This window comes from Hippocampus guttulatus, chromosome 10 (genome assembly GCF_054856545.1).
Source record: "Hippocampus guttulatus isolate MCC_2025c chromosome 10, RoL_Hgut_1.0, whole genome shotgun sequence".
Taxonomy (NCBI): domain Eukaryota; kingdom Metazoa; phylum Chordata; class Actinopteri; order Syngnathiformes; family Syngnathidae; genus Hippocampus; species Hippocampus guttulatus.
Window position 1 is genome coordinate 11677280 of NC_141270.1, and position 1125616 is coordinate 12802895.

General features: G+C 41.3%; 34 protein-coding genes and 1 long non-coding RNA gene across 59 annotated transcripts; 15 read left to right on the forward strand and 20 right to left on the reverse strand.

Moving 5' to 3' along the window:
• Positions 1-441: 441 nt before the first annotated feature.
• pla2g12b (phospholipase A2, group XIIB) lies at positions 442-4111 on the forward strand. The gene is made up of 4 exons (XM_086122008.1): positions 442-941; positions 2144-2220; positions 2319-2484; positions 3469-4111. Exons 1-4 carry the CDS (start codon positions 497-499, stop codon positions 3585-3587), a joined length of 807 nt encoding a protein of 268 aa, XP_085978134.1. The 5' UTR covers positions 442-496; the 3' UTR covers positions 3588-4111.
• A 1322-nt stretch (positions 4112-5433) lies between these two features.
• oit3 (oncoprotein induced transcript 3) lies at positions 5434-13423 on the reverse strand. The gene is made up of 9 exons (XM_086122888.1): positions 13306-13423; positions 10935-11309; positions 10748-10858; positions 9899-10021; positions 9669-9791; positions 8543-8703; positions 8068-8480; positions 6679-6778; positions 5434-5760 (listed from the first exon to the last, which is right to left on the reverse strand). Exons 1-9 carry the CDS (start codon positions 13415-13417, stop codon positions 5563-5565), a joined length of 1716 nt encoding a protein of 571 aa, XP_085979014.1. The 5' UTR covers positions 13418-13423; the 3' UTR covers positions 5434-5562.
• A 2075-nt stretch (positions 13424-15498) lies between these two features.
• mcu (mitochondrial calcium uniporter) lies at positions 15499-73238 on the reverse strand. 5 transcript variants are annotated; one of them, XM_086122152.1, is made up of 10 exons: positions 73063-73206; positions 44351-44464; positions 37138-37159; positions 25247-25310; positions 23265-23435; positions 22728-22832; positions 22486-22646; positions 21399-21602; positions 20092-20208; positions 15499-18687 (listed from the first exon to the last, which is right to left on the reverse strand). In XM_086122152.1, the coding sequence occupies exons 2-10, from the start codon at positions 44413-44415 to the stop codon at positions 18607-18609; spliced, it is 990 nt and encodes a 329-aa protein (XP_085978278.1). In that variant the 5' UTR covers positions 44416-44464; positions 73063-73206; the 3' UTR covers positions 15499-18606. The 5 variants fall into 5 exon arrangements, with proteins under 5 accessions (XP_085978278.1, XP_085978279.1, XP_085978276.1 ...); XM_086122153.1 differs by having other exon boundaries at positions 44351-44461; positions 73063-73167; XM_086122150.1 differs by lacking the exon at positions 37138-37159 and having other exon boundaries at positions 44351-44461; positions 73063-73238.
• Positions 73239-76399: 3161 nt separating this feature from the next.
• On the forward strand, positions 76400-104124 carry micu1 (mitochondrial calcium uptake 1). 3 transcript variants are annotated; one of them, XR_015102157.1, is made up of 13 exons: positions 76400-76564; positions 79670-79834; positions 81173-81359; positions 82556-82718; positions 84206-84249; positions 91513-91627; positions 92270-92352; positions 92998-93198; positions 93929-94066; positions 95244-95352; positions 96585-96674; positions 96752-97032; positions 98780-104124. XR_015102157.1 is itself a non-coding variant. In XM_086122841.1 (13 exons), the coding sequence occupies exons 2-12, from the start codon at positions 79671-79673 to the stop codon at positions 96910-96912; spliced, it is 1455 nt and encodes a 484-aa protein (XP_085978967.1). In that variant the 5' UTR covers positions 76400-76564; position 79670; the 3' UTR covers positions 96913-96926; positions 98780-104124. The 3 variants fall into 3 exon arrangements, 2 of the variants coding, with proteins under 2 accessions (XP_085978967.1, XP_085978966.1); XM_086122841.1 differs by having other exon boundaries at positions 96752-96926; XM_086122840.1 differs by lacking the exon at positions 98780-104124 and having other exon boundaries at positions 96752-97159.
• On the reverse strand, positions 97702-106858 carry nolc1 (nucleolar and coiled-body phosphoprotein 1). Its single transcript, XM_086122839.1, has 14 exons — positions 105866-106858; positions 105573-105628; positions 104641-104801; positions 104507-104565; positions 104320-104425; positions 104125-104237; positions 103481-103583; positions 102962-103084; positions 102451-102540; positions 102257-102367; positions 100303-102090; positions 100128-100216; positions 98873-98956; positions 97702-98796 (listed from the first exon to the last, which is right to left on the reverse strand). The coding sequence occupies exons 1-14, from the start codon at positions 105974-105976 to the stop codon at positions 98638-98640; spliced, it is 3153 nt and encodes a 1050-aa protein (XP_085978965.1). The 5' UTR covers positions 105977-106858; the 3' UTR covers positions 97702-98637.
• Positions 106852-108372, forward strand: mrps6 (mitochondrial ribosomal protein S6). Its single transcript, XM_086122843.1, has 2 exons — positions 106852-107558; positions 108244-108372. The coding sequence occupies exon 1, from the start codon at positions 107220-107222 to the stop codon at positions 107550-107552; it is 333 nt and encodes a 110-aa protein (XP_085978969.1). The 5' UTR covers positions 106852-107219; the 3' UTR covers positions 107553-107558; positions 108244-108372.
• Positions 108373-110542: 2170 nt separating this feature from the next.
• On the forward strand, positions 110543-120175 carry psap (prosaposin). The gene is made up of 14 exons (XM_086121781.1): positions 110543-110702; positions 113208-113341; positions 113496-113570; positions 113654-113779; positions 114090-114284; positions 114359-114502; positions 116016-116072; positions 116917-117090; positions 117176-117268; positions 117351-117534; positions 118380-118543; positions 118618-118698; positions 118792-118899; positions 119527-120175. The coding sequence occupies exons 1-14, from the start codon at positions 110669-110671 to the stop codon at positions 119560-119562; spliced, it is 1605 nt and encodes a 534-aa protein (XP_085977907.1). The 5' UTR covers positions 110543-110668; the 3' UTR covers positions 119563-120175.
• Positions 120176-123494: 3319 nt separating this feature from the next.
• Positions 123495-134033, forward strand: slc29a3 (solute carrier family 29 member 3). Of its 5 annotated transcripts, none has more exons than XM_086122499.1 (7): positions 123495-123641; positions 124975-125111; positions 125624-125942; positions 127002-127084; positions 127498-127724; positions 131137-131299; positions 131932-134033. In XM_086122499.1, exons 3-7 carry the CDS (start codon positions 125658-125660, stop codon positions 132548-132550), a joined length of 1377 nt encoding a protein of 458 aa, XP_085978625.1. In that variant the 5' UTR covers positions 123495-123641; positions 124975-125111; positions 125624-125657; the 3' UTR covers positions 132551-134033. The 5 variants fall into 5 exon arrangements, with proteins under 5 accessions (XP_085978625.1, XP_085978624.1, XP_085978628.1 ...); XM_086122498.1 differs by having other exon boundaries at positions 124975-125097; XM_086122502.1 differs by having other exon boundaries at positions 124981-125111.
• Positions 134034-136329: 2296 nt separating this feature from the next.
• unc5b (unc-5 netrin receptor B) lies at positions 136330-186465 on the reverse strand. 3 transcript variants are annotated; one of them, XM_086122359.1, is made up of 18 exons: positions 185791-186465; positions 154252-154482; positions 153891-154034; positions 153540-153643; positions 152562-152742; positions 152151-152318; positions 150619-150783; positions 148782-148814; positions 145834-146028; positions 145067-145435; positions 143060-143147; positions 142722-142896; positions 142403-142642; positions 141623-141772; positions 140646-140810; positions 140365-140543; positions 139955-140109; positions 136330-136683 (listed from the first exon to the last, which is right to left on the reverse strand). In XM_086122359.1, the coding sequence occupies exons 1-18, from the start codon at positions 185879-185881 to the stop codon at positions 136661-136663; spliced, it is 2856 nt and encodes a 951-aa protein (XP_085978485.1). In that variant the 5' UTR covers positions 185882-186465; the 3' UTR covers positions 136330-136660. The 3 variants fall into 3 exon arrangements, with proteins under 3 accessions (XP_085978485.1, XP_085978486.1, XP_085978487.1); XM_086122360.1 differs by having other exon boundaries at positions 139927-140109; XM_086122361.1 differs by lacking the exon at positions 148782-148814.
• A 90549-nt stretch (positions 186466-277014) lies between these two features.
• Positions 277015-291848, reverse strand: mplkip (M-phase specific PLK1 interacting protein). Its single transcript, XM_086122643.1, has 4 exons — positions 291452-291848; positions 289637-290662; positions 279468-279584; positions 277015-278037 (listed from the first exon to the last, which is right to left on the reverse strand). The coding sequence occupies exons 1-2, from the start codon at positions 291776-291778 to the stop codon at positions 290510-290512; spliced, it is 480 nt and encodes a 159-aa protein (XP_085978769.1). The 5' UTR covers positions 291779-291848; the 3' UTR covers positions 277015-278037; positions 279468-279584; positions 289637-290509.
• A 1668-nt stretch (positions 291849-293516) lies between these two features.
• tacc2 (transforming, acidic coiled-coil containing protein 2) lies at positions 293517-337416 on the reverse strand. Its single transcript, XM_086121372.1, has 24 exons — positions 336765-337416; positions 331112-331177; positions 326680-326906; positions 326173-326280; positions 319119-324605; positions 317758-318210; positions 313979-314224; positions 307166-307266; positions 305023-306400; positions 303191-303248; positions 302921-303113; positions 302603-302652; positions 302377-302480; positions 302125-302278; positions 301640-301777; positions 301309-301401; positions 300587-300646; positions 298075-298215; positions 297440-297516; positions 296851-296894; positions 295522-295682; positions 295305-295411; positions 294860-294980; positions 293517-294569 (listed from the first exon to the last, which is right to left on the reverse strand). Exons 1-24 carry the CDS (start codon positions 336873-336875, stop codon positions 294504-294506), a joined length of 9744 nt encoding a protein of 3247 aa, XP_085977498.1. The 5' UTR covers positions 336876-337416; the 3' UTR covers positions 293517-294503.
• Positions 337417-338156: 740 nt separating this feature from the next.
• On the forward strand, positions 338157-340375 carry LOC147199286 (uncharacterized). Of its 2 annotated transcripts, XM_086121371.1 has the most exons (2): positions 338157-338366; positions 338453-340375. In XM_086121371.1, the coding sequence occupies exon 2, from the start codon at positions 338539-338541 to the stop codon at positions 340084-340086; it is 1548 nt and encodes a 515-aa protein (XP_085977497.1). In that variant the 5' UTR covers positions 338157-338366; positions 338453-338538; the 3' UTR covers positions 340087-340375. The 2 variants fall into 2 exon arrangements, with proteins under 2 accessions (XP_085977497.1, XP_085977496.1); XM_086121370.1 differs by having other exon boundaries at positions 338157-340375.
• A 1570-nt stretch (positions 340376-341945) lies between these two features.
• Positions 341946-349014, reverse strand: LOC147199287 (zinc transporter ZIP9). 2 transcript variants are annotated; one of them, XM_086121503.1, is made up of 7 exons: positions 348704-349009; positions 348449-348563; positions 348236-348370; positions 346789-346851; positions 345077-345162; positions 343115-343249; positions 341946-343038 (listed from the first exon to the last, which is right to left on the reverse strand). In XM_086121503.1, exons 1-7 carry the CDS (start codon positions 348797-348799, stop codon positions 342790-342792), a joined length of 879 nt encoding a protein of 292 aa, XP_085977629.1. In that variant the 5' UTR covers positions 348800-349009; the 3' UTR covers positions 341946-342789. The 2 variants fall into 2 exon arrangements, with proteins under 2 accessions (XP_085977629.1, XP_085977628.1); XM_086121502.1 differs by having other exon boundaries at positions 348236-348563; positions 348704-349014.
• A 1011-nt stretch (positions 349015-350025) lies between these two features.
• Positions 350026-367466, reverse strand: LOC147199288 (mechanosensitive cation channel TMEM63B-like). 2 transcript variants are annotated; one of them, XM_086121500.1, is made up of 24 exons: positions 367110-367466; positions 363580-363801; positions 363393-363472; positions 361698-361739; positions 359911-359998; positions 359792-359829; positions 359531-359673; positions 359380-359431; positions 359177-359285; positions 359029-359099; positions 358614-358694; positions 358406-358529; positions 357576-357709; positions 357358-357495; positions 357090-357243; positions 356162-356268; positions 355965-356051; positions 355753-355818; positions 355071-355233; positions 354631-354736; positions 354321-354488; positions 354122-354237; positions 353960-354031; positions 350026-352142 (listed from the first exon to the last, which is right to left on the reverse strand). In XM_086121500.1, exons 2-24 carry the CDS (start codon positions 363775-363777, stop codon positions 351963-351965), a joined length of 2517 nt encoding a protein of 838 aa, XP_085977626.1. In that variant the 5' UTR covers positions 363778-363801; positions 367110-367466; the 3' UTR covers positions 350026-351962. The 2 variants fall into 2 exon arrangements, with proteins under 2 accessions (XP_085977626.1, XP_085977627.1); XM_086121501.1 differs by lacking the exon at positions 361698-361739.
• Positions 367467-367567: 101 nt separating this feature from the next.
• mrpl14 (mitochondrial ribosomal protein L14) lies at positions 367568-368963 on the forward strand. Of its 2 annotated transcripts, none has more exons than XM_086121505.1 (3): positions 367568-367672; positions 367987-368068; positions 368482-368963. In XM_086121505.1, the coding sequence occupies exons 2-3, from the start codon at positions 367989-367991 to the stop codon at positions 368849-368851; spliced, it is 450 nt and encodes a 149-aa protein (XP_085977631.1). In that variant the 5' UTR covers positions 367568-367672; positions 367987-367988; the 3' UTR covers positions 368852-368963. The 2 variants fall into 2 exon arrangements, with proteins under 2 accessions (XP_085977631.1, XP_085977630.1); XM_086121504.1 differs by having other exon boundaries at positions 367624-367790.
• Positions 368964-369041: 78 nt separating this feature from the next.
• capn1a (calpain 1, (mu/I) large subunit a) lies at positions 369042-383248 on the reverse strand. The gene is made up of 22 exons (XM_086122216.1): positions 383094-383248; positions 378836-379082; positions 377783-377852; positions 375801-375919; positions 375595-375728; positions 375262-375430; positions 373836-373919; positions 373676-373761; positions 373477-373551; positions 372656-372816; positions 372417-372586; positions 372309-372320; positions 371477-371688; positions 371343-371382; positions 371175-371240; positions 370840-370897; positions 370629-370693; positions 370429-370497; positions 370278-370356; positions 370084-370197; positions 369928-369986; positions 369042-369815 (listed from the first exon to the last, which is right to left on the reverse strand). The coding sequence occupies exons 2-22, from the start codon at positions 379079-379081 to the stop codon at positions 369789-369791; spliced, it is 2115 nt and encodes a 704-aa protein (XP_085978342.1). The 5' UTR covers position 379082; positions 383094-383248; the 3' UTR covers positions 369042-369788.
• A 613-nt stretch (positions 383249-383861) lies between these two features.
• LOC147199291 (calpain-2 catalytic subunit-like) lies at positions 383862-390863 on the forward strand. Its single transcript, XM_086122475.1, is given in 18 exon segments — positions 383862-384219; positions 384548-384936; positions 385105-385117; positions 385160-385234; positions 385327-385478; positions 385809-385852; positions 386181-386387; positions 386449-386460; positions 386583-386794; positions 387597-387633; positions 387784-387852; positions 387928-387985; positions 388079-388128; positions 388907-388989; positions 389073-389152; positions 390466-390582; positions 390683-390741; positions 390840-390863. Coding segments are annotated over 17 exon segments (1539 nt in total). The 5' UTR covers positions 383862-384219; positions 384548-384689.
• Positions 390864-391559: 696 nt separating this feature from the next.
• Positions 391560-399971, forward strand: LOC147199292 (calpain-2 catalytic subunit-like). Its single transcript, XM_086122217.1, has 21 exons — positions 391560-391850; positions 393283-393352; positions 393752-393870; positions 394869-395002; positions 395093-395261; positions 395335-395418; positions 395549-395634; positions 396183-396257; positions 396422-396579; positions 396703-396872; positions 396963-396974; positions 397097-397308; positions 397392-397428; positions 397523-397588; positions 397715-397772; positions 397866-397930; positions 398094-398162; positions 398532-398610; positions 398780-398896; positions 399017-399072; positions 399169-399971. The coding sequence occupies exons 1-21, from the start codon at positions 391614-391616 to the stop codon at positions 399190-399192; spliced, it is 2097 nt and encodes a 698-aa protein (XP_085978343.1). The 5' UTR covers positions 391560-391613; the 3' UTR covers positions 399193-399971.
• Positions 399972-400131: 160 nt separating this feature from the next.
• rrbp1a (ribosome binding protein 1a) lies at positions 400132-418270 on the reverse strand. Of its 2 annotated transcripts, none has more exons than XM_086122215.1 (25): positions 418073-418270; positions 413588-415331; positions 412583-412737; positions 412374-412496; positions 410978-411130; positions 410696-410814; positions 410205-410358; positions 409040-409178; positions 408745-408926; positions 408631-408665; positions 407210-407285; positions 406661-406695; positions 406513-406579; positions 406345-406434; positions 406149-406238; positions 405983-406072; positions 405750-405842; positions 405583-405633; positions 405394-405474; positions 405231-405314; positions 404099-404176; positions 403174-403257; positions 401747-401845; positions 400723-400866; positions 400132-400627 (listed from the first exon to the last, which is right to left on the reverse strand). In XM_086122215.1, exons 2-25 carry the CDS (start codon positions 415311-415313, stop codon positions 400589-400591), a joined length of 3987 nt encoding a protein of 1328 aa, XP_085978341.1. In that variant the 5' UTR covers positions 415314-415331; positions 418073-418270; the 3' UTR covers positions 400132-400588. The 2 variants fall into 2 exon arrangements, with proteins under 2 accessions (XP_085978341.1, XP_085978340.1); XM_086122214.1 differs by having other exon boundaries at positions 408631-408668.
• A 2295-nt stretch (positions 418271-420565) lies between these two features.
• Positions 420566-427328, reverse strand: snx5 (sorting nexin 5). Its single transcript, XM_086121620.1, has 13 exons — positions 427013-427328; positions 426410-426514; positions 426218-426328; positions 426006-426127; positions 425789-425912; positions 425408-425503; positions 425210-425315; positions 424466-424541; positions 423964-424003; positions 423764-423850; positions 422763-422922; positions 422296-422381; positions 420566-421612 (listed from the first exon to the last, which is right to left on the reverse strand). The coding sequence occupies exons 1-13, from the start codon at positions 427046-427048 to the stop codon at positions 421562-421564; spliced, it is 1200 nt and encodes a 399-aa protein (XP_085977746.1). The 5' UTR covers positions 427049-427328; the 3' UTR covers positions 420566-421561.
• Positions 427329-427629: 301 nt separating this feature from the next.
• Positions 427630-433808, reverse strand: LOC147199295 (glycine N-acyltransferase-like). Of its 2 annotated transcripts, XM_086121624.1 has the most exons (7): positions 433768-433808; positions 432870-433000; positions 432614-432721; positions 432426-432543; positions 431777-431909; positions 430900-430999; positions 427630-428103 (listed from the first exon to the last, which is right to left on the reverse strand). In XM_086121624.1, exons 2-7 carry the CDS (start codon positions 432942-432944, stop codon positions 428083-428085), a joined length of 555 nt encoding a protein of 184 aa, XP_085977750.1. In that variant the 5' UTR covers positions 432945-433000; positions 433768-433808; the 3' UTR covers positions 427630-428082. The 2 variants fall into 2 exon arrangements, with proteins under 2 accessions (XP_085977750.1, XP_085977749.1); XM_086121623.1 differs by lacking the exon at positions 427630-428103 and having other exon boundaries at positions 428172-430999.
• Positions 427660-429783, forward strand: mgme1 (mitochondrial genome maintenance exonuclease 1). The gene is made up of 5 exons (XM_086121621.1): positions 427660-428170; positions 428229-428457; positions 428764-428896; positions 428961-429091; positions 429266-429783. The coding sequence occupies exons 1-5, from the start codon at positions 427660-427662 to the stop codon at positions 429303-429305; spliced, it is 1044 nt and encodes a 347-aa protein (XP_085977747.1). The 3' UTR covers positions 429306-429783.
• A 1189-nt stretch (positions 433809-434997) lies between the features above and the next one.
• On the reverse strand, positions 434998-439656 carry LOC147199297 (glycine N-acyltransferase-like protein 3). 2 transcript variants are annotated; one of them, XM_086121625.1, is made up of 6 exons: positions 439571-439656; positions 438268-438399; positions 438064-438168; positions 437869-437989; positions 437534-437666; positions 434998-435978 (listed from the first exon to the last, which is right to left on the reverse strand). In XM_086121625.1, exons 2-6 carry the CDS (start codon positions 438340-438342, stop codon positions 435579-435581), a joined length of 834 nt encoding a protein of 277 aa, XP_085977751.1. In that variant the 5' UTR covers positions 438343-438399; positions 439571-439656; the 3' UTR covers positions 434998-435578. The 2 variants fall into 2 exon arrangements, with proteins under 2 accessions (XP_085977751.1, XP_085977752.1); XM_086121626.1 differs by lacking the exon at positions 434998-435978 and adding an exon at positions 436472-436673.
• A 672-nt stretch (positions 439657-440328) lies between these two features.
• Positions 440329-443430, reverse strand: cst3 (cystatin C (amyloid angiopathy and cerebral hemorrhage)). Its single transcript, XM_086122184.1, has 3 exons — positions 443149-443430; positions 442916-443017; positions 440329-440776 (listed from the first exon to the last, which is right to left on the reverse strand). The coding sequence occupies exons 1-3, from the start codon at positions 443347-443349 to the stop codon at positions 440699-440701; spliced, it is 381 nt and encodes a 126-aa protein (XP_085978310.1). The 5' UTR covers positions 443350-443430; the 3' UTR covers positions 440329-440698.
• Positions 443431-443492: 62 nt separating this feature from the next.
• Positions 443493-447941, forward strand: ephx5 (epoxide hydrolase 5). Its single transcript, XM_086122182.1, has 9 exons — positions 443493-443752; positions 443832-444048; positions 444145-444325; positions 444869-445078; positions 445146-445275; positions 445745-445956; positions 446653-446761; positions 446842-446967; positions 447049-447941. The coding sequence occupies exons 1-9, from the start codon at positions 443730-443732 to the stop codon at positions 447245-447247; spliced, it is 1407 nt and encodes a 468-aa protein (XP_085978308.1). The 5' UTR covers positions 443493-443729; the 3' UTR covers positions 447248-447941.
• Positions 447942-448025: 84 nt separating this feature from the next.
• Positions 448026-449958, reverse strand: mad2l1bp (MAD2L1 binding protein). The gene is made up of 3 exons (XM_086122183.1): positions 449670-449958; positions 448844-449100; positions 448026-448725 (listed from the first exon to the last, which is right to left on the reverse strand). The coding sequence occupies exons 1-3, from the start codon at positions 449917-449919 to the stop codon at positions 448198-448200; spliced, it is 1035 nt and encodes a 344-aa protein (XP_085978309.1). The 5' UTR covers positions 449920-449958; the 3' UTR covers positions 448026-448197.
• Positions 449959-450315: 357 nt separating this feature from the next.
• Positions 450316-466842, forward strand: kif16bb (kinesin family member 16Bb). Its single transcript, XM_086122476.1, is given in 14 exon segments — positions 450316-450352; positions 451262-451281; positions 451996-452088; positions 459004-459123; positions 459248-459299; positions 459395-459532; positions 461273-461355; positions 462084-462136; positions 464152-464242; positions 464661-465455; positions 465457-465554; positions 465556-465813; positions 465815-466313; positions 466315-466842. Coding segments are annotated over 14 exon segments (2865 nt in total).
• A 21766-nt stretch (positions 466843-488608) lies between these two features.
• macrod2 (mono-ADP ribosylhydrolase 2) lies at positions 488609-861049 on the reverse strand. Of its 4 annotated transcripts, none has more exons than XM_086122655.1 (18): positions 860842-861049; positions 856692-856796; positions 854992-855105; positions 765097-765126; positions 720528-720644; positions 623981-624102; positions 595585-595615; positions 581756-581829; positions 524425-524503; positions 517380-517418; positions 515591-515647; positions 510803-510841; positions 510348-510392; positions 509457-509594; positions 508866-508931; positions 492343-492381; positions 491273-491344; positions 488609-489599 (listed from the first exon to the last, which is right to left on the reverse strand). In XM_086122655.1, exons 1-18 carry the CDS (start codon positions 860876-860878, stop codon positions 489577-489579), a joined length of 1227 nt encoding a protein of 408 aa, XP_085978781.1. In that variant the 5' UTR covers positions 860879-861049; the 3' UTR covers positions 488609-489576. The 4 variants fall into 4 exon arrangements, with proteins under 4 accessions (XP_085978781.1, XP_085978779.1, XP_085978783.1 ...); XM_086122653.1 differs by having other exon boundaries at positions 508866-508934; XM_086122657.1 differs by lacking the exon at positions 492343-492381.
• On the forward strand, positions 503553-510985 carry LOC147199303 (uncharacterized). Its single transcript, XR_015102126.1, has 4 exons — positions 503553-503685; positions 506876-507008; positions 509572-509648; positions 510678-510985. It is a non-coding gene; the product is annotated as an uncharacterized LOC147199303 (long non-coding RNA).
• Positions 801364-810668, forward strand: flrt3 (fibronectin leucine rich transmembrane 3). The gene is made up of 3 exons (XM_086122667.1): positions 801364-801592; positions 805839-806540; positions 807315-810668. The coding sequence occupies exon 3, from the start codon at positions 807358-807360 to the stop codon at positions 809308-809310; it is 1953 nt and encodes a 650-aa protein (XP_085978793.1). The 5' UTR covers positions 801364-801592; positions 805839-806540; positions 807315-807357; the 3' UTR covers positions 809311-810668.
• Positions 861050-862144: 1095 nt separating the features above from the next.
• On the forward strand, positions 862145-878809 carry tasp1 (taspase, threonine aspartase, 1). The gene is made up of 14 exons (XM_086122537.1): positions 862145-862293; positions 862877-863078; positions 863591-863658; positions 864439-864507; positions 865086-865206; positions 865371-865455; positions 865545-865624; positions 865763-865869; positions 867602-867721; positions 868326-868404; positions 871199-871309; positions 872295-872402; positions 872941-873014; positions 877762-878809. Exons 2-14 carry the CDS (start codon positions 862919-862921, stop codon positions 877852-877854), a joined length of 1275 nt encoding a protein of 424 aa, XP_085978663.1. The 5' UTR covers positions 862145-862293; positions 862877-862918; the 3' UTR covers positions 877855-878809.
• Positions 878810-885314: 6505 nt separating this feature from the next.
• ism1 (isthmin 1) lies at positions 885315-898505 on the reverse strand. The gene is made up of 6 exons (XM_086121704.1): positions 897755-898505; positions 890416-890640; positions 889124-889361; positions 887052-887195; positions 886762-886851; positions 885315-886577 (listed from the first exon to the last, which is right to left on the reverse strand). The coding sequence occupies exons 1-6, from the start codon at positions 897878-897880 to the stop codon at positions 886060-886062; spliced, it is 1341 nt and encodes a 446-aa protein (XP_085977830.1). The 5' UTR covers positions 897881-898505; the 3' UTR covers positions 885315-886059.
• Positions 898506-904708: 6203 nt separating this feature from the next.
• sptlc3 (serine palmitoyltransferase, long chain base subunit 3) lies at positions 904709-930457 on the reverse strand. The gene is made up of 12 exons (XM_086121706.1): positions 930322-930457; positions 928470-928661; positions 928105-928259; positions 926525-926673; positions 918035-918159; positions 916085-916178; positions 914394-914499; positions 913752-913971; positions 908621-908747; positions 906696-906831; positions 906014-906143; positions 904709-905951 (listed from the first exon to the last, which is right to left on the reverse strand). The coding sequence occupies exons 1-12, from the start codon at positions 930394-930396 to the stop codon at positions 905889-905891; spliced, it is 1572 nt and encodes a 523-aa protein (XP_085977832.1). The 5' UTR covers positions 930397-930457; the 3' UTR covers positions 904709-905888.
• A 64800-nt stretch (positions 930458-995257) lies between these two features.
• Positions 995258-1003407, reverse strand: LOC147199308 (BTB/POZ domain-containing protein 3-like). The gene is made up of 4 exons (XM_086122648.1): positions 1002514-1003407; positions 1001819-1001909; positions 1000264-1000382; positions 995258-997353 (listed from the first exon to the last, which is right to left on the reverse strand). Exons 1-4 carry the CDS (start codon positions 1002822-1002824, stop codon positions 996321-996323), a joined length of 1554 nt encoding a protein of 517 aa, XP_085978774.1. The 5' UTR covers positions 1002825-1003407; the 3' UTR covers positions 995258-996320.
• Positions 1003408-1028509: 25102 nt separating this feature from the next.
• On the reverse strand, positions 1028510-1060794 carry LOC147199309 (uncharacterized). 3 transcript variants are annotated; one of them, XM_086122709.1, is made up of 16 exons: positions 1045740-1046550; positions 1044700-1044750; positions 1041570-1041673; positions 1040926-1041055; positions 1040797-1040846; positions 1038273-1038378; positions 1037500-1037643; positions 1037332-1037425; positions 1037187-1037245; positions 1036233-1036358; positions 1036057-1036149; positions 1035858-1035970; positions 1035579-1035775; positions 1035008-1035137; positions 1031189-1031382; positions 1028510-1030998 (listed from the first exon to the last, which is right to left on the reverse strand). In XM_086122709.1, exons 1-16 carry the CDS (start codon positions 1046548-1046550, stop codon positions 1030764-1030766), a joined length of 2637 nt encoding a protein of 878 aa, XP_085978835.1. In that variant the 3' UTR covers positions 1028510-1030763. The 3 variants fall into 3 exon arrangements, with proteins under 3 accessions (XP_085978835.1, XP_085978836.1, XP_085978837.1); XM_086122710.1 differs by lacking the exon at positions 1045740-1046550 and adding an exon at positions 1060612-1060794 and having other exon boundaries at positions 1028517-1030998; positions 1035858-1035953; positions 1036058-1036149; positions 1037332-1037437; positions 1037509-1037643; XM_086122711.1 differs by lacking the exons at positions 1044700-1044750; positions 1045740-1046550 and adding an exon at positions 1060612-1060794 and having other exon boundaries at positions 1028517-1030998; positions 1035858-1035953; positions 1036058-1036149; positions 1037332-1037437; positions 1037509-1037643.
• Between the last annotated feature and the right edge of the window lie 64822 nt (positions 1060795-1125616).

Below are 1125616 nucleotides of genomic sequence, written 5' to 3' on the forward strand. Positions count from 1 at the left end.
TTCACTCAAAATCTCAAGGTAATAACCTTCGATAATATTTGAAATTGGGCAAGTCAAATAATTTTTTTAAATATTGCTGTTGTGGAAAATGACTTCCTGCATTTCACAAAGAAATTATGTTTACAGTAATAGTGTCCCTTTCATTGTACCCAACATAAATGACAGTATTAGCCTCCCCCCAAAAATACAAGCTGTGTTTTTTTCGGTTCACCATTACCGAATCATGGAACTCTCATGAGCCTTGTAGATAAATTACTGATGACATCAGCTCTTCAATGTGCTCAATAACTAGAAGAAGAGAGGAAAAAGATTAGGAAAGCCTTTAGCATTGATGAGAGTTGACTTTTGCCCTCTTGCAGGAGTGAGTGCCCCGCTGTCTGCTAGAGCTTAATCACAGGTCAAAGTCTGCTTCCAGTAAGAGTTGTGTGCTGTTGTCGTCGCTCACTCGCAAAGCTCCTCTCACCCTGTTGACAACGCAGCTGACATTCTTAGAACCATGCTGCTCCGGACTGTTACTCTTCTGCTGCTCCTTAGTGTGACCGCTGGTGTCTGTGCCACCCTGGGTCACTACCAATCAAAATCACCGGAGGAGGACACTCCGGCAGTGGATCCACAAAACACAGATGTGGCAGACACCAAACTATACCAAGACCAGACCAACGAACTCCCTGAAGTTTTACCGAACAAAACTCCCGAAGCAGTCGAAGGGCCCGGAGAAATCAGCCAAGCTGGGGAAGCCCAGCATCAACCTAAGGAGATGGGGAAGAGCGACAAGATCGAGCCAGTCCAGATGAGCATTTCCACTCCAGATGACCAAAACAGCAGTAGCTGGAGCCTCATGTCAATTAGAAGCAGTTTCCAAACGATGCACGGCTACTTTGACTCCCTGGTCGAACTGGTGGGGGGTCACAATGGCGTGTGTCAGTACCGCTGCAGATACGGTGAGTATGTGGTCTTCCACACCGCTCCTTATATTTGGTAAATAAAATGTATATCTTGCTTTCATAACACCCAACGGAAAGGATGCATGGCGCATCCCTCGTGTGGATTTCCTAATGCAGCACAATCCAACAAAAGGATGTTTGTGGCACGTTACGTAAACAGAGAGACAAAGTTTCACAGTGTATAATCTTATCGGTGAAAAGATCAACTTTGACATCACATGGGGGGGCTGACGATAATGATGACTCTGGCCCGAGGTGAGACGTCTAATGTATCTCCATAATATAAACAAGAAACACCGACTTGGTTTTGTTTTTATTAGGATAATATTACTTCTTTTTTGATGGCATGAAACTCACAGAAAATAATTTTTAATCTTGTATGCCCAAAGTCATCTGGGATAGACTCCAGTGCACTGGTGACACTCGTATAGTGAGGACAGGAGGGAGGGAACTATTCTTTCGTTTTATTTGATCAACGTCATTAATGTTATTGAGAAGTTTTTGTTCAATTTATATTCATTCTAGCCAAATTGTATTATGATTACATGATATTCGTGAAATGTTGTTATTGTTGTGTTGTCCTCACTCAGTAACTGGAGTGTGTTACTTTTGTGATTTATTTTTCCAGACTTGAAAGTGAAACTGAAAAAATATATACGTATGTGTCATCTTTGATATTATTTTATTTTACTTTCAGCATTTGACAATAGTACAGTATTTACATTAATCCAGTTCTTGCATTATCATATTTTCATTTCAGACATCTTTTTCCACATTCAATAGGTGATGAATTTTTTCACATTTATTTAACATCGCGTTATTTTTGCTGCCGACATCACTGAGAGAGTCACTGAGTCAACGCAACGTGATTGACGTGATTAAATGTTCAACATTTTAAATGAATTCACAAATATAGAACTAAGTACAGACATGAAAGTTATTAACTCATTCAGTACCAGGCAATTCTGGACCAAGTCTGAAAAGACGTTTAAAAACGTCTTTGGGAGTGAATGAGTTAAAAGAACATACAGTTCAAGTACAAGAAAAAACAAAAACAAATCAGGAACCTGGACTTAAAATGATTCACACTTGGGGCTGATTTTGATTTCACTTATGTCGGTGAAACCATTTGTTTGCAGCACAAGTGCTGTTAAATTGCGTCACCAAAATTGTGAACGTAATCTTCCGTGTCTCCTCAGGAGAACGTCCTCAACCTCGTCCTGACTACAAGCACCAAGAGCCCAATGGCTGCAGCTCCTCCATGGTGGGATTCCAGGTGGATGTCACCCTATTCATGACACCAAGCAGCTGATTTGCTCTCGTAACAACCACCAAATAGACTGGCATAAATTCAAATTGTTTTTCTTGTGCCAGATTGATCTTGGCATCCCAGCCATGACTGAGTGCTGTAACCAGCTCGATGTGTGCTACGACAACTGCGGCATCAACAAGTATGATTGTGACACCAAGTTCCGCTCTTGTCTTCATAACATTTGCTCCGACCTGAAGAGGAGTCTCGGCTTTGTGTCCAAAGTACAAGGTCAGACAAAGACACGCTCCTCCTCACGTTCATTACGTCACATCCGATACGTGAATCAAATAATCTACCATTACAATGAGAATAATACAGTTTTGACAGACAACCTGTAGTTCTATTTCAATGTATAAAGACGGGGCAGCACAGTGGTCGACAGGTTAGCACGTCGGCCTCACAGTGCAGAGGTGTAGGGTTTGATTCCGGCTGGCCCATGACGTCATTTCATGTGGCCTGTGAAAGCAAATCATGTGTGTCAACTTCCATAGCCAAAATCTGTACCGAAATGTCAAACTGTCATGTGCAAGAAGTAACGTTGAGATTTTGCATTCATTTTGTTACTCCTCACTTCAACAATAGTTGAACACACTATTATAGTTGACTTGACTGATTTCAGAACTAGTAATTCATCGATTTGTTGTGTACAAGTAATAATACGATGAGAAAATCAAACATTAATTTAGTTTCACTATCACAACGGCCCTCCAAGCAAGACGTAACACAAAATGATGAGTTTGAAACCCCTGTTGTATGTACAGTACATACAGTACATACATGCAGTACATATGTAGTACATACATATGGTAGATGGGGTACAATTTCACAGTCATTCAAACTCAATTTCATGGAGTCTTGCATGCTTGAAAATTGTTTTTCGTCTGTTGGCGTACACAAAAAGAGCATTTTTGTATTCAAAATAAAACCCATCTTTTGGATGCAAGTCCAATCTGTTTGTTTTAGCAATATTGGGATCACACTGATAGCGGTGATCATTTTGGTCCCTGTAAATGTGATATTAAATATACATATATGGCTCAGAAATAATTGCAGTTACCTCACTGTATGAATCTGGTGGTTTCGATCATATTTGCATTATTATCTTTGATTGGGTTCTTTGTGTAGGGTTGCATTAGATGTTATTTGTGTACTGTCGTAATGTGAGTCTACTTTACACAAATGAAAATACTCTGTGGGTTTCTTGTCTCTTAGCCTGTGAGTCGATGGCGGATGCCTTGTACAACACAGTGTGGACACTTGGATGCCGGCCCTACATGAACAGCCAGAGGGCAGCATGTGTTTGTGATGGAGACGAGAGGGATGAACTGTGACCCTGAACACCATGGACGGCATTGACATGGAGAAAAAAAAAGAAGACAGTTTTGCACATATGATATTTCAGAGCATGGAAGAGAGATGCAGCATAACAGAAGCTAGCTTGCAGCCAGAAAGGTCCCAAATAAGGAAATTCCATGACACTCAATATTTGGGGATTGCGTGATGAAACACGTTTCTACTCTTCCTGTTCAGGCCAATTCTTAGGCCTGTATAACTCCATTAACATTCATTTCTTTAAGACTCCAAACAAAGGAAATGCAAACATAAAACACTTAGCGGGCTAATTGCGCTCAGGATGTGAGTCAGTGTTATTTGCTATTTATGCACGGACGAGGAACTGTTCCTTCTCATATACGCTCAGCAGACACAGCATTAAGTACAATGCAATATACCGTAATTTCATCTCGCCTGCATGCCATTATGTGTACCTAATGTTGTTTGTTACAGTGTACAGTTATGCATCAGTCGTTTTCTATGCACTCTATATTATTACGAGTGTTCAGCGACGGCGCAGAATAAAACCTCCTTTGATGAAAGCCACTCAGTCATTCCCGAACATTAGAAAAAGCATCTCTGACATTGCAAATGAACTCATGTATTCATGTTGCAGTTGCTTCAGATGAGGCACCGTGACCGCAGTGATGACTTCATACACAGTAAAGGTCACTTAGGATAATGTCACAGATGTACTGGGTTTAATCCACTTTCCAGCAAACAGTCTTCGCTTCAGCTCACAGTATAACATGAAAACCATAAACGATGCTTTGTATTTCGTTGCACCAAGTGGAAGAAGGATGGCCATAACTGTGCCGTCAAATGAAATGTTTGACCTTATACCCACCAATGAATTGAGCAAGGAAGAGGAACCAAACAGCGCAGTGAGCAACGCTGATGTCAGCAGCTATATTTTCTACCACGCCGAGCCTTGTTCCACCCTCGGTGCTGCACCACTGCAGTTGTCGTCTGCACAAAAGTGCTATGATTAATTATCCCTTCATTACGGATAGAACGGTTTACTGATGTAATACATTGTCAGCTACTGTGGTGTACATCTGCATATTCTCAGATTTTTGGTTTTTTTTGGTTTTCACAACACATCCCCTGTTATTGATGGAAATGTTTTGTTTTTGTGCTCAGGCCAACGCTGTCTTTGGTGCTTTAATGGCATCCTGTTGGATTTTAGCACCAAAGAAAGAACCTGTTGAAGTGAGTTGAGGAGCTTAACAACCTTTTTTCAGGGGCAATTACCTGTACTTAGGTGTGGTGTAAATTGGCTGCTGGGTAACATCATAAATTGATTAATTAACAGCAGATTGACAGCGCTCTACTTTTGATCGAATAAACACAAGTAGAACTTTCATTGAAACACTTCAAACCGAGCTATAAATTGAGCATCATGCCATTTGACTACAACACAGGGAAACGTTAGAATCAGCTATTTGATGACGAGCAGGGGCGGACCAACGCAGCGGTTAATGGTGGCCGCAAACAGGGAAGGAAAGGCTTCTACAAAACCTCACAATGTTGTCAATCAATGCAATAATATTTTCTTCTACGCAGTTCAAAGTCAAATTGAATAATTGAGCCGCTTAAGTTTGACCTGTGTTCATCAAACGCATTTGGGCCATTGCCAATACATAGGGTACGCTTTGACAATCAGCTGCTTAAAACTTTACGCGCATAATCCAAGATTGGCAAAACTTGGTTGATGAAAACAAGGCTATCAGCAATTAGCTCTTGAATCTTCTGACGTAAGAGCGTTTGTTTGTTTCCAAGACAGTATTAATGGAGCAGGCGTGGTCTGAAGTGGAAGTACATTGCCGCAAACAGAGATCTTCATCATAAACATGGCATTTTAATGCAGAACGTGTTTTTAGTAGTGCTTCAACTAAACAGTTTGAACATTACACGTTGGAGAACACAAGGACAAACTTTTAAAAAAAAAATCCAAGATGTCTGCTTGGTCAATCAAATGTCTGTGATTGAAACATCTGTGGAAATTGAATCCGTCTGGCTGCTGGGTTCGGGCAGGATGAAAATGGGGCCCCCACTCAGTGTGTGCTGACGCTCAGATGCGGCACCACGACGGACACGTCCCCGACAAGGCTGACTGCAGCGAGAATCTCCCAGGCTACACACCAACACCTGACAGTGGAGGAAGACTTGCTGCAAACACACAGGATACATCTGCTGTCATCAGACATCTTCTACGTTAATGAGGGGTGTCCCACCCTTTTTCGTTTAAAAACGCAAGGATACAAGGCCTGCTTTTTCAACTTTAATTGATTAAACACGCTAAAATCAGTGAAGCAAGCAGTGATATATTGTTTCCAGGTCCTAGCTACTGTATTTTAGAAAATGGTTACATAGCAGCTTTCTGTTCAAGGTAATTTTTTCAAGATTTTAGGGTGGACAACAGCCCTGTATCTCACTTGATTAGCTCCAGCGCTAGAATGAACGGTAGCCGAATCCCATCTCCAACGTTCAGAACTGTAGTACGATGACCGTTTTTAAAACAGTTACGTGAGAACGATTAACGTGACATGTTCATGAATTAAAGAGAAACTGTGTTATTATTTTAGTCGTAAATACAGTAGTTCATTTGTATCTTTACGTATCTAGAAAAGCTGTTAGGAATGTGAATCACTCTGTAGTGGCCCACTTTTGTTTCGACACCCTCCTTTCTCACTCGGCCCACCCTCATTAAAAATAGTTGTATTTTTTATTTTTTTAACCAGCCTTGTGGGCCGTGTCAAATGTCATTTTTAATATATGCCGCGGGCCACTGAAGAATTGAAGGTGGGCCGCAAATGCCCCCTGGCTGTAATTCGGACATCTCTGACGTGAATGCTACTTGTATGGCACGTTCATTGATCTCAAAGTGCTACCGAGAAGCAAGGTAAAAATTAAATAGAAAAAATGAGATACAATCATTAAATGATAAGCACCAACGAGCAATTAACATAAAGCTGTCTCATAGTTACAGTCAATAATACAAACAACATACTGTCAGGCAAACCTACGCCCACACACACACTCTCTCTCTTTATAGCCAGCTGGTTCCCAGCAGCCTGCCTGACTCACCCGGTTCTCCTTGCCAATGAACTTGAAGACAGGGACCTGGTAGTGCCTGGAGAGCTTGTCCTTGGATGAGTACTGAGTAACTGTTTCATCCGAGATACACCTGCTCACAAGACACAGAGCTTAAATCTTTACAGGGATGCCCGCTGTTCCATCTTTAGAGAACATCCATCCATTCTCTCTATCACGAGCCTCGCGGCAGTGCTGTCGCCTATCCCAGCTGACTTTGGAAGCGCCAGTGTCTTTGCACATCTTTTTTTATCTGTATTCCTCAATTTTAATTTCAGGAAGTATTGATGACTTGTATGCTTTGTGGAACGGCTTTATTTGCATTCTTGTAATTTTATGGGGTTGTAAAATACTGTGAATAGCTTTGTGTATAAATTGTGCTCGATATATAAAATTGCCTTGAAACTTGCCCCGCCTTCAAAGGTTGAGCTGGCAGTCCATTGTGTTTTCTCGACGGATCATCAGCAGCAAAAGTCAGGGGTGTTTGACATTTGATGCGACACATGACGTTCGCTGTCCTATAACTGTCAATCATTTGATTCCCACGGCAGCAGACGCGCCGTATCGGACAAAGTCACAAGGCTGCGGGACCAAATGAATTTCTTTCACGAATAGAATTAAATTAAGGAGTAGAATGAATGTAGCAGTCAGGCTTCTTTAAAGGTTATGTGAGTCCATGGTATGCGCTGTAAGTCTTTACATTTATGAAAAATAAAGATATAATTTTTTTTTGCAGATACTGCGATGGGTTTCTATTCCATTCCAGGATGACCTGATGGAATATGCTTTCTTTCTGTTTTTTCTATTCATGATTTATTCAGCTTATCTGAGCTGGAGGATTGAGTCGATTACTGGGCTGACACAGTTGCAAACAACGATTATTGTCCCATTGTTGCGTTTGTGTATGTATATGTATATTTTATATTCGCACTGTTTATTCTAAAAATTCTTCACCAGCAGGAAAGGTGCGACATCACAAAGAGTGGGAGAAGGGTGTTCGACTTTTCTTTTTTCAACTCCCTTCTTTTCTCACATTCTGGAGACAAAAGACGGTGCTAGTATATATATATATAAACGCACAGCTGTAAACAAGCCGAGGCACTTTAAGGTATTCTAAAAGAGGCTTTTTTTTCATCAGGTTTTACAGACAACAGTTCCATGTATAATCGTACGGTTAAAGTAATTCTAAATTATGATGATGCAAAAACTAATTTCCATTGTTTCTTGAAAGTCTGAAGAATCTAAGGTAAAAAAAAAGGGTTTGATCCAGTTAAGAGACTCCAAGAAAATAGCTGGTCATGGACTTTGTTCTGCTTGCTGTGCTGAGCTTCTAATTTGTGCAGAAGCTGACTTGAAAAATAATTGGACTCTGAGACAACTCACCCGTCTTTTATCAGGTAATACTTGAGGGCCTGGTCAGCTTTGGGCCCTGGCGTTGCAAAGCAGCTCTCTACCAGGGCAGAGAGGCCCTCCACTCTCTCTTTGGGCTCCACCCCGAAGAACAGCGATTCGTGAAGATGCAGATGAGGTGGCGCACGGTAAATCTCCAAGAACTCTGCATTCTTGAAGAGCTCCAACGAGAAGGGGAAGACCCCCTCGTTGTGGCCGGCCAGCTCCAGGGCTGAGCCGCGCTGACTTGCCTGGTATCCATCGGACACTTGGTACTCCCTGGGAAACTCACAGGTGATCGGCACTACTAATTTACTGGTGCGTACGATAAGGTCCCCGCTGCTACCCGGACGGGCCCTGGGGAGGCCTGTCACCAGGTTGGTTGCGACTATCTTGTCATCGGTCACCTGCGAGGGAGACATTGTCGTTAGTATGAAACAAAGAGCTGATACTCGCAACTGTGACTGACCTCTACAGTAGTGCCACATGTCTTGAGGCTGAAGTTGAGGTTGATGTGCGTGCCATTGGAGATACCTCGACATGACGAGTTGGAAAGAAAGAGGTCCAATCCTCCAACAATGTCCTTTGGTACTGACACCGTAATGGAACTGGGGTTGCACTCCACTGGCACTGCAAATGTAAGCATGCAAATGTAAGCATGCGATTCTAAACTACCAAGCAAGTGTTTGGGGTTTTTTCAGTCCATTTTATGTGCCAGCACGAGTCAAAATATGGTGCTCTGATTCATATTTTGTTGGCAGAATAAGATTTAAACAGAATAATTTATCTATCTAATGGGGAAGCCATGTTGCCCTCTGCTGTAGACCACAAGTGACATCAAAAGTACCGTAGTGTTTATACAGGACATTAAAGTAAGCCTGGTTTGTTCAAATTAAATCAGCAATAGTGCCAGGCTGTCAACATCACAGGTATGTGTGCTAAGTCATTGTTGCTTACTAAACTGCCTCTAAAAAGTAGTTGCGAGAAAGCTACAGTCACAAAGACAAACAAACAACCATCTGCGCTCACACTCACACCTCGGGACAATTTTGAGTGTTCAATCAGCCTGCCATACAGGTTTTTGGAATGTGGGAGGAAACCGGAGTACCTGGAGAAAACACACGCAACATGCAAACTCCACACTGGGAGGCCAGAGCCAGAATCGAACCATGCACCTCAGCACTGTGAGGTCAACGCACTAACCACTAACTGTATCTGATATAAAAATGAAGACATGTTCTGCTATTTGTTTGTGTTTCTTGCATAGTTTTATATGGGAGTGCAAAGCCAAGCTACTTGGACTACTGTTATCATTGATGACATCATCTTTGTTATTAGAACAATTACAGTAATCATGATTTATATTATTATTATTATTGATATTATTATTATGATTATTATTGTCATCATCGATCCATCCATCCATCCATCCATTTTCCAATCCGCTTATCCCGGTCGCGGGGGGTGCTGGAGCCTATCCCAGCTGTATTCAGGTAGTAGGCAGGGGACACCCTGAACTGGTTGCCAACCAATCGCAGATTATTATTATTATTGTTACTAATATTATTATTATTATTATTATTATACACCCATACCCAGACATGTGCGTTTATCATGGCTCAGCTGCAGCCCTCTAGGACAGTGACACCGGTAGGAGTCAAGCAGTGATGAGCAGCCATGACTGCAGCCTCCATTGTTTACATGGCAGCCTGCCATCTCTACATGACAGCAGAAAAGCAGAAAGAAGAAAAGAATACTCAGTCAGATGTTACATTTCAGTATTTCAAAGCGGCCAATGTAGAATATCCAGAATCCTATACAGTACCCCGACAGTTTAGCCCAGTCTCATCCAGCCCTCGGCCTGGACCGCACTCACACTGTCTGGATCCTTTGGTGTTGACGCAGACCTCTGCACAGCCACCATTGGCCTTCTCGCACTCGTTCACGTCTGAACATAACACATAACCACACGTGTCACACAGGACATGGCTTTTAATTGACTTGAGTGCTGGAGGCACGACATGAGCCGCCTACAGGGATGAGGATGACAAATTCCTTTCATGGCAGACTTCGCAATACTGAAGGGACAAGTAATAATAAAGATGGATGAAAGAAGGGATATGTCGGGGTGGAATGAGGACACTGACGTCCATCCTTTAGTTGCGTACAAGCCAAAACATTAGATACACTTGATCTGTGCAAATTACAATACAGAAACACATACAATACAGACGCAAAGATAGCAATGCAGGTTTTTTTGGAGGTGAATAACCTACAATATTTGAAATAACTCACAGTGGAGGTGCAGTGTTGTTTTACACCAGTCTGAACTTGAATCACAATAATCAAATGTTAAATTCCTACCGTTTTGTCTTTCGATGCAGCTCTTGTACTGCAGTTAGTAAAAGTGTACACCATTTAGTGTCCAGCGAATGTGTGTCCTGTATGTCCAAGCTGAGTCATTAGTGATCAATTACTACTCCAGGCATAAACTAGTGTTAAAAAAACAATCAGTATTTTTAATATATGAAATAACATACAAACTGGGATGAATACATCATGTGTTCGTTCTATCGTTACTGTTCTTGCTACTCGTGTCTAATGTCTTCCTGTATATTGTCATTTGGACCAAATCTCATCGACTGCACTCTTCCTTCCTGTCGGTTAATCTCACCCAGGCATGTTTGTCTGTCTGGTCCCAGAACGGTTCCAGGAGCACAGCGACATTCCAACTCAGGACATCTTGGACCCGTGCATGGAACGTCATCACAGATGTCATAGAAATCTGTGGCACATACAGTAAATGTGACAATTCATAAGGGAAAAGCTCAGCGAGACGATGCATTGAAGGTTGGACTCACGACCACAGTAGACATGGAAGCAAACGGAAGGTCTGGGCAGGCGGTACACAAAGTAACCCCCAGTGCAGGCTTTCACGTCCACGCTGGCGTTCCATTGGCAACAATCGTCTCCAAAGCTGGCACACACTGGCAGAGTGACGATGCCTTCCTGGAGCTGAGGGTGGCTGCCATTGAGCCAAATGGGAGCGTGGCTGCCGCAATGGTTCTCTGAGATGCAGAAGGTGGGCATGGCGTCCCCTGCCAATCCTGTAAAGCGATACCACTCTCCGGACATGTGGCTATCGCAGAGAGGACTACCGGAGGACTGGTTGATGTGATATTCTGTGTTCCTCCATGGTTCATTCAGACTGATGTAGGCAGAACATGGGTCCAGGGCTGAGGGCAAACATAATGGACAATGAAACGGTAATTGTAAAATGATAACAACTTGGATTTATGTGGCACCTTTTCTGCGACCCAAGGACACTTTGTAATATTAGGTCTGAGTGATTAAGATGATGACTTTATAAGGGAGTAAAGGGCTGGGATCGCAGTTTGACGTTCTTAGTGTTATGCCCCAAGAGGACAAACTGAAGAGTCTTTCCTTCCTTATACCACAGTTGCCAAACTCAAGGCCCAGGGGCCAGATCTGGCCCGCCACATTATTTCATGTGGCCCACGAAAGCAAATGAAACATGTCAACTTCTACCATGATTGCTAAAATCTGGACCAAAATGTCAACTTCTCATGTGGAATAAATAAGAGATATTGTAAGCATTTTCTTGTGACCAAACCCCTCATTACAGTAACTTAAACCATCGTTGAATCAACCATTATTCTTGACTTCTGGAAATGTTTTCACAGTCATAACGGCCCTGCAAGGAAAACGGTCACTTCAATGTGGCCCCGCGACAAAAATGAGTTTGAAACCTCTGCCTTATACCATTAAGCTGCTCAACACGATCACCACACATTTTAAATGATTAACTTGTATCCTTTCATCTTTTACATTATGTGGTTTTATTGTGTTGTATTGTTCTTATTTCATTGTTCTTATCAATGCACTTCTCACAACCTTTACAATGTTATTTATTACTGGATATATTTGTCTGTTGAGGCTGAATGTGCACTTGGACCTGGGAGCTGTAAATGGATACTCCGCACCAGGATCAAAAAGTAGTTTGAATCTCATTCTCAAGCACATGTGCCATGGTAGACCCCCTCCTGAAAGACTGAATGTTGTCATTAAAGCAAAAGGTGCTTCTTAAAGTAATATAGAGAATGCATACGCATGCAATCCGTTTGCACCACATCTAGATTTTTCCCCTGGCACATGCACATTCTGTTGGTAATCGGTCACATTTTATTAATTAAAAAAACATTGAAATCATAACACTTTGAATATCTATTGTAGTTGATTTAAGGTGTGCCTCATTCCTTATTTATGCGGTGCCAAATCACAACAGAAGTTATCTCAAGGCGAAACTGCCTGCTTCCGAACAGAACACAACCATGACTCCATGGGGGGTATGGGGCACCATCTGCCTCAAACAGTTGGGTTGAGCGAGAGACACAGGACAAGGGGGATAGGAAGGATATTATTGCACACCGCAAAAGCAGAAAAGGCATGCAACAGTCATGCAAGGTTACCAGCAGGTTGATAATGACAATATTTCTGATGATATTAACAGTGAAAATCCTGTTGCTGAATCAGCTCTGGAAACTAAACAAGATGAGATAAATATCCTTACTGGGAAGGAACAAAAGCCATTTGAGGACAATCAACAAAATGAGCAATTGATGGTCGCGCTGTTCTTATGTAATTTAAAAGCAAACGGGGAAATACCAGATGGACGTGACTGCATTTTATTACATTGCTGCTGGCATTCCATTTAGTTCAATTGATACATAAAAAAATATGGTAACATTAACAACAGACTGCACTAAAGCCAACAGGATTTACACTTATGAGACTGGGATTTTGAATGATAAAAAACATCAGGTACGATCTTAGGGAATTCATTTTAACAGCTGAACAAATGAAAATCTGCCTTCACAAAGACGGCCATGCTCAGTTGTATTGACCATGTCAGGGATTTATGAATTTAACCGTCTGTAATTTTCATTGTACCAGGACTACACTGCATCATACGAAGAGCAGTTTCTGACATTGTCTGAACTCGTTGAGTTACAATGCTCTTCTACGTCAGTGCAAACAACAAAAAGTAATAATATTGCAAATTTGAAGATGGTGGATGTCCCTTAATGTACACCATGTGGACAAAAGCATCACAAATCAGTGAAAGGCCAGACAAGATCCCCTGAATCTTACTTACCTTTACTAAATACAATCACATAACAATGCAGACATATATATATTTTTTATACTCACTGGCGGCTGTGACTTGGAAAACGTCTTGTAGCAGAACAGTCACCCAAAAAAGCATGATGTTGGGAAAATGAGATTGCGCCAACAGGTCACTATGTCGTAACACATTGTTCATCCTCTGGCAAAGTCTGCTTTTAATAGATGCCTCTTATCTGTTCGTGTGTGACTGTCATGGCTTACCTTGACCTCCTATTTGCCAAATCACAGAAATCACATTCCCATTGTTTCACACTGTATGTCCCTCCCAGCACTGACAACCTCAATTTCCTTTAGCTGTAAATAAAAGTTATTTGGACAATAGTGTCGTCACATTAGACTTATCCAACCAGTCAGTGTTGGGTTAAAGCAGCTCGAGGGTTTGAACACTTATCATTACTCTGTTGAGGATTGAGGCCCAAGCAATAGCTTACACTTCAAGACAATAAGCCAATGAGCATTGTTTTTTTAATGAGGGGCTATCAGAGACATACCGTCACCTTTCAGCACATACACCATTCACACAAACGGACACATGGATTTTGCATTATTGTTCGTTTTTTTGCTTTGGCTTTCTGAAGTCAGTTGTAGTTTGTAGAACAGGCTTGTCGGGTTTTTTGGGGGGGGGGCAAATGCTTTGTTTTAATTCAGTAATTATTAGATTTAGGATTAGTTTTTGATCTTTTATACAATGAATATTTGCTGCATGCAAGATATTAATAATAATAATGCATTTTATTTAAAAGCGCCTTTCATGCCACCCAAGGACACTGTACAGACAATAAGAAAATACAATGTAAAAATTAGTAAACGAGATATTATATAAAAACAGGACATAAAATCATAAAATCATAAAAACATAGGAAATGGAAGAGCTATGTGTTGTAGGCAATCCTGAACAGGTGTGTTTTTAGACGGGACTTGAAAGTGGAAAGAGGTGTGCAGTTTTGGAGGTCCGGAGGTAGGTTGTTCCAGAGCTTTGGAGCAGCGTGACTGAAGGCTCTGGCTCCCATGGTGCTCAGTCGGGCAGGGGGCACTGACAGGCGGAGGGAGGACGAGGATCTGAGGGAGCGAGAGGGGATATGCACCTGGAGAAGGTCGGATAGGTAAGGAGGGGCCAGGTTGTGGATGGCCATATATGTATATAGAAGCAGTTTGTAATTTATGCGATGTTGAACAGGGAGCCAGTGAAGCTGTTGGAGATTATTAAAAAAAAAAGGCCAGACGTAAGTGTAGACTCAAGTATAATACAATACAGTTAACTAAAGTGTAATTCAGACTGGTCTGACCTTCTGACAGGTGCTTATACTGTACTTTGCCATACAGATATCTGATATAGACAACCAGAAGAAACCAAGCTGCTTCATAATCACTTCTTTGGTAGTAAGCAGAGCTTACTTAAAGTTTGCGTTTTCAGTTCCTTATATGTAATTAAATCAATGAAGACATTCATTCAAATTGCTCTTTAAGGCTAATGAGGTGGAAAATGCCATGCTTTTCTTTTGTGACCACTCCTGGAAATGAGACATTGATTTCTTCCTTGGCTCAGGCAAGTTTAATCGGCTTTGAACACTTTACTATAGACGCAGAATGCGCTGCAGCCTGATACTCAACTCAAGCAACAGGGCATATGCATTTTTGTTTACACAAACACACACAGTGCAGAGGTACAGGGCTAGATTCTGGATCTGGCCTTCCGGTGTGGAGGTTCCATGTTCTCCCCGTGACTGTGTGGGTTTTCTCTGGGCTTCTGGTTTCCTCCCGCAGTCCAAAAACATACATGGCTGGTTAATGGAACACTCTAAAATGTCCCAAGGTGTGATTGAGAACGAGAATGGTTGTTTGCTTCTGTGCCTTGCAATGGGCTGGCAACCAGTTGAGGGTGTACCCCACCTACGGCCCGAAGAGAGCTGGGACAGGCTCCACCATGCCCGTGACCCTTGTGACGATAACCAGATCAGAAAATGGTTAGATGGATATCTTGGATATAACTGTACTACCTGATTCAGTTGAGCCAACATAAGATTTGTTGCTATTACTGTGTATTTTTACATACATTTCAGGTGCATAAAAACACATCTGTCACATCTATCGCACAGGATGCGCAAAGGAAGAGCCTTAGAAGACAGTCAAGGTCTCGTAAACATTGGCGGCATGATGCATCAATCTAATATAGCAGACAAAAATAAAACAAGACAAAAGAGCCAACGGACCACAAGCTCCAAAACCTGGATAAGGATTTTATTGATAATTGAATTACATTTCTCTTTTATACATATTTCATAAATGATACAGGATTTTACACATTCTTTTTTTTTTTTGCCAATATTACAGCATCATGTTAACAGAAACATAATGTCCAGAAAGAAATAACACAAATAAAAAATAGGAGGTCAGAATGGAGTACAAGTTCCTTTCACTCTTATATGCTTCACTCTTAAACATATTGTAAGTGCACACAAGATTTCCAAAAACACTCATTCAAGACCGAAGAGTAAATTGGACAACAAAAGTGGGGGTGAGGACGACAGGAGCGGGAGGTGTTTCCCTCCAAAAGCTACCACGTGGCACGTGACATTTTCATTTAGAATCAGAAGCAGGACGCTAGCAAGTGAGGTCAGCAGTCAAAGAGCCTGACTGGTGCATTGAGGATGGACTTTTTTTTTTTTTGTCTTCAATGCAGTAAAGAAAATGGATGTGGTTGAAGTGTAATGGAGAGCGGCTGATCGGCAAAGATCCCGTTCGGCAGAACTAATTCTAAACACGCAGGCCGGTCAATTGGTAGGAATTTCTATTGACAACCTTCTTAAATATCTTGACCTTTTTTAAACTTTTATTTTGCATACATCTTTTTTTGTTTTCATATAATTCCCCATGTAAACATACGTTCATGCAACACCATCTTTATATAAAGGTCTCTATATTTGATTTGTTCAGATTTTTTAAACACATGGAGGCCTGGGGTAAGTAAACGGGGGACGGTGTGATTGAACTGAATATAAAGAGCTAACGAGCAAAGTGAGGACCAAGATCACCTCCAACGAGGAAACAACTTCACTGTGTGTGCAACAGGAAAATCATTTCGAGCAAGTGACGGATATGAATGGGATGAAGGAAAGGATTTATCACTATTGACAAGGTGCAATGGTGGCAAAGGATTCACATCAGTGCTAAATCTGATGGTTCACTCAACCATCAAAGACACCCATTCAACAAATATCCTTTCACTTAAAACATTCCAAGTTAACGGACAGGCTAAGGAAAAGGCCATCAATCGCTTCCTTGTCAACACTGTTACAATCCTTAATCATCCCAAAAGGCACCTTATCCCCTAGAGAGAACGCACGTTTGTGTGCGCACACACGATAAACAGATTGGACCAAATCTGTACGGTGGATCGAACCCCAAGAATTTTCATGGTAAATTTGGAGTCAAACAACAGGATATTCTAGTAGGTCGAAGTCAACTGTCGACTCACATGCACGCGCACGCATACACACAGAGGATGTGATGGCATGACACTGCACTGCATGGTACTGCATGACACAGCACTCCCACTCAGTGCAAATGAACAATATTTGTTCACGGGGTGGGGGGGGGGGGGGGGTGTATGTCCAAAGGAGTATTGCAGCCACAGCGAGAAAAGTAAAAAAATAAACATGAGAAAAATATAAAACAGATGTTACAAGGCAATTTTGCAATTGCAGAAATGTCAAAATTCCCACAAAAATGAGACACCAGCAGTCTTGAGAGACCTTCTGTGTAATAAATTATCATTATGTCTTTACGTTGTCTGAATAAAATTGTGTTTTCTGTAATATACTCCCTTGTAATTTTTGAGGCAATGACAAAATGGTCAGAGGGAGGGCCGCCGATCCTCACTCTCAGGCAACCACACAGAAAAAGATGTTCTTGTTCTAAACTTACAATATGGCTTCTATAGGCATAGACTTGACCAATCAGGGGATGACAGAGTGCCTTATACACTACTAGCTATATGACATAAGGAACAGTTTCCATTAAAGTAGAAAATGACCATGGCGTACCTACACATTCACAAACTTCGACTGAGGGCGTACCACAGCATGCAGTCTACCCTGCCTTGTCATGGAGGGAGCAGGGGGGTGGGACAGCAACAGTGGGGAGAGAACGCTCACAATGAGGCTTTTATTTCATTTCACCTCATGAGTGGAAATTCACGTGGGTTCAAAACCAATTGGGGGTGGGGGGTGATGACGTTTTGCTTGGAAAAGGAAACGTTTCAGAGCGAAATCCCCAGTTGGAGTGCTTACAAGAGTCTGACAGCCAAATCGGACTTGTTCTTGTGGAACATTGGGAGTTAAAGAAACGTATTTAATGCTCTTGGTATCTATATGACAACATGATGAATCCTACATGGCGTGGCAGACCCAGTGACATTTTAAGACGAGCTTCTCCCCCCACTGGGAAACAACTAGCATCTGGTCATTTAGTTTAATTGATTGTATACATATAGATTTATATTATATTCATTTCATAACAAATATACTATGGCTTTCAAAATAAAAAGTGCCAAAATTCTTTTTTTTTTTTTTTTTTGGAATAAAAGAACACACAGTGATGTTGTTGTCGGTAGTACTCTCATACTTGCGCAGGCTGGGCTGGCCGAGAAGAGGAAACAGGGTTCTAAACAGACTCCTATCAAAGGTCGCGTTGAGGAAGGATGGCGGTCCGTCAACTTGGAGAAGGCGTGGCCAGAGTGTGAAGAGGCAGCAGAGTTCAGCCACAAGAAGACAGCGTCTCTTTGAGTCTTGCTTGTAAACTTGTTTCATGGGTGAGATTAGAGACGCGCCCAAGAACCTGCCCCCTAGCCCGTGTGCTCATGTGCGTGTATGTGTGTGCTGTTGTATCAACTTACTGAATGGCAAATGTTGGTTATGCCGGCAACATACACATACACACACAAATAGTACACTGATATGACTTCCCCTGTGCTGGAGGGTCAGGTTGTGGTATTTCCTGTTTGCCTCTCAGGTTCAGCGCAGGATGTCCATTCAAGTTTCACTCCACTATCACTGTGAGTTTTTTTCAGCTCACCATCACTCTCTCTTGTGATTTTCTTTTGCAATTCCAAGCTGTTGGTTCAGTCATTGAAGTAAAAAGGGGAAAAAAAGTACGTGGAAACTCCCAACTTGAAGAGGGGGATGCAGGAGAGATTTAGAGGAGGAAAGGTTTCATTACAGCGGGAGCAGGAGGTTGTCTGGGATGGGGGGGGGGGGGGGGGGTTGTGGTGCTTAGCCACAATAGAAAAGCGAATGCCGGCAAAAGAGGGAGGCATTACTCTTCCCATCAATCTTTACCAGAATTGAGCTGTTGAACTGGGAGCTGAAGCTGTAGTGGGTCTCTAAGACGTTTCAGATCCAACTCCACCTGGAGGACAGTTCAGAAGTAAGACAAAAGCATAGTGCATTTACAGTAGAGGGAAAAAAAACTACACACCCATGTTCAATGTTCAAATGCCAGTTTTTCATAATACAAAAATATGTGACCGAAAATAAACAAATAAAAATTCTTATTTCAACTTGTTTCCACCAATTAGGTGATATAAAGCCTATATAAAAGGCCCCAATACAGTGCAGCCCTCTGCCATGCACAGACCTGTTCGCTGGTTGTGGCGCACATTATACAGCATTTCTCCCTGCTGCCACACACCTCAATCAAATGAACAGGATCGCTATCGAGCTTTCGTAGACCTTGCTGATGATCTGATCATTTGAATCAAGTGTGTTGGAGGAAGGAACGAAGGAAAACAGGCTGGACAGCGGACCTCGAGGAACAGGATGAGGACCCCAGTTATACAGGCTGCCGAGGGTTGGGTCGCTACCATCAAGCACCGAATCAGTGCCATGTCTTGGATCCGTCAATCTAAGTTGCGACTGTGCGGAAGTATAAGAGCTGTCGATTTTCCATGGCGCACTTGAATGCAGCAGTGTCTGCACACCAAAATAATGTCGTCGCCCACTCAAGTAGGCCTTCACACACGCTAAAAATGAATTTCCGGGGTCTGGAAACAAGTGAGATTTGACCGCCAACAAGCCAAATAAATAAACTTTATAAAGTAGATTGTAACGATGGGGCAGCCTCGCACTTCTGAGCACGCTTTGGTTGAGCGTGGAGGGGTGGACTTTTCGGTCTCCCGCCGTATGCGTTGTCCGCCTCTACCTGTGGGGTCTGCCTTCTATGCCCCACCGAATGGAGTCACGTTGGTACGTGCGCGGCTTTACCATATTTACAATATATGTACACTATATTTTAGAACAATAATCACCCATGACCACATTTAAAATTTCATATCGGTGAAATAGCAGAAGGAGGATCAATTTTGGACACCCCTGGCTAAATGGCATGGCTAGCCAATTATTATTGTATGATGGAGTCTCAACTTCTCATGAAATGAGACATAAATGAGAGTGTAAATGAGTATACACATGTTAACCTAACCTGGTGTACAGCTATGAAAGAGAAAGCAGGTAATGTATGTAACTAAAAAAGACTGGATAGCCAACCCAGGGCTCCCATATATTAAGTCATCCTATTTTTGTTGAATATGCGGCAGTAGATTGACTCAGGGCCGGGCAGCGTGGCATTAAAAAAAAAAAATCTGTGTGTATCAGGTATTGCATCACAGGATACAGGTTACAATAATACTGGAAAAAAAGTTTTGAAATCATTTATCTGGGTCTCTTCATCTTGAACAGGGGTGTATATACTCTTTATATCCTCCGTTATGTGTTGCAAATGAAAGCATGAAAATGTTTGGATGACTAATCATACCTCAGAAATATCCTCTTTGAGCTTGTTATACTTCTCAATGTCAAAGCGTGTCCTTTTCACCCCCTTGTGGAGGAAGAGCAGATACTGTCGGTCTCTGGCGTCAGGGTACACGTACTCCTGCAGGTGACAAAGAGACACCGCATTTTGTACGTACCAATTCAGCAGACGTTCTTTGTGATGCTCTGCCTGTCAGATTAGGGTCATTGAAATAGCTTGGGTAGGGGTGAATTATGAATGCTGAGCAAAGGGCAACACTTTGTCAAATTTCATTTCATCTGAGAAATGGACATTTTGTCCAATGTGACCAAGAATGTTGAACCTGCAAAGTTAAAGATTGTTTGGTAAAGTTTTTTGACCAGTTTTATGAAGTGTCTATTTTTCCATGTGATAGTTAGATAACGCAAAAATGTTTCCAAGTGCCTGTACAGTTAATGAAGGTAATAGTGTGACCCTGGCACAGACTATTTTCGTTGCAATTATGTCCAAACAAGTAATGGGACAAGATGAAAGGAGAAGAAAAATAAATGTAGGTGCTGTTTTGTTGGCAAAAGGGGTTTTAGTATTAACATCAACGATGCTAATAATATTTGATGTAAAATAATAATTTCTTAATGTGGTGTTGTTTTCTCACTGAATAAATGCATGTGAATTTAAAGGTTGGATTTTCCTTTTTTTGTGTAATTTTGGTCCTATATTAAGAAAAAAAAATATTAGAAGTTAAAGAAAATATCTGAGCCAATGATTATGGAGTGGGTGTAGATGTGGAACTTGATGAAAATCATCAACTCAATGCCAGTCAAAAATACAATTTTTGTTCTGATGTACTTAGCGACAACCCCTGTGTCTTAAAAGTATTAAACCAATCTGTCATTCTTTAATGGTGCTGCCAGGAACATTTGTGTTCATATTGCTGTTCTGTCTCTAGCATTCCCTTTATGCAGACATTAGTGCAACTGTTAGTTACAAAGCAAGCTAATGGTGCAGCAAGGTGAAGCAGCAGTGGCCTGTAATGGTTGTGTAAAAAGAGCCAAGGGTTCTCGAGGGGAGGCTGAGAACTGTACTACAGGAATTCAAGTCATTCTTCCAACTGATATTCCCTCATCTGATGATATTGAGAGAAAGCCTCAAATGGCTATCCAATTGGGGTGAGAACTGGTCATGGCAAAGGCCAGAGATGATCCACATCGGTTTCATGTTCATCAAAGCATTCGTGAGCCCTTGTGTCCTCTGAATGAAACACAATCAGCTCTTGATCTCAAAACCGGGATGTTCACTTTAATTTGGACCCCGTCCGTCAATTTTCTTACCTGGCGTGTGAGCACAAAATATGCATACATGGCCATGGCTGTGCCATATGTGATGAAATAGGTGACAGGCTCCATGATATCCCAGGAATACTCCCACCAGGTCAGTCTGGCCAGGATGCCGAACTGGGTGGCCATGTAGGCCATGCCGCCCCACAGCACCCAAGTAGTGCGTCGCTCCGCCTTCCTACTCAGCTCCTGCTTCACCTGTATGTGAAACAAGTGGGAGCAGGAACTCATGCACATTGTGTCCATCAGGTCAACATTTAGAGGGAATCTCATGATTGCTGACATGGTTAGTATTTAACTCCGCCTACCCGCAAAAATACATATTAGACACTTTAACAACAAAATGGCTATTACTCGACCCTAAATTTAGCAGATATTCTGTGATTATTCACCTTCAACACAGAGCCTGATTCGCATAACAATGAACAGTATGGTTCTTCATTAATCAAGCACTCAATGCATGCATGCAGTGCTGAGATATGCATTCCCAGGGGAAAAAAGTATTTTAAACAACTAAAGCAAAAAATAATAATAAAATAAAATAAAATTTAAAAAATGGAGCAATGGTGCTCTCTCAGCATTCGTTTACAATAATTCATGCATTAAAAAGCTGAGGATCGGGGGGTTTGTGTTTTGGTGACATGTCCACTGCATGCGCCACATACACAGATCTGTTTTTTTTAGGCTCTGGGGCTCAACTTGAGATGCTTCTAGCTACATCCCTCCTCCATCCCCCACCATGGGAACAAAATCCATACCTTTGGCCCAGCAGTATGTGCGTCAGGTGAGCGGGCTAATTTAGTATAACATCAAAAAATATATGATGCGTGTTCTCTAATTCTTTATCAACTGGGTATTTTCAAGAAAGCATGCCATGAACATGTTGTTGAGACATGTTATTTAGACACCCGAGAAGTTTTTAAACTGTGGGAAAAAAATGGCCACTTTGCCAGAGACGCCGATATATAAAGTTTGAATGTGAGCACTATGACCGTGAAACGTTTCACGCTTATGAGGAGAAAGACGTGAATACCGGCAGATATAATTACAATTGTTCATTAACATGCAAAGGAGGTCTGACCTTCTCAAGTGGGCGGAGCTGAGAGTTGAGGTCCTCAAGTCGTTCAATCAGCTCGCGCTCTTTGCTGAGTTGATGCTCCTCAATGCGCAGGGTGGTGTAAAGCTGCTGCACCAAGAACTTGACGTCATTCAGCCTTTCTGTTTCCTCATGGGGCAGCAACTCTGATGGGAAGATAAATAAATAACAATCAATAGTTTCTTCTTTACCTTATAAGAAAATTATCATGAAATGGACGGCCGCACCTCTCCTCGGTGGCCGGACAAGGTGGGCGGTGTCGTTGATGACCAGCTTAAAATCATCCAGTAACAGGATGTCAATGCCTGTAGAGGAGGCGACTCTGGCTCCATCTGGGGAAGAATAAAAAAGAGAAAGATGGTGGAAAAGTGGAGCAATAAGAGAGATGCTGGTAAACCACTCCACACCCCCTCCAGCTCTCTTGACCATCGGCCTCGTTTCGCTCCGATTATCACGACAAGGGAGAGCAGAAGCACTTCCATACTAAGAGAAGATTCCGGGCGTCAATTGTTCTTGTATAATGAAGCATCGAAGTGGTGCAAATTCACTTCATGGCACATATGAAAGGATTAAATTTCTGTTGCTAAACCGCAGCAGCAGGAACACTAAACTGCATCAAAAATACACTTGAAAGCATGAAAGGGCAAGTACAAGTGTAATTTACGAGAGGAGGTGGATACAGTGTGTGTGTGTGTGTGTGTGTGTGTGTGTGTGTGTGTGTGTGTGTGTGAGAGTGTGTAAGAGAGCGAGAGAGCAATGAGTACCCGTGGAGTAGATGGCTACCCGATCGATGCCTCTGTCCTCTGCTTGGAGCTGTTGTAGGAAAACTCCCACGCAATCGCTCAAAGGCTTGAGGGTGAACTGACAGCGTTCTCGCCTGGACGGCAAACTGACTGAGATGACTGGCAGCCCATTCTGGTACACCACCGTCACCTCTGTGTGGAGGTTGGGGGACCAAGAAAAACATATATTATTAAGATTTGAGACATTCACAACCATTGACAGAGTTTCGCTGGAGCGCCAACAGAGAGTGGTACAACGCTAGAGTAAAGGACTTCTTTTTCTCTCAATATACAAGGTTCTTAAAACTGACCACACCATTTTCAATGAATTGAAAAAAAAAAACAGCATTAGGCTATGCAGTCAGAGATTTCTCGCAAGGTGACGTCACCACAAGCAAATCCTTCAAGAGGTGTGTCAGAAAAGATATACATTACTCTATAGGTCGCTTGCACACAGCTCAGAGCAAGGCATTCTGGGAAGTCTTTTGTTTTCTACCACAGCCATGCACCAGGAATGTATGAAGGTGCGGCAAATAAGGCTGGCGGGTTGGAAGAACTCCAAGGGTGTTGACTACTTTGAAGGGGAAAACCCTGGTACACGTCGCTGCTGTTAATGTGTAATGGGAACAAATTTTGGGGTGGACACATTTTTGCATCATATATTGTTAAAAGGACATTGTCAAAAAATGTGGTCAGTCAACTAACCTTGTGGTACATGTGACATGAATGTTTTCAAGTTTGCCAAAGACAACCTACACATTTTACTGTTGTTTTTGTTTTTTACGCCCGAGGCTGCATATAAAAGATATTGTCATTTAACACGTGACTCCCACATTTGCTGGTCCTGAATTTAACTTTTGGGAAGGTATTTTGGGGCAGGGGTACACAAATTGTGACTGACATAAATAAAACTTGACTCAGGGTGACATCCCCTGTAAAGAAGAAGTCTGTCGGGAAATTTCAAAAGTAAAAATTACGGTAAGCATCAGTTCAGGCAAAAGGATATTTTTATCCAACTAAGCCCTCCTCACACTGCCAAGCCTGGAAGATCAATACATTGTAATAACGCTGACCTTTGCGTCTCAGGGCAGTTATGTCAATTTACTGATGCCAACTATTGAGATTTTGTATTCCCATGGATAGGCTGAAAGACCTCTAAATAATGCCTGCGTGACTGGACTGACAATTGCATAAAAGAATGCATAATTTATTTCAAGCAAATTTCCACAAGGAAAAGGGAAAATCTGAACCTTGCAACCTTGATCATTTAGCACTGTCTCAAATTTGGATCGGGGTAACATCAACAGTGTGTCTACTGGATCCTGCGTGATCCATTTAACTCATAAGTGGGTCTTAACAAAGGCAATGAATCCAAAGTAATTCCACATAGGGGCGAATCCAAGCTGCCACAGTAACCTCTGCCTCCTCCTCGAGACCACTGCAGTGAATCAGCATATCATCATCTGGCACATGCGGCACCGGCTGGGTCCAGCTAGTCAGGATCGTCACCAAATACACAGAGGTGCGCGCGCTAATTTTCCCACCCACTACTGCGCTTCTCTCCACCTCCGCCGGCTGACTTTATCTTCCCCTCTGCAGCCATCATCACTGAGGGTATCTCCCATCTCACAATCCCACAGCTATTATTACATTAAGATAAAATCAGCAGATTCTCAACCTCTAACTTTTCAATTGTCCCATTTCTCCAGACAAGCCTTGAACACAGACGACCAGAATCTATCCTAAGAGATTCCATCATGAAAGTGAGCTGCTATGTGAGGCTCTACTGTGGGAATCATTGCACAATTTTGTTACAGAGACATTCTCGGAGATGGAGTGTGGGGTATATTCTAGCAAAAAGGAAGCTTTGTGCTGCACCTCGGGGCTTATGCTCATACTGAATGCTCAGGAATAATCAGCGTATGAGACACGAAGGAGAAAGGAAAAATAGTAGGGGAACTTACCCTCTGAGGAAGCCGGGGTACATAACATTCTCTGGCCATGCCATGAAGGGGAGCCCCTCCAAATCTGCAGGCAAGGAGAAAAAAGCGGAAGATTATATTACTGGCTGCAACTTCACATTGAGGATAACCATTTCGCTGTCTGATCTAAGCTGAAAAAGTAGTAGGGCATCTTCAGTAATTGACAAAAAGTTGCCCAGTAAAAAACACATGACTAAAACCTACCTGGACAATATTTGTGTTGGGACACACCGCACAACCCCGCAGATGTTTCAGCGCATGCCAGCCAATGTACGCAACCTGAAGTTTTGGTCCCATTACACCCCTGATAATACCAATAAATGTTGTAGGCTAGGTCACAGACATTTGGAGGTCTTTCTGGCAATGTGGTGCTGTATTTTTGAACGGCTGAGATGTCCCAAATAATTTCAATAATAATAAGCATAAAGGAGGGGGAGGGGAGTGATGAAAAGTCAAAGGAGTTCCCACATCCTACACACAGACAGAGACATGCTGCCAGAGACAGAAATAAACCAAACCAAGAGACCCACTTGAACGAGCGGTCTCGGTCTGCTTGTTTGGTGCGCACTCGGGCTCTGATGAGAGCAGATGGCAAGTTACTATAGCAACCTCTTGTTAATTTGGGCTGGTATAAATATAATATGAACATTTGTTTTGTAAAAAGCAGAAATACTTGCTACATGGTGTTAATACAATTTGTGACTCTGCCCTGCGATTGATTGGTGAAGGTGTACCCCATTCGTCTCTTGACCAGTCTCAGCCGAGAATGGCTCCAATTTGCCTGCAACCCAAATAAGGGCAAGCGGGGTATAGATTGCATGAATCATTGATTCAATTGTGTTCAATTATGTTTTCTATTGAACATTTTTGAAAATGCAAATGCAATAAATACTGTACTTCAGGCATTTTCAATGGAAAAGATACATGCAGGGCAAGTGACCTAAAAAAAAGTTGTGTGTGCCTGCATAGGACGGTGGGATGTAAAATGCAACCACGGGGAATGTGTGCCATGTGGTTGTTTTAAACTACAATGAAGTTCGTTGTGAAAGACTCCTCCTTCTTTTCCTTTTGGCTTTTTCCTTCAGGGGTCGCCACAACGAATCAGTTGCCTCCGTCTAACCCTGTTTTGTGCATCCTCTTCTCTCACACCAGATACCTCGTTGTCCTCTTTCACTACATCCATAAACCTCCTCTTTGGTGTTCCTCTCGGCCTCCTGCCGGGCAGTTCCATGAATTTCCATCATGTCAGAACATAACCAATGAATAACATCATTCATGTTATTGAATTTCTTTTTACCCATTGCATCACATTCTTAAATTAACTAGTGTCTACAGTACCACTGACAGAAAAACACTGCAGCGGGTGACAAAGAAGGCAGCCTCAATATGCGCCTCAGATGTGTTTGAAACTGAAGGGAGGAGGGGGCTGCAGTTGAGCACAGCTTGGGAGGCGGGCTTTATTTATTTATTTATTTTATGATGCATTATGTCGGAGAGTCCATTTGTGCAGCACGTTTCCAATCGCACAGCTCAAGCTCTTTTCTACGGAGCAGCAATCAAGCCTTTTAAGGCATTAAATGAGCTGTCACCCCCCCTTACACATCCATGTATAGTAGAGCCGGGTGATGATGAGGCAGTGAAAATACAGCGAACAATGGCAGAGGCGACAAACTTTTCTGATGTTTCAAATCCTGAGCAAAAAAAAAATGGAACAATCGCAGCACCACAACTGCTAAGTTGTGCTCCTGAGGCCACAGAATTTAGCAATTTGTCATATGGTCGCATATGCAATGGGTGCAGGAACACTCTGTACAACGTTCATGCAATAACACAACCACTGTGCCGTGAGAGTATTTTAGTGAGAACAAGCTAAGAATATTGTGCACAGTATCCAGTGGACCTCGAAGGGTAGTGATGTCAGATGTACTCTTGAATCATACTGAACAAAAACAACAACAATGAAAGATTCTATTTATGACCCTACACTGACAGTTCTGGGATGCGGATTTCTCAGAAAGCTTCATAGTACAGATATAGAAGGTTTGTGAACCTATTCAAGGTGGTACATAAACTATGAATTTGCTGTTTGTTTCACCTGCTGTACCCACACGAATGCAAGGCAGAGAGCTGTTGCTGATTAAATGTCTCGGTTGTCTATCAGCGTGTCTGATTACCAATCATGTCCTCCCCACGGTTGCTTAATCTGGAGAGACCGAGCTTTTAGTCAGCTCGTTGACACAAATCCAACTGCGAACGGTAAAGGTACTGACAGTCTTGAGTTGATCAGATGAACAAAGGTGGGTAAGTCCCATTTGAACTCCTATCCATTTTCTATCACTCATTCAGTGTCACGGGGGAACTGGAGCCCTTCCCAGATGATTTCCGGGCGAGTGGCAGGGTGCGGCCTGAAGTGGTTGCCAGTCAACCACAGGCACATACAAACAGCTATTCATGCCCTATCTGGTTTGACAGATCATACAATTTCATGTTTCCTTCCTTCATGTGTCCCAGTTCAGATCAGGACCCCCCCCCCCCCCCCCCCACACACACACACACTGAATCAGATATGCTCTGCCAATGTGATTGCGGTGTAAGCAGACAGCTGAGACGCCTCTCTATCGTTAGGCATCAAACGTCATTAAAGTGGATAATCGGCCTACTTCTAGGCAAAACCACACCTTGATGATGGCAGTCTCACTCTCTTCAGCATTGTTTCTTTCTCCACGTTGTCGCTAGCACGCGTGGTCACTTCTCTGTTTATGACCATACTTCCAAAAAGGCACAAAATCAACTTTTGGCATTATGAACTGCATGGTGAACTCATCCTAAAAGTACAGATTTACGCCTGTGTTTTTTTTAGAAAACTAAAAGGCCACACAAAAGCAAGCACACACACAAAGATATGTGTGTCCTGCACTGATTGCTGTCCCATGGTATCATGGGAGCCCAAACAGTGATTAGGCTGCTGATCACATGACAAGTTGAGAAGGGCATTGGAGATGGTCTTCAATTGCTCCACTCAGTGTTGCGAATGCTCCAAGTAAAGATTGAAGCGGAGTGGCATCCCAAACATACGCAAATATAATTGTGACGTGTGTGTGAGCGGGTGTATGCGCCCATCTGTGGTGAGATATCCATGTCTATTTGCAGGTGGCGTGTGTGTTTGTCCATCCGTCTGTTCACCAGCCTGCTTGACAGCAGCGGTGGCAGAACGTCTGAGCAAAGCAAACCCACCACCGCCACCCCCTTACCATGCCCAGCACACACCCTCCTCCCATTGCCCCAGCACACCCTCGGCACGCAGCCACTGAGATGCTGCGTGAAATATTTAAGAGCGCAGCTGCAGTCAATAGCACAACAACCTTGGAATCAATGTCATGTGAATAAAAGAGCGGGACAAAGACAGTCGCTGAGCACAAATAGGAGGACGGACAGATGATCTGAAAGGCAGGGATGGAGGATGAGAGGATAAATGGAGCAGCGGCAGGGGAGTGATAGATGATACATGATAGCTGGAGTAAAACGGTTGGAGTCACGAGTGTGCTCGCGTTTCAAGCCATGTGCTGCTGCATATACCGTGCCCTGCAGCAGATACACACACACGCACACACACCAACCGTGTCTCTAACGTGACTCCCCTTTACTCTGTGTGTGTGCGTGCGTGTGTGGAGAGATGGTAGGTTGGAGGAGTAGGGTGAGGGGAAGCAGCAGCAGAAGAAACGGGTAGGGAGGAGGGGAGAGGGATGGAGGAAGTTGCTGATCACTGCAGTAACGGAATTCCTCGTCTTGAATTTGGGGGTTGCCCCTCGCCGTCTCGCTCTCACTGATCCTGATATGCTGGTCTCACCATTTCTCCCTGCTCATCTGCACTGCGTTGTACCTCACACTGCATTTCACTGTACTCTCCAACAGTTGTGAATGGTGTAAGATTGTAGGTCGTTATCCTACATTCTGACTCGGTCATCTACATTTTGAAGCTTCCAGGTTCCCAAATCAAACTTTTCCAGTTGAACGGGTCAGCAGGCTTAATAAGTACGATGTTTAGCATTAAAGGTAAACTCGAGTCAAGATGTTAAAAACTCGTAAATATTGTGACACCAAATCTCAGTTTTATGCTTGCACGAGAGCAAGTATAACCTCTTTCAAGCAATAAATACAGATTACAAACAGGTCAAATAACATTTTACATTTACACTGGGTGCTGTTGGGTGTGATGTCAGTGACATTCCAAAGTACTTTTACTGCGCTCTGCTAGTAGCGCAAATACCGTATGACTTTACTGAAACTTTAAAACGTGCAATAATGGAGGCTACTGTTGATTTCATTTATTTATTTATTTATTTTAACCCTAAAGTGAGGAAACCTTTCTAAATCTCAAAATCACTGTATGGGTCGACTGACATTAAAATACATTTTTGGCAACAAACACACCAAGGACGGATTAACGGTACCAATCTCCAACCGGACCAAAAACGTGAGCTCTCCTTGCAAACGTAAATTTTTTAGGGTGGGGGAAACAGTTTCTACTTTGATTAAAGTGCCTTAAAAAGAAAAAAAAAAGCAAGCTTGCAACACAAGAGAAATATTTGGCGAGTGTCGTATTTATCTTTGTTTCTATGTCTGTCATCTAGTTATATTCTAGTTAATGAAGAATTATGTAAAACAGTACTAGACGGATGGGAAATCAAAGTGCTGTTTTTATTTTCATCAACATTTTAAAACATCCTATTTGAATAAATAATCATGATGACTAACAGACATGCAAATTTATCTTTGCAAAGACAGAATTCTGACACAGGTCTGGTGTTAGACCTCATTAGATTACAGGTTTACATTATGTTGTATCCATTGAGTGTACGTTGTGGGGAAATGTGCATCATGCATTTACCACACAATATAATTCTTGGGAGAGCTGTTTTCACAATGAACATCATCAAAATCCAAGCCTATTTATATTGCTACCCTCACTATGAATCCGAAAACATTGTGTGACCTGTGACTAAAAGTTTTGACTGAACTGAAGACAAAATGACAAAGCAGTTAAATATCTTTTCTCCTACAGAACACCTCAGGGAGCCAAAAAAAAAAAAAAAAAAAAGCAGTAGGTGAATTGAGCGAACGTGATACAGCAGCGTGGAAGAATTATGCCGCTGACATAATTCCCATTTCATGATGCCCTTCCGGGAATGTGCAGCACTCTGTCATTTATCTGCACAATAGCTGCATCCATCCATGTACTAATACGCTTTTCTGGGCGGCTACATCCCAGATAACGTGGCTGATTTCCCAAAGTCATTCATGAAATATTTCATACAGTATATGTAAAAGCTCATGTTATTTCCTATCGATAGCATGTTAGTGAAGAACACAGCATTTATTTTTGGCATCACTGGAAATGGTACTTGTTTTAATATTAATCCTATTTACAGAGGTGGGCATCCAGTCAGTATTGATGGAAGGGCCATCAGTCCGGCACTGATGGACGCCCGTTTTGCTGACAACTGACAGAAATACGCCCTGCCTATTTGCGTGTTTGTTCGCGGGGCTGAATACAAGCAGGGTTGCTTCCATTGCCTATTTATTAAAAAGCGTTTTGCACTTCCACTTCCATGTGGCCTGTAAGTAAAAAAAGACAAGTGGGGTTTAAGAGCTATTAAATTAGATGAGCAGTGTATCTACGTTCTCATCACTCGTGAAAAGGAACGAAAGAAAACGGAACTCACATTCATTAAGCTCGTGAGGCAATGCGGTGTGCTTTTTTTTCTGGTAGTTTCCAGATTTATTGCTCTTCCAAGGAATGCAGAGTCGCAGACTATTTTCCCCACGCTTCGATTAGTGCGCATAATTCACTATTCCCGAGAAATAAGCAAATGCTCTCGAAATGAATGCAAGAACTAATTACAGCGCTGTTTACAACAATAGAATGAACCCAAGTGGTAGCTATACGTTTGCCATCAAGATTTCAAAACCCAACTTTGGACAATATTCCATCATCATCTTTTTGTAAAATAATGTTAAAAGTGCTGCTTCTGATACGTTAAGGAGATTGCACGTGAATTTAGCGTAAACCTGACACCATGAGTTCATCCTGTCTTGTATTGGTAGTTCAAGCGGGTGGTAGTCTCGGGGTAAGACATTCATGTCGATGATGTGGCAAAGCAGATTATGATTCCCAGAATCAGTTTCAATGTATGCCAATTCAAAACAAAGCTAAAAACACAAAACCACAGTTAAGAATGTCTCAAATCCAAACCAAAACAAGAAACTGTACTGCTGGTACCATATTTCACAAAGCACTAAAGTTTGATTCAGTTCAGAAGCCAATGTTTTTCAGTTCTAATGAGTACAATGATACCAATTGCTTATTTCCCCTGCAGGGACCTTGCAGGCTAGACCAAACTGTTGTCGGGTTTAAACATAAGAACTGGAAACTAAATCAATCGGCTAGGGAAATCCACCTAAAGATAAGACAGCCACTCTGCACTTGCTGGAGACACAGAAGCGGAATTGTGTGTAACAACTGTCACAGTCAAACTTATGCAATCGAGAAAAGGCTGAGAGGCAATTGATAGGTAATGAAAGCTCCGGTCCTGTTTTTCAACACCACCGTATTACATACGTAATCTCCGCTCACCCGCAGCAAAAACTGTTACAAAGCACAGCATGTCAGACATGAGATGATGACAATCTGATTTTCCCACTGCAATGCAGAGTTGACTGCGAGTTGGGTAGTGCAAACAACAAAATGTGATGGTGGTTACCGCATACAACACATAACGAAATATATAATTCCATTTTAATTTTTGATTCTATTTCGACAAATTGGCTTTCCGACCTTGGGTATGCGTTGATTCATTAATGCTTGCTTCAACGGCGAACAATTCTGATTCTGAGGAGATTAAATCTTGATTCCAATTGATTTTATAAAGCAGATTCAAGTACTCATGAAATAGGAATTCTTTCAGGAAATATTCTGCAAAACCAACACACTGCGGAAGATTGTGGTTATAAAATAATTAACATCAGGATTCTCTTTTTCCCTCTAGGGCAGATTTATTTCATAATAATTATAATAATAATAATAATAAATTTTATTTTCATTATTTCTAAAGTGGCAAACATTTCACCACACTATGGGTTGGAGGCAGAACAAGTGATATTAAAGCAAAAATTTTGAATTTAGCCTCTTGACCTGGACATTGTAAACATCCTGCTTACAGTATGAAAATGTAATTCAACCACGGATCGCAAAATTGTGGATTCCTGCGGGGACTACTTACCATTTGGCCACGCACCTCACATGACTTCTCTACACCTTTTTGGGACCGACAACATGAGAATCTGCTGCATTACTGAACCTAAGCATTGAAATTGACGCTCCATTGTGGGATCCGCTTTCAAGAATTTGTCCCAACCGAAAGGCAGCACTTTCCCATGAGCAGAGCAGAGCAGACTAGAAATGTAAAACCGTGCTTGCCTGAAGGATGCGCTTACACAATCTACACAATATAGAAGTGTGTGGGAGCAGGTGTTTATTTTATAGGCACGATATGACCCTTTTTGATCGTTCATATAGCAGATGGCTCTTGCCGCTCGCGTCCGTGATAATTGCATTGCGAGTCACGCAATACTCAGCCCTTTTCCGAGCTACTATGAAGCGTGGACGAAGCAGCCTCTCCCCCTCTTTTCCTTTCTTCACCTTCCCTCAAACGTGGCTCATTTTCAAAGACATACGCAAATCCTGTCTTGCACAAAGACATCTCATACGCTCGCTTTCCATAAACTGGGTCCCTATTTTTTAAGTGAGCCTATGAGCTTGCAGAGAAAGCACCTTGAATCACAATCAATGCAGCTGAGTAAGCGCTGTTTCAGTCCTACTCTGCATCCTTAATTCCTCCTTCTCACCATTATTAGGAGCATAAGAAGAGTACACATTTACCTTTTCTGCCAACTCGACTTATTCAGGACTATAAAGTGGTCATTCTACTAACATGTGATCTATACGTTCTGACCTTGATTGTGACTGACTTTGAATCATCAAATGTTGAGTACTGTTCAAACAGCTCATGTCCGACTGCTCCTTCTATGGAGCAGAATGCTACTGTGAACACCCATTTTTTTTGACTGGAGCAGCTTGATGCGACAAATAAAAACTTTCAACGGGGGTTACAAAAATGTTAAGCTTTAGGATAGTCTTCCATATCTGATCCCCCTCTGGGTGTGAGGAAACGGGCATCAAAAAAAGACAACTGCGCATAATGTTCATTTTGGGATTTTTCAGGGAAAGTCCATAATGGCTGTTATTAAAACCAGCCCGCCTGGAAACGTCTCGGGATCCCCCGGGGAGAGCTGGAAGAAGTAGCTAGGGAGAGGGAAGTCGGGGCTGCTGTTGCCCCCGCGACCCGGCCCCGGATAAGCGGTAGATGATGGATGGATGGATGGATAAAACCCATATCAGCATTAGGTTATCACCATTTTTTTTCTGGTCTGCAATGCTCAAGGATGTAATACGTCCTACTTTTCTCACTGCCTTGCTCTCAAAACCTCACCAAAAATTATTAGTAAAACAATACTTACAATACAATACATCCTGATTTATGTATCGCCTCCACAACAGCAGCAGCTGGAACAAAGCACTTAAAACAGTTAACGTAAAGTAAAATAATAAACACAACACATAAAATAAAACATGGACAGTCGTGCATTGATAACATGGAGAAATCAGATTGTTTATCAGCAGTGTAAATCCCTTTCACGTCGCCTGTAAAAGATGGTATTTTCCTGTTTTTCACCATGTCACTGTTCTGTACAAATGTCTCTGACACGGAAGGGGAGGGGGAGGAGGGGGGGGGGGCTATATGTGTCCATGTGCACCAAGAGAAAAGTGATAATCCAAGGCGCTCGGCTTGCTTTCCACACTCAAAGCGTTGCTGCCACAAGCAGAAACTAGCAGCCGGCCACCGCGATCACTCACCAAGCCAAGTGAGGCAGAAGAGTGGATGACCAAACGACAGCAGGAACGTGCCACCAAGATCTTGTCACTCTAAATCAAGTCGGGCTAGCCATTGGTGCACAAGTATGTGGAGCATGATTTGGGCATACGGCATGAGATCCGGCCCCCAAAAAAAGACGATTTTAACAAAAGCATGAAACAAAAGATGTTATTAATATACCTGGGAATTGTTTAAAATTGTGAAGCAAATGCATACTGTATATGTTTGAACAACACTATGTAATGAGATGTATCACCCATATTTCTTCCGAGTTTATTTTGAAAAGAAAATCACATTACATGGAACACTTTTTGGTAATAATTTTACCAATCGAACTCCTTTCGCGTAACTGAGTGTGTCACTGTGTGCCTGCATGAGTTGTGTGTGTAAGGGTGACTCGCCAGACTACAGCATCCCAGTTAAGGCAATGAATGTCTCCTGAGGCTGCAGCTGCTATTTATGAAGTGGGGCATGGGAATGTTCCTTTTGAGGAAACACTGAGTGTATTCCTCCTCATGACAGCCCTGTTCTTATGACACAGAATGCCTTAGCAATGACTCAGACGAACTGTTGAAGCCCTTTCTGTTATTGCACTGATCCTCCATGCAAGATAAGACAGCTCAAAAGTTTAGCAAAAATTCAGCTTCAGTAGATGTCTGATTACATCACTCTGTGCTCCATGGAGAGAGACAGAGAGAGAGAAAAAGACACAGGGAGTGAGCGACACCTCGAAATCGGACTCCATGGAATTGCTGCTCTCTGCCTTCTCGGCTGTGTCAGCAGCTCTGTCTGAGTTTTACTTTGCGCCATTCCACATGGACATGGCATAGCATGCAGCAAGAAGTGTTGTAATTAACTGACATGTGCTTTACCAGCCACTGTGGAGGTGGCTGTGTATGTCTAATTTGGCATTTTCCCCCCAGGATGCATGCGTGCATGGCAGAGATCCGATCACTCAGGCCGATGTTATAGACTTTATGATACACTGCCAACAAAGAAATACGATTCACTCCAATTAAGATGGGACAAAATCCAAGCTGCTTGCTCATGTGTGGGGCGTAAAATAAGGGGGGAAAAACCTGTACACTGTAATATTTTAATCACTTTTTCATGTAAGAATCATTGCAGGTGAGTACTAAAAGGGGATATCTGTCAATCATATACTGTATATATATATATATATATATAGAGAGAGAGAGAGAGAGAGAGGGAGAGAGAGAGAGAGCGAGAACGAGAGAGAGAGAGTGAGAGAGCTGAAAAGGGGTCAGCATGACAATGACTGAGATTCTTGTTTTTATTTTAAACACCGTGTGAAATCTACCTGAAAAAATGGCAAATGCTTTAAATGTGGATTATTATTGCTGTTAATTATTTCATTTTCTTCCTGGTGAAGCCATGCTGTGTATGGCAACATGCCCGCACAGACACTGTAGGTTCTGAAATTGGCTGTTCGACATCTTATTTGTCCTAATAGTAGCTCTTAGAGAACTATGCAAGATACTCTAATACTAACAACGGTTACAGGAAGGAAGCACGGTACTCCAGGGTGCCAAAATCATCTATGGAAATTAGCAGAGCCAAAGCAATACGGTGTCGGTTCCCAAATCTGAGCAAAGAAAAATGGCATTGAAGGCTTAATTGCTCGTGGAAGCCAAGAATCAGTCAGACCAGTCAGGAGGAAATGTAACAACTGGTGCTGCATAATAATACACTCAATGGAAATACATGGGCAGTGAGATATGAAGACAATGACTTTGGTCTGAGGATTATGGAGACTTATTTGCTAAATTTGAGGGCGCAGTGTCATTTCGGGCACATCAAAGGGTAACAATGGAGGACACACTGAATTGAGATTAGAGGAAAGGGACAAATTTAATAATCGTCTTCCTTGAGCTGTGGAATTGGATCCAGCACTAATCTCAGTTGACTTTATTAGCATTATCAATCCACCTTGCGTCCCCTTGTGTGGTCTGTGTGCTGTGTTTGCTCATCACTTCGAGAGCCAGAACCAACACGTCACACTCACAGACACACATAGGAGGCAATGAGATACTGCCTGGGACCGTTTTGCGGTCTGAAAATTGGTCTGTCTGCTTATTTGAGTGCTGCATCCACTCTTTAAGCCCCGCAGGTAGCAGAAATGACAGATTTAGAGACATTGGCCCACTTTCACTTGAGTCTATGCGAGTCAGCGAGTGGACCTGTAGTGCCCGTGATATATTTAAATACTTTTTGCTTTAGAATTGACCTGAAAAAATTACTGACATAAAGCAGATATGAAGTGAAGTGTTCAGAATTGTGCCATGAAGCTGACAAAATACTTTGAAGCAATGCCATGACACCATTGTCACGTTGAGGTTTATTGCCCATAATCTTGGCTGTCATTTTTGTACATAGCAGAATTATTACAATTTTTCAGAATGAAGGACAGGCGGCACAAGTTTTCTTTGATAAGTCCGTTGCGTCATTGTTACGCTATGAAATGAGAGTAAAATGAACAGAATACTGATAAGGACATTTAGCCACAGAATCGCATTAGCAATTAACTTTCATAGCTAAAGGGAAAACCTGGGAGCCTACGACTTGTGTCTGAGATCTGGTGTACAAAAACACATAGCTAAAAAGTGGTTACAGCAGTTATTCCCTTGAAGACTTCAATAATTTGTGTCCAGCGTGTCAAGAATTTGTTGCATTCGTGTTATGGATTAAATGGTGTAACTACGGTACGTTAAATCAATGCAGTTTTGCAAATAATACATGTGATCGCTTTATTCAATGGTACATAAAAGAGGGATTAATTTGAAGCCAACAGTGAAAATGGGTTAAACTAAAGATTTTAAAGATGCAAACGAGTTAAGATCTAAAAATAACTTAACTTACCAACATGGTCAATTTGCAAAATCTAGGGAGGGAAAAATAGAAAGGTATCAAAGGCAGAAATAGTTGACTTTTAACATTGAAGGAAAAGATTTTTTCTTCTTTTTCATCATTTGTGCTTTTTCTTTTTTTTTAATGAATGTTGCAATTTCTAAAAAGATCAAGACACAACAGCAAAGGCCAGCACACATTTTACACACAAGTGTGACAATTTACACTGGGAATCCTGATTAAACGTAGACAAGAATTATGAGGAAGCCCAGCCAAGGAAAGGATTTAACATTTGACGAAAAAAATACAGCATATATAAAATCTGTGAATACAGGATTTGTGATCATTTTATGGCTACAAACTAACATTGGCAGAATATTTCTGTGACTAAGATGCATTCAAGCTCTGTGGAGCTGGTTTACTTTTCCAATAACTAGAAACAGTAGACGCTTACGCAGGAGTAAACTTCTACTCGACTGCTTCGTGGTGGAAGCGAAGATTTTTTTTTTCGAACTAGAGTCAAGGCTTGGACAGTATTCACCCCCTAATGTGTGTTCACATTGCAAACCACGGCTGGAAAATGTAAACAGAGCTCAGCAGATATGAATGAAATTACTAACATACACAAAGGCACAGACAGGCACACACATATACACACACAAGAACAACTCAGTCAATAATGTCATTAGAGATCATAATGGCATCTCAGCTTTACAGGCCACTGTAGGCTTCTAAGCCGTCAAGTGTTAGTGATCCATGTGACATGAAGGAATAATCAATTTCATTTGAAACGCGCTTAGTACAGCAACATGGTCAAGGAGCAATTTATATAAGAAATACAGTATTGAGGTCATCACATTTTTGAGGGTTTTGTTCTTCTAGATGACCAAGGTTAATTGAAAGGGTATAACACTTTTTTGACTTTTGTTTACAACAACTGAAGAATACCTAGAAATTTTGCGGTACATAAAGCTAAACTAGCTTAACAGTTGAGTTGTGAAATTATACACTCATTCATTAGAAGTATACATCTGATTGACAGAAATATGACAAGAATCTTTCATGGCATGTATTTCTATTTACAATTCACCGCCAACATTGACAAAAAAAATATGATTTTAGTTCATACCTCCCCCAAGAAAGCTCTGTGCAGATTTCTAAAAATGAACCTTCGGGGTCAGCAAACACAGTCCCATCAATCTTTTTTTTTTCTTTTTTTTTCCAGGATTTCATTTCAACTCCCATTTGAGCTGCACATAGCATGCCACATGAATTGGTGTCACAGCACCACCAGCCTGCGCAACTAACAAAAAGCTACATTTGTGCAGGACCATTCTACATATCAAGGAGACACATTCAGCATATTTTGAAACAGTTGTCTACATAACACCAAGGTTTAAGAACTATAATACACTTCATGCACCCTATTATATGTCAAGCTGAAATAAGGCACTCAAGCAAGAGAGTCAACCCTACATACTGCTAGACTAATGGCTATTATTGAGTTTGTTGTCATACAGACTAGGGGCAGTGCTCAGGGTGACCGCACTTAGAGCCCTGACTTTTGAAAATAAAGGATGTATGTTTTATGATGCGACATTTTGAGCCTGTAATGGGTAATATAACTTACCGATATTTTAAGACCGAATTAAGAAATTGAGTTCTAAATTCAAACACATTGGGGGTCGATCAGCAACCTGGAACAAAATAGTTTTGACCTCCGAGGTTTGACTAAACTTCAAGAAGCCTAACAGGTGAACTGGTGAACAAACAGGAAACCTTTCAGTTGCGACAAAGCATGAGAAACAAAGATAATAATGTATATCCATTACTGAAAACTTAAATGAAATATATTTCAGGGTCTCAAATGAGAAATATGAAAATATATTCATTTATGGCCCATCAAAGCAAATGCCGGGACAAGAGAAGGCAATACAAGAAGAGTAGAAATAAAATTGACATGAAAATGGGAAGGGATGGATGGTTCACGACTTCTGTCGTTTGGGCAGTGCAATATGTTAACCTATTGGCAACAAATTCCATTTATGACGGTCTTCATAGCCCACCTGCTTTGTCGGGGGAAACAGGAGCCATTGTACTCAGCAACTCCCGTACTTTTATGACCATACGGCACATTAAAAGGTGCAGTGTCAGTTATGGGTGCTATTTCTGTATTTAATACATACACAAGATGCATTGCATTATTGGACGCCACCTCACCTTGTTTTGGCAGGAACTTAGCTTCATCTTCTTGACTTGGCGAAGCTCGTTCTCCTGCTTACTCGGCCATGGATTAAATTATCTGAAATTCTCTCGAGGCTACTCAATTCCCATGTTCTTCAGTGTCCCTTGAAGTTTGAACTGTGTTTCATAGGCGTGTCTCTTCATAGGTGCCATTCTCCGGGGTTCAAAGTGGGTGTCCCTTAAGCGTCCTCCCTCATCCCCACCCTTCCCCTTTAATGTCTGCATGCCGCCCTCTTGTTACATCCGCCTTTCCTTATATGAACAGCATTTCTGCATAACATCAGATCAACTTTTACGGATTTTGGAACTCTGTGCATAGATTAGCCGCCCGGCACCCCGTCCATTTTGGGGAAAAATTCAGACTTTGAAGTGCACCCTATATTCGTGAAAATACTATAATTCCTTTACTCTGCACAATGATCCGCCCTGACAAAGTCCGGGGAACATCTGTGTGTATTTCCTAAAAATACGAAATACTAAGTTTGTCAAAGACCTTTTACCCAAGAGCTTTGCGTGCAGTCCCACCCTGGCCCAACCCACACACCATCTTTTACGACTTCTATTGATAGCATTTCTTTCTCCAACGACATGTAGAGCTGGAACTACGACACAAAAAGAGAACTAGCTTCCTAGTGCCAAATACTTCCTCATTTAACTTTCACTCCATCCACGCCATAACTGAGTCACGGATGGGTCAAGAGGTCTGCATATGAATGGTTCTGTGTTGCGCATGTGTGTCTGTGTGCATGTGGAAACGTCAACCGGTAAGTCTCATAGGAAGCTGCAGCGAAATTGATGTATGCCAAGCAGCAACACATGGATGGATTGGGAGGCTCGGCCTTTGCCAAGGGAAGATAAGTGCCGATGTTGGGGCAATGTAGTGATGGAGAAGGATGATGATGATGGAATAGAGAGGGAGAAATGTGGGGGGGGGGGGTGAAAACAATGGAGCTCAGCTAGTGTTAGTTGCTCCATGTACAGCACTTTGTGTGCAGTGATGGGTGTTTGAAAGTGCTCTATAAATACATTTGAGTTGAGTTGAGTAGTGTACCAGGCCTAGCTAAGAACTGAAGACGGCAAGGTGAAATGACCTTCATTCAAGTTTGATATACAGGTATAATATTTCAGCTTTGCTGATTGGTCCACCTTCTACAACAAGCCCTGGCAAGGCAAACATTCCCAACTGAACCTACTGTTGCTCACTCCTGAACAAATAGCTATCCCCCTGGATACTAGATGTGATTGTAGAGGAAAACATGGGAGCTGACTGATTCCCTCTCAAGGACTCAGGGTAGGATGACATGAACATTAAAAAGAAAAAAAAACAGTAATATCTTATACAAAGACCAAAACTGTGCAAATGAGTCCTAAAATAAAAGTGAGATTTTTTTTTTCATGAAAGACCCAACTTTTGTTTTCCCCTTCCCATAAAGAGAAAAATCGAATGAGAATGACATTATTCAACTCTGAAAACACAACCATTGAGAGACTGACAAAACTGTTTATATGTTTGACAGTTTCATATCAGTAAATTAAATATTACCTTTGGGATGAAGGCATAACAAAATTGCCAAAGATAAGATCAATAAAAGTTGCTGCTTCCAAACATAAGTCACCTTAAAAATATAAATGACATCCACATAGAGTATAAAGTACTCCAAGTACATGCCAGATAGGTTGCCTAGGTGTAATAACAATTTTTTTTTTCGGTTAGGAAAATAAGCATATCAACAAACATGAGACAACATGATGAATGGCCTATTTTAAAACAGTTTTCATATATAGGGCGCACCGCGTTAAGTCACATAGAATAGAAGCTACAATAGTGGCTGGGTTTGCGTTATGCATCCACTAGACGGAGCTACGCTAAAGGGAATACAATACTGTACAGCTTTATTTATATAGCGCGTTCACAACCACTGCAGCTCTAACAATGCACTTTACAGAACATTTAAAATACTACGTCCAAGAAATCAGAATAGTGATCCATATCGAAGGTGCAACGGATTATAAGGTGCACTGTCGGTTTTTGAGAGAATTGAATGCTTTTAGGGTACGTCTTATAGTGCGGAAAATACACTAGTTGGTGGCACAAAGAAGTGCTGTCCACTCGGGCCTAAATTCACTTTAAGATCACTTTATGGTTACGCTTTCTGAGCAGCATTCAAACGAAACAAAAACAAAGTCCCTTTTCAAAAACATGACCATTGACATGTACACAAAAAGCAGAAACGACACCTTTTTCATCTATTTTCTGTTGTTTAAAGCGCCCTGCAGGCATAGCTTTGGCGATAGGATTATTCTTTTCTATCACTCGGCAGGAGAAGAAAACATTTCCTCTGTTTTCATTGTCCAACCACACCTAATGCCCACTGCAGTTAAATGTAAACACAGGCCGAGGGAAGAATGGGCTCATTTTTCAATGTACGATCACCCCCACCCGACCCACCTTCTCCTATTCAATGACACAAAATACATGTGTGTACCAACACAAATAAAGCACATTACATATTCGCTCACTACACGAAGGCAAATGGACAGTACATTCACAGAGTAAAAGTAATTGGGCTCATGCACAATACGGAACAAAACTGCAATGTGTCTCATCAATTTGTTATCCAATGAAAACTGGTGTGTAGACTCAGGGCTTATCTTGGTTAAATAAAATATGCTCTCATGACATTGAGTTAACTTTTATAATATCACGTACCTGCATCACTGGATATGAGCTATGGAGATCAAAAGGAAATACTTGTGATCTTAACGGGCAAGTCTAGATAAAAGACAAAGTGGCAGTGTAGAAAGCTGGAACGCAGATATGGAAAAGTCTACTGACAAAATATGCAATAATGTTGATAAAAATAAATGGAAAACGAAGTAATTCTGATAGAATTTAACTCAAGAGTGTTTCAAATTGTTTACGCCACGAGAAAGAGCCATCATTGCGGTAGAGCAACATTTTCCCTCATTCTCATCTATCTAAATAAGCAGGTGTATCACAAGGCACAATAATATTTCAGTTGACAGTTTTCATCACAGCAAATAGTAGCTATGTATGACATTGCTTCCAAAAATCTGGAATCAATTCTGACTCCATGTCCCACACTCAATCATCCTACGATTGACTGGCAACCTGTCCAGCGTGCAGACCACCTTTCGCCAACCGGACGAGGCTCCAGGCACTGGTAAGATCCTTCGGAACAGCATAGAAAATGGATGGCTCTATGTCCAGTTTTTTTTTTTCTTCCAAGCTCTTGCAATGATGTTGGGAGGGTTATGAATGAGTTAAATGCATGAAATACTGTAATGGATTAAGTACCCAACCAAACTGAGTTGGCAAATAAAATTGATGTAGCAAGTAGACATAGATTTTGGCAGCAACACAAAGAAATTGTATCTTAATGGACATTTGAGAGGATTGACATGGATGCAGTTTGTTAAAGCCCGTATCCTACTAAATGTTAAAAGGTGGAGTGTTTGCAAACGGAGGGTTCGTTCAAGGTCGCAAACCATCATAAAGAATGTCACAAGGAAATTTTGAACCGTTTCATGTCTCCTTATGAAATTGGTCCCAGAAGAAACCTATAGGGGTGTTCACACGGCACACATTTGCTCCGGCGCTGCACCGATGTATTTTGTTGCGATATATTTTGCACCGCAGCAAATTGTGTGGAGCGTTCACACGTACAAAGCCGCTGAGCGTGTCTGCAACGGCACAGTGTCGGTGCAGCCCCACTTGCGTTCACACGGCAGTTTCTGCAGCGGAGCAAAACGACAGAAAACAAATGAGCTGTCGTGTTGGTTCTTTTTAAAACGTATACACAACTCAAGCGACTACTGGACAGGCACGTCCTTCTCCTTCTCGGTCTCCGTGCCTTCTGCTCGAGAGTGACCGCCCCCGAAAACGTAAATCAACGATGACTTCAATGACACTCAGAAAAGCAAACACATCATGCGCCAAACAGAAAATCAAGAGAGGAAATCACTAAATAAATTATATGGGGGGCGGGGGGTTGTGAACACACAACAAAGGAACAAACTACACTAACAACTCCGAGACGGTCCAGTCTCCTACAAAAGGAAAGATATTACCAGCCAAGTCTTGTGTCATTATTAAACAAACACATGACGGAAGTCCGACAGAGCACGAAAGCAACACATTTTCGCCGTACGTACGCTTCACAAGCATTTGCTCTGGAGCAAATTTAACCCAGTTGCGTTCACACGTGCAAATTTACATCGGTGCTGCTTCGCAAACGAGCATTTGCTCCGGAGCAAATTTTTAAACCACCTCCCTGAGGTGGATCAAATTTGGTCCGGTGTAAGCCTTTTTCCGGGGCTACGCCGGAGCTAATTTGCACGTGTGAACGCTCTACTGGGGCAGCCCCGGCGTAGCACCGGACCAAATCTTGCCGTGTGAACACCCCTTATGATGTTCAACACGTAAACTAAGGTACTCAATTTCATTGAGTGAGACTTCGGGGACTCGTTTGCGTTTTCTGAATCGTAGGGGGTCGGTGTTTAATCTCATCTCAAGTTTTTCTTCATGTGGAACTGGTGTCACGTGACTGCACAGACTGCTTGACATCCTTAACAGCAGTCCAGCGCAATGGCACCCCGGTGGAGCGCTTTGCTTTTGAACACAGCAAATACATTTAAAATAGATTTTGCCTGTTAATGAGATCAATCAAAGAGCCGGTGTGCTAAGTAGGACTTGTAAAGTGAAGAGATTATAGATACAATGATTCATTAGCTGTCACAACAGACACACTTTGAAAAGGATTGTTTTAAGTGTAGCAGGCAGAATCATTGCTCTCAAAAAATGAGATCCAGTTCAAGATTTGAAAATATTGATTCAACTGTGGGAATTGTACTGATGTGGCTCATATAGGGGTTGGTAATGTTGATACTGTGTGAATTGTTATATTTCCAATTTTTGGTATTAAAACCCATATGCAAAAATAAATAAATAAATACTAACCTGCGGGGAGAGGGCAGTGGTAGGCTGAGTGAAGAGTGTGGAGTGGGCTGCTGATCGCAGGCCATGTACTCTCCTGACAGTCTGGCGCGTGAATGGCGCAGACAGTATCTCCTGCTAAAGAGAAGACGACGAAATAAGTTTAGGGATGTCATCGTCAGCTCAAATTGGAAAAAAAGTGACTGTCGTGTAGCACAGTTAAACACCAGAAGGGTTTACAGAAGCTTCCTCAAAAGAGGATTACAATAATGAAGCGGGAAAGTGGATGCTGTTTGGCTTCCTCTTCTTCACAAACTGCAATGATTTACTTCTTGCTCACACATCATGTGGTTGCAAAAGTCTGTGTAAGATGTTATCCAACAACCCATTTGTGTGTATTCCCATTATTCAAACTTAGAGTAAAGATAAGTCAGCGATCGCATGGAACACTCTTAGTTACCAAACTGAATGAACGACCCAGCATTAACTACTATTATAGAGCCCTGTGTTTTGTCTTTTTATTACCCAGAGGTCTCACGACAAATCAACTCGGTGCAATGTGTATACATTGCAACCTCTAAAGTCTAACGGCTGAAGAATGGATCATTTCTATTTCCTCTATTTGCTAAGGGACGGGGGTTGACCGGCATCCTGGAACGGAATGTGTTTGACCTTAGAAGAATGATAAGTAGCAGCAATCAGTTTTAAAAACTTCACCAGTACATTTTAAGGGCATGTTATATCAAGTTTGTCAATAAAGTAACGCACGGTCCAAAGTACATTAGAGGTTAAGATATTATCCCAAATGTACTTGGTTTGTGAAATAACTATATAACTATATCTGGGTAATGTTGAATGACATGAAAGGGTTGCAGCCGCTTCGGTTTTTGTGGCACTACATCAAGCTTATGAACACAGTCACATTGATGCAACATGTAACATATGAAAATTCCCCAAAGGAAAGAAAAAAATGTTTACAACAAATGTAATGCTCGAAGGAAAAAAAAAAAGGTACAGATTGCAGCTTTTAAAAAATATTTTTTTAATATCAGGAGGTTATTCATTCATAGTCTTGCAAATTGCAACAGAGTCAGTCGCTTATTTGCGTAAAGCACAGTATACAAATCTATATCAGAATATGTTACTTTATCCAATCCATGCGTGATTTCAGTACAGGCAATATTCAATCACCCATAATGGGTTTTACACATACAATATTCAAGAGAAAGAATGTTAAGGTAAAACGAATGTGATTTTTGGCACCTTGATCAAGTTCTTATTCGTTACAGAGGACTGATACTTACTGCCTAACACCCCAGGAAAAAAAGGGCCTGGTGACACATGGATTAAATTATTTTGCTGGTGTGCATCGAGACAAAACTCTTTGTAATACATTTTAGTGTTTATAATACATTATTTCAATCCTAATGAGGTCAGTAGAAAACATGTTAGCTGCGTAATACAAAACTAACATTGTCAGAAGAAGCAAAAGAAAACATCAAAGTTATCTGAATATTGCATTTTCTTGTATAGTGGCTGGAGGTTCATCTGCTACCCGAACTGAGCTAACAGGGCATTTATTTTTTGGGGGGGGGGGGGTGATTAATTGGGAGAAGGGTTTTTCACCAATAATTAAGCTTGATTAAAATAATCAATATTACAATATGTCAAATAAAACGAGACTTTAAAACTAAATAAAAGGGCGTTTACAAAGAAAATCCATACAAGTAGAAACGGCAAGAAGGCAGAGGCAGACTTGGCGGAAATAATTCATAGTTGCAGAGCTCCGTGGAACATAAAAGTGGACACAACCTTTTGGAGCAAGAACATGAATTCCCCTTTAATACTAAACAGGGAATCTAGCCTCACAAATCCAGAATAGAGAATCGATGACTGTTTACCTTTCCACATATTCCAAGCAAGAACTATGATGTCGCCGGTAAATGAAAGACTTTCTATTATTCATCATAAATGTGTCAGCAGCATTTGCAAAATAAACTACAGCAACTTTGTTTGGCCCGGGCTGGGCAATTCAATGCTTGATCACACTCCCAGTTCCAAAGAGGAACTAGAGCTTACCATTAAGATAAGCAGTGAACCTTCGTACTATGATCAAGTGTTGCTGCAGGATTATTGCCTCTTGCTTATCTATTTTAGGTCAGGCATACTGCATCAACCCTTACGCGGGGCGTGCCTTCAAACCTCCAGTGACTAAACACAGTGTCTAATGAACAATACACGAGACTCTTTTCCAGGGTATCCATATTAACACAAGAATGTCGCTGCGATTCATGCAGGGCAATAAAATCAGAGCTTGCTTCTTAAAAAATGTCTTAAATGTTCACCGACAATCAAAATGATAGACACACTACAAACACTGTCTATGAACAAGACACAAGCTTCTCTTACAGTGTATTCCGATGAAGGGACAACTCATTAACAAGCATGTCGCTGCGATTCAAACAGCGCAATAAAACCAGAGCGCCTGCTTTCTTCAGAGGTGCAGAGTCAACTGTGACCTATATGTACCATCAGGCGTGTGGACCACGAAAGGGAGGCCCAATCTATTTCTGGAGATTTGATTGTCAGAGAAGACAGCAGCTGTTCTCTCTCGATACCTGCGCTACAACAAACCAAGTGGAATCATACAGCAATCCATGCACGCACAAAACACGTCTCGGTCTCTTGACACGAGAGAATCATGAAAGGTAAAACACACACACAGACACACGCACACAGACGCACACGCACACAAAGTTTGTATCCTTGCAATAAACAGTCACATTCCAAAGTGAAGGAACATGGAACGCTGGGATGGAAACCAGAACAAGGTTTACCATTCCTAACAGCGGTGAGTTGAACTTAACCACGCTACACGATCGAAAAGGGGATCCAGAGAACACGCCATAAGAGTCAAACAAACGTCAGAGCCCGACATCTATTTCCTATCATATCAGTCCAGTAGCGGTAGAAGCTGCTGAGGGTCTTTGCAGACAAATGAACAGGAATGCGAATATTTCTGAGTTAAGCGATCATCAAGAGCAACCAAATAATATCTTGTAAAAGGATGGCTCAAGAGGAAGGAGTGTATGATGGCCATTTTTAACCATTTCATGTTCTCTTCTCCACATTTGAGGAGAATGCCCATACTTAATATTGCATACTGAGAATCGTCTGACATTAGCCTGCAACTTTATGTTTCAGCATTAATGCAAAGGGTCCTGGCGACAATGAACAAAATAGAAGTATTACCTGCGCAATAAATGATGTGCTTTCTCATTCCAACCATCTGTCACTTTCTTATCTTTTAGTTGCTCATTCATCATCTCTACACTTGTAAGGGAAAAGCAGTTAGCCTGCTGGAGAAGAGGAAAGATGGCGGGGGTAAGAGTGGGCACGGGAAAAGACAATCACTGGCTACAGAGAGGCGAACAAAGACAGGAAGAGAGGAGTTGGGAAAGGAGCAGAAAAATGATATTTCCGAGACATTAAGCACAGAGTACAGTAAAACCAGTGGCTGGCTACCCATGCAGATTAAAGAGGCTGGGCGACTGCTGAGTGACCGCGAGCCAATGAAGACATTTGGAGCAGAGGAGAATTGATCCAATCAGAGGGGCTTCCCTGCAAGTTCACTGATGACAGGCAGGAGCTCAAGGACAGAAAGCCAAAGGGCTTTGAAGGACTCAACCCGTTCATGACAAGTCAAATTTCCATTCAAATGAAAAGTAATGAAACGACTTTTCAGAAAAGCAAGCAGTTTAATCACATTTGCATCTGCAGAGCCCCTTGTGGAGAGCTGGTAAAACGTTCCCTTCTTGAGCATCGTTGGCTACTCTATTTTCTCCCGCTCTAAGTTTTTACAGCCTCGACAGCAAAAAGGCCCCTTGCTCTTTGGGAAGAAAAACAGCTGATCAGTCACGTTGGCCCTCTAATTAAGTGCATTAATTTTCAATGAGACAGGAAGCCTTTCTAATGTAATTCTTCACTCTCTCAGCAAACACAATGTACCCTACTTCCTTCATTAGTCTTCTGGACTGTTTCTTTGCTCAAATGCAATGAGTACCAGGCATTGATTAGGGTTCGGCGTGTATTAGAAGAGTCCATCTCAAAAGGTGGAGCGGGCCCACATAGAAATGAGGCGATGTCGGGGGAGGAATGATTCCTTCTTGTGACTAACTCTGGATCACAGGTGTCAAACCCAAGGCCCGGGGGCCAGATCCAGCCCGACACATGATTTGATGTGGCCTGCGAAAGCAAATTATGTGTGCCAACTTCCATGATCCTTGCGTTTGTCAGGTGGAATAAATAATAGAGATTTTGCAATAAGTTTTTACCCTGTTTACACTGACTTGAACAATTAAATAAAAAATGACAGTTGACATGGCTGACTTCAAAACTAGTAAGCCATCAATTTGTTGTGTACAACAATACGATGAGACGATTAAACATGCATTTCATTTCACTGCCATAACGGCCCTTCGAGGGAAGACGTAACTCCAAAAAATGAGTTTGACAGCCCTGCTTGAGATCATTAAGAATGGCCAATTGTATTGCTCATTAGGCTGCCACGCTGTGACACAATCAAAAAAGTTTTCCGCGGCACCTCTCATTTTGTGCCGTATACACCTGACTTTCAGACCCGCTATATACAGATACTATACCACGCGTGCTATATTGGCACATACTGTACTCCCACATTGCAAAAAGAACTGTTCAGCAATTTGCAGGGGAAATTTTGATTGCGCTAGGAAATAGATTAGCTTACACATCGGTATGACTGCACAAATAAGTTTGCACCCGATTTTGCACACCTAGACCTTTCGGTCAACAGGCCCTTGAATTGTTCTTTTGTTTTGCTTTTTTTTTTTTTTCCAATCCATAATTGTTATGGGATTCTTGTTGAAATATTTATCAGCTTTTTCCCTCTGGTACATCCTGCAAAACATAAAACTCTCCATAAAAGACAGTTTACAGGTGACACATCTTCTCTGCTGAGTATTATGGTCGAGAGAGCGAATGTGAAACGTTACAAATACCAAGTGGTTTGACTGGGGTTTTTTTCCTTACAGAAAAAAAGTAACTGTCTCTTGGAGAGATTGGCAGGTACTATATCTGTTCAAGCGGAAAAAGTACGTATCATTTGACAGGATACTGTCTGATGTACAACAATGGCTAATATTCCCGATGTACAGCAAAATCTTATATTTATGGGCGATGTACAAACCACACAATGCTAGGAAAGTTGGAAAAGGGAAGAACCAACCACAAAGCTGTGAGAACAAAACATAAACCGGACAGAAAACGCATTCAGAAAGCATCACATGCTAAAGTGTGAGTTGCTACGCATTGCAGAGCGGAAAGAAGGAGCAGCAACAGCAAAGTCAATATTTCTCTCGTGTGAAGCTTTCCCACATTTGAAAGTAAAGAACAGAGCGAAACATGGTGGCAGCGCGTGTGTAGAAATTGGCGACGTGAAGAGGGGGTTGGACGAAACGCTAGCTCGTTAGCACGGAAGCTAACCGCGGTCGTTAGCACAGAAGCTAACTGCGAAAAGTCGCTACGCAGCTGGAACCCACCACCAGAGACCAACCAGCCGAACGCCAGCGAGCGTGAGGGAGCCGGCAACCCCACTTGCCACGTTAGAAACACCCAGCAGCAAGCCCACTGGACACGTCACAAACTAGCATACAACTGGCTAGCAACGAGACCCGACAAAATGCCACCCAAACAGAAGCAAGACACAAAGCAGGATGAGGATTTCCTGACCCTCACTCAAGTAAACGAATTACTCCAGCAACAAAAAGAGCTTTTTACGGCGCTCTTGCAACAACAACAGGAACATTTCAAAGGATTTGTCAAGATGATAATAGACTCAACAAACTCACGACTTGACACTTTTACCAGGGAAGTCCAAGAAATAAAAAACAGCATCAACTTTACCCAAAAACAGGTAGACGACATAAAAAAAAATCTAATCTGTCAAACTGGCCTTTCCAAAGACATGCAAACAGAATTCTACAAAATATGTGACGGCATGCTTGTATTAACAGACAAGATGGACTACTTGGAAGGACAGTCAAGAAGAAACAACTTGGTAATTGATGGAATTGAGGAAAAACCGGGAGAAACGTGGACTGAAACAGAGGAAAAAGTTCAAAACATCCTCAAGGAGAAGCTGCTGATACAGGGGCAAATTGAGGTGGAGAGAGCTCACCGCACAGGAAGACAAGAACCTGGAAGACCTCGACCGAGGCCAGTTGTGGTGAAATTTCTCAAATACAAGGACAGATCAAGGATCCTACAAAAAGCAAAATACTTAAAAGGCTCCAACATCTACATCAACGAAGACTTTACAGATGCCGTACGACAAAAAAGAAAAGAGCTCCTCCCAAAATTAAAAGCTGCACATGACAGAGGGGAAACTGCCTACTTAAGACATGACAAACTTATCGTCCACCCCCGCACCAGTACTCCAACACAACAGGCTCGAGTTCAACACCATCAAGCAGCATACTGAGAATTATTCACCACCCGAAGATAAAAACTCTGACCCTACTGAAGCAGGAAATTCACATACCAAAAAACATGGACTTCAAACCCTTTGATGACCCTTCCAACCCTTTGATGACTTCCAACCCTACTGACCACAAGACATTTGACCCTGAGAACAACTTGGACCCGGACAATACCTTTTTCAAGACCGACCGACCGCGAGGGAGCCAGCGACAACCGACCGTGAGGGAGCCAGTGATGACCGCGAGGAAGCCAGCGACGACTGCAGGGAAGCCAGCGACCGCGAGGAAGCCGGGAGACAACCAGCCAGCGACCACCGCGAGGGAGCCAGCGACGAGCGCAAGGGAGCCAGAGACGACCGAGAGGAAACCAGCGACGACTGCAGGGGAGCAAGTGACCGCGAGGGAGCCGGGAGACAGCGAGCCTGAGGGAGCCGGGAGACAACCAGCCAGCGCGCGTGAGAGAGCCGGGAGGCAGCCAGCCAGCGAGCGTGAGGGAGTCGGCGACGACCGCAAGGGAGCCAGCGACCACGAGGGACCCAGGAGACGTCCAGCCAGCAACCGCGAGGGAGCCAGTGATGACGGCGAGAGAGCGAGCGACGACAGCGAGGGAACCAACGACGACCGCGAGGGAGCCAGCGACGACCGCGTGGGAGCGGGAAATTCACATCCCAAAAACATGGACTTCCAACCCATTGAAGATATTGACTATAAGCCATTCGATCCCGAGAACAATTTGGACCCAGACAATAACTTCTTCCAGAACAAACAAAGGGTAACAAACTCTGACTATTACCTGGATGAACAATTCAACACTAATATAAAATTGGAAAATGCACTTTCAGTAATACACTTAAACAGTAGAAGTCTCTATAAAAACTTCACAAAAATCAAAGAATACCTGACTAAATTCAATAAATTTAAAATAATTGCCATATCAGAAACTTGGCTTGATGAAGATAAAACAACTGAAATGGAAATAGAAGGTTATGAAATGTTTGCAACTAATAGGGAAAACAAAAAAGGAGGGGGGGGGGGGTTGCAATATATGTAGACAAAGCACTTAAATGCAGTAAAATCGAGAGATTGACAAACACAATAGAAAACCTAATGGAATGTCTAACCATTGAAATACATAATAAAAAGGCATCAAATATCATCATAAGCTGCATCTATAGGACACCAGGATCATGTATTGACACATTCAATAAATAACTAACAGATATGCTCAGTTACAACAACGATAAGAAAACACGAATATGTGGTGACTTTAACATTGACTTATTAAACCCAAATGGACACAAAAAAACAACCGACTTCATAAATACTATGTACAGCAACAGCTTTTTCCCAGTAATCCTGAAACCTAGCAGAATAACAGTTGACACGGCCACATTAATAGATAACATATTTATAAATAAGATTGATCATAAAATGGAAAGTGGACTTCTCATTAATGACATAAGTGACCACCTACCTGTTTTTGCAGTTTTTCATAATTATTTTGATAGAAAAGCTAAGTCAACAACTCACATAACAGAAATAAGACTAAGAACCCAACGCTCCACCGATGCCTTTAAGCAAGACCTAGAAAAACAAAACTGGACCGAGGTCTACTCAAACGAAGACCCAAATACAGCGTTTGAAGTATTTCAGTCTACCATAATCTCCTTATATGATAAACATTTTCCATTAACTAAAGTCTCCAAAAAGTATAAAGACCCAAGTAAGCCATGGATAACGAAAGGCATAGAAAACGCATGTAAAAAGAAAAACAATTTATATAAATTGTTTTTAAAATTGAGAACTGAAGAAGCAGAAAAAAATAAGACCTATAAAAACAAACTAGTAAATATTATAAGAACCAGTAAAAGAGATCATTATCATGCACTATTAGAGCAGAATAAAAGTAACACACAAGAAATATGGAAGATACTTAACCAAGTAATCAGAAATAGTCCTAAAAAATTGGATTATCCAGAGTATTTTATCAAAGGCAAAAATACTATTTTGGAAAAAACTGCAGAAATAGCAACTGGATTTAATGAGTATTTTGTCAACATTGGCAGTAACCTAGCAAAACAAATTCCTGATCCAACAAACTTGTTTGAAATAGATAGATATGTAGAAAAGAACTCCTCCACGATGTTCCTTACTGCTGTAAAACAAGAAGAAGTATCAAATATTACAAAAACTTTTAAAAATAAAAAGTCAACTGATTGCTTTAATATTGATATGACAATAATAAAGCAGATTATAGAATATGTAGTGCGACCCTTCACGCACATATGCAACCTGTCATTCAAAGCTGGTATCTTTCCATCAAAAATGAAAATTGCTAAAGTTATTCCAATCTATAAAAGTGGAGAAAGACATCGGTTTACAAATTATAGACCAATATCACTACTACCACAATTTTCAAAAATATTAGAAAAACTATTTTCTCGCAGACTTGATAGCTTTATACAAAAGCATGCGCTGTTAAGTGAGAATCAATATGGCTTCAGGGAAAAACGGACCACCTCAATGGCAGTTATGGAGTTTGTGGAAGCAATAGCCACTAATATAGACAACAAAGAATTTACTGTTGGGGTTTTCCTAGATCTAAAAAAAGCTTTTGACACAATAGATCACAGTATATTATTGAAAAAACTAGAAAGATATGGCATTAGAGGTGTAGTTTATAAATGGATAAAAAGTTATTTAGAAAACAGATATCAGTACGTGCAACTCAACAATAAAAAAACGAATCAACTGAAAATCACTCACGGAGTTCCTCAGGGGTCAGTGCTTGGTCCAAAACTATTCATCTTATATATAAATGATATCTGCAAGGTCTCAAAACAATTTAAATGTGTCCTATTTGCTGATGATACAACTTTCTACTGTTCTGGAATAAATCTGAAACAGCTCCTGACAACCGTAGAAAACGAATTAAACAAATTAAAAAACTGGTTTGACAGAAATAAATTGTCACTTAACCTGAAAAAATCGAAGTTAATTGTTTTTGTCACAAGACCAATCAAACACCAAGCTAAAATTATGGTAAACTCAATTGAGATAGAAAGAGCGTATGAAACCAAGTTTCTCAGATTAGTAATAGACTCAAAACTATGTTGGAAGCCACATATCGATAACGTAAAAAAAAAAATAGCCAAAACCGTAGGGATCCTCTACAAAACCAAGGAAGTGCTAAATAAGAGATCTTTGTACACATTATACACTTCATTATTATTACCATATATGACCTACTGTGTGGAAATATGGGGAAATGCCTGCAAAACAAACACACTCCCTATTCTCAACCTACAAAAAAAAGCAATTCGAATTATTAATAGATCAAAATATACGGAACCCACAAATCCACTATTTATCAAATTAAATACGATGAAATTTTATGACCTGGTTGACTTTAAAATCGGCCAATTAATGTACAAAGCACACAATAACCTGCTCTGCCAAAACATTCAGAAGTTTTTCGAAATTCGAGAAAGCAGCTATGATTTAAGAGGTACCAACTTATTCAAAAAACTCAAAACATGAACAAACATCAAGCAAAGAAGTGTATCTATCAAAGGTGTTAATCTGTGGAATAATCTCGAAACGGACCTGAAAATGAGTAAATCGCTTGCTGAGTTCAAAAACAAATTCAAAAAAATAGTACAAACAACCTACATCAATCAGAGTTAAAATGATAAATTCAAAACATTAAATATAATGATAAATCAGAACTAAGTTGATAAATAGAGAAAGGTATATAAATATCCATTATGAATACAAGAGAAAATTGACACAATTTCAGGGTCAGGGTGTGGAAGTATATAATCCCGATACAAACCAAAAGTTGTAAAAATATCACGCTTAAGGGTAAAGTATGAGCCTTAATGGAGACTTCTTTCTTCTTACTTTTTCTTTTCTGATTGATATAAAAATGATTTATTAGATATAAACACATAACGGGGTAGGACTAGATAAGTTTTTTACTTCTTCCTACTCCCTTGAACATAATAACTGTGTTGAATGAAGATTGATTTCTTTCTTTTTAATCTACCTTATTTTCTGTCAAATTATTACTGTATATATGTTTTATGTTCAATAAACAAACAAACAAACAAACAACAAGGGGAAATGGGTGCATCATGAGAATCTGACTTCACAAGTTATTCCCGAAAAAACATGCAAACACTCACCCACGCACGTGTGATGTAATTACATCTTTCATGTATACGCACATACAAGAGTCAGGGTCATGGAGGCGAGTGTACACGGAGGAGGCTGTCGGCTTCGCATCACTCAGTGCTGATGAATGGGCAGGCTCCAAAGAGCTTTCATTCATAATGGAAAACAGCAATTTAAGAGGCTTTATCCCCAGGTGAGTGGAGAACAAAAGGAACATCTCACAGTAACGAGCAGACGATAACAGCCCTTGTGCCATTAAATCATTTCATAATTAGCTATAATCAGAATAAACCGAATAAAATCATCATAAAGTTGGCATGGTCCTATAACCCCAAAATGGCAGAACACATTCTGCCATGTGTTTTTTTTTTATTATTACACAATTGAATTCTTGATGCTCCATGTTGATTTTTAAATGGGGCTCCTAAGTGCTCGTAAGATCAACACAACATCAAGAAGAAGGGAAGGACAGCAACTATTTAGAAAAGACCTGGGGACATCTCAAACCATTGCATGGAATATGCAGTTTGTTTAATTTCACACAGAAAGCACAAACATACCCCTCTGGCCACTCGGTTAAAGATGACGATCGGCAGCAAAGAGAGCAGGAGTGTGGCTTTGAGGGTGAGGCACACAACAGAGGAAACGAGGGGGGAAAAAAAACATCACAGAGATGAAGAAGGGCTGTAAATGAGAAAATTCCGGTTTAATAAATGTTTGGTGTGAGTGATTTTACAAACCACTCATCCTCAACATCAATTACCCACTGACACCGCCAGGGTTTATCGCCAAGGTCATTTACACAACAAAAGTACAGTGGATAAAATCAGCATTCAACACTCCCTCAATCGAAATGGGTCTAATTTTACATATCCAATTAGACCTTCACTCGTTGACTTAGCTGGTGACAAACATGTAAGCAAGCCTTGATGGAGGTCTGTGTACATGAAATCAAAATCATATCTATTGTCCATCTATTTACTGTATATCTCGATATCTACATCTCAATACTTAGATCAGTGGTCCCCAAACTACACTGCACTAGTTCCTTATAATAAGACCAACAGAGAAGCTGTTGATTAATTTTCCCAGCCTGTTGAAAAAATAATCCATCCATCAATCCATTTTCTATACCGCTCATCCTCACCAGGGAGGCAGGCATGCTGAAGCGTATCCTAGCTGCCTTCAGGCAACTACCGGGGTACACCTTGGACTGGTCATCAGCCAAACGCAAGGCACATACAGACAAACAACCATTCAGATTCACACCAAAGGGCAATTTAGAGTAGAGATGCCACGATTAATCCACAAGTAGTCGAATAGCAATTTAATTGATAATTCTTTTTTTTTAAATAATTGATTTAATCATTTAGATACCGGTACCTTTTTTTTTACTGTAAAAATGTCTACATATTCAAAATTGTAGGTTCTCAACAGTTCATATAATGCGATTTATGTAGTCCTCCATGAAAGCAGAGTGATTGTCTTTGTGTTGAAAATAAAACTTTGGAAAATCAACTATCAACATATTTACCCATTTTCTGACTTGTTACGAAACAATCCAGTGACTTAATCATAATTTGTGTTTGTGCACTGTCAGTTTGAAAAAAAAAAGTCCTGTTATTGAATAAAGGGAAGGACATTTAGACGTTTTTTGTAAATCATCCAATTTATTGATAAATTGACAAAATAATCAAGATTCATTTATTATTTATTGTTATTTTGCAGCCCTAATTCACGTCACATGCATGTTTTTCAACCGATGCTAGAACAGGAGAAGAACCGCACAGAAAGACCAGGGTCTGGACACAAACTATGAGACGGATTTGCTAACCAGGCAGCCAACTTGTTGCAAATAGTGTTTTTTTTAAAGGTTATTAATTGTGCAACAGTTGTTCCCTACTCAAAATATAAATTAACTGTTAGTTACGTCATTATATGTGTTAGCCATCTGCTCTCAGGATTTGTGGAGTATCCGTAAGTATGACACAATGAGTCTGCGTTCAAAGTGAAGTTCACCACATCAATCTAATTTTTATGGCTTTTTCTCTGCTGAGCTGACATATTATGTTGGATGGCACGCCTCAGGACAAGATTCAATTTAGAAGACATATCTACTAACGCTCACATTCACTGAAGGTACAATCACAACCACCGTATGATGGCAGTCAACCAGTCTACCACACCACATTACAAAACGTTGGCCAGACTTGCATACACTTTTTAAATTTAGATAATACACAATGGTCGAACAATTACGACCTAGATCTCAGTGGTTGAAGGGAAAAGACGTACATTGCAGTGGCCATAATCACTTCGTATTGGCATGTCTATTGCGGATATTGAAAATGGTGTACGAAGAAAATGTTTAGATAATCACTTGGATAACCTCCACATAGCTATAGCAGTGTTAGTTACCGCGGCAACAGCAGCACAGCAAATTGAAAAGCTCACAACACAATCAGAAATCTTTTTTCTTTGTCAAGCAAAAAGGCGCAGTAGTAGAGCCATTCATGAAAATCTTGGCACGCTACATTACAAATATGGCCTCAGGCTGACAAAGCAAAAGCAACGAAACGGTGTTGGAATTCTCCCATCAAAAGTCCATGCCCTTCTATTTAATCCTCCCATTGCCTCCCGCCTTGTTCATCAAGTTCACTTGCAGGTTGGATTATCCCCAGGGTTACTCCCTTAACAACCAAAGCTGGTAAGGGGTCAAGCAGTGCAAGTTGAAACTGCAGCTTCACTACACGTCAGTGATTTTTTTCCAACATAAAGCACATTCTGCTCACCAACTGCTTTTTATTTAGTAAGACAACTGTTGTCACTAAAATGATCAACGTTGAATCTTCATTCATGGAGAAAACTGAAAGATTTCATGAATATGAAGAGGGGTTGAATTCTCTATTAACGTAGGATTGGCCCACATAATACACAAATAACATCAGCAGAGTTTTTCCATATCCATAAATAGTGCCCCAACCGAAGCTGCCTCAGCGGACGATAAAGACACCTTCTACAACCAGCTCCAGACCGTGCTTGAGGAGATCCCCAGACATGACATCAAAATGCTGATTGGGGACTTCAACGCAAAACTGGATGATGACAGAAGGGGCCTGAATGCCACAGTTGGACCACATGGGTCTGCAGGCTCCACGAACGACAACGGGGAGAGACTGTTGATGCTAACCAGTACCAACGGCCTCAGCATTGGCAACACCTTTTTTGAGCACAAGCGGATCCACAAAGTAACCTGGGTTTCACCTGGTGGCGGGACCCAGAACGAACTGGACTACATCTGCATCAACACAAGGTGGCGCTCGTCATTGCTCGACGTTCGCTCCCACAGAGGTGCAGATGTGGGTTCAGACCACTTCCTTGTGGTGAGTAAAATCAAGCTGAAGCTGAAGAAGGTGAAAAAGGTGGAGCCCAAGAGACCTTACGCAGTGGACAAGCTAAAGGATAACAACATCTCAGAAAGCTTCTGTGAGGAGTTGAGTAGGAAGCTCAAGGTATCACAACACCTTGCAAACATTGAGGAGCAGTGGAGTATGTTCTCTTGTGCCATTGCTGAAACTGCAGAAGCAGTTATCGGCAGAAAGAGGGGTACCAACAAAGAGAGATGGATAACAGACAACACCTGGAAGTTGATTGATGAAAGGAAAGTGGCCAAGATAAAAAGAGAACAAAAGAGGAGGCTCCGGAGCTGGAGGATGGAAGACGAGGAGTACAGGCGCTTGGACAGGGCAGTGAAGAAGAGTTGCAGGAAGGATAAAAGACAGTGGCTAGAAGAGAAAGCAAGAGAGGCACAGGAAGCAGCCGAGAACAACAACACGACGACCCTATACAAGATCGTGCGGGTGCTAACCAACTCCAGGAGCAGCTCTAGCGTGCCAATCAGGAGCAAGGATGGCAGGACACTTCTAAGCGACGAGGAGCAAGAAGCAAGATGGCTGGAACACTTCAGGGAGGTTCTCAACCAACCAATACCTCCCGTGCTCTTCAATTTCGATCAAGAGACACCAGCTCCAGCTCTAAATATTACATCGAAAGAGATATCCGAGACTGAGGTTGTCAGAGCAATCAAGGGCCTTAAGAACAACAAGGCACCGGGACTCGATGAGGTAGCTGCCGAGATGTTGAAACACGGCCAAGACGCTGTTGTGGAGAGCCTTACCCACCTGTTCAACCTGATTTGGCATACTGAAGAGGTTCCTGCCAACTGGAGACGTGGGGTCATTGTCACGCTTCCTAAGAAGGGAAACCTCGCAGACTGCAATAACTGGCGGGGCATTACACTGCTGTCAATCCCCAGCAAGGTATTCTGCAGTGTCCTGCTACATCGCCTTAAAGATGAAGTGGATAACATCTTGAGGGAAGAGCAAGCCGGTTTCAGGAAGGGAAGGTCTTGCGCTGAACAGATCTTTACCCTTCGAAACATCATAGAGCAGTGCCAAGAACTTCAGACACCACTCATGATCAACTATATCGATTTCAAGAAAGCCTTCGACAGCATCCACCGGGAGTCACTGTGGCAGATCGTCCAGCTGTATGGTGTACCCCTCAAGTACATCAACATCTTCAGGTCATTGTACCACAACTCAACCTGTTGTGTCAAAACCAACAGTGGCACAACTGATGATTTTGACATTGTCACTGGTGTAAGACAGGGTTGCATTCTGTCACCCCTACTCTTCATCATCATAATTGACTTTGTGATGAGGAAGTCCATCACAGGGGAGGAAGTTGGTATCAAGTGGGGAGGGAGCAGACTAGCTGACCTGGAATTTGCAGATGATTTGGCTCTGTTAAGTCACACCCAGCCCGCACTCCAGGAGTTGACCAACAATCTGCATGAGCACGGAGTTAAGGTCGGTTTACGAATTAGCCAGGAAAAGACCAAGGCCATGGCCGTCGGACAGCACCAACACCTTCAACCACTCACTCTACACCAACATGACATAGAGTACATTGACAGCTTCACATATCTTGGGAGTAACATCTCAAATACAGGTGGTGTGGAGAAAGACGTCAACAGTAGACTTGGTAAAGCTGCGGGAGTGTTCCAACGCCTCCGCAACATCTGGTCATCGAAAGCCATCACTACGACCACCAAGCTACGCCTCTATATGTCAGTGGTTATCCCAACAGCGATTTACGCCTGTGAGACATGGATGAAGACAGCCAACATTACCAACAAGTTAGATGTCTTTCATCGGCGTTGCCTGAGATCCATCCTGAGGATCTCATGGAGAGACCACATCACCAACGAGGAGGTGATGAAGAGAGCAGGAGTGGCTGAACTGTCAGACATTGTCTCTGAAAGGAGAAGGAAAATGATCGGCCACGTACTCCGGCTGCCAAGAGAAAGACCGGCAAGTGTGGCCATGGACTGGATGCCAGAGGGTGGAAAGAGGAAGAGAGGTAGGCCAAAGAAGACGCGGAGACAGACTGCCAAAGAAGACCTCAGTGAGATGGGTGTCAGCTGGCATGGAGCAAGAAAGGTCGCCAGTGACCGGAACAAATGGAGGAGGCTCGTCGCCCAATGTTCCAAATAGGAGCGGGCGGAACTAACTAACTAACTAAATAGTCCCCACTCCACCAATGGAACACAATGCTATTTTAAATTCTCACGGCATGGGTCCAGGAAAAAAGAAAAAAAAAACCCTCTCAGGTAACTGATGATTACAGACAGACTAATTGTGTTAAGTCTCTTGTCACCTTACCCCAGTAAGGAACAAAGATTGGAATTGAATAAATATATATTTTATGATGGTTAGGTTACATTAAAAATGTTTTATTAATCCCACAATGAGGAAATCTGCATAGTCCAGAAGCAGTCGTGGGTACAGGAAACAAAACAAAACAAAAAACAAAAAGAGCAAGCAAGGAGGACACAGAAATGTAGGTTACCAACCCCCCCGTCAACACAACATACATGAATCCGAACACAGTACAGCGCTAACTAAGCAACCCTTGAAAAGAATCTGAGATGTGCTGAATAGCCAAAGTGATGAATCGGGCTGAAATTAATTTTATTGTAAGTGATATCAAGTTAAACACATGACCTTCAGGGTTTTATTGGTGTATTTTTTGCAATTTCCCAAAATCACAGTGGTATTTATTCTAGACTCCAAGAACTAGGGTAACTCAGACCTCTGCAATTTATTTGTATTTTATTTTTTAAACAAAAAGTAACACAAAATCCTGCCCTAAATTAAGTATTAAATCCAACACTAAACACTGTCTCCATGGTAATTCTGTAACGGAAATGTCCTCCAACATCTCTACTATCCTATTTATAGACGAATGGATGACTGGTTATCTGGCAGAGGATGAGTAACACTGTCGTGAGACTGGAAACATGTCTGCAACCCTGCGTGCCGTTTGTCTTTGTCTTCGTATCTTTGCCTTCTAACAAAAGACTTTGAACAGGCAAAAGAGTCAACTAGATTTAGTACAAAGAGCAGGTTCAATATGTCTGAAGCGTGACAGGCCTGCATGCATGGTAGTGGGAGAAGACATGCAGGATATGCCTATACAGTGGAATTTTTAATGCCGAACAACCCTGAGGTTGTAAATATAATCATGAAAAATCGAAAAATAAGAAATAAAAAATATATAAATTGCATTCCAATATAATATCAATGTCAAAAAATTAAAAAAACAAATGTGATTAGATTTGTGCAGCATTCGAAGTTCAGAAAAAAAGTAAAAAAATAAATGTGATTAGATTTGTGCAGCGTTCTAAGTTCAGGGTATTCCCCCGCTTTTATTTGTGCGTGTGTTTGTTTTACTAGAGTCCACAGGATCCAAATGAAGCGCGTTTTTTCAACATCTATGACTTTTGAGGGAAGTGAGTTGATATTTGAAATCTTGCAATTTTAGAAGTGATGTGATGTACATTTGATTTAAAAAAAAACATTTCAAGTGTGCAGGATTTGACATCCAAGATAGATAGATAGATAGATAGATAGATAGATAGATAGATAGATAGATAGATAGATAGATAGATAGATAGATAGATAGATAGATAGATAGATAGATAGATAGATAGATAGATAGATAGATAGATAGATAGATAGATAGATAGAAATACCTCGATATATAGTCACCTCCAAAAGTATTAGACTTTAAAAAAAAAAAAAAAAAATACAGACTATTTTGTTCTGTGATCCTCATCCCCAGGAAGGCACTGGAAACGTTTATCACAAGAACATTATCTCGTCCTTGTCCGGGCTGCCAGTTCAAAACATTGCTCTTGTAGTCTCAGACTCAACTTCTGCTGCTTGTTCGTACGTACAATTGCCAACAAATCAAAGAGCAAAGGAATACCTAAATCTGTAGAATTTTAGTCTCAAGTTCGATACCTTATCAACAACGGATTACAGTTGTGGAGCTATTTACATAAGCAATCCTGTTTTCGGCCAGCCTCCTAGAGGTGCCTTTGAGTAAGAGACAGGATTGTATTCATCATATCATTCTGTTACCCCCACCTGACTTTCATATGACTCAAGCGAGAACATTTTATTCCAAAAAGGAGTACGGCACATTATGCCAAGGTTCGGCCACGTAAGTCATTTAGAATTTATTTTCATTTTAGTTATGAAAGCCAAACTCCACAACAGATAGTTTCCAAATTACTTATTTACTGATTACTATGATTTAAGGGTCATGTTGTTCAACACCCAAATGAGAAAAACGTGCTTTTCATTTCACTTGGTGAACATCTGATCACATCATTTTTCACCGGACCTGGAAGACAGACAGGCAGGTTGGTCTGAAACTCCTCATATTTAATTCCTGCACCTTGCGCTGTGAGGTGTGGCAAAATAAAGGTTTTTAGTCTCCTCATTTTCTCATAATAATAATTAGAATAACAATCTAAGTTTGAAAACATTGTTTCTTTTTTTTCTTGTACTATATTACTTTTTAACGTCAATCCTTGTGTTGGTCATTGCAAAGAACTTTGCTTCATACTATATTTACTGCAAAATGTTATTACCATACTTTATATATGTACATTCCACTTTTCTTATGTCAGCCAGCACTGCTCTCTTGAACAGTTAGGTGCTACGATTAATTGATTAACAAATTTATCGAGAATCTGACGCTGAATTTCAGTTTCTCAACCGTAGATACTGTCCAATTTCTGTAGTCCTCCAAGAAAGCGGACTGGTCATCATTGTGTTGATTCTAAATAAAACATGTGCTTTGACTTTGGAAATCAATGGTCAACATTTGTGCCAATTCTCTTGATCTGTTATGAAACAAATCAGTCATTGAATAATTATTCTTATGTTTTTGAATTAAGGTATGGTAATTTAAACATATCTTTGTCATCCAATTCATCGGTTAAATGACAAAATAATTGACGGATTAATCATTTATTGAAATGATTGTTCGTTGCAGCCTGATTCCACAGTTATGAATCCATTGCTGATATAAAACTCATGTAAAGGGGAGCTCCATCCACAGATTACTTTTAAAAACTAGCAGTTTGGTAGACATGGCGAATGATCAATGAAAAAACCGTCATGATTATTCACATGCAAAGTGAATCTCCTGTGTCTGCCTTCCATGGCAAGACTCCGACATCTCTAATTACAGTGTAAACAAGGCAGGCGATGCAAGTCGAGTTCTCTCTGCCTCGTGGAGTCGCTGAATGTTGTCAGAGCGTGATTTGTCGCAATTAAGGCTCAGTACTTGACTTCTGCCTCTCTCATAAGGTTGCTAACATCTCTCAGTAAATACAAAGAGATCATTTCAAGCAAGGATTGAAACAGGGAAAAAGGCCACAACAGTTATGAATGTACTCGTGGGTCAATGATATACATGTTTCTCTCTGAAGCAATTAAAATAAATAAATAAATAAAACATCCCTCAAATGTACACCTTGCTCAATGTTATTGTTTACTAATTTAGAGCAATTCACGTTCTGCTGCTTGCTTATCCTATGCAGGATGGCAGGATGAGCTGCAGCCCCCGTCCCAGCTGACCCAGATCGTCAGTCGTAGGTCACATATAGACAACAACCACTGTATTCACACATGCGGGCAATTTAAAGTCTTCAATTAATCGAGCCCACACGTTTTGGAGACAACCCATGAAAGAATGGGGAGAACACGTAAACGTACACAGGAGGGACTAAAGTGAGATTATAACCTCATTGTGCTGCCCTCATCCAAAACAGTCATTGTTCAAAGTTGACACTCAAGAATCTTTTTCAACCATAGATGGAAGGGCCAAAAAGTACATTTACATCACATTTCTAAAAGTTAGTAGGGTAACACTATAAAGCATTGTCATGTTGTTCTATCTTGATTCGATATCTTGAGCTGCTTAATTTGCATTGATCAGAGATTGATGACGACTATTCGTCTGCTTAAATTCGATTTCAATGGACACGTTTAATCGTCACCCTCATTTAATCGCTCCAGGCACAAGTAGAGAGTAGCAATAAAGCTCCCAAGTGATGGCTACACCTAACGTGTGCCAACTACCCAGAATGAATAGGGGGCCAGGCTGAAAGGAAACAACCAACCAACCAACAAACGGCAGCCTGTTTCGCAACGTACAGTTCAAAGCCACTGTGGAGAAAGAATCTACTCAAGTGGAAACAAACATGCACTCCCATTAACCGTGACGCCATCAACACAAGAGTGGTGTCACATTCATCCAGTTTAACTCAGTCCAGCAAAGTTCTCATTTACATGGCAACAGAACACCACTGGGCTTTACCCAGCAGTGAAAGTCTGTATGCTGATCTGTCTCCTGTACATTGGAGGACACACCTGATCTTATGTTCAAATAAATCCGACAATAATGGTGGATGTGGTTGATGACACAGCAACAAAAGGGAAGGGGGAAGTAAAAACAGTTAGGCCACGTTTAACTGCTAGATTGATGTGACTATACTCACAGTTTTATTGCCAAAAGCAGATACTGATTGTTTTACTCTGTCAGCCAGGGTCCCAAGCCGACACCTAAGTGAGTAATTATGCTGTCATAATATCACATGAAATAAAATTAAAAAATAAAACTTAATTATTTTTTTTTAATAAAATCAATGCAGACGCCGTTGAATGTTAGAGATGGAGCTACCAGGCAGGAGACAGAGAGGAAGGCCAAAGAGGAGATTCATGGATGCAGTGAGGGAAGACATGCAGGTAGTTGGAGTCAAGAGTAGAGGATGCAGAGAACAGGGAAAGATGGAAATTAATGACTCTCTGTGGCAACCCCTGAAAAGGGACAAGCCGAAAGGAGAAGAAGAATACAGACACCGTTGCTGTCTTACTCCGTTTCGATGCCCTAAATCTGGGCCCTGCTGGGCAATATATCATGATTATATAAATATCTAGATCTGGACATTCAAGATATTAACATTGAAAATTAAGACAGTATCAGTCATGTGGACTTCAGGCTAACCAAACATACACCTCCTTTCAAGTTAAATCTAGCCAATGACAACCATCTTATAGAGGAGAGAGAGAGAGAGAGAGAGAGAGAGAGAGAGAGAGAGAGAGAGAGAGAGAGAGAGAGAGAGAGAGAGAGAGAGAGAGAGAGAGACACACACACAATCTTTTTTCGGATAAAAAAAAAAAAAAAAAGAAGAGAGATGCTAGACAACATATTGTGTGGAGAGCCTCAAAAGGAAATACTGGCTGGCACAGTTCACATCGTTCCAGTCACGTCTCATGTACAATTTTGTGGCAAGTGGAAAAACTGACCGGCCCAGACCAAGACAAGTGGAGCTAAGCTGAGCCAAACCTGTAGTGTGTAGTGATAAAGTGAGTACCGTTAACCTTGGTGGCACAGATCCCTATTTGATAGTGAATTGTAAAATCATTTATATATATTAAATACCTTTCTGGTTTTGTTTCAAATGTGCTGTTATATTTTTATAAACTATAACAATGTAGTCATTACACCCCCAAATTTCTATGGGAATTGGATGACGTTTTTATTGCATGCTGCACTAGTGAGCCATCGGCATGAATCCCCGCACAGAAACTCAAATCCATTTAGTGGTTGGTTGTCCCATTGTATATATCTGAAAGCAGAAAAAAGCTTTCACATTAAAGTTTCATACAGTGGCCAGCTGTACTACATAAAACTGATTTTCCATGTTGGATGTGGTATTCACGTTGCAATAGCGCTGGAAGCCTATTTCTATTTCCTCTAGAGTGAAAGAGGTGAGTTTGAGGGCGAGGGAATCCTCAGTCATTAACAGGACTTTTTCATACATAGCAGCAACCAATTAAGGAGTGCCTCACTGTTGGCAGGATGATGACTTTCTGCTGTTGACAATCAGTTGCTGAGGTTTCTTCTTTTTCTGCGCTACATTAATATGATTCCTTATGTTTTGGACACAGTTGTAATTATTCAACTGCCTCTTTCAACGGCCACCATATTGTTTTCAATTCAGTAAATTGTTGGAAAGTAGAGAAGGGCGATAACTGAGAGGAAAAGATTCACAGAATGTGCCAAAGCAATGTATCATGACACAATTGCATTAATTTTATGAGAATACACTACATCTAAAATTAGGTTTATGCATTCTTATATTACAGCTCAGATGTTTTACTGGAACGTATGAGACAAACAATGGGCTTAGTCTGCAACAAGATTGTGGAAAAGAAAGTACACTGAAGCACTATTAAAAAAATTGTTGTCCAACTTGTTTCAGCTAAAAGAAAAAAATGTGATAGCTAATATAAAAATTTAAGTGAGAGATACAATTTTGGACCATGTTGAGATCATCAGTACTGTGTGTGTAAACACACACACACACACACACACACACACACACACACACACACACACACACACACACACACACACACACACACACACAGAACATGAGCCAAATTAAACTGACCTGTGTTCTGCATTGTGCAATCATTGTCTCCTAGGAGATAGATCTCTGTTAAATAAAGCTCATTTTCACAGATTGAGAAAGTGTCTCTGGTGGTTGTTGTCATTGATTCAAGACACAATAATGCTTAGGATCAACTATTTAGGATCTCCTAGTTCCCAGTGTTGGTGTTTTTACTTCTACGCCATTAGCCTGCATTAATTTGTGGCGGTGAACTTGCATGAACAAGGGTACAAACAATCAATACTCTATGAAGGAGAGGTCAAGCCTACCCTCTCTATCCATAATTAGCTGCATAAATTAGACAAGTCTTCATGTTTTTGGAGGGCATAGCTCTGTCAAACAAGGTGGAGGAATCTGGCAATAAGAATGCACAAATGCTGTGCTTGAACAGCCACCATTGAGAATAAAATACATTTGTTTGTTTGCTGTGTCTTCCACTTGCACTTACTTGGGGGTGGAAACATCACACAGAGTAAAGTGGAAACAGCAAAGGTTTTCCAAAACCACTAACAAGGAATAAGGATTTTGATCACGAGTGATTTTAGCTATGCTGCAATTTCAAGGATATAAACATAAAAACTGACAGCAGAGCATCATATTCTGGAAATGTGGACTGCTGTCACAGGAATGAGCGTCGACATATGTGACAACTTGAGGGTGAGTGAAGGTGATGACCTTCATTTCCAAACAAAAACCCTCACCTTTCCTCCTGGCAGCCGACACAGCACCAGCCCCGCTCTCCTCGAGATGCGGGGTAACCAAGCGGGGCTTCCATCCATCACCACATTACACACACTGGCCTAATTTAATGTCCTTTGCAGACCTGAGTAGGGCAACGCTGGGCCACCCAGAAACATGGGGCAGCTAATTAGTCTACGCCAAGAGCTGAGGTTCACCAGTCATTTACCACCTCATGGGTGTAATGCCTTCCGGTATGTTAACGAGGACCCGACCAATCACAATAGTCTCATCCATTACCGCTTCAGCCTTTGCACTATGAAGAGTAGTTTTTAGTGGCAGGAGGCCATGCAGTCATTGCAGGATCTGCCTGAAAAGGAGTTGGAGAATGAATAATATTGCACTGTGCATACCGATGAGGCAGCAGGAGGAGCGAAAGCACTTTCTTCATTTCTTTAAGTGCCTATCAATGAACACATCCAGGCCAGGACTACTGGACAACAGGAAAACAGCTGGTGAGCGTGACAAAAGGTACATTTGCAACATATTGGATGTATGGAGCACACTGGAACACAGAAACAGATAAAACAATTTATAACTTTACAACACGCCTTTACATGATCACAAGGACTCACCGTTGTAGTTCTCCCAACCTGCCTTTGCGATACAGTAGTTGTAAAAACCTCTCCTGGTGCTTGATAGGGAGCTGTTATATCCAACCTGTTCAAAATGCACTTGTTTCTCATTGTCTTTTTTTGCCAAAAAGACGTGAATTCAATTGGATGGAATGTTGACTGATAAACGCTAATTTTATTACTGCTCTCCACTGTAAATCCTTCACCTGCTGCCACCGCTATCCTGCCAGCATGGCTGCGTAAACAAATGTACAGTCAATCAGTCAGGTTGTGCACGTGTGGAGCTCTACTTCCCTGCACACATGCCAACAATTAGAGTGCCACTTCCATCTACTATGTAGTAGTAGTGCAATTACATTTACAGACATAGAAGAGCAAAAAAACAACAAACAAACAAAAGACACCCCCAAAAATTATAGAGTTCGTTCTCTGGGTTTCACACGTGACTCACTTTAAGATTACATTGGCACCACCCACAATTTGACAAGTACTTAAGTGTAAACATTAGCCCTTAACAGTATATGTGCTCTTGCTAAAATGAAGCATACAAAGTTGCTGCAACAATGCCTTCTTTATGGGAGGCTGCTCCCATGATGCACAAGACAAACACACAGGGCTCATTGCGCTTGACAAACGTAACATTTTATCACTCTACAGTATCCTCAAGAAATCTGTCAATTAAAATTAACTGCTTTTGTGCTGAGAAACAAGGCTAACAGCTGCAGAGTGAACTGACATGGCTGGCTGGAGACACAATAGCTGTCTCCTCTCTACTTCCTGCTTCTGACTTATAGCAGCCCACTGTGAAAACTTCTCGCCAAAGGCCATCATTAATCACCATCATTTCCATAAACCTGAAGATATCAGATAGTCCTCGTTTTGCCAAAACCTTGTGTAAAACAGCAATGGGCATACGTGTGATATTCTTTTGCCTTCCTCTTTTCCAACCTTGCTCAAGATTCTGCAGTTGTGCCAACAGCAGCAGGTTGTATGGAAATGTAGAAAACCTGTCAGCGAGAAGATGGAAATATGGATACAGTATACAGTCAGCCATATCGCTAACATCATCACATTACTCATGACCCACTAGTGAATACATTAAACTTAAACCATGAAGACTCAGATCAATCCTGTATCATCGGAAGGAACCCTCACTCTTTTCATGCCCTTTTAACTTCACAGTGCGTGATAATGATTCTATATCAAATTTAAAAATGGAGACGGAAATTGAGATTAACAAAGGTAAATAATCAACATCCAGAAATAAGATTAATTCTACACTATAAGACTGGGACTGTCAAAACATCATTAATTGCAGTGTCTGTAAACAGCATACACACTAATTTATTTTCAATCACCATCATTATTCAAAATAAATCCCATATTGCAATAGGTCATGACATACCGTATATGCAAAGTAATAGCCTGCATTGGCATTGTCCTAACATTAGCCAAGCAAATTAGCCATATAATATTGAGCATAGTGAGCATGAGTCGTTGATTCTATTTCTTGATCCTGTGCTCATCATCCCACATTTCTTGTTAGCAATCATGGCTACCCTCATCACAAGCCCTTCTGTGGTGTGTTGACATGACCAAAATCAAAAATGTAAACAAAATAAAACAATTGTGGAATTACTCCTTTAGTGGATCACTGAGGTGTGACATTTACAAGATTCAACCACCCAATTTGGGCATATGTTTTTCTTGGAAATTATGTTTAGTTCTCAAATTGTATGATTTTTAGGGCTTTGGAATTTCATGATAAGTGAAATATTATTCTATGCATGTGACAATAGATAAGAAGCACTTTGATCTTCCAAGATACCCAATTATAATTAATAAGGTAGGATTTGCTCTGGGTAATGACAAAAGAAAAAAATCCAACAACAAATGCAGTCCATGTGATTCTTCGTAAGAAAATACAAACGTGCCTCCCACAACCTCAGCCCAGGTTTTATCTAAAAAAAACCCACAAGGTACTCATAAATGGACTCAGTCATTGATGTAAACATGAAATCATACCTTCGACGCCACACTGACCATCAAGGACAAGATCACAGTAAGGCGACAGCTTCTGAAGACAGCTTTGTCAGTCATTTAAGTGATGCACCTTCTCCCAAATGACAGCCACTCTCTTATCACACTCATCTTGATAACTTCAGCACTAAGTCAGTGAAGGCAGCATGGATAAATGAGTTTACTCCTACGTTTATTGGATTAGAAGGCTGGAGGGGGTTGACCTGATGGCCCCAACCACAAGCTGCTGAGCTTTAATGATGAACACATCAGCTTTGATAGCAAAAACAGAACATGAGCTATCTGTATGTGCAACCAACAAAAAATATACATCTGTACCTTCACCATAAATCAGTCTATTTTAGGTGCAGTATGTTGACTCAGTATAGGTTTATAATCCATCCATCCATCCATTTTCTAATTCGTTTATCCTCCTCATAAGGGTGGCGGGCATGCTGGAGTCTATCCCAGCTGTCATTGGGCAGTAGGCGGGGTACACGCTGAACTGGCTGCCCGCCAATCGCAGGGCACACAGATGAACAACAATTCACACTCACACTCACACTCACACCTAGGGACAATTTAGAGTGTTCCATTAACCTGCCATGCATGTTCTTGGAATGTGGGAGGAAGCTCAAGGACCCGGAGAAAACCCACACAGGCACGGGCAGAACATGCAAACTCCACACAGGGAGGCCAGAGCTGGAATCGAACCCTGCACTCTGAGACAGATGTGCTAACCAGTTGACCACCGTGCTGGCGGGGAAACCATCCTTGTACAAATACAGTCACACCTCTTAAACCGTTTACCCCGTTTTCGCCCCAAACAGTCCGGGTGTACCCTCCCTACTGTCCCAGGACAGCTGAGATAAGGTTCCAGCATACCCGCGACCATTTTGAGGATCAGTGGATTGTGGGTGGATGGTTTACCCACAATGATTGAACTACTGAAACACACTTGAGGGGAGCTGCATTTCATATGACAGCGGACTCAATAGTAATTTGGTGGAAGCTAGTCGTGAGCCTCTAGGGTCCAGAGGCTTTGCTTCTATGAGGAGATGTGTGACAGTGGGTAACAACACAAACTATATATAATGTGTCGATCAAAATCAGCTTGTTCGCAGTAAGCATGCCCAGATTCCAGTCAGGCCCAGCAGTAAATTGTACACAGTGCTGCTTGCTACCTTGGCGTACCAGTTTATGAGGTTTTTGAGTTACAAGTCATCGCTTGGTCCATTTTGTGCTTTGCATTGACAGCCAAAATGAATTACAAGTGAACTTCAGATACAATAAATAAAATATAGTGAAAAAATATAAAGTATAACAAACTCGGCTCGGTTCACAAAAATTGCAGTTCAGCGAATATTTGGTACAAAGGTGAAATATAGCGATTTATTAATACCATCCTCCCCCACCCCTCGAATGGCTGATTGCACCGGTGCAACCTCATTGCCAAATGTGGTTGCCTGGGCACCCAAATTGGTCTCGGTCTAGAGCCTTGTTAAGCAACAAAATAATCATATCAGTTGCTGATGGCACTTTTAGTTGTTCATTAAATTTGACAAAGAGTTAAATACACAAACATGAAATGAAAACACTGGCAAAGAGCATGGAGTAAACAGTAACCCAACTGACTCCAAGCTCCAGACATCTCTCACTAGGTTGCGCTCATCAACACACAAATGTACTCCAGAGTGTGTGTACTACTTTCTGCTTAATTATATTGGCAAACTAGCTCAATACTCACAGGACAAGGTCCCACTGTCCAGATTTAGTATTAAGCAGGAGTCAGCACTGATTGTAAATGTAAAGACAGACGTTAGGCAAACAGAAGAAGAGAGTAAGTTCTGCACATGCTTCCTCATTCTTCAGCCTTGTTGGCACATCTGCTCTCTCATTGGGTCACTGCGGTTGTAAAAGCTTCAAGAGAAGCTTCAGCATATTAGGTAGGAACAAGATGAGCAACAACTGCATTCTTGCCCAACAGCTTAAATAAAAATCTGCAGCCGCCTGCAGGAAAACACATGGATCTCCCAGATGAATGGGGAAACACCCGCAGGGAGGGGAGCGAGCCAGCAGGCAGGCCGTCTGACGTCATCCATGTCAAGATGTTACTGTCAAGTATCATGTTTAAAGTCTGTGTTTATGTTTATGTCAATTCCAGGCACACGAGTACATCTGAGGCGTTTTAAGATGTGTGCAAGCATTGATGGTACTGCAGCAAAAACTACACTCTCATCCCACTCACACTCTGCAGTTTCACAGCATACAGAGGAAAGAAAGATGTTGCCCCACTGAACATCAGACATACTATAGGCGTTAACACACGCTCAACATTTATAGCAGTCTCCAAGACGCGTAAAGAAATGACACGTGTTCACAAACACTTCCACGCCAGCAAATGAAATCTACAAAGTTGAAGTGTATGATGGCAGATAAAAGGAGAAACGAGGTGTAGTTTAGGAGTGCGCGGCCGGGGCTTCGCCAGATGATGGTCTTCATCAGCAGGCGCTTCTAACAACTGCATTGCCACCTTGTCATAGCTCCACGTCCCACTCTACGTGGAAATATAGTAACTCGCAAGCGACACCGGATTGAGATGCATTTCCTGATTCACAATGAGCCCCAACGTTTACGCAATCTCAAGACGAGAGCTGTGCGGGAAACCTTGAGGCTAGTTAGCTTTTACTTCCGTAGCAAGCCCAACCGGCCGTCACCGTGCGCCCCGCTCCGGGCAGCCAGTTCCTCCGCGTCCCTCTCACCCACCCCTTCCTTCCCTCCCTCCCTCCCTCCTTCCAACGCTCGCTCTCTCGGACACGTCCTGGGACTCACCGGTCTGATGTGCTGCTGGTGCCGCGGAGAAGGGGGGACGAGTGCTGGGAGACTGCCGATCGCCGCTCCGCCGCTTCGGGACAACAGCAAGACTGATCTGCACACTTTCGCAGCCATCTCTGAAGTGAAAGCTCGCCGGGGAAGGAGACTGCTGCGGGCGGACCGAGACGCGCAAAGGGGAAGAGGGAGGGAGGGTGGAGGAGGAAGAGGAGGGGGGTGCTGGTGGTGGGCGGGTATGGTTTGTGGGGCCGGTCTATGGACACGGCAAAATGATTTGCATGAACCTTGAAAGCAGAAACCCAATTCTAATCTCTAATTAATACTTTGAATATTATATATATCGATGTTTCTGCATCTATAGATAGATAGATAGAATAAAAATATATATAATCTAAAATGTTTGATGGTAAAAGTAAGGACGTAAATTGTTATTGTACTTTTCACATAGAGGACTCGAAATATTTACAGGGGTGCAAACTCATTTAATCGCGGGCCACATCATAGCTATACTTTTGTTTTCTGCTTTGCTTTTGAATGTCGTTCACTGGTTTGTTTGTAAATGCTAACAGGTGTTGTGTCTTTGTGTGAAGCGCATTGAGCTGCCTTGTGTATGAAATGTGCTACATAAATAAAACTCCCGTGCTTTGCATGGCAAACTCTCCTCGGTGCAATGTAACCTGAACTTTGACCAAGAGATTTCATATGCCACACCTGTATCGGGCAAAGGAGAAAACAGATAATATACAGGAGCTCTTGAATTATGAAACTATCAGGGACGAATAGTATTATGACTTTAACCCTTTTGTGCTAGCTACTATAAGTATTATTTTGTCCGTGGCTCTCAGTTCTTGCTTCTCCCTTTTAAACTTGATTCAGTGCAATGCATCATTAGGCTACCAGGGGCCATCTATTATATTGCAAGAGCCCCTGCAATACTAAGTCTGTGCCCCAAGATTATCCAATACTGTAATTATCAGAAATGTCATATATGTGTGTTTATATTGAATAGGCGAATTTCCGCAAAGTAGAGGTAGATTTGTTTCTGCGGGGCATTTGTGTACTGCATTACCTACGCATTGTGCATTATGTATACTGTATACTGACTGAAGTATAAAAGGAATTGAATGAAAGACAATGAATGTTCAATAGTAATTTCAGACTTGAAAAAACTACCAACACTGTACTCATGGCCCCACTGCACGTCACAAATCTCATACATGTTATTTTTAATGTGCAAGGCAAACTACATGAAAGCAGTGTTTGCTTTTTGTCTGCTTGTGCACACACAGGCTCATGCTCAACACAGGGCAATGTATTCATTGAAACTGGAACCCGCTTTTCAGCATGTGTCTTTATAGATAAACCATCTCTCATTAGTGCACAGAGAAAGTGCATGGATCAAGTTTCATTGTAGTATTTCTACACAAAGGCAGCCCAGATAAGACCTGTCGCAGCCACACATGGCTGTTGCTCGTTTTTATTCATTTTAAAATATGGATTACAATCCTTCAAGGAGATATTTAGCTTTATTCTCTGCTGTATATTTCCTGTTGCACACCACTCAGATAAACAGTCCACACACAGGCATTTATACAAGGACAGATGTCAGAGAGCGTGCAAACAGTACTGTGCCTCATGAGCTGGGCTGGGTAAGGTGTTGGTGGTGCCTTACTAAAGAGTACTTCACTGGTAGCTGGGAAGCAGACTGACATCTCTTTCAAAAAACTACTGGTAGGAGCCTCCCCCCCCCCCCCCCACCCCCTGTCTAGAGCAGGACTGTAACATAACACTTTGGTTCGAAAGCCCAAGTCCTCCTTACAGATAAGCTACTGCTGCCCAAAGCCAACACACCCAAAAAGATGAAGGGTGCAGCTTTCAAGATAAAAAGGCTGTTAAACTACTGTAATTTTCAATCACAAGAATAGCAACAACAACACTGTTGACCAGACCTTTCAGATCACAGGAGTGAAACTCAAGGCCCGGGGGCCAAATCCAGCCCGCCACATCATTTTATGTGCTCCGCGAAAGCAAATCATGTGTCAACTTCAATGATCCTTGCTAAAATCTGTACCGAAATGTTGAATTGTCATGTCTAATAAATAACACTGAGATTTTGCACTCATTTTGTTAACCTGTTTACACTTACTTGAACAATCGAACAAACTATTGTAGTTGACTGATTTCAAAACTAGTAATGCATCAATTTGTTGTGTACAAGTAATAATACAGTACAATGAAACGATCAAGCATTTATTTAGTTTCACTATTATAATGACCCTCCAAGGGAAGACATAACTTCAAAGTGGCTCGTGACAAAAATGAGTTTGACACCCCTGTTTTAGATGCATGTAAACATGTTAATGTGACTTTGTTTGTCTTTATAAAAGTTGAGTTAACCATTCCAGGCTATTTGAATGGAAACCAAATTTGTCTCTCATCTTGTACATACTTCCTGCTCTGCACTTGGCTGGCAACCAGTCCAGGGTGTGCCCAGCCTCTTACCCGAAGTCAGCTGGAATAGAATAGTTTTGCCTATTTTTAATTGATATTGATTAATTAAGATCTTGAGTGCTTTTATTCTTTTTACACACTGATAAATCAAATGCTGGAAAATTAATTTGGAGCACTGTGTTGCTTTAAGAAATTGTAACCAAAAACGTTTTTGCCATCGTTTCTGTTCAAGTTAGATTTTACTAACCAAAAATCCATTCTGACTGTTGTACTTCAGTCCTGAACAGTACTTAAAAATAAAAACTTAAGTAAAGGAATTTAATATGTAATTCTACGTTTACCAGAGTTCTTATTTTTATTTATTTTCTTCATGTATTTATTTTTATCTATATCTTAGTATCTACATCCCCACCTTTGTATGGCCACAGAGTGTAAGTGCTCTTGCTACTTCTGGAAAATTAAATTTGAAGTGGCGGTCCAGTGGTTAGCGCGTCGACCTCACAGTTCAGATGTTGTGGGTTCGTCCCCGGCTCCGGCCTCCCCGTGTGGAGTTTGCATCATTCTCCCCGTGCCTGCTTGGGTTTTCTCCAGGCACGGTGTCCTCCCACATTCCAAAAACATGCGTGGCTGATCGCATCTCGAAATTGTCCCTAGGTGTGAGTATGAGCTCGGATGGGTTGTTTCTCTCTGTGTGCCCTGCGGTTGGCTGGCAACGGTTCAGGGTGTCCCCCGCCTACTGCCCGAAGACAGCTGGGATAGGTTCTAGCATGCCCCGCGACCCTTGTGAGGACAAAGAGGATCAGAAAATAGATGGATGGATGGATAATTTAGATTGGATGGATGTCTGGATAAGATTCCATCCCGTGTGTTGACCTATGAGACGTGGGAGAAGCCCCGCCCCGTCTCTCAGCGCTGGATGGAAATACGGAAGTGTGCTCGCTCCTCTACTGCTCATCTGTTTTCTCTGCAGTCGTTCCAGTTTTAAGACGCAATCTGAAACGTCGAGGGTAGTTTTTATTCCTGCCCGAGTGGTGTTTGTGTTGCCATTCACGTAAGTACCCTCGTGTCTTCCTTGCTCTAGGTCTCTCGCGAACGGTGAGAGTGAAACGACACCTCGATTTACAACGCCACCGAACTGTAGCTAGCCAGCGTTAGCTGTCAGAGCTCTACCTACGTTCATGTTATGAGAGAATAAAGGCGTAGTTCTCACGCTCAAATGAGGTTTCGCAATGCATATTGGCACTCGACAATTCCCAAGTAGCAGGTGGACCGAACTGGGTTCCATTTCCACATGGCAACATGTGTTTTTTTGTGTATGATGCTCATAAGGTTAACTCTGTCATGATGCGGTCAAACATTGTGTCCACTTGCATTCTTTTGGCATGGCAGTTTTCTGAATACTGTGATTCTTATTTGTCTTGTTATAAATCTTAAAATGAAATAACTGGTCATAACTGCAAGATACTGCAGTTTGGAGTTTTAAACAATAACAGACCATTGCTTTGCTGGTGACTTGTGAAAAAAAAAGTCCCCTAATCCCCTCGCATGCAATGTGCGTGCAAGTATGCGTACCTCGTGAAAATACTGTACATACAAGCAGAGAGAGAAAACTCCACACAGGAGGGCCGAAACCTAGATTTGTATTCTGAACTGCAGAACTATGAGGAACACGTGCTCACCACTAGACCACAATGCTGCCCAAGAATCATGACAACTGCATTGTATTTGTGGTGTGCAACAAAAATAAAGTGTAAAGTCAATTTTCCGTTGAAGAATTAAAATTAGTACGACTATCTGCCTCACTCATCTGAGATTGAGGATTTGAATCCGGGATACTGCTTTCTTGTGTGGAGTATACATTTAATACCACACACTGGTGTTTCTGTCCATTTTTATCCAGATCCACATTTTTAAATTCTCTTGTCTTAATAACTGTTTTGAACATCAATCATATGTTCCAAATAAAAGGCTAACCTGAAGTGTCCTTTAAATTATTGTTCTTTTGTATCACTCACCCACCAATTCAGAACTATTGTTGTAGTGGATAACTCAAATTCTTACTGTCATTTTTGGAAGAAGTTTGATTTATCAGGCATTTTGTGACAACTTACATAACCATTTACTACTTTATGTGACTGCTTGTGTTTCTCAGTACTTGTTTGTCTTCTAATTATTTTTAATTTTGCTAATTACAATATTTTATTCTTTATTGCTGGCTGCTACGGGGCCCTCAGTAACTAATTTTGCATGAGTTTTATGACCAATAAACACCTTCATACCTTGAATTGATGGTCATGTTATTCTGAAGTCAGAAGAACCATCCACTCTCTGTCCCGCTTATCCTCATTGTGAAAGGCAATATGGGCGTTGAATACTGTATTGCCAGGTGAGATGTCTGGTGGTTGTGTTGCTAGATGCTGCTTCCTTTCATGCAGATGATGCAGTTTTGTTTCTCACTTAGTGTTATGTCAGGAGTGACATTCAGCAGGAAAACGGTGCCAAATAGATCTTTTTAATGTCCTTTTTACTTTTAAAAACACTATGTGGAATTTCCACGCTTTTTGCTGTCCTATGAACATTAAAACTTCTGACAGACAGGAAGTTTTGTGACAGTGCAGCCGTCCAAAGTTGTTTTGGCAGCAATGAATGAAGGAGTGAAATTGTTACATTTGAGTATCTGGAAGACAAGACTATTTCAGTCCTGTGCCAGCTGGAAATGATACGACGTTGAATCAGGAGTTGACCATTGGTCGCCACGGGGGTGAGTGAGCATCTGCTTCTCCTTCTGCTTGCAAAAGGCGCCAGTGAGTGAAGATTGCGGCGTTGAAGGCACACCGAAGTCCAGCGAGTAGAGTCAACTATTACTCTAAGTTAACTACTTAGGTCCTACAGTTTGTGTCAAAGTTTGTATTGTTTTCACATTGGACAGGTTAAGTTCCCCAAACATATTGTCGCTTGATATGTTCAACGTTGGAGGTTCCTCTTTATTATGTGAAAACCATCATTGGAACACCAAAAGGAAAATGGATGATGATTATTATTATTAGCCTTTAGAGTATTAAATGTATCATGACAAGCTACATTGACGTTCACATCCCTCCAAAAAGGTATTTTTGTTAATTGGCCTACTGCATGTGTTAAAAATGCAGGATATTTGTTGCCATGGGCCTTTACCTTGATTCCATGAAACTTGCCGGAAACTATTTTTTGAAAATCAAACTGCTGTATTTAGCAGTGTTAGAAGACAAGCCCGAAACCTGTTCGTGCTTCACTGGGCCTACCCGAAACAAGGTGTGACTGTCTGCTAACTTGGTGTTGTTTTGGCAATGTCTTGAGAATTATTTTAGTCTCAGGTGTTAAAAAAAACAAAAACATATCCTGACAAGGCATTTCACAACTTGTATGGCTTTACGAAATTAATTACTTTCCAATTCAGTAGACCCTTGTCAAAGTTGCAAAGTTGGTTGCTCAGTCAATTCTCGGAAAATTGTTTTTTTTTTTTTTTGCCTCTAACTCTACTTTATTATTCATGCCTGACCTGTCTGCCAATTTGTGTCATGGTTGGCATTTTTCAGTACAGGGATGAAAAAAAATGTTCTCTAGCTGGGCACCGAAGCTGCAACCACTTTATGCTCATGCAGTGTGAAATCCTTTGAGGTCAGCAACTTTTATTTAGATGGTTCGGCTCTAATGTACAATTTTTGTGACGTTCAGTTCCATCCAAATGGTGTTTCTGCAATTTTTTAATTTTTTTTATCAGAGCCCGTTATAAATCACATCTTCAGTGTGACAACCATTGCCCGTAGGATATTGACATTTGGCATGATGCTTCATTTCAGTACTCTACTATGCTTCATACATAGAAACGTCTACACAAGGGATCTTCAAATTTGCAATTGTCAAAGCATCCTCTGACGGTGATTAATTCAGCCCACTTCAAAATTTAGCTGTCAACAGTAACATTACGCCTCAAGGGTTCAATGCTTTTTTTTGGACTAAAATTTGCATGTTGATGTGAGTGTTGATTAATTTTCCTTTCTTAATTCATGCATTTATTTTTCTGCAAATGTTATTACTTTTTAAAATTATATATCCCGAGTTGGAATGAAATTTTGCTTCAATACAAGTTTCACCTTCACACTCTTCTTCTATTCAGAATGTTCCGCTTGCGGGCACTGTCCGCTGTGTGGGTTGGCGTGTCACACTTGTCCCGGCGCTACCACAGTGGTGCAGTGAGAGGGTCTGGACGAAGGAGGGTGATGTTGGCAGCTCTGGTTGGGGTAACTGCTGTCTCTGCTAGTACTGGACTTCTCTGGAAAAGGTATGACTGAGTTCATATCAAAGTACGTTAACGTCAAGACTATCACACTGTTAAAAAATAAATAAACGAAAAGAGGTTTGACTGTAATTTAAACGAACTCCGTTTATGGTTTCACCCATCTAACGTTGACATTTCAAAGTCCCAATTTCACGTCGTTTATTTTCCATTTGCTGATTTTGCTCTCAACGAAAACCTTAACGTAAACTTCATCATAACTACCAGATTTTTCTCACAAATTAGTGAACACAATAAACCATGGGGAGATAACTGCCACCGTGACCTTGCTTATGAACAAAATTTACAGCGCGGGATTCCCCTCTGTTGCTTAGCAACACATAATGTTCTACCAGTACTTCAGTCTCTGTTATTAAAAGTGAGGGTTCCTGATCAAACTGATTTTGTCACTATTATTTCAAGATAACTCATTTTTCTTTGTCCCACATATTAAGTTTAGCGATAAGTAATAGCATTTCAAATGGAATATTTGTTTTTGTACGTATTTCAATAAAAAGGGACAATTTTACTTTTTGAGCAAATTAACAAACAGATGAATGCATATAATAATGTGAACACACGATTACAAATGGTGCACCCTAATAAGGTAGCGTTCATAGGTGAATCGCACGACACCGCAGTAGGCTGCTCATTTTTGTTTTCTCCTCACTCTGCATTCTCTCATTTAAATGACTCCCACACGTCATGTGACTCAGCGAGAGTTGTAATCATTGAAATGACAAGTTACTGGCCACGTTCATAATACTTGTGGCCACCTCATCTGGCATGTTGTGCCCCTGATTAGTGCCCCCCATGTAGAAGGTGTCAGTGTTTTGATTATTCTCCATCGCTAAGAAGGCTGGTGTTCAAGACAAAGTGGTCAAGAGGGGATTTATTTGCTAACTCGAGATCCCAGTGGTGATACAATAACTGTGTTGCAAGAGCCAGCATGATGGATGAAGCCACGAGATGTTTGACAGCCGAGCCACTGTTCTGTTTGTATCTCATTAAACCAACTTATTATTCAGCCCACCATCGACTGTCTCAGTTCACCATTATTATTCCAATTTGTCAATCGTGATTTACAACAACAACAAAAAAATTAAATGTTGGTGGTCTGGGAGTTGACTTAAACAGCTTAGCGTTTGTAAGACACAATATAGCACTTTTAGATCACATCTGTATTGAACACCAATGCATCTTCATCTGCATAGTCCATCATATACCTGACAAATGCAACTGTCTTTGTAAAATGCACATAGATATTGTATTTAACCACCCGATGACACATTCATTTCCCGCAGGTTTTAATCTGGTTCCAATCTCTTTTTTGTCGAAAACTAGAGCGTATGCTGATGCAGGGCCATCAGTCCGAAATTCCCAGCCACAAAATGGAGAAGGTGATTTTGTGAGGACTTCAGACTCCGAGTCAGAGAAATCAGTGGAGGCGAGCGGTAGTGATGACGAGGCCAAGAATGAAAGTGGCGAAGGGAAAAAAAAGAAGCAACGCTCTGGCTTCCGTGACCGCAAGGTAATCAATAACTGGCCAATCCTACCAATCAGCCATTCTCCCGTTTGATACCCTTAAAGAATGGTTCTGCAGCAATCAATATTCAATATGCTATGTCATGCTGTTTTGACAGAATATTTTACAGAGGTAATCAGCTTGCATTTCTTTCATCATAAACAACAGGGCTGTTAATTAGGGAGTGGGGGACAACACAGAAGATGATCAAGTGGTCGTCTTCTGTTTCCAGCTTGTTGATTGTTGGACACATTACTGAATGGAATGGGGATTTATGGGTACAATGGTTAAATTATGCAAAACGTTTTATATTCTGCTCAAATGGTTGAGGATCCAAAAGCTTTGGATTCACTGCACCATTTACCAGCAGATTGCAAAAAAAGTTGTTGCAGAAATGGTCTTGTCCCAAAGCGATTCGTAAAATACAATACAATACATCTTTATTTAAATAGCATTTTCACAACCGCTGCAATTATGTCAAATGACGTCGACACCTTGCTCATGTTGTCAAATAAAACATTTACCTAACCATGAAAGATCAGTTCATTGTATGTGTTGGATTTTCACAGCATTTTATGCATTTCCTTTTGGTTTGCCATTTTCAAAGGTGCAAATCCTCATGTAAATAACCGAATTTACTTGGATTTGACCTCCCATGCTACATAATGGCATGTGAAGCAAAAAGAATCAGTCCTCCAGAGAACATATCTCATTTTAACAAGTGGAAACCTTCCTTTCTGTTTCCCAACGTAATGACTAATAAATAGTGTGAACCAACACTGAATCATGAAAACACTTTTTTTTTTCAACTCTATATTAGTAAATGTCACTTATTAAAATCAGAGAGTGTTGCAACCTCAGGAAGTCAGTCATTCGGTGTCACAGAGAATAAATAAACTGCTTGTGTCCCTGAACAGAGCAGCAAATTTTGCTCTAATTTGAAGCATTTTGCAGAAACAGGGTGGCTATTTTAAAACGAACATTAACCGAGCTAATGACCGCGACACACTAAACTGTTGTTTTTCACCAACTGCTAATATAGTTGAGATTTATTTGTGTGTATTTTTGCAGCATGTTTTTTTGCAGAGGTTCTTTTTGAGATATTTATTTCAAACCTGGTTACCGAATAAAAAATAAAAAAGTGACTTACTTCATCACAGTGTGTGATCGATCGAATGAGAACCATTTGCTGTGTTTGACAGGTGATGGAGTACGAAAATAGAATACGGGCCTACTCGACCCCGGACAAGATTTTTCGCTACTTTGCCACCTTGAAGATTATCGGTGAGCATGGAGATGCTGAAGTATACATGACGCCCCAGGACTTCATACGCTCCATCACACCAAATGAGAAGCAGCCAGAGAGTGAGTCACTTTTCAGCCATCCACTCGGCTGAATGTAATCACAGAAATTAGCCCTTTTTATGACCTTTTACGCCTCATTTTCTGTTGTGCCTGCTCATTTCTCCTCTCCCTGGGTTTGGCTCTGTAGATAGTCAGGGAGGTGTGCCTTTCTTTGTCCTGCTTTCCAGAAAAAGGCTATGAAAGTGTCTGATTGGTTGCGGAGTTCATGATCAGAAGGAAAAAGCAAGTGTAAAATGCTTGTCATTTACGGCGTTCAGTAAAACATGCGATGCAAATGCCATGTCAGTAAGTGCATCCAATAGCTTTTATGGACACAATTCTTCTGGTAAGCAGCTGAGTTCATCCTGCCCTGCTCCTCAAAAAAAAAAGTAAATAAAAATATTATAGATAAATATTACACCGTACCAACCCAATAAAAAACAGAGGATATGGTGGGAACTGAGCATGGTTTCGTTCAGGCTCACATTTGAGATGCAATTTTTTTTGTGTGTGTAATCGTTCAAATTCCATATGAATTGTGACCTCAGTCTTTCTGATGTATGAACCAAACATGTCCTCAACGTGACCCGCATGCACAGAAGACGAGACGACCTCACTCTCTACACAGTGCTTAAGGAAGTTAATATGATCCAGCGTGTAGGGGCTCATCTTTTTATCATCTCATATCTACAGAGGAACGAATGTGGGAGGATGTAGAAATATTTTGTGGAACTGAGGCGTGGCTTTTCGATCTCCTTATTTCATGCAGACGTCTATTAAAGATAACGTGACATCATCGCCAAACATAAATGAACCAACCGTCTGCATGGCTTCATTGCTACTATCACCACAAATATGCACTTGGGCTTCATGTTTCAAGTGGGATTACAATAAAGTAAAATATAAAATCAACACAGTTACTCAAAACGACTGCAGATTAACACACGATTGTCAGTATTCCTCCCATACACCTTCTCTTCCCCCTCCCCTGCCCGCGCAAACTGCATGTTGGGCTTTTGATGACATATAGGTTGGCTGTTCAGATTGAGGTCACATTGTAAAAAATTGGATACCTATCAGATTTAGAACCACATATGAAAGTGACCCAGGCTGTATCGGGGGAGGGGGGGGGGGTGAACCATTCACTGTCATTAAAAAAAAAAAAAAAGGAATACAGGATACATAAACCTGATGGAAAACGCGGCTTGATTGACATTATATCAATATTTTAAAAAAACGATTTCCCTTTATTTGTATTTTACTTGCATCTTACAATCCTTGGAGTCAAGAACTGTATTATTGACGGCCGATGATTCTTTAAAAAAAATTGCAAAGTGGAAATGACTTTTTGATGAGACTTATTATTCACTTTCACATGTCAGTGAACTGCAGAGCATGAATAATAAATATTATTGCCATTTGCTGTGTCTCATGCTGGAATGCATCGATTTGTTTTTTTTTAAACTAGGGTGTCTCCTGTGACTCTGTATTTATTTACTTTTTTTCAGATCTTGGGCTTGATCAATTTGTGGTGAAACGCTATGATGGAAAGGTAAGATTTGGATGTCTTTGTGATAAAGAATAGGAATAGGTCATGACTGACATCAGGTATCGGTACCGGGCCGATACTGACCTTATTTCAAGGTAGTGAGTACTCGGTAAGGCTGTCAATACCAGTCACCGAAACATTCAAATTAAAAATTCAACAACATTCAAGTCCATGTTGCTTTTATTCTTTCAATGTATTTTCCAGTCAACCCTGTCAAATGTTCCTCTTATAAATACCCAAAAGAGTTTGAGCGAATCTTCACTGAAAAGAAAGTTCTGTAGTTTGTGCAACACTCAGCATATACATTATTCTCATTGTTTAGCCGCGTTTGTCCCTTTTGCAGGCCATTTGTTGCCTTTATTTACTTGCCAAATTTCTGTCCACGTGGATTTGTCTGATACTCCATTTAGCTTTTGTTGTCTCAGAGAATCTCCCTCCAGTGTGGCCAAAGGGCTCCCAGCTCAGTCTGCCTGCCCATTAAAAAAAAAAAAAAAAATTTTTTTTGCCCATGGGCACATTAAGTGTAGATGAAACGGCTATTGCCTTGTGTGTGTCCTGAAGCATTGTCGCTTGAGGGTGAAGGGAAATTTTCAGCTGGGCTACCCTGATAAAGGCTTTCGTCATATTGCGCTAAAACGAGTCGTTCTGTCTCAGGTGCCATTTGATCTAAAACACAATTAAAACAAGTACAAGATTTGCCACTTAGGCACTATTTTTGCCAACCTTAAGTGGAAGAGGTTCAAGTCTGGATGTGATGTGTACGTCAGTGCGTTCCTCTCTGGTTATGGCTTATCTGCAGGTTCAGTGTACATTGAAGGCAAACACAACACACCCAGTGTGACTGTGACTAAACAACTCTTTTGTAATCTGAGTCACCGTGTGTTTCATTTTGCTGCTCTAAGAGGGCGTTCTAAAAGTATTAACAGGATTTCATTTCTTTGCTGAACATGGTTTGTCATTGTGCCCATCATGGAGTTTTTCTCCACCCAAGGTGATGTTGATGTGGGTGTGATTTTTGCCATCACAATTTAACACTGTAAACCGCTGTTGACCTTTTTTTCCTTAACTCTTGTTGATTCAGTCATGCTTTTGTCTCCTACTCATAACAAGTAATCCCTCCATTTTCTCTCCTCCCCTCCTTGTGATTAACTATCTACCTCAAAACCAAAATTTCCACCTTGTCTGTCTTGACCCCCCCCCACCCCTCCTTTTCCCCAATAATTCCATCTGCCTCCCCCATGCTCCGCTCAAAACCTCCCTACCCCCTATTCCTTGCTTCTTCTACCGCCCTTGCCCCAATCCTGCTTCTGCCCCTCCCCCTCTTCAGGACTTCTGGCAGGTATGGGGTGTGTGCTCAGCGGCATGTGTGCACCTGAATGAAATGCTGCACATTGTAGTCAATACTTGATACTCTTGGTTCTTTTAGTCCACATGTGCCTCTCCCTTTTGTTTATACTCTTTTTATTATTCACTCTTTCCTGCTATATATTCAGTGTTTGTGCAGGGGAACAGCTCACCTCATGATTTACATTCAATATTTCCCTATCGCAACTTCAGCAAGGGTGAATCCACAAATCTTATTTCTGTACAGGACAGGACTGTGTATATTCAGTCTAGAAAAGTAACGTCCTCATTTCCCTTTTTGCGCATAGCACAGAGTTGATTAAAAACAGTGTAAGTAGCAATTTCCCAAAAATGACAGCCTGTCAAAATTCAATTGGAAATTTCAACAGTAACACTATCTCTGGACATGGCAGAAATTCATAATGTTATTGTGTGTCAAATTGCAGTATCACTGAATACTGTCATTATATATTAGAGGTTTACAATGTGCCCATTGATGGTCAAACGTGTACAGCCAAATTAACTTGACAACTGTTGATATTGCTATATTGTTGTCCCAATTATGGTATATTGCTGACCTGTTCATGTGATTTCATGGATAGTTTTCTGGACTACAACTTTTGTCAGTAGGAGGTGACCTTGTGCAAAGTCAACAGAGTAGCATGGGAAACAACTAAATAGAACTCTTCCTTCCATTTATGTTATTACGACAATCTGTCCATGACCAAATTGTGCATCTATGTACATTTAAGCAATTGGCTACACGATTGTTGTTCAAAACAGAATTGTGTTTTTGCCCAAGTACCTTTGGAAATCACTAGATCATGTGAGATTAAGCTTCATATTGCCAAATGTAGGTATGGGAAATGATCAGTATAAGCTTTGTTTCGCCTGGAGCAGGTCAATCACGTGAAAGCCTCTTTTAATAATTGAGAGGTGTCAGTCACTGATGGTGACACACAAGCCATTGCTGCTGTTGTTCGTGTCTCATGTTTCTGCTTTATACTACCCAAAAGTCTTTGTGTTGGCCATTATATTAAAGATCTCCCCAGTGCTTTTTGTATAAACCTGGTGCTTGCAGCTGTCTGCTATACCAACCTTACTAAATTATTCAAGCTTAAACTTTCCACTTTATTTCTCTTAGAATTCCTGAAGACTTCTACCGCAGAACGGAGGCGCAACTCAAATGTGACCCTCAAAAGAAACCATGGCGACTACTTTTAAGATAGATGATATAATCAACTGAAAATGTTTTCAATTTGTCGCCCATTTAGAAATTGTAACATTGCTGTTCCCTTGCACTCAATCACCCTCTCTTGTTTGTTCTAAATAATTTTTTCCTTCGTCTCCTTTTATTTCTCTTCAACGAGTTATGAGCTCAAGCTTTCTACATGCTTTGGTTTGGCACCCATGCCCATTTCCTCAGCATGCCCTTTTACCAGTGTCTTCCTCAGAAAGTAGCTGGTGGTGGCGCCCTCCTTCTGCGCATGGTGGCAGCACAGGGGCTTTGGGGTGCAGTAAATGGCTCTGTTAACTCGCACGGAGGCTGCGTCAATGTGCTTGGTAGCTTTCACCAATTCATCTTTTGGATTGTTCCGATGTCACTCCTGCATGGTGCCTGAAGAGCATGGTTTTAAAGTCACTGAAGGCAGGAATTGTATTTTAAAATTGGTTCAATCTGTTCCCTATGCGCTGTGGCCTTCTGAATGAAAAGCCACATCGTCTGTCAATTGACCCCTGCTACTGGGATTGTGTGTGCGTGCGTGCGTGCGTGCGTGCGTGCGTGCGCGCGTCATTTAATTTCTTATTATCCAGGCTGTTATCTTGTTCACTCCTTCTGATTTCACAGGAAGTTTCAGCCGGCCTCTGTTTGGACTTCATTTAAATGGCTATGTTCCGCCACCTTTCACTGTTTCCAGCTCCCTGTGACCCCCGTCTGTCGATGAATAGCTCATAAAAACAGTTGCATACAATTTTTCTCTTTATCGCCATATGCTGTCCTGATCTACAAGAGGTTTTGGGTCACATGGTCATCTGAGGGCTTGCCTTCCTCTTGTGAGGCAGCTGCCATTTCTCAGCAACCAAAATATGTTGTTTGAGCTTTCCGCATCAGAATCCCCCTTCAGTTGTGTTCCCAGAATAATCATGAGCTATGAACTGCACACCTGTTCTGTCAGTTCTCTGAGGACCAGACACAGTTGATATGTTCTCTATACCCAGGCATCCACTCTCATGCGGTCTGTGGTCATTTTTTCCCCACTTATCATTCATTGCCCTACAAACATTTGTCTGGGATATGAATGAAGGTCAGAGAGACATTCCTAATGTAAGTGTTTGAGGCCATGTATTAGCTAAGTAATCATGTAATGCTATTCCTTTCTTGAGTGCTTGGATGGAGGTCGTCACAAAAGTACTCCGTATTAAAAATAAATGCCAGTATAGAAGTCCTAAAGGGGAAAAAAATTACATATTTTTTTTAAATACTGTGTGTGTTCCAAGAGGCAGAGCGCCTCTCCCTTCCCATTAATTTTGGAACCCAGCCAAAGTTATAAACAAAGCAGCTCATGCTTGAATTGTTTCCATCTGAACTGCTTGATCCACTGGATGTCCACAGTCACAGCCTTAGTAGTCCTCTGGGTCAGAGTGAATTTCCAAACGCACCTCATGTTGACAGCAGCAATCAAGTTCGGGTTGGACGAAGCACCCACTTCTAGCTAGAAAAAGTTTTTCTTTTTAGTATAACCTTTAGCTTATACCTTAACTAGAATCCTGAATCGCATGGTGGCCAAAGTTAGAATCCTGGTCAGTTATTGCGCTTTTTGTAGATCCTTGTTGTGGCAGAATGGCGGCAGCAGAGTTAGGTCACGCAATAGTTACCAAGACTAAAGTTCTTCATCTTCGACTTCATGTCCTCTGCTTCTGTTTCTTCTTCTACTTTCTTTGGGTGGTTGGCATATCCGTGTGGTGCATTACCGCCAGTGGGAGAAAGTGGCGGAAATGCACAGAAAGTCAACATGGTTTGGGAAAGGGGATTTTGGGTGCCAGTACGAGCTCTAATTTTAATACAGTAGATACAGGTCGCATTTGAATATAAGTCGTAGGATCAGCCAAACTGACAAAAAAAGCGACTTATAATGTGAAAAATATAGTACTTTTTATTCTCCCCTAAAGCTTTTATAATGCAGTGGAACCTCCATAGTCAAACATAATTCACTGCCTGACACCGGTTGACTTTCAATTTGTTCTCTTTAAAAAATAAAAAAAAAATCCCATAGAAATAAAGGGAGTTCATTTGTTTGAGACTCAAACTGTCACCATCATCAAAGATTTGACTGTTTAGGTAAATGTTACATGCAAACATGTATAACTGTCATGCAAGTTCAAAGAAAAGCTGATCCACTGTTTAAGCTAAATAAAACAAAGTCAAACCACTTCTCGAAGATGAATACATGTTTTCGGCACAGTATAGTCAGTCGGCAATATGCCTACGTCTACAGATTGTTTACTTTGAGTTCTAGTAAGACTAGTTAACCTATACAAGCAGCCAGATGCTTCCCTGTACAGTAAGTGCAATTTTCAGTGGTTTTTTTCATTACACTTAATTTTTTGACATTGCTGGCACCCTTTTGCATTGCCATCATAGAGAAAACAGTCAAAGTGTGTGTGTGTGGGGGCGGGGGGGACCATCTTCTGGGTCATTCAAGTGTGATGTGTCATTTCCATGGTTCGAAATCTCACAAATAGTGACTTGAGATTCTGTCACTTTTGGGGCATTCAACTTTGGACGTTGCACTATAATAATACTGTTATATAGTTTGTCATCTTTATTATTTTACATTTTTTTCAATATATTCAACCAATGCAAATGGGAGTTTCAGATTTGAAACTACTCTATAAAATATACATAAAAAAAAGACAACTCAAATGGCAAAAATATTCCTCAATCCTTTCACCGCGGTTAGCATATTTTGTAATATGTGATCACATTTTTAAGCACTTTCGAACACACACATTGACTAATCATTTTTTCGGATAATGCTATTTGACTTTCGAAATTACAATGTGTCTGGCGCGGCGCTCTTGCTGCTAGGAAACAAGAGATTGGCCTTGACCGAACTCTCAACCTCCTCCTGTAAATTGCATGGTGATATAGAACAGTGATTCATTTGACAGCATCGTCAGCAGCTTTGTCACAAGTGTATTTGTGCCTTGACTAGTCAGTTGCTCTCCTAATTTTCCTGCAGCCATAAAGCTTAGCTTGATGCATACGGATTGATATGAACACGAGCTGGTTTAGCACAGATTCAATCAGGAAGCAAGCTCGGATTTACTCTGACAGTTGTGTTGTTGACACCAATTAGTTGGCACGCGCTGTCAAATGAATGCGCTATCTGTTAATTAACGTGAGTACTAGTAATGAGCGTGACAGTCAGTTGGGATCAGTCATTTGCGCTAACTCTACAATTACACGTACATTCAGAGTTGGTCATTTCCTCTCTCTCTCTCTCTCTCTCTCTCTCTCTCTCTCTCTCTCTCTCTCTCTCTCTCTCTCTCTCTCTTTATATAAGATAAGAAAACCTTTACTAGTCTCGCAGTAGAGAAATTCCCATGTATATAGATTTTTTTTTTTTTAACCTGAATACCTTGTGGTGATAAAGCGGTTCAGATATTTTATTGACGTGCCCACTTCTGGTAGAAATTATGAGGAGGGAGTCAGTAATGTGAGGGATGGCTCTGGTTTTGTTATCCTAGCCAAAGGGGATGCCTCAAAATGTTTCTATTCGTACATCTTTGTCAAATTCATAGAAGTTTGAAATGTCATACTCGACAGTGGAATCTCAAAGATCAAATTCTGTCGTTGAGGTTCCACTATATGTTGGACAATGCCATATTGCTGTAGCGCGATAGGATTTGCGCTTCTCAAGCTCCCCTGGCCTTTACCAAATGATAAATGGATTGTATTTTGGGGGTAATTAATTACCATGGTTTTCATTTTATTTTTAGCCCAAATGTTTTCTTTGTTGAGGTGTGTGTGCATTTGTCTTTGTGTAAGAAAGCCCGGTATAAATATTCGTGTGTGTGTGTTTGTGTGTGTCTTTATCGTTCAAGACCCTGCTTTAGACAGCAGAGGCCATGCCTGTTCTCTAACAGTTCTTTCTCATCCTTCCTCTTCCTCTGAAATGGACCTCTTACAGACGGAGGTAACTCCATCCGGGCTTAGTGTGCAACTCCTGAACCCCCCCCCCCCCCAACCCCCCCTTCCAAAGGCATGCACCATCTATGTCCACTCTTATTTGGTGGAGCGGTCTACCAATGGGAAACCGTCTATTTAGCCGTTTCTTGACCGAGTGTGCATGTGATTAGTTCACACTCTCATGCAAGGCTGTAATTATACACATGCTAACGGAAAAAAACACAAGTTACCTCTGTGCGTGTGCGTGCGTGTGTGTGTACCCCTGTATAAATGTGTGTGCGAAACCGAAATCCCCTTGTATGTAATAATACCTTTTGGTTTGTGTTCCAGATGTTTTATCAATAGTGCGTATGTTTGTGCTGCGGTCTTGTGATGTTTCCTCTCTTGTTGTGTCAATATCGCACTGTGAGTACAGCCTCTGGTATACGTATAATGTTTGTACACCCACTAACTATTTGTCATCACCAAGCAAACTCACCTGCCTGTATAGCCTCATGTGTATGCAGCTCTTGCATGACTGATATTGCACTCGTTCCTCGTAACCTATTCAGTCCAATGCACACTGGTTCTCTTGTATTTATTTTCATTTTTTGCGGGGCGTCTTTGAGGATGGCCTGCTACGGGTGTAAAACGGATAGAAACACCACTGAAAGCTAATAAGGCCTATTCTGAATAAAGTCCACTCTTTTAATATGTTTTCCTTTGTTTGCCTGGGGTGATATGAGCAGAAGATTGCCCAAGAGAGGGAGAAGTTTGCAGATGAAGGCAGCATATTTTACACTCTGGGGGAATGTGGCCTCATCTCCTTCTCCGATTACATCTTCCTCACCACTGTGCTGTCCAGTAAGTGCAGATTGGTTCTTCTCACCCAACATTACTCAAACCCTGCATAGAGAGGCCCCTGCTAGCTTAATTCACACACATAATGGAAAAAGCCAGTGACAGCCAAACAATTAGGATTGCCCATGGTGGTGATGGTATAACAAATGATGGAGCAACCCATATAGACAGACAATATAACAATACTCACAGGCATGTATTCTTTATCATCTATGAAAACAACCAAGGGTGCTTTGAGATACAATTGGTTTGAATTACGGGTGAGGTCACAGAAAAAATGTAATGAGTATCTCAAGGCATCGCTGTTTTAGCTAATGATGTGTGTCAATGATAACAGAAGATACAATGTGAAATATATACTCCTATTGTTCATATGCTGTAATGCAGGACCAACACATGCAGTTGGCAGTATTAATTTAATTTTTAAATGATCGTACATCGGTGATAGTTGGCTCCAGAGACAATCGTCCATCTGATAAACTGGTTGTCTGAATGTGGGAGATGGATCAGTCGATGTGTAATGTGAGTCAGTATTGAACTTTTTAGCCATCTTCTGGGTCATTCAAGTGTGATGTGTCATTTCCATGGTTCTTTATTGATTGCAGAATGCATTTCCTTTTGTGTGTGCTTGCTTGTGGTCTCCAGCCCCCCAGAGGAACTTCGAGATCGCTTTTAAGATGTTTGATCTCAACGGTGATGGAGAAGTAGACCTGGAGGAGTTTGAGCAGGTTTGCCTGGGAGCAACAAAATGAATTGAAAAAGCCTGTCACACGCGAGCGCACAAAAGACAAGAGAATTCTGAGAGCACAGATCTCCTCGCAGGCTTACTAACACATTTGTCTCCAGTAATAATAATAATAATACATTTTATTTATAAGCGCTTTTCAAGACACCCAAGGACACTTTACAATAACAAAAAACACAAAACAATAAAAGTAATGAGGTCATTTAAGCTGTTAATAGCTAGAAGGAAAGAAAGTTTCCATCAGAAATTGTTCTACGTTCAAGTGAACAAAATATTATAGGCGCCTGATATTCAAATAGATTTGAAAGTGGCAACCTGGTCTGATGCATTTGACAGCAATGTCAAATCTGAATATGGTCATTTGCATTTTCCTTATTAATGGAAACCTAATCCAAAACTGTAGCAATATGGATCGGATCTTTTGACTTTACAGCTTCTGACTCTGCATACACATGGCAAAATGTTTTATTATATAACATTTCATTAAAAAAAAAAGTTTACATCTTCATAATTTCATGACGACCCAACCGTGTAAAAGTATCTACACATTGTTATATTTACATAACATTTCTGTATACATATTTATTTGTGTGTGATTTGTCATTATTCATTCACTATATCCATTTAGGTCCAGAGCATTATTCGCTCTCAAACGAGCATGGGCATGAGACACCGCGATCGCTCCACCACAGGCAACACTCTCAAGACAGCCGGCTGTAGCTCGGCACTCACCACCTATTTCTTTGGAGAAGACCTGAAGGGAAAGCTCACCATCGGCAGCTTCCTGGAGTTTCAGAGGAAGCTGCAGCATGATGTGCTGAAGCTGGAGGTACTATAACTTGATGACACCGTGGGGCCATTTAGCCAATGGGCTCATGGGGAAAGATTGTTGGCCATACAGCCGAAGACAGACTTCACCTTTCATAGTCACAGCCACTGCTTGATGTTGTCGAGCATCTGCTGATTCTGTCAATTAGCATGAGTTGTGTCGAAATGATCAACTCAACCATCTCCTGTAAAGCATCCGCTGCATCTTAAGCACACCGCCTTGCATTTGGTGCAAACACGGAAGATAAGGGCGTTTAGCTTGGGTAATTCATTTCTAATAAGGTATCTCAGTTCATTTCTTCCCGTCAGAGAGCCTTGGTAGATGCTTCATTGGGGTATGAATGATCAGCCCCTCTAGTGCTCCTGTCTGGCTCATCATTTGCATAGTAACAAGCTGCCCCTCGTGGTACGAATTTGCATTTTGAGAGGTCGGCGTATTCGGAGGCGAAGAAGGAAGTCTGCTGTGTGCCTGTCAAGCTGCCACAGATATAAATCGCCAGGATTGACCTGAGAGAGCCAAGGTCCACTCCCGCGTAGACAAGCTTCGCTGGAACGCTGAGAAAAACCCACAGTGACATTTAAAACCGTTCCATACCCGTGCCCGAGTCAACTTGATGTCTGACACCAGAATTTACTGTCTCCCCATCATTCTGCGCCAGCCTATTAATTTGTTTGTTCTCTTGCAACCACAATCGGTTCTGATCAGTGTCTATCGCGCTTCCCCCTTCCAGTTCGAGCGCAATGATCCAGTGGACGGCCGAATCTCCGAGAGACAGTTTGGCGGTATGCTGCTGGCTTACAGTGGCGTTCAGTCCCGTAAACTCAAGCAGATGCAGAAGGGATTGAAGAAGATGTTTAAGGATGCACAGGTAGAATGATGTGTGTGGGTGTGGGTGGGTGTGAGTGTGGGTGTTGTCTGTATGTATTGAACTCTTAAACGATTGGCCCCTGCTGGGGTTTTCACTAATTGCCCTATGTGTAAGCATGTGTGGAAGCGTGTGGGCCTGAGGGGGATTTTTGAGTGTGCACAGGAGATCATTTTAGGGAGCTCATACACATCACGGTTATCCACCTGGCCAGCATTCCCTTTGTTCCTCGTTTTTGTCATCCGTTTCATCTCTGTCATATGAGCACACGCAGAACATCGGTACTCAGGTGCAAGTGCTAGTTGACCCCGCCCCCAATTTCTTTCCATGTCTTTATTCTATTCCACACTGAACGTCAGACTGACTTGAGGGTTCTAGTATAAGGGGCATTTAACTTGACTTCTGTGAGCCATTCTCAAACTGACTCGGATTTTGAAGTTTAAAGTGCCTGCATTGACTTTGCTGAGAGAAGAGGGAGGGACAAGATCTAAAATATTCTAAGCCTTGAAGGCAAGTTTTCAATGTGCACACTCAACTCCCCATTCCCAGCATGTTCCATGTGCAATACTGTGGTTTCATGCTGGTTGCTCTTCACAGTAATGTGCCCTGTAAGGCAGGCTATGGAGGGCTGTGCTTAAGGATTTGACACCCCCACTGGTGTCGCAATAAAATGTGTCCCATCACGTTCTCTTTCAAGATGGCATACATCACGTGAATAACTTAGAGCTTTTGTGCTCCAGATAAGCTGAGCTGGGTAATGCCAGTGCGATTGGTCAATAAACTACGTCTATTAAAAAAAAAAAGAGAGAGGAACAAAATTGTTTTTAAAAAAAAAAAGCTTTATTTTTCTTTGCAAATGAGCAGTCAAAAAAATGTTTGAAAAAAGCTTTGTTTTAATTTGCAAATGGGCAGTTCGGCGGTGTGGCAGTCATGTTGGATTATGCATATGGGCCTGTTCTGCTGACACTCCACAGCACAGCGTTCATCCATGCATGTCCAATGCCTCTGCCCATTTGTGTCACACTGCTGAACCGCAATTGTGCTCACTGCGTTTCGGCAATATTTGTATGACCTTTGCGTTATTTTTGCCGTGACCCGGTCATGACTGGGTTACATGTTGTCGAGGTTTTCAATTATTTTTCGTTCATTTCGGCCTTGTTTTTCCTCCTCCTCGGTGCAGGGCATCACGTTTGAGGAGGTGGAGAATTTCTTCACCTTCCTGAAGAATGTCAATGATGTGGACACGGCGCTGAGTTTCTACCACATGGCCGGAGCGTCCATAGATAAAGGTAATGCCACTTTCCCTCTGACCTTGGCTCCAAATAACTTTCATTTCCTTCGTCTTGTAGAGTCGTAAATCCTCCAGCACTATGTAATCCCACTCAATAAGAGTTGTTTCTAAAATCTGCTTTTGTGAAGACAATGCTCAGTTTTGACTGACAATTTGGAAAGTTATGATACTGCGTCACAATTATCAGTGCTCTGTTGCAACCAATATTAAACATTGTTAAACTAATAGCTCAGTATTTCTATCGCTGCCGAGGCATTACGTTTTAACAGCTCGTAAACTGTATTGGCGTTCATTCAATTGTGCCGGTGATTGTATCGTGGCCTGGCGGTATACGCGCACTCACATGGACACACAGCGTTACTTTGCCTCCCAAGCAAGGTGTGGATTTTTTTATCGTATGCATTTTGGCACAGTTAGTTGGTCAGCGGTCATTTTTGTTATTATTTTATGGATTTGAAACTGCTGCAACATCTGCATTTCCCTTCAGGGGATCAAGAATAATGAATAGAAAGCCATCTGTGTTGTGATGTGTTGCGGAAATATTTTTTCTTTTATCGACGCAATGCATCATGCGATATTGCTTTTTTTTTTTTGCCAGCATTGGTTATGCACTACTTTTCAAGATGCATTATGGGGTATATTGAGTGTACTGTACTATCATCGGGAATCATCTATATTGACCACACTTTGGAACAGGACTATAAATGGGGAGCTCGCTATATGGAGCACTTTATTGTAGTGGCTCGGCAGTGATTCCTAACAGTCATTGTCTCTCTTGCAGGTGGACTTTAAAAAGAATAATTTTTATCAATTTGATGGCAAACCTTTTCTTCCTATTCTCCCTCTTTCATATGCCATCATTCCCGTGCTTCCATTTTATGCGCGTTTGAGGTGTACCGGTACTCATCAATATCGCTGAGATTAAAAAGATTTTCAACATTTTCTGCCTGGGGCTCCCCCAGCCCCCTCCCACCTCCTTGGTTTCTGTTTTCATATCCCCCCTCCCTCCGTCATCCTCTCAGTCAGAGTGGTTCTCAGTTCTACCCGCTGATGCTGTCAGCCTTTCTTCCTCATTTCCATTTCTATTGGACTGTGCTCACTGCGAGTGACACTCCACAGCGACTGATCCAAAGGCAAAGACTTGCAGTCTTTTGCCAATTACGAGTCCACCGCACGCTGCTATGCTTCTCCACTAATGAGTTTCCTGGTCTGTGGTTCTCCCTCTCCCAGTTACCATGAAACAGGTGGCCCGCACTGTAGCCAAGGTGGAGTTGTCGGATCACGTGTGCGATGTGGTCTTCGCCCTGTTCGACTGTGATGGTAGGTAACTCTTGTGTAAGCAGTCGTCGTTATATTTCTTCTCCCTCTCAAGCACCCCCCCCCCCCCCCTTCTTCAGGGAACGGCGAGCTCAGTAATAAGGAGTTCATCGCCATTATGAAGCAGCGGCTTATGCGTGGGCTGGAAAAACCGAAAGACATGGGCTTCACTCGGTTGGTGCGCGCCATGTGGAAGTGTGCTCAGGACACCGCCTGGGACTTTGCCATGCCAAAGACATAATTGGGAGACCACAGGTGACGCGCGAGTGGGAGGAACAATGTCATTAGAGACATTTTTCTTTTCAACAGTTTCAAGGACTGCAGCCTTGAGGGGGTGTCATCAAGCATGCAGTGTGCGCCTGTAAGGGTTGCACCACACATTTGTACAATTGTGAAATATACAAAAATATGTTGTGGCTATCTTCAGTGCAGCATTGGATGGCATGTGACCTTTTGTTAAAAACGTATTTAAAATGAATATCAAAGTCTATTAGTCTCTTTGTAGTTAGTCCCAAGCTCTTTTTACCATTTCAATGTTTTTTCCATGTCATTCTAAAACGTATGCCTTCTTTCAAATAATATATTGCTCACTGAAACACTTTGTTATGCAAATTAAGGATTTGTATTGATAACTTGGATGCTTGCATTTGAGTGGGACTGCTTTTTTTCCCCAATTACTGTTACTGAGTTTTATTGCACTTATATACAGCACTGAGTAAGATTAACCTTTAAGGCTGGACAAAGTTCTCGTTATCTTATTTACAGCACCTTTTTTTACAGTGCTCTATTCTTAAAGTTAAGTAATCTGATTTTCACTTTTCAGTCAGCAATTATTTTCACTTGAATCGGGTTTCAAAGGTTCACCATGGACTCATAAAATAACATCAGCCAAAAATATTAATCTTATTGTTCAGTGTCAGCAAGCTCACATAATATTCAGTTGATGTACATTGTCTGCTTGCAATTAATCCATTCAAAAAACCAAACCCCTACTTACTATGAAGTTCTATAGTCACGAGAGAAAAATCTGTAGATTGGGGAATTTAATATGGCATCAGTTTTATACGGGTAACATGGCATTCTAAAGTATAAATTCTTCCTTCAAGAGAAAATGACAGTTTGTGTTGCCATTTTACTCCACTTTATTGTCCACAGAGAAAATAAGACAATCTTGAAATGTTGCAACAAAAGTGAAACTCTTGTTGGCAATAATTGTATCAACTGCTAAAATAGGCTCCAGCACACTCAACCCTCTTGAGGATTTTAAACTGTTGAGTCGATGGATAGTTGGATAAAGGTGTTAGTGTGCCACCTGGTGTCAACTGAATACACCACCATTGTACCGGCCTTGACAATATTGTTAATCTTGTGATTCATGTTGGGGTTCATGACAGGAAAAAGTAAAATAATGGTTTGTGTACGGTAAATCCCAAAGGAAAAAAGTTAAATGGTTTGGCAAAATTGCTACCTAACAAGAGAAATAAAAGGATGAATTTTAACTACATTTCAACGCTAAATGGCTTGTAAGGAACAATAAAAATACATGAGGTCTAATTAGTGAAATGGACTAATACACAATAAATACAAACCATAAAACATATTTATGTCCTCAGCGAAATTATGGCTCAGGAAAAAAAAAAGAACAAACAATCTTCCCATAGGCTGACGGATGTATATAATCAATCTGCAATTAATTATCAAACAAAGTGGATTGGGTGGCTGCAATGCATACATGGAAAAACGTACCAGACAGGTCATATTTGGTGATGTGGTTTCCTTGACAGTCTGGACTGATGGCCTTAAGCCACCATGTGGCTATAAGCGGTCATTTGTCATCCTTGTGTCTTTCACGGTGAATCCCCCTTAATTGCTACTTTCAAACTAAATGTTATCGGTCAAAGTAGCCACTGGTTGTGAGGGCCCGCGTCACGCAGGTGATGTTTAATTCAGAGGGAGGGAAAGTTCCTCAGTCACTGTCAAACTTGATCGAGTTGACCGAGGTGTTGATGATGCCACCTCGGTAGCTTCCTCTCTTCTTCTTCGTCTTTTCGTGGCGAAACGATTTGCCTTTGGTAAAGCGGAGACTATCGTTTGCTTTCTGTCCCCAGTCGCCATTGGAACCCTTCTGAAAACGAGAATTCACGCCATATTACCAGCAACCTACGAAGGAGTCTGTCACACGTCAATGAGCTTTAGTTTACCTTCGCGTCGAAAGAGTTGTCTGCAAGGCGGGGGTCCACGGCGACATCTTCCTCCTTTATTCTTCGGAAAGGGATATTAGAAGACTGCAAACACATCACTGTTTTTTAGGACCTCATAACAGTTTTGTGCAAAGTGAAAAAGGCATAATAGGTGTGTTTTGTTCTCTTAATGTTCAACACTCGAAGGTGAGTGTGTATTTAAAAAAAAAAATGGCAGTCCAACATGACTAGATTGATTGTTTGATTAAAATGATAATACTACGGACACAACAAATTTAGCTTTGGTTGTGCAATACTGTGTAATTAAGATTTTGCTATTCGTTTTTTGTACAGCTGGGGTCACCTACAGGGTGCCCAAAGGCATGACCACGAGTAGCCTGTGGGGGTGTTCTAGAAATAGCTCACCAGTAATGGGACATTGTGATTTTCTAGAATTTTTAGAGAAGTGGTTATTGGAAAATGTGAGCAATGGCAGAGTTTTGTTGAAGAAAATTTTTTTTTGGATGTTGCTACTTATGTGACCTAATTATCCTGAGGAACCATTGACATGTGTCTTAACATGGGAATATATCATTAATTATTAAAGGTATTTTGAGAAAATATGGTATTTCAGAAAACTGGTAGTCCTTTGAATTAATCAGTAGCTGTCAAAAAAGGTTGGCGAGCCGTAATTTTCGGAAAACACATGGCTAGTTTTTCCCCAAATCTGGCAGTTTATTTAAAAAATTTACTGTGAGCTTCAAGCTGTCACATCCGACCAATAAAATTACTGAACTCTCATGTTGAATATTCATGAGCCATTTGCAGTTGGGAGTGGACGCGCGTGAGAAGGGGGCATGCTGCTTCAAGAGAGAAATGCAGAAGAGAAATGTGGAGGTCTGTATGCGTAGCGGCATACGGCTGTGTAAGGTGCAACTAAGAGCGAAAAGATTCTTGCGTTGAGTTTTAACAAGTGCCATCAATACAGGCACCTCTGCAGTACGACACCCATAGCCACTCTGCTGTTTGATTGGCGATCGACTCCCACCTTCGCTGTGAAATGGGCTACAAGACAGCATATCCGGGGGACTTGTATAGAAATCGGTGCATCCCCTGCATCTCCCTAACGCATAACAAACAGGTTTCCAAAGGCTCGGTGGTGAAGCCCGTCAGTGATTTTGCCTCATGTGATAATGAGCGACAGAGGTTCTGCAACTTAATGTGTACTGAGCTGTGCGCATGTATGAATGTATGCGTGTGCGAGTTGTTTCTCTACCTTGTTGGCTTTGGGAAAAGTTTGCGGTGTAGTAGTTGCTTTTTTTGATTTTGGAGTCTTCGTCTCTTGATTTTGCTTGCCGTTGGTGCCTGCGTCATTCAAAAGGAAACCGTTTCTTGTTATTTCACTTGTCGTTCATTACTTCGCCTGCAGTTTGAGATCAGTCCTCACTTACCATTAGCCTTGGGGGTGGTGGCAGCCTTTGCTGGCGCCTCATCTTCATCATCTGAGCTGTCTGAGGAACTGCTTTTGTTTTTAGCTTTAGTCGCCTTGGTTGAATGAGCAGGGGTGGAAGTGGCCTCCTCCTCCTCCGAACTGCTATCACTATCTGATGACTCTGCGGATTTAGCCGATGCAGCTTTGGGAGCGTTGCCGTTGGCGACGGCAGCCTTAGCAGGGGTGCTCTTGGTCTGCGTCTCAGAGTCTGAGCTGTCGTCCGAGTCAGAGCTGCTCTCCTCGGCCTTCGCTGGAGCTGCTTTTGAAGCTAGAGATTTAGCCACCACGGCTGCCTTCTTGGCCACAGGTTTTGCCTTTGCTTGGGCTTCTTCTTCAGAAGAGTCATCGTCCGAACTACTCTCTGCATGGGCTGCTGCAGCCTTTGCTGGAGGAGCAGCCGCTTTAGTTGCAGCGGGCTTGGCTTTAGGAGGTTCGTCCTCTTCCTCGGACGAAGAGTCAGACTCCGAGCTGCTTTCTGCTGCAGGGGTGGCAGCCTTAGAAGCCGGAGTGGCAGCCTTAGAAGCCGGAGTGGCAGCCTTGGAAGCCGGAGTGGCAGCCTTGGAAGCCGGAGTGGCAGCCTTGGAAGCCGGAGTGGCAGCCTTGGAAGCCGGAGTGGCAGCCTTGGAAGCAGGGGTGGCAGCCTTGGAAGCAGCCTTAGAAGCAGGGGTGGCAGCCTTGGAAGCAGCCTTAGAAGCAGGGGTGGCAGCCTTGGAAGCAGGTTTACCCGTTGCTGGCTTCGCTTTCTCCGTCTCATCTTCGGATGAGGAGTCAGAGTCTGAACTACTTTCTGCAGCATCTGTCTTTGCAGCAGGAGTGGCAGGCTTACTTGCAGCTGGCTTAGCTTTAGCAGGTTCTTCCTCCTCAGATGAAGAGTCTGACTCAGAGCTGCTCTTTGGTGGAGGAGCAGCTTTTGTTACCGGGGTGACAGTCTTTGAAGCTGGGGTGGCAGCTTTAGCAGGTGTTGATTTTGCTTTGACTGGTTCTTCATCTTCAGTTGAGGAATCTGAGTCAGAGCTGCTTTCTGCTGCTGCAGGCTTTGAGGGGGTTGCAGCCTTCGCGGCAGGGGTGGAAGGTTTACTTGTAGGTGCCTTGGCTTTTGCAGGCTCTTCATCGTCAGATGAGGAGTCTGACTCGGAGCTGCTTTCGGCTGCAGCAGCCTTTGAGGGGGTTGCAGCCTTCGCGGCAGGGGTGGGGGGTTTACTTGTAGGTGCCTTGGCTTTTGCAGGCTCTTCATCTTCAGATGAGGAGTCTGACTCGGAGCTGCTTTCAGCTGCAGCAGCCTTTGAGGGGGTTGCAGCCTTCGCGGCAGGGGTGGGGGGTTTACTTGTAGGTGCCTTGGCTTTTGCAGGCTCTTCATCTTCAGATGAGGAGTCTGACTCGGAGCTGCTTTCAGCTGCTGTCTTTCCTTTGGCACCTTTTGCAACAGGAGTAGCAGCTTTTGAAGCTGGCACTGCAGGTTTTGTGGGTGCCGGCTTCGTTTTCACTGGTTTCTCCTCTTCAGACGAGGAGTCAGAGTCTGAACTGCTTTTAGCTGCTGCAGCAGACTTTTTGGCAAGAGTTGTGGGCTTAGAAGCTGGGGTGGTGGCTTTGGCAGCAGAAACGGCAGTCTTCGCGGGCTTGGCTGCTTCTTCCTCATCAGATGAGTCGGAGCTGCTCTCAGCTGCCGCTTTTGAAGCGGCAGATGGTGTTGATGGTGCGGCAGGTTTAGTGGCAGGCTTTGCTGGAGCTTCATCGTCTGAGCTGCTATCTAAATGTTAAGATGACAAACAACATTGTTACAAGCGCTCCATGTACAAATGCACTTTCAACAGTTATTGGTAAAACCAGTCATTCTGACCCACGAAGTCCATGGGCAGGTCAAAGGAGTTTCACAAAGAAAATAAAAAAGCAAGTCAAATTCTGCTGCTGCTTGCCTGAGCTTGAGGAATCATCCTTTTTTGCTGGGGCCCGTTTGACTGGGGCCGCTTTTGCTGGTGTGACTTTGGGTGTGGGCTTTTTGGGCTCCTCTTCATCTGAACTTGAATCTAAAATGACACAGTTATACAGCAATACAAGGAACTGGCTTCGTTGAGACTATAAGGGATAACCCCAGTACAATGTTTGCTACCTGAGCTGTCAGAACTGGATTCTTTCTTAGCAGCAGGCTTCTTCAAAATAGGTTTTGTAGGTGCGGTCTGCTTTTTTGGCACTGGTTTAGCTGCGCGAGACATGATGTTGTTGGACACAAGACAACAAAACTTCAGATGCCCAGTTAATACAAATTTTGAGATGTCTTCCTTCCTTCCTTCCTGGGCAATCGGCCCCCGTCAGGGACTTGCCCCCCCTCCCGGGTCCCACACCCGGTACGACTCTCGCTGGTGCCCCGCAAGGTTCACACTCAGTGCGGGCCCCGGAAGGGCCCTCGCCTGATTTTTGTTTAAGGAGGGTTGTGGGGCGGCTACTCCCACTTCCCTCCGTTCCAGCGGGGTGAGCCCTGGGCGCCTCACCTTCCGGTGAGGCCCCACCTCCTCCCCCGCCGGCTGGTGGGCATTTAGCCGCAACTGGGGCCCAAGAGCCCCGGCGTTCCCCCCTCGCGCCACTTGGAGGCATCCCACCACGCGAGGTTTGAGATGTCTTACCAGCTATTTTCTTCCCTTCATCCTCATCACTGCTGTCTGAGTCGTCATCCTTGGCCTTACTGATTGCTGCTGGAGCCGCTGCTTTCTGGACTGTAGCAGGAGGTGGGACTGCACTGTACATCCCTATAGAGATAAAAGTCAAAAGGATAAAAACAACAAAACACAGACAGAGATCAAAGACAAAGGTGAGAACCAAGCAAATACGGAAAAGAAAAAGATGGTAATGGGGGTTTAGCATTTTCACATTACAAGTATTTGTAAGAATAAGTAGCGGGGAAAAAATATTTTAGTGAAATCAAAGGTAGTATTAGTGAAGTCCTGTGACAAACTGATGACAAGTAGTGCTGCCCTCTCCTGGCCAGAGTTTAAACAACTTCAGTCATTTTTCGACTTGGCACTAGTAATGATGGTACATGCACCAGGTCTGTTACTATTGCTGAGGGTAGATGGGTTTTAGTCAAAAACTCCACACCGTCGGGTGAAGTTGTGAATGTGACATTTTTAATAATGAAAACAAACCTGATTTGGGTTTCTTGATGGGCGGAGCCTCATCTTCAGAGGATGAGTCCTCACTGCTCGAATCTGCAGCTGCAGCAACAGCTTTCCCTTGGGCAGGTTTGACCTGAGCCGAGCGTGCAAATGCATCACACAAGATAAAACTAAACCTCTTGATCTCTGACCGCATAAAGGCTGGATTTGCACTAAAGGATTCAAATGGAGGGCGGGAGGGGCGGCCTTTCCCACGTGTCACAATTGAGATATGCGTTATTGCAGTGACCGTTCCTGACATTATGAGAGTTCCCTGAATGCTCTTACTTGTGCAGCATGCGTGTGACGTGTAACTGATCCTGCCCTCCCTGAGTGTGCTTTCAATTGTTTCATGACACCCTAGTTGGAATTTATTGGAAAACTAAACACACAACAAAAACACACCCACACGTGTACATTTAATAACTTAATTTTTTTGCGATCGTCCACGTCAATCGTGTTCATGGCGTGTCCTCCAGCTGATATTTACCACCACTTGAGTTGTGTGTGCATGTAGGTTGTTTGAGGAAACCAGTAAACGTACATACCAGATATATTGTGGCTAATGAATCTGAAACTTTGTGTTACTTTGATCTGCAGCATAAATGCTGGTTAATAAATGTCAGTTTATTTACCTTGGCTGGTTCTTCATCCTCCGAGGAACTTTCTTCACTGCTGCTCTCTTGTTTTTTCTTAGACGCACCAGAAGCGGGGATAGGAGCTTTGGCCTTGGTGGTAGCCACTGTCTCTGTCATTCAGAATGAAATATGGTATGATATGCATTCAGAAGAACATGTAATATTCCACGAAAAAGTGACAACGGCACTCACTTGATGGAGTTTTGGTAGGTTGCTCCTCTTCAGAGTCTGATTCCTCACTGCTAGAACTACTGTCTTTCTTCCTTGTTCCACTTGTTGTTGCAGGCTTTACAGGAGTCTGGATGAAGCAAAAAGACATTCAATGATTAAAAACAAACAAACAAAAAAACCTGTTCGTTATGCACTAAATGGCTCTTACCTTAGCAGCTTTTTTGGGCACTGGTTTAGTAGCCACTGCCTTCACAGGTACTGCCTTGGCTGTTGAAAGGGAAACAGTCTTATAATGGTTCCAAAATATACAAATCAACAATTCAAATAGTACTGCTATATTACCAGCAGGAGTAGCCTTCTTTACTTTTGCACTGGCTTCATCCTCCTCAGTGCTGGATGCCTCACTGCTGGAACTCTCTTTACTGGTTTTTGCCTTCTTGGCTACTGAGCTAGCGGCTTCAGTCTTGTCAGTAATCACTTTGCGTTTCCGAGATTGGGGTGATCTAAGTGCATGCAGATATAAAGTGTTAAAATTTCACAGGTATATGCCACAGATATAATTTCAAGTAACGGTTATGGTTAACACGCAAGTAAATGTTTTTTTGGACACAAATTACATTTTAATGACAAAATATACAGTAATTGTTGTCCATGAATCTTTGAATGTACTAGATTACAACTAAACAAGTTAGTCATTACTTGAGAATCTAGTTGTTTACAGAGAACAACTGCTATTTGCAGGGGACATTGATCCAGCCCTGCTGCACATAACCGTGAATAAATCACTTTTGACGATGTACAAATAGCATTAAAGGACTGCCAATGCAACAGGACATCGCAAACACAGATGAAGAAACACCATCAATGAATTAAACCCAACCAAAATACTGAAATTCAACCAAATGGCCCACTGTTTATTTCGGGTGACGATGTGAACATTGAAACAAAACATTATTGTTTGTGTTGCTTTTGGGAATAGTTTTTTGTGTTTTGTTTTTCTTAATTGAACAATGGCTGTCGAAACCAGAAAAGGGTAAACCGTATATCCGCAAAGGATATGACGTCTTATGTGTAACAAGCCCATTCAGAGAACCTTCAATAGACTAAGGCTGGGGAATTGATCGAAATGTAATTCTTTCAACTTTCAATTGAAACTATGCGCCTTGGTTCGGTAAAGGTTGGATGTTAAATCATGCACGCTTGAAATGTTTTAAAACTGAACCGTACATCGCATCACTTCTAAAATTGCAAGATTTCAAATACGAACAACTCACTTCACCCAAAAATCGTAGATATTGAGAAGACGCTCTTCATTTGGATCCTGTGGACTCTAGTAATACAAACACATGCACAAACACAAGCGGGTGAGTTCCCTGAACTTAGAACGCTGTACAAATCTAGTTTTGCAGAAGATGAAGTGGAACAATTCAGACTACACGAGCAACGTGCAAGTGGTAGGTTGGGACCCGGTAATCCACGTGCTAACTTCCCACATCGGCACAATGGTCTGCCTACAGTTTCTCATAATACGCCACCGACCACCTGCCTGACACCGTGATATACTTACCACTTTAATCTGCTTGACAAACTGCCGAGCCGCCTTGGTGAACTTGTTCTCCAGCAGAAACGAGTAGACACATTTGTACAAATCGCTCGGGACCGACTTGTGCGCCGCCATCTTTACCACGCTGGAAATGGAGGGAAGTGACCTAAAACGCTTCAGCACATGCGCTTGCGCATTGTGAAGACAACAAATAGTATGATAGCTTGTCAGTCGACGACCTGAGAGTCGCGCATGCGCAGACGATCAGCCAATGTAATCACTGACTACGGCAGTTACACTGAGTCAAACTTGGCAAAAATAAAGAAAATTTCAGTGCGCGTTTGTAAACACCATCCATCCATTTCCGATTGTACTTTTCCTAATGGAGGTCGTGGCCGTGCTGGAACCTATCCCAGCTGACTTCGGGCAGGAGGTGGGGTACACACAGAACTAGTTTGCAGACAATCACAGGGCACACATGCCCGAACATGCATTCACGCTCACAATCACACCTCGGGACAAATTAGTGTGTTCCATTAACCTGCATGTATTTTATTTTGGGGTGATGGGGGGCAATGTGGGAACAAACCGGAGTACCCGGAGAAAACCTACACAGGCATGGGGAGAACATGCAAACGCCACACAAGAAGGCCGGAATCGAACCCTGCACCTCTGCACTGTGAGACCAACGTGCTAACCTGTCGATCACCGCGCCGCTCTTCGTGAAGACCTAATAACATATATGTGAATTACACAGGCAATACTTTCATTTTAACTGACCACAGAAGGCAACTATCTATCTATCTATCGTATATTGTATTTTAACTAATATCCAGCAAAATTCAACATAACATTTCTAAAAAAAAAAAGTAGAGTTGGGTATTACCTCCTCATTCAAACTCGACTTTGTTTTGTGTACTCGTCTGATAGAAGTAATTTTAGAGTTTATCATATAGTAGACCGTAGGGGCTCTGCATCGCTGATTGCGCTGTCCATAAATCGTATTTTGGCTAAGTGTAGTTGCCGTAGTTACCTTTCAAAAATGGCCGACTTCGACACATGCGCGACTCACATCGTGCAGGGGTCACAGGTCGTGCATTGATAGCTCTCTTTCGTTCTTATAAAATCAATCAATTTTGTTTTCATACCAGAATTTTATTTCCAAAAATAATATATAGCAGAGAAGGTCAGTGATGTCTTCTTAAAATTTTGACTCAAATTACACATGCAGGCGCAGGATTTACACGTCACAGCGTAAGCCCTTTCCCCTCGTGTCCTATCATCGTCGACTTTGCAAGGATTCTGGAAATGGCAGCTACCAATTGACCATCAATCCATCCTTTCGCGTTAATTCTTTGCATCTTGTCCCACTGAAACAATGCCACGCTACGAATTGGCGCTTATCCTGAAGGCGATGCAACGGCCGGAGACGGCAGCGGCTCTCCGGCGGACAGTGGAAACTTTAATGGTGCGGGGGGCTGTGGTGAGAGACATGGAGAATCTTGGAGAGAGACTCTTGCCTTATGTGATGACCAAACACAACCAGAGACACCGCCGAGGATCATACTTTTTGATTGACTTCTACGCGGCTCCCAGCATCCTCACGGACGTTATCGATCACTTACATCGTGACGTCGACGTGGTGAGGCCGACTGTGCTGAAGAAAGACACGCAGAGTTCGAAACAAACGTGTTGTGGTTCTCAGCAGTGATGGAACGTACGTACGATAATAATAATATTATACTGATAGTGCAATTAGAATTATGCTATTTGATTATACTTAGAGGACCAATGGACCATATACACAATGGTATATCCTGAGAGGTGTGTCTGATGGGCAAAATTTGAGTGTTTACATTTTTTGAATTGGAGCTTAACATTGGCCATGCCAAATCACCCGTGTGTTTAACCAAACGGATTTCAATGAAACTGCAATTGATGACGGTGATGGCATAACATCAGGCAGCATTCCATACTTGGATTCTGTTTTGTTCCATCACAATCAACAAATACAGCAATTTTCATTAAAATCAAGACACGTTTGGTTAAATATTTCCGATTTTTTCTTTTTTTTTGGGGGGGGGGGTGGTTTGGCATGGACTGACTCCATTATGATGTGGCTGGACAGTGTAGAAGTTGCATGATAAATAACAGTGTTGTATGAGTTTTACACAAAATTAACAATATGACATTTCCATGTTTTGATCTTGTAGTACAATTACCATGCTTATTTTTAAATTACGCAAATGAAAAGAGTCTTCATTGGACATAATTGCAGAAAAGTTTCACGTTTTGTATAGTTTTATTTGGGGTGAAAAAAGACGTGAGGTCAATGTCCATTCTGCTAATGGGGATTGTTTTATGCTGATTGTAACTGAACCCTATATTTATTTTTTAAACAGGTATTTGCAGTTCATATCCAGAGGATGTGCTGTGTGCTGCTTCTTTGACCTCTTCCATTGCCGTTGAACAGAACTTAGCTGTGATGTGATAATGATGAAAATGATTAAAATAAACATCTTTTGTCATTATTATGGAGGAAATCTGTGCAGCTTTTACTATCAGGCATTCCAAAAAAAAATTCAAAACGTAATACTGGTACTTCTATTGTATCACCATGGTCCATGGTACTACAATTAAAAAAAAAAGTAAACTGACAGGTGTAATAATTGACTGACTTGCATTAAAGTTGCATGTGAATATACTCGAATATAGTCACATTTAATACTGTTTCAATCTATCATCAAGCTCTATTTGCTGTGCGTTTCAAATCAAATACAGCAAAGTTGGCCAGCCTCCTTGACAAACTTCAGAAAGACAAAGAAAAAGATAAATCAGTTTAATTGTTCTTGTCTTCTACACATATGAGCTCAGCAGGTTAACTCTTAGAAAACAATTACATTTCCATGGACTGTTTTTTTCTCATTAATTTCAACATTATCTTTCAGTATTTTTATTTTATCATAAAAAATGTGAGCATATCTACTGTGTGCAAATGCATGCAGTTCCTTCCAAGAGTTTGCATGTTCTCCCGTGCTTACATGGTTTTCTTGCAGTACTCCAGCTTCCTTCCACATGTTCATTGGAGACTCTAAAATATCAATTATTTAAAGCTAAGTGATAATTTAGGGTGGACTTAGTCTCTCCTACTTAAAAACACAAAACATCAAAAAGCATGGAGAAAAAAAAAACACATGAAACCTACATGGTGTCAAATGGGAAGACGGCAGTCACTCCTGAGTTTTAAAGGCCATAGAGTAAAAATGTGATATGAAAACCTACAGAGTCGGGGCTTACCTCAGAGGCAGCCTGTTCCACAGCTTTGGAGCTGCTACTGCGAAAGCCCCCACCACATCGTTTACCTGTTTGTCCATCTTAAGTTCACAGTCGATTTTGACCCCAAGATTAGTCACTGCGTTGACTTGTGAGGGTAAAGTGGTTCAGATCATGGATGGATGGAAGTTTTGAGCCAGCCATGCTTCACCATCTTTGAGGCATGCAACCCCCCCCCCCCCCAAAAAAAAAACAACCTTTTAAGGACCAAGCTTATTTTGGTGTAAGGGCATGTAAATTTAACTGTAACTGCATTAAAAAAGTCGAAGGGGATGCCACGTTTAATAAAATTGGAACCAAGAGGGAACAAGTACAAGAGCTGAGCTGAGCCCTGGGGCACTCTGCAATTGAGATGCGCTGTAGAGGACACAACTAATGCCAATACAGTGCTCCACTGTGCCAAACGCTGCAGTGAGATCTAACAATTCACCAAGCTATGTTTGCTGTGCTTTTAACAAACGGCAAAGTTTGCCAAGCACCTACAATTACCTAACGGAAGGTGGATGAATTAAAGGTCAATCTGTAAATGCCATAGCTGTCATCTTCTACTCACATGATCTCAGCAAATTAACAGTTAGTGGTGGTTCCCAGATTTTGGCTTATGTACCCCCAAACCTTTTCGTTATACCAAGAGTAGTAGTACCCTCTTACTCATACGTGTTGGTGATTCTCCAAAAGTAGAACATGATACATTTGAAAAGAAAATTTTGTTTCATTTCCGTAATTTAACATTTTTATTTCGAGGCATTGTCTTCTTTTTAACACAAATTAAACATAAAAATAAATGTCGTCTTGAAAACAATATTAATAAAAAATACGAATCAAAAGAAAGATTAAACCTGCCTTTGTTGTATAAATCTTATGCCATTTTCCACCTAAAATGGAGATCCTTTGACGAACAGGACGACAGGCATTTCAACTTGAAACAGGAACAAAATACTGAACAAATAATAATCCGACCCACTACTGTATAGCAGTTTTACTAAGCCAAGATTTGAACCCCAAACCTCAGAGCTGTTACATCGACGTGCCAGCCACTACATCAAGTTGTTGCCAGTTATATATCCAACAGCTGAATTCATACTGTACATTTATACTAAAATATTCTTTAAATGAAAGTATAGAAAACATAAAACGAATAATTAAAAACGCAATGCTAACAAAATGCATTCTTGGCCCATGTGTAATCATGTAAAAGAAAAATGAAGAAATATGTCAAATATATCTTTCAAAACTCAAGGTTGAAAGTGCACCCCCAATCCGAAAATGAAGGAATCGAATGTAGTACTTTGTACTTGTAGCAATCTTGCTACGAAACAAAGCTGGCTTGGCGGAGGTCACGAGTCAAGTGACACTGTTAAGTCACATGTTTATGCTGAGTAGTCAGCTGACTGGCAGCCATAAAGGCTTGAACACAAGTCGCAGCTTGCGTTTTGCATTGGAAGCTCTTACCTCCAGCGGTGTCACTCTGACGAGCCAGAAAACAGCGGAGTCATGCTGCTTCTCACTCTCCTTTTCGTGTTCTCAGGTAATGTCCAAACTCATATAAGGAAAATTGAACATTGATACAGTATTAGTCATATACGGAAGTGGCAGTGAAGTCCTTTTGGTTTATAGCTATTTATTGAAAAGCGGGAAGCGACACAATGTAGCCTTCAAAGACAATACACACTAGTAGAACACAGATGATCGACTGCAGCTGCTACCACGAACTTGTTCGTATAATACCCTTGTCGTCGTACATTTCCCCAAGTGTGCAAATTGTATGACTATAATGTGTCGAGGTTAAATATTAATTGGCGCTTCCTGTTCAGATAGCGTTGTTAGCATCGAAGCTAGCGGATGGTTAGGAGAGTTACACCGTGTTTTTATTTTTTTCCACCGCAGAAATAAGGCATTAAGAGGTTTACTACTCATTTAGATTATTCATTTATTGATATCTTGTACTGTACTCCCGCGCTGTTATTTTTTTCCATTTCTTGGTCACGTATGTCTTGACATTATTTTCTGTGAATGTTGTTGACTCTCAAGTCTCGTTATGCTGAAAATGGAATTTCGTTCAGTTACCTGCCACAAACTTTCATTCAGCATTCAAAGGGGCCGAACGCCTGCTCTGGTTTCCTTCTCCTTGTTCCCGTTTCTGCTGCACCGTTATGACAACATTTTCAGCTACCCTGCAAGATAAACGACTTGCAGTACAGTACTTCTAAATAAATAGGTCATATGAATGCATATTTTGATATGCTGCCCTTTAATAAACCGGACTTGAAAATTTCATTTTTATTGCTTAACCAAATCTACACAGATATTTTGGTTTCGTGTGTGAAGTGCTTATCTTTTCTCCCAATTCTCGTGAGACTGAGAGTAAACACTTACTATATTTGTTTTGTAGACTTTGAACGTTCACCTTCTTGAATTTTCTGCAAAGATATTCGCTAATGGCTTACTTAGTCCAGAAGCCTCGGCCCACTAATATATCTCTCCTTGCACAAACTCCTGATTATTAGCTTAATCTTAAGCCTTCTAAAGAGGAAAAGTAGTTTTTGTTTCTGGATAGTCGGTCCCTTCCCCGCCTTTTAAATTTTATTTTTATAAATCTTTCAGGATTATTTAGTGAGGTTCTACCTGGAATACAGCCTGTTATTTTGGCTCTATGGTGCCATGACTGAAGTGAAGGGGGTGTGCGGTTTCAATCTGTTTTGCTAAATCACTATCTATGTAGCCGCTTGCTGATATTTTTATAGTCCTGTATACATGGTCTTCTTTCCATTTTCCTTTAAAACACATTGATCAAACACAATCTCTTCTATGACTGAGCAACCTTGTTTTTTTTTATTACAATGTCAAAATGTTTTCATAAGACCTTCGTTAACTGCAAAGGCATTTTGCTTAACTGTGATAACTAGAAACTACGCACACACACACACACACACACACACACACACACACACACACACACACACACACACAGAGTATATTCTCAACATCTTACTTTGACTAGTAAACTGTCCTACTTGGATAAGTGGAGAGAGTACTGTTTGAAAGGAAATTCAACTCTAATGTAAAGGCTTAATGTGTTTTAACATTACCGTTTCTAGCTGATGATGATATTTAAAAAATGTGTACTTTTAACTACTCAGTTTCCAGTGTACATGTTTTTATCATTGTTATGGCTCACCTCTTTTCTGGGATTGGTCATGTGATGTTTGCAAGCTGATCCCTTGGGCACTTTGACTAGCAATTTAGCACTGTTACATCACTGTATGACAAATGACAAAGAACATATTACACTAGTGTCTGCAAATAAAGAGACATTTGAACCATTTAATAGAAGACTCCATGGGAGTCATAAACCCTTTGAAAATCTAAAATGAATATCAATATTCTTTTCTTTTTCAATTTTGTAGCAGAGAATTGTTGAAAGCGAAATGTCAGGCCATCCGCCATTTTCTACGTGTCTTTAATATTCGATATGAATTGCGCAAATAATATTGGAAACCTGATCTCGGACAACATCATACAATCAAAAGCAACAACTTTGTATACATCTACGGAGTTTTGCTTGATACATCTCCAAGAAGGAAGCATATTCACAATTTGCTTCACTTAGCCACATCCAATGCGGCTGCACCGTCGACCTACTAAAAAGGTGTCTTTAGATATGTAATGTAAATGTTGTCGATGAGAATACTTCGCGGCTGTCTCAAAAGGTGCCATTCAAGATGGGATCGGCAGTGCTACGCGAATGTATGGAACAAAGTAAGTGCTATGTCGTCTGTAGGTATTACGCGAGCAAAAAGTAAAAAGTGCCCATCTCTACACATTCTGATTGACCCGGATCGATCTTAAACTGCTCTTATCTGAACCTCTTCTGAAATACCCGTTTGGTAATTCATTTTAGCCAAATTTGGAATCCCAGACTGCTTGATTATAAATGTGTGACACAGATAAAAGCCAAACGGTTGGAATGGATTTTCTTGTTTTTCGATGGAAGTGGTAGTCTATAACTGATTGTTCGTCGCCTAATTTGCAGTTGGGGCCACCCCTCTGCTGGGCACAGAGCAGTGTGCCCGTGGACCCTCTTACTGGTGTCAGAATGTGAAGACTGCGTCTCTGTGTGGTGCTGTGACTCACTGCCAGCAAAACGTCTGGAACAAACCCCAGATGGTGAGACTCCTCCTCCTTTGTTCATAATTACTTCCATTTTCCTTTTATCTGAACCATCGATTCTATTTTGTATTTTTCCAATCAAGATGAGACCTTTCTAACGCTCCTAGAATTGTCTTCTTTAAATGACACTTTATTTTTAATCTTGTTCTAGAAAAGCGTGCCATGTGACTTGTGTAAGGAAGTGGTCATGGTAATTATGCAGATTTTGAAGGACAATGCCACACAGGTATTAAACATAATTTCTAATTGTCTTTCTGTGCTTTTATTCATATATTCTCCCAAAATGTTGAGTTACTGGTGTGATTGCAGGCAGAGGTTCTTGGTTACCTGGAGAAAGCCTGCCAGCTCATTCCTGACAAAGGTTTGAGTGCAGAGTGCAAGGAGTTGGTTGACAGTTACTACTCCATCATCGTGTCAATCATCATTGGAGAGCTGGTGAATGGTCTTCTCGCGCTTTTTGAGTAACACTTTTTGAGTGCATACTGCTTTGTCTTTAGTCAGTTATATAAATGATGCCGCTGCCCGTATGAGTGTCGACGAAAAAGTGTCTTGTCAAGAAAGTGACAAGAGCTGATCCGATGCTATTGATAGGGAAGTGATTTCAAGTAGAAGTAGAAGTGGAAATGGAGAAGCCATTATGCAAGACAGAGCCTTGGAACAGGCCATTGTTGCCACACATGCTTTATGCTTTCACACAGGATGTGTTAAGTGTTGTTCATTTTTTTTGTTGTTGTTGTTTTTTTAGGAAAATCCTGGTGTGGCTTGTGGAGCTATTGGCTTGTGTCTCTCCCAGCAGATGGCCCTGGCTGAATTTCACGAGCAGCTGATGTCTAATGAGATCCCACAGATTGACCTCTCCAAGTCAGCCACACCTTTCCTCCTCAATGTGCCTGGGCTGTTGTACCCACAGAAAAACCCCAAACCAGAAACTCCAGTCAAAGTATGCTCTTGGCACTGCTATCAACTTGTACGGTCAGCACTAGTCCTTAAAAATTGCCTCCTTTCTCTCCTTAGGGAAGTAATGATGTATGCCAGGACTGCATCAAGTTCATGACTGATGCACAATCGGAGGAAAAAGACAATCCCTCATTTGTAAACTCGCTTATTGTGAAATTTGAAGAGAATTGTGACAAGATGGGACCTGGTTTGTCAGATATGGTGAGCGCAACACACTATTGTTTACAGTTTTCTGTGTCTTACCACCTCCCATAAAATATTGATACAACCAGTGTAGGGTTACAGGACGAAATCCTTTTATTTTTTTCATTTCATAACAGTCATCACAACACTACAAATATTGAAGCCCCTAAGCTTTATCTGTGTTCATTTTAATGCTAGTCAACCTCTGATTTGTTCAAATATTCCCATTAAGAATCTCCATGCAATATCTGTACTATTATTAAAAATTTCACTCCATGCAATGTTTTTCAACATTGATGGTCGTCATACAAATCAGAAGTTAAACCGTATGTAACAAACATTAAAATACTCATAATTGCTAAATGGCTAACAATAAGAAATGTAGCTGATGCGACGCACGCATGGCTTAACGTCTACTGTCATGCAAGTATGACATGAATTCAACCACTGGTGTTAAAAAGTAACACACCAAACTTTAATGTCACAATTGACCAGATGGGCGCAAGCTACTTGTCAGCTAGCGTGGAAAGCTAACATAAGTCGACATTCGTAATTTTTTTTCCTTTTTGGACAAAACTGATGACTCAAGTCCATAATACAAGTAATAGGTAATCAGTTATTTGTTCACAAGTAGTCAATATCAGTCTAAAAAAGCCAACAGAAATAGGAACAAGAAAACGGGAAGTGTCAACATACTGTGATACAACTGGTAACTGAAGTCAACATAGTCTAACAGAAACGGTACTACTGTGCGATTACCCACCAGGCTACTGAAACGTGCTTGTGAAGATTCTCCTTCATCCAGGTCATTTCATTCTCGGGGCATTGAATGGAAGGCACCTGGATTGTTCTTGTTGTCTTAGGTTTCATCAGTCGAAGGCTTTGTTAGAAGTGCAACCAACCCGAATTAGTGTGGAAAACCCAACTCTTGAAGCTCCAAGTTGGAGGCATTCCCCAAACCACAAATCGTATCATTCTTTTGAATTGGTTACTGAAATGCTCGATAATGCTGGAAAAAAAAGTATGTGGACACCTCCAGAGTCTCTGCTTAGAATGAGCCCTCTTGTTTCACCCCAGAGTGTCATGTACAGTGTGTAGTCCACGTTCTTGTGCTCTTCCCGTTGACCTTCATAAAAAGTTCCAAAAAAACAAAGTTAATTGTTTAGTAGTAATGTCTACTGAAGTGCAGTTTAACTCATTACACGCAAGGCATAATTTTTGCAAAATATCATTTTAGAAATGTGCTTTTCTTTTCACTTTCTGTGTTCCAAGTTTCGATTCCGCTGTAATGTAATCAGAAAGTTTCACTTTTGGGGGGAAGTGTCATAGAACCTTTGATATCTTTTCTTAGCCATAAAGTGTTAAAAAAACTAAAAATCAGTTCACCGCTGTGATTTTCAAACGTTTACGCTGAAGTCTTATGAGATATGCTGATGTCTGTTTGTCCTTAGCGTTTGCAACTTAAAAAACAAAGTGACCTTGGAAGCACACGCAGTTCTCACTGACTGACTTGTTGCTCTTCCCCTTGTAGTGCAAGCAGTATATTAGCATGTATGGCAGCGATGTTCTTCAAAGGATCTTCTCCTTGGTGAGTCCCTCAGTGTCATGACATACCTAAAAGTGACTTATAGAACATGTCTATTCATAAAAACTAAAAGGACAAGATTTTGTTCAAATTGGTGAAGCTCATCTGACCTGCTGAGATGTATATCTCTTCCCCCCACCCCCCTTCCACATTTATTCACCCTTTCATCCAAATCCTTTCTTTTTCCCTTTTGGCTTTGTGCTGCTCCTCAGGAACAGGTACGTCTTGTATGATCACATTGGAGCTTTTTAACCCTTAGCTTTTGCTACGCATATTGACCTGTGCTAGTGTTACTTACCGGTACCCAACACTGTAGCGACTAACGTCAGGCATCGAGTTGCACTGCCTTAACATACCATAACATTTTGCTGCTTTTAATATTGACCTGTGCTAGTGTTACTTACCGGTACCCAACACTGTAGCGACTAACGTCAGGCATCGAGTTGCACTGCCTTAACATACCATAACATTTTGCTGCTTTTAATAAACTGCACAAGGATTGCTTGCTTTTCCACATCAAGTAAGCATACTGAATATATACATGTGATGGGTTCTTGAGTCTTGTGACCCGCGAGAGCAAATTAGTCTGTTGTGACTTGCGTTGGAAGTACCATCTTGAATTGACTGTACATCTGTTTTCTGATTTGGGGCGGATTTGATCCAATACCTCACTCACCGCTGCACAAATGTTCACTTAAGGATTTGCATGAATGTCCAGTTCCAGCAATTTACATTGTATCTTAACTAAACTTGTGCATGGGGATTAAAAATTGTGGAATGGTATGTGGGTTGCATAGATGTAGCATCAGGGCCATCCGTGGCAATTTGAAACGTTTTCTGTCCCCAGGATCCCAAGGATGTCTGTTCCATTGCTGGCTTCTGTAGTGCAGGCAAAAATTCCACTCCGATGTTGAAGCTGCAGGCTGCTGAATTTAGACCTGCCTCCAAGATGGTGCCTGCTCTGAAGCTTGTTCCTGCCACCAAGGTGGAATCTGCCAAGTTGACGAAAGTAACCAGTCAGGTTAGATGCTCTGTTATTTTTAATTGGCTGAAACCAAATTCCATTGTATAAGACAATTTCATAATAGCTGTGTTCTGTGTTCCAGCCTATGGTGCGAGTTCGGGATTCCCCTTCATGTGTTCTCTGTGAGGTTGTGATGGAGCAGTTGGAAAACATTTTGAAAAATCAGTCAACTGAGGTAGGTTGTGCATACATAAAGCTAACATAGTTGTTTATGTAGTTTCTGTTACACATGAATCCATCCTCTACATTTGTCCCAGGAAGAGGTGGTTGCAGCTTTGGAGAAGGTTTGTGATTATTTGCCCACCTCCATGACTAATGAGTGCAAGGATCTGATCGGCACCTATGGCAAGGCCATCTTTGAGCTATTAGTGCAGCAGGCTGACCCAAAGACTGTTTGCACCATCCTGGCACTCTGCAATAATGCCAGACCTGCATATATTCGTAAGTGCTCGTTGTGTACATCCATCCATCCAATTTCAACACCGCTTATCCTGTACAGGGTCGCGGGGGAATACGGGAGCCTATCCCAGCTGACTCGGGCAGAAGGCGGGTTACAGTGCGAACTGGTTGCCAGTCAGTCTCAGGTCACACTTTGAGACAAAACAAACATTCACATTCAAGTGGGAACCGATCCCACACTGCCTGAACATAAGTGGAGCGCATGTACTGTACCACGACCCTATCGGCGACCCTTATTCCATCGAATGAAGGCAAAAAGTCCCACCCAACACTACAACCTTCTCCATGATGCTGTTTGAGCTTCAGTTGGGTTTAATGAACATGAATGTTTTAAACAATAGAAAAAAAAACGCTCTTCAAATGTTTATATTTAGAGGTTCCATTGTTTAAACAGCTGCATGATGTCTGGTGGCGATGTGTTTTCGTTATTTAGAACATAAGGTTACATGTATTTTTAATTTGTTTTACATGTTTCATTTTGTGGTGAGGAATTTTTGTAATTGATTACAGAGGGTAAACATATGTCCACAAGCAAAGGTACATTAAATGGAAATATACACATTTTACTTAGTGATTTAAAAATACATTTACATACAGTGAAAGACCAACCTCAAAACCTGGTTTTAGAAACACTTAAAAAACGCTTTCAGACGTCTGAAAGTCTTAACCCTTGCTCATGTAGACAAAAAGCCATTAATACCTGCACGTCTAATTTAGCTATGTGTGTGTGTGCATATTTAATGAACTACATCTTAATCTTGGAATTAAAACTTGAAAATGCACCAAGTTGTACTGTACTCATGATCTAAAGCCACGACTCATTCCAGCTGCCCTTGATAAGACTACCTTCAAAAATGGTGCCTACTGCAAGGTGTGCAAGCAGGCTGTCACCTACATAGATGAAATCCTTGAAAAGAATGCGACTGAGGCACAAATTGAAGAGGCAGTGAGGAAAGTTTGCAATTACTTGCCCGCCTCCATCCAGAGAGAGGTGACAAGATTCACATCAAACTATGTGAAACATCTCTTATTCTGACTGTCATGTTAAGTCTTGTTTGCCAACAGTGTGACCAGCTGATTCAAGAGTACGAGCCCATACTTGTACAATTAATTCTTCAGACGCTCGACCCAGACTTTGTGTGCCTGGTGGGTATATTGTCGTTTTCACCATGTTTGTAGGTCGGGAAAGTTTGGTCTGGGCCAGTTAAGCAGTGTTTGTGTGTGTGCATGTGTTAAAAGCAAATTGGCGCCTGTCCGGAGCCGCTGCGCAGACTGATGGGAAGAGAGCAGTGCACCATGGGACCTTCATTCTGGTGCAAGAACATGATGACAGCAATCCAATGCGATGTACGTCACTTGCACATACGCTACTCTATTGAGTAGAAATTCTGTTGTTTTAGTGATTGTTGCACAGCTTGCAGTTCTCTAATAAGCAGCTCAAAGGCAAAATTCTAACAGGTGTTTTGATCTGTGAATTGAAAAATACATTTTCTGGTTGCGTTAGAATCGGCATTTCACTTGATTGCATCATGAGACAAAGACGGACGGCACCCGACAACTGATCAACAATGTTCAGTACTACTGTGAGACTTCAAACAGGATCTTCTTCCTGAGGAAAGTGGCAACTAGCTTAGGCACATCACAGAAAGGCACAGAAGTGGACATCCTTGAAAATGTATTGGTCAATTCATGGATCAAACACCTGGTGTTAATTTTGCCATTCAGATGGTTGGAGAACAGAAATTTCTGCAAAACATTGAAGCACGGAACATTTGGACATGTTTTGCAATGAGCAAATTAAGTTCCCTTGTAAAGTTGCTCGTGCATTTTAGGTTTATTCGGAAATCTCACCTGAGAGCCAAATATACAGAATTTTTTGTGAATAGATTTATTATGATTCTTATTATTCATATGGATGCATTTGAATTACAAACTGAAGTGATCCTAACTTTCAGGGGTCTCTTTGTCTTTCAGGCGGTGGCTCACTGCAAGCGCCATATGTGGGCATAGAAGAGGATCAGCGCCCACTGCAACGTCGTAGGGAATTAACTGCATTGCTGCTTCCTACTTCAACTGTTTTAGTTTCTCTACTAGACTAAGTGACTGTATAATTTGATATGATTTGTGGAAAGGGACAGGACTTTTTTTTTCCCCCTTTGGGGTAGGGGCGGGGTGAATTACATGTACACAGCCAATTTATCACTATCAGATTTTTCAGTTTGGCATATTTGAGTTGTATTCGTGTGCTTGCTGCATCTGATATGTAGTAACAAAAGTTAAGTTTCACATGTGGTACCGTGTTAGGAGCAACAGGTCATGGTTAGGGCTTTTTCTCCTTGCAAGCAAACAGATTACCGATATGTATGAAAAATGACTGTCAGATTTAACCTTTTAGCAGCATGTCGAATTCTCAAGAAAATCTGTATTTTGTCAGTCATGTTTTATTGTGATGTTTTTTTAGGAGATAATGTGGCCTGGAGTTTTCCTTCCATCGTTTGCACTTTTGCAGTGGTTTGTAACTGATAGTTTTTACACCAAGCATCTTCTCTTCTGCATTAATACTATGAGCCAGCTGTAAATTGATCAGATAATTTTAACGATTAAAATGATCCAAATCCCTGGACTTGAATGTGCCATTTAAACTTTCTGTAAGTGCATACAACCTTTAGGAAAATCTTGACTATCGTTTTGAAATCAGGATGTTGGATGGTATACTGCAGGGGTGCCCATTACGTCGATCGCGATTGACCGGTAGATCTCTCAGTCCCAAGTAGATTCGAGGAGAAAAAAAACAACAACCATTTGTGTGTCTTTGTACATGTTAGTAATATATTTTTTGTGTTAATGTACGCTGCACCCTAATCATCCTATCGGTCTCATTTTCACAAAATAAATATTTAAACAATAAAATAAAGCAGGTAAATCTTGAATTTACGGTGGCGCGTGATTACGTCACTGGAAGTTGTTAGCGCTCAGCAGTCCGCAATTGCAGCTTGTGATCAGAGCTGTTGCGCTCTTATCTTTTATCGTCTTTATTGTCATTCAGTTTGCTTCGTGTACAATTCACTGAGGGCACGGGTAAAGAAAAGAATAGGAACCTAGGAGGGCCCAGGGAAGCACTTTAAAACGCGTGCCGGTAAGGATAGGTCCCGTGAGGTTAGTTGATCGAAAAGTATATCTTTGGTCCAATAAGTTTGGGCACCCCTGGTATACTGTCTCCCACAAATGTCAGCCATTGATTCCAACGTTGTTTATTTATTTTTTGTCCCCTCCGCCCAATACTCCACCAGACTAGGTAGCCAATGAAAAGTTCAGATTTTCCTTTTAACTTAGATTTGCAAATTGAAGTGAACAGAATCCACCATAAATGAAAGAAGACGCTACAAACAAAACGAGTCGCAAGCTATTCACATTGCTTTTGTGGCGGTATCTCCTGAGTAACGTGGAGGAGGAAGCTGTTGTGCAAGGTATGTCATCAAAAACAAGGCCTTACAACAAACGTGTTGAGCCATTTGAGCAACAAACACCCAAATGTTGCAGTGGAAAGCATGGAAATGTGAGTAGAGTAGAGTTCACATATAAACTGCACTTTAGCCGCTAATACAGTACCCAGCTATGAGTCACTGGACAAAAGCATGCAGTCATGTCATTTATTTGATCATGCACATTTGCAAATTGCAATGATGCTATAATTTAAAATTTATGTTCACACTTTAGAGCATGTTATTCCCGAGCTGGTCCATTTTTAGTTAAGTGCTTTTTAAAATTTGCTCTGCATTTTTTGTACTGTTGAGAATAAATGAAAAAAAATGTGTTAAAATGTTGAATTAATATAATTTGTTGTCAGTCACAATGCTTTAAAAGTGATGATTACTTGTACAGTATATGAATGTACTATCAAAAGGGCCCTTGCGGTTGAAGCCAGACGGCAGCCATCTTACATTGCTCCTGTTACTCCAGTACAGTACTTTTGTTTTTACATTGAAGACACTGTTATTAGTGCGTGTTTCATGCCAAGATCACGGAGGGAGCAATGTGAGCCTCTTTAAAATAACCAATTTCATTCTTTGTATCGACTATTCCGAGTATATTATCTCAATACAGTATTGTGAATTGTGACTGGCAAGGTTTAGGTTTACATATCACAGCCACTTTTTCCTGGTGGGATTTGATTTCATTTCATTGTTGATGATTATGACAACATGATGCAGTCGAATTTAAGTTATTATAGCATTAAGTTATGCACCTCATAAGAGAAAATTACAAATTGTTTTCTACGTGATCAAATTTGCGTGTAGCACTTCTCCCAGACTGATTGGTACAACTCTGTCATACACGGTGGCAATCTCACCGTAGAGTCAGAAAACAACGTGAAAACGCCGTGGAGAAATCAATGTCTTCAAGCGAGCAAAGTGGTTGGCAACGTAAGATGGCGTCCTGACCGTAAGCGACATTGTTAGTAATTTCATATACTGTATGTCTGTTGCCAGATTGAATTTCAATAAATAAATAAACAAATAATTTCTCCCTAAAAATATCCCGGTCTCCCATGGGGGTAAAAAAAGACGAGGGCGATTGGAAAAAAAACGAGCACCAGCAGCATCTCTGATGTGCGGAGGCTTCAAAATAGTGTGCAACAAGCATTCCCCAATAATAAGAATGGGGGGACAGCGAAGTGATGCGGACGATTTCTGTCACATTTAACAGTGTTCACGGAAGAAGACAGTAGCGCCCTAATCTCTAATTTCAGGCAAATTCATACCTTATATTGAATACATATCTCTCCGCACATCACTAGTGTATATTATATTTTTATTTTAAAAAAGCAAAAAAACGAGAGAACCTCATGAAAAAAAATATATTTTTTGTAAGACCCCCCTGTCACGTATGCGAGGTGGTGGTGGACCCCAAAAAGCAGGCAGGAGGGAGGAGCAGGGTGTATTTGAAGAATTGTATTTAAAACAAAGAAAACTAAATCCCAAACACACAAAGTCCAAAGTATCAAACAAAAACCATGATTAAAGCTAAAACATAACAATGAACTAAACATGACAGAAACTAAGATCAAACAGCAACACACATGACAGTAGCAAGAAGGAACAATGACCCGACACTGAGTGTTCGGGCTGGGAGTCCTTTTAAAGCCCTAATTAGTTATGACCAACAGGTGTGCAGCTGCCGGGGGAGCCCTACAGTGCCACCTGTTGGTCCCTAAACCGAATCATGACACCCCCCAGTTAAGCAATTTCCTGAGCCGAAAGAGAGAAAAAATACTGGCGCCGTACCTGTATACGTGTATGATACGTACAGTATATGTCCAGCATTCAGTAATCCGTATTTGTATGTGAACTGAAATGCGTCAATAACGTAAAGAAATGCACCAGAAAAGTCATAATTACCTTGTATATTTATATGTATGTATGTATGTATGTATTTTTGTATGTATGTATGTATGTATGTATGCATTACTAACTAACTGTGTTTATACAGCGATAACTGAGCGTGCCTTCTGTGTCGCGTGATAACGCGTGATACAGTAGCCTCAAAACAGCGCATGTCTGGAGCCTCGACCGTGGCACTGAAATCATTACCAGGTACAGAGTGGTAAAACGGATATAAATTATGGTTCATAAATTTGTCGCTGACTCATTTTCAGCAGTTTTAAGAGTACCGGTAACTTTATTTTGGAACATCAACATCGAATCTCATTCTCAAATGTGGCATCCGGTATATTTTCAGAATTACAGTTTATTATTTTTCGAAAATAATACATCGCGTTTTACGTTCCACGCCTCAAAAGGAATTATTTTAACTGTATACAAGAGTGTTAATGTTGGTGAGTGCACAAGTCTCGTGTTTTAGAAAGTATAGCATAACTTGTACTTTTGGAAAATCCCTTAGTCTGAAATTTTTTTTACCGGAAAAGGCGGAAATACTGAAGTTGTTCCTAGTCAATGGAACGAGTGAGTGTTTTGTCCTGTTGTTTATCCGCACTCTACACTAGGGAAGACGCGAGGGGAAAGATGTGTTGCGGTTTCACTGTAACAGGAGAATACCTGAGAAACAGGTTGTGACCTAGCAACAGTGAGGTATGTTGTCATATTTGTATTATCACCATGACAGTCATTTTGTGTTACTAATTGTCAATTCATGTATACAGAACTTTTTGTGGATCGCCTCAAACAAGCAGTTGAACGGCTAATGAATTTTGACAACCTTAACTAGTACTAACATTCTGTCATCATGATTAAAACGGCATGACACATTTTTGCCTGAAACGTGTACGCGGTTATGTTACTTCCGAACTTGAATGTGCCGAGTCTGCAGTCTCGAGTTAAGCGTGTCACTGCATTTTCCAGGCTAGTGTCATGTGAACAAATTGGTTCCTCATTGCTTTCCATATGCAGTTGGGTATACGACAAATGGTTTCATCTGTGCATACCTTCAACTTTCCACTGAGTATTGGTGAAAAGCATGAGTAAGAAGTTAGAAATCTTCTTTGTGTTCTGTAGCGTTTACAGCGACCTTGCAGGTGTGTACTTCGATTACTACTGTTGGCCATACACTGTATTACATCAGAGGTAACAAACTTGTTTGAAACTGTGAGCTACTTACTGGTTAGTGCGAGGGCTTGCAGTTTTACACACGCTGAAATACATTTGCTCAGATTACCTTTATTAATATGGTGTGGTTAATATTATTTTATGTGATGACACGAATCATTTTAATGATTTCTCTCGGTAATTAGTAAACATAAATTCAAATATCCATCCATTTTCCGATCAGCTTTATCCTCGGGGGGGGGGGGGGGGGTGCTGGCTGTGGGCGAGGGACACCCTGAACCGGTTGCCAGCCAATCGCAGGGCACACAGAGATGAACAACCATCCGCACGCACACTCACACTTAGGGACGATTTAGAGTGTTCAATCAGCTTGCCATGCATGTTTTGGAATGTGGGAGGAAACTGTGGTACCCAGAGAAAACCCGTGGAGGGTCGGGGAGAACATGGAAACTCCACACAGGAAGGCCGCAGCCGGGATCGAACCCACGACCTCCACACTGTGAGGTCGACGCGCTAACTACTGGACCACCAAGCTTCCCTTAAATATGTAAATAATATCAAAATTATAAATAAACACACACACACACACACACACACACACACACACACACACACACACACACAACAACTCACCCTGTTGATTACATTCTGAAGGGCTATATAAATAGGGAGATTTGTGATATTACGTTTCCAGCTGCAAGCATATTTACTCCATTAGACGCGGCGGAAATGTGCGTGACTGCAACCAATGAAGAGGCTAGCTTTTCTTTCTCACTTTGGTATGGAAGTTGAAAGAAACAGAATCCAGGAATAAATGAACAAAGCAGTAAACAGAAAGTAATAGTATCAATTTTCGAAGGTGCAGCTAATCGAGCAGCTGACGGGCAGCATGACCTGGCGTAATTTCCTGAAGATGAAGCTATTTTGACACAGAAGTTCCTGCGGTATCTCCAGAGAGACGTGGAGGAAACCGTTGTGCAAGGTAAAAAAAACAAGGTAATGCAACAAACCTGTTGAATCATTTGAGGTTGAGGTTGAAGTGGAAAGCATGGAAAATGCATGTAGAGTTTGCACAGCCTGCCCATGTAACCGTTCCCAGTTTTGCTGCTACAACTAGCCAGCAGCCACGAGTCAAAAGCAGCAAACCATCGTGTCATTTTTTTTAATCCTGGAAATTGCAACGATGCTATATGTGGGATCAAAACTTCAAAATGATTATCGGTATGTTTACATTTCAAAGTGAATAAATGATTCCATTTTCAGTAGCTCACTGTTATTTTATATTGTTCTAAATTTGTTGTGCTGTTAAATAAAAATGTTTGAAATTAGTGAAAAAATGTTTTATGTAATAAAATGTTGAATTAATCTATAATTATCCTTGTCAGTACCAATGCTTTCAAGATGGCAATACAAAGTCGATACTGTTTCAGGGAAATAATTATTTCGTGTAAAGATGCTCACTTACAAAGATCTTTTCGTCTTCAACACGCCTTTCATTGAATTTTCAGATTTCTATATAACACTGTACACTGCAACTTGCAAATGGACGGAAGAGCACCTGCGCACCCCAGCCTCAATTCCTCCTACATCCCCGTTGCCCTTGACAACTCTCTTTCATCAGAGGATGAGGAGAGTGAGGATCAGTCTCCTTCATCAGCTTCCCTGGCCGTACGCTACACCCCTGATGACCGCTACTCTTTGGTCTACATCATCTTCTTTCTCATGGGCATCGGCTCTCTGCTGCCTTGGAACTTTTTCGTCACGGCCAAAAGCTACTGGCTTTACAAAATGAGCAACAGTACAGAGGAGCAGCGGTCTGGCCTCAGCGTGAGTATGACATATGAGGGCTGTGTGTGTGTGTGTGTGTGTGTCGTAGGGATGCATGTGACTGGGTGGATTCGTGACTGGCAACACATTAATAACATTAGAAGCACCTCAGAAATTTGCCAAGAACAGTTTGTTCAACGTGAGAAGAGTTCAAAAGCTACAATCCAAGTAAATCTCGATAAAATAAATGCTGATTGGACTAAATAATTTGGTCATTCAATTCATTTATTTTCCTCTTTTACACGCAGCTCACACAAACTTTCAAAATCAGAGCAGCAACAGAAGACCTGGAATGCATCCACTATTTAAACAGAACAGGGCAAAGTGAACTATTGCGACAATTCCGCGATTTCACACAGTAAGACTGCATTGCCCAGTCAGCTAATTAGACATCATGTGTGATGACTTCAGCTTCAGGTGTGAAATCTAAAATAATTTCAGCACATCACCCCTGTCCCAGCATTGCAAAATTGCATTTTATATACACAGGCGTCGTCCCTCTTTTGGTGCAGCTCTAATTTGACCCCTGACGGTGCAAAATTGATGAATCGACTTTGTCCTCGCATTTTGCGTCCACGTAGAAAATGGTCACTTTTAGAGGCAAAGTAAATAAAAGCTTATTGAAGACTACTCACCTCTGTCTCTCTTTTCACTTTCCATTCATACCACAGCCTGTTCTAACATGACTGCCCCGGTGATTGCACCAAGGTCCACATGGGCATGGGTGGATAAGTTTGGCATGCTCAAACTTGAACCAAATCCATCATCTCTGCGATGAACATCGTATGAGATTCACTTTTGGATTTTCTGTGACCAGTGTAGTGAATGTCTGTGAAATTTTCACAGCTATGAAACCTTTCCTGAGAAAATCTGCATGGCGTCATATGTGGCCATGTCCGACATAAAATAGCAGGCTCTTAACAAAATGGACGAGTTCTCCCCGTCCATCAACAATAATATGTTGCGGGGTAAATTTCCCCATGTGCCACCTTTATTTCTGTGCGCATACTGTCAACAACTCCTTGAACTAATGTGTTGTTATTCTCCTCTCGTTCACAGGACTACTTCGAAAGTTACCTGACATTTGCTTCTACGGTGCCTTCCGTGCTGTGCTTGATTCTTAACTACGTTCTCGTGAACAGGTCACTTGCATCTACATCATTACATGATGCTTTGTCCCACATTTTTTATTATTGATTATTTGTCCCACAATGGGGAAATTTACAGTCTACAGCAGCAAGATTGTGGGTATGTATATAGAGAGGCATATATCAGTCATAACTGCACTTCTAGGGACTCACTCAAGAAGCTCACACTGTATGTATTCACCCTTTCATGCACCCTGTAACCTGATAACATGGCAAGCTGTACTCTGTAGTAACCGCTGTCCCCGAAAGGGTGAAATTAGATAATTGATCTGTAATGAATATGAAATAATAGTTCAGAGAAAGCCTAGCCATCTGAAGGGGTGCTGTCAAACATCTGCTGAAATGTTCTGTCCTGTACATTTGTGGTGCTGGCAACTCATAGTGTTGTGCTCCCTTGTGCTCTCCAGGCTGTCTCCAAATGTGCGCATCTTGTCATCTCTCTTTGTCATACTGCTGGTGTTTGTCGGGACCACCATACTGGTCAAGGTGGATGTGTCCGGCTGCAGGGAGGAATTCTTTGCGGGCACACTGGCCAGCGTGGCTGTTGTGAGCGGTGCTTCTAACATCTTCTGTGGCAGTGTGTTTGGCATTAGTGGGCACTTCCCGATGAGGATCTCTCAAGCTCTCATATCAGGTACAGACTTGGGGCCTGATTTACAAATGTTTTATGCATGTAAAAAGGTGATTGCTCATGCGCAGATTTGGAAGCTGATCCACGAAGCCGGTGCGCCCAGGATTGTGTCCGTCAAATGGGCAATATTGCTGCACAGTTCATTTTGTGCAATATGTTTTCACTTTTTTTTTAAACTGAGAGCTTCTTCGTGGGTACCGATTAATACCATTTGATGCACACTTTTCAATTAATAATTTGCTCAAGTTACCCATCACTACATTAATTGATGCAAAGACATCATGACTTTTTCTTCACAATGATTATCAACAATGACTCAATTAGAGAGGAATCCGATAAATACCAAAATGCAGCAATTTATTTCTCTGAATCTCAGCCAGTGGTTACATTTTCAAATGGTCACTTTGACACCCTTCCTAAGAAATCACAATGTCCCATCACTGATTAACTAGTTTATGGAAAAGGCCCACGGCTTACTGATGTGGTCGTTAGTGGCGAGCTTGTCCTGGGTCACAAATGTGTATGTGACAGCAGTTGAGAACCACTGGTCTTCTTGAGCAATGAGTAAGAGCAGTTCTCCTCTGATAAAAGTACTTTCAACTGTGTATTTTTTTGCGTCCGGGTTTTTTTATTTCAGTGCATTGTGGCGGGGTGGCCCGGTAGTCCAGTGGTTAGAATCAGAATCAGAATCATCTTTATTGGCCAAGTATGTAGAACACACAAGGAATTTGTCTCCGGTATAACACGCTGCATTAGTATCATCGTAAACAACAAATCATTGAACCATTTTAGAGTAACCAGTAGCAGTATTTGTAGTACAAGAAGAGTGACTACGTCAGTGACTGTTTAAGGAGTTAATGGCTAGAGGGAAGAAGCTGTTTAAGTGTCTACTGGATTTGGTGCGCATGGATCTGTAGCGTCTGCCTGAGGGGAGTAGCTGGAAAAGGTGGTGGGCAGGGTGCGGGGGATCCAGGAGGATTTTCCGTGCCCTTGTCTTGATTCTTGCAGTGTGCAAGTCCTCAAGAGTGGGTAGGGCGGTGCCAACGATTTTTTCCGCCGTCCTAACTGTCCGTTGAAGTCGGATTTTGTCCTTTTTTGTGGCGGCCCCAAACCAAACCGTGATGGAAGAACACAGGATTGATTCGATGACTGCCGTGTAGAACTGTCGTAGCACCTCCTGTGGCAGGCCATGCTTCCTCAGCAGCCTCAGGAAGTACATCCTCTGCCGGGCCCTTTTCAGGATGGAGATGGTGTTGACTTCCCACTTCATGTCCTGGGAGACTGTGATTCCCAGGAACTTGAAGGTCTCGACGGTTGACACGGGGCAGTTGGATAGTGTGAGGGGCAACTGTGGAGAAGAATGTTTCCTGAAGTCCACGATCATCTCTACAGTCTTGAGCGTGTTCAGCCCGAGGTTGTGTCGGCTGCACCAGAGCTCCAGCTGCTCCACTTGTTGGCGGTACGCAGACTCGTCGCCGTCTTTGATGAGACCAATGACCGTGGTGTCGTCTGCGAACTTTATGAGTTTGACAGCTGGATCTGTTGAGGTGCAATCGTTTGTGTAGAGAGAGAAGAGCAGTGGAGAGAGGACACATCCCTGTGGGGCTCCAGTGCTGGTGGTGCGTATTGATGATGTTGTTGCTCCCAGTCTCACCTGTTGTGTCCGTCCCGTCAGGAAGCTGAGGATCCACTGGCAGATCGTAGGGGACACACCGAGGTGGAGAAGTTTGGGGGTGAGGAGTTCCGGGATGATGGTGTTGAACGCAGAGCTGAAATCCACAAACAGAATCCTTGCATAGGTCCCTGTGCTGTCGAGGTGCTCGAGGATGTAGTGCAGACCTATGTTGACTGCGTCTTCCACAGACCTGTTTGCCCGGTAGGCAAACTGGAGAGGGTCCAGCAGAGGTCCGGTGACGTTCTTTAGGTGGTTCAGCACAAGGCGTTCAAAGGACTTCATGACCACAGACGTCAGGGCGACAGGCCTATAGTCGTTCAGTTCCGATGTTGCCGATTTCTTGGGAACTGGGATGATGGTAGACTGTTTGAAGCAGGATGGGACCTCACACAGCTCCAGAGATCTGTTGAAGATTTGTGTGAAGACCGGAGCCAGCTGGTCAGCGCAGACTTTCAGGCAGGAGGGGGACACTTTGTCGGGCCCCGCAGCTTTCTTGATCTTCTGCTGCTTGAAGAGCCGTCTCACGTCCTGTTCGTGGATCTGTAGTGGAGAAAAAGAGGGTGGAGGGGTAGATAGAGTAGTTTCTGGTAGAGGTGGGTGTGTGTGGGAAATGGGGGTGTCCTTTTCAAATCGGCAGAAAAACATGTTTAGTTCATTAGCAAGACCCTTATTGTTCACTGGGGGGATGGCATTCTATAGTTAGTGATTGCTTTCAGGCCATTCCATACAGATGCAGAGTCGTTAGCAGAGAACTGGTTTTTCAGCCTCTCTGCATAGCTTCTCTTAGCGATGTTAATTTCCTTTGTCAATTGGTTTCGGGCGTGTTTGTACAGTGCCCGATCTCCACTTCTAAATGCAGCCTCTCGCATTTAGAAGAGAATTCACATTAGCACGTCGACTTCGCAGTGCAGAGGTACCGGGTTCAATTCCAGCTCCGGCCTCCCTGTGTGGAGTTTGCATGTTCTCCCCGGGCCTGCGTGGGTTTTCTCCGGGTACTCCGGTTTCCTCCCACATTCCAAAAACATGCATGGCAGGCTGATTGAACACTCTAAATTGTCCCTAGGTGTGAATGTGAGCGTGGATGGTTGTTCGTCTCTGTGTGCCCTGCGATTGGCTGGCAACCGATTCAGGGTGTCCCCCGCCCACTGCCCGAAGACAGCTGGGATAGGCTCCAGCACCCCCCGCGACCCTAGTGAGGATCAAGCTGTTCGGAAAATGGATGGATGGAGTGCATTGTGGCAATTATTGCTGGGCTCTCCCAGAACAGTTTTCGAGTGTGATGTCTCAAATATTACGCAATGTTATGCAGGATGGGCAGATACGTACATTGTTTGTTTTTTATTTGATTGCCGCTTCGCCCAGAATTATCGAGCAATAGCAACGTAAATGAGCGAAGACAATTTGGTGTCTTAAATTAATTCAACATGCACGTTTTTTTGGAATGCGGGAGGAAGCCAGAGTGCCCAGAGATAACCTACACAAGCATGGCGAGAATATGTAAACTCCATACAGAAAGGCACGAGGATTCAAACCCCATAAGTCAGAACCTCTTTCGAACCACTTACCATCATGCTGCCCATTTACAAGTCCTCAAAAGCAAATTTTAAGGTCATTTTGAGTCAGTAAGTTAATGTCCTTGTATCTGCATACTGTATCATGTTCCTATTGTCTTAAGTCTTTGTCTGTTTAATTTGCAAAGTGGTTTCAGTGACTGACCATGTAATCCATTGTGTCACATAGGTCAGGCTATGGGAGGAACACTAAGTGCTGTTGCATCAATAGCAGACATTGCACTGGCAAAGGACGTGACCGAAAGCGCCCTGGCGTATTTCTTGACCGCAGACATCTTCATCCTGCTCTGCATCTTTGCATACCTCTTGCTCCCCAAGCTGGCCTTCTCAAGGTGCACAAAGATGCATACACAAGCTCTATCTGTCATTTCCTTAATTAAATGAACACATACTGTATTTTATGAAGAGGAAATGTGGATATGAATGAACAGCCCTTTTTGAGTGGGTTGAAGATAACTTCATCCTTCATTAGTCAGATAGAAGAGAGAATTCACATGCAACAGCAGCTCAAGAACATATAGTATTACAAAACATTATTAAAAATGTTTTGTGAAAAGCCACCTCACCAGCGCGGTAGCTTTGGCCTTGTTTTTGTTTGTCTGATGCTAAAGGCTTTGGTCAAGGCGGATTGACTTCTGAACAGTTCTACTAGTTATTCATTTTGTCTCAAAACCTTCCGATGACTGCCTAAAGAAAGAAACGTCCCCTTTTCCAAATCATACCGACGCAGCCGTCCGCATAGGAAATCACTATTACCTATATTTACGCTTGATTTGCAAAAAAATAAAAATATAAACAAACATGTGAACTCCACACTGCAAGGCCGGAATCGGAATCCAACCCTGCACCTCTGCACTGTGAGGTGGACGTGCTAACCAGTCGACCGCATGAATTAAAAAAAAATCGTCTGTGATGATCAGTGAAATATTTATCGTCATGCAAGATGTTTTTTTCCTTCATGTAGATACTACATGATGGCTGCCTCAATCACCATTCCAGGAGAGAGCAGCACGGGAGGAGAAGCAGCACCCTCCCAAACACCTCCATTGAAGCCCATTCTCCAGAAGACGTGGGTTCTGGGGATGAGTGTCTTTTACGTGTTCTGTGTGACCATCATGGTGTTCCCTGCGGTGTTGTCCGGCATCCAGTCCGTCGACAAAGACAGCGGCAGCCCGTGGACCGACACCTACTTTGTTCCCCTTGCCGGCTTCCTCCTGTATAACGTTGCAGACTTCTGTGGCAGGCAGTCCACCGCCTGGCTGCAGGTACCGGGCCCCACCAGCCGACTTCTGCCCGCGCTGGTTGTGTGCCGTTCCGTCTTGGTACCTCTCATCATCTTCTGCAACTACCAGCCCAGGGACCACCTCCACATTGTGCTCTTCACTCACGATGTGTATCCCATTGTCTTCAACTCCCTGTTAGGCTTCTCCAACGGCTACCTGGGGACTCTGCCGATGATCTACGGGCCCAAGGTTGTGCCCCGGGAGCTGGCAGAGGCCACCGGAGTGGTCATGTCCTTCTTCCTTGCTTTGGGACTTACCACCGGATCTGCTCTTTCCCTCGTTCTTGTACATATTATCTGATTATGTATATTATGCATCGTTAAAGCTCTGAAGGAGCATTGCAATATACAGTATTTCACAAAAGTGAACACCTTAGGACCAGGCCCTGCCATAAATAATGAAAATGCATGAGTAATTGACACCAGCCCAAGAAAGAGTTACGGTCACCTATAGATGACAACAAATAGCAGCAAAACACCAAGTGAAGAGCTTTTAGCATAGTTCCGTGGCACCAAAATGCTACAAGATGGTAGCAAAGCAATATATATTGCTTTGGCCTGAGAACAAAAACAGTAAATAGATCAGCAAATATCTTAGGGTAGCTGAAAAGAAAATCTGTGAATGTCAACACAAATAGTTTACTGTCCACCACTGACATTTTTGCTATATCTTTTTTAAAGGGACGACATTGAAGAAATGAAGCTATCTTTAGTATTGTGGTTGGAATTTACATTAGTGTACGACTGTACCATGTCATGCTGAGAGTTGCTCCTCGCATGTTTCACTCTTTCATGCTACTAGCTGAGGTAAACAAATTAGCATACACGGTCCTCGTTATGATGCAATACAGTTTTACACAAGTGCAAGCCAAAGCCACAATAATACTAAACATGGTAAAATGAATGTGTACCTCAAAGTCTCAGTTGAAAAACAACAGCACAGTATTTGATCGTGTTCTCATTTTGGATGTCAAACCGTGCCGTTAGCTGCAGTTATAATGTTAATGTTATAATGTTGTGGCTGGCTGTTTACATGTTGAAATGAGTACAACGTGACCGCACGTAAAATCATGTTGTTAAAGGTGTCTTTAATTAACTTTAAGGAAAAATATGGTATGAGTCCAACATGGCCGCATACTGTGACAAATGATTTTTTTTTTTTTTTTTTTTTGGTTTTATCTTTTGGTCTTTCCACTATTCAGGGATTGTGCGACGGTGGCTTGGTGGCATATAGCCCGGTCCGAAATCTGTGTAGCCTCAGCTAAACCCCTCCAGCATTTATTTGATCTTCCAAAATATGTGTACTGTATACATTATTTTTGTAGCCCTCAATACACTCCTTTTAGCCCCAGGAGGAAAAAAATCCTGGAGCCACCCTTGCCCTTAAGAGACAAATTCTGGTTTTCTGTCATTCAGCCCTCCATTTTTTGCAGCCCTTATTCTCACATGGTTCATGGGTGTGCTGGAGCCGGTCCAAGCTGTCTTTGGGTGAGAGGTGGTGTACACCCTGAACTGGTTGCGAGCCATTGGCAGGATTTTCTGTCATTTTACCATTGTGCTACACTTGTAGATGCGTATATGTACAGGTAGAGCTCAAGAAATTAGAATATCTTGGAAAAACATTTATGAGTTCAACCAAAAAGTGGAACTGATTAAAAAAAGAATAGTACATAAGAAACAATCAACAAGAACTTGAATGCATTGGTCCAATGTTTCATTTTTTTAAATTGAACTAGTGAAATGAACGTTTACATTTTCTAATTGAGATAAACCTGTCAAATGTCTATTGTTTGTATTTATTATTCTCATTCATCTTATTTTTCACATTGTTGATTATCTTTGTATTATTATTTCTGTTACTTTTACACTGAAACGTTAATTTTCAATCTTTGCTTTGTTATTGAAATCTTTGGGTGTTATTGAAAAATGGTGTTCACTTACGGCAATTGCCAAAAGAGGGCAGCAAAGGGCAACGTTGAGAGCACTTGTCAGGGAAGCGCTCAAAATATTCCCCCCCGAAATACTTCAAAACACACATACGTAACTCCTGACAACCGTTGTGTATTTTAAACAGTGGCGTTCCGCAGGGCCAGCAAGGCCTTCTCTGCTGGCCTAAACATTCTCAGAAAAGTAAATGTAATAAATTTACCTTTCTGAGAATAAATTACTTTTATTTTCAGAAATATGTCAAGAAAATTATTCTCTGTATTCTTTACGTCATATTATTTCCACTTAGTTGAGTGGCTTTCAATGTTATTTAAAATAACATTGAAAGCCACTCGATAAATTACTTATTTATTATGGTAGAGTTTTTAACCAATCATATTTCAGACAACTTGTGTTGCCAGGTAAAATAAACTTGCTCGGGGCCTTCAGATTAAACAGAGCAGGCCCATGTGCGCTGTAAATGAACGGGCACAGTCAGTTTGCAATAGCCAAACAGATCACGAGTCTGCGTACCAAGGCCGTTCGGTGATTGGATTAGCGCCTGCTAGAGGGAGCTGTTGCTGCATTTAGACCCAAAATGGCCGAAGGAGAAGACGTTGATCTGGTTGCAGGACTACTTTCCACACAATTTTCAAGACGGACCTTCCACTGGATTTACCAATTTAAGTTGTTTTACCAAGGCAGCAAGGAAACATCAGAGCACGGCTGGGCACTTACAAGCTACGGTGCGTTTAAAAACGTTTGGGGACACTCGCGTAGATGTGCAAGCTCAGTGAACAGGCACTACATTGGTGAGTAAATGAATTTTATTTTACATTTCTTCTTGTTATTTTATTTCGTTAGTATTAATGGTCACGAAATAAAATGACAAAGATACAAAAATGTATCAAATAAATCAGCTCACCTGCAATTTATAATGGCGGATTGTAGTCAGCTTCGTGCACTAAAATTCGTTCAATCTCAGCTGCTCAACATTTTCAGTTTTTTGCTGTTGTATAGCCTATTCTCAAAATGCAAATGATCTGTTAATTTTATTTTCAAAGAATAGTTTGTTTTGTTATTGTGTGGTTGGTGTCTTATATGAAACTGCGACATTGCGCAATTTATTGGACAGACTTTTTTATGACCACACAGCGTAATTTGGGTGGTATTTTATTTAGTATTTTTTAAATCTTTTTATTTTTGACAATATCTGTAAATTTAGTTTCCTGCTCTTGATTGTGAATGCATACTTGATGGTTTTAAATGCTCCTGAAATTAAGTGCTGCCTGACAAGCCTATATTGTGTTAATGTATGTGATGTCACTGAAGGCCTAAGGTTGAAATGCACGGCCCGCCACTGATTTTAAATAAACATATCTGTACTTTTATCAGTAACATTATGAATCATTATAATATATTAGTTAACTCCTTCATCTGGCTGGAACTGAAAGCCACCCAAGTTACCAAAGACTATCTCAGTTGTACAACAGTGACAGATGGTACAAACGATTCGTCTAGTCAGTGTGTATTTGATTATTAATTCGCTCATCAAGAAGCAACTGCTTCGGTGGAAATTGCAGTATAAAGTGTGAATCAACAAATAGATGTGTCTGCACTTCTACACTTTTTTCTGAATATTGCTGCATTTATTTGTCGTACTGTCCTGTGAACTGTACTGCCTCTTTCATCATGACGTACGTGGCGGTGCCTGATTGGTATAAGACAAGGGGCGGAAGGTGGATTTTATTTTATTGTTTAACAACATTTCACACTGCCACTACCTTTGGCATTGTAAAACCTCCAGTGCTTTCCATATGAAAACCACTCGTGACTTTGTATGCACTTGCCATGTGATGAATCTTCACATACCTCCATCAAACAGACGTGATGACCTTTTGTGCTCAGTGATCACTTTTGATTTTTACAATGTACAGATGGCTGAGGTAATTTGCAAGTGATGTTTACTGTATAAACAATAACGATGTTAAAACGTGAATCCAAAATAGTTATTTCATACAATAAAAGAATTCATTATCATTGTTTTACTTCATCAATCATTACATAAATAATATATACCTGTGATGTCATGTCAGGTTTCAGAACAATAACAAACCACACAGAGGCTGCTTTTAAGCTAAGAAATATAATTTATTGCATACAAATTATATTTAATTACAGGTAAGAAGGCTAAATGTTTATTTACAATTGGTACTTTACAGAGATAAAATGTCACGGAAATACGTATTTTTTAAACATTTGTTTTTGTAAAAAATTCTTTTTTTGATTCTTTTTTTTTTTTTTTACTTTTTTTTTAAAGAAAGTACTTTTGAACAGGAACAAAGAGGAGTTTAGTCCATTTGCAGCAACATGTATCAGAGCTACATTGAACAATCCAAAAAGATCTGAGAGAATAAATACTGGTCTTCATTAGCCAGTCTCTGCAACACGAAAGCCACTAATAGCATCCATGACCTTGATCCAATTATCCAATCCAGAAAGTTGCACCTCAGAGAGAGAGAGAGAAAAAAAGTTTTGCAATCCTGCGCCACTTTTTGTTTGATACAAAATCAAAAACCCTGTTTTGTGTTATGCTCTTATTTGAAAAAATAGATTCTATTCTTTCAGGAGGCAAGAGAAGTGAAGATGCTTTTCTTTTGCTCTTGCATAGCACTTAAAAATGTACACCCCGCCTAACCACTGCAGGCGCGCGCACACGCACACACACACACACAAACACAAGCATTAGATAGACCAGATGAAATGTCCGCACAAATAAATGTATACATAATAAAGGTGAGGTGTGAAGGGTTGTGCCGCGCACAAATAAAACAGCATACAGACACAAGCACACCAAACCATTCAATCAGTGACATGACTCACTGCAGAAGGGATACTTCTGGTGTTTTGGTTTTGAAATTTAAAAGATATAAACACGTTTTTTTTCTTTTTGCGAACATTGTTACAATTTAAGATGTAACAGACATCATTGGTGTTTCCTTGCTCGCGATCGTTGAAAACATGGATGGTAGTTAACACTGACGATGAAAATAGCTTGAGGGTCCTGGCCACAAAACAGGCAGTTTAGAAAACAGAGGGGGGATAGAATGAGAAGAGACTTAAACATAGCTGAAGTGTGAACCTTTTCCTGCCTTATTTTTTCAAGGCATAGCTAATCTATTCTGAAAACTTTATTTGTGAACTCCAACGGCACATTTAAGCACCTCTTCTGACGTACAGTGGACCCTCCAAAGTGGAACCCCTTAAAAGCGATACAATTTCAACCAATAATCCCTTGGGAAAAACAAAACCAAAAAAAATTATTGAAGTCAGCTCAGTGAGCATCGAAGGACTACTCCTTGCTTATTTATCAAGCAGATGCTAAGCTAAAAGCTATGCAGCTGAAATGAAAATGGCAAATGATTAGCATTAAAATTACCAGAGACGTTTGCTAACGAACGGCACATTCAAAGAGATGCAGCATAATGAAGAAGAAAAAGAGGCAGAGAAGGTCCCCAATTATGTAGGTTCCATTATAGTCCATGTACCCACAGAGCAGAGAAAATTATATGCCTATTAGTATTGTTTTATGCCGCTCCGTATGTTCTAAACAAGCAGCTGATTCTTCTGTATGGTTTTGTTGAACGGTTTTAAATTGAATAATCTTTTACTTTAGGTGTCAGTTTTACAGCAAGGGCCAATTACTTATTTATATAATCCTAATTGAAAAACTGTGTGCGGAAGAGTCTTATTTTGGTTTCCTCAGAGTGATATGGTATGATAGTCTCCAATTTTTTGGACAGAGCGAGAATGAGAACAGGCACTAAGGAATAGTTTCTGCATTTTAATAAGTTGAAAATTGTTTAAAGCATGTTGGGGGGGGGAGTTCAGGGGGGCAGTTAAACTATATAAAAATGTTTTTAAATATGTTCTCTCTGTTTGGCATATTTTCACCTATTGTGGGTAAATTGAGAACAAATAATTCCCAACATTCTCCCCCACCAAAAATGTTGACTATTACGTTCTTAAACTGACACATTCTGTGAGAGAAGCACCTTTTATTTTTCTTAATTTCTTGACGTTTCTTGTATACTCACACCGCAGGTTTATTTTTGTACCGACATGTACTGTATATTTATCTTGCCTAAACCCCCACCTGGTTTTCTGATGCTACCTGCAAAATATTTTCCTTTGATTATGGTCATCTTATTATGTAGATTTTGTTGTATTATGCAACTAAATAAACAAAAACGACCACAAAACACAAGATGTGTTCTTATGCAACTCAGACAGACGTAAACGGCTCCAATAAGTCTTGCCACAATTGACAGTGTCATCTTGTCAACACCTTCCTGATCTCTCTCAAAGTGGGTATTTGGACATTGTTTATTTGATTTAGTGTAAGTTTTTTTTTTAATCCAGACTTATCCAGTGATACACATGGGCTAGGGACTCAAGCCTGCCACGATTATTGAAAAGTCAGAAAGTCAAACACTGCCTATCACTGCCACAAGGTGGCGGCACAGCATCACTTTTATTTTAGACAGGGCTTTGGCCTGAGGCTCGAAAGTCGGTAAGCTTTACGACAGACGATAGGTTCCTCTTCAAAAAAATCATTGCTTGTATGGGGAACACTAAGCTTGTATGATAATTAAGAATGCAAAGTTTATTAATGGCACAACTGACTCTGAACCAGATCACTCTGCAGCTTGCAACTGATCGTGTTCGACTTTGAAGGCTCCTCTGTCTCACAGTGGCATGAAAACACATTAAAAGTACAAAATGGTGTCGTTCCCAAAGACTGAGCGGCCTGTTGTGTGCTTAAATCTACTGCATGGCCTGCTATACTGGAGTAGAAATAGTATACAGACAAAACAAAAGCGAAGAGAGAACAGCAAAGATAAACGATCCCAAATATGGATGATAACTTAAAGAGCGTTCCCCAAAGGAAACTTTTAAAGGATGACCAGAAAACTCTTGCAATTTATTCTCAGCGGATGGTAGTGCGGCAAAGTGGGAGGAGAGATTACGCACAGGCACCCCCCTGCCAGTTGCAATGATATAGTGTGCACGCCAAGGCTTTGAGGCATTTTGCTAGTACAATAGAAACAGTCACTCGTTCTACTCGACGAGATAAGAAGAGCCCAAAGCCAGACGCTCAAACCCGAATGCTTCCTTTTCGTCCTCGTTTGATTCGTCCGCAACCAATAAGCGAGAAATGCGAGGCAGTCTTGAGCGAGAGCCGATTAATGACCGCTTTCTTTTCGGAGTGCGTCTGCAGCCCGCGGTGCTCGCACGCACGACAATGGAGATTTGCATCGGTGACAAAACAATCAGGCGACTGGCCCGAGGTGTGATGGTGTTCAATCATGCACTTCCATGCTGCTACTCAAACATGGGTAATCCCACGTCTGCTTTTGTATTTTTGTTCATACTTCAGGGGGCTGAACACATTCTTTTTTTTTTGTTTTCTACCCTGAAAGCAGCTCTATTTATATACAGTACATTAACGTGGTCATTTACAGACACTTTTACTTTCTTTCTTTTTTTTCCCCCCAAACAAAAAACATCTTCAAACTGATTTCAAATCCCCCACACCGCATTGGAGGATTCAAACCCAGTGGTTATGCAAATGAGTTTATGAAGATGTGTCCAAGAGGTAATAGAGTACATGGAAAAGGAACTAAAATGCTTTACCATCTGTGTCGCAGTGGGCATTTTATAGGCATATTTATGATTTGTCGCATTTACTGTATGTTCTTGTTCCATCAACAATCACCATCTGTTGTCATGACAACCAGCACCTCACTCTTGCCCATCTCCTCGAGCGCCGTCGCCAGAGAGACCAGGTCTGCGTCTCCTTGGTGACAAGCTTCCCATAAGTCCAGGAGAACTCCTGTGGGGCTGGGCTTTGTTGCAAAGTAATTCAAGTACCTGGGGGGCAGTGGGGGGTACAATTAGACAACTAGTCAGCGGAAACGCCATAACAGAAAATTCAATTCAGTCTTTGTCTGTGGATTTTTCCGTATGGCTAAGGTATTACAAATTAATCCCGGTATCTGGAGCAACGTGTTGGGGTAAACGTTTGACTTTTAGTGGTGTGTTGTGCGATTTTTGTTTTCCAATGTTTAATATCAATTGGGAAACACTACTTGAGTCCATTGCTGATCTTGACAAAATAAAGCTCACCTGTCAAAGCCTAAACTGCGTGCCAGTAGTCTCCAGTCACACCCTCGGGCGCTCGGCGCGTCCAAACTGGCGCAGATCTTCTGGCGGATGGAGCAAGGCAGGCGGAAGGCATACGGTCCTACTTGAGAAGAGGGCAGACAGGAGCCTGCTGCGGGGAGCGGCGAGTGAGGCGGTAGAGTCTGCGTTGGGAAGAACAAATAGCAGAAAAGGGTTGAGAACAATCTCGCGGCGAGGATCTCACGGAGAGGATCTCGCAGCGAGTAAGTGATGGCTCACATTACCTCCTGGATGTCGGTGTGCAGCTGAAAGATTTGTCCCTCCCCTTCCACTTGTCGCACACAGATTTTACAAGAGAGCAGTGACACGGCTAGGCTGCTTCTCTCCAGGCTGAAGGTGCAATGCAGAGGTCTCTGACTGCCACTCCAAATGTGATAGAATGGGATCTCCTGGTAGAAATAATCATAAAAGTGAATTTCAATCAGAGACGTTTTAGCTTTGATGAGGTTTTGTATTTTGTAACCCAGTCAATGTCACAATGTCTTTCCGCTATTCACAGCATTGTGTTTAGATGGAAGGGCTAAGGCAGGGGTGCCCATTACGTCGATCCTGATCTAACGGTAGATCTAAGACAGGTCCCAAGTAGATCCGAGTGTCGAGGAGAAAAAAATAATAACCATTTGTGTGTCTTTGAACACGTTAGTAATGTATAGTTTTGTGTTAATGTACGCTGCACCCTAATCATCCTATCAGTCTCATTTTCACCCCCCCAAAAAAAAAAATATATATATATATATATATATATATATATATATATAAATAATAATAAAGCAGGTAAATCTTGAATTTACGGTGGCGCGTGATTACGTCACCGGAAGTTGTTAGCGCTCAACAGTATGCAATGTGATCAGAGCTGTTGCGCTCTATCTTTTATCGTCATTATTCTCATTCAGAGTTTGCTTCGTGTACAATTCACAGAGGGCACGGAAAAAGAATAGGAATCTAGGAGGGCACAGGGAAGCACTTTACTAATGGTACGTGTGAGCTACGATAGTTAACAGGCTGCAAAAGTGCATTGCAGGCCTCAGTTTCAGGCTGTTTCTCATCATGGCGTGCGTGCGTGTGCGTGTGTGCGTGTGTGTGTGTGTGCGTGTGTGTGTGCGCGCGCGTGCCGGTAAGGGTAGATACCGGGATGTTAGTTGATCGAAAAGTAGATCTTCGGTCCAAAAAGTCTGGGCACCCCTGGGCTAAGGGAACTCACCTGGTACTTGGCCAGCAGTTTGCTTCTCCAGTGAGTGTGAGGAATGTCGTGGATGGACAGACGCAGGTTGTGGTAACTGTCTTTAAACAGCAACGGCTTGGGATCCTCCAGCAAGACCCCACCGAGACTCCGCTCCAGATCCAGCACTTCCTGGATGCAGACAAGACTTTGGGGTTTACTTCCAGCATCGATTTTGTATGGATTGGAACATGAAATACACCTGGAAATCTGATGAGAGGTATTCATTTTAGATTGTGTTTATTATTGTGTTTGCAATTAATAACTTAGAAATGGTCTGTCTCGTACCGAGAGTTGTTTCCAACATTGTGCCCATCTTTTCTAGCTATGGGATCTGTCTCTACTCATCCATCCATGTCAAGGCAATAACAGCTACCTATTGGCACCACCAATTTTTGGAGGTGTACATGGACAACAAAGATGGGCGTGGAAGGTGGTCTCCAGGTGCCCACTTCACATCAAATCTGATTGCCCTGGCCAACTTTACATCATCCATAAGTGGAGTTCAACTTGCAGTGCCTTCTAAACATATGCATCTGCAAACATCTGTAAAAATACCAAAAGAAAGAAAACTGCACCGAAAACGGGGCCCAGAGTGTCGATTAAAGTTGAGGCCACTACTTGAGGATGGATATACATTAAGTGACACTAATACCATAAGGTGAGATGAAAAACTAACAAAATGAAGCACAAAGGAAGGAAAGGAAGAAATTGGAAAATAGAAAATTACAGGTGAGACAGAAAAGAGACTCCATATCCCACCTTGAGTGCATGAGGGGTGTCATGGATGCAGTATATGCGAAGGCTGTAGTCCAAGGAGAGGCAGGGCGCTCGGGGTGCGAACAAAGCCAACTGTAGGCGCTTGCAAGCCGGTTGCGGGGGGCACGACTGACCCACCAGGCCGTACGTGCCAAGCTGCTCCATGAGAACATGACAACACTCCTCCTCCAACTGTAGATAGTACGGAGAAGACAAACTTTCCTCTCCCACCGTCAGCACCTCCTGGGGTGGGGGTGGGACAAAGGAATGAAGTGGGTCTCAATAGAGACACTTGACTCATTCATACACGAAGCAGTCTCACCTCCCATGCTCCCTGGTGTGTCTGCGTCTTCAGTGTGAGTGTCCAGTCAGGTGTTGGCGTGTCAAGCTGGGCACAGTGTGGCAAGGTGAGGACAACAGGGCGATTGAGCAGCAAAGCAGACGGACCGCAGCTCACTGCGGGGCTCAGCACAGTCTGACTGCCCTCAGATGGCAAACTGTGAACACCACACATCAGGTCGTATCAAGAGGTGCCAAAACATCCCATTCAACTTCAAAGGGCACAGTCATAACATGAGGAAAAACATTTCTGACTGAAGCGAGGTTGTACAGCGCACCATGTGGGCTTGAAGAAATGAAGACGAGATCATGGGCACTTACGTCGTTTTGTCCCATTTGCTGATAATGAGGTACATTTCATAGAACTTCCCCTGGGGGATGGTGCCAGGCGGGACCAGCAAACTCACACCTACAGGAGAAGGTGGCTTTTGTGTAATCCGGGACAGGCTTGTTCACATAAATACATTTATATACAGTATATTCATAGGCGGGTACACTGACGATACAAACAATCTTAAAATGAACTGACCAATCACATGGCATACCGCTTAAAAAGGTGTATAAAAATTGTCTTGCTCAGTATTGATTGATATTGTCAAGAGAGGTATTCATTTGACAATATGGTAAATATACACTAGCCTATATCTGGATGTTTGTGGTGTAGCTGTACTGCATCATATTTGCTTGTATTTTATTTTAGTAATCCTCACGTAGTTGAATACGGGAACCAAATGTTGCCGTATGACGCAAAGCAACTTGACGCTGCTGTAAAGAATAATATCGAGAATTGTTGAGTAATATTTGTGGTGATGAAGTTTCTTTCATGCAATTCTTGAATTGGATCTGGATAGATTCATCAGTTTGTTCATGTTATTATTTTTAAGGTTTCTTTGGAAATAGTATATATTTTTTAAATTTAACCATATGAGCCAAAACTTACTTTGTCAATTTGAAGGAATTTTGTGGAGGATTGTCACATGTGATGAGGAACGGACCAGTTCAACCTTGTCGCAAAAAAAAAAAAAAACTGTGGTTGACTGTCTCCATCGGTGTTCAATTTCCAATCGAAACATTCCCCATGCCCCGGAATGCAAATGGTTGGGTCCTATCTGTCCAACATCCGTTTTCTTAAACCAGAAAGTAGCATGCTAATAAAAAATAAAAATGGCCAAATACCGTTGAATGATTTATGTGGTTTTTAAAATGGATTCTTTTTCTGTTGCTATTTTACCCCTACTACAGAATTTAAAATGGTAGAGTGCAGTCATCTTTCATCATCCTTTGTGAACCAGGAAGTGGCCTGTTAACATACAGACTGACAGGTCTGCGCTCATCTGAGTGACGTTATAGTTCATCTAAGCATTGCACACATTTCACATTTTGAGGCCACAGAAGGACTCCAACCAACAGTGCTTCATTGCTATTCTTCCAGGGACCGAATTGATCTCCGAGTGTCTCGAGATTCCTTAAATCTCCCAATTTTTGTTTTGCTGGTATGTGTATTTAAGGGATGTGAACATGACATCTGTAGCACCCCATGAGAAGTTAGAAAAATGGGCCTGATTTCACTGGTAAACTTGACATTTGATGGACATGAGTTATGTTTCGGTCTGGTTACGTTTGGTTTTGAGTCCTCATGTGCCCTTTTTTCGCCACCTGTTCTCGTTATCAGTGTTCCTTGTGTGTAACCAATTAGCTCCCTCAACCCTTTGTGTCTTGTCCAGGTGTTTCTCGTTGTCTCGTCACTTAGCTTGTATTTAGTTCCCTGAGTTTCTGTCAGTCTTTGTTGGGTCGTTGTGAGCTGTGAGTATGTGAGCATACGTGTGCTCCTGTCATGTTTTGTTTCCTGGTATAGTTTGGTTTGATATTTGTGATTTCCAGGCTTTTTTTGTGAGTACTTCGACTTCGTGTTTTTTTTCATTGTACTCCTGTGTGTATTTTTTTGTAAAATACATTTTGGTTAATCCACCCTGCCCCTCCCTGCCTCCCCGCTTTTCGCGGTCCGACAACTACCATCACGCAAAACGTGTCAACATGTCTCTCATCATAGGATTCATGCAAAAATCTCATGGACCATTTCCTGAAATTCAACAGCAAAGCTGCCATTTTCCTTTGAACCAGCCATTTTTAGCGCCTTCCAGCACTAGTCAAATTCCTACAAGGGAATTTGCCCAAATGAAGTCCAATGGGAACCAGATGGGCGGCGCTAAATTTTTGGCTCTCTACATACTATTTTCCTTTATCTAAACCTGTAATGTCTCAGACTGTCTCCCAATTTCATGATGAGTTGAGTACATTTTGAACAATTTTAATGCTTGCGGTGACTACCTGTGTTCGGGATGGTGAGGCGCCCCCCCAGGTGACCCAAGGTGGCGCTGGTACTCAGCCCAGGCTCCCTGGACAGCGTGTGGCTATGGAACTGTCGCTCCCTCCCGCCGGTGCCCACCGACTTCAGGCTGAGGATGTCGCCGTCTCCTGAGCACATATCAGCGGGGATCTCCAGCGACGATAGCGTGGAGGAATTATACACCTTGATTTTGAGACTTGGCAGGGGATCCAACAATGGGGATGTGGTCATGGGGATTTTGTGGTGGCTTTCGTTAACACCCTGCTGCAAGGAATAGAGCGGCCCACGGAATGCTCCCGCTGTGGCCGTCAGGTCGGGAGGAGCGGACGGATGCAGAGGGTGGAGGTTATCTGTGGATACACACACACACCCACACACACACACACACGATCGAGAGAGGCTCTTCTCTTATCTGCAGAAATGAAACAGCCCCAGCTGAGAGTGCAAAAAGTGGTGCAAGTGAAATGGATTAATGTTGCCAATTAATATTTGATGGCCAGAACAAGAGAGGAGATACCACGACAAATGCTCTGAACTCTAAAATATGTAATGTGGTAAAGAAGGGAGAACTGTCTCCGTGAGAGAAGATAATGGTGTCATGGTATAAAAAGAATTCCCGTTTAAAAATAGAAAGCAGAGCTGGAAGTGGAATAAAACGTGAGGACATGCTCCTGTGAGCAGGAGCAAAAGGAGCCAAAAATGAAACAGGAAATAACACCACGAGTGTTATGTTTGTGTGTCAACTTACCTTGTCTGGGAGGCTTGTAGTTGCCAGGGTGAAAGGCAGCGGCGAGGGCAGATGAAGAGTCTGTGATGTCTCCGTGCAGGTGGCTGCATCTGCGGCGGTAAGCCAGCACGCCTACGCACAGCACCAGGATCACGCACAGCAGTAGCGCCCCAACCAGACCAGCGTAAACTGCTACACCCATCTCTGGCGCCAGCGCTGAGAAACGTTTGAGAAAAAGTGAGCACAAAAACTTGCGCATGTTAAGATGACTGAAAGGGAAAGAGGTCGACGAGTGTTAGTCATGGAAGTACAATCAGCAGTAATGCAAATGACTTAGGTTGGATTTTCACAAATTATATTTCTTTCAAATTTCAGTTTCCCTAAATGCATACTTTTACTATGATCTATCCCCCCTTACTATCTTTGTTACTTGTGACTACAAAATGCAAAGAGATTGGTTGTTGACGTAATCCATGAACTGTTTGAACACAAAGCCAAAGAATAGTGCTGCCTGTACTGAGGTGGTAGGAATACTGGTTGAGGGAAATCATGAATTTGAGACACAGGTAATCAGAAAAATCTTTATATGGACGCACTGCTACAGTGTAAGACTTTTACCCATGTACCATTCCACAAGGTGACTAACTATGACCAACGTTACAAATATTTGCTGTGAGGTTACTCGTACTTTTACTCAAGTACCGCTTTCAGGCACTTGATTGCCCAAAACCACCTGAACCACGGGAGACCTTTTGCGGTTGCTTGACCTTGTCCACACCGGAGTTCGAGTCTGTGTTGACTGTTGCCCAAATGCACGACATCAATGGGGGCAACAAAGTAAAGTTTGATTCATGCAGCCTCAAGGTGCTAGTGTGTAAGTCCCCTACTTAAATCTTCTTATCAGAGAAAGAGAACCGCTCAGTAAATATGAGAAGTCCTGATTTGATTTTGATTCATTTGCTAAGAACCTGGATGAGCACTAAAAGTAGAACTATCAGTAATTGAGGTAGAGCCAAGCACAGCTTTGGTTTTAACTTTAAAATGAGGACAGAGGATTTTCCTCCTCCATCTGCTTATTTGGAATAACATTGTCGAGCTGATCACTTGACAGACTGGAGTTAGGGAGGAAGAGGCGGAGCAATCCCCGCGACCCGTACCAATTCTAGTCTACACACAGGCTTGTGATTTCATGGATCTGTCAATACGCATGTTCGGATGTTTTCAGAATTCCACCGGACTTGTTTAAGAGGATCATGCAGTAAAGAAACAATGACAAACGGTCGAAGACATAAAAGCAAGATGGATAAAAGATGTTGGCCTTATGTTCACCTGCTTCCCACTGGGCTTTATCTCCTTCCTGCTGGCTGATTGCTGGTTGGGATTAGACGGCTCAACGCAGCCTCATCAACCCCAAATACTAAAAGCAACAACTGGGAATAATTGCGCTTTTTATCTGCACCTTGGCTCCCCTTACAGTTGCGAATTAGAACTTATTTTAAAGCTTCAGGGACAAAAATGAATTTGTTGACAATCGGCACCGGTGAACGTATTAAAACGCTTGCAGATTTCACAGTGGATGTGTGCCGGCCTTTTCCCATTTTTCCACACTCTTCTGTGTGTAAGGTATCAATGCACAATTAGGCGTTGAAGCCGCCATTTCAGAAGCGTAAGAGGGGTGTAATGCCACCAGCAGTGACCAGAATGGGAATTTCAACATACAGAAGTCTTTATGTTGAAAGCAATTGTCACAGACCCCAACACTGATGTCGCCGGGCTTTAAATGATCTAATTATGCAAGGCCCAACATCTGCGTGCAGGTGCACTTCAGCAACGGCAAAGTCCCACTTTGGCAATTTCCGTTTGAAAGGAACGGGTGAATAGAGGCCTGGCGCTACGAGCACATATCTATCAACCATCACAGCAACTTGTGAAAAAGATGCACTGTGTCAGTTTCAATTTCCTGGAAACTCCTCACAGAAAGCACTATCCTTCAGATAAGACGTTTTATTAATTTATGGATTACTTTTGTAGGAAACATGGTCCAATATGTTACTAGCAACGATGAGGTCACAAACTAATGTAGCCAGATGCAACAGAACATGTCGGTTATGAAACCATATCTCAGAGTGTTCCAAAGTTTGTACAAACTTTGCACACCACTCTGAAAAAGTAACAACACGGAAGGTGTCCTGGCTGGTACCCCATAATCACATGGACAGAGATATTATTATCCTTATTAAAAGCTAGGATACAATTCAAATGGCTAACCTTGTTATTATTATCTTTATTATTATTATAAGCATCTTTATTATTATTATTATAAATTTGGTCAAACGGTCTCGTAGTGTTCCTTTACTGCATTAATAGCCACGGTAGACAAAAAGGGAGAGGAGATCGATATGCTTATTATTCATTGAGAGGGCAGAGGAAGAAGCCAACAAAGAATAAGAGCAGAAGTTAAAGGAGATGCAGGAAAAATAGGGGAGGAAAGCAAGAGGCAGACTTGCTGGAAGAGGAGTGCCTCCATGCTCATGTGGCACGATGGAACCAAATCCGACAGCCGTCCGCACTTATTACCAGAAACGGAACAATAGGGAATTAGGTGCATTACTAAGGCTGCACTCCCCTGAGTCCATGTCACATTGTGCTAAAGGAATTAACATCACTTTAACTTTAAACCAAATCACAGATTAGCTGAACAAATCAACTGGGTTGTGCTTCCACCTCACAGCTCGGTAGACATCTTGTTAGTTGAACCCGATGACTTGACGTTTATTCCATAATTTGGTTTTAGATTAATTCTCAATTGCAGCAAGATGTGAAGCTGAGAAAGAAAAGTGAAACATCCACTTTGAGGAGAATGGGAGCTAAAGATTACGCTGTACACAACACAGATGTTAGGACCATACGGATGCCAGACAACACACTGAGGATGGAAGTAAAAAAAAAAAATTGGTGGTTGAACTTACGATGACTTGCATGTTCAATAGAAACCTTTTTATCTGTTTGAACAAAAGAAAAAAACAAGACCGAAGAAATTTCAAATGGAATGAATGGACGACACGTACTGCAAATCAAACAGGAACAGAAAATAGAGCAAAGTGCCTCTTTTAAGTGAAAATAAAAAATAAAAAATCAAGACTAATAGAGCTACATTCCAAAAAAATAGTCAGTGTTTCAAATGTGAGTGGCAAGCCCTATTCCAAGGCCAGTGCCATTCTTTTCCTGTTTATCGAGAACAGCAATCAAAAGTAGTTAAAAATGACAAACATTGACAGTGGCAGGAGATGGCTTCGTACGTGGTGCGTGAAGGAGAGGATTGGAATGGCGCTGGCAAGAATGCTAACAACTTTACATTCTCCCTGCAAAACGTGGTATCGTGTTCATCCCATTTTATACACATCTCACTACTGGCAGGAGTATTTTCGATATTATATTACAACGCCAATATACACACATCAGTACACTCAGTACACAAAGTGATAGCCAACAATTATTTACAGAGAGTTACTCTCAACTGGGGATGGGGGGAGGGGGCAATTAAGTGACCAAGAGTCTTAAATCCTTGCATGGTGGTTGCCTACCACTCCCAATCATTTGACAGTGGAAGAGGCCACCCAAAGAGTGACATTTATGACAGCTGCATTTGTTTACCCTCAAAGGAAAGACAAATGAGACACAAGAGAGCCAAATAATATTTAAAACAAAATAAATCAAATTAATCAGTGATCTGTGGTGTCCCAAATGACACGTTCACACAACATCTCCAGCGTAATGCTTCTCATCTTCCCTCTGTGTCAAAATAACTTGAGTGCATCTTTTCCTGGCGACCTCCGGAGACTTGTGTTGCGTTAGCCCACAAAGTCTATTTGTTTAATCTGCTGTGCCACACATGACGGTTTGTGTCAGCAATCACGTGTATTTCTCAGAGTGAAAGTGAAGCTCCGTCGTTCCTCGGAGGATGCGTCCGATCCCCCCAGTTGCATTTAAGGAGGTTTGTCCGAATGCTCGGGCGTGTTGCTTTTGTGTCTTTTCGTGTATGTCTCTTAAGTGTGTGCGGCCTCTGTGGATGTGCGCTTTTGACTCTAATGCGCTGTCATTTGAATCTCTCCGTGCTCATCACGGGGCGCACACTCGGTGTCAGGTTGAGTCTGACTCATTCTCATATGCTTTACACTGCGCTAATTTTTCGACTCTGATGTGCCATATTCATTTCTCTCACCGTCTCTCACTCTCCATCTGTGCTTTTTGGATGTGGCTCGTCCGCTTTCTCACTTTTGCGAACGAACATGTTCCTTCTTGTAACATCTGTCTAGGCGGTGTCTCTATTTTTTTCTCATCGCTCTCTGCAGGATTCGTGTTCTTCCAAGATACTGCGAGAGGTTTCACACCTTGAGGAATACATTTCTGTACAAAATCACTTGGACATGCACTGCATTCCATGCACTGCAATACAATTTTTACATTGTATTTTCTTATTGTCTGTACAGTGTCCTTGGGTGGCATGAAAGGCGCTTTTAAATAAAATGCATTATTATTATTATTATTATTATTCTACAAAATGGTCTAAGTGTGCAAAGAAATCACTTTCTGAAAGGAGTTGTATTACGATTTGAATGACCACCTGGGGCAAGAAATATAATCGAAGAGGATTTGTCGATGATGGCTGCCGTAGAACATCTATATTCTCTCAGATACGAAGCTATTGAGACAGTCTCACAGATTTAGCGGGTATTCATGGTCCAGTGGAAGACTAAAGGTTGAAAGATGACTTCAACTTTTACACAATCCATTCAGGTTACTTACTGCGTGCACAGAGACCCTCAGTACAGTTTTTGCTCTCCATCATGCTCCCGCTGCAGTGCTTGCCTCCATTCCTGGGTGGAGGCGCTTGGCATTCGCGGCTTCTCCAGTGGGTGCACTCTGTGCCACAGGCAGACCACTTGGCCCATTCTGTCCAGCCTCCATCCACTGGAATGACAAAAGTTATGGTGCGTAAGAAAGAAAATGAAGCGGAGCAGCACACCATCATGGTAGCGATGAATTAAGCATGACTTCAGTACATTACATAATAATATATCATAAGGAAAAGTGGATCATTTAGCAATCGAAGTAACATAGTGATCCTGATGTGATTGGGTGAGTTATGAATCCAAACCGGACTTTTAAGTTTGAATTTATTTTTAAAAAAAGCTCTCTTTATTAAGTCAAAGATTTTCTTCACACTAATAGGTTTTATGCGACCCCACTAGGAGCACGGCATTCTGATTATTACTGCATTTATGGAATATGAATGAAGCAACAAAAGCCACCCATTTGTATCCAACGCAGGGGGTGGACATTTTACAATATGATATAATAAGTCTTTATTTTATAGCGCTTTCACATGCCGCTTGTTGTAGCCTGAAAACAAATCACGGCTGCTCAGGGATCTGGGAGCTGCTTACGTCTTAGCTCAAACATCACATGACCAAACTCATTAAAGAGTCCAAACTACTGTATGGCTATTGTGACGTTGAAACATGAAGTAGCACACGCTTGATCGCTCTCTCGTTCGTTCCCGCACTCAGAAACAGAATCGTGTGCTGAACTCAGAAAAAGGAGCACTCAACGTAACCGAACGTGACGTTCGCCCTGACCACTCAGCGGCAACACAACAATAAAACACACATAACACAGTTCGCTACAATATACGACATTACATACATCTAATAAATTCCTCCTAATCTTCATTACAGTACCTCGTTTTGATCGGGTAGATCAATTTGATCATTTGAGTTATATGGACTAATGAAAAAAAGCAAAATGTTTAAATACGTTTAAATAAAGGTGAAATAAAAAACATAAAGCCTGAGAACAGTAAAATATGTTTACCAGTATTTTGTTTTTGAATCGATAGTTGGTTGACAGCATTCATAGTGCAACGCGCAGTGGTTTATAGTTTTTAATTTCAAAATGCACTAAACTTTTCCATCAAGAGATCTTAAGTCCACAGTATCGCCTTCAATCTAACTAGCGCCACCATTTATAAACATGTGAAGAATCCCGATACAAGCTGCGAAGTTATTTAAATCTGAATGTACATCTAAGTTGTCTTCATTTTTAATATGCACATACCCTACAGAATTCAAGCTGTAAGCTAATAAAAGTTCTATAAGAGCAGCTGTTTACTGATGCGATCTGCTGCGATTTACGTACGATCCATTTAGTCGACTAATGGTGACTACTATTCGTGACTAGTCGACGAGCAAAATCATCCTAATTTGTGGCAGCCCTATTTGAGAAGTTGCCGCGCTACGCGGCACTAGAAATAAGACAGATGAGACCGTCATGCTAACCTGGACACAGTGTGGTGCAGGTCACTCTCTGGAAGGGCGGGCCTTCACAGAAGGCTCCTCCATTGAGGGGAGCGGGGTTGGTGCAGCTTCGTGTTCGTCGCTGCCAGCCCCGCCCACACTTTGTGTTACACTCGGACCATTCGTTCCATAAGGACCATCCGCCGCTCACTGACATACAAACAACCAAAGGGTGCCCTAAGCATTCTTTCAGTTGACAACATGAAAACATAATAAATGGGCATGTAACAGTTCCATCCTAGCATACAGTTATTTAATCCAGAACAAGAGCTGCATCGAAACAATACAGCACATCAATAATAACGCTTAGTTGCAAAACATTTGAATACTTTGTTTTTTTCTATCATATCGAAACGTGTGTAAACAATGAAGACAAGGGAAACTGTACGTTACCGAAAACAATGAGCGTTGCTGTGCTGCTACGTCTTTTGGCCACCACGTTGCGAGCCAAGCAAGTATAGTTGGCCGTGTCTGACAGTCGGGCCTGCTTGATTATTAGATTGTGATCGATGGTGATCAGAAAGTTGGAGTCCTGCGAAGGGTCAATGACGTCTTCGTTCTTCAGCCAGTCCACCTTAAAGGAGCAGAACCTCATTATTCCGACTTTACACATTTATGGAAAAGATGTTTTGTTGCAAACCATCTGGCATGTTAAATTTTTTTTCAAAATCCAAAACTGCTATTTTGTCTACTATGAAGGCGTCATCCTTGGTTCAGAATTATACCTGTGAAGCCATCACTAGGATCTTGGACATCCTTCCAAATCACTAATAAGTTTTGTTGAAAATGGATGGAAAGAGATCTTTTCACACCAGCTCTTGCTAGGACATAGATAATAAGTAAATATATTGAAGCACCACCCTGTGTAAGGTTTAAACCACCGATGCCCTAAATTTATAGAAATGGCAATTAACAAAATCTATTTTTGTTTGTTTGTTTCTGTCATATTTCCACACCTGTAAGTTTTTGAACCGAAATGATAACTGTGAAAAAATACTGAAGCACATTACCGGTAATTATTTCTTACATCACATAAAAGTTGTTTCTTACATTCGGAAACAGAAAAAATATATACCGGTATATATATTTTTAGTAATGAATATCATTCTGTCTTCTCAGATAAGTCCAATCAGACTGTTCACATATGGGTACAAATAGCTTAATTCGGTATGAAATTCTTCAGTCCTGCTCCATGTAGTAAACTACCGTGAGATCGCTGAACTTGTTGAATGTTAATTGAATGTTTTCCACACAACTATCTGACCAATGTTCTGGGCACACAAAACTTCTGTGGGGAGGGACGACTTTCAGTCGAATATAGAGATGCGCAATGATACATACGTAGACAGCGGTGATGTAAGAGAGTTGTACCTCAGCGGTGGGCATGCCTTCTGGCGGGCGACACTGCAACAGGACTTCCTGCTCAAGCCGCACCTCTCGGCCCAGTGGCTCCTGCTCAAAGTTTTTCCTCAAGTCTACAGGGCAGAAACGCAGATCTGCAGTTGGCGAAAGTTTCTTTGTGGCCCCCAAATGACGTTCAGTTTATCACTAATGTGTATTTCATTCTGTCAGTTTTTTTCCTCCATTTGTACCTTCTCAACAGGACTGTCAATCACAAGACAACTCACACAGTCATGCTGGATGACAGCATGTCAGTTTGCACGTACACTTGACAGATGACAGGAAAAAAGCCATGATTAAAAAAGGTTGCCCAAAACTGACATGCAATGCGGACGTAGGCGCGATTGCTCTTGGTGGTGCCGGCTGAGCTCCAGGCTACACATTGACACCAGTAGTCCTCCAACCCGAACAGCTCCTCAACTTGGGTCCTCGATACCGAGATGTCCACCTCCCTCACCACGAGGCCTGTGGGGAGACGGCGATAGAGAGCGATAATGCACATCCAAAACGAGTTGGCTACAGGCCAAATGCAGTTTTTGTGCACATAAAACCTCGAAAGAGCTAATGGGACATGTCGTTGGAAATGCTGTTTGCAATGGAGTATGCTGTTTAGGTCTGTAAAATGCAAGGTGACATTGCTGTGCGTCTGTAGTTCTGTTCACTTGTCATCTTTGATCTTTACCTGTGACCTGGTCCAAGCTCTCTCTTGTGACATGGTCATTTTGATTGACCCACTCCCCGTTGCACTTAAAGTAGATCTGTGTGGCAGGTGACGCCCGGCAACGGAGCTGAATGGGCCGGTTCTTCACGATAAAAGCATCCTCCGGTTCAAGCAGGAATTCCGGGAGAGGTTCTGCTGGTGCTGATGGATACGAGTCCGGAAGAACCTCGGCATCACTGTAGTCGCTGCTTTCTGAAAACATGTACATACACAGGGGTGGTTGAAATGAATGCTGTTCTTCGGCATTTGCGTGGAGAGCTGTTCTGTAGTGCGAGCTGCCAGAAATCCGGTCAAATAAAAGCCTTCCAGACAGACCACAGCAGTACACGTTCATAAATAGGAGTGGAGCGGATGACCTTCATTGGACAGGCAGCTAAGATCCTGACATTATCCCGTGACTTGCTCAATACGACACATACCCACTGACATTTAGGCAAGAGTTTTTTTTCTCATAGGAATGACACCATCTTCCATCCTTTTGGTTGTTTTTCAAATTTTTTTTTTTTTTTTTTTTTTATGTCTGTCAAGTCAGTGCAACTTCCACTGTAAGTTCAGGATGACCATAAAATAGGCACTGTCCAAATGAATCAGGCTGATGGTAGAGATTTGAATACAGTAGTGGATGGAGCAATTTTACATTGAAATATTCTGAAAAGTCTGTTGTTATCCTTTCTTGTATTCTTGCATTGTGAGCAGTGTGCCACTTGTATTATTTGTTTTAAGTAACCATTGTCTCTCTAGTATGGTATGATGTAACTATTTATGTACAGTAGCTGATGCAGCTTAACACCATTCCATCAAAGAACCCTGCAGGGGAAATGCAACCCTGATTAACATTTACTGACCAGTACCACAGTAAACCAAAATGAAATTTGCAGTTTGGTGGTAAACTAGAAGGTAGAAATAATGTTGCACTTGGCAGAATTACCTTTTTGTCTTCCAATAGGAGACAGACTACAGCGGCTGAGCAGCAATGCATTTTAGCAGAAGACTTTTTTTTTTTTTACACAACTCCAGTGGTACATAAACAAATTCCATCATTCTGTTCAATTTATCATTCCATCAAGCTTTTCACATTCAAACATGGCAATACCACAATGCCACAGCTCTCCAACTTCAATTTCACATCACCGTTCAATAAAATAAATTGAAAAAACGTTTGGAGGTGGATATTTGGAGACTTTCAACAAGGACACTCTGGGCAGGTACATTTTCACGGTGTTATAAATGTATCAAGTTCGACAAGATCAGTTATTCCACAAGCTTAGAACAAGAGAATCTACTTAGAGAGTTACAATATTCTATTTTAGGAACACCAGCAGTTCTCTACTACCCTCTAGCCCCCCCCCTGCCCCCCCCCTCTCTGACAGACTTTTGCTCAAACAGTGCAAAGCAAAAGAGGAACACAGAACGCAATGGCAAGCAGGAGTGAAAATTTGGGAGGCTCTCAAGCCAAGATCAGTCGGATTCTCATGAATGGTGGTGGAATAGTTGAAGTACTCTCTCTAAACCCCAAAGTCCCCCATCATTCATCCTTACAGAGCATCTCAAGTTATCCAAAGAATTTCTTCACACAGATTCTGTACGACTAATAAATGTTTTCACTAACCTGTAAGTGCAAACTGGAACCCACAGGGCATATTTAAGTACGTGACTGAAGCCTTCATGCCATTACTGTGCGGCCGATGTCAGGCAATAAAGTTCACTAGCCCATTATACGGCAAATCACTTTTGGTAAAATAAAAAAAGAACTGGCACCATAAGGGACACATACAGTCGTCATTATCCTCCCCGACATCCAAACATGTCCAACAAAAACCATGTTTGGGTCTTTAAACCTCTCAGCACACAACCATTTGCCTTGAGGTGACCATAAGGCAAGAAAAAAATGTCAAAAGCAATGAGTGTGCCAGTGATGCATGAGAGAAAGAAATGATGTATGGCTCGAGGAAGGCAAAAAATAAAGACCAAATAACATACTGCAGTCGAGTGATTAGTGTACCGGTCCCTCTCTTTAGTGCGCCTGAGGTGATACATTTCGTCATTTCAGCAGTTGAACAAGTCTGAACATATGTGAGGTCAGCTTTCATCCTAACATCATTCAACGTTCCATCATAGTTCGCTATTTCCATCACGTTCCACGATCAAGTTTCAGTTCTGTCGATGAAATTGTCCAGAGTTGAAGTTTTGTGAATTGATACAAAATCAGAATACATTCTAAATGGTGATCCCGTCATGAGTCCACATCACGTGACCAGGAAGTCCAAGCGTCCTCCAGTTAGCTTAAGACAACTTTAGAGCATTTGAGATATCAGTGAGACAACAGCTCCACAATTTAAGCCGTGCGGAACCTTGTTAGAGGTTCCATGCAAAACTCTAAGTGGGTACGCTTGCAGGTGCACACAAGCGTGAACAAAACGCTAACACATCTGAACATGGACCACAATTGTCACGGTGCTTCTCTCACGCCCTCTCTCTGTTTGTTCTCTCCCTCTGTCCTCTTGCTCGAATCTCGCCTCCAGCCTTTCAGACTTTGAATTCTCTGTCAATAACCAATTGTGTTGCTCCTCCCCACCCTTCACCCACGCTCTTTCTCTTTGCCCAGCATTGATTGTTCGGTGTTCAAACATCAGCTGGGGGAAGAAAAAAAAAACAGCCTGTCACTCTTGAGGCACGGGGAGCGGGCAAGGGGAGAGTAAAGGGGCGAGGGGTGGGGAGAGAATGGCACCAGCGCGAGAGATGGCGGTTCACTTAGAAAGCATGCCATGCAAATTTGGATAAACCTCTTACTTCATGTGCGTGCGTGGGTGGGTGTGTTCTGGGGCCAGCACACTTTAATTAAAACACTTTTAGATGATGGAGGTAAGGGAGCAACAGACAGCTTCTTTCTCTTGCCCAATTTCTTTCAGGGATAATGGAGCTGGGAGGTTTTAAGTGGAATCTGTGTTTTTGGGCCAGTGTACAAACATCCATCAGAGCTCAGCAGCCGGCAATTTGTGCAGATAGGAGGAGCCTTCGAGACAACAACTCCTCGCAGTGCGGCACCGCACGACTTTTATTGCTCTAATGGCAGACAACACACAGTTGGAAAGCACGGGGTTTGGAACAGTCTTTTCGACAAACGCGCGTGCGGAGACACAACATCCTAAACTTTGTTTAGGAAACCACTCTCCTTCTTTTGTTGAATACAACAGCATTTCAAGGCGTAAAGTTCATTTTACTTTGATACTGTTCTGTGTTTCCATTATTTTATCATTTGTTATGGTTCATAACCATCGCAAATATATGTACATGGCACAACATGAATGATTACACCCCAACTTTCAGGATATCGATGACATACTAGAATACAAAATGCTCCCAAAAGTGTGTTGAGACACTTTTTAAATGATTAGCAGAATAGCATACATGCTATAATAATTTTTGAAGGCTCTCCAAAAACAATACGCCCCCCCTCCTCCCAACAAATGCAACAAATAAAAAGCACAGTTGCCTCGATTCAACATTTGTGGATTAACGTGACCTGAAGAAGATAAGATAACCTTTATTAGTCTCACAATGGAGAAATTCCCAATTCAGAGCAGCAAAGTTATGAAAGGAAGAAGTAGGATGAAATGTATTAGGCAACTGAGATGTTCTTGTTTTTCATTCCAAGGGTCACGAAGCGACAAGTAGAGTGGAGAGAAGAAGGGGCTATGAACAACCTGAATCAAGATGTCTGCATATCCCAGCATAATGGTAAAATGGCCTCTGAAGCTCTCACTCGCGCATGCTTCGCAAACACACAGTCATATTTTCCCATATCTCTGCATGTGGACTCTTAGTGAAGATTCAAACAAATGTACTTTTCTTTATGATTACACGCTGCGCTCAAATGCGCAAACTGTAGTTGTTGAACTACAGGGGGACTTGACAATAAAGAGAATGTAGGCCTATGGAGCCCTCTACGGTAATTTTTAGGTGTCCTGCCAGGACAACAAAAACAAACAAACAAACAAACAACAAAAAACAGCAAATCATTCCTCCTTCATCCACTTCATTTGGGTGTCTGACATAAAAATGCTTCTCGTCTTTCTCCCTTGACTCCAGTACTGCCTGCTGGATTGAAATACCTTCATTAAACACACAAATAGGTACATTATCCCACAGCTATGAAGTACAAGTGACTCACTGAGGACAAAAAGCCGTGCGAACGGAAAGCCGAAAGCCCCCTTCCTATCAAGCGGTACTGTATAATTCAGATCGATACAAATGTGCACGTCTTACTTTCATAAACGGTGTTTAAGACCAGGGCTTACCATTTCATTTGTGGTAAGCAGAACTAAACTTTACCACTAAATACGACAGCACTGTCCGGTATACAGACCCAACAAAGCCAAAATAAAACCCATTATGTAACATTGACTGATGTCAGCGTCATCAAATCTTCCGAATGATCATATTTTCCAAAGAAGTAACTGTAACACAAGCCCACGTAGAGACACACAAACAGCCAGCCAGACAGGTCGACAGCAGCAAGGATGGATGGACTGAGACATTGTCTCCTTGATTTCCTTAAAGGACAATTACACTGAATGATTTATGGGGCAACTGACTTCATCAATCCAAACAAAAGTCTGCCTGGGAGGGGGGAGGGGCGAGGGAAGAAATGCATACAATAAAAGATAAGTGTTATGTTTTTGATTATATGCTGATGGAAAATTACAGACTGTGTATGTTGGTATGTGGTGACCTCAGTACAAGTTGTACACAACATCTCTTCTCACATCAACAAAGGCTGACCGGGTGTGAAGATTCACACAGTTTGCCCATCTGACAAACGATCAAACAAACACACACACACACGGACCTTTGCGCAACCAATTACACTTCAAGCAGCCTCCTTCAACTCTGGCATGGGAAGAGAGACACACACAAGTCCTCTTTTAATAGGGAATTCACTTGTAAACAAATACACACTCCATTGTGGTTCCCCAGACAAAGAGAGACAGGAAACCGAATTAGACGTCCCGCTGAGAGTACGGAGATCTAACACTGTGAGTTCCCGTGGCTTTGACATGATGGCCTTGTGAAATTCTTGTTTGGATATTTTGATACTGTCACCAGCATGAGCACCACAAGGCTCTGACACAATGTACTCTCTGCAAGGACTCCAACAGACTTAATCTCTAACATTGGCAGCCATGCACATTAAAATGCTTTGATTTTTTTCTTTTTTCGACTCTTCTCTGCCTATACCACCCCTAACACTTAAGATAAACATTCCAAAGGTAATTCATAGTTGTAATAACTTTGTTAGCCAGAGTTTAAAAACGGCAGCAGTTTAAAGCAAACAAACCTTAAGTGAACTGTAAATTGTAACCATTAATATATACATGAAGCTTTGATAGGTCAAGCTTTTCCCACAAATGTCTTTCGACAAATTCAAATAATAAACCACCTTCAGTACATTGACTGAATTCGTTGTCTTATTAAAGTTTTTATATGTTATGCTTCCATTATATGACACTCAAGCGATCATAATGATTATAAGCACCATTCAATTTTCAAAAGCACTAAGATGAATTAGGAAAAAAAATCCTGTTACATAGTTCAGTCATAATTCATCACATCCAAATGGAGGAATTTTAACAAATTTGCTGAACTGAATAGTTTGGCTAATGATTACTTAATTAGCAATATGACTATAGTCACAAAACTACACCACGCGCTGCCACCTTCTGGCATGTACGCTAAAATAAATTTTCTCTAATTTATTGGCATGAGGAAGGTCGATGGATACTAAATCCCACGCTAACCCATGTGAAACAGATTCCATTATTCTCCTGGCTCAACAACCAACATCGATGTGAGACAAACATCCAAATTGAAAAAATATATTTTTTGGCCTAAGTTCAGAGCTGATGGAGGGTTACCAGTACTCTTGTATATGAATAGAGACCATAATTCGCAGTGCCACTGTGATGAGAATTGATTTCATATACTGTACTGGCTGGTTTATATTTATCCCTGTGTGTAACACAAGGGACAGCCGACTCAAAGAGAGACTGTGAGTGTGTTTATAAATGTGTGGGTAAGTGTGACTGCAAGATTGGGAGCGCTAAGAGGATTTGTGGTTGTGTTGTAGCAGCCAACCCACTGGTGTTAGCAGTGCCGTAGATTGGACTGGACACAGGCAGGGGGTGGGCACCGTTTTGGTTGGAAATATATTCTGTCGCAGCTAGAGGGCGCCACCCCCGCAGAGCTCATTAATCACAGCCCATCAAAAAATGGCCTTTTGCCGTTTGTGTGTGTGCCCCAGAGAGCTCCTGCGGCATGGGAACACGGGACAAGGCAACTAGCACAATCAATCACGATCAAAGGTGCAGAGGGAGAGGCAGGGACAGAGGGAGGACGAGGAGGCACTCTGGGTGAGACAATGTCGTTTTCCTATTATCATCTCGAAATTATAGAGCAGTGTCGCACTTGGAGGTCAACCTACTACTTTAGATGTGCCGGCCCGCGCACGTGTCTAATCACAACAGTACAGTAAGTGTTTTGTATAAGGCGCCACTGATTGCCCGCCCCACCGCTATGCAGCTGCCTGATGAGCGTTATGCAGATGTACCCAGTGTGGCTGGTTGCCATGGTTGGAATTCACTTGGTGCTCAGTCCTCTAGAGGCCTGCAGTCATTGCAGACATTCACTATAGCCTACATGTTTTGTTTTGTTTTTTGTTGTTGTTTTTTTTGGTTTTTGCTTTGCCTGCTTACCTTGCAGGAGTTATAGTTGGGGACTATGTGTTTGTGTTTGTACAGTAGATGTGTGTGTGTGTGTGTGTGTGTGTGTGTGTGTGTGTTTGCACATTGTGAAAAGGTGAGCAGTACACTGGAAGTTGGGGCCATTTTAATACAATACAATACAATACATGCAGATTTATATCGCGCTTTCACAACAGCGACAGCTGTAACAAAGCGCTTCACAAAACAGTTAACATAAAGTAAAATAATAAACAACACATAACATAAAACACGGACAGTCGTGCAGTCCTAACCACTTTTCTGTCACACGCTTTGTTGTTTGAAGCAGTTTCAGATGAAAGAGGAGAGAATCAAAGTGTCCTTTAACCAGTGGATCAGAGACGTCATGCTCAAAATGTGCACACGTCGGCTACAAGCTAAGTTTCAAAGTCAACAAGAAGCTGTAGCATCCATTGACGAAAAAAGACATTGGTTCACTTCTCCTGTCCCATGGAAATCCATTTCAATTCCAAGCGGCGACTCACGGTTCCAAATACGCATCCTCTCTCCTCATCCTCAACTTCAGCAGCCATCCATCCAGCCGCACCAACGCCGACTGTCCAACAGCGCCGACATAGCCACTGAACAAAACGGGGTTGTGAAAAATGCTGCCCATTACAGGCGCAAAAAACACAAGCGCCCCAGGTCTGTCCAGCACCGACAGTCAATGGCGGCGACATTCCTCCAAATCAACATCTGTGCTGGTACAGGCGTGCTGCCGAGAAGGCGCAACCACCAAGCACAGATACTTCTCCTTTGACGAATGCCGTGGCCAAAAAGCGCTGAAAACAGTCCATATCAGGTCCACACGATGAAACAACAAACAACATGTGACAAAACAAAAGACAAAAATACCAAAAAAGAACAAAAAAGCAAGGCTCTTGAAGAGCACTTGGTGAAGGCTGCCTACTCGGGCGCCATCTTGGAAAAAAAAATGGGTAATGGGAGTAATTACGTGAGAAGATGAGCTGCATTCCTTCCTGAGGGCAAGCTGATTATAGGCTTCTCCTCTCTGGGCCCCTGTAATTACACACACAATACACCCACCCCTCCACCCAAAAAAAAAAAATAAAATAAAAATAACACAACCCCCCAACCACCCAATGTCCCTCCATACTCATCACAGACTTTGTAGTGAAGTCACCGGCTTCATCACTTTATCTCACAAAATCCCCCAAAACACCACCTGATCTTTTCCTTATCTACGAACACAAACATCTTGATATTAACAAGAGATTATGCAATTGATATGATCTACGAAAGTCCATAAACACAACTAGCACTGAATGCTTCAGACTTGCTTTGTTGATTGGTGTGTTTGTGTTTTGACAAAAGCTAAGTGGTCCTCGTGACCGCCCCTTGCTGACAGTTTTTGCCTTCCAGGTAAATCTGGACTCTTTCTAACGCCACTTTGGCGTCTCTCAGCGGTCCTCGCACAAAGGAGAGGCGGACTTGTGCACATGACCTCACACTTTATAGACCTTCTCAAAACCAGTCGGTCGACCCCAGTCGGGGATTCCAGTCAGACTGGAGACACGCAGACTGGTAAATTACACATTCCTCACTTTGACACCCAAAATTGTTACAAACAACCAACGGTTAGAGGTCCTGCTCCTCTTTTATTTATCCTCTGATACCAAGCCTGTGTGAGACAACAAAGACATGGTTTGAACGCTTCTCAGAATTGCATCTACTTAGTCAAGCATTACCCCACCCCCACCCTTTCAAAAAAACGAATCAGCGTCTTAGTTCACCCTGTCTTTTAATTATTTTTCAAAAAGACATTTTAGGCCATTCTGAGCTAACAACTTTGTGGTCTCCTAACTGGAACCTTGTTCCTACTTTGTAAATGGAACACCAACGTTGCCGTCAGATGAAGTGTTCACACTATATCAACCAACTACTTTAGACCTGTAAAGTTTGGTAATGCATGATTCAGACTATTATCTGACTGTCAAACAGATCAAAAACAAAACTTTTCACCTCTTTGGTGACAGTGTAAAGCAATCAATTTTGCTTGATTCACTAAGAAACCTCAAGAAAAGAGACACGTGTGTGTATAACGCTCTTCACAACATAATCTCTAAATATCGTTCATCCACTTTTCCCAGGTGCAGTGAAGGTGGACCGGATTCAATTTTTTGTAACTCAATTGAACTTTATGAAATGATATTCCTGATCAAACGAATTTTGGACTCATTTCTGATAACTTACATATTCATCCAACTTGGGTTGGAACTTACAATTGGTCCTTGTGTCCTCTGGTACACCGCGCGACAAACGACAGCCAACACAAGTTGGCTTGGAATCAAGCTGTATTGTCAGTGCATTCCCAGATTTACCGACAGCAGGCTACAAAGAGGCTAGGGAAGAGAAATATCGGAGAGTTCGCAAAGGTGTGGCTACAGCAAGATGCAAACGACCATGAATGTGAAAAGGTTTGACGGAAGGCGTCACAACATGTGTGTTTTCCATTATTTGATTTGACAACTCTGCGTGCCCAAGAGACAGCGAGTCGACTGGCTCGGTACAAATGAAATCAGACACTCCCATCAGGTGATAATGAAGAGAGAGGAAAATGTCGCGGCCTTGGTAAGAGACGCTGATTCATCGCAGGAGAAGACAGACGGATTAAAAATGAAAGGTCTCCATTGCTGAGAGCTTTATGAAGACGGTGAGCAAAGAGTAAGGAAGCCAGAAATAGAGGTAAGGTAGTCGAGGAAAGAACTTGAGCAAAAGGACAAGGAAATGGGAGCGATGGATGGGCAAGTACAAGGAAGCTGGCAGCTGGTAGGAGGGAGCCAAGGGTGTAAATGGGTAGCAGCGCCAGGAAAGAGGGATGTTGATGGAAAGAACGAGGGAGAGAAGAAATGGAGAGAGACACAGAAACACTCCCCGGGTGCAGTTCAAGTGCAACTCTTGATAATTCCGAGTGAGCGCGTGTGTGCTCTGGTTGCCACAGTCTCTGGTTCTTTTGGAGAAGCTTGCTGCTGTAATGTGTTGTGACAGACCCTGATTCTTGTGACTAACTGCTTTGGCAGGAGTGCTTCTCTGTCATGCTAATGAACAGATGAGCCGGATTGACAGTGGATCGACGTGCAATGCGAGCGTGACGACCCTCGCGACACACACACGCGTACAAATTCTACGGAGAGCTGCTTATAAGCGATATGTGTGAAGCCCGAGGCCGAGCGAGCGAATGACAGCACCTGGACAAGCAAAGAGAGCCATAACAAACGACATAAACATTGTAGCATTTGCGTCACTCTGCTCCTTCATTTCGTCCCATTGCATCGGAGAAATCCCAAGACATATTACCCAAAGCCTCAGTGAAGATGTGTGTAGTTGGTGGGTTGCGGGGGAAATCCTATTAATCATGTTTTCACCTATGAAACTGTCACAGGCCAACTAACTTTAATAGCACCTAGGAACTAATAAATATTCGTTGCATAAAAAGCAGCAGGTACCCTTCTGAAAAATGAGCCATGCATTCTTTCCATACGTAAAATATGGTTATGTTTCACTTTAAAGACATTAGTTCTTTTCCCAAGTGTGATGAGTCAGCATTTATGTGTCAGTCATTCATGAGGTTTTGGCTCCTGAGTGTTCTGTTCTTTGCTGTTCTGCCCTACAGCCAAAGAACGTGCCCTTGACCTGTAGATAAGAGGGGTACTTAAAAGAGGTTGAATCCCATAATTGGGGCAGTTATGGTGGGACTGACTGGAATAATGGCAATGGAGAACCCCGATGAAGACAGCTATGTAAATTAAATACATACACTGTAACACAAAAAATAAATGATCAGATGAATGTGAAAAACGTATGCGTGTATCAGTTAGAAGACAGCAGCATTGAAACATTCGCAACAAACTGCATTAAAATGCTCCACCGGTGCATCTTCAATGATATCACTCTACCAACTTCTAGGTCAAGAAAATTAAATGTTTCCTACGGAAAAAAAAACCAAAACACCATGACTGTGACTACAATGGCAACCTGTAAATGCACTTGGGATAATTTAGACTTTTTAACATGATGAAATTCACTGCATGTATTGTTAAAATCGTGTGGCTAAACATTTTATAAAAAAACATACAGTATGCTATCTTGTTCGCACAAGTAATCAAATTTACATAAAGAAATAACTGCGAAGAGATGGATTCTTGTCTTTAACTGCCAAATGAACACTTGTTCGTTCGTTTTTGTGAAATGTATTTTTCGAGATTACCAGATATGGTTGGCAATTTTGCATTTTCCTTTTTAAAATGTCAAAATCATTGTTAAAGCCACGAATCCCTGATTTTAAAAAAAAGTAACTTACTTTAAAGAAACTTAAACTTGTGTAACGTATTTCACAACTCGGACGGTAATATTGTAAAGCAGGGCTGTCCAACTCCGGTCCTCGAGGGCCCCTATCCAGCACATTTGAGATGAGATAAAATATGCTGGATTGGGTTCCTTGAGGACCGAAGTTGGACACCACTGTTGTAAGGGAATTTATTACACTCAAATGTAAGTGACTACAAATCTGAAACGTATTACATTGTACAACTACGTAACTTGCCCAACGCATGGTTACAGTCGTCTTAATTCCCAACTTGAAAACGTTTCATTTTTTTCAATTGAGCTGATGAATAATGGAAAAACATGATTCACCTCATGATTTGTCTTTATATTACAAAAACCTGGCATTTGAGCAGCAGTCCCTATAAATATCTTTTTATTTCCACCGGATTTAAGCCAATGCTTCGTTAATCCATTTGTTGCATGCACACAGTCAAAAAGCGTATACACAATTCGACGTTATTCCCATCAGCTTTGTGTGTGAATATCACAACTTACAAGGCATATTACACACTTCCCATTCATCATACATTGGTGGACTCTAGCAATCTGCAAAAGTAATTACTTGAATGGTTTTGATCCACCAAGCCGCTCACAAACTACAGGCAGCCCAGGGTCACCAGGCCAGTGACTCCCAACAGCATCGTTTTGATTTGTTTACACAGCCCTTTTTGTTTTGTTTTATTTTAATAGTGGTTTTTAGGTATTAGTGCGTGTGGACTCGCTGCCTCTCTGCTTGCCCCGTTCTCAATGCTGGTGAAGAGGTTTGTGTAAGCCATTAGGATGATGAAGAGGCCTTTCATAAGTACACACCCTCAGGCCAGGCACTGACAGGCGCTTTACCTCAACAAGCCTCTCAAGCACAGCGCTCAACATGAGACAGCACCCAGTGAAGTGGTCCGCAGGCGATCCCCACTTACGGACGGTCACACACACACACTCATACCCAACTTTCCACTTCAGCTGTTACACAATGGGACCAGAGAAAAACACTTTTCTTTTTCCAAAAGGTAATTATATGAACAAAGAAGTGTCAAATGAATACTTATCAAACAGAGGAAAAATTGTCCTTGCGGGAAAAAAAATCCTGTCGCCAAGGTACTTACTTTTTATAATGAGGTCATAAAATAGATAAATGATTGAAACGACAAGACACTTGTAGTCAAGTTTAAAACATATTCAGGTATCTGCATGTATGCACACACGTCCATATTTATCTATGACCCTACGGACGAGACGGTTAAACACGAAGGGCTCAATTTTCATAGACAGGCCTATTTGTGCTTGGCATAAAAACTGGCTCATTTAGATTTTCCTTTGGGACTTTGGCAGACTGCACGACTCCATGGACCGAGGGCATTTTCTATTAAACGCCCCTGGCACTACCTGCAATTTGCTGACAGGAAGCAGACTATTCTTGAGACCAACAGAGCAGGTCTAAAATGTTGCGCAGGTAGAATAACATGATTTCGGTGGATTTAAGTGAATTTAAAAGCTACTGTAAAAACATCTTTCTTCGCGCTAATTTTCAAGCTGAAGCTATCTCAATCGTCAGTTAGCAGTGCATTGCATGACAATGTTTAAACGCCACAGCTGACTACTTGTTTGAGTTCATGCACTTAAATGACTTTTAATGCGTTTTTCGAGAGCAAAGAGTGAGTGCAAGGTGTTTTTCCACGGAGTCGAATGCGACTGTAGTGGACCATTGTGAAAAAAAATAATCACAGTTGGTGACTATCACGCGCACGCCAAGCAATTGAGCACCAAACATCCACCGAAGTGCTGCAACAGAAAAACGGCGACCCAGTGTCAGGTTTTGAGGCTCCAGATACAGTTGCGCCTTGACATATGAGTATAATTACTTCAGTGAGCCTCGTAACTCAAAACAAATATTTTCCATCAAGTACCAGTGAACAAAATACCCAGGAAGAACATTGTGGGTTTTTTTGGTCCCAGCTGTGGCACTCTGGCATCCTTTCACTTTTTAACATCTGACTATTTGTTTTCAAATCTTGAATGGCCTCACCCCACCTTACCTCACTGAGCTACTCCGCCACTACGCAGCTCCCCGGTACCTCAGGTCTGCAGAACAAACATTATTAGAGGAGTAAACGGAGGCTCAGAGAAGATTGAGCCTTTTCCGGTGCTGGTCCCTTTCTTTGGAATAACCTCCCACCAAACATTCGGCAAGCCCCCCCTCACTTACCAACTCCTCTTAAAGCTCATTTTTATTCTTTGGCTTTTGACTTGTCTTTATTATTAATTTATTGTTTTATTGTTTGTTTGTGTATGAATTATTTTTGCTCCAAGTATGGCACTTTGTGTACGGCGGTGGTTGTTCGAAACTGCTGCAGAAATACAGTTGAGTTGAGTGGAACAGTTCTACACCCTCGACAAGGTTCTTGAGGGTGAATGAGAGTTTGCCCAACCAGTCTACATGTGTTTTGTGGACTTGGAGAAGGCATTCCACCATGTCACCCGGGGAGTTCTGTGAGTGGTACTTCAGGATAATGGGGTACCGAATTCCTTGATACGGGCTGTTTGGGCCATGTATCACCAATGTCAGAGTTTTGGGTCGCCTTGCTGGCAGTCAAGGTTGGACTCTACCAAGGCTGCCCTTTGTGCCGTCAAGCGGATCCGTCTTTGTGGTGTACAAAGTATGGAATGCTGCACCAGCCTCTTGGAAATCTCTCGAAGTCTGTTAACAAGGGCTGTGATTAAACAATTGACAGTAAATTTGATATTGTATCCTGCGACTCGCTCATGACCAGTCCAGAGTGTACGCTGCCTCTTATCTGGGATCTGCTCCAGTTACCTGTACCCTCAGTGAAGACAAGCTTATTTGGAAAATGGATTGATCATGTGCGTATAATACACTCTTAAATTTGTGTTTGGAAGACAAATGGACTTTGGTCGTGGTACTTGTTCACCATGCACTGTGCTGTACTTGTCATTGAATATCAGCCAATACAGTTCAGTGTATGAGGAGGAGGACAGGAGGAGACTCTAGAGGGAGAACGTCTTGACTAATTTCTCACTCAGTATTTTGATCTATTTTTAATCATTGGCGCACATCGCCTAATAGCGTAACGGCCATGCAGGGCTTGGTCCAGATGGGTAAAGTCATTCATCAAAAGGGTAGTGAGAGAGGAAGACAGGAAAGGTAAAAAAAAAAAAAAAAAAAAAAGACAGGTACAGAGGGAGGGAAGAGACAAAGATAAAGTGAGAGTACAAGCGACAAGTGGAAAAGAATGAGGGAGTGAGACAGAAATTGATAAAGACAGGGAGCAAAAAAGGGAACATGAGCCAGAGGAGCCACGGGAGGCGAGACAACCTGCTTTCATAGAAGCTCTATTGATTACTTAAAGATGAAAAGCAAAAGAAAGGGTTCTGCTGAGAGAGTAGATAAATGGGCGCAATAAAGTAGGCTTGCAAACACAAATCTGGGCGAGAGTAACAAATAACATTGTACAGTCTTTCGTTAAATCTAGTATGATGGAAGCCGAGTCAAGAAGCTGGTAGCAGCTGCTTAATCTATTGCTCGGATGACTAATAAAGTCTGATGGATAAAAGGTATGACAGGTTGGGAGTGAGGAGACTAGGCTAAATATACACGCGGAGAGCATTACCACACAGCATATAGGATCTGATTTGCTCTGATTAAATGTTATTCTATGTTGGATTTCTGAGCCAGTCTGAAGATTATACTGTCTAAAAACAGCCATGGTTTAGGAGACACACATTAACTTTTGTCCTTTATTGAGATGTTACATGAAAACCCTACATTCCAACATTAATCATAATTCCAACCCATTCAAATCCTACAAACGTTTCTCGTTTGCGGACAAGCGGCGATAAACATTGAAATGAAATGCTATTTGTCAAACTATATGAGTTGGGAAACTGCAAAATGGATGATGGGAAGCAAACAAAAAAGTCATGCAGTCAAAGTTACTTATTAAGTTACAGCCATTTGTTTAAAGGTGGACACAAACTAAATAACCCATTTCGATTCATGAATCCATCCAATTTCTATGCCGCTTGTCCTCAACAGGGTCACAGTTGAGCTGGAGCGTAGCCCAATTGACTTTGGGCAAGAGACACTGTACATGCTGGACTGGTTGCCAGTCAATCGCAGAGCCCGTATAAAGTTATGTACAGTATACTGTATGCTAAACACCAACAATTCAAATGGCGGCCTCTTTGACTGCTTTAGTGCAGTGTAGTTTGAATAGACATTGCAAACAATTACATTGTATTCTAAATTCCTTCAGAAGGTGCATGTCTAATTACGACATAATGCCGTCTTAAAATGGTATGGTGAGCTGGTTATTGTCAGAAAATAGTCTATAGTAGTGAAAACAAGCATTTCAAGTTGCAGAAAACTTAGGTGCAAGGCTACACGAATGTTAAGAATGTTAAAGGGGTACTTAAAACATTGCATCTATGGGATTTATGATGGTGACATTTTGACCCTGGAACAGATTATTTCTATTCCAGTGACTTCTAGTGAGGAACATGATTTCCAAATCTGAGGTCAAACTGTGTTATGAAATGGAGTGCGTTTAAATTGGTCTTTTCCTTATTGGTGCAATCATTCTCAGCGAGTCATCAATTATCTCTTTCATCATTTTAAAATGATGAGATTCATTCTTTGAGTATGTTCACCTTGAAATGACTCTGGTCCAAACAAGTGTGTGCATGTACATCATTGCAAACAAAGAACGATGTCTGTGTACGCTTTGCACCGGCACTCTCATAATACAGAAAATAATTGCAAAAGCGTGTTACATGGAGCACATCTGTGGGTCAGGGGTCGCTATGCCGTGTTAACACCGCAACGTTTCACTGTTCAATATGATAATGCCTTTCACGGTTCTGCTCCCAGCACAATAATGAAGCAAGTACAGTACAGACAAGACAAGCATTGACCGGGAGGTCTTGAGGCCTATGACAAGACTTAAGCTGTCTGTGACTCTTGACCTCTGATTTGCACATGGGGGTGCCGTAAAAGTTATTTTTTTTTTCTCCATGTAAAACAACAACAAACTAAAACAACCTCTAGTTATTTATCAAGCAAAGAGCGTTGAGTAGTTGCTTCTGCGATTTCTCCTCATTAAATATTATTCCGTGTGGAATGAAATGACTGGGACATTATTATGCATTACGTATTGCAGTCTCCAATCACTTTAATGGCAGCGGAGACAATGAACACAATCAGTGGGGCAGATAAAAAGAAAGGAAAACGGGACAGGAAAACCGGCAAATGGAGAGGAGAGGAGAGGAGAAGCTATAGCAAGTACATGGAGGTTGTGATGAAGAGGAGAGCAAAAGGCGCGCACACACACACACACACACACACACACACACACACCTGGGCCTCAAGAGGAGTACAAAGTAATGAAAAGTACACTGCAGCATGCTCTACCTTTAAGTCCCCAACAGGTAGCACAAACACAGGAAGACATCTCCCCCATCTAACTCCCTTTATCTCCTCCATGACCACATATGAGCAATAATTCCAATCTTTGCCTGCTCCTCCACTTTCCATCTTTCCTCCCACTTGCACAGGCCCTGGCTAAAGTTGCATATCATGTGGTCCATTAAGAATCCAGGCGGTGTGAAGCACTGAGACCAAAATATCCACAGCGCACTCTGTTTCTCTCACCAACTCATAGACTGAATGCCTCAGGGCAATATCACAATAAGCTCTCCTTGTCCCTGTCCCCCCCCCCGTGCAGTTCTATAATTCATCTTAATTGAGAAAAACAAGCAAGTAAAGGGGAGCGCTAGAAGGATGTAAAGTGCTGGTCACATGTCTCTGGTGATAAGGGAATTTGAGTACGTTTTCTATTTGGAAGGGGAAATGAAGAGAGTTCATTGCTTCCAAATATACTGACCTTTCAACACAGACTATTTTAATTCCCCCTCACCTGGCCCTCTGTCGTTCCACATTGGCAAAACGGAGGTACTTTTGAGATCATATAGACAGAAGTAAAAACAGATGAGGTTTAAATGTGCTCTTGAAAATATACCCTATGGAGTGGATGCTGTCATAGCAACTGTTTCATCAAAACTGTATCAAATCACTTCATGAAAAGAAGAGCAAAGAAAAAAAAACAGGGTTGGTTTCACTAGGAACCATTGGCCCCCTATTGAGATAATCCTTTGTATTTTCCTCATCCTTGTTCATCTGTTTGGCTTCTGATGAATATCATAGGCAGAATGCTCATGAAGGTTTGTAACTACTTTCCTGCTCTTTTCAAAAGAGTTTCTGTCAGCTCTTTTGAGATGTGAAAAAAAAATTTCAATTTGGCGCGTCAGGTTTCAACTTTTCAATAAGAAATAAGTCTCTGGATCGCTGGTCGATTGCCGTCTGTCTTATATTTCAGCATACTGTTGAACATTCGTGACTACATTTCTGACGTTCAATCAATAAAGAATAAATACATGAGGAGCAAGCGGGATTTACACACTGGCTGCTACTGCGCCGAGCATCTGCCACAATTCCATAAGTACACGTTTTGGAAAAAAAAAAAAATACAGTCCAAGTAGCGTTTGCTTGTATTTATTTATTTATTTTCCATCCACGCTTCAAAGCCTGCGCTATCTAGGGCATTGGTCAGCAGTTTTAATCAATTTTCAAAACACAGGAGCACTAAGGCAGCCAGGATTTCCCAGCAGGACTGTAGAGAGTGGACATTGCAATAATAATAATAACAACACAAAATCTAATCTGAATTATGCTCTAAAGAGATTAGGTCAGAATAATCCCCCAGAATAAACACAAATAGGAATGGAGGGTTGCCACTCCAAATACAGAGGAGAGCTCCACTACTTATGTGTGTATGCGTACTCTATATTGCGGCATTTGTGTCTGATTATTAGTGTGATAGTGGTGCTGATTGTACAATGGATTTCTGACCAGGCAGGAAACCACACTGAGTGTTCTAGTAGACATTAATATTGTTGAAAAGAGCCCTTAATTGAAATTCATTTTAGCCTATTCATCAAGCAAAACAAAAATGCATACAAGTTACTACAAACTAATGTATTCAATAAGTATAATCAGGGGTGGATGGTTTAATATAAGACTAGACATCCATAACATCCAATTTAGATTTAAAAAATATTGACTGGTCAATCAAGGAAGCTGCCGCGTCTCGCTCCACGCTTTAGCTACCGTACCATGGCAGTGCATTACCCAGCCGAGAGGAGAGGTTAAAAAGTGGATGGATATCTCAGTGCCAAACACACACACAAAAAAGACACTGCAACAAAAAATATCAATTCATAAAATCTGATCACAAATATGATACCATTTTACAATTCCGGGGATTAACAATGAAAGTGGTTTTAATATGTGATATCAATTTTTGACTAAAACAGCAGCTAGGACACATTCTTACACTGACATCAGTGTAACTGTCCACCCCAAAAATCAACGCTGCATTCGCCATGCATCTGTTCATGTCCCATTAACAAGTAGATTGCCTGCTAACTAACAGAATAAATGTGTAAACACACACAAATTCAAAGCAACATGTTTTTTTCCCTTTGTCATAAAAAATAAATAAACACTGTAGTGATATGTGGTCTTGATTCAGTATTGTTAAAATGTAAATGTATCTTAAGCTTTTTGCACAATACAGAATATACTATTAAGATGTGTCAACTACGCCTCTAATTCCTGCTGCTGCAAGCTAAATTATATAACCACAATTCCACAATTGCAACTTGCAAGGTTTGATTGATTCAATAGTCGCTGAAGTTGTGTGGTCAGGGTTCACGGATCAGCATGGACAAGGCCCGAGGAGACCTTAAGGTCACCGATTGCCTTTCTGCTGAGTCAGCTATTGTCCAGTATGCATGGCCGCACCACTTCATGTCTATTCAGAGTCTATTCAGCAGCATCAGCTAAGTGTAATAGAAAGAACCTGCACCATTGTCTGACGCAAAGTCTGTTTGAGCTGGGCTCACTTCATCTCCCAGTGAGTTCACAGAAACAGATAAGTCTCAAAGAATAGGGGCGGATTTACACGAGAAAAAAAAGAGACGTTAAACACATTCAGGTCAATTCCAGCTCTCTAACAACAAGCTGCTTGACTTCACTGGAGGATCATTGTAAAATGTCTCAAAAAAGAAGCGGAAAAGAGACTTCTCATCCATATACATGCCTGTTACTCTATAAACAGGTCATGCTAAGCCAGTTTATTTCAGTTCCCACTCATGGACAAAATTAGATGCATTAAAATATCAGAGTCCAGAAATGGCTGACCACAGATCAGCGACACTGCTAATAAGTTCACAATTCTCAAAGGGTTGTGCCAGTACATATAAGATCATGCACACAAGAAGGCCATATTACGCTTAAAAAAAGCCATCTGGAGGCTTCGGCAGAACTGTGAGCACAACTAAGTCGGAGTGCAATGGCGCTCTCGTTTAAAGCGCCTCCAAAGAGCCCCATTATTACTTTCCCAGAATGCAAATGTGCTACGGGGCAATTAGAGGTTGAGCCAATACCGGTGTAAGCCCATAAAAATCTGCCCTTCCATGATCACTCGGCCACATGACTTGTGGGCAAGACTGCAACACTGGCCTTTAAATGTGTCATAATTATGAGTCCACGCTTAAAATGAATGGTGGCGCTTTGTATTTCTTTCCCATGGGGCTGGATCCAAGCCATGCATATGTTAGTGTCAACGCTGCTAATGAACTAAATAAACTTGCAATCGTACTTGTTAGGCTGCCATAAGTGGCAGGTAAAGACAAGAAGCCTGCGGGGATAAGTGTCTTTTTTTTTTCAGATCTTACCCCATCAAGAGGCATTTAGGAAGGTTAGAGGGGGCTGCTATTTTGTTTGGAGAGACAGACGCCTTCATCCAGGATGTCTCAGTGTAATTACACGCTACAGAAGACATTCATTCCTGTCCTCTTCACAGAGAGAGATGAAAGAAAAGAAACGCAGGCATGCAATCAGTCCTTTTTCCTGAATGAGGGGTAGCCAAAGATAATAGAAGGACAAAAGGCTGGAGAGTGACTGTGAGATCTTTAAATACCTCTGTCTCTTGTTCACTTCCCTCTACTGTCTTTCATTATTCTTACAGTTTCCTGTTTGCCTCAAGATGTGTAACATGCGGTGATACTGTAAGGCCCCTTGCTGAGAGTTTTAAGATGGACAGATATTTACACGCGCCACAACAATGACCGTCGCTTGCAAAAAAGTATTCTGAGAGATGCTGTGAAGGAACGCATGTGAAACACAAAAGCTCACTTAGCTGTATGCACATTTGCAGGTATCCAAAGACGAATGAAGCGTAAATGGAAAATGACATGCATAAACACAGGCTATCGTGTTAAGTTCAACATGACGTCAGCCACGGGAAGTTGATCCCCGGAGATCTCCTCCAAAGCATATCTTCTGAGGTGCATAGGTCAGCTAAATTTGTTCAATAATGTCACCTAATAAAAAAGTTTCAAAAGCTGTTTTTTAAATGAATAAGAGGTGTGTTAGAAACTTTTCGTAAAGAAATATATCCAAACCAAAATACAATTTGTTGAGGACCAGAACGTCATGGATGAGGACCTAATTTCAGGAAAGCATGAATATGAGGCAGGTGTGCCCGGTAGTCCAGTGGTTAGCACGTCGGCTTCACAGTGCAGAGGTACCGGGTTCGATTCCAGCTCAGGCCTCCCTGTGTGGAGTTTGCATGTTCTCCCCGGGCCTGCGTGGGTTTTCTCCGGGTACTCCGGTTTCCTCCCACATTCCAAAAACATGCATGGCAGGCTGATTGGACGCTCTAAATTGTCCCTAGGTGTGAGTGTGGGCGTGGATGGTTGTTCGTCTCTGTGTGCCCTGCGATTGGCTGGCAACTGATTCAGGGTGTCCCCCGCCTACTGCCCGAAGACGGCTGGGATAGGCTCCAGCACCCCCCGCGACCCTAGTGAGGATCAAGCGGTTCGGAAAATGGATGGATGGATGGTGTGCAATTGAGTATTTTATTTTAAATGAACAAAAAGGCAAACAAGGTACTTGAATCGATCAAATATACTTCATCATCAGAAGTCCAAAATAACAAGTGACAATGTGACTGCTCACAATGCCATGAGCATCGGACAGTTCCTAGCAAAGAAGATTGGCATGCTGGAGCTGTCTCCCAAATACCCGACTTGATGATTTTTTTTCTCTTTCCTAAAATCTAAAATCCCAAAATGGCTGTAATGGCAGAGCTGCGGAAGATCCTGAAAGAATGTTTCTGGGAGTGCTTGAGATGGAAGGCCTGAAAAGTACTCTGAAGGGGAAACCTTGAAGTATGGATTTGAAATACACCTGTACATCCCCTGTGATATCGGTCTTGGAACTTTTCAGACACATCGTGTACTGGAGTTTTTTTTTGTTTGTTTGTTTTACTTGGACCAAACAAAGTATAAAATAGCACATTGTGGTTAATGGAGGTTGTGTACTGCATGATGGACTTTTTATTGGCAGGGTGTGGTAGCATCCTGGAGCCTTCGAACATCTAAGTTCCTGTGTGGCATCTGAGTCTAGAGGGAAAAAAAGAAACCATCCTGGAGTCTCGCTGTCAATGTGATGCTGCCAAGAAAGCTTTATAGACTCCAGGAGGTTCCTGTGCCAGACGGAGAAAAAGCTTATCATTGTTGATGCTGTAACTTTCGCGGGACAAAAGAAGCCAGCGACGTGTCGATACAATTTACTGATAGAGAACAAATTATCGGTGAAACGCTCCATTCCTTTTCATCTTTCTTCCCCTCTGGTTTTACTGCAGATCCCTTTGCTGCCAACCCTGCAGGACACTGTGTTCGCCTGTCTAACTGAGGTACAAAGGCCTCCAGGGAGAGGGCTACAAACGACCCATCTGCCAAGGAATCTGCCAGTCCGTCTGTCTGGCTCTCCACAGGTATGTCTGTCCCTGCACAAATCCATGTTGCATTTATTAAGTCATGGAAGAGGAGTGCTGGTGTTGGCTGCAGCGTGAAGGTTGAATCCGTAGACGGGCATTGCTCAGTGTTTAATGACCCACTATAACTACACCTATTCATCTCCCACATTACAGCGTTGAAATGCACTGGAAATGGTCCTCTGCCGAACATATTGCGTCATGTTCAATGATAGGTCTTCAGTGAGGCTTTTCCAGTGGCCTTCCATACATAATCCGCCCCGCTTTAAAAGTGCACGAAAAGAGCTAAACTTTAACTCATGTGACTACTGTTTAATGCCATTAGAATGAAAAAAAAGGCATAGCCACTGAAAGGCCTCCGAGGAACCAGTCAAACTGAAATAAGACTGTATTCATCCCTGATTTATAAACATGAGTACACCATTCATTAGCGATACATGTAATCTCTGTTTGCCACACACACGCACGCGCACACACACGCACACCTTACTGGCTCTCAACAGAAGCAGCCATCAGAGCAGAAACACGCAGTTAATGAACCCTCACCAGTCAGCATGGCTGTCCATCTGCTTTCATAATCCCCATTAACGGCTGGTTGTGGGTGCAACCCAATCAGCCAAAGGAACCACACACACACACACACACACACACACACACACACACACACACACACACACACACACACTTATACAGAAACAGTCATTTATAATATTTCCTATCAAGGTAAAGGTTGACTCTGTTTCAGTGCACAGGGTTGGGTGCTATAGGGCAAGGTGATGCCTGCTGATTTATCTACCATAATGCCCAGATGCCTTAGCTCAGCTCACTAGCTAATCTAAGCAGAGTGGCGGAGGGAGGTGAGCGTGAGGTCGGCTGCTGAGCCCATCTGGTCAGCAGCAGGTAAGAGGCTTGAAACATACACACACACTGACACATCTGATGTACACTCAAATCTAGCCTTAATTACATGCAGGTACTTCTGCCACATCAGGACAGACCTTTGTCCTGCTCCTTCACACACGGCACCCACTTTAAAACAATCCCGAGGTCATTACTCAGGTGGGTGTTTGTAGCATGTGTGATGCTCACCTGGCATGGAGGAATGAAGCAGGTGGATAAACAAAGTGCTCTCTTATGTGCAGTAATCTAAAAGCTTGAGAAAGCAGGAAAAATGTGCATATGTACTGTAGCTGATAGAGATTGGGAATGTGACGCTCCTCTAACCTAATGCAAAAACGGGAGTAATTCCTACGAAATATGGCTGGCTTCCCTTCAGCGTGCATTCATTGCGAACGCTTATACGCCCACAAAAATCAAGCCAAGAGCAGCCTGTCAGCTTGTGATTAAGACCTACATGCAAGCAAAGAAGAGTGTGTTTCGAGAAGCTCAAAAAAAAAAACTTGGAGAAGTATTAAGATTTAAGTACTGGAAGTGATGATGGAGGAAGAATTAAAGGGTAAGGAAGGCCAAAGCTTGTTTTTATTTACTGTCTTCCACTATTGCTGCTCCAAGAAACGTTGATGGCCGACCCAAGAGTTAGAAAATGTGTGCCATGTAAAAAAAGGACGAAACGCACAAAAGACTTTACTAAAGACTCAACTCTCAGATGCTGTTTCCTGTTAGGTGTGCTTTACAAACTTCCAAAACACATAGGCAACAAAAACTCCATGTGATTTAACAAGAGAAATACAAGTTTTGCTGGGGGAAAAGTAGCGGAGGCAAACAGAATTGCTCCCCCCCCCAGCTCACAGGTTATATGGTGACTTGCTGCGAGACGGAAAGTTGAGCTGGACAATAAATCTAACTTTAATTGTGATTTCGGCGTCTCTTGATCTTAAAACTTTATAAGTGAAGAAAAACAATAAATGTGCAGATTGGCCTAGTGCATTTGCAAGTTCCCGATGTGAAAGTAACGAATAGACGATATTGCTTGTGGCAATCGTGTAGCCTATGTGATTATGCCATCCCGCTTCAAACTGTTTGATGGCATATTGTTGGAGATTTAAGGCAAAACTAAACACACACATATAGAATTGCACACATTGTAGATTTAAACACAACACATGCTTAATTTTTAAAACATTGCTATTGCTAATGCTAACGTCAATGCAAAATCCCATTGACATGCTAAAACAAAATTAGGGAGTGACATTCCTAAAAAAAATTAATAAATCACACAAATGCTGTAGAAACAAAAATACACAGGTAACCTAACAAATACTCAAATGCACACATTGTTCTCATTCTGTAAAAAATGAATTATTTAAGAGTTGGGTTGCAACCTTCTTCTTACCTCATTGTATGTAAGTACTCCATAAATGTACGGCACCACACTGCCTAAGAGGGCAAGTGCAGACACAACAGAACAAGCTGGAACAAGTCTTTTTTTTAGTTGTTTTTGTTGTTGTTATTGCCATTATTTAAGTAATTTCCTCTTTTACTTTGTTACTAATTTATTTTTTTATCGTCCTTCCAAGTTATATTTAAAGTTGCGCTTTCAATGATTCAAGGTATTTTACTGTCCTCCAAATTTGAGGAAAAAGAAAAGATTATTTTTTCATACAGATACACATTTTCATTTAATATATGAAAATAAATACCTTACCTGGGGTCAAAACTTAATCATCCAGCCTAATCAGAAAGTGTACAAAAATAGCAAAAATAAAATTGATTAATTCAGAAAACATACAGCGACACAAATTGTGCTCAGCAGGGAAGGGTGTTGACAACATTTAAATGAAGGAACAAAAACAAAATCGCTCCAACGGACATAAAGATAATGAGAAAGTTATTACACACATTTATTTAGCAACCAAATCACTGGTTCTTCCGAAAAACATATCTTTTTTTCCATCCAAGCGCCGTCTGCTGGATCTGGTGAAGCACTGCACAACTTACCCACGATGTGCATCTGTGACGTATTGCTTTTGACCAAACTCCGCGATTTAGGTGCAGCCTTGTGACCTCTGAATAAGTGGCCAATTAATGCTCCATTATTGACAGGCACACTGAGCAATGGAGCAACACGGTGCTTTAACTCCACCACAATCACCACACTAAATATCACCACAACGCACCGTTGACATGCAGTCAATCAGGGAAGCCCACCCACAAACTTTAAGTATCATTCAACTTTGATTTAAAAAATCTAACTGGGAGGGGAGGCATCGGAGGGAACTACAAGTTATTTAAAAGTCAGGCTGTTGCCACACGCGAGCACGCACACTCGCACACACACACATAAACATACACACGGACACACACGCAAGCACATACAGAGAAGGATCCTCTCAGCTGAATATGTGCACTCATATGCTCAGTGTGGCCATCACTCCGGGGAGGTCCGTGTGTCATTCTGCTACTTTGGACACACCAGCTGCTCAGTGTGCGCTCGCAGTGTTAGTAGCCCCTTCCCACCTCACAGGGGGGTGTCACCCACATCCACTTCCACACATGACAAAGCTCTCCCCTGACATCCATGTCTTACCGACCCAAGGAGACTCAAACACCCGACACATTCAGCAGCTCCCTGGGGGCAGCTGGGACCCTAATAAGCGTTAACACTCACAGAAATGGAATTCTTCATGGTGCTTTTTAAAGAGCGATTCCCAAACTCTGAGAGAGAGCTGACTGGCGAAAAAAAAGAAAAAAAATGATGGTGTGACACTGATATGGATGACAGAGATCGTTATATGTGGGACTTTAAAGCTATAAATGTGCCCCTGATGAAAGAGGGAAGGAAGTGGAAGAGGAAATGGGGATGAGCGGAGGCAATTTATTAATGTAGAGGTAGTGGAATGTAGCTTTCAGTGTTGGATTCAAACGATGGGAGTTCAACAAAAATACATCAGCATGCTTATGCGATTCCCGTCTGCGTTTCTAATGCGGCACATTTGCTATCCTACATCGGTATCTTATTAACATGCTTTAAGCAGAGTTTCTCTCTGGTTAAGCCAAGACTCCTGACACACTTGCATACAAACAGGCACAAACACGAGCATTAACAGATTGACTTTGGCCTAAGCTCAGAGTGAACTTGGCTCCAACTGCTTCTTGAAGACAAAAAAGCTTCTGCTAAGAAGATAAGACGAAATCTGCATGGCCTGAAAGAACTTCTCGGTTGGGGACACATGCCGAGTGCTGGACCGCAAGACCGGCCAATCAAGTGCTGACAGTGCCTCTGATCTATGGATCTCACCGAGGTTGTATGTGCGTGTGTGTCTATGTGTGTGTCCATCTCTAAGAAGGGGGTTGCTCAGGATCAGGCATGGCCCCCTGTAGTGAGTCCTTATCCTATTGGTCACGATGCTCTGAGTACTGCTGAGATCTCAGATGAAAATTCCTGCACTCACTCCAATGCACCAGCAGGTATCCCAAATTAATACATGGGTGGTTCTCCAAAGGTATAGTCCAGGAGTCCAGGACATGAGAGCACAAAAATTAACTTGTTCAAAAGTATGTGAAAATGATTTCTTCTTCAAATCCAACCTTCCTGCAGTTTACTAAAAAGAGTTCCCTCAGCCCTTTGTTTGCAGGAGATTCTCCAATGTTGCGGTCTACTCCATTGTTTCACATCAGTGTACTTGCTACCTACCTGAGCACCAAGCACTGAGCAACTAAATAAAAATGATTTCTTTCAAGGTCGGAAACGGTGGCAAAGATGTTCGCCAGCAGTTTAACTGGTCGCACACAGCTTTTGTTGTCACCAGGAAAGAAAAAACTGAAATCTGGCAATTGATTGGAAAGGGAAGAAAATATTGACTCTCAAAGTGTATCCAGCTGTACCATGCTTTCTGAGAACCACCCATGTACAAATTGGACTTCTTCAAAAGAGTCTTGCTTTCATGTGCAGAAGTCATAACTTGGATTTTATACAGATGGTGTATTGTACATAATGTATTGTATTGTATGTACAGTGTATTGTACATAATAATATTTTAGCTTAGGCATGCTGATGTGGTCAGATCCTGTGCTTGAGTGGGTTATGCAATGCGCATCATCAAGAATCTCGCACACACGCACACACACACACACACACGCACACACACAGGTTAGCATTGCTCGAGGGGTACTTCTGAATGAGTTCTGAGTATGTGTGTGTTCTCCTGTCGCCCCCTTCACCCCACACAAAAGGGCATAAAAAGCCCTACGAAGTCTACTATTCATCTGAAGTACAATGGAACCCCACAGAGGTTTTCTTCCCATTTCCCCGCCTGCCCCACCCATCTCCCCCCCACAGGCAGGATAGACGGGCAGTGGGGGATCCTGTCATGCCGGCCCAGCAGCAACTCAGTTCCCATCTGCCACCAAAACTTCCCCCGAACAATTCATCCGCCCAACTCCTCTCTACTCAATTGGCTGTCCAAGAATTGCATCCAACTTTTTCTTTTTTTTAATTTCCCAAGATACCATATTAAAAATATTTCTGCAATCGAAACATGAATGCATGCACTTGAGTTCCTGGATGAAATTGAAACATTCCAGCATTGTACAAAACCTATACACGAAAGCACAGAGTTGCAACAGACCATTTGCTATGAAATGAAGACACTTTCAAATGAATTCCTCAACATTTTTGTTTAAATTAAGTTAGGAATATCATTCGAATGGAGTTACCAATCTAAATTGATCGATATAGCGTTTCAGGGAAGGGAATAATGACCATTATTCACATCCAGTTTGTCCAGCTTTCTGAAATGCCCGTTTTCATCTCACTCTTCTGTCAATTCTTCATTGTCAGCGTCCTACTCCATTTACCTAGCTCCTTTGCTCCATCTACAGAGCCCTTGCTATTTGCGGCAGATTTATGGTCCGCCCTTACATGCACAATATTGGCAAAGCATTAAACATGTCCACTCTTATACCGTGAGCTCTCTCCATCGATAAGAGCCTTAATAAAAACATCTCTCTGGAGGATTTGTGGATATGTCTTTTTAACTTTCTGCTCCGCACCTGCCCCCCCAAAAAATGATTAGAACCTTCTACAGCCTAAACTTCTGGTTCTTCTGATGCTCTGTAAACTCTAATGCTGCTCTTTTTCACCTTCATCTCCTCCTCACGCTCTCATTCTTCAGTCGGTGCCAGAGGTTTAATGATGCTTGAATGGCACTGCTCTGGAAATTCCTTCTCTCATGAAGGATATTTAAAAGCCAAACCCTGAGATATCAATCTATCTTTCTGTGTCTCTCATTTATTCATCCCCTATCCATCTGCTTGTTCTGATTCTGCCGTTTCCGCTGGATGGCCTCATGTTCTTCGCTTTAACTTGCATATTTAAATCCTCCATAGGTCATACAATTTAGAAAACGGGTTTTAGGAAAAACAAAACAAAAAAAAATTAAAAAGGAAAGAAAAACATCTACAGTATGTTAAACTGTCAACATGGTTGAGGTTCAATTTGCTCCTTTTTCGGATTTTCAAAACTATGACATCAAATAATTCTTCCCCATTGAAATGATTTGACAATCACACCATCCCCCACCCAAAAAAATTAAGAAAAAAATTACGCCACAGGTTTGTACTGTATGTCCACATCATAATAACATTTGCTCTCCACATAACCTGCGAACTGAAAATACGAGCGCAAAACAATTGTACCGAATCTATTGTCTTTCCTTGCTCTTCTGGGGTCTATTGACAGCTGCCAAACCCGATAAATGCCACATACCGCCAGCAACTGATACCGTCCTACACTTGCTAGGAAAACAATGTGAATTGATGGTGACTGGATGTTGTAATGCATGCTGCTGCCATTTAGCGAGGGGATCTGAATCATACTCGTATCTCAATACACAAAAAAAAAAAGAATTAAATGACTGCTCATATCTCAAAAAGCTCTTAAGTCATGGCACTCATATCTCAAGGCACCACTGTGTTGTGTGATACCCCCAGTGAGTCACTAGTGGATCTCAGTTCTGACAGTACAGAAGGATTTACTCGACCAGAGTGGCTGGCTGCTTTATATGTAGCCAATTATCACCAAAGGTTTGTGTTATTTTGTTTCAACATCTTACTTTTTACACTTGTGTGGTAGATAATTAAAATAAAAACCTTGGTTGTACAGTTAATAAAAGTTTTATGATGGCAACAGACCCATGCAGGGCTGATTTTTTATTTTATTTTCATAATTTCCTGCGGGATGAATCAGTTCCAAATGTGAGCATATTGGAAGTAGACCAGCTTCCTGAAATGGATTGTCTTCCACCTTGGAGTTCTTTTGTGGCATGCTCACATCCTCTGGGTGTAATTGGCATACTTGTTAGAAGAGCCACTTTTTCATCTTGTCTTTAAAAGCCTTTCGTTCCTCTCAAATCCTTCACAAACCCCCGTAGCCCCCCGGGTCAGTTACGCCGATGATAGCTAAGCTAAGCAGCTGTTGCCCTCCCACTTCTTGCTCCTTTGCTGTCCACAATGTGAGCATCATAAGCACATTTTTAAATATTAACAAAGACCACTTTGCACATATGAATAATACAGCAGAGAGGCCAGTGGCTGGCCAGCGATCCCATCCACTGCCGCCTGACGGCCATAAAACTAATGCATTGCTCCAGGACACAACATGCCCATGTCTCTCATGCTGACAGGACAGGCATGACAACCCATTCTGGTTCAAGCTTGGCCCAAAGAGATCCTTCTCTTATTTTAGTCCCCAAAAGTCCTGTGTCACCTGTTAGAGTGAGCGCCACTAGCTCTTCAATTATAAAACTGTTTCACAGACACTTTAAACTCATTGGACGTATGCCATTGGTGTTATTTTCCACTGAAGCAAAAGTGACATGCTCAGGGTCAAAATGGAGAAACCTCAAGCACAGGATCAACTTTTTCAGAACACAGTATAGTAAAGCCTACATTTAAACCAATATATACTGTGGATATTGAAGGTGTTTCTTTATTTGTAATTATGTATATGTGTCAATCACATAATCCAAAGCACATTCCCAACAACATTAAAGCATTTTCAAAAATGTCTAGCACCTTGTTCAGATGGTTGAAGCTGTTCAAAACAATGAAGATTACCACACTTAACAACAGTGTACACGCAGACCTACAAGGGAGTGTGTGACATGGTACGCACTCCAATTTTCAAGACGTAACGGCTTCTTTGATACGCTTGTCTTTTCTCTACTTCTACCTTGACCTCCCAGTCCGGACTGGGTATGCTGACAATTCCTCCCTCCCCCACTGTAAAGGGTCATCTCTACATTTAATTGTGATGTGTTGCAAACATTGTATAACCACACATCCCTCTTGCTAGCTCAGTATATCTAATAAAGTCAGGGATAATGATACCACACAAGTTACTTCAGGTAATTCATGAGTATGTCAACACTGAGAGCTTACTGCAGTACTGTGAGCCATCCAGCCAGAGAGCGACACAAGAGGCAGAGGAGTAATATACACAGATGTGTCCCATCGTGCATTTCACTAAATATATTGATGGCTCATCCTCTCAGAGACACAAACTCAGCTATTGCCAGGCCGTGTCCCCTCCTACTAACACTTCTCCCCTTACAGGACCTCACTGCAATACTCCTCCTAGTTCATGTCAACATTTCGCATGCAATCATTTTTGAACAGACTACAATTTTAATAAATGTAAGCTGCTTTTCTGATCCGCATGTTTGGGGAATAATACAATGTGTGTTCTGTGCATTCCAGGAAGAGGTCAGTCAGGGAAATAACTACAGATCATGAGAGACAAGTGTGTCCTATTCCTTGTGTCATTTAAGCCAAAAGTAAACTTTTGTATTTGCTGCAGTGGTCATTTAGCAAATCTTCTATAAACATTATTGTTTTGTGTATGTGTGTGTTTATGCAGAGTTTAAGCCAAACCACAAATATCCGTCTTGTGTTTCAAGATGACATAAACAAGGGAGGAACAACCAGGTTTCTAAACTGCACTGATGGTCATTGTCACCTCAGTGTCCAAGTCCCATTAGCTCACCCGCAGTGACCTGGCCTTTGTGCCAAGTCAAGCATTCCCATGTGAGCTGGCTGCTGTGTGGAACAATCCAACACTCACTTCTAATAATGCAGCTATAACGATGTACGAGCTGCTAAGTGAATTAAAAGCTACTTAACCTACACATACAGCCAATATTCGTATTTTTTTATATTCATTGATGTATTTTTTGTAATGGCCAACAATGAAAAGGAAAAACAAAGCAGTTGCTCTGTATTTTACAGCGCACCTCAATTAATCCATTTACTCAAGGTGAGTTAGTTATTATGCTCTAAGTAGAAGAAACAACGGGTTCGTACAAAGTACAAGGCTTTTCAGTCCAACTGGACTCCAAAAGAAATCTTGGAAAGGGGGTTATTCTGCTACCTATTTAATTTAGAATACTGCGGGAATAACAGCACAATACGGTGTGAAAACGTTTACATGCGTCATTGTGTGCAAGTCTAAAAGTAAAGGACACCAAATACTGTAGACCTCGTGTGGTTTTGGTACTTACCAGTATCACACATGACATAACTCCCGACCAGGAGCAAAAGCACAATCGGACCGTAAGCTTGTCCACGCCGCATCCGAAAAGCGAGCATCATTTCCGCTTAGACTGCTGCGAGGCGTCCCAGGGTGCGCACACGCGTGGGTTGGCCACACCGAGTGTCTCTTGTCCAGAAAAGAGTTGTAGGGGAATATCAAACAGAGTCCAATCCCACCATGAAGTGACAGTAAACGCATCCGCTTAAACCGCTACAATAAACACGTAACGGCGTGCATTCCCTCCAGGATATAACTTGGACAAAAAAAAAAAAAAACGATAGCAATGCAAAATGGAAATATTCCCAGCAGTTTTCGTGTTCTGGTGCGATTAGATTGACAGCCACAAAAGACACCTTCAAGAAAGTCACTAAAAAGTTTGACCGCGACTGAGTGATAAACTGATGCTCAATAGAAGATGTTGCAGACGAAACAAAACAAACAAAAGCATTCGTTAAAATAATAATTTAAAAAAAAGATATATAAAAAAATACTCGCTCCGACAAGATCGAGGTGTTGCCAGATAGCCCTGTTCAACGCAGACTGTACTGCCGAGTCTGCTGGAGGCACTCTGGACTTGTTTCCGGTCCTCCAGGTGTAAACAAGAAGACCCAAGGAACAACACAAGCCGGACTAGCAGCCTCCGCCTAGCCAATCACGTTGCAACCTCCTCCTCCTCCTCCTCCTCCTCCTCTTCATCACACTGATGACTGAACAAGTGAATGGAAGTTCAGAGCAAGCGACGGAAAAATAGATTGCAGAGGAGCAAGAGAGAAAACCTGGATCCACTCAGGATTCACCAGGCTCACCTATCTATCTATCTATCTATCTATCTATCTATCTATCTATCTATCTATCTATCTATCTATCTATCTATCTATCTATCTATCTATCTACACTTCGTGGTCCTGCAGCCTTGATCAATCATAAATCATCCGACTCCTTATTCTCTGTCAATCCACTCCTCTCCATCACAAACGTACCCCCAGTGGCCACAAGGGAGCACCCTTTCATTAATGAGCCTACCCGTGAGGTATCTGACAATTCTCTTGGCGTTATTCAGTGCCAATCATATATGATGGGAGTTCGTGGTATTCAATGTGGACATCACTCGGATATTGAATTGGAAGAGCAGTTCAATTCACACGACAAGGAAGAATAATTTATAGAAGTGCACATGATTGTGAGAAGAATTTATTTCAGCCTGGAGGCTGTATGTCATGAATGCTGATGATTGTACAAGTAGTTTCAGGAGTAATTTATATCAAATATTTTTAAGAAGACAGTGAGCTTTTTTTTATTTATTCATTAAAAATTCAACTTGAATCTTGTAGGACAGACATAGATGTACACGATTTTTAGACGCCTATATCTAAATAAAGTTGACATGAAAGCTTTTTGTACATGTTATGCAACATTTCTAGGTAGCAGAGTTATTTTTGTGTTCATGAACATGCTCTAGCATTTTCTTCCCAATGCAGTAACGTTGGAAAAGACAAAGTACCGGTAGATACATCATATGTACATTTAGAAAATGACAGTTGGCAATTGTGTAATTGCCAACTGTTTTGAACCATTTCCACAACACTGTAGAGGCTGTTACCTTTGCAACATTAGCCTGAATATATTTTTAAACATGGGACCAAAATTGGACAACAAAAACAAAAAAAGAAAGAGAGAAAAAAACTGAGCTTATGTTCCAACCACTCTCCAAAACGTTGCGAAAACCCATTTAACTATTGAATTATTTATTTTGGCTTAATCCTGATCATTAGTGAAAACAGCTCTGTTCCATGTTCACCGACTTTGGCACTGATGCAGGGAAATAAAAATTGCGTTGAGTCCACAGTCCAAAAACTGCAAATCGCTGACTACACGGTGTTAGACAGCCGTGCTTGGAGCCAATTCGAAAAGTTCAGGGAATTTGCCACCACAAGAAGCAACGGTTGTTCATCAGACTGACACCCCGGAAGTAATAACAAACAGGAATGTTGGAAGGACATTCCTCATAACTGACCTGCTTTTGTGTGGGACTCGTTGAGCTTTCTCTCACTTTTTATCCAACCAATGTTGCCAAAAAAGCCACAGAGCTGGTTACGCCATCTGCCTTGCATGTGAGATGTGTGCCATTGCTGTTTCAATTCTTGTGAAGCGATACCAAAATAGACTTTTCTTCAGTCAGAATAACCTGTAACACCCAAGGTTGGGAAGGAGTGTTCAGTGATCCCTAATGACAAAATCAATCTTCATTTTTTATGTTTAATGGTAGTCAACAAGGGCGGCCCGGTAGTCCAGTGGTTAGCACGTCGGCTTCACAGTGCAGAGGTGCCGGGTTCGATTCCAGCTCCGGCCTCCCTGTGTGGAGTTTGCATGTTCTCCCCGGGCCTGCGTGGGTTTTCTCCGGGTACTCCGGTTTCCTCCCACATTCCAAAAAAAGCATGCATGGCAGGCTGATTGGACGCTCTAAATTGTCCCTGGGTGTGAGTGTGGGCGTGGATGGTTGTTCGTCTCTGTGTGCCCTGCGATTGGCTGGCAACTGATTCAGGGTGTCCCCCGCCTACTGCCCGAAGACGGCTGGGATAGGCTCCAGCACCCCCCGCGACCCTAGTGAGGATCAAGCGGTTCGGAAAATGGATGGATGGATGGTAGTCAACAAAATGTAACAATTTCACGGGGTAATGGTGGTCTGCAAAATCAGTGATAATTTTACAGTTTGAGCCCTGCGAGTCCCAGGGACTCGCTGATCAGAAAAGTATGAGTCCCATTATGCATTTAGAGAGTCCCAAATTTTGAAGATGGTCTACTTATTCAATTGCATAGGATAATAACACAAAAAACAACAATATACAGTACATTGATAATAGGTTTATTCCTTATAAACAAATGCTGCAAACATTTTAATAATTTAGGCATACAAGATTTGCTGAGAAATAGGTTTTTATTTCATCCCATGGTTCAGTCTTTGAGTTCATAAATTCTCCTCTTTTTACTCTGCTTCCAATGATGCAAGGCTTACTCAGAGTCAACTCATTATCGCAAAAAAACTATCCAACTTTAGCTGCGTCCTCTGTGATATCTCCACAATAAATTTTCGCAACACTTGTTTTAACGTTACACAACTTGGCAATCGTCAGCCGATCTCGCCAATCTCGTCTCGCAAGAACGGAAATCTCGTCACGCGAGATGTCTTAATGCGAGATCAAAACAACACTGGCGGCGATTGTCAAACTGCGATCATTGCTGGAAAAAAAGATGTGCCATCGTTTTTTTTTTGTTTGTTTGTTTGTTTTGACTGAGAAATTTCCTTGTCTCCCAGAAACACACATTATTTGGAACTGTGCGCCCCGCGGGAAAATTATGCGTCGAGGACGCGGGACGCAGAGGTAACGAGATGGCTGCAAAGTGCTAACACCGATGTAATAATTAACTTACTGTACTTGGGAAATTGTTCATATGGGAATTTCAATTTTGTAGAAAAAGTTTGTGAAATGACCTTCTCTGTTCCAGTATGATTATGCCCCAGCGGGAAAAGCAAGGTCACTAATAGTGTGCTTGGATGAGTTTGGCATGGAATAACCTGAGAAATTTCACCTCCACCTTTGAAATGAGCAAAAAAAAAAAAAAAAAAAATGCATTAGACGTTGAAATAAAGGGTGAGAAGGACCACGACTGAAGACCTAAAATCAAATCACAGTAACTGTCTTGGCTGGTGGTGATACCTTTTCTAATTTAAATAGTCAAGGGCACTTAGTGTTTAAAGCAAAATGGGAGAGCAAAGCTAGTGGGGGACGTAACCAATGTGTAGAGAACCTTAAAGGCTATGTGGAAAACAGCAATTATTAAGAGGATAATGGGTCATTATAAAGGGCTGTTTTCTATTACAGACACTCAAGTGCATTGTATTGTAGGCTTGACATAAAAGACTGCAAACTGCATATCTCTGAAAAGCAGAGGGGCTCTAAAAATAGGAGAGGTGTTCCAGAAGATGCGATAATTGAATATTATTTTCAGGAATGATTAAGTTGACCTATTCAGGAGACTAATTATTTAATTATTATTATTTTTTGCCGCCCAGAGGAGAACTTGTTTAATAGATTGTGGTTGAAGTGAATAAGACAAAAAAAAAAAAGGCACCAGCCTTCAGGCTTTGGGCACACCACAAAGACTTTTAACCTTTTCACAAGTGAATACTGCCACAGACAAAAAGCTGTCTTATGGATTTGGTGTCCTGTATCTCTTTCTTAAAATGTGGTGAAAGCTGAAGGTCAGCCTCTTAGTATCAGTTTTATTACACACTTTGGATAGTGGATAGTGGTGGTAAATCTGTCCTGTATGTTCACACAAGTGTACATTGATCACAACATAAGAACACCTGAAAAATCTCTGATGCCAAATACTGTACTGTATGTATCAAAATATGTCGCTTATAATTAAATCTGCCAGGGGAGGGGTTGATGTGAGGTGATTGTTCTTTAAGATAGAGTACAGTATACTGGACTTACATGATTTAGCTACATGATAGCATGTTTGTATTTGTCTGCTTCTATGGCCCCCATTCAGTTATGAAATGTAAACCAGCTCACCACGATGAACACAAAATAATTTTAACACTTCTCCACTATCAAGTTTCTACGAACCATGACTATTAAGCTAAACTCTGTGAATATCTGCCACTTTCAAGTGATGGAACACTAATGTCCAAAAGTTGGCAGAGTTGCACTGAGTTTTGCTGAATGCGCAGTTTGGCGTTGGAGAACAGAATTGCTAGCATTAGCTTCAAATAAGTGCTACATGTCTGGCCAATGGAATTTGTAGCTATTGCCTGCGCCACAGATCTGGTACACTAATTTGACAAGTTGAGTTTGGCGTCTTAGTGATGACGTTAAAATACAGTCACTGCTGTCATTATGGGGGCATGTGCAGTGCAGGTAGCTCTCACTTTTGTAGAGTTGGAGCTCAACAAGTAAGCACCCCTTAGGTCCTGTCCTTGTCATCATGCTAATAAAAGCTGCAGTACAAGCAGTGGATCATTTGCATGAGATCAGACCACCCCTTTTGACTGAATCATTTCAATCAGGGTGCTAAAAGTGGAAGTAACATTCTGTCATTCTTGATACTTTGGGGGTTTTGAAAAATCGTGGAGAAAAAAAAGGTATAAAACAGGATGTCCATTTGGATTCAAATAAGAAACTAGCGTTTGAAGATAGTGGAACTAGCCCTTTGAACGTTCTAATGTTGGTATCTTTTGTCGATGGCTGCGTATTAGCGTATAAAGTTGTCAGCGTGTGTTTTTAGGAAGTGTGTGTGTGTCCCTGTCAATTTTCATTGACTTCACCTGTCCTCCACCCGTGTAATCCCTGGACACACCTGGGCCCGTTGGCTTCAGGGCTTTTAGCAGATTGCATGTGTCACACTTAGGACAATTACTGTGATTGTTGCCCTAGAAACGTTGCTGACTCCCTGCCTTGCAGTGGAGGCATGCGCTGTGATACACGTGTGTCTTATTATTATTATTATTATTTTTTTTTATATAATCATGAAATAAAAAAAGTTGTATTTTTTTAATCTTTTCACTGCAAACAAAAGGGATACACGTGTCTTAGTTTTTCTTTTTTTTTTTTTTTTTTAAATACAAAAATGAATTTATTTATTTCTTTTAATCCTGCACCGCAAACAGCAGCAAGTGATTGCTGGATATTATTCACGCAGTGGCGGACCCTCAGGGCCAGCAAGGCCTTCTCTGCTGGCCTAAACATTCATACAATAACATAACTTTAATTCATGTTATTTTATTTTCATAAATATGTAAACAAAATTATTCTCTGTATTCTTTACGTCATATTATTTCCACTTAGTCGAGTGGCTTTCAATGTTATTTTTAATAACTATTAGCTTTCAATGTTATTTTTAATAACATTGAAAGCCACTCGATAAATAATTTATTTATTATGGTAGAGATTTTAATCAATCATATTTCAGCTAGCTTGTGTTGCCAGGTAACACAAGCTAGTTGCTCGGGGCCTTCAGATTAAACAGAGCAGGTCCATGTGCGCTGTAAATGAACGGGCATAGTCAGGTTGCAATAGCCAATCAGATCACGAGTCTGCGCACCGGTACCAGATAGAATGCCTTACGTCGAGACTGGACGTGCGCGTTCGGTGATTGGATTAGCGCCTGCTAGAGGGAGCTATCACTGCATTTTAACCCAAAATGGCCGAAGAAGAAGACGTTGATCTGGTTGCAGAACTACTTTCCACACAATTTTCAAGATGGACCTTCCACGAAAAGCTGGATATTGTGCGAAGAGGTCACCCAACTCCTGCGCTAGCTAGCCTGTCCCATCAAGGAAAAGGGGTTGTCCGTCATTTTCAGACGAGCAATTATGAACGGTACCCGTGGCTCACAGCCTCTGAGAAACGCTGCAAATTGTACTGCTGGGAATGCCGATTGCTTGCAACGGACCGATTTGGTGTTTGGAGCCACACTGGATTTACCCATTTAAGTTGTTTTACCAAGGCAACAAGGAAACATCAGAGCACGGCTGGGCACTTACAAACTACGGCGCGTTTAAAAACGTTTGGGGACACTCGCGTAGATGTGCAGCTCAGTGAACAGGCACTACATTGGTGAGTACCCGGTAAATGAATTTTATTTGACATTTCTTCTTGTCATTTTATTTCGTTAGTATTAAATTAATGGTAACGAAATAAAATGACAAAGATACAAAAATGTATCAAATAAATCTGCTCACCTGCAATTTATAATGGCACATTGTAGTCACCTTCGTGCACGAAAGTTCGTTCAATCTCAGCTGCTCAACATTTTCAGTTATTTGCTGTTGTATCGCCAATTTTCAAAATGCAAATGATCTGTTTACTTTATTTTCAAAGAATAGTTTGTTTTGTTATTGTTTGGTTGGTGTCTTATATGAAACTGCGACATTGCGCAATTTATTGGACAGACTTGTTTATGATCACACAGCGTAATTTGGGTGGCATTTTATTTAGTATTATTAAATCATCTTTTTATTTTTGACAATCTATAAATTTGGTTTCCTGCTCATAATTGATGGTTTTAAATGCTCCTGAAATTAAGTGCTGCTTGACGAGCCTATACTATATTGTGTTAATGTATGTGAAGTCACTGAAGGCCTAAGGTTGAAATGCACGGCCCGCCACTGTATTCACGGCAAACAGGAAGTCTAATATTCATCATGACACTCTAATAACAATGGTGAGACCGAGCTCTCCTATAGGACTCACACAGATGTCATTAGTAAACAACATCACAGTACCACTAAGGAGCATCATGATTGTCACCAATGCTAAATAAGTGGCCAAGAACCGGAGAATGATATCAGTCCGGAACTATTCTAATACAGTGTTTCATTGGACCACTTTGTGAAGGAAAGAGGCTTTGCACTCTGTTGGAGGGCATTATTATTCAAAGTGACTAATGCGGACTCAAATGGCAAAAGATAAAAATCTGACACTAAATAACTAACAGACCACCAAAACTCTGAAGATAAGTTGGAGAGAAATTCCCCAAAAACGTAAAAAGATAAAAGAAAATAATGGAGATGAGCAGAAATGAAGATGCCCATTATTTTATATACAGTATTTTAGAATATATCCATCCATCCATTTTCAACACTGCTTATCCTGAACAGGGTCGCAGGGAGTTTCTGGAGCCTAACCCAGCTGACTTCAGGTGGAAAGCAGACTATACCCTGAACTGGTCGCCATTCAGTTGCAGGGCACATACAAAGACAAACAACCATTCACGCGCACATCTATACTGTCACTGAGTGGGAACACAAGTCAGGCGAGTGTACCACTACACTATCAGCGACTATTTTAGAATATACTGTCTATTACATTTGAAATAAAATAAAATATATTCTACATTAAATATCTAGGATATATTCTGTATAATAATATATGTTTATAATATATTCTAAAATATATTACTATTCTACTTCTTTTCATGTTATATTATTTAAATAAATTATTGAGAATAATTTTCTAAACTTATTTGAGCATGCGGCCCGGTAGTCCAGTGGTTAGCGCGTCGGCTTCACAGTGCAGAGGTGAATTCCAGCTCCGGCCTCCCTGTGTGGAGTTTGCATGTTCTCCCCGGGCCTGCGTGGGTTTTCTCCGGGTGCTCCGGTTTCCTCCCACATTCCAAAAACATGCACGGCAGGCTGATTGGACGCTCTAAATTGTCCCTAGGTGTGAGTGTGGGCGTGAATGGTTGTTCGTCTCTGTGTGCCCTGCGATTGGCTGGCAACTGATTCAGGGTGTCCCCCGCCTACTGCCCGAAGACGGCTGGGATAGGCTCCAGCACCCCCCGCGACCCTAGTGAGGATCAAGCGGTTCGGAAGATGGATGGATGGGTGGATTATTTGAACATATTTCTTAGAACAGCTGCATTTAAATAAATGTATCTTTTTTTTTTAGAGAATACTACCACACTGCATATATGGTCATTCTTTTTCTGTTCTGTTTTGTTCGGTTTTATTATAGATTCTAGACCAGAAATGATTGTGTGTCATTTCACTTCAGAATATATGCCCTACATTTATTTATTTATTTATTCATTTGTTTACAAAAGTCTGACACAATTAATTGACGTACTTTTATTTTACTTGGTTTAAAAGCCCCCCATGTTTCTTCAAGGATGATGATGTTTCCTTTGATCGGTTTGATACATTTTTTGGAGCTATTGTGAATATTGTGAGCTGTTTATCAATGAATGTGCAAAGTGGAAGCTCGGGGGTGGGAGGGTTTAGGTGGAAGCTGTACGTGAAAGCAAATTGGATTTTGTTTTGTTTTACCTTCATAATTGTTTTTCCAATGTCATTATTTGTTGATTTTGTTGTTTGTTTTTTTATGTGTGTATGTGTAGCGAAACCAGATCTTTGTGATTTTTAAAGTGTGAGAGACACGCAAGATGAGGAATCAATCAGAATGCGTGTTCTGGTTTCATATGGCTCGTGTTCGTGCATAAGTCATTTTCTCTGCACCTCGACTTAAGCACTTTTCATCTATGAGGATTCTTTTCATCCGGACTTCTGACAAACCCCCATGCGCAACCTGCGGCAAAGAGTGGGCTAGTACTAAAGTAGTATTGGCCCACAATGTAACACTTTGAAGGAGAGCATGTTTTTTTTTTTTAAGGTTTTTTTGTCTTTAGTATGAAATAAATCCAGTACAAGTAAGTAATCAGAATATTGTGCTTATGACTAAATGCATGTTTGAAAGCTCATCATGAAAAAGTGATGTGCCTGACTTTAAAGTGAACACTGATTGACGAAGAACATAAAACAGGGATGGGCAACTGGCAGCACGTTTAATTCCTAATTTCCTGGTGGGGGGGGGTGGGTTCTGCTTCATGCCACGGTTACAGTTTGAGGTTTGGTGTTCTTGAAAATTAAAAATGTTTAATATTTAAGATAATTGGCCCTGGCTCTTGCTCAAGGGTGGGAAACCCTCACTTAACACACCACATACTACCGGAAAATCAATCCGGATAATCTTTTAGAGACGTGTGAGAATTGGAACTTTGCTGACTTTGATCGCGAGGTAGGGTAAAAAAAAATGCTCAATGCAAGATGGTCAGTATATACGGTCTGTGAATCAGGTTTCCAATATGATTTGCTTGTGGGAGTACGTGGCACCCTCTGTGGACCTGTGTCAGGTAATGTCTCAGTCTATTAGCCCTGATATGAACTATAAACCCACATTTTGTTTATTATGAGGGGCATCGGAGCATTGTTGAGTGATGATATTTCATAAGGGAAGCATTATGTACACTTCATAGTATTGGCTGCTCAGCACATTTGCTCTGTTTGTGCAGTCTTTTTTTATGGTTGCGGAGGGCTTTGGGACACTGTAAGTCAGTGCTTCGCCTGTGAGATCAACAACGTGGTTTCATTTCTCGATGGGTGGGATTGATGACAAAAGGCATTAAATGTGCCATCAACTGCGCTCTACACAAATAACTTCCAGTTTTTGTGATAAAGGGAAACACCTGCGAGTGGAAACATACTTTTTATTTTATTTTTTTACATCCTCTGCTTCACCTCTCTTCATCAAACCTCTCTCCTGTTCACCTGCACCTCCTCCGTTATGATTACTCAGTGGCTCTGAGTCCACATATATGGTTTGCCATTAGCTTTAGAGAGGGCACACGAGGAAAGGGAGTACAATTGTTCATCTCCTGCAAGAGGCTTGAAAGAAAAGTCGAGTAAGAATGAGGATAGTAGACAGAGGCATTCACACACTAGGATGCAACCACATGCTCCAAAGGCAGCATAAAGTTGTTAAGGGAGAAGGTGAGGATTGGCTGGAGTGGGACCGGGAGGCCCGTTTTATTAATCACAGTCTTGATCGAGAGGGAACATCAAGAACTCTGAACAGAAATAATACTCAAGTGTTGCCACTATTGCACTTCTGCCTGCAAGGGACACAAAACACATCCTTGAAAACAGTCAAGCCGACGAGATGAATGATACGTCATTTGGAATTCCAGTGAAATCATCAAGAAAATATGTCTTGAACTTATTACTTCGGCTGTGTGTGTTTCATGTGGAAACAAAAGTTTTGAAAATCGCAACAAAGTGAGACAGAAACTGATTGTGTTGAATGGTAGATATTTTAGTGGTCTGTGATTCTTTACATTTTATAGTCAGATTACAGTACCGGTTAAAAAACAGAGCTGGATGCAGCAGGACAATGTGATAACAACGTTCTTTCTGATTTTCTCCCATCCACAAAAATCAAACAAACAATAAAAGAAATTCATAAGGTAACGGTCAGCTGGCAGATGAATGTCAAAATGCATGGTTGACTTTTTATTTTTTTGTGTGTGTCAACCAAGTAATTGAGTGCCAGTTTTTGCAGGATATAACCAGCCTCATTTGGCTCCCCAAAAAAACCTGCAAAAGAGAAGCGGGGAGAAAATATCCGCATATAGTGGTAATGCAATGTAAGTATTTCCTATTTGGAGGAGTTGTTACACTCTTGTGTCACTATTTAATACATTTTCAATTTGGCACAGGAGAGTTCACCCTGGGAAAGTGTATGATAATTGCATCCAAACTCATAAAGCGGCGGTATATTTGTCGATGTAATAAAACACAAAGTACTGTCTCAGCAGTTACAAAAAAACAAAAACAAACCCAAATAAAACAGAGCTTTACAAAAGCTATGTGGCAAAAGAAAAAACAACAACAACAAAAATCACAATACTGTTTCCTGTTTCCTGTAGGATGAATCGTTTGATTAACAACAGGCAAGGTTTTATTAGTATGAAGACATTTATGGATGGACTATGTATGTATTTATTTACATTTTCTCATCTGATCATAAGAGTTTAGTCTGACTAGGTGCCAGACTAAAGAGCCAATTAAAATGGGAATAATTGGTTTGGCGTCTGCAGGCCGGGCATGGAGAACATGGGCAGCCAGTCGGCGGTCACCTTATTAGCCTAGGTGTAGGGGTGCGTTTTGTTTGTCTTCACATGGCTTCCCATCGTCACAATATCGCCTCATTTCAGGTCGTGGAGGCCAACAGCACCAGGGGAGAAAGGGAAGGAGGAAAACATGCGCTAGGAGCAGGTAAAACTAAGGCTGAGTTGGGAAGCGTGAGAAAAAGACAATTTTTACCAGTGTTAGTCATGTCGTTTTTATTTTGTATTGTAATTCAAATGATACACTTCAATGTCATCAGTGAATTTGAATAGTACCGGTAATCACAATCAGCGGTCTTTTTCGTTTGCCCTCCAAGTGCTTCTACTTTCCATTGGATGCAAATCAGCGTTACGCTTGCAAAACAAATCCATGCAGATCATGCAGTCAGTTGGGACGAGAACCACAAATTAGGCACTAGAAATTATTCACCGACGACTAAGGTCAAGGGTAAGCAAGAACTGAAACTTTTTTTAAAGGCACAAAATGGAGTAAACGGGAAACGGATAATATCATTGTGCACTGTCACGACCGCTCGAGTCACATTTTAAGAAAATAAAGTTGTGAAATCAATGTATTTGGGAAAAGGTTGGATGGTCATTGCAATTCAATCATTGCAATTAGACTGAAACAATAAAAGAGGGAAAAGGTTTGATTTGTTTTTTCTAAATCAGGGTTTTAGCCCAAGACCAAAATGGGTATCCTGATATGCTCCCAGGTACCCAGATGGAGAAAAATAAACCATATATGCCGACTTTCCTCACAAATGCCAAAAGGGCCAATCAAAAGTTTGGACACATTTTCTCGTGCAATACAAAGAGGTGTGTCAAAACTTTTGTGCACTGGTACTGTGGATATATAAACGAATGACAAGAGAAAATAACAAATGTGAATCCAAAAGCCCATTACCAACAAATGCTATGCCTGCTTGATCACTTCATTATTTTCATTTCACTAGCATAACAGGGGTGTCAAACCTTTTCGTTTTCATTATGGGCCAAATAGCTGTTGTGGATGGTTTTAATATTGGGGGGAAAAAAACCATATGTACCGGTACTGCATATAACAGTGTCATCATAAGAGTGTAAAAATTGCCAGGCAATGACAATTTGAGGTCATGGTTTGGTTCACATTTGATAAATAAACGTATATATTGTGTAAATGGGAACACATTTAAAATGCAAAAGCAACAGCTCAAATCTTTTCTTTTTGAGGAAAGGATGACATCAATAGCTAACCTTACCTCTAGGAAATGAACGATACCGACAGTAAGTTTGAACAGGCTATATTATCCATCCATCCATTTTCCGATCCGCTTTATCCTCACAAGGGTCGCGGGGGTGCTGGAGCCTATCCCAGCCGTCTCCGGGCAGTAGGCATGGGACACCCTGAACTGGTTGCCAGCCAATCGCAGGGCACAGTGTGACGAACAACCATCCACACTCACATTCACACCTAGGAACAATTTACAGTGTTCAATCAGCCTGCTATGCGTGTTTTTGGAATGCTTTAAAAACATCAATGGCATTTGTTATAGCTTTGGCACCATTCGGATGAGCCTGAAAATGTCTGTTTAAATCCGCTGGATGGTATCATTAGCACATTGCAAGTTACCCCCGTGCCCTTTGCTGCACTTACATTCTTGTTGATATGATGCTGTTTCAAATGAGTATGGACGAGTAATGCCCAAAAAAAACCATATCACACGCCATGACATGCCATTTGATAGGCAGAAGCCAAGCTGCACTCTTTGTTTTTCGGACTTGACGTGCGGCTAGAGAATGGGCAGTTACACTTCCAAAATACTGTATGTTAATCGACTGACGCAATACCCATTTTGCGACCACAAAGGCTATTAATACGACTTGATTTTTGACACACCCAATGTGAAAAGAGCCTAGAGACAGTCCAACTTGTTGCTGCCGGTCCTGTCCAGTGTCAACTCATTAATTCCAAAAAAAAAAAAAAAAAGACAACAGCCCAACATTGACCTATGCAGTGTCACTAAAACGAAGCTGAAATTCACTGAAGTAGCATGGATCGCATGTTCTTTTCAAGAAGAGGCAGAGGTCCAAAAGGTGAGCAGCTGATGCTAGTGGCACATCTGCTCCATTCGCCGCCTACATGTTATTTCAAAAACAACATCACTCTCTGCTGTCGCCGAACCCCCCCCATCTGTGTGAGCTGTGACCTCCTTTGTCATGCAATCAAAGTTCAGCACTTTCTATAAAGAGTATTCCTTTGGGGTGAAGAAAAGTGACGAATCTGACGATAAGAACTTCACAACCTTCCAACCAGTCTCTTTAAAGTCGCAACTAAAGGGTGACGACATGACACAAAAGAACAAGTGCACAACTAACTCTGTGTTAACATGCTCCCGAGCTGCCGCATTCCCTTTGGAGGTCACATTGCAGCGTTTCATCTATGTGTGTGTGTTTTCTCATCTCTCTGCTTTATGTCTGCCTTGTGAGCGCAGCTCAAACACTGGGGACCAGTTGAAATACTGGAGATTCCCTCTGCAGCGCTCCAGTGAAGTATCTCCTACAGAGACTTATAAAGAGCCTGTGCCTTCGCCGATACGTATTGCCACTGTCTACGTGGCCGCATTGCTTTTGTATGAACAGCCCCTTTTCTTTTAATTAAAGCATATTGCAAGCTGTGTTGTTACACTGATCGTTAAGTTTAAAGTCGGGGCTATTAAGGACCAGCAGAGGATGGATGCAGAAGGACACAAATGGCCAAAGTAAGAATATGATATACCAGCATAGCATGATGCAGCTTTCTAAATGTAGAAATCAATACGCAGGGAAAAAAAGAGAAGCTAAATAAACGAAAGGAAAGAGAATGCGCCACGGTCAATGCGTGCAGGTGATTGAGAGCAAATGGGAGCCTTGTGTGTGTATTTACATTTAGTGTACATTTGTGTTCATGCTTTGAGCCTGTATTGACTTGTGTACGAAGAAAGGAGGTCTTGTTCTTGCGGTGTATCTTGTGGCTGCTGACCTCTGCCCTGCTATTGACTCTTCCTTCTTCCTGGGCAATCGGCCCCCGTCAGAGACTTGCCCCCCCCCTCCCGGGTCCCACACCCGGTACGACTCTCGCTGGTGCCCCGCGAGGTTCACACTCAGTGCGGGCCTCGGAAGGGCCCTCGCCTGATTTTTGTTTAAGGAGGGTTGTGGGGCGGCTACTCCCACTTCCCTCCGTTCCAGCGGGGCGAGTCCTGGGCGCCTCACCTTCCGGTGAGGCCCCACCTCCTTCCCTGCCGGCTGGTGGGAATTTAGCCGCAACTGGGGCCCAAGAGCCCCGGCGTTCCCCCCTCGCGCCACTCGGAGGCATCCCACCACGCGAGGCTGCTATTGACTCATCTTCATCACCATCATCATCATCATCATTACTTGACCAAAAGCGAATTGGCTCATCCTTCTCTGAAATTAATTTTTTTAGATAATGCCAACCAACAAACCAGCAAATAGTGACTAAAACAATTCTTCTCGCCTTCCAGTTATTTGTTAGAGGGGTGGAATAACAACTGGTCTATTGAAAAAAAAAACAACACAAATAATTTAAAGAGTATATGTGAAGTCAAGACAGTTCATTTTTTTTCTACTAAAAAGGAAAATGGGAATATCACATAGCGTTGCACACATCAACACAACAGTGCCCCAAAAATATGTTCGATTGTTAATTTAATATCGTTTAAAAAATGCAAATTCATTATATTGTCATTGATTAAAATGCTACATACACGGCGCCTTGCTGGCTTGTGCTCAGTGGACTGACAGGCAGCCACGGTAACACGCCGCCATCGACCGTACAAACAACCTTTTAACCTTACAAAAACAAATGCCCACGTTACGTCCTCTTCCACACTTTTTGAAAGCCATGGGTGATACGATTTAACCAAAAACGAGCTTACAAAATCCATTTATATCATCAAAATAGATCTGTGTTTTTGATTTTGGTTTAGTCTCATATTGTGTCTCATTTTTCTTGTGGTTCGTGTCGGTTTGTTACGGCTTTTGTCTCTACCTGTGCTTGTCAAGCCTTGTGTCGTCCAATCAACTCCCTCGGCCACTTGTGTCTTGTCCAGGTGTTTGTCTTGTTATTTTGCCATTGTCTTGTTCATTTGCTTGTATTTAGTTCCTTGGTTTCTTTCTGTCTCTGTGGGTTCATTGTTCGCTGCCTCTGTTTCTGCCACTATCCCTCATATTTTTTTTCTGGATCATGTATCGTTTCCTGTGTAATTAGTTTGTGACCAGTTTTGGTTTGTTACTCAGACTGTCATTTTTATATGTAGTTTTTTTAGTCGCTGATCCCTCCCAGTACCGCGTTTGATTTTTGTTTGTTTGAAATCTAACCTGAAGTTTTTGAGAGCACTCGTGCATTGCCTCCCCGTTTCCCTGCATTTGGATTCCATTATTGTAAACCCTTGACATTGCAAATACTCACCTCCTGATTTTTGATGCCGCTTTTAGACAGCGAATGCATACTTTGAGCGGATACAGTCAGTGCTATGTATTACTCTCTTCAGCGATGTAAAACAAGCCAACCCTAATTCCTCTATCGTCACTATTTTCACTCGCTATTTAAGAAAAATGGTGTTCAAATATAGTCCAAGGGAAGGCATTCTTCCACAGACCATGGTAATAGATAGAGTTTCTCACTTTTTAAGTGTTAAAGTCATTCATTAACATCCAGAAGTCCAATGAAGTGCCAATTTTGGTCCTAATAGAGAGGCATTTTCACCAACATTTTAAATTATTATTATCCCGTTGCTTTGATCAGAGCCGAGAAATCCTACACACATATATCTGAAACCTTAACTTGAAAAGCCACACTGTTCCACTCCTGCCTTGCAGGTACACCAACTCCATCTGATGCCGCTGGTTGTTCGCAGTTCCACTTGGCCCCGACGCAGCTCCACTCTAACCGCGAAGAGAGAAAATCAAAATCTTCTCAACACCTCCTGTATTTGTATCCTTTTGCAAATCCCCAATCACAAAGTTTAGTGGAAAATGATCCTGTAGTTTTTATATAATCCCGCAAACAAAGGGAAGCGGTAATCTGTTGTTAAATCATCATAACTTTGATTAAGACTCTAATCCCTAATTCAAATTAATTGAATGCTCCTAATATTCATTCTATCAGCTTTGTGTGTCCTACCTGTCTGACAGGGTCATTGTGCCAGGAGAAATCAGATTACACAATCACAAATGTCCCAATCGGGGCTCATGCATATTTCATCCCGCGTCTGCCTTTCATAATTACTTAATTAATTCCCAGCACTAAGAGATAGAGCACTACTAATCCCCGCCCCTGCCCCCACCCCTTTTGGGAATCCCTGGAGTGCTATACATGTTGTGGACCATCATCACAGACTTAAAATGTTTTCTCTTTTGTTTTTGTTCACTTTGATGGGGTAGGTTGGGAGTGAGCGTTCCAACTTTCCACTTAAGCCCTCAGTTGCTTAGACAAAGCATTTTCAACCCACTGTGAGTTTTAGTCAACTCCATCACCTCTTGTATTGGCTCCAATAGAAGAGAATGGGTTACTTTCCTGATGGGAGGTCGGGGGGGGGGGGGGGGGGAGTAGCGAGACGATACCTGCTTGCATAATTTGCATGCATTGTGCAGCTTAGTTCTTGGGGGTTTTCTTCTTCTTCTCCTGTTGTTCTATTCCACGGAATGGCAAGATGTCTCAAGCACTCCGTTTGGCCCGCAGGTGGATTAGGATGCAAAAGGGAAGCTTTTTATATGCACTCCCACGTTGTCAAGCTATTCAATACTCACAGCATGGGACAAACATTGGGCACGGCAACAGTGAAACATCATTTGAGTGAAGGTGGCAGCCTTCTGTGTTTGAGAACCGATGACCTTCCAGTGATGGCAAAAAAATGTTGTTTATACGTTATGTGCATTCAATATTTTTCTTTTCTTTCAAAGAAATAGAGAAGCACGATAGACACGTGTTTGGCAATGTCATAGTTCAGAGATTTGGGGGTCAGATCTTGGCTGTGGGCTTCTTGTCTTGACTTTTCATGCTCTACTTGCGCTTGTGTGGGTTTTCTCTGCATAATCAGGCTTCCTCCCACGTTCCCAAACCATGCAAGTTAGGTTCATGGAAGTCTCCAAATCATCCTTTGAATGAGACCCTCATGAGAACAAGTGCTAAAGAAAATAAATGGATGAGGAAACATTTACATGAACAATTACAGCTATTAAAATTAAACTAAATTAATTAAGCTTCATGCTAATAAAAATGGAATAAACTGTTTAGAAGTTTAGCCTTATTTATAAGCACACCAGCCGCCACAGGTACATACATAATCATTATTTATTTGTAAGTTATTTTCATTGCCCCAAATTAGGGCTCACGGAAACCTTGAGATAGGGGGGCCCCAGTTTGAGAACCCCCGCTTGATGAAACTTGCATGTTTCCACACTCTGCTCTTTGCAATGTTTTTGGGACAACCTGCATATTCAAGCTTCTAGCACACGGCCCTGTAAATCGGCTTATGTTCAAACATAGCAAGGTTTATTTAGTGATTGCTCCAGAGGTGCAGTGGCAATGCCAAACAACATCAATTTCTGGAAATATGTTGACCCAAAAATCTCAGTAATCGTGCCCTTTCATCCCCTTGCCACCATTTGAGGAATGTACTGTACTCTGCCAAGGATCTGCAGATACGAATAATTTATTCTGGTAATTATATGTCCACAGGGAGATAAAAGCATTGCGACTGTAGCTGTGTAAACATCCTGCAAGGTAACTGGTTACCTGCAGCTCTCAGTTCCCACACTGGGAATGTGGTGAACACACAAAGCACAGCAGAGGAAGGAGAATCACCAAGAGAGCAAAGAGGAAAATCACCAAACACTCCAATCGCTACGATTGTCTCTGGGCTAAATCCATGTCGATAATCATCACAACTTGGTCGGGTGGTACAAGATTTCCAGTTGCAGGTGCCCAGAGGCTCTTGTGGGACCAGCACGTCTCTTCCCCTCATTAACTCTTCCCGTCGTCTCCCCTTGTCCGCTTGATCCTGCAAGCAGCCCGGCTACTGGGTAATTCAGTCTCCAGACTCCGAGGTGAACCGCTGCCGCGGGCTCGAGCCACACTTCCGTTTAACCCTTGTTAGATGCAGTTTTTCAATCTTTCAGTCAGTCGTTACTTCTTGTCTCTGCGTGTCCTCAAGTACAGTAGAACCGCCAAGGTTGAGCACACGATCTCTTCAGAACTCAAAACTATTCTTTTCTAGCAAATAATAATCCACTACATGAAAAAAAATCTCTCCATTACAAAAAATTTATTAACTGTACTGTATTTGTAATGGTATTGTTATTCGGCTTCCTTGAAAAAAACAAAACAAAACAAAATAACTTGATGAGCTTTTTGTCCCTAGTTGACTGCAGATCTTATACACAAGAATATTCTGTTATGAACTCCGGATGTGAATGCAGGAGGCATATAAATGCTAACCCAGTCTCCCGTTAGCTCATTAGAATGTATTACATAGCTTTGTCTGAACATTGATTTTGCTTTTGTCTTCAATACCGCAGCTTTGAACCTTTCAGGGTGATCTCCATGATGGAGACAGCAAAAATTTTTTAAATGAAAATCACACACACAAAACAGGCACACAAAACAAGAAGAAGAACAGAAGTCACTGAAGTCAGGAGGTCCAATAGATTGGAGGTTTAAAAACATGATTCGGTCTTGTCGTAAATTTGATAAGGGCCGTGCAGGGATGCTGGCATCACAGAAATTCACCCACGCATGCACGCACACATGCACACAGTAATGAGTTAGATTTCACATTATGATTTTGCACATAGCCATTAAAGCTTGGCTACAATGTAGTTATTGCCTGTGACAAATGAAGAGGTTATATTCAAACTATTAAACAGCTCATAGCTTTTGATGGAAGACATATATGATCAGTTAAAAGTGGTTCAGGCAGAAAAGTGTTTGGGTCTATTTTCTCTTTTCTTTTGTTCCTGTCTCCTGCAACACAATGTGCACTAGATGTTATCGAATTAATCAGTTTGAAATTATGGTAAAATGCAGATTTTGACATTTATAACAAAATAGAAGGCAAACAATAGCAAAAGATCTCTCTCTCTCAAATCATCACAGTAATGTACAGTAATGCATTGTATGACAGTGTCAATGTGTACACATATTGTACAAAGGTGGATCCTCAAACTATTATCAGTGAAAATTACTGAAAAGCAGGTAACCAAAGATGCCAGGTGCAATACTGAGCTGCTTTGCTTGCCGAGACATTGTGACAAGGTGGGCTCAGCAAAGTGACGACTGTCAACACTTAATGTCCCAAATCCAATATGCACATGCTCCCAAATGCAACCACCACCACTGGCACAGAAGCATGTTTCTGCTTTACACTCTGTGCATCTCATGCTCTCCCGAATCACCCAGTGGGGATCCAAAATAGAAGATATTCCCCCGAAGCCCTATTCTCACCCTTAGTGTGTACACACCCAAAGGACTGTCCCGTTTCATGCTGGCCAGGCTCAGGCAGGCTCCTGCAGGCCGTAATTTTGATGACTTCCTCTCGCCTGTTACCACTCTGCATTTTCGGTGCAGCTGCCATCAAAAAAAGAGAGAAAGTGGGAGGTGAGAAGATGAACACAACAGATGTACAGATCAGTGATTATGTGGGTTATGCGTGTACTGACAGAAGGTGGTAATGAGAAAAAATAACTAAATCCTCCCTCACTTCCCTTAACCTGATAACCCCCTACCTTCCTCCACCCGGCAGAAGCAAAGTAGTTCAGTTGGAACGACTGATAGAGGTGCAGTGCCTCTGCTTCTTTATCTTCCCTTTTCAGGAAGCCTGACTGATCGTGTTTTCTTTTGTAGGATAGACCGCTAAAAACTCATGTCCAATAGGACCAAAATGGTTTGATTTGGATCATCATTCAGACCAACATAAACAAACAGCCATGATTCATTTCAAACATTGTTTACTGAAAGCTGTGTGAAGATACTTTACCAGTTGGGATGATTCTGGCCCATGTCCAGCTGATCCACTGCATGCAGCCGAGGCAACTGGAGATGCCTGAGAGCGGTCTCCCTTGTGTTACAAGAGGCATGGCCACAATTGCCCTCTGTGCCACTGATAAGATCTGAACCCAATGGATTTTTCATTTGTAGATCTTGCAGAATCAATTTGTGTTTTTGTTTTCCCAGACGTTGACTATGGATTAGAATATCATTTAGCCACTTTTATGGCTTCTGTTTATCCAGTTTGCGCTAGAAATATTTACGAGTTTTGGGAATTTTTCCTCTACATGCCACAATTGCGGAACCAAAATAAAATAATCGACATGCTATTTAAAAAATATTAAAGGCAGAAGAACCCAAGGTCAACCTACAGTATATCTCAATGATCAAAAGAGAAAAGTCTGGCAAAGGAAGATAATAACTCAACGCTTACCGCAACATGTCAAAAATAATGGCAGCTGTCTTATGTAATGACAGCAAACGTTTGGTTACATTTACAAAGGCTCTATGGCGGTGTCCAAAAGTGTACAAAATAATAATAAAAACAAAACAGCAGGTATTTTACTTTGGACGTTACTTTCATATTAACTCATTCAGTACCAACCAATTCTGGACCAAGTCTGAAAAGACGTTTAAAAACGTCTTTGGGAGTGAATGAGTTAACTATATTCTTTGATTACTTTGCTTGTCTTGCTAATTTTGTAGCAATGTCTTTTTAAAAATATATATATTTTGTTAATAAAGTGTTTTTCCACTTACTCTTACTCCACCAGCAAGCTGCTCTACAACACCGCTTTGGAATCATATAATGTTTGTTTGTTTGTTTGTTTGTTTTCGTTCGACCAGACAAACTACTTTTTAGACGCAAGACTATTCATCATATTTTAACGCGAACGGCTCTCCCTCAATGGTCTAGAGCAGCAACAAGAAGAGATGAGAAATGAGAGAAAGCTGAGCAAAACTAGGGTATGAAGTCCCCCTTCAACAAACTAAATTGTCTGAACTATTTTATAAAGCACAGTGTGGGGCATTTGTCAACACTGCTTCACCACCTGTTCTCAGTTGGACAAAAGAATCTGTTTTTTATCGTCAATACTTTGACACAAGGTGACAGGATACAAACAGTGAAAGCGTCTGCACACCTTTGTTGTTGTGATGTGAAAAAAGTGGACCATGGAAAATCATTTCTAAACTTAATCAACCGTCAACGTGACCTACATAATTAGTACAATTCAATTAAATAAAAAAGTGGGAGTGTAGCTGACTTCCCGACTTACCCAACCTTTTCTTCAGCTGTCTGGGTGACTTTATGGCAAGGGTGCCCAAGTCCGGTCTTCGAGAGCCCCTATCCAGCCTCTCTCTTCCAACACACTTGATTCATCTTCTCCGAGCTTGCTGATAGGCTAATCATTTGAATCTGGTGTCTTGGAGGAGGGAGTTGTCTAAAAGAAGCTGTAGAGGGCCTCTTCAGGACTGGACTCGACTGGATAGGGTTCGATAGAATCTTGTGTTAGCTGTATCTTGCAGAGAAAAACATGCAAGCCGGGCTACATTTTGAAAAGCACATTTGAAATCTTCCAAATGCTTGTGAGAAAATGTGCCACGTTACATGTTTGGGGCTGTTTAAGTCAGCTCGATAGGATGAGCCTCAAGCTATTCCTCAAGCTGCGAGATTCAACCGGAGCCCTGTAGTACAGATGTTGGACTCTGCCATGGCCAACATTTTGAGTGATCTACATTTTGTCAATTGCGGTTGATGGAAAATGACATCATAGTTGCTCAGGGCTCAAGTAATGACGAATCATTGCCGAGCTTCAGAAAACAGGTGAGCTATGGTTGGTTATTACCTGAGCCTTGAGCAACCGTGATGTCAGTTTCTGTCGACCGAAAGTGGCAAATGGCCGTCCCTTGAGATGACTAAAAACAGATAGATTTGGCTGCTTTACTCATATTCATCCATCTATCCATCCGTTTTCTGAAACCGCTTATCCTCACAAGGGTCGCGGGGTGTGCTGGAGCCTATCCCAGCTGTCTTCCGTCAGTAGGCATTGGACACCCTTAACCGGTTGCCAGCCAATCCCAGGGCAAACAGAGACGAACAACCATCCGCGCTCACACTCACACCTAGGGTCAATTTAGAGTGTTCAATCAGCCTGCCATGCATGTTTTTGGAATGTGGGAGGAAACCTGAGCACCTGGAGAAAACCCACGCAAGCACGGGGAGAACATGCAAACTCCACACAGGGAGGAGGTACCTCTGCACTGTGAGGTCGATACGCTAACCACTGGACCACCGGGCCGCCTACTCATATTCCGCAAATGTGATTTTAATCACAATGCTGTGTTTAGACCAATGGAGATGCACAGAACGTATTTCTGCAAAAAAATATTTTTGGGTTTACTTTATTATAGAAGGGTATTTAAAATAAGCCAAAAAAAAAATAAGCCATGACATCTACAGTACATGTTATTGCTCCTTTTAAGGTAGCTATTTAAAGTGTTCATAATTCAAGTTTACTGACAAGCTGATGCACACAGCACAGCTGACTTTCTCTTTTACAATACAATACAATACATGCTGATTTATATAGCGCTTTCACAACAGCGGCAGCTGTAACAAAGCGCTTAACAAAACAGTTAACATAAAGTAAAACAAACAACACATAACATAAAACACGGACAGTCGTGCAATCCTAACCACTTTTCCGTCACACGCTTTGTTGTTTGAAGCAGTTTGAGATGAAAGAGGAGAGAATCAAAGTGTCCATTAACCAGTGGATCAGAGACGTTATGCTCAAAATGTGCAGAAGTCGGCTACAAGCTAAGTTTCAAGTCTTTTGTTTACTTCTTTACAATGACTTTGTAAACTCAAATCGATAGGAACAGAAGTCAAAGATTTACCTCTGCAGATTCATCCAACTAACACACACCCTCAGATGCCAACATTTGGGTCATTTACTTAGATTTTCACTTCATCCCTCATCAAGTAGGGCATATAGTTTGCTGTTCCAACTGTGCTGCATTAGGACTTGGAAGCCTCCCACACCGTTCTAATTATCATCCTCTAAAAAGTTGAGAGAGTGCAATCTAAACAGTGAATCAAAGAAAAGGATTTAATTGAACAATTATAGGAAGCATATGTTTATTTGTTCGGTAAAATTAAACGCTATATGCTACTCACTGCAGGCAACGGAGGATGTTGTAAATCTGTCCCCAAGCTTATCCTTGCTTCTCTGCAGTCAATATAAATACAGTTTGAAACATGGAATTGCAAATAAAAGGTGAGCGCAAATTAAAGTCTCAGTGGGTCCCGCAGCAGGACAAGAGTTCCCTTTAGCTGGTGCATGCTTTAATGTGATGTTTAGGTTTTCAGAATGGAATATAAACATGTAAAAGTCATGATCGATCTATCTGCAATAAAAAGGAAACACACACACACACACGTTCACATTCGATTGGGGATGATTTGCCATCTGTTTTATCTAAGCTACTGTATTCGATTTTCTCACTTCCGTGGTTGGGATAGCACATTTTCGTCTTTCCCAAAGGTGTGGCCTCTCCATCACACCGATTCCGCCTTTCTCTCCATATTATTTGCACTACTCCTGTGTCCTGTTTTGTTATGCGGCACAGTCATGTGCCAGCCGTTATGTACTAGCAGCCAGATAGTATCAGTGTCCAGCTTTATTTCCATGACTCCCATTTCTGTAGCCAGGGGAAACATTAAAAGCACAGGCAGGAAGTTATGCAGGTCCAGCTTCTCCTCCTCATTCTGCCTCTTCCACCAGATATTAAAACCCACCCACACCCTTGGAAAGCAGAGCGGCTGTAAAAAAAAGCACCGCAAGAGGGAGGGAAGGAGGAATCATTACGTGCAATTTATAAACCATTAAAAGCCCTATTAAAAACCCTGCAATCTAATTCATCCAGCAGTGGGCGCTGGCAATGATGGCGGGTGTGGGAGAGAGAGCTCAGTCCTTCATTTAAGCAGTGTGCTCTCATCCAGGGTGTGTGATGACATCTATGGTGTCATTGTGACCAAGGGAAGCTGCTTGCCTCTGTATGGATGCCCAAGTCAGCAGAGGGACAACATAAAACTTGACAGATGGAGGGAGATGGATGGCAACTCATAATAGTTATGTTTTGGACACACGTCTATAGTGGATTGACTACCCCAGTGTGGAAGAGACAAGCCCGCCTAAATCCGGAGAACGAGTCTATACAGAGTCAAGTAGCATCAGTGTGACTATTTCTGCTAATTACTGTAAACACCCTTCTATAATGAAAATTGATTGTCATTTTTTTTGTTGCCATATTTCAAGGTTACATCATGAGAATGTCAAAGGAGACCAGTGACATGCCTCCGTGCCAAAAAATAACAGTTTCATCATTACCGTCTTCTGCAATTATATCTAAGAGAGAAATGATTGGACATAATTTTACAATGGCCTTAGTTCAAGTTCAGGCGGTTTGGTTTTGCAAACACAGAAGCAAACGACATACGGTTCAGCATTACATGGAGAAGGTCAAAAAGGTCAATAACTGTGGCATTGGGAGCGTCTACCTGGAGCCTGAGGCGTCACCATCCCCCCTTCACAATATCATAACAACACCACAGTCGATACACTCCAAAGTGAGCCCTTGTGCAGAGCACAGTGGAAATCAATATTCTTAAAAAGGTAACACGTCAAACTATTAAATACCGCATTGATCTACATGTGATATGTAGTGCCTATAAAGAGATCTACAGGCATTTTATCCCCCGTTCAAAGGCGCTAAAGCAGTAAAACAAGCTTTTATGTGATGATTTCATCGAGTATCACGCACTAAAGTAGGTTTAAGAGAGACACAGATGACTCTTATTTAGTATTTCTGCTTGCCGCCTTTATCTCTTGGGAGACAATCGTCAAATGCTGTGCCAAAATTTGACAGTTTATCGTTTCTAATATGTACTTTGACGCAATGTTCTCTCCCATTCATAAGCACAAAGATGCGAGGGATGTAGGATTCTTCCAACTCAGCCCCTTTGCACAAGCTATGTTTAGAATATTTCCACAAACAGGCAGCACATCCCAGTTTGAACCCATTCATCTTTTGTCTTACAGCTGTCAACATTTGGAAGGCAAAGAAACCCCTCCAGCACAATGGAAGAGACAATTGTGTCGCATTCAAAAACTCAAAATTCAACAAGAAACTTCTGGAAATGTGTGCCACTTGTGATTGAATTAAATGGAGCAGCCGCGCAAGACCACACAGCAACCGCATTATGATTAATTAAAAGACACAGTAACATGTACAATCTGCTGAATTCTTTTTTTTTTTTTAACTCAAATGCATTGAACGGTCTTTCCAACCCCAACCCTAAGACAAGGCTCACGTGAAAAAATAAAAAATAAATATCAAGCACACGGTCAAGCAAAAATGTCACAAAAAGGGGAAATGCAGGTTAATTATGCACCTTTTGCCATCGATTGTAAGGGTATTGAATTGTTTTATTTTTCACTATATGTCGTGCGCATAGATGACCAAAGATACATTGTTTGTAGTAAATAAAGCATTTTTGGACGAAGTAAGATCGGATTAAGATCTCTCACGGTACACTGGTTTGATAGGGGATAAGGTTTGTTTCTCCAAATGAATTTTCGTGACACACTTTCTTGTTCAACAATTGACTCTGAAACCGGAGGTTTAAACAAAAATGACCGTTTTAAAGAAATGGCAAGAACCTAGGCGGGTTCGACAGAAGCAAACTGGGTGCATATCTGAAGTACATAGCTAACTGGAATATAAAATGAGAGGAATTTGGAAGGCAAATCATTGGAAAACGGTATCCCCAAATAACACGGGATCATCTTTCATACTATGTAGAGAATTCATTACAGTAACGACAAAGCGCCACACTTTATAATTAATCAGAGGCCTGCTTATGTCTCTTTACGGGTGCCAAAGTTGACCCTTTTATGTCCATTTAAACAACAAGAGTCGACAAACTCAGGTAAGTGTATGCAGAAAAGTGGTGAAGATTGCACGACTGTCTGTGTCCTACGTGTTGTGTTATTTTTGTTATTTTGACTTCAAAATGGCGCCGCGTGAGTGGCTGCCTTTCCAGCAGCTCCTATATTTTGTTGTTCTACTTCTTCCTTTCATAACTTTGCTGCTGTGAATTGGGAATTTCTCCATTGCGAGACTAATAAAGGTTTTCTTATCTTTTCTTATCTTATCTTAATCACAGTTACAACATTGTTACCACTTGATTTTTTTTTTTTCTTAATCGAAAAGGGAGTAGCACGCCATGGTGTTGACTGGTTAGCACGTTTGCCTCACAGTACAGAGGTCATGGGTTTGATTCGCTCATGGTCTTCCTGTGTGGAGTTTGCATGTTCTCCCCGTGCCTGCGTGGGTATTCTCCGGGTACTCCAGTTTCCTCCCACATTTCAAAAACATTCTTGGCAGGTTCATGGAGCATACTAAATTGTCCCTAGATATGAGTGTGAGCGTGAATGGTGGTCTGTCTGTGTGTGCCCTGCGATTGGCTGGCAGCCGGTTCAGGGTGTCCCCCGCTGACTGAAGACAGCTGGGATAGGTTCTAGCGCTCCCGCGGCCCTCGTGAGGATAAGCAGCCCAGGTAATGGATGGAAAAGGAATTGCCAATTTGGGGGAATGCATATTAGTTGAAATAATGCAGTGAGAAATTATCAGACAAACTGCTTCAGAGTGGAAGACTTTGCAGCAACATGCTATGCTGTCTACCGGATTATGCAGAAAAGAGGATTTCACCGAGCTGTAGAAATTCGGGGATATTGATAATCAAGGTGAAATGCGTACAAGCGCAGAAGAAAATGCAAGGCAAGGGCAACGTTGAAAGAATTAGCTTCCAGAAAAAGGTTATCTGGCATTATTGATGTAGCACAATCACATGTTATTATTTGTGATCAAATTATAGTGAGTGGCATTGGTAGGTTCAATGTTTTGTATTAGCCTTTTGAGCTATGAGAGCGGGAGGGACATCCCATGTGGGACTGCAAATGAAATTGCCTCTGAAACGCGGGGAAGTACTGGAGGCAGTTATGAATGCAGAGTCAATACGAAGCCTGAGAATTGTGCAGGCAAGGAAAAATCGAAAAAGGGCAATAGCGAAGCAAGCCAAAGTGAGTGGGATCAGGACAAAAAGGAGTGACAATGAAGAATGGGGGCAGTTAAAGCTAGCCGAAAGAGTGATCTGTTATTACACAAGGGTGGATACAGACTGTAGTTTTGTTTTTTGCAGAATAAAGACACTCATCAATTTAAAATGTCAAGGTTCCAGGACTTCACCTCGACGGTGTCAGACGTAGGGCGGCAGAGGCACATTCACCCTCCTTCTTGTCCATTCATCATACACAGGAAGAAGAGACCCCTCTTGGGGAATTCTGGGTAATCTTGCGTGGCCAAACAGCATCAGGAAAGGCGGCCATGGTGGAGCGGATGGCAGCCAGGCTTCTTGTTATTTACTGCTCACTTAACACTTCTGCACCCCGACACACACACAATTTATGAGGACAATTGTAAGACCGGGCGCGCTCCACTGGAGCGCTTCCTGATGGATGTATGGACGTCCGCGAGAGGAGAATCCGCAAGACAGCGTTTGTATATCCTGTGTTTTTCACTCACTATATTGCGATCTTTGAACATCAAAAGAAGTCCTATAAAAGCAAGACGAATGAAGCTCATTTTGTTGCAAGAGAAATACGCGTTGAGTTAAAAAAAATGCAATGTGTTGATGCATTGCTGCGTAAATGCGTCAGGAGCATTTCACGCTCGATGTGATGCAGACTGAGCTACCTGCTCATATTTCTTAGAAAATGCCATTGCCATGCCAAATGTCACCAGAATGTCAGCAAATCCAAACTTTTTCTTTTTTCTTTGTTATACATTGACATCACTGATAATCTATTTTCACAACTCTGGGTGTTTGATTAGCGTTGCAGTGTTTCAGCGATCTGTTGATGATTACGGATAACAAATTGTTTTCACTGAAAGAAGTGAGAAGGGGATTCATGACTTATTAATGGTAAGCACTACTTAACTTTTGTAAATCAATAACACAGTAATAATGTTCCTTAGTGGGGGCAACAGAGTCCTAAAAGCAACGTCCGCCATCTCATCAAGAGTTATTTGAGCTGCTCCTTTGTTCGCTATAAAGTTGCCTTTTGGGACAGGTAGAACCAAGCAACTATTTTTAGCTACCCGGTACTTCTACTCAGACTGGAGAGAAACAGGAAATTGATGCAGTTCTTTTTTTTTTTTTTTTTTTTTTTAACATTTACTTTTCAAAAAATACTTTATTTAGAAAAACAAAATTCACAAAGAGACATTCCTGGAGTAGCACGACACCCAAACTCAGCCAAGATTAGCACTTACCACAAACTCTTTCTGTTGGGACTCACTGCATAAAATCGTCTCATAACCTCACATCTCCCCAAAAAATATTCACATTCCATGTGGCCAAAGCTTCGGTTTCGACCTCACCGTCAAATAAGGGCCTAAGTGCAATTTGTCTCTTCAACTGATATAAATAGCCAACTTCGCTTCCCTGACCGGAAAAACAAGAGTTGGCACTTAAATTTGTCTTACTTCTTGAATGTGACCAAACAAATAGACACAAGGCCAGAGAAAATGGCTCCAAAAAAATGTTAAAAACAAAGGTAAGAAGAGAAAAAAAACATTTAGTCTCCTACCCTTAACAAAAAGATGGAAAGAATGTTCATGCATCCAACAAAACCGACGTTTAAAAAAATAGCACAATTTACAGCAGATACAAATGCATTTGTTGCAATAACACAGTGCAAATTCCTCCATCATGGATCACCCGCCTGATTTTTCAACGTGGCTTGAACAAAGTTCTACCCTACAGGGAGTGTGACCCCCGAAGTCCGTTTGTTCGCACGCAATCATTTCTGTTTTACAGGTAACCTCGGTCAACAGTTTCCATACAGCTGATATCTTTAAAATTAGGCTTCAGGTAGATATCAGTAAAGTCATCTGGAGGGGTGGGTTCAGTCCCTTCCTCAGTGGACTGCACATTGCACCACACCAAAGGTTCTGTGGGGTACATCTCGACTAACTGGATTGTAAAAGTAGCTGTCCTGCTCTCAAGTTGGACAAAGCCCTGACACCTCTCATCCTTCAATAATTGTGATGTGTTTTTTTTTTCCCCTCATGTGCCCTTGTTGTCGCCACCTGTTCTTGTCATCAGTGTCCCTTGTGTTTAACCAATCATCTCCCTCAACCCTTTGTGTCTTGTCCAGGTGTTTCTCATCGTCTCGTCACTTTGCTTGTATTTAGTTCCCTGTCAGTCTTTGTTGGGTCATTGAGGGTATCTGTGTGCTCCTGTCATGTTTTGTTTCCTGTCGTAGTTTTGTTTGTTACTTTGATTCCTTGTCATTTCCAGAACTTTTATTTGAGTACTTCAAGTTACTGTTTTCCCAGTGGTACTCCTGTTTGCATTTTTGTTAAATACATTTTGTTCAGTCCTCTCTGCTTTTTGGGGTCCTCCAACTACCACCTCGCAAAACTTGACAATAAATCAAGATGCAATTTTTTCCCCATGCTCTTTTTAATCTCTATTTTACTCTGTAGACACGCCACAACAGCCGAGGGGGTTGTTGTCCAAACAGACCAGTTGATGCCACAGCAAAGAAGCTAACGGGTCATTTCAACCACAACCATGTCTCTGTATGACATTTAAGAGTTAAGCATTTTCACTTCATCAATTGATGTCATTATTTGTAAGGCCTTCACAATTCTTTGGAAAAATTCTCACCGTAAAGCCACTTCCCAAAAGCAAGACCTTCACTCCTTTCCTAGTTCCGTTTGGCTGAGTTCACAGACAACTTTTCAATGATTTCAGTTTAGGCACTGAAATCTCCCCGGTCTCTAATTCCATTTTTAAAACGACAACATCAGCTTATGTACTTTGTTTTATTATCTGTCTACTTATCCCTACCAAAATTTAAAATTCTCATATTTAATAAATTAGAGACATATTGTAAGCATTTTCTCGTGAGCAAACCCCTCATTACAGTAATGTAAACAATAGTTGAATAAAGCATTATTATTGACTTTTTTAAAATTTGGTTTCAGTCATAGCAGCCCTCCAAGAGGAACGGTAACTAAAATGTGTCCCACGATAAAAATGAGTTTGACACCCCTGTGTATAGAGACTGTCACATAGTGCAGAGCCCAATCATACCCTTCTATGCACCCTAAAAGTAGCAAACAAACCACTGTTAATGTTCAGCACACCCTCAATGACCCTTTACGACACTTGGATCTGAGCAATGAGACGAACGCTAAACACAAACCTCACAAGCAGAAGAGAGGGGAGTGATAATGAGAAGAAAACCGAAGTGCAACAGGAGGTAACAAGATAGCAGACGGGAGGACCAAGGGTTTTTTTTTTTTGCATGTTTTTGTTTCTTCACACTCTATTTTTGCATCCTCTACTCTCTGCCTTCATCTTTCCGCCACACTAAGATAACTTATAAGTGATTCCTTTGTTCATCCTCAAGTTGAAAGAAAATCATGACATGTTCAATTTGTCAGAAATTCATTTGTCACATTGTAAAATGGGTCAAAAGGGCAGGATGTGAACAACAGCTGATAGAAAATAAAGTGTCACAAGTTTCCAACTAATGTCGCTGTTCTTTCGACTAAATCACATACAGTGGAGCCCTCAGGGTTGAGGTAATCCATTTTGTGATTGATGGTTGACCTCCCGTTATGTTCTGAGGCAGGTATTTTTTAAAGCAGCCACAGTCCAAAACTGATGGAAAGGTACATGTGAATACGGTTTTCTCATGCAACAAATCTGTGATGTGATGCTTCACTTCCATTTGGTTCGCTATCAAAACAAAATTTCACATTGAGATGAATTATACTTGGAAGAATTTTCTGCAGATCCCAAAGTGTCATCATCATCATCACATAGCCTTTATTTACTGTTCAGACAATCCACCCATCATTTCATCTCTACAGCACATTTGGGCCAGGGATTAGCTGGAGCCTATCCTAGCTGATTTGGCGTGAGAGATGTGGACTGTTTGCCAGCCAAATTGCAGACCACAGGGACAAACAATTCAGTGACATTATGAGTGCTTATGGGCGGCATGTTGGACGGCTGGTTAGCATGTCCACCTCACAGTGCAGAGGTGCAGGGTTCGATTCCGGCTCCGGCTTTCCTGTGTGGAGTTTGCATGTGCTCCCCGTGCCTGCCTGGGTTTTCTCGGGGTATTCCGGTTTCCTCCCACATTCCAAAATCATGCACGGAAGACAATGGAACACTCTAAATTGTACCTCGGTGTGATTGTGAGCGCGAATGGTTTGTCTGTGTGCACTGTGACTGGCTGGCAACCAGTTCCCCCGCATACTGCCCGACGGCAGGTGGGATAGGCTCCAGCACGCCCGCGACCCTCGTGGGGGTTAGCGTATTAGAAAATGGATGGATGGATTGATTTAATACTTATGGGCACTTGTGAAAACACAGGGATTTTTTTGTTTATTTATTATTTTTTACATCATAATCTATGTGAGAGCCAGGTACAGATGGGGTACACATGACGAGGAAAAAAATCCACATGTACATGTGTGCTCACTGCTCTTACAATGTGAGGTGTACTTGAGATAACCCAGAGAGCACAACACACGCGTGACAATTTTCACTTTTAGTTGACCCGTGAAAACATATCTATCATAGTACAAGACTGACCCGTGAGAGTCCCATATACGCTCACTGACTGCCCAATTGCTGTATAAGTGTCCCTACTTCACAACAATGCCGGCCAAAAATCAACATTATATCATGTTAACTGGTTAAAAAAAAAAATTAAAAGAAAAAAGAAGAAAAGATCAGTGTCAGAAGCCTAGATGCAGAAATCCCGGCACCATGAAAGTGTGCAAGAAAGGCGCGCTTGAAATTGACCTGAGTGCGAACAGAAGAATATGCTCCTCAATCAAGTGGGAGAGACACCAGTCCACATTTGAGCCTGCTAACAAAAAAAAAAGTAATGAATTCGATGGATTATTATTCCAGGGGAAATTTTGCCTGGTATTCTGAGGAGAAATGTGAGATGTGAGGGGTCTGAACAATTGAAGTTGTTTTCAGCAACCTGTTGGCAAGCAACTAACCATGTTTTCCGTCTGTCCTGAGTTGTAAACCTGCACTATACTGGCTCTCTCAAAACAATGTTAGATTCCAGGAGAGTAATGTTGAATCCATGACTTTTGTGATTCCTGAGTGCTGACTGATTCCTGTAAAACTAGCTGGCATCGTTCCTTCTCTTTTTCTATTTTGGCACCTCACTTCTCCGCAACTCACTGAATAGCCGCGTGCCAGTGCCAGGCCCAAACAAAATAAAGTCTTCTCCGCTTCGGTCTGCAGCATTGTCTGCAAATTGGAGTATAATTTAGTTCCTTGTGAAAAAAAATTTCCCACTAATTTTGGCGGCGTATCCTGCAGAACTGTGCTGCTGACTACTGATTTGCCCAATTTGTATTTTAGCTGACACAGCCTCCACCGCCCTCAGGTGCCACGTTTACAATCAAGAAAAGCAAGGAAGGTGATGTTGTAAAAGAAGATAGCTCGCTCAGGTAAAGTTTCCTCCCCTCCAAACATTATCTGTTCACATTATGCAAGTACAGCAGATTAGAAATTGCGTGTTACTCCAGTTACATAACAGCCTGATGGGCTGGAACTGTGTGGGGAAGAAGCTGAGCCACGCCATCTAATTGGAACCACGACTTCATTAGAATAACTGCCACCATATTGGTGGAGATTTATCGTATATTACCATAAAGTGTGGCATCTTAAGAGTGCGACATAAGTTCGGCATTCCCAGCTGTGATAAGGAGAAAACTGTAGTAAGAATGAAAAAGTGCCATGGGCCATCTGCACGTGCTATTAAACCGCCCATTGCTTTGCACTAAATCCCAGCAATGGAAAGAGTCCAGCACTCAAAGCGCATATGGCCAGCGACTGGTGACTGAATTATCCTTCAAATGTAGGTTAATGAATTCAGGAGCAGGCTGTGCTGGTGAGCATCGCATTTTTAACAACCTGACGGACACAACTGTCAGTGGGGAAACGCGAGGGGCAGGGGAGTGCTTGTGCCGGGGTAACTATCGCCGAGGGGATCGATTAGGCTTGTCTGTCCCGGGGCCCGGAGACTCAGGACATCAGAAGCTATCAGGAGCTAATGAAACACCAATAAAGAATGATTAAGACACAGACACCTACAACCGTCGGTGCCCCGTGCCTGCTACATTCATCATTATCGTGGTCGACAAGTCCTCAAACACACACTGCTGTTGCGGGAGTGTGTTTGTGCATACAGAGGCACAATCCGTCCCGTCTTCCGTTCTGTGGGTCGGCATGTATTTGCTAGGGAAATGCATAGGTAAGGTTCTATCGTCCTCTGTTTTTGCCCTTGGAAATGATTTGTGCCTGTGCTAATAAATCATGATGAATTTGTGCATGGCAGAAGGTAAAAAGGCTGCTCTCTTAGTGATCATTAACCTACCCAAATAATAGTCGAGCGGACCCATAGAATTTCAAACGTTTTTTTTTTTTTGTGATGTTAATTTCACAAGGGTATCGGGGATGATAAGCCAGAGAGAATAATGGTACAATACATATCACAAAGAGCAGGGATTCTCAACTCAGGTGCCTGTGAGTGCCCTGCAGATTTAAAGTGTTGGTATAATAATTTGAGTTTTACACTGTGGATTTTTTTTTTTTTTTTACATGATAAAAAGGTTAACTATAAGAATTTCCGTGTCATTAAAAAAACAATGTTGAAAGAAATGATATCCCCCAAAATGCACTTAAGGTAATACCAGCCAACCAATGTTTTGACCTTTTTTGAGAGGGTGCGTGATGGTGAGGAGAGGTGGCGTGCTGTCATGCTTTTTCGCGACGTTGAAGGGGCTGCGTTATTTCATTGGGAATGGCGTTGTTAAGCGAGTTGTTCTGATGGTCATCCTGGTTGATTTGTTCGTTCGCAGGGTGACACAAAAGGTACATATTGTACCTGATTTCCCTGCGACTATGCACCGCGTTTGTCATTGGGATGGTGCCGGTGCTGTTGTAGTACTGTTTATAAGCTGTTATTTGAATAACTTCAATCATGCCAATTACCTGTTCAACGTTAAACTATGGGTGTTTTGATGGCAAAAAGTTTGATCCCTGGAACAGTTTTTTCATAATTTCTCAGGACGAAATGATTGATTTGAACATTGATTTTTATTTATTTATTTTTTTTACAGCATATACCCAGAAACATACTTTTGGATAGCCATTTTACTTCCCGGTACAGATATTCAATCTCGATTTTTCTACAGGAGAGAATTATTTCAGTCACGCCAAAACACTGCAGTTGTGCACACAATTGTCAAATCGACATTGTCCAAAGTCCAGCTGATGCGAACACCATCTGTGATGTGACAGCATATTGGTTATGACGCAACCATCATGAGGTTTAATTGCTTAACAAGCAAAGACAGACTGAAGGTGATTACTTTGTATTTATTTCTGTTAATTAAGTTAATTAAAATGGAGGATTATCTTTCCGCACGCCTGATATTTATTTAATCCGTGTCTACAGCGCAGGATCGCTCCTGTGAATCCAAATGTCACCACACAAACATGTTTTCAGAATATGGGCGTTAGAGTCACATGTACTGCCAGATTTAAATATCTGTCACCAATGGCAGCAGGCATGCTGTGAGTCGCTCACGTTTTTTCTTTTTTGGCGGGGAATTGAGATGGACAACAGTGAAGTGCAAATGAAATCTGAATACTCCCAAGAATGACTCATGGTCTCTTATTATGTTCTGTGTGTTTTCAACCGCCCCAACCAGTATTATGACCTGCAGAGTGAGCAAAATTGCTCTCTCCCCAAGTCTCTCCCTGCATCAGACTCGCTTGTGTTGCTGCGAATGGGACAGCGACCAAGGGGTCTGCACTACAAGCAGCAGATTAGAGGATTACCATTAATTAGATGTCAGGGACAGAGAGGGGCTTTGCCTGTCTTGGCCATGATACAATATCTGTTAATCTGCTATGCTCCTGGATAAAAGGAATCAGACCATTGACAGGAAAACTGGAAAAGAGCGACAGAGCCAAGGAAGAATGGAAAATAAGAACAAAGAGCTAAAGGAGAATGGACCCACCATACAAATATGAGGAAGGTTGAAAGAAATGGAATTTAATATCACTGGGGTGCACTTGAAGGTGCACTCAGAGATAATAAGAGATTTAAGGATTTGAAAAGATTTAAAGAAATGAAACGTGTAAAATAAGAAGATGCAAGGTGGGGTCCTGCAAGGCCTTGCTTTGGTTTTACGTTGACTATCATTTTTCATCATTCCATTTTTTTAAACTCATGATTGGACACGTGTCCCAGATTTGACAGCTTTGTCTCTTAAAAACGACATCAAGTGATTTCCGTAACAAGTAATGTCCATGAATTCCTTAACTGCAGGCTCTAACTGTTGCCATCATAAAACCTATTCAAAGTAACATTTTAACATCTAGCCATCCATTTTCTATAGCGCCTGTCCTCATAAGAGTTGGCAGTAAACTGCAGCGTATCCGAGCTGACTTTGGGCGAGGGGCGGGGCACACCCTGACTGGCGTTTTAACGTTCCCATCATAAAGATATGAAGAGAAGCTCACTGTGTAAAATCAAAAATGGAAAGATGTTTTCAAGCAAAGCAAAAATATGCAAACTTCATAAACGTCAAATTATACTGCTTTTCTATCATTCGACTTGGGGGTTCTACGATATTCTGGGGCGGAAAATTCTTTGGGGAAAAAAACGACTCCTTCTGCTTCTCACTGATAGAGACCTGCTTTGAACACACGTGTCATATTTTAATTGAAGATTTCTCATATGGGTAGCGTGGAAGTGAGGTGATTGACAGATGACTGGTTCTCACCTGATAAGGCACCGGTCCATAATGGAAGACCTGACCCTTATTTTTAGTGCTATTAACCCAGGCCAGACTGCACGTGTTTACTTCATTTTATTTGACAAGGAGTTTGATGCTGTGCCTGAGGCCGGCTAAGAAGCCTGTGAAACACGACCTACCAGCAGGGAGATAACAAGCACCCTACAGCAACTTTGGCTATGTCTCGTGTCCTTCCAGTCTGGACAGATCAGCCACTGTGTAGGCCTAAGTTGTTTCACTGTTTAAGGGTGCACTGGAGAATGCACACAGCACGTGTGTGTGCGTGTGTGTGTGTGTGTGTGCGTGTGTGTGTGTATATATATATATATATATATATATATATATATATATATATATATAAATAAAATTCTATCTGTGACTAGAACCTCATTTAAATCGTAAGGAGGTAATTGATGTTGATGGAGAGGGTGTGGGACACCACCTTACATAGGGCATTCCCTCTATTATTTCAGTAGAGTGACTCCAGGTGCCCCTATGAGCCCCTCTCGCCCGAGACTCTAATTACATTGGGGACCTAGAGAATTCAAAAGATTTAGATATAGTTGGGGGGGGGGGCATTTCCAATTTGCTGCACCACTTGTGTGTTTGCCCCGTTTATGCTGTAACTTGTGCTTCAGGAAATGTGGAAACGTGCATCATTTGTGCATCCTGATAAAAGTGGAACATTATTAGAATGCTGTCATGGCCCTGTTTATTTCAAGGGAGTGTGTGGATAATAATCTCTGAGAGAAACACACCTGTAATGCTTCTAGAACTACCTCCAGATTACAAAAACAGGTCAATCTGAGTCTATGGTCATTAGGGATGGGGCGGGGGGAAATAAATGATATGCATCAATGCATTATCATGCTTTGTAGAACATCAAATTTGGAGTGCATAAAAGCTTGCAGAATTTGAGGTGTGGTAAAAAAAATGTATGGGAAAATATGTTTTAATGAAAGGGCAAAGCAAAACACACACTTCTGGCTTTTTGCAACACTTGTACAGTGTTAAGCGAAGATGACAACTGTGAGAAGAGAAGAAAATAAATATCCGCTTGAAGTGACTGTGCAATGAGAGCACTCATTTCAAACAGAAAGACTCCGGCCATGTCCAAGTACTTTGGAGTTGAATAGACTGAACTAGAACATACTGTAATACAAGCATCTACAGTAGAATGCTGTAACAGCTGTAACAAAGCCTGTCTGGGGACACTTTTATGATAAGAAAGATAACTATAATAAAATTAAACACTTGTGTGAGGCCAAAAGAAAAGATGAAAAAAAAAAGTACAAAACAATCCCCTTCCTCAACCCCTTCATGTGCCTTTTGGTACTAGATCAGGGCCGGTGTTTAGTGTACAGCAGGGGTGTCAAACTAATTTCACATTGTGGGCCGCATATGGCCTCGGTAGATGTCAAGTGGGCCGGACCATTAAAAATGATACCATACTCTGCTGTAAATAACCAAAATAATATGTATTTCCTTTGTTTTGGTCTAAAGAAGCACAAGAATACTCGGAAAATGTTGAAATTTAATGAATATATTTTTTACAAAACATTTCATGAAGGACTTTAGATTTCCTTAGACAAATGTGCAATTTACTTTTATCATTCACATATATGCATTGCAGCTGATCCCACTGACTGTACAAAGGGACCAAACCTTTACAAGTAATTGGTATTGAAATATATAGTAATGCACTTTTAAGATTAAACGAGATTTATAAAGAAAGGAATTTTTAAACCATTTACACGAGCATATAAATTCTAAATGTAATCCCTGTCGACACCTTACAAACTAAGGAGAGTGCTATAATGTGTGTAAAGAATAAAGTATTCACATATCCTTGTAGCGTCTGCTGTGTTGTGTCTGTCTCAGTCAGTGACAGACTGAGGCTGGTGTTGTCTTCTTCTCTGATCAAAACAGTGTTCATATTCCATGAATTGCACCTCATTAAAAATATTCATTCCGTGTCTTTTATGCATTTTTTCACTTTTAAATTATCCTGCGGGCCTGATCAAACCTCCTTGCGGGCCGGTTCCGGCCCGCGGGCCGTATGTTTGACACCCCTGGTGTACAGTGAGCGCGCTATTAGGCAAGCACCGGCAGCGCAAAGTCTGTAGGAATAGTTGTTACGATTGTATTACTGTCAATTTTTGATGTGTTCTGTTTTATGTTAAATGTTCTGAGTAGCGGTTTGGTTTAGGTGCGGCTGTTGTGAAAAAGCTAGACGTGTAAATGTATTGTACTGTATTGATGTGTCGTGCGTGTAGTCGGCCTTCTGCCTGAAGTCAGTTGGCACAGGCTGTAGCACCCTCCCGCCAACCTCTTTGGGATAAACGAATGCCTGGATGTATTGTATTGTAATGGTTTCCATATTTACATTACTAGATCGGTCATCTTTAGAGGTTCCACATTAAGTTGGAAAACATTTTTTGATGTCGTTCTACATAGATTTTTCTCACGCCAATAAACATCTTGAAAAAATAAATAATCAGAGTTACAAGAGGATGTATCGTCAAAATCTGGAGAGATCTGCTGACTGATCGGTATGTAATTAGTTTCCATTGAAATCATCTTTTCATTTCATCAGTCCATCTAATTACAATTCTGTAATGAAATTCAGTTTTAAGCAAAAATGACGTTCTCCCTTTTTCCAGTAGTTCATAGCTTTGCTTTCACTTTTGCCTGGCTGAGAACCGTCCCCCCTGTGGACTGTCAAAGGTGCTGTCTAAACAGTTTGAAACATTGCTTCCTTGACAACAGACGCTCTGAAGCATGATAATCAGAAACACATTTTGGTTATGAGGTCAAGCGACAATAATTGCCTGGCAGGTTAGTCAATCAACACTTTTCTCTGTACACGTGTCCCGATCTGCATGTGCATGTTAATATTGCACTTGTTCTTGTATTTTGTAAGTAAAAAAACGTCTTCCATTTGCACGAATAGTCACCACGCATTATAGAACCGTTAATTACACAATAGGATGTTAATAGCAGTCAGCATGCATGACTTGCATGCACGCTTTGAAATTATTAGGCCATAAAGGTAGTAAGGGATTTCATTTAACAGGGTTACTTTGTTGGCTAATGAAGCCAATAAAAAAAAGTTTAGAGTGAAATGAGAATTTAGTGGGGGGGGGGGGGGGCAATTAAAGTTCCCGGTGAATCAATCGTGATCATTTGAGATCAACAAACACAAAGCGGACAGTGCGATCGTGAAGCCGAAAGCGCGAGAATTGGGTGGTAAACTTTCCATCATCTCCATTGTTTCATGTTTAACAGGGATATTTTGCAGTCGCTCTGAGTGGCAGAGGCCAGTGAAAACGCAACGCTTTATGACCTCCTTGCTCAATGTTGACAAGAATTAGGCACTGGAGAGACAAACTAGAAAGTGGCAAAGTCATGCAGGACATGAAGCAAAAGTGATCTCTGCCTGACAGAATCTACCAATTAATGGTTACATGGTGCACATTTACTCTTTAATTGAGCATCTAATGGGCGAAATGTCAAACAGCAAAGCCCTCCAGGGTGGCATATGTGCAGCTTTGTTTGTGTATTTTTGTTAGCGTGCGTGTGTGTGTGCGTGTTGGACTCACTTGTGTGGGAGTGTGACGGATAGAATGAGACCTCGCAACAGAGGGAGACAATCAATACATTGTAAACCTTTTTTCCTTATAGAAAGTTGTAAGAGACTCCGACTGAGGACGAGCGCCGGGAGCATGGGAACACACTGGCCAGGGCCCCATGACGCTGGGCTTTGCTGTCTTTTTATGATACATGACAAGATAATGAGTCTGCAGCACCTCTGAAAACGTCCCCCAAAGGTGTATTGTTAGTGTTGTGGAGTACTGCCCATGTGCTGCTGACATCATTCACAGAGGCTCCTTGATTTTTTAAGTGTGCTCATGCCATTGTAAACAGAAAAAAAAGATATACTTGATGTTCGAGCTGGTGGCCGGTATTGGCGGTGGTAGGGTTGTGTATAGAATATCCAGAATCTGAAAATAAATAAATACATCTCTGTGAACAGTGAGCCTCATTATCTACCACATTATCTACCTCATTATCTACCACAAATTCCAAATGTGGTTTTGGCATAAATATCACTGAAAAAAATAAAAATAAACAGGCCCTCTTATCCCTCACGCCCCCCCCCCCCCCCAAATGAATAAATAAATAAATATTGAGCTGTGGGAGAATTCTGTGGAGCTGCACCTCTTTTTACTATATATTTTTTAAACATATGGCCAATCAAGTGCATGTGCCAAAGTGCCGATATCCCTCATTAGAAAAACAGGATCCAGGAATGAGTCCGATAACCGGCAGCGTCGGCGAAGCAACGATGGTGTAACATCTCCGCGGGAGACTTGATTTCCTCGGCATGTGACACAAGCGGTGAATTTTGTCCCCCGGTAGTTAGTACTACCTACTCGCCTTTGGTTGTTATTGATATGTTTTCTTTGGCCTACTCAACCAAGACTCCAAATGGGTCGAGTCGATTCCATGTGCATGACGGTCAAGTAGATTGATCTTCAATGCAAAATGATAACTGTTGAGGATGCATGACTGTAAACTACACACTGTACATATATATACCTTTATAGTTGTTGTTTTTTGCTAGCTTTGGATGGTGCAACATTTATCAAAAAAAACTTTAACAGTCATATATTGAGAGGTCAATGAAGACGACTAATTGGAAATGGAAAACAGAGCCGAGTCTGGCACTATTCTTCCGTGAACTAAATGGTTCCTGTGCCTCAGAAAATTGCATAAATCAGGATGATTTTGAGGTGTTTAACTCACGCAAGACTCACTTCATAGCTTTTATGATAGATGATTTGTTTGTACATTTAGATATTTGGTTTTGTACATTTAACATAAGTCAAGATGCAAATCTGTTTTGTAAAAATACTTTTAATTACATCTCGGCCACCCTAACAATGCGCACCAAATGTGAAGAATGTTGGGCTGAGATGAGGAAAAAGGGCATCTTTTCAAACAAGTAATTACTTATCTTATTCACAGTGCTCCAGGAGCAACGTATTTGTCCAGCCGTAACGCAGTTCCTGTGCATGCTTGGTTTCAGCCAAACTGAAATGTGGCGTTCACAAAGGTCACAGCCAATCTCTTATTACCCGAAGCCCTTTTTTTTTTTTTTTTTTTTTTTAATCATCGTCTTTAGCAAGTCCACATTTCTGCAGTCCTCACCCCTGACTAAATGTGACAAGTTGGCTCTCTCAGACAGACATGAGACTACAAAGTGGATTCATAGTCCGGCCTATAAGCCCCCCCCCCCCCCCCCCCCCGTGGTTTTCTGCGGAAGCCACGGGCCACTGCAGGTGCGGTGAAGGCCGTTCACTAGCAGATAGAGCACAAGGATTACAGCCTCACCAATGCTGCCTTCTGGGAATTCCCAAAAATGATTAGCCTTGTGCTCCTGGGATGAGGGACTGATGGGGGAGACAGCGGGGTCCTGGGGCTGAGCAGGAGGAAGCTCCACATTGGTTGTCAAGCGGCTAATATCTTCATCTTGAACACCAGTCTGCCACGTTAAGATAAACACTGCCTGGAGGGCAAATGTATTAGAGATGACAAAGATTACTCAAATTCGGCGGTTCAGAAAAGCATTTTGAAAAGATGGCTTCCACCATGCTGCTCCTTGTACTTTTGTTTCAGGCGGCATCCTTGCACACAACACCCATCGTCACTGTTGCTGGGTAAGTGCTCCCTTCGGCCGCCCACTCCAAAGCAGGAGTCATTTTGGAGCCTGTTGTAAACTGATGAACCCTTATGATGGCATGTTGGGGAGAAAGAAGGGCCTGAAGTGATGGCAATAAAACAACATATGCTGCTCGCCTGCGTTTTTGCACTTAAGACTCTCTCTTGTTCCAGCCTTTTTTCTCCAACGCACTCTTTGATCCCACTCTGGAATTCCCGCTTGTCTACTTTTGAAAAGTCATTGAGTGTCTTTGACAAAGAAGGGTGGAGTGAAAATATGCCCCTGGCCTTGTCGCCTCATTGTGGAGCAGGCCATCTGACCATCGGCAGCAGTTTAGGCCAAGGGGGGACATTAGTCCAAACCTGAGAGACCTGCGCAGCCACTGCTGCCAAGCTGTTCCGCTCTCCTTCAAGCTTCAGACCGGTCCCCCGCAGGTGCCGAGTCCTGCTCAGCCAGATCCCACTGGAAAACTAGGAAGAAATCCAGCATGTCTGTGTGTGTGTGCTTTTTTCAAGAGGGGCACAAATATGAAAGACCACCAGTAGAGAAATGGGACTCCTACGTGCTGATGTCAAAGGAGGTTCAATCCCAGGTGGGCCAATTTGATTTGGTTGGCCAGGTGACCTTGAGCTTGGCTGCTATGGAAACGTTTCTCCTGTGACTTTGTGAGGTGTCTTGGTGGCACCACGTTTGTGTAGTGACAAAGCCCTCTCACCTCACAACAGAGAGAAAGTGCCTCAGGCAAAAGGCTGGAAATATTAGACGGGCACCTTGAATACACAGAAAGGAAGTTGTGTTAGCGGGAAATCTTTTGTTGTTCATGCTCCATGACTCAAATTCAGACAGATAGCGTTTATTGATGACCTAGTTTGAGAAATAGAACAACAAAGTAGTGACAAACAGAACGGGGAGTGCTTTGTGTGACAATAGTTATTCAGAAAACTTAACACAATTATTTTGATTACCCGAAAGGTCAAAACATTAACGGTCCAAATTGCATGAGATCCAAGCGGTACGGGTACAGTTTGGAATGGTCAGTTTGTGACACTATCGGGTAGATATTTCAATTATCTTCATTCCGCCTCTTGAAACATGTAGATATCTCTGTAAATGAAAAAGAAAAAGCATTTGACGCGTTCATCACCGTATTCATGTTTAACAGTGTTCAATGGATGTTACTGATGTGGTTCATTCGCTTGACTTGGGGGCAGGCAGGGTGAGTTCAGTTCCCTCTTGGTGACTGTGTGAATGGTTGTCTGTCTCTCTAAAAAAGAAAAAAAAAGATCAACTGGATGGATGGATTATTTGGGCAACAAAATAGATCATAAACACAATATGCAATCTAAAAAAAAATGACACATTTCATTGTACTTTGACACACTGTGATGACAGTCCAGAAAATACTGAGATCCACACCATATTAAAAAGTAATGAGCACTAGATAGGAAGAGTATCCAATAGAATACATCACAATATATTTTTTTCTTTTTACTGATAAAACAGGAAATGGCAACATTTGCGTTCAAGTTCAGCTTAAAGCAAGGCATAAACGTGCAGTTAATTGTTTTCATTTGCAGGCACAAGATCATTCATGTATTCTGATGACAGAAAAATTGAACGCGCTCAATCTTGCTTCCTCCATTTCAGCATGGCTCACTGTCATCAACTGTAGCTGGCGGCCTGTAGTAGGAAGAGGAGTAAACACAAGTATTTTTCTTTGCGCCGTGTCCCGCCCGCTGTTGTCGGCTCAGCCCATCTGCTCGCTCAATATATCGTACACAGATAGCACGAAACACAGAGAGTGTTTCTTTTGATTTGTTCGCCTTTGGTTACGCGATGAAGACGGCAGGCAGGCAAATGTGGGTTTGCAAACAGCGCCTCATGAATCGGTTTCCCTCTGGAAGGAAGTTAAAATTAGTTGATAACGTTAATTTATCTGAAATCAATTCAAGCAAACAGTGCTATAAATAGACACGAAAGAGCTTTTGCATGGTGATTTAGCATTTCCACTGTGCAAGCATCCGGAGCGCACGAGCTGCTATCTCTGCTCTTGCAAAGTGCCCTTGGAACCATGTCTTTTATATCTCAATTAAAGTGCTTTCCCTATGCTCCCTCGCTCTGAGCACAGCCATTATCACCATGGCTCCCAATAGCATAATTATGCCCCCACCCGACACTCCTCCATCACCTCACTGTACCCACGCATGCTGCATCTTGAACCTTGGCAAGCCCACCTCGGTCTTTGTAGCAATCAAAGCACAATGGGTCGTCGTTCGAATCTAGCTGCGCAGCAATGGTGAGACGAAACGACAAGAGTAACCAGACAGTTGAACTGCACTCCTGCAGAGCTCATACCAGCTGAATGACCATTCTGGAAAATCTCTTGTGAGCCGGAAGTAATAGCTTACAATTTTAAACTGAGCGTGATTGGTGGAGATCCAAACACAGATTTAAGCACAATTTTAGGTCGCTTCAATCAAGGTTCCTGCTTGGGATACAGTATCGAACACAACTCACAAAAAGGTATTGCTAGTCAACTTTTGGGTGAAATTTCAGGATAAACCTAAAAAGTTCTGTTGACCCTCTCTAAAATTATGAATGCACATGCTGAACTGTTTGATGTTTTTTTTTTTTACTTTTTGCATAACGTTCTGTTCTCGACATGGATCTGAATGTCACGGTTGATATGTTTGGGCCTGACAGGTGGTTCTGTTGGGCTCCTCCTACAGCTGTTGGTCATCATGTCATTAGTAGGTGTTTCTGTTAAAAGGACTCCCAGCCCGACCTCTCTGGTTGGGTCATTGTTTCAGTCACTGTTTTCTGTTGTTGCTGTCGCAGCTTCTGTTTGTTCGTGTTTGTGCCTTACTGTCATGGATTTTTGTTTGTCACTTTGGATTCTTGTTGTTTTCTGGACTTACCCTGCTCTTCCCTCCTGCCTGCTTTTTGGGGTCTCCCACCACCACCCGTACGTGACACTGAAGAGCAAAAGCCACCACAGGTGTGTGTTGGATCCATGAATTCTGGTTCAATTACAAGTGGTGGTTATCATGTTTATCGTGCTGCTTGGATTCTGACATCTTGAACCCAAGACAACTCTTAAGAAGTTATTGCCATTGACTCACCATGACTGTTCTCAGAGGGAAGAAGCCAGCAAGCTTAAAGGGTCACAGTATTACCCGCAGGTTGCGACAGAGCTGCTGTACAGAGAGACTGGAAGAGTCACAGAAAGGCATATCGTTGGAAATTAAACAACCCTCCCAAAAACAAACAAATAAACCAAAAACATTACCTTTCAGCAAGTTGTAAAGTTTTAGGTTCAGCCTGGAAATTTCACCCAACGCTGAATATTCTTTACTTTTTACCTGCAGTCTATGTGGGAATAATACATAAACATGTGAAGATCAGTTATGTAATTATGACTGCCTGGATGAGCATTGGAAAGAATTATTCATCTGTTCTCAGCTAATACCTCGCTCACTCTTTTTACGTCATCAGAGTTTCAGCTTCCAGTAATGGACCTTTTAAAGTGACGAGTATAGGCAATTAGAAAGCGACACTCTGCAAAGAGAGTGCGTTCTGGAAGAATTTTCTAAAAATGACCCACCAGGGACCGACAGGCACCTGTTTATGCTGCATGGCTAAAATGCAGACAGTGGAGACAAAGAAAGGCTGTTAGCCGTGAAACTGCCAACCGACGACCTCATCGCATGCCACTGACATACAGGCAAATGATGTACTGAATGTTTTTTTGGTGTGTCTCAGCTCTGTTTATTTGATACTTGCTGCACATTTTACTTCTGTTACTTGTACTTCTGTTGTGGTATCGGATTTGTGTACGGCAGCACGCCACCGTGTAATGGTTAGCATTTCACAGTGGAGAGGTCCAGGGTTGGAATGTCTGTCCCAGTCCTCCTACTTGTATGGATTTTCTGCAGGTAGTGAATATTCCACCCACATGAAAAAAAGTACATATGTTTAGGGTAACTGAAGAATCTAAATTGACCATCGATGTATGTGGGTGTGAATTTTATTTTTTTTTTTGTCGATATGCGCTCTGTGGTTGACTAGTGACCAGTCCAGGGTATCCCCCTGCACAATTACATTAAGATGAGTGACGGCAAACCACAACGACAATGAATCGACAAAACTAAAAGACAATAATGCCACTAAATGCAAGCAAACTGACCACACAATGAGGCACAGGAAAGGCATGAGTAAGGCAGGAGAGGCTAGAGTGGGTGAGCTGACTGGTATACACAAGAAACAGGGCTGACTAGAAAAAAATGGAAAACAAAACCTGACAATTAGACCTGACCTGAAAAAAAAAAGTGTAAAAAAAAATCATTAAGCAAGCAAAATCAAATCAAAACAAAGTCAGCAAAAACACAGATCATGACAGAATGTGACTGACACAACTGATGAACACAACAGCGAAGAACGATTCAGCCAGAATCTTTCCAGCAGTGGCTGCCTTTAAAAATAATTACTCCTGATGCAAGCATCTTTCAAACGAAACAACGTGCGATTTGCTCCTGGTGTTCCTGGAATTACTTTGTAATTTAGCAGTGTGTAGCGTGGCATCATCATTTCACTGCATGCCAGTCCCGCATGGGAACTGCCTCTGCACCACAGGGTGCTCTTCATTCTGTAAAATGGCGCCATATTCCCCGACTGTTATGCAATCTCGCAGCGGAATCAGTAGACCTAATGATCCCTGGTAGATATCTGCCTCTTCTATGACTTTTCCGATGCCATGTTTAACAGTGGGCATCAGACGTTGTGGGTTGAAAGCATCATTTCGCTTTTCTCTGAAATCTGAAGAGGACGAAAGATGACTCAAGATGACACTCGTTCACAGCCTTCGTTCTCTTTATTCTTCAACTCTTTCTTTTTTTAAATTATTTTCAGGTACAAGGAAAGATTTATGCACCTCAAGAAGTCAAGTGTACTTAATAATTCATCTTTTTTTTTCAATTCTTGTCCTCTGCCAGCACTCTTCAGTTCTCACCATCAAGCTAATTTCTTGCCATGCTCTTGAAAGTTTTCTCAAAACATAGTCCCAAAAGATTATGAATGGCCAATATAGCGAACAACTTTCGGAATAGTTTCAAGCAAAACTCTTCTGACCCCCGCAAAAGATCTTACTGTAGAGATTTTATGTGAATAGTCAGGTAAATAAATCCTCATCCCTCTCTCACTGTCTCTCAAAAATCAAATCTTGGTTCACCCATAATTTCCTCAAGCTAAACAGCAATAAAACAGAACTACTACTCGTCTGTACCAAATCTACTCTAAACAAAGCCGACAGTTTTCCCTCAAAATTGATAATGCCACTATATCTCCTTCCCCCCAGGTGAAGAGTCTGGGTGTCATCCTTGACAGTTCACTATCCTTTCACTCCCACATCAATAACATTACCCGGTCCGCTCATTTCCACCTTCGCAATATAAACCGCCTCCGTCCCTCACCCCATCCTCACACCACTGCTATCCTTGTTCACAGTCTCGTCACTTCCCGTATCGACTACTGTAGCTCACTTCTCTTCGGTGTCCATCAAAAATTCCTTCATAAACTTCAACTTGTTCAGAATTCAGCAGCCTGGATCATCACGAGAACCCCCTCCTTCCATCATATCACCCCCATCCTCCGACAGCTCCACTGGCTTCCTGTCAAATTTAGAATCAACTTCAAATTACTTCTCTATACATTCAAAGCCATCCATAACCTTGCACCCCCCTATCTGTCAGATCTTCTTCAAATTCCCATTCCCTCTCGCTCACTCAGGTCCTCATCCTCCCTCCACCTTTTTCTACCCTCTGCCCGTCTCAGTACAATGGGGTGCAGAGCCTTCAGTCGCTCTGCCCCCAAACTCTGGAACTCACTTCCTCCTCACATTCGTAATATTGACTCTCTTTCCATATTCAAAACCCAGCTATTCAGACTTGCTGATCCACCTTAAATCTTTCTTTCTTTGTTTATTATTTTATCTGTGGTTTTATTATTGCTCTTGGTTGTAAAGTGTCCTTGAGTGTTGTGAAAGGCACTTACAAATGTAATACATTATTATTATTATTATTAAATGTTTGTTGGCAACATCATTATGGTTACATTTGCGTCTGTCCGAAGAACAAATCTTTCTTTCATTCCTGGAAATTCCATTGTGAGATTAATAAAATCTCCACATTTGTACTTGAGTTTTCTGGATGAAATGGCTTTAACAATAAAGCACAAAAATATGGAAAGTGCAGTAAATTGCATAATTATCTGAACACAAGCATCAAGAACCAAGAGCGTTGCTGTCTGACATCCAAGTACAGCATATATATACTTGATTTGACTTCTTAGTATGATGTGAATCATTTCTTAATTCTAATCCATCCTATCAACGCCATGTATTATAAAACCCAAAAACTAAATATATTTTCTTTTTAACAAATTGACATGCCCACTACTTACAGTATATGCTCCATCCACTCGACCACCTGGCCGCCCTACACCAGAAACCAAACTATGTATTTACAAGCACTTTAAAAGAAACTTGGCCATTACGTTTCCTCTTTCATAAACCCCGTGTTAACAGTCTCGGGCAAAAACATTTTCAGATATGGACTGACATAAAAGTATAATATTGCTGAAATGAAATGTGCTCTCAGTTGTACATTTCATGAAAAAATGATATATTATGCTGATTTTCATGTAAAATATAAATGTGTTAGCAGGACTTCTGTCATCTCTCTATCTGTCTTTATGTGTACTCTGTGATTGAGTGGCGACTGTCGACTACACCAGGGTGTAATCTGCCTTTGGCCTGAAGTCATCTTAGATAGACTCCAGTTCTTGGTGACTCTGAACGGAATAAGTTGTTCTAGAAAATGGATGGATGGACTCTGCTATCCATTTTTTTTAAAGGAGACGAAACATACTGTAAATAGGAGAGGTCTTGCTATTCCTCTTTGTGTGAGTTCTCAAGTGTCCGCTTAAAACCACGGACTTTTAATTAATAAGAGAAACATGTTAAGAACAAAAGTCTAACTAGTGTTCTCAACAATTTATATACTCATTGAGATTGTAGGCAGACAACACAGGTAGCACATCATTCTTAAATGACATTTCTGAGTTTGGGCCTTGAGGTATTGTGGCCCTGTTAGCCTCAGTAAACTTGTTAGTCTGCACTGTGGAGCTGCACATCACATCATAGCTGGCATTAGAGACACACGCATAATAATTAAAAAGCCAACTATGTGCACACACTGTCTGTGTCACTTCCCCCTCAGGTCAGCGTGAATCATCCAGGAGGGAGAGAGGGAGAGAGTGAGCGAGAGAGAGAGTAAGTAAGTAAACATTTTACGTACTTTTGTATTACCGGCAATGATGGATTCATTTCTTCTGCAGAGCTAAAATTAGAATCCCATGGTCAATTTCCATGAGAGAGATCTGATTTTTATTTTGTTCCCATGTTATTAGTCACCCTGTTCCCTGTCATCTGTGTCTCCTCACTTAGCCAAACCATATGCATGTTATTTCCTTTATTTATGCATGAGGCTGACAGGAATGGCAAATGTGAAAGGACAAAAAAAAGTGTGAATTTCTGTGTATGAGTCATCTTTTGATTGACTTGATTTAATTCAGCCACTGTTTTATACACTCACGCTCAGAAGTCACTTAAGTCATCACCACACAATGTGGACGTATGAATAGTTATCGAGGTGAACTGCCGAATCTTTTTTTTTTTTGTTGTCACAACAGAATTAAGAATAGAGCATTTGAAGCGGCAGAGGAAACGTGAGCAAGGACAACTCATTATGAAAACATCCAATTAGTCGATGCCTGCTCTCGTTGGAGACTAATCATGATTAGGAATGGAACATCATAATTACAAATTCATAGGCATGGAAAGAGACAAACAGCACTATCATCAATTAAAAGCACGGCCAATCAATGATGCCTTATCACATAATTCACATTGCAAGCCATTTCACTGGCAACAAACGTCACTTGCTGATGAAGAGCACATGAAAAACATTGAAGCCAGCAAATTTTGAAATGGTGTAAATAATTTTGGCGGGATTGATTCTTAGAGCTTGTTCTACTCAATGTATTCTTTTATAATAAACTTGGAAAAAACAGATCGATCACATATTTGAAGGCATCAGTCATGTCTATTCTTGTCCTTCAAAAACTGTGCTCCCAAAACCTAAACCCGAGCCATGGTTTAACGACATTACCCGCGCAGCTAGGCAGGGGTGTCGCAAAGCCGAACGCAAGTGGAAAAATGACAAATTGCATGTCTCTTATCAAATTTGGAAAGACTGCTGGCGTAACTACCAACTCACAGTAAAAGAGGCCAAAAGAGAATATCTGTCGGACCTTATTCAAGCTAACCGTCACAACCCACGCGCGCTATTTAAAACGATAGATTCTGTACTCAAACCCCCTCTGCCTACTTGCTCGGATTCTTCACCCGAGATGTGCAACAGATTCCCTCAGTTTTTCATTGATAAGGTCTCTACAGCTAGGACTCTGGTCTCAAATACTGCATCTGATCCCTCTGTCCATGTTCCATGTTCAGCTGTGCTAAATTCTTTTGAAACTGTGTCCTTGGCGCTTTTGGAGGATGTAGTTCGCCAGACGAAGCCATCTGGCTCCCCTTGCGACTCTCTTCCCCCGCACTTCTTTCAGGAGGTTCTCCCGAGTGTTGGCGCATCAGTCTTGGATATCATCAACAGCAGCCTCTCTTCTGGTGTAGTTCCCCAACAGTTTAAACATGCTGTGGTCCAACCCTTGATCAAGAAACCTGGTCTTGATCCAGATGTGCTGTCAAGTTTCAGGCCCATTTCCAAGCTGCCTTTCATTTCCAAAATCCTGGAAAAAGTGGTGCACATGCAGTTGAAAATTTTCTTGGATGAACATAACATCTTGGAGGTCTTCCAGTCAGGTTTCAAGACGATGCATAGCACGGAGTCAGCCCTGTTACGCGTTTCTAATGACATCCTCATGGCAAATGACTCTGGAGACCACGTGTGTCTAGTTTTATTGGACTTAACTGCAGCATTTGATACAGTGGATCACAGTATTCTGCTGTCTCGTTTGCAGCACTTGGTGGGCATTGGCGGCAGTGCTCTTGAGTGGTTTAGGTCCTATTTAGCTGACAGAACCTTCTGTGTCAGCCTTGGCTGCTCTGAGTCACGCACTGCTCCCCTGTCATGTGGTGTTCCACAGGGCTCAATTCTGGGGCCTCTGCTGTTCTCGCTGTATGTGCTCCCATTGGGTTCCATCTTAAGGAAACATGGTATTCCCTTCCACTGCTATGCAGATGACTGCCAGATCTATGTCCCACTGAGCAAGAAAGACGCCTTCTCATTAAGGCCACTCCTATCCTGTCTGGAGGAAATCAAAACCTGGATGGCACAAAATTTCTTGAAATTCAATGAAAAGAAGACAGAGGTGATAAAGTTTGGTCCCATTGGCCCTTGTACATTCCATCCTGTAGACTTGGGCCCCCTGTCTCCTTATCTTAAGTCAACAGTCTCAAACTTGGGCCTTAAACTGGACAGTGATTTCAAACTCGATCGGCAAATTGGTGCCGTTGTTAAATCCAGCTTCTTTCACCTTAGACAGCTGGCCAAAATAAAACCTCTCCTCTCACCTGAACACTTTGAGACAGTAATTCATGCCTTTGTCACATCCCGGCTCGATTACTGCAATGCCCTTTACTTTGGAGTCAGCCAGTCCTCCATTAAGCGCCTTCAGCTGGTCCAGAATGCCGCTGCTCGCCTCTTGACTGGTACTCGTAAGAGGGAGCACATAACTCCTACTCTGGCATCCCTTCACTGGCTCCCCATTCATTTTAGAGTTATTTTCAAGATCCTCTTATTTGTTTTCAAATCTCTGAATAATCTCGCGCCACCTTACCTCTCTGAGCTCATCCGCCCCTACACACCTGCCCGGCGCCTCAGGTCTGTGGACCAGACTTTATTAGAAGTACCAAGAACTAAACTGAGGCTCAGAGGGGATCGAGCCTTTTCTGTTGCTGGTCCCTCTCTCTGGAATTACCTCCCACTGAACATTCGGCAAGCCTCCTCGCTGCCCATCTTCAAAACCCTCTTCAAAACTCACTTGTATTCTTTGGCATTCGACTCAGCATGACTTAGATTTGTTCTTGGTTTTACTGTTTGGTGCTTTCTACCGCCTTTATTACCGATTTGTCTTACTGTTTATTGTGCATGTTAAATTGCTCCATGTACAGCACTTTGGATGCAGCGATGGCTGTTTGAAAGTGCTCTATAAATACTGTTGACTTGACTTGACTTGACTATTTGATTTGTGCCACCCAATTTTGCTACACTAGACTGGAAAAATATTAGAAACTCCTCCCAGAATAATGCTGTGCAGTTCTCCACCACTGCAAACTACGATACAAACGCACGTTGTGTAATTAATCCATCGATGAAAAACATGAGGAAAATTATTTTGGGGAATTTTGTGGCGAAATAATTCTTCATCTCATTAGAATGAGCAGGGGTTCCCAATGTTGTGGCCAGTGGATGTTAAACGCTTCACCGAATGGCCTGGACTAACACTAACCAAGATTTACTAGTCTAGCGCCTGTCTGAAGCCTCAAATATAAGAGGCGGCAAGCAGGACACATGATCAATAAGCTGATGATGCCTCATGATCCTCATGTCTAAAATGAGCATGTGGACAAGAGACTGTAAATTGGCTGTCAGAAAGAGAGACCTCACTTTTCGATGCGGTGTACGAGCAATTGAAATGTCAGACGGCCGGTATGAGGGTCGATTTTGTCAATGTTCCTTTTTGGTCAAAACATAAAGGCATTGCGCAGATGGTGATAGGAAGTCTCCTCTTGTCTTGTTTTGTGTTGAGAGGGAAAATTTTTGATCTGTGCTGTATGTTTCACATACAGTACATTTGACAATAAAGTTTCATCCAATCCAATCCAAAATTAAAATGTTATGAAATATTACTTTTGAGATGAAAATGACCTAACAATCTTGAAGTTCTGGATTGTCTTCGGGTATTTTGGTTCCTCCTACAAAAAACATGCTTCTTCAGTTCATTAAATTGTCCGTATTTGTAAATGTGAGTGGAATGGTTGTTTGTCTGTAACCTGTGATCGACTGCCCAAAGTCAAGTTGCATGAATGGATAATAAAATGAATTCCTAGTGTTTACGTGCGTACTCTTCGCTTCACTAGACGAGCGTGATCAAGTTCATTATCTTGAGTGCTCACTCGCGAACGATTACGCCACTGTTTTCAGAAACTTTGAGACAGGTTTTTTGTTTGTTTGTTTGTTTGCACAATGCACAGCTAAAATGGCACCGTTTTAATTATTTATTTATTTTTCCGTAACTGTTTTCGTTAAATCTGAATGATCAAAACTAATAGTAAACATGAGTTTGGGATACAGAGGAAAGGATCAGGATGCTCCAGAGCCCATTCCATCGTAACTGCCTTGACATATCCCTTTCTTCTCTTTGACTGATGGGCCCAGAAGCGGTTGGGTAAAGAGCACCCCTCCGCGCAAAGGTAGAATCTCAGAGGGGCAAAAAGAAGAAGGTTGTCACAAAGGAATAGAACAGAGAAGGTGAAGACCGATTGCGAGTGAACTGAAAGGAAGGACTTTTATCATCCAAAGCGTCAGTCAGGTGTCAGTCATTGCATCCTTTCCAAGCAGTGCCGAGCTAAAACGTCAACTTCAGCCAATAAGTGTCCTCATCGAGGGAATATGCGCAAAGAAGGGAGCACTCCATCAAACTTTGGGGAAAAAAAAAATTTGGCCAGAAATAAAGAAGGAAAGAAAGAAAAGCAAGAAGATACAGTCGAAACTGTAGGTCTCAGTTGAGGCTATTCGGGATGTGGGTTTTCAATGTGTGATGATTAACATGAGTAAAAGAAACAAAATAATTGTGTTAAAGCAGGGGTGCCCATTATGTCGATCCTGATCTATCGGTAGATCTAAGACAGGTCCCAAGTAGATCCGATGAGTGTCGAGGAGAAAAACAAACAAACAACCATTTGTGTGTCTTTGTACATGATACAAATAGATTTTTGTGTTAATGTAGGCTGCACCCTAATCATCCTATCAGTCTCAATCTCACCCGCGCGCGCGCCGGTAAGGGTAGATCCCGGAAGGTTAGTTGATCGAAAAGTAGATCTTCGGTCCAAAAAGTTTGGGCACTCCTGTGTTAAAGTATCAAGATCACACCTGACTTTTTCGCAAGCCTCTTTCACATCATCATTAACTGTTGCCTGTCTTCTTCGTCACGCTTGTTCGGTGTCTCTCCTCAGACACACACTATCTGTCTCCCAACACTTGTTCTCAATCGTTTCATCATCTCACATTAAATGAGGATTTAAGCTAAATTACATCTCAGAAATGGTGAGGGCAGTGAATAATGTCTATACTCATCCCGAACAAAACGCAGCCAAATAAATGTGAGTGTTTTCGCTTATTTTATGCGTTTCGGTCATATTAATTTACTGATAAATATTGAACGAAAATCAAGTTTTTGATCTCTATAATTCAAATTTTACTTTGCGTAATTACATTCTCATGCACGTATTGCTCAAAGTAACCAGCCAAACAGCCAACAGTATGAAAATAGATGAATAGCTTCTTCTCAATAACAGACTAAAATCAGGCTGAGAGCTAGACCATTTTTAAAATGCCAAAATGTTTTTCTTTGTGAAGAACTTTTCTTATAAATCGGCCTAAGCAGCATATCGGCTGGGGGCCTGGGCCGTGCGTTTTTGCAATGTCTCTGTCCTGTGTTCTGTCCTGGGTTTATTGTTTATTACTTGCGGCCCGGTGGTCCAGTGGTTATCACATCGACCTCCCAGTGCAGAGGTACCAGGTTCGATTCCAGCTCCGACCTTCCTGTGTGGAGTTTGCATGTTCTCCCCGTGCCTGCGTGGGTTTTCTCGGTGTACTCTGGTTTCCTCCCACATTCCAAAAACATGCATGGCAGGTTCATGGAACACACTAAATTGTCCCTAAGTGTGAGTGTGAGCGCGGATGGTTGTTTGTCTGTGTGCCCTGCGATTGGCTGGCAACCGGTTCAGGGTGTCCCCCGTCTACTGCCCATAGACGGCTGGGATAGGCTCCAGCACGCCCCGCGACCCTTGTGACGATAAAGCGGTTCAGAAAATGAATGGATGGATTCATGTTTATTTCTTCAGATCCCCATGGAAGACTAGATATCTTTTCCATAAGTGTGAATATCAGTGAATGGTTGTCTGTCATCTGTCTCAAAGTCAGCCATGTGATCGAGTGGTCATCAGTCCAGGGTGAACCCTACTTCTCGGTCTATGGTCTCTTTCACACAATGCTGTATTTACGGAATTTGGATGAAGATATACTATAAATTGTGTCGAACACAAAACCTGCATGATCTTTTTTTTAATATAGATTATTTTTGTCTGGATTGTTTTTTTTAATTATCGTTTCCATGTAAACGCTGAAAATATTTTTCTGTGACAATGTCGGACCTATTGATGTATGGAGGCGTACATCAGAGCCAAAACATCAATGCACAACCGCATGGGTAATAAAGCTTTTTGATCGTTATCCAGCTTCTGCAGAGCTTGCCGATGAGCTGATCATTTGAATCAGGTGTGGCGAAGCAGGGAGACATGCAGTCTAGAACATTCAGGATACTGGCCCTCGAGGGCCGGAATCGCCCGCCCCAGGGTTTGAGGACAGGGGTGGACATTCTGACACAACTTGAGTGTATTTCCGCGCACTTCCAACACTGTTCCACTCTACCAATCAGCCACGCCCACCTAATTAGTCACTCTGCTTTCCTGGACACCCGAATGCTCCAATTCGCAATTCAGCTCTCATGGAGATTGGATTGTTCTTATGTCAACTTCTGACTTTCCGGCCTTGTTGGTCTTCTGGTGATCACAAAATTTCAGTAAGACTTGATCTGAGCAGACCTCCCAACTCTTCCCAAGCCTGCAGAGACTCTTCATCGGAATTATTTGAAATGCATAGTTACTCCGCTATTTGTGTCGGGACCCATTGAAGCAGCTATGTCATTATCAACTCATGACCGTTTTAGTGAATTTTGCTGTTCTCTGTTCCATGAAGTCAACCTTTCAAAAATTCAGGATAACTGGTTGAATTTGAAATTGTTTGTTGTTTTTGTTTGTTTAGTGGGTAAAAGTTATTGATTGATTCTGGTTGAATAATAATTGACTGGTATTTTGTGAGCGTAAGGGAGAAATCCTTATTTTTCTAACAAAGTAGTGAAAAAAAAAAGTTTAAAAGACTGATCTGTGAGCTGGAAGACACGCTATCTGCTTTTCACTGGTAAGGTGGTAAAAAGTGCTAATGTTACTACACGGCTCAACAGTCCCCGTGGCGTTCTGCTCCTTCTGTCCCGGCAGCGGCTGTCTGCTCCCGCGGGACCGGTGCAATAATCAGTCATTAACCGGTGCGGGCCCAGGCTCAGCTCCAGACTGCTGTGTCCCTGGGAGGATCAATAGTCCAGGGTAATTAAAGAGATGACCAGGGAGGGAGGGTGTGGGGCATGTTGCCAGTAAATCCACCTCAGCGACAGGATGCCTGCAGCCACAATGACTGCAGCGCTGACACTGAGAAGGCTACAAAGAGTGCTTGACTGACCACACGCATAGGAAAGACGACATTTGAACCGAAACATCGCACACAGGAGACCTGAGCGCGTTCCATAATTACTTGACCTTTTTGATGTGTCTGTTATCACAGAAGGGCTGCCAAGCGATGGAGTGGGAGAAGTTCCTGTAAAAATTGGCAAAGGCAATTGCGATGATGGTGATTTAGCAGAGAGTCAAATCTGTTGAGCTGTCAGGACACGTGGTGATTTAATATGGTGATTTAATTCCACTAAGCTGTTTTAGCATGAGTGATGTTTTGTTTGAAATGACGCATGAGTTAGCCATATGCTGCTTTTCGAATCTAAAACATCAAGCAAATACAGGGAATTTCGTCGATAGAAATCCTTGCCTCTCATAGTTGATCAATCCAGAGGCATCCTTAATTATATCACGGAAAAGAGCAAGGAAATATATCACCCCTCTGAAAGAGCTCTACTTAGAGGTGGTTCAAGGAACCAAAAATTTGACTCTGATATTTCTTCCTGGTACATTTGTTTGATCATCTTAAAGATTGAAATGGAGAAACTATGCTAAAAAGTAAGAATTTCAGAAGATGTCTATTTTTTTTTCACGGCACTGTGCAATTTAATGAAAAAGTTCCAAAAGTTAAGTCAAGATGAATGTATCGAGGTTCAATATCGTGTGTTGCACCCACCTCTCTTTATTTCGAAGAGAGAGACAGACTGAATATGAGCAGTCGCATTGTCTTCTTTGTAGATGTAGGTTGTTTTGTTCCCATCAATAAGATCTATTCTTAAGGTCTGTGTAAGAGATCAAATATAAGCACTTGACAAAATTGTGTAACACAACTGTGAATGATGATGCTTGTTTGCAGTCTAAAAGTCCACGTGTGGTCCAAGTCCCGCAGCATTTACAAACTCCACTGCTTTCTTTATTCTCATCCATTAGTGACCCTCGCTTCTTTCGAACAAGGACATCCAGGGATTGTATTGCTGTGAACTTTTTTTTTTTTTTTAAATCCAGACAGCTCTTTACTCACAAACTATGGCGGTCAGTACAAGTGGATGGATGGCGTCAAAGACACCGGCACTTGTGTCTAGTCTACTGATGAATAATTAACATCTACATCTGATGGCACATCACCTTCTATATAAGGATTATCAACTAACACAGTGCAGTGTCAAAGGAAACAAGGCAAGCCATTTATCACCAAGTGCCAGTCATCCCTAATTTGTTCCAGGAAGATGTCAACTGTCAGTGAAGGATACATCAGAGAAAGTATATTTGGATTTATTTTTATTTTTTGCCTGAAATTGTGAGCTACACGAATGATTGGTCTCTTTTGACGTTTTCTGTCAAATTATTACTGTATATATGTTTTATGTTCAATAAACAAACAAACAAACAAACAAATGGGATTATCTGGTTAGCCTGACCATTTCAAAATGACCGACAATAGTCAAATTTAAATTAAAAAAAACAGCGCCCTCTATTGACCAGCCACCACTGCCTACGATACTGTATATGTTTTGGGAATGTGGGTGGAAGCCGGCGTGTAGTGGAGGATACCTACACATGGGGAATATGCTTATTCCACAGGAAACCGAAAATAAAATCACTGCTGTCGTAATGTGTCCCCATGTTGACTCAGTGTGTTTATTGAATTCTACTTTTAAAATTGATGTTTTGTACTGAGCAGCCTGGACAGCCATTACTTCCCAGGCAGTTGATAACGATATCCTTCTACAATTTATAATAATAATAATTATGATTAATATTATTTATATATACATATATAAAATAATTATTATTATTCATAATACTTATTTATACTGTATATATATAATTATTATTTTAAATATATTTCTGTGGCAATGTTCATCGAAAACAGAAATTCCATTGTTTCACGTCCACCATGTCCATTTAATTCACATTGATTAAACTTTCTTCCTAAATTGAGTAAATGGCCAACAGCCATTTAACATGTTTATTCTTTAGGATGATACTTCTCAAAGCGTCCCTGCCGCGTTCCTCATCTCTCTTATTTTGTTTAATCTTGTGAGAGCCATTTAGAAAATTAGAGTTGATGTGTTTGTCAACTGTGGAGGTTCTATCATGGGTATTTTTAATAATAGACACGCTAATGGACTAAATTAGGCCGAGATGTTTGGTGGTGGAGTGGCTGGAAGATTGCAGGTTCACTCTCACTTCCTCGTCACTACCGTTGAGTAGTACTTAGTAGTAGTAGCCGTATGAAGAAGGGACTGCTTGTTTGCTATTTTTGCCATTTTACTTGTGCTGCAGCAGCTTTACAGGAGGTGCACAAAAGATCCTTGTTGAATAGCTGAATAATGGCTTCCCCGTACCCCTCAGATATATTAGCTCAAGTGTGCTGCCAGCATCGGGAAGTTTCAAGTGTTCCAGATATAGCATATAATTGTCTAAGACTGTATACTTGAACAAAAAAGATGATCACGTGACAAACCTAAACTATGCTCTGTAAACTACAGAGAAGAATGAAGATGGAGTGAGGGTATCAGTACATTCTGCAATAGAAATGGCTCTATATTGATTAATGTAATGAGGCCTTTTAGCACACAACACACTTTACTGCTGCCAGTAATGTAAAGAAGGCTATCAGTGGAGGCCTACTCTTTTTTTTATTTTTTGCAACATATACCGGTAATCGAGCTGCCTCTTGAAGTGTGAATGGACAAATGGTGTAAATTTTGTGATGGTACTACAATACAAGATCTCGACGATTGAATCAAAGTACTGGTAGATTATATATCTGCGCTCCATGCCAATCAACATGATATATACTGTATATCTGTATTGTGTCATAGACCCATAAAATCCCAGACAGAGATTGACCTTTTCAGTAGATAGACTGTAATCATCACCAAGTGTTTAAGGAGATTCATCTTTTTTATAGCCTCTTTGTATTTTGTCAAAAGACTTACTGAGCCCAGTACAGCTAATATGAGCTGCAGTGCTACAACAAAATTAATTAACAAATACATCTAAAACATTGCTCAACTGCTCTCAGAAGACCAACGATAATGTCTGCACATCATATTGAAGGATATTGAAGAATTCCTGAATGGATAATTTTCCTTGCAGTAAAAATAGCTTGTCGCATGTCTGTCTGCTGAGCTGTCAGTCATATGAGGCATGGTGGTTGCACCAAACAAGTTGAAAAGTCGTGAGGGAACTTTCGCCGTGCCGTTTATATTTCATGCACGCGTATACTAACATAACCTATCAAAGGACTACATTTTCTCAGTTGAACTATTTAATGGATGCCAAATAGACACACGGTTGCAGAACGTTTTTCTGCCAAATGCAGAATCCAAAATGGTTGCTTGTTTCATACCCGTCAACTTTTTAGAGCGCCAACCTGTATAAACTACGAAAAAAATCCTTATAAAGAGCAAAAAATCCTTATAACATACTGCACCAAAGCATTTTATATGTCAACATAACGGCAGAAAACCCCCCACAACATTTTCAATGATATTTATTGTAGATCTCCATAATACAATGTCTGGTTAATGTCTGGGCGGCCCGGTAGTCCAGTGGTTAGCACGTCGACTTCACAGTGCAGAGGTACCGGGTTCAATTCCAGCTGCGGCCTCCCTGTGTGGAGTTTGCATGTTCTCCCCGGGCTTGCGTGGGTTTTCTCCGGGTACTCCGGTTTCCTCCCACATTCCAAAAACATGCGTGGCAGGCGGATTGAACTCTCTGAAATTGTCCCTAGGTGTGATTGTGAGCGTGGATGGTTGTTTGTCTCTGTGTGCCCTGCGATTGGCTGGCAACCGATTCAGGGTGTCCCCCGCCTACTGCCCGAAGACAGCTGGGATAGGCTCCAGCGCCCCCCGCGACCCTAGTGAGGATCAAGCGGTTCAGAAAATGGATGGTTAATGTCTAATCATCATTCTACTTAGTGGCATTACTGTGTTCAGAGTTGTATTCCTGCGTTACTTTTTTCACCAACTCCAAATTGAAATTTTCAGAATCCGTATGATTTGTGCGATATGGCCATATATGTAAGATTCACCACAAAATCCGTATGAACTATGGCTAAACCGTATGAGTTGACAGGTATGTTGTTTTTATACAATCTAATCCACACCAGTTGTTAATTTGCTCGACACAGTAACACAGTACGTTAATTGTCATTCGGGGACAATAATAAATATAGCCGTGTCTCATCTGCATAACTGTGATAGCCAACATTGGCATTCTGAAGCATTTGACCCAAAGGTAACAGACAGGCTGAACAGAAGGGGTCCAAGGACTGACCCTTGAGAGACCCCACATGTCATAGCCATTCAATCAGATGCAAAACATCTACTGGTCATAAAGCAACTCCTTTCCTCGAAATAGGACTTGAGCCATTTTAGCACTGTTCCATTTCATCCCACCCAAGTTTCCAATGTTATACAATATGTTGGAGCAATGGTATCAAATGCTCTCCAATAAGACGAGCACCGACACCTTCCTGCTTCGGTGTTCAATTTTCAGTTATTTAGTACTTGAATAAGAGCCATTTCTGTATTGTGATAAGGTTGGAATACTGATTGGAATTCATCAAAAAGTCAGCTTCAGTTGAGCTGAGTTCATTAAAAAACACTTTCTCAACAATCTTAAGAAGGGAAGGTTTAAGATGGGTCTATAATTTGCTAACAGGGAGACATACAGCATTCTCTTTTTTTTAGAAGGAGCTTGACAGCGGCTACTTTCACAGTTTTTCTGACTGAATTGGGCAATTCATTGTTTGCTGTAACTCAGATTGAACAGATTTCTCAATAGTCATATGAAATCTGTTATAATTTTTCAATCCACTGTAATAAATTCTGTCACGTTAACGGACTTATTCCTGGGCGATTTTAAGTGTGGCAATCATTTTTTAATTTTGCTGGTTTGTAAAAATGTTTAACCTGATGAACTGTACTTTTTCAATCGATAAGCAGGCAAGTTCAATGCATTTATCTGTTGAGAGAAGTTCTGGCTCCATTTGATTTTGGAGATTTGGGCCTTTGTTGACCACAGCAAATAATGTTCAAGAACCCGCACCACATTGGATTTGGTGCAATGCAGACACGCCAAATTGTTCTTTTTTGATGGTCATCTAAACATTCAGAAATTCTTAATGACCATTTTACTACCTTTAAGGGTCACATAGAGGCCTTTCCAATACCCAAACTTGACCCGTTACTAGGTCGGTCCTTTGAGGGACTCTATTCCGCCTGCTCCCCTGGAGCTCATTGATTATTTGAACTATTGATCGGACTGATGTTCTTTCCATTAGGATGTACAGGAAAACTTTGTCCATCTTTGAAGGAGGCAACGAACAAGTAAGACTGATGCTGCACGAGCAGCAGTCTATTGATTCTGTGGGACAGTGACTCTGATGACTTTGAACAGTCTTGGATCGACAAGACGTCTCCAGGCAAAGGATGCGTTTGATCTGGCTGTGAAAAAAAAGCAGCCAAAGGCTGTACCAGGCGGCAGCAAACATTCCATAGGTTGACAAAAACAAGAGCGGGTATTAAGTATGATGGCCATTGATCTGTCAGAACCTCTCAGTCAGAGAGCCATGCTGACCGTTTCGATTTATCTGGAGTCAGACATGCTGTAATCACACAAGGAGAAGAACCGCATAGTTCAACAGGGCATCTTCATCCTGAGCACATTATGGTGCCTCTATACACGCAGGCTGAAAAATAACAGTGGCCTGAAGTAACACTAAGTAGGATACACACACACACACACACACGCACACACGCACTATTTACCTTGTTACAAGCCTTTATAAACAATTTAGATGTTAGAAGAATAGAGAAGGCACAATTGATGAATGCATGTAATGCACACCACCTCGTGTCATAAATGCACACACACATTTAGTCACAACAACAACAGCAACAACAAACAATAAAATTGCGTGGAATCACAAAAACAATGAGAGAAATCCATCCATTTTCCGAACCGCTTGATCCTCACTAGGGTCGCGGGGGGTGCTGGAGCCTATCCCAGCCGTCTTCGGGCAGTAGGCGGGGACACCCTGAATCAGTTGCCAGCCAATCGCAGGGCACACAGAGACGAACAACCATTCACGCCCACACTCACACCTAGGGACAATTTAGAGCGTCCAATCAGCCTGCCATGCATGTTTTCGGAATGTGGGAGGAAACCGGAGCACCCGGAGAAAACCCACGCAGGCCCGGGGAGAACATGCAAACTCCACACAGGGAGGCCGGAGCTGGAATTGAACCCGGTACCTCTGCACTGTGAAGCCGACGTGCTAACCACTGGACTACCGGGCCGCCCCAATGAGAGAAATGTTTTGGTGAAATTAATCGTGCATTGTAATTTGCTACAGAAGCATCTGATAAATTGTTGATTATATCATTTGAAATGTTTGCTTTCATTTCATAACATTATCAGGACATCTCGTTTCAGATAATTATGCAAATTAATGTATTTGTTTGTTTGTTTATTTATTTATGAGACAGTTGTCTGGATAATTAAGTGCACTGTATATTGTTGCGCACGCTATTCTCTTTCTCATGCACAAAGAATATTTTCACCGGTATAAAGGATCTCCAGTCAACCCTGTCTTATTTTACCTGTATTATATGATTGATTAATCAACTTCACATGAATGAAGTCACCGCTCTGTTGAAATGTCAGGGTGAGTAAGCGAAATGACAGTTTGATGAAGAACTCATCTGGCGCTGGACAAGAAAAGGTGATTGAAATTCATTGCTTTTGAATAGCTGTCATTTTAGTGAGAGTCAAAATTTGCCCTGAGCGGAGAATATTTCCAAAAGCTCCAATTAAAAGGGGAGCTCGTGTCTTACCGCAGTCAACAAAGACAGGCAGTGACTCTCTAATCACAGGCGCTCATGAGTTGAAGAATGAATTTGTATTCAAATGGGACAACAGCGAGTGAAACCCATTTCAATCAAAATGTTATCACTGAAATGAAGTTATTTTTGTCTTTTTTTTCCCGGTTTATATAACTGCATCCTAACAACAAGCAGGTTGGCGAGCATTTTCATTTATTTAAATGGGAGAGAAATACACAGCATATTTAACTTTTTTCTTCTTTTTCCTGATTTTGTATGAATCATAGGTTTGGTGAACCTCAATTTATCATGGGCAATACCAGGGGCAATTCCATGCCCCTGCGAAAAATCGCTGATGCAGAAACCATATGAAAAAATTGTTGAAATAGTTTTGCTTTAAACACATTGAAATGTATTAAAACAGGCTTCAACTTATTAGATTTGATTTTTTAGCACCCGTTCTCACTGTTTCACTTGCACAGTTTTTCAAAAAAGGGGAAAGCTTTCTTTCTTAGGGTTACTTTGCGGATGGGTGGATTTTATTTTATTTATTTTTTGGTATTTTGCTAGACTTTGCGGCAGTAGAATTGGGTGTAACGGGGCGTTTTGTCGAATGGAATCCTCGCTGCATCCATCATTTGCAGCAAAATTAGGGCGGTACGGAGTGCACGCCCAAGTACGACATGCTTATGTTACGGAAACAGAAATTAGACTCGCTGGTTTGTGCATGGGCGGCCCAGTGGTCCAGTGGTTAGCGCGTTGACCTCACATTGCAGAGGTTCAATTCTGGCTCCAGCCCTCCTGTGTCGAGTTTGCATGTTCTGTCCGTGCCTGTTTGGGTTTTCTCCGGGTACTGTGGTTTCCTCCCACATTCCAAAAACACGTGTGGCAGATTGAACACTCGAAATTGTCACTAGTTGTGAGTGTGAGCGCAAACCGTTGTTCGTCTCTGTGTGCCCTGCGATTGGCTGGCAATCAGTTCAGGGTGTCCCCCGCCTATTGCCCGAAGACGGCTGGGATAGGCTCCAGCACCCCTCGTGACCCTTGTGAGGATAAGCGGATCGGAAAACGGATGGATGATTTGAATTCATTTCACAGGGACAATTTTGAGTGTTCAATCAGCTTGCAATGCATGTTTTTGGAACGTGGGAGGAAACCAGAGTGCCCGTACAAAACCTACGCAGGCACGGGGAGAACATGCAAGGGAAGGCCAGAGCCGGGATCAAACCCACAACCTCTGCACTGTGAGGTCGACACGCTAATCACTGGACCGCCGGCCCATCCTTTTTGAACAATATTTGATTAAAATTAAAGTTGCAAGATGAAATTGCATTACCATTGGGTGGGACAGACTCAAACTCACCCACAGACCCTGAGATGAGAACAAGCACAACAGAAAATGATACTTCTGAGAGCCAATATTGACACCATCTCTATTTTTTATTCCTGTGCATGCTGCGGAGCCAAAAATGAGACCGCATGAGGTGAAGTAGCTGGTCCCTTTAAAATTGAAGAGAGGCCATTATTACAAGCTAACTGAGGCAGATGCTGAAGACTTTCTCAGAATTGTAATCTACAATTGCTAATGGGTCACTGGAAGTGTACAGCAAAGATGGAAACAGCCCAGGAACAGATTAACAGAACGCGCTTTTATGTTTTTATCACTGAAACACACACAGATGTGGTCAGGTTGCTTTGAAATGACCGAGTCAATTAGATCGTCCATATGGTGCGACAGTGATTTGGATATGAAAGAACAGCAGACTTGGGTGTGAAGAGAATGTCTCAAAGGACCGGAGCCCCCACCCAAACTAGAAAATGTCCCATAGGGCAATCCTTATGAACACCTGATTTGTTGCTGTGTGCCGCTTGTGATAGCTTGAGCAGAACTAAAGGTTTCAAATGAGACCATGACGGAGCACCTGAACCAAAACAGGCCGCTAATAAGGGACTCACAAAATTAGGTTCGCATCCATGCACCTTTTAAATATGTTCTGTTCTGTTCTGTCTGGCAGCCCTAGAAGACTTAGCACACACCCATAATGTGTTTAAAATGAAAAATATGATCCAATTAACTGAAGTCAATCACGCCTTGAATGAACATTTGACAACAAATAACCCAAACAACATTCTAATAAGAGGCAACACGGTGGTCAGATGGTTAGCACGCCGGCCTCACAGTGCAAAGGTCCAGGGTTCGATTCCATCTCTGACCTTCCTGTGTGGCATTTGGGTCTGATCCAAGCTTGGAACGTAGAACCTCTTGACTGCGAGATAGGCGTCATGACCATTCTTTCCACTTGAATTTAGTTATGACAAGTTATTATTAGGACTGTACTGGAGGTAAGACATTTAATCATCAGAGGACATCCAGCAAGAAAGACTGCATTTAAAGTAAGCCTAAACCTCGGCGATCCTTCTGGTGGTGACTCATTCTCAGACTTGCTCCATGTTCCATTTACCGTAGTGTAAAATATCCACCCAAAGTGCTTTTAAGTGGGTGTATTTGAAGATATTCAAAATGGTGACAGTGAGTGGCTGGGTTATTCATGGGCGGCTTATGACGTTCACAAAGAAATTGCAAGCCTTGTGTGCACCGATGGCTAGATGCCACAAGCTTGGACTGTATATTGCTGGCATCGGGTGGAATTCTCACACTTCCAAAGTAATGACTTTTCATAACGCATACTTTGTTCACCCATTAACAGTGCAACGAAAAAGTGCAAAGAAACAGTGCAAAGAAAAGCAGGCCATTTTCAACACTTTAGATTGGTCAATCATTTGTAAAAATAACACTGAATCATCCAAACGAGGACTGACCTGATTACAACATTTATCAATTTATGACATATAAGGTTTCGACTCAACGATATGCACAAAGAAGATTGCATTTAATGATTCATAAAAACATTTACCAAAAGACAATGTATCTGACTTTTCTATTCTAGAGTTTTTTTTGTCTTTCCACAGATAATTTTTCAAGCTAGAGCTAACATTGGTTTTTCAGTCTAGGATGCTCCAATTAACAGTTTTTCTCATTCATCTCATGGTATGAATATAAGATGGCGCCTGAGTAGGCAGGCTTCGGCAAGTGCTCTTCAAGAGCCTTGCTTTTTTGTTCTTTTTTGTTGTTTTTGTCTTTTGTTTTGTCACATGTTTGTTGTTTCATCGTGTGGACCTGATATGGACTGTTTTCAGCGTTTTTTGGCCACGACATTCGTCAAAGGAGAAGTATCTGTGCTTGGTGGTTGCGCCTTCTCGGCAGCACGCCTGTACCAGCACAGATTTTGTTTGGGAGGAATGTCGGCGCCATTGACTGTCGGTGTTGGACAGACCTGGGGCGCTTGTGTTTTTTGCGCCTGTAATGGGCAGCATTTTTCACAACCCCGTTTTGTTCAGTGGAGATGCGGATGGCTGCTGAAGTTGAGGATGAGGAGAGAGGAGCGTTGGCGCAGAGCGCCGATGTGTATTTGGAACCGAGAGTCGCCGCTTGGAATTGAAATGGATTTCCATGGGACAGGAGAAGTGAACCAATCTGTTTTTTCGTCAATGGATGCTACAGCTTCTTGTTGACTTTGAAACTTAGCTTGTAGCCGACGTGTGCACATTTTGAGCATGACGTCTCTGATCCACTGGTTAAAGGACACTTTGATTCGCTCCTCTTTCATCTCAAACTGCTTCAAACAACAAAGCGTGTGACGGAAAAGTGGTTAGAACTGCACGACTGTCCGTGTTTTATCGTATGTGTTGTGTTTATTATTTTACTTTGTTAACTGTTTTGTTAAGCGCTTTGTTACAGCAGCCGCTATTGTGAAAGCGCTATATAAATCAGCATGTATTGTATTGTATTCAAAAGTAAATGTGTAATTGTGTTTTGCCGAACATAATTTGAAGAACACTTCCTTTTTAACTTTATTGAGAGTTTAGAGCAGTGGTTCTTAACCTGGGTTCGCTCCACAGGGGTTTGGGGAATCGGTCTCAGGGGTTTGACAGAGCCTCTGCCGCGGAGGTTAAGACACGCCCGACTCAACCTGTCAATTAGTTATGAAACACCCGCTTGGCCATCACTGGCTGGTTCATTTTGTGTACAATTACAAAACGAATACCTTATACTTATACTAATTGTGTTTACTTTTTTCTGTTTTTAATAAATGTGTTTGTAAAAAAAGCACATTTTTATTTTTCACTAATGAAGGGTTTGGTGAATGTGCATATGAACTTGTTGGGATCGGTACCTCTAACAAGGTTCAGAACCACTGGTTTAGAGAAATAAAAGATGAGTTCACTAATCCATTTAGATCAAGAAGTTAAAATGACACTGCTCATTCTTCTTCTTCTTCTACTTCTTATTATTGGGTCTATTTTATTTTTTTTAAACAAAGTGCGAGTTTTTTTTGTTTCGTTTTTTTAATGAGAGACAAAGGCAGCCTGCTCAATATGATGCAGTGGGCTTTAAGACAGCTGTGAATAAGCCAAGTCATCAAGTGGCTTTAATGCAATATGAGGGCTTTAGAAAGGTCACCTGCAGATCTGCCGTTTCTTATAAGTTCTGTCCCCTCCTCTGGCCTGACAGTCGCTAAAGGTCATCGCAGACTACTCTCTTGTTGACAGAAAAGATGACAAGGGGCTCTGCCAGGATATTTCATCAAATAAAATCACCTACGGGTATTCACATATTAACACAAAGACGCAATTTCCACTTTGAAGCAAGCTTAGTCAACAGTTCACTTGTCATGAATTGCTTCAATTTTTCATTTAGGTCTTTTTTTGTTTTTGTTTTACACATTCAAGACATATTATTGGTTTATATACAAGGGTGGGGTGCTTGATACATTGAATATACTGTTCATGATATTGAGTGGAATTGTTGATAAGTATTTTATCTTGAAGCACCAGAGAGAAATTGGAGTCCACGTCTTTGCTCCAATCAACATCGGGACTTTGGATGCAGTATGAACCGCATATTCTACTCACTACAACACTGACATTGAAATTGGAGATCAGAAAATGTTGCATCCCATTAAAACTATAACATCCATCCATTTTCTCTAACGTGTGTCCTCTTTAGGATCGCGCGTAAGTGGAGCCTACCGCAACTGAATTGGAGCGAGAGGCAGGATATGCAAAAAAACAACAACAAAAAAAACCAGTATCAAAAATAACAATTCATTAATTGCTGGTCAATTTTACTCATGAAAGAAACTTTGTCAAAAGCCCATCCAGTGACCATTTGGTTTCAAATGTATATATTCATTCTAATTTAAACTCAGGCAGCGTTTCTCAACAGTGTTACCCAATTCCCGAGGGACCACAATTTCTACCGACTATTCTTTTGCTTATCTTGATGATGAATGACAATCCCAGCACCACTGTTCAACTCACACGCTTCATGCTTTGTAAATCTTGGATTTCTGCAGCATATTTGCATCATACACTATGTAGGCGTATGTGTTTTTATGCAGTGTGCCCTCTATTGATTTCTTTAGGATTTTTTGGGCTCAATAACAGCAGCCCTCGGCATACATAATAATCCAGTATGCATGGATTTACAGTTGCCAATATAAAGCACAATTCAAAGTTAAGATGATTCACAGACAGAACATGCATAACTTTTTAGTATACAAGAAGAGAAAACGCTGCCCCTCGTTGCCATCAACATCATGGCCGGTAAAGAAAAAGATCACTATGAAAGCATGCTGTCAAGTTTGTTTTGTGTAAAGGCAAATGAACAACGTGCTCTGGTTGAAGTGTCTCTCCAAGGTCTATACAGTTTCCCAGTAAATACAAACTGCAACACACTGATTAGCACTTTCTTTCCTTCGCTGCTTATTTCCTCCTCCGCTCACATCTCCTGGAATTGAAGTCTGGGGAGTCAATTTTTGTTCAAATTGTAGTTATAAGAAACACTGTTGACTCTATTTTTGTGAAAATGCTGGTGTATCCTGATTTTTGTCCAGGTGCAAGTCTCGCTGTGCGTGTTTGTCAATTTGCCATACCCGTCTGCCACCATGCTGGGCGTTCTGAAGATACGTCTGGAGGAATGACAATTTCATGGCAGCAATTTAGTCTAAAGTTACGCCACGTCTAAATAATGGTGCAGCGAGTCAAATGCAATTTAGCTGAACTTGAGTGGGGCACAGGCAGAGAGATTCAGAACACCGCCGACATGTGCGTAGATATCAAACGTATTTCATTCAGAAATATGACAACAGTGGGCATCAAACACAGAATCAATTGAGTAATCAGTTCGCTGAGTGCTTTATTATTACCATCATCATCATCATCATCATTATAGTGTTTTAATGATCCCGGTACAAGTCGACGGGCAGCTATTGTAGCGTTACACACAAAGGAATGGTGATGGACACATGACATGTTTAAGTACATATGTATTCTGCATTGAATGAGATTACCCACTGAATGTTACCACAACAGCCAACAGCAGAGACAATACAGTGGTCTGACACAGGTAGCTGCATCCTCATACACAAAGATTTCTTGAATTGCCCTTTTTTAATACACCAAATTGCCCACATCTGCCAAATTACTAATATCTGGTTTAAAACGCCTCTGCGCAGATTTATGCACCGGATTTGCACCGGCCAATGAAAATAGATCACTAGAAGGGAATGGTGGCAAAGACATTTGAATTAAGGTCAGAAGAAATATAGTTGTGCAATTTTCAACAATAAAAATTCTGTAGAAGAATCATCTTGCTCAAACAACCATCTTGACAAGGTCATGTCAAGACATCCATCCATCCATTTTCCGAACCGCTTGATCCTCACTAGGGTCGCGGGGGGTGCTGGAGCCTATCCCAGCCATCTCCGGGCAGTAGGCGGGGGACACCCTGAATCAGTTGCCAGCCAATCGCAGGGCACACAGAGACGAACAACCATCCACGCCCACACTCACACCTAGGGACAATTTAGAGCGTCCAATCAGCCTGACATGCATGTTTTTTTGGAATGTGGGAGGAAACCGGAGCACCCGGAGAAAACCCACGCAGGCCCGGGGAGAACATGCAAACTCCACACAGGGAGGCCGGAGCTGGAATCGAACCCGGTACCTCTGCACTGCGAAGCCGACGTGCTAACCACTGGACTACCGGGCCGCCCATGTCAAGACACAACACCCAGAAATAGCTTACGGTGCAGCCTAAATAAAACAATCAGTAATCACCATTAGAATCAAGTAAAAATAATAAAAATGATACTACTAACACTACTACTACTACTCATTATTATTATTATTATTATTATTATTAGACAATTAAAATTTTGTGACACTGTACTCTGTAATCTTTGGATTCCACCTTCTGCCTCTTCCGTGATGACCTTTAATTTCACTTGTTTATGAAGATGATACAGACACCTGACCCTTAAATAAGGAGTTGCTGCACTCCAGTGGATTTTGGATTTATTGAGGGGCGGGGGTTTCAGTCACATAGCATTTTTCCTGGAAAAGATGTGTCTGCCTGACTGGCATTACTGGCATCTTCATTAGCACCTCTTAAAATTCCTTGCTGAAATCCAACATGGCATCTTCAGTTTCCCGAGCGTGGTCTGTTATTGTTTTGAAGGTGTGTGTGTGTGAACATCACAGTTCAGTCGCGCTACTTGACAGGCTGCAGCAAAGGATGCTCTCAAGGAAGGTGACATGCGCGCACAAAAGCTTTCCATGACAGTCGAAGAAATCTACGGTCAGCGCTTGAACTAAAACTTCTCAGGCACATAGCCGTTCACATCTCCCTTGTGCGCAGAGACATTTATTATTAATAGAAGGAATCACAGGAAGCTTTTAATTGGCGATGCTCTATTGGGTGTCTCAAACGTAAGCGGGGTGCTGTCAATGTCAATCAGCAAACCGGCCCAGCTCTGAGGAAAACGACGGGATGTCGCACTTTCATGTGCACCTCCTGTTGACTGAGAAGGATGTAAGTTGAAGATATCCTTCTCCCCTCGTCACAACCTCTGATGAGCAACACCAAGTCCCAGGCTGAAACATACTAATTTGGGAATGACAGTTTGGGAATCACCAGAGGCAAGTATAGAGTCAACGGCACCATATGCAAATGAAAGGAGAGAATCAACTTGTCTCTCAGTCATGGACAAAATTAGGGAGGGGAAATGCATGACTACTAATAATGACTTGCCTCAGCAGATGGAAAAGAGATGTATTGAAGGATATATTGAAGTGGTTCGCAATCAAAGCCGACTGTCTGCATGCATGTGATGAATGTGAACATAAAGACAAGCATCCGTGTTGGCGAAAAAAAGAAAATAGCTCAAATATGATTTCCATTCCCATTCTTTCATCTTGAATATGTGCATAATGATTGCTGATATATACCAGCATTCATGAAAAGGTAAGTCACAATGCATTCTAGTTAACAGATGCGGGAAACATTTTCCTATTGAAGTTTTTGTTCTGTTTTGTTGTTGTTGTTGCTGTTTTTTTAATCCACCAAGTTCATTAATTTTAAAAGACCACAACACTTTGGTTATTTATTGTAAATAACCTGAAAAAATAATATTTCTGGATAACCTTTATCCGTATTCCTAATTTCCAAAGCTACATCGACCAGTGACTGTACTGAATTTACATAAGCGACACATTTCAAATGATAATACAGTGTATTGGCCTACACCTGTATGTGCATTTTAATCTATGAGAAAAAAAACAATATTCCTGTATAAAACAATATTCACTAACAAGCTATGTGTGCTGCATTCTGTCCATAACTTTCAGTCCGTCTGGTTCCGTACTCACATCTGATAACGTTCATTCCTGAAAAGGCTGACTCACGCAGATGTGTTTAGCACACTGCAAAAATGCTGGTGTTAATTCAACACCTTTATCACTGTCAAAGTGTCAAATATGCATCCGTGCTCATCTGTGTTTAAATAGCACATACGAAAGCGTACATCCAATACTGTATAGCCACAAGATGTAGTGTTGACAGTGCAGTAATAATGACACTAATGGGTGCTCACGCTAACACTATACGGTGTGGACGGCAAAATACCCATGCCTCAATACCTTGAGTAAAACACATGACGAGATTTCATTTCAGAGTCTTTCTTTAAATTCATTCCGGACAGCTCATGTAAAAATAGCAGCAGGGCACAAGTAATTTCATCTTTTCTAAGTGAAAACTGCCCATCCTGGCGCCAACAAAAAACTCACGTCAGACACACCAATAACAGGGAACAAATTCTTCTCAATTCTTAATGCAGGTACTCAACAAAACTCATAGTCATAACATTTGTGGTCAAAAGAAATTATCATCATGAAGGATTAACAATATACTTGAAAGTAGTGACATTCATTTTCACTACCCACACTTACAAACATTTCATTTGGGCATTCAGTTCCATAGTTTATTACCCAGGATGTAGTGGCAACACTTTACATTACATACTTGACACGACCCCAACACCTGGTCTGGACGGAGTAATATCTGGTGAACACCACCAGTTCTACCCAAAGCACAAAACCCTCTTTTAAACATGGCAGTCTTCACCGCTTCTTCAGCTGTTGACAACACTGTATGTCATCTTGTTGGAGTGAATAAACATCTGCAATTTAGCGCCTGCTATTTGTGATTTTAGTAAATCACTTTTATTTTAGAGGTACCCGATAATTAGTTCCTTGCCGACTTTGATCCGAGAGAAGGGGATGGGTCCCAAGCTTGATGCATTCAATGTGGTTTTGGCAGTTTGCCACTGTACTGTCGATGGTCGAACACCGACCAAAATGCATTGGGGCGGAAGTTGTTCATCTGTAAAGATTTGGGCGTTGAAACCAGAGCGTGTTCCACTTTCGACAAATGTAAAATGGAAACTAATTGGCTCAGCTGTTTCCTTTAACTTTGCATGCCCTTTCACTCTGCCGTCTGTCCTTGCATGCCTGCATGGGTATGATCTGCTTCTCTGATTGGTGTTCAGGATAAATGTACAGCAGAGTACGAGTTGAATTTCCCCTTGAGTGATTCTAATGAGTACAATTCAATAAATAAATACATACATACAACTCAAATAAAAACAGAGGGAAGTGGACCCAATGAATTTACAATGCAGTTGACAAGCAGCACGACAAAGGCAAAATAACACTAAGTTAATATGACATGTTTCAAAATGGAAAGAAAAAGTTTGTAAATGTAATGTCTAATATACAGAGCCCCTAAGGCGACATGGAAGGAAAAAACAACAACTTTGCATTCCCTCGGAAAGTTTTGCGTTCCCTTGCAAAGGTTTGCGTTCCCTCGCAAAGAATGCGATATATCGCAATCTTTTCTTTTTTGTAAGGGGGCGCTTTTGTTTAAATGCACGATTTTGTACTTCCGGGTCAGCTTGGCTAATGTCCACTTCACTCTCATGCACGGCTGATTGAGAGACGGCACTACTTCGGAAAGGAGAGAATCGTGGAGGAGAATCAAGAACAGATTTAATGTCTTTGTATTTCAAACGAATTATCGAAGTAAAATTCAATGAAACTCGCCAACGGGTGTAAACACGCCATGTTTGTTGTTTTCATTTACCCGGACGATGACCCAGAAGTACATCACAACAAAATCGTGCAATTAAACTAAAGCGCCCCCTTACGAAAAAAAAAAAGATTGCGATATCTCGTATTCTTTGCGAGGGAAAGCGATCTTTGCGAGGGAGCGCAAAGTTTTGTTTTGTTTTTCTTCCATGACCCCTTAGGGGCTCCGTACTAATATGTGGCTTTGTGCCACTGACACATTTGTCACGAGGCCGGCTGGCACGGGGGTTTGAAAGTGCCACTTGTCTGTCACATATTGACACATATTGGCTGACGTCTCACACCAACCAGGTTATGTATACACATGTATATATATATGCATGTGTGTGTGTGTGTGTGTTTTCACGTCCTTCTTTGCCACCTTCTGTCTCATGTGGCCCGCAAGAGGCTTCCAGGGCCTTACCTCATTTGCCCTCTTCATAGCAACTTGGGACTTGACTGACAGGCTCATTTTCGCCCCTCTGCATGGAGCAGCTCAGCAGCAGTGGCTCGCAGGCACCCAGAGTGGTTTTATAATTAGTCACTTGCTCTCTGCCTCTAATGTGCCAGGAGTCTCACACCATTTCTCTGGATTTAGATCACTTGGCAGATATGTAGCATATGCAAGCTACCACTGATGATAATAGTAGTTGTATGGTGTTATGTGTTGACTTGATTTCACAGTTATAAGTTGAAGCGAGGTGACGGAAGGAGGGGGAGGCGGTCTCGCCATCTTGTGTTGATCGCGCTCACCATCTCACAGCTCAGCGGGTGAGAATTGGGCCTGTGGCTGTTGGTTGATCGCTTGGATGTGAAATGGTTGTGTTTTAAGTGACTACGAGGCAAGCAAATTGGTGCTGTCAGACGGGCTCAGGTTAACCTTCTGCTGCTAGGGCCAGGAGATACATTTTGTATATCTGTGGGTATGGGGTGGTGAGTATGCTGGTTGCAGCTGCAGGATATATCACCAGTCTTAGGCTAGAAGGTGAAAATGAAACAGAGAAAACCCTTTTTAATGGAGGGTTAGCAAGTTCATGTTCCTCATTCTGCCAATATCCGGCAGCTTCCCGCAACCACTAACTGGGAGTGAATCACCATTCCACGGGCCTCAAACACCTGATCACCTCCATGCAAATGAACTTGATTGCACTGTGCGGCGCAAATGGTGGTCACACCAGATAGTGACTGTTTTTCCACCCCCCCCCCTGCCACCCCCCCCCCCCCCAACCAAAAAGAGGAAGTGCTCATTGACAGAGATTCAGACACATTTTGTGAACATTTGTTTTGAGTGCAATAGAGATTTTTTTATGTTACATAAAAAAGCTTAGATGTTTGAGTTCAGTTCATGAAAAATGGGAGCAAAAACAAGTGTTGCTTTTTTTTCCAGTACAGAGAGACAGATATAGTTCAAATGGCACCAGGCAAAGAACAGAACAAGTATTGCTCTACATAAAGATAGGAAAGACAATAAGAAGCTTGCTAACACCCTGGAACTGAACACACGGGTCGTGCCAGCAAAGGGCTGTAGTTTGTTAAAGGAACTATAACATTTTAACATCGATGACTGGAGTAAGCTGTCAGACTAGCTACAAAGTAGATTGCAAGCAGTGAAGTCACACTTGTTCTACTTCCCTTCTTGCTTTTTAGGACGGACGGCATCTGATGTTCAGCCATGCATACAGAAAGGATTGAACATAGAGTTGGAAATGGAGCGATCGATTAGATTTTAAAAAAAGGACTTTCTGTGTATTACCCAGCAGCTGTTAAATCGGTCAACCCGAGCAATGCCCCCTCTCTGCGGGGAGAATGAGGGGTCTTGTTTGCACCGTATGTTATACCCTAGAAAACTGCAAAGAAAGTCAGATGTGGCCTGAAGCTGAAGTTTGCTTTACAGAGTGTCACTGTGGACAGAGATGGAGGAAGAGAGGATGGAGTTGGGTCAGCAGGACCCCGAGGAGGGATAGTACCGCAAGGGGGGGTCAAGAGATGGGTACGTTACAAATGGAAGTCTGGGATTTCCTCAGGCAAAGGCCAACCAGGCCATTTCTTTGCTTGCTCCGCTTTATAAATCTATCAACTAGAAGTGAAAGCGCAGACCTTCACCAAGGCCGAAGAATCCTAATTTGGATGCACACCAAACCCGAGACCTTTCGATAGAACCACCTCCTCCCACTTGAGAAGCCAACTCGGAACCTTCAACTGTGTCACCGATATGTTAACCACATGCATTCCCATGCTGCCCTACACCAAGGCCAAACGATTCTTAATTGGATCAGCACTAAATTCTTCACCTTGATACACTGAGCAGCCACAACATTATGTGCCACTTATAAAAATGGTAGCGTTCAGTTTTGATTCATGTCATACTATGTTATTGTTGTCGTTTACAGGGGAGTTAAACATGTTCTGCTTCATACTGAGAGCTGGTTTTAAACATCTGATGTAAATCAATTATTTCCATCAAAATAAAAAGAATCCTGATTAAAGACGCAAAAGCATTAACTCGCTTCTCATCAAACGATGACAATATTGATGGGCCAAGTGCCAAGGAACCATATAATACATCGCTAAATGGAAACCCCTATCAGAGTAGTCTTTGCACAACCATCCTCACTAAACAACAAACAGTTAATAAAACCCATCCTGCTTGGCGAAGGTAACCACAGTAGTGGCTGCTTACTACCTAAACCTATTTGAGGGACAGACCTAGATGACATCCTTTCAATAACCTCATTCCTTCAAGCCAGAGAGGCAGCCCACCCTTAAATAATAAAGTTTGATGTTAAAGTACTGCCATGCCCTCAGCAGAACATTTTGAAGGGATTTAAAAACTAGCACCAACCAAGTGAAGTGGAAGTGGGAACTCAACACAAAAACTTTAATGAGCACACATCTGAGTGAGAAGAGCGAACGAGACGCTGGTGGCACGCAATGTGTGATTTCATTTGCAGGCATGGCTTCGAAATTTCACTTGCTTGGTGTTGATGCTACACCGAGGTCTACCCTACTGGGAGCCTTTTCCGCAGCTTCCATATTGGTGATGCTTGACACCAGATGAATGTGTGATGATACAAGGGAAAGTTATTCTCACCTTGGATGACGATACAGGTTGAGAACCAACCTCCGATATCTACAAGATGCATGTCACTAGTCAGTTGAGCGTCAGAATTCACAGAGTGCAGTGAGAAGGCTCTCACTCACATGTTGTCCATTTTAGCACGGGTAGAAAAGAAACACAAACCCGCCACTGAGCAGACACAGTAATTGCTGAGCAAAGTTGGGAAAAGTGCTTCAATTTGCGCAAAGTACAACATAATGGCAGAGCGCGTGGTTCAATCAAGCTCCCGTGCGATTTTGGTGATGGTCACAGTTGGTGACCGAAGGCCCTGGTTCTTTTGATTGCATGTGAATTCAACTTTAAGGGTGAAGGAGTTTCTTTGCCTGCCAATCGCAGATCACACGAACCAACCACGCTCGCATTCACACCTCAGATCTATCCAGCGCGTTCAATTTCTCAAACATGTCATTTCTTTCGAATATGGACAAGCGTGAGCCAAGATTCCATCATCGACTCTCAGAAAGTTTCCTGACGCCAAATCTGAACTGCGCTGTCCATTGTGCTGCAAGTCTCACAGTTTGAATTAACATGTTTCCCTACATAACTTGCAGAAAATCTTTAGCCTTACACTGAACCAAGCTGCTCACTAGAGGGATGGGAAAAAAAGTTGCTGATCGGTTTTAAGCAATTACTGTTGGAGTTCAGAGCTGGAGTCCAATTTTAAGGAGAGACAATTCGTTCAGTTTACACTGAGTTGTTTCAGATGAGTACTACAGTTGGTTATTTGCAAGGCCAGTGTATTTTATAACTATGTTGAATTTGAAAAAAAAAATGAATAGGAAAATAAGAAAACAATGTTACCCTATGAACTGCGATTGTATCTCAAATTATATCTGTGACGGGGCCATTTCATGAAACAATTTGGACAATGTCGCAATGTCCACAAGCAAATGAACACCGACTCTAATTATAATTTTCCATTACAAGTTCAAGTGCTCCCAATTATTCCATTTGTTGATTTAAATATGAAATGATTATGTTGGGACACATTTGGCCCAATACTGCCATTGCTGTCTTTTAATGTCATTCGGTGCAGAAACACAAAACAAAAAGTGTTGCATTGCTGCTAAATGTGAGCTGTAGGCACAAGCAGCTATTTAATTGCTCTGGGTGCTGTTTTATATTCCGACTGTGTCATCCTCATAATGTTCTGTCTACTTCTGTCTCTTGCCTAATATTTCACTCTGTCAGTGCACCCCTCTTTGGAATTATGATTAAAGCATAGTATTAAAACACACACACAAACAAATATATTGCAGCGGATCTAACTTTGGAAAGATAAATCTTCCTGCTTATTTTATCTGCTTTTATGACCTCCTTTGTGCTTACCTTCAACCTTTTGTGGCCCTCTTAGCCACCTGATGACAAGAGTTCACTCTCACCTAAATGTTTCAGCAGTTTTCTCACCACTGACCTGTGTTTCTGCCTTTTCAAATTCAAGTGTTTTTTACAAGGTGAGGCCTGTTGTCATAAATTGGAGTAATCCTATCAGTAGTTCCCGATTGAGTTATATTGTTCAATACAAGAATACTTTTACAAAATTACAAAAAATATTAAGTTATTCGTCGAAATAAATCACAGAATATGAAAATAATTCATCAAAATCAGTTGAATGTAGCTTGTGTTGGGTACTGTTATGATTGATTTTTAAACGAGCCCAAATCACAGTTTATTGTTGGTGCCAGATTTTTAAATTTGTCAAACTCGTTTTTTTGGGGGGGGGGGTTATGGTTTATGAGAAAGTCTGAATTTACTTTAAAAAGTGTCCTTACATTTAATTTCCCCGTAAAGTGGAAATAAAATTGCTTCCAAATTTAACATAGCACAGAGAAGAGTGTTGTTAAAAAAGCCTGCCTAATTTGTAATGAATTAAAAAAAACATCGCCAAGCATCTAAAACACCATATACTGCTGGCAGCTTTCGGATGTTGTGAGCATCTCTACTAAATACAAAAATACAAACATGGCTCGCTTGACCTTCACCTGTTATAACATATGCCGCTGTGTTTAATAAGCAGTTAACTTGATCTCAAGTCTTAGTTATGAGGAGGCACACACCAGAGTACATCCCCACTGGTTCAGACCCGGTTTGGGGTTTTTTTTCCCCAGACAAAGAAGTCGGTGTTCAATCTAGAGAAACGATGAACACAAAAAAAAAAAGTGTTGAGATTAACACAGGTGATTTGCATGCTCTCTCTCTCTCTCTCTCTCACACACACACACACACACACGCGCACACACATACACTTCAAATATCAGAGCAACTCATTTGGGTATACGGTGCAAAAGTAAACATTATTTTGAGGCACCAGCACTTCACCTTAGGTTCTCTGTGGTTTCCACCTCCTTCACATTTGCTCTCAGGAGATGACGCTGTTTGCACCACTTCTCTTTCAGTGATCGCTGAAGTAAAGGCTGTCTATTTTTGTTATTCCCTGTAGGATCAGGATTATACAACGAAAGAGCTCTTTTGATGAGCTTTTTGTAGAATTACCTCCTCTCCACCAATTTGAGCTGACTTACAGGAGGAACACACAGTCTGCATCTTTATGTTGGGGCACATATTTTTTCATGATACAGGTAGAGATTTTTGCAAAAGAATATGAGGGGCCAATTGTGAGTGTGTAGTGTTTGTGGGAAAGGGGGTTTGGTGATCTTGGTGATCGATGGTGTTGAGTGTGCCAAAATAATGTGGAGGAAAAGCAGGATAACAGAGAAGAAGAAAGGAAGGGATGATGGGGGTGGGTGGTGGTGGTAGAGGGGGGGGGGGGGGGGGGGGACTCAACTTTGGAGCCAAAAGCAAATCGCATCAGTAACTGCTACAGCCCGTGGTGAGGGCGGGATCAGTCAGCCGTACTATGAAAGTAGTATAATTAATTTTGGAGAGAAATCTCAACCCATATAATTGAGCAGTCTCCACTAATGAAGATCCTCTGTGTTGTTGCTGGTGAGGCGCTAATTGATGGGAGAATAATGGGGAGAAGCGGATTTGGGGGTTGGGCTTGTGCACGATATGATGATGGAAGTGCTGCTCGCACAGATGAGAACATATTTTTCAGCTTGGGTGCGTTCTGTTAGACAGGTTTTATCTTGTTTCGCCAGTGACTCACTGTCTGCTTTTAGTCACACAAAAGCCCATTACTGTGTGTTTGAGAAGCTGCTTCACCATCGTTTGCCCTCACATGAAAGAATTTAGCATAAAGGGTGAAAAAATAGGTCTCGCAGCAAAAAAGAAAAAAAAATCACTGGAGTCCACATGATGGGGATGGAGGGAGTTTAGGGGTTGCACAGGTCGCGTTGGGAGTTTCAATTGAGGAAAGCGCAGGGTCAAGGATTTGTGAAGTGAGGGGCTGTGAGGAGGGGTGCTGGTGAAATCAGTTGAGGGAATAATAGGACAGCTAATTGGTTTTGACAAGTTTGGTGAGTTGGAAGTAATGTAGACATTTTTAAAGCCCAGACAAGAGAATATCCAGCAAACTATGAGATAATCAGGGGTACCATTCAGGAGCTGGATGAAGGACAAGAGTGTGTGTGTGTGGAGGGGGGGGGGGGGGCATAACACGGGGCCTGCTCATGACCCTGATGGGTCTATGGAACAGGATCTGAGCCCTTGCACAGCCAAAAGGGGGCAAAAGATTGATAGGAGCCATTCCTTTTTTAAATCTTTACTACTGCCAAGGACATTTTATACACATATTTCTGTTTGGTTTTGATCGTAAGATTACAGAGAAAGTAAAGCACTATGTGGTACTGTAGGGTGGTTCAAGACAGATTCCATTCAGGTTTTTCTTATAAAAGTATAGCTGTCTGTTTACAATACTGCTTGTCGTCATTTGTCTCACAATGCTGGAATAAAGGCTCTTCAAAGTCCAGGGTCAAGGGTAGCCTAAAGTGGGTGGAATAGTTAACAGGGCGCTTGGTCCAAAAGAAAAGAGACCGAGCCAATGTTGGGTTGAGGATTTGACCCAGTAAAATGGATTGAGATTTTGATCCAACAAGGGGTAAGAACTACCCACACTGCTGAGTTAAAGCTACCAGGAAATGGCTTATCAGGCTGTAGCAAAGGCTCAGCCTGCTCCTAAATTTAGTTGCCGTGAGATGTTCACGTTTATGCATTTAGGTACAGTATCGCGTTATTAGAGTCATTTCCTGTTTCCGAATTTGAGTCATGTTCAACCTCATTCGATATCAGATTTGTGTCCTGTAAATTCCTTTTACCTTTTACCTCATTGATGACCCCTTAAGCCTTGAGTTTCTGACAAAAACGTAACTACAACGAGGTGTGCTTGTTGTCTTGAGTATGTGTATGAATATGCATTTACTATCATGCCCCTGTACAGTGTGTGGGAAAGGAGAGTCACAGTCCCTTTGCACTTTTCAGTCATTTATTGGACACCGTGAGATCCCTCTTACTCACCCAGACACTGCCATCGGCTACAGGTCTCATCCAGGCACTCACGTGCCGACTCACCGTCACGTCGCACCACAAGGCCCTGACTCTTGAAGGCACAGGTATACAAAGACTACAAAACAAAATATTTTTCACATGTCATACTTGGAGTTCCTTTTCTGTGTTCAAATAGCTTTACAATAAGTATCTAAGTAGGGTTATGTGTATTCTGATAAGTGTGCAAGTGGGAGATTGAAACCAATTTATTCATTTATTTTTTTTAATGGTCTCTCCATATTGCACATTTTCTCATATTTTTGAGGAGTCTGGATCATATCCCCCCTCAAGAAACAGCGGTTCACTGAACTTAAAACAATGCCTTTACAATTAATTCTGGTTTTATGATGGCGGTAGAAAAAAAAATTGTCCCTGATTCAGTGGACATTATCGATCCACTGTGTGGACTCATGTCAGGAAAAAGACATCGTCCTGCGCGGCATGCTGTCACATCGGCTCCACTGTCAGCCTGTTTGATGGTCAGCGCTCAGCATCCACTGCTGAGACACATTGATGCAACGCAATGAGGTGTTTAAACACCAATATCGGATTTACTGACTTGTAGGCTAGCAGGTAGTGGTAAAAAAAAAGGCCAAACGGGTCTACTCGGCAGGAGATGCACGATGCACACAGAATTCCATTCTGATTTGAAATGAATGTCAAGAAATGCAGTCAAGGTACAATTAAATATGCACATCAAGGGGAGCAAAGCATCCTGCCATGATAGGCCTGAAAATGTGTGAAGTCACCAATCGAGATAATGACAAATGGTATCCTCAAGCCTGCTGACAGCTGCATGTCTCCAGAAGCCTTTTCAGATGGCATCGCAATGTAAAAAATATGCTGAGGGAAAAAGACATAAATGACTGATGTGAAACAGCATCGCTATGAATAAGAAAGAACGACACATTTGGACCAGCATCCGGGCTTTTATACGTTGGCAGATGAGTGACTGCACAGAAGTTCCCCTGGGGGGAAAAAAATCACATTTATCTAGCATGTAAATTATTTAAAAATAAATTTGAATGAAAAGCTTCTTAATATAGTTTCATGAGACATCATTGATGGTGTAGTAGTACTGCACTGTATTTTATCAATTTACATTGGACTATAGTTGGTAAAAGTAAGAAGTAGCAATCACCACCATGAAAAAGCAGAAACCTTGGTATTTGCGTCATCAGCTTCCTTCTCCTTGTTTTCCGTGAGACTCCATATCGTTCACATTAGTGCAGCTCCCCTCAAAGTAGCTGCAAGAATCAGCATGCGGCCAACTTGTGGCAGGCAAGGGGGGGGAAGAAAATATTTAAGGCCTTGCTGCCTCTGTCGGCTTTCACCTCACTTCCCTGCTTGTTCTTGTTTGCAGAGTCTTTAATCCTGGCCTCCAACACGAAACGGGCACAGGTTTTGACAGCAGACTGTAATGACCTAAACTGTTCCCCGTGGGGGATGAGGAGGAAGAAGTGAGCGAGCGTTTGAAGGATGAAAAATTGAGGTAGAATATTGTTTAATGAGAAACCGTTTAGTATTTATTACCAGGTTTAATGCAGTTGCACAGCAAAGTTGCACCGACCAATCGGTCATTTCTAAGTCTTATTAAGAGTGTGTACAGTCAACAAGTCCTCATTAAGTCGTGTCTTGTTATATAGACTTACACCAACACTAGCCTAGTCGTGGTGTTAAGGGGTGGAAATATACATATGTATGACGGATTGTATGCATTTTCGGAAGTTCCACTTCCATTAGTTTTAAGTTACTGTATGTCATTGTTGATTTTTTTTCTTTTCTTAACGGAAAGCTACCAAAAGTTTTGTCAGTACGTAATATAAATGATTCGGTCGTACATTAATTGTATCTTGAAGAAATTGAGGCCAAATGGAGTGCAATTTTTGGCCATACCAAGAGCAGATGCTGCCGTTGCAGTTTCAACCATTTTCAATGTGAGGAAGGCATGACATCGGCTATGGTAAGTTGAGCAGCAAACTAGTTAGTCTATGGCACAGGTGTCAAACCCAAGGCCCGAGGGCCAGATCTGCCCCACCGTGTCATTTTGTGTGGCCCTCGAGAGCAAACCAAGCATGTCGACTTTTGCATGATGCTTGCTAAAGTCTGAACCAAAATTGAAAATTGTCTTATGTACTCCATCAATATATAGATATTGCAAGCATTATCTCATTACGTACTTATTACATTAATGTAAACAATGGCTGAACTAACCATTATTCTTGACTTCTGAGTTCAAAACTAGTTATCCACCAATTTGTTGTGCACTGTATATGTAATATGTGGAGCTGATCAAACATTTATCTTTGTTTGTAGTTTCTCAGTAAACTTTAGCTCCAAGCCACTTTTTTGAAGATTTCTTCACAGTGCAAAATTGCTGCATGTTGTGAAGTGATCTGAGTTCAGTTCACCGCCGTCATACACTGCTCATATTTCAGCAATTGCTTGCAAATCTAAGTGAAAAAAAAATCAGCCAAACAACAGCTCATATCTCCAAAAACTCAAGCGGCCACACTTATTTTCAGGCATCACTGTTTTCCCAGCACAAGGATCCTTTTTTGGTAGACAGGCACACATCTGCTCAGTGTAACAACTGCCATATCTTCATTTTTGTGCTGGGGCAACTCCAGGTTGGGAATTTGGCAGACTGCGCTCATCTCTCTGGGGTTTCCAGCGGACCGAGGGAGTTTTTTACTACATGCTCTCAGTACACCTGACAATTTGGTGACAGAAAGTAGAGACTAGGCTTTAGACCCGGTGAAACCAGGGCCAACTTGTGGCACAGGTAGTGTCATGTGAATTAGGTGGATTTGATTCAGACACAGGCAGACAGATTGTACGCTCCGCTATTATGTGCCGTGGATGCCATCGCATTTCATTCGTAAATATATCCGCGTGCAAAGAACCCTCTGAATCGTTGTATAAATAAATTAATTGAATGCATTATTATTATAATATTTGATATATATTTACATCATCCGCAAGTGGACTGGGTGTCTCCTCTAAAGGGGACAAGGGGAGCAGCTTTGATTAGCCGAGAAACAAGTTGGCTGTGTTCACTCCCACAATGACGCTCTTTTCAACATGCGCCCAGCTACCAAAATACCAAAAGAAACAAACCTCCACCCATGAAAGCATTTTGAGAACACTTTTTTGCACTTGACCAGGGCCCAATAGCTTTCATGCTTGTCTGCATTCATATATTTGTGTGTCGGGCTTCTCGTAATGCCTTTTGGGTCAGGTTCGCTAAAAGGTTTTACATTTTTAAGATGTTTGGGATAGTTGGACTGAATTGGATGTTTTAGTTTTAAAAATAAAATAATTGTAGAGCAGTAAGGAAACAGTCCAGTGGTGAATAAACACATTTGTGAAGTTATATAACTCACTGGGAGAAAAAATACATTAGTCCCTAATTTGGGACATTTAAACCCACTTACACCTTCAAAAGAATTGCTGTGACTGCTGTTACAATAATTGCTTTCTGTACATCCGCTGAAACTAAATGTCTGTCTTAATAAGGATTTGTCCATTGAATACACTTGACAGGCTCAAAGAAAGATTCGGCCTCAGACAGATGTGTCCTCCCAATCCATCAATTCATCAAATTCCTGAAAATAGATTTATAAGTGTAGTGAATTGTTTGCTCTGTTTATCAATGTAATCCCACCTCCTCCATGCTAGTTTTACCCCCTTCTATTCAACAAGGCTCATCTCATTAGTTTCCATCTATTCACATGACAACTGGCTCACCACCTCCTTGTAAAGCCTCCAGCTTAGACAGACAAAAACTGCAGCCCTTGCTGGATCTGATGTTCAAATGATGAAGACCTACATATTCCCTCAGGACTTAAACCTTTCTAGCCCATATGAGATGGGTACACCTCAGACCTCACCTCCTCATAGACCAATCAAATGCATAAATAAAGGTTTAATTAAGAAATGGTCCTCAGTAGCTTACGGGGCTTGGGGATTGGTGACAAAAGAAAAGGACGATATAGATATATATAAACACTTTTGTCACAAGAGACAATCCATAAGCTTCACCTTTCCAAAGCGCAATAAAGGGATATGTATTTAATATCTGAAAGCTTATGTGAATGTCACCAGCCACATGGCCCTTTGTAATGAAAAAAAAAACAACCCTCAATTACAAAGGCAATAAAATAAATATTTTTAATCGCCTTTCCCAATGAGCAGACTGAAGAACGTACCAAGATTAATCGCTGTGGAAATGAATTCCGAGCGTAAAGGTGCAGTATATCTCGTCAAAATTACATTTTCCTCACTGCAGCTATTTTTCGATTGGTTAACGCTCTCTGTGCTGCTGCCACCACTCCATGTGCCTCTGACATACCCGATTCTATTTGAACAGTCTCTTAATTTGGATGCTTCTGGAACATCTGCATGAAAGTATTCACAGCCTCACATGCAAAACAACCCACACACTGGAATTCTGGAATTAACAAATGATTCCTCTCTCTCTCTCTCTCTCTCTCTCTCTCTCTCTCTCTCTCTCTCTCTCTCTCTCTCTCTCTCTCTCTCTCTCTCTCTCTCTCTCTCTCTCTCTCCCTCTCTCTGAGATGCTGTGTCCTATTTTGGTAGGCATGCTCAGGTGTGCTTGGCGTAAAAACGAACACATCTTCATGTGTGTGCCGGCGCAAGTCTAGTTTACCTGTGTTAGAGAATTTGGCAGAACACGTTCCAGACAGACTCCGCTCTCCGCTGATATGTGGGGTCATCATATTTCATTCATAAATAGGACATCAGCCCTGCATCGAACCCTCTGAATCATTGCAGGAATCCATTTCTTGAATTCATTATTGTTATTATTATAATACTTCATATATTTTTTAAAGCACACCTGAACCATGGGACAACTGGTCTCTGTATGCGTAGGAGGGGTCAAAAACAATGTCCAAGTGCCCTCTTCACAGCGGCCAATTTTACATCACCTGCAAGTGATAATCTTGTAATTACTTATCAATGTACTATGTGCATGGCGAGCTCCCATACAGCACTCCGGGATGTGACAAACACAAGTAATTAAAAAAGGGAATTTTGTGCCATTTTGTGTAGACGTGAACGCAGATGACTTGTTTCGCCGCCGATCGGAGCGGTTTCTCCCGGTCTCTTGAACTACCACACACAAGAGATGCGCGGATAGTCCTTGACACGATCACACTGATTTGCTTGAGACTGGACAGATGATGTAAAGTTGGTCAGGGAAATCCCAGAAATGTGTTTCACTCTGATTGTGTGTGTGACAGGCGGGGACCACCGTTATTCATTCCTATTTTTTCTTGGAAATAATGCAGAAAATATCAATTACTACCATAGCGACTACAGTATTTATATTGTAATCTGATGGGTGGAGGGTGCACCCTTGTTTGAAATCTACAATAACAAAACCTGTTAGAAATGTGCAACACGGTGGGTCAGTGGTGAGTGCGTCGACCTCATGGTGCAGAGGTACCGGGTTCAATTCCAGCATGTTCTCCTGCGTGGGTTTTCTCCAGGTACTCCGGTTTCCTCCCACATTCCAAAAACATGCATGGCAGGCTGATTGAACACTCTAAATTGTCCCTAGGTGTAAGTGTGAGCGCAGATGGTGGTTCGTCGTGTGTGTGCCCTGCGATTGGCTGGCAAGCAGTTCAGGGTGTCCCCCGCCTACCGCCCAAAAACAGCTGGGATAGACTCCAGCACCCCCTGTGACCCTTGTGAGGTTACGTGGTTCGGAAAATAGGTTACCCTATTTTCCGTACAAGTATATACTGTATAATATACTTACTGTATGTATTATACGTACAGTATATATAAGTATAAATCGCAGTTTTTTTTCATAGTTTGGCCGGCCGGTGCGACTTATACTCTGGAGTGACTTATGTGGGAAATGGTTAACACATTGTATACATCACATGTTATTTTCACATTAAACCGCAAGAGGGTGCTCTCGGCCTGTGTTGATACTTTCCACGTTGGCGGTAACTGAGAAAAACAACTGACGATGACTCGGACGTAAGTGACGTAGAAGAGGAAGCGCTGCATCTTCTACCTCCGTTGGCAGAGTTATTTAAAAATGACACCGAGCATGAAGATTTCATTGGAGTTCGTGATTTGGAGTGACGCTGATGGTTTGGTAAATTTGTTAGCATGTTCTTTGTGCTATAGGTGTCTCAATAACTCTTAATATGTTACGTGAACATACCAGGCACATTCACAGTTCATTGTTTAAGCGTCATGTAACGTTAGCATATCGCACACTTATTCAGCCTGTTGTTCTCCAGTTTTATTTTTATTTTAAATTGCCTTTCGAGGTGACATGTATGTTTTTGGTGTTTGATTTATCAAATAAATTTCCCCCAAAAATGCGACTTATACTCCAGTGCGACCTATATGTTTTTTCCTTCTTAATTATGCATTTTGTGGCTGGTGTGATTTATAATCCGGAGCGATGTATAATCCGAAAAATATGGTAAATGGATTTTAGAAATGTTTAACCATTAAAAAATGGTGTACCTGACAGTCGAGGTGGTCCTAAAAACTGATTACTGTATTTGATTACTTAACAAGCTCTACTGGGTGATCAAAGAAGGAGTTAAAGGGTTACGCTTATGGAAAGACCAAACTTTAATTAAAAAAGAAAAAAGTCTAATTGTCCATCTTTGTACTGTGGATAATATCACCCAAGTTATATATTATGTTTTACAAAAACAAGGACTTGATTTGACATTGTTTCAGGAACTTCCCCTCTGTGGAGTGTATGCAGCTTCACTTTGTCCCTTCCCTCGAGCCGGCTGGCCTCACAGAAGGTGGGCCAGTTAGTTATGTTTCAAAGTAGCTCAGGCAGGGGAACACACATTAAACACAATCCTTCCTCTCCTCTCTTCATTCTGGCACACCCCCTTTCTTTCCTCTCCTCCCTTTCTCTCTGTATTTCTCCTTTTCCTCATTTCACAGACTAAAAAGCCTTTCTGCTCCTTCGTCCGGAGTCCGGAGGTAGATCACTTTAATTCTGCTTCACAGATCTTTTTCAAAAAGACCCAAGACCCGGGGACCTCAGAACCATTGACCGTTGAATGAACTCGGGCCGACCAGCCGGGTCCTGGACGCTTGTAACATGGCCATCATCTCACACGCTCTTATTGCCCCCCAAAGCATGTTACCCCCCCCCCCCCCGCCCCACCCACCTCTTTCCTCCCTTGGCCTCCAACGGCATGAGAATTTGAGTGTTTGCAACCACTTGTCACACGATCTGCTCTTGTTGGCTGTCACTTTGTACAGAGAGGCCGCTTAATGATTTAAAGGTACATATAACTCGTTAAGTAGTTTTGGGAGGGAGTGCATATTCTAAAGAGTGAGACGTGCCTCTGAATGTTAATTTCTTTGCGTACCGTAAGTAAGGAGAGCAATCCATCTGTGTCATTTGTGTAATATTCTCTCCATTAGAACACACTCAAATATGCATTATTTATAATTGTTTGTTGCCAGTATTTACAATTTGACATCAGTTTCGTTGCAGCTTGCCGTTATCACAAACTGGCCATGCATTCCAAGTCTATAAACCGGTGCTTTACACAGGCAGAAAGATGAAATGTGTAGGGTTTATTTCCCCTTTTATTTTTTCCAATTCCTTAAAGGGCAGGTGGCAGGATTTGTGGTGATAATGTCGCAGAGTGCCTGAGATTTGGGGATAAAGCCCATTCCGATAGAAAGCGTACAAATGCTATGGAGATGACCTTTGCGTAGAAGATATACTGTACGTGGGTCATACACTGACTGACATTGTAACCATGTCCATGATAACCATGTGCATGCTTCGATTTGCGGTCATAGTTGTCTATGTGCTTTAGCCATTTTTTGCATTTACAGATCTGCCTTCAAATAGAGAAGGCCAGCCTAGGATCTTGATATTTTTTATACCGCGTATCCTGTTGAGGGTCACAGGGAGCTGGTTGCCTATCCCAACAAACTATGGGCAAAAGGCAAAAGAAACCTTGAATGGTTTACCAGTCACTCATGGGGCGGGGACATTGAACTAGCGAATTCCATTTCATCAACGTCACTCAATGCAAATTGAACATGCGCTGCCTGCACAGGAGTCTGGCCAGTAAACCACTACACCATCAGTTTCTTCAACCTAGAACACACCACCCCATAGGCATTTCTTGCCCATTTTCTGGAGTGCTAAAACACCCATAAATAGAATATCAGCATACTGTGTAGAATAGAATATATACATAGATACTGTGGCTGGTGTTTTTCCTAGCTTGGAAATGTATCAGGTAATCACAGACAACACTGTCCTCTGAAATGGAATAAAAGAAGCTCGCTGCTGTGCCATGTGCAAGACTTAATACAGTATTAAACCAAAGGGACTATTAACTGACTGGATGCCCATGAACATTTTAACTCATATTAGGACACAGAGAGGGAGGAGCAAAGAGATGATTTTCGTAAATGTATCATATCACCGTGGATATAGAAAACAGATATTCAATTTTTTTTCCCCCTACAAAGAATGGCTAGATGGCTCACTATTAGACTTGTGTGAACATTGTGTAGATTGTGAGGCCAAGGAGATGTTTGAAGTCACGGACTGTGGAGGCAGTGGAAATACAGTAGTTAACGGTCTCTCCCCAACTAGCAAGTGTAATCTCTTCTTTCTTCTTTACAATTAAAAGAACTGTTTTAAAATCAAGGTTCCACTTTTCGTCCATGAGGAGGACAAGTACAGGTGTCGATTCAATTCATGAGAAATATGTGACACTTCAACAATTCACTGACCCATGACTGTAACAACGTCTAAACGGAGTCCTTCAAGCAGTCGAAAGAAATGAACTGAGAGTGTAAGTAAAGCAAACTGTCAAAAATGAAATATCACGAGTGACATTCTCACTAGGTAACTTATAGACACACTGGTCAGTTGGAATTAGAACTGTAGGGGGAGGTTGGAGCGTGCATGTAGAAGTGTGGTTAGACTGACTCCCAGTGGTCCTTATGTGAAAAATGCACAGCTCTTGCATTCATACAGCAAATTATGCCCATTTCTGTCTGTACTTTGTTTTTAAATGTCTTTTGTTCTTTCTTTGAAATGCTTTTGAATGTTATACAGTTAATCATGAGAAGCATTTCAGGGTTCATGGATTTGTATTCATTTTAACCAATCTGTTCAGCTTCTGTTATTTAACATGAGAAAAGTAGGCCTATTCTTCTTTCAGTACGCTCACCAAATTGGGTTTAGATAGTGCAGTGGAAACATAACCCAGCTTTTAATGTTTACTTGCAGGAACGTCTAAACATTGTACAATTACGCATTTAGGTTTATATTTGAGTGTTGATCTGGATACCTGCATTTCGCTCAAATAACACTAAATTGAGAAAAAAAAATGACAATGAAATAAGGCCACCATGAATATAATTGTTCGTAAATATGGTGTTTATTCATGAAGACATTGCAAACATGAACACAGCATTTACTGCACATTGAATTAATGCCGTACAATTCTACAATCATCCGGCAGCACTGATCCACTGTAAATTCCGTTTTGTAGAATATACATAGGTCGAGAGAGAGGCTACTTGCATCTGTAGCTTTATTGATTGACAAACAGTTGTGCTTTCAGTATTTACGTGTAGCTTTGTGTTTGTAGTCTTTCAACAAACAATGCTGGCGAAGGCAGTGGATGCACATACAGTACCCGCTTTTGTGTATGTACAGCATTTATGGCTCTCACTGAGTGTAAAAGCCTCATCCATGCGACACTCCTGTTTACAGGTTAAAGGCTTATGTGGATTTGCAGTTTGTGCTAATGACTATCTCTCCACATTCCGAAATAGCTCATCAAACGACCGTGAGTCGATGATGTGATGGCACACCAACTGACTTGTACTAACAATTTCATTTTTTACCAACGGCTGTGAAACATGCCGAACGCTCTCGCTGTCCACTTCGGTTTCCCGTGCGAACACCGGATAAATGTGCGTTGCATGATATTTCAGCACTTCCCTTCTTATCTTATCGGTTTAAGAAAAGGCACAAGCCACAGCCACGTGAGATCTTCTTAATGGCTTTAATCTTATGTGGTGTGCATAATCCAGCCCGGCACACTTCAAACAAACTCTGTGCTTGGTAACTTCTCAACAACACATGTTGTAAATATATCTGTCAATGGCATTTTAATGGTAGTACAGTATGTTGAAAAGTATATTTTAGCTGCAATCATAGTTAAAATAGTTGCTAAAGTCATTGTTTTCAAGGTCTACCAGAAAAAGCAGCGGTACAACCAAGTTAAAATCAACAAGAAATAGCTGAGCGGGTGCAGCCTGTCGGCGGCATTTGTGAAATTGCAGTCGCTGCTGTAGCAGCAGTGAACTCTGTAGCTCTGACTGTTAGCTTGTCTGCAGAAGGACTTGTAGGAGCAGGACTTCATCACCCCACCTGACAACAGAGAATTCAGTCACGCTCGCTTAGCTTTTGTCTAATTTGATTAAGTAAAATGTGAGTTAGGGTTTAATGGCCCAGAAAGGCCTCAAGAGGTCAGTAATTAGTTGATAAGGAGAATTATAATCAGAACAGCAAACTGATATATTTTCATAACTAACGTGGGGTACACACTTACAGATTTTTAACATCTTAACCAGTTTTTTTAAATGTGAAAAAAACACACCCTGTGTGCTCTTCTCATGTGTGATGTACAGTACGCATGAAGACCAAAACTGCACATGTAACGATAAGTCCAGCAACAATGTGAATCTCCTCCCCGAAGCCAGGGGTCTGTCGTAGGAGAAAGAAGGACCTTGTATCTGGCAATTGTACTTGCTTCAGGTCACTTTTTAATTGACCAAAGTTCAGTTTCACATCATAATCGGCCGAACTCGGTGTTGACCACGCGCATAAGGATCTGTGATTGTGAAATATTGAACACATTTAACATTTACGATTGTTAGCGACACCAATTTACGGATGTATTGGGCAGGGGAAAAAATATCCTAACAAATCCCAAACAAGCCACGCGACAGGATAACTGGGAATCTTTTAGAGACACCAGTGAATCGCAACTTTGCAGCCTTTGATCAGAATTAAGGAATTAACTCGGGAGGGGAAAATGCTACATTTCTGTCAGATTGTGGGTATTCTATATGTGTGTACCTCATTTAAAGTGATAACATCTTTTGATAATGTCTTAAAACAAACAATTAAACAATGTGAGCATAAATTGTATTCAACAAATACTAGATAGAACTGATAAGTCTTGTGTGCTGGAAATGCCCTTTGACGGCTGTATAAAAAACAGCTCGGGCTGGGATGGTGACATAGGAGGCTTGCTGTTGCTGCAAAATAATTCTGAACTATGACAAGCATCAGTGAGATGGGGTCAAAATGCCACAATGCATGCATTTCGGATTTACTGTAATTTTCAAATAAAGGTGAATAATAAAAAAGCAGAAGAAAACTGTCGAAGTCTGCAGTAGGAAGAATGCTGCGTCTGGCTCTAAACGACGGGTATCACACAAAACAAGCATTTGAACAGGAGTGTGGAGACTTTTTATATGATCGACCATATGTGTGTCCAAGGTGCCATGGCAATGGCAGAGATGCATGTCAGAGATATTTTGAAGGCAATCTACTGTAGAAAATGGATATTGAAAGAAAAATGGCTTCATGCTGTTCAAGATGTATTTCAAGTTTCTAGATTCTTGCTGATGTGAATTCAGTTTGGACTTTATACACCATTTGAAAAACAAATGACTAAATATGTAACAAGATAATAATAATGATATGTATATATGCAAATACAAACTTTATTTTGTAGCGACAAAGGTTGAAGAAAAAAAAAAAAGCTGACACGCTGTCAGTATTGGACTCACTGTTTTGGCCCACCACCACGGCACAGGCATCAGAGTAGCTGGGACATGTTCTGGAGCCTTGGCGGTTGCAGTCTTCATTATTTGAGCCCATACATGTGTAACATTGGAGAGCCATACCTGGAGAAAACACAGCAGTGAAAAAAGGGAGGGGTAATTTTAAACATGGACTGAATCATTACATATTAAATAAGGACTTGCATGGGAGTGGGATTTGAGTACAACTATTATTGAATCCAGATTCCAAATAACACTAGCTTTTCATTAATGTGAAACTAAAACACATCAGCTACAACTTGACCCCAAAAATAAAGAAATCCTTGGAGACAATTAATTGTATGGCTGATAGCACCAGAGTTGGCTTGCTAATTAGCGAACATCGACAATTGCTAAGGGCGCTGTGGCTTCCAGTGCCTCAAAATTGAAAAAGAAAAAAAAATCACCTTAAATATCATTTTATGAAGGTAGTTGTTACTATTAACCCTTGAAATGCAAAATCGAACAGATTCCAAATATAAACCCCAATTAATATTATTCTATAAATGACAATGTTAAAGAAGCCAGTCAAGGCCTCGCCTCCTTTTTGTCAATACAGCGTTGGTTGTTTAGCTTTGAAGCGATTAGCTTTGACATGCTTCGCGAATCAGTGAATAACTGGGTACTGTACTTTAGGGGTCTTAGCTGTTATAAATTATTTGTTTAGATAAAATCTTCTGAATCAGTAGTGTCGACCCTCACCTAATCTCAGGTTTTATTATATTATTCATTGTATTTACATCTACTAAGCAAATCTACTTTATTTTCTGCTTTGAGGAGTCAATTAGGATGCTTCCTCTTTTTTACCTTTACCCTTTTTCAACTTGATTTGTAGTACTGTACTGTATATACAGGGTCGTTTTTTTCGGCAAAAAAAGCCTTACTATACATGGTCGTTTTTTTCTGCAAAAAACGCCTTACTATACATGGTCGTTTTCTTCAGCTAAAAAGCCTTACTATACATGGTTGTTTTTTTCGGCAAAAAACATCTTACTATACATGGTTGTTTTTTTTCGGCAAAAAACATCTTACTATACATGCCAGTTTTTTTCGGCTAAAAACACCTTACTATACATAGACGTTTTTTTTGACTGATAAAAAAGCCTTACTATACATGGTCGTTTTTTCGGCAAAAAACGCCTTACTATACATGGTTGTTCTTTTGGCAAAAAACGGCTTACAATTCATGGTCGTTTTATTTGGCAAAAAACGCCTTACCATACATGGTCGTTTTTTCCGCAGAAAACGCCTTACTATACATGGTCGTTTTCTTCAGCTAAAAAAGCCTTACTATACATGGTCGTTTTTTTGGCAAAAAACGCCATACTATACATGGTCATTTTTTTCGGCTAAAAACGCCTTACTATACATGGTCGTTTTTTTTGACCGATAAAAAAGCCTTAATATACATGGTCGTTTTTTCGGCAAAAAACGCCTTACTATACATGGTCGTTTTCTTCAGCTAAAAAAGCCTTACTATACATGGTTGTTCTTTTGGCAAAAAACGGCTTACAATTCATGGTCGTTTTATTTGGCAAAAAACGCCTTACCATACATGGTCGTTTTTTCCGCAGAAAACGCCTTACTATACATGGTCGTTTTCTTCAGCTAAAAAAGCCTTACTATACATGGTCGTTTTTTTGGCAAAAAACGCCATACTATACATGGTCATTTTTTTCGGCTAAAAACGCCTTACTATACATGGTCGTTTTTTTTGACCGATAAAAAAGCCTTAATATACATGGTCGTTTTTTCGGCAAAAAACGCCTTACTATACATGGTCGTTTTCTTCAGCTAAAAAAGCCTTACTATACATGGTCGTTTTTTTGGCAAAAAACGCCATACTATACATGGTCATTTTTTTCGGCTAAAAACGCCTTACTATACATGGACGTTTTTTTTGACTGATAAAAAAGCCTTACTATACATTGACGTTTTTTCGGCAAAAAACGCCTTACTATGCATGGTCGTTTTTTTTGGCAAAAAACGCCTTACCATACATGGTCGTTTTTTTTGGCTAAAAACGCATTACTATACATGGTTGTCTTTTCGGCAAAAAACGCCTTACTATTATACATGGTCGTTTTTTTCGGCAAAAAACGCCTTACTATATACATGGTCCTTTTTTTCGGCAAAAAACACCTAACTATACATGGTCGTCTTTTTTCGGCTAAAAACGCCTTATACATGGTTGGGGTTTTTTCGGCCAAAAACGCCTTACTATACATTGTCGTTTTTTTCGGCAAAATAAGCCTTACTATACATGGTCGTTTTTTTCGGCTAAAAACGCCTTACTATACATGGACGTTTTTTTGACCAATAAAAAAGCCTTACTATACATGGTCGTTTTTTCGGCAAAAAACGCCTTACTATACATGGTTGTTTTTTTTCGGCAAAAAACGCCTTACTATACATGGTCGTTTTCTTCAGCTAAAAAAGCCTTACTATACATGGTCGTTTATTTCTGCAAAAATGCCTTACTATACATGGTCGTTTTCTTCAGCTAAAAAAGCCTTACTATACATGGTCGTTTTTTTGGCAAAAAACGCCATACTATACATGGTCATTTTTTTCGGCTAAAAACGCCTTACTATACATGGTCGTTTTTTTTGACCGATAAAAAAGCCTTAATATACATGGTCGTTTTTTCGGCAAAAAACGCCTTACTATACATGGACGTTTTTTTGATCGATAAAAAAGCGTTACTATACATGGTCGTTTTTTCGGCAAAAAACGCCTTACTATACGTGGTTGGTTTTTTTCGTCTAAAAACGCCTTACTATACAAGGACATTTTTTTTCGGCAAAAAAACGCCTTACTATACATGGACGTTTTTTTTGACCGATAAAAAAGCCTTACTATACATGGTCGTTTTTTCGGCAAAAACCACCTTATGATACATGGTCGTTTTTTCGGCAAAAAACGCCTTACTATACATGGTCGTTTTTTTCGGCTAAAAACGCCTTACTATGAATGGTTGTTTTTTCGGCAAAAAAAGCCTTACTATTATACATGGTCGTTTTTTTCGGCAAAAAACGCCTTACTATACATGGTCATCTTTTTTCGGCTGAAAACACCTTATACATGGTTGTTGTTTTTTTGGCCAAAAACGCCTTACTATACATGGACGTTTTTTTGACCGATAAAAAAGCCTTACTATACATGGTCGTTTTTTCCAGCTAAAAACGCCTTACTATACATGGACGTTTTTTTGACCGATAAAAAAGCCTTACTATAAATGGTCGTTTTTATTCGGCAAAAAACACCTTACTATACATGGTCGTTTTTTTCGGCTAAAAACGCCTTACTATAAATAGTTGGTTTTTTTGTCTAAAAATGCCTTATTATACAAAGACGGGTTCTTTCAGCTAAAAAAGCCTTACTATACATAGTTGTTTTTTTCGGCAAAAAACATCTTACTATACATGGTTGTTTTTTTCGGCAAAAAACATCTTACTATACATGCCAGTTTTTTTCGGCTAAAAACGCCTTACTATACATAGACGTTTTTTTTGACTGATAAAAAAGCCTTACTATACATTGACGTTTTTTCGGCAAAAAACGCCTTACTATGCATGGTCGTTTTTTTTGGCAAAAAACGCCTTACCATACATGGTCGTTTTTTTTGGCTAAAAACGCATTACTATACATGGTTGTTTTTTCGGCAAAAAACGCCTTACTATTATACATGGTCGTTTTTTTCGGCAAAAAACGCCTTACTATATACATGGTCCTTTTTTTCGGCAAAAAACACCTAACTATACATGGTCGTCTTTTTTCGGCTAAAAACGCCTTATACATGGTTGGGGGTTTTTCGGCCAAAAACGCCTTACTATACATTGTCGTTTTTTTCGGCAAAATAAGCCTTACTATACATGGTCGTTTTTTTCGGCTAAAAACGCCTTACTATACATGGACGTTTTTTTGACCAATAAAAAAGCCTTACTATACATGGTCGTTTTTTCGGCAAAAAACGCCTTACTATACATGGTTGTTTTTTTTCGGCAAAAAACGCCTTACTATACATGGTCGTTTTCTTCAGCTAAAAAAGCCTTACTATACATGGTCGTTTATTTCTGCAAAAATGCCTTACTATACATGGTCGTTTTCTTCAGCTAAAAAAGCCTTACTATACATGGTCGTTTTTTTGGCAAAAAACGCCATACTATACATGGTCATTTTTTTCGGCTAAAAACGCCTTACTATACATGGTCGTTTTTTTTGACCGATAAAAAAGCCTTAATATACATGGTCGTTTTTTCGGCAAAAAACGCCTTACTATACATGGACGTTTTTTTGACCGATAAAAAAGCGTTACTATACATGGTCGTTTTTTCGGCAAAAAACGCCTTACTATACGTGGTTGTTTTTTTTCGTCTAAAAACGCCTTACTATACAAGGACATTTTTTTTCGGCAAAAAAACGCCTTACTATACATGGACGTTTTTTTTGACCGATAAAAAAGCCTTACTATACATGGTCGTTTTTTCGGCAAAAACCACCTTATGATACATGGTCGTTTTTTCGGCAAAAAACGCCTTACTATACATGGTCGTTTTTTTCGGCTAAAAACGCCTTACTATGAATGGTTGTTTTTTCGGCAAAAAAAGCCTTACTATTATACATGGTCGTTTTTTTCGGCAAAAAACGCCTTACTATACATGGTCATCTTTTTTCGGCTGAAAACACCTTATACATGGTTGTTGTTTTTTTGGCCAAAAACGCCTTACTATACATGGACGTTTTTTTGACTGATAAAAAAGCCTTACTATACATGGTCGTTTTTTCCAGCTAAAAACGCCTTACTATACATGGACGTTTTTTTGACCGATAAAAAAGCCTTACTATAAATGGTCGTTTTTATTCGGCAAAAAACACCTTACTATAATATACATGGTCGTTTTTTTCGGCTAAAAACGCCTTACTATAAATAGTTGGTTTTTTTGTCTAAAAATGCCTTATTATACAAAGACGGGTTCTTTCAGCTAAAAAAGCCTTACTATACATAGTTGTTTTTTTCGGCAAAAAACATCTTACTATACATGGTCGTTTTTTTCGGCTAAAAACGCCTTACTATACATGGACGTTTTTTTGACCAATAAAAAAGCCTTACTATACATGGTCGTTTTTTCGGCAAAAAACGCCTTACTATACATGGTTGTTTTTTTTCGGCAAAAAACGCCTTACTATACATGGTCGTTTTCTTCAGCTAAAAAAGCCTTACTATACATGGTCGTTTATTTCTGCAAAAATGCCTTACTATACATGGTCGTTTTCTTCAGCTAAAAAAGCCTTACTATACATGGTCGTTTTTTTGGCAAAAAACGCCATACTATACATGGTCATTTTTTTCGGCTAAAAACGCCTTACTATACATGGTCGTTTTTTTTGACCGATAAAAAAGCCTTAATATACATGGTCGTTTTTTCGGCAAAAAACGCCTTACTATACATGGACGTTTTTTTGACCGATAAAAAAGCGTTACTATACATGGTCGTTTTTTCGGCAAAAAACGCCTTACTATACGTGGTTGTTTTTTTTCGTCTAAAAACGCCTTACTATACAAGGACATTTTTTTTCGGCAAAAAAACGCCTTACTATACATGGACGTTTTTTTTGACCGATAAAAAAGCCTTACTATACATGGTCGTTTTTTCGGCAAAAACCACCTTATGATACATGGTCGTTTTTTCGGCAAAAAACGCCTTACTATACATGGTCGTTTTTTTCGGCTAAAAACGCCTTACTATGAATGGTTGTTTTTTCGGCAAAAAAAGCCTTACTATTATACATGGTCGTTTTTTTCGGCAAAAAACGCCTTACTATACATGGTCATCTTTTTTCGGCTGAAAACACCTTATACATGGTTGTTGTTTTTTTGGCCAAAAACGCCTTACTATACATGGACGTTTTTTTGACCGATAAAAAAGCCTTACTATACATGGTCGTTTTTTCCAGCTAAAAACGCCTTACTATACATGGACGTTTTTTTGACCGATAAAAAAGCCTTACTATAAATGGTCGTTTTTATTCGGCAAAAAACACCTTACTATAATATACATGGTCGTTTTTTTCGGCTAAAAACGCCTTACTATAAATAGTTGGTTTTTTTGTCTAAAAATGCCTTATTATACAAAGACGGGTTCTTTCAGCTAAAAAAGCCTTACTATACATAGTTGTTTTTTTCGGCAAAAAACATCTTACTATACATGGTTGTTTTTTTCGGCAAAAAACATCTTACTATACATGCCAGTTTTTTTCGGCTAAAAACGCCTTACTATACATAGACGTTTTTTTTGACTGATAAAAAAGCCTTACTATACATTGACGTTTTTTCGGCAAAAAACGCCTTACTATGCATGGTCGTTTTTTTTGGCAAAAAACGCCTTACCATACATGGTCGTTTTTTTTGGCTAAAAACGCATTACTATACATGGTTGTTTTTTCGGCAAAAAACGCCTTACTATTATACATGGTCGTTTTTTTCGGCAAAAAACGCCTTACTATATACATGGTCCTTTTTTTCGGCAAAAAACACCTAACTATACATGGTCGTCTTTTTTCGGCTAAAAACGCCTTATACATGGTTGGGTTTTTTTCGGCCAAAAACGCCTTACTATACATTGTCGTTTTTTTCGGCAAAATAAGCCTTACTATACATGGTCGTTTTTTTCGGCTAAAAACGCCTTACTATACATGGACGTTTTTTTGACCAATAAAAAAGCCTTACTATACATAGTCGTTTTTTCGGCAAAAAACGCCTTACTATACATGGTTGTTTTTTTTCGGCAAAAAACGCCTTACTATACATGGTCGTTTTCTTCAGCTAAAAAAGCCTTACTATACATGGTCGTTTATTTCTGCAAAAATGCCTTACTATACATGGTCGTTTTCTTCAGCTAAAAAAGCCTTACTATACATGGTCGTTTTTTTGGCAAAAAACGCCATACTATACATGGTCATTTTTTTCGGCTAAAAACGCCTTACTATACATGGTCGTTTTTTTTGACCGATAAAAAAGCCTTAATATACATGGTCGTTTTTTCGGCAAAAAACGCCTTACTATACATGGACGTTTTTTTGACCGATAAAAAAGCGTTACTATACATGGTCGTTTTTTCGGCAAAAAACGCCTTACTATACGTGGTTGTTTTTTTTTCGTCTAAAAACGCCTTACTATACAAGGACATTTTTTTTCGGCAAAAAAACGCCTTACTATACATGGACGTTTTTTTTGACCGATAAAAAAGCCTTACTATACATGGTCATTATTTTCGGGTTAAAACGCTTTATTTCCTATACATGGTCGTTTTTTTTTTTCATCTAAAAACGCCTTCCTATACATGGTCGTTTTTTTCGGCTAAAAATGCCTCACTATACATCAGGGGTGTATTACGGAAGCGTCCCGCAAGGAGGTTTGATCAGGCCCGCAGGATAATTTAAAAGTGAAAAATGCACAAAAGACACGGAATGAATATTTTTAATAAGGTGCCATTTGGGGAATATCTGCGAGCGGGACACGCTGTTTTGATCAGAGGAAAAGACACCATTGTTTTGATCAGAGAAGACAACAGCAGCCTCAGTCTGTCACTGAGACAGACCCAATACAGCACACGCTATCAAGGACATGTGCATACTTTATTCTTTACACATATTATAGCACTCTCCTTAGTTTGTCAGGTGTAGGCAGCGATTACATTTAGATATTATATGCTCGTGTAAATGGTTTAAAAATTCCTTTCTTCATTATTCTCGTTTAATCTTAAAAGTGCATTTCAAAAGTGCAATCCCTCGTTTATCGCTGTAAATGGGGACCAAAACCACCCGCGATAAACGAAAATCCGCGAAGTAGTGACCAATTAACATATACAGATAAAACAAAAACATTTTGGGGTTTTTTTTACGTTAAAATTACTCATTGAGAACAGGGCTTGTGGACAGCGGAAAAACTTGCTCATTGAACCGGATGTGGTACCGTTCTTAAGCTTGTACTTACTCTTCTTGGTGAATTGGATGTCTTTAGTTCATATCACCCGCCACTGTCCGGGAAACCACAAAGGCGTTTGGCAAGCAATCTGAATCTAATTTACAGTATTAGCCAAGCGTGCAAAAACACAAAACACTAAATTAGGGCATATCTTAAAGAGCCACAGATTTCAAGGGCAGCTGATCTACTGAGCTGGTGGAAATACCGAGCTTCCGTCTACCCCGTTTGATCAAAGTAATGGAGAGTAGATTGTGCATTGTAGCAACATCCGTCCCGTAAGAGAGGGTGTTCTCAAAGACTGGACTAATTGAAGTATTCCGAGTTTAAGTATTTAGTTTTGTTGACTGCAAATTTAAAATAAAGCAACGAGTAGCTCATGTTTGTTTTGTTCACTGCTGCTGTTATTTTTGTTATGATGCAACATGTTTGGTTGTTGTTCGTTGAAATTTAATTTTGTTTGGAGCCTTTTTAATGTTCAATAAAATAAGTAAAAAGCCATTTCTTTGCTTGATAATTGTTGCTATTTGAAGTCAGTAGAGTGCAATATTTACTTCACCAAGTCATTTATCAAAATGTATGCTAAATTTGTCATACATATTTAAAAGAAAAGCTAAAGTTAAAAGAGCCGTTTGAGAGCCAAAAAGAGACGGCTCTTTTCACTGAGCCGATCCAAATGACTGGATCACCGAAAAGAGCCGAAAATTCCATCACTAATTTGTAACCGAAAGCAGGGTCGTTGTCCTTTTTGAAACGAAGAAGAGCTACTTCTTGGGTACTGACTACTAATCGAGAAGGGCGACACACTTCTGAAACAACACATTTGTTCAAATGACCTTTAATAATGCTGTCACCGTATGTTCATATGAATGGAATTCATTAATGAGACATTGGCCACGTTCATGTGTTCTCACAATAATTAGGAAACAGAAAGATGTCAATGCACAACACTTTATTTCAATAAATCCTTGTCAGTGTTTGAATTTTCAAACGATCACTCCTGCAGCATTCCTAGAAAATCACAATGTCCAATCTCCGGTGAGCTACTTTTAAAGTAGGCCCGCGTGCCACTCATGTGTTGTTTGGGGGTGACCTGGTGCTGATGGGCACTAATGTTCGGGTGACCCCTGGTCTAAAGTATGTTAGCATTTTAAAATTCACATTACATCAGTGTTAACGTTATTATTATGATTATTATCATTGTTATTATTAGTCAATAACTAGGCATTCCTACACACCAAAATTAACTGCAGTTTACTGCTTCTTTGCTTCTGCTAATCAATTTTTCTCTGTGGTGACAAAGTTGTACCCAATCCTTATTTACATAAGACACTGTATATTGTCCTGTACATGTACAGTTTATAGCAGGCACAAACCAATTGCATTTTTCATTACATTTGTATATTTAAATGTTATTTTGCATTCTAAATTGGGTGAAATGTTATTTTATAAAGTTAAAGGCAATGGTAAACACGATTGGACTGTATTTCGTTGATTACCGTTTGTAAATCATCGACGGAGGGCGGCAACAAAGAAACAATGGCGGTGCCCCCTTAACTCTGCCTGGCTCACCTCCTGCATATGAAATCTCACTTAGGGCGCCACACTGGATTGGCCCCAGCTCCGAGTATCTCACGCCCTGGAACTGTTTATGTGTGAAGATGAGTCACAACTAGTGTAGTGCGGGTGTTATACTTGGCATATTCAAGCCCCATTGCTGACAAGTTCTCTACACACATGATGAAAGCATTAGTTTACAGTCCTATTAAGGGATTAGATGATGGGATTGCATGCCAGGTGCTAAACAAGAACTAAACAGAGGCAAAAATAGCAAATCTGACTGTGCTTTTTGCATGCCAGGTGCTGAATAAGAACTAAACAGAGACAAAAATAGCAAATCTGACTGGTTTTATTATATATAGTCTTGCAACATTCCGTATAGTTCATTATTATTAAGTCCCTATGTCGCCAATTTAAATTATATGCGCAGTGTATCTTGGACTCATTCATGCATTCTGGAAGATTAAAGAAAACAAAATCAGACTCATCGCCAGATGGCAACAAGAGTATAATGAAATTACATAACTAAATCAACAAGGAGGTACAACAACAATCTCAAAGGTGGAAAGAAAAGATTGAAAGAAAAACTTACCGTTTGATATGAGCAAGACCACGCAAAGCGAGATCAACAAACAGGACAACAAAGCTCTCATGGTGGTGCCCCGTCAATGTCCTTGTCTTGATCCTAAGACGAAAAGCAGGTTGCTTCCACCCCCTCCAAAGAATCTACCCCCGACAGTTTTACGAAACTTAATCTGATCTGTCAGACAAGCTAATATTATGCAGACAAGATTAGCAGGCCCTCAATATGGCCCCCTCTGTTCTGACTTTCCTAGTTCCTCTATCTCCTCAAATGGACCCAATGTGCAGTAGTGGAGTTCCATCCAGGAGCTCCCACATCTTTCCGCTAGCCACACCCATCCCCGATGTGAGTGCTTACTACTTCATCCCTCTCTGAACTGTGGCTGACCATCAAGTTTCCAAGACCTTGTACTTTGTTGTCTCATTAGATTTGTTGACAAACAGACACCCGATACCGGAAATAAAATTATTAAATCAACCGGATACATGCACAGAACAATGTTTGTTTTTCATCAATTTAATGATAATTCGCCCATTACAAATACATGGTCTCATAATCTTAGTCATTATGTGCAATTCCAACACAAATTTACAAAGATCCAACTAGCCACTTTTGGGGGAGGGGGGGGGGTAGGAAAAGATGCACCATTTGACAAAAATAATAATAATGTCCAAAATCTGTGCATTATCTGTACTTTTTGTACGGTACAAACAAACACATTAAACTAATCGCTTCTCACACTGATCAAGAACAAGAAAAAATTCCAAATATGGCACTTTTTTTAACCCCAAATAGCACGCAGAATTTCAAAACAGTGCATAAAATTGCACCTAACCCTATAAGAAATGTAGACACATGCAGTCAAACTGCATGATTCTCGCATTAATCTGGGACCTCCCTGCTACTTTCTGTTGTGCGATCGTGATCCTGTTTATGGATTGGTGGTGTTTCGGTGTGCTTTGGCTGCAGTGCTGCCCAAGGATCCTCCAACATGGATGGACTAAAGTACCTCTCGATCGAGCCAGAAGACTCATGCTGGAAGGAACAAACGAAGTAGGCACTTTAGTCACATACATTTATGCTTGATTTCTGCATTCAATGGTCATAAAATTTGATTTGACTTTAATTAGGATGGAGGAAAAGACCAACAGTCCATTTACACTCATCACAAAAAAAACCCCAAAAAAGTGTTTTCAAGTTTTTATTGGACACAACATGTCAACATTAAGAGTGTAGGGTTGCAAATAGTATGAAAGCGCCCAATTGACAATTCACATTATATTATCTCGGTATTGTGACTGACGGAGTTTCGGTTTACATTTCACTGACTTTTCTGAATGGGCATTGTTTTCAATTCACCGTTCGTGCTTCTGACAACATGTTACAAACGAATCTTTTGAGTAGCACCCGGAGATGCAGTTTTTATGAGAAAATGTAAATTCGCATTCGTAGCAAAGGAATGTGCATGTCGTGCGTCTCTCAGGCGTATTTGTACAAATACACACGAGGGCATTTTCGCCGTAGAGACTGAAAATAATATGAAAATACTGCGGCGAAATCAATTTATTTAAGTTAGGGAGTGTTGTTCGATTGGCAACGTAAGATGGCCGCCGGTGGCTTCACTTCTCGTTTCTCCAGCAGAGTCTCCAGGAATAAGGTCGATTGTCTCCTACAATTTTGAGGATAATTCATTGTGTTTTTATTGCTTGGACAGGGGTAAATAATAGTTTTGTTTCTAAGCATCGTATATGTTGTGATTTGATTGCGTCGAAATCCTTGGAGAACGACGGGCACCAGGCGCCATGTAGCAGTTTTGTATCTTACCTGCACATTCACAGCCGCTGGACTGAAGTTTAATGCCCTCCCGAAACTGTTTCCCCTTCGTTGCTTCTCTCCGAAATTGCGACCACCGCTGCCGAAGATGGCCCGAGACCCTCCGTAGCCTCGTCCTCCAGCACCGTACCTTCCTGGCGAACCTCCCCTATGTCCACGGTTAAAACCAGGCGAATACGTCGGGGAATTGGGTGAGTAAGTGTGGTAGCCCCGAGCAGAAAAATCACCGTGGTGTCCAGCGCCTCTGTAGGGTGTGCGAGCCCAACCTGAAGGCGGGGAAGGAAACTTTTCGTTCCAGTGAGATCTGGTTCGTTCCATATCGGTTGAAAATGGAATCAAAACACTTGCGACCAGAATTAAACGGAACAGAAATGAACCGGAACCGGAACTTGCGTTCTGCGTTTGTAGCTGCAGCGTCACCCAGCGGTCATTCCACCATCCTCTCCTTTACCTCTGGTATATATTTCAGGTTCACAATCAGAATCGATTTTATTGCCATTGGACAATGAAATGTACATTCGCAACTCGGATTTTTTTGGTGCAAGATAAAATGTAAGTAAGACTAACACACACAAAAATTAAACGGTCAAGAAAGCAAGGTCATTCATGAATGTGGAAAAATAAAAAGTAAAAGGTGTATGAAAAAAGTTTACTTTAAAAATAAAACATTACTCCTTTTTATTTTAGTTATAATTAAGCCATCATTTAATAATATTGCATTATTTTCTATTTGCAGCCATTCATAAATCTTCTGAACCAGTTATTATCCATCCATTTTCCGAACCGCTTGATCCTCACTAGGGTCGCGGGGGGTGCTGGAGCCTATCCCAGCCGTCTTCGGGCAGTAGGCGGGGGACACCCTGAATCAGTTGCCAGCCAATCGCAGGGCACACAGAGACGAACAACCATCCACGCCCACACTCACACCTAGGGACAATTTAGAGCGTCCAATCAACCTGCCATGCATGTTTTTGGAATGTGGGAGGAAACCGGAGCACCCGGAGAAAACCCACACAGGCCCGGGGAGAACATGCAAACTCCACACAGGGAGGCCGGAGCTGGAATCGAACCCGGTACCTCTGCACTGTGAAGCCGACGTGCTAACCACTGGACTACCGGGCCGCCCCAGTTATTATAATTAACCAATTATTTAATGAAACAAAGTATTTTTACTCAACATTTTTTACTATGCTTGCTGCAGACAAATCAATTGATCAATTATTTATTGAGACACAGTGCCCTCCATAATTATCGGTACTCCTGGTTAAGATGTGTTAACATCCTTAAAATAAGTACCATTTTTATTGCAGACTCACACCGTTTTCCTTTGTAGAAATGGTTCACCAGACAGAATTGAGCTCCACCTGTGGCAATCTCAGGCCCCAGACTCAACCCCTTTAAAAACCTATGGAGTGAGGTAAAGAGCAGAGTGCAGAGGTTGCTGGATGATTTTTGAAAGCGTTCTCTTTCTATTTTGTCCCATCTTGTGAAACATTATAAATTATGTGCTGGTTTTTGGGCAAAAGGAGGTTGCATACGGTATTAACATCAGCTGTGCTAATAATTGATTTGATGTAAAAGAATGCTATCAAATTTGGGTTTTTACTCCCACTAAAAAAATGCACCTGAATTATTTAGAAAAAAAGAATTATTAGAAGCTAAAGAACACATCTTAAACAGGGTTACCAATAACTATGGAGGCCAGTGTACATTAAAAACAATAATAATCTCCGATAATGACACAAAAATTGGCTAAAATTGTTGCTAATTTCTAAAAAATAATTGCTTGAGGATTTGGAAAAATCAACCATTCTTTATAATGTATGTGTTTTGATTGAAGATTGTCAGAATTGTTTTTAACTAACAGTTGGGAACTGTTTCAAATTGTGGGAAAAAGGAATATTTGTCTCCCTGAACAGAGAATTGGAAGAACTTTCAGTAGATTGGACATTTATCCTTTTGAGTGGGGTGATCACATTGTATTTATATTAAATAATTCCTACTTAGATCGGTAGCTCACATATGATTTGTGTGGCAAAAGGAAATAACCACCGGCTTATATTGCCATCTTTTATTGCACTTTGTAAGCAGACGCTGTACAGCAGCTGTGGAGACATGTTACTCATCAGTGTGACACAACAACCCAAGCAGAACCGGGGCACTTATGAATACAGTCACAATTAGTTTGGTTTATATCAAAATAAACTAAGAAAAATAAAGTCCCATGGTCTCATCAAGACAGCTATGACGATTATGACAAATATCTACAAAGTACAAGGTCACACGAGGGAAGCACAATGGGCTGCTGTTATAAAAATTCAGACAAATCAATGCTCATCCGTGTTTTACACGAGGAGCACATAAAAATGTGTCTTCCATAATTAACATTAGATACATTTTATACAAAACGGACAAGATTTCTTTTCTCGCATGCAATAAGCTACAGTGGTTATTTTTATTCTCTTAGCACTGGATCATACTATAAAATGGGCTGTTGCTCCTTTATTGTCTTTTTTTTCCTTCTTTTTTAGGAGGCATTCAGAGGAGTGGGTAAACAGTCTTCTCCCTCAGTGGCTGTCATGGCAACATCATAACGATAAAACCCACAAGCAATCCTCATTAACGTATGCTCGCGCGCGCACACACACACACACACACACACACACACACACACACACACACACACACACACACACACACACACACACACACACACACACACACACACACACACACGGGGCATACATAAAACACACCCACACACTGCTATAGAAATTAATGATATGGTGCAGTTTCTAAAACGTCAAACTAAGACCCCTGATACAGTACAATGCAGTGACACATCAAAAATATACAGCGTGATGAAAAGTAAGCCATCTGTGCGCATCCTGTATACACAATGTCAGTAGAAAATTTACTGTAAGACCAGTGTGGCGTGAAGAGTCTATCCAAGTATTATTATTTTTTCCCTCCAACACAACGACGCCGTTCATATGTGAACGAGGCTTGATGTGGTTGACTGATCTAGAACGGCGTGTGAGTGCTAGCACTTGCCCATCTTGGCTATTAGCTCATCGCAAATCTTCGTGAGCTCCTCAATCTCTTTGTTCTGGAAAACAGTTTGACAGAGACATTCGGAAGTTAGAATACAATACAGCCCTCAAATATTTGTATAATCTGACGTTTTCAACCCCTAGACTTTGAGATGTATCCTCAATCCTCAATACATTTAGTTATTTGCCGGCATCAGGGTACTAATTGAAATAAAAGAATATTTGAAATGTCACCCTTGAACAACATTGGCCATCATGCACCATGACATTTGACTTCACTTTCACCCAATGAAGTAACCAAATCGGATTCCTGCCTGGTCAGATGAAGTGCTGTGATCCAACTGACCTTTTGCTCCAACGTGCGCTCCAGAGAATCCACTTTCATCTGCTCCTTCCTCAGACTGGCTTGGTGGGCAGCCTGCTCCTGCTTGGACTTGGCCCTCACTTGAGCTATTTCTGCATTGGCCCTAGAAACACACAAGGCACATTTGTAGATGTCCGACGGAAGTCCAAGTCTCAGGTTTGGAAACAGTTCAGGAAATATATCATTGAGTGTCGATGCAAAAAACAAGTTTACTTGCTGTTGTCACCAGCGACAAGCGGAGCAACAAAAGCATTTATTGCTGGGTGGCTGTGGCTCAAATGGCGAAGCGGGTTGCCCAGGGACCGGAGGTTCGGGTCTTCAAACTTTGGCTGCTTTTGTTGCACTTTTGCTGCGGGTCTCGCTAGTGACACCAACAAGTCCGGCACGTTGCTGTTGCCCTCAATTCAAATTGCCAAACATGCTTTACTTGTCTAGCTTCTCCTCTGCGTGAATCTTCAGAGCTTGGTACCGCTGTTCCTCTTTGCGGACCCTGGACAGATACTCTTGAGCGCACTTTTTCAACACGTCTTCATTCTACACAAATGACACAGACAATCATTTCCTTAAATTCATCTTGGTTTTCAAGCTATCCAGTCACTGACAAGGTCCGTCATGGTATTTTAGTCCCCGTGAAAAAAATGTACCTTGCGGAAACCCTCGAGCACATCTTTCATCTTCTCATAGCGTCGGAAGAGGTCAGCCAGAGATTTTTCTACGGAGTTGAGGTCGGCTAAGGCCTGGTCTTTTTCGATGATCAGCTGTTGAATGGTGTGGTGGGACAGAGACTTCTCTTTCTGGTCATCTTCTGCCATGCACACATACATAACAGTGTTTCTGGTGAAGAGACTTGAATTGGGTACAACTAACTGTTAAAAATGTAAACCGACATACGGATCATTTACAATGTAGATTTTGTGAACCACAAAACAAAGAGTGAATGAAAAAAGGGATCATCACAGATAGAGACAGAGAGTTGGGTTACTTTTGTGTCAAAGTCACCCTTTATAGGGTAAAGGAACCTTTTATGGCCTCTTTTGAATCCAATCAGATTTTAAAACATTTAATTAGAAATATAGGGATCTTGATTATATTTATTTATTATTTTGAACTGGGCATTCCCATTCGTCATGTTCTGCCTATCGCAGTTTGGCGGGTATTCCATTTATAAGACAGTAATGCTTAAAAATACTTGGGCTAAGAAACTGTCCAAGCATTCTACATATTTCTTGATGCGAGTGCACGCGGAGACTTGTAAGGTTTTTTTTTTTTTTCTGGGATAGAGTTCAGTTTCGCATCAGATCTTTTCCAAAATCTCCACTCCTCCTGTCTTTCTTGCTGCCACAGCGACAGCAACCTACAAAACCTTGATAGTTTTGCAACCACGTACGTTGTCAAACAAAGGCCGTGGCACGCATACCAGAAACATCTTGACCGCATCAACGCTGGCGCGAAGCCAAACGGAAAGAAAATGCCAAGACTTATACACAAATGAGAATGAAATGATATGAACGTGGACATGAGGCAGGCTGTGAGTTGCGGTGGCTCCTTCTGTGACAAACGAATGGGGAGATGCGAGCGAGTGCACAAGTCGAAGCACGAGGCTGCAGTACTCACCTGGCATGCCTGTCGGGATTATCAAATAGTAAGGGGCACACATCGGAGCAGAACAGAAACAAAAGGGACTGTGTTAAGTCAAGCTGGGAGCCTGAGGCACGTGAGAGCTGAGCATTAGCAGAGTGTGACTTTCAAAACTTTTCAAAAGTCCCGTGGAAAATAAAAAGGCCAAGAGCAAGCAGTCAAGCTGGATTTGAGCTGAAGCACCTTTAGAATCAGTGGCAATGGATTGGCATCATGTGCGTAGACTCCAAATTGCAGTGCGCTAAAAGGTGGCGTCAGGAATTGTGACTCAAAGCAATTTGAATGTGCACGAAGTCACTTCAAAGTGACGCGATTGTATCCAATCGCAAACTCACCGATCATCTGTGCAATCGTCTTCTCATACTCAGAAACAATCCTCCTGTAGATAAGAATGTGGAAAGATGTGACTCTGTAGTACTTTATATATTTTCAGCCAAAATAAAGCAAAACCACTGAAATTTGAAGTCAGCATTATTTACATAGCCCAAAATAAAATACAATGTTTAAAAAAAAAACAACAACAACTTCTATGATATGCTATCATTTCTATGCTTTTTGGGGGGGGGGGGCACCTGAACAAATGCAAGCGGAATAATAATCATCCGCCCCCCAATCCTTCTCCCTCTTCCTCTTGATCTCACTCATCTAAATTAAGTAAACTAAGTCGTCAATGCTTTAATGGACCAGCTGGACCTTTTGACCCCTATCAACGTTTCTATCCCTACATCCTTTTAAGTACATGAAAAGACATTTGTTGAGCACAACTACAGGTGGTCAATTGTTGGCATATTAATTGAATAAGAGCATGATAAAATGTATAAGCTATACTGTACACATTTTAGACAAATATATGGGATAAGTGCATCCGATCTGACAGCATTTTATTTTATTTTATGAGTGACGATTCAAAGCAAAGCATGATACCTCATCTCCTGCACCTCCTGACGGCTGTCTTCGTATTTCCTCTGCCACTCCTGCGCCTCCCTCTCTTTTGTTACGATCTAAAGCAGGAAGTATCTCATTGAACTGAGTGTGAAACAACAGTGTGAGACAACTTCAACACAATCAAATACAAAAGCTGGACCATTCTTCAAGATGACGATGATTTCATGGACCTGCTGTGTAGTGTTGCGGTTGTCAGTTATGGTGGTGTAAAAATGCATCATCCGCAGAGCTGATCCTAATATCTTGAGGAAACAATAGTTTAAAAAAAACAAAACGTTATGTCACACTATCGAGCTAGCGCTATGTGTATATAATATATAAAACTTCGGAAAAAAAGTCAAGTCGTGTAAGTTCCAGAAGCAAAAAATAAATAAATAAAAATTCTTCATGTTATGGTTGCAGGTCTGTAGTTTGGATTCCCCTAAATAGGAAATGTAGCGACCAGGCAAAAACACACAACATGAAACATTTTGTAAAGTGAGGTCTCGGACAGCATTGACAAAATCTTAGTAGCATCATCAATTCTACAGCTATTGTATTGAAAGTCATTTGTACCGCATAGTGTGTGAGTAGCTGACAGTGTTTAAAAATAAAAATAAAAGATTTTGGGGCACCTCCTCTTTTGCGATTCCCAGCGAGTGGTCCAGATCTTTGGGAAGATGTGGACTCTCTCCATCGATGTAGCTGTTAGTGGTGCGGGCGTACAGCATGTTCTTGGATACTGAACTCTCAGATGGTGACGACACATCTCTGTGCTGCTCCCATGATCCAAAGGAGAGGAGCGAAAGGAAAGGAAACATAGCCAGTTAAATCCCAGTCAAGACAAAACCCTCCGCTACAAGTGGCTGGACTGAACGTTCTCAGCAAGATACTTGAACCTCAACTACAAGGCAGCATCCAATTGCATCAAAAGGTACCACACAGCAAAATCAATATGTAAATGAGGCAGGCTTGCGATGTTCCCGAAGACTTGGTCAGCTGCAGAATGAGTTGATGGAACAGTCTTCATAGCCAAATGATTGGCTTGCTAAGAGAGCAAAGCTTGTTTGCGATTGGCACAGGCACGGGAGGAGAGGGGGTACGGGCAGAAAACGGCATCAAATAGAAGAGGGGAGGGGCAGGAGAGCAGACCGCACAGCATGACAAACATGTTAGTTTCATGGTAAAGCACATTACGTTCTATCACTTCTCTTACCGCAATCAAATCCTGGCTGCTTGCTGACTTCATTTCTAAGAACACAGCATGAGGCCAGACCCAAACATTACAAGATGTTGAACTGGAAGAGGCTGGTGGCCCTTTGTAGTTCGCTAAAGCGAATACATTCTGAGGGGATTTATTCCGTGAGATGGATTAGGGTGAGACCACAGGGAGCTGCAATGACACTGAAACTACTGTAACACGTCAGAGGATAGAATAAAATCTTGGACCAATCAGGAGATTCTCAACTCTTGGTTTCGCTCCAAATGTGGTGGTGTGGTGGTAGGGTGACTGTCAACTGTATTGCCTTCAAAGACAATTTTATTCCATAGTCCAAACCGATTAAGGTTTGACAGCGTTTGCAATTCTCATATGACAGAAAAAGCACCTCGATACATAGCCAACATATAATATTACTGGAAATCACCTCCTCATTTCCAGCTTTTACTGTCTTGGCATTTGGCAAAAGCTACAAAAAAACACACACACATTCCACAGCAGCACGACTAACAGAGATAAAGTGAAACACAACATTAGAGGGATGAGATGAAAACGAAGGAGGACAAAAACTACTTGAAGGAGCACAACAGCTAGATCGCTTGTTCTCTTCAGGAGACATTACGAGTGAGACTAAAGAACCTAAAACACACATTCTCACAGGAAGTGTACGTTAGTTAAGATGAGACCGCTGGCTGCGTACATTAGGGTGGTCTCCACTAAATGGGTCTAAAGGAGGGAGTAGGGGTTATATAGTACAGTCTTTTGGTATTTGGACAGTTGTCTTGACTATTTTGTGGTGGTTCCAACAATCACAAGTAACCGAATTCAAATGTCATTGAAATGTGTTGATGACCTTTCTATTTGCAATCGGTTCTAAACTGTGCACATATCCTTTTGCTTGTTTTGTATGTCTGTTGAAGTGATTTTTACATGAGTTGAGGATTTTTCCATTTCTTTTTTTATATATACGGTATAAATGTTTAAGTTGCTTGATTCATTTTAGCATTGAAAAAGCCATAGCAAATGTACCATACATTGCATGCATCGTAAAAAAAAAGATAATAATAATAATGATTATGATAATTTTATATATATATGAAATTGTAGGTTAAAATTGAGGTTCCAACGAAGTGTTTTTTATTAGAGACACCCTTTCTATATTAGCGTTTCCCAACCTTTATTCATCCAAGGTGTGGATTTCATATTGGAAAAACACACCAGCCCAACAAATATATCACAAAAGTTTACTTATCCCGGGTGAATTCTAGGCCGGTTTTGTTATGTATACAGTAAACCTATTACTGTATTGTTATGAATGCTAACAAGGCCATTATGCCATATTGTGGAAGGGTATTCAATTGTTCTATCTGTCATAGATAAATGAACAAAAATGTATCATTTGTATGAAATAAATAAGAGAGTCGCTGATGGTGTAGTGGTGCACTCGCTTGACTTGTGTATGGGCAGCGCGGTATCGGTTCCCACTCAGTGATGGTGTGGATGAAAGTGTGGATAGTTGTTGGTCTCTTTATATGCCATGCGACTGACTGGCGACCAGTTCAGGGTGTAGTCTGACTTTTTCCCGAAGTCAGCTGGGACAGGCACCAGCGACTACCCGCGACCCTGTTCACGATAAGCGGTGTTGAAAATGGATGGATGGATGACATAAATAATAATTTTCACACCAATGAGGTGACATTGGATAGTTTCCCGAGGCACAGCTGATGATCTCAGGCCTGGTCGCAAAACACAAACTTTCCATGGCTTGGTGGGGAATCACTGCTCTATAATTGCATCCGTTTGTATCGCATCTAGTGTACTGAGATACAAAAGCTAATTGACTGAAAAGCACTACTGTCAAAATATCTAAGGACTGAGCAGGACACGTGTTACAAGGGCAGGTCATATACAGGATGTGTTCCTCTTACTTTGAGTAAGGGTGAACCGTTGATGTTCCACCGTCGTGTGCTGGGTTTCTTAAGGCGGGACTGCGAAATGTGTGGGACAAATGCTTGAGATATACATGAGAAATAACTGGGGAGAGATGCGCTGTACACATCATGTGGCATCTGTAAAATTGAAGTGCTCCTGTACAGTGCAGAACACCTCAGAGGAAAAGCCGCTAAATCTTTTCGATGAAAAAAAAAATCTGAAATTGGGGATTTTAAAAAAAGAGAGAGAGAGAAAACTACAGACACCAGCCTATAATAGATGTTTGTTAGTTGCTTCAGTAACACTAAACACACTGGTCAGTATTTTATAATGTGTAAAATGATCAACCCAACAAATGAGCTCCATGATGTGCACTAAATGCCGTCGCTGCTTCTTTACCAGTCACATTCAAGCCTCTTGTGAACGGGCAACATGCAAAAGAAAGGCAGGGATCTAAAATGATGCAACACTCTGTTCCTTGGGGTCATCAGCCCGAGAGTGCTTGCTGCAAGTTTTTAGACATGTTAAATTTGGGATGAGGGGAGCTTGATGCTCGGAAGGGCTGACAATGAGTTCACTCAGAACGGTGTGTTTAAGGGGAGGGGGACTCATGCACCATTTCTAAAGTCCAGGTCTTATACATTCATCAAAATGCATCCTGGGCAAAGCGCACACAGGCACACACTTGAATCAGGTGCAGGACGAATCAACGCAGTACCTGGGGGGTTACAGTGGAGAGGGAGGGGCACTGAGAGATGTTTTTGGCTACTTGCAGAGCCTCTATCCGCAGGGCAGCAAGCACCAGCTCCTCCTGGGCCGCACAAATTGGGGGTTATCGTCGAATGTTGGGGGTGCGGCCCAAGGATGAGAGAGTCAAGGAAAAGCATTTACAACACTTGAGTTGACCACGCCCCCCCCCCCCCCCAACTCGGTCTGATGTCACTTCACTCAACATTTCTCACAACAAGGAGGGAATGAAAAGGCAAAGGTGGGATATTTGCACAAAAAAAAGAGAGAAGAGCAGGAAAGTTATCAGGTTGTTAACACACCTGGAGTTTTTGGGCGAATGCATTAGGGTTGGTCTCAGCGAGGTCGGGTTCCAGGTACTGCACTGGATGGTCACACTCAGACAGTCTTTCTAACAGGGACATGGTCAGGGCTGAAGAAGGGACCTCTTGGCTATTGAGCTATAGTGGGTGACCAGGGGGCGGAGGAAGGCGGGGGGTTTGAGGTCAGCATGGCAAAGCAAGCGCTCAGCGACTAAGTGGTAGAACTGGGAACTCATTGGATTATTGAGTGGTGTTTTCCAAATCCTGATTGCTGTCAACCTGGCGACTCGGGATCGCACTGACTACTAAGAATAGTGTTAATGTCTATCCACTCGTCGTAATAACGGACATGGTATACATATTGGAAATTCAATTAAATGATGGTGACATGACAGTGATGTTTTTTAAGAAACGCACAAAAAGCTACACGGTACAATGATTTACAAGATTCATCAAGACAAACACTTTTGTTTTTGTTAACACACCTGCTCATCCCTCTCCGTGCTTTGTGTTCGACTGAGCACTTCGCTTTCTCTTTTCCTGCCCTTTTCTCCAGCGCAGCCTTCGGGACCTGGCCGGGAATTTAGGACGGGAGTCTTCATGCTGGCTGTTATCTGAGCCTCCATTTCCTCAAAACTCCTGCACAGAAAGACAACGCATTCAATCCAAATTTGTAGAAGTTTGATCCACAAGCAAAGGCACTATTTCAAATGTCAACTTCACTCCTGCAGTTGTACCCTGTGCACGGGGAGTTGGGCTCCGATCCATGTGTATCCTTGGTTGCGGTGTTTGATAGCGAGTCCAACTTTAGGAATAGTGACGGCTTCTTCACAGACGGTGGCTACCAGAAATGTGAAAGTAAGTGAGTTGGTAACATATTTTTGATTCTGTCAAGTAACCGCTGAGCCGTGGAGCATGTGCTGATACAGATGATGGCAGGAGGAACGTCGATCAAATACTCACAGATGAGGAAGAGCCAATTTTCTCCATGTACTCTATTTCATAGTCTTGCACTGAAAGGCAAAACAGACGCGGATGAAGCGTTTCGATGGCTGACACCGCCAACAGACTGCAGATGGACTGAGTTCGAGCAACTACCTAGAGTAGTAAGAAACTGGGACAAAGTGCTTGTGTCCATAACGCAGCTGAACTCAATAAGGAAAAAAAACAAACTGTCCGTCCAATTATGTTGAAAAATAATCTGTTGAATGTTATGGTGTGTGTGTTCAAGTCGAAAGATGAACTCTACTACGACGACAGCGACAGGACAGGACTTCTCACCTGAAGACTGAAGACCGCTCTCATTGACAAAGGATGTCAGATCCGATGGGTGAGGGAAGTCCTGCTGGTCAGAGTTCAAGTCTGCATCAACGTCGTGCAAGCCTGCCCACTTGTGATTGGTGGAGGAGGCCAGCTTCTCCTCGTCCGTGGCGTGGCCGTCCTGTGGAGGAAGGGAGGCGGGGTCATCTGCATCCTGCCATAGAAACCGACAAAGTTAGATGGAACTCATAGAGCACAGTAAATGATATACAGTATATATATGAATGTTACCTGTGCGTTGTCGGACAACTGTGATTTCTTTGGTGACCGCTTTACCCTAAAAGTATTGCTGTGGAAACAGACCGCCATTAATCGAGAGTCACAATCAGCTACAAACTCTTTACGATCCCTAACCTCTGCGAAACAAGACGTGTTTGCATAGTCACAAGATTGAACCGTTTTTTTAAAAATTCTATATCGGACTGCAATTTAACACGGTAAGATTGCTTTACAGTGACAGTAGACTTGATTACTTAACACATTGCCCCCCCCAAAAAACTAAGAAAAAATTGATAGCGCAAAGTACTTGTTAATGTAGCAGGTTGGTTAGGAGGACATTGATGACATTTACTGACAATTATGAGAAAGCTGTTTGATGCAAAAAAGAAAGAATAAAGTGTAAAAAAAAATAATAAAAGTGTAACATTTCAACACTACATAACGTTCTCTACAATTACAGGGAATAATGGAAAAAAAGATTCATTATTCAACACCATGACATGATTGAAGAATGAGTATGTTAAAGTGTGGCTGAAAATACCATTTGACTAATTGTTGTACAAAGGCTTTAAAACTTGCCATAGATTGTTAAATGACATTCAAGTAATAGCCTACTTCAGTAGCGTGCGTTGCTTTTTGAAAACGGCAACACACAAATACTTGCAATGGAGACCGACGTAAAGGACGTCATAAACATTCCGAAACAGTTTCGCTGCTTGTTGAAAGGTTACAAGTCAACTTTAATGAATCTCACCCTGGTTAGATAGAAAACAGACGATTTGAATATCCTTTAGCTTCTGTCGATTATTAGTGACAAGAAGATGGGATGTTGGTGTGTTGACTGAGTCATGGGCTGTTGAGATGTTAAAGGCCTATTGATGAGACCCCCCCCCCCCCAAAAGAAAAGAGATGACATGCTGGTTTATGGGGATCCACATGGAACTGGGAGTGAATTAAGATGGAGAGTTGTGTTGTCCCCGTACTTACAACAAACAACAGAGTGTGGGCACACCTCTGGACCTCCTGTGACACGAGAATACAGTCCATTGAGTGGCTATCAAAAGTCTACACAACTCGGTTGGAATGCCAAGTTTTTATAGGAGAACCAAGACAAATTATTTCAATATATTTTTCCCCCACCATGACCTAAAACCTGTACAACTAAATTGAAAAATTATATACATAAATATGTATAGTAATAATAACTTAGATAGAGGGAGTAGAAATAAAAAACTGATAGTGTGGTTGCACAAGATTCCGCAACCTCTTAACCAGTGGATGTGTTTTGTGCTCGGAATGAATCAGTCACCTTCAAACTCATGTAAACCCTTTCATGCACAAATAATGATTAACCTGTAACCTGATAACCTGATAACCTGATAAGCTGTCCACAGTAGTAACCGCTGTCCCTAAAAGGGTTAAATGGGAGTCAGCACACACCTGCCACACGTTCAAGTACCTCTGATTGAGATAAATAATAATAATAATAATAAATCAGCAATAAATGTAATTTCTCACTTATTCTTACCTCAGACATTTATTCTTTCACATTTCATGTTTTTTTTTCAATTGAGTTATACAGGTTTTTTTTAATCACATTAAGGGTGGAAAAGGTTTAGAATTGTTTTCATCATGATCACATTTTTGGAAATCACAAAAAGCTGGCATATGAAAAGGGTTGTGTGGACTTTTCATATCCACTGGTCCAGGAGACAGAGAGATGGACAAAAGGCATTCGAGAAAAATGGGCCATGCATAAGACAAACAGATCCGAACAACCAAAAGAACACCAATAATGTTAACCTGAGTGCAATAACCACTCAGTGTGAATACAACCAACTTACGATTTGATCGGAGTTTTCTTCTTTTTGGCCGGTTTGTTCTGATTTTGATCTTCCAGCTCCCCGATATTGTCGTTATCATTTTCCATGTCATCATTTGATGACATCTCAAAAGAGGCCGAGGCCTTTGGGGGTGAGGTTGCCATCTTGTTGGAGGACTTAAAAGGGTCGACTATGGAGTCGTCAAAATCAAAACTGTAGTTAGGCCCAGATGCTTTCGGAGAGCTAGCTACGGCTGTCTTGGTCAAAAACGGATTGAAATTTGGATCGTCCCACTTATTCGACTCAAAGTCATAAGAACCCCTGGAAATTGGCTTTTCTTCTTTGTTCACATTGTGTTCTGCTGGAAGGTTATTGTCCAGCTGCTCGGTCTGTCCAGGGTGGGCCTTCTTTAACCCAGACTTTGGTTTCCTCAGGGGCATCTTGGCACCAGGTTTCTTGCCCAGTTTCTTTGGTGGGGGAGACACTCTGTGTGATGCCTCACTATTCTCTTCTGAGTAATCAAACTCCAGCCTCACAGACTCCCGCTTTGGTAGAAGAGGTTGCTCTTCGGGTTTGGTAACTGGTGCCTCTGCAGAAGCTGGATGAGGAAGCTGACTGACAGCAGAGGTAGGGGGACTCTGTGGCGGGGTAACAATGGGGGTGCATGCAAGACCTTTCCGGCCAAGAACAGGAGAGTTGGCAATCTTACTCCCACCAGTCTTGAATGGGTCTATGCTCTCAAAGTTATCTGGATCCCATTTGTAGGAGCCACTGGGTGGGTTGGGAAGTTTTTCTGTGACAGGAGGACTAGCTGGAAGACGGTTCTCCTCCCGGCACAAGGGTAAGGCAGGGCCAGTGAGGCTACTCTCTGGTTCTATATGAGTGTTTTCTTCTGGTAGGGGAGGTGGAGTGTCCACACGGGTTGTTCTCGTCTTTCTGAGGGTTCCTGCAGGACTTCCACCTTCTGCAGGACTTTGGCTTTCTTTTCCCTCCGGAGTTACAGTTTGATGCTTTGCTCGCTTAATGATCTCTGGGGTGCTAATCGTAGAACTTGGCCTCTCCGGGTTGGAGTTCTGCCTCAAGAGAGGCTTCTTCTTTACAGATGCAGGGCGGACTTTCCTGGGCTTGCGTAATGTCCCCGGATTGCTATCTGTGCCTACGCTGAAGGATTCCGAATGAGGGCGGAAGCCTTGTGTTGCCGATCCATCCAAGCCGGAAATGTCAAGTTCTCCACCCTGGAGGCTGAGAGAACGAGTAAGTGGTTGACTTGTTGTGTCGGAGGCAAAATGTTCGATGTTGTACGTGCCACTGGCAGCAATTGGCCTGTCCTCATCGAAAACGATTGCAAGAGGCTCCGAAATCGCGTCAGATGAGAGAGCTCTCACGGAGGTGTCTTCTCCTGAGAAAAATGAAGAAAAGATCATTATGAACAGGAAATTACACATCTTTTTAGGAGGGTGTCAATGGCTCGTGGATTTTTACAATGCCCCTCATGAATTTCATTTTTAATGCAGAGCAGTGATTAAACTATAAAACGAATATGGTTTAATAAAGAAAATGCAGGTTACTTAATCGTGGTTCATGTTTGTATTTGTTTCTTTCTTTATTTTAAATATATCTTGTTACTATGTGCAAAAATTCACAAATTATCGCGCCTGCTGACTTGTGCATAGCAACGCAGTGCAAATCACTGACTCAAAAATGTTGGGGTAGTTCTGTTGATCCAGTCTGCTACATCTGTTAAAAAGGTATCATGGAACTTCATTTGTCTTTGGATTGAACGTTGTACTGTTTAGAGGTGGGAATCGCAGAGTACTAAGTTGAAAGTAATACAAGCACTTTATCACATTCACAACACTGTGTGCTAATCAATATTTCAAGACAAAGAATTCGCAATACATGACATTATCTATGGTATGTAATTTGTTGACATTGTCAGTCTTTTTTTTTTAATATAAAAATATCAGTCTTGCAATTCTACTGGATAAATTTGTTGACAAAGCCAGATCTGCAAAAATAATCACAATAAGAGATCATCAGTCCACCCAGACCTGTCTGGATAAAGATGAAAACGAAAAGTACTGCTTAATTCCACTAGGTGTTGCAAAAGGAGCCCCTTTTTTTCCTTTTATTTGACTACCATTGTATTTTTTTTCCCCCTGACCTTTGTCATCAGTGGGTAATAATTGGTTCTGTGGATCTGCTGGAGCCTTCACTGGTGTTGTCGATTCAGGAGTCTCGAATGCTCCATCAGAGTCAGAACTCCTACGACAAAAAGACAATTGCAAACAAAGTCAACGCTGGTATGGATCATTCTGATATCACCATGATCGTGAGCTAATAGTCATTAATATTTTAAGATAAGAAAACCTTTATTAGTCTCGCAATGCCAGCCCAGTATTCGGTCAAGGTCAATAATTTTGCGTGGCGATTCGGAGTATGCATATAAAATGTCAGGTATGGGAGACAACAACAGATATAAATACAATTGGTTTGTTTTTCAACAGCACCAGAAATGTTTCAAATGAACAACAAGTATATTGGAATCAATGCCCAAATGATCATCACTGTGCTATTCAGTAGCATGTGTCTCTCGCATCCCATCCTGTCTCACCTCTGTGTGACCAGCGCCCCTCCAGCCTTTATCATGCTGTCATAACGTGAGCTCCAGGAGAGACGCCGGAACAACCCGAAAGCTGGATCCAGGTCTGGACTGCCTGCTGCCCCTCCCAGCAGCGTGTCCCAGCCCCAGCGAGCCCACTGCAGTGGAGACAGAGCCTGCCACGCACTCACCGCCATAACGTCGAAAAGACGACAGCCAGCGTCTGATACACAGGTAGACGCCCACTGTCTGTTCTGCACAGGATCCCTTCCACTGTGATTTTTAACATTCAGCTCTCCCCTTTCTGATCAACTGTCTCAGTCCTTCCTCATTGCTTCTCCAGCGATCATCATCCGTAGCCACCGGTCAGCAGCAAAAGACGCCTTCCCATCTGAATGAGGCTGCAGACTGCTTGCACAATCTCCCTTCCCTCACCGAGCCTTCGTCTCTTCATCGACTTTCCCCCTCCCTACACGTCTTTCTCTCCCACCACTTTACTCGATCGAGAATTCATGTACACGAACGACATTTATATTATGCTGAAATTACCATGGAGACAGACGCACCTTTTGTCTTTTTGGGATGTGGCCACTCTGACACGTGGACAATAAAAACGAAGATGAAGAGATTGGAATTTGATGTCGTCGGTACGGCCAGTGCCACACGCTTACGCTTGCTTTCCATTACTAGACACTGTGATGTGAGGTACAGTAGACGAGTGAAATAGTAAATGTATGTGATATGAATATAGTAAGAATTCTTGCAGTTGTCTGATTTAGATCTGCCATTATCCATCCATCCATTCCTTTATTCGCAGCTATCTGAACAGAAGATGGGCCAGAAGCAATGTACATCCTTGGATTCTTTGCCAGTCGGTCGCCGGGCAGATATAGACAAATAACGATGTGGCATGTGGGAGAAAGTCAGAATACCCAGAGAAAGCCCATACAAGCACAGGGAGATTCACTCAGCGGCCTGGGGCGAGATATGTAGCCGCAGTTTGTCTCTATTGAGGCGCCTTCTTTTCCATGCAACTGCATAACTGATGTTTCTATGGTAACTGGAGTTGCCACCGTATGTTTCATGATGGTGGAGGAAAACTGTCTGGCTGCACATGACACACACATTCATGTATTAGAGACCAAACATGGACTTCTAAAGTCTATCGAATGAATACATTTTTCAACTTCATTTTGTAACTATTTAAGTACACTACACAGACGATGGAAAGTAATCGTCTTGTGCATTACTTTGACACTTTCTGTATTTAAAGCTATGTATTGAGCATCCATAGTTAGTGGTACATGTGTAAGTAAATTCTTTTTCATCCAAAGCATGTTGACATGACTCTTACTCATCTGACAATGTCTTTAATGTTAGAATAAATTCTCGCAACGAATGCAGGGCAGGGGGACAAATCTAAATAAACAGAGCACCAGCCAATGTTGAGACAAATATCGAATAACAACAGGCTGGAGGAGGCATGGATACCTGCCGCTGCTCTTCACACTGATTGGCTGATCCCTCCATATCATATATGTCCTGTGGATCCTGATGTCCTTCTTCTTCTTCTTTCTGTCATTATTACTGTATTATTACTGTACAGTTGTACAGTAATAAATTATATTACTATATATTTTCCATACATGCTTATTTGTGTGTACTGTACTATACATAGACGGGAATCTACCAGCAGAGGGAGCTATCGTTTTGCTATTCACCTGTGCAAAAGTGCCTTGGAAAGTGATGATGATGATGATGATGATGATGATGAGGTAATGGGTATTGTACTTCCTGTTTACAAAGAACTACAGTAGTCATGTTGTTTACAAGTGTCATTTTATGATCACGGCGCAGCATGAAGAGGTTTTATTAATGACTATGACGAAAGCCCAAATCAGCTGCAGTTTTGAGAGAAAACCCGGAGAAATGTTTTCAACCTCTTTATACCTAGAACACAACCAAATCCAGAATGATTCTCAAAACAATGAACCAACTGGGTTCCCACTTTAAGAATGAGGTAATCCCGCATAGCCTAATCTGATATATTGAGAGCAGACAGATGGCACATTAAAAAAAAAAAAAGTGTTGCATGAGCAGCAAGGATTAGCATTGCGATAATGAGATCAGATAGATGGTTCAGGGACACAATTCCCAACATCCATCACAACACAACTTTTATTTTGGATTTATTTTTTTAAAACATCAATTGTGTCAACTCAAACCACGTCCAATTTTGCTTTCCTGTGTGCTTTCTTCAGGGCCCTAACTATGAGCACGGTCAAAATATACATGGATGTGATGCAAAGGACAACTCACACAAGCATTCCAGCAACAAGGGGTGAATTAAAGTCTTCAGTGCAGATTTAACCAAGCTTCCCTGTGATAAATCATTCATCCCTACATTAAAAATGACATCTCACTGCACGAGTCCTTGCTCTCCAGTACCCAAGTGTATGAGCTATAAATAAAACCAAGTGGAGCTCTCTTCCCCTGTCTCTAACTCTATCATCCAGTCATATTCCGGCACACCGTGCTCCATTTCAAAACGGGTTCCTGCTCCGCGGCAACAACAATGGGGAGCAGGCAAAACGGGAGCCGGCCAGCTTGAACTCACTGCCTCCATCTGGCTTGCACGGTCCAAGTGACTGCGCATGTGCGCGGATCCTTTATTTACATCACAAAACCAAATGACAACAAAGATCCCTTGCCTGTACTACAGCTACACGCAGCCAAAGTAATATAAATGCAGAAAGTGGTGATTAAAAAAATACATAGAAGCTTGAGACTCACATGTGTTCTTGAGTAGGGCAGAAGGTCTGTCCTTGCTCCATGGATTCGTTGGCTCCCATTCTTAGCTACCTCTGCTTACCCCCCACACCTGCGCCCATAAGTCAGCAACTATCCACATCCATCTGCTTCCTTCTTCCCTTTGCTGTGATCCTTGACGGCAATGTGCCAGCTCCTAACGCTGCACTGCAGAGAATAACCTCATCCTCGCATCAAATCACCGGGCAATTAAATGCTTGTCAATTTATGCATGGCTTCTCTCAAACTCAGCTTCCACACACTTGGTGGAGACGATTCTGTTGCCATGTAGTTCATCTGGAAAATGATGCTGAAACATTCCAGTACAAAGGCTAGACTAATCCAAAATGATGCAAAAACAAGCCAGCTTTCTTCGTCTCGCGTGTGTGTACGAGGTGTCTCAGTTTGAGCTGTGATGCTGCACACACTGCCTCCTCCCCCTTCTATTCCCTTTGACGCCCCCCCCCACCCTCCCCACAGCAGCAGCAGCAGATGCCTGCACCTTTAAAAAGACAAGCAGCCTTTTTCTTGACGACTACCACAGCCATGCGGTGGGGAATCAAACAATAGAACCCCCATAAACAGCTTCTTCAGCATCCTTTAGAAATGATGCCTCATGCTTTTGCTTTTCCTCTCCTAAATCCTTTCATCCAGAAGCTGCATTGAAAAAACACTGTCAGCCTCCTTTTCCACCACACAACCACAGTATGTCAGAAGTAAATATAAGTCTCAGACATAATAGTAGTGATTTGATTTGAGTCTGGCCAATTGTGTCAGTAATTAGATCCAAATCTATCGCTCCAGCAGCCCTCAAGTTGAACCACTCAAAATTCTACAAAAGAAAACATCCACCCAACCATCCATCCATTGTTTTGCACCACTTATCCTCCCAAGGGTCGCATGTGACCTGGAGCCTGTCCTGGCTGAATTTGGGCAAGAGTTGGGAGACGCCCTGATCTGGCTGGCAGCCAATCGCAGTGCACATATACACAAACAACCAGACAATTTGGTCTTCAAAGAACCAAACATGCATGTTTGAATGTAGGGAGAGTGCAAAACTGTGAGGCGGATGTGCTAGCCATTTGTTCACCATGATGTCGCAACCAAGTTCAAAACACAATGTGCACAACACCTTTGTACTTACATTACCTTGTCCCTTATCAAAGTTAAAGGTGTTTTTTTCACCTATTTGTTGTTATTCACCTATTTGTAGACTTCAGACAAGTGAGATGTGGAAAATCTCCTTCACATCGGAAACTCATTTACAACAGTTACAATTCAATAACAATTTGACTGTGGATCAAATTATTGTTTTCCAATACACGTTTCAAAATTCAATCCCAAATGTGACTGTGAGGCTTCATTAAGTTGACATTTTCTAAATACATGTGTGCTGGTCCAATTTACTGGCCGCCTACAGAAAATTTGAGAGGCGTTAGAAAACCCAGGATACTTTGATTTGTCATTTTTAGACATCTGCTATACAACGAGTCCCGTGGGATGAAATCAGAGCAGGAACATGTTTCAAAAAGTTCCTATTGATTGTCCAAGGAGCACTGGGAAACGGGGGGATTCTGAAATTTAAGGAGGATGAATCAGCTGTGCATTCATAGCAAAGTGTGTGAATGAAGGCTTACTACAACAGAAGAAACTGCCTCTAGCACTTGAAATCTTAGGAGCAGAGCTTGAGGAGTCCCACTGAAAATATGAATGTTGACATGCTGGAGACGATCCATTCATGGATGTTCAGGGAATATTAACATAATTCAGCTCTCAAATGGATCTAATGCTCGATTTTGAACAAGCCGGAGGGGACAAGAGAGAATGTCACCCCCTCTCACTGCTGCACAGATTCTAAAGCAAAATTATTGATTGGCACAGCCTGTTCCATGTTCCAAGCATGCAACAAAAGCATGTACGACTGTGATGGGCTATTTATGAATGAGCTCTTATTTATAAGCCTGGCCTTACACTTTAGCCTCATATGCAAATCAAGACAAAGCAATAAAATATTCAAAGCACTTTGCAAGTAAGAGCTAAAGCAATGACAGGGTTTCCTGAAAGATTTAGCTATAACATGGCCGCAGTGAAATCAAGGTCACGATGAGCAGCACTAAAAAGCCGTTTGCCACTCGCGGTTATAATAAAAAAAAGGCTTCTAAACAAACAGTGAAGAGGTTGACATTTGATGTCAAGGTAAGGAAATTAATCTAGTTTCATTTGTTACATGTCAGCTCAGAGTAATTCTACAGCACTGGTGTCAAACTCAAGGCCTAGGGGCCAGATCCGGCCCGCAACATCATTTTATGTGGGCCCCCGACAGAAAATCATGTGTGTCAACTTGCATGATCCTTGCTAAAAAATGTACCGAAATGTCAAATTGTCATCTGTAATAAATGCCGTTGAGATTTTGCAATAATTTTGTTACTGTTACAAGTAATAATGTGATAATGTGATGAAACATTTTTGTGGTTTCACTGTCATAACGGCCCTCCGAGGGAAGACCGAACTCTAAAGTGACCCGCGACAAAAATGAGTTTGACATCAATGTTCTACAATATACTGTATTAACCTTTATCCTCACAAGGGACGTGGGGGGTGCTGGAGCCTATCCCAGCCGTTTTCGGGCAGTGGGCGGGGGACACCCTGAACCGGTTGCCAGCTAATCGCAGGGCGCACACAGACAAACAACCATCCACACTCACACTCACCGAGGGACAATTTAGAGAGTTCAATCAGCCTGCCATGCATGTTGTTGGAATGTGGGAGGAAACCGGAGTACCTGGAGAAGCTGAAGTGACATATAAATAAAAATCAACTGTTCTGTAACTGAAAATGCAAAGGTATTTTGGGAGAACCTTGGATATCTGGACACTCATGACATTGGTGACATTTTCCAGCAATAAATGACAACATCAGTTTGTGGGGGAATACACTGTTCTGCTTTTAGTATACGTTACATATCTTATCTCCATCATTTGTAGGTTTTCACACAGTAGAGTTATTACCACAGAAAAACCTTTTAACCGATGTCGAGTGATATGACCCCTTTAGTGTGTGGTAGTGAAAAGAGCAGATGAGTCAATGAATAAAGGGAGAGAGTCCATCTGGTGGAGGTAAAAAGCACTGCATGGTGTAGTGCCTTTTAACTCTCTCACAAGGAGTTAAGAGAATGCTAAAAAGAAGTACCATTTGAGCACAATTTGTGTTGCTTTGAGCTCCAGGTTGAAATTGGGCATTTGAGACACACCTTTCACTGCAAGAAATCCGCCGCAATATATTCGGATATTGTACACGTAGCTCATTATGAAAACGTGTAGCATTTAAACTTATTGAATCCTACTCGGAATTAACATATTTAAAGTAGTAGTAAAGTAGGCGGGTAAGCTGATTGGCCAATTTTTATCAAGCAGGTTAAAAGGAGCAGTGTCAGCTATGCATACGGTTACCATCTGAGCTGAGAGCATGCATGAAAAGAAACAGCTCAAACCACATCCGCACAATGCCAACAAACTGTTTTGTGGATCTCACACTGAGCAAAAACACAGTTAAGGGACCGGTTGATACCTTGGAAGGAGGTGGCAAGATGCAGAGGTTGAGCAGGGGTCGTCACTCTGATAACTAGAAGGTGCCAAGGGGGAGGCAGGAGCCGGAGGAAGAGGAAATTGGTGGGGAGATGCAGGTGGTGTCTTCTCTGGTGAAGGAGATGCAGGTGGAGGAGCGGGGAGCTCGGGAAGAGGAGCAGTCGGGAGGTGTCTGGGAGAACTTATGGGCAAGGCAGGGCTCCTCTCTGGTTGTTCAGTGAGGGGGGGTCTGCGGGAGGGGGAAGACAGAACATCAACAGATGCCCCTTCTCAAGTGTTACAGACTTACCTCACGACACCTCTGTGACCTCCACTAAACCAAATATTGACGTGAAGAGTGACAACCTTGCTCAAACCATCCCAAGTTTGGATTTCGAATCGAACTGCAAGCAGTCAAATCCCTTTCTCCACCTTAACGTTAGTCTCGTCTTTCTCTCCTTGGACAGAACGCATGAATGGAGAAGCTTGGCCAAATGTGTCATGCCTGCTCGTAATTGGCCATCTGGGGGTGTGGATTTGGCCCTGATCCAGGTTCATCTTATCAGGAGCGCTAGCCTCTAATCCGACAGGCAATGCGATGGACGTGCAGGCAGCTGTTACCACTTGGGACAGGCCTGCCGCTTAGCTCTAAAAATATTCCGGGGAGTCTGCAGAACTAAAACATGTTTCGGGTAGTGGATTAGCTGGGCAAGGTTGCCAGCTATATTAGGCCCCAACTATTCAGTAAAATTTCAACTTAACCTTACAGTGAAAGAGCCCTGCATTGGCCTTTGCAGTGAGCGAGTGGACAATAAAATCAGCAGTGTGCGCTCCGACAGGAACAAGGCAGTTTTAAATATGCTCTTATTCATTACTACTTCCTGTTTCAGATTATAAGAAATATACCTATGAGACTCGACCATTTTCATGCTGCTTCATCAAACTATGAATTTGAAAAATGCTACAGCTCTCCAATCTAATTTGGCCCTCATGTTCCCCATGACAAATTCTTTCAATGCCAAAAACCTTTGTGCAGACTGGAAATAGGCAACGCCAAGTCACAACATTGTGTCATACAATCTGCGAGTGGCTCTCAACTCAGACAAAAACACTACAGGTAGAAAATAGATTTGAGAAAAAGTGACACTGGACATTGTGATTCTTTGTAGTGTAGATAGAATGTCAGCTGATGTGTTGAAGTTAACAGCTGGCTCGTTTCCACATTGGCGCAGATTAAATTCCGAATCAGCGTTAGAAAAAAAGAGCAACATGGGAGAATGTGCTCCTTTTCAGTGACACTTTAACCATAGTCGAACCTTTGTTAACACCTGGAGGCTCTGCGGCAGGAACACTTTTGTCTGTGTGGGTTGCTGGGAATCTCAACTCAACTCAACCATCGCTATACAAAGTGCTGTACAAAAAAAGAATTCATACAACACCAAACAATAGATTAATAACGAAAACAGTAGAAAGCACAAAAAGAGTCAAACTAAAAGTCAAGTCTCATCCTGAGTCAAAAGAATGAGTTTTAAGACGAGTTTTAACGGTAGGCAGCGAGGGCTTGACGAACGTTCAGCGAGGAAAACCACATTTCTTGGCTTAATGCGAGAAAGCAAACAAGGGCAGTTTCATATTAATATCTCAACAAATACACACACACACACCAGTGACAGCACTGGAATTAAAAAAACATGATCACCAATTCTGTAAAGCGCAGAGATTTAAAACATGAGCCTAAACCTTACAACTAAATCACAACCGACAGATTATCCACTCCACTTGTATCATCAGAGGCATATGCAGGTGCAGTTGCCATGGCAACTCGTCTATTTACAGTTCACTGTAGCGCTACGGTTAACTCCTTGTTCAAGCCAGCACATAAACGAGAAATATCCTTCACATGTGTTTTCAACATGAAAACGCAGTGCCAGGACATCTCCGCATGCTTCCTCCTTAAAAAGGCAACAAGTTACTGTGTCGACCAAGCACCAATCATGAGCGCATATCAAGCAGGTGAGAAGGGTGAAACACATTGTAAATGTGTGAGTCATTTCAACTCTTTATCGCCTTCTGTCTCTCCGTCTTTCGACTTGACCCTCCCCTCTGCCCATCTGTTGAGGTCGGAAGAGTGCAAGAGTTACCTTCACGCCATATGCTATGTGCACCTGGAGTTACTTAAACAAGCACACGCACACATACAGAAAAGAGCAGCAATTTTAAAAGTAACTCACCCATATTTCTGCCATGGCAATAGCCTAACATGAAGGCTAACTAAATTGATGGAAATGCTTCGGGTGAGTTCCAAACCACCAGAGGCACTTTACAGTGTGTCCCAGGGCCCCTGCGTCACTCGCTCACTCTGACCGAGTCAGTCATGCACGCTCGGCACACGGCACATGCTCAAGTGTTTGTCTTTAACTCTGGCTTTTGTTCAACTGTCTGCTCTGTGCAAATGACTTCAGAGGGCCCCGAGTACAAGAGGGCAGGCTGGGGCTGGACAGGCAGGGGAGGGAGGACGCGCCTGCTCGGGGGCGGGGAAAACACACACACACACGGGAGAAGACAGTGCTGCAACAGGTCTAGCAGTCAGATATTTTCCCCTGCAATATATATTCTATATTGGATGCGCTCAAATTATGGTCACGGGACACTCATTTTGATCATCTTAAATTATTATATATTTTTTTTTAATCAAATGGGATAGTTTCACTTCACCCACAACCCTGAACAGAGACTGTATAATATATTTAATTCATAGTCTTGATTCTGTCGTGAAATTATAATGTCATAATTTTCCCAAAGGTGGACAAAAAAAGTCCAATGCTGAATGGATCAAAGGTGAGATCAATAAAAATGGACATTGTGGTGTATATAATGTTTCTTACATTATCGAATCCCTTCAAAATTGATACAGACAAGTCGACTGTTGCTGTCGCAATGTTTCATATTGGCTTTCTCTTTTTGGGTCACTACACAAGTGTCAAATGTCATTAGCACAATGTCTAGGATTGTTTTTTTTCCATACGGTTCAACGACGATTCAGAAGCATAAAATATCGATACTTGCGATGTCTTGGATCATTTTCTGTGAAGTTTCTGGAGCGGTATACAAGCATCATCAATATCATGACAATATGATTTTTCTTGCCCCCGATACAAACTATAACTGGCCACAACTTTATTGGACTGGATTTTCATTTGGTATATACTGTATCTTTGGCATTATCTACATATCAGAAGAACATTCTTTTGTGAGTTTGTTTGTGATCATGACCTTGACAACACAATAAGCGAGCCACGACCTGAGCACTGGGCCTGCAGCAGTGATGGGAGAGTCACTTATAAAAGCGAGTGAAAATAAAGTCAAGCAGATGACGATAGCCATTGTCCGTTATCTCGTCATCGAGTCTTAGCGAGAGTGAGCCAACATATACTGTATCCCTGTGAATGACACAGACTTAAAAGCTTTCAGCTTTTACTCCAAATGCAGAATAAATATTATTCAACTGGTGAGACGATGAAAAAGCGCAGAAGGCACCAGAGGACAACTCAGCGTATGATACTGAGCATTCTCTTTACATAGACGTGACTTCTGAAGTTATGGATTACCAACATGTGACTTTCCATCCATTTCAGAGTGTAAACGCCTGGGAGTGAAGCATCACGCCTCTGTTTATTCTCACTGCAGGCGACTTACGGACAAGAACACATCATCAGTCAGCTTTGTTTTGTAGTAAATATGACACTTTCAAGCATGGATGATATTTAAAAAACAGACACTCACCCACTTTTCTGTAGCACCAACGTAGAATCAAGGGCCGCTTCCGTGCTTTCCTCTGCAGGGTTTTCAGGTTTCTCTTCTGGATGTTCACCGATTGGCTTGTTTGGTTGGAGGTGTTCTGATATTTTCGGACTTTTTTCCAAAGATTCTTGCTCCAGTTTACTCTCGTGGAGTTCCACGAGCTCAACTGGGATCTTTACTGGTTTTGAGAGCTCACTTAGATCCGCTGATATTTCTGCCCTACTTATCGAATACTCTTCTATACACTCTTCTTCTCTTTTGACAATTTCTGTCACCTTTCGGCCCCCTTCTAGCTGTCCTGCATGATCCAGTTCAGCATGTGACGTTGTGGTGTCTGTTTGCTCCTGAGGGATCTCCTCTGGCTCCAGAGGAATAGCTCCGGCCTCAGTAGGAGTGAGAAACTCTTGCTGAGGAGACTCCAGAGATGGGAGGGCTCTGAGAAAACAAAATGAGAAAAAGAAGGAGTGGGATAATCATTTAATTTTACACCACATGCATGAGGAGTGACTGACAAACGACAATTGTGTATGTCGGTCAAGGTACAGCAGCTTGTTTAGTTTACACGAGCGCTTGAAACATGTGAGTGTTGGATTCTGTCAAATTGTGAACGCTGTGTGAAAAAGGGGGAAAAAGGCCCATTCAAGTCGTGGAGAGATGTCGCTAGTGATGTCATCCTTTCAATATAAAGGGCTGCATTACTTCCATCAGGCCCCAACATCTGCCCTCAGCCTTCGTCAACACAAAGTGCAGCAGTGTACTTACCACCTCCTTCATATTCATTGTAAGCCTCTTTTCTTCAACAACACTCCACACAAGTGTTGAACATAGTGTCACTGCATGACATGCGTACAAATGCAGCGACGCAAAACAGATTTGAAAGTACTGAATGGTTCGAAAGGCATTTTGTTACACTGTACAAAAATAATTAGGTGTTTTGCATCGGGTTTATTGTTGAAAAAGCTGCAAGAATCCCAAGAATGTACAAACACCAGTCACCTTATAGAGTAGACCTGCAAAATGTGGATTAAAAAAAAAAGATGCTTTTACAAATGTAATAAATTCACAGCTCTGATTGCGACAGTTGGAGTGAGTGAACAAAATGTTGATTGTTGTGGTTATGGAACTGTGACACATCGCACTGAACCCTGTGTAATATTCATTTAGTTAAGGAAGTTAACAAGAAGATCAACGATTTGGAGAGGGTGGGGCACAAAAAAACTCCAGTCAATAAAAAGAGATTTTTTCTGTGCGTTGTTCATTCCACTGATCTAATTGTAAAAAAACGCATTTCGCTTATAGCATATAAACTTACATTTGAAAGCCCCTCACGCGCTTTTGTTTACCTTGGGATTTCTGCGCTCTCTTGTTCAGTCTGCGCATCGGAAGCAGCTTCTCTGAGAGCCGTGATCCAGTTTGGGTCTGGTTCTTGCGTCGTGAGTGCAGCAGAATTGTCTGACATATGGGATGCTTCTGTGTCCGTGCGGGCATGTTCAAAATCAGAGTCACAGCGGGGAGGGTGTACCACGTCATCAGCCGGCGGCGTTGGCAAGGAGATGAGATTGGGAAGTTTCTCACTTTGGGGGAACGCTGCCTGAGAGCGCATTGGATCATCATCTTGTGTCTTTGATGAAACACTTGGTGTGTCTTTGGCGACGTTGGGTTGTGGATTACGAGTTGGGTCGTCATGATCCATTGTCTGATTGAAATTGCAATCATGGTGACAAGCGTGGTTTGAGACGTTCGCAGATGATGGCTCGTTATCTTGAGCAACAACTGTTACTCTCGGTCCATTCTTTTTTGTGGCCTTATCGTCCTCGACTTTAACCTCACTTGTTCCTTGCATTGAGAAATCGGCAATTTCTTCATCTCCAGCATCTTTATTTCTCCCTGCAGTCTCGTCTACATGCGGTCCTTTTATGGGCGTTTGTGCTACTGAAGCATTTTGTGGGGCTGAGCTTATATTGGAGCATTGCGACTCAAGAGACTTACATATTCTATCCGGGATTTTATACTTCTCAGTTTCACTTGGACTAACAGCTGTATCATACTCATTACTACGGGTGCTTTCTTTTTCCGAAACGGACAATCTCAAAGGTGAAATATCAAGATCATCTAAAAAAGGCTCGGCGGAAACAGCGTTGCCTCGTAAGCCGAAATCATTTCCTTGTAGCTCTTCAAATAAATCTGAATGTTTGCTTTCTGTCTTAGCTTGACTCCCCATACTATTCCGAAATTCCTTGTCATGCAATAAATCTGTTCCTGAGCCCTCCTCTGCCAAACCACACGTATCATGACTCATCTCATGCCCAAACTTGTCCACGTGAGCCTTTTTGGCTTGCTCTAAAATATTTTGTCCAGTTGAGTGTCTGCTATCAGTTAAATCACAGACACTCACTTGCGATTCCTTCATTTCAACTTTCTCTACACCAACAATACCGCTGTCTTCTCTTGACAACTCACCCTGGCTTTGGGATTTCTCAAAGGATCCCCAGTCTCTTCCTACAACCTCTGTTACCTCAGAAAACAGTGCTTGGATTGCTTTGACTTGGCTGTTAGTCTTTGCTCCCTCTTCAAATGCCTCCACGCAACCACCTGGCAATCCATCTGTGGAATACTTGGATAGCAAATCTTGCAGCGGTTGCTCCTGTTGCCAAGCCAAACTGTTCAGTTCAGGGTTTGAACTAAAATCGGTTGCTGAGTCCCTGTTGTCCTGGTGCTCCACTGTTTCTGCCAAAATTTGGGGCAAATACTGGTCGAAAACATGAAGTTCATTTTGTATTTCTGATTCCAAATTATCCACAATATTTGGTTCCGTACTTTGGATGTCGAATTTATGTGACTGTGACAGGTCTCCAGTTGCCTCTTTAGCATCTTTATCTGAGTCTTCATTCTGTTGTGGTGTCATATTTCCTATGGGCACTTTGCCACCATCGACTGTTTCCTTTTGATTATTGAGCTGCTCGGTTTTGCATTTGAGTGACACGGACGTTTTGTCACTCATGTTCTGTGTCTCCTTGACACCGCATAGCTCAGTGTTATCACACGTCCCATTGGGCTTGTTAGAGCTGAGTGGGCAAATGTCAATAATGACGTTGGGTGTTGCATGAGTCACATCATGAGAGGTATCATTTCCCAGTTCACACTCTGGATGTTGTTTTTCCTCTTTGTAGTCAGATGGCCGAGTGGTGATACACTCTGTATCATTTCTACCCTCTTGTATCAAACACATTCTTGCTACTTCATCATTAGCTTCTTCACGTTCCTGATCGTCTACTAAAGACAGATGTGTTTCAGTACTGTCACAGTTAGCATTGTCTTTACCAATTCCTTCAGAAAAAGCAACCTCAAATTCATCAACCACGTCCAAATCACTTAACAAAAGGCCTCTAGGTTGCAGCATTGACGTAGAATGACTGGCATTTTGCTCACAAACAGAAATGGACTGCTCAGTGGCCATTGCCCCTGAAGCTACTGACCCACCCTTTCTGAGGCCAACGGCAGTCACAGACTTCAAGTCCTGCCTCGAGTCAAACGGCTCTGTGCTAGCTAGTGCATGAGCGGGTTGATCAAACTCAGCAAAGGGCCGACAGCTGAGATGTCTGAGTTTTGTCTGAGGAGAGACCGAGCAGGCTAACATCCCAGTTTCTGAATTAGCGATGGAATCAAGATCACTGGGAAGTTGTCTATCGGGAGACTTAGTCAAGACATCTCCTATGAGCTTCAAGGTAGCATTACTGACAGAATTTTCTCTTTCTCTGACCACAAATACATCACTTAGTATCTCCTCTGGGTTGTCAGATTTAATTGGTTCTTTGCTATCCATTTTGATCTCAGGTGTGTTAAATTCTTTTGGCGTTAGACACAAAACGTCAATGGCCTTTTCTATCACAACTTCTTGCTGCTTTGTTAACATCTGATCCGTTTTTTCGCATGGTTGTTCACCAGTTGACTTTGCTCTTTCGAGGTGCTTTGTTGTCCAATCACTTTGTTCTGATGACTCCTTTGTTGCTTTATTTAATTCATTCTCAGTGAGTTCTCTAGGCTCTTCAGCGCTTTTTGCTGATTCTGTAGCAGCACCTGTGGGAATTGTGGCGGTTTCAACACAGTCGCCATGTTCTGCACGACTAAGATTTTTCTCGGTTGGTCTTTTTCTGTCTTCACCGGACAGATCGCTCTCAGCATTCTCGGATTTATCTTGTGTACCCAAAAGGACGCCATTCTCTGACATTGGTGTGGCAATTTGAAACGCCGCTTCATCCTTGGCAAAAGATATGTCACTGCTGGTTTCCGGCTTCTTTAAGCTGAGGAAGTCTGGGTAAATATAGCTGGCCTCAACAACAGGATGGTACAAACTCTCATGTACCGTCAACGGAGGCAATGAAGCACATCCCAAAGCCGGCATTGGCATGTTTCTCACCTCTCTAGTGACACTATGGTCTTCTTTCACACTGTCCACAAAGCGAACTCTGTTGCTGCCTCCAATTTGGTCATGTAATGACTTACCCACGGTGCTGTTAGGAGTCTGAGTTGGCTCTTGAATCTTGACTTCTCTCTTAGTAGCAGTGGATTTGGGTGTGCCTGTTTCAGATCGGACCTGTTGATTGTCGCTGGTGGTAGTGAGTGAGGTTTCCGTGATCGCAGACACCTCACAAGTGGTTCCTGAACACAGTGGCTCCTCAGACTTCAAATTGTGCTGGGTGCTGACTCCACTTTCTGCATTGCTTTGTTCGCTCTGAGGTGGCAAAGGTGAAAATGCTGCAGTGAGGTCCTCCTTAGTGCAAAGGCTGTCTGTGATCGTGTCGCCGCTGCTCGGTGACTTCGCACATGACTCTGCAACATCAGCGGCTGGACACGGCTTCTTTTCAGCTACCGACGCCCCTCTAGCAGCCCCCTCTGGAAGACTGAATGAACTGCACTCAGCCACTCCTCCTCCCTCCAGTCCTGCAGTACAATCACTCAGATGATCACCACTAGCTAGTATCCCATGGGGAAAATTATTAACATTTTCTTCAAAACACAGCGGCTCCGTTTCTCTACCGCCCTCTCCTGCTGGAGAGATCGCTGCCTCTGCACCGCTCGTCTCCTCCTGTCCTTTTGAACAACTCTCAGCCGAAGCGTGTGGCATTCTGCTGTCACAGCTTTCCTCGCTAACAGCCCGTCTGCGTTCGTTTGGGAAACGAGGTGTACAACAGACAGATGAAAGCTGGATGCTAGTATCCAAGAGGCTCTTCCTCTCTCCGTTTCCCTCCGGCTGTCTTCCTGGCTCTCCCTTCCCGATGCCTGCGATAGCTTTGGTAGCTACTCCCTCCCATGAATCACAGCTCACGCGTTCTCCCTCACTTTTTATCACTTCTCGCATCGTGGGTGTTGTTAGTGGCAACGCAGCAACCTCCACGAAAGCATCTTCAATGGCCCTCTCCACGCAACTCTCTCCCACACAAGCGGGGATGCTGCAAAATGAGCTCTCCAGTTTGTGTATCTGTGCTTCAGCGGAAACATCATCCTCCCATAATTGATATTCTGAAGCCTTATCGAGAACATCAGCGGTAGTTTGAACATGTGTTATCCTTTGCTTATTGATGAGACTTGCAGTTGTAGGTTGTGTCCTCTGTGGGATGCTGCCAGTCTTGTTATTTTTTCCACACTGAGCATCTGTTACATTTATGTCATCAGACTGATTAGCATGTGAAGAAACAAGACTGAATGTAGAACAGGCCAAGTCGATAAAATGACCCTGCTGGCTATGAGATGAGTGGGAGGGGCTTGGCGTTCCCTTGCGACAAAAGCCGTCATTAAGCTGCGCTCCGCACATCATAGTCTCTCTGTCTGACGCCGAAGACGCATTTGGCTCTGGCTGACAGTGATTGCCTGTATTTATGAATGAGACAGACTGTAATTCCTTTTCTGCTTCTGCTGCCATCCTGTCCTCCACTTTGGTTTCGTTGTTCATCTCCGCCCTTTTCTTTTTCTTGTGTTTCTTTTTGTCTCTCTTTTTCATCCTTCTGTTCTGCGCAGGCTCACACTGTTCGTTGCTTGCAGAAATCATTTGTGCGTCGTCTTCAGCGCGACTCTTTGATCCTGCTTCCTCCAGTCCATCTTGCTTCTCAGAATAATGACTTTTAGACTCTGAAAATTCGTTAACAGAATAATTTGCGTCAGTGTTACTTGGATTTATAGCGGAAGTAGGTATCTGAGTTCCAATTTTTAAGTCGACGGCTTCATTTAGAGCAACGTCTTCCTCCACATTGTCCCTATTACAATCCTGTGTGCTAATATCTCCAGTGGCTGTGTGACAATCAACATTTGCTTCATTCAGGATGGCACCTTCAGCCATTTGCTCAAATGGTGACTTTTCTGAATGTGAATCAGGACCTATTTGATTCTGCTCTGCCTCCTTCGTTATTTCTTCTGGCGCAGGATTTTCTCTTCCAAGTATGTAGTCCCTGAAACTAAACACAACTGTATCCATCTGGCTGCTCCCCGTCTCACTGTTTCCATGTGTACTTTTGTTTATGAGCTTGCTGTTACCATGTCCAGGCCGGTCCGCCACATGAGGCAGTGATGATGACTCATCACACTTTGTAACTGTGGCCGGTCCAGGTTTCCGATCCTCTTCGTCAATTTTTTCATGCTTGGTGCTGATGGGCTCTTTGAGATGAGAAACGCTCAGTGAGGCCATTTGTTCCTCGCATTCCTGAAAGGCCGCCAGGAGCTCCTGGTCGAGAAGCGCACGCGAAGAAGGGGTCAAGTGTTGGCCAACTGGATGAGGTGTGGCAAGTGGTTGAGGTGACAGCGGGGCATCTGCGAGGAGTGGGTCGGCGCCGTGAGGCCTGAGACGAGGGTAGGGTGGCATAGTAAAGAGCGTGGACTTGCAGACGCACAGCTGCTCATTCCATGATTCCACACAAAGCTGCTTGTAGTTGACAAGGCTCATGCTCAAGCACTGCACTCACGCGTGTGCACGCACAAAGCGACTTTAGTTGAAAGGCCTATCATATTCCTGGCAGTTCAAAACAGTTGCTTGTTAATAAATAACAGCCCTTCACTCTCTGACCGCAGCATTTTCGAGAAAGTACATTCGTTGTTAAAGCCTGCCTTTCCATGTTACAGAATTCCAGGATTAACGTTACAAACGGTACACAAACCAATCGATTATTGAAGCACTGACAAAGCATTACAAAACACCCGAGTTTAATAATGCAACTGTTGGACCACAGCTTAGCCCTGTTAAGGCGTTCTACACAATGCCGTGGGATCATCTGAACCTCTGCGATCCATTCTCTACTTGACTCAAGAGGGACAATTTATGGAACCATTAACTGCATCATGACCAGCCGGACTAAACTCACTGTAGACATCATTAGGTCCACCCGCAGAATATAAAAATACAATCATGAAATATTCAGAATTATACTGATAATAATTCTCTTTTTTTGATTGACAATATCGGTTAATTTAACAATGTTTATCATGATGTTGGTATGGGTGAACGCTCCTCTCTCCGAATCAAACTCTTCTATTGGACATACTTTCACACTGATTTGTAATCTATGCCACCTATTTGTTTTATTTTTATTTTCCCACATTATTTATTCAACTAAAACTGTTTTTAATACCTGCTGATTTGATCTTGTGTTTAAAATATGAGTTGCTTTTGGCAGACTGGACGAAGTTTATGTGGCCCTAACGGACACAACCTTGCAGTTTATTTTACTATGGTACAAACAAAATGACAATAAATCTTCATTTTAGTGGCGTAGCATTGCGCTGAATCATAATTAGAGCTATTTCTAAAACTTTTTATTAGCCTATATGGCTCTTGTACCGGATCTTATTAATGGTGTGTAGGTGAGCCGAATGTGGCGGCTTGTCTCATCAGGACAAATTTTACAGTCTGCAAAATGTTGATCTAACATGATGAAATAGTACGTCATAATCACAGTAAGGGGCTGCACATTTTTTATCGGAAAGCCGTGACAAAAAGTGTTACTTTTGGCATCTGGTTTTAATTAGTAATGATTGTTCTTGCATAGGCCGTACAAATCCTATACTGTACTCTCCTTGTTAGAGGAAGCAGCATAAAATAGACAGCTAGAACTCTGCATGAATAAGGTTCTTTTTTTTTTCCTCAACGGAGTAATACATATATTGAAATTAGCCCATTTGAGACCGCATACTGTACCCAATCTACCAAGTTGTTTTGGCAAAACAACTCAGATTAATATTAATTCACCCAAGCATTAAAGTGACTTATTTCTCAATCTTGCTTTGATGGGACAAAACCCACACAGCAAAGATGTACAGTATATCATACGTAAACATAAACATAACATTCCGTTAGCTTCCCCGTATCACTCCATGCACGCTGATAACATTACTCATCAGACAGTTCAGTACCTGCCATCTAGAACTACCAGAGGATGACTGACTTCCATGTGATGTTGCAAGCCAGCCAGCAGGGGGTTTACCTGCTCACATGACCCTTCTGCTGTGCTACTCTGAAGCCTGTTAACACAACCCCAGGACAAGTGCACATACACGTTCATACAGAAGAAAAAACACATCAAAACCATTACCATTATTGAATATGTGGTGCAGATCTGCACTATTTACTCGCATCTATGTACAATTATACATATTATGAGAGCTGGTGTGAGTATTGATTGGATGATACAGGATGTGTTGTGCTCTCTAATATAGGTAACGTTTGACTCAATCCACATCACGTGAGTGGCAAAGTCATTTTACCGTAATTATTCAAAATGAGAGAAGAGGCCCAAAGGTGTTACATGTTGGTGAGTATTTCGTAATATATATATTTTTTTCTAACCTCAAACATTTATAGTGGAAATGTGATCATGATGGTGTAACTGGCATAACACATATTTTCCATCCCACACTCACCCTAGTGAGGACTCCCAGATGTTAAGGTCACTGGTAAAATCGAGACTGGGGAGTAGGTCATGGGGAAACTCCAGTTCCTCTTTGTCTTCAGGGGCTTCTGACGTACCTCTGCTCTCCTCTACACCGGAGATGACTGGGACATCTAGGAGCACTGGCTGGGAGAGCAAACTCTGCTGGCCCGTGGATGCCTGAGTCAACAACACACCGGCGTTCTTCTGGGCTTCAGTCTGTAGGGAAGAAAAACAAAACAAAACAAAACACATTGGAGAGATACAGGTACAGGCACTCTACATAGGATAGTATTCCTCAGCGTTTTTGTTGGTTCACTATTCATAAATTTAACACTTTTTTTCCCTATGGAACCTATTTCTAGGTAGTCACTGAATAACTCAGCTTTTTGCATTTTTGTTTCATGCTCTTTCTGAGATGCTCTAAGATGCCACTAAGATTCTGTAATTTGAAATAAATTCTATAACAACAAAGTATGGGTGCAAAGTATGACCAACTTAAAACTCAACTAAATATTTTCTTAATAACTTTTTAACATTGTAAATTGTCATACAAGTATAAAAATAAGTGAACCACTGCAAATTGAGAGAGAAAAAAAACTACCCAGCCTTTGAAGATACCTGACAGAAACAAAATAGAAAGGTGTTTGTAGAGCGATACTAATGGTCCGGTTACATGCAAACAAACTAATACCACTGAAAGCCTTTGCTCTAAAGCTCCCCCCCTGCAGCTGCGGGGTGTGATTTCATTTGCATGCACTGCGTGTTTCTGCAAACTGACAGGTACGGTGCAGGTGAATTTGGTGACAAGCTGACTGAATTAAGCCTGGTACAGTTCACTTAAAGCTGAAGTTAACAGAAGTAACAAAGACAAGACACAAGAAGTCAAACCAATCAAAGTATATGCTGAATGCGAACACAGCAACATCTCGAAAGTATTTAGATTAACATGTATACGATCAGATTAGCGCAGCAATCTACGTAGCAAGATTTTTAGCACTGATGCTAATGCTAAAACAACATTCACTGATGTCCTGGCTGATTCACCTGTCCTTTCGACCGTGAAAGTCTCTGAAATAATAACAGATGTTATTCTGCTTTTAACTCATTCAGTACCAGCCAATTCAAGACCAAGTCTGAAAAGACGTTTAAAAACGTCTTTGGGAGTGAATGAGTTAAGAAGTCTGTATTTCAGAAAAAAAACTTACTCTAGATACAAATTCATTTTAGTTCTTTGAAAATAACATTTAGAACTACCGGGTTGGGGGAGGGGGGGTTTCATTAATTTAAAAAAAGTATTGAGTGGTTCTAAAGTCGAATCCCTTTTACATGTTGCGTGTTGGGGAAAATGTAGAAACAACTGCAGCTGTAACAGCAACAAAGATGAGTAAATAACTCCATCTATGTGTTAGGAAACATAATAAAGGTTTCAGCGTATAGCCTGCAGTGATGCACAGCTAATATTTACCGATAACTGATACTCCACTAGACCTTCCCAGTGTGCTTTCATAATCATGAAAATGAATACCTAAGCACCACAGCTCAACGTGCTATTTTAAACACCTGCAAACAAGTACTTTAATTAAATAAAAGTGGCACATAATTGCAGCAGTCGGTTTTAAAAGTCAGAGTCACAGTTGCCATTGAGAAAAAACCAGCCAGGTGAGAAAAATCTGAGTAGGCTAGATTTTTTTTTCTTTAATGTTTTGATTTTGAGGAAATGGTTAGGGTGTCTATTTAAACGACCAGTAGCATTACTTTATTAATTATGAATGTTTAAATGCAGCAACAGCAGCTTGGATACATACACTATAGCGGCTAGTTTCAATGTTTCTGTTTGTTGTCAGTTGAAAATAAAGGTCTCCATCATTTTGTCATTTATGAGTTGGCGTTTTGGGGTGAAGTAAATCGGTGTAAATATGCAGTTCAGTTAAGGTGGAGTCAAAAGTGTGGTGAGGTGATTGGCGTCACCCATATTGTGACCGTAATTAGTTTTGTTTGTGCCACGTCGTGTCTGATACGGATTGCAAAACTGCATGTTAGCATCTTCCATCCATTTATTGTCTACAGCACTTATCCTCATTACATTCACAGGCAAAACCCTGGACAAGAGGGCGGGTCTACCCTGGACTGGTCGCCAGTCAATCACAGGGATAAAAGAAAAACAACCACTCACATTCACACCTATGGACAGTTTAAAGTGTTCAACCTACCATGCATGTTTTTGGAATGTGGGAGGAAACCGGTGTACCCGGAGAAAACCCACGCAGGCATAGGCAGAACATGCAAACTCCACACAGGAAGACTTGACTTAAGATTCGAACCTCAAATCTCAAAAGTGTGAGGAAACCACCATATCACTCACAACCTGCTGACAGGTTTTGTTCTTGATATTCTCTTATTTTTAAAACGACACATCATATGGCCAGTTGTTCTTGTTGCTGCTCAATTATTGCATTTCCAAATGTAATCATAATGCCTTTATATTCTTTACTTTCATTGTGATGATTATCTACCACGGCTTACATAGTATATTGAATAAGATGGATAGAATCATAGAATAATTACCACAAATGTATCATTAGATGCTTGCAATACTGTCCAGCACTCACCATAGTTAGTTCTTAACTACTAGTACTGTAAATGAGAAACACTGGTGGAGTTCAACACAGCAACATACTAAAACCGCAATTATCAAAACACTGCAAAACTTTCTGACAGTGCCAATGAAAACTGGCCATTATCTACGTCAAGGCAGATTTCTAAATATGGCTCAGGTGCAAGTGTAGCCAATGACACCTCTGGTGAGTGCATGTTGTTGGTACAACTTGAACACTCATCTGCCTTACTGAAGAGCAGCTAATGTCACTGTGGCAACTGTCCACTCAGCACTATGAGAGGCACAAGCAAGGTTACTGCAATACACTTTCATCAAGGCACATCAACTGTATGAAACCATTTGGAAGTTTGACACAGCGGAGTGCAGCGTTCATTTCGGCCCGTCAAAACCCCTCATTACAGTACACTCTTGCTTTCACAAAACTTGAACGCAAATTAAAATAATGCAATTTGTCATTGGCCACTCGTTTACACGTGAGGTGTTTCGCACATGACTGTTGTACAGCGTGCCCCTGCTTGCCCAGGAGACACTAACAGAACCTTGAAAATAGAGCACATGACAGTAGAAAAGATTCATAATGTACTTACTCAATATGTTCAAGGATATTCTTTCCTTTCTGACCCTCCACTGTACTCCACTGCGGGCCCAGTGTGCTGTTTAGGAACACACAAACAAGCTCCAACACATGCAGCCGCTCTCCTCTTCTTCCCTTGGCTGAGTTGTTTCGCCAGCCCCTCCTTCATCTGTCTTACGCCGCCTCCCTTCTAAATTTCCATGTGCTTACTCAAGATCTTTGACTGTACAAGCGCTTGTGTGCTGGTAGTACAAACACTGCTGCTGAATCACTTGACTGGCAGAAGGGAAGGGCTGGGAATTCTCCTCCCCCTTCCATTTTAGCACTGTTCCTACTCCCTTCTCTTCCTCAATTTGACCTCGCCTTCATGCTGTACTCCTCCCTTTCCACCTCTTTTCTAGAACACACCCTCTCTTCCCTCCTTGCGGTGTGTGTGCCTTCCAGCCGGATGCACAGTCTGACAGCTAGTGGTCATGCAGGTGAATGCTGGGAATTGGGCCAAGGGGCAGCCCTGTGGTGACCCCCCCCCCCACCCCTCCCCCGGGAGAAGATCATGTTGCACTGCATGTTGCTTTTTTTACACACACACACACACACACACAAAAACTTTGATCGCATGCCTCGGGTTGTTTGTAAGTGGCATCATCGCATGACAACACAATTTCCCTGATGAATACAGCAAAATGCTGAGGATTCACAAGCAGTGATCCAACAACCAATAAAAGCATATACAATATTTTAAAAATGCTATTTTACCAAGACAGTAGACAGTTTGGTAGACAGACAAATAAACTATAAATCAATACAATTCCAGGACAAATTATACTGAACCCTTTGAACGTCATCATCATAATATGAACAAAGGTGAATATATTATTGGAGTATACAAGGTCTATTATGGAGCATTTCAATTCATGGACCTTTTCTGACATCACTGTTGTGGCTCTTGTATTATACTTTGTTGGGTGTGCTCAAGTTCCCAGAGAAGCGCCTTTAAATAAAATGTATGATATACTCTTATACTACAATTGTCCTTTATGGTAGTCAAAAATATGATATTCGTGAAGGAGCAAAATGTGCATTATTTAAAGTCTGACGGTTTATTTTATTTTATTAGATTTGTAGAAAGAGTGGGTATTGAGAAATGTTTTTTTTTTAATGCACGCAAAGCTGATAACGTTTCTTCATTCAATACAAAACACTCGCACTTTTCTTTTTTTCACTTAGTACCTGCAAGGGTTCGGTGTGATTTTCTTGGGGTGGAACCAGAACATGTTCACGAGCGCCCTCTTCTGGCTGAAATTACAAATTTGATGGTTCAACATTTTGCGGGGAGAGATGGACAGCGCTGACATTATTAGAAAAATGATGCATCATTGTTTGCCATACCACACCATTTAAATACAACTCTCTGGGGCTCGTGACTGTTTAAGAGGCCCATCTGCATTAATCCCATCAGGATAATCCAGAATTCCAATTGAGGGTCTTGAGTCACATGTGGGTACGTTTCTATAGCTACAATTATACATTCTTCCAGAGCAGCCCAATAGAACACAAAGATGGGTGGACAACAAATTAGATTTGCTCTCGTAAAAGCTATACAAATTTAGATGTTGCTACTTCACAAGGGTAAAAAAAGCATTTTACCTTTAATTGCTCGTCATTTGATATTTGCAATATAAGTAGCCGTAATCGTATTCGTATCCATACCTGTCAACTCATACGGTTTAGCCATAGTTCATACGGATTTTGTGGTGAATCTTACGTATATGGCCGTATCGCACAAATCATACGGATTCTGAAAATTTCCGTCCCCCCCCAACAGGTAGTTCCGTTTCCTTTTGCCCAGAATGGTGATGGTCTACTCGAATGCTTTCATTTCGAAAGTAAATATGAATGGATGCTGTAACTTCGAGCCGATGGGTCAGCATTTGGAGTTGGTGAAAAAAGTAACGCAGGAATACAACTCTGAACACAGTAATGCCACTAAGTACAATGATGATTAGACATTAACCAGACATTGTATTATGGAGACCTACAATAAATATCATTGAAAATTTCGTGGGTTTTTTTCTGCCATTATTTTGACATTTTTTGCACTTTATAAGGATTTTTTTGGTAGTTTATACAGGTTGGCGCTCCGAAAAGTTGACAGGTATGCGTATCATTAGTAGCAAAATCGGTACCTTACTAGTAGTAGTCGTAGTAGTGGAATTTGTATCAATAGTATTACTGGCACAGTAATATCATAGTAAGGAAAGGAGGAGCATTAGTATTAATAGTGTTGCTGTAAATATCAGAAAGTGTTTACAACCCCTGACAAAAAATAAAGGATAACCATTCTCGTTCATTCAGTTCTTTACATGTGTAAAAAAAGCAGGATCCAGAAAATTCTCATTTGAAATGACTTTACCTTTATGTCATGTCTGCGGTCTGCATTTTTTCCTGACATTTAAACGACTGAATGAACGTTCTGAGACTCGTGATTTCATACTTTTGGCCAGGGTTTGAAGTCAGAGCTTCTAGTTGGTTACGGTCAATATGGTTAGTTCTCTGCATGTATAAAAGGAGTAATTTTTGCAGTCATAGGATTGGTATTGTTAGTGTTTGTATAAGTAAAAGCATTAGTAGAAGGACGAGTAGAAGCACATGTACTGTGAGTATTTGTGGCGGTAGTTGTAGTGCTGAAAAGCATAACAGCAAACGCGTCTCTTGCGTGCCCTTACCAAAACCTCAGTCGTGCTGTTCTCGTTCCCCATGTCTCATCAGGCCGAGCGGCACGAGTACCCTCCAGGCCTTCGCAGACTCAATACAGAGGGACAAAATGTGCAGGCAAGCTGAGGTCCCTCAGTGAGCGCCTTTCCCACAGGATTAGAGCAGCAGACAGAGAATGGGTAAGTATGAAAGTGTATGTAGTTTTGGAGATTAGAAAACTGAACCTGTGATTACAGTACCACTCACTCGCTCAGGCCAAAGTGCAACCTTAACGACCCTGAGTATGGGCTGAAAGCCAAAAGAGCATGCCCAATTACACAAAAACTTATATTTAATGCATTTCCTGCCCACTGCATTGAAAAATAAGTGATTCAAATACTATTTGTTTTTGTTGTTGTCAAAGCGATATTGTGTCTATGTTTATTTGGGGTTGTGTTGTTGAGCTACCCTGCATCATAGTGTCAGCCGATTCTATTATTTTGATGACCTTATTTTTTTAGCGTCATGACAGGAGCAAAATATTACACATTCTGTTACAAACTATAACCCCAGTAAGAAACATACTGCAATGTTAGACTACCTTTCTGGGTGTCATATCATAAGTCAGTATACTTGAGTATAAATCTGCAGGTTCACTTCTCCCCCAGGGAGGGTTGTTTGTGCATGGCTGATGATACTACTTAAAAGTGAGCATGCACAATTAGAAAGCACTGACCTGAATATGCTAGAGTTTAAAAATAGATACATCTGCCTTGTACCGACTGTTCCACCACCTCACACACACACAGATTTGTGAACACTTCATGTACAGTTGGAAATTAAAATTATATCAACCCCAGAATCTCCATGGGATCCAATACAATATCTGTGGCAAAAATCTTTCGTTCAATAATGATAAATTGTTGATGTTAATAGAGCTCATGACTGAGCACCCCCAAAATGTTATGAATACAGATACTGCATTTGTCTGAATTTCATTATTACATTATAGATGAGGGGCCACCAACCTTTTTGCAACTTATTGGATACTGATTAATGCAAAGGGCTACTATTTTGATACACTCTTCTGATATCAGACATTTTCTGAATATTACCTTTAAATGGTCAAACGAGAAGTAAATTTGGCCAGCCATCTTTTGAGTAATACTTAGGGCTAGAACTAATTCAAGCATACTTTCGTTAGTTTGTTTTTTTTTTTAAACGCGACCCACCCAGGTTCATAGTTAGACCCACAGCAACGAGCTTAACAACAAAAATGTTTTTCTTTCGGCAATCTCCGACAACTGACGTCATTTACAGAATGCCGAGTCGCCAGTCAGCCATTGTAATGCATTGTTGATTGTCCCGTTAACTGCTCTTTGCCATTCTTATCGAGTTATTTGACAAAATGCCTCTGCGCTGTTTGGCGATGCACTGTTCACATTCAGGCAGAATGGGGCACATAAATGGACCAGAAAATTGGAACGATACAGTTTCATTCTCGCAATGCGAATGAATTTCACCCCGGCGTCAACGAGCATTCTTTGTTCCAAGCACTTCGAAGAGCTCTGTTTTCTCACACAGATTTGTGACAACCAACGGTGCTGCCGATTTTTTATGTTGTTGCCGACAACGCAGCAGAACTACCTTAGCTATGGCAATGTAGGACCCCGGCCCACTATGTAACCTCAGTGCTAGCGGAAATGCATCGACCAAGTCAGTAATCCCATCGTGCGCAATTGACAGCACGGCACAGCATCGGATTGCAAACAATAAATGTTAACAACCACAGCCTATATAATTTCTTGACCTTTAATAAAGTTATGTTATTATTCATGTAAATGTCACAATAATTAGGAAACATGAATACTAATATGCAGCCCTCTAGTCCTAAAAATCTCTGCCAGTTTTTACATTTTCAAATGATTACTTTTACAACATTACTAGAAAATTACAATGTGAGCTATTTTTAGAGCTGGCCCCTGGTCTAGTCATGTGGTACTTGAGGGCTACCTGGCGCCCGCGGACGCCAGGTTGGCAACGCCTGCTTTAGATGCTTTTACCAGTGAGTGCCTATTATTATTAACAGGCACATTTCACAGTGATAAGGTGTGTTTAGAGCTGTGTTTATTCTGCGGCGTGGCAACACTTCTTCGCTCCAGCCTGCTTGCTATTAGGATGAAAGGGATGTAATTTCAGCCTCCACGCTGCAATTGTGTGCGCACTTTAACTAGCGTTTGCATTTCAGAGTTGTTTTCCACGACAAAAAGCACACTAGTTATAAACTGGACGATGAGAGCGTTGTTATGACTTTCCATTTCATAAGAGTCCCAAACATGGAAACTGGCGGTGACTGCCCTGTATGCTCCTCCTCCATTTGCACAACTATAAACACTTCTATTTATACCAATATTCTCAATAACTTCTATGACTTGTATGTAAGATTAATCATACACATTTTCCACAGTGGCAATTTTTTTTGAAATAGCAGATTCCCATTACAATGCACTAAAATGATGAACAACTCACACATATGAATCCAAACTCTAAACGTCTTCATCACACTTCCCAAAGTAAACCACAGAAACCAAAGGGCAGCGGTTTGCTACTCACCGCTGCTAAGAAAAGACAATGTCCCCTTCAAGCGGGAAAAAACTCCTCCGGTCTATGTTTACTGTCTGACTAAAGTTCTCTCGTCTCCTGCGTGGAGCCTCAGTTTCTCTGATGCTATTTTTGCCTCGCACGTGGGGTAAGCAGGTGGGGGGCTGCGCTAAGGGGGGTTGATAGGTGAGCCCTGACCTCAACACCTTTCGGATGAAATAGAAGTTGGAAGGCAGGCATAATCTCTGGTATAACTACACCACCCTCGAAAATGGTTTCCAAACACACACTCCAAAACATTGGAGAAAATCTTCGCAGAAGTGAGGAAATTGGTATAGCAACCAAGAAGGGGAGTGGCAGGGGCATCCACATTTTTTAAACACTTTAGAAAACACACACTCTGTAAGTGTCTCGTTCTTTCCACTATTTCGTTTCATGCAATGCACAATACAATATATGCATCCAGGAAATCAATGATTCTCAACAACTGTGCCAGAGATGACCAAATGTGCCTGAATCCCATTTTACCCAATTGTTGCAAAAAATATTTTCAACAAATAATCTTTAATATCTTTGTTCATCTATTTATGAAAGAAACATACAGTGACAGGCAGAACAAGGCAATGCTCTTTCTCTAATCGCAGAAAGTACAATTAACGGAGAGCTGTTGCCATTCTACCTTGCAGCAAGCCCCGATTTTCATACCTGTCAACTTTTCGGAGCGCCAACCTGTATAAACTACCAAAAAAATCCTTACAAAGAGCAAAAAATCCTTATAACATACCAAAGCATTTTATATGTCAAAATAACGGCAGAAAAAAACCCACGAAATTTTCAATATTTATTGTAGATCTCCATAATACAATGGCTGGTTAATATCTAATCATCATTCTACTTGGTGGCATTACTGTGTTCAGAGTTGAATTCCTGTGTTACTTTTTTCACCAACTCCAAATGATTGGGAGTTGGTGAAAAAAAACCCCGAAAATTGTCAGAATCCGTATGATTTGTGCGATACGGCCATATACGTAAGATTCACCACAAAATCCGTATGAACTATGGCTAAACCGTATGAGTTGACAGGTATGGATTTTACTCCTCACTTTTTAACTCGAGAGTAATGTTTTGATCTTTCCTACCTGTATCCCTCCGAGCATGCAAACATTCCTATTTCTATCTTCTCCCAACTGGCACTTCATTACCAAGGTTCCAGGTGTGACGGTCGCAGTACGTAGGAAAAGCTGAACCGTGCAGGTTTGAGCTACAAATCCCCACTTCACTGTCCGCGGCATGTTTTCAAAACTGCATTGCCTTTGTCAAAATGTCGACCTACTTGCATTCATTTGATCAACTAGATCATGCTAATTTGCGCGAGAAGTATTTTCTCCGATTGCCTTCGAAGCTGCAATCCTCCGCACCACAATCTCCCTCTGGCTTCGCGCTTTCCGAACACTCTCTGCCCCTCCACAATTGATGTCGCACTTTCCCCCCATCACAACAATGATCCGACTCTCTTTGCCTTTGGAATGACTCCAATCTATTCTCTCGCAGAGTTTGATGCGACGCGGCAGCTTTCGCCACCGTTTACCTGTCTTGGTGAAATTCCGATGCAGCCCCCCATCCTGTATTCCATGCACTCTTCCGGTGAAGTCACTCTGGCACTACAAGGCTTGCAGAGCACCTTCCTGCAGAACTGCATCCTCGTCGCTCAGCCACGGCAGAGACGTTTCAAAACGTGCGCGTCTTGTGACGAGCAGATGCGCTGCCTTGGCATTGCCGGTGGTGCATCCGCGACATCCTTTCAAGTCATCGCTGTGTAAAAATAATCTACATTACATAAAGAATCCTGTCTAAGCAAATGAGCGGGAGATGGGAGGTGATGCTTCTCAGTCTTTTTTTTTCATGCCTCTCGATCTCTCATCAGTTGCAGAGAGGCACACGAAGGCATGGATGTGCACGGGAAGGGGCGGTGGTGGTGGTGTGGTAGGTGCAAGGAAGCGGAATAAAGGGTGCCTTACCCTTTAATTGCCCCAGGAGAGCGCAATAATGATGACAGTACAGTACAGTATATGGCAGCATAACAAGCGCAGTCAACCGAATCGAGCATATCCAGGGTAGAAGAGGAGCCAATTCAATTGATAATTCAATTTAAAACCCAATTCCAGTATAAAACCACAGCACTAGTTTAAAACCCTACTTTAGGGAAAAAAAAAAAAAAATTCAAACCCAAGCCCTAGTCTAAAACAATCAATTGAAACCTAACCCTTAAAGCTGTTCCTCTTTGACCGATGTTGTTTGCCCTGCCATGGCAACCCCAAGTGTCCCAAGTCACTTTCAGCTGGCTGGCATTTGCAAAAGGTGAGTAGATTTGTGTGTGCTTTTTTTGTTTGTTTGTTTTTACATTGACGATAGTTTATCTTAAAAAGTGTATTGTATATTTTGCCAAAAAGTACAATCATATTTTAATTTAAGTATATTTTCGTTGCAAATCACTGTCGTCACAGGATAAGATAAGATATCCCTTTATTTGTCCCGCAATGGGGAAATTACAACTATTAATTATTCAACTGTAATTTAATTTTTATTCTCAACGCCACACCCCTCCCCCAATTCATTTTTGGGACTTTAATTGCTTGTATGGGATGTCAATAAAGTATTTTGAAATTCAAACTAAATATTACAACTGCAGATTTGTTCAGTTAAATCAGTTCTGTTTTATACATTCAGTGGGTGTCAAAGTCTGATCACATTGCATTTGTGTTGTTGATGAAATAGGTTCTCTTAAATAAACACTATGAAACTGTTCCAAAGTGTATGGAGGTAAAAAAATATCCTCATCATTTTGTAACAATTTCGACACATTCCACAGTTCCTATTGATATACTTGTTTTAAAATTGTTAAATTTAGACAATTTGTTATAATTTACTCTTCCGTTACATTCCTCCATTACCTTAATGAAAATGAAATTTAAAAGTGAGAAAATATTGTTGCTGATTTTTTTTCCTCTCTAATGCCGATTTCAGATGATTAGAGGGATTTGTTTAGGCTGAATTTCTTTCTCTTCATTCTTGAGGTGAGGCGTAATGGACTGGTCACATGGACAAACTAATCCCTTCCTGACCCCGTCACTCTGAAGAAGTGACTGGACCGTAGTCCGCTTTGAGGCTCTTCTGTGCACCTCTGCGGACGGTAACGTAGATATTCTTTCAATATGGGGGAGTTGAGGTCGTCTTCGCCTCCACCTCACTTGGATTTGAACAACTTTGACTCTGCAGATGCAGAAAATAGCAGGTACGTTTTAACAAGCCCTCGCTCCTTGGACGCCTGTGCACGACTTGGCATCAAACCTGTTCAACTTCTGATGAAATCATTGAATGATTTATTGTCTGAGCGGTGCGATTTGCCTTTCGAGGAAGTGAAGGTTATGCAGCAATCCAATGAAAAACAAAGGAGGACACTTTTGCAAATGTGCCGAGATGAGAGGGAGAGGATTATCCAGCAGGTTGCCAGGTGGCCGACCACTAAGAACGTCTCAAGCCTGGAAACGAGACATGACACCAAGCTGAAGGATGACATCATTGTTGATAAGACAATGGATCCTCTTCCATACGCAGACCTATGTTTTCGGGACAAATGTGTCAGCAAAATATCTTGCTCTGCTGCAGGAGAACCAGACAGGAACACAACCGGCAGCTTAGGTGACCTCAGAAACTCTCCAGCTATCCAGATGAAACTACAGAGGCTCACTGAAGACATCAGGAGGAAAATGCATGTGTCAGTATCCCACACGGACCGCAAGATTGCAGCTCTCATGCTGGTGAAGCACCAGGAAGAGGTGGACCGCCTCAGTCACAGGCAACAGAAGGACGACGAGCGAGAGCAGGCCCACAGGCAGGCGGAAGCACGGCAGGCAGAGGCGGAGAAGAGGAGGACGCAGAAGCTGATGCAAAGCGTGCGCCGCTGGCACCAGGAACTGGAGGCCCGCAGGAGGCTGAGAGCGCGTCGGGAAGAAGAGCGAGCAGGACGGCTCAAAAGAGAGGTGATGCTGCAAGAGGAGCGCTGGAAAAGGCTGAAGGAGCAGGTGGAGGCACAGCGTCGAGGACAGATGGCAGCTGCGCAGAAGGACGCACGGGGGAGGAAATGCTGCCAGGAGAAAGTGCTGAGAGAAATGGAGGAGGTGGACAAAAGGCAGCGAGACAAAGAGAGACAGGCAGCCGTGGAGAGGGAGCAGAGAGCAAGGAGGCGCAAATTGCAGATGGAGAAAAAGGAGAAGAAGCGTCTCCGGGAAGAAAACAGAAGGGAGCTGCTGCACCGCATCCTCTTCAAACAGCAAGTGGAGGAACAGGTGGAGGACGAGGAGTCACGCTTGAGGGACGCAATGGAGAGGAAGATGCGGCATTCTCGTGTGAAACACGCTCGCGACGCGGAGGCCCGGCTGGTGGAGCTCCAGGAACGGGCGGCCCAAGAGGAGAAGCAGATGCTGAGGACGCAACTCAGGGCAAAGCTGCAGAACATCCAGCAGCTCACACACAAACACCTCCTGGTCAAGCTGAGTCAGCAGCGCACGCAGAGAGCCGTCGAGCACGCGTGGGCCCAGCAAAGGAAGAGAGCCCAGCAAACGCATCAGCACAACAAACTCAGGCAGCTGCGTCACCGGAAATTACGAGAGAGCCTGCAGAGAGAGGAGGAAGCGTTGAAGAAGGCCAGGGAGAGCAGCGTCACCATGAAGGAGCGGAGGTGCCAGAGGCTGCTTCGAGAGCGGGAGCACGTCCGGCAGGAGGCGCACAAGCGAGCCCTGGCGTCATTTCACTTGAGGGAGCGAGTGAGGCAGCAGACTCAGAGTCGCTCGTTTGCTCAGATGGCTCAGGAAGCGCAGCTGGCTGCCTCCATCAGCCGCATGAACCTCTGAAACGACAATCGCATCATCGGGAAGATCGTCACAAAGGCTTTGTTGCACTTCGCTAACAAATTGTTCATATTAAAATCTAACTGCGACGGCCGACCAGATTGGTCATGTGCCTTGGATTTTTTTTTTTTTTTTTTTAAATACCACTGTTAGCCTTAATTTTTGTAGCTGGGCTAAAATGTGGGTTTAGTATGACGCTGTTGTGCACTTTTCAAATACTAATCATCCATCTACTGTCTGTGACAGTTATGTTACTACAGAAAATGACATTAAAATGTTTCTATAATTGTCATTTTGTTTGCTGGTTTGTCATCATCTGCAATCGTTTCTGCTGGGCGGTATTGAACAAGTCTATCACATTCTAGTATAGACAGTAGTTTACATATAGTCTAACATTCCAAAATTGCATCGTCTGTAATGAATATGTTCAGTAACATAAGGAATGGTGTCTGGATTGAGCAGTTTAACTGTAAGCGGTTATCCGTCATCAAAAAAAAGCAATTCTTGTTATCTAGGAAGCAGAAGTCAACTCAAAAATGTTCTTTGCAATATGTTGTGCGCACCCAATATTGTCAACACGGTATTGTGACTGATACTGCATTTGCTGAATAAGAATTAAGAAAACTGATCCACTTGTTTTCAGCCTCAAAGGACATTTACGTTTTATGCAACACTGCCATCTGCTGTCGACTGGAATTGACATCAAAGTGCACACCGGCTATCGTTTGGCACAGCCATGGGAAAAATTAGGAAGTCCGTTTTCTTCAATTTCTTGTTCACTTTGATGTCCTGTACCACTAAAAGTGACTGACACAAAAGAAAACTTGGACTGTCTGGAAAGCATCGATTTTAGCAGTAACAACGCCAGAGCTATTTATGTAAGAACTTAAGATGTGATTTTGATTATTATCAGTAACAAGAAAACTTTTTGAAAATGTCTCTGTCAGCACTCAAATTCAACTCTTATGAGCGGTTTTTGTTGTCATTTATATGTTGCCCCAAACACGTCGACCTTTGGTTGTACTCGGCATTTAAAATGAACAACTAATGAAGTAACAAGGGCGGTCTCTTATTTTTTTCCCAAGACTGTATTTATCCAGGCATCACAGGGAAGTAGTGTTTAGCACAGTTGCCTTAAAGTCCTGAGCTTTAGGTTTGAACCTGAGCTATATGCTACCAGTCAATATTTGAATCCGTGGGTGCCAAACTGTCAATATGCAATGGCAGACTGTAGTTATAACTTGTAACATCACTAGATGGCAGGCATGTCTTATTTGCGGTTCCATTGGGTCCCACACTGCCTGCCCTATACTGCCTCTAGATCTACATTTTGTTTTGTTGATTTGGAATGAAATGCTGGAGAAACGCTAAATAATAAACATTTTGAGTAAGTTGATTTTTCTGAAGAAAAAAAAAAGGACAAAATGATTGCTTGCACTTCATGTTGGCAAGCGAACCCTTTGCACTGGAAAGAAAAATACTTTGTGGTTATTTTGTTGTTTGCCTCAAACTCTTTGTTGTTGCGTGAGGCAACTGGATCTTTTATGCATGCATTGACGAATATATTATCAAAGATGAACTATATTAATATACATATGTGCACATGTATTTTGTTCAGATTTAAAATAGTATTTTTGTCATGCATCCAGTTACATCTGTGGGCGAACCAGTTACACTGATGAAAAATTGTGGCCGCCCCCTTCAGCATTGAAGTTGCCCATCCCTGATCTACAGCCATTTTTTCAGTACAGTATACTGTACTAGTAACAGGTAGAAAGAAGAAAAACCTGATTGAAGGTAATACCTTCCTCCCAAGGTTTTTGTTGTTCTTTGGAAATAGTGTACCAAGGACATCACACCCAAAAATTCAAGCTGCTTTAATCCACAACAATCACTCAACCCAAGGGCGAGTTTCCCTGGGAACAGATTAACAAGGGTAAATTGCCTCCCAATGTACTTGACCTACAAAAACCCGTATTCCATCGTTGTGCCATTCAGCCAGTTATGTTACAGGCGCATTCACACGAATAATGCTAATAGAGCTGTGCACATAAGTGTACATACCGCAGGAGTATGTACTTTTATGAGCTCATACGTTTACATACCCGAGGCGGAGGTCAATTTATGAGCACAACTCTGTGTCAAAAATATTTGTCTACATGTTTTTCGCGCTTCAGACTCAATGAAAAGTGTGTATGTAGCTTGTTCGGGATGTGTTTTGATGGCACAGTTTAAAAAGAAATGGTGAGGTTATGGAGAGAAAAGAAATGGCATCAGAGCAGTGCCTCAAAGCGCTCACAGTGGTGTTTTATATGAAAAGAGTTGGCAGGGCGACATAATAGCTGACTGTAGTTCTCGCTGCAGTACTGTCTGATGCGCCTTATTTTAAATTTGGGATTTTTCTTCAGTGTACTGGAGGGACTAATCCACACAGACAACAAATGGTCTGTCATTTATTGGTGTCATCTGGTGGGGCACTGACACATTTGTCTCCAAGGCAAAATCTTGACTGTGACCTGCATCCAGGCTGGCATCCTTTTACTCTCACAAATGAGGTGAAATCCTGTGCTCCAGTAACCGGTGTTCCCATTTCATTTCTCTGCTTGCCACATCAGCTTGGTGACAGCTTCACTCTGCATTCACATTCTGAGTGAACAGCAATGTCTATAGTTCTACAAATGTTCAGTTTCGACTTCCAATTCCTTGTCAGTCATCATGAAGTCCCAGAGCCAGCAGCACAGGAAGCGCAATTCCGAAAACAAGAGCGACGCTCTCCTTAAGGCCTAAGTGGCTCTGGTGCTTGGGATGACCAGGTTGTTGGCCTGCACGACTCCCACTGCTACTGCTGATGATGTCAGGAAGAACGTGCACCGTGGCCACAAAAAGGAAAGTTCCACCCGAGAAAAGCATACCGACACCCGTTGCGCCGAGTTGGTTCTGAGGTGACGAGGAAGTCTGCGGACACAAGCAGTGCCTCAAAGCACAGTATAAGGTAGAATGACAGAGGATAAACTGGTGTGTGCTGTCTTACCATGTGCAGTATGAAGTATGTCGGGATGGCAACGATTGGTGCTGCAGCTGAAAAGGCCAACAAATGTCCCTGGATGGACCTCTTTTCCAGTCCCGCATGTATCAGAAAGGCAACTAAACCGAAAGCTGCCGGAGCCTAACAGACAAAATACTTTTTGAGGTTGAATTCTCACTTCTGTAATTCAAGTGACACAATTCAGAGTTTGGGGGGAGGGGTTCAAGTGGCACAGTTCGGATATGTCTGTGAATATTGTGCATTGAATCAGACAGTTGAAACCACACGTTTACATACTTTATAATGACTAAACTTTTGCTGATTTGTATTTGCTTAACATCAAAATAATGACAGAAGTATGTTTGTTTTTTTTAGACAATTCGTCATTATTTTCTTCAAAGTCAAAAGTGGGCATACATTTCATTAGTATTTTGTAGCGTTGCCTTTAAACTGAACTTGGGTCTAAATAGAAAGAGTTTAGTCCGATTTCATGTCAGACAGTGAGGGGGATTTTTTTTTTATGCATATAAAAATTTGCTGTGTATCGGATGATTGCCCAATGCGAGTATCGAGAAACAGGACCGATTGGAGTCCCCGTCAATGCTCTTTCCCAAACATTCTGATATTGCACCCTAGCACTGACTAATAGAAAAGTATTAAGTGTGTCAAGGAGGCGAGGTGATCATTGCACGGCGCTATATCAGGGCTAGGGAGACTAAAGCCCAGCCATAAATCTGTCTCACCACCCTTCAGCCCCTCCCAGCAATGGATTTATTTATTTATGCAAGTTTTAAAACATTTTTTGAAATTCACAAGAAAATATCCATTCTGTTCCAATACAATTGCTGCTTCCATATTTGTGCTGCAGTTTTAACGTGTGTATTTATGTATTTATGACCCATACCACCATCATGCTGGCTTTTAAACGGCATCCAGAACAGTTCGTACTCACTTTTTATTTATGTTTAACGCAATGCTACAACTTCAATGGAATTTTGTTTGGAAGGTCTTAATTTTCTCCATTAGAGCCGTTTCAATGATTAAATAAGTAGAAATGATTTCAAACGAATGGCTGCCAGTGGAGGCCAGGCCCTCTAAACAGTAAATAGTGTTTATTATTTATGTGTCGAGTGTCGAGTCGACGCGTATGTTTTTCATATGCAAGTTGTTTTCATGTGTTTAGATCAGATGTGTGTCATTTGAAATGTACAGAGAAATAAAGAGAAAGATAAACCGTTGGCAGGCATAATATTGATATTGAACACTTGGTCTTGAAGTGGACATCCGGCTTTGTGCGCTGCTTCACAATGTTGGTGTTCTTTGTTATGCTGCATTCCAGAGACGTGGGAAGTTGAAAGTATGTCATCTCTGGCAAGGAGATGCCTACTCGGAAGCTCGAGGCAATTATCTACCCTGACTGCTCAAGATGCAGTATGGTGACGCCACAGAACAATGCACCTCACGCATTTATAGGCTTTATTTTTATAAATGTATTTTATGAAGGTGCAGCCATTCGTTGTCTCCAGTTCTGCACACACCTATGTGTGTGCAGCACTGATTGGACAAGCAATGTAATGTGATCATCTGCACCCAGTGACGGCCAAGTGGGTGTGTCATAACTAAATGACATATTGGGTCAGCTGTGTCTTAACCTCCATGGCAGAGTCTCCGTCGAACCCCTGAGACTGATGCACCGAACCCCACCCAGGTTAATAATCAATGACCTACATCATCTCTCCATGACATTATTTGGTAAAATTATCAAGGCTACCAGTGTAATAAAAAAAAAAAAAAAAGATCTGGTTTGACTGCTCTCCACAAACAAAGCCACCAGCTTATTTGTTGTCAACAATGATTTTTTTTCGTTCGTTTTAACTTTCACGAAACCATGTTTAGAGTTTAACCTTGCGAGCTTCAACTTCCCACCAGTGATGAAGGCAGCAAAATTCATCATCGTCATATTCTCACCTTGTGTAGAATCACGGCTAAAAACACGATGACTTGCACTGTCACCTGGCCTGTGGCTACCACTGCACCCAGAGCGAAGCCGTCAGCTATTTGCAAAGCAAAAACACAAGCGGGTCACGACAGTAGCTGCAACTATTCAGAGGGTGCTGACCTCCAAGGCCAAAATTCTGTTTTGCTTACTTTTGTTTTGTTTGTGCCAGCTTCAAAACCTAGCAAGAATAAAGTTGCACGTATTTGTTCGCATAACCCACATTTGGAGCATGACCAGCAGGTGCACAACAGTAACTGATTAGCATTTTCCCCGTAGCCCTCCAAGAAAGTTTTGTGAAAGAGGAATATTAACTTTTTATTGGGTGTACGGTACTTTGCATAGAAAAAAAAGGTGAAGCGTGAAATTAAACAGCAACTAGGCTGAGCGGAAAATTCTCCACTTTCAAGTGAAGGCTGCAGTCTGTTAAAAAAACTAAAAGGTAAACAGAGCCACGCAAAGTATTTCTAGATGCACTCATTAGTATTAACCTGATTAACAGCACATAGTTCATCACTTGCTAAAACTGTTGACGCAGTGGGGCGTGGCAGGTATTTGACGCGGAGGGTGTGGGGCCGACATTTGTTTCTGGCGACATGTCACACCTCACAGAAGGATGGGGTGTGACACCAGGAGTGCCGAACCAGTCGATTGTGGTCAACCGGCAGTCCGCGGACTGATTCGAAGTTGACCGCAGTGGGTGTAGGGGGAAATGGAGACGTGTGTTTGCGCGTATTATTAAATTGATATATTTTTGTGTTAGTGCACACTGCATACGAAGCATCCTATCAGTCTCACATCCACAAGAAAAATATCCAAAAAAACCCGACATTTTAAAAAGTAGGTTCACTTTAACCGACAGTGGCGCATGACCTGCATCACAGGAAGTTGTTAGCGGTCAGCAGGCTGCATCTGCAGATTTCGATCAGAGCCGTTAGGATACCTCTACTTTTTGTTTATTCTCATTCAGAGTTTGTTTGATCTGCAATGCACCCATGGCACTGGAGTGCCAGCAGCAGCATTTTACAACGGTACGCGTGACCTATGACCTATGAGATATTTCTGCACTTAACACGCTACAAAAGTTGACGCACTGGTTGCCACTTAAATCACAGGGTAATCTTTCACACAAAGAAACACAAATGCCTCTCCCAAATCCTGTTTCTCCACAATCATTATGCGCTGATTTGGTATATTTTAGTCACACACTAAAGTAATGTTTCAATTTAATTGAAGCTCTAACTGTCGCTATATAATTTAGAGCAACCAAGAAAATAATATGTACAAAAATATGGTGATCACACGTGTACTACTGTATCATATTTTTAAATATAGTTACACACGCGATGGCATATCTGCCTGTATTTAGTTTAACACTACTTCAATGGCTTGCTGTTCATGACCTCAAAAAAATTGTATGTCGGTGCTGTCATAAAGACTGTAATTGTTTTACTATTACTACTTTTGGTTTCCAGCTCACGAGTTGGGAATTACTGCTCTGAGGCAAGGCTTTAACTTTATAATATATATATATAAATAAATGAAGCACACGTGGTAAGTCACATGAAGTCTGCTTATTGCTTTGTGGATGGCCCTTTGCACTAGTGGGCTGAAATGCGTTGTGTGTCGCATGCAAACAAACGCTTATAGAAGTGGAGTTAATAATGTATTAATATTACTCTACCTGCGGCGTGAATAACCAGCCCCAGCGTGGCTGTGATGGCATCACTGTTGGGATTCGTTTTTCCTGAAATTACAAAAGACATGCAACATTTATCTTTCTGCCAGTCAAGACGAACTGAACTAGATTTAAAACCTAAAACCTAATGTGTGTTCAATCGCCGGGTTTGCACAGAACCATGCACTCCGATTAGAATGCACTTCAATCGGAGTATAAAGAATGAAAGCCAAGCTGTGTCTGGTCTGCGCCTGGTCTCTCTTGACGTAAAGCGTAGTTGGCGTAAATGCTTAGGGAAATGGTCGTATACGCACTTTAAAATGGCATAATGCAAACTTGTTTTAAAGTATGCGTAACTTCTTTTTATCAATACGTTGTTGTTATAAAAGTATTAAAACTGTCACAACTACTGTGCTAAATTACATCGGTCTACGCGTGTCACACGGTTGTAACAGGACTACCGGTAATCTGATTATCGGAGTGGAGCATGTAAATGGCAGATTGGAAAAAAAAAATATCACGTCACATGTAAATAGGTGACCAGAGATCTTCATTCAGACTTAAGGTATTTCACTCAGAATAACAAAAAAGTATACTGTAGCCGTCATATGAAGTTGTATTAATATAGTCCCAACAGTCTGTCTGTCCTCTTGACTTTGTAGCGTTTTGCTCAGTTGGGCTGATTCCAGTACAGTATGTGGATTTTAGTTGCACAATCAGATTTCAGCCTTTCTGTGCAGCAATGTTAATCAAATCTTCACAGTTCTTAAGAATCAGTAGTGCTGTTTCTTTAACCAATCAGATTTTAAACTTGCCTTACACGGCCAGCGAGCTAGTCCACAATGATGTCCGCATTTTTCCATCCTCTGGTTGATCCAGTTCAATTAGTAAATGTAGGGCCGTCCCGATCTGATCGACATGATTGGAAATCGGGGCCGATCAAGTGAGTTTCAGCTTATCGGTATCGGCTGGCAAAGATCCGATTTTTAGATATGCTTAATTTTTAAGACAAGTGTGAAATGTTTTACTTCTTTAATTCATTTGAACCACTGTTGATTTAACAGCGAAATCAACAGCTATCATCCCGGGATACCTTTACTTCCCAAAAATCAAAACTTATATATAAAACAACATAATTGAGATCATTTGGATGTGGTCTCCTTTTTTTCTTCATTGCACTGTATTACAGAGGTATTGAACGGGATCAAGTTCCTTGGACGTGGGTGCAAAAAAAATGCGATCAAGACATCCCAAGCTTCAATTTTTTTATAATCAGCATCTCTGCTGAGCATGATGAGTTATATTTAAATGTTTTGTTTATGTCCTGTTACTATTGTGAATTGCTCAATAATTTACATGACACTGATGCATTATGCTATATTGCTACTGTTACAAAGTGGATTAAGTCGAGTTTGCATCTTGACAAATTCCCGCAAATGTCATGTCTACTTACCGCAAACGGAGAAGTAACTCGCCAGCTGATCCACCACAAACATGAAGGTGAAGCCCGATGTCAAAGCCACACCAATCCAAGGCTGAGGCGAGGGAGCACTTTCTCTGGAGGATTCGTTCACAGCAGATAAAGAAGCTGCAAGAAAAGAGAAGTTACAAAAATAAGGACACAAATGCATGACAACAGAGTGTATCTCTATGATGTGATGATCACCATTTTGGTGTGTCCACGACTCTTGCATTAAGCCCACTCCTTCGGGGATGGTGATGGCAAGGGCTGTTCCGCACAAGAAACCTGCACCCAGGATGGAGACCAAGTGTAGGCTCCTCTGGAACACACACACACACACTTTTTTACTTATGCCACATTTCTACGACCAAATGGCCATATAAGGACACAAATCACAATTGTTTTGAGGACACACTGGCAAAAGCAAATGTCGCGGTTTTTGGAACGAGGGCGACTTACCTCCGAAAGTCGAAACAACAAAGGGATGAATCCTAGTAGGAAAGAACCGACAAACATTACAACCGATATTAATGTAATGCTCAACCCTCCGTCCATTTCGTCTTGTTTTGGGAACGGATTTTTTTTTTAAGTCACGAGTCGTGTCGTCGTTTTTTTTTTTTTTTGCCTCATTAAACGTGACGTGAGTCCACGAGGCCAGCAATTGTTATAAAACATGTTCTCCCATTCTCGTCTTCCACGTCGAGCCTTCGTACGTGACCGCCCTCCTACTGCTGAGTGTTGAGCCGGTTGCACGAGCAGGGGAAGAAAAAAGGAGAAGGGCAGGCAGTCGGGCTTTTTTAACTCTTTATGTAACACGCCTCGAAATGCAACATTTTCGTCTTACTCTCTTTAGGTTACTTGGATGTATGACTCGATTTCCCGCTCATACGTAAAATCAAACATTTTTGGCTTTAGAACGTAGTTTTTGGGTGCTCTCTCCCTGGTCCCCAAAACTGTTTATATGTACATATGCATATAATCCGATAGTTGATCCTGGTAATAACTGGGTAAATTATGAGAGAGGATTCGTTATAAATTTGTTGTGATCTAGTGGTTAACACATGATCTGCCTCACAGTTCTTTCGTTTGCAGTTAGAATCTGTCTTCCTGCTTGTGTCAACAATACAGAGGCTTGATGCAGTTATTGCTTTTAAGGGATATGCCACCAAATATTAAATGCTCCTCGCTTTAGTAAACCAATCTCTTTTTTTCTTCAATGGACGCTACAGCTGCTTGTTTACTTCCAAACGTAGCTTGTAGCCGACGTGTACACATTTTGAGCATGACGTCTCTGATCCATTGGTGAAAGGACACTTTGATTCTCTCCTCTTTCATCTAGAACTGCTTCAAACAACAAAGCGTATGAGGGAAAAGTGGTTGAGATTGCACGACTGTCCGTGTTTTTGTTATGTGCTGTGTTTATTATTTTACTTTATATTAACGGTTTTGTAAAGCTGTTGTGAAAGTGCTACATAAATCTGGATGGACTGTATTGGGTTTAATGTTTGAGCAGGTTTAATGTCTGTTCCTATACTTTTGCTCACTTGCAAAGTGGCTGGCTTCAAACAAAAGGTGCTGTCCTGAGTTGTTTAACACACGCAGATGTAAATGCCATGACATAAATACTGGAACTCGGTTTGTTTGTGTCATATTGAACTTTTGACCTGAAACCCAAATATCTTCAGAACTCACAAAGAAAGCAACTGCCATTGCAATAATTTTGGAGGGAACTCGAAACAAGACCCCCCGCCCCAAGATAAAAACTATTTTCTTAAAACATGCAATTTTAAGACAAAGCTTTTTACTTAACAACCTGAAAACAGAACCATGTGACAACTTCTATTTACAAGGGTTTTGGTGTTAACAAAAACTATTGTTTTATTTCCAGTGAGTCCAGAGATGCAGAGGAGATTCGGTAAAACATGATTCACAATGTCGATGAGTTTACAGAGAATATCTTAAAAATGATAAGACATCACTAAGGCCAACAGACTGGCACACACAAATGCTCTCCTTGAGATGACACTACACCTGCTATTTCTGCTATAATACACAACAGCACATGTATGGTTGTCCAGTGAACCAAAGCTGATCGCCTATTAGCAAGCACTATTAGAATCTTATCAAAACTTGCAGTGGTCAGCTACATTCAAAGTTAAAGAAATTGCGGTGTCAACGTATCCCACCAGAACCCGTTCAGAAATTTCAAGACATAATAGAGGTATGCAAATGTCGAGGTATGGAACAGTCTCTTTACAATTAGAAGAGAACGCCACTTGAACACGTCAGACAATTATTTTGTTAGTACCAAAATAATACACGCATTCTAAGAAGAGGTCACGGTCACTTGTCGGTGTTGTGATTGGACCCTATGGGAGTTTCTATTTATCTTGGCAGCTGTTTGAGTAGAGTTGTCATTGTGAAAGCAATGGAGTGGGTCTGAAAGATTAATTTTTGTAATATCGCTGAATGGGAAACTTTTTTTTCTTTGCGCGGGACAGATGAAATTATTTCCCATCCGCCCCTGGTAAGTAAGATTTAAAAAAAATGACAAGTTTGATGCACAGTAAGGCCTCCATTGGGTGTGTGTGTGTGTGTGTGGTGCATTTCACATGAACAAAAGTTACTTCGTTCAGCTTGAAGTATTTAGATGTTGAACGCATCTTACCCACAGTTGTGACTGTTGAGTTCTTTTGTGATTTAACGTTTTATCATAGATCGTACACAATTTCAAAAATAATTTACAAATCAGCTTGGGGAGGCTTTAAATGGCTACAAGCCACTTTTAATACACTTAACAGGATCTATGTGATCAAGTGCCTCTACAAAAGTTAACAAGGACAAGTCTGTGACAAACTACCGGTAGTCATTATCCAGTTTCCACTGTAAAATGAATGAAAATGTCAGTATCTGTGCGTAAATATGTAAACCTATGGGGGAAGAAAAACAAAACCAAAAAAAAACACCTAACTATCATAACAGACTGACCCACCAACCTGTCCATCCTATTCAACCCAAAGTCCTCTTGTATCGGGGTCAGGAGCAGCAGTCCAACGGCAATCCTAACTGGCTGCATTCACTGTACTGTGCTAAGATACCACTCATCTTCCACAGTGGGAAGGAAATGTGTTCCAATCAATGCCCAAGGAGGTCATGTGCTGAAAGAAAATAGTCATCTTCTCTTTTAGGCTTCTATGATTTTGCATGAGCATTGCGGAAACATCTGCACCTCACTTGATAACCACATTCCATATGGAGTGCTGAGTGGGGACATTTTGGGGTACTAGCAGACGATTCTGGGGAAACCGCCACTTCTTGAAGACACGCAATCGACGGTACCTTTGTGGAAAGTCAAGCTTACTGGAGTTCGAAGTCTTCTCATTAGACGTGCAACGATGTTGAGGACGAGGGGAGAACATTATTCCCTTCAAGACAGAGCCATAGTGGTCGTGTCTACCTTTGTGTCTTTTCCCTGGGTCCATGCCCTGTGGAGGTTGATCTGATGGGCTTTGCTGCTCATGCATTCCTTGTGCAAGTAGTCCTGGTGTAAGTATGTAAGAATCCTTGAGCTAGAATCCATGTAATCATTAGTAGACAACACGCATCCATTAGCTTTTCATCCCTCTGTCAAATTGAGATGCTTTGATGAACTTGTCGGCTCTCTTCCAGTCCATTTATTCAGTGCATTCTTCTCAGTGACTTTGAAATAACTGCTGTCTCAGTGTCGCACTTCATTTTCAATGAGGCTGTCTTCTCCGGATTGGAAGTCCTCGTTGAGGCCATTTTCCACATTGATTATTTCCTCATCTTGTGACGACCCCTGACCGTCGTCCTCGCCACTGCCTGATCCAGCCTCCTCTGAATTTGGATCTTGCAAAACCTCAGCGATGTACATCTGCTGTTGAGAAAAGGAACAAAGATTACAAATAAAGTCTTTCTCAAAAGCAACCTTACAAGGCAGCACTATCGGCAAGATTTCTCAGAAAGCTTTTAGCTGATGCACAATCGGAATCACTGAATGTGATCAAGGTCAGTGTTCAGCATTGTATTATATATACAGTAATGCTCATTTCCAAAGGTCTGTATTATGTGAGTAATTTTCTAAAGACGCCACGTTTATCTGGGTTACTGTGCCCCCTGCTGTTACATTTGAGGATTGCATCACGTGGCAGGAAGTGATCAGAGGCAAAGTTAGATGAGAGAGGCAAAATATTGCGTGGGGCCACTGGGAATTTCGGAAAGTTTCCCAAACGGCCAGTCAATTTGCGGCCGGTCGACTTGGAAACCCCTGTTGCAGGTTACCACATATGCCTCACCACCACCACCACCCACCTATCAAAACTACACCCTCACTCACGCATCTTGATGATTCTCCAAAAGTGGAACGAAGCACCACCGATTGTTATATAAGTCATTTTATTTCATATCCATTTATCAGGTCTTTCTTATTTTCTAACTCCAATTAAACATGTTGCCTTGAAAATAAATGTTAAATCTATATTTTTAAGTGCCCTGCGATTGGCTGGCAACCAGGTCAGGGTATACCCCGCCTATTACCCGAAGTCAGCTGGGATAGGCTCCAGTACGTCGCGATCCTCGTGAGGATAAAGCAGTTCAGATAATGTATGAATGGAAATATATTTTTAAGAATCAAAATAAATAATACAACAGTTTCTGACAAGATCAGAGTACTCCATATGCGATGTACTCTTAGGTATCATCTCCGTGTCACAAAGCTTTATCAGTGAACCTTCCAAGGTGATGTCAAAAACAATTGAGCTCCTGAGGTCTCAATAAGGAACTACTTATGAGATGTTGGAAGGAGAAATTGCAGGATACAATGCAGAGGAATGTTACTACAGACTGGAAAAAAAGAATATCCATAACAACCTGAAGGTAAATGTTCTTTACATTCATTTATGTCATGGTATTTACGTCTATTCTTCCATTGGTCATGTCGTGATTGTTGACGTTATCTTCAGAAAGAAAAAAAAAGGCCTGAAATAAAGCGCTGAATCTTGGAAGAGCAACCCTTCGAGAGTGTATGAGCTGGTTCACATTTTTAATGTAGTGCAGCTTTATTGCTTATAAAGGTTGAACAATAAAGCTGTATTACATAAAAAATATGAACCGGCTCATGTATCACTTTTTCAATTGTGTCTTAGCCTACAGACCAAGAATATAAGCTTTAAAATAAATAAATAAAGCTGCATTACATTAAAAATGTAAACTGGCACATGTATCACTTTTCCGAGAGTGTTATTGCTGTTTGAAATACAGCATCTTACTCACTGTGAATTTGAAAAAAGTCCTTTGCAGTTTTTCAGGAAATTTAAAACTAAGCCCCCCTCATTCATTACTTCAGCAAAGGTCAGAACTTTTTAAACTATACTTAGACCTGATAATTGAATTTGAAAGAGAGAAGGCATATTTACTTTTGATTTTCAAACTAGAGTGAATTTGATTTTGACGAATGTTTGGCGGGAATGTAACACATTTCCAGAGGCTGACAGTGGTGCAGAATTGAGGTCTGTGGTGAGAAGGGGCATGTGAACAGGGGGCTGCTATCAATATACGCTTCAGTGTATTTGCTCCTGGGACTGGTTTTGTGTTCATTTGTACTGAGTTTGCACGGTGGTTAATGATGGCACATGGTCTATACATTTCCAACTGCGAGATACTTAAATTTACAAATACATTTGCTCGACTACTTACTGCAGCTTTGTTGGAGTTAGTCGTGCACTCAATATGCCCATTCACATTCCCATCCGATTCTTGAGTGTCAATCTGGAACACACAAAACACATATATTTCACTCAAGTTTGAAAAAAAAAATGTAAATAAACATAGTATAAGTTAACAGGTAGGTGTTGTTACCTTGTAGTTGTGTGCGCTCAAATATTTAAAATGTCCAAAGCAGACGTGCAAGAGGCAGACAGTGATTGTGATGATCAAAACTATGAACGTGAACATGGAGATTGCAGCTGAAAACCCTGGGAAAAGAAATTTGGAGGACATCTGTTAATCAGGTGCTTTAAATTGTCATTTGTGGCCTGTAGGGGGAGTGCTTTTCTACCAGAGCGCATCGTGGAGAAGAAAAGAAGCCAAAATAGACAGAGAATTGGAGCAGCCACCACTTGGTTGACGGCTCCAGAATGGATCTTCTTGTCCAGTTTGGAAGGCAGGTAAGCATAGTACATGTTGTACCTGTCTGCTAGGTGTTTGAGCAGCATATACATCAGCCCTGCGCAAAGAAGTGGAGTATGAAGTCAGAGCAAATCCTATTAGGCTGGCTGATGAGCGAGCTTATGAAGAACAGAACAACATAATTGCATCAGGTTGCATAATCAGTCACAGACCAGGGTGATTGAAAAAGCAGAATTTACCGAAGGGGACAATAATAGGGCAGGTGATGCTGTAGGTCATAACCACTGTGAAGACACACATCATCCAGGCATAAGCCGCTCCAAACTGGAACTCGTAAGCTTGATGCTACAGAATGACAGGATAAATATCAGATTTTATTGAGTTGAATCATGTGACTTTGACCTTCAAACTTAGAAGAAAATTGGTCAAACCTTGCTTTAATACAAAACCAATACTGATGGATTTACTAGTCATAGAAATGGTCTAACAATATTAATACAGTGATCATATTTTTTACTGTGAATTATAACCAGACTTTCCATCATCATGAGCGACACAGGTTTAATGTGAGAAAATATATGGTTGTATAAGTGGTCACAAAAAGGGATAGAGATGGTACACCTCGTCCCAAAAAGGAATAACAGATTGAGTATTGTTGGTGAGGAAATTACATACTAACCCTCTTGACGTTCCTGCGCTCGGCTGCAGATCGAGCAAGGCAAAGGCGGATCATGTACATAAGCAGACCGGGGATCCTGAGCAGGTCCATGGCATTGCCAATGAATGCAGATGCAATGACATAGTTGACAAAGAAGGCTCCATTGTCAGGAAGGAACACACACCTGATGTGAATGGCACAGACAGATCAAAGAGCTTAAAATCTTCCATTCACTCATTCTCTATACTGCTCGCCCTCATTAGGGCTGCTTTAACTGGAGCTCAGCTGACTTTAGGCTCGAGGCAGGAAATACCACCTGGATTGTTTGTCAGTCAGTCGCAGGACAAGTAGACAATCATTCACACTCACACCTATGGGTAATTTAGAATCTTCAATTAACCTCATTTACATGTTTTTGTGGGATGAAGCCATAATACCTGAAGGAAAGGCTAGCAGTGTGTCATGTAGACAAGTTTAACTATTGTTTCGGATAAAATGTGTGAGTTAGATGATTACTATTTAAGACTCATTATCCTCATTTACTCATGCATTATTTGTAAGGATTCAGAATACATCCTAAAAATGATAAATATGCTCCAGTGCAGCATGATTGTTTGAAATCATGAGATAAGCGGTGAACACACACATATTTCAGTGAATAAGTGCGGTAAAGCTTTTGCTTATCTGCACACATGCAACTTACTCAAATCTCACTTTCGCATCTGCCAAGAATCTTTTGTCAAAAAGCCACCGGAAGAACACATCCAAACTACAGACAGAAAAGACCATAGTTAAAACTGATAACAACAACAAAATTACTTCATTTAATACATACAAAAAACAACAAAAAAAATACAGTACTGTACCGTAGTACCGGTACATACTTTTTTCAGTGAAAACAAAAATATGCAGTACCTGCTTAGACCAAGGGAAGGCAGTAGGAGCACCATAAAGATTAGAAACGTGTAGCATTTGTGCATAGTAGTTCTGTTCTCGCCAGACCTGTAGGAACAAAAGGACACATTATCAATCTGTGAACACTAAAGGCAAAACAAACAGGAAAAACACACACGTACACATCCTGAAATGACTGCTTTAAATAAAAACCCTACCGCGTCCAATGGGCTTCAAAGAAGGCAGAGTAGTAGACAATGGTAGGAAGTAAGGCAGAGAAGGACCACAGGAGTAGGGTGGGGAAAAATTGAGTGATAATTGGATTCTGTGGGCAAAAAGCAGACACGCACTGAGAGGTCATGACAAGAACTCAACGACTAAATTGAGTGTCTGAACTGAGGGCCAAAGTTTAGATCTGCGTTTGTTTCAGTACTGCGTGCGCATTTTTCAAATCAATTTTCCTCCAACTTTTATGGATTATTCTCTAAGGCCTATCTGAAGTCAAAGGTCAAATTTACATTCACAAATCTGTTGTCAAGTCTCAGGGCTCTATATTTGTAGACGGCAACAGCTGAGCTCACACGGAAAAACTGCTGCATCCCGATTTTGGTGAGATGCAATGTTCTTATAAATGTACTTTGCATGCTTCAACCTACAGCACGTAGCCAGTATCTTCTTCCGCCATGTCAAGGACTGTGACTCTCGTGTACCGATTCAAAAAGTAATGCAAGGACCCGCTTTAAATGATGGCAAATAAAATCAACTTTGCTCACACCCACAACGGCGCCTGATGTTCACTACACCAAGCTGCATTCGCCTGTGAAAACAAAATCTTTGTCTATCCCGCCTCCACGTTCAACACCTCGCCACGGTAGACTTGCGCGGGCACAGAAAAGATACCTTTGTGATTGTGTTCCATACAAACACAAGAATATTTAAGATATGACAGGCTATTTCATGCAAAAGTAACAGGAAAGCTCGGAGGGGTTACTTCATTACTTATTATTAGAGATTTACAGAGTATTATAATTCTCACCCCTTTGTATAATTTAGAAAAAAAATATAAGGTTGGCTGAGGATTATTTGTTTATTTATAATTGATATAAGAATAAAAGAACCCTTAATATTCAAAACAAACGGACTCACGTTAAGGTACTCCACTGGTTTGGTAACATTGAACTTGTCCATGGTCGAGATAATGATGGCTGGTGTGGTGAGGAAGAATAGGAGGAGGAAGAGGACACAGTTTATGATCAAGCAGCGGATCCACCACGAGAATCCTCCCAACGACAGATGCTCCCTGGGGGGGATAAAAAATTATCTAACGATTAGATCAAAAGCCAGACTGGCCAACACAGCTGGTTACTTAGCTGATACTGTATAGGCTGACACAGTGACTTGAATTCACACTAACCAGTAGACATTGTGTGGATCGGGGGCATAGCTCACAGTCCAGTTGTGTGTCTGGAGTTTGTCACTAAATGCAGAGCTCCGAGGCTCTCGGCGACAGTGGCAGCCCTGACATTTGCAAGCGTTGAAGTCCTTCAAGATTCTGAGACAAACCAAGAAAAATCATTAACCTGCATTGGCATGTTCTTTTTCTATATAATATATTAACAGTGCATTTCTTACATAGCAGTGATGGATTCGTTTTGAAAGGTGACAAATGCCATTCCTAAAGGTTTCCTGTTGACCTTCTCTCTCTCCTTCCTGTAGCCATCTTTTAATTGAGCTTCCAACTTGGTATAGTAACTCACAGCCTCTTCCTGTGTCGGAGATAAACATCCGAATATGGATGAGATTTATAGTGAGTTTAAGATTGGATTTCTGAAATGAACATATAGTGGATACAGAAATCCAAACACATCTGTTCAAATGCCAGGTGTGTGTGATATAGAAAAATGAAACCACTGGAAATCATTTCAAAACTCCCCCTACCCCACCACCATTAATATGACATAAACTTAACTTCATTTTAAAAAAAGCAAGTAGTAGAAATCGTAATCGTAGTCAATAGTCAAAAATTCAAGGAAGAGTGATTTATGAAAAGTTGCAAATACCAATCAGTGTTAGCACAAAGCCTTCAGGCTTCTTAAAATCCAAAAGTGTCAGGAAAAGCCCACTAGAACACAGGCACATGCCCAGTTATAAGAGGGTCTGCAGACGGTGCAACCACATGATCATTTCTTTTTTTCTTCTTTTTGTAGGTTATAATGTTTTAATGGTGGAAAAAGTTTGGAAATTGTTTATACTGGCCTAATTTTCTAATTTCACACACACAAAAAAAGCATTTGAACAGGGGTGTGTAGACTTCATATCCACTGTAGGTTATCAGAAAAATAATCAGAATGGCAAAAAAGCTATCATCTACAAAAACAGACAGGCAGACAGACAGACATTGGACTGCCAGAAAGCTTTAAGCCGTGTTATTGTTTTGAGATAATGGAAAATGTTTTTCTGACCTGCTCGCAACCTTTGATGATGCAACAGCAAAGGTGTCCACATGGCTTTGGGTTTATCATGGTGGCCATGTGCTCTTTGGCTTGGAGATCAAGGAAGAATTTTTTGTTGCGCTCAGCTTTCTTCCTGCATGCAAAACAGTCATATTTCACACTGATGGCATTGCAAATAAAGGATGAATCCTCCTTTTCCTCTGTGTGAAATTGATACCTTTCAGAGTTCAGATACATCAGCCTGGCCACATTGTAACAGATGCGAGCTTCCAGCACAGCACAGTTTTCATACGCTTGCCTATTAAAAGGGAGAGAGGGAATCGTATTACAACAAGAGTGGAGACAACATTCTGCATAATAAATGTTAGTTAAGTGGGATAGGGGCCAAGCACCCCTCCATACTAGAAGAAAATGACACATGACTTGCTTATTCTACTCATCTGGCTTCTATTACTAACATTTATCCTTATAGTCCGGCCATTGTCTCATACTGAGTACATAGTTGCCGAAACCAGCTTTAAGAGGAAAAGGCATGGCTCTCATATACTCTAATGCAGTTATAGAGTACATGAGCAGACAGGAAATGAGATTCAACATGAAATCACTCAAAACAAATATTTGAAGGCCCTTACTCAAAGTGTTGCTTTATTTCTGTTTCTTCTGCATATTTGGAGAGTCCATTGACAAATAATGTTCGTTTGACCTGCAGTGAATTGGGGAGGGAGGATGTCAATAATTTTTGAAAATGTTTGATTGTGAAAGGAATTTTGTGAAACCAACCAAGTCATCTTCCGCGTAGTGCATCTTGGAGGTGTGTCTTCTCATGCTGCATACTGTCAGTAACAGGTAAAGGAATGCAAATATGGTGTGCAGCCACAAAAGTGCATTACTGGATAAGATAAAAAAGTTGATATGGCAAGTGTTAAGCAACACAGACTGTAAATCACATTGGTGCGAAAATTTGCTGCTTAAGAAATACTCACTCTGCATCTAGATTTGCTATTGTAGTTCTTCCAAAATTATAAGCATTGTTTTCTGTCGGAAAAAAAGACGACAATCATTTCTGCTTTTCATGATAATTTTGTGTCACGCAAAGTGGTCCCATCCTTTTGTGACAAAACACAGTGAACTCACCAAGTAGGTTTCCTGAGAAGTTAACAGGCAAGATGATGCCAACAGAGAGCACACCCACCACGACCAACAGGCCAATGATGTGGCGCTGGAAGGACAAATAATGCACTGCATCCTCCCCACACTTCTCCCTTATCTCATCATCCCTACAAGGTAAAACATAAGAAAGTGAGAGGTATCTGGCTTTAGTCTATTCATCTGGGGGGGGGATCATGTTTAAAAATATTAAAACAAGGTCTCTAAGAAAGAGCAAGGCCGACTGACTTGATTCGGAAGATGGCAGTGAGCCAGGAACAGAAGCCCTATAAGAGAAAAGAGCAATAATATGAATGAAACATGGCCAAACACACTTGCCCATTCTGTAACAGGAACGACATTCTTACTGTGTCTCTTTGATCCATGTCAACCGAGCTGGAAACTGAGGTGAGGCGCTCATAGCGTTCAGGTGCCTCTGTTAAGGCAGCGACCGCACTGTGTGAATATAACACAACCCAAAGCAGTGTCATGGTTTAAAAGAGAAAAAAGAAAAGTCAACACACCGGAACTGCCATTAGTAGAATGGAAATGCTTGTACACACATAAACACAACCTTTTCACACTGCATTTGCAATAAAATGGTGCACTGGAAGCATAAGAGCCAGGATTTATTCGCCTGTCCCTTTCAGACAAGACCCGTGGTTTATTGCAGGGAATGTATCCGCTTGCACAGACTAGAGACGGAATCCTGTTTTGAGATCATTCCTTAACAGTCAGTGCAACAGCAACAGTTACTTTCAAAATGAGAGAGCATGGAAAGTGAGTCTGGGAACTTCCTAAATTCTTGTTACATCGCAAAGAGAACTCAGCCCAGAAGAAGCCCAGACACATGAAAAAGATAGGAAGCAGATCCTTTTGAGTTCAGCAGAGCGAATGTGCAGTCCCTTAATATACCGGTACTCTATTCAGGGGTCACCAACATGCTGCCCGTGGGCATCAGGCAGACCGTATTGACCATTTCAGTAGCCTGCGGGCCTGTTTTGAAAATAGCTCACCAGAGATGGTATACTGTGATTTCCTAGGAATGTGATAAGAAGTGAATATTAGAAAATTTGAACACTTGCAGTAATTTATAGTAATATGTTACATAAGGATATGTATGTGTTTCCTACATTGTTATCTCGTGGTTGATAATTATTATAAGAAATCATTAATGTAATCAGTATCTTCACACAGATGAAGACCATTAACAATAACATAGTTAAAGGCATGGGCGGCCCGGTAGTCCAGTGGTTAGCACGTCAGCTTCACAGTGCAGAGGTACCGGGTTCGATTCCAGCTCCGGCCTCCCTGTGTGGAGTTTGCATGTTCTCCCCGGGCAGGCTGATTGGACGCTCTAAATTGTCCCTAGGTGTGAGTGTGGGCGTGGATGGTTGTTCGTCTCTGTGTGCCCTGCGATTGGCTGGCAACTGATTCAGGGTGTCCCCCCGCCTACTGCCCGGAGATGGCTGGGATAGGCTCCAGCGCCCCGCGACCCTAGTGAGGATCGAGCGGTTCGGAAGATGGATGGATGGATAGTTAAAGGCAATGTGAAAAAATGTATTATTGCAGAGGTGTGTGTAACTAACTGAAAGCCCTTATCATGAATGAGTATCCTAGAAGTAGTTTTCAGTTTGAAAACAGTTTGGTGACCCCTGCTCTATATACAAGCGCGGGAGTGAGATGAGCACTTTTTGGTATCATAGGCTCCGGAAATGCGGGAGCTCTGCTGGAGCTCACAGTATGCTTATTAGAAGAATGATGTCACCCTCGCGAGAGGGTCTCCTTCATTCCAATGAGAAATTAGAGAGGGGTCTCAAGTGTAGCAGTCAAGGTGAAGAGGAGATGAAGTAGCATTACAACCTCTACTAAGAGTCTTGTCTGTGAGCATCATGCTGTGCGGCCACACAGGAGGAGGCCATGCTTCAGAAAGAGGTTAATACAGAGATTAGTACACACAGATCTAATTAAAGACAAGGACAGCACAACAATGACATTGGCAAGAGGAGTGAGAATCATTTAGGACCCTGGTACTGAGAAACACCTGGAGGAGGAAAAACTAAAACACCAAGAATGAGGAAACCTAAAAGTGGTAGCTAGGTTAACAACAGAAAGAGGGAGCAAGTGAGGAAAAGGCAATACAAACATAACATACTATTCCCGATCATCCAGACGACTGTAACGCTGATCCATTCTCCTGGTGAAAAGACAGGCAAAACATTTAGTTATGCTGATACGAAGCAACTCTGCTTGCTAGTATGGGTGGGTTCACCGGTACACCGAAGAAACATTTCACACCACAAGCATTCTAATTAGCTTCCTAGCATACAACAAAAAAAAAATAACACTAGCAATGAACAGATACGTAATCGCATCACTGTTTCTGATACTGAGCTTCACCACTCAAATAGTCTGCTTTCAACAAATAATATTTGACAAAGGACTTTGACAGCTGCCACCCCCTCCCATCACCCCACTATGCTACAACCCAATTATCAGTTGACACGCAGCTGCAAAAATAGTGGAGGAGTAAAATCCAAATGTCCACAGCTGGGAAATGTGGCTTACAAAGCAGCATGTCATGAGGTAAACCTTTTCAGAATCCACAAGGTTTTGGGTGTTCTCTGCCTAAAGTTGACATTTTTAATCTTGCCATTCAAATGTATTGGTGAGATTATTTAACCATTCTTCAGAACACCACACTACCGCAAAGCACCTCTTTCGGGGTTGATTAGTAGGTTTGGGTGAAACTTGGATTCCCAAGTATAATTTTTATGCATTGGGGATACACTAAAATGGCAAGAAAAAAAAGCTATGTCATTTAATTATAAGAATAATGTCATAATTGTATAAATCTTTACTTACAATAATGACTGTTCAGGATCTTGTGAAGTTACGGCAAAGTGTAAATTTTACAAACAATGAGAACGGGAGATGTTATGTTTTGTCTAATCAATATGATTATTTCATTTGATGATACTGCTGTTAATCTAAATGTAATATTAACCCTTTCAGGGGAAACTGTTACAACAGTGGGCAGCCTATCATGTTATTAGGTTCCAGGTTATCATTAATGATGCATGAAAGGGTTAACGTCAGGTCTGATTCCACCGAAAGTGCTTAGACTCAACCAGACACACCATGTGCTGCTGACACAGACTTCCTGTCTGGGTCAAATCCTTGAGAGGTTTCCTCCAGTTAGCCTCAGATCACTTAATTTTGCTGTGTCAACTGTGTATTTAATTGCTTTTTTTGTTTTGTTTTTTTGTCTGGGACAAACATTGACAAGGCATATGCTCCCTTTGGTGTAATGAGCATATGTTCACTGTTGGTAAACATACACTTCCTGTTTTATAGCCTAATCCATGACAATGACTCTGGGTATAAAAACAGATTGTGAGTGGCTGTTTGCCACATTAAGTTTGACAGAAAATGCCTTCCCGAAGCTAGCAAACATAACAACAGAACAGCTGTGAAGAACTAAGATGTCATTGATTGTTTTACTTGTCATTGATTCCTTATTGGTTTCCTTATCATTGATATGCTGTACAGAAATTGGGGTGGATTGATAATACCGTTTATAAATGTAACCCTGTGAAATTTGAGGAAGGACAGCCAATGCAATACCATATAATACCTATTTATTTATATAGCGCTTTCACAACAGTTTCAGCTGTAACAAAGCACTTTACAGAACAGTTAACATAAAATAACAAAATAATAAATACGATTAAAATAATAAAAAATAAAGATTTTATTTATTTTTTAAATGCAGCACATTACTTTTTGTTGCACATTTCTGAAGTAACCAAAAAGACTTTAAATGTATCCTGACAGAGAGATACTTTACCTGTCAGCATCAGAGACCAGAGCGAGACGTCCATAGTCCCACGCTACTTTTCGCAAGAAAGAGAACACGACCAGCAAGCCCTGGAAGTGCACAATTATTTGCAAGAAATGGATGGATTAGAAAACTAAAATATTGGTACTCCTTGGGGAAAAAACATAGAATGGACGTATGTTCCAGAACAACTCACCAAAAAGCACATGAAGTCAAGGGCGAGAACAGTTGGTACGCCACCAAAGGGCAAGCCCTGCAGCACCGTGCTGCGAATTCGGGCCGAGTAGCAGTACTCTTTGGAGGTGGCATTGGGTGGCAGCGTTGTCGTACAGCTTTGTGAGTCAGAGCACGCTTGTGCCCCCCAGATGGCCATCCCTAATACCAGCACTTGCATCACTCACTGCAACATGATGACAATCTGTAAATAAGGTCAGGTGTGTTTAGAACACTCAGTATAAATCGCTTATGCACACTGAAAAAGAACAGGATAATAGCAAAAAATGCTTTCCAGTTAAGAGAAATTTAGAGCTAATGGGAAACATGAACAGATGAATAGTTTCTGTCCTCTTTTGTCCAAAGCTGACATTTCTCTTGTTCATCACACGCCCAACTGCTGTGACAACACATACGACAACCAAAAGGTGTTTATTTTTCTTTCAATCAGCTCATTCTTACCATTTTGTGCTGTTACAATAAATCATTTATTTTGTGTTCTCTCTATAAATTAATAGGGCACTTCCAAGATCAAATTCAAGCATTTTCAGGACCAGTCATCATCAAGCTTCTTGTATTTCCCATTACTGTATGTCCAAGATGTACAAACGGGATCTTGTTTTTACTTGTACATGTATGTCACTAGTTAAAACTTAGTTTACCATTTGCTTGTGATTATGGAATTCGATTTTTTGATGATTGATGCAAATTGTACACATTTTGCATCTCAAAAAATGTCATGCAATATTTTGCTCCATTAGGGTCAGTACATATATCAGTTTTAATGACTCTAATTATGCCTTCATGGAAACAATTATATCTCGAGTGTAAAACGTCATTGTTGTACAGAAGACAATGGTCTTCATAGGAAACAACGGAAATAATAACAATAGAAAGATGAATCCATTCCAGAGTGACCACTATTCCCTTTTACTCTCCCGAGCAAATTAGATGAAATGTTAGGTGGACATGGAACATCCGAGCACAGATTCAAACACAGACTTTGACGAATAGAAGCAGAGTTGAGAGGAAGCCAGACAAAACATGTGGAGAACAACTCCACTGAACCCCGTATCTCATTAAGCGACAAATGCTTGTGACTGTAGCAAATTCTGTTTTTTGTCAGGGGTTGTAAAAGATTAGAAAAATGTTTGCAGTTTTACTTGTCGCAAACACTTTTTCTTGTCACAAGGAAAATGATAGTGAAGAAATACTGTCAGTAGCAAGTGTTTGCAAAGCAATGTTAAAAAAATTTCTCATGGATCCTCAGGTCAGGAGAAACAAAGCCAAGGAGGAAGGCAATCAGAAAGAGCCTATGTGTTACTATGCCCGTTTGGATGAATTTAAGGACACAAAATAGCGAGAATAGTGAAGGAGTTTGTGAAAATTTGAAGACAAGGGCCGGCCTTGTGCCAACCAGTTTTGGTGTTGAAATTAAAGAATTACAGTACACATAATTCATTTACATGTTATCGAAAATCACTGAATGACATCATTAACAGAGGCGAGCCCCTGATTTTTGCCAACATTCGTCAGAAGACTTGATTCAATTTAGAATTCGATCAGTTTTTCAGGGACAAAATACCTTAAACGTGACACAAAATGTCCAAGACGTGAGAGCACTTTATTTTGGCAGACTTCAGCTGAGTGAGCATTGTAAGCAGAATTAATTATTTAACTTTTTTTTCTATTTTATTCCAGTGAAAAGGAATATAAACACCATAGACTAGAAATGGATGCTCGGGAAACATGTTTGTTTTTTGGGTGATCACCACAATATAGCTGATAAAGAAGACAGGCTTTATACATGAAAGTGAATTTATTCTTATCCTACGGAGATGGAAAAAGTATCCACACAACGTACATGGGAAGAAGTACTCCGAGGGGAAAATTGACTTGTAAGTAAGTAAAAGCCAAGTGCAGACGGAAAAGTTTACTTGGGTACAACAAAAACGTCCTTTCCTCTCACCTTTTGCAACAACACCCTTTTGGATAACGTGTCACAACAAAAACTTCTTCAAAGCAGTTTCCTTAATTTATTAACCGGTATAGTGATCGTACTGAGAGGAAAAAATAATTTGATCACTGAAAAAACAGCAGACAAGATATATTTAACACTATTTTTTTAAGACAACATTTGTGGGCTGGCACAAAATGACACATTTCAATAAATTATTCTTTGAGCCAAGAACACCAAATAATTCTCTTCATTGGGGTGATGGATGGGGAATACCATTTTTCTCTGAATCTTTTGCAGCATCATCATTAATATTTCCTGGTTCAGGTTCCTTCATGTCCCGACTGTCCCAAGAACTGAAGCAATGACAATTTTAAATGCAGTTGACTTTACCTCTAAGTATTTCTTTTGTCTCAAAGGTTGAAAAAAAAAGCAACAAGCCTAGTTTGAGAAAGTAAGGAGACCAAAGTACTTATATCTGTGTTTGTATTAAGAGGGTAAGAGTAAAAAGTGTGAATAAAAAGAAATACTTAGAAAGTACAGATACCTACAAAGTTTACTTGGGTACAACAAAAACGTACTCCGTTACTTCCCACGACCGTGTACAGGCAACCACCATTTGAGACTCACATACTTTGCATGTTTTGATAAGGACATAAAAACAACACTGGTGTCCTAGACTACAGTGTGCTGGTACATGTGTTTACACAGTTGCACTCCTTTATATTTGGCCTTCGACCCACTCACTATTTGCAACATTCGCGATGCTGAGTGCTCATCTGCCCTAACACTAAGTCGTTTATCTGCTCCATGGAATTATGTGACATCACTGCGGCAAGATGCAGCCAGAGCCCAACAATAAACCAATAGAGACCGCAGGGTTCAAATGGGCCGATGTCAGCCCGAGGAGGATACAGCACACCCTACTGTGCCCATGAACGCGGCCGCACACTTTTTGACTGCTTAATTGTCCGTGTCACCTTCTTTAAAAAGACTCATCAAATCTACTTGACGCTGCTGACTTTGCACTTGCGGTTAGCTAATGGAAATAATGTCAGGAGTTTGTCAAGGTAGCAATGCTGAATTAATATGTAAATTACCGATTCGACATCGGTCAAATTCCTACAGGGAGTCAAACACGCTCAGAAAGCAATGCATATATTAGCCATACGAGCTGCATTACCTAATAGATCGTTCTATATCTTGACAGTGTCCCACAAGTTACATGTAACCATCGGCTGACAGACAACAGATAATCACAAGTATGCCACGCTATTCACTATCTTGGCCTAAGTGAGTTGAGTCATTAGAATTATTATTACAATTGTGTGATGTTCTTCAAAACAGCGCCTTGTAACAATAAATAAAGACCAGAGTCGCTTATTGTGAGTATATCGTGTTAGTCTGCTAACGCTAACAATATCACTCAGTTTACTTGTGCTGTCAAGCATAAAGTTCATTCAGAAGTACCAAATGGATATTATAACTTCACCGCGGTTTAAAATGAGGACAAATGGTGTGAATGAGCTCAATCCCGTGCCGGAAGGTAGACTTACCTTTCCGTATGCATTAAACAAGTTAAGTCGTCAGCGGACTTGTCACTCCGTCAATGGGGGCTAGCAGTGAAGCGTAGCCTAACTATTAGCTGCTCAACATAGCATAAGACAGTTGGAGTCGACCAAACTACAAGGATTTTTTTTTAAGTTTAACGTCCCTCGTCACAACGTCAGGGTAATAGAAAAATGATAACTTAGTATCTCAGCAAACTATACACCATGAACCTGTTTACAATGATGCGCTCGTCAACGCAGTGACTATTGTGCATGTCAAGATAGCCGGTGGAACAACCATCAAGACGGACCAGTCCAGCGGGCGGAGACGCCAATCATGCTTGAAGTATGGCAGACACAGACGTATGACTTGTAGAAATGTGAAGCAGATTCGCAACAGAACCACTTAACAGCGCTTTCGTGCTGGGAGGAATCTATGCTCTAGATTTCTATCAATAGAAGCGCATGCGTATGACGTATTTAGATGGGAAAAATAGCCAGCTCTATTCGCGACATTAGTGATTTCTTTGACATGTGCACATTGTTAATATGTAAATAGCATTAAAAAGGTAACGTATTTCCGACATTTACAATCCGTCAATTTTATTGAATGTGTGATACACGACGCCTCTTGTCGCTTGTAAATTACGTCACATATTTGACATTGGCATGGACTGAACAAGAACGGTAATAGAACTCATATTTTTGATAAAACTATTGGGTTGGTAGGACAAAATCAGTCGTTTTAATTGTGTAAAATTATTTGAATGAATTCACATTAATAATGGACCCTGTTTGTTTCAACCATACGACCATAACTTAGCGATAGCATTAGCCACAGACTTTTGTACAATTTGAAGATCCTGAACAGTATTCCTTGCAGTGATGGCGCTGCAGCTGTTTGCAAGACCTGTCACCGGGCTCCTCGCTGATACACTGTGCTTAATTCCTCAGAGGACATTCGGGTAAGTTTTCTGGCAGCACACGCGGGCCACCGATCTTTAGCCTGCACCATGACTATTGTTTTATTTGATGCTGAAAGGTTGCTTTACAAGATTTTTTTTAACATTGTGTACCCACTTAATTTTATTCTATATTTAAGTATATTTATAAACGTACTGTACATACAAATCGACACCAACTTGTTCGATGCATTTTGCCCTCTGGTCTGACAATCATATTTTATGAAATCTCATAACCTCTGCATCACAAACATAGTAAACACATGTTCTAATTCGCCCGTTTACGATACGATCAACATATTTTATACTCCTACTACATTATTCGAGTCTCTTTAATGAAGAAGATATCCATACCAGGTAGCCTGACAACTGAATCAGCATCCTGTCAAAAATAAATGTAAAAAAACTTTCTCCAGTGTGTCGTCTGCTGTAGCTGCCATTCAAAAAATGACCAGAGTGCGAGTGGTGGATAACAGCTCTCTCGGGAATACACCTTACCACCGGCCTCCAAGAGTGATCCATGTTTACACCAAGAACGGCGTTGGAAAAGTTGGTGACAAAGTGTTGCTGGCCATAAAAGGACAGAAGAAAGCAGCACTAATTGTTGGTCACAAAATGCCAGGAGAACGTATGAATCCACGCTTCGATTCAAATAATGTCGTTCTGATAGAGGAGAATGGGAACCCCACAGGAACAAGGATTAAGGTTCCCATACCCACTCATTTACGTAAACGAATGGAGGGGGACTACTCAAAGGTGCTGGCAATTGCTAGTTCTTTTGTTTGATTGAAAATCTCTCCACGTGGTCGTTTTGTCAATTACAATATTGTATGTAATAGGCTCAAGTTTGTTTGACAGTCATCTCTTTGCTTACAATAAATACAACCTTTACCTTAAACGCATGGTATGGTCTGTTTAACAAGCAAATGTGGGTCAACAAAATGTTGTGAATACAGTCAACAAACCTTAAAATGAAGAATGTTAATGGCATTATTTATTGAAGGCACAACACACATTCTGAGCACAAAACATAACTGGCACATTTTAATTTAGCTGCTTAGAGCTAAGGACATGTATAAGGCATTCCAATACTGTGATCCCTGTAAATGTAAGCAACAGTGTTTCTTAATGTGAGGCATTTTTGCAGCTTCCTTCAACTAAAATTTCAGTGCAAAGTAAACCCTTAGCATGAAACCTCACAGATGGGCGACTTATTTCTAACAACACAAAAACAATAGGTTTAAAAAAAAAAGTCATATGCTCAAGTCTGTCTCGCTACCTATAGGTGCAAAGTTTGATGCCCACTAGCCTGTTAAAAATGTAAGTCATATACAAAGTAAGAAAAGCTCTTAGGTCAATGTGATAATTCGTGAAAATGTAATTTTTTCAAGCACTACCAATATGCTTTCGTTGCAAAATATTTTAGACCTTTAAAGACAGCCAACCTAAAATACAGAAATATCACCATGCAAATAACTTGCCATTCTGTGGTTACGCATATACTGTACTCATGCAGGAGTGATAGCTGCATACTTCAGGTTTGCATAGTTTTACAACTTTTTAGTGGGAGATACTTGGCCTGGATGGACTTTTCAATGTGTCTCTACTGCTACTTTGGATACGCTAGGGTGGGAAATGTTACAGGATTTTCAAGGCTGCGCGTTGAAACAATCGTGACAATCTGCAGGCTGCTGCCATCCCTCAACTTGGTATAGAGTCCTCTTCAACCACACATGGTCAGGTAAAGCCACTAGCAGAGAGAGAGAGAGAGTAATGCAAGTTTGATGGAAAGGCTTGCAATTCACATACAGTACATTTGACAATAAAGTTTATCCAATCCAATTCAAGAATTCAGAACTCACCTCTATGAGAGTCAATTCAGCCACTCCCGAGGACTCTTTGTCAAACTGCAGGAAAGACCCTGTGTAAAATAATGCCATTTACATGTTATTGAATGGCCATGAGGAGTTTATGGGCAAAGTTACACACAAAATAACAGCAAGGGGTAGAGTACTTACTGAACATGGCTTCAAGCTTGACCAAGCAGCAGATGAAGTTATCAAAGTCAATCATCTCATTCTCTGCATACCGGGCCACCAGAATCTCGTTCAGTTTGTTGTTTAGTTTAAAACCTTCAAAAAATAAAATACATCAGGGTAGATCTCACTTGTCAACTATTATTTAAATGCAACCAAATAGTGAGCATTTGTACCTGCTGCCTCCACGGCAAGACGCATCTCATAGGAACTCATGGCACCTGACTTGTCAAGATCAAACTGCCTAAAGACAAGCTGTAAGCAAAGCGAATACATGTTTAGTTTGGTTGAAATGCTTGTACTGCACGACACTTTTTACTCACTCACCAGCCACTTTCGAATCTTATTCCAAAGAACCTGGAACTCCACCACTCCCAAACGAGCACTTCCATCCTTCTAATTAAAATCTTGTCACGGTGTTTAACTAAGCAACCAAGGCAATGCAAAAATCTGACACAATTACAGTACTCTATTGTAAAACTGTCTTGTAGTTTTTCAAATTAATTTCTGATAAGGCAAGAGGATACGTCCATAAGGTTGACCATTGTTCTGCAGGACTCCAGACTGAAGCCGTCCGTCTTCAGATCCTTATCTGAGAGAACACCAAAAGTGGAGTTACACAGACGCTTATAATAGGAGTGGCCATTCAGGAAATTGACGGTGTATACACAAGAGGCATACTAACATGTCAGCATTCCAGCAGCTATCAATCTATCATTGCGAATAAACAAAACTCACGGCGCGAGACGACTCTGTTCAGAATGGTCTTCAGCTCCCGAATGGAAATCTCCATGTCCTGCATGAAAAAGACTTCAATTCAGTTACATTATTTTCAAGTTTAATGCATCATTTCTACAAATATACTTGCAGGGCATCTGTTGAAATACATATTTATTATATTTCGAACAATAATGTAATTTTCTCATGTTGTTATAGCATTTTCATCATTATCATTACATATCTTCAGGGACTGGCTCGGAAAAATAAAACAGTTCTTGTCTTTCAGTGAGGTGGGGCTTAAGTTTAATTGACCAAATAAGGCTCCTTGAATGTGTGAGTTTTCCACAGCCTACCTCTCCTGCTAGTTGGGCAAACATGGACTTGAAGGACTCATCAATGTTATCTTCAGTTATTTCTTCCTGAAGGCAAGGTGAATTATATTACAGGTTATGTAGTATCAGATAAGTTGAGAACTTCTAACTTCTTCCCATATAACTCATGTGTCAGACAGGTACACATACCTCTTCTCCTAAGTCAGCAGAGATTTCATCGTCTAGTTCTCTGCAAAATACAATGACATCACACTTGCCTTTTTACAACCCTTGAAATAAGACCACGCAACAATATCAAGTGTGGAAAAAAAAAAGACACGTACTCTGTTTCTGATTGTTTCTCAGTGAAGACTCGGAGGACAAAGTCTGCCTCTTTACCGGGCTCAAAAGTGGAGGGGACAATGAGATACTCTCCTGGAGGTAGACGGAGCCGAGTGCTCACCTCCCGGAGGTTAATGAAAGTCTCAGAGCGAGCACACGATTGATTGCTCAGAAAGAAATTCTTCTTCAGGTGGACATTCTGGCAACCTTTAAACTGAGGGCAGTAAGAAAACAAATGTGCCATTGGCCATTTTATTCAAATCATGTTTGAATTATGATTTTGAAATAGTGTATTAGTTATTGATGAATTTTTCAGTTTTTCAAGTAGCAATAGGAATGAATCCCAACTCAATAGCGGTGTAAAAAGTTCTGCCTCTATAAAAGATAATGTCCCATTTTGACTGAAGCTGCCTTTTTATATATAATTATGGCGTAAAACTGTTTTGTGTCACACTGAGATCAGGTTCTAATAGTTTGCTGTGCTAATGTTAGCTAAAATGACCAAAATAAACAGAAACCGATCTCAACAGATCTGTCTGTTATTGTGGTTGTAGTTGGCAGTGGTACAACTGCACTTTACCCAGTTGTACCACTGCCAACTACAAGAATGAACAGATCAGTTAAATTACACATCTCGAATGGTGTCATTCCAAACTGACCACAACTGTCTTTGCAGAGGCAGAATTTGGAATGCAACTTTTATTATTGGATCTCGATGGATTGTGCATGTGTACCTAATTAAGTGTCTGGTGAGTGCATCACAATGCAAAATCTGGGAAAATAAAATATTGCACCAAGAAAAAAAAACATGTCTTCACTTCACATGTTGCTTACCTCCTCGGGGATCTGCAAGAATACACAAAGACGAGAACAATTGTCATAAAATAAGCAGAGTTAATTGCAGATTGATGAACAATGAAGAGAACTCGTCTTCGCTCCTACCTCATATAGCGCAAAGCCTATGGTGTGCATATCCTGACCGTGTCGGCGATATCTACGGCGGTCCTTCTGCATCAGTGCAACCAAGAAACTGCAGGCGACCTCGTCATCGTCGGGGTCATCATCCTCCTCAAGCAATGTGATCTTATACTGAGGGTTTATCCAGAATGTGTCTAAAAACATCAGAGTTTCTGTTCAAGACTTGTTTCCAGAAAAATAGCTTCTGTCAGAACACGACTCACTGGGATTGTTCCTGCAGCCTCCGGCAGTGCTGCCCCTCCTCCACGTGCCGTGAAATTTGATGGTGTTCCAGTGGCTGAGAGCATCCTCCTTCAGAGCGTCAGCAGTCAGATTACATATTTCGAGTCGGGAAAACTGTCTCAGGAATTCACTGAAGGACATCCTGGAAGGAAAGAAAAATATGGAATTCAAAAGTGCAAGAAGTGGGTTGACATTCTGGAATTCAGTTCTGTCAGAGGATTCAATACAGAAAAGTTGAAGAGGAGGTTATAGCTTAGTATCCAGACAAGCAACAAAGCTCAAAACGTAACGACATTGAATGGACACTGCGTTTTATATTTACACATCATTGTCGATCCTTCCAAACATCCATTTTCTAAAGTGCTTATTCTTATCAGGGTCGGCTCGTAGGTGAGATGGAGCCTATCCTGTTTCCTCCCATATTTAATCTCTTGGTTTAATGGATGAACCTAAATTGTTAATTGTGAATTTACAGTCAGTCTGAGTGGTTGGTTTTCCATTTGTGCCCAGCATTTGGCTAGCGACCAGTAAGGCACGTACTCCGCCTCTTTCCCAAAGTCAGCTAAGATAGCTCCCCACAGCCCTAATAAAACAAGCATGATAGAAATTGAATAGATGGGTACTACACAATATTTACTGCCTCACAGTAAACCCATTTAGGTTTAAGCATCCACGAATGGTAAAATAGGCCATAGCCCAATTTAATTTTTAATTCGGTTTGTTTACAAGACTTGATTTTTCCATTGTTCCACATTAATATTGAATAAGCAATGCTAATCATTGCGGCACCTGTCACACGTACCAAAACTCTCCATCTTCCATCTGCAAATGCACTTCATCTCGTTCAGATGGATCAACGTGCTCCCATTCCGAGGAACTACAAAGAACGGGAGTGCATCATCAGATTTCAGTTTATTTGGCTACCGGCTCACAGAATGGGACAAAACATCAACATGGGAGTTTGTCTGTAGGCTGACATTTGGTATACTCGGAAGACTCACTTGTCACTCCAGGCACCGGCCCACTCCACTTGACCCCAAGGATTACGAATTCGGATTAAACGCTCCTGTCTGCCACGGTAATCTACCTACATCACACAGACATGTGTCAACAAGAAATATAACGCCAGTTGCTGCCTAGTAGTGTCCCACTCACACGTACCTCCTTCAGCCCAGTGACTGAATAGGCGTGACCCTTAACGAGCTTCTTGAACGTTACAGCCTCCATGTCAAAGGCACTGGTTATCTGGGATGAAAAGGACACATTGATTTTCAGTGGGAAACCTCTGCTGTAGGATTAAACGGTAGTGCTGTAAAGAAATCTTCCGTGGTGGCATCTAGGTGCAATTACAAAACTCACGCCATGATGCAGTCTTGGAAAATGTTTGTGCCGGCCATCGCCCACACCCAATAAAACAAATGCATTATCAATACAACACACTAGAACACAGATAGTCACTCACCTTTGAGCACTTTTGAAAGTTGAATCACTAACTCTTCACTTAATTATGCAAATTTTTACTACTTTAATTTTTTTTTAATGAGATGCACAGAATATGTGATATATTTACCTCTAAATTACAATGCATGGTAAAATGTGTATTGCTTAAATTTTTATAATAAAATGTAAAATGCGCAAAGAATTTTGATAATCGGATATGATGCCCATATCATGCTAATGAAACTATTTATTTATTTATTTTAGTTTTTAGCAATGTTAACATGCTAATTCCTCACCAAAAACACCTCCCAAGTGGTGTTTTCCTCCATTCAACCATCGCAGAGTATTCCTGCTCTCTAAGCACCAGACCCTCCCAATCAAAGTAAATATACGTCACAAAGTGAGGAGCCACCCTTGTACCACCACTGCCAACTCAACACACGCCCACTTTCTCTGACGTGCCGGAGTTGGGGAGAAGTAGTTGTTATTGCACCTATCCTGCTTGTAACGAAAACTGTTAATTTTGACAATGTTTTAGTTTACAAAATGTCCAAGTGGCAAAAATGAGTGTTTGGCTGTGAGAAATTCAGGTATCGTGTATTGCTTTTGGTAACACATCACGTTTGATGAACAATGACATTTCCAAGTGTTTGTGGATGCCCCATGTGACTCACGGGATAGGAGGGAGCGGGTGGGGTTTTGAGAATAATTTGGAGAGCGGACGTTATGCAACTCAGAGAGGAGTTCAACCGTGTGTCGGCTTTGCCTGAAGCTGTTGCTCTGATTTACCGTCGGCTGAGGCCCGCAGTAGCCGTGATTTATAATCAAAAGGTGAGATAAACAAGTAATGTCATATCCTTGAGAGAAATTTTTTTTCTATCATTATTACCATTTACTGTTTTGTGTGCGGTGCGCATAGCAAGCTTTAGTGGTTTTGGCAGGCATCATGAAAGGAGTGCAGCAGACACATGGGGAGAGATACTTCAAGCCCCATTAAGTTTGTGTACACACTGCCATTGTTGCATGATGTCACATTATTGCATCTTGGGGACGTTTGAGTAAGAATTCTTGTTCTACTCTGTCAAATGTCTGCCTGTCCAGTTTTCCGAAATGCAGTATCAGCTTCGTGAGTGACTTGAGCCCTTACATCAATAGAGCAGCCCAGCAGGGAGCCCCTATCCAGAGCTTTGCCGATGATCTTGTACAAATCTCTGGGAGCTTTGCTGAGTTCGTAACACTCTGACACGCCACCTGTGAAGTCTTCAAAACCTTCAGTGGTACTTCCTCCAGACAAAGCTTCATAGGTTCCATTCAGCCTGATGGACACAACGAAGAAGAAAATACACTAACTCTTCAGCAATATTGACGGGAAACTGCAGCACTTCCTAATGCGGTGGAGATTTACACTTCGCTTTTATAGTACATGCACTCCGCTGAATAATTTAAAGACATAGACTGAGTAGCCTTCCAAACTACCTACTTAGCATAAGCCTTCTCCAGCAGTGCACTCCAGAATTCATTGCCCTCAGCAGAATGCACAAACATCAGCTCGCCATCTTTGACGGGGAGTCGGTCATCTATGACGACATCTACCCATTCACCAAACTGCCAGAACTAAAACACAACAACTTCATCAGTCAAAATGGCATAATGATCTTGCACAATCAATGTGTCTTGAAAAATTACCTGAAAGTGGAAAATTCCAGCGTAACTATCTTCGAAGGACTGGCCATGTGGGACAACCCGATGAAGCAGCTTCTCGTTGAGGGTGAGAGAAGCAATGGCTGCCAAGAGCCAGCAGTCCCCTGAACCAAAGGATGTAAAGGAAATGTTATTTTAAATGTTCATGGTTCAGGGAATGAGAAAATGGATCTGACATTGGAGGAAGAGGAAGGACTTTTGATGTTTCTTCTCTTTTTTGAAGATAGAGAAGCAGAAATGCCCAAAGCAGAAAATTCTGCAGTGTCCACAATACAGTATTGATCCCATTTTGCACACTCTCAACCATTGCCCTCTCAAGACCATTTTTAGCAGTACACAAGCAATATGTATTTTACTACAATGTTTTTTAATTCACCATTAGTATACGCCAATGTAAATATTATTTGGCCCGCATAATACAAGTATTATAGTAATCAGTCAAAAATGTTTAGACACGCCACTAACCCTAACTGCCAGTTCAATAAAGAATATTTTGGTTTGAAACAACCCCCTCCCCATGCATTTCAATTGTCTATTTACTTTTTGTGACGTTTTTGTTTGACGTTTCTAATTTTGTACCTTGGCTTAATAAAGGTCAAGAAACACCGCTCTAAGTTTTTATTTGAGTTTGAATGAAGCTGTACTCGCACAAATTGGAGGTACATAATTTCAAAAATGTTAGCTCACACCCGCCTAGTTGCCACAGATTAGCTAAAGTTAGCTTCTGTTATTTAGTGCAGTATAAGCAAATGCAGCATTATGAATCTTGACCTAGTGTATGCTCAGTGCCGAAGAGTGCCCTTCTTGGGCTCTTTTACAATTGTTCTGTACCGTTCAAGCCAGTGGAAAGAGCCTCATTATGTACGTAGTGGCAATACACCGCAAGGCTCCATGAGCTAAAGTGCCAGGATGAGCCAGCCATTTTGGATCGACACAATAGCAGACAACAAACTAAATGTTTCATGTTCAAATGTCCTTTCTGAGATACGTATGAATTGGGAAAGTGTCTGCACTGTTGCAGGTCTTTACTGTTACTGCATATTACATGAAAGCATTCCCCAAAATATGCTTTCTCGGTTAATTAAATACGGTACTTTAAATTGCCCAGACATGTGAAGGTGAGTGTGATTGGTTGTCTAAATGTGGTTGTTTGTCTATTAGCCCGGGGTGTACCCATCCTCTCTCTTAAACAGCTAGGCTCCAGTTACTGGCAACTCTAATGAGGATATAATGGATGTATGGATTGATTCCACTGAAATATTCTGCACTTCAATAAGACATCTTACAAATGTGACTACTTTTGAACATCACATTGTATTATTTACCATCTTTATAGTGCCACGTCTACTCACAATGGCCGTCGATGTGCTGGAGCGTATCCGAGTTACATTGGGCGAGAGACGGGCTACACCCTGAACTGTGCCCCAGCCAATTGCAGATCGCATATTGACAAACAAATATTCACTCCTGTGGACAATTTAGAGTCTTCAATTAACCGCCTATGCATGTTTTTGGAATGTGGAAGGAAACCTGAGAAAACCCACGCAGGCACATGGAGAACATGCAAACACTATACAGGAAGGCCTGAGGCCAGATTTGAACCAACAACCTCTGTACTGTGAGATGGCTATGCTAACCAGTTGGCCAGTTGCCGCCCATAGTAATAATGAATATTGTTATTCTTTTTAATCATCATCCATCCATCCATTATCTGAAACACTTAATAAAAATCATATGATTGTAATTATTAAAAAGAATGACTCCATCTAAAAACACTATTAAGGATTATTATTCCTGACATTCTGTGGCTAGATACCCCTCGAGGTCAAATCCTAAAAGCACCACTGTTGTCAACCACGACATACCAAGAAAACCCAGCAGGGAAAGTTAATGGTGAAGGGAGCAAGAGGTCATTTAGTCAGTTTACCGTGGGGTTTTGGCAGGGAATTAAACCAAAGCGTACTCACCCAGTGCTCCTTGACAGATGTCGGTCCTGGTGGCACCGCCAACAATGAATTGAGGCTGATTCACCAGTTCCTTAGTAGAAATAAAAGCATATGTCTTGGTGAGCACAAATCCACATTCTGAGATTAATTCTGTATACTAATACAAAGCCTATATGGATTACGATCGTGCACACAGACTATTCCTGCATCAAGGCTCCGAGGGACTTATGTAAACAAACGCCCTCAATATGGGGAGGAGAATGCAGACAGCTGAAGTGGTCTAATCACCCCCTGCCACAACGTGTCCGATTCCGTCTGCATTTTCAGGCATAAACTGGTCACTGATATGCCGTTTGCTGAGTTTACGTTCCAGTCACCACCACAAACAGTCATGCTGTTTTACGAGTTACATGAGAAGCTAATCAGAGAGGTCAACATTCATAAACTTGTGAAGTAAAATAAGATGTCCAGTACAGTGCATCACTATTTGCTGGTTTAACAATGACACTCTGACCAAATATAGTGATTTCTCAGTCTCTTAAGTAGAATAGCATAAGACTATTAAAACACCCACAGATGTTAAAATTACCGTAGTATAAAGTGTTAAGCCTCTGCAAGTATTCAGTGTGACCTGCCCTTACATTACCTACACTTTTGTCATATACTATATCTTGACTTAGAGCCATTCCTACGACAGTACACAACATATCCAATTATCTAAAAATACACACAGCACAATTGGGGGGGGGGGCAATGTGACAACAAATGTAAAGGTTATGGGGAACCGGCTTCATAAAACGGAATGGAACCATTGTTAAGAAATACATGGGAGTAAAGACCACTGGCAACATACCCACCAGCCATCCGCCAATTGCTCATAAGATTTATTCATAATTGAATGACTGTCGTCCAATTGTTTTGAGACTTAAACTGTTCCCATAAAAAATCATGTTCCATTAAAACAAATGCAAGGGAATGATACATTGAAACAATCAAGACAGTGCATTGAATGTCATTCATTGAAGGTAATGTTATGGAGTAAGAGAACATTTGATGACATTTCAGTGGTCTTACCGTGGGTCTCATCCACTCCACATCTCTGGTTTTTGCAGAGTAGGGAGCGAGCTCCTTGAAGCCAAGCGATGGGGGCTCAGCGGGGAAACAGGGGTCTTCGAAAAGGCAGCCCGACTCAATGCACTGTTGCTTCAGTGTCTCATAGTCCTGGTTGGAGAAGTGCACCGCCTGCCCGTGGGAGCCCATGCCTTCCGCTCGCAGCCTGTTGGCGTTTATGGTTGCAGATATCCCTCCAATAGGATTCATACTAGCGCAAGATAAAAATATGGAAGTGGGTGGTGGAGTACTGAACTGTCTATTATTAGTATCAGTGACACACTCTTGTCAAGAGGGTACAGCAACGAGTGTGAAGAGCAAACATACAAAGTACGGGCACTGACATGTTCTTTCAACTGTATATCGAATCCCTCCACCGAAATTGCACTGACCATATTTGGGGGGCATTAAATCCACATAGACTCCACATTATGCAAGCATAAAAGTAGAAAAAATATTTGATACTGCTCAAGAAACAGAGGCATTTAAGCATCGCAAAAAGGAAGTTCTATTACAAAATTATATCCTTGCTATTGCAAATTACAGTGGAACCTCTAAAGTCGAATGTGATGATTCAAAGCATTTATTAAAATGAGAATCACTTTTTTGAGAAAATGTTTTAGTCAAATTTTAGTTTTGTTGTTTTTTAAAAGGGGATATACTCTGTGTGGCATACTGTCCTTGCAATGAGATTCTGTTACTTTGAATGCCTTTTCTTGTGAATGAACTGGTAAATGGGATGCTCGTCACACAGTGTTGGGGCGATACATCAGCACAGGTAGTAAAATCACCTGTTCACTTAACGGAAACTGATCGTGCTACTTTTTGGTGACCATATGTTGATCGCGTTTAAACATATGTTGAACTGACTAATGGAACACTCATTGGGCCTTTTATCACCATCTTGTTTGTGTTTCGCAGCAAATAAAATCTATGAATCAGATGATTTTGGGATTGATGATTACTGTGGGCACGTAGACAGCCAGTGCATTTGGCAAGGTAAAAAATTCCCTGTCCTCCGTCTCCAGGCAACAAAAAATATTTTGGAGAGTTGCCTCCAGATACCAACAGATGAGTCTCTTGGGTGCCTGCCAACCCTTCAAATGTGAAACTGAACAGAAATAAATATTTTTCCTGTTTCTGGAAAATAATTAACATGTATACAGTAAAACACTCCCACACGCAGTACTGTTGTAATGTGAACTCACTGTATTGTAATTCCTGGTAGAATTTTAAAAAGAAGAAAATTAAGATGAATTGTTCAGGAAGGAAGGAAACAAAAAAGGCATATCATTTTGCTCTGCCACTACAGATACAACTGTATGTGATGTGTGTTCTGTTCATATTTGTTGAATGTTGGCAAAATAATTCAAAGAGACTGCCTCTTTTTTATTGAATTTGTATTTATATCCTCAAGATATTTTATCGTTCTACATTTCAAAGCCAATGTTTCATATCCTTATAATATTGCACAGGATTGCACTTAAAAAGGATTACTTCTATTTATTTATTTACTGTATTTATTTATTTTTAGCTCGTACATCAATATATCACTGGCATTAAAAAAAATCAACCACAAAGAAACAAACTATCATTTATCGTGATAGTTTGTGGGTAAATACATAATTGGAACAAAATATTGTGACAGGTCTTCCAAAAAAATAATGTGAATACAGTACACTAATGAAAATGAAGTGCCTATTATGAATCCGGCCGGCTTCTCGACCACCAGACTTGGCGAGTTTTCTATGGGAAACCCTGACTTCTGTCATGTCAAAACCCAAAGTCAAGTAGACCTGCAGTGTCAGATGAGCGCTAGGTAATAGCGTGGATAAATTACGGTAGGCAGCAGGCACCATTCATTTGCAGTCTGGAGGTAGACAGGTGTCAGGTGGCATATTGTGTGACAAGTACAGTGTATATTAACGGAGCAATAATTCTTTACTCGTTCATTTTCTTCATCGATTATCATCATTAGGATCGTGGGTGAGTTAGGCCAATCCCAGCTACCTTTGGGTGAAAGCGTGGTCTACACCTTGGACTAGTCGCCAGCAAATCACTGCAATTTATCCTTAGTCTATTATAACTGACAAGTGCTTTTAATGAAGCCACCTGGGAACCGTTTTACTTTGTACATTGTAAAAGAAAATGCATGTCTCCTTTGAGTTCAAAATACTCATGAGACCAATCTGTTATAAAGTGAGACACATCGGGCGCATCTGTGACACAAATCAACTTCCCGCTACACCTTTGGCATTCATCAATTAAGTCGGACTGCCCAGTTTTTACTTTTCGCTTTTATACTTCTTTTACAGTGATAGATAATGTCATATATGGCCACAAAACACATTATTTGCATTATTTCAAAACGGTTAAACCGTTTAGAAATCCAACCGAATCAGAGGCTGACCAGTGTCCAGGAATGCAGTATATTCGACCTTAGTGGTTCCCAAGTATAGGTCATGTACAATCAAATTGAACAATTAAGGAGCATAGCAGGAGCATTCAGAACGGAGGCGCAGAGGAAATGAAGTTACAGTACTAAAATCAAGACCACACAAGAAAAAGAAAGCATCATTAAAGAAGTTAGTAACATGATACCTGATGTGCAGAGAGGCTGAGAGGAAGAGAGCGACACAAAAAGAGGAAAAAAGAGAAATGTCATTCTCTGATGATCTTGAAACAAGATGCCTTTTCCTTTATGGAATGTGGATGACACTGAGTTGTTGAAGATGCACTTTAGTTAATGAGAGCTTTGTTTATTTATTTTTCCTTGAATGCATTTGACCGATCAGTGAGAGATTCACAAATCTCCACAGAGGGCAGAATAGCGCTGCGAGGCAAACAGCCCGAGCAGCTGGCTATTAGTTACTCCTGGCAAATGTGATTCCTAATCAGTGCTTTCACATGAGACCATCTTTTGTGCTGCTCTGTACCACTCAACAGAATCTAACGAGCAGGGGTCAGTACACAGTCCAGTCAGGGGTGCTGATCTAATGATGCAGAGTGAGAAAGTCACCTAAAATGGGAGCAAAGAACTGTGTTTTGAGTGAAACATGCAACATTTTTGACAAGAAAGCTAGCATGCAACAATACAACCATAAGACAACACACAACCAATTTCAAATCAAGACAAAATAAGCTTGTTCCATCGTTTGAGACCTTTCTTTTACCAGGCGGTCTTTATGTAAGGGCACTTAACTTGTGTCAAAGTTGTTTGCCTTAAACATTTCAAATTCTATTTATAAGGATCGCACTATTGAAATACCACAAGTCTCTTTTTTCAGACATCCGTGGGCTTCTTAAAATCTCAATTTTCTTGACTGCCTATCTTCATTGTAGTTGTGGGTGAGCTGACACCTATCCTAAATGAATGAGCATGAGGAAGTGCACTCCATTCACATCAATGGACAATATAGTCTGCAATGAACCTAACGTGCATATTTTTGGATAGGAAGGTCAGAGTCCAGATTCAAACCCTCATTGTCAGAACTGTTCATTTCCTGTTCTAGTGGCAAATTATGTTGCCAAAATTGAATAATATATTTCTGATTTTGGAGAAAAATAAACATTTTAAATAAATCCTGTTTTTGTTTTTAAGAACAGTTTTGGCAGTGTACAGTAGAGACAAGAGAAGCGACCCCAGGCTCCACCCCCCTCATGCTGTTGCCCTTCCATTCTGCTGCAGGAATGTTCTTGTGGCTCTACTCTGGCTAATGATGAACTCTAGAACTCCTCCAATCCACAGTTGCAAGCAAATAGCTGATCAAAGCAGTTCTGTGGTAAGTGATGTCATCAGAGTGCCTCAACCGTTGTTCAATGCTGTCCAGGAAGTCACAATAATAGTGTTACCCACTCTCATTTGCAGCACTGTGGCAATGAATTCACAGGCTCGCTGTGATTCAAAAAGCATCTAGTATGCCAGGCATGTTAGGCCCCGGATTGTTGTCACGAGCACCTGTTCACAAGGCCCCTGTGTGCCGGCCCCCCAGTAATTAAAACGGTCTTAAAAACACACAATAGTACATAAAGTGACGTCACTATTCGAGCTTGAATGTGCCATCTCATATCGGTCTTTAAAGTAGTCGCAGCTGCACCGTACTAACCCCCCCCCCCCCAATATGAACGAGACCGTTAGCCGCATACCAAAAAATACATGCACACAGTTATATGACAACAAAAGAACAATGACAAAAACAAAACAAAAAAGAAAAACACTCACCACCGCCTTTACAAACGAATCGTGGTCTCCTCTGTGGGAGTCGAGAAACGCTAAGCCTGTAAAAGGGGAAGTGAAGACTAGCGGTTCCGAAGCCAGAAGGGGAGGTCCAGCCCTCTCACAGTATACAGACACACACCGGCACCGCATTAGGAGGGGCTACGTCACACACACGCAAACATACACTGCGCCACGCACGAGCTACCACTTGGGGAGCTAGTTTGACGTGTGGGTGTGTGCGTTTGGGCTTCGGAGATCCGTTGATCAGACGACATCGCAACGAACATTTGAGGTCCATATTAGTCGAACACTCTTTGTCCTCACAAGACAGACAGTTTTGCGCACCTCAGAAGGACCACAAAGCGTTGATTTGAAATAACCGACATGATGTGAATATGCTCTCTATTCGTTCAAAATCACTTCAATTTTTATTTCCAAAGAAAAATGTGGAGTTTTGTTGATTAGCAAATTAAATTCTTTAAACTTGAAGGGTTGTGCTTAGCTTTCAGAATGTACAAGCGGAATAAGGATCAACATCTCAAAACAGGATTGTCCAGATGCAGAAGGAGGGACAATATACAGGCACGTAACTGACCATAGCCACTGAAGCATCAATGAAACATGAATCTGTCAGTGGGCGGATTTTTTTCCATGGAGCCCAGACAATCAGAGCAGCCTGCTGTTGCAATTTCGTTTACAGTATATCCCTTCTTTTTTCCTTAGAATTGTTGCTTCAGCTTCATTTTGTGTTGAAGCCTCCCTATTACTCAATTCAACTGTATTTATAGAGCACTTTCAAACAGCCATCGGTGCACACAAAGTGCTGTACATGGAGCAACTAATATACAACAGTAAAGCAACAAATCAGTAACAAAGACGGTAGAGAGCACCAAACATGCTGAGTCAAATACCAAAGAATACAAGTGAGTTTTGAGGCGGGTTTTACTGATGGGCAGCGAGGAGGCTTGCCGAATGTTCAGTGGGACGTCATTCCAGAGAGAGGGACCGGCAAAGGAGAAGGCTCGATCCCCTCTGAGTCTCTGTTTAGTTCCTGGTACTTCTAATAATGTCTGGTCCGCAGACCTGAGGCGCCCCCGTCAGGTGTGTAGGAGCAGATGAGCTCAGAGAGGTAAGGTGGCGCGAGGTCATTTACAAATTTGAAATTTTATATCAATTTATTATATAGAAAATTACAACTTTTAGCTCCAAGAAGTAAATCCCCTAAAACCATATTTTTATGTGTGATAAAATCTCAATGCATAACCAGTGTGTAATAATGACTTCAATAATCGTGATCAAGTCATTTGTTTTTATTTGAACATGAATGTAGGAGATTATAAATGAAATGTAATACTTGCCTAAATTTACCTTTAGGTGGGTCCCTGTCTGCCTTCCAGTTGTGGTCATACAAATGTGGTGTTGGTCTGTTGTCTGCTTTGTTTGCCTCACCTGCACAGTGGGAGCCCCTCTCTGACTGCAGCAATACCCCCATCCCATCGCCATAAAGAGGCCAGATCATGTCTTGGTCACGTCAAGCTGAAAGATCAACTCACAAACAGGCAAATCCCTGGAAAATTGCTGGACGCTTGAGAGGTGAGGATGACCTCCACTGCAGGTCACCTGGCCCATCAGCAGGAAAGGAAGCGTGGAGTCGGTACCAAGCAGTATGCTGTGAAGTTCCACCCATAGGACTATGAGCATCTACATCAGCAGTGTGTGGAGAAGGGGCGTCTGTTTGAGGACGACTGCTTTCTGGCTGGGTGCAAGTCACTGGGCTACAAAGAATTGGGACCATACTCATCCAAGACCAAAGGAGTAGTTTGGAAGAGAGCAACAGTAAGAAGCCGTAGAAAATAAACTTAGAAAATTAGGACTGTATTTCGCTGCTGTGAGAGGAAAGAAATATGATTAACACTATTTCGATTTGTCATTAAGTTACATTCCAAGAAAGACTCTTTTCAGTCCATTCACCAGACACTTCATTAGGTACACCCGCACATAAGTGTTAATGCAGATATTGGTGGGTGGTCTGGATTTTCCCCACAAGAATGATTGTTTATCGCCTTTAGTTCCACTGAATGGAAATATGTCGACGAAGAAGACAAATCTAAACTCAATCATGTGGCTGAGGATGGAGAGTTCTGGTAAATATCACAGATTTATGCATTTTATGTAAGTAAAAATAAACAATAAAAGAAAAAGATTAAAATGAAGAGAACTGATTTACCCCTACCAGGATGTCCTACTTGAACTTCATCAGACAGTTCACCAAGTTGGAGATTTGTAACTTGACACTCAAGAGTGACGACATTGGCCACTGGAACCACTATCAGTTTGAAGGGATGTGGCGAGTCGGATCAACTGCAGGCAGCTGCCGCAATCACCCTGGTAACACAGGAATCATGTCCTGTAAATTTTTACTGTATATTCGGCATACAGTACTGTATTTACTTCTTCATCTGAAATAGAGAGCAACCCAACGTACTGGACATTGAATGCTGCTTCATGATGTCGTGAACCACTGCCCCCCCCCCCCAAAAAAAAGCAACAACAAAAAAACAGGAGGGGTCCATGAATCCAGATCATACTTAGTTTTTCTTTCACAATTTAAAACAGTACCAATGTGTCTTACTAACAAGTGTGTGACACGTTTTTGTGAAAATACCCCACAGATCAAGAATTGTATTTTATTTCTATTTCTTGTCTTACTGAGATCAGCACTGTCTCATGAAACTGAGGCACCCAACATCCCAGCCCATATGGTGCTGAGCATACAATCTAGAGGGTTTAACACAAGGAGGCCCTAATTTCATGATGGTATCGCCCCCCCCCTCCACACACACACAGAATGTGAAATGAGGCAATAGTGTATTTGTACACTGTACATCGTACAGTGTACGACCAATTTCAAAGTGCAATTTTCATTAAGTGATATCATGTTGTGTCAAATTTACCGGAAGTAAAGGTGTTAGCATAGGTACTGTCAAGAAAAATGACGCTTTTCAATTTTTTTTTCGTACACTGAGGGCCAAAGACTAGACATTCATAAATTACATTCATCAATGTTTTGAAGTGGCAAAAGGATTTTAGTTTGATGTGTTACCTTTGAATGTTTGCTCCATCCAACCCTCAGGTTGTGGTGGTCTGGGAGATGTGGACGATGATCCTTTGGGCGGGGAGGATGGATGCACCTTTCTAGTGGGACTGTTGCAAAAAGACGGACGCAGGCAGCGGAGGCTCGATCGCAATAATCAAACAATTTGCTTTGCTATCTATGAAGAATCGCATTAATTTGGAGTCGAAAGATGAAACATAACATTTTGAGTGATTACATTAACATTCTTTTGCCTCTGTCCAGGTCCCACATGAGGTATAATATGTCTTTAGCATTACACTAAAGATTATAAACATTAGAACATGTTGAGATTCGTCTTGAGCCCAAAATCAAATAAATCATTAGAACAATTGTGGGTGTTCTATGTCAATGTGAAGTACAAAGGTCGTAGCAATGCTCACCTGGGCCCGGATGTCCTGCTGCGCCAGAGAGCTGTGGCCATGAGCAGCACCTTCATCAACAGCCGAGAAGTTTGCGATCGCTTTGGACTTCCTCCAGGCGAATATGTCATCGTGCCCTCAACCTTCTATCCTCACAAGAATGCCAGCTTTGTTCTCATTGTGTTCTCTAAGAAAAGAGCTTTCACCAGGTAACGGACTTACCAAAGCGCTAGGTTACACTGCCATCTAGTGGACAAAAGTCAGAGGACTGAAGAAGACTGGCAGCTTTGACTTGCCATGGCAACCCAGCAACAACATCTGCCCAACTCGGGAACGACCTCCAAGTGGTGTTGGACGTGCCTTCGGGCTACGAACAGTTCCCACTACTCCCAGTCAACAGCCGATAACTGGGTCTGCAGGTACCCGGGTCGCTGCGGCTTTAGGAGCCGCTTTGGGACCCAGTTGGAGGTTGATCAACAGCAACATCTGCAAGGCTATAATCAATGTTTCGATACCTTTATTGAGATAAGACACATATTTTCCATTAGAAAAATCTCACGACACACCATCAGCCATAAATATATCACAGAAAATAATGACGAGCTGGTCTCAATTTCCTCGCAAGTTTACTTCCAGTATTTTGTGATATATGCAACTGCAGTATTTCATTAAACACAAAGCTAGTATACTATTAAAAACAACATGTTAGTTGTACATTTGCCCGTCACTGGCATAGATAAGCGATGTCTGCAATTTAGTAGTGAATGGTGTCATTATAATTTAAAATATACAGTGGACATGCGCTATTTGTGGGGATAGCGAAAGCCCATGAATACAGTCGTCAAAATCTGTGTATAATTGTCAATTATACAATTATCAATTATTAATTGATGGCCATTGAAATGCATTTGCGTAAAAAAAAAACATAAAATCCACTGGAAACGGCGTTGGCTGAACTCAAAAAGAAGACAAGAATGTAAAACTTGATTAACCGCTAAATTTCTATTTCAGTCCATTGGAGGAGGACACTGATGCTGAAACAGAAGAAGTAAGAAGAACACACCTGTGTGCCATTGTATAACATTGAGTAACCTACTGGTGCTTTTGAACAAAGAATGACATGGTGTCACAGCAATCTGTTACACGTGTTCAAACTTCGAGTATTAACGATCAACTTCCATTTCATGTCTTGTGATAGCTGGAGGAATTATCAGAAAGTGATCTGGATCCTCATTTCAAGTATCTCTTCAAGCAGCTTGCTGGCAGAGTCGGTAACATGTTAAATGAAACCTGATCATCTTGAAACTGGATCCATGATTGAATTACTGTTTTTCTTTAACAGGGCACAAACGTTTCAGTCTTTGAATTGGTCAAAATTCTGAACAATGTGGTTTCACACAGTAAGTGAAGAGAGCACCCATGTTAATCAATGCGCAGCTTTTTCACTTTTTAATGGTTTGAAAAATTGGATATTTCTTGTAACTTTCTGACAGGAACAGACATCAAGACAGATGGCTTCAGCCTTGAGACATACTGTCGGATTATGTACATAGTTCAAATGAGGGAAACGGAGTTGAATCGTGGTTAGCATGTCAGCCTTAACGTCTGGCCTTCCTGTGTTGAGTTTACCTGTTGTGCCTGTGCTCGTTTGGCTTTTTCCTGATACCCCAGCTTCCTCCCACATTCCCCAAAATATGCACATTAGGTTCAACTCTGTTGTCCATCGGTGTGAATGTGAATGGTTGTTACGTATGGGCCCTGTGTTTGACTGGTTGTACACTGCCTCTCCCCAGTCAGATGGGATAGGCTTCAACTCGCACACAACCCGGATGAAGATTAAGCAGGCCAGAAAATGGCTGGATTTTGAAAATCACAAAATTCTGGTTCTTGGCTTCAAAATGGCACAATTCGGATGTATCATGGCAACATAAATAAACAATTCCCATTAAAAAATGTATGGAATTGGATATCTGCAGCCCACAATCAGGTATTACCCAAACATGGAGAAAAATGTAATACCGGTACATATCTGATATCTGTCAATAAGATTGCAATATAAATTGGCAAACTTAATCGATTAATCAACAAGTTATTGATGATCAAATTAATTGATGGCTATTTTAAAAATTGAGTGATCGTTTGGAGCAATTTTTTAACTTGAAATGGTAAAAATGATCAGATTTTAGCCTCTCAACAGTAATTATTTTCTGATTTTTGTCGCGCTTCATGTAAACAGGCTGATATTCTTTTGTGTTTAATCAAGCACAAGCCAACTCAATGGTACAGTGTTTGTTTGTTTTTGCGAGATGCTTTATAAAAACCTTAACATTCAACAGAAGGATCAAAGTTCCATGTTAGGACTGATGGAATTCCACAAATTTTGGCGCAAAATCCAGAAATACTTGGTAAACTGTCACTCTACTACTCTGATATCATTTGGGCGAACACACCCTACTGATTTGATGACTCACCGTTTGCTTTCAATGGGAGATCTTTAAGGAAACATGACCATGACAACTCTGGCACCATGAGCTCCCATGAGATGAGAGGTGCTGCCACTGAAGCAGGTAAAACATTTGACAAGTAACACAACCTCACTTCATCACTTAAACCCCATGGTTGAAATGTGGCTTTTCTGTTTTGAAGCTAACTTTAGCGGGGGGAACAGAATCTACAATTGGAGTATTTCATCTTATTTGGTTGACATTTAATTCCACGGTTGCAGGTGTGGATTCAGATGAAGAAAAATAGATTTTTGAACAAAAAGGAAAAGAAATACTTTTTGTGATGGGCATTGGGAACTGTTTATATATATATATATATACACACACACTTTTATATAAATGACAAAAAAAAATCAATATACACACACACACACACACTTAAACGACAACAGAAAAGAATTCCAGCGGACATGTTCATCAGTTTATCCTACTCACTCAATCACTGTTACCTGCAAAGCTACATCCACAAGTCTAAGTTTGGAATTAGCTACATCTTGGAATGGCTCCAAATGTCATTAACCCAATTAACATCTTGAGATGTGGGAACTATAAGTTAAAAAAAAAAAGATCTTGACAAGTCGAATCATATTACCAGTAATGGTCATGGTGCCAATCAAGATGGGCAAGGTCACCAAAGGCTCCCCAATTACAAAAAAGCCGTCAATTACTGATACAGTTTGCAAATTCATTATTGCTCAAGATGTCTCAATCATTTTAAAGAGTTCTCGAGGCCCATCTTAGGGGAAGCAGTTTCTTTAAATTTGGAGCAGCTTGAATTTTTTTTCTTCACATACCTAAACCTTACATAAATCCATCCGAAGTGCACACCGTGAACATCTGACAACAGTATTGATATCTTAAGTTGGTACGGTATAGTATATCAATACTTACCTATGATAATTAACGTCTGTGTGATACATTGAAAGACTGATATTTTGTAGCCTTTTTTTATTGCCATTTGAATGACAAAAACACTTTAGCACTGTGCTAAACATACTCGTTTATCAAGGTATAAGACATTCTTGGACATTCATTTTTAATGACTTCAAAAAAGCACCACACCCACTTTTTGATTCTGTTAGTAGGGATGGTGTACGAGCTATTTTATAATTCATCTGAAGGGCTCATCAGCATTCTGACTCATTTGTGCTGTTGAGCAGTTAACAGTAAACTGGATAAACCGGCCAGACGGGGATGGAGCATGTCAAGTTCTTTCACTCACCACAGAAACAAAACAAGCATGGGAGAGGCTGTGCAACTTAACTCGGGTTACGTGCGACACCATGTAGGATCTCGAGTAATCCACAAGCGCTGACAATGATCTCAGCAGCTTTAAAAAAAAATAATGACAAGCGATGGTTGTTTTATTTCCGCAGGTTTTCACATCAACAGTGCTGTGCTGCAGGCCACCGTCGGCCGCTACTCTGACGCTCACTATGCAATCGACTTTGACAACTTTGTTGGGTGTCTCATTAAAGTGGAAATGCTCTTCAGTCAACAGTGCAAAAACACAGTGGATATCGATTTTTATCACAGTTCCTATATTCCCTGCATTTTATTCTTGTCTTTTTTTTTCTTCGTCTCCCCAATCAGAAATGTTTAAGGCGCTAAACCAAGCAGACTCTGGGAAAATTGAGCTAGATAAACAGCAGGTACATATATGTGCACAGCCTGCTAGTTGGTTGTTATTCTTTGTATTTTCTGTTGTATATTTTCTCTTTCATTATTTTCTTGTCATGTTCTTTTACAGTGGCTGTGCCTCCCAATGTACTAGCTGGGGAAGCCACACAAGCAAGGAGTGTGTTTTTTTGAGGGGAACCAAATGAATAGCACAATTTTGAAACTTAATTCCATTCTATTTTTATTTATTTATTTATTTTAAACTGAACTATGCTTGTGATATATATTACTGTATTTCAAAACTAACATCAACAATATAGGAAAGGCATGGTAAAAATGATACTAAAAATGGGACTATCAAGACCAAACTAAAGAGTTAGATAAAGATTTTGAAGACTTGTGTGGGAAATACATATATTGAACTGTTTGTTCAATGTTTGGTCAAGCAGTCAACAAAATACAAACTCTACTTACTGACCATGTTTATGTGACAGTTGATGTGGAAGTAAGTCGAAACTAAACAGATTAAATGTCATTTTGGCCCCCACCAAGGTAACCGACCACAAAGCTGTGCCAGTGTGTTATAAATTTAACTCATTCACTCCCAAAAACGTATTTAGATGTCCTTTCAGACCCTTTTCAAGTACCGTAAGTGAAAAGTGAAGGGCCGGCAATAAGCCACCACTTCGTTGTCCTGCAGACTGAAGGTTCCTGAAAATATTTCCACTCCATCCTGATGCTTGACATTCTTACAAATGCTACAAAGAGTTAAACGTGGCACAGAGCCCAGAGGCATGACAAACAAGGGCAGGGCCTCAACTGAGTTTCCTCTATTGTGTATAAACACACCTCAGACATCCAGTCACTTAACCAGACAGTAAGGGCACCTGAGAGGACATCGAAAATGTCTGGCGTTGCAGCTAAACTTCAGCACAACCGAGACAAATCACAAGGCATTGGAAAGAACTCGAATGCAGTGCCATTCTTAAACCAGAACTACAAGTCTCTGAAGCAAAGCTGCCTGCAGAGAAGACGTCTATTTGAGGATGAAAGCTTTGAGCCACTTCCGGCATCTTTGGGCTTCAATGAACTTGGACCCAGTTCCTATAAAGTTCGAGGCATCAAATGGTTGAGACCAAAGGTGGGTACAGCGGTGTTAACGCAATCATTTGCTTGCAGGTTTGCTGCATTCCTGGGCTTCATAGTCTGTATTTTTAAGGGTGACACTGTAGCAATTATATGAAGATACTGTATATTATTTAGTCTTTGAGCATGATTAATTATTATTATTTTTTGGTGGGGGGGGGGTTCGAGTACATTTTCTGTCATGATCTCCACTTTTGTTTGGTTTTGTTAATAATAAGTTGAATTTAATTTCTTGTTTTGTTTCTTGTGTGTCCTGTTTTGCTCGTTATGGATTTTTTGAGTGATGGGTCAAGATGTGCTGAGGCTTCGAAGCATGTCAAGCAATCGAGGATAGAATTTCTGAAGTGTGTATCGAAGCATGATTCATTATAGGGAAATGACGGTGTTGATGACGTGTGAAGCCTCGCTGTCTTGTGAAGTGGTTCACGTCTCGGCGCGATTAATGAAATTTGTTTGTTGGAACTTGGCCAATTTCCCATGACAGATACATTTATTCACAGAGTTAAAAAAAAAAAAAAAGTAAAATGAAAATGAACATACGCCTCATAGTACAGCAGTCCAGGGTTCGAATCCGAGCCTTCCTGCGTGGAGTTTGTATGTACTCCCTGTGGGATTCCTCCGGTTACCTTCCACATGTAAAAAAAACAAAAACATGCATGATAGGTTAATTAAACACTCTCACAGTTTTCCCTAGGTGTGAATGTGAATGGTTGTTTCCTGGGCTGGTAACCAGTTCATGGTGTATCCCGGCAACTACCCAAACAAATGTGATCTAAGTCTCCATTTAGGTGCATGAGACCCCATCTTTTATATATATATATACACCGGTATATATATATATATATATATATATATATATATATACACACATATACATATATATATATATATACATATATAAGTGGCGGCCCGGTAGTCCGGTGGTTAGCACGTCGGCTTCACAGTGCAGAGGTACCGGGTTCAATTCCAGCTCCGGCCTCCCTGTGTGGAGTTTGCATGTTCTCCCCGGGCCTGTGTGGGTTTTCTCCGGGTGCTCCGGTTTCCTCCCGCGTTCCAAAAACATGCATGGCAGGCTGATTGAACACTCTAAATTGTCCCTAGGTGTGTGTGTGCGCGTGCATGGTTGTTCGTCTCTGTGTGCCCTGCGATTGGCTGGCAACTGGTTCAGGGTGTCCCCCGCCTACTGCCCGAAGACGGCTGGGATAGGCTCCAGCACCCCCCGCGACCCTAGTGAGGATTAAGCGGTTCGGAAAATGGATGGATGGATGTATATATATATATATATATATATGAGAACCACCAGGCTTCCTTTTCTGTTGGACAGGTTGTAAATGGGAAAGTAAATTTTACATACTTGGCTAATAAGTGTGATTCTGATGACTTTGTTCTGTTACATGCTTAACAATGAAAACGTTTTTTTTTCTTAGGATATTGTATCCAATCCCAAATTTATTAAGCAAGATGCTACCAGGACTGACATATGTCAGGGAGCACTTGGTAAGACATGCACACACACTCATCCAACATTCCTTCCAAATACTTTGCATGCTTTTAAACTATGGGTTTTCCTACTCTGTTCTCTATAATTAAAACATAAACCTGATTGAATTAATTTTTAGATTTTTTTTTTTTTTAAATTAAGCAACACCTTCATCGTAAACGCCTGTGCACTCTTGGGACAAAATACGTTGAGCCGGCTTGTTGTCATGCAACTCTCTATCTATCCCCTGTCTGGAACAAAGCAAATGTGGGTGGGGCTGAATGTTGAATACTTTAAATAGCAGTTGAAGGACAAGCCCGGGCAGTTACCTTAAATATATGTACTACGTATTTGGATATGAAACATCAGAGCCAGCGGAGTCTTCTTGTTATTAAAACAGTCAACTTTGTGGTCAGGTGACTGCTGGCTCCTGGCAGCTATTGCCTCCTTGACACTCAACAAGCAGATTTTGTCCCGCGTTGTACCGCATGACCAAAGTTTTGAAGAGGACTATGCTGGAATCTTTCATTTTGAGGTACACACACACACACACGCACACGCGCACACACGCACACACACACACCCTGCAATTAACCCTTTCGGGGACATCGGTTACTCCAGTGGACAGCTGATCATGTTATCAGGTTACAGTTTACCATTATGCATGAAAGGGTTAAATAATGTGTACCATAGAGCTGGATAAAAGAACAGTCAGGTGAGCTTGTTTTTCCACCTCAAAGGACAAGTCCAGAATATGCCCAACTGGTGTGGTATGAATTGGGCTAGCCCAGAATAAACCCAAGAAACTGGAGTAGCTCAAAGAATACCTTAATTTCACATACATGACAAAGGAGATAAAACTGGATGAGGCCAGAATAAACCACAACACTGGAGTAAGAACTGGAATAACCCCAGGGTATGGTTTATTTAGGCCCCTTAGGCACATAAGTTGATAGGTGACTTGAGCTAGGCCGTTGTGTCACTGTGACCTTTATCCTGGTTCTGCATTTTCCTATCGTTTGTGTACCCTTGCACACTTACCTGTTGGATCCAGCTAAGACTTTTGGGTCATACATTGTCACAGGGGCTAGGGCGAACTTCTTCCGTATCTGTCACACGTAAAAAATGTTTTTGTTGAATTTACTCAATTTTATTTCATCAAGTGCCTGCACAGAATAAAATCATCTGGATCCAGATACATTTTTAAGTAGATGTATAGTCTACCGAAAAAATTTATCTGGATCCAGATGATTTTATGAGTAAACTCAACACCATGAGCTCCATGGTGGTGTCTCAGTCTTTCTGGAATGCATTCATTAGTTCAACTGAAAATTTACAATCTTCTGGCAGTTACTGTTCACATAATATTGCGAGCATTAAAGACAAAATAACTTTTCAGTATGATCGGGACTAGACCACAACCCCCCCCCCCCCCCCCCACCCCCCTTCTCCCAAAGGAATTAAAAGAACCAGGCTCGAATATACGTCTCACTTACAGGCAAGCAGCTAGACCGCATCCTCTTGCATTTTCAGTTCTGGCAGTTTGGCGACTGGGTGGATGTGGTGGTTGATGACCGCTTGCCCACAAGAGATGGAAAACTGCTCTTTGTCCACTCAGAAGACGGATCTGAGTTTTGGAGTGCCCTGCTGGAGAAAGCCTACGCCAAGTATGACTGACACTTCGGATTTCTTATTTGTGACCATGTTACTTTTTGGATTGCTTTACGCCATGATGGTTCTTACTTTTCCTGCTACAGGTTAAATGGATGCTATGAGGCCCTCTCTGGAGGGACCACCACTGAGGGGTTCGAGGACTTCACTGGAGGCATTGCTGAGAGACATGAACTCTCCAAGCCTGATCCTCACCTCTTTAATATCATCAGGAAGGCCCTGGACAGAGGCTCCCTTCTGGGATGCTCCATTGATGTCAGTTTGAGATTCCTGCTGCGTTCCTATTTACATTAGCCGCTATTGTTGCTGAAGCTTCTGTCCAATCCAGATCACCAGTGCAGCTGACTCTGAAGCTGTCACATATCGCAAGCTGGTGAAGGGTCACGCCTACTCTGTGACAGGAGCTGAGCAGGTAAAGAGTCCGCCCACTAGGATTGGTTGCGCTTAAGATATCAGATAGAACTCCAGGTGGTCAAATAGCAAACACACTTGACAAGATGTTCAATTTCCGTATTAAATTGAGTCACGTTTTTATGTGTCAGGTGAAGTACAGAGGAGGCATGGAAAAGCTGATCAGAATTCGAAATCCATGGGGTGAGGTGGAGTGGAATGGAGACTGGAGTGACAAGTGAGTAGGAAACAGAGGCTTCCAAAACCTTTTAAACACACTCTACACAATATCAGACACGTTCACACTTAAGCGCTGGCAGATATTTATCTCAATTATATTTCTCCCATCACTAAAATGTATCATGGAAAACAACAACAGGCCCGGCAGAAAAATGTTGGTGAAGGCGTACTAAACCTGAAGCGAAAGGTGGGATGTTGTGTTGTTCAGGACGTCGTCGCAAATGGGAATGTGTTCTCAACGGTCTTACTGGAATAACTGAACATTCAATCAAATGAAATTATTCTTTTTTTACAAACTATTTGGCAACTATATCAGTTAGGAACCAGGGTTCGAATAGTTTGCGATTTTTCATTCCAGATATTTTGTTTTATAGTTGACTGATTCCTGCATGGGAGTTGCCTGTTGTGTTGACTTTCTTTGATGTTAATGTCGAATCGATACTTTGAAATTGAATGGATGCAGAGACTGAGCAAAATTTTGCCATCCAATGAAAAGCATCAAATCCTCCCCCCCCAAAATCGAGAATTTAAATGTCATTTTTCTAGGTCCTCTGTGTGGAGATCTGTAAGCGATGATGACCGCCGGAGGTTGACCAACCGCAGAGAAGATGGGGAGTTCTGGTAATCGATCACACATCACAGTCATTGAAATTCCAAGACCTTATAGCTGATTACGGGCATGCTGTTATTGGATCTCAATAGCTTGTGTGGGTGAACTCAAATGCGGTTTCTTTCACTGGAATTGTCACTTTTTTGTGCTCATCTTCTTCCTGCTCTGACGACAGGATGTCATTTTCTGACTTTCTGAGAGAATATTCCCGGCTGGAGATCTGTAACCTCACACCTGATGCCCTAACATCGGAGTACAGGAAGTGGGCGGAGATAGAGTTTGAAGAAACGTGGAGAATCGGAGTTTCTGCCGGTGGCTGCAGAAACTATCCAAGTACATGACATGAGTTCTACGATGTATTTTTTGTTTTGTTTTACAATGTTCCATGAGGTTTTTGGGGGGGCAAAGGGGGAGAAGTTGATGATACTAAAATGCGGTTGTTCTATGCTTGCTTAGATACATTCTGGACAAATCCTCAGTTTGTCATAAAACTGGACGAGGTGGATGATGACCCCTATGACGGAAAGGACGGCTGCACATTCATTGTGGGTTTGATGCAGAAGGACAAGCGTCGCAGGAGAAAAATGGGGGAGGACATGGAAACCATTGGCTTCCTCATGTATGAGGTGACCAACACTCGAGGTTCAAATCTATTTGACAGTACAAATCATTGGCCCTCTTCTCTTATAGTGGATTTGTTTTTGTCTTTTTTCCAGCTCCCTAAGGAGGTACGAGCACAAAAAAGCAAACACTTCACAAATTTATCTGAAAATGTTGCATCAGTGTTACATTTTCACACCGCAACGGGTAGACCCACCCTCATGTGAATTTTCTACACGTCACTTTCTAGTACTGGGGCGCCAAGCAAGTGCACCTGAAGAAAAATTTCTTCTTGGCTAATCGCTCAGCTGCGCGCTCTGAGACCTTCATCAATCTCCGAGAGGTGTGCAGCCGTCAACATCTACCCCCCGGGGAATACCTCATCGTTCCCTCCACCTTTGAGCCCAACAAGAACGGAGACTTTTACATAAGGGTGTTCTCTGAGAAACCGGCGAACTTTCAGTATGTATAATTAAGGCGCAATTTATAGTCTCTAAATGAATGATCACAGAAAAAGTCAAGCGGTGACCTTTGCCTTTCTTTAGGGAGATTGACGATCCAGTTGACTGCCACGTTGAACAGGTAAAATCATTTCACTGCCATAGTTTTGCTCAGAATGCCAAAGATCGAAATCATGACATTTCTACTGTCAATATTTACTTATGGTCATCCTTAGATTGACATCGATGAAGGCGATATTGATGACAGGTTCAAGAGACTGTTTGGACAGCTGGCCGGACATGTGAGTCATCAGTATTTTAATGTTTCAACTCTAAGTACTTTATAGAATACAGTTTTTTTTCCCTCTTTCTTGTGGATAAATGAAAGCATACGTATCGAAGTGTAAACATTCCAATCCGACTCTTAGGATGTGGAGATTTCTGCCTTTGAGCTGCAGAGAATCCTCAATAAAGTGGTGGGAAAGCGTAAGAGAAAAGAATCATTTGTTTCCAAATGGGTTCTATAAACACAGTTACCACCGTCTGACACCAAGAACTTGATCGCTGTTCCATTTACAGGCGGAGACATCAAAACTGACGGGTTCAGCCTGACTACGTGCCGCAACATGGTCAATCTGCTTGATGTATCCTTTGGATTTAGCCATGTTTCCAACAAGTTGGATGCTTACTAATTCCCGATCTGGCTTGTTTCCATCAAAAACACTTGATTTTCAGTTTGTCTTGTCATCATTAGCTTGCATTGAAAAAAGAACTGTGTGTAGATTAACTTTAACAATCTCTTCAAAGAAAGATGGAAGCGGCAAACTAGGACTGGTGGAGTTTAAGATTCTGTGGACCAAGATTGAAAAGTTTTTGGTAACCTTTATTATTATTTTCTGTGTTATGTCCATTTACAAACCGCAGGCACTATATACACCTCTAATAAATATGTTGCCTTTACAGAAAGAGTTAATGCTCAGTTTGGACTGAGATGTATAACAACACTGCATCGTAATTAGAAGTGTTCATGAGATTCTGTGTGATGCAGTCCTGTTCTACACTAACAACTATTTCCACACTATAAAACAGTTAAAATATCATGCAGCCGCAGTTAAAATGAAATATTTGATCTTGTATTGGATTTAATTCAATTTTGTTGTATAATGTGGTGGTTAGAGATCTTACATATTTACCGGTTGTTAGAATGGTGGTTGCAGTTAACAAGCTGTTTGGTTCTACCATTAGGAAATTTACCGGGAAAAAGATGCCGACAAAAGCGGATGCATGAGCTCTGCTGAAATGCGGTCAGCAGTGGAAGTTGCTGGTGAGTCCATTTTAAATAATGTAGGATCATGTTTTGACAACAATATAAATTACCAGTCAATCTAATGTACAAGACTTCACATAGACTCCGTTTAAGCATGTGTGGTTTGTGGCAGGTGGAGTTTTTTTTTGGTAACTTTTATTTTAAATCCGATGTTGCACTTTTGCAGGTTTCTCACTCAACAACGCCTTGCACCAGATCATTGTTGCTCGCTACAGGGAACCAAGCTACACCATAGACTTTGACAACTTTGTGTGCTGCCTGATCCGCTTAGAGTCGCTTTTCAGTGAGTCTGCCCTCTCAACATTTTTGTCTAAAATGTTACAGTATAAATATGCAGTAAATTTGCATCAATATCCAAGCACATTTTTAAAAACAATTCAATGCAACTTTCCTTTCCCAACAGATGCATTCAAATCCATAGACAACGGTTCTGGTGTGATAGAATTGAATTACTTTCAGGTATGAGGCTCTTGGGAATGGTGGGATTAAAATATGAAGATATATTTGACAATAACATTTTTTGTGCTTGTGTTCTTTGCTTGTTTTTCTTCCCAGTGGCTGGAATTATCCATGTTGTAGAGGAGCTGCTCAGACTGTATATACAAAAAAAAAAAAAAAGAATGAAAAGAACCACCACCACCAGCAGCAGCTCTTAAAGTGGGAGTTTGCAGTTTTAAAACCACGAGCAAAACTCGAATGTAGCTTTACTTCGTAGCCCTATGCATCCAGGTTATTTTTCGGTGTCTGTGTCACAAGCGCGATTCTCACACATGCCCGTTCATCATGGCATGCACTGATGAAAATGCAGTTGTGATGGACAAAATGGCCGCGCTCATACTAAGCGAACATTAGCACTGTAAATAAGCCAACGTTAACCACGGCTGCTACATTGGTAGCAATACTTTTTCATATTCATTATTAAAATTAGAACACTTAATGTTGTCCTTTTGAAAGTGTATTGTTAGGAATGTAAAATGAATTACAAATCAAAAACGGGTTAAAGATTACCTGTCCAAAAGCAACGTTGCTAATTTGGCGCTTCTTCTGAATCCGATTATTACTGATTATTATTATTATTATAATTTTTTTGCACAGATCACTTTTTACTAATACACTATTGTCCGGTTGAAACTGACAGTTTTAACAAATATAACTGAAAGGTTGAAACAAATATGGCAAGGATTTTTTTTAAACTGCAGACGACCCCTTTTAATGAATATTTGGTTTGTTTTTGAATCCATTATCCTTTGGATAAGGCGTGTGACTTAATTTGAGAGAACATTATTAGTTGCTCTACAAAGTACGCAATGTACCACAATTATTATTGTTTATTCAATAAAGATATTTTGAGAGATTCATGTCATGTTTAAGACTCAGTTTAACATTGCATATTTGAATTTTGTCTTTAAATTCATACTTTTTCAAATGTTTTGTGCAAATAGTACCACCCTAGTTGGGGGAAAATTCTTAGGATATTCATGTTGCTTCAGCAGTCAGAACAATCACACAGACTATCAGTTACATAGTTACACTGTAGTTTATTCATCCATACAAATTCAACTTAGGTTGGTGGCCCGCTCTGGAGAGAAGGAGGCCCAAAGCACTTGTAACTGAAGTATTACCATCAGTAAAGCACAGAAAGAAAAAAACCCAAAACAAAAGCAAACATACAAAGTAATTGCACAGGTAGATGTACGTTTAACGTACACTCGGTTTCCCTTTTAACACTGAACCATGGGCAAATATTTGGACTAAAAGGCGTACTATAGTCAGAACTGTTGATGCAATGTGGGTTTTCAGTCAAGATTGCAGCATGATTGCCTCCTATATTAATATAATGCTAATATCAAATAATTTGATTACTGGCATTATTTAAAAAAAAAAACTACAGTACAATAAAGAAATAGTTTTGGAATGCATAACTATGGTATTCATAAGGCATATTTGGTTTGATATCCATACATTGATCTTCCTCTCAGACGGATGTTCCCTCCTTTAATTCCACGTATTCACCCTTGACAAGAGAAAGGGGCAAAACGGAGTCACACTAAGCGAAGCATCATCGCATGTGCCGTATGCAAGTGTGCGTGTACCCCCGTGTGAGCTTACCTTGCCGTCTAGGTGTCCTTGTAGTGTTACAACCGTCTCTCGCTCTTTACTCAGCTGCTCCTGTGAGGCTTTGAGAAGTTGCTGGAGCTTGGTGGCTGCCTGTCCCAGGTCTTTGGACAACTTCTTCTCCTTCTCCAGACGTTCCTATCACAACAGCAGAGGAAAATCACTGCTATAGCAGAAACTCAAAAGTCAAATGCTCCCACGGTTGTACAATTTTGAATTCTATCCAAAGGACAAGTGCTTCTAAAATCATACACAACTTTCGAGCTTGAACCTCGAGTCAGGGATCGCTGCAGCGTGTTTTAATTTTTCTTCGGCTTTTTTGCCACACCAAGGATGACATTGCACAAGGGGTCAGCATATCATATCATTTCATCCATGTAACACAGACTCTGAATTATTTACGTTCTGTATGCGTTTCCCGTTCGAGTGTATGTTTCAGAATGTTCAACTGAAAGTCGTCGTTGAGGTCTATTGCGCACTTCCGTCAAATCCTCCTTTCCTCAAGGTAAACAGTTGGGAAACGGAGGTAATTTTAAATATTAAAAATGGTGTACTGCTGCCCTCTGCTGGCTGGTTCGGCCCATTATCACGCTTCAGAGGGAGCAGCGTCAGACCTTCCCTTCTGCACCCTACCAATGGTGGAAAAAAAACGTTTCTAAGGAACACCTTCATGTATTTTTGACATTTAATGAGGTAAAATGTGGACACAGCGAATCGCAGTATGTTTGACTGAAGTTGAACTGACAGGCCAGAATGAAAAAGACGAGCCTTTCAAGAGGTGTCCAAAATTCATAGCACTGGCAAATAAATACACAAATAATATATATATTTTTTACCAGTTATTACGTTTCGCAGCGTCATTGCTCTGGTTACTCAATTTGGTCAAAACCCAAAGGAAAAAAAACAAGGACAAACTTTGGATCTTAAAGCCAACTCTTGTAAAACATGTCAGATGCTGCAGAGAAAGTCAAATGAAGTATCCCCATCACATTGTTGGAAACTGGATTATGACCCCCACCTTGAGCTGAGCAACAGCTTCTGAGTCGCCTTGTTGCGACTCTGCTGAATCCTTCAGAAGATCCAGTTGAGCTTGGAGTTCTGTGATGGTTGCTTGGGCCTAAAAGTTGCCAAAACACACAGAAATTAGCAAAATGGGCTGCCCCAAAAGTCATTCTCCTGGCTTTCAAAAAAAAAAAAAAAAAAAACCTAACAAAATAAAAGAAAAGGAGGTCATTCCCAAATACTTTTGTTCCCTCCATTTCGCAAGTCCAACTATGGATAATTTCCCAAATAATTTCTTTCTCAAAGTGATACAGAACCACCCTATTATCATGGATCCGGCTGATAGACGCCACTAAAGAGACATAAGCCACGGACTCAAGGCTGTCTTAAATTCTTGGGCAGCCTGCTACCAAAACAACATCTGCTATCTCGACCTTCCCCTGATGAAAGTATGCACGGAAGCTAGTCCCCCACCATCACCCCCTCCTTCATACACTCCCTTGTTTCACCGTCTTCATTGTTTATGTCTTGTGACCTGTTGTAACTGTCATATGCTTGTGCAGGAGTTTTTTGCCTAACTCAAATTATCCTCAAAATGAGGGTAGTTAGAGCGTGTTTTTTCTCTCCCCCTCTCCCTCCCTTATGGTTTCTTTCTGACTTCCGGGTTGAGTGAACGCTGGCGCGTTTTGGCTGCCGCTGCTCAACCCGTATTGTTTTGTGTTTTTTGTTATTGTAAAGTGTCCTTCAGTGTCTTGAAAGGCAATTATAAATAAAATGTATTATTATTATTATTATTATATTATTAATTCCTTTGGACACTGGGCCATCTCTGAGTGTCGTAAAGCTGCTTTTAAATAAGTTAGGCATTTGATAAAAGCCTGTTTCGTCAAAAATCTTTTTTTGTAATGCCTCAAATTTTTTATTGTGATGAAGGCCTTTGAAAAAGAATTTGACAAGATGTGATGATTTGACAAAAGAGTTTTGTCTCATAGGGTTGGTCAGCCTGAGTGCAGACGATTATGGACAACTTGTACTGGTGATGTGTCATTTTAATCAATCAAAGCATAAGAAATTAGTGCTTGAACATGATTTTGGGGTGGTGTTGATCGTGTTCTGCTGATGTCAGTGGACAACAGGATACGATACCAATAGCCAAAAGGTGTAATGCCAGTCTGAATAATGCAATGTTCGGTAACTCAAGCGACAAGTTGTTTGGCTTTTCTGAAAAACCATGATTTTGGAAACACAAGGCTAGCGATAGCAAGAATGTGTTTCTTTCTGAGCACAAGTTCTTCAAAACATCTTCCATAATTTGTCATATTGGGAGAAGCTACAAACTGAATCATAATCTGTTTTTCTTAATTGTACCAATCCACAATGAGACAAGCGAGGACATCTGTCTAAAAGAAGAAAAATGTGGGATAAACCAACACTGGCTTCTACCTGCTGAAACTCTTCTGACAGATTCTGTCTTGCAGCAGTCTCCCCTTGCAGCTTCTCAGTTGTCTGATTCAACTCTGACAAAACCTGGTGACACACGGAGACCTTTAATATGTGTGTGGGTGTGTCAGCAAATATTCTTGTGCAAAACTAGCGCCACACATCCGTACACAAAAACTGCTCGACCTGTAAGTGGTCTTTCGGCGAAGGGCTTTAGTCAAACAATGCTCTCCTCACGGTCATCTTAACAAACAAGTGGAGCGGAAGCTTGCATGCCATAAAAGAGGCAAGTGGTTAGTAGTGAGTGCACAGTAACACTAACTGCCAAGTGTTAGCATAAAGACTTTGGAGTGTCGGAGCAGTACTGGACAGACTGGAAACAACACTGATCTGGGTTTGTATCCATGTTTTCTTTTTTTTTTTAATATACACTATTATTCAAAAGTTTGGGCGCACCAAGATTCGTTTGTGACATTTTCCATGAAAATACACCATTGCTTTCAAAGGTTTGCTGATGGTCGCATAAATTGAGCTTTTAGGTTCATCCTGAAAAAACAAACAAACAAATGAAAAAAAATCCCAAAACTTCATGTAAGTGTTGTAACCATTTCAATCTCAACCCAATTTTTTTAACAATAGTGCATATAGACTATTGTTCAAATGTTTGTGAGTCAATTAGAAATGTTCCAAATTTTTAAAGAAAGGCACTGTTAAAATACCACATTGTCTGCAGTAGATTATATCCTATTCATTACCCGCCTTTCTTTCAATAATACGGACATTCCTAAGTGTTTTCAAACGGTCAAATGGTAGTGTTATTTATTTTTTAAGGATTAGCCTGAATCAAAAGCATTGTTTGGGGGAGTTACTGTCCTGTACGCTCTGACAAGAAGTGCCTATGGGTGCCCTGTGACGGCTGCACCCTGACCTGGCTAGGTTGAGCATCTGTGGGGCCGTTCTGTTCTCGCCGGCCGCTCAACGCGACTTGGCTCAGCTGCTCTCTGACCTGAAATGGGAAGTTGTTGCTTGTCACACACACAACGCACTCAGTTCACTGTACATAACATTCGACTGTGACACCTCGTCTCTTGCACATCAGTGGCACTTCGGCAATTGCTTGTTCACATTCGGGAGGCCTTTTCGAGAAGGGTAGGTTCATCGTTGACATTTCTGGTTCTCTTTGTCTATGCAGATGATCTTTACTGGGCAATGTTTGGTTTGCTATTAAAAAACCCTTTTACACAGAGACCCCCCCCCCCCCCCCAAAAAAAACCCCACAATCGCAGCATCAGCTCAGCTTGTACCTTTTGTACAGAACCTGGCGAAACAGCCTCTCTGTCGTGTTTTCACACAGGATCCAGCAATCAGATAATTACTGGACGTGCCTGGCATCAAAATTCCGGGATTTCTCACTCACACTTACTAACTACTTCTATAAAGAAACAATTCCAATCAAACAAGTTACATGTGGGAACTTACTCCTGAGAGCAATTTAAACCTGTGTGGCAACATGCGTGAACATTGTCAGGACAAACAATCAACCATATGTAAATTTTGAATCAGGCCCATTTGGGTGATTTCAGTCATCATTATGATTTAAAAATGGCGCACACACAATGACATGATGATAAATGTCATTGACCACTATCCCGAAATAAAAGCATTTTCCTGCATGATCAGTCATATTTTCTCAAAGGTGACAATATCTTGCAAATTCTGCCACGGTATGTTATGAAGACAACCCGAACATTTTGGTCAGATTTTCCTCCTGTAAAATATCTGCCTTTGTTCAATAAAGCTTGGGAAACAACTTAGTTATAGTTCCATCTCTGGAGGCAGATAACATTGGGAAATTTGTGGGAAAAGGGCTAAAAATGACAGCCTAATGCCAAATGAACTAGAATCAAATTTGTCACGCAAAACCTTCTGCATGTCTATTTTCTGCTTTTATTCGCATCAGGGAAATAAATTATTTCAAATGTGAACACACCCTAAATGAACAAGTATGATTCCAAGCGGTAAAGTTGGGGTCGAGAATGGGGAAAAAGAAAAAAAAAAACCTGAGCAAGCTCCTCCTTGTGCGCCTGGACCTCCTTGTGGGCCAAGTCCAGCTGGTTCTGACTGCCAGACAGCTGCAGTCTTAGCTGAACACAGACCCGCAGAACACATTGTGTCATTCAATGTATGGAGACGTTTTAGTCGAGAAGCTTTCTGAAACGCTACCTGTTCCACCTCCTCGGCGAGGCAATGGTTATCTGACTGCTTCTCCAGCTGTGCCTCCAGGAGCATCATCTGCTCTTTCAACTGCAACACACAAGCCGTTTCACAGAGAAGGAAGTTTACACATTGTTTTTATTCTTAAAATGGACGTTTGTGCCGGCAGGGGGGTAGGGGGGACGAGGACTAACCAACCTGCTTTATACTTTGATTTTCTGACTCTAGCTTGTGTACTTCCTCCAAAGCCTGGTAACAAATGTGACGCAATTTGTTAGAGAAAAAGCAAAGATGGTTCAAGTGTTGCGGCTGTTTAAAAAAAAAAAAAAAAAAAAAAGTATTTCATATGGGTAAATATTACTTACTGCTTTCAGTTGCTCCTCGGAGCTCATCATTTTCGACTTCCACACTAACTCCTCCTCCTCCACACTCTTCTGCAGATGTTTCAGCATTCCTTCCTGCAGCAGAAGAGCAAAAATGAGACAAATAAGTGTCAATATAAATAGACCCTGGAACGACGACAAACTCAGCCAACACGCTCGTGTCATTTTTCAGACATTTTCAACTGTTTGTATATCAACTACAATCATTCCTTTACCGTTTCAGCTAAAACCGTCCTGTACTGCTCACATTCTGCTTGCATGGTAGAGTGGTTCTCCTCAGCCTCCTTCAACTTTTCAAGCAACTCCTGAAACAAATTCATTTTGTCACATATGGAATCATGTGTAATCAGTATGTGAGACAGTGAAAAGAGTGTGGCTTACAGGTGACTCCTGACTTCTTGACTGGGATTGTTGGCTCTGCTGTCTAAGAACATCCTGAGCTTTCATCGTAAAACCCTGCAACCAATTTGGCTGAAGGTGCACAGAAAAAGCAGGCGTAAGCATGCGTTTAGAAGTAACATTATAATCAGAATTCTAAACAAATTTAGTAAAAGGACTTAAGAGGCAGCTTCCAGACCTGTTGTGTTTCTAGGGGTATAAGAGGAAAGAGTTTTTGGAGAGATTCTTTGGCTTCACTTTGAAAATCTTTTAACTGGATCGTTGCAGCCTGAAAATGGATAACAGCATCAGCACAGCGAGAGGAATGCAGCATGTACTCAATGAGAAGTGTCCCAGACATGCTCACTTCATTTTGCTTCCACTCCTTCAGCTGCTCTTGCAGGGACGTGACAAGGGCTTCCTTCTCTGTCAGACTAAAAACAACCATGAATTTAAATCTTCGACCAAAAAAATAGGATGCAGATTTATTTATTTTTTTGTACGCTGCCATTTACCTGCTCTTTATTTGTTCAGCAGAGACATCTGATTGCTGTAATAAAAAGGGCGCGATCGTTAGCCAAATGGGCCATTTGTTATTCTGCATGGAGGTAGTGAAGTGTACTCACTCTAGTGTCCTTTACTTGTACCATCTCTTTGCGTATAATGATCGCAATGTCTGATCACAATCTAAAATTTTGTGGCCGTTACTCTCTGCTCTGGAGGTGTGACTGGCGGAGGCGCCACTACCCCTTCAACATTTATCTACCGGTACTTGTTATTGGCGGCGGGGAGGCTGGGAAAGCTGCTGCTGGTAGCGGACCGGTATCGTTGCTGCTGCTGTCATCATGCAAATATTAATATTACTGCTGTCTATACTGGTGCTGTGTCCACTGCTGTCTTGGGTCCTCAATGCCTCTATCCTGCTCTTCTCTCTCCATCACAATTCAACTGACTGAGGCAGACTGTTGACTCCTACAGCCTGGGTTCTGTTTGACATATCTTGCATAGAGGGAATTTCTCATTGCCTCCATTCACCGAGTACGTGCTCATGTGGGGGCACTTACCGCTGCCTCCTTCTTTATCTGAAATTGCTTCAGTTCCTCCTGTAGAGTGGTCAACTGGTCATCCCTCTCCTGTAGGCTGCATAGGGCATGTACAGTTTGATTCAGATGTATTTGGACAATGTTGAAAAGGATTTTAAAGAATGTTAGATAGTACTAACAAGTATGCCATTTAGTATAAAAAATTTAAAACAAGTACACTGGGAAAAAAAAGAATTTAAAGAGGACATATGACTATCGATTTTTAATTGGATACAAATCTTTCGGTCTCTGGAGTGCCTGCACACCTATTAAGTGTGAAATTAAACAACCGAGTGAACGCGAGACAACGCGAGCCGTTCTGCACTTGTCTTAAATGAGCCAGTAGTGGCATTGTGCAGGAGGTATTCATTTGCAGTCTGGACCCAGCAGGGTGGCAGAGTCTCCACAAGTCTACAATAACAACACAGCAATTTTGTTGCTCCTCACTTTTTTTTCTTTTCTTCTAACTGTTGCACAGAGGGGACGAAAAAGTTGGTAAAGATCGTGACACAACTGCCAAGTTGGTACACTCGTGAGTCGGCCCACTTAGGCTGGTTAGACACAAAATGATTTTTCGAATCTTAAAAGATGTTTCATCAAACGACATTGGGTCTGCCGTCTACCCCCTGACGATAGCTGGGACAGGCTCAAGCACACCTGCCACCCGAGTAAGAGTTTCTGAAATCGGGTAGAATATTCCTATGTTTTATTTATTAGCGCTTTCTTTTTCATCAGTCAGGCATCTTCTACTGCTACATTCACGTCACAGTTTCCAGAGTTAACTACCTCAGGAGAACTTGGTTCCCTAAACCAACACAGAAAGATTTTTGGTCATCAATATTGGAGGCGTTCACTATTTAACACTGTCTGCCCCGACTGGTTTTGGACGCCATTACTGTGTTAGAACAAATCCATCTTAACACACCTCATATTTAAGACTAATTTTACAATACCATCTTGTAAGACATAAGCTTGTCAGATGTTTGACGTCCTTGGTCAGAAAGGGGCAAAATAGGGACAAAAACAGCCTGATTGTCACGATGCGAGTACCCGACCGAGTTGCATCGCCCCAGCTCTGCCCCCTGTCATCATGGTAATGAAAACTACCGTATACTAAAATCAGACACTTGAAACAGAGTATGACAGTCAAATATCACCATCATTCTTCATCTTTTGTATATTCTTTTAAAAAAGAATATCAGAGACCATTTATTAAGTCACCTGTAAACTATTTTGAACTGTGAAAAGAAGTGCACCTTTAAAGCGGAAAATATCATCTTTAGTCACATATTGACTGTTTAGTTCAGTGCCATTACGGTGGTGTTTAAAGTCAAAAACAACCAAACTCTGCATTTGTCAAAATAGTTCAGGGTCTAATTAAATACTGAAAAAAATAAACGTACCTGAGTTTTAATTGCTGCAGTTCCTCAGCATTTACCTGCTGAGTAAAAATGCAATGCTTGGTGAATTGGTGGTCAATAATCAGGAAAGCTGAAATCGACAAAACAAAACCTCACCTGTTGAGGAGCCTGTTCGTTTTTACTCTGACTGGCCTCCAACAAAGAGGTGATGGATGCCAACTGTTGCACGAGCTGTTGTTTCTCAACCTGTGTTTCCTCCAGCTGAGCAGTGAGAGCATTGACCTGAGCAGCGCGCTCCTTGACCTGAGCCTCAAGATTTCCCATTCGCATCTGAAACTCTACAAGGATGATTAGCATTTTCAGTACAGGACATTGAAACGGCAATTATGTTTTATGATGCACACATAGCTTTAAAAAAAAAAGTGCTGTGCTCATTTGATTCTTTCTTGACCTGAGAGTGTGCTGGTGTCCTGCTGGGCCTTCTTCAAAGAATCCTGCAGGCTGTTTTTTGCAGTTTGTGTAGTTCTCAGCTCCTCACAGACCTCCTCCAATTTCCTCTGCAACCCTTGCTGGCTCTCTACATGGTTGGCCTGACATTGTCAAAAACAATTTACACAGGTCAAACAGCAGGAGGAAGAAAAGACTAAGTATGTGATCCTTCTGGAAGTCAAACTCCAAGCACACAAGGGATGTAAAGATGAAATTAAAGAACACAGTACCGAGCTGCAAATACATGAATTGAAATTGATGAGGTGCATTTCATTGATGTTTTTTGTTGTTACCCGTGTACTAGATCTTGCTTGTTAACATTTCAAGACGTTCCTTTATAACTTTCTTGCATTTTACCCCCAATTTCAATCAAACAAAATTTCATACATTTAAGGCAAAAGTCAATCCGAACATTTTCTTTTCAGGAATATGTTCTATGCGGCCACACTAATCTAAACACAACATTCTGATTAATATTGTATGTATGTATGTATGTATGTGGAATGAATTAAACAGTAAAAGCCAGCCGTTTTGTCCATCTCAGAGGGTGGCCATTTTGCCACTTGCGTAGACTCAAAATTACATCACAGTTGCTCAGGCTTAGGTAACGACCAATAATTGCTCAGCTTCAGAAAACACATGAGATCCACAGATGCATTGTCATTTACTAGTACACCAATTACATTGTCCATTTAATTCAGGTTTAAAGACCTAAAACCGGAATAGATTCAGTTAATGATTAAAGAAACTAAACATCTGACTGCCAGGAAGTGCTGACTCATTTGCTCCACATACTATAAACCGAAGCTGATAGCAGACCAGAAGAGACACATAACATGACAGGAGGACTCAAGATACAAATTTACGTGGCAAAGTAACCTGTCACTGCATTCTATTTGTGTGTATGTGTGTGTGCGTGTGTGTGTGTGTGTGTTTCTTGAGGTACAACTACGATAATGAAGAAAGACACTTGGACAAATTCTAGTATATTTGTGTGCTTGCATACCAACCCAGTCGGTAGTGTCAAGAGTAATTAACTTCCCATATTAGGCAAAGTTTAGGCTAGTAATCTGCCACTATATCTTACCAAATGTTGAAAAAAGAAATTAAACCGCTAATGATCTAACCTGCAGCAAAGAGAGCTGTTTCTCCGTGGCAGACAGCTTAGCCTCCAACCCTTTCCTCGCATGTTCATCAGCATGCAAAATTTCAGTCTTCTCCCCAACTTCCTTGGTTAGCTTTGCACATTCCTGACGCAGTTTGGCTAGCTCTGCATTTTGTCTGGGGACAGAACAAAGTAAGAGAAAAGCATTTTCAGACCAAACACATGTTTAACCCTGGAGAACCCACTGGGTCAAATTTGGCCCCTATAAATTCTGCTACTCAAATGCTACCCTTAAATCCCAAAGTGTCAAATTTGGCCCTAATCCTAAATTTGGATTAAAGCATTGAATATTTGAAAAAACATATATTTTGGTGTTCAGTGAACATATAGCAGTCATTTAATGTATAATTCATCATTTTCCAAAGAAGAAAAGGGTTCTTGGGTTCTCCAGGGTTGAAAAGGGGAAGATCTGTTGACAATGCATTCAATGTGAACCTGATTTAAAACACTTACTTGCTCTCAGCTTGACTGGTAGCTTGGTTGAGAGCATCACGGAGAATAGAGTTCTCCTGCTGGAGACGGGCCAGCTGGGCATTGGGACCCTTTTCTATCTGGTCTTGCAGACTGACAATCTAACAGGGAGAGAGTCACATTTTTATTTTTAATGAGTCATGTTAGAAACTCTATTGTGTGGCACTGTATCATATATCAAAACTTCACAGCAGAGTATTTAAATTTGAACTGCAGGCTAAAATGTACCAATCCTGACTCTAAATTGGAGGAATATTACAATACCTTTGCATTGAGCTTCTGGGTTTGTGCTACATGGTCCTGGTAGCTGGCCTGCATGCGAGTTTGTAAAGCAATCATTTCCTGCTCCCTCTTGCTTAGCTGGGAGCTCAGTCTAGTCTCGACACTGGCCACTTTGGACTTCTCGGCAGCCAGCTCCTATGAGCACAGAAAGAGTTGCAAGCACTGTCAGGTGTCGAAAGGAGCACAGGGTCCGACAGCATTCTTTCGATTTTCGAATCATCCCCATCGAGGTTGTGTGGTGACGACTGAGATTTGGTCTTGCTAATGTACAAACACTTTGTAAGCAAATTGCAATGAATTCAATGAATAGGCGTTTTACACTATAACAGCCCAGGTTTTTAACAGTGAAGCAAAATGTCTGCGAATGGTGTTGTGTGACTTTGATGAGGCGTCCGCTTGACTGACTGATGTTGTGCCAACACCCTTGTTAGAGAGACGAAAGGCTGAGGACCGCATGCGGACGTTGTAGTGGGAAAGGTGGGCGTGAAAGAGGACGCTAAAGGCATGTCCTCATTCATTCATCTTCCGAACCGCTCCATCCTTACTCGGGTCGCGTGGGGTGCTGGAGCCTATCCCAGCAGTCTTCGGGCAGTAGGCGGGGGACACCTTGAATCGGTTGCCAGCCAATCGCAGGGCACACAGAGACGAATAACCATCCACGCCCACACTCACACGTAGGGACATTTTTTTAAGAGTGATCAATCAGCCTGCCATGCATGTTTTTGGAATGTGGGAGGAAACCGGAGTACCCGGAGAAAACCCACGCAGGCCCGGGGAGAACATGCAAACTCCACACAGGGAGGCGGAGCTGGAATTGAACCCGGTACCTCTGCACTGTGAAGTCGACGTGCTAACCACTGGACTACCGGGCCGCCCCGGCATGCCCCCAGTGGGTGAATATAGTACATAGTACGTACACTGTGTAAAAAAATATCCCCCAAAATACAAAGAGACACCTACGAAGAAATACGCTTATGAAGCACAGTTTAAACTGGAAGCTATCAGTTACGCAGTGGACCATGCGAATCGAGCAGCAGCGAGACAATTCATGATCAACTAATCCATGGTACTGGGTGGCTTTGTTTTTGAAACAGTGCCATCTATCCATCTGGGTAAGGATGACCATGGCACAGCAACATCCGGCGGATTACAAAGAAAAGCTGGCCATTTTCGGCTCCTACTGCAGTAAAAAGTGTAATGCTCTGGGTCGCATTAAATAAAGGTGCTTTCTTGGAGATTTTATTCCTTTATTCTGCCGCTCTGCCGGCCTCAGTTGGCTTCCATTATCGACTGTTCTCTCAACCAATCTCACATTCCTAGTTTAACCACGAGGGCTACAGAAATAGATGTGGGACAAGCGGACAAGAGATGCTCTAACCTTAGTGAGATCTCTCAGTCGGTTCTTTGCTGCAGAGGAGTCTTCTTGTTGAGCCCCCAGCTGTTTTTGCTTCTCCTCCAATTGTTTCTTCAGGATGGCCATTGGGTCTCCTTTCTGAGTGGCCTGCAAATGCAAAGGAAGCAGACTAAGACTTGCATTCCTCGGTGCAAGCTACGCAAGCACCAACTATACAATGTCTCATTCCGTACCATGTGCCAGGTGTCCTGAATGATGCCAGCTTTCTCAGACAACATGTCAATGAGCTTGTGAGCTTCTCCTTCACTGAACACCATGTTGCCAATAGTGGAAACCAAAGTCTTGTAGGGTAGATATAGCAGAGTGTCAGCTGAATCCACGGCTTCCACTGTTCAGACAAAGTAATAAAGTGGTAGAAATGAGATGGCAGAAATAATGTTCACAGCCGTACTTGGTAGTTCAAATGAATCTTCAGATTGTCTTAAATCGGTGCTACTTTGGTTCAAGGTGAAATGGTGGCAAAGACAACTTGAGAATTGCACTCATGAAGGGCAAACGGGGCAACCATGTTTAAACAAGCTTGTCATGCTCTCTGCTCTCCACAGAAGCAACTCAGCACTACTGCTGGCAGCACTTCCCCATAGCAAGAGCACCTTTAAGAAGTAAACAAATCTCTTTTTTCCATCAATGGACACCACCAGCTTCTTGTTTACTTTGAAACTTAGCTTGTAGCAGACATGTGGGATGTCATGCACATTTTGAGTGTGACGTCTCTGACCCACTGGTAAAAGAACTAAGTGATTCTCTCCTGTTTCATCTAGAATACTTAAAACAACAAGACGTATGCAGGAATAGTGGTAACTACTGCATGACTTTCCATATCTTTTGCTATGTGTTGTTATATTACGTATTTTGTTATTTTATGTTAACTATTCTTGAAAACGCTTTGTTACAGCTGCAGCTGTTATGAAAGCGCGATATAATTAAATATATATTGTACTGTATAACCCTTTGCCTTTCAAGGGTGATGGCATGCAAACAACAAACTATATAGATGTCAAATTTAAACTGTCTCGCAGACTCCTTTTGACCAATATTAGGCATAAAACACAAACGTGTAACGGCATAGGACCTTTAAGTAATTGGCTAGCAGCAGCTATGGTCAAATATACTGATAGTTTGCTAAGAGTGATGTTTAAAACAGGATAGAAAACAGAAATGCTTGTCCTCAGACTTACCACTCTCAGATTTTTTCTTGGAGGCCTTCTTCTTGGGCTCCTGGGCTTTTGGTGCACTAGACCCCACTGGGGGTACAGCCATGACGGGAACATCTTTAGTGACAGCTTCAAGAAGTGGGGCAGACTTGGTGGGTACTGCTGAGGTTTTGGTTGGAGCGGCAGCAGACTTGGATGCAGCTGAGGCAGACTTGCCCGAGGAAGGGGCAGATTTGGTAGAGGCGGGAGTGGATTTGCTTGAGGTGGGGGTGGCAGGCTTGTCTTTGGCTGGGGCGGGCTTGTCCTTGGCGGGCTTGTCCTTGGCCGGGGCGGTCTTGTCCTTGCCGGACTTGTCCGTGGCGGTCTTGTCCTTGGCAGACTTGTCCGTGGCCGGGGCAGTCTTGTCCTTGGCAGACTTGTCCGTGGCTGGGGCGGTCTTGTCCTTGCCGGACTTATCCTTGGCGGTCTTGTCCTTGGCTGGGGCGGTCTTGTCCTTGACGGACTTGTCTGTGGCCGTGGCGGTCTTGTCCTTGGCGGTCTTGTCCTTTGTGGACTTATCCGTGGCCGGGGTGGACTTGTCCTTGGCCTGGGCGGACTTGTCCTTGGCGGACTTGTCCGTGGCCTGGGCGGACTTGTCCTTGGCTAACTTGTCCGTGGCGGACTTGTCCTTGGAGGACTTGTCTGTAGCCACGGCAGACTTGCCCTTGGCGGACTTGTCCATGGCCGGGGCAGACTTGTCCTTGGCAGACTTGTCCGTGGCCGGTGCCGACTTGTCCTTGGCGGACTTATCCGTGGCCGACTTATCCGTGGCCGACTTATCCGTGGCCGACTTGTCCTTGGCCGACTTGTCCGTGGCCGGGGCCGACTTATCCTTGGCAGACTTGTCCGTGGCCGGTGCCGACTTGTCCTTGGCGGACTTGTCCTTGGCGGACTTGTCCTTGGCGGACTTGTCCGTGGCTGGGGCAGACTTGTCCTTGGCGGACTTTGGTGAGGTTGGTGTGGACTTGGTTGAGGTAGGGGCAGGGTAATCAGAGGCCGGAGAAGATTTCGTAGAGGGTGTTGCAGACTTAGAAGTAGATTTGCTTGACGTTGAAGCAGAGGATGCCTTGGCAGGTACAGAAGTTGAGGGATCTAATTTGGTTGAGGCAGAGGCACCCGCTGATTTGGCTTTGGCAGATTCCTTGGCCTGGACTGGAGCAGAAACTGGTGAGGGTTTGCCCAGTGCAAGGGCAACTGCAAGTGGAGGCTGAGTCGAGGTTGCTTCAATCTTGGCCGATTTCTTCTTCTTTTTGTCTTTAGGTGAAGGAACAGGTGAGGACTCAGCAGGAGTTTGGCATGGTTTGACAGCTTTGGACTGTGGCTGTGCTGGTATGGAGGTTGCATTTCGCTTTGCCTCAGAGATAGATTTGGAGGCAGGAGCAGTAGCCACAATTGGTGCAGCAAGAGGTTTACGGACTTGATCAGCGTCATGTGTCTCATCTGGGGTTTTTTCAGCTTCTGGGATGACCCCATTGGGCTTTTCATCCTTCTTTTTTCCACGGTTCTTCTTGTCAGATGTTTTGTCCTTTTTCTTTTTCTCTGTGCGACCTGATTGTATCTTACCTGATTCATTCCGCTGTTTCGCAAGTGCCTCTTCATAAGAGGTCTCCTTCATAGAGAAGGAAGAGACAAGAGCAATCCCAACTGCAGAGATCACCATGAATCCACCAAAAACCATTATACCAAGGGTCTGCGGGTCATAGATATCCATTGTTCAATGATAGTTCACCTAAAAAGAGAGATAGATATTTCAACGTGGATTTGTGGAACAAAATTTTAATACAGGGGGCTTCTGGTTTGGTACAAGCATAATAACATTTCAAGGGTATGCATACGAATTTACCGTTAAGTGGCACAAGTACCGTTGTACTTACTGTGTTGTCCATTTTATTGTTTTACATTTATGACCAAGAATTGTTTTGGTTATGAATTCAGGCTACATCGCCATCTTTGGAGAAAAGAAAAGTTGTATACAGGGATCGTCCTGTCAAGTTGCTCCCATAAAAGCTTCAATCACCGTGTGGATGAGTAAGTGTAGTGAATGAAGACTGAGGCTGTTGGGACAGTCAACTCTAGGCCTGAGCCAGAACTGCTAACGTCAGCTGCTAGCGCTTGCCAAAGTTGACCACGACTGCCAATTTCCTCTTGGTACTCCTCCCGCAGGTCAAACATGCATGTGTAGTTCAATAAAGATTCTGAATTGTCCATAGGTGTTAATGTGAGCATCAGTGGTCGTCTTTCCCGACATGGTTGTCTGTAGACCAGTCGAGGCTATATAGTGCCTAAGGCAACAAAGCCAGCTTGCATACGCTCCACCTCACCCACAATCCTATTGAGTACAAGTAGAAGAGAAAATGGATGGATGGATGTTTCGCGTTATTATTACTACACGCGCAAGGGGATTAAGCGTGTTGAAATGTTACTTACAATTAACTTTACAATTAATAATGGGATGACAGCAGTGACAGTTTAACCCTGGAGCAAATTATTTTTATTTCCACTACTTCCTGAGTAAAAACTGTATTGTGTTTGACTTTTGGTTCCACTTTAATTATTTTTTTCTCTTGTATCCTTTAAAATTTGGTAAAATGGGCTGTTTGAAACAAGGAAACAAAAACTCAAACAACAAAATCAACATATTTTCTGGGGAAAAAAAGGCAGAATGATTGGGGTGTTTAAAAAGTTGCCTGCGCTTACTGACTGAGAATAATTTTCCCATGTATCCCTTCATACCTGCAATGGCCTCAAGATGTCCCTGTTGTGCATTTTCCCGAACTCTAGCCTTGAGGCAACAAAAATCAGCAAGCAGATAAAATCCAACTCAACAAATAAGTGTTCAAACTAAATTAGATTTCGGCTTTTTCTTAATAATTAATATTTATGTCACACTGGATATGAAATGTGTTAAACTTGAAATACGTGTACTTGATATTGTTCCAAGTTTGTGACATTAAACCAGTGCTTCTCAATTATTTTCTGTTACACCGCGCCTCACAACTCTGAATAGTATAATTTTCTTTAAAATTGTTATAAGTACACACCTGCAAAACGATGTACCATTATTAACATTAAAGGGAACAAAAAAAGAAAATACAGACCAACTTAAAACAAGCAATAACTTCACCAACAAGATTTTTAGTCTGTCACAGAAAAAAATTAAAGTTTCAATTTTCCTGAAACTAAAAATAAATAAATACGTGAGAGTGCCACTGCCACCTTCTGCAGTGGATATGCTATTTCGCATTATTCTAGTATGGCTAGCATGTTCTCTGGGATCACACATGCCCCCACTGGCACCGCATCATGGCCCCCACCCCCCACCTCCCAAAGGGGGCCGCCCCACTAGTTCAGAAGAGCTGCATTAAACTGAAAATTATGTCTTAAATTCGATTACAAATATGGACTTAAATTTTTGTAACACATGGATCCGTTTTGTATTTGTAAGATTTCAATGAAATCAAGACTATACTGTGGGCTCAAGGAGTCCAAAGGCTCTTTTCGTGTCAGGGTTTAAAAACTGGCAAAGAAGGAAGAGTTTATACAAGCTCTCAGAATGTCACGTCACACATCAGGACATCTGTGCTCACACTCTTCTGATGACTGTACCTCTAAGAGTCCCCTTTTGCTGCAGGTTTACACTCATTTGAAGCGAGACCCCAATGTCAAAATCCCAAAGAAATGCATTACAGTATATCTATTAAGTACATTCACTCTTGGATTTAACGATTACACAACAGAAAGATTAGACATAACGCGCATTTTGATAGTTAATTTGCTGCATGAAGCGAAAAATAGGCTCAATGCAAAAGAGTTAACTTTACAACGCACAGGTAACAGCGTCTACGCGTGTCGAGTAAAGTCAATACGTGTACATTGCACAGCAGCCGACAATTTCACACAGGCGCGTGTATGTGCGCGCGCACACATGCACGCACGCACGCACGCACATACACACAGTTGTTGACGTATTGCTACCAAATTATACTTTTATTGTATTTTTAAAAGCATCTCACCCATTTACAACTTTCACCAAACTTCAGCATATTCATTTGATGTAGGCGAATTCATAAACTACTGCACTGCCTCGACTAATACTGTCCTACAATACTAGGAGACATTTAAAACAAACTCCAGCTGTCAAACGGGCATACAAGCAAATGTGGTGTGCAATTGGGAAAATATCCACGCGTTGTACACATTTAATCGTTAATTTTCACTGTAGCATCTTAGCTAACAGTGGGAATCAATGAACTTGGCTTGCGACGTGAACTTTTTAGAATGACGTGTCAAGAGAACTGCAGGCAAAACGTTACTTTAACATGTGCAAACGAAACACAAATTAGGCGCAATAACTTCAATAAAGTTTATGTACACAAGTAGGCAGATTTGGTCTTAGCAGGAGGTAGCTTGCCAAGCTAGTTCTCTCGCTGGCTTTATGAATCTGAAAATTCCTACTCCCACACTACTTACCTCGCTATTGATGAGAATGTGTCTGCTTGGCTCAAAGAAAAATTGAGGGATTGCCGTGAGTTTTCAATCGGGGACCTAACACAATTGCAGTGTGCAGTTCCTCTGTATTTGCAGCGGTCTAGCTAAATTGCTTTTTCCCTGATATCTTCCTCCTAACTCCGCCGGGCAATCGCTGGACTACTGTGAAGTCGTGGCACTTCTAGCTGGCTAGACGTGCTGGCCCCATGCCCCGGATAGCTTGCGTTAATCCAGGAAAACTGTGATTGGCTAGAATACATTCATACAGGAAATGGGAAGGCTGGGAGTTGTAGTTTTTAGATTACTTGTCAGATGAATAAACTCACAGTTCAGTGGAATTTTCTTCTCTTTCAAACAAAGGGCAGTTGTTTCAAATATTATTTTCAGTATTTGCACAAATTAAATGTTTGGGTAATGTAAATATTTGGACCCAGACTTTTTTTTAAATTCAAGTATCGTGTCCTGTAATTTAAAGCAACACATTTTATCATTTACACTGGGAAAGCTACTTCTATGACTAGTAACTTTTTAAAAAAAATAATTACACAGAAGATCTCCGCTCCAACACAGAATACAATGTCGTCTTTGTGTAAATCTATCATTAGAGGCAGAATCCGGAGAATTAATGATACATCAGAACATGACGTTTAAACCCTTGGGAGATCTGATCTGGTAGCTTCAAAGGTACCCGTAGGAGATCCCTGCTTTGCTTGCTACTGTCTACAAATATAAATAATCAATTATGTCATGATAACTGCATAATCAGTTGTTTTTGCTCCCACTTTCATGAAGTGTACACAAAGCTCAAACTCTGTTTATACATACACTAAAGCATTTCGATTATTTTTCTTTCTCATGAGCATATTCGGGATTGGCGTATTGGACAGCATGTTTCAGTTCCTGCAAATATTCAGCATCTTCACACATCCATTGAATAGCAGTGGAGCACCATTCCACAGATTCACCAAACCAACAACCTGGTCATCTCTTGGCAAAGGGAATGTGTTGCAGTGGTGAGGCAAATGGTGGTCACACCTGATACGGACCGGTTTTCTGACCTTTCTAGATGCCCTAGTAGATTAGAACTGCACATTTTAGAGAGGCCTTTTTGTGTGGATATCCTGAGGCAATCAGCTTTGTAAGACAATTTTGTGAACAATGAGAGAAATTGGGGTTTTCTGTACTTTGAAAAAGTCTTAGATTTGTGAGCTCCGTTCATGCCAAATAGTAGCATAAACAAAAGTGTTGACATTGTATTTTGTTCAGTGTAAATTCACAACCTGCGTCCTTCAAATACTTGAGTTTTTAATTTTGTTTTAAGATTGCGCTAGTCGTGTTTAGTTTCTCATGTAGGTATATAAATATTACGCAATGAGAGTAAACATTTGCCTTGTTAACATGACAATCATTCAAAAAGTGGTTTTGTCATGTATTGGAGGGCAAATGACAGGCTGGGCAGGGCACACTGACCTTGGGAAAGTTCAAGTATTGATTTTAGACACAAATGTACAAACATAGGACAAGACCGGAATTTTAAAGCGAAATATGCATCCCCCACAGCGATTGTAATACCGCATCTGTGACCCACCCGTTTTCGAGGCTTGTTGAACGCTGCCTTTTTGGAGTGGTTTGACCAATGAGCCTCCCACTACTGCGGGATGTGTCAGCATGCGAGTGCAGCTTTCAATACCATGAGTGCCAACTGCACAGCGCTCACATTTTTATTTACTTGTGGGGGGAGCAGTTAGTTGGATTGCACTTGTCAATTAGTGCGCAGATACGCTAACCTTTTTATCTTTGACATAATTGCGTTTCCGTGTAGTCCGGCCATCGTGTGAGAATGGTGACTCTCTGTCGAGTCTCTTGTAAATCAAAGGCAGAAGAGATGCTTGCTCACACACATTTTCAGAAATAGGCTGTACATTCAAGGATTACTTTGCCATGTGATTTCACACTTGGTTGAGCAGCCACTCCAGAAGCCCCAAAATATTTTTTACAGGCAATTAAAAACGTAATTTTCTGTAAGTCCTCTTTGAACTTGCAAATATATCAACATGATTATCCGGTTACAGGAGAAAACACAAGACAGGTCCTGGTCTTTGGACCATACTGCGAAGCCATCTGTTTGTTCTAATCGTGGTTGCCAAACTTATCTGTTTGCAATGATGAGTTGTCAAAATTCATCATCTGCTGTTTCAGCCAATCAGAAACTCTAGAAACCTTCAGGTCACTATGACTGCAGCAGTTGCATTCAATAGATTTATATTTCACTCATTTGAAAGGATAATTTAAGGGTTCAGTTAATGGTTCATCTTACAAAAACGTATTCCAAATGGCAGGTGCATCACCAAATGCAAAGCGATAAACTACTTTAGTTGAATAAATGCAAATCTTAACTAAAGTATGACTGGTAATGCAATGCAGTTAATTTCAATGTTATTTGATTTGTTTACAGAATTTGACATTGGACCAATCTTGGGAAAGTAGGATTTATTCAGTATTGTTACAAATGTATAAAATGCTAAGATTGAGTCAGAAAAATAAAAAGGAAATCACACTGCTGGAATCAGAAATACATTCTTTTAGAAAACTATAATGCATTAATCACACCACTGTGCTTGGCGATGATTGCAAAACCTTTGTCATCTTCGTGCGTCAATTTCTTCATTGTTTTGATACCTCTCAATTAGATTGGAAAGGACAGTCAGTTGGCGGTATGAACACATGTGATGGAATAATACCTGGAGTAGAGGTAGTATGAGTGGCTTGTGCAAACAAAACTATAATGTAAACCGTGAGTCCACAATTCAAGTTTGCTCACATACGTAATTTGTCTTTGCACGGATAAATTCATGCTAATATTCTCAAATTGTATGGGCATCTTTGATAACTCCAGTACGATGCTAATATAATTAAGCAAAAAATAATAAAAAAAATGCTTTTTGGCTTTTGGTGCTGGAGAATAATGTCGGTCTGCTGTGATGTTCTAAACCAGAAATTAACGCAAAAAAAGGCAAGAGAGTATCAATGGGAATAGCCAATATTTCTTCTTGTATTGTAAAGTAGAATCTCATGTATAGAGTCTGCAATGGGTGTCAAACTCAACTCACTAGGGAGATAATTTAAGAAGCCTAACGCTGAAAAGTACACAAAAAAAAGTTGTGGTTTCTATTGTGTGCATAGTTACGAAAATGAAATGTTACGAGAAAGACCAAACAAAAGATAGATCTTAACAACAGACTCAATAATTATGGGTTAGACTTCCATATATCTTGGTGAGTATGTGGTGTGGACCGAGGAAAGATAAGAATGCTGTGCTAACAAAGGTATTGGTAAAGAGGCACCAGATAGGTGAGTGGAAGCAAAGATGCGGCTTGAATTCTTGTCTGTGCGCGACGTAAGGAACATCAGGATTTCATTGGCTGTGACTGGTCACTTGACAGCAGGAGGTCAAGAACACTTGGAATGGTGTCAGTTGTTCTTGAGCAGCTCAATGCAACCCTGCAATAGTGCCACGTTGTTCTGTGGAAGATGCGAAAAATGGCTGTTAGTCCTTGATGTAGGATGGAAATACACTCTTGACACTGGGTGAAATAGCCAATAGACACAAAATTATTCAATGAGAAAAGATGCTGCATATCCTCTCGAAACTTATTCTTGTCTTGAAATCAAATTGAACCACACCAATGTCTCTACTATAAAAAGTGACATAAAAACGAGAACGTAGACGGGGGACAGCGGTCATTGAACCTGGTGACAAAAGAAATACTAATACTATATGTCTACCTTTCACTTGCCTTTGCTAGTAGGTTACAAGCCGCTCATTTGGGGTGCCATTTCAAAATCTGCCATTCAGTTCATGTAATTTTAAGAAAAAATACGATACTGGGATACATAAATACCAAGATATCTCCCAAATGTAATCCATATTTCACAGCACTACTTTGAATTGCTTCATATGATGCTTTATTTTGCATTTATTAACAGACAATTCCACTATAGTCTTCTCATTTTATAATGCTACGTTATGGGGCTGAAAGACATTACTGTACTTGTTAGTTTTCCTTGAATTCATAGTACAAGTTCAGGTCTTAAACAGTGGAAAGTCACGCCAAAGAGACAGAACTACTTTCAAACATTTGAAGGCAAAAAAACTGACAAAAGTTCCAAAGGAAGATGAACTCTCACCATTTCATGTTACTCACCTTGGCATGTTTAATCTCCAGTTCAGCCATCTCTATAAGATTCTTTCTAAATGCCACAACTCGCCTGCCCTTGAAACTGGTGAGCTCTGGGAGAAACACAATGTGCCCTTTGAGATATAACATACTGTACATCAAACTCTGTGTACATTTACCGGCTACGACATTCAACTCACCTAAAACAACCGAATCAAAGACGAAATGATTCTATGAATTATCCTGATCTTTAGAGATAATGCACAGTTCTGTCAACCTAGAAGTACTGATTTCATATACTGTGATGCCTAATAATAATATTGTTGTTGCTAGCTGTTTGTCATATAGAATATTTTAGTTACCTTATTTAGCTTAGAGGTTCAAGGTGTACACATGTATGTAATGAATTGTATTTTTGTGTGACTTGTTCATACAAACAGGCTTTCAGCAAATCTAATTGTTTAAATTGACTCCACATGGACACTCAAACAAACCTTTCTTCCCAGACTCTGAGAGCTTGTCAAATTTCTGTAGACACTGCTGCTGGTGTTCCTCAGCCTGAGGAATATCTTTACTTTTCAGTCGAGCCTTATCCAAAGCCTTGTTGGAGTTCTCATAGTCGACTAATGCACGAGCTCGTCTGTAGAGAAGGTCCTAAAAGATGTGAAAACCATGGATGAACGGGAGGAAGAAAATATGACACATTTCGAATCTCTAATGCATTACTTGTTCAAATTTTAGCCTCCCCAAAATCATTACATAGGCTCATCGTTTGTTCTGTTCCTGTGTAAATGACTATCATGAGTCAGAATAATCCATAGTCCTTTGATAACCTACAGTAATGCCGAATTTAAGGCATAATCGAATCGCATACTTTCTGGACAAAAGATGGACATTTTTTCCATACTTTGAACCCTGCGGCTTTTAATGTGACACGATTTATTTGTTCATTTTTACTGATGGATTTCAAGCCGCCAATACATTTACCCAGGAATTATCTTATCTTATCATCACATCTGACCGAATGAGTCACAGCGGCGGAATAAAAGGGACACAGTCTGCCCCAATACTGAATATTCATCAGCCACTCGTGGGTGGAGTGCGCATGCGTGAGGGAGGGGCGGGCTGCCTGAGAGAGAAACTTGGAAGTGTTTGTGCTAATTGATAGCAAAGACAAGCATTTTGAGTTGATGCTTAAGGAGCATAGGGAACGAGTGCCATAAATACAGACACCTCTGCAGTTCGACCCGTCTCTGGTGGCTGTTTGGTGACTGACACCCACCCTCGCTGGCAACGGGTGAGACAGGTGTTATCCCCGGAAGACAGCAAATCTCCTCATACCTCTCCCAAGAAGTAAGGTTCTGGGACACGACTGTATAATTACGACCGTTCTGCATAATATCAATGACGTCATATAGTCAAAACTAACAGGACTTTTACTTGGCTGCAATTTTTTTCTAGTCTACTCACTTCAACCTGTTGTTGACTCACTCACCTTGGCTGCCTGGATATCTCGCATGTAATATCTTAGCAACTCTGTGAGCTTGAGATCCTGATCAGATGCTACTCTTCCCTCCACTTTCTGTGGGGGAACAAAGGGAAAAAAGAATTACAAACACCTGAATTAAATTAAAATATAATTTAAAATTGAACAAACATTCCCAAATACATCCACTTGTGTTGACGGATACTCACTCTGAGCTTCTCAAAGAGATCTGAGAGCTTCTCCATGTGCCTGAAGGGAAATAAAGTAAACACTATAAACATGAAACGTACATGTTTAGTTCACAGGCACCAACATGAAATCCATCTATCCATTTTCAACACTGCTTATCCTGAACAGAGTCACGGGCGTGTGTTGGAGCATATTACAGCTGCTTTGTGGCGGAAGGCAGACTACGCCCTGAACTGGTCACCAGTCATTCGAAGGGCACATATAGAGTCAAGCAACCATTCACGCTTACATCCACACCGTAACTAAGTGGGAACCGTTCCCATGCAGCCTGCACACAAGTCAGATGAGTGCACCATTACACCAGCAGCGACTCCAACATGAAATCATTTACTGTATTTTCTTTTGGGCTCCAGAGCACGTTTCCATTTTCTTGTTCTGGACTGGTGTGACTAATACTCCAGAGAGACTGATATTTAGAAAAATATGGTATTTATTCTTTCAACAATTAAATGCAACACTCACTTCCTATTTGCTGTTGTATCTTCAGCAGAAAGTCCATTCAGTGTGGCTGAGATCTGAATGTAATCATCAGCGATATCTGAAACCAGAAAAAGAAGCAAAAACAATAAATACCAGACCCACACCACTATTAAAAAATAAATAAAAAAGACTCTTAGTAGAGATGCACAGATACCATTTTCCATTCCAAGCATAAGTACATGTACTTAGATTTGAGTCCTTGACAATACAATTACTGATACTTGATACAGTATTTCCATTATGTCTTGTATCACATGTTTCACTCAAAAACAACACTGGCCATTATTAAAGTTGTTTTTAAGTCCAAATGCATGTTTTTCCAGCAGTCTTGCGATACACTTCAGTTAAATGTAGCCTGTATCACAAGACATTTTAGTACTAAAACTGGGGTTGGACAACTGAAGTGATAGATGATTGCAGCATGGCTTACTCTTGACTGTTATGAAAAAGTACTTTTTTTTATGTCAATCTCTAGAATTGTCAGTTATTCAAGTGACGGCAGGGCGATCAGATGAAACACTGATTTAACTAGCCATTCGTAGTTTCACTGTACAGGTCCACGTGTACTTTGACTTGCATGTCTTAATTTTAAGATTACATAGCTATGTGATGGCAGGATCAACCATGTAGCCTCTGGGACAGAGGTGGCTATCTGTGGATCCCTAATAATGTGATAGTGTGAGTCATGCATGCTGCGCAGGCCATGTTCAAGTTCACATCAAATACTTTTGTGTGTGCGGGTCATCTTCTCTGCTTTGGCAGTGGAATCTTTAATCTTGCTGTAATAGTCTAGAAGGAACGTCTTCTCCTGCTCAAAAAAGTCATCAACTTCCTGTGGGTGAAATAACAGCGAGGCAAAAGGGGGTTAGGGGATTCTGATGAGAAAGCTTCCATTGATTCAGGACAATTACACAAAGGCAATACCTTTATTCCTGAAATAAGGACCTCATCAGCTGACTTCACCATGTTTTTGAAGAATCCTCCAAACATCTCCTTGGCATTTTTTCTTCTGACACTGAGCTAAAATTTCAAAATGCAAACTGTAAATGCACTGAATCTTTAGAGTGGACTGATGTACACAACAAAACAAGTGACAACATCTAAAACAACATATTACAGTCATTTATATATAAGATGTCATTCTGTGAACCCACCACTGACAGAAAATGACTTCAAAGATACTGTAACTGCTGATCACAGCAGAATGGAAGCCAAGTGTCACAACTGCGCTGTTTAAAAAAAAAAACTTCCCCTCTTTCCAACGGACAAACTAAGGAAAGGAAGTCAGCAATATGCAGAACTCACATCCTGGTCATACTCTAGGAAAATCTGAAAGTTTCTGTCTTTGCTTAGAATGGGATGAGAAGAGAGTCTTTGCAGAAAAACTTCATGTACTTGGACTGTTTTCTTGAACACAGCCAGGTACTCACTGAAAATAAAAAAACAAAAACAAAGTTGCAAAGCAAACCCATTTCACCGGCCACTGGCTGTTTAACCCAGATTTAATTCATTTGACACTCACGCTTCCAGTTCCTGTTTCATTTTAGTGTACTCTTCCTTGGTCATAGTGGCTTCACCTTCTCCCAATTTGTGCATCTTTTCTCTTGGGCTTTCAAAGTCAGGCTTTGGGGGTGCGGGAGGAATCTAGGAATAATAAACAAGAGTAGAAAGATAGTATTTTAGAGGAATCTAATTCCAGCAAATTTTGTCTCGAGGCAGGGAGTGGTGTATTACTATTAGGCCAGCATAGTCCTCCGTCTCCACCAGAGTGTCATGTAACCAGATGAAATCTTCATGCTGCCGGGGAACAGAGATTTCTGGCTTCTGGAAAGCAGTAATTGTAGTCTAGGAAATAATGAAATACTGGGTCAGTGATTCATGGAAACTCACTCACTATTACAAAAGTTTCCTCAAATTAAGTTTTACCTTTGTGTGGACCGTAAACTTGACTTTGTCTCTTTCACAGAGTGCATCGGGAATGTCGATAAGTAGTGATGCATCATGATTTAAGTCAACAGACACAGAGCGCATCTAAGGAGAAAGAACAGTGCAATGTGAAACACTTTTGTCTTCTCGTGCCGCACAGACTATGTCTCAGTAAACATTAAGATTATTATTGTCTGCCTTATAAGAAATTGTAGAGGCACCACTATGATAATAATACATTTTAATTCGAGGTACCTTTTACCCAAGGTTTGAGGTTGGGTGCTGACAGCCTTTGATAGGTTAAAAAAGTAAAAGGAAAAAAATAGAAAATAGCCTTTGACCATGTACGTCATTAAATGACAATGACGCCTTCATTTGTATCCGCACAATATGCACTTAAACGTCAGTCACGTTAAGTCCATTTTGTCAACAAGTCAATAATTAGCTGATAGCCAGAGGCTAATGTTAAATGGAGCCGAATAAAAGATGGCAACAGAAACCTAGCTAAACGCTCTTGGTTGATCGTCGAACTTATTTTAGCGCTCCTAATGATTTCGCAATAACGTTTGGAAGAATGCACGCCCTATGCTTGTTTGGTCTTACCTTTTCCTTGTCCCTGTCGTCTAAAGTAGCTGTCATAATTGGACCGAAGTCGGGTGAAGAGCAGATGAGTCGGAGGCAGTGAAGAAAGGAAGCGCTATGTCTGTGTTTAAGTGAGGAGCTAGCGGTTTGATGAGCTGTCAATTTTTTTTCTTCTCCCCGCACTAGAGGTACTATCGACTGTGTACTTTCAAAATCGACCAGATATTCACCCCAGTTTCAACTATCTCACAGTCATTTCTATGTGTAGATGCGAATTAGCCTCTTTTTTCACCCATTATTGTTAACGTTTATGTGGTTTTGTTGCCGCAAAGTGTTGGAAGAGGACTTCAAAGTTGAAACGAGACACCGTCGTTTCTTGCAGCGCGCAAGGACGCATTATAACGTTTCGGTGCGCTTTGTGGGTAATGTAGTTTTCATTTTGTGAATTGCGCAGTTTTGCTCACACCCCGGACTTCAATACCCAGGTATTCCACTTGTGCAGCCTCCAGCGAAGGCCATGTTGCGTGGGATACGCGGAAGTTAGAGCAACACGGAACATGCTGGGCTAAATTGTGGTAGTTCATCGCAAGTATTAAGCCTGTATTTAAAGCATGAATGCGTAGTAAGCAACAAACAAGTTGTCTTATAATAACTTTATACGGAAAAAAATGTTCATATTAAAACGTTTGCCATTCATCGGAAGTATTTCTGTAAGGATGCTTCAGCACACCTCCCTAACTTTTGGATTTGTTGTCGCATGTCATCGTTCTACCTCCCGTAGGGGGGCGAGTCCGTACAACTCAGTAGACAGTGAGCGCTACTCGTCCCTTGTAAAATCTGTCATCTCTTCGAGGACCAGTTCTCAAACGCCTGATACCATTCAAGATGAGGATGAGCACATGTTTGGACCAGTTGTCAAAGCTCATACGCAGTCACGACAACAGAGGAGGCGTCCAAAAGTCATTCATCCTTTTTTACGTTGCGAGGAAACACGGGAGCCTGAGTCAGGACCTCCAGTCCGAATCGTGTTAAACAGGGACCAAGGTCGGTCGTCCATACCGAGTGTTACCAGGATTCTTCAGGCGACGCTTTCAGCAGAGCAGCTCTTCTATCTGGAGAGATGGAAGAGAAGGATGGTTGCAGAACTGGGAGAGGAAGGCTTCAAAGAATACACCCAAAGTAGGTTTTGCAGCATTGATTTAATATGCTTCATTTAATTGCATTTGATCTTCATCAGACTTGTTTAGGCAAGGGAAACGTTTCCATTCAGCACTGGAAGAAGTTATTATGTCAGGCGTAACAAGGCAAGACGAACAACATGAACCACAATCATCTGATGTGATGGGATACATGAAGAGCATCGCTTACGTTCTGGAAGATGTGAGCGCAGCAAGAGCAATAGAGAGCGGTGTGCAGCACGACACTCTCGATTATTTGGGCATCGTGGATTGTGTGGCCCACTACAGGCAAGTACAACGCTCAACATAAATGACTCAAATATGTGCAAACTGTTTGGCTAGAAAACACTGACTTTCGAACTCTGCACTGTGAGGTGGACGTGCTCACCAGTTGACCACCATGCTGCTCTTCATGAACGTCCAAATTGTGCTTGTGTTTGCTTAGAAATTGATATAAAGCTTGCTTGGTGCTGCTCAGTTTGCTACGGGCCCAACAAAATGACATTTCAAAGTTAATAACAGGACATTATGAACCAGTTTGTGCGGCAAAGGAAGAATACAGCACCAATCTGTGCTTTCCGTTTGATTTTTCAGAGGTGTTCTGTGTGTTATTGACTGGAAGACCTCGGAAAAACCTAAGCCGTTCCTGAGCAACACATATGACAACCCCATTCAGGTCGCGGCCTACGCTGGAGCTTTGAACAGTGATGGCAGATACAAATACCAGGTACTCTATTAAGTGATTGTGTGTAATCAGATCAATGCTCATCACCCACCCTTCGGTTTTGCAGGTGGAGAATGGCCTTATTGTCGTTGCTTACAAGGATGGCTCACCCGCCCACGCTCACCAACTGAACCGTGAGCTAATGTCGGAATATTGGGAAAAGTGGCTGATTCGCTTGGAAGATTTTCGAGAACAGAGGTGAACGCAAATTTGTCTTTGTTTTCATATGAGTGTTACTACTTTAGGCGTTGCAAAAAGTTTTCAAGAGGTGTGAAAAGGCACAGAAATGGTTTGTAACTGATGACGGTCATGGGCTTCAGAAACATTCGTACTGTTACTCAATATCATACTCATGATACTCATTATTTTCAGATCCAACAAAGAGTCTGCTCAACAAACACAATATTCCTAGATGCCTCCAAGCTGTGAGAAAGTTGGGCAAACTCCTCACCCTCCATTACAAAAACACTAGTTAATTCCACCTGTGTTCTCTACACTAATAAACAATCATCTTGTTGCTTGTCCGCATTTGGGTCATGGGTGAGCTGGAACCCATCCAAGCTGATTTTGTGCAAAAGTTGGGGCACACCCTGAACTGGTCGACAGTCAAGCGTAGGATGCAGACGCATATGGACAAACAACTCTTTATATTCACGTTCACACTTTTGAGTAATTTATAGTTCTGTATTTTTCGGACCATAGGGCATCATCAAAAATCACCAGTGCGCCTTATGTGTGAATTGATGTCGGCTGTCACTATTTTTGTAGAATTGATTTGAATTATGTTGAATAATTGCCCTGTAAAGATCAATGAAGTTTTTCTGTCTCCCAAAACTGAATGGACTTCTCTGCAATTTCAAAATAAATATTCAATTGAAAAACGTGAACAACAGCAGCTCTCTGTTGTTTCGTGCTGTCTAAAGCTGGAACATTCTTTTATCAAAAGGACTGTGTACGGTACTGCTTCTTGCTAACTTACACCTGAAATTGGTTTATTGTAATTGCTAGAGTAAATCATCACAGTTTTGTTTTGTTTCTTTTAGCTGCTGCTGTGCTTCATTCCAGTGAAGAGGTGTGCCCCAATTGTACGTAGTTAAAAATGGTTGTGTGACATCCTTTTCATGTTGGAATGTCCTCACAAAAATCACTAAGGATACAAATACTGTACAGCCTTAAAATACACTAAACACAGAACATCGGGGGGGGGGGGGGGGGGTTAGTCTTTTCAATGTACGCAAATCACTATGGAATTTTGTGCCTTTGTATGCTGTCATTATCGTTCACATTCAGTGAGCTCAAGAGACTGGGTAAATATTTTATATACAAAAATTAAACAATTCAGTCATTTTAACAGTGTTCAAGAAGAACAATTACCGAACCTTGCCTAAATGTAATGGCAAGAATTTCTTCATATCAACAGCTGAAGTCGTTATTTGATTTCCTTTATATTGTCTCTGGCTAAACGGTAAAAGTGTCAATTGCAATTTAAGCGGTCAGATTAATAGAATAAGGTTAATTGTTTACGGAATGTAATCCTTTTCAAATCAAATAATCAAGCAGTCGATTAAGCACACGCCACAACACAAAGCCGTCGACCAGAAATAAATCACATAAAAGCCGCTGGTTTGTTTTGTGAAAGGCGAGTGACTTACTGAGCTGTGATACAAGTTTTGTTTATCTGATCATATGTAGACTGCTTCTTAAAATCAGGTGTTCAATGCATCCCATATCGCTCTGTAAGAGGGAGCGTCAATAAAGCCCAAGCTTTTAAACAGCTTAAATGGGAGCAAGTTGCCTTCCTCTACATAGCAGAACACTGGGTAGCCCTCAGTGAGGAGTCTTTGGGCCATGGTGTGGACAAGGACTGTGGCGTAACCTTTTCGTCTGTGCTCAGGCAAAGTATACAACATGCCTATCGCCAGGTTTTCATGCAAAAGCAGCCATGATACAGGATGTCCCTGGTGATCAGTGACGCAGTATGAAGGAAAGTTGTTGATCTGTCTTACAATTTTCTTGTAGCCAAATTCATTCCCTCCAAACTTCCAGGTTTGATTCACCAGATGAGCATGGGAAAGATCGAGAGATGAGATCCTTGATTTGATATCACTGTAAAAAAAAAAAAAAAGACCCCCGTAATAAATTAATTAAAAACTGACATTATTATGCATACACACATGTCTCAAAGTAAAATAATTCACAGCCTTTTCTTATATTTCCTTTTCACAGTTTTCTACACAGATTAATATGGATTATTGGTCCCACCCAGTAATACCATTGAAGGTTTCTTGAAAATATTTCCTGCGGCAGATCAAACAAATGCAACAAGTGTTCAAGTCATGACACCTCAACATTACAAGTATTCAAAAAAAGTATATATTGTTTTCCTTTTCAGTCTAGCCAAAAAAATATTTCGGTTAACCCGAAGAGGGCTGTGCAAAAGAGATGGACTTGCATTTGGGCATATTTTGCTCTTCTTTGAAAGGCAGAAATTGTCAAATTTTGTCAAATCAAGATGTGTCATACTGACAAACTCTGACAGCCAAATTGACCCAGTACTGTTGTAAAATAACACATCAAACGGTGCATTCAAAGTATTCGTTTGAGGGAGTGCACAGTGATACAACCATCTTTTTGTAGCGTTTTCTCCCTGGATTTTATTGTTTTTTTTAATGAAATTGTACAGGGTATACGACACAATGTTTTTTTCAAAATTGCAGTTAAATTTGGGCATTTTAACAGCTGTCATTCTCTTTATCCATTTTTAAGGCAGGTGATTGGTTCGTCATGTTTTCATGATTTAAGATCAAGGGCGAGAACAAATGATCTTTGAGATTTACATATTTTCTAATCTTTAAAATCATTTAACCGTTAAAAACTGCTCACCTGTCGAATGCTGGTGTGACCAGATGGCTACTATCTGGCAAATAGAGAAGATGTGCACAAGCCATATGTTTGTGGCTGACTTGTCTCTGCGTGAAAACCTCTTTGAGCATGGAGGCGTGGGAACTATCATAGGCTGCAATGAAATTGCATATAATCATTTTCATTCCATCAACATGGCATAATACTATGAGATTAATTCAAATCTACTTTACATGCACTTATATACATACAGCGCATTTGACAATAAAGTTGTACTTGGCTTGATATCTACTTTTTATTCTACAGAATAGACGTGTAACTGATAGTGTCTAAAACAGCTAAGCTGGAACCATTTTAAAATCAAACTTATTAACATTTATGGAAATAAATGATAAATATTTAGCACAAGTAATTTGTTTGCTCCAAAATACAAGGGACAATTATTTCCATAAAGTAATTTCTTTGTTGAAAATGTGGGAAAGCCAATTTTTCACATGAGCTAAACAATATTTTGTTGAATTGCCTAACTTAAATTTATACCTAAGTTTGAAGCCTTAAACTTCTGAGTTCTCCCATTTTTTAACAGTGGACGGGCTACTCAATACTATTTTTTAAATATAAATGTGGGATGCCAGTTTCAAAGAGTTCGCCACGAATTTTGTGAAATTACCCATGACAAAATGAGAGCTCCAGTCAACTGTATCCTCTTCTAATAACATTTCCCTCAAAGTTTTCTCATCCAGGCAGTAGAACATGACCTTTTTTGTCCCAGCTGAGGCTTGTTTGTTCTATGAAATACAAAAGGTTAAGGTGGACCAAAGAAAACACCCAAAATTCTAAATTGATTTACAAACTCACTTCTGGGTCAGGGCGGCAAATGATGACCTTAAAATCGGGCCACGTATCAACAATGAATTGTACGTTACTTTGGTTGTTTCTCTTACAAGCATCTAAGTAACCGTAGACCTATAAAGACAGTAAAGGAGCAGCAGTGGTTTACGAGCGCGCGCGCACACACACAGCGCGCGCACGTATGCAAACACCAAACATTATGAGTTTCTTGAATGAATGATTAACAGGTTTCATGACAAAATTTAAATGTTTGCAGGTTTACCAGAAAACTCTTGGGCGAGTGTTTCAGCAGAACACTCTCAGCAGCCATGTGCTCATCTTTTTGGAGGACCTTCATTTTTGTTTGCTTGATTCCAATGTCGTGTGTTCAGTGCTTTTCACTGCTCTTCCCTCCTTAAACGAGATCAAACGTCAATATTTGATTCAAAATTAACAATTTACCATTGCTACTCATTTCCCTTCCGTGCCATTTAGAAGTTTGGTTTAACAGCTAAAATATAACCTTTAAATTTAAAGGTTATATTTGATCAATATCAAGAAAAAGAGACACCGCAATAGAAACATTTGGTCATGTGTTTTTTTTCTCCATTGAGCTGGATGAGTATGCCAGTATAGATCCAGGTTATTATTACCCAACTCCTGTAGAAAATCACAAACATGCACTTGTCAGCCTGCTGACGTGAGAATTTAAAACAAGCTACACAAAGAGACAGAAAATAAAGCTGGGTACACATATTGAATTTTAACATCTCAAAAGGTACTTTGGGGGTTGAAAGCAGTCAACAATGCATATTTCGATATCTGTTTCTCCCAGTTGTACTTGAATAATATGCTCATCCTTTTCTGGAGTAAAAAAAAAGCGTAACTTTCAAGGAAACTGTCAACGTGGCAGCGGCAATCTAGTTTTTCGTAGTGGTTTTGCTGTGGCATACTGTATTGGAAACGGGAATTCGAGAACATCTAAGGGCATTACATTCACCGTTCGAAACGCTTGATAAACGAAAAGGAAAACAATCTCAAAGAACCGACGTTCATAAGTTAATTATGTGACGTCTCGGTCATCGACAGTTGAATTAGCACCATTCTCTTATGCAGCGTTGCAAAATCTTACAAAAAAAAAACAGCACAGTTTAACTCAAATTGCAGTGGCCTCAACTCACCTCTCATAAGAAGTACTTAGCTGACGAAGGAGAGAGAGAGGATATGATGTTCGGTAAATCAATAAAATACCGTTTTCAAAATAAAAGCTCACTGTGGAGCAAGATTTATGGTGCTGAATCCAACCCACAAGTTTTGCTTGTTTGAAAAGACAAGGGTTGAACCTGACTGAACTTTCCCTACTTGTAAAATAAATTTAGAAAAGAAATCTCAATTTAAAACTGTAAAGCCTCTGAGATATTTGACTTGTAAAAAAAAGAAAAGAAAACGCGCGCACGCACGCGGTATCTTCATATGAGAGTTTTTATTGGTATGTATCTTCATGTGAGAGTTTTTATTCGTATGTGAGAGCTTTGTTGGTTAGTGAGGGTTTTGTTTGGTGAATGTATTTTCGCGTGTTATTTGTTTTGTGACGTTCGGTGTGGGGTTTGTGTAAACAAGCCAATGTAACCACGTTGGCTCTTTTACAGTGCAGTTTGACGACAAAACCAGACTGAGTTTAATCTGCATAACATTGGGGTGAAAGTTGAAATTATATAGTGAAAAGCAGAGTACTTAATATCATGTTGACCAGGTGTGTCAAACTCATTTTAGTCGTGGGCCAATTTGGAGTTGCGTCTTCCCTCAGGGGGCCGTTCCGACAGTGAAACCACAAAATTAGTACTTGTACACAACAAATTAATAGATTACGAGTTTTGAAACCAGTCAAGTCAATTATAATAGTTTGTTCAATAGGGAATAATATTATTGCAAAATGTCAATGTTATTTATGACACATGACAATCTGACATTTCGGTACAGATTTTAGCAAGTTGACACATATGATTTGCTTTCGCGGGCCACATAAAATGATCTGCTTGGCCGGATCTGGCCCCTGGGCCTCGAGTTTGACACCTGTGATGTAGATCTTCTAAAAGTAATATAAAACAAACCAACAGAAACATAAACAAACAAATGTCAGATGACACTAAAAGTAAAGTAAATGCATATATTTTGCATTTACTATCAGTCATCTGGTGGTAAATGCTTAGAACTATATACATTTACTGTTAGTGTGATCTGGTTTATTATTTGTGCTTACAGTTTTTTTTCTGAGTGCTTAAACTCTAACAGTGATTTTTGTTGCACAATTTCTAAAACAATTAATATGTATTGCAAAATCACACACAAAGTTAGCCAAAATACAAACACAAACACTACTTTGGACTGAGTTTGTATTTATTTATTTTTCTCATCATGTTCCTGTGTTCTGTGGCAGATTGTGTTGTATTTTTCCAGTCCCTAAAATTGGCAGAGTCTCCGACGCACACCTGTGATGTTCCAAACAGAGAGGTATTTAGGTACTGGAGAAATAGAATTTAGCCCCCGGATTGAACAAACTACATGAATAGAATTCAAAATAGGAGATCGAGTGTGGCTTTTATTTGGGTTCCTGCACACATATTGATGGAAGGTAATGAGAATGCAGACATTCTAGCTAAGCAAGCCATCAATTTGGATCAAGTGACATTAGTTAATCAGTCATGGAAGGTTGAATACAAAGTAATGATTAAAAAGAAGTTGCTAGAAATTTGGCAAGAGTACTGAGACTTGAATAAAACCGTGAGACACTGATATAAACTACAGACAAAGGTTGATTTACCTTTTTTTCTTGGTTTTGTCGAGCAGGTGATCAAGCTCCCACCACCGCACAAAGCAGTCATCCAGAAATAAATCATGGAAAAGTCGCAGGTTTGCTATGCACTCAGAAAGTGGTAACTTAGCTGTGATACAAGTTTTGTCTGTCAGATAAAACGGAGGCCGCTTCTCAAAATCACGTGGCAAATTTAAACCATATCCGTCTTACAGAGGGATCGTCAATAAAGCCCAGGTTTTTAAACATCTTAAATGGGACCATGTTGCCTTCCTCTACATAGCAGAACACTGGGAAGCTCTCAGCGAGGAGTTTTTGCGCCATGGTGTAGACAAGGACTGTGGCGTAACCTTTTCGTCTGTGCTCAGGCAAAGTATACAACATGCCTATCGCCAGGTTTTCATGCAAAAGCAGCCATGATACAGGATGACCCTGGTGATCAGTGACGCAGTATGAAGGAAAGTTGTTGATCTGTCTTACAATTTTCTTGTAGCCAAATTCATTCCCTCCAAACTTCCAGGTTTGATTCACCAGATGAGCATGGGAAAGATCGAGAGATGAGATCCTTGATTTGATATCACTGTAAAAAAAAAAAAAAAAGACCCCCGTAATAAATTAATTAAAAACTGACTGACATTATTATGCATACACACATGTCTCAAAGTAAAATAATTCACAGCCTTTTCTTATATTTCCTTTTCACAGTTTTCTACACAGATTAATATGGATTATTGGTCCCACCCAGTAATACCATTGAAGGTTTCTTGAAAATATTTCCTGCGGCAGATCAAACAAATGCAACAAGTGTTCAAGTCATGACACCTCAACATTACAAGTATTCAAAAAAAGTATATATTGTTTTCCTTTTCAGTCTAGCCAAAAAAATATTTCGGTTAACCCGAAGAGGGCTGTGCAAAAGAGATGGACTTGCATTTGGGCATATTTTGCTCTTCTTTGAAAGGCAGAAATTGTCAAATTTTGTCAAATCAAGATCTGTCATACTGACAAACTCTGACAGCCAAATTGACCCAGTACTGTTGTAAAATAACACATCAAACGGTGCATTCAAAGTATTCGTTTGAGGGAGTGCACAGTGATACAACCATCTTTTTGTAGCGTTTTCTCCCTGGATTTTATTGTTTTTTTTAAATGAAATTGTACAGGGTATACGACACAATTTTCTTGTAGCCCAATTCATCCCCTCCAAACTTCCAGGTTTGATTCACCAGGTGAGCATGGGAAAGATCGAGAGATGAGATCCTTGATTGGATATCACTGTAAAAATAAATAAATAAGATGCATGAATAAAACATTAATGTTCCAGTACAACATTAAAATTATGCATTCATGCAGGGCTTAAAGTAAAAATAATCGACGGCCTTTTGTTTTTGTATTTTGGTTTCAGTTTTCGACACAGTTTTCATTCAAAAGAATATTATGCCCACCCTTGTGGTGGGGGGAACTTTCAATATTTTAATGATGAAAAGTCAAGGGAATGTCAACATTTCTCCACAAACTCAAATAAATCAAATCAGATGTCTCATATTCATCCAGTAATATCATCAACATTTCTTCAAAATAGTTCAGGTACAGTAGCTGAGCTGATGTCCGAACATTTGAACACGGCTTTACAGTGTTGTGACATCAAAAGTCCCTTTACGGAACACCTGTATTGCTTCCTTTTCTGTATGGCTGACCATCTGTCGGTTAACCTGAAGAGGACTGCGCTCTTGTATTCAGGCATATTTTATACTCTTTTGCTAGGCAAGGCAGCTTTATTTATGAAGCATATTTCATACACACAGTAACTCAACGTGCTTCCCATACTTAAAAGTATAACCTTTAAAAACATTTACAAAGAAAAGAGCTAAACCCATTTAAAAGAGAAGCAATAAAAAAAATAGCTGACCGAAATGACTAAAAGAACATAGAGTGAAATTGTTTTTAAAAATGCTTTAAACGACCTTCATCGTAGTAGGTACGAGGAAAAAAAAAAGCAATGTTTTTAACCTGGATTTAAAAGCATTTACACTTGGAGCTGACTCATCTTCTTTGGCAGCTTATTTGAAGACTCGTGGGCAATGAGAAACGATGTGACTGACATATTTTCTCGTCTTATATTAACAACTACCAACCTGTTGAATGCCGGTGTGACCAGATGACTATTATCTGGCAAGTATAGTTGATATGCACAAATCAGACGGGTGTGGCTGACTTGTCTTTGCGTCGAAACCTCTTTGAGCACGTCGGTGTGAAAATGATCAAAGCCTTCAATGCAAATGCATAGAATCATTTTCATTCCATGGCAAAATAATATGAAATTCATTCAAATGTACCTCTGCATTCATGCACCGTCGCGTAAAATATGTGTGTAGTAGATGATATTGTACTGGCTATTTAATATCAATATATTTTCACAGAAATATGGGGTGCCAGTTTCTGTTATTCTCTCCAAATTCTGTGGATTTACATTCAAATGTAAAATCAGCACTCCAGTCGATTGCATCCTCTTCTAATAACATTTTCCTCAAAATCTTCTCATCTAGGCAGTAGAAGGTGACATTTTTTCTCCACTCCGAGGCTTGTTTGTTCTGTGAAATTAACACAAAATGTTAAGATGGAAAAAAGAAAACTCCCAGAATTCGACATTGATTTACAAACTCACTTCTGGGTCAGGGCGACAAATGACCTTAAAATCAGGCCATGTATCAACAACGATTTGTACGTTAGCGTGTTTGTTTCTGTTACTTGCATGCAAGTATCCATAGACCTACAAAGACAGTAAAGAAGAAGACGTTTACAAAAACAACAACAATTCAATGAAAGATTAAAAGGTTTCATGAGAAGATTAAAATGTTTGCAGGTTTACCTGAAAACTCTTGGGCAAGTGTTTCAGCAGAACACTCTCAGCAGCCATTTGCTCATCTTTTTGGAGGACCTTCATTTTTGGTTGCTTGATTCCAATGTCGTGTGTTCGGCAAGCTTCGTGATGCACGCATGCCTGGAAATACCATTTGGGAAAATGAACATATTTTCTCTGAATTCCCAATGGCCACCTCACCCCTGCTTACTGCTCTTGGAGTATATGGTGTACTTGAGATGACCAACACAGCACACCACACACAAAACATTATCTCCATCGATAAGTGGGACCTATAACATCCATCCCTTATCCTCGACGCTTATCCTTACGCGGGTCACACACATGCTGTAGCCGGTTGACTTTGGCAGTAGTACACCAATCACAGGGCACACATAGACAAAGAAACATTTGCACTCACAATAGCACTCACAAAAGGGGCCATTTAGAGTGATTAATTAACCTGCCATACATGTTTTTGGAATGTGGGAGGAAACCGGAGGACTTGGAGGAAACCCAAACAGGCAAAGGGAGAACATGCAAATTCCACACAGGAAGGCCGGGGCCGGAATCAAACCTATAGCCTCTGCACAGTGGGGTGGGGGGGGGGGGGGGGCGTGCTAAGCAGTCGACCACCGTGCGCCCCAATTGGGATATTTCAAAATATTGTGTCCTGTATGGTGTTGTAAAACAAGGGGTTACCACAAGGTGGCGGTCTAACAATGCGGAAATTGCTCTGGATGCAAGCGCTACGCTGTACTGAGTGCATTTACCCTTACCAAATACCCTTTTTTCTCCCCAGGAAGGTCAGTGTATAACACTAATGCATTTTCACATACAGTACATGCATTCATTAATTACGTAACAATGAACAAAACAACTGAGAGTTTAGGGTTAGGGTTAAAAACAAAAACGAGTAACTTGCCGTGACTAACTTCATCGTGAATGACCATAAATGTACAATACAAATGAGGATGTTGTGTGCGTACGTGTGTCTATTTTGTTTGAAGAGTAACGCCAAAGTTTTATTTGTAGAAAAAAAGAGCAACGAGAATTTCTTTGCAGGGAAACCGAATCTGGTTTGCCCGAGTGGTTTTGCGGAGCTATCATAACCGGTAATTCCAGAACCCTCTCAACGCAATCAAAGTTATCTGAAATGCTGCACATGAAAATGGAGATAACCGATCTTTACGTTAATTATGTGACGTCTGGGTCGTCTACAGTTTTATCAGCCTCACACCCTCATACAACGGTGCAAAATCCTAATTAAGAAAATGACAGTTTTACTCAAATTTTAGCGGCCTCAACTCACCTCTCAAAAGAAGTCTGCCTACTTTGCCGACAAATGAGACATCGGAAATGATGTGCGCTCGGAGATCAAAAGCAACACAATTAAAAAATAAAATAAAAGCTTCCCACAGCGTGGCAAAATGATGGTGGTAAATGCAGCTCATAAGGTTTGCTTGTGCGAAAAAAAACAATATTTGGACCTGATTCAGCATTATCTACACGAAAAATATACATTTAAATCTCTCGCAAGAAAGAGAACTTTTTCACATGGTTATGAAAGTTTTTTTTTTGGTGCGAGTTTGCGGCATTCATTTTTACTTTCTAGTCCGACAGAAAAATAAATAATTACAGTTTGGACTCAACATGTTATCTTTGGAATAATTCATACACACGTGCAGACATCGGGTGTGTCCCCCATGACTCTTGTGAGGGAGGATAAGCAGATCGGAAAAAAACCCAGTTAGCCTTATGTTGTCAGTTTCAATGTTTAGCAAGCTTTCCAATGATATCAACCTTCTGATTCAACCGAAACACATCTGAAATACTGACTCCTATTGACTTAGTGTGTTAAAATCTGTTGATTTTTCAATGTTCATCATTTAATCTAAAAAATAATGAGTATTTCAATAATATGAAAAAAATATTCTATCACATTGATGACTTATTTGCTTGTCATAAATTTTGATTGTCCATTGGCAGTTCCACCCTGCCGTAGATTAAAATACTTACCAAAATGTTCAAACGGGCAAATCTAGCCCGATATGAGTGACTCACACGGGATTTGTTTGTAAAATGTTCAGGACTTTAATTTCATATTAAAACACAACACTTTGCTTATAAAAGGCAAATTAGCAAGAGTGCACATCTATGTGTAGCAAGCTTGTTTCATTAAAATAAATTTAATTAAAAGCAAAAAAAAAAAAAAAGAGTGCACATCTATGTGTAGTTTCACTAAAATGCTAAAAAAAAAAAAAGGGAAATGATACAACCCAACATAAAATTCTGATACTTTGACCATTTCTTCTGCTAGTCGTTATTTGCATGCTCTGTAAATAGTTGACTTAGTACATCATCTTTCCTATGATTGAGAACACTAATAAGTGTTTAAAAGTAATCGAGTATACTGATGTTTTCCCACGTGGCTCATTTTCTAGCAGTCCCTTGGCTCTAGCAGCTGCATGTCGCTCAGCCATGGGCGGCTCCACACAGAAAATGTGCACTGGTAAGGCTGAGGAAAGAGGTCAGAATCCATATCAAAATCAGAATCAGATTTGTTGGGCAGTTATGTAAAACACAAAGAATTTACAACCCTCCAGAGGAACATAAAGCAAACAAAGACCAACAGAGGGAGACAAAACGGTTCATGTACCGATTATGAACTGCAACAGAGAGAAAAAGGAAACACAATGTACCACGTGACATGATACTCTTTCAAAATTGAATGCAAGTTAAGCACACCTAACTGATGGGGTTTTTTTTTTTAAATGGGGGGGGGGTATACTCCATGTTTTCCAACTCTCCCGGTTGCAACACACCTGATTCAAATGAACAAGTTCAAGATCAGGCTTCAGCAGAGCTCACTGATGATCTGATCATTAGAATCAGGGGCGTTGCAACAGGGAGAGATGGAAAACATGCAGGACAGCAGCCCTCCAGGACTGGGATTGCCCACCCCTGTTCCGTATATTATCAAATTAGATATAAAAGTAGCACTTACTATAAAGGAGCATAAACACTTAAGCACAATAATTGAAAACTAAACAAATTTGATTAATTTTCCAATTTCAAATGAAGCTGTTGCATGGCACTAAAATCCATGGAATAGCACTGCTAATGTTAGTGATTTTAAAATGTGGGTTCAGTCAGATTTTCATAAATGCAGACATGACCAATGACAACATAAAATGGTAGTTGTCAAGATCATATTTTGTCTCTTAGATAGGCTCCCCCCCGGCAGAAACACCATGATTATTACCTCCCGGAAAAATAAAGTGAACAAGCTAGATCTTTGAGCCATGTCCCTGTGCAACGGTCAGCCATGCGAAACTATGGCGTCTTCAGAGGTGCTTAACGTTTAAGTAATAAGTTATGCAAGTTTTTATGCGTCATGAAACTTTTTATAAAATTACTATGGTAATTACACACTGAAAAACCTTGCATAATGTCTACAATGGTTTTATGAAACAGTAGAAACTTTTTTTTGGTGCTGGAACCTATTAATGACACTAACATCAATTTCAATAAGGAAAGTTGATTGAAAAACAAGTACATTGAGTTAAAGGTTTGGTCACGGATTGAAATCACCGCCTGAATCGAGTTGCCACTATAATCGGACTCGGAGAGAAAAGATTGAAAAAGCTAAACTTTCCATGTCATTTTGATTGTGGTCAATGACTACGTTCAGTTTCGACTGTTGGCCCTGACAAGTTTTCCCAGCAGATGGGGAGAAAGGATTCCTCTTTCAACAAGATTATTATTTGCATGACCTTCAAAAGACATCACATGGGACCTTTGCTGAATTTGACTGCAAACTGAGTAATCAGCACATGTGCAATTTACACAATAACAAGATGACTGCCTTTTACTATCTGACAGTATTTAGCCAGCGGACGATTGCTGCTTGATCACTTGTTTTACATGTAAATTTTGCATGGAACAATAGCCTGGAGAGACAATTTTTTTTAAAAACAAAGTAAAAATGTTTTGCCTCTTATTTGTAGAACAGGTTGTAAAGTGCTGTCCCCTGAGATACACTTGAATGTAGTAGATCAGGGGTAGGGAACTCGAGAGCCATATTCTGCCTATTTTAGATGCCTCCTTACTCTAACGCACCTGGTTTAATTGTTCCTGATCGTTTCCGGCCTCTACAGAACTTGCTGATGAACTGATCATTTGAATCAGGCGTGTTGAAGTAGAGAGAGATCTAAAAAAGGCCGGAGATAGCCATCCCCGGAGTCCCCTACCCCTGTAGTCGATTGATGAGAAAACGCTAAGTTCATTTGCCTCTGACATTTGAATCCAAATCTCCAATCAAATGCACCCTTGCCTGTCTGTCAGTCCCAGTGTTCTTTTACATTGCTACATAGCATCAAAGTCCACTTAAAACTCCTAGTTGCGTAAGATAGTCAAAATATTTACAGTAACAAGGGTACAACCGTTTGCAAAGAAAGGCCAAGTTGACTGCCAGGAGAGTCGGCAGAATGGTATTGTGGATAGGTTACTATTTTTAACACGTAGGTCAGAGCACTCTATATACGGTTAATTGCAACCAGGAATCTTACAAGTAAAAAAACATTTGGTAACCAATACCGCGTGATCCAACTCCACAGGCTGTGCAGAAATAAAAACCAGTAATGACGATTCATACCGGAAAATCGGCACGGCGGTCGCACTGTTCATTTGGAGCGTCCTTCAAGCAGTTAGTCTTCGCCATGTTGACGGTGATGACGTACTTGATTCCAGAAACAATCTGAAAACAAACAAACATATGGATTTACTGTACTGGTATTGTTTCCCTAAACTGTCGTTTAGATTCCAATGACAAACGATCTAATATGCGCTGATTTGTTGCTATACTGTAATCTGTACGTCGTCACTTACCTGTTTTTTAACCCCGACCACGCCAGTCTTTACTCTGAGGAAAGGGTCCTCCGTTTTCAAATTATGTTGGGAAATGGCGAAGTTGAGGGCATTCTGCACACCTTCCTCATTGACGTCCTCATCCGTCAGCCCCCCGATAAGCCTGCCGAGGCCTACGGCGCAAACGACCCCAAGAAAAACAAAGACTACCTTCAAAATCATACTCCTTTATTTCGTCGCACTCAAGGCTACAAAATATAGTTTGACCCGGCCGGTCTTCCTCTCGGTTTTATAAACAAATGCGTCACAACTGAGTCGCGCGATATGATTGGCTCATTTTGGAGCCAATCAAAGTCGTTTAACGCACGCTCTCGGAGCTCTTTGGGCTGGCGGCTGTTGACGTTTTGTTCCGGGAGTAAACTTCTCGAGGTGTTTTCGTCTGATATTCGTATTCGGTTCATTTTCAGCGTCTTGCATTCGGTAATAATATACTCAATATTAGTATTTGGTATTCATTTACATTTCAGAAAATCTATGGAAGTTCTCTGAAATTCCCCTTTTTAGTCAATGCGCGTTAGTGGGCGTTCACATTTACGAACAAAATGCAAAGAGTACATTTTTTGAAGTAAGTAAACTTCTACAAGAGAGCATGTTTAATTTGATTCAACGAGAAATCAACCACATCGTGTGCTTACATGTTGCAGAGACTCCTTCCTGAGCTTGGACGCTTTCCACAAGCAGGTTGTGATCGGCACTGCTGTTGCAGCAGGCGTTGCGTTGCTGTACATGCAGCACAGAAGAAGTCACAAGGTCCAAACTATTCCTCTCGGCGAAGGTTGGTGGGGAGCAGGCGAGAAACCACAGTCCGAAGACGACAACATATATTCTTTTGAGGTGCAAACCTCCGATGATGAAATCAAGGTGAATTGGATGGTTGACTTAATGTGTTCACATTTGTTAAAATATAAAAATGTGGCCTAGACTGCAAAAATCATGTGCGAAATGGCAATTCCTCAGGTCCTTCAAGAGCGCCTTGACAAGACCCGCTACACTGACCCTGTGGAAGATAGTGCCTTTGAGTATGGATTCAATTCAACTTACCTCAAGCAAGTGGCTTCCTACTGGAGACACGAGTTTGACTGGAAAAAACAAGTGGCAGTGCTGAACAAGTATCCACACTTCAAAACTAAAATCGAAGGTATTCATCTGATGTACTGCGACCACATGGGAAGGAATATTTGGGCCCTGCAATGGAAAAGAAACAGGGAAATTATGAGAAAAGTTATAAACTGAAAAATAAAAAGGTGGTAAAATATGGTAATGTTGAAAATATCCAACAAAATATCAACACGATTGTAATTCTGACATTATTCTCATAATTATTTCTTTATCATAATTTTGCAGGATCTATGTCCTACAAAGTAGTATAATACTGTAACAGAAGGTCTACCATTTAAGTTTCCACCACTTCTTGCTGAGATGACACAGCGTGTTTGTTACTATCTCAGTGGTCGAAATGTGTGTGGGGCAACTTTGTCCTTTTATTCAACCTCTCTGACGTTCATATAACACATCTGCAAAAATCCATACTTTAACTTTAATGACTCGACTGCTGCAGCTGTTGTGAAAACGCGATATGAATAAAGATGTTTTGTATTGTAATGATCATTTTCAATGTGGCACCAAAAATGTGCATGAATTTCTCCAGTGCTATTCCTCAAACTTTTCTTCTCCCCAACAGGAATAGACGTGCATTTTATCCATGTGCGGCCATCTCAACAAAAGAATCAAAAGGTTGTCCCGCTTATGCTTGTCCATGGCTGGCCAGGCTCTTTCTTTGAATTCTACAAGATCTTGCCACTTCTCACAGAGAGCCATACTGATCTCGCCTTTGAGGTCATATGTCCATCTATACCAGGATATGGTTTCTCTGAAGCCCCTCATAAACAAGGTATTTCTCCATCGTAGAAAGATGATTCAGGGCATTTTACATTTGTACTCTATCTCCCTCTGTGCAGGCTTCAACAGTCTTGCTGCTGCCAGAATTTTCCTGAAGCTGATGGAGCGTTTAGGGTTCTCGGAGTTCTATCTGCAGGGAGGAGACTGGGGCGCTCTCATCACCACAAATATGGCACAGATGAAACCTCAGTAAGACAGCTTGCAAAAACAAGCTTCAGCAGTGGACAATATGGTGGCACGGTGCTGGAATTGTCCCCACACGTTTGTTTACTCCCACGGTAACAATTTGGAGCTTTGGTGTGGAACAATGCTTGCATTCATTGTGCAATAGACACTGATGCTGCAAATTCCTCAAATAAGCATAGCAATTGCAGGATCATTTGCTTGACATTGGGCGTCATTCACTAATAAATGCATAAAAATGTTACTAGTTACTCTGCACACACAAAAGTTGCTCATTATTTCTGCCTATGCAAGGTCTGAGGAGGTTTTTCACAGAGTATGTAGACATTCAAGTACATACATTGACGAATCACAGCTTTGTGTGTCAGAAGTGCATACTGAAGCAAAAAAAAAAATAAAAGTGTGCATATGCACTGTAAGTGATTGAGGCCCTTTGTTTTTTCCTTAATCTTTTTTTTTTTAATCTGCCATACAGGTGTGTGAAAGGTCTCCACTTAAACATGATTCTGTCAAGAAGAGGGTTTAAAGTGCTGCTGTCCCTCCTGATTGGCCCTTATCTGCCCTTCTTGGTTGGTCTGAGTCGGGAAGATGTCCACCGCTTGTTCCCATTCTTTGAAAAAAATGTGTGGACCATCTTGAGGGAAACCGGCTACATGCACATTCAGGCAACCAAACCAGACAGTATTGGTAAGCACGCAAAAACACAAACGTACTGCAAAGGAGGGTAAACAAATATACTCATTATATTACAGCAGATTTGACTGAATATTTGAATACAGTGCTGTGTTGTTTACACTACAGCTAGATGTGCTTTTATGATAAAGTGTTTCGCATTTAATCACAATTTTTTTTGCCAAATTCTTTGGTTTTAAATTAATAATCCAAGAAAAAATGTCACCACAACAAAATATAAATGCTCTCTCTCTCTCTATAGACACACACACACACTCCATTTTCTGATCCATCTATCCTCACAAAGGTCACAGGGCGTGCTGGAGTCTATCCCAGCCGTCTTAGGGCAGTAGGTGGGGTTGCCAGCCAATCGCAGGGCACACATAGACAAACAACCATTCGCGCTCACTACTGAGGGACAATTTAGAGTGTTCCATGAACCTGCCATGCATGTGGGAGGAAACCAGAGTACCCGGAGAAAACCCACGCAGGCACGGGGGGAGAACATGCAAATGCCACATAGGAAGGCCGGATTCGAACCCTGCATCCCTGCACTGTGAGGCGGACATGCTAACCAGCCTCTCTCTCTCTCTCTCTATATATATATATATGTACTGGATAAACACACACACACATTTCACTTTGGCGGTTTCGGTCTGAATGGGCATGTAAGAGAGGCATGCTTATGCATGGCTGCCATTGGTTTAACAGGCTGTGGAGTGAATGACTCTCCTGTAGGCTTGGCTGCTTACATTCTGGAGAAATTCTCCACCTGGACTGACCTGGAGAACATACACTTGGAGGACGGTGGACTGGAAAGGTCTGAGAGTACATTTGATCTTTTTTCCATTTATCAGCAGTATTTATGGGATCGTTCACATCTATTGTTGCTTTGCACAGGAAATTTAGCCTGGACGACCTCCTAACAAACGTGATGATCTACTGGACCACAGGCTCCATCGTCTCCTCCATGCGCTTCTACAAAGAGAACCTCAGTAGTAATCTTGACAAACGGATTGATTCAAGGTTTGTGGATTCATAACCACACTTGAGGCCCGGTATTTTTGGAGTCACGTGATGACTATAATCCTTTGTTGTAATTTGTAGAACAAGAATATTTGTGCCGACTGGGCTGGCTGCCTTCCCTGGAGAGCTGATGCACTGCCCTAAAATGTGGGCCCAAATTAGGTTTCATAACATCGTCTCATACACTATGATGCCTCGAGGTGGTCACTTTGCTGCCTTTGAGGAGCCTCAGCTGCTTGCCAGTGATCTAATCCAGTTTGTTCGAAAGGTGGAACGTTGAATATATACATTTGTTAGTCTGCGCTCCCCATATCCTACAACATCACACGAAATAATGCTCCTAAGTCTGTAATCATTATGATTCTTAATTGTCACACAATTATAAAAAGTAGGTTTTAAAAACGGGAAAGATTTTGACTAGATTTAAAAATCGCTGCAGGGTCAAGTGAACCAACACTGATTTCCTTGAATCTCTATTTCAACATACTTTTCAAGTGAATCATACTACAGTATTTGATTTGACTGTGTTTACATTCACGAAACAATTTGCATCATATGCATATGGCCACATTGCTCGTAACTGCTCACAACCGCTTCAACACAGGGCTTCAACAACATCTAAGTTAACATTCTAAACAATAATAAATAAATCCTGCAATATGTGGCTATATATCGCACACACACATAGAGTAACCATACATACACACACAGGTGGGTGCAAAAAATTGAATATGGGGAAAGTCCATTTACTCATCAAATTATTTCAAAAAGGTTAAATAAAATATTTAATTGTAATTTTACTGTATGTATTGCATGTTTTGAAAGCAGCAGCATTGTTAAAATTATGTTCAGGTCATTTGGTAACAAACATTTACATTGAAAAATCACTTTTTCTTGAGGTATGGCAAATATGCTTGAATCATTTTGTTGATTGTAAACATTTCACAAGTATATAAACAAGCTATTTAAATAGACATATGCCTCCATCTTGTGATCCGATTGGTTTATTCAATCTTGCTAATTGATCACTGGCCCCCAAAGTCTTCATCATGTAAAGCTTGGTATTTTTGCCACATTATTAAATAAAACATCAAATCAAGAATCAATTTAATTTTAATACCAATAAATGTTGCAGTGTTTCATTAAAAATATGCCAGTAAAATGTTACAATGCTGTATATATATTCCAAATTAATTTGAACCATAATTTTAAAAAGTAGCACATTTGCAGTTAGTTTCGAAAGCCTTTGATGGCTGTAGGTGCTTGAAACCACACATATTCGTGGCAGTCCACTATGTCTGTGTTTTTGTTTCCATAAGTGCACAGGTCAGTACTAAGAGCAATAACTTGCTTTTTGACACAAGATGGCACTTTAAATTGGAGTTTAGGATGAAACCAACCTACCCCACAGTCCCTGTGTGCCAGTGCCAAGACTGTGGTGGGCATTAAACGGCCTGGTCTACTATCAGACAAAAGGTCAGCTACAAAAAGCGTGCGGAAGAGTTCTCTTAAACATGACGACACCCGTAGGCAATGATCCCCACTTCCTAATACCAGCGCCTCCAGGTTGATCTCGTATATCTCTTTGGGGAGGATGAGTGAGCCACCCATAAGCAGCAGAACTTGGGGAACCTTGCTCAGGCAGAACAGCACCTCCAGCTGATGCAGCACCTCCTCCAGGTCCTGCAGCGTCTCCTGACATTTACGCCTGTTTACATCTGCCAAATTCAACTGCCTTCGACAAACGACATCTTCATCCTGAGAAGTAAGAACATAAATAGAAGAAGTGGATGAAGACTAAATCAGAACAAAAATATTTTGCACAGCTATGATGAGATTCTTATCTACATAATGTGCGGTAGGATTGGACATTCACCACTTTTGAGTCTTGACATTTCTTCTGGGAATACACTAGTTGGTCATAGGTCATGGGCAGTTGTTGCCTCTGATACAGAATACACTTCAGGATTTCGCTGACAAAACGACAACAGCCTTCCTGAGTCACAGTTCCCGGGAAGACAACGTTGACAATTCCCTCCTCCATGGCCCTTCTCGCCATCTCTGCATCACTCTCAGCTGTGTGGAATAGTTGTTTACCAGCTGTCACGCAGCAGTCTCGTTCTTGCATGTTTTCTGTCAATGCAAGCATAAAATAGATGAACAATGGACCCATTTTCTAAATCTGAGGTAATTGGATGTGAATCAACAACCATATTCTCCATTAAGAGGAGGATGGAAACAACATTCATCTCTGAACAGTGTCTGGAAGTAACAAAGTACAAATATGACACTTATTTCATTTGTTATAATGGCCAGTTGGGCAATTATGGGTGGTGACGTGTTTGGAAGGAAAGACTGTATACTTGTTTGAGGTACAGTTTCTTTTTTCATGTTGATATATTTATGTTCTTTACTTTTGAGCTTTTCAGAATCTGCCCTTTTTTGCGTTACTTAAGGACTGGAATTGAATCGGTGTTTATGCTGTGGAATCCCCGAAAAGTATGTGCATTACTTCTAAAGTACAGATTGCAAGTTACTTGTGCCACCCGTGTCTGTGTATATCCAGGGTAAATTAAATTAAAATGAAACGACATGAAGATCAATTTAAAATGAGACAGACGACAGCAAACGCTGTAGTCTAGATAGATGAATCGACCCAAAATACATTCAAAGTAAGACTTTTCAACAAAATCTGCTCTTACCAAGGAAGTTCCTGGATGTGACGCTGATAACATTTTCTTCGGCGCTGTTGATCTGATCGAGGGTTGCTCTCAATTCGCGTTCAGAACATTTGACTTCCTTTTCACCCACTACTGTTTTACCGTCTGCCGCATCGACAGATTCTTCCGAATATCCGTGTGAATTTGAATCGACGGGAACATTCAGTAACCGTGGCGCTATTGCCACTTCCATTTCCTGAGGTTTTTCTGTAGACGGGGACGGATTCTTCATTATTCCGTTGCGCTCGGGTTTTGCAATTGGATGCGTGTGTTTTTTTTGTTTGTTTGTTTTTTTTGGGGGGGGGGGGTAAACGCGAATACCGTGCTATCGATTTGAAAGTTGCCGCCGCCGAGTAACTGAATGCCAATATCGCAAGGGATCATGGGACACATGAACCTACGATGCATTCAAATGCAGACGGAAACGTCGTAATTGACACTATCAAATGGTGAGAGCTGTCGTTGTCAAACGTCTCCATCGGGACCGCAATTTCCTCTTTTCACTAAGTCGCACCCTACTTTAATAGGATTCAAGAGCAATAATAGTGATCAAATGTGTCTTTAAAAATAGCCATTGCAAACACGTGTAGCTTACTGTTCAAGAAAAAAAACAACTTCACATTCGTGCATGTTGAAAGTGGCATTCAGAGTACAGAACAGTACTGGTAGGATTTTCCTGACAACCGCATGTTAAAAACAGTTTGCATAATCGGTTCGAGTTCGATTTCCCACTTCCGATACATACATTTAAATCTATGTTTGATGTGTCATTCACCATGCATCACATGCAATAGTTATGACATTCCTGCAAAGATGACACGGTTCAGGTTTGATATGATTATATGAGACAGAGCAGAATAAATTAAAGTAAATCGGTCAATTTGAATAGAGTTAGCCGGGACAGCCCAAGTTTCTCATGTCAGGAGGGGAGAGCTTTCCAGAGGCCGAATGTCTGTTTAGCCCATGGTGGTCAAATGACCACATTGCAATTGCAGCTTGCAATCAGAGCTGTTGCGATACATCTTTATTATTATTATTATTTGTGTATATCTTTAATCATCATTTCAAAGTTTGTTTCATGTCCAATTCACCAATGGAACTTGCAAAGAAGTGTGTATGTGTGTGTGTGTGTGCGCGCGCACGCGTGCACGTGCGGTAATGAAGGTTGGTTGCTTGAAAAGTACATCTTCAGTCAAAAAATGTGGAACAGCCCTTATGTAAACATTCACACTGGAAATTACTTTTGCAAGGCGTAATGTGAGAGGGGAAACGGGCAACTTAGCAAGACAATCGATGAGACCAAATTGGATGTGCTATGAAAACACACTGGTTTTGAGTTTTCTATTCTCAAGAAGCATCACCCAACGTGAGCTGTTGGCAACGTTTACATATAGTTTTCATGATAAACATGGAGATTTCTAATTGTTTGGGTGCTATTTGTTAATAACTATCTACTTTTGTGATCTATGGATGAAGATCAGATGACATTTTTCAGAGCTTCCTATGCATGAATCCAGGCAATTCAAAGGGCTCACACAAGTTCTTGTAACTGTGTGTAAATTCAACCAATGCAGGTATATCTGAGATCCTGGAGGTAAGTGTTGCAAAGCTTGTTATGGGAGATGCGGATGGTCAGCAATGGCCTTGTCATTTTTATTTATTTTTTTCTTCGACGAGGCAGTTTGTGTTTTGTGTAGGTGCCATAAAAAAGTCAAATTGATGAAAATTAAGATGAACTCTCATAACCACGGTTCATTTAAAATCCGTCATTCACTGCTATTGCCCCAATAAAATCAACACTGAGGATCTTTTATTCTAGTCGTGCTCACGCTTAGCGAGCATGAATGCAATGCTGATGCATTTTTACATTCGGAACGGACCTCATCAGACAGCCCCGCTTTTCTCTTCCTTTGTCTCCATTTATTCCTGCACTAATCAGAAAAGGTGATGAGTGCAGCAGCGCGTAGCTTTTCCATTTCCCACCTTGCACTCAGATGTAAATTTCACTCTTCCAAGGAGTAAATGAATGTCTACGAGGACAGCATGACTGCTCCTTTCAACATACTTGATAATTACATATAACGTTCTCAATGCGCACTATCTACCGCTGTGTGATTAAAACAAGGGATGAAGAGATTGCCTTCACGCTTCAGTAACTTTTCGTGGTCGTTGTTCCGCTGCCTCGGTCTCTGCTTGCTGCTTTGTGTCAACAGCAATACATAGAAACTCACATTAAGACAATATAACAACGTCACTAGTACGACAGAGTTTTGAATGTTGTAAGCACTTCTTTTGTTTAATTTGCCAGGAAGAAAAATGTTTAATCCCATGGATCTGTGAAGGCCTGTTCTCCAAAATATCAGAGAGAAGCACGAGGAATATGGTGTCATTTCATACAGAGGTCAGGTATGGGATGCTTTAAAAACTGACAATGTTGTTTCAGTGATGCAAAAGCAGAACAGCAATGAGGGAAATGAGATGTACCCAGGAAACCTTTTATCAATTTGTAATGCTGGATATGCATATTGATACAAATAATAATTATACACTCGCCCCAAGGAATTAAAGTTTGTAATCTGGATTCTCTTTTTTTCATTTTCAATGCAACACTGCTCCTAACCTCCACATATGGGTCTAAATACAGTCATGCAAACATGAGTCCCCACTCTCCTCAGTTGCATTACTAAATGTTTTAATTTTTCCTGCACCACACTAATGAATATAACTACAGCATTCTGAACGTCAATGTCTTACTTTTGTTTGGAACAAACAAACAAATGATTGCTCCACTTTAGGTCTTACTGCCAGCTGCTTCCCCTCAGAGTGCACCTTGCCCTACTTTACATCTCATTTTGCTCACAAAGAACGAACTTGCCAAGCAAACAATTTCTTTTGTGCCCACCGCCCCCAGATTTTCCAGACTTCCTGCTGAATTGAGAAAATTCACGTGTATCCACCATTTTTGTGCTTGGAGTGCAGTGGTAAATTCTGCATTGGTTAAATTCAACTCTGCAACTGTTTTTTGTTTGCCTTTCATATCACGTTACACTGACAGAAAAAAAATGATTACAGTTCAATATTCTTTGTTCTGTAATTGCGTCTGTTTGCTTCAGTCCCCTCATATCCGTGGTCAAAAATGGTACCTTACTCTTTGACGTATGAGCATACTTCTTATAAATATGAGAGCAATGCAAACCAAAAGTAATCGAAAATTTGAACTTTGTTGTGTGTCAACACAGCAGAACACAGTTGCATTAATACTCAAAATACTCTCTCTTCAGCTTATGTGTTCGAATCAAGCACTTTGGCTCTCTTGGTGTTGACAGTCTTCATTGTATTGTGTGTTATAAAACATATAGGGCATATGTTTCAACTGGATTTTTTTTCTTATATCTACGTAGATTTTTTTTCTTTTTAAACAAGAAGGTTCAAATCTTATTTGAACAAAGAATTGCTATGGCTCTTGAGTTAAGCCAATCTCGGTCAGGGTAGGTAAGTCTATCTGGGCTTGAAAGCAATTTGAATTAATCATAGAAAATCCAATTTTCACTGTACATTGTCACATCACCTCAGATTAGGTTCAATCAAGGTGAACTTCTGGTTCTGAATTAAATGTTGCATCTTATTGAAGCTTACTCAGTTTCACAACTGCTTACCGTACTTTTTTTTGGGGGGGGGGGGGGCTTTTGACCGGTGTGCAAATTTGTATTTTATATATCTAAAGCTGAACCCTTTTTTCATGGGGAATCTCCTGAGCCAAGTTAATGTCTATTTGACTTTCAGACATTTCCGTATATAAACGCCTGATGGAAGTTTAGATTTTTTGGGAGCAATTGTCGTTTTATTTCTTAATTATTTCATCCGTCATACCTTCGATATTTCTTGGTTACTTCTGCCTTGTTGTGATCAACACAGAAGCAGTTTTGACACTTGTGCTTGCAATGAAATCACCCCGCCAGTTGGTGTCTCTGCAGCTCCTCTCAACATCCAGAAATGTTGGAAGTTGTGTTGGCGGGAGAGAGAGAGAGAAAGAGAGTGTCAACCTGGCATGAAATATAACTTTGCATCTATTCAGATTGAAGTGGCAGCCAAAAGTTGAGTTGTTGAAATACAGTACTCCTCAGGTGAGAGTGTGACAATGTTTGGAAGAAGAAACCAGAAACCAAACTGACATGCACTCTCCTGCAACCCAATATTGCTTCTGAGGCTGCGAGCTTGTGAAAACCCTGAGGTTCTAGAAAAACGCTTTGTTTCAATAGTTCACAGTGACTGCTGAACACATTTCCTCTGAATGTTTTCCAACATCCCAAATCACACCAAATGTCATTGTTTTGGGCTCCATCATAGTTCGCCAAGTAGCCTGTTCCATTATGCATAAACCGGGATCGTGACTGTCATGAGAAGTAGGGGTTGATTTATTGTCCAATAATACATGCTTGCGGATATACTTTGATCAGTTGCATGTTATTGAGCAGATTTCATTCCACCTCTTACTACTCTTATTTCTAAAAAAAAAAAAAAAAAAAGTCTGAAAACAGGTATTTTCTAACACTGGCTTTAACAAATTATTTATTCATTATTATTGAATGATGATGTTTCATACCTATATGTGTCAGTGTATGTTGCAGTATTAGTGTTCAATGCTGTCAGTTAGCGGCTGACATTTGGGGGATTGAAAGCCCTTTATACAAAACAATGGTAGTGGAAATCATTAGCAGCTGTCACTGCTCCTAATTAAGAAATCTTCATTATTGACATATGGCACTTTAATCTTGCACTGGTGAGCATTCAGTATTAATGAAGCAACTTTTTCCGAATCTATTTTGGAGGTAAACATTGTCCATTTGACAATAGGTATCATTACAGCAGTTTGCATTCCTGAAGAGACTTTGTGGCATCCGAGCAAAAGGCCACTGTGCCGGTGAACAGAAGGCGCTCCGGTGATGCCAGAACTACAATCATTGTAACAACTTTTTGGATGTGACATTTGTCTCGCCAGCGTATTTGCATTTCGTGTAGGTGAAAAATAAATGGGATTCTGTCATGGGCTACTTTTGCAGACATCAGAGGTGGTTCGGTACTTAGAGCGAAATATCTGTATCTTCAATCACTACTTGTCAAGCTTTATCCAATTTGAATGTATGAAAAGTTTTTTTGGAGACGGTCTGGTTCAATGTGCCAGCGGTCCCTATACGGAGAGTCACCAATCTTTTTGAAACTGAGACCTACTTCGTGGGCATATTGATGCACATTTCTGAAGTAGCAATTGTGTCAAATGTTATTAATAATTTATGTACACTTATGTTAAGACAGAATATTTTCCCACAATAATTAGAAGACAAAAGTATAAAAATGTAATGCTTTTTTGTGTGTTAACATCTTGACATTTTTTAAAATAATCACTTGTACAACATTCTTTTGTGTCCCATCACCGGTGAGCTATTTTTAGAATAGGCCTGCAGGTTACTCATATGTCCCTTGACCACTGGTCGATACAAAAATAAAATTTCTGGCACATACTTTGTAATTTAAATGAATACTTTTACACACTTTTTTTTTTGTATTAAATCGTATTACTGAAATTCCCACCAGGGCCATGAGACAAGTTAATCAAGAGCTTTTTTTCTTTCTTTCTTTTTTTTAGGTCTATATGTAGTTTTTTCCGTATTTTATAATCGGTTTAGAATGCATGAATGAATTGTCAGGAGAAACAAATTATGAAATGGATCCAGAGCAGTCTCTTGCAGAATGAAAGACGATCTGGAAGAACAAGGAACATACTGATAGTCCATGACACTCACACATTTGAATATCTCTACTGCATTCTCCTCAAAAGACGGATTATGCATATCACCGCCAATTTTGCATCCTCCCGTGTACTACATTTATAATCCAAAATGCCATTTGAAATTTGGTATCGCATGGGTAAATTACTTAACAAGTAGGAATCATTATTTATTACCTTTTTTTTTTAAATTTAAATGTTCATACCAGACTATGGGCCACAATTTCTGAAAAAAATCTGTGTAAAATGCATAATTGTGGTTGACCGCTTTGTACATTAAAAAGTAATCATAATTTTATGGGTTATTTTGTCTTTCAGTCCAATCAATATGTGTATGTATTAATACTGTAAAAATGCATATAGGTTTCTCTGCAACATTCATTGCAAATTTCTGCTCAGCTGGCATGTTGCGCCACAGACATGGCCGAGGGGTATTAAGAGTGATTAGTTGGCTTGCAGTTGGATGGTTTGAAATTCATATGAGTGAATAAGAACTGTCAAATGCTCAAAGAACTTTTTTTTTTCTGCTGATGACAGTATTTAATGGAATCCTAAATGCTCCTTTTGCAAATGTCAACATTAATTAAAGAAACCTCTTTTGAGTAGCATTTGCACTTGGCTATAGATTTCAGCTTCTCGAATCCCAAAGCCTTGGGAAGGAGGTTATTGGCCGTGAACACTTGCCGAAGTGTAACTTTCTCTTTCATGGCTTAATTTAGTGTGCTCTTTGACCCCAGTAGGTCATCCCAGGTTAAATGTTTCATTTCTTGTCAAGTGAGGAGGAAATTGCTTTGTTTTCTCCGGACCATTTTATCCTAGTCTAAAATAATAGTAAGTAATAGTAAGAATAGCCCAGTATGGTTGCTTAACCCTTTCGGGGACATCGGTTACATCTGATCAGGTTACAGGTTATTGTTATTGGTGCAGAAAAGAGTTAATGTAAAGGTGGTGTGACGTGCACATTTACATCTTCTGAATGATGGATGGAGGGACTGTATGAAACACTCGGTGTCGGTGCTTTTGTATTTTATAATTACAGTGTACAGTGGCTACAAAGTCTAAACACCAAATACCGGTTTCGTGAGACAGAAAGAAGCCAAGATAAATCAGTTCAAATCTTTAAGAGCGTAAATGAAACTCAAGAGAGATGGTGTCTAGCCGACCCCCACTTTGCCGAGTTCATGTGACAATATGTGACTTCACGGTTTCAATTGGTAAGCGTTACCTGAGTGCAAATCAATAGGAAAGTGTCGAGCCAGGAAAAAGGTCACAGCGGCCTAGCTCAAGTCACCTATTGACTTATGTGCCAGGTTCCTTTCTGACAATGCCAAATATGGCATTTGGCATGATCAAAAACGTGACCTTGGTTTCATCAGCCCAAACTATTTTTCCCCAGATGTGTTTTGAAGATTTGAAGTGCTTTTAAATTTGATTTTTTTCATTGTTAACTTTTTAATCTTGGTCTTTACCCCTACGACAAAGATACATTGTCACATGTTGCTCCTTCAATGTTTATATCAGCCTCTCGGAAGCCTTCCTGATCAGTTTTATTCTAGCCTCTTTCTTTCATTTTAGAGATGTCCAGTTTTTGGTAGTCACTCTTGTGCCATGTTTTCTCAACTTGATCACTGTCCTTACTGTGTTCCATGCTGTATTTTAATGCATGAGAAATGTCGTCAGGAATAGCCCACTAGGAGAGCTTTTATTGTGTTAATTGGAGCCACTTAAAAAAAAAAAACTAAAAACATTATATCAGTTGTTTTATTTGTTGTTTTTTTTTACTTTATATTTTTCATTTTTTAATCAAGAAGTTACGTTATTTGAAATTATTTAGCTTGGTCGCATTTTTTTTAATGTATAAAAAAAGGCACTTGATCTGTGTTGTTTATTTGAAATCCACTTTAGATTTTGGATGTTTTGCATGGTTTTGTCGTGACTCTTTAAAAAGAGGATTTCTTATCAAAATGTTTAAACTACATCAAATAACCATGATACTTTTGTTTATTTAGCTTGGAAATTTGCCACACCTGAACCTCTGGAGGTGTAGGCTGCTATCAAAGCAACCGTGGCTTCCAAAACACTTTAACAGGGTCACAAGCTGATTGTGTCATACTATACCGTATTGAAACAATAATTCATGCAAAACGCAGCTCCTACTAAGTATTAAATCTTGATGAATGAACAAAGTTTTCTGCAGGCCGACATTTCTTGATTACAAATTGTTTCCCAAGTAATTGTAATAATCTTTTGATTTGGTGAATGGGGGCTTTTTGTTTGCTGTAAACTACAAATGTCAAATTATAATTTGAGATGCACCTTTATAACGCACGTATTTTTTTTAGGTTTAAAAATAAACCGTTCGAATAAAATTAAACTAAAATAAATGTAAATTACTCACCCACTGACTCTTGACGTAGGCTGAGTGAACAATGAAGTGAGCATAGGATCGGTGAAGGCGAGTCAGCTTTATGCCTCAAGGTTTTCACCATTCTTAATTGCCCTGCAGGTTTATAAGAAGTCAATGATTGTACAGTAAAACTTGACAAATTGCATTTTAGCTATTAAGTGACGTGATGGTAGAAAGCAAAACCGCATCAGCCTGAGAGGTTAGTTTCTCAACATTAAAAGTTGACTTGTGGTGTGCATTCCATTCTATGATTTATGCTTTTTGTTTTGACTATTTGTAATTTATTGAAATAGAATAAAAAATCATCTACTGTTAAATTATTGACCATTTTTAATGTACTAAGTTACCGTTGTTTCTTTATTTTACTGAACGGCCAAGAGAGAGATCGGGGACTTCTTTCTTCCTGTGTCGCACGATGAGCCAATTCTGGGAAACACCAGTACCCGTTCTGTGGAGGAATCACAAAACCACAGAAAAATCAAAACTCATTTGTGGAAATTAATAATTATGATGCTCATTGAGCATGTTATTGTGTGACCTCACAACAGTTTTTCTGAGAAGTCTGTACTCCAGATTGTACGACCTAAGGGGCGAATTTGTCGGCCTACGTGAACTTTGGTAGACCCACCGTGCGTAAGACAATGTCTGGCTTGTTTTTCCTTCCATACGGAGACATTCATAATGATGTGGAAGAAGTTTGTTTTTATGCCTCTGTACAAGCTTGGGAACGTTAAACGTGACACAACCTTGATTGTTTTGCATCACCAATGGCAATGGTGCAATTTATTCAATGTGTGTGTGTGTGTGTGTGTGTGGCTGCTGGCTCTGTGTCTTTTTCGCTCGGCGAACACAATGTACAGTTTGACTCCCACCATGGTAATCTAAATGATTTATTGCATCTCTCTCCCCGTCAGCCACTCGACTGCTTCGTAGCAACACATGGGCAAAACCCGGCTATTCTGCTTGGCCTTCAGGCAAGGAAGAGCAGTCATAAAGAATTTAGTTTTCTGCTGGTTGTCATTAAATGTCTGTCAGCTTTTTTTCTTTATTATTTCATGCCATTTCAGCTACGGGCTCTTAAGACGGTCTCTGTCCTTCTCAGGGTAATCTCTTGTGTCCCATAGGAGGAGGCAGTGGCTCTGAAGAAGGAAGGAAATGTACTGGTTTTGGACTGCCGGTTCCCCCATCTCATAGGCACTGATGAAGACTTGCGCAGCACTGGCGTCGTCCTATATTATTTGAAAGTAAATGGAGCGTTTCATCTTCACCTGACTGGCATTCATTCTCTGTTTTCTGTTAATTAATCACCAGCCAAAGCCAACTGCTCACACACCTTACTTATTGTCTCCTGATTAATCACCTCTGTAGGAAGGCAGAACCATGAAAAACGCCAACAAAGCATCTTGCGGCTGGAATATTGGTGAGTCAGGGTTACTGAATCATAGAACCCATTGTTGCATCATCTGTTGATTCACTGACTCTTAACTGCCTTCTTTATGTTTTTGTTTCTCATAGAAGATGGTAATTGTGAGCGCGTTGGTAACCACTGTGCGTTTGAAAACCACGCGGGGACTGTGACTCTCATTCCTCAGGAGGGTGCAATGTGTTCAGTCAATGGCACCGTAGTAACTCATCCCTGTCAGCTGACTCAGGGTAAGCTTGCCCCCCTACACTCTCGGAGAAAAGAATGAGCTTGTGCCCAAATTTGGTTATCAAACTGTTTCATCTCTTGAAATCAATGTTGTCCTTTGCTTTCGCAGCGTCACATTTTTGCCTTTGGTGTGTTGTAAAGGCGGATCGGTGCAGCGTCTGCTGTGATGCAGACGTTGTATCGGTCTGTCGTGGTAAAGAAGGAGCTGAGCAAAAGGGCGAAGCTCTCAATTTACCGGTCGATCTACGTCCCAACCCTCATCTATGGTCACGAGCTATGGGTCGTGACCGAAAGAACGAGATCCCGGATACAAGTGGCCGAAATGAGTTTTCTCCGCAGGGTGTCCGGGCTCTCCCTTAGAGATAAGGTGAGAAGCTCGGTCATCCGGGAGGGGCTCGGAGTAGAGCCGCTTCTCCTCCACATCGAAAGGAGCCAGATGAGGTGGCTCGGGCATCTAATTAGGATGCCTCCTGGACGCCTCCCTGGTGAGGTGTTCCGGGCATGTCCCACTGCCAGGAGACCCCGGGGACAACCCAGGACACGCTGGAGAGACTATGTCACCCAGCTGGCCTGGGAACGCCTCGGGATCCGCCAGGAAGAGCTCGAAGAAGTGGCTGGGGAGAGGGAAGTCTGGGCTTCCCAACTAAAGCTACTGCCCCCGCGACCTGACCCCGGATAAGCGGTGGAAAATGGATGGATGGATGGATGTGTTGTAAAGACAGCTTTTCATAAAATGGATAGCTTCTCTTAATAAACATTTTGAAGGGTGAGAGGCCGACAAAGCCCCAGGCTGTTTTCCTTAATTGGGTGATCAAGTCGATAGGGCGCACAGGTTTGAAATGGGAGCGAAGCTTTACTCTTTCTAAGGACTGAGTCAAACAGTGTTGAGACTCTTAACCTCTCGTCCAAACTGGCACTGCTGGTTGGGGCTTGGAGCCTTGCAGCTTACTGCCTCCTCCTCTTCATCAGGGCTTGGCTTTCTGAGATAACAACTCAACAGTGCAGAACAGCCTTCTGCTAGCCTTCTTTTATCACCATTGCAGCTTTTCCCATATCCCCTTCACAAACAGCTGTATCTGAAGGCGTTTTCTTGAACAAATGTTTGTAATTTTCAGAGCAACAACAGCTGGAATCTATCAGAGGCTGCCCTCGCAGGTGCTTTGTCACTTGTCTAAGTCATTTGGAGTTGCAAGATTAGAAATTGCTGGAGCCGGCGACGAGGCGAGCGATTGCACGGCAAAGGCCTTGAGAAAATCTTTGGCTGTGATTGCATGAATCGGAGCCTCATATATATAAAGCTTAATATCACTTCAATTCTATCACTTTTTGAGGATTAGCAAGCCTTCCTTGACCGCTTAGATCATCCCATGGTTTACTTATGGCCACTGCCATTCACGTTGGAGATTGCTTTCTTCAGAGCAAGTCATTCCTTTTTGCTCGTTTGAGGAAATGTAGGCCAACTCCCAGTTTATGCCAGCAGGGTTTCAGTGAGGACGCTTTGCTGAGTTGAAATATTGACAGGAAAGTTTCTATCGGTCTGGTTCTTAGGAACTTTTCATGAATTATGGATCATGTTCTGACACGACATCATTGCTCTCTATGGCAAATGTTGTGAAAAACCTCAACTCTTGAATTGCTGCACATGTTTTTGTAGGGCTTGCATGACTAATTCCAAATACTTTGAGATTGCAGGTAGCTTGGTCATTTGCCACCCTTTGATGTTCTCCCTCCTTTCTGTTCAGGTGCCGTCATACACCTTGGGAGAAAAAACATATTACGCTTTAACCACCCCACTGAAGCCACCGATCTCGGAGAGAAAGAGCAGGTGAAGTCAGAGCCTGACCGCAGCAGACATAGAGCACTGCCTGTCTGTGGTCTAAAGACTTTTTGCTAAACCTTTTTCAATAAGCTTATCCGTTGCTTTGGCTTAATTGCATTCTTCTAATGCAAGTCAGACACCTTTTTTTTCCGTCTTCGTATTGTTCAAATGTGTAAATGTTTTGTGTACGTGTTCAACATGACACTTGAGAGGTTGTGCAAAATTAAATCGTTTAGAATCTAGTTCAAGGTTACTTAAATATAGAAATCGATTCGAATTCTAATATTTGTACTGTTGGCTGCATAACCTGTGCAACATCCGGCAAGCCCATGTTACAATGGGCACCTATTAGTGTCTACATAATATTGGCTAAGAAAGGAATCCAAATCCGCATAGAAATTAATCGGTACATAGGTTATATCGCAATCATTTTGATCTAGTTTTCACATTTTCCTGAGAGAAGCTGAATACCTTTTTATATGAGCAAAATGGTGCTAGTTGATGAATGCACAAAAAAGCTTGAGCTGTTTTAGGATAGTGAATTTATGGGAAATGACACGTGATGGTCAATATACGATGTCTAATTTTCAAAGCTTTACACATTTCGGATGTACTAAATGAAGTGCCCTCTCTCTTTTGAAGCAAAAGGTATAATTAAAACATTTTCTAATTGAATTATTTTCATTCCAGTCTTGTCTTGTTTCATCCTCCGCAGAGTGGGCTGATATAGATGAACGCCAAAATCTAAATCTAACAATTTGTCCAAGATGACACTTGGCCCTCCGAGGTAAGACATGAGGCGGATGCATCCAAAAACACTAGAACTCCTTTTCAAAGGCCCGGTTACATCTGATTCACGACTCTATCTTGACGTGCAGAATCTGTCGTTGCAAAATCAACGCCATAAATCATGGCAGCATTTCTGTGAAAAGTGGGGGCATGCAAATGGACATGCCAGCCTGAAGTTTTTCAAGCTGCGCCAGTGTAAATCATAGCTAGTCTAGACAGCTCAGACTGGAGGCTGTCCCAGGTTAGGTTCTGTAGTTCAGTCTGTAGCATACCACCGTGTCCCTTTCAAATTAAATAAATAAATCACTCTTCACTTGAAGTTCACCCCTGACATGCTGTGATAGACGTGCAAAAAACACATCATGGTTATCAGTATCAATCCGTATCTTGTACAGTATGAGTCATCTTGGAATTGAAAGCAATTCCGCTTGATCCTGAATTTATTTACTTAGAGAGCCAAATGAAATGTCTCTTTCCCTCAGTATCAACACAAATGGTGGTTTAATTACACTCTTCTCTGAAAGTATTATAACAATTGAGTACCACTGCCCAAAAATCGGTCATGGCCAAAGCAGTCAATTGGAATGCTCTGAAGAAGAAAGAAAGCCCTGGTGTACAAGATAAGGGACAGTTGACGACAAACATTTTTAGAGCTGTGGTGACCTGCGATTGCCAATCTCAGGATTTCAGAAGTGAAGGTTTCACAATCTACCATGGAAGACTTGCCACGGACACAAGTAAAACTGACGGCAAATGATGCAACCACTCATGAAAAAGAACAGAAATGCCAAGCTGGAATTTGCTGAAATTTAGACAAGCTTCAAAACAGTTTTATGAACTGATGATAGAAAGATTAAGCTTTAACAAAGTGATAAGATTAACCTTTTATCAAAGACTAATATTTGGAGAAAGAAAGAATCTGCTTATGATCCCAAACGTACCAGCTTATCTGTGAAACACGAAACAGTTTTGAGCTGAACACACCTGTGAAATGTTGTCAGCATACCCTGAGAATTACAGTGTACTTTTCTCCCTATTTTTTAAAATCTCACAGAACTCTGCCTGTTTTATCTTCAGGGCCAATGTAGAGTATGTCTTTTATTTTGATGATGACCAGGGTCAGAGCTCTCGGGGATTGTGACAAGGCAAGAGATTTCTGCTTGTGGGAACAAAAAGTGTGAGGAAAAAGACATTAAAAGCAGATGGAAGACATATTTTTTTTTGTGTGGGGAGGCCAATAATGGAGGCAGAACTAACCACCAAGCCAACAAAATAGATTTGTAAATTAGTATAGCAGATCTGTGCTTTCAGTGCAAAAGCCCACAAGACTGTCATGTGGAGAAGCAAGACGCACCTGACTACTACTGCATTGGTTTCATAGACACCTATTCCGGATTTTCAAAAATGCAAAGAAAATATTAAACAGGAACACTGACGAATTGGATATAGCGTGTTAAAGACAAAGTCAGTGGCCCTTTTAGTCCTTTTTTACTTTTCCCTCGATATGCTGCCCTTGAAAGAAAATATGTAGACGCCCCTGCTCTACGTCAGAAGAATTCAGTAGCTACTAATTCAATTGATGTACATTAGCCAACTTTACATCATCGATGAAATGCAGATTGGAATTTCAAACCCATTAGTGTTACAGTTTCTCTCATCATTTTTTAATTAATGTGTACAACCCCCCCACCCCCCCAGCAGTATTGAAAATGGATGGTTTGATTATAATAAGGCAACGCATATGATATGTAAATCCCATGTCAACATGCACACATTCTTCTTAATTTCACAGCTGGTAGGGTGGCTGTAATATCATCCAACCTTTTGATGGGTGCCTTACACAAACTACAAACAAAGGCTGCTTTTTCTAAAGTGGGCTCTAGAGTTGCTGCAATAATATATTTCACCTTGAACAGATTTTCAATGTAAAAATGGAAATTGCTTGCAGCATGATCACACGTTACACTGTCTATTTGTGCCCATGCGTCCATCATTTTTATTAATTCATTTTAGTGAGCTTGATCTACTCACTTCAAAGACCGTGGAGTCTGAACTCATTACCTGCGCTTCTACCTTTGAGGCACCAAATAAATTCACAATGACTGTAAGTATGTTTGTTTTCTACAAGTACAGCAGTTATGCGCTATTAAGATGATTAAAAAGAGTAAAGAAAAACTACTTGGTCTGTAGTATTGAGGATAACACCTATCCACTCTCAGTGGGCCACCATACAGAGGCATGAAATTGTCTCTTAGCTTGTTTAGAGGGATTATGTACATTTATATCTTATTACACTCTCCCACCGGGGTTTAAACAAATTTACACATTTGAAAAAATAACAGGCATACAGAGCACTTCAATGCATTTTTAATATTTCAAGGTGCCTTTGTTGTTGTTTTTTTTTTTTTGCATTCAAATGTAATTGTATATTGTACCTTGAAAGCAAATGATTGTAGTTGGCATAAAGGGAACGTGATCCATCACTGTTTTCTTTTTTTCTCCACCGGCACAATATAAAATAGGCAATACCTGGAAAAGGTCCCGTCGCTCACACTAGTTTCGATTTGGATGGAGGCACACATCAGAATGGGGTAAGCACCAGGGGTGAGCTGAAGCAAGAGATAGTTCTGTGTCATAAATCACGACCGGAGCTGATGTCTAAGCACCCTTGGAGGGAAGCTGAGAATGCTGCTGAAGTATCAAGTTATACAAAAGCGGAAGTGTGGTCCGGGGATGCCAGCCTCCAGCAGACAAGTGTCCTGGGCCTGGGTGATGGATGTGTCATGAAGCCAGAGGGGAATGCTAATGAGATCCAAGGTGTTGTGGCTCGTTGCTGCAAGGGGAGACCTGGCTCTGGTGGGAGCTCATTAGGCAACATGTCCCACCTTCAGCATGCAGGGGAAACGAGCTCCATGTCTGTCTCCAAGCAAACCAACACACTTCCGTTTCAGGGAAACGCTCCGAGCACGCCGGGATCCTGCTGTTCATCCCAGGAAGCGATCTTAGAAGGACAACAGATTTTTCGAGACATAAATGATTCAGCCTCTTTGGATGAGCCGGTAACACAGAACAAAGTTGACGTTGTGGTTACAGTTCAAAGCTCAACACTGGGTGCCTTAGTCAACAGAATGAGTTGGATTGTCCAAGATGCTCGGCGTTTCCTTTGGAGTTCATCCACGCTACTGCAGCAGTTTGAAGAGGAAAGAAAAAAGCAATTTGTGACCCGCTGGTTCAATCATGTCATCTCTTTAGTCAATGAAAGCAAGGTCATGTCTGTAATCGACTGCCAAGTCCTCGCCCTGGTAAAAAAAGATTTATTTCTTTTCATGTTTCAACAATAGTCTTATTTATTCAGTGGTCAAAGAGCTACCACTCATACAACAAGTCCAGACGGAAATAATGAAACACCTTTGGGCCAGAGCGTATGACTAATATTCAGGACTCCGATTATCAACATACTACAGCAATCGTGTCCCATACACAGAAGATCGTTGATGCGGATTGGAACCCAGATGGCCTTCATGAGCAAGAAACAGTTCATGTTGATTTAGTGCGGGAGGACAAAACAAGTGCAGAGATATTCCCAGTGAATGACACGATTACACTTCAGACCACAAACAAGGATCAGGCATTAGATAACGATGTCACTGTGCAAAGAAATGAGATTCAACGTTTTGATAGATTTTACCGCTGCCCTTGTGAACCTACACAATCTCTCATTTCAACACCCAAAAAAATCTCTACGGTCAGTCCTGTCCAGCACATTGTGGGTTGCACAAAAACCTGTAGCTCTCTTTTGGTTGAATGTAGCTAAATGTAGCCAACTTGAACCCTGTCCTGCTGTCCTGGTCCTCTTGGACACCGGTCTTTATACATTGACTGCAGAATCGGAGCTGTTGGTATTGTTCCACCAGCTCCCCTTCTCTCATTTAAAGGAATTGCAGATAAGCTTTTCAGGCCACGGCTTGCGTGTGATGGGAGCTACGCATGAAAGCATCTTGGGTCTGTACACTCACAGCCAGAAGCTTACCCAAGAGGTGTTTTGGGCCATACTAGGAGTCCTGTGCCCTGGGGACAGCCGGGTCTCTCGGCACCTGCTGTTTAATGGTGACTGGAGGACAGTTGGCAACGGATTACCATTGGAGTCACAGGCTTTGATACCTGACCTTCTGTTGGGGTGGCGGGGTGAGGGTGTGCTGCCAGTTTCAGTGGAGTCTTGCAGGTCTGATTTATCTTCTTTATTGCAACATGGACGAAGGCACATCAGTTATCCTTGGGGATGTGCAGCTCTTATTGTACACAAGCGTAAAGGTCCGCTTAAGCTCTAGTAGCTGTATTGAAACTATGTCTCAGCTTTTAATTACTGAAACACACATTGGTCTGGTTCAGGAAGATGTTGTCTTTTATCCGAGCCCGCGCTCAATCGCCATCAGGCCCCGCCATCAACAATTTCTCAACTTGACTCTTCGTCAGCGCGCTGATGTACGCTGCATGGTGTTACATGATGAAGACAAGTGCGGAGTTGTCAGTCTGGATCTAATCTTTGCAAATATGAGGACCAGAGGTCACCCTGAAAGTGTGACGAAAGTAGCCACCCCGCCCGTGCTTGCTTCAAATTCATTTCCAGAGGCAGAGGTGTGGAAATTAACTTTCACTTGCTCCACTGAGGCAGCATGCCTGATTAATTATTTGTCAAATGTCTGATCAACAACTGGCAGACAGTAATGAGCTGCTCAGCTTGAAGATACATGGAGAATTAGCAACCAGTGCAATGAACTGCTAATACTGCACCCACTTTTGATGTCTGATACATTCCTTCCGTTAAATTGACATTTTATATCACATGACTTGTAGAATTTTAAAGCCCACCTTTTGTTCTTCCATCACTTACCTACCACCACTCACTCGCTTCCTCGTTTTACCAGCATAGGTGCTGATAAATTTGATATCTGATAAAATTGATAAATCTGTGACTCTTCCAGTTTAATTCGTTTGATCGTTTTTTTTTCTAATTTTAAGGATTTTAATCATCTCATATATGGTTGTTATGTACATGTCAAGTTGTTATTGATGTTGAATTTTTATGTGAACACATTTTTCATGTTTTTGAATTGACAAATAAATGTTACCTTTTGTGGAGCTGACTTTCTCCAATTTCATTTGGTGTTTGATTCTTTTTTTTGTTGTCAAACTTTCTCTTTAGGATTGTACCTGTATTATTATTCTTTTTAAATTTAGTATTCCATTTATTAGGACTAAAATTTTTAAATAAAAATCACATCTTAAAGGAGACTAAAATATTAAAAATAGTTCCCAGATGTTTTAGGAGATGATGGAAAAATGGCTTGTATACAAAGTTGGGTATCTGGTGCAACTGCCCATTTCTCAAGTACTGCACATTGTCTTCCTATTTCTAAAAAATGCCTCTAAGTGAGCCAGAGTCGGACTGCTGGAATAAATTGTCTGAAACACTATCATGCAGCTACAGCCATATCCCTCACAGCAGTGCCACCTGTGCTGTCATGTCACAGATTTGTAATTTACAATCTTAGCTTCTGATAAGTGGCGCGTAAGAAATAATCTATTTTGAATCGATCCATTCCACGGTCAAACTATCACGAAGGAAGTTACCACCGAATAATAAAATTAATAAATTAATTACTCACCCTTTAACTCGTGACTGATTCGTAGCGGTCTGATGGCACATGGAATTGCATTGTGAGCTGCACATAGGTCACTTGACACTTTTGTAAAAATCCCAACTGAAGACCTTTCTCGGTTTGGGGCCTGTGAATGCTTTGAGCTCCTTTCATTGTTTTTTTGGGGGGATTTTAAATTGCATTTACATCATTTTATGCTGAGCACTCACTATATGAACCTGTCTTTTCTGACAGCCATTGACAGCCAGTCAGAACAAGATGAACAAACACAAAAGAGTGCTACAAAAAAAAAAAAAACTTTCCCTGCATTTCTCTTCAAGGTCAAGGGCTGACACTTTTCCTACATTAAATTGTACAATATTACTTATCCAATATTCAACTCGAGGACATCGGCTAGTTTGAGTGCGAGGTGGCCAAGGCTGCTTGCTGGTCCCCCACTGGTTCAAAGGAAATGTTTGCTCTTGGACAGACAGCCGCTCCGGCTCCTATCCACTGGTGGGCACCGACTCTCTCATCACACCTTATGACTTCTCAATGGGTTTTCCGGTCCCAAGACATGACAGCATTGACAGCCCGTAACAGGATAATTTGTTTACCGTCGACTTGAGAAGTATGTGAACGTGACCCAGACAGTTCTCTCACTGCTTAGTTGTTGATGAGACAAATCTTTTTGAGCCAATCTTAATCTTTCTGCCTGCCTGCAGTGGCTAAAGTGATTTACCTTTTTAGCACAGGTGTTGAAGACGTTCCCAAAGCCTTTCACTGATTTAGAGATTGGTTCTGCTTATGTTTCTAAATGATCAGTTCGTGTGTCTTGGATAAGTGATGTTCAATTGCTTTAAATTAATGAACTCTTCCCAAGATAACACAGCTGTTTTATGAAAAATAAAAAATCTCGTCTGGGATATAAAAGTACAGTAGACGGTATACAGTATCGGGTTTTCCGATGGCATCGTACACCACTGGACATGTTTAAGGCCACCATGTTGGTCAACACATTGTTTTGTTCCAGCACTTACTGGGTGTAAGTGTAAGTGTAAAATAGATACATTCATTAAAAATGAGAATTACTGCACGGTGTTAGGCTGTAACTATACAAGTGGGAGGGACAAATTCTCATTTCATCAATTACCGGCACTGATTTTGAACCAGAGCGAGAAGAGACACCGATTGCAGATTGTGGCTTTAACAAATCAAAATATTGAACAAAATATTTGTGTTGCAACATATCAAAGCTGAAATCTTTTTGAACAAAAAAAAGGGTCTGCTTTTGATCGTGTTTTAGACAGCACAGAAGGCCTTGAAGGCACTTTCTGACACGCAGTGCATACATCCGGGTTTTGAACGTGTCGAAGATAAACATGAACAATAACCAATGCGAGAAAATGCATGCGACATAGATATGTTTTCAATGTTTATTTTTATTCCAATAATCCTTACAGAATTAAATCTTATTCTCAATATGAGCCGATTGTTGCCATGTTATTATATCAAATATGCACGCCAAAAAAGTACATTTCTTTGGCTCGTGGAATGACAGGTCCCACCCATCTCCCACCAGGCTAAATTAGACAAAGTCAAGTTTTAGCTGAAGCAAGTAAAACTAAGTCACCAATTTAAACAGTCAATTTTATAGCCGCTTATCTTCAGACGCACAGTTAAGTGGTGACATATATTTGAATTGTTTAGGAATCATAGTTGTTTGATGGCCACTTTGCTCTGCATGGCGTGAATCTACGGTGTTTACAAAAATCACTTACTTTTTCATATGCGGTGGAATCATTCTGCACTCTGTTTCCACTTTGACAGTTTGTGTATGCAGCAGTGGCAGCTCGTCGAAGGGTGCTAGGGCGCTGCCCTCATGAGTCACAATGGAAGGGAGAAAAAATATGAAATCGTGAAAATAAAATATTCATATATTTGCATATATTTATATGACACCTGTTTTTAGATGAGCAGGATAAATACCATAGTTTCCAGATTATACATTCCCCCCCACGCTTTGAAACCTGCGGCTTTTAATGTGGCGCTGTTTATGAATTTTGACAGACAAGCTTTAAATCACCAATAAAATTACCCATAGTCTTACCGAACATGTCACAGTGGACCAATGAAACTGAGTCCGCCCTCATACTGAATCTTCATATCAGCCATTTGCAGTTGGTGTGTACAGACAGGGAAGAGGGCGGAGAGAGAAATGTGCAAGTACACATGCGAAGCGGTGCCCCGCTTTGTAAAATGCAATTGATAGCAAAGTTAGGCCTTCAAAATAAACACGCCCCATTATAACCACACTGCAAATGGCACTGCTTCTTCCTCAAGACAAAAAAGTGATTTGTGACAGGTTGACATCACGCTCTAAACGTTATGGTGGAGTAGTAAAGCCAACAAGTCGACTAATCTGTACAACCCCTACCAGGGTGGTCCATGTTCTGACAAGAGAATGTGCTGGTTTATCCTCGCCGAGGATTGTTAAATCACTGTGTTGCAGTGAATCTGCACGAGTGGGCTGCATAATATGGTGCGCTGAATATACTCGTTGCGCTCTCATGCGGCTCCTCTTTTGTGTTTTATGCATGTGGCTTTTTGTTTGATGTCCTCATGCCATTGAATTATGTATTGCTATACTAGCATCAATAACGTCTGAATTGCGGCGTGTCTGCTCAGTTTAAAGCAGTTTATATAAGATGAGCTATTGGGTGAGTTTCAAGTGATTATTTTCTTGTTGTTTGCCACATGAGAGGTCACGCCTTTCGTCACACTCGTGATGTGCTGTGATATCCACATACTGTATTGCAACTTAAATAGTCAAGGGTGAGTGGCTTATTCTGCTCTAGCACTTCCAAATCCATCACTTAGGCAACATAATTCTGCCTATACTGGCATGTGTCTGTCAAGGAATTTGGACTGATCTATCTGTCTACATGTCCAGTGAAAGAGCAAAATGCATTTCAGATGCACAAAATGGACAAATATGACTTGCCACTATTCGTTGTGTGAGATTTGGCTGAGACAAGATTATTTTTTATTAAGAATATGCTATTATAGTGGTAAATTTGTATGACTAAGAAATGTTTTTATATTGCTATTTTACTGTGTTTTACAATATGTCTCAGTTGCAATTTTTTTAAAGTGCTCTACATGTATTAATAAAGTTGACTTGCTGCTGACAATCATAAATGACATGCTCCGACACGTGTCCTTGCAGTATTGTAATGTAACAGAGTAAAAATACTCACCGGGGAAGCATCCAGGAGACATCCGAACCAGATGTCCAAGCCACCTTATCGGGTTTCTCTTGATGCGGAGGAGCAGTAGCTATACACAGGCCCCCTCCCCGATGACTGAGCTTTTCATCTCTAAGGAGAGCTTGGACACCCTGTGGAGGAAGCTTAATTTGGCTGCTTATAGCCATGACATTATTCTTTCAGTTGTGACCCGCAGCTTGTGATCATAGGTGAAGGTGGGAACATAGATTTCATGGTAAATCGTGAGTTTTGCCTTTTGGCTCAGCTCCTTTTCACCTGGGCAGACACACACAGAGTCCGTCCACATTACTGCAGATGCTGCACTGCTTCCCTCTGTCACTCTCCCACTCCATTCTGCCCTCACTCGTGAATTAGACGCAAAGATACTTGAACTCTCCCACTTGGGGCAGAATCTCTTCCTCCACCCTTTTACGATTTAGGACTGCGTGTTCTCAGATTTGGAGGTGCTAATTCTCATCCCATCTGCTGCACACCCGGCTGTGAACTATAGCAGTGAGAGTTGAAGATTGTGGCTTGATGAAGCCAACAGAATCACATCATCAGCAAAAAGCGGTGATGCAGTCCTGAAGTCGTCAAACGCAACTCATTAATGCTTGGCTGTGTCTAGCTCAGCGGTGCCCATCGGTCGACCGCTAAGAGACTGTTGGTCGAGCCCATGGCATTAACTAGTTCCCATTTGCTTGCAGCTCACTATGTACAGCTAATGTCCAGACTGCCCATCTTTGGCTGATTCCATTCAGTGCAAGTCATCAGCGTCAAGTAAGGAAAAAAATGTTTATTCGTTGTATTGTGCAGTATGGGCTTATGCAGTTGTGCAAGTAACACCAACATATATTTGTTGTGTTGTTCTGCCCTCATTTTGGGAATGTTTCTGTTCAATAAAAAGATGAACTTGTCTCATACTGAACTTCATCTTTCCCTGCACAAGCCAGGGAGACCATCGTTTTGCCTTTAACACCATGGATGAGACAGATTTTGATAATTTTAATGTCAGTTTATGGCTGACTTTTTTTAGCCAGTGTATATAGGTATGTAGTAAATATTTATCTCCACCAAGTACAAAAGCAAGACATTTTATTTTCAGTCCACGGTGTGTTTTTGTGGTAGTTAGCAGGAAGACACCGAATCTTTACAGTAAATTTCCATAAAGCCTAGTAGACGAATTAAATGTTAGTGCAACCCATAAAAAATATGGAGAGGACTTTTTTCCCTGCTTGTTGCCCTTTACTCTCAGTCAATTTGTGATGCTGTGCATATTGTTTGCTTATTTCATAACCACCCCAACCTTGATGTTCGGCAAAGCACCTTCATTCATTTTTCTCATTTAATTTTACTTGTCTACAAATAAAATGTGAATACAACTTTGCTAGGAACCCTGTGTGTTGATTGTGGAGACAAGAATCCGTCTAGCTTGGTGGAAGTCTGCTCTCAATTGTGCGCCCCTTTACCGCTCTTGTCATTTGTTATTTCAGAGATAGGAATCAGGAAAAAAAACCCACATTCAACCTTTTGCAAATTATTTTGAGAGAAGAGATGAAGCTGATGCACAGCAGGTTGCTTAAATAATTGGCTGCTCTCTAAAAGAGTGTTCAGATTTGGGACATGTCAGATGTTCTGATGTAGTGGTTGAATTCAGATTTTAATAAGGATCCAAGAGATTTGAAAATGGATGCCTTCAAAATAATTGTCAGTTTTGGTCCTCTGTATCTTTCAAAGAAAATGTGCAGTCAAAAAGCAATAACATTACAATCATTCATCTGTCTATCTGTTGATCTACCGGAATACGTAACATAGGAATTAGACCATGCAATTTGCACCAGGAAATATTTGCCCCCCCCCCCCCAAATAAAAATCTCTATTGGTTAAACACATGCTGTAAACCAAATGATATTTATACAACAAAAGCTGTATGACAAGGTTACAGACTTCTAGATGAGTGTTGTGCTTGTCTTATTGACCGTTTCCAGAATGCCGCTTTGTCTGATATCATATGAAAGAAAATAGACGCATCAGTTCAAAAATAGCGACAGCAACGATAGTTAGTTGGCATAACGACTCACTACTCTTCTTTGAGATGGGATTTGTGTGTGTGTGTGTGTGTGTGTGTGTGTGTGTGTGTGTGTGTAGAAACGTCTCGATCAATTGGCTGGTGAATGACAAATTTTGTTGCAAAATCAACTGAAAGCTTGTGATTCAAGAACACGCGCTGTTTCACAGAAGTGCATTTCACAAAACCATCTGAGTAAGATCTCATTCAAACAGTGTATGAACCTACCAGAGGTCCTCGCTACATGCAATGGATGCTACCTGCAAGGACATCACTGGGGTTCAGCCAAGCAATTTAATTATTTCTATAATTTTAAAAAACATTTTAAGTTCAGAAGAAAGGATTCTGTCCCAATACAATTCCTGTTTCCGTGTTTGTGAGGGCAGGGGTGGGCGGGGTGAGTCTTTTAGTTACTTGCGCATTAGGGGGCATTCAGAAATAACTTCGGAGTGGGCACTGGTTCATGACCACTGTTCGGAAACTTAGAGCATTGTTCAATTTGTCCTTTGGCTATTAACTCATTCACTCCCAAAGACGTATTTAGATGTCTTTTCAGACGCCACACATTTAATCCCAGCTGCGCATTTTATATTGACTGTACTTGAAAAGGGCCTTAAAAGACATCTAAATACCTCTTTGGGAGTGAATGAGTTAAGACTGCACCTACAACGGCGCTAGGCACAAGGCCAGGGGTAGGCAATTCCGGTCCTAAAGAGCTGCCGTCCTGCTTGTTTTAGAAGTTCCCTTTTCCAACACACCTGATTGAAATGATCACGATCGTTATCAGGCTTTAACAGAGCTTGCTGATGAGCGGTTCATTTGAATCAGGTGTGTTCGAAGAGGGAAACTTTGAAAACTAGCAGGACTGCGGCTCTCTAGGACCGCAGTTGCCTACCCCTGCATGTTGCGCCAGTGCTGGGTGCAGTCCATCACAGCAATGACCCCCCCCCCCCCCCCCCCCCCCGCACCCACACACACACATTTTCCCCCCAAAATCTCACAGTCCCTCTCGGGCAGGCATGTCCAGCTCCGGTCCTGGAGGGCCACTGTCCTGCCTGTTTTCCAGCTCTCTCGGCTGCAACACACCTGAATCAGATGATCAGCTCATCAGCCAGCTGTGAAGCAGCATTAGAATGATCCTGATGATTTAAATCAGGTGTGGTGCTCCTGGGAGAGCTGGAAAACAGGCAGGACAGCGGCCCTTGAGGACCGACTTTGGACACCCCTGCTCTAGGGGGTAAAGAAGAAGAGGGCGATTGGAAAAATGAACCCGGTCCAAGTTCTGTAGGAGCACCCGCTACAGCTCATAAGTGCAGAGGCTTCAAAATAGTGTGCAACAAGCAGTCTTCTAAGAACAGGGAGTAAAAATTGCAAGGCGATGTGGGCCTAAAATTTGGGTATTTCTGTCACACTGAGCAGTGCACACAGAAGGGGATACAAAGACAATCAATTAACAGTGATTGGACAATAGGGTCCAAACCTCTACCTTTGGGCATATTGGTGGCTGATATTGAATACATGTCTCTACTGCGCACCAGTTGCGTACATTTTACTTTTATTTAAAAAAAAACTAGAGAACCATGAAAGTCATAAAATTCTATTGTTTTTCTCAGCCTCACCTCAGTCAAGCCCTTAGCCCTGGGAGAGAAAAAAATCCTGGTGCCGTGCCTGTGTAATATCCACCTCTGTACCAACCTATGCAGCAGGAGTAAATATCTGTATTAAAAGAAAATCCATGAGTACAGCGTAATCAAATGAAAACCAGTTAAAAAACAAACAAACACAAAAACAGTCACTTACCTTTAGATGTGGGTTTCACTTGCACACTGGGGTAAATACAAACTAGTTGTTCATTGTAGGCTGCTCAAAACCGCGAAACAGCGTCAGTCGAGGTTATCAATGAGCGCCTCGACTGCAGTAATATGGCCCCAACGGGCTGTGAGCATTGCAGACATTAATTTTAGAGCAATCTTTTTGGAAGCAGAGTGCTACGGTTTCAAACAATGCTCCAACCGAACAGCATTGTTATTCTGAGTTTAATCTACAACAAATATTTTAATCCCATGTTTGGACAAGAAAATTTAAATGTTGTGAATGACAATAATCACGGTGGCCCGGTGGTCGACTGGTTAGCGCGTCGACCTCACAGTGCAGAGGTACCGGGTTCGATTCCAGCTCTGGCTTTCCTGTGTAGAGTTTGCATGTTCTCCACGTGCCTGCCTGGGATTTCTCCGGGTACTCCAGTTTCCTCCCACATTCCAAAACCATGCATGGCAGGCTGATTGAATAATCCAAACTGTCCCTAGGTGTGAGTGTGAGCGTGGACGGTTGTTCGTCTCTGTGTGCTCTGCGATTGGCTGGCAACTGGTTCAGGGTGTCCCCCGCCTACTGCTGAAAGACAGCCGGGATAGGCTCCAGCACGCCCCGCGATCCTTATGGATGGATGGATAATAATCAATTGAATTAAATGAAAGCAAAAACTAATCGAACAAATGCCCTTGAACATTGTAATCCTTGGGCAAATCTCACGGCTTTATTGCATTGTAAAATAAGACTGAGAATATTTTTTTCACATTGAATCCCCTATTCAAAGTAATACGCATTGCCAATAAATCATGCTTATCAGGCACAGCGGTTCATAAGTGCGAGTGGCACCAGCAGATGAAGTGTTTGCTGGTGATGAGCGCTCTCCACAGCTCTCCTCGAGAGGCCGGCAGGCACATTATTTACAACAATCCCTGTACAAACAGGACAAGGCTGTTTCCACAAACATGCTGCATTTTACTTTTATGGGAAGCTGAGGAGAGCGGTGACAGCATCAGACTGCTGATGCAGGCTTTGCAAGTGCCATCTCCACCCCTCCTGTGTCGGGGCTTACTACATCCTATTGGTGCTATTAATCAAACTTTGGAAGTAAAGTGTGAACAGGAGACATCGCTGTGCTATATATTGTATCGGAAATACATCATCTGTCAGCAATACATACAACTGCATGCTGTAGTTTGTTTCTGTTGGAATAGTCATCACTGCTTTTGACTCGAGGAAGTGGCTCCCGTGTGTGATGTGAGAGAGTCAGAAATACTCAAGATGCGTTCAGCACAGGGGGTTATTATTCCCATCAGAGCTATTTCCTGTGTGCCGTGCCCTCCCTCCAGAACCTTGTGCATTTCTTTCATCACTCATAGAAATCAGTGCACTTTCGGAATGATTTCACATTTCCATGTAGGTTGACACAGCCCGTGCTCCATATTTCATTTGATTCTTATGAGATGCCACATCTGCTTCAAACATAAATAAGGAGGGAGAGAACTCGCTCATTACTCCCCATATCTTCAGCCTATCCCGGGGACCTTAACCCAGAGAGGGTGTATTTTCACCTAATTGCTGCTGATGTTGCTTCTGCTGCCATTTAGTATTTTAAAAGAGCCCCTGCTCCTGAAGTAAAGGGGCACAGTGCAAAGTTTCTCTCACTACAGGTGGCAAATTACTCCCCAGAAGCAGGCACACGCTGTGCTCCTGTGCAGTGCCGAGCCACTGTTAATGCAAAACAATTTGTCCAACATGAAGAGGTTCCCTGGAGACTATCTTTAAGTGTTAAATGACCTGGATGAACCCAATACTGGTCCACGGCTGGGAGGTGTTTAGGCTTGGATGGCTCACACATATACCCTGCGCGCAGCCATTTGAAGGCTGTTTATGCAAATACAAGGTGATCAGATTTTTCTCACGGCTTCGTTTACGCTCTCTCTCTGTCCCTCCCTCTCCTTCTCTTTGCCTCTTTACCTCTCCCTCTCCCTCTCTCTGCTCACTTGAGGGAGTCCCTGGTCACTCATTGCTCCACGACCGGCCTATATGCACGCACGCAGGGCGGTGGGAGCGGACTTGCCTGCTACGTCATGTACATATACTCTTAAAATCGTAACAATAAGGCATTTTTGTTGTAGTTCAAATTGTGTTGATACGACTGGAATTCTTCAAAGCGTGTTTGTGTCTTTGCATGAGCTTCAAGGGATAATAACAAGCTATCAAGTCCAAGAGCCACTGTGACAATGCATAATGCTACTGATGTGTGTTGATGCATTTAGACACAAAATTAAGACCCCTGGCTACAGGAAAACAACAGTTTTGCTCTGCTGACAACATTAAAATCTTGAAGGGTGACGATATCCCTAAGAATACTCCCACTTGGACGGCAGGGGGCAGCAGTGAGCTACTATGTCATACTTCCTCCCATTCTGTTCACCCTTGTTTCATAATAGGATTGTGGTGTGCCCTCCAGACATCTGGTTGGTTGTAAAGGGAATGGATAAATAAAAACAAAGCCCTGTGAATGAATCGCCAATAATTTATGTTCCATGCAAACATATCTTCAATTTCAGTACTAGAATCTTTATTGGTACATTTATTGTCTGTGTCAGCGTTGATGTGTCGTCTCATCCTCCATGATATATCGTTGCAAAATAGTGAGGGGGGAAAAAAAGAGATCATTCAAAGAAAGTGACGATAACGCTATAGTTAACAAAAAAGTCACTATACGATGCACACAACAGATCATTAATTAATGCTTCTGAGAGTGGAGGCGAATCACTTCACCCTCGAAGCATGTCATACATAAACACCACCATCTTGCAGACTCATTGTCGGGCATTAGGGGTTCTGATGCTGGGAATTGACTAATTCCCCCCCATCCTGCCCCCTGCCCATCAATTCACCTCTGTTTTAATCCTTTCTAATTATATCCACTGCTGCACAATAAACATCCAGCCAGAAGAATGCATTCAACTTATCCCCACTGGCTCTTTTAATCAGCTTGTTTTGTCCCCTTTCCGTTGTGTATATTTATTTTTCCCTCCCTCTGCGAGTGCCTTGAATAAAATAGTTGTTGTTAAAGTAGATTTCTCAATAGTTGTGTAGCTTTTTCTGTGTTTTTCATGAGCCTGAAGACAGTGTGTGCTCCTGTCAGCTGCTTCTCTCTGCCCCTTGTTGTTCCAAAGAGGCTGGGACTGCTGGAGTGTGACCAGCCTCTAGGCCGCCTGCCGGCCTTCCAATCCACCCGCACCCTCCCCTACTCTCTCTGCAGCCTGGTTTGCCCTGCTACTTTGCTCGCGGGCCTCTCTCTTTTTAGAGCCATGAAAACCAGCTTAGCCCAATTAGAAGCAGCCGCAGCTGGGCGTCCCCTACGTTCTCCCATCCTCTTCCTCTCCAATAGTGTCACGCTCCAGCACGCGACAATCAGAGCCTTCTCGTGTCTGTAATCATGCCAAGCTAATGAGCATACTTTTTGGTAACAGAGGTTTGTGACATACCTCACCCTTGTGTGTGTACATATTGAGGTGGATGCTGCACTCTGTTGCGGTCTCCAATACTGTTTTGGTTGGTTCTTGCAAATGGACTCTACTATTTAAGTCTTGTCTCTCAAATTGGTCTATAGCTGCATGGACTGAGTGGTTGGAGGAATGCGGGATTTTAAGTATATGATTTTGTTCTGGGCCGTCCGTCGCAATTTCCATTTACGATGCTGTGGTACATACAAATGTATGTTTTAAAACACACAAGGTATGGTTCAAATCTATAGAAACCAAGCCAAATTCACACAAAAGTGAGTGCACCCCTCTGTAACTATTTGATATCATTTCACACGGAAGAGCTACTCACTTTTGTCGTCATCTGTTTCCAGCCATCAATGGCTGTGTTGAGTAATTTTGAGGGGACAGTTGATGTATGTGTCTCTGTTCTATCAGGTTTGGAATCTACATTTAAACTGCACCCTTCAAGGTTTTTACAAGCATACGAGTACAACTCGTCATACTAAAGTAAACACTGATGTGAGAGCTAACATAACATTGTCCTGGCTATTGCAGCAACATTACTTGCCTCAATTCAACTTTATTGATGGAGCCCCAAAAAATAACTGCAGCTGCAACAGAGCACTGCACTTAAGATCCAACAAACATCCATCCTTTTTTGATGATGATAATAATAATAATAATATTTATAATGAATAATAACCAATTTTTTCTCAATGAATAATACAATTTAAGACGTGCTTCCTTCACATTTAGCAGACAGCAGGTCCAGAGTTTTATTCCCTCTTGCTGCATGTTATATAAGTTGTTAGTAGTGTGCCTGTACCTCGTATGCGATCTGGGGTCGCTGCGCCAATGCAAAGATGCACTTGTCTTTGTTCCAAGCGATTGTACCATCAGAATACATTTTCAAGGTTTTCTTTGAGCTGATTAACAAAAGGTCCCGCATTCTGGCTTCTTCGCAAGCGTCACTTGGCATATGATGGAATTTCATCTATTCTTTAGCAAACGATTCTTCCGGTGAGTTAGGAATTTAGCACATCAAATATCTGTTAATTATATCTCTTCGGGTTCAGGTTTTTCTTTGATGCACATTTTTGTACAAGAGATGGGAGGAGGGAGAGGAGAGAGCACTTTAAGAATTTACAAAACAGTTGATCACAGTCATCCTCCACATGCTATTTCTCAGAAATGAAGAATGCTGTGACATTTAATCATCTTCAAGATTATTGCATTTTAAATTAGAATATCTGTCATGCCAGAGCATTATATTACTCTGGAGAAGTAGCGCTTATTTTTTGGCGGTTTGCTCTGAGCACCGTCAGGCGTCGGCAACCATGTAGTCCAAATAATTCCACTGTTGATTGTTTGAACTCATACTCAATGGGATCAACAGCCGCAGATGCCGGCATGCCATTCAAACGAAGAGAGTCATATCATCCATTGTCCGTCCTGTCTATTTGAGTTTGGAAGCTTAAAGATCCCCTTAACTCCACCTTCAGTGGATCTTCTCCAACCTGATTCGTGTTGGGCAGAAGCAAGGGCCATCATTGATTTCTCTCTGTTCTCCGATTCCTTCTGTCTCTCGAAAGGTGCTGGGTACATGGCGCCTCAGAGAAACAGATGAATAAAAAGACAGAGCGCGGATTTTATAGCCAAGAGGCGGCGGTGCTGGCAGCCGGTCCAACTGATACAAGTCTGGAACATGGTGGTTAGCTTCTGAAAGGAACTGCAAACAACACACAGAGACCAGCCTCACTGAGAGCCGGTATTTCTGACTCCTCAGGGAGGAGCTGGGGAGATGTGCGGGACATGAGATGTGCCAAAGTGCAAAGCTGACAGGCTACATTAAAAATCATAGCTGACAAGAGAGAGAGAGAGAGAGAGACGCACAAAGAAATGGTGAGCTGAATAAGTGATTCAGCACCACAAATTGAATTTTCTCATCCTGCAGCATGAAAGAAGTTATTGGGTCATTTGGATGGAAAACGGTCTGGTTGATACACGTGTCTGGCGTATTACATGGGCGTAGTCAAAGGCACCCCCCCCCCCCCCCCCTTACGTGGAAACCCGGGGGCAACGATCCCCCCTGCCCTTTTCACGTCCCTTTGGGTGAGTAAGTATTTTTGGGTGATTTTTGTTTTGTATGCTTCTTAATTGTTAACATTAATTTGTCTTGGGCAAGGGAGATGGGCAACAATTGCTGCAGGGGTCCACAATTTCTCTGTCAGTTCTACCCAGGGGCCACATGTATAACAAATATGCCATTTTAGATATGGACAAAATATGCTGTTAATGTATTTCACTTTTCATAATTCTTTTCTCAGTGCATATATAACAGATGCACTATCCTAATCCAACAACAAAATACTATGCGGTTTCTTTCAGTGGAAAGATCTCTTGGATATATATATATATATATATTGCTGTGTATATATATAAAAAACATTCAAGGATGGCACAAAACTGCTGAACAGTGAAACTACATTAAGTGCAAGAATTAATTTTGATAGTTTTTTTCATGAAACAAAAAAAAAAACCTCACTCACAGTTTTTACATTGTTTAAGTACCGTTTGCCCTGCATATAATTCCAATTCCATAAAAAAAAAAAAATATTAGGCCCACTCATGTTATGATAAACGGCATTTTAAAACCCAGTGTAAATATTAGTAACCCATGTCTGTGATCTCGTCGTAATATTCCAACTTAAAACTACAGTTGATGCATATTAGCAGTTCAGCAGCTGCGGCTTTGGGTATTTTCAGATTTGTTTTCTTAATTTTTCCAACATTTTAAAATATGTTCTTTTCACATTTTCCTGAATATTTATTTGTCCTCATTTACTCACGGTTTTCGAGACCCCCCCCCCCCCACACCCCCAAAAAACAGTTTATTATAATTTTTGAAGAATATTTTGGTGTTGTTAAAGGGAAAAAAAAGCCAGTGCCTGTGTTAGACAGATTATTATTACATCTTCCCAACAAAAGGGCAACACATTGTGAAAAAACATTTTGTAACATGAGTGACAAGCAATTAGTGGCTTCAACAATCTGCAGGCACTTTGGCCTCTGCCATTAAAATCAGGCCATGCTCCAGTCCACCAGCTCCAACCTTTTTTTGCAGAGTATAGTTACTCTCAAATTCTCTCTCTTACTCACAACCTTTATGAATGAATACGATTATTAAGAGTTAACATGCATGTTTTGGGCCCCTATTGTGAGTTGTTGGGACAACTGTGACATGCTGTGACATTTTTGAATCCCGAACACCTTGCCGACTGACTCAGGCAACCTGACGACAACGCTAAATTAATCCCATTTCATAACATGGCGAAAGAAAGGAATTAACACCAAGAGAGCAGACTTGGCACCTGTGAAAGTTGAGTTTTAAGCAAGCATTGAAGTGGAAGCTATTTGGCTTAATGAGGATGACGCGCGTGCGTCAATAGCAGAAAGCATTAGGACTTGACAATCAACAAAGACACCTCCTAACGCGTCCTTCACCCGACATCAGCCCAGCGGTAATGACTAGTGTGCCCATCAGGATCTACCCGCACGCCATCTATGAATGATTGCTCATCAAATGGCACATGTAAAATGGCTGCGGTGGAGAGATTTTCCTGCTTACCTTGATGCTTGTTCTGTTATGGAAATCACGGACATTAACATAGCCGGTAGGAGTTGGCAGCGGAAAAATAATGACTCCTGGCGGGAAAGAGTGGGACACTCATGTGTGAATGAATAACACATACACTTATGTACTGTGCAATCTTTATGGTCCGTGCCACATACAATTCAACACACAGATAGCTCGATAGCCGTTCCTCGTTACCTGACAGATGAACATAATGGGCCCCATTTGAGTGAGTACGGTGGCTTGCAGGTAAGAATATGTCACAATGACAAAATGGGTTGATATTCTGACAGAAAGAGCTGTCATTGGCTTGACTTAGGTTTTGGATTTCAATGCCATTTTTCTCCTTGAATTTTGTATTCTTGTGGTAGCCCTTCAGATTTTCTTTTTTTTTTAAGAACTAATGAGAAGCAGTGGAATTGACAGCGTCTTCAGGTAAGAAAAAAAAAAAGAGGGCAATAATTTAAAACCCGTTGAACTGATTGTGACTCATTTACCAGACATCCTGTTGCTATGGCTACAATTCTCCGTTATAGTGGAGGACTGCAGATGCTTGGTGCTGTCAGTCAGCGTTAACAGCAAAGATGCTGAAACGCAATCAAGCTTATCTGTTTTCTTGGGATGGGATTTCAGGTTTGCTGTGGAAAATAATCAGGTTGATGTAAAGCTTCCTGGAACGGCCGACAATCAAACTAAAAAGGCAGCAAATGTGCCACGCAGGAATCGGTGTTGAATTTCAGCAGAATTGTTCCCAAGTTTGTGGCGTCGTTCTTGGCAGTGCTGCTCACTGATGGCAGCAAACACTCGTACAGAATGCTCGGCTTGATCACACATTCAGACGCTTGCGCCAGGACTCATTTGAATACAGTAGCTGCAAGACTCATTTTGGTAATTACGACTGTTGGCTTGCATGAGCAAATTAAAATTAACCTTGTAAATTTCACGACAATATGCACATTTATGTGTTCTACAGGTTCAAGGATTTTATGAATTCTATATATTCTGTTGAATACATCCAATATTATCTGTATGTTCCACTAAACTACTCAAAGGCATCATGCTAAGTGTCAAATTTTACAACTTGAATTCACAAAACCATTGTGATGGTACATTGTCAGCTAAGGCGGATGGATGGGATTATTGTCATGGCGATAAAACCATAGGAGTCAGAGAACATTACGGTGTGTTAATACTTTTGTGGAGTGCATAGCCAAACATTTAAACAGACGTGTCGAAGAACTAGTTTTGCCAGTGTTTAACAGAGGCATTTACAAGCATCCGAGCATGATGTTGACAGTGAACGAATGCACTCTTCACTACAGTAAACACTGATGTGTTCTCTGCAATCCAGTTGCTGTGTTTTATTGTTCAAGCAATGTTCTCTGCATTGACTGAACCGCTGAGCCTCATCCGGAACTTAAGACTGAACGCGATGATACGCTGCAATTAAGCTCGAATCTGTGATGACAGCCGATGCTTTTCAAAGATGGCACTGATAAAAGTCGATGTCACTGCTGAGTCATTTTTGAGGCTTCAAAGTACTTTCGCATGCATTTAGAGCGCTCTCGCTGAAGGTGATGCTTGAAAGACTGTGTTCATTTCTGTAGTGTAATTAACCAAAATACGAATAGCTAATGACGGTAATGGAAGGTTGATCTTATAAGATATTTTTAATATATATATATATATATGTATATATATATATATATATATATATATATATATATATATAATAATTGATACTGCTAATTTCCAGACACGCAACGAATTGGTTCTTAAGTGCGATCTTGTGTTGTTAGCACGTCTTTCAACAGCACACCACAAATGCGAGATATCGTACACCTGTCAGAAGAGCATATTAGGCTACTGTAACTGCAAATTGTGATCCAATTACAGAGTAAAACAACTGTGTGTGATGCGACATGGGCTAATTATAATGTCAAAATAGTTAGCATAGTTGGTGAACATTGACAGTATTTTATTTTGTGATTGAGTTTTTTTTTTTTCAGATTTGGCTTTTCAAAAACTGGACTTGAAAGTTTTTTGTTTCTTTACTTGCCCTTTGCTACTTCCCTACTGCTCTGCTAGCTTGTATCCTGTTAAGTGACTGTGCTTAAGTGTTTTGCCATTCAGTGGCCGCAGTGAAAATCTGCAGGAATCCAGGAAAACTTCTGATCTACCCCGCCAGAGTGACTTGTAAGTCACTAATTATTCATTATCACTCTCCCTAGACCAGGAATGGATGACTGATGGGCCGGGACCACCCCCCCAGATTAACAAACAAAGATGGAAATAGCTAGAAACCCAAACAAATCTTAAAAAAATATATACTGATGAACATTCAATGTTTTTCATGAAAAACAGGGGCAATTGGGGGGTGGGGGGAATCTCAGGAAAAACATGAAAAATCCAAGATCTGAAAAAATACTGAAAAAGAAAAAAGAATCTGCGAATATGCTTATCCACGGATGGCAAACTTTGCATTTGCAGTGGTGTAATATTAGCAATCACCAGGAGATGTCTTGTTGTGCTTAAACTGGGTCTTATACTGCCCTATATTATTACAACACAATTAGGCCAAACTTTTTGCAGATTTTGAATACAATGCAGGACAAACAAGATACCTGGATAACAACATTTTCGTCGAATAACCCATCCCACATGACGCCCATGACTCACGCCCACTTCCCCGCTCCCCTCCCCCATGTTGACTATAAATCGATACCACTTCTACAACCTGGAAAAAAAGGATGTTAGTTAGTCTCGCACCTTTTTTATGTCCAATCATTTCAGCCATTAAATTATTTTGTCTTAGAAGCACCCGTGGCTAGAATACATCTCATCTGGTCATCATAGGGCTTTTCCATGACACATCAAGGAGGCACTCAAAAACAACAAAGCCCCTGTCCAGACATTGGTTGTCACGTCAGACTTTAAAAATGTCTTCAATTTTTTGGGTTTTTTTTTTTTTTGTTACTTCATTCTTTTGCCTTCTCTCTGTGACAAGCATGCTATCACGGATGACAATGAGACGCTCTAAAGCAGCCACGCTAACTGCATTTCACAGCGGCACTGGATAACCGCTGATGTGAACAAAAGCACTCAAGTTCCAATAAAGCACAGGCAACTCATCCCTAACTCCGAAGTGGGTTACGAGGCGTCAACTGGGGACGAGAAGAATTTAAAAAATCGGCAAAACTGAAATGGTTAAAAAAAGAAAAAAAAACAGTTAAGGACAAAAGCAATGACTGCATAGTTCTGTATTTGCACGCTCTCAGCAATTATCTTCAAACATGTATAATGGACTTTTGAAACACCTCTGAATTCACATTACATGGTATTTAAAGAACCTCAAGACATTCAAATGTTGTGCAAGCGTGACACCATCAAGCTTTTCTTTTGCAACTGTCTATGTGAATCTAAGGTCGCTTGATGTTTTACATTGGTCATGGAACTGTTTTGTCAAAATGTACAAAAAAGAAAATGTTCATTTAAGGAGGGGGTTGGGAAACTGTGGTGAGGCTGAATCGGAAGGTTGAAGAAAGAGTGCGAGTAGAAGACGAATCCTCAGGGACCAAAAATAAATCCTCTCGGAAATGTTGTAATCGTGGCTGCGCTTCATCATTTGCCTTCAGTTCAAGCCATAAAACAGCGTTGCAATTTTCCTGATAAAAAGCCGCTGCGCACATATTAGTTTCGTCCTCAGCTGAGTTTTTGTATTTTCCTGAAAGCACAATGATCCAAGCTTTGTTTTGTTACTGACAACAGGAGGGAAGTGGATTCAGGTGTGCATGTCACTCTTGTGCATCGTCACAAAACCATTTTGTGTGAAAGCAGATGGGAAATCATCGGAATAATCTCCAAACGATTCCCAGCGCGTACATTCCTGATTGGTAATGAAAGTTATTATGACTTTTTTTTTTTTTATAGACACAAGAAAATAAAGCAATGCGATACTGAATGACTGGCCTTATCTGCGCTCTTGCAACAATAGCAGTAAAACTTTGCCGTTCACCCGAGTCAGCACATTATTATCACGTTGATAATTAGAGCAACAATAGGGAAAGGGCCAAGGACAGAAGGAGTTGATCTAATTCTTTCTCTTGTCACGTGGGGCCATCAGTACCAGACAAACGGTCCTTTATTTTATGACGATTATTATTTTTTTGTCAGACAATAAATGTGATCTGCGTCCTGTGCTGCGGGACTTGAATCAACACACCCTCTGCCTCCTCCTTCTTCAAAGCAACACTGTAGCTCCTTTCAACATTTTTCCGAGCGTCTCCGCACCTTTGAAGGCAGGCATCCATAATGAGTGGCGTCAATTTTCATTCCAATTAGAGTGTTTATCTCAGCTTAGTTCACCTGTGGTGTTGCCTCTGCCTCTTGTGGGCTGGTGATGATGAATTTTCATGAAGGACAAACACTGTACTTCAGATGAAAGCGCTTATCTTATGCTGGGATTTAACGCTTTCGAGCTGGAATTACTTCTCCCCAATTTGTTTGTGCTGTGTTAACATCAAGCGTGGCGCAGGCTCACCATGGTTTGGCATCGGTGGGGGGCTGGTAATGCATGTTTATGTAAGCCGGGTCCCCAAGAGCTTTCATGTGGAAAATGGAATAAATGGTGCACATCATCCCGCGGCACCTTGATGAGGCCTGCCAGATAGAAAGTGACAAACATGAAAATTACACGTGTCAATCAAAGCCTTTTCAAGCTCGTCACCAACAGGAAACGGGTGAACGTGCGGATCCGTTGGATTTGTTGCTGCCATTGTTGTTCTGCGGCGACGGACGAACAATTTCTTCCGCGGCAATTCCAACGTTGGAGCGAGGAGAATGAAGGGCCGCGGGCTGCTTTTGTGGAATATGCGCTTTGTTATTGTAGCACTGAAGTGGCTGTTATGCCAAAGAGCTCGTGCACGGCAGCAGGGCCACGGAGCCGTTTCCCCCGACACTGATCTACGGCTGCGATTCACGGAACCCTCGGCTCTGACATGCAACATTTAAATGAAGTCATTAACATTTAAACTTGCTTTCTTCCAGGGACAATCTGTCCTGACATCCGCTTGGCCTTTCAGCGAGTTGGTGGAACATAAATATGGAAGCTGCCAAAGGGGTGTGAAAACTTGTTACTTGTCACCTTTTCACCGGAAAGCTATTGGAGGCCCTTTTGGTGTTTATAAATACTGTCATAAAATCAATTCACATAAAGACAAAGACAATTCATTGGAAACTGTCCAATGGCAATAAAAATTGTCATTCTAACACAAAACAACAACAACAAAAAAAACAGCCTCCATAGAATTGGCGATGCCGTGATATCTATGTGCCCATCTAAGTGCTGAAAGCAGCACTAATATATATATATATATATATATTTATATCCTCAGTAAGAAAAAAGTTATAATTTGAATGTTGAAGTTTGGGTTGAAGATGATTTTTGATCAATTTCTGACCTCTCAGAGAAAGCGGGTGAGCAGGTTGTCATTGAAATTCACATAACTCTGTATTGAAGCACTTCACAATGCTGAATGTCCCTGGAAAAGTCATTTATGTCTTTATAATACGCAATTACCTGTTTCTTGCTTGACTGAAATTTTTTTGTCATTCTAGGACCGTTTTTTTCTTTTTTTTCCGTTTTTCAAACCATATGTTCTGTTGGATGAAAGTACTGTAAATGGAAAAATTATCATCAAAGAAGGCCGACTTATTTTGAGAGGAGCGTGGGGTAGAAGTGTGTGTTTGTCACGCTTAGTGTGGGGGTTACAAGGTGTGTGACTTGCTTGTTGAGTTATAATTTGTCTTGTTTTCGCTCTCCTGCTTGAATCTGGAGCATCACCAAAAAACAAAAAACAACAACAACAAATAAGAAAACCAACATTTGGGCGGAGCGATTCTACGTATGCTTTTTGCTGCTCAAGAGTGAATGTTAGTTTAGTAACGGATGTGCATCTCATCACGTGGCCTTTTTTTTGTGTGCCAGTGTTATTCAAGCTGCAAATCCCAACTTGATGTGCCATTATTATAAATGAACTTTAGGGTGAACCCGGCGAGCGAGCAACTTGTACTTTTCAACAGTCTCTCAATGGGTTCTCTTCAAACTGGAAGCTTCATTCCCTTGACCTGCCCTGGCAATGCAGGTGCCAAAGTGGCAAGTGAAGAAAGCACACATGCAAACAAAACAGAAGCTTTTCTCCTTTAGACGGATGGCACGGCAACCTCGTTGGTGTGAAACGCTAGTACGGGAGACGCTCGCATCAAGACTTGCTGGAGTTTCTCGGCGGGTTTCTGAGGTGAGGAGGTCTGTCGCACAACTCGTCTCATTTGATTCAGGGGGACGCCTGAGAGGTAGCGTGCAGGAGATCACAGGACGCACTAATTATTCCTGTCTGCCCAGAGACGCCCGACTGATTGCTCTGTTACAGCGGCTCGCGTATAATGTATGAGCTGAGGTAATGTTAACTGCGCCCGATGCAATCAGAATTAAATAAAACATGAGATCCTGTCATCAGGCAAAATTAGATGTGTGGCATTCAAAAATGTACGGCAACTCCCATTTCAATCTTTATTAATTATTTTAGTTATATTTTAGCAACGCAAACACCAAAGTATGAAGGCAACATTTCTTAGAACTCTAACCCATTTGATCTTCACTGTGGCATCGCCGAAAGGGAGCCATGAAGAACATCGAAAAAAAAAAATCTTTCGAATAAGCTCAAGAACAATCAACAGGTAGTAAGTAGCCTTTTCATGACTTCAATGATAAAATGAAATCCAAATGCAAATAATATCCGGATCGTCTCCTTAACCGTGTGATAATCGATTGCACGTTTGATGCGAAATAAGGCAGATTCTTCCACAAATATTTGACAATCTGAAAAGGAGACAAGCAGAGATGACTCATTTGTGTCAAAGTAATTTGCTGGCATGCACAGAGAATGGTGAAGAAAAGGTTAAAGTCGGAAGGGGGGTTGTGTCAGAGGCGGGAAAGGGAGATGGCGAGTCCATTTGTTAGAAGACAATCAACGTTTATCCTGTGTGGGTTTTGAGAAGTAAAAAAAAAAAGGTTTAGGAGAGCAGTTTTAATCAAAGCGGGTGAAAGAGAAACCTTGCACCTGAAGCAAAGACATTTGACTTGAATGAACTAAACTTCACTGATATGTGAGCCCGACTTATAGCGTGCTCACCTCATGGGCGTGGCTCCAAGAAAGAGACTCGCTTCATCTCATTGCATTCAACTGGCCCGCTTGAAACGTTATGACACTGAGGTATGGCTCATGTTTTCTCTTTGATATGTTCAAGTCCACCCCGGAAGGTTTTGGACGCACATAACTTTAGGGCTCGGGGTCGCATTAACAAATAAGAACAGGGCAAAACAAAGCTGGAAATGTGAACGACGGGATGTCCTGAACCCGTGACAGCACCCAAACCGCCGTTGGGCTTGTCTGATTCTCTCGTGAATGGCCTTCACTCAGTTTGCTGGCTGTCAGATGAGGTTGATTGTCCTTCCCTCAGGCGGTCATTCTTTCTTCTCAGCAGCATCTACACACACAGAGAGTCAAGTTATTTTCCGAATTAGGATTTTGGCAGGGTTTTGTTTCTGGTTCCAAGATTCATTTAGATATACAATCGCGTTGTGTACAACGGCGCTTCCTTTTTGTTTTGAGGTCTGACGATCTTGGGCAAATCTATCCAAATAAAAGTGGCTGCTTCATTCATTAAAAGTCACATTGAAAAGGTCGGCATCGTCACTGATAATGACTCACACTTTTTCAGAACGTTTTGTTTGGTATGAAACACCGTCTCAATCAATTGAAATCAATAATAATAATCAAATTATTATAAAAAGAGAAGATGTATTCATTTTGACATTGATAAATGAATGCTGGGATGGGTTTGGTGTGGATGAATTTGAAGCCATCACAAGGCTAAACAGCACCTTTGGGATGTGCTCCTATAGAAAATGGGAGCCAAGGTCAGTGTCCTCTCACCTGACAAGTGGTCTTTAAAAATGAATAGACACCCAAAAAAATAAAAAAAAATATATATAAGCCCCACAGACACTCATTTCATTTGTATTTCCATCCATTTTCCGAACCGCTTGATCCTCACTAGGGTCGCGGGGGGTGCTGGAGCCTATCCCAGCTGTCTTCGGGCAGTAGGCGGGGGACACCCTGAATCAGTTGCCAGCCAATCGCAGGGCACACAGAGACGAACAACCATTCACGCCCACACACACACCTAGGGACAATTTAGAGCGTCCAATCAGCCTGCCATGCATGTTTTTGGATCATTTGTATTTTTCAGTGCCATATGTATTGAACATTTAATTATCCCAGAAATAGAATCCGAATATTGCATGATGCCTATTTCAAAAGCAATCTTTAGTTCTGAAACCCTTTTACTGACAACAACCTGTTTTTCTGTGCTTTCTTTTTTGGGGGGTTGGGGGGATGCTACTGTCCTGCTTTATTGATTTAAGCCAAAGTAACAGTTCACGGTGGTTGCCTAAGATTTATCTCCCGTGGAAATGGATTCTGATCAAAACACGTTCCCATTATTGACATGAAAAAAAAAAAGAAGAAATGAAGAACACACGCAGACACCCACATTCTTCGTATTCTGTAAGAACTGCTTCATTCAAATTACATGCCCTGTTATTATGCCCAAATCTCAGTGGGCACCTGAGAATAACAGCGTGGTATTATTACCAAATATGATTTATTTGCATGATTATCGCCTCTACAGTCTGTCTTGTCTGCTCCTTGGAATAATATGTATTGCACACTTGATTTATTGAATGTCTGATCGTGGAGTTTGCAGGCCATTTATCACACTCAATCTCCATAGACGTGCTGACACATTTATACCAAAATACCAGGGTCATAGCTGTAGACCTGAGATGGAGTTGTGGTGGGGGGCGGGGGTGCATTTACAAATGCATTTGGCCCTGAAGGCGCACGTAAGGACTGTCTGCCTGATGTCTTTGCCTGCTAAGACGAAGAGATGGAGACAGATGGGGAGGAGAGCATGAGCTCTGCGGGAGAGACAGCAGAGAGACGAGGAGGGCGAAGCCGTGTCGCACTTGGATGCACGGCGCGGCTCGACAGATTTGGCTACGCGACTCAGAGGAAAGCTCAACCTCAGGAGTGAATTTTAATTCCTTTTGTAGCGTTCTGAATAAACGGCAACGCATCCGCTGTATTTTGCCTTACCTTTGGACTTCATGCTGTCAGTCAAAATGGATCCGTGTTCCCCTGAACTCTCAGCATGATCTTTTATCCCCTCTAAAGTAAAAAGGAAGTGGGCATGAAAAGAGAGAAAGACAATAGAAGGCAGAGTGTGAACGCTTGAGAAAGACAAGAATATGTGCGTCTTCAACATTGTGATGGTAGCTGTACAGGCAAAAACGACATAAGCCAACTTTTTGGTTGGATGGCCCATAAAATTTGATTTTAAACTTGGAGTAAAAAAGTTATCAAGATGAAATGAACACTGCTGTTCCAATGCCAGATTGCTGTGGTACGAAACACCATTTATGCCATCTATAAAACACAAACTCAATTGAAAAACAAAACAAAACAAAACAAAAACATTCTATAAAAGAGGATGAGTGAAATAAACTGAGATAATGTTGTTGCATAAGTGTTGACACCCACAAATAACTGGGGCTGTGGCTCTCCGTAATTAACAAATCCCAACTCATGCAAAATGGGAGTCAGCACACATCTGCCACCGTTGGAAAACTAAATGACTTCTTATAAAATTCAAATGTTCTAGGAGGCTATTCCTGACTTGTTTATTTGGCTTTTTTAGCAGAAGCCTGGATCTTTTGTGTTAATAATTGGTATTTGTCATCGCAACTCCCTTCACCTTGACCAACTGGCTTGCCTCGATTCCAGCAGACAAACAAAATGCCATCACAATGTTTCACTGTGCGTTTGGTCTCCTTTTGGTGATCAGCAGAGTTGTGTTTGCACCATACATACCGTTTGGAATTTCGGCTTAAAAGTTAAACCTTGGTTTCATCGGATGATAGCCCATTTTCCCACATATGTTTGAATGTAAGCCAAATCAATAATCATGCAAAATATTCTTTGGATTTTGCCGATCAACATCTGTTATGTTACTTGCTTCTTGCCTAATAGAAATTGTGATTGGTTATTTTTCAGGGAAGCCGCCCACCCAAAAAGGTGTAACAGAGGAAAGAAAATGGGCAGTGAGTTTCTGCAATACATTACTTTAACAACAGGGGGCAGGATGGAGAAGCAAGTGATTTGCTCACCTCCAGTGCTGGTGCCAGGTGTGGCGGTCTCAGAGACAACTGCAATGGGAAGCACATCTGAGTTGTAGATATAATTCATAAACATCTAAGTAGTTGCATAATGCCATGATACTACATGTTTAACAGCTCCGCTTAATGGCCTCTCATGCCTGGAAATTCAGTGCCTCTTGAGTTGCACTTAAAAAATAAATAAATAAATAAATATATAAAAAAGAGAGAAAAACATAGGCGAGAAGGGAGAGAGATGCGTGCAAAATTAATTACAAACTGCCATCCCTGTAAGGCCGCCCGAAATCCCCCCAACCACCCTCCCGCACTAAACCTCCTTCCGCATTCTCTATACGGCCTGTTATCTCTGTAGTCACACAACTCCTTCCTTCTTCCTCACTCCCCGAGCAAACCTCGCCGCTTCCCCCTTTTGCAACAACAATCAGGCAAACAAAGCACACCATAAAAATACCCGCTCTCCCCCGGCGGCCCAGCAGCAGCAGCAGCGTGAAATACAACCGCTTGGCTACGAACGAATAGCTAGAATTGAAAACATTCTGCAGCCTGCAGTAAAGGTCAGATGCTCGCGCCAAAAGACACGCAAGGAGTGACGCTGGTAAAAGAGGTTGCGACCTGTGGTAATGACCTAGGATGATGCATGGAGTTCAATGTAAACTATAATACAATGCCTTTTTTTTGTGGCGTTAATTTGTTTTCAATTTTTACCTGCTGCGTTGCCTGCTTGTGCTAAGGTTACATCACTGTTTGACATTCCGCCTTCTGTTCGCTGGAAATTTTCACCTTTCTGATTCCATTTGTCTCTTATGCTGACTCAAAAAATAGTTTTCTCCAAGACAGAAGGGATTTTTATCTGATGCAACTATCTGAAGTGAAGTTTCTAATCCCTGTTAGACTAACGGTAGGAAGGATGAAGCAATGGTCTCAGACTTGTGTGTGTGTGATTCCTCTCAAGGCACAGAATTGCCCTGAGGGGATAAAAGCATCTACAAACAAAGTTAAGTGCTGAGGTTCTGGAAATGAACCGTCAATGCACAATAGGAGGTTAAAAAAGGTAACTCATTCAGTACCAGCCAATTCTAAACCCCCACCCCCCCTTTTTTTTATCCTAAGTCTTGGAAAAATTGAAAAAAAAGTATCTGTGGTTGAACGTGTGGAGTGTGAAAAGACATATAAATATGTCTTTGGGAGTGAATGAGTTTTTAATTAAAACAGAAAAAAAAGGCACAATAAATGTCCATGCAAGCAGCAATTACTGTGAGAGCTCTACTTTTATCATATGTACCTCTATTTGCAGTTAAGCCCTAAACAACAAAACTGACCACATTTGGCATCAAGGTAAACTTCCTTATAACTCATTTATTTATTGGGTATATTCTGACAAGAAAGTTACAAAAGTGTTTGAGATCCATACATCCATTTTCTGTACAACTTGTTCTTATTAGGATCATAAGTGAGCTGCAGACTATCCCAGCTGACTTCAGGTAAGATGACGGTTACACCCTAAAAGGGTGCCCAGCCATTCACAGGGATGGATAGAAAAACAACTGCTCGTGGCCACATTTACACTTTTACTCTTCAGCTAATAAGGGTGTCATCGGAGAGAACCAAGACAAGCACGGGGAGGGAAAAAACCTGAGTCAAAATTCAAACCCAAGACCTCTCGGCTGTGAGGCAAATGTGCTAACCAGTTTGGTTGTTTGTTTGTATTTTTTTACATGAAACAAATTATTGTAGAATTTGTCTTATCTGCATCTATTTTAAATTTAGCTCATTAATGTTCGACAACACTGTTACCACATGCACAAATAATTACGATTTGCTACCAGAGATAGGCCTATATCTATACCAAAAAGACAAATCCATCTTTTAAATACAATAACGCCGAGCTTTGATTGACTCGCTCTGTCAGTGATGTACCAATTCAAAAATACAAAATGTAAACCTGACAGCGGGACTACTGTATGAAAAACGGACATGATGCTGTGCAGTCCGATACCACTGCACAGCCAGAAAAACAAACCTACTGTGAAATCAATACTTCTTTGAAGAGTGTCAAACAAAAATGAGCATTCATATCTTTGTCATCTCTGGAAAGTTTCTGCATACCGTTCTTGCATGAGATCTAGCAACCAGCAAGTCTCCCTCATGTTGTGCCCGGTTGATGCATATTAATATATCAGAGGAGAAGATTTACTTCTAATATGCCTCATAGCTTGCTGTCAAAAAATGTTAATGTGTTCACACGCAGTATGAATAAGAATCAACCAAACTCAGCCAATAGTCATCATAAATTATTAATGGAACACATTTATTTTTTTTCCTCCCATTAATTCCAAACATCGACACTTCACAATTCAGATGGCTTGTTGGTGAAATGAGGATATTGTGAGGTGTGTGGGAAGAGAGCTTCTGTCAAGTCTGCCTTATTATCCTTGCTAGCGTAGCATCATAGCAACAGCCTTGTGTTCAGCAGCAGGAGCTCACTGAAGCACTGGCCTCATTCCAGATGCTTCTGCTTTGTTTGAGCAGACACAATCCTGCTGTCATAGAATCTCCTTTCCGACTACCAATTAGCGATTGAAGCAAAGGAAAAATGTCACAATTTCATTGCGGCCTGATGAACGTGGATCTCCTTAAGGAAACATTAGTCTGGTTTTGTCTAATAATTTCACTCCAATGTGTGCTGACAGTGACGAGCCCATCAATTTAGGGGAGTATGTGTGTGCATTGTGGTAAACACATAAACATGGGGGTCGGTGGGGAAGGGGGACAAACAACAGTCCCCTTCAAGGTTTTAGTGAAGGGAAGGCCCACTCCACTGAGGGCTGATAACAAAAACAGTAGACAGAATTGACTCCCTCAGCAGGAACCGAGACAGCTTACACGAGCGGTTCCAAACACTCCGACCAAGGACCCTGAGGGGTACTTGAAAGTGTCTCACTTTTTCCTTTTTGGTATGCAAATGACTCGTATGCACGATGAAAGAATTTGAGTTAATCCGAGGCTCTGCTGACAGACATTGTGAACACAAATTTCACAAAGATGAGTGACTTGAGTCTGAACAAGTCGATGCTCACACGGAAAACAACCACAATAGAAAATCAATCAGCACCTTAAGTGCACGCTATTTGCATGCATAAGACGAGGAAGGAAATGAGCTGGGTTTAAGTCATCCTCATACGCGGACAAGTATGACACCGAGCCCACCTTCCATTTGTTGATTGGACTAGAGCTGGCAACAAGAGGTATCAGCATGATTGCATTGCAACCACAGTATTCCATGCACTCAAAATGGACAAGTTTCCAGTATTGCAAATATTTCCCAACACAAACTCAATATTACAAAGGACATTTCCTCCCCCAAAATATTGTAGTTTTGTTTCGGATCAGCAGTTGAGCACCGTTCCGCTCACCTCGTGGGTTATCAACCTCTGACGTAATTTTGCCCCTTTTCCACAACACCTAATGGGCTCAACATGGCTCTTAGCATCACCGCTATTCCACTGTCAAAAGAAGGTGCAATTATTACTTGTGTGTGGGGTTAGTCTGTCCCAGACTAGCATTCAAAATGCACACAAGAAACCGTTATGACCGATTGTAAAATGCGATTGGCGGGTTGGTCTGCACCATAAAACACTATGGGCCCTAAGGGTTGTGTTTGGCATTTGTCAGTAAAGTGGAAAGAGATGCAATCTAGAGGATCTGACCTCTTCTTAGTCAGACTGATGAAGAGGAGGTCCTACAGATTGATGGTACCAATGATCTGGAGCAATTTGTGCCCCAGCAAATTATTTAGCCTGCAATTCTCATGTGTGTGAAAGATGGTTTATTTTGTTCAGAATATTGTGGAGACAGTCCAGGGACCAATACTAAATATGAGAAGTGAGTCACCGGAGAAACTACTGGCTTAGGTCAGCGCTATCTGAATATGGCTGTGGGGAAGGTCATGACCGGGGGCAACTACTTCTTAATTGGCGCAGTCATAACAAGGTAGTTGCTGTGAACAGCTTTCAGCGTAGATGGAATTAGTTACATACACGGTCCTCACCTGGTAGCCAAAGGAAGAAAACAGAACCTTGTGCGAATTCATCAAGACAAAGTCGGCAAGCAAATTGTTACAGATTGCACAGGCAGGTCATTAAAGTGTGGGGACACCAAAACCCTTGACCAGCTCATTGCGTCCATCAGTGGAAAAACGATGACTACAAGTTAGCACTGCCATTAAAGACAACAATGTCAAGGTGCTTTTTGAAGCCGATAAAATCAAAGTATGGATGGACAGAATATGACAAGCGACTCCTTGGCTCAGACACAATATGGCAACCTCTTAAGGAATCATTTCCCGAGGCACTTGAAACAGCTCAAAATCAAAGTAGCCATTAAGAAAAATAAAGGTTGGAAAAGCAGCTTAGCAAGATCCTTGAAAAATTGATAAAAGCAGAAATAGACACTGTATTGCAAGGAGCAAAGACGATCAGAGATGATCACTCTACCTAGAAAAGATAGTTACCGGGATCACAGAACTGCTGCAACAAATTTACCATCAATTTGCTCTCTCCTACTTATAAAAGGCTGATGGAAGGCAAAGGGAGATTATCACAATGCATCATACCACAGATTTCTAGGAAACGAATCGGGTTCGTTACTGGGAAAGAAACAGCCTCTGCTATCCTCACCAAATGTAACCTCACTGAGAAAACTACGAAAAACAGCCAGTTCAAAGAAGCTGTGGCTTTTTGTTGATACAAAATATGATACAACCATGATGTCCTAAACTCTCACAAATGTTGGCACGCCTAAACACCTGGTATGGCTATTGGAGCGATTCAACTGTATTTTAAAACAAAGGCAGTTTGTCAGGAGCAGCCCCCTGCCCCCAAAAAACCCCCACACACGGGCCAGTAACCGCATAAGAAGCTCAGTTTGTTCACTTCATATGACCTGTAATTGGTTGTTAGATGAGTCCTGAGCACATGTAATGGCATTTTCAGTTTTTACCGCTGAAATTTGCTAAAAACTGTACATGAAGTATCCCTTTAAGGTTCCTGAAAGAAGTGTTGGCGACTATCGGCTTCTTTACTACAGCCCCCTGATTTTCCACTCTCTGCGATTCCACCACTATATTTCTTGAAAAGAGGAAAAGTGAAAGAAGTTGGTGTGTATCTTCCCTCAGAGGAACCTTTTTTCATTTTATGTCAGAGAGGGGAGCTTTGGTATTAGCTAGCTCGAATGTGTAACCAGCTGTTGACAGCCTAAAGGACGTAACCTGTCATTACCTCAGTGAAGGACTCAATGTTGGCAGAAAGATTTCATTACTGCAGCTAATTCTTCAACTATTTGAAGTATCAGAAGCCAAAACGAAGCAGATCACACTTGAAAATCAATTATGGAGCGAATCACTTTCATTGCTGCATTTTCTTAAGCTGATTATCTGATGAAGAGTTTAAAGTTTTGCAGCTTTCATGAAGCAGATGGAAGGCCATTGCTTGCCCAACAGCACTTCATTTTGAGAGAATAAGGGAAGAAAATGTCAAGGTCAGCATCACAGTGTTTTTCATTGCTTGCACTGGCTGAAAAAGGAAATATATTCAGAGAACGAAGTAGGTGGCCTAGGAGTAAATTGGTCCTGGTCTGTCCAAGGCCGTGTATATTAAACAAGCATGGAGGGGGAAAAAAAACCCTCATTAAACTTTGCATGGACGAATAGCTGAGGGCCTGATGTGCCCAAATGCAAAGATAATTAAATACATCTTCCACTTTAAGCTAAACAAGAATTGGTGGGCCTCAACAACTTCTAAACCAAAAGAATTAATGAGCAGGTAAATGTGGAAAGAATTCCATTTTCATATGTTAATGTTGTTGGAAGCTCGTGCAAATAGCTTAGCTGTATGAGCCTCTGTTCTCCAAACAAGAGGGTGGAAAATAGCTTGTGTCCGAGGGGGGTAAACGTTTCATAGCTGGAGTTTTCTTTGCTTTAGGATAGAACACTCTCTGGCAATCTGAGCCAATTAAGGAGCACTGAGCCGTGACCTAAAGGCTCAGGAGATGAAAACAAGCTTGCTTTGTAAACCTCAAGACTGCCCCTCTCTTGGCTATCCACCTCCGAAGACAAGAGCTTTCATTGATATTCGGCCGTTCTTCTCCAAAAGAAAGGCCGAGGCGTTGTGAACACTAAGTAACATTGTGCTCCCCTGTGGGTTTGAGTAACCTTGCAACAGCGACTGCGCTGCTGCGGCTCCGAATTGGTTTAGGGTCCTGTAAACAAACTGAAGAGGCCCAAACTCAGTACAAGTGCTTGGACATTGCCTGACAAGAGGAGTCTTTGGAATGACTCAGCCAACAGGACAGGACACCATCTGCTTTGTGTTGGGAAAAAGCAAAGAGAAAATGTCAATGACTGGAAGGCCGGAAAGAAGACAACGTTGACGACATATTGTGCCTAAGATCGGGAAAACAAATGACCATTGATGAACGTTTGCTCAAGTGTCTCTGCTGGATGTGTTGATTTCTCTTTCACGTCATTTTTAATCTGCAGTCCTAACAGTGTGAGGCGGCCACAGTGGATGAACATTCAAGAGTTAGGCGGAGATGAGATGCCGTGAGTGAATACCGGATTAAGTGAAGAATGAAAAGAGGTGGAGGAGATGACACAAAAATAGACACAGAAGAGGGCGGGTGATGCAGAAGACACCTCCCCCTGTGTGACCTACATACCTGCTGTCAGTGGTGGCCGGCTCCTCTCTCATCACTTGCTGAATAACTTTACATCATCTTTACACTTTAACCACACTTGCTGCAAAAAGCTCAATGCTCGTTCTTCTATCGCGATTGTGGCTTACTATATCAATCCGGTGACGGTCGGAGCTGTGCTTAATTTGACGCAGAGGTAATGAAAAACTTGCACCGCCTTAATCGAATACACCACAGGGATGGATGTGGAAACAGGGAATGTTTGTATGTGTGACAAGAGGCTGCAGCGCAGGCCTTCATTTGCAGTTAGGGAGTGATGCCTCCTCTGGGCAGCGCCTGGCTTTCCACAGGAAATCGTGCAATGAAGCAGTCAGTGTAATCAAAGTGCTTGTCTCGACTGGAAGGGAAAAAAAAATTAAAAAATGGGAGTGCTGGTAAAGTCCTGCCCATCACCACAAAGGTCAGCCATGGGGCAGCTTAATTGGCAGACCTCAAGAGAAACATGCACTAAACAGTTATGATATTAAAACCACAGAGAATGAATAACATTGACTATCTTGTTACAGTGGCAGCTGTCAGCAAGTGGTCTATTATAGACGGCAAGAGAACACTTCATTTCTCCCAATTGATTTGCGAGACGCATGACAAATGACTTCTACAGCCAGCCATTTTCACATTTTGCCAGTCCATCAAGATTTCGGAATCAACATTACGCTTCCGTCTGCACTCCCTGGAGATTCATCATGTTTTTTGGAAGACGACATTTCAGACAAAAGCAGGCAGGAGGAAGAATTTGAAAGTCACATCCACCCGATCAAACGGACACAAGGAATATCCACGAGTTTTGCTATATGTTTTTTCTCCTGCATGTAAATCACTGAAATAAATCTCAGACAGGTTTGTGACAAAAGATAAAATATTCATTTTTTTTTTTAAATAGAGATCATGCGGCAGGTGTTTGAAGCTGACGGTTCAGCACACTCCAAAGCCTTGCAGACATGCAACATTTCACCACCGCTAACCAACACTCACAATGAGAAAAAGTTGCAGTGAGCTAAGAAACACATGAATACAACTTTTCCGAGACTTATACTCGAAAATGTTTTGCAGGTCTACACTACTGCTGTACAATCGCTAAAACACAATAGACCTATACAAACCTTTGAAACCCGGCGTACATAGCTAGCCTAATGAACAACAGCTAAGCGTGCTAGAGCTTGGTGATTTTTAGATTGTTTTAAACACATTTTACAATCCAAGTTCTGAGAGTCTGTAACCCGTTACTTCAAAAAGCCTTTCCATCACTGGTGAGAATATGCTGTCAACAACGGGTACATCCAAGGATGTACCCAAGCATATTATGAGAGTAATGGCTGCAATGAATCCCATTTTCTTCCACAGCACTTGAAGAGGCTGCTGCTGTGTGTTGTGCAGTGTTTACCTGGGGACCAGATGGCACTGGGATGCACAGGAGAAGGTGGCAAGCTGGCGGAGACAGCGACGCTCAGAGCAATTCTCACTGGGCAGACTTTGGCTCTTGATATTCAGGTGTATTGAATTAAATACTGTTTCACACCAGGTAAATCAGAGCAAACCTGACGGCATTGGCCTCTCTGAGCATTGCAATGTGCCCCATTAACACTCCAAAACATGTTTAGCAATGAGAACATTTCACAGTTTTAACCATGAAGCCCATTGAGGCTTATGTTCTGGAAAAGATCCGAAAGTGCTGATTGGCTTTTCTTCTTGTATATAGAAATAATATGTGTCGCCAACATTCATTGTTTACTGCTCTTGAGCTGGGGGAAAGAAGTCAACGAACTTGGTCGACACAAAAATGGATGCCTCAAAATTATAGTTCATCATTTTGAAACCGTATCTCCGATGCCGCGCCCAAAAATACATTTTAGTCAAGTAGCCAACCTCAACGCTTTTCTGACATGTTTCGTGAGTAGTTTTCAAAAGAGCAGGTTCAATTCCCGCTATGAAAGACAACCTGAAATATTTTTACATCGTTTTCTGCCTGACAGGAAAGGAGCTGGGACGAAGTCAATGGTGAAATCATTCACGCTAATCATGATCAAGCACGGATGCCAGATTAATGTAATACACCACAATCACAACAAGGTTTAATAAGAGTCCTCAAATGAACCGAAAGCGATGCAAGCACAGGGAGAACATGCAGACTCCACATATAGTGATCCCTTGATGAGATTTGAACCGAGAACTTTTAGACTGTATAGCATGCTAACTGTGCCACCAACATGCATATTCATTTAGTTAAAAATCCAACCAGCAGATATACACACGCCCACAGTGACACACTTAAAGAGTCGTGCCACAACAAACTACACAAGCATGGCAGACACGATCTGCAAACACACGTCTACCGGCACTTCTGAAATAATGTTCTCTCCTGCCCCGATTGATTTTTATAAGATGTAAATCTGTCACTCCTACAGTTTTATTTCAGCTCACCCCTAGTGTTCGGCATTCTCAGTGCCTTCTTCGCCATAGCCTTTTGCACTATCACAATCACATCATTTCTCATATGCTGCGCTTTCCAAGTGAACGAAGACATGAAGAGCGCCCAGTGTTTAAAAATGTTACGCCATTTTTAATCCAAAGAATGACAGATTTATCATGTTGACTATGATCTTTTATTCCCAAAGACAACAGTTGTCAGTCAGCATCTCACTTGGGGTTTACTTCCTTTCCTATCTGAAGCCGCAGCTCCATCAACTCTTTCCTCCTGCCTCCAGGAGACAGGCAACCCATACAGACATCACTCAGATGCTGTCTTGGGCTCGTGTCGGCTTTTAGAGTGTTTGTGTGTGTGCGCGTGTGCCTGTGTCGACGCGCACGCTGGTGAATGACAAAGATGTGATCCAGACGTTTCAAGCACACATCTGCTGCATCTCTCAATGGCTGATAAATTCTCACTCTGCTCGGAGTTTATTCATTCGGCGTTTTTGTGTACCAAACAGATGAATGGTGATAAGAGGGCTGATTAGAAAAGAAACTTCAAAAGGGAAATTGGAAAAAAAGCTGCAGCCAACGTGACCCTTCCTTCTTAGAGGCAGCTTTCTAGGCGAGAGAGCTGACCAAACATCTCTTACAATTTGTGCACCGGATGCGTCTATTCTCCATCTCGACATAAATAACCGCAGCTACGCACGATTTCAACAGAGTGAGATCGGATTTCTGTATTTTGCAAAGCATAAAATAGTCCCGTTTCAGACCCAGCTTGGCCAAATTAGCATAACAAGTGAACACAACACGCGTCAGAGAGGGTTGAGAATGAAGAGCCGAGCCAAATGGAATTCAATACTGCATAAAAACGCAGAAAGATAAGAACTATGGCGCGTCTCTGTGCTCAAGATGCCCCACCAGGGCTTCTCTTCCAGGATTTTAAAGAGTGTGAGAGCGTAAAAAGCTATAAAACATACAGGCAGACTCATGACATCGGCCAGCAGTATCTGCCTCCCCGAGGAGTGCAGCACTATATAATATTATGCTGAAAGTTCATTGTGTGCTGGCAACTCTTAGCCACAGGAAAGACCATGTTGTTCTCTTGAAATTTATGTCACCGGTGTTCTGCTGTCCACAAAAGGCCACAGACTCAGACTTGAAATTAATCCGTAAATTCTGTTTGCTTTTGGAGACGAATCAACAAATGTAAAAAAAAAAAGCACAGACATATTATGGGTGACTGTAGCGTTTCAAATAGTGGGATCTCCTTTCACTGCACATGTCCATTTTTTGTGGACTGACATTCCATACCATATAGGAATGAGGGGACACCTTTAAGCAGAACAAAAATGTGCATTATTCTCAAGAATTTATTGTAGGCCTACTTCATGTAGTTTTGAATGACTACAGCATCGAAGGGGTATTTCCACTGTAGTTTGTCCAAAAGAGAATTTGCCTCTTAAAATTCCACAATCAAAGTTACCAATTGTATGCCTCCATACCGCTTCTAATTTCCTGGAGGAAACCCTTTTTTTTTCTCTCTCGAAATAAAAGGGCTGTGTCAAAGCACGTCAGGAGGACTGAAAGTTCAATGTTTTTAGCTTTACAGTATATTTTTACTTTTATTTTGATATGCTTTCAAGGGAATCAAGAACACTTTACTCGAGTTGTTTTGGCATTTACGTCTAGTAAAAGGCCATTCATGTATGATATTATTGAAAGACCCCCTTCTGCTTTTTTTTTTTTTTTTGGACAAATCAAATCAAAACAAAATATGATCTCCCTATAAACAGGAAGAACTCTGTGTGAGACTATTTAACACAAGAGCAGCCAAACACACTCACCTGGCTGCCATAGTTGAGTGAACCTTAACATCAATAACAAGCCTGCTCTATTTCCGGAGAGCCTTTTGTGTCAGCTTGTTGTTGTAAATGTTAGCTCAGAATGAGTCAAATATAAACTGAATCAATCAATAACACCCCTCACATAACAGGACCCGACTAAAGCATAAAAGTGATTCTCATAATGGTTAGCGGTACAATAGATTTATGGTGCCTCCATGATTTGATGCACTCTTTCGTTGTTGTGAAGGGATTTTACAAGGAAGAAAAACAGCTACATGGGGAAGACGAGCGTGTTTTGTGCTCACCGACATCATTACAAAGAGATCTGGTAGGAGAGTTAAAGTGCTAAATTCATCTCTCTCTGTCAGGCAGAGAGAGATGAATTTGTCTTATGGATGGACAGAGTCTGTCCATCCATAAGACAGTCTGGTGTCATGAAACCAAGACTCAAACTGTACACTTTGTTGACAGTGTGTGCGCATGGATAACGAGGAGCGCTGTGCTGTAAATTTAACAACACAATAAGTCAAGGGGAGAGAGGAAAAAAAAACTAAAGAAAATATAACGAGGAATTGCAACGCTGAGGGAATGACGGCAGCAGGCCCCTAGAGGCTAATACAACGGGTGTGCCTCTGGCCTGATCGGGGGTGTCTTTGTCTCCAGTTTCTTCCTCACGAGCCCCTCATGTCTGACTTTCCAGACTGTTTCCTGCCTGTCTACTTCTATTGAACCCAGTCACAACCTTGTCAAGGCCCCTCTCAAGAACATATATATTTATGTGTGTGTGTGTGTGTGTGTGTGTGTGTGTCTATATATATATATACACACACACACACACAGACATGTTGACACTATGTGAATGGATAGTAATGGAAATGATGTGGAATGAGAATTAAAATTATGTAAATCTGTAACAATGTGTCTGACAAAACGGTGCTCTCGCGCTTATACCCATTTGGCTGGCTCTCTCTTTCTCGGGCATTTGCCATCTGGTGGTTTAAGTCTTTACAGAAAACGCATAGATGTGGCGGTTTATAATAATGGACATACTTCATTCGAAACGTATCCCCTAAAAGTTGAAGCTACACTTTAAGAAGACAATGCAAGTCATTCAAAGATGTGAGACAGCAATACAGTACTGACTCTTTCAGCATTAAAAACCGATGACGGACAGGCAAACCAAAGGCACGGGGGCCAGATTGGGCCCTCCACATCACTTTATGTGGACTGCAAAAGCAAATCAAGTGTGTCAATGTCCATAATTTTTTGTAAAAATCGATACCAATTTTTTAAATTGTCACATGTAACAACGGTGAGGGCATTGTCATGTTACCAAACCCCTCTTTACAGTGACTTGACCAATAGTTACAGTGACTTGAACAATCGTTGAACAATATACTATCATTGACTTTTGAATTCTGATTTCAAAACTAGTTATCCAGCAACCGGTTGTCTACTTGTAATAATATGGTGGAGGGGATTAAATGTTTCTATGGATTCATTCCTAACGACCCTCGGGGGGAAACTACAGCTACGTGTCCTGCGAGAATCATTAGTTTGAAACCCCTGCCTGAAACCGAAATGACAGAAAGAAAGCAAAATGATTCATTTTAAAAATAACCAAGAATTGTAGTCCAGCTGCTGGCTGACAGTAAAGACATTCCACATTGTTGCGTATCATAACCACTACACTACCAATGGCTCTCTGCAGCTTGCAAACTGTTTTTACCAACATACGTCACTATTTCAGCAGCACTTCAAATAAATGAAAATCAATAAATTAATTGGGAATATATCAAATCTAACATAAATGTCCGTCATTAAAAAAGTCACAAAAACAAGAGAGGAAAATATTCCTACTTTTAGTATTCAGACATAACGGCTGTGTTACCTGTGTGGTGCATACTTGTTTGGAGGATTAAAAAAAGTAATAGGACAAAACAAAGCAGTAAACGGTTAAGCAGCTGAATGCAGGAAACACTCAGGTCAAAGACAAGGAAAAAAAAATCAGCTTGTAAACTACCAAATTTATTGAGGATTTTCGAACGATTATCATTCAGATGCAAAGGGGAAAAACCTGCTTCAAATTTTGATCCAGAAGAACGATGATGCGAGGCTTGCCATTAAATCTTACCGTTGAAACAAAGACAATGGCTATTGACTTCTAGCAGAGAATCACAATGCATGAAGGAAAAACAATTTTGATCTCAACACATTTATTTATTCCTTGCTCAAGGCAAAGAGCATCTTACTTCAATTTATGGGTGTTGCATGCGCTTATTGAAGCAGGTGCCCACTCACAATTCAGCAGAACAAGGCTGAAGAGATAGGCAATAAGAATGCAGCCTCCAATTCCCTTTTTAGAGTATGTGATGAATATTCATAAATAAAAGATGATTGGATTCTGATTCAATTTGGTGAGCTTTCTAACCACAAATATCGAGCTAAGAATCTCATTACCTGCATGTGGAAGGGGATATTGAATACATATAATTCAAATAATGTAGCGTGCACCTCAAAAATATTTCCTCTGCCCACCGCTTTACACATCTCTTCTCCATGTGAATATTCTATCACACTATAAAATCCCCACATTGCAGACGGTGCCTTGCTGTATGTAATATGCCTGCTTGGTCATTTGTATTGCTGACATTAAATTTGGCTCTTTCTGTTCAAGAATATATTTTGACTATACTTTCTATTTTGTGACTGTATATCAAAAGCCTTACAGATGTTATGTGCTAATACAGTATATATATTAAAAGTAATAATAAAAATAAATAAACCTTAAAAGTAGCAAATCTGTGTCCAACATCGGCATCTAAAATATGCAAACACGCAGATTAGAAAGGTAACAGGTTCGGAGAGTGACAAGGGTGAAGAGGAACAGGAAGCTATTTTCACCCTTTGGTATTAAGCGGAGGTGAGTTGGGACTGAACTTCGTAGCTGTGATACTCACTTCCATATGTGCAATCGTGAGCTGTGTGAGAACTGCAGGGTGTTAAAGACAAAGTGGATCCAAATGTGTAAATGCAAAAGGAGCTATTTGAAATGTCTATAACACTCCTCGCAAAGTGCGATCAATGCCTTGTACACACGAGAAGCTTATTGCTATGGCATGTTTAAATAAGGAACGTATTCGCCCGTAAATGCTTACGCGGCTTTAGTTGACTGTTACACGAATGCAGCAAACTCAACTCGATCTTAGATTTAGCGATACCCTTTAATAACACTGGGAGAAATGCAAAAATATTAGTGCACCGCAGTGGGGCAAAGCTTTTAAAATATGATGAATCCAGAAACTGCACGGGGAGGGGGAGGACTCGTTTATTAAAAATATGAATCCAAATTCGACACTTGAAACCAACAATTAACCACAAAGCCATTAACAAACTGTCAGAAGCTTGAAATGCATCATCGCATCACTGTGCATCATTATCGTTGTCATTATCAGAGACGTCATGAGAGACTTCAGCATAGACTTGTGCCTTTTTTAAATTTTTTTATTCCACCACAGGAGGGTAGGAGGGTACCACTAATGACAAAGAGGAAATGTGCAATGATGTCCACTGAACCCTGGAATGAAACTTGCTCCAAACTCTTTCCATCGTCAAACCTCCCACGCGCTTTCAAGTCTCATCAGTTATAAGGTGAGAACACAATGTATCATGATACAGAATTCTACCACACCGATCACAAAGTTAGTTTAGCATTTGTCTGACAGGTATGATTCTCTCTCTCTCTTAAGTATCTCTCTCACGCTCTTTCTCAATCCCACTCGCTCTTTCTCCCTCTCCCTCTCTCTCCCACCTTCCCTCTCTCTCTCTCTCTCTCGCCACATATGCGCATCCGTTCTCTAAAGTGCTTATCTTCGAGGGTCACGAGCGTGGTGGAGCCAACCCAAGGTGTCTTCCCAGTTTAGGCGGGGTACACCCTGAGCTGGTAGCCAGCCAAGCACAGGGCACACGTCGACAAACAACCATTCACACTCACAGTCACACCTATGGTCAATTTCGAGTGTTCAATTACCCATGAGTTGGCCCTCTGCCACGATAGAAGAGCTTGAGCTGCCCAGGGCTATTGTTGGGTGAACAGTTGGCAGTCACAATATGCCCCCATCAATGAGAATAAATTGGATTATGAGTTTATTTTATGATTATGACCCACCATAACATTCCATTTTGAATCCAAGCATCTGAACATGATTTCACATTGTGTAAGTTACCATCGTTTTCATAGTTCACGTATACCGGGTATCACCAACGTGATGCCCGCGATATCACGTTTCTTTTTCGTGTGTTATTGTTCGAAAATAGAAGTAGCTCCACTTACAAGTAAGATGTATCAGATATTTTTTGTTGCTATTCTTTTTAAATCACACTAGCACAGGTGTACATTTGGTAACGACAATCAAAAGGGGGGAAAAAATGGCAAGTCAAATGTCAGCAATTGTATTATCGTATTCATGAAGAAAAGCTACTGCGAGAGATATGGAGGAGTTTAACACCTGATCATTTGAGCTTTTTTTATTTTTTTTTTAACTTGAGTGCATATCAAACTGGTAGCCTTTCACATTAATCAGTACCCAAGCAGAAGTTATTTTGAATTAGGTTGGCGACGGCTGATGTATACACTGCTTCCATCAACAGTAGTGGTATTTGATTGACAGTTAACAGTTGAGCAGGATGTGGTTCCTGCACTTTGAGTAGATAAGCCCAGAAGCATTTGAGAGCAGAGACAACGGGTTGATTTTTTTCATTATGCAACCTGATTTTACTTATTAGGGCCATTTTATAAATACTTGGCTAATCTCAGCTCTGTGTGAGAATCAAGATCAGCGCCAGTTTGCACTTGGGATGTTGCAGAGACTCTGCACAAAATGTAATCTGCCGGCATTCATGAACGAGACCACTGTTTACTGCTCTGCCACAGCCATCCCATAGTAACCCTTGACAGTGACAGACAGTGGCAGGCAAGTCGCGACACAATCAACGTGGTGGAGTGTGGCTTTCCACTGATGGAAAGGCTTGTAGTGTTTACGGGGGGTATTCCGATGGCTTTTCAGAGTGGATTGAGAAGTCTCTCTCGAGCACATCTTTCTGGAAGTTTCACTCTCGCCCCTAAATTAATTGAACGTCACTCAAAGGGAAGGCGAAATTGTGAGAAAGAAAATGAGAGAGTGACTTAGACCGTTGTCTTAATGCAATAGTGGTCACAGCATCCACACTCAATTTAGACTGGGTTTAATTTGGGGCTACGTGGACTAAATACAATTAGGGCGCTGCTGCTTCCACGCCACAACATTTCAGCAAGAAACTAAAGAAGCTCTGGAGTTAGGGCAATGTGTGCAAACACCCTGCGCAATAAACTGCTCCCAAAACCAGGAATGCCACTGGCAGGAGGCATTAAATGGACATGGATCTGAATATCTGCTGCACCAAATACTGTACATACATTCTCTGTAAGTGCAAGGGAGGGGCGGATAGATAGACAGACGGATATTTTACCTTCCATCTCCACTGTGGATTTGCTTGTTTCTTTTTCTTCTGTCTTTGCAGCACTTAGCTCATCTTCTGCTGAAAAAAAAAGCAAACAACGGTCAGGACAGGTCTTTAATTCATTTTACCAACAGCATCTTCTGCGATGGGTTGTCATACCTGCGAGGCTGCAATCAAATGTCGGAATAATCTCATCTCGAATCTCATTGCAATTCCCCAGAAATCAAATATTGTAAATTGTAATTTCGAATGAAGCTAATAATGTTGGTTTGCACATCTGCCACGCTGGATTCAAATCTCATCTGCAGCAGGTTAGCATATTTTCTTGCCTCCGTTTTCTCCCCCGTTATTCAAGCTTCCACCCGCATTTCAAAAAGATGCATGTTAGGTAACATTAACATCTTAAATTATCCATAGGTGTGAATGTGACTGTGAATTGTTCTGGGACGAGATGGTGTGCGCTCTGCGATTGGCTGGCGAGTAGGACGGAATGTGTCGAATTTCTCGAAATCAGCTGGGATAGGCTCCAGCTCCCCTGTGACCCCGATGAGGTCAACTATGCTGTCACAGGAATGGACGGATGCAAGAATGGCTCTGTACCTTTGTCGTCTTCTTTATCCTTCTTTTCGCTGACTGTGTCTTCATGTTTATTCTGTTCGATTCCAATATCGTCACATTTGCCTTGACTGTTTTTTTCATCTTCCTCTTGATTCAGCTCCTCAAGGGCCACGTCGTCATCTTGACCAGCAACAAAACACATGAAAGGTTTGGAAGGATTCATTTAGATTTCAGGTGAGTCAAGACTTCAATTCAAGATGTGTGACATTTCCCATGTGCGTTTGCAACCATTTTCATATGAAGAGCGTTGTTGATGACTTCAAAGATTGGGGAAAACCGATAGCTAACTAAAAGAGGCGGGTCATGAAAAGTAACTGCCCAGAGGGTATTTTTTTTTCTTTCCCCTCAATGTAGTCATGAGCTATGTTAGTCTGCCGCTGTTGTTTCATGTATTTTTCCCTTTGTTGCTCCCAAGAAGGTTAATTACAGACCTTGGATAGCAGGCCAGGGATGCATTTACCACAACACGCTTATTGAAAATCTTCAAAATACATGTTTGGAGACACTATCTGCTCCATCTGTCAAAATGTTGTCAATGGAATAGGATTTACATAAAATAAGAAGAAATTCAAGGCTCCTCCCGGACAGCAATGCCAATCCTGAATGTTAATGACACTGGGAGGTAGAAAAGTTCAGATTCAAGACAAAAAGAAATATTCCCCGCTCCCGGTTCATGGTTGTTCCTTTTATAACACACAAACAACAAGCAGACAAAATGAATTCATGTGAGCCTGTTTTAGGAGCTGCTGGACCAGATTTATTTGTGTGTGATTAAGTCTTTCGCGACAAAGCCTGCTCATTAACGTCACCGCAGACAATATATTTATTTATTTGTTTTGGGTTTTTTTTGTTTTTTTTGCAAGTGTACCATACCTGGGTTCTGACTTTCCATCACCACATCTTCAATTCCTTCCGCATCTAGAAACAAAGAGTTGAAAAATGGAGAAAATATTTGTGCCCCGGAGTCAAAACGACTCATCTTTCGATATCACCGAAAACAGCTTTTTCATTCCATCGCTTTATGCCGCTTTGTCTTCGCACTGCAGCGTGAGAGCGATGAAACCACAAAGGCATGCATAAATTAAGTGACAGAAAGAAAGCGGGAAAATAATGTCACTTCCAAAGCCATACATAATTGAAGGATTTTCTTTGTTCCAAGCATCTGTGATAAGACAAGTGATTTTTTTTCTTCTTCTTCTTTAGTGTTGGCATGCGGGATGGAAAGACTGAAGTGGAGCAAATAGTACATTCAATTTTTGATGACACCAAGAAACAGTGGCAGAGCCAAGGGGCAGTGAGCATGTTAATGAGCCGTAAAGTGACATTACCACTGTCAGCCTTGTTTTCATCACCTTCTTCTTCTTTTCCTGGAAAGGAGAGAAAATGTTCACCATTTGAACTTGAGAACGCCACGCACATAGAATGAAAAAACACACTAAAGATGAAAACATTTTGTATTGATAAATGATTCAGATTGAATATTGAACCTTGAAATAAATCATGAACCTCCAGTGTAGCCAGTGTAGTCTTTCATCTCGCGGCAGTTTACACTGGACCACTTTTCACTCATCAATACAAAAAAACGACGGAGCTCTTTTGAAATCCGTCTCAAAGTCAAAGTTTTGGATAAACAACAACAAAAAATTGCCTTATGATTCACTTCAGACATTATGAAGGATGAAACACATGAATGGGGCTGTCATTGGCATGTACCACCGAACAAAAGGATGTGCAGAATTCTTCGCCAACTCTTTCTAAATTAACTGTGATCGGAGGACACATATTCCTCCCATAAATCAAATGCTCAATGTGTGCGTGCGTGCGTGCGTGTGTGTGTATGTGGTTTGGGCCAATGAGTGGTCTGCAGGTATTTTGCAGCTTCATGTCAATGAGGATAATTTTTTCCGTCTTGTTATCAACCCGTGAAAATATTTTAAAAGAAAAAAAAATCCCATTTCCACAGTTTGTGATTTCTTTTTCGGTGGAAAAGCAAGTTATTGTTGTTGTTTCTGTTGGACATGTATGCTCTTTCACTTCGCTGATAAACGGTACATCTTTAACAGGGTTGGGGTTTCACCGCTTTCCACAAAACAGTGTCAGACAAAATTTAATTTTGGGGGGGGGGGGGGTCGGGGGTTCAAATAGTCCCCCTACTTCAGAGAAGGAGCGTAATGAATAAAAAAAATGCATTCACTTGATTTTTGTAGGGTAGGTGCAGCTAAATTACTTAGGTGTTTCTATTTTTAATATACTTTGACTCCATGGTCATTCAACTGGACTGTAAATGCATTATTATTTCATCAATCCATCTACTTCCCGTATGGCTTTTCTGTTCAGGTTCACAGGGAGTATTGAAGTAGTGAAGCCACCGAGCGGTGCAGCTCCAGGGCAGCGTCATACTTTAACTACCAAATATATATTTTTCATACTATTCCCATCCTAATGAGAGTATTTTTTTCCCACGCCATGTGATGCCATCTTTTTCAACAGAGTTGAAAGTTTTTTTTCAGCGTTTTTACCCACACACACGCGCGCGCGCACACACACACACACACTGTATGCAAACCAATGACATTTGGCAGCGTGTGTAAATGCAAGCCATGACACCAATAAGAGAACATGTTTCACACAATGGCTACTGTGCAGCTTCTATAATTGATTTTTTTTTAAACAAGCCCCACAGAGAAACCATTTGCCATATCTGCACCAATTTTGCCATGCACGCAGAACAATAAAAACGTCAGCCTCTATTAAATGGGAAAAGTCCAGTTCGAGCATCGCTGCATGTTTATCTCGAGTGCCTCTGTCCATCATGCCGACGACTGGTGACACGCAGTCGATGACAATCCTTTTCTATTAATCATGACTGACATTTGGAGATGGAGCCTCACTGAGAGGGCCAAAAGGAATAACTTACTGGGAAAATGCAGGTTAAGATGAAGACAAAGGTCTCACACTGCGTTGAAAATGCCTGAATGACTGTCATAATTATAGTTTGCGATCCCAAACAACATGTCAGACGTAGAAAGCGGGAAAATGCTATTTCACCCCCATACCCCTCCCCACTGGATTTACGAATTTATTTTGATCTTATTGGGAACTACAGTGCTCAATCTGCACAAAATAATGCCCCACGCACAGGGTGACAAAATATCATATGTAGGGCAGCTGTGATTTATAATGGCTCCAAGATTAGGACCATTAGAAGGAGGGCTCTCCACAACGACCCCCCCACAACCCCCCCCCCCCCCCACGTGGCAACTCACACATGCATTACAAACAGCAGGTGGCAGCATTGTCACAAGCGTTCTTGTCCACTTGAAGTGTACTTAACCCTTTTTTCATCGCGAATGCAAGTCCAACTACTTCACCACTGGTCAGCAACTACATACAAAATGGCTCTCCGCTCAAACCCGCACTTCAATACTGAGGAGATTTTTTTTTTAAAATACCATTCACCAATATTCCCATCGTTTTAAGTGAGCGGCCACACAGTGTTCTTTAAATTCATTAATTTTTTTAAAAACATGTCTTACAGGCACGTGGATGATTTATTTATGACCTCCATGGGGTTAAGTATTACAAGAACATAAATGATTGAAAAGGTGACATGCAACCTTCTCTCTATGTCCTTTAGTAGAGTGGATACTGTATCCGGATGGATCTCATACTCGGCAATAAATGAGAATCAAACACATTCTTTCCACTGCCCTCTCATCCACCCCTCCTATTAAAGCCAACTGGAGCAAATACAAGAAAAAAAATCACGAGGCATTTGCAAGAAGGCCACTGGGATGACCAAAAGCTCACATTGAAAGGATTTTTTGCACGTGTTTGTCAGCAATGCCCGTGGAGTGGCTGAGCGTCGGCCCACTCATCGTTATTCCTCTCCATGTACGGTCCACACTCAGCACCATTGCTCTTTCATCCTCACCTTTTTACCAGCAATCCTTAGCAACCTAAATAAACACATCCAGCAAGACATTGATTTCTGGCTCAAGGTTCACATTTTGTTGTGCCCTGTGACACCCACTAATCTCACTAATACCACACTGATGCCAAATAGTAAACACTGCGGGGCTGCTTGCCAACTCAGGTGATGTCACTATTAAAAAACCAAAAGCCTCAGTACTTATCTTTGGCCCTTTGTTTTTACAAGTTGGCCATTCGAGTCAAGAAAAATTATTTCCAACATTATTTCCATTGACATGCATGTTTCTCCCAATTTTACATATTTGGGAAACATTTTTTTGTCTTGTCTTATGTATGCAACCCCCCCCCCCCCCAAAAAAAACATTTAAATGTAAGAAACATTTTACAGGTCGTCAATTGCACATAAATTTGCTTAAAGATGAGGATTATTGAGGACCGTGAAATGACACTTTTAAAATGAATTTCACAAACACTGAAAGGGCCCAGCAGGAATGGGGTTTGGGATGACCAAAAGCACTTCGTTTGCTTTGTTTGGCAAATGAGAACATGAGGTTCTTAAGAAAAAACTATTTCCAACCAAATTTATGAGAACAGGGTGAACATTCATTTCGATGATGCTTGCGTTCATTTTCCCTCCCACACATTGTACCTTCTGCAGTAATAGTGCTTGTTTTTATGACTATTTTGTGTCACTCCACTAACCATTTTTTTAAATAAAGATTGCACACTGGAGGTAACCTGAATGTTTTCCTTTCATGTGTACAGCGGCTAAAAGCCTCCCATGGCTGACCCGTGGCGCGGGGAGCACAAAGTCCCCCAAGGAGTGCGATGCATCACACTGAGGCATATTGACAGACACATTCCAGCCAAGTGGTGCCACAGAATGTAATTTATTCAAAGAAGTGCTCCACATTGGACCGGTAACCGATACGTTGAAGGCTCAAGATAAAGTGCATTCCATTTTGAATGGAAGCAATTGTTGGTTGTTTGAGACGGTCACGGATCTTGAACGATGACTATCACAAAGCTGACACGTGGTATTTTTTTTTCTAATTCATAATGTGCATCTCCTACACCCTCCGTATTATCTGTGACATCTGAGTGTTTTCTATGATTAATCCCCGCCATGCACTGCATCGACACCTAACCTTTACAGTGGAGGCACTATGAAATCATTTCATCCCCCCCCCTGTGAGAGAGGTTGTCTCAAGGACTGAGTGTTCCCATGCTCGAAAGCTGTGCCGGGACCTTTTGTGAATGGATTAGTTACTATTAAGCTCCGGGCCTGATAAATTAGGATTTATAAAGATTATTACAAAATACTTATGCCCTCCTAATACTGCTGATTGAATTTGCAAATCATTTTGGAGTTGCTGCTGCAAGATGATATAGAAAATGTACTGTATGCTGAACAGGCAGATTGAAATGCAGGCAGGCAGAAAGGCAGCAAAAGTGCGCTTTGTTTCAAAACACAGAATTATTGACGCCCTTGAAGTGACTGCGCTATCTAGTCCAGCCTTCCACAATCAGCGAGATGAGCCATTTCCCCAGGGAAAACAACCATGACTGCTATCTTTAAAAATTCCCCGCAACCTTTAGGCTTGAAGACAAATGGGTGATGTACCATTTTAATTGCCTACTAACACCCTCCAGTGTAAGAATCTAATTATCTTTGGTCCATCGTATCGGAGAAGCCTATAATTGTTTCAATATTACACATCCAAAGGGGCTGAAACTGTGGAATAGCCAGATAGTGGCTTCTTAAACAAGTTTGCCTCATAGAAAACATTCGTTTGAAAAGGACCGATCTTCATGCTGTATTCATTTGCCCAAAGAGCAACTTGGGAATACAGAGTGCTGACCATGGCTAGTGAATGCTTAACAAGAAAGCGCTTGCCAAATACAAAACTTTTTTTTTTTTGGTATGTAAACGTGCCAATGATGAGTCATCAATAATAGCAGTCAGATTCCAAATACACATCCACATTCACTCAGTGGCCACGGTATCAGGCATACCTGCACAACAGGGCTGTAGTAAAAATGTAGAAATTTTCGTGCAGTTAAGTAATACAATATGAACATTAAAAAGCTCTTAGTATGTTGCCAAATATTGAGCTCTGTTGTCTTGAAATAATGTGATACAAGTAATATCGGGCGACAAAATGTGGATGCTTCACACGTACCTCTGTTATTGTCGTCGTCATCCTTAGCTGTTGGTCGCGTAGACGGTGACATGTTATCTGCAAGGAAATCATGATTTAGTGACCCGGGTAGCAGATTGTCAAATCATCTGAGTGCTCAATAAAAGACGATGCATGCTAACTTGGCTCATCTGTGCATGCTGTTTAGGCTGACCCCAGTACAAGAGGGGAAGGGGAGAGTGAATTGCTTTTACATGCTGTTGTTTTATAACCCTGGCAAAAAAGTGACTCCTGTGGGGCAATATGAGGCTTTGAGAGCGACCCTGAAGTACAGTTGGGAGGGAAAAAACTGACAGCGAACGTGATTTTCCACGTTTGACCATTTTCAAAGCTTTGAATAGGTTCCACATAGTAGTGAGTCAAACTCTGGCTGATCGGGCAAAATGAAACGCTAGCACTTGGCATAGGAGCAAAGGCTCGTCAAAGAAAGGCCCAACTGGACCAGGACAGTGTTGGCAATATGACATGACAGGGAACTGTTTTTTGAAATAGCCGCATGCTGGAAGGGGGTGTGGTGTAACACCTGGTTTGAAACCAACATGAAATAACAGATCAGGTCAGGACAAGTTCCCCTCAACCAAATACAATATGTCCTTGAAGAAGATGTCACCAATCGTTGGCATTGAATCAAAACCTCAAACTGTATATCCACATATGGGCAATTTCTTTTTCGTGAATCTCCCTAAGGTCAGTCCCTAAGAGGGGATGTTATTCTTTACAAAGGTTTTTGGTGAATTATTAAGTGTCAGAAATGGCTTGCTTTCTTTGATGAACATCCAGTGTTCACTTTAAAATCTCTTTATTAAAACACAACAACCAGCCATGAATCACACATAATGCATGGTACATGTAAGTGGACAGATATGGACTACTTTTTATCGTGCTGCAGGGGAAAAGCTTGCACATCCAATGTTAAAAAGAGAGAGTCAATTCCTCTAACACTTCATTTGTATTCATCTATCCCATATGTTAGCGGGCCATTCTTTGGACTCAAGAAGCTGGGACTCCGTTGCGATTTAGAGTTTGAAAAGACAAAATACAGTCTTCAATTTTCTGTTTTTCTTCGGCATGGACCATTTCTCATCTTCTTGCGACACAAAACTGAAAGGAAAATGATTGCGAAAAATCAAACAAAACCAGTCAGCTAACCAACAGACAACAATCAAACCTACTTACCTCGCATATTCATCAACACTCGGCTAAATTTCAGCTTTATCAACTCTGTCTCACTTGTTTATGTAACTAGTCCATGGCGATTTTTGTTGATGCCGTCTTTGTTTAGGACATCAGCATGTGGATAAATGTCAGTAGTTAAGCAGTATCTGGGCACCAGAGGCCACTTGCCAAGATAGCGCGGTGATAAAAAGCACGATGCGCTGGTGGTTGCGTTTGTTCTGCAGCCTAGCACACGCTGCTGGGAGATGTTTTTTTTTTTTTTGCCGCTCACTTTAGGTGGTATGAAGGCATGGCGCCAGTGAGCTGGATGAAGAGACTGACGCTGGGAATTAGCGGCGGACATAAGCTCTTGTAATGCACTGTACCTTAAATGGCATGAAGTATTTTTGACAGTAACGCGTCAAATTGTGATTCAACTTGTCAGCAAATGAATAAACATACATTTCCTCTGCTGCATACAGGGGAAAAAAACTCGCAAATCACTGTCACGAGTCAAAGCTCTGCCACTCACTCGGGTTGTGTGTGCAGTAAAAAAAAAAAAAAAAGTGGGAGCGGTTAAGGTGAAAAGGCAACCATGAAATATTCTGTCACTCACCTCCCTTCAGCTGCTCGTCTGCAACCTCCATGTCGTTGTCTAGGAAAGATGGGAAAAGAAAGCCTGTCAAAGCATGAGGCTGATACAACCAATCTTTCAAATGTGTTTCTTGATTAGAATTACAATCACTTCATATTCCACTGCTGTGCTCTGGACGTCCGTTTAACATTTCATTTAAATGTGACAGGGTGAGAGATGGTCTGCATCTATTCCATTCTTACACGCTTGCTGTGCTCAGTAATAATGCAGAAGATACATTTTGTGAGAGTAAGATTTTGTGAGTCAGAAAGAGCTAAAAAAAAAAAAAGTAGTTATAAAAACATGGTCGTTTTTATAATCTATATTCTATAGAAGTTGGCTCAGCATACATTACACAAAACCTCCTCTTTCCTCGCAGTACAAGGAAAGTAAGCGAGTTGAACAACCGGGTCTTAAAAATATCTTTGATTTTTCTCGGAGTCTGCTCGGAGTGAACAGGAGGTGTTTCTACTCGGACGGGTTTCGCTGGAAAGTGGCAGATGAGAAAACGGCTTTGGATGTTGCTTCCTGGGCAGGTAGAGAGCAACTGCGCTTGCGTCTCATTATCCATCCAAGCACACACAGATTCGACTCAGATCAGCATGCGGCTCGAAGCTTGAAAGCATGACACCGTATGCTGTGGGCGGCCATGAAAAATATACACATGCTCTTAGTACATATGTGTGTAAGGGCGACATGGCTGCCAGAGTATGTCTGTGCCACCATTGCACCTTAGTGAGCAAGAATCCAATGTGATAAAAGGCTTCTGTCATCTGTTCTGAGCGCATCGGTGCTCCCAGCGGAGTCAGTGACAGCCTTTTTTTCCAATTGTATAACACAGAATAAAAGGCTACAGTGCATTCATCTTAGCCTGCTTTGGGAAACATGGAGTGTCTCAGCCGCTGTCACATGCTATCACATGATTACCACTCATCAAAACTGTTTCCTTCTTTGTTCCCTTCCTTCACAATATTTCCTCGCTCGCTCACTCACTCAGTTGCTCACCGACAGACGCATTCTCCCACCGTACAATTTAATCGAGAAAATATTCCTACCTCCATCCTGCACCCAACCGTCCTTCCCGTAACTCCCCCTTCTCATTGCTGTTCTTCCTTGGTCTGACTCACTTTATTACATTAATTGTTCCTAAACAGTCCTGATAAGATCTCTTCACTGATTCAGTATCTCCCTTTTTTTCCTCCATTTTCAGTTTAGATTTTTTTCTGGTTGCCTTCTTTACAATTTACCGCACCTTCCCACTTGACAATTGTCCACACTTCCTCCCTTTATTTCGTTCTTCTCTGATTTCTTCAAAGTCATTCTCTCACTTTGTCTCATGAATTTAATTTCTTACGATTTGATTCTTCTTATGATATGAAAGGCACATAAATATGAAAGCCTGCATGCAGGATCTACTGTCAAATGAGCTGCAAACCTATAACTTAAATGTTGTAGAATATCTTCAATATGCTGCAGAAATACCAACATTAGAAACACATGTATGTAAGCCGGCGAATACACACAAAGGGCTTAATTTGCTGAAGGTTTATGTATGCAAAAAATCGGCACAAAAACATATACTGTAACTTATCACCTAACGGGGTACAACTATTAACGCATCGGCAAAACACGAATTATTGCACGATTCATTTTGCACATTGTGGTAGGAGATTATGCAAATAACTGAATTTAGGATGCCAAAAATGATTTGTCAGACCAAAGACAAATCGCCGTGGCCGATGTTGCATTTTTAAATTGTTGAGTGTGAAAGGCAAAGTCAAACCAGCTTGTGGTATCTTAGCACAGGTGAAATGAAAGAATGTGATCCAACATCAGTCACCCTTTCTGAACCTGACAAATAGGACAGGACAGTATGTAATGTACTGGCATCATGCTAAATCGCTGGCGGAATTGTTGTGTGCCTTTGAGCCTCTGGGATTCGGCAGCCCCCCCACGCAATGATAAACCACAATTGAGTGAATCTAAATATCCATCCATCCGTTTTCTGTTCCGCTTAATCCTCACAAGGGTCGCGGGGGGTGCTGGAGCCTATCCCAGCCGTCTTCAGGCAGTAGGCGGGGGACACCCTGAACCAGTTGCCAGCCAATTGCAGGGCACACAGAAATGAACAACCATCCACTCTCACACTCACACCTGGGGACAATTTAGAGTGTTCAATCAGCCTGCCATGCATGTTTTTGGAATGTGGGAGGAAACCGGAGTGCCCGGAGAAAACCCACGCAGACTTCGGGAGAACATGCAAACTCCACACAGGGAGGTCGGAGCTGGAATTGAACCCGGTACCTCTGCACTGTGAGATCGACGTGCTAACCACTGGACCACCGGGCCGCCCTGAATCTAAGTATTTAGCAATGAATTCTTCCCCTGCACGGTTTATTTGCTTGTGTTTATCTTAAGTGGCACGGTATGTGTTCAAAACCTGTCCCAGTAGACACTACTAACACAGGAGACGCTCAATCATATAGTTTGTATTTCTATAAAACACGGGACAAATATCAACTAGCATGCTTGGAAACAGGAAAAATATCTGTTTGAGAGAGATTTGAGATTTGAATGAAGCCGCAGAATCTTCAAAGTTTTGTACTTCAAATCCTCCGCTCGCTCGTTTAACCGTGAGCTGCATTTTGAAGCCGGATACTGTTACAATTATGAATAGGTGAACGTGCAATAAGCGCACACACACACACACACACACACACACACACACACACACACACACACACACACACACACACACACACACACACACACACACACACACACACACACACACACACACACACACACACACACACACACACACACACACACACAGCATTCAATGCCAAGTGCACTGCAAAAGTGAAAAACAGCAGTCCATATGTAAGGGCGTCTCATCCGTGCAAAGTGCAATGTCCCACGCTGTGTAGTTCCTCATGTATTCTCACATTCTACGTGTCAGGGATGTATGCCTCAACATGTTCACAGATGTGCTTCAAGCGGATGCTTATATCTGTCAAACGTGACTGGGAAGGTGTGAGCCAATGCGCTTTGTGGCGATCACATCACTAACACACTGTGGTCATCTCATTTCCTGGCCCCGAGGGAAGGACCTGTGAAACCAACACAGACTTCATTTTCACCCCTCACGGGGCTGCTGTGGGCCCCCATATCCTCTGTCAACATACGTGTGTGTTAGACAAGTGTGTGTGTGCGCACACAGGGCAGCTTTGCTATTTCCAAGCAGTTGGGGGCGGAGGGCGGGGCACTTCTGTCACACATATGTGGTTGTGGGGGTATAGAATGGGGAGTATAGAGTGTATTAACAGCCATGTAAACAATTGTCAATCCCAAAGTCAGTGAAACAGTTGGCGAGAACACAACAGCCCCCACGGATCTGAGGGCTGCTTTCATTTTGTCAGCACCGAAGCTCACCCAGGATAGGAAATGATGGAAAGCAGCTTGTGGGCAGCCACCCTGATCATATTAGTCGAGAAGTGGAACCAGAATCAATTTCAACGTGGTTTCACTGTCTAAAACCACAGCTGCTTCACCGCTTGCAAATTATATGCGCCATGGCAAGCATGGCGTCGATCAAAAATTACCCAGAATGTTATTCTGTATTAATTGATTGAAGCATTCATATTTTTACAAAGCTGCCCTGTTTGATGGGAAATTTTTGTTTGGATAGACAAAAAAGTTACACGTTTTGTGCATAATTTGTTGGAATTCATCTTGGGGTTTAAAAAAAAAAAGATTTCCACACAGGCTTATTTCTTGGTATCTTTCAATTAAAAAAGGAAAAACTCACATTGGTCACCCAAATAACGCAAAGCTAACAAAAGTAGTAATAATGAACAAAAATATTACTCATAATTAACTAATAATTAATGAAAATCAGGCATTGCTTTTTGGGGCCCAATTGATTTATTTAAAAACAATAATAATGAGAGTGGCCTGATCATCTTAACTTCATATTTCTGGCACAACCGTTTGAGGCAATTACCCGATGATCACACTCTATGATCATGTAACCCCATGAGAGTAGCGTCTTGTGCACCTGTCGGCAGGTATTTTGGCCGACCTTACATGGGCAAACTGCTACAGCTGTCGCACGTTTGAAGGATTCTTTCTCCAAATGTTATATATCAGCTCCTTCCTCACTTGTTCAGTAGGATTTAGATCAAGGCTCTTCAGTGCAGTCCATTGTCTTGTTCTAAGTCATTTTCGGGTGTTTTTAGCCATCTTCTTTGTGTCTTTCTTCTGTTGTGCCTGCGGCTGTGACCAAGCGTCCTGCTACCAGACATCACAGTTCATTCCTAGATGCCTTGACATTTCATTGTAACAGGCAGATTCAAGACACCCTGCAGGCCCGTGTCCATTGTGGGCTAATCTTTCTTGAAAGAATATGTACCAACAATTGAATGCCACTTAAATAATTCAGTGAATTTGGCAGATAGTTGTGCTTGTTCTCAAATGTTTTATTAAAAAAAAGAAAGGATCTTGTATGGAGAAAATGCATTGTACCGCACCTGACTTTTTATCGTATGATTGCTTGACTGCAGGCGTCTGTAAGATTTTCATGCTAAATTCTTGTGATAGACAGGAACCCCACCCGCTATGTCAGCCATCAAGAAATGCATGATGCAACATGATAGATCTTGTGGAGGCCCTCCTAAGTGATAAAGAAGAGGAAAGGGAAGGACGAGTGGCTTCAAGACAAGGAGAGGTCTAAGTGAGAGTAAGTGAGGACCAGAGAAGAAGATAATAGGCAGTGCCCATGTGATGTGACACATCAAACGCTCCAACGATGTCAGGGGACCCAACGATGTCTCAGGTGTCCGTGTGATGCATCGAATGCAGCGACAAAAGACATCTGATTGCCTGTCTCCAACCGTGAGGCTAATGAAATGTTCTGAAGCACACCTGCTGCAAATCTTCGCAGGCTAAATGTCTTCTTACATGTTGCAAGCCTACCAATCAGCATACCTTTGTTTGTTTGTGTCAAACCTATCAGCTCTGCGACAGTCTTTATAATCGCAGTGTCAAGTCCGTAGTCAAAGTAGAAATTGTGTTATCTTCGTTATTTTCTCCATACTTCTTCAAAGAGGAACACGAGCACAGAGCGGAGTTCAAATGCTGTCATATGGAAGAGCACCTGGGCCACGTGGGTACGTTTGAGTGCAGATAAATTCTTCTATTACACTGCCATGCCAGAATAAAAGTTTTGGGAGGTTTTCCTTTGACAATAATTGCGTATAAAGTATAATGCCACCTAAACCTATGCAGTGTTTTTTTTCTTCTTCTTTTTTAATCTCACGCGTGAAAGTAAGTAGTGATCTTAGAGTTGTGGGATTCCGACCAACAGCAACTACACATAACATGACAATACCACCACTGAATCTTAAATGTTTTCTTTGCGACAAGAACAGATATACTGTTTTGTTTCTCCTCCACTACCGCTTATGGCGAGATGTAGGGCAGTTATCCAGTGACAGCTCTTGTAAGTGGTTGGAGCGATAACTGGAGAACAACGACTCCAGATTCTCATCTCAGAGCACTAATATGATGAGACGGGGACTGGGTACACGAGGGCAGGCCATATAATTAAGGTCTCTGCCCAGAATGTAATCTTCCAGGAAGGCGAGCGGGACAGATGATGGACGCACATAGGGAGCAAACACTCTCCATCTGGGAGAAGCGAGACGTAGGCTTGAGAGCCGCTATTCCGTTGGGGTGGTGGGCGGAAGGGGTGGGGGTAGAGGGTTTGAAAAAGTAAGGTAAATGGGAGGTAATGCAAGGCTGGCAAAGCCAGACAGCCTCGGCTGAGTGGCTCCCAAGCTATTCAACTCAATCCTCTATGGAGCCCCCCATCAGAACTTGTTACGCCTTCTGCCCTCGCCAAGAAGTAATGCAGCTACCAAGGATGGGGGGTGTAAGAGAGAGCCGTAAAATAGAATGGAACAGATGTTTATCTCACACCAAGAATAGACGAGCACTAATCAAGGATTATATGAGGCTGTTATGCATTACTCAATTTGCTCATGCCAAATAAATTTGCAACTGAAGCTCTTGAAGTCATTTATAAATCCCAATTCCAAGGAAGGTGTACCGGTAACACTTTGTACAAATTAAAGAAAAAAAACCTGAATCTTATTTCAGCAACGGCAAACCAGAATGAAGAGTTACATCATGCAACAATATGGAAAGAATTCCACTTTCAACGCTTCAACAATTGAGTGTTGTTCAAATTAAAGGTGTTGCAATGCAGTGATAATCATTATAAACCATATTTGCAAAACAAAGTTCAGCAATTTGTTTGTCGTGTATTCAATTTGACACGTGGAAAAGGATTTCCAAATTGCATTGTTTTATTTTAAGTTACATAGAATGGCCCAACTTCGTTGGAGTATGGGATTGTAAAGGTTACAAACTACATTAAACTCATACTGGAATATCCACATTAATTTAGCAAGTATTTACATTTACTCTTACTGTCATATACACTTGTTTTACCAAACTGTCAGAATAATTTATCGGTGTTAATCTTGGTGTGGTGTCATAAAAAAAAAAATCACATACTGGATGATAGCGTCAAAGCCTATAAAACTCACAATATGATGCATCAATGCATTTGCAAATTAAGATAACATTATTAATAACTTGTATTCAATAAATGTCAACTGGAAAGCCTGCATCACAATATTCACAATTTTCAGTTTACTTTATATTTGGACAATGATTTGTGTGATGGATGCATAATTTTGCAGAAATAGAATCTGTTGCACCATTCTGAAACATCAAGATAACTTCTGATAAAATTTTGTACATGCAAAGTTTTTTTTTCTTCGAAATAGCTAACATTTCATCATATAATCATCTACCATTTCTTGGAATCATTTGTGTGCAGATAGAAAGAAAAAAACACATTTTACAACTAAAAATTCACTTTGACACATTGGGTCAGGGTATGAATTATCACAACTGTTTGTGTGCAGCAAGGAGTAAAGACATGTACGACACATACCTTCAAAAATAATGGACATTTTCTTCTTGTAGATGTTAAAGTCAGTTTCTAGGAAGACACAGAAAATGACCCGCGTGATCTGCACAGAAAAGAAAAAAAGTGAAGAAAAACAATTAGCTCAAAAGTAAACTCAGCACATTCAATAACAGAGTAACCAAGCGAAACATTTTGGATATTAAAAGTTGGTGCATTAGCGAGACACAATCAGCTTTGTTCGGGAGCCTGATTAAGTACCGTCCCTATTGAGACCACCTGAATTAGCCATTTGAGAGCGCTTTTAGCAAATAGTGGAGCACATAACCGCAATTACTTTCACCAAAAGGGTGCACGTTACAGCAGAGCAATATCCTTCAACACCACAAAAGGAACAAGCAATCGAGAATGCTTTCACTGCGCATGCAATTTACAAAATTAAAATGGCAAATACATGTTTTTACTTCACGTGTGGGAGCAATAGAGCCATGATTACATTGGTATCTTTAAAAAAAAGTAAGCCAGTTTGAACACTGAAAACAAAGTGACATTTTGTTCAACTTGACCCTTTGGCTGTGCTATGAATGGTCGAATAAAATAAAAATGTACGGACACAGACTTGACAATAGATGAGAGCCATAACGTGGTGTGTGAAAATTGTATGTGCCAGCAATTGCGAAAGCACGGTACCAGGGCTGAATGGTTAATTGCATTTGCAATCTAATTGTGATTTGCTAATCGCAAAGGCTGCAATTTGACTGGTCATGGAGAGCAGAGTGGAGGGCGTGAAGGGCAGTGGATGGTTTTAGAGCAGGCAGAGACGGCAACGCTGCAATTAAAGCCTGCTGCGATGGTGCGCATCATTTCCCATGAGTCTTCGGTCTCACGAGACCTTCAGGCAAGTATATAACATGCCTTGTGAGGTTATTAAAAAACAACAACAAAAAAACCAAAAACATCTGTGTGATTTATTTTGTTTTGCTTTGGCTGTCGCATGTTGGGGTGTTGTGGCATTGTGGGTAATAAATAAATAGGAAATGTCTGTGCTGACAAACCTGCCATTTGTGAGCCACCAGGACTGTCTGATGTGTGCTCAAATAAAGTAAAAAAGGTTGACTTCAACTTGCGTGTCTCTTGATAAGTGAGCACGCACAGTGACATTTTACATCATGACAACGAAGAGAGGCATAACGGATGCCATTATGGTTATCTGGCTGCGCTGCTTTGGAGGGTGAAATGCATCTCACCATCTTTCGTCTCATTCTGGACTGAACACAAGGATCAAATTCAAAGAGACCACCTTCTGGTTTTCATACAGGCACAGATCTATAAATAGTTCCACCACCGGGGCTTTGTAGTAAATGTTAGGGGTTACTTCAGGATGGGGGCATTTTATTTTTGCTCGATCTCCAGAGGATGACTGTTTGGAAAATGTTGTCTCACTCTCAACCGTCAATTAGGGAAAGAAATCGTTTGGAGTTGTGTGCATGTTGACAACCGATGTGTGAAAAGTAATACTATGCCAGGCGAACGTGTGTGACAATGTCCTGTGCGCTATGCTGCAGCTCCCCAGGAATTCCATTAGTCTTTTATAGAGCTCCATCCTGAAAGCGATTGCCCACTGTCAAACCATTCATAAAGGCGGGCCTTATAGTGAAACTCAAAGAAAGGCTGGTTATGAGACTACGCTTACCGCGTATAACAAGATGTTCTGTTACTTAACCTGTTCATTTAGTTCATTTTAGTCGGGCTGGGCGCATCGGCGCAGATGGGAAAATGAGCTCGAGGATGACAAAAGACACCAGAGGGGCCAAACTGTTGCATTACACATGAAACCACTGCCGGGTTCATATTTAACCGTGCAGAAATTTCAGTGTGTGTAGCACATATTATTGTTTCCAATCGAGCATTTAAGCGAGGAGTCCAAGACGACATTGAATGCAAGCCTTTTTTTTTGTTACAGGTTTTGCTCGTGAGTATGTAAAGTTGGCCAACAAATGCATGACATCTCCCTGTCACGGAGGCTTGAATTTTAAAACGCCCCTGAAGACGCACCGTTCCGAATCTCTGCAAAATCATTGTTGCATCACCTATTCCAAAAGACAAGCCTGTCTGATTTATGTAGAATGATTCGGATTTATTTTACTGAACTATACACTTGACGACGTTGGCTGTAAAGTTAATACAAGTTTTAGGATAGTAGCAAGTTTGACTCCAAATGGATTACTTCTATATCCCTCATTGTGAATTGAAATCCAAACAATCCAAACCAGTCAGAAGCCGGGTATACACGGAGCCATGTAGTCCGATTGGAATGTATCGGAACGAACAAATGGATAAAAAGGCTCCATATAAACACGTCAAATGGAATAAAAAGGTCGAGTCTAAACAGAATTTCATTCGGATTTACAGGGATGGTATATTTCTTGGGCAGCAAGTTGGCTTCACAGTGCCGAGGTGCAGGGTCAAATTCCGGCCCCAGCCTTCCTGTGTGGAGTTTGCATGTTGTCCCCATGCCTGCGGGGGCTTTCTCTGGGTACTCCGGTTTCCTCCCGCATTCCAAAAAAATGCGTGGCATGTTAATGGAACGCTCGAATTTGTCTCGCAGTGTGAGTGTGTGCATGGATGGTTCTTTCTCTCTGTGTGCCCTGCGATTGGCTGGCACCCAGTTCAGGGTGTATTCGGCCTACTGCCCAAAGACAGGTGGGATCGGCTCCAGCACCCCCAGCGACCCTTGTGAGGATAAAGCGGATCAGAAAATGGATGGATGATGTATTCTTTTTTTCACTGGAAACAGTTAAATGAGAATAGCAAAATTGCGAATTCTCGGTCTTGACGTAAATGCGTAGTGACCTTGTAAGATAACACTTACTAGTATCTTACTAGAGCTCTTCTGCGATGTGAGAACTTGTTTTGAAGTACTTGGAACTCGTTTTTCTCAAGATGTTGCTTTGATAAAAGTCTTAAAACTCTCACTACTGTGCTAAAAAAAGCAATAACTCCACCTTGGAACTAGGCAAGTGAGCCACTCTTCACAACAGTCAAGGTTGAAAAAGTTAATGGAAGACTAATTAGAAAGCTGGGTTCCCTGCATGCCACTGTGCCTTGTCATTATTCATCCATGATTGGAGCGTCTTTGCCAAAGGGTGAGCGCAACATGATGGCAAAGATGGTCAGCTTGACAAAACAGTAGAAGGTTTGTACTTCATCGGTGTCTCCTCAAGACAAAATTACCGGTAAGTAGATTGCAAACTTTGATGCAGCCCACTGATGTTTACAATACTGCATCACAGCCATCAGTATATTTATGTACGGTACATGTTTGTTTTCAAATCTTTCAATGGCCTCGCTCCACCTTACCTCTGTGAGCTCCTACGCCCCTGCACATCAGCCCGCCTCAGGTCTGCGGACTGGACATTATTAGAAGTACCAAGAACTAAGCGGAGGCTCAGAGGGGATCGAGCCTTTTCCATTGTTGGTCCCTCTCTTTTGAATGACCTCCCACTGAACATTCGGCAAGCCCCCTCGCTGCCCATCTTTAAAACTCGTCTCAAAACTCATTTGGATTCTTTGGCATTTGACTCGGCATGACTCAGACTTGATCCTAGTTTTATTGTTTTGTGCTTTCCACTGTCTTGGGTCTTAATTTCTTGTTCTATTGTTGTATATATGACATTTGCTCCATGTGCAGCAAGCACTTGGTATACAAGCGATGGCTGTTTTAAAGTGCTCTATAAATACAGTTGAGTTGAGACATATTGCCGGTTGTCTCCCACATTCTAAAAACCTGCACGGGGGTTGAGTGAATACTCTAAATTGTCCTGGATGGATAGATAGATAAATTTTGTGAAATACCAATGCTGATGAGGAAACTTGGGGCATGAACCACACTGGGTGGCAGCCTAACACATTTCTTAAGCATGGAATATATTAGGAAATAATTACCAAAGGGACAAGAATGATTTGTTGCTGTGCTCAGTACATGAGTCGTTATTTAAAGCTGTTTTAATGTATGCAAATCAATCACACACACGACTCGATTGTATTCACGTCTTCATTTTCTCAAGAAGAGGGAACAGATTGGCCTTAGCTACTCCAGTTGCTGTTTGAACTCAAGATATCTTTGATTGCTGCATGTCATCATTCAAGCGTTATCTGCTGAACATGGAAAAAAATACATACTGTACAGTATATATATATATATATACACAAATGGTTGCATACATAAGTATTTTTGCTTTTGGTCAAGGTTGTGGTGAGCAAGCATCATCATGCAATGGGTGAAGGCGCAACCTGGGCAGGTCACCAACACTTGACACTCACTGAACATTATGTAACCTTTGGAATGTGTTAACACGTACGCGCGCGTGCACACACACACTCACAAACATATGCTCACTGTTACAAGAGCTGTATCACATAAATATGCCTTTACAAAGATAACTGGAAAGGCACTCGGTGGAGCAGCAAACTCTGTCAAGACCAAACAAAGCAACCAAAAGAGATGGTACTACACATCTTTTTTTTTCTTTTTTAATAGCATCTCCAGCTTGTCGTGGTGGGTTACATTCCCGTTTAGTCCTGATAGCATTGGGGCATAACGGCACAACATGAATATAAAGATCCGTGGCCACCTTTACCAGGACCAAAATTGTGTGTTCTCTTCCTTAATCATAGACACCCTTGCTCTAAGTATAATGGAATCATGATAGTCTTCTGAGAAATATCGTGCTAACTGGATTTACACAACAGCAGCTGTAGACAAACTGTTCGATACAGCTCTTGGATAAGAGCTGATTAGGTTGCGCAAGTGCACCTAGTGTTGTGACCAACGAGTGTAAATTACATCTTGTACGGTTTAGTCATATCACACTTCGCTTTCCGTACACGACAAGCATCGTTTATGTTCATACATGGATAGCTTGTGTCATTGTTCCAGTGACTAAAATATGCCAGCAAATTATTCCGCAGCCAGAAATATCTCCTCATGAAAGACCGCAACATCAAAGACATCATCAGTAGGACTTTGCCTCCTTTGTTGTCTCCAATGTAGGTTTGGATAGAGGCTTCACTTTGAGGCAGGCGGACCACATCCAGGCCTTATTGCTGATGTAATTACACACACCTGCGCCTCTTGGTTCACCGAGCGTGTGGCTAGCCAAAGAAAAGCGGGTGGAAAAATCAAAATCTGCGCAAGGCATATTCGAATCAGAATAGTATACACAAATGAGCATTTTCCTTGCAGTGTAAACGAAGATAACTGCATTTTGGGTAAGTCCCAGGTCTGCCCGGGGTCGTGCTGGTCTCTGTGGCAGCATCCTCTGAGATGCTGGCTTGTGGAAACTCTCGGTGTGGATGGCAGCCATTCAATACATGACATGCAAAGACATCCAAAATGTACTTAAACAGCAGCGACAACACAGATGTTAGCAGTAGTTGACCTTCATCTCCTCCCATCAGGGGTCGCCACAGCAAGTTTAATGATTAATTTGTTTGGCACTGTTTTGTTTTGTTTTGTTTTTCCCACCGGATACCCTTCCTGACTCAACCTTCACTTACCGGGCTTGGGAGGGCACTCGAAAGATGGTTGTTTCGACACTGGCCGAGAGACAAAAGCTAAGTCGGCTGCATAATAGGTAGCATAGTGTAATGATATACTAGCTGTGCAGCAATAACACAAAAGTAAAATAAAACAATACATTTCATAGAATAATAGAATTGCGATTAGAAGCGGATTACACAAGGGATGGATGTATAATAATACAAAGGTTTAAACATTACAAACAGTTTTTATTGGCCTGAAGTGACTCTTCCCCCATTGGTTTAAAGGACAGTAGACTTGGCATAACTCTACTGGTTGCAGTCCGAATTTTTTAATTATTCTTATTATTTTTTGGGCGGAATGCCTGTAGCACAATTACAGGTCATATTTCATCCAAAATGTGCTTGACATCATTAAAATGACAACATCCAAAAGTATTTAAAAACAAAGGAGTTCAAGTCATGCAAAAGCATAGTACAGAAATAAAAAGTAGATGAGTAGTAACCGCACCAGTAAAATTACAAAAAGAATTTAGTGTACAAAAGCAAATTTGGGGAACAATTACACCATATTTAATACTCTGTGCTTCTTCTAGAGTTTAACTTCACAGCAGGCGATTTAATATTTGGCGAGACACCCGTGTATATTCATCACAGATTGCCGTATTTTGATGATGTCGGGATCACGCTGAAAGGGTAGAGCCCATCTGTCAGTTTATGGCATGATAACATTGGCAAATAAAGTATAAGATCTATATCAGACTTAACATTTGGAAAAGGCTTGATTTCGATCGTGACACTTTTTTTTTTCCTGAATCGTGTCAGTTGAATGCATTGTAAAATCCATCCCGTGACTCCTTCCTAACACGAATGTTCTGCTGCAGGTCAACGTGACATCCCATGTTAAGATTAGGCGGCATCGGCCACTCGGGGAAAAGCTGTGAGAAGCTTCTCACTTTGACTTTGATTGACCCCGGGCAGAAGCTCCACCTGCAGCAAGCTGGAGCATTATCATTTCAAAGGAGGCCACAGAAAAGGTTGTCCCTTTGAACAAAACGCCTCCATTCATACATCAAAGCAGACGCCTGACATTGGACTCAAAGAAATGATGCTGACTACCAAAGCCGCACAAGAAAGTGCTGGACTTAAGAAGCCGAACTCCCCAAGCCGATCAATGTTAGATACTGAATAAATCACGGCAAGGGCAGTGAAACGGCCGGTGCTGTCACTTAAATGTTGCCGAAAAGACGACGAGAGTTTTGTAAATGCTTATGTACAACATTATGCATGAGTGCTCAGCACAGTGTGACTAAATAGATGTGATAACATTCTGCTAAGCCGCCTGCTTATTTCATCAGTGTAAAACATCACAAAATGGCTCCTAAAGCTGCATGTAGAACAGAATATCAAACATTTGGACCGAAAAATGCTGTCTACCGGTATTCGGACCCCCCCCACATCCGATAATATACCAGCAATTTGTATGTTAATTCAAAAAATCTGTTATTTTTCCACACATCTGAGCTCAGTTGGAGTGCAGCACGTATGAGGCTTCAAACGTTTTATTGCTCATTTTCAGAGATGATTTGATCAAATTGAGAGCTGAAAGAGCTTCTGCCAACTCCATTCCAAGTTCAGAAATACTGAAACAAATCAAGCCGGAAACTACACGTTTCATATTCTTTTATGCTCTAATATAAATTGTGAATGCTTTTATAAAACATACATCATGTTTCTGAAAGTGGAGGCTGGGCTTTATGGATTTTAGATGCGCGTCAGTAAGAGTTGACTCAATGCCAACACAGGAAATATTTAATTAGCGAGCACTGCTCCCGCGAGATGAAGGAATGTGTCGATAACCTCCGACAAGGACTGCAGACATTGTCATCCATTGGGGGGAAAAAAACAACCCCCACCCCCAAATGTTCAGAAAATCATTTCAAATTAAAAAACGAAAAAATATTCCCCACCAACCAACGGGACCTGCAGGAGTCCTTGAACGATGCACCATAGAACAGTGTGTTTGATTAACGGATTTGTCAATTCATACAGATAGTCAAATGATGATAATGATGGAACGCTCACGTTTGAAACAGTGGGGAATACTTTGAGTGAGATGGAGAAGCATTTGGTCTTTTCAAATCATAAAGATGAGAGGAAGCGCAGCTGCGGACAAGGTCAGAGGGGGATGATGAAGGAAGGACTAATGTGAGGGCTGTATCTATGATCCATGACTGCATTGGTAATGATGTGACCTCTGGACTCTGGCCTATAACAACCTCTGCTGATGATGATGGCTGCGAGTGTGTGCGTGTGCGTGCATCTATCTGTCTGTAGGCAGCAAAGATGGACAGCGATGAGTCGCAAGGAATAACATTTGCGTAAGCTTTTCTTTGGCGAAGGTGAAATAAGCTTGAACCTACAGTACACTAAATGGACATTAGTTAATTGCTGCCTTTGAAAAGATAATGAAGCCAGGTTTAGATTGGAATTGCTATTCCAGTTCTTGTGTGTGTTTTCTTCAGGCATTAAAAGTGTAAATGTGCGTGTGAAGCGGCATCTTTATATGCCCTGCAATTGCCTGGTGACCAGTTCAGGATTGCTGCCTGCCTTTCGCGTGAAGTCAGTTGAAAAAGCTCCTGCTCACGCGTGACTCTGACGAGGACAAGCAGTATTGAAAATGGATGGATAATTTTTTTGTTTGTTTTTTTTTTTTTAGTCTCTTGACATTGAAAAGCAATTAAAGGGGACAAACGTTGCAGAACATATGGCGGTCATCATCAGATGTTTGCTGTAGTTTGATGTTCTGTAATATTCAAAACCCCGTATAGCTCTGCCAACTGTTTTCTATGAGGAAGGGGGTTTAATGGACTTGGTTTTCATAAAACCGAGCTGAATAACAGCTGGTTTGCCTCAACTGTAAAACTACACACACTCAACTTCAATTGTGAAGGCTGCAGCAACTATTAGTCCACAATCAATCTCACAAAAAAATGAATCGTTAGGCCTGGCTAGGGTAACAAGCGCCCAAAAACAACCCATTTCCAGGTGCATCAAATTGTGGAAGCATTTCTTTCACATGAAGCAGAGCTAGTCATAAAGGTATCCAATCAGCAAATTGTTTTCTTGAAAGCTCATTGGTCACTGGCACAAATACTGACTCATGACAAAAGTCGTCACACTAAGCATTATACTGTATCTAAGACATCAAAGCTGTTGGTCTTCTACTCAGTGATGCAACTAATTTGTTACTAATGTGTACGTTTTTCAGTAAAGATAAGATAAGATATGAAAACCTTTATTAGTCTCACAATGGAGAAATTCCCAATTCACAGCAACAAAGTTATGAAAGGAAGAAGTAGAAAGAAGACTAACGCATTACTTTTTCCAGTCAAGCAATCAGACTACAGTTACTCTTTAAATACCACATAATGTTACTTTGACTTGAGTAGCCTGAGTACCTTTCGCCACTACAGGCCGTTGTAGTTAACCGACTCAAGTTAGAGCAGTGAGAAATAATTGACAAGACTTACATAAACAGCTCATACTTCTCAGCCACAGTGCTAATAGTTCATCCATCCATCCATCCATTTTCTGATGCGCTTTTTTTCCTCACAAGGGTTGTGCTGGAGCCCATTCAAGCTGTCTTCGGGCAGTACACCCTGAACTGGTTGCCAGCCAATCGCGTGGAAACTAATAGTTCATGAATAATAAAATACAGCAGGACACATGAGTTCGAACACCATAGTACTCAACAAAGACAACAAATAACCACATTATGGAACGTGTAAAATTAGAAACAGCTCAGCGCAAAACCTGCATTTGATACTCACAAGAATTTTGCAGCTAATAAGGGCACAAATACGCAGAGCAGGAATGCAGCAAGTAGGAATTCCACATTTTCTTCCATTTCCACTTCTGTGCTCTGCGTTCCGCCATTATCATATTTGGTCAATGGAAGCACAGATCGTCACATGCGTCGATGTGTTTATAGAATATAGTTCACACCCGAGGAGGTGGAGCAAAGGACATTTTCTGGTGTGAATAGACCTCACTTTTTCAAGGTAACGATTGCTTGGCTTTGTGAGCTTGTACTGCATCTCTGAATCTCTGATTGTGCAGGTGTCTTGACCTATAGTGTCTTTGTGACAGGATTCTACAATATGACGCTGAGAGAGTTTCACCAATCCTGCTTTGAATCAATAAATCATCTCTGAAACTATTCTATTCTATTGCTCCCGTTGACCACCGATAGGCAGCGCCAGATCTCAGGTTAAAACTTGGTGAATTACACACATGCATCAGGATATTTTGGCTCGTCTGCTCTCAAGCACAACACAGAAAACAGCATTCTACTATGGCGAAGTCATTTGAGCAGAAACTCGCGGAAGCTAGTGGAAAACACAAATGAGAGCCACAAATGTGCTTGAAGCAAAATACGGCAGTCGAAATGTTTATTCACACATAAATCATTTTGATATTTCCCAACAGAAAATACAGGAATTGGAAGAGTCAGTGTGTCTTTTTGTGTGCTGGTTTGCCACGATCACCTTCTCCTTCCTGCTGCATGTTTGCCCTGTATAGGCTCCGCTGACTTAAGTTACTCTCCTGGGAAATGTGTGGTATGTGCTGGACCGGTCTCTTTTGGGTACTTTAAAAAGCTTCCAGACAAATGGGAATCCAATCACAAGTCCCATGAGCAAAACTGCCTGAGTATTAGTCCGATTTCCAGGTAGAGTCACAAGATTCGAATCCAGCAGTCAGCGTGACATAACGGTCCATCATCCATGGTCAGCTAACATAAATCTCGACATTTCTTCATCCATAGTCTTCATTTTATGTATGCTGAGCTACTCAAGCCATAATCCTGCCTATATCGTACTTGAACATGAAAATGCAGATGAGTGCAAGTGTGGAGGCCGTGCTTCCTCTCATCACTACCTTGAAATGATAACAGTGTCTTTTCTTTGAAGGTTTTATATACATGTGGTCTTGTTTTTTTTCCTGTTGAGGTTTATTTTAAAAGGTCAAAGGAAAAAAAAGCCCTCCTAAAGTAATTTGCTTCATACACCATTTCTCTGGAGAAGAAAAGGGGAGGGACTAATACACTTTTCAAACCACATAACGGTGGAACTCATTTCACAAGCAATGCAGACACATTTTGTTGTGTATCTGCTCAAGTGCTTATCTGATTGTTTCATGACCACTATTAGAATACACAGTTCTGTCCAAAGGTTTTGTGGTAAGTGAGAACAAAGTTCAGTGGTATCCATTTCAGAAAGGAATAGGAATACTCTAACTTCTATCTCTGTGTTCTTGGTGTGTTTAACTCATCCATTTCTCTACCACTTATCTGGGGTAGGGTCACGGGGGCAGCAGCTGTAGCGGGGAAGCCCACACTTCCCTCTCCCCAGCCACTTCTTCCAGCTCTTCCCAGGGGATCGCAAGGCGTTCCCAGATCAGCCGGGAGACACCATCTCCTCCAGCGTGTCCTGGGTCATTTCCGCATGTGTTATCTTTTAAATTACTTTTCCATCCTTTTGTTGTTTTTTGTTTAAGGAAGTTAAAAAAAAAGGTAACCAAGAACCTACGGTAATCAAGTCAATGTTTTTTTTTCTCTATTCACAATTTCCAGCTAGTTATTGTTATTGTAATATGATCAATCATTATCGGTTAATTTTCGTTGATAGTACAAAGCTAGTAATGTGTTACATGCAGTCAAGTAAAAATCTACAAAATGTATTTGTAGTTATCCTGGTCCCAATATCAGGTTTTAAGAACCAGCAAGAAGTCTACTCATTTTTCAAAATCTGAAATAAATACAGTACACTCAAGGTGCCATGCACAATATGTTTCACAACTGGTGACCATTAAAAAATTACCGATAGATAGATGAATAAATAAATAAAGTTTCATTGCACGATGTTCCACAGTTTTGGCAGATTTACAGCATTTGAAAGAAAACAGGATCGTATTGACAGGAAAAAAAACTAGTCAGTGGCCGTGTGTGGTGTCAAAATAAATGTGTGACATTAGAGGTTAACATATTACACAGAGCAGGAATGACTATCCAATGTGGACAAATCTGTCAAGCAGACCTCTTATTGAATAGACATTGTGGATTTTCTTTTCAGTTAATTCAGAGAGACGGAACCGGCAGGTCAGTGCTTTTCTGCTATCCGCAGATTGGATTTATTTTTATTTTTTTTAAAAAGGCCACCCTGTAACGATTTCAGTGTCCGATAAGTCATACCAAACAGTGTTGTATAGATTTTTTGGGCCCTGTTTAGTTGCTCAAAATGACAGACAAACAGGGAAAGTAAAAAAATGGTACGGGCAAGTGATTATTATGTTAATAAAAGTTTGTGGTATATCATTTAACTTAGGAAGAACGTTTTGTTGTTATCTGTCCAGCTTTACTTTTCTGGATGGAAACCAGCGGTGTAACAAATCAAAGGCCCAGTTACAGGCTGACACAGTGGTTACACACATCTGACATCTGGATGCCATTTGAAGTGAATCAGAAATAAAAATGCTGTTTCGGGTTGCACAATGAGAGTTTTTTTTAAAATCCAACACGTGACTAAAGGTGCACTTTGCTCCTTGTTTGATTTTGGATTCTTACGAAAACCTTTTTAGGTCCAGTGAATTTATAGGGCTTGCTATTTCAAGTGCATTATTGACAAAACTACCCGTCCATGATTTTGGACACATTGGCGAAATTTGTCACACTCTTCCAACAATAAGAAAGAAAACACCACACGAGTGACAGCAATTACTAGAAACTTGTTTGTGTACCCGGTGACATAGGCCGCTTTTCCATTCCAGCCTCCAGAACGGCCTGACACTACCCAACACCGGCCTCGCTTCACCCGGCCTGGCCTCTGTTGCTTTTCCATTATAACAGGTACAAATCAATTTGGGGTGGGATCAACTGAACTACGCCGACCTCAAGTGAACAGTGCACACTTGGAGTGTGCGGGGTTATGTCATACAACTCACAAATTATGCGACTCGGTCAATGGTGTTGCAGCAATTCCAAATAGAAATCGCGATTGCATAATGTCCAGAGAAAACTCTCCTGAACCCTTCCACACCCTGGTCACCACCTCTTCCAGCTCCTTCCCTCAGGTAAGCACTGTCACACCCTGCACACTAAATCCAGCAGACATTCAAACCACTTCTTCCCTCTTGCTATCAGCTCCCTAGACAGTTGACTCGACTACGATCGTGGGACTTTGCAAATGTTTGCCAGTTTTGCAAATCACTGAGTGACAGTTTTACAGTACTCATCATTGTAACTTTAGCTCTTTACATACTTGCGCGACTGTTGTTGATCAGTATTCCACAGCAGACACTTTAAAGTGCTCAAGGACTTTCTGTATCATTGCACATCCAATGTTGCATCACAATTACTGCTCCTGTTCCTCGTCACTTTAAATGGTGCAACAATCATCTGCAGCACCTGCACAATAGTCATAGTATTGTAATTACCGCACCCCAGGTCACTTTATCTTTGCTTGATGACTCTTGGGCATTTTTGCACAGCTGCCATTGCATGGCACGACCACACAAATGGTACCCTTGCATCACAGAAAGACTTTCTCTGCTTCTGTGTCATGTCTTTGTTTATCGGAGTCTGTTATTTTATGGTACACAGAGAATCTTAATATTTGTTTTTACTTTTTCCTCAGCTGTCACAATATGTTCACTACAGGCCAATATATTATATATACAAACCATCAGTACAGTCATCATTCAGACAGGGATGCTACAGTTCGCAACAATTTAGCCTACATGTGTACATTGGTCCAATGAAAAAGTTTATTAGGGACTTTACTCCACTACACGCAAGTGTGTCGTAAGTGGTGGGGTGGTGGGAGGATGAAGACCTATAATTAGTTTCTAATTCCCACTTTATTAGATGCTGAGAGGGCCAGAGTCCTGCCAAGATGAATTTGTCACAGCTTATGAAAGTGAAATTACAAAGCCATTGATTTATTTGCGGAAAGGAACAAGGACAGCTCATTGAACGACACGACCTCAGTTCAGTGTCCTCTTGTCAAGGAGATATACAGTAATTTAATATGCGAGGAAAACAAATGAGAGGGAAGATGTTTGCATCATAATGTCGGTAATACGGCAGGAAGAAGGAGAATAGTTGTTTCACACAAGCTTGATGCCATTCGACATTTGGCACTTCAATAGAAAGTACTGACGGCACAAACATCCGAACAGAAAGAATAATGGTAAGGTTTAAGGAAAATCCTCAGGGCTTAATTAAAAAAAAAAAAAAAAAAAAGGTTTGCACATGCAAAGGTGGCCGCGAAGCTGATTGCTTATGCAATAGATGTGGAAGCTTAGCTGCTAACCAGGTGCAAGGTATAACCATAACTTTCAGACGATAGGTCAGTGAAGCTGTTCACGAGATGCATGAAGTACGTGCTTTGTTTTTATCTTTAACTCGCATAGCTGTCAATCCCCAACAAAGTCCTTGCATGTTGAATGAATAAGTTTAAGGTTTCACGATTTTGTTTTTCATTAACATTAACCTTGTGGGCAGGCAATCTAGCACCTCCTATTTAGTACCTTAATGAGTTCCTAAGAGGGATACGATTTTAACAGTATGTCTATTATTGTGTTTGTACTTTATCAGCCACCTTTTTAAATTGAACACCATCCATCCATGATCTGAACCGCTGACATTTCTGTTACTTTCCAGACAGCTCTCGGTATGAAGTTCGACACGAATGCTACACACATTTAAACAAAACTTAAACAAGAATACCACTGAGTAGAGCGCAGACCTTCATCAAAGCTAACCAAATTATACACCCTAATTTAATCATAGCCTTTTAATTTCTCTGTATTTTGTATCATCCACTGAATGATTATGAAACAGTCATATAGTGTTTATGCAGCACCTCATCAGGTTAATAAATAAAATAAATCAAAAGCAAATGTGTTCTTCCTCGACCCATGTAACATAACTCCATCACGGAAAGTGCTATTCATTAACCTAGAAAATTCAATGAAACTATCATCCTTCAAGTAGGTCACTTTTACTTTTCAGATGATGTCATCAAAACTGAACATTATTATTATTTTTTTCTTCTTAGATAATTAGCTTTATTAATCTTGGTAAGAGTAACATTTGAATATATCTTTTGTACACCTTTATCAAGTGTCTTTTTGTTTCTGTGCTATTTTGGAATTCACTGGACTATAGTTCACTCCGTCTCACCCAAATTCTCTTAACACACAGCTCTAGCCACTTAAAGCAAGACACGGCATCCCTGTAACGACATTCAGATGCGACTTTGCATTGAGTTGGCGTGATGGGCAACTGAGTGGAGTGCCAAAGTAGCACTGCTAAAGTAGAACAGCACTGTGCTTTTCAAAAACCACCCCACAACCAAAAGAATATCCAAAAGAGCCTCTAGAGTAACAATAAAACATCTTAAGTGTGTCGAATTACCATGCAGTGTGGATGAAAGAAAGACCCGCTTCACTTGTTGGCAAGTCAAATAAAAAGACGGAAAACAAATATCAAATGACTTGCTACCTTTAACGGGATATGCGTGGGTGAGTGGGAGATTAATGCAATCAGAGGAGTGAACTCGGTAGGAAAATAAGGAATTATATTAACTCATTCAGTGGTGGCCCGGTAGTCCAGTGGTTAGCACGTCGGCTTCACAGTGCAGAGGTACCGGGTTCGATTCCAGCTCCGGCCTCCCTGTGTGGAGTTTGCATGTTCTCCCCGGGCCTGCGTGGGTTTTCTCCGGGGGCTCCGGTTTCCTCCCACATTCCAAAAACATGCATGTCAGGCTGATTGGACGCTCTAAATTGTCCCTAGGTGTGAGTGTGGGCGTGGATGGTTGTTCGTCTCTGTGTGCCCTGCGATTGGCTGGCAACTGATTCAGGGTGTCCCCCGCCTACTGCCCGGAGATGGCTGGGATAGGCTCCAGCACCCCCCGCGACCCTAGTGAGGATCAAGCGGTTCGGAAAATGGATGGATGGATGGATTAACTCATTCAATCCCCATGACATATTTATGCCCAATACAGCCATATGCCCAATACAGCCATTTATGCCCAATACAGCCACCTACCCATGACATATTTGTATGTCATTTCCTTTTATTAATTTATTAATTTATTTTGCACCATAGTGTGACGCAGGGTCTGACAGCCGCTGACTAAGGATCAGGCCAGTCTGCATTGGAATATTTAAAATCTGTCCAGCAGGTGAGAGTGTGTGTTAAGGGATCAGCCAGGTAATGCTGCAGAACAAGTAAAAGGAGAGGGGCAGAAATGCATGGGCGGAGTTGAGGAGTAGCTAGTCAGGTGGAGGAGTGTGTAGTCAATTGAGAGTGCATTCGAACCAGTAGCGATGGAGAAATCAAAGCAATTAACCCGCGAGGATTGCTTTTAGGAGGAAAAAAAATCTTCCACCATGACGAGGGAGAGGAGTTTCTCAAAGCAGCAGGACGCTTTCTTCCGCGCAAAAATAAGAAGCAACCATCAAAAGAGGCTCCATGTACATCAACATTCTCTGCCTCATGCAAACACCACACCGCAGCGAAAGTCCTTTACAAAAGCACGCAAAACCAGAATCTGTAAGGCATGTTGTGTGCCCTTGCATCAGCTTGTATCTCTCTCTCACACACACACACACACACACACACACACACACACACACACACACACACACACACACACACACACACACACACACACACACACACACACACACACACACAAAACTTAACATGTAAACATACACGAGCACACACTCACTGAAATTGTTTCACTTCTGTACAGAGTTGATTGTTCAATATAGTGCAGATAGATATTTTTGCTATCAAAATCCCTTTTGTGGTGTTGTTTATGTTGTTTTGTAGAAGGAAAGCCTTATTTAGATGTTTGAGATGTCAAAAAGCAAAAAATAGTGTACCATACTTGAAATGCTTTTACAAAAAGGCCTTTTTCTCCGTTATTTTCCTCAGAAAATGGAAATATGATCAAGTGTAGGTATTTTCTAATGCTGATTGATAAAGAATTGTTTTCCATCTGAAAGGAGAGCGTCTGTCTCATCTTTTGATATGCTGCATGTTTAAATCGTAATAGAACACAATAATTTGTGGGTCTTACACATCAGTCAAAATCCAGTATAACGGCTGGGATCGAGGGGTTTGTGCCAGTGCAAGTGTCTGGGATTGAATGAGTTAACAAGGACTGAAAGTTCCGCTTCATGAAATTATAACCACAACAGGCTTGGATGTGCCACAGAAAAGCGGTGTGATCGTCAGGTGTACAGTGTCTCCTATGCAGAAATCACGAGAACTATAGCCCTGGCTGCACACATATGATGAACATGACATAAGCAACAGTACCATAGATGGAATAGGAGATTTCGGTATTGTTGAAGGCCCCTGAGGCCATACAATTCGGAAATTCAACCTTGTTTTGAGCAAACATTTCCGGCACAAAAAGCAAAGCATATTAAATGGGGCCTCGGAGTACCCCTTCAAACTCTGATATGGATTTTGTGGCGGTTTTGTGTGGAATCTTATTCCAAAAGAAGGACCACCCTCAACACGTGGTGTTCATTTAAGAAGAATGCGAGGATTCATGCATTGTTACTTGGTATCCAGTTCATGCCTGTTTTTGATTGCCTCTACATTTTAGCATTGTCAGTAGTTAGATTGTTTTGTCATTGAGATGACAATTAAGAAGTGAGATCCATGAAGCACATAGACGGTGAGTTGCATGGAGCCTGAATTATGTTGACACGGCTTGTGTCATTTGTTGTTTAAGTTAAGACTCACGGTTTTTATGCGACCATGAATAGCGGTCGATTTATTATGGCAGTTAATGTTAAAAATAAAATGGATATAAAAATTAAGTGTGCAGTTCCTAAAGGTTTTAATATGGCAACAATCTGATTCATAATTCAATTTCACTTATGACCTGCGGAGAGGAAAAATGTTTTGAAATCAAAACAAATTGGAGGTCTCAGTGTCCCAGAAAACTGAGTTCAATAAAACCAAGAACTTTGAACCATTCATTCCTTCGAGTTGACTCAAGAAATAGATGGTACAGAATTAATTAACTTGACAATCACGGCTGTAATTAATAATGCTAATACAACATCACCTTATATGTGAACTTATAAAAAGACAAACAAGGATAAGTAGAAGAAAACACACAACAGAATGGCTATGATAAATGAGCAGGCGCACCGAGTGACTAATACCAAGAGATTAGCGTAGCATCTCCCGCTTGTTTTTAATACTCTAAACAAGAACACCAACTATTTTCAAAGCAATGTACCCAGTATAGAACGTAATTAATGTCCATAATAAACACATGTCATTAAATAGGTGTCAAGGGACTAATTATATCAGCGGAAAAGAAGTTACAAAGCATGCTGTGATTGCAAGTTGGGGGGTTGTGGGGTGGGAGGAAGCATCGATCTATCAAGAGGCCGCAGACCTAATAAGCTCATTTGTCGAGAAATTCTTCCCAAGTCCATCAAGACCTGACATAACCAAAACCACTTCAATGTCCAAACATAGCAAATGTACTTCATTTCGACATAGCAAATGGGCCCTTCAAACATGCTTTGAGGTGTCAGGAGAAGCACAAACGAGGCCTAGGAGGGGGAACATTAGGAGAGTGTATGGGGGCCGCACCAGTTTCCAGTAAGGCTGTCTTAAGCACACTCCTAACCAGGTCCAGGTGGACGCACTATCACTGACAGGTACACCAAAATGGGTCAACGCAGTCACGGCGAGAGAGAACGCTGGAGGAGTTCCACGCATATCGATGTTTTTGTTTTTGACCATATACCGTCACATGGTTTTGCAAAAAGCCTACGTTGACCCCGTGACCTCCATTTTAAAACACTCCTATATCACTATTCTGCATGCCTGTGTTTTGACCTTTTCAAACCCTGCTTTAAAGGTTGCGTGTTCACGTGGCTGTGGGCTGCGCAGGCTATGGCTCGAGTGAGTGCAACTCTCCTTTGTGACCTACAAAGCTATTGTTTGGAAGGGAGTGCATTCATCACAGCTCTCCGCACAAAGCGAGCATGTGAGGAAAGGAACCCTTCCTCAACTTAAGTGCTGCTCAACTCAGCACTTTGAAAAGCTTTCTGGGCAGGATTGGTTCAGAGGATCTCTGAAAAGGAAGCCCGGCGCTCGGCTGCTTTGAAAGGTGAAAATGGTGTTCAGGAGCTACTGAAAGTTTAATCAGTCTGCGATATGTCTGTACAAGGCTGAAACACAAGCTGAGCTACTGACTGCCGACTGAACTCCATTCGGCACTGATTACAGTGTGTTTTGTACGGTCCCTGGCAAAAGATCTGTCGTCAAACACCATTTCCTGGACGCTACAATTATATCAACATGAACGTCATACTACTTTAATATTTATAGAGGGCATACTGAATCAAAAATATTAGTTTTTATTTCAATGCGGGAAAAATGTTGTAGATGTCAGGAAATAGATGCACAAGTTAACGATGGCTTGGTATAATCGATGGATTATTGAGGTCCTCCAATCAGAGAAGGTTGTGATGCAAACGAAAAATGAAGGGTGCATCTCTGGGGAGTTTGTAGACCAACAGTCACTTCAGGATGAGATTGTAAAAATAGGTAACAATGGCTTGTTATCTGTGAAGAGGTTATCTCTTGTTCTCCGTGTGCTTCCCTTTCCAAGTGTCACACTTCTACTCAATTTCCTGGTACAGCTTTGAACAAACATGGTCAAGTGCCTGTAAAGTATCTTAGCGCCACTATTATCGATGACTCCTGTCTTCCTTTAGTACTTAATGAAGTGCCAAGAACAACCAAGATTATTTGTTTTCCACATTGCTCTCCCATGGCAGGTGTAAAAAGTGCATTTTATCCAATGTAACAAATGGTAGTAAATGATGTAGCAAGCCGAATGGTCGCAACAACTTCTTCAATTTGAGATACTTTCTTGTCTTATTTGCCTTCTCCTGCTGAGCTCTACTCAGTCGTGTTAATTATATGGAAAACCACAATTTTCAGAAAACACAAGTGGCTTCTGCAAACAGTGGAAACAATGTCAGGACGGAAATTACCGAGGAGGGACCCAGTTGGCTGTGGTCCACATACAGTAGCTTTGTCTTCACAACTTGAATGTGTGTAGAAAGAAATGTTGGCAGTCTCCACACAGCAACGTGCTGTCCAGCGTTGCGTCTTTAATTCGTGTGTTGTGTCTGTGCAGGATTCGGCTTGTTTTGGCGGAAGCCTGCCTCGATGACAGATGGTATGTTGCTTTTTGGTACAGTGGTGTGCAGGGCTTAGGTGAAGTTAAATTTGAGTCCAATGGCAGGAATGTCAATGGTAGGTCTTCACTTCCTGCCTGGCGCAAAAGTATGTCAGCAGGGTCAACAGACAGCTTTGCGGTCCAGGAAGAGGGAAGGTCGGTCTTTCATCAGTAAGACGTATTGAAGAGGCACCCAACAGAAGATCACAGAAGTACCGGGCTATGCAGACCTGAAAGTTAAGTTATATCTTCTGCTTTCCCTGATAAGAAGCTAAGCCTGACAGCCTTTTCATTTCTGCTCCCTTACTTATTTCATTTCATTGAACTTTAATAAGTTTTTGTGGATGACATGAAAACATAGCCCTGTTTTCACTTTCTTTTTGTAATTAAGATTCTCTACGGCAAGCAACCAGGAGGGCAGGCGGCCATCAGATATTACTGATCTTGCAGCGTTTGCTTCCACCTTGGGGCAAAACTGAAAACAATTTAAGAAAAAACAACATTAAAAATCTGTTTTCCCGTGACTATTTGGTACCACTTTGCAATCGGAGAAGTGCTTCAGAGATACGAGAAGATGACAGTGACGTGTAAAGGTACAAGAGTTCATAGTATCGTCACAAAGACCCATTTCTGTGCCATTTGAGGAGTAAAACTGGCTGTCATTCACTTAAAATTCATAAATATTAAAAATAGCCTGCATCTAGAAGGCTGTTTTACCTTTTCTAAATTATTTTTTCCCTGACGGTTATGCTATAATTGGCCCAATGCAGTAACTGCGGATACAGACTGAATATGAACGAATGCTGTATATATAGTCTGGATTTCAAAGCAGGCATATGCCAATTAAATTTGACATACTGCATTAGAGGGCTTTAAGGGTAAGTTGAGCACATTTATGAATATGTAGTCTTTTCGCAGGTCAATTAAGCATCAGATAAATGCCCGTGATAGTTTTTTTCACCGTCTTAAGCGTAGTAAGGCCTCATCTAATTAGCTGGTTTATTTGAGACGTTCGGATTAAGTGTAAAGCTGTCCCATCGCCACAAGGCTATGAGACCATATGTGAGAGTGAGACTGTTTTGTAGGAATAATAAATGTTCTCATATGTGTTACACTTAAGAGGCATTCAACCTTCATGAACTGCGTGCCAACGCTCACAAGGGGAAAAAAATGAAACACACGCACACATCTGTAAGATATTTCCCAAACTGACGATGTGGATTGGAAGGTTTGATTTAAGTGTCCCAAGTTGCAGACAGCAGAAATTCTCGACTGGCCAGGTGACAAGACACATGCTGAACTTTCAGAGATTTTATGAAGGAAAAGAGGATCTCAAAGTTTCCGAGCAGGGACGAGAAAATGTGCACGAAAACCACTCCAAAATATACATCATGGAAAATTCTAGGAGGAGGATTATGGTTTAAATGCCATCTGTGTGATGGACAGACACATACTTAGCAGGCAATTGCAGTAAGAAATGTGCTGTTTTGGCCGACAACTGCTTTACAAGTGTTATATTAGGGAAACGGATGGGGGGGGGGGCAATGGCAAAAACATTCATGTGGAAACAAGGGATAGTTTGTAGAAGGGACGAGGTATTTATGTGTATGTCACATTTATTCCGGAATGTTGGAAAATGTTCGATATGTATGTGTCACTGAAGATAAACTTTGTATCTTTTCTCCAATCCCTCAAATTTGCTACACGACATATAGAGTACACTTTTGGATACAACTGCTAAGACAAGCACATTACAGTGCCTTCAGGTGTTTTGGCAGCTCTGTGTTAATGGGGCATGGAAGGAATTTGTTGTCTTTTTACCCTACATGAATTATAATGGATCATTTAAATTCAAATGCCCATGAAGTCGTATAATTCGGATTTTTTTTGGGGGGGGGGGAGTCAGAAAATACTGAAGCTGAGTTTTGCATTGTCTTTGGACCCTGAAACACTTCAAAAAAAGGTCTATCTTCATCAAGAGGTGTTAAATGCAGAAGACCGTGAGAAAAGGAGGACAATACACACCAGAAAGCCCCCGATCACACTGAGGGGTGAACAATTGCAACTGTTGGCGATGGTAGAAAAATTCGCATTGACATCAGGGTTCGTCACGGTTCCGTGAAAGTCGCAAGTGGTCTAACAACCATTTGGCGAACATTTGCGACCTTGAACGAACCCTGACGAACTCTGATGTGAACAACGCAACACTCGCTCAGTGGGAGAGAGGCTGACGTTACATGAAGGAAGAATCCTTCCATTCAAACCAAATAAACTCTTGAAGGGAAAGAAACAATGACAACTCGTGTTAGCTGCTAGAGTTAACAGCACGTTTTACTGGCTAGCTGCTTTACTGGCTAGTTGCTGTGTCCTTCGCATATTATGGTAGTACATTGCGTACATCTACACACACTCACACACACACAGATACACAGACACACACACACACAATTTTACAGTTGTCTGAGAGCGAGAGGAAAATATGTCCTACGTGCAGTGCATCCGCAACAGACACATCCAAGCACTGGGCCCTCTTCATTCCTCATTAAAAACATTGTTTTAACGTTATTGGATGAACAGTGGCTAAGTTGTTTTTACAAACCTATTCGAATAAAGGCTTTCGGATAATAGGCAATGTATTTATTTCATGCCGGATTTTTTCTTTCAAATCTGAAAAATAAAAATTGCGAATTTCTCCATTGTGAGAGAAATAAAATGTTTTCTTCTCTTAAATGAAAAGTCAACCAATAGGTCAACCAGTGTGCCAGGATAAATCAATGTATTGTCAACAAGATGTCTGAGAAAGGGTTTTGTTTATTTTTCTTCTGGCTATAGAGCATGTCTTTGTTGCCCAAAGAAAAAACGACTATGCACTCAAAAAAATTCGGGTTAACTTTACCATCTTCCATCCATTCCGATGCTTTGTGTCGACGACTTCAAACTTCTGATTACTGTTATACAATAACCCTCCATCAGCACCCTTGATTCAACTTCAGTAAGATGTGTACAATAGGATTTGTTGATATAATCTAAAACTTGTGTTAGCATTACCAAGAAAAAAAAAATGTAACATGCAGTAGTAACATCTGTAATATGCCAAAAAGTTACCGGTACTATTTTTTTGAGGGAGAAGCACTCACTTTTTATTCGCTGGATAAAAAACATACAGGTATGTTCTTGTTAGGAATGGATGGCAGATTGTTCCCATGTGGCCGTTAGACATGGAGAATCAGTATAAAGAGACACTCATACGTGATGATATCACAAGCTGCATGACACTGACTGGAGCACTTGTTACATTTCGACATAAACCGGTGACATCATACAATTAAAGGGTGAATCCAGCCCTGTCCCTGCAGCTGATCTGTTTTAGTTTGTCCTTTCGGCGGATTTTATAGGCCATGAATCAAAGAGCAATTCTTTGAAACGTGGAAGGTATTTCCTTCGAGGGGGGAAAACATGACGTAAATTTGTGTAGCTGGCAGCTTGTGAAGTTTGACTCATTCTTGTTAGATGAGAGCCATGGGAGGGACACCATGCATTTCTACTTTGATTTGTTTGACTTTTCACTCAATGAATACTAAGCTCTTGATGCATGAATTAACCAAATTGTCCAAATAAACCCGGGTGGAAGGCAGCGTGTGGGGACAAAGTTAAGTTAAGATAAAGTATGATAAGACATCCTCCTGTGTTCCCGGAGGGGGAATTACTTCAGGTGCTACAGCAATAAAAATGAAATACAATCAAAACACGTATTGAAAAACAAAACAAAACAATAGTAAAACAAAACAAGAACAAAAACAGTCAAATGGTTTAGATAAGGAGATAAATAAAAAGTAACTAAAACGTAGAGCAATTGCAATATATTATATAATAGCAGAAGGGTGCATCATCATCTAAATGTCACTGTAAAACGAAATAAAAAGATACAATTAGTACTTTAGTATTCCACCATTATTGTTGATTTTCGCAGTAAACTTGAAGGACTAACATATAATTCAAATGTAAAAAAAAAAATGTTTGGTGCTTTCGAACACGGTATCCTACCTGAGTGACAATGAAAAAAATGCAATATATAGAGTATAGAAAGTCTAGAAGAGGAGACTGAAGAATTAAACCTCATTTCACCTCAGTTCGCCTCATAAATGTTATGTACACATGAATGAAAAAAAAAAAGCCATATATCTCCTGACTGACTGATTCCAGCCCGCGATAGTAAGTGTTGAGATTAACTTTAACGGGCGAGACACATTTAAATCCCTTCAATTCCTTCCACTGAATGCTTTGAAATTACATTAACCTTTTTTTCGACACAATTTTCAGATGATTTTGAAAGAAGCCAAGTATCACATCACTAATTGACTCCTAAGGACAGGAAATGTGGTGGAAAATGAGAATGTAATGACGTGCCAGAAAGACGGCACGCTGATAACACCCTTTAAAAAAGCCCCAAATAATGACTATGCACCGGAAAGCCTCCTGTGCAAGCTCGGCTATCGTACGATCTTGTACACTCAGGCAAGGTGAAAGTCATATATGCACGCGTCCAACGACATGACGCTTGTCGCGTTTTCATGACATTATGAAGAGAATTAAAATGATCACCACAGGCTGCTTATGTTGCCCGACGTGTAAACTGATTAAATTCAATAAAATACACACACACAAAAGAAAAAATAAACTCACAGTAAATTAACTTTGTTTCTCTCGCAGAGCCCCACATATCACATTTCTCAATTTCAGGCTTTTTATAATATCCCCCGTGGCCTGTAGGAAGGCTCAAATGTTTCAGTATGCTGGATGCATTTCGTGCTTTAACTCTAACCACGTGTGGTTCATTGACGCCATCCTGCACACCAGAGGACAGTGGTGCTTATCTCTCCATTCATCCCCCCCCCCGACCCCCAATTATTTTTAAATAATAGATCATGAAAAAAACCCCCAGAACAGAAGACTCACATCTTGCATATTCCAAATAAATCATAATGACACTTGAAGAACATTTGTGAAATCAGGTGACTGATTGTAGACGCTCTTGCATTTTAAATCTTTGCGGAGATTTTTTTTTGTTTTTTTTTGCCAGTGTCATGTGCCGTATGTCATTCAGTCATACATGACGGCAGTCAACTTGAATAGCTTCAGTCGCTATCAGAGTACTCACTACAGTGGAACCTCCAAAAATTAAATACAATCCTGTTCTGTGACACTTGCAGTTCTTATTTTAAACAGTCCCACCCCCAAATCAATCAACTAGAATTGCAATAATCTTTCCTACAATCAAACTGTCACCACGATAAAATGTGAACTGACTGCGGGCATATTATCAAGTCAAATCTTTATTCTATTGTATATTCTAGCGTGAATGTTAGTTTGACAATAAAAATAATAATACTGGAGTAATAATAATGAGTAATGTGTAAAATACTGATCGTCAGGTCCATAAATATAGGGACAACGACACAATTCTCATCTTATTTGTCTCTCAACACCAACAACAGCAATGTGAAATGAAACAAGATTTTAACTGCAGACATTCCGTTTTAATTTGAGGGTTTTTACAATGGAATTGGTTGCCATGCATTTTATTGAGCACTTTATTGACTAACAAAACCAGCGGGAAGAATTCCAAGTAGTTTGGACAATATTATCTGCTCATATTCAGTCAAATGCTTGAGACCACATTGGATGGCGGCCTCACAGTGGAGACGGACGATGCCCCAAAGCATGTTATGCGTTGCAGACATCACACTCTAACTTAAAAAAAAAAGATTAGCGAGATTTAATGAACATTTTGATTTCTGATTGTTTAATTGGTTTCCTCAAAAGTAAAATGGCAACTGTTGTAAGTCCTACAGCATTCAGGTGTAAATAGTGTGGAGGTGTAAATACCTCCACACATCTTGTTTGCTGAATTCCAAATCAATGGCGTCAATGTCTAATAAATACGGATGTAGCTGCAGAACGGCAAATTAATGCATATGCTTGCTAATCTTGACATATGCAATGGTGTTTACATCAGTGGTTAAACTTTTTCAATTACCTTATTTTCCGGAGTATAAGTCACAGTTTTTTTCATAGTGGAGCGACTTATGTGTGAAATGGTTAACACATTGTACACATCACATGTTATTTTCACATTAAACCACAAGAGGGTTCTCTTGGCCTGTTTTGATACTTTCCACATTGGCGGTAACTGAGAAAAACAACTGAGATGACTCTGACGTAAGCGACGTAGAAGAGGAAGCGCTGCATCTTCTACCTCCGAAGTTGGCAGAGTTGTTTAAAAGTGACACCGAGCATGAAGATTTCATTGGATTTCGTGATTTGGAGTGACGCTGATGGTTTGGTAAATTTGTTAGCATGTTCTTTGTGTTATAGTAGTCTAAATAACTCTTAATATGTTACATGAACATACCAGGCACATTCACAGTTTGTTGTTTAAGCATCATGTAACGTTAGCATATTGTACACTTATTCAGCGTGTTGTTCTCTAGTTTTATTTTTATTTTAAATTGCCTTTCAAGATGACATGTATGTTTTTGGTGTTGGATTTTATCAAATAAATTTCCCCCCAAAATGCAATTTATACTCCAGTGCGACTCATATGTTTTTTCCTTCTTAATTATGCATTTTGTGGCTGGTGCGATTTATAATTCGGAGCGACGTATAATCCGAAAAATACGGTATGTTGCTGCTGAGTTTATTATTATTATTTTTTTGGAGGTAGGGTTATCAAGATATACGGTATCTACAATATGTTACTTCAGATGTTTTGGAATGGTTTGTTCTGTTGTGCATAGTATTTATGCATTAGTGAATGCATCATAACTCGGCATCAGATTATTAAGGGTCTTACTGCAAATTAAGTAAATTGATGAGTTTACATTCACATTGATTTTGAAATGAACAATCATTTGTCAACTATTCCGATGGTGGCGGAGCATGAAAGCACTGGTCAGGGAAAGTCCAACTGGATTAACTTTGCATATTATTATTTGTAACGCGGCGTGCCTATTTTGGTATAATTGTATTTACCTCTTCATTGATTTCAATTGAATTTTGCATTTCCTACTAACAGATGTCACTAAAGTCACCCAAACGTTCACGCAGTCAAGTGACAAGAAACAAGTGTGCCGACAAGTCCGTGCTGCTCAGCTCACCTCACTGTTTGACATGGCACACTGAACAAAACCACAAGGCCAGCGCTCATTACACATAAAAAACCCCCCACTGCCGGTGAAAAACGTCTCAGGCATAAAGAGATGCGCTAATTCTGAAATGGGGCATGAAATACACAGGGCTGGAGATTATTGCTGGTTACGGACAGCTAATAAGCTTGGCAAATGAATGATGAGGGGAGCCGAAGAGAGGCCTCTCTCTCGGTTTCTATTAGCCGGCGACACGCTGAGAGGCTACCTGGCGTGAACACACAGACTTCATGCGTGTGCAGTGGGCGTCGGGGCCCGCTGGGCATCCTGTGTGCATCAGATAATTGGAAGAATACCGCCATGCGATGCGGTGTGCAGACAGGACAGCACGCAGAGGACAAACACACACCTTCAGCAGATGGTTTGTCAAATGAATAAACAGCATGCAGACATACAAAGAGAAGAGGAAGCAACTTGGCACGTCTCAGGCAGCGGAGAGGAAGCGCAAACCGAAGTAAAAATATGCGACAAAAGTGGAAAGACGGGACGCTGACTGGCAGCGGAGTCATTCATTATCACACAACTGTGGATTCTTTTAGCATTTCCTAACAATCTCAGGTGTCAGAAAATGAAAAGAAAAGTGAGCATTAATGCAGGGAAGTGAATGTCACGTTTCTAACAAAACACCATATAGTAAGCAATTGACGGCACATTAAGTAGCCCACTAAAGAGACTGTAAACAAAGCGGACCCCCCACCGCCGCCTAATTATAGCCCTTTGGTGGCTTTATTCCACAGTATGGGTCAGGCGAAAAACAAGCCAACAGGGCAGAATCAACGTGAAAAGGTTAATGACTGTTTCTCTCGTCTAAACTCAGGTTGTGAAGCAGCTGGGCCTGAGGGACTCCAGGTGACAGTTAGGCTTCTCGTCATATCCGCCCAGTCACACTCCATTTTTTCACCTCACTTTAGCACCATGTGCCCCGTCTGTCGACACCCGCACTTAACCATGAAACCGTGGCTGCTCATCTGCAGGCCTCGATGGGCCTCAGCACGCCGAAATCACAAGTGCTTGATCATAATCAACCACATCACTTACTTAACGGAGGACAGTCAATGCTAAGTACAAGTAGCCCCAAAACTAACACAATAACTGTTATTTAATATTAGGCGAAGAAGATGAAGCGATACAATCCCCACCATAAAACATGAATGAGACATTCCTGCACATGTACACAGACATTTGTTTGGTGTAGCATGCGATGCGTTGTATTCGTTGGCCACAGAGTTTCACTTAAGAGGTTAGGGCTGGCATTCAGTAAAACGGAGGACATACCATCCTGAACATGTCCATCAGACTCTGTGGATGGTGAAGAGCCGGAAAATACTGTTCTATGACCATCTTATTGGTAAGTACGGAGGGCCACTTGCCATTTATGGAAATTGCACGAATGCCAGTGGACAGTGACCAAAAAAAACCTATGGTGATGGAAAAAAACAATGGTGAAGCCAAATCAGTGTTGTCATCTCATCAGATTATTACATAATACACAATAAATTGATAAATTGTTAGTTTTGTCATCAGAAGTCAAGGATTGTAGTTTGTACATTTACTGTTCAAGCTACTGTGAAAGGGGTAACAAAATTCTTGCAAAATCTCAACTTTTTTTTTGATTATACATGACAACGAAAATGTTGGTACAGATTTTAACAAGGGTCATGGAGGTTGACAAGTGATTTGCTTTCGCGGGTCACATAAAATGATGTGGTGGCCGGGCCTTGAAAGATGTGAATAAAGTGTTGAGATTCGTATATTGTCATCGATGATCCCTCCTGACCCCAAAGGAAAAATAAATGCAATGTGAAAAGGTTTTCTGAATAAAGGCATGACCTTTTAATCATTAGCATTTGAATGCAGAGTTTTTCTCCACGTCAAGGAGCCACCGTCTGTAGGGCAAATACGTGTGTGACACGTGTCAGACTACTGCATCTCTCAGTATGTTCAAGTGTTACAGAGTAAAAGGGAATCGCAAATCACGTGGGCACCATAAAAATGATTCAGCCCCAAGTGTTGAGTTTGACTTCTGTGCTATAAAGTTAGTGAGAATCTATTCCATGTGTTAATGGCAAAGTAGACCGGAAAATTGCTGAATTTATACAAAAGTCCATTTGCGACCCTTTCCCACTGACCTTTGTGGAAATCTGAATGCATACCCTCTGATAAGTTCCGTCTGAACTTCTGCTCGCTCTTTATCTCTAATGCTCGCGATGCTAGGAATGCCCAAACAGGAATGCGAGTCAAAGTCTAACAGTTTTAATACAAAGAAAGATGAACACTGATAGCAGAAAGATCGGCGGCATTGCCATGGAGTCTTATCAACAACACAGATGCTGAAGAAGGTCTAACCCACCAAAAAGATTTCTTGTTCTCATGCAGTCAAAACATGTCTGTTTTTGTATCAAACTTGGTCTTTATGAGTTTTAACTGGTCTAAACTAAGTGTGCCGATGAGGCCAGACGGTAAGAAGATACAAGGCCTGGGCAAGTGGAAAGTTACGGCAGTAAACAATTTTAGCTCAAGTCACACAATCTAGTCATGAGCCAAAGAGGCACCTTGGTGTCAGAAACTGTATCTCAATCGATAGATAAATGGATGGACAGAAAGACAGGCAAATGGACAGAGGGACAACAGATCCTCTGGTCAGAGCTTTGTCGATCACAGCTTGGTCAGTACAACTTTCACCAAGCTAACATCTTGTTGACTCCACATTGTGTGTACAGTGTTTCTATATCATTGGTATTTCAACACCTTAGGCCTAGAGGAGTGTCTACCTTCCCAGCTATTCAAGTAGAACCAAGTCCAAGTCCAAAATTAATTCTTAATTAAGTCTTCCTCTGCATTGTCCATATCTCCCTTTATGTGTGATTAAACAGACAAGCAAACAAAAAAACCTAAAAACAGACATTTTATTTACGACTTTATACTGATCTGCCATCTTAACCTGAGCAGTACAGTCCCCCGGGAACATGAGACCCTGGCCGACAGAGTACCCTCTGTATGATGTCACAGAGTTAGCCTGAAAGTAATTCCTGAGGGATTGACTGAAAACAGCCTTGACGATGTGTTCAACCAGGGAAGATGGTGGGCAGACTGGTCCCCCAGCTGGACTGCCAGTAAAGGGGTTGTCATCACATCTATGCTGCCCGGGGCACCGCAGCAGGACTAAGACGTCAGTCCCATTTGATCACTGGGGTGAAAGCCTGTCCACACAGCTGTTGTGAAGCCAGACTCAACTCATGCATATCCACTGACATGGAAATGGGCCAGAGAGAATATTTTAACCAGCAGTACAGGCGAGATTGTATTTTTGTATATCTGTGGCTGCATGATCTATTGCTGGTGAGACAAATTCTTCTGTTATTCCTTTTTCGGGCTGAAGTTAAGACAAGTATGAACAATAGCTTCAACCTGCACCCACTATTTACTTGTACATGTCTTGCAGCGGGCGGCCCGTCGGCCTCACAGTGCAGAGGTGCAGAGTTCAAGTCTGGCTCCGGTGTGGAGTTTGCATGTTCTCCCCGTGCCTGCGTGGGTTACTACGGTTTCCTCCCACATTTCAAAAACATGTGTGGCAGGTTATGGAACACTCTCAATTATCCCTAGGTGTGAGTGTGAGTGCTGATGGTTGTTCGTCTCTGTGTGCCCTGCGAATGGCTGGCAACCAGTTCAGGGTGTACCCTGCCTAATGCCCGAAGATGGCTGGGATAGGCTCCAGCATGCCGCATGACCCTTGTGAGGATAAGCGGATCAGAAAATGGATGGATGGACGGAAAGATGTCTTGCAGATTCAGAGGGTTTAACAACTCCAGATTGTCTGCAAAAGCCAAAGGTGTTTTTTGCCATTTGATTTTACTATCGGCTGCACCAGCGCACCAGCCACTTCTAAGCAGACCCATTTCAACGGCCACTGCATGTGTCCTGAAATAAACTGGAAACTCTCTTAGCCTGGTTGTCACAGCCACCGTAACATGTGTAGACTCGACCTTATTGAGGGCTTGTGGCGGTGGCAGTAAAATATGTCATCTGTCACTCTGATACTGGAGTGATTAAGCAGTTCTCATAGATCTGATGCAGCTATCAGGACTAATGCTGAAAGCTGATGGAACAGACTCTCCAGCTCAAGGAGGAATCGCCTGGTTGATGGAGTGTCTCAGCTCCCAAGGCAGTCAAAGTGACATTACATCGACACTGTGCCAGGGCACCGACAGATGCTAAGAGGAAAACAACATCGGCAGAATCGCATTGGTCAAATTGCACTGAGGGAAAGGGAGACTTTGCTCATTAAATCAACTACAGATTGTGGAAAAACTGATTTACTGGGATTAGGGCTGGAGATGACAGTTCAATATGTCCCTCTTGACATCCTTTCACCCAGGGGTGCCCAAATCGAGCGCGCGAGAGCCACTTTCCAGACTGTTTCACATGTTTTCCTCCTGCAACACACCTGATTCAAATGGTCAGAATCATTTTCAGGCTTCTGCGAAGGTCGCTGATCTATTGAGCAAAAGGTCAATTTAAAAAAACTATAAAAATTGAAAATACTAATCACTTACGCACAAGATGAAGGCTAAATGCTATTACAATTTAACTTAACTCATTGCGTGTGGGAGAGAGTATGGGTCGTACTTCTGCTCAAATTACATAACGTACACAAACATATGCGATGCACTCCTGCGTGCAGTGAAATTAGATTACCGGTGGTAAGACATCCTAACATGTTCAGGTCTATTCCCCCCATTGTGTAAACTAACAGCAGTCAAGTGACATTATTCTGTACTCAAAGGACAGGCTGAGTAAGAGCAGAGGACAAGATAAGAGCAGCCTTGCAGGTCCTAAAGTCACCGCGGCCATCCTCACTTTATCTCTTGTCTCACCTGTGGCCCAGACCCTTTCATCCAACTTGCACTGTGTGCCTTTCTAGCGTGACAGTCGATTAGTGGCCCAATTAGAATGAAGTTTAAAGCACTGCCCCTCATCTGCCTGAGGTTTGGCCTCCTGAAAAGGCAACGCATGACCGTGTATTCATTACAGCTAGATAAAGTTCATTTGCTCAAGAAATCTCAGAGAGGGTTGAACTCTGCTCACGCTTAAGCATTTAAAGAGAGAGAACTTTCTGAAAAGATTAAATTGGTTTTTCAATGTTAAAACCCCTCAATGGCAACACACCACAATAAAATGCAAAACAGTGCATGACACCATCATATCTGATCCGTTGGTACGGGCCGACTATGGAAAGTGTACAAAGCCAGTCAGAAATAAATTCGGAAAGCGACGTTTCAAATTTATCTGAAGGGATCCAGGTGTTTGTGGAGTTGGAGGAAGAGGAGGTTGTTGGCAAGATGCATGTTGGGCCATGCATACGAGCCAGATGCTAAGGATGCGGAAAATATTGTGCTTGAGTGACCGGACATTAGGAGTAGCTCTATAGGCTGCAGTTATAAGCAGTTATTGTTTGCAATACAATGCTGTGCCGTGTTGTAAATTGTGATTCGCTACTTGGTCCATGTATTTCCGCTAGCACTGAGAGCACAACTCATAGTGGGCTGGTGTCCCACATTGCCAATGCTAAGGTAGTTCTGTTGCGTTGTCGGCCACTCCCCGCATTATATCGACAAAATTGTTAGTTGCAAACCATGACAGAGGATTCCATCAATGCAGTCATATAGTTTGAATGTTTTCGTACAGGATTATATCCATGTACACGTAAAACACTTTGAATCTAATGTTTTCATAAACAACAGCCAGAGTTATTCATCCAATTTTCTGGGGGCAAATTTTACACAAGCTTTTATGGTACAGTATATCTTTTCATTTCCAAATAGTTCTGGAAATATGACTACAAACTGAGCTCCAAAGTTTAATAAAGCAAATAGTGATGCCAGTCCCCTCCCCCGCCCCCATCTAAACTTGCTTTGCACTGTTAGGGGGTGCCTGGCAGAAGAAAAATATTTCACAGGGGCTACATCAATGAATAAAGGTTGGGAACCATTGCCTTAGATAACAATAACAATAATAATAATAATAGGAAGAAGAAGAAGAAGAAGAACAATAATAATGATAATAAAAATGATAAAAGCACAAATTATTCATAAATTAGAGGATAAAAAAATAAAGGATAAATGATGATCTCTGCAACTGACAAAGACATGTTTGGCAAAACCAATTTTGTCTGATAGTTACAATATTGTAGATGTAAGATTTTCTTCAAAGAAAGGCAATGAATATGTTGTCTGATTTCGTGTCTCTTAACAGTGTAATTCGTGGGGCAGGTAGCAACAAACCCTTCTCTCACTTGCGCTAATTGATTTCTAGTTGCTATAATTATGCCTATTTTTTCTGACTCACAACATCAAATAGAAGATACAGGTTGCACTTAGTCAAGCAGAGTGGGCGAGCATTTTGGTGGAAAAAAGGGACGTCACACACACTGACGCACACGCAAACATGGACGCACACATGCTCAGATGCCCACACACACATTATTTGCTTGGCGGGCCGAGTGTTTCTCACCAAATTTTCAGGGTTGCGATTTGGCATTTGGCAAGGTACGAGTGGTACCTCCTGTCACGAGTTCGACTGGTGTGATCAGCCCTGAGGCACTGCCCTCTGGACCATCAAATCCCACCGGTTGGAGATGCGCGGTCTGCAGCCTGACTACTGTTGAGGTGCCTCGAAACCAAGCACCAAAAAACCTTGGTGGTGCGAGACCACTGGCGCCTTCACCTCACTCTTGATATCTTTCTGCGCATGCCTGCATGTCTGTCGTCTGCTTCTCTGGATGGCTTTCTACAAAAATATACTGCAGTGTAAACTGAATCCCAATTTGAGGGATTAATGCTGACATAATTACATAAATAAACAGGTAAACATAAAGCTGAATTCCCAAATTGCATTCAAGAAACTATCACGCTAATACTTAGTCAACTGCAATTTTTTTTTAAAATGCAGAACAAAAGACGAACGCAAGCATAAAAGTACTGCCCTTTGCCAGAGGCTTCTTTGTTAATATTAAAGATGACACTAAATTTCAAGATTGCATGAGCAGGTTAAAGTCACCTCTCATGATGACGGAAAACAGACATGAAAGCAGTGCCGAGGATAGACGTCCTGCACTTTTCCCCTCCGATCTGTCATTTTGCTGTTAAAGGAAAGGGAATTCCTCTTTCATGTCTAATTGTCTACCAGGGCAGGATATTCTACGGGCCTTTGGAGAGTGACAGGAGCTAACACACACTTTTGCAGTAGGCTCTGAATAATGCAAATGATCTCAGGCCTTTTGCGGCTCCACCTAACAAGACTCTTGTGGTCTCACACAGCATCATCTTGATCGGTGACGAATCCCAGTGTGAAGCAAATTAAAACAGTGTGGGAAATGACTTCTTCTGTGGTGGACCACCAATGCAGGGTTATCTGCCAACAAATTAACCTCAAGGCAAATGCCTGTGAGATAAAGTACTAATGAATGTGGGCTGTTGCACAGGCAACAGCATTGTTTTTAAAATCATAAATCTATTTCTAAATGTATTATATGTATATATATATATATACACACACACACATATACACACGATGCTATATATATATATACAGTATATATACTGGATAGCTCAGTTGGTAAGGCATCGGTTTGGCATACGGGAGATGGTGGTTCGAATCCCGCTTGGGGCAAAAAATGAGCACATAACACCATCCAGTGTGGGTCCTTGGGCAAGATCCTTCACGCTAATGCCTACCTCATACAATGATGAGAGACAATACAATGAATGACATGCCGGCTCAGACGTCGCCCGGCCAAACAAGGTCTGCGTCAGGTGCTGGGGAACCAGAGCACCTTGATGAAAAATGGGCTACTGGAACAAAGCGGAGATGGGCGAGATGCGATAACATGGCTCTGTTGGAATGCTACTACTCAAGCAACCCTAGTCAGAGGGGTTACATGCAGAGAATGTGGGCTAAATGGTTACTTCGAAACCCACAGTCACGGTTGACCACGAAACAACTAGTAGCTCAGTGTTCCAACATCCACAAACGGCAACTGCTGTCACAACTTGAGATTGATGAGGTACAACGCAGGTTCCATGGTGAAGGGCCCCAGGCTGCCAGATCAGAGGAGGAGGTCATACCAGAGATTGGGAGGCAAGCCCCAATGAATGCAGATGATGAGATTGGGAGGCCAGCCCCAATGAATGAAATGCTGAGCGAGGCAGCAACTGACCTGAAAGCTAAGATCATGGCGAGAATGAAAGCTGGGCAACCTAGAAACCGATTACAACGGCTATGTGAAGTAACACCTGAAAGTCTCATGGAAAGTGTGAATGCAGCACTGAGGGCGATCCCTACCGTAACGATCACGGAAACCAATGAGCTGATATACGCTTCAGAATCATTGATCCTAGAGACGCTTGGCTATAAGAGCAACCATGGAAGCCATGAGATACGTTACCCACCATGGAAAAGACGGTTGAAGGCTAAGATCAAGGCGGCTCGGAAAGATGTGAGTCAATTGACGGAGGCCCAGAGAGGTGTGATGAAAAGGCCGATACCCGAGAGGTACATCCAGATGACCATACCTGAAGCACTCGAAACTGCCAAACAAAGGCTCCAAGCCTTGTCCAGCCGCCTAAAGCGTTACACGAAAGAGAATGAGGCCAGACGAATAAACAGGCTGTTCGCAACACAACCTACGAAAGTGTACGCTCAGTGGCAGGGTCCTAACAACAGAGCTGACCCACCAAGACTGGAAACTGAAAGGTACTGGAAAGGCATATGGGAGAAGGAGGTTGCACATAACAGCAGTGCACAATGGCTGGTGACCCTGAGAGAGGAGCACAGCAACCTCCCTGAACAGAACCCAGTTACCATAACAGTGGCAGACATACAGGAAAGAGTCTCAGATATGAAGAACTGGACAGCACCAGGCCCGGACATGGTCCACACCCACTGGCTAAAGAAACTCACAGCACTCCATGAGCGCCTAGCAGCACAAATGAACCAGCTGCTGAGGGATAGGACTCACCCAGGATGGCTAACCGAAGGGCGAAGGATCCTGATCATGAAGGATCCCTCAAAGGGTGCAGTCCCATCCAACTATCGGCCAATACCCTGTCTCTCCACAACATGGAAGCTCATGGCTAAGATAAGTGGACACATGGATCAATACATGAGCGAAGCACAGAAGGGCATTAGTAGAGATACCAGAGGAGCCAGACATCAGCTCCTGGTTGACAGAACAGTCGCACAAGACTGCAGGTCCCGACGTACCAACCTGTGCACAGCCTGGATTGACTACAAGAAAGCCTATGACTCGATGCCACATACATGGATCACTGAATGTTTGGAGTTGTATAAGGTGAACAGGACCCTAAGAGCCTTCGTTGCGAACTCGATGAGGATGTGGAAAACCACACTTGAAGCCAATGGCAAGCCACTTACCCAAGTGCCCATCAAATGTGGCATATACCAAGGTGGCATTCAAGATTACTAAGCCAAGTAATCACCAAGACAGGCTATGGATACCGCCTCAGAAATGGAGCTACAATCAGTCACCTCCTCTACATGGATGACATAAAGCTGTATGCTAAGAGCGAAAGGGACATAGACTCCATGATCCACACAACCAGGATCTACAGCAGCGACATCGGGATGTCATTCGGGCTTGAGAAATGTAGTCGGATGGTGACTAAGAGAGGAAAGGTAGTCCGCACTGAAGGAGTCTCACTCCCTGAAGGAACAATAGCAGACATTGAGGACAGCTACAAGTAGCTCGGTATACCACAAGCCAATGGCAACCTCGAACTGGCAACAAGGAAAGTGGCTACGGCCAAATACCTCCAGCGAGTGAGGCAAGTCCTAAGAAGCCAGCTCAATGGCAAGAATAAGACCCGGGCAATAAACAGCTATACCCTGCCAGTGATCAGATACCCTGCAGGAATAATAAGGTGGCCAAAGGAAGAGATTCAGACCACGGACGTTAAGACCCGAAAGCTCCTAACCATGCATGGAGGGTTCCATCCCAAATCCAGCACCCTGAGACTGTACGCAAGCCGAAAGGAAGGAGGCCGGGGACTAGTGAGTGTGAGAGCCACTGTCCAGGATGAAACATCCAAGCTCCATGAATACATCAAGGAGAAGGCTCCAACGGATGACGTACTCAGAGAATGTCTCAGAAAATGGGGAACAGAAGATGAGGCGCTGGAAGAGGGACCATCATGGGAGGAGAAGCCCCTACACGGGATGTACCACCGGACCATAACTGAAGTGGCCGATCTCAAGAAGTCCTATCAGTGGCTAGAGAGGGCTGGCCTGAAGGACAGCACAGAGGCACTCATCCTGGCTGCTCAGGAGCAGGCCCTGAGCACCAGAGCCATTGAGGCCCAGATATACCACACCAGACAAGACCCAAAGTGTAGGTTGTGCAAAGAGACACCTGAGACGATCCAACACATAACTGCAGGGTGTAAGATGCTGGCAGGGAAAGCCTCGGTGGTGGAGAATGACAGAGTGAAGATCCTGTGGGACATCCAGATCCAGACTGACAAGATGGTAATGGCGAACCAACCAGATATCGTGATCATAGATAAAGGGCAGAGGAAAGCCGTTGTAGTGGATGTAGCGGTCCCAAGTAATGGAAACATCAGAAAGAAGGAACATGAGAAACTCGAGAAATACCAAGGGCTCAGAGAGGAGCTGGAGAGAGCCTGGAAGGTAAAGGTGACAGTCGTGCCTGTGGTGGTCGGAGCACTCGGGGCAGTGACCCCCAAACTAGATGAGTGGTTGCAACAGATCCCGGGAACAACATCGGACATCTCAGTCCAGAAATGTGCAGTGCTGGGAACAGCAAGGATACTGCGCAGAACCCTCAAGCTTCCTGGCCTCTGGTAGAGGACCCGAGCTGAATGAGGGACGGACACCACCCGAGAGGGGGTGAGAAGAGGAATTTTTTTTACAGTATATATACAGTATATAATACATTTAGATATATACACACACAGGGGGTGCTGGAGCCGATCCCAGCCGTCTTCGGGCAGTAGGCGGGGGACACCCTGAACCGGTTGCCAGCCAATCGCAGGTCACACTCACACCTCGGGACAATTTAGAGTGTTCAATCAGCCTGGCATGCATGTTTTTAGAATGTGGGAGGAACAAAACCCCAGGGAGACCGGAGCTGGAATTGAATATATATATACCCATATCTGGCTTGTGATTCCAGTATAGTTGATGAGTTTGGGATGGCACTTGTGGAATCCACACCTAAAATTCACAACTGAAGAAGCACCTTTTCATCAAAAGAGTCCAGTCGCTTCGAACCAACCTCCGCGGTCAACTATGACTCGGATGACTTTGAATCTATCCGAAATTGTACTTATTCCTTTCTTTGAAATGCAAAAAGACAAACAGACAAAAACAGGCATTGTACTGAACCAAGCCAAACTGTAGTACTTGGTGGAAAAGAGTTTTGAAGGCCACGGTCCCTGGGCTTCTTATTACACCTGCTGCTCCAGAGTTCTTGGGTATATCAAGATCTTTATCTGCAGAGATGGAATTTTGCCTGCCAGGGTGGTTGGCGATGAAACGGACCAGTTAGGCACACAAACACTGTGAAACTCACACATCGAGATGCAGCCAGGAGTCATTCTCCATACAGTGTACCTGGAGGGCTGATGTGTAAAAACTGGTAATGATCCTAAAGTTGCTATGTGTAAATTGGCCAAAACGCCACCAAACAACGTCGGAAGAAAACAGTTCTTCCTTTTCTGCAGCCTCCAGATTCCCCATTTCTAAAGTAGCAGGAAATAAGATGCCATTGTATTTCCAAATGCGATGATGCGTCGTCCCTGTGCACTACTTGTGGGGGACTCATAACAAAATGATATACTGTGCTGTGAAGTAGTTCCAGTTGTATTTCTATCTTCAATGGGCCATATGGGACGCTTCGGTGCTGTAACTCGCTCAAGACACATTTTTACATCTCAACCTGCTGAAACAATCGGTGCATGATAATAGTGTGTGATTCAACAAGCAGCTGGGGCTATTAAGTAAACATACATAGCTTCACGAATGGCAGTTGGTGCACCCATTTTGATGCATCTGCCTTTACATGGTTCCCATTTGGCTGTCGGCCGACTCCGGAGACGGGGCATGCCAATGGTAAGATGGACGCCGCAGCATTTAATAAAGTATGAGAGAAGGAGTGTGAAAATGTAATTATTAGTCTAATGCATGAGATGTGATCACACAGGTTTCTCGTGATGAGGAAATCATCTCCCATAAGACTTCACACTGATAATTACAAAAACATTAACCTTTGCCTTATTAATTCAGGGCCTCGTAGCAATTCATCTCAGGTTAGAGACCTCTCCGAACAATTCTTCACAGTAGTTTTGCAAGATGGGAAAAACACTGATGAAGTGTGGTAAAAATCATGCCGGAACAAGTTCGCACTGTTTCATTTCTAATGAATTAACAAGAAGTGTCATATTTGCTTGTGTTTAGAACCTTGCAACCACATGCATGAGTTGGGGTTTTTTCCTACTCATATCTTCCGATGTATTTGTCATGCCTATTGTACGTCATACTGAATATTAAATTATAGGTAGATGTGACCACACACAGACACACAAAAGAAAATGTGTAATGATATGAAAACAGCTAAAAAAAGGAGATCCACTTTTTTTCGACTCATCCATCCATTTTCGAACCCACAGTGTAGCTACACGGACACACATTACATACTCACACTAGGGTCGATTTAGCGTCTGCAATTAACCCGACATGCAGGCTTGAGGAATGTAGGAGAAAGCCGAGGTACAAATGGCAGAATTTTTTCCCCTCAAATAGATGTATCTAAAATGCACACTGAAGTATATGTAAAAAAAAAATGCTCATCGTTTCGACCAATTCCAGAAATAAAAAAGCACACGTTCTTATTTAGAGAAATGAGAGCTGCACATGTAGGAATGAGGGGGCACGATGTCATAACTTAATTGATTAATTAAATCTCTGACACGCCGGAAGACTCGGTCACAATCTAATAGCAATTAATTTAGGAGTGATTTTAATTATCCAAAAGGGTAAACCCGTAAATTTATTTAGAGTAATTCTAAGCATGAATTTTGAAATCCAGTGTGCTGACCAAAGACAGATCCATTCAGTCATGCCACAAATAATTAAAGGAATATATTCCACTCTTTGTGTATGAAAAAAAAAATATATATATATATATATATATATATATATATATATATATATAGAGAGAGAGAGAGAGAGAGAGAGAGAGAGAGAGAGATACACCTGTATATACACCTTGTAATAATGCTCGAAGACAGACAGTTGGTTATTACAGAAGGGTTACATAGTATAGTGGGTAGAAAAAGGCAACCGGGCGTGTGAGGCTGGTAAATGAACTCATGGTACTACACAGTGCCAAGTGACTGTTTTGCTCTGACAACTGTGCCGTTTTCCCCACCATTTAACTGCAATAATTGTACGATGCTGAATGGATAAAAACAGCTTTAAAACAGCTCTCTACATCAGTAATTCCGTATCAGCTCTCATGAGCAGTTTGTAAAATGTGCTAGAGCAATGCAACGGCATCCAAAGTCAATGATGAATGGTGCAGACTGAAAACATTTTACACGTGGGATTTGCAGTCTGCGCACACGCGCGCGCACACACACACACACACACACACACACACACACACACACACACACACACACACACACACACACACACACACACACACACACACACACCACGGGATCTAATAGACAACTTAAATTATTATTTGGATGTTATGGACATGAGTGTTTTTGGATTAATATTTCAAATTATTAATTGCTTGCATTTCGGAAATAAAAAAAATCAAACAAAAATGTGGTGAAAGGTTCCGCTTGATTTTTTTCTAACGCCTCAGAGAGAGATTGTGAATCAGCTCAAATTGAGGTGGATTTGAAATCCTTTGTTTGGTAAATTATATACACTGTATATAAAAAAACCCGCATCCCGAAAAATCATTTTGTTTCCATCATTCTTTGATTTCAGAAACTAATATTTTATTATATTGAAATTAACACCACTTACAATGGAAAAGGGACAGAAAATGCATGATTAGAAAGTAGTCACATTAACATTTGCAATTTCTGTGTTGTTTCAATCAGCAGAATGATTGTTTGCTCTCTTGACAAAAGGGTAAATGAGTTTGTGTGTCGGTTGGCATGTGCTTGTTTTATTGGTACGCATTTGCAACAAACATTAAAAATGATGAACCCGTGGTTAGTCGGGCCAGACTTGCATTTAGCACAACATGCCCTCTGACTTTTTCTGATTTGCATCTAGATTGCTTTAATTATGAACAACAGTCAAGTTACCTGATTGGACGGCATTGTGGAGAATCGATTGGCAAGCATGCATAATGGCAAAGGGCACACCCCCACTGCTTATCGCAGCTTAAAACCATGTCGCTTTCAACACCTGGCACTGAGATGTCCCACATGCTGGAATAATATGCAAATTTTTTTTTTTGCAATTTAATGACCTTTCCTAAAGGGTACAGGGCAACTTTGACAGTACGAGTCAATGTTAACGCAATCCACAGACCTCTGGAGGAACATTTTGAGAAAGTGGCAAAGTGAGATGTTAGGATGAAGGGTCTGTATTTTAATTAGTTTGTCTCTTTGTCTCATGCATAGAACCTGCGCTAACCTGAGCCAACTCATTTCTTTTGTTGATGACGTCACTTAAACTTACAGTGCTTTGTTTTTGTTTAGTGTTCTAAATTTTGCTTCAGACTGTTTTTTTCCTTCCCATATAAGACAGTTTTTTTTAATAGGAGCAGAGTTGTCCTTAACTCACAAATCTCAAGTACAACACCGTAAATAGGCTTGAAAAGTGAGCATTCCTATTTCCTCTTACTTATTTCCTGTATTACTGGTAATATGCAATAAGTCGCCAGAAGTGAAGAGAACACCGGAGAAAATGTCATTCATATGTGGATACATTTATCAAAACAGCTACGTCCACCATTCAAGTAGATCAGCGTCGGTATGTGGCAAGATAACTGCTTTTGCAACGTATTGATGGGCAATTTTAGGGGCAACTTACAGCCAAACAAACAAACGAAACGAAACAATTTGAGACAACCTGGAGCCACGTGGGAGGGGGGGGGGCAATATGTAAGAAACAAGACTCACTATGACACAGCACAGCACGTCCAACAGAACAACAAACATAATAATAATTGAATATAATATGTTTGAATACCTTAAATTAATAATTAATTAATCTTAATGGCACTGTTTTGCATCGACCATTACAATGGACCCATGTGTGTGTTACCATCCACTGCCATTATTTTTTAATGCCTAAAGACTAATAAAAAACACTTGAGAAAAAAATTCTGATGTGGGATATTATTATTTGTGCATGAAAGGGTTCAAAACAAGCATTGTTTGTCTTTTCAGAATTTTCTTGTATTACTTCCTCTCAGATCTTTTGTGTGTGCGGGTGTAGCTATTATTTTGGCCAGAAAGGATTCTTCACCATAACCTTGGTTGCAAAGTCCTTCACAGCTTGTCACGGCTCATCTTAGTACCGAAACTGCCCTCCTCAAAATATGCAATGACCTTCTTCTCTCTGTCGACTCCGGTTCACTCGCCATCCTCCTCCTGCTTGACCTCAGTGCAGCCTTTGACACCATCTCTCACTCCATCCTCCTCGACAGACTCTCCTCCATTGGCATCACCAGCATCCCCCTCTCCTGGTTCCGCTCCTATCTTTCTGACCGCACCCAGTTTATCCAGCTCAAATGTTTTAGATCTCACCCCTTTCCCCTCACTTCAGGTGTTCCTCAGGGTTCTGTCCTTGGCCCCTTGCTGTTTCTAATCTATCTTCTTCCCCTTGGTAATATCTTCAGGAAAAATCACATTCACTTTCACTGCTACGCGGATGACACCCAGCTCTACATCTCTACCAAACCTAATACCATACTCCCACCATCCTCCCTAACCAACTGCCTGCAGGAATTAAAATCTTGGTTCACCTCAAACTTCCTCAAATTGAATAGCAATAAAACTGAACTCCTCCTCATTGGCACCAAATCCACCCTAAACAAAATAAACGATTTCTCCATTCCCTTTGACAGCTCTTCCATCTCCCCCTCTCCTCAGGTCAAGAGTCTGGGTGTCATTCTTGATAGCACCCTCTCCTTCACCTCACATATCAACCACATCACTCGTTCTGGATATTATCATCTTAGAAACATCCACCGGCTCCGCTCTTCTCTCACTCCTCAGTCCACTGCTATACTTGTTCATACCCTCGTCACCTCGCGACTCGATTACTGTAATTCCCTCCTGCTCGGTCTCCCTCAAAAAACCCTCCATAAGCTTCAGCTGGTCCAAAATTCAGCCGTCCGCATTATCACACTCACACCATACATAAACCATATTACACCTGTCCTCCAACATCTCCACTGGCTCCCCATTTTACACCGCATTCAATATAAAATCCTGCTCCTCACATTCAAATCCATCCATAACCTAGCCCCTCCATACCTATCTGACCTCATCCATATTCCTACACCTGTCCGCTCTCTTCGTTCTTCCTCCTCTCTGTCCCCCCTGCTCGCCTCGTCACCATGGGAAACAGAGCCTTCAGTCGCTCTGCTCCCCAGCTCTGGAACACACTCCCCGCTGACCTTCGTAATACGGACTCATTAACACATTTCAAATCCAGCCTCAAAACACATCTGTTTAGACAAGCCTACTCACTCGGACCATAAAGCCATTATTTTTATTTATTTATTTTTTGTTGTATTTTTTCTTATTTTATTTGATGCCGTTTTTAACATTGTGTTTGTGATTTTAACTGCTTGTTGTAAGGTGTCCTTGAGTTTCTAGAAAGGCACCCACAAATAAAATGTATTATTATTATTATTATTATTATCTTGCGAGCATGGAAATGCCAAGGAATGAAGTATTTATTTTGCTGTCATAACCAGCAACATTTTTTAACTCCTGAACAATCACACGAGGCTTTTCTGCTATTTTTTTTCTTTTCTTGTTGTCTAACCGGGCCATAGCACCACACTGATTGTTTCAAGCCCACTTCACAAGCGCATTCTGTGTCTGCCAGTCTTGGTGGACTGAAACAGGCCATGATGGGTTCATTTAAAAAAAAAAAAAAAAAAAGGCCAGCATTGCAGACATTGGGTGGAGTGATTAGTGTGATAAGCAGGCGATATGAGCTTAATAGAAGAAGAGGTGGTTCACCAAGATTAAAAGCCTTTTCCACATCACTGCCATTTTCCCCTCCAATTCAGCAAATCACTTAATTGAATTTCATTTAATTTTCTTTTTAATTTTCTCTACACAACCCCTCCTGGAATTGCAACCTCAAGATGGATTGTGGGAGGCATTTTATTAACTGTTAGGACACAGCCTGACAACCCCGAGACTCTTTGTGACATGACCTTGTGTGGTAAATGAGAAAGTGTTTCAGAAAGCCCATGTTTTTGTTTTACCGACATCATGAATAAATAAATAATTGACAAGTGAAATTTCTGTGGCTATCTGTTGAAGTTAAAACACAATCGATGCTTTCTTTATGGAAACTGGCATGGGATTCACAGATCACACTATTTATTTATTTTTTCTTTCAATCGGAGCTGAGAGTCGTTCTGACCCATGTTGCCATGGTAACGGAATCTACACTTGGTGTTAGCATAGGGGTTCATTTTCTGGACACAGAAAGGCGCCCTCAAAACAGACACACTTCAGCAAGAATTTAAAAAAAAAACGAGGGTGTAAAGTAAATTTCTTGATCCTTGGGATATTTTGATGAAACCATGTCAAAGACATGCTATCGATACACCTGCGAACTGTTTAAAATTGTTAACATTGCAATTAAGTCTCCTGTGAAACACGGCACACAAACAATACTCCTGTTAAATGCTTACTGACTGCATATTGTATAGTCAGAGGCATTTATTTATCCAACTGAAAAGCGCATAGGTCCATTCGGGGTAAGATCGGAGTCTTATTCTCATAGTTGTTTGTTTTAGTCATCCCTCTCAAACATTTAAGTCAATGAAAAAGTTCCAATAAAATAAATAAAAGAAAGCAAAGAATTTGAATTTAATTGTTTAGCATCTTTAATACATTTAAGTTTTGCACAGGCCATGCTTCCTCTGTTGGCGGTGTGTGTTGTGGGAATGGCGTTTAGAAATCAGATCAGATTTCATAGGATAATTATCGTCAACAGTGTTACAACCTCTTTTTATTTTCCTGGAGGGAAAAACAAGGAAGGGCCGATATGACTTGTGACTATATGTTCAAGTGCATGATGCACCCAGCATTTCATTTGGGCATGATGTCCATGAGAGCAAAGGCCACCATTTCAGAATATACAGTGCACTACATTCATGAAAAGTGACAAATTTACAAACTGGATGCAATGAAGAATCTGCTTCTTTCATAAATTGAGATCAATCAATTTCATCCAACCTCTCGCATCTTGCCTGCACACAAACAAGAGGAACAAAAGGCTTGCATACTGTACATAACTAAGCTTAGAAGCAGTCACAATGTGTATTTATTATGATCTTGAAAGATCCTCTTTGTGGATTCCATTAGGAAATGGCCTTCCTGATGAAGCCCGAGAATACACAGCCGCTGAATGGCCGAATGCTCCGTCAGTGAAGCGTTTAGACATGAGCGTGTCTGAAGTCTCTGTGATGATGTGACAGACAGAATCTGGTTACGGCCCAAACCTTGGCTGCTTTTTGAGGCTGAGAGGATGAATGAGTTCCAATCAAGCTGGAGTCCGAAAACGAAAATGTAAAAATAAATAAATAAACAAAACAGCGCAAAGCCCTTTAGAAATCTCTTTCAATCTTTCTGTCAGATGAGGATGAAAAATGCCTGTGCTCAAACTTCACAATGCCCACGCTTTAATGTCATCTATAGGGGTGTTCACACGGCACACATTTGCTCCGGCGCTGCACCGATGTATTTTGTTGCGATATATTTTGCACCGCAGCAAATTGTGTGGAGCGTTCACACGTACAAAGCCGCTGAGCGTGTCTGCAACGGCACAGCGTCGGTGCAGCCCCACTTGCGTTCACACGGCAGTTTCTGCAGCGGAGCAAAGCGACAGAAAACAAATGAGCTGTCGTGTTGGTTCTTTTTAAAACGTATACACAACTCAAGCGACTACTGGACAGGCACGTCCTTCTCCTTCTCGGTCTCCGTGCCTTCTGCTCGAGAGTGACCGCCCCCGAAAACGTAAATCAACGATGACTTCAATGACACTCAGAAAAGCAAACACATCATGCGCCAAACAGAAAATCAAGAGAGGAAATCACTAAATAAATTATATGGGGGGCGGGGGGTTGTGAACACACAACAAAGGAACAAACTACACTAACAACTCCGAGACAGTCCAGTCTCCTACAAAAGGAAAGATGTTACCAGCCAAGTCTTGTGTCATTATTAAACAAACACATGACGGAAGTCCGACAGAGCACGAAAGCAACACATTTTCGCCGTACGTAAACTCTTCACAAGCATTTGCTCTGGAGCAAATTTAACCCAGTTGCGTTCACACGTGCAAATTTACATCGGTGCTGCTTCGCAAACGAGCATTTGCTCCGGAGCAAATTTTTAAACCACCTCCCTGAGGTGGATCAAATTTGGTCCGGTGTAAGCCTTTTTCCGGGGCTACGCCGGAGCTAATTTGCACGTGTGAACGCTCTACTGGGGCAGCCCCGGTGTAGCACCGGACCAAATCTTGCCGTGTGAACACCCCTAAAGACAGCTGACATTAAGTGAGCAAGTTGTTCTGCATTGTATTTTTCTTTTAAAACAAAGATTGAGGAATAAAAACGGCGAGCTGCAAACACATCTGAGGTCACTGAAAGAGGATGTGTCAGACGAAAAAAAGAGCAGAAGTGTTGTACGGCGACACATCCAGCAAACTCTAAGCCCTGAAGCTCATTTGCAAGAAGACCCTGTCTGTGTTTCAACGTACATAAGACGGCATCAACCAAGCCCGTGGGAGTCAGACAGATGGCATTTCATATTTCTTTCTATACACTTTTCTCTGTTAAAAAAAAAATCATCATTTGCAATATAAGGAACACTTCGTGACCATCTAAGCAAGTGAGTACAAATGGCAATGTGCCATTTAATTTCTCAAACCATCCAAGTGAGTCACTATAGAATGCAAGTGATGCAGCTGTATAACAAAATACAAGGAATATGAAGTTCTGTATGATTTTAAACTCAAAACAGAAAAAGGATTATGAGTTGAAACACGAATAAAGGATATGTTTCTCTGACTGAAACACTACTACATGAAAGGGATGTATCAAATTGTATATTGTACTACTTATGACTGTTTTGACGATGTCATCTAGCTATCGAAATAATGTTATTTTACACATATATTTCCCTGCCAGCAGAAACCCCTAAATCCCACTTCCTGGACACTTGAGAGGTAATATATTTACATTTATTATACAATTCAAAAGAGGCCCACAATGCTTAAACGCAAGAAGCTCTCTGTAAAACCTCAAAAGGACTCCAACTTCCCCAGAACGGTTACTTTTACTAATTTAAGAATTAAAATGGTTATTTATTCACTTTATTACAACTAAGGGAATTTAATATATATATAATTTATAAAAAGCTCAAATCTACTGAATAAACAGAAATCTCTGTGCAACAGAAAAATCAACCTTTCTGTTCGCACATTTAATGGACTACCTGTAGATATGATGCCAACGCAAACATTCCACAGCAGCCAGACATGACATTAAAATAATGATTATGGGATTCACATTTGTCATATTCTAAAATATCTTATTTTGTCTCAGTTATTTCAGTTTGAAAGGAGAAAGTGCTTGAAAAGTAGAAATCAAACTGTGGTTGTAAGATCCTACAGCTCTTATTGGAAACCTATCAAAGGTTTTAGAGCCTTCACCCTAAAAGTTGAATGGCATTCATCCTGCTAATTCGGGTATTAATCCTGTGATTCTGGTCCTAACCTATTGCAAAACTCAAAATATTTTTTGTTGTTGTTGTTAAGAGTGATAGGAAAAAACATAAAAATACAGGTGATCAATTTGCTTTGGAACAACAATTTCAGCTTGCAAAGAAGACCAGGTTTGTGGAAGGAGTAAACTTGAATTGAATCTTGTTATTTGAAATATCAGTGTGACGGCATTTGCAGTACACACTGTCTGCCGTGAGGACGTTGGAAAAACACAGGAAAAATGAAACAGAAAGCAACACTGCTTTAGCTCTGCTGGTTGAACAGGGGCAAAGTCTGGTGCGCTGCCAAAGTTGTGCACATAAATAGTAATTCAGTGCTTCAGGCGATGAGAACACAGGCGTGTGCTGGGGACCTCTCTGCAGGACGAGAGCTTTTTAACTGTTTCCCTTGAATGACAATAGGGACTCCAGAGTGATAAGAAAAAGGTTGGCAGCATCAACTCTTCTCTTTAACAAGTTTGGGAGAAAGATGAAATTAGGCAGAACCTTTTGCCCAGCACAGTCATTTGCACAGAAAGCAGGGGAGTCGGCTCAATTACAGATTTTAAATTGGGAAGCACTAAAATGCAATATTTCAGTCGCTCGAGGCAACTCGCCACTCTTCCCTCTATTACCAGAAATGTAATGCTCAAATTCGGCTAGGTTAACAAAAAAGGGGGCTCAGGGGGAGTTAGGGGTGGTCGTGGACCTGAACCTGGGTCCACTTGAGCAAGGAACAGAAATAAACATGACTGAGGAGCGGAGAGGCAATATAAGACATTGGCCTGAGAGAGTATTATGGAAAGGGACTTGTTTTGTCAGCCCCTCATGGTGATAGAATGGCACACACTCTCTTGTGACAGTGTGATATTGGCTTGGCAGCAGCTTGATGAATGTATCAGCCACAAGTCAGGCAAAACATCTCCTTTCCAGGGTGTTTATGCCGGCGTATGGAGACAGGCAGTTATAGTAACAGGAGTGTCACGATGATCTGAAATAAGTTCATGGAAAATGGGCAGCCTCGATTCCATTTCTTGCAATTGGAATTGCATTTCAATTGATTATTTTACTGAGGTGACTTTGTGCAGCCCCTTCAGAGAGAGGCCCCCTGACATGGACTGCAGCATCCATGTGCTTCTTTGGGCAGAAGGTGAAAGGACAGAAGGTAAAGGAGGCAAAGGATGGTTGGGTGGGCATTGAATAGATGAGAGGTGCCCTTTCCTCAGGCAGGTGACGACTTGCCCGAGGCCACCTGCTGTCTTGCCAGGGCCAACCAATTAATTCTGCCCCCCTTTGATTACTCCGGGCAGACTGGGGATACAGCCGAGAGCAGAAAATATAGAGGATTGTTTGCAGCAAGCAATGCGTAGACAGCTCGGATTAAAGTTCAAGACGGGGTCATGTAGTTAACATACACAGCCGTTATACACGTCACAAAAAGGAAGCCTCTTTGCCTAATTATTTAGCATTTGCATACTAATTCGGCATAAGCGCAGTTGCTTGTCTCCAAGCTTTGTCAAACCTGCCCACGGCTTCGGGATTCTCACGTTCACTGCAGTTATTGTGACAATTTACAGGGATTAAATTCAAATTTCACACAAATTGTATCAAGAGGTACTTTTATTAAAAGCGTAGACCCAGTTAAAGTATACCTTGAATGGCATTTGAAATTATAATGTTAATCACAAACATGTCCCCGAATCGCTCAGATTTCTAAAACAGATCACCCATAGAAAATACCGGTAAAAGAAATAACCAGTTCCAGGGTCAAGCTGTGATCCTAGACAACGAAATCATCTACAACCGGATAATCTTCAATTGTTAGTTGACGATAATACTGAAATTCATCCGCAAATTTTGCATTCCTCTTGCAAATACACAAATTCAGCAGTGTAATTCTGAGTGCTGCTTCCCCATTTTATGTAACTAAATCAGGTAACAAAAATACTTCATCCGGTATATTGAATGACCGTTGACCGATGCATTCGACTCCACAAAATCTAAAGCCTTCATCAACCACCCCAAATGGGCACACTTTGTTTATGAATACAACCTTGGGCAAAAACATACTCTGATAAGGTAATGTACGCTTTGAAGCAAAACATTGACTTTCAAAAGCAGCAATGCCTGAAGCAAGTCTTCGAGCCTGATTTGACTCCCCTCTGAGATGGAGCAAAGGTATGACCCATTCCCCCTAATAACATGCCAGATACTGTGCAATCACAAACCAGTGTAGGTAATCACTACGGTGGTCTGGTCTCCTCCCCCCTGAAGGGAGTCGAAACCCGCCGACAGCGGTAACATCTTTCTTGCTTGTGTGTTCTCCAGACAGAGAAAAAAGAGTGGAGAGAGACATGAGCCAAGACATCCACATGGGTGGGTTGAGAGTGGTCTCCGCAAAGGAGGATTTGCATTTGGAATTGTGGCCACCGTTATTATCACACTGGAATTTGAACATGAAGTGGAAAGTCTCGTTTATAAATACAAACTCAACAGGCCAACAAACACGTCAGCCATATTTCCTCGGCCACCCAGTTGAACTTCTAATAGATGAATTAAAAATGAAATAACAGGATAATGCGATTGAAATATTGATACAGTATCAGTCGCTGGGCTGCAGCTCTGGTTTTCTATAGGGGTTCAACCGAGTGTACATTTGGTGTAGAGGTTAAGGCTGAATTGAAATTGCACCATTTATAACACCGAAGCAAACCAAGGTTACTTGAATGTCTCAGACATTATGGCTTGGTATCAGCTCAAGTGAGTGACAGGATGTTGGAGTGGTCATAATGGTTTCCATTTGCTATCTGTTTCTGCAGGCTCTAGATAGACTAACGTAATTAATGACGAGAGCTCGAGTAGTAAGGCTACCAACCCCGCATCCCCACCCAGTGCCGTGTTTGTTATGAACTTGATACTTTAATAGTACAGTCTAGTTTTATTCATGTGGTATCAAGGTTTGGTGTGTAGAAATGTGCCAGGATGTTGAAAAAAAATGTCTTGTGGTGAGTCAACAAATGAAATGCAGTTTGGCTAGGCAAAGTAAAGAAAAGCTCTGTTTCTATTAAGGGTTTAGGATTGATTACCAGGGTGATGTCATGCTATTATGTCGACTAATTGACAAGAGCTATTGCCATCCTTACTAAACACTGTGGTCTAAACACAAGCCTGACCAGATCATTTTGTTGTAAATAGGACAGCGAGAAACCAGCCTGTATCATGCATACACAACAGTATGGAGCTAACCGGGGTTTATTTGTGATAGCCTCAATAACTACAAATTCTGACAGATGATCACAGTACATTTCAAAGTTTGACACTACTATATAATCTGAAAGCATATGCACAATAAAATGTTCCATACATTTCGGTCCCAATGTCTGATCAAATGAAGCTGAACTCGAGAAACTACAGCGTTCTGGATCAAACTAGGACCGGTGTTCTTCACACAGAAAATCTCTTGGGCAGAAGACAGACCACTATGAATCCAGCGTATCTCCTGGAATTCCAGGCTGGGATACAATAAAGGCACTTCCTCGCTCAAATTCATAGACTTTGACTTTATACTTGAAACTCGTGTTAAACACCAGAAAGGAGCATATATGATGTTGAATAATTGAAACTAATAGTCCAATCTGCGTGTCTGCACTTGCCAGTGTGAATTCAGTGACACACTGTACATTCTGCCCACCAAGAAATGTCTCCAAAAAAAGCACAAATGAGTGACTTGCAAAGGGCTACAGTTACATTCTAAGAAATGATTGAGGACAGTGCCGTCCTAAACTATGCTTCTTGCGCCATGCACTTGGTTTACTGTATTTTCAAAGGACGACACATTCACATACAAACACACTCCTCCACATTCAAGGTCTCCACGCATCAGCATGGGGTGCAGTAGTGTAAAATTGTGTTCAAAGAGAGTGGAGGAGCAGGCTGGAGTTTGATGAGTCTCCTCTCCTCTTCTGAACCAATGGCTCGACCCGCTCTGGCTTTATCACGGTGTGCCAGCCTACTGTTATCTCCGCTACACTAAATCAATTAGCATGTCATTAAGATAGCTTTTTCCAGCACAGTAAGTGTGGAGGTGGAGCTGCACTTACAGACCGTCATATCTGGGTATTGGTGTGAAGTGGATGGCTCTTGGATCGGCAGACTGTATACAGTAGCAGCTGGATTAGGGAGGCCACAACAAATAGATATCAAAGGACTTCTCCATTTGCCGCATCAAAAAACAGATCTCACTATGAGTAATTTGTGAAAAACATACATAGCCCAATACATGAAACAGTCATTTGTTTCATTTTGAGTGGCAGTACAATCGTCAAAAATGTCCATGGCAATTCCAGCTGTTGTTATGATAAGCAAATTTTCAATATCATCGTATCAGAATCTATAATTTAATATAGTATATAATTAACACATTTGAAATAGCGAGACAATACTCCTAAAACATTTAGGAAGCATCATGGATTGTTTGATCGGCTTTCGCGGGCCGCATAAAGATGCATTGTAATTTATTGTGAAAAGTTTGCCTCGAGATAATGATAATTTATAGCAATTTCACATGCTGCAAAAAGATAAAATATACATTTGAAAAGGCTTCTCTAAGCACACTGTTTATCACCAAAAAAATACCCAAAATAAAACATGAAGTTTGGGCTTTATCTTCCTGCCTGGCAAATGACAATAAGGGAAATCGAAGATTATGAAAGCACAAGCTCCCCCCGGATTATGCCCTGTCACAATTCTCGTTTCATCGAACTACACAACCATTCTGTTATTACTAAAGCAAAACCTTTCTTTCGATATGAGGGAAAGATAAAAGCTTTAATCCCCCACAAAAGATATTTCACTCAAGGGCACAATCAAATATTTTCCAGATAAATTTACTGTTTGTGATAAACTGTATTTTTTTTAAATCTTCTACAGAACACATTTAAACACAACCACTTTTCATCTACAGATAGCACGAGGCGCTACAAAGTTACAATTGAGGACGAACTTTCAACAGCATCCATTCGCTAATTGAATCCATATCGTCTTCAATCTATCCAAAAACTGATGCGAGTTTCATTTTGAACTATTCAAAGTGGTGGTCAGGGGAATCAGAAAGCACACGTCACATTATTCAGAAAGGGGAAGATCATAAAACCCTCAGATCATAAAAGACATAAAACCCCAACGCTGCAGCCTTCGGGCCAGTCACTGATATATCACACTACATAATACGCATTGAGTGTCGGAGCAAAGTAATTAGCTGACACCAAATTAAGAAAAGAAAAAAAAAAAAGAAAAGAGTCAGAATTTACAGAACCTCTCTTGCCAGAAAGGTATTTCAGTTTGGAGACACTGTGTGCCCATTTCAAACTGCGTATCACATACGGTGTGTGCATGCAGAGCCAAATGTTCAGTCCTGCTCTCAGTTGCTCAGATCAGACCACATGTGCCTGACGCTCCCGGTCGCAGCAGAGAATTCAAAGGGGTGTAGACGCTCACTTCAAAAGAGCCGCGCCGGCTTTGAACGCCATGCCAGTTGCGCAAACCATCAGTGGGACGCATCAGCATCCTTGAGGCACGCGGTGGGAAATGTGGCCGCTCATGCACCCACAGATGCCACCCTTTGGCACACACCTCTCGATACAAGAGACGACTATATTCCTTACTTCAATGGTTTAATACAGCGCTCATTAAAATGATAACTTTCACAGGGAATGACTGACATATAAGATGTATTTTTTTTTTTCACAATAGCGTGTTGCTTTCTATTAAAGAAAGATATTTGCGGTCAATATTATGGTGATCGTGTTAGTTAACTGATATGGAGAAAGTAAGTTGGTATGTTGGCTCAGAGTGAACCATGCAGGGTCCAACTCAATTTGCATGGTCGGGATGTCTATGCTTTGTTGCTATTTCACATTTCCTATTCTTGATACATTACTGCTGAATACACCGGCAAATATACAACAAAGTTTAGAAAAGGAATTTTCGGCCCCTCTGATTCAATCTGAATTGTATCTTATTGTTCTAGAAGAGCCAAATGTAATTCTTGAATCAAATCCATGGTAAATGATTCTAAATCAATTGTACCAATTATCCTATTTAGAGTTAGCACAATTAATGTACAGTCAAACCTCGGTTTTCGAACATCTCTGTTTTCGACCATATCGGTTTTCGACCAACAATTTCGAGTTTTTTATGCCTCGGATTACGACCGAAATTTGGTTCTTGACCAAACTGAGCACGCTTGAATTCACCACTTAACTCCTCTCGCCTTCCTTACACGAGGAAGTGATGCTTCCTCGGTTAGACGAGGAAGTGACGCTTCCTCGCTTCCTCGTGTAGCATTCCATTGTGAGCAGACGTGTTCAATGAAGATTTTTTTAAAAAAAGAGCGTGGTTTCGGTTTTCGAACAAATCGGGTTTCGAACAGCCTTCTGGAACGGATTATGGTCGAAAACTGAGGTATGACTGTACTTGGCTGAAGAAGACTTCATCTAATTTTGTGGTGACTTTTTTGATTTTTTTTTTCATTTGAAGGACCCCCCCCCCCCCCACACCCCCAAAACCCCCCATTTTCTTTCATGACAACACATTTTACATACAGTATCCTAAAAGTCTATTGCATGCTTTCATAACATAATCACAAGAGCCCACTGTGTTTTTACGCATACATTTCGAGTATTACAGTGTTAGTTGTATGCCTTGACAGAGTTATGAAAAATCCTGTTATTATTCATTAGGTATCAGTGAAATAATCTCACACGTTTTACACGTTTTATGTGCAGTGCTTAAGAGCACACGGTAAATGCTCACCTTGGACTGAACTCATCACGAAAGGCCAGAACAGGTTTTAGCTGCCTGCTGTAAAGAACGTTTCATGATCAAACTAAACCGTGTGGATCCTCCAACAACCTGTAGTAAGTTAGAACAAAAGATAGTGATCACTTTGAATAAATATTTTAACTTTGATTGTAGAGGTTACTCTCAAAACTTTATGACAATAACTAGGATTAATTTTCAATTTGATCCAAACTAAGAGGGTGTGAATTATCCATCCATCCATTTTCCGAACCGCTTGATGGGTGTGAATTAACTAAGACCAAATGAGTGCCGGCTTGTCAATCATTCTGTTTCTTGAGGATAAGATAACTCCCCCTCCCAATTTGATTTTATGTGCCACAGTAGAGGCTGAGCCCCTTCATTCGGTCATCTATTGTGATTTGAAGAATCACTGCTGCACTCAGGTCTCTCTCGATTAAAGGGTGCTATTTATTCTTCCACAATAGAAGCCTGCATGGGTGCGACATTGCTGCACTTTGGTGAGTGCACCTGTGTTAGAATGCTGGCAGAGGAGATAAATTCAAGGCTAATCAATCAGAGTGTGTTCTCTACTTTTCAATTCCGCTCTTGTCGAAGCAACGGCACACTGCGGGACAACCAAGTCTTAATGTAACCACCATCTTTCGACTCCACACATATTGTGTTTGCATGCTATCAAGTTAGTCTAAACGTGGATAGTTCACAAAACAGAAAAGAGACGCGCATGCACCGTATGCAGCCCAGAGAAGGGAATGGACTCTGCCACCCAAGTGATTTAGATCCTCTGCCAGGCTATTGTACAGATTTCTAAGCCACAATAGCACAGCATCCCCCCCGAAGTAGAAGCCTTATTGTCGCCGTGAAATGAATTCTCTCTTGTTGACAATGACAATATTAGCACTTCAGCATCGAGCTCACTGGACTGCGGCTGAACAAGCAGGTTAAGTTTGACTGATTAATACTTATTCTTCCTAGTGGCCGATTTGCAACCAGTGAGGCTTGAAGCACACATACTGCATACTATTGAGTAATGAAAGTAACAGCGCCATGTTTTACTTTGGACTCAACCAGATTACATTTCCGTGTCTAAATTGACAGGACGCCGGATAACAGAAACATTTTCTATATATAAATGGAAACAAACTGCACTGACGCACTGGCTCCTCTGTATAGGAACATACAGCTGCAAATGTATTGTGTGACAAAATGTAAACAACGTCACCAAGTCGAAATTGGTTTTTTTTTTTTTAATGGAAATGCTTATGGGATTGCTAGCCAGAGTCATGTCTTAGTCAAACTGATTAAATTGCAGGGCACCTACACATTCACACCTATAGGATGTGCAATTTCAAGTCTTCAAATAAGAGTCATCTTAAAGCCTGCCGTTTATAGTCACCGGTATTCTTCGGAAAAGAACGTGTTCACCAAATGCACCTTGCAGCAATCATTCGGCAACGTCTTGTCACACGTCAGTCGCAAAGTAATCCAGCAGCAGGTAAGATTTGCCTGCTTCTACACAGCATCTGTAACACCAGCTGAGCGATGCTGGAGCATATCAAGCTGTGAGTTTGAAACGGACACCCACGGTGACAGATAGAAGAGTATCACAGCACACGTAGATGACCTCTGACGGTTGAATTACTCACGGGTTAATGTTCGGTGTCATATTTAACTACCTTCTGACAACCAGTTCGTAAACATTTAAGGACGAATAAAAATAAAGACATAGAATTTGATGGGGGGGAAATGACCGTATGAAGTCATCCTTTTTCTATATGGCTTATCCTGATTGGGAAACACATGCCAGCCTGGAAAGAACATGCAAATATACTGGAAGGATTTGAACCCTCGACCGCAGAAGAAGTAAGATGAAGCTGCTCACCATTCAGGCTTTTTTTTTTGCTTTGATGTTGTATTGTTTAATATTGCATTGATACAAAATTATTTGAAGTCACCATTAGAGTTGTTATTCCAAAGGACTAATCATTTACGGAATGAAAAAGGAGAATTAAATTTCACGATTTATTCAATTTCACATGCTTTCCACTTGTGAAATGTTTACCAACAAATAAATCACCGAGTACAATTTATTGAAGAAGCACGAAAGACTTTGCCATGTCCAGACTATTCAAGACCTCAATAATTAATGTAACACAAAAACGCTGATAGATTATTTAATCAGATGTGTTTATGTTCTTGACTTTGCTCATACTCCTCTGCTAAGACCAGTTGAAGAATCAACAGACCATTTAAGGTCTGATTTGTCTCAGACTAGCTTTTAATTTGATGACGAATGCAGACCTCAAACTTGAGGGTTGATGAAGCGAGGCAGATCGACGACACGGCATCAAATACAAGGATGCGTGAAAATTAGCGTTTTGTCTCACTGTGGTGGTCCGACCATGCTCATTTGTAATGACTCACCCCAGGAGGAGGAGGAGGATACACAAACACGTCTTACCGTATTAGGATTTTCTTCGATCCAACTTTTGACTGTGTTCAGGGCAATGTCAGCTGCAGGCTCATTGGGAAACCCTACAAAAGGAAAGAGACAATGTCAATCAATACCAGTGTCTAAAAGACATTCATAACATGTATTGTAGGCAGAACTAGTTTTACTAGAATATTTTTCATTTGATCATTCTATTCCCGTGCATTGATTTCCCCCTCATACTTTTCCAGTGTTGGTGACTGTTCTGTTTTCCCTTAACGCAGCCTGGAGGCCATGTACCGCTTTGCCTACAAAAGCATTTGACTCTGACTTCATTTGGAACCGTACACATTGTTGCCTGTCAGTCAAAGCTGCATCTCATTTCATGATGAGTCTTGTCTGACAACAAAACCATTATACTACAGAAAGTATTTGACCATAACAGGAATTCTGCAACAACACTCACAATTTGTGTACAGGGTTGATGGGCACGATCTATTACGATAGCAAACTTTGAACTCAGATCCCAAACAGCAAGCTGGTGGCAACGCGTAAAACTGGAAAGAAATGGCTGCATTTAAATGAGGGTTTTGCGCTTCAAAGATCGCACACATGACAAGAAAAAAAGTCACGGGTATAACACATTTGAACATACAGTGTGGAGTGTGCAGCCACAACCTCACATCACACACAAACCGATGTCATTAATAATATTCTCGGGTCAGAGGGGAAATACCACACACATCAGGAATATCTGAGAAGATGATCTTTTTGAGCCAATACTGTAATCGGGGCTTCCTTACGAATGTTAGGGGGGGAGGATTGGGGCTAAAATTGGGCTATTATCCTGCTGGGTGAACCAGGCTAACTAAACATTGTTTAAAACTTGGGAGAGACCAGCATCAATTTTCACCGTGCACTGAAATTACCCAGATTCAAGGAAAAACAAAAGTAATGCAGTGTTTTGTCGCAGGTTAAAATGGCATCCGAGATGGTGGCATAATGTAAGACGCACTTTTAAAGACGCAAGATCGGATATGACTTTGAATAATTCACATTTTTCTGTCTGCACACACATAAAGCAGAATGCACAAAATTAATGCAACAATTTATGCATCTGGCTCACAATTGCAGGTGCACCCGGTTTGCAGTTCAACTTCCACATCTGTCTGTGCGCGCAGTCAACTTTGTTCCTTTTTGCACTTAAAAACTTTTAATAAATCAGGCCCACGTTGCTCTGAATTATGCAAACTTGAAAAAAAAGAAGAAAAAAAAAACACAACTATATCCGATGTAAAATAATTTGAAGGCAACCAACCAGCATGGGCACTCTTCCATATAATAAGCACTAAATAAGGGACCAGAGATTGCAGAGGGCACTATCTTGCTATAATGACAGGGGTCGAGACCTCAATCTCAACCCAAATCAACCGGTACAAGGGCCATGCGACATTCATAGCCAGTTGGTTATTGCACGGGTCACTTTCTCGGATGTGTTTTTTTTTTTTTTTTTCCTGGGTCACCGCCCTTGATAAAACAATGTAAGACCTATGAAACGGGTTTACAAGAGTTGCAAGGACATTTTAAGGTGCACGTGAAGGAAAACACATAAGCGAAAGCAATCAGTCCTAACATTGCCTGAATGGTGTCATCTCACACTCAAGAGTACTGGAGGTCAAAGTCAATAAGTAACGGTTCTTTAAAGTTTATAGACGCGACAGCAAAAATGAAACAACAGTTCGAACAACTCGCCGCTGTCTTGCTATTGTCTTGTTTTTCTTCCTTTTTGCTTTCGTCCCTTTATTTCCCTCTCTGCCTTCCAGGAAAAGTTGAGTTGCAAGGGGGGGCAAAGACATGTTGCTGAGCTCCTCTACAAGCAGGATGTGAGTAGCATAGCAGCCCGCAGTGACAGCATGTCAGCTCTGAGGCTGCATTAGGCTGCGTGTTTGCAGATAGTTCACTGAGCGTTCAGTCCTTAGCAACTTGGCTGCAGGAACTCTGTGATAAGAACCAAATCCAGCACGCCAAGTCAGTTTGTAGGTTACCCGACAACTCTTGTATATGTGCTTTACTTTGCAGCATCACCACCATTTGGTATTTTGTGCACGGAATTAGCATTTTCTACCATTTCAACTCACGCTTGTCATGTCGTATTGGCGAACAGATGTGAGGAAGACAAATTTAAAAAATAAATTGAAAAACTGAAGAAAAAAACAACAAGAGTGCAAGCTGTCTCGGAAAATGGTGTCATAAAAATAAGTGTAGGAAAGCAAATGGAATAAATGTGTTCTCAGGTCCACATTTGTGCTCACTGTATGATGCCTTAAGAAAAAGAAAGTGAATGTATCTCAATGAGAATAGAACATCTGGTCACCAGCAATGGGCAAACATTATTGGGTATATTGAAGCAATTCAGCGTGTGAATTTTTTCAAGGCTGCTTATTGATCTGATAATTATGCTCCACACATCACTCAGAATTTAATAAATGAAGTAGCGGGTGCCTTTAGTAAAATGGCTCACACATTTCACATACACCTGCATGATACAATTTGATACATTTGTAGGGATGCAAAAGGACTGATAACTTCCTGAGAATTTCAATGGCAAGTATAGTTGGGGTAATTATGATTTGATAATTTAAAAAAAAGCCTTCTAATTTGGTGCAACTTATCAAATAGGCAGCCTTGTGGGTTAGTGGTAAGTACAACTGACTGGTTGACGGAACATCTGGGTTTCAATCTAAATTGGAACATTTTTGTGGGGACTTTGCACGTTCTTCCCATACCTGCATATGTTTTCTGTGCACACCAATTTCCTCCTACAGCCCTAAAACTCCTAAAAGATGCTTTTGAGGTTATTGAAGATTTCCATAATGCTCATAGCTGTGAATGTGAATGCTTGTTTGTGTCCATGTGCTCTGTGACTGACAGGAGAACAGTCAAAGTATGACTGGACTTAAGAAACCAAATTAATTGCCTCACATAAAAAGCTTTTAGCACTGGAAATATACAGTATACCGGTATATATGTATATATATTATTTTTAAATAAGGAGTTTATATGATTTGTTGTAGTTCATTGGGCTTGATATAAACAATTTTGTTGAAGCTGGTGGCTTCCGAGAGCGACTAGTCACTCGACAATTGCGCTATCCACAATTTAGTTTTTGGATAATAGGGGTTAAGTTCAGCATTTGGTAAATGATGTGCATCTAGTCATGTCGCCCTAACACACACTCATCATCAGTGAGCCGATTGTTTACAAACTTAGCCAAACATTTGGGGCCTCCATAGCAATATGTGATCATTCATTCTCCACTGTGAGAAGTACATTTTTAGACACAGGTGCACAATGCTACATCAAATAAAATGCCCAGTAGGTTCAGATGGCATTTGAAAGAAGCAACATTAGCCAAGTGAGTGGATGGATGCCACTGTCACCATCACATATAGAAAAATGCCTAATACACCATCTTAACTACCGGTAAGCTTCTGCTGCAGCGTGGCAGGAGAGCACTGTGCACTGTGTGCCTGCGTGCGCGCATGTGTCTCTGACTCCCACTGACCGCTCCTAAATGTGTAATATTCTACGGTATAAAAAAAATAAAGCTATTGCTGCTCTATTTAACATGATACTTATCTGATCACCAGGGAAAAATTGAGAAAAAATGGACCCCCACCCCCACACTTTTTGCCACAATCAACTGTAAACCACCTGATCGAACCCGAAGAAACCAGACTCCATCCAAATACATCCTGGTGCCCTTTTAAAAGTCAATACAAGCAGGACTATTCTTCTGCTTTGTGCTTTGTGGTTCAGCCATTATATCAGGGAACAATTGAGTTCATCTTTTTTTCCCTCAGTATTGGATCAGAAAGAGAGGCAGGGGAAATGCATCAAACAAGAGAGTAATAGTAAACATTTGTGAGATGAGTAAAAGTGAAACTTGTGAATTAGTTAATGACAGGAAACATTTATACAGTGGCACTTTGTGACCCCCGCTGAGCCAGGTTATCAGGGTTGCTTCATTCGATTCAGCCTGGACCGCAACTATGCTCTTAACTTGCCCGGTGTCAACTGTAGAAAGCCTTGAGAGAACATGTCAAACGTAAAGGACCCCATCAGAACTTGTTGGCCGGGTGGAAAACTGCACTTTCAGTATCAGGGTCTCAGCGACGGCTCCCCCGCAGTCCGTTGTCACGGATACCCTGACAGCCCATGAGAAAGCTTTGCACGACTTGAATAGAAAGCCAAATAAAGGCCAAAAGAACATGGCGCACAATGTTTTGGAAAAAAATGGGTTCCCGTCAACAAACAGTAGTTCAAGCGTAGCCTTATGATGATGTACAAACACTGCAAAATAATTTAATATCACTGTAAGGGATTGATTGTATCGTTTCTCCTTTCGCTCTTTGTGGAGTGCGAAGGTTTCAGTGAAAACTACTCTGTCAGGAGGTGGAGACTTGGCGTCAGGTGCAGGGATGGTGGGCCCTCCAGGGTCTCTGTGCTGCTTGGGTCGGTTCTGTCCTATGTTGGGAATATTGCCGGCTCAGGGAGATTTGTCTTCGTGAGGCCCACTGATGGGATATGTGCCGTGTAGTGGCGCTGATGAGGACTCAGGTGGTCCAATGTTATTTCTGCTGAAGGCTCCTCTACTTCATCACAAAGCACAGCAAAGACATGGTCGGTGTGATTCAAGGGGATCGATTTTTAGGGCATGCATCTTGTGGAGAAAATAAAAAAATAAAATACAAATGCAAATGTATTAATATTTGCATAATACAACCTGTGACATGAAAGGGCAGATTACGGAAGAAGTCCCCACTGCATATAACTGCATGTCATATGTGTCAGATTAAATTAGCACGGCCTTAACTTTGCATTAAGCAGTTTCACACCAGTTGGCAACATTTAAAAGCACGATCAAAATAATGAGAGATTAATGAATATCTCAATTCAGGTAATACAATTCGAACAAAAACCACATATTTTTCATTCTAAAATTTGGGGATTTCGGGTTTTATGTTAATACTAATAATACCACAAATAATAAACAGGGGAAAAAATCCTGGCACAGACAAAAAATAAATGTAAAAATCATGTGTTACATCTTTATTTATTAATCTATTTTTTTAATCATTATTATAAAACTGGTCTAAACTGGAGGTAAAAATTGACAAGTGATTATTCAGTTTCCAATTTGTAATTTACTCTCCATGTGCTTTTCTTGATGATGCGAAAAGAGGAAGACCGCGCCAAGATTCAAAGCATGGCAAACATTGAACTGGAACACAGGAGCAAAGTGCATTTCAAACTTCTTACTGGCCGTGCACTCATCTCACATCTGTATCTCCAGAGTTAACTTTCACAGTGAATGTCTATAGCTCAGGTGTTTTGTCTTTTGTGAGACAATGTGACAAAGTGCTGCTATACCACCTGATAAAGTGAGAGGAAGGAAGTCGTTAAGCCAAACACAAGAGCATGCAATGAAATGTTCCCATGCATCCTTGGCTCGTATTTCGCTACTGGCATTCACATCCTGCGACATGCACACCGCTTTTGCGAATCTTTCAATGGGCTTGAGCAGCAACCTGCTTTTTTATGTATCGTGTTGTCCAGAGATGAAAAAAACAAAACAAAACAATTTTACCACTGAGAGTGCATCTCACTTTCATGCCCTTGTTGAAATCTCCACAAAAACAAAACCTGATCAACAATGAATGGTCTGTCTTATCAAGCTCTTTCTCCATCCCTCAAGTTCCTGGACTTCGTCAAGGTCTCAACCTGCCTGCCATTCATTCTGACAAACTCTCTGCCATTTTGATGAACTGCCTTCCATGAAGCATTCATTATATTGCCTAAAGAGGTTGATGTGTATAACATTTGAAGCTAAAGTTATGGTAAACTCAATTGAGATAGAAAGAGCGTATGAAACCAAGTTTCTCGGATTAGTAATAGACTCAAAACTATGTTGGAAGCCACATATCGATAACGTAAAAAGAAAAATAGCCAAAACCGTAGGGATCCTCTACAAACCCAAGGAAGTGCTAAATAAGAGATCTTTGTACACATTATACACTTCATTATTATTACCATATATGACCTACTGTGTGGAAATATGGGGAAATGCCTGCAAAACAAACACACTCCCTATTCTAAAACTACAAAAAAAAGCAATTCGAATTATTAATAGATCAAGATATACGGAACCCACAAATCCACTATTTATCAAATTAAATACGATGAAATTTTATGACCTGGTTGACTTTAAAATCGCCCAATTAATGTACAAAGCACACAATAACCTGCTCTGCCAAAACATTCAGAAGTTTTTCGAAATTCGAGAAAGCAGCTATGATTTAAGAGGTACCAACTTATTCAAAAAACTCAAAACAAGAACAAACATCAAGCAAAGAAGTGTATCTATCAAAGGTGTTAATCTGTGGAATAATTTCGAAACGGACCTGAAAATGAGTAAATCGCTTGCTGAGTTCAAAAACAAATTCAAAAAAATAGTACAAACAACCTACATCAATCAGAGTTCAAATGATAAATTGTAAACATTAAATATAATGATAAATCAGAACTAAGTTGATAAATAGAGAAAGGTATTGAAATATCCATTATGAATACAAGAGAAAATTGACACAAGAGTGCCAGGGTGGGGATGTATATAATCCCGATACAAACCAAAAGTTGTAAAAATATCACGGTTAAGGGTAAAGTATGAGCCTTAATGGAGACTTCTTTCTTCTTACTTTTTTTCTTTTCTGATTGATATAAAAATGATTTATTAGATATAAACACATAACGGGGTAGGACTAGATACATTTTTTACTTCCTCCTACTACCTTGAACATAATAACTGTGTTGAATGAAGACTGATTTCTTTCTTTTTACTATTTTATCTACCTTATTTTCTGTCAAATTATTACTGTATATGTTTTATGTTCAATAAACAACAAACAAACAAAAATCACCAGAGGCAAATTAAAAAAAAAAAAGACTAGAAAAGCAAGAACAATGGGAACACTCTTAAACAGAAGCATCTTAAATCAGTGTTTAAATGAAGAAAAAAAAAACACCGAAAACTTTTACGAGCTGCTTTGTCAGAGCAAATTTTAAGACTAAAGGATTCATATTGACCAGTTGTTTTACACTGACTAAGGGGGGGCACAGTCCCACACATTGAAAGCCTTGGTTGCAGATTTTACCGGAACCGTACTGTTAAAACAAACCAGAATGGATGGGGGTTCCAGAGCGGAAGTCGGCGTGAGGTCAAGTGGAAAAATAAGGAAGAGGAGAGCTTTGTCACACTCTCAGGCCCCCAGGACAGGTGAGTGATCTGGGGTGGAGGACAGAGAAATGCCACACAACTCCAAACAGCAAGGGTGGATGTCAAATAGCCCGAAGCTTCTTTCAGCGTTAACACTGGCACACAGTAAGCTGTGACCATGACCGACTTTACAATCCACTGAAGGAGAAAGAGACAAAGAGAGGTGGAAGCATGCTACATTATATGGGGAGGACAGACAGAAAAAGAAAGTAGGAAGAATGGGATCAGATTTGATGGCGCAAGCCGTTGTGACCTTTCTTGGAAACGATCCACTGATGTGATGCCCCGTTTTGTCCTCCATGCTAAAATTAACACCTCCTTTTAAAAACAGAGCGGACAAGACGTATGGTACAAATTAAAAGAAGACCTATATGACATTATCAATGTTTGTTCAAGTTTCAAAACAGTCTCAGTCTGAAAACATGTCTGAAAATATCCCATGGATCAAAAATGACACACACTTTACCCACTATTTTTTTGTATTGTTGATATGACCATTTTTGTTTTGTTTTGTTTTGTAAAGGGGCTAGCTCATGCAAGTGAGTGCTTGTAAACCCCACCATATATGCTGCTGGGCCAACGCTAAGTCTGATTTTCCTTAAAATTGTGACTATGGGCGGAGCTTGATGGCTGCAAGTCATTGCTGGTCATATCACCGGCAAGGAAAAAAAAATGAAGGTGGTTACTGTGTAAATTAGCTTAACCGATACATAACAGCCATCTGTTTTCTAATTTGCTTGCCCTAATTAGAGTTGAGCTGTCTCAACTGTCGTTGGGCGAGAGGTAGGGTATATACCCTGGTGTGCTCCTAGCAGTGACACATAAATTCAGAAAAGACTTGATGGGTGGGGCCACGCAGACCACAGACCCAACTTGTACAAAAGCAATTAAAAAGTAAGATGTCCATACAATTTCCCTTTTGATGTTTGACAACACCCTTTAATATTTGATGTGAGGTGAGGAAGGTGTTTTTGGCATATGAGCAAAAGCATATGACTCCTACCATTTCCATAGTGGAAAAACACGACAGATGCACTTCAAACCCATTTCATCTGAGCATCACGTTTTTGTTGCAATGGGTACAGTACACTTTTTTAAATGGAATATCCATTAAAAACGCTACGCAAAATGTGTTTTGTTTAAATACCAGTTGCAGTCTACTGTATATGAACCACTGCAGTCCAATGAGTGTCACTTTGAAGCATACGCTGTTATGATCAAATGTAAAAGGAGGGAGGGAAATAATTCGAGATATCTGTGCTACTTCTTTATAGATGTTAGCCAGCAAGAGCGCTCGGTTCCTTTTCTTTGTTGAATACATTGGCAATATATCATACTACTTATTGTATGGAGTTGTCAGCCTCAAAATGGTTGAGTCAAAAATAACCCCAAATGAGTCAAAAATGGGCACTCAAAGTTTTGGGTTATTCATTTACGTAACCCCCTGAAATGTTTATTTATTTATTTATTGGGTGGGGGGGGGCTGTTTTGTACAAGCACCTAAAATATTAGCTTGTTTTGTACTCTGGAAATTTGCTTTGTGATTTATTCACCAACATTTTAGTTACACATTTAACAGTAAAAGCCCTGTTGGTCCCTTTTTGACGCAACTGTTTTTATAGAACATTGTCATCCTTCCGACATACCTTTTGGTGGAAATGCCAACATGATTAGAATATTTACCAATGTAAAACAAAACAACCTGACCGGTACCACTTGCTGGAAACTGGCTTTCAATACATGTGTGCTTTTCCCACCTTGGTAAAGCTCACTGTTGAGAGATTTTGCCAGTGTACCTGCCTGGACATCGCTGGCAACAAAAGGCAAGATAACACTCTTGAAAGATAAGGTGTCCTAAATATCTCCAAGCTTCCTTAATCCTAAAGAAATGAAGATCGCTGGGTTGCAGGAAAGAATCTTTTGTGCTTAACACCTTTGATCTGGACAGATGTGGAGAATGGAAGCATGGACAATCCAGTCCAGTTTGGGTAGATTACACCTGCATATCTCACAGAGGCACCAGTCAGGGGTACATCTCTGTCAACAGTCCTCAGACTTATCACTGAGCTACACGAAGTGGAGGATGAACGGTAAATAGGGATACGCAGTATGTTGCAAGTCTAATGAGGAGCGGTAGTATGGCTGCACTGAGGTCATGTCACCTTCAATTGTGTTATAAATGTAAGTGTGCCATGACATCTGTCAGGTGAATGTTAGACACATCGTGAATGTCGTTGCATTTGCGTACTATCAGCGGGGCACTGACTCTTGCTCTTGATCGGAGCAGAGGCCTCCTAAACAGATCATTAAAAGGCTGCTGAAAAATGCTTTTCTGCAGCAGCAAAAAGATATGATCTCTCCAAGAACTATATGATCTACAACCCATCTTTAAAAGAGCATTTTTACATATGCAGCTTTGCTTGTGTTGAAGTCTGTGTGTGCCTATTTCGGTGAAAGACATTATTTTAAGATTTAAAAAAAAAAGAAAAAAAAAAGAAAAAGTGAAGGCAGGAACTGTGAATACAAATAAAGACAAAATGGCCTCTCTAAGTATACACAGTTGACTTTTGGCACTTATCTTGTGAGACATTAAGAAGCGCCTCCACCTTGGAAGGAATAATCCATTTAAACTCAGGTCACATGGCTGTGATGGATGTACAAACAGGAGTAACACTTAATAACCTCTATCATGCTAGGTGACCCCGTGGCCCACAGTGGGTACCAGTCTGTTTATGGGTGGTACTGCCAACGCACTGTCTGTGCTGAAATTCTGTTGTGGTTAATGGGCCTGATTGAAGGATTAGACTGTCAGCCCAGTGTGAGCCCTCATTTTTCTTCCCATGTGTGGAAGGTACCCCCTGTGCCCCACTGCTGCACCCAACCTTTCTGCTCTGCCGTAATCTGTCAATGGTGACTGAGTCCTTTGGAATATAGCGGGGCAAGACAGTGTCAATTAGGATGAGCTTTCCTGCCAAATCTGTTTTGACCAACACAAAAGAGTTTGGACAACGTGTTCCTGACTTTTTTTTTTCCGTCACAGTGTTAAGCGTAGTCGATGTGCTTTCCGACCATGATCAAGATTCCCATCAGAAAAATAATCTCTCCTTGAACTTTGTGGAATTTTAAAATTAAACAGGTTGCACTAAAAAAAGAGAGTGAATGGCACTCACGAGAATGCAGATGGCCAAAGCAAACCTCTTGTGTCCCATAGTTGATCGTAAAATAATTTTGAGCTGTGCTGAAAGCACAAAGGGACAATCAAAACCAATACAAAGACAATTTCCTGCCTCGTGGCTCTGAACCGTGAGAGGCATTGAGAAGGTTAATTTTCATTCATACGGAATAGAAATTTGCCTCTGACTTCATTGCCTCATTTGCCAGCCTGTGCCACATATTACAAAGAGCAGGCTTGACTCTCTTGGAAGCTCGCTTTTTACTCATTTTTGTGAGCTGACTTTTTTACTGTATCACAGTGACCGAGATAAGCACTTTGGCACACTTTGGCACAGGCGGATGCACCGAATTTGGTCTCATAATCAAAACAATATTTTGGGTCAGTCTCTACATAACCTGGTAGTTGGTAGTCTAAGGTGTACAAAAACTTTCAAAAGCTTGCCAAACATATTGGAAAGCCTTCACAGAGCACGGGAGTTCTGGGAGCAGAGGGGAAATGAACAATAGAATACTAGACTTCAGATAGCATACTGTAGTTCCTCCAAAATAAACAAACAAATAAATAAATAAATCCCATCCTCTATTTGCCCTCTGCTATGTTTGGACCTTCATCCATAATCAGCTGCATTGTTCTGTGAAGATGCAGTTATAGGAAGTGCTAAGCTGTTTATTTATTGAACAGACTTGAATACCTCCCCTCAGCAGCAAGCTTGGCTCGGCACTGCCTTGTACTTTGAAGTGAGGGCGTCTGGCAGAGTGCTATGACGGGCCCCCACTGGCAGTGCAGCACTTGACTACACAATGAACACAGCAAACTGCAATAAGCTATGCCCTTACCAGCAGCGTACAGGAACAACAATGATCACAACCCGTCATGCTTTCAGGAATGGCTGTGTTGCTCATATTTTGGGAAATTAAGATATACAGAGCGCATTCAAGCCAAGATCAAGCCGTTAACACTGGGGGGGGGGGGGGGGGGGGGTTGAGGAAGTTTTTGTTTTCTTTAAGCACTCTAGCTATGTGGGATGTATCTTAACATGGATCAGTACTCCCATGCCCTCCAGAGAATGATGTTGGAGGATAACCTTTACGGTCTTTACGGTCTCTGCAAGTTATCTATGACAAGAGTTGCAGGAGTCGAGCAACTGAGATATCCCAAACTCATCCCAGCTCTATCGTGACTTTTTCACCCCCCCCCCCCCCCCAAATCAGATCAAATGCACAAGAGCATTATGGATTCAACATAAACTACGAATGCTGCATAGCTGTGAAAGCAAAGTGATGGATGAAAGGGGAAAAAAAGAATGATGCCAAAGAGTTTTTGTGCATATGTAAACTTATCTTGGAGGAGCAAACAGTTCACCAAACATTAAAAATCATTAGTCAAATGTTTTCCCGATTGCTTGATTCAATCTTCTATGACATCACAGTGCTGGGGGATGTTCGAGACCCTGTCCTCCTCCACCTTCCATTTCAGAATGCCTCACCGCTGCCCAATAGGGTTCGGTCTGGTGACATTCTTGACCAGTCCACAACATTAACCTCTGCTTATTTGGCAAGGGAACGGTTCTGTTGGGTATGCGTTTGGGGTTCTTATAATGTTGAAATTCAGACTCAGTATGTCACAGTACGTGTAGCACTCAAGCTGCTCAAGACCATGACACTCCCACCACCATACTTTGTTCTATGCAAGACACCCTTGACTATGTACTTGTCACACATGCATAACACCATCTGAACCAAATAAGTGGTCTCATCAGACCACAGGACATGATTTGAGTAATCCCTGTCCTGTGTCTGGATTCGGCAAACTGTCTGACAGCTTTTCTTGCGCTTCATCTTGCTTGTAGGATGACAGACATGCAGATCAGTTTGATGCAGTATTTAGAATATGGTCTGAGCGCTGTCAAGGTGACCCCGCGTCCTTTCAACCTCTGCAGAAATTCTGTCAGCACTAAAACGTCTAATTATCAACCCAGTCCTCTAATTTGCAAAGACAACTTCTGGATATGATGCTGAACATGTGCACATAACTTCTTTGGTTAACCATGGCGAGGCCTGTTCTGTGTGAAGATGTCCTGTATGGGCTTGGCCACTGTGCTGCAGCTCACTTTCAAGGTGTTGGCAATCCTACAGTCTTGGCCTTCTTGAAATACAGCAACAATTCTTTTTTTTTTCTGATCCTAAGAGAATGAGGTCATGAGGTGCCAAATTAAACTTCCAGTAGTCAGTAATAGAGTGTGAGAGCGATATCAACAACTTCAACACGTTTACTCCCCTTTCACACCTGAGACCATGCAACACTCATGAGTCGCAAGGACTAGAGAAGGAAAATGGCAAATTCAATGCAATTTGGACTGTTTCACTCTGGGGTGTACTCACTTTTGTTGCCAGCAGTTTAGATATTGCTGTGTGTAGAGTTAGTTTGAGGGGACACTATGTTTACATCATCATATTTTTTGGGGGGGTGGGGGTGGGGGAGGGGTGACTTGCCAATGAGCCAGTAGATGTATTCTTGTTTTGATCTAACTGAGGCATTACTGCTGCTGTAAATGTATGAAAGGATAGCTTGAGGGAACAGTGTTTGCACCACAGGTACATAATGCTTTGCTAGTAAAGAGTGATCAAGTCACCTGACCTCTTGGAACACAACTCTGCTACCAATTACAAGTCGCAAATCCTATTTAACAGATACTTGCACTCACACTGACTTTATTGAAACCTTGTAAATAAGCATTCAGAAAAAAAAGCATCTTGGTCATTTTAAATTATTCATATTAATTGATTGGAACTATCAATTTGGAAGCACTTTTGTTGATTTTTCTTTCCTGTTAGTGAAAGTAAATCCACATACCAATTACAATGTACACTATGTGCATATAATATCTAAATGGGGGAGAAACTTCTCACGAGTCACACTGTTCCCAAAATGTCATTTCTCCACACCTCACAACTTTTGCTAAGATAACTTCAAAGACTTCCGTTAACAAGTTTGATACATTTGCAAAGTGACTTGTTTAATGAGCACGGTGCATGGTTCACTTGAGGCCAGGCGGTCCCATGAGACATTTGGCTCGCCTAATTCAAGGCTACGCTCACTTTTTAACAAGTTGACCTGGTTGGTATGTTTCAACATTCTGTTTTGAACATAGTATCTTATCAAATTTACGATAAACAACAAATATTACAAACATTTGCAATTGCAGATCCGTTATGTGTGTGTGTGTGTGTGTGTGTGTGTGTGTGTGTGTGTGTGTGTGTGTGTGTTTGTACATACATGCAGAGAGAGAGAGAGAGAGAGAGCAAGAGAGAGAGAGATGTCCGACATCAAATACAAAAATGATCTTACCATAGATTCCTGTGGAGATACACGGGAAGGCCTGTGGAATGAGTCAAAGAAACATCAGTCAAAGCATATTCACAGTAAACAAGCATGACACAATTCAGCAAAGCCATTGTGACTTCTACACTGGCAATCACCTGCTGAAATGAAATGTTTCCTCACAAACTAATAAACTGGAATGGCTACATATATTAGTTCCTCTCTTCCCTAAAAAGTGACCAGAGTGTAATAGTTTTTGCTTTGCAGCACACAAATTATTCAAGTGTGGCGTTATAGCTTAAAATAGTTCCATTATTCTTTACTTGTGTCGGCAAATATATTATGATACATAGGTCTTGCACTCAGCGTCCCTGTTTCACATTTATCTTTTTAAGTATATTAATAAATAGTAAAGTCTTTTGGGGTTTTTTTCTTATTCAAAGGTTCCATTTGTCCTCAAAAGCAGCTGAAGTTGTGGTTTGCATTCTTCCTAATGAGCAAGCAAAACATTAATAAATGACACACAGATAAATGTCAGCACTAACTAATGGGCTAATATTACAGCCACTAATATACTAGCATACAAAATATATGACTCTAATATTTAGCAAAAATGGTGACAGCTTGTTTTTGCATTCAAAACAATGCCAATTACAAAACAGATACAGTGATACGGGATACATGTAAATAAATACATTATTTTGCAAAAAACAGCATTGTTTGCTTGGTTATTAAGGCGATAAAGCCATGAAGGTCAGTTTATAATCTGAAACTTTGTGTTTTGTTTACAGAATAACATGATTTTGATTGAATAGCGGAATGTAATAAATAATAAATTCAAAAGAGAGGACAAATGCTGCGCAGTCATCATCATCCCAAATCATCATCATAGACTCACACAAGTCCTCTTCGGTGTTATCACAGATTTCCAGCCATATTTCACTGTTAAATGTAAAACGCTCAAATGATAAAAAATAATAATTTTGCAACCCACAGGTGACTAGAAAATAAGCAAACTCAACGAGGAGAGTGATTCTCTATTTTTCATTTTTTCCCCCGTACTTTGAAAACCTTTTTTCTTTTTTTTTTAAGCCAAGAGGAATGTGCCTCTGTTTGTATCCATATTAACCAGTTCTATGGTTCCATCTGTCACAGTTCATTTTTCTTCTGCAAGGAGATTTAAATCTTTTCAAGTCACGGCGACCTTTCCAGGTGACCGTCTGACTCTGACACAAACAACAGATGATGAAGCGTGGCCATTTTTTTAAAGACAGTGCCAAGCTCAGCCCATGGCACATTCCCCCCCCCCCCCCCACCCCAAACATTTTGCAATTGAAATTGATGATGATCCTTTATCAGAAAAATAAAATAAAGGTTATAATATAAAATAAACCCACCCCTCAAAATAAGGCGCATTTTTAATGTTAGGGTTTGAGATGATAAAGTTGCAAAGACTTTAAGTAGTGAAATGTTGATACTTTGAGATAGAAACAAATTCCTGCCCAGCCGTGTCTATGTGAGCTGTTTGCTAATAATTCGTGCCAAAATGTTTCCGACCATGAAAAGCTAGGGTAATGACATTTACGTATGCATCAAATGTAAAGTATAGTTAAAACTTATTAGTTTCTGAGCCGTGTGATCCAAAGAGCGTTAGAAATAACGCATCGCACCACACCGGAAAATGCCGATAAATCCAAGAAGTGGTGCTGTTCAACGGAGTAAACTAAGTTAAGCATAACCCACTTTTGGTCTTTTGTTTTCTAACACCAATGCGCTGTGTAGGGCTCGCATACATACCTGTGGATATGCTTACACTGTGTGAAGGTCCAGAGTTAATTACAACGGGCAGCAGTATATAGACAGTCATGACCTATGATTCCTGCTTCAGGTTATTATTTCTGTCTGCGGCTGCTCATTAGAAGTGAGTCAGCATGTCGGCTCGTGTTTGCATGAGGCTTGCCTGACATATTGCGTTGTTGATGATTCTCTTTGCGTAACGAGTGCGCAGAAATTGGTCACTTGGGAAATTACTCTGTTTCTGAGGCTCCTCCCGAATCTATCACATCATTTTAAAGTGGAACACCTTTCCTCTCAGCACTTGCGCACGCTTGTTTAGCTCACAGTGTATGAGCAATGACAAATGACTAAAGGCAGGTACTGTGATGATTGTAAGCATGACTGGACTTGCGTTCCTAATATTTGACTAATTTTGCCATTTTGACTCTCTAAGGCCACTTTTGAAGTGAGTTCAAATCGATACATTCTGTGGATAAGTACTGCCGCGTTTGTTCGTTCGTTTCGACTTAGGTGGATTGCAACTGTCTTTCTGCGAGGCGGAAAGATACATCCGTAAGGACCTTGGTACAATTGTACATCTTTTATATGCATAATTATTCACCTGTATTTAATATGTTAATAAGGTCCATATTGCCTGATTAAAAAAATAGTTATTAACTTCAGCGTATGGCCAGAATTACGGATAGACTGCTTTTGTACAACAGGGTAACTGTAGTGCCAGTAGCGCTACGGCACCCTGCAACTTCCAGTCATTTGTTTAGCAGCAGGACATAACACAGTAAACCTCAGGCAGAGTGCAACAGTGCAGCTGTAGTTGCCACCTTCACGTGAATGAATGTGACGGAGATGCTGCAAAATAGCTGTGAGCAGGCAGGTAAAGTGGTCAAAACCTTTCATGGGCACGGTAACTTCTGCTCGGGGAACACCTCGTCTCGGCTGGCTGAGCAAATAGAACCGGACCCAGCGTGCTGCGCCTGTAGCTGAAAGCCCTCGAGCTTGTTTGCACTTAGAAGGTATGATTATAAATCACAGCAGCAAGAGTGTTCTCATGTGACCACAAATTTAATAAGAACAAATGTGGCTGGACCACATTTAATATATTGTTAGTGTATAACAACTGTGTGTGCGTCTCTCTCTCTCTCTCTACATCCCTATCTATCTATCTATCTATCTATCTATATCAGGGGTGTCAAACTCATTTGACATTGTGGACCACATACGGCCTCGGTAGATGTCAATTGGGCCGGACCATTAAAATTATGCCATACTCTGCTATAAATAACCAAATTATCATGCATTTCCTTTGTTGTCAAAAAACTTCTCGCTTCTCGGGACATACACGTTCAGCCGCCTTCATCATGCATCGTCTCACAACGTTGCCGTCGTAATACGGCTTTAATGCTAATGCTATTTCACTAGCAATTAGGTAGCTGGCTTTTACTGCTGTGTTGGGTCTGTCTCAGTGACAGACTGGGACTGCTGTTGTCTTCTTCTCTGATCAAAACAATGTTGTCTTCTATTCTGATCAAAACAGTGTTCCCCTAGTGGATGATCCATGAATTGGAGCTTATTAAAAATATTCATTTACGTGTCTTTCGTGTATTTTTTCACTTTTAAATTATCCTGCGGGCCTGATCGCACCTCCTTGGGGGTCGGTTCCGGCCTGCGGGGCGTATGTTTGACACCACAGATCTAGATCTGTATCTATATATCAGTGGTTCTTAACCTTGTTAGAGGTACCGAACCCAACCAGTTCATATGCACGTTCACGAGTCGGTGTGTCTTAAGCTTCATTGCAGATCCTCCATCAAACCCCTGAGACCGATTCACCGAACCTCTAGGGTTAACCCAGGTTAAGAACCACTGCGCTCTCTCTCTCTCTCTATCTATATTTGAATACAAAGCTGATGTAGTTGTCGGGAACCATGACTTATTCTGTTCTACGAATGGCAACAGATGTATACACAGGCTAGTGGTATCCAATTGAATTACAGACAAACTTTCTTGTTTACAACACTACAATTTTCCATTTCTTTCAAATCAACCATACCGAGCAGAATCAAAAACCGTGATCACAAAACCGAGAAACAAACCTAACTGTGGATTTTGTTAATGTGTGCTTTTTAGAGTTTGAAATTGATTGGAAATTAATTCATCGCTATTATTACTTGGCCACATCTTTTATTGGACATTACAAAAATAATAATAATAATAAAAAACATTAAAAAAACATATTCATTTACTTATTCCTCGCAAAATGCTAGGTTTAAACCTCAACATTCACCACTGAGAACTAGAACTCAATATGCCTCGAGGCTAATGTAGAATATGTGTCCATGGCATGTAGCATTTGAAGTAATTTGCATTTTGGAAGTCAAAGATACAGGTGGGCATAAAAACGAATCAAAGCAGGGACTGAGAGGATTTGCGCTGCATCTATCAAAGTGGTATTTCATAGGGAATCTCAAAGCAAAAATGCCTCTCTGTGAAAGATTTAAGTTAAAATGTAGAAGGGGAACACAGCAAAGCCACTATGGAAGAAAAAACGAACATGCATATCAGATTTTCTATATATCGACACCGATCTGTGCGGACTCATTTTTTGCACTTATTTGTATGACAAAATGACAGCTCCCGTAATTTGCATTGTGGTTTGCTAGGGAGACCAAAGAAATAAAAATAGTGCAAGTGTACAAAGAACCAAAAGTCACATGTTATCATTTTTTTCATACACATTACAAAACTAAAACTTACTAAACCTCTAAATAGGTGTGTGTGTGTGTGTGCTGGGAAGGGTTGCATATTTTATTGATTTAAATGTCTATACCTCTTAAAATGCACCATACAAATCTGTGTTCATCCCTGGGTAAGTAGTAAACCCAATATCCAAGTATGAAGAAACCAGCATTTTTTTTTTTAAGTTGGGGGTTGGAGGGTGAGGGGGGTATACAGTAATTGCAATGTACCTGTTAAAACTTCAAATGATACAATCTGAATGAATCTGCTGAAGCAGAGAAAAGCTCCACTGTCGACCCATTTAGTAATGGTTTGACTGATGGGACATACTTTTTGCCCGTGGAAAAGTGTCCAGTGCGCATACAGCCATATCAAGGTTACTGGGTATTGCAAAGTGGACAAGGAGCTATCCCATTTAACCAGAAAATTAATTTTGTGGAAGGGTTTTAGTATTGTGCAAGAAAAAATAAACGCAAAAAGCGTTTTTTTTAATTATCATATTTTTATTTTCAGTTAGTTCCTTTTCACACGAGAGGGGGCAGCTGCATTGATTGTTCCTTAAATGTGTTTCAACTGTCTTCCACATCCGTACATGTGATTAATGGAGCAGAATTAACAAACAGGAGCAAAATCACGGTGATTAAAAACCTACGATGAATATGAAACACTTCATATCATGCTTCAAAATATCCGAGGGCAGATTAGCAGCATATGGAGATGGATGGTTTGGATTATCATTAATCCTCCAATACAGGCCGGTGATTTGTTCTACAGTCGTTGATAATTCCTTGGTGGTTGATCAAAATGAATAGTAAAATCATGAGGAAGCATTTTCATGAGACATTGCTTTCATTTTCATCCATAAATCAACTTCAACAACCCGTTTAATCACATAATAAAAAGGTCTGCGGTCTAGCATCATGAAAGCCTGCTGGTGACACACTTGTTTTGTGAGGCTACTAATTAAACTTTTTTTTTTTTTTTTTGCTTTCACGGCCTCCTTCAACATTTCAAAATTGCCATTTCAAAAGGGGGCTTCAAAGTCCCAAGCCCACTTTGAAATTTGAAGAGACGGAACTGTACACATGTGGCGACGAGCTGTAGTGCACTCCTTGGGGTGAAACATACACAATGAAGTTTGCATACTAATCATTCGTGCAATGAGGCTAAGAAATGCTTCGGCTAACAAAGTATTTTAAGGGGAAAATGTCTTTGAATGAATTACTGAAGTGAGAAAAGGAGATAGGAAAATTATTTCAATCAGAAACAACACCTTGATGTGCAATCAATTTACTTCGACTTGTGGAGAATTCTGCACATCTCGGATTGCGCAAATGTCCCGATTTTGACCCAACAGACGCCTCAGGGACAAACGTCCACTGTCATGGCAGATTATGAGTTGTCTGAATGTGTCGTAACCCCGTGTACAGTGACATAATCGAAGACTGGCCATCTGGCGTCTCAGAGTCTTTACGATCACGACACAGAAAGTCTGGCGGGTGGGAATTGCTTTTTTACACGCGGCCCCATGATTTGTTCCTAGACATTCACCAACACTGTGATGGAGCGAATCACCCATCATACCCATTCCAGAGCACTTCACCTCTCTTCTCCACCCAATATATTAGGTGCGCGTTCCCGACATTGGCACTCACAATGAGCATGCGCCATGTGCTCGTTGTTCCTACAGAGACGAGCTCTGGTACGGACCCGTGCTTGTGTCCCACGTTCTTGTACACTCGCAAACTGTTTCTATGCTGTGTGTACTCTCTTCTTTTTTTTGTGCTGCCTCTCCAAAGATCGATGCCATCGGGTCCTGCTCTTGGCGGCAACACGCGATAATCGGGCGAGGTCTGTTTGGTGTCAGACTTGTCGTGTGACCCGGCCCAAGACACACAACACATTTATGACACTGTGTCTGGTAATCTGACAAAGCGACTGCCGTGAATGACCAAAAAGGGTATGTCGTTTGAACTCAGCATTCGTCATTGTTGTACTCTTTCATGGCTGCCATTTATAATTGCTTCTCTCTATGGTTTTATGGGCAGATTTTTGATCAGCACCACTAAATGGGAACCGGTGGTTCTCCATGATATCGGGTGGATTGCACAATGACATGACAGAATCTTTCCTCAAATCAAGGAGTCGGATTATCTCGGCATCTGGTACAGACGTTAGTGAAGGATAAGACTGTGAGATTGACAGATAAGTGTGTGTCCCCAATAATATGATCCCTGTATCAAGAAATTTACATTGATCACTTTTTCATGTGGATCGCAGACTCACACAACATTAAATGTGAGCAAGGAGGAAAGAGTGTGTAAGACAGAGACTACCCAAAGTTTGGGCTCATTTCACACATTAAAATGTGTTATGAAACTAAAAGACATACTGTATATAGACAACTAATCAGAATTAGGCGGTTATATTCTGCAGTGTAAAGCCAGCATGATAACATTTTTTCTAGGAGCTTGAAAATTAATGACCAACAGATGGAGAGTATTTTGACTATGCAGGCGACCTACTGTGCAGTGACAACAGCACAACAGTGATGAAAGACAATTCATGAACAAATTCATGAGTACAGAAAAGGACAGAGATCTTTCCCAGGAATCTACAAATATCCCCGATGTTTGTTCAGTAGCAGATGAATAGATTCCAATGACATAGAACTGCAATGTCCTGTACAACAGCCACTATTACTATGCAAGGCATTTTATAGCAAGATTCGATACACCTTATAAACTGAACATTTTTAGTTGCACTGGTTTAACAGTGACTCCTTGGAGGTATGTTAAGTATGCGAGTTAGGATTCATTTTCTCCAATTTTGACAGATTTCCCAATTAAAATACGTGACTATTTGACTTTTTTTTTTTAACTAGCAAAAATAATAAAATGACATTTGAAAACATTGAGTAGATCGCACACTGGGTCTATTTCCAAATTTATTCAGTGGTCTTTCACTTCAGGAATAAATTACTCAGCGGCTTCAAGTAGGGATGTTTTGGTCAACTGGGAATTTAATAGACTTAATGAACTCTCTTTGTTAACGGAGGCTTAACGTGGTCTGTGATTTCCTTCCCTGTGCTTGGTTCCTCAAAGACGACGGTAGTTCATCCCATTTGCACAGCACCATTAATGCAAGGTCTTTGTGGGCCGCTGTGATGCAACAATAGGGGAAAAAAAGGCCTGCGTATCAGCTAAATTAAAAAAAAAGTCTATCTTATTAGAAACGGTTAAGTGGTTTCTTTCTACTTTTTGAGGGTTAGATTTGGGTTACAGTTAGTTTCATTTCCCTATCAGTGTTTACTATACAGAAAAAGGCTATCTATCCATCTTCTATTTGACAACTATAGTGTATTAATTTGTCAATTAAAAAAAAAATTTTTTTTTCTTTCCAATTACAGTTACAACTGTTTCCATTCTTGATGGAAATCCTAAATATGATTTTAAACCCACTTACCAAACAGTATTTAGACCACGGTTTTAAATGACTTACTCGTATGCATCCATACCACACTAGCACAAAGGGAATGAACGTGCATGTAAAGCAGAGCTGCCACTCAATATTCCGTGGGCAGACTTGGCCCCGGTGATGCGTAAATTTTAAGCTCCCAACAATAGAGTACAGAGCAATGCATCTGAGCTCGGCCAGAGGTAAGAGCAACCAACATTAATTACCAGTAAGCGGTGCAAAGGTCAGCCCCAATGTATTTGCTCACTATACTGGTCTGTTGCACATGTTGTGACGCAAAAAAAAAAAAAAAGTAGGCTTTCAGTACAGTAGGCATGGATACACAAAGAGTATGTGTCTTACAACGTCATTCAAATCATGCCTCAAGGAATGTCCATAAAGCATGAAAGCTAAAGGTCAATTTAGGGAGTTTTTCCACCAATGTTTGTAGGCCTTGAAAATTACTTTGGTCCAAGGACGTGGTTGCTCTGAGGAGGTCAATTCTTTCTCTATGCAGACCTGGGAGGCATTCTTCTTCTGAGATCTGAGCTCGGATAATGGCACACTCAGGAGTGCGGGGATTAGGGACAGGAGGGACATGAGGAGTGACAGGCTCCTTTGTGCTCGGTTCATCCTCATTCCGGGCGTAACGGAAGACAGCCTGCAGACTGCTTTTTCAATTTCTTTTTTGGGGGGGGGGGGGGGGGCGTGCTTAGTCCTCAACTGCTGGACGAGCTCAAAGGTGAGGCAGGCTCATTGATAATTGTATAATGGCTCACTTTGAGAGAGCAGGCATTTTGCTGAGATGGGCGTGCGGTTCAAACAGTAAGCTATTAGTCATGCTGTCGGCTCGATTCCATATGCATTTTATTTTCTTGTGGGCAAAGGCTGCCGCACCGAACCATGTTTCTCGCCCTCGCAGGAAGATAATGATATTCAAACCTACGCAGAAACAAGGTGCTCCATGTCTTTGTCTCTAATGGGAGAAGATCTGCAAAGGTGAGAGTGGGAATTAATTATTTCTTGATGATCTCCAAACCGTGGGTTTCAGAAACTAGAATAAAAGATTTCTTCGTAATTCATGTTGCTGCTGAAATATTTAACTTTGTGCACAGCCATTGGTATTTGAATGTTAATTAATGGCACAAAAACTGCAGAGTTAATGGACATACTTTTGTCAGAACTCTTCATTGGTCGGTCACACAACAGTAATTTGCGAGATTTTGTAACTAGCACAAAAAGCTCAAGTTTAGCTTGTCAATAACTTCATTGAAATCATGTCCAAATTGCATTATTGCAACACGATACAGCAACGCATGTCAATACATTTTTAGTACAGTAGACATGTGTATAGTAACAGAAGGATTCATCACTATTTTAACACTCATGCTGTGTAGTTTTGTTGTTTTGTTTTTTTCTTTTGAAAACTCTCCCTAATTAATCCTCATGAGAACATGGTGACTATTTAAGTAATAATTAGAGGCAATGACATTGCCTTTATTAGTGCCCCATTTAACTGCAATCCAAAAATGAACAGCTGTTGAATGCCATTTAAGGGACTTCAGCAACTGTAGTACAAATGATCAATCCATTTATAACTTTGGTCCGATATCCAAGCCTCATTCACCCCCCCCCCCCGCCACCCCTAAAACCCAGGAACCCCATTTTCTGTCATTTGCGCTTTGACAATGTCCATGGATAACACACCAACACATTTTAGTGAGTTAATGTAGGTACAATAAATATAATCCTTGCTCATTCTGTAACAAACTAAATGCTGCTATCAGTTGGCCCGTAAAGTACATAAATGCAAAACCAATGAGGTGTTCAGTGCGCTAACAGTCTCAACTGTTGATATTCTTCCCCTTAATTGCTTCACTACTGTGCTGCTTTGGGTTCCAACTATTTGTAGACCGGTTGGATATTCGGCGAAGCATTTTCTTTTGAAAACCGAAATGCACCCAAGCTTCATGAGCGTCTTAACACAGGCCCAAATGTAAAACACCAACCGTGAAAACAAACTGGAATTTGAGCGATGGACTAACTAAAGTATGCCACTGACCAAAAAGAAATCTTGCACAGCCCAGTCATTAACCACAATAACAAATGAACTAAGTTATTCACATTCATCTATAATAAAAATTGAAATCACAAAAATGCTGCAGAAAAGCTTTGGATCAGCACAGCTGAACACTCATATTTTATTGCAGTTTTGAGTCACACCTAAAACTGTTCAAAAATAAATAAAAAGTACTGTGCACTCAGCCTCGATTTAACTCTGTATGAGCATTAGGAGGAAATAGACTCTCAGTGGCCATCGGATGTAAATGCTGTGAATGTAATCATGGTGCAATAAACTGGATAGGATGCACAGCGAGACCCTCACTCCGCAAGATGTACAAACGCACACTGAGCACAGCATGGGCAGACCGAAGCTCATGGTCTCTTCCTCCTAACTGCAAGTGGAGTGAGAGCATCACACACCTGTCTTGTCACATTGCACGTCTTTTATTCATGCCATCGGGATACAGGGGAGCTACAGATGCGAAAGCGTCGGCGAGAGTGCTCCCCATGACTTGTCCCCGTCTTCAAATAGCACTGTCGCATTTACATTTCAGTGAGGAACGCGTCTATAAAGTAGTAGCCTGCCAAAGCAGTGTTTTGAAATCTCGCGATGCCGTTGGTGCCGAGTGCGAGAGCAATTTGAAGGACTGGCCGATTAAAGAATGAATGCACCTTTAAATCCCCAAAGGGATTTAATTCAACAAGCTTCCGGGCCAAATGACAGTACACAGCACAAGATAGACCCCTTGTACAGCATGCAGAGTAATGCAAAAACAGACCTTTAAGCTGACGGACAGTACTGACAAAATGCCCAGCTCTGGTATAACTACTCTCTCCTGTATATAAATATACAATACATTAGTACGGCTTGGCAGGACCCGTCTGTTTCTTGCTTTGTCGCTGAAAACATTTATTTTTGTTGAAATGGCTCATGTGATACAAAATGGCAAATTATTTTGCTGTCCATTGTATCGGCACCGTGAACAATGCTGTTCCCCAGCAATTCAAATTTTGAATCACAGCCAAACTATTGGCTGACAGCTGGTCAGGCATTAAACGTAGTGGGAACACGCTGCACACGTGCAAAGGTCCAGTTGTGTTCAGCTGCGTCGGCACATCAATAAACAACACTACTGAAGTAACACTCTCAGTTTACTCACAAATTGACTGACACCGTGTGAAATCTCGGCCCATTTAACAGAACACAAAGCTGATAAACACATGGAAAGCCATGGCCATTGTGTGTTTTATGAAAGGCAAAATATAGACAGGTTCATTGTATCTCCTACCTCTAATGCAATCCAGTAAAAATAGCATTTTTACTGTCTTTCAATATAAATCTCTGGTATGGACGAACCAAAACATATTTGTAATTAATAAATAACTTTCAGAAAGGTTTGGTGAAATTAGAAGATGACGTTATACACTGACACACCACAAATTTGGGTTATCTCGCTGCCACAGGACCATTACAATATACTTTATCTGGCCAACAGTCAGGTTGATATGAGTGGTCACTTTGTGCCGCACTCAAGCACAGTGTCTTTTTTTCTTGGTCTCTGCATGGTTGGATGAGGTAGGTATTGGAACTCGTCGGGGCGCACAATGTGATATAATTAATGCATTCATTCCTCCCACCACTTTTTTAATGATATACATGTATGTCACCTTGCATAACCTAAACTGAATGACTCAAAATAAGCCTCAACTCTGGAAAGTTGCAGCAATGCAGTGCCCTGTCATGGGCTAGCCAAGAGTGAGTTGGCCTGAGATGAGTTAAATATTGCAAACGCATTCATGTAATGATATGTCGACTATTGTACAAAACAGACATCATGGAACTAGAAATGAATGGTCACAATGTATCAGTGCCATCCTTGAGTTGTTCATGTGACTCTGTATGTACCATCAGATTCCAATAACAATGTTAGCGCAAATCCAACTGTCTTTTGAATGGCAAATCTATTATAGAAAATACATGACAGTTAAACAATATTTTCTTTTAAATTGAATTATTATGATTTTTGGGGTAGACTGAGATCACAGTTGAAGCTTTGCATATACAAAATAAAGAGTACCTGTGAAATTTTACTGTATTTCAATTAAAACAATAACATGCAAATTTTGTTACAGTTCATGAAATGGATGTTGTGTGCTGTTGTTCCTAATAAAATGTCCATGCCCAGTGACTGAGGCTTTTGCTGACATTAAGGTGCTTCATGAGGCGCAGAGATGGTCCCAGATGGACGCCCATTTTTGAGATGGAGGACGCCGCCGCCCCCATTCCTCTCTCCCACGGCTTCATGCACAGACACTTTTTTTTCCCCGGGCGGGGAGAGACTGGGACGGAAGCCCTTTAAAAGGGGGACAGAGGAAGATGATTATATGAATAAGAACGGGAAGAGGGACGGTGACGGAAGGGTACCCCGTGTTGCGGACAGAGGACTGACCAGCAAAATAGAGAAAAGTACCCATCTCTGATGATGCGCATAAGTTCTGACTGGCAGGTGGAGGCGAGTATACCGGGAGCAGGCTCACCTTCAAATAAAAGTCACTGTTGCCACAGAACAGGAAGGGGGCCATTCTGAAGCAGCCCACACAATCAACGTGGATGGCCGGTTAAAGCCGGGTACACACATATGGATTTCTAATTGATTCACCAATCTTTAAAATTTGAGTGATCCCACGCATAGCGAGGACGTATCTGACTTGCGCTCTTACTGTTGAAAATGTGTGGTGTTCTCAAGATGTCCAAGACAGCACACCATGCACAACATGTCCATGGCCAGTTGCCATGCCCTCCAAACCAGAAGTGTGTCGTCATGCTAAAATTGACCGTGAGAGGCAGCACGGTGCCACAAGGCATTCGGACTGTCAGAAAACACAAAGCAGACAAAAATATACCTGATGAACTCTACCGTTGATGACATGCCAGAGATGTTGTCAAAGGACTCAACACAAACTTTTGGACCTCTGCACTGGGCAACAGTTCCATTCCACCTCACCATCACAAGAGTATCTGGGTTGGCCGTCCTTTGCGTTAAATGATTATAAATAGGAAAGAAGTTGAACATGAGCTATTGTTTGGTCATCGCGTTTTCTGAGCAGACCAGGGAGAAGGGGGGATTAAATGATTCTTAACACGCCGAGTGCCACAGGATAATCACTCAGCGTCATCTTTTAGAGATCATCAGGGCCGTTGCTGACTGTAACTGGAAAGTGGGAATTAGTCTCAAATCAAGCCCAATCATTAGGATCTGTGTACCGTGCTGAGTAGAACATGCCCATCTCCTCCACAGGTTCAAATGAAAAGAGAAGCAGAAGATGAAAAGAAGTCAAGGCTTGGTTCAAGGCCAACAATATAAAAAATACAATACCTAACCTACCTTATACTTTATAGCTACATCTTTACACACAGCTCATCAAGTTTAGTGCTGAATAAGAGAGCGAAACTAGCAGGCGATGCACAGTTGAGGTAAGAAGAGTGACAGTCAAGGGGAACATCTATGAGTATGAAATGTTCCTTAAATGCTCTAAATTCCATTGCTCTGCATAATGATTTTGGTCTGAGCGCAAGTGTGTGTCTGAATAAAGGGGAATAACAAGGGATCCTGTGCCCAGAAAAATTCCGACCAAAGAGAAGGAACACGCCGCTCAAGGTCACAGTGAATTGCAGCAGCACCGACTGTCCATTGATTGAAAGTATAGGGAGCAGCTGGCTGAGAGGAAACAGCAATGCCGCAGAGGGAATCACCAGGTGGCTCCCGTGAATTATGACACGATCTATTCACCACTTTCCATATTTCAAGAGGAATAAAAAGCAGCGCATACTGATTAGGGTTCTCATCTGCTGTTTGGCTCTACAATGACTTCATTGACACAGCTGTAGATTTCACCACTTGGTCAGAAACTAGAGTTGTTGCCCGAACCGAACTATACAGATAACTTTTTTTTTTAATCCCACAAATGGCCAGAGGATAATGCAGCTAATTACAGTTTTCTAAATGTGGAGTTCACCATTAATATTGATAAAGCATTAATTAGTTACTAAAACTGGAACAACCATTTTCTCTGCAGCAAATATATCACATGTTTTTGGAGCAGAACATTACTTTGGAGCAACGGCGGCTCATGTTTCGACAGCACCAAACAAATTGGTACCGGGGAAAATGTACATCATCACAAGGTACACAGATTACACTACACTTTTTTTTTTTTTGTGACAGATCATTATAATTAATGAAGCATGGGTTTAAAAACAGAGAGAATCATAATTAGTATTAATGTGGCTCATAATTAAAGCTCAGTAAGAGTCCAATGTGGAGGTCATTATACCTGATCTATGCCAGATCAACACACATTCCTCTTTGCTTGTCCCTTGCCGTGCACAGCAGGTCGACGGCCAATAATGTGTCACATTCTAGACTCATAATGGCCTTGATTAAGCGAAAACGATCTGAGGTGTACACTTATCTCAAGGTACTTCTCGTCAATTTAATAATAGGGCCACTTCACTGTATAACTGATTGAAAAATACGACTAATGTTTGTTTTGCATTTTTTAATTGCTAGGGGGAATTAGGTGTGCTGAGTCCAGATAAAAAAAGACAACCTTGTGTCAAGATAATTATCTGATGAACTGCTTGTTCCATATTCAAATCGACTGTCCTCTGGAGAGGTTGGTACTGACTGAGTGGGTGCGTGCCATCATACAACTACAAGTCAGTGTTAAAAATCAATAAATATAAAATCCACTCAAAAGACACAACCACAGGCCATTCAGTGGAAATGATGTCTATGAATGTCTGGTATTAAGGTTTTTTTTCTTTTGAAATGAATTTTAATATGATGAGACCCACTCTTACTATGTATCGTCCTGCACTCTCCATCTCACGCTCGTTGCTCTCTTGAGTAAAGCCTTTGACACAAAATGAGAAAGGCCTAGAATCTATTTCATGCCCGATGTTATTATCAGGGGTGTGTCGATGTGACATTCGATATTAAGCCTGGTGAGATTAGGAGGTTATCTGGCGTCTCACACCGTGTGCAAAAAATATACCTCTCGCTTTTCGGCGGGATTTCTATTCATTTAGCATTGTGTGGGCGGCCCGGTAGTCCAGTGGTTAGCACGTCGGCTTCACAGTGCAGAGGTACCGGGTTCGATTCCAGCTCCGGCCTCCCTGTGTGGAGTTTGCATGTTCTCCCCGGGCCTGCGTGGGTTTTCTCCGGGTGCTCCGGTTTCCTCCCACATTCCAAAAACATGCACGGCAGGCTGATTGGACGCTCTAAATTGTCCCTAGGTGTGAGTGTGGGCGTGAATGGTTGTTCGTCTCTGTGTGCCCTGCGATTGGCTGGCAACTGATTCAGGGTGTCCCCCGCCTACTGCCCGAAGACGGCTGGGATAGGCTCCAGCACCCCCGCGACCCTAGTGAGGATCAAGCGGTTCGAAAAATGGATGGATGGATAGCATTGTGTGCTGACTAAATATTCTATAGGCTCATTTGTATGTGATAGGGAAGGCTTGATTTAGCTTTCACAACACAATATAGCGCTTATTGTTTCAGCATTACTCACAAAAGGTTACCGTGACATTTAAACCAGTGCGAAAAATGAAAGCAACAATTAATCTCCTAAATCACTCAAAATCACGACTTCGGCTGGCCAACTTTATAATCATTTAATACTAACAATAATATTGGGAGAAACCTATGATATCTCAAGTTTCCCACAATAAACTAAGGTTGAACCATCATGATACAGGAGCACAAAAAGTGAGATTCACTTCAATTCAAGAAATTCCTATTGGAATGCCCAACACTGTCCCTGTACAGTCGATTGATTTTGTAGTTTAGCTACAATTCCAGCCACACATGTAACACCACTGAGCTGGGAGCTAACCACAACAGTTGTCATGAAGATGAATGCACAAAAGGCTGAGAGCAATGTTTATGAAGTATGAGTTTGAGAAGGTGCCAGGGGACCCAAGTCATCACGGCCACTGGGACCAAACACACATATGAACATATATAGTATGTCTTGTCCCACACATGATTTACTCTTACGTACTGCTGTTGAAAATCAACTTAAAATTCAGTCTTGCACAGTCCCACTCCGTGTCATAACTACATTATTATTAGTATGTGTAGAACGTGTAGAAACAACTGTCAAAAGATGGCGGTTGCATTTGTTATCACTTCAAATGTACATACAATAATGGTGCTAACAGCTGTATTTCTCTTACCATCGGTGTGAAGGACCATCCACAGTTTTCATATTCCAGCGTGAAATATGTGGCACAAATCACCATGTATCAAATAAAAGATTTCCCCCCTGCCCCATTCGGACTGCGGTCGTAGTTGTAAATGGTAGACATTTGCATACGACACATCAAGCTTTCCTGATCTCTCTCTTTATTTTTTTACATCACCCACCCCAACTTTAACCTATCTTGCCTTAGCCTATTCAGTCCACAGAAAACCAGTAGAGTCGTCGTAGAACGTAACTGCTAAAATCTCTCCATATAGCGGAACCGACGTGGCCCTGAATTGCTGAGTAGGTCTGCATTGAGCCAGCTTAAAAGTGAGAGTCAATCAGCACCAGTCAGGCACAGTGTGTCAGCCCTCGTTAGCTACGACCTTGGGAGATAATAACGGCACTAAAGCTGCAAAGGTGCATGCAAAGGTAATAGCACTGTAATTAAAGAAATACATACACAGCATAAACAATGGTGTGTCTGATTAAAATCATCACTGGAGCCTGTAGGGAGACTGTTGGTGTTTTGATAATTTCATTTTACGAACCTGTTTATCAAAACAAAGTCGAAAAAATGTAGTTCCTAACAATAGGTTGTAGTGTCTCGCGGTTGACGATTCACTTTCAGAATTTGCAATGGATATGTGAGGCGGTATTGAAAATGTAATCGATAGATGGTAACTTATGCTGAATATGGATTTCTAATGTTTTTTCTAGCGATTATGCAATCACGCCATATATGAGGGATACTGGTCCACTGCTTGCATTACCTGTCATCTCTATTCCGGGGTGCCGGAAGTGTGTGTGCGTGTATGCATGAGTGTGTAGAGAGGTGATGACGATTCTCTGGGCTCATGACCGACAGGCGTTTGAGAAAATCTTATTTTCACATTGTTGGAAAACCGAGGTGTGGCTTGAACTGATATCTTTCCACGTGGCCCCCCATCCAGGGCGTACCCCTGTCCCTAGACCTTGAGCATTGTCTTGTAAAACAAAAACACATTCGAGTGGACTGACTCCTCGCATAGTTTCCGGTCGAGTAGGTCAATAATAACTATAAAGATGATGGGCAAGCATGCACATTTGAAACTGTCACCTTTTCATCACAAAGTATCAACCATATTTGCTCTTTATTTAGTGTAGATGGAATCTTTAAACGTATGCATAAGCATTAGTCTTTTGTCGTTTATCCTAATCTGAGGTGCGCTTTGATTGTTGTCCCATGGAAACATCTCGTGTTGTATAGAGCCAGCGTGAGACGAAATGTCCCTGGTGTGTCAAAGAACAGTGAAAAGACCTTGTAACTTGACTAAACACATCTGTTAAGGTGGGCACTGTGACCGAAAAATATAATTGAGTGCAAGCTTGTTGAAATGAATCACTGTGATACACCAGTTTCATGGACTTGGCCCTGGCAAGTATGATGTTGGTTTCTATGTCTGGCTCAAAAAAAATTAAAATAAAATAAAATAATAATAATAATTCTTGTATTAAAGCTGGAAAGAAAAAGCTTATTAGACTCATTTAAGTAGTAAACTGGCAAGGGGGGGGGGGGGCTCATTAACGCTAGCATGTTAAGCGTATTATTTTACGATCATTTATGTCAAACAGCGTGCATTGAAACTAACTGCTAATTTGGAGTTCATGTTCCCTTTCAAAATCCGTAACAACACGCCATATGACATTGCTCATTTTTCTTAGGAGCTGGAAATCATCTTTTGTTCAGTTTGTTGTTAACAGCATGGTGAGTGGTAAGCATATCCACCGTTATACAGTATGTGCCGATATATTGAACTGAAATTTTCCAGGTGACACTTGTTACTGATATAAAACATGTAACGCAGGTATGATTTACACTTTATTTTGTTTTGTCTTTAGTTCTTAAAATAATGAGGCCAATCTACAAAGCTACAGCACATCAGCAATTAACCTCCTTTATGTGATGAATAGATGTTCTACTTGGGTATGAATGACAACATGTTAACCGCATATAATCAAAACTAAAGACATGATAAGTTCCAGGACTTTGTATCGGTCTATCGTGGTAAAGAAGGAGCTGAGACAAAAGGCGAAGCACTCAATTTACCAGGCGATCTACGTTCCAACCCTCACCTATGGCCACAAGCTATGGGTCGTGACTTAAAGAACGAGATCCCGGATACAAGCGGCCGAGATGGGTTTTCTACGCAGGAAGTCCGGGCTCTCTCTTAGAGATAAGGTGAGAAGCTCGGTCATCCAGGAGGGGCTCAAAGTCGAGCCGCTTCTCCTTCATGTCGAGAGGAGCCAGATGAGGTGGCTCAGGCATCTGATTAGGATGCCTCCTGGACGCCACCCTGGTGAGGTTTTCCGGGCATGTGGCAGCGGCAGAAGGCCCCGGGGACGACCCAGGACACGCTGGAGAGACTATGCATCAAACATTATTGTTTAGTTTGTCAAATTGAGCGGAGGAAGGGTGGATAGCTTACTCATTATCACTGGAACTGTATGAAGACCACCTGTTTTTGATGGCCTCCAATGAGGTTGATTTGTTGTGCACTCAAAATGTGGGTATTGTGCCCCCACCTGATCAAATAAATCATTCCAGAGGAGCAAAAGAACTGGAGTTTGATTCAACCAGATCTAAGGACATGAGTAAAGAAGTCTTCAACTAAGAGGAACAGAGAAAACTTTTTTGAGGCAGTGTTGTATTACCAAATGAAAAAGCAATACAATAGATTAAGTGTCCATTTATGTCATGTCTGTCTGCTTTTGTTCTCAGCTTCAGTTGGAGTGAAGGGTGTTTCCCTCCAGCAGGCGCACCTGTTTCGTGTTTACCAATCAAGCCTGTCATGTATTTAAGGACTGCCAGGCTCCCTAGTCACTGTCGGATTATTGACCTTGCCTGCTCTGCTGTTAATGCTCAAGTGTTGTTTTCTAGACCTCTTGATCTCATTCATAGTCATTTGCGCGCTCAGGTCCTCATTTTGTAAGTATTGGTGTTATTTAGGCTTTTTGTTCTTCTCTTTCAAATAAATTGGACTCTTGTCATTTCGTTTGTATTCTCAGTGTTACTTTACTTTGCCTTTTGCAAGTGACTTTTTTGTTTATGCCTTGTTTTTCCTGGCTCCTTGTGACCAGCGATTTCTGTTTCGACTTTGTCGGTTTTGCAATTTTGTTCGTTTCTCGAACCCCAACAATTTACAAACGTGACCATACAGCACTTTGGGGTGCAATGATTTTGGATCGAAACAATTACAATGTAAAACAAGAACTCCTGCGTATGTGACAATAATTCTTCAAAGAAGTGAAAGTGGGGGAGACAAAAACAGGGACTTTCTCCTTCCTACTGTGATGCAGAGACAAAGATAGAAACGTATTTTGTTCTGTTCTGTGGCCTGCATTCTTCAGGTATGTTTAATTAATGTGTGCTTGTTGTGGTATTCTTGTCTCATGGCGTTTCGTAGGAACGACATCTGTTTAATCAACAACTTCCTCTGATAGTCCCTCAGTTGGGTGCGAGCTGTCGGTTGAATTCTCAGATGGCTCCGACAAGGGACAGATGAACCTTATAGAAATTCAGAACACTGTCTCCAGGAGCTCTGCACAGCCGGCAGCCAAAGAAAAAAGATTTAGTGAAAGCAGTTTGAATTCCAAACTTGAGTCTTCCTCTGCTACTTAAATAATTTGAGGCCACTTCATTATAGTCACAGCCCATTCATCTAAAAGAGGAATGCTGCCATTTTCCCCATGTAGAGTATCGACATGGAGTTGCCTTTGTTCACGGCAGATCTCAGCTTCCTGGTGATTGCTCTTGGCTTCCACACTTGTAATCAACGCATTGGATGCTCATATACCCTAAGTCCACTCTACACAGAGACTCAAGAGATTAGTGTTTCGATCTCCAACTGCGATTACGCCTCCTGAGGTGTGTGTAAATGCCACATTTTACATATTTCACCATACCAAAAAAAAAAAAAAAAGTACTGCAGTTCTCTCTGTAAGTGAAAGATGTTATTTGGCCCTGGTTCTTCCAACCAGATCTGAGGCTGAAGCTTGCTGCTATTGCATCCTTCTGAGAAAGGGTGGTGGTGTAATTGGCGTTCCCATGGTCATTAGCGTAAACTGGCAGGCCACCGCAACTACTATCAGTGTAATTTAATCTAATTGGCCCAGTGTTGCTCGTGATTCAGATCAGACAAATAGCAATGACTAATTTAAATGGCGCAGTGACCTTTTTGAAAGCTTCAGTCTAATTAACCTTCAGCTGATGCATGCAGGTACTGTATGTGGAAGTGGGTCACAAGTAATGGTTGGCTGACTAGCTTCAAAGTGGACTGGTTAATAACCACTCAGCAAGACTACCAACTCAGTCATGATACAGAGATGACATCCAGTTAATTCCCCCTGTAATTAGAGCAAGACCTTTTAGTTCAACTATGGATCTTCGAGGATGGATCCTGTGGTCAAAATGACAAAATACTTTGCCGTCTTAACATCCTTGAAACACAGACATGAGCAGTAAACCACAAAGCATTATATTACAAAGTAGATAATTAAGTCTGATTTGTTGTCACTCAGGCGCACCGGATAATCAAGTCATTTCAATGGTTACAATTTTCGATGTTAAGGATGAGGAGGGTAATGCACTTGACTGAAAATACTATACACGGGGTGGGGGGGGGGGCAAAGATGTGATCAGATGCCAAAGCTGGCTCTTTATTACATGTTTAGTTCACTTCTGTAAAATTCTTGTTTAAGAAAGATGTTGAAAGCAGAAATATACTTTTTTTTTCTGAACATGTCCAGTTAGTGAATTCAGAATAATTAAGCACTTGGGGAGTTGAACACAAGCAGTTCTGTTTGATTGTACTTTTTTAAGCATACTGTAAATAATGACAGAAATTTACTGCATTGTTTTTGTTTTGTTTTGTTTTTTTAAAGAATACCTCGCAGTCAAGTGTAGACCACCACCACGAGCTCCATAAGTGGAGTCATTTTATTATGCTTGACCACATTGTGTCATGAATGCAATACAAAATACAGTATTTGTTAAAATAACTGGCTATAAATGCCAATGAATTGCTTTTTTTTGTGAGACAAACCAGATCAGTGAAACAGGAGGTTAACTCCTGTCACATGGCAACATTTTATAATCAACAATGGTCAAACTCAAATGCTTGAAAGAGAAAATGAATCTGTATTCCAATTTTCTTCTAGATCTGAACATGTGCCAGCGCTCCACCACGTAAAAAAAGAAATGAATCTTTGTGCAATTTAGAATTACTGTCATCATATCCCAACAAAAAAAGTCCCTTGACTGCCTGATGCTTATGTCGATGCTGTTCTTGTTTTAAGAAGATTATCTCATAGTGGCCATCATTGTCAAGCCGGGTATGCACGTGCATGTGTAACTGTATCAAATTGTTTGTGGGAATGCATTCTGGGTAAAATGAATGGGCACTAATGCTCCTCCTCGCCTTGGAATAAGCCCACAGAGAGGAGCGGCTAATCCTATCATTCAACACCATTCATCTCCAATCCACTTGGCTTTTAGGATTGTTCTCAACGGGCAATTTGTGGCTTCCCTGTTGGATCTCTTCAACACCAATATGTTATGACTACAAAACACTTCCAGGGCTGCCTGGGAGTCAGAGAGAAGGGCTCTAAATGTAGTCTGTGACCCTGTCACTTTCCACACTGACAGCTGCCAGCCCAATGCACTCCACATCTTAATGACAGATATTTGCACAGCGCATAAAATTGTACCTTGTCAGCATCAAATTAGAGACAACAAGACTGACTTAGCCCACAAGATCATTGCTCAACATTAAATCTTGTATCTTTTAAAGCAATGTTGTCTTGCGACGAGAATCCTTGCTACACAGTCTCATTTAAAGACTTTCTAATGACTAAGGCTTTCTAAAATGAATACCAGTCTTTTTTTTTTTTATTCTAAAGGTCACATTCTAAGAGGTGAGTTGATATGGTCTTTAAAACGAAGCATAGTCAAAGGCTGAATGGCTTCCAGATGGTGGCGTCCCCCTCCACACTGTCAGTCAGTCACTCAGTTTCTGCCTGACAGATGCTACATTTGCTTCCAGGGGAAAATATGAGCAGCCTTCCATAACTAAACACGACAGGGGACCTGCATTAACTGTGTCCTCACTTGCATGTACTGCAAGCTCTTCAGAGAGGACCTTCCCTCCCCAATGGTCTGACTTTACACACGAGTGCATTTTTAGAATTTACCTACAGAAGCGAATAGGTGATAAAACACACACACACACACACACACACACACACACACACACACACACACACACACACACACACACACACACACACTGCAAGTGAGTTACATTACTTTCCTCTGAGAACACCGAGCATGACAATTTAACTCATTCAATACAGTAAACATTTCTTTGCTTGCCTTGCTTTTCTTTCCTCAGCCGGGGGTGGAAAGCATAGCTCAAAGACAGACTCAATAAGACCTTGTTGCCAGGAAAACTCAAGTTTTCCAATACCGTTGTGGCCTTTAACAGTATGCAAGAACTCCAACAACAACGGGTTATCAGCTCTAGGGCTGCACAATGCATCGAAAAAATATTGATATTGTGATTCAGAGCATTGAATTGGTTCAGGAATGTGTTTGGCCAAGTCTATTATGGGAGCATGGGTCTCTGGCACATCCCAAAAGTGGCACAAAGCAACATCGTAAAAAAGAGAGAGCTTTTGGTTGAAGAGGTCATGAGGTAGGGGGGAGGCACAACGTCATGCCAAAACTGTTTCTATGGCTAGGCCGGGGAAACGAACCAACAGGGACATCCTGCAGAAGAAAAAAGCTCAGCTGTCATGACATCTGGCAGATGAAGGGAGCATGCTGAATTTCTTTATCAGTCAAAAAAAAAACAGTGGTACAGAGCATATCCTGCATGTACCTTGCGGCATAACCAAGAACTCTGAGAGATTGGGATTAACACTGGAACAGAAGCAAGCCACCACATATCTCAGCAGGAAGGTCCTTCCTACAGGTTGTATTAGCAGGCCAATGTCAAGAAAGAAAAAAAAAAAACAACAACACCACCAAAGTATGGAGGCATCCGGCAAGCTGCTGGAGATTGGACACTGGAAAATAGAGTGGAAGAACTTTGATGATTAAAAAAAATAAATAAAAATTCTGTTCCCCAAGAAATAGTGGCTATAACACTAATGGCAGTTTTGTTGCTGTGGCCTCCAAAAGCAAAGATGTCTTGCGTTGTGGAGATGACAGCTCCATGGGAAGATGTGGGTTCAACTTGCTTATGATCAGAAGACAGCCAAATATTTGCACTTGACAGCATCCAGCTGAAGCATCCAGATTCTTCCCGATTGAGGTAGGATGCAGGAGATTTGTTACAACATGTACCCGGAGTCTGTTGAGGAAAAGAGGGGTGAAGGGCCACCCTCTCCAGCAGGCCATGAAGACACTCTAAAGTGCTGCCGAAAAAGCAGCAACTGCGACTAGATCAGACGCAACGACAACAACGGGGCACGGGGATCAAGACAGATGGCATGCGGCCAGGCACACACCTGGCTCAGGGAGAAGGACAGCCTCATCATGCAAAGTCCATGGGGGACAAGGACAGTATGGCATTCAGGGGCTGTACCAGGGACTATGGGTATACCGCTGAGCCATTTAGAGACATTGTGGGCTCCAATGAAGGAAAGAATCCACCTGCCCGCCGGATGACCCCAATGATTTACTTAGCCTCATTTTCATTGGTCCACGACGACAGCAATCTTCAATTTATTTCAGAGACTGAAAATTTTAGAAAAGTTTAGAATGTATTCCCCTATACTCTGTATGCCTGGATCTGTATGTTACATCAGTTTCCTTTTCGGCTCAAACAATGTTGAGTGACAAGCAATGAGCAGATGAGGGGGCTGTTTGACAAGATGCCACACTCCAACCTTACTTACAGGCTCTCCACAGCCCCCTCCTATCTCCACCATGCAGTATTGACGAGCCAAGTCCGCTACACTGACATCCAGGCTGCGGGATGTGGTCAGTCAGAGCCCAGGGAGCTGTGACAGCCTGCCTGATGCTCTTTCAGCCACAGCAAAGGAGAAAAGCACTGAACTGAAGCATAACAGTTCTCTTAAAGCAAAGAAGAAATACACATAAAGGATCACTAACACCCACACAGCCGCACACACACTCACATAATGCCTCAAGGTCGAAGCAGTTTCGTCCATACAGGATTTATGTACACAAGGACATAAATACCAAAAATGCACGATTGCTTTCCAGCATGCACTGAAGTCAAACGCTTTGGGGGACATGCTAGCCAGCCACCTACATTACCTACCACTATGATATTCATCCAAGAACTGACACACATTGAAGGTGTTAAAGCCTGCACCTTTAACTTGATAGTTGTAGATCAATGTTATTTTCGTCTTGGGATTGTTGTCATTTTGAAACAGAAGATCAGGCCTGTGTCACATTGACATCAAACCAAAAACACCAGGGGGAAATTCGGAATACAAAAACTGTTTAACTGCCCTCAAGCAGCTGTTAAATGTTTTGAAAGTTTCAGATCAGGAATCAACCGATCCGTAGTTTGTTGTGCCGCCCTCAACACACCTATATTGGCAGTTATAAGATATATGACCCATTATTCGGGGACTGCCGGTAAGAACACAACTAAAGAAGCGACACCTATGAGAGTTACCTGTTTTTCTCCCAAGCAGTGCTATAAGTGCAACATTACTTTGGTATAAGTGCAACATTAGTTTGGAGACAGGAACAACTCTTAAAACTAATTTCCGTCTTTGAGGGATCTTAGCAATTGTTCAGTCATACACATTGAGCTGCCCTGAGGTAAGTGAAATCCTTTTTCAGCTGCGCAATGCACTGGCATTTACTTCTCTGTCCTGACACGCTACAGTCAGGAAAAGATTTGGCTGTGGACATTGCAACTGCAGCACCCATACTCGTTTCATGGCCTGAAGGATGGCTTTGGGCTTTAAGAAAAAGAGATTAACGGCTGGTTTTAATCCTTCATGCTGAAGTTTATTTTGTGTTAGGCGTTGTTTGGACTCATATTCCTTTGTAATGCCCTGGAATCCCCATTAGGCAGCCAGGCCGTCTCGGTTCCCAAAACGTAGCCAACCCGCTTGTCGCCGTCCCCCCAATCCATTCTCCATTTTGTGAAACAACCAAGACAGCAATGACTCCCCACCCCTCCTCAGAAACTGTTTGCCTTCATTAAAAATGAATTATATAGAGGTTACATTTTCTGTTCTGGGTTCAGCATAAAAGGGGGTTTCGCCAGACATGCTCTTTATGTACCGCTTGCATATCAAGGCAGTCCAAATCAGCAAAACCTACATGTTTGCATGAGCATAAATAGAGTCATACTATCTTTTCTTTGTGGCAAAATGAGTGCTGGTGCAACGGTGCCCTTGCGGCTTGATGGAAAGCACGGTGGCTATGACAATGTAATGACTAGGCTCATCGTGCAAGGCCAGTCAATCACAGAGCACCACCGTTTTCACTCAATGCAAAACAGCTGTATAAAGACATTAAAAAGAATCCAGACAGCTCTGAGTAAAAACAGAACCTCCACTTCTAACAAATATAGATAATATTGTAAAAATAAATGAAGAAATCTGACTACTCAAGTCAAACTTGAGAAATTAAAGCAAGTATTGATGCAGGAGTGGATTGGGTGTTTAAGGCCCACAAACCTGAAAATTGTACCATTTATATCACAAGTGGCCCACCACATCAGTTTATGTGGCCCACAAAAGCAAATTAAGCATGTCCACTTCCACGATGCTTGCTAAAATCTCCACCAATTTTTTCTCATATTTAATAAATTAGACACATATTGGAAGCATTTGGAAACCCCTCATTAGGGAAACCGAAACAATAGTTGAATAAATCATTATTATATGGTTTCAGTCATAACGGCCCTCCAAGGAAACGGTAACTAAAATGTGATCCCATGGTATATTTCCTGTTTGAATTTCATGAGATGGCTATTTCTCATCAATGCCAAAACTAAGGCTGGATTTTACACTGCATGGTACAAGTGATGGTATCAAACTGTTCTGCTTCCAAGTGGCACGCTTAAATATTGCCCGATCTAATATAAAGATGGATTCGGGGTTTCAAGAGTAATTAATACGTGTGCGATGCTAAATTTGCTCATCGAAGATAACTACTTGCCATTTGAAGAGACAGTCTGCCCAGTATCTAATACTGTACCTATTTTTAAACACAGTCAAGCATGCGGTGTGCATGAAATGTGCTATATACAGCAAGCTGCTTTGCCTTGCCCAGTGACATAATCATGAATGTCAATGTGATTTGAAAAAGTTAATTCATGATTGAGTGGTTGAAGCAGCAATGGTTTTAAAATGGGGTGAACTTCAATTAAAACAGAGCATGGAATAAATCTGGGTGTAAAATTCAGCAATTATAAGTTTAATGCAGGAGATAGAATATGCAAGGTTTTAAAATTCAGGTTGACATGGTAAGATTTGTGAAAAAAAAACTTTATAAATGAATGAATAATGATTCGTAAAAGATACATTTCAAAAATGCAAAAAAATAAAAAATATTCCAATTGCAATGAGAGCACCTAGTTCAGAGGCTTTTCACCCGTGGAGGCCACATCGTGCTCCACTTGAGGACAAGAGTCTTTCATTATTTTGACATGTTATACATTCACACCTGCATACAGGTTGGGTGAAATGAGCAATAATAGAATTATACAACTTTACTGGTCTTTTCTCTTTATAAATACCATATACTGCAAATAAGACTGCATCCATGAAGTAATTTGAGCTGGGACTTGACTTGCCCGGGATGAAAAGACTCGCAACCTGCTTGACACTGATTTGATACTTGCTGGTGTGATTTCCTTTCATCTCTGACACATGTCCAACCATGTGTGTTTGCAGGTTGTTGAAGGTGTTACATCTACGTAGACACGGTGATATCTGCCACGTTTCACTCCAAAATACATGTCAATGGACATGCACAATGGATTGGCTCACTACTATATTGGAATCAGCCACAGCACAAGCAGCAGCGCCATTGTGCCAAAGTGCGAATACTTGAAAATATCAGCAATTGATACAACATCAAAAGTGCTTCTAACTCTGACTCTAGCTTTCAATATCCTTTTAATTGCTACCTGGAGAGAGTATCATGGGCACAATGATTCATCATCAGTGCAGGAATTTTTTCACAATCATCTTTAATGAAACTGGCACTAATCAGTGTCTCCCGTCGATGCTGGCAAGTACTTCCATTGATTGGATTCTGATGAGGTTGTGGGGGCCGTAGGCTGACACTAAAAATGAGATTTGTGGCTACTTTAAGAAAGAGACTGATTTGCTTACCCCCGATGAGCTCGGGAAAATATATAAAAATGGGTGAGTCTCGAAACAATAAAACGCAGCGAGCTGTGGAGTGTGTTGCCATTCTGTCATATAAAGCTGGCATGCTTCAGCAACATTTCAAATATTTGAATGAGAAAGTATGAGTACTACTGTATTTAGTTTTTTTTAATACCTTTATAATGTCTCTTTTTGCCACATCATCCCACTGTTTGTGGATATTCATGGAGGGATATGATCAATGAAGAACATGCTTCATGTTTAAACAACACACATTTTGAATCGGGTATACAAATACTTGAATGATAAAACATGAAAAAAACACGTTTCGGAGAAAATAAATTTCACCCCATACACATTAGTCATTCAAGCCAACTTTTTTCCCCCATGCTATGCTTGAAACACGCTAGCAGCTTTAAAACGCTGACAAAACAGACAAACCAAGCGGAAGGTGAAAAAGTGACCTTGTTGAGCATCATAATGAAGGGGGGGGGAAACTTACCTATCATTTAGTCACAACAATATGCAGCCGACAGATCCTTTTGTTGCATTATCTATTGCTTTTGTTTAGAAAAAAAACCCCGATCATGTCCTTTTTAGAAGAGTTGCTGTAACGCAACAATATTTTGTTTGGATAACTCAAATTTGATGAAATAATAATAATAATAATAATAAATATGTCTTATTCATTGAGGGGCCGGTTTAGTCAAAGTCAAGAGTTCCATTAAAAATATGTCCGCACTCACCACAGTGCTCAAGCCATACTCCTTCACCAGCCTGAGGGAGTTCTGGTAGCAGGAAGTGAGGTCATTGGTCTCGGTGGGGCCCACATGACCTCTGGCCACCGGACCCACGGTGTGGATCACAACTGTTGGAAAGGGACAACACACAAAGCTTATTTTAAACACCAGCCACCTCTAGCAAGGTTACATGCTTGGCAGTGGTTCTAAAGCGGCAAGCAGAGTATTACTAAGTGACTATAAAATCTCTCAGCGGGTTGCCAAACCACCGAGCATACGCCAAGAAACAGCAACCTGGTACAGACATTTATAATGGATGTAAAAACACACAAACAAACAATTATTTCTCGTAAACAAATTTAATGAAATTAAAATGTGATTTTATGCCTCCCATTCAGAATAGCCAAATCTCACCCTGTACTCTTTGCATAGTATTGTTTGTACTCGGTCATTATAAAATTCATTCGGGATATGGTCCAGATCGAACAAAAGTACACAACAGCTTTATCCAAATGCTATAAAAGATGACACGGTATAAGAGGATTGAAACTCTAACTTGGGCCAAGAGCAGTCTCTGCTCAATTCTGCTTGACGACACTCCTCAATTTTCAACAATACAGAAGAACAATATTCTCAGAAAATGTTAGAAATGTAGCGCTGTCTTAATCAGACAACAAAAATAATCCTAGTTTTGATGAATTACAACAACCTCATACACAACTGACCGTTTTAAGCAGACTGTTTTCAGTAAAAGTAAACTTTTGCTTACACTGACTGAATGATAAAATGAATGGAATGTGACAAGTTAAAACAGGTTTGGCTAATTGCTGCTGTATTGAACTGTTCATACAAATGCAATGTTTTAAGAGCCCTTTTAAGAGTTATAATAGGATAAGTGGGATGTTGTTCTTTTTTTTCCAGACAAGATTCATGAAGTTCTTCACTCAACAAACAGCAATATTCCATTTAATGTGGACAAGCGAATTCATCAAAAAAATAAAATAAAATAAATAAAAATAAAAAAATACAGTCAAACCTTGGTTTTCGAACGTCTCTGTTCTCAACTAAATCGGTTTTTGACCAAAACGTTTTTTATGCCTCGGATTACGATCGAAAATCTGTTCTCGACCAAACTGAGTGCACTTGAATGCGCCACTTGACTCCTCTCGCTTTCCTTACACGAGGATGTGTCACTTCCATTGCGTTCCATTGTGAGCAGACGTGTTCAATAAAGATTTTTTTTTTTTTAAAAAGAGCGTGGTTTCGGTTTTTCAACAGCCTTTTGGAATGGATTATGGTCGAAAACCGAGGTTTGACTCTATAAAGAGCCTTATCTCATCTCTACCAGTGAATCCACTTGTATCCTCAGCATATCTACGTTACATAAATATTAATGAAGTTATGTGTGGAAGGTGAAAGGTATATTTCACTTGCTAAACGAGTCGAGGCATGAAAACATCTGTTTCTCCAGAGCTCCAAGACACATTGGCAGTTTTTTTAAGCAGCCCTCAAAAATCAATCACAAATGAACTCTCAGCCCTTGGGCACGGCATAGTCCTTGATGGCATTACTTTTGTACACGGGGAATTGTATTTATCTAAATCCATGAGAATTTTGCTGATTATTATGGCAAAACATTTTTTGAATATATGCTGTGAAACACCTAAGAGATCCCTCAATGTACTCTGTTCATGTTGTTATCCAAAATTTGAATACACCACAATCCATTTCAGTGCCTCCTCTTTGCTAAGAAGCAGACACTCACATAGCATATGCACCACTCTCTCTGGGAAGCCGAGAGCTACCTAATCAGTTTTAGGAGGCTGGAATTTTTTTCTTTGTATCACATTCACACTTCAACAAGTTGTCCAAAACTGCCGGATGCACAAAACATTGAGACTACTAATGAACTCTTATCAGTTTAGTCTTTCAATTTTCAGATCTTCATACCAATAAGAAAACGAACCCCTCTCGGTATCATTGCAAAGTAGGAGCACACCTTGTCATTTAAAAATAAAAAAACAACAAAAAAAGCAACATTCATTTTCCTTAAGAGCAAAATCATTCTATCAAGTGTTTAATTTCATACACGCAGACCCTCAAAGATGCGCTGTCGATCCTCAGGTTAACGAGATTATTCCCAGCGATGTTTTCAGCTCATAATAGTATCACAGGAGTTCTACTGTGAGGATTTGACCTTCCAAGGTTCCGAGGTCGCAAACACAATTCCGACAATGTAAACAGATGTATTAAAACTACTTTTACCCTGGTAGGCTATAGGTTATATAACAAAATGAAATCAGTACAAATAGTTCACAAGGATCAAAACTTTCCCCATCGGTGGTATTTTTTTTTTCTTGCATTGCATCTGGCAGGTATTGAGACAAGGAAGTGAGTAGCTTTACCTTTTCAGTAACACTTCTTTTTGCATAGATGAATATATGCACACCGGTCAAATACAAAATATGACAATATGAGGAAAACAATATTGGACACATCGTATATTTTGCAAGTATAGCTCTGCTAACATTCAATTAAACGTCAAATGCATGAGACATTTTTTCCCTCCCCATCACTGAATGCTTCGATGCCTAATGGGTACAAAATCAAATGACTGTTGTTCCTCCCGCTTCTGTCAGAACCACAAAAAGAGAAACGAATCGAGCTGAGATGTCCCCAGCGGCGAGTGATCTTTAGTAAATTTGGATTGTTGGCGATGGATTGGACATGAAATGACCCCTAAACACACCAAACTGCCGTGTGTGATCATCTTAGACATTCCCACTAAAATATTCCTCGGCTTTTTACCGAGGAGACATGCACACTTCAAAGACACTACTTTCTTAGCAAGAAAAAAAAACCTTTAAATATCCAGGCTTCAGTTGGAACAGAAGTGCTGAGCTATTTTCGAGTAGGATTGGCACTTCACGGCCTAATCAATCTTTCATTTTCACTTGGCTATTACGACTTTGAGGCTGCTGCGTTGCTTAATCCCATAAGACTTTTTTTTTTTTTTTTTTTAACGTGCTATGGTGTGGCAACACCTGAACATTCCTTCTTGCCAACAATTCTTGGGGTGCAATAAGGAGCACTCACTCATCATTAAGTTTTAAATATTTTAAATCTGGCCTACATTTACTGTTTATTTTCCATATTTAAACATTTGCACTGAAATAAATAATTTGGAGTTTATGCAGAGATGCTGTTGCAGCAGGGGTGGCCACAGACAGTCACTGGCATGTTTTGTTTTACACAGCTTTACATCGGCTGCACCTTGAGTGATGCAAGCCACTTTTTTTTTTTAAAAACGGGTTTGGAATTGGCTGTGACTGGGAATGTACCGGTAACCTGCAGTTTCGGCATGAAAGGCACCGGCATGTATGTAACTGTAGCATCAGTAAATAGTTCATAAAGAAAGTAAATTTAATTGTTGTAAAAAACGGAGAATGAAAGCAGGGGGTTTCTAGTCACAAGATACATTTGTCACAGTCACTAACAAAAGCTAGGCACAGTATTTGTCTGGCGATATATAGGGCGGGGCATGAAGTAGCTCACTTATAAGAAACATTGCTGGCCCCTTAATCCGTTTAAAACTGTGAAGAACATGCATAATGTCTCCTTTCAGAACAAGAAGCTGCAGCAAAAAATTATCAGACTTTATAGAGCTGGAAGATGCAAGTTGTTGTCCCGAACCATAAACCAAGCAAAATAAGTGAAACAAAAACAAGCGTTATTTTATACGTATTTTATCACTTTGCAGCACATGGTGAAGAAATCCATTGCTGAACGACCCATAATACACAGATAACACTGTTTTATTTTGTAATTTCTTCACAAGCTGATGCAGCACATTTCGCATTTCTAAACGTTCAGATGGGTTTTCTAAAATCGAGTCAGACTGCAAAAAGCCTGCGCATACAAACAGATGAATGTTATCTTGTTTACAAAGTGCCCATGGCTGTAATCAAGGTAAACAGTCATGCTGTCTGATGTGTAGTTCGTGATGACTCTCCCTCAGCCCTCTCCCTCCCCCCATGTGCTAAGATCAGATGCCATAAATTTGATGACTTTGTAAATTTATAAGCACTGTGAAAAATTAACTGAAAGTCCTCAAGCTTTGAAAGGGATACTATAGCTGTTTAATAATGCATCCACGTGGGTAAAATATCAGAATGTGTGTCTGTGTGGTATTCTTACTGGTGGATAAAAACTTAACCGGACATAAACTTGTAACGAGAGACAACTATACTATACGGAATGTATTGATGAGGGATAATGACTTCGACAATGAGACAGAAATGTGTCATCCTAAGTTGTGTGAAATGGCTGTGAAGCCTGCTGTGCAAATATTGTTCTCCGAGAGAGAAAACAATACTTGGGGTATCATTTGCTCGTATAAACTTTACAGAGTGACTACAAAAAACTGCCACTTGACTTGCAGCTCTACAAAACACACCAAAAAAAAGAAAAAAAAAGAACCACATTTCTAGGAGTGATGCTTCATGCTGCACTTTGGCACGCTTACTAGCCTAGACCCTCTTGGCATGTAGACAGCTGTTTGAATGTTATTCAATGAGGATTACTAAATGAAGTGTGGACACCCACTCGGACATGGAACTGGTGTTGTCATGGTGACAGCGAGTGCAGAGTGATCCTTTAACACATGCCGGCGCTCCAGTACGAAAGGCGAGCTTTTTGGAAACCTCAAATCATCTGCCACATGCCGAGCAGAAATAGTTGCTCATGCATTTATATTCCCTTCTCTTCTTAAAAAATTGAAAGGGGGCCGTTTTTTCATACACTTTGCTTTCACTGTGGATTCCCACTCTGAAATGTTTCACATTTTAACAGGTGAAGGGGTAAAGAGCATGTGAGACCTGTCACATTTAAACAAGCGAAGCGCAAGTCAGGTCGGCGCATTGGTTGACCACATAAAATAAATAAATAAATAAATAAACACGAGGCAATCACACATATTCACACCGAGAAACCTGACATTTTCATGAAGTGAAGGTTTGCATGTATCCATCCTGTCAATCATGACTCCTCAAATCAGGATGGGTGTTGATTTCCACTGATAAAGGCCCACACATCCATGTTAAGTACCCACACGGTAAAATACCATCTATAAAGCCTTCAAATGCCAAGGTGTGAACACTTATTCAAAAAGCTATTTCTCAAACTCAAGGCAAACATTATATTTGCAATCATTTGGCTGAAAGTTGTGTTTGTTTCGTCTCATTATTTTGGGGGAAAACAGACAACCATGCCCGTTTTATTCTTTCATTTACACGACACTTTAAGAGCATTGTATTAAGGCAGAGCTTTGATGACTGTGTTTTGTGTAAAACGTAAAATAAAAACCTAAATACTAACACAGGGTAGTCTTATCTCTCCCACTGAACATTACACTCTGATGTTGCTTCTGGTCTCAACTTTTTTGTTATTTGTTATTTTGTTGTTATTATTGAGAAGACGGCACCAAAACAATTAGGCTTAATAATCGTAATTTTGTGTGCATGCACGTCCTCCATGAAACTTTCAAATGTCAGGTTCGCTCCCTCCCCGTATTTGCATTACTCGCTCACTTGGATAAATTGCTGGTAATTGCACAGCAACATTCAGGCCCGTGTTTGTGTTTTGATGGACCGGTATTTAAAGTATACGCTTAGGTGAATAAAAAGAGAAAAATGTGCTGCTGCCTTTTATTGAATCCATTTCAAACACACAGGCTGGTTCAGATTTTTGCCCAGTGCAAAAACAAATGACTGACAAATATATTTAGGACAGAAAAAAAAGTGATAAAATGCTAAATGTACATGTATTGTACTTAAGAGTTAAATACAACCGAATTGCACTAAGATGTACCGCAAAAAAAAAAAAATGGTAAGGCCATTTTCACATTCGCCACATCACATTCATGATGTGGACATTCAGGTTCCTCTCTGCCATAGAGTCCGACGAATCAGACAACCCCCGCCCCCTTATTACACACCTATTTTTGGACACTGCTGTTTCAAAACACAACTAATACAAACTACCCGTAACACAACTAGACCAGCTACAGTACCAAAGTAATTGTATTGTAAAGGTTCCATTGGAGCTATAGTTCAGAGTGTGTGATTTTTATTTTTTGGGCTGGAATTTTGCTTTTGTAATATCCCAATCTTTTCTCGGCACACCACAAACATATTTGTGGTCTAGTTATTCTGAAAATAGGAAAACCTTTTAAATGAAATCATGCCGGGCCTACGCTGAGACAGCGCTGACAAAAACCTCTCCAATTCTTTCTACAACACCTGGAGGCACTCGGCTAAATAGAGTATGATCTCCCCAAAATGACAGTAGGACTATAGAGGTCCTATTTTTCCCAGAGACCTCCGTCAGCAGAGACAGTGCATGGCCCCATTACATCTCCATCTGTGAGAGTGACCAGGGCAGCCTCTTGTCCCTGTGTATTTCAGCTAGCTACGCGAAAGGAGCTATAACAAGGACCCATCCAGCTCGTGTCATCTTACAAGACTGCAATCCCCCAAACTCTACTCTTGTTTGCATTCACACAAAGGATAATCTAGAGCAACGCTTCTGAAACTTCTTGCACCAAGTACCGCCTCAAAAATACTACACCAGAAGGACTTTTGTTAAAATGCAGTCATTTAGTAGGCCACTGTGTTCACAGGAAAAACAAAACAAAACAAACAAAATTTTTTTTATTTTATTTATGTGTGGCAGTTGCTTGCATGTCCTTTGTAACATTGCATAACAGTTTGGAATGCACGACTGTCTGTGTTTTATGTTTTGTGTTGTGTTTATTATTTTACTTAACGTTAACTGTTTTGTTAAGCGCTTTGTTACAGCTGCCGCTGTTGTGAAAGCGCTATATAAATCAGTATGGATTGGATTGTATTGTATTGTATCCCTCTCTTAATGTATTTGGGCCATTTTTACCTTTTCTGATTTTGGCAACTCGGAGAGGCTTGAGTGAATAAAAGCCATCTGTGTCAATCAAAGCTTACAGGCAGTACTGACAGCAGCCTTGGATTGTGGTCCATCCTCCTTTCGATTCTCTCTGGAGCGCCACTCAGGTGTGAAGCGCTATTTTGAGCACCGTCTGAATGGCAGCGGTGATGTGTGCAATGTTTTTCACTCGCTCGCCATCATTTCATTTCATATCCGGGTGCAGCTTTACTTTGAAACAGCTTTATCTGGCTAATATTGATGGCGTACACTTAGTTCCTTTGGTGGATGATTGACGCTTAGTTCCTTTGATGGATGATTGAAGAGCTTCGTTGAAGTGATGCTAGGCAGTTTTTAAGACTTGGACTAAAGAACTTAATGTAAGTGAAAGTGACGTTTCTAATGCAGTGAAAGATCTGAGGTCAAATCGACTGTTGATCTGTGATTCATTCAATGAGGGTTTTTTTCCCCCCAATTTGAAATAAAAGAAATCAACATAGTTTGTTCTGAAGTCCAACTGTTGCCACCATAAAACATTCGACGATACAGAGAATAACGTTAAATATTTTAATATCAACTGTCCTGGACGCATAATTGCTGTTGATATTGATACATAAACACAAACATGAAGGATGATTGGCTGTGCAAATGTACCCTATGAATATGACTTTTTTACATTCTTGTCACAAATGAAAAAAGTCAAACCAACAGCAAATATTCCAATTTTATCGATAAAGTACAAAACAACACATGGTAGCAAAGTGTAGTCTTCGTTCTTTGAATGCGAGTCCATCGGTTACTCATAGCATCTGATGTATATTCTTCTCTTCTCATCTCATCTCAACACACCTTTTTGAGGCTGCTCCTCCTTTCGAAGGGTCAAAAAAACTAAACATGCAGTGCTGCTAGACAGTCATTGAACACCAACTTTTTTTTTCAATTTTTGAGGAATACTTTTTTTTCCACCTGAAATATGGTTACAGTTTTGCACTCGAGGTTCTGAAGACCTTCGACAAAGTACATGGAAATCAATGACCATTTCATGAAATGTAAGTTGTTGATGTAGGTCTGTGCTTCTGATGGGGCTTCTGATGGCCAGCAGAAAAGAATACGAAAGCCCTAATTGCATGCCACTGGTTTTGAAAAAAGACCACTTGGCATCTCATTCACTATTTTTTTCTTGCTTTGTTTTTTATTTTTATTTTGATTGGTCATTTATTTCGAACCCAAATTAATAATAATAATAATACATTTTATTTATAAGCGCCTTTCAAGACACCCAAGGACACTTTACAATAACAAAAATAGAATGTTCTTGAGGTGAAACACTGACTGCATATTCACAGGCTCGAGGACAAATGCACTCTCTTTACTGGGTTGAAACTGATGGCTTCATTTCACCTTGTGCTCCTTGAAGGTAAAACAGTCTGCCTTAATCCCACCATGCAGCACTAAAATCCCACTGTAATTGCACTTGATCCCCAGTTTAAAAAAAAAAAAAACAACAACAAAACCCAGAAGGACCACCTAAAGCAACTGTGAGATGTTGTCTCGTATACAGAGATCCGATGGCAAGTACTTGTGCCACATCCATCGAAAGTAGTACACCATATTATCGAATTAAATCTGCATTTGTGTGAAGGTAAGATCAATGTGGATGCAGCATGTGGCAGTGATTACGAAAATACATCAAAGAACAAAAGGCCGTTGTCCAAAGTAGTTCACTGACATGAATTAAAGTGGCTGGGGGAGGGAGGAGTGACAGGCTCCCGTCGATCATGCTGCTACTCATTGGCCAGAAGTGCTCAGTGTGCATGTGGCCGTGTGTGTGTGTGTGTGTGTGTGTGCGGGGGCGCGCAACCCTACTTTAAGGGGCCCCATGTTTGTTGATGATACCAAAACATCACCCGGCTACCTGTGTTATCAAACGCTTGCCCTAAGTGCACAGTGCCATTAGGCGGCATTAATTCAAGTCTGCTGAGAGATCTAACGGCACGCTGTTATCTGCCCTTCTTATCTGATGGTGGGTGTATGAAGGAGGGCCAATACGTTGCTGCTTTCCTCCTCTTATGAACACTCCAGAGAGGGTTTCACTTATGGAGTGTCTGTGTTTGTGGTCAGACATTCAAACCAGTACGAGCAATGTTTGGGGGGGGCGGGGGGGAATCATCAATTGTGCACTGTTTGAAGCAACATGTGTTCTTCTGGGAGTAGCCTAAACAGTTAATTTAAAATTCCATCCATCCATCCATCCATCCATTTTCCGAACCGCTTGATCCTCACTAGGGTCGCGGGGGGTGCTGGAGCCTATCCCAGCCATCTCCGGGCAGTAGGCGGGGGACACCCTGAATCAGTTGCCAGCCAATCGCAGGGCACACAGAGACGAACAACCATCCACGCCCACACTCACACCTAGGGACAATTTAGAGCGTCCAATCAGCCTGACATGCATGTTTTTGGAATGTGGGAGGAAACCGGAGCACCCGGAGAAAACCCACGCAGGCCCGGGGAGAACATGCAAACTCCACACAGGGAGGCCGGAGCTGGAATCGAACCCGGTACCTCTGCACTGTGAAGCCGACGTGCTAACCACTGGACTACCGCGCCGCCCATAGACCATATTAATGTATGTTTTTTTTAAGTATTTTTCGTGGCATGGTCATGGTAAAGGGATGATTTAAGAGATTGGAGAGGGACTCAGAATAGAGCTGTTGCATCAAGAGGAGCCAGATGAGGTGGCTTGGGTATCTATTTAAGAAACCTCCTGGACACCATCATGGTCCGACCAGAAGAAGGCCCCAGGGAAGACCCAGGACACACTGTTGCATTTAATGAAAGCTTTTGAGACCCATACTTTTCATGCTGTGAATAGCAGCACACCATTTTTTAAAATACCATCGCAATGAGGAAGAAGACCAAATGCAGCCAAATGACATGGACCATACATGTCAGCTAATTAATTTTAATACATACTGAAAGAAAAAAAAAGTCCCCTGACGATTGTTGAGACATTCCTGCATTACATATTACATTGTGTTGCCAAGTGTCAAGACTACCCAAACTGCAGCAAAGGCACATGTACTGTAGATACTTCAAATATTACCCATTCTACAGTCTCGAGCTCTGATGCCAAGTGATGCTACATGATCGTAAAAGGAACAGCAGACTTACAGTCTTTAATTACACAGGTAGCACTTCATTGTTCATTGTTGCGACCGCTAAAGCAGCAAAAAGCTACTCCGTTGTTTGCAGCTATTATGTATTTCACAGGAATCATTATAATATTTGTGGATGTGTAAATCCAAAGAACATAAGTCATCAGTGGACATCCACTTAAAAATTAAAAAATATGCTCTTATGACCATATTGTTTTCAATATGCTAGTGATAAAAAAAGGAAAATATTTACGAACAAGAGTTATCCGCTCCATAGCCTGTCAATCAATGCAACCGTGCAAAGATGCAACTATTCGATTATACGGTGTATATTATGAAATGTAGGGATTTGTAACAACCAGTTGAACAAGTACAGCATCATTTCTGTAATATGCAGCGTATGATACAGTGTGCAATAACAACTCCGGAAATCCAGACCGATAAGAATTTAATCTTATTGCTGGTTTACAACCCACTGTTGCCTTGAGACACTTGATCAAAGACAACTTCTTTGCACTGAAGGAATTCTCAGCGTTGGTGTCAGTGTCGAGGGCCTAGTGTTACCAGATGGGCATGTGCGAGTCTGGATAAGAAAAGACTGGAGGTAGAGACCTTCTCCCATGTTGAGACTTGGACCAACATTTTGCGCCAATACAGCAAAAAGCTTGTGACAGCGTGCTTAATAATTGTTGGCAGAACAAATCCTGCCAATGCCTGGTGTGTAGTCCTCTCAGGAAACAGAGGCATGCTGCCATCTGGGGGAGAGACTACCCCTGCCTTCTTAGAGTAAACCTAGAATAGAGATTCTACAAATTACCTTCGAGCCATTCTCAAAACACACAGAGATCTGTGGCTACGGTAAATACGGGCATGGCCCTGACTGTAGTTGTCATAAATAAACAGATACCCGACCATTTTCACCTTGCAATATCTGCAGTGGGGTAGAACATGGCAAAGTAAGCTCAGTGGACATGAAATGAAATATGAGAGTGTGAACCGGGGGTAAATGCACTTGCTGGTGTGGTCTTAAAGCATCTGCTAAGGTGGGGTAGGATATCGCTGAGAGAGGAAACTGGAAGGGCACAATAACTCCCAGCTGAGTTCAGGAGGAACTTTCAGGCCCGATGCACATTGGTCTCCACGAGATTACTTTTCACAAAATTCTCCATTCCTTAGCAGTCTTTCACCCAGGAAAGAAGACGTTTTCCTGATGATGAGATGTGCCCAGCACAGACAAGGAAAATGATTCCTCATAACAGGTGGCCAGTATGGAGGGGAAGAGCTAAATAAGCAGCACACCTTCATGCTGCAGACAAGACTGGCTGCTCTGTGTACCTTAATTAGCCGATCTTCTAAAAGCACCTTTCTGCGCCCCCGTGCCTTTTCTGTGCCCTTGGTTTGCCCCAGAAGCCAGGAAATGACCCATTAATACACAGCTCTGATCAACTACACGCAAGCCTTCCAACAGCTATAAAATGGAACCATTAAAAATTATTTCACATATCAAACACAAAGTGAGAAATATTCACTGTGACACTTTACAGATGGCTAGAGAACAGTGAATTGTGACATCTATCGTTTCGTGCTCCCACTCATTGAAACTGTTTCTTTATGATACAACCATTTTTTTCTTTTTTTTCCCTTGACACCATAGGGAGATCATCCATGTGTAGTTTTGTCAGTCTCTGTAGCTTAGCAACTAAGCATTACAGTGAAAGAGACCAGCGCTTGCAGCGGTTGCTAGGGAACTGCTAAAAAGTGATACCACTTGTGAACGGCGCTCCGATAGATCAGATGCTAATGGTTCTGGTCTGATGGAGTCTCGCCAAGGAGAGGATGAGGGATCACCAGGCAGCCATTGTGCTCCATCTCACCAGCTATACTGTATGTCACGGCCAGCAGGGCTCTGGAGTCTCGCGTGTTAGCGTACATGACAACCAGATGAAACCGGCAGGTTTTCTCCTCAATAGGAAACCATTTGCATAGAGGTGGAGACTAAATAATTGAGAGGTGCGGAAGAGAGCAGGGTGGCTGCAGTGGGATGAAGGGATGTATGCCTGCCAGCCAAATCCATTAGCCAGACCTTGCTCGGCTGAGGCAGGCAGCTGATGAGAAGGCTCTGTTATCGGACACTAAAGGACACGAGGGCTGGTCATCACCATGCCAGCCTTTTGCCTCTGGGCGGACAGAGAGAAAGAAAGAGTGGGGAAGGAAACTAAATGAGATTGACAACAAAGAGAAACTGAGGGTAAGACCAAGGCAATTCAAATTAAAACAAAAGCAATAAAAGACAGGGGTTTCTGGAGCTGTATAATTGTCAAGCAAAAATTAAACATGCGCACATCACAGGGTCTGTTTAATAAAATGAGAATGGAATGCGAATGAGAGCAAGTCTCATCGTTCAATAGGTCCCAATTTTTGTCTTTCTTCTACCCCCCCTGTCCTCTTTGGTGTGTTCCTTGACGGACACTGTGCAGTGTGCAGCAGCCCCAAAGAGGAAAGTGGATACGTTGAAACACTGGGCTCGTTTTCATTCACTCCATTCACTTGAAGTGATATGTGGCGACGCATGCACAGCTCATGGGAATTTAAACCATGCGTTTCACTGATTTCATCCATAGGTACATGGGAAATTGTAAATATGGTTATGTATTGTTGTAAAACACAACACACGTGTACTGTGTATATTGTATTCTTATAACTTGGTGATGGCCGTCTGTGTCTCGCTAGCTTGAACCCAGGGAAGGTGTGTGTACAGTGTAGTTCTTTGCCACATCACTTTAACAATTACATCTGTCGGCCAATAAGATGACAGTGATATCTTATTTTAGTCTTTATTCCAGTACGAGAAAACGTTTTTTTTTCGTCGAGGTTTGGTCAAGAAAAACTCAACATTTTAGTCAGGACCATCATTACATCCTTTTACATTTTCATGTTCATACACATTTCATGTGTGAAAATGTCTGTTAAAGTTGTTTTGAATGATGTGTGGTGTATTATTTTATCCAGATGAAGTGGTTTAAGAAATTTTCGTTTGCCTTCTTGTGTTGCTGCCCTGTTATATTTGTGGGGAATTGTGCGAAAACTTGGTCAAGGGAGTGATATTTGACGCCAAAGAATCACATAATTTTCATATTTTCTAAAATGTCCATTGATTTTAGCCAAGTCTTCAATTAACTAAATTTCCATCTTGTCTTTTTTAGTCCAAGAAAATGTACACAGATTTAGTCCCAGTCAGTGTTCATTATTGGAGGTTTTAGTCTTGTCTGGTCTAATTTTGGTTCTGAGGAATGGAACCGCATGGCCATGAAAAAATGCAATGGAAACGGAACCAAAGAGAGTGGAACAAGACCGTTTCTGGCTAGAACCAGTACAATGAAAAAGGGCTGAATGAGTGAGAGAGGGGAACACTCCTGTAACACTGAATCAGCTGGAGAAAATGTTAAATTCGGTCCATGACTAAGTCATGGCTTTGAACCAAGACAAACAGACACTTCCAAAAATAATGTACATCACACAATATCCAAACTTTTGACATACAGTTAAGTTGTCTCTTATTTGGATTGTTCAAATTTAAAACAAAAAGGCAAAATGAAACACTCCTTAATCATACGAACACCTGAGGGAAAACAAGAGCCGCTGGACTTCTGCTAAGTGAATATACTGCAATTGCAGGGTATTCTTAGATCCAGAAAAGGGGAGAACGGGTAACAAGGGGCTATTCTTCTAAGTCAACATGCATGTGTGCAAATTCTGCCTCTTTTAAGCTCTCTCTCCTTCTCAAAAAGAAAACATACAAATACAAAAAAACATAAATCAAATATATGTAAATGGGAACGGAGTTTGTGAAGACTGTTAAATAACCCACGCTTAATAACAGAAGAAAAATTAAAAATAAAAGTAATTACAAAGCGCAGCATTTCTTCTGTCCCTAAAAGATCATTTATAGAAAAATTGTCTTTAAGCACACAATGCACTGATAGTTCTTTTGTTTTTTTTAATTGAAATATGCATCCATGGGAAATATTACACCATGAATACTCAAAGATGGATGGCCTCACCTAAAGTGCTTTATCTCACTTTGAGTGCATACTTAACATGCACAGACCCAGCAGGAATTAAGATGATCATAAATTGGGTTCTTATAGTGTTGAGCACGTTCGGCCACAGTATACGTGAATTGCGCTGCCACTCTCGTCTTGTTTAATTCAAAATGAGAAATGAAGAGAATGATGGTTTGTCGAACTGTAATTCTCCTGAAATTCGAAGTAATTACTCAGATGTAATCCCCCCCAACCCCCCTCTATTACTACAAAATATTTTTACTCTTTCCAGCAGGTCTCAGTCCATTATAAAGGTACAGAGTTTCGCAAGAATAAAGAGCAGCTATAACATACTGGCGGCACTGCATCCCAATGAGCTTGTTACTGGTACACTACAGGAAATGCAAAGAGTAGAAGCCTCATTTGCATGTTTTCATGTTTAATTCTAGACAGAAGAGACAGGTCTTGATGTGGCCTAATATGATGCCTGACATTGCCTAAGACCCATAATTATCGCCCTGACCTGGCCAACAATCATCTTTCCTCCAATTACTCTGCTAATATAAACAAATCCTGGTTTCCAGGTTCAAAGGAATCTTTTGCATGCAGAAGGGAAGACTCACTGCCAAGACTCGCTCAAATTAAAATTCTTTCAAAGTTCTCCAGCGCTCATTTCAGACCAATTTCCAATTAATAAGTTTATAATTAACACAATTGTCAATGATAACTGCTGGAAATTGGATGAAAAGATTAGGATCTTGGTCAATGCAAGCTATGCTTTGAAAAGAAAAATGAACCAATACTTTCTACATGAATAATTAATCACATTCCAAATTGCATTATCAAGCACACTGAGCTGTGGATGCCATTGACGCATATTGCTGATAATTTTAAGGGCGTAGGAGTAAGGTAAAATTGCGTTCACAGGAGTATGGCCAGTATACCCGTTAAGTTTCATTCCATTTTTCAGCACAGTTTGTATTTAATTTTTGTCCTATGGGAGTTCAATGTTTGGTTTGCCATCCATGAGTGAATATTTAATGAGGCCATGGCAGCCTCTCCACTGCTGCTCATGGAGGCATCGAGTCAGCAGCAAAAAAAAAAAAAAAAAAAAATCCCTCCCTCGTTCTGCCATATGTTGGAATCAATAAGGGCTTCGACCCCCCCAGACAACGTGCAGGAAAGCCTCAGCTAACCCCCTCAACTCTCTGGCTACAAGTCCAGGACGCCAGCAGCAAGGTTAAATGGCCGGTTCTGAAAGAAGAATATTATACCCTGAACACTAATGCTAATCCCTCAATTAAATTATAGCTCCTACGCAAACAGGCCTTTCTTGGTCCTGCAGCTGCAAAGCCAAAGCTCTGCGACTTGTTTGCACACAGTCCACACTTGATGCTGGGGCTTTGTCGAAGGGTTTGTGGAGTAAATGATACTTTGCAGAGAGACAACAGTATACAATGTGTGTGTAGCATACTGTAACGAGACATTAAAGGCTGCGGGGAAGTTTTTATCGAGCGTAGTCTGAACACTAAGAAGCCCTCAAATGACGGAAATGCTCAATCTTCATAGGATGTTTACACAGTGTGTCCTGCCATGCGTGCACATGATGTCAGCAGCACATGGTTAAAGAGCGAAGAAGTGGCCTTCTTTTGAGCCCAGCATGGCACTCCTACTGTAATGAGAAAAATACATAAGGTCGTTTAATTGCGGTTTACTTCAGTGCTTGATTGCTTTTATTGAGTTCCATTATTCTTGTTAATGAGTCTGTAATGCGAACGCTCATCATGTGAAAGCCAAATCCTTCCCTCACAATGTAAGAATGCCGCTTTCTGGCCACATATATTGGCCACACATATTTTTGCTCTTTGTATTTGCTCTTTTTATCCCCAACTGGGACCTAGCAATCATTTGCAAGTGCAAATGTATGTCTCTTTCTCAACGTTATTTTCTGACAAACATACATAGGTGTGACAGAACTCCTGCATTTTACCTTAAAGATAATCAGGCAAAATTATGCCTTTAAAGTCACGAAAGCTTGGAGGTTGAAACGTGGGCAAATCTCAGAAGACCTCAGCGTATTTCACTGGAGCTCAGTTGAGCCACTTTCAAAAGGTTAACTCTGTGTCTAAGTTTTGCCCATTTCTCCGGCTTTATGCAACACATTCCAAAGATGGAGCAGCTTCAATAAATGAAGGAAAGAAGAATATCCACCCGAAGTTAGTGACTTTAAATAGTTTCCTTGTTATGGAGTCACCACATGTACTGACCTGACTTCGGTGCAGGCAGTGTGGGTTCTGAGGTCACTTAGTGATGGTGTGAATGTGAATATGATTTGCTGTCTATCCAAATACAGTATATGCCCAGTGATGGACTGGCAACCAGTTCTGGGTGTAGTCTATTGTCCGCCTTCCACCCAAAGCCAGCTCCCTGCGAGCCTGAACAGCATGAACGCTACAGAAATTGGATGGATCGATATTACCATAGTTAACTTTTGGTGTATTAGTCATTTCTCAACAAATTTAAAAAAGATTCTGAAGTATGACCAAAGCGGGCACAAACTGTTTTGGATTTTGGAAATTGAACTGCACAGCAACACACGGCAAGTCATTCGGTGTGAGGTGAGTGAACACTTCCATAAAAACATATGACGGTTATAAACAATGTGTTCAGTGCAACAGGACTTGGACAATCATTCATTGTTTTTTTTTTGTTTAACAATTGAATGGAATTGAATCTGCTTCAACCGACAAATAACCCAAAATATCATTGACATTTGGGAGAGGACAAGACCACAGTAAAATGCAAAAAGTGCAGTATGGCTGAATAATGCACATTCGTACAAGGTTGGACGTGTAGCAAAGTAGATGTCAAAATTGATTGGAACCCACATTCTTCAGTCCATGTATCTACATATCACACTTAACAAGGATATAAGGAAGCCTATATTCTGTCTCTCCCCTTGTTACAATACCCACATAAACGGCAACAGGGAAAGAGCCAATAAATGAAAAGCACTGAACAAAATGGTAAACAAATGACTAAATTTTTCATGATCTGAACTCAAGAATGTAAAACTTCCCCTAAATGTACACAAAGGGTCCATTTCTCTCCAATATTGTTCACAAATCTGTCTAACTCTGTGTTAGTGAGCATTTTTCCTGTGCCGACAATCGATCAACCAAATCAAGTCTCCGTCTTTTTTTTTGGGGGGGGGGGATTATACATGAAAAAGACATTAATAATGAAAGCACATTTTTCTCGGACAATTGGGTTTTCCCATTTTGCCTCCTTCGTCCATACTTCTTGTCAAACGCATCACTCCATGAAACAGGACAAATGGGAGACTGTGAATAGATGAATGGTTTCTTCATACCTGTTCAATCTGAATCAATCATTAATGAGATCATTTGTCAAGGACACATGCTGAAGATTCGTCACAAAAAGCAACAGCAACTCTGTTCCCAAGACAGGTGGATGAGACTTTCCGTACAATAAGTGCTGCCGCATTGAGAATTGCTGACTGTACTTCAGGATACAACGTGACATCCCCTTTCAACTCAATCCAGTCCCTCTACTTTGTCCCGTGAATAGGACAATAATAAGACAGTCAAGTTTATGACATCACCACACATTATAGGACTTACAAAAGTGAAATGTCAAAATGATGAGGCCGCAAAGGTTTTACTCAGCATTTCACACATCAGTAAATCTTGAGTGACCTGGTCAGGGTTTATTTTACTTGAACACTCGGATGACAGGTAATGAGTGCCTGAACATTTCCAGTTACATTAGAATGTACAGGACAGTTTGGCAATCAATATCATGAATTGTCATTACAAATCCAAAAAGATGATTTAAAAGGAATTACATTGTTTTTTTTGTTTTGTTTTTTTAATAGACCAGGGGAGAAATATTAATTCTTTTCGATGGTTCAAATCTGAGTAAAATAGTCATCAGGAGTCACTATTTCAACAGTCTAAGAGGGCCTTGGTTAGTTATAGCTGAATGGTGGATGTGACCTGAATTCAGCTTGGCTTGGTTCCATGGCCACCTCTCTGAATAGGAAAGCACACAGTAGCATTGGCGGCCCTTCTGAATTGGAAAAATATACCCAGAGGTGAGTGACGAGCACCAAGGGGGAAAAAAAAGTGTTCAAGTGGTCAAGGATTAAGAAGCCACTGGACATGCACTTCTAACACAGCCACTATGAAGCAGCTCGAGTGCAAAAAGTTAGCCACAGTGTAGACTACGTACCAGTGCTTCCATGTATTAATTGATTAAATCGTTTGGACACTGTTATTCACCTTCTACACCCCCTTTACACTAGATCTAACCTTGGCCATGAAAGTAACTGTAAGAAGCAATTATGAAAAATAACAGGAACATCCTGTGTGTGCAGTGTCTCATTTTGGTCTGATGTGAGAGGTGGAAACCTTTAACAATCAATCATTTATTTTTGTTAGATTAAAAAGTCTGCACTTTTGCACCACTGCCCATGACTTTTAAAAGAGGACTTCGAAAAAATGATCCTCTGAGGTTTTACTGCAAATATGTAGTAGTCGTGGTCCAACAATGACTTGCCATTCCCATTGCTGGTGTGAGTTACTTCGAAAACATCGGGAGCTCATCCAAAAGTAATTTGACAATAAATGAAGCCACTTCTGTTGGGTCACGCCTCTTTAAAAGAAAGAAAAACGAGATAGAAAATAGATTTGCTGACCCAGTTGTAATGGCTGGAGGAGCTCGCGATTGTTCCTTTATTTTCGGGAAACACCTGAAGGTTTTTCTTTAAATTTGCGTTGGATTTTGGAGGCTTGTGCCAAAACCCTAACCAACGCCGAACTGCTCTGCAATGACTCTAACTAACATGAATTAATTTGTTAAGATATGGCCATATATATATATATATATATACACTGCATATTTATATACAGTATATATATATATATATATATACACACACACACACATCAGCACCAGCAGTTAAGTAAGTGTTAAATGGAAGTGATGCACTAAGGTTTAGAACTGCCTGGGGAAATATATTGTTGCTTCCGAGAACGTGATGGCAATTTGCGATCACAAAACTAGCTTCACTTCTGAAAAGCTATTTGAGGTTGAAAACAGCGATGTCACAACCATGCAATTGAGAAATGTAGTTCAACAAGTAACGACGCTGCTTGTAATGCTGCCATTGCCCGACATTGCCAATTCCTCATCAGTGTGCTGTAAAGGTGTGTTTCATTGTTTGGTTGGTTCGTTATTCCTTCACATAGACAAACAATTATTAATACCGTCAACTCGCTTCCTCTTAGGCTTGTTTTCACTATCAAATAATTAAACCAGAAGGCATAGCGTCTGTATTTTCTTTTCTTACTGTTGCAATTATGCATGCAGTCAATGCCCTAAAATGTGAGATTTTTGCTTACAAACACGACACCAACAAAGACAAAGGTTCACTTGTCTCTATGAAACCAGACGACTCAAAGTGAGGAGAAACATCGACAACCTCAAAAATAACAAATTGCTCATTACACGGAACAGCTTTTCAAAGCAAAACTTCTCAGTCACTTGAACAAGCAAATAATACGCCTTTATAAGGGACAAATGAGATTGCATTTTGGAAGATATCTTATCTTCACACCCACCTTATCAGACAGCAGCTTCCACACTACTCGGCTGCAACTCTCTCAAACTGTGCAGCATGTGACTAATTGCTCTGGTTTATCAAGGCATAAAACCGCCTTGAAGAAAGTTAAGTGCCAAACTTCAATGACCCAGCAACAGCGATCAAGTGTCTCTGACATGAAGCTTCTGTTCATACAAACACCGTAAACACCATTAAAACATCAGGGGCTATAAAACACTTTTATGAAGTAACGAGGTGCCTTTTATTGTTTTTGCACAAAGGGTCCTAAAATGTTTGCTCTTCTGCCTGTAATAAGGTCCAACAAGCAGCAGGAGGTGGGGATATACTTTGTAAACCACAACAGATGTGTTGCCATGTTGGGAAGGCTGTTTAAACATGACATGACAACAAGAGCACACAAAATGTGGCACCTGCTGAATCCTTTAGTACAGTTACACATACAAATTCTTATGCAAATTTGCATCACACGTTTTAACAGGCACCCGGTATGTGTTCTCCTGCCATCTATGAACTTAAAAATAACTTAAAAATGTAGCTTTTGCCAGATAGATCACTAACTTCAACGCACACATGCACACACACACACACACACACACACACACACACACATACATATGCTGTATATATTTCTTTTGGGTTGGATCCAGAAACCGGCACAAGTATAGAAGTATGATTACATACATGGGTCTTTCCCAAAGACCCCTCCGGGAGTCGTCACCTTACCGTGGTGGAGGGGTTTGTGTGTCCCAATGATCCTAGGAGCTAAGTTGTCTGGGGCTTTATGCCCCTGGCAGGGTCACCCATGGCAAACAGGTTCTAGGTGAGGGGCCAGACAAAGCACGGCTCAAAGACCCCTTATGAAGAGAAAAATATATGGACCAAGGTTTCCCTTGCCCGGACGCGGGTCACCGGGGCCCCCCTCTGGAGCCAGGCCTGGAGGTGGGGCTCGTTGGCAAGCGCCTGGTGGCCGGGCCTACACCCATGGGGCCCAGCCGGGCACAGCCCGAAGAGGCAACGTGGGTCCCCCTTCCCATGGGCTCACCACCCATGAGAGGGGCCAAAGGGGTCGGGTGCAATGTGAGCTGGGCGGCAGCCAAAGGCGGGGACCCTGGCGGTCCGATCCTCGGCTGCAGAAGCTAGCTCTTGGGACATGGAATGTCACCTCTCTGGCAGGGAAGGAGCCCGAGCTGGTGTGTGAGGCAGAGAATTTCCGACTGGATATAGTCGGACTTGCCTCCACACACAGCCTGGGTTCTGGTACCAGTTCTCTTGAGAGGGGTTGGACTCTCTTCCACTCTGGAGTTGCTCAAGGTGAGAGGCGCAGAGCAGGTGTGGGCATACTCATTGCCCCCCGGCTCAGTGCCTGTACATTGGGGTTCACACCGGTAGACGAGAGGGTTGCCTCCCTCCGCCTTCGGGTGGGTGGACGGGTCCTGACTGTTGTTTGTGCATATGCACCAAACAGCAGCTCAGCATACCCACCCTTTTTGGAGTCCTTGGAGGGTGTGCTGGAGAGTACTCCTGCTGGGGACTCCCTTGTTCTGCTGGGGGACTTCAATGCTTACGTGGGCAATGACAGTGAGACCTGGAGGGGCGTGATTGAGAGGAACGGCCCCCCCGATCAGAACTCGAGTGGTGTTTTGTTATTGGACTTCTGTGCTCGTCACGGACTGTCCATAACGAACACCTTGTTCAAACATAAGGGTGTCCATATGTGCACTTGGCACCAGGACACCCTAGGCCGCAGTTCGATGATCGACTTTGTAGTTGTATCATCGGATTTGCGGCCGCATGTTCTGGACACTCGGGTGAAGAGAGGGGCGGAGCTGTCAACTGATCACCACCTGGTGGTGAGTAGGCTCCGCTGGTGGGGGAAGATGCCGGTCCGTCCTGGCAGACCCAAACGTATTGTGAGGGTTTGTTGGGAGCGTCTGGCGGAATCCCCTGTCAGAAGGAGTTTCAACTCCCACCTCCGACAGAGCTTTTCCCATGTTCCGGGGGAGGCGGGGGACATTGAGCCCGAGTGGACCATGTTCCGTGCCTCTATTGTTGAGGCGGCCAATCTGAGTTGTGGCCGTAAGGTGGTTGGTGCCTGTCGTGGCGGCAACCCCCGTACTCGCTGGTGGACACCAGCAGTAAGGGATGCCGTCAAGCTGAAGAAGGAGTCCTATCGAGCCTTTATGGCCTGTGGGACCCCAGAGGCAGCTGACGGGTATCGACTGGCCAAGCGGAACGCAGCTTCGGTGGTCGCCGAGGCAAAAACCAGAGCGTGGGAAGAGTTCGGTGAGGCCATGGAAGCCGACTTCCGGACGGCTTCGAGGAAATTCTGGTCCACCATCCGACGTCTCAGGAGGGGGAAGCAGTGCACCACTAACACTGTGTACAGTGGGGATGGGGCGCTGCTGACTTCGACTCGGGACGTTGTGAATCGGTGGGCAGAGTACTTCGAAGACCTCCTCAACTCCACCAACACGCCTTCCTTGGAGGAAGCAGAGCCTGGAGACTCTGAGGTGGGCTCTCCTATCTCTGTGGTTGAAGTCACCGATGTGGTTAAAAAGCTCCTCGGTGGCAAGGCCCCGGGGGTGGATGAGATCCGCCCGGAGTTCCTCAAGGCTCTGGATGCTGTGGGGCTGTCCTGGTTGACACGCCTCTGCAACATCGCGTGGTCAACAGGGAGAGTGCCTCTGGATTGGCAGACCGGGGTGGTAGTCCCTCTTTTTAAAAAGGGGGACCGGAGGGTGTGTTCCAACTACAGAGGGATCACACTCCTCAGCCTCCCTGGTAAGGTCTATTCAGGGGTGCTGGAGAGGAGGGTCCGTCAGGAAGTCGAGCCTCAGATTGAGGAGGAGCAGTGTGGTTTTCGTCCCGGCCGTGGAACAGTGGACCAGCTCTACACCCTTAGCAGGGTCCTCGAGGGTATGTGGGAATTCGCCCAACCAGTCTACATGTGTTTTGTGGACTTGGAGAAGGCGTTTGACCGTGTCCCTCGGGGAGTTCTGTGGGGGGTGCTTCGTGGGTATGGGGTACCGAACCCCCTGATACGAGCTGTTCGGTCACTATACCACCGATGTCAGAGTTTGGTTCGCATTGCCGGCAGTAAGTCGGAATCGTTTCCAGTGGGGGTAGGACTCCGCCAAGGCTGCCCTTTGTCGCCGATTCTGTTCATAACCTTTATGGACAGAATTTCTAGGCGCAGCCGAAGCGTTGAGGGGATCCGTTTTGGGGGCCTCAGTATTGCATCCCTGCTTTTTGCAGATGATGTGGTGCTGTTGGCTCCTTCAAACAGGGCTCTCCAACTCTCACTGGAGCATTTCGCAGCCGAGTGTGAAGCGGTTGGGATGAAGATCAGCACCTCCAAATCTGAAACCATGGTCCTCAGTCGGAAAAGGGTGGAGTGTCCCCTCCGGGTCGGGGAGGAGATCTTGCCCCAAGTGGAGGAGTTCAAGTATCTTGGGGTCTTGTTCTCGAGTGGGGGCAGGAGGGAGCGGGAGATCGACAGGCGGATCGGTGCAGCGTCTGCTGTGATGCGGACGTTGTATCGGTCTGTCGTGGTGAAGAAGGAGCTGAGCCAAAGGGCGAAGCTCTCAATTTACCGGTCGATCTACGTTCCAACCCTCATCTATGGTCACGAGCTATGGGTCGTGACCGAAAGAACGAGATCCCGGCTACAAGCGGCCGAAATGAGTTTTCTCCGCAGGGTGTCCGGGCTCTCCCTTAGAGATAAGGTGAGAAGCTCGGTCATCCGGGAGGGGCTCAGAGTCGAGCCGCTTCTCCTCCACATCGAGAGGAGCCAGATGAGGTGGCTTGGGCATCTGATTCGGATGCCCCCTGAGCGCCTCCCTGGTGAGGTGTTCCGGGCATGTCCCACCGGGAGGAGACCCCGAGGAAGACCCAGGACACGCTGGAGAGACTATGTCACCCAGCTGGCCTGGGAACGTCTCGGGATCCCCCGGGGAGAGCTGGAAGAAGTAGCTAGGGAGAGGGAAGTCTGGGCTTCCCTGCTAAAGCTGTTGCCCCCGCGACCCGGCCCCGGATAAGCGGTAGATGATGGATGGATGGATGGATGGATGGTCTTTCCCAAACTTTTTCAGATTAAAAAATGTGCTTCCCTGAGCAAAAATTACTGAATCAAATATTACATTGCCATAATACGGATGTATACATAAACATGTAGACATCTTCATTTGTATAGCGCATTCACAACAGCTGCAGTTGTAACAAAGCACTTTGCAGAACACTGAACATAAAATAAAAATAGTAACAGAACACGTAATGTAAAACACCGACAATAATACAATCGTAAAAACTATTCCAATGTGCAACACAATGTCAATCAAAAAGACCAACCTGAGCACTGAACCCAGAGAACCAGCCATGTTTAACAATTTTCTCGGGCTATAATTGAAAAGTCAATCCATTAAAAGACACAATGCTTATTCCATGAGTTGTGAACCTAACTATTGATAATCCATTCCCGCTTTTATCACCACACTGTAGTTGCCAAAACAGACCCAGTCAAAAATGACCCAATTTCAGTCAGTGCATAAAAAAAGAAAAGAAAAAGAAAAACACCATAAATGTGGTGAAAATCACTTATCCTGTATTTTGTAGGCAGCATTTATCATTGTCAGGCAGACATATACAGTATGCCCCCAAGATGTCCCATTTCCCCACCAGTAGTTTGGACAGCATACTCGCTCATTTATAGAGGAGCCTGTCAGTTTTGTGCTATTTACTAATGCAAATGTCCCCTGGATGAAGTGTTTCTCAGACCGAGACTTGCTGCGACAGAGAAGGGGGGGGGGGGGGGGAAGGCAATTACATCCAGTTAGATTTGAACAAATGTACAAAGGTAGCTAAAAGTCACTCGAACCTTTCCCTTCAATACAATTACTAAACATGTAAGGGGGCAGAGGATAAAGAAAAAGCCTTGCTATAATCAGACCGACCAAAAAAATTAAATCAAATAAAAATAAAATAGTCACAATTTGAATATATGTCCAATACACCAACCAGTGCAGCAAACTACAAATAACCAGTGGTGGGCATTTCGTCAGTACAAACTGAAGCTCTGTCGGTCTGTCAGTGACAGACCGATGACTGACCCAAACGCAGATAGACGAGGCGCTGACGGAAGTAGTTTTTCGCCCATCAATCATGATGCTTTATCCATTAGTTTGTATATGTTTTGCCAATCAGCATTATTCTGATTATAATTTGAGCTATGATGATGACATGTCTTAGATTGACATTCGTTAATATATAGTGGCCTGGAAATGCAGTATGAAAAAAAACAACAAAAAAAAAAAGAGCTGGCTTGTTATCAAAGTACACATCATTTCCAAGTATATGACCGGAATTGCCTGCATGATATCTTTCCACGTGAAAGCTGCACTGTTCTTGGTATGTGGTGATTGAGTTCCAGGACAAATGAATCACTGAGCAAACAGCTAAGTCTTTTAAAGCTGCGAGGGATCTTCAGCGCCGAAAGAAATGCCGTTGTTCAGATCAATTTCGCCGTGAAGTGGGAGGGAAATGAAAGAGTCACTTCAGTTCACTGCTACTTCAAATAATTCTGGCTTTGAATATTCAGTGGCCTGCCCACTTGTTTGATCTAAATTGTGTGATTGACATGTATGTGCTCACTGCCTGTTTATTTCTACTCTATTTTAACAACGCCGCACCTCGCTGTCAGTTTATATTCCAGTACTGTGGAACTCCCTGTGAGGTGGATTCGGGAGAGCACTATCTGTTACTGTACCCACTCATAAAAGCCTATTATTAGAGAGCCATGCAGCGAAAGCACCAACCCCTACGGAGAAGCATGTTTCCTTCAGTTTGATTGGCAGGACCGAGAAGACGCTAAAGGCACACACAATAAAACCTATTTGAGTGTTGCAGGCTTGAACACTTTCTGCTCTTTAGAAAACAATCCCTTGCACATCCCTGGATTTCATGCTGGATCAACGCACTGTACTTTGTTCGGGGCTTCAGATTCGAAATGACCCATATGGCAGAGCATGAGACGTGAAGTTCAAGTGAACTATGATGCTAACTGTTGAAAGTAAACGCTGACAGGACAGAGCGACCCAGGGTTTCAAACAACATTGGCAATAGCCATCCAATAACAGCCACATTCTCCCTTATGATAGCTAATAAAATCCATTTAGGCAATTTCCACACCGCCAGGATGGCTTCCACTGACATAACAGGCGTCAATCTTCTCTGATAAGCTCTTGAATAAACACTGCAAGCAGGCTAATTACGAGCTCTGTTGGCTAAACTGGGCAGTCAGACTGGGAGAAAAAGTGATGCTTCCCTGTAGGTTGCGTGTACCTCAGAAGCCGCATTTACAAATACTCCGTCACCAATAATTGACATTATGTGGATGATCTGTAAATGCAAATGTTGAAATCAATTGGTGCAAAAATTTAATCAGAATCAGAATCATCTTTATTGATTGACCAAGTATGAAGAACACACAAGGAATCTGTCTCCGGCAGTACAGGCTACACAAATATCATCAATAACAAGCAACTACGATAAACAGGGTCATGGAGAAATAAGTATGGAAAGACATTCCATAGTGTAAGGGTACCGTTGTGTGGTAGTCCCACCTAATGACAGCTGTGAGACAATGTGCAAAGTATCAAGCAGAGCTAAAGTGATCAGTGGTAGAATACAATACTAGAACAGTTGTGCAGTCACTGCAGATCATCATTGCGCCATTTTAAAGGAACCAGTAGCAGTATTTGTAGAAAATATTGTACAGATGTCCTTGAACGCTTAAAGTGTATGGTGCTGTGGAATATAGATGAGTGACAATGGTTCAAGTAAGTACAGAGCTGGAGCTACAATGTTTGGACTTTACTCTCAAGCACCTTAGCATAGTCTATGGACTTTACTCTCAGAGCACCTTAGCATAGTATATGGACTTTACTCTCAGAGCACCTTAGCATAGTCTATGGAAAGCATCGTTGAACTCAAGAAGTGAGGACATAAAACAGCTTCTGGAATACCGGTATTTATAATGTGTTCACGACAATTTGGGACAGTGATAACTGTATATCAAATCCAAACTTCAGACAAAGGACAAAATATGAAGTGAAATGCTGTTTTTAAGCAAGAGCGCTTCAAGAACTTGACATTTAACATTCAGACAGCATGACACCACCAATCGTGAGGATAAGCGCTTCAGAAAAGAGGAAGAATGATGGGTTAAAAAAAAAAAAGTTCTTCAAATGTCACCACCATAAAAGACTATTTGGCATTTTTAATGCGGTTGACGAATCTTTTTGATGAGAATGATAACGAGCAGACTACAGTCTATGTATAGGTAGGTAGACACAGCATACAGAATGCGGCAGAGACAGCCGAGTGGTATTTTAGTCACCCATCACGCAGTGTGCATGCAATACAAGAGTACGTGCAGTACAAGAATAACGGCAGGAAACAGATGAGTGCCACAACACAAGGGGGAAACAATTGCCATCCCTTAGTAGATTCTCAACATCCCAGAAAGTATCTCTAATTAGTGACAAGGCAGCTCCCAGGGAGCTGATGAGAAACGGATGTGATTATTTGGGCTAAGGAAAAATAAGGGGCAAATGCGGCTTGAAAATTAAGAGTGATGATAATGCAGCGATGATGCTATCCAGTCTTTGTCATGTTTTGATTGATTTCCAGCAAATCCAGTGAATATGCAAACTGCTACCAACTCGGCTTTTTGTTCTTTGCATTGATTTAAAATCGTTTCGTGAGCACTGTCAGTGTGAACGGTGTTTTATTGTTTTGATATGATTATAATTTTTTTTTTTTGTCAACAGCTAGTCCACACAAAGCGCCACCCAACTCCCGTGAGACAGAGTGCAATGCAATCATGATTCAGGGTCGAAAGCTTTGAGAGCCTGGTCCCCTGCATCATTAATGAAGGACTGATATTATATCCTGTTTACAGGGGAGAGGGAGGCAGCTCATAACAAGCATTAGCAATTGCCTTGCACTCCTTCCACCCACATAGTACACGTATACACACACAGGGCAACATGCCTGGGGCTGAACATTGCACTAGTGGATGGAGCAAGAATGACTAGAGAAGATTCAATACATCCCATGAGTAAATTCATGTTACGGATTCAAATCTGCAGCATGTTTGGGAAATTCTGTTCAAGTGTGTATGTTTGCGAATACAGACAAGCGGTGTTGTTATTGGAACTCATATAATTGAAGGCTGAACTTAAAGAATGCCATGTCTGAATACGACCATTAAAAATGCCACTATATGAACCCTTTTGGTCACTCAGAGGTGATTCAAAAGGCCTGGCTGAATTCCGAGGTCAACCTCCATTCATTCAGCCAATGCTAGCCCTCGCTCAACCATTTTAACTCGAGTTCCTTGGCACAGGCCCAGCGCATGTCAAGCCAAGTGATCTGTGGAGGGACACCCGCTCAGCGTGGTGTTTGGGACAAATACTGCTGCAGCGTTTCTTTTGCTCTACCCATCTGTTGGTTTTGGCCCCACTCCTCTGGACCGCAGCACAGATCTGGGAAGGCTCAGGCAAAAGCGCTTGGGCAGCCGCAACACCACTTTAGACAGGACTTTTCTGGAAGTACTCTCAGCGGCAATTAAATGTGGGGAAAAAAGCTCATATTTGAGGCTTTGAAAAGTTGGACATGGTTTGAACGTGGATGAAGGGTAATTCCCACAATGTTTACAAACTGCAAGTGACATTTATAAATTGTCCTAGGAGAGCAATAGTTAAAAAATATGACATCAAGTGAATACATACTTGAAGTAGAGCTTTTCACATTTGAATCAGAGGTGAATTTTGTGAAAAAAAATGAGCCGTTATGATCTAAAAATGACTTTTTTTTTCATTGTGTTGAATATATTCCAAAAATAATATCCTGAAATAACTTTAACCAATAGTAAATACAGTACTTTAAGCACAACTGTTTTCTGGAGTGTGTTGAAGAGGTCGTTCCACACAATAAATGTATGGAATGAAACACTTCTAGTTGAATGGAAGCATGTGTTAAATTCTCCTGAAAACACAATATAACTGTTACTAGGAGATGAAAATGGAGTCTTGACGTTGGGCTAAGGTAAGAATGTCTCTGTGAACACCAGCTTTGAACCAAGCCAAACAAAACAAGTCGGATGCCGTAGAAGGAATTGTGCAGTGATGCCACAAACATCTTCACCCAATTTAACGATGCATGCCATCTTGTGTTTTCAAACTTTAGGTTCTGAACAACTTTATCTTGCACGGAAGCACACTCAGCACTCTAAAATTTGGTCCATAAACCAGAAAGGCGAGTAAGGTGCGAATGGCTACAATCGATACCAACTCCGTGATACTAAAGCGAGTTGTTGAGGATCCCACTTGCAATTAATTTAGGACTATCAATTTCATTGCTTCAACAATCAGTCAATCATAATTATGATGGGATAGACTCATTGGATTGTATCTCGAGAACACAAAGGATCAATTACGATACAATTATTTATTTATTCTCGGGAGAAACCTCGGGTAAACACAGCATATTGTTTACTTCGCTGAACTACACTTAACCTGTCTCACATCATCGTAGTCACATTCAAGTACACAAGAAAAAAAAGACTTATGACGGTCTAATTATAACATTCCAGTGGAGTAGAAGAGAGAGGCGCTACAAATTTTTCAAGTTCTCCAAAGCTTTTCTCCTGCTGCAATTGAACCATCTTACAAAAAAAAAAAAAATCTGGACTGGCATGGACTGCGTCGCCTTTTCAACAAAGCCTTAAGCGCAAAACAGGCAATGCAAACTCTCGATAAGAGGCGACAATGAAGCAACAGACGTGTTTAGTCAACCTAAAAACAAAAAGACAGGGCCTCTGAACCCTACCTCAGATAACTTCCCATGTTGTATCAAAGACATAAGACAGAAACAAATGCGACCAATGGGCCAAATCGCTGACAGCACAAAAGAAAATACATCAAACATTTGTTATACACAAGACAAGCAAAAGATAGCACAGTGGAGAATTTGCTGCTGCTCTTTCTTATTTTTGTTCTTTATCAAGTGTCACGAGCTCCTGAATATTGTCGAGCAGGAGAGTGTTTAAACAACCTCAAGAGGAGAACACTTCGGTGTGTGTTGTGCTCTACTTTTTAGGACTAATAGGCGTAATGGAGGATCATCCACGGTTTGGTTGAAAGTCCTCTGAAAATTGGCACCAGATGCTCAAGAGAGGAAAAACAAATCCTCAAATGAGCCTATCTGATTGAGTAGCATCTACTCGGCGGAGTCTGGCCTGCTCAGACACTGTGATCAATGTCCACTGTGATAAGACTTAAATTAAAAACAGATGGATAAATAATCAAGTAAATTCACCTTTTCATCCCAGTGATTTCCTGTCATCTAAAAACAGCCTTGCTTGAAAAAAAGAAAAAAAACGACTCACTTCTTTTGACAAAGAGTCACCACTCACATGCCCTTACTAAAGTTAAAACATAAATAGATCATAAAATCATCATGCTGCTCCTATTTCGCCATGGTAAATCAAGACCTTCTGAGGCCTGTTTTTAAAACCACATTTTACATTTCCATACCGAGTCTACTAAAATAAGGGATAGGGTGAGATTGACAGGAGTGAGGTTTTAGTCAAGCAGGATAAAATTATACAAAGTGAAAAAAACGTGCAGTCTATTCCTGTCATGTATACATCACTGCATATCTGTCAACTCATACGGTTAAGCCATAGTTCATACGGATTTTGTGGTGAATCTTACGTATATGGCCGTATCACACAAATCATACGGATTCTGAACATTTCCGGTTTTTTTTTCACCAACTCCAAATCATTTGGAGTTGGTGAAAAAAGTAACGCAGGAATACAACTCTGAACACAGTAATGACACTAAGTAGAATGATGATTAGACATTAACCAGACATTGTATTATGGAGATCTACAATAAATATCATTGAAAATTTTGTGGTTTTTTTTCTGCCGTTATTTTGACATATAAAATGCTTTGGTATGTTATAAGGATTTTTTGCTCTTTATAAGGATTTTTTTGGTAGTTTATACAGGTTGGCGCTCCAAAAAGTTGACAGGTATGCACTGGCTGAAGCAATTTAATTGATAGCAGTCTGAGCAATCAATAAAACCTGACCTAAATCAAATTAGAACCAACAAATGATAAATTATTTCGATAATTTCAAATTCCCAGTCAATCGCTCACATCAACCATGTAAGTACAGTGGACAGAATGCAAATGTCCCTTTTTAAAACTCATTCACTCCTAAATACATATTTATATGTCTTTTCACACTCCACACGTTCAACCCCAGATACTTTTTTTTTCAAAAAATGTCAAGACTTAGGGTAAAAAAAAAAAAAGGGGTCTAGAATTGGCTGGTACTGAATAAAAAGACATACCGGTACATTTAAAAAGAAAAATACTGCTGCATTACAGTCAAACTGGAAAAAAAAATCTGAAAGACATGATGCAATACTGTCTATTTAAGTGGGAACCCCACAGTGAGAGGAGGATGCAGGAGTGTTAAGACATGAGCCCGCACTTAGCACTCTTTGGCTATGGGTGTGTTTTGTCTCTCTGCGATCTACCAGGCTACACTGTAGAACAGATTAGAACAACATGATCCAACACCAGAGAATAACTCAGGGACATGCTGTTCTTCAGAACATGATTTCTCAGCCAAGGGAAGGCTGAGTATGTTTTGCGAGTGTTCCTTTTGATTTAGTAAGGTTGATGCCTTCTGGCCATGCAGAATATTACTTGGGGTAAAGAAGAAGAAACAAAAAAGAACCACATTAGGTACCGATACTATTTCCACCTTTAGAAAGAACTTCTAAAGTTGGAGACTGTAACTTTTATACTCATTCATTTTAAATTAAATTTCATTTAATTTAAAGTCAGATGCTCTATTGCTTGGTAAAACAGATGAGCCTTAGAAACAGATGCAAATGCATCAAGCGACAATTAACAGACATTCTATTTTAAAGTTGTGCTTTGGTAACACAGTATGGTAACCGTTAACAGCTGCTGTTAATTTGCATTCACTTGATGGCAGTTTGTACGAAAACAGACCCACAGCGAAAACTACTTGTGCTTGATGAATCTCTCGTTTGAGGTTTGTACTGTTGAAAATTAGCTCTGTTGCTTTTCGAGAGACTTCTGTGGCGATGTGAAAACATGGAGAAAACGGTGATAATTGTTAGAGTTATATTTCAAGAGGGCGGCCCGGTGGTTCAGTGGTTAGCGCGTCTACCTCACAGTGCAGAGGTTCAATTCCAATTCCGGCTTCCCTGTGTGGAATTTGCATATTCTCCCTGGGCCTGCGTGGGTTTTCTCCGGGTACTCCAGTTTCCTCACACATTCCAAAAACATGCATGACAGGCTGATTGAACACTCAAAATTGTCCTTAGGTGTGACTGTGAGTGCAGATGGTTGTTCGTCTCTGTGTGCCCTGCGATTGGTTGGCAACCCGTTCAGGGTGTCCCGGCTTACTGCGCGAAGACAGCTGGGATAGGCTCCAGCGCCCCCGCGCCCGTTGTGAGGATAGGTGGATCGGAAAATGAATGAGTGAATGAATGTATTTCAAGAGAAGACACACGCTTTGGTCTGGTTGGGCAGCATCTATTTTTCACGGGCGTGCAGGGAGCAGCTCGAGAGATGCTCGCCCCTTCCTTGGAGAGATAGTGCATCGCCAAAGGTAATTAACAGCAGCAGAGGTGCTGGAGGGCCGCATGACATCCTGCACGAGATAGTATGCAGTTCCTCTCTGCCCGTTTCTTAATTAGTGGCACTAAACTAATCTTTGTCTGTTCCTTTCTTTTCCACCATCCATCCTTCTGTGTGATGCAATTGTACAATGGAAAAGGGAAGAATAAAATGAGGACCCGTAACATCCTGCTGCCACTGCAGAAGCTATTCTGCACAGCGGCAGGATAAGGCAAGGGTCACCAATCTTTTTTGAAAGTGATGTCATGTAAATGACTACCAGTTTGATACACATTCCTGACCCCCCCCCCCCCCCCCACTGCCGAACCAACCAAACCGTGAAGATAAAACACGTTCAAAATACTTGAAATTATGATATTCTTAAGAACATGATTCAGCTTTGTGAATCATGCTAATAATTCCTCATAACTATTACTGATTCTTTAACAATATACTAAACAGTTACAATATCGATATGTAGCACTTTATTTCTACTTGCACAATATTTCAAGGAAATAAATTCCTTTCACTGGAGAGCTATTTCTCGAAGAAGCCCGTGGGCTAATCGTGTCATTCTTGGGGGCTGCCTGGCGCCAAATTGGTGACTCCTAAAATAATGGGAACATGCAAACCAGTTGTGGTTCAAAGTATTCTACCAATCTGAATTGAACAATATGTTAGAACAATAGCAAAATTCTGCAAAAGCAATTCACAGCCCAAAAAACAAGTTCAGTCTGTTCCAGTATAATCCTGAACCGTGACCCTTTATTCCCAGACAAACTAAATTATGTATAGGCACTCTGTGCTAACCTCCTGACACTGACACACACACACACACACACACACACACAGAGTGAAACCTGCACTAGGTGGTCAAAATCCAAATGTTTTCGAAGCAAAGCTTCATTGACCCCTGTAAGAGCCTGACTAAATGGCATACCTTTTATTTAATTTGCATAAAATGCCAATCAAACATGATATCATCCACTTTCAAACAGCATGAGCGCAGTCGTCATACGTGAACGTGAAGAAAACTGCTGATGCTAAATACAATTACGTCCACAGTTATGTTTTCAGGAAATCTACATTCTTTTTGGAACCCAAAATATGGATAGTCACTCCCTATATTTTTATGGGTGGAGAGCTTTGACTTTCTTTGTTGGTACACAGCAGAAAATTGCACTCCTGCTCCAAACAGACAAAATGCTAATCAGCTAGCACATGTTGCTCTTTGTAAACACAGGTATGAAGCCCTGGAGGTTAGAAATGACAGTATTCCTGGGAAGTTGACAGTCGCAGTTACAGTATATGAAGCCATGTGAAAGCAGTACATTGCCAGACTGCCATTGCATTCTTATCACGTGTCATACACGCAGTGTTGTTTCAGTAATTCACTTGCTTTGCTTGCGTCAGAAATTCTTATCAATGACACAAATAGAATCGATGACCTGTGACATAGCCTGATGCTTCAATTGGCAACATGAGTCATGTTTCTTGAGGAGGCCACGGGGGAGTCTTCATTAATTAAATCTATTTTGAAAAGTGGAGGTTTACATTCACAGGCAAGGTGTCACCCATTCACGTCAAAGCGCAATGTTTTATTTAGTGAGGCTGCGGCGATATGCCTGTGTAAGTGTGTGGTGCAGATTGCTAGCTTTATGAAGCACGCTAATGCTGTCGGTATGTTTATGAAGGTGCTGCAGCAGGCTGACAAGTTAGGAAGATGCCTCCTCTTGGAAACTCACATCCCTCTATCAGGATATGTGGAGGGGCCCCTTTGCAACCTCCAGTGGGTGACTGAAAGATCACAGTGAACTCCTTTGGGAGTTAGAGTGTTACTGACAAAACTCCCGAAGCCAAAATAGAGTCTTCAATCAGCATCTGCAGTGGACTGAAGGCGTGTCATTACTATTGCCAGTCTTTCTCAGAAGAAAACCACTTCAAAAGTGCATCTTTATGTGCCTTGCAGGAAACGTCTGATGAAATGTACCTCTAATAAGCAGATTCTGACTGCCGACTGATACTGACCTTCAGGAGATGCAAAGGTTTCCCACATGGATTCTGATTAAAGTAAAAAGGGAAGGCTAAATAAAAACATGTGTGCTGTTGGACCGTCATTGTGCTCTACAATACTGATAATTGAATAGGGATTTTTCCCCTCCACCATGAATTATTCGGCAAAGCACTAGAGTGGAACTTCCTAAGTTGAATGCCCCCAGAGTCTTAGTATCTGAAGTTGGGGGGCGGAGGGGTGAATAGTCCAACCATCACCAATCTCTCCATTTTCTATACAGCGTATCATATTCAGGGTCATGTAAAGCTGGAGCCCATTCAGCTGATTCTGGTCGAAAGGTGGACTACACCCTGGTTGCCAATCAGTCTCCCATGCACACAGCCATGCTTACTCGTATTCTCACTGTGACGGAGTAGCAACTGAGCCCACGCTGCCTGCACTCAAATAAGGCAAACGTACCACCAAACTAACTGTCATCATGTGTGATGTAACGTTCGGCATTGGAATAATCACATTTTTAAGTATTTTCCCTTTTCTGTTTTTTTTTTGTTTTGACACCACCTGGAAATACATTTATTGTGACAAAGAATCAGAAGCTAATGTCTGATTCCTGGATACTGAAGACAATCCATCTTGGAAAAAGAAGAATCAAATGTACACCACATATTGTGGTGATTACATTTGACTTTGTTTCCGAGGTACTGTTATATTTCGGCATTTATGAACTTGTCTTGCTATTACAAATCAAATATAAATGTAAGTGCTTAGTCTTGGACAGGATCTCAGGATCTTTCTGAAAGTTGCTCACAACCTGACCAAATGATTATCAAGCGTCTACTAAGAAACATGTTTGGTCTGAAACCTCTTTCATAATTAACCTGACTCAACGACTTCATAAAGATACAGACATCAGTTGACACTTTGGTGGTTAACGTTCAAAAGCCATATGCAAACGAGACCTGGTGAAAGTAGGTTTCCGCAGAGCTATGGCCTAAATCAATAAAGGCTAATAGGTTCAAGTCCCCTGGGTACAGCTGTCTAAACTAAGACCCGGGCAGACTAAAAATCTCCATGACGGCGCAAAGAAGTATAGTTTTGCATTCGATCATAGTATGGTATTGTTATCATGGTGTTTGACGAATAGCAGCCAAAAATATCATGGTGGCAATCAGCAGTCACATACATTATATAAGGGTTGACTAAAATAAAGTAACATTAAAATGTAAATGCACAAATGAATAGGCCCAAACCATGTTAACATGCCTAAAGGCAGGGTGAGATAAAACCTAACTTTTTTTTTTTTTAAACCGTCTCAACTCAGCACGTTGGTTTCAGTTTGTTTTTAGTAATCTATGATTTATGACAAAGCTGCGAATATATCAAATAATTATGATGCCTCTACTTTGGTTGTAGACATTGTTGTACTTTCTAGTCGAGACAAATGTTATTTCTATTACATCAGGGAAATTAAATCGATGTAAACACAGCAAAAACATAACACTCAGTCTATTTTATAGAGCTCTTTTATATCACTGTGGGAACTTGTCCTATTACCTCAGGCTTGCCTCACACCGAGCGATGTGGCTAAACAACACTGAAGTGAACAATCACAATGACAATTGCAGTCGGCCACTCACACCCGCACCCGACGCGATTGACCATTGCAAAACATAAGGTATTGAATTGCTGTCACGGAAAATCTGAAACCCAGATATTCTTAAGGGGACGACATTTTAAGGCGCCGCATAGAGTGTACAGTATTATTTTTTTAGTGAACAAGAAAAGACCCCCCCCCCCCCAAAAAAAAAACATGGTATCATGTTTCTGGTATCAAGGAAGAAGATGACTGACATGGCCACATTCACATTTGGGGGGGAAAAAATAAATAATAATAATAATAATAAAACGGGTACGATGGTTGTCCACTCATGAAAGTGAGTTGCCGAACAGTTCAATTGCATTCAGCCATGTCGCTCGGTTTGTGTGGAGCCTTGGAATTCAGTCAAGTGGCCATGACTTAATAGAGGGTCGGTTGCCACAACAGAATAATGTCCGGAAACGTAATAAAGTCATTCATGCAAATTTATACAAAGTCTAACATTTGAGCCGTTTGTTTATTTGCGCCGAGGCAGAAAACATCCTCAGGCTTCATTTTGATCTGCAGCGTTTTCACCATGTGTTGAACACGGAGGTCAAAACACGCATGCAATCAGCCGAGTGCTTCATCTCACACATTCAGTGACGTCTCTGCACTATGCTAATGTCTTCTCAGTGGGAAGAAACAAGGAGGAAGTGATGCCAGATAATTACCAAGGCACACCAGGGACAGGTGGTGCCCGAACTGAGGTGATTTAGCATTTTGAAATCCTCATTCTCATTAAGCCCTTGCTACTCCTCAGTCAGGAGGTGCTCAACACTAAATCATTGAGGAAAGAAAAAGAAACAGTTCAGAGGAATGGGGAATATAAAACCTACAGAACATGTCAATGGTTATGGACATTGCAAAGATTCACAAACAGACCATCTGTTGACCAACAGTCCAGGTCAGCGTGCAGTTTATCAACGGTTTCGGATGGCAGGCTCATTTACAAGGACACAATGTGTACTGAATAAAAAAATCATTCCTGAACTATGCCGTAAAAAGAGAATGAGCTAAATGCCTCTAAATTCCTATTGCCAAATTCTAAATTCTTCAAGCTCGAGTGCACAATAAAAGCACGGCCCATGTTCATATGGGTTCAATTTTGGATCGCTCAGTTTAAGCCATGTTGACATATTGCTACCATGATTCACGATGCCTAAAATAACCACTAATTGTCTGATTATGACCAGTCCAATGTGGAAACAATGGATGTAAAAATGCTAAAATGTCAATTTTTGGCTCAGGTTCACGATTTTCCAATGACTTCCTACGAACCAAATTACCACGCCGTCGAGTCTAATCTGTTTGGCTCAATTAAAATGCTCTGTTGCATAAAACACAATGGCCTGTCAAAGGCAGAGTGTACTTTCGAACCTGCTTAGAAACAAATGGCTTTCACACTCCACCTGTGGGGATATGACTAGAGGTGTGAATGGGTACTGAAGAACAGCCAGGGGACAGGCATCAGCAATTAGAACTGCAAGACAATTACACAAAGATCCACAGGGAAGCTCTTCTGCGTCATATATGCACTATTGAGACTATGCGGCACTCCATTTGGACTTCTGTCAAATTGCTATTTCTATCGATCAGACAGCCACAGATAAAGACTAGGCCATGCTGATAAGAAAAGTAAGTAAATCACGTGTTTTGTTTTGTTTTTTCACTGTTACACATTACCTGTAGTAGCCTTGCATCAACAGTCCTTCTGCAAATTACTACCAGGCAGAGCGGCCCGCATAGCTTTTGTGAAAATTAGAAAGCATTGTTCCTTGTCATCCCTTCAAGCAAGCGTTCATTTCTCGAGAAAGACTCATCATCAAAAGCGAATACATAAATGAATTAATAAATAAATGCGAACACATTGTGGAATACAGAGTGACATGACCGTGAAATGAAAGAAAAGAAAAGTGACGTGTCAAGATAAGTGAAGAGTGATGGGCTGGCCAGCGTGGAAAAAAAGAAAAATATAGTCACGTAGAATGAATGAATTTAGGCTTTCAAGAAATGAGGGTACTGTCAGCTAAGATGGTTAAAAGCCAAGGAATGCTCAAAAATCTTGACACTAAGACGCTGTCGCGCTGTCAGTAGGACGGCAAGTGACAGTGATATGAAACAAAGCATTCTCGCCTCTCGTAGCTTGTTAGCTAAAAAGTGAATGCCAAGGGGGAAAAAATAGAATTAAACAAAATCAACTGTCAATAAAAACAAAAATGTCACATTTGGGTCATTTAAGTTTAGGCTAAAATTTTACCAGAAATCAGAAGATGCCAATACCGTAAGTTGCAATGGATAATGTTATCTTGAGCCTTTTTTTTGGTTTTACCCTCACAGTATGCAAGCTTATTTAAAAAGAGTGTCCATTCAGGAAGTGTCATGTTACCCAGAACACTGGAACCGGCATGTTAACCTGCTTCGTCCTCCAAGTTTCTGTGAGCAGGCAATTTAGGTGACACACTACAGTTAAAAATAAAAAAATTGTCCTTTGGATTTAGTTAATTAGAAAATGTACAAAGTACATTCGTTGCACATGATTAAAATGTGGTAAAAATGTTCCTGTGTTTTCATCAAAAAGAACCAATTCCATGTATTTGTTTGACAGATTTTAATCATGTGCAAACAAAAATGAAGTACTGATTTTATTTTCAGTGTCATGGGCTTCCCCACTGGAGCGAACCGTTGGCTCGCCAAATGTGTGTGTAAAGAATCGTGATACTTTTGGCCATAAACGTCCCCCTTTCATAATTAGTTCTCTTGGCCCTGTGGGTCCTGATGTCCACGCTGTACTCCTTTATGACAGAATGAAGTTTCGGGGATAGTCTGATTTGCCCGAGGGAACAGAAAATGAGCTGCTGGAAGAAACAAGTAACACTACAGTTGAGTATCTGCGATGGTCTGGCGAGCAGGAGAGACAAAACAAGCTTGTATATGACAAACTTGTGATCGGAACTAAATGAGGCAGAACTCCGGCAACATCTACAGAATATGAAAGTCGAGGCAGAAACTGAGGGGACTGCAGACTGGCAATCATTCACTCACAGGGAAGGCTTTGACCCTATTTGCTGAGTTCACAAAGTGAAGTAAGAAACAACTGTGCACTTATGTGCAAAAGCCAAGCGTGTGTTTTTCCTTTCTTTTGGTAATTGCACAGTTAGCGTCCTCTCGCCCTCCCCCGCAGGAGGATTATTGCTGAATATTGGCTCAATCCCATTTTCGGCCAATGCATTTTGTTGCAAATGGGTCAGCCCAGTTGCAAATGGAATTAGCCTGCCCTCCAATCGTGTACCTCCTCACCTGAAGAAAAAAAAAATGTCAGACCAAAATTGCAGCCCAACGCACAGGCAACATCACTCTAATCTGCTTTATGATACCAAACAATACCGTTTAAGCGGAGTCTCGGGGTGCATAAATGTTGCATCTAAACTACGGTAACTAGATTTTCATTTTGGCAGATGTGCAGAGAGCAGTTTTAGTTACAATATGAAAAATCTAACCAGGAGTGATGTTCATGGGAAATGAATTACAGTAAATGCACGTGTTTGTTCGAGTAAATCTTAGGGGATAGAGGTCGGAAACATTGCATAAATCAGTTGAAGCATCTAATTTACAAATTCGGTCAACTAGTATTGACATGTGGCGCAAATCTCTGTCACTCCAAAAACATTCAACGAGGCATCCTTTCTGACTGAGCTAACATAAGAGGATAAACAAGGATGAACAAGAACATCTCTGCAGGGCACAAACTCAAAACCAACTTCACAAAGTCAGTGCATGCAGTGTGTATTCAGACTCCAGGTAGTATTTATACAACACTTGCTCAGTGTGTGATTTTTCCTTATGGAATTCAATGGTCAATAAAAGAAAATGAATTACTTTAAGCCAGCAGCCCCTCTGCTCATTACAAGGGTTACCAAGATGGATTTGACATTTCCAATATGCTGAGTGATGCCGGAGAAAGAAGCCATAGATGGATAGAGAGGGTCTCCAACATGGTGGCCTATTCCAAAAAAATAGCTCACCAGTGATTAGACACTCTCCAGGAATATTGTAGAAGTGATCATTTCAAAATGTGAACACTGGCAGATATTTATCATAAAGTGTGGCCAATTGATATTTATCGGATTCATAATTATTGTGAGAAATCACAAATGTGATGAGTGTCTTGTCAGAAATGGATATAAGATAAGAAAACCTTTATTAGTCTCGCAATGGAGAAATTCTCAATTCACAGCAGCAAAGCTATGAAAGGAAGAAGTAGAACAACAAAATATCATTAATCATTAAGTATAACTTATGTATATAAGTATATATAAAGTATATTTATATACTTTATATATATAAGTATAAAGTATATTAACTGTTTTGTTAAGCGGTTTGTTACAGCTGCCGCGGTTGTGAAACCGCTATATAAATCAGCATGTATTGTATTGTATTGTATTGTATAACATATGAAGGTAGTTTGAGCAAATTTATTTCAAACGTGCATACAATCAAACTGGTAGCCCTCCGTATTAATCAGGAGCCAAGAAGGAGCTCTTTGCTTTTATATGTGTGTATATATATATATATATATATATATATATATATATATACCTGTATATACAGTATATACTGTATATATATATTTTTTTTATGTAGGGGAGAGCTGTTCGGCATGGTAACACCAGCAACAAGAAACCCATTTATGTTTTATTGTATTCAGTGGACTTAATACAACATGTAAAATGGTTGTATACACATTGTGGGCTGTTAAGACAATTATTTGACTTGATGTATTGGGGGGAAAATGAGACTCTGAGGAAAGCAGTGTTCATACGTTGTGAATGGGTAACCTTCAGATGAAACTGAGTAAGTTTCAGCAAAATGTTACTTATCAGGGCCCTTGGTAGTGGTGGAAATACTTCTATATGATTTGATGCATTAACCTTGTATTTATATTACTTTCATACAGTATGTATGTCATGTCACGTAAGTTTTGGAAGAGGAAATTGCTGATTTTCCAGTGAAGCTAGTTCAGTGTATTGACAGATCACTCAATCATGCTGCATTCATCCTTTTCACTTAAGGCCATTTTAGCTTCACCAATGACTAGAATGGGTTACAGAGATGCACTCTGTGTCCACCTTGATGTTCCTTTGGCGCAAAAACTGTTGCTGTCCGTCAGTCACACATATGTTGTTTGTAATGATGTCTTTGGAAATGCATCTTGGTGCTGAGTGCTGCGGTCAGCGATGTCCCACTGGGAAAGCCATAGGGGTCGATCATTTCCTCTTCCTGCTAAACTGAGCCAGAGGTAAGTGGGCTGTACAAATTAGTGCATGAATAGAAAACACAACCACAGCAGAGACGAAGAGACAATAGGCTATCCTTCATCTGCTTTGTTCAACAGGATACAAGCGAAGACAATATGCACGGTGAAACTTGAACCGGTTTCTTTTTTTGTGATTCTGCATCACATAGAATCACATTCGACATGCTGTGGATGGATGGAGTGGTACAAATGGTGCAATCTCCTGCAAAGTGATGCAAGACCACATGAAGGATAATGTTGTACAGTTGGCGACTCGATGGGAGGTGTTGCAAAGGCTGGCCGACTGTCCCAACTGTGATGTGATTGATACGAGAGGAGGAAGCGAAGAGGCTCGTGAGGGATAGAAGGATGATCATTAACTCACTTGTCAACTAGCTGCTTTTTTGTTCCAGAAGCTTCTCTAATGCCACACATGCCCAATTCAGACCCAACCCTCAGTTTAATTTCAACCAAAATATCTGTCTAACCTTGGAGAAACCTTGTCATTTTTGTGCATTTACAACATATTGTATTCCGAGTAAAAGCTAGTGTCTGCCGCTGAGCAATTTCAGCTTCAAAACAACTGTCTGCTCTAATAGAATTATGTATAAGGTTGTCTGAATAATTCTCCTCTCACATCTAACAATACAATGCCGCTGCATGCGGCTTCAATATTGAGCAAGAGAGAGGGAGGAAAAATGAAAACAAGCCATGATTATAAAAGGATTTCGGAATGTGTTTCAAGCCTGACTACTAAAAAAAAAAAAAAAAAGTCTTTTGTTGATGTGTAGAATCTGATTGACAATATGAAACTAAATATTTCAATAACGCGCTTGGAAATAGATGAAAGAAATGTGAAGATGTCTTATCAGAATGACAAGGCAGTAGCGATGTTACTCAGATTCATCCTTCATTTTATAGATAAACACATGTTAAGACACTGTGTAAGGACGCCGAAAAGCATGAGGGATTTTTTTTTTTTTTAATTGACAGTGACAATATATGCCTTGAAATAATTTGCTACAAATTAACTCCTACCATTAGTGGTCTTCCAACTTGTTTTCCCTGAAGAGAGATCGGCACACATGGCGGGAATGAATGAATCAAAATGGCCTCTAATTGATTCATTGGAAAACAACTTAATAGGCATTCACCCAGGCATCACGCGTTGTGTCAGGCAGATGCTCTTGTCCATTGACAAAGGAAAGAAAGAATAGGAGGCAGGTGGACACCAAAATCCAGTCAGGGCCGGATCCATAGATTTATTGATCCCACTTCAAGATAAGAGTCAGGAGAATGACAACGCTCTGAATGCTTGCGCTGGGAGGGCCTGAATGCTTTTGGATTGAACAGGGTAAGCAATTTTAAAGTGGCAGCAGAAAGAACAAGTTGGAGGCTTAAAATTCAATTTGCAGACTCCTGTCCTGGAGCCACAATATTATTAGTACTTGACTGCCTAGATATATTCATGAAGTCACACTTTGGTGTCCAATCCAAGTACAGTATTCATTATGTGAAAGACAAACTTGAATTTATGACCTGACTTTTTCCCTCCTCCTTTTTGTTAAAGGAGCATGTTGTTGTTTCTCCTCAGTACCCCACTTGAGGGCCAGGAGAGTTATCCTCTGCTCTCTACGGTAAACTTTGCCCCAGTTTCCTTATCGGACTGGCCAACTCTATAAATAAGATACAATAAGATAAGATAAGATACCTATATTTGTCCCACACTGGGGAAATTTGCAATGGGGAAAAAGGGAAATGGGCAAAACAAAAATCAATGTAAAGGAAGATTTGCAGCTTCTCCGTTCATTTGTGGAGTGTATAAAAAAAAAAAAAGCAGCAGGAAAGAGGAATGTGACCTTGGAATTGGAACACTTCAAAATCCACTATTTCCTTGTTTGGAACAGTTTCAAAATTCCCATTCTCATCATGAGATTTAATAACAATTGTAAAAGATTCTAGATAATAGCCTTTCTCGTTACATTGGATTATTGTATCCATTCAGCATTGCTGTTATTACTTATTGTCTGGGGAGGAAATTGCTCGTGCTGTTCTGTACCTCATAGTGAGAATTGCGGTCCATTCTGAATACTCCCTTACATATTTCCTCGCTTGCAAAAGGGTTTTAAGGTCAAGGTGAAAGATGAAGCTACACCACATTAAATATTATTTACTTGTTGGGAACTGCAACAGCCCTTGACACGACTAATGAGAGCTTTTCAAATCGCACACATCCTGTTGTCATCATGTTAGAGAAATCTACGAACAAAATTGTATCATGTTTAAAGTTTCGGTTTATTTGGGCATGTCTGGACATGCTCAGCGCAGAGGTGTCGGCCGTTTGGGCAGAGGGCCTTTTCTTGAGTAATCACGGGGGGCGAATAGATGGAAGAAGACTAGATTCAATCACAGAGTGGGAATGAACAAATTCGGAACAAAGAGTTGTTGAGTACCAATAGACAGTTTGGGAACAGCAGTCACGCCCAGGTGATCATTTGTCATCAGAAAAGTCTATGACTTGTGTATTCGGGTAGATTATTACCGAGAGGCCGGGCCGGGGGGCGCGGTATGCAAAAAGCAGTGCTTTTCTTGTATTTTACAATAAAAGTTCGAACCGGCGGAGAGGGAGCTAAGATTGTGATCGCGGAGCAACTGACCGTCGTTCGCTCTCGGAGATCCGCTCCCGCCGATATTGAAGACAATTTTCTTGTGTGCCGAGTCATTTCTTTAACTTTGTCCGAGAAAATCTCTGACAGAAACTCGCCCCCCTTGCTTCGACGTGATTACTCATGAGGCAAGTTACTCCATTCGTGGGCCTGTGTGCCCACGGTGACCGCACCTAGGTCGATGATGTTGATGATGATGCTGATGATGCACAGGCAATGCGTGACTTCCTTCATGTGGTCTTTCGGCGGCGCGCAAGGACACATCACAATGCTACATTGATCATTATGACCCAACCGAATTGTCGTCAAATTTTTGGAATTAATTTCCCTCCTTCAGTAATCCTTGGGAGGGTCACATTCACCCCCCCCCCCCCCCCCCCCCACCCGCACCTCCATAAAGACTGTATAGTACAGTGCTGAGAGTAGATTAGGAATACCATTTTCACACTGAAGGGAAAAAAATCACCAGGGAATGAACACCCAAAGGTGCAATTTTGAGAACTAAGTATAAATGTTCTGAGAAAAAAATGGGAATTGAAATTGTAAGAATGGCATATTAAAACATCAAAAGGACTACAAACACAAAGCACCTGCCCACTCAGTCTATTCTGTCTTTCTCAAAATGTTCAATGACACATTTAAGACACACAACTTCCCAAATATTTATCAACACACTTATATGATGTTTTGTGAGAAGATTCCAGTGTGCCAACTTTAATTTAAATTTCTTCCTAATACATTCGTTTTGTCATTCTCATCCACATTTAATCACTAACTGGCACCTGGTTTTTTTTTTTTTTGGTTTGTTTTAATCATACCGGAATTAGGACTCCAGTACTTCCTGCTTCTGTGTCTAAGAATCATGGGAAAAGTCTTATTTGGACTCAGCTGAGTGTTTCTGGCTACATGTTTCCAAAGTTACAATGTGGGATAATATCATAGTGGTATATGGGACTGAGAGGCCAACATAAAAAATATATAAATAAATAAATTGTGGAAATAAAACAATTTTGGAACAGAGTGGCGTGAGATAAACAACAAAGCCAACTTCCAGTAGCTGCCGGGATGGAGCAAAAAAGTTTGGGTAACGGTGATTGTATTGACTTGTTGACAGCTGTTGAACTGTCAACTAAGAAAGCATCTAGCATTTGCCAAAGAAATGACAAAACCACCAGTCGCCAGATTGACTAGCTATGTTCAAACTTTTGTGTGTGTGTGTGTGTGTGTGTGTGTGTGTGTGTGTGTGTGTGTGTGTGTAAGAGGATCTTGTCCTCTGCTTGAAGCAACCCCGTGAGCAACAGCAAGTAAGTAGCCCAATACTGTATGTCATGTCCATTCTGAATCATAAAAGTGCTAAATCCATCAAATAAACACACAGATTTGATGATTTGAATAAACTATTTTACATACAATATTTCACAAAAATAATGCGCCTTATAACCCTGTCTGTCTTTTGATGGACTTTTTTTTAAATAGACTTGTTCATTGATATTACACTTATTATACAATGTGCCCAACGGTCTGAAAAATATGGTACACTGTAAGGGTGGTAATGGGGAAAAAACGTCTTAAAAACATAGGTCCAAAGTGTTATTAGCAAGATATAACTAACATTATAACATTAAGTCTGAAGACTGCTCCAACTTGGCACACAGAACCCTTAGTGGCTTGAGCGGCCCTTAGCATGCTATTGTGATTCTAAATGACTGTCAGTCATAGGACAAGAGTAAAGCTAGGAATTTTCAGATTCATTTATAACGTTCCAGACAACAAATCAATAAACAAGAACCTGAGCAGTACAATAGATGTGTCATCAAGTATGGCTATCATTCTGTCTCTCCTTGGAATGAGCCTGGCTAACAACCCTTTTCACTAGCAGTGACCAGACTCTTATAATATTTAGTCTTGAACTGCTCTACAAGCCATGAATGACAATGAGCTACTGCGGTTCAGGGAATAATGTGGCTTACTGTGAAGCATTCCATGTTTCTATACTTCTATTCTTACTACATCCTTTTAAGGCATCATTTTTAATCTTCATGACAACCACTGTGCCATGGTGATTGAGTTGCATTTCCATTCTAAAGGATCCCAAAATATCCAACCCCAACAACATACCCGTCTCCCGCCGGGGTGTTTCTTGATTAGGATTTATTGAACTGTATTGTGGATGATCGGTGATAACATGGCTGTTGTGAGTACAAAAAGGCACACCGTATTAAAAGGTTTTGGGTGCTATTTCTGTATTTTTAAAAACACAAGGTGCATCGTATTAATGAATGCAGGCAGGGTAAAACACACGCTAAAGCTGAAACAATTCGGAAGTATGTATGCATGGTAGAGTATGTTTTTAAAAAGGCAGCAGGAGCAAAACTGATTTTGGTTGCTCCCTTGCGTCATTGTCAGAGTCAGTCTCGTTGCCGTGAGGCTCAAACAACAGTGCAAGGAGACACGTTAGCTTAAGCATCCACAATCCATTCACAAATTGCGGTGTAACTCGCCTGGCGTTGCCTCCCAGTCTTAGTAAAGCTGTGTTTGGCCCTTTGCCAAACTGATGTTGTTTAGCACAATGCACATACCGGCACTGTATACACCTACTGGGGGTCTTCTAAAGAAAACTTTGGGATTGAATTACCCTTTAATTTGCTGATTGAATGGTTTTGATAAGATTAAACAATGTATCATATGAACAAAATCTCCCACCATATGTGACTTAGCATGTATGCTCAGGGCGACAGCGTTACAAGTATCAAGACACGTCTTGGTCAGTTCCCTTTCTACAGCTCGCATGTGTTGCTGCTGCCACAGTTATCTTCAGCCCTTTGGGTCATTGACCTCACATCTCCACACTTGTTCATGTGTCATCCATCCTTGCCAGGCAGCGACAAGGATATTATTCTCCCTCACTCAGAAATGCTGTCAAATCCTTGTTTTATTAATATGTACATGCATTTTTAATGTTAGTAAACACATTGTAAATCCTCAGAAATAACAATATTATTCAAATCCATATTAAATGCATTAGATGCAGACCAGGACTATGCTGTGCAGTATGAAGCTGTCCCCATTGCTGATAATTAATTACACAGTCAAACTATTTTGTCACTACCTAGCCAAGTTAACAAATGAATATGGGTGCATGTAAAAATACCTGAATGTGAAATATGATTGTGTTTATTGAATTGTTGGCTTTTCAGAATAGTCATGCCATCTGGAATGTCGTGACCATCTGGGCCACTCCAACCAATGTTGGAGCATTTTCTTCAAAATACATTAATCCAATGTGTGATGAAGCAAACCCTGAACTAGAATCAAAAGAACAATGGCGCTGTATAGGATTTTTTTTTCTTCCCAGTTCAAAACAGATGAGGTCAGGATCGTGAACTTTTATAAGATGCTTTGGTTTCATAGGCAAGGCAAGGCAGCTTTATCTATAAAGCACATTTCATCCACAAGGCAACTCAGGGCCAAATCCACAATTGAAATGCGGCTGATGACAGCACCTTTGTTTTTCCTCTTCATTTGCACCCACAATTTCTTCATGTCCTATTCACAAAGGATATTTAGCAAATGACATTGCAGCACAAACACGCCCACAAAGTTTGTACCTGTTTCCACCTGATTGCAAATATAGCAAAGTATAAATGCGGGCTTTGCACTTAGAACACCATGACGGCAGAAAAATGGCAGTTGGAAACTGCCACGACTCAACCTAATGTCATTTTGCTCTGCTTTGATGTTGTATAAAAAACAGAGAGAGAGAGAGAGAGAGAGAGAGAGAGAAAACAATTATTACAGAAAAATGAAATTATCAGAATGCAAACCAGGGATCTTGACCGAGGTTCAAACAAGAGCAGGCCGAAGTAACGTCTGTCATGGAGTTAAAAGTATGTGGTCGACGAGGGTTTGGCTGGCTCCTCACTTGCTCACCCCAACGCCAAGAGCTCCCCGTGAAAATCTCACAGCAGACTGGCACTTATGTTGAGAATTTTGGACATTTTGGTCCAAAAAAGTTGTTAATCTGTCAATCGTCAGAAAATTCTTATCACTGCATTTGGGGCTAATTTCACTTCTTTTACCACCTTATTCCATTTGTGCGCAACAGAACACCTAAATGCTGCTTTACCATGTTTGTTTTGAACTCTGGGTTCCACTAATTGACCCGTCAGCAGACCTCAGTGCCCTGCGGTGTTTATATTCCATTTGCATTCCTCAAGTATATTTAGGACAAAAAAACATTCACTGATTTCGAGCCCTCTAGCAGAACTTTGAAGTGTATTCGGTATATAAGCTTCTAAGCATATAGGAATAGGATTTATAAGGTGAATTCTACGCGTGGTGAAGACAAACCCGTTTGCCTTTACATTGTCATCCATATGAATGCTGAGACACACCAGTAAATACACAGACTTATAAGTACACCGAAAATTAACCCACTGTGCCGTGAGAAAAATGTGATGGACAAGATCCACACAGATGATCAAATAAATACCTTCGGGCAGTTTCCTCTAATGGCAAGCTGTTAACAATGTTAACTTTGGTTGCTTCCGTTGCATACAGCGCCGCCGAGTGCAAAGCAGCACCAGCGGCATCGAGAACATGTCCACAGGCACCCCATGTCAGTTGGCTGACCTACTTTATTCTCTGTGAGGTCTTGCAGCTCCCTCAAGAACCCCTCCACTACAAAGACAACCATTTTGTCTTCATTAGATCCAGAACATGTCATTGTGAGCTGTTTGGCTACAAATGATGTTGGTTTTGTTTTCTGTGCATTCAGGAGGTACATTCAAAATCAGCTGAATAAATAAACAAACGAGGACTGATGGAACTGGTTGGAGCTAATGAGCATAGCAGTCTGAGACAAGTCATAGGAATTAGTGGTAATTAAGGCTGGCTGTGACACTGCATTCATCTGGTGGCCCCCTCGTCTTTTTTTACATTCACACCATGCAGCTGTGGATTTTAATCATTTATACATTTCAATTGAAATACAATTACAAACCATGATCAGTGATGGACTTTTAATTACGACTAGTAACTGACCATCTGCCTGATGGCCAAGGGGTACCAAGGAGGCACCCCAAATGTTAAGCAGTGCAATTAAATGTCTGTGCTAATTTAAAAAGTCACATTAAAGTGACTCACCCACACCAAGGGGTTGGACGCGTGTTGGAATAATAATTGCGACCCCCAGACGGAGGCTTCTTCGCGAGTCCCAGGTGATGGGACGGGATCAGTTTCATCTGTTTTTGTTTGTTTGTTTTTTAACTCCATGTATCAGGGCAGCCCATACACGGCAGCCCACAGCAGCAGCAACATTGTTGTCATACAGAATGGCAGGTCACAGCTTGGCATGTTAATTACAAATAACATGACCGTATCTGAATATGTCTATTAAATTGTTTATGATGCTATAGAGGTGTGTAATATGGATACAAATGGATCCCTCAATACAGGACGTTTTGTCTGATAAAGATACATATTCTGATGCAGCATATTTTGATGGTAACATTGACAGGACCAGTATGGTCGCTATGTAAGTGCATCAGTTAGTTTGCTCTAGTCCAGGGGTGGGCAAACCACGGCCCGCGGGCCGGATCCGGCCCGTTGGTCTTTTTAATCCGGCCTACCGAAGATTGGTGCACAATTAAGGTTTGATTGCATTTATTTCGTTTGGACTTGTAATGACAGGTATTTTAACACCAGGTGGCGCAGTTACTTCAAGTTGCAGAGCACAGGGAGGGGGGGGGGGGGACGAAGAAAGAGGGAGAGAGTAATGACCATGGAAGGGAAAGTGATATGTATCTGATTAAACGAAGCGGGTAACAAAGTACGAAACATTCAGGAGACGCCTGGAGTCGGAAAGACTCAAATCTACGAGACTTTGAAAAACAAGGAAGCGATTCTTACTCAGTCAGATTCTGGCAGTTTCCATGCTCAGAGTGAATTGCTTGTGGCTCGAGTAAATGAACATTTCCTAGAATGGTTTGATTGTTATCATGTTAAAAACTTTCCGCAAACTGGACCGCTAATAAGAGTCGGAGAGCAGTCAAATGTGTAGAGCGTGAACAAAAGGGGGCTCAGTACACATCCTTGAGGAGAACCGGTGCTGAGTGTGATGGTGGAGGAGAATGTTACATTATCACTGGCATACAAAGACATTGTGCTATCTTCTTTATTTTCTATTTCTATTTCTAACTTTTGGCCCGGCCCTCCACAATATTTTCTGCTTCTCATTTGGCCCCCCCGGGAAAATAATTGCCCACCCCTGCTCTAGTCCATGGATGGGCAACTTAAATGCTGGAAGGAGCCACCATTTTTACATCAGTGTAACTGTGGGAGGCACATTAGACCAAGCACTGGATGGGTGTGCGAATAGTCTACACACTGCAAACTACCATCACCAGGTGTAAAATAATGATGACTTTTTATTTCATATTTCCTAAGAACGCATTTGTCAAGATTTAAGAGAAATCCTTTGACACCAAAGCCTCCATTGCTGGAGGGCATTTGCTCTTTGCAGCCTCCTCTCTCAAACTCTTTGAGATTGGTGTCGTTTGTGCTTTCCTACTGTTGGTTTTTTTAGCCTCACTTTTGTTTCTGTTTGAAAAACAAGTCTCTCTCCATGGCTGAACCCTTTGTAGACAAACCTCTGGCAATTTGTTTGAGTCTTTTTATTTGTAGGCACAGATGTGTTTCAGATAAATAGCGAAACATAAATGAATAAATATATATATATTTTAATGTGTAAACTGTGTAAACTGGAGCAGCCGGGGAAATTAGAGAGGAGATCATGTTTTTGGGATGACAGTGCGCCGCAACAGTTTCATTTTAATTTTAACTGTCATGCTGTTCGAGTAATTAGCGTGATTGAAAACTACAGCATCCATGAATGTAGACATCTCCTTATTTGTGCCTTCATCAAGGCTGCACACTAGGTGGGAGAATGCTTGACTAAATCAGTGTGCACCATAATTACATTCTCTACACACTACAAGAGCAACAATCTGCACAAACGCTTTGGACCTGCTTACAATGTCAAAGCGGAGGGAGTCATAATGATGTTGTTTACTTCCCTCCATCCTCTGTGTGACTGCCGTTCATTTCCTTTACATTCTCTGTGTCTCTTTCCAAACGTTCAAGTAGGATTCATGGGCTTCATGGAAGTCCTGTAGAAGGGGATTGAAGCAGCAGGAGACATGCCAGGGGGACGTTGCTGAAACATGCCCTTGGTGGGGGGGGGGGGGGGGGGGCAACGAGATGCTTGCTCTTTGAAAGCCTCCACAGTGGCCACGGATGCATTTTTGTGACTGTCGAGCTTGTTATTCCCAGTGAAGGGGGTGGGCATGATGCAGCTACGCACCCTGCCACAAACTATTCTCTCTTTCGGCATGAGTATTTTTGACGATTTCATCATGAATAATTATCTTTCAGTCCCGCCCATACACATTGATTGCACCGTCATCACAAATCGAGGACACCTCCTAAGGAAAGCAAAAGCACACCTCTTCTCATACAAGCTATTTAAACAGTTGCAACCACCACTTTGACAAATGGTGTTAGAGACAAATGTATATACCTGCAGGTCCATATTGCAATGACACAGAAAACCACACATTCTTGAGTGATATTTTTAGACCTCTTGCTTCTTTGCTGGGCCAAACAGAGAGATTTGTGAGTGATTGATCATCTTAATAATGCATTGCGTGTTCTCCTGCACTCCCGCGAGGTGCAACGCAAAACTAGTGGAATGCTGGTGAACAGCTGATGGGATGCTTTACCACAAAAGTCTTTTCATGTTCACTTTGTCTTATTGTGTCTAAGTGCTTTCTGAGTGAGATGTTGAGGGCTAAGCTTTGAATAGGCAGGAACGAGAAAAGGCTAACTCAATATAAATACATATTTATAAAAAAGGTGACACGGTGGTCGACTGGTTACCACGTCCACCTCACAGTGCAGAGTTCAATTCTGGCTTCAGCATTCCTGTGTGGAGTTTGCACGTTCTCTCCGTGCCTGCGTGGGTTTTCTCCAGGAACTCCGCTTTCCTCCCACATTCCAAAAAACTTAATGGAACACTCTAAATTGTCCCTCGGTGTGATTGTGAGCACAAATGGTCGTTCATCTATGTGAGCCTTGCGATTGGCTGGCAATCAGTTCACCCCGCCTACTGCCCGAAAACAGCTGGGATAAGCTCCGGCGACCCTCGTGAGGATAAGCACATTAGAAAATGGATGGATACATGTAAAAATATTCAAGCTGGTCTCATCTTTCAATTTGCAGCATGACGTCTTTGATCCACTGGTGAAAAGGACACTTTGATTCGCTCCTCTTTCATCAATAGCTGCTTCAGACAACAAAGTGTATGCAGGAAAGTGGTTAAGAGTGCACGATCGTCTGTCTCATGTGTTGTTTTGTATTATTTTGTCATTTTTTAAACTTTTCTTTTGATAGCGGCGCGGACACCCGCAGCGGCTCCTCTTGTTTTATGTTGAGAGGGAAGAAATTTCATCTGTACTATATGTTACACATACAGTACTTTTGACAAGTTTATCCAATCCAATATAAAAAAATGTGGTAGTTATTGGATATTCGGCTTTGAATTAAGAAGTACAATGGAGCCTGTAGTCAAGGTTGCACAATTTTCACTGAGCTAAAGAAGGTTTGCATCGACACTGAAATCGAAAATATATTTTAACTAACATCGCTGTCTAAAACAGCATGAGTCAATTGTATTTGAAAAAGAAATATGATTCTCAAGTACAAAAATCATCTAAAATAGCATGTGATGCATTTGTGTTGTGTTCTCATACCACGGTTCATTTTTGGCAATACTCCCACAGTAGAACATACTGTATAGTACCAGTCAAAAGCTTGCACACATTTCTTTGTATGAAGCCATTATGGTACCAGTTTAAAATAAGGATAAGGGCAGACTGCCATTTGAGAGTAGTTAATACATCTTTAATGTTTATGCTTGAGTTGGCAGAGGAAGAAAAAAAATGGTTTCACACTTTCTCTTCATGCTAAGGCACAAATACAGAAAAACCTCCTCTTATAGCTCCGAGGCAGGCATTGCCAAAAATTGTACTTATAGATCTGGCGCACAAATCTGGTCCGGATATGAAATCCATATCAATCACGACCTATCTGAAGGGCATATGAAACATTTTATGGATTGAGATCCAATTCAAATGCCATGTCACGCTAAATGAAGCTAATCTCATTCACGGGTGCATCTCCATTACAATTTATAGAATTTCAAAATCATGTGGAAAACGATAAAACTTTGTGTACAGAAATGTGATATGGGCTGCAGATATTCCATATTTAACAATCATTTGGGAGGGATTTGGGGGGTGGAGGGGGTGGAACGTGCTTGCAGGAGATATATTTCCCTGGGGGTTGCGAGGGGATAAAGTTGAAAAGTTTAAAAGGGTTCGCTCCGAGCAGCCAGCCTATGTCTTCTGACATGGCAGAGTTGATACAATGCAAGTCTTCTGAGTGTCCATTACATATACCCTACCGAGCTGTAAGGATATGTAGTCTCGAAAAACAAACACAATCACATCATGACCGACACAAAGGATTATCACATTTCTAAACTATGCAAAAAACTGAATTGAAGTGTTTTCAATTGTTCACTGGAGACTTTCCCCATGTGCAACGCTACAAGTACAGGCATTCACGGCAGGTTTGTTTGAAACCTATCAAAAGGAGCTCTGAAAAATACACAAGCTTGCCTCAGTGAAATGTATCCCAACTTTCACTTACAAGAACCAAATTGTTTTTTACAGCGGGATGCTTTGTTGGGGATGCTGATCTACTGCGTACAGTAAGCTTTGATTCAATTATGGATGTCTGTCGTTCATTAGCTAAGATCTCATTACAAGACAGGAAACCAAACAAATCCCTAAATTGTGCGCTGTGATGATATGATACTGCAATTAAAGAAAGCAGTGATCAAAATGCAACACCCGAAGACGGAAGATTTTTGTGAAAATAACTGAAATAAGTCAAATTATTTTCCCACATACGTATGGGAGACACCAGGTGAGGTTTTTTTTTTTTTTTTACAAAATACAGTATAGCCAGGCTTGGATGCTTTTCTTTGTAAGATAAGACTCTTTCTTGTCTTACCACCCAACCCCAAATCCCAGACATAAAGAAGATGAGACATTGTTGTGACATGCGTTAAACAGCCAGGATTGCCAGGAATTTCTGCAGCTCTTTCAATGTTGTTGCTGGCCTCTTTGCAGCCTTCCTGAGCAGTTTGCTTCTCATCTTGTCATCAATTTTGGATGAAACATCCAGATCTTTGTCATGTCACTGTTTCTCCAATTGGTGCCCGTCTTCACTGTGTTCCAATGTACAGCGAATTTCTTGGAAATTCATGTGTAGCCTTCATCTGACTGATACCTTTGAACAACAAGATCCCTCAGCTGTTGTGGAAGCTCTCTGAGGCCTATGGCTTGTGCTGTAAGGTGCAACTTCAAAAATATACCATACGGACATCTTTTTATAATCTGATGTTAATCAGATGCACAATTAATGGCAGGTGTGTTAACTCCCATTTAAAAGAGGCTTGACTTGTTTATGTCTCCTCACGAAACAATTGTTTTATTTTTTTTTCAGTTGAGTTGTACAGGTTGTAGATCACAATCTGTGAAAATGATTCATGGCTTTTTTTTTTTTAAATACCAATTAAACCTGCCATTTAAACAGGGGTGTGTATACATTTTATATTCAGTGTTTGTTGCTACTTTGTATATCTGTGTGTAACCAATGAACATCACACATCGCAGTATCTTCATATAATTCATGCTCAAATGCATGCCCATCTAATAACAACGTCAATGGATTTGAACCAAACAAAATATAACCCCCCCCCCCCTCCCCAGCCCCATGCTCAAAGGGCTGTTTTTACTTTAAAGTGGACATATCATGCTAACTAAAATGCTAACTCAAAACACCCCCAACATTTAGGATCATTCCTCCACGCTAAGCACCAGCCCGTTCTAATTCAAGAAAACGACCGGGTCCTCACTTTTCTACGTCACAAAGTGAGGACCCACCCCTGTATCGCCTCTGCAGACTAAACATGCCCCCACTTTCTAAGGAAGTTCACCAAGTCTGCCTAGTGAAAACTGTTCATTTTTTGGTTACGACGTTTTAGTTTAGAAAATGTGCAAACTGCCAAAATGAGTGTTTGGCTGTGAAAAGTTTAGTGTGTGGTGTTCTGTTGTTAAAATGTTATGTTGTTGTTTTTTTTGAGCAATGATATTTATTCGTGTTTTCGAATGCATCATGCGACTTACGGGACGGGAGGGAGCAACCGCGAGAGCAGTCGGCAGATCGGATGTTATGATACTGACAGGAGTTAGTCTGTGTGTATGTTTTGCCTGAAGCTGTCATTGCTCTGTTTTGGCATTGGCTACGGCTGGTAGTAGCCACATTTGTGATTTATAATAAAAGCAGAGATAAAAACCTAATGTTGGACGTTGTGGGCGGAGCGCACAGTCGCTGGCTAGGAGAATGTCATGAAAGGAGTGTGGCAGCCAGCTGGCGAGAGGCGAGGTTTTAGTTGACAAGGCATCTTACTTCTGGGTTGGAAAAATATCCATCAAACTCACTCATATTTCAAAAGAAATTACATCACCATTGTGCCAATAGTAAGATATAGTCATATACATATATGTATACTTGCATGTCATTCAAAACCACCGAAATAGGCTTACTCACTCATCTGTATGACAAATTGCAGTTAATAGGGCAGTTCACTCCGTCCGTAGCAATAGCTACTTGTCCAAGCTGCCATGTGAGCTTGGATCATTAATAACTGCGTTAAATATAGTGATGTTTTGAAGGACAACAATTAAAGTGACTCCTCCTGCACTTAAAATGAACTGTAGATGGATCTTTGGTAGAAGTTCTCTTTCGCAATGTCTGCCATCTAATGGTGAATGGTGTTAACACAACTTAACACTGATCCGTTTCACGATTTTCAAAGACTAATTGAGGCACCGTTCTGATATTCTGAAACCATATGTTTATCGATAATGCCCATAATGTTTAACAGTATTTATAAAACAGTATCTCGTCCGAGAACGCTCACTCAACCTTTGACTCCAGCAAGCTGTGACCAAATGCCATACCAAAAAATAAAAATATGCATCACATATGGTCTTTATTTGGTTGATGAAATTACATAATGTCCCTGATGTACATCTAGGTATCAAATAAGACTGTTTCATGAAAGTATTGCTCCCTGGATTCACTTCACCTGCTATGATAGCAAGGGCATTGTGCATCCCGGCAAGGGCGACACGAGGACAGAAGGAGAGCGTGTCAAAGAGCATGTTGCCTGGGTTACGTCTGTGCTTCACCATGCTTTGTCCTGTTAGCCAGGCACATACTGCATGCTAATACCCTGAGGAAAACACTTAGAGAGGGACATGTGTGGAAGAATGAAAAATTCAATATCCGGGAGTCACATTGTGAGACTACACAACTGCACGTGGCCACAGTCTTGCTAACAATGGACAAACATGACAGTTGTGGCACAGAATAATTAAAATGTTGTGGAAATATTAATAACAAAAGTGGACCTGTCAGAACAGGATCTGATGTCTGCCCGCTGAGGAAGGGGGGGCGGGGGGGGGGGAACTGGGCCATGTTGGCAGCTGTTGACAACTTGGTAGAGCCTAACACATTTGTGTGTGTGCATGCGCAGGTGTGTGCGAGTGTGTGTGCGCGTATGCAACGGGAAGCCTTCTGCTGTCAAAGCTTGGAAGAGGGGGGAAAAAAATGCACCGCCAGATAATGTCACTCAGTCTTTGTATAGAGGAGGGGATGTTTCAGGCCTGGCTGGAATATATGAATATGTTACATTAAAGCGCTGCAGTGAGTGAAGAAACAATTATGTACCTGTTGCCCATCACACGTGTCCTCTCCAGTAATGACCAATAATACTAAGCACTGTACTGTGGAGGATAGTGCTGGACGAACCTTTTATCAACCGGATATTATTTAAACAAAATCCAGGACTGCAAATAATATTTCTCAAAATTGATTTTATAGGACCTCAGTGTGAAAATGACACTAACGTTTGGAAGCAAACTGTACACAGGAGCTTTAATACGAATACTACCTGTATGCTTTGGTTTGATGGCTACAAGAAGTACTGGTAAATAGAAGTCGAAAAACTAGGACTAGTCAGCACAAATACAGGGAGTCCATAGTGTCTCTTCCAATTTTGAGAATTTATTACAAAGGCAGTTGATAAGATTTGTTTTATTGTAATTAGTGTTTATTCAAGTATGTAATAACATCGAAATTGGGTGCTGAAGGTATCCTGAAAGAGTTACTGTTGAATTAAAAATGAATAAATACATTTTAAAAAATTACAGACCGGTAGATGAGAAGGGATAGAGTAATATCTTGTCACCGCGTTTACCTGATATGACTCCCTTAGACTTTCTATGGGGCTATGTTAAACATTTGGTGTATTCAAACAAAGATTTGAGGACATTACCGACTGGAAGCAAAAGACTTCTGATGTCATTGCAACCATTGATGGGGCTAATGCTCCAGCGAGCATGGCAAGAAATGATGTCCAAGTATCCTAACGTGCTTTGTGCAACTACTGGTGCCCATAAAGAGGTGAATTAAAGTGGTAAAAAAAAAAAAGAAGAACGAAATTGACAACCACTGTTTACAATAAAACAAATATGGTGAAGATATCCTATCAACTACCTTCTAATGAATTCTTAAAACTGTAAAAAGAGACCCTGTATATTGATGTATTATGTTTTCAGTTTCGGACAACATGAACCCAAACTGTACTGCATGTATGTCAGTTTATCTGCCTGGGACAACATGCAAACGCAACACAGTCCGAAATACCGTAAAACATCTGCCATATGTGGATTTAACAGATGGCACGTTAATATGATTCGATGTAGTCACAATCGCTGCCACACAAGGCAATTTGCAGCTCACCCAAAAACAAGAATCAAGCACATGCTCAGGTGGGCACCTTATCAATGCATAAAAACACTGCAAATGCTCAAAACTAAGATCCATTGTGGGGTTTTTTTCCCCTCATGAACATAAACATGTCGATCACTCAGGAGTCACCCTGCATTTTCGTGGTTATGTGATGTGACACACAGCTAATCACAAAAAAAAAAAATGCTACAGGTGGTATTGTAAGAATACAAGTATTTGTGAACAAAGGTTCCTCAGAGAGGATTCACAACATCAAAAAAAAAAAGTGGCAAGAACGGTAATTGGTTTGCCATGTATGCTTATTGTCACTGTCATAGCGCAACTTTGTGCCTCAAGTAACAAAGTGATGGCCATTTCTTCGCTTCTTTATGAAAATTAATCGTTGCACACCCACAGTAAATGATATGCCACATTTGTTTATGGGCTTGAAGTGAATTGATAGTGAGGAAAAACAGGTAACAGGAGCAAGGAGCGCAGCTACTGACCCGTGCTCGATTCGAAGTGCATTTGCATTCATTAGTCCAATCAGGGAGCTTTCCTGGCGCGCTCCATCATAAATGATAGATGTAGAAGGAGGCTGAATAGCCGCTGAGACTCACAGAATAGATATATTTTACTGAATACATTATTCATGTGACTTTCACACTGAAAAACAACGTCTGATGAGTTCTTGAGGAGAAGCCGGGATAAAGATTATGCAAATGTTGATCACCCATAATTGAGGATAATTGCAGTGCATATGTTTGTGAAGCTCTTAGCAGCCATTACTCCCTCCCTCAAATTGTGCTGCTGCACACAAGAGGGGTGGCTTACTCAAAGGCACCTGTTAAAGGGGCATGACCGAGGAGCAACACAAATGCCAGGGACCAAAGGAGGTGAGAGAAAAGAGCAGTCAAAAATGCTTTTGTGGCATTCTTTTCCTTCCCCTCGATACATAAGGGATGCAACGTTTCAGAGGAGCCTCAATTATGCATTATTTCTGTCTTTCTGTTGATTCTCCGTTTTTCTTTCATCTGTTACACCCCATTCCGAGGCTGTCCGATAGATATGAATATAGATATTCAACACTTGCACACCGGCGTGACAGCAATTCAATTAATATGTTCGCAGCTTTGACCAACGAGGTTGCAAGAAATATCGGCATCTGTTCGACACAGGCGGACACGGTATGTTTTTCAATGTGTTCCATGAAGATTCAAGCGACTGTAGCAGATGCTTCCGATGTTTGGCTCATTTGGTGTGGGTCTCTTCTGCCAATAAATTAGTGATGATTTAGTCGGGGAGAGAGAAAGAGAGAGAGAGATAGAAAAAACATGTATAAAACTGAGTTGTTTTGCGGCTGCCTTGCCAAAGGGTACATTTCCTATTATTGAACGTTAAGGACGTAGTTTCCAAAAACTCAAACAGCATTAAAGAGTGGAGTTGTTTATAATGAAACGTCAAAGTTTCAAGGTTTCTGCTATATGCACCGGCCAGCCAGAACACACTATACTGATATACAACACAGTAGCTGCATCAAAAAAGATGTTTAGTTTTCACACAATAGACCAGTGATGCCAGGAATGTTTTACTGAGTAAAATGGTCATCTAATATACAACAATTTTGGAAGGAAGAAGCCTTACCATTTCCAGACTAGTAATCAAATGAAAAGTTACTTATCCAAGCCGATGTTTGTCATTTTCCTTACCAAAAGATGTACAGTATTTGCTTTCATTTACAGTCTCAAGGAGTGATGTAAAACATGAGCATGTTCAAATGTTCAGCATGTGGACAACATGTGTACATACCAAGCAGTCAATGATGCACACCATGGAGGGGGGAGAGAGATTTGCGTTTTCAAGTTGGTCGCTTTTTTGAATTTGTGCCAGCTAAATATATATATAGATAAAAATATTACTCAAGTAGTTCTTTATAAACCTGTGGTGGCGACATGATAATTTTCAACTCCACTGCTGTAGATGTTGACAGCGCACAATGCCACACACTGCTCATCACATCTCCACCTGTTGATCTGGTGGGTTACCGCCAACCAATGTCGACATGAGGTTCTGCCTGGTGTATGCATTTTGCTCAAGTCATCACCCTCACTGCTTCGGTTTACAAATAATCAATAGTCCTAATATAGAACCAAATAATGATTCTAATCCTAACTAGTGAAACCAATAGCAAAAGGAGGGCAGAGTGGCCAGAGGCGCCAACAAGCTCAATAATACACAGCAAAAATCAATATGTGTTTCCAAACCAGACACGGCCGATTATCCCCTTTGCACTGCTACGAGCTGAAGAGTGACATAAGGGTTAACAACGTCATATTAAACACTGTATGGCTCCAATTTAACAATTTCACAAACCACCCCTGCTACGTCCACCAGGAACAATTAAAAAAACACAAAATGGAGAGCTGAATTTGAAATAATGGCTGATTCTGCTAGTGGAAATACAAATGTGATTCTTCAAGGGGGCCTTATTAACATCTCACATGGTCTCCTCACAGTGTGTGGAAGCGGAGAAGCAGATAGAAATCCAAACATCTGTTCTACCCAACAAACTCAATCAGCTCCTGTACTACTTGCAATCCAAGGAAAAATGCAGTCTTACTGCTATTGTTTTGGGTTCTTTTTTTTTTGAGGAGGCAGAGGTTATTTTTCCCTCTTTTATCAAACCCAGCCTTATTATGCAATGTTATGTTCAGGTTTTGGTTGTGAACATGAAAAGACAGATCCTCTGAGGTGAACGCCTTTATGCTTGCACAAAGACTAAGCGTAATCCCTACAGAACAACCAACCAGATTTTTCTGATGGCTTTGTTGAGTTTGTGGGATGCGAAGGAAGATCTGTGAGCCCCACAGACTACCCACGAGTTCACGGAAGAATCACTGTTTTCCAATATGTTTAGCGCAATGTGAACAAAGATGTCTTCTCAATATTAGAAACATAGCAAGGTAGATCGAAGAGAGATGGGTCCCATGTCTGCTGTCTAACTAGACTATGCCCAAACCCGAGGAGATTTAAGATATAATTAGTGTAAACTGGAAATATAATGATTTTTCAAGAATTGCTGCTTCAGGGGGAAAAAAAGGTTTTGCCACAGAGCACGATGGTGTGAAAAATATGACAACAACAACCAAGCATCAAACTAACACCAAACGGTTCATGTAAATGAGTAACTGCCAATCTCGTGTAATTCCAACGATGCAAAATTGGTTATGTAGTTCGTAAGGCTTGTTACGTTTTCTAGAAAACAAATGAAGCATGATGCAGGCGGTAACCATTAGCCTTACATAATAATGCAGGGCAACCTATGAGACTGCATAAATGGGTGCTGGTGAAAAATAAAATTGGCACTATACAGGTATGGAAGAAATTAAGATCCCCTGACAAAAAAGGTCATGTTCTAATATTTTGACCATGTTTCATTTTGTAAAACATTATTGTGATACATGATAACAATTCTATTTAGAATTTGGTAATTATGTTGTTTGTAGTTTGTTTCTGGAACAAAGCACATTTGAATTAAAAAAAATATACAGTGGTATCTCAGTATCTGTTTGTACCAGAGCTGTCTGTAAACAAGACTATATATATATATATATATATATATATATATATATACAAACACACACACACTTCACAAAAATTTAGGGATATTTGGCTTTCAAGTGAAATTTATGCAAAATGTAAAAGGTTCGCGCTACAACGAAATCATATCATGCAAGTAGGACATTTACCGTGAAGCAAAAAGGATGCACTGCTGATTTCCTCATCTCAAGCAATTCTTTGAAACAAAAAATGTCAACGTCTCAAAAATAACTCGTCACGTGCCCTTGAGCATCAATTACAGCTTAACGACGGCCTCTCCCGCTGTTCACAACTCGAGTTCTTGTCTGCTGAGGCATGTCATCCCACTCTTGCTGAAGGGCAGCCCTCAGGTCATTGAGGTTCTGCGGTGCAGAGTTTTAAGCCTGTACGCGGCGACCCAGCCGATCCCACAGGTTTTCAAGAGGATTCAGGCCTGGAGAAAGTGCATGCCATTCCATTTGAGGTACACCGGTTTCCAAAAGCCGTTCCCTGATGATGCGACCGAGATGAGCTAGAGCATTGTCGTTCATGAAGATGAAATTAGGCCCAGGTTGTTCATGTAGGGGCACGATCACTGGATTAATGTGTTATTTGGGTAGCATGGGTTTGTTACTGGACCATTCACAACGTGTAGGTCAGTTCTGTACTGTATTATGCACCTGCCCATACTGTAAGACAGCCACCACCAAAATCCCGTCTGGTGACCACAGCGACTGATGCATAGCTCTCTCCTTGGTATCTTCAACATCGTCGGCGACCATTATTTCTGCTCAACGTAAATCGACTTTCATCAGAGAATAGCACTGAGGGCCACTGGTCCCACGTCCGGCGTAAATGCTCCCTGGCCCATGCAAGACGATGATGCCTGTGCCTGGTGGTGTGGTAAGGTACCATTGCAGGTCGTCGAGCACGCACACCATGCTGATGTAAGCGTTTTGGAATGGTCTGACGTGACACTTGGGTGCCTCTCACCTCCCTCAAACGTGCCTGCAGTTTAGTGGCATTCATCATCCGGTGTCTCAGGGCATTGCAAGAGAGAGAGAGAGTGATAGAGAGACAGACAGAGAGAGACAGAGAGCGATCGAGAAACAGACAGACACAGAGCCAGAGCGAGAGAGAGAGAGAGAGAGAGACAGAGAGAGAGAGAGACAGAGCGATACAGAGACAGACAGAGATAGCAGTTCTGTACTTGCAAGTGCACTTTATGAATCCTTGCACAAGAGTTTGTGGACTCTGAGAAGAGGCCTTTATTTCGCAAGTTTTAATAAACAAATGCTTTAATATGATAATATTCATATTTCTTATTGGAACTCTTAACTTAAAGTATGTTTCCTGTGAAAGAAAGTGAGTCTGTTGAATTTACAGAATACTTGCACGTCATGACACATTGTCAGGATGGTACCACCTCTGTCTCAATTTGAGCCAGGAAAAACCCTGATTATGAAAACATGACTACGCATTTAGATGGTTTTCACGGTCATTCCAAACCTCTGAGGGAAAATAGGATGTGGCCTGCAACAAACATAAATAAAGAAATAAAAGAGTTTGACACCCCTGGCAAGTAATTTGTGAAAATGGAAGGCATGTGGGCCCAGAAGTGGAGGACAACTTGACACAGAGAGCCCACACCTTTGTTAAAAAGGACTGCAGGAGTGACATATTAGAAAAAGAAACTCAGTAACATAATGTGATATTTATTAAAGCATATAATAATATGTTGCAAGAGCAGCATGCTCATAACATATCTCTTTTATGCCAAAATGTTCCTGTAAGCTAATAAGAGGCTTGAACATGTGCCTGGACTTTCATCGCTTTCATAGAATAACAGTCCCTTTTGTCCCATTGAAATATTTACAAAAGGTACTTTGGTTGAAGTGAGATGAGGAAAGAAAATAATCTAAGGTTATCGTGCCCATATGAAAGAAGATTAAACACCCTCTTGAGATAGAGTCAACTAAAAAGCATTGCCATCCGTATCCTTAGAGTATCTCCTACTCCAAAGGTAATTTAAGCGGAAAAGTATAAACATGCAGAATCGTAGAAATTAAATTTACAGTCCCGCAAGCGGTGTAAAGAGATGAACATGACCATGGCTGAGCGAGCAAGAAATTAAACAGAAAACCGTTTTTTTCCCAGTAACTTTGTGCATTGTTTTGTTTTTTCCCAAATGTTACAAACATTTCTTAATGTATGTGAAAGAACGATGGCAAACTTGGCACAGCTGTGAAATGCTCACTTGCTCCGTACCGTATCTGTCATTAATCACTTTCCCTGCTGACATCATTAATTGGTACTTGGGGTCCAGATTTGGTCCAACATAATATATTTTTGTGTGCCCCACAAAAGGAACCCATGTGCCAACTTTCTTGATCCTTGCTCAAAACTCTACCCAAATTTAAAACAGCCATTTGTAATAAAAACAGTGAGCTATTGTTACCCTTTTCCCAGTAACCTGACAATTGAACAAACTATTGTCCTTGTCGTCTGATTCCAGTAGTTCCATCGTTTTGTTGTGTATATGTAATAATGTGATGAGGCCACTAAACATTTTTTTGGTTTCACAGTCTGAGGGAAGCTTGAACTATAATGCAGCTGCCACAAAATACGTGGCACCCTTGGCTTAACACATTTAATGACAGTAGTACGCCGCAATCACTTCCAAATTATGACAAAATACAGCAATTCATAATGCAAACGCATGAAAGCAAAATAGGTGTGCTGGAAATGAGTTGAGTTATAATTGTCATGTGACTGTTTTCCTCTGAGTCACGACTCAGTGCTCATGAGAATATGGTGGACAGTGACACTGAAGTGGACTGAAAGCTCACAGAAGTCGCATAATTCGAGACCAAGACAGCGGCACGCATTTTTGATGTTGAACATTTTATAGGCTTTCCGAAATGCGCCGGTGTTGAGGACATCCTCATGCAGTGGCCTCCTTAATGATTTAGTGCGCAGTTTTTTTAAGTTAGTTAACTGCAGCAAGATCTCGAACAGATGGGCCTTTGCAGTCACTTTAGTCATACAATCATTTCAATCAAATAGTGGAATTTTGGGTGAGAAGCAGTAAGGATAATGGCTGCAATGCATTATATTTGGATGCACGCCCCAAAAAATTTAAGAAAAAAAAATGTGCAGAAAAAGCACGATTGATGCCAAAATTCACAAGCACATCCTTAATAATGTCCATTTCAACCATTAACATAGATCACTCAACTACGGGGAGAACACGTAAACTCCACACATGAAGGTCAGACACCAAGATTTGTATCGCCCCCAAACCACTCGTGCTAACCATTTGTCCGTCGTAGTGCCTAGACGACAGAGGAATTCTGTCGTGAAATGTTTTGTATTCTATTGCTAAAATCATGGAAGCATATGGCCAATTAATCAAGCACTTGTTTACCATCGTGAAGGCCCTCTGCATTCATTAGTCTGCCCAAACCGTGCTCGACGGCGCCGGAGACAACCGCGGGAAAGATCTATCGCCACACCATGGGTGACATCCCGAGATTTACGAGTCACTGCGTGCCATGTGCCACATTTCCCATCTCCATTTGACAATAAATGCTTGATTATCATTTTAAATGGGTTCTTTTGTTTCTACTCACGAATGACAGCAGCATCATAAAGAGTGAACTGGGGGAATGCCCTCAACAGCGCTGTCCAATCACCTGGTTGCACAAGCTCATGATTTGTATTCATGCACAATGGTTCATTGTGAGCCGGAGGGAAGAATTCAGTCCAGCAACAGAATGCATGTTTAGACTGCGAAGTAATCAAAGCTTTTGTGTTTCTCCCAATGATTAATGGACCTATTAAGGCAGTGAATATTTATTGGAATGTCTGGAAAATGAAAAAAAGCATGTCGAGATGTATGGAGTGACGGAAATTGGACAGGAAAATCTTTTCAAATCCAAACAATTACGGGGATGTAATGACTAAAGGGAGCAATGCACGAGGCATAAAAGGATGTTCCTTTTCTTTCGAGCAAGGAATGAAATGCGCCATTCTTGTCGCAGGGCCAGTCGCATTGATGATCATTTTCCACGGCCCATTTCCCCACTCTGCCATCGAAGCAGCACAAAGGCAGGCATCGAGAAGGTGCAAATTATCAAGTACATGTAGTGCAGTGAGAAATTGATGAGAAAAGCAGCTTTCTCCCCCTTTAATAAGTTCCTATTTGCAGAACTAGGCATTCTTGTTTGACGAAACAAAGTAGGCTAAGTCTTTGTGTGAATAATGAATAATTCAGGCTGGAGGTAAGTGGGATCAGTTCTGCGGGAGATTAGCCACCGGTGTCCCTCTTGACAGATGGAGGCCTTTGAGCCTGATGCAACACAGGCCCAACAGCATATCAGGTGTCACCTCATTTTGCACTTCATAGACCTTTCCCAACTTTTTATTATCTGATCGGAGGAACCGCTTGCTCGTATTGAATTACATCCAACACTGATACATTAGTAACAGTTACAGCCTAGCAGCTTTCTGCCTCGGTTGTCTTTCAATTAGTTTGTTTAGTTCGCTGTAGTGTATTCATTTATTTTGGACTAGATATATGGTGATTGTGTAGAGTGGATTTTTTGGTTAATCTTGTAAATAGTAAGCATGGGATGTGTGGAATTAAAACAGAAAATGTCCCTGCAACACTTCCATGGGATGAATGGTTGTCATGTATTTCTTCATGTCTGTTTGTTTTTTATGCATTATGTGTCGCATCTTCAAGTGCTTTCGATTACAATTTTGATTCTATTTAACGAGTAAAACAGAATAAAAGTACCAGCATTTCATGGGTGAGAGGACTTTTTCTAGTTGGAGAACACATCGATAGTTAAGGATTTGGTCCCCCCAAAAAGCAAGCCTTAAGTGCACTTCATGGCACTATGAAACGCATCACATATCTTATCTTGGCATTCATCAGACCACAGCATTTAAGCAACAGAAACACTTGAAAGAGGCTTATCTTTTCATTAATGAAAGATATGCATGGGAAAAGACAAGTAGCACCTTATCCATCAACAAGAAATCCGCAGTCCCCGGCCTGAACCTGTCGGTAAACTGTAAATGACCCCGGAAGGATGACAGCGGGTAAGTTGAGAACAATATTGCTGCTCTGTTTACCTGCTTGTCTTTCATAGCCAAGTCAAGCTGTGAGTTGCCACCAGCGGCCTGCCTGACAAAGGCCCTGCAGGGTGAGTGGGCTGGGTTGTCAGGGTTGTGTGTGTGTGTGTGTGTGTGTGTGTGTGTGTGTGTGTGTGTGTGTGTGTGTGTGTGTGTGTGTGTGTGTGGAGGGGGGTTGTGTGGGGCTGAGCGACGGATGCCCTATCCATCACGGTGGGTCTCACTGTTGGGCTGAGGGGCCGACATGTGGTGGTGAGGGAGAGCTGGTCAGTGAGGAGTCAGCAACTCTTCGACTACTCCAGATCCATCATCCAGATGAGAGGAGCACTGAATCTTTCTATGTGTTGACAGCCAGCAGAATGGCTTCCTTCACTATGGGCAAAGAACAATGTGCTGAGCAGGATGGAAAAAAGAAGAAAAAAATGTTTTAAGTGAGATGGCCAGGGGGTTATCATTTTAATGATTTGGTGGTATCAACGTTTTCGCTCGGAGAATTCTGATGAAGGGAACTGTGTTGGCAGACAGGAGACACCCGCAAAAGAAATGTAAATAGCACAAATGAGATACAAAGTTTTGAACTTAATTCAAAGATAAGGACGGTCCTGATTCCCTTAAACAGCTGCGCAAAAAAAAAAAAAAAAATAGACCAACGTCTCCAAATAGAAGAAAACCAAAAGAGCTATTTATGTTGGAGAACAGGGGGACATTTGCTGGGAACTGCAGTCTAATGGGTCTTAAGAATTTGAGCCATCCGGAGAATCAGTGAGCGTACATCACCGATAAATATATAACTACTTCCATGAAAATAAATAAATAAATAAATACATAAAATAAAATCTCACTATTTTATGGGCCCATAGTGATGTGACTATTATCGTAGTATCAACATTTTACATCAATAACAGACACAGGGGCACATAATGCTCATAACCAGCTGTACGCACTGGGAGAATAAGTAAATAAATAACTCAAAACACTCTGGGCTTTAGTCTCCCCTTGTTCCACTAAGGATCTCTTGTGTATAAAATTGAAACTGGAGTCCAGTTAATGATACAGCTAAAGACAAGAGCATGTAAGTTAATTTCCATGTTACCATATCAAAGGAATTTCCTGTCTACTCAAAGTTATTCTGGGAGTTGGATATCTCTAAAGGGGATTAACATGATTTGGGGAATTACAAATGGCTGCAAGGCCAAAAACAGGCCAACATACAGGACTTATCAACTCAGCTTTGTTGTGTAATGCTTCGGTGATACTGAGAAGTAAGCTGCCGTCAAAGTATCCAAGTTATATTTAAATATGCCCGTCTTTTTGAACAGGTGCCTTGCTGGATTAAAACTGTGGACATGCATGCCCTCCCATCACATGATTTATTTTTTTAAATCTGTGGCGGGGCAAATTTACCGATATGACTTCATTGATAGGACTTTGCGACACAGTATACTCACATCACTAAACTTTGAGTGCCTTGAGTAGGCATCAACTGAGTGCCAGAGAAAATGCCAAAACAAATCATTCTAATTCCTCAACCAAGGACATTTGAACTGAATCATCTCTGTTCTTGTTCATGTTAGGGCAGCTGGTATTAAAAACAAACCCAACATCAATTGAGTAAAACCACCAACGTTTCGCATTCTTTATCCGGCGGGTCTTTTTCAAAAGTATATTTTGAATTGTACTTCTCAACATATTGTGGGGGCTGTGAAACTAACACTGACTTGGCCAAAGAGAGTAGGTGGAAAGTGCCACATTATAGAGCATGTATTTTATTTTTTTTTAATGGTTGCCATTATTCTGAAGGTGTTTTAATGTAACTTCACCTATTGTGTGAGCTGATCAGAAGGTGCTTTAGCTTCTGGTACATGCACAGTAATACATAAAGCTCCTCTGTTGGAACGGAAGCAACACCGCAGAGAATACAGTCGCAAAAGTATCACTCCACCATGACAAGCAGCAGATATGGAAGCCTGCAGCCATACAACTCATCCGAGGAGTAAAAGAGAGAAAGGGAGGGACAATGAAGAATGAATCATTGTTATGCACGTGGCACAAGGTGATCTCAAATTCATGAAGAGGGATTACCTTTCGCTCTGTCATTGTGGAGTGATGGCAGCAGAAGTGTATTTTCATTTGTAAGTTCAGAGAATAGGCGAGTAAAGGGGGGAGGGCTGATGTGGGACAACCGCGGGGTTGCAGAGCCTGTGTGTTATTGCAAGTGCAGATGAAACGTGTGCATGGTACACTACGACAAAAATAAATCTTCCAAACAGCCAAAAACATGTCACAATACTACCCCCCAAATACATTGTAAATAATTCATGTAGTTACACATGCACAAAAAAAAAAAAGAACGAGAGCGGATGGGAATATCAAAGTAATCCTTTGGTGTTCAATTCCCCCCCCAAAGGACTAGACGACACTCTTGCACAGCGCTCAAGTGTATGGAATGTGAATCATTGAATGATATGAGTTTTTTTTTCCCGTGTTCACGCTCACAAGGCAAGACGAGACAGCTTTATCGTGCATTTCATACATAAAAGACTCAGTGTGCATTATATGATTAAAAGCATTTAGAGTAAAAGACTGTTAAAAAGACAGCTCACTAAAAGGATGTAGGGGAAAAAAAATAAAAAAAAGCAACTCAAAACGTGTATCTCAATTCACCTTGCCCTGTTGAAAGGAATTGAAATACCATTCATCAGTTCCATCCACGCCGAAAACACCCAACACATTTTTTCAATTAGTGATTCACTCATTTGCGTCTCTTTCTGGTGTGTGACACAATACAGTAATAATACAATAAAGCAAACAAATGAAGAGAACTTTGCCAACTATTGGAGTCTGTCTACATGTGTTGCCGCCCCATTTTAGTTAGAATTTTCTTACCTTTAATGAAAGCATTATAACACCGCCTTTAGCACAGGATGCACATGCACTCCCCCAACACATTTTTGCCACTTGCTGTTGAGTGAAAATTACCTCACATGGACTCAGGGCTAAGGTAACAACCAATCATGGCTCTTGTAACGTTTTCAAGCTGAGCCGTGATTGGTCATTACCTGAGCCCTGAGTCCATGTGATGTCATTTTCAGTCGACACCAAATCGTAAAATGTGTTTTTAAAGGTGTTGATTGTACATAAAACTAATGAAGTTATCAAATCCATGATAGATATGGTACTACCTGTTTACAGGTGATAATTGCTAAGTAAGTTTAATAATTCTTGAAATTAGTTGACTGCTTACAAATGTGGCCTAACAATTGGCATCTCCACTTCACTAAGTGATAATTCATTCTCTATTCTGAGAAACGTGTTTTCATACCACAGGCGCATTAACGCTCCATAAAATAAAAGGCTCCATTGGCAACCCAAAAATGCACAGGCGAGTCAAAGGACAGGGAGAAAAAAAAAATACAAAAACGAACGCCCACATGCTGCCTCGACTCTTCTCTAGCTAAGCATGTGCTTAATTTACCCAATGGCAGCTGCGGCTTACCTGTTTTAGTAGGCATACTGTTGTGTTTGACTTTTTGAAGGCGCACACTTGTCCATACTCTACCTGATGTGCGTTTGTCTGCGCATGCTTTTTTTTTGTTGGGGGGGGGGCAAAATATATAAAGAATCATTCACGTGGCCTCCACTGTAATTGAGACCCTGAATGTTTCATCCATTTGAATACATAAACATCTATCCTTCCCTTTTACCCTCAAGAAAGACAAAAAATGTCTCATTAGCAAATTAACGTTCATCTTATTCAGTAGTGAAAAAAATTGATTATTTGAAGCAATTATTCATAAATGTAAAACACCACACCACAAAATACATTCTAAATCGTACAAGTATCTCTACGATACCGTGGCTTCATCTTTGTACTTTTAATATTTGAGGAAATAGGGCAAGTTCATGAATTGAGAGTGTAAGCAACATCTGGCAATAATAAACTGCCTTTGCAAAGATCATGGTAGGCCACTGTGTCACTACAGCACGATATGACATTCAGAAACGGTGCCTATTCAAAAGGTCCAGTATGTTCTTATCTCCCTCTCTGAATTTTTTTTTTCCTCTGAGAATGTAAAAAATGAATAATTTTGCCTTTTCATTGTTATTACAGGACTGACATCTAGTTATTTGCGGCTCCAGTATTTGCCTCAAGACAGATAATTATTTTGGTCTTTTTTTTCTCTTTTTTTTTTAACAATATAAAATGCATTTTACTGGGTAATGTGTCCAGCAGCAAACCTATTGCATCATTATTCAGGTGAGAGCGGCAGTATATCTATTTTATGTGTTGACAGGCAACACAATAGAAAACAAATCAGGAGGCTTAATTATTGGATGCAGGATCAAATTATTGGCAATCCTTGTCACCAACACAGTGTCGTACAAATAGAATCACTACAATGTTTGTCCGCCTAAGTAAAATGAGGTGTTATCAATGTATTTTTTTTTAAACAAATCAAAACAGAACCTCAGGGTGAGCCTGGAAATAAATGAGCTGGCCAGCTCAATTGAGCTGCAACCATGATATGTCGATTGTTCTTGTCGCAGAAAAATTATTTGTTGGTAAACATTTTTTTTTCTAATCACAGCTGCTGCAGGCAATACTTTCCCTTTCTGTACCAAGGTGACCCAACTCAAACCACTTAATAATGGGACATGAAAGAGGATGCTGCCAGGAGTAAAATGGCCTGCCACACTTCCTCAGTGCATGGAAATAATGAGTGCACTTTTGCAAATAAATCTTGCAATACTGCTATTAATAACATGGGAAATAATCAATAAACTTTCCCACAATGCATGTGTTGTTATTGCTGACTTGCAACTACCTCTAAACAAACGAGCCAGCAGATGCAAACTGTTTTTCCATGTGGTGATTAGAAGTTGAGTCCATGTGATAAAACCTGACAACATAATTGATCTGAGCTAGAGACATAATGAACGCCTTACACAAAGTGAATAAGCATATCAAGGGGGTTTCACATTTGCACTTCATTTGATGAAAAAGAACGATCAATTTCAACCCTAGTTCATTGTCTCATGGATAACAAGTCGGTTGATGGCGTCATCTTTTTTTTTTAACTTTTTTTTTTTCAACCAGCTGACAATTGGCCAGAAGGTGAAACTAGTGCCCTTTGCCAAATGCAGTTTCGGCACAAAACCATTCAGGTAAATATTGCCCTGTTCCCACTTTCCATACAGCATATATTGGACGCATATTACAACCATCCACCTACTGTGCAAATATGGGGAATAAAATTTTCTTTAGGATGTGGGAAGACGAGAACGGGCTTTGTGTTGGTAAGCAAAAAAACAATTTCATTGAAGTGACCCGGCCCTCCAGATCCTGAAGCTGAGCATTTTGCGCTCGAGACGAAACGAGAAATGTCATCAAGTGGTTCTCATCACCGAGGGGTGTTATTGGTTCACCCACATTTACACAAGCACTTACTGACACCAAAAATTATGTGACATTCTGCAAATTTTACTACCCCTAAAAGGATGCATGTCGACAGACAGTAATGAAAGTGTCTTGTTCGCAAGTCCAATCAAAACCTCATCAATCAGCAAAAAAAAAAAAAAAAAAAACATTACAAAAGCTGTGGGTGGCTCTTGTTGAGCTGAGTAAAATGAAGATACCTTGGAATTAAATGTGTGTAATCAAAAATGATCTGGTAGCCTAGATATAAGGAGAACTTCATCGAACAGTGTTTGGAGAGATCAGAAAAAAGGCCCTTAATACAGAGGATAATATTTTTAGTTTTTGAAAGAGAGAAAGTTGCTTGGCCCATTGTTATTTTGTGTTCCCCGGCAGCTGAGGTCCCAAGACTTTCATTTCTGTAAATCTGGCTGATGACAGGGCAGGAGTAACTGCACCACGCCTAAGTTAACGTGACATTAAAGAAGAAAAAAAAAGACCAAGGAAACCAAGAAAAAAAATACTATCCAAAATCAGTGATAGCAAAGGCATCTATTGACTTACAATTTTAATCAATAATTAATGCCTCCCTTCTTCGGGCATGATTAAAATATTCCGATTGCTGAGACTACACTTAATCTAAATGGAGCATAAATTAGCAATCATGTGTAATATTTCCGAAACTAATCACCTTCAATTCACCTTTATTCAAATTCATTGTTTTTTTTAGACTTCATGATACACGCCAGGGGACTGGTTAGCGTGTTGGCCTCACAGTGCGGAGGTGCAGGGTTCAATTCCGGCTCCGGCCTTCCTGCATAGAGTTTGCATGTTCTCCCCAAGGCTGGGTGGGTTTTCGCCGGATACTCCGGTTTCCTCCCGCATGCATGGAATGTTAATGGAACAATTCAAAATGTCCCTCGGTGTGAGTTTGTATACGAATGGTTGTTCGTCTATGTGTGCCCTGCGATTGGCTGGCAACCGGTTCAGGGTGTCTCCGCCTACTTAACGAAGACAGCTGGGATAGTCTTCAGCACGTCCGCAACCCTTGTGAGGATAAGAAGATTACAAAATGGATGGATGCATAGATGATATCAGAGTATATAGAGTATTATTAAAAAGGTACCAGCACACATCAACATGTATTCCGGCAATACAGCTTCATCGGTCCATTTCTGATGGACTTCCATGTTACTAACAAGAAGAGAAGAACAAGAAATTTGAAAATAAATAAATAAATCTGACTGTATCTGCTGAGAACAATTGGATTATTAAGAACGGCAGCACAGAACGTTCCTGGACTGAACAAGATTGTGTTTTCTGTCGTATATTGTTTTTTGCAGCGCAGATGAATGACGTCAATGATCGATCAGCAAATGATGAAATTCCAACCGATCACCAATTCTGAATAGTATCTGCTGATCCAAACCAATTGATAAAATCTGTATAAAGTTTCAGAATCTTTTTTTCAATCATTTTTTTGTGTTTTCTGAAAAGACAATAAAATACAATTTAAGGACAGTTTTAATTAAAAGATTATATATACTGTACCTAGATAAATTTTAAAATGGAATGATTAGGTTTGGTTAAATTCAGATATTTAAAACTGTAACTGATTTTCCCATTGAATTGTTGCTGGTTTTTGCTACACCAATAGCAAGGCAGAGATTTTTTTTTTTTTTGTGAGAAAGCAGTAAACACATGAATGGCATTTCAAGCACTAGATTAAAAAAAAACTGCGTTTGAGTTGATGCAAAACTGGAGGGTGGTGTGGCAGGTAGTAACTGCCTGGGGAGAGATAAGGTCAGTGCCATTGAAAATACACACTTGGCCTCTAGAGACAATAACAGAAATGTTCACAGCGTCCTACAATCTCAAATAAACACCTCTCTTGAGGGACACCCCCCCCCCCCCACCAAATGTACTACATTCAGTGTGCCTCCACCCACAGTTACGATTCACTGCTCATTATCACTGCACTGATTAATATGAGCCATAGCAGAGTCCCCTGGCATGTACGAGAGAAAAGGGATTAGTGTGTTTTTAGTTATAAACAGTGAAAGTGCTGTTTAGAATACAAAAGAGGTGGGAACACAGGCAGGCAATATTTGCAGGAGTGTCTTGTTCAAGTGTTCTTGAAAGGGGGTGAGGATTCCTGACATTAAAAAAAAAAAAAAATGCTTCATGGTCAAGAACAAGTTAAGATGAATTGCTCTGTACCAATACCCGTCTGCCTACCTCCAAAGAACGTAAGGAAAAACAAAAAAATGCACACAACGCTTGTACTCCCTTTTTTCATGAGGCCTGCATGTGGAGGACCTACGCTGTTGTGAGGCCATTTGGATGTATTGCCAAATTCTCTGATACGCCTTTGGAGATAGATTATGGGTGAGAAATGAACATTCGATTCACAGGCAACAAATCTGATGGGCAGTCAGCACGCCAAGTGAACCCCCACTCAAAACTTGCAACATCTGCGGCTTTGTACTGTGTGATAACGCTGCACATTCTAGAGAGACCGTTTATTGTGGGCAGCCGAAAGCAAGCCTGTAAAATCAGTACGCCGTCAAACCAGCATCTTAGTATGCCACACCTTACAGGTGTGCCATATTATCTCTGCAAATGAGGAGCGTAGACTTGGACAGATTTGTGAGCAATATTAGAGACAAATAGGCCTGCTGGGCGCATTGAAAAAAGTCTTACAATTCAGTTCATGAAAAATGGAAGCAAAAACAAGTACTGCATTTACATTTTTGTTCAGTGTGAAACTCCCATCGTACAGCACGTTTCTTTGATATTTTTGTCACATGTTTTATTGGGATGAAAACTGGCATGCATTAATAAAAAGAGCATGCGGAACTAAAAGGTCGAGAGGAATCTTTTCCTCAGCACCGGTCTTATGACTTGACATCAAAAGAAACAAGAACACGTTTGGATAATTCTTAAAGGCATTTCTACGGTATTTAAAAAAAAAGAAAAAAAAGAAAAGAAAAAAAAAGTGAGTCAAGTCACCTTCAAAGAAATGCCCCAGTGACAAGGAATTAGAAAGCAAAAATTGTTTCTCAGGGAGGAGGCAGCGATTCTATTATTCTTTAAACTGCAACGCAATGGCTTTTATGAGAGTGTGGAAAAGCCATTTGAGCAGCAGGTCAGAGGAGTGAGAGGCTTGGCCCTGAGCACATTGTGTCTTATCCTTCTCCATTGCCACCTTGTTCCTGAATAATGGGCAGACTTCGCTATTGCCGCTGGAGGCTGATGGCTTCTTGCGCCACAGACATCAACATGGTAATGCCTCTGTGGGTAATCTGCCTCTTTAACCAGGCACCGCGCATTCATTCCAACCGCGTTGAAAAGCAAGACAAGCCGTCCTCCTGGGAACGCCGATCAAAAAACACATCGACATTCCAGTCGAGCCGACCTAATGCAGTCCGTTTCTCGCAATTATCTCTTCATAGCTCGTACATCGCTGATGCTATCCTGAGTCAGATAAGTAGCATAACTTCGAGATAACTTCTCTCTGAGGCAGATGAAAACGTTTGACTTTAATAATCACGGCATCATATAAACAGCATCGAAATTATAGATACGACTATGAGAGGAATGACGCTCGTGCAGAGCAGCTTGGTTCAGTGTAGATGCGGTTTTCAATGTATCTTTTGACGTGAGTATTTCAAACTGCCTGCAAAATGTCAATATTCAAAGAACTGTCAAAAGACGCCAGACAAGGAAAAAAAAACAAGTGGATGCGATGTTAAAACAACAGAAAGCATGTGCCAAAAATATCTACTGTATTTCAATGGCTGCTATTTTTTCCTTGCTGCAAATGGTTTCTCCGCATCATCTATTTTATCTCTTAAAGATGGATTGAAACATTCAAAAGGATATAGGTTTTTACTAACATTTAGTCTCTTCGTCAGGGTTCAGTTTGTTGACCAACATTAACTAACGGCGAACAAACTATAATCAACAATCAAAGTTAGCCTGGCACGATTTAATGCACTTATAATGCACCTCGCAAATATGGAGAATCATTGTCCACAGTTCCTGATATAGACAAAAACGTAGTAAGAATCTTTCTTCAGAGTGTCAAAGCCAAAATAAAAAGCAGACCCAATAATAATGTATTCTGACTTTTTAGCATCATTAGTTTCACCCTGTGTGGATTTTCTCTGGGTACTCTGGTTTCCTCCCACATTCCAAAAACATGCATGGCAAGCTGATTGAAAACTCAAAAATTGTCCCAAAGTGTGAGTGTGAGCGCGGATGGTTGTTCGTCTCTGTGTGCCCTGCGATTGGCTGGTAACCGGTTCAGGGTGTCCCTCCCCTACTACCCGAAGACAGCTGGGATAGGCTCCCGCATCCCCCGCGACCCTTGTCAGGATAAAGCGGATCGGAAAATGAATGAATGAGCTTCACCCGAACATACAATAGGTTAAGCATGCATTATGTCGCAAAACAATGGAAGAACGTTCTATCAGGCATATAATAAACTGTTCCACTGACAGCTGGAACTATTTGAAGGACAAACCGAATCTTTCTTGAACAACAACAATGCTATTGAACATAATGTTGTGAGCAGATGATGGGCAATTAAAAAAACAAAACATGATCATATTAATTTTGTTCAAGTGAATTATTTGATGCCTGTGGATAAAAAAAAAAGGTGTTGGATTAAATTACCGTATTTTCACGACTATAAGACTCCATTAAAAGTCTAAAATTTTCTCCAAAATGGACAGGACGCCTTATGATACGGAGCGTCTTGTCTATGCGCCGAGTTCCAAAACCTGACTGACAGCCGACACGCTGTTTATATAGAGAAAAGGCGGAAGTGACTGTGGACAGGCATGCGGCAAAGAAGTCGGCCATTCAGTGAAGGGTGGGCGTGTATATATACATATATGGAGAGAAAGAGAGAGAAAAGGCAGACGTGAGTGACAGGCATGCGGGGAAGCAGTCCGCCAATGAGTGAAGGGTGGGCGTGTAAGTGGACGCTAAAGGGACGCTACAAGCAGGTACCAACACCTGTATAGAGTGTGGCTATGTGCATTGTTGCAAAACAACTTCGGTTTTGGTTTCTAAGAACCCCCGAAAATAAATTCCACAAAGAGACATGCCTACGAAGCTCAGTTCAAACTTCAAGCCATCGGTTATGCTTTTGGCATGCGTGCCCATCTCACAGCAGCGGTGAAAAACCAAGTCAAGCAAATGAACTCTGAGCTTGCCGTTATTCCCGGAGGCTTGACTAAAGAACTCCAACCGCTGGACATCGGCATCAACCAGGCGTTCAAAGTAAAGTTGCGAGCGGCATGGGAACAATGAATGATCGATGGCAAACACAACTTTACAAAGAGTGAGAGGCAGCGCCGGGCGAGTTACGCCACAATTTGCGAATGGATTGTGGCTGCTTGGACGAACGTGTCTGCTTGCACTGTTGTTCGAGTTTTTGGCAAAGCCGGCATCATTTCTGTGGAGCCACATGGCAATGAGAGTGACTGACAACGAGAGGGAACACGGGGTTTTTGATGGATTACCGGTACTTGCACAATTGTTCAATTCTGATACAGAGGATGAGGACTTTGATGGATTTCTGGGTGATGATTGATCGAAAAACGTGAGTACATTGTACGATGGCTAAATAAAATACAATGGAACTCCGTTTTGCTTCGTTGCCTTTTTAAAAACGTGTTTTTAGCTTGTATCTGTATGTCTTGGCATGCTACCGTATGCTACAAGCTAACGTGTTTTTAGCGTGCGCGCATGCATGCCGTATGTTTAAGCTGGCGTATGTTTTACCACTTTAAAATTGCGCCCAATAATACAGTGCATTTTGTCTATGTGTAAAATACAGAAATAGCACCCATTAATGAGACTGCGCCCAACCATACGGTGCGTCGAATGGTGGTGAAAATACGGTAGCCTAGGAATGATGATATCTGTAATGCATATGATCACTATGATGCTCTAATGACATATTTTAACTTGCTTCTCTTTCTTACAATCCGAGAAGAGGTTTGCGCTTGTCATCAGAAGCAATTACATCTATGTTATATCGCTGGTGCGAAAGCTGTTCTATGACTGTCACGTTTGTTGTTGCAAATCATTATTTGGAAAATATTTGTATTTTATTTGATACATTATGGGAAGAAAATGGACCAATTTCATTAGGCAGCAACATTAAGAAAAGTGGAGGCGAGGGAAAAGAAAAACAAACAAACAAACAAGGGGACACTACAGATGATTTAATGGGCGTCCATTTGAAGGTTTTGAGGGTAACTTCAAATGCTAAGCCAGTCTTGAGTTGAGGCCAAAATGCACCATAAAGAAGAGGCTTGTTTTAAATGACAGAATGTCAATAGTGATAGATAACAAGGAAACAAAATGTGCCTTTTTTTTTCTTTTCCCTTCACCTTAGCTTGGAACACCATTAGCCATTCTGTGTCCACCCTTCAAGGTTTCTTGGGCTCACCAGGACAAGAGAGGTGACAGAATCGGGTGGAAATCATTAAAAAAATGGATGAAAAATGGACGGCCGAGTTCGATAACGGCCACTTGAATTTTCAAGTTATAAAAAAAAAAAAAAAAAAAAGGAAAGGAAACTGCTCATTATTGTTTTTCCCTCTGGTAGAGATGCCACTGTTACCACACAGGTCATCATTTGCCAAAGCTTCTCCCTTCATTCAGAATGGAGTCAGGGCCAAGCTTCTTGGCTGATACATTGGACAAAGATGGCACTCTAATGAGCCAGCACGAAGAGAGAAAAAAAAATCTTAGGTCAGATTTGAAGTCACAGGTGGCAAATAATTGCATTCCGTTGCACAGATTCCCACGTGGCTTCTTAAGAAAATGTCGTGTTCTTGAGTTAACTTTTTCTCTACTTTGTATCTCTCTGTCAGAGTCATCAGGTTGCAGCATGAGTAAGTGGCTGAAGGAGGGATAAAGAACACCAAGCCCACGTTGAATCCCACCAAAGCCACAGTATCACCCGAGAGCTGAGAACTCGGGCTCCAGGAGCCAAAGTGAGCATTGCGTGGCAGAATAAGTGTCACCTTGCGGGATGAGATTCTTTTCATCATGCCCCCCCCCTCCAACTTACTGTGATTCTGCCATCTGGGAAACAGATGATCCTAATGAGGGACGGCTCCTTGTTCCCACTACCAAGCATGCACACTGTTCCCATTGTATTACACGGTCCCTGCTGCCTTACGAGTCAAAGACACCGCTCATTACGCAAACAAAAACAAACACTGACAGCCACGGACACAGTGGCACAAACTGACACGGGGCTAAACTAAAGTTGTTACATGTTTATTCATGAAGAACAAAGTGCAAAAAAAAAAGTTTTAGCTTTTAGCAAGTCGTAATTTAGTGCACAATAAGTGGTTGACCTTTCAGCTTCGATGCTGTACAGAAATAAAGAAAAATAAAAGATGACAGTGATGGTAATGCTTTGTGGAAAGGGGGATGGGAGAGGCTGGGGAGGCATTGCAAGATTTGAAAGGGAGCAACCTCCATAAGACAGAGGGTCAGACGAGGTTAATTAGTCAGCAGAAGCCCCTCAAATTTCTGCCCAAGGATATTAATGAAGTGATCCAAAGGAAAGCAGCTGCTCACCTCTCATCCCACCCACCCCCACTCCCCCCTACTGACTTTCCTTAACCCAACAACTAACCACAACTCTCAATTCCTCTACCCCCCACCACTGCTGCGTGACTCTACTGGTCAGGGTGGCACTGTGCCAGCAAAGAAGCCCCCGAGAGCATGACAGCACCCGCATTGACGGCCACAGATCGGGAGGCGGAGGTTGCACAAAATGGTGGGGTGTGCAGCTGTCCCTGTGAAGCTATTCCAAGAGCCGTTTTTCTTTTTTGCATCAACCACAAAAATGGTCACAGAGAACAAAGGTTTATAATTAAAAACAAAACAAAAAATCCAACTTTGTCAATTTCTCTTTTTCATGATATGCTGCTATATAAGAGCTTGCTTTCAAAAGAATTTAGCATTTAAATAAAAAGCGCAGGAATTAGAAAACTATGTATTGTATTATATTGTATGGTAAAAATACTCTTCAACGTGACAAAACAGTGATGGAAATGGAGCATAACTGCCATGACTGTGTAAGGTTTTTTTTCTTTCTTGTTTGTCCATGTTGGTTTTTTGCATGCGCCAGTAACACTCATTTTGCGAGAGCAATGGATTTAACAACCAAGTATTACTGCGCTCAGATATTAACTGCAATCTATGTGCCTAGATTACTGTAGAAGAAATGAGGCAATTACAGCTTTTTTCGGGGTTTTTTGACAAATAAAAGAAGAGGGATATAATTGCAGAGGTATTTATTTGTATAAAGTGGACAGTGCATCCAGCAATTAACCAAGATATTATTATGGTGGAACAATCGTGTTACTGTGGAGGACTGATAACTGGTGGACAAAAATGGGCAGCTTAGCTTCATTCTGTAGCCGTGCACAATTTAGATCACTATTCAAAAAATGTTATTTGGTCAATTTGCCGTCTTGCAATCATCAATTTTGTGTCAGTCCGCCACTGGACAATTTAAAGATAAATCATTTAAAAAATAAATAAATAAATAAAATAAAACCTTGGCAAATTGTTTTGGAGCAAAAAACTCGCTTGCTTTGTTGTGCTAACTAAAATTGTTGCCTTAAATGTCAATAATTTATATTTTAAAGTTGTTCAAAAGTCAAGTTTGTAAAAAAAAAAAAAGAAGTGTTTTTTACAGCATATGAACCATTACTTCCCAAGTAGAGTGTTCTCTGGCCACAACAATTACCAGCAAACCCCCAGCCCCTGTCCAAGAAATTTTACACATATACAGTAGTAAGAGGCTCCTCCATATTGGCTCCTCTGTCTAATTATCAATGGCGTGGATGCTAGGTGGTGTGATCTTTTCTTTCCACCACTAAAACGAATGTCCTTGAATGGGGTTCAGGAGGTTAAACATCCCCTGTGTGAAAAGTTCCCTATTGGCAGAGGCATGATTTAGCTCACGCAGGTTGAGGTCTTCAGAGACACGTTTAGGAGAGTGAAATCGTTTCCGTGTCTTGTTACACACTGACAGCTTATTTCGCACGGTTCTCGAGCTGAAAACCGGTAGAGCAGCGTGAGAGCACATACAGTCAAAGCAACAGTGGGTGACTTCTAATGAGGGGTCAGTAGAAAGAATACTGCATGATTCACAACTGAATCAATAAGTCTCTCACAACCGCTGTAATAAAGTTAAAAGAGGATACCAGTGTAAATGGGAGACTTTTTCTTTCCGACAGTGACAAATGGGAGGTGTGAAAGCATCTTAGCCGTTGATGACACACACTCACACAGGAGGACATTGTGTTCGCCTTTTCCACTTGGTGATAGCATCACAATCCACTGTCTTCGGCAGCACTTGCTTTGGCCCCCCCTTATCTACCTACCTTGCTGTCAATACAGACAACCCTGTGCTCCACTGGGGGCATGAAGTGGTATTGACATTCAGCTCAAACCCACAGCTCTGAGTGGAGTCCAGGGTGTTTCACATGAATTATGCATGCCTTGACGCCATGGTGCAGTGCAACACTAGTGCCATCATAATTGAAACAATTGAAAAAAACAATACCAGATGGGTCAATAATTAGACAGCAGGAGGAAGAAACTTGATCCGGACGCTCCCCCGCTTGCCCTGCCAACCCAAGCGCCCTGTACATGGAGGGGACCTTTACTGACACGTTTCAATTCCCTGCAGTGCACAGCTAAGTGCTGCATGACATGTCGAAATGTGTGGTAATGTTGAAGGGTGTGTGGCTCATTTGGAGGGAACTGCCATGCATGACAGGAAGATCACTTCTCACACACAGATGCACTTAAAAGTTAGTGTTTAAAAACCTATACAACCATATACATCCATCCATCCATATACATATATATATACATACATACATACATACTGTATATATTACACACACACACACACACAAGCACACACACACATATATACATAAAATCAGAAAATTCAGCTCTGAACACTGATTTCCTGCAATCGTATGAGTGAGCACAACCAATCAAATACAATCCATGTGCCGCATATTGTTCTCATCACCGATTACCTATTTGAGAAGTGGTATCTACAGGGCTATGAAAAATAGCGCCAGGTGACCGAGCTCTCCCCTCCAGCATTGCACTTTCATAAATCCATAGTGACGGATCCCAGCAGATCCATTACGCTCCCTGGGTCCTGGCCAGTGCAATGATTCAAGAAGATCACCATAAAACTGTGAGCCACAAATGCATTTCTCCACTGGCATTACCTTTTAAGCAACCTGGAGAAACAGAAGCAACATGACAGTACAAAAAGCCCCCAGGCTAGCATGTGTCATAAAAATTAGGAGGACACATCTCCATTCACTGCTGTTGAAGACAAAGTAAAACCAAGAGTGGGCATACTATGAAGGACTGCATCCAGATTTGTTTTTAACTGCTATAGATTAAAAAATAATTTAAATATGCATTGAACACAAGATTACCAGATAAAGCTTAAAAGAGAACTATTATGCAATCACGGCAATTAATGTACCATATTTTCCACACTGAAATGTGCACCTAAAAGCCTTCCATTTTCTTAAAAGCTCACAGCGCGCCTCAAAATCCGATGCGCCTTGTGTATGGTTATTACAGTAATATGTCGACCTCAAAATGGCTCCTTACTAGAGACATGCTTACAACGCAGAGTTCAAACTTAACGTGATCAGGTTATGCAGTTGAAAACGGAAATAGAGCAGCGGCAAGGGAGTTCAACGGTAATGAGTCAATGTTAGAACTTGCTGTTGGTTAAGTGAACTGTGTCGCTGCTTTATTAAATACGTTTTACTGACATCTGATCGTTCTGTAGCAATGCCACTCAACAGCTAAGCTTAGCTGTTGTCGTGTGTTCAAAGCTTCTTTGATCTGTGACGTGGTTGTGTCGGCACTGATTGGTTGAACCACGTGCGTATGTGCTCGCGCGCACAGCAGAAAGCAGCGGTCGATGGACTGCTGAGGCGCGCTTCAGTCGAGTGGCGCTGCTACAGTTCTGTTGGTATTTCCTTGAGCGCAGCTCCATCTAGTGGATGCATTGTAGATTGCGTCTTATAGTACGGTGCGTCCAATACATGAAAAAAATTACAAAATAGGCCGTTCATTGAAGGTGTGGCTCATAATCCAGTGCGCTTTATAGTGTGGAAAATACGGTATGGTTATATGCACATGGCACAAGCGGCCACAAATTTACAACAATTATTCAATGTTGTAAAACCAATGAAAATGTGACGATACACCCCAAATACTCTGAAGGGTTTGGAATAATGCCGTTTTTACAACAAAAGTTAGGACTTGAGCTGAGGCCAGTAAATTTAGACTAAAGGTAAACAAACCAACTCTCTCAGGACTAATAAATCGAGTCTATCTATTTATATCAAGCAGTATAGCTTTCAAATCAAGGACACAGCTGAGAACCTCGCCAAGCCCATAATGGTATCAAAAACAACTGTGTGTTTGCCTTTAAATGGTCTCATTTTTGCATTTAGGTGGTATCCCTGAAAACACACATGGGCTTTTTTCGCATTGCTCCCCTTCTCCATTAAGGGGTTTATGGCAAACCATATGCCGTTTAATGGGAAGGTTAATGTTTTTTTGTGTTGTTTTTTTTACGGACCACAGCATGATCCTAAATCGACAGCATTAAAACCAGCAATTGCAACCTGTGATACAAACATAAGTCACATGGCTCTGGTAAAGATCGGAGGAGTGAACCCTGCAATTTTTAGAAACCAAATTGTTTTTCCTTTCAGTCCGAGAATAGTATTTTTATTTTTTTTATGGATGAATTGCTTTAAAATAAGAAGAGAGCGAGAGAGAGAGAGAGAGAGAGAGAGAGAGAGAGACAGAGAGAGAGACAGAGAGACAGACAGATGAAACCTGTCAACATTTACAATCCTAAAAGGCTAATGAGCAGAAGAAGCATCACAATTTAGGAGAAAAAACATCAAAGACAAGGCAACAACAATTTAGGCAGGCGGTAGTCTTGCATAATTAGCTGTGAAAATGGCACTACAGGAGTCTGTTATTCAGCGTTGTTAATTAGTTTTTGTCATCCAAAGTCTTGGATAAGGAATAAACAAAGCCACAAGATTAAAACTTTTCTTTTGTCGTGACAACAACGCTGTCAAGTGAGCCATAACCGGCGCGTTGTTGTTCCTGAGAACTGGCAGTGTTCTCCCTGGGTCTCACTTACATTATCAAGTAGCCTGAGGCCTTGTGCGTGTTTGTGTTAAGTGCCTCAAGTAAATCATATACTTTTGTCATTACGGGAGAGGAACTTCTGGAGGACAAGGTAGGGCATTCAAAAACATGGTGACGGATTCCGAACGAAATATATTAAACGTCACCTTTGATTTAGTTGTCTTTGTTTTATGTGGGAGTGTTTTTTTATCAACATTTTTATATATCATCTTGTTCGGTCAAGTCTCACCGTCGAAACAGCTTAGTGTTTGCTGCTGGTGGGGTTCACGGCGATGGCTTGACGAGCAATATATTTGAAGTCTGCACTCTGTTCTGACTGCAAGTAGAAGAGAGTCTCGGAGTCACCAAGACTTTGGTCATCAGAATACTTTGCTAGAGCTGTCGTTGTAGAGTTTTTTTTTTTTTAAAGAGTCGCTCGAGACATCTGAAAAGTGACAAAAGTCACTCACTTCAACATCTGCCAGCATTTACGGAATACATGGATGTCACCATTTGGAACTAGAGTGACTAGGGTGAGGTTTTTGGCTGGAATTTACTGTTGTAATGTCAACACATGGGTAAGCACCCATAAATGTAACGTAGAGGCCTGGTTCCCGACCGATTTGTCGGTCAGATGATTTTATTAGTCAACATAAGGATAATCAGCCAGAGTTTTGTGAATTATATACTCTTAATTTCGAACAAAATAATAGATGCCGTTAAGTGTTGCAGTGGGATGGATGCTTGTTTATTGCAGCATTTGTCCACTTAATGGAGTTGTGACTCCAACCATCCCTCCATTCGCATCTTTCCCCAGATAATGTTGGAGTTGTCGCTGTTCTTGCATGGCCATAAACCACAACATTGGTGGATTACCATGTTACGTTTGTGCTGTAGAAGCTCCTGAGGATTACACATTTGGGGAAAGTTTCAGCTTTTGCCTGACTGTGGAAAAAAATATTTTTGACGGTGAAACTTTGTTTGCAGGACACTTAAAAAGAAAAAATCAGTTTCAAAGATGACAAGTTTTGATATTTGATATCTATAGTTTTATTGAAAGTATCACATAAAAGGAAAGACTTTTGACTTTCCTTTTTTTTGCCACTTGCTGTCGACTGAAAATGACATCACAGTTGCTCAGGGCTAAGGTAACTAGCTATCACGGCTCGGCTCCGGCAATAGGCGAGTTGTGATTGGTCATTCGGTGGCAAAATAGGGCAAAATGGATGATTCCCCCCCCCCCCCCCCCGGAGGGGGTTGGAAATTGGTAGTTTATGCTTAATTCAAATTCCACAAATGCAATATTAATGCCATGTTTGGACTAATGGAGCCACAGCTAACATATTGAAAAAATATTTTTGGGGTTGACTCCCCCTTTAATAGCAGAGGAAGTAAAGGAAATTCACCATAATAAACACTGAGAACAAAAGCAAAGGGCAAAAAAAAAAAAAGGAAGGAAAAAAAAGGACAGATGAAATTGTTTGATGGGAAGACGGGACTGTATTAGCTACTGCCACTTTCCACTTCAAACCTGACCTTTTAGTGGACGCTTTTCATCCGCCACCCACACACTCCCATTCTGATGCATCAATGTCATTGTGAGGCTCAGGCACCTTTTCCTGACGCCCAATGAACTACCTCCCCCCGACACCAGCACCTTTCCGCCCAATTTCAGCCTAATAACCAGGCTGCCACACAGACTTTTGCTGCCCCTACACCCCATTACTCCAAAGACCACTCCACTACTATTTCCATCATTTTTTTTCCCTGGGTAAGACTGCCTCACTACTTTCTTTCTGCTAATGTTTACCCGATCAGTCACAATGACCCCCCACCCATCTCGTTTGCTGGTGATGAATGACCGTTGGCCGTCTCACTGACAGCTCGGCAGCTGATGCTACACAATTACAGTATCACCATTTAGGCAAAATTACCAAATTACTCCAGCCCTCAAGAGGCCTGAAGAACTGACAGGCCTCCCAACAAAAGAAACAAATATCTGAAAAGGAGAGAGACAACACAAATCTCTGCATAAGAATAGTGAAATTAGGTTTGCTCCGTTCCTTGAGAGAGGACCCATTTGAACTGATGAGAAGCCAGAGGGAAAGTGGATTAGTCTGGCAAAAGAAAAAAAAAAAAAAACATTTTTCCCACCCTCACAAATAATGCTTAAAAAACATCTGGCCTCTCCTTGATATCCGATCTTCATTTTCATGATTCATTTTGTCAGTAGTTAATTTACATTTTAATTCAAGAATAGTGATGAGCAAATCAGACACTTTTTGTGCTTGGGGCAGGATCTTACGATGATTATTGGGGAGAAAAGTGGATTTTTTTCCCCACTTCTTAATTACACTTTAGGTTTAAAAAAAAAAGAATGCATATAAAATGACATTGAGATAAAATACAATACATGCACTTTCACAACTGTAGCTGGAACCAAGCGCACACATAGACAAATAGCCATTCACAGATTTAACTCACGCCGCTCACTTAAAACTGGATCGCAATGAGTGTTTTTATAAATATATAAAAACAAGCACTTGAGTAAATTTGAGACGAGCACAAGACTATCCAAACAGTCAGCGAGCTGGAGGTCGGATGGCATGCGCATGCTGTTATTTTCAGTAGGCTACCGAAACGGTGTCCTTGTCCTGAAAAACATAATAAATCAATCTATTTGGCACTGCAACTAATCCAAAATGCTACCACCAGAGTCCTCACAAACACCAGAAAACCTATCTTCATATCACCACAATGTGAGTCAAAGAATAATGATAATATATGATCGCTCAGATCGTCTGGGAAAGTTCTATTGTATGTTCCCAGCACCAGAAGGAAACCAAGTGGTGCAGCATTTACATGTACTGGCTATGTTTACATCCAGTCCATAATCCTTTTAAAACCCAAATGAATTTTGCCAGGATTTAGGTTTTTAAAGGCCATGTTAAACATATGCAAAACCCCAAACATTACCCCTGTCTTAACCCTGTTCTAAAGCAAATATTGGGTCATATAAAAACGTATTGAAATATTTCAATTGTGGCATTTATGATGTGGGTGCTCAAATTGAGCAGTAACTTGTGTGTGGGTTTTTTTTGGCAGGGCCACAAGACCGAAAAAAAGAAAAGTCCTAGATTTTTTGGTTGCATGTGATTAAAATATATTAAACTAACTTTTATCATTTCTTTATTTCTTGAGGAAAACAAGAGAAAATTACATGGGAACTTTTTTTTTTTTTTGTGCAGTGCATGGTTGATTTAAACAAAGGATGCTTTTTCATTTTCGAAAAACATAATGCTAAAATGAACTGGAATTATAGCCACACCGTATTGGGTGTTAAAATGTGTTAGGCAAAAGTTAATACTGTTGTAGCAATTTACAGTAAATTGGCACGGATATTATCTTTGAATAAATGCATTGTAAATCCTCTATGCAATAAGATGTCTTCTGATAGCACTGACCTAATGAGAGGAAATCAAATTTGAAGAAAAACTACAACATGCCAACAGCATGACTGTGGATGGAAGAGTGGCGATTATATCGGCATGCATTCGTCCAAAGTCGAAGTTGAAGCAAATTAGTAACATCTTCGACAAATCACCCTTCGTTCCTTTCAATGAACTTGTGAAACTGAACAGCATATGATGGAGCGGAGTACGCTTTCATTAATGGGAGAAAAGTTTGCCTTGCTTGTCTGTGTTTGCTAAGTGGAAGGATGGAACAGACAGGCTGGTTTTCCGGAGTAAATAAGGCCCGGGAAACATTACTCACACTATCAGGGAGCAAAACTTATCACCGGCGGATAGTTATTAGCACAGGTGCACTTACAGTAAACACCAGAAAGTCGCAGTTTGGACTGAAAAAGAACACAAGATAAAGAAGTTGTGAACTGAACCAGGGCGCGTCTCCCAAAGGTGTTTTGTCTGCATTCCTAAATGTTGCAATGGATCACACAAGTCAAGATTATTCCAAGTCAGAAGAAAAGTTTACTGAAATAAGCACCCTTTTTTTTCCACCATTTAAGTCTGGCATAAAATGTTGCTCACTGAGGGAGGGACTTTCTATATTAATGTACACTTGTTTATGTTTTGTATCCCTTTTTATATATACAGAGGTCATTTGTCATGCATTTTACTTGTCTGGGTCGAGCTGGTGTCCACTATGTTCAATACTTATGACATCAGGAATTGCCATTCATCACAAAAAGTAGGGCAGTAATTTTAAACTACTGATTGGACTCTATACCAGTGACGTTAAAGTTGCTGGTTAGTGACATTAAGTTACTAATTAAAACAATGTCAGGTGCACATACTTGAGGGGAATAATATTGATGAGCCTTTTTGGCATGAAATCGAAGCACAGTCTACATATGACATAAATGAATGCAGGAGACAAACAGGCTTGTGCGGCAGCATATGAAATATGAATAAATTGCAGAGCGGAATGTTGTTTGTTGTTGTGCAGAAGTCCGAAAAGAGTGCTGGAGGTGTGCCGGGTCACAGTGGGGACGGACCTGGACGAGCGTGCAGGCATTGCATGGGACCCCGAGACGAATCAAAGCTTTCGCTGTTGTGTGAGCGTAAGGTTGTATATCCACACTAAATTAGTGAGTGGCGGGAAGAATGCAAGAACAAAACAAAACAAAGGCTGAAAATCATAACTTTACAACCGAGGAGACGAAGGAGAGAAAGCCGACGCATTTATCTCTGCGACATGCTGACATTATTCAAGACTAGTGCAAAACTGTAGACTGCTTAAAATGTAAACGTAAAGACAACTTTTCAAAATGTGCGTACAATTGAACGAGCAATCTTAAAGTCTATTAATGAGCAAAGAGTGGCAACAAAGAGGACCACAACAATATAACAGAATCTTCCCATCGTGTAACCAAATGCAATTCATTATTTAAAGCATGCACCCGGAGCTCAATGGGAAGAGAGAAAAAGAGAAGCAAAACAATAAAAACAGCACAAGCATTTTGAAGTGTCACTCTAAAACTCCTCCGGGGGTTGAACTGAGCCGGGTAAAATATTTTACATGGGATTTGGAGAGTAAGAACAAACAAAAACAGCATCTTCTTCAAAGTTCCTTTGGGCCCTTCACTTTCGAAGCATATTATGTAACATTCGAATGAAAGCCGAATTGCACCAAGATTTCACTTTCAAACTAAAAATTCTAATTCTGTTGCACCACAACTTTAAACTTAAACTTTCGTTTCAAAGTGACAGTTGGGATGCTTTAACTTTAACAAGGGCTGAAATTTTTTGGGCATATACAGCAAAAATACAGAAAGAAAATTCAGAGACAGGCTCAATCCTCTTGAATTTGATGATGAAGAATTTTGGGTGAGATATTGGTTCATTTAACAGTTTTGGAGCTGAACAGGAAGACTGAATCAAGCGCCATACAGGGCAGTGACACAAAAGCAGCTGGAGTGCCGGTGCGGCTTTTCCAGTAAGCTTTCACTGAGCGACGTCTCTTTTCTCTTCCGCTCTGGTCGATCTGTTCTAACAGTCAGGCAGTTCTTGCCAAACAGTACATTTCTTTTTTACCGTGCTGTTGTCTCTCTTCTTGTCTTCTTATTAGCTCCATTAATTGGTTAGCAAGTTCTTTTCAAACGAGGAAACATTTAAGATTCTCCGCCAAGCCATTATAATGTAGCCAAGCAAAATCAAGTGATGTTTTGCTAGCTAGGAACAATTTAAGAACAGATCTGAGAGGTGAAGGTCCGAATGTCCATGGTGAATGCTGCAAACCCATTTGGGCTGTCAGCATTTGATGGCGAAAAGAAAAAGCTGTTTGCGAGTGTCTTGCCAATAAATGTCTTTGCAACCTCGAATGAACCTTGACAAAAAAAAAAAAAAAAAACAAACAAACAAAAAGAAAAAGAAAACACCAACAACATTCTATGTGCGCATGTGCACACGAGCAAACCAAGCTGCCAAATGTTTAATCTGGGGGAGGAAAAAAAAAAAGCACACGGGGGCTTGACAGTAGTGTAGCATGGTAGCCTATACATTATATATTTCATTGCATGATTAATTTTATTTCTTTTTTTCAACATTCCCAATCACCCCCCCCCCCACAACACCCCCCTGAGAAAATACTGTATCAGGTTGAACGCAATTTAATTTCGCTTAAATGAGGTTTTACTCAACTGGTATTAATAGTAAATGGTACAACAGAGCTCTGCTTAATTTTAAAACTAGATATTGGTGTAACACAAGTTGAGAGGAGCATCTGGCGTGGGAAAGTACAAGTGAAGATGAGCCCTCAAGGTCTCTGCTTAACATCTTTGGAGTAGACAAGCACAAAAATTAATCTAAAAACAAAAGGTTCTGACTGCAAGACTACGGCTGATTCATCACGCATCATCACCATGACACCAGCCAGCACAAATATGCTGTTAAGGTGTTATATAATAGTACAAAATATCAAATCCTTTTCAGAAGCCGACTCATGAAAATGTAAGGTGGCAGGCAACAATTGACACTGCATTTTCATTTAATCCTAATCTATGAACTGATGAATAACTTGTCTAGAATCAGGGTAAATGAACAATTTCCTTGTCAATTTGACGTAACAGATAGTTTTTGGGTGTCTTTCCGCTATGGTAGGTGTGTACCGGTAATTACTGTCAATGATTAATAATCTCTGGCCAGCCACGTCATAATAATCTGTCCCACATGTGCTCAGCCCTCCTAAAGGGAAGGTTTATTTGCCAGTGGGATTCACAGCCAAAACTGCTTAGCGGGATGTAAGGGGGACCAATTTTCTTGTCTTGGGAGGAAGCTCAAAAGGGGGTGGATGACGACGGCCGTTTTTCATTTCCTCAGACCATCACATCTCCAAACAAGGAATACTGTGATTTCAGGGCTGTCCCTGTGGGCATCTAGTTGGACTCTACACACACAAAAAAATTACTATACAGTACCAGTTTTATATCCATCCATCCATCCATTTTCCGAACCGCTTGATCCTCACTAGGGTCGCGGGGGGTGCTGGAGCCTATCCCAGCCGTCTCCGGGCAGTAGGCGGGGGACACCCTGAATCAGTTGCCAGCCAATCGCAGGGCACACAGAGACGAACAACCATCCACGCCCACACTCACACCTAGGGACAATTTAGAGCGTCCAATCAGCCTGCCATGCATGTTTTTGGAATGTGGGAGGAAACCGGAGCACCCGGAGAAAACCCACGCAGGCCCGGGGAGAACATGCAAACTCCACACAGGGAGGCCGGAGCTGGAATCGAACCCGGTACCTCTGCACTGTGAAGCCGACGTGCTAACCACTGGACTACCGGGCCGCCTGGCTGACCATCTCCTCCTTCACGTCTGGGGGGAGGATGCCTCTGTCTGGGCCCAACCGCACCCCCAGATACTTCACATCGCACCCAGGTTCCACCATATGAATTCTCTGACCATCAATTTTCCATGGTTTGCAGGCATTGATCATTCCATGTTCATACATGAATCCATGGCATTTCTTGGGTTGGACCCTTAGTCCTGTATGTGCACAGAAGTCTTCGAGCATCCCCAACAGGTTGTCCATGCCTCGTCTTGATCCGCTTACCAGCACCAGATCATCGGCAAAAGCCATCGCTGCCATTTTCATTCCTTTTCTGTTAAGGCCCCAATCCGACTCCTCCATCGATTGCAGCAGTGGGTCCATGGCCAGGTTAAAGAGCAAGGGGGACATCGGATCGCCTTGTTTGACTCCTACCATCAATTGGATTGGTTCCGACATATCCTTCCCACATTTCAGACGGGTTGTACAGTCAATGTAACTGTCCTTTATCAGACCACGCAAGTGTCGGTCCATATTCCTCCTCTTGAGCGAGCAAAGGAAGTGGGCATGAGCGACCGAGTCGAAGGCTTTCGCCGAGCGCCGTAGCTGAAGAGATCCGCGGGAAGGGCCCGGCGCGCGTCCAGAGTCGCCGCCGACACCCGCCCACCCGACACCCTCGCACCGACCCGCCTTCTGATGCGGACAAGCACCGGTATAGATGTGGATAAATAGAGAGTGGGTGGAGAAGGGTCCAAGAAGGCCGGATAGGGAGGCATCCGGGTGGATCAAACGTATTCTTCCGCTCTGCATAGAGCCGTGGGGTGCGGGAGTGAAGCTTTGGAAGCCACGGGTAGCTACCAGCCCGAGGTCCAGTCCTCGAAAAGGCGCGACAGTGGGATTCTAGGGAGTGAAGGAGGGGTGTCTTCATACTCCGTCCCCTCGTCGGGGAGAGTATGTGTTCATCCATCTCATGTACAGCACTTAGATGACCTCTTACTCGACGGCCGAGCATAAAAACGCCGAAATGCGACCTGGAGACTTTCGTCACGCGGCCCCTTCTCAATGGTTCGGTGTGTTAATATCGGCTGAGGTTTGAATGACAGCCGCACTATTTTTTTTTTTTTTTTTTTAACTTTACTTTGCCATGAAACCATTCAGAACGTCAATCGAGTAGAGGAGACATCTTCTGCTCAGAAATTTAGAGAATGATGCTCTCCGGCTTTCAGTTAAGCCAATACTTCTCAATACTTTGTCATTGCAAGAGGGCCATTTCCCTCTCGCTCCAATGGGGAATCCATATAAAACTGGTGGCGGCCCGGTAGTCCAGTGGTTAGCACGTCGGCTAATTATATATATATATTAATGCAGCATGAAGTTAAGTGGCTGAGCTCTTGATGGAGGCTGGATTTTCATTTAACGAGGCTTTCAGTCAAGTGGAAGCACATTATAAAGCCTTGCCACATTTGATTAAACTATTTACTCTGCAGTAATGGCGGGACTAACAATGGAGTGACAACGACAGAGGGGTTCCCCAAAAAAGGTTGCAATACTTGTTGCAAGACGTACCCTATATTGTTAAAGAGAAATTGTGAAATCCTAGAAATGGATTTCCAGATCGAAACGACTGGTATTCTGTGGTGAATAAAGGCTTTTATTGACTTGAACCCAAGTGTTCTTTTCAAAAGTTTATGTTAACATCAGCCATCATCATGGTGCGAATGGCCCATCAATGCCGAATAATGGCAAGTATTCATTCAAGTGATCATTTTAGCCGTACAGAGGTTTATACTTTTTTATTTTCCTCCATCATTTGCATGCATTTTGTGTTAAACACATGCTCATGACCAACAACAATGAAAACTGTGGTATTCACAGAAGCGCCATTGTCCTCTACTGTAACCTCTGATACGCCTTGTTGCAAAATGAAGGAAGAAACAAAACGTCTCCCTCGGTTGCTTTGTAATTATAAGTTGTGAGAGGGTGGACATATTACGGTTTTGGAATTCAGAAACGTAGAGGCTTCATAATGTGTATTTGTGTGTGTGTAGTGTAGGTGGGATAATTATGACAGCAATGCAAATGAATGAAAACAAAACGATTTGTGAGCACGCAAATGCTATTCTCAAAATGAGAAGCTGATTCCTTAGAAGAGAAATAAAAAAGATTCCAAGATGATGACTCCGATTAGTGCAGATACAAACATTTCAACAACTCCGGGTAAGATTGAGGCTTTAAAATGAACTCCACTTAGGTTCAAAATTGGGCTGAGTGTTCCCAGTGAAGAAGATGAGCAATCCATAATAACTTTTCGGCACAGAGGAGGCGTTTTACCCTGAGATAATTACAATAAGAGTACCCAGTCGCAGTGCGATTGCTCCCGGGTGACATTACGGCTTATTAAACTGTCATGGGTGCCCCCCTGTTTTGGTGTCTCTTGATCTGACTGCCCCAAAACGACAAAGTCACAGTTTATCTACTCCATTTGTTTGACATCCTTTACAACATAATTTCATCTGGGCCTCCATCTCTTCTCTCGGCTGTCTCACGGAAATCCTTCAGGGTTAGGTTAGGACCGGTGGGACGCTTGTCTCAACTGAATTGCACTCATGTCTCCCCTTTTAAGAGTCACACGCCCTCAACAATTACCAAACGAAATTAGCTCATATCCGAAAGTGGCAGAAAACTCACAGGCATACAAAATAGTACATCACAAGGAGAGATAAAAACTAATGGTCCCAACCAAGTTCATCTTATCATTGTTACAGTGTGACAGTGAAAGTTGTGTGCTTCGGCAAGAGAATAAATGAGGGATGAAAAAAGAATCAATCAAACAAACAACAAAAGGCCCATCTGTGTATCGATGATGCTCTCATTCGGCCATACGAGTACCATCATAATCATTTTCTAGCAAAACACGCCTGATGTATACAGATGACTTTTTAAAACTAATACATCCTAATTAAAAGTGTATCTTTTGTTTTCCCCTCTCCACTGCATTATTAAATTGCACACTCTCATGTGGCCGTGTGGGCACAGCCAGTGTGGATGATTGGCATAAATTGTTTTCATCTTGTCAAGCCTTATCCCAAATTTCCCATTTATTCAACCTGAGACTCACGCGCGCAACGCGGGCACACACACATGCACACACACACACACGCACGCGCGCACGCACACGCACCCACACACACACGCACACACAGCAACATGACCTGTTCGAGTGGTAACATTTGTTATTAAAACACAAAAATGATCAACTTTGCTCGTGAAGGGACCTCCGAGCTCATATACAGCCTCACAACACTTTCATTAAGAAACAATATACACCCACCTGACACTTCATTAGGTTCTCCTGAACATTCTAATGAGTTCCAGTACAGGACAGGATCAAAATGTTAATCATGCTTACGTTTTCTTTCTGTGCATTTTTGTTTTTTGTCTAACACTACTGTGGATGAGTGTTGCAGTGAACTACGTGGAGAAGTGTTTCTAATATTTTGAATCGATTAAAACAAAAACAACAAAAAGAAGAAAAATAAAAAGAATAATACAAAATAGAGGAATAGTATTATAGACAAATACATTAAAACTACAAATATTTCTTACATTTACCGGCTCCTGGGGGTTGTAAAAAAAAAAAAAAAAGTACTTTCATTTCAATATGATAGTCCATTCCTCCATGAACGATAAAACCAATTACTGTGGTCCAAATGTATGTTTTCGGTGTGCTGGGCTTCCGCGTTACTTCTGTGTTCATCCTACAAGCTGCGAGTAGTTTTCAGGAAATATGTTTGGCAAATTGCCACATGATACGCCTCCTACGACACCGTTTGTTCACCCCACAATTAAACACAAACATGTCTTCATCGTTGAGTTGTTTCGTATAAAAATGGCTTCCCCATAGGGCAAGAAGTATGTAAGTGTTTTTCACTTCCACATTTTTACACTGCTTGGTGATCTTCGAAGTCGACGCATATTTGGGCCTTTTTTCTTATTTTTTATTTATTATTATTATTTTTTGGGGGGCGGGGGCTGACATCACGCAAAGCCGTGACAGCTTCAAGGAAACCTTGCCAGTGTTGACATTATGATGCAAGGTAAAACTAATATTTTTAGGACCGTTGATACCAGCAAGTGGGGGAACCGTACACATGAGTACAAATACATGTTTTTATTTTATTTTTATTTTATTTGGGTGGGGGTGGTAATATAGACAGTTACATTTTAATCTTGACAAATTATGGGACTGGACGGTCATGAGAATGCAGTATAATGCTTGTGCAGGAGTTTTTTGCCTCACTCAAATTATCCTCAAATGAGGGTAGTTCGAGCGTGTTTTTTTTTTTCTCCCCCTGTCCCTCCCTTGTTTCTTTCTGACTTTCGGGTTGAGTGAACGCTGGCGCGTTTTGGCTGCCGCTGCTCAACCCGTATTGTTTTGTGTTTTTTGTTATTGTAAAGTGTCCTTGGGTGTCTTGAAAGGCGCTTATAAATAAAATCTATTATTATTATTATTATTATTATAATTCTACCCCATTGCTATTTAGAACTATAACAATCATATTGTTGAGGTTAAGAACAACATTTAAGTTTGATTAATATGACTTTTGTGACCTGCGAGTGTACTACTAGGCCGCATTGCATTATATTTGTGTGCGAATGCAGTATGAAGGAGTAGCACACAAGCATGTAAGCGCGCACACACACACTGAGCTAAGGGAAGGCATTAATTACTGGTACTCACATCTTGCAGGGAGATCATAGCCGCAGGTGATCTTGGCTTTGCCGGTTTCACAGCCATTTAGTGTTTGACACTCATCGTAGAGACAGGAACCTGCAGCTTTGTGTATGCAGCCATCGACTGAAAAACACAGACAGACAGTACTGAGTTGAGACATTCATATTAAAAATTTAAAAAAAAAAGGAAAACATGTCTATGACATATCCAGGACCACAGCCTCTATGTTGAGACATAGACACAAGGGGAATTTTGATCTTTTCATCTCGGCGTCAAATCATTTCCTTTGCTCGGCATTCTCAAAGAAAGAGAGTCTGCCGGAGTGCAGAGCCCTTGTTGCTGGAAAATATTGACAGGCCTAGGAATTAAATTAGCTGGGCTAGGATCTAATAACGTCTCCGCACACAGTGAAAATGAGACTGTTCTTCCTGTAATCCCTCTCCCTTGTCAACAGCCATCTACAATCAGATCATTAACTGTATTTTCTGCCCCATGCTGGGAATCTTATATCTGTCCTCTTCTCTGTGGCACTGGGCCTGGTGTGATGTGGATCAGTGTTCCGATTCTGTCGCGCTCCCTTCTGATGTGTGTCCTGATTCCATGGAAAACACAGCCCCCCCCCCCCCCCGCAAGGTTTTAATTTTACCGGGTTAAGGCCGCGATTGCTGCTGATTGATGGCGCGTCTTACAGAAGAAGGCAGAGAGATAGAAATCCACATTATCCTACTCTGAAAGCCTGACATCCCTCCAAGAGCATGTTATCAATCACGCCGAAACATCATAAAATCCGTCTCAAGTTGTCCTGCAGAAATCCTCACAAGCCATTAGAGGATAACAAAGCCAAGAGAAAGAACAATGACAAATGGACAAACACAAGTGTCTTTTTTTTCCTTATTTGTTTTTTTTCCAGTTGACCTCAGCAGAGGATTGCCCTTATTCATCAAAGGTTAAGGTTAAAAAAAAAGACAACTGAAACATCTCATACATGGTAATCACCATTGAGACTCAAAACTACCTTTGAAATAAAATACACTATTTTCCAAAGTGTACTCGTGTACAGTGTGAAGACAAAAGGTATGTATTTGGTGATGGAGGTGGGGGTCCTTTATCTCAGTTCTTTTCAGTTTCTCAAGGATGAGTCAACAGCTGGGCGAAAGGTTTTCAGGCTATATCAATCATCTTTAATGGAGTGAGGGACAACCGGTTGACAGAGACAGAGTCTGATGGCTTTTTGAAAAAGTAACACGCATCTGACAGTGATGTGAATATGGAGAAGGATTTCTCTAGTGACAGTGAGAGCTACTTAACACGGTACAGAGTTGAGGTAGCACCGGCTACGAGTTTGGAATTTAGAAACTGTCCACACAAACATGGCCACAATAACCAGGTAGAGTTATTTGCATAATAATAACAATGTTTCAAGCAATAAATATAAATTAGAAACCAGAGGACTAAAGAAGAGACTGTCACAATGCATAACAAGCTCATATACAAAACATTATCGAGCTATGGATAGTATCAATAAAATACATCAAATTCAAATAGATTTGCCATTTGGAAATGTACAATCTTGCTAAAGGAAAGGAGGGGAAAAAAGAGTAAAAGGGTTGACATGAACCTAACTATTTCCAACTGTGAATATAACCTTGTTTGAAGCCTGTAGTTATGCCTTTTTTTTCTTCAAAAAGATACATTATTTGATCAGATGTGTGCACCTGCTATGAGATTGGCCAAGGCAAGAAGCAGGTAGGGCAAGAAGCAGGAACCCCCCCCAAAGAAAAAACAAAAAATACTAAGCATCTATACATTCCTAACACACACACATATATCTACAGTATATAAATATATCTACAGTATATAACTATATATATATACAGGTATATATACTGTATATATATGAGAAAGAGAGAGAGAGAGATTTGTAAAGGATAATCTCACCAAGGGCAGCAGGTTCTCTATGTAAGGACAACTGTTTATTTATTTCTTTTTTCGCGTGTCAGATTAGGGAAAGGTAATAATGCAGTGTTCCAGTTGGTAGTGTTCCCGCAGGAGTCTGTGCTCCTGAGACATTTCTCATCACTAGCAAGCGTTCTTGATCTCTAGCCTACGAGCACCTTGGGAAACCAGATAGCAACAACATGAGGCTGTGCGCGTCATCTCGCTAGCTGGAGAAAATGATTCAAAGTGATAGCTTCAATTTCCATCTCCGTGCTCCTCCCTTCCTCCTTCTCTCCCCGATGCGCCGTGTACTTCTAATGAGCCCGGGAATGTGTCCTCAGTGTCCATAAATACAACAAAAGATGGCGAAATGACTGACATACCCGGAGAACGGATTTAATTTACCTGTTTCCAGGAATGAGTTCAACAGGTACATTGTGTACCATATGGGTACACGTCTGAAGGACACAAATAAGAAATGTGGTTGGGATGGGAGCCCAGTGAAAAATACAGCTTTTAATCAGGGGAGGGGGGGGGAATCAAATTAACTGTGATAGTTGGGCATTCACACTTGGTTTTGTGTCAGGTTTTCGACAGCCACGGTTTAATTAACCCCCACCAACGAAGATGACGCAGTTTGGATGTCACTTTAATTCCTAATTGAAGACGAATTTCATTGCTATCTCAGCAGATTCATAAATAGTGTGCCTAACACATTAAAAGTGCAGTCCAGAATCTTATGAAAGACGGCTATTTCATTTTGGAAAAGAGTATGGTCCCAATTTATTTCATTCTATCACGTGATTTTATGGACTCCTTGGTCTATGTTCCTCTCTTATAAAATGTTGTGGCCACCTGGGGGGCAACAATTACACCTAAAAGGCAAAAATGGGAGTAATTGTTCACCTACATCTGTATTGCAGCAAAAATACATTTTTGGGAGGGGTGGGGTAAAATATGTTTCTTAAAAAAAAAAAGATAACTTGGCTATACGTTGGATTTTTTGTGGAAGCTCTTTAGAACGGAAAAAGGTCACAAAAGCTTACACACTGTTCAGACAACAACCTTCTCAAATAAAAACAAATATCAGCCAATTAGTTTTGGCAAGCTAAACACAAACAATAATTTGAAGACCGGAAAATATTTTTTAAGTGGGTCTCAAACGTATTTTTGGCACAGTAAACCTTCATCAGATGAGATGTTCAGTGTCGTAATGGAGAAGTAGAAACAACGGCTGTACTTTTTAACATAACACTTCCTCCAGAAAAGAGGACACACCAATACAGACATCAATGATGATTGATCAATTTAAATAGATAATACTCAAAATACTGAGTGTGACATTGTTTAAAAAAATAAAATAAAATAAAAATTGGACTTGCTCAGTTCAGCCGGTGTCAGTGAACTTTGCATTGTATTTTATGAGAAAAATGAACAAGTAATGAAGGTGCTTCCAAGATCACGCTGGGTGTTTATTTGAGTACGAGCAAGCATAGATAACATTGGATAGGACCCTCCACATTTAATCAAGGCAGATTCATCAAGCACTGTTAAGTCAGCAACATTTGGGAACCAAACACGCTCCTTTCCTGTTTGCGCACAGCATCATCCGGTGCATGATTTAACGGTCTGACGCTACCTTCACGATTGGCATGACGGTAGGTACATAAAAAACTTCACCCAAAACTAAATGTGCTGAAAACACACTTTGCCCAATCAGCGTTTGCATGCACTGAATTACATTCACACAACTCACTGGCCAATGATGCACACCGCCGAATGCACCGTGTGTGCACGGTTAACCTCTTTCTGTTTTTGTTTTTGAGAAGATAGAAACAAACAATATTGCAGGTGAGACACAATGAAATTAAACCTGCTCATCCTCGATCTTGATAAGCGAAAGCGTTCCTAAGCAGTGACTCAGTCTGCACACTTTAATGAGGCTCAATTTTGATCAGTGGCTCATCGCATTCCTCACATTTAATAATGAGTAGAACAGCCGAGAGTAAGTGAAAGAGAGGGAGAGAGTAAGAAGCAGCCATATTGGCAGAGACAAAAGCGATGAGGGCTGTGTCACTTTAAAGCAGTTTGAATGGGTTACTCAGCTATAACCTTGGCTGCTGCCATTGTTGGAGACACCTCTGGCTCGACCTCCCAAGGCTCGGCTCCCACGTGCATTAAAGGACCAGCAAAGCTCCGCTAGGCTTCTCCCAGGCAGCCTGAAAACCAAGTGGCTTTCAATCGCTCCATCAGACACAATGACTACCTGCTCTGCACTCATTACAATACCCCGCTTTCAGAAATGGTGTCAGCTGTAGTATTCTCTCCTAATTATTCCCCGCGCCTCTGCGGGTTACGATCAGGACTGGAGCCAGAGGAGGCAGCGTAGGAGTGGGTGAGGGCTGAGATCGGGTATGCTTGTGCTTGATTCTACGTAGCAGGTTATGCAGAAGCCTCAATATCAGCAAGGAATCTAACTAAGGGGAATAGAGTGGCATACATATAAAGACAAGCACAATCCGGCTGCGTTGTCTTAGCTACTGTTCCATACTGGTCGACTGAAGGGTCTCTGCGCTGCAGGTCAGGAGAAAGTAACGGAACATTTTAGCAATACGCTTTCACAAGACAAATTAGAAAAAAAGAGGACAGAAAACATTATCAGTATTAAAAGAAAATCATGCCACAGCTGAAAAAGAGGACATGTAATCGCTAAGCAGTATTGCATGTTATTTTTTTTTTAAATACACATTGTCAGAAGAGATAGAAGAACACCAGCTGTAACAATGCAAAGCTAATTGAGATAAAGAGAGAGAACAAAGTGGACAGATGCACAGCTTAAAGTTGCATAAGCGATTGAGTGCATGCAACGGTTTATGATTTATTTTTTATGTGGGGGGGCATGCATTCGACTTTTTTTTCATGATCCATCAATTGCCTTTAGTTAAATGATTTCCATATGTTTGCATAAATGGAGTATATTGTATTTCCAGTGTTGTATGCATGCCTAGTGTTGTTTCAACTTGAGCCAAACATTTTTCTTGATTTTATTTTATTTATTTTTTTATTGGTCTGACGGACCAAAGTACGACTCAATGCAATAAACTGAACACCTTGAATGACTTAGCAAGAGGAAAAAATAACTCATAAGTGGCAATTCTCAAATACTACATTATGGTGTATGAGTACTATTACAAAATTGGGGGCTAAGTAACAGAATTTAGGGGAATAAGCACCCTCATGGTACTGCATATTTCTGTTCAGCCATTTTTCTAGTAACTATAGCAACAGCTTATGTCCCATCTCCTCACAGCACTTTTCAACACGGAACACTGATCAAAGCCCTGGCACAATTCCACCTCTGTGATTTACAACACCATTTTCTACTCAACTAATTTTACCAAAGGAGATAATGACATGGATTAGTTGCTAATCAAGTGCCAATCGGAGATCTGTCTGAACTAAATGTCAGGTGGAATCTGTTCAAGCCACTGCGGTTACTCCCCTGTAATACCGGACCGTGAGTCCTAATCGCAGCAATTTTAGGTACAACCGGAGCGAGAGCTCGCCCCTTACTGTAACCACATTCTGTCCAATGGATCATAATTTCCGCTCAACCCATAATACGTGGGATTTAAAAAATGCTAAGCCAGATAGATAGTCACAGATGTTACTCCGTAAATAGCCATTGAATTGCTGAGGCTTCCATGACACATTATTCCCTTGATGCTGCCATGTAAGTAGGGATGAAGATAAAGGACAACTATCACAGCTTCAGCAGAAATAAATCATTCTCCTATTACAACAATGACCACAAAAGCATTCTATGAAATCCCCATTGAGTACTGCGACATTAATATGGCACCTCGATATTTTCCATTTATAGGCAGCCGAAGCAATTCTTATATTTTATTCTGTAAGTATGTATGACTTATCATGTATGACTTATTACATGATTTAATAACACTACGGTGTACATTTCTAAAAAAAAATGTCTTGGAGAATGGCAACATACTGATGATTGCAACAGGCCATGGCAGTTGACAAGAACACTAGACGGTTCCTGCTGTTCCCAGAATCGTAAAACAAAGCTTGGTTTGGGTACTTTAGCTCATGTGACACTGTTGTTGGAAGCGTAGAGTCTGACAGCTGCGGACAACTTGGTGCCGAAGCCCAACATTGCTGCACTTCTTGTGACAATCGTCAAAGTCCTTACTTTTCAAAGTTGTTGTTGTTTTTTTTTTTGTTTGTTTAGTTCCCCCCCCCCCCCTTAAACTGCTCTATCATCTTGTTTTTCGCAACATTACCTGTCAGAGGCAAAGGAGCCGCCTCATCCCAGACAACCACACTGTCAGTTCAACTTCTTCTGAACAGCATTTCAAGATGTTTTACTGCAATGTGTTTGTTTGGACTTGACTCTACTGTGCAATGCCTATTCTACTAGCTATTGCAACAGTTCAACTAAATGTGTGTGTGTGTATGTGAATGTATATATATATATATATATACATATATATATACTGTATATATGTACTGTATATATATGTACACACACACACACACACACACGTGATTTGATTGGGTTGATGGCAGTATTTTGCAAATACTGTACAAAGCTCACAAAGAGAGAAGACAGGAAATAGAAAGCATAAACAAATGTAACTTAGAATAAGGAAAAACAAAACTTGCCTTTACAAAAACGTCATTTGGAGGCGGAGCCATTCTCTCACTCTCTCTCTCCCCCTCTCTCTCTCTCTCTCTCTCTACTGAATGGTACTTGCAACTGCTCATAATTACATTCCCCTCGAATAAGGCAACATTAAAAAAAAAAACAACAACAACAGCAAATAAATGAAAACATCTGATCATATTCAAACATTATTTTTATCTCAGAAGTGCAGATCAGTATGATCTGTACGTTCTATGTGACTGACTGATTGATTTCAGCTCACCCGTAACCCTGAACAAGATAAGCAGGGAATAGGGATAGAACTTCTGTGCATGTTTGTATGGTGTTGTCAGTATTTAATTGAGCAGCACTGCATTGAAGGTGAGATGGTTAGAATGTCTGGACATGCAGCTAATGATTAAAACCATTGTCCACAGCATAGAGGCTCAATACGTGACTGACTCTCAGAATACCCATTTTCACCTTATCTCGGACTGTGATCACAGCTGCCTGATGGAAATCCATTTGTGGCTTCTATTACTCTACATTTTGTGTCCATTTCAAGGTGCAAGGTGCTCCAATAATCACAAATAAACACACACCTCCTTTGTTACGCTTCTCTCCTCCTTCCTTCAATATCACACTTTTTTCCCCCCTTAACTTCACTCCAGTCCCTTACTACCAACAAGCACTCTGCCAATGTCGCCATTATCACTTCTTCTTCTAGGTTAGATTACTTTCAGCACCCCTGCTTTACTATTAGTTGATAGGATGGACACTTTTTTTTCTTCCCAAATGCAATCAGCGTGTTTGTGTGTGTGTTTCCACCTTTCGAAAACATCATGAGTTTGTCTTTGTGTGGTGACATAGTGAAGTATTTTTCTTTTTTGTTTTTTTTCCCCATTTTACCTGGGAACAGTCTCTCTCTAGGACTGAAATTATCTTCTGTTAAGATATGTTCTATGTTGGGTACTTTCACTCAAGTATCCCTTTCAGGTACTTTATTTATACAAGTGGTTACATATATCTCTGGGGTCAGGCCAAAACCTTCTTTGTTGCAATTTGGTAAATTGCATATTTTTAAACAAACATATACTCTTGGTTATGTTGTTGTTGGCTTTTTTCTAAAAACAAATTATTGACCAATATAACTTGTTGAAAATGCTTTAGGTTCTGAAACGATGGTTTTTCGTCAATGGATGCTACAGCTTCTTGTTGACTTTGAAACTTAGCTTGTAGCCGACGTGTGCACATTTTGAGCATGACGTCTCTGATCCACTGGTTAAAGGACACTTTGATTCTCTCCTCTTTCATCTCAAACTGCTTCAAACAACTAAGCGTGTGACAGAAAAGTGGTTAGGACTGTACGACTGTCCGTGTTTTATGTTATGTGTTGTGTTTATTATTTTACTTTATGTTAACTGTTTTGTTAAGCGCTTTGTTACAGCTGCCGCTGTTGTGAAAGCGCTATATAGATCAGCATGTATTGTATTGTAGTAGCTGAACTAACATCACTTTATTGGACTATGCTGAAAAGTCCTGGAGGTACGAGGATTCCGCCCGATGCCAAAGTATATATTATGTGAGCCAAATGGCTCCTCCATCTTTAAAGAGTTTACAGTAGTAAGAAATCAGTCATACATAATGCAAGCAACTAAATAATCAAATATTTTTGGGTAGTAATATTTAGCAATAAGAAACATATTGGTCCTTAAAATATGTTTGCATTAAAAAAACAAAGCACCTTAAAAAAGGATGTAAATACATAATTCATTACCAGTGGATTTGTGATCTAAATGTGTCTAAATCCTGGTGAGATAGGGCTTTCATTAAACCACAGTAAGCTGTATTAGTCAGTGTCATATATTAGCCCATTACAAAACATAAGGCTGACTGACCATGGGTGACTATTTTCAATTAATAGAACACAATTTCATGCACCCATAATTAAGTGTCACCTCATGAAGAAACTGCACTGTCTGGCAATCTGGGTTAATAAGGGAGAGACAAATGCTGAGAAAACATGGATGGAAAACATAACCCCCAGTGTGGGTCCAGGCTAAATTAATCATGAATTACTTCCCAGCACAAAGTTCCTTTTTGAGTCGCCCAAGAGAGCTAACTGCTTGATTTTAAAGGATGGTCTCAACCTGGAAATATCGGTGAAAGTTGGACAAAAACACTTTGTTCTAAGCAAAGTAAAACTATGCACTATGAAGCTGCAGCGGACAGGATGAGACAAATGTATGTAATTATCGAGCAAACTTAACGGCAAGCTTTGAGGCACTTGAAGAGAGAAAGCAAGCATGGCTGCTTCCTCACACGCTTGGAACTTGGGGCCAAAAGCTTGGTGGGCAGTTTGTAATTGCAGAAATGAAGAGAAATGAAGCAGTTCCATGAAAGACCAACGCTTTTGATTAAAATGCATGAACAGCTGTTGCTATTATGCATGGTTCCTTGGGCTAGCATTTGCCACGCGATTTTTAATTTAAAGGCCCAGAGCCTTGTATAATATATGCAAGAGATGGGGACTCAAATCATTTGACAAGGACTTGAATTGACTCAAGTCTCTGTTTTAATGACTTGTGACTGGACAAAAACTGAAAGGCAGGCGCTGGGTTTAAGCATAAAAGATAACATTTAGCCACGCTGTGAAGGCAACAGTCACAATGGCAGGATTTGCCTGGGAGTGATACTGTTGTGACGGAAGATTGGAATGGTTTCATGTTCTCAAAAGGACAGACGAAGTTAAACAGGTGGTTGTTGAGAAAAAAAAAATCTTACTGTGAGAGGCCCAGGTGACTGACCTTCACCCGTCACATTTAGAATGGATGACAAGAATCACTGACAACTTCTTGAATGTCAAGTAAAGGTCTGTTATGTTCAAAAGTCATAACCGACACTCACACGGAGCATGCCAGGCTCTACTGCTTTTGAGTAAGTTGCCTGTATTGCGCAATTGTGATTCAAATAATCTTTATGATGACCATGTTTTAGTTCATCATTCACCAATCAATATTGATGAAAAAAGGGTGAAACTTAAAAATGGTGGTGTAATGCAGTCAAAATGTACCTAGCTTTTGTGCTGGTGCACCAAACAAGAGGGGAAAAAAAACAGGCACAACTGTGCAACCAGTGCAAAAAGTTAGTCTTGAGATATAACAGTGTTTGTTGGCATAAAATCCAATTGTCTTTGATTGTAGCAGGTTGTGACATCATCGCTCTGGCTTTCCGCATTTACAGTACCATAGCTGCCTTATTTTAGGTACGCACATATATGGCCAGGCATACTGTTTTGTAACATTATACCAATTCCATACAGTAACAAAAATAACAATAATTTAACACTTTAGAAAGTGTATAAGCACCTCAACTGCATGGATGTGGTAATATCCACTTTGGTTCTTGCTGAACAGAGTATGTTTGAAAGGCTGCTGGTGGTAAACATTTATGAGGAGTTGCAGTGAACTACTGCTCCAGTGGCAGCAATTTCTCAAAGAGGCTGCAGCTGAAAATTTGTGCTAAACTCTTGGGTTTATAATCCACATTTGCTCTATAAATGTCTCCATTTGAAGTTTCCCTTAATGTCTTTTTTTTTCCTGCAACAGCAATGACCTATTTTATAAACAAAATGCACTTTGTTTGTCCTGTACAATGAGTTAGCTGACCGCCTTCTCTGAATTCATAAATTAACAAGTGACCTGTACTTAAATATGTTATTACAGAAACTGTGAGGTCATTGAATGGATTCTTCCAGTTTCCATACAACATGGAAAACATAAAAGATAGTAACAAACTCTGTGATTCGAAGATTCTTTAATTTTCACTGGCTGGCATATACCTGAACACTAATATTATGCCACTATTGTGTTTCTACAGTCTTGTTTATTCAAGTGGAGAAAATAGAAAACCATTTGGGATTAAAATATTAAGCATCAAAATAAATACGTCAATTCCCTTCTGTCAAGGGAGATGGCCCCAGTTCGCCAGATGACTGTTTTCAGGATGAAATAAACGGCAAACAATACAATGGAAGCAAGTAATGCATCAAGATGGTCTGATGTTCGATCATCAAGAATGTACATAATGACTTCAGAGAAATGTCTTAACATAGTCTTACTGATAAACAAATAAAATGCACCGTGTCTTGTTTATTTTGTTCCCATGACCAATTTGGCAACAATTTACACATTACACATCAATGAATTCAAATGCTACTAATCTGTCAGAGCCCGAAAAGCCAAACATTTGTTTTCTTGCAATGTAGTGTATCAAAACATTGAGAGAATGTGAATAATTAATATTTTAAACAGTGTAATTACTGTAAGGTCTGTAGTACCAGCAGGTTGGATGTGCGCCTTTATGAGACAAGGCTGAGTAAGTGCGTAGGCTGAACCGAAGTAAAAGCAGACTTCAATGGGAACAATACATTTTACATGTCTCATGGTTGGTAGACAAAGCCATAAGTGTCAGAGCCTTGGATAGCCAGCGTGCAATCCTGTCTAGTGATTTATCTGACTGCGCCCAGACAACTTTGGAGGCAAATCCCCAAGTATGCTATCTATTAAATGAGCCTGTGTCAACGCACGGGAGATAAAGCGCCCACAGCTGCCCATTGAAACGTCCTCCTCGGGCCCAGCTGTGGCACACAAATCAAAGGCTTCGACACGGAGACCAAGCAGCACAGCAGAGCTCACCTTCACACAAGCACACAACCGAGTACTAATGTGCCACTCTACTAATCGGTGAATTAAAAACAAAAAACAAAAACAAAAAAAAAAAACACTGAAATATTCTTACAAAAAATAAAGGAATTCAATAAACGGTGATGAGCATGCATAGTAAACAACATATTTACTGCTTAAAGACTGTGTAAAGCGGATTAAGAGATTTGTTTCAAAAGACATACAAATTTAAAGATAGGTGTTGAAAATGTACAAAGACTGAAAAATGTGTAGTACTCAGTCGTTGAGATGTAGCATTGAACTGTTTTTTTTTTTTCACATTTCAGTTTTCCTGATTTGTTGGCACCTTCAGCTAAAATGGCGCCCAGTAAATCACTCTGGTGCAGAGCTTGTCACCACTCGCCTGACTATATCAGAACCAGGCACCTTTGTTCGTGTCAGTGCCTTCGCGGCGCAATTGTGAATGATAATTACGAGGACACTTCCACAACAACCTGCAGTGAGCTGGTTATGCTAACGTGCCAACAAAATACATCTTCCCTGCATATCAAAATTGAGTGAACAGCTCAGTGTTGTAATTTAACTTCCCAAGTGTTACATATTTTGTGTTATTCGGGCTATCCAAAATGGTTGAAACATGAGACATTTGTGGGTTTATGAGCCACAGGCTGAATAATGTGCCGCCATGAGTTTTGGTCTAAATAAATGGTTAACTTTCACTGAAGTGCCTCTGTTAAGTGGACCTACACATAGACACGACACCAAACAAAGCAGTTTTGTGGTGGTCAAGCCCACTGCCTACTGTGTCCTGAGCCATGTTTGCCTGCGAAGGTGGTTAGTGCTGCTTGTCGCTGCATGGACAAGCTATATATAGAAAAATGTAGATGTATGAAAGTATTTGATTAACAGCTGAGTGGGGAGTGCTTTCAGCGCATTCATAGGATACGCCTTTGAAACCTCATGTTATGTACTTGGCAATTGTTTTATTCATTCAAATTTGGCAGGCATGGATGTTCACACTCTTCTCTGTGGTGCGTAAAATGTGTAAGATGTTTTTTTATGATCATCTGCAGGGACTTTATGATTCATGTAAAAGAAATAATTAAACCCACTGTTCAGTCATTCTTTCTTATTCCATTGTCACTTGAGAGAAACGACTCACGTGCCAGCACTCGGCCAAAACCCATGGAAACAATCACAAATACAGCACTAAAGGTAGTTTCTCTTCTGGGTCAAACAACGCAACGCGGCACAGCTTGTTTTATAATCCAAAGACTTGATTTGAAAGCATGTTCGTGTTTTGATTGTGACACCCTGTTCCTTCGTAGCAACATGAAGCAGAGTTCCTGACTCACTCACCCTAGGACTCCCCCCCACCCCCACCCCACTCCCCGCCTCCACCCCAATCGTCTGTTGTTCATCCACTGCCTTGCCTGGTGAAAGTGTGTGTGGTCTTGGTGCTTTACTCAAGACTATGGCTTGGCTCCACTATGTGAGAATCCTTGTTGCAGAACCACAGATGAAAAAAACGGGGCTTTTATAATTATACTGAGATGAATCCAGGAATTTCCTGCTGGTCCTTTTAATTACGGAGATAATTTTTCTCTCGGGAAGACCAGCTTTAACATACTTACCGGCTATTTCAACAGTAGTTGTTTTTTTTTAAGATATTAAAATATATATATTTTTTACTTAAACAAAGTTATTGTTTTTGATTTGTGATGATCGGGAATGAATGTGATAGGGGCATGTTTATGAGAGATGTTATGACGAGCTTGTGAGAGTATTTTCCTTGTTTTCTTTGACTGATTGTAGAAGTATGAGAATGACGCGGGGGAGGTGAATTGCGGGTAAATCTGAAGTCTTCTGCATCTCTTACCTCTGTGAGTGACAATGGGAAGTGTAATAATGAAGCACACCACCATGTTATTCCAGAGCCCTATCTCAGTAATATTGTAGCTGCCAGCTATCCATGTGGCACCCACCTTGCTGTCGAGGCATTTGTTTCCTCCAAAACTGAATGCTATTTTAGCCTCTATGGTTTGAACACATTAGTATTAGTTTCTTCTATGATTAAATGTGAGCCAAAAATAAAAAATACAGATCAAAACATTTGCATTTGTTGAGATTTAATGGGTGGGGGTGACATCATCTCCATTTGTTGTTCAGAACAAAATACTTATAGGATAGTGACAAGAAATAATCAAGGCGGAGAACCAAGTGTTAAGTGTCAATTTTACACTCCTCTCTCTTACTATGCCAGGTGCGACCATGGCCCCTGTTACGGCTCTTAAGTCAGAATATTGGCAGAACGATTTCTTCCCTACCTTTATGTGTCCATACAATTTATGCACAATAATAACCAGGCAAATGGTGTAGAAAAATAGCAGCTTTTGCAGGCAGTATAAAAGGGACCTTTGTTTCACCCTTACTATTATTCCAAACTAAATTCTCATCAGAAAACGTTTCTGGCGGCACCAAGTATTAGCTATGGGGGACTCGGTTGGAAGCCCCTGACCTTCCTGAGATTACATGTGGATTTACAATGCAGTGAACTGTCACCTAGGAGAATATTGTCTATTCATTCGGACTTAAAATTTCTCAGGTCAACATTAGGTATGTCGCAGAGAAAGTGCTGCAGCAATGGTGGATGTTAGAATTATAGCGAGCTACATTCATTCTTAGTCTGAAGGCTTTTGAAAAGGCTTTTTAAACATGTTATGAGCATATATGCTTTCTGACTTCCGGGTTGAGTGAACGCTGGCGCGTTTTGGCTGCCGCTGCTCAACCCGTATTGTTTTGTGTTTTTTGTTATTGTAAAGTGTCCTTGGGTCTCTTGAAAGGCGCTTATAAATAAAATGTATTATTATTATTATTATTATAATATTAATGTATGACACTTAATGTCACGTAAAAGGGACCCATAAGAGGTTTGGGGGAGGGGGGGAAATCAAACCAGACTATCTTCCATATCAAAAGGTAACTGTCACAAAAATTGTCACAGACTCCACTGTAGACTGCCATGCAGTTAGGTGTTGTTTTATCAACTACCACTTTACTGCATGGCAGCCTTGGAATTTCAATAAGACCTTTGTTTGTAATCGTCCTACCTCAAGAACTGATGTTGTACAAAACCGTACACCTTCAAATTACTACGTTGCACATACTAATAAAAGATAAATACAATAGTAATGTGTCAGGTGTACAAGCTTGAAAATAAACTCTCAAACAAGTCATGTAAGGTCAGCAACTTGGTTATCGTGCAGACTGAAAAAAAATTAAACAGAATACAAAAAGGCTATTTACTAGTTAATGCACCATGACTGATTCTTTAGCTTTGAAGTGGTTTGTCTGACAGCCATATGAACTGCCTCTCCAAAATTAATGAAAGTGAGTGGAACACAGTGGGCTAGCAGCCAGGGATTACGCTGTGTTTAGGACAGTGACAGCCTGGAAAGCTTGCCAAGACCACTATAGACCACAGGTAGTATGAGCAGTCAATGTTGAAAAGAGATTCCTTATTTGTGACTCGTCATCCTTGTTTGCCAGGTCACCCCATGGCCGGGTACACACAACGACAATCTAGGCTGTTTTTGTCCTGATTTTGCCCTTTCGGAACCAAGAGCGTCAAACGCCCGACTATCTTGTCTTTCAAGATTGTCCTATAAGGTGATTTGTATATCAGAGTAGATTTGTCTCGATAATAGGGTCCATCACGAGCTGGGCCAAAATTCCAAAACTTGTTTAGTATTTCTGAAGAAAACTCTTCATGTGTGTGAGGAAATGTGCCTACTAAATCCTTAGTGGGGTTAGGGTTAGGTTGAGTTCCAAGAGAGAAAAGAAAAGAGGTATGAACACTTGATATAAGCTCCTTCACAATGTCTCTAATTTCAGAACAACACTTATTGGTGTGAATGAGACATGTATGACTCCACACACATGTTGTACACGCTGTGGAAACACCGAGCTGCCATATGAAACCAAGGAGTCAGACTGGCAAGATTTCATCATCTTGCACTGTTTCAAGATGAATATATTGTTCACACTCGAAATAAGGAAAATGTTCTTAAACACACAGAGAGCCAAAGGAAAGGTTCAATTATTGTATTTTTTAACTTACTTTAAATGATGAGAATCTAAACTAATTGACTGCTACTCAAAATGTTAAATCAGGTATATGTACCGCTCCATCTTGAAGGAAAAAAGATAAGCCAGGCCTCCTGGTTACATTCTAAATGGTAATGACCAAAAACGGGTATGAGGCAAGCAATTCATTTCTCATTCAGATATCTCTCCGATCATAACTGCCAAACCTTGGGAGAGAGGAAATTGAGCAATAAAGCAAAGCTGATGATCAAATCTAAAAAGGTAATGCTTTCCCTAAATACTAGATTTATCCAGATCCCCGGTGCTATAGTTGGAGAGTGGCAGTTGGGGGAGTAGGAAGGATTGATCACTTGGTAATGTTTTCATCATATGTGGTGGTTAGCGAAAAATGGGTTATTGAGTCGGTCGGTCTGTTATATTTAAAGACTGAATACATCAAAGGTGATTGTGATGTGGGCTGAAGCAAACCCAACACCGCAAAGCAAACAAGGCAGGTCCGGAACAACCGAAGAGCAACAACATTATGTAACCTATTTATGAAGTAAACGCAGTATTGGAATATATTTGTGACAGGACTGGAGGGCAGGCATAATGAATGTGCTCTCTCAAGTCATTTAGAACGGATAAAAACTAGTTTAGTTTAATTAGATTTTCAAAAGGGAGGGAGTGTTGTCCCAGTTCTGAACGAGAACAGCCTTTGTTAAGTTTCATTTAAAAGCATGGGTGCATGGGTGACTAAATTACATGCTAATTGTGCATTTTAATAAGCTGCAAAAGTTTGAGGCAAAACCAGTCTCAGTGAGCAATGAGATACACCCGGCACCTCTTGCAGGCAGGCTCTTTCCACGATATGTAGTCTGGTAAAACATGAGTCAAGTGGTTTGTATTTGTGCATTAATAAACGCATTACTCAATATTTGCTAATCAATTTGATTGAATCAATGTATTGTAGAGCAGTACATTTTCAAAAGGAAATCAGGTAACATAACACACACTCGTTAATGCCATCACTGTCCTGAGGAAATATCACAATAATGCACTGCTCCATCCAAAACAACTTTTTTTTTTTTTTGCTTTTTGGCAAGCCCCACTGATTTGAAATCCAATAAATGCATCACTTCTGCTAATTTATCTGTGCAATCAGCAGGCTTGTGTTGACGATGAAAATGTTGCTGCTCGATTGACAATTTGTGTACTGAGAAACTCCCGGATGTATTAAAAAAAAAAAAAAGACTCAAAGCCTTCTCAAAGTTAACTGTGAAATTCCGAGATAGTGAACGTCATGGCAATGAGTTCCATCATTGAGATGGATTTTGGTGATGTGCAGAAGTGGTCTTTCCAAATGCACACATTACGCCAGGATCCTGCTTGCAAGCTCTGCATTCAACACCATCATCCCTTGAACTGCTCCATGTTACACTAGCTCAGTGTCTCACCGGCCATCTCCCAGTGGAATTACAGCACAGGTGTCAAACACCAGACCTTAAATGCCGCTATCCTGCATGTTTTAGATGTTTCCCTCTTCCAACACACCTGATTCAACTGATCAACTCATCAGCAAGGTCTGCAGGAACCTCATAACCACCCTGACTGGAGTTTGACACCTGTGATCTATGTCTTTCTGACAGACAGGACACAGCAGGTCAGTCAGGGGGAGACAATAACATGCACCATCAACATTACGGACAACCAAGAATGAGGATCTTCTCTCTGCTGCACTTCTCTCTCTACACACCAAGCTGTCAAACTCTTGAAGCTTGCAAATGACACCACAATCCTTTGCCTCATCAATGATGTCGACCAGTCTGCGTCTCAACAGGAAGTGGAGCGGCTGGTGCGCCGGTGTGGGCAGAGAACCTGGAGCTGGAAAACTCAAGTCTATCGAGATGATGGTAGACTTCATGAGTCATCCTTCACCATAGATGTGCCTCCTGCTGCCCAACTGCCTTGTTTCAACCATCAAGACCTTCAAGTTGCTGGGAATTACAGTCTCTCAGGACCTGAAGTGGGAAATCAACATCAACCTACTGAAAAAGGCCCTGGCCGAGAATGTACTTCCTGTGACTTATGAGGAAACACGGTCTGCCACAGGAGCTGTTGAGACAGTTCTATGCAGCAGTCACCGAATCCGTCCTATGTTCATCCATCATAGTCTAGTTTGGTGGTGCCATAAAGAAGAACAGGCGAGAGAATCATTACAACCTACAGACTCAAGGACTTGCACACTGCAAAAAGTCAGACAAGGGCAGGCAAAATTCTCTTCAACATCCTGTTCACAACCTCTTCCAGCTTCTTCACTTAGGTAGGTACGATCAAACTATGCACACTAAAACCAGCAGACTGTCCAATAGCGTCTCTTCCCTCTTGCCATTAACTTGCTAAAGAAGAGCATTTATTACGTCGATCCTGATCTACCGGTAGATCTAATACGAGTCCGAAGTAGATCCGAGGCATGTCGAGGAGAAAAAAATGTCTTTGTACATGTCAGTAATATATTTTTTTGTGTTAATGTACGCTGCACCCTAATCATCCTATCAGTCTCATTTTCACAAAAAAATATTCCAAAAATAAAATAAAGCAGGTAAATCTTGAATTTACGATGGCGCATGATTACGTCACCGGAGGTTGTGAGCGCTCAGCAGTCTGCAATTGCAGCTTGTGATCAAAGCTGTTGCGCTCTATCTTTTATCGTCATTTTTCTCATTCAGAGTTTGCTTCGTGTACAATTTACCGAGGGCACAGGCAAAGAATAGGAATCTAGGAGTGACCAGGGAAGCACTTTAAAACGATAGTTAACAGGCTGCAAAAGTGCATCGCATGCCTCAGTTTCAGGCTTTCTCATCATGGTGTGTGTGTGTGTGTGTGTGTGTGTGTGTGTGTGTGCGTGTGTGTGTGTGTGCGTGTGCGTGTGTGTGTGTGTGTGTGTGTGTGCGTGTGTGTGTGTGTGTGTGCGTGCGTGCGTGCGTGCCGGTAAGGGTAGATCCCGGGAGGTTAATTGATCGAAAAGTAGATCTTCGGTGCAAAAAGTGGGCACCCCTGCGCTAAACAGTTGCCTCATAATTCCAGAGTGGCATTTTGCAAATGTTCACCAATTTTGCACAATTTTGTGATGGTATAACCATATTCATGAATATAGCGTCAGCATTCTGCATATTTGCATAGCTGTTGTTGATCGCTATTACACACAAGTGGACACTTTAAAGTGCTCAAGGCATCACCTGCACAACTGTCACTGTAACACACTGTAATTACTGCAATACTGATCTCTTATTTTCTTGACGTCTCTCCGCATCTTTTGCACAGTTGGCATTGTTTGGTCCTACCGCACAAATGGTATCCTTACATTGCTGAACGACTTTGTACTCACAGTACGTGTTATGTGTTTCGTCCTACATATGTTCTTCAATTCAGTTTTTACAAATCTAACCAATAAAAGTCATTATGATTGATTCCTTGCCTAGGGTTTTAACTTAAGTCAAAGCACTGTTTGTAAATAAAACTAAAATCTCTCACAAATTTGAACGAAGCGGGTTTTCATTCAGTCTGTTACTTATTGGGAATCATAGCTTGCGCGAGTGCTCCTTTGAAATGTGAGGCGCACTGTAATGATTTCTCTGACATTTAAACACGTCACAGCTGACTTTTGCGGGTAGAAAACCCAGAAAAGCCAAGTCTGTCCAAGTATTCTACAACAGAGGTCATCTATTTGGTTCAGAAGGTGGCTTTCTCAAAAGTCTTCTTCTGCGGGCATTTAGATCGCAGGTGACTGCTGTCGGTTAAGGTAAAGAAAAGTGATTGTGTAGTGCTCAAAAGACACTTGGCTGAGCTACATGCCAATCAATGAGAACAATACATGTTTCAATGAAGAGCAGACGCTGATTCAGCTACTGATGCGTTAATTGGATAGAACCAAAGAGGAGAGAGAATGACCCCTTCGATGACCCTTATCATTGAAGCCGTGACTGGAGCACAACCTTAGGAATGACCTACGTGTCAGAGGTTGATCAGGACAACCCCTGCTTAACCCCTGGACACATCAGCTAACAAGGTCATTTAAGATCATATGTTGAAAGGCTACTCGCATCTGGCTCACATTTTATCAATTGGATTTTAACTGTGCAAGTCTCAGGCATGACAAGTAGATTGGTGTCACTGCACAAAAGGCCATTGGGAAAACCCAACTGCTAAAAACCTGTACAAGCAAGATAGGTCACATTAAGAATTGTTAGTGGTAAGGGTAAAACTAAACGTTAATTATTAAGATAGATTCATTTCATTTTTCAAAGCATTAATGGCCTATAGAGCATTTATTAAGAAATGAAGAAATTTTTAAAATAAAATGCTGACATTGCGCAATTTTCTTTTCTTGGTTGCATGTAAAGTGTGCAGTAAGGGTTGGGCAATTAAGTGAAATGTCATCATGATGTAGATTTTGGTTTCTCACAATCATGAAAAACATTACAATCAGAGAAAATTGGTTAATGTGCTGAACGGCGTCGCGTGTGCATCCAGGTCCTGTGTTTTGCTTGCAGCAAGCGCGTGACGCATATTCTGCTGCTGATGTTTATTAACGCTCCAGCTGGAGTTTACTGTAAAAATAAACACAAAAAGTATTCGACATATTTTACATGTAAATCAACGAATTGGTTTTGGGCGCATTGGCAGCTTAAGGGTAGCACTCAATACAAAACACAATTCGCCAGCTTTCACAAATTACAAAGCTGAACTTCGTGAAAACAATTTACCTACAAATAATGAATATTCACAAACAAAGGCTGTCACACATACAGACAAGTAACACTATCCTATTTGTGGTAATATATCCTTAATCTTTAAAAAAAAAAAAAAAAAAACTAGTTGTATTAGTAACGTTTGCTACTTCCTTCTTCTACTATTTTTGTCTGCAGGTAAGTGTCACCACATGTCTCTAAGAGGCCGAGGTGCGCTCCGCAGGAACATCAGATAATTATTTTGGGAGATGGGGCAACAAAATACTGAGAAAGTAGAGGAACACTCAAAAAAGAGCGGTTTGGAACATTCCATAGTTGAGCAGGTTAATTGGAAACAAGTGAGTGTCATGAGAAGCTTCCCTTAGAGGCCCAGTTGCTCACAAGCAAGGCTGGGTAAAGGTTAACCACTTTTAGAACAACTCCATGAGAAAAGAGTCTAACAGTTTAAAACCAATGTATCTCAACCTACAACATCAGTTTTTAATTGTCATATAAAAACATTCAGAGAATTTGGGAAAAAAATCGTAGCACAAACTCTGCAAGGCCAACATTTGACCATGACCAATCCCTCAGGCAGTATTATGTTCAGGATATTGCCACTTGGGCTCAGGAAACCACGCATGGATGATTAGGCAGCATCAAACACTGATTAGAACACCCCGAGCTAACTAAAGTCTAATATTTTGTCCCCCAAACATTGTGGTCAAATTCCAAATGGTATCCCTTCAGGGCAAGCAGTAACATTCTCTATTTAGGAGTTTGTAGTTGGCGTTTCTACTGTTAGGGTTATTTAAAAAAAAAGATCAAATGCATCTCGTCACCCTGAAGTCAATGGACAGTAGAATGCTTGTGAAAAATAATAGTCAGCTGCTAACAAATGATGGCTACGCTACACGCTTGTTGCATGCGTTTTGCAAACATGTGGCATAAGGAGGGAAACAGGTTCTTGGAACAAGCTGTTGCTGTGCGCATTATGTTTTGAGGATTCCACACATGCTCCTCTAACAGGCAGAGCTTAAGTGCTCAGACGGGGAGACAAATTGCCTGTATCAATATGCATCCAGCATCGCCAAAGAGAAAGGTGATGTTAATTATTTACCGAGGAAGCCTGTTGCTTAGACTGATGAAGTGATGAGATACTTAACATGTTGCTGAAAAACACTGCTCAGTGGTTGCTGCTCAATTAAAATTAGCCCCATACTTCGAATGCACAATTACAGTATCTGACAGTCAACACGGTTTGCTGCCGAGACGATTCAAACAGTGTCAAGGTTTTGCTTCCATTTGTCTATTTCAACTGTAACTGTGACACAACAAATACAGTACATCTATTGGAAAATACAGCCTCCTCTGCCTCAAAGATAGAAGGAATTATTCATTTTATAGATTTCCTGCTTTTACCATCAAGGATTACCCGCTTCACCTGAGCTGGTAGCTTCCTTATTGGCTTAGCCATTGATTGCCTTCCATCCACTCCACTGCCTTCAAGGTGACCCATAACTAAGAAACGCTCCCAGAAAACGGTCATTCAGCAAAAAGGTTTGGTATGCTACTGTCCATTCCAGTTCTGCATATTTTCCTAAAACTCACTGGGTTGTGGATACACCTTATGATTACTCATTCCATAGCTGAAACATTTATCCAGAGAACACAAATGTCGATTCAAGTTGTATCGGATTTCATCGCAGAAGTGTTACGGAATGCATTGATGATTACTTTGTATTCATGCTTCCTCAGACAACAATGTAATAAATCAGGAACATCTGTTTATGAAAAGTGCTCTATGATGACCCCTCTGTGGAGCAATCAGCACCTTAGTGACAAAGAGCCACTATAATCATGCCATTTGCAGCACCATTCTACAGCAACCACAAGCAAGTGCTGGAAAAAAAGAGATGAAACAAAAATATATTGTATGGACACTTTCTATGTCACACCATCAATGACCATTTAGTTACAAGAAACCTTTGCTCAACATCAATTGAGCCGAAATGTCACCAGTCTTTAATGGCTGTTAAAGTGGAGAGTAAAGAAGACACGGCTGTTTGTGTTGCATTGTAAAAGCTTATAGAGGTTCTACCTTTTTTTAAAAAGAAAAAAACACTTGACCCGGTTCCACACATTGGAGTGTCCTTTCCACGGTAATGGCGTTTTGCATAATGCCATTACTAGACGCAAAGCATGAAATCACCCCACTTTAGTACCGATTTGAAAAGGCAGAAACAACTGTGGAAGTGGGGGAGTGTGTGTGGGGGGATGGGCCTCAAAGGGCCATTTAAGCATAAACAGATTCTTCAAACTCTTCTTTTAGATTGGTTAATGAGAAGGGGGCAGACAGACACGCAAAGAGAAACACAACCGTTTATTCATATTGGCAATTTGCCACTAGATCACACTCTTATTTATTACATGTATATTTATTTATTTATTTTCAGAAAATCGTACGTCGTCTCCTAGAGTAGAGTGAAACCTGCAAATGTGAAAGCCTATGAATCATACATTTTGAAATGCGGCCTAAAGTTGACCATTCCCATGCATGACATCACTTGAAAGATTTATTTAATACGTATCAAAGGATTAACTGTGGGTGAGTTGATTTTTCTGCAGCGACAGCATCTTTTGGAACTTGGCAAAACTGGGCCACCGTTGTGCACGATGTCACATAATCCATCAGTATGTTTATTAACTCATTCAGTACCAGCCAATTCTGGACCAAGTCTGAAAAGACGTTTAAAAACGTTTCTGGGAGTCAATGAGTTAATCATGATTATGTTATACTTACTACACTTTGTACCTTTTCCCCTTTTTTTTGCAAAATCCAACACAAAGTTTTGGCAGAACAGGCCCTGCAGCTGCAGGACATCTCTTTTTTTTTTTTAAATGTTAATGTTACTACAGGTCTTTTTTTTTTTTTAACACCCAACTCAAAGTGTGTTAGTCAAGAGAAATCTCCAGCGCTGCACATTTTGGTCTTCAGTACTTTAAAATGACACATCGTATTTCATAAGTAATTAAAGCAGGGATATTTATCCTCAATCTCTTCTCGCTCTCATCTGTCATCATAACAAGTGATTCAAAAGATTCTCTATTTTCCTAAACACACCTCAGGGAACCTGGAAGACGACACTGACCGCAGCCCCTTCTGGCCCTGCATACCCTGAGCTACAATCTCTGGCCAGCTTCAAATTTCAAGGGCTGAAAAACAATCTCCCTGTTGGCAAATGGATGGCACAGCACCCAAACTCTTGGGTCAGGAGTTCACAACGAGCCGGGAGGATGTGGACAAGAGTGGAATAATGTTGGGAAGGTTGAAGACATAGACATGTATCAGACCTTTCCTGGAGACATCGGCTCCATCTGATGACCCGGGGACCAGGTCACCGTCACACTCGTGCCCTCTGACACCCACTTGCTGTGTACATGCTATATCCAGTAATCTGATACAAGCACGACTAATTCAACTGCGAATGTGCATCTTAGCATACTGTGACAACATTCTAACAAATGTATGATGGCAGAACAATGTTTGTGAGACTTGGCAATAATAATAACTGCACTTGAAAGAAGCTGGCTAAGAAAAAAAAAAAAGGAAAAAACGTCAGTCCTTGACAGACATTTGACACCTTCATTTTTGGAAAGCTTTTTAACCATTGAGATCATGCCATTAGAGCCAGGAATGAAAATGTAGTGCCTTGCAAAATTAGTCATAACGTATGATTTTTTTTTTCCTCCACATTTTGCGACCTTACAATCACAAACCTGAGTGCAATTTGTTGAGATTTTTCGTGCCAAACACAAAGGGGCACTAAATTGTGAAGTGGGACGAAAAATATATACCGGTACTGTAGTTTTCAAAATTTTTGTAAAACTGAAAAGTGAGGAGTACATTGGTTTACAGATACACCCCCCCCCCCCTCCAACCCCCCGTACTCTGATTCCACTAGATACAATCGAAAGTCACCTAATAAGTAAATTGAGTTAATTGGAAAAGATTTTGGAGAAACATATCCTGCCATCTAAGCAACGCCATTTTCATGGATGCCCGTGCATATTTCAGCAAAACAATGCCAAACCAGATTCTGCCCATGTTTCAACAGCGTGGCTTCGTAGGAAACGAGTGTGGCTATTAGACTGGCCTCATTCCAAACCTGCCTCCCATTGAAAATGTGTGGCGCATCATGAAGCATAAAATATGACAACGACGACACTGGAATGTTGAACAGCTTAAGCTGTACATCAAGCAAGAATGGGAAAGAATTCCACCTACAAAGCCTCAACAATTAGTGTCCTCGGTTCCCAAACATTTTTTGAATGTTGTTAAAAGAAAAAGTGCACACAGCGTTAAACATGACCGTGACCCAGTTTCATTTTTTTGCTTGAAAAAAAAAACAAAAACAGTCATCGATATGAACATTAAATATATTGTCTTTGTAGTATATTAAATATAGGTTGAACATTGTATTCTGTTTTCATTTATGCTCAACACAAAGTCCAAACTTAATTGAAATTGAGTTTGTTGAAAATTGCTGTGTGTAGCAGGCTTTAGATGTGCGAAATGCTTTTTTCAGTAGTATTCAGTACAGCTCTTCTCTCATGGAATCTCTCTCCCAAATTTTGGCTCGCCACAATGTTCCTGATCCGTCTGAAAGTCTTGTCAAAATGATTACCCTTTCATAAAATGAGTAGTGAGCTCATTACGTAACATCGCTGCAGTCGACTTTCCAACTTTTTAACAAGTACAAAGTTGAGAACCCCGGTCCTGAGCCAATTCATGTTTGATCCCATTTCATGTTAAGAAAGTGCTTCATCCAGTCTTCGCTACCATATGGACTACTGCAGAAACATGACTAGGTCACACATATTATGCTGGACAGAAATAAAACCTAATGAAATCTGTTCAATGTGAAATGTTTTAACAAGGCAGTTCACGGTGATTTGCACGCAACATGTTTGCGGTTCCATCTAGTCTTTAGGTGCAGAATTATTGAAACTGTGTGCAAAATGAAGTCTGAAGCTACACAGAAAAGCTTTTTGTGATTAGTAAGCATGAGTAGGTCCTCAATCTTTGTGACGAAAACAAGAACGTGGTCAAAACCTTGGCTGAAGAAGTGAATTTAATCGCGGCGCTTAAACGGGTGGCCATGCACCAGAATAACCATTGGATGACACAGTAGGATTTAGTTTGAAACAAAGCCCGAAGTCTACTAATGGTTCTACTAATTTTGGATGTAATGTGTTTGAAGTCTGTATTCTGCTCATATTCAGTCATGCTGTATAACTTTCCCATGCCCGCAGTGTAGCTTGGCGTCCTTGTAACAATCATAACCTGGAATTGGAATACTCCCTCCTGAAGACGCACAAACTTTGGAGTGCGCCACGCTGAGAATCGGTTTAGGAGAAACGAAAGTTATGATATCACACTTTGCACCCCGGTACCGCCCTTCTGATGGTATAAAAATGATGTGAGTCTTTTCCTGCTTCGCACTCGTGACGCGCAGCCATTGTCTGTAATTCGCGGGTGCCCGGAATATTCCGTTATTAAAAGCTTCGAAGGAACTGTTCATCGACTCCAGCCTTTATTTGGATTACCAACATTCCCCTCGTCCGAAATTCAACGAACACATGGGGGAGAGGAGGCCGCTCTTCCCCCAACATGTTCTAACACTATAGTTTTAACAGTATTCTCCACAAAGTCAATGTGTATGGTAGGGCTTGCAGACGAGACAACCTGTCGACTTTACTCCTCTCCAATGACGTTTAGAGTTTGATATTGATTAGTCACTCATTGCATGTTTTTGGCTCATGAAGGAGGCAAACGGCTGCAGCAACAAATGAGTGCGCCGATATAAATAAAATGTCACCTTAATTCATGTAAATTGTGTTATATTTCTGAATGTGCAACTTTGGTAAGGGGGGGAAGACCAATGTAGAGGGGGAAAAGCCTGGCTCCTGAAGCATTAAAAAAATAAAATAAAATCCGTTCGCATGCAGGGAACTATTCAGCCATAGCGTAGAGTTCCTCAATTATTACCAATCGCTGATAATTCCGACCATACAAAACCCGCTCCTGTTGTGGTCCCAGATGGAGGACTGGTTTCCATCTTTGACCATGTTGTGCATATATTACCTGGCTGTCCTGCCACCCCCCCTCCCCCCCCCCCCCCCGGTTGGACACTTGTCTTCTCACATTTAGGCTGTACTTAAATACAATGTATCAATGACATCATCAGGGATGAATTGACTGCCGTCTACTCGACCATCACATTTGTGTCTACTAAGGCCCCGACAACCGCACTTGGTGTGGAGCTGGGAAGGAATTGGAAAGCAAAGCACGGATCCATAATTCAAAAATGAAAAACTTGCTTTATAATTCCCATACAGAGTATATTCCGAATGTAGTGAATGTGGAAGCCATTGCTGATCGAATATCAGTAAATCACTCACATTGGCATTTCAATCACAGCATGTGGAATCATCAATGCACTAAGACAAATGACAAAAAAATGTGGTGGCATGTGATATATTCTGGCTGTTGAATGTATTCTAAGTGCTCCTATGCTGGCCATTTCCCCCCTTTCTATTTCCTTTTCATTTGGCCTGCTCCCTTTCATGCTTTTTTTTCAGTCCTTTCAAATTTCTCTTTTCTTTCTCTGAACAAAATGACAGAGTTCTTGTCGGTGGCGTTCTTATCGACAGTCTCAATCCCGCAGCGAGAGATCCCTTGCTATTTGCTGAATTTAAGTGTGATGGTGTGCTTCAGTGGCTCATCTGCGGCTGCACTTTCTCAGCCGGCACTCATGTGATTAGATTTCGTATCCCAACCGGCTGAAGATAAACTGTATCTCCATTGGCCAGGCCTCTTAAGATCAAGCTGCCTTTATGGAAGCGTTCTCACAACACATTCCTCTGAACATGTTGATGCGTTAAACCGTGCTTATGTCAATTAATAAAAGATTTAAAGGGAGTTTTATTTGGTTTCTCAAGGGAGGTGATCGAGGCCTCTTCAAGGGTGGCACATACATAAAATTCTTAAATCAGGCTCATCGAGCCCATTCACCATGCGGGCGTACATATGGCAAAGGTGGAAGACGGGGTGAGGTGGGTCAGGGCTGCTGTGTGTATTTATTGTTCGCTTCTGCTTTAATGGCTCGTGACTGGCTAGCTTTATTAAACTGGGCTTTGCGCACACTCACAGCAGCACTAAAACCTCCGGATGGCTGAGAGGGGATCAATTTGAACTGCCGCCTGTAAGAATTACTGCCAAGTAATGGTATCATCAGACAGGTAGGCCTTGCCTGTGTTAAGGGTTAAATAGACCATTTAAATTCTTTAATCAACTTTGTTAAGAGCTGCGTGACAATTTTACTCTGATTCTTTCAGAATTTTTCAGGTGGGGAATATTAATTAAGACAAAGCGTTGGCAAGAGAGGTACAATAAAAAAAGCCACACGTTTGATTCAAGTTCAGTTACCAAACATCTATTATGTCATTTTGCGAATCATCTCGAGTAACACAACTAGCGTAAACAGATGGAGATTAGTGCAAATATTCAAGGTTGATTATGCAGTCTGCGATTGGCGGGCAACCAGTTGAGTGTGTCCCCGCCTACAGCCCGAAGACAGCTGGGAGAGGCTCCAGCACGCCCCACGACCCTTGTGAGGATAAGCGAATCCGAAAATGGATGGATAGATGGATTATGCAGTTTAATTTGCTCACTTCCGGAGGCACTCATAATTCGGGAATGAGGATTTTGGGTGCAAATCCAAGTTTTGCAGTTCTTGGTCTCTATTTTTTGTCAAATATATATCCCCATAAATGAAGATTTATACTTCAAAGCAGCTAATTGCTTTCTTAATGATGGATTTTTTTGGACTGACACGAACTACTCTGGAGTGATCTAAAATATGGTACTTAGACTACACGCTGCATGTAACTTTGAAATGCTATATCTGGACTCCCTATGTGCATGTTATTTTCTGTTTTGCCACTTGCTGTAATTTAGACTTGTCAAAGAAACTACTGTACATGTACTGTCCTGTATACTTACTGTATGTGAACGCTGTTAAGGCATTTTGAAACCAAAACAATGCATGCAAATGTTCTCTTTGAATACACTACGTCGTTGGCTGAAGACACCATGGTCACCTCGACCCCTTTCACCTCTGTTAATTGTGTTTCACTGATTGAAGTTTGCAGAAGAAAAGGTTGGTGTTTGCCAAGGAGGCCAGATTAGCACTCATAGCAAGTGATGCTTGAAATGCTCCACCTAGACCTTAGGGCAAAAAGCCAAACCACTTTCACACTGGGGCCCAAGGAACTTATTGTCACCAGCCACCCAGAAGAACAGACAACAAATTGTCACGTCAGGAACTTCATCCTTCACGGCAATATAAAGGTCCCGCATTTAGCGAATGACAAGAATATGTGAGATACCACAAAAGGGGCGAACATTCATGTGGTGCAACAGCAGCTACGTTTTGATGTGAACATTTGTGAGGGATTTTGCCCGGGAACAAACTTCTAAAGGAAAACAAAAATGCAAACGAATGCATATTTAAACTAGAGCAGACTTTATGCACGGAGCAGAATGTAAACAGATGGCTATGAGCTAGTTACAAATGGCTAGAAACAAGTTGTATTAAAAAAAAATGAAAATTAAATTAATGAAATGTACATGAGTATGCTGGATGGTTTTTGATCGGAAAGATAGAAAAAAGGTATTGCATCATGGCGGATGCTGTAGCATTGCTATAACTGAATAACTTTTTGTTTGTGTAGGTGGTTTATTATTATTGAATAACCAAAGTTGAAAAAGAATACTCTAAAGGTAAATGCGATGTGACCACTTGTTGTATCTGGTCCAATCATGGTTGCTTGCTGAGGTCAGACTAAGTACCTTAAATGCCAGCCAGATGAAATGCATCATTAGGTTGGATTTCCTAGTCTGCTCAGTAGCCAATCATGCAAAAATAATTACGTATTTCTTTCTCCATAACATTTACTGACACCAAGATTAAAAAGCTTTTAAACATAGTTGCCAACAGAAGTGAAATATGCCGTTACTGATTGATATGACTCAATGGCATTGGAATTGGGGTTCCTTAAAAGATGCCATGCCACATTTCATATTGTACTGCACACCTTTCCTTTTATATTGCGGAAAATGTAATCATGAATTGAATGAGGGGTCATACAATAAAAATTTTCAGCTAAGGTCTTGACAAAGAGGCCTTTGCATGTTTCTCATATGTGCAGTAGCCATCCTAAATGGCGGCAATAAACGCACACAGATCTTGCGGGGCTGTAAAGGACTGCAGTAAAATAAAACGCATGATTTAATGGCCATCTGTTTGGTGCCTATGCAGACCTTACTGCGACATGCTTTGTGGGTGATCAAAGGCAATGTCCAAATCAAGAGCAAGTCACCCAAGGAGGTACAGGGGGAAATTAACAAGCCATGTTTTCAAACACAACTGTAGAATAACCTCGAAAATGAGTGTGCGTTTTTCTCTCTTTCTCAGACCGACTCTGTCATTGACTGCTACTAGAGCATCATCCAGAGCCAATCTAAGTCTTGGAAGATAGATGCCAAATGCCCATGTAACCATTCTGCATGCTCTTCCATACTTTTGCGCCTGCAGACACACACACACACACACACACACACACACACACACACACACACACACACACACACACACACACACACACACACACACACACACACAAATGAACACCAACAAAAGCACACACATGTTTCAAATTTCTCCATTCTTATGTAATCTAGGTTCAGTAAATAAAACAGCTGTGCCCTACAAATTAACAAAACCATCCAGTAACAAAGAAAAAAGAAAACTATGACAAAAACTTCAGACAACTCCTCAATTCATATGAAACCATACATTCTCGCTCAAGAGCTTCTCAGGGGAGGTAAACCATGTTGAAACTTCACATACAGCAGCTCACATTTAGAACTTGAAAAAGGCATGACATTTCAAGGGGGATCCAGACAGATATTAAACATGCCTTCATTTGAAAAAGCCAGGGAGCAATAACTCGCATGCTCGATGAAAACATAACAGCCTTAAATGCTGCAAAGCTAATTTGCTAATTTGTTGACTTTCACATCTGATTTGGTCCAATCCACATTATTTGCATGCTTGGGGAGACATTTTGACTCTGTCCGAAAGGGAGGTACACCTTCTTTGGGCTTTCAGGCAAAGCCCTAACATGCATTCTAGAATCGTTTTGGTGTACTTTTGTCCAACAGAACACATTCTCTAAGAAAGAGCTATTGTGGAAAAGCAAGTTTTCCACGGAGTAAACAACATTGGAGCTGAACAAATGGTTATCGGAGAGAATTGCAAAAAGGTCAAGCGCTTTCTTGGCTATCCACCTAAATCAGCCGCATTGTGACCTTTAGGTCAAAACGCACATACACAGTTAACAAGCGCGAGAGCTGTGTGCGCCTTCATTAATAGCCCTCCCACACTGCATTGCGCCCAGAGCCGTGGGAATAAGTCAGTGTGTTGTTGATTACTCGATCAGTAGTGGAGGCTAAAGGCAAGGGACAGTGTCGTATTTGCAATTCCAGGTAGACCTGATGTGTGGTTGTCTTTGCCCAGCTCACCTCAAAGCTTGAATCTCTCAGATTGCAGCAGGTCCATCCACCCACCAACTGTAAACACAATAGCTCCCCATGGTGCTGAGCTGATTGCGGTTTCATCAAGGCTCGTACCAGAGCCACGAGAGACATGCTCTGCCGCACTCAGTTTGATGAACTGGGTCATTTTCTCTGCACATGGTAGAAAGACCCTAACAAACTGATTAGCAAGCTGTGCTCATCAAGGCTTGGAAAGCTTCTTCAAAAAGAGAAGATACGGTCAATACTACAGATACGATACCACTACCACCACCCACTCGCGCCTTCCCACCCCCCAGAATGCTCATTAACTCCAACAAGAACAGGCTAAAACATGTTTGAAAAGGCTAAAGCGAAACTGTTTTAACATAAATCTGAATAAAAAAAGACAAGATTGTCATTGGAAAAATCCATCAAAAAATGTTATGCAACATAAAAAAAAAAAAAACTGTAATTCTGCAGGTCTGAAAAAAAAGTCTTATTCTTTGATGATATTTGGCCAGAACTTGATATTTGTCATCTTTTCTTGGCAACTAGCTTGTTTATTATGTTTGGTATAAATCGGTATGTTGGAGAGATTGTCATAATGGACTTCTGGTGTCCATCAAGGAGAAGACAGATATGTGAAGCGATGTTAATAATGTGACAAGCTGTAGTTGTAAGGCTAAGGATCGGGGGGATTTAATTTAAGCAAGCATGAGCCATTAATTGACTAGCAATGAGCTTGCTACTAAGTGGATTCAGAAGGTGAGGTCAGCGATGGTGATGTCAGGTGATCATTAAGCAGCAGCCTTTTATTGCATATGGCACCTATTGCTCTGTGTCAAGGGATTTGTGGTAGTGCATTCATCAGTGATTCCCAATAAAGAAAAGATCTTGTGGCATATTGTGGAATCGGGTGAGGAGATATTTCCCAGCATGTTTTTTGCTGAAATTACATTTGTGTTATAATGCCTCTAATGTGTTAGCTTGTAGAAGCATTGTATAGTAGTTTATGTGTTTTGTTTTGGTTTTTTTTGGGGGGGGGGTCTCAAATTGTGTACTGTTCAACCATTGCCAATTTTGTTGAGGCGATGGAACCCTGCAATTAATGACACGCTGGTCTCTTTCAACATTAGGTTACCTCATGCGTGCGTACTTGTGTCAAACATAAAATGTCTCTGAGAATAGCAAAGACACCATATGTTTACTGTCATGATACGCTTGTGGTGCAGGCCAGTTCCACACAATTAATCAAATGGTTCCGCGCACCAGATGTAACTGTGTGCAGGGCTTGCTGCGGCTCATGGGCCATGAGTTTTACGCACGTTCTAAATAGTAGATTATGCTTATTGTAGGAAGAGGAAACATTCCATCCATCCATCCATTTTCCGAACCGCTTGATCCTCACTAGGGTCGCAGGGGGTGCTGGAGCCTATCCCAGCCGTCTCCGGGCAGTAGGCGGGGGACACCCTGAATCAGTTGCCAGCCAATCGCAGGGCACACAGAGACTAACAACCATCCATGCCCACACCCACACCTAGGGACAATTCAGAGCGTCCAATCAGCCTGCCATGCATGTTTTTGGAATGTGGGAGGAAACCGGAGTACCCGGAGAAAACATGCAAACTCCACACAGGGAGGCCGGAGCTGGAATCGAACCCGATACCTCTGCACTGTGAAGCCGACGTGCTAACCACTGGACTACCGGGCCGCCCAAGAGGAAACATTCAGAAATGCAATTCTACAACTGTCATGAAAGATAAGTCTTTGGTCTAAAGGTTCAAGACTTTTGTATGATCAACTCATCAGCATGGGTCTCAATCACCGCATGTTTCTAAGCCCCCCCCCCCCCCCACGAAATCTGGTGCAGATCGTGTCAGAAGCAGCGATAGATGTGAGAGAGAGAGAGCCAATACAGTAGTCACAGTCACAACAGAGCATGTAAAATTAACACAAATTAAGCAAATGTTGCTTTGAAAATAAATGAAAACAAAATATGAATTAAAAAAAGAAACCTGCCTTTATTATGCTGTATATAATTGTTAACATTTACCACAAAACATTGTAGTGCAATTGGAATTAGTCCCTTCCAAACAGGCATTAAACTTTAAATATCAGCAACAAAACACTGAAGAATAATAATCAGACCTACTATAGCATTTTATTTCCAACAGTCAATTGAGCTTCAATGAGTTTCTACATAGCCCCTGCAATATGCTCACGTACCCCCGGTTGGGAAAACAAAAAACAACAAAAAAAAACAAATCCAAGGCAGCGTTGATTGATTATGATGCTAGGTTGGCTGTGAAGGGGAAGAGGATTAGGAGGCCTCACTATAAGAGCTGCCCCCTCCGTGTTGAACAAAATGTCCACATAAAAGCAAAACCTGCTTTCTTTTCACGCTTTGTAAAATAACTGACACCAGCCGCTGCTTGTTGCAGACAGTTCTTGCTACAGTAAAATATTTAGCAAAAATATCTGAAGTCACTGTCAATCTATACGACATATGAAAGTACGCTATTCCAATTGAAACGCAAATATGGCCGTGCTGCACGACACCAGAAAATGATGAGACCAAATCTGTCCTGGTGCGACCAATTGAAAAAGTTGGCTGCAGAAGTGCTACCAGTGCAAAAGTATAAATGTAGAGCCCCGTTACTTCATGCATATACGGTATTTGAATGTTTGAGCACTTGCAATCATGTTTTTTTTTTTTAATATGAGAGTCAGAGTGATCCAATACATATCACCATGTCCCGGAGAATGCGGGATTCTGTGCAACCGCTGGACTCTGATCCCTGTGTTTTATTGTCAACTTTGTTCAGCTGTAGCCAATGTGAGGCAGCAAATGCTATTTGTTGTTTGATTTTTGGTTTGCTGCGTTTCTGCCAAACCATCATTCGAATGAGAAATCATTCCCTGGGACAGAAAAGCCTCCGATTGGCTCAATGCCAAAGAAAGGAATAAATTAAGGACCGTGGCACTTGATAATACGTTACAGCCTATCATAGCAATCTCCAGGTACCTGTATTACATAATACCAAGTTGTAATGCAAAACTGCTGCATGGGGAAAAGTAAATCGGTATCATTTTCACTCGCTTCAAAACATGGTAACAGTTGCCGTCAGCCCACAAACATATCTGATAACATGGTGTGCACGTTGATGACCCGGATCCCGTTCTTGTTGTGAAAATACATTAATTTGTAGACGAAAATGAGAAGACATAACACAAACAGTTTGGCGTTCACGCCACCCACTGCGGCAGACATCTGTTCCCTGCTCTTTTTGTCGACTTATCCCTCTGCCATTTTCCACACCTCCTTCTCTACATTCATTTTGCCTGACATTCACCTCGGGTCTTCAGTGTGCCTTCACGTGGGTTCCTCTGACTCTCCTTAGAGAGCTGTCTCCAGAGTGCACACTGCAGGAGCACGGTGCGGGTGATAATGAAGTGCCTGGGAAGAGGGGATAAGGTGGTGGGTATCATCCCAAAGTTATAAACACTCATCTTCCCACACAGGAAGGACGCAGAAGCGTATTTTAGCTCACTCCAACCTGCTGGCTCAGTGTCAGTCTCAGCAAGTATACCGGGATTGCTACTGGGTCTTTTTAGGTAGCAGCAAGGGGGTTCACACGGGGACTTGTCCGCCTCCTGAGGGATGCTTGGTGCGTCATCTGTTCGATGCACACCCGTTTATGTTGCACAGCCAGGCTGAGAGGAGCAGACACTGGGAAAGTTAAGATCTTCACCAAGGGAACCGACTGATACAGTGAAGGATAAATACAGGGTGAGGGTAAGACAGGAAGGAGCGAGGAGGGAGAAAATGTTATTCCCCGTGGTCTGGAAAAAAAATGACAGCTTTCCTCTGGAGCACGCTCAGCTCTCCCTCGGCTGAACCCTCACTTGTAGGCAAGCGGCCTGTCAGACAGACCTAACTAGATTGCCCCATGAGGGACTCGGAAGCTCCACAGTGAGTTTCATGTTGGCAAATATCCACCACACTAGATCTGTTTCAGCAAGATGTGTCAAATCAGGATAATGACTCACCAAGTCACCAAAAGGCTTGTTCAATACCACTGCATGTATTTTCCTTTCCCAGGTAATTTGAATCTCTCATTACCGATAAAACCTTCACTATGGTCTAAATATCTGGTCACAAGGAGCAATCAACCAAAACAGTTTTTTGTGTGTACTCTTTTTGTCTGTGGGATGAACAGCTAGCCATTCTCCACTGCGCCAAACCACAGGCCTATAAGGTGTCAACTTTATGTATTATAGAAGCCTGTCACACAGGTGTCATTCCCATGAACAGCAACAATATAAATGTTGTGTCAAAGCAACATATTAAATGGAAACTTTGAATTTTGCCACAAGCTCTAAGGGGACTCTGGTCAAACTCACCTTAAAACAGATGATGTTTCCCGCATAGCAGTACTCATGAACTGTTCAGCATATCTGTCACATCATCATCTTAGGCTCACCAGACACAGTTTCCCATTCATCTTCCTCCAACTCTTCAAAATCCTGGAATCCCTCAGATAAGTTTGAAGTGTCACTTTCCGAATCGATTTCTGACTGGCTTTGTACATTTTCCATTGTGGGCTATTGTCTTGATGTGATGCAACACTTGCGGGTTTGTCGCTCGTCAGGATCTCACTTCGGGAAAAACATTGTCAAATTTACGAAATATAGATTAGTTTTTCATGCTTTATTTAAAGTATTTTGTTTAATCATTTGACTTGTGACATAAAAATATTTCCTTTGGGATTTTTTTAAAATTACTTCGCTCTTGACCTTTAAGACCGAACACAAACAGAGAGGGGAAAAAAAATAATGAATAGATTTATTTATACGCATTCCAAAATTAGGAGTTCAATCACTTTGCAGAAATGTTGAGTAGACCAACCGAATCAAGGGTTTCTAACTATGACGTCAACCATTTCGAAATGAGCGGTTGACAATTTGGCCAAGTTCTTTGAGCCTCATGTTCCGACCTTGTGTTAGCCTTGCACTGTTTGGCAAGACGACGAAGTAGGGTAGAGCCCTGCTAAGAACTGTCCCCATCTGTCAGATCTCATCACTTTCATCCGGCATCGCTGGGGGCAGTGGGACCCAAAGTGACCACTGAGTCAACTGACAAGGCAACTCAGCATCCAGATATCGCGGAATAAGATTACTACAGCTGAAGCCCAGTTCCACACTTGCAGATTCAGACGGACGCTGACAGGCCTCATTCAAGCAAACGTGTGGACATTCAAGTTTGCACTCACGCACACACCCATTTCAAGACACGGTCAAAAAGACAATTACCGATAATACACACAGACAAACGCGTGCAAAACAAAATGGCCAAAGCGACCGCAAGATCAGTCCACAGAACAGGCCACAATGATGGGACACAAATGTGCTCTGACACTTGGGCTGGTAATGCTTTGAGTTGTCTAAAATCTCAAACAACTGACCCAGAAATTGTGATACACCAAGGGGTCTGGGGTCCGGGGGAGGTCTAGTGCAATGCAATGTGAAGAAGAACTAAATTGATATTTTTTTGCCTAGTTCACAAGCCCTGCGGCGGAACACACTGTACACAATGTGCAGTGACAGAATAAGGTGATACTTATTAAATTGCATTTTTTTTTTGCCAAGTAGAGTCATGAGAAGACATCACTGATTCAAATATACAGAGATACTGTGTAGAATTGCACAACATCAATCTCCCATGTCCCCCGATTGAAGTCAAAGGCCATCCTTGTTTCCTTTCTGAGATGGAAAGAGAAGAAGAGAAAGGCTACAGAGGTCAAAAACAAAGTAAAACAAGCAGCTGCAATACATTTATAGTGGAGACCCTATGGGAGAGTGTGAAACAGATTGTAATATCACACGTTTATTTTCAACTAAATGCTTCAGAAAAGTCTGCTAATGGTCTGCTCTCTTCTTGTGCCCTTCCTTGCAGTTAAATGGCAGCACAAAAACACTGAACGCTTGCGCCTTTAAAGCTTCATACAACTCCAAAACGATAATGACGACACTATTTTTCAGCGAGGAAAGTTTCACTGGAAGGATTCCATCCAAAATTAAGAACCCTCATATTAACCCTCCGAAAGAGAATGGCAAGTTCCGTCGGAACGCGTTCTTCTAAAAATAGTGATAATTATACAGTACTTAGTGCACTTACGGCCTGATATATTAGTTTATGTGTGCAAAAAAAGGTGAAAACGTGATTGCTCGGGCAAACATGATCGCCGAGCAGACCCACAATCGCATGTGCCAAAAGCACTAAATTTGTGTGCAATTAATTTTGCATGTTCTGATAAAGGGGAAATGCAAATGGGATTTCTCGAACCTGGCACATATCATGACGGGTCATTTTGTGTCTTCAAATACTGCTTCTGAAAGGCAGTTGCAATTTGCACCACTGTGTGTAACCATAACAATAAGGTGAAGTCAAAATGACAAATGACGAGACGACCAAATCTTTTCTGATCGCGTAAACATGATTGAAATTCCACAACCAAAAAATATATAATAAAAATAAAAAATGCTGTCAACTCAGTATTTTCCAAGGTACAAACATCAAATGCATTAAATGTCAAAGCCGTCTCTTACATACATCAGTCCACCATTTTTATACTTGTGGGCAAAATCTGTAGAGTGAGGGTGCCCGCTGTTTGGGACATTGCTAACTCAGGCCCAAAGAGTGCTCACAGTTGTCATGTGCGATTCGGTTCAATTAAAACTGAAAACGAATAGTCCGCTTCAAGTGAGTGTGCTATCATCCCACTCATGGTTTGCACTAAACAAGTAAGATGGCAAGGGAAAATAATCTAATTGCAATTTTTAGTAAAGTGTCATCCCAAAATAAGAAATGTCTCCCAATTACAATTTACCTAACATCGACCTCGTGCACTGTAGACAAGAACAGAGGACAAATAGCTAAGTCGTTAGCACATTACACTTCAAAAATGAGGGTCCGGGTTTCAAGTCACTGCTCCGGCAATCGTGCTGCTTTAACTACCGTATTCTATAGAACCATTTAAGTATGAACGAATCTGCTGAATTTTAATAAATAATAGAACTTTTTTTTTTTTTTTTTGCTCTAGCTGCAGTCAAACTCCAGTTAACAACTTTCAAGATAGGTAACTATTAAATATAATGCAAACAACTAAACAGGAAAAATGTTGAATGGTTAGTGGGTGGTTAGGGACACAATCTTTTGCTCAATACTCCAAGACTTCGTGTGTTGAGACTTGTCAGATCAATGGACTTCATAAGGTACCTTGAACCTTAAAATAGTCTTTTCACGTTGTATTTTTAACAATATTGATGTTAGCCATATGTGAGGGTTTACATCGGCTTACATACACGTGACAAAATGATCCCCACTATTCAAAAAAAAAAAAAAAAACTCGTCTTTGTGTGGACTTGTTAAGCAGCACAAATCTGGTCACAAAGGCAACACAGATGGTTCCAAATGCTGTATGTGCCATTCAAGTTTGCTCCTTTTCCTCACTTGCAGCACAATGCCAGAGATCAAGCGCTGCCATCAACCCGCTTAAGACATGACTGCCACAGGCGTCGGCCAGCAGCTTGATTTATACATGGGGACAGAGATGAATGATTCATAGGCTGCAAGTGAGATACCAAGACACGTGGCAGATGTGTCATCCTGTCGTTTGCAGATACACACCTTCTCATAAATCCAGTTCACCAGTCTCTGAAGCTTAGCTTTGCACAACTGGCCATTTTTTTGTTACTGGCACACATAATTGCATGCTCTAACCTTTCCCTTTTGTTCCTGGCTGTTTTTTAATCTGGCGTTCTTTGACTTTCTTCTTACCTTCCCATTATCATGTAAAAATTCTTAATATGGAACGCACAGTTTTTGACTAAAATGAATGGTTCAATCATTCCACATCAATTAGTCCATCCATCACTACAGATTGGAGTAGGGGGCAGTGGAAACAAAGCGGGAGAGGGGGCAGTCCACCAAATGTAATTTCCCCCGCTCCTTGGCTACTTCCAAACAGGGTTGAGATAATGACCTACACTTAACGGCAGATGCAACAGAAGAACTTTTTACATACTGTACATTGTGACAATACACATACAGATATTACTGAGTTCTCAATGTGACAACTGGCTCATAAATATCCATAAATGCTACTGGGGATGGGCATCGATAAGATTTTAATGATACTACTACACTTAATGGTACCGACTATCAATCTAATATACAGTTAGGCATTATATTAATTATTTATTGGAAAAGAAATCTTGTATAAAGCAACAAGGCTGGACTGCTGTTGGGCTGCAAGAAGCACCTTTGGGAGGTGAATGCACATTTTCTTCATGTTTGTTAAGCTTGCTTGTGTATTTTAATGACTGATTCAAATTGTGGTGTCATCCCACCGTCCCTCTCCGAAAATAACCACTGAAATCAAAAATAACCAATTTTTAAACGAGTGTGACGGAACAGAGCTAACCAAATAAAAAGGACACCACCTAGCGCAGCATGAATGTATGTTATTAAAAACTCACTCATGGGAGCCTTCAAAGCCGCTGAATTAGGGGCCCGGGCTCCCAATCCAGTGACAAGTTGCTTCAAATGCACAATTAGGTGCAGTGCGATGAGAAGTTACCACCACCGTTAAACTAGTAGTGATCCCAAAAATAAAAACGACATGGTTGCGTGGCACGATGGACATTTTTATTTTAATTATTTTTTATAATTGTACATAACATGTTGCAATATGTTAACACTACTACATCTGAGTGAAAGTCAAAGCTCACCTCCAAATGAGAGTATGCATCATAGAAGAGCATTAAAAATATATATTATATATATCAAATAAATATTGTAATCTCGAACCCGGTCACTTGACCAAGCAATGCTAATTAAAAAAAATATATACAGAATGAGTTGCATTTAGCATATACAGTATGTATTGCTTAACAATTACCGAACACCTGGACTTGACAACACGGCAACCTCCAGTATTTCACCACCGATATGTGCTGCATCTTGATCACGGTGTAACTAAGTGCTCACTAAATATGAGGAGATAAGCATGTCCCTCAGGTATTACACTGAGGGAGGAATCTTTGCATTTCATTTATCATGTTACATTATTTAGGCTACTCCTTCGGGAAAACACACTCTCTTTTGTCATAAGTTATGCTAATGGCTGTTACTACCATCTGTGAACTGTGGACCATCGGCTGAGCATCGTGCGCAATCGATGAGCGATGAGAATGGTGTCATCTTTGAATGATTAATCAGAGAGGGAGGTCCTGAGCTCCCAGAAAGCTGATGTGGCTGCAGCTCGGCCGGCAGGTCAGCCAGGCCCGACACCATCTCCAGCTCCCCAACACCCACCCCTTTTTACAAAGTACATCATGCCCCGGTCTCTGCCAATCTCCATAATAAACAGGCCTCTGGCAGCACCAGAAAGTGGATAATGGTTCACCTGGAGGTAACGTGAAAAGAAAACAGAACTCTTTGCAGAACAAATGGAGACAGAGATCTAGACAACAAAGCAAACACTGATCTTATAGAAAGGATTATCCAAACATGTCCGAAACTGGAAACAATTTTTTTTTAAAAGCACAAAGTCACACTTAGTGTCTTGAAAGGCGCTTATAAATAAAATCTATTATTATTATTATTATTACTTATAAGATAATAAAGATTTAGCTTTGCTGAAATTGCAAAACTTTCATCAGCTGGGGGGGTTTACCATAAGTTCAGAACAAAAAGGGCACAGTTGGGTGTTATTCGTCCATCTATTTCCGTTCTCCTCACCCTTTAGAAACACATCCTTCTACAGTGTGGTCATTCTTTGCCGTCCGCACGGAAATGGAGAGTTTGTTCTTATCAGTTTTGGAAAAGTGTCCAATGAAGGAAGAAGAATTCACAGAAATGTGATACAAATGTGCAGAGCACCTCCCAAGGTAACAAATGTCCGACATGATAATCCTCCATTGTTGTTGCCAATTTAGGTAGTGTTTTCACATGGTCCCGCGCAAACTGGGACAGCCACATGATCGTCTCAGGAAATATGCATTCGTACGTGAGCAGGGAAATGTGAAGGCTGCTTTTTGAAATCAATCTAATCCGGGACCCCTGTTTCAAACGTGACAGTTGTCAGGCTCCTAAAACATCACAAACATGGTTATCATTTGAAATAGTATACATGGATCTTTTTTCTTTTTTTTTTTACACGTTTCGGTCCATTGTTTCCATGAAAAATGCATGTTTGTAAGTAAAAACGTAAACTTTCAAAATCCAATCTCAAAGTGATCATTTTCGAAAATGCCATGGAAAGCGGCCAATTTCCTCAAAATGAAGGCTGTGCAAGCTTGTCACATCCGTTTATGAATGGCTAAACACAAGGCTGCTGATGTTGGAACCTTGATGATGCACAAGAAGAAAATCACACGACAACTCCCGTAATCAGATTCAATCAGAGGCACATCAACCATAATCCCGCATGTGTTTGTAGACTCATGCCAATGAAGAGACCTGAGGGCCAGCAGCGCGAAAGTCGGTGCCACGCTAACAATGGCGAAGGCTAGTTAATTCAGTGAGCACTGGAGCCCAATGACTAAATTATTCAGAATTAGGATTTATTAAGCAAGCATGGATGTGCCCCACTGCTCAGCTGGACTCGAGAAAAGAGGCCCAACGCGGGAAAAACAATTTGTTTGGGAGGTCTCCTCGAAGCCTGTTGCTAAATGGGTAACAATTGTGGTTAGAATGCTAATGAGGCAGCCCCCCTTTTCTGAATTGGGACATCAAAAGGCAGGGGAAGCAGTCATGTTGCCTTTGATAAATTGGAGTGGTGGTGAGATTGACAGCAGGATGTTTACATTTTTTTGGGACGGTGCCAGCATCCAGCCACATGGCCACACACATTACAAGATCATCTCAGTACCATTCATAATTATCCACTATTCACCAAGGCCTCATTTAGTGTGCTATTATCAGAGATCATTGTTATTTCCCTCCATGTATGTTCAGAATCCCAGCGAGACCAATATGTCTGCTGCAGATAACCATGCTATTTTGGTTAACTCCATTGTGTACATGAAAGTGAAAACATAGGGCCCAGTGAGAATTCCCATTAGTGATTTTATAGGATTAAACACAGCGCAGGAGCATTAAAATGTCCATTGTAATGGACATGGACTGTATCTTGTATTATTTTTTCTTTTTTTGTCTCTCTGTAAATTAATGCTCAGAGTACACACAGTGTTTTTAGGGACAAAAAATATATATATTCAATTGCACTGAATTCACACCATGATGGCATATGCCAACCAAAATAATATTTCACCTGAATTTTGGGTGATGAACGAATACTGACTAAGGTTGACATGATCAAGATTTTGGAGCTGATCACCCCCCCCACCCAAAATAAATAAATAATAAAAATAATAAAATTAACAAATAACCGGTCACCAATCGATCAGAAAATGGGCCATTTTATCCAATCCATTTACAGAATTTATTTAACGTACAGTCGAGACTGGGACCAGTCCAACTCTCACGGGTAGCCAAAATTTGTGAATAACTGACACCTATTGTAATGCAATTGGAAAAATAATAATTACACCCCAAACATTTTTTGCAAATCACTGATTCACATTCAATACAATATAGATAGCTAAATAGCAAAGCAAATTATTATTATTGCAACTGACCAACAATTTTTTACCGAAAAGGCAAAATATCTGCTCCAGATCTGTCTTAAGTCTAACACTGACAAAAGAATATCCAAAAGTGAGAGGACGGTCAACTAAATGTCTTCACGTGAAGTGGAGGTTCAGAGGTTGAGGGGTTTTTTTTTTTTTTTGGTCAGTTTTGGTGAAGTGGTAGAAGGCCATCCTCCCAATCTGTGGGAACTAAATAAATCTCTGGTGTATGAGGCCAAACACGATGAATCATCCTGTTGTGAAAGTGCACCTCTGCAGAGTCCTGCAGGGACAGCTGGGAGATAAGGAAGGTATGAGAGTACGTCCCCTCTTCACATCGATCCTTTCCACCACCTGGGGAGAGGGTATTCACACGCCAAACCACAGATAAAGCTATAGGGAGGGCCAGGGTGAGAAAGGTTTGCAGTTTCAGCAGCCGCCTCAGAGTGATAAAGACGAGAGCAAAAAAAAAAAAAGGCTTCTGGCCTTTCCATGAGGCTAGACACGTGTGTGTGTGTAAGGGGGGGGGGGGATCATTGTCATCACTCTTTTTAATGTTGGAAAACTGCACTTGATTGCAACCATCAATTTTGTTTGGTTTCAGGAAAGAAAAGCCATATGGGACTGAAAACATCACAGATTTGTTTCCTTCAGTTTACTGACCTTGATTTTATGAAGCAGAAAAGCATCAAATGATTGGAAAAATGTTTTTTTATAACACAGAGGAACTTTAAGCATTTATAATTAATATGATCAGCTATGTATATGTCTCGTCACCACTGCCGTTGATTCAGAAAGCCAAGCTATTTGGCATGTTATGTTTACCCAATGATGACCATGTAAAAATGAAGCTTCGGTGTGTTTAATAGTTCTGAATACAGATGTTAACATTGTCGAAGGAAAGTGTATTCACCTGAACCAAACAAGTAACTGCTAGTAACCATTTTCAGTTGACAACGTCGTGTAAAACAGGGGCTCCTAATCCCGGGCCGATTTGGGCTTCCAAGTCATGGGCTTGCCCGACTCCGCCAGCAAAACTCCATGGAAACCAAGGGGAACGTCACAACGCATAGACCGACAGCACTGTTATGTGATGTGGAATACTTTTAGGTTTTCTCAACAGTCAGGACAATTGGATTAAAACAACACGTCTGCAGGTTCTGAGTATCTGAACTTTAAAGTAACGACTAGCATATAGTATGCTTTCTTTTTGGTGTGCAACAAATGAACACAGAGTTGTTTAAAACACAGGCATCAATATGTTGGCGAGCATATCACACTTGGAGACCTCAGCTGGGTTAGGAAGATGCATCGTGACCGCTGATATCAACCACATAACCTCTCTGCTAAGATTCCTCATTCTGTTGTGGATACAGAGTATGAAGGTGCTCTGCTAAAGAGCCACACCTGTAAAAAAAACTTGCAGTCTTTACCATGAGAAATCAGGAGAGCCACTCCAGGCAGTGTGATTAGATGGCAATGAGATTTCATCAGCACAGTGTGCACTCAAACGGACACCGCGCAGATCGACGGGTAACTATAATTGAAAATAATAATTGTGTCTTTGTTGTGGAGTCCCCTAAACATTGGGAAGATGGACCATGGAACCACAACAACAAAACAAAAGTCTTAAATTTGACTAGATTGATGGATGATAGATGGGTAGAGACTACCATACAAACTTTCTTCTCCAGAAAAAAAAAAAGTACAATTTAACATCTAACTAAAAGCTTTCATCCCACTGTGGGAGGAAATGATTATTTCAATCATGTCACTGACAAAGTCAAATTTCAGAAAAGAACAGTGAGGTTTGGGCTGCTGCATTCCAGCTCCTTCCCCCATTATTTGAACACCACGGTTGGCTGCTTGAGATTTCCTTCACTGCTTTGATGATAATGCGCTTCGGCAGGCCAGTGGAGTAATGACCATCTCTCAATGTGGCACTGTGCAAGGTTGCGCTGCACTTCACGCTCATGTTTTCCGTTTTACATTCATTCACATTCATCACGGGCACTTGATGAACATACTCAACACTTAAATCTGCCGCGGATCCAGAGAAACATTTTGAGGTCCTCAAAACAAAATCAATTGATCTTGTAAAGGAGCAGCAAACAAGAGATTCACTTACCACCCCCTCCTCCAAGTAGACTTGAATTTGCTGAAAAGAGAGAAATCAAATGTCAAAAAAGCTTGCACAAAAAAGACTATCGTGAGTGCTTGACAGCAAAAACACACGGATCCATTTGAGCATGTCAAGAAAATGCAGAAATATTCATTTATCAAACGCAGGGGCTCACGCAGAAATCAAAGGTGCACGACGTGGGCCACAGTGAAAGTTGCCCTTTTCATCCACAAAATGACGTTCATGTCTCATGAAAGAAAATCAAATTGTGTAGTTCCCTCACATCAAATCGACTAATTAGCAGATGTATTGCTTAGAGCAAGGCTACGTTAAAACGTTAGCCCAGTCCAAGCAATTAAAAATGCCCTGTGGCGCAAGAACGCTGGGTTCATCTCATTCAAACACAAGCATTGGGAATTTGTGGGTTGTTATGGAAACATGTCACAGAAATGGACAGGTTCCAGGAAGATGAATACGTTGAATGAGTACAAACCAGATGCATTGCTTGAGTTTCTTGGAAAACGAAGCATCGTTTCGATAGATGCACTCTATTTTTTGCAACAGGCAGCATAGAAGATAAGTACATGCAGTTATTGAAGTGGCGAGCATATCATGTGACAATTAACCTATTTAGGTTTTGCTCTGTCAGGGAGATCCGTTCCACATGAAAAGGAGAAAGATTAGAAGGAGGGATTGTTAAGAATATATCAGTTAATTTGGGTGTTAGAGAAAGTAGGAAGTTTGTGTTTGAAGTACGGTTCACACAACGGGCACTGGAACAATCATACTACAAAATATTCCAATAATGATCATCTGTTCCAGTGAGATCATTAGCAGGCAAAAGTAGACCATTTAATAGTAATTTCTTTTTTTTTTAAATGGATAATGAACATGTGATGTCAGGAAGAACTTGACAATAACAGCACAGATTTTTTTTTTTTTAATGGTGGACACCGGGGGTCTTGTGGACCTTCCACAACTTTCTGTGGCACCATCATGGCTTTCCATTGTTGTCACTGAGCAACAAGTGTGGGAGGGAACAGGGACAAAGGAAAGCTCGCCGGCTGCAGAATTTGCTTCATCAAAGGTCTTTGTTGGGGTTTTTTTTGGTGTGTGCACGTAGGGTAGGCGCATAACATAACAGACAATAAACTCCAACAATGATATACTGACAGTCTGCTGTCATGTTTACAATGGTGCTTCTCCTTTTCTATGGAGAGACATGTTCATGTAAACATTTTTCTTTTTATGTCTGGACTGTCAACTTGCCATTTAGGAACGATAATGCAAGGTATTTTTTCATGTGAAAAAGCTGATTATATTAAGAGACAATGGTGAGGTGTATCAATTGAGGTCCAAGTGGCATATGACGGATATGTACTTTTGGTTAAAAGGTCTCATTCGGCTGTATTTTCTTGTCAACTGTTTATCGGGTTTGTGAGACCATTTGTGTTGGAAATGAGCAGGACGCCCATATTCAAGCTTTTTTTTGGGGGGGGGGGGGTTCTGCATTGATTGGGCGTGTAGTGAGCACGAGGAGGGCAGGTACTTAAAGAACAAACCATGAGTCTTTGTCACAGCGGCGCCAAAATGCTCGTTTTGCAGGCCTGTTGCCTTTCAACGTGCATTGCATAGAAATGACAAACCGCTTGGATGTTAAACTCAAACCATGTCAGACACATTTTGACCCCTTTTATACCTAAAACGGTGACAAAAAAATGGATCCGATGGCATGGGATCATTAGGGTTTTGATTGTTCTACGTTACCACTGGAATTTTAGGAACACAATGAAAGTCAACGTTTCAGCGCTTGCTTAAAAGGAAGCTGATATCAAGGTATTTGGAGTTTTCTGAAAGTCTATCATTTTCTTGTCACCCGGGGAGTCTTCTCATTCCTGATCTATTAAAACACTAGGGTTTAATTACTTGACATTATGGAAATGCGTGCCAGAGGGGGGCCGCTTCATTTACTCCACACCTAATCAGAGAATGAAGATGTGTTTTCTAATCAGTCTGACAAATCTTGAACGTGTGCGTGAGATTGTCTCAGCGAAAGCTATGAGAATACTATATGAGGATGTTTTCAAGCCACGTGACTTGATCTTGCAGTGCAGGGACTGTTTGGCAACCATCTCATCTGTTATTGGTAAAATAAATATGAAAGCAGAAAGGTGTGGAGGTTAAAGTGCTCCTGCATGCGTTTTCATTTCCTGTCTCCCCCATCGCCTCTTTTAATAGTCAGAATGTAATGAAACGCGTCCCAGCTGTTTATCTATCAGCATGCTATACTGTATATGCAAATAATATCCGCAGCCAGAGCCACACTTGTCAGTTGTAATAGAAAGTACTAAAATACCAACAAGGGCTGAAGACAAGCATAAGAGATTTTTCCCGCTTGTTGAAACCTTATTGAAATGCCAGAAAGAATAGTTATTGCAATGTCATCGATTTCAAAATTCCTTTCAAGTCAGCATTTCCTTATGTTTAGGTGCTTTCAGAACACTGCAGCAATTGGTGCCGGCGTCTTCCAAAGCAGTTTTTCAGGTACATTGCCCAAGGTTTAAAAGACAGTATTGCTCAAGATGGGCAGATACTGTACATTCGATTCCCGTGCACTTCGGGTGAGTTTAATCCCAAAAAAAAACATGGCTTTTATGTAGTTGGCTTCCAAAAAAATATCTGAGTGACAGACTTTTTTTTGTTTGAACACTTCATCTCAATCTGTTAGAGTGAGTGAACAAGCAATTTAGCACCTGTCATTTGGGATCTTGGTAAAGGATCGCAACAGTGCGCACAATCTGAAAACACATTTTGCCAGCTCTGTTAAATAAGGTCTGAAAGTTTTTGTATACAAGGTTTTGTGTCCTATTCACTAAAAAACCTATGTTGGAGGTGTTTCAATTATTCCGAGTGAAAATCAAATCAGAAATCCATGTTAGGTCATTTAGACTGTATAACGTAGAAGTATATTTTATGGAGAATCATGTCATTATAAATAGCTATTAGGGCATAGTCTGTCTAACTGGAAGTGAATCAAGACATTTTTCTGCCTTTGCAAAAATGGTAAAAACTCAACTCAATTATTTGAATTGAAAAACTATTTAACATTAGTTTTGAGTGCATATGTACAGATGCATTGCTCCAGGGCTCCGTCAAGGGCAGGGTGTGGGCCACTGGAGAGAGAGTCCTGGTGTATTCAAGTATTGAAGTACAACAAATGCAGTCTTCTTAATAATTATTAATATCAATTCAAAAGATTAACGGGTCTTCAAAATGTGAACAAGCTTGGTGACCCAGCACTCTCCCTTAAATCCCCGGTATTTGCATACTCCTCAGCATGTCAAGTTGAGTAATGATGTCTGATTTCTTGAGCAACGCAACTTTCTGTGCCCGTCTGCTCAAAAACATATTCTACCTTGTGTTTTTTTCTTGAAATTGGCTATTCAACACCAACCTTTCTCTTCGTGGCAGGTTTTGAAAAAGACATGACTGGGTGATAGAATGCAGTACAGTATTCTTTCCTGCCAGTTGGTGTTACTTGAGAATTATGTTCCGTCAAAAGCTGTCATGAAAATAATCTGCGGAAGCCCAAAAACAAACAAAAAAACAAAACCAAAAAACACACACAAAATGCTTAGTACAACGGTATGGCTAAAAAAAAGGTGGGGGGGCCCAATTAATATTAGACTGACGTCAAGTAGTGAGCCGCAAAATATCATCGCACATGTGAGACCCCTGCTCTCGAGTAATGCGATGCAACTTGCAGACAGGTGGACAACATCCTGTGCAGAAGCAATTAAATCACAGGGCATCTATAAAAACAGATAACTGTTCACTCAGTCACTCAGTGGGAACAGAAGCCACGTTGCCTACACAGAAGTCAGGCAAGTGTACCACGACATCGTCATTGACTCAGTACAAGTCAACAGTGATGAACTTTGTATTTGAAAGCAGAAGCAAAAATAAAGAAATAAATACTAATGATCACGTGTGTGTGTGTGTTAAGAAAACATAATCATAAATAGTAATGCTAGCAGTGCATGAGGTGTCGAGGATTGCCCATCCATAGAATAAACAAAAAACACTCACAGTGCTATTCTACTCAATACAAAATGCAACTAAAATGGTTTGTTGAAGTAGTGTCTTTCAATTTCAGACCAAGGGAGGATTTTCAAAAGTCAATACTTTGTCAAGGACAGAGTGACCACCGATCTATCCACCTCAATAACAACTATGAAAGAAATTGAAATTAAACAAGGAGTATGATTGTCTTGAACTTAAAATGTTAAGAAAAAAAAAAAAGAAGAGTTAAGTTATGCGCAGAGGGTTATAAAGTGAGCCAATTAAGGAAAGCACAGCGGAGAAGCGTAGGCTATGACGTGTATCAGAAGGTGAATTGTCCCAGTGGCAACCACGACGCAGGTCATAAATCTCAATGGATGGGCTCCGGGGGCTGCCTGGAGATGGCAGGTCATTAGAAACCCCTGGTCCACAACATTGAGCTAACTCATCCACCACATGCCTTCACTGGCACTGTGGGAACACCACTTCCAGTGTGCCTTTTGAACTTTTAATCCCCCACAACCCTCACCCGCCCCCTCCACACAGACACACACACACACACACACACACACACACACACACACACACACACACACACACACACACACACACACCTCACAGCCAATGGAAACACAGAGGATTAAACTGCTGTGTATTTGCATAGCGAGGAAAATATTGATTACAGAGCCAGAAGGTATGACAGCCACATCTTATGAATTGTGGCACCACATCAAGATTCTTCCCCTCCACCACCACCCTCAAGCCTCACTTTGTGTGTTCATTTTTAAAGCATCCATGCAACGTATTGCATTGCAGAAAGTGAGGAAAGAGTCTGGGTCGCTTGTTTCGCCTCATCGGCGCAAGTCTTGATCATGCAGCTAAATGGGATGCACCATCATCTTGTTTTAGAGACTCTCCGTAAAATCAAGCACTCTTAAAATCCAGAGATTGGCAAATTTTAGTAACGTGCCAATCTGCCATTCGTCATTGACCAGCAGCCGGTTCACCCGTCCGTCATTGTGGGTCCATCACTACGTCATTATTTTAACTGTCACTATTGCTAAATTGCTTTGTTTTAGGACCACCACTAAATTTCACTGGTCCGTCGGTCCGTTACTCTGTCATCATTAGTTTAACCACGCTTGTCTCTGCTAAATCTATCCATGACCTATAATATTGCAGTCAATTTGAACACAAGCCTTCTCCTTTTCTTATTTCATTGACAGATTACAGCTCTTGGGTGCATACCGCACTTATTGTATGTAGTGTACAGTAACCACAAAGAGATTCGGAAGGCAATGTTATCTACTATGGGTCAAAACTTAGCCTTTCTGGTGACATGCTTCCACATATAGACAGTGCAGGCCGCTCAAAGCAATCCTGGTGTCTCTTCACTCCCGCAAACAAACAACAAACACTCCAGCCACATGGCACTTATTTCAGGCAGTCATCAGTGAAACTGGGGTCTATCGGTGACGGACTGAGAAGGTACTGACACCATAAGTGACAATTCCGGTGATGGACAAAAACCTGTTAATACCTGCGCTTGTCCATTTTTAATAGTTTCCCATCATTTGGGACACTGGGAGTTCATCAGTAACGGACTGACTGACTTTCCGTCATTAATGGAATGCCCACCGCGAGTAATATCGGAGACACACCAGTGGAGCTAAAGCAGGGGGCTCGAACGGAGTGGGAACATTTATGTCACTTGTATAGGGAATGGCCTTGAGGTTGTTTTGACATTTCAAGTTACACAATGAACTGTAAATATAAGCATGGGCACAGAAAACTGCTTTGATTAATCACTCGTAGACCAGACTGCCAATTGAGACAGTCGTTAGATGTTCTTCCCGTTCTGCTTTGATGTCCAAAATGTCAGCACAAAACATCAGGGTTCAAAGAGTTAGCCAAGCAAAGTACTTTTGGCAAACTTTATTTTTGTGTGAAATACACAGATACATTTTTTCCACTTCAGCAACCTTCCTAACAAGCACTGCTACTAGGGCTATGCACACACGCAGTCACATCCACAACACCCGCATTATAACGTGCATGCACGGAAGCACAAAGCAGTACCACAGGAAATATTCAAGCAAGGGCCGGATTTCTAGAGCAGACCTTCTCATGCCTCTGTTGAAATGTGTGATTTCAAAACCTCAATGATGGATTATTTCTTCGTCAAAGTTTCAAAGAGAAATGAAATTTAAAAATGCACCCATTGTAGAATGAAGGAAAAGAGGCAGCGGTGGTATTTCTTACTTGTGGGTGCGTTAAAAATGTATGCTACACCACATGCTGCCTTGCCTCATTATGGAGGTTTTTGTTCTTTATAGCTTCAAGTAGTCCCAAAGAAACCCAACAGAGTCAGATCAACTTGGGGGTGGCACTATTCTTGCAGCACACATTCTGACACAGACAAACAAGTCTGGCTCACCGAATATTTGCAGCTGAGAAAATGATGCGACTTTGGCACAAGTGTGCACGGTGTGCTCAACAATTAGCAGGACATCATCTCAATATTTCATGTAATATTGACCTCAAGTCATGCACAATGCCAAAATTATAATACCGTGTACAAAAGTGCCACACTGATGTGCTGGACAATTTACAGCGAGCATGACTGCATGAATATTTTATAGCAGCAAACTGTGCCTGGGTGCTGTACATGCACACATTTATTTTGCTGTCTTTAACCGCAGAAAAGTGCTTGTAGATAAATGTCGAGTCACTAAAAGTGAAAGGTTTATTTTTTGTTCCTCATTATTGGAAATGACGTTAGAATAAGTAGATGCAGTCGTAAAAGAAAAAATCTATTGCCTTTGATTTTATACTATTGTCATATTTTGTTAGCATTGAGAATAAGTATTTGGCAGTGCATTTTAACAAGGCTTTTTGTGAACTGCAGGCCTGTGAAACCCTATCAGACTTCTGTGATTAAGGGCTATATAAATAAACTTGACTTGACATTTGTGTGCAAAGAACATTATTTTTTTTAATACGACAAGTGACTCCAATCACAAAGCTGTGAAATCTGTTTAAAAAAATGTGTCTTTTATTTGGAAGCCTCATCACTCATATCAGAGATGTGTGGGCTGTGTCTGAAAACAAACACTGCTAATACCACAGTACCACAGAGTTTTTTTGTCACTTGCCGTACTGATGTTGTTTATGCAGCAACAAGCATACAGCAGGACTGTGATGATGTCTGAATGTATCAAAGTGACAACAGTGTGGTGGCACAGTGATTAATCCCCCTTCCTCTGCATGCTTGTCACCTTCATAACAAACCAACAATAGCAGATGCCAAAAAACAGCTCATGTCTATTGTTATAATTACCTGACCTTCAAATCCACATTAATGAGCCCGTGATGATCCCATTCTCTTTCATCATTTGGCTTCCAAGCCCTCCTTTTATCTAACAAGGTCACCTTTCACAACACTGTTTCTCCCAGAAATACACCCCGCCCCCCTCCCTCATAAATATACATCTACCTGCAACCAGCCAACCCCCAAATCTTTAGAATGTGGAAAGAAAGTGAGCATGCAGGTGGCGACTAGAGCACAGAGGGATTCGTTATTTTAGACTCTACCTTAAAATAAGATCACCTTTATTCGTCCCACAATGGGGAAATTTAAAACAGTTCAATTGAAAACACAAAGTAATCGTGAACGTTTAAGCAAGTTACAATTTTTTTTTTCCCCATGAAAGGGGAGAAAAGGTGAAACTATAACCACCTAGGTCATTGGCCGGGACAGCATGCTCATGGTGGAATTTCGTAGGAAACAAAAAAAAATAATGATTCGCTTTCCAAATAATAAATGTATAACTTATTTTTAATAATCAATTATTATGCTATTTGCAAACAATTTTATGGGGAAGAACTCTCTCATAGGTATATTTCACAGGGTCTGGTGTTAGTTATTCTTCCATCAATTTTTGGGCCATTTGCTGCATTTTGTAATTTGCCGGTTTATCAGCTTCACATTTAAGCATCTCTTTCATTCACCATTGCCAGGCCTGGTGGACCAGAATCGACCTGCATGGTTGGACAAGGGCTTTCACAATCCACAGCTATGCACAAACAAGGTAAAATTACAGCATCCCCTCACATAATCCTCAATAAATTTATTAGTAGGTCCACACACAGAAGTGCTGTACCGTGAGCCATAACGCTTCAGTGCTGAGCCACAGAACATCATGTGCCTGGAACAGCTAGCTGAAAAAGAGGCTATGCCTGTCCTTAGGCAGGCCAGCTGGTAGAATCAGAAGAGTACAGTGCAGATTTCGGAAGTGCAGAAGCCAAATGTCCTTTCTATGCTTACAACTGCAATTTAAGTTCCTTAGTTAAAACAAAACATTTAACGAGCAATTAAGACATTCTGGTCTTACTGGCATCAATTTATTAGCAGCAGTGGTGGTACAAAGGAGACATGTGAAGTTAGTTTTAACTCCAGACGGATCCCATTTAAGTCACAGACTCCCTAGACAGAAAAATGCAATGGCCCACGTTAAATAAAATACTTTTTGGGGGGGGGGGGGGTGCTTTATTGAAATTAAACTAAATCAATTTTTATTCGTGGGAGCAATTGCCGCAGATTGCCTCGTAGAGAACCCCTTATTCAATTACATGTACAAATCTAATGACGAGATACTCAGCGGATCTCTCGTAAACTCTCATTTTAACAATTACAGCAATTCTTACATACAATAATTTATATCTACAGTAGATGAAAAAAATTAACAAACACTTCATATCAGGTTTAGCCAGTTCTGAACACAATCACATCTCCGGTATCAGAGGGTTGCTCATATCAGACTGTCATTTTTATTTACACTCACAAAAATATGCTTACAGGTTAGATGTCACATTAATGGTGGGAAAGGTTTTTCAATCGTTGCATCTCGGTCTCTTGAGCGAGCGAGTGCGAGAGTGGAGAGTGAGAAAGAGAGAGAACCAGTGAACCTTCATTATTACATGGTTCACCTTTCATGGCTTTGCCGTTTCATGTATTTTTTTCATGCAGTTTTTGTCATGCTTTTTATCTATTTTTTTAAACAGTGCATTGTGTTCTGCATCCTGATTGACTAAGGGACCACAGACCAATGTCAACAGTCTCCGGGCCTCACCTCTGTATAGTAGGGGCGCCAAACATTTTTTGACCGAAGAACTACTTTATAAGCAACAAACCTCCCATGAGCGCACACACACACACACACGCGCACACGCGCACACACACACACACACACACACACACACACACACACACACACACACACACACACACACACACACACACACGATTGAAACAGAAAAATAAAGTAGGTACAAGAGTGTGTGAAAAATAAATCACTGTCTACCTTAGTAGAGACCTGATGTGGAGGCATGTGGTGACACTTTTGCACCGTGTTAAGTGGAGATACTATCGTACGTGTACCATTTTAAAAATGCTTCTCCTGGCGCTCCAGATTCTCATTCTTTCCCAGTGCCATTGGTGAATCGCAGATGAAAAAAAAAAACAAAAAGATGTATCCCAACATTCACCTATTACTATCTTCTTCTCTCGGGAAAGGCACCTGCACCACAGCCTTCAGTAGAAAAAAGAAAGAAACGTTTTATATTTACTACATATTACTTCAACAAGATATAGTGGGTAGTTGCAGGTTTAGAACAAGAATCGAAAATTGTTCTGGTATGATGTTTTCTATTGTTCGGGCTCTATTTCACAGACTGTCTCACAACCCAGGTGAAAAACCGTTGCAGGCAGTTCAGCTCTACATAACAAGCTTTAGCTGCCAATAGAAGTTGTTAGCTATCACTTCTCTGCCATGTAATCAAAAAGTTGGTGTGGGGTAACTGCTTATGATCATTGAGTTATCGGCAGTCCCATTTCAATGTCATCTCTGGCGAGGAATGTTGTACCAACCAAGGAATGCAAACTGATACAGAAAATGGTGATATTTCATTATTTATTTATTTGGGTTTGGCTCAGATTCCAATGAGTACTCTTTATTGCATCTTCAAGCAATCATCCATTTCATTTTTTTGCAGAATGACAAAAAAATATCCATCATAATAAGCTTTTTCGGGGGAAAAAAAAATATTGCCTACAGTGCATCACATCTGTCATGTTTGCGTGTGCATGCGTGTTCTGGTGGGTCGTTCAATGTCCGGATAGGTTTTTGTGTAAATACTACATTAAAGTCAAACCACAAACTGATTAAAGTACTATCTTGATTAATTATGTTTCACAATTTTCCTTAAAAAATGTAGAAAGAAAAAATCCTTAAAAAGGAGGAATTGTTGACATACCGAAGAAAATATCGGCTACATGTATTGGAATTGGCACTGAGACTTTAAACAAAGACGGGTAAAACTGTTTCTGAAAAGAGGAAGTCGTCCTACATAGAGCATTTTATTTGAGAAGAAAACACATCAAAAAAAAAAAAAAAAGGTTCTTCCACATGCAGACAGGAGAATGAAACAGAATCATCATCAGACAAAATAAATGACAGACGTTGCAAGCGGCAGAGGTGAAACAGTCACCTTGGGGGAACTTAACGAAAATATAGATTCAAAATGGTTGATTCAGTTGCGGATTCTGCCACTCTCATGCTGAATTTTGCAGCGCTAAACAGTTGCCAACATGAATTGACATGCCTCCAAGGCTTGTTTTATTTTTATTATTATTTTTTGCCAAATCCCAAAACGCAGCTGCTGTAGCCATACTAATAATGGCGTATGCCACATTATCTTCACCGGCAAAAAAAAAAAAAAAAAAAAGATGTGCATCGACTGTCATGAGAAGATGACTTAACCTGCATTAGCCTGACTTCGGAGTTCCCTGCAGATTTATAAAAATCCTTCTGAGAGGCGGTGGGAAGGTTGAAGTGAGGGTGACAAGGGCTTTGCCAGGAAGGCATATTAAGTGACTCCAATGTGTCTTTGTCAAGCAGCACTTACTCTAAAGTTCACATTGACTAATAGGTGAAAAGCAAGTGAATGTGGGCAATATCCACAAGCAGTTCCCGGAGCTTGCTTTCCCAGACGATTTTACACAAGGTTGTCAGCTTTGATGTTCCTGTGTCAGAGCTTCCGACTGTGGGGGGGTCCGTGAACACAGACCTGCTTCACTTTGGCAGCTCCAAAACATCAAGCAAACACAAAAATCCCACTTGCAAGCGAGTTACAGCGTGAGGAGTTTCTCACTTCTGGAGGAGGCAACTTATATGGCTTTGACACGTACCCAGAAGACACTCACATATTATGGCTGAAAGTTGAACGATTCAACCGAGATGAAACACTGCGGCGGTAATGGTGACTATAAACTATAGAACAGGAGAAGCTAGATCAGAGTGAGTGTTTTTAATGTGTTTTCCGCAAACAAGAATCCAGTTGTACAACACGTGAAAACATTTAGGGTTATGCAAGAACAACATTAACATGGCATTGTAATCGTCTCGATAGGATGGGATGCCAGTCATAGAGCTATGACAGTACATTTTGTAACCGCTTGATCCAAATGTTTATTGCCAATTAAAATGTAAAAACAAGATGTTCTTATTAATTCCTACATACAGTAAGTTCTAATCAATGTTATGACAGCTTTGTCTAAGACTGAAAATATGTGTAAAAAGACGTTCAAGTTGTAAAAGTCAAGCAATATGGCATGTCTAACTGTATTGCAAACAGCCAAAAAGCCTTCTGGGAGGGAAAAAAAAACCATTCCATCGGGTGCTACAGAAAGGAACATGAGGCGTTGCAGCGAAAGCCTTAATGAAGAGAAGCCCTTCAACGAGCTGCGCTCTGGAAAACAACTCCAATAATACTTCAATGTCAGAGGGTAGGCAAGACCTTTCATTGGCAGACCGCTTCAATAATGGCCATAGTCACACTAGTACACCTTGCCAGAGGACAAGTACCCAGGAGCCACCCTTGCAAACCAAGGACACGTCATTTGAAATGCATTGGGTGCCACACCACAGTGATATATCCACCCCCCCTCGAGAATTAACCTGGTCTTTCCTGTGCTAGTCTTCACTCCGTGTGCGGAAACAGATTCTACAGACGGACAATAAATAATTAAATAAAAATACAGTCAGAAACGGACGTACAGGAGGAGTCAATTTTTGGCTCTCAAGGTATGGGCCAATATGGATCGTTTTCAGGTTTAAAATTCATAGCCATGTTTCTGAGATGTAAAAGCCAGGTGTCAAAAGCAGTACCTTTCAAAGTAAAGACAACAGTGACATTGTAGCCCGAATGTAACAATGGAGTATTTGTTTCTACTGTTTGCAGAGCACGTTTTGCCCGGCCATTTTTTTTTTAACGTTTGCTTTCTCGTAAACCAAAAGGGCAAACATGACGAATTGCTTGAGAAAAAAGGTCAGCGAGTCATGTGTTTGTCAAATTCAATCTAACTGTTAAACATCGCCAAAAAAAAAGAAAAAAAATTCCCCCGTCTTTGTAAATGTGAAAAAATAGTTACACATCACTGTGACCTCTATCACTGACAGTGATCTATCTGCAGTCCCAGGTTAACGTAACCGCTGCAAAAAATGGACTTTGGAATAGCGACTTCAGCACGAACACGGTATCAAAAATTGAGTGATGCCACAGATGGCTAAAAGCATCCCTAATTACGACAGTTCAGTCTGGAAGGCGGGATGCATAAATGACTAAAATGAAATTGGCAGCCATACAGGTAGACAGCCTCACACGCAGGTGTCGCCTGGTGTCTGTTGCCAGCTGTTAACATCTCAATAAAGATTTTTAAAAAAGTAAAGCAATCCAAAAAAATAAATACTAGAGAAATAGGCGGCAATTATTATGCATGGATTTCCAAATGAACATTAAGGCTTTTTTTTACCAATAATATCCACAAAATATTAATCAACTCTGAAAGAATTTGGCTGAGCTTGCAATAATCCCATCAAGTCTTTTTTGAAGCTGCCAAGAGGATGGCATCTTTTTACAGCAGCTTAATAACCATAACATTGCTAAATTCACGTCTCAGTCTGCCTTCTTTGAGCGCTGGCAAAATGACACTGTGTGGATTAGTGAACCCCTTGAAGGAAGGGAAACTTTGTAATCATTAATGGGAAGTTCTAATTATGGGAAGCCATCAGTAAAGTTCCAGTTCAAGCTCACCATTAAGGGAACTGGAGTGCAACTTCAACTCTGCAAACCGTTTAACTGGATTATCTCTCTGTTGTGGATTTTTTTATTTTTTTATTTTTTTGCCTACCCATAAAGAATAAAATCAATACAGCTTCAGACCCCTTCACAGCAGCGCTGTCTGACAAAACTGGGACCAAACCATGACCCATTCTTAGACTAGCAATTTCATTAGTTTCAAAAACATTATTTTTGGCAAAACGGTTTCGGGTAAAAATGTGGCTTTCAGCACTCTATGGACAAAAAACAAAACAAAAATCTTGACAGAAGTTGACACTGGCATCATTAAGTGCAGTAATTTGGTGGTGTGTGGATGTGATCTAAATATAATTATGTTCTATTTTCAACCATTGTGTTCTGCGGCTGTATTCGGGGGGGGGAAAGAAAAAAATAGAAAGTAAAAGGTAATAGTTTTCTTTCAATAGCTTCCAGAGCATCTGTCTTTGTCTGATTTAAATAAATAAATAAATAAAATAACTGACACAGCAAACAAGCACTGTGTTTGCTGCAGCAGGCTCCAATTTAGGAATAAGACAAAAGATAGTCCACCCTCTGTCGTGTGCAAACAAGGATGTGGTTTAATCTTCGCCGTTCATCCTTAATGAGATGTGATGCAAGATGAACCGGGGTCTTGTGGTAGCTGGTCCAACAAATTGCTGCTCTGCCAAGCTTCACACAGCAACACGATGGATACAGTAAGTGCGGTGAAAGCCCATCCACAAACCATTAAGATGGCACGAAATGATTGTTTCTGTGGTCAACTGCGTCAGGTAATAATGCAGGCGTGAGTAACAAGAGAACTTTCTCAGAGTGGCATCACTTCAATGTGTTTGTGCCCAAGTGCAATGCACTTAATACAACATAATGCAATAGATGTTCGGTTCTGTTGTGTTTCAGTACAGTTGGCGGAGGAAAAAAAAAAGAAAAAGAAAAAAAATGTACTTTGGTTTCGGTTGAACACGATTAAAATGTATTAAACTAACACTTGTGTTTATTTTTTAGGAAAAAAAACAAAATTTTCTTAAATTGTTCACAAATGAAGACAATGTGAACATAAAAAAAACAAAATCCTCCCACGGTGGGAATCTTTCAAATGCACAAAATCTGACTTCTGCTCACCACGTAGTGGTCTTTATTTTTGATTCAGAGAACAGGAAACAGCAGGGCACAACGCCAGGAAATAGACAGCCAAGTGAGAGGACAGAGGGGGAAAAAATGACAGTTATTTGGCGGGGAAGAGGAAGGATGTTGACTTCAGTGGGTCTCTTTAGAGAATTCAGTGACTTTCCAGGGGCAGTAGTCCCATTTTCATCATGACTGTGAAAATGGGCTGAAACATTGATTATGTCAATCATTGGGTTTCTGTTTCAGAATGTGATCTCTGAGTGTAACTTTTTTTCAATGTATTATCTCGTCTCTATCTACACACAAACACACACACACACACACACACACACACACACACACACACACACACACACACACACACGCACACACACGCACACACTCAGACTAAATCAGTGGTTCTTAACCTGGGTTCGATCGGGTTCGGTGAGTCGGTCTCAGGGGTTCGACGGAGCGTCTGACATGGAGGTTAAGACACACGCGACTCAACATGTCAATTAGTTATGACACGCCCGCTTGGCCGTCACTGGCTGCAGATGATCACATGACATTGCTTGTCCAAACAGTGCTGTGGGAAATTTAGTTCGCTTAATTGTCAATGTGTGACTGTCGTGATAGTACATCGTACAATTTAAAAAAATAAATAAATCACACCATCGTCAAATCGTCTCGCACCCCATGTATCGAGAAGCATATCAAATCGTGTTTTGTGGAGAGATGCATACCGCTGGTGATCAACTTTGGTCAGACCTAGCCAAAGACGGATGGTATGATCCAATTTATTTCTGATATTAAATAAAACACGCATTTACAACACGTACATGTTTTTCTTCAGAAAATGTAAAGAGTCTCAAGAATGAGCAAAAGAGCTGATAAATATGTCGTTATGTTTACACTGCACAGTTTGATGAATTTATGTGCAGGAAAAAATCTTTAAGAGTTAACAACTGATGAAATGTTGCAAAATGGTTTTCTGTCCTTGGTAAATTGGGACTTATTTCACATTCTCTGAGTGATGTTCTCCCTTTGAGATTAATGTCCCATACGATAAACACTGTTGAGTTTTCCCTCACCTGCTTATTCCTCTTTCTGGAATGCAAATAACAGACTTTTGAAAATCTGAAATTGAAGGTCAGTCTGGAAAAGGTGCATGTGCGTGCTCGAGGGTAGAATTCAGCCCATAAATTGTTGAGTGGCATCATATATTGACAGTACTGTGGCATATAACTTGGTTCAACACGTCTGTTGTATATATGAATTATGTTATTTGGTTGCCGATGTTTCAGTGGAAGTGGTGAAATCATTCAGCTATTATTTGTCATTGTTCCATTTCTATTAGATTAAAAAATAATGAATAACGCACTATGACGCCCCAGGGATTTGCAAAACTGAGGGAACAGAGCCTTCCACCGCTTAGTAGAATCTGAGTGTATCCCACACAATATATTTCAACTCTCCTGGCAGTCTAAACACTTGTGGAAGCTTTGCTGATCACTGGAGAGATCCAAAGTGCTTCACGGATCTTGCGCATTAGCATTAGCAGCTAGCTTTGATGCATAAGGCTTTGATGCGTAAGCGATCAACGGGAAGAAATGTCACAGTTTCACAGTGTGTAACTCACTGTGACAATGTAAAATGTTACATTCTTGGCATATGCTTATGTTAGGCATACGCCCATTCGAGTCTTACTGGGTTTTTTTTTTTTTTTTTTTTTATGTTTCTGCTCCCGGTGTTTAAGATTTTTTTTTTTTTAAAACATCAAACTCACTTGGTGAGCGAATGGAAAATTTACTCACTCAGTTTCATATTTTAGAGGCAAAATGCAACCTAGAGTCAGTCTGGAGCCCTGGGCTGTGTTCAGTATTATTATTAAATTATTGCTCAAACATATGTTAAATGGGAGTTCACACTCAATCTGCCCCCACTTAAAGTGTCTCTGATTAACCTGAAATAAAGTTCAACTCATGCTGACTTTTTGTTTTTGTTTTTGCTTTCAAGCAGAAGCCTGAAGGGTTTGGGAAAACACTCACTGCTATGTTGAATTGTTCCTATTTCCTCCACCTTATCTAAAGCCCCAGGTGCAACTGAAAAAAAGGTATGAGCTTCTGTTGATGAAGAGCAGTGTTGCGCCTGCTCTCGACATACATTTTGGTATTATAGTATAGCCAAAAGGTTTAACGTTGGTCTTATTTGACGAACAATATCAACCAAACGTGAGAAAATGTGTTGAACTTACAGCATTTCAGTGTCAATGTTCCCTCCTGCTTTACTCAACATGATGTACTGTACATGTAACTGGCATTTGCTCAGTGTACAAGGCAGCAGATTATACAATGCATCTTTATTTACATAGCACTTTGACAACATCTGCAGCTGTAACAAAGCACATGATCGAACATGTAACATAAAATAAGATAACCGGAGAACGAAATGAGATTTCATGGTCAACTCAAGTACCAACCAACCAACAAATACGGTATAAAACAACAAACTTCAAGGTATGGAGATTTCTTGAGTTTGTTCTTGCAGGATGTTTTATTTCAGTGGCTAGCTTGTGCAACAGTTATTATTACGGTTCGGCTAATTTGGCCATTATAATTAATGTTAATGTCATCTCATGATTAAATTAATATATTTTTCATATGTCAAGTCTTCGCTGTATCAGTCGTACAGTATGGAGTAGAGGCTTATTATTGTATGTGGACCATTTCTGCACCATGGCTATGGTTCTCGTTCAAGAGGATTCGAAAGCCAATAAGGTGCCGGTATTTGAGTTTTAAACTCCAACACCCAAAGACTTGTCAGGGTGTTGAAAATGTTGACCATTACTAAAAAGAGCAACGGGGAATGCATACATGGCTAAATACGGCAAGGGGCTGAGCCCCAGCTAATGATGCCATACAAGCATGTGCGACCACAGGAAATAAGACCTGATGGCTGAGTGAGTGACAGCCAAACTGGGGTAATGAGGATTAGACCACGGATCAGGACGATTCAACTTCGTGGGTAGTTGCAAAGAAAGTTGGAATAGTCAACCATGGCTGCTCAAACCCTTCTTTGTCCTGAGAGACAATAGGCTTAGTGACTCAGATCCACACTGCTCTGATTGTGATCACAGGCCATCACTAATGCATTATGATTGCACTTAAGAGGTCAATTTACTGATTGCCATGTAGAGATGGAGCCTAGAGTTACCCATCTTTCAGACAGCTGTTATGATATGATGGGTGTAGGAGGTCTCCAGATGAAAGCACAGAATGCTCCTGATCCACAAATGAAAAACACGTGCAGTGAGATGAAGTGTGGGGGGAAATAAATTAAGGTGGCAGGGGCCGTAGCGTGTGCAGAATGGAAAGATATTGTGCGGAATTCCATCGCGGCTTAGAATTAAACACTGGACTTAAATACTACTACTTGCGTGGAACCGCATGCAAATCGCTGTGCTGCCCTTTGACCTGCATGACAATGTAGAGCAGTATTTAGAGAGCACCCCCAGAGATTCTCCCCTGGACTCCAATTTCGGGGGGCTTCACATTTTACACAGACTTAATAAGGTCCAACACATCTGAAGCTGCTATGTATGTGCAGCATAGCCGGCTGGTGTCACGCCAATACAATGGGAAAGGTGATTAAGTAGCACCAAACGAGCCCTCTGAAAGTGGTGCTCCTTGAAACACTTCAGCACAATGAGTCTAGTGAAAGTGCATATAAAAGAAATAGCGGTTCATAGTGCATGGGTTGCGCCGTTGATGAGATGCGAGTTTATTCGAATACACATGTCATAGCTAAATGTCTTCAAATAAGAACAACACAATGTAATTTGAGGTTGGTATTTTTTTGACTGTACTATTCTTTAATGACTAAAGCAGTTTCGTGCCCAAAATAATGTCATGGCGAAAGTACAGTTTGTAAACATTGCGTACCATGAAAGAGTAAAAAAAACAAGTATACAGTATATTATCTTGTAAATTATGCAATAAAGATTTTTTTCAATTTTTATTGGTGGGAGCAATTTCTTCGCTTCATTGTGATGCCCAAACTCATGATTCTGAGTTGATTACATTTCAGTAACTGATTATGATGTGACATAACACTGAAGGAATGAAAAGAAGTGGAACTGAGTGAAATATTCTGTCCACGATAATATGAGCATTTTTCTCAGATTTTTTTTTAACATGATACAAAAATCTAAGATTGAAATATTGAAAGTATTCTGAGGGACAAGTACATATGTACACGTTGGTGACAGTGCACCCGATCAACACAGAAGCCACAACCTGTCTCAAAGCAGAACATAGCATCAGAGCTGCCAACCTATGGAAATTCATTTCCATAACAATTTACCTGAATTTTCATAGTTTCGTCCGTATCTGTCATTTGTTTGAATCCTGACTATATTGGTCGATGTAATGAAAAATAATAATAATAATTAAAGTGTGAGTAAAGTTCAAGCTCAATGAAGGCTACATTCACATTTCAACGTTGGTACTATGGTCCAGACCAAAGATGAGTTTCACTTCCTTGTTGGAGCATCGCTTTGCCTGTCTAGGCCAGAGTGATTTTGCTTAAGCAGTGAAATGAGGTTGTATTTCCACCTTTCGGGGTAACATGGTCCTCATACTGAGTGGCCACGACAATAGGTACAGGTATCTCAGCACAATCTACAAAGCATCGGCATCGATCAGAAATATCTTTTTTTAAAGATAAGAGTCCGTGATGAGATGCCCAAAATTGACTTGTTCATTGGTTACAGAATAAAATACCAGATACATTGGAAACCCCTGTCAGCTGATTGAAGTGCAGTTCTATGCCAACAACTACACTAATAAACATATTTCTAAGTTCTAGTTGTCCTTACAGTATCAAGACCAAGCACTATAGACTAAGATTGTAGTATAGTCGTTAGACATTATTGTGGAGTCTGACTTTGTGTCTAATAAAATTTTCTGAGCACAGTTAAAGAGGGACCATTTGACAGATATGTAGTGACAGCACACTTATACGTCAACAACAAGACATGCATAAAGGTTTCACTTAAAGCTTGCAAAAGCACTTATCACCTGTCAACGCTGGCTGAACATCTGCTTTCCAATCCATTTGAGTGCTCAGGTAGGTTGCCCACCCCCTCCCCTCTCATCAGCGATGCATTGAAATTCAATCACTTGTATGGAATCAATGGGGTTGCTGAGAATTACCTGGGAAGATTGAAGTTGCAGGCAGCTGGGAAACGTGATCCCTGAATCAGTCGAGCTTTTCTGTTTATTTTCCCAACACACTTTGGCTAAATTAGCAATTATAGTCACACAAACCAATCTCACCATGGCCAGCGAAAAACCCAAAACACACCTGGAGAAACGCCACAAACAAATGTGGTCCTTTAGATCTCTAAAGAGCTGATCATGTGCAGGAAAAAAAAAAAAGTTTGTTTGGCAATTTTCCTGTGAAATGTGGTGGAATTAAATGGCTATCACAATTTAAAATGCAAAATTGCAGAGATACACCTCAAGTCAAAATAGTTCCATTTTACAAAGAATATTGTTCAAAGCTAGTTCATTTGAGCAAATACTGTGATAATTTTGCCTTGTACAGCTATGAAAAGTGTTCGCTATCAAAGACTGATATGGCTTTGTTCGCTACAGAATTACACGCACAGAGAGAGAGAGCGAGAGAGAGAGAGAGAGAGAGACGAAGAGAGAGACAGAGACAGCAAGAAATAGAAAGACAGAGACAGTGAGAGAGAGAAAGACATTTATTTTATTTATTTTTTTCATGCTAGATATCTTTGGAGGGATTTGGGCATGGTCCAAGTAATTACTAATTATGTTGTGGTCCAAATGTGTCCATAAGGGAAAAAGAACAGTTGGAAAAACACATTGCTCCAGCAAGTGGAAAACTGCTTATTTGTTTTCACTATTATTAACTTGCAAGATTGTGTTAACCTTGCAGGCATTATAAATGAATAATACATTACTGTTAATGGCAAAATTCACAATGCTTGGATAGAGTGCCGACCACATGGATTTATTTATCCATCCATCCATCCATTTTCTGTACAACACAGCCTCACAAGTGGAAGGAAATTGGTATCATAAAATGGCTTCATTATTATGTTTATGGTCAATGTTACCGAGGCAACAGTATTAAGTACGGGTCAAGCAAAGCCACATATAACGCATTGTAATTTCCCCATTGCGGGACAAATAAAGGATATCTTATTTATTTATATGTTGGTATCCTTTGGTTAAGGAGTATAAAATTAAAGAATCAAATAAAAATACATAGACTATGACAGTAATAATGAATTAAAAGTTAATGACAATTAACCAATGAACATTTGACATTGTCTTTGAATTGCCATTCAACAGGATTATTAAAAATAAAAGTAAAACTCATGAAGAAGGCCTAGAGTAAAAATATGATGCTAACCCAAGAAAAGACTAGAAATAATTTGACCATAGGGACATGTTCCACCAAGGTGTCTCTTCTAATTACAGAGGAATCTTCAAACAAGAACACTGTCCCTCCAGCGAAACATGGAGAAGGATCTGTTATATTCTGAGGCTATCACTGCAGGGTACAATGAAATCAAGACCACCCAGGTATTCAAAAGAGGAATGTGTTGTCCAGTGTTAGAATGCTTGGTCTCAATCACTGAGTCATGGGTCTTACAACACGCAAGGATGGCTTAGAGCAAAATATTGGACTACACTAAAGTTGACCTCCAGGAACCCTGATCTAAATGCTATTGGACATATGTGAAAGCAACTGAAAGATGCCATCTGGAGAAAGCACCCTTCAAAGCCGAGACCCACCAGAGCAGTTTGCAAAAATTGATTGTAGCGATTGCCTCAGAAGGTTGTGCAAGAAAATATTTTTTGTTCAGGTCTGTCTCATGACTTTTTTTTTTTAATAATTCTAATTAGCAATTCAAAAGCAATGTCCGATTTTCATTGGTTAATTTATTTATATATTAATTAATTTATTTATTTATAGTCGGCTGGGATGGGCTCCAGCACCCCCCGCGGGATGGCCGGGAGGTCCAATGGTTAGCGTGTCGACCTCACAGTGCAGGGGTCGTGGGTTCGATCCCGGCTCCGGCCTCCCTGTGTGGAGTTTGCATGTTCTGTGTGGGTTTTCTCCAGGTACTCCGGTTTCCTCCCACATTCCAAAAACATGCATGGCAGGCTGATTGAACTCTCTAAATTGTCCCACGGTGTGGGTGTGAGTTCAAATGGTTGTTCGTCTCTATGTGCCCTACGATTAGCTGGCAACCGGTTCAGGGTGTCCCCGCCTACTGCCCGAAGATGGCTGGGATAGGCTCCAACAAGCTCCATGACCCTTGTGAGGATAAAACGGTTCAGAAAATGGATGGATGAATGGAATTTATTGTATTTTTATTTATTATTCCTTTTGCCATATTCAAGTGGTTTCTTTGGCCAATGGATATTTGTGTGCCCCTCCCCCCTTCCTACCCCATTAACAAAGGGGTACCAACAATTTTGTCCATGTGTGTACAAAGCTCGTGTGTATGAACCTCTTATTGAGTACAACAGCAGTGTTCACATTGCAATTGCCTTATGTGTGATATGAATTCTGTCAAATTAGTCGTGTTTGCAAAAGTACCAGGCAAAAACGTACAGGCTGACAAAGTGTGTGTAGACATCCACCAATGCATACTCCCAAAGTAGAACCAAGTGAGGAAAATGTGCAGGAGCTGCCTGTGTTCTTGTTTTCTTTGGTGCATATTCAGGCCTTTTCAGTGACAGCATGTTCCCCAGACAGAACTTACTTGTCTTAGCTAACACCTCATTTGGGACTTCATGCATCCCGTAGGAAAAATCTAGACTTCTGAGTGTTCTGTTATGACTCTGGTCATAGGTAAATGGTTCCACCTGTGGGGATTGAAATTCATAAGTGCAACATGTGTCATATTCCACAGGGCACAATCGAAATGACCAAAGAAAGTCTAGTTTGGAAAGCACAAGCTAACAGCTTGGAAATTGCTCACTGCATGAACCATAAACACAAATGGGAACACCATTTTTTTTTTCCTCTCTGGCTACAAAGCATGAGTGCATCCGCACAGCAATCAAACCCACAATCTCCAAGAGCGCTCTGTATTTTCAAATGCTGCTATAAGGCTTTGAAATGTTTTGTCTTCAGTGCATTAAAACCGTGTCCAGACATTCTGTGAGGTCGTGGTCTTGGGCTCTCTAAAGTGGGCCATCTGAGGCTGTATGCCCATGCTGTTTGTGGTGACTAAGCCCTGTCACCATGGTAACATGGTTGAATGAACAAAGACTGGTAGTTTGTTAAGCACTGGGGGGCAAGGTCAACTGGCCATGTGATATAGCGGACGGCAGTGTCATGGGTTGCGAGAGTCTACACCGAATACATCTTTGACGTGAACCAGAATGTAAATGTATTGTATTGTATTGTATGTAAACCAGGAACAACGTTGAGAAAATGTTGACCGAGTCTTTAAAACACATCATGAACACAAAACCGATAGCTGACATTGTTATCACCAATGCCAGTCACAAATCTGAGGCGAGGGCTGCGCAATTATTGGGAATTCAATTACCGTATTTTCACGACTATAAGGCGCCATTAAAAGTCTAAGATTTTCTCCAAAATGGACAGGACGCCTTATGATGCGGAGCGTCTTGTGTATGCGCTGAGTTCCAAAACCTGACTGACAGCCGACACGCTGTTTATATAGAGAAAAGGCGGAAGTGACTGTGGACAGGCATGCGGCAAAGAAGTCGGCCAATCAGGGAAGGGTGGGCGTGTATATATACATATATGGAGAGAGAGAGAGAGAGAGAGAAAAGGCAGACGTTAGTGAGGACAGGCATGCGGCGAAGAAGTCCGCCAATGAGTGAAGGGTGGGCGTGTAAGTGGACGCTAAAGGGACGCCCCAAGCAGGTACCAACACCTGTATAGAGTGTGGCTATGTGCATTGTTGCAAAACAACTTCGGTTTTGGTTTCTAAGAACCCCCGAAAATAAATTCTACAAAGAGACACGCCTACGAAGCTCAGTTCAAACTTCAAGCCATCGGTTATGCTTTTGGCATGCGTGCCCATCTCACAGCAGCGGTGAAAAACCAAGTCAAGCAAATGAACTCTGAGCTTGCCGTTATTCCCGGAGGCTTGACTAATGAAATCCAACCGCTGGACATCGGCATCAATCGGGCGTTCAAAGCAAAGTTGCGACCGGGCGTTCAAAGTAAAGTTGCGAGCGGCATGGGAACAATGGATGATCAATGGCAAACACAACTTTACAAAGAGTGAGAGGCAGCGCTGGGCGAGTTACGCCACAATTTGCGAATGGATTGTGGCTGCTTGGACGAACGTGTCTGCTTGCACTGTTGTTCGAGTTTTTGGCAAAGCCGGCATCATTTCTGTGGAGCCACATGGCAATGAGAGTGACTCTGACAACGAGAGGGAACACGGTGTTTTTGATGGATTACCGGTACTTGCACAATTGTTCAATTCTGATACAGAGGATGTGGACTTTGATGGATTTCTGGGTGATGATTGATCGAAAAACGTGAGTACATTGTACGATGGCTACATAAAATACAATGGAACTCAGTTTTGCTTCGTTGCCTTTTTAAAAACGTGTTTTTAGCTTGTATCTGTATGTCTTGGCATGCTACCGTATGCTACAAGCTAACGTGTTTTTAGCGTGCGCGCATGCATGCCGTATGTTTAAGCTGGCGTATGTTTTACCACTGTAAAACTGCGCCCAATAATACAGTGCGTTTTGTCTATGTGTCAAATACAGAAATAGCACCCATTAATGAGACTGCGCCCAACCATACGGTGCGGGGAATGGTCGTGAAAATACGGTACAATTATTATACTCGGCGATTACAACATTGGCATAATTGGGGGAAAAAAATTAACGTTTAAACATTTTGTTTTGGACCCGAAAAACAAATGCTCAGTTGAATAATCGTAATTTCAATTGTATGAGGTGTGCCTGAATCAGGCAATGTTACGATAGACAATAGGGGTGTTCACACGGCACACATTTGCTCCGGCGCTGCACCGATGTATTTTGTTGCGATATATTTTGCACCGCAGCAAATTGTGTGGAGCGTTCACACGTACAAAGCCGCTGAGCGTGTCTGCACCGGCACAGCGTCGGTGCAGCCCCACTTGCGTTCACACGGCAGTTTCTGCAGCTGGGCAAAACGACAGAAAACAAATGAGCTGTCGTGTTGGTTCTTTTTAAAACGTATACACAACTCAAGCGACTACTGGACAGGCACGTCCTTCTCCTTCTCGGTCTCCTTGCCTTCTGCTCGAGAGTGACCGCCCCCGAAAACGTAAATCAACGATGACTTCAATGACACTCAGAAAAGCAAACACGTAATGCGCCAAACAGAAAATCAAGAGAGGAAATCACAAAATAAATTATATGGGGAGCGGGGGGTTGTGAACACACAACAAATGAACAAACTACACAAACAACTCCGAGACAGTCCAGTCTTCTACAAGAGGAAAGATGTTACCAGCCAAGTCTTATGTCGTTATTAAACAAACACATGACGGAAGTCCGACAGAGCGCGAAAGCAACGCATTCTCGCCGTACGTAAACTCTTCACAAGCATTTGGAGCAAATTTAACCCAGTTGCGTTCACATGTGCAAATTTACACCGGTGCTGCTTCGCTAACGAGCATTTGCTCTGGAGCAAATTTTTAAACCACCTCCCTGAGGTGGATCAAATTTGGTCCGGTGTAAGCTGTTTTCCGGGGCTACGCCGGAGCTAATTTGCACGTGTGAACGCTCTACTGGGGCAGCCCCGTCGTAGCACCGGACCAAATCTTGCCGTGTGAACACCCCTATTGTGTGAAATCGTGATTAATACTCCCCCCGGCCCCCCACATAATCGGGCATGTTGACAAAGACATAATGAAAACATTGAGTAAACCGTTTGAGATGTGAGAAGCAGACACATGTCGGTCAGTCTCGGAGAGGCAAGAAAAACATTGAATGTCCATGAATTATTCGTTTGTCTATTCAGAAGAAGCAAGGGATTTGCTGTCATCAATTTTGATTAGATGCACTCGTGACATAAGGGGTGGGCGAGGAAAAAAAAATACCTGTACCTTTCTACTTTAGGTGCATAAATGTCAAAACTGTATGAACAAAATGAATGCAACTCGTCCCATCAACTGAATAGTTTTGTAAAAGTAGCATAATAAAGGTTGTAAGTTGGTAAAAGGAAATATAGAACCAGAGTGACAAGTTTGATAGTAACTGACTGATTTCATAATCAATTGTGACTGCAAAAAACAAATACACAGTACTTGTTTGATTTTGTGTCAAAAAGTAAAATGGAAAGTAGGCCTACAAAAATGAGAACTTGCAGGACCGCATCCATGCTAACACAAAACCAATTTAAGGTATATACTTTGTTTAAAAAGAGACACCGGCTGTGGAGTGTGTACAGCTCACTTGAACACGAGTACAGTATGCACTTGTGATTAAAGCGAGAGGAGGGACACGTGCTTCCTCGAGGGAGTGCTACATAATTCCCAATTGAGCCTTTGTGCCCTAACCACACGCGGCACAGCAACAGTGAAGAGACGAAAGCGACAATATTCATTAGTAGGATGCTAAACCCTAATCAAGCAGGGTGGAACAAACACATGCAGGTGTGGACTGCACCTGGTTTGCAAAAACCTTCACATCTCCTTGTTGCCATCACCATGAGGAGCTGAAGCTCACTCAACGCTGCAGATGTGACATCACTTTCAGCCCCCCCACCTCTTCTGTCCCAACACGGCGAAATGTTCTGCTCCTCCTACTCCATCCCCCAGGCCCCATAGCAGGTGAGGAATTTGGCGAGCTGCGACCGCCAACGCCAGACAGACAGCAATCCACACACGGTGAGGACATTCTTCCTGCTTGACTGGCAGATTAATTCCCGTTGGGTGGCTCAAGAGTCTCGGCTCACGCAAAAAAATGTAAACAGCAGAGTTGACAAGCCGAATGTGAAAACACAGCTGTTTTCCCTCATTGAGAATTAAAGACATGGCCAGTCATGTGTTTCATGCCGGTGAACTTCCCATGGAAGAAGTCTTTTGTATTTCAGCAATTGGAGACTTCAATGTGATACACAACTGTTATTTCAACCAACCAACCAACCAACAGCCTCCAGCACGATTTACCGCACAAAGTAACTTGCGATGATCGCATTTTAGGACATCACCTGCTGCAGAGGCACCAAAAGAAAAAAAAAATCAAAGTCTGTCCACATGTCACTTGCATAGCGTGTGTGCATGTGTGTAAAGTGAGTGCGTGAGGGAGAGATTTAGTGGGGGCATATGTTTTATCAGTTGCTGGCGCTTGTTTGAACGGAGCCGTGATGAAAGCCTAGACAAACACAAGGGAATGTAAACGGAGGAGTAAAGTCAACAGACAAAACCTCGCCTGTCAGGCAACCCTGACAGAGGCCACGCATTTCGAAATCGCCCCAGACTAAGAGGTCTTCATACTGCTCATGGGCAAAAGTGAAACCTCTAGTTTGAGGCTGTAGAAAACAAGATAGTACTAAAGGTAAAATACCAACAGTGCTAAATGGATCTGGGGATAAATTAGCAACTTTCCCTGACACCATGAGCAACAATTTTGTAGTTAATCATTTATTTTAAATTCGGGTGTCCGTGCTCTCCCTTAGAGATAAGGTGAGAAGCTCGGTAATCTGGGAGGGGCTCAGATTCGAGCCGCTTCTCCTCCACATTGAGAGGAGCCAGATGAGGTGGCTTGGCCATCTGATTCGGATACCTCCTGAACGCCCCCTGGTGAGGTGTTCCGGGTTTGTCCCACCGGGAGGAGATCCCGAGGACGACCCAGGACACACTGGAGAGACTATGTCACCCAGCTGGCCTGGGAACGCCTCGGGATCCCCTGAGGAGAGCTGGAAGAAGTTGCTAGGGAGAGGGAAGTCTGGACTTCCCTGCTAAAGCTGCTGCCCCCGCGACCCGGCCACGGATAAGCGGTAGAAGATGGATGGATGGATTTTAAATCAACTCTGAACTATAATTACCACTAGGAAACAGACTACATGAGCAGAATCCTTTTTTTTTTCCGAAGACAAGAAAGGAGCCCAATTGAAGGCGATCACAGCGTGAATCGCACAAGACATTTACAAAAATTGGGCATCCTTTATACATTGCAAAAGCAGTGATTTGTCGACATATTAGAAACAACGCATGCTTCCAAGAAGCAAATAATTTGCCGAGGTTGTTGCCTCCAATTTCCTGTACAACTCTATATGAGAAAAAACAGAGTTGGAGAGGGTGTGGCATTATCTTTTCCGACAAGAGTATGTACCAGTGGAGCTATGCAAAAAGCAAAAAAATAAATTAAAAAAAAGATGTTAGACATGGTCTTTTCTGTATGAAAAGGGCAGTGTCATGTCCCAGCCCAGCCGCTACAAAGAAAACCTGATCAATATTGCAAAACAGATATTGACGAACAAGTCATTATTCAATAAATGTTATTTGCCTTCTGGCATAATGTCGCAAAGCAATGTTAAAGTGCATTTAGACAACTGATACAGTAAGAATGTTGATAGTAGCATCCATGGGTTGTCTTTATATATACATTATTGATATTGAGGTTGGCTTTGAAGACAGTGTTGACATTATAGCTGCCCAAGTATATTTGGTCTTGTAATGTACTGTGTAGGGATCAGAAGGTCAAGCAGGAAAGTGGGTTGGGCAAACATCTATCGCTGTTCAAGTCTAGAGTGAAGCTTCACTGTTTTCTCTTTGTTCATTTTTTATGTGGGAAGCCAGTAGAGCCTGAATCCCTATTGACTCAATGTGCTGAGACGCTTTCCCTTTTACAAGTGCTAAAGCAGGCATGAGCACTAATCCTTTGGGGTTAAATGGAGCCTCTTCTGGGCTCCGTCTATCCTGAGAGAGTTGGGGGTGGCTGCTGTTGCAGTGCGCATAGAACTTGATTGTATTTGGCAGAATGTTGGCTCAGCACTCCAAAAACTTGTGCGTCGAAACATGGGAGCATAACAGACTGGGTTTCTGCTAAAACTCAAGGTGTGCCATAGCAGCCAACCTTATTTTACACAAAAATTGCACAGGAAAGCTGCATGAGTGAACCCCAACACACCACAAAATGCTTGCACAACAATACAGTGTCACATCATATTAGGATAGCGATAGTGAGAGCTATAAAGACAGATACAGACAGACATACACAGATACAGTGGACACCCGCAATCAGGAGGGATAGGGATTGGGCTGACGCGCATATAGTGGAAATCTGTGTATGATGGACATCCCAAAAATTTGATTGACACACCAAAAATATACCAATGAATAAAAAAATTAAAAAAAGTTTGTGTGAGGGTGTGGTGCTGATTTGTTTGGGTTGTGGCTAAAACAACCAGCAGAAGTCTCCCAAGAAGTTGAAAAAATGAAGTGGCAAAATATTTTTGCTGTGTTTCTTGATAACGTTAGCAGTATGTATTAAGGGGTGTTCACATGGCAAGATTTGGTCCGGTGCTACGCCGGGGCTGCCCCAGTAGAGCGTTCACACATGCAAATTAGCTCCGGCGTAGCCCCGGAAAACAGCTTACACCGGACCAAATTTGATCCACCTCAGGGAGGTGGTTTAAACATTTGCTCCGGAGCAAATGCTTGTTAGCGAAGCAGCACCGGTGTAAATTTGCACGTGTGAACGCAACTGGGTTAAATTTGCTCCAGAGCAAATGCTTGTGAAGAGTTTACGTACGGCGAGAATGCGCTCTGTCGGACTTCCGTCATATGTTTGTTTAATAACGACACAAGACTTGGCTGGTAACATCTTTCCTTTTGTAGGAGACTGGACTGTCTCGGAGTTGTTTGTGTAGTTTGTTCCTTTGTTGTGTGTTCACAACCCCCCGGCCCCCATATAGTTTATTTTGTGATTTCCTCTCTTGATTTTCTGTTTGGCGCATTACGTATTTGCTTTTCTGAGTGTCATTGAAGTCATCGTTGATTTACGTTTTCGGGGGCGGTCACTCTTGAGCAGAAGGCACGGAGACCGAGAAGGAGAAGGACGTGCCTGTCCAGTAGTCGCTTGAGTTGTGTATACGTTTTAAAAAGAACCAACACGACAGCTCATTTATTTTCTGTCGTTTTGCTCCGCTGCAGAAACTGCCGTGTGAACGCAAGTGGGGCTGCACCGACGCTGTGCCGGTGCAGACACGCTCAGCGGCTTTGTACGTGTGAACGCTCCACACAATTTGCTGCGGTGCAAAATATATCGCAACAAAATACATCGGTGCAGCGCCGGAGCAAATGTGTGACATGTGAACACCCCTTTAGTGAAGCATAACCTTAAATGAGAGGAAAACCACTATTCTGCTGCTGATAAAGGAATGGTGATGAATCTCACATTGGACAGAGTCTTTTGGCTCTGAATTAGAATCATGCTTTTGGTAGCTCAAACATGTACGGTTATGTTGGTGTACGGAAGTAGCTACACGTAGTAGCATGCATTTTTTCAGGTCATAGTAGTGGTATTGGATCAACAGTTGAAAGATGTGATTGAGTTTCTCTGCATTCAATGAATATGCCCAAGGCGTTTGAGAGCAGAGACAATGCATTCGTTTCTCATAGTTTGGAAACATTATTTGATAAAAAATTTTGATGATCCAATTTGAAAAGGTTGTTAACATCACTGCCTCTGGTGCGTAAAAATTTGTAAGACATTTATTTTTGCTTTATGTGGACTCTAACAAGGGTTTTTCACTTCAGGCAGTGCTGATGTTTTCACCATGAAACATTTGGGAGAGCAAAATAAAGTTTTGAAGGATAGAATGTGGAAGACAAAATACTTTTACAGAAAATAAATGGATTGTTTGATACTGTTAGGGAAGCCAGCAATGACATCAACAGTTATGTGCCCATTCTGCATAACATGCTTCAAATTTGGGACAGCCCAACTGAAAAACAGCTTTGGGAGAGCCCAGCACCAATTGTCAAAGTACACTGAATGACCCAGATGTACAAAAATGCAAAGTTGAAAGAAATGTCGTCATATGATATGTCATGACTTCTTTTTGTGAGAGGCTTCACGTCAGTCCTTGATTCAGAAGATCCAAAATAGGCGTGCTCCATAGACGACATGTTACAATTTTTGTTTTTGGCATTTCAAAAAAGAGTTGTAACTATTCTTCTTCCACTGAGCGGCTCTTATTTTGGACCTGCAGATGTGGTATTTCAAGATGCAAAAATCAGCAAATGCAATTACTCTCAGGTGTGTGTGTGGGGGGGGGGGGGGGGGGGGGGTCGATTACCGTACATAAATAATAAATCACATTACATGTGTCAAATTTCTCTATTTGTCTAGACTGCTTCAAAACCATGCAAAATGAATGGCCTGGCAATATTGTGTGCCGGGTTTGTAGATCATCTTGGACATTTGTGTGAGCAATAAATCGTGCACCTGTTTTTGCCGCACAAATGTTTAGTAAAATCAGATCATATCTGTCAGTAACAAGGACAGAGAGTCTAAACAGAAAGGTATCGATGGAACCCTGTGTGCAGTTTGCGGTTGTATTTTGTGGCGGTGTAGAACTTGAGAAAGTATTCCCTGTTAGCCTCATAAAGGCAGTTTTGATACAGCTCCTGTATTGGATGTCAGATTGTGCAAGCAGTCAGTATTGTGGCTGGTCGATTCGTTTTCCATCACTACAAATACCATAAATTCACACTTCAAGGCAATACACTCATGCCACTGATCTCTGCTTTTACAAATTTGCTGTGTGACTTCTGACGTCACTTACTGGTTGGAATTGACCGGTGGGTTCAAAAGAGTGATTCCTGGAGTGTGAAATGCCACAGCTTTTATTATACCTTTGTAAAACGAGGTAGTTCAAGGCTATATGCCACTCAGGCTGTGAAAAGCAGCACAAATATCCAAGTATGTCAAATCAAGCCTGCCCCTAGATTCACTGGTGAGTGCTTGAATATGTATGTGATTGTTCAGTCTCGCGATTTAACATTCTCCCTGACATCATCCCTGTCACTGCTGATGTAATTCACACCTATACACATACACACATGCAAGGTGCATTATTGCTGAGTGTTCACTTAAAAAAAAAACAACAACAACAAAAAAACAACCAGAGTTGGCCAAAAGAGGGTTTTACTTCAGTTCCCTTTAGTTTTATATCAAACGTCATTTACCTCAACTCGTGCATGAGCACCTGAGACCCTTATGTCAAAAAGTGAGCAGGCAATTTAAGACAGTCATAACTGCACTTCAAGTTGCTTTAGATCTTCCTTGGAAGAGGGCTAAGGGCTGCTGAATAGAAAGGTATTCAAGTCAGTGCCAAAGCACTGTTTCCCAACACTGAGTTAAAAAAATTAAATAAACACCCTCTTGGTGGTGTGAGGGGTTGAGGTGCCTGAAAACACCTTCAGACAACGATAAACGCCAATCAAGTTTCTCAGGTTCTGCACCTAGCAACAATAGCTTGAAGTGAGGACGCTACTTAGCACCTCAGTAACAAAATGCCAACATATCACAGCTGTGCAAAGACAGTGCTACAAAAAGTAAAATGTAGACAAGTGTTGTTTCAAGACTTCAAATGACTGATGCTATGCCAAATTGGGTCTCATGTGTCTACAAATCCTCCGATGTTTCAATATCAATATCCTGCTTCGTGATTATGTTGATGAAGGACTCAAGTCAAGAAATCACTGAGAAGGTCTCATATGGGTAAACAATGGCATCTAGATGAGTGAAAAAGCAAATTTAAAGTTACTGTTTTACACAGATAAGCGAACACTTTGATCACAATCTCAGCACCTCCGTGTGACGAGACCTCCTTACTTGTGTGCCCCCTCTCCCCTTCTCTTTACTCAAAATACCGTTGTCGCACATGTTTACTTCCTGTATTTTCTCCAATCAACAGGGCCACAACAGGCCTTGAGCTTTTGTTGTACAATCTATTTTAGCTTATCAAGAGCAGCAAAGACTTGGTTTGTTGTGCGAGATAACATTAGCCCGAGCTTCCTGCTCATACAGCTATAAACCTGAAATGACCTTTTCACCAACCTCTTAAGATCTTGAAAACTAGATGCGACTCATGCACTATATTTTCACCTGGAGTGAGGAATGTGAAGTGGACGTGTCTTGTTTGTAAACGAATTGCAGCAGTGAGACTAAAATCTGGGTAATTACAAATGAAGTATCAGACGAGTAAACCGGTTACAAAATGAGAAAAAACAGGGCTTCAATTAGCTACATTAGCGATCTACGTCTGGGATATGAAAACATTGTATGGTAATTATTTCTTTTATCTCTTTTATTGTGCTGATGAGTGCAGTGGGGGAGAGTGCTCTATCTAATCTGATCACTGAGCATTGTGTTTGGGGTCATTAACCTATGGGAGGTCCTAAGGCTGATGAGTAAGCTCCTACTCCCCCTCTACCTTTTTCACTGAACTCGCTCATCCCTGTGTTCCTCTTTCTTTTTAGACAACACAACTGCAACCATAAGAACAACTAAAGAAAACAAAAGACAAAGGGGGAAAAAACAGCCGACTGTGCTATTTGCATGGCTTGTCATTCACTCACAAAAACAGCCTAAATGACTGCTGACCAAGGTCCCATGGCTTGTCGAAGCAGCAGGATGTCGGCCCCTTCAGTGTGTTGTTGGTTTTTTTTCCCTCTCTTTTTCATGGTTGCATCCCGTCCCCAGAGATGAAGGGGTCAACTTGTCCCTCAACATCTGGGATCCGCATTAGAAGAAGCTAAGGTTTTACCAAACATAGATGAGCTATCTTAATTAAATAGGGCTCAGTGTTCTCTAAATGCAAACCTTTGCTTATCACCAATGTTAACAATAGACTATTGTGTCATTGACGTATTGCCCACCTACAGTTTTACAAATTGGACAATTTCCAACTAATATATCACTTCATTTGAGTGAATCCTTACTGCTGTGATACTGATGAGATTAGAGGCCAGGCGGTAATTGCCCGGATAAAATGAATACGCAAATAATGTGAATGGAAAATGAAGAGGGGTTAGTTAGCATCACCAGTTTACCTTAATTTGGCATTGGATAAAATACAGACATGTCTACATCTAGAAATAACGCTAACACATTCTCCTCAGTGTTCAGAGTGCCACAAACATGCACAATCAAGAGAGTAAATATCTACATATTATCCTGTGTGCACATGCAGCAGACTATGCAGAAAGTAGGGCAGGCATGCCTTCCTATTGACCACAGCTTGGGAAAGCCAAGTGATATCTGCCATAACCTAGACAATAGACAACAACGGCTGTTGGGTAGCCACCTATATCAAAAGGCTTTGTAGCGAACATTTAGCTCAGCAGATCAAGGCCATTAACATGTCCCTTATTTTAAACAGCCCACAAGCTGTCTGCTACCAAACTTGGAGAAATCGGATAGATGGAATAAAACTGCAGCCTTGGTAAAAAAGGGCACCTATCCTCCTGAACAAGAGATAAACAGGGCAATAGATTTTCCCGAGTCTGAAGATAACTGAAATCCAACACCCGCGTCCTCCGATGGGGCTCTTTGTATGTCTGAGTGCAGGTCAATCAACAGTCGCTGACAGATGTGTCTGCAGTCGATTTTAGAGAGGAAACTGAGCTGGGGTCAGTCACAGGTTTCCCCTGCCTCGCCCCCTTAGAGAAAAGACAAGGATCAAGTCAGGATGTCACAGATTGACCTTTTCTCACCTATATTTGTTCTGTTTTTGTTTTGTTTTTTTTTGGGGGGGGGGGGGCTTGAAGCACCTGGTCCGAAAGGATAATATAATTAAGACGATTAGGCAAATGAAACTGAGACAGGGCAGTTCCACAGTATAATAGACAACTCAATACAGGATATTATAATTCTAATTGAATTGAGTTCACCAACATGGTGTAATCGCTACGATTTAAGGCAAAGCATTTTTGGTAAACCAGCTTGAGGAGTAAAGCTACATGTCGTTTTGAACTATGACGAGATTGTATTCCACAAGAAAATGGCAAGGAGCTCTCGCGTTAGCAACAGCATCCACCATTCTCAGGGTCATTCATCCACAACGCATCAACCAAGCAATACATTTTCATTGTACTGAAGTGTGGAAAAAAGCAGAAGCCATGTTCTCAGATGATACAAAGATGTGACTCGTGACATTAATAAGAGCAATACGGTGATTGCATGTTTAAGCATGTTCACAGAGGTGAGCTCTCAATAACCCATTCAATGGAAGCTCTGATCTAAAAAAAAACTTTGGGTCAAAAATAACCCAGAAAGTGTGGTTGAATTGGCTCAAGTTGTGGACTGGTCTCTTTTTGACACAAATTGGTTTATTTTGACCCAAATGTTTTTAGAGTGGTCTGTTCCAACTTTCACGACAGGCTTGATAGAATAGGACATGTGATGTTGGTTTACAGCCGTGTTACCCAACTGTCAGTCACACAACTTGGAAATTTTAGCTCCCGCAACAAAATCAAAAAGACATTTAAAAATCTGTGATTAGACTTTGGGATGTTAACAATCAACTTTTTAGTACAACTAAACAGGCAGATTTGTCCCTCCACACCAGCAAAAAGTTGAATTTGTCAATCCCAGCAGAATCTTTTGCATTGGCGTTTGCCGGCAAACCAGTTCATGAAATGCTCAAACATTATCCTGAATGGATGTTTTCTCTAAATCTGCAACCTGAACAGGGGGCACGGCCAAGTGGATGAAAAACTTGAGTGTCTGACTATTTCTAAAAAGTACAAAGCAGCATTAAAAAAAATAATGTCAATAGAAGTTATTGGATTGCATATATCGAATAGGATGTTAGGATATGGTAAGGTCTTACATCCCCTCTGGGTTGATATGGGACAATTCTCCAAATATTGCACCTTAGCCTTGACTTCAACTTGTCATCTTATTGTTTTTCATAGAAGCAACCAGCAAGTGCACCCATAATACATTGCATTTTGATCATGTGCCTTGACAAACCACAGTAAACAAGCTTTGCGTACAAGTGTGTTGAGAACAAAAGTCCATGTGTAACTCATTAAAAAAAAAAAGACGAGTTGGCAGATACTGCTGGCCAATGTGGTTTAACCACAAGTTGATGAATGGTGTCATCACAAAGTAGTTTTGGGACTGGTGAATGACATTTAAGCAAGTGGTTTTTCAATTACACCTATGGTGGCAAGCGTCACCCATAGCTGATTGCCGATCTGCAGTCAACAGTTGAACAAGAGCAGCCCTATTGCGGGCTATGATTTTGGCGCGGTCGGAAGCCTGACGGGGGAGACACTGGAGATGACGCAGAGAGAGTGTCGGCAACCCTATTACTAAAAGGGTGACTCAATGTTGCTTCGAGCCTCGTTTGGCTTCACTTTAACATGCAACCAACAGGGTCAAGCATTCAGTCTAAAAGGCAGTAGGGTTCAGGTATACCATAGACAAACTAATTTCTATGGTATAAATAATGAATGCCTTGTATATGAGAACACCCCCTTCGACATTTGTGGATACAATTCATGAGTCAAAGCCATCTGTGATGTTTCTACTAGATTTGATAAGACCGTTTTAGGTTCATCAAAATGATTTTTTTTCATCCTTCCCCTCTTTTTCATCTTAAGAGCATGATTCCTTAACCAGTCCCTACCAACATCTTCCACATCTGCCAAGTTTGTTTCCCTTTTCCTCCACTCCCCCTAGTGTAGTCACCGAGTACTGCAGACCTCTTTAGATTTTCCAGAGGCGGGGGGGAAGAGAGAGAGAGAGAGAGAGACTCGCAAGCAAACAGTGAGCGAGAGAATGACTCCGCCTCCACATGACGTCAGCGCTCTATTGGAGCAAGGCTACAGGCAAACATAAATCCACATTTGTTATTGGGACCAATCCGTGCGCGCATGTCCTTGTGCAACTTGCAGAGTGTGGATGTGTGAGGGGGCATCACTCAATATCGTAGTGGTGCTACAGATACAGCCAAACCAGTTCTGGCTCCGTGAGTGAGAGAAACAGTTTTGGGATCTGTATTGAATCGGCACAACTCGGACAGGATTACTTTTTTCCCCCTGTCTTGAATCCCCTCATAGGATACCTGTAACTTTTTTGGGTTGTCTTTTGAGGTAAGTGCTTCTGACTGGTTTTGTCCAGAGGGGGGTGCATCTTTGTTTCCTTTTTTTTCTCCCTTTTTTTTTAACGGGTGGTCTTTTTGACTCAACGAGTTTCAAGTGGAGTCATACACTGCATCTTACAATACAATAGAATACATCTTTATATGGCACTTTCACAACAGCTGCGTCTGTTACAAAGCGCTGTACACAGTTAACACAATATAAAAATAATATACCAGAACACATAGCATAAAACATATATTGTCATGCAATCGTAACATTTATTCCTGCATAAGTCAAAAGTCTCTTTCCACCAGTGGATCAGAGACGTCATGATCAAAACGTCTGCTACAAGCTCAGTTAGAAAACAATCTGCAGTCTATATTGATTGATTTTATTTGAAACGATCCCTACCCTCATAGAAAACATGAGGGACGTGTTCGGTTGGATAGCAGGCTGCAGGCTTTGGAACTGAAAGCGACGGTGTCAAAAATACTGAGCGCTCTTTTTCTTCTCCGCAACCAACCAAACCGAGCTCGTCTATTAACGCACTCAAAGCGATCAACTTCCGGGGGGGGGGGGGTATTTAAACATACATATATACTGTATATATATATATATATATATATATACAGTATCTCACACACACACTGCGTGGAGGCAGTGACCAAGAGCCGCCTCTAATGACAGCCAATGCCATTCTTGTGGCGCAAACGTGGTGGAGACGTGTTATCTTTGCGCCGGCCGTTTGAGCTTTTGATCAGTGAATACACAAGCTTGATTGGATTAGGAGGGGAGAGACAGCGTGGTTTGAGCCCAGCCGGCGCCACGGTTCGTCAAGACATGGGCATGTTGAATTGCAGCGCACATCCCGCAGCGATGCGCACGCAGAGCCAGCTGGACAAACTCCGCTAAATGCGTCTCTGTCGGGACGGCTCCGTGCAGTTTCCACTCACGTCCCGACACCCCACTTAACCTGGACCAATATGTTTGGAGATCGCAATAAACGGGCTTAAACCCACAAATCATTCCACGCCCTTCGGCCACATTCTATACTTGTGTTGTATTTGCTCAACCGCATTTATGTACATTGGCTGTTTTGAAGAAAAGAAAAAAAAAACATCTCCCAAAGATATTTGCAATAAAATAGTGTTCTCAGTTGACAGCACGTTTCCTCCTAATGTCAGCTTCGTGCAATTTCGTCTCCATTCCATTCTTGTATGCACGTCTTACTGGAAACACCATTGCAGAGACAGTTGTTAATCCAATTTCACTCAGCCTTTATCTTCATGAGACAATAAGGTCATCCGGTCTTAAACGAATAACAGATATACTACTGTATGAGACTACAGTCCTAATTTCACCAACCAGAAAATTGCTGTGGAATGACTGTGAAATGTGCACAAGTTCAATTTTAGTTATTATCCAGCCAAGAGATGGTTCAGTGTACAGTATTTGATAAAAATTAATTTGGTTCAATATAGACAGGAGGGCACATGAGTTGTCTTCACTGATGACTGCCTGAGGCAATAGTTCCCAGCCAATTGCTTCCATTTTAGATTAAACACGAACCAGGTCATGAGCAAAATTGCTGTCTGCATAACATATTGCAGGAATGACATCCCTTAACCCCTCCTTTTAGAAATTGCTCAGATTCGGCACTTGAATATCATTCCTTATTGTTCTAATCTACTTTGCCACCAAAGTATATTTACCATCTATGCTGAGACCAGTGACAAACATAGCTGAGCATTCAAATACTGCAATAAAACAGCTAGATAACCTTTGGAAGCAATTTGACTGAGGAAAGTAGCGGGGCCAGGAGAGCAGTTGACAAATCCCTATATTGTAAGTGGGCGCTTGCCCTGTAGGCTAAGATGTGCTCCTCTTTGCAGCTTAGCTTGTCACACGCAGGCAGACACACACACACTTGCATACTTTTCACACACATCTTGTGGTGCCTACCACCCCCACGTGGGGAAAAAATCATTGCAGCTGCTGCAGCTCTCTCCTTTCAGTTTAGAACAAAAGAGAAAAAAAAACTGATGTTCCCAGGCCTCTCCGGGCTTAGTGGGCCACCAAAAGTACAGTATCATCTGTTCAGCCCATCCTTACAGGAAGTCGTAGCTTTTTGGTATTCTTGTTGTCACAATTAGTGTTCTTGACTAAATTATAGAACCTCATTTAAATCCCACCCCTGGTTTTCAGAAATGAAGGCCTCAAGATTACGAAATTATTTACCACTCTAAGTCACTGTAAACATAAGGAAGCTATATTGAAAAGTAACTATAGTATTTAGAGAATCTATAAATCTTGACATTGCAGATATTATAAAACTATACTTTGTCTTGTCCAATCCGTCACACAACTATTTTATTGGTTCAAAATTAGTAATCAACAAAGATTCCAACAACACTTATTTCCCAAATGGATAGGTTCTGTGGAGCTAAATTAATTTCAGGTCTCATGAATAATTTAGATGGTCTTTACAACTTCTATAGTCCTTTCTCCCCTAAACGCAGGATTTTTTTTCCTCTGCTGAGAAATGCATTTGTCACTGTTAAAATTGGCTATCAATATCCAGTTTTGTGTTATCTATGTTACATCCACTGCTTTCTCTTGAAAAGTACCTCACACACATGTTTAGCTGAATGCTCAATTTAACTTTGCCAGTTCAGACTTAATGAGGCCTGCTTGTCGACAAAACCTCCTGTGTGGCCAGTGGTCCACATTAAAATGATGCGTAAAGACGTTCGTCGCAGTAGATGTTTGGTATTGCATAGCCCTCAAAACAATTAAGGATATATTAATACAACCTGCAGGGAAAAGCAAGTGATAATGCCATTTTAATACATTGTTTGTCTAATTTCTTGTATGTTGTCATTTTGTACCAAAAGCTCCTCTGCTGAAGTCCAGTATATCATGGAGAGGGGCTCTTTGCCGAAACCCAAAGAGTGCAGAAAAAATCAAATGGGTAATAAGAGCAACGCTGCAGCCAAGACAGATTATGCTCTTAGTTTAAAAATAAATAAATATATTAAAAAGCCTTTGTGATTAAACATAAAACTGAATAGCAGTTTCGTATCACTCCGAATTTATGTAGATAATTTCAAATCATCATAAAAGCATATTTGAATAAATGTAGCCTGGTCTTGCTGAGCTCTCTTATTATGGACTGAAATGTATCCTTTTCAATGAGGTGAAAACCACCATTTAGAACTGAAATGTCTTCACAAAGTGTTGCATTAAAAGTCAAAACGCTCAGATCACTCTTATTCAGCTTTCTAAACAAACCCCTGTTCCAAAGGTTTAATGGTTCCCCCACTTCGATGCAAAAGTTCAAAGAAAACACATCGAGTAATGTTCCTCAGCTTATATTTCACAACTTATGGCGCTGTTTAAAAGGACCTATGTTGAAAGCAAAATGCATACCTATTAGACAGCGTTTTATCAATCACATTTGGGGTTTACAAGGCTCCCGAAACCCCAACCGTCCCTTGGTTTGGGCAACCAACAGCAAAATGGCTGGGGCCCTGCTTCCTGAGTTACCTTTTACAGCACAAGGCAGCTGCCAGCAGGTCACATATAATGACAGAGCTATTATGTTCAAATGGAAAAACAAAATTTTCTTCGGCGGAGGGAATTCTATTTTTTCAAACAAGCGTATGCAAAGCTTTAAAAGAGGGGGTGAGGTGGGGGCAAGGGGTCGCAGACAAGTCGGGGAAGACAGGGATAGATGCAACAGCCTTTCACCTCCACATATGAAATTCAAATAAGCTTGCTAACAACATGAGCACTGACTGGATCGTCCTTTGATCCAAATCAGAAAACCTAGTTCAACAGCTTTTTTTTTATGTACAGTATTTATTTTTAATGAAATGAAGTATGGTAAGAAAAAAAAAGTTGTGAAATTCAAAATAATTAAATGGCCTGTACTCACAGATGCGCATACAGGGCACATTTTTGCAAGTTGCTGTTGTGATCACCAAACAATGTGTGTGTTCTCTTGGCTTAAAGCCATTACGAAGTCAAGGGTCACGATCAAAGCCAAAAAGGGCATTTGAATAATAAATGTGAAGTACAACTCACTCACATTTTCTAATCACATAGATTTGTAGACAAAAGATAGTTGAATTTATCAATGTAAGAAACCGGTTTGTTTCCCCGCAAACAAATTTTAAAACTGTAGTCGTGTTTCTCCATTTCAAGAGATTACAGGTTACTAAGTATGTTTGTCTCTCCTCATTTTCTTTTTCAGGACATTTGAGGTGTCAAAAGTGGCCAGCATGAATCAAACTCCAGATTCATGAGGGAGGCTTGGCCCAAAACTAGAAGCCCCTTTCAACGGTTTACCTCTTTCGGAGAGAGAAGACTGTTCACCCACATCCGAAAGTGGAGCCCAGGATTAATGCATATACATGCTTGACAAGGGACAAGAGGATTCTGGTTACCTGTACGGGCTGGAGTACACAAGTGAACAGGGCTTGATTGAGCCTATGGCACAGGGGATTGGCATGGCTCAGACCAGCTTTGTGTCAACTCATCATGCATGCTGGGCCTGATTGTAGAAAGGAGCCTATACTAAAGCCGGCAGGATTGCTGTAACTGTGGGTGTGGGAGGAAAAAAAATCGAATCTACGGTTATGGCGACTGATCTTGACAAATTCAACACCCATTAGGATTTTTAATATTACCAGAGAGAACGCAGGCTTTGTCACTGAGAGGGGATGCCTATTCAACAGGCTTATCTGCCATGGTAAAGGCAGTGAAGGCATGAGCCTCTGACAACAGAGGAGGTCATCGTCCAAACAAGGCTCAGCTCTGCAAATACTGACCAGTCAGGATATCACCAGAAAGCCCTCAGAAAAAAACGTGTCTTTTCAGAAAGGATATTGAAAGAAGAAAACCTTGATTGGATTTTTCAGCGATCAGAAAGGATTTACCACCTCTCATACATCAGGTATAGAAACATTTGTATGCCTTTGCGTCTTTCCACTTCACTGACTCAACAGGAATTTAAAACCTCATCGGGGTGAAACTTGTGAGAGAGAGTAAGATAGTGAGAGTAAGAAAGCGAGAGAGAAATAGACAGAAAGGGCAGGTTTTATTAAAAAATATAGCCATAAGGAATTTAAAAAAAAAGATCTACATTAAGGGCAACACGATAATTCATGTCACAGTACAATTCAACACCCCTGTTGACATTGTGTTTACATAAAGTACATATCAAAAACGTCAATTTGAATTATGTGTAGAAAGAAAACCTAATCTGGTGTGTACTGTCTAATAGGACTAAACACTTAAAGCAGCATGTCAGTACTTTGACAGTCATTCAAAGTATGACTGTTTTCTATTTGGTATGTAACAATGAAAGGCAGCCTTGACAAGCAGAAGTCTGTGGCACAGTCGATGCTACTAAACTTAGCACGGCTTGGTTGCAGACGGCTAAAGCAGATCTATGGCACAGAGAGTCAATGTATTGAGAGTTTACCACTCAGTTATTTATAGTATTATTTTTGAATGATGTGCAGCTATGCAGTCACAAATGAAGCTCAATACAAAATTATATGTACTACCGTATCACTTAATATAGAAGAATAATGAACCGTGATCCAGTACTTAATCTATATGGTGCTTCCGGCCCCATTTAAACACCAAGCAAATCTAAGTACATGAATTTGGACTTATCCTAAAGGCCTTGTGTATTAAATGTACTCTTGTGTCTTCTTCCTAGGGGGCTCTTGAGTGATTAGACTGCCTGGCAACTCAGCGTCAAGATGGTACGTCAGTGCAAGGCCTTTACACTCTCCCTCATCAGGGTGGGACTGCTGCTGGGCCTTGCTAACCCACTGGTGACATCTGCCTCATGTCCCTCTGCCTGCCGCTGTGATGGGACCTTCATCTACTGTAATGACCGTGGTCTAACTTCCATCCCTACTGGTTTACCCCTGGATGCAACAGTGCTGTACCTACAAAACAATCGCATAAAGAGCTCAGGAATCCCCGCAGAGCTCAGCAGGCTCACAAATGTGGAAAAGATCTACCTTTACTGCAACAATCTAGATGAGTTCCCCACTAACCTTCCTCTCGGGCTGAAAGAGCTCCATCTCCAGGAGAACAACATTCGCATGATTACGCACGCAACTTTAGCACAGATTCCTTATATTGAGGAACTTCACCTGGACGACAACTCTGTGTCAGCAGTCAGTATCGAAGAGGGGGCCTTTAGGGACAGCAATCACCTAAGATTGCTTTTCCTCTCTAGGAACCACCTAAGTACCATCCCCTCAGGCCTACCCATGAGCATTGAGGAGTTGCGCTTTGAAGACAACCGAATCTCATCCATTTCTGAACAGTCGCTGCAAGATCTCATCAACCTGAAGCGACTAATATTGGATGGAAATCTGCTCAATAACCGTGGAATTGGAGAGATGGCTTTCATCAATCTGATTAATCTGACAGAGCTCTCGCTGGTGAGGAACTCCCTGACATCACCACCAGCTAACCTGCCAGGCACAAGTTTGGAGAAGCTGCAGCTACAAGATAATCACATTAATAGGGTGCCGCCGGGGGCTTTCGCTTTTCTTAGGCAACTTTACCGCTTGGACCTATCTGGAAACAACCTGAGCAGCCTCCCACAAGGTGTATTTGAAGATCTGGACAATCTCACACAGCTTTTGCTACGCAACAACCCCTGGCAATGCACTTGCAGAATGAAATGGGTGCGCGACTGGCTCCGGTCATTGCCGACAAAAGTAAATGTGCGAGGATTCATGTGCCAGGGGCCTGATAAGGTAAAAGGCATGGCTCTAAAAGACTTAACTACAGACATGTTTGACTGCACGGATTTAGAATTTATTCCCACGTACGAGACAAGCACAGTCTCCAACACTTTGCGCCCCTCACAGCCACACTGGCCCTCGTTTGTGACTAAAAGGCCTGGAGTAAAGGGACCAAATATGGGCAGAAATTACCATGGCACCACCATGTCATCAGGCAGAAAGATCATCACAATCAGCGTGAAGTCAAGTAGTGCAGATACAGTTCACATATCCTGGAGGGTATCGCAGCCCATGACCGCCCTTCGACTCAGCTGGCTGAAGCTTGGACACAGCCCTGCATTTGGCTCCATCACTGAAACAATTGTACAGGGGGAGAGGACAGAGTACCTGCTCACTGCGCTGGAACCAGAGTCTTCCTACAGGATATGTATGGTTCCCATGGAGACCAGCAATATCTACCTAGCAGACGAGACGCCCGTGTGCATAGAGACGGAGACCGGCTCTCATAAATCGTATAACCCAACCACGACTTTAAACCGAGAGCAGGAGAAAGAGCCTTACAAAAATTCAAATCTGCCTTTGGCTGCTATCATCGGAGGGGCTGTTGCACTTTTGGCAATAATCATGTTGGCATTGGTGTGCTGGTACGTGCACAGGAACGGCTCACTTTTTTCAAGGAACTGCACCTACAATAAAGGCCGTCGGAGAAAGGATGACTATGCCGAAGCTGGCACTAAGAAGGACAACTCAATTCTAGAAATAAGAGAGACTTCGTTTCAAATGATCCCAATAAATCAGCTTCCAGTGTCCAAGGAGGAGTTTGTGATACACACAATTTTCCCACCTAATGGCCTGAGTTTATACAAGAGCCCACACAACGAGAACAATATCAACAACAGGAGCTACAGAGACAGTGGAATACCAGATTCGGACTACTCCCATTCATGATATTGCACACAGACATTCATGACGAGAATGTGTTGTAAACAGAGTGGCAAGACTTTGACAAAACACTGGATCTATCAGACTAAGGGAGCAATGTTATGTACATTTGCCATATAATTTATATTTAAGGACATTTTATGACAGCTGAGAACGTTCCACCTGCAGGCCCTCACTGAACCAGAGGGTGTAGTACTGCAATTATATTTTAGGGATTTGTAGTAATTTGTACTGTATTTCCTTGACTTAAAAAAAAAAAAAAGATCGACCAATTAAAAAAGAAACTCTGTGTTCTGAGATATGATGACTTGTCAACTGTGAAAGTGGGTTTTAATTGCTGTGTTGAACAATCAGACATTAGAAAACATTGTAGTACAAGCACAGGTCATTGTTTTCACTTTGTGGCTGTCTGAAAAACAAAGGCGGAAATTGTCAAACTAAGGTACAGTTGATCAATAAAATTAAATCAGACAAGGTGCCCTCTTACGAAAAAGAAACGGCGCCGAGCTGTCTCATTTACTACTGACAAAGAATACTGTTCTAGAGTTCATGAAACAAATCACTTCAGATATTGTGCCATGCTTTATTTCACCAATTTCTTAGGTGTGTACTTTCTGCAAGTTTGAAACACAGCAGAGCGACCATAGCAGGACTTTTATTTTATTATGATTATTTTTTTTCTGATGGGATTGTAGGCCACAGCACAGGGCAGATAAAGCACACCAGTTTTAAGGGGGCTCTTGACTCCTCAAAACAAGAATACTGGACAGGCTGACACAGGACCCCACACGATCTCTGTTTGTATGAGCCAACAATGGCCAAATGACAATGGCGGCATTCTTTAGTACCGTGTACCCTCCGTCATTCAAGCCAAAAGGCCAAAAATACATGATTGTTCAAAGGATCCCAGTGTTAGCAGTTCCTTAAGATAACTAAGATTTTGTATTTTCAAAGTGAACACATTTTTGTTGCCACAATTTGAAATTACCTGTTCTTCATGTTTAAAAAAACCAAAGTGCATTGTATGCCCTTTGGCCAGTCTTGTATGTGCCTTGATCCAATGCGTATTTAGCTTTTTAAGGAACCAGTGACTTTTTTTCATACACACTTGAATATGAAAAGTATTGGTCATATTACAGAATAAAAAAAATATGAACAACAATGACATTGATTTCTTTATTATCCACACTCCACCTTGACAATTGTTTTGTTTAAATTCAGGGGGGAAATATCTATAAATCAAGACATCATAAAAGTCGCATTGTCACCTCAATTTTGGCGGATTTTGCCTGCATAATACCAACAGGACAAAAATATATTTGCATGACAGAACCACAGCTCGGTTCAGAAACACGAATACTTAGACTAACGTTAAGAATAACAATTAAAAATGCTTTGCTTGTCTTTCTAGCGTGTACAGTATTAAGAAAAAATATACAATACTTTCCATATCAAGCTATATTGAAAATAATAGTTTTTGATTTGTGTTTATGATTTCCAATGCTGTAATTTTTTGAGAATGCACATATGTACAGTATATTCAATACTAAGTTTAAAAAAAAAAGTGAATTTGCTATTAATGCAGGTCACACTCTAAGGCAGGAGTCATCGACCTCTTTGAAAGCGAAAGCTACTTCTTGGGCACCAAGTAATGCAAAGGGCTACTAGTTTGATACGCACTTCAGAAACGAAAAATTTGATAAAATCATTTGTGGGGAAATCATCTCATCATTGCATGCTTTGGTGTCATAATACATAAGCATACTGACCAAATTATATTAGTTTGAATGTTGAAGTAATTGCCCAAATAATTTGGAGTCATTTTCAGAAAACAAGAAAAAAAAACACAACTAATTCAATAAACAAGAACAGTCCCGTTGTCTTGATTCAACTTTGTGCATATGTTCATGACCGGGATGACTGGCAAGTTACACAAATATAAATATATATTTTTTAGCTGCACATTGCTTCTTTTTTTTTTTAATTGATATTGTGACTAGGGTTGTGATCGGGTCATTTCCAAATTTGCACCAATGCAAATGTAAAAACAACACCACCAACTCAACTCCCTGGTAATCAATTTTCAGTAAAAGGCCTGCAGGCTGCTGGTGGTCAATGGAGGCTCCCTCCATTTTGGACCACCCATGTTCCAAAGTATTTAACTAAGTTGCGAAAATATGTTTGTGTAACAACTTTCTTGATGTAAAATTGTGTATGCTTGGCCCCACCATTTTAATTTGAAAAAAGGGTTATATGAATGATGGCAATTGGTATTTTTTGATTTTGGTACGTCAAGCATCAAATGTTATTGTGTTGTTTAAAAATAAATAAATAAACAAACAAATAAGTATTTTCCTACAGAAAGTAACTTGTAAAAAAATTAATGATTAAATTCTAAAAATGTTAACAGAATTTTGTCCCAACTAATAATGAGAACTGTGACATGTCTCTCACACTTAATAGTCCATCTTCTAATTAAGAGTATTCTCAGAGCATCTTAAAACCAACAATTCCATTCGCTTGAATAATAGTCTTCCATTTGTTATTAATGAGCCTTTTTGTTCGAGTAAATAGTTCACATAAGCTTGACTGAAGTGTGCCAGCAAATGAGCAAACTAATTTGACAAATTCCTGCCGCTTTGTGATAAACAACAAATAAGCCAAACGGTGAAAGGAACAGTCCATTGTTGTGGCTTTCACTGGAAACAACCCGTTCAAAGGGGCAGCTCTTTGTGTAACTTGCATGAACGCATATGAAACAAAATTGATGAAGCAGACTGATGACGACCCCATGTGAACTCACTTATCATTGGTGACCCATGACCTGATCTGATCAGTCACTTTAAACAATTCCTTATATCACTCTCATGCTCTCATCTGTGGTCAGACAAGGCTGGAGACAAAACAAAATCTGACACAGTGCAGACAGCAGTTTGGCTTTTATGTACCTAATGATCAGAGCTACTGGTGCAGCTGCAGTGTTTGGTTCAGAGTGCTACTATTCACTTTAGAAGGTGCTGGTCAGGCAGACGGTCACATTTGCATTCCAATAGATGCTGGTATCAAAGCGTCACTGCATGACCCCTCCATGACCAACAGCCTTGGTTTGTTCTCCAATATTACCAATAACATACACTAAGTACAGGCTATACGAGCCTGTTAGCTTTATTCGGGCTAACAGCGTGAAATCAGTTCAAGGACCACAAGTAACAAATCAAAGCTATCACTCAGGAGCTAACAAAAAATACAAAGGGTTGCCATCATCCACATGATAAAGAATTTTTATACGTATATAGAGATTTTGAAATCATTAAGATAAACAGATAACATCACAAGTGGCTTCATCAAACAACAATTCTATATGCAGTATAAAATGGAGTTGATGGTTGGTGATCCCGCTTGTTTTATGTAAATGCAAGATATTGCAGGGCAGTAAAAACATGCTTCAAAACCGTTTTCCTTGGTACACTGTGGGACACCTAAAGAGACTGCACTACACATTGGTCGCTTTGCGCTTTGGAACATACATACATACGCACATACATATTTATCTCAAGTTAGAATCACAATTTTGCTGCCAAGTGCTGGTCAACTGACATCGTTAAAGATGGCGAGAGAATCTCCAAACAATCAAAGTGATCCTATGCCATCTGACTGGATATTAGTGTTTACAGAAAAAAACTGTGAGAAAATCTCACATAGTACTGCTGTGACAAATAATTATTACCACCCGATGAAGAGTTTCTGAGAACAAAAACTCTAAACTTCTCTCATCCCATGAGTGCTAAAACAGCAACAAATGCTACAAAACATGGTGAAGGCAGCCAAGAGAAAAGCAGTATTTTAATTTTGCGTTTACCTGTACCCACAAAAGAGCTGTTGTTTTTTTGTGTGTGTGAGAGAGAGAGAGAGAGTGCAAGTATAAATTAACCCCCTTTTTTGCAAAGAATGCAGGTGGTGGTGGGGGGGGGGGGGGGGCCAGTGGAGCAACATGTTAAAATCTTTTGATTCAGTTCTGTGTTCACAGCCACTGGGTCTTTCATACATGAAATTTCTTTTTTTTTCTTTCTAACTTGAAAAAACTGCCTTGTGCTGCCTATTTAATATATTAGTATTCTAAATAAAACTTGCTGCAATGCTTTCTGTGAATGCTCCTATTTTTGAGCCCCCAAAAACAACAATATTAATAACTGACCATACCATGTTTTTCCCTCTCCTGCATAATTTACTACTGTCTAAAGGAAGTTCAAATCAAAAAGACTAACGAGAAGGTTGTGTTAATATCCAGGGCTGAAACTCGAGTAAAATATGGGTACCTCCAGTCAAAGAAAAAAAATGCTTGAGGCAATTTTTTTTCTGCCTCGAGTACCTGCTTATTTGTGGGTGCACTGCCAAGAAGAAAAAAATGAAACCAACCACATTAACAATTGTTTATGCTATGCATGACAGCAACTTGTAGCCAATGCAGTTGGAAGGCCAACTTCCCAATTGTCCTTATCTTGCCAAATAATTTATGGGCATCAATGCCTAGGTACGCTTTTATTTTCAAGTTGTTCCCGGCAGCGTGTTGCGGCATAACGGCTTACTTAACTCATCTTCCAGACTTTGTTTGGGGGCCTTTGACGTCACAAACTGTTGCTAAAGACTTCCAACAACCAGGTCCTCAAATAATGTTCAACCACTTAACTAATGACACTTAAAAAATGATAAGACGTTGCTGACACTGTATTGTATGGTGTCTGTTAACTCATTCACTCCCAAAGACGTTTTTAAACGTCTTTTCAGACTTGGTCCAGAATTGGCTGGTACTGAATGAGTTAAGTATTTAGCGGCAGCTCCAGCATTAGCTAGTACTAGCAAGCGGATAATTTTTTCAAAGGCAGTAGACGCACACTTTGATGCAGTCTGACACAGTTGCAGTTTTAACTGATCACTTAACAAACCGGGCTTGCTCAAGTGTGCTGTTTTAGCCGGCAATATCGCTACCGTGGTTCCGATCTCAATTCGTCTCACAGACCAAAATGTCTAAAATTTCAGTCATGTTTTGACAAAGTAAAGATAGTGCAGCAAGGCGCAGCTTAATAAAATGCTGAATATCTAAAAATGAAAAATAGTGGGTTGTTCATTAAGTGGAAATGTCTGTCTTCAGTACGTAAAACCAGGATTGGTTTTCCTTACTCAGATGACCCAATTATTCAAATTTTCAGTGGGATATCTCAATATGAAAATATTCAATATCGGCAGCGCAAGTTAGAGCTAAGACTAATAGATTTGACTCTCATGGCCATACGGTGTATATAGAAATGTTTGCATCTGTGACTTATATTTTGTTTAAAAAAATAAATACTGCTTATTTGTCCCTGGTTGCATTTTGTTCACACAAATAATAAAGACAATCTCTCTTCTCACCATCATACGCCCTCTCAAGATTGAGATTGGACTCTGTCACTCTTAGTCACCAGACCTAGCTGTAAAAGAACAGAGTGGCCATTGAGAGAGATGCCAGTGAGTGATGCGTTACTGTGTGGAGGACTTGTCCTCTCTTCTCTGGCTCTGACCAGCTTGCCCCGCCCCTTCCTGAAAGCCAGAAGGCTCTCCATCACTTTACCCAGTGACCTGAAACCACAGGGCCAAAAAAACCTACGAACCTCCGTCATCATAATAAATCCAATTTTATGCTTGAGAAGACAAGGCCTGCACATACATCCATCGCAACTGTAAATTATTTGGCATTAATACTAATTAACAAAACCTGCCACAATGAAGACTGTGCCACCGTAAAGGAAGAAAACTCCACACGTTTACAGCACTGCATGAAGAAGACAGATGCACAGTGGAGCTGCGACTCTCATTTAAAGCTAACAGTCAAAAACAAAAGCAAGGGGGGTTGATTCATATTCTATTACACTATGAATTATAGACAATATTTTATGAAAATATCCATACAATTTGTCTACTCAATGGAAGCCATTAATTCCTGTCCCCCATTAAGTGCTTTAAATGATCCTGTAAAAGGCCATACATCTTCCGATGGCCTTTATGAGACCGCTATCACATCCCCCGCACATCTTAATCGACCCTGCGTCTCATTCCGCCTCCATTTCTGATGGAATGGAACAACTGTTTCATTGCTAAAGATTTGAGGGGTCCAACCGCCCAACTACTCCTTGTAGTAGATGTTCAGCAGTGGGAGGCCAAGGCACCTCTTCAGTCTCTTCCTCTAGTTTTTGTTCAGCATCTTTAAATGCTGGTGCAGGATCTGCATACCAAGGTGGCTCCATCCATTGCTCATTACTTCCAGCTGTTGACAGCCTAATCACAAGCACATTTGCAGATAGAATGGCTGCTGTAGCAAAGTCGCAATAAAAGTGCAGGCAGAGTTGGAATGTGCATTTTTTTCCCTCGAGGTGTTCTTCACTTTTCCCCTTCGATTTACAACAAAACTGTGACAGTTAATAATTAAAGAAAAGGATGGCAGGCAAACCACAAAACAACACCATCTGCCAAGTCCATTTGCAATAAAAAGATTGATTTAAAAAGAAAAGGAATGAAATTAGTTCTAATGATATCTTGAGACGTTTTTCTTCCTTCAGAATCATGATTACCACAGAGAAGCTAAATTCAACCAACATAAAAAGTTATTGATTCAGATCATTCTAAACTTCATCATAGATGCACAACAGAGACTACTGGGATATAACCATCTCTTGGAACAAAACAGGCAACTATCAAGAAATTAAAAGACAATAAAAAGATCCAAAACATCAACCCAAAGGAGGTGTGCAAACATCAATGAAACATTTCCACTATTTTCACAATAAGGGTGGTATAATGAAATACAATATCATAACACCATTCATTATCTTGATGCAAAAAAATGAAACAAACAAAAGCTTGAGAAACAAGGTTCCAACTAAAATATGCTTATTTTGAAGACATACACTGAGGAGACCGCTGACCAAAGCATTATCGCCAAGTTAAGCTCAAACGCAAGAGAGATTTAGAAAAGAAAAAAGGTTGTGATCTAAAAACGAAGTCTGGCTGAGTCCTTGTAAATTGTGAAATGCTCCCACCAAAGTACACACGCTTGAGTTTGGTTGATATCTCTTGAAGACACAGTAAGCGGCACTGGTGATGGAGAGTTTAAAGCATTTGAACACAGTTAGTGGGCTACCTCACACACCGGGGAAAAGTGATGGCGGTTGTGATCGCTGGCACCATGAAAATTATGGACACCACTCTTCAAGCAGGTTAAGAGCATTCACTTTCAAATGGAATCCACCCCCACTCACACAAATCCACACATGGAGTCCCACAAATGGGGGATGTAAAAAAAAAAACTTGAGAAACTTTGGGAGGGGGGAGAATGGTCAAGGGGTGATGGTAGTGGTATGTAGGATTAATTAAAACCTGGAGTCACTAGTGTGCCTGTGACACGCAGCCACGCGATTACGATGTCTGTGTGAGAAGAATCTGCTCCCACAAGTCATTTCCTTCCCTATTGAGGGGAGCTAAATGGGACGGGGGTCTTCAGAGAAAGGGAACTTTTCGAAGCCAAGAAGCCAAAAAGGAAGGAAAAGGGAAAGAGGTGAAGCATGAATACGTCAACATTTGAATAAGAGTGTAATGAATTTTCAACCCAGTAATGTACTAGGCCCATTGAGGGGTCAAATGATCTAAACCACTGTAATCCTAAGCTTTTGCTGTTTAAATGTAACCGTGTGTGTGTGTGTAAATATATAAATACTATGGCACACAAGACTCGGCTTAAACTAACATCTGGCAATGTCCCTGCATCCAGCTATGCACCTTTTTCCTTGGGATCCTTGGTAATCCCTTTTTTGCCCTGACAATATATTGTACTGGAGCAATTATAAGATCATATGAAGCATGAGAATTTAAGAATATATCGTGTGGCCATGAATAAAGAGCAAGGATTATTGAAAATTCATGAGCGCCTTTGTGATCATGTTTTGTTTAAAACTAGTTAGGGCTGTTATATAATGTATATTCACCAATATTTCAAACATTAACTGAAGGAGGCAGTTGCAAATAATAATAATATTTTTTTAATTAATTTGCCAACTTGATCCACACCCTAAATAAGTCATGAAACAATGTTTATACACTGAATTGTCAATATTTCATGTACAGGACATACAGTGATCAGCCTTATATTTGTGGTCTGGCATTTACAAATAGGGCACATTTACAAACTGAAGTTGTTGATTTTAATTATTTTTTTAGGGGGCATTTTTCAGTTATTTGCGGAAAACTAATTCTACATTCTATTCGATGTTTGGGGCTCAGGCCAAAGCAATTATAGTATAACTGGTGGAATCTGGTCTTTTGTTTATTTGGATTTTTTTTTTTTATCAGCGTTTCAGATGCACTGTTGTGTTGGCGATCCTTCAATGCACTTCAGGTACTATCAGAAGTGAAACTGACAGAGTATTTCTGTGTCTCTCCCCACAGTTGAGTACAGGCTAAAATACAAAATGAAAATACATTTTGCTTTTATTTAGAGTTGGACAGTGACAGCAAATATGGGGAATAATGACAGTTCTAAGCACACCTGAATGTCATTAACATGGCTTAAATTACCCAAGTGTAGTATGATTTTTATTTTGACAAATAAACAGTATGTGTGAATGATGCTGAAGGGCTTCCCAACTACAGTGAATCAAAGGAGTGAATCCACCAAAAGTATGCTCATAGCAATAGGTAGCAAAGTCAGTACCGCTGATTAGTGTGGAATGAAATGGCACCATGTCTCGCGAGCACTGCGCAACCTTGTGACTCTGCAGGAGCAGAAGAGTTGAATATTGTAGCGCGGCGCACTACAACGCAGCAGTGCATGCACAAGAGTGCACTGACGTCACACAGTAGCCGTCTGTTCAATCCCATTCAAAACAAACTAGCATGGATGAAAGCACTCCGGTTTTGCGCCATTTCTCGAAATGCGAGACAGATTACGCAAAGTATGAGCCGAACTGGGGGTAATTTTCCCCCTCTGACTAAGCACTTAGAGTATTTGAACAAACTTTAGCTCAAGGCTGATGTGTGAACCATATTCGAAAGCCTCCAATGAACTTCTACAGTCAGAAAAGGTAGCAGAGGTACATATGCTTGCGACTCTTCGTTTGCTACCAAAAAAACACCCTTAAATGTGATGCTAGTAGTGGCAAAAGCGACAGCAGCTGTGAGAATGACGATACAAATTCAACGTCATCATCTTTCCCAGAAAAATAAGTCAACTGTTTAAAATCACGTTACCTTGGCTTTTTAACTTGCAATTGTTATCATTGCGGGGCGGCCCGGTAGTCAAGTGGTTAGCACGTCGGCTTCACAGTGCAGAGGTACCGGGTTCAATTCCAGCTCCGGCCTCCCTGTGTGGAGTTTGCATGTTCTCCCCGGGCCTGCGTGGGTTTCCTCCGGGTGCTCCGGTTTCCTCCCCACGTTCCAAAAACATGCATGGCAGGCTGATTGAACACTCTAAATTGTCCCTAGGTGTGAGTGTGAGCGTGCATGGTTGTTCGTCTCTGTGTGCCCTGCGATTGGCTGGCAACTGGTTCAGGGTGTCCCCCGCCTACTGCCCGAAGACGGCTGGGATAGGCTCCAGCACCCCCCGCGACCCTAGTGAGGATTAAGCGGTTCGGAAAATGGATGGATGGATGGATGTTATCATTGCTCGAGAAAGTGGAAATGTTCGTGTTCTTGACAAAGAACAAATTATATACAGTATATTTGTTCATCTTCGTTCCCTATATCTGCATTCTTTGCAAAAAACTGCACAACCGACAAAGTCCGTTTCACACTTTTTATTTATTTATTTTGTAATATTTATTGATTGTAGTATTTATACTGTAATTGCAAAATATGCCTTTATCTTTTTTACACAACAGTTTTAAAGTTTGATATCGTTTTCTTGGTAAATGTTCATTTTTTAAAAAAGTTACATTGAAAAAAATAGATTTGCTTGTGATACATTATTATACGATTTATTACAACATCAACATTAACCTCAATTATGAGGAAAAAGGTGACCTCCGGAGTGAACTGCATAAATGGCGACAAAGGTCACAAGGTCACTCTTATCACTCGAACTTGACATAATTCTACGAACAAGAAAAGTACAGGTGAAGTGAACAACATGATAGTTCTGTGAACATTCTCAACCAAAAGTATCAAATTATTTTTTTAATGTCTTCAGTGTTGTTTTGTCAGTTCTGAAAATGTTGGCAGGCATGCGTTTCCCTTTAAATTTCATAGATGAAATTGGCAAGAGACCCAATTGAGAAGATAAACATGAGCATACTGTGGTAATGCAATCAGGAGATGCCAGGAAAGGCAAATTACACAACTAACAGAGTGCTTTAACTGCATTTGATGCAGAGCTCTCCGAAAAGGCTTTACATGGAAATTGATTTGAACGAAATAATGAACTTAAAGCTACATATATACAGTATATATATATTTATAGATGGATAGATAGATAGAGATATCCCTCACACACACACACACACACACACACACACACACACACAATAAGGAGGAGCCACTACATAGTCTGGTATATTTTATCGACGCATGACTTAGTCTTACACATTCCCCTACAGGTTTGTAGGCCAGTAGCATAAAGCCTCAAGTAGTGCTGATGTGACACGGATGGTGCCTTTTGTGTGAAGTCACCATAAATTTACGATGACACCACAAGCTCAGTCATTAATCACAGAGTTGTCTGGTTGGGTATATAAATGACACGAGGGCAGGATTGCAAAGGAAGGGGGTTGAGCCCTGTAACATGGACTCACCCCTGGAGCCCCTTTGGACTTGAATGAAGAGAGGTCCTGCACATTCATGTTAACAGGTCACTAATCAAATTATGTTGATATCCAGGGACAGCACACAGGACAAGAGAATTCATTTTGCATCCCTTGCTCATGGCTATTGTCTGTGCCAGGGCATTGGAGGGTCTGAGCTAAATGAGTAACCCTGTCTCAATTTATTTAAGTCCTTGAAATGAATGCATGCCTTTCCAGACAGGCATTGATTTAATTCAACAATGAGAGTGATCATTTGAAACTTTGATGACAGCTTTGTCGCAGCAAGAAACACTATGCAAATTAAATCTGTGCTACGGGCCATATGGCCATGGATGAGGGAGGGGGGGTTACCAGACTCAAAATGGCTAGCACAATATGCATGGCCAATTTTTGTACAGTACAACATATAGAAAGAATGATGATGTGAGAGCTGTCCATCAATTCATGAATGTATTCATTTGTTGTATGTCCCCTGAGGTGATAACAACAACGTGCTATGTCAGACAGGGCTCTCTGTGTGGGCTCTTGCACATGAGCATGTCATTCAAGTATATACCACAGCCCCAAAGGGATCCTGTACCTTTGCTGTGTAGCATTTTAATTAATCCCCTGATGACAGATTGGATCTGGCAGGTTATGTATGTCTTACGGCAGGGGTGAGGGGCTAGTGAGGATCGACAAACACAACAGTGAGGTTAATGCCAAACGCACCCGCCAGCACAGCGCAGCAAGTAGCAGGTCCACCTTCTGAGGTCAGTCAGTCACCAACTCCCTAACCGCACACAAAGCTACCGTCTGCCATCACAAAGTCACAGAAAGGAAAACAGGGCCAGAAAGGAAAACACATAGCCTCCACAAATTGTTAAATGTGTATGATAAAGACAAATGTAAACTTTGTGCTTTTTGCGCATCCGCCATTTGAAGGGAAAAACTGCTTGGATTGGTCGGCTCTTAAATTTTGTGTTCCGGAGCTTGTCCCGAAATTAATATGATCAGCTTTAATGCGGATTTGACACAGTGTAGAAGATGTACTATCATAATTAGTTTCTTTGCATTAAGATATTTTGATACACACAGCCAAAGCAAGCAGGTTTTTAATGTAAAGTTGGTCATACATAGATGTGACCCACCTCAAGAAATCCTTGACAAATGCAAATTGTCTGAAGATGATTAATTGAAACCTTTGTGCTAACCATTCTTTCATGCCCCAAGTGGGCCATGGTGGGTGATTACACACGTTGGCAGTGACATTAATTGCAGGCTTGTCTATCCATGCTTACACAAGTCCATTCAGAATACTAAACTCTGTGAAGGTGAATGGGCATCATGAGGTCCCATGGATGGAATTGTACTTGAAAAATTAAAATGAGAGAACCTTTTTGCAATTTTACATTTTTAAATTTGGATCTTCAAGGTCAAGGTCATCTTTATTGTCAAATATGCTTACGCATGACATGCAGCATAGATTAAATTTCTTCCTCTCAATCCTCAGTGCAAATATGCATGCAAACATGCTGTGCATTAAACACACACAGCTAAGAAGATAGCAGCTACACTGTATAAAAAGACGTTTACTTGTCAGTTGCGTGCGTGTCTGTGTATGCATGGTGGGGGAGAATCATGTATTGCCTTATCAACTTAAGTACAAAAATGAACACAAACATATCATACAATTTACTGTATATGAGCAACTTAAAAGAAAAAGCCCAACTTTACTCTAAGAGAGTCAAGACTCATTTTTATTCGAGGTGTCAAATTATCACGTTAATATCGAATAATTAATTACAGCCTTATTTAGCGCGTTATGTTTTTTAACCGCGTTAATCTAAATTTTAATATTTAACTATTGTTTCTGTCGGTGGGTTCCCATTTTCTCATATCCTATATGTGTTGGCTTCCTGTGTTCGAGTTGTAGCGGGTGGAGAAACAACTGTCAGTCACAGCCTGAAGCCGACATTGATTGGCTGTCATTATGTTTGGGCTTGTTTAGCATAAGCTGATTGGCTCCCATTGGAGTTGGGCGGGCTAAATAAGCAGCAGTGAGGAGAGTAGGGGTGAAAATGGAGGAGCCCGTGAGAGTTCTCGGCACAATGAATGGACAATTTACATTCCAAAAATGCCCTGACGGCACTATTGATAAAGGTAGTGTTGTGCCGAATTTGTAAGGAGTTTGCTTACCACCAAACCAGCTCAAATTTAGCCTCCCAAATCTATGCAAAGCACCTTGTCGCGAGTGCAGCCACGACTAACATTGGCACCAAAAGTGTTAGCAATAGTGGGAGCCATAGCAAAGCTCTTTGCCAAACTAAAATTGAGGAGAACACCCCACGTATGAGGCATGAAGTCAGCATAGCTGCGGTGTCCTCTGTAGCCTATTAGAAGTGGTTGATGTTTATTTCAGCACTTTATTTTGTGATTGCTCGCTCCCACAGCGACAGCCAGTGCGAGCGAGCGACAGCCAGTGGGAGCGAGCGACAGCCAGTGGGAGCGAGCGAGCGAGCGACAGCCAGTGGTCGTCTGGGGCTCCCGATTGTTTGGGGCTCCGGCGGCAGCTGACACATTGGTTCCGCGCCGGTGGCTGGGTTCACGCCTGGGGGGCCAGCGGCTGTCGACCCATCGGTCGGACGTGGGCAGCGGGGTCCACCCCAGAAAACCAACCGACCGGTCGGTGAACCAGGCGACAGCGGCGGCGGCGGATGCACGGCACGCTCGACCACCGAGGCAGCGCGAGCAAGCGATAGCCAGCTGGCGTGGTTGGGCGAGAGGATTCTTCGGGACGCCAGTGGCGGCGGCGCCGGCAGCTGGAGCTACCACCACTTGAGGCCAGCCGGCTGAACGGTTAATCCGGCAGCAGCGGCGGAAAAGTTCGAACATCGCGGCGGTGCCGTCAGGGGAGGCCACAGGCCCACTGCCACGTCACCAACTTCCGAGTTGGCAGAAAGACCACAGCACACCTCATCAATCAGCTGACAGCCGGCTAGCAACAAAACCCGAAAAATGCCGCCCAAACGGGGACAAGATAATAAACAGGACGAAGAATTGATGACCCTTACGCAAGTCAATGAACTACTCACGCAACAAAAAGAACTGTTCACAGCACTCATTCAGCAACAACAGGATCACTTCAAAGGATTTGTAAAGATGATCCTGGACTCAACACACGACTCGACAATTTCTCCAGGGAAGTACAAGAACTGAAAACAAGTCTTAATTTTACCCAAAAGGAGGTCGATGACATTAAAAAACAACAAACGAATGGAACTGACCATTGCAAAACCATGCAAACTGAAATCTATAAAGTATGTGACAGTATGCTGGTTTTAATGGACAAGATGGACTACTTAGAGGGACAATCTAAAAGAAATAACTTGATAATCGATGGAATTGAAGAAATGCAAGGAGAAACGTGGACCGAAACGGAGCAAAAAGTGCAGAAAATCTTTAAGGAGCAATTGCAATTAAAGGAGACAATCGAGGTGGAAAGAGCCCACCGCACGGGGAGACACGAATCGGGAAGACCTCGACCAAGGCCAGTCGTGGTGAAGTTTGAAAAATATAAGGACAAAACAATGATACTACAGAGAAGCAAAATACTTAAAAGGTACCAAAATCTACATTAATGAAGATTACACAGATATGGTACGTCAAAAAAGAAAAGAATTGCTTCCAAAACTAAAAGCGGCACGTGAAAGAGGGGAAATTGCCTACTTGAGGCACGACAAACTCATCGTCCACCCCCGCACCAGTACTCCAATTCAACGGGCTGAGAGCTGATTACCACCAGAAAAAACTCTGACTAAATAGAGATAGGAAACAAACAACACAAACATGGACTTTAAAATCTTTGATTACGCTGAACACAAGACATTCGACCCAGAGAACAACTTGGACCCAGACAATAATTTCTTCAACCATAATCACAGCATCACAAACTCAGACTATTACACTGATAAGCAATTCAACACAAATGTAGTACTGAAAAATACATTTTCAGTGATACATATAAATAGTAGAAGTCTTTCTAAAAATTTCACCAAAATCAAAGAATATTTGACTACATTTAATAAATTTACAATAATTGCCATAACAGAAACTTGGCTTGATGATGAAAAAACAAGTGAAATGAAAATTGATGGATATGAAATGTATGCAACTCATAGGGAAGACAAAAAAGGAGGGGGAGTTGCAATATATGTAGACAAAACACTGAAATGCACCAAACTTGAGAGCCTGACAAACACAACCGAGAATCTAATGGAATGTCTAACTCTTGAAATACACATTAAAAATGCATCAAATGTTATTATAAGCTGTGTTTATAGGACACCAGGATCTTGTCTAAACACATTCAATAAAAAACTGACAGATATGCTGAGTTGTTCAAATTACAAGAAAACACGAATAATATGTGGCAACTTTAACATCAACTTATTAAACCCAAATGGACACAAAAAAACAACAGAATTCATAAACACAATGGATAGGCTCCAGCACCCCCCGCGACCCTAGTGAGGATCAAGCGGTTCGGAAAATGGATGGATGGATGAATGTATAGCAACGGTCTTTTCCCAGTCATTCTGAGACCCAGCAGAATAACAGTTGATACGGCCACATTGATAGATAATATATTTATAAATAAGATTGAACATAAAAAGGAAAGTGGACTCCTCATAACTGATATAAGTGACCATCTACCGGTCTTTGCAGTCCTATACAATTACTTCAATAGAAAAACAATACCAATTACTCACACACCAGAAATAAGACTCAGAACCCAACATTCCATCTCAGCTTTCAAGCTCGACCTAGACAAGCAAAATTGGTCTGAGGTCTACACAAACGATGACCCTGCGTTTGATGCATTTCAGTCAACCATAACCTCCCTATACGAAAAACATTTCCCAGTAATTAAAGTCACCAGAAAGTCAAATGAACAAAGTAAGCCATGGATAACAAAAGGCATAGAAAATGCATGTAAAAAGAAAAACAATCTATACAAATCGTTTCTAAAATCCAGAACTAAAGAAGCTGAAACAACATATAAGACGTATAAAAACAAATTAGTAAACATTATAAGAACTAGCAAGAGAGACCATTTTCACGCATTATTAGAACAAAACAAAAGCAACACTCAAGAAATTTGGAAAATCTTAAATCATGTAATTAGAAATAACTAATAAAGTAGATTATCCGGAGTATTTTATGAAAGACAAAAATAGCATTATTGTGGAAACTGCAGAAATAGCAAATGAATTTAATGAATATTTTGTTAATATCGGCAGTAACTTAGCAAAACAAATTCCTGATCCAATAAATTCTTTTGAAATAGATAAATACATAGAAAAAAATCCTTCGACAATGTTTCTTACTGCTGTGACTCAAAATGAAATATTAAATATTGTAAAAACATATCAAAGTAAAAAGTCAACTGACTGTTTTAATATTGATATGTCAATAGTAAAACAGATTATAGAATTTGTAGTGCGACCCTTTACATATATATGCAACCTGTCATTTAAAGACGGTATTTTTCCATCAAAAATGAAAACAGCCAAAGCCATTCCAATTTTTAAAAGTGGGGAAAGACAATTCTTTACAAATTATAGACCAATATCACTGTTATCACAATTTTCAAAAATATTAGAAAAATTATTTTCTCGCAGACTTGACAACTTCATATGTAAATACATGCTATTAAGTGAAAATCAATATGGCTTCAGAGAAAAACGGACCACCTTAATGGCAGCAATGGAGTTTGTGGAAGCAATAGCTACTAATATAGATAATAAAGAATACACGGTCGGGATTTTTCTTGATCTAAAAAAAGCTTTTGATACTATAGACCATACTATATTATTGAATAAATTAGAGAGATATGGCATCAGAGGCACAGCATATAAATGGATTGAAAGTTATTTAGAAAACAGATATCAGTATGTGCAGTTCAAAAACAAAAAATCCAATCTACTGAAGATTATCCATGGAGTGCCTCAGGGGTCAGTGATTGGACCAAAACTATTCATTTTATATATAAACGATATCTGTAGGGTGTCAAATCAACTCAAATCCGTCCTATTCGCCGATGACACAACCTTTTACTGCTCTGGAAAAAATATGAAACAATTTCTGAAAATTGTGGAAAATGAATTGACAAAATTAAAAAACTGGTTCGACAGAAATAAACTATCTTTAAATTTAACAAAAACTAAGTTAGTTGTCTTTGGCACGAGACCAATCAAAGACCAAGTTAAAATAAAGATAAATTCAATTGAAATAGAACGAGTCTATGAAAATAAGTTTCTTGGACTAGTAATAGATACAAAACTATCCTGGAAGCCACACATAGATAACATAATAAAAAAAAATATCCAAAACTATCGGGATACTCCACAAAACGAAGGATGTGTTGAGTAAGAGCTCCTTGTATACATTATATTACTCATTATTACTCCCATATATGACCTACTGTGTAGAAATATGGGGAAAAGCTTGTAAAACAAACACACTCCGTTTTAAAACTACAAAAAAAAGCAATCAGAATAATCAATAGGTCTAAATACAAAGAACCCACAAATCCAATATTCATCAAATTAAACACAATGAAATTCTACGACTTGGTTGACTTCAAGATTACCCAATTAATGTATAAAGTACATAATCTCCTCTGCCAAAATATCCAGCAGCTTTTTGAAATTAGAGAGAGCTGTTATCATCTAAGGGGTACAAATCAATACAAAAAATCCAGAACAAGAACAAACATCAAACAAAGGTGTGTATCAGTAATAGGTGTCAACCTGTGGAACAAGCTTGAAACGGACCTGAAAATGAGCAAATCGTTGGACGAGTACAAAAACCAATTCAAAAGATTAGTACAAAAAAACTACATGAATCAGAATTAAAAAGATAAATTTGATATACTTATAAAATATAGTAAGACAACCGTTTGTTCTTGTTTTGGATTTGATCAACTTATCAATTGTATTCAAGAAATGATTATAATGAATATCAGAAACTTGAAATACAAAAGGAGAAAGAATAACTATATATATACAAACCAAAAGGTGTATACATAGAATAGTATAGTATACATAAGGGTAAAAGCATTTGATGATATGTAGATTTTTCTTTTCTTCTTTGTTTTGAAAAATGATCAAATCAAATTGCTACAAAATAAGGGGTAGGACTAGATAAGTTACTTACTTCTTCCTACTCCCTTGAACATACAACCGTGACGATGTGTGTTTTCTTCTTTTATCTACTTTCTAATTTTCCTTACATAATTTTTGTTTGACTTTTGTCAACCTGTTATTGTGTATACTATATATGCTCAATAAACAATAAACAAACAATAAACAATGATGAACAGTGTTATTTCTGAAGTGCTAATTTACAGCTGTGTGCTTTAAGGGTCTGTTTTATTTATAACTGGAAGCAAGTTCAGTGTTCAATATAGCTCAGAAAAGTGTTCTTACTGTTTGATATGTTAACCTAAGCACTTTTTATGGACCTGGTGTTATTTTTTATTTTTACTTTGTAATTATCTGCAGACAGTGATATTCCCCCTAGTGGTCGAAGGTAAAGGTTGCCGGTAGGATTTGGGATTTGTCTCAAATACAGCAGAAAGTATATGGCTTGGACTGCATCTGTTCAAGTCTGTTTAAAAACAATAAAATACTTTATAATACCACTTTTTGTGATGTGAATCTTTTGATCTGCCTCAATGTTCAATAATGTAATGAATTTAAAATGAAAATGGGGGTTTTCTCAGCGATTTTTAGATGATATTAAAATATAAATTAGATCAATTAATTACAAATATAATTAATCTCACTTTTTTTTTCTCTCACTAGTTTTGATCCCCCAAACCAAAATGTTACTCATTTGTGTATGGCAATGGTACATCACAAGAAAGATGAAATATACCTTTGGACCTATTAGCTACTATACATTGGATGCCTGTTGAATGTATCATGAATAAAACTGGCATATTGTTTTCCTTAAATCAGTGCACAGGTGGGCCGAATAGGTGCTGATGATGGTTGTTTGAATGTTAATGGGCATTGGTACCCACTCGGGTCACTAAAATACATCAATATTGTAGAGCACGTGGTTATGACAGGAGAGACTGCTATTCAGTCTCAAAAATGTCCTGTAGTATCAGCTGGATACTGGCGCAAGACAATGGGCTTCATTTGAGGTCTTTCATTTAAGTATCAGTAATTATCAGGTTCTGGAGCAGATCGCAGAGGCTGAAAAAACAGCAAGACTCCTCACTTAGCTGCCATGAGATGAGAGTCTCGACAGCAAATGCCTTTTCGCACCAAGGCACTTGTGCTTTGGCTTTACTGGTAAAGTGGTTTATTGATGGAGGGGCCCGGTGGTCCAGTGGTTAGCGCGTCGACCTCACAGTGCTGAGGTACCGGGTTCAATTCCAGCTCCGGCCTGTGTGGAGTCTGCATGTTCTCCCCAGGCCTGCGTGGATTGTCTCCGGGTACTCCGGTTTCCTCCCACATTCCAAAAAACACGCATGACAGCCTGATTGAACACTCAAAATTGTCCCCAGGCGTGAGTGTGAACACGGATGGTTCTTCGTCTCTGTGTGCTCTGCGATTGGCTGGCAACTGGTTCAGGGTGTCCCCGCCTACTGCCCGAAAACAGCTGGGATAGGCTCCAGCAGCCCCAATCCCCGCGACCCTTGTGAGGATAAGTGGATCGGAAAATTAATGAAACCTAGTGGTATTTCATCCTATCATGGAGAGCTGGGCGGTATATCATTATCATATTGATACCTAGACTTAATCATTCAAGATATTCATTTCGAAATTCAATACAATATCAGTCATGTGGACTTCCCACATTCCCGCTGCATGTCCAGCTCAGGCCAACCAAGCACACACCTTTCGAATTTGGTGTTGCTTGACAGCTGAAGCCAGCCAATGACAATCATCTGTCAGATGGCCAGGGAGACACACACACACACACGCACACACACAAGAAATCCATTTCCATGTCATAAGTAAGAGACACAAATAGAACCTGCATGAGGGAAGCATCTGCAAACTTGATGCTGTAATTGTAACTTCATTTTGGTTGTCAAGCATCACTGCACTCGGCCTCCAAAATGACACTAACATGGCATAGCAAAATGATTATTAAGTGCTCAAAGCTATGCCGAGACCGTGCCACACACCATAAACCCCTGTTATGAATTAACATGGGCTGTTCACTGACTTTATTGGGTGATGCCCTTTTAATTGACACCTGACACAATGAACAAATTCAGAAGGTGCACAGCACTGTGGGAGAGTAAAAATACAAATTAAATTAAATTTGTGTGAGCCAGGCTGAAGCAGAAAAGGAGCAAAAAACGGCCTGATGACCGGAACACAAATACGAGGTGCAAGGGGTTGGTAGACGGGGTTGTGTCAGTACAAGACAAGGGAGGCACAGAGCCACGAGCCCAGAACCATGCGACTGTTTTGGAAAATGGAGTGAGACGAAAGTGCTCGGGTCAGTCCCAGTTTTTCAAGAAACCTAGTTCCGAGAAGGCTATCTAATATGTGTTGAACAGGCAACACTTGTTCTGTATTTGGATTCTTTTTGCGGTGGCTGTTGAATGAATTATTGAGTCTATTTTGGATTGCAAAGATGCTATGAGGCCTTGAGAGTACATCAATATGCCAAATGTTTTCTGGTTTAGAAACTCATTTAATGCAATTATTATTCATTCCCCAAGTAATTTTTAAAGTAGACTAAGGGGAAACTACACATGGCGCAAACTTTCCAAAACTCCGTTTTCAGCTTTTACGTGTTTTAATTATCCATGCACCAGTGCACTTAGCTTCAATGTGACTGAATAAGTTATTTATCAACAAATTTATATGTTGTTATACACAGCAAATTAGATATTTTGCCTGTGGTATTTGGCATCAGTTGTAGCTATACTGCAGACCCAAGTGCCCTTGCGTTGTTTGAAGTAGGGATTCAAATTAGACTTTAAAATTAACAAATATGGGACAGAGAAGCCAATGTTCAAAGGTTTTAGTGGTTACAGTTTCGGAAAGCATTGCAAAATGTAAACGTAATGAATGTAAAGTATCAACTCACTGTATTTTAGTGGGAACATCATTGTCAAACGAAACTGTGCATAGCTTCCTCACTTTTATGTTTGGAGCATCAGGCAAATGTAAAGAGCACAAAAAGATAAACTGTAAGCATAAAATGCAGTTTTTAAATGTTGATTTGATTTATTAAGGGGGGGGGGGGAACTATTCAACGATATTTGGCCCTGTGCAAAAAAAAAAAGTACTTGCGCCCTTTGTTAAATCATCAATTCACTGTGGCTATCCACATCTTTCAGTTCATTCTCACTGAATACATCCAAGCCTGATTACCTGTCTGACAAAATATTTCAAAAAGCTGCACAAAATGCCATGAACCTGACAAATTCAAGAACGGATGTTAAAGTAATTGACATTATCAGTCTAGAAAAGTTTGCAAAGTCATTCGCAAAGCTTTAAGTCAAGTTCCCAAGAAACAAAATGAGTGTTTGGAGTGGACTAGTTGAAGGACCGATTTGAATCTGATTGAAATGCTATGGCATAAACTTTAAAAGGCTACTCAAGCTTGAACACCTTCCATTGTGATTGAATTATGACAATTTTGCAATGTCAAAATTTCCCCCCCGCCCTAATGCTGAAAGAAACTCACTCTACGTGATCGCAAACACTTGATTTTGACTGTTGCTGCTGAGGGTGCGCCAACCAGGTATTAGGTTGATCAGGCAATCACTTTCTCACAAAAGGCTATTTAGGGTTTCATTTTTCCCTCCCTTAATAATAATGATAAGAATTAGAATTTTAATAATAATAGTCATTTATAATTTGCAGTTTGTGTTTATTTGCATAGTTTTTTACGAATAATGGATAGAAATCGGGAATTAGAAACGCTTTTACACGACTGTATGGTGTGCAAAAAAAAAAAGTCAAGTCATGCTCTCAGCACAAGTTTTATGTCTAAGATGCGGTGATGAGTTAAATGGTACGTGTTGTCATATTACAATTTGTGTCAGAAGAATTCACAGCCCTGATGTACTGTAGCAAATCTCGTTATGATGCAAGCCAGCAATTCTCACTCATCAATGATTTTTAAATGCAGCTTTTGGCAAAAGGAGGATATAGTAATACATTGAGGGAAACAATTATATGAGCTTTATGGGCATTTCACATGCAATCATTTAATTTTATCACCAATTTTATTCTGAGGACCCATTTTAATTCCTGGCTCAAGTTTTAATATGAATCTTTATTTTGTGTTATCTAATTATATCAAACGTTAACATATGTCATACCTATGGGTGTGCTCAAATTGAAAATGTTGCATAAATAGCATGTGCTGTGTACTGTAAATCACCCAGTGTCAAGAGTGCAAAGTCAGTTGTAGGAGTCATGTCTTTGCCTGGTCACAGTAAATGTATGTACACTTCATTGGGGCATCATTATATAGAGCAGCACGTGTGCATTTCTACAAAAAGCAACGGCAATCTAAAATTTGAGAACAACAATGTAAGATATTTCAAAACCATGCAAAACCCATTCTAATGTATTGTACAGTGTGTGTGTGTGTTTTTAACGGGTAGGCAAGAGTGAGGTTGCTGAAAGGCTTCTTACAGTAAACTGAGAAGTATGCACCTAGACAAACATTTCCCAATTACCTTTCAAGCAGGGTTTTCATTAAGTACTTTCACATAAGAGCCTGACTGGCTGCTTTTAGTCTCCACGGCTGTCTGGAGATAATCAAATTCACAGACCGTCTCCAAAACCATCTTAGCTTCCCCATTATCATTAATCTGGATGGCCATCTCATCTGCGTTGTGGTTAACGAACAATGTTAGGGGATAGAAATTCACTTTTCAACAGTTGTCAGTTGAATCTGTGATCAATTGTTGGCGTCTCACAAACGAGGGACGGTCAAGCAGGTTTCTGCCTTGTTTAGTTATCAGGTCATTCCCATGAGATCCTGAATACCATGAACAAAGCTGCAGTGTTACACGTAGGTGCAAGCATAGCTGTGAGTCACATTCGAGCCAATGCTAAATGATAAGCAAAAGTTAATTTCACCTGGAGATGTGAATCATATGCCATATTATTGCTTAAAAAGATGACACTGATACTTGAAAATATGCAGGCAGAAATTCATGCTTGCTGTGCAGCACAGTAATATGACACCAAGTAGAATATGTAATTCCATTATTTCTCATGGAGTAGAGTTGGGAACGTAGTAGCGGCTGAATTTCATATTACAGTTATGACATCGGATCATATTTCATGTTTGACAAATTAAAATCGTATTTTTCCCCCTTCTTGCTATGTTTAGCAATATGTAAAAGGACTGCATTTTTTACGCTGAGGTAATTTGTGCAGGAAACGTGAAACGAGCTGAACAATAAAGGATGCCAAAGTGGCAGCTGCATTTACAGCGTGCGAGTGCCTAGTGGCCAACAGCAATTTGCCTTGATGTTACAAAATTCCTCAATGTATACTTTATCTGCAATAAAAATCATATTACGACTAATTCAACCAACATGCAGCAGACGGTTTCAAATGTTCTCCAACAAATGCAAATGCATCTTTCCCAACACTGCTGTTCCTGTACTACTCGGCTGACACACACTCATGCACAAAAAAACAATGCTTTCCATTCAAACCCCCCCCCCCCCCAACTGTCCCAAAGAAGAGGGCGAGTGAAGATATGAAAGCCCTTATTTGTCGCCCTTTGTGCTGTGACCAGTTCGCTCGGTGCACGTGCCGAAGTTGCTCACCAGCTAAACACATACTTGCAGTTGTTGGGCTGGTGTCCTAGTAACAGCAAAAAGCAACCAGCTTTTGTGGAGGATCTTAATGTAGATACGATTACATGTATTTGGTTCCCAGTTGACAGATAATGTGAATCGCATCCAGTTGCAGGAAGGTAAAGGCTCATGAAGACCTATTTACAGGTTTCAGTGTAAACAGAAATGTGCAAGTTAGATTAAGAAAGAACGGCTGCTCCACCTGGGTATCCATTTGCGTCAAAGCCCCTTTATTGTAGACGCACAGTGACTGCCTTTCAGTTACACCCATTTCCTGGGCTTTTGTTTGGGTAAAGTTGGTCACCAAATATAGAGAATTGTATGGCTAATGGGATAAGCAGATGTGACAACGGTGCAAAACTGGCATCTCTTACTACTGTACACTCGCTTTCACACTATTCGGGGGACTAAACTTTAATCACGGTTAAAACTTGATCATTATAATTTCATTAGCCCGGAGCCTAGTTGTAGTTAGACAATGGTTTTAAAAGACCCAGATCAGATTTAATTTCAGGCATGATTTTGCAGTGTGTCATTTGTGTTATGCTTGAGAAAAGAAGGGGCAAGGGCAGGTGTGCTCAGGGTGAGAGGGGGATGTGGACAAGCCATCCTTGGCACTGAGCAGTGACGCCCCTACTCCTCTGCTGGACGGAGACTAGGACCCCCTTCGAGGACACTGAACTGATCCTGATTATCCCAATGGGCCTAATCCTCAGAACCCAACACTGGCTGGTTGAATTCCCTCCCCAAAAGAGACTCACTTCAGTGAGCAGAGAATCCCAGATACTGTGCCCCTAAACTGTGAAAAGTCTTCTAACAATAGGGACTGAGCAGGGTAAAAAAAAAAAAAAGGAGTATAAATCTACCCGTATTCCTTCATCCCCTGCCCACGGGGGTGCCCCATCCCCACAGTCACACCCGGGAAAGCAAAGGAGCGCAGCCTCATCCTAGGAATCCTACTCAATATCCTGGGATTAGCTGTGGCCTCTCTCAGTGCCCCCTCCCTCCCTCCTGCTAAGGCTAATTCAGACTCAACTCAACTGGTGAGACCCATTGTCAAAGCTCACCCGCCAAAGGGAAACAATCAAATCAACTATTTAAGTTTAATCTCTTATGGGCTTATTCCAATTTTCTCCTGCCTGCACCCAGATGCCTTTGGATAAAAGTCTGCAGGTCCACTAACGGGCCGAATCAAGACTAATAGTAGATATCACGGAGCAAGGATCCTGACACAGTGTGGCTATTGAGCAAGCAATTCCGCTTATTGTAATGTAATTGTTCACATTCAGATGTTCAATAATTCTTTGACTTAGAAGAATGAGTCATTTCGAGAAAAAATATATATATAAAAATGTTGGTAAATATATTGCTTATCTTTTCATGAGAAAAATCCTGAAGACAAATGATGGTCGATATGGCTCGATAAAGTCTTGGTCAGCAGACATCCTTGTTCAGTAAATCACCTTTAGCCTCAGCTTCTTCAGCAAGGTATTGGTCATCTTGGAGGTGTGCATGGCGTTGTTGTTTTTTGGAATAATGCACTGCGACTTCATTAACAGGAGTGAATTCATGCTCCACTTCAGTATGTCACAATACATGTTGGCATTCATGGTTCCCTCAATGAAATGTATCTCCACAGTGCTGACAACCTGCATGCAGATCATGACATAAGCAAGACACACTTGTCTTTGTTCCCTTCGCCTGGTTGCTGCCACCATCAGAGCCAAATCAGTTTATCTTGGTCCATATACAAAAACATGAGCGGTTTACCGTTTTTTGTGATATATATATGTATATATATGCATATATCGCCCCCCCCCCATTATCATTCACTCGCTGGTTTGTGGGCACTGATTTCATACTAATAATCCTGTAAAATGACAAAATATGTATTTTTGTTATTTTTGGCAACAAAAACTTCATAAGAGTTCTGAGATTTTTTTTAATGACTGTATAAACCATGTTACCCTCCATGCACGATCAATTTTTATTTTAAAAGGCTTCTTTGACTAAAGGCCAAAAGTTTTCAAAGTGCATTAGAATCAGTCATATTGCTGAGAAAATCTAAATGAGGTAGCAAAAAGCATTTAGAGAGCTGAAGAATTAGTACACATCAGAAGTGATATTTTGCTCAACCTGATCAACGCTTGGAATAACTAAAACGATTAATTATTTGGGTTTGGCCACAACCTGTGATGACATGGCCATCTTACATTTCTTCAAGGTGCAGTCAACTTGAGTCATTTTGCGGCAAACAAAGCATGATTGTTAATTAGGGTTTCCCCGGGCATCTGGCCAGTCAGACATGGTGGCTCTAAAGCGGCACCTGCAAAAGTGCTTTTCTCAGTTGCTTGACATCCTGTTTTGCTGTTGCTTGCCAGTCTCCTTCCTGTTACAGTGGACATTGTAATGCAATTATCGGATGGATTCAGATAATAATCACAAGAATACATACAAGCACACATACACGAACACACAAATACACACGTGCTTCCCATAAGATAAGTGTAGGTGTGGCAAATAAAATAGTAAACGGGGGGAGTGGTCACTTAGTGTAACGTCAGGAGCAGGAACACTAGCGTCAAAATGAGTCCCGAGGAGAGTGGGTGTTTTGTATAGTGGCGCACATTCAAATGCGCCCAATGGGGGAATATGTGAGGGCTTTACTGCACCCTATTCTGATGATGCAGTTTTCGAGGTAGTGGAGGAAGAAATTGAGTTTAGTCCAACAAAAAGGCTGAGTTAACATGTAGGCTGCAGGAAAAAATGGCTACCTCGGCCCTGTGGGTAAAGAAGAGGCAAACGCTCTTTAGAACCCCAGGCTAGAATTATAGCCCACAGGTAAAATCAATGTGAATCTGAGTCTGTATGATCATACCTGGCCTTCATGTCCAGTCCACTGGTTTGGGGACAGTAAATAAATATGGGGTTCTAGATTACATATTGAACAAAATTCTTGCAGTAAACTGAAGAAGTGATTATTAGTACCACAACTCATTATACCAAAATAGACTTTTATACCCTCTGATGGAGATTCTAAGGGGTTACGATTAAGAAATGAATGAAGGCGTTGCTTGACTAAACAAAGACAAACAATGTCCTTGTGACAATGTTATTTGTGTTTCTACATTTAGCTGACAGCCTTTCTCTACATGTACATTTATCATACTGCTATTGTGGAGTGGTATGGACTTCTAGGCAGCTATTCACAAGACGAGTCCGTACACAATCCGAGAGGACAAGCAGTTGGTGTGTAAGTGATTAGTGTTTCTCCACGAAGGGGAAGCACCAATAGCTGAACAATCCTGAAGTCATTGTCCATCAAAGAACCAATATACCAATTTTATGCACATTTTCCCTAATTGTGTTTTGTTAAAAAATAATAATAATAAATAAAAAGCACCAGTGTGGAGTGAGGTTTGAAGTAGCATATGAGGAGAAATTACGGCAATGTTCAATAAAAATAAATAAACACACAACAGCAACAACAACAGTTTCAGCATGATGGTTTTTGGCAGCAACCCTTCCAGAATCATGAGGACAGATCAGGTCCATTTTCATGTCAGATGGTAAGAGCAACCTGTTCCATCTCAACCCTAATACACTGGGGCTCTACTTTACGGCTTACGCAGAGGGCAAAGTTTGCATCAACCAAAACAACTCTGCCCTTCTTTCAATACAAACCACAGTAAATGTAAAAAGCAAAAGATCTTTTTTTGCTGAAAAGCATGTGATTTATTCATGGCCTTTAGACTCACCCTTTCAGATGCAAGCTTATGTGAAGCAGAGCATTAACATTACATGTGCAGGTGCTTTCATGGGTTCTTATCCATTACTGCTGATTTACATTTCTCAGCAAGCAAAGCGCTGAAACCAAAGCTGTTTGGACGGATCGTCTTCGCAAGCAGGCTTACTTCAAGTAATGCAGATGGGACCTTCAACGATGGCAGAAAAGCATGTTGGTTCACTTTTACCAGTTGTGTAAAAACTGTTGAGAATACACTCAAATAGAGTGAAATAAAGAGAATGCAATTATATCTAAAATGAACAGTATGTGAACAAAGCAGGAAAAAAGGACAGTTTTACGCAAATTGTGAATGCATTTACTTTTCTCTGGTTCCCTTTTGCACGAGCAGCATGGCATTTTAAGGGTGTATACGGTTCATTTAGGCAAGTCTACTTTCAAGAACACTTGGGAGATGTGTCTGTAAGCAGCTTGTGGGTGGACTGATCAAAACAGCCAAGAATTTACAGTGCCAAAAATTACATGTCAGATTCTCACTTTAAGACACCATTGAGTTCCCGATTTTCCCAGTTCTGACTCTCTGTGAAACATAATTTAGTGATACTTCAAACTGAGCCATATTAGCAAAGAGAACGAAACCAGAAATATTATTTCCATGACAACCTATCTGATAAATGCATTTATTTGTAAGGCACATCTGTCGCCAAGGGTTGCAATTATCAGTTTAACGGTAAAGAGACATTGATCCATCTATTAAGAGCAACATTAACAACAGGATAAAAATGTCTTAAAGCTCCTGTGCAAAATAACGTTAAGTACTGTACATTACATAAATGGCAAGAGGTTCCTAAACAGAGTAAGAAGAGCATCACCATGTTATTGAGGATTTTGTCTGGAGCACCAGCAACATTTAGGGGCCGATCAAACAGGAATAACAAAAATCCTTTTCAGTATTGGTGTTTCTATTAGTCTATTCTTAATGCCAAATTTGAATTCAAATGCTTATTAGGCCACTTGAAATTTGATAACCCTCATTCTAACTCCAAAACACTGACTTAACCATCTTTGACAGTGAGAAATACATAACGGATCGTGGCACTAAAGGAAAGCCACACAGTTCAGCTCCATCTCTGTTTGCACTATATTCACATTAAATATTTCATAAAATGGGGCTCATTATTAATAGAAAGATTTGGAAGAATGTTGAAGTGTGACATTTGAATTGTGCACGAGGATACTGTTGTCTGGGGTTCACAAAGCAGGCAGAGAACTAGTTAGGGGCATCTGGCAGCAATAGGTCTTTTGAGTATTGCGCATCCCTGATGTTATAGTTTGTGATGCACTTAATGCCTTTCCACAAGCTCCATGGGTCACTAGAGGTGAAGTGGCCCTGGGTTTATTTATTTATTTATCGAAGAGGTAGTTGGCTTTCCTGATGCCTGCGGCCAGCACTTTTCCTGCTTCTCGAAGTGCTGATACTTTGTACACCCTGAAGGGAGCATCCGTAGACTTCAGCAGTGCCCTGCGAGTGCTTTTGGTTCAGGTATATGGCAATTGTCTTGGTGGTGGGGAAATCATCAACACATTTTCTTATTAAACGCAGGACGGAGCAACCGTATTCCTCCACGACCACTTCTCTTTCATGAGTAGCTGCTTTCCTGAACATTTATTGTTATGCGCAAGGCAGTATCACTGGGCCATACTCCTGCCTGTGGGTATGGACTGCTTCAGAATTGGTTTAAAAGCAAGGGTCCGGTCCTCAAGAGCCCCCGTTGAACCTGTTTTAGAAGTCTGCCTCCTACAACGCTGCTGATTCAAATTATCATTATTAGGCTTCTGCAAAGCTTGCTGATAAGCTGATTATTTGAACCAGGTGCACTGGAAGAGGGAGACATCTACAGTAAAACAGGCTGGATTGGGACTCTGAAAGACCGGATTTGGCCACCCCTGGTTTAGAGGCTGGGGCAGTATGGCAATGTGGTCAGAAAAGCTGATGGGGCGGGCTCCGTATGGACAGTGTATATTCGTGCACACACAGTCGAGCATCTAATTCCCCCATGTTGATATGGCTACATGCTGGTGAAAACTTGTGAGTGTCCATCAATTTCACATGTTTAAAATCAGCGGTGACCACACATAATAACTTTGAGTGCTGGGATAGCAGGGAGATAATGAAGTTGTGAAGCTGCCGTAGGACCATGTTAGCATGAGCATTTGCATGACCTCTGGGAGCGACATAAAGTGTGGGGATGTCAACAACCATTGACTCGCAAGGCAGATTGGGTGCCCGGCTTCTAACAGTCAAAGGCCCCATTTTCCTTGGAGCACGTTCTCTAATGTTTGTGTACCAAGCTTTGTTGATATAAATACAGAGACCACCCCTGTGCTTCTTTCCCAAAAGTATAAGCCACAATCAGCTTGAACCAGCTTTAGTCCATTGATCTCAAAGGCTGCATGGAACAATTCGTCATCCCACTGGAACCACCCAACCTGAGCTGTAATAAACCCATTTTATTGTCTAGTGAGCCAACGCTGGCTTGGAATAGTGAGGGCAACGATGACTTCGTAGTCTTTAGCTGAGCTAGCCATCAAGTACATTTCCCTGGCTTTTGTTTATGCAACACTTTCTGTTGCCAGAAGCTCCCCGTGCTGTGTACCGCTCCTTTTGTAGGACTTGCAGTCTGCCAATAGCACTTTTCAATGCAGATAAAATAGTTAAACATGTTATTAGCACTAAAGTGGCATAAAAATCAACTTCAAAGTCATTGTCAAGGGGCTTAATCCAGGGACTTTAAGAAGCCACTGCACCGCAGGGTGCAGCCATCTGTATTTTCTTAAAGGATGTGAGAAACGTGTTATTAAAAAAAATGAAAATAAAATAAATAGCAAAGTCATGTTAGAAGTGCAACTTAAGAAAATGGAAGAGATTGTGAGCAGTTAAAAGGGTAGAGGCAATTACTTTTTAAAAGCTTAAACAAGATCAGAGAGTACAGTCAGAAAATATGTACAATTCAAATTTTTTCCCCTCCCTAACAGGGGCAAATGGAAGAGTTACAGGAAACAAAGATGCGCTTCTGAACGAGAAGACAAATTAATGTTACAAAATTAATGCAAATATATTCAGATTCCTTATAACAGCCCGGAGTTGATTTATTTATTTATTTTACTAAATATTTTGGTTTTTTAAAACTGCAGGCAGAAAAACAGCAAGCTGTTTAAGATTCATGAAAGATTTATTTAATTCACCAGGCAGGGAGCTTTCCTGACAACATTGTACTTGTCTTAGTGGAGCGCCGCTAGTCTGACATTCATGAGGACCACATTGGACACGATGTACAGTGTATATACGATGACATATGATTCTCCCACATCTTCCACACATTTCTCCTGAGATTGCTTTGATCAGCCGTTTATGTATTTACATAATCACATCCGGAAAGCATCTCGCGGTCTGAAAACTATGGACAAATGATAGACTTACTATGACTAAAGCATGTGATGCACTTCAAGCTCCAATGCTTTTAAAACCGGACTGGTTGAATGAAATTGCAACCACAATGCAGGGGCCAACAACTCAAAGACACCATCTTGTGATGCTGGTTTTGTCACAAAATGGAAGGATACATCTGGTTTCCCGCCATTGTTCACCTAACCTTTACTGCTCAATGGATTTCGCACTGCTTAATTATTTGAATGCCGTGCGGGTTGTTAAGTAAAATACGTTATGTTGATGATCAACAAATCAGGTACAATTTCAAAGATGGCGCCATCAATTCAAGAAGGACAAAATAATCCGTAATCACATATTGATTTTGAGATGGTCACAGTCACTGCAAGTGATCGCAAGTCTGACCTCAATTCACATTGGGCCTACCGCACTAAAGCAACTGAACTGGAAAATTGCAAACAAAATATGAGAACTATGGCGCAATTGTCAAAGAAGAAGCTGGAGTAATATTATTTTAATACAAAGAGCGGAAACTGTAGATGAAGAAAATGACAGTTTTGATACTTCAAAGGGTGTTGGTTCTACAGTACTATACAACTGTACTTGGCGTGTGCAGTACCACAGCAGAAGATGCTTCACGCTTCGCTTTTTCATCCACAGGTACACATGGAATGAAAATGGTTAAGTATTATTGTGAAACAACATGCACTGTATATACTGTATACTGTATTGTTGCAGCACAGCAATGGCGGCAACAGGCGGAATACCCCTTACGCCTGGAAACAAATACTTTTGTTATGAAAGCTTGCAATACACACAAATATTTTCTATTTGGCAGTTAGTTATATATTTAATTATTATTATTTTTAATCAGGGCAAAACTAGTGGCAAATGGTGGACCGCTCGACAACTGGTCGCCGAACCCCACACATTACGCGACAGTACGGTCTGGTTGAGTCGCGTCGCATGGAGTACAAATGGCTTTAAGGTGTCTATCGAGAAGAGCTACACTGGAAATCAGCATCCACAAAAGTTTGACAGCCCGTATAATACAATACAACATATTTCTTTGACTCTGTTTCCTTTTCATCCTTGTGTGAAGCATTACTGCAACTGCTTTCACAGGCCAGCCGAAGACCAGCTGTCCACACACTTGCATGGCTGTGTGAGTGACAAGGAGGTGCAGTGAGAGGCACTGAAGCGCTCATTGTAGAAGAGCTGCTTTGAAATCCTCCAGCTTCTTTTCTTTCAGCCCATGCAGCGCAAAAGTCCATCCACACCCACCGTGGAAACTTCCTCTGCACACAAGGGGTTCCATACTCACCCTTTCGAGCCTGCACCAAACTAAAATGTTTCTCCCAAATTAAACCAAGACTGTGACTGCATATAAATCCGGCTACAAGGTATCCCAATACCATAGCTTTGTTTAGCTTGGATTTAGCTTCTCAATCACTGTGTGTGGCCATGAAAGGGCAGGGGTGTGTGGAAACAAATTCCTACGCTTAACCCAAATGAGCATTGCATTTACAAACAGTCAAGCAATCCAAGTTTGACCCTAATGTCACAAGCTTTTCGTAAACACAATACCAATTAGGGTACCTTGGAAAATAAAGAGGGGTATTTAACTTGGGGAGTTAAACAGATTTCAACCATCTGTTTTGGAGAGCTTAGCCAATGACTGTCTCCCACTGTCTAGGTGTATTTGGTGACAAGAAGAAAACCAAACAAGAGCACTCAACCAGGAAACAAATCAGGCATGTCGAACACCAGTCTTTGCGTCACGTAGGCCATATGTCTCAAAAACCATCTCAATGTTCTACCAGTGGCAGTAACCCTGGTGAAACATTCCAGTCAAGAAGTGTGAGTAAATCTTATTTATCGACCAGACAGACAGCAAATGTAGGCATCTTGGATAACATGTTTTGCAGACACATTGCTTTATTAGAAGTCAATGCAGGCCAAGTAAACAATGTGCTTGTTATCCCAAAAGCAGTGTATTTTCAGGATGAATAATTTATTGAAACATTGTTTGTATAATATATAAATGCCTCGGCTTTGAAAGTTACAGTCCCACTTCATTTTTTTTCATGGTCTGTTACAAAGAGCCCATGCAGGTCATTCTGCCAGAGGTATTTATTAAAATTCTGACATTTGTGGGTAATGAAACGAACAGATAAATGTAATGTGAGTGGCTCCTTTTTTAGTGTCGCACTTCACAATCAGACATTTCAAGTGCCCGTATCAGTCCCGTACATACAAATGGTTTTGTTTTCCTTTACATAACTTATTTCATTTCCTCTGTCTTTTCAGCCACCTCCAACATGCACATATAGCGGAACAACACTAAAACTACACTACCTTTGTAATACAGTACAGTATTTGGGAACGAGTGGCACATGTCAAAATGCCTTGAATGTCAAATTTCACAGGGAATCGAGAGATTTCAAGGTAAATTATTTCATACATAAATCTGCAAGAAAATATTCTCGGATACTGACTAATGATAAGATGCATTACTTTAAAATGATGCAAAAGTATTGAAGTTTTAGTGATTGCCCAAATGACTCATCAGTCAAGAAACATGAAAAACAATGACGACAAACAATGTGCTTCTTAAAGTCGTATTTAAAACATACATGAATAAAATAGACAGCATTTAATTAAACATTGTACATAGTCGGGCTGTCACAAAGGAATCTTTCTAGAATTGATTAATCACTCTCTCACAAACCTTTGCCAGTTAGTGGGATATGGGCTTCCGGGGTGACAAAAGATGACCAAATTAACCCGTCAAAATATGAACACTCCAGAGTATCAACATGCTTTGCAGTATGAAAGCAAAAAAGGTTCTGAATCATAAATCACGCTGTACTCTACTAAGTAGTTCAATAGTTCTTTCATATCGATGTTGTTCGGCAGAACCCCATGTCCAAATATGGTCAAATTCATATTAGTGGTGCGTCCTGACTTTATGTTTATGCACTGTAAACCAATTTCAGTTGGTGAAAATAGCGTGAAAACAAATGCACTCCTGTTCTTGAACATACCTTGTACCTGAGAGGTGTTGCAAAACTTCGTCTATTTCCAAAGGTCTCAAGAAATCATGTAGCATAATTGTCACCTGAAAACTGCAGGTGAGATACATTTAAGTTGGCATGTTTTGTTCAAATCGGTTGCTGCAATGTCTCACTGGAGAGCGACCCTCTTAAGCCATGGAGACAAGTCTCCATTGCATCTTAATATCTGCTTAATACGTGAGGTTCAGTTGGCTGTTTTATTTATTGTACAGCACATGGCCTAAAGACCTTAAAATGAGTTTGTGAAGATGACAAAAGGACAGGTGTTTGATTTTGTGATGCATTAAAAAGCTTTTTATACGGTCAGCATTACCGTGGACTTTAAATTGGACGTCTTCCACTGGTGCCATGTATGGACTGCTTTCATCAATGCCAGCTTAATAAATTTGCATTTTTTAGCACATTAAATTAGCGATTGACTATCTGTTTGGGTGGTCTTGTGTGATTGTGCAATGCATATACAGTAGTAATATAAGGTACAATGTGACGAATAAAAGCGATGTCACAGGAACTCAAGCAAGCTGGAGTTTTTGTTGTTTTTTTCCAGAAACGTTCTCATTTTGATTGGACATCGGGAACCAATATGTGTGGCATTGACCCCTTTCAAAATGATGCCTCTTTTCTCTCTCACACAGTCCTTGCCGGCCTGTCTCTCTGGCTTGTATTACACCATCCTTAATAGCACCAAACTGATCACCACTCCCTGGAGGCACCCTCCGTTAGCAAGTGCCGAACGCTTCTTTTCTCAATACCCCTCTCAAGCCTGAGAGCAGTGAAGAAGCACCTTGATGATAACGCTGATATTGAGTTTCAGAGAAGTCATCGCTCACCATTTGAGCGACTAGTGCTGGAGGTGTTTGAGGAGGGGGAAAACGGCGCTGATAAGAATCTCCCTCTTTGTCTCAGAGTGGTGACCTGCCCTGCTGGGTCAAAATCCTGAGAAGCTAACTGCTATGGAGGTGTTGAGAAATTGAAGGATGATGTGAAACGGGCTATAGAGTTACTATGATCTGCAGAGCGGGGCCGCACATTTGCTTCATTGCCCAAAGCATTTTTTTCTCTTTAAGGCAATTGGAGCGTCTCTCTTCTTTCCCCAACTGAGGTCTCATCAAAACTTCATTGCACGCCATGTCTTGACAAACCCCTTAAGCCTTGATTCATTTGGTACACCAACTCATGGTGGCGATAAAGAAACGTGTAGTGGTGTTCATATTAGAAAACAATGTTCGAAGTACTAAACCAAAAGGTAATCTTCGTTCAAATAAGCAAACACCAGAGAATTACACATGCTTTTTGACATGGTGGCTAATGGCATAAAAGCTTGAAGGTTCTCTCCCACTTTGATGCACATCCTTTTGGGGCCACGAAAGAAAGTTGGTGAAATGCGCAATGATAAACACCCATAAACATCTGTCTAATTTTACTTAGAGGCTATTAGTGTGCCATACTGAGAGGCGCTTTCATTCTCTCTGAGTGAGACTCTTCTCATCTATAAAACATACAGGTTACACAGAGAGGTAGCTCTAAACTGCCAGTTTGCTCATTTAGTAATATCCAGGGAGTTCCACTATTAGGTGTTCATTTTCCACTGGCTGGCCTCTTGTTGCCCTCTTGTCGGGGGTGGGGGGTCACACTGCTTTGGGGTCATGAATCGGGGAAAAAAACTGACTGCAATGTTTCTGTTGCAGTAAACCATTTTCATACTGTCAATTCTGTAGTACATGGCCCAATGACAACGATTCTAATTCTAATCTTCAAGATTCTTCACGTTTTTGAATTATTTTCAAATGTTCTTATTCAACAAAAATTACAGTTGCGATCGCTGTTTCAAGCATTAAATCGAAGTCAACTCAAATAAATTCTTTACTATAATAGTGTACATTAAATACGCACTTATGAGTCTAAACACTAATTAATAGTGTGTTTGGAGAATATGAGTTAAGCAGCAAAATCCATCCACTTTCAGCCATCTCATGGGGCGGCCATTTTGCAATTTGCTCTTGACTGAACATGACAGCACAGTGGCTCAGGGCTCAGCTAATGGCCATTCAAGTATCACATGACCAAACTCAGAAAATAGGTACGCCGTGATTGGTCATTAACTGATCACTCAGCAACAATGATGTCATTTTCAGTCAACAGCATGGCAAAATGGCTGCCCGAGAATGAACAGGTGAATGTTGCCGCTTGATTTGTATGCCAAAAACGCAGTATTAATCAGAATGCCGTGTTTCGACTAGTGGAGTGGCATAGAACACATAGTGATGACAATTTTTGCACCAACTTCGCCCTTTAACAAGATGACGTATCTATAATTCTTAACAGATAGATATTGTGACTAAATGCCAGGTGATTAATTTAAAGGGATCATAAAAATTAAATACAATCTTGGCTGAAACAGGGTGGTTCTGACATGTGTCTTCTATAAAAAATAAATAAATAAATACAATTTTAAAAAGAAGCCATCAGATTCGATATCTGCTGCAGTCTGGTGTATTTTTAATCAACAAAACTGCCCAGCCACTGGGTAAGTGTAGCAGTTTGAGGATAGACATGTACTGCCTGATTATCTGGGGAACATGGGAAATTACATCTGGTGATACACAACACACTCGTCCAAGTCCCCTACCCGTCATAACTTCCTCTAATCTCTCGCTCTTCATCTTCTCTTCCTCACCTGGAAGATTTCAGAGGAACCCTATAAATAAAACAGTCACTACATTGTCTTTGCCCTATGAAAGGGGAAAAAAACAGATGGCAATCAAAACAGTACTTAGTCAACTTCCCCAAATTATACTCTTAACAAAGAACCTGCTTCAGTCAGTAAGACAATGATGGATGGTATCTCCAGGGCTCATATCAAAAAAATGGTTGCTTCACACTATTTACAACAATAGAATTTAGCCACTTGAGGTGTAATTAGCGTCACAATCAGCCAGATCATAAAGCAGTGACCTAGATACAGCTTATAGCACGGTGATTGCAATGTTTAGCAGAGGTGGGTGGAGTAGCTAAAAATTGTACTCATGTTAAAATAATGTTACATTTGAATATAACTCAAAAGTAAAAATATTGACTCAAGCAAAAGTAGACCTGCAAATAAATACGAGAGTAAGTACTCAAGTACTGATTAACTACTGAGTAACATCTGATTAGATCAGAGCATGAACATCAAGGAAAAAAAATAAAATGAGATCTGTAACTTCAGATATTGCCCAACAACATCAACTACACAGAAATAAATTATGTTCAGGCAAATTTAGCCACAAGAAATGGTATTTGTTCAAACTCGGGGGGACATACAACGTAAAAGGCATAATGGGCTCACCAGGTAATGATTTACAGAGACGTGAACAAGGCTGCTCGGTGCCTGAAATGCCGTTCATTTTCGTAGTCTGCAGGCTAAACAACTATAGACCAGCGGTTCGGTTTCAGATTTGAAATGCCACTGTTTCCTCCACTGTTTATGTAAAATCTTTTTTCACCTTCAAAACTTGGGTGCGGCCATGGAGACTGTGTGTAGTCAAGGGACATTCTGGCTCCATTTGATTGGTGGGAGAGGGAGAGAGAGACTGCAAGAAACACCGCTAGTGGATTGGTGTAACAGAGTGATGTGGCAGCACCCGAGGCACAAGTTTTTTTCTGACAAACCAAAACAGTTTGAGGAAGCAATCATGAACACAAAAAGTATCAGGCGGAATAATAATACATTTTATTTGTGGGAATGTAGCTCATTAAGCACGTTAAAAATAGCATGGTTTTTTTTCTGAACAAAAACATGAAAGTAAAAAGTGTGTTGCATTAATACTACTCGGTTCAAAAAGGTACGAAAGTATTGTTTACATCGACTGTCACAACCGATCTCTGCTGCAGAGGCAGGTAATATTCTTTATACTTATTGATTCAGGCCATCTTTTACACAATCCATATATCTTCACATGGTTGCGAGAGATGTTCTTCATCCAGAAAAATATTCAACTGTCACCCACAGTATTGGGAATTCTGATCCATCACAAAGGCTGTGTGGTCTTACACTTATTGGAGATCGTAATCTGCTTTGTTTGCTCATGGATGGGGACCGAGATTCTATTAGAGAGATTAAATTGTTTCCATGGCCAGCTGAGGCATCAAAGGCCAACTAAATTGCAACCCCTAAGTTGAGTAGGTTTCTCTTAAGTCACTTATTTGTCCGTTTCATCATGCTAATGGCAGAAGCCATCATCCCATTATAGTGCCACAGCTGAGTGAGGTCAGACAAACGCAGTTTGTTGGAGGTTGCACAACCTGCAAGTCAAGTCTCACTGTTCTTCGTGTGTACATGGCAACAAATCATCAGCTTGTCTATAGCTACTCTCGAAGCAAACCTTTGAACCCTGCTGCATTAACGACTGCATTTTTCAAACTCGTTTACACTTATTGAAAATTCCTGGCTATACTGTAATGTGTTATCAAACACAATCTTGTCTCACTAAAATTGGTTTGGTTGCCTGAGGAATTTTATACACCATCAAATCAGGATGTGCAACTTAAATGATGGGGGGGACAATTGTTTCATCAGCGCTACTGGGGGCCCCAATATAGGACCATCCACTTATTCACCAGATGTATCACAAAAATGCTATTTTAAGTATGAACAAAACACGTGCTTATGGCTGTTCTTTATTAAACCAACACATGCGTGTAGTATCTTGAACTTTATTTGTTTTTCATGTGACATTTCACATATAAAATATCAGGCATTTAACAAGAAAGGGTTTGAATAATCAAAAATTAACCACACACTGCGATTTGTTTTTGCAGTGCAAAGGGCTCATGCATAAAAATTATACATTCAAGGATGGCACAAAACCGCTGAACACCAAACCAACATTACGTGCAAAAACTAATTTGGGTTTTTTTCCACACAAACATCTATTCACTCAAAAATGATATTATTCAGGTACTATGCCTGTCCTGCATGTTGTTCCAAATACACAGCCCCCCCCCCAAAAAAAACCCTCATTAGGCCTACTCACCATTTTAATATAGGCCGGTGCAAGACCCGATGCAAGTGCAACAGAGCCATGTCTGCCATCTAGTACTGAATGGTAATGTTATGAATTAAAACTATACAGTGGAAACCACTTGATGCGGGGTTTTAGGGACCAGGCCAGCCAGCTAATGGCTAAAATCACCTTACAATTGACGACCATTTGAAATTAATTGGGGATTTTTTTTTTAAGCTAAAAAACTAACCTCAAACAAAACACAGATAAACCTAAAGGTTTAGGTTGTGTATTAAAATCAGTGAATAACTGAATCCACAGGTTATGGTTGAGAATCCCCCCTCACCCCTCCTATTTAAAAAAAATATTCAAGGGACAACTCAGTGTGGTATGCCCATCCCTGCTGTAAATCATGATCAATGTGAATATTCTAAGCACGCAAGGCAGAGTCACCTCAGTAATACTTTAAAGACCAATTGCAATCAAATCTTTACCCGCTTGAAAGAAAAACAATTACAATGCAGTGACTGAGATCACTTTTGTACTGAATCTAAATGATAGAGTTCGCTTGTGCCCATTAGTCACATGATAGTAATATAAAAATATTGATTTAGCAGTAAGATCACTCAGGATTATGTCAATCAAGATTATTAGTCATTTCTCCTGGACATTTCTCAGACATGATACTGTTCATCATTGCCACACGAACACTGACGTGTTTCTCATTCCACAGAAGGAAACATTTTATCTATAATGACTCCACATTCCCGAAGCCCTACAGTAACCACACAATCACTTGTGTCAACAGAAGAAAACCCATTTCATCAGGATGCCCAGTCACTGCTTAGCATCCATGAGGACAACAACTGTGCAGCCAAAATGACCTGGAGAGCAATTGATGATTATTGGCTTTCACTGCATTTGGCGGGGGAGTTTTTCATTAATAGACAGAGAATGTTCAATTAAAAGGTCACTTCATCATGGACATATTACATCACTGGAGTAGGGACACATACACACAGACAAACAAAATACCGGTACTATACAGTGGCAGAGGAAATCTAAGTAGAATGTTTTGATCATCCATTTAGATTTCAAGAATTGAAACATAAGTAACTTAAATAAATCACTGTGGTACATTAACCTTAAAAAAGGAAGAAAATAAATCAAAGGCCACTATAACTTTTACTGAGCTTCACTGTGTTTATTCATTCATTCTAATTTCAAAACAGAAAGCATGAGCAAGTCGATGGATGATTTTTTTTTGTTTTTATTTCATTCATTTGCATGGTTTTACGAGTAATAATTGCCAAACTGTCATTGAGAAACTTGCAAACTTCACGTCCAAAGTCAAACTGCCATAAAAAGCACTTTTAAACAGATTCATTCACAGCAACTTAGTGGAGGTTAAAACAAAAAACAAACGAAAAAAACCCCAACAACAACAATAATTTACAGCTCACATTCTCAGACGGTATACAATGAGATGGTAGTTAGATAAGGAGAAGGTGAGCAAATGAATATGCTGACATCCATAAAGATTGCAATGCCTGGGCAACAAACAAGTATTTTTCAAACCATTTCCCTCAACCTCGCTTCATTAATTTCAACAACTGTAAATGGTTGTCCATCTACTGTATATGTGCCCTGCAATTAGCTGGTGACCATTTCAGGGTGTACACTGCCTTCCGCCAAAAACCGCTGGGATAGGCTCGTGCATGCGTGCGACCCTCCTGGGGATAATCAATTCACATAACGGAGGGATGGATGGATGGAGTACTTCCATACTCCTCTCAGAGAAAAAAAAAACAACCAAAAACAATCTTTTATCTGCATACTTGCAATGGTATGTCGGGTCATGGGCTTTCCAGGATGTAGTTAGCCTAAATTGGCACTATTTCAGCATGGTTTAATTAAAAAAAAATGCAGCAGCTCAATACTGGATAGTTTTTAGACTGCTAAACATAAGCAGGTGCTGACAATCTACAAGACGTCTTGAATGTTCTATTCATCTCCTAAAAGGAACATCCGAGGGTAAGCATAAAAGGAGCATTGCTACAGCTGAACCTAAGAACCCTCTCAGCCACCCCTTGACAAACCAGGGCTTCCATTGGATATGTCAGTGATCGGTGGGGCCGCAGTGCCCCCTAGAGGCACATTGAGCAAGCACTGATTAAGTCACACTGCTGCTGCATGCAATTGCAGAGGATTGATACTCCAAGAATAAATATATTTAGTTAGTTATTTGGTTGTATTCAAAACCTGCTCTGCTTCAAACATGTACAACATGCTCCTGACATTAAGTGACATTTTGATGTGAAATGTGTCAATACTAAATCTAGTGCCAGTTTAGAAAATACAGTCGCTTTTTTTCTGGCTCCAGGAAAGACAATTAACAGACAATCTATCCAATTTCCACTTCATAATCACCTAAAAGTACTTGGTCGTAGATGCCCACATTGTATCCCACCAAGCACCCTCTAACCATCTATGGTAATGCATGTGCAATATATGTACTATAAAAATTATTTTAAGATTGACTTTCCGCCCACTATAGTATGATTGCCAGTTCTGCATAAAAACAAAGGCATTTACTGCTCGATTATCCCCGGAACATAAAAAATTATATCTTGTGATCAAAATCACTGCCGGTCAGAACTATCCTTCTGATAGGATAGACTATGACTTCCTCTTCAGCTTTTCTTTCGTCGCTATTTTTTTCTTTTTTGAAGTTGTCAGTGCAAGCCTGTAAATACACCGTCAGTGAGGATGAATGGAATTTAGGAAAACTTTTTTTTTTTAATGGATGCAAACAGATTTTTCTCCGTATTCACTGACTGGCCACAACTTCATGACTCCACAATCTTCACCAAAAGTTCCATTAAAAACTCTTCCTCACCAACAAAGACAATGTGACATTTTAGTTGACACAGTCAGAAAGTTTGCAATCTAAAAATAATACTGTTGTTATAGTTACTAAAACTGTCATTATTCCCTGACAGTATTCGTGAGTAATCTGTGAAAGGGAGAAGGAAAAAAACAAAAAAATACCCTGCCTGACGAAAAACAACCTATCATTGTCACTGTGGGACTTAAGTGTTTCAATAACCCATTGTGCACTTGCGGCCACACTTGTGGTAGGCACACACCCAAGGCCTTTCAGAAAATAAGACTTCAAACCGATACAAAAGTTTGTGAAATAACATTCCAATATGAATGACATGCTTTTTAGAAGTAGCAAGGTAACAGGTTAGCACAAGCAAGGATGTACCTAAGATTAGTGAGTGCAAGTGCACCACAAATTAATGACACCTCCTGAGTCATGCCTTCTGTTTCGGATTGGTTGTTTTTCCTCAAGCGTGGTGGTTTCTTGAAAATTAGAGGCACAAGATGGGCCATAATGAGTTTCAACGAATAACAAAAAGTTCATTTTCTTTTTCTTTCTTTGCGAACTCACTCTTATGCTTTGGGGCCGGCTGTTTGTCTCTGCTGTACGGCCCTTTGTTCCCTATAAAGCACATTATTGGCTCCTGTTTCTCACATAACACCAATGAAAAAAAATTGCATTTCGATCATTCCTGTAGCTGTGTCGAAATGCAATTACCGGTATCTTTACTATAGCATTTAACATCTCTGAAAGTAGCAGATGCCTTTTTTAGCTTCTCCTTTCCGACGTGCATCCCAACAGCAAACAAAACGGAATATGCGAATCCTATAGGAAGACAAATACTGTAAGTAAGGAAATTGCTCAGACTGCAAGGAAGAACACGACACGCAAATATTACAAAACATAACTGAAGGCAGACTTCACACAGTATGCAAAGAATTAGGGACGAGGTTGCCGCGTGGGACATTTCATTTTACCGTGGAATACATTTGTATTCTGCTTATTATACAGCTGAAGCTGCTCCGAGGCAGTGTGGATATGCTTTGTTTTTGCAAATTTGCATGGCATGTTTTAACTTGGTCTGGTTGTATGACTGAGCGCAAAATACTCCAGCTGGTGTGATACTCATGATCACCTTTGTGAAAAGATTGCGCCCCATTAACTGGACCTAAAACAGGACCCAACGTAGCCCTCCGCCTGGGTCATTTCACTGTTCAACAGAGCAGCACGTTCTGTGAAAGCAGCAGCATTGACCGTCATTCATCGTGTGACAGTGGAACAACCACAAATGTGTGTTGTCATTTAGCTTGGAGCCAAATGAGTTTGAATTTTTTGTGAATATGCAGGAATAGAGCCACTGAAACACTGCCTCTGATGACAGTTAATCAATCACAGGGCACAAATATCCCCCACCCAAAAAAAAAAAATTCAAAAAATGGAAGCACACGAAGAAAATCCAAACTCCATTCCGAGATGCTCCAAGAACCTTGATCTCCTGCCTCCGTGACAGTGGGGCTGACGACTATTTCAACAAGCTGCCTAAAAGTCACCAAAGGTGAAGCAAATGACAGTGAAAAGACCTTACGTTGTGAGACATTTGCACATTCCGAGGCAGTGTGGATATGCTTTGTTTTTGCAAATTTGCATGGCATGTTTTAACTCGGTCTGGTTTATGCAAAACTAGTGTCACAAAACTTGGTTGAAGAACCAAACAATAGTAAACAGTGGGTCTGGAGCAGTTTGGAAAAAAAGAAGAAAAAAAAAGCAAAGAAAAGAAAAAGGACAAAAAAGAAAAAATGTCTCATTTAGACAGTGGAGTCGGTCTATGGTGTGACCGCAGACACCGGAGCCCGATATTGTCTTATGACTTTCAACATGTAAGCGGCTTTAGAAGAGCCATCCGCCAAACAGAATTAAGGGAGCATTAAAAATTCAATGACTCTAATAATTAAACTTTAACAGAGGACATAAAGAAAAACTGACACCCTCTAAAAGCTGTCGGCCACCTCTATTACAGTGGAACCGCAAGGGCTAATAAAATCATGAACCTTTGTAATTCATTTTACACTGTTGTTTTGACTAAGAACCTTAATACACCCTGGAACTCCGATATATGAACCATTTTTAAGTCACTTTTTCTTTCCATAGTTTGGTTGGTCCTGCGACTTGTATAACAAGAGCACGGACTTCATAAATGTAATTGTTCCTCATCCATTGTTCATATTTTGGGTTTGAGTTAGATCATTGCAGGTTGGTTCACAGAAATAAAGCCACAATTGCCAAAGAAAATGTTTTGGTTCTGAGCTTATCGTGGAGTAATGAACATTGATTCTGTTACCGAGTTGTGTGTCACGCATAATCTTTAGTAGATCAGAAAGTCTTTGTTATTGGGTAAAAACCTCGTATGTCTATTAACTAAACCAATTTTGACTTTTCGTTGACTAAAACCTTTTTGACTTTTCGTTGACTAAAACTATCATGAATCAGAATGACTAAAATGTGAGAACCTCAAAAGCATTTTTTCCTAAAAGACTAAATCTAAAACGGCTGCCGAAAACCACACCATTAAAAGTCCAGCTGTTCACGTTTCCAGAGTTTTAATACTTTTGTAGTCACATCTGACAGCACAAGCTATCGTGTGCAGATTTCTTTGTTCAGTTCTAAGTAAGGAGAAGGGTACAAAACAATTTCTAAGTTCAGAATATGTCATAAATATGCCACTGAAAGAAGTTATCATCAAGCGAAGAAAATATGGCAAATAGTGACATTACCAAGAACTTGATTTGCCTCCAAAACGTGTTCAAGTCCAAGAGGCAGACAGGAATATTGAAGGAACTACAGGAAATTCTGCCAACTAATTGCGCATGTGCAAAATGAAGTATAAATATTTCAGACTTTCATAAGTGAAGGTCTGAAAAATCCCCCAAAAATATCTAGCTGTTAATGTTTTGTAAAAAGGATGGTGAGAATAAGTGGCTAAGAAAGTGAATGATGTTTATTAATATGTTTCCTATTGCCTTGAATTAAAACAAATGTAAAAGACCAACTTACTTTTCTTATAAATCATACTAAGATTTGAGTCTGGATCACTTGACATCAAATTAGACTTGATGCACCCTGTGAGCTACAATGAGTTGGTCCCTTGGATTATAGAATGTAAAAGTGGACATTGAATACATTGTTACATAGCAACAAGCTTATATATATATATATATAAATAAAAGCACAAGAGTGTAAAGTCTGACGCACCATGTAGGTTGTGCGCAGACAAACTTGAGAACATTGCATAATTTTGTGTACTGCCCACAAAAAAAAAAAAAAAAAGCAAATCTGAGAAGGTTTTTCCTTCTCATCTGCCATTACCTAACTTCCAACTGCCAAGGTATTTCACTAAGTGTAAGAGATCCTACCACAGGCATACACAAAAAGGTGTTGTAGTCTGTACAAATAAAAACGCCAATACTGTATACATTCAATCGTCACACCAAGCTAGGGACGTTTTGGCTTTTGGATGAAATCGCAGGATGAATTTATTGGGAAACATAAACTGACCTTTTCTGAACTTTTATTTCTAATCAGTGGATTAAACACAAATTGTGAATCTCACCATTGACGTTGGTGAATAACAGCCATTTCAAAAAAAAAAAGTTTTTTTTTGTCAGCTGAAATACAGTACTCACTAACGCACTATTTGTTGTGCTCAGGCCAATCCACTAAGAGCATTTTTTTTGCCAGTATTTGATGTCACACCCAATACTTCGATTTTCATGAACAGAACACGATAGCCACGACATGTTGATAAATAAGGCATCTTCGGGCACGGAAGATCACCAACAACCTCTTAATAAGACCAAAGGCAAAGTACTTACCAGCATTGACAATGGCATCCAACTCCAGGACAGTTATGTCTCCTTTGTAGAGAGAAACTTTCTCATTGAGACCACCTGTGCCTGTCAAAACGTTCCCATCTTCTCTTCCTTCAGCTAAGTGGAGAAATAAAAATAGTAATCTCACCACAATATATTAGGATGAGTTCAGATGCATGTAATTTAATCATTGATTCAATATAATGTTTCAAAATATAAAATCAAGTGAACAGCTTTGTGTGGTATTTACAATGGAATATTGTTGAGCACAAACATTGAAAAAAACGAACACAGAATATGCAGTGCTCCACAATTAAGGATGAGCCGGACAAATTAAAATCGGCCAGTTATGGCCCTTCCAACATCGAGGATTGTTCTTACCTTTATGTACTCTTACCATTTACAGCAGTGGCAAACAAACAATGGTTTTCTTAACAATATATAATGTGAATCAGTAGACCAAGTCATTCTACTGACCTGTAATTCAAATCAAAATAAATCTTAATTTTCAAATACAATTGCAAATTCCTGGATGTCACATTTTTACACAAACCCACAAGTCATGTTTTGTCCAAATTCATTAATGAATTACAAAATAAAAAACGTAGTGCAGCATAAATAAAACAAATGTGACAGTTAAATATGACACATTCAACCACTGGTAACACAAAACACATGATGAGGATTAACGTCCTAATAAATCAATTAAATTCATTGCAGCATCCAAGGAATCCCGGGAACCAATTGGCTTTACCATCATTACGAAAGATATGAACAGTATTTTATTTTGTCACTGTAGAAAAGGCTACAAATTCCTCAGTATGTTAACCTTAGGGCTACTAATGTATGTACTTTCTTGCGTGAAAAGCGAGTTCATGTAAGTCACACGTTGCACACTGTCACAAGTGGCTTGAGGAGACGGAGTCGGCCACACAACATGACGTCTGGGGCTAGCATAAGCATGGTGTTGTGACTTTGTTTAGAAGTCTGTGGTGACGATCAGTAAAATGTGTCTGTAACGTTGCCATCACCAGCGTCGCTGAGCTGCACTGAGCTGCAACTGCACATCCAACCACAGCAGTTGAAATACACTCATTAATAATACCCTCTGATAATGAGAAGTCACTGTTTATCAGACCATCCACAGTTAGGGTTTTATTAAATAAAATGGAAACATGTCCAGAACCTTTCCCAACATTAAAAACAGGATCAAGTCCAAAGTTAAAAAAAGCAACATTTTGCTGAGCTTAATTTATTGGATAAGGCTATTTTATTTGCTGCTGCTTTGTTTTGTGCACTCTCACAGTCTACTACTATCTATGCACTGTTTTGCAAGCTAACAGTCAATCAGAGTGATCAATTGTCACAATTTGCATCGTGTGGTTGATGGCTCATTCATTCAAGTCATAGCTAAAAAGCGCACTGAGACAAAAATGTCAAAATTCTTCACACTGTAAAATGCATTCGTGCTTTGACCAGAGACCATCAGTCATTTAACGTTATTTTTTTCACCCCTCTTTAGCTACAATTTAATGTTCTGCAACTGTATATAAAGGCAGGTCAAGATAGTTGGAGTCAGTATCCTGTCAAAAAAGTCATAGCCTGGCTGGTCCAATTAAGCATTTTCCTCATACCCGTTCACCGGCAAGTATCTGACTGCACTGTAATGCAGGAATTTGACCAGCAATGGTGTCTTCTCTTACAGTAGTTATCTTCTCTCCAGGTTGGAATCTTGTCCAGACTTATATAATCTTGACGACGATAGCCCTCTTTGCGTCTCTCATCGCAGTCCATGCGAAGAAGTCTCTCTATTAAAAGAAAGTAAAAGTATTATAAAAATGAACATGCCAGCCAATCCCGCTACAGACCAAGGACAATAATCTGTACAAATCACACACATGCACCATTTTCACAAACATAAAATGCACAAAAAAGTCTTGTGCATTTTATGTTTTATGTGTGAAGTCTTAAATTTCCAACAAAATTGACAGGGCACCTAATAATGTGGGTGGCCTTGTGTATGCACCAAGTTTCAAAATCTGTGAATGCTGTTGTGAGACTTCGATGAGGGCTCCGCTTGACTGCCTAATGTTGTGCCGACATGCTGCTTATATAGAGGAAAAGCAGACGTAACTGAGGACAGCATGCGGACGTTAAAGTGGGAAGGGTGGGCGTAAAAGAGGATGCTAAAGGCACACCCTCAGCAAGTGTATATTGTACGTGAATTGTGCAAAACTATGAAGAGACACACTTACGAAGCACAGTTTGAATTGTAAGTTATTAATTACGCGGAAGACCATGATAATCAAGCAGCTGCAAGAGAATTCAAGATCAACGAATCCATGGTGCTTGGTGTTTTTGTTTTATGAAACGGCGCTCTGTATCAATCGGGCAAGGACGACCGTCCTTGACACTCCACCTTTTAATACGGTGTGCCGTATATATATATATATATATTAGAGCTGTCGGTGTAGCGCGTTTTTATTGGCATTAATTTAAATGAAATTTAATGGGATTAATTTTTTTCTCGCGAGATTAACGTGGCACACGTCACAGCGGATGTTACGTTGCTCTATAAATAAACCGGAAACAAAACAAGCGCGCTGCACAGGTCCACGCATGTTTGTTTTGCCAGCCATGGCAGCGCGAGACACCGAAAACGGATACTTAAAGAGTTTATGAATGGAAAGTTTACTTTTAAAAAGTTGCCAGATTGTTCCACTGACGAGACCAAAGTTACCTGTATGTTTTGCAATAGTAAACTGAGCTATCAACATAGCACGTCGAGTCTGAAATACCACTTAATGGCCAAGCACACAGCTGACGTGAGTACTCCGCCCCCTCGTCTAAAACAGACAGCTATGGATCATTTCAAAGCGAAGAAAATGGATAACACGACAAAGAAAAAATTTGCTGAAGCCATAGCTAAATGCATGGTGACTGCATGCGAGCCCGTCAACATTGTCCACAGCTCGACTCAAGCTGAAATCATTCGCATTGCATCTAACGACTCCACTACAGATTACCAGCGAGAGCCTCCATTACAAGCTATGAACAGAAATTGTATGTAGCGGAGAAGGCTAAGTTACACCAAGCGGGAGAAGAAACTGTTTCAGGAGAGAAATAAGAGACTAGGTTGATGAGCCTCTGGTGAATAAAGAGCAGGCATTCTGTTCAGTTCGATGTATGCCACTGACGCGATTGTTACTTGTTTGGAACTATTTTGTGTGGAAGGTTACCGTGTTCCGTGTCCATATAAATAATGGGGGTGGAGCTTCTCTGTGTTCGTCTGACAGCGACGGTGCGCTGAGGCACATCGAGAGTTCAGCGGTGCAGTCGTAGCGACCATACTGAAAAGAAAACGTCTCCCGTGTTGTCATCTAACCAAGTGTAGTCATCCGAAATGATGTCTACACAAAACTGTAGAGAGACTTGTGCGCAAGAAGGACCAACAGAATCAACATAGCCTGACTGCTGTGTTCAAAGCAAATTTGAGAAAAACGAAGTATGCAACCATGCCTTAAATCCACTATAGGCTGAGTACTAGTTTACCTTAGATGTGCACTTTATAATGTTATATTGCTCTGTTTTGAGTCAATAAAAAGAGCTGTTAAAGCAGCTGTTGTGTGACAAAATATTTTTTTCACTGTTGTTGATGGACAGTAATATTGTGTGAGAGATTATGTGTGAATAACTGCTCCAAGTGAAAAATGTTCATGTAAAATTGAAAATTGAAATTGTTATTTCAGAAAATATTTGCACATAGAAAACTGATTCATGATTCCATGTTGATGAGAGCATTAAAATGGGGGAAAAAAATAGGACAAAAAAATATAAAAGGAAATTCAAAAACGATGAAAAAAGCGTGAGTAATAACGATGAATTTTTAGTTCATTTGAGTTAATTATGACAGTTGCGTTTTTAATTAGATTAAATATTTTAATCGTTTGACAGCTATAATATATATACTGTGTATATATATATATATATATATACTGTCGACAGCTGGGCCCCCGTGACCCTTGTGAGGATAAGTGGATTGGAAAATGAATGAATGAATATATATATATATATATATATATATATATATATGGTGCGTGTGTGTGTGTGTGTGTGTGCGTGCGCGATTGTCTGTGTGTGTATGTGTGCACGTTTTCTGAAGCTGAGCCATGATTGGACATTCCCTGAGCCCTGAGGAACTGCTGTCATTCTCAGTCAACAGCAAGTGGCAAAATGGTCGCCAAGATGGTTAAAAACGGGTCAATTTTGCTGCTTAACTCATATTCCATAAACACAATATTAATCATAGTGCCATGTTTATACTAGTGAAGGCAGATAGAACATATTGTGAAGACATTTTTGGGGTCAACTTCTCCTTTAATAATTAAATCATTAAAATGATACACTGCACTGTACTATTTAATGACAGTCATGAATGTTCCTGTAACAAAATTTCACTTCATTTTCAAGACCATGCGTACACAAGTTTTTTTTAACGTCGACATCAAAGTAAATGTATAAATTAGCATTGCATGCACGAAGAGAGATAGGCCTTTGCAAATGATAATATTGCCCCTGAGAAGTTCAAGGGCACCTCACAGGGGCTCAAGAAGAAACTAATATTGAGGCAATAACCGTATTGTCATACATTTGGTTTCTATTATCTTTTTACGTGCTTCTTTGCCATTTTTCTCCTTATTGCATTGACCATATAACTACATCCAGATGAGGGGGGCAACTAACGATTATTTTAATAAATTGATTAATCAGATGTTGTGTTTGTTTGTGCCCTTTATTCAAAAACCTTTACCAGACACCCTTGAAATCATGGCACACCACTAAGGTCATAGCAGCAAGTATTTCCAAATGCAAGCAAAAGACAAAGCCTGGTCTGGTTTGTCTGGTCCACTTTAGTGAATAATGTGAGTAGCATATATTGCAGAAATCTATCCATCCATTTTTTTATTTTATGCTTGTCCTCATTCAGGTCAAAGGTGAGACTGGTTGCCATCCAATAAAGGGCACATGTAGAGAATGATTCACCTTCACATTTAGGGCAATATCAAGTCTTCAATTAACATAAGAAACATGTTTCTGGAATGTGAGAGGAAGACTGACTACCCAAAGCATGCAATTGACACAAGAGAAGGCCTTAGATTCAAACCCCGAACCTCAGAACTGCGAAGCATTCCTGCAAACCACCAGCTGATCATGCTGTCCTGCACAAGTCAACATGCATCAATAAAAATGTCTATTTAGGTGGTCATAAAGTTTGCGTAATACTATTTTACCCGTCGACACAGGAGTACACACGCGGTTTGGACCAGCACTGACTTAGTAATCAATTGCACATGTGCTATACCTGCACCTGTACCCGACAAGAGTAAATAACAGTTAAGGTGCATAAAATGTCAAGGTGCTAGAATACACATTCTTGCAAATGATAAAGCATTTGTTGCCTCGCAGCCGTTGTGCTGTTTGGCTCAAGAAACCTTAGCACATGTGGATGTTAATGAGCACCACACGTCGCGTTGAAGCGTGCAACGACGTTACTCCGACAGGTGAATGTCAAAGAAACCGGTCACCAGGATCATGCAAGCTACATACGAAGTAGCCTGGGCAAGAAGAGACAATGTTGTTTCCAACGCGAAATACGCAATAACGGTAGCCAAGCAGGCGCATCCTCACAATGTGACCACTTGGTGTGTGGGATTAGTGCAAATGCAAAGTAGTTTGGAGCCACACGGGGAAGGGATAAGAGCGTTGGTCCATTTTTGAGCAAAATAAGAATCAACGCTGTCTGTCAGCCATGAAGAGCATAATATTCCCATTCCTCCTCAAATCAAGCCTTACCTTTTTCAGTCTTCCAATCCTTTTTCTTTTTGCTCATGCTGCCGGAGTAATTGGTCTTCGAGTAGTTGTTTTTTGACTGTGACACCCCCAGACTCACTGCGAGCGGTGTTCCGGGGGATAAAATAGAAATACAAAGTCTAACAGCCTTGTGCTGCTGCTGCTCTCACCTGTGAATCTGTCAAATTTCTACGGTGCTCACTCGATTCAACCTACCGTGATTGCGGCGTGAATTGTGTGTACGATTAGAGACCATCTGAGTGGCTGGGAAGAACGGGGAAGTGGGTTTGTGGTTGGTTGGGCTGTTCAGTCAATCAAAAGTCATCCACGCCCTGAATATGTTCGATCGGTCATTTCTGATGGTTGTGGTTCACAGCTTGTTGTTCATGGTGGGATTCAAGTCATTCAGATCAAATTCGGCGCAATATGTGACAATTACTCCAAAACACGTTGTCTTAATTTGGTTGGTTGAATGAAATAGAATATGCTGTAATTCGACTGCTAACTCAGTACTGGGGGATTCATAGGTCTTTGTTAAGTACCACATCTCCATGGTAAAATGACTAACGAGTGCAATTTAAACTTTTGGTTACAACGAAGTTACAACGAACTACCATTATAACGTACAGATTGATTTTTGTCCCTCGAGATGTTGTAAGGAGGTTCAACTGTACATCTCTCACTCAAAAAAATAGTTTGTGTTCACCCCAGCCAAAAATCTAAAGTGCAATACTTTATTTATTTCTCAATTTATTTACCTCTCGTCTTGGATCTGGACACAGAATTTCCGAGGAATTGTCTAAATGATTTGTCCTGAAAGGTGCCGTTTTTTGAGCGGTGCCGCATTATCTTCGTGTAGAATTAAAACCAAACCGCTAGATGTCACTCTTGCAGTACATGTTCCCGTCAGGAGTTGGGAGCTGATCCTCAGTCAGATTATACAGCAGTACAGTGTAGGCCAGGGGTGTCCAAACCTTTTCGTTTGAGGGTTGCATACAGAAAATGGAAGGGTGAAAGGGCCTCTTTAAAACTTCAACCTTTTGAAACACGATAAAGTCAGTCAAGAAAGCAATTATATATTGTTTGTGTTGTCTACTTTAATTCATCAGCGTTCTGTTAGATTTCTGTTAAACATCTTGAGGCAAATAGTTGAGGATTTTTACAAGTTTTTGGGATGGCCAACAGCTCCAATATTGTAAATAGAATAGTGTGATGCATTGCGTCCTTTGGAGCGCTCATTGGAGTCACGTGATCCAGCGCGTCTCGTGCACCGCTTCCTTAGCAACGCGTAGCTGGACCCGGAAGTACTTGCTGACGCTTCGGCTAACCGGCTAACGTGACAAGTGACAGGGACGCCTGTCCGAGTTGCCAGTTTAAGTAGTTCAATTAGCGTTGGTACGTGTTAAGGACATGTCATACAACTGTTGTTTTGCTGGTGGGGGACTAGTATAAATTGTAAGTTGACGTTGTTTTGTTTGTATGTTGGTGAACTGTTAGCTCGCTGTTGCAACTCTAAGCTTTCTTAGCAAGTTATTTTGACTGCAATGCGCCATCTTATTTACGATTGGAACTGTTCTTAAGACGAACTGACCAAGCGTTACACTTCAACTTTGAAAGTCGGCCACGTCGTTGCTGTAAAACTACATCTCTCTCTCTCTCTCTCAGAAATGTATAAACACAAATATTTGAATGGCAGCTTCTGTTGGTTCAAAACATGTCCTTACAGCATTAATAACGCATTTACACATGCGTAAGTGCATTTTTGGAACATGTTGCTGGCATCAAATTCATGAGTGAATATTTGCAACAAAAAAAACACAATAACATTTATCAGTTTGTGCATTAAGTATCTTATCTTATCTTTCTAGTGTATCCAATTGAAAATTGGTTGAAAAGGATTTGCAAATCACTGGATTCTGCTTTTATTTACATTTGCACAACGTCCCAACTTCACTGGAATTGGGCCATGCACATATCAACACTACTGACTTTAGGAGCTGCCATAGTGTAACATTTGGATTGCCTTTTGCCTCAACAGGTGTATCATCAGAATGTTTGCCTCACGCGCACATGATGGGCCATGATCGGCTTGTCAAATTATGCAAGGGTTATGGAAAGTCTACAAAATTCTGCTGAAGAGCAACAATACACTTTTTACAAGGACAGCTCAAGGCCCAACAAACAGGAATCAACCAACAATTCCAAACCAGGTGTCGGTGGATTTGTTTTAGTGCATGCAGGTAAGTTGTGTGGAGTCCATTTACTTTTTGGTAAAATAAATTGAAATGTTAGGTTAAGGGGTTTACACATCTGTCTCACAGTTCTTCGGATCGAAGTTTGAATCTCAGTCCTGAGTTAGCATGTTATCCCTGTGCTTGCAAGGGTTTTTTTTAGGTACTTTGGCTTCATCCCACATTCCAAATACACCCATGTTGCATTAAATGAAGACTTTAATTTTCTTTAAGTGTTAATTGTTGTTTGTTAATATGTTCACCCGTGATTGTCTGGTGAGCAGTAAGGTTATATGCTGCCTCCTGCCCAAATCAGCTCCACCTGACCCATAATTTTAATGGGAACAAGTGCTGTAAAAAATGCTGGAGGGATAGATTTGCGGTCAATCAAGTTTGTTGTAATTGTCATAAAACACTTCTCTTTCATTGGGGACAAAATAGAGTTGAATCATGAAGACTCTTTGGACATTCTGTTAATTGGTAAATTATTTTTATGTACAATTGCGCTCATGTCTTTTCAGGTGCAGGTTACCATTCAGAATCCAAGGCGAAGGAGTACAAGCATGTATGCAAAAGAGCTTGCCAGCAAGTAAGTCTATTCCTCTCAACATCCATCCATCCATTTTCTAATCCGCTTATCCTCACGTGGGTAGTTGGCACGCTGGAGCCTATCCCAGCAGTCTTTGGGCATTAGGCGGGGTACACGCTGAACTGGTTGCCAGCCAATCACATGTATCCTTATTTCCATAATTTCCTGCACAGAAAATGGTAACCTATCCAAAGTGGACGTACTTTGAATCTTTTGAATAAAGCAACTTTTGAATCATTTTGTTCCCAAACTTTTTTTTTTTTTTTTTTTTTGCCTCTTGAAGATGTCACCCTCTTACTTTCAGTTAACATTACTTTTCAAATAATAAATTCAATCCCCACAACCTTAAAACAAACACCTACTTCCGTCATCATCTTTCACTTTTGTCAACATCGATGAAAAATGAATGAAGCATGAATGTTCAGACACAATCAAGTCAAGTCAAGTCAACTGTATTTATAGAGCACTTTCAAACAGCCATCGCTGCATACAAAGTGGAGCAATTTAACATGCACAATAAACAGTAAGACAAATCGGTAATAAAGGCGGTAGAAAGCACCAAACAGTAAAACCAAGAACAAATCTAAGTCATGCTGAGTCGAATGCCAAAGAATACAATCAGTGGTGTACAAAATCGGTGGCACGTTGTTTCACTTTGAATGTCATATATTTATAGTTCAGTGTTTTTAATTTGAACATGAAATATCAATCTCATATTTTACAAAGGGAGGTATGTCAGAACAATGTTATTGACAAGGTAACACTGTCTTATCATTTCAGGCTGTGGATCAGCTCAAAGCAGGAGCACTTGCAGTTGAAGCCGTGGCTGCCGCACTGGTTGAGCTTGAGGTTGGTTTGTAATAATTCAGCGTTTTAGTTTGTTCTGAAAATGGATATGGACTAACTGTTTTTATTTACTAATAAATGAGCATCCAACAACAAAAAAAACCCTCATTGCAAATAACTGCTAAGTTTAAATGACCACATATTTCTAAAATAGCCGTTTTGTTCTTCAATTTCCCATGCATGTGCATATATCCTGTTGCATGATATAAGTTGCTCAGGCAAGGGTTGGAAAAAAGAAAAATGAATTTCATGATCTCTGCAGGCGCAAGAAGGTACCCTTACCTAAATGCTTTGTCCTAAGTCTTTTATTTGAAGTTTGTTGCAAAAGACTGCAAATACATCAGCCATGCCCTAACATTCTGCATGTTAGTCAATGAATGATGAATTCATGAAAATTCTTTTAAAAATACTCCAAAGAAAGTTGTGAGAAATTCCAACTATTTTTCTCATTCACCATGAAGAAAATCATAAACTATGAGTAATGGAACAAGCCAAAACAGCCACTGATCTTTGAGATTATCGTTAAACCATTGTCAATGCATTCCGGTCAAATATAATTAGCATATTCTATGTGTTCCCAGGACTCTCCTTTTACAAATGCAGGTATGGGTTCCAACATAAATTTGTCTGGAGAAATAGAGTGTGATGCCTGTATCATGGATGGGAAATCACTGCATTATGGAGCTGTCGGTGCTATTAGTGGTAGGTACCTTCTCAATAGAATATATTGAATGCTCACTTATATTACTCCCTCCGGGTGGGCTGTATTCAATATTGTCATTCAAGTCGTAAGAGTATAAGCAGATAGATTTGTAAACATGAGTTTGTATAAAATCATTGACTCAATTTTCATACCATCATTCCAGGTATTAAAAACCCTGTTTTAGTTGCAAATCGACTGCTGAGCGAAGCACAGAAAGGGAAACTTTCAGCCGGCAGAATACCCCCCTGGTGAATATCATAATCCTCAATTACTTTGTCACCATTGTGACGACATTGCATTTGTACTTTTTGGTCAGTATCAATGATTTCTTTGCCAGCTTTTTAGTGGGAAGGGGTGCACACGACTGGGCCATTAGCCATGGTGTTCCACCCTGCCCGTCAGAGAAAATGGCCACCAGTGAGTATTTTTCCACTGCTTCTCAAGCAGTGTTCTCGCACGAGCTGAAAGCTACTCGAGATTCCACACAGATGAATCTGGATGTGTTGTTGCAGACAAATCTGAGTATTTATTTACTTATTTTTAAATCACACACAGAGTTCAGTTTATCTGCATATAAGCGGAACAAAAGAAAGATGGAGCTGGCTGAGAAAATGGACCCAGGACATAATCAAACAAAGAGAAGACGACAATCAAGTAGAAATGTGAGTAGGATTATATTATTCATATTGAGGAAGAGAAAAACTTTAATGATGCAGTAAGTGAGGTGTGTTCTCCCACATAAGATCTCAAGTTGCTCCATGAAGGGAATGGAGTTAGCAGACTATGTACAGACTTCTCCAAAAAGTGATGCTAGTGTTGACAGTGAGTAGTGCAAAGTTTTATTGCAGTGAGCACCACAACTGGAGACTGATTTGATGAGTTAAGCTAAAAAGCAGCTGAACGGAGAGTAAGTTTGCTTCCAACCCACAAGTGGTGCTAACCACATACAGAAGAGAGTGGGAGAGTCTTATTTTTAATATTAATTATGTAAAATAGACTGTACCATGTGAACTTCCATTGTCAGATGTTGCTAAAAGGTACCACCTTCAAACAAGAATGATTGTCTATCGAGTTCAGTAACAGCTCTCATCAACATGACACACATGCTTATATCTTATATTTTATATTGCATTCTGTACTGTGTACAGTTCATTAAAAATGTATTTGTGCATGCAAATACTTCATGTTTTGTTTTGGGGTTTTTCTACTTTCTTCCCTCCAAATGTTGCTGCTGTAGATTGCGTATTTATCCATTGTGAGACAAATAAAGGTGTTCTTATCTATCTTATCTTATCCTTATCTTATGAATGGCATCTGTTCACTAAACAACAACAGTGTAGTTGTGCCAATTGTTAGTTTTCTCTTCTTGTAGCAAGGCAAAAACTGCAGGCAAAAATGCTTGAGATTCTGTACACAAATATATGCAGTAAATAAAGAAGTGAATTAAATAGACATAATGCTCCATTTTATGATCAGATCTGAATTTTTTTTAACATTCACTGATCGGTGATTAGCCTCCAAAGTCCTGATCGTATTACGTCTAGTTTGACAATTTGAATCCACGTCAACCTTCCTGTGAGGAGTTTGTATGTTTTCCCTATGCTTGCATGGGTTTTCACCGGCTTCTGGCTTTCACTGGCTTCCTTCCACATTCCAAAAACATGTTTGGTTCACCGGACACTTTAAATATGTGAATGGTTATTTGTGTTAATGTGCCTTGCAATTATTGTAGCTGGCGAACGGGTGCAGGGGATACCCCGCTTCTTGCTTGAAGTGTCCAGTTCACCCATGACTCTGATGAGGTTAAACCTTCAAGAAAATGGATGGATGAAATTTATAATTGCACATATTGCGTATGCTTATACATCAAGCCTTTTTTTAACCTTGTCTTCAAATGGCCTGGCCCAGCTGTCAGTTTCCAAAATGGATTGTTTTCAGTTTCTGCTCAGGATTAGAAATGCATCACATACCGTCGTAATGGCTTGATTTGCAGCCTTGTGAGGGTTGTAGCCAATCATGCCGGGGGCAAACTGCAATCGGGGAGAACGGACGTCATAATGAATGAAATTTGAAGAGCATGAAAGAGTGATTCATACAATGCTTGTAAAATACACTATGTAATCTATTTCCAATGAAGCACTTGCATAGTTTGTAAAACACAAGTCTCTTTCCAGACGCTTCCTTTATATACACTATACTTGTATACTGATGGACTGATTGTACTGAAGTTCCTGTTCAGCGTCACAGGAACAGACTGATCATGACAATAACATTTGCTCATACCATACCATTTGTTCCAGCTAGATCAACGATCAAGTAGACAGTTTACACATTTTACAAGCATTTTACACATATCAAACAATTCTTGGCGGCTAATCTTTTCCTGTGGTGTAGGAAAATTGTTCGGAGTGCCTTGATACTGTTGGAGCCGTTGTCGTTGACATGCAAGGCAATGTAGCTGCAGCGGTTTCCAGTGGAGGTCTGGCCATGAAACATCCAGGCAGGGTTGGCCAGGTAATGGAGTTTGTGCCTTTTTAGTTGTGTGAATGTTGTGAGACATGTTTTCATGATAATGGTTTAGTGGACCAAAAAGAGCTCTCTTCATCTCATTGTGGATAGCTGCTGAAAATCAAGTCATTTGCTGTACATTTACATTGAGTGTGTGGATTGTTATGGTATGTTGCCATTTGGCCTTGTAACATCATGGAAAAAAAATAAATCAAATTTCCTGCCAAAGAAAAAAATAACAAGATTGAGTTGATAAAAATAAGTCCTGCTTGAAGCTACTCCAATCATTTTTTTAAATACGTGCAGTCATGGCAAAAGTTTTGACATTACAACTTTGTGTTTCACTTAACTTTTCAAGTTTGGGATTCACATTGTTTCTTTGTTGCAATGAGCAACATTTGAGTCACTAACCCAAAAAAAAAAAAAAAACACTTCGGCCACGACTATATCAAACAAATTAACTTGATATTTTACCCTTTCTTTAAAAAAACAAAACAATCGAGACTTACTAAGAAATTTTGCAGGAATGAAGCATTGACTTGTCCGAAAAATGCGACATATCAACCGTTATTTTTGCTTCTCAAGCCTTTATATTATCTTCTTTTCTCAGGCTGCTCATTATGGATGTGGCTGCTGGGCTGAAAATGCGTGTAACATGAACCCATACTCTACAGCAGTGAGTACCTCAGGTATAACACGCCACTCTATCTACTACCTTCAACTTTGTGCATGAGTCTGCACCTCTTCCGATGATGTGTAGCGTTTACCACAAGCCCCACGATATGAATCAGAACCAGATATTCTATTTGAATCTGTTATTTAGCTTCAGTGAGTCAAACTTTAAAAGGCTTGATAATTCTTTCCGATGACCTCCAACCATTCCTGTTGAGTGATTTTCATCAGTCACTTCCTCGGATGATTAAGTCATCTTTCTCCGCTCTCTGTTAGTCATCTGCAGGCCAGGTGCCTTGCAAGGCACTTAGAATTTACAGTGACATTCAACACAGGTCACCTGCAACGGATAAAAAATATGTGTAGCCACTGTAGTGCAGCACAATTGTTTTAGAGCTGTCTTGTACATTAAAGATTAACAGATTCTTTCTCCCTGAAATGAATGCCATAGACTTAATTCCATGAAAGTGACTTTCACTGGAATTTTTGCTTTTGCGTTCACTCACCATTGGGCTTTAAAAGCATAGATTTTGGACAATTGAACTAATGAATGAATAAATAATGTAGTTATTTATTTATCCATGTAGAAATGTCAAATAGAATCCCCTGCGTCCTGATTTTAAGTGGAAATTTTTTTAACCAGCGTTAAATTTACAGTAGTTTATTTCCCACTGTTAATACACTATTGAAGATGATGAAGTGTATGTACAGTATTATGTAGCGATGTATGATAACTATATCAGGCTGATATTGGGGGCAGGGGGATGACATCACTTGTATCGTTCCGATATCAGGAAAATGGGCTGATATTGAAACCCACCTTTAATACGGTAGTATTGGTTAATGTCCAAGCTTCTGCTGCATGACATTGGAGGTAACAAGGGGTCACTCCACGCAACTTGAGAATTCAACAGTGAACTGTTTGTCAACATGGCTAATAGTTTTCCCAGAGCAGTCTTTTTGAATTCAGGGCCGAGGCTGTGCCCAAATTTCACAATGTGGCAAGTGAAAACAAATTATAGGTATTACACGTATAACCAGCTGAAGTCTCCTCAACTCTGAAAACAATGTTTATGATGAATAGGTGAACTTGGGGTAAAGGTTTTCGCAAGCGCACAACGCGTGCTAGGTCCCTTTCAAGAGTTCCGAAAGTAGCAAAACCATGCGACTGTACATCGTCACTGACCACTTTTTTAACTTTTCATCCTCTGACCGCGCTACATTCGTAGGAATAGGAAGCGGATTGAAATCTTTTATTCTCTCAAACCGCAACAACAGATATACAGTATTTGTAGAATACCAAAACAACCCTTATAGGTTTTGCTGAATCAGGAAGTCATTGGCATCGGTGGGAAAACAACAACACACTTATTGTGCATCCCTATTATGCACTACTGTGTTTCCACCACATCCTCTCTTTCCTTGTAATGTTGCTCAGTTTCTGATGTTGGTTACAAATTTTTATGGGTATGCTGAGGGGATGGCGCGCAGAATGTGTGTTCCAGTACATCACCTGTTTTTCATTTCCCCGCATGAAAGCCAGCCCCATCAAAAGAACGAAGAAAAACAATAGTTTTCATGCTGACCAAGGGGACGTTTTGATCCTTTGTCATTCACTTGGTCCCTCACCGCACTCCCCTCTATTATGTTTTGATTTGTAATATGTCACTCGTACTTTGTTATGGCCTTTAAAAGAAGAGTTTTTCACCGCTTACTCTTGCTGCTGCTGGCTGTCACACGTGACTCATGGATTTTTCTGCATTGTATCCGGATGGTGCTTAATCGACCTAGTTTTGCTGTCTTTGTATTGCCGTGATGATCACTCTTGAATCGCTTTACCGTACACACAGTACAAAAGCCGATGCACCAGGCCAATCTGACATTCTGCTCTTATTAGAAAGGAAAACGACTTTGCACCGGTCCAGGCATATGCTCCCTACAGGTGCAGAAATGTTATGCAGAAACTTGATATTTTGTGCGGCTTTTGTTTGCGTTTAGAAAAACGTGGCAATTCCCTCAACGAGGTTTAACACATTGCCACGACACATCTTGTTTTCATCTGTGAGTTAATCTAGAAATGACTGCATTCATATTTCCCTTTTCTTTGCAGCAACAAGACACAAATGTGCTCATTTTAATTTTGGTATTAAACTATAAGTAGCAATATTTTCCCAGATTGGTGATGTTTTGCCTTCCAAGTTTTAGATCGTAATTTCAGACACTTATGCCAGTGGCCCTATGCTTTTCACAGATCCTTCGCTTCAAGTGTTTGCACTTTGTTTTTGTTTCACTCCTTGGACGTGATACCCTTAACCACATGTAACAAGAGCAAACAGCTTTAAAATAATTCAGAGCTTTTGGCAAGAATAACATGTTCACACTCAGTTTTATACACAGCTTTCATGTATCCCACATATTTCTTTTCCTGGAATTTAAGAATAGGGAAATATACAACGTGTCAGACTTTATAGATAAAGTTGTTAGTGTTACATTTGGCAGGTGGTCGCTCGTGTTCACCAACATCTGTTTTATTTTAACCCCTTACTATTAGCCAGTGGTGCAGTAATAATATTAACCATATTTCCTTTTTGTTTACCAAGCATATTTTCGTACTACATGAGCACACACCTTAAACAAATGTGTTTATTAAAGAGATATATGAATTATCTTGAGAAGAAAAGTGTAAGTGCTTCGTTGTGATGTCAGAATGCAGTTAGCAAAAGAACCCCTTGCAAATGTCTTGAACATTTGTTGAATTAATGCAGGTGAGTTGGTTTAATATATTTAGTAGTGACTTTGTGTCTCCTGCAGGCTGTGGAGAGCATCTGATTCGCACCATGCTGGCACGGGAATGCTCCGCTGCCATGCAGTCGGAAGATGCCCATCAGGCCTTGCTTGAAGCTATGCAAAACAAGTTCATCAGTGAGTTGCACTTATGTAGATTTCATTAATATTTCTCAGTGATGGTATATGCATATGCAGATTTTTCAGCCAAGAACAAGTTTGTGGAAAAACAATCATTTTCGAGCAGCATTAACGGACAAATGTAGCAAACAGATGCTGCTGGATAGTCCCCATTGGGAAGACCAGTATCAAAAGAAAAGTCTTGGCATTCATTAACCCTAACCCTTTTGTTTTCTTTCTTCTCTACTTTTCACTGTTTCAACTTGTACCCCAAACGCCCTACACATCGTGGTTGATGGTTGACGTTTTCAAGATGTTTTCAGTGAATCTTCATGTGAATCTTTAATTTGTTTTACTTCTCAGAGGTCTTCCATGTTATAAAGTTTGCCGTGGTGTATTCAGCCAGTGACTGTGAGTCTGTACCACTTTAGACTCTGCCATTAATCAATAGCACTGAAATATTTGGACCACTTATATGAAACAAGTTCATTCAGATATCCTCGTTTGAACAATGCGCCATAAATCCTGCTGGAGCTTCAGTAATGGTTCCTATCATGTGAAGCCCTCCCACTCAGATTCTATCACATATTTTCTTTTTGCGTCGGCTCTCCAGCAAAAAGGGTTTCTCATCACAGACATTTCCTAAGACGAGCTAAAATAATGTACACATCCAACAATTTATGACAATGGATGGCTAAATAATGGTATTCATCAAGGCATCCCGCCTTGATGATTACCATTTAACACTTTGCCGCGATGCTTTTGGACAAGCATCAGCCTTTCAAGTTGTGGAATGTACATATAATTCGTTTTTGGGGTTTTTTTTCCTCTTAGCGTGTAGGCAAGTGTTTGACACATTTTAATTTGCACCAAAGGATCATCAGATACAAATCAATAAATCAGTTTTGTCTGTTATTCTTTGTTTCATGTGACATAGTAAAGAACCTTTGATACAGAATTCAAAATTTGCCACAAAAATATATCTTGCTCTTTGTACATTCAGGCTCACCATTTTTGGCCAGCGAAGATCGAGTTTTGGGTGGAGTAATCGTCTTACGGTGCTGCAGATGTGTGGAACCTCAGCCATCTACAAATGTTCAGGGTTCTCTAGGTGAGCTATGGGGTATTTCCATTCCTGGCCAGGCTTGGATTCCATGCCTCAGCTAAGGCCAGATAATAATATGGCCATAAATATTTACAATCTATCATCGGCCAATTAGATTGAAGGGAGGTTTGGGTTGGGTTAGTGGGGTGTGGTCAGGGAGGGGGTGTCTTCATTCTGGCTTTCCTGGCGGGTGGTCTGTTTTAACTTGCACAATCAGGCTCCGGTTTCACACACTTCATCTCAGATCTCACGCAGACCTCCCACTACGGCATCAAATGCTAATCTTCAGACAAACAGGCCTGCTGAATGTGTCTCAGTTTGGCTGATTGGATCTGCTTTCTTTACCTGGAGCTGGGTTTTTTTGTTTTGTTTTGGTTTTTTTGGGGGGGGGGGGTTTGGCCAACTATAAACTGATTTGGGTTAGTATTGTTTGAATTCAGTAGCATTATGTGTTGTTATTTAAGCAACCCTGTTCTGTTTTGTGATTTTAAAAAAGTTGTATTGTGTCATTTTTTTTTTCATTTGTTCTTATATGTTTGCACAGTGGAGTTTCTTTGGAGCCATACCACAGAGAGCATGTGTGTAGGCTACATGTCTGCCCAAGATAGTAAAGCAAAGGTGAGCACTATTATACTGCCTCAACATGCTAATTATGTCCATTCAGTTTGATCAAAGTGTGTTGACACGACTTTCCTCCATTCAGTTTATCATTGACTTTACCTGGACAAGAGCAGTGTTTTCCAACCTATTTTGAGCCAAGGCAACCGTTTATATATACCACCAAACAAAAATGTCTCATACGCAGGTCAGTTCTGATCCTAATAGTGACCAGCACTCACCTAATCATAGGAAAACGTGCAGTTACCATGGAAACAAAATACAAAGTGAACCTCAAGCATTGGCAAGTCCTTCCAGAGGCATAAATTTGGCATCTGATTGATCCCAGTTTCCAGATGTGCTGTCCAAGCTTCTTTATCGTTGCACAAAGAAACATGCAAGCCTCAATGAAAGAGAGCAGCAGAAGAAAGACAGATCACGATACTTTTCTTTTGAATTGGTGAGATGACGTACAATGCTTGCTGGTAAAATCCATAATTTGGATGAAGCTTGTCAGAGATGGACTCTGGAGGGGTGGCCAAAAGCATATACAGTCTGTCCAAGGGCAGCAGGTGGTCGGGAATGAAGTGTAACGTCTGGAAATATTTGACTACAAAAGACAGCAGCCTCTTGCGCTGAGAGCAAGATACGGCTTTGTATATACTGTAACTTGAAGGTCAAGTTTCTTGTTTGGATTTCGGGCTGTCGAAATTAATGATGGGGATTTATGCACTGGAAAGTTGGTTAACCTTGTCAGTGCCTGGTCAGCGCACAGACGCGCACACGCAGTCAGGTGAGAACCCATTTGAACCATTTCTAGTCATTTTGGTGCCTTCATTGCTGGCCTCTTTGTTTCTTTTAATTAATTATTATAACATTAGCATTTCAGTCACATTTTTTAAGAAAGACAGACAATACTGTGAAATGCACTGCAGTTCGTGGACAAGAGGGTTTCTATACAGTGGATTCATGGCTTTGAGCACTGATCACATTGATTTGTTTGGCCGATGAATCTCCCACTCTGAATGAGGAGAGGCCACTGTTGTTCAAGGCTGGCTCAGATTTCAAAGTGTTGGTGCTATGACCTGCTGAGCACTGTTCCACCCCTCCTGACTTAACTTCATGAGGTCTGTCTGTCTTGGTACAGCGCCTCCCTTTCAGGCATTAAATACATTCAAAAAGATGGTAATGTCTTGTGAGTTGACAAAAGTAAAATTTCATATTGCTGAATTGTAAGAACGCAACGCTTGCTTTTGCGCCCAGATAATTATGTCTCTTGGTGATCAAGTATCAAGTACAACTTCATTGTCAAATGTAGATGACATTTCCTCCCTCCTAAACAGACAACAAGAGGAGCCGCTGCGGGTGCCCGCGCCGCCATCAATAGAACACTTAACATAAAATGACAAAATAATACAACACATAAAACAGACAGTTGGGCCATCTTAACCACTTTTCCTCCATTCACTTTGTTGTTTGAAGTAGTTAGATATCGATAGATGGTGATATACAGCACTTCACTTTTTTTTTTTTTTTTTTTTTTTTTTTTTTTTGCTACACCCATGTTATTCAACAACCCCATCCATAGCTTTTACAGCAAACGTTGCAGTGGTACTTCAGAGAGTGGTAAAGCAGCATGCTGAAGGAGTGAGGCTGCAACGCTTATATTTGCATCTGTTTCTTTTACCATCTGCATGCCAAAGCAGCTGGCCATGCAGTACTTCAAGCCAACATTGTGGGTGCGAAACAAAACTTGAGCCTTTGCTTCTCCGCTGGGCCTCGAAACGCTGCCAACACATTCTCCACTGAATGAATGCCAAAGTGAAGGGCATCTGTTTCCTCTCCAGTCTGTTTAAGTCACAGAAAAGGGCATCGATTAAAAGCTTTTGTTGTATAAGTGCCGTGTTGCCATACGCTTTTTAATGTGCGATGAGAAAATTGGAGATCTGTCAAGTATACCCATTATACTGTACAGTTCTTCCCTAATACACAGCTACAGTGATGAACATTTTTTATTACACTTTGAGAGTATTTTTGGGAGGCTGGTCAGTGGAGATTGTTGATATTCATCAGATACCCAAAGGGGACCTTCACTTTGTGTACTTTACTCCAGCACGGTTAACCCTTGCTCCCTTGGCCATCCATGGCACACATTCACTCTGTGCTGCACTCATCCATGTCAAACTACACCACTTCGGTCCGGTGGATTATCTCAAGTTGTTTTATTACTTTTATGCAAGGTGGTGTTTTTCATGAAAAATGATGGGAGAAAGGAGTCCATTCATTATATGACAGATCGAGGTTGGGCGCTTGTGAGTATGTTCCTGCACGATCAATCATGTTGGTCCCCAACCAGGGGTCACCAAAATATACCGCGCCTCGGCCTGCTTTGGAGCATTCAGATGAGACAAATGATCTACAATTTCATTTTTGGTGGTGGCCTAGTGCAGTTGAAATTGCATTTATTCAGTGTGAGCTCCTTTAAAAACATGTCACATTAGCGTAAAAATGGCTGCACCTATACACTGGATTGAGCCTCATACTTGAGCTGCATGGACAGGCAACTACACCCCCACCCCTTATCCCTGGATTTTCATCATTGTGCAGATGAAAGAGAAATGTAAAATATGTTGCCCCCCGCAGCCCACCCAGGCACTGTTCCCTCTTCCTGGACATCATTATCACTATAAAGCTTTTGCAAACTAAGGCCAGAGATAATCAGACAGCAAGTCCTTTTGATATTGTCTATTTTTTTAAATTATATCTTTTTTAATGACAAGTGTCTTTCATGCTTGTACATTTTGTTTTTGTTATCCATTTAGGCTCGGTAATAAATAGCACATGATTCAAAGAATGTGAAAGCCACAACAAAACCGTGACATAGTCAGCCTGCTAAAAGTGACTTTTGGCATACTCTCTGGACTTAGCATGTGACTTGTCTTGCCTCGAGAGGCATTCATCAAGTGTTTTGTTGCTCACAAATTCAGACCAACTATGTCTTTCATGCAATGTTTTGACCCAGCTTGTGTCTTGTCATGCGGTCGCATGCGCTGGGTGACAACTTGACAGCAAGCGCGCCGTTGGTTTGTAGCTCCCCATTTTCTGTTTACTCTGGAATGGTTCATTTCTTTAAGCCCACAAAGGTTCATCATCATGGAAGAAACATGTGTTCCATTGGCCATGATGCAACATTTTGAGATTTCTGGCTGTTGATGTGCATTTTAATAGACAATAGTGACTGTACTATTGTACAAGACAGCATCCATCACCTTCGGTGTTTATACATGGCTTGGCTACGGTGTGGTTATTGACAGACTAGAAATAAACACCCATCCTCCCTAAACCACAGAAGGAGACTTCCTTTGGAATCAGCAGCATGCTGTTCACATTGCAGTGTGCTTGCTCACTTATCCGGCCGCCTTTTTGTCCACCATGGTCATTGCCACCAATGTGAAAGTTTCAAAAAGTGGTTGACGGGTTGCATGCTAGTGTGTTGCTAATTTTTATAATGCATTGCCCCTATACTGTAAATTGTTGGAAATTCTGTAGTTTGCGTTGCTTTCTATTCAATTTAGTTTGAATTGTGAAGACTTCAAAGGCTCTCTTCTGACATGAAAGCACCTTAAGTTGATTAGGACTCAGCTTTGAACCTTCACTTGAAACAGATTTAAAATGGCTGTTCTCAAAACCCATCCACAAAAGATGAAGGGAATAAGATGAATACAGAAGTTTGTTTTGGAGGCATAATAACCCCCAAGAGTGTTGCCATGTGTGTGTGTGTGTGTGTGTGTGTGTGTGTGTGTGTGTGTGTGTGTGTGTGTGTGTGTGTGTGTGTGTGTGTGTGTACCCTTGTCCGGGTGATGTTCCAGTGTATGACAGTTGCCCCCGGGATGCCAGTGGCCAAAGTCTAGGACTTGACTAAAAGAATATTGTAGAGATGGACGGTCCTGCCTGAGATGTGATGTCAAGCCAATTCAGTGGCCTGTTGATTCTCTTCTCGTATCTGATATTATATTACTTTAGGATGGCAAACCTATCATCCAAATGTCATTTAACAGTTGAAACAGACAAATGAAGATGAAATATAACCTTGTGTTCCAGATCAAAAACATGGGCAAATGTCACACTGCGTTTATCAAACCAAAGTTGATTTGAGTCTGGACCGATGCGCAGCAGCTGTCTGGAGACTGACTAGGAGACTGCAAGACATCAAACGCTGCGCATTCTGAAAGTCTGATGCTCTGCTGCCTGAATTCTTCACAGTGGTCACATTTGATCAACAAACTGACCTGCTAGTATTTAATTCTTTAGCTCATCATTTCATTCTTTGATGGAAAGATGTCCTTTTGACAGTTTGCAGTGGACCAGCTGTCACTATGTCAAAAAAACCCTCGTCCGAGTTTGTTCTTGGATCTGACTCACTTCTGTCTCATTTGGATATGATGAGCGGTACATAGATTGGGCGGATGGTTTTAGTACCTCGATTTGATTGCCTTCTTTTTTTACCATTTTTGACAAAAATTCAGACTTCTTTCTTTGCCATTCTTCAACTCCAATGCATATAACTAAGTACTGGTGAAAAATACAGATTTTAAACACATTCTTAAGGCTTGATATTGATTTAGTCAAGACACGTGGTTGTGTTCATCACAGGAATGTCTAATGTTTGTAGCATCTTCATTTACTCTTAAATTATGAATCCGTGCATGTCAGTTTTATGTCACATTGCCTGTACATCTCATGTTGTTATCTTCTGTGCTCCTTCCAGACACACATATCCAGATTACCACCTGGGACAGTTCCTGGTCAGTCCTTGGCCATCGAAGGAGGTGTTTGTCGGCTGGTGAACACGGTGGATTGAGTCCCTTTCTACTTTGTTGTTTGGCTTCTCAAGCAATACTATACCCATTGTGCATTCTGATGCGTGATGCTGGAAACAATAAGCTTGGGTGGCTCACATGTTGTTTGTGCACTTGCAGGACTTCCATATGCACTTGGATTATACTTGATGCACTGTTGCCTTGATATGCCACATTTGATTTTTTTTTTTTCCTTTTTACTGTAGATGAGCTACGATTTTGAGGTGAACAGGGTGGATGTTATTTTGTTTTGCTTCACCAGTGAAACAATTTTGAAGGGATTTCAATACAAAATCTAATTTAGCTTAAAAATGCTTTCCAAGCACGATAGATGGAATTATGCACGTTGGAAAATTCCTGCTATGAAAGACAAATGTTAATTGTGAATAGTGTCATTGTGTCTGAATGTAAAATAATGATATTATTACTCTGATGAACACATTCAACATCTATGTAGTCTCACACACATCAAACCATATTGCACAGTAAAAAATAAAATAAAATCATATGCTTGGTTCTTAAGATCCTTTACAAACGGCATCGTTTATTCACAAATCACTGCATGTGCATCACCAAGAGTGCAGAACTGCATGCATGCACTTCCAGAGCTATGCTGATACTGTAGGACTCAGGTAGAATTTCAAGCTACAGCCAAGCCAACCATAAATAACTCCTATAGGTACAGTGAGAGGCAGATATTTTATCGATACGTGAAAAGGGGTAAACTAATGATCCAATGTATGCTTTCTAAAGCATATTTAAGTGGTGCTAGGAAGTTTTACTCGCAAAAGTCATGTTTCTGTTAGTATTCTTTATTAGTTATTGTTCAAGCCTCAAGACAAAATGGTGCTTGTATTTTGAGAAGGTGGTGTAAAACTGTACAAAATGCAGAATATCCTGATATTTGTGCAGCTTTCTACAGTGCTTCAGAAATGAATAAACTTTTATATTACCATGTCACTGTGTCTATCTTGAGAAACTTCAGGACTTGAGACATTTTCTTGGAATTGGACTGTTTCAACTCTGCCACAGGCAGCTATTTGGAGAACGGATTTTGTTTGCCCTGTGAAACAGTGTTTTATTCCTGTCAAAAATGTATAGTCTTGGAATAAATTGCATGCTGGTTGGAAAAGAGAACTCGACAGTCACCAGCATGTGCCGAACCTCATGGCTCAAGTATGTTGAGCAGCCCCAATTTTGGACATGTAAGCATTATAACCTTGCATTCTTTTACGCTTTTTTTTTTTAAGTTTCCAACTTTCCCGCCTACAAATATGAATGATTTATCGCGGGTTGTCAAAGAAAAACACTTAAGACTTCAAAAGACATGAGATTAAAGATGCATGAGTTTGATGGGGTCAAATGTCAAACCCATCCTTTTTGGGGTGAGGGGGCTTTTCCTGTTCTTTACCGTTGTCAAGGAATTTTCAGTTTTCCGATAACAGCTTTGCAGGGAATGAATGGGTCCAGTTGCCAACTTTGAATTTGTGTCCGTGTCCACTTGAGCACTTGAGTTAGATACCACTTTTTTTCAGACCGAGTACTTAACGTTTGAGTACTCAACTGATACTTCAGAAAGCCATTCAGTCTTTCAATTACAATGAAAATGTTTTACTACAATCAAATATTGTGAAGGAACACAACGTAGCAACTTTCCATGATTGTGGCATACATTTTAAGCACAGCACCTTGTAAGTCAGAAGTTGTCATTACTGACATTTTAACATCCAACTGCATGTTCTTCAACTACACCCTGTACCACAAGGTTGTGTGGCGCCTTAGACTGAACATTAGGGGGCACGATGTAAAAGGAGTTAACTGCATTTTTGCAGCTCTGCTTGACAAAGTAAACAGAATAAATCCCATAAAATCAACAAATAAATCATTGTAACCGCATGGTCATATAGTATGTTACCTAAACCATATAAATTCCCCCAATAATGTTTTAAAAACTATCCACACAAATGTCACATTAACTGTAACACAGATTCGTCTAATGACAGGTCAAGTTGTTACAAAACATTACATGCTAAAATACCAAACACAATATGAACTCCTATCAACAATTCCTCTCCCTCAAAGAAACACAACTAACCACTGTGTATGCTCACAAAACACTGTGCTTGCTGGAATTGGCGGGGCAGCAAACTCCGTTGCCACCCGAGCAGATTGCGAAGCAAAATTTGTGGTCGCCTAAAAGTGTCATCATCCGTGTCCTTAAAGTATTTCCACAAGAACACCGCTGACATGCCTCCTGCCCGAGAGCTTTATGTCAGATTAGTATTGTGGTATTGATGTGTAGTATTGGAGAATTTTTAAAGGCACCGATACTATCGAGACATACATTCATGGCTCTATTGGTATTAACATGAGTGCACCCATAATTTATTTTTTAATATGTTAATTAGTAATGTTCACAAATCTATTAAATGTGATTTTGGCAACAGATATGTTTCTTTTTCCTCAAATTCTACATGCTCCTATACTTGGACATTAACATTGACTTCGACCACTGGCAGTTTGGTTTGAAAGTGTAAGAAATCGCACTCCTGTGAGATCACCGACATGGAAAATGTAGCTGACAGGTCACAAGAAGTGTCACAAATGTGTTTGTGTTTCCTCCCCAGCCTTCTGACCCTGGTTTGATCCTGCAAGCGCATCTAAAAAGAGACGGTTGTTACCTTTCCCCTCACCCAGACTCTCACCAGTCAGCATTAGCTTGATTATGGGCTATTACAGAGCGCCCACTTTTCATCAGAGCTAATCTCCGTTGCCGGGAGACCCTCAAGCAAATTCATCTTGGAAACCTTGCCCTTCAAGCATGAACCTGCTCTGCCCCGAAATCCCCTTTTGCTTTGAAAAGGGATCCTGGATCTTTAAAAAGTGGACAAAGTCTTGAGCCATTCAAGGTGTATCCAATGCCTGGTGCCTCAACAAGGCTCTTAAATGCAAAACAGACGGTGGAGCAAATAAAGATCAAAGGCAGCAGGCCAGGTTGCTGTCCTCACACGCCAAACGCCACTGTCAGAATGAATCACTGCCACTCGCCTTCCGTGCTCATGCAGCTTCACCCCTGCCCAAAATCTCCCACCTCAGAGATGCCAACCATCTTGTCACTGTTTCACATCCACACACAGGGTCAACATTCACTGTGTACAGTCTGGTGATTTCTTTTGTAGTCAAAATTGACCCTCAGGAGGGAGGGAGGTCTTACCAGAACGAGTGTCAAGTTATTACCTTTAATTATTTTCATGCACAATGGATTTTAGGTTTCGTTCAATGAAGAAGCAAGCCGCTCGGGTTCAAGTTCTGGTAAAGAAAAGGTACATCTATTGTTTTTTTCTTGTCACTCGTTTTATTTCCAAAAGTGAAACCCTATATAGATTCATACACAGAATAAAATATTTAAAGCCTTCATTTCATTCAAGTTGACTTATAGCTGACAGATAATGAAATCACAAATAATCGATTGATCTATCTCAGAAAATTTGAAGACATTGCAGATGATGATATACTTAGAAAAATATGTATATACCTGTGTACATACGTATATTTATGTACATATACGAGGGGTCCATTCATACAGTGGTCACAGTTCGGTGTACACTATGATGAAACAGCCCATGTCAACAACTCTAACATATTCGCAAACTCATCGTTGATTGGTAACAAAAGCTGCCTGTGGAAATTCTGACTGTCTTCACTATAAAGACACTTCCACAAATTGTAGTCTCTGCAGGCCATTGAACTATACAACCACTGACAAAAGTTAAGGAATCATCGGTCTGGGTGCTCATTTGGTTCAATTTTGTAGAAAAACAAAAATGATCACTGACATGACACAAACGAAAATAATTTCAAATTTCCCTAAGAAACACAATAATAAAATCAAGAAAAGAAAGGTTGTCGTCAGTACCATTTACATGGTTTGACCATGCAGAGAGGAAAAATTCAGGGGAAAACATGGAAGCACCTGTAAATTTCCATTCCCCAAACTAACACCTGCATCAGATTAAATCTGATCATTAGTCTGCAGTTAAATCAGGAATGATCATATTTTGGAGAGCTGTTGCACTAAGTGGACTAATATAAATCTAATACGAAATCATGTAACAGGCAGATGTCCACAAGACAGTCAGTGACCCTCTACAAGGAGGATAAGCCACTTAAAAAGTAATTACAAAAACCTATGGTTGCATCCTTGAGATGATTGTCAAGCAAAATCCATTGAAGCCCCTCTGCAATGATTCAGTAGTTTATGGAAGAGGAGGCCCAACCGAATGTTGAGTGTATAGAAATTAGGATAATTTTCAAAAACTGACAAGTGGTCTAGATTCAGACCGGATGGAGTGTGGATCCCATAAATGCAGACTCAGATAAATGGTGATAACAAAAGAGGTTTATTTAAAGAAAAGCGAGGGACTGACAAAGTAGTCAACAAAAAGCACTGGCGGCCAAAAAACAGGAAAACCAAATGAGAACAGAAAGCGCTTGCTAATTACAAGGACAGAATGATCATTAAGAAATGCACAAAACAAAATGAGGTTGGTTCAATCACATGAAACCTAGAACAAATACAACAATTTAACAAATATTCACAAACAAAAATACACAATATAATATTGGGGTAAAAGCATTGAACAAGAGCAATAGTCCCGACAGGGGAGACAAGTCCGAGTCCTTAAGTAGGCTGCCAGTTGATTGCCTTGATCAGGCACAGGGTTGAAGGGTTACGCCCACCACTCTCCAGCTGGTGCTGAAACAAACAAAAAACAAAACAAAACAGAGCGGAACATGACACAAACATCCATCTATCCATCTGTCCAGCTATTTTCCGATCCACTTTATCCTTACAATTGTCGCTGAAGACACAAACAAAATGACTTAACAGAAACCACATATTCTGGAAAGTTTCAGTATTGCAGAGTGCGCGCGCGCTCCGCTTCCCCAAAAAACAGTTGTCACCGAAATGAACAGCCAAAACAACAGTTGAGAGTCAAAAATGAAAACAGTCTAACGCAGCCAATCAAAAGACAGATCATGGTATGCTGCTCTTTCGGGCTTCCACTGTTTATTCAGCCGTTCTCACCTTCCATCCAAGCAATTAGCCCCACCCCTGTTATACTGCTCAGACAGAATGGGTGGAGGAAGGTCCTGATCAGATATTCCAGATTAGAACACAGACCTTTTCATTTATGATGGAGTTAAGACCTTGTGGTATTGTGGCCCAGATGCACCAAGAAAGTAGCAAAGGGAGTGTGAGAGGATAAAATTTACACAACTCCATGATGAGTTGCTGACTCACTCATCCCCTACTTTACAAGAACCCCAACATGGACATTAAACGATAGTTGTTGTTTTTTGGGGGGGTTTTTTAACCAGAGAAATGATATGGAGAAAAGTTTGGCTTGGGTTTTTCCCCTTGTGCAAAAAAAAAAAAAAAATGTTCTCAACAGAAATAGAGTGTAAAATACCAACAATCATATCTTGGTATTTCTTAATGAGCCCTTTCAGATCCTTAACAATATACCACTAATATGATGCTGTGAATCCTTTGAAATATACGAGAGAAGTATCCTTAAAATAGGATCACAGAAAGAACCTCCCGTGACGCCCCACAACCCATAGCAGTTTTCTCTCTCGTTTTTAAAATAGCCTACTGGTGTGCATGAACTATAGCCTTTTCTTGCTCAGAGGTTCCTTTAAATTACTTTTTTGCATTTGCTTTGAGGTGAATTGGCAGATTTGAGTCGTTATGTCAGAGTAATAGCCATTCTTTGACATAAGTGGAGTACGTTCACTGGGGCCAAGAAAGGCTGAACAATAAAAAGAATCAAATGTTTTGCAGCGTAACCAGAGCAACACAATATCTTAAAGTGAGTCCAATGGCTCTGTAGTCGGAATCTTATTGTATTTATTTTCACCAAATTATATGTTACATCTGGGCTGCAGAAATCAAATTCATGAACTGATGTCGGTGTCACAGAGGTACTGATTTCACGATGTTTATTATTGAGGTTGTACTTTGCGGTGGTGTAGAACCACTTCTAAAATTGTTTGTAAAAGCCGTTTAATATTTGGATATTCTCGTGTTTTGAATTGTGGTAACCAAATCATTAAAATACACCCGAGTATGCACACAGTTCAGTTCTATTCCACTGCCACTGACGGACACTCTCTCAATGTGAATGGTCATGCATTATTCTAAAAAAGAAAAAAAGCTTGCGTATTGTGAGGATGCCTAATATTGTGGCCAGTGAGTGTATTTCTAAATAAAGACAAACACGTTAGCTCTTAATGGCCTGTGCAGCAGATGGCCTGCTATAGATAACGATCCAAGCTATGTACTGTAATATTAGCTTCAAACAATGCTGTAACCGAGGAAGGACGGGACACACAAAAAGAATACTTTTACAGGCTTTGGGCCTGATGATAAATACATTTCAAGCTTTAGAGAATTACATTTTAATTATAGTTCGAGAAGCTGCATTGCTGATGAATATCTGTGGTGAAGTGGTACACATTGAAGTGTGTGTAGAAGAGCAAGTAAGCGTCATGGTAGTGAGGAAGAAGTCTGCTGCATTGTAAACACGAGCCGTGCACTTGGCCTGCTGTGGCGTACAGTTAACTGGAGGAATGAGCACGCCATGAATGGCTTCCTCTGTGTGACAATGGCTGCAGCTGGTCAGAGGTCCCTACTATAGACAGGCTGCACTGTGTGTGTATATGTGTGCTACAAAAATTATACTGGAATGTGACGATACTCCAAAGACAAAAATAATTCAAGAGGTTCTTTCAGTAGACAAGCCTTGAAAGAAATCCCATCAAAAGGAGGCACTAATGTGATGCAGTGGATCAAACAGATGAAAGCCCTTTGCACTGGTGAGATCCTATTGGCAAAGTTGAGATGATACTGCCTTTTTTTTTCCCAAAATGAAAGCTTGTGTTAAGTTCTGGGAGAAGAAAGAAAATTGGACGGTCTGTTCAACCAGTTTCCCTGCTTTGAAAAAGTATTTATACCACTTGAATTTTTTTACATTTTTTTGACCTTACAACACAATCTCGACTGTATTTTGTTCATCATATGAGATCATATAAAATCTCAATAATAACAGTGAAGTTTGTGATTGTCCATCCATCCATTCCTTAGTGTGGCAAAATGTGAAAAAGTTTAGCAGGGGTGTCCAAAGTCGGTCCTGAAGGGTCGCTGTCCTGCCTGTTTTCCAGCTCTCCCAGGAGCAACACACCTGATTCAAATCATCAGGATCGTTCTAATGCTTATTCAGAGCTGGCTGATGATCTGATCATCTGAATCAGGTGTGTTGCAGCCCGGAGAGATGGAAACCAGGCAGGACGGTGGCCCTCCAGGACCGGAGCTGGACATGCCTGGTTAAGGGGTATGAATATTTTTCAAGAACAGTTACTGCAGATCCAGGGCCTAATAAGAAACAACACAGACATCAACATTTTATCCTTTTATTTCAACATTTATAATCTGCAAATTATTGTTTTCATAATATTGCACTCACACACATTCTTGACTCCTATTATGGTTTATTTCAGAATTCGAGCCAGAACCTTGGTTGCAAGAATGAGAGACAAGTGATAGATGAACAATTCAGAAATATACTTCTAAAATAAATACTTTACAGAGACAATGCATACTTTTTACAATGGGCGTCTTCCTCAGAGAGGCAGCGGGTACAGTCACAAATTACAGTTGCAATGTGCATACTTAATAAACCATATTCACAAGCTTACATGAGATGAGAACCCGGATATTGCCAGTGACCAAAATAGCATAAATCTGTTCCCGCATCCTCCCATTCGAATCAACAAACTGTATTCCTGAAGGATTTCCTTATTCTACAATCACATATGTTGACCACACATACTTTTTCGAGGCAAACCTTGAAACAGTTTACATATCTAAGCTACTTTTTATTTTTCCCTTTAAAAATAGAAAGTCCTTTTATTGAAGAATGGCACTGACACTGAAAGAATCCTACCTCACAGGTATATTTGAAAAAGTTGTTAAGATGGCACCTGATTGAGTGAACAAATGTTACTGGCATCAAATGAAAATGGTCTCATCTGTTGTAGGTCTTCTTGCTTCAGAGCACTAGTTACGTGTTATGCCTCGCAACCTCAACTTGTGAAAACAAATTGTTGGCGTCACCATGATGGATCTCGCTCCAAATTCAAGGCTAGAATTCCCTTGCTTCTTCAAACTGCTTGTAGTAATCCTCTTCCTGAGGGTTGTCGCGACACTTTTGTCCGTTGTTTGGTGGTCTTGCCTCATTATAGCGACTCCAGTCTCCTTTGCATATGATCCAGGGCAAGATGTCCACTTTGTAGTGTAGGTCAGCCGAGAACTCCGTACTGATAAGATTGGGTGTTCCGGCGCCTTTGCCTCGTGTGATGAGTTTCATGTTGTCATCGTAACAGCAGTGCTGTGCAGCCAGTGTGGTGGACTCCAGTGTCAGCATGGAGCGAATGCAGTAGCGGGCCGTGGGCTTATAGATGTCCAGTTTCTCTTTTGGCCCGCTGGCATCTTTCCAGCGGAAATATCTGCGCGAAGGAGGGTCGTGCACATTGGCAGTGCTATACGCTACATCGGTTGGGTATGAACAAGGGCAGCTGGGAAGGTCATTGGCCACCTTAGTCATGTATTTCTTCAAGAAGTCACTCTTGCAGTTCATCCATCGCTCGCAGCTGTCTGTATCTAGAAAATATGGAGACACTTTAAATCGCTGAATCTTGTTGCAGTAGTGGAAGATAAAAACAATAAGTACATATAATGTTACAGTGTGAGACCGCAACATAGAATTGATGAAGTGATTCTGACAGAGTGGGAACATTCAAATGACGGATGGTGCGGAGTACTAAAAGAGTAGCGAGAAACATACCAACACCAAAGAGCTCAGTGGCATTGAAATCATCTGTTCCTGCAAGCAGGCTCACTTCAGTCGCTGCTGTCTTGAAGGCATCTTCAATACCTAAGTAAAGGGTGAAACAGATTATCTACTGGCCTTTAATACTGAATGTACAGCGTTGACCCCGACATGAGGCAATGTAAAGACAGCCAATACAAGACTTTAATCTTTTTTTTTTTTCTTCAAATGAACAGTTGTAATAAAGTGCCCAGCGAGTGTAAAGTTATCAAGTCAGCCCGATAATGCCGACATCAAGTATTTACCTGGACAGTTTGGCATATCACATGTTCTGGACTCAGTGGCAGTACAGGCGTAACCACAAGACCTGGTTCTCTTCTGGTTGCCATTTCCACAGGTGACACTGCACAGTGACCAGTTACTCCAGTCCCCCTCCCCATCCATGTAGTCTGAATTGGAGAGAAAATGATGAGAACGCTGAAGTAGGCCACATGCTGAACTTTAACTCTACTGTATTAGCTTGCCTCACTAAGACTTTGTATTAAGTTGGATACCACATGAGAGGGGAAGTGCGGTGTGGGTTCAAGATTCTTATTTTTTTTCTCTTTTTGTTTTCCACGGGAAAAAAAACTTCCCAGATGAGCTTTTCTGTGTGAATTGTGTTGTAACAACTCATGGATGATTGTTAAACAAATAATGCCATGGCAATGAGCAGCATGTGTGTGTGCGTTGAGTCAGTGAGTGGAGTCACAGACTTAAATTTAGCAAATTCCACCAATGATTTAAGACATCTAGGTCTGCGTTTCCAAGTCGAGGCGCACCCTGGACACCATTAAGTTGCTCCATCCGTGATTCATCCGATTGAAAATGGAAAGTGAATTTGCAAGAAATCCTCTTTAAGTCCAATTATCGTTGAGCACATGGCGGTAATGGGCATACATGGAAACGGTTAGACTCGGCTCTTCGACTGCCGGAGTCCATCTGCGCAACCGCATGCAAACGCAGATCTCACTGACATGCTTGTCTGGAACGCAGCACTCCATCAATGAGGTGAATTAATGTGGGCATGTTGGGATGAAAGTATTTCTGGCCAAGGTCCAAACCCTCTTCTGGACTACACCCCCACCACTTGCCATCTGCCGCTCGTTATAAGCAGATAGACACCCAGTGCTCCTTCTTTGCCCTTTCACTGGAATATTAGACAGCAAGTGAGACCCGAGACCACATTTGAATACTGGTGTAATAATTCCAAAATTTGGAACCAGCAACTTGTTGCTTGAGGGATGTCAGTTCCGTCCAAAGTACTGCTGAGTGGCCCTCAAGCAAGGTACCGAAAGCCCAGATGCATAGGACATGAGCGCCCGTTTAACTTTTCACATTCAAAGGATCTTGTTTTTGCATGCGTGTATTTCTGGCCTATGTCCAAAATCAATTTCCAGATAAGACAGTACTGATAGACATGCTAAATTGTTGTTCGCATATTGCTAACAGTACAACAATACATTGTATACTGTTTATATAGAACATAGACTGCGTTTCACCAGGAAGATTAATCCATCAGTACCAGGATATATGATCAGCTTTGATATTCTTGTCATTTTGTGGGTTTGTTTTTTCCCAAATCGGCATATCTATGTCACGTTTCCGGAAAGTTCCAGACAGCATTGGGAGAGGAAAAAAATCCTGGAGCCGTGCCTTATACGCTCCAGAAATTGACCCTCACTGACTTCACGATTCTGAATTCCGAGTTTAAATCTCAGAGAGATCTGAAGATCGGCCAGTTCCCTGCCTGTAAAGGATAAAATGAGAGTTGACAACAATGATAAGCTAGAAACATTAGACACGGACATGGGTTTGACAGGAAGATACTGTAAAGTCACACGCCTAACCGCTTCAGTAAAAGTGAGAACGGATGAAGTGACATTTTCCACAGCAGACACATTCTTGTTCCACCGCATTGGTTTGGGCATGCTATGACTTGGACTGAAAGCATACTGCACGACAGTGAGTGTCAATTCTTCCACAGCTGATTTATGTGCGGGGTTACTCTAGGAGAGTCTTTTGGGGGGTGTGGCAGCCCAACAGTGCTTTTGGCAACCATTCCTGTTGCTCAGCTTTGATGATAAGAAGCATTTAAATGGTGTCACCTAGCGAGCTCGACACTGTGGAGGAATCTGTCTCTTAAGGGTGTTAAAAGCTTTCAAGCAAGAGCTGCCAAAAGCCTGTCTGGGGATAGCAGCACTTGTTATGGTGACAGCCTGAATCAGCAAATCTGTAAATTATAGATTTTACATCAAACCATGGCCAAATGTGGACATGCTAGACCATGAAATTTACTGTAAATATTCTTTGTCAAAGCCGCTGATGTGCTTCTCACCATATTCCGTTTGGGGTTTGCCTCTGTCTCCTGTGCCTCCTCTCCGGTCCCAGTCCACCGGCGGCCTCAGGAAGTTACTGTCCTCGCCACCGCTATCATGCTCCTCCGCTTGAGTGGTGGAGGAAGTGCGAGGCCACCAGTTTCTCCAGTTAGGAGAAGCCCAGTTGGGTTTATTCTCCTTGCGGTGGCCTTTTTCTGGCTCGTGTGCTTCCAATCCATCCACAACCTCAATTGTCACCTTCCATAAAAAGAAGAAAGGCAGTTTCAGAATCATGCTGACTTCTCTTTTCTTGGTGGGGTGGCAGAAGCTCAATCTGTAAGAATTTGATCTTGGCATTGGACAGATGCCGGTTCAAGAACAGAGGACCCATTAGATGGAGTGCGAACATTAGGGCTTGTCGTGACCGCTCCCCGATCTCGCCAATGAGATTGCACAATGTCATCCAAGGTGAAAATGTAATTTCCCCTCAGGCGAATCTTATTAAAGTTTCCTCTCCTTGACCAAACGGGTCAACTGGGTGCAAAGAGGTGACACCTCCTGATCGCCATGTCCCCCCATCCCCAACTTCCCTCCCCCATTCTGTACAAACACATGTGCCTCCCAGATGAGCTAGGACCAGCACCCTTGCCCCTCAGCCACCCTCCCACCTCACTGGCTCTCTCCACCTAAACACAAAGTTCAAAGGGCCCCTCAGCCTCCTCCAGACCATGAAAGCCAGATGAATCCCAGGATCAAAGACCCCCGCCGCCTCCCCCTCTTCTCCCACAGCCTCACGCCCTTGCTCGATTGGTGGCTCCTCTCTCTTCCCACATCTTGAGACGCTAATACACTTTGTTCGCCCTCGGACTTAGTGGCGATGCTCGCAGGAAAATGAAGGGACCCCCTTGCTAGATTAAAACAGGAGAATCATTTCAACATAGCGGTGGTTAGCCGGCCATCTGCACCCAGAGGAACTTATGGATGAGGCCTCGCCACAAATTTACATAAGCCGCCAGCTGTCTTCATGCATGAGGCTGAGCAGCGGGGTATTGCTGGCAAATGTCTGCCTTTCAGTTGTCATTATGATGGACATGAGACCTCAAAGTCTACCCTTAACTTCACTCCATCCCAGGAAGCGGGAAAGAGGGGGAGGCAGAGGAAGGCACGGAAGAAAGGGGGGTCAGTGATGTGCACCAAACTATTCTCCATCTTCCTGCTCACTCTTCCTGTCCTGACTGCTTGGGTAGCCATGTCTTACAAGTCAGTGAAAGCATGAAAGCAACGGGGCAGGTGCACAGTCACACATGATCACCTGTATGTTGGGATTCTGTCCATTGATATCAGCTTTAGAGAGGTCAGGGAAATTCTGCAGATCCAGGATAAAAGCCCCAGGGCCATCTTTGTGGACGTCACTGCCAGTGCCTGGCGCCCACGGCAGGGCGGAGGACCGATGGGTCAAGCGACGCTCCGCGCCAGACCGCCAGGAGCCTTCAGGAGTCAGTTGGCCCAGTGAGCTGCTTTTTGCGTGGATGATGTTCTGCCAAAGGGGAGACAGGAAAATATTATATTGGTTTGTGAAGCCCTGATACAAGACAGTTTTACTATCCTTTAAACGTCAGGTGTGAGTGAGAAAAACAACTTCAGAATTTGTGACTTGGCATCTGCAAATCCAACAATATTAGGCTGATCTCCCATGTTGACAAGACATTCATGTGGACATTACCAATGCCATAAATATCTCTCAACTGTGAGCTCCAAACAGCGGAGCCAGAAATTGTAGTCTGCTTCAGCCAAAACATAATCTGCCTAAATCATCTGTCTAACAACTGCTTTCAGTGTCTGTTGGACTGAATGCTTATTCTGTTTTAACCCATACAGAATGGTGATATTTTAACACAGTAATTTGCAACGCACACGTACATAGCATGCGCCGATGCTGGCCGAGAGACCAACTTGGGCGAAACTGATGGTTTTCCATTGCAGTGTCTGCATAGACAACCCATAGCAAACATTGTAAAATCATGATTTTGGGTTTCTTGGAGCCAAAGGAGTCGGTGCATTTCCTCAACAATTACTTCCTAACCGGACAAACGGTCACAGATAGGGTGGCACAAAATAGCGCCAAGAAATCATCCTGCACCGTGTTATGTTTGTTTATGCTTCATTTCTTCCACCCCTCTGTTTGTGTGGCTGGGTTTGAAGCCTGAAAACATGGCAACAGTGCTGTACGGTTGCGGTGGCCAGTCACACACAAAGTTTTAGCTCGGCCGCATTGTAGTCGCCATAATACTCTCTGTTGGAGCTATTTGTGTCCAACCAAGGAGCATTCTGGGCCGGTATAGGTACTCTGAGCTTGCACAGCATGGATGGAATGTTTAGAAATGTACGTGTACTGTAACTTTAATTCTATTGTGAAGGGAAATGTTCAACTCCATTAAACCAAGCTTACTTTACAAAGAGAGGCAGATAAAAGTAGTGATTTCAAATGATTAGCAATAATTCATTGCATTGTTTGGTCAATTATATTTTGGTGTTGTTTTATAGAATGTGCAGTTAACTTCCAATGGACAGACGGAGGACAAAATGCTGCTTCTCAAGCAGACAGACCTGATGCCAAGAAGAGACTGACGTTTTGCGGTTACAATGTCTTTGCCTTAATACGTATCTCTATAGTGCTGTGCTTACCGTATATTTACTTTATGTCCAAGTACTTGACCTTTTTGTGACAGGAAAACCACAAGTCCTCCTTAACATACTGTATTAGAATTACATCCAGTCTTTCCACACTTCCAGTGAGCAACCTCTTATCACTGTCAATACTGTAAGAACGGTCATTTAGATTCTAAATATGTTGGAATTGGATCCAGATGAGACCTTTAGACTTTAAGTGAGCCTGAATTATCATCCCCATCCCCACAGTAATAACTAGGATGAACATTGTAACCTTTTGTACTTTATAAGACACTGTTCATAACAGTTTGCAAATCAGAGAGAATAGTTAACAGTACCGGTATTCTTTTCTACCTTTTTGAGAATCAAGATTTCTGTTCTGCTGTTAACTGTTTTTCTTCAAACATGAGCAGACTTTATGCTTCCGTCGCAACTGATTTAATTTCATCAAACAAATTGCGTCACAATTGCATCATGAAACCAAACGAGTGTTTGTGGGTTAAATCCTTCATTATCCAGTGTAATCGGAACCAGCCGTCATTCTGTTGTCAGATGTTGTGTTACATGTGGCATACAGATGATCTAATGCCACTTCCAATTTAGATGATCTCATGTCAGACGTTAAAGTATTCCCCTACTTCCCATGCCACAGTCGTGTCGTTCCAATGTTTAGCTTTAATACCATAACGCACTTCGATTTACGCATGGTTCATCTCAACTATTTTGCAGACAGTAAACTGGGCATTTTGGACAGACTGCCAGTTGTTGATGCAAGCTGTAAAAACTTCAAGTAAAAGCAATATTTAGCTAATTTACTGTACAAACTAAAGATACACTAGTCTGACTGGAAGCTGTCACTAAATCTATATGTCACGCCATAAAGAATATATACATGGATGATGTCGTAAATATTTGCTTGTTTTTTTCCATGTTGGTGGAAAGAGTGCTATGTGTGGCTGTTATACTTTCTATAAGGACAAACCCCCTTTTTTTTATCATTAACATTTCAATGTTAAATCGATGAAGTGGGCAGTGAATTTGAAAGTACTGTTTTATACTGATATTGATTGCCACCTTTCTAAAATAGTGTTTTTCTCTGAAAAAACACACACAAAAAAAAAACAAATATTGAATGTATGTTTAATTTTAGGCCAAAAATAATAATAATCGCGCCATTATGCGAGGACAATATCTTCATACTTTAAACATTCACAAATGATCAGAAATGATTATTTGAATAGAAATTAACTCCTAAATTATTTTCGAAACGTTGTTTTATTTACCTTATTATGATGTTTTCATTCTCAGGCATTTGGCAATCGACCGTAATTGTGACCTTCAACCTTTTCAGAGTCTACTTTTCAATGCCGGAAAAGGTGGACACCAAATGTCTCTGTTAATACAGCATGCTGGAATGCATCATTCTTCATGATTAGGTGTGGAATGAAAAGTATTACAGTCTGATATAAATAAACAAAAGGGTTGTAAACTATTTGAAGGAACTAAAGTAGCTTTAATTCACAAGTACAACTGTGATTTGCCAACCGCAAATTATATACACATTCAGTATTTCAGCAAATAGCCAAAAAGCCGTAGTTGGAAAATATGAGCGAATTACACATAAGAAAGGAATTACGTCTGAGTTGTGTAACCTCCATCACTTCCTGATCGTGTCAAAATGAGCACCCCTCTCTTTTCCATATGAGCCTCAATGGAAATTGAGAGGAAAACCATGTTGTTTTCTCATTTGTCTTTAATACAGTCCAGAGTCAGATGCAGATTAAAAGTGGTTTGGAAATAAATAAATAAAATGACGAAAGCAAAATTCAGGCTGAACTCCATTTGCCATCAGTCTCGTGCAATCCTCCTCAATGAGCTGTGCGCTTTAATTTGGAGATCAAAAGTGACACACAGTCCCTCAGTTCATCTGGGCCCCCCAGGGTGTCACCCTCAAACTCTCAAAAGCCATGAATGAACACATGCACACACAAGCCACCCTCCCGCACACCCCCTTACTCTCTCTCCCGTTCTTTTCCCGCTTCCCTTTTTTTCACTTTGTGACGGCTGCTTAAAGGGGCATGACTCCATTTTCAATTGGGAACAAGTCAGGGGGGCATCACCCCCCAACACCCCCCACCCCCCTCCGGGAGGTTGGCAGGAAATGAAGGCAGTTGCACACTGTGCCAGATGATTCTCAACACTGCACTCACATAGGAGGAAAACAAAAGGATCTTGCCCTATCACACGAGTCACTCTTTGGTTACATGTGTAATAAAGTACTCGTCTAGAAAAAAAATTCACAAAATAAAATTGGAATTAAAAATTTTAAGATGATTATAAATACAACAATTGAGGCAATACAGTACGTTTGACTCCAAAAAAGAAACATATCAGGAAACACTGCCGGAGTTCTGTTCCGTAGCCAAGGGGCACTGGGCCGTGCCACAGCATCAACGAATTTCATAGCAGTGCAGCAAATGTGCAAATCTTTTGATTCCTCTCCAAGTTGTCCTTTCTTGTTGCATGAAAAATGTCACCAAAGCCTTCTTCATTGAGACATGCAGCTCTGGCGCCGCCATGACACCCATTCTTTTGTTTAGACTCACAAGAGCGTGAGATTTCACCAAGACTTGTCGAGATTTGGCCGCTGACGGCAGGGAGATGTGTTGCGATGCAACAGATTGCTCGTGAAAGAGGGTCTTTAACCCTCCTGTTAACATTTGTTCCACAATATCACACCTCCATTTTAAACTGCAACACTACAGGTGCGGGAAGCCACATTCTGTCATTGGTGCTTCTCTGAATGGCATTTTCAATCTGACACTGACAATGCAACTCCTGGGTTGTGACAAGCCTCTCTCAAAGATTACATCATCGTCCCTTGTGGTGGACCACTGGAGCATGTCCACACAGTGGAGTATGTATGTGGGCCCAAAAAATAAGTAGAGCAGATAAACTCTTTTATTCGTATATTCATTGATTTTAACACAGCTAAAAATATGGATGACAGAGTGAAGAAAAAGCAAAAGACATTTTCAAAAGGCTGTGAGTAGTTTGTGCTATATACTGTGTATATATATATATATATATAAATTTTTGGGCAAGGTGGGGCTACTCCCTCCGCCCTGCCTGCCCAATCAAACAGTTGGCCGTGTGTCAAATATTCCACACATTCTTGAAATATTTCCTCAGCTATGCATGTCTTCACATCCAGCTGAACATAGACTTGCTGTGATGGTACTAACAGTGAAGCATTGTTATAATACCATCCGTAAATTAGAGGAAACATTATTTTAAGTCATTTAGTGCTATTTACCGTAAGCTTTTATTGGTGATGGTGGGGGCGGTTACCACTCCATAGGTTATAAGTACCTATCCATCATTTGGATGTGAGAAAATAAATGTTCGGCTGCACGCTAAATATATATCAACAAGTAGCTGGAGGATGTGAAACACTCGCGGAAAAGCCTGTTAATCCCAGACCTGTCTTAACCTCTGGGTCAGGACTGGAGGTTCGACTGGAGTATGTGTCCTTTCTACTGCTGCGAAAATAGATTAGAGCATCTCTTTAGAGGTGACATGTTGACAAATGTTCGCCTGGTGAAATGGGGACATGTCGTTATGTTCTAAACTTCAAAGCAAACAAAAAGTTACCCTGTGTTCAATTACAAAACTTTTTTTTTTAAATCAGAGATGCAAATAATTTATTTCTCGATGAATTTTACGCACTGATTCTGAATTCACCCTCGGTTTTTTTTCTTTCTCGAGCACATCAGGTTTTCGTATCAATAATAATAACATCCATTCGTCTCCATTCGTCCATGATCTGATCTGCTTTTCCTCACTCTGGAGGCGGGTGTGCTTGAGCCTATCCCATCTGTCTTTGGGCAGCAGGCGGGGCAGGCTGGGAACACCCTGAACTGTTTGCCAGCCATTTGAAGGGCAAGCACAGCCAAACAACCATTTGCACTCATAATCACACCTAAGGACAATTTAGAAAATTCAATCACTCTCCCATGCATGTTTTTGGAATGTGGGAGGAAATCGGAGTTCCTGGATAAAACCCATTCAGGCATGGGTAGAACATGCAATAATAAAATATTAATAAGTCATATTCAGATTTTTTTATGACTTAAGGGCTAGGTTAACATCATAGCTTTTTATATTCATTATGGCATCGCTCCATGCATACGTGCTTGTGTGTGTGTGATTTGGTGCCATACCTGTCAACCTCGGCTAATACCTGCCCTTATAAATGATTACGATTCCCCTTACAAAGCAACAAAAAACAGTTTACCGCGCATGTGCACATCCTGCTTTATCAATCCGACCGTACGTAGCGATTAAAAAAGAAAATACGACTGTGGATTACTTTTGCTGGTTTACCATGACAATAGTAGCGATCGACAACGGCATTGTCATTGGCTACCAGCAGGTGAGACGATCTGGATTTGAGCCAAAATGGTCTTTGTGATATCGTTTCATAATTTATTTATTTTTTGCCCCCTATAAAAGTTTTAACACGCCGGACATGATTTGAAATGATTAAAAAAACGTATAAAATTTAAATTTAAAACGTACAAGTTGACAGGTATGTGGTTCACAGTGTGCAACACAAATCTTCAGCAAAGAGTGAGTAGAATTCATAATGGGATTATATTGAGGTTAATAAATGTAGAAAAAAAAAGAATCAATGTGAACTTTCTATGACTCTGTGGTGGCTTCAGCAATCCATTATGGCTTAGTCTGCTGGTCAGGCAGCATCTCAGCCCAGGACAGAGAGAGATTGGAGCGACTGGTCAGGAGGGCCAGTTCTGTCCTGGGCTGCTCCCTGGACACTCTGGAGGAGGTGGGCAACAGGAGGATAGATACTAGCTAAGCTAACAGCTATGATGGACAGACCCTCACACCCCCTCCAGGCCACCTTGACAGCACTTGGCAGCTCCTTCAGCCACAGACTGATACACCCACAAGAAGGAGAGGTACCGCCGCTCGTTCCTGCCGACTGCTGTCAGGCTACTGAATAAACGCACCTGAAAACCTGGACTCTCCCCCACTCACCCATTGTAAATAGCAATAGACAAAGCACTTAAATGCAGTAAAATCGAGAGATTGACAAGCACAATAGAAAACCTAATGGAATGTCTAACTATTGAAATACATAATAAAAAGGCATCACATATCATCATAAGTTGCATCTATAGGACACCAGGATCATGTATTGACACATTCAATTAAAAAACAAACAAACAAACAAAAAAAATAAACTAACAGCACAGCCACCTTATGCAGCATATACGCAAGTACATATATGCTTATATCTTATATTTTGTATTTTTTATATTGCATTCTTTACTGTGGATAGTTCTTTTTTTTTTTAGTTATTTTGTGCATGCAAATACTTGTTTTCTACTTTTTCTACTTTCTTCCCTCCAAACTTTGCTGGTGTAAATTGCCAATTCCTCCATTGTGAGACAATAAAGGTTTTCTTATCTTCTTATCTTATCTTAATACAACACATTCCATCAAATGCAACATTGCAACATCTCTCTCTCTCTCTCTCTCTCTCTCCCCCCCACAGTATAATGATGCTGCACACACAAGTGACTGAGGTGCAATACTGTGGCGTATAGAAGCCAATTGAAGTTGAATTTCTGCCTGGATCTGCGGAGGTTTGCAAGAGAAAAGCGGAGTGAGGGATGCATTTTTAGGGTCCAACTCTGACCTGTCGAGCTCCTCACCCAAAACGACAGTGATGTGCGCATGATGACAGAGAAGTGCCCATGGCAAGCATTTAACCCCCCAGGACAACAACAGGGGGTGTGTCTGCCTTGGGTTTGGAGGGGGTGACCCCTGACCCTGCGTGCTCACTGACTGACTGACTGCCATCCCCGGGGGACACCCTCGCTTCCGTGCATGTGTCAACACCCTCATATTTGATCAGACCCATCTGTGAAGACTCCCACCATCACCGGACATACCTCGCTCTGATCCAGGCTCAGGCTGACGTTGGCCGGCGGCAACGGGCTGCTCTGGAGCACAGTGATGTGCAGGGTGAGGAGGAGAAGTCCCAGGAGCAGCAAGAGCTCTGCAGCCAGCCGCAACATCCTCCTGACGCGGCCGCCCTTTGGAGCCTCAGAGGTCGCAGCGGCTCCGCCTCCGCCCGGTGCAGAGGCTCCGATCTCCGGATCTGCCGGGGACGAGGAGCCGCAACACCACTTCGGAGCCACTTCGGGAATCAGAAATGCAAAAAGTGAGGGGAAACGGATCGACGCAGTCCCCCAAAAGTCCAAAGTTTACTTTGGGTAAAGGGTGGTAATGCAGATCTGGCGGACTTCTCCCTCAATAAACAATGAATTGTTTGCACTTGGAATGAAACACACGTGTGCATCTGCTGGTTCGGATCCAGTTCGAGCGGCTGGCTGCAGCATCAAATCCTGAATTCACACTTTCGTTCGTCCTCAATGCCACTTAGGAAACGTTTCCGCTTTTGTCCGCATCGTGCGCCATAGGATGGCTCGGCCGCGCAACGAGAGCCGTTTGGATCTGAACCAAACAAGTTTCCTAAAGATGTCTTCGACCTCTTGAGTCCACGCTCGCGTGCTCCGCTCTCTTCACAAAATCCTCCATAATGGTGGCGCGGTGAGGAAGAGGAGGGTGGGGGTGCACGTAGAAAGAGGGTCTCACACCTCAAGGTGTCCAGCAGGAGGAAGGGGCTCAGACACAGAGCAAACTCGCATGGCACGTTTGACTTCAGAGCTCTTGAGTGACTTTTATACCGTGCACCCCACCCTCCTCCACCGCCTTCCACGAGGCGCCCTCCCCATGTTAACTCTTTGAGCCCCTTCTTGGCTCAACTCAAAACCAAGTAGAAATCATTGTTTTTTTTCTTCTTTTGGTACATTCCAAAATGCTTAATGGGAAAACTACTTCAAGCAGTCATTGTCCAAATTCACATGCACGTGTTTTCTTGAACCTCTGAAAATTTCAAAACAATTGGCAGTGAATTATGGATTTCATAGCCATGAAGCCTTTTCTTTTCCTCCCTATAGACAAAGACTATTGAGAAAAAGCTGAACACCGCGCAGTGATAGAAAACTACAATCAATCGTCACTAAAATTCGTATGCGCATCTCTACCTATGCCCACTGAATATTTGGATTTTTAAGGAGTTGAGTGTTTTTTCTCTCACTCTGAAAAAAAGAGAAACACTTGGTGTGGACATCTCAAACAAGACCCAATCAATCCCTGAAAATATCAACCAACCTACTGTATATTTTGAATTGTATGAACATTACCGTCTTCCTCAACAACATGAGTACCCTACTCATGCTTAATGAGAAAAATGCTTAATGACCGTAAAATCCCAGATACTGTGGCGATCGTTTTGGTATTTTTAGAGATGTGCACATGAATTTTGGGTGACGATTCATACCAGTTTTATGGTATTAAGCAACGTTAAGCTTTTTCACACATGCATTAAGTGTTTTGAAATGTCGTCTTCTTTCTCTTGTACATTCGTAGTTGCTTCAGCTTTTTTCAGCATAATAATTGTGGGGTAGTCCTGTACCGACTGACAATGTGCACTTTTTATTGCATATTTAATTACTAGTGCCCTGATTTGTAGTCTGTGACTGTGACATGTGAAACCCAAATTCGTCATATTTGTCGACTTTCTTTGTGTGTTTTCTTGCAAGATTTATGGTTGGGAAATAAATTGCGCTCAAAATAAAATGCAGTTGTGCTCCACTGCGTACTACAATCAGAATTAAAAAGCGAATAGAGGCACCCCCTGCTGTAAGTGGAGGATAGGGGCCGAGCCCGGTTATGAATTTCAAAATTCCACAAGTAATTGATGGTCCCGCTTAAACAGTTCATAACAAACAACAGATGCCACAAGGCAAAGCAGCACAAGAAGATCCTCAATTCACTTGAGCGTAGTTTCTTGGCACCAAGATGCCACAGAGAGTACAAAAGCAATTTGTTGTTTTAGAAGTCAGATCATTGGCATTCAGGGTTGTCACAGGAGATGTTTCGATTCCTCATATGGAATGTAAATGTAAATATATTTCTATTTTTAAAATGGGGGTTGCCTTCAAGTGGGTCTTTCTGTTTATATGTTTTACACAGTAAGTAAGTGCAATCATAATGATAACACAGACCCAGGAGTAATCTCATTTGATATAGAGATTTATCGGTCACAATAATAGCTGTGTTGCAATGACACCGCCTGAACAATTTAAATCAGCAAAGTTTTTCGCGTATACATACCGTCGCAGGGGTGAGGTGGCCATCAGTAATTCAGTTTCCCCAACGGCTGGTCAATTCCCAGCTGAGATTGGCCTGCATCAGGGGCCAGTCCAACCCCAACGGTGCCATCCGAAAGTCACCAAGAGATGCTACCATTCACAAACGATAAGTAAGAATCAATTTTCAGTTCATGATGAGTGGCTCACATTTATTGCTAAGAATTCATCCAAAGGCGCACTCACTACTTGGCAAGCAGGGGAAAACAAAATCTTGACTTTACCTCGAAGCTTCCAACACTGCAGCAATCTTGTGTTGCTGTCTTATTTGGGCCAGACCCAGCGGAGCTGTCTGAATCATGTAAATCTCTCCTTTGTCTGCTTCACTTCAAAAATCACTCGCCACAATTGAAAGATCTCCCTCCAAATGGAAAACAGAGCGCAGAGAGGAAGACATTGGCTGCTTTGGACACAGTGGTGGACATCAAAGCATGGCAGAGGATCCCCCTTTAGAATAGCAGCTACATGCCATTCCAATAAGTGCAGTCTATTTGGATGTGCAGTTCAAACGAGGGCTGGTGCAGGCTGCTTGCTGGGGCCTTGCCACCAGACATCTGGCTGCACAGATGTTTTGAATGCCACTCAAGACCATTTGCCATTTGGGTTGAAGCTGAGGCCAGTTACAAGTGACTGCAGGCCAGTCTGGCTACACACACAAGCGTTACCCGCATCACCTTTGAGTCAGCACACATTATCGGAGTCACAAGTTGAAGCTGTTGTATGTTGAATATAGGGTGGAGTCAGAGTTGTTTTTCACACCAGCACACGCACACAAATTAAACAAGATATGGCTGACGAGTTAAGCTTCAATTGATAAGGTGTCGCAGGTCACCGTTCACCATAGCGTTCCAACTACAGTATAAGCCTCGACTTTTTTCACCCTCTCAGTTTTAACACCTGCATCTTAACAACAATGTGGCTTATTTACTTATTGCCCCGATTTTAGGAGTGTCATACTCTTGTCTATTCTGAGCTTCTCTTTAACTCACCAAAATTGCCTTGTCTTTTCATAAACATTCCGATGAGCCCCGCGTTGAAGTGTTAACTTTTTTAAATAAAATCCACCCCCATTGAAGCATTTGGATCAGTATTCACATCTGCTCTGCTCAAGCACGTACCCTCATCGCGGCAAAAATGTGACATTTTGTTGTTGGGCATATTTTATTGGAGCACCAGTGATATTTTCTTGGAAAGCCTTGTAGCTTTGATTTGACATCCATGGGCGCCATCTTAGAGGCCATGTATGAGTATGATCTTTGTCCTCACAAGTCAGAATTTTCACTGCTCTATTAGCACCGCCGAGAACTGAACCATAGAACTAAGGTACACATCTACTTCTGTCAGCTTTCAATCCTGTTTTGGAAATTGGAGAAAGCCAATTTTCACAAATATGCTGGTGAATCGATCAACTTATAATGTTATCTTAGTTGCTTGAAATTTTGACGTCATCAAAACGTTTTTTTTTCTCCCAGTCTATTAGTTTATTCCACTATTGTATGACATTTCTTCACACTAGTCAGAGAAGTTTTGCATACTGGTAGGACAACTGCATGTTACAAATGTGGCAAAACTACATTAGTTGACATCTGTGCACGACTAGAGTACTACTAGTGAAGCGCAAGATCCTAACTTGTGGGATTTTATCATGTCACTGATATTACTAGTATGCTAAACGGCTCCTACAGGTGTGCAGAATTATTTTACAAGTGCGGACAAAGAGTTTACGATCACATGAACCTTAAGATGGATATCAAGGATATCAAAAGCTGGTTAGATTTAAACCGGAGCTCCCTAAACAAATATGCATTTCCCCCACTGTGCTTTGTACAAAAATGCAGCTGCTATGTCTGTGCATGTCAGAGTTTGACTTTCTGCATCATCACAATAGGGCCGATTGTTTAGCACCCCTACTTGTGCGATGATGGTCTGAGTCATTTTTTTGCAGAAGAGATCTGTTACGTGTCCCACCAGCAGACCGTGCAGCCTCACCTTAGCTGTTCACATCTGAAAACAGCTAGAACAGATATGAAGAGGAAATATGAGCCTCCCGTTCCCCATCGCCCGTTGATCTATATGAAACAGCACATTGGCATAACGTCACGGCGTGGAGGGGTGAAGAGACTGTTTTGTATGGTTTCAGGCCCATATAGGAGCCAGATGTGAATATTCACTGACACAACAAAGTGATCCACTCGAACCGTTTGATCCTTTGGGGAAGCGGGCTGTCTTTTTATTCCACGTCTCTTTTATTCTGTGTTTCTCTCATGGATATGCAGACTCTAAAATGTCACCTGGTAAAGGATATGTATATCTTGTAAAGCATATCCTACCATTTCACATTGCGACGGATATGCAGGCAAATCTAGTTCATCTTGCAACGCTGCGTATGGTACATTTTCATCTTGTTAAGGATATGCGTATGACACTGTGTAAAACATTTGTAGATCATCCCGTATATTCTCATAAAGGAATTTCTTCTTATGCCTTTGGTATGTTGTGCATAGTAAAATATATCCAACAAAAAAGTATTGAATCTTGTAAAGGTTGGGGTTGACTAGTGCATCTTGCAGCAAATGACATATACATATATATAGTATATCACCCCAAGCGTCTTGTAAATGCATACCCACTATTAAAAAGGATCAACAGTGCTATTTCATCAAAAGAAGCAATGCATAACACACGATTTACTCATTTAAACTGTATTGCATCATATATATGTGAAGAGTGTTGCCAATTAATAGTGCACTGTGTGTGAGCATGTTCAAATTTGCCAACTGTTCTTGTGCTGTTACAATTTACTTTGCAGGCTTGTTTGTTTGGTGTTCTTTGGTGCACCGTAAATCATTATGTACAACATGGGGTCTCCTGAAAAGTACCGATTATTTTGGAGGCATGACAATTTGTGCTGTGAGACTTCGACATGGTGGCATGGTAGTGAGACGGGTGAGCACGTCCACCTCACAGTGCAGAGGTGCTGGGTTCGATTCCGACTTTGGCCTTCCTGTGTGGGGTTTGCATGTTCTCCCCGTGCCTGCGTGGGTTTTCTCCCGGCACTCCGGTTTCCTCCCACATTCCAAAAGCATGCATGGCAGGCTGATTGAACACTCCAAATTGTCCCGAGGTGTGAGTGTGTGTGCGCATGGTTGTTCGTCTCTGTGTGCCCTGCGATTGGCTGGTAACCGGTTAAGGGTGTCCCCCGCCTCCTACCCGAAGACAGCTGGGATAGGCTTCAGGCATGCCCACGACCCTTGTGAGGATAATAAAATGGATGGTTGGATGAACATGTGTGCTGTGGGAAATGATCCAGGTTCACTTAATTCGAACAAAAATGTGTATAGAGTAATCCCTCGTTTATCGCAAGGTTACGTTCCATAAAGAACCAGTGATATGTGAAATCCGTGAAGTAGTGAGCTTTATTTTATTAGTTATGATACGATACTGAACTATGTGTACAATGAAACCAAAGACCAAAACCTGTTTTCAGGCCCAAGCACAAAAAAAAAAAAAAAAACCCCAAACGTTTTCAACGAATAACGATAATAGTTTTTGGAAATACTGTACTGTAAAATAATATTTTTAATAGTCAGTACGAGGTTGGACTGTTCACGTCGGTCAGTGCCTTAGCCAATCAGGATGCAGAACGCAATTCACTGTTTAAAAGCATTTAAAAAACGACACAAAAAAAATCCGTGAAACAGCGAAGCCGCGGAAAGTGAACCGCGTTAGAGCGAGGGATCACTGTATATCTATAAATAATGTATCTTCTTTTTTTCTATCGATGCCAGCGACTAGTGACGGACAGAGCAATAATGTTCTATTCCACTAAATATGTGTCTCCATCATTCCAGTGAATACACTTTTTTTGACATCTTTGCTTGGTGGTGGGCCGTGACCTTTTTCTATTGTAAAATACGCGCCTTGGCTCACAAAAGGCAGGGAACATTGTTGGAAGGGATATGCATATCATGCGTGTTACAATGTATCCAAGAAGTCTTCCAATTTCTTCTTCAAAATGTGATCACAAAGTTGTTTACACAGAGTCAAAAAACACAAAGACGGCGATTCCCCCGAGGGAAAACAAGTGTCGACTGGAGCCCATCTGACACATTGTGAAAAACACATTTTTCATGCATCCATAATCGTTCCTGCGTTAATCAACTGATTACCCCATTGCAGGAGAATTTGGAGCTCATTGCGTTAATTGCCGGTTTAGGTTTCTGTTGGCTCAGGTGTTGCATACCCCGCATGCTTACCTTCACAACTGTTGCAGTTTGTGTGCGTCAAAGGGAACAAGCTGGTCTTTAAAACATCAACAATAGAGCTGTGAAAAATATGAGACGTCTTCCAATAAAACAAGCCCCAACACAGGGTTGTGAAGGATCAACACACGTCAAAGAAGTAAATGTTTAATGAGCTATGACCAAGAAGAGGTCATTTATGCAGAATCTATGGGACATTATTTTCTTTTCGGGAATGCAATGAATTGCTGTGAGCTAATTTGGCAAGTGTCATGTAAAGGATCATTTTGATATCTTACCTCTGTACTTTTATCTATAGACAGAGTGATTGTGATTTCAGAATGATTTGTCCTAAAAATAATCATAAAAACATCAATGAAAAACAATGTATCTAAAACATGGTTTAATACAAAAGAGGACAACATTATACAAGCCATACCACAACAAAAGGCCTTGATTAAACTAGGGCTGACAAATTTATCACATAGGTTCGCTGGTGTCAAAAAGAGCCTTTACAAACCTTCTCGTTAAAAAAAGATGAAGAAAAAAAAGCTTGTCAATATTTGGCTGGTTTACTGGTACTGTACCCTGCAAGTCTGGACCCTTTTTCACGTCTTACGCAACACATCGTCGTATTTGAATCTACACAGCTGTCTACACTCCTCGCATGTTAGCCGTGTGCCAATTGAGGAACCTCTATTTTTTCACCTCTTGTAGTCACAGTTGATTCAAGTGGCTAACTAGTTTTGCCCACGAGTAGTACATAATAACTTATTTCTGGCTTATATTTGCTCTTTCCTTTTTAGGGTAAGGAACCATATTTGGTAAGTCAGCATACATCTGTGACAGTGTCATCAATCTCTACAGAATGCCATTAGATTGTGCTGGTGGATGCAATCTTATTCATCCTTTGCATTTACAAACACGGCCACAGAGTTTGGCAGCGGGGTGCGGCTTGCCCCTGATTTCACCTGCTTGATATAATAATAAGCCAAACGTGGTAAAAGTCTAAATGCTGGCGTTGTGCCAAGAAAACCAGAACTGGTGACACAAACAAAACCAGCACTACCAAACCATGCTGGTCAATGTTGTTTTCAGTTTATTTATTTTTTTGGCAGGGAGTTAGGAAGAGAAAGATGACATTTTCAGAACGCAAGCTGGGGGTCCTGAAAGAGGAGGGGCGAATGGGACGGCCAGAAAACTGCGACAACGTCAATGTCAAAATGTATGTGCACATCTCTACCTATATCACTGGTGTTAGCGAATATGTTTTTTTCCCGCCAAATAGATGCATATTGCCTGGTTTAAATAGCACCGGAGCACGTAGACACAATCTGCTTGGCAGCGCAGTTAGTCAAGCGTTTGATCATCTGTGTGTGCTTTGTGACTTCTTTTTGCTACAATTAGCGCCACACAAAAGCCAGGCAATCCTTCAGTGAATTTGGCCCTGTGTGTTCTGGCTCTGTGTGGACTTGTGTGAGGTTTTGACACAGTGAAGTGAGAGGTCAAGAGTCGCCTTCGCCACCCGGCTCAAAGTCATTTTCATTACAGAGGTCATAACAGCAGGATTATTTCCGTCGTGAGAACTTCAGGCCCAGAGCATCTCCCACCTCATCCAGGTGGTGCAGCACCTGAGGACAAAGCAAAGGGCTTGTGTTGTGCTTGTGATTGAGCGAGAACATGTGCGGCGTACCTCGTCCAGCATGTCTTTTGTGTGAGCTGCAGACATGCAGAAGCGAGCGCGGGCTTCGGTTATCGGCGTAGCGGGAAAGCCGACAACCACTACGGCAATTTTCCTCTCAAGCATTTCTCGAGCAAAAGCTCTGGTCAGTGATGAGGAAATAAAAAATATCAATAAGTTACATGTGCCAGTAGAAAGAAAGCTTTTGTCATGCTTATACAGTTCAGGTTGTATATGTAGGGGAGGGTGCACAATTTTTGGTTGACTTGTCTGCGTGCCTTTCTAATTTGGGTCTTTGCTTCTCAAAAGCAATCCATCCTGTCTCGTCGTGTAACAATGCAGCCACTCCTTCTCAGGGATTGAAATCTTCACGCATGTCAACGGGCACTGGAAGACACATTATACCTGAGTGGGCTGTGCATAATAGCTACCTGATGTTTTCTCTTCAGTCGTCACAGATACGAGTCAACCCAAACAGTCCACATGAGTGATTCATGGAAACTTTTAAACGTGGGCCGTGGCGGCCGTTCAAATCACTTCAACATGAAACACGCTGATGTGGCTGAAAATTGCTTGTGACAACAAACAACACTGAGCATTTAATGCTTGAGAACAGGGCTGCGCACAGTTCATCTGACAAGAAGTGTAGCGCAGCCAGAAAAGAGGGCCGTGGGTACAACGGGAGCATCCTTACACTACTTTGCCCGGCATGTACAGCAGGATGGGGACCACGGGAGAGTCGTCGTTGCCGTAGATAATGAAGCCCATTTTCTTCACCTTGGCCCGGAAGTATCTCGTATTCTCAGCCAATTGTCGGATGCGTCTGATACCTTCAACAAAAACAAAAAGAGAAAGAGTTGCATTGCATGCGTGCGTGAAGTGATGATGTTAGGATTTGATTATTGCTTGACGGTTGGGGAGTTTGTGTGCGGCATTACAAAGAAAAAGATGTCCTTTGTAGGCGCATGGCATGTGAAGCAAGGAAGAATCAGCTCATTCCGGTAAGTATATGCGGTACGGAAAATGAATGGATGGATGGCGCCTGATGGACATGTTTAGATTTAGTCAGACTTGGTGAAGGGCTGCACTTTTGTTTTCAGTTTGAAAACGTGTTCCCCGTGCTTTTATCTTGCAGAGACACAGTCAGCTGTCAGCAGTAACTAACGCAACATGATTTCTTATCTTACTACGTGAGGCCTGCACCTCCATCTGGACCCGTGCAGCCTCCGCTATGAAGTTGATGATTACAACTCAGCTGCAGCAGCAGATGGTTCAGTTTTGGCCACAGACGGGCACGCTGTGCATGCATGCACGTTGCCAGACTCACGCCTTGCACATTGCGACGTATTTGATGCAAAAATGCTCAAGTGTGCGCATTTAATGCCAAAATGCCACATGTATTTTAGATATCATGACAAAATCAAATATGCCAGGGGTGCCCCCCTAACAAGCCAGCTTGCTATGTGGCTGCGCTAGCTGTGACTTGGAGCACGGTTCTGTTTACCTCTGGTTACCTGGGAGCGATTGGAAGGAATGGAGGAAAGCATTTGGAAGTCTCTTTATCTCAAATGGGGGAAAACACAAAACATGCAGGCATCAGCCCAGAAGCGCAGGCCGGATTTTGGAGAGTGTTGCTCTTTTGTGGAAGGGAGTAGGAAGGGGCGAAAAGTGGAGGGCAAGGATGTCAAAAAACCCGATGCCATGACACAACAATTGTAAGTAGTGGGTCAGACTGCGCGTAGGTGTTCTTTGTTTCTCTGTGCTTCGGAGCTCTCACCCAGAGTTTGCTTTCCGGTGTGAAATTCTACGTTGAAGAGAACGGCGGGAGGGAGACGGAGAGTGATGAAATTAATCTGCTGCAGGCGCAAAGATAAATGAAGACTTTGTTGGTGATCAGGTGGACACTGGAGTCATTGTTTGTGAACAAGTGTTTGCTTGAAGACAAGTCTGCAGTTATTTCTTTTGGCTACGTCAGATGCAAAGCATGTTTGGTTGAGAGCCAGACACTCCAACGTGATTGCCTGTTCCACAGTCCAATCCATTATCTTGATTAAAGCACAGCAGAACTGGAGGTGCACTGTCAATGACCTGCAGGATTCCTGCGACCTTTTCACTTGGCCTTAATATTCAGGGGCACAAACTGGGCTATGTTCTACCTGTGCGAGCCCAGTTCTTCAACTAGTCCTGACAACGCAGTGGAGAAGGGGGGGGGGGGGGGCTGGTTCTTTGGTGGTAGTGCGACTAATGACTACTTCCCTGCCCTCATGTCCGATACCATTAAAGAAGAAACTATTCAGAGGTCTACGGTTCCTTAAAACACACGTGAAAATGATTTCCTCTATGTGAGGGTCACGTGTGCTGGGGTACTGCACGCCCTCCGCCCTCCCTTCTTTCTACCAATGCAGACCCCCGTAATTGCTACCATATTCTCGGACCGAGCAGCTGTTTGTCTTCCCTTGCGGGTCTGGACTCATTCCTAATGCTGACATTGGTAGAGTCCTGCGGATTCAGATTGCTTTTGTTTCCATAAAAAAATAGGCGCAGGTGTAAAGATTTACATAGAGACGAGCAGATAGTATTTGTCAAATTCAAGCCTACGAGTACTGAGACAGTACTTACCCTCTGTGCTGCCATCGTGTCCCGTGATGCACTTTATGGCCCGTATGATCTGCTCGGCAATAGGAGGAGACATGCTCGAGGTGTACATGGCACTGTGGGACCGGCTACGCAGGTAGTCAACCAACTCCTGTAATGAAAGTCCGACGACAACTCCGTCACTGAAACAAATGCTGCACAGTATAGGGTCTGAACCCTCATGTAAATAGAGAAATTCTGCAAGCAATTAATGGTAAAATGTTTATAATTGCCTATAGGTGGCACAAGATGGGAGCAAATCACTACTGTTGTCTAACAGAAGCTGCTCAACTCACTTTAATAAGATCCTTGGCAACAAGATGCCAAAATATGGCCTGAGCACAAAAGCAGGTAATAGGTGAGTTTTAGAGAGAGTATGTTGCCAAACAGAGGGTAGGTTTCCATAAAATGTGTGAATTATTGAATGCCCCCATATAGGGGATTTACTGAACTTAAAATATACACTGTTCTTTAAGCCCCAAAATAAATACCGTATTTTCCGGACTATAAGTCGCAGTGTTTTCATAGTTTGGCTAGGAGTGCGACTTATTGTTTTGTGTTTTTTGTTATTGTAAAGTGTCCTTGGGTGTCTTGAAAGGCGCTTATAAATAAAATGTATTATTATTATTATTATTATACTCTGGAGCGATTTATGGGTGAAATTATTACCACATTATTATATCATTTCACATGTTATTTTCACATTAAACCACAAGAGGCCGCTCAAGACCTGTATTGATAAAACCACGATGAGTCTGACGTAAGCGACGTAGAAGATGAAGCGCTGCATCTTCTACTTCCAGAGTTGGTGCAGTTGTTTTAAAGTGTCACAGAGGAGGAACATTTCATTGGATTTAGTGATTTGGAGTGACATTGATGGTTTGGTGAACTTGTTAGCATGTTCTTTATGCTATAGTTATCTGAATAACTCTTAATATGTTACATGAACATACCATGCACGTTCTCAGTTCGTTGTTGATGTGTCATGTAACTTATTCAGCGTGTTGTTTTCTAATTTATTTTAATTTTAAATTGCCTTTCAAGATGGCATGTATGTTCTTGGTGTTGGATTTATCAAATAAATTTCCCCCCAAAATGCGACTTATACTCTAGTGCGACTTATGTTTTTTTTTCTTCTTTATTATGCATTTTATGGTTGGTGCAACCTATACTCCTATACTGACCTATGGTCGCAAAACATTACTGTTATCAAAATTAAGCTTCTCAATTCACTTAGTTCACTTAATTCACACAGTTCCCTGACACCAAGATGTGAAAAGACAGTAGATTGGCGGGTTTTCAGTGAATAACGGAGGATCGGTTCCAAAATATAAATGTAGCCAAGAGATGAATTTGCACATGCAGAGCCATGAATATGCAGGGTTTCATTCCAATTAAAATACACTTTCACCTAAATTCATTAGGCGAAGATTATGGAAGAAATCCATCCATCCATTACCTGAACCGCTAATCCTTACAAATGTTGTGTGTGTGTGTGAAGTGTGCTGGAGATCGAACTTTCGCACAATTCTAAATTACATTGTATAGCATCACATTAGGTGTTAAATGTTGCCCATCGCAGCTTGATCATCCTGAAAGGGGAATTCCCCCATCCGTGGCCCCTTTTCAAGGCTTATTAGTTTTTCCTTGCCCCCCTGTGGGCTTATGAACAAGGGATGTCGTTAATATTTCTCAACTGTGAGATTGCGAAGCCCTTCGAGACTCTTCTGTGATTGAGAGCTCTACAGTACAAATAAATTTGACTTGACTTGAGCTCTAATATTATCTGAGCTTGTGAACTGACTTCAACATCGTTCGTGGTACCAAGATGCCAACGGTGGTGGCAATTTTGGCAAAGCACTACCTCTGTTAAAATGAAGCTCCTCAACTCATTTCAACATAGTTCCTTGGCACCAAGCTGCCATAAGCTGACCACAAATTACATCAAATTGGTGAGGGTAGGATCTAAAACCATGAGTGAATAGGTGAATCTAGGCAGAAACCTCTAAAGGAAGCCTGAGCCCAAAGGTTTAGAATTGCCTAGAGATGCACTGGCCTAGTTTTGTGAAAATGAAGGTCCTCAACTCACTTCAACATAGTGTCTTGGCACCAAGATGCCACAAGATGGAGCACAAAAAAAGCAAACTGGTGAGTAAAAAAGAAAAAAAACAGTGAATGCCGAACCGCAAATATGCGTGATCCACTATATTTGAAAGATATACTTTCCCCTAAGTTCATCTGGCTGAGAAAATGGAACAAATGCACTTCCAAGCAAAAACCACGAGAGAAAGCCCAAGTTCACCCTCCACCTGAAGATCAATCCGCACGACTGTTCTCCGTCACCATAATCACCTACGTCAATGAGCTCTGGAAAACCTCCCAGTCTGTACTTTCCGGGAGTCATAGCAGAACACCGAAATGAGCCAGAATGGGGCCCGTCATGCTCATTCTTCTCACATGTCAGCGGGAGATGACTTGAGCTGCTGGTTTTGAAGATGTGAGGAGCAGGATTTCTACAAATCTATCTGATCGTCTGTCCTCTGAGTGTGGAAAGTGCTCCGAGGTTGGAGCATACTCAAAGCCATCACGGAATGTGCGGCGACCGGCGGGTGCCGGGTGATGACACGTCGCTGGTGATGATGTCTGGCCACCGCTTCCACTCTCGCCATCTGTCCCCACTGGGCGGCGGCTGCGGCTTCCTCGTGCACATGTGAGGGGAAGGGATTTAAGGGGAAATGCTCAAACGCAGAATACAAATCCCGAACCGACGTTCCATGTGTTTTTGTTTTAAGACTGGGATTTTCACCACAGGATTTCGGTGTGCCCAAGATGACCAATAAGGCCAACATGTCAGAGAACCAACATCCATCTCGCATCTGTTGTGTGGAGCGACAGCTTAAGAGAGTCTCCTTCAGCCGCAGACACAAACACCATTGCTAATGTTGCCGGGTGCATCCGCACACGTAGGAGCGGTGCAAAAATAAAATGCCTTAAAAGGAACCCAACCATTGGGTTGTTCATGTTTGCTACTCTCATGAAATGCTTCAATCCGCCTTTTTTCCAGAAGCCATGTGGTGAGTTCTGTACTGGTCAACCCAGGAACTCACCAACAAACAAATGCCTATGTATCGAGAAGCTTTATCTAGCCCGATTCATCCTGGACTTTACTACAGCCAGCTGTCAAGCCAGTCACAGCGTTGGTACTTCAAACATGATCGTGCCTGTTAAAGCTGCGTTGTTAAATGTGGAGCACAGTTCCAAGGCTGCCACAAGAAGGGGCTGGCCATCTGCCAGCTGTACCTTCTTATTATGGCTGAGCCAACATAAGGAAAGGACAGGAAGGGTTCCGTTCTCTATCTAATTCAAACAACATGTTTACTTCCTCTGCAGTATTCTAATAAAGTGCCACCAGAAAAAAAAATGTATGTGGTTATGTACTTAAAATGTACTTCTTAATGGAGTAAATTGAAATTACAAAAGCGCGAGCAACATTTCTTGGACGTATGTTGAGCTTTGAGCCTGATGGTTAGTGGCAAAGTGTGTACAGTTAATCTTAAACATCTTGTCAAGAGAACCGAGCTAACATACACACACACACATATATATATAGTGTCTGGCTTAAGGTACCGGTAGTCTGGAAAGACAAAATACATCATCGGATCAGAAATCATCTTTTAATACTAATTGTAGGTATCAATATGCAAATACTTCCTCCCCAGAAGGAATTTCTACCATGATCAAACTTTTATTTTGTTAATCTACTGATTGTGTTCATGTTTTCCGGTATCTAGACATTAGTGTCACACTACCTATTATCGACATTATCATTTTCCTCCCTGTGTTGGCCCAATCGAATCCCTCCTTGAACTGTGAACCTGTGCTTCATTGACATTTGTGTATGTGTGTGTGTGTGTGTGTGTGTGTGTGTTTGATTCTCCCGCTTCTATTCAATACTTATCAGATCCTGCTTTTCCAATGTTTAATTAAATCACTTTCTCAATGCTCCCATTTTTGACGTTTAGATTTTCTCCTATGTGTGTGTGTGTTGTGTGTGTGTTTGGTTCTCCCGCTTCTATTCAATACTTATCAGATCCTACTTTTCCGATGTTTAATTTAATCACTTTCTCAGTGCTCCCAATTTTGACGTGTAGATTTTCTGCTACTTCGGCCTCTAGTGCAAAATAAAATATGGTTTCGGCAGCTCCATGCTGACCAAGCATGTGGCGGTCAGAGGCGTATTGATTTAAAAAGTGTTCTATTAGTATAAATTATTATGTTGTTGTACTACATCATTATCATTTTTTAATAAATGATTTTTCAAATGCTTAATTTCCAAATTTTTGACATATAGCATATTTATTAAAATATAAATTCAAATTACACTCTGCTGTATATTTTGGTTGTACAGCACACAGACAACCCGACCACACACATTCACTCGTAAGAAGTACTCTGGTGCACAATACCCATACGCTGACTGCGCCCATCAGTTGAGTCAGTTTCTTGTTTGAAACTACGTAGTTTCAATTCATAGTGGTCTACAACTCCAGACGTAACTCTTCGTTTGCACAAACTCAAGTACTTGCAGATGAGTTACTGGCGCCCCCAATTAACACCATTCATGTTTTTTTTCTTGACTTTAAAAGCAAGCAGTGTGGTGTTATGTAATGTTCCTCAAGTGTCGCTAGTAACACTGGTGCAGTCGAGTAGAGATCTGCACTTCTTCTCACACATGGTTTTATGGTATGTAACTAACAATCTCTTTGCCGAGAAAATCTGAGTCACAGAAGCGTGATGGTCGCCCACTCTGTAGAGTTAACACATTCAAGCTGCTTGTATGCAGTGTCATGTTCTTTCAATGACTGCCATCAACATGAACATTGAATAGCGTGTTGAAAATAAGGTCAGTTGTATGTATTTAGTGTGTATAAATGTTAAGTTCATTTCTATGTAGTGCAGCTTAGTTTTTGATATCCTAAATATTGATTGTGTCTGTATTTTTTTTTTAAACAATTATCATCATGGCAATGATGATAAAGTATAAAGAGGAGAACTTGCAAAAGTAAGAATCACACTCAAGAATGAATTACAGAAAAACCTAGGAATGGACACTCACCTTTTTGCCTGCAATATAGCCTCCAGCAGCCCCAAAGCTCTTGGTGAAGGTGCCCATCATTACGTCCACGTCTGCCGGGTTGACCCCAAACAGCTCTGTCACGCCCCTCCCTCCCGGCCCAACTGCACCGATGCTGTGGGCCTCATCCAGGTACAGACATGCCTTATATCTCTTCTTCAGAGCGATCAGCTCGGGTAGTCGTACCACTGAGCCTTCCATGCTAACATCAAAGGAAGGGGTTCGTGAGAAAAGTTTTAATGCAATGACAGTTTGGAAACACTTTTGTAAGTTAAGTAACATCGAGTGCCGCAACAATCAATGAACATGCAGTAAACGTCATCATTCAGAGGGGCTAAGCAACTCCCGCAAAAGGCAAAGGAAAAACGAGCTACGAATCAAAGGAGCTCAGAGTGTAGCCGAATCAACCTCCACTTAACCTTGATTTGGAGCTCGAGTAATTAAGCAGATGAAGTCATTGAGACACGGCTCTTTTCAACTCTCTTCTCAAATTGACACACAAAGTCTCTGTTAAGACCACCTGGAAGCCTTTAGTTAGTAAACTATACCAACTGAAACCAGATAAATGTCTGAGGGACAATTGTACAGTGTGAGTGAAATATGTGTGGCGTAAGAGCAACTGACCTATAGATGCCTTCAACCATAATCAGGATTTTCCTCCAGGGCCTGTGGGTTCGAGGCTGCCCTGAGCAGATTGAGTCTCTTAACGCTTTCTCTAAATGGACCATGTCTTCCACATACAACACACAGACAGAGATTTTACAACAGTTGTAAACTAAAGGTTAATGGCTTCTGACCAAAATCATTCATCCATTCACCAAATTTCACACGAGGGATTAACTTTTCACTTCTAGAATGATGAATCTCCACATTACATTTCTAAAATAACTCATTTCAGAAACTCCAGGAGGCTATATGGGTTGATATCGTAAAATTCACCACATGCAAAAAAGCAGGGTCACCATCTTATTTCATGATGGTGACCCTGCTCATGTTACTTATTCAATCAACCAGCAGATGGCGCTATTCAACAACTGGAGTGACAAGATGTAGACAGGGCCCTCTCATCGCCCTGCTCATCAGACCTAACAATCCGTCAGAGACCAATATCAGCCTTACTCACGAGGAAATAGATGCAATCGTTTTCTTTCCTGGTCGAGCAGACTACAACTATTAATTTGAACAAAGTCGTCACGGTGGGGACTAATTAAACTTGTCATGGAAAAGACCGTTTGCCAGTAAATGAGTTATTGATTTGAGAGAAGCCACAGCCTCATGTGTCATATTGGATAAGCATTCTTCCAGCCATGTGCAGTCATGTGCCATCGCATCTCTTTGACTCAGCTTAATGTTCGAAAATGTTACTGAACTTTTGACAAACAGTATTAGCAGAGCAACAACGTGAATGTACATGCTTCATGTCTGTGATGACATGAGACTACACAGACCAGTTTATTGGCTTTTTGTAAAGGGCGCTTGTGCTGACAACCCAAGGAATATCACTGAACGTTAATTATTAATCTGTGGTGTGGCACAGTGGGCTGGTATAGCCCTTTTTGTAAATATGCGCCTTGCTCTCGTAAGAGTGCACGGGGAGTGAGTGTAAGAAGTACAAAGAAAGGCAGCAAGAGGTCATTTGTTCAGGTGCCTCAGGGCTCTTTGCCCTGTGAGAGCTGCTTGAAAATACCTATAACTGACTTGGCTTGTACCTGTCAGAATGCATTTAGCACTAGTGGATTGTCTCGTTTGTCCTATCTGCTGAAAGAGCAGCCGATGTTCCCTTATCTGAGGACAGCAAATGATTTGTCTTTCATGTTTAATACATCCTTATGGCCTTTATTAAAAAGGAAAAAAAATACACATGCTTTGACAATTCAATAGCAGGGTGAATTGCAACAAGATTGACATTTTCATTTAAGTACACATCCAGCTTTTCCGCTGCTGGATAAACACGGCCGTGACTGTAAAGTGAACCCTTTTCATTAAAGCCTTCACAATTGCTGATCCAAACATAGAATGTTAAGTAGGTCTTTCCTGAGGCAAATCCTGTGCTGTGGAGAAGTAATGTTTTCCTTACAGCACAAATAGTTTGGAATTAATAGATGTTAATGAATCGAGTTGATACTAAGTAGATACTGCAGTTGAGGGCACTGATAAATGCTTTTATAAACCTTGCATGATCAAAAGTCTTTTACTTAGTTACGATCGATACACATTTACACATGATGTTCTTTTCAAAGTTGAAAATCAAAATTTATTCATGGCAAACATTCACACGGGCATCACCTCAAATGGCCATGCGAGCTGTGACTCACCATTGTGTTTGAACACCTTGATGGTTGCTCCCGACAATCGAGCCCCTAAGATAAGAGAAGTGTGGTTGAGCTCATCACTCAGGATCAAACAGCCCTGGGAAGGAAAAGTTTGAAACGCAATTAGTCCTAAGTGGAAAGACTAAATCACAACAGCCAAACTGCTGCATAAGAGCGGCTACGGTGTCTTCCCCAAGGTATCTTTACAATTAAACACATATTTGTACGAAAGCAGTTGATGAGACATGTTAATCAGTATGTATTCAGCAGTTTTTGCTGATATGGACTGTTTTCAGCGCTTTTTGGCCACGACATTCGTCAAAGGAGAAGTATCTGTGCTTGGTGGTTGCGCCTTCTCGGCAGCACGCCTGTACCAGCACAGATGTTGATTTGGAGGAATGTCGCCGCCATTGACTGTCGGTGCTTGACAGACCTGGGGTGCTTGTGTTTTTTGCGCCTGTAATGGGCAGCATTTTTCACAACCCCGTTTTGTTCAGTGGCTATGTCGGCGCTGTTGGACAGTCGGCGTTGGTGCGGCTGGATGGATGGCTGCTGAAGTTGAGGATGAGGAGAGAGGATGCGTATTTGGAACCGTGAGTCGCCGCTTGGAATTGAAATGGATTTCCATGGGACAGGAGAAGTGAACCAATCTCTTTTTTCGTCAATGGATGCTACAGCTTCTTGTTGACTTTGAAACTTAGCTTGTAGCCGACGTGTGCACATTTTGAGCATGACGTCTTTGATCCACTGGTTAAAGGACACTTTGCTTCTCTCCTCTTTCATCTGAAACTGCTTCAAACAACAAAGCGTGTGACGGAAAAGTGGTTAGGACTGCACGACTGTCCGTGTTTTATGTTATGTGTTGTGTTTATTATTTTACTTTATGTTAACTGTTTTGTGAAGCGCTTTGTTACAGCTGTCGCTGTTGTGAAAGCGCTATATAAATCTGCATGTATTGTATTGTATTGTCTTTGTTTGTTGCTTTACTGTTGTATATGTTAGTTGCTCCATGTACAGCACTTTGTATGCAGTGATGGCTGTCTGAAAGTGCTCTATAAATACAGTTGAGTTGAGTTATCTAGGTTTTTAAATCGCATTGAGTTTGTGTATTACCAGTACCCTGTTGATAAAACAGGTCCTGATAAACAAACACTGGGAAATGGCACATTTATCATTTAGTAAAGTCTTTATGGGCCGTCTATATTGGTGTGTACATTGAACGAACCGCAAAGCATTCTCCACTATTTTAGCATCACACCGATACACGAATAAGCATATGACATCAAACTGTATGTTCAAATGAATTCTTATTGAGGGTGTGCTGACACCATCTCAGTGACAGAAACCTTCCCTTGGGCCTCAGATCCAACTGGACCCTGGACCAACAGCAGCTGTCACTCTAATGCAAGGCCTGTCCTGTTTTGGCATCGCATCGTAGGTCAGAGTTGGCAGCGTCGTTGACCCTCCCTGCCCCTCCAGGGCTACAGTGGGGGTTGCAACCTCTTGAGCTGCATAAATGCTGCCACACTTTGGTCAGTTCAACAGTCCCCTTCTTCCTGTCCGGTCCAATCAGATATCCATGCTGCACGTTGCCCCCGGTAACCTGTGAGCGTCTGTGTGAGCTTGACTGGTGCGCCGACAGGCAAGCGTATGGCTAATAATACCCTTGAGAGGTGCTCTTAACAAAAACGTGCCCCCTCCCTGTCAGTATGTGTGAAGGCAACTACTGTATGTATACCCAGAGCCTCAACCTCCTGGCGACTGTTAGGTTTAATTATCACAATTTTAATTAATGGGATGAGTCGGGATCTGTTCAGAACTGAGTTGACTGTTATTCATTCACTTGGGTCGTATGCAAGACAGCAGCAAAAATGTGGTTAATTAGATTAATTACATCGCCTTTGTTGCCGTATTCAGTATCACAGTTGGATTTTCTTTCACTGTGTGACATACCTTGCCAACAAGTGCGGGAATGTTCATGGAGTTGGTGGCAAAACCCATCCCAAACACCATGGAGGACTCCACTCCCAGGAAGCGCGCCACTAGATATTCAAGCTCTACATGAATGTCCAGCGTACCTAAGTGACAAATACCACACAGTTGAATCAAACAGACGTATAACATTGTTCAAACTGGAATCCATCCATCTTTTCGTGTTCTGTATTGCTCATCCTGTTCGGCCCAAGCAGTGAAAAGCAGGCAACATTCTGGAGAGGTCACCAGTCACAAAGTGGGAATTGATTCCACTAGTACACTAGACCACTGACCACTTGTAAACATTGATTTTAGTTTTTAAAAAAAAAACTAAAAAACAAAATAAAGGCTGAAATTTGAGTGCACTTACTTTATAAGCTTTGCATAGGCTTTCTTTCCGATAAGCAAAATTACCAAACAGTGCAGCAAACACATTTTGGAAGCCAATATAAAAGTGTGGATTTAAAAAAACTTAACATGGCAACGCAGCTGTGTCTTTCCAGTGATTTTCATTACGTTCGAATCCATACAGCATTGTGCCGAGTCACATTGATTTATGACTTTCATCAACAAGGCTGAAAGCCTGAGTGCACCATTTTTCATCAATACCGCACGTTGTCTTTACAATCTTGATAATGGTCTTCATGATCAAAATTGAGCCTTAATATCTTTGTAAAGGCAGACAGGGTAAAGCCCTTGAACGAGATCTCATGAGATGTGTGTATGTAGCATATAGTTGTCTGTTCGATGCCATTGCAGTCGGTCACATTCAGAACTCAGCACAGACAGACCAACGATCAGATTTGCAAAGTCTTTCTGTTGGTTGTTTACTTCCTCTTTTCATTGAAAGAATGTGAATGAAGGCTTGAAAGTTGTTGTTGTTTTTTTTTTTACAACCAGACGAGGAAAAAGAAGTCCCAGAGAAGAGTTAATAATTTGCATTTACAACCTTGACTCACTGTCAGAAAAGAAGTGCCTTTATGTAGTAGCCTATTTTTCCACACATGGATCAAATGTGCTCTTCGGCTGCACTGTCAGACTTCTTTGTAGTTAGCCATTCATCTGTGTTTGTATCAATATCTAAGTAATGATTGTGGGATAAGTCGAACCATGAGTTATTCATCAACTCCTTAAATGTTTGACATGTTTGTCTTTTTAAAACATTAGGCTTGATAACGGTTGCAAAATAAATGTCAGAAATGTTTCAAACTACAAGTGTCATGATTCTGTTTTTGTGTGTCTCCAGCAGGTGGCAGAGGAGGGCTTCTCCTTCAGTATGCGTACCTGCTGCTCGTCTCAATTAGTCATGGATGTAAGGAATGTCAAGCTGTCAAGCCTTTGTCTGATTTTTCTTCTTCTTGCTCATGACTTTGTCTCCAAGTGTTGAATTCTCTAAACGTTCTTTCTTATTCATGTCACATGGTTTTTCTCCTCGTTTTTGCATTTTGATCGTAAATATTTTTATTGTGTAAATATAGTCTGGGTTTTGTATCTGTTGCGGTTTGGCTTATTTCTTGTCTTTTTATGATGAGCTATTTCCATTCTACTTTCCTTGCCCTTTGCAAGTGTTTCTGGTTTGATTCATTTTTCCTGGTTTTGGTAACCAGTGTCATTTTTGGGACTTTGTTCGGTCTTGCATATTTGTTGTATAATAAACTATATACCGTATTTTCCGGACTCTAAGTCGCTCCTTAGTATAAGTCGCACCAGCCATAAAATGCATAATAAAGAAGAAAAAAAACATACATAAATCGCACTGGAGTATAAGTCGCATTTTGGGGGGAAATTTATGTGATAAAATCCAATCCCAAGAACAGACATGTCATCTTGAAAGACAAATAAAAATAAAAATAGGGAACAACAGGCTGAATAAGTATGTTACAAGCTAACGTTACATGACGCATAAACAACGAACGGGCCTGGTATGTACACGTAACATATTAAGACTTATTCAGATGACTATTGCATAAAGAACATGCTGACAAGTTTACCAAACCATCAGTGTCTCTCCAAATCACAAAATCCAATGAAAACTTCATTCTCGGTGTCTGTTTGAAACAAGTCTGCCAACATTAGAGGTAGAAGATGTGGCGCTTTCTATTCTACATCGCTTACATCACTCATTGTCGACTTATCAACAGGCCTAGAGCGCTCTCTTGCGGTTCAGTGTAAAAATAACATGTGAAATTATATAATAATGTGTTAATAATTTCACACATAAATCGCACCAGAGTATATATTTATATCCATCTATATATCTGAAAAAATACGGTATATACAGTATACACTGTATATATATATATATATATATATATATATATATATATATATATATATATATATAGAGAGAGAGAGAGAGAGAGAGAGAGAGAGAGCGAGCGAGAGAGAGAGAGAGCGGCTGGATAGCTCAGTTGGTAAGGCATTGGTTTGGCATACGGCAGACGGTGGTTCGAATCCCGCTTGGGGCAAAAAATGAGCACATAACACCATCCAGTGTGGGTCCTTGGGCAAGATCCTTCACGCTAATGCCTACCTCATAAAATGATGAGAGACAGCAAAATGAATGACATGCCGGCTCAGACGTCGCCCGGCCAAACAAGGTCTGCGTCAGGTGCTGGGGAACCAGAGCACCTTGATGAAAAATGGGCTACTGGAACAAAGCGGAGATGGGCGAGATGCGATAACATGGCTCTGTTGGAATGCTACTACTCAAGCAACCCTAGTCAGAGGGGTTACATGCAGAGAATGTGGGCTAAATGGTTACTTCGAAACCCACAGTCACGGTTGACCACGAAACAACTAGTAGCTCAGTGTTACAACATCCACAAACGGCAACTGCTGTCACAACTTGAGATTGATGAGGTACAACGCAGGTTCCATGGTGAAGGGCCCCAGGCTGCCAGATCAGAGGAGGAGGTCATACCAGAGATTGGGAGGCAAGCCCCAATGAATGCAGATGATGAGATTGGGAGGCCAGCCCCAATGAATGAAATGCTGAGCGAGGCAGCAACTGCCCTGAAAGCTAAGATCATGGCGAGAATGAAAGCTGGGCAACCTAGAAACCGATTACAACGGCTATGTGAAGTACCGCCTGAAAGTCTCATGGAAAGTGTGAATGCAGCACTGAGGGTGATCCCTACCGTAACGATCACGGAAACCAATGAGCTGATATACGCTTCAGCATCAGTGATCCTTGAGATGCTTGGCTATAAGAGCAACCATGGAAGCCATGAGATATGTTACCCACCATGGAAAAGACGGTTGGAGGCTTAGATCAAGGCGGCTCGGAAAGATGTGAGTCAATTGACGGAGGCCCAGAGAGGTGTGATGAAAAGGCCGATACCCGAGAGGTACATCCAGACGACCATACCTGAAGCACTCGAAACTGCCAAACAAAGGCTCCAAGCCTTGTCCAGCCGCCTAAAGCGGTACATTAAGAGAATGAGGCCAGACGAATAAACAGGCTGTTCGCAAAACACAACCTGCAAAAGTGTACGCTCAGTGGCAGGGTCCTAACAACAGAGCTGACCCACCAAGACTGGAAACTGAAAGGTATGGGAGAAGGAGGTTGCACATAACAGCAGTGCACAATGGCTGGTGACCCTGAGAGAGGAGCACAGCAACCTCCCTGAACAGAACCCAGTTACCATAACAGTGGCAGAAATGTAGTCGGATGGTGACTAAGAGGAAAGGTAGTCCGCACTGAAGGGGTCTCACTCCCTGAAGGAACAATAGCAGACATTGAGGACAGCTACAAGTACCTCGGTATACCACAAGCCAATGGCAACCTCGAACTGGCAACAAGGAAAGCGGCTACGGCCAAATACCTCCAGCGAGTGAGGCAAGTCCTAAGAAGCCAGCTCAATGGCAAGAATAAGACCTGGGCAATAAACAGCTATGCCCTGCCAGTGATCAGATACCCTGCAGGAATAATAAGGTGGCCAAAGGAAGAGATTCAGACCACGGACGTTAAGACCCGAAAGCTCCTAACCATGCATGGAGGGTTCCATCCCAAATCCAGCACCCTGAGACTGTACGCAAGCCGAAAGGAAGGAGGCCATGGACTAGTGAGTGTGAGAGCCACTGTCCAGGATGAAACATCCAAGCTCCATGAATACATCAAGGAGAAGGCTCCAACGGATGACGTACTCAGAGAATGCCTCAGACAATGGGGAACAGAAGATGAGGCGCTGGAAGAGGGACCATCATGGGAGGACAAGCCCCTACACGGGATGTACCACCGGACCATAAATGAAGTGGCCGATCTCAAGAAGTCCTATCAGTGGCTAGAGAGGGCTGGCCTGAAGGACAGCACAGAGGCACTCATCCTGGCTGCTCAGGAGCAGGCCCTGAGCACCAGAGCCATTGAGGCCCAGATATACCACACCAGACAAGACCCAAGGTGTAGGTTGTGCAAAGAGGCACCTGAGACGATCCAACACATAACTGCAGGGTGTAAGATGCTGGCAGGGAAAGCCTACATGGAACGCCATAACCAGGTGGCTGGCATAGTCTACCGAAACATCTGTGCGAAGTATGAACTGGAAACCCCAAGGTCAAAATGGGAAACACCTCCGAAGGAGGTGGAGAATGACAGAGCGAAGATCCTGTGGGACTTCCAGATCCAGACTGACAAGATGGTAATGGCGAACCAACCAGATATCGTGATCATAGATAAAGGGCAGAGGAAAGCCGTTGTAGTGGATGTAGCGGTCCCAAGTGATGGAAACATCAGAAAGAAGGAGCACGAGAAACTCGAGAAATACCAAGGGCTCAGAGAGGAGCTGGAGAGAGCCTGGAAGGTAAAGGTGACAGTCGTGCCTGTGGTGGTCGAAGCATTCGGGGCAGTGACCCCCAAACTAGATGAGTGGTTGCAACAGATCCCGGGAACAACATCGGACATCTCAGTCCAGAAATGTGCAGTGCTGGGAACAGCAAGGATACTGCGCAGACGGACACCACCCGAGGGGGGGTGAGACGAGGAATTTTAATTTTTATATATACATATTGTTCAAACCCTTCCGAGTCCATGATTCTTGAGTCCGATTTTGTTCCGGAACCGTAACAAGATTTCCCTTCAATGTGCAAAGTAAGTAGTAAGGAAGTTGCTCAAGCACAGCATATTCTTGTTATTCTTATTCTCAGCGCATTGTGAGCAGGCATGTTGTCACGGTGAAGCATCTACACGTTTTTCTGCCACAACTCTCTCACCTCTTCTTGTGCACTGAACGAAACAAACACGGCAGAATATTTTCGTCAACCTCCTTGTTGGTCATCTGGTCCATAATGAAGGGGTAAGCCTAATAGTGTTTCATATTACTTTATACATCTTTTGTAACAGCAGTCCTGGACCTTTTCTGAACTTCTATGTATGTTCTTTATTTGCTACCTGTCATGTAGCTTCAAACTGAAAGGTAACGAAATAAAATCAGATTTTCAAAAATAAGCCTGTGATTACAGGGCAGTACAACGCTGTTTGGAGTAATGTGACAAAGGCATAATGATGTACCAAACAGGTTTTTGTGAAGTAAAAAAAAAAAAAAAAAAAAGGATAGACCATATAAATAATTTCAAAACTGTTTCCACAATGAATGTGACCTGTAATGTATCCAGCTCAATTGAAAAAGGTACAAAAGTGTGGCGACGTGGCTGGGTTCAAAATTAACCAATCACATTCCAACTCATATTAAATGCGAGTCACCACGCCAAATAAAGTTCACATGTTTAAGTTGTCTTTTCCTGGCATTTTTCTGGGGGATTTTGAACAGAACAGTTTTGTGCTACTTCTGACTGATACCGTATTTTCCGGACTATAAGTCGCTCCTGAGTATAAGTCGCACCAGCCATAAAATGCATAATAAAGAACAAAAAAAAAAACACATACCTAAGTCGCACTGGAGTATAAGTCACATTTTGGGGGGAAATTTATGTGATAAAATCCAACCCCAAGAACAGACATGTCATCTTGAAAGGCAATTAAAAAAAAAATGAAAACAACACGCTGAACAAGTGTACAATATGCTCACATTACATGACGCATAAATGACAAACTGAGAACGTGCCTGGTATGTTCAAGTAACATATTAAGAGTTATTCAGATAACTATAGCATAAAAAACATGCTAACAAGATCACCAAACCATCAATGTCACTCCAAATCACTAAATCCAATGGAATCTTCATCCTCTGTGTCACTTTAAAACAACTCCACTAACTCCGGAGGTAGAAGATGTAGCGCTTCCTCTTCTATGTCGCTTACATCAGACTCATCGTGGTTTTATCAACACAGGTCTAGAGCAGCCTCTTGCGGTTTAATGTGAAAATAACATGTGAAATGATATAATAATGTGGTAATAATTTCACCCATAAATCCCTCCAGAGTATAAGTCACATCCCCAGCCAAACTACAAAAAAACTGCGACTTATAGTCAGGAAAATACGGTATTTGGAACTGTTTATAATTTTCCCCAACTTGATGAAGGAAAAAATGCTCCAAAGAAAGCATGATGCTGCCCCAACCTTGCTTTACTGGAGGTATGTTGTCCTTTGTGTAATAAGCAGTGTTGTGTGTTTGGCAAAGATTCATTTTGCTATAATGGACAACAACAAAAAAAATTGATCTTTTATCAGACCATACCGCATTTTACCAAATAAATGTGTTCCGAATTGCTCAGGTGTGTTCATTTTCTTTCTCAGATTTCTTGCCATCCTACCCCTTGGCTATGACATAAAGAAGTCAAAAGATTGTTATCCCACAATTTATTCAACGTTGCTGTTGGCAGCTTCCCGGACCAGTTTTCTTATCTTTTCATCAGTTTTGGAAGGACATTGAGTTCTTCTTGTCACTTTTGTGCCAAACAGTATTTTCCCCACTTGATGATTATTGTCTTCACTGTGTTCTATGGTATAATTAATGTCTTAAAAATTCCCTTGCATACATTTCCTGCCTGATACCACTAACAATACGATTCCTAAGCAATAGTGAAAGGAAGAGCCTATTAGAAAAGCTAATGTTTATTTGGGGTTAATCAGAGGCAGTTGAGTGCCAGAATCATTTGAATTGATTCCTTTCATTGTTTGATTTTGTCACACAGGACAGCACTGTCATTTGTCCGAAGATATTTTCACATTTTGGGGCAAAATTAGTTCCTACAAAATTAAGACGCAGGAACAATCGCTTGAGCCATACCTTGCCACACCTTGTGACCGTGTCCCAGGTAGATTCAGTTACGACAAGAATGTTGGTTACATTCCGTGGAAAGATATGACAAGAAACTCTCATCCTGATGAATGCCTACTAAGGTCTCATGGAACAAATACTGGCAACTCCTTTCACTCCCAGTCTTGAGGGAAAGGAATAACAACATCAATAAATAAATGAAATGAACTATTGATAACATATTTAGGGCATTTTAAAACGGACAGAAAAATAAATTCCATAAATAATAACCATGATGTTTTTAATTCCTCCTTCTTATCGTTAGCCTAATATAATTTGATTATTATGTTCAATTGTTTTTGGAAAACAAGAAAAAGCACAACAAATTTAAAAGAGAATAATTTGCCTAGATTCATCCTTCTCAGATTAATGTGAAGGAAAAAAAATACATTCTTAGCAAAAACATATTGTCACAGTAAGTTTTAAAATGACGTATACTATGAGGCTAACGTCCGTCTAATCATACAATACGCAGTGGTGTCATCTCACCTCGGAGGCGTCATAGCGTAAACAGAACTACCAGAGCGTGAGTGAGATTAACGTTTTCTCGAACTTTCCCAAAATGCAACCTGTTTGGTGAGTTGCTGCACCGTGTTTACATTTCGGCAGTGGGTTGATGGTCAGGCATCAGATTACATGACAGGAACGCTGGAATACAACAACACGAAATCCCAGCACTCACCGCCGCTGCCACCACATCAAGAAACTAGACAAGATTTGCAGACGATCCCGTGCTTTTCAGAATTCCTCCGAAAGCCCAAATACGCCTGCCTTTGATCCAAGTCACGCTAACACTTCTCACACGTGCTCTTTTTTTGCATCCCCGCCTCATGTCCATGGCGTTTCATAACATTTTAAGATATCATTTCCCCATCGCGCTGGACGAGCTTATAATGATCTCAGCTTGTGCCCGGGCGGTGCATAATTTAACAAAGGGTGAATAATTCATATAACATTGCAGCTACTGAAAGATAATTAAACTCGCAGACAGTATAAATCACCAGAAAGATAATAAATGATGGCATCGGCGATGAGGGAAATGGGAGTTTCATTTGTAGTTTGCGACTCGGCGTATTCGTGCTCTGTCAGTGTTTTGACGCAGATGCACGCTGATGACTTCTGAAGCAGTGGAAGACACCGCCATCTGGATTAATGGCCTTGCTCAAACTAGCTCAACAGGACAAGAGAGGTGCTCACGTTCATTATTTATTTTTGTTTCTATCAAAAATGCAACACGGACCGCACGCTTACCCGTTTCCTGCCGTGTGCTACAAACGCCGACCCCGTAATGGCGTGCTTTGTCTGCCACCGTTTCAAGGTAATCGGCAGTGTTCTCCGCAAAGCCGAGGTAGTTGTAGGAGCCCATGTTGATAACATTGTGGATTGTCCTGCCAGTTAATCTGCAAGCAATTCAACATTAGGAGAGCCGTTAGTATTTCACTTGTTTCCCCTGCACACGGAGCCGTTCCATTACACTGTATTAAAAGCATATAAATGTCCAATTATGAAGTTTCAAATATGAAATCATTATTTCGGTGGTGATTTATTCATAAGCTGTGCAACAACAAATGTTTATGAAAGAAGAAAGACCATTTCTTCAGCTGGAGCGTGAATCAAATTGCTTTACAACTCAATTTAGAACTAAAGCTGTAGATTGGAGTTGAATTTCAAGCACAGAAGTCAATAAATGTCCAAGTGATGCACGAGTGAATGTATACCAAGTTCATTCGGGTTAAGTGTACACTCTTCTTTCAGTGTAGTCGAACAAAATCGACCATCTCTTTACTCACTCCGTTTTAATTCACAACATCCCTGCAAAATCAGAATGAAACTTTAACTTATGATCATTAAAACCAGTCATTACCCCAATTCTGTGATTGATATGTCATAGCCTCTCCTCATGTCGCTGCTTATTTTAAGATTTTCTCAAGCTGTGAGCAAAATCATCGCAAGTGAATGGGACAGGATGGAGTAACCTCGCCATTAAACCTACGGTAACTCAACTCCCTCTATATTTCAATTTCACAGCAGCTGCGGCTATACGTAAGTCATATAATAATAATAAGCATCATCATGAATTTATAAATCTTCTTCTCCATTCAAAGTACAATATAGCTTATAATGCTAGAACCCAGAACTGCAATGTTTCCTGCTGATCTATCGCAAACCTAAGCAAATGGAGCCATACTTACAGTGGAGTTGAACTAGCGGTGAATTAAGTTGGTAAATTACAATTTCATCAACAAAAAGTGTCGTCTTGTCGGCAAAATTCAGGAAAGGCGTGCCACTTTTGGCATGGGAGATCGCGCAGAGATACGTTATACTGTAATTAATACGTTAATATTTTGTCTATAATGAATTTGATAACGGCTCATGGGATATTTGCAAACTGGGCCGTGATTGGTCCATGAACATGTGATGTCATTTTCAGTTGACAGCAAGTGGCAAAATGTGTTTTTAAAGATGTTAATAGTACATGGAAAATAATGAAATTATCAAATTCGTTATAGACAAAATATTAACTTTTTACTGCTGGAAATGGCAAAAATTATTCACGTATCCCTTTAAGTAGTGCTACGAAAACTGCAACATCTGATTTGCACATCCAAAAATATCTGCTGTCTTCTTCCCACAAAGTTAGAAGAGTAGAATTGTCCAAAGTATCTTGAGCTAAATATGTGCATCTTTTGTACATACTATAAGATGCCTTTGGAGCTGATAAATCACATTCTCTTCTTTTTAACTGCGCTAATGTCTTGCTGAAGTCTTCAGGCGGCTTGTACTGAAATTCAGGCTGAAAGATTGGGCTAGTTTGTCAAAGCTGTCAGTACCTAAATGTCCAGTTGTAGTCATCAGAAACCCTCTCCATCAAGTCAATGACAGGCCCCGGCAGGCTGCATAACGGCCGGTTCCAGTTGTCTCGTACTCTCATGTACAAGTTTCGAGTGTAGAAGTTCTCAAAGTCTTGGTAAAGTGGTACAAACTCCTGAAAGCAGAGAAAATCAGACTTTGAGCTTTGGTCAACTTTTATTTGACACCTTCCTCGAACCTAGTCATGTGATTAAGACTGCGGAAACAAACTAAGCGCGTTAGCATTGTCATTCCACAAAGTATTTCTTGTCTTTAGTTCGTCAGTTCTTGCTCATGACGTGCGTATGCAGGCAAGATGCTGATGACAGGAACGACAGCAAGGTACCTTCTGTTCCTCTCGTTCCTGTGCGAGATTGCGCTTCTCTAAGCCCACAGCTCTGAGGAAGTCTCTGAAGTAGCCAAAGAGGGTGACGATGCCAAAGCCCAGATATGTCAGGACAGCCACGTGCATGGGCGCCTTTTCAAAATCTTCCCGTCTGTGCTGGCCAGAGGTGACTCCTGGCCCCCCGACATGTTTCTATACAACAAGACACCAACATCATCAGACATACAGTATATGGTAACCTAGAAAAAAGAGGGCAACACCATTTGAGTCAGTACTCTGTCCTTATTTTTGTGGGTTTTTTTTTTTTTTGTTGGGTGTAAGTATGCTTCCCTAAGCCTACTGTTTTGAGGAAGTCTCTCAGGTAGACAAACGGAATGACAATATTGTACTCGAGCGCAGGTATAAAGGGACAGCCAAGGGCATGGGCACATGTTCAGAAGACTCCAGTCTGCGCTGCCTGGAGGACGCAATAAGCTCCGACCCTTACGATGCAACAAGAAGCCGACATTATAATTAAAAAGAAGAGGCAGCAATAGCATTCGTGTGGCTTGATTGAAAACACAGACGAAGCAGTGTTAAATGCAATGACAAGAAAACATCATGATCATAATCGATTATGTAAATGGAAATTTTATACATGCAGCAATTAAAAAAAGGTGTGAGTGTGAGCGCGGGTGGTTGTTCGTCTCTGTGCGCCCTGCGATTGGCTGGCAACCGGTTCAGGGTGTCCCCCGCCTACTGCCCGAAGACAGCCGGGATAGGCTCCAGAACCCCCCCCCCCGCGACCCTTGTGAGAATAAGCGGATCGGAAAATGAATGAATGAATGAATGAATAAACATCCAATTTATTCACACACATTGGGATCTAGAGCCTAAGCCATCTTACTGTGGCTGAAAGGTACCTTGAATTAGTCGCCGAAAACCAACTAGTCACACTTGCATTCAACCCCACTGTATAGACAGTTTAGGGGTCTTCAATTAACCCCAAATGGCTGTTCATAGAATGTATGTGGGAAAGAGCAGAAGTACAAGCACAGGAAGAACATGCAAACTCCAAACTGTAAAAAGGTCCCAGCCGAGATTCATATCCTCAACTTTAGCAGTTGGGAAGCAGACATGCAGACCACTATGCTGCTCAGATGATTGTGCATTCAAATATATTTTTGTTAGCTGACAAGTGGCTAATCATTTGTGAAAATGCAACAGTCATGAAGTGCTGATTAATTTATGCATTCAAAATAATAACTGCAACTGTCTGTCACACATTTTTTCCAAACCTTTATTGATTTTCTCAACAAAAAAAAAGTTAACAAAAAATGTGTTGTAACTGTTTTTGTAGCCAAACCACATTCATGACAACAACAACAAAACGTGGGTAATGACAAATCACATGCACATTCACCCCAAAATAGTACAAGCAGGCCCCAAGGTGGAATAAAATCAGTGTAACCAAACATCGCAGGGCTGCTTCCTCATTTCCACAGCCTGCAGGCATATAAAACAAACCTTCCTTGGTTTGGTGGTAAACTAACAAGGGCGGGGTCTCTTCCTACTTTAGGACGGTTTAATCTGACGTGCTTCCGTACAAATAACATACCCGATCGCACAAACTTGCTTTTTGGAATTACTTGAAGGTGCCCAAAAAGTCACGCCGATGCGCTCAACAATGAACAGCACTCTCTTTAAGAATACAAAAAAATACCACATAGTGAGAAGGTGAGCACAAATATTGCTTACGTCACCTAGCGGCTCGTATCGGGATATAAACATAAAATAATCTTTATTAAAAGCTCTTCCAAAACAGTACGTCAAATTCACTTGCACACCTATTAAGCCGTATTTGCGTCCATACCTGTGTAGTGTTGTGACAGATGTGTATATCTTTGCATTTTAGTCCGTTTTGGTCCGGGTGGGTTAACGTTTCCATGAGGGGGCTGGTCGTATCATACTCCCCCCTCCTGCACGTCTGCGAGAGTGTCGGTTGTCAACTTTCAGCAGGTATCAAGGTGCCTTGACTTCCTCCTTGTACCGCGTCACTGTCAGCCTCCCATTGTTTTGTTATTTTTACTTCCACGACAGCGCAAGCACAGGACAATAATTTCCCTCCTTAAGTGCACGACAATGTGGATGAAATGCCGAATAGAAATGATGCACTCCAGACATCGTAAAATCATGAATCCAAATGCTAAACAATATTTACTTACTTTGAGAAAATATTGGTATAATGTTGGTCACATGCTTAAAACAACACGTTTTACTTGCGCACGCACAAGTCAATCCTTCGTTGCATTTTAGGGGGGGGGGGGGGAATGCTGTATTTTACATTCAATACGTTGTACGTATGTACTTTCGAACTAGTTTGCCAGTCAAAGAAAATGTTTCCTCCCCATTGGCAGTTCTGCGCTTCTCCCGTACGTATGCTTGTGGTGTGCATCATACTTTTCTTCAAAAAATGAGAAAACCTCTCAAGTAATTGAAGTCATAAAAATTATTTCGTTTTTTTATTGTTTGGTCAACTCCAAAGTTGTTAACTTGTTGCTGTTCATCTGTAGGAATATAAAAATCATCAATGCCTCAGGTGTGCGTCTTCTGCATAGTAAAAGATAACTGCATCAATACCATCATTATTATTTACTAATAGACATTTTGCACAGTATGTCAAAAATTGGTTAATGACACAGAAAGAGATAATGTTCGGACAAATTATGCATGTCCTGTAAGTGTGATTATCTCACTCTCATAAATACAATACAATACATCTTTATTGATATAGTACTTTCACAACAGCTGCAGGTTGAAGAAATTGCTTTTCAGATCATATAACATTAAAATATGAACAATAATACAACATACACATGATATAAAACAATAGTACAATACAGGACACCATTCCTACATATGCCATGTGGTTTGAAGCGGGTTCGATGAAAGAGGCGAGATTCACCACGGGGTCAGAGGTGTCATGATCACAGCATGAATGACGTCACACACGTCTGCTCCAAGCTAAGTTTGAAAGCAAACAAGCAGCTGTCGTATGAGCTACAGTATCGTCTATTATCCTTCCCTCCATACTGCACATTTGACTATATCATGCTCCAACTTGGAGCAAGGGAAATTTTACTGTTAATGTGTTTCGAATGGGGATCATTTATTATTGGAGGTACAAGGCTATCCTTGACACAATTTCCCACGTTCTTTATCTCAATGGAAATGTTCTCTCCATTTCAATCGTATTGCTTCTGAGAATGCACTGGCCAATGTTCGGGTTGTTCTGTGGCACGACGCACAAAATCAGCTGCCATTTACAGATCTGGGCTGCCAGTAGCTCCTTTGTTAGGGAGGGTGCTCGTGGGAGGTGGGGTGCAGCCTGACACATGAATGAAGACAGTATAGGACCGCTGGAAGATCAGGGGATTTTCGATTAAAGAAAAAAACAGAAAAGGAGATACAGTGCTGTGGAACATTCCTGCTGGGTGGAATCCAGCTGTTAGAGAGAGAATAAATGAAATGAGGAGAGGCCACCACCCGTCTTAGTACACTGCATTTAAGGTATCTGATTCTTCACATCCTCCAACCTCCATTTGCTGTCTTGAATGGAAATGTTTTGCTTCTTATTCTACAGGATTGGAAGGAATGTATTTCTCATTTTGCTGCATAGGACACTTGCATAGGGGCCATGTGAGGCAGTGGCACCAACTTTGTCGTGTCGATAGTGAAAGGATAGATAGGAAATGGTTATGAGTAAGAATTTGATAGCTATAAATAGATAAAGTGAGATTCAGCATATCTATTTTTCTTTATGAGCAAAAAGGAATAATAATATATTGCAGGCACAACAAATGACATCAGAATTCAATGAACCTCCCTCACACACACATACACGCATTATAAGCCCCACATGGTGATAATGCTATAATATAACACTGTAATGTAATAATTCTACAGCAATGCAAAGCAGAGCCACAATATAAAATATAATATATATATAAGGGCAGCCCGGTATCCAGTGGTTAGCACGTCGGCTTCACAGTGCAGAGGTACCGGGTTCGATTCCAGCTCCGGCCTCCCTGTGTGGAGTTTGCATGTTCTCCCCGGGCCTGCGTGGGTTTTCTCTGGGTGCTCCGGTTTCCTCCCACATTCCAAAAACATGCATATCAGGCTGATTGGACGCTCTAAATTGTTCCTGGGTGTGAGTGTGGGCGTGGATGGTTGTTCGTCTCTGTGTGCCCTGCGATTGGCTGGCAACTGATTCAGGGTGTCCCCCGCCTACTGCCCGGAGATGGCTGGGATAGGCTCCAGCACCCCCCGCGACCCTAGTGAGGATCAAGCGGTTCGGAAAATGGATGGATGGATATATATATATATATATATATATATATATATATATATATATATATATATATATATATACTGTATATATATATATATATGTGTGTGTGTGTATTTATGTTTCCTGTAAAGTAGTTACTGTGTTGTGCTCAAATTCTCACCACAAGTCTTACTGTATATTCCGCCGTGTTAAAATAAATGCTATCAAAGAAAGACAACACACACCTTTCAATGAACGTATCACTCAGAAAGCATGTTTCTCAGTGCACTTGATGATCGGACTTCATTTCCCCATTTAAAATATATCCTGGTTGCTATTGATTGATGGTTTAATTTCCTTACAGGATTGATCATTTCATTTCCGAAGCCCCAGTTTCCCTTCCCTGTATTTACCATTAGATTAATAAATGCACATGCCCTTTTTTAAGATGAGATGGGGAAATTAATTAAAAGTCGCCATGAAAGAGATTCTCTACCTTGAATACAAATGAATGGTGAACCAATTATGGGGGAAATGCACACTGTGCTCAGTGGGGCATCTCAGTCAAATACCATTTTAATGTTAATGTCATGTAAAATTGGCTGTTGGCTAATCCTTGTTTAATGTTCCTGTGACTATGAATATTGAGACATTTTCCAGAGAAATAATACATTATACATTTCATCACCTTTGTCATCATTGGTGTGCATGTTTTGTTGGTGAGTGTGCTGTGTGGGGGAATTTGGCGACCTAGCGGCAGGATCTGAAACAGCAGCTCCCTTTTGGCAAATTTTTCATGCATTTGACGAAGCAATCGCGTGCACAGGCCTAAGCTTGTGGTGGTATTTGCACACAGTGTTCACAGGCTGACTTATGCTGGATCGGGATGTTTATAGGTGTCAAGCTGTGCTGTTGGAGACCAGTTGTAATGCACAGCTATATTTAAACTTCCCCTGGGGTGCCATTAAATCGTGTAATTTCTTCGTCGCGCCCCGTTGACCTCATTTTAGTATGCACATCATACAGCATTAACAGGAAAAAAAACATCAAAAAGAGGAATATTCAAATTTATATCCATGCATATCTCAGGTTACGTTCAATCCCCTTTGCAGACATGCTGATCGCATAATCCCAAATACATTTATAACAAGTAAGACAAGGTTGCTTGTATTAGGATGGTAAAGTGGAAGCAATGGGATTTAATTTGGGGAGTTATGACTGTTCTGCTTCTGTAGAGCTGTAAGGAGGGAGACTTTGGTCAAATTTATAGTCTGTTAAGACCACCATGAGACTTAATGAAAGGATAAAATGTTGATGGATGAACTGACTTATTTTGTCAAGGAATGTTTTACTCAGTTAAATAAACAGGGTCGACATACCCCGGTATCTCATTGTGTTTCTGTGTATTCAGGGAGACGGAACAGACCGAAGCATCACATTGTTCTTCAAGCCTTATTTGTAAATAGGCATTTGTATGGCTATGATTTCGACCGTGGTGGCTTGAACGGTTACAGAGTAAGAGGGAGTGTCTGGGTTGTAATGTGGGAGAAAGATGCATTGAGTCGTTGCATGCAACAAACTGGGAGCCGGTGGAGAATAAAACAAATAAAGCAAGAACATTTAGAGATAGAGTTGGTACGTTATTGTTGGCGTGGATCTTAATGATGTTCTGAAGTTCTGAAGAGAGGCTGGAAGGGCTTGTTTCTGCCCCCCCCCTGCCCCCCCCCCCCTTCTCTTTTCATCCTACTTGAATCCTTCTGGCCTTCTTTTATAGAAAGTATGAATTATATAAATTGAGGATTTTGTTGGCGTTGTCATTCAAGGTGATTCTGTCTTCCTGAACTTTCATTCATGAGTGGGTGAGCGAGCGCAAAGACTTGATTCCCTCATGGCTGAATTAGATCACTAAGGAGACCAAAAACACACTTTCCCTGAGGTAAAATGTGCTCAAAACTGCCTTTTCCCCTTTGTTTCCAGCGAACCAACCATTTGTTCTCCTCCTGACAAATCTATTGGCCTTACGACACCGACTCTCTGCAAGGCTCCTGACTCCCAGTGAGGCTCCCCCTGGCTGTAATTACCGTTTCCTATCTACTTGTATCCAGAGTCCCGAGCAGCTCGAGTGAGACTGCACATTAAATCAGCACTCCAGCATGTCGTAAGTCAGCCATACAGACAGTGTCTGGGACATTCACGTGTCAGACAGTGCCTCCTGGAGGTGAAGTCCTGCGGGGTGGTTGATGTATGGGCCAACACGGTCTGATTTTAATGGATGATCTCTCCTCCCCTCAGCGGGCCAATCCCGAGTCACTGTCACACCAGGCAGAGGAGGATGGATGGCGGGTTGCCGTGTTGTGGACCGTGTGGGAAAAAAAAATTGTCTGGTGGATGTAAGGCTGATGGGAATCACAGCGGCGCATGCTGCCATTTTCTCGTGAAGCAGTGTCTTTAAGGGGCCCGAGCTGTCACGAAAAGGGATGCTGTGGGGGAAGAAAGGTGTTGGTGACAACTACGTTGCACTTCGTGTGTGAAGCACCAGGCGTATTTTCTTCGTTTGACTGTATATTCCATCCATTTTTTATACGATGTGCATCCTGTTCAAAGTTGCGAGGAGCTCGCTCCCATCGCAACTGACTTTGGGCAAAAGGCGGACTACACCCTTGACTCAATCACAGAGCACTTATAGAGTTACTCAACGCAAGCACTACATAGTTTCAAATGTCAAAATGCATCATCATGTGTGCCATTCCAATGTTTAAGATATGTAAGTAAGTAAATTTCTCACTTCAGTTTGAAATATCGAGTGAAAAAAAAAACATTCATCCATTTCCACATTCAAAATGAAAATAGGATAATCACACTGTATAGAATGATTTGCCACACTGCAATTCAATTTTGTCACACCAAAAGAAGAGGCGTTTGGCCCGATCTGCATAAAATATCAATCACCGACAAAGTATGTATAGCCAAAGTCATTATGCTCAGCCATTCACAACCAAAAGCAACATGTCAGTCCACACAAAAAAAGCGTAACTGAGCCATTTTGCCATGCCGTTAAATTGGCATTAGTACAGCAAGTAAAATTGAAATAAAAAGAGCGATGTAGACATTGAGCCAGAGGGGCTATTTTTTTTTTTTTTTGTCGTTTTTGTGGAGCACGGTTATGAGAGTATCAATCCACATTATGCCACACTAAGCATACCTGTCAACTTTTCGGAGTGCCAACCTGTATAAACTACCAAAAAAATCCTTATAACATACCAAAGCATTTTCTATGTCAAAATAACGGCAGAAAAAACCCCACAAAATTTTCAATGATATTTATTGTAGATCTCCATAATACAATGTCTGGTTAATGTCTAATCATCATTCTACTTAGTGGCATTACTGTGTTCAGAGTTGTATTCCTGCGTTACTTTTTTCACCAACTCCAAATGCTGACCCATCGGCTCGAAGTTACAGCATCCATTCATATTTACTTTGGAAATGTAAATGAAAGCATTCGAGTAGACTAGCACCATTCTGGGCAAAAGCAAACGGAACTACCTGTTAGGGGAAAAAAAAAAACACGTAAATTTTCAGAATCCGTATGATTAGTGCGATACGGCCATATACGTAAGATTCACCACAAAATCCGTATGAACTATGGCTAAACCGTATGAGTTGACAGGTATGCACTAAGGCTCTGCTCATTTACCATGCACAGCTCACTCTCCAACGGTAATATCGCAGTTACTGTACTTGGAAGTCGCATTCACTGTTTGTTATTCTTACTACTTCTACTGGAACAGAATTTTATTATGTCGTATTTTGGCACGCAAAGGCTCCGAGTCTTTTCCAATGTGCTGCAGGTTTTATCTTGGTTTGTGGGATGGTGACAGCCTGGCAATTGTACCTTTTAATTTCCCGAGACTGACAACGAATGTGAATTTAGGCACTTCTGGGTAATTTTTATGAAATGCACAAAGTACTTTATCTGCAAAAAGAGCTTCATGAGGCTACTGTAATGACCAATCACCAAAGCTCAGTGTTTCCCTTCAAACCACAGATAGTCTGATGTATTTTTCATTGAACACGATGTATGAAATAAAATTCTTCTAAGATTCTCCCTCTATGGCTACAGCTCACTTCATTCTCTAACTTTGTTCTGGGGAAGAGTCCATCCATCCATCCATTTTCCGAACCGCTTGATCCTCACTAGGGTCGCGGGGGGTGCTGGAGCCTATCCCAGCTGTCTTCGGGCAGTAGGCGGGGGACACCCTGAATCGGTTGCCAGCCAATCGCAGGGCACACAGAGAGACAAACAACCATCCACGCTCACATTCACACCTAGGGACAATTTTAGAGTGTTCAATCAGCCTGCCACGCAAGTTTTTTGGAATGTGGGAGGAAACCGGAGTACCCGGAGAAAACCCACGCAGGCCCGGGGAGAACATGCAAACTCCACACAGGGAGGCCGGAGCTGGAATTGAACCCGGTACCTCTGCACTGTGAAGTCGACGTGCTAACCACTGGACTACCGGGCCGCCCCTGGGGAAGAGTCGATATAGGAAATGCACAAAAGGAAAAATGGAAGTTAATATTTCCTGCTCACCCGACAAACTAAGTTAGGATCAATATAATGCATTTAATGCAGTATTTCCTAAACGTCTGGCCTGTTCTTTTGAAATGAAACTGCAATAGGGTTCCAAAGTATGTTTACGTCTTTCTGAATGTGTTCAATTCCCAGACACACCATTAAAAGATCATCACGCTCAGCTCTCTCATTAATCGATCACATTCGGACACTTTGTGTGTGTGTTCACAGCTACGGTGAGAAAAAAAAAGTCACACTATTGGGTGTTATTTTTCAAGCTGGGCCTCTAAAAGCATTTCAATGTTTAATGGAGCGTTTTGTGCTGAATTAAGGGATTGTGGTCCTGCAGCGGAGCTGCACATGCTATCAACCAAGGCTGTACACAGGGTACTGATCACCAATATTGTGTGCTGCAAGGGGAAAAAAATGCAGAAAACAGCATTTTGAGGATTAAACGAATGCAAACAATTATAAAATTGATTCATCTGTTTGCAACCATTCCCACATATCAATGGCGCATGCTCGAAACAGTCAAGTTTACTGTGATGGTAAATTAATGATGCAAGCCTGAATTTAACTGAAACAAGACATGTTCAAGATGGTGGCTGGCTGTGACAATAGTGGCAACAGGCGTCGGAGTGAGTCTGGAGGGTGTGGTGAGGGTGCATGTGGAGGCATGTTAGCCATTGCATGATAAAAAGGTGAGTGACTGATGGGCATGTGTGAATACTCCTTCCATTGCAAATGTTGAGAGGGGTGGACACATGGGTGAGTCGCTAATTAGGGCGAGATGTAAAAGTCCCTGTCACTCCTGATCATCTTTGCTTAATGCGCTCCGAGACAAATGCAAGATGAAGCATGCGGTGATGAGAATGATGTGACACTCAAGTAGCCATATTCAAGATGACATTTTAACACAAAATATCTTTCTGTGTGTTGATTTCACTCTCTGGTTGGTAAACAACATGAGACGTCACTGATTTTGTGCTTCAATCGGTTAAGATTTTTATGGATGTCTTGCAAGTTGACTCTGAATTTAATTCTAAATTTCGATATTGTGTATTGTGGAAAACATGTTTTGCTTTTGCAGCAAATATAACGTTTTTTAGAAGATATTTTTTATAATAACGTTTTTTAGAAGATATTTTTATAATAACGTTTTTTAGAAGATATTTTTTATAATTTTCATGTGACGTTAAATTATTTAATTATGTGTAAATTCTCACACTCACACACTAATTTTTGATGAGGCGTTTTTAAAAAAAATAGATACAATGTTTTTTTCTACATTACAACAGAAAAGAAATGCAGAGCAGGGTGGAATCATTTTCATGTCGTGAGAGTAAAAATAAAGATTTAATGAACCAGATTATATTAGATCAGTGCAAGTTTATCTCTTTATTTTTTTCATCTGTCCAAAACAAATCTGGAAAAGTAACTAATGCGTTTGTATTATACATGGGAATAGGATGAGACAGATTACCCCAAAAAGAAACATTTTAACAAGGCCTCCATTTTATTTTGAAATAGGTCCATTTTTTAAAATGCCAAAGAGAGGTGTGACCTATCCTTGACACTTGGCGAGAGTCGATGTAAATCTTCTCCGCATACATTTGCAGGCAATCAGAGATGACACATTGATTTCCCGTCATTCACATTCACACCTATGACTAATTACAGATTCCTGTTGAGACTGAGGCAGCAGGGAGGGACAACTGTAACCAGCTGAGTGGTGGATTTGTGGTGACATCGGTTACCGCTGGGCTACTCACACACCCTATTTTACACTCTCACTGGACACACGCATGCACCCCCATACATGTAAATAATGTAGATCACAGCAATATTAGTGTGTGTGTGTGTGTGCGTGTGCGTGTGGGTGTGTGGAGACTGACATACAATTTCAACAAGCATGTGATGTGAACATAAAGACACACACACAAACAAACAAGCAAAGAGTACTTAACATCCCCCAAGCACGATAACAACCTGCTTAGATTCCACTAACCCTCTCATTCTTAAAAACAAGCAATTAAAAGCTGCAGCCACTGAACAAACACCCAGAGCATACTCGATAGACTGGCAAATGTTTGTTGAGATTGTTCAATCAGTGATTCTCAACCGGGGTACAGTGGCATGCTCGTGTGCATTGAGAGCTTATCAGGGGTGCTGCAGAAGTTTGTATGGGGAATGTGATCCCCCTTTGGAGACATTGGACGGGGTTCTTCAAGTCTTACGGTAATAATGAAGTGAGAGGTTATCAATGTCAAGCAAGGATGTGTGACATCTTTGGGGGATGAGCTGAGGTTAGTTGGTTCATAGAAAGTGACAGTGTCATGGCAGGATATGTACATTCTTGTTTTTAATTAAAGTCTCAAGCTAACCGGCGACTGGGGTCTCGTTATTGCTTGACATTCGATGCTTGCAAGTTGTAATATTCTCTGATTTGACATCGAAGTAAGAGTAAGCTGCCGTTACTATTCCTAGAACAATTTTGTGGTTGTGTCTAGGACTACTGAAAGTTTAACAGTAAAGGTAGTCAATGTGTATTTAAATGGGAATGGAATCCCAGCATGTTAATTTAACGACTCCATTCATGCATGCATTAAAAAAATATTTCATCATATATCATATTGTATTTTATGCAACGTCATGAGTACTCCTCAAATATTTTGGATCATTTTCTGCCACTAAGATGATGCACAGACAGACCTTCTTAGACCACTCAGCCAGATTTCCATATTGTGTGAGCAGTCTCTTACTCTCATGGTACAGTATATAGATGGAAAGATGGCCGCTATACCTCCGGGATATTCGAATGCAAGACAAGGAGGTTTATTGCTGAGACTTCAGGCTGGGCTCCAGAGGCCCGCCCGGTGTTAATTGAGGTGTAATGTGATTTGTTTTGCAGGCCCTTCATGCAGCCACTCCCAGTCCATTGAATCATACCCCTTGCGATTACTCTCAAATGGCCTTTAAGTCTATATGACTTCAAGAGTCTTAACGGGAAAAGATGAAATAACTACGGTAGGTTAATGCACAATGGAAAGTAAAAACAGCCATTTAAACCGTCTCAACAGCAACAGCACGGTGTGCTTAAGACATAACTAAAATCCACATACAAACCCAAAGGACAAAAGTGGGTTGATCTTTTTCAGGTAACTGTTTATTGATGTATTTTCTCCTGTGCTCACATGGTCCAACTCCGACACAGTCATATACATGCGGATAAGCTTGCATAATGGAAAATTTCTGCTTGGTTTGGCATGAAATTCTGCTTATGTTTCCTCCTACTCAAACCATCCCTGATCATTTGTGCAAAAAATGTCAAGTGCAATGTTAAAACCCTCACTGGTCTAATGTTCAAAGACATGCAAAGTGTACACTACATAAAGTGTCTCACAGGACTCGCCAATACTCATCAATGGAATTTTCAATATGACTGAGAAAGGAAGACATGCAGGCTCAAAGGTCCGAAAATTATTTTACGATCCACAGTGCGGTTTGCTATGTTAGGTGATGTACCCGAATAAACTGACCATTCTTCAATGACCTTTTTGCATCATGAATGTTTAATGTTAAAGATGGCAGTTTTGGGTGTGCCCAGTTGCTTTTGCCGCTAGGTGAAAACAAACACACAATGTGGAAGCTAAAAACAGAGGCGCCACATACAGAGCACACGAAACATGATCTCACCAGCTATAGAAAATCCCCCCACAAAAATCCATCCAATAAGAAAAATGAAAGAAAGATCTGAATTTGATTTGGACTTTGAGATTTTACATACGTTACGACTATGCAATTGTGCTAGTTTGACAGCATGGCAGTTATGCAAATTGCAGTTACCTGACATAAACTCATTAAATCCGCGCAAGGAAATATCGGCTTTGCGGTGCCAGCTTGAAAGTGAAGTCACAAACAACATCACATCAAGGTCTTTCAGTCTGCTGTTTGCAAGGTAAAAACAATCAGGCTTTCATGTCTATCTGCCAGTTCCATAGCTCCGGCAGGAGGCAGCACAAAGGCAATAAGTGTGTCATCGATGAAGTGCGCGGGTGACACAGATATCGAGAGCTGCCTTCAGTAGACATAAAGTGCCGGGAAACTGCGGCACCAGCAATGCGCTGGATTGTACTGAGCGGCACCACGCAAAGTTCATACTTCTGAAAAGAGGAACGGGCACAGTTTGGATGAGTCAGCGCATTAACTGGGCTGACACGATGAGGAGTGAATATTAATTCAGTCAAAACTTTACACTTTTTAGATGAGCAGAAAATGTGTTTTGTTTTATTTCAATCCCATTCCCGTTTGTGTAACAACAATCTATCAATTTCATTTAGATAAAAACCTGAGATCAACTCAACCAATTCAGATTAAACTTGGACAACGTCCAATCATCCGTTTTCGAGATCACTTGCCCTCGTTAGTGTTGCAGGTGTTACATGGTTTTCTGAAAGTAAAGTTTTTATGATTATTGTTTCATTCTATGATAGTAGCTATTTTTGTGTTGATCATCGTGATGTTTTAATGTTGAGGGGATTTATCGGTAAGACATTCAAGAAGCTGTGATGTAATTTTAGTTTGATTGATGGCCAATCTTATCTACAAACAGCCCATCATTGAATGACTGAAAATAAGGTTCGGTGCGTAGCCGCATATACAATGAATACGTCAATATTTATTGTCAAAATGTGCTGTATAAAACTCTCATCCATTTCGCCAACACCACTTTAAAAAGTAACTTGAGGTGTGCCTTTAAATTTCCAGCGGTTTTAGGCTGCGTGAGGCACTGAGGAGGAAAAATGGAGCCCTTTCTGCCTGTGCTGGGGCAGTGATGCAGAGAGCTGATCTCATTGATAATACATCAGCAGAGGAAATCCATCAGGACTGCATGCATTTAATGCATGAAGTAGACATTAATGCATAAAAGTGAATGTGGCTTCTTGCTCTGAACCTATGACGGGGCTAAGTGGGGACTGCCCTCGCCAGGGTGTCATCGAGTACAATTGCTCGCTTCTCCTCCAGCCAACATCCAGACAAAATGATGAATCATTCATGTTGTTTGGTGACTTCTTCACCTCTTTTTATCTCCAGCTACTTATAGAGCTTCGAGGTGAAAAGCGTATGAACCCAGTATGGAATGATTACCAACTCTGCTTATAAGGAGAGAAACTCATGATATTTCTCTTTCTTTGTTGTGTGTTTGACCTTTGAAAATATCACAGATTAAATCTTCAATTATTTATGAAGGCGAGTGGTGGGGATGGGATGTTTTCATCTGGCATTCTTATTTAGAAAGACTGAGGTTTTTTTTTTGCTAATTAAAAAATGTTACCGTGTTATTTGCCCTTTCTGGCCCTATACTGTAGAACAAGGGTGTCAAACTACATTTTTATCCTGTTCCAAATCGTAGTTATGGTAGCACTTGAAGGGCCATTATTGTTATTAACTCTGAACCCATGTTGATGTATGATCACCTTATATGATCACATATACAGAACAAATTGATGTGTAATCAATTTTGAACTTGGAAACCAGTTAAATGTTTGCTCGACTATTTTTCAATTTATTTTGAAGGCGGGATTGGTAACAAAACATTTTTTTTTCGCATATCAGTGCTGTGAAAAGTGAAGACAATTTGCAAGAAATATGAAGTTGTCGCCAATGATTCGCCTTCGAGGGCCACATAAAACTATGTCGCGGACCATATCTGGCCCCCTGGGCTTGAGTTTGACACCTGTGCTTTCGAACATTTCCCTCCAATGCCCTGCTTAGTGGCAACCTATTTACAATCAGCCCTACTATAGTGAACTTGACACTGATTTTTGAATCACCACATTCTAATGATGTGAAAAAAATTTAACATAAACAAAGGAGAGTGAGTATAATATGAAACATAGTCCCCATGAGAATTTATTTATTTATTTAGCAGTGTTTGATATGCAAGTAGTGTTTTCATCTGAGCTGCTAGAAATGTCATTGAGGGGCACTTGGGAGGGCCTGAATGTCTCAATTAAAGCATGTTAACATGCATCATTCCATTCATCCCATAAGATGAAAAGGCATCATTTAAGCTGATCTACGGTGTCAGTGAGAATACATTAGCACAGCAGCTTGATAACGCAACACTCCAGGGACTGAAGTGGATGCAAAATGTAAATATAGTAGGAATTTAGGATGCAGTATAATGAAACTAAAAATAATAATCAAGGATTGTGGAATTGTTCATTTTTGACATAAAACTGCAATATAAACATGCTTATTCGGACACCACAACTGTTTTTGATGCAGTAGAATTTCAACACAAGACAAAGAGGAACTTATAAGTCTAAACATTTGCACCTGATTTCCTAGTTCGATGATCCAAAGCACATCTCACAGTAAGGTCCGACTCAGGTATCAGCATGTAGTCGGGGACAAAGTGCAGCAGAACGTGCCCAAAAATAATCATTGACAGGAAAGAGGGCTAGTCGTGATGTCCAGGACCGTAAATAGATCGGCCATTCAGGAATATTAACATATTTTCTCAAAATTCCTGATGGCCAGCCAGCCCCTGAATTCAAGATGGTGGGTATAATTGGTGGATTTTCCATCTATCCACTTCATCAGTGGTGCCCCAGCACCGGTGGTCCTCACGGTCCGGTGCTGGGCCGTGGTCCATTTGGTAATAGGCCTCACAAATTCACATATACCATATATATATATATATATATATATATATATATATATATATATATATATATATATATATATATATGTATACTGTGTGTGTGTGTGTGTATATATATATATATATATATATATATATATGTATACTGTGTGTGTGTGTGTGTATATATATCTATCTATATATATATATACACAGTATATATGTGTCTTTATATCTTATAAATCTCATATATCTTTGAATGGTGTCTCCTGTTTTTTTCATTTCTCAAATAAATCTCATCATTTTTTTATAATACTTGTTGTCTTGGTTTCCCTGGACAAGACAGCGTCACTCCCCGGCAAACCTCAAGCCCATCAAGTATATTTAATAACTAGCCACCGGATGTAAGCAGCAATCCCTTGTACGATCTTTTGATCATATGCATTTGCAAGTCGCTATGATGCTCATGGCATATGAAGGAATATAACTTAAAATTCTTGATATTTTAAGGCATTTTCATCACACCTGATTGGTTTTATTGTTGAATGAAAATGTTTGAAATAAATGAACATTTTTGTATGCCAATAAAATGTTTAATTACTCTTGTAAAGTTGATTTTCATAGCTTCCAAGCAACCAACCCCCAAGCACCTGCCACCCCCACAGATGCTGAATTTAATCCCCGGTGATACTCTGCTTGGTCTCAATTTCAATTAGCTTCTTTTCCTGTTGGTTTTTGGAGCATTTTCCCTTCCATTTTATTTTCACCGAGTGAAATTGGCTATACGTGCACACCTGGCCAGGGAACCACTGAGAAGCCAACTGCCCCATTACTTTTGGTCCCTTAAAAAAAAGTGGAAGGCACATAGACAAATGGTTGTAGTTCTCCAACGTTGACCTGATTTGGATGAACATGCCCTCCATTCAAAACTGAAAGTCTGCAGTTCAATCACACTTGTTGGTTTCATTTCAAATCTACTGCGGTGTTGATTAGCGCCAAAAGGTCGAGAATTGTGTCAATATTTATAGACCCCATTGCAAATGACGAATCGGGAATAGGCTGCAGGATTTTATCACCGTTTTTGTTAAACTGTTAACAACTGGGAATGAATGTGGTCAATGCGTGAACTGCGGAGGCTAATGTAGGCCAGCCTCACTATAATTCAGCATCATCCTCCAACACAAATGCGAATGCCACTGCAAGATGCTGAAGATTAAAAGACTTACTTGGAATTTAAACCGCCCAAAAAAGACTGCATTTAAGTCTTTAGATGACCCAGTTTTGTGACATCCATCCAGTAGATTACTTGCTCTGGAGGCATCTCAAAGAAATGTTTTTGAATTGAGGATTCATTGTGGGTATGCTTGCATGCAAAGGTTTGTGCACGCGCATATACACACGCGTTTGCAGAAAACAGTTTTGTCTGTTTGTGTGGATAGAACGTAGTTCCTCATTTGTGTTGGTTGTAACGCATTTTTTTGTAGCTCATTAAAAAAAAAACAGTGACCTAGATATTATTAACCCACCTCAAAATTGAAGGAAATGGTATTTAAAAGTGGAAGCGCAACCTTCAATTTGCCCTGTGTGCAGCTGCCCCCCGTGTTAAAGTCAAGTTTCTAATAGAAAGAGATATCACGGGCTGCCTTCAGCATGTCGGGCTGGCAGCACAGTCTGCCAGCACTCACAGGAACGTAGAAGACGGGTGAAGGGAAGAATAAGCTTGTCTTGGGGCTGGCAGGTTTAGTCACAGGAGCTGGATACATTCTGAAGCTTCTGCTATTGTTACATTTCGTTTCACTCGTCGAGAACGGTTACTGTCCTTAACCATGGTTTGCATTTCACTTCTCTTTTACAATGAAGATGCCAAAGAGAAATACACTTTTCCATCCTCTGTGCTGAGATACAAAAAATACAATTTCTTTCTAATGACACAGTGCAGTAACAGCTGGATGAGTGTGCACAAATCACACTGGATGAGAGAATATTCACCAGTGCATAAAATCACACTTTTAATGTATTGGAATGTGTTTTAAGAATACATGATTTCAAACAATTCTAGCACTTTTTTATATTTCCCTGAAACGTAAAGTACATTACAAGTTGAATGTATTATTATTGTTGTTGTTGTTATTATTGATTTAAAATTATTTGGGTTTGTAAGAAACAAATAGCAAACATTTTTCCACTTCCCTTTAAAAAAATATATATATATTTTTTTTCTTTTTTGAAAATCAATCAAGGCATGTGGCATGTGGTTGTGGGCTACCCCATCCCTGCTGTAGAGACTGTCGCTTGTGTCTACAGACACCATGAAGAACGAACATTGTATTTTGTTCATCGCTGCTATCAATGTTGGAACAGCTGAAAACACCAATTCTACTGCAGAGAAATAAAATAGTATTTTTAATTCCTTTTAACACACTGCATGTCTCATTTGAGCAAAGTAGTCATTTTGGTGCACGTGACAGCAGCTCAATAGCATGGACTTGTCATGAGGGTTATATTTCCATTGACATTTATTTGTCATTCTGCTCATCTGTTTCCTTTCATGTATGCGCAATGTAAAAATCTGCCCATTCATTCAAATTTTGTAGACACACTGTCAATTTCTGTCCTTGTATTTTTTTTAATTATCTGATCATCCACATATAAACATTGCAGACAGTCTGAGAAGAAGACAAATGAAAACTTTCTGAACTTTCGTACTTTGAATAACAACAATGAAAATAAGTGTATGCTCATGCTTGAATCCCTTGGCATGCACGATTACTTAGATCATCTGTTGCTCACCTGCTCACAGTATTGCTATGAAGTGGACATAACGTCAATGAGATGAAGCTCTTCGAAGGTATTTAACGGGGATTTGTATGGTTAAAGGCGCAGATGTAAAAGGAAATTACCATCAGCGCATAATGATACATTAAGGTCCAATTCATTGCGTTTCAAGTATCACTCTGTTACGTTAAGCATCTGAGCATGCCAGATTCATGTTGTACATGATGATGAAATCCACTTTGTCTTCAAGGGTAAATCGAGTGCATTGTAAAGTCAAAAGTACACATTTCCAGAGTCTCCCCACTTGTGTTAAGAACCGAAGTGCATATTGCCTTCATTTTCATGTACCAGTAACTGTATAAAATATTAAATATATTAAATTCCGTATGATTATCTTGTGAATGATAAGAACAGGTGTTGTTTAGTATGATTCTGCAGCTTCTGCCTTTTTGACAAAAAAAAAAAAAAAAAAAGATAGCAGTACTCTGTAAATTGTGTTTTTTAGTACGCTGCAGAAGTGCTGATGCGTCAATTTCCTCACCCTCCCTGTAGGAGGTGGGATCTGAGGGAGGGGAAGGGTGTTGACCGGAGAGAGCAAAGGCAGAGATAAGTGAGAGCAAAAAAACCCATGCTGGGAAACCGCAGTTTTCAGCTCTCGTTGAGGAAACACAGCTTCAATAATCCGATACCTGCTTCCCAATCGTGCGTCTAATACGTTGATTTGCTGATCGGCTTGTCATGTGTCATTTCCTGCTACGATTATCATGTGATCCAGACACAAAGCCATTAAAAACCTGCTGATGAAACAATGCAAACCCTTTTAATGTAAGCGCACAAGTGTGCCCCCACCTTGGGGATATTTTATGATGGAGCTAAAGATTAACACCAGATCAAGGAGTCTTTGGGCATTTGTTTAGAAGGTTTCCGTGTCCTCGCATATCAAGAATTAAATGATGGCGTATGGTAAAAGAGCTTTTCTCATTCCTCGTCAGAATTTCAGCACTACTCCGGATCTGCCTGGCACACAGTCCTACCCCGAGGTTTGGGGATTACATGTGCTCCGTACACGTTAAAGCCTCTAAAACCTCGCCTCCGCAGAGCTCATCTGACTGTACGATGAGATGCTCAGCTCTAGTCCACTGGCCATCAGGCCTCTGCTCTCCCTGGATGCCCGTCGGTTACTTCCACTTGAGCAGAGCGCCGCAGTGCCCCGCGAAGGTCAGAACATGAGTAAATTTGTCAGCTCGCCTCTGTGTATGCTGGATCACCTAGGATCTGAAAATCACTTCACTATAAATAAAACTCCGGCATCTAGTAAAGTTTTGAGAACAAATACGCAAAATGTACCAACGTTTTCAGACACACCGTTGCATCCGGATCCTAAAACGTAATAATTCTGGGACATTTGTGTGCCTCCTTCCTGTGCCCAAAGCAAAAGTCTTTTTTTCTCGTGGTTTCATGAGTTTTTGGTGGAAGAACCAGAAACCAGACCAGAACTCAACCTTAAAATACACCATTGTGACCAACCAGAATTGTGATTCATCTAAAAATTACATGACCGGTAAATTCTTCTCACAAGAGTGTAAGCTGATTGGTGGGCTCTCAATACCTAATCGCCAGGTTGCAGACGACTACCGGTTCTGTGAGCCATTTGGTACATGAAACAAAAATCATGTATTCTTCAGCAGTCTGAAATAAGTTTTATTTTTTAAATCAGGTCATCTTGATCATGTGGCACCATAGTAAAGAAATATGCTAGCAAGATGGCAAAAATAAGCAAAATGCAAACTTTTTTGGAGAGCTTCAGAAAGTGGAAAAGTCCAAATGATGGGACGAAAGGAAAATAAAAGTGCAGTTGAGAGAATATCAATAGTTCTAAAATAGAGATTTATTGCTTCGGGTGAGTCTCATGTATCAAGCCCACTCTGTGTAAAATTTTGTGTCAGGCTCGCAAACATTGCAAAGATGGCACGGGACCACTGCCGTAGACACTCAGATGTGTCTCCCTCATGCAGTCATCTCTTAAATTCCAGAGTCAGCACTCAATTCAAGAAGAAAAAAGAACTAACAACTAACTTTGTTTATTGCATTCTTAAATGTGTAATCAAACTTGGGCATAACCAGCACCCAACCACATGCACACACCTAGGCTGTCCACACAAAGATCTGCAATTTCAAGGCGGAAATGAAGGAGCTGGAGGCAAGAGCGATGCGCAGGCAGGACCGCGTACATTCAATCAGCCCCCGGCAGCTCTTCACCCTCACCTATCGTCATTGCATCACATCCCCGAATTTGCACTGAGGTGTGCCTCCAACGTACCGCTGACACTTCAAAGGGCCGCAGCACTTTCATAGCACTTGTTGGCTCCTTGCTGCCGCAATCTGCAGCCGCCATGACAAACATGCACAGGGAGAGGACAGGCATGACTAAAGCCTCAAGCAAACGTTTTAAAAAATGGATTCTCCATTTCCCACTTCGATGAGTTAAAGTAAATTGGGCAGCCTAAGGCCCCAACTGCCTCTTCACGCGATGGTTAACCTTGAAGGTTAAAGAGAGATGATCTGGATCACAGACAGGCCACATGTGATCAACTAAAGTGCAGTTTTTTTCTCAGATTTTCGTTTTTTCCAGTACTGGGCGAAAACAAAACCCAAAAAACAAAACATCCAGGCAAAAACGTGGTAGCCCAAGTTAACACTCAAGTAAATAATGCTGGTAGATTACTTTTTAACACCATGGCGAGTTTATTTTGGATGAAGGCAATAAATATACAGATTCTCCCTCGAGAGTTTCACCAGGTTGCAGAAGGTAGAGCCATATTTGCAAGAACAGCTTGAAACAGCAAATTAAAATGAAAACAGTGTGCTCATCTATTGCCTCGGGCCTTGCCTACTTCCCTCGACAATATCTCCTCACTCTATTCACCTTCACCATTGGACAAACTGGTTAGAGCGCTGAATTGAATTCCATCCATAGTATTTTTTCTTTCCAGAGGGCTCTTAATTAAGAATTTAATTATGGCTGAGAGCGAAACATAGGCAACAAATCCCTCTCATGTTTTAAACATCTTTGGGCTGCTCATCTCTCGCTCCCACTCAGTCCGTACGAGCTGGTTCGCTGGAAGTTTCGAGGTGAACTGAAGGTAAGACATGCACATAGATGCTAATCACAAAAGCCTACACAAGAGAATTCTCAAGTGCACATACATTGCATTCATGATCAAAGAGAGCCAAAAAAAATAGGGGAAAAAAATTCAACACAATCCACATTATTGCAATTATAGGCAAGAGTGCCTGAACCCGCCAAAATAAAATTGAACATGAAAAGTATTAGCGTATGTGAACAAAATAACTTAAGCAGCGATTAGAATGTTACTTTTTCAGCCCGACTGTTCAATGCTGTATTCTACTGTTCTTACAATGCCCTTGTTGTTAATAGAAAATCCAGCACTGTCCACTCTTCATCATAGAAGGTCTTCTATACCCTTTCTGAGCAGGCCCAACCCTATTTGTCACAAGCCAGTGTTTCACAGTACCATGACCTCCAAGTGTGTTTGCCGGGAATTGGGTGCTCGGAGCCAGCTGTGATTGGAAAGCTGCAGAAGGAAGAAGGTGTGATCAAGGTGAGTAATAGCTGAGCTCGGGTTCTGTGGTCAAATCTCTTTCACCAATCAATACAAGTAGTACAGTGTTCCCTTTAAGATCTTACAGTGAGTTGATGGTGATGGGTTTGTACTTGAATTGAACTTATTCCAAACCTGCGGCTAAATATGCAATATTGACAAAATATTGGGACACCTGGCTCTCTCACGATCAGAAAGTGGAATTATGGAGTGTCTGCCTCTTTGCAGCTGTGACACGACTTTCAAATTTGGTGTGTCATTGAAAGATTTGTGTCTCTTGATTCAGACTTGTGAGGTCAAAGGTTATTGATGTTGGCCTGGGGTCACTCTCTCAATTCCAGTTCATCTTTGAGTTATATGATTGGGGATGACCTCAATACAAGCGTACATCTATGCCACATTTTCCTCCTTTTTCATCGAGCCAACACCAACCAACCAGCCTTCAACCACACCAATTGAGTGGCCCGCCAACTGCGACGACCAACTGATCAACCACACCAGGCAACTAAATCAAACAACCGACCGACCAACACGCCGACCAATTTATCAAATAAATAAATAACCTTAACCAACTACACCAGGGGTAGGGAACTCCAATTCCTTGAGAGCCATATCCTGCCTGTTTAAGATCCCACCTTACTCCAACACACCTGAGTCAAATCATCAGCAAGCCCTGAAGAGCCTGAAACAATCATGAACAGTTGAATCAGGTGTGTTGGAGTAGGGAGGGGTCTAAAACAGGCAGGATATGGCTCTCAAGGAACCGGAGTTCCCTACCCCTAAACTACACCAACCAGCCAACCAATCACACCATCAGTCACTGATTGGAAATCAATTCGAGTGAGGCCTGCATGAAAGCTAAATTCAACTTACCAACTACACTTTTAGTTCAAAACTAATTTCCCTCAGTACTAGTCCACTTTAGTCTGTTAAAAGGGGTGTTCACATGGCACACATTTGCTCCGGTGCTGCACCGATGTATTTTGTTGCGATATATTTTGCACCGCAGCAAATTGTGTGGAGCGTTCACACGTACAAAGCCGCTGAGCGTGTCTGCAACGGCACAGCGTCGGTGCAGCCCCACTTGCGTTCACACGGCAGTTTCTGCAGCGGAGCAAAGCGACAGAAAACAAATGAGCTGTCGTGTTGGTTCTTTTTAAAACGTATACACAACTCAAGCGACTACTGGACAGGCACGTCCTTCTCCTTCTCGGTCTCCGTGCCTTCTGCTCGAGAGTGACCGCCCCCGAAAACGTAAATCAACGATGACTTCAATGACACTCAGAAAAGCAAACACATCATGCGCCAAACAGAAAATCAAAGGAGGAAATCACTAAATAAATTATATGGGGGGCGGGGGGTTGTGAACACACAACAAAGGAACAAACTACACTAACAACTCCGAGACAGTCCAGTCTCCTACAAAAGGAAAGATGTTACCAGCCAAGTCTGTCATTATTAAACAAACACATGACGGAAGTCCGACAGAGCACGAAAGCAACACATTTTCGCCGTACGTACGCTTCACAAGCATTTGCTCTGGAGCAAATTTAACCCAGTTGCGTTCACACGTGCAAATTTACATCGGTGCTGCTTCGCAAACGAGCATTTGCTCCGGAGCAAATTTTTAAACCACCTCCCTGAGGTGGATCAAATTTGGTCCGGTGTAAGCCTTTTTCCGGGGCTACGCCGGAGCTAATTTGCACGTGTGAACGCTCTACTGGGGCAGCCCCGGCGTAGCACCGGACCAAATCTTGCCGTGTGAACACCCCTTAAGTAAGATTCACACCCTGCTGAAAATATTGTCATGCCTCCATTTGTATTGTAATGCTGTGAGCATAACAGTGAATGATTCCAAAATACAGTATATCAAATTAAAAGAAAGTTGAGTGAGTTTATGTCCTTATAGGAACAATGTAACAACTGCCAACTGCAGGGGTTCTTTAATTGTAAATTGTTGGCTGTAGAGTTGATATGTTCCAAAAGTGGAAATGCACAAATTGTTTGAATTCAATTCATTAGACAAGCCAATATAAACACAGCAAGTCTCAGGGCAACAATGACACGAACTAGTTTCATATGGTGCAAATACACGCACACACACACACACACACACACACACACACAGGCACACAGTCACGTACTATAAATGATTTGGCCGAGGCAGGTGGTCTTCGACTAGGTTTTCTGCTGTCACCTCACACCTTGCAGGTCATCTGTTATGGGGGACGTTCCGCTGCCACGAGTCAAATCATTTCCCAGGGGTCTGCTGCATATAATTCTGATTTAATTGGAAAGACATCCAAAGAGGCGACCCGGTGGTTGACTTCCATCCGGATTATTCCGGAACGTAACATAATGTTCCCATAGTACAATCTCACTAGTTACTATAAAACATGATGGTTGAACGTTGCCTTTAAAAAATTATTTTTTTACTGTTTTAGCCACTCTTAATAGTTTAAAGTTGCCCTCTTTTTCACTGTTTTGGTCAAGCTCCTCTGTTTGTACCTCTCTTGTTTTGAAGAGAGTGCCAGATGGGTGTGCGGAGACAGGAACAATTAATTACCTTTCTCTCTCTCTCTCTCTCTCTCTCGAAGCCCAATGAATGGCATTGCCTCCACTGTCTGTCACTGTGCTAATAGGTATGTTTGGGATCATCAGTAGCTCTTCTCTTTCCCCAAACCACTTTTATCAGTCCATAAAACTTTGCCCTTAAAATGTCTTGGCTCATCTTGTTGCTTTCCCAAATATTCCAGACTGACCTTCTTAATATGCTTGGTAATGAGTGGTTTGCATGTTCTGGAGGGGCGTCTGTGTGCCTTGTGTGGTCCTTTCTTCCTCTTTAGGACGTTCCAAAAGTCATATTATAGCTTCACAATTGCTTGTTTTTCTACCCATAAACAGCTGCGTCTTTGTAATGTTGGATTACATCGCAAACTATTATTGATGTATTCTTCACCTGAATAACCCAAATCTCAAACGTCAAACCCAAACTGTTTTCAGTCTCCTGCGTACCTCTACCTGTAAGTCATTGGCCTCACTGTTGCATTACTTTTGGGTGTGAGTGTAAACTTTGTGATGTGAAGGTTTTCTGTCCTGAAATCAGTCATGAATGGAAACGTTACTATGTCCATAATTTTATCTATTAAACCCTTCATAAGTCACATCGAAGCACCAATTACTTAAGTATTGACAGTCTTAAGTTGTCATTTTGTGAGCCGGCGTTAATTGTCTTTTTGTTCCGTCTTTGTCTCATTTCTATCAAAATTATTCAAACGGATCCTTGAAGCTGCTGCCAATGTCTTTTCTGTTTCGCCCTTTTTCACACACTTCTCCATCTGCCGCATTAGTGCCTTCAGTGAGCCTCCTGCGATAAATACTCTTCCATCTACACCCCCCCTCACCCCCCGTGTTTTCCATCACAGTTCATTTTGAGTTCTTCCACCTTGTTCTATTTATCTACTCTAATGTAGTTAAACTTTCCTGCTTGGAATTCAATTATAACATGGACATTTGAAACTGTAATTCAATGAAACTAACCGTCTCAGTAATACACAGAGAGATTAATGTCAATTTCCCAAATTGTTTCTCCGATAAATTTCCATTTTGTTTAACATGAATACCAGCACAAAGTCAGAGAGGTGTGAATCAGGTTTGTGCAGTTTGCAAACTGAACAGCTTGAGAGGTCATATTTGCGAACGCAATGTAGCACCAAGCTCCTGGCTATAATAAGGACTACAGATGTGTGGAGTAAGGGAGGAGAGGTACGCCAACGTTATTGTAAACAGCCGACAATTAACTGCCTGGATGATGATTCCTCACTCCTGTTTAGTGAGGACTGTACACGTGAAGAGGCCAGTATGTATTTCTGCTGCAAGGGCTCATAAACATGCGCTATGCATACATTATCAGTGGAAGAACGGCCAACTTACTGCTCCTTAAGGAAGCGCACTTCATTCTTGGTTTGTGTATCAAGAACATATTAAAAAATAAAATAAAATAAATAACAGCCAGGGTCTCTGGCCTGCCATGCTGAAATATTCAGTTGAACTGCTAAGGTCACACATGACATATTGCTGGCATCCAATGTGTTTGTAGATACTGGAAATAGAAATCATCCATTCCGAGGTCAATCAAAATAGCTGAAAAAATTGCAAATTTCTTGGGGAGGGGGAGGAGGGATAGGTAGCATTGATATTTTAACAAGTGACTTGCTGGACAAATGTACTGAGTCTTACTTTGGAAGAAACTCGGCTTACTGTGTTTTGTGTATATTCTTCAAATTCTTCTACTCTTAATATGGTGGTCTTCTCACCCCCCACCTAAAAAAAAACAAGAAGGAACAACAACAACAAAAATACAAACAAAAAAGCAACAGCCAACACAAAGCCAAAGAAAGGTTACAGCACATGCCCAAGAGTCGGTGTTTCTTATGGAATTAATAGCTTATGTACATTAAGGAAAACCTTCAGAGTTCTTATGGTTCCTTGATACAGTGGATTCAATCTATTACACAGGTGTCAAAGTCAAGGCCGGGGGCCAGATCTGGTCCGCCACAACATTTTATGTTGCCCGCAAAAGCAAATCAAGCATGTCAAGTTCCATGATGCTTGCTAAAGTCAATTACAATTTACATGGTTTCCCAAAATTCATAACGGCCCACCAAGGGAAACCGTAACTACAATGTGGCCTGCGACAAAAATTAGTTTGACTCCCCTGATCTATGATATCAATCACAGGGATGCACAGATTGAAACGTAGATGTACTTCGAGTTTGAGTTCTTGGGCCATGGTAATTATGTAGTTAGAACACGTAAGGAGAAGACTGTCAGACTTGGGGTGAGAGGATGGCTAGAACAAATTGACTCAATTTTCTGCACTTTTACAAGTGTCCATGTGACTCTTATTTTCTCATAAGCCTCAAATAACATTGGAGAAAAGGCTGGATTCAAAGTAGAGAGGAAGCAAAAGAGGATGATTTGCCATCTGGATCTTTCTTGATCTTCGCCTCAGGCAGGACAAGCTGATGTAAAGGAATATTCTTACTATAGCTCTTCTAATCTAGAAGTCACACACAGTATCTCCTGTTACACTAGTATTGAAGTAACAAGCAACCGAGACAAAGACATGACCAAAAAGTATAGAAAAAAATATATATTTCATGTAAGGGTACCATTGTGCAGCAGTACCGCCTAATAATAGCTGCGCAGCAATGTGGAAAGCAGAGTTAAAGTGATCAGTGTTGAAGTACTTACGACACTATGACGGTTGTGCAGATGATGCAGATAATCAAATGATTGGTAGCAGTAATTGTAATCCAACTCTGGATGTGCAATTATGCAATAAGTCCTTGATCGCTTTAAAGTGCCATTTGTTCAAGTATGTAGTGAGCTGAAGCTACAGTGATCAGTGCGGTAATGCTGTCCCACATGGCTGCGCAAAATCGGCAAGCGTTTGAAAAGTGCCACTAATATATTTGAGTCAATGAGTTAGAGAGTTGATGGCAAAAGGGAAGAAGCTATTTGAATGGCTACTGGTTTTGGTTTGCATGGTTTGATAGTGCCTACCAGAGGAGGAGGTGGAAGAAATGGTGACCAGTCGTATACAGGAGAATTTCACTTGCTCTTGTCACATAAGTGCGGGAAGTCTGAGGCGGAAGCAAAGCAAAGCTATTCATTTGACGTTGGCGGCGCAGGAAGATGTATTCCAGATTGAAATGCACCTACCACCGTGTGTCGTCTCATTGTTGTAACATGAACCGTGCGCTCTCCTGAATATGCCCACTTTGAAGCCACATTCTGAATTAAGCTTCTGCAAATGAAGCCCTGCAGAGGGCTAAATCACCGTTAATTATGACTACTGATAAATTTGTGGCTTGTTTATTACCAAGGTGACAAGTACAGTATATACAATACAATACGCTCATTTGCTTTGCTTGACTTGACTTGATACAAATTTATCAATATAGCGCTTTCAGAACAGCTTCAGCTGTAACTAAGCGCAAAATAACAACACATAACATAAGACACAGACAGTCATGCAATCTTAACCACGTTTCCTGCATACACTTTGTTGTTTGAAGCAGTTATAGATGGAAGAGGAGAGAATCAAAGTGTCCTTTCACCAGCGGATCAAAGAAGTCATGCTGAAATTGTGCACACGTCTGCTACAAGCTAAGTTTGAAAGGAAACAAGAAGCCGTAGTGTCCATTGACATAAAAAAGAGATTGGCTCACATCTCCTGTCCCATGTAAATCCGCTTCAATTGCAAACGGCGCCTCCCAGTTCCTTTCTCCTCATCATCGGATCCACAAGCCATCCATGATTGCTGAACAAAACGGGGCTGTGAAAAATGCTGCCCATTACAGGTGCAAGAAACACAAGCGACCTGGGGCTGTCTAGCGGCAACAGTCAAATAGCCCCGACATTCCTCCCAATCAAAATCAGTGCTGTTATTTGCATGCTGCACCAAGCACAGATTCTTCCTTCGACGAATGCCGTGGCCATATATGACCATAATTACATCATGGGTGCTAAGAAGGTTTTGGTCAGAGTTGGCACAATGAATGTAATACAAGTCCAAGGGGTGAGAACACTTCCAAAATTTGTATTACCGTATTTTTCGGATTATACGTTGCTCCGGATTATAAATCACACCAGCCCAAAAAAAAAAAGCCTAATTAAGAAGGAAAAAACATATATAAGTCGCACTGGAGTATAAGTCACATTTTTGGGGGAAATTTATTTGATAAAATCCAACACCAAAAACATACATGTCATCTTGAAAGGCAATTTAAAATAACAATAATATAGAGAACAACATGCTGAATAAGTGTACGGTATACTAACGTTACATGACTGACATGCCTGGTAATGTCAGTAACGATGTAACCTATTGTAATGCCCTTCAATATGGAAAGAAGTATGCACGCAGCCGCTGATGTAATCTGACGTTTTTTTTAAATAACAAAAAGAGCAATAACACACACATTCAAAGGAGTTGCTGTTAGCCACAACTCACGCTCATGCGCTCCACACTCAGACTAACTACCGGAGCCAATATTCCCCCAACCTGGCTCCTCCCCTCTCTATGACGTCACACAAATACAAGAAACAGATATTACAATATTAAGAGTTATTCAGATAACTCTAGCATAAAGAACATTCTAACAAGTTTACCAAACTATCAGTTTCACTCCAAATCACTAAATCCAATGAAATCTTGATCCTTGGTGTCACTTTTAAACAACTCCCCCAATTCGGGAGGTAGACGATGCGCCGCTTCCTCTTCTACGTTGCGTACGTCAGACTCATCGTCGATTTATGAACACAGGCCAAGAGCGCCCTCTTGTGGTTTAATGTGAAAATAACGTCAAATGACATAATCATGTGTTAATAATTTCACACATAAGTCGCTCCAGAGTCTAAGTCGCACCACCGGCCAAACTATGAAAAAACGGATTTATAGTCCGGAAAATACGGTAGTGTCAAGAATATTTGTCATAAAGCTTATTAATGCACAGCCATAAACATAGCACTACAATATGTCACTTGACGAAATGCTTGCTACCTCAGTTTGTATTCATAATTGATCTTTTATCAAGCTCAAATAGATTGTATCCGAATATTTCAATAGTCGATTTCTAGTAGGATATGAAAATATTTAACAGCTGCAAACCTACAACTCCCCTCTTATATTTTTATTGTTTAATTAAAACCTTACTCCAGTTTCCAGGGATGGACCCGTAAAAAAGTCCACATTTCTTTCTTATGTTATGCATGACATTGCCAGGGCTAAAGTGACCTGGCTTTATTCTGCTGAGACCAAAACAGCACCCATCAAGGCCTCCCAGGGGCATCAATTAGCGATTCCCTTGTCTCTTTGTGGCCACTCAATATCACCTTGCTTTCACTGCAGAGGGTTATACCACATCTCTAGTGTCAGGGCTTACTTAAAACCCAACCCACATACAGTATCAAACCATGAGCTATCTTTGAAAGTAACCTTGGAAAAGTAGGGCTGGAGGTTGGAGGGATCTAGTACACTTGATTTGTCTCCTCTATTATAAGTCTATGTGATTTGCTATCTCCAGGGAGGTTGCAGCTGCACACTTGGTATTGAATGCTGCCCTGTTAAATTATCAGGGGAACACAAATTTACTGCGATGGTCTAGTACGTTGCAATCGTCTAATTTCAATCGTGTACAAATGTTTAATAATGTGCACATCAGTGGTGGCCAATGAAAGGTGGGAGTTTCACTTGAAGGAAGCCTGTATGAAATGTCATCACTGAGGCTTGTAACCTTTTAATATGTTTGTAAATGCAATAAACAAATAAGAAATAATCAAGCAGAGTAGCAACATCATTACTTTTTTTTCCATTACAAAGCTCCAGGACAAAATTAATAGGTGGACCGGAGTTCGGTGAATACGAGTCCAAATGGGAGCGGTGTGTGACCATCAACGATCAACCGGTTTTCAGATTGTTGGTTTGCTAGTTAGCAGAATATACTAAACATACAAATCCATGTTTGCAATCCTGGCAAGTGTGGAGTAATAAGATCATTTATTTTCCAGCATTCAGGTCAAAATTTGAGTGAAGTTGAGGAAGCAAACTTTTTTTTAATGTATTTTCTTTTTCACTTTTTGTCATTAAAGTCTAAAGGCATTGAGGGCAAGTGATAATGTGATCTGCACCCACAGAGCGAGATTGGCATTTAAGCATGGCATGTCAACTTTTTGTTTTTTGAGATTGTTTGGCTTTGTTTGATCGGCTCTTCTTGACAAGGGGCAAGGTACACACAGTCTTTACAAATTAGCTTTGCTTGGTTGAATGTAAAAAAACCCTGTAAATGTCAACGTGGTGAATGTCTTGGAGCTCATACATACTTTACCAATTCTAACCCCCCGAAGATGTAAAGAAACAACTGTGACCAGCACCACTGTCAGCCTCGGTGTAGCTGACATGAAATATTCAAAAATCCCGTGAGTTCTGCTCGAAATCGCAAGGAGAGTTTCACTGCCTTGTATACTTTGAACCTTGGCTTATATAGCCTCCAATGATTGCGCAAGTGGTTGCCCAACCATTTCTGTTTGCACTCTCTTGCGCTCTACAATCACGAGTGGGAGAAAACTCTAAATATCCCTCTGCTCTTCGTTGAACAATGGCCTCGTATTTAAAGAAACAAAGAATATTATCTCCCTTGGCAACAGTGATTAATCTCACTTTGTGCTTTTAGCAGTGGAGTCAGGGAGCAGCCTGTTTCCAAATCAGACTGCATTTGGGCAACCATTTATCCATTAGAGTGCCCTCAAGAACATTCACGTGAGGTAGTGCTGGAAAAATTGTCTCTTTTACTGTGCTGCTCATTAAATCCGGTTCTCAATGGCATGACATTCACGATGTAGCCATTACAACGATATTTCTGTGGGTGCATATTGATTTTCATCTCAGGCTTGCTCATATTGTACGTGTCAACACTTATTTGCAGAAGATCTCGATAATTATTAAACACGAATAAGGTTGTGCAGCAACAGTAAATTTATCGGCTACAGAGAGCATGGAGGCGCTCTCGATTTTCACTACAGCTGAATAATTGGACTGCACACACAAACTGCGTCCTGAGCTTCCAGACATTTTAGTGCGCTTGGAGGTTTCTCTCAGAAACTAAAAATGACCCATTGCCAAGCTTTGATGTTCTTTTAACTCTCAAGTCAAAATGGCCATTAGTGTGTTTGTTTGCCAGACAAAAAGTTAATTATGGTTCATCCCCTCCTTATTAACTCATTCAGTACCAGCCAATTCTGGACCAAGTCTGAAAAGACGTTTAAAAACGTCTTTGGGAGTGAATGAGTTAAAGAGAGTCAGTCCACTTCTATAAAACTGTAAGTGGAAGGAACACAATGGATGGCTTTTCCCATATTGAACCATTGTTTTCACTCCTTATTTCTTTGAATAGAAAATGGTTTCATAAAAATGTGGACTGGTATTAGGGTTTATTGGAATATCAATATCTGCATTAATTTATACAGTGCTTGCAGTGATTCCGTGTCTGCACGAACGGTAATTACAGTATTCTTAGAAAGGTCACAATTATAGGGACATTTGAGTAAAACTATTGTTGCTCCAATTTGGGCGATCATTTGGTTTATTAATGCATCTTGTGTACAACAAAAATCAGCAAAGCAAAGGGTTTTAAGATGTTGGCCTTTGCTTCATCGACATGAACATGCTTTTCAGCTCTTTGACGGCTGATGTGCAAAAAGGCTTAATTTTTAGGGGGCTCGAGAAATGAAAAAAGAAAAAAACGATTCCTTATTCCGCTGTTACTTATTTTGGTATGTGTATTTGAGTAAAATGAAAATTTGACTTTGTACTGTGAATTTCCTGACAACAGTACTCCCAATTGACAAATTTGATACATTTATTTGGAGAAAATCATGATGAATAGACAGAATAAACTCAACTCAACTCAACTTTTATTTATAGAGCACTTTCAAACAGCCATCGCTACATACAAAGCACCGAAGAATAAAATGCAATACCTTTTCAGATTTCAAATAATACAAAAAAAAAACCCATTATCCACATTCAAGTTTTAACTGAAGGAAAGATTAGTTAGGCCTTCCTTTGTGGAGTCTGCATGTTCTCCCAGTGCCTGCAGGTACTCCGGTTTCCCCCCACATTCCAAAAACATGCATGGCAGGCTGATTGAACACTCTAAATTGTCCATAGGCGTGAGTGTGAGTGCAAATGTTCATTTATGTGTGTGCAATTGGCTGGGAACCAGTTCAAGGTGTACCCCGCCTACTGCCCCAAGACAGCTGGGATAGGCTCCAGCATGCCCGTGGTCCTTGTGAGGAAAAAGTGGTTCAGGTTATGGATGGATGAAAGATGAGTTAATAGAATACGATTTTGATACACCTTGTACTGTACTGTGCTCAGAGTAGTGGGTCTGTCGCTGACTACTCCATAACGTTTTGGTTTGACGACTGTGCGCTACGCAGTATATTCCGCCGCGGCCTAAGTTCCTCAACGCCACAAACTTGGAGGAACTCATTCACTTGGCCATTCGTCTGGACAACCAGATGAGGGAGAGACACTAGGGACGCGGGCAGGAGCACACCCGAGTGACTTCGAAGACCCTCAGTGACTGCAGGTGGCGAAAGCTCTATGACACCCACATACCTACTTGTCAAGACAACCAACCGACCACGGTATTAGCCGAGCCGGCGGACAAACGGATGCATCTTGGCGGATGTCGGTTGCATCCTGATGAGAGCCATTTCCAAATTGAGGCATGGCTCTACTGTGGTCTTTTGGGTCACAGAGTCGCCACATGCCCTGTAAGACCTGTGCGATTATCCCACCAGCATACCCAGCTCTGAACCCCTCAGCTGTACACCACTGAGATCTTGAAAGGATTTGATCTCCAGGGGTCTCGGAGCCAAGGATTGCTGCTCACTCTTCCGCCACCCATCTCTGTACAGGCGACGCACGTTCTGCGGTCGCCACTTGTCACTGTTGTAAAATACATTGATCCAAAATGGATACATTTATATACCTTATAATTTATGTACATCCATGTACAGTAGTTGCAATGACCCAAAATCTTGTGCCAAGTCTGTACATCATGACACACATTGTTTAAACTGATCAACAATATTCTTTCCAACAAGTGGAAAGTAAAACAAGTTAACACTCGCAGATGTCGAACCTGATGCCTTCCTTGGTAACCATATGTTACTGTCGTCTTTGTCAAAGATGATTGTTGCTCTTCCAGTTGTTGCTCTTGCCACTGAAAAGATGTTTGGGAACCTTGAAGGTAGAAAAGTGCTACACAAGTGAAAATCCATGTATGATTATTTCATGGCATTACCATCACGTCTTTTTATTCTCATCAAGTAGTATTTTCAAATATTTCCAGGGAATGGCAATTGGGGTATTGGGGAAAAGCTCAGTTTATTTTTTTGTCTGTGAAAAAGCAAAACCTTTGAAAAGAACTGCACTTTTCTTCTTTTTAGATTCCAGACCTGTGTTGTGTTGAATGAGCAAATGGCTCATATTGACTTTGTTAGGAAATATCAATGAAGAACAAAAAGAAAATCCTCTGCCTTTATGAACAAGAGAGGGCACTCAGTCCGAGAGCAGTCGGTGATTATTGAACGTGGCACTTGACTCACCGGAGATTTGAGACATTAGTGCAAGCTGTTAACTGACCACTTAATCAATGATGGACAAACACCAAGAATTCTCAGCAGGGACTGAAGGGACCAAGCAAGGACATCATATAATGTTTGCTTATAAACAAGCAAACGATGAGACTATGCTTTTGAGTGCATTGATCAATAGAGAGAAGTGTGACCTAAACTCTCGGGATTTCTCAAGCAAAGACCAAACTTGTTTGAGGTCTTTACATGACTTTAATGGGTGTAATTTGGAGCATCAAGTGCTCATAGTCTTCTCGTTCCCAAACTTTGCGCTTCCATAAGGGGAGATCAAAACCTTTCAAGAAAATGTCGAGTAATGAATTGATCCTTTGGAAAAGTATATCCATTCAGAGAACTGAAGAGATGTTCTTTCCTCTGTCGGGCAATTATTGGTTTTTACTTGATCGAATGTCGATTGCAATGTGGAAATAAAAGTTTTGAAATACACGTTTTATTCCATACTAATGGAATAATGAATAATGAATACACTTGTCATGATCGCATGATCCTACTAACTCCTTGTGAGTATAGAATGAGATGAGTTGTTTTCTCCTCCTACGTTGCTGTTCAGTAGTCAGCATGGTTTGATCTTCCAAGCACTGAATTTTCAAACTCAAATCCACCATCCTTTTTTTTTTTTTAATCCAGATGCTTCTGTGGCATGTCATTCTTATTCTTTGTGTGTTGTTTTGAAAGTAAATGGAATGAAGTAAATGCTGGGGCTTATTTGTGGATTTTCACGATTCAGGAATCTATTCACTGCTTCTCGTTAACTCACCCAAATCTTGTCACCTGTTCATCTTTTGTTTGTTTTTGATGTTGTGTTGTTTTTTAATGAAGTCTATGTTGGCGTATCGACTTTCATGTTTTTATATGCATAGACATTAAGATGCATATACACAAGATCTGTATTCAGATCCGCTCAATTTCACACTGTAATCATAAAGACTTCAGCGGATTCCGTGAGCCAGACGGTGTTGAATAATTGTGACGATAGTAATATGCCTTCCAATCCACTTTTATCCTCACAAGGGTCACGGGGGGTGCTGGAGCCTATTCCAGCCGTCTTCGGGCTGTAGGCGGGGGGGACACACTGAACCGGTTGCCAGTCAATCACAGGGCACACAGAGACGAACACACACACACCTCGAGAAACCGGAGTACCTGGAGAAAACCCACGCAGGCCCAGGGAGAACATGCAAACTCCACACAGGAAGGCGGGAGCCAGGATCGAACCCATGACCTCTGGACTGTGAGGTCGATGCACTAACCACTGGACCACCGGGCCGCCCCACCATAATATTTTTTACCTAATTCTTGCAGTACATATTTTGTTGATGCATTAGCAGTATTTTCACGTCTGTATTACCTCATTTTGTTTCAGTTGTGTTGGCAATTTTTCTCCGGCATTCGTATGTATAACGTGCGGCTAATGTTTTAAAAAAAAAAGAAAAAAGGAGACTTTCAGATTTCAATCGTTTTAGTACCGGTAGGTTATGTACTGGCCTGTTCAAAAGACCAAATTTTACAGTAACATATTTCTTGTTATTTTTGGTTTGTTTTTTTAACGACTGATCATTTTAGATGACATTTTAGTTCAAGCCTCTTCCCACCAGAGCTTTAATGATCAAGGTCAGCGTTCTACCTCTAGACCTGACTTTCCTTGTCAGTATTCCAAGCACCTCGGAAGATGTTGGCAACATTTTTACTTGGCAGATACTTCCCAGACACGATAGGGCACATGGAAGAGACGCACACTGGATAGTCGATTCTTTAACCTGTGGTCAGCATTCCACATGCGTCCCTTGGAGCTAAACACTCTTCCTCTGCTCTCCTTTTAAGCGCTCTGACAGGAAGGATGTGATATTGCACCTGGCCTCTTTCATGGCAGTCTCCCCCCTCGCTGCTGGCTCAGCTTGGTGGAACAGCTCTACTAGTCAACACTAATTGTATATTCCTTCTTGTGTTGGGGCTGTGACACCTCCTTCCATTACAGTGCCAGTGTCCGTACTTTGAGAAAAGGGGACGAGTCGTTCAAACTCTTGAACAAATGTGTTCATGAGCGGGAGCAACTCTGGGCAGAGTTGCAGTGGCATAGACTGCTCTTCCAATAAGTCTATTTTGTTTGATGAAGGCTAATCAGCGGAAATATACTGGCAACAGGGCTCCGTCAGACTCAATCTCATCTAATGACACCCTGTGGGAACTGAAGGTCTTGGCCAGATGCACCTTTTAGTTTGCCACAGAGTCCAGTGTTTCTCATTAAAATCCTTGGTTCCAATGTGAACTTTTAGAATTTGTTCTAATTACAAAAAAATCATTCGCAACACAAGTGTTACGCTGTTCTAAAAAGAAGGAATTATGCTGGGGATGCATTTTAGCCAAATGGGTAGGAATTATGACGTACAGTAGTAGTTATTACTTTCATCATTTAAAGTTTAATGTAAAATCAAGACAGGGTTGAGAACATATCCCGATTTGCTTTCATGTATATTCTCTTCATTATTTTTGCAATCACATCAACATTAACATTGACAGTACAAGGTATTAGGAGGACAGAGAAGTACCGTATAAATTGCAATCTTATTTTATGTAGCGGCAACTTAATATCCTTTTGTCGCTACGTCAGCAGGGCATGTAGGTTTTTGACTCGTGCTTTTCTTCGACGGGCTTTTCCTTTCCAAGACGACGACAAGGAATACACGAGGCCGCCATCGTTGATCCCAAATAAATGATTCGCTTTATTTTCTTGAACACAAATTAAGGCTTTATCAAAATGAAAAAATAAAACTTCTACAATACACTTAAACGAAATACGAAATCGGTTCACATGAAGTACGAAATCAGCAAACACGAAGTACGGTCAAAAAAAGGTGTTGCTCCGTGCCCTACTGTCTTCCTAATCATGCTTACATAAATCTAGCCTCTTAACAGACTAAAAACAGGACAACCAATGGAGCCCAGATACTTCGATATTCTTAATAAATTTGTTCTAAAATAAAATATCAAATATAAACCAAACTGCTTGCATCTATTAAATTCGAATTATTCAAAAGGCTACATCTATAGTTTAACCAAATTTTCCTTATGGCTCTAACATTCCGGCCCCTAATTGTCTTTGTGAACATAAACAATTACCAAATTAGTGAATCAGAGCCATGAGCTGCAAAAGCAAATAACAACAATGAATTGTTCAAGAATGTCCATTGTACAAATAACTCTTCCCGTCACGTCAGGAACTCTTTTCTTAATGTCCAAAAACAAAAAAGGTTGGAGTCAGAGGTTACCAGCACATGACTCACCGGTGGAGACCAGCCTTTACCGCTGTCTCATGAAAGTGACAAACAAAATTTCACATGTCCCCTTCAACCAACAAACAAAGTTTGGTTACAGGACGCAAGAACACGCCACTGCTGGTTTTCACTCTGGCTTGGCGTAGTTGTCCTTTAACGTCCTTAATAGTCTCGACTACACGTCCCATCATCCATGAATTTCGTGGTGCTGAGTCGTTCACAATGAGGACGATGTCGTCTTCATTAATATTCCTCTGTGGACGAGACCACTTTTGTCTCTTTTGTAAGTCCGGTAAGTACTCTTTAGTCCAGCGACGCCAGAATAAGTCCGCAAGATACTGGACCTGGCGCCATCTGCGTCGAGAGTAGACATCCTTCCTGTCAAATAATCCTGGAGGAAATGATGTTTTGGCCTTCATCAGCAATAGATGATTGGGGGTCAATGCTTCCAAGTCATTTGGGTCTGTAGAGATTCTTGAGATGGGACGACTATTTATAATAGCCTCGACTTCACACAGTAGGGTATGCAGTCCTTCCTCATCCACTGCTTGCTGGTGTAGTATTGAACTGAGAATTTTCCTCAGTGTCCTTATCTGCCTTTCCCATATTCCTCCAAAATGGGAAGCGTAAGGAGGGTTGAATATCCATGTGATGCCTTTTTGCAACATGACACTTTGAATCATTGTGTTGTCTAAGGACTGCACTGTTTCTCTGAGTTCTCTTTCAGCACTGACAAAGTTTTTTCCATTGTCAGAACGTATCAACTTGACTTGTCCTCTTCTTGCTATGAACATGCGTAGCGCATGAATACAGGAATCTGTGTCTAATGAATTTGCCACTTCGACGTGTACAGCTCTCACTGTCAAGCAAGTAAAAATTACACCGTATCTTTTCACCATGGCCCGACCTCTCTTGATTTCAAATGGACCAAAGTAGTCCACACCAACACTTGTGAAAGGTGGTTCATCTGGTGTAAGTCTCTCACTGGGAAGGTCCGCCATGAGCTGACTTTCTGGTTTTCTATGGTGACGTCTGCAGGTTACACACCGGTAAAGTACTTTCCTGACAGCTGCATGGGATTTCAATATCCAATACTTCTGCTGAACCTCTGCCAAAACATGGTTTCTACCACTGTGTCCAAGCTTTTCATGAACAGATTTAAGGATAAGAGTGGTGATGTGCAAATCACTGGCCAAAATTACATGATGCTTTGATTCCTCTTGCATTGATGCTTTGTTCAATCTGCCACCCACTCTAAGAACGCCATCTTGGAAAACTGGTGACAGCCGGTAGAGAGAGCTATCCTTTGAAACAAGCTTTCCCTCTCCAAGCATAGCAATTTCTTTGGAGAACCTGGCTGCTTGACTGAAGCGTAGAACTGCCCTTTCAGCTTCTTCCATGTCACCTACAGAGAGGGGGTTTGTGTGAAACTTTGTCTTGAAGTCTCTCATTTGTTTTTCAAGCCTTTGACTGTCTACATTTTCTTCTTCAGAAGATGTCAATTCCTTTCTTTTTGAAGAGAAGAGTTTCAGTATCTGTTTCAATCTAAGGATCCATGCAACTGCTCGCTTTAGTCGATACCAGCTTGAGTAATGGTGAATGAGTTGATGTGTCACGTTGATGCTTTCCTCTGTAGCAGATGCATATACTGATACTTCTTTCACCTCAGGATCGTTAGTGATAGCTTGGTGAACATTGTCTGGCACTGCTGGCCACTCAGACTCCGGCTTTGATATGAAGTCTGGACCCATGATCCATGTCTCTGCCTTGAGAAAGGCATCAATCGTCAGCCCTCTCGAAGCGTAGTCTGCTGGGTTGGCAGATGTGTTCACATATCTCCACTGTGATGTTTCTGTTCTGTCTCTAATTGTAGCTACTCGATTGGCGACAAATTTACGATATCTCGTAGTTTCATTATTAAGGTACTGGAGGACTGATGTGCTGTCCGTCCAAAAGATAGAGTCTGTCAAGTTAATGTCCAACTCGGTTCTTATCATCTTATCCATTCTTGCTGCTACAACTGCAGCAGTCAGTTCAAGTCGGGGAATAGTCACTGGCTTCAAAGGTGTAACTCTAGCCTTTCCCATGATGAAGGCGCAGTGAGTCTGGTTCTGACAGTTTCTTGAGACCAGGTAGGTGGCTACACCATACCCTTTCTCGCTGGCGTCTGCAAAATGGTGAAGCCGTGCTGAAGTAATTTCTCCAAAGTTGGCTGGTTTAATGCATCTTTTTACTTCAAAGGTGGTTAAGTGGTCTAAGGTCATCACCCACTGTTGCCACTGCATAGGCAGTGCCTCTGGCATGTCATCGTCCCATGCATGCTTTGTCCTACATAGTTCCTGCAGAATGTGCTTCACTGGGAGGATAAGTGGAGCCAAGATACCAAGCGGATCATAAATAGTGCTGACCATTGAAAGCACTCCTCTTCTTGTGAGTGGCTTGCTTTGTATGCAGACCCTGAACTGCAATGTATCTGCCTCCACACACCACTGGACTCCTAAAGCTCTTTCGATTGGCAAACAATCATTCTCCAGATCCAGCATCTTGACTTTATCGGCTCTTTCCTCCTCATGTACTGATGCGAGCACGCTTCTACTATTGGAAACCCACTTTGTGAGTTTGAAGCCACCAGCAGCACACATAGCCTCTAGGTCTTGTATGAGAGCAATTGCCTGTTTCTCAGTGCCAACAGATTTTAGGCAATCATCTACATAAAAGTTTCTCAAAATGGTGTTGGCAGCTGTTGAGCTGAAATGTGCTTGATTGTCTTCTGCGCACTTTCTTAATGCATAACTCGCGCAACTTGGCGACGAGGTTGCGCCAAAAATGTGGACGACCATTCTGTACTTTTTCAACTGCTGAGTAAGTTCTCCCTGCGGCCACCACAGAAACCTCAACACATCAGCATCTTCCTGGGGAACTTTGATCTGATTAAACATACCTTCAATGTCAGCCATGAAGGCTATTGGTTCCTGTCTGAATCTTGTTAGTACTCCTATGAGAGAGCTTGTCAAGTCAGGCCCTTGCAATAAACATGAATTTAGGGAGGTGCCTCGATATGTGGCAGCACAATCAAAAAACACCCGTAATTTATGCTTCGTTGGGTGGTAAACCCCATGATGTGGGATGTACCACGTCCTCTTGTCACCTTTACAATCTTCTTCTGTAGGAACCTCCTGAGCATAGCCATTCGTCAGCGTTTGTGCCATGAATTTAGAGTAATCCTGATGAAGCTGCGGGTTCTTCATCAGTTTCCGTTTCAAACATTCTGCTCTCTGTACTGCATAGACACGATTATCTGGGAAAATGATGTCTTTGTTCTTGAAAGGCAGGCCAATGCTGTAATGGCCATCAACCATCTTCACTGAATTTGATACAGAGTCCATGAACCGTTTGTCTTCAAATGACATTTCCAATTTTTCAGCCATATCATGTTCTGGGAAGTCCAACTTTACTTGTCGCTCAGTGAGCTCCTCTAATGTTGTCACTGAGATTCTGTTTACTGATACTCGTGGCCACTCAAAACTCCCCCCAGTGGCATTTTCTTCCTTCAGAGGACCATTGATAGTCCACCCTAGGAGAGTCTTGACTGCATATGGCCCATTCCCATCACTGTTTATGACTTTCCACGGCTCAAGTGCCTTTGGTACGTTTGTTCCGATTAACAAACCTATTTCTCCATCAATTATTTTTAGTTGAACATCTCTTAAGTATGGCCATCGATCCACATCACTTTGTTGTGGGATGTTCTCTTTTCTAACTGGGATTTTAGACTGTGTAAAAACCTTTGGAAGCTTGATAAAGTTATCTTCATCCACAGCACTGACTTCAAGTCCCATGATGACATTGGTACTGACAATCCCTTCTTTTCCCATGGTTCGAAGCAAGATCTTTGTCTTTTTTCCTGTTGTCATAAGGTTCTTCATTAGCTCCTCTGTACAGAAGGTTCCAGTGCTTCCTGGGTCGAGAAACGCATATGCTTCAACTGTTTTGTTGCTCCTCAAACACCTGACTTTCACTGGAACGATTGACAGGGCACAGGCTGCTTCTCCGGCCCCAGTACAACCACAAGTTTCATTGTCGGTGGAAGCTGAACTTTGGACGTTTTGTTGGGTTATCTGGCTCTCCTCCGCAGAGAATGCAGACTTCTCTCGATCAAAATGCAGGATGGTGGGATGCTTTTGAGAACATGTTTGACAGATATGTTTTTGCTTACAGCCTTTACTTAAATGTCCCTGTTTTAAGCATCCAAAGCACAGGCCTTTAGACTTCAGAAAATCAAGCCTTTCTTTGTTTGGCTTTTGCTTGATTATTCTACAATAATCCAAGGTGTGTCCTTTCTTTTGGCAAAATACACATTGTTTTTCAATTCCATCGGCGGATGTGTTCCCTTCTGCCTGCTCGGGTGGGCTCGTGACAGATGTGACATCAGTAGCAAAAACACTTTTCTTTTCCTTGTATCTTTTATCATTTTCCCTTTTTTCTTTTGGTGAGGCAGGTTCTTGTATGTTGCCAAACAACGGATGGGAAGCAATTTTTGCCTGTTTGTTCACAAAATTTACCACATCTGTGAACCTGACTTTCTTTCCTGACTTTTCCTGAATGTCACATGCGACTCCTCTCCATTTTTCCTTTATCTTAAATGGGAGTTTAGATATAATTATGCGCATGTTGGTCGTGCTGTCCATCTCATTCATGTAATCCACACTATCTACTGTGTTGCAGCAGCTCGTGAGGAAAACAGCAAATTCTGTCAGTGCATCTGCATCTTCTGACCTAATGACAGGCCATTGCAATGCCTTCTGAATGTAGGCGGAGGCAATTGTATATTCATTTCCAAAATTCTTGCACAAAAGCCTTTTAGCCTCTACATAGCCTTTATCTGGGTTCATGTATGCACAACTGCGTACTAGAACTTTAGGCCTTCCTTGTGTGAATTGCTCAAGGAAATGTAGCCTATCTTTGTTACTCTCTGTCCTTTCTTCAATCCCGTGCTCAAAAGCTTTCAAAAAGAAACTAAATTCCAGCGGATTGCCACTAAATACTGGAATATTTATTGGTGGTAATGTAGACACCTTTTGTTGCTTCACCAAAAGTTTAGTGATGTCATTCTGTCGCTGCATAACAGTCAACAAATCTTGAACACCAGCAGCGCTACCGTGATCTGTGCTAAACTGATTGCCAAACATGTCCCTCAACAGGTGGGGTCTATCACTCATTCCTGTGTCACTATGACGCAAGGTGCTCTGTGCCCGATTACCATGACCCCTTTGGCCAAAATCGTCATGTTCTGACAGCACAGTACTGAAGCTACACTCACTACCTTGGTCTGGACCTCTCTGCTTTACAGTCACATCTTCTCTGAACGCAACGTTAGCGGGACAATCTGATTCTTTAACAGTTAGCACCTCGAGCTTTGCATTAACGGCAGCAATAGCGGTTTGCAACTCCAACTCCTCTTTTCTTGCCTTGAGCAGGGCCTCTTGTCTTTCAATTTCCACTCTTTTTTGTAATGTTCCTACACGTGCTAACAGAGCCGCCTTTTGAGCTTCTGCCCTCATCCTTGTTGCGGACACAGTAGAAGATACGGCAGAAGATACAACAGAAGACGGTCGGCTAGCATTTTGCATTTTACTGTTCTGAGAATGTATTAATGAAGCACTATCTGCAGGCTCGATCTCTGCGTCAAGTCTTTTTGCCTCATTTTCTTGCTTATTAACTTCTTGTAGCAAACTTTCACTCTTTTCCACAAAGGCTTTCAAATACTTGGCTTTGGGCTCAAACCACTGGGCTTGGTCATCAAAAACTTGTGCATCACTCATCAGAGTTTTAACTGCGTCATTGGCTGCACAAAACTCAATGTACGTGGCTGCAAAGTCACCAGATATTATGGCATTCACATCTCCAGCATTGTTAGCATCATCCATAAGAGCCTCAATTTCCTTCATCTTCCTTGTAAGGTACCGTAACTTAGCTTTTCTTGCTCCTTTAAGCTGTTGAAGCTTGTCCTCTTGAGCTTTTGCTGTTAGTTTAGGTACTCTCTTAGTGGATGTTTCGATTTCCATTAGCTCCATATTAATTGAGTTGCCTCGATACTTTCAACACGATGAATCCACTTACTTTTGCTTTGCAGGTCGCTGGATGACGTCATGCGATGTGCTTAGTCACATGAAGCACGCCACAAAAGTTGTCTTCCAAAGTCCACGAAATTAAGTATTTCCAAAATATCGCGCCGTTGTCGATCCAAAGGTGCCGAGGAAAACCAAGCGGTCCTTTGACGGCGTTCGAAACAACAAGCCAATGTCCGTTCTTCCTCTTGCTCCTCCAACAGCGGCACACCAGCGAGCACGAATTGCCACCGTGTATCGCGGGTCGTCTTTCGATCCTCTTACGGAGCAACTTTTTTTGACTTATTGTAGCGGCAACTTAATATCCTTTTGTCGCTACGTCAGCAGGGCATGTAGGTTTTTGACTCGTGCTTTTCTTCGACGGGCTTTTCCTTTCCAAGACGACGACAAGGAATACACGAGGCCGCCATCGTTGATCCCAAATAAATGATTCGCTTTATTTTCTTGAACACAAATTAAGGCTTTATCAAAATGAAAAAATAAAACTTCTACAATACACTTAAACGAAATACGAAATCGGTTCACATGAAGTACGAAATCAGCAAACACGAAGTACGGTCAAAAAAAGGTGTTGCTCCGTGCCCTACTGTCTTCCTAATCATGCTTACATAAATCTAGCCTCTTAACAGACTAAAAACAGGACAACCAATGGAGCCCAGATACTTCGATATTCTTAATAAATTTGTTCTAAAATAAAATATCAAATATAAACCAAACTGCTTGCATCTATTAAATTCGAATTATTCAAAAGGCTACATCTATAGTTTAACCAAATTTTCCTTATGGCTCTAACATTTTACAATACGTGACATTTCTGGTTGCTTACCGGTACTTTAATAATTCATCCACTGTATGAACTGTCACCATAACACCAGCAAGAAGGCAAGCATGTGATTTTAATCAAGTCCTGTATGTTAATTCATATCAGAAGCCTTCTGCCATATGTAAATCTGGTTAAGTATTCACTCTAATGCGTGTGATGCATGCAGTGGACCAGTGATTCTTCAGCATGGATACTGGCCTCGTTGTTTGCATGGGGGTGGGGAGGAGCGGGGGGTGGGGGCTGCAGATTAAAGTAGCTTTGTCGGCGCCTAAATGGATTATCAGCAGGTAGACTGCTCGCTGTGTTGCTGCAGCGATTGTGTTAGAGCACTTCCTGCCTGGCCACGGAGCCGACCATCTGCCATTTAGCTCTGATTGATGGTCCCGAACAGACGACAGCCTCGGATACACAGGACACCTGCTGAATCCTGATCAGGCTGTTGGCTCATATTAGGCACACCAATAATTTTCTTTGTCACCATGTCGTCCACGTCTTGCTCCTGTGCTTCAAACGAGAGCGCAAAAACACATCCACATGAAAGATGCAAAACACGGTGAACAGATTTGTGTGGCATCCCTCCAATATGCCCTGCACAATATAGCTATATAAACCAGGCTCATTATGGAATTCAATGCGGCCAGTGCTCATTAGATTCCCGAACAGACTGTAATATTTTGACTGGCATCAAATGGACAAAGTTGTGCCAGTTCCTAACAGGATTGTATGACTTGAAGCGTAAGCTCACCCTGTGACTAAGTGCAGTATGTCGACTTCCCGCCCATGAAAGAAAAGACAGGCGAGAGACAACACAAGAAACAAGAGGATGATGCGAGGAGAATATAAGACAGTAAAGAGCGGGAAACATCACTACAAAGAACAAAAATTGCAATGTTGACAGACTGTTGAAGTCTGCTGTGACCTGGATGATCAGAACGTCTTTCAGACACAGTTTCAGTGCTGCTCTAAGAGGCATAAAATAGATAGAAAATGTCTCTGTTGTAAAATTAGGTGTGAAGGGGTATTCTTTCATCAGTCTTAAAATATAGTCACTACATTTTGCTTTTGGATGCCTCTATGAATTCATTGGACTCGGTGCAAACAACAGATTTTGAGCTTAAAAAAATCCCTTGCTCTTATTTTAGGATGTGACATATACTGTCAGAAAACACTGTATGTGCCACAAATAGCAACAAAACCTTTTTGTTCTACAACCCAAGTTGTCCTGATTCTGTTTTTCTTTGGATTACATTTGGTTTTGTTTCATAGTTTTGCTTTCTCATGTGCTTTTTAGTCTTCTTTGTTTGGTTTTGTTTGCACCTGTTGTTATGCGGGTCCCTTGTGTTAACCAATCTGCTCCCTCAACCCTTTGTGTCATGTGCTCCTTGTGGTCGTGTCAGTTTGTTTGTATTTAGTTCCCTGGTTTCTGTCAGTCTTCGTTTGAGTTGTGGTGTTGCTGCCATGTTGTTTTGTGTTTCTGTCATAGGGTTTTCTCTGTTTGTTATGTTTCTTGTGGGTTTTCATGACTTTGTGTTTTTAATTTAGTTTTTCCGGTGTTTCCCTGCACATCACGCACACAGTTTAATATAGAAGCCCCCCCCCCCCTCCAGTCTCTTTTCTTAATCTCCACAATATGAAAATTATTTTCTCATTCAAACATTCGCGTAGCTGCGATATGTGCTGGTGTTTCTCACGGAACAAAAACCTGTACCGTGTCAGTGTCCGCACTGTTGACCCTTTCAGAGTAAAGGGGGGGGGGGTACTCTCAGCCAGATCACAATCTCTGATAGCCGCCAAGCGACGGCCCAAAGAAAGACCCCCCTCTCTTTCTGACAGCAATCGTGTAGCACTTGTCACGTTATCTCATCAGGTCTATTGGGATATAAATTGGAACATGGAAAATGCAGAGTAAACGAAAGCAGTGTCCTTCGTAGCACGCACCGTATACTGTGTGACATTGGCATTATCATCTTGCCTCCCCATTGATGCCTGTGAAATTTCATGCACATGCATTTGGAGATTGATTACAGCACCATGTACAGCTCAGGTGTGAAAAATAGATGCTCTTGTCATTTACACGATGAAAAATTTAATTCAGTGATGTTGCTGTGATGTACATGCAACCAGATTGAAAATTGATTCTGGCTTTATTCCACAGTCCCAAAACATGTACGCTTTGGTTGTTGACAATTATTTTTCATAGCAGTGTATGTCGATATTTCTGTGGACTGACTCGGGATCAATCCAGGGTTTAGTCTCTTACCTGAAGTCAGCTGGTACAGACTCCAGCTTCCTTGTGTTCATGAACCTGAGAATTACAAAAATATTTATTTCATGTTGGTACTATTCGAATTGGATAGAGATTAAATTAACCTTGGTTGATTGTGGGGGAAATAATCAGTTTCCTTGCCAGTGTCATATCAATCAGAGTTGTTCTCCGTACGAGTTGTGACACACTGGAGGGTCTGAGTGTATTTAAAGTAGCTCAAATTCTTCTACCCGACAGCTGTTTTGTTCTTTATTAATTCCACCTAATCGAGAACATTTTTACCATCAATTAATTGATTATTATGGCCAGCCATCCCTTTTACCGGAACAGACATATCACGCATTAGAAGCAGTGTTGCAGGAGAAAAAACATGTGAATTCAAACACAGTGTTCCATCTGGTCATCCATTCTGGTGAACTGTTCATCTCAAAGTGAATCCATTTTTTTTTCTTTCTTTTCTCTGAATTACCAAATGTTGTTGGGAATTGAAATATCCACACATCAAATTAAGCTTCTCTGGAATCAGCTTGTGGCTGTCATCATCCAGCATGTGTGAAATTAATGAAACTGTTCTGACGGGAGATGGGAGTGTGACCGATAAACAGTACCATCCATCAAACTCAATAAGACAGGCTTTGTGGTATGCAGATGAGGGGGCACTTCTGTATAATTACAAACGCACAAGACCTCTGTCAGTGTTTGGATGCATACTAAATTGCCCATAATTTGCAATCATAGCTTCTGTATCTCATCCTTATCTTGTACAAAGTCACAGTAAACAACCATCCAGCATTGTTGGCAGACACAGAAAATATCTTTTTCGTTCCGGTATGCGTTTGCTTATTGGTCCTGAAGATGGACACCCTGAACTCATCTCAGAGGTACACCATGTCTTCCTATTAATAACCCCAAATCTAACCCAAAAGATCACTATCTTGATTTTTTTTCCCCGGGACATTTTGTGTTCTGTCAAACCATGCAGCAATGTTGGACCCGTACCACATGTTGTGTTCCTCCCGCTGTGTACTGACGTATACCTCAAGTTCACATCCTCTCCAACTGATAAGAAGCTTTCTCTCGCGTGGACATTATTTGCTTGATGTCTTAATATCTGAGAGAAAGAAATATGGATTTATTTTGTCTGACAAAAAAGAAAAACTACCATGTTTTGACCAATTCCCTCTAGGTTCAAAACTGCCATTTAAATATCCATGGTCTATGCACATGGAGAATATAAAAATACATGCTCGATTGGTTTTAAGTCTAGCGAGAGAAGGTATTTCTTTGCAGACCTCAACATGTTTCTGTCACCAAGATCTGCTGTTTTCCTTGTTCTACATATCTTGGCCATCGATTGTACCATCTTCACAGTTTATTATTGACCCTCAGACAGCTCTTTGGTTTTCATGTTTCATTTGGTGTATATGCAGCCTTCCCAGGCAGAACATGCATCTGAATTAGACAGTGTGGATGTAGTTTGACAGTTCGGATAATGGATGGATAGATGCAGTCACAGACACCCCTGGACAATAAAACCGATTTCTGTCTTTTATACAGTATGTTGCACTTTGCTCACATGAAAAATGGGTGGGTTAAAAAAGAAATGCTGTCTTCAAAGCCTCATGCAAGTACTGGTAACTGGAAATAATAGCGAAAATATTGATCTCTTATTTGTCTTGTAGTCATCGTTTGATGTTAATCCCAAACATGTTCAATCCACAGCAAAAATACAAGAATTGGCTTCACCGTTTCATTTATTTTGGAGGAGAATGTGTATGAGAAAGCATCAACATCTCAAGACGTTATATGGTAATTTCCTGGCTCTTATTGTTGCCAAATCTGTAATCTGCTATCAGATCAAGATTAAACCTGGTTTACTGTCGTTTACCAAGATTGTGGCCAATTCTTTTGCATAGAGATGATTTGAGAGTGTTCTGATTCACCCCTACAAATGAAATGGATTATTCTGAAAATCCGTGGCTGTGGATTTTCCCAAATTAATTGTGAACATCGTTTAAGGATTGTTTACTTATTATACATACAAATCTATGATATAAATTTGGATTTAAAGGTCAAGTCTCCACTGATGAAAACACATCATCCTTACAGAATCAGACTGTAAACATTTATCAATGCTTGCCTAAAACAGCAGAGCTCAAGGTGTATGCTCATCACCCCCTCCCATTCTGATGTAGCCCAATGCCGCTTTCATCTTTCCAGACACAAAATGGATACTGTGCTGCTGCCAGGATTCAGCCAGCCAAGGAAAGACTCAGCTAGTTAGGCAGTGACTACAAACTCTAAGACCACCGTCCGCTTCTCTTTGCTGCTTCGTTTCCATCTTCTATTTGACAGAAAATGCATGTCCGTGTAACTCCTGCCTATTCATTTTCTTGGCTTCAGGATTATAGGTTATATCCAGGTCTTCAGACATACATTGGTGGAACAGTGTCCCACTGACCCACCAAAGTTTTCCATTTAATAGGGTTACTTATAGAGTGAGCAGAACTCAGCATCCCCTTGCTTGCTCCTCTGTGCTTTCATCGTGCTGGACAACTGCACATGTGCGCCAGCCTTCCCCTGCTTAGTGAGCATGCCACTTTCTCTGTGAGCCACAATCCTATTACCCCTCTACGGCCCCTTGGTGGGCCGATAAGAGCAGCTCGACACTCTGCAAAGAGGCAGCGCTGAGCCTCCAATTGCTGCGGTAGGTGACTTTTCTTGGCTGAGAATTTTCTTCACAGCTTCTTGTTTCTCAACTCATTTTAGAGAGAATGGGATTTTGGAAAACGGGTGACACCCTCAGCTACACGCACAGCCCCCCCCCCCCCAAAAAAGTCCTCATGGAGGTTTGAACATGCGTAACCTGGCGCCACGTACAGTACATGTGCTAACCTCTTCCATAATATGCTGCACACAATCCCCAAACTTTGTTGGCATGATACAGATGGCCTGAAAGCATTATTGCAAATAAATAAATAACAACTAGATTCTTTTTGACACGTTTTACATGGTGGTAGTTGTCGGACCCCAAAAAAGCAGAGAGGCAGGGAAGAGCAGGGTGGAACTGACCAAGATGTAGGAGTACACTGGAAAAACACTCACTCAAAGTACTCAAACAAAGTCCTGGAAATCACAAGGAAGCCAAAGTAACAAAAGAAACCTGTGACAGAAAACAAAACGTGACAGGAGCAGACCACACAGATACTCACACTCACAATGACCCAACAAAGACTGACAGAACTCAGGGAACTAAATACAAGCAAAGTGACGAGACGACGAGAAACACCTGGACAAGACACAGAGGATTGAGGGAGCTGATTGGTTAAACACAAGGGACACTGATGACGAGAACAGGTGGCGACAAAAAGGGCACATGAGAAAATAACACCAAAGGTAACCAGACAGAAACATAACACTTTTGCCTTTAAGCCACGAAAGGGTTGCTGGTTAATGCAGTGCATATTAAGTTCATAGAATTTATGAAACAAGAAAAAAATTCATGCCGAAAGTAGATGATATAGACTAGAGCAGGGGTCTCAAACTCCGGTCCTGGAGGGCCGCTGTCCTGCATGTTTTCCAAGTCTTGCTGTTGCAACACACCTGATTCAAATGATCAGGTTCAATGTCAGGCTTCCGCAGAGCTTGCTGATGATCTGATCATTTGAATCAGGTGTGTTGCAACAGGGAGACTTGGAAAACATGCAGGACAGCGGCCCTCCAGGACCGGAGTTTGAGACCCCTGGACTAGAATATGTCTGTTCAATGTATTTTCTCAGTGGATAACCTTTGCATAAAAATTTACTTCAATCTCACATGGATTTTCAGGCGGGCAGCACGGTGTTCAACTGGTTAGCACATCCACCTCACAGTGCAGTGGTGCAGGGTGCGATTCTGGCTCCGGCCTTCCTGTATGGAGTTTGCATGTTCTCCCTGTGCATGTGTGGGGTTTCTCCGGGTACTCCGGTCACTTCCCACATTCCAAAAACATGCATGGCAGGTTAATGGAGCACTTTCAATTGTCCCTAGGTGTGAGTATGATTGCGAATGGTTGTTTGTCTATGTGTACCATACGATTGGCTGGCAACCAGTTCAGTGTGTCCCCCGCCTACTGCCTGAAGACAGCTGGGATATGCTCCAGCACACCCGCGAACCTTGTGAGGATAAGCGGATCAGAAAATGGATAGATGGACAAATGAAGGAAATGGAATGAAAAATGGCATATGAATGACTTATTCTGACTTTTATAGGGACTTATACTTTAGTGCAGGGGTACTCAACAGCCAGCCCTCGGGCCGCCGATCATCAATTTGTGGCTCCCAAACGGTCATGGCCCTTTCTAAGATCAGATGAGATTGGACATTCTTATTGACCGCAAGCCACACTCCATTTTGCATGGCTCAGTGAGCAGACGATGAGCTCATTCATTGTGCGTGAGGCTTGCACACAAGCTTGACAGGTGGTGCGCCGTAATTGAAAAAGGGGTACTTCACTCTACGTTGTGATTGGGTCAGCGCGTAAAAAAATGGGAACTTGTTTCCATCCTGACGATATACAGTCAGCTTGTAAAAAAGGGCCTAAAGTCAATCATTGTGAGGAGAGACTAGCCCCCCATCCAGTCACTTATTGTCACGAGGGTCACAGTCGTGCTGAAGCCTATCGCAGCTGTCTTCAGGCAGCAGTCAGGGTACACCCCGAACCGGTTGCCAGCCAATCGCTGGGAGGAAAAATGTTTGTCTCTATGTAGGAACTTTCAGTCGTTTTTACTTTGTTGACTATTTGTATATTTGCCATTTGAGCAGACTAAGTCTTTTTTTTTTTTTTAAATATTGAGATTCTTTTTTTTCAGTTCATTTTAATTAGTTTTCACATCGGTTTGTTAGCTGTTATTAATCTTAGTTGTCATAAATATGATTCATTTTAGTCAAGTCTTAATTAATTAGAACTAATTTTAATTAGTTTTAGTATTCGTTTTTTTATGTGTATTTGCTGTGTGCCAAATTAAGAAAAACATCATAGTGTGTCATAAAAATTCAACAAAAATATACATTTAAAAACAACCATTTAAGTACAGGTGTTGTACGACAGTGTACACACTTTGAAATACAATCCGAGCGATGCATAATACTGCTTCTAAAGTTAAATGCATCAGAACCTTAATGTCTAAACGAAAGCTAGGATAATAGGATGCTCTGGCTTTCCATCACTTGTTTACCAAGTTGCCAACTTCTTTAAAATGGATTTGTGGCCTGAATCCTAGTGCGGTTTTCCGGGCCGAGTTAAGTGACAAAAAGTAGCGAAGCCATTCAGCCGCAAGCATAACTGTCTCCCTGGAGCAACATTATTTTTTGATGGCTGCCGCATGATAACGTCACTTCGACACAACACTCGGTAAAAGGACCACAACTCCCAGACTGTTCCGACCTTCGTTCTTCCGGCTAATGGCCATGCTTTACTACCGAATGAAACCCAAAGGCTTGTGTATTAATTGCCAAAGATGAACAAAGCATATTTTCACTTTCATCCTAGTTAGTTTTAGTCAGTTTTGGAAATGTCATTTCAGTTTCGGTTTCTTCAAACCATCATTTGCATTCATTTTGGTCATGAAAATGTTTTTTTCAATTTTAGTTTTATTCTAGTGTACACATCAATAACCAAGTTAGTAGCAGTCCACAAGAGCCATCAAGCATTACTTGTTGCACTATAATATGTTATTAGTATGTTTGACGGGAAGTTTATGAGTCCAAGTTACACCTCAATTGCCAAGTAAGGTAATTCTGCTACTTTAAGTGGTACGCTTTGACTTTCAGAATAGGGGAGTGAAACATGATGCGTAATGATTGTGACTGTTGCTAACTTTATATCGTTTCTAAAGGTACGTTACTGATTTGAGTGTGGTAATTATATATCCTATGCATGGGTTCACCTCCCACTTGATGTTTTAAGCCTCAGTGTGTGGTTTTTTTTTCCTTCACTGTGGTTCTTTGTATTTATATTTAGGAAGAAGATTGTTCCACCCTCCTCTTGATATCTTTGTTTTGAGTTCATGTCTTTTTTTTGCTATATATTTGAATTTATGGCCAAATGGAACTGACATTTCATGACCTTGATAAATGGACCATTGAGGATTTATATTTGTCCATCCCCAGTTTAGTGTGTCTCAAAAAGTGTGTTCGTAAAAGAAGCGCTTAGTGCAGTATTAGAACATACTGTTTGACAAGTCTGCATGTCGTGTGAAGAGATTAGACTTGATTTTATGAATCTAATACAAAATGCGGCTCAAAAAGTGATGTCTTTACAAATATAAGACTGCTGACCACAGATTAATATTATGACAGGTATTATTATTGTGGTAGCTTGTAGTTGGTCATGATGTAAAACGGCAACTCGTAACAGTGAGAATTAACTTCCATTGCGTACTGTATAATACAGTGCTGTTTTGTCACTTTACAAACATACGGTATGTGTAGGATAATAATTAATGTATTATTGTATCGATTTTTAAAAAGCTGAATTTTCGATATGTTTCTTAAATCTCTGGAATGGCTGGTTTCTATCTATGGCCTTTAACATGCGAGGGGTCTGTTTCTCTCTTTTTTTCATCCTCCTCAAGCCATTCGGCATGCAGGAAATGATCGTCACCTCATTAAAAATGACGCTTTAATATGAAGGAGTGCTGTAACGTTTCCCCAGATCCTCGTTTCCACTTTGCCTTCTTTTCTTTATTTCAGCCTGTCATTTTCCATGTTTCGCGTACATTGCGAAGGGCTCGGGTGTCAGCTGACAGTTTGTTTCATTGCAACATATGTAGGAGTGAGTGTGCTGACAGTGTTCTTAACCCTGCCATCAAAGCCTTAGTTTGCCTGTGAACCCCCTGCCACCCAGCCCCCTCACTCAAGCCCGATGCGAGCGTCAATCCACCCTCAGCCCTCTACACTGAGCACTAATTATGTGGAGGCCAGCAGGCGAAGAGGGCATCTCTGCGATCCAGTATGACTATATGAGTGGCAGAAAGGGGGATCATAATTAGGAATGTGGCCCATATCACGCATTCATTTCTATCCTTCCCACTCTGCTTCATCTGCATGTTTCAGAAGGTTTCTCCAATTATAGAAGCACTACCCCCAACCGCTTTTCCATCCTCCATCAGAGGGGGGGAGAAGAAAATGGAAGTGGAAGAACAGCACAGTCTTAAATTAACGGTTTAAATTAGTGGTTGTGCTGGAGACGGGGGGAAAAAATGGAAGGCCCAGGTTATCAGCATTGCAATTGGCGATAGGATTAGATGTTACAGTGACTGCCTCACTGCAGACTGGATTATATGTAGACACACCTCTGTTGGATATCACCCCGAAGGGACACCTCAATGCCTTCCCAAAAATGGATTTGATGGTGTGATACTAAAAAAAGCTTGATATGAAATGTAGCACCTTCTGATGACTCGGTGACTTTCTATCATTTATCTGAAGTGGACACGAATGACAAACTATCGAGATCAACGTGATCGAAATATCGACTAAAATATTGACTATTGGCCACTTAGCAACAGTTTGGGTACATACACTATACGATGCAATACACCATCAGCATTGATTGTCTCTCCTCTGTCTCTCTCTCTCTCACACACACACACACACACACGCACACACACACACACACACAATGAAGTGGCCAATATGATCTCTCAGTTGTGCAGCATCAGCTATAGCAGAGGTGACGACAGAGCTTGTGAAGGTGAAAACAACTCAAACCGAGCGCAGAAAGTAATTTATAATACTCGTGTGTACCCATTTCAAATGGATTGAAGTGGAGATTTGTGTCATTCTTATGGAGGACACCCTTTAGTGTAACGTGTATGCTAGTAAGTGTACTTGATGTAATGCCACCTTTGTGTTATGAAACCAGTTGAAAAGTATCGACAGTTACAAATGTCCTGTATGTTAAGAAATACTGCGAGCTCATTGCTTTGCGTGTGATGTATGCAATGAGTCACTGGTTGCTCCTGTGTGAAACACTTTCATTTGTCTGAAAAGAACTGTCAGTCCACTTCAGACAGCCTAAAAAGTCCACTTTGATGTAGAAGGCTTTCTTGATGGAAACATTGGAGCAACTTTGTCCCTGTAAGTACAGACATTATCTCTCATGAAAGCTACGAACAAAGGACATCCCAGTCATTGTCTTCTTTTTCAGTTTACTTGTGAAACAGCAGACGGCAGCAAAATAAAACACTTTAGCTAATCTCCTACCTTGTTGGTCAGTATCGGCTCCTCTTTCTCTCTGTCGCTCGTTATGGGCACAGAGCAGACGGAATAAAGTCAGTGACGTGGGCTTCATAAAATAAACGTGTTAGCACTTTGCATTTTTGTTGACCTAACCTTTCTCAGTTACTTCGATTCATAACTTTTTTATTGCCGCTGCTTTGTATTGAGACACAGTAGGAGGGGCACATCATGGCTTCTTACGAATATAAATAGCCTAATGTGGGGTTTCATTTGAACCATGTAATGTTCCTGTCATCCCTGCCTTTCAGAGCTCAGTGTGTGCCACACCAGAGACATCTTCCCACATCCCAGGAGAGAAATTTCCTTCTCATATGGCCAGGAGACCTACAACATCCTCAGAATATAAAATCAGCCAGGAGGATTGGATTGGAAGCAAACTGCCACTAGGCATGAAAAGCACCCTTATTAAAAACATACTGCGGTCCCGGGGGGAAGTTGGTGTCGTAACAAGGTCAAAGTGAGGATCTACTTTCTATAACGTTGAGTAGACCAGATCCCAACTTAGCCACATCATGAGAGGTAGCCTATACCTCCAATGCACGTGCTTCTTTGCATTATTAAATACGCAGTGACCTTCATTATATCTGTATGGATGCCGTGCCAAGATTTCAGTCTGTCGGCCAAACATATGGCACCAGTGACATCAGTGTGCCTCTATGCACAAAATACACATCAAACAAGTGAAGGGCTGGTAGGGTTCGTTTAGATGAGGCTTTCCCAACCTTCAAAAGTCTGAATCCTGAAATAATGATGACCTTCTCAATGTTCTCCCAAATGGTTTTACTATGTGTGAAATCTGGGCCTGTTCAATCGACAAAAAAAAAATCGATATATGTACTTGGAGGAAGCAATGACTTTTTCTCTTGAATGAAGGGCATTTGGGTGCATGTGTTTATTGCACCTTCTTGCATGGAATAGAATACTTAATTCTTCGACCTGCCCCTGCAATCCAGTCCCAGGGCAAGATGAATGGAGTGAAACTGGATAATTTCCCACGGCACAGTAATGCGCAACAGCACCCTGGCTGGGAATCACCGGTTTAGATAGCACAAACACCGCAGATTAACAGACTACCATATTAACCTTCAGGTGCATCTAATTGTTGGGAAATTAAATGCAGCTCTCACTGTGAAGCCAATCAATATATCGAGCTAGCCCGGCTTGCAACCTCTAATCCTGCAAATCTTCTCCAGGTCATCAAGTACTGTACTGAACAGTGGACAGACCTGCATGTTACTGCTAAAGCTTAATTCATGTAATACACCTGCCTGTGTCCGCATTCATTCCTGTCTGTATTGGTTGATTTTTCAATCAACGTCAGCAATTCCTCCCATCAAGATAAACATGGCTACGGTGACCACTGACACCACATTATGGCAAATTTGAACCTATGCTGCTTTATCTGCAGACAACCGTGCCCAGAGCGGCCCTCGTCTGTCGTAACCTTGTTAGTCTTTGCTTTCATCTAACTGGGTCCAATAAGCAACTGCAGTATTAGACGTTAATGCGATCTGTTACTCGCAGTAGCGCAGGGCATACTCTGACGGATCAATTATGACAGCAATTAAAATATCTTTTCTTCAAGAGCTCATGCAAACGCTCCACATATGCTCTGCCTCCCCGACTCCCGTTTGTTTTTCCATGGTCTCTCTCTCCTATTTGTTCTGTACAAATACTATAAAAGCTCCATTGTTTCACTTGCTATCATTTTCAAGGGTAAACCGACTTAATCCAAACGCAGTTCAGGCTGCACACTATATGGGCTGATATATTTTACCTAAAGGAGCTGGCGTTCATTTTAAGTCAATGGATTTCAATATCTCCACCAGCAGACCGGGAAGGGCTACAGGATTTACGGGAAGTGTCTATGGGAATTGTTATCAATTTATCCGAAGGCTCACAATCAAACAGCACTCCTTTCTAGTTGTTCCGCAAAGGTTTTTGAAAGGATTGAGGTCAAGGTTCTCAAATTCATCCACATTAAACGCATACCTTTATGGGTCATGCTGGAACAGAACAAAATGTTGTCATCTTAGAATCGTTCCATTAAGAAGAAGAGTTTGATGTATCTTCTCACTTCACCCAGGAATCATTCCCGTGCCTATACCTCCGTTATATATCTCTGCTGACATTAATCAGCCCAACACTTGCGTAGCTAGAGAAGCATTTGTCACTCCACAGAACACGTTTGCACTGTTACAGAGCTCATACCGTGGCCTGCCTTACTACTACTATTTTATCCCTCACTTGGCATTGTGCCATGAAGGAGTTTTGTGCTGATATTCATGCCAAAAATGCTTAGAACTTTGCAATTACGGAGTCAGCAGTATTTAGGTCTTTATGCCCTGTGCATGTCAGCATTTGCCTTTTCTCTAATTTCACAGTGTGCTGTTTTGCAGTTGTGTGAGCTCTGAAACACTTGCGCACATGGATAGCTTGGTTTATATACGTACTTTGTATTTTAATCCACACTTTGTATGTAGATAGTTACAAGAGGCACACTTAGGTACTTTGCTTTTGATTAAAACGCAGTCAACTCATTTTTGACACTTTTCCTTTGAAAGAGAGAGAGAGAGAGAGAGAGAGAGAGAAACATGCTCAAGTACTTAATTTTCAGTTTGACATGGTTAAAATGTGATAAACCGATATAAATATCTCCTGTTTTCCTTCACCACATTTTTCTTATTTCAAGACATTTTAGGACGGAATTTCACAATCTGAATCAAAGGGGTAACTTCGGAACCTACCCCCGCCCCACACACATGAAAAAACATCTGAATTCATTGAGTAAGAGGTTTGGCCCCGAATTTTCGTCCAGTGATGACATGGCATTTGAGACAGGAGGAGGCGGTGCCCCAGATCCAGCAAACGGGGTCTTTCAACAATATGAATTTTATATTTGATTCCGAGCAATGACTAAATTGAGAAATTGACATGTAACCTTGTCTTCCAATCCTCGTAGAGCCCTTTTTTGCTTAGTATGAGTCTGTCTGACTACCTGTCTGCCATTTGCTGGGCATGACTGACATGTCCTGATTTGTTCATTGCCCAGTGGAGCACAGATTATAACGATCCACAAATCTTCCCAAGCAACAAGTAGGCAGATGTTTGTAAAATGGCGTCTGCATGTCTTGGTTGTGAAGTACTGTACAATGCCACTGACCACAAGATAGTGACACCTGGCATGGCTCCTCGGCGGTGATGGCCCTTCGTCACATCTAAGACTAATATTCCGTCTCGGTGATTCACTGAACTCCGATTGTGTCCATAAGAACGAAGTCAGTGGTTTACAACACTTGGATAGCATTACCACTGAAAAGGATCCATTTCAGTGGGGCGGACGACATCGGGGAAGAGCAAATCGTTTGCATTCATAATATCTTGCAGTTGCATGGTCGAATGCCTTTTTAAATGATATTAACATTCAAATGATATCAAATGAATGGTGGAAGGTTGTGGCCAAGGAACAGTTCAAGTCAATGTGCACACGAACCCGTGACTATTCCGGGGGGATGGTGTCAGTTCGAGAGTCCTGCAGAGGTTTACAGTTGCAGGTTGCCGTACATAATACGTTTTATGCACCTTTGTCATGCAAATGAGGAACGATGAAAAGAATTTCAGCACCGAGAGATGGGATTCCAACTGCCCCTCCTCTTCGTAAGGATTGCTGGAGGTGCAACGGTTCCAAATGGTGGAAGCAACCCCCACCCACCTGCACTCCAATCTTGCTGGGTGCTGAGATTTCATATCCCTTTTCTTTGCCACGGATAGATCTTTGCCAGTGGTGGAGAGATGCTCAGAGGGTTATCTAAATGGAGAAATCTGCGGGGGAGTAAGTGCAAACAAGAAGAGAAATCGTGCCTTTACAGTCAAGCCGGTGTTGATGTGAATTAGTCACATGATTTTGTTGCCGAAACTATCAAGGAACATTTACTGACCTGGCCCATATGAACTAAATTGTTGTTTGTGTTTCATTCTTTACGTGCATTGCCAAGTACTGCAAGCCACAGGTTGTTTTGTTGTGATAAAGAAATAGAATCGTCGTTTAATGTGTTGGAATTACATGTGGGATTTACAGGCTCGGGTCACATTTACACACGCTCCCAGGTTGTCATTGCATGGAATAGTTCTCATGCGAGGGCATTCCAGATGCAACCAATACAAGGAGCAATTGCGTTTTTTATTATAATGTTACATATCTCAAGGCCTGGAGACATTTTGCCTGCAGCTAAAAATGTTCTTGTGTATTCAGCATTTGCTTCATAAGAGAAAAACAATGGCTGCTCAGAATGAGTTGCATTTGAATAGATTTGGTGTTTTTATATGCAGGGGTGCATTTAACATTTTGGGTCTGGTTCTCAAAGGAGCATGATCCACCCTTCTCACGAGATGAACTTAAAACGTAAAGCATGACGCGATCAGGTGATTTGGCTTTATTCTCCCCAGATTTATTTGGACCACAAGTTATTCACGGACAACACAGCGCAACACTACTCTTGACCCGTCTCTTTTCTCATTGTATATGCCAATTTAGTCAAAACAGTCCTCTGATTAATATTGCATTCATGGAACATCCATCCATCAATTTTCTGATACGCTTATCCTCGCAAGGGTCGCACGGGGTGCTGGAGCCTATCCCAGCCGTCTTCGGGCACCTGAACCGGGTGCCAGCCAATCGCAGGGCACACAGAGATGAACAAACATCCACGCTCACACTCACACCTAGAGACAATTTAGAGTGTTCAATCAGCCTACCATGCGTGTTTTTGTAATGTGGGAGGAAACTGGAGTACCCCGAGAAAACCTATGAGAACATGCAAACTCCCCATAGGGAGGCCAGAGCTGGAATTGAACCCGCTACTGTCACGTTGCGAGGTGGTGGTGGACCCCAAAAAGCAGGCAGGAGGGAGGAGCAGGGTGTATTTGAAGAATTGTATTTAAAACAAAGAAAACTACATCCAAAACAAACAAAGTCCAAAGTATCAAACAAAAACCATGACTAAAGCTAAAACATAACAATGAACTAAACATAACCGAAGCCAAGAGCAAACAGCAACACACATGGCAGTAGCAATAAGCAAACCATGACCCGACACTGAGTGTTCGGGCTGGGAGTCCTTTTAAAGCCCCAATTAGTTATGACCAACAGGTGTGCAGCTGCCAGGGGAGCCCTACAGTGCCACCTGTTGGTCCCTAAACCGAATCATGACAGCTACCTCTGCTCTGTGAGGTTGACACACTAACCACTCGATCACCGGGCTCTATAAATACAGTTGAGTTGAGTTGAGCCATCCATTATGTTACCGTCAGTATTTCAGGCGGGCCCGCTCCGTCAAAGTCGTCAGTGACAGCCAATAAGCATCCAGAACATAATTTCCACATCACGCACATCAACCGACATGCAGCCAAATCAAGAACAAAATTTAAAATAAAAACAACAGAATGCGGTGATTGGTGAAATACAATCAATATGGGACACATGTCATTGTAGTCTGTGGGACTGAAAGGTATCCAACACTGTTTTATTTTGTTGTTTTGTTTTATGTGTTTGAATTTGTGCAGCGCCTGCGTGTGACGTACTCATGACATGGCCGTGCTCGACGCCATTTGGCTGTCCAACGACTTGGACGGACTGACGCGGCCTGAAATACTTACGGCAGCTCACCGACGGACTCGCCGGACTCATGATACCCACATCTGCAAATGAGCAGTGACACACTTGAAGCTCTTTTAATATTTTTAATGCACATCCGCCGCTGAGGACCACTTATGCACACCCCTGTTTGTACCTTACTAGCATTATATTCACAAATCGAATATTAAAAGAGGGCTCAAATGTAATGTTGAATCACTTTGTCAGTTTTTGCATCAACCACTACAATGAAAAAGTCATGTAACATGACAATAACAACTATTCTATGGATATTGAGCTACCAGAACAAAGTGCCTCTTGTGCATGCATGTCTTTATGCCATGCTGAGTGAATGCATAATGCCCATCTCATCTCTGCGTCCAATTTCTTGAACACATATACTGGTAGTATAATTTAGTGCCACTGAGTGCTGGGCTATTTGGTAGAATAGAAATCTGGAGTAAAAGGCTGGCACACTCGCTATTGTATACATGTAATGGTGTAATCATTGTCCAACAAAGAGAATAGATGTGTGCATTTATAAGAGATGTCCTTTGGCTTTTCTTTGCACAAAACATTATAATACGTTTAGTCACAGCTGGATGTGCCACAGGAGAATACAAAATAAGCACACATGGCAAATTTCCTCAAAATACAACATTCTTATTCATCTCATGCCCTGTGATTGTTTCCAGCAGCTCAGAGTAAGAGAAGGTTTGCTATCTCAAAGGGAAATGAAAAGACGGCAAAGGTAAGGCACAGTGGAGATTAAACTGAGGCCATTATTGAGGGCACTAGTGAGGAAATGGTTTGGGGATTGACTAAAAAAAAAAAAAAAAAATGGTGAGCCGAGAGAGTTTTAGTGAGGTCGGCTGAACGCTGACAGTAGCTACTGCAAACTCTTTCATGATGATGAGCAAGCTCATTCAGAACTATTGAATATTTTTGGGGTAGTCGAAATAGAAATGTATTCAACTGTTTTTCTTCAACTCTTTCGACCTCAACAGATTTGATAGAGTTGATATGTTTGAAAGTCTTTGTCATTGAGTGGGTTGAGGCAGCTGCAGTAATGACCGAGTTAACAGTGGGATGAGAAGAGAGTCTTTGCTTTGTAAACATCAGATTCATTATCAGCTTGACAAATAGGCCAAGATGGCGCAGCTGTGGTGATGATATCGATGCACACAATGGAATATGGAAATGTGACACTGATATCAAAGCAAAGGTGCATTTCGCTCAATCCCTCCTTGATTGAACGAGTTGAGTCTCCGCTTCAAAGATTTATTAACGCCAGCTTCTACGTTTTGCATATGCTTGCATTTGAATACTGCTCTTTGCTTAAAAATAGAGAGAGGCGTTTCCAGTAGTAAGCAGGCCATACGTGTTCCAGGGGAAATGAGGATGGTGCTCTACTTTTGGAATTGGGGCTGGTAGAGGTCAGTTGTCTTTCGTAGGACTGCGGAGTGTAACTACTGTACAATGGCCAGTGCAGATGCGGGTAAAAGGAGGAAAAATGAACATTCAGCAGATTCAATTCTGTTGTCTTAATGTGTGGTAAGAAACACAATGTATTCACTTAGCAAAGAATTTCTGCTGACTCTTAGAAATACCTTAATTGTAGTCTGATGTTACTTTTGGTTTGCTGCCAAGTGATAAGATTTTCTACATGATAAATCCTGACCATGGGAAGTGTTGCTGGTGGACCGTGCAATACAATTCTATTCGCATTTGTTCCCAGGCTCAAACCTTGAACGCAATCATTTGAAATCTGCAGCTGCATGCTACAGACTGGAAAACTGTTGTTCCAGTGTTTGTGTTCAGAATCAGCACAAGACAGCCTGTTTTGCCACTCTCTGCTCTACCGCTGTATTGTGTTTAAACACACGACATAGCCCAAATTGAGTCAGATAGCATTCCTGCAAATACATTATTACTGCTTGTTATTTCTCAGACTCCAGCTGTTTCAAGTCCCCTATTTGTGAGAGCTGCAAATCATGTTTAGTAAGCTCTCACTCATTATATCAGACCCTGGGGAGAGAAAGGCCCTCTCGCTCCGTATTATCAAAGCCATGAAGCTGCCTCAGACAACATGAGGAGCAGCTCTGGGGTATACACAAAAACTAGCATACTCAACCTTGAACACCTCTCACAGTAGGAAGCTGTCAACATTCAAGGTTTTGATCAAACCTCATTGCGCTCGTTTGTGGCTGAAAGGTAAACGTGACCATAGTTGTGCAATTAAAGAAAAACTTAGACATCAGCGAATTTAGCTCATCAAAGTGGCATTCATTTTTCATGAATCTTATGCGGAATGATCGTCTAAGGGCTGGGCAATTCATTTTGGAAATGAAAAATGGGAACACTTGCTGAGGGCCAAGCCAGCATGCTAACCTCAGCTTCCTTCTATATTATTCTTATTTTATTGAGAAAAAAATTCTTTTTTCAATAAAAAGCTACGTGTATACAAATGAATGGTGTGTGTTGTTATAATTAGGAAATAGAAATGGTAAAGTAAATTATAAGCAGTCATTTAAATTACATCTTTACACATTCAAAATTCTAACATTAAATATAAGATACGAAAACCTGTATTTGTCTTACAATGGAGAAATTCCCAATTTACAGCAGCAAAATTATGAAAGGAAGAAAGTAGAAGACAAAAAGTGTGTAAATAAATATAAAATATAAATATAAACATGGGCACCACACACCAACTCATGTTAGCTATTCCTACTCAGGACTCCTAAAAATTCGATAACTGGGAAGTATAATAACATTGACAATAATTTGCAATCATACAGTGGTGACTTAAAATCCACTCAATATATATATTTAAATATATATAAAATAACTCAGGCCAAATCTTCTTTGCCCTCTTCCCTCCACCAATGCTGCTAAAATTAGGATCACTGCTTTCATCTTTTTTGGGGCAAAATAGTTGCTAAAGGGGTCATAAAATTATTTCAATACAGCAAAAAAGTTGGAGCGCTTGCTTGCTACCTCGCTTTTACCAACGTACCACATGTGTGCGGATCAAATAAAAAGTACAACTTTCAAAATAAAAGCATCACGTATTTTATGTTTTATTTTGACTTCATGATCTCCAGGCAGAGACTTCGGGCAGGCTGGACATGATCCCTCTGTCTGGTCTAGGGGTTTGTAGGTCTTCCTCACAGTTCTGAGGTTGGAGGTTCAAATCTAACCCTCCTGTGTGGAATCGGGGTACTCTCCCTCATTCCAAAGCCACGCATGTTCGGGGAACTGAAGACTCCAAATTGTCCATAGGTATGAATGTAAGTGTGTGTGAAAACCAGTCTTGGGTGTACACAGCCTCTTCCCTCTCACTGGTGAATGAAGACAAATGGTATAGAAAATGGCTGAATGGAGTTCTGTGCACCTATAGCATATCTGCAAAGGTCACACCTCATTGGACAAACATGATATTTTGGAAAAAAAGCTACACCACTATATTTACCGCTGCACCACTGCAAGGTACTTTAGTTTACCCTCTGTATGCCCGCTACAGTGTGCTGTGTTTCCATCAGGTTTGAACACACTGTATACATTCTCTTATTCAGGGAAAGTGCATTTCCACTTTTTTTTTTCTCCAGCAGATTTCTTCACCATACACAAAAAGCTTTTGGGTCCTTGAAATCAGAGCCCTATTGATGCCTGCAAAGCTCTGCGACATCACTATAAACAGGCTAATCTTACATAAAAGCTGGTCTCTGAATGGCCAGGCAGTTGAAACGTTTTAGCACAGGGTGGTAGCAATGAATAAATAAATAGATAAACGAGAAACACAATCACAGGGCTGCTGCTTGCGCACTGCACCCCCGATCTCATGTGGTTGGCAGCAACTCCAAGATAGGAGATTACTGCAAATAATACCCCTCGCATTTTGTAGCTCTTTAGCACTGCAGTTTGATGACAAATGAGCAATAGGTGGCCCCATTTTTGCCCCCCCCCCCCCCCTTGGCCTGAGTGCATCTCCTTGTTGAACTTTGTGAGCTTTTGTTGTCTTTGATATACCACCTTGGTTTTTCTCTTGCCATTAGTGTGCAACAATAATCTATGAGAAAAGGATTACAAACCATCACTCCACCTACATACTAAAAAGGACATATTCATTTGATAAAGATATATCTATACATTTTTAAAATTATGAATCAATAGTTTTATAAAATTTAAAAAATTATGTATTGTGTGTGTGTGTATCCTTCGGCTGTGTCCATTTTCTATTGAAAGCATGGTGCTGTGTACTATCAGTACAGAGTTGCTAATTCATGAAGAATAAAAATATTAGACTGATTAGCCAAGTTAAGCGGGGTGCAACTTCTAACGTCAATATTTCTAGAAAAACGCCACAAAATCTGCACAGGCTTTCTCATTATAAGCACATGGTGACTCCGGGTTTTCCTTTACTGACAAACTAATTAATTTTTGGTGCCTAACCATGTGTTTTATTCGTATCCCTGTGGGATTTAATTACATTTCCTTCAACCACAACTGAGTGATCTGTAAGAATCGTCACCTCTCGTTTAAAAAAAAAAACATTCTCCACGGCGAATCACACAGAAAGTGTATGATGGATGCATTGACAAAAAAATGACATCAATTTTGAAATTGTAATATATTGGAACTAATTGGGTTGATGCAAATTATTGGGTCTTTTTTTGGGGGAAGGTGGAGTGGAATGGCACCTGGATTTTGTATGTCAAGCTCACTTAAACCAAACGGGAACAGGTTTGACTTGGTCTCTTGGCATATTCTGTTTTCACAGCGTAATGAATGGCCTCGCTTACCACGTAAACAAACAATCATGAAAAATCACACTGAAACGCTTCTCTCCTGTAACGTATTTCGTTCAATTCATCATGGGCTTCATTCTCGCTGCCTCTGTCAGATGTGCTCCAGATTTATTGACAATCAAGTATCTGCCATCGAACCACTAAAGTAAGGACTTTTTTTCTAACTGGGTTCCTGAATGACACACTTTCACATTTTGTGCAATGAAAGAAAACACAAGCATTGTTTGTCAGTTCTTCTCATTGCATTTAATAATTGGGTGGAGATGAAGTCACAGTTCCACTTTTAGAATTTAATATAAGCACAAAGCCATATTATTGTTGTGTGAGAAAAGGAACGTGTGCTGGGTTCAACTCGAACTTCCTGTAGGTTATATGACTTTAATTATGCTGAAGGTAACTGTACAGTGTGTTGATAGATATAGAACACAAGCTCGATGACGTAGGATATTTTGAATTAATGTTGCAAAAGTGAAACTGAGCCTGCATTCAAAGTCCAGTGTTCTCCATAACTCCTAAAACTGAATTGCTTCCCATGCTTGAATCCGCAGCACTCTGGAAGACTGGTTTGCACATCTTCCTCACAGTGCAGAGATCGAGAGTTCAAGAACGGGCTCCGGCCTTCCTGTGTGGAGTTTGCACGTTCTCCACGTGCCTGTGTGGGTTTTCTCCGGGTATTCCGGTTTCCTCCCTCATTCCAAAACCATTCAAGGCAGGCTAATGGAACACTCTAAATTGTCCTGAAGTGTGAGTGGTTGTTTGTGTTTGCGCACTGCAATTGGCTGGCAACCAGTTCAGGCGGTACCCCGCCTACTGCGGCTCCAGCACCCCGGCGACCCTTGTGAGGATAAGTGGTTTGGATAATGGATGGAGAGATGCATTAATGCTGCTTGACTTTACCACTATTAGACTTCAGTCTGTTTACATGCATTCATGAAGTATCAAGCGTCAATAGAGTATCATCTGTCATTTATGGAAAGGACTGGAAAGCCACCACGGGGTAAATTTTTGGAATATGTTCAAATCGGAATGATGTGAATTGAATGAATTATGTGGAAGTATAGGTGCACATAAAAAAAATTGGGAGGAATAATAAGTTTAATGCCGTTTAGAAAGCACATACTGTATGTGTGAAGGCTTTTTTCCCAACATATGAAAGGGCAGCACTATTTCAAATGAATCAATCGTCACTTTTCATAATTGACGTGATGGAGAGTATTGCTGACGTCAGTCTCGAGCTTGTTGTAGAATTGTTGCTGTCGTAAATAACTAGCCTTTCATGAAAAGTGACAAGGAGGAACCTGTGAGATTTGAGGTTACATCCAGGCACCTTTCCTAACCATTTGTAGAATTTGATAGGATAGGAAATAAAATTTCCTAGGCAAAAAATGAGAATTCAAAGAGGTCCAATGAGTAGCTTTGTTGTTCTTTATTTGCTTCATCAACAATCATCCACATTCAGTAGTCACCCCGCCTGTAAACACCATCTTTCGTCCTCATCAGACCAACGTGGATGTTTTTAATGCCATATTTTAAATTTGAGTCCCCCAAAATATCTGGGAGAACTGAAAAAAATAACCTCTGGTTACAAAACATCAGTGCAATGCTGCAACACAGTACGCACACTTTACGTGTGCTTCCCCCACCCGCCTCACACACACCCACACACCAATCCACTATTGATCTTGTCCCTGTGAAACAAACCTAAGGTGCAAAAACAATTAGCAGTACACATTAGGCTGCAATGCAATACGACATGAATGGGGATAACTTCACTTTTTAATGATCATTTATGTATGTTTACTGCGGGCATAACAACACTGATGGTGTTATAGTGAGAGGGGTGATTGTAAGTGCAGAGCAACATGCTACAGTGAGAAACAAGTGTCTCATCGTGCTCTCTAATCTAAGACCTCTCATCGTTAGTAGATTCAAAGTACCAAAAAGCAGAACAACCACTCAAATACAAATGCTTGATGAGTGTTAAACACAGTGCTTTGACTGTAAGTATATGTATTTATATTCCCCTCTATTATAATGCTGACAATCCAGACAGATAATCGCATGAAATACTTATTAGAGAATACAGAAGAATGTGATGTAGCGCTGCTATATATGCGAACATGGATGGAAATAAGAAGTGTACTGTAGCTATTCATCATAAAAGCTATTTCTGAGGTCATCCTCAGACATGAGTGTGCCCTCATAAACGTTTAACAATTTACATATATTCATATGTACATACACATCAAGTGCAAGATAGATTTCTCATCATTATCTCCAGTATATTTCTGCACGCCAACATTTGGAGATATTTCTAGCCTTCATCAGGGAAACCAGTCATCTAAATTACACATGACACACTTAAGATGTTTTTTGTTTTTTTTTATAAGTCAAAGAGTATATAACAGTGGTAGAAAAAATAAATACCAGGCCACACTACACAAAGTCCTCGTTGTTCATTTCAAGTGCAAACGTTAGGCGTAGAAGATAAGTTCAGGAATCTGACCTCCTTGCACCCCTGTGCCATTCGTGCTATCTGACGAGCACTGGAATTGAAATGTCACCTTCCCACACTGCACCTCTGTCATGCCTTCCTGTCCAAAGTAGCTGAGCTCATTGCCATCAAGAACCACACTGGCGGTGTAGAAGGTATCAGGCTCGATCTGCACCGGGTACTCAAACCACACGGGGAAAGTGTTGCTGGAGCCATCCGAGAAGTATTTGCTCAGGTTTTGTCCCATCAGCACTCCTTGGCGTTTGAGTTCTATCTTGGCGCTATACTCGGTTGACCCGCAGCTGGAGCCGTAGAGTCCGAAACCGGCGATGAAAACTCTTTTGTCCACAGCGAACTGGATGCTGTCGCAGCGGCCCCGATAACGCCACTGATTGCTTCGGTAGGCGCAGGACTGGAACCTGTGGCAGCGCTGGGGTGTCAGGCCCTTCCTTGGCTGGCTGGCAAACTGAAGTTCAGGCTTCTTGGCAGCTGTGTACCAAAGGAAGATGTCGTTGGTCTCATTAAGGGTCAGCACGCCCGACTGGGCCGCCCCATTGGCAAAGTCATCCAGAGCCATGGTGGGGATGCGTATCAGGTACATGGCCTTGCCCAAAACCTTCCGCTTGTTGTCAGTGGAGGAGGTGAGCTCCTGTCTCTGACACTCTGCTTCAGCCCAGCTGAGTGCCGCCTCGAAGACAACGATCTCTTTAGCGTTGAGTGTCTCTCGCTGAAGGATGCTCTCCAGGGTCTGGGAGTCGATGTCGCAGAAACCCTCGGAGCGGAGCGCCAGCTCGGCCTGGGCGTCAATCACATCCCAGCAGCGCTGAGTCAGCTCGGGCTCTTCGAACAGGCAGCTCTGGGAGAGCAGCACGCAGGCATTCTTGGCGCTCAGGCTGGTCTCCAGAAAGTTCACGCAGGCACGTGCCAGGTGGGGTACAATGTACTTTTTAGCAGCGTAGAGAGTGGCTAAGACTGTGTCAGCACTTAGGTCAATCTCGTCACAGTAGATGTACCTGTTGACACAAACATGCCGTTTGCTGTGATGAACTATTACATTGTACTGGAAAGCATGCAACTTTGGAAGCAAGGACTGAAGCTCCACAGTGGCACCTTGACTGACGGACGCCTAGCTTCTCACGTCGTTCACAAAGCTGTGCCACTTAAAGGCAACTCAAACACACAAACCTGTCTCCATAACAAAATCTTTTGGGGGCTTCAGCAGATGAATGTCCTTTCATTTTACTTTTTTTTTTTTTTTCATTGGTGAAAATTGATTGGACATGTGGGCCTTGATTTTTACTTTAATGTGTTCCTCGACCAATTTTGTTACTCATAACACTTGCATCTCAGGTCATCTTTCTCTTATGAAACAAATGGAAATGACATTAATCCGTTCTGGACCCACAAAAATCAAACACTTTCAATTGTGATTTTTTAAAAAGTAAAAAAAAAAAAAAACATTCAACAGTATTGTATTTTCTAAAACACCAGATAGACAGATGGATAGCTTCAGTGCCCATTCACATTGTGCTCCTGCGAGTGTACCCATCTTGGCTACCACGGGGCAGTAAAATCCAGACACTCATAGTACATAAGAGTTTCCCAACCCAGGAAGCTACAGTAATAGTATTTTTTAGAGAGGATAAAAAATACATGCTTGTGAGTATTGTTATATTATCTGCCTATTGCTCTGTGTTGCTGTACCTTTTGTGTTGAAATATGCATTGCCTAAAGCATTGTCTGCAGTGTCCTGCTACATCGCCTTAAAGATGAAGTGGATAACATCTTGAGGGAAGAGCAAGCCGGTTTCAGGAAGGGAAGGTCTTGCGCCGAACAGATCTTTACCCTTCGAAACATCATAGAGCAGTGCCAAGAACTTCAGACACCACTCATGATCAACTATATCGATTTCAAGAAAGCCTTCGACAGCATCCACCGGGAGTCACTGTGGCAGATCGTCCAGCTGTATGGTGTACCCCTCAAGTACATCAACATCTTCAGGTCATTGTACAACAACTCAACCTGTTATGTCAAAACCAACAGTGGCACAACTGATGATTTTGACATTGTCACTGGTGTAAGACAGGGTTGCATTCTGTCACCCCTACTCTTCATCATCATAATTGACTTTGTGATGAGGAAGTCCATCACAGGGGAAAAAGTTGGTATCAAGTGGGGAGGGAGCAGACTAGCTGACCTGGAATTTGCAGATGATTTGGCTCTGTTAAGTCACACCCAGCCCGCACTCCAGGAGTTGACCAACAATCTGCATGAGCACGGAGTTAAGGTCGGTTTACGAATTAGCCAGGAAAAGACCAAGGCCATGGCCGTCGGACGGCACCAGCACCTTCAACCACTCACTCTACACCAACATGACATAGAGTACATTGACAGCTTCACATATCTTGGGAGTAACATCTCAAATACAGGTGGTGTGGAGAAAGACGTCAACAGTAGACTTGGTAAAGCTGCGGGAGTGTTCCAACGCCTCCGCAACATCTGGTCATCGAAAGCCATCACTACGACCACCAAGCTACGCCTCTATATGTCCGTGGTTATCCCAACAGCGATTTACGCCTGTGAGACATGGATGAAGACAGCCAACATTACCAACAAGTTAGATGTCTTTCATCGGCGTTGCCTGAGATCCATCCTGAGGATCTCATGGAGAGACCACATCACCAACGAGGAGGTGATGAAGAGGGCAGGAGTGGCTGAACTGTCAGACATTGTCTCTGAAAGGAGAAGGAAAATGATCGGCCACGTACTCCGGCTGCCAAGAGAGAGACCGGCAAGTGTGGCCATGGACTGGATGCCAGAGGGTGGAAAGAGGAAGAGAGGTAGGCCAAAGAAGACGTGGAGACAGACTGCCAAAGAAGACCTCAGTGAGATGGGTGTCAGCTGGCATGGAGCAAGAAGGGTCGCCAGTGACCGGAACAAATGGAGGAGGCTCGTCGCCCAATGTTCCAAATAGGAGCGGGCGGAACTAACTAACTAACTAAAAGCATTGTACTGTAACTACGACAACATCAATATTAGTTTCTTTAGCCTATCTCTGCCATTTGAAATGTGCTTGAGGATTCGGTGAGTGGACTTTCGTAAGTTACATCATTTGATTAAATACACAATGTGCAAGTCTCTTTGTTTTATGTTTTATACTTCAACTCGGGATGGCAATAAACAGTTTAATTGAAGCACTTGGGCTTTCTTGAAAAGCATTGTTTACTATCTGCTGCTTGTTGTGCAGTTTGATGCCACCATTCTGAGCTCGTACCTTCAATGTTTGCTCACCACACAAGACAAAAGGTCCACCAAGCAATAGCTCAAACGTGGAAGAGCTCATATGCTGGTCTCTCGTAAGTCGAGGTTGCATTTTACGAGTAATTTGAGTTACAATCTAGGTCACGGAACCAATAAAACTCATAAATCCTTGTACCACTGTGCCTTCACAAGCAAAAATATTGGATTCATGACTCCATCCACTCCAATAGGTTTGACGTGTTCATATACACATTATAATTTTATGCGAGTGTGCCTACTGATTGAACCTGTCAGAGAATTGTTCATTTAAAGAATATGTGGATTATATCATTGTGGTCTCTTGTGGTGTAAAACTCCACATCTTTTTCGTGTCAGTAAACTTCATAATCCTATTTGCTTTGCTTAATTAAGTACTAAAATATTTTAAACAGCTCCCGGTATGATTCAGTGCCCTTCTGTCGGACTGTACAATACAACCACCATATTAAATCAACAGGACTGTTTAGTCACTAAATCCTTGATAGTGTGACATATGAAAGATTCAAGGAGACAATCCAGCCGTGACGTTGACTGAGAGAAATGTTTCAAATCTTATTCCATGAGCATAAAGACCATATGACAAAAGGTCAATGGTAGAAATGTACAGAAGAGAAGATCCTTACTTTAACATTGCCAGAAAGGCAGCTGGTTCCACATCTGGAATATGAATCTCGTCATCGTTTTCAGCCAGTTCACCATAAAACATGGCGTGAAACACTGAGCTGCCCACAGCCAAGACATACTGTGAGAAAATGGAAAAAGACACGTATTAATTGGTTCACATGAAATGTGATTTAAATAAGAGACACTTTGACCTTATAAACTTGATTAGTTGTAATTTAACTTGAATACAACACTGTACTACTATGTATTTAAAGGCACAGCTATTGAACGATTTCCCCAGTGGTAATTACTGAAGGTTGAGTTTGTTCGGTTTCCCTTATAATGAGCAGTGCTCAGCCAGATAGAGCGGTATTTACCCTCAGGATGAAGAGGCTTGTTTCTAACAAACAAGATTGCATCTGATAGACATTAAATGAATCCAAATGCACCATTGAATAGTGAAAATTCTATTTCCTGAAATCAATGACTAATCACAGCTTGACTGAATCGGCTGTAACCTAATGCTAACACTAATTTTAGAAATGAGAACAAATCCATGAACGACGCTACACATTCAGCTCATCTGTTGGGGGTACTCTTAATACGAGTGGGCAAAATACAGTGAACCCAATCTTTGTTACAACACGAGCATATTCAGACACTAAAGATTTTTTTTTCCAGAAAGTGAGGTCAATTGTAATGATCTTGGCTATATTGGCTTTTGGCTATAAGTGCCAAACGAAAATGATTAAAAAAAAGGCTGCATTAACCATCATTAAATTCAACTGGCATAATGTTTCAGCTTTTAAGTGCAGTCAAGTCCCTCTTGGACATGTCCCTCCATAACTGCCTTCGCAAAGTTATCTGCAGCCAGCAATTACAGATTATGAATCTAGGTCTCATATACTCACGGAAACCCCCCCAAAAAAACTCACATTGGGTCATCTGAAAATACAGAGGAGTCAGCTGTGTGCTTTTCACAGAAAAAAAATTATCACTTGAAGTGAATTTTACATTCAAATAGTGTTTTTCAGTGATGCCCATTGTCCAGACATAATGTGTAATGAATCATTTATGGTAACATCTTGGAACACAGGCTTGAGAGGGGAAATCAGACTAAGACGCCGGATGGCAAAAAAAAAAAAAAAACATTCTCGACAAGCACCCAAGTTGCAAATAGGCTTGATTATAATAAAGACTGCTCCTTATAAATAAATTGTGTTGCAAATTCAGAATATATTCTGATTATCCACTCTATGTGATTGCAGCGAGCTTTGAGTTGTGGCTGTGTGGTGTTAGATTAAAGTTGAAAGCAGTAATTGAGCCCTACAAATTCTAAAGGAGACCCAAAAATGTCAAATGCTCTTGTGCGGAACGAATGGGGACTAACCCCACTTCCTTTTTTCATTCAGACTCATTTACATAAATAATTGATTCTCTCGAATAAGCATACTGTACTGCACGTGGTGCCGAAGTGAGAGTGGTGCACAAAGGTTTTGAGTTCCATGAAGTGACGAGCAAGGTTTATGAAATGCTGATGTTGTTTTCCACTTAATTGACAAATAAAATTCTTACTCTGTGTCCTGGCAGGCGCTTGGTCCTTCCAGGCTGACCCACCACAAAGTGAACATCTGCCATCAGCTCATTATTGTACATTACGGAATTTCTGAAAATACGAAAAGAGAGAAAACACATTGAAAGAGAATTTGTATGGCGTACGTGTAAGACAAAAAAAGGCAATTTAAACGTGACGAAAAAAGTAAAGCACCAGAATATTGGGATGACTTGCTATATCTTTGAACAAGGAGTTGCTTATGCATTTTCTTCTTCTTTGACTATGAAATTTAGGGTTGCACAAAGTGTGGCGTTTCATAAGCGAGAGAAAAACGAAAGCGGTCAACAAAAAGGCCCAACAATGAAGCTGTGTTCATGTATTATTGAGCATAGGAGCACTGTGGTAGGTAAACAAAATGTTCTGGAGAGACAACAACAAAGCCCAGTCAAAAAAAAAAGCATTTTGCACCGGACAGCTGGAATCTTTTGCCATGTGGCCAAAGTAAATATTTTAGGAAAGAACAATCTGGGCCTGTTGTGCATATAAAGTCCACCTCATGCCCGTCCAGCCTCTGTTAGAGCGTCAAAGTCTGCAGGCACAAAGGTGGTGTCAACGTGAATAACTCCGGCAGATGAATTTTTATATTATGTTTCTTTCTTCCTTGTGGAGGAACCATAAATGTGTCTGCTGTTGTATTGCTGCTGCGGTTGCCTACCTTTCTCTGATGGTAGAGTAGAGTCCTTGCCAGTTACAGTTATGTATGGTGTTATTGTTGTTGATGTTCTGCTGCTGGTACTGTTGCACTGTGGTGGCAGGTGCCGTCTTTTTGGTGGGGAATATGTCTGCTGCCATCTTCTTCTTCTTCTTGTTCCTCAGAGTGATAATCTCATAGCAGACTGGGGGCAGTTTGGGGCTGCCACTGGCATTCCCCTTCTTGGAGCTTTTGCTTGACTTGCTTTTGACTGACTCAGGCAGCATTAAGAAGAAAGTCAGACATTTCATGTTCCTTCCCTTGGCATCGACCATGAGTGTGTTCAACTGCTGAGCAGTGGAAGAGCGCGCAGAAAGGACATTCACCGGGAGCAGACGGCTGCGATGGGGGACCTGGGAAGATGACAGCGCAGGTTGCCCGACTCGGACGCAGTGCAGCACTCACTTATCCACTAGGAGACTTCCAAACTTGCTTGTCTCTTTATTTCTCTGTGGCGGCACGTCCGGACTTGTGATTCACTTTCTTCCTGGGTGAACTTCGATCTGCTCTTGGGAATCCCATTGCTGATTCGGGGTGATGAGACCCGCTCTTGAAATAGCCTCCCCCCCGCCCCCTTGTCGCTCTGCTGAGGGCTGCTCTGACAGCCCCAGATTTAGTGCTGCTGCAGTGGTGCTCAGACAGACAGCGACGATGCCTCGATCCCTCTCGTCTCCCACTCTTACTGCAGCTGTGTCGTTCTTCACAGCTCACGCTCTCCTCTTTGGAGCGCTTACACATTCTCGTCAGCACTTCCTTCTCTTGCTTCCTCCATGAGCGCAGTCGTCATTCTGGATGCTGCGTTGGTGGATGCTGCGCTACTCTGCCTGGCCACTCGTTCTGCTGACTACGGTGATTAAATGGGAGAGCATAGAGGAGACTGCGCTCCAGCCCACTCGTCACTCCCTCCCCCCCTCCCCACTACCACCCTCACACAGAACTCCTCATAACGCGGCCAATGGCAGCGCAAAGCTTTCTTGATTGGCTCATGCAGGAGAGTGCAGCACATACTTGAATATGTAATTACGAAAGTCTCAATTAAAGAGGCAGCTATCTGTCGCTGAAATGATCTATTCACATTCAGATGTACTTCCTGTTTGCATTATCTAAAACCATCACGTTTAGGGTAGAATTTGAAAGGGCAAGGCTGATACGGGGCTCTCTTGAGGGGCTCTTTTTCATGAATTGATGAACTCTCTTACATTTCTCGCTCCTTCAAAACAGCTTTCTTATGACACCTTCTTAGATAAGTCAACAACATTCAGTGGATCTGATTGACTGTTAACTTATTAGAGGGCTTCACAAATACCTGTCTTCCAGCTATTACTGAATGAACCGCTTTATGCAGTTATGCCCAAACTCATTCATCTTCGATAATAATGACATTTTCTATGTGAAGTTTGCATGTTCTCCTCATGCTTATGTGGCTTTTTTCCCTCATTTTATACACATGCATATTAAGTTGATTTCTGGACTGCTCATACAGAAGATGTGAGGGTCTGTACAATATGTGCCCTTCAGTTGATTGGCAACCTGTCAATGTTGTACCCGCACTCACTCCTGTCAGTCAGCTGGGAAAGGCGCCAGCTTGTTTCACATTGCTAATATGGACAAGCAGAAGGGGATGTCTGCATTACTTATACGTGCATGCCTTTAAATTGTGATAATCATTCATATCTCTGGCCATTAACAGAAAACACATTCTTTTGCAGCATTCTAAGGATCTCAATAGCTTCTAAATAAAATAGAGCATTCTGACTGAACAGGGTGGCCAATTTAAAACCTAAAATGGATCATTTTAAAATCTCAAATCTCTGATAGCTATGGAAATGTTGACAACCACACAGGTCAGTGGGATCACGTCAATACATTTTCTCTGATGACCATTAAAGACAATTGGCAAATGGAGATTTTTGTGTGATAAAATTGAGTACCAGATAAGGCTAAATAATGAGAATAGACAGCAATGCATTTATGATACAGTATTCATTGCACATCAAACTAAACTGCATGACGTTTTATCAGCCTATTGGGGGTGGGGGCAGCAAACAGTATTTTGAACCAAGTGCAAAGGAGCTGCCTGATGACGACCACATCGGCTAGCTTTAGCACAACTACCAGGGCCGTCACTTTGACTCTTCTTAAATTTTGATCTGTGTATCATTAGCTCTTTTGCTGATGATTTGTTGGTTCTTTTAATTTGATTAATTTGGAAAGATTGGTCTCTGAAGAGCTTTTACATGTTGTTAAAGTATTGCTAAAAATGACAAAAGTTACAGTCATAAGCGAATATTGAATTGCATTATATTGGAGCGATGCACACCCCTAATTGTCTGAGTCATTTTAAATGTTTTGTGACAATGTAAAAAAAAAACCCAAAAAAACAAACAATAAAACGAATCCCAATCTTGATAATAATGATAATGATGATAATATTGACAATGAGAATGACTTCTTTTTAAACACGATATCTAAGAGTTTTGCCACTTTGATTTCTAGCTAAGAGAAACCTCTTTTTGGGTGTGCGGGAAGAGCAGAATGAAGAAAAAAGTACAATATATCTCTGACAGAGCACAATTGTTGTTGTTAAGTCATCTCTACAGAGGAATAGACTGAGCCATAAAGGCAATGCACTTGTGCACAATGTATAATGCATGTACTTTTCCTCCTCTCGTGCAGTTGGCACTTTGCACGGTGGGGACTCTATTTAAAGCAGCAGAGTTAAAATGTTTTAAATGTTTGTATGAGATGGTAGGAAAGTATAAAATGCTGCTGTTGTAATATTTATACGGCACATCATATGAAATGTTAAAATGTTTAATATTGACCTTGCTTCAAAGTTTTTGTTTTGAAGCAGTAATGCTGTTGTAAATGCTGGCTTGATGTCCTGCCATCTCATTTGGATGAACACAAATAAAATAAAAACCTCAAACAGCAAGCTGGGATGAAAACAGAATATATTTTGTGTCTACTCGGTTATTGATTTTTTTCCATAATCCCCAATTAACTGTCTCAGTGTTTGCTGCACTGAGGAGCATTGGCCCACAAAGCCCACTTATAGCGTATGCGATGTTGAGCAGAGACATTTGCTATGGTAACATGGGACCAACATTACAAGGCACGGTGTTCTCAAAAGCCGGGCCACTGGAGATGTTACCTTGGAAACCACATCCACGCGCTTCAGCAGGACGGACATTTAGAACACTGAACAACTGCCTATGGTGCAGTAATACACAATTAATTCTGCAGTCTGTACTTTCACAAGACACGCGCCACTTGTTTCAAATGCTGGACACCACATAATCTTTAACGGACAGTTTTATCATGACTCCAGTGGCAGTGTCTGCCAGTAGTGACAGTCACAGCATCAACCTTTGTCTCACGCATTGTCATTGCGTGGGAGCATTTCTTTCCCCCAACAGTGTTCCGGTGTCGTAGCACAGTTATCCAGTCCTCATGATGAATTTTTGTGTCATAACGCCAATATGAGAAATCTACTCATTTGATTCCTCTGCATTAATTATTGTAATATTTTGTAAAGTGCAAAATATGTTCTATCAACATATTATCGTGTTGAACTCGACAAACGTAGACTCTGATAAAAGATTTGAAAAAATATTTATTTACACAGAAAGGTCACAAGGCTAAGAAAATCCAACAAATGACGCTGGTCACTTTGAACCAGGGGAAAAAAATGAAAAACAACCAAAAATGCTTGCAAACGAAATTGCTTGTCTCAAAAAGACTAAAAGATCCAAAACACGTGTAGAACAAACCAGGAATACCACATAGAACCCAAAGCACTACTGACATGACAAAAGACAAAACAAGACAAGGAAACTACGGAGCACAAATGTGCACCATATAAAGAATTGCATTTGGAATGAAGTCGTGAGCCAGGCGAATAATCCGACAGCGGTTGTCGTTTTGGTAGTTTCTTAACTAGTGAGCTGATTATGATGTGTCACAGGTGCACCGCTGGAGGCACCGCCCTCCACTCCAGCTGGAACTGAGACACAACACAAAACGGAACATGATAGATATAACTAGCATATAAGTGATTTTTTTTCTGCTCTTCTGTAATTTAAAAAAATGCATCTAAGGCTCCTGGGCAGTGTTGTTCTTAGTAATATATGCTTGAATTATTTAGAATGATTGTGTAATTGTTATTTGAAAGCAAAGACGTAGACTGAAGGTCAGATCTCATATGTGGTAGAGTTGGCTGCTTGCCAGTCTCGAGTTTGGGCTCAGATAAGGACTCAAGTTGTGGAAGAACTCTTCTGCCTTGAGACACCTGCTGGGAGGTTTGTCAGGGAAAGGATGAGACAAGATAATGAACTGCGATGCAGGCCCGGAAGAGAGCTACACACACTCATGCACACGCACGGGCACACTCACATCTACTTCAATTGTTGCAGAAATGCTCTGAAAAACTAATAAATTACGGTACCGTCTATGGTACTGAGCTGCCATAAGGAGTTGACAAAACAGTGAAATTGTCCATCTGTGGCGTTTCTAATAGGGACTGAAACATTTATTTTTTTAAAAAATCACTATTCAACTAGCTAATGATAAAATTATCTGGACGTTACTACCTAGTGACCCACCAGTTATGTTTTACAGAGTATATAGTGGAAGACAACGACCGAAGAACTTTTCTATCTTCATTTTCAGACTGCAAGCTCCCTCTTTTAAGTGTGTATGTGACTCACAAAAACGCTTGTTTACATTATGTCTGTTAGAGACACATTTTCATTTCATGTGCATGTGAATTGACAGGCAAATGTGTCTTGTTTAGTGAAATTGTGGCTGGAAAGGCCAAAACAGGTGACGTATTTATTAACGTGCATCATTGTAGTGAGTGGGTTCTCAGTAACGGGATCTGTACTGCAGCTGTCAAACTAAAATGGCCAACAAACCCAATTGTGACCAATAAAATGTACTGGTGACTATCTGATGTAGTATAATCATTCATTCATTCATCTTCCGAACCGCTTCATCCTCACTAGGGTCGCGATGGGTGCTGGAGCCTATCCCAGCTGTCTTTGGGCAGTAGGTGGGGGACACCCCGAATTGGTTGCCAGCCAATCGCGGGGCACACAGAGACAAACAACCATGCACGCCCACACTCACACCTAGGGACAATTTAGAGTGTCCAATTAGCCTGCGATGCATGTTTTTGGAATGTGGGAGGAAACCGGAGCACCCGGAGAAAACCCACGCAAGCCCGGGGAGAACATGCAAACTCCACACAGGGAGGCTGGAGCTGGAATTGAACCCGGTACCACTTTTTAAAACTATAAGGTTACCTGGTGAGTACACCTCAACTACAGGTCAGCTGGCACTGACCCCGACTTCCAACATGGTGTGTGTGTGTGTATGTTGTCCCATTTCGCTGCCACTCCTGTTTGCTCTCATTTTGGAGGTCAGCTACATTAAACATTGTAATATGAATACACATCTGCATCACACGCAGCTGCACACATGGAGACATGGTCATAAAGCGGACTTCATCACTTCTTTACTTCCTCCAATTGCCAACCAAGTTGTGTCCTCTGGAATAATGTATTTCAAGATTCCTGGCAGAATTGTGTGTTCTTGAGATTAAAAAAAAAGAAGAAAAAGGACAATCATGACTAGATGATAACAGATGAAGAGAAGGCAACACAAACACACCTTTCTACCACCTTATCATCTCAATAAAGCAGGGCAGTAGGAAAAAACAATTCGCAATGATGTGGTTCAGCTGTCCATCGATTGTAAATGACATTACAACAAAGGCACAGAGAGGGCCTGGCAGAGAACAAAACAATTTATGTACGCATTAAAAGGCTTCAAAAACAGGATGTGTTGCACAACAAATGTTTTGTAAGCTTAGGTGATTGGATTTATTTCACACTGCTGTTAAGACACTTCGGTACATTGGCCAGATGCTGAAGCTTTACAATGTGGAGACTGTCTGGTGACCACCACGTGCGATATTAGAACATGAAATTCCATATAGTGTGTGTGTGTGTGTGTGTGTGTGTGTGTGTGTGTGTGTGTGTGTGTGTGTGTGTGTGTGTGTGTGTGTGTGTTAATCAACAAACTGCGGGGCAAGAGAAGGTCAGGAGGGAGATTGGCTTTTTTTGAACTGAGCGGAAACAGTCCCGACAGAAAGCTGTGGAAAAGCTAAAAAGCACGATACGGTTTTATGGAGCACAAGCCGTTCAAAGACGTTTCCTAATTCATTTCTAGCCTACAACGCCCCCCCTCCCTCACTCCGCCACACCTCCCCATCCTTCTCCATCCATCAGCCTAATCTCTAACACTGTGTTAACATGAAAATGTTCACAGCAATTTGAATCCAGTTTATGTCACCAACACCTCTTTTTATTCATTTTCACTAATTACCTTGTGTTGCAATGAAAGCCGATGGCTTAACCTTCTCACAGTTAATGCTTCCTGATTGTCTCAGCACTGTAGGGGGTGGGATGACCTTTTCTGAATTTATTACTGTATCTAACCCAAACAAAATGGCACTAATCACAATATTGTGTTGGCTGCGATGAAAGGCGTGTCATTCTATTACAATTCGTAGCAATAAACAACAATAATGGGACATGCGATTGGTTGTCTGTCTTTGTCTGTATCGCTCTCTGTGCGATGTGATTGACTGGTGACATGTCAAGTCAAGTCAACTGTATTTATAGAGCACTTTCAAACAGCCATCGCTGCATACAAAGTGCTGTACATGGAGCAATATAACATGCACAATAAACAGTAAGACAAATCGGTAATAAAGACGGTAGAAAGCACCAAACAGTAAAACCAAGTACAAATCTAAGTCATGCTGAGTCGAATGCCAAAGAATACAAGTGAGTTTTGAGGAGGGTTTTGAAGATGGGCAGCGAGACATAACATGTCCGTTATGTAGTGTGACCCCCCCCCCCCACCCCAAAGTTCACTGGGATCATTTCCACTTCGCCATGACACCCCACAGGGTAAGCCCTATAGAAAATGAGTGGATGATGTAACAATGGCAAAACATTTTTGAGTTTGGAACAAGGTGTTCGTGACGACCCGTCGATGCTCACGGCAAATAGTAGGGAGGCAGTGACCATTTTCATTGAGCTTGGCAACACCGTGCTGCCCAAGCACATCCCTCCAGAATGCACTGTCAGGGCCCACTCTTGCATAGAAATCTCTGATGAAGAAATGAGCTTGTCGGTGGAGGTTGTTTTATATATGGCCGAGTACAGGTAGGCGTGGAAGAGTTCCTCGCACTCACGGTGGATGAGGAATTAGAATTGGAGTGAAACAGACTAAAGGAAGCTCGTGCAAAAATAACCAGTGTGCCATTTATTTGATTTGTTTTAAATCACTCCATTGATTTTAACCACATTTTATGTGTATGAGCTCAACTATGAGCATTACAATTTGCTATTTCAGTGAGACAAATGTGTTTGCATTCATCTGACTGATTAGATTTTCTCTCACCGGAAAATAAAGAGACATGTTTATATTTTTGTTGCAGCACGCTGTATATGAGGTTGCGCAACAGCAATGCAGAAATGCTTGTGGTTTCAAATAAATCTCTGATGGACAGCTGCCAATCAATGTAATCCTTCAAAATCCGACTACTCAACCATTTAACCTTCACTTCCTTTGAATGAGGAGCCTAAACTGACTAAACGACACAAATTCTATGATGCGTGTCATTTTTCTCTCCTCAATTTTGGGTTAATGTTGATGAAACATATGTGATTGATGTAAAACATATTTATATGCTCAGAGGGAAGTCCTCATCGTAAAGTCTTATAAAATATGGCAAAATCATCCGTAAGTGGTTGGTGACCAGACCAGGGTGCAGCCTGCCTCTTGCCCAAAGTCAGCTGGGATGCAGTTCGGCGACTCTGAGCACAAGAACTATAAAAATGGATGAATGACAAAATGTTTCGATACAAACAGGCCCCTCCCTCCCACCATTTTTTGTGTTTATACATCTCAAACAGTTGAAAGCAACCATCTGCACTCACAATTTGAGAAAGTTTTTTGTACAGTGAAACTGAAATGTTCCTTTTGCTGCTGTATTTCACCTCTGAGTGCTGTGAAGCTGATTTATAATTGGTAGGTGCTCTCGTGGGCTGCAATCAGCATTACAGGGGCATGACAACATCCAGCTGTCCCTGACGTGCCGCCCAGGTCCAATGTAGAGCTTGTCTGCTCTGCTTGAAAACTTGCCCACACAGTGTCACGCGCTGATTGTGCATGCTCCCACACATGCACAATCAGCAAATGAAATCTCAAAGTCAGTCAGAGGGAAGAGATCTAGTTGTGATTAACACATGAGACTTCGTAACAAATGGCAAATGTACGAGTATCGTAAAGCACAACTTTACTTTCTATAAATTCAACAACAATTTCTCCATATGCTTAACGTGATGCCTTATCACAATCCCGATACGGCCTCAATAGTTTGATTTTGAATACTTTTTCTTGTGCATGTGTTTCAATTAATCCCTAACTTTTTTCCATACTCACTTCATGATGACAGGCTCGATTTTCGTGTTCGAAGTCTGCATGGGTGGAGTTTTCTTTCTTTTACGATGATGGATTGTCTATATGTTCCCTGTGATTAACTGGTGACTCGTCAGGGTTGAATCCCGCTTCTTAAACCAGGATGGATTGATGGATGGTTAGTCCCAGGTTGAGGTCTACATTTTCTCACTGAGCCATTACTCCCTGATCTGGCCACACTAATTCTCATTTATTAGGGTTTTCATCATTTTTCTTCAAGTACACTACATATTAATTATATGAATCATTTCAGTCATTACTCAATCTGAATGAAATGAAGTTATCACCCCAGTTCCTTCCAGACCAATTTTAGAGAATTGTGTGTTTAGTCATATAGGAGATGTTTTTTCCATTTCTTTTTTTGGCCACAATTGTTTTGTTGGTGTTTCAAACAGTAAAAAAAAAAAACAGCTTTTGGAATTAGTCCTTATTTAGTTCCACAATGATATGTTCAGCCGCAATATGGCATGGCCCGTAACAAGCATACTGCAGCTTTGTTTTCAGAGTAAAAATGACAGCAATAAATAGTGTAAAACATTGAAGAATCACTTGAATCAATCTTGAATACATTTTTTTTGGCTGTGGCTTAAAGCTGCATCATACTGGTGGTTTAGTTGAGGCACCTTATTGAATTTAAGAAATTAAAAATGTAAAAATCTGTAAGTACAATGCAGTATGCCCATTGTAACCAGAATTAAAAAAAATATGCTTCAATAAATTAGTAAATTCTCATATGGATTTCCCTATTATGCATGTATGTATAACACGTATACGAGCCATCATAATTGAGCATGATCATAGCAATTTATTTTCATTCAGCTCTTCTCTGATCGCATGAGATGGTGCAGGCGTACCAAATGTTTTGTCCAATGAGTGTGCTTTCCAAGCCCCCACAATATGATCCCACCAAATTGAAAGAAGCTTGAAGCATTACGCTGTGTTCCTCAGTCAGACTGAGCACATACGGTACATCATCAAATCAGTGACTCACGGAAGCGTAACATCTTGAGAGTGTTCTCGTCACCCTTCCCAGCTGCCCCAAATAATTTACAATGTAATAATCCGCCTGTTTTACTGCTATTCACTAAAATGTGGGCCCAGCTGGAAAAATCTGACTTTGCTCTGCAAGCATAGCGTCAACTTGCCACAAAATGTGGGCAAAAAAAACAGATACATTCTGTACTTGTCCTAAAAATAAAATGAGAATATTGGTTTGATAAGGCAGACTTTAATTGCAGCGATGGTTGTGAAATAATGCTCATCCACTGTGGCATATGCTGCGGTCTGGTAGAGTTCCATAAATACAAAATGTGTCATTAAATTCCCATAAAACTATTCTTCTGAGAGCAAAGTGGGTTGTTTTTGCTGCTGTTGTCTCACATTGATAATCACTCAAGTGCTTTTCATGCCACTGTTGTTTGATAGCCAGTGGAATACTCCAACTTATATACTGTCGTACCATGCACACGTGCTCTTTGGGTGGCTATAAATGCATAGCTACAGTATATTGTGAGCCTTCTAACACAACAGTCCATTGTTAAGCTCCAACCACAGTGGTATTTTTGAATGTTGTATTGAATTGTGGTTCATATGCACATCTGTGTCATGTTGCGGGGGTGATGGAGGACCCCAAAAAGTAGGCAAGAGGGAGGAGCAGGATGAGCTTGACAAAATGTACCAAACAAAGCACTGAGAAAACCAAATCCAAAACAAGCAGTCCAACAAACAACAAGAACCATGGCATAAGCAAAAAATATAATGAGATAAACTCAAACCAACAGAAGCAGTGATAGTGATAGCAAACAAACAGAAGCAGTGACATAAACTCAAAGCAACAGCAACAGTGATCCGACTCCGAGTGGTCAGGCCGGGAGTCCTTTTAACAGAAAACCTCCTAATGACATGATGACCAACAGGTGTGCCGCTGTAGGAGGAGTCGCAATTGCGAAATTGCGACATTGTTGTTGTCGTTGGAGGGCAACTAAAAAGTAGTTACATTTTTTAGGTTACTTTGTAATGTTTTCAAAGCTTCACGCACTACAAAAAAGAATGGTGTGTTGAATTTACTCAACTTTATTTCATCAAGTGTTTGTACAAAATAAAACCGTCTGGATCCAGATACATTTTTTAGGTCGACCATACAGCTACTTAAAAAATGTATCTGGCTTCAGATGATTTTATTTTAAGTAAATTCAACATTATTTTCCATTGTGGTTGTTTAATTTGAACTTATTGAATGTGTAGTGTACTGCATTTAATTGGCATTATGCAATTGAATTTTCATGTTTAGATGATTCTCAAACTCAAGACTAAATTCACTTTGATCTAGTCTGTACTCATTTTAACATCCTAATACTTTTATTTGAGGCGAGCAAAGAATGTAAAGTTTCAGACAGAAAAGAAAATCATTTCTTACCTATCACCTTTAACAATAGTTCAATTGTTGTTCTCTTGGCAATTTCATTTCCAGACAGAGCATGAAAAAAAAAATCCCCCCAGTCTGGCTGGCTGCCTGATAGTACAAGATTATTGATTTTGGCTTTTTAATTCTCTATATTCAGCTAAGGAAATCCACTGTATTTTATTTCCTACAATGAATATAGCTCTATCGCTAATTCAGTATATTTGTCAGTGCCGATTAAAATCTAAATGATGAGAATGTCTGCATTGTATATGGCTGTACATTGAGGGCTACAAACACGTTACATTTATATTTGAATTATGGCTCACACAGCTGGGCAGTGGCTCAGAACGTCTCATCCTGCCACAGATGGGTTTACATAGTTTAAAGCTGGATTCTTCTCCACGGGCTGCCTTGTATTTCAGCATGAATTATTTGGAAGTAGGATATCCTCAAACACCACAGTGGTGTCACTGGCTCACCAAGGATATGAATCAAATAATCCCATTATTTGTATGCCAAACCAGATAAATTGGATTTATTTATCTTTAATCCAGTCCATGTGTCATGTTGTTTTCGAAAGAGAATAAAAATTCCAGTGCAGCAGTTAGACTGAGTATCAACATGAGTCTTGTCATAACAGTATATTTGCGGTACAGATTTGCCATTGTCTTTTTCTTTTAAATGTTAAAAAGAGTGGAAAAGGCCAGTTACAGCCTGGAGGCTCATCACGCCTCCGAGAAATGGAGCCTGACTTATCAACCCAACCATGAATCAGATAAGATGCACTTATGCAAAATTGGGTGTGTCAGACATGTTTTGGTCCAGGTGCAGAATATGCTTCATGCTTGGATATAAAGCGCTTTTGGCTGATGCTGTCCTCCAATGACCAGGGGCGGTTCTGGATCAATTTCACTGAGGGGGCCGGGCTGGGGCCAGGGGTTTTGATGGGGGGGCACATTCAACCCAGGGCTAAAAAGACAGATTCGAAATCTTATTTGACTTTTTATTTCTTCAGACTTTGAAATTGTAGTCATAACATTACAGTGATGAGAAAAAAACAGTATTAGGAGGGCTAAAATGTCTGCAAGCGTAACAATACGTCTGTTGAGAATATTCAAGCCAGGGGATGATATGGCACCAGCCTGCCGGGGACAAAAATTGCAAATACACTGAAGCTAGATGTTTTACATGCATATAATTATCCAAATTTTAAAAGGCAATGTCTTATATATTGATCCTGTTAAATAAAAATTAAAATAAAAAGGGAGACTAAAAAAGTTACTCACACACACGCACACTCACACACGCACACTCACACACACACACGCGCACACACACACTCACACACACACGCGCGCGCACACACGCACACACACGCAAATAGCACTCGTGTCGTGGTAATTTCCTTCTCTGTGGACTGCTTCTCATTTTCCCGCTCATTTTTAAATGGCGCAGCGCACTAAAGGGTCCGTCTAGAATGTTAAATCACACATTTTGGTTCCACCTTTCGCGTCGGCGCCTCAGCACGACTGCGTAATCTGCGCTCGGAGGGGGGGCCACAGGGGGGCCAGAATCGGTGCTACAGGGGCACTGGCCCCCGTTGGGCCCCCCCCCCCCAGAACCGCCACTGCCAATGACTCGCGTTACTTGATTCATAATGCAAAGGTTACCTTTGGCATCGAAGTACCTTCAGGTCATAAAAATAAATGTATCTTATGACGCAAGTGAGGTCATACTTTGTACCTAAAATACGCACATTTTTAAAAGAAGTCTTCTGACTGTACTTGAGAGGCCCATGTCTTTGCTTCTGTTCTAGCTATAAAGACAAATTAGGTGTCAAAGGGTACATTTTTTGGGTCAAGCAATCCAAATAAAATGGGTTTGCCCTTCCGTGACATTTGGAGTAAAATATACAAGTGTCTTTTTTTTCCCTTTTTTTTTAATGTCTGACAAAAACAAACTATCTAACCATCCAGCCATCCATCTTCTACTTAATTTGAGTTGTGTCGTGAGTGCAGCATATTTAGCAGAGATGTCCAGACTTCCCTCTTCTGAGCCATTTGATTCCAGTTTTTCATACTTTTTAACTGCATTCATTGGTCCCCAAAATGTCTAAATTGACACCACGTTCTTTCACGATAGCAATGAAAGAAGTAAAGACATGCAATCTTGAGTATTTTATGAAATTAGCAGCCATTTTTGAAAACATTTCCGATACAAAGTATAATTTCACTCGTGTCTTCGGATAAATACATTTACATGACCCTAAGGTCGGATACCAAAGGGGACTTTTGCATTATGACTTGAAGTCAGAAGCCTATGTTTGGGGCTTAACTTCTCTCCTAAACAAACCATGACTGATCTGTTAGTCAGCTTCATTTTTTTCTGTCCCTTTTTCACCTCAAATAGCATAGCACGTAGTTTGAAAAGACGATGTACTGTATTTAATCACACCACAGAGTTATTCGCCGGGGCATTAATACCGAGCACCATCGCACGTCGATGTGCCTTTGTGTGTTGTCCTCATCTCATTTTCTACTCAGCGTCAAAGGCAGATTTTCTCGCAGGGGTTGCTCGCAGACATTTGAATTAAAGCTGCAAAACTATTAAAAATGTATGGTCTGACCTATATTTTTCATGCAAATAAATAAAGGATGATGCAAATCTTCAGAAGTGGGACACAGGAAAAGAGAATAACAGGAGACCTAGACCAGTCCTGTCGCACTTACCATCACCTCATCTCCTCTCTTCAACCTGTCTCACACAACATTGTCCCCTTGTGGCTCTGTTGGAATTGGCCTCTTTTATAGATACTTTGCTGGCATATAGTGACTCACCTCTATTTGCACTCAGGGCAGCACAAAAAATGACTCCCCTTGCATGCTATAATGCCATGGTGGACTTTGTGCCCTTCTTACAGTACCTTCACCAAGAAGCTTGTGCCTTTTACAGGATGTGCTTGTGTATACATTACTTTTGAGTCATTTTCTTTTGGTTGTTGTCTTTGATTGTTGTTGAAACCAACATATAAAAGTGGCATGTCAGTAGTCTGTAATGTCTTTGATTTCTTGTGTGTGTGTGTGTGTGTGTGTGAAAAATACATATATATATATATATATATATATATATATACCTGTATATATATATTTCCTCTATGTATTCATATATATTTGTCACTTGGATCAATAAATTCTAGATCTGAATTGTATGTCCATGTTAAAATTATACATAGCTGTTCATTGTTAAATTGTATAAATTTAGCCATGGCAGATGTTTATGCTTCTCTGGCAGCTTATATAGCGATGGCAATTTGACGATACATTTCCTGAACCACTTGTAGAGACAATTAAATGAAAGAATGTGTTGTTATTGTTTAAATATTATTTTAATGGGAGGGGTGGTTCGCTAAGCGTGTTGTGACCTTCAGGGGGCGCCATAAATCACCTTCAATAAATGTATTATGCATGAAAACGATTGCTAATAACACTTAAAGCCCATTCAAATGTTTTTTTCGGTGAAGAAAGGTGAGTGGAGTGTATTAAAATTAATCTAAATAATAAATTGAATACGGGAGCAAGTTAAACTCGTTGAATTCAGCATTTCTTCCTGGAGCATGAACCGCAACGCATCCAGCTCCTGCTGACAACAAAATGAATGCAAATAAACGATGCCATGGAGTACAGAATGGGACAAAGAGAAAAGATGCAAGCTCATCCACAGCCTCGCTCTCACCCGTTTACTTGAGCTTCAGGAGCTTTGCTGAAACTATGGTGGCAAATCCGGCATGGGAATATTAAAAAAAACCCTCAATACAGCGCATAAGACTACAGTAAACAGAAGAAGAGCAGGGAACCTGGGCAGCTCAGAATTCAGAAGCCAATTGCAATGCGTCTGCTTGATAACTAAGTTCCCCACCCCCATTTTGATATTGAATTGATTGCACATTAAAAAAAAAACTGATCACAGTTGGTGTTCTCGTAACATTACATCACAAATAAATTATAAATTAGGCTACCAATTTAGCAGAGCGGCCGTGGGAAATGTCAGCTTGAGCCAGGTGCACATAGGCACGTTTTGTACTGTGCCAATCTCGTGCTCGTACCTGTTAGTGAGGCGTGAGGCTTTCGCCCCAGTACCTCCCCCCCAAAAATTACTGACAAATAGAGCTCCACAGTGTTTGCACTTGTATTTACTATCTTGCTCATTTTGCTTTTTAAGAATAGATGCAACTGAATAATTCCATCCAGGCCCAGAATAAAAAAAGGTACAGGCCACTCCTGTCGTCTTAAATTCCTAAAGGGGCTGCTAATATATGTACTAATTGCGATGTTCCATGATTATTTATTTGTTTTGTTTTGGTAACAGTTCACCCTTGGCACAAGTCTGCACGCTACCGAATCTGTGACCCTCCCCTTCTATTGTGTTTCACCACATTTTTCTCAGATTTTGCTCATTTGCCGTGCCTTTCTGACTTGTCTCACTGGATTACCTTTTCCCTCTACCATTCACACAATGTCAACGACCATGGCAGTGAGAATAAAGGCCACAGGTGTCTCTTACTGCATGATGGACTGCGGTTGTCTGACGGAGGCAGCCTGCACAATTCACTGAGAGACAAAAAAAAAAAAGTGCAAAACAAACACCTTGAAACAAATGTGGAGGGGGGCGCGGAAGCCTTCGACTTTGTCATTACTGTGAAGAAAACATACACCAAGATCCATCATTTTTTTCAGGGGCCGAAAACAGTTTTGAATGAAGGCATGAACATAATTTGCCATTTCGGTCGTTTACATGAAAAGGTCACCTTGTTATCTCTGGTGGTCACGTGCGACATCGGTTTTCAGCCTGAAATCTGTTCATAGGTAGACTAACTCTCACAATGGAAGGGGAGGGTAACCTTTTGCTTCATGTTTTCTCTAAAGGCCATCCTGTGTCCAATCCAACTCATAAAGCAGTGTCTCTTACTCTCGGAGTGTACATAACTCTCCTCTCACGCGCGTGTGTGTATGTGTGTGTGTGTGTGGAGGCAAGGCTGCTGGCTGCTTTTGTGAAGCAGAAGAGTGTATCCATGCTGAAATGGCTAAATGAGAAGTACAGTGTTAAGCCTCATATGAGGGACCAACAGCATATCATTATTGCATGAATGACTGCAGGTTTATGCCCCATACGCAGCTTGTGTGCAGATCCTTGCCCAATGTAGCCTGCGTATTGCTGATTATAAAACCGGCGAGAGTTTTATGAAAGCAGCATTATGACATTTTTGGCCTCGTCTTTGCTTTCTGCTCTCGACCCTGCGGGACTTCTTCCACCCTCTTTCGGCACCTCTGCTGTTGCCACAAGCTTGGCATCAAAGGCCTATTAAAAGGGGCCTCTTCTAAATGAACTTGACAGCTAAGCCAAGGCGTCTTGATGTGGGTGGACATGCAAATCAATATTTCACATCATCAGCCGGTGGTTGGCGGAGCAACGAGGCACAACCCATGTCACATGTGATTTGGACCACATGAGAAACCAGGTCTCACCAATGTGGACAGCATCTATTTTTCACTTTCGCTCTTTCAAAACTGTGCTGTAGCGAACAGGAAGATACTTCATCAAAACATTGAACAGAATTGTTTCTGATGTCGTTTGGATCGAGTGGATCACTGCAAAACAAAGTACATCGATGGTATATGCAACTATTGGATTGTATCATTTAGTTGAACAAACCTGTCCAGCAATGTCACAACACGGGCGTGGTTGATGCAGCTAAGCAGCACCGTTTAGAGCAAACATGTTATTCAGCTGTAAATTACAGTACACCCAAGGTGACCTTGTGCAAAGGGGGTGGGGAACAAGGCCTGATGGTGTAATTCATCTCAACGTGGCACAGATATGTATCACGTCGTCAGAATCAAATTACTTGCAATGCTCATTCTAGGTACTTACTGAAGACTTACTGTGCAAAGTCACATTTTGTTGTACATATCAATTTATTTAAACATAGCTATTGCCCAAATGGAAGAGAAGTAGGGGCTTCATGTGGCAATGTTAAATCTCCGTCCTTGAATGACTTTCAACTTCACACCATGCTCCCCCAAGGAGACATGTCTTAACATAATTCAGAGAGCTTAGAAGTCATTGATATGTGCTTCCTCAGCTCTGACAAGCCCACCCTTCAAGGCAAGGAAGTCCCCCTTCCCCCATGTGTTGGCGTATTGCCTGTATGTTGCCAAGTCTGTGCCGTGCCAGATTTGCCACCTTTGACCGTTAACTCTGTTTCTTTCACACAACCCCTCCCCCAGACAGACTGGACAGACTCATGCAGTGGGCATACTACCATTAAACATCCTGATATGTCGATGGAAGAAACAGCATTGTCGCTTGCTGAAATCATTTTACCCCATTAAGACAGCATATTGGAATATCCTGTAATATGTCTCTTGTGCTTTGGTGGTTTGCCATACATGGGTATAAAAAGGCAAGGTCAAATCCATCCCTACAGTCCCCAGCTGGCACGAACCCACTCACAGGGGTGCCTGCGAGTTGGAGATGTTTTCATGCTGGATGCACAATTTCTCCAGCGTTTACTCTCTTGTCCATTTGCATCACTGACAGTCGACCTGAGTGACATCAGCATGGAGCCACCATAGCAAAATACTTTTTTTCTTGGCAAGATTGAATCTAGGTTTAAGTTTAGGCAAGTTCTTTTTCTTATTTCATCATTTGTTCAAATATTTAAATCTTTGTTTGTGGGGAAAGATGACTACTCTTTGGCCATTTGACTCACTGGACTGTGACGTGAATGGAAAGTAGCCAATCAAAAAAGCTCCTTGACTGACAAACAAGGAGGCGGTGGTAAATTCAACAAAATATGTCCTACCTGATTTTTTATATCTTTTTTTTTTTTTGTATTCATGTGGATTCGCCAAATGGCAGGAAGTATTTTCCAAAGCAAGTCTTTGATTGCCGACATTGTCATTTTACCATGGTCCCGCCTCCGGTCCTCTTTGGAAACATTTGGCAACTATCAACGTATCTTGTCTGAACTATCTGCTCGTCTGTGTGTTTATGAGATCACGTGTGATATCATGCGAGAGCCCTGCCTCAAAGGACTCGATTTGAGACCAATGGTGGGGCGGAATATTTGTGTATGTGTGATATTCTGTGGTTTGATTATCGGAACAGACCACGCGCACTATGACTGATATTGTTAAACCTGATTTTCATCAGCATCTTTTTGTGTGGGGTCTGTCACAGATAAAAACAAAATTTAAAAAAGTTTCAAGACTTGTCTGGACCCAGCCTGAATCACAAAAGACTCCCAAAGTCCATCAATGTGTCACGCAGTGTGAGTACGCTCAGGAATGTGTATGAAAGTGACTGAGGGCCCAACTAATCAATGTGCGAAAATAGATGTTGCCGGAAAACTGGAGCAGAAAATCAACTACAAATCCAGGTCCTGTCCCAAACTGCAGAGTAACCTTTTTTGAGGCATCCTTGGGCGAGATAGGGAAGCCGCAGTGAATGGGGAGTCTAAGTGCTATCCACGCAAAACCCATTTATTACGTGAATAAATTCAAACAATAATTGTAAGCATAACCTCACGCAATGAAAGAAAAAGATGACTGAAAAAAATATCATCTCAATGTGACATATATGACTGCATGAATATAACTGTAATTTCTTGCTCCTTAGACCGACAAGACATAAGTAAAATCACCTCCTGTCATGAGCTAAAAAGATAATAAAAATAATCATAAAAAATGGAGAATCCCACACAGACCTGAGAGACAGAATACACAACTGTCAGGAAACAACAGTGACAGGTAAATCACCTTCATAAAGGAGTGAGCGAGGAGGCTAATTTTCCAGGATGATGACGACCCTGACACCCAGTGACGGGATATGGTGCACTAAAGAAAAACGTGAGGGGACACGACAGTGAAGGAAAGACGAATACAAAAGATGAGCTTGTCTGCTTGTTAAAAACCACATACAAATAACTGCATTCGAATAAGCCCAACCTGGTTTGTAGCCTGGCACAAAATTACGTTCTAATATATTTTTATTTGATGCATTGCTATCAAATAAATTTGTAAATCACTTAAGAAGTTGGTTTTTGTTCGAAATTCAATGGAAAATAATTCAAATAAAACATTTAAAAAATTTGATACTGTGACAAGTTACATACAAAATGTACATTCTTAGACATTCGTAATAAACATGCCTGAAAACCTGTAACCATTGTAAATAGCACAGCCACCTTATGCTTCATATATGCAGTTGCATATGTGCTTATATCTATATCTATATCTTTATATTGCATTCTATACTGTGTACAGCTCTTTTTCTGAAACATGTATTTATTTTGCGCATGCAACACTTTGTTTTTTCTTTTCTGCACCCCCCCCCCCCTTCCCAATTTTGTTGCTGTAGACTGTAAATTTCCCCAGTGTGGGACAAATAAAGGTTATCTTGTCTTATTATCTTATCTTATTCATGATGTTGTTGCAACTTTCAGATTGTCCCATCAGAGGTCATCATAAAGACTCCTCACATGATTTGTTTTACATCAAATGCCCTTCATGACACAACCAACCGGTTGGCTGGTTATTGGGGCACTGACTGGGAATTGAACCACCACTCCACAAATGCATTTTTACACATCTATGTACATCGCCATCAAATTTTTAAAATGAATCTCATTATAACCTAACACTGGTTTTCATAGGCCTTTTAAAATCACAACATATTCTGGAAATGATCCTGGATTACCAACATGTAGTCAACCCTTTTTTTGCAGATTATAACAATCACAAATGCTGCTCGCCCACATCAGATGCTGACAATAATCTCACATAATCTTACGCCAACCTTCTTAGTGCCATTTAAAAAAAAAATTCCATCTAATATAGGAAAGCAGAGCAGGAGATTCAAAAACGCTGCAGGGTATGTGTGCCTGTGTAGCTGCTATTACATAAGGCCAGTATGTCTCCGTCCTTGCAAACGTATCCTTACACCTGATGAATGACCTGGTTTCATTTATCTCAAGAGACATCTGTGCACATGAAGATGCACGAAACGTCAGGCCTCCGTTTCCCCTCTTCAACCGCCTGTCATGGACTCAGTCCTGCCTTTCGTTGTGCTCTCCTTAGGGGATGAATCGGAGAAGATGCGATGCGTCAACCTCCCCGCTTCCTCTCTCTGAAAGTCTCATCTATCCATCCTTCCTAATATTTTGTCATACGTTTCTTTTTTTCCTCCTGCTGAGATTAGCTCTCATTTTCTTCTCTTCCACATGCTGACTTTGTTCCCGCGTCTGTGTCTCTTTTTATCTCTACCAACCCCCCCCTGAGCTCCCACGCCTCTCTCACTCTTGTCTTGGTATAGTGCAGCAGCTTTCGGAGCTGAGGGACGCCCGTGATTAGGACAGAAGAGAACTGGCGGTAAAACAGAGGCAAACCCAGAACTGGGTCATCATTGTTTCTCCGCAAGACTCTCCAGATGAAAAGCTGGAAGACACGAGCTGAAAACGATGCACAGTACAGCAACGTCAGACCGAGACATTTCTGGGTCTCTGCAAAACGAACTAAATAAATAAATACACTCACTGCAAACGAGTCCGTGCTGAAACATGGAATTCAACGTATGATCTGACTAAACCATACTGCAAGCGCTATTTCTCATCTCTGATTCCTTCAACATCATCATCGACCATTAGTCTACTCGGGCTGCACGGCAGTTATGGAAAAAAGTACAGTGGTCATGAAACGCAAGGCAGAAAATTCATTGCTTGTCAAACGGATATGAATGTTTTGGCACTGAGAAACGTTTTTCCTCCCAGTCTTTACTTCTTGTCCTCTGCAGTCATCTCTCTCTTGGCGTCGCAGCCCTTTAACAGCCACTCTTGACAGGCTCTGTCCCACTGGCCTACCATTCAGCACTTATCATGTGCACCATTTCCTCTAATCGGTGCCCTCTGTGCGCTTCTTCCATCTCCTCCTTGTCACAGCGCCTTCAGCCACTCCCCATGAAGCCACTTTGATTGGTGTGTAGTGAAGAGGAGTTTTTGCATGTAGCCTTTTCAATGCGTTTTAGTCCCAAAATTGTGACCAAACACTGAAGCTGTAAAGGATATCTTAATCTTAATAATCACAACAATTTAACGCATCCCCTCTAGCCTTCTCAGAGCAACCTGAATGTGTTTGTTGTCCGCCTTGACGGAGAATCAGTGGTGTCGTGAGGCCCATTTTAGGCCCATTTTAGGGGTGCTCCTGCTCCCCTAAAATATTCACATCATATTTTAATTCCTTCTGATTTATGTGCCAGATTGAGCCCGATGGCTGGAGAGCAGCTAGGGCTATTCAGGGGTATTTAACTAAAAATGAAAATGGTCCAGACGCGAAAATTTCTTGAGGCATATTGTGTTTTTTTCTTTCTTTCTTTCTTTCTTTCTTTCTTTCTTTCTTTCTTTCTTTCTTTCTTTCTGTCTTTCTTTATAGTCTCGTCTTTGTATCTAAATCTATTTATACCTCAGTTAAATTAAATCAATACAATTCCAAAACATTTTTGTATTTAGTATTGTCAAGTCTTTGTCAAGACAGCGATCATGTTAATCATTTTTGACAATTATCGAAACAGACAGAAAAACCCTTCGCACTCACAATCACACCTAGGGACAATTTAGAGTACTCAATTAACCAACCATGCATGTTTTTGGAACGTGGGAGGAAACCGGAGTACCGAGAGAAAACCCACGCAGGCACAGGGAGAACACGCAGACTCCACACAGGAAGGCTGGGGCCCCTAATCGAACCATTGACCTCTGCACTATGAGGCGGACGTGGTTGTTTAAAAAAAAAACAAAAAACAAACAAACATTGAATTATTTATTTATGTATTTATTTTAAGGCGGAGGCGGGGGGGGGGGGGGGGGTCCATTGGTTTTCAATGACAGAATGAATTTGAATTGCCACTGACGGAAACATACCGAGTCCTTTACTGCCACCTTGTGTGTAACTTGGCTTGGAGGGAGAAAACAGAAAGGCGACAAGTCATTTCTTGAAATTCTTTGAGCACGTTTGAGTCTGCACATATATTTTGTCTGTGTGTGTGTGTGTGTGTGTGTGTTAAAACATATAAATACACAGTATATTGTCATTATCGTTTCGTAGGACATGGTGGTCGGCTGCTTAGCACATGCGCCTCACAGTGCAGAGGTCAGTGGTTCGATTCTGGCCCCAGCTTTCCCATGTGGAGCTTGCATGTCCTCCGCGCACCTGTGTGGGTTTTCTGCGGGTACTCTGATTTCCTCCCACATTCCAAAAACATGTATGGCAGGTTACGTGAACATTCTAAATTGTCTCTAGGTGTGATTGTAAGCATGAATGGTTGTTTGTCTATGTGTACACTGTGTTTAACTGCCAACCAGTTCAGGGTGTACCCCGCCTATTGCCCGAAGTGAGCTGGCATAGGCTCCAGCACGCCTGTGACCTTCGTGAGGATAAGCGACTCATATAATGGATTGCTTGTTTTAACGTCATGCGAAAATGATCGGGGTAATGTCTATTCAGCATCAAGGAACATGATGTAGTGTATGTGGCTTTCAAAAGTGTTTTTCGTTGCTAACATGCTCATAAATCTTTCATATTTATCTTTACTTCTTATGATGGATTTGTTCATATGATTACTGATGCTCAATTTTAAATTATCCTGACACAATCTAATTCTCTACTCTTAAGATGGCTAGGATAGTTTTTCATATTGTTTGAAAGCGTTTTTAATCGACACAGACACGGGACATTTTGTTCTCTGTATTTCATCAACAACGTACTGGATAGTGAATAATACCTTGTGCTACCTTTCTCACTCATTGCGTGTCGGTATTGAAGTGGAAGGAAATTTTGCCAACATACAGTATTCATCCCACACACAGAGCACACCTCACACTTAATTTCAATGGCTTTTTCATTAGCATTTTAACCGTGTTGCACACAGAGCATCACAGTGGAACTCGGCTGCTATAAATCGTTCCAATGCCTGATCAAGCCTATATACTTTACATTTATTTTAGTTGATTAAACCCTTGATTAGCCCACGATGCACTCATCATTCAGTCATATTTCTCTATTAAGTTGACTTGTAATGCGATTGTCATGAGAAAATGTTGAGTGATTTGTAACATTCGGAAAAAAAATAGCTGGGATAGCCTCCAGCACGCCCGCAACCCTCGTCAGGATAAGCAGTTTCAATGGATGGATGGATAGTTTTTTCAAAAGGGTCTCGCCTTATAAACACTAGTTATTACCATGAAAAACAAATAAGATGCTAATTGTATATGTTTATTTTGTTACGTACACTGGATATGATTATGTGGTTACATTCTTTGCAATAATCTCCATCTGCTGCAAATAAGTTTATTGCACAACATGTATGATATGTGTCAGAAAAAGATCCAGGAATAGTGTCAAAAAGGTTTTCCCCTTCAAAGTAATCTCCTCTGAGTCAAACACGCATTTTCATCCTTCTTTTCCACGCCTTTATGCATTTCTCGAAGGATTCTCTGTGGCTCGCATCTCGATTTCATCACCGTCTTGAAAACGGGGCCAGTTGATGACCCCCCTCAATCTTGGCAAAAGGGAAAAAATATCACACGAAGCAAGGTCGGGTGAAAGGGAGGTTGATCCAGAAGGTTGATGTTTGTCTCGGCGAGGAACAGTTGGATGCTCAGGCCTTTGTGATCAGACACATAGTCATGGTGCCTTTAGTTTTTGGAGCAGTAATATTTTTGGTACACCTGTCCTGAAACTTTTCAGACTTTTACATCATAATTCTGTTCTATGTCATTAATTTGGGTCAATTTGACTACTGGAACTATTCAAATAGATCAACATATTTATGAGGTTCTAAAATTAGACGAATTAGAGTTCCTTCATCATGAACGCCAGTGGTCTTTATGGGGAGGGAGGAGGGGGGGGGGGGCGGCTTGCGCATTGTGCCAGTAGATGGCAGTATATCATCAGGTTGTGTGGATCTGCAACATTATACAGGAATAATCCAGGCGGGACAGAGGTCATATATCATAGTACATCTGACCGGGAGTGGGTCAACACATAAATATCTCCTGGGACTTTCTTAAGTACCTAGTGGAGCTACTTAGAGTGAGATTTGCCAGAGGAAAGGATAGAAGTCCCACTTCCACCGCAGCAAAATGAAATCCAGAACCGTTGGGATTTGACAGCAACCACCCCCCCCCCCCCCATCCCACCCCTCACCGCCGCCTTCCCAGCACAAAATCATTACTTAAATTAATTTTAAAAAACAACGTGGTTATGTTACAGCCTCACTGCTTTGATGAATAGTGAGACAATACATTTACATAAGACTTTGACCGGTCCTTTAACCTTTTATGGGAAAACAGTTACTACAGTGGACAGCTTATCATGTGATCAGGTTACAGGTTATCATTATTGGTACATGAAAGGGATAAAGGAGGTATAATACCCCCCCCCCCCCCCACACACACACACACGCACACAATTTAAACAGCTTCTAATGTGTCCAAGTAACTTGTCAGTGGCCCATCAAATTTGCTCATTCTCTATCCAGCTATGGAGATGGTGTTATTCCAATTGTATAAAAGTTTACACTCTGGACTGGCCATATTGACACATTCACACGTACTGTGCATGTAAATAGACAGTTATGTTTTTATAGACGGGCCCAGAACTACTATCGGTAAATCTTTGCATGAGTAACATCAGTGTCTGCTTCAACAGTCCATCTACTCTAATTTAAGACTGAGTGTATGTTTAGTGTTTTGTGGACAGGAATTCCCTTGCCCAAAATCAGACCTGTATGCATTTTATTGGCTTGTGTTGGATTTGGGCAGGAAACCAAAACTAATGCTCTCTCTTCCACTTCAAACAGATGTGAGGCACCCTGAACTGTCAAGGGGCGGGATGAGAGTTGAGGTGGTGCAAGGAGTGAAAGAAGAAAGGGTTGGGTGACAGAGGGCGGGATGGGGGATCTCAGGACTGAGCAGCTGCGTCTGATAGTTTGAGAGAAGAAATGCAGCTATAGCGAACTCACATCAGAGCTTATCGGTGTGCGCTGGATGTTGTTGCTGAGGCTGTTAAGGCAAACCAGATGTAGTACAGGTTGCGCAGTGCCACTACGTGTTAGGTACAGCCTGGGTCAACCAGAGGTGTCTTGGCAGTAGAATAAGAGGAGGCTGATGTTCATTTAAATGTGCTACAGATGTTTCTGACTAAGGTGTACTGTACAAGGTCTTATGGCTCATCTTCCTGACTTGCATAGCCTCCACTTTCCCATTCTGGCGTCGGAGGAGTGGATGGCAGCGTAGCAGGAGTGTTATATCCTCCTGACTGTGTTTTCTGGTTTATGTTGGTCACCATGACCTTCTTCTTTTGCCAGCAGCAATGTTTATAGGATTGTGTGTCATTTTCCCCAGTGTGAATTCATTTCCATAAAGACAGCCATGACACACAGTCTCCTCTGCCCTTCGTGTCTAAAAATGCTATTCTACTTTTCTGAACTTCATCACCCGTTTGTGCGGACAGATTGAACCATTCCTGTTGGGTCTAATCTTGACCATAAACATTATGATCACTGTCGGTCGTTATACATTTTCGAACATCCTGACATTGCATTGTTTTGTGGTTTTGGATGACTTCTCGCCAAACTGAGCTAACACTTCCTGAGGTATGACATTATGGTCTATCTGTGTCAGTTCACAAGTTGTGGCCTGGTCAACTTTATTTTCCCATGTATGTGCCAAAGTTGCTACAATTTGCCAGTGTCATATTTCTCCCTCTTTCCGAATGTTTTTTGGCAACTAGCGCCTCCCATCCGCATGTCATCCAGCTCCATTTCTTTTTATTGTCAAATTATATTATACAGGTGAGTGACCAGTGACCTTTCTCATCAGCCGATGAGAAAAAATGGTTTCTTGTCCTCAGGCTCAATGGACCCCCAGTAGTAGCCTTGGTCAGCGGCTGGTACTGTTTGCACTGTCAAGCTTGCACGATCTATTGGCTCTTAACGAGGGAGAACGAGGTTGAAATGAGGCATTTCTGCAGCCAAGGGTTTATTCTCACAGCCCGAAGGTTTGCATTACGATATACAAAAAGTCAAACGTGACTCAGCTTCCAAAGAAAGATGTATGTGTGTGTTCTGCAAAGAGAATATAGGGTGCACCGCATTCAGGCATGCATGTAACCAGATTACATATTTTCTGATACTTCCAGGAGTTCCCCTGTGCAGCATCAAGGATTCGTTGTTTCACCCTTCGGAATACAGTATTCTCAGAGAGATGTTAGACAAGCATGCCCCTCACCAGTCTATTAAGTTAAAGATTTGTATTCTTTTATTCTTAATTCGCAGCTCTCTTACGTGTTGTAAAATGTGAAAACATGAGAGCGAAGGGAATAATGAATGCATGTTAGTGTGACGATTAGGGGTGCAGCTATTGCTACCATGTAGCTGTATCTGACAATGACGTAACATCTTGCAATTGTAATGAAAATGAAAACTATTGTTCAAAACACAAACTTTTTTTGAAGTTGGCAGACGTTTTAATGCTTTTAAACAACTTGTCATTACAGTACCGACATTTAACATCCAGCTGCATGTTTTTCTAAGTCTTGTTATACATCTCTTTTAATTGTAGCCTGTAACACAAGGCATTTCAGTGTGGTGCTTCAGGCTAACACTAGGGGGCACTGTGTAAGTAGTGTACATCGATAACAGCCAAAGAAGCCAAATAAGTCTCAGAACAACGCCGTGTATAATGAATGTACACAAATAGGAATGGATGTCATGTTACCCCTGTGTGTTAACTATAAAATAAAGTGTAGTGACGAAAAAGAAATAATGGTACAAAACAGCTCATTGACAATACCACATGTTTTAAAATGAAACTTCGTCAGACCAACTGTGGAGATGCTTCATGAAAGCATCGCCATCATGACAGGCGTGCAGATGGCTTACAAGGAGCCAGGCAGTATGGAGCGGACGGTGGATGCTAGCAGCTATGCAACGCCATAAGTGAGGAGGCACGTAAAGGCACACCACCAGCAAAAAACGGCCGCGGAAGCCGCTATGCTGCATGCCACATGCCACCAAGCTGGGAGAGGGTGTGTGGATGCTAGCAAAGGTGCACAGCGAACGACAACGCTCACTGCGCCGGAGAAAGGCAAATGGCGACAGAGCCCACTAGCGGGTAGAATGCTGCAGTGGTTTCGGTGTATTTTTATAAGAACTTAACTAACATAAACTACTGGCATCAGTATCAGTATCAATGCAATTGTGAGAATGTAAACCACCGAGTTAGCACACCAAAGCTAAAGTACAAAGTTAGGTGTTCTTTACATATAGCAGTCTAACAGCTTTTGCTGTGGGGAAAAAATATATTAGAGATGAAAGTCCTCCGGATTTTCCCGGAATTACGGATTTTCAAATTTTCATGACATTTCCTCCGGACAATTGTGGAAAAACTGCCTAAAATTAATCCGGATATTAGTTAGACAACATTGAACGAACACACATTTCAGTTCGTTGTTTTGCTTTCACGAGCGTAGCCATGTTGACGCATGAACACTAGTCACAGTAACACCCCTCCCCTCGCATTGTCATGGCCTCGCCATATCTCTGAGATTTCGACGTTTCAGCGAGAACCGAAGCCACAAAGGGTGCACGTGCGCACACAAAAGGCAGATTAATCATTGAATGTTGAGTATTTGAAGAGCATTTTGTGTCAACTAATTCATGCGTGATCGGCCAGGTACGGCCCCCAGCGCAATGTTCAAACAGGTAGACAGTCAAGCTGACATATGTGTAATAGACGCGAGTGTTAGGAACACGTTCAAGTGGTCATGGCTTGAGGAAAAGAACTTGAACGGAGAATTTTTGTCCGACTATATTAGAAAGGTCGACAAACCTGGTAAATCAGTTAAAATGTATACGGTATATACAGTATATATACACACAGTATATATATTTTCCGGAATTCTCAGTAAAGTCCACAAACTATACCAAACACTGGAACATTATCACAAGACCTTTAGGTTGTAACTACAATTAGCAATCATATTCGTTCCATAATAGAAGAAATGTCAGTACATAATCAACCAAAATTGCTAGATTAAATCCAGATGAAATTAATAAAATCTTTCCACCATTTTCATCAGTTTGGAGTTTGATCGTCTTACTATTTGTTGTGTTCATCCACAAAAAAACCATTGTCATCTCATCAGATGGCCATTAGCCTGCGCAGTGATGGAGTTTCCATGGCAATCACATCTCTCTCTGCTTGCAGGGGATTAGGGTTAACCACGTGCTGGAGGATAGGAGGGGGTTGTTGTGAGGTAAGGGTCGAAGGGGGCTGGCGAAGCACAATAATCTGAGCGCTGGTGAGCTGAAAAAGAAGGTCATTCAGGTCTTCTTCTGTCGAGTTGACCACTGGTGATCCATTCACCTCCACAAGTCTGCGGAGAAGACAATATGAAATAGATATGTAGTGTCACTATAAAACTATATGGTATATGATTCACTTCAAAAATTACCCCGAGTAGGTGTTATGGTTTATAGCATCTATGCCCAAGAAAGTGACCTAGGAAATGTCTTTTTGCAAAGATTTAATTTTATGGTGTTCTTTAGCAGGATTGCTTTCGATACCTGTCATCCAGACAGAGTTGCGAGTTCTCCACCGCGACAACCACTAATCCACTGCCTTCTGTGTAGCGACATGTAAAGCCATAGCAGCCATCCGATCCGCAATACTCCTGGAAGACCAGCAGCATGGCAGGAGACTGTCGTGACACCAGCTGGCTCAAGTTACCAATGGTCATTTTCTTTCTCTGGGCTTTCTCCTGAATGCAGAAAAAACGGACAAACATTTACATGCGATGACACATATACACTATTAGTGATAATAAAATGCAAGTGATATTAAGAAAAATAAAATAGCATCCACCACTACTCCACTGAGCTGCCCAGTACAATAATAATAAACAGATTGTTTACAACCAACCGTATACTGATTTTGTATTGTTGTATGCAATTTTATAGAATAAAATGGAGGATGAGTGTAAACATGCATGCCACAGGTAAGTCACATTTTCTTTTAGAATGTTGTTGTATTCCAACGTTCCTTGTAATGCAATACAACAAAGCTAAAGTTATATCAGAACATTATTTGGATGCTCCCCTTTTTTTCTTTTCAATGGACAATAAAGTGCACATCTTTAGCCTGACACTGGGACGTACTGTATATGGTCACACTTGCAAAATAATGGAAGTGCATATGCAAAAACACTGCACATGCTTTAAATCACGTCATCAAATGTGATCATTGTCAAAAGGTTGTGATTTATATCTCTCATGTATGTAATTTCCCTGGATACGCAACTCTATGTTCTGAGAGGCAGACTACCGCTGTGGCGAGGTCCCCGGAAGATAAGAGTAAGTGTGCGTCAAAGCTTGCAGACCACCAAGACGTGATGATTAGCGTTTGAGGACATCACACCACAAGTAGCTTGTGGGGATCAGAAATAACTTGTGAGCCTGACCGCTGAATTCCTCAGTTCCCTTTTCCAACTTCTTGGCGTCCTACCCCCGCCCTTTCTCTGTTCGTCGTGTGAATGTGTTACAGCAATTGATGTCGCTTCACCGGGGTCGAGGGTCGAAAACAATAGCTTCTCTCGCCTCAGACATGAGAGCCAGACAGGCTATAGCCACAGAAATGCATCTGAAGCTCCTTGAAAAGTACACGCTAATGCGCATCATTTTCTCTTAGTTGCCCTCGATGTTGGACCGACGCCCAAAAATGCAAGGATTTTTCCTCATGTTCATCCGCATGATTTGATCAAACCCTAACCCAGAGAGGGAAGCCACAGGCCACGTAGACTCAAGATTGAAATATTACTAAAGGCAATGACCGAAGAGAAGTGGTTGTCTCTAGCAGACTTTTGAAAAATGACTGGAACTTGTTGACCTAAATAGACCTTTAAAAACAATACTATTTTTTTCCATTTTTTTTAAGCGCAATGTGTCCTCTGACATTAAAAGGGAAAAATATTTAGCATGATCCAGTGTCACAAATCAGTCTCTTAACAAGGCAGACAATGAAGACAGATGTTAAATGATGTTTACCAGTCACAGACTCATCCTGGCTCTAAAAGAAAAACGGGCATTGACCATAAAAGACACTGCTTACAGTGTACATTGGAACCTCAGACGTCAAACATCATTATCTTTCTCTAATTATGTTGTAATTACAAAAAAAAAGATATTTGCAATATGAAATAATGTGAAGTAAAAGAATAAACTGGAGCCTCAAACTGTTAACATCATAAACACAAAATGGTTCCAGAAGAAAAAAGTGTTGACAGAGCAGCAAACAGTGGCACGTTATGCTTGTTGTTGAACTTAATTAAGTATTGTGTCTGCATTCATGCACCCAATTTGACTTTTATAATCTGTCAATTTGTCATCTGTATGTTTCATTCCTTCCTTAAGATGATTGCCATTGCAAGATATCGGTCATGACACTTGCATGTATGGTACAGCCTATTTATATATAGGTAACAATGATTTAAAAAAAATGTAATTGTGACTGATATTCTCATAAGTGTATTATAGCATATTTTCCCATGTCACACTAAATTCAATTTCTGGCCAAAGGAATGAACACGAATACGTTTGCCGCCCAATATACTGAAGTGTCACAAAATTTGTAGAATTATTATTATTATTATTTTTTTTTTAAGGAAATGTTGTTTGGACTCCAAATTCTACAGCGTTTGAGGTATTTAACTTCAGAGGATTCCACTTTAGTGTAATTTGCCTGTCATTGTGTAAATACAAACCACAGGGCATGCACAAGCAAGTACACGCAAGTTCCTCTCAAAACAAAAGCCCGTGAGCAAGCGGAGACAAGTGTATTCGTTATTCTTTCAATTTCCCCTCTTCAAGAGGCTGTCTGAAGTTTTTGTCCAAGCTAAGACACTTATTTAAAATCATTTCCGCAATTTGTTGTGCTTCCCCTCCGCCCTTTGCGCTCTTCCCTCTGTTTCTCTTTCCCTTCCCTCTCGGCTGCTTTATTGATGCTCGCCAGTTGGAAGAGATCCTTGGAGATTAGACAGCCAATGATGAAATATTTCCTTATTGTCTGCAATGCGGGGCAGCCTACGAGACCGAATACGGGGCGGTCTGCTCCTTATTAGAGCGGTGGCTCCATCAGTTCCCAGGCTGCTCCTCAATCCTGACCTGTGTGTTAACTCTGATTAGGTCATATGATAAACATTAACGCTGCTGCTTTTCCCACAAGCTCGGCACCTAAAAAAGCGTGGCCCTGGGGCAGCAACGTGACACGGGGCACCATTCAAAGCCGAAGCCGCGTGTGTCCTTTCATGGCACCTTGTTAGGCCTTCTCCAGCGGGATAAAAGGCCCACATTAAAAAGAAGTGGGCTCCTCCGGGGATAGATGGAGATAGTTTTACACATCCTGACCCATTTCTCCATGGCGCTCTCCCAGTGCCTTTTGTCGCACACATTCCATTGTTGGTATGGTCACAGGCTCTCGGGTGTCAGCGCCGGCGCTAAAACAACAATTTTCTCAGACCGAGTGCATGACCATCCAGAACTTTCTGGCTTGTGCGTGCCCATACCCACAACAGGACACCCTGCACAGCCATAGCCAACAGTGCAGTGAAGTTAATGTGGCATTGTGTTGCCCCTCATCAAAGATGATGGTCATAAAAGGGTCACTGACCTTGACACCAGGAAGTCATTTATACTTTCCATGTCTCAGATCTATTGTTACCGAAAGGACAATACGAGACCTTCACAATGTTAAACTAGAATGGATGTCAACTCAGTCTCCATCACTGTTAGCCTTTAACCCAAAAACTATTTCAAAAATCAAACCTCTTTGCGTTTTTTTTTTGTCCATCTGTTTGTGAGTTAGCACTTCTTGCTAAATGGAGAACGACGTAAAAAGCTACATATGAACAGGGATGCAGTTCTTGATTCTGGACACTTTGAATGAATCCGTTGATGGCATATTGATGAAAACTCGATGTTCAATGTGTGCTGGAAGCTAGAAGAAGTGAATGTGTCGACTAGACTGTGCCATTTCCATTTTGTTCATGGGGTGAAATACAGTATAAGAGACTCAAAGAGGCAAAAATGTAAAAATACATTCAATTGATGTTTTCCAACCGGCTAACTAACTCAAACTTGATCACGACAATTAAAATCTTGCTCTTTTGCTTTTCTCGCTTGGTGGCAGTAAAAAATGTGCTGGGAGCTGATTGTGCAAATCAATCGCAGAACATTTTTAGCAATCAAAATATTATTATTCCCACACGAAACAATTTTCCCACATTCCAACTGTCTGGCTGTTTCTCAAGCTGCCTACTGAACTTGTTTGAATGTCAACATTACGCCAGCCCAGGCTGGTGCAAAACTGTATTCAATATCTAAGCAAAGTACCTTCATATAACTGTCCTGCAGGACATTTTGGAGATGTGCCACCTGTCGGTTGAGATGCACCATGGAGATTTCCTCTTTAAACACCTGGCAGTTGAGCTTCATTTTCTCCAAAAGACGAACATCCAGCTGTCTGGATGGAAACATAAAGTCCATCTACGGTCAGCGAATGCACACGTACAAGTTAGAAACACATGGCGACATTGTGTAAGACCGATTGTGGCATGTATAGAGCTTCAAGATAATGCCCAATTGTCATTACACTCGAGAGGAATTCATTCAACAATATCTATAGTTTTGTTTGTGTAGTATGCAGTAATGCCCAACTTTACTGCATCATGCTGAGTACATTTTCTAGTATTCTGTGACCTTACTAGTTACATGTAAGGGGCAAAATGCACAAACTATAATAATGCATGATTGATTTCTGCCTCTATGGCAATGTCAGTCAAAACCAAATAAAAATCGTTGACACCGCTCACATATTGGTGCTTGTATTGGACGTAACGACTCAAGTGTACGCTTTGTTTGAATGACTGTTTTAAATTCAAATTGTCGTGGTAGAAGATATTACTTCTTCCTGTGAGCAGCAGGGTTGTTGATGTGATCTCGGAGGGTCTGAAGACTTTGCTTCTTGTCGCTCAGTCTCCTTTGGAGCAGTTCCAGTTTCTGCTCCAGCTCAGCTGAACCGAGCATTTCTAAATTCCCATCTCCGTCTGAGTTCTTCAACTCCGAGCAAAATGCTACCAGGTCTAGGTGGAGTTCCTGCACCTTGAGGCCAAGAGAGGTCAATGGGTTTACACAGTATATTTCAAGGACTACAAACACATGCAATTTAGAGCATCTTCCTAACCTGGAGGATGACATTTTGTAGTGACTCCACCTGGAGGTTCAGCTCCTTGATTCTCTCCTCCTTTGGCATTCCAGTAGAGCTTTTGGATTCTGGGCTCTTTTGGGTAGCGGTATTTTGCAGTGGAAAACCATTGACGATTTTTTGTTTTGTTTTGTTTTAATAACACACTTGATGGTGCTAAAAAAATAAATACACCTTACCCTTTTAGACAAATGTAACTCCAGCTGCCTGTCAGACAGGGATGTCAGCAGAGTCCCAATCTGCTGATCCTGGGAGAGCTCGGCCGTGGATTCTGGAAATGAAAGCAGATGTGCAAATGATGTCTTCATGATGTTGTGATGAAAGTCTAATGTGTTGTGAGCTCTTTATTGGTACCTCTCTGCTCTTTCAGTGAAAAAATGCTTCTGTCATCGGTCATTCCCAACATTCTGAGACAGGAGTCCATTATTTTGCCCACTGTTGTTTCTTTTGGCGTTCTGAGATGCAATATTCGCTCCGATGCTACGACACACAACAAGTTTACTCGAGCACAATACGTTTGTCTTTGGAGGTCGGGTGGGTTGCAGCCTGGCCCGGTCACCAGCCAGTCGCATGGCCAATGCAGACACTGAACTACTCACATTTGCATTACCACACATGGATGATTTCAAATAAATTGCATGCATATTTCAGAATGTGGAACAAAGCCAGTGTACTCTGAAAAATCCCACACCAGCACCGGGGGAGCATGCAAACTCCACCCAGGAAGTCCAGAGACGAGATTTCAACTCCAAACCTCACTGTGAGGCGGACATGCTAACCACTAAACTAACATGCTGTTTCCTTTAATTACAATCCATATCGACAGAGAATATTGTCCTCCTGAATCACACAACCACAATGAATACAATGCCATTTTTCTTGTCAGCTCTCTACAAATTGCGATTCTGTATGATATCCGTAACAATATCCCAGTTTAACATTTAATGTACGCTATCGGAAATGGGGGTGCTTTCAGAATCAGTGTATGACTCTCAAGGGGGCAGGCAGGGGCGGAGCTAGACTTTTATCCTTAGGGAGGAGCCATGGAGTGGCCAAGGTTATCTCAGGGGTTCCACCAAACAAAAATTTTGGAAACACGTTATCAACAACCAACGTATATTTTTATATTGAAGAAAATTTGCTCGCATGGCATGGCTTGGTGGGAGAATGGTCATTTCCCAACCCAGAGATTGGTGTGTATATATAATATACCCTTGATATACATCATATATCAAGGCTCAAAAGGTCTGCAATTTCCAATCTTCTCAATTTCATCAGCTAAGACTTCCAACCCCATCCATTACTTACCATTAATAGTCACCTCGATCAACTGTAACCTTTGTGCCATGGAGTTTTGGTTGTTGTGTCTGGGAGTGGGATAAAAAAAATACGCTGTATATAGAAATAGGTTGACGATGTAAATGTGCATCGGGGTTAATGAGACGGACTGTACCTTATCTTAAGTGACGGTCGGTTCATGCTCAGACAGTTGACGTGTGGGGCGGACTTGGATTTGATCATTGGCATGAACGTTTCTACATGATTATAACCGAAGAATTCTACCGGAAAGTAAACATTCAGTACACTTCAAATGTGTTGAAACATTAATCGTGTTGTGTTGGAAGCGTACCAGGATTGCTGGGTGGGTGCAGCTCATTATATATGGCAGACAGGAGCTGCTCCTTGTCTTTTAGTGTGTTGATGTGAAGGGTGTCCAGGATGTCGACATCTATTGCTGCTATGTCTGCTCCACACAAATTTGCCTCTGCAAGACATGCGTTTTATGCAATGCACATGAGGAGGGGCCATGACTCCATTCCATTTCGTCAATATTTTAAACATTAATCAATACTCCTTTGATTAAATGCCTAAAAGCAAACATATTTTTGATCCATTTCCATGGAATGAAATGTCATTGTGATCTGGTTTTAAAATATGCTAGCTTTACTTCAATAGTATCATTGTTTTGTCGTAAAATATAATTTAATCGTTGATATATATTGTGTACAATGGTGCCTTGGGATATGAATTTGATTCATTCCGTGGCTCGTACCATAAAATCTTTGGAAATGAATTTTAATCGGTTCCAGTCTCCCGAAAAACATTTTGCAATGTGATATTTTTCTAATAATAAATGAAACTCTATTAATATACTGTGGCATCAGATTTTAAATTGGAAGGAAAATCAACTGGAGCAAATCTATTGTATCGTCACAAAGGCTTGGATGAGTTGTTATTCAGGAATTCAAGTTTTGGTTGCATGCTGTAAACGCTCTAATAAATCGAAATCTATCACACCAGAGTTTTTCTTTGAAGAAGTTATTTCACTCTCTGGCTTTGTTTTGCAGCCACAGGGTCGGTAGGGGCGTCAGACCACTGAGGCTCGCGTCTTACCTTGGATGAAAGGGAGACATTTTTGCAGTCCAATGCTTGTGAACCACTGGCATATCTCATTTGTGTTTCGCTCCCTGAGAGATTTGGCCTCCTGCCTGTTCACAGTCTGGAGGGTGAAGAGGAGAGTGTTCATACCTGCGACTCATGACTAATGTGCTTTCCAACCTGTGGATAATGTCCAACACAGTTAAAATGATTGCATAGTTGTCATTCCATTCAATGGCCCGTTTGCTTTGTGAATTTGTGAGATGAACTGCGGCTGTTTGAGGAATACAGATGGCTGTATCAACAATACAGTGCAAAAGTATCAGGCCATTTGGCTGTTGACTGAAAATCTTTGGGTTTCACGTCAAAAGATGAATGATGAACGAGATCAACAGCTCAGCCTTCATTTCCAGGTATTTCCATCTGGATCTATGGATCTATAAATGCTTTGTTTTAAATGCACCATTTGTAATTCCCATTGTGTTATGTTTAGTTTTAAAGTAAAACTAATGTGAGGCTAACATAACATCTTGAATAATTGTTCATTATTTGCCCAAAGGGCCGCTTATTGTGAGGTGAGTTGAGTTCACCACGATACAGCACTCGTATCTCAATTTTGTGCAAGTCCAAGCAAGAAATGACCGGTCAGATCTTGGAAGCACTCGTGAGTCGGCTCACTTGTATCTCAAGGCAGAAATGTAATTGCAAATATTTTTGCCTTGCAACAATTCCATCGAGATTGTGACTCACTGACCCCACCAAACATTTGTATTTTTGTTTTCCAATGCTTTTCTGGGCTCTAACCACAGTCCCTTTAAGTTCTTGTTTGTTTTGGGGCTTACTTACCTCCTGTTTACCATGTGAGCTGTATGCTCTATCGGGCTAAGGTCCACTTCTTTGCCCTATTGAAGTTCTTTGTTGTTTTGGCCATGTGTTATGGGTCTTTTTGCATAATGAAGGATCTGGCACTCTCACTTGTTTGTTTGACAAAATGATAATTTTGCTGCTGCCATCATTGAAGATTTATGATTCAAGTGGCACAAGAAGCTCGACAACCACGAGGCATAACATTATCTGCACCAAATTTCACAGATTAGTTGGTGGTGGTTGTTGATATTTTGGATCATAAACAGATCCTTTTGTTCAGCAAATCATTAGCCTTCTTGTCACTTTGGTAAGGGTTCATCTTTGTCTCATCAATCCACACAACTTTCCTTCAGATTTTTCTAATGCTTATCTCTTTACTTTTGCGTTGGTCAAATTCTAGCTGGCTTTCCACCTCTTCTTTGCGTCTTGTGCTTTACAGCCTGCTATTGTTCATGACGTCTTCTGCAAACCCTAGATGGTGACAACTGCACTGCTGCCCTTTGGCGGTTGCTACTGATGTCAGTCCATGTTTTGGGCCCTCATTTATGGCTTTCCCATTGTTTCTATCATAAACCACTGTTGTTTTCCATTGTATACTCATTTGACATCTGTTAGTACCCCAGTAGGGTTTTTTTTCAGGACATTCCAAATGTTTGTGAAATGGCTCTGATTGAGTTTCCATCTTCCCTTCTGCTTCACAATTATTTTTCACATTTTCATCAATAAACAGCACTGCGCTTTGGTGGTTACGCCTTTAACTTGTATACATTCATTTTGTTATGGGCAGAGACTGAGCGTGTTAAGTATTGTTTGAATAATTATCGTAATAGGACACAACTGGGCAACAACGCACCTGTTATTCACATGTTCCAAAACTTTCACTCACATAAAAAATGCTTGTGTGAAGAAACGGTTGTGTTTTTGATCCAAATGTAAATAAATGTAATAATAAATATAATAAAAACAATAATAATAACAATACTAATAATGGGCGGCCCAGTGGTTAGCGCGTCTACCTCACAGTGCAGAGGTACCCAGTTCAATTCCAGCTCAGGCCTCCCTGTGTGGAGTTTACATGTTCTCCCCGGGCCTGTGTGGGTTTTCTGTGGGTACTCCGGTTTCCTCCCACATTCCCAAAACACACATGGCAGGCTGATTGAACACTCTAAATTGTCCCTTGGTGTGAGTGTGAGCGTGGATGGTTGTGCGTCTCTGTGTTCCCTGCGATTGGCTGGCAGCTGGTTCAGGGTGTCCCCCACCTACTGCCCGACGACAGCTGGGATAGGCTCCAGCATCCCCGTGACCCTTGTGAGGATAAGCGGATCGGAAAATGGATCGATGGTTGTAATAATAATTATAAGAAGAACAAAATAAACACACCCCACACTCAGCTATCATAAATCACATGCGAGTGGTGATCATGACTTGAGATAAGAATTGCAGAGAGTATTTAAAATTTGTGCGCACATCTTGCTGATGCAGAAAATCGTACCAGTACTCTCCAAATCCTACCTAGACCGTAAGATTGAAATACTGACACTATTTTCAGAGCCGTCGCTTTGAGAGCTCCATAGAGGTAGGAAATATAAACAGAACATAATCTGTAATTGCAGTGGATCTGGGTCGGGTGCTGATGCCACCCTGAAGGCCCTGCACTGATGGTACACAGTACCTTCTCAGGGAATTTTCCATTCTGGTCCTTAGATTTGGGAACACATGATGCTGAAAGAACACACAGTGCCACGGTTTAAATATGGTGTGATGAAATAATTGGTCTTTAATAAAACCACGAAAGACCCACCAACGGTTGTACGTCGTTGCCGTGGCGACCTCTTCCCTTGCTGTTGCTGGTCTGACGTCTGGGTTAATGTGTGAAAAGCGGCACTCCCAGTTTGTGTGTCCACTAAACTGCAGGAGCGAGTCATTGGCCTCTACAACAGTAACAAAACAGACAAGGGTTGTACAGACTAGTCAACTTGATGACTTAACTACCTCACAATGACATTCAGTTGCACATGCTTTTGGCTAGAGGAGGAGGCAAAGCCATTGGCAGCAAATGAGTGAGTGTAATGAAATTAGTCCAGAATATTAATTGAATTGAATTGTCTCCTATTTCTTCTAAAGCGCTGATTGATTAAGTGTGTACTAACAAGTAGGGGTAAAAGAAAGCAGATTTCAGCAGGGTTTTGATCAAGTATCAGAGGAAGGTTTAGCAGGCAATTAATCCATGAGAAAAATAGGTTTTGTGATTATTTGCAAACACTACCACGTGGAGCCTTGTTGTTGTTGGGAGCCCAGAACAAGGATGGGTTTGCTTGTCTGGCCAAGTTGTGCAAATGTGAACTTGCTGTCCCAATGACAAGTACAATTAGCGAAACATGCGTGGGTCTGTACAGAGAACATGTGACGTTATGGGCAAAGAGATGCAGTGCTTGGGCTTCATACCCTCTGGTGAGTAAATGCATCCATTGTGGGAGCCTTAAGAGGAGGCAGGCCAATAGCAGTCTTCAGCATGCCAGAGCAGCTCACATCACCGTTGCTCAAGTCATCTATGTCGAAGTACAAACAAACATTTTCATTAATAAATGCAGTCTGGTTAGTCAGTTAAGAAAAACATGAGGGAGAAAGCAAGTATATGCCATTTTGTGTGTTTTGTGTCTTTTTTCCCCTTTTTTCTATATTGTTTGTAGAAAATCCATTGCCGCCGAGAGACAACGCTTGATGGGATTGCTTGGCAGCGAGTCAGAAAATAACATCTAGCTGATGACGTACTTTTTTGACAACTCAAATTCCTTCCCAGAGAACTGAACATTCCTTCATTTTGCAAATATCACATGGTCATCTTGCAAGTTTCATATTTGTCTGCTACCAAAACAACCAAGAGTCCAACCAACATTTTTCAGGTAAATAAACCTTTCAAGGGCTAACGTGTCTTTTCCCCCAAAACATAATGCAAAAAATGAAACATTCTAGTGCATAATGATACAATATGTGATGTCATGACTTTTCCTGAAAATTGTGCCTCTAATGTTGCACTACACTTTAGTTTTTGGATCGCCGTTTATTGTATGACATCACGTTGGCAGGTTTGCCAACGTCTGCTTATATTTAACAAATATTGAGCCCTAACTAGCAACAAATTACTGTAAGATTGCGTGTCCATGGGATTTTGAATACATTCATCCAGAGGAACGTTTTTTGAGGACAGAGTTCACTGAGGGTGTTTTGGCTCACAATCTCTGTTGTTATTCATTCGAATGGCATGTGATGATTTTGGGGTACTTTTTTTGAACACTAAACATTTGCGAGCATATCTTTGTGGACTTTGCATTGTGCACTGGGCACAGTCGTGCTAAAACAGAAAATGGTCTGCGCCCAACTATTGCTACAGAGCATATCCAGTAATTGTCAAAAGAAAAGAAATCAATTCTGCCAATGAAGATAATATGCCAATATGATTCCAAGCTGAAATGTTATTTAATTTGCTTGAAGAAGTGAGAGTCCAACTTTTAGAACTTAGTGAACAGTAGCCTTTTGAATTGTTTACATAATTTATTCAGCTTAATTTACGGAACGCGTTTTCCATTTCAGGATTCTTGAAAGGCTAGTTTGACGTAGGTAGGAGGGCAGATGTGGTTAGCATCAGATAAGACACTTAATGGGTTTATGTGTGTCAGCGAAGGAATATGGTCTGGGTCCAGGAGAGACAGGAGGAAGAGAAGGAGGGGGCAAGTTAGCTGGCACTCTCTTCATCACCTGGCTGGCCTGGGAGTCCGTAAGCAAGGTCAAAACGACAAATCGACAGCCAAGAAAACCACATGCCTTCTCTCCTCTGTTGGGTCACCTCAGACCAGACTGGGTGAAAAATTCTTTGAAACTCCCTTTCCTGTCTTGCTCTATGACTTCTTTTCACCAAGCATTGCACAATGATCTCAAGATGGAGAAATAGCAAATGGAGGGTAGCTATCCACCCACAGCCCTACCACAGTCATGCACAGACTTCACACAGTCTCTATCTTGTGTGGGTCCAACTAAAACAAGAGGACAGAACATTTTGGGCAGGCTCAGCGACAGAGTTCGTTGTTGCCTTATAGGGTGAAATTTGTAGCAAAGGAGAGATGGCCGTTGTTCCCAGACGGTGCAGACTCCGTCAGGACATGTCAAAAGCAGGCGTGAAGTCTGACTCCCGAAACGAGTCAGCATTGTGTCCTTGCTTGCCAATACACACAGACACATTGAGCAATCGGCTGTGTGATATGTCATCCATCCAAAGACACTCAACACTTTGGTTGATGCAGTTAATGGATCAGCACCAAATTGTCATAAATACCCATCTTTGTAATATAGGAGCCTGAAGTGAGCCGAAACGATCATCCCCTGAGAAGTTACTGTTGAATGTATATCAGGTGGTGTATTATTGACAATTGCAACGGTTTTATCCAAATACTTTAGTATAGAAGCAATTTTTGCATCATCCTTCTGACAAGCAAGCACATGCCGATGACAATACTATACTGTACATGGCAACGGAATACTGATGGGAAAATCTTCAATATACAGCTCGTCCTAAAATGTATATGCAATCTTAATTTTGAAATTCAATGCCTATGCCTTCTTCTATTTGTTGGTGTTTGTGTAAATGCTTCAAATGCTGCATTTGAAATTATGGGTAAAATCATTTTGGATCCTCTTTTTTTTTTAACCTAAATCCATCCATCCAGTTGCGGGGGGTGCTGGAGCCTATCCCAGCCGTCTTCAGGCAGTAGGCGGGGGACACCCTGAACCAGTTGCCAGCCAATCGCAGGGCACACAGAGACGAACAACCATCCGTGCTCACAGCCATACCGAAGGACAATTTAGAGTCATTTAGAATCATGTCTTTGGAATGTGGGAGGAAACCGGAGTACCCGGAGAAAACCCACGCAGGCCCGGGGGGAGAACATGCAAACTCCACACAGGGAGGCCGGTGCTGGAATTGAACCCGGTACCTCTGCACTGTGAGGTCGACGCGCTAACCATTCGAACACTGGGCTGCCCTAACCTAAATCTTTTTTTTTTTTTTTTAATATGGTTGTGTGATTGATATTTGCCATTTCTGTGCCGTTACCATGCCATGCAATAGAGTCACTTATTCCCTGATGATGGAGAATCCCTGTTAGTGGATGTACGTGATGGCTTTCTTTCAGTATCATTACCCTCCGCTGATTTGAGAGAAAAGAAAGCGCTCATTGAGTGACAACTGAGGGAGGAGAGCATGCTGAGTCACAGGAACTCAAAACCTGGGAACCATCGGTCGAGCCAAGCATTAAGACTACACGCACAATAGCTAAAATGGGATTCAAACAAAGGGGAACTTCTGCTACTCCCAAAGGAGGTGTTGGAGGCAACGTAGCGATGTCTCATAATGACTGCAATTTCATCTGAATGGGGAACGCAGCTCAACAGCTGGATGATGTCGACCATCATCTGGTGCCGTTTACCTCGCCTCTCTTGTTCCAAATGGAAACAGACCTTTTAAATGTGAATACAAATACTTACTTAGTACATGTGTCCAAAAAAAAAAAATAAAACTCACCCAAGTTGAGCTCAGTGAAAGGCAAAAGTTGTATTCCACTATTGAAGTTGCCTGAAAGACATTAAAAAATATATACAGAAATGTTCAGCCTGGTTCAAATGAAACCCACTGCTACTATTACTAAAATTCTTATTGGTGATGTTCTTTCGAGACAATCTTCAAGTCAAGTCTCTAATGGTTGTAACCTCAGCCTTCCACCATCTGCTACATGACATCTGCTCTGCTTGTAACCCTGTACAGTGAACAAAAACGCAGTCTGCTGCGCTTGTCATATTTCTAGTGTCTCTTCGTAAACATTTGTGCTGATTACTTTTTTTTTTTTGCGACAAAGATTTGAGTACAGACTTCCTTTCAAACCGAACAACCCTGATTTGAATTGGCATCCTATAGATCCCACCCCTCAATACAATTGAGAGTAAAATTAATTTTATGCATTATTCACAAAGAATTTGCCCTGAATAACCAAGTAAAAATTCTATTGGATCTTAAGATACCCAAAAGTTTATTCCTTTTCTTTTTTTATGTTAAATGCTCTGTAAAGAGCTATGTTACAGCGGCATCTGTTATGAAAGCACGCTATCAAGATGTAGTCTGCTTTAGCACATCGCAAAGTGTTGCGGAAGTAATTTTTGTGTCATTTTGCACAATGACAACCTAACCTCAGTGGGGGTGTTATTTAACTATATTATCGTGTAGTTGAAGAAAGACCTCCCACTATGTTGTGCAGTTCTGCATGACTGGAAATAATCACAATGCTGTACAACTGTCAAGCTAAATTTTGAATACTGTTTTGTGGAATGAGCCGCGACGATCAGAATATGCAGGTGTAACAATAAAGCACTTTTTCTAACTTGCGTGTAAAAAGCAAAGGTAGCTTACTGCTATGGTTTTAATAGAGGCTCCCTTTATAGGTTTCGTGCTTCGTGTTGTGGTTTGGCTAAAATTCGCAGTGCTGCCTCATTAAAAGACATACATTGAACTTGAATCATATTTGCTCTACTCTTGAAAATCACCGGAGTTGTTAACAGAGTTAAACTCACGTTTCTGGGGGAGCACGGGTAGGGGATCCACCTGATAAACATGAAACAAATTTGCCTTTGTTTTTTGTTCATCCCCATCTTTATCTTTTATTGTCTCCCTCTCTTCTGCCAACTGACCGCGTTTGTCCTCCTCGGAATCCACAACAATCATCTCACTCTCAGTCATTGTCAATCCCAGCGTCGCCTCATTCTCCTCATTGTCTCTGGCAGCAAAGCAACCATCACTCTCTGCAGTGTAGACCACACTCTCCTCTGAATTCATATCAAAGAACTGATCCTCATCAATAACATCAGATGGAGTGGGTGGAATCAAATTGATCTCACAGTGCACCGAGAGGCTCCCAGAAGCAGGGGTGCTGTCATTGCCACTTCCAAACAGAAAGTGGTCCTCTTCTTCATCTTCATTCTCTTCCCAGCTGTTAGGAGTGTGATTTTGTCTCGCTCGAGGCTGAAGGGGCAGAGACGAGAGATGCTGCAGTGGTTTCTTCTTTCGCACCCTTGGGCAGGCTGACACAGAGCTAGCCGAGCGTCCCATGTTGCTTCTCAGAGTCACGGGCTCTTCCTCAAACATACCAAAACTGGTGTTAACTATCCCCAGATCCTCCACTGTAATGTGGATAGTCTCCCGATTTCCCGATCCCCTTTGATCCACATGTACAGTGTCACCATTTATCATCTCCTGTTCCTGCGACTGATCCCGCTCTTCACCTTGCAAGCATGAACAACAGAAGACCCTATGAGAAAGATGCTGAGTTCTCCTTGGAAACCAACGAGTCTGCCGTAACTTGGAATTCGCAACTGGACTTTCCATGACAATGACTCCCGAAGCAACTCCTGGTTGCTTACCAGTTTAACAGACCCCTGAGAAAATTCCCGACCCTGCACAGCGGGATAAAATTCTCTCTGGGAAGATGAAGCATCTGCAACCCAAACACTCATTTGCAACATGGGTTGCTAAGGGAAAACATTTTACACACTGCTGGCCAGGTGAGCACTTGAAATGAATGGAGGGTCGCATAAGTGTCCTTTGATATGTTAAGCATCATCATCATCATCATGTGGACAACATGTCTTTCAAAGGGCTGCAAAATGCAAAGCGATAGATGAAATTGTAAATCTTTCAAATGTATAACTTTAAATACATTTTACAAACGAATGGCTGCTGTTAAGTTCTAGTGAGAAATTTCGAAATTTTTTGAGTCTTGCAAGTTTGTTACCTCTGCGGCATTTGCAATGGGGTTTGATTCATTTTGAGCAAATGTTTTATTGTTTTGTGTGGACTTGTGAAGTGATTACTCTTACTAGGGAGTGTTCAGTTTCCCCATGGGTCATCCACTGGCAGTTTAACAGTATGAGAATATGGGCCGGCGGATGCTTGGCTGAAGAAACCCTATGGCTCCAGATCCTATACATGCCCAATCCTGTTGTCTGCTGTATGATAAGCCAATTTACGCCTATCAAATGCATCCAACAACATGTATGCACATAACACTATTTGTCTGTCTGTGCCAACTGAAAACAAGTAGCAGTTTGAAGTGTACCTCCAAGAGCCCATTTTGAGATATTGGTTGAGAAATGGCGCAATATTGTATAATTTGATAAATATCTGGTGTTCCCACCTTTGTGTCTTTCGTCTTCTATTCGCCAAACCATGTGCCATTCTGTGTCTTTGCCATCCCTGTGGCTACTTTTAATGCAAGGCGATGAAAGTGATGGGATAATGAAGCTTCAGATTTGCTTCATGAACTAGTTGCTGTATTTTTTTGACTCCTCAGAACTATCTGTTAGCTGAGAGCACACTGGCCTGCCATTTCATAGACCCCTTTGTTTAAACCAACAGTGCTATCTAGAGGAGCAATATCTATATATATGTATATATATAAAGCGGCTGGATAGTTATAAGTTGGATAGTTGGTAAGGCATCGGTTTGGCGTACAGGAGACGGTGGTTCGAATCCCGCTTGGGGCAAAAAAAAAAAAAAGAGCACATAACACCAACCTTGGGCAAGATTCTTCATGCTAATGCCTACCTCATACAATGATGAGAGACAATAAAACGAACGGCATGCCGACTCAGACGTCGCCCGGCCAAACAAGGTCTGCGTCAGGTGCTGGGGAACAAGAGCAACTTGATGAAAAATGGGCTACCGGAACAAAGCGGAGATGGGTGAGATGCGATAACATGGCTCTGTTGGAATGCTACTACTCAAGCAACCCTAGTCAGAGGGGTTACATGCAGAGAATGTGGGCTAAATGGTTACTTCGAAACCCACAGTCACGGTTGACCACAAAACAGCTAGTAGCTCAGTGTTCCAACATCCACAAACGGCAACTGCTGTCACAACTTGAGATTGATGAGGTACAACGCAGGTTCCATGGTGAAGGGCCCCAGGCTGCCAGATCAGAGGAGGAGGTCATACCAGAGATTGGGAGGCAAGCCCCAATGAATGCAGATGATGAGATTGGGAGGCCAGCCCCAATGAATGAAATGCTGAGCGAGGCAGCAACTGACCTGAAAGCTAAGATCATGGCGAGAATGAAATCTGGGCAACCTAGAAACCGATTACAACGGCTATGTGAAGTACCACCTGAAAGTCTCATGGAAAGTGTGAATGCAGCACTGAGGGCGATCCCTACCATAACGATCACGGAAACCAATGAGCTGATATACGCTTCAGCATCAGTGATCCACGAGATGCTTGGCTATAAGAGCAACCATGGAAGCCATGAGATACGTTACCCACCATGGAAAAGACGCTTGGAGGCTAAGATCAAGGCGGCTCGGAAAGATGTGAGTCAATTGACGAAGGCCCAGAGAGGTGTGATGAAAAGGCCGATATCCGAGAGGTACATCCAGATGACCATACCTGAAGCACTCGAAACTGCCAAACAAAGGCTCCAAGCCGTGTCCAGCTGCCTAAAGCGGTACACGAAAGAGAATGAGGCCAGACGAATAAACAGGCTGTTCGCAACACAACCTGCGAAAGTGTACGCTCAGTGGCAGGGTCCTAACAACAGAGCTGACCCACCAAGACTGGAAACTGAAAGGTACTGGAAAGGCATATGGGAGAAGGAGGTTGCACATAACAGCAGTGCACAATGGCTGGTGACCCTGAGAGAGGAGCACAGCAACCTCCCTGAACAGAACCCAGTTACCATAACAGTGGCAGACATACAGGAAAGAGTCTCAGATATGAAGAACTGGACAGCACCAGGCCCGGACATGGTCCACACCTACTGGCTAAAGAAACTCACAGCACTCCATGAGCGCCGAGCAGCACAAATAAACCAGCTGCTGAGGGATGGAACTCACCCAGGATGGCTAACCGAAGGGCAAACGATCCTGATCATGAAGGATCCCTCAAAGGGTGCAGTCCCGTCCAACTATCGGCCAATAACCTGTCTCTCCACAACATGGAAGCTCATGTCAGGCATCATTGCGGCTAAGATAAGTGGACACATGGATCAATACATGAGCGAAGCACAGAATGGTAGAGATACCAGAGGAGCCAAACATCAGCTCCTGGTAGACAGAACAGTCGCACAAGACTGCAGGTCCCGACGTACCAACCTGTGCACAGCCTGGATTGATTACAAGAAAGCCTATGACTCGATGCCACATACATGGATCACTGAATGCTTGGAGTTGTATAAGGTGAACAGGACCCTAAGAGCCTTCGTTGCGAACTCGATGAGGATGTGGAAAACCACACTTGAAGCCAATGGCAAGCCACTTACCCAAGTGTCCATCAAATGTGGCATATACCAAGGTGATGCACTCCCCCCACTGCTGTTCTGCATAGGACTGAACCCCCTAAGCCAAGTAATCACCAAGACAGGCTATGGATACCGCCTCAGAAATGGAGCTACGATCAGTCACCTCCTCTACATGGATGACATAAAGCTGTATGCTAAGAGCGAAAGGGACATAGACTCCCTGATCCACACAACCAGGATCTACAGCAGCGACATCGGGATGTCATTTGGGCTTGAGAAATGTAGTCGGATGGTGACTAAGAGAGGAAAGGTAGTCCGCACTGACATGCTGCAATGTGCACACGTCTGCTACAAGCTAAGCTTGAAAGCAACAAGAAGCTGTAGCATCCATTAATGAAAAAGAGAGATTGGCTCTCTTCTCCTGTCCCATGTAAGTCCGCTTCAATTCCAAGCCGCGACTCCCAGTTCCACATACGCATCGGCGCTCTGCGCTGACGCTCCTTTCTTCTCGTTGTCGGCTCCTCAATCCATGCATCCATCCAGCCGCACACTGTCCATCAGCACCGACCTTTTCGCTGAACAAAGTGAGGCTGTGAAAATGCTGCCTACTTCAGGCGCAAGACACAAGCGCCCGGGGATGTCCAGCAACGACAGTTAAATGGCGCCGACATTCCTCCCAATCAAGAAATCAGTGCTGGTACGCGTGTGCTGCTATACACACATACACACACACACACACACACACACACACACACACACGCACACACACACACACACAACTGGTTCATGAAGCAAATTTGAAGCTTCATTTTCCCCTCACTAGGGACTTCATAAAGAAGCGGAATGTATTTAAAGTGATTATTTTAAAAAACAGTAAGATACTTTTGTTTATTGACTGTAAATTTAAAGACTTTTGTTACAGCGAAGGCTCCATCTCCCTGTGACCCTGAATCGAATAAGCGGTCCTAAATATGTCTGCCTGAATTGGACTTGTATCTGCACTATTTTCATCCATCCATTATCCGAACCGCTTCACGAGGGTCAGGGGTGTCCTGGAGCCGATCCCAGCTGTTTTCATGCAGTAGGCGTGGTACTAAAAACAAAAATCTGCCCTGTGGTAGTAATTCATGCACTGGCCAATATAACTGTATTCAGTTTTGTTTGGCAATGACAGGAATTATTATAACATAATATAGTATCATATGTATTGATTTATTTTCTAACATAACATGAGATGGGTAACTTGTTTATTTTACTTGCAGCACATGTCGGTACTTTCAGGGAGATACCAGCATTAGTCCAGAGACTGGGTGGTTTTCCTCCCATAACATCTCTGATGCTAATGGGAAACTATGTGTGTTCAGTTTACCTCACATTAGAATATACCACAACAAAGCAAAGAAACGGAAGAACTTCACAGCGGTCAAAGCACAATTGGTGCTGTGAGGAATGTTGCAACCAGGGAACAGATGAAAGCTATTTTATCAAATATGAGGCAGTTCGAAATAGATCGCACCATATATGAAGGAATTTAAATTGAATCTATACTAGCAATCAATACTGCATGCCCAGCAGAGGAGGGCAGAAGAGAGCAGGCTTCCAACACTGACAGGACAGAAACATAAACCAGAGCCCACCACTACTTAGAACCACCTCCTCTGGTATTCACAAGTCTGTATAGAGTTAAACCACACAAGTGCTTTTCATTCGCAGCCCTTTAAAGCCGGCTTTCATGATATCTTGATCCACTATTTGAAAATGTATCAAGTTTTGTCATAATCCTTTTTACATGCTGTTTTAATATATCCAAGGGGTAAAGAAACTAAAGAGATGTATGTAAGATTAATGTCCCCATCCTCGTTTTATGGCTAATGTTTGAAATCAGATGAAAATCAAGCGACCAAACTGACAAATTTATGAAAACTGAGATCCTTATGAGAAATGCTAGGAGACAGATACAGCAGACAAAGATGAATGCAACACAGCTGCTATTGCCTGGGGCCACTTCTCGGAGAAATGAGTGAGACAGACACAGAAAGCCATTAGTCTCTACTCCCACAGTGACGATGTAAATTTCAAACAATCCCAATCATTTGTGTTTAACTCGGCCTCAACGGGATTTGTTTGATTCTCTCCTTGGATTCTGCCTTAATGGACGTCATGTTTTTGTTTTTTTTGCTGAGCTGCTCTAAATGCTCACACATAGGTCCTGGAGTGTCCAAGTCTTCTTTAAGTGAGTCTGAATGGCCCCCAAAAAAACATTAAGCCAACATCAACACTCTGGTCCTTAGCTCTTAACATGGAGAACACCCTCACCTCTCTCTACGTGGATAACATGTTCTACACTTGCTGTGACAGTCAACTTTCCTTCACCATCAAGATCCGGAAAGTCCGGACATGTGTGCAGCCAATACGACCTTGCCTTGGACAGTCAGAATTCCGACTTCAGTGTCTTCCAATCATAACAGGCTCTTATTTATGAGCATATCTTTTGGTTTTCCACCATTGAAACATTCGTGGAAGTCAGACTTCAAGAGTGTGCCAGATATTTGCAGCTTCCCTTGTGGCTGATATTTAATAGCATGAGAAAAGGAGTTTAGTGGAGGGAAGAAGAGGGCAGTGACCTTGAGAACTCGTGGTTTGAACTTTCCCCTCTATTTCCCCACCAGTACTCCACTCCCTAATCAATTACTGTTAGCAGTCAGGAGACCACCAATGATTAGCGGGAGCAGGGCAGACGTGGTTTAGGGGGTTGAAGTGTGAGGAGGGGGCACAGGAGTGGGGGTTAGGGGAAGAGGGTTGGGAAGAAGTCTCTCAAACTGCTTTGATCTAAACTAGCATGGGAAAAGTGAAACATTGAAATGAGCCTTGAACAGTTGTATTTATCAGTGACAATAAAAAGAAAACGTCTTACAGTAATTTGGACACACATAAGCAGATACCAAATATTGTTTACTGACAGGAGACCGACCCATTACCGAATCATTTAGGGGTTTTTCTGACTGTGAGAATGAGAGCTGTTCTCACGGTCGGTGTGGCTACAAAGCTCAACAAAGTCACTTGTTTAAGATTGGCTGATTGTCTCGCTTGGATCTAAGTGATTGATGTTTAATTGGATGAGAGGAACTCTTACACCACACCCACGGTCAACTGTTTTTCTCTCGTTTTACCTTTTTTTTTTTTTAACCACGCTTTCCATCTCTTATTTTGCAGCCTCTCACCATTAACTTTCTAAGTTTATCTCTTTTATAGGGCCCGGTCGCCAATCAGCCATCACAAATGTCATCATTTCTCCGCTCTTGTTTCAGGGCCAGAGGCAAAACAGCGCAAATGGTTTATGTTTGAGTGGGTAGGCGAGATATACACAGACGGACAGATTAAATAAAGCAAGATAAAAGGGGCCGAAAGAATGAAAAGACAAGGGATGTGATCCAACGAAGGGAGAAACTTGCTCGGACTGTACACAGCCTCCACTGCAATAGGCAACTAGAAACCTGCCTTACGAGATGCGACTTCCCCCAGGGCGCTCCGCGACTCATTTTCTCTCAATAAGCGCCACTAAACACTTGTGTCTCCACTTTTCCCATGGGAACACCATTTTGTGTCTTTGCCAAACACTCTGATAAAGTTATCTCACTTTGCTCATGTTCCCCTTTCCGGATATGCCCTTTTGAGACAAGCGGTGAGCAGATAATGTGAAATCAAATTATGTTTTTATCTGTCAATTCTGAGCCAACTCTGATTATCGTCACTGCGCATCACCAAGCAACGTTAGCTGGACTCTAACTCGAGGAGATTCAGAATTTAGTGCGTGGTATTGTTTGTTGGCCTAGGTTGGTGTTTTGTCATGGGATGTTTTTCACAGGCAGACAAGGGTGGTCACTGCGATGCCTCATCGGGCAGGCATCTCAAAGCTCCTGTCACGAGAGTTTAGAGCGGGCAAGATCAAGGACAAAGGCTTCCAAATGGCATCTCGTCCGTTTGAGGTCTCTGAAGAGGTGCGTGTGCTTTCAAAGAAATCACTGCAAATTAATTTTAACACTCAGTGAAAAGACAGATTAGTGCCGAGACACTGGCACAAAAGGGTGTTAAATTCGATGAGCAGCACGCTTGACAACAGGCCAGACCTGGGACACATTAGCCTCAGCTGCCAAGAGTGACCTATTTTCACCAAAAGATGAGGAAGGATTTTTAGCATCCTCTATTGTGTACGTAAGGCCCTGCAAAGCACACCACTGGCGGCTCATCTACATTCCCCCGTTTCGGGCACCATGCCCTTTGATGCCTCTTGTGAGATTTTAATTAAGTGTGTCAGGTGATTAGATGGTCCGTATTGATCTGGGGTGCAGATGTTTCAGGAGCCAAGCAGGGCAAATAGCTCTAGAAAGAATACAAACACGGGCCTTAACTATTGTGGCGGAGACTTCAGTGACAGACCCTCTCTCTCTCTCTTCAAGCAAGAAAGAAAAGTGATTTCAGCTTCAATTATCATCTGCTGGAGAGGAAATAGTGAGCAGATGGTAACAATGGTCACGGGCCTCAACACGATTGGCTCTGTTCAGGGACGTCTTTTCTTTGTGGCAAATTTACCGTAGCTTCATGAGTTTTCATTGAACTGTTAACAAAGCGCAACAGTAATATTTTCTATAATGGTCACAAATATCGAACTATCTTGATCATGTTCAAGCCACATGTTCCTCAACTTTGTTTTAAATGTGTAAAAGTAGATGCTCGTAAATCTATGCAAACATTGCACGATTTTACACAATTTTAATAAACAATTTTACAGCTTGAGTAAATTCTAGCTCCAACATGCAATACTGACAAAAAAGCGAACAATGTCGGTAACAGTTTAAGACATCTCAACTAAATTTTGAAAATAATTTATCACAATCACAGCAATACTGTATATTAAAAAAAAACGTATGCCAACTGCTCCTAACACAATGATTATAGAGGGCACTTTGTTTCCTAGCATCTCTCAACTTTTTGTACAAACATGCTTTTTTACGTCCCTTTTCAGATGTGATATTTATATATTGGAGGTTCATCAAAAATATTGAATGTGTCATAAACCACGCTCTGGCATTCTTTAATACAGCCCAACATGTTTCAATTCGTACGGCTGCGTGATTGATTTTAAATGTATTATGCAACACACAGTTTATTGTTAATACCGTCATTGTGAAATGCTTGTCAAGAGCTTGTCCCACTAAAGCTATTTTTGAGGTCAAAGTAAAAAAAAAAAGAAATAATAATAATAATTCAAATGTTTACCTTTTGATATGCCTTAGAGGACAATAGTCTTTATAATTTGATTCACAACATGGCAGAATGAAATAAGTCATTATTTGGAAATGCTGGAGTACACCAAACCAACATTTCATTCAATTCATATGAAAGTATTTCATAAAATGTTTTTCTGTGTCTTTCAGTACCATTAAAAAATACAAAACATATCAGAAAAACAGTCCAAAGAAAGCTGCCCGCAGCAGCTCCTAAAATGTATAAGCTACCACTTATACATTTTGCAGTATCCTCACACACAATGTTATTTTTGTTTTGAGCAAGGAATTTTTCTCTTGGGAGCAAATCTATTACATCTGGCACGGCTGATTCACAATCCAGTCGGAAATAGCTTGTGTTAGTGTTGGACCAATAATCTTGGGGACAAATAAATCATTTTGATGTCATTTTGGGGCTTCTAATTTATATAATTTGTGGTATCGTCATTTAAGTGGCAGGCTTGTTGAGTGACACCACATACAAATGATGTTATTTGTCATCTGTGATGGAATATGTGTGCTCTTTTCCTCCATTCCGAGTCCTTGTCGATGAGGGCATTATTGCTGCTCTAAACAAGTCGCTTAAGCCCTTATAGCCCTCGGGTTATGTATAACAAATGCCAGCCTGGTGTAAAAACTATTTTTGTACCTTCTAATATGCTTATAATGCGAGGTGGCAGCCCGGCCTTTAAGGGTTAGTGCTCTATGCCACTAAGCCGCCAGTTTGGGTTCGATCCCCAAGTTGCACGGTCGCCGCAAGAGTGAAAACGTCACCGGATACACGCGTTTTGCGCCAGTAGCGGATGAATGGACATCCTCTTGTGTTCAAAAACCAATGATGCAATGTTAATGGTTGAACAAACTTAATGCTTTTGGGGTCTTCTGAAAATGATTCTGAAAGATGATTCCACAAACATATTCAGCACGTTTTACTGCATGTACTGTAATTTATTCTTGACAAAGCATATTCATTGTGATACAGAAAGGAAAACTGCAACTGCATATTACCAAGACAACTACCGGTAATAAAATAAATAAATAATAATAATACAACTATGAACATGGGATATTCTCCTGAGTGAAAATTGTACATGCAATATTGTAGGAATTACAATGATTATCTTCACTTGCTATTTCAGAAAACTGGTTGATGATTGGTAAATCTAATGCTTCACACATTTCGATCTTTTTTTAAAGCAATTTTTAATGTTGAAAACACCAAACAATTCTACAAAATGCATAAACATGCCAAAGCATTTGCAACTTGTTCCAAGAAATGAGAAACTACTTTTTTGATGTGCACAAGTGAAAAAGAGGTTGTGAAAATGGAACAAGTAGTTTTGAGGAATTCAATTTTGATCTGAGAAATGTACCAGAAAAAACTGTAATGTGAATGTTGTTTCCAAAACCAAACACACAAAAAAGTCAAAGAAAACTTTTCACTGAAGTTCGACAAGATATGCTTGTGTGACCTACAGTCATACAATATTTTAACCATTAGTGGGACCTTCTTGGGGGGTATTTTTTTTTTTTGAATCAAGTCCAAATTGTACAACTCTAAAGTCATTTGTTTTTAGTAGTTCAACTGTACTTTACCACTTTCTGACATGGTTCCTTTTTCTATTTCAAAGCCAAGGCAATGTTCTAAATGATCACATGACATTTGTGATTCATTATAACATGGCAGAAGTCAAATAAAATCTTCATACGACAATGTCGTTAAACAGAGTTGCTTTGATTATTTTCCCTCGTCATCAAACAATCTTGCTATATGCCTACCACACATAGGCTGCTTGGATGGCAAATTAGGAACAATAACAGTCCTCTCATATGCTATCAAATATATATTCGAAGGACACAAAAATAGCTTAGATTGCTGAATCTGGTGCGGTACTATTCCCAATGATCCAGTGTGCTAAGCACCAGCTGCTTCCGACTTCGGCTGATAGTAAAATAAGCGAACACGGCCATGTTGTTAGCGTGAGTAGGATTTGGACACACAAGCCCTTATTAACACAATCACGTCACACACACCCCTTGCCCTGTCCCGGGCTTCAATGGAATTCATCGGAATCTGACGGCAGACAGGAAGTCCTTATTGTACTAGTGCCGAGATCCCGGAGCCAGACAGCATACAGGAGCGATGTCACCCCTGGCCCAGCTAGGCATATCTTTGTGCTTGCTCACCGTGTAACAAAGAAGCAAATAAACACTGTTACCCTCATCGGTCTTTAACTGTCATTTCAATTAGGCAGTGTAGTGATGGAAATCCGTGGCCTGTGTTTTTCCCAGCCACACTGTTACCTCTGACCCCCGCGGCTCGTGCCTGAGGTGATTTTCTTTATTAGTCCATGGGGTCAGTATTTAGCCCCGTAGCCATCAGTAGCGGGTTTAAATCTGCAGAGTCAACACTCTGCCTTCCTGACTGTTAGCTGCATTAACACACCGAAGCCCCACAGCCCTTCCACTCCCACTCACCAAACATCCTCCCTAAGGCCAGATAACATCTCTGGCCCATCCATTCACGAAGCAACCCAAAGCCCTGTGCTGCGAAGCTGGGGAGGTATTCCGTGACGTCTCATCATTATCATGATCAAATCAGTTTAAGCCACAGAGGGTTAAAGTTGTGAAACTGTCAGAGATGTCTTGGAATGCAGTGACTTTCACGGGGTGTAACAAAGTGATCAGGATCTTGAGCTTTGATTTCAAACATCAGCGATTAATGGTTATTAGGAAGAGAGGTAAGGTTTAAAAAAAATGGACAACATGCAGGTCTGCTGATGCAACCGTGTAGAAATCAATGTCTTCACTCTTCCCCAGACTGTCAACTAATTGCAAAATAGAACTAAAGGGAAGAGTGTTGACCAAGTGGTACATTTTCCAAGAAACTAAGCGTTTGGCACCGTAACAGTGCGTGTTTTGTTTGTGTAAATCATGTTGTTTAATGAGCATTCTCAAAGTCTCTTCCATTGTGGTTTCACGCTGAGCTGTGATCCTGCTTGGCTTTTTCTTGCATTTTTCTCAACATATTCCATCAATTCTGTGACAGAATGGAGAGAAATGGTAATTACAAGGGGGCATAAATCTGCTCAAGAATAAAAAAAGGATGTAGTTATAATTCATGAATAAAAAAAAACAGTCTCATAATAGGACGGGCTGTTTCTTTTTTCTACTACCGAACAAAACAAGAATTGCACTCTCTTTGCCAATATTTTATTTACTTTAACCATAACATTGGTATCCATGCATGCCTGAAATATAGCAGGGGTAGGGAACTCTGGTTCCTCGAGAGCCATATCTTGCCTGTTTTAGATCACTCCCTACTCCAGCACACCTGATTCAAATGATCAGATCATCAGCAAGCTCTGTAGAGGCCTGAAGCGATCATGATCGATTGAATCAGGTGTGTTGGAGTAGGGAGTGCTCTAAACAGGAAGGATATGGCTCTCGAGGAACCGGAGCTCTCTACCCCTGGTAGGTAGCATGGGTTGCCAGTATCTGGGGCAAATCCATATTTGTGCCCCCTAATCCTGGGCACACACACGATAATTTTCAAAAGGTTATTTTCAAATCTATCTCAAAGTATATTGTAGTGAGTAAATTGGCTGCAATGGAAAGTCAAAGCTAACATTTCAAATGCTTAAACTGATGTTATTTGAAACTGATTTGACTGGTCTTATGCCTTCTGTCTGAAGAGAAAACTGTTGTGAACTATTGCAACCAATCAAGAAGATTAAGAGATTAAAAAAAAGTGAGACAAGAGGCCCCTCATAACTTTTTTTTGCTGCTGTTCATTCATTTTGTGTTGGCAAATTGATGGAAGCGACTCATGCTCGAGAATGCAGATGAAAGTATGTCAGCATGCATAACAAACAAAATCATGCATCACTCTATTTGTTTACATCGTCCCATAATGCAAAAGTGCATTTGGGAAAGGAAAAAAAAATAGCTAACAGCTTCGAGCTTCAAGTTCTCATATCTGCCTCTGACCATGACGAACAGGTAGCAGCAGCGGGGCCCAAAGCAAAGTGGTGGTAGGCAAATGTGACGCATGAACACTACTCCTTGAACTGCTACGGCTATAGATGCTGTATCTTTTTTCCTTCTTTTGAAATTCCGTACCCCCACAAAATATAGTGCTTGGAGTAGACACCCCTCCTCCTCCTCAATCTCAACCCCTTTAGCTACCTGAACTTAATCTCATAGGAGATCTTAGCTCCACAAAACTCAGTCAATTTGAGTAAGATGATGCCTTGTTAGTGATGGTCTTTAAAGACCAGCGAGGACAATAGATCAAATACCAATGACGATGCTTTGAACCATTGTCTTTCCTCTCTTCCCATCTATTACTCCTGCCCAGTACCGGTGACCCACTTCGCTTCCTGGTGCACGGTTTGCCTTCTGCCGGAGTGAAAGTGACACTTTTTCAATGAGCTTCCGACCTAGATACCTTCTACTTAAATAAGGACATAGCATTTGTGAACAGCCGTAAGGATGCAGTAATCTGCTAAAAGCCTGGTATTCCCCGACATGAGTGCCTCTTTGAATCTATGCTGGTGGATAATGTTTACTCCAGAGTAAGGAATTACAAATGAGATGTTATGAATTTCGGTTATTATTGCTTGTGTTGCAAAAAAAAATAAAAAATGTAAATCCTCTTAATTTTTCTGGATATAGTCCTCTCGTAGTTCCTTTGTCTTTTTTCCTTGTCTCTCCCGACCCATGAAAATCATTGGCCCTGAAATATGAGTCATCCACAGGGAGCTCAAACAGAAGTGTGCTCAGGAGAAAAGTTGGGCAAATTAATTAGATGGTGGCTGAAGAAAACATCAATTTTATAAGGCAGTTTTGCAATACAAGAATTGCACAGACATCTCTCAAGGAGAGGCCACTTGTAAAACTGCATGGGATTTGAGACGCAGATTGGGGAGGTCTGCCAACTTCCATGTCTTGTTTCCACATAGAGCACAGTACTTGGGGTGGGGGTTGGGGGGCACCAGTGTAATCATCATTAAGGATTTGAACTTTTGGTATCAATCTCTGTCTGCATGATAAAGACCGTGATGACACAGAGAAGTTGATTGCTCACCGAGGGTGGAGCTCATGTATATTTGTCTGCAGTTCTACGGTAAATGTTGCCGTCTCCACCCAAGCTCTAACCGCTGCACATTTTCTCTGCCTGAGCTGTCTGCAGACATATTGCGCACGCCGCATGTGCCCTGATTCCATCAAGCATTTCCATAAGACGTGACCGCAAGGAGGCTTTATAATGACAAAACAACATGTATGTGTTCAGCAAGAGTGAACAGGAGAAATTGTGCAAACCTCAAGCGAGCTATCGCTGGCTTCCATCGTTTTAGCCAGCTGGCAAGGGCACCCTGGCAAAAGTATCCCCCTATGCGTAATGGATCATAAAAGTTCGCTGGGAGCCCAGTTGATTGAGCAATGTAACCCAAATCCATCAGTACTGCTTTTCTGCGTAAACTAGCATGGCGATGCAAGACTTCACGCACCAAAACAGTCTCGCGGTGCAGCAAATCACAGACTAAAAGCCCCAACTCTGTTTTCAGGTCTCACAAAAGACTGTGCCTCAAAACCTCTTATCAAAAAATCACTTTGGTAAATTCATTGACATCCTCACGGCAATCATCTTCATTTGACGCATGTTAAACGGGGGGTGCAAGTCCCCAAACTATTCTGTCTGCGAAAACGGTCCACTGAATCCACATTATACCAGTATTTGTAAGCAAAGGTTCACTGGCTTTTGAAAGAAAGGATTTGGTCCCGATCCTAATGCACAATTTTTCTGCATTGTCACTTCTGCACCTGGCGGTTGTCCTGAAAATAGCATTTAAAAAGAAGTCATCTTACCTTAACACGAGCAGCATTTGTGATCATTCCACGTTAACAAGACATTATGGGTTTGCATTCTGTTAGAAGATGAGTGACACACTACATGTGCATGAACACAAGGCTGGCTGGCTGACAGCAAAAAAAGGATTAAGTAGAATTAACAGCGTCCAGATGCAGGCCACATGCACATGCTTTCAAACACACTGACACACTGCTCTAGAAATGCAACAGCGTGATCCAACGCTATCCGTTGTCATCCCAGCATGACACCTTGTTGTCAAGTGTGTTGGATCTCCATAAAAATGCGCACTGGGATGTTTGTGACCGTGGCAGCGTGACTGGCCTTGCACATGTGCTTTGTTTTTGATTTGTTGTTAAAAGCTGATTATAGAGGGCCAGATGGACCTCAGTCAGTGCAATGGCACCCTCCGGCACGCGTGCACACAAACACACGCACATACATCTGTGTGCATGGAGAACAAAGAGCGACAAAGTGGGTCACCTCTACATTATGCCAGATTAAATTTTGTGAAAAAAATTTGAATCAATGTATGTACTTCAGGGCAGCCCGGTAGTCCAGTGGTTAGCACGTCGACTTCACAGTGCAGAGGTACCGGGTTCGATTCCAGCTCCGGCCTCCCTGTGTGGAGTTTGCATGTTCTCCCCGGGCCTGCGTGGGTTTTCTCCGGGTACTCCGGTTTCCTCCCACATTCCAAAAACATGCGTGGCAGGCTGATTGAACTCTCTAAAATTGTCCCTAGTTGTGAATGTGAGCGTGGATGGTTGTTTGTCTCTGTGTGCCCTGCGATTGGCTGGCAACCGATTCAGGGTGTCCCCCGCCTACTGCCCGAAGACAGCTGGGATAGGCTCCAGCACCCCCCGCGACCCTAGTGAGGATCAAGCGGTTTGGAGAATGGATGGATGGATGGATGTACTTCATTCCTCTTGATGGTAACCACCGTTGAATGATATCTTAAGAAGGCGTTTTAGGGCCACATTGAGTATATTGTGTGTATGATAAAACCACCACAGTATTAGACGAATATGGTCGTGAAGAAAAAATGATTCTATGAAGTTTATTATGACTATTATTACGACCTCTCCTACGACCTAAACTACAATAGCGCTTATTGTGTCGCAGAGGCACAATATTAAGAGAGGACATTTTATTACAACCAACACAGCCTCAATGGTGTAAAATTTGCAGTTTTATTGGAACTACTAATGTATCAGATGCTCCAGAGACGGAGTTAATGGGGGGTTCTTCTTCCGGGCGACTCTTTGTACTGTTGTTCCCACTTACAGCATCAAGGTTCAGCTCCGGTTAGTCTTTTTTTAATCAAGGCAGGACTCTCAGTGATTAACGTTGGGCTGAACCAGGGTGTTCGCACCAATATGTTTCCTCAAGATTAGAACGAAAACTATTCTTTGAGCAGAAGGAAAGAAATTAGTCAAAAAACACAGTCAGTTATTTTTCTCCATTCTCCCCTGCCACCAAGCCCTCATTCCGGACAACAATGGGAGGGCCTGCTTATTTTAGAGAATTAAAAAGGAAAACAATTTAACCTGTAAAACGGGGTTTTAAAAGAACAGCGGAAGGGCCGCTTAGATGTGACAGCGATATAAATCAGTCAAACGTTTTCCTTCTTAGTCACGCACTATCTGAGGAGAATCCATAAGTATGCAGCATGTTTTCCATTTCCATGCATCTGACCGTTAACATGAAAAATGTCTTGTTTTTCACTGAAACTTGTGCTTAAAGTTTAATCTTGGCTGTGTGACTGTTTAACCCAATAGCACACCATAGTGTGGGTAGGATATGTTCCTTTTTTTCTCTCTCTCTCTGTCTTTTTTTATTCCTTTTTTCCTTTCAGCTAAAAAAAAAGTGTCAGCCAGTCAATGATTTTGGCCTAAACCACAGGATTATGAGTGACAATGATGTGGGTAATTTTAAACTTTCTGCATCCTGTCAATCAATCATTTTATCAATTTTCATTGAGATTATTATATCGTTCTAAAATTATGATGATGACGATGGTGATGATGACCATGATTGTGAATTAAAACAAGGACAGTGGTTTCGCCTTTGCAGCTATAGCATCATCCATTTTTCAGAGGACTTTTTACATGCTCCCCCACTAATACGGGCATTTGACTAAATGTCCCCAACATAACAGCAAATGATCAGTCAAAACATCCGAACAACTGCAGTTATTTGAGCATCAGATATTGGTCACATAATGCACAAAGTGGCAATGTATTGATGCATGTTGAATAGAACAATTACATTTTTGTAGTTCGTGCAGTTTTCTATTTTCTAATTGTTTTTTTGTCTGAAATGAACTAGAAAGGAAATTTATGCTGATCCGTGTATCTATATTGCTCGCTATATTACTTTTTAACTATCAGAAGACTATTTAAGGTATGTCAAAAAGATTGAGCCACGGCCACAGAGAGTTTTCGGCCATGCCAAAGAAGGTCTGTTAATTCCAAAATGGTTGCTTGTTCTTGTACTATTTCAAATAAGGGGGTGACTTTGCCGAGGCCATGTGACAACGTGGTGCTTGACGCTTTGAACTGCATTCAGCAAGAAAGTGTGCCATGAATGCCAAAGATAAGGAAGGCCAAGTAGAAGCTTGTAGAAAGGTCACAGCTACGTAAAGGCCCAACTCAAGTCACCTGTCTAATTATGTGTGCCAAAGAGGCCTAATTTAACAATTACCTAACTAAAATGTGGGCGTTTGGAATTATAGGTGTGTATTGATGCATTTTTGAAATGTCATCCTCTGTATCATGCATGGGCAGATCACAGAAATACAGATGTTTCAAAGACTGTATAAAACGGAATAAGCAAGCACCAAAGTGGATTTTCGTCCGTCCCTTTATTCGTGCCTGGGACTGGGATGGAAGCGCTTTAAAAGGAGGAGGACGGATTACCGTATTTTACGGACTATTAATCGCTCCTTAGTATAAGTCGCACCAGCCATAGAATGCATAATAAAGAAGAAAAAAACATACATAAGTCACACTGGAGTATTCTGGGGGAAATGTATGTGATAAAATCCAATCCCAAGAACAGACATGTCATCTTGAAAGGCAAATAAAAATAAAAATAGGGAACAACAGGCTGAATAAGTATGTTACAAGCTAACGTTACATGACATATAAACAACAAACGTGCCTGGTATATTCACGTAGCATATTCAGACTTATTCAGATAACTATTGCATAAAGAACATGCTAACAAGTTTACCAAACCATCAGTGTCTCTCCAAATCACTAAATCCAATGAAATCTTCATCCTCGGTGTCTGTTTGAAACAAGTCTGCCAACTCTGGAGGTAGAAGATGTGGCGCTTTCTATTCTACATCGCTTACGTCACTCATTGTCCACTTATCAACACAGGCCTAGAGTGCCCTCTCGCGGTTCAGTGTGAAAATAACGTGAAATGTTATAATAATGTGTTAATAATTTCACACACAAGTCGCACCAGAGTATAAATCGCACCTCCGGCCAAACTATGAAAAAAATTTAAGATTTATAATCCGAAAAATACGGTATATGAGTATGGACGGAGGGACGACGACTGAAGGGTACCCAGGTCACGGATGGAGGACGCACGGGCAAAATAAGGTAAAATGCCCGTCGCTGAAAATACACGGATGTAAAAACAGTGTTACAAAACCAACACATCATTATACCATCAGAAAAACATTAGAAGGCATAAACTCATGATCACATTCAATACAATTTATCGCTAGAGTTGACATATGCACCCTATACGGTGCTTGGCAGGAAATGAGTTGCACGCCACACCTCGTCTTCAAGCTGTGGTGTCTCATCTGGTGTCTTGTGAAACTTTGCAGAAGACTGTGGTGTTTTATTTTGTTTTTTTCGGGGGGTTTTTTGTTTTTGTTTTTGTTTTTTCGGGTGGCAAGTAAAATATTTTCATGTCTAGACATTGCACCAAAATAGACACCCTGAATGAATTTAGCTGTGTTGTCAGCTACATCCTGCCCACAGGATCATTGTACTTTCTCATGAGTGAAACAAGGCCTCTTCCGTCCTGTGACTTCACAGTTCAATTGACCTGTCAGCCAGACTGAGAATGTTGATATAGCAATGAGGATGGCTGCGATAACGCTCTAGTCTGATTTACATTTAGATACTTGCAGGGTACACGTGACTCGTACTCGAATGTAAATGTCACACGAGCAGTTTGAACTGAAGCAAATAAAGGCAGGCAAAGAAAAGTATACCATAATATTGCAAGGTACACACTTCAAAGAAATGGGCTATTTTAAATAAGCGTGCAAATACTAATATTTTTTCAACTGAGTCCTTCATTTCAAGACTTAAATGAATGCCATCTAAAAAATATTGTGCCTTGTGCACACATAGGTTATAAGAGAATATTTGACAATTGAGCCGATGAAACCCTGTGATGCCAAACTTGGTGGTTTTTACTTGGCTCCAGTGCCTGCTAGGAAGGGTATATGATTGTCAGGTATTCACTTCCTGTGAGTTTTTTTTTTTAATTACCGGTAACATTATTTGTGTTGTCAGTGATTCACCTCAATTTAAAAAAAAATCTAAAATTGCTTTAGTGATCATATGGCCTCCGCTCTTATGTGTGCGTAATGTCTGCCTTTCATTCAACTGAGGCGGTTGCATGAAAAGCTTTCAGACACCCACGCTGTGCCAGTGATGACATCATCATTTGTTCTCCTCCAATGGCAGATTGTTAAGGAGGGTGACATGACGAAATCACCTCTGCTTGCTAACGTGTCAACGCCCTTTTAATGTGTATGGTGTGAGAGTGCGTGTGCCATAAGTTGTTTCATATCGTGAGTGTTTATGGGCCTGTGTTCTGTGCTAGATAGCTCTGCATTTTCCCTAAAGTCATTTTCCTCTGTAGTGGAGTCAAATGGCCTACAGAACCGAAGCCATATTCTCTGAGGTGGGATGTTAAATGAAAGACCACGCTAGCCTGTTTCATGTCAGATTTCATGATTTTTACATTCACAAGAAAAATAAATATCTGTCCTTTAGATGGCACCTTTCGTCATGAAATCTTATATTGTTATTATCCCAGGGCCACATGTTGCCTTAATCTACAGTTGGCACTGATGTTGATTACTTTATTTTATGTCCATTCAGTTTTAAACCTACTTTGGCCAAATTAGCCCACTAGCCCAATTTCCATTTCAGCACGGAATGCAGATAAAGATGAGGGTCTTTGTGTTTGTGACAGATGGAATGTAACCAGGTATTAACTGGGCTTCAAATGGCCTAACGCGGCTCAATCATGACCATCTATGATTGCAGTTTGTTTGAGACTGGCATTACAAAACACAGTTATGTACGCGCTTGAATCATCGCCCAGTATAGACTTGTCTACGTGGCTCATGAACGGAAAGCCACGACAGGCATCACACCTACGACTTCTCCCTGCGCAATCAGGGTTTGTCTCTGCGGTGTCCACGGTGGTTAACATTCAAGTTCAATCTCCTCCTCCCTATGCTTCATTTATTTATTGGTGGGAGCGACACGGCGGTGGGAGTGATGTAGGCAAAAGAAAGGATGGGGCACAAGGAGAGCTTTTCCCAGCCTTTTCTTCCATCGCATCTCTCCCTTGCATTTCGGCTGAATTCTCCTGTCCTCACTCTGCAGTCTCAAACAGAAGAGGGCTTCAAGGAGAGGCTGCACCAAGTCAGACAGAGCTGAAAGAAGCACATTGTGAGGTCACATTCTTTGCAAATGCAAGCAGGAGCCAAGTCAGTAGCTGGCGGAATTACCCCCATGAATCATGCCCATTGTGATGTCGACCCTGGATGAGAACATGGAAAGGAATTAGGTATGGCAGAGTCTTATCAGTTTCCCATTCGGACCCCAGCGTCCACTGGGCGTGAGCAGCCCGGACCTTCAGCAGCCTTGTGGCCTGCGTCGAGTCGGAACATGGAAATCCTCCTTTGTCACATGTTGTTACTTAAGGGTGCAATGCAGCCAAGTTACTGCGCACTTTTCCATCCACGCCCGTCCTCCTGTCTGTGCATTTCCTTCCCTCCCATTTATCCGAGATCTTTGTGGTAGGTCTGGGAGTTCAAACAATATTAGGTTGCACCTCTTAAAACATTTCAGACAGTGTGGTGAAAATTAACAAATGGAAACATAGGCAAACGCAGCATTTTGCTTATGGCTCACTCAAGCTGTTTGAAATGAATGAACAGACATTTATGGTGTTGTAACTGTAGGAATTTATTTTTCAGGTAAATCATGTTGTTCATGTAAAATAGCCCTTTGAAGATTGAGAATATTTGCACAGCACAGATGGCACTGATACGTGAACTCTAGTTTTTATTTGAAGTTATAGGGTCACCCGTACCCACTGTTGGGCTCGTCCCGTTAGGATCACTGCGTAACTGGACTCTATCAGAGTGACTCCGGCAATTGGCGGGCTCGGACTACACCCTGGTCTGGTCGCCAGCCAGTCACGGTGCACGTAAAGACAATCACCTATTACACTCGCATTCACACATATGAGGAATTTAGAGTTTCAAATTAACTTTAGAGCATGTTTTGGCAACGTGAGCGTAAACCTGAGTGGATGGAGAAAATAGGGAGAATTTGCAAAACAAACTCCACACAGACAGAGATTAGTACATGGATCTCATGACTCTGAGGCAGATGGGCTGACCGTGATAGCAACGTGTGTACACTCTAAGAAAAAAGAACAGCTGCTTTCTTTACTGAACAGAGTCTTACTTAAGGTAAAATGTTTTCAGTAGACTCAGAAAAAGCAAAATTGTACCTCCGGGTGTACAATATCTTATTACTACAGGAAGGAAGAAACCTAAATAATAAAAACTCTTGAATGATTGCTAATGATCAAGGGAAATAAGTAACAGGGTTCCCACTTTTCCACTTTTTTTTATTTATAGACCTTTTAAGGACTTTTGAGGGCTAATTTTGCCATTTTTAAGGACTTTTTCTCCATTCAGCAGGGGATTCACGGTGGATTTAATGAATAGAAAGCCACATATCACTGAGCTGGGTTTCAAATCATTGCTGCCAAAGAAAGGGCACATCTGTATTTTTAGGGGCAATCAACTAACCTTTTATTTCACATGCTGTCTGTCAAATTGGCCCGAAATAACCCAAAGTGATCACATGATCATTATCGGAACTGATCGGAGATGACAGGAAAAGCAGAGCGGGAACCAGGACGGCATGTAGCCCGACAGCGGGGTTTGAGGGGAAGGGCGCTAGGCACATTTTACGACAAAACTATTATTTGGGAGGGTGGGGAAAATAACATAAACAAATTAAATAAACACCACAGGTTGATTTTAAGGATTTTTTTTTTATTTTAGAAGCTTTCCCTCAAAATTAAGGACAATTAAGAACATAATTTTATAACTTCTTTTTTTATGGATTCTTATGAACTTTAAGGACCCGTGGGAACCCTGGACTATAGCATTGACGTTTCGGGCATTTCTGTGTGACTATCAGACATTCATTTCTTGGTTTAAAAACTCTGTTCTCGGTCAGATGGATGACGATACAAGCATAAAGTTGACACAATGAGACAGGAAAGACAACTGTGTGGGAAGTGGCAAGTCAGCACCTTCAATTTGACAGTGAGATCAAAAACTATGTGATTACTTTGCACGTTTGACGTTTACATCAATGCCGCCAAGAACAGGACAGGGTGTGTGGACAAGAGTCATCCACCCTCCTTTCTGCCCCTCCTCCCAGACTCTGCGTCTGGGAAGGGCAGCCTGGGTGCGGCTGGCATAGAGCTGCGAGGGCCCTCATAAGGGCATGACACAAGAACTGACTGCATACATCCGGGGAGTGAAGGCTTTGTCATAACACAGCTCTCCACAAAACAAAATAAACAGGGGAGAGGAAGAAAGACAAGGGTGGAGAGTGATAAGACCGGGGAGGAAGTCATGGAGAGAATAGTGGTTGATGAAGAATGGTGCGGAAGTCGGAGCACGAATCATAACGAAAAGCTCGCCCAAGTTGATAACTATTGAGGAAGCCCCAAGTCCATTAGCTTAAATGACAACCAGGTGCTGTTGTGGCTGTGGAGGCTTTTTTTCGCTGAGGTGTAAACGACTGACTCCTTTTCTGCTCCAACACGGGAGGCCGGGAAGCAAGCCAGACAAGCGCCATGTCTCCTTGGGCTATTCCTCTCTCATTTTCGCCTCTATCACCTGAGTTCCATAATCAGGGGGTCACATGATCCTTTTTGGAGCAGGGTTATAATAGTTTTGGATATTTCATTAGCATTAGTTTTTAGCTTGCGATTGGCTGGCAAACCGGTTCAGGGTGTCCCCCGCCTTCTGCCGCAAGACAGCTGGATAGGCTTCAGCATGCCCCGCGACCCTTGTGAGGATAAAGCGGATCGGAAAATGGATGGATGGATGAATAGTTTTTAGTGCTTTTTGAGTTTTGCTCTTTTATTGATTAATTTATTAATTTTGTTAGTTTTTGTCAGATTTCAGGGCAGGTTTTTATTCACTTTAAAGAACATATTGCTGAAATCACTCATTTTAGCATGGTTTTCATTAGTTTTAGTATAATTTTGAGGGAGGGTGCATTTTTTTGTGTGCAAGATTATAAAAAAAAAAACATCAATGGAAGAATTGTGCAGCAAAAAGTCAACTTAAAATATTTTAAAAACATTTTAAACACAACCATCCACAAATCAAATGCACGTACTCATTCCGCAGGCTTCGAAGTGCAGTGCGGTGCATAATCGTGCTTCTCAAGAAAGATGTATTGTGGTTAATGTCCTCAGTAAAGCTCAGATCTGGTCTAGCAACTGTTCCACTGCTTTGCAGCCAACAGCCCTGCAGTATTTCAATACATTTCAAATTAACCATATTGATATAATTGACAAAGATGGAAATGAAGGACATTTTTGCAATAATTATATTGGTCTAAAGCAAATATTGTCTTTGTTTGATCCTTATTTTTTCCAGCACATTAAGTTTGACCTATGAAAGCTTACGCAATATGGGTTGTCCGGTGTTTTGTAATTTGAAGCTATGACGTTTCAGAAAAGAATTCCACCTATTGTTGAACCTAACCTTTAAATCATAAAAACAGAAAAAAATACATATTAATATATCACGTATTACAGTATTGCTAGTAGTAGTAGTAGTAGTAATAGTAGTAGTAGTTATAGAATGAAAACCTGATGTGCTAGAGAAGAACCAAAGCAAATTCGGAATCAGACAAAAAAAAAATGTTGACCAATATTATAGTTAATTTTAATTAGTTTTGTAAATTTAAAACATAGTTTAATATGTGATCATTTTTTAATATACTCTCATGTTTTTATTTTATTTTGTGACCGAAAATGGGGTTTTTTCCAATTTTAGTTTTGCTATTTTATTGTGTTTTCGTTAACTATAATATCCTTACATTGTAGACATGCTGGACTCGTCCTCCCATTCTAGGTTATGTTGACATTGTCGCTGCAGAATGGTCGATGCAAACAGTGATGTTTGTTCTTTGAGAGGCTCTCATTACTCCATACGAGGAAAATGCAATACAAGATGACTGCTCTCTGGCTTTAGTCGCGAGGGGGATATTGTTAGTCCATTATATATAAGTCCGTGCTCGACACGCGAAACCGTATTTAATTCCATAAACTACTGTATGTGCCGCATCACATTGTCTTTTGTCTGTTTTATGGGTCATATCATGGATGCATTTTGTTCACATTAAAATTATATTATTTGTTTTTGTAATATGAACGAGTGCGTAAAGAGTTTTAACAAAACATCATAATTGGGCATCACTTCCCGCAATGTGAACGTAGCCTAAAACACTGTCACACGCTCATGTGCGTGCGTGCGTGTGTGTTCTATGTGGGTGTCTCCTCTCCCAGGGTGAGACTTTCCAGTATTAACCGTTCCTCTGTTAACTGTTAACCTTCCCACAACAAAGCCAAGAAAGAGGATGGGTCCCCAGAAGATGCTCTCTTCCTTGTGAGTTTAATGTGGAGGAGGGAGAAGGAATGTTTAGCAGAAAAAGTAAAGTGTAGGAGGGTTTTCAAAGGAGTGACAGAGGATTTATCTGACAAACCACAAAGTAGCAAACTAGGGAGAGTCAGTAGACGTTTTGTTAGTGAGGAAATCTATGTATATTAGCCCCCTGTTTCTTATCTTTAACTCCACATGAGAAGCATGTCATGACAGCTGGCTGCTGTCTCTCAGTAATGACCATTAGACTACAAATTAGCCGGTCGTCAAGACCAACCCCTTTAGTCATTGGTTCTGGACTCATCATACACCATCAGACTACAAGCCAATAAGGTCAAAAGCTGCCTTGAAATATACATATATATTAGTGATGGGTCCATGAGGCCTCATGAGACGTGTCGACACAATGACACACTGTGTTGATACTGTACTGATACTGTGTCGCTGACCACTGCCACCTGCTGGACCTTCAAAATCCCTGCAGCCAACCCACTTGACAGACTGAACAAACTGATTTGATGATGACGTGTATACAATGCACTACCTCACTCTACCCACAATAGCCACAAGCGCCATTGTTTATGTTGTTGTTTATGCTGTTTATATTGTTTATATTGTCTATACTGTTCAGATTACATGTCTTTTTTATACAGGGTAGCTGCTATCCTTTCTTAGCTGTGTGTGTTTAATGCACAGCATGTTTGCATGCATGTATGCACTGAGGATTGAGAGGAAGACATTTCATCTATGCTGCATGTCATACATAAAGCATATTTGACAATAAAGATGACATTGACCCTTGACAATATCATTCACATCCATGCATTCATATTGTATCATTCAATGTGTTCCAATAATGTGAAAATCATGTGAATGAGGATGCTTGTGGGCTTTGTCTTCACAAATTTTGATTTAGAAAAATAAGATGCTCCAGAGTTTTAAATTTCAGTCTGTTGCGTTTAATGCATGCTATTTCCCCTGTTGTGGAGAACACACACACACAATGGAATAAGACATGTCAAAAATCCGAGAGGCACTTGGAGAGACAAGGAGATTTTAATAAATACCTTATTCTCCAAAAGGAGATCAAAATGGCTCTACACGGCGGACAATTTGTATTTGTCCGGAAGCTGCTCCATAATATGCACGTACTGTAGCAACGTCACTCGAGTGAAGCGCGTCTCAGCAGTCGATAGTCTGCTGCTCTCTGCTGTGAGCGCGAGCACGTACTCGCGGCGCCGACCCAACCCACGCCACATATTAAGCTTTGAACTACGACAACAGCTAAACCAGCCTAGCCGATGTAATGATGGTCAGCAGACAAGGTTTACGTTTTATGTGACTTAATAGCAACGTGGCAGAGTCATCAAACATGCGGTGTGCTCACTCGCAGTCACTTTCTGGAACTCCCCCTTATAGGCGGGACCTCTCAATCAACTGGAGTATGACGTACAGTACAAACGTTCTTAAAGCACTTCTCATATAATAATAGCCTATTATATGACAGCCGACATGACGCTCGAAGTCAGACGGACACATTTTTTCTGATAATCAGTGTGTTTTCCGTATTGCCCAAACATATATTTTTATTCGAGCGAGGGTGAGGTCTGGCTTGTTTCGGCAATCGGCATCGTGTCGCCAGACGCACTTCCTTAGGATACACTGTGCGGGCTTTTGCTGCGTCAACGCCCCCTGCACTGAGTCGACGCCCCCTGGACTAAGTGGCGCAGCTTGGACTGTGCCAAGCAGCCGATGCAGTCTAAACTGCACAGGTGCAGTTCACGTGTCAATTAGCAGCCTGGACTGTGTCAACGCAGCCGATGCAGTCTAAACTGCGCCGGTGCAGTTAACGTGTCAATCACGTGACGTAATGAAGCAGCACATGCACCGACACGTGGTTTGCTCTGTGAGCCCGGCGCATGCGTCAACGCATCGGTGTCGCTGGACCCATCACTAATATATATATATATATATGTATATATATATATATATATATATGTATATGCGCACTGCAGTCCAGCTAACTAGCTGTGAGTGATTGAGATCATGGCTTCCCAAACTTTTTGAGTCCACAGCCCCCTTCCCAAGGACCCCTCATAATCATTATTGTTAGGGTTTGGATGTGACCCCAATAGCACGACAACAGGCAGGTATCGTTGAAGCCAACACTTGGCGTAGTTTATTGAAGAGTCTCTCAAAGTCACTCAGGGGGAAGCACGAGGAGTCCACAAGGAAATGTCCACACAAGGAACAAGAAGCTGCAGGAGATGGCAACAGAGTCCACCGGCGTGGTGACGGCACGAACTTGCACTGAGGAATGGTCTGTGAGTCAAGTTGTACCAGTCCAAACGAGCAGATAGGCAACTGGTGGGTGATGAGCTGACGAGTCTCAGGTGTGAGGTGCAGAGCACCCTGGCTGAGGAGGCTGCCTGGCTGGCCCCTCCCTAACAGTTATGCAGGTTAACACGGATACCATGTGTATTCCAAAATGCCATGGCATTTACATTTACTGTATGTGTATACCTGTGTATGCACAAATGTAGATATTTGCAAGCTATATGTACAGAACCTGTTAAAGGCACAACCAGATAAAAATTAATTCAACTCACTGTTTTCTGTGTGTGGAAGTGCCTGTACAATGAAATTGAGGGATGCATCGTTCATGCTTGTTGCACGCTCTATTTGTGTGCGTGTGTGTGTGTATGTGTGTGTGTGTGAAACAGCAGGATTTGAAGGGCGCGTAGTTCAGCCGCAGGCATTTTCTATTTTTGATGCAAACAGCTGATCCGTTGATGGTGTCCACCGTGACCCTCGAAAGCAACGACCACACATGATAGCCACTGTTTCCAAGAGTTCATCATTCAGAGGTCATTTTCTACATATTTAAAGTATGCATACTGTAGGTGTCAAACTCAGGTCCTGGAGGGCCGCTGTCCTGCATGTCTTCCAAGTCTCCCCATTGCAACACACCTGATTCAAATGAACAAGTTCAATGTCAGGCTTGCGCATAGGTTGCTGATGATCTGATCATTTGAATCAGGTGTGTTGCAAAAGGGAGACTTGGAAAACATGCAGGACAGTGGCCCTCCAGGACCTGAGTTCGACACCTATGAGTATGGACCCGTAGTTGAAGCTTTGAATAACTCGCCTGCTGTTTTTTTTATCTGAATTGATATCATGTGAATTGAGTGCTGATGCATTTCTTGGATTTTGTTGCTACTTTGAGCCGGGATTTCAGGGATGTGGATGTTCACCTTCTTTCCTCAGAGCTCATTCTTTTTGCAAAGTATTCCACTTGAAAACAGAATTTATTCACCAATGAAAATGTGTAATAACACAGCATGAGTGCAAAGCTAATTAGTTTAGAGTGACTTTGTTACTTGAGTACTCAGTGTTTGATGTCCATATAGCAACACTGGGTAGACCACGGCTTTCAAAAATCTCCAGGGCCGGTGCAACGATTAAACGATTAATCCACAACTAAGCACTTATCCAATTAATTGGTAATTGTGTTTATATTATAAATGAATTGTTTAGATAGCTAGACATTTTTTGAAAAAAAAAAAGTAAAAAGTCGAACTGTTCAGATTTTCAGCTTCTCACCAGTTAACATTATCCGATTTGGGTTGCCCTCCATGAAAGCGGGACTGTCTTCGTGTTAAATGAAACTAAAATAATTGCTTATACGTTCGCAAACAATGATCAACATTGTTAGCGACTTTCTGGCATGTTAAGAACCAAACTTGGAACCGAACCAGAATTCATTTAATTTTGTGCACTGCCAGTTTGAGACAGGAGTCCTATTTTGTGTAAAGAGATAACAGTGCACTTTCACTTTGTCCCGTAAATTGACTTTAACTCTTTCACTTCTTTACAGAAGAAAACAAATCAATGAATCCTGTTTCATATTCCCACTTTATTGTGGGCTCAACCCAAAACCATGGTACTCAGTGCAGGATTGATGACTGTGTACTCAGGGGAACCCACATAGTGAGGAGGCGCTTTATCTCTGCACCCTTTGTTGCCCTCATGGCTTGTGTATCACTTTGTGCAAGTCAAAACAAGAATTTCAGTCCAGTAATGATCCCTAAAAGCCTCCTTTCCTCCTCCCTGTCGAATATTTGTACTCTGAGCTGCAGCTTTGTTTTCTCTATTTGCTCTTTTCGCTCCTGGTTTCACTTCACCTTTAGCTTGCCCTCGACTTGAAATACAAGTTGCCGTGAACTGGTTCTCATGTCATCCTGCGTCAACTCCCAGCGAGGATGTATGTAAAACATCCACTCAAGCAGCCACACAAACCATGACACAAAGCTGAATTGGGGACAAACCAGGCAGAAAAGCCACTCATCTTTACGATGACCATTCAATGCGGTATGCTGACATGATACGGGACTGCATGGTAATGACGCGCCTTCATCTAAAAGCATCTTGAGGATTTCAGCCATAAAACACACTGACAAGGGAACAAAGCCAAAACTCTGATCCTAAAGTTCTGTAATGACTGGTTGTGTGTCACCCATAGAGACCGATCGCATTTATGTTTGCAGTATTTAGGTCTGTGATCTTTGTGCTCTATACAGGCTGAGTACAATGTCCACCATTGTGGAAAGGGAAGAGCTGCTGGAATCTCTCCAGCTTCATTATCAGTACCATGCAGGCGTTCCAAAGAGCGTGTATCCAGATTTATGTGCGCAGTGACTGAAGCGTAGCATGGGTGGAGAACATACAGGTGAAAGTAAATGAATGCTTGCGTGGCTGTGTGCGTGACTCTATATGAGTTTGTACATGCCACTGATTAAACATTGCATGTTTGTATTTTTAAAGGTATCCATGATGAAGACATTTGAACAAAAATATAATTAATGGCTGTGGTGACAAAAAAAAAAAGCAGTTAAAAAAAGGCTTTTGCACCGTCTTCCAAAACAAAGTTCAGAGATCAAAGTTTTAGAAAGAATGAAAAACAGGTTTGCAAAATTTAAAATGAGTCTTTTTCAACGTGTGTTTTGAGTAGCTTGGAAACATTGGTTTGAAAGTAGATTTGCACATAATGTACAGCACTGAAGTCAAACTCAGAGAAATCATTTTTATGTGGCCCGCATAGGCAAATCATGAACGTTGACTTCATGGTTCTTGCAAATTATCTTCACTTCACAACACTGACATCTGAGATACAGCGAGATTTTTGTCTTACCATTACCCCCTTTAAATAAACTGAAACACAGTTGAGGAAAACAATTGACTGGATTCTGATAGCAAAACTAGTTATCCATCAATTTGCTTTGTAAAAGTGATCACATCAGGAGATCATACATTTATATGGGGTCACAGACGTAACGGCTCTCCGAGGGAAACCGTAGCTATAAGGTGGCCCGTGACAAAAATAAGTGTGACACCCCTGATGTACAGTATATGCTAAGTCTAAGTTGTATTATTGTTGTTCTAATGTGTGTTTCCAAAAACAATACTCAGTTTCGATCGACTCACTGCAAAAAAACGATTTGGCAGTGGTAAATATGATCCATGAAAATCATGTAAAATTTACCTGATTATTTTAGGTTTTAAAGGAATTAGGTGTATTCAAATTAAGGGTAGCAAATACCCTATTTTATAGCAAGCATTATATAGAAAAATGTAATAAATTTACCACTTTTAAAAAAATAACTTTTAGAATCTACTCAATAAATGTACACTGTAAAAACTAACCTATAGTATCTACCCAATATACAGGTATGTAGGGTAACAATTTGTAGCTGCTTTATTTGGGTATATAGATCATACTATTTAGTAAAGACCACCTTCATTAAAAACTTTGAAATACTTGCATATATGGAGTAAAATTTACCTGACATTCCGGTTACATTCGTACATGTATTGCAATATAATCATGCAACGCGTGAGCCAATCAGCAACGCAGGGGTCGGTCGGTCGAGTGGTTGACTGCCAACTCGAAATTTATGGCCATGTCTCAGTGTCCTTCAGCAAGATACTGATCCCTCGCTTTTCTCCTGATGCTGTGTCATCCGTCGGTGAATGAGAAGACTGTTCAAGAGCTTTCAAAACCGTCAAGCTTGAAAAGGGTGATGCACAATAGTAATTCTCTTTTGAACGTAAGGGACTGTAATCAAATGTTTAATGCGTTGATGCAAACAAAATTTCCATTGCAGTATTGTTATTTTTTTTCCGTCAGTACATTTCATACACCTTTAACCCTCATATTATGTTGAAAAAAAATCACATTGATTATGTTGCGGGTCATTTTGACCCGTACTGTAAAAAGCCACACAAAACGTTCAAAAAACAGGTTATACCATTCACAACTTTGTTTGAGATTATGTAAAAATTTATAAAAGAGACAGACAACAGATTTTTTAATCCCAACAGGAAATTTAATAATCAGTCAAATGAAAATGAATTTAACCCTTTCAGAGACAGTGGTTATTGAGGTGGACAGCGTAGCATGTTATCAGGTTACAGGGTGCATGAAAGGGTTAATTAAGGATTAGTTTGAATAAAAAGCCATTTTTCTGTCTCATCCTGTCTAGTGTATTACCTCTGCTGATGCAATAGGTCTCTTTTTAGGGTTAGGCTTCTTGCTTGATTGCGTACACTGCTGGCTTTCCGTGCCCTTTTCCTGCCCGGTCCTGCCGCAGTACAGTGGACTTGTATTAACCAACCGAATTATATTTCATTACGACTAATTTCCACAGTTAAACATCCATTTTTCCATGGCAATGGACGACAGAGAAAGCCCCATTTGTTAGATACTCAGTGGTTTTTCTGCCTGCGTTTGAGCTCATGTTTGGTGGATTTGATGAGCGAACAGCAAATGTTACTGTGTTTTGGATCAAGTCCATGTTCTGACCCAATTCTCCAGGCTACAGTTCATTCAGACATGTTAAAAAACATCATGCTGTAACTGATGTGGCAAAACCACTGGAGACCAAAATGAATTAAAAAAAGAAAAGGCTCAGAAAGTATGTGTTATTTCTGCATTCTGGGTGCATTCCTTTGACTTTCCAAAAAAGCTGAATTCCCCCAGCCCGGAGCACATGACTGTGATAGGCACTGGAATGCACCCATGCATGAGTACCACATAACCCATAATCAAAGCCATGTGTTCCATATGATGCACTGTATATGTGGAAGAAAATGCGAGACAACAATTCAAGCTATTCGATTAACACGCCACATCAGTGGCGTGTCTGTGCTCAGCCGTTAGGAATTAAACCACAAGTAATCAACATACAGTATTCTCGGGGGTTGTTTCTATTACAGTCACCGATGCATCATCGGGCTTAACTAGTCCAAAGGAATACTACATCATTAGCTGGCAGTCTCGTGGAGTTCCGAAACGAAGAGGTTGCATGTTGTCGCTTTGATCTTGGCACAACACCTGCATCCGAAATCTCCGAGAAATCCTTTAAAAGTCATGTTTGTTTGGTTGCTACAGAGACTTGGGCTCTCATCATCTTGCTATCTAGTCTTTGATATTGTTTTGGAAGAGTTCACACTGAAGCTCCTTAGCATGAGGAAATACCAAAAGACATATAAGCGCACTCCATCGGAGTCATTAAATGATTAAACCAAGAACATGGGCACTGAGTCATTTCGAGTAGACGTTTTCCACGTCTGCGACTTAGGAGGCACCTGTGTTCCATCAGGATGCCATTAGAGTCTAAAATGATCACGTTCGGGATACGACTCAAACATCCTGCTTCAACCCTGCATGTGTGTGTGTGTGTGTTTTACCGGGCTATGTTTTGTTTTAATCAGTTTGCCTGTAATCATGATGGGATGAGAGATGCGGGTAAAGCAACTTCCTGTTTCCCATTCTCCGTCTTGACCTCCCTTCCCCCCCTCCATGGGCTGAGTCATAGCTGGGTAGTGGCCGCCGTGCATGTGTGAAGATGAGGGGAAGTGAGCTCACTGGTGGGCCCTCTTGGGACCAAATCACCGTCTGTTAATTAACCACGGAGCGGCTTCTTCCCAGGAGCACTCAGCACGTAGTCTCCAAGATACGGCAAGTCTAAAAAAAATAATAAAAAATTGGTCAATGCAACTGTATAGCACTGTCACTCTGGGGCTTTAAAAGTCTTGACATACAGACAACAATGTTCTCAAAATTATTCTTGTTTACAGGGGTCTGGGGAAAAGATGGAAATGGTGTATTAGGCTTGCTGTAATAGGCAGTAGTTGGTGATTTCATGCAAAGACGTGCCATTCTATTTTCTTGCAAGCGATGCCCAGCCTACAGGAAATGGCCACTATGTCAAATATAAAAGCTAAGCAGAGCTGCAACGTTCATGTGTTCTCAGATTAGTTTTATCGAACAGCATTATCAATGTTAGCTCCTGATAACCAGCACATAAACACACTATATAACTTTATTTTTCTGGATGCAAAGGCCATAAAATTTCCTACCTTGAATTTAAGATCCATCCATATCCTTGTCTAACGTGTTTGAATTATAACGTGGCTCTGATGACTCTTGCTGCCATTTCTTGTGCAATGTGTTCCATGCGGATAGGTAGAGCCAAACGACATTTCCCTGGAGTCTGGTTGAATCATCTCCAAGATGCTTTCCTTGGAAAAAGAAAGGAAGTGATGATCACGATTTGTAACGATCTGCTTTGATTTGTGGAAATGGAGACCACCAGCTTGCTTTGGCTCAGTGCAACGTTTAACTGGCAAAGCCATCCTCTCTGAGGCTCAACGCAAAACGCAAAAGCAGCCAAGCCCACCCACACCTGACAATCTTGTGCTATGTCCAATAAAAAGGCACACGTAAGGGGAATGCGGATTGAAAGAGTCAGGACCTACCACCATTATCTTGAGTGTGAGAGTTACTGAGCAATCAAAGGCGTTCAGCTTTACAAGAGAGGCTAAATCCTGATGAAAAGATAGCATGCGGTTGATGAATTCCATCATGTAAATGTCAGCAAAGGTGGTCAAGAGAATTGAATTGTCTCTGGGGTGGGTCAATGACCACATGTACAGCAAGAATAACAAAAATCTTTGATTCTCGCCTAAGGGATGAACATGTGTTTGCTGTTACAGGGAAGGATCACTTTGCTCCTGTGTTCCTCGCTGCTGTTCTTCTTGATCTCTAAATGACCTGACATGTAGAAGCAGAAAGCGTTAACATACTCATAAGGGCAATGGCAACCTTTTAAATCAAATCTGCTCTTTCTAGTCACATTTCTAGGAGTGGTAGGATCTTAAATCACCATGCTAATTCTTAATTGTCTACTGGTGGGGCAGTTTGTGGTGAGTCACACTTCTGAAGCAAAATATGACGGTGGGAATTCCCAGTTTTAGGAACAAACATAAAATCACAAACTTTATATTTGTTGTTTTGATGCTTTTCCATCTCAAACAAGGAAATTTAAAAATGTCTTTTGACCAGTTTTGATATCAACATATTGTAAAATATTTGCATTCCATGTGGGGAGCTGGTCATATTTTTGGCCTGTTGAAGGCACTATTCTCCTTTATCTGAACAAGAACAATTTTCATTTTCTACAAGATTTGAAACAGCAATACAAGTTCATGTTCATCACTCTTGCATGATGCTTGCCTTGTCAAGATTTCGACTTGTGGATTATTGCTCTTAAATCACAAACCATATTGAACTTGACTCCGAGATCACATTTGTGCATATTTGAATCAGCACATTTGTTCTCGATCAATTGCTTTTTTTTTTTTGTTTGTTTGTTTTTGCAATGCTAATCAATGAACGCTTCACGTAAACAACATACTGTTGTTATTTCAACAATCACACAATGAAAATTCCTCTACAAAGCATCTAGAATTCCCTCTTGGCTGTCATCGTCTTGAGAGAGCTATGTGACAACCTCTGACGGGAAGCACATTAAAGCTATGCATCACGGCATGTGTGAGCTGTTAAAGCTGTTGGCATGGCACCATGTTGATGTAATATGGCAGCCATTATCTAGCCCACAGCCCCCACCGAGGGAGGAATACCCTCAAATGTCATGTCTGATCAGCTTTGTTGAAAACCGCACTGTCTACAAAAGCCAATTTGTCACATTTGCAAGCATGTAGCGCCGCATTGACTCTGCAAAACATTAATTGCTGCTTTTTATTGGACCATAGTAAGACAGGAATCAATGAATTGTTCTACAATGCGTATAATCCTGACTATGCAAAAACATTCACTTTTGGCATACAGAGATATTTGCCAAGACAAAAACATGCATTACAATTTGTCTTGACACTAGTGCAGAAACAGTATGCAGGGACAGTGTACAGAGTGGAACCAGTCTGATTCTGAAGCATGATCCTAAATCTACTTCATAAAAAATATATGATGTGGATACGGTGCTATGAAATGTCATCGCGCAGATACTGTGTGCAATCTTTCTTTGTAAGTCACATTGATTTTTGGAGTGCAGATGGCTGCCTTCCACGTGTGCAGCTGTCAAAACCCCGACAACCACAAACGTGCTCCTTTTTCTTTAAAACTACATGACTAGGTTTTTACAGGTTGCTCGCAGGAGAAAACCTTTTTTATGGTCATGTAACAAGTATTATAGTGTGGCTTTGGTGATTTTAAATCTTCCTCTATTGTGAGTCTAAACATAGCACAAGTGTCGCGGCGGCGACAAAACTTGTGCGATGTCCGGTGTTTAGCTATTTATAATTGTTCTAAATGAAATGAATTGACTTACAATTTTGGAAAGGAAGGCAATTTGGTAAATATGTTATGATACTATAAAGTGCACTCACTGTCTGGTCAACTAATAGTCGTTGCGACTCCACTTTGTATGCTGGCATCCAATTACAGCAAGAAAACGGAATGCTCGCATCTGTGTCTGCATCCTGTAAATTTGTGAAAACACCACTAGTACCTACGGCCAGCAATGAAAGCGCTCCCAAACACCTCCGGAACATACCTTTCTGTTGTGATGGGGCAAGAGATGAAAGTTCTGAAGCCGCAAAAACACAAATGTGGTGCACTTATGAATTAATGCAAATTGCAACCATATGAGGCCAATGGCGTACAGATAAAGAAAGAGAAAATAGATGATGACTGCGCGGTCTACTGTAATTGGAAACAGTGGCCTTGTTGGAAAGACCTCACTGAATTGATTAGATTGGTTTTGTCTGCAATGTAACAAATCTTTTTTGAAGATGAATTTGACATACACATTTCTTGTATTATATCACATTTCTTTTATGATGTGTACATCAACAGAGCTGACTTTTTCGGCGTGGGCTTGTCTTGAAGCAAGTCTATTTTTAGTAATATGTTCTAAATGAAATCCATTTCTAATCATTACAGTATGTATTGTTTTGGAGCCAGAAGGGTTTTTAGTGCAGCACTTGAGCAGCATGTCAGACATGATTCTGAAGTATGTTGCAACTCAGTTCTGGAAAATAGACCGGTTTATGCAGGAAATAGTGCAGAACTTGTTTTTCTAATTTGATGAGGAAAACACTGTCAGTTTGAGGAGCAAAACATGACTCCATTAGTCCTGTAACGGATTGCCATACAAAGGCAGTGAAAGGGTGAAGGAGAACTTTGCCTTGTTTTGCCTTCCAAATAAAAAAAATAAACCAAACCACTTCTTAGGGCCCGCTCCCATTTGTACATACAGCTAAGCTTTCGGTCTGCTTTTAATACTGTACCAGAGCAGCTGGCAAGCAACATCACACACCTGGGTAAACACACAGCTCCGGTCCTGTTCACTCTGGCTCTCAATGCGCAATAGCTAAACATTGTCTTTAATCTTTATCCTGTTCTGTCTCACAAGCCTCATGTGAAACTGCAGATCGGTCACATGTTCACTGGAACTGTCCTCTCATACGTAGTGCCGTGCATTTTGCATTACCTCAAGAAGGTGACAAGGCGGCATTGCTCGTCTGCACTGGAGTTTGCCCTCACGCAGAACTCTGTTTGTATCAGTTCTGATGAGCTCAGCCTCTGCTTCTTGCCCAATGTACAGTATGCCAACCCATCCAGCAGATTAATGCAGGGCTCCCAACCACACACGCATCACATTTTCAACACGCTCAGGCTGCCAAGAGCAGGAAATGGTCTATTCACGTCCCACCTGAAATACATTTACATGCCGTAAGCTGCCCTCACCCACGCCTACATCACTATGGTTCACCAACTTATTCCACATTATTGGAAACGGCTGCTTGCGCGCTGACCTTCCCTCTACTTGTTAGTGACTTAACCCTCGCCTGTTAAACCAAGTGAAGAAAAACACCCTGGTTAGAATGGGCTTGTTCAGTATGGAGCACAAGCTTGCCATATTCATTAGGTCGGAGGGGACGGGACAACTTTGTTGTTTTTTGCCATTTGATGACTTGAACATATTGAAGAGAGTGTTCTTTGAGCCAGTCATTTGCACAACGGCGTTTTGAAGTATGCATGTGCGTGTGTGCATGGATGTGGACTTCACCATATGATAATACATATTTAGCATAGCTTATAGCCATAATAAAGCCTTTCAGTCATTTTTGCCAGTATGTGCAAATGGAAGACTTGGAAAAAGTCGTCAGGCTCCATATAGAACAGGGGTCTCAAACTCAGGTCCTGGAGGGCCGCTGTCCTGCATGTTTTCCAAGTCTCTCTGTTGCAACACACCTGATTCAAATGAACAGGTTCGATGTCAGGTTTCTGCTGATGATCTAATCATTTGAATCAGGTGTGTTGCAACAGGGGAGACTTGGAAAACATGCAGGACAGCGGCCCTCCAGGACCGGAGTTTGACACCCCTGATATAGAATTATCAATATCTGTGTTAAGAAGACTCTTGAAAAAGTAGAAGTACTGATTTGACTCTGAAATGTACTTAACACACAAAAGTAAACATTTTTACTGTCACTTATATGTAATGCCCGCTTTGATAACTCGGCACAATGAAAAATGAACATTTTTGAAGGCCAGATGTATGTGGTTTTCAGGCTAGCATCTCAACCACTCAAACAGCCTAGATCTTTACCACAGTTGACCTGTTTCTATTTAGGTCTATTTTATGTGGTGTTATCAGTGGAGGTTTAGAAAAGTTTAACAAGGATTTTTTTAGAGGATAAAGACAAGAGTAGAAAGTGCACTATACGTACGTCATTCCTTCCATCGGGCCAGTTGAAGTGAGGGAATTTGTTAGTGGTGTGCAGGTAAGTTATTTATTTATGCTTGCCGCAGCAGCTTGGCGCAGATACCACCATGTCTTGATGCTTCCCCTAGTAAAGTTTGACAGTGTCCCACCATGCTTTCCCATGCAGGAAGAGGGAAAATGACGCCATAGTTTAGAAAGTTGGAGCAATTATTGGCCTATTTAAGCTGCTAAAGTGCAATTTAAATAAAGGTTTGGACCACAGTCGATGCCCGAAGTTGCAGCGTATAATGTCACTCTGTGTCAGCCCACGAGCCAATTCGCATCTGTCAGGCTTCAGCACCACTGAAGCTAATGGATCCACACTTTATCCCAGTGAGTCTCCATGTAAAGCAATCCCCATGGCAACCCACCCACCTTTCTCTCTTCCTTCATATGGCCTTGATGAGATCCAGACTTAGTGTGGAAGCGTATTAAAGTGGCCCAACAGTGTCAGCAGGAGAGCTAAATGGAAGGTAGTGAAATCTTTTGAACCTCTGTTACATTACAAAAGATCTAAACACATCCAGCTGAGTCCAAAGTTCAGGCAAGACATAAAAGCCCTTTCCTATGTTACCTTGGAGGATGATAATAGGCGAACAGCACTAAAACTACTAAGACAGTCCACAATCAAAGGCCTTGAGGAAGGACTCCCTGCACCTCTCACCAGCTACTAATGGCCTGTGTGTGTGTCACACAAAATTGATCTGACAGTCGTTATATCCCCTCTTTTTTTCTGCTGGTGATTAAACTCCATTAACTGTGGGTTAATTAGAATACAAAAGACATCGAAGAGCAGTAATTACACCTTGGTAGGTCACCCTGAAAGCAAAGTGATGGTTGGCTGCTTATATGCATGACTTTGTGAGCGCCAGACTCCGGCGCATACTTGGTTTACAGCAGTCCAATTTACTGCTGACATCGACAATATTTCAGCTTCTGGCCACAGTGGAGAGGAGCGACAATGCGGAGTGAATGTACACTCTGGTGTATGTGCGCCTTTAGCTATGCGTTGACTGTACAGGCTCCTCTGTGGCATTTTAACCACACACACGATAAATACGAGCTCGCGGCGAGGCCGTGGTGCCCCAGGAATGCTCACATGTGGCCTGGTGGCTCTCACCACCATTGACGAGGGAGTGAGGTGGCTTTTGGTCGGCAGGATTCCTGGTGGCGAGCTACATGACGCCGTGGTTGTCCATGCCAGCGTCTTTTCTGGCGCAAGCCTCTTGCTGAAGTGTGGTATTTGTTTATTCCACACACTCACAAAGCGACCAATCACACGATTGTTTACAGGCTGACAGATCTCAGCAAAGGACAAATATGCACCAAAATAGCAGCATCCGAAACAAACATGGAACGGCATGGCAGACGGCAACATTTCTCAGATAAATTATAACTGTGCGAATTTTTTTGCATATTTATTTATATAACAATAAAACAGCCTCCGCAAGGCCAAAGTTAACTCAGATAAAACTATCTTGGCCCATAGAGGAGGATTTGAAAATTAAAAGAAGTTTAGGAATTTGATTCCAATGCCAAATAAAATATGAGATAAGAACAGAGTTCCTTGGACAAGAAAATTATTCATTTAAATAAATGTCTAGTAGTACAGGGCTCTCTGAACATGAAATAACTGATGCATACTACTGCTATCTGCACTCTCTTCAGTTTATCTACCCCAAATAACACAACATGAGTCCTCATCAATTTGTTTTGTTACCGGCATAGCCTGGGACAGGTATTTGGCGTGAGTGCGGGGCTCTTGCGCTTGTGATAAAGGTGGAAGTGTGTCCTTCCAGGTATGGTGTGCATTTGGTTCGACAGCCAACCTGAAATGATTGTGTATATGCTTGGAGCGAAATGTGTTCATTTCTGCTGGTGAGGAAAACAATAAGTCAAACTTCCTGTTTAAAAGAACACTGCAACATCTCATTTTCCAGACTTCCACGTTGTCCAAGTGACCGGACTGAGAAAATAGTTAGCAGCTAAACAAGGCAAATAATGCTTTGAGTTTGCGTCCTTATGTGGTTCAAAGTTGACAATATTGGCAAGACTAAAGCTAAAAGCGGATCTAATGTATCCAAGTCAGTCACACTGTTGTCACAGAGTAACATATGTGACACACCTCATAATTGACATTACTAATCAGGGGCTGTTAATCTTAATTCAAACTAATTTTCTGGGTTATTCTCTTGGATGATTCAGACAATTCTATGCGTTCATATTTGTGGTTGGGGAAGACATCTTCAGTTGAAGCACAAAGCAAGGAATGATTGGAAATGAATCAATAAAAATTCCCACAGACAGACCTTGTACAAAAGTCTTCCCAAAGTATTTAAAGATAATGTAGCTAAGTAGATAGTAGATAATGTAATTGTGTTACATCTTGCTGGTGTTATGGCCAAGCATCCAATTGAGTGTCTTCTAGCAGAAAAACACAAACTGTGATTAATGGTGCAATGTTTATGACATCCGTAATTATAATACTGCACCCACGGGCAGATAAAAATCAAATAACTATGGCAAATTATTGATGTGGATCCATTAGTCATAATGGAAGGGCAATTGGGGTTCTCAAAAAGTGCTTGTCCCTGAAATGGCTGTGCTGAATCGGAAATCGTTAAAGACTGGCATGAATTCACACGCCTGGACTGGAATGGGTATGTCTTTGACAGTAATTCATTAAACTAACCAAAAAAAAAAAAAACAGTCACCAAAGTTTTAGTTGAGTCACTTATGTTGTGGTTTAGCTTTTAAAATCTCAACCAAATGTCAATAGCTTTACGAAAGCGTGCGTGTAAATCATGAGACCATGAAACCGTTTCTATTCCACACATCCGTCACTGGAGACTAATCTGTTGTCTCCCATAACTTGGCGGCTGACAAGGGTCATTCCCCTAAGGCACCATCAGAGACTCGATCCCCTTGGTGGACAGATGTAGTGGCATAAGAGGGTGGTGAGGGGGGTTCCGGATGCCCCCTCTCCGCCGCCCTGACCTCTCTCTCTCTTCCAGAGTATGAGAAAGGGTCTCGAGGTTGAGGGGGTCCTGGGGACTGGACACATTGCAGCATTAATTAGACGCTCAGTGACCACTGAGCCTAATGTTTGGCCTCCCCCTCCTTGAGGTTAACTCCTTCCTGACAGGCAGGGAAAGTAATGGGGCCTCTGTTGCTCGTTTGCCCGCAGACGGCTCATAGACTGCTGCTTCATACTTGAGCCCAAATTGATGTACTGTACATTCACATCACACACACACACGCACACACAGGGAGGAAAAGGCAGGTGTGAGGTGTTGGGTGACAGGCAGGAATACTTTCGCTCATTTTTACGGGTCATTTTATGCAAACAAAGGGACTTTTTGGGCGCATTATCTATCATCAAGCGAAATCCTCACTGTGCTCGAGACTAGGATTGACTGAGGAGGCCAGGCAAAAACAAAATGAGCATGTGCCGGCAGGATGTACCTCTGGGTGGACAGCAGAACAAACAGTCGAGAGAGAGAGAGAGAGAGAGGGGAGAAGGAAGCCTACCTCTGTCGGATTCAAGGTGGGCTGCTTGCGATGTCCTTCAGTGTGTGAATGATTACTTCCCCTATAGATTGCCAGGTCTGGTTTCCACAGCACTTTTGGCAACAACTATAATCAGAAGTGTCTCCGCCCATTGCTTAAGTAATCGAACTCAGTTGACAGCAGTTAGCGGATAGGAGAAGACTTGGAATATAAAGACTCGTGTTTCGTTTGATTAATTCGTAGCCTACAGGATCTGTGCGGTAGAAAGGCGAGCGCAGCATAAGATCATGACCCTGAATTTCTAAACAATAACCATCTGCAGGAAACCGTGTTGAGCTCTCACTTTTCCTCTCTCGTTTCATCTTGGTTTTGCGCCCTTCTCTTCCCTGAGATAATATTATGTGGCCCACCTACACATGGTGCACATACACCTGGAACTGCCCTCCTACGTAGTCACCCAACCAGCCATGTACTAAAAAATATGTCATGACATGTATGCTGTTGAAAATAGATTACTTCGGCCTGAGGCACATATCACCCAACACCTGTGTTAAAGCTGAGCCTTTCCGAGTTCAATGCCTGAAAGAAATAAATATGAGGGGTCCTTCGGTGCCTTTCCTTTGACAACATTCTGTAATTTCACAGTTACCGGTGTATAATCTTTTCGGCTTCAGTGATTCCATTTCCATTATGGATTTAATAAAGATAATTGGTGAGAGATTAGCTCTGCATTTTATACTCTCAAATTAGACATTTGAAAGCAAAGAAGAGTGGGCGTTAACATCCAAAGACTTTATTTTTTGTTGTGAAAAGTGCATTTAACAAGATTTGTTCCGTTAGTTCACACAGGATGGGCAGTGAAGTAGAATAACTTGTGTGATATTTTTGACCTCTCCGAGTGAGTATTCAGATTGGGTGAGAGGCAGGTTCTATGCTATCAATCACACTTGAAACATTAGCTCCAGACACAAAAATGAGTTTAGTACTGAAATACTAAAACCGTTATTGGCCACTGCAACATCACCATTGCTCACTAAGCAGTTTTGAGAAGGTATGGGGAAAATTACCTTTTTTGTTAAAAGCTTGTCATTGAAAAACTTTCATACATCTGAACCATCTTTGCTACATCATGTCTTAGGTGAGTGTGAAGTGATGCTTTTTAATGAAAAGCAAATGCAATATCAAACTGTAAACAAAACCAAAAAAATTAAAACTCATTTATCTCATAAATCCAGATTGGGGAAGGAGAATGACTGTCAAGCAGTGAAAAAAAACAACTTGAAAAGTGGTTGTGGAAACGTGACCATCAGACAGAGTACAACTCCAAAAGGTGGAACAATACAGCGAGTTTGACAAGACTCCACTGTCTGTTTTACTGAAAAGTAAAAACATCCTTTCCATTAGGAAAATCCTTCCGTTCAGTTCATTGCTCTTACTTCCACGAAGAATAGTGATCCAGTTCCTTAAAACCGCTGCTGGTAACATCCTCTTTGGGAGGGGGGGTCGCTCCTCATTTCTGGTACATCGAAATCACACCTGTCACCGATGTGTCTTTCCCCTCAAAGGAATTTTATCATCATGAGGTTTGGGAAGATGGATTACGTTGCAAACCTGTACACGTGCCAATACAGCTGCTTCAACAAGCAACCAGAATTATTTATTGTTTTAATTTTTTTTTCTTGTAGCTGTCGGATTGATAAGCAGCAGTTAAGGTACAGCATAATTAACATACCACAAGACTGAAAGAACAGCTCATTTCAGAATCTAAGTTAAGGACCAGCGCATTTACTGTAAAGTGCCCGATGAAGTGAAAATAAAAGTGTCTTGTAAACGTGACATACTACTAATATTGTTAACAACCCTGCCAAATTTCAAGGATGAGTAAGTTTCCACGTGTGTAAAATGAGGCTTCAAAATCATGAAAAATTTACGCCACCGTTTCTGACCTCAAATGGAGTGTGCTGAAACAGAGCCCGACTCAACTGTAAACTGTCAGCCAAATATGTTTATGTGTCTATGAACTTTTTTTTATACCTAAAGATCTCTATATGATTGAGCTGCAAAAATATTTCCTCTTTAAGCCTGTGGTGGCTGGAATATGTCCCACTGAGCCCAACTGAGCCACCAGCTAGCTTGCGAGGTAACAAGTTCATGGACGCCGCAGAGGAGTAGTGGCATCGCACGTCTGCGCTTGCTGTTGTCTCACTGTGTAGATCCACATAACAGACACTTCACGGAAAGTCAACCGTTCATGAAACATGGTGGCACACATCATTTAACCTTTGGCTCACACAACTAGACAAACATTTGAGCGTGTGTCCTGTTTTTCATATACCCGTAATACTTTACATTTCAACATATTATATTAGCCTGAATAACACAAGATGCCTAACACGTACCTGTAGGTATTAAAAATATCGTCATTAAGCATTGGTAGATAACTTCACACTGTAGTGGTAGAAATGGGCGAAGTAAGTACAACTACAAAACTTGCAATTGCGCCGGATACCCGCTGATGCAAACAAAGCTACTCAATATATAATGGGAATGGAGGTGGGGGATGGGGTTGACTCCTGTTGCCTTTGTGTACCAGTGTGGGATGGAACGTAGGGCTTTCCGGACCAATCTTCCCGGCATTCCTATTTTGCATCAAAATCGAGTATGCTGGGCCGGGTATTGCGAAAACAGAAATTAGAGTCCCCATGAATTCCATTTGCTATGTCAAACATCGAGCATAAATTCAAATTCAAACCTGTTTAGGCCCTGGCCCAAAAACAAAACAAATAAATGAATAAATAAGTCAATACATATCACGTGATCAAGTGCAACACAAATCCTTGTTGGTTCAGAAAATGTATTAACCCCCACAGTCAATTCAAGGCAAACCCTTTTCTAAAAGAACACTCTCCGAGCGGCCTCCAAAAGCTTTCCTTTGACCTTTGGCTGAACAGGATGACTGACCTGTGAAGGATATGGCGACTGCCTGGCCATTACCTTGGCTTGGCCGTATGTTTATGTTTGGAGGGTGTGTCAGGATGAGTGTACGACTCAGATTCTTTGAGAGAATGGGTGGTGCACCCTGCCCCTTGGCAAGATTTGAATGTCAAGTGTGGATGGATTTCGAACAATGCAACAACAACAGCAGTGCTCATGAAAAATGTCCCCCAGTGACTGGCCCCAAAGAGAATGCACACATCAGATTTCCAGTCCACTCAGTTTTTCCAGTGAACCAATATTACTATAAATAGATCTGCACATAATATATCTTACCAGCGCAATATCCGTCATCGAGTCTTTACTCTTTAACATTATGGGGGCTAAAGGGTGTTTCCTTGATGATGGTAGCACAACGAACAATGGTCGGTGTCAAGTTTCTCTCTTGGCCTGTGACTCTCAAATACCGTGTCCATTGCAAAGTGAGCCCTAAGTTTTAATTACACCCTCCAATTGGTCCCCAACCAACTACCCCCCTCAAACACAGGTGGTGGGGTGGAGTGCAAATCCCTTGTTCTATATAAGCACCAAGAGAGGACAGAAAACCCCAAGCCATATTTGTTTGGAATGTCATCCGGTTACAGATGTGACGCCAGACTAACAATGTCTGTGCTGTGTGGACCACAAAAGAAACCAAGCCCTTCATCAGAAATAACACTAATTATCATGTAGCATAACCAAAGAATACAGTTGTTTGGCTGTTGCTATAATGCGTGTCGCACATTTCACTGTGAACATAAATGTTTGACAAGCATGTTTGCAAAAAAAGTTCTTCAAATATAATGGAATTGAATATATATAGCTGCTTGGCTTTTTTGTTCTGGTGTGCTTGGCATTGGTCTAGAAGGGAAGGAGGGCCGTTGCGGGGGGATGGTAGGTGGTCCAGTGGGGTACACAATACTGTATTATGAATATTGAACCCCACCCACATTCTTCCACAAGTGAAATGTGTTTTGGGGAATTGTGTGAGGAGGCCCACACAGCAAGACTAGAAATGGAGTATAGTGTGAGGGGAAAGCAATACTGATTGTCACTTCTTGTTGAAGACCATTAACAACAGCAATGAAAACTCAAACATGCTTAGTATACTGTACATTAAAGTTCTTTGATTGTTTGCGGAGAAAATTTGCACTATATATATATATATATATATATATATATATATATATACTGTATATACGATTAATGTAATTTTTTTTAGAACGTAGTAATTGTTATATAATCATTCGGAATAGTCTGAACTTCTGTACTGAGAGCAGTGTGCGTCATCTTCAGCAGATTCATACTGCATGGAGACTTGTGCCATCAAGGGGGTCTGTGTGGATGTAACTCAACTGCCTCGACATCAAATTGGTCTTTAAATTATCGACTGCTGGTTGCAGCCTAGTGACAGTAGCACTTTGTAGTGCACAATAATCAGTGGTCAATTCCTAATAATAAGCAATGAGAAATAAATAAATAAAACTTCCGGATTATTATGCCCATCAAAGTCAATGACTCTCATGTATCTCATGGTATCAATTCCTGTTGAGTGAGTGAACGTGTGCATGTGAATGTAAATGGATGTCTGATGAATTACAGATTTCAGCAAATAGAGGAATAAATTATGTCCAAGCCCTATGAATAAAGTGTATCTGCATCCAAAAAGGTCTGTCCCTCCCACAAGAAAACGGAACCTAAATAGGAGTGTGAGAATCTATAGCATGGCCTAAGAGTGTGTGTTGACTGAAGTAATGAAATCCCGAATGATTTTAAAATCCCCCTTTCCAGTTCCAAAAAGTGCACGTTTTCAAGGAAAGAGGTTTGCTTCGACTCACTGTATCTCAACAAGCTTAAATTCTTAGTTTCCTTTGTGATGTCCAGTGCAAAACTAATTGTTGTGCTCCTGTTGGGAGAGGGGTGTGTGGAGATGGATTGTTTGCGCAGATGGTATGACCTTGGAAAGAAAGAAATCTTCCGTTTGGCTAAATCATTTTCTCCACGTACTTGATGATCTTTTAAAATAGGGCCGGGCTTGCAGAAAATGTTGAATATAGCTGCTCACTTTCATGCGGTACCCGCGGACCACATCCATGTGAGCACTTTCCATTAGTCCAGATGAACAGAGCACTATTGAAACAGAGAAGACTCCGTCAATACTGACCCCTTAAATGGTGGCCATGCCCTTTAACCCCTCCACCATCCTGTCACAGGAGCACACTTCGAGACGTACAAAGCAAACATACTTCTTTGACTCATTAGCGATTGGTACTCAAAATGGAAATGCAATAATTGGTTTAAGATTGTCGTTGAGAAGCATTTCCTCTTAATCAAGCCACATCACATGGTCTCTTCTAATTCCTATGTTTTGTAATTCGAATGTGTTGCTCCAAATGTAACCCACACACAACCTATTGTATGGTCGATTTATTACAAAGGGTTGCGTTCACTTCAATTAAAGTGAAAATGCTTCAACGTTATTACGAACCCACATTTATGGTTATGTTCATTTGCGTCAGCTAAACTGGTATTGCTGTTTTGGGTCACGGTACCACCTTTTGCTTTGGCATGCACTTGACAACTTTCATGTGGGCTGAAACAAGAAAATAACAGGTGAGTGAAGAGAATATGTTGAACCAGAAATGAATGTCTAGTGTGTGTTCAGACACAGCCTTTAACATAACACAAAACAGTTTGAAAGTGAAATGTTGTTTTGGTCTTCCACGCCCTTCTGTCATTTGTCTTTACCAAACCCATCTTGAAAAGCGAGAGAGACAGAAAAAAAAGAAATGTGAGGGATTTTTTTTTCTTTTAATCCTTCTTCTCTTGCGTGTGTTTGTTTTTTGGAAGTGGAAAAGCAGCACATTTTTCGGAATCCAGTCAGCCCATGCACTCTGTCAGGACACTTGATTCCAATTAGATTTTATTTTTTTTGCTGTCTTGTTCTGGCCTGTCTGGGCCTCCTGCTTTCATCCCTCCCTTTGCCCTCCCTCGCTGTAGAACTCTCCCCACCTCTCTTCCCCTTCCTCGTTTTGTGTCCTCCTACAAAGCAAGATGCCCTGCTTTATTTTTCTGGTCCAAGATCACGCGACCGAGGTTAAACACAAGTACACGATATATTAGGGCTGGGACAAAACTATTAAACGTGTCTTTAACAATGAGACCTTTATATCGCAAAAAGCAAGTGAATATTAAACTATGGATCATTTTGATTATAGTGTGAGGTCAGCCTTATGCAGTCACAGTCCTCCCACACATTCAGTAATGATAGACTTGCCACTGAGTGTGTACAATACATTTCACCCACAGTACATTGGCCACATGTAATTCCTCATCCAAATTACTGTGATTAAAAGAATTCCAACAACCTTTTATATGTTGTTTCTTGCTTTGCATGCGGTTGTCGCTTGTCTGTGCTTTCTTTTAATTCAGCAAGCAGAGGTTATTGGTCTCACAGATTTGCGCCCCTTGCTTTTAGACATGACGACTGCCGCAGACACAATGCAGTAAAAGTCTGTTTTATGTACAGTATCCAAGAATAGAAATGTAGCTGTATTTCAGTATAAATAACCGAAAAGCTCAATTTCTCTGTTCTTGCGGGCCTCCTCAGATGATTTAGTGGACATCTCTCTTTAACCTAAACACTTCCAAGCAGGGGGTTCCTCTGCAGCGTCCAGCCCATCACTCCACAAGCGAGGCCTCAAGTTTCCACGAGCAAAGCTATTGTGTGTGTCAGCAGTATTCATCATGTAGATGTACAACTCTGGAAATTTCTTTTTTTACAGTTTGCAATTTCATGGCGAGCCACAATAAAAGTCTGAAATTTTATTTAGTGCGTTCAATGTTGTGAATGTCGTTTCGTGGGGGTTCTAAGATTGGTAGTGTGCAATTGAGTTTGTTTTTGAGCTGGCAAGCTGGTCTTTCACTGCATGTAATTGCCTGATGGTGAGCTAAATGAATTTCTATTGGAAATGCTGAACATCAGTGGTCACACACCATCAATTAATGCCTCTGGACAGGATTTTTCTGCAGATGGGCCAGGTTCCATAACAAGCTCAGTTTAGGACTAATGCTCAAGGGACAGATTAGTACCAAAGATTGTATGTGGGGGCCGGTATCTGCATGCCTGCTTGCTTCAGCAAACAAATGACTTATTGCTCACTTGGGTCGAACCCTTCGACCCAGGGAGAGGAGATATGGATGAGAACATAGTCCATGGTCAAGGAGAAAATACATTTACTCAGTCCAAAAAAAAAAATCATCAGATTCCCTCAAAACTGAAAGAGCATCCACCTCGTTCGGAAGATAAAAATCAATGCTGTGCGCGGACTGGATGGAGCCAGCAGATGGACTTCAATGTTATTTCCAGATGACCACATTTGGCCATGGGTTCCAAAAACTCAAGAGCAAAAATTTCATGATTGGCATAAACACGATGGAAAAACAATCCGGATGTAAGGACAAAGGTCAAGCAAATTAATCTACTCAAAAGAAGACGAACTAAAGTGGCAAAAAACAGTCTCACAAAAAATATGATTGAGCAGCACCATCAGTCAGTAAATGAGTTCCCTGCATACTATTAAGTACTGTCGTGCAGTCTGTCGAGGTTTGCTCTGTTTCACTGCTGTTTTCCTGTAATCGTTCTTTTATTTGGTTTAAGAAAATTGTTGGTCCCCTTCCATTAAAGAAAGACAATGGTCACTGAAGTAACTTGAAACTGACAAGCCTGGAATTTGCAAAAATGCATATTGACAAGCCACAAACCTTCTGGGAGAATGTCCTTTGGACAAATGAGATAAAACCAGAACTGTTTATCAAGTCACATCAGCTCCAGACACAAAAATTAACCTTACAAAGAACGTAACACTTTCGCCGCCGTGAGACATGGAGGAGGATCTGTTATGATCTGGGGCTGCTTTGCTACCTCTGGCACAAGTTGCCTTGAATATGTGCATCGTGCAATCTCAAGACTATCAAGGTTTCCGGACCGAATTGTGCCAAGCTTGGTCTCAGCTGCAGGTCATGGGTCCTCCAATGGATTAAAATACAAATGAATGGCTAAAATAGGAGCATTGATTGACATGTAGTCAGGCAAAGTCGGGACCACACAGGGTAATCCTTCACCGCTCTTCAAGGGCAAAAGCATGCATGCATGAAAGATGGCCACTAGAGAAGAAGCCCAGCCTTGCCCCCCTTTCCTCTTAAAAAGCACTCGCTCTCCTTGAGTGTCTCCAGAGTGGGACAGATGCAACAGGGCAAGCCGACCTTCTTGGAAGGGTCAAGGGAAAACACAAGGACGGTTGGCGGTGGGGGGTGTTGACCTTAGTGGAGGTATGCATCACTCAGCTCAGATGATGCCACCTTGGCGCACAAACACAAGCCCGAACGTGAAAAAAAACAAAACAAAAAAACTCTCACGCGGGACAGCGGGGGTTGAATGAATGAATGAGTATCGCCCTTGGATGTCTGCATTTCACAAGATAACCAAAGACAAGTACGCTCTGTCCAAAGCTAAGTGACATTTCTACGTCCTCTTGAAACTGTCTGTCAGCTCTGAAGGAGAGATTGTTCACGCCTCTTACAGTTTCTACTACAGTGATGAGGACCTTCAATTTAACAAAAGCCACTCTATCCTTCCGCGCCTCTGCCGTCTCTACTATTCTGTCTCGATATCCAACACCCACTCAAGTGACTGTATAAATTCAGATTATGGAAGAATTATTCTGGTCTGTCTGGCAAATTAAATGCTCTTATGTGTGGCTTTCCAAGGCAGCCGGCCAAGCTCCCACCGGCACCAGTCCCAGTCAGATCTAATTCTACAAGCGTCTGTGGTAATGTCTTTGTCTGTGGTAATGCGTTTTTATCAGAAGGGAATGTGTCACTTTGGATTGAAATATCCCCTTCCTCTCACGCTTCCTCAATCCCTTAACGCAACAACAAAGAGATGGAGGATTTATTTCCCACTAGGAGATCCAAACAAGATGAGGCCATCTCAAAGTAACCCGACATTTGCGGGATGCTCATTTCTTTTTATTTAATTCTCAAGTTTTATTACCCTCTGACATGAAACATTAAATTTGCCATCTCTGTTGGAAAGGACAGTGAGTGATGAGGTTGCATGAAGCAGTAAAAGTCCATTAATGTAACATAGATACATGTTTATTTTGGAAATTAGTGACAGTGAACACATCATAAGGCCCCTCTGATATTATTTCCAAGAGACATCACGTCAGAGCTATCCTTACCACATAGGTCCACAAGCGAAGGTCACTGACTGCAGTTGTGCACACACACACACACACACACACACACACACCGTTGCCCTTAGATGAGAGCCACTAGCTGTGGCAGAGCCTGGCATCCGGCCAGAAGAGAAGATCTTAAATGTGGAGCCCGGCCTTGCCTCAACCCAAACGCAAAAACCACTTTAGACGCATTCTTTCATATATTTAACACAGCAGTTCAACAGCTGAGGTCTACAAAGCATGGTTGAACTAGTTGGGGTCAGTGTGTAGAGGGCTAATACAGCATGGGGGTTATGGGATTAAGCTATTACCTTAATCGCAGGAAATGGGTGAAATATGATACTTGGTCATTTCACTCAACCTTCTGCGGAGCTTTTCGTGTAGCATTTTTTTCTTTTTTACATGTTTATTTTTCAGACACTTTATTGAGATGTTTCAAAACATCTTGAGTGATTTCATGTTCAGATGCCTCAGGGCTCTTTCTTTCCCCATTGATGAATGCAAAGACCAAACACAACCAAAACTGGTTGTGTTCGGTCTTTGCATTCAAAATTGCTAACCTTCGAATGTATATCTTGTCATCTTTTTTTGGAAGGGTTGATGAGTTGATTGTAGGAGTCAACTTTCCTGTATGTATGGACATGACGATACAAAGGGTGTTGATTTGAAACCTACATCGCAAAACAGCTGCAATATGCATGACATCGGAACCGTAAGGTAACATCTCACACCTAAAGCATATGATGTGTCAATGTGGTCTCACTGGTCCCTTATACTGTATGTTTTTCGTTCCTGGTCAGTAAAATACAAATGCATGATGCTATACTGGACTAATGTTTTTAGTTTATTTTAAATTAGCCTTTATTTAAACTGCTCGGTCAGCTGAGAACCATTTGTCATTTACAGTGACGACCTGAGCAAGAGGCAACAGAAGAGGCAGTTACACAAAAGTAATAAGAGCAAAAACAAGAAAATCAAAATCATGTCAAGCATAAAACATCACACTTCTAGACCAAATTTATAATTTACTATATTATATTCAGTTTCCTTTTTTATCTCTGCTGCTGACACCACCTTGGCAGGTGGCCCTTTCTGTGTGATATGCCCACGCCTCCATCATATTAGATGTGGCCATCGTATTAGCCGAAGGACACGCTGGAGAAACTTTGACTCCCAGCTGGCCTGGGAACGCCTTAGGATCCCCCTTGAAGAGCTCGAAGAAGTGGCTGGGGAGAGGGAAGCTTGGGCTTCCCTGCTAAAGCTCTTTCCCCCGCAATCCAACTCTGAATAAGTGGTCGCGAATGAATGGATGGATGGATGGAAAACACTGTCATGTAGGTTCCAGGTAAGCAGTTCACTAGTTTTTTTTTCTACTCTTGTGACTTGAAATTTACAATTGTTATGTACGTGGTGGGTCATGGTTGGTCATCTTGAGTATGCCACACGATGAGAGCAGTAACTACATACAAGATTTTATTGTTCTTGTCGCACGTGATGTTTCACATGTTAAAAGCAAATACGATGTTAAAAATCGATTTCTAGCTTTTTTTCCTTCCTAAACATGGGGCAACAGCACCGGGTAAAAAATACTTGAAAAGGACAAAGGGCACAGAAAATTGCTCTTAGGGTGGCTATAATCTAATGATTCTGCAGAGCAGAATACATTCAAATGACTGTCATAACCAACTCGGTAAACTGTCCCTGCGGCTCACACTTACCGGTGCTTGCTTAGAATCGCAAAAGTAAGCACATGGTGCCCGAGAGCGTTTTTGCCAAAGTAAATTACTGTATATCTTTAATACCTACTGTACATTGCAGCTACTGAACATACAAAGAGCAAAGCCAAATAATGTGATTCCAGGAGCTTTTGTTGGCATACATCCATTATGTAAATCATGTGCAGTTTTAAAATATTTTGATCATGAGCCATATAGCAATTCAAATGTTCTACCAAGAGCCTCAAGGTCTCAGGGTTCATGCCATCTGATGTTTATGATCGAGATTGTGCAGTTCATATTCAACAGGGGAAAAGGTTAGCTAGTTGTTAATCCTGTGTGGGAAATTGGATACTACCGATTATTAGGAAATGTGTTTTTGGACGATGTTTAACTGAAGTGATTTGAGGCCTACGTTTACGCCTACAAAGTACACTAGATTGCCCCAAGATTCCCTCCACAGCCCCAGCAATGAAAGTGTGTCAATGAAAATGCACACCATCTGAACAAAACACATTATTTGCAGTGCTAATTTACCTCCCTGTGCACATCTGATAAACATCTGGTCTTAATGTGAGGTCTTCTAGAGCCTTGCTAGAGGTGTCAAGTTGGACGCAGAGTCTCATGAGGACGTATTCGCTTCTCATTTGTTAACCACTCTAACGATCTAAGGAGGCCCCGCCGTGTTTTTGGACGCTCAGATAATATAAACACATGCACAGTACATTTACTGTACAACCCTTTATCAGACAGGATTATGTGAAGGCTCGAACATGAAGCATATAACCTTGATGTTGGGGGAAAAGGATCTTTATGTGGGCTCCAACAGAAAATACAGTAAAAACATTGAGAGTCCCTTTGGTACAGATGTGGTGGCTATTATGAGGACAGATAACACGTGGGAGCATGTGGAAAGAATCACAATCACACGCAAGTACAAGCCCACACACCTCCTGTCAAAAACATGTATCCCACATAAGAAATTTAATCAATGTGATGTGGTGGAGGGGGAGATTCGCATCATTGATGTGTTGCCGAAATTTAAGCTGCATATGTGCGATGCGAGCAAATCTGTGAATAATGTTTTCAGCATCTTGTTGAATCTGTTCATGCATTTCGGAGAGTTGGAAAATATCCCATCTGGAGCTGCTAAGTTGGACCTCAAAGCTTTCCAGCCGAATGTAACGAAAAGATATGACTGATGAGCATGTTTAGCTAGTAACCGTTTTGTTTTTTTTTTTGTTTTGTTTTCATCTTTTGGAGAAAGCATTGCAGCTCTGACTTTGAACCTCATACTTTTTGGCAGCATTGCTAAAAGGGTCAAAACTGCCATTTTCTATGACTTTGAAATTTTAATTGTCCAACTGCAGGCGTGTTGTAGGACCATTACACACAGATTAGATACTATTGTTCATATCAACTGGTGGGTCTCAGAGCTATTTTTGGTGCAACGCAGACAGGCGGTAAAAAACAACAGGGGTTCCTCAGTTTACGATAGCACAGACATAAAACATTTCGAGGTTACAGATGGCATAGTAGTACAATATGTCTTTACATTGAACAAGAAGGCACACATAGAACCATATTTACTGGAATAATTTTATTATTTTGGGCCTGGAAGTGTTTTTCATACAAAACCTTACTGTGATTATGATATTAGTACTACACTAGCACAGATTAGCGAAAGACCAAGGTGCAATCCATCTTGCATACAAATTCAGGCTACAGCAGGCTGAGGGAGGAGTGAAATATTTCACATGCATCCTGGATTCTCCTTTAATTTGGAAACTGACACTGGATCAGAAACATTGTTACTTTGTTGTGAAAACAACTTCTTTTAGCGCCATTTAAACAGTATCTCGCTTAAAAGTGGCCACTGGTATAATACAGACTGTCAAAATTGTTCTGCTCGCAGAGCCAAGATATTTAATTCTGTGCATGCAGTTGACACATTAACCCTCTGTTTCCTAATAAGGTGCTCTGAAGGGCACTTTGAGAATGTTTGGTTCTGTTGAAAAATGCATGTTTTCAAAGGATATTGTTCAACAAGACCTTTTGCTCCTAAATCCTGTATAAGTGAGTCGTGACTAGGCAACAAAAGAAAATGTGGGTTACAACAGTTCAGAAGTAATAGTTTATATTCATCCATCCTAAACTGGTTGTCAGACACTCTAAGTGATATCATCTTTTAAAGTTTTTAGTGTATCTTGGTGGTCACTGTCAAAGTTATTAAGTTTTTTCCCCAACTTTTCCACTCAAGAACCTAAATTCCTCTCGGGATCCAAACAAATGAAAACACTGACGTGTGTTGCTTTAACATCAATATGCACTGTACCTGAGCAAATTATGGGGAAAAAAAGACAAACATTCACTACAAGCATGAATTAAACAGTGTGTATTTCTGTAAATATACAGAATATATATCGAGGCATATATTTCATATACATTCTGTATGCATTTGAAAACAGCATGTGTTAGCTATTGTATTATCCTCACATGTGACTTCTTAGAGTGTGCAGTGATTGACAAAGATGGATAGCCACATGCTTGTATGGTCATTTGCACACGATCCATTTTTGCCTGTAAACAGAAGAGCATGGACAGGCCCGATCTCACTTTTCAAGGGAGCATGCTTTGAGTTCCAGAAGGGTGCACATGAAAGAGTAGCAGAATATAACGGAGTGCCCAAGGATACACTGCAGTTCTCAATGTGAGGACAATTTAGCCCTGATGGAAAACCTGGATCAAAGGCCTGGCCTCCATAATTGCACATTCCCCAACAAACACTATGCCATTTGAAGAGCGGGCCAGACCTCCGGACTCCTCAGACATGTTCTTGTGCACAGTGTACACATCAGCCTTGTTTCTTTCACCTTGCAGTCTCCTCTATCTCAATGTCTTGCCTCAAGATTAGACAAATTCTTTCATTCCACAAGCGTTCCTGAGTTTTGCTTGAATGTGAAGAATCCAAATGACGCTAGCTCAAACAACCCCGCTGCTCATGTAATGGAACGATTGTGAATGCGGCATGCTATCATGCGCTGAAACAATTCTTGCCTACGTATTGGGTTTTCCTAACATGTACTGTCATGACATCGCTGTAGTGCAGGGTGAACTTCAGGTTGCGGTGTGCGAGAGTCAAAATAAAGTATTTTGGTTATATAAGAAGCACATAAATGAACTGTACTCCTCAGCCTCTGAATTGAGTTCCTGCTTGCCTGCTTGATTCTAATTATATTAGGAAGATCTGTTTAAATTAATGATTTCTGAGAATATGTTGTGTGGTGCTCTCTGTCCTTACCTGTAGTATATACAACACAGTTTTTCTCCCACGCAACTTTGAGGATTTTTTTTGGTTGCTTTTTTAAAAAATCTTTGTTGTTTTTGTTGTTTCTTATTTTCTTGTAAAGAATAATCACTTTTAAGCCATTGCAGTAAAATGTAAATTAATAATGGCCGATGTCCATTTGTTTTACAAGTTGGAAATTAAAAGAATTTCACTTTGGATTTGCATTCACGAGAAGATATTTCGAGAAAATCAGAAAACAACAAGAATGTTATGCAACTCCATCCATTTTACAGACCAAACAGTCCTCTTGAAATGAGCCAACATAAGGCACCACAGAACAAATGTAACATGCATGAAAACATATAACTCACCATAACTGAATTATTATTTTTTTTTCCAAGATGGCGCCCGAGTAGGCGGCCGTCGGCAAGTGCTCTTCAAGAGCCTTGCGTTTTTTGTTCTTTTTGTCTTTTGTTTTGTCACATGTTGTTGTTGTTACGTCATGTGGATTTGATGTGGATTGTTTTCAGCATTTTTGTCCACAACATTCCTCAAAGAAGAAGAATCTGTGCTTGGTGGTTGCGCCTTCTCGGCAGCACGCGTGTACCAGCACTGATTTTGATTGGGAGGAATGTCGGCGCCATTTGACTGTCGTTGCTGGACAGCCCCCCGGGGCACTTGCGTTTTGCGCCTGTAATGAGCAGCATTTTCATAGCCCCGCTTTGTTCAGCGGAAAGGTCGGTGCTGTTGGACGGTCTGCGGCTGGATGGATGCATGGCTTGAGGAGCCGACGATGAGAAGAAAGGAGAGTCAGCGCAGAGCCGCTGCCTATATGGAACTTGGAGTCGCGGCTTGGAATTGAAGTGGATTTACATGCGACAGGAGATGAGAGACAATCTCTTTTTCATGAATGGACGCTACAGCTTCTTGTTGCTTTCAAACTTAGCTTGTAGCAGACGAGTGCACATTTTGAGCATGACGTCCTTGATCCACTGGTGAAAAGGACACAAAATGGACTGATGGATGCTTTGAATGTAGAGGTTAAAGACTTTCATATACCTAGTTGATAATGGATTGAGTGTGTAGTGAGTTTCACCCAACTCCAATGTTACTCTAAATATAAGACCAGATAGGATCTTGAAAATGACAAGGAATGTCTTGGCAGCTCTGTAAGGCACCATGGTAAATATTTCATCATAGCCAAGAAAAATGAACATTCGTTTTCTTCAGAGGAATCATTCTGGTGGACCTTGGTTTTGGTATGTTATTGTCTTGATGAGCTTAAAGTGATGGGACTTCCTTTTGCTCTGACACCATCCATTGAACTGGATGCACTGATATTTGCGCGCAAAACCCTCCCAACGCTGCTCAGGCGGCATCAGAAAGCCATGGTGGTTGGGCACACACTGACTCTTCAGTACACGAGAGCCTTTTGAGTACTTACTGTAAGACTTTTGATGGTTTTATGTTGCGTCTAGACTTTAATAAGTGGTTGCATTTTCCGGACAGCACACCCCAAATCTCCCTTGAAAGTCAGATGACGAGGCTTTTGTTGGTGAGCTGAACTCAAATAAACATAACTAATAGGCCGAAATGTGGACAACCTTCAAATTCTTTGAGACGTTTCTGTGAAATTTATGTCCTTTGTAGCGTTAAAAAAGAAATGATCAAATATTGGCAAATGTTCAAACTATGACATTTATAAGATCATCGACTGTAATGAAGACAATTATGTATTGGACAACTTTCTACACATTCTGCCTGTGCTGATCAAGGTCAGTGGGAAGTTACAACCTTTCCAAAAGGAAATAAAGATGTTCCATTGCGGGCTTGAACACTCTCTGTCATATCAACCGTACAGGCATTTTTTTTTTTAAAGAAACACTATTACAGTTTTTATGGTCATGTAAATGTAAAATCAAGTTAATCACTGGAAATATAAAAACAATAAAGCACTCAGTTATATGAAGGCCTAATGACTGACTCGCAACATCATGTGTAACATTCCTGATTCTTATAGTTTGTCAATGACTTAACTATACTGTGTGTTAAAATACAAAAAGATTTTCTTTCAAAAAATGATTAATGAAAAATTATTAATTTATTAATCATTATATTTGTGCAATAAACCCATAAAAATAATAATATATGGAATTATTTTATTGTTCATAGAATTATTCATACAGTATATAATTGCATTTTAATGTCATCAATAGCCCATAGCATGAATTTCAATGAGTACGGTGATCGCTTTACACAGAGGAATAAAAGCAATCTTCCGGCAGTTGAGGATCTCCAGGGCCATGTAGTTCTAGGTGAACAAATACTTACTCTCGTTTACCATCTGTGGGTCACCTGTGACCCATCCTAATAATACCTGCTTAACAGATGGACCATCAGATGGCGTGACTTCTAGGACACACCAAGCATATCACCCTCTTGCCTCGCTGTTAACCAGAGAGGATTTCCAGAAGCTCTAAAACATATCTATCTATCTATCTATCTATCTATCTATCTATCTATCTATCTATCTATCTATCTATCTATCTATATATATATACACACACACACACTGTATATATATCTACTTATATATATATACAGTATATATATACATATATATATATATATATGTACACACACAGACAGTATATGTTTTGTTTTGTTTTGTTTTTTAATAGAATCGGGAGTTGTGTGAACTTGAACGGGATTGAGTTCAGAAGCCGTAAGATTTGTGGAAGTCAAACTTTTATTCCTTCTTGGCTTCAGCCAAGCCTGTTGAGGTGCTAAAAACAAAGCACAGTCCATCCGAATATTTGCTTGTGACCAAAGTCCAAAGTTTCAATTTCACCCAAGGGGACAATCGCAATGACGACAAAAGCTTGGAAGAGAGAGAGGACACCTTTGCTGTTCATTGGGTGCTGAATGATTGTCAGGTTGGTGCCTTTAAGATGGAGGAAACCGGGATGCAGATATTGTGTGAGGTTCAATTAAGACTTGAGAAATATTATGTAATTCAGGTTTGGGTGTGGACACAGTACTCTCATACAAATGTGAGGAATGAAGTGACAGCGAATGGGCAAACTGATTTCAAAGCTCCCAATATGTTGTAAAGTACCAATTTAATCAAACAAACCAAATTTCATTTGGTAAAACACAAGTCAAAGTCACTCTTTTGTCATCAGTCAATGCTATCCCGCAGTAAGTAACATCTCTTTGGAAATGTGACTCAAGTTTGTTAATTGGAAGGGAGGCAGAGGTTCAACCATTCCCTCAACATTGCAATCTGTCAATCTGCACCAGTGCATGCTGAGAATAAAAACCGGACAGGAGTCAAGCTGAGCCCTTCCAAGGACATTAAACTGTAGCAGCCTTCGTCTCTGAAACACTCAAAGCAGCTGTGTGCCGTGTGATAATTTTACACACAAACTATTTAGGACATTTCATGGCAAGCTAATATGGAACAGAGAGACAAAACACATTCCCCATTAATAACTCCTATATTCAGTGTATATCCAAATGAATACAAGACTGTAGTTTCGTCATTTTTGATTCATAAATGTGACAGCAATGTCACTCACTCAAGCGCTGATGCTTCCACAGGCTGAACTGTTAACAGAGTGCCCTATATGTGTTTGTTCATGTTTGTTAGTTAGCAGGCAACTTCCTGGTTCATGGAGCATCGTCTTAGCCTTAGCCTGAAAGTCAATTTCGCAAGATCAACCCATCGTCTTTGCTTTCGACTCATATGTGCTCTGTTAGACGCTGACCGACATGCACAGGACCTTCCATCCGAACTCTTTGATCATTCATCTGTTATATGTCAGTTTCCTGGAAATTGGCGGATACAAGGTGCGTCAGTCGATTTCGCCGGCCCACCAGCTTGTAATTGTCAGTTCCTCATTATTTCAACCCAGCCCAGTCCACCAGTAGTCTCTTTGACATTATTATTTATGATTATAATCGTGCTTCATCATTGCAATTCGTCACCACTATTTTAGGACCACCAGTAAAAAAGTGTTTACCGGGGTAAGAGCAGTGGTGGGCACGTCAGTAAATTTCATGGTCCGTGATCCATCATTTGCCAGTGGCTGGCCAATGAGTCCGTTAGTCATCAGTCCGTCACTCGGTTATTATTATTTTAACAGTGCTTCCGTCTAAACTACAGTTTGAGACTGCTTATTTTGCTCCTTCGGCCATTTCGCCGTGATAGGCTGAAGTGAACTTTTGTCAGTGATGTTGCGGCAACGGCCAATCGGCGTCAGGAACGCACTTATTACGTCACACGCAGGTGCAGCATGAGCATCCATCCATCCATCCATTTTCCGATCCGCTTATCCTCACAAGGATCGCGGGGGGTGCTGCAGCCTATCCCAGCCTTCTTCGGGCAGGAGGCGGGGGACACCCTGAACTAGTTGCCAGCCAATCGCAGGGCACACAGAGATGAATAACCATCCACGCTCACACTCACACCTAGGGACAATTTCGAGTGTTCAATCAGCCTGCCATGCTTGTTTTTTTTTTTCGGAATGTGGGAGGAAACCGGAGTACCCGGAGAAAACCCATGCAGGCCATGGGGTGAACATGTAAACTCCACACAGGGAGGCCGGAGCCTGAATTGACCCGATACCTCTGCACTGTAAGGTCGACGTGCTCACCACTGGACCACCGGGCCGCCGCAGCATGAACAAACATAAGTAAATAAAGTTTTTTTTAAAAAACTGATGGAGAGAAAGACACACACACACACACACACACACACTGGTGAAATAAAACAACATTGGACAATGTCAGTGCGGTCAGGGGGACCAAAGTGTGTGAAAGAATAAGGTCAATGACTTTTGCACAATATACTTTTTTAGTGTCGCAACCAATAACTTTTTTTTAGACTAACTTGTTTCCCCTGTGTCAATTTGCCCTGGTCCACTCATTGCTTTTTTTATATTCTTTTTAACAAGACTTTTGAACTGCATCATTTGCCAATTGCACGTTGATTTGCGTTCCATTAAATGGCTGCAGGGAGGAGGCGGCACATTTTTTTCTTCTGTTTTTTGATGAGTGACTGTAATTATTTCAGCCCTTCTGTCATGGTCATGAATTCTCACTCTTGTCATGTGAAAGCATCAATCATTTTAAAGCCGTAGTCACTTCCTCCCAGAACATCTGTTACATGATTTAATGTCGTCATGTGCCACACTGCACTGGTTTTCCTGCCACTGGTAAACGCTAATGAAATAACAGATTCCAATTGATTTCCACCAAATAAGTGTTTGTCAAAATATTACAGCTGATAAAAGAACATTAAATTGAATTTATGAACATGTCCATCCAAACAGAGGAGCTTTTGTTTTACCAGAGCAAATATGGAAAACAGACACGATGTTGAGTCATGTTTGCTCATCATATCAAGCCATGAGTCAGCAGGAGACTGTTTCCTGTGACTGCAGGTTTCATACTGCCACTAAGAGTGTTAAAAAATCAAATGTATAACTTACCAATGTATATATATATATATTAAATATATATATGTAATTGGTCCTCCTGAACAAGGTACAGCACAAGAGCCTTATTTTAAATATTGTACAGTATGTTGGCCCCTCTTTCTTAGGTTACTTTTCTTAATAAGCTGTCGCTCAAATCAACATCCAGCATCCCAGTTCATGGATAGAAAACTTGGGTATGGTGCTGTTTTATACCACTCCAACCACAAAGTGGACCACACCTGCAGAATGTACAACCACAGGATGTGTATAATTTGTACCACAAAACTTCGCAAATACCATCCAGACCCACTTTTCAGCAAACAAATGTCAGAGGCATCCAAAAAATGCTATGGCAGTTGGACAGGGATGAAAAAATATTTCATTCCCTGTTTGCTTATTTCCAAATATTTGTATTTTATTCATGCATTATTTCGGTCTTTTGAGATGTTTCTAACAAAAGATTGCATTTTGCAGAGTAAGAGGGTTGACAGTGGAAAGACATAAGCCAGCTGCGGTCCTGATCCAGAGGTTCCGATCATATGGGTCCTCACAGTCCAGTGTGAGGGAGGTTTTGCTGCTGTGAGGCTACTCCACCTAATCCCAGGCTGCATTACTCAACCAGTCCAGTCAAACAGCACGCAGACGTGGGGACTTCCCATTTCCTCCAAAGACATAGAGGGATACTGTATTGCCTCATGCACCACTGAGGTAATAATATGACTTCAACCAAATACTGCAAAGTCGAACCAAAACTGTCCTATAAGTGCACAGCATCGAGTTTGAGGGCAGACAGTGTGTAGAAATGGTATGTATAGATGTATTTGCTAACCAAATAGGAGGAGCACAATCATGAATTTCATATTACTGTATTGAGGTCATCATGCAATCATGGCCATAGCCAGCTATGAGGTAGAAGAATTCCCTTACCTCTAGGCCTACCTCTAGGCTAACCATCCAATATAGCCCCCCTCCAATCCCCCAACCCTAACCGAGATGCTCAAGTTATATTTCAACACTGAGAAACAGATCAGCACGCATAGTTATGCATTTCATCAATTGGAACAAATAGAATAGCCACCAAACAAGAGGTTGACACACTCTCTACTTTTTATAAACCAATCATGCCTTTTTTTTCAATCTGTCGAATAATGAATGATGAATATGAATAAAAAATATTTTTTAATAGTATTGAACTCATATAACAAACAACTAAGTACACTTTAAAATACTATTTATAAAGTAATAAATACAAAGTAATATGTACTAAAACGTACAAAACAAGATAGAGCTCCGGACATTGGTGTCACACATCCCAAAATGCACTGTGGCAAAATGCCAACAAGGTTATTTTGGCACAGTGGAAAACAGAGCAAAACAAGTTGTGATAGCTCTCGTCACGGAATAAAAGTCTGGTTTTGAAAATTTATCTGAGGAGTCGGTGTTTTCCGGTCGTCTTTCCCTCCGATGCACTTCAATTTTTATGCAAATCTACTTTCAGCAACTGCTTCCGGTGTGTCGATGTAATGGACAGCTGATCTTTTTCACCAAACTAGACATTAGCGGACTGATGACCAATAACACTAAAAATGGGTTCGGCTTCACTTCGTATTTTCCTTCCACGTGCGGGCTATCGAATATACCGCCAGAAATTAAGCATGGTAAAATGACATTAGAGGTACCGTATTTTCCGCACTATAAGGCGCACCTAAAAGCATTCAATTTGCTCCAAAGCCGACAGTGTGCCTTATAATCCGTTGCGCCTTATATATGGTCTTGCAGTCTCTTTAAATTATATTATGTATGTTAACTTGGACAGAATATTAACTGATAAACAGTCACTGCTATGATCCTGTTTTTTCAGCCCAGGTAAGGCGGCCTACTTCTTACATACTCCACAACACAGGGTAACTGGTTAGAATGTCTTGGAGACATCCAAAAATCTGGCCTTTGCCTATTAGTTGAAACAGAGACTCTAAATCGCCCAGAGATGGAAAAGTGGGTGTGAATGGTTGTTTTCCAGCGATACACTATTTGTATGCAGCTGGTTACCAGTGCAGGGTGAACCCAGTGTCTTGCCCAAAGTCGGGTCAAGTGGTAAATGCTCCATGTCAGTGTGATATTGAACAGTGTGAACGGTAGAAAATGAATGAATGAATGAAATTAGCTTTTCATTTGATGCTTTCAAATATAAGCTTTATTTCAAACAATTAGTACAATACAAAAGGTTGTCTGAAAGGAAAGGAAAAATAAGTCTCTCAACAGTACTTTTGTCTCTGAACCTGGGTTAAAAAGTTGCCCTGAATGCAATGTAAAAATAGTTTGTCTGATTGGAGCAACAGACTATGGAGAGTCAAAAGAACAAATTACCTTATCTCTTGTCATGAGTGGCGCACAATGTATTGAGTCAGAGCAGATACGGATCCAAAATTCTCGAGGGGAAAGCCGTCACATGGGTGTGCAGCAGCTCCACGAGGTATCACTTGCACACAAGTTTGAAATGACTACTCTCCATAGTCCTTGGTACACGCTGTACCCCTTTTGGTCGAAAACACGCAGGCAAAGATGTTCGTATATGTTGCAAAAGAGGCTAATAAAAAGCCCAACACCTCTCATCATAAAGAGTTCACATGAATTTAATTGGCCATAATTGTGGTTGCGGTGGACCATTTCTGGGCTCAATAATACGAGCAAAGCAGTAAGAGTCATCCAACATCCCATTTGTCACATCCCTTTTCATTTGCCACATCGCAATTATTTTGTTTTTAGCATGTAACAAAGACACACCATTTGTTTCAGGATGAGAAGACACTTTAAAAAGCACAAACTGTGGAATATTTGCCTCAATAGATAAATATGAACTTGTGGATAAATATGAACTTGTTCTATCTTTTAAAACAAACAGGGCAATATATTTCACTTGGAATAACAGAGATCAGCTGTATCAACACTCCTCCTTCTGCAGCCACCTCAAGTGGGAAACTGGAGTCTGAGAAACATCCATTTGAAGAGAAAAGCCACTTTTTTTTCCTTTTTTCTTTTGATGAGTCGAGTAGACAAACAATCACACGCTGAGTGTTTGTCCCTCAAAGCACAGCCTATAGAAAATGGTGGTAGACTGTCAGTGCCAGCAAAACCTTTGCTGGCCCAAACACGACAAGAAGCACTGACCAACAGTACATTTAGAACCTAAATTCTAATATTTGTTCAGTGAAAGTCTGTTAATTGAATGACAATTGTCTTATCTTCATGACGTTTAGTTTCTCTTGGTTACACTGCTTCCAGTGTGTGGACGTTGTTTTTTTTTTGTTTTTTTGCCCCGATGTGCTCCACGCCAATCTTATCTGCCCGGGGGGGAGGGGCTTCAGAATCAGTAGTGCTGGCCGATGTAACGTAAATTACATTAGCAATGGGACTGTTTCTTCAAACACTCGGATTTCAAATGGGAGATCTGGCTAGCCCAAAATAACATCAACAATTTCTGTCCTCTGATTACTTGGTGACAGCGAGCCAACTTTGACTCACTCAAAACATCTGCGAACATTAATAATTTAATAATAAGAATGTTAGTAATCCATCTTTCTAGTGGATTGCTATATTGTTTTTAATTTTTTTATTTGATTAAGTATTAGGTAATGATGGTGTCTGTAATTGTAGTGGTCATATTAAAAGGGGGTCAGGTAAATACCGTCACTGACAAATACATTACATAAGGAGAATTATTGAACTCCAACGTCAATGTTGATACCCATGGCCAAAAATGTACACACGTGTTGCAAAAGACAAATATCAAGGGGACAAAAGCAGTTTATGAACATCATCCAAATTGATCTCACGAAGATGCTGTGTAGAAAAGAAAATGTCTGCATCGAATACTCTCTGTTAGTGAGAGTCGCTTAACTTTGCACTCTCCAATAATCTAACCGCTGTTTACACTGGCACAGCTGCTAGCCTTGCCTTTGTTCAGCCGTCTGTGCGCTCCCTCCCTTTCCCCGACTTGATAACATAATACCCTGGGTATGTTTCTACGGAGCAATAAAACGAGCAGGAGCCACTATCTGCTCTTTGATTGAGCAACATCAACAGCTTTAGACACAGTCCATGAATCTGGAACACTTCAACATCACAGTGTTTTTGTGCTCCCATACCGCATGTGCTGGAAAGTGAAAGTCCCAGACTCTTGAGTGCTTTTAAAGACAACACATGCCCTTTCTTGAGCATTCATGTATTTAACCTTTAACAATTATCGATCGATCGATCGATCGATCTATCTATCTCCCCCCTCCCTCCCTCTCTCCCTCCTTCTCTCTCTCTATTCACCCATCCGTCCATGGTATCAATCCAGCCATCCATTCTAGAAAACAGTATAGTTCCCTTTAACAAATAACATTTGGATAATACAAAAAAAATATACAGTTTTTCTCAAAAATAAACAAAATGATTACATAACATAAGTCATGATTAATCATTTTATGGTTGCTGTTTACTCTTTGTTAAGGTCGTGAAGAGTTGACTGTCAAACCATGCAGGTGAAGTTTGGACTTCAAGTGCTTTATTGAAGCCACCGGCATGTGGGAGACTCACCAGGTGAACCACCCCCAAACCTCCCCTGTGGTCTGCCTGGAAGTGAACCGCGAAAACCTCACAGAAATTACTGGATTGAAGTATCTCTTATTGCAGTCGACTGGAAAAAATACAAACTGCATATTTCAAAAGGGTCCGAAGAATGGTGACCAATCAGATGGACCTTCGACCCTCCTTATTGTATGTCAGAGCCAAGCCTGGCCCGCACTGTGAGCACTGAGTGTCAACCAGCAAACAGAAAAGTCTGTCTTTCTCGAAGCCTCTGGGGAGAGTTGATAGCATGCTCTCATTGACACACATACAGTGTGAATAATGCCAACTATGACCCTCATACAAGTATGCCTACTGTAGTCAGTGAACTGCAGAAGTCTAGAGGGATTCTGTGTTTTGTTTCCATCATCAAAGCTATTGGGTTTGGGCTTTCCACCTATCACTCAGCAACGCTCATGGCCACTTGGACATTGAAATTTTACCCGGGGCTGTTGAGAGGAGCGGGTGGAGGGGCCAAAGAGACGCACGTCTCCTTGGTCTTGCTCTGCACGGCCGGGGGTCACTCGGCCATTCTTCTCTTGCACAAAAGACTGCTTCAAGTGCCTCTGTGACAATGGTCCTTAGATCACTGGAGCGTTATGATTGCTGGTTAACGTGAATGCACCCTGTATTAATTGAGCCAGACTTAATGTGAACTTTTTCGTTTTTGGTTGGCATAGAAACAAAGTAGTAATGTCCAGTAACCATGACTAAATGTTCCTGGTGCCCTGCATTAATTAGATGTTTTTGGGGGGGGGGTTTTGCAAGGCACACGTGATTAAAAGGTTGGGGCTCATTGTGAGTCTGCTAATGAGAGCAACCTCTCACTTTCAAATCCTTTGCAAAAATATTTTCATTCACAAGCAGTCCACAATGAACATGCTCAAACTACATGTGCACAAAAAGAGTTTTCAAAATGAGCCCTTAACTTTGCACAAAGGAATGTAACACAAAAGAGCCCGACTCAAAATTTTAAAATTGCCACGGTTGGACATTGTTTTGTTCAGGCAGCATCACAGCCAAAATTTAGCTTAGCATCATACTAAGTCTCTTCTGCAACGACTGCAGACCCTCCTCATTTGTACTTATTGTGAGACTTTCCAGCAGTCCGGCTTCTTTCAGCACAAGTTGAGTTAGCCAGTGACAGACAGGCACCCTCATGTCAAAACATTGTCTGCTTCTGCCAGTCTGTGGCAACCTCAGACAGCAGGCAGTCAGCCACAGTTACATTCTCACCCCGTGTATCGCTGACATGTACACTGATTCATCCCAGCACATGGTACTTATGGTATAAATGTAAATAACTGCCCAGTCATCACTTTAATCCATGCATGCACTGGCCAAATATTTGTACACTTCCACAAATTAATGACATTTAACAAAAGAACTTACTCCAAACCAAGTTGTGACAATTCCAATTAGCCGGACAAACTAATGACATCCAGTAGCCACAATGTTGTGTAGACCAGGGCTTGCCTCCTTCATCTCCAAATGAGATTGTGTAGGGGGTGAGAGAACTTTAACGGTAAACGTGTTTCTGAACCATCAGTGCGACAAATGTAAAATGCCTTTTTTCACAAATGAACTGTTACGATTGATTGGATTTATCTGGTTTTATATGTCTGCTAGTGCGCTATATCAACAAAAGCATCATATTTTATGGATTTTTTTTTTTACTTCGCTGGATTGATATTGTACATGTGATCTCCGACATTTAAGGCCTGAGTTACTAAGATCCTTAAAAAGGGGTGTTTAAATGTGTGTTCAAAATAACAGATTTTTTTTTCCCCCATCAGTGATATGGCATGACTTCTTATGACTGGCTCCAAGTCAGCCCTCATTGCAAAGGTGATAAAATTGCATGCTAAATAGACGATATATTCCACTAATTCTTGTTTGTGGCCTTTCATGTGGCCTCATTTCATGTTGCCTGCCTGACATCAGAGCCGTTTTTCACCTGCCTTTAAAAACGCAAATCATACATCGCTATTGGTTTGATGAAATCACCAGAAATAGGTATTCCTGGACGTAACCCATTTTTGGGATGGAGGACAGAAGACGACAAGATTTTTTAGAAAAGTACGAACTAAGCAAGGACGGAAGTGGGGTTTTTTAATCGTCCCTAACTGGGTTAATGTATGTGGTGTCGGGAGGCAAAATAACAAGGCCAGAGTGTGGCCAAACGCTGTATTTTCTCAACAGGCGATTAACAGCACAACTGTTTTTTTTTGTTATTGTAAAGTGTCCTTGGGTGTCTTGAAAGGCGCTTATAAATAAAATCTATTATTATTATTATTATTATTATTATTCATTTCAACATTATTTTTATAACAATACTGCCACCTAGTGTACTGTCAGAGAACATAACAAAGTATCTACAGACACCCAGTTCACGAATGACCAATCCAGCCTTGGTGCCCGCCCACCAAGATGTTGATGCCATTTTGAAGCACAGATTTCTTCAAGTAAAGTTTTTGTCATTATTATTTGAGTTTATCATAGTAGCTATTCTTGTGTTGTTTTGATTGATGGCCAATCTTATCTGCAACAGCCAATCACGGAGTTACTGAAAATAAGGTTTGGTATGCGGGCGTATAAGAATGAATACTTCAATGTTTGCATGCAAGAGTCCTGAACATTATTCAAAGTGTGGCATTGTGTAATGTGGCAAAACATGTTTTGTGTTTTGTATTTTATGGACGACGCATTTCTCTTGTGAAGTGACATAAGCTTTGTAGTGATCGCCTCTATAAAGAGGAAAACACTGTAAAATCCCAAATACTTGCGTGATGATTCGAATATTTCCAGAGGTTGATGTGAGCATTATGTAAAGATGTCAATATAAATTTGGTGATCATCGATCGCAGTTTTGGCACATTAGGCGACGTTGAGATATGTCAGCCCATTCGCCATATTGTAAGTGGCTTTCATATTAGCCATAAATTTGGCAAATAATATCATAAAACTGGATAACATCTTACAATCAAAAGCAGTAATTCTGTTTTAATCAATTTAATTAATCCAGTCAGTGTTTGCTTGATGACAGATCTCCAAGGAGGAAGCATACTCACAATTTGCTTCACTTTGCCACATCTATAACTGCTGCGGCATCGACATACTCCAGAAGGCGTCTTTGGATATTGGATATGTAATGTCAATGTTGTCTATGACAATACTTGCTTGTGGTTGTCACAAAAGGCGCCATTCTAGATGGGAATGACAGTACTCCGCAAATGTATGGAACAAAGTCAGTGCTGTCTCGTCTGTAGGGTATGAATTTGCTCCACCATGCATTTCATGTTCCTCTGCCGTTTGCCTCTCTCCCACGGCGTCATGCAAGGAAGTTTTTTTTAAATTATTTTTTGTCGAGGGTGTCAGGGGTGGACTGGGACAGAAGCACTTTAATAGGACGAGGACGGACGGGAATGGATTATGCTTATTATGTGAATAAGGGAGGAGGCAAGGAAGGGTACCTAAGGTCGCGGAGGGAGGACGGACCGGTAAAATAGGGTTAAGTGCTCATTTCTGGGAATCACCTTGTCCAAGAGAAATTATTTGCATGTACACCTCCTAGAATGCACTTAATGACTGCAGAGCAATTTTGCACATTTGCCACACACAGTCCTGGGTGCGCCCAGACAGTAGAAACGGCTTCCACAATTACGTCTGTGATCGCTTTTGCGTGCTGAAACCTTTCATCAATTAGGTCTTTCGTAACCAAAAGAGTTTCAATCAAAGAAGCGATGCCAGTTTGCTGTAAAATGACACTCCTTCAAAGGCACGTGAGGCAGTCATGCAGAATTTTCTTTTTCGAACCTTTCCTCACAAGCCAAAACTGTCTCATTCTCACATTTAAAGCTTTAAGTGTTAAATGTGGTCATTTACACAATTTCAAGATGTAGTGTAGTGGAAAACATAATGAATAGCATTCAAAACATTTACCCTTAAAAATAGGATGATGTGGCCAACGTGGTCATCTGCACGTAAGTGGGACATTTGTAGCTGGAAAATAATGTTTCCCAAGTTCTGATCCGAAACAGTGGCAACAAAATTGCAAGTTTATCATACAGCACTATGCGAGGGTATTATTATTATTATTAGCTCTTTGAAATAGTTCACATCCTACTTTTCTTGTGTGATCACATTTGGTTTTAAGTACAATACAATACAGTACAATACATGTAAAATCAAATTATGTTGAGTCAACAAGATTTCATGTCATTATTTTTCTTTTCAGCTACCAAAGCAGAGTACGCGGTGCTCCGACTATAATCTGAGGAGCCAAACAGACATTTTCGAAAATAATTACACACTGTGTTATGTTGAGGTATGTACGACACCCACTTGTGCACTGACTGTCTACTATTTGTCATGCTGTGTGGAAAATATTGCAGCAACTGACAGATTTACAACTAAATGATGCTGCTTTTTAAACACGTGGCAAAGACAAAAAAAGAGGTGAAACCCCCTTTTAGCACATGAATCAACTGTGAAATGCTTACATTTACGATCAATTGTCAGTCTCTTTGAACTCAACCAAATATATGTAAAATGTGAATAAAGCAGAATACAATAATTTGCAAATCCTTTTCAACCTTTATTCTTTTGAATACACAAAGGTGATATTTACTATTCAAACTGATAAATGTCTTTTTTGTTTTTCATTTTTTCCATTTCATGTCTGCACCACATTCCAAACACGCTGTGACAGGGGCCGCCAAAGACTGAGAATGTTAGTTGCATTAACCGTGGCGAATTTGCACAGGCTTAACGTGAATTTTGAAACCACGTGCAGTCGAGTCGCGCCGGAAGTGACCTCATGCGCCCTGTAAATTTGGACACAGCCAACGACCATGGTTCATCCGGTTCCCGGAGTCTACATGAGGAAGAGCCTTTGAAGGTGTCGAAGGACCAAGCCTGCAAATTGTTTTTCTAGAATTTGGATACTACATGCGGTCGAGGAACATCAAAAGTAATGTTGTCTGGCCGAAAATGCGGCCTTCAGAGGACGCAGCCTGTGAATTTGGACACAGTCACTAACGTGGCGTGAGACTTGTGGCTGCCATGCTAAACACCAAACTAAAAGCATAATGGCTCATTATTTTATATCAACTACACACACACACACACACGTTGTCATGTAAATCAAGTCAGCTAACTAAGGCATACTCTGGTGCTCTGGTGAATGTTTAACAACTGATTTGTATACACAGCTTTGATATGCTTAATTTTCTGAATTGTTCGAGTTGACTTTGAGGTCTTGGTCAACAGATGCAACTAAACTTTTCTCTTTTTTTTTTGCGCTGATTGCAATCTGCGCTTGTTTTTTTTACTCTCGCATCAGGTTTTCATAATAAAATAATAGTAATGTGTACTACAGTAATATGTTTTGAAGAATACATTTTACACTCACTCTCACACGCACACACACACACACACACACACAAACAATGTATTAGTTCCGCTGCTTGAAAGTACTTTGTAAACAACTGAACTTCCTGAGAAAGGGTCCTTTTAGCTCAAAGTTTTCTTTCCTGCCAACATTTGCGCTGACATCCACATCCATCACTCAGCAGGCAAAGAAAACGAACATCATGAGGTTATTTTAAGGAATGCCAACATTCACTGGTGATTTACATCATGCGCCGGAGCCTTAAACTAACTGCCCGACCACAATGAGGATGGAAATGGACTCATTAGTTTAACATTAACAGGTAGGTGACACGCTTGAGTGAGGTGGATTTTCAGCTTCGGCTTGTTTCTTGAGTTGTTGGGGTTTTTTTTGTTTGTTAGTTTTTTTTTTGCCGCATTGTTTCATGTTTGGGATAGTTCTGCTTCTCTGCCGCACAAACTGAACATTGGCTGAGCCGCGGTTGATAATTTAACCGTCTGTGTGATGACTCAGTAAATCTGTCTAAAATTTTGCCAATTTGTTTCACAGTAACAGTCGACATTCATCTGACTTCTGCTGATGTGAGTCCACATTTTCTAACGAAGTTAAGTTCATTTTTCAGTGACTCATATTACACGCAAAAAGGCGCAACTTTATGACCGCTCGCGCAATCTAATGAGATTAAATACAAGTGCTAAACCATTCAGATTTTGGCATTTGGATTGACGGTCAGAGAATGATTCATTGAACGTGTAATCTTATTAGACAGATTGCAGCTCGCAGTATGATAGCAATGAAGACCTACACTGCTGCAAACTACAACCACACTAATAAAAGCTGGTAGTAATGTTATGGCCTGTTGTGTATGATGGCAATACAAGCACTTTCCCTTGCGCCATTGTGGCTTTCTATTTGCAAACTTCCCCAAGAATAACATCAGTCTGACCTGCTCACTCAACACCGAGATGATTGGACATGAAAACACATTTCAGCAAGCAAATTCCTGTTCTATCTCATGACTTATTCCGGGTCCATGAGCCCACTTTCTAGCTATGTGTGGGAGAACCAGCAAATCTTATTTACTTTAGAAAAAAAGTGAAATGCGTCGGTCCCGCTATATTCAAAGTGACAGGCCCATTTGGAAGCAATCTTGAAATGTGTCATGGAAAAACCACGACGTCATGGTGCAGAGGACGTCAGACGTCGCCAGCATTAATATTTTCCTCGGGGGCTGGAAGTGATAGTTGACAGGATTTGAGTGCATGTTCTAGTTCTTCCCCAAAAAATCCATTGGCCACACATTTGAGTTTGAAGAGGGAAGACTAGTTTTTTTGTTGTTGTTGTGTTGCCCTTTTTATCCCGAGTTCAATGTGTTGTTGACATGGGGCTGCATTATCCGCAGTGAACTGTGACCAACAATTGGGGACAAAAGAGAGGAAGACTTTTATCAGTGTCACCTCCTCCGGATAGGAAGTTTGGGTAATTGACTGTAGTCACGTTAAGTCAATATCCTGTTTGAAGAGAGCACTGTTCTCATCCACTGAACCTCAGAGTAACATATGATGGCTCATCTCACTCAGATAGTGGGATGCCTCTAATCCCTTCGTTTGAACTGGCTGTATCCTCCCATTTGAAATATTGTCGCATTTGCCTCTTGTATTTTGACCTATACACGAACACATAAATGCACACAGAGGCACACACACACACACACACACACAAGCTGTTTTTTTTTATCACATGATCACACGGTCTTGGTGAATGAAGCGTTGTTGGCAACTTGGAATTGATTCCCATGATTGGTAGACAGGGATAATGCAATTTGGAAACCCCGGCCAGGCCTCTGCTTCCAAAACAGGTTCAAACTCATCTAACCTTTAAAGCTGCATGCAATGTGTAACTTTGTTGTTGTTTTTTTAAGTCATTTTCACCCAAGCCTATACTTGGGGAAATGACACAATGCTGATTAATATGTCAAGTCAAGTCAAGTCAAGCTTTATTGTCAAATATGCTTTATGTGCAACATACAGTACAGATGAAATTACTTTCGTCTCTCAACCACGGCGCAAACATGCAGTGCATTGAAACACACACAGCTAAAAATAAGGGCAGCAAAACTGAATTGCATAAAAAGACATTAAGACATAAATATAAACAAAAAAAACAATAAATAGCAATCATCAGACAACCAAGGGCACTTTTGATTATTGCAGAATAAATTTAAGTAGCGCATTGTTTAAGTGCTTAAGTGATTAATCCTATCAGCTCCTCAAACATCATACTGTATTTTATCATTTATGTTTCGTGTCAACCGGCATTGCCGTGCTGGTGCACCAAAAAAAAGACTTAGCCGAAATAAAATATTTTAGCTTGCAATGGGCCCCTTGTTTCCTATTCGTAGAAGGTTAACTAAACATTTTATTTTGTGTTTCTGAAGCAGAATATATATATATATATATATATATATATACAGTATATATACACATTTCTTAAAGTACAAAATAATAATAAATAATTTTAACATAGTGTAAGCATATTATGCGATTGAGTAGAATAAATAAATAAATAAATACATTTAATAACAATTAAAGTTCACAACAGTTATTAATTTATTTACTCTCACTACAGTATGTGTTGGGGATACAGTTTCATTGACAGTGTTATGGTGGAGAATAAGACGAATGTAGTGAGGGTCGAGGCATTCAATTAATGATCACACCACCGCTTTTTTGCTTTTCAAATGTTTCACAGAGCGTTGGTTGTTTGGAAGAGCAAGAGGTTTGTTTCTTAACCTTCGTTGTCTTGTGAAAATTCTCATGCTTTTTTTTTGTGATGCTGCTTCAATGCAGGATGAAGTCGGTCACGTTACACTTCAACAGTTTTGCTCTACCGGAGGAAATTTGTGTATCACAAAATTATGCACTCAGAGCCTTGTTTGGACTTTCGTGACAAGTACTGCCACACGGCTGACATAACTCCTCCTCCTTGCTAATATATTAGCTACGGAGCACATGCCCTTGTTGTGAATCATGTGGGCTTGGATGCACGATCCGGGCGCTGCCCAATATTAGTACTGGAATCTCAGTATTGGAATGCATAGATAAGAGATTTTGGATGCAATCCGGTATAATCCATTATTTTTTTTGGCTGACCAATATCTGATATATCAGATTTGGACAGTCCTATGAGTAAACTAATCTAGTTAATTTGAAAGAGTTCAAGGCGAGAGATCATGTTGGTTTAAGTGACATTTAGATTGATGGGGGCTTTACGCGTTATTATCAGTCCCGTTTTGCTCAAAATGCCCTTGTCGGCAACAACGGCCTTGTTTTTAGGGACTATTGTGCCACTTGTTTGTTTGCCTGGGTTCCAGGATAATTGTGTAACTATTTTGTTCTACACTGGTGTGGGAAAATGTGTTTTGTAAAAATATCCATTTAAGTGTGGACGTAGCCAAAATTACATAAATTGTTTGTTTGTTGTTTGTTTGTTTGTTTATTGAACATAAAACATATATACAGTAATAATTTGACAGAAAATAAGGTAGATAAAAAAAGTAAAAAGAAAGAAATCAATCTTCATTCAACACAGTTATTATGTTCAAGGGAGTAGGAAGAAGTAAAAAACTTATCTAGTCCTACCCCGTTATGTGATTGTATCTAATAGATCATTAATGCTGACCCTTTGGGAACAAAAAGTAATGGTTCTGTTTGTTTGCTCTCTGAGTAGGAAGGAATGGAAGTTGTTTCCCTCGAGCGCCGCACCTATTCATCATCATCATTACCTGCCTACTTAAGGACTGCAATTCCGATCACTTGTAGTCAGATTGCTATGCTACTGTAATGCCATTTCAATTGCTTTACTATCGTTTTGTTTCTTGTAGTGGTGTGTTATGTTTCCTGGTGGTTTGTTGCAACTTTGAGTATTGGCGGTGCACAGTCTGCAATCGCCACCCCTCTCTGTTCCGTCTGGCGGGTGACACACGTCCTACGGGCCGCTTACGTTCTACGGGCACCACCCGTTTCTTTTACGGCGGTGCACGTTCTGCGGCCACCATCCATTCCTGCTTCGGTGCCGAACGAGGTGCGCCGCCGCCCATCCCAGTTCTGGCGCCGCACGTCGTTGACTTTTGGACGTCTGGACATCCGTTGAGGCGGGGATACTGTCATGGTTCTGTTTGTTTGTTTGTTCTCTAAGTCGGCAGGATCTGAGTGTGTTTCCTCCAACGCCGCACCTGTTCGTCATCATCATTACCTGTCTGCTATGGGAGAGCCACACCGACCGACCACTTGCGGTCAGATCATTGTGTTACTGTCATGTTGTTTAGTTTCTGTTGCTGTCACGTTGTTTAGTTTCTTGTAGTGGTGCGTTTTATTTCCTGGTGTTTTGTTGTTACTTTGACTTTTTGGTCTTTTCAGGATTTCGTTTTTCCAGAACTCCCCGGCAAGTGTTTTTGTTTGTAAATTTTGTTCAGTACACCCCGCCTCCCCTGCTTTTGCACAAAACATGACAAAAAATGAGAAAAAAGGCAAAGACAACTAGAAGAAACATAACGTGAGTCAGCAGCATCACCCTCACAGCATTTCACTTTAAACCAACGAACATCTGATCTTCTGCTCTCAAACTACCCTGTAGCTGTAAACCCATCATGAAGGTTGTTCACACATGCACACACAGTTCATAATTTAATGGACACCATTTTTTTCCATGTTGTTATCTCATCATTTTACTGTGCTGCAAAGTTTGCGCAAGCACTGCACACAATATTCAATTTGAACATAGAATATGTGGATCACCACATTATTGAGAAAGATTGAATATTCTTATTAGAACCAGTGATTTGAGATCAATCTGACAGATTGTTCACATGGCACGTAAAGTACAGACCATCGTTTAGCTTTGGAGACTGATATTTCAGATTGCTCATTTTGTTTTGGAAAATAAAAGCTGGCTAACTGGTATTATGCAGCCCCGATAAAACTTGGATTAAAGACAGAATATGGTGAACATTTGGAGAACAGGAACAGCAATATTGGTCAAAGTAGGGGAGGGGGAACATTCTCTGAGTAGCTAATCCACCAAACTTTTGTTCAGGTTCCGAGTCTGAGTTCAGACAGGCTTCAGTGCTTGGCATGGCGACGGGACGGATTGCAAAAGGCTGAGGTAATTGGATTGGAATACGGCATTGAGTGTCAGACAACAAAGGATATCCATCTCCCTCGTGGTTGTTCAGCTCTTTTGTTGGCGGCTGGAATGCATTTGCTCATTCACACTCCTTTTCCAAGCACAGCGAGGCCAGAAGGAAGAGAGAAGGCCACCACGACGGGATCAGTCTGGTGGTCTCTCCTGCGTGGCCCGGGCCACGGTGCCTGTGTGAGGATGCGTGAACCAGCGATCCCCCTCACCCCGCCATCCCAAAGCCCAGGGGTCATTTGTGTGATCATTACCATAATCACATTAAGGCTGCAGGAGATTAGCACCATGGCCTCAGAGGAGAAACCCTGCTCTCAACCATTCTTAACAGGACACCGAAAACACTGCTTGGCTACCATATTGGAAGTAGATGGAATGCCCCCCCCCCCCCCGCCCCCAAAAACAAAACAAAAACAAAAACAATATAAAAGTAGCAAGTTAATTTTAATAATCTGGATTTTTTTATTTTTTAAAGTTTCCTTAATAGATTTTTTTCCACATTGATCTCCAAAAATATATCACGTCATCACCATTCCAACATAAGCATCACCTCCGGGCAGGTCATGGGACCGTAACACACATGCACACACACATTCTAGACTTAAATTTGCCTTTTGCCGTCAATGGGGGGAATCCCCCCGGGTTAAAAACTTCTCCAATTAACCCTAATTACCCAGACGGAGTGTTTCAATGAGGCCTGTAACCTGAGATGTCTATCATCTCAGGCGGGCGGTGAGGAAGCGATACCTTTCATCTTGAAGTTCAACCACAGGAAATGTGGCATTTAGATATTGACAGCAGTGATTTAAAATGATGGAATGAGCTGCCTTTTGAATTCACATAGGTTTCACTCAACCTATGCTATGACCATTTTTTTTAAATTGTTCAATTCTTGCAATCATTGCGAATGACAAGATTTTTCTATTCGCATTGATAACTTTGTGACTGTATAAAGAAAAACGAATCTGGTCTTTTGAAAATACAGATTGCATGATGTTTTTATGGAGTAAAAACGCTGGACAAGAAAACTTTTTGAGGGGACACTGCACAGAAATTCAGAGAAACCTTCAGCTTTTGGGCACCATATTTCAAGTGTATCACAACGGATCCCATTTTTCTTTTTTTTTTTTAAATGCTTTCACTGAGCGGAAAAAGAATCAAACAACATTACACAAGTCATAACAATCCTAATGTTTTGCATGACTTAATTTGTTAAGAAAAAATGCATTTTGTTTATTTTGTCAAAGTACTGAAGTAAATAAAACAACAACAACAACAAAATAATGCAAGTAATTGCATTGCAGCATACAACTGTGCCCAGTTTGATCTGTAAACTTGACATGCATCAGAACAACCTTTTTGAATGCTGTGCACCTGCTTTGAGGTAATGCCATCATGACTGTGTCCCACCTTTCATGTTCTTGCAAAAACAGTCCAAAAGTCCAACATTTAATTTTCCTTTCAGCACAATCAAACATAAAGCTGCTGTTACCCTGTAATGCCTGACCCATCAAGGAATAGCCAAAAAAATCAGATTTTTGGGAACTGAGATGTTCATTAACCCTTATAACAAAATCCACAAAAATATTTTTGCCATATCATGTTGTTTTAGATATTTGTCGCATCACATTGATAAGCATTATGTAGATGACATCTGAAAATGATCATTTGGGTAAAATCATATTTTAAACCTGCAGTATCAAATTTGATACAGATAATTTAATGTAATATAAAGAATGAGTTACATAATGAAAATGCATGTATCAAATATGATACAAATGGCATTGTTTAGTGTCGTTCTTGTTTTTTGTTCAGTTTTTTCTCCCCCCCCCCAAATATTTTTGCATGTTTAAGCGATAATGTATCATCTAAAGAAAAAGGCTTCAGTGCATTAGTGCACACATTATTCACGCAATAATGTGGTTGTGGAGATGGTTTGGAGGTTCTGTGGGAGAAATGTACAAAGGAGATGTGTGACTCCCTCAGAGAGAGCAGTAAAGTGTGATGGTGAAACTCGACATGGTTACTGATTGATACAGTCCAGCATAGCTCCCAACTGCGTTTCCGTTTTTTTTTTTTGTGACCCATTGACTGACCTGTGTAATTGCCTCACACAAATCACTAACCACAGAGTGAGAGGGGGGTTCCCATCTCCTTGTCTGCACAGCCCTCGCCAAAAGATACACCTGGCCACAATCGCCCTTCTACAAAAGGGCTTCCAGGAAAATATAAAGAGGCATTAATATCTTTTGCCAATTGTTTTTCGACTGAACAACGGCAAATGCCTCCAGTTTTGTGCTGTAAAAGATATTCCATGATGTTTGGACTGTGGAACAAGCGATGAACATTCGCACCCAGCTTGTTTTTCCCTTTCCAAGAAGAACTTGTGCAAGAATTAAGTAGGCGTTTTGATTATTTCATTCATGGAATTCAGTGCATTAACTCCAAGGATTGTAGTACACAAACAGATGAAAAAGATCATCTTCATTTGTCAGAATTTTTTTTTTACACACACTGGCCTTGATGCTGATTGCTTTTGCAATGTTGGTCATTTTGGTTCCGAAGGAGTATTAGCGCCACCCTGGAAAAAAAAAAAAAAAAACACGAGATAGAAGATCAAAGTTGTAATCTTATGAGAGTAAAATAATCACTATCACTATCACTAATTATCACTATCAGGACCTTGAAGCAATGGTGTAAATTATTTGTTTTGTGTCTGATCTGGCACTGTGCAGCTTCCAACAGCCCACACTATACGGATCATTATAAAAAAACAATTTGGTCGCTGATGGTGTAGTGGGACACCCGCCTGACTTGTGAGCGGGTAGCGTGGGATCGGTTCCCACTCAGTGACGGTGTGGATGTGCATGTGGATGGTTGTTTCTCTCTGTATGTGCCCTGCGACTGACTGGCGACCAGTTCAGGGTGTAGTCTGAGGTTAGCTGGGATAGGCTACAGCACCCACCGTGTGCCTCTTCAGGATAACTGGTATTGAAAGTGATGGTGGTGTTGGTAATTATCCGTCTGCCTACAAATATGAACATTTTAGCCTCCAAGAAATCCACTTTGAACTTGAGAAAAAAAATACGGTTTTCAATTTAATCTCTGCCTGGTTGGCCTATTGTCCTGTTTCTTGAGAATAAATAAAGACAATTTATTGTGGCTAAAAGTGCCTTAGGGCGGTCTGGTGGCCAAGTGTTTTGCGCGTCGACCTCACGCAGAAGTGACGCGTTCGATCGCGGCTCCAGCCTACCTGTGTGGAGTTTGCATGTTCTTGCCGTGCCTGTGTGGGGTTTCTCTAGTTTCCTCCCACATTCCAAAAACATGCATGGCAGGCTGATTGAACACTCAAAATTGTCCCTAGGCGTGAGTGTGAGCGTGGATGGTTGTTCATCTCTGTGTGCCCTGTGATTGGGGCTGACAACCGGTTCAGGGTGTCCCCTGCCTACTGCCCGAAGACAGCTGGGATAGGCACCCC

Bases quoted from the DNA above. Each gene is read 5' to 3' on its own strand.
- flrt3 (XM_086122667.1), top strand. From the start codon at position 807,358: ATGGTACGTCAGTGCAAGGCCTTTACACTCTCCCTCATCAGGGTGGGA.
- nolc1 (XM_086122839.1), bottom strand. From the start codon at position 105,976: ATGGCGGCGCACAAGTCGGTCCCGAGCGATTTGTACAAATGTGTCTAC. The intron at 100,217-100,302 runs GTAAGTGAGGAC...TGAATGACGCAG, and splicing joins CACCACCCCCAAGGCTAATG to GCACCAACGGCAAGCAAAAT. The intron at 98,797-98,872 runs GTAAACTAAAGC...TCTCGTTTTCAG, and splicing joins ACAACTCTTTCGACGCGAAG to AAGGGTTCCAATGGCGACTG.
- oit3 (XM_086122888.1), bottom strand. From the start codon at position 13,417: ATGAACAATGTGTTACGACATAGTGACCTGTTGGCGCAATCTCATTTT. The intron at 10,859-10,934 runs GTGAGTCCAACC...TATGTGCCACAG, and splicing joins CTTCCATGTCTACTGTGGTC to ATTTCTATGACATCTGTGAT. The intron at 8,481-8,542 runs GTCAGTCACAGT...TCTCCCTCGCAG, and splicing joins CATGTGGCACTACTGTAGAG to GTGACCGATGACAAGATAGT.
- mgme1 (XM_086121621.1), top strand. From the start codon at position 427,660: ATGTTCATATTAAAACGTTTGCCATTCATCGGAAGTATTTCTGTAAGG. The intron at 428,458-428,763 runs GCAAGTACAACG...TTGATTTTTCAG, and splicing joins GATTGTGTGGCCCACTACAG to AGGTGTTCTGTGTGTTATTG. The intron at 428,897-428,960 runs GTACTCTATTAA...TCGGTTTTGCAG, and splicing joins ATGGCAGATACAAATACCAG to GTGGAGAATGGCCTTATTGT.
- tacc2 (XM_086121372.1), bottom strand. From the start codon at position 336,875: ATGCAGTTCTGCAGGAAGGTGCTCTGCAAGCCTTGTAGTGCCAGAGTG. The intron at 302,653-302,920 runs GTGAGAAGTCCT...TTTGCCTTTCAG, and splicing joins GAGCGGTCTTCAGTCTTCAG to TGCAAGACTATGAAATAGAG. The intron at 302,481-302,602 runs GTGAGTATTTGA...CATTTCTGGTAG, and splicing joins AAATTGGCTCTTCCTCATCT to CCACCGTCTGTGAAGAAGCC.
- mrps6 (XM_086122843.1), top strand. From the start codon at position 107,220: ATGCCACGCTACGAATTGGCGCTTATCCTGAAGGCGATGCAACGGCCG.
- psap (XM_086121781.1), top strand. From the start codon at position 110,669: ATGCTGCTTCTCACTCTCCTTTTCGTGTTCTCAG. The intron at 110,703-113,207 runs GTAATGTCCAAA...CCTAATTTGCAG, and splicing joins TCTCCTTTTCGTGTTCTCAG to TTGGGGCCACCCCTCTGCTG. The intron at 114,285-114,358 runs GTATGCTCTTGG...TTCTCTCCTTAG, and splicing joins AACCAGAAACTCCAGTCAAA to GGAAGTAATGATGTATGCCA.
- mcu (XM_086122149.1), bottom strand. From the start codon at position 73,179: ATGGCTGCGAAAGTGTGCAGATCAGTCTTGCTGTTGTCCCGAAGCGGC. The intron at 22,647-22,727 runs GTGCGGCCGTCC...TCTTCCCATCAG, and splicing joins TGTCCGGCCACCGAGGAGAG to AGTTGCTGCCCCATGAGGAA. The intron at 18,688-20,091 runs GTATGATTAGTC...ACTGTCCTCCAG, and splicing joins TCAAAGAGGATATTTCTGAG to GTGGAGTTGGATCTGAAACG.
- LOC147199292 (XM_086122217.1), top strand. From the start codon at position 391,614: ATGTCTGGCGTTGCAGCTAAACTTCAGCACAACCGAGACAAATCACAA. The intron at 396,258-396,421 runs GTAATCGATCAC...CTCTGACGACAG, and splicing joins AGAGAAGATGGGGAGTTCTG to GATGTCATTTTCTGACTTTC. The intron at 399,073-399,168 runs GTATGAGGCTCT...TTTTCTTCCCAG, and splicing joins TAGAATTGAATTACTTTCAG to TGGCTGGAATTATCCATGTT.
- sptlc3 (XM_086121706.1), bottom strand. From the start codon at position 930,396: ATGGAAACGTTAACCCACCCGGACCAAAACGGACTAAAATGCAAAGAT. The intron at 916,179-918,034 runs GTATGTCACACA...TTTCCTTCCCAG, and splicing joins TTCCCGCACTTGTTGGCAAG to GGCTGTTTGATCCTGAGTGA. The intron at 908,748-913,751 runs GTGAGTGTCCAT...CTTTCATTACAG, and splicing joins GCTATATTGCAGGCAAAAAG to GAGTTGGTTGACTACCTGCG.
- slc29a3 (XM_086122499.1), top strand. From the start codon at position 125,658: ATGGACGGAAGAGCACCTGCGCACCCCAGCCTCAATTCCTCCTACATC. The intron at 127,085-127,497 runs GTCACTTGCATC...TGTGCTCTCCAG, and splicing joins AACTACGTTCTCGTGAACAG to GCTGTCTCCAAATGTGCGCA. The intron at 127,725-131,136 runs GTACAGACTTGG...TGTGTCACATAG, and splicing joins CTCTCAAGCTCTCATATCAG to GTCAGGCTATGGGAGGAACA.
- ism1 (XM_086121704.1), bottom strand. From the start codon at position 897,880: ATGTTGCGGCTGGCTGCAGAGCTCTTGCTGCTCCTGGGACTTCTCCTC. The intron at 886,852-887,051 runs GTAAATACTTGA...CCCTTTACTTAG, and splicing joins TGATATGCCAAACTGTCCAG to GTATTGAAGATGCCTTCAAG. The intron at 886,578-886,761 runs GTATGTTTCTCG...CATATTTTCTAG, and splicing joins CACTGAGCTCTTTGGTGTTG to ATACAGACAGCTGCGAGCGA.
- unc5b (XM_086122359.1), bottom strand. From the start codon at position 185,881: ATGATGCTCGCTTTTCGGATGCGGCGTGGACAAGCTTACGGTCCGATT. The intron at 152,743-153,539 runs GTACAACTCTCT...TGCTCCTTTAAG, and splicing joins AAGGCATGCCCACCGCTGAG to GTGGACTGGCTGAAGAACGA. The intron at 136,684-139,954 runs GTGATTGTTGAT...TCTCTCTCTGAG, and splicing joins GGTTGTCATGACAACAGATG to GTGCAACTTTCTGGATTGGA.
- mad2l1bp (XM_086122183.1), bottom strand. From the start codon at position 449,919: ATGAAGAATCCGTCCCCGTCTACAGAAAAACCTCAGGAAATGGAAGTG. The intron at 449,101-449,669 runs GTAAGAGCAGAT...TTGCATTGACAG, and splicing joins CACATCCAGGAACTTCCTTG to AAAACATGCAAGAACGAGAC. The intron at 448,726-448,843 runs GTGAATGTCCAA...CTTACTTCTCAG, and splicing joins AATGTCAAGACTCAAAAGTG to GATGAAGATGTCGTTTGTCG.
- LOC147199287 (XM_086121502.1), bottom strand. From the start codon at position 348,799: ATGGACGGAGGGTTGAGCATTACATTAATATCGGTTGTAATGTTTGTC. The intron at 348,564-348,703 runs GTAAGTCGCCCT...TGTGTGTTCCAG, and splicing joins TGTTGTTTCGACTTTCGGAG to AGGAGCCTACACTTGGTCTC. The intron at 346,852-348,235 runs GTAAGTAGACAT...TTGTAATTTCAG, and splicing joins GAGTTACTTCTCCGTTTGCG to GAAAAACGAATCCCAACAGT.
- mplkip (XM_086122643.1), bottom strand. From the start codon at position 291,778: ATGGAACGAACCAGATCTCACTGGAACGAAAAGTTTCCTTCCCCGCCT. The intron at 290,663-291,451 runs GTAAGATACAAA...TGTTCCTTCCAG, and splicing joins CAGCGGCTGTGAATGTGCAG to CATGAGTCTTCTGGCTCGAT.
- snx5 (XM_086121620.1), bottom strand. From the start codon at position 427,048: ATGACAGCTACTTTAGACGACAGGGACAAGGAAAAG. The intron at 424,542-425,209 runs GTATTTGATGTG...TTCTGGTTTCAG, and splicing joins GATGACCCGCACACACAAAA to ATATCGCTGATGATTACATT. The intron at 423,851-423,963 runs GTGAGTATCCGT...GTTCCCCCACAG, and splicing joins ATCTCTTTGAGAAGCTCAGA to AAAGTGGAGGGAAGAGTAGC.
- capn1a (XM_086122216.1), bottom strand. From the start codon at position 379,081: ATGAATCCTATTGGAGGGATATCTGCAACCATAAACGCCAACAGGCTG. The intron at 372,587-372,655 runs GTGAGTCGTGTT...TGATGTTTTTAG, and splicing joins AGGCTGCAGGAACAATCCCA to ACACATTCTGGATAAACCCT. The intron at 369,987-370,083 runs GTAAGTACTCTA...TATTTTACACAG, and splicing joins CAAGCTTGAAGCCATGTTCA to GGTCTTTCCTGCAGTTTGAC.
- tasp1 (XM_086122537.1), top strand. From the start codon at position 862,919: ATGATCGGCTTGTCAAATTATGCAAGGGTTATGGAAAGTCTACAAAAT. The intron at 865,456-865,544 runs GTGAATATCATA...TTTCTTTGCCAG, and splicing joins GCCGGCAGAATACCCCCCTG to CTTTTTAGTGGGAAGGGGTG. The intron at 865,625-865,762 runs GTGAGTATTTTT...AATCACACACAG, and splicing joins GTCAGAGAAAATGGCCACCA to AGTTCAGTTTATCTGCATAT.
- LOC147199286 (XM_086121370.1), top strand. From the start codon at position 338,389: ATGGGGGAGTTGAGGTCGTCTTCGCCTCCACCTCACTTGGATTTGAAC.
- LOC147199308 (XM_086122648.1), bottom strand. From the start codon at position 1,002,824: ATGGTCGATGCCAAGGGAAGGAACATGAAATGTCTGACTTTCTTCTTA. The intron at 1,000,383-1,001,818 runs GTAAGAATTTTA...ATTTTCTCACAG, and splicing joins AGCGCCTGCCAGGACACAGA to TATGTCTTGGCTGTGGGCAG. The intron at 997,354-1,000,263 runs GTAAGGATCTTC...TTGTGTCAACAG, and splicing joins GCCTTTCTGGCAATGTTAAA to GTACATCTACTGTGACGAGA.
- LOC147199295 (XM_086121623.1), bottom strand. From the start codon at position 432,944: ATGAAGGTCCTCCAAAAAGATGAGCACATGGCTGCTGAGAGTGTTCTG. The intron at 431,910-432,425 runs GTAATTTCACAA...ATTTCATTGCAG, and splicing joins GAGCTCTCATTTTGTCATGG to CCTATGATAGTTCCCACGCC. The intron at 431,000-431,776 runs GTGAGCAGTTTT...TTTTTTTTACAG, and splicing joins GTCACACCAGCATTCGACAG to TGATATCAAATCAAGGATCT.
- ephx5 (XM_086122182.1), top strand. From the start codon at position 443,730: ATGCAAAGAGTACATTTTTTGAA. The intron at 445,079-445,145 runs GTATTTCTCCAT...CCCTCTGTGCAG, and splicing joins TGAAGCCCCTCATAAACAAG to GCTTCAACAGTCTTGCTGCT. The intron at 445,957-446,652 runs GTAAGCACGCAA...TTGGTTTAACAG, and splicing joins AACCAAACCAGACAGTATTG to GCTGTGGAGTGAATGACTCT.
- cst3 (XM_086122184.1), bottom strand. From the start codon at position 443,349: ATGATTTTGAAGGTAGTCTTTGTTTTTCTTGGGGTCGTTTGCGCCGTA. The intron at 443,018-443,148 runs GTAAGTGACGAC...GTTTGTTTTCAG, and splicing joins TGGTCGGGGTTAAAAAACAG to ATTGTTTCTGGAATCAAGTA. The intron at 440,777-442,915 runs GTATGAATCGTC...CTCTTTCCTCAG, and splicing joins ACCGCCGTGCCGATTTTCCG to CCTTACCAGTGCACATTTTC.
- pla2g12b (XM_086122008.1), top strand. From the start codon at position 497: ATGCTGCTCCGGACTGTTACTCTTCTGCTGCTCCTTAGTGTGACCGCT. The intron at 942-2,143 runs GTGAGTATGTGG...GTGTCTCCTCAG, and splicing joins TCAGTACCGCTGCAGATACG to GAGAACGTCCTCAACCTCGT. The intron at 2,221-2,318 runs GTGGATGTCACC...TTCTTGTGCCAG, and splicing joins CCTCCATGGTGGGATTCCAG to ATTGATCTTGGCATCCCAGC.
- LOC147199288 (XM_086121500.1), bottom strand. From the start codon at position 363,777: ATGCAAGTGCTGGTATTAGGGATGGCCATCTGGGGGGCACAAGCGTGC. The intron at 359,286-359,379 runs GTGAGTATTTCT...TATCTTATCCAG, and splicing joins ATAGCAAATCTAGATGCAGA to TAATGCACTTTTGTGGCTGC. The intron at 357,244-357,357 runs GTTAGTGTGAAT...TATCCCCCCCAG, and splicing joins GATCCACACAATGTCTACTG to GGAGCATCTGTCGTTGGGAG.
- mrpl14 (XM_086121505.1), top strand. From the start codon at position 367,989: ATGGCGCTGCAGCTGTTTGCAAGACCTGTCACCGGGCTCCTCGCTGAT. The intron at 368,069-368,481 runs GTAAGTTTTCTG...AACTTTCTCCAG, and splicing joins ATTCCTCAGAGGACATTCGG to TGTGTCGTCTGCTGTAGCTG.
- LOC147199309 (XM_086122709.1), bottom strand. From the start codon at position 1,046,550: ATGGAAAGTCCAGTTGCGAATTCCAAGTTACGGCAGACTCGTTGGTTT. The intron at 1,040,847-1,040,925 runs GTGGGTCTTTCG...GTGTTCTTTCAG, and splicing joins GCAACGACGTACAACCGTTG to CATCATGTGTTCCCAAATCT. The intron at 1,035,776-1,035,857 runs GTTAGGAAGATG...CTTGGCCTCAAG, and splicing joins TACAAAATGTCATCCTCCAG to GTGCAGGAACTCCACCTAGA.
- micu1 (XM_086122841.1), top strand. From the start codon at position 79,671: ATGTTCCGCTTGCGGGCACTGTCCGCTGTGTGGGTTGGCGTGTCACAC. The intron at 91,628-92,269 runs GTAAGTGCAGAT...TGTGGTCTCCAG, and splicing joins CCTCACCACTGTGCTGTCCA to CCCCCCAGAGGAACTTCGAG. The intron at 93,199-93,928 runs GTACTATAACTT...TCCCCCTTCCAG, and splicing joins ATGATGTGCTGAAGCTGGAG to TTCGAGCGCAATGATCCAGT.
- LOC147199297 (XM_086121625.1), bottom strand. From the start codon at position 438,342: ATGAAGGTCCTCCAAAAAGATGAGCAAATGGCTGCTGAGAGTGTTCTG. The intron at 437,667-437,868 runs GTAAATCCACAG...TTTGCATTGAAG, and splicing joins TGCTGATTTTACATTTGAAT to GCTTTGATCATTTTCACACC. The intron at 435,979-437,533 runs GTTGGTAGTTGT...TTTTTTTTACAG, and splicing joins GTCACACCGGCATTCAACAG to TGATATCAAATCAAGGATCT.
- rrbp1a (XM_086122214.1), bottom strand. From the start codon at position 415,313: ATGGATATCTATGACCCGCAGACCCTTGGTATAATGGTTTTTGGTGGA. The intron at 405,475-405,582 runs GTTGGTTAGTCC...TGTGTGTTGCAG, and splicing joins AAAATCAAAGTATAAAGCAG to TTGAAAGAGCAGATGATGCT. The intron at 405,315-405,393 runs GTAGCGTTTCAG...GTCTGTGTTCAG, and splicing joins TCGCCGAGGAGGTGGAACAG to CTAAGACTGCAGCTGTCTGG.
- macrod2 (XM_086122653.1), bottom strand. From the start codon at position 860,878: ATGAGCAAAAAGAAAAAGGATTGGAAGACTGAAAAAG. The intron at 855,106-856,691 runs GTAAGAGAAGAC...TTCTCCACTTAG, and splicing joins CTGGAGAGAAGATAACTACT to CTGAAGGAAGAGAAGATGGG. The intron at 508,935-509,456 runs GTACAGAGCCAT...TTTTTTTTTCAG, and splicing joins GGATAAAGAAGACGACAAAG to CAGAAGATGAGCTAAGTGCT.